Raw genomic sequence first — 1,016,664 nt, 5'->3', positions numbered from 1 at the left:
GTCCAACTCTCACATCCATACATGACCACTGGAAAAACCATAGCCTTGACCAGATGGACCTTTGTTGGCAAAGTAATGTCTCTGCTTTTTAATATGCTATCTAGATTGGTCATAACTTTCCTTCCAAGGAGTAAGTGTCTTTTAATTTCAATGTCTACAGGTAGGCAAAGAAACAACTTTCCTGGGAGTCTCACAGGACATCCCTTCACCATCTTCTTGGCTAGAACTGGGTCTCATATCTTCGTCTGTAAGAATATTATTTAAAGAATAAAATTGTTCTAGTTTATAGAGATACTAATTTTATAAGTTTTGCCCATACATGGGAAAGGCCATTTCGTTTGGCCTTTAATATGCTGTCCTAAATTCTCTTCATTTTCTTTTCCCCTTCTTAGCCCTTATGTTCTCTTGTTTTCACCCTGACCTTCTCTTTCTCTCCATTAATTCTCCTTTCCAATGGAACCACATTTTTCAAGCTGAAAAATGGTAAGTGTTCTTTTCCTTTTTCAAAAGAAAACCAAGAACTTTTAAATATATCCATAATACAGGTGAGGTGTGGCCACTGTTGTTTTTTTCTGCCCAGCACCAATTCCCCCTGCTGATAAAACATCACTCTCCTCTTCCTCCCTGTAATTCTGCCCCACCCCAAGCCACAGTAATGGGCATGTCACTCAGATCTGGCCCATGTCTATCTCATTCTCCTCTTGACCACAGTGACAATCCCAGGGAGGGGCGTATGACCATCAGTGAAGCAATAAGAGTTACTCTCCAGATCTATTTCACAGAGTTTGGAGAGAAAGTCTTTTCCAGAATCTTACATAGTTTGAATCATATCAGTATGTAGCCCTTTCAGAATGGCTTCTTTCACTTTGCAATCTACATTTCCTTCATGTAATATCATAGCTTCATAGCTCATTTCTTTTTGTTTTTATGGCTGTGTTTCAATAAAATTTTATTTACAAAACAAGTAGGGGGCCCTATTTGTCCCATAGGCTGTAGTTTGCTGACTTCTGATTTAGGTAATTCATCTCTTTTTAGCACTGATTAATATTCCATTTGTCTGGATGTACCAGTTTATTTATTCACGTACTGAAGGACATCTTGGTTGCTTCCAAATTGTAATAATCATGAATAAAGCTGCTGTCAATATCTCTGAGTAGGTTTTTGTGTGCTCATAAGTTTTCAACTCACTTGGGTAAATACTAAAGAGCATTGCTGGATTGCTTGGTAGTTACCCTTAATTTTGTAAGAAACCATCAAACTGTCTTCCAGATGGAGTAGGAAATGGCAACCCACTCCAGTATTCTTGCCTGGAAAATTCCATGAACAGAAGAGCCCGGCAGCTACAGTCCCTGGGGTTGCAAAATGACTGACTTTCACTTTACTGTCTTCCAACGTGGCTGTACTATTTTTGCCTTCCCACCAGTAGTGAGTGGGAGTTCCTGTTGCTCCACATCTTTGCCAGCACTGGGCGTTGGTGTTTTGGATTTTAGCCGTTCTGATAGGTGTGTAGTGGTTGTCTCATTGTTGCATTCTCTTTCTCTTTAAGTTACAGCCTATAAGGTTATAACTGAGAAATACTGTGGATGTATATCTTGCCACTTGGAGGAGCCTTAAATAAGCAACATCTAAATAAGCCTTATTTTAAATCAAAAAGAAAAAAAAGCCTTATTTAAATAAGGCTTAAATAAGCTAACATCTAGACGTAGGAACTTAAACAAGGGTCAGAAAACATTGAGTTCAAGTCCTTTAATCCAGTTAACTCTGAAAACCCTATCCCTATGTTTACATGGGTTAATAAATTTGCCTTCTTACTTAAGACAGTTTAAGTTAGGTTTCTGATACTTGGAACCAGAGTCCTGACTAGTGTAGATGACTTGGATTGTCAGGACTGAGCACAGGCCCTGAAGCCAGACTGTCTGGGTTCAAATTCTGCGCAGTCATGGAAAGTTCCTTACCTTGTGTTTCAGCTTCCGTAGCTATACGATGTGGATGAAAATATCTCATATGGTTAATATATGTATAAAGTACATAGATAAGATATAGTTCGGGATATAGTAAATGCTTTTAAACTGATAGCTACCACAATGATAGTAATACTGGGTTGGCCAAAAAGTTCATTTGAGTTTTTCCATAAGATCTTATGTATCAATATATTGTATCAATAATTGGGTTATTATTTCACTATATTACATAAAAATCCAAATCCCTTTTGCAGAGATAGACACTGGTAATATTGGTGCAAATGTACCAAATTTTTTTTTTCCTTTTTAACAAGAGCTAGTCTTTTCATTATCCTCTGGTTACTATTCCTTCCCTTAAAAAGTGTCATTGATTTCTGCTCTGGAGGCAACTACTTTCAGCACTTTTGGCTGTTTGGAACTTAGTTCCAAGGTTCTAAATGTGTGAACTGCTACTTTTTGATACTTCTGTTTGGGGAATTATCTGTTTACTTCCACCTACTGAAAATGGAAGATATCATTCTTTCCCCCTCCCTTTGCAGTCCCAGCTCATGTGTAAATAGTTTACTGTTTATCACTTTGTTTCCGAAGAATGTGGTAAAAGATACAGATGAACTCTGTAGATGGAAGGGATGCAGGAAGTGGTGCGGAGCTTCCATGCTTCTCTCTAGGGGCACCATTCTCCCAGTGCCTCCTTGTGTTAATCAATGAAAATTCAGGGTGGGGCAGAAAATTACGTTCTCTAGAGAAAGGGAGTTAATGTTTGATATTGCCTATGTGACTAAGCCTCCATCAGTTCAGTTCAGTCCAGTCGCTCAGTCTGACTCTTTTTGCGACCCCATGAACTGCAGCATGCCAGGCCTCCCTGTCTATCAGAATCCCCCAAGTACAGGGTTCAGAGAGCTGCTCTGTGTGCAGTATCTTAGTTCCCCAACCAAGGATTAAAACCTTGCCCTCTGCAGTGGAAGCTCAGTCTTAACCACTGGACTTCCAGGGAAGTCCCAGAAAATTCCAAGCTTCTAATCATGGCTGGGTCTTTCTGGTGACCACCCTCCCCCCACCCTCTGCTCCCCCCATTCGGAAGCCCACCCAGAGTCACTTCATTAGAACAAAAGGCACTGCTATCACCCAGGAAATCCCAGGGGATCTAGGAGCCCTGGGTGAGGAATCAGGGCCAAAGATCAAATTTGAGTACAACAACAACAAAAAAATGCTCCTGGTGCTCTTATCACTTGGGAGATTAAAAGGTTTTAGGAACTCTGTGCTGGGAATAAGAGGCAGAGACCAATATATGTATCTTCTATTATCTCTTACCAGTCTTTTTTCTTTCTCTTTGGATGCTTGCAGTATGTTTTTTCTAGTGTCTGTAATGTTACTGTGTTATATAACTTGGTATGTACAAGAAAGGCATTGGTTACAATGCTGCTGTGTAACAAACAAGTTCAGAACTCCTATTCTTTCACCCTTCTCATCCCATCCATCAGTAAGTCTTGTTGATTCTACCTCTAAAATTGTCTTGAATCCAGATGGGCTAGTCCAATAGCCTTCTGTTCAGTCTCCCTCCTTTAAACGTTGCCCTGACCCATCCACCTTCCACAGTTAGAAGAATGACCCACACACGGCTGGGATGGTATTAACTGAAAGGAGGCCAGGTGGAAATGGTAAATATTTGCACAGTCTTTTGGACTCTGAGTCTGTTTGTAACTGGTTAAAAATAAGATGGTTCTTCCTGACAAATAAAGACTGATCAGACCTGAAAATGGTCTTCAAGATGTTTTGGAGAATAATAACAGAGTTTTATACTATTTCCCAAACCCCAAATTAAGATAAATATTCTGAGTAGTAGGGTACTTAGGGCCACAGTGATCATTTATTAAACACCATTTAATGTACTTAACGTGTTATTTGAATCCATACTTGCTATTTATGTACTTCGTGTTATTTGATTCTGACAAAGGTACACTAAAGTAAATGCATTTTCTGTATTTGTTTAACAATTAGTGGAAGTGGGGAGAAAATTATTTTTAATTAATAAAAATTATACATAGTAATGGATGCACAGATTACTAATGGCAGAGCCATCTGTGTTCTTTAAAGACACACACATCCACACAGTTGCCAAAACACTTCCATTTTTTTTTCATTCTTGTTCTGTCTCAAGTTTTTTCTTACTGAGTACCTGAACCCAGAACATCTTCACAGGTGTCTTAAAGGTTTGCGTGTGTGCTAAGTCACTTCAGTCATGTCTGACTCTTTGTGACCCCATGGACTGTAGCCCACCAGTATCCTGTCCATGGGATTCTCCAGGCAAGAATACTGGAGTGGGATGCCATGCCCTTCTTCAGGGGATCTTCCTGACCCAGGGATAGAACCTGTGTCTCCTGTAGCTCCTGCATTGCAGGCAGATTCTTTACCACTGAGCCACTGGGAATCCCCAAAGGTTTAAGTTTAGATAATAAATAACTTGGTCCCAGCAGACACCATTACAGGATACAGAGTTCCAGGTGGCCACTGCTGCACCTGCTAGGGCTGTAACAGCAAACTTTTCTTAACTTTTCCACTTACGGGCACCTCTCTGGCATTGGAAACAGGTTCATTGCACATCTCCCCTGATCTTTCAGTAATGTTTCAAATTCCCGGTAAGACTGGTGTCCTGGGAAGCTCCTTTCTACACAACACAGGTAGATGATCAGAGTTTAACCCACCTACAGCTTTTTACTGTGACAGAGCAGTGGTTTAAACCATTTGTGCTTGATTCCAAAACCACTATTTTTTCTGCTACTTGAAAATTCCATGGGAGAAAAAAAAAAAAAAAATTCTGTGGGAGGATAATCTTAGCTTTTACCTAATTTAAGGGAAAGATGTAATTTACATTAAACAAAGTTTTAACAACTGTATTTTGAACATATTATTGTTAGAAAAGGTGACAATTAGGTGGATTAAACTTGAGTAGTCATTACTAGAACAAGCTCAGTAAAACCGTTAAATCATGGATTCAATTACATGGCACCGATTATTACAGTGTCTCTTTCACTGCAACAGTTTTAAATAGTTTTAATCTTTGTCAACTACATTAATAACAGGATGCTGACAGAAAGTAAAAAAACTCAAGCCATTTTGCAAAATAAGCAACAGTATTTAATATATTAACAGAAAATTTACACATGGTACATTTAAATTTGAATTTTTCTCTTTTGGTGGGTAAGTATGCAGAAAACCTCAATGAATTTAAGATATGACTTTTGAAGCTGTATCTGTATTGAAAAGAGTGATGTTGACAGAGAATGTATCAAAGTATGTTACAATTATATTTATTAAGTGAAAGTTAAGTTATTTTTTTAAAAAAGAATCAGGCTACTCTGGTAATGCTGCATATGTTTTAAATGAATTATTTAGAAATGTAAACCATCACGTTTTTTGTTAAAATTGAACAACCTGTTAAAATTGCTACAGTATATCTCACCTAAGCTTTCTACTACTATTTTAAAGTAATCTGTATTGTAGAGAAAGCACCAGAAGCAGCCAATGCAACAAAACTGTATTCAAAGCAAAGTGAGGCAAAACCCTAATCCTTTTATTTCTCATTCCCAAAAGGAGTTATAGTACTGAGTAAAGGAATTTTCTAGTTGCATTTTTGAGGCCACAATGATAGCTTTACATGATTGCCCTCAAGACTATAGCTTTTGCAGGCAATCAAGTACAGATAAATTACAATAAAATAAAACTATAATGTTTTTGTTGTGTTAACACCAAATGAATGGTAGACCGACATGAACAGATGAGAAAGAAAATCAAGCTCGAGGCTTACTCTTTCTCTAAAGAGGTCATGTTTCTAATAGTTTTACTGAAGCATTAATTTTTATAAAGTGCAATAACAAAATAAATAAGATGAAAAAAGCTTTGAAGATCTATTTACAACTCTGAGACTAAGATAAATTACTGATTACATCCTTGATAGCCTTTTTAATGCTGTGGAAGCTATAACATACATGAAAAGCTTGCTGATCCAGGTAAAATAATGATTTTTCCTGCTTACATCAATCTAGTACTAAGGTGTATGTAATTATTAATTATGCTAGCTCATGCTATAAGGCAAGGTTAGATTAAAGGGAACAATTTAACAGATTAAAGCTAAAGGCTAAATCCAGATACAGTCAGGTGCTGAGCATTATTCCTGGCTTCAAAATAAGATGTATCTGTCTCGTCATCTGGTTGGGGTATGAATGGCATTTTTTGATGCTGTAGATTTTCCCAATCCACACCACTGAAGAGAGGATGATGTTTCAGCTCTTGGGAAAAAATATCAAACAAAACAATATTATGACACCATTAACTAAGTACTATTGGGTTGGCCAAAAAGTTCATTCGGGCTTACCATCAGATGGTATGAAAGACCCAAATGAACTTCTTGGTAACCCAATATTTTACAGGCATTGAGGAGAGACTGTTTCACAGGGACCTTGCCCTGGTTTACTATGACCGTTTCACAGACATTTTAAAAACATCCCTATCTTCAATCACATAGTTCCCAACAGCACACGCTGTGTTATTCTGTGTACCGCCAGGCATACGACAGGTGCCTTGTCTGAATCGGTCCAAAGAGTGAATGATGACTGGCCTTAACAGGAGCCTATCTTTCTCATTGCCTGTACCTGCAGGAAGAATCCCAGACTTCATGAGATAAGGGAGCCTGGCCTACTTCCTGTTCCCCCATCACTGATCTTAAGTGATTAATGCCCCACTTCTTATCTCAAGGCCTTGCTGACTGCTTGGAGCTCAGCATCACCCGCCTACATAACTTCAGCAGGAAGCTCATCCTCCAGTCCTGTACTCCATCCTTATCCTTCCTGCTAATTTCAGCATACACACCGATGACACTTCTGACACATTCTTTCTCTTCCCTGTTCTTTGATTTCACTAACTTGCATCTCTACAACACCGGCCACCCAGCAGTATGGCTACATCCAAGTCTATGGCTTCCACTTACAAAATCACATCTTCACTACATTTTTCTTCTGTTGACTAAAATAAGAGTTTGCTTTTTTGGTCACACAGGTATCCAGTTGGTAGACATAGCTCCCCTCTCCTCAACTATTCACTTCATCAGGCAGTAGTAAAGATGGCAAAAAAAAAAAGTGTCAATTAAGGCAGTATGCAAACCAAAAGAGCTATCAAATTTAAGGAAAATATCAGAAGATAACTACACAGACAGTAGGGAATTGTATGTCTGTGTTGTGGCTAGTGGGCTGGAAAAACAGTTACGTGTATATGTTGGATTTACCATAAACTAAAAGACTGGTAGGAAAAAGGATAAAATAGCAAAAGTAATTCACATTTAGAGAATTTGTCTCAATTGTTCAAAATAAATAACTGAGCATCGGTTACTTTAGAGTTACTTGTAGTAGTAACTGGAACTAGGATATCTGGATGTGATATGATGTTTCATGATTCTCTCATTGTATCTCTTTATTTAAACTGCATCTGCAAAGAATTCTAATCTAGGTTAAGAGTAACTAAACTGAAGAATAACCCTGTCTGCTTCACTAGGTAAACTATTCATTGAACAAATGAACAGTACTTGAGGTCTGGTAAAAATGTACTAAGCAAATTACAGTGCAGTGCAGCCATTTCCTAAACAACGGTTTCAAAATTTTGTTATGATTGACATTTGATAATTTTCTGTCATAGGGACTGTCTTGAGCATGGTAGAATGCTGAGTGAATCCGTGGCCTCTACCTACTAGATGACCCCAACTGCTGTGACAACCCAGAAATGTTTCCAGACAACACCAAGTGTCCTCTGGGGAGCAAAATCATTCCAGAGGAGAACTGTTGCTTTAAAGCAATTTTTAACTTCATTATTACTATTTTTTGGTCACACTATGTGGCATGTAGGATCATAGTTCCCCGACCAGGGATTGAACCCATGGCCCGTATAGTGGAAGCTTGGAGTCTTAACCACTGGACCACCAGGGAAGTCCCTTAAAGTAATTTTTAGAGCTAAGTTTTCAAATGTCTGCATCCTCACTTTACACTGGTTTTTGCTCAAATTCCACTTGTCAGAAATCTTCATGACCATTCAGTCTAAAAAATACATCTCTTGCCTTCACTTTGTACCCTCTCTGCTTTCTCTCTTTGTGTAGTTACTACTGCATGGCGTTATGATTGTATCTGTCTACTTTCTGTCTTTCCCCTAGAATGTAGTTCTAGAACTTAAGGACAGGAGTTTTAGTCTGGTTCATCCCTAGGTTACCTCCAGTGCCTCAAATAACAACACTGACACCTAGAAGTCACTCTATAGGGTTTGTTGATCTGATTAGAGGGAAAACTAGAAGTTGATACAAATGACATACGACTAAAGTCCATTTTCTTAATATACTGTACTTCACATGGAAGTGTACTTTGAGACATCAGTGCTTAGCTGTCTCTATCTATACCGTGTGACAAAAAGAATTTTAAGGCAACTGCTAATGAGATTTACTGGAGTTTCAAAATTGGAGTTGAAAATTAATTTGAGTTTTCAGCATGGGAAAAAAGCTTTGAATGGGTCATGATGAGCCCATTTTGTCTTCTTTGAGGCATCTTAGCTGTGAAGATAAGCAACAAGGAGCCAGAGTACATAAAAATACTTGTCAATCAATAATGATGTCAGAAATGAAGCAGTAAGAAATCATAAAACAGGAAGTTTTGACTAAAAGAATTTCCTATATTGGTTGATGGTTAACTTTATCAGGCTCCGAAAAACTTAAAAGACATTGACAAGATGAGATTGTTTTGAGAATCTGCTTGAGAGTAATAAAATTTAAGACTGCAACCTGATTGCACTGAATTTTAATGTTCTGAATAAGGACAAATATATCAATGAATACTGAGAGGGCAAAAATAAACTGAAAGTTTAAAACCAACTGAGTTTAGCTGTCAGTTTATCAGTAGTAGTATATTAGAACTTGATATTATTAACATTCATCCCTGAAGCAAATCAAGGGTAAAAGTCACCAAGATTTGGTGACTAACCCCAAACCTTACCTTTCATTCCTGCTCTCTTTGTATCATCAATGGTTAAGAGTATGCCCACAGCACTTTGAGCATTATCAGATAACTTTTCTTCACCTTCAGGCCAAGGGATATCTACAAATACAAATTAACATGTTCATCATTGGTCAAAGGAACAATACAGAGAGATAAATGAATCTATCTTCATAGATAGGAGAAAAAGAATCACCTCTTTTCAGAATATTCTGGAATACTTGCTGTGGTGTTTCATCATTGAAAGGGGGAATTCCTGTTAGAAATTCAAACAAGCAAACTCCAAGGGCCCACCAGTCTACTGCAGGACCTGGAATTTAAGAGGAAGCAGCTGAACTTGCAAGCATTTTCTACAAATGTTTGATCAACTAAAACAATATGTTTTTATCTGGGCACAATGAAGGCCCAAAGACTTACTTCCTAAGGTTTTCCTCTGGCTCTTTAAGGTACAAAACCCCAAATTACCTTCCTTTAGGCAGTGTGGTAATTACTTTCTTGGAAAATAACAGTTTTATTATTTTTATTTATATAGAAAAACTTTTTGCCATACCAACCTGTATCCTAGTTCCCCAACTAAGGATTGAACCTGTACCCCCTGCACTTGGAAGTGCAGAGTTTTAACCCCTGGACTTCCAGGGAAGTTCTGAATATAGAGGTTAGATTAACAATTAACGTGGCTGTTAAAAAAAAGTTAAAGTTATTTTTGCCATTTATTAATTACTTCCAATATTCTGGAGACTTACTTTTATGCTAAATCCTAAAACACAATGAAGGAATGCATTTAATCTAAAAATTATTCTTTAAAATTAGAGTACTCCTCAGTTTCAAATCAGGAAATAATAACATTCGGATGATTCTGTATCTACTTGTTTCACGAAGGAAGGAGATGAGGTAGTAATATTAATGCTAACTGGAGGATAACCTCGTGACTAGGGAAGCCTTACTTACAGGGTGTTTTAATGTCGCTTTACTCTTTTTAAGGACAGAGGGGAACAAATTAGTTTAACAAGAAAAACATTTAGACTATAGCTTGAGGAGGGAATTAGAAGGTAAGTCTTAATAAGTAGGTAAAACTGACTTCTAAATAAAACCTTCAGTGAAAGCATCATTTCTATACAAAGATTTTTTTTATTTTTATTTTTTGGGCTATGTCATGAGGCTTGCGGGATCTTAGTTCCCCAATCAGAGATTGAACCCAGGCTTTGTCAGTGAAAGCACCAAGTCCTATCACTAGACCACCAGGGCATTCCCTGCAAAGATTTTTTTTTTTAGATGTTTATTTTAAACAAGACCTTATAATCTGGTTTATACTCTTGCTTAGTTATGTCTATAAAGGAACAAAATGTTTCCTAAGCAAAAGTTAATTTCAGTCCAAAAACGATTAACTTCAATATAAATTTAGAGCTGTGATTCTAGTCTAGAACTAAATTTGTCTGAAAATTAACTCTTTAAAGTCAGTTTCACAAAATTCATTACTGTGGTTAAGCAAATACCACAAAAACAAACAAAAAAGCCTCCAAAACAAAAAACAATAGGAAAGCGATGTGGAATCTTCCATTAGAAAAAATCGCATGCATTTAGAATACCTTTCCATCTGCAAGCCACATGATCCCATTTTTCCTATGTAACACAAGGTACAAACAGTCTACAGGCTTCTATCTCTATTGTAATCACTATAAAAACACACAAACCACCTCCATTAGTAGGCCTTTTAAGCAGCACTGAGGAAGAATTATTTCAACAGATTAGATAACCAAATACAGGAAAGTAAGAGGAAATCAGGAAAACCCTGCATTTTAATTTATTTTACTTAGATTAGAAATTAGGACCCTTTCCCCAGCTCAGCCAAAAATGTACTCATGTCAGAAACATACAAGACTTCTCCATGGATATGTCATACATACCCATACATTTGAGTCAGAGTCTAAAAAGATCACGTATTGTGATAAATCATATCAATTATAAAATAAATAGAACTATAGAACAGAGTTGTTTTACACGACTGGCTTTCTAATTTACAATCCACTTCTGTAATTTGTATGCTAATTACTCTCTATTTTCTAATAATAATGGAATGGAAGGCTTAGAAAATTCAAGCCCTTTTGTAGCTATTAATTTTAATATTTTTATCAAGCCTATTTCTTCAGTTGTAATAAAAAAATTCCACATGCCGACACTTGTTTTCACAAAGAGCAATGTCTCTGGATGTCTTCTTGCTCGGAAGACAGTTCATTTTGGTATTTCTTTTTTTTTTCATTTTGGTATTTCATGGGATAAGGATAAACATGTACACGCTGTGTGCATGCTAAGTTGTTTCAGTCATGTCTGACTCTTTGTGACCCCATGGATTGTAGGCCACCAGGCTCCTCTGTCCATGGGATTCTCCAGGCCAGAATACTGGAGTGGGTTGTCATGCCCTTCTCCAGAGGATCTTTCCAACCCAGGGATCAAACCTGTGTCTCTTACATAAGTCTCCTGCACTTGCAGCTGGGTTCTTTACCACTAGTGCCACCTGGGAAGCCCATTTTGTATTTCATAAGTGAGCTGAAATTAGGAAAAATTTTGCATGCAATGTGATCTAGTTAGACTTTGACTGTTCAGATAAGTGTGCTTTGCCATGTTCCTTTATGGAGAAATTCACTCACCTGAAATCAGAAACCCTGCATGTAAGAAAACAGGAGTTAGGTACATTGTTTGAAAGTTATAAGTTCATTCTTAAGTCATTTATTGAACTAGAAACCAGGTAGGGTGCCTGACAAAAGAGACAAAAGATGAAGAAGAGAGCTTTTCCCAAGTAGAAAACAGCCTACTCTGGGAGCAACAATTCAGGTAATTTTACTACCAATATAAGAGAGCTGAAACAAACATATCTATTAAAAGAAGAAGCTATGGAAACTCAGGCTGGGGTTCCTAAGTCCCTTTAGCAGTTAGAGAGCAGGAAATTGTTATTGTTGTCTTTAAAATGATAAATTGCTCTCTATTATTTATTTTAAAAACTATGTGTCAAGTTACTTTTATGGGAAATAAAAATTTTAGAACATTTCACTAGCCAGCTATAATAAATAGATATCCCACTAAAAGAATGGCAAGATTTTATCAAGTAAACCTTGCCATCTGAGGTTTCCATTCATACTGTATTGATTTGAGAAAAAGTATAAATGATAATATAGGAAATGAGCTAGCAAAGCTGTGACTTAGTAAAAGGGACAATGTCCAAAAACTAGTTAAGTGCCCAGAGGAACTTTTATTTCTGTGTTGCTTTTTGAGGGATGGTTCCTATCTGGCTGGACCCTTCTGGTGAGGGTATAGTGAGTGCAGGCTCTGAACAGGAAGAGGCATCTGCAGACTGAACAGAAGCGTAGGACTAACTTTGTATTCCCGAAACCAGACAAGAATAGCCCTGGGAAGACATTTAGAACAAAGACTAGTGGAGGGGGTGGAAGGTGGGGCTTCTCTGGATCACTGAGACTGAACCAGCAGGCTGAGGATGAATGGCTGCGTGTCTTTATTTACTATAATAAATGCCATGTATGTGAGAAAAAGAGTACTGCACCATCTCATCTTGTTTTACCTTAGGCAATCTAAGTTCCAAAGAAATTTAACACACTTTATCTCAAAAGAAACTATAATGATAGATACTTCAAAAACTCAAGATGTGTGCGCCTTACCATGGGCCCTGGCTAACAGCAGCTCGGGCGCGAGGTAGTCCGGCGTTCCCAGGATTCGACCGTCATCCACTGGGGCTGCCCCTCTTCTCACACTCTTTGGAGTTCGGTATGGAGTTTCTGATTTGACCTGATTTGGGGTCTGCTAATTTCAAGAGTTTAAGGCACAATAAATATCTTCATTCTTTTCACAGTGAACAGAAATGCTTACACCAAAGAAAAGCTAGGCTGCTGGGCATGGAAAATAGTGAAATCCTTGATCAGCTTTGGAAATGGTCTCATAACTAATTATGAAAAGTCTTACTTAAAAAATCCTAATGATAATAATGCAATTCTAATGCTTAGCTAATACCAGTTATTTCAATAAGATCTGGATATGCAAGAAACAATGAAAAAAATCCATGAGAAAAATTTCTTGATAGGATGGATCAATACAAGCTTACAAAGTGTCCTGGAGGGAGGCTACAGCTGAAAAATGACTGAATTATTAGGACAATGCATAAGTTGGAACTACATGCAAATAACCTTTGGTGCCAACTGGCATTTATGTTTTTAAGATATTTTGTTGTCTCACAAGGACTCTATTGGACCAGCAGGACAGGTGGCAGACACAGGCTCTGAAGGTAACAATTTCTAAGTCCCTCACTAAGCTCTAAATAGAAAACTAAAGTCTTGTAACCCTACAGGTGTGCACTTTCTATATTATGATGTCTCTCCAAAGGAAGAAAAAAAAAGAAACTTTGGGTTTAAAAAGATAACGGTTTAGGGACAAAAAAAAAGATTTTATTTGATTTGTCAACTCTTTTCTACAAAGAAAAGAGATCATCTAAATGTGTCCTTAGAAGGCAGTAAAGTAGATGGATTTTAATTTTGTATCTCAGAATTACTGTGATCAAGTGAAAATGTGATTGTAAATATGTAAACATGTGACATATAAATATGTGAAAGTATGCAGGACAATACAAATGAAGGAGGCATTGGAGTTAAAAATGATAAACACTGCTACCCGCTTCACCTTTCTATACTAAAACCTCCACAAAGCCACAGATTTCCAATAAGCAGAACAAAACCATTTGATTAATATTATATAGTCAAGCTGATAGGCAAATGTCTGTCCTTCATAGTTTATTTTTCTAAAATCTAAAGGACCACACATTAGCAAGTGATAACATACCTGATACAGCATGGAGTATCCAGTGATAACATACCTGATATGGCATGTAGGATCTTTCTTTCTGAGTAGGGGTGATAGCCATGGGATATGACCCACTATAGGCACACGAAATATCCATCACATCTAAAGAAGTGACGCTCATCTTAGAAGGTTCGGAGCTATTGGAAGCATTAATGTGACTGTTAAAACTCCGAAATGCCACAGCATTTCTTTTAGAGGTTAATGGTTTTAAGACCTCTGAAGAAGGAGCCAACATTTTTTGGTTGCTGTCTTGGATGGTAGGACACTCAACACCTTTTGGCAAGGTACTTTCTTGGCAGCTGGGTGATACAGGAAGTAGGTCTTCAATATTTGATTCTTCCAAAGAGGATTCTTTGATGTTTTTATCTGGATCTAAAGACTGCCCTCCTAACGGACTTTCCATGATGGAAATTCCAGGAAAAGATGAATCAGAGTCCATGTGAATACTTTTAGGAGTTCTATCACCATCAGAACATAGGAAACTAGAACTTAAGTAGTCCTTCTTACTATTCTTGTCACAATCGTCATCCAGCTCACACATAAGGTTTTTTTCTATCATTGGGACAGACGATTTTTCTGGGGTTTGGTGTTTATCAGTAAAAGAACTGCCCACATGCTCTTTATTCACACAGTCATTTTGATGATCTCTGTATACCAACAGCTTAAGGTCCTGGACTTCAACTGTCAGGCCTGTCCTTTGATTTGCATAACAATCTGTCATTTCATTATTATGCTCATACTCGAAGCAACTTTTTTTATTTGGTATAATTCCCTGATGAGGACTGGAGTCAACTAATTCGAAAATTCTTTTACAACTTCTTTTCCCAAGGTGCTCTTCAGTCATCCCACCAGAATCCACATCCCACTGTTTTGATTCATGGAGACCAGACTGGCTTGTGTCAGCAGTCACATTGATACTATTTACATCTAGTTGTCTTGCTTCCCAAGAAACTTCCCCTGAAGAACATTTTTTAGCATGGTTAACGTAAGAGTCTCCAGTGGCAGGAACGATGCTGCTGCCATGAATGGGAGAAAGAGCTAACTCAAGATTCCTTTCACTGAAACTTTTGGTCTCCATGGCATCTATAGATTTTGTGCATAAAGGCTTTTCAACTGTATTCCAACTCATCATTGTGGAGCCTGCTGCATCGTCACTTTCCTAAGAGGGAGGAGAAAACACTTAAAAAATTAGAGGACGTCCTTGGTGGCCAAGTGATTAGGACTTATTCACTGTAATGAAGAAAATCATATTACTGAGACTAAAGAGCAAATAGAGTCCAATTTATTTTATCAAGTGGAGAGATTTTTTTTCTTTGGGTATTAACAGAATTCTAACCTAACATTTTATCCACATTCTATATAGGAAAGGCTCTCATATTTTTAGTTCCTCTCAGCTTTAATAGCTTTAAAAAGCCCAGAACAGAATACATAAATTAAGTAAAATGACTTTCAGTATCTATTCACTTGGCAAGCAATCTCCTTAGAATAGATACTTTTAAAGACACACCAGCATCAACCTTTGTGGTCTAGAAGTTATTTCTGATTCAGAAGAGTTACCATTCCGTTAAATGATAAGCTGGCAGTAAACAGTTATAGAAGGAGGTAGTATAAGTTATAAAATAAGACAAAGGTTAAAAAACTCAACAATCTAATGTCTATGTTAGGGCAGGGAATTTTAAAAAAAGTCCATCTAGATGCCTAGAAGCCAAACATTTACTATTAATATACTGCAAAAGTTAAAAAATTAGAGGACTTCCCTGGTGAACCAGTGGTTAAGACTCCATGCTTCCAATATAGGGATCATGGGTTTGATCCCTGGTTGGGGAACTAAGACCCCCACATGCCTCACAGGATGACCAAAACATAATTTTTTTTTAATAAAAAAAAAATTGTAGTAATCTCATATACTGAAGAAGAATAATTTCACATTTCAATGAGAAATGAAATACTGCAAAAGAATTTGACAGAATATACAGGAAAATGAAGAGTATCTTCACTTTCATGTCCTTACAGAGCTTGTATGAAAAGGTGTCAAGTGTTTCTATCATTACACTCAGTTGGTTCTGGGTAAGGCGAGTGGCACTCTGACCTGGCAATCCTTTTCCCATTTGGGACTGCTGTGGCACTCGGATTCCACGCTGGATATGAAGGTATGGGACGGACTGCTGGTGCTGGATGTTGCCAGCCTCTTCCTAGACTGGAGGAGGTGGGAAGTTAGACACTTCACGGGCATCCGGGGGTGGGAGGCAACCATTTCAGGACCTGTGGGGAAGAGAAAACACCAAGGCTTATGTCACTTCTTTCCTACTTCCCTGAAAATCCTGAATCTTTACAGGTAATTGGGTTAAGTAGTAAGTAAATATTTCATATCAGAACTATTTCTATGTAAACATTATCTCATCTATAAGGATGGCTTCTGAAAGTTAATAGACAAAACTCTCAATATTTATAAAGTAGAAATCAGGATAGGGAGCAAATTTATTTATTTTTTAATTTTTATGTTTTGCAAATTTATAATTAGGGGGAAATTCCTTTTGAATATCCATTATCCAATTTGAAACTTTTCTCAATGAAGGTTCATTACTGATAGGCTAAATCCGGATGTGCTAGAAGGCTGGAATGTGACTACTCTTACTCAATTCAATTTGTATTTAATTAAAACCGGAGCTTTATTTTAATGTTGAGGTTTACATGCTTACCAGTGTGGAATTATATACATCCATAAGGACTTTTTTATACTACTGGGTAAAAGAAATAATAGTGACTTTGCTAAGTGTGAGCCAGTGCCAGAAAGTAGCACCATCTCTATAACACAAGTTCCTGTATCTTATAAACAACTAATGATGCTAAAACTTTTTGCTCCTGAGCTTAAAATGAGACTCTTTTGTTCTCATTTGTAAAAAGGAGGCAATTCTTCCTTTCGGTCTATCCATTGCTCCAAGATATGTACAGAATTGAGGACCAAATTCATAATGAAGTAGCATCTATGAAAACAACTAACACTAATTACTCTTTCAGTTCAGTCGCTCAGTTGTGTCCAACTCTTTGCAACCCCATGAACTGCAGCACGCCAGGCCTCCCTGTCCATCACCAACTGCCGGAGTCCACCCAAACCCATGTCCATCGAGTGAGTGATGCCATCCAACCATCTCATCCTCTGTCGTCCCCTTCTCCTCCTGCCCTCAGTCTTTCCCAGCATCAGGGTCTTTTCCAATGAGTCAGCTCTTCGAATCAGATGGCCAAAGTATTGGAGTTTCAGCTTCAACATCAGTCCTACCAATGAACACCCAGACTGATCTCCTTTAGGACAGACTGGTTGGATCTCCTTGCAGTCCAAGGGACTCTTAAGAGTCTTCTCCAACACCACAGTTCAAAAGCATCAGCATCATTATTCACATTTCCAAGATGAAGAAAACACACATGCACAGAACTAAACTGTCCACTGTTGATAAGTTAGAGGGTGAGGTTAAGTGCTATACAGATTTTCCACTTGCTTCCTTTACTTTTGACTTTTATTGTGTAATAACTAAAACTATATCTTGACTTTAACTATTTTATTTCAGAACCTTTTGTAAATCATTTTATAAAGGCACAGAGTATTACTATATCTTCTCCATCTAAGATTTCCATAGACTCAGTACAGTGAAATTCACCCAATGATCATTACAATGTTGCAGCTAATTGAAAAATTAGCTTGACATTTTATTTTGTTGATGTAAAGATCCACCAGGGACTTCCCTGCTGGTCCAGTGGTTAGGAATCCACCTTGCAATGGATGGTATACCAGTTCTATCCCTGGTCCAGGAAGGTCCCACAAACTGTGGAGTAACTAGGCGAGGGCTCTAGAGCCTGTGCTCTGCAACAAGAAAAGCCACCACAATGAGAAGCCCACACACCGCAATTAGAGTAACCCCAGCTCACTGCAACTAGAGAAAGCCCACGCGTAACAATGAAGACCCAGTGCAGCCAACAACAACAAAGATCCACAACAACCCCTGTCAGAAATGGCACTTACATGACAAAACAGAGGAAGTCCACAGGCTATCTGAATGTCTGCATTTAAAAATTATTGATACTCAAAATTTTAAAATTATAAAATACTTTGTTCCTCAAGGGCACATTTAACGGAATATGCTATCTTTTCTTTTATACTCACATGATTTTAGTAGCTTGCTAGAATAAGGAGTAATGTCCTTTTGATCTATGGACATAGGACAAGTTAGTCCTTGAGAAAGTGGTGATGTTTCAGATACATGAGTCGAAAGAACACTTGCAGAGTCACGATTTTCTTCTACAACTGGTGTCTGCTATGACAAAGAGGAAGACAAAAACAAATGCTACAATTTGTTGTCACAAAAACACCACCTAAATGCATAGACTGTTATGATATCTAGGTAGATGAACTGCCAAAGTAATGCAACATGCTTAATATTTGAATCTGTGTAAATGGCAATCATGTTAGGGTCTATCACGTGAGTTTTTTTCTTATCGAGTACTTACAAATCCCAAAGAGCTGATGAGAGATAATACTTGTCCTGGGGTTCTTGAATAATCCTGTCTAGGTTTCACCATGGATGGTGTTGTAAGAATATCCATCATGTTGATATCTATGTATAGAAAGAAAATGATGTTCTTTAAAAACTTCAACTGTCATTGACTAAAGTCAACAATTATTTGTTCTGGACTTTGCCCCACTTTCCACATTGCTAACATCAACTACAAAGTTGGCTTGTGCAAGACAAACACAGCCAGGAAAACCATCATGCCATACTGTAAACATGTAGAACTAACCAGATAGAGAAAGACAAATATCATATGCTTTCTCTATATGTAGAATTTAAAAAACAAAACAAAAAATCAAGCTCATAGATACAGAGAATTGATTTGTGGTTGCCAGAGGTGGGATTAAGGGTTGGAAGAAATGGATGAAAGGGGCCAAAAGGTAAAAATTAATAAATAAAAATAAATTTAAAAAAGATAAATAAATTTCAATAACAGAATCTGAGTGACTAAACAACAACAAAAGAATCAATTTAAGGAATTAATACAAATTATGGAACACTTATGTTAATTTACTATGTAAGCAAGATAGAAACTAATGCAGATTTTTATCAGCTTTCAATGTGTAACACTGTAAAATGATTCAAAACTCACACATAATATTGTATGATTTTCTTTAGATATCAAAAATAGTAAAAAAAAAAAATGGTAAAAAAAAAAAGTAAGAGAAGTGTAACACTTTGTATGTAGTGTAAGACTTTAAAATGTAGGTCGAAAGTTTGAATTTAAATTTCACTTATACCTCACACTGATGAAACTGTAGGAACTACAATAAACTTCTTAAAAAATATTTTACAAATTAAAAAAATGCTACAGCAATGATTTCTTGGTTATGACTTTGAAAGCACAGGAAAAAGGCAAAATAAGACATATGGGACTATATCAAACCTCACAACTTCAGAACATCAAAGGAAACAAGCAACAGAATGAAAAGACCTACAGAATGGGAGAAACATCTGTAAATTATTTATCTAATAAGGGGCTCATATACAGAATATAGAAACAACTACAACTCAATAACAAAAAATCCAAGTAATCTAATTAAAATAGTGGATAAAAAGTCTTGGATAGACATTTCTCTAAAGAAGATATACAAATTGTCAAGAGGCTTATGAAAAGATACTTAACATAAGTAACCAATAGAAAAATGCAAATCCAAACTACAATGAAATATTAACTTATACCCATTAGGATGACCACTATCAAAAATCAAAATAGGAAGTATTGGAAAGAATGTGGAGAAACTGGAACTCTTGTGCACTGCTGGTCAACTGTAAAATGTAAAACTGTGCAACCACTATGAAAAATACAGTGGAAGTTTCTCAAAAAATTAAAAATAGAATTTGGTCTATATGATCCAGCAATTCTTCTGCTGGGTACACACACAAAAGCCGTTTTAGTCATTTTTAATTAACAGAAAATGAACTAGTGAAATGTTAGTTTCTAAAATGTGTTGGACTTTTAAAAAGGTACTTACTTGCTATGTTTCTTACCTCTATTTAAAGTAACTTTGGAAAGGCCAAAATCTGTTAGTTTAATATGACCTTCATTAGAAATAAGCATATTGTCTGGCTTCAAATCCCTGAACATAAAAAAGACAAATAGCAGATAACTAAAAAAGAGCAAGTGTTGATTTTAGAATTTCAAGCAAAAAAAAAACAGAAAGTTAAAGAAGAATCAAACCCTATTTATTGCCTCTCATTGGTGGCTTCGAAAGTACAGAAAAGAACTCTCAAAAGCAAACTAAAAAAAAAAAAAAAGCAAACTAAAATTTGAATATCTGAATATACAAGAGTTAACTATTTAATGCTAGATTATCTTTGGCATTATTCACTAGATATTCCACTAAAATAAATTTCATTAGGTAAAACAAACCTCACACCAGGTCAAATCATATTTACTTCTTTCTGTGAGATTAAGCCTTAACCAAAAAGAGTCACTTAACCTTTCTTTGAACACAGCAAAACACTGTAAATCAGCTGGGATTATAAACTATAGTACTTTTGCATGATGTACAGCTAAATGAGTGGAAAAAAGAGTCAATATTCTCCACAATAAAATAGGATATCCATGGACAAAGCAACACATTCACACACACAGGGAGATGAAAGAGTTGATGGAATTTCTAAATTTGCACAAATTACTACTAAATTTAAGATAACCCATATATTGGAGGCTATGCAAATATCTAAGACTCAAATAGTAAATACATAATTTGATTACTTGTGCTTAAGTAATAGTTTGGAGAAAAGTCAGTCATTACCTGTGAATGATTCCATGTCTATGAAGGTAGTCTAGAGCCAATGCAACTTCAGATATATATTTCACGGCCATCTCTTCATCAAAATAGCCATAGATATGTAGAAGGGACTTGACATCTCCACCAATGAGATATTCCATTACCTGTCAAAATGAAATAGAAATACTGTAAAATAAAACCAATATGACTACTTAAAAATATCTTATTTGAGCATTAATGATTATACATTTTAGCATGGTTCTGTAACAGACATTTTCTTGGTGTCACTGAGTACACATCAATACCAGGTTTGTTCATGCTACCATACACTTTCTAAAATGTAAACTGTTCAGCCTTACGAAAAAGGTATGAAGAGTAGAATAATTTCTCATGTACTCTTCATCTATTTTCACCCATCGTTAGCACTTTGCCACATCTGCTTTCTTCCTCTACACATATATGAATATAGCAATACTTATTTATGCTAATCATTAACATGATTATGTTACATAATAAACATAACAGTTATTAACAACATTAACATAAATACATTATGTGCTTGTATTTTATTCAAATTAAATACTGTAAATAAGGCAACATTAGCAACTGGTATTAATCTTTAAAATTTTGGCTGAATAATTTTAGAATGAAGTAGAAGAGGGCATGATATGTCACCACAGAATCCTTTTTCTTTCTCTTTCTTTTTTATTTTTTAAATTATGAAAGTGTACCACTGAATTCTTCATCACATTTCTACTAACAAGGACATTCTTTTTTTTTAAACAAATGCTTTATCAAGGACATTGTCTATAATTACAGTGTAATAAAATGCATGGAATTTAATGCTAAAATAATGCTATTACCTGTTGTTTAGTCTGTATTCAAATTTCTCTGATAATTCCATATTGTTCCTGACGGCCTCTCTCCTCATCCCTCATTCCCAGGCCAGGACCATGCATGGGATTTAGTTATCATATCTCCTTTAATTTGGGATAATTTTTCTTCTTTTTATTTGCTGGAGAGGGGGTGGGACCAGGGGTGGGGCATAGGGTGGTCTTTCACAACATCTGATTATTTCCTCATGAACCTCTAGAACTTGGAAGTTAAAATACCTGCCATCCTCACCTCTTTCTGTCCCCTACCCAAATTCCTCATTAGAATTAAAAGAGTGTAAGCTGCCATGTTCAGTGAAAAGCAAGCAACTTGCTAAGTCCATAAATCCCCAATCCACCACTTCCTAATATCTTTTCCTTATTACACATCAAACTTTATATTTCTATTATGCATCCTTTACTTAGGAAATATTTTTAGCACTATGTGCCACACTCTGTTCTACAAGGTTTATATCAACCTATTGGAATTTCATAACAACCTTTGAGGTAGGTACTACTGTTATCCCCACCTTGCAGATGAGAAAACTGAGGCATCACAGTTCATTTTATGCATCAAATTGGCTAAGCCACGGCACCCAGATATTTGGTCAAACACCAATCTAAATGTTGTTGTTAAGGTATTTTTTAGATGAGATAAACATCTCAACCTCCATCAAGTGGGACAGCCTTATGCAATCAGCTGAAGGCCTGGAGAGAAAAAAGGTTGAGGTGTCATCTCTTTCTCCTCCAAAGAGGAGGGAGTTCTGCCTCTTCACTGCCTTTGGGCTTGTGCGGCAACATCAACTCTTCGCTGGATCTATAGCCTGTCAGCCTACCCCAGAGATTTTGGATTTGCCATTGCCATAACCATGAAGGACAATTCCCTAAAGTAAATCCCCCTTTCTACATACACACACAGACACACAGACATACACACACACACCCTATTGTTCTTTTTCCCTGAAGAACCCTAACAAACAGAACAGGAAAGGTAACTTGGCCAAGGTCATAAAGCTAGTACGTCCAACAGCTGGAATTCAAACCTAGGTACTCTGAACCCAAAGGCAGTAATTCTTAAGTCACTGGGTTTACTGGTTCCTGAATGAAGAAAAACATGTCACTTACTTACCAAGTAGACATTGTTTGCTGACTGCAGGGAATAGTACAAATGGACAATGAAAGGACTTTTGCTTAGGGCCAGTGCGTCCCTCTCAGCTTGTACTTGATGAGTCATATTTTTGTTGATCATGTCTGCCTTTTTGACAACCTGTAGTACATAATGTGACAACAGACACATGGTTTTATTTTTTATCGCAGAGTGGTCTCAGGTTTCCAAGTTCCCATCGTGAAAACAACAGAAAGCATGGACATGTTGTTTGGCCCTCACACTGCCAGCAGGACTCTGCCAGGAAAACAGCTGGTGAAAATAAAACTTTCTTCAACACAGAACCTCTCAAATTGGTCTCAAGTGGTAAAAGTACTACTTTCCTTTTGAGAAAGAAAAAGATGTAAGCAAATGCTCCCCGTCTACCCTACCAATAAGTAGAAAATAAATTCTGTTCTGCTGTTCTTACAAGTTATAAGATAGCAATGTTCCTAATATGCTCCCAGATAATCAGGACTATAGGGCTTCCCTGGTAGCTCAGCTGGTAAAGAATCTGCTTGCAATGTGGGAGACCTGGGTTCAATCCCTGGGTTGGGAAGATCCCCTGGAGAAAGGAATAGCTACCCTCTCCAGTATTCTGGCCTGGAAAATCCATGGACTGTACAGACTATGGGGTCGCAAAGACTCAGACACGACTGAGCAACTTTCACATAATCAGGAATGTAGGCATAGAGAAATAATTGGCCAATCCATTAAAAAAATTTTTTTGGTTCCTTGATGGATAGAAAGAGAAAGAATGTACTTTTTTTCCCCTGGAAAAATTCTTTTTTTTTTTTTTTTTTTAGGAATATAAAACTATTGACCACTGTTCACCAGTATTTATAATAAAGTAAATAATATACAGTTGAATAACATTCTGATTACTACAAAATTGTTTTTCTTAGCTTCTGCTCAACTAGTAACCTGAAATACTGAGAAAATTGAGCCTTCATGTATAGAATGGGTTGGAGTAAAGTCTGAAAAAAACATGCAGATCAAGTGTAGATTAGAAAAGTTTGTTCACTCATTTATTCCTGTGCTGAGTCGATTCAGTCGTGTCCAACTCTTGTGACCCCACGGACTGTAGCTTACCAGGCTCCTCTGTCCATGGGATTTTTCAGGCACGAATACTGGACTGGGTTGCCATTTCCTTCTCCAGGGGATCTTCCTGACTCAGAGATCCAACCCAGGTCTCCTGCACTTCGGGCAGATTCTTTACTGACTGAGCTACCAGGGAATCCGCTTCACAGACTGGGACCAGCTAAAGCGCAGGAAGCACTATAGGACAGGATGTGTGTTTACACATTCTTGGGACTTCCCTGGTAGTCCGGTGGTTAAGACTCTGCCCTTTCCTCAGATGTATGGAACAGACTTGTGGACTCTGGGAAAAGGCGAGGGTGGGATGTTTCAGGAGAACAGCATTGAAACATGTATATTATCTAGGGTGAAACAGATCACCAGCCCAGGTTGGGTGCATGAGATAAGTGCTCGGGCCTGGTGCACTGGGAAGACCCAGAGGGATTGGGTGGAGAGGGAGGTGGGAGGGGGGACTGGGATGGGGAATACATGTAAATCCATGGCTAATTCATATCAATGTATAACAAAAACTACTGTAATGATGTAAAGTAATTAGCCTCCAACTAATAAAAAATTAAAAAAAAAAAAAAAAAAAGACTCTGCCCTTTCACTTCAGGGGACTTGGGTTCTATCCCTAGTTAAGATCGCATATGCCCTCTGGGCATATTCCTATAGGACATATTCCTGTATATTGCCAATATTTTAAAACTATTTGATTAGGTTTCCATGAACAAATCTGAGACATCCCATATATCACAACCTTTCCTAAATATAGCATAGGGACTTCAATTTCTTGTAAAACAATGGTTCACCAAAAGGAACCATCAAATGTCCACTTAACTAAGTTTTGCTTCACCAATTAAAACATACCAGAATTTTTCTACTTTTTTCATTTGGTTGGGGAGGTTGTTGACAGTGATAAAAATTTTCCTTCCAGGGCTTCTGCATTTATATGCAGATTTATATGCAGATACGGATGCAGATTCTGATAGAGATGCTTTAAAAAATTACCCAATTTAAATTGCTTAATTTATCTAATTAATTACAAAACTATTTAATTTGAAAGGTTAAGACTTAAGTTTTCAATTTAAGTTGAAAGGATTTCTTATATTGCTCAAAATGATGGAATTCCAAAAACTTGGGCTTATCCATGGTTATGAAAAGCTGTTGTTTAAATATATTTACCAAAACAAAAACAACAATAAAAAAGCTCCCAAACAACTACATATGTATTTTATGTATACACATACAAAAAACTTAGAATGATCCTTAGGCATATATGAAAGTTAAATCGCTCAGTCGTGTCCAACTCTTTTCGACCCCGTGGATTGTAGCCCACAGGCTCCTCCGTCCATGGGATTCTCCAGGCAAGAATACTGGAGTGGGTTGCCATTTCCTTCTCCAGGGGATCTTCCTGACCCAGGGATCAAACCCGGGTCTCCCACATTGCAGGCAGATCCTTTAACCTCTGAGCTACCAGGGAAGCCCCAAAGCATATATGAGTGAAATGCAAATTCTAAATTTTGATTAAGTAATGACTATGGAGATTTCCCCCAACATTTAGAAAAGCTGTTCTCCAATGCTGAGGATATAATAAACTATGGTATCAAATTCTTTTCTGCTGAAGGAAGCAACTATAGAAAGTTTTTATTTGTTCAAAGCAACTAGTGCTACAGACCAAAAAAAAAAAAAAAACAAAACACACCCAATGTAACTTCCCCAATACTATTTCAAAACAAACATATCAAACCTGATTTTCATTAGAATGTAGTTATTTCTTCACACTAATAAATCAGAAAACCAAGACCCACATTTTATGTATATAAATATATATATAATGTATATATATAATAAATTCAAACAATTATTGAGTCTCATCTTCTGGACAAGAATGCCAAATTAGTCTCTCTTCATAAAAATTACAATTAAAATTTGAGGAACTACATATTTGCCTCTTTTGCCAGCACCAAGTCCGCCTCATTGGAATATTTCCATTTCATAAGAAACATTAATTCTCCACTGCTGTCCGTGGCATCTATTATTCATTCTGGATCAAGACCTCTGGCAAAATCTCTTGACTTATCAGCAGCATCTCTTTTCTTCTTTGATTTGCTATCATCAGATTCACTGTCAGACAAAGATTTTCTTTTTGTTCCATCTTTTTCTTTACCAGCTTTTTGAGAATTAAGAAATGCTTCAATTAACTTGGGACAATCTAAATTTCCCTCAGGTTCCCAAGTATTGTCTGCATCTGTAAACCCCTTCCACTTCAGGAAATACTCCACCTTTCCATTCACTACACGGCAGTCCAGTATTTTTTCTACTACAAATTCTTCAGGTTCTGCCTCTTCAACTTTTTTACTCTTTTCATTTTGTTTCTTTCCCATGTTTTTGCAATGTAGTTTTATTGAAGCCCCCCCCACCTTTTTTTTAAATGAAGGCCATTTTTTATTGCAGACTGGAAGAGCTATTATTCACTGCCTCTGAGCTGCTCTGGGTCCTGGGTCTGCAGCACCTCCCGGAAAAATTCTTAAAAATGGTTAGAGTTTACTGAAACTTAAGTGTCAGATGCTGTGTTACAGAAAACAACTAATTACTCTTTTTAAGTCTCAAGGTAATTGGTAGGGAGGCAAAACTATAATCTATGTTAAAATTGGAGCACTAAACTGAACAGTCAGTAACACTAAGACTGAGGTCAATTCTCAGGAAGGGGAAAAAAGGCATATTTCTTCCAAAGATTCATTAAAGCATTTAATAAAATCATTAATACACTGTAAATTCCAGCTGTAGAGCCTTCCCATAAGAAAAATAAGCAAAATTGACAAAGCCAGTCTAAAACATGATTTCCTTATCATTCCACTAGACTGGAAGCGTCATGAGGGCATATTTGTTTTTGTTTACCACTGTATCCTTATCCTACACAAAGTGGATATTCACAAATACTTGTGAAAAATATACTGGCATTTTCATTTCAACAGCTAATAATGACTGTTTAGTATAACAGAAGGAAAAGCAAAAAATCTTTGGAATATGAAGTGATGGAGAATTAATTTCAATAGGGTGGGTCTGAAAGGTTAGGAAAAGTTTGAAGGGGGGGCGGCTAAAGAGAAAGTGAAAGTGAAGCTCGCTCAGTTCTGTCTGACTCTTTGTGACCCCATGGACAATACAGTCGATGGAATTCTCCAGGCCAGAATACTGGAGTGGGGAGCTGTTTCCTTCTCCAGGGCATTTTCCCAACCCAGGGATAGAACCCAGGTCTCCCACATTGCAGGATTTTTTTTTACCAGCTGAGCCACAGGGAAGCCCAAGGAAGGCCTGAGGGACCTCAAAAACATGTGAAGGAAGTGAAGAAAGTTGGATGCAAAAGACCATGTATTGTATGATTCCATCAATATGGAACGTCCAGAAAAGACAAACCAATAGAGATATAAAGTTGCTTGTGGCTAAGTGGGGAGACACTGCAGATAAGCAAGAGAGGTAGTTTTCAGGTACTGGAAATTTTCTAAAATTGTAATGTGTTAATGGTTACCTAATCTTTGATTTACTAAAAACTGAGTTGTACTTTAAAAAAGAACGAAAGAAAAAATTAAGTCTGTCTTTGGGCAAACTTGAGAATGGAATGAAAGGGGTACTAAAAATGAATATGAGACAGAATTGATAGGCAGAGTTGAGAGAGAGGATATACAGATGTAGTAGAGGAAGGTTAAAAAGACTCAAGTTTCAAGCCTGAATGACGGTGGTGTTATTACATGGAGAGAAGAAATCCAGGAGGTGGTTAGGTGGAGAGGACCATGTTCAAAGCTGGACAAGTACAATTTTGAGGTGCGTGCTAGATATTCACACGGCAATGTCCAACAGGAAATTGAAACCACATCAGTACTCAGTCTGCTGGCTTCTCCTTTATTACTATCACTCACTCCTTAGTTGTGACTAATTTGAAGCTATGGGAGTAGATAAGAATCAAGAGTGGCCTGAACAGCTTTGAATACTTTGAGCTCTTGAATGCTTTGGAATGATACATACTACTGTAGGGCTTCCCAGGTAGCTCAGCTGGTAAAGAATCTACCTGCATTGCAGGAGACCCCGATTCAATCCCTGGCTTGCAAAGATCCCCTGGAGGAGGTGTGGCAACCCACCCCAGTATTCTTGCCTGGAGAATGCCCATGGACAGAGGTGCCTGGAGGGCTACAGTCCATGTGGTTGCAAAGAGTTGGACAGGACTGAGTGACGAAGCACAGCACATACTACTGTAAGGATAAAGGAGTGATTTAGGAATAGTTCAGCTTAGTCTTTAAATAAATGTACATTCCAGATTTATAATGAAAGGCTTGAAAAGTGGGTTTGTTTAATGGTATCTTTTGGTTATACAGGTCAAAAGTTCATCTATATCATAGCATGCCAACTATAGTTAACAATACTGCATTATATATTTGAATGCTGCTAAGATAAAGTTCTCATCACAAGAAAAAAATTTGCCGCTGTTTCATCATGGCTGTTAACTAGACTTATGATGATCATTTCACCACATAGACAAATACTGAATCGTTAAGTTGTACACCTGAAATTGGTATATGTCAATTACGCCTCAACAAAAAAGAAATGAATCAACATCAAATTGGTAGTTAAAATATAATTTGAAAATGTTTCTAATTTAAAGTTTCAATCTTAATCCTGGTAAAGCCCAAATTAGTCAAAAGGATTCATAAGTCCTAGATCTCCTAAGGTTTACGCGGTGGGAAGAGAAGGGCGGGGCAGAGGCAAGAGCGACTTGCCCGCGCTGTCACCTCAAATGAGAAATCATCTCACGGGGCCCGGAGGCTTCAGCGAGCCAGGCATTCAGTCTAGCCGCTCCAGCGGCCCAGGAGCCTGCCCAGTTCAGGGGGCGGGAAGGAGGGCCGAAGGACCACCCTCTTTAGCTTTCTTTAATCTTCGACTCTTACCTTCACCGCATACAACCTGTTGCCTTTCTGCCCCAGATACACCTTCCCAAAGGCGCCGCGGCTAATAGGCTTCACTATGGTGAACTCCTCAATGGAGGGGGGTCTTGGCACCGGGATCCTATTCACGCACTCTCCGGTTGCCGCTCCAGCTCCACTCTTCATCTCACCGCCCAAGGTGGGCTCCATCGCAGTCCACCCCGGAAGCAAGGTTCTATCACCGGGCAAGGCCCCTTGGCAACTCCCGCCAACTAGTTTCAAAGTGAGGCTCCGCCCACGCCTCACGTAGACAGTGATGTCACTACGTCGCAGCCCACGCCACACCCATCCATGCGCGTCTCCGCCTCCGTCACCTGCGTTGCGTCGACGCAGAAGCCGATGGAAGTGAAGGCGGGGCTTCCGGAAATTTCTTGAACCTACCACAGGCCGTTCCAGGTTGACGGCGGCTGATTTACCTCATTCGCACTGACTGGGGACGGCACGACAGTTTTTGGCCGATGGGGAAAGGGACTTTGGGGACTGTAATTTGAATAACAGGGCTTGAAGAGTTTTTTATCCAGACCTCCAAAGGAGGCTGGTGGGGCCCTGCCCTTACCCCACTTAAAAAACAACCACCAGACTCCTTTAAGGCCTCTCACCCGCGGGAGGAATGTAAACCAGTTCGGTCTGGTCAGTGAATCGGTGACCAGTGAAATCATATAATGTGGAGAAACTTGAATCGTATGTGGAGAGCAGGAAGCGCATGCCTGGTCCTGTAATTTGACATTTTAACTGGGTGTAACTTGCCTATCTGGAACAGGAAATATTTTTTTTTTTTTGTGGGGAAGATAAAGAGCACTAAATTGTAGCAAAAGAGCGTATTATGGCCCAAGGCCCAGTCACAACAGGAGAATATGTCGAAAGTATTGATTAGAAAGCTGGAGGAAGATTTAACTGGGTGGATGCCGTTCCCCTTTAAAAAGAAAACGACAGCCAGAAAGCTTTGGGGCTCCGGCGCGTGTATTATCCAATGTGAAAGCGAACTATTTAGGGGGCGTCAGCGGCTCAGGGTGGCGACATCACCTGCCCCGGAAGTACTGGTGCGTTAGCGCCTTGCCTTCCGGGGCGGGTTGTCTGTCGTTGCAGCAGCTGTGTGCTGGGGAGGCCATTTTCCGCTTCTAGGAAGAGTGAGGGCGCTGAGAGAGTAAAGAAGGGGAAGAGAGGGCTCAGCGCCTCCCCGCCGGACCGGAGAAGAGGGACAGTTTTGGCAGGCGGGTGAGGTCGCTGACGGCCTGAAGATGTTTTCCCTGTCGAGCACCGTGCAGCCCCAGGTGGGTCCGCATCCAGTTTATTTTTCTGTCCCAGCCCTGCTCCGGGTTGTTTGCCATTTGCGTTTCTTGGAAGCAGTTTCCTGTAAGGGGTCGTAGGAGGGAAGCGTTTAATCCAGTTGGAGTCCTGGTGTTGAGAAAAGATTGGGGCGATGCTGAGTAAAAGGCTGACGAAGAAGCATAAGTATAGTACGAGCGTGATAGAGATCTTGGCTTATCGACTTGATGCGTGTAATTTTTGCTGGAAAATCCATCTGGCACTGTTTAGTGCTAGGCATTTCTGAGGTAGGGTTTGGGGAGTGGGTAGGGTTAACGTCGTTACCATAGTTGTAGAGGGAGCAAGTAATGTTTCTTTTCTGTCTTTCCGCCTCTTCAAAGACTGGTACTCACAACCCAGACTCACTCTCTTTTTAATGACATTTAACCCAGACATGCTAAGAAATTTGTAAGCTTCTATGAATGCTTTCTTTCTCTCTTTTTTTTTTTATCTACAATAGCTAATACATATATTTTAAGTTATTGATTATTTTCAGGTAAAATTTTGATTCAGCCTCCTCGTCATCTTTCCATTTATGAAGCAAAGGAGCAGAGAAGAAAGATTCCAAGGGTTTTTATTTTTAATTCTTTCAGGACTTATCACCTGTGACTGTTTTGTTCTTAGTTCATTTAAAAATCATTTTTGATGGTAACTTTTTTTTTGAGAATTCTTCACAGTTTTGCAAATAAACAGTTTTTGTATACATTCAGTTTTCAAAATATGTTTGACGTTCTTTAGTTTTTCTTGGTTTAAGATTGCAATTATGTCCCTTTGTGTAACCTATACTCGCTTTTGTTTTGCTAGTACTGGTTGGGTTAAAAAAAAAAGTGGTTATTTATAGGGCTTCAGTAATGTACTAGGTGGGCAAAGAAAATATGGAACTTTAATGATGATGTGAGATAAAACATGAGTAGGAGTTTGTCATGTTAATAGACAGGAACAGGTAGACAGAACATCTGGAGGTTCTGAGATCCTGACAAGCCTAGCTGATTGGAGGAACAAAAATAAGGCCAGTGTAGCTAGAGCCTGGTTGGTGATTAAAGGGCCAATGGCAGAAAGGAGGTTGGAAAGACGACTTGACATATCATACAGGGGGTTATAATAAGGGACTTTGAATTTCATTTGCAATTTGTTGGAAACCAACTGAATTCTTTTAAACATGTTAAGGAGTGACTTGATCAGATTTACCTTACAGTCTATTACAGAGTAATGGGTTACTCTGGCTTCTTGCTGTGTGGAGAATGTAGAAGAACAAGAGTGGAGGTGTTTTTAAGGATGATATTGCACTAATCTAGAGAGGTGCTAATGCACTGCTAAGTGGTGATAATGTTTATGAAAAGGAGGGTATGAGATTTATTTTGAAAAAAGAATACAATTTCATCAGGGACGATGGAAAAAGATGTTTTTGGTTTGATCAGCTGTCTTCTAGAAGGTGTTACTAGTGTCTGGTGGAGTCCTGCAAGTTATTTGAATAAAAATTTGACTTGGTCTGCTGACTGTTAAACGTTTTGGAACTGAACTTCAGTAAGTTGGTATCAAGTGTGCATGCATACTAAGTTGCTTCAGTTGTGTCTGACTAGTTGCGACCCCATGGACTGTAGCCAGCCAGGCTCCTCTGTTCATGAGATTCTCCAGGCAAGAATCTGGGAGTGGGTTGCCATGCCCTCCTCTGGGGGATCTTCCCAGCCTCGTAATTGAACCAGTGACTCCTGCTTCTCCTGCGTTGCAGGCAGATTCTTTACCACAGAGCCAATGGGGAAGCCCCTGGTTTCAAGAAGACCCCATATTAGGAGAATTTATCATTGCTAAGTGGAGTTAGTTAGAACTGGACATGGAACAACAGACTGGAATAGGAAAAGGAGTACGTCAAGGCTGTATATTGTCACCCTGCTTATTTAACTTATTTGTAGAGTACATCATGAGAAATTCTGGGCTGCATGAAGCACAAGCTGGAATCAAGATTGCCGGGAGAAATATCAATAACCTCAGATATGCAGATGACACCACCCTTATGGCAGAAAGTGAAGAGGAACTAACAAGCCTCTTGATGAAAGTGAAAGAGGAGAGTGAAAAGGTTGGCTTAAAGCTCAACATTCAGAAAACTAAGATCATGGCATCCAGTCCCATCACTTCATGGCAAATAGATGGGGAAACAGTGGAAACAGTGAGACTTTATTTTCTTGGGCTCCAAAATCACTGCAGATGGTGATTGCAGCCATGAAATTAAAAGACGCTTACTCCTTGGAAAAAAAATTATGATCAACCTAGATAGCATATTAAAAAGCAGAGACATTACTTTGCCAACAAAGGTCTGTCTAGTCAAGGCTATGGTTTTTCCAGTGGTCATGTATGGATGTGAGAGTTGGACTGTGAAGAAAGCTGAGCACCAAAGAATTGATGCTTTTGAACTGTGGTGTTGGAGAAGACTCTTGAGAGTCCCTTTGACTGCAAGAAGATCCAACCAGTCCATCCTAAAGGAGATCAGTCCTGGGTGTTCGTTGGAAGGACTGATGCTGAAGCTGAAACTCCAATCCTTTGGCCACCTGATGTGAAGAACTGACTCATTGGAAAAGACCCTGATGCTGGGAGGGATTGGGGGCAGCAGGAGAAGGGGACGACAGGATGAGATGGCTGGATGGCATCACCAACTCGATGGACTTGAGTTTGAGTAAACTCCGGGAGTTGGTGATGGACAGGGAGGCCTGGCATGCTGCGATTCATGGGGTCGCAAAGAGTCGGACACGACTGAGCGACTGAACTGAACTGAAGTGGAGTTAGTGGTGTGTGATGTTGGTAGAGATAGTGAAGAAGCTGTACGTACTATAGGCAGTCCTAACTGGGCCACGTAGGACTCTTATGCATTTTATGCTGTGGAAGATGGTAATCTTGTTTAGTCACTCAGTCACGTCTGATTCTTTTGCAACCCTGTGGGCTGTAGCCTGCCAAGTTCCCCTGTCCATGGGATTTTTCAGGCAAGAATACTGGAGTGGGTTGCCATTTCCTTTTCCAGGAGGTCTTCCTGACTCAGGGATCAAACCTGCATCTCCTGCATTGGCAGGTGGGTTCTTTACCACTGCACCACCAGGGAAGCCCAGAACACAGTTTGTAATTCCTGGTTGCTTAATTGGTTTGATACACTTGAATTTAAATTGTATGACATAGGGTCAAGTTTTTCATTGAGAAGAGATCAGACCATGTTTTAGCAATTTAAATTCTTCTTTTTTTTTTTTTTTAACAAGAATCATGTCTTTTATTTATTTTACGGAGTGATGATATAGATTTAATACTTTTGGGCACGGTAAATATTTGACATGAAAAGCAGGTGTATCATAATGGGGATCAGAAAAATAGCAACTCATCTTACACATAATAACTCATAATAACTAGAAAATATTTTTCTGTCTGATCATTTAAATGTTACAGATCCTGAGAATGCTGGACACTGAACAGACTTAGGGACTACCTTATAATCAAGTCTTGCTTGGAAATCATCCTTTAAAAAAATGCTCTGAGGTACAAATCACCTATGTATTAAACATGAATCTTCTACATTTTACAAAGAGTTTAAACAAATGTATCAAATGATTATTGTTAGTGGCTCTTAAAACAGCTCTTAGGTGCAAGGACACACTGTTCCATGATTTCCCATAAGTTGGGTTTCTCCATTGCAGCCGCCACTAGCTCTTTGTCATTTATCTGCTTGTTCATATCTTCCTCTGTTGAGTGGGTTCCTTCAGAAATTTAGATTTCCAACATATTAAATGGTAAACACTGTTGAAGTTTTACTCTTAAGCACTGGCCAATAAGAGTTGCTGAAGAGCCACGAGGTACTGTTGGTGTGAACCTTATAATAACCAAATAGTCATCTTTATTTATCTCTTGAACCTCCACACAACTTTCTGTTACCACTTTCAGTTCTTCTAAAGTACTGGGCTTCTCTGGGTCCCAGAGAGTTTGAATCTAGTTATAAACTTCTAGCTCTTTCTCTTCCATGATGCAGGGTTGCCAGGCAGCTCCGCACTCAGAGAGGCCTGAGAGCCACAGGACTCTGCTCAGTGTCCAGGAGAGCAGTCCGAACACTTGCCCCATTCTTACGTTCTACCATCCCTGGTGACTGTGTCCCACCCGAGCCAGTCTGAGCAGCGAGCCTCAGGATTTATCAACTGCCTGGTCTTCAGATGGGCCAAGACAAGCCTAAAGGTCCAGGGAAGCAGATAATAGGTGGAACCAGATGGATTGTTCCAGAGGACCTAGGGAAACAGAAATTTAATTTCTTAATACTGAATGAGAAGAAATATAAGTAATTAAAATAAAACTTTTCAAAGGTATAGGCAGAAAATATGTATCTTATTTCGATTCCTGCAGCTTTAAAAGAGCTTATCATTTCTTTCTGACTCTTAAAAATAATACACACTCATTGCCAAAAATGCTGAAAAGAAAAATACTGGAAAATAAAGATCACCCATAATTCCATCACTGCAAGAGATTGCATTTTAGGATAACTTCTTTCATCCCTTTAACTCTATACAAATACGGGTATGCATGCTATTAATTTATTTATGACTTCACTGGGTCTTTATTACTGCACTTGGGCTTTCTTTACTTGGAGCGAGCGAGGGCTTCCCTTGTTGAGGAGCACGGACTCTAGTGTTTGGGCTCAGTAGTTGTGGCATACTGGTTTAGTTGCTTTGTGGCTTGTGGAATCTTCCCAGATAAGGGATCAAACCACTGGACCACCAGGAAAGTTCTGTATGCATAATTTAAAAAAAACCACACAAATGTTACATAAAGTTTTATAGCTTGCTTTTTTTGTATAACAATATTATGATTTTATTTCTGCATCAGTAACCACGATTCTAACCCAGATAATCTGATTTCAAGTGGAACCTGAAGTCAGATTATCTGGGTTAGAATCGTTCCTCTAATATTACACTTTTCTTGCTGAACGACTTGGAACATGACATTGAATCTAATTTTTTGCTCTCTTCATCAAATAGAAGTAACTAATGTTTATGTCTCTTATGAGGATTAAATGAGATAATTAAGTAAAGCATATAGTATAAAAACTGTCATATAGTAAGAGCCCATTTAGTTTATTCATTTTCTCAACAAATGTTTATTTAGCAACTACTGTTTACATTATTGTTGCACTGGAATACAGTATTGAATGAAATAAAGTTAGAGAAAAATAAAATCTAAGGTGTATAAGTATTATGTAAAAACATAGTAAATTGATGTATAAACAAAAGAGAAAAATATTAAAATACAGGAAAGAAATCCCTTCTGACATGAAACTTATATTCCAGTGGGAGAATGTGGTATAATAAATAAAAATTTTTGGTCTTTGTTCCCAGTTCTTGGCACAGAGTTCCTGAAACCCTTGAAATTTCCTGTGTGATAGGCGTGTTTTTATTCTTAAAGCCCCTTTTTGGGTCATCCACATGGATTTATGCAAATAAGGGGGCTTAGGTTGAGGTTTCAAGTAAACAATACATAGGTAAACAAGTAAATAAAGTGTGTGAGATAACATAAATGTCAAGAAGAAAAAATAGAGCAGAGGAAGGCAGTAAGGAATACTTCTTAGGAGAGGGTTCTTTAGTAGGTTGACCAGGGAAAAGACACATGAAAAGATTGCTTTTTGAGTGAAGTACTGAACGAAGCATGAGAGCAAACTTTGTGACTTACTGGAGAGGTGGGAATACACAGCAATGCAGCATCCTTGAGTGAGAGCCTGCCAGGTTTGTTCCAGGAACAGCAAAGGGGCTGAGGTGGCCAGAGCAGAGAGAATGAAGGGGAACTTAATGGTGGATCAGATCACAGAAGTGAGAAAGAGCCAGGGAGACATTGTTGTTAGGACATCAACCTTTATTGTGAGAAAAGCCATTGGAGAGTTTTGAGCGGAGGAGTGATGAGTGGCTTTAATAGAGGAGATTCAGGGAGAGAAGTTAGGTTGCTGTTTTTAAAAATCCACATACAAAAAAGAAAAAAATCCACTTAGAGATGATGGTGGCTCAGAATATGGTGGGGTGGTGTAGTAGGGAAATTGAAAAGTACAAAATTCTGGATATATGCTTGCTTGTTTCATGTCTGAAATATTTCATTTTTGCAGTGGTACTGTTTATTTTGCCACTTCCCTATTCTTGGACATTTGTAGCTTTCCATAAATTTAAAAATATTTTGATGAAAATTATCATCTAGGCATATGCAAGCATAAATTATTACTTACCAGATTATATCCTTGAAATAAATCCCTCAGAGTTAGGTTGCTACAACAATGAAATATATGTATTTTTAGTACTTTTCCTGTATATAACCCCAGTTCTATTCTAAAAGTTAGTAGTTTTCGACCAGCAGTAATCTGAGTATTTATAATTTTTAATGTATAGTTTTGATAAACAATGTATGTTTAACTATACAATACCCAGTTCTGACAATAAAAAGGTTTTTTTTGATGTTTTTATTTTAAAAAGCACTGCTGATTTTTAGCTTTTATCTTTTTTTAGGTTACAGTTCCTCTGAGTCATCTTATCAATGCCTTCCATTCACCGAAAAAAACATCAGTTTCTGTCAGTGCATCCATTTCTCAAAACCAGCATCGAGATGTTGGGTCTGAGCATGAGGCCCCCAGCAATGAGGTAAGAGTTTTTACCCTGGATGTATGAGAAAGCTTTTTTGGTTTAGTACATTATAAACATGTCTGAAATAACTTTCTATGTTTAGGCATTTGTAGCAGGGTGATTTCTGTCTTCAGCTTAATCTCTGTCGCAGGATTAAAGACATCTAATTCTGGCTTTGTTTTGTGTATAGAACTATTACTTTGTCCTATTTTTAACGTTTATAAAAAATTTCCCATGGCAGTGTATTCATATTCACTTCCTGTGTTACTGCTTGTGTGATACCATTTAAATATTCTTTTGTATTGCTTCAGTGGTAGCAGGGATCCCACAGTTAACTCCACAACTGCCCCACAAGTCTCAGGGAAGACAGAGAGCAAGAAGTTATTATATGCTGCTTTATAGAAGCTTTCAGTGTAATTGAACAGTTGAAACACAGATACCTGAAAATTAAATGTATTAGCTATGAAACTGTGCTTTGAGTTTTCAGAGAATTGTAAAATCATCGTGGTCAGGTATATAGCAAATTGACAATCTAGGAACTTGTGTTTACAAGACTTGTTACTAAGATAGCTGCTTGTAGCTCAGAATACATTTTTCATAATAAACACTATAATATGTGGCTAAGTTTCACAGAAGCCTCTTTAACCCGTAAATGGCTTATATCCTTAGTCCTCATTTGAGGGACTGTGGCAGAAGACAGTATATTTTGTTCAGTCACTAAGTCGTGTCCAACTCTTTATGAACTCATGAACTGCAGCAAGCCAGACTTCTCTGTCCATCACTATCTCCCTGAGTTTGCTCAAACTCATGTCCGTTGAGTCAGTGATGCCATCCAACCACCTCATCCTCTGTTGCCCCCTTCTCTTACCCTCTATTTTTCCCAGCATCAGGGTCTTTTCCAGTCAGTTCTTTGCATCAGGTGGCCAAAGTATTGGAGCTTCAGCTTTAGCATCAATCCTTCCAATGAATATTCAGGACTGATTTCCTTTAGGATTGACTAGTTTGATCTCCTTGCTGTCCAAGGGACTCTCAAGAGGTCTTCTCCAGCACCACAGTTTGAAAGCATCAATTCTTTGGTGCTCAGCCTTTATTATGGTCCAGCTCTCACATCCATACATGGCTACTGGAAAAACCATCGCTTTGACTAGACGGACCTTTGTCGGCAAAGTGATGTCTCTGCTTTTCCTAACATGGTCTAGCTTTGACATAGCTATTCTTCAAGGAGCAAGCGTCTTTTAATTTCATGGCTGCAGTCACCGTCTGCATTGATTTTGGAGCCCCAGAAAATGAAATCTGACACTATTTCCATATTTGCTTTTGGTGGGAGTGGGATGAGGGGATGGTTGTGAGGTAAGTCTTGAAATATAATTTTATGTAGGTGAAAAATTTGTCTCTATGTTTTCCCTTTATACTATCCGTCAAATTCCTATCACCTCTTTCTATATGCAGTCCATTCTTGTTTTGTGACACTCTTCTCACTTACAGTCTGAGAAAGCTTTCCTAATGATATGACTGCATTTATCAAAATTGCTACATGCAGCACTATTATGTTCATTTCAGAGATTTTGGAAAATATTATGTAAGTGGGAGAAGTTAAATTATGATCCTACTTCTCCTTTTCTCCCATGTACTTTTATATTTTATAATAGTTGGATCATACTGTATATGCAGATTAAGATTTTTCCCTCATCATTTAATAGTCTTATGAACTTGTTATACCATACATTAGTTTTTATGACTTCAGACTGTTCATTTTATGGTCTGTTGTTAGGTACTGTTTCCAATTTTTTCTGCTATAAACAGCACCACTTGTACTTTCCATGGTACTAAATACTTGACTTTTTCATTAAGTGAAATGGCTAGATCAGTGATGAAGTATATTTTAGCTTAAAAAGTAACTAAATGCTAGAAGCCAAAGTTGAGCTTAAGACTAATGGTTTCAGATATAGATTGGTGTCTTAGCCTCTGGTTTACCCTCATTAGTCCTGTGGTTTATCACTGATGACTACTTGTTATTGTTTCACAAACATTTCCATTTTTCTTAAGCATCCTTCCTCATCTCTGCTCTCACCTCCTTTGTTCTGCGATGCCTTTGCTTTCATCAAGTCTCATTCATCCAAAATCCACTTCACAATACAAGCAAAAAACTTTCTTTTTAACTTCCTTCCAAGCTGTCTGACTTCTTTGCCTTTTGCTTTCAGACTTATGAACAAAGTAGTATTCTGAACTTAATCGTTGCTTTTATTTATACCACCTCCCATTGTAGTTTGGCCAGTACTTTTACCATTTTATAGGCTTTGTGTATTTTGTTCATTTCCTTAGCAGTAAATACAGGCCTTTTAAAAAATCTGCAACTTTTTCAACTTTTCCTTAAGAATATCCACTGTTTTCAAAGTATTCTCAGAAATTGAGTGATACTGCATTGAATTTTTTTTCCCTCTGTTTTGCTGGACTTCTTTTTATTGCCAGCCTTTTAATAGTGGGTGCATTTACCTGTAATCTAATTTTCATTCTCCACAGTCTCCCAGATTATCTATCTTAATGTTTGTATATTTCTAAATGTTGACAACTCTCAAATCTACCTTCAACTCTAAACTATCTCTAAAGTTTCGAAATAGTCATCTGGTGACTTAATAAAACACTCTCTGGACAGGCTTCAAGGACCTCAAAATTAAGATGTCTAAAACTGAACTACTTCTTCAGATTCCAGTGTATTTGATCTTCAAGTGGTTTTAGCACCTCTTTGTCAGTCTGGGTCCAACCAAGAGAGACAGCCCACATAGTCATTTGAACAGTGCAAGTTTAATATACAGAATAAGTATTTTTAGTTGAATATTTTAAAAACTTTGATCTTACAAGGGATTGGCATAACTAGGGATTGGCTAGTAATAAGTAAAGAGAACTCGAAATATATAGGACTTGCAGATTCAAGGAGCAGCTAATACTCCCAGGATTGAGCGACCCACAAAGAGTTCTCCACCTTTGGGCTGAGATTCTGAGGTTGTTGGAGAGGGTATGGCCTTGGCTCACTAAATGGCATAGAAGTCGCTGGTGCTGTGCAAGCTGAACCTGATGGAAATCTGCCACCTGGGTACCAGGAGAAGCTGTTGGTGGGAAAGCTGCCAAGTATTGTTGGCAGCTGTGCACACAGGAGCCAGGCTTCAGAGAAGCTGCAGGAGCCAGATACTGGAGAAACCATGGGTGTTGCACCCAGGAACCTGTTGAGTGAACGTAATACGTGGCCTGAAGCAGGAACAGAAACTCCTTCTACGAAGTCTCTCCAGTGCCCTCTACTGACAGCGTAATGTTCTAGCCAACAAAGGTAGACTATTTAAAGGGACCCAGATACAGGACTGTGGAGCCAGAGAAAGGATCAAGAGGAGCTGAGAGACAACAGATGGATAACCAGCGCATCCTTCCAGAAGCACTCTCCCTCACAATCCTGTACTTCACCGGTTTCTTCAAATGTCTGTTTTCTGCCACTTAGTATTTGCATCCCTCTTAGGGCTCAGTTCAGGTTCATGCCTTTTTTCTCTTGTTATATCAGCCTTCTTTCCTCCAGCTTATCATCTTTATCTTCTGTTTTCTTCCTCTAAAACAAAACTAATGATATTAGGTATAGAATTAAATGCAAACACAGCTCCTCACAATTTGGCCATAGCCCATCTTTCTAGTGCTTTCTTGAGTCACTGAACTTGACTGCATGTCAAATTCCAGGCCCTTTGATGACTTTTTGTTTGTCCTCTTCCCTGAGGTTTCCCCATCATTTATGAATTAAGTGTTAATTCTGGGAAACTTAAGAAACTTAAGAAATTGGTTGTTCTGTGTTCTGCTACCACTTTTTTTATTTATTTTTATTTTTTTTCTGTTACCACTTTTAAAAAAATACCTCTATAAGAGCAGTTACCGTGTAGTATGGTAATTATCATACTCATATGTACTTTATTTCTCTTTGTGTTTCTAGGACCTGATACCCAATAAGTAAGGTGAATAATCTTCTTAGTTAAAAATCTGCATTTCTTTTTGTATTATAAATAGACTTTTTGATTTCCCCATTTTAGAAGATAAAATATCTTTGTAGCTTTTAAATATTGTAGTCCTTCTGGTTCCTTTTTAATAATGTGCCTTATATTGTACAGTTTTTATTACCTTAAAAAGCTCTTATTAAATATTTTATTTCATCCTGACTTTAACTGTCTTACTATATATATTAGGCTATTTGGATGGGCAAGGCATGATCTCATCCATTGAGCCACACTATCCTGTTGTGAAATAAGCAGGATATATTTTACAACCATTTTTCTAATGAGGAAAGGAATTCTAAGAATGTGAAGGACTTGTTACAAAGCTTATAATTGACTAGCACCTGAACATCAGTCCAGAGCTATGCAATCCAGGGATCTGACTACATCAGTCATAAAAAGTTGATGTTTTACTTGGTTTGTTTAGTTTTACTTCCCTTACTTGAAGTTTTAGCTGTTGGGACTTTAAATTGTTACTTGTTCTCAGTGGCTCCCTGTCTGCTCATCTGAACAAAAAAATAGCTCACTCCTGTTTAATCTCTAGTTATTTCAGAACTGTTTTAAGGTGAATGTATTCTCTTGACTGGTTTTCACACATCTTTTGCTTTGTCCAATTTCTCTCCTTACTGGGAGTTAGATATGGGTAATTTATAGAACCTTTGGGTTTGAATAAGAATCTCAGCAATTGGTTATTGAATGGGCTTTTGTTTATGGTCATTTAAGCTCTGTGGACTGCTAATACTATTGGGAGTATGGTTTTTTTAAAAGCTTTGTCAAATCTCACATGGTTGATCTCAGTAAAGCTAGAACTAGAAAAATATGCATACCACTTTATTTTTTAAATACTTGAAGGAAAAGTGAATCAATACATTTGTTAGATTTTAAAAATTCACATTATTTTGGTTAATAAGTACTCTTTAAGTTAAATAACTTGATGTGATAATGCTTACCTGAGCTAAACAAGGACCTACTATATAATGTTTTGTAGTAACTTACCATAGAAAATTATATATATATATATATATATATATATAGGGCTTCCCAGGTGGTGCTCGTGGTAAGGACTCCCCCTGCCAATGGAGGAGATGCGGCTGATGCAGGTTCGATCTCTGTGTCACGAAGCGCCCCAGAGAAGGAAATGTCAACCCACTCTAGTATTCATGCCTGGGAAGTCCCATGGACAGAGGAGCCTAGTGGGCTACAGCCCATGGGGTGACAGACAGTCAGACACAACTGAGCACACACACTCCACATATATGTGTGTATATGTGTATATATATAACTGAAAAGAAAAGACGTAGGTTTGATCCCTGGGTCAGAAAGGTCCCCTGGAGAAGGACATGGCAACCCACTCCAGTATTCTTGCCTGGAAAGTCCCATGGACAGAGGAACCTAGTAGGCTACAGTTGATGGGGTCACAAAAGAGTGGGACATGACTTAGTGACTAAACAACAACTGAAACATTGTAAATCAACTATATGTCAATAAAAAGTTAAAAACTAATAATGCTTACATGGTTGACTCAATCTTTTACAGCCTGTATTTAACTTAAGGGACCTTGGATTATCTGAATTAAAAATTGGACAGATTGATCAACTGGTCGACAGTGTACTTCCTGGATTTTATAAGGACAATAATGTTTCTTCCCATTGGCATACATCTCATGTATCTGCACAGTCCTTCTTTGAAAATAAATATGGTAAGTTAATGTATTTTATGTTTCAGTGAAAGTAAGCCATTTTTGTACTGTTGATAATTTAATAGATAACAAGGTTAGGGGGTTTCCCTGGTGGCTCAGATGGTAAAGAATCCACTTGCAGTGCGGGTTTGATCCCTGGGTCAGGAAGATCTGCTGGAGAAGGGAATGGCAACCCACTCCAGCATTCTTGCCTAGAGAATCCCATGGACGGAGGAGCCTGGAGGGCTGCAGTCTGTGGAGTCACAGAGAATCAGACTTGACTGAGCCATGTACACTTTCATGTTACTTATTAACATACTTGTGGTTTCCAGTGTTTCATCACATTGTTGACTAGTTTTGAAATTGTCTCTTGGAAATAATTGTCTCTTGTTTTGGTTTTTCTAATATTTGGTAAAATCATTTGTTGTATTTCATGATTTGATTGTTTGACAATTAGAAAGTTTACTTTTTACAATTTCTTTCCAGGTTGCTTAGATATGTTTAGTACTTTACGTTCCTCTTGCTTATACAGACAACATTCAAGAACTCTTAAAAGAATTTGTTCAGATCTTAAGTACTGGCCAGGTACGAAGCAACAATTATATTTATTTTGAAAAAACTAGATTTGTTTAATATATTCTGATTTGTTTTTCTTAGTGGTATTAATGATTAGAAACATTCATTTGTAGCTCACAGTAGAATCTGCAGAATATTTGGAAATAACTAGTGTCAAAGTTTTGGTTCTTAGTAGACATTTTCATTGTGAAAATTTTAAATGAAAACTGAATGTGATACCGTTTCATTCAGTTTTCGTACAGTCTCGGGGTTTTAAAACTTTGAAATCAAGGACACGACGTCTGCAGTCCACCTCTGAAAGATTAGCAGAAACGCAGCACACAGCACCATCATTTGTGAAGGTAATTAGACCTTTTTTGTTGTTGTTTGAAAAAGCAGTACTTTTCAGAAAGAATGTTCAATATCTGATGTATATTTTTGGCTAGTTGATTTTCATCTTTTCATTTAGGATAATGGATTAATATTTTATGCAATCATTATATCTACAACATTTCTGGATTCCAAGCTTATCTTTCCACTAGCCTGTTAGACATCTTCCTTTATTTTTCTCTCTCAATCTATACCTGCTTATGTATTTTTATGTTAATAAGTAGTATCCATCCAGGCTAGAAACATTGTGGTTAACTATGATTTGTCCATCTTCTCTCACTTCCTGCAACCATAGTTACTAAAATCCTATTGATCCAGCCTCTCAAATATTTCTTAAGTCCGCCTTCATCCCCAGGTCCAATGTATAGACAGATGATGATTATTTAGTCTCCCTGCCTTCATTTTTGCTAGCTTTAGTCCAGTCTCCAGACTGCCATCCACTAGACTGTCTAAAGTTTAATAGTGTAATGGTTGTATTCCTCTGCTTTATTGTCAGATTTCTGCCATGGTACATAAGGCATTTCATCACTTGACATTCTGCCTAACATTTTTCTGTTCTCATCTTTCAGTGTACCACCTCCTGTCTCCCTCTATCCTCGCCTCTTGGTGTTTTAAAGTCCTGTCAAACAAGATTGCTGAGGCTGTTGTTTCATGACTCTGTCAAATTGTTTATGCCCTGTGTTTCTGTGGTTTAGTTATCCCATCCTCTGTAAGGTTTTTCCTGACTCTTTAGACAGCATTTGTCTTACCACCATACCTAGTTCCTCTAATAATATCAAAATAACTTCAAAAACTTAGTTATTTATGTATCTCTTCCCAGTAGACTGAAAACATTCCAATCATTGGTGTTTACATCTTTAGAACTTACACACGGTCAAGTATTAATATATGAAAGGTGCTAAGTAAACGTTTAATAAATGAGTGAGGTTTTTCTTCCAGCAGGAATAAAGGAGTGTGACCTATTGTAAGCTATTAAACCCTAAGTCAACTTGTGACCTGTTATCAGTGGAGTTAGTGGTTTACATAGTTTATATTCATTGACTGCTAGAAGTATATGGGCCAGTGCTAGTTTCCTAATCATTGGCTACTTATTGTTGAGTCTTCATTCTTCACACTGACAATAAAAATTTTAAGTTGTAGAATTTTAATGAATTTTTTTATGAGTATTTGTTATATTTGGGGGGAATATTACCTATAGTCAATGATACTGATGTGTTGTTTGTGTTTTTAGGGGTTTCTTTTGCGGGACAGAGGATCAGACGTTGAGAGTTTGGATAAACTCATGAAAACCAAAAACATACCTGAAGCTCATCAAGATGCATTTAAAACTGGTTTTGCAGAGGGTTTCCTGAAAGCTCAAGCGTTAACACAAAAAACCAATGGTAAGTTGATTAGACACCATCCATATTTGGAGAGGAATATCTGAAAGGAAATCATAGTCCTGCCTCGAAGTGATTATAATAGTTTTTCTAACAATTATGCGAGTTTTTATTGGTTACATTTCCTTATATTTGTATCTTAAGCTGTGTGGAAAGAGAATATGTCCTGGCATTTTCACTGTCTGAAGTGAACCTAAGTCACTGATAGAAGTACAAGAGGCTTTATGAAATTTTTGATAACACATGCTGAAAGGCCATCATGGAGATTATGCAAAATATAGCAGGCTCCAGAACTGTGTGTTGTGAAATGTGATTACCATCAGTAACCTCACGTTTGCATTTCATTGAGCTGTCATTTCTAATTGATAACATTTTATTTAAGGCTTTTTTCTTTCTCCTCCAGATTCTTTAAGAAGAACTCGTCTGATTGTTTTTATTCTGCTGGTAGTTGGCATTTATGGACTCTTAAAGAACCCATTTTTATCTGGTAGAGACACTTTATATTTGACTTTTATTTTTTATATTTTTAATTTATATATTAAAAATACATTTTATATTTGACTTTATATTTATATTTTACTTTAAAAAAATACTTTATATACTCATTTCTTTTCCTTAGTCTAAGACTTAGAGATAAGAAAACATTTATGTTTATAATTTTAGGGTCGAGGTTTTAATCCAAATTTGAGACTTCTCAGATTGGGTCACATTGAGATTGTTTTTTGCATTGAGATAGAAAAATTTTAATCTCTTATGATTATGTATCATCCACCTTGTCAGAGGACTTACTATATTTGCATTGTTTTATGGATTATAAGAAAAATTCCTTCAGACACTGTATAAATTCAATTGTACTTTTTTAAGAATATAACTAGTATTTTTTAAAGTTCCAAGAGTTATGTTAGAGTAATAATTTTAAATTTACTTTCAGATGTGATTAATTCCCCAGATTTTTAGGAAATGATACTTAACCAGTGATAAAATTCTAAGAACATGCAGAAGAACTTTATGATAGCAGTTCAGAGTGAAAATAGTCATCTATTTTCACAGTAATAAATTCAATGTACTGAAAATTAACACACAGAAGATTACTTTAGAGCCCAGGTTTTCTCAGTTCGCTGGTCTAAAATGAAGTCATAGTGTCAGATTTAAGTGGTTCCAGTTGATTTCCCAGCTGTCATTCAGTGTTTATACGGTGTTTTCCCCTTTCTTTATGACGATTACCTTGAGAGGGAAAAAAAAATGATTTACAGTTAAGAACATTGATTGACCTAGATCTGAAATTATTCCTAGAACTTGATGTAGCCCCAGTTATTTTAAAAGTTATCAAAGCTGAGATGAGGTTTTAACATCCAGGAATAGCCTTTTTTTTTTTTTTTTTGAATAGCCTTTTTTATATTTAGATCTGCCTTCTCTTGGCTCTGGTTTTTTAAAATTATTTTTTCCAAAAAAAGGAACCAGTGTATGGATTGATAGTGATAGGTGGTATCAGCAGGGTGGTGGAAGAGTGGGAAGAGCTCTGATGCTTATTCTTTTGTGTTTCTTTATTGCACACAATGGAGCTTAAGAACCATTGGTTTACATTTTTATTATTATATATAAGGAGAAGAGGAAAATTCTTAGTTTTAATTAGAAAGGCAAAGATGTCATTTTCATGAGATTCATTCATTCTTTGAACATTGTCTCAAAATCCAGAAGACCTAATTGCTACTCCTCGCATTGTGATCTTAGACATTTAATTTTTCTGGACTTTCTTGCATCTGAAAAATAAGGTAGTTAGAATTTTATGAATCTATCAAATATGTAAGCATTTTTTTTTTGTCCCTTTAGTCCGTTTCCGGACAACAACGGGGCTTGATTCTGCTGTAGATCCTGTGCAGATGAAAAATGTTACCTTTGAACATGTTAAAGGAGTAAGTTAAAAAGTTTACCTTGGTCTCTTCAAACATTATTTTAATTGTATTTTTTATTAGAAAGGTTGAAATAATAGAAAATACATATATGGTCTCTGCCTCCAGTTCTTGGCACAGAGCACTTAAAACCCTTATAATTTCCCAGGGGACAACAGCACTGGGAGTATCTTTTGTTCTACTGTTTGGTCTTTGACACCAGTTCCTGACACAGGACTTCTGAGTCCCTTGGAACATCCTGGGTGATGGCAGTGTCTTTTTGTTCCTTTCTTTCCTTGTCCCCTTGACCACACAGCATGCACCTTATGGGATCTTAGCTTCCCAACCAGGGATTGAACCTGGGCCCACAGCTGTGAATACATGGAGTCCTATCCACTGGCCCACTAAGGAAGTCCCACAGTGTCTTTTGTTCTAAGGAGGTGGCTCTGAGTGGGCTCCTGGAGGGGGGCTGGTCACCAGAAAGATCAAGCTGTGATTAGAATCTTGGAACTTCCACCTCTACTGTCTGTTCTCCAGAGAGCGGGGAGGGGCTGGAAAGGAGTTAGTAATTGACTATGCCTGTGTGAGTACACTCCCATTAAAATCCCAACAGGTCGGGGTTCGGAGGCGTTTTCAGTTAGTGAACACATAGAGGCACGAGGAGAGTAGCATTTTCAGAGAGGACATGGAGGGTCTGTACCCATTCCTGTATCCCTTGCGTACCTCTCTCTTTCTTCTGGCTGTTCTAGGGTATATCCTGATGAGCCAATAGTGCCTGACCTGGTTTCCTTAGTTCTATGAGCTACTCTACCAAATTAAACCCAAGGAGGGATTCTGGGAATCTCCAATTTATAGCCCATTGGCAGAAGCACAGATGACAACCTAGACGTGGGATTGACATCTGAGGGGTGTGTGGGAGGGGGGAAGGGGTAAGTCTTGTAGGACTTTGGTCCCATCAATGTGTTTCCTGTACACCTCTTCCCAAGTACTTTCTTTTTATCACTGTCCAATGTAAATACTTGAGTTTTCTCACTGAGTTAGTAAAAGTTGTGTGATATGAGATAGTAGGTTGGCTACAAATATTATATGAGGGTAATTTAAATATGTGAAAGTATACATATAAAAAAAGGTATTCTTAATTTACACTTCTAGCCAACATTTTAAAATTGAAGTCGTACCCACGAAAAAATTTCCGGTGTTTGTTGAAAATTGCATTGTGGAACACTAGGTCTGCATTCTTTGACAGAGCCATGTATGATTGTCTTTAAAGGGACTGTTGCTTTCCAGTTTAGCACATTTCTACCAGTGCTATTCTACATCTGGTCTTCTTCACTCATTGATTGATACCATTTTGCCACTAGGAATTTGCATTTGTGACTTCTGCTTATATGCTGACTAGGAAAATTGCTCACTGTTTCTAATAGATAGCTTTCTTAATCCTTATCAGAGTTTTAAAGATGGTCTAATATTCTGATTGCAATTTTTGTTGGCCAGATTGGATTTTTTTTTTTTTTTTTTGCTAGGGATCTCAATTCTGTAAGATTTTATATTTGGGGAATTAAATCTTTAAAAATTTTTTTACCACAACTATTTATAAAGCAGTACACTATAGCTTAATTTTAGTCACCGTCCTTTGGCATTTGTTAGGAACTAAATTGTTTACATTCTAGTAGTAATTCCTTATAACAAAAATGACTTCATCACTAGCCACAAATTAATTTATAACTTAAACACAGAGTCACTTATCGTTAATATATAGTATGCAGATAGTTTGCCCTTGAAGCTTATAAGCAGGTCCAAAAAAGTTTTAGATTTGAAACTTATTAGGCAACTCTATACTAAATGCCACTGAGACATTTAACTAGAATTTTGAATGTAACAGGTTTTTGTTTTTGTTTTTAACCAAAGGAAGCAATTGGAAAGGGGTTTTGTTAGGATATGTAAGGAGATTTCATGTATCTGGTACTGAGGGTTGAGAGTAAACCCTTTGTGTGAGTATTTCTAAAGGGACCTTTTTGTATACTTTCACTGTAACAAAAAGCCAAGTTAATATCAGGTTAAATTTACAATATTCAAAGAGGGTGTCTTGGTAAGATAATTAATATTTTAAATTATTTGGTAAATTGTATCACTTTAGGTGGAGGAAGCTAAACAGGAATTACAGGAAGTTGTTGAATTTTTGAAAAATCCACAAAAATTTACTGTTCTTGGAGGTAAACTTCCAAAAGGTAAGGTATCTTCATTTTCTCATGACTTGACAAAACACTGTAATATATCACCCATTTACCTTTTATCAGATTTACCAGATGAAAGTTTATTAGTAATTCTTAATTGCTATTTTACAAGTGCTCATTCTGAACATACTGTTTTGTTATCTTTTTTCTTTGATAAATTAAAAGTTTGTTATTTCAAACTTTTAAGTAAATTGCAACAATAAGTAGTACAAAGAATTCCCTCCATGGTTTTAACTCAGACTCAAAAATTTTTTTAACATTTTGTTCTGTTTGTTAATTGATTTTCTTTACATTATTTTTTAAACCACTTGCAAGTAAATTATAGATGTCATGCTCTTTTGTGCCTATATACCTCATCATGTGTTGCCTAAGAAGTAAGGATATTCTCTTTATACAATTGCAGTACAGTTATTAAAGTCAGGAAATTTAACACAGATCCAAAACTGTTATCTAATTCAAAGTCATATTCAGATACCAGCATTTATCCCAATGTATAAACAGTATTGAAATAATAAAGGAAAATTAGTTACAAAGCAGGTCCTGAAGTGAATCATTTATAGAGACAAATATGTTTGACTATGTTTGAAAATATTGGTCATTGGTGTGCCTTCAACCACGGCAGTGTATTTATTAATTAGTAATTATTTGTTTTAAGTTCTTATCAGGTTGTGTTTTTGTTTTTTAATTTGAACCATTGTTCTTTTCCTTTAGGAATTCTTTTAGTTGGACCACCAGGAACAGGAAAGACACTTCTTGCCCGAGCTGTTGCTGGAGAAGCTGATGTTCCTTTTTATTATGCTTCTGGATCAGAATTTGATGAGATGTTTGTGGGTGTGGGAGCCAGCCGTATAAGAAATCTTTTTAGTAGGTTTAGCGGATCTTTCATATAGTAATAATTTCTCTTAGTGTTAGGAAAAGAGGGTTTCTTAAACTCTTTCTTTGCTTCTTGTTTCTGATTTAATAGTTGACTGAAATAGCCATTGTAGGATGCTAATCTCAGGTAACTTAGTGTGTGGGCTAAAATAAAACTATTACTTTTCTTTCCAATTAGAAAGAGTTTGTGGAATCACTAGGTTGCTGGATGGGGCTGGGGTCTGTTGAAAACCTGTGGTTTTGTTTGTTTGGGGTTTTTTTTTTGGTGTGTTTTGTTTTGTTTTCACCTTGTTTATCAATTCTGCAGTATATAAAAATTATTTGCTTCAAATCTGACTGTATATGGTTTGTATGACTAGGAAGAATGAATACTCAGTGTTACAATTTTTTTTTTCATTTGAGACTACTCTTCTTAAAGCAGTTAAGAAAGACCTTCTTTTATGTATTTGCTCCCTAATGAGTGTCTTTTATTGGCTTTTTAATTATCTTACAGGTTGTTAAATATGTATGCAATTTTATTTTAAAGGTGTTGATTTTATTAAACTTATTTGAATCTTTTCTGTCTTTAGGGGAAGCAAAAGCAAATGCCCCTTGTGTTATATTTATTGATGAATTGGATTCTGTTGGTGGGAAGCGAATTGAATCTCCAATGCATCCATATTCACGGCAGACTATAAATCAACTTCTGGCTGAAATGGATGGGTAATTGAATCTTCTGTCTTGAGAATTTGGTGGTATATTTAGTAGCATTTCAGAAATAGGAAAAATTTTAAGTTTATAGGCAACAGAATAGCCTATGTGCAAGAAGTAAAGACAAGCTATTTTGACTATTGTTTTACTAATGGGATCATTGATAACTGATGTATTAACTACTCTTAAATTGAAAAGTGAAATTTTCATTTACTGTAGTATGACAAAAAAGGCAGTGATTCTAGCTGAAAGTAGTTGTCTCTTTGGAGATGTGGAAGGAGAATACCCTCATTCCTGCACTGTTTGTGACTAGCTCTGAGGGTTGCTATCGATCAAAAGCTTGCGTCAGTTTTCATAATGTAAAAAGCAAGAGGTGGACTTGCTTTGAATGAAGCAGAGAAGTTTCTTTAAGTCATAAAAGACATTCTGAAAGTTTAAGAGTAAATAATTGGAATTGGTAAACTTGAAAATAATTTTTCAAAAAATCAGTTAGGAACTCAAGCTTTTTGTGTCAGGTTATCTCTTCCTAAGTAGAAAAATTACTGTGAAACCACAGATGATTTGGTGATTTATTATTAACAAGTGTTATTGAAGTGCACTGACCTTTTAAAAAGCAGTTAGGGATGTCTTGCTATTTAGGGCATTAAAAAGACAATCCCTTTTCTTTGTTGTTAATAAGATCAAAGATAAACAGTTGTGTAGAACATTTCTGTGTGTGTGCTGTTTTAACTTTCAGTGAAAAGATACTTTTTTTCCTTAATAGTTTTAAACCCAACGAAGGAGTTATCATCATAGGTGCCACAAATTTCCCAGAGGCATTAGATAAGTAAGTATTAAAATTTTTGTGATACACTGTAGAACAGTGATGAACTTTAAAAACATTGTACTAAGTGAAGAAAACCCATCACAAAACATTACATATTATATGATTCCTTCTATATGAAATGTTCAGAATAAGCAGATGTATAGCAATGGAAAGTAATTTAGTAGTTGCCAGAGGTTAGGCAAAGAGGAGGGAAAGAACTGCCAGTAGACTTGGGGTTTCTTTTGGCTGGAGAAAGTTGGGGAAGGGGATCAATATTCTCTCAAATTATTGTGGTGATGGTTAGACAACTCTGAATCTATTAACACCCACTGGATTGTCCACTTCAAATTCTATGATGTGAGAATTGTATCTCAGTAAAGCTACTAAAAGAATCTTTTTGTGACTTAAACATCACAGAACTTTTGGGGGTGGGTGGTAGAGAGCACAGTTTTAAAAGTAAAATTTACTGTAGTGTAAGATTTTTATTGATTTTACTGTTTAAGTTATTCATACTTTCATTTGATCTAATAGTTGGTTCTTGCTTAAGGGTCTAGTTTAACATTTTATAATAACAGCAGTAAGATGGCTGTGTGGCTCTCATAATAGGCTGTTATAGAATTATTTCTTCCTTTACTGACACACTTGCTTCTCTTTGTCTCTGAAGGGTTGTATACTATCCTGATGGACACATTTATCTATAGGAACCTTTGTTTAGCCTTCCAGTTATTGAAATTATTATTTCAACCATGGTTTTCAAGGAACTAATCTGAATATTTATGCTCAAAATAAATGTCGGTTGCCCTTACCTTTTCATCTTCTCTTTCGGATGTCAGTCCTGTTTTTATAACCAGACCTTCAGCACAGTTTATTAATTATATTTTCTTTTTGTATTCTCCTTGTAGTGCCTTAATACGCCCTGGTCGCTTTGACATGCAGGTTACAGTTCCAAGGCCAGATGTGAAAGGTCGGACAGAAATCTTGAAGTGGTACCTCAATAAAATAAAGTTTGATCAATGTAAGTCTAATTCTGTGATACAAACATCTCTGTGAAATGGTAATATATCAATTTACCCTGTTTGTGGTCCTTACTCAGGATGTCTTAAAAGACAAGTTCCTTTAAATGTTTTTTTTCTCTCCTTTTATTTGTCCTTAAAGTCTGTTTCTTAAGTAGTGTGTATCAGATTCTATAATTTTGAATCCCTATTTGAAAGAAAGTTTTCTTTTGAATATTGAGAAAGATAATATTTGATGAATCTATATATAAGTGTTTCTTCAGATGAATGTAAAATATAAATTAATAGAACAAGTACCTGTATATTATGAGCATAGTACCTCATGATGTAATCACTTTGGGGCCAAAAGAGGGGAAGCAAAAGTATAAAACAAAATACATGGAAATATTATGGACCCACCTGAGTAGTAAAAGCAGCTATTAACTGCAGTATTTTCAGAGATCACAGGATCAGTTCATAAAATCAAACATGTTTCCTCTTGTAACGTAGATTTTTGTGTCCAGAGTTATTTCAAGGTGAAATGATAATGTGCTTTTTCAATTTGTGGTTGAGTGATAACTGAAAGTCTGTAAATCGTTATCTGACAACTCTACCTTTCTTTGTTTTTCACAAAATTAAGTATAAGAACTTATGTTATTTGTCCCAGTGACAATTTTTATGGTCTGTTCAGTAGCAAGTTTTCCTTTTTCCTCTTAGGATTTAGTAAAGTTTTTTTAAATTATAGCTCATAATTGCTATTTTCTTTTTTCTTTTGCAAAATGAGTTCTTTTTGCAGAGCTTTTTATTACTGCTTTTGAAATTTCAGTGTTGTGTTCTGTCTGCATATAGCTGTTGATCCAGAAATCATAGCTCGAGGTACTGTTGGCTTTTCTGGAGCAGAGTTGGAGAACCTTGTGAACCAGGCTGCGTTAAAGGCAGCTGTTGATGGAAAAGAAATGGTTACTATGAAGGAACTGGAGTTTTCCAAAGATAAAATCTTGATGGGTAGGTTTCTTTTCTTTTTTTCCCCATGTTATGCTGTTCATTATGTTAGAGAAAAAATTCTTAATTTTGAGAGAAAGGTTATAAAAAAGAAAGGTATAGAAACATGCAAATATATACTCAGACATAGCACAAAGTTTGGCCTGTTACAGAAAAAATACACTGTATATTATACTCTTTGAAGGTGCCCATGGTTTTCTTCTTATCTGATACTGCTGATTCAAGAATAGTTAACTTTTTACTGTTTTTCAGTATTTAAGTTTTATTTTAAACCTTAAATTGGCTTCCAGGGGCTTCCCTGGTGGGTCAGTGGTAAAGAAGCCACTTGCCAGCACAGGAGACACAGGTTCAATCCCTGATCTGGGAAGATCCCACATGCCGTGGGGTAACTGAGCCCATGTGCCACGACTGCTGAGCCTGTCTAGAGCCCAGGAGCCATGATTGCTGAGCCCACATGCCACAACTGCTTAAGCGTAGAGCTTGCGCTCCGCAGTGAGAGAAGCCATTGCGTTGAGAAACCTGTGCACCACAACTAGAGAGTAGTCCCCGCTCACCACACCTAGAGAAAAGCCCACACAGCAGCAAAGACCCAGCACAGACATAAAGAAATAAGATTATTTAAATTGGTTTCAAAACAGGTTGTTAGGATATTCCTGTTAGAAGTTTATTTTCTACAAATAAAGTTTTTTCCTTTTGATATAAGGAGTAAGATTATAGTTCTTAGAATTTGGTTTTCAATTGACAAATTGTGGTTTACATGTGTTGTAGAGTGGAGTCTACTCATTTTTTAAACTTTTACAATGTTTTAAAATAGTAATGATACTAAATCATATTACTCTAAGAATGACTTTGAGGCATATGAGCTTCATTCACTCAATATTCCTTCCTACTGGAGTATTTTACTTAAGTAAATTTTTATTCTTAGGGCCTGAGCGTCGAAGTGTGGAAATTGATAATAAAAACAAAACGATCACAGCGTATCATGAGTCTGGTCATGCTATTATTGCATATTACACAAAAGATGCAATGCCTATCAACAAAGCTACAATCATGCCTCGGGGGCCAACACTTGGACATGTGAGTATCTTTAGTTTTTCTTTTCTTTCAGATAATGCTCCCTAGTACCTTATGAAGGAAATTACTGATGAAAACATTTCAAAAGAAAATTCAGCTACGTCCTAAGTTTGTTGATACTTTCTTAACTTCCTCAGCTGTCTTGAATTCAGACATATGTGTGAAATCTATCTGCTAATAAGGGTATCTTTAATATTTCAGATTTCAGGAATGACAACAAAATATAATTCTTAAAAGTGTAGTTGCTCTTTTCCCCTCAGAAGAAATTATGTTTCATAATGACTGGTTCAGTTGTTTTTCTAAGTTTTGTCTCATTGAGCATAAATTTCATTTTCATATCTTTCTAATTATAGACATTTTTAATATTTTTATTTAGTGAAGGACAGACAGTTATATTGTATCATTAACTACTTATTTATAAAATGCACTCTTCTTTCCTCATTTTATACATTTCTGGTTTGGTCATCAGTCACCATGACTGTCTCTATGAAATGTTGCTGAGTTTTTTAGCACATGGGTTAAGTAAGAGACACAAATGATAATTCAGGTTATTAACATGTATTTCAAAACTGTATATGAATTTTTTCTTGGCTTTTCAATTGTCTAGGTGTCCCTGTTGCCTGAGAATGATCGGTGGAATGAAACTAGAGCTCAGCTGCTTGCCCAGATGGACGTCAGCATGGGCGGAAGAGTGGCAGAGGAACTTATATTTGGAAGTGACCATATTACAACAGGTTACTGTAAATAATGGCTTTAGTTCAAATTGTGTTCATTCGTTTAAAGGTTTTTTTTTAACTTGAGTTCTATGTATATTTTAAAATTTTAGGTGCTTCCAGTGATTTTGATAATGCAACCAAAATAGCAAAGCGCATGGTCACCAAATTTGGAATGAGTGAAAAGGTAATAGCTAATTTTAACCCTCCCTCATGTATCACATGATGATGTGAAGAGTGTCTCTTTCTGAGAGAAGGTTCTATTATAAATTGATAGATTTTCCTGTTTCATTCCAAATGGACTTGACAAAGCTTACTTTATAAACTAAACCTCATTTTCTGAGAAATGGCACACACTCTTTCTATTCCAGCTGCTCAGACAGTAACAGTTATTCATGAATTAACCAAATGATAATATAAATTCTTTAGCTCTTTATGTTCATATGACATCAAAGATCTACTTGTTGAGTTTGCTTAATTTGCCCTTTCCACATTCTCTACATATCTGCTTTATCACTATGGCTCCATGAAACAATTCAGGTATACTGTGACTGTGAATTTCTGGACTACAATAGCTGCTAAAATTTTCCAAGAAAACTTTAGAACTTGGTACTCAGAACCATGCATGCTAAGTTGCTTCAGTCATGTCCGACTCGGTGCAACACTATGGACTATAACCTACCAGGCTCCTCTTTCCATGGGATTCTCCAGGCAAGGATACTGGAGTGGATTGCCATGCCCTCCTCCAGGGGATCTTCTCGACCCAGGATTGAACCCATGTCTCATATCTTCTGCATTGGCAGGCAGGTTCTTTACCTCTAGCGCCAACTGGAAGCCCACTGAGAACCATACTTGGGTTTTAAAATTCTCTCTATACATTTTAGTATTATGTTTTCTCTTGTGGCTCAGCTGGTAAAGAATCCGCCTGCAATGCAGGAGACCTGGCTTCGATCCCTGGGTTGGGAAGATCCCCTGGAGAAGGGAAAGGCTACCTACTCCTGTATACTGGCCTGGAGAATTCCATGGACTGTATAGTTCATGGGGTTGCAAAGAGTTGGACATGACTGAGTGACTCACTTCACTTATTATACTTTCAGAAGAAGAATGAATTTTTTTTGCCCTCAAGGACATTTTTATATTGTAAGTTTTCCTTGCTCTTGTGATACTTACTTTCTTATGGTATAGTCCTCCCTCTGTTACATACATTAGTTGGAGATTTTTATGTTGAATTTCTTTCTTTTCATTGATTTTAGCTGGGAGTTATGACCTACAGTGATACAGGGAAACTGAGTCCAGAAACTCAATCTGCTATTGAACAGGAAATCAGAATCCTTTTGAGGGTAATAATTTTTTTTTTAATGTTTATTTATCTGTTTAGTCAAAATGTGCCTGAAAATTTCGGTGCATGCAAAATAGCTCAAGTTCCACTGTTCTTTAGAAATGTCACTATATCTCATAAAGTTAATAGGGGCATGCTTGCTACCGGAAGTACAGTAGGTACTCTTTTCATTAGATGGCAGGCTTACTTTAGTATTACGTGTTATGTTAGGTTCAAATGTAGTAGCATGACTGTTCAGTCGCATCTGAGTCTTTGCAACCCCATGGACTCTAGCCTGCCAGTCTCCTCTGTCCATGGGATTCTCCAGGCATGAATAGTAGAGTGGGTTGCCATTCTCTTTTCCAGGGGACCTTCCCAACCCGGGGATTGAAACTGGTCTCCCGCATTGTAGGCAGATTTTTTACCATCTGAGCCGCCAGGGAAGCCCCAGGTTCAAACGTACATGGAGCCTTAAAAGTGTGAAACCTGATAGTCTTACATGTTTTAAAGGTGTACATTCCAAGGAAGTTTTTAAACTTACTGCTAATACTTGATTTTTAGCTATAATATTCCATAATATATTTCTAATAATTTATATGTTTAATGTGGTTATTTCATTTGGACATTTTGGTTATGTTCACAATGTCTGGTAATTGTATTATATACCTGTGTTTCTTGGTTTTGGTAAATTGATTGTTATGTTTTCTACCCATTTTTATAAGGGCAAAAATGATTAGCTATTCAAGTACTGACATTTGTACAGGCAAATGTGATACTGTAAAAAATGACCTGTTATTATTGCCATTATTCATAAACTGATAAACTTAATTCAGACTCACTTTGGAAAGAGAATTGAAGGATTTAAGTGATATGTTCAAGGTGGGTTGCAAAAAAAAAAAAAAAGTATAAAAGTCAAGCATCACCTCTAGTGATAGACTGTTAAAATATTGCGAAGTGAGTGTGTTACCAAGTAAAAGAATGGAAATCTGTATCTTTTCTGGCCATTCTAAATTGAGTAATTTGGTGAAATGTTAAGAGACAAAATGAACAAACTCCCTTTACTTTTAGCATGTATGTTGAATAAAGAAATAGATTTCTGTGTTTACAGGCCTTACTTAGAAAGCAGATGAGTAGTGTATACTTTTATTTCTTAAGTAGGTTTCTGTGTAAGTGGACCTTGGTTACCTACCTATAGGATAGATTTGGAGGTTAAAAATACAACATTGGAAAGGATGAAAGATATTGTCAGGGAACCAAGCTTTTAAATGCTTTTATGTTTTATAGATAGAAATCAGTAGATCTTATATATTTTTTTAGAGTACATAAAGGGTCTTTTCCCCATTTATGGTTTTGCTTCAAAGGTTTCTGCCTTTTACGTATCTGCTTTGTATTTCAGGATTCATATGAACGAGCAAAACATATCTTGAAGACTCATGCGAAAGAGCACAAGAATCTGGCAGAAGCTTTATTGACCTATGAGACTTTGGATGCCAAAGAGATTCAAATTGTTCTTGAGGGGAAGAAGTTGGAAGTGAGATGATAGCTCTTGAAATGGATGTATTGCTGGTTTTATTGCAAGACCATAAGTAGCATTGAAGCAGTCTTATTTTGCAACTCTTTTTCCCATTCTTGGTATCATTCAGAGGTGTGAAACACTTTGTCAGTCTTTTGTCACATTCATCTAATTTTGATTATTCTCATGATGGACACGTATTGCAAGTAGCAAATTTATTAAAATAAAGAGCTATCAGGATTGAAAACAGCTTGTTTGAGAAGTGTCAGTTGGTTATTAAGTTGAAAATAAATAATGATTTTATGGTTGGTTACAGTGTTAGATGTGAATAGAAAGTGTGCCTTTAGCTTTTGGGAGTTATTTTTACTTAGCAAAGTAAAATTCATGAAGGATTGTCTTTGTTTCTAGGTAGTACCATTTATCTTTGATAAAGAAATGATGCTGTTTGGCTATTGGTACATCATAGTTCTGCGTTCATTACTGGAAACTTCAGGATGCACTTAATTATGATCTAGATTGATCATATATAAGGTGTTTTTTAAAAAAAAATAAGAGTGGAGAAGTGTGAACCTGCAGATACAATCAGAATTTAAATAACGTTGAAAAAATGCAGCTTGCATTTTCATAATTTTTTTTTTAAAACATTACTATTACTCTGAAACCTCGAATTCTGAATAACAATGTAATTATGCTTGGCAGTGAAACCAAAATAAAACCAAAAACTCAGTCCTTTTCAGAGTGAACTTTTGAATTACTCTGTGTTAGAAATGGAAAGTTGTGTTTACTTTTCAGTCAGATTTTGTGAATATTAATGTGTTGTTACTGGATTTACAGATGACTTTATTTAGCTCAGTAGAAAAATTATTTTAGAGCACATTGTATTGGCTTTACAACCAAATTATATTCTTGAAGTGATTTTATTAAAATTACCTATAGTTTTCTAGTAACTTTTAAACTGTTTATGGTCTTCATTGAGGTTGATAGAGGGAGCTTGCTACATGATATTTTTGCCCTTTTGTTTGGGTAATTTAAAATTTTGATGTACTTTCAACGTTAGAGAAACATTATCAGAATAATACAAGGATCTTCCTTATACTCTTGATTCAGATTCACTAACTGTTTTCATTTGCCCCAGTTTCTTCTGGCCCTTCCTCTGTTTTCCTTTCCTCCTTGCCCCCTGTCTGTTTATATATGTGTGTATACATGTCTTTGTGTGGACATGTTTTCATTTCTGTAGGTAGACTTCAAGAAATTGCTGCCTGAGGTGCTGAGTTTCTGTTTAATTTCTTAAGAACCTGAAGAACTGTTTTAAAAGTAACTATATAAGTATATAATTTTATGTTCCAACTACCAGTGTATGAAATATTCCAGTTTATCCATATCTTGTACGTTTCTTACAGTCTTGTCTTTTTGACAGTCATTTCGTGGTTATGAAGTAGAGTCTCATCGTAGATCTAACTTATGTTGCCCTTGGACTGGTGATTCTGTGTCCTCTGCTAGACCCTTGGCCTGTGTATGTCCTCTTTGGAGAAATGTCCATTCAGCTCTTCCCTCCCTGCTTTGGTTAGTTGTCTTCTATGTTGTAAGAGATTACATATTCTGAAGACAAGTCCTTTATCACATGAATCTTGTGTTTTTTTTTTGTTTAAATCCAGTCTATAATCTCTCTTACTTGTATAGTGTTTAATTCATTCATATTTAATACTTATATAGTTGCTTTTACATTTGCGATTTTGCTGTTTGTTTTTTGTTTTTCTCATATCTCAAGGGATTCCCTGTCTTCATTTTCCTTTTTTTTTTTTCCTGGCTATGTGACATGCCTTATGGGATCTTAGTTCCCCAACCAGGGATTGAACCCAGACCCTTGGCAGTGACAGCACAGAGTCCTTACCCACTGGACCACTAGGGAATTCCCTGTTCCTCCTCTTCTGAGTTCTGTCCTAGTAGTAGTTGCTGCAGGGATGATGATAGGCATTTATCACTCTTAATTACAGTCTACTTCAAAATAATACAAATTTAATTCTGTAAAAATGTAGTAACTTTGTTCTAATATATCTCTTTTTTTTTCTCTTCTTAGTGCTTTAGTTGTCATGTTACATTTGTGTGTCTTATAACAACAGTACAGTACAGTGACATAACTACTGCTTTGTATAATCTTAAATCCTCAGTCTTTATCTGGGGGTGTCTTTATTTTGCCTTTTGTTTTTTTTAAAGAATATTTTTGCTGGATATGGAGTACATGATTAAGAGTTTATTCTTTAAATACTTTGAACATGTCATCTCACAAACCCCTGACCTCCATTATTTTTGGTGAGAAGTCAGTGTCAATGGTAATGATTATGTTAATAGTAAATAGCTATTGATGCTTTCAAGAAGTTTCCCTTAGCCTTGTCTTTTTAACAGTTTGACTCTGATGGATATTAAGTGTGGATCTCCTTGAGGCTTTCCTACTTAGGATTTCTTGAGCTTCTTTGATCTATGGATAAATGTTTTTCATCAGATTTAAGAAGTCTGGGGCAATTATTTCTTCAGATATATTTATTTGCCCTTTCTCCTCTTCTGGGATTCTTTTCCACATGTGTTGATATACTTGATGTTGATGTGGTTTCTGAGGCTTTGTTCATTTTCTTCATTGCTTCTCTCTCTCCTTCAGATTGAATACTTTCTGTTGATTCTTCAGGTTTACTGATTCTTCTTTCAACTGAATTTTTCATTTTACATGTTATATTCTTCAGCTCTGAGTTTGTATTTGGTTCTTTCCTATACTTTGTATCTCTTTATTGAGGTTCTTTATGCATTGCATCATTTTTATCATAGGTCTCAATTCTTCAAACAGGACTTCCATTAGTTCTTTGAGCATGCTCATAATAGCTGCTTTTAAATCTTTGCTAACTGCAGCATCTGGAGATACTCAGTTCCAGCTGAATGCTTTTCTTCCTCAATAAGGGTACATAAGGGTAATCTTGTTGAATTTCAGATAATGTAGCAATTACTGATTCTGAATTTTTTCCCTTAGAGGTTTGTTCTTGTTTAGTATTCGCCATCAGTAAATTTGTGAAATCTGTCTCCATGACAGTGTGCAGCCACTGGTGTGTCTGCTCCTTTATTTAAAAAAAATGTTAACTCTTGCTTCCTAACAGTTTCTGCTGTGACTGCATAGCGAAAGGATTGGACAGAGGTTGTGTTCAAACCCCATCAGTCAGGCCTCCACTCTGCCAGTGGATCTATGTGAGCTGGCAAGTACATTCATTGTTCAACTCATTTGCAAGTCTTGTCTGGTCTTTGCTTTCTGCTGGGCTTTTTCCTTCTCCCTTGTGCATGTGTGCAGGTTTGGGAAACTGTGAGTATGTGGATGGCCTCAGTTTCCACTTTGCATGCCTATAAATCCGGAGTATTTAGAAGTGCTTATCAAACCCAGATGGCTGTCTTCTTCCCTCCCAGAACTTCCAGTGAAATCCCTTTCAACTCTGTTGTTTGCCCCACATGGGACTATAACCTCAGCGAACCCTGAGGTTATACCGTTTTACAGTGCATCAAGTCAGGTGAATCCCTTCCGGCAGTGGCAGCAGGCCTTGTTCCCAGGATCTGCCATCACTCTGGTTGAACTGCTGCCCGAGAATGTACAGGATGGGGCAGCACAGGCAGTCCACAGGCTCACACGTTCTTTCTTGAACTGGGTTTCAGGAGTAAGCACTTCTTAGTTTGTTGTAGATATTCAGTTCATTTCCAGAGTGCTGAGATGGCTGTTTTATTCAACTGTTTGTCCAGATTTACAGCTGCTTTTTTGAGATGATTCATCAGTCTCTTCCCCTCATCATGCTGAATGTGAATTTTCCAACTTATTCTGAATCACATTCCACCCAAATTAGCTTCATAAGGATAGACTTCAAGAGGACTCAAACTTCTCAAAGCTATCTGTTCAGAGCTACTACAGTGCCAGAGTTTTACAAGTAACCTATACCTACTTTTGATAATTGACATATGTTTTATTTTTAGATATTCTTTGTATTTGTTCATTCTCATTTTAAAAGTAAATACTGAGTTATTTCAATCTGCTTAGTTATAAGCATATTTTTTGATGTAATATTTTAATAAAATATGTTGGAATGTAGACTTGATCTTTGGATTGAAAGAAACGACACTTAGGCATGGACATCAACTTTGTAGAGTTGATATATTTGAACTGAGGTTTTTATTTCTATGCAAATTCTCCCTTGCCTCCTATCTGTCACATTAATCCCTATTCTTCTAGGCAAGAATGTAATTCCCCTATACTCCCTCCTGTCTTTTAAAATAGAAACTTAATTTACTTGTGTATCAGTGCTTCATACAGGAATATAATGGGTGGCTAATCTCTTATGAATTTGAGAATGCATTTCATGGAAAAAGGTTACAGAGCTGCGGAAGAGGGAGGGCTAGAGAGATAGAGAGGTTGTAAAACCTAGTTTGGGGAGCTTGTTAGGAATCTAATTTTCTGCAGTTCTGGAAGCAGGTGTGTAACATGCCCAGGGAACCTGGAATCTAAAGAAACTTGTAACTGGCTCAGGACGGGAGAAGAACTGCTAATGTATTGAGACTGTTCTGCGTTTTCTGCATTTGCTTTGACAAATTCCTTTTGAATTCTTACGGAGGACCAAATGTTGGTCTAGAGAGAAAGTGAGCCATGTTGGGGGATCCTTCTTAGATACTATACAGAAGGGTACTTAGAGGTGTGGATGGGCCCCAGAAAAGGATAATCTGAAATGGTGCTCTGGATTCCTTAAGAGCTAAGAAGAAAAGTCAACAGAGTGGATTACATACACTTAGGTCAATGGAGTTACAGGTGAGAAAGCTGTGGGCACAGAAATACCACTGAGTAATAGCTTTAAAATAACTGCCAGATCCAGAACCATCTCACTTAACTCTGCTACTCCCTGCAGTTATGATCCTGGCGGGTCGGGAAACCATAAACTGCCAGCTAAAGGAGGAAGAATGGAATTAGGCAGGGAAGCTAACGAGGACCATGCCTGCCTTCCACCCCTGCTGCACCTGGGCATCCTGTAGTGTGGCTGAGCTGGTCAACCCTGACTTGGTGTTTTTATAGTTAGAGACTGGAAATTCTTTTTAAGTACTCTGTGAGTAAAAGCAATTCTGGACTTTTTATTATTTGAGAGTAAGGTTTTTCAACCTGGGTTGGGAGAAGAACCTCTGAAAATTTCAAAGGGTAGTGGGAGACGGTGTTGCCTTCTAGTTATATTCCATGAGTCAAAAATAATGCTTACATATATTAACAGATTTTTGTTTGAACATTTTTGGGTGATAACAATTTATAAGATTTTTCAGGATCAAACTATTTGTGTCGTTTCCATCATAATCATGTATGGGATACATGTGTGAAAAACTAACAAAGCTGCTGCCATCTTTGTACTTTCTAAGTTTTTGTTGAAGTGTAGTTAATTTACAATGTAAAATAATTTACAAAGTTAGTTAATTTACAATGTATTAGTTTTAAGTGTACAGCGAAGTGATTCAGTTTTATATATATCTATATTCCTTTTTCAGCTTTTCATTATAAGTCACTACAAGATACAGTATAATTCTGTGTGCTATACAGTAAGTCATTGTTTATCTATTTTATATGTAGTAGTAGAAGATAAAATATGCAAGGTAGGATCAAGTGCCAGACTAACAGTATCCTGTACATAGAAGGATCTGTTAAGTGGATAAAAAGATAACTTGAAGACCTGTAGCATGTGAAATTCCTTAAGCCATTATGGGTTGATTTCACACAAGAGGTATTTCATCTTTTATCAACCAGTTGCCTCCTTTCACATGTTAAAGACCAGTTGTTAGTAAACTTGAGATGTTAGTAATGTCTGTATAGCTCTCCTAGAAATTCTGAACTTGGTGATGACAGACACAGGTTGGAGAAGATGGAGGAAGAAGACAAAATAAGATTGAAGAAGATGGTTGCAAAGGATTTCAGGAAGAACAAAAGAGCCTCTGTTTTTATATTATTAGGAAATATGCATCTTTGTTCAAAAAGAAACCTAAATCCACTATAATAAAAAATACAAAATAACTGAATGATTGTTAAGAAGTTTGTGAATCAAACTTTGCAAAGTCTGGTGCAGTGTTCCCTGGTGGGGAGAAAGCATAGCACCTGCCAGGTAGAAGCATGTTGTCAGTATTAACAATGTGAGGCCAAAAGGTTCACAATTTTTAATTTTTAACTTTGGTGAAAGAGTGTTTTATACTATTATAGCACAAAGAAAACCAACTTTAAAATTTATCAAAATTTTGGCCTTCTCTGGTGGCTCAGATGGTAAAGAATTTGCCTGCAATGCAGGAGAGCTGGGTTCGATCCCTGGGTTGGGAATATCCCCTGGAGAAAGGAAGGGCTACCCACTCCAGTATTTATGCCTGGAGAATTCCATGGACAGAGCAGCTTGGCAAGCTATAGTCCATGGGGTTGCAAGAATTGGATATGACTGAGTGACTAACCCTCACTTTCAATGTGATTTTTTTTTCCTGTTTGAGAAGTTGACAGATGGGCAAGTGCTTACCTGTGCTGTGGTTTGGTTCCACTTTCTGTAAGCTTTTTCATCCTTGTTAGATTTTAAGATTCTCAAATTCATGCTGCTTCTTGGTGTCATAAAATCTCAAATCCTCATACATACTTTGAAGAAACAGGTGTTGGAAGAATACATAGAATATAAAATATCTCCTTTGGTTAGATTTTATTTAAAAAAAATAGATCTTTTAAAAATAAACCTTTTTAAAGAAAAGTGAGCTGTTACTATGCTTCTCACTACCCTAAATCACAAAGTTCATTTATCTATCAAAGCCGTTGGTCGCTGTTAAAACTGATTATACTGTTGACATCATATTTTGTAATAATTTGTGATGCTAAGATGATAGTTTAGATTGTGCTTAATTTAGGGGGTATTTCTTTAAATGGATAATGCTGATTTTTTTTTTTAAAGTGTGTTAACATAAATTCTCACATAAAGTTTTACCAGGACTTTCAATCTATATCCTTTTTCCTACGCACCTCGTACCATCAGTATGAAGTCATCCACTTAATGGATAAATTTGATGAGCTGTTAAGGCAGTGAAAATATCAAGATCCCGTGGATTAAATTATCACAGAACTGAAGAGCAAATGTCTTGAGGCAAGATGATGAAATTGAACTACTATCCATGTCAAGTAAGAGTAGAAAATTTCTGGTGCCCATGGTTAATTTGTGAACCGATGGTATCCTTTCATTATTTAAAAAAAAAATGTAGTTCCTTAATTGTAAGCCAAGAATGTTACATTAATTTTGTATGTTAATTCCTTTTCTATATTTGGATTTATACTAAATTTTTTGGTCTCAAGTTTTATGTGGCCAAATGTACTGATATTTTCTAATTTCCATTTTTTTGGAAAGATCTTCTAAACGTAATACCGCTCATATCCATATTTTCTTCTAAAATATTTAATGGTTTTTATTAAAAAGACTGAACATTTACTAACTTGGAGTTTATTTTGGTGATACCTTGAGATGTGTAGTTACTTCTTATCAGTAATTGATTTTTCCCAAACCATTTATTAATAATCCATATCATTCCTCATTGATTTGTATAGTTTTTGTTATATTAAGTTCTCACCTCTATATTGTTTTCCAGTAGTATGTTTGTTCACCATCATGGCATTATTTGAATCTTAGATAGGCTTAGTGGGAGTTTTAGTTTTGGGTATTCTAGGGAACAACTTTCTAGAGGACATCTGTTTCCATAGAAATTGGGAATGGGAAATCTTAGGTTTCAACTGCTTGGGGATCCAGACAGCATTTGACCAAGGAAATACAGAATTTTAGAGATGACCTAATGAAGACCCCTTGAGTATCTACAAAAACACTAGAGTAAACCAAATCTTGACAACCTACCTGAAGTCCTGATGTGTAGTTCTCTCTGCAGCTTGGTAGTGCTTTGACCCTCATTCCAGGCTGCTTCAGGAAGTGTCAAGAGTCTTTTTCAGATATCACTATAGTTTGTACTGGTTTCATAGGTCACCCTGGAGAATACTGTGGAGGCAGAAGACAGAAGATAATTTTTTGGTTTGGTTATTGTGGAAGCAAATGCTTGGTGATCAAGCATTGATACCAGTCACACACAACAAAACCATTTGGTGTAGCTAAGCTGGATAGCCCTGAGAAATATTTGTTCTCGTTTTTGTTCATTGCTCTTTCATCAGTGAAAATGCTGTTCTGGAACCAGACATCACTTCAACAGGGACACAGCCTCTCTTCAGAGTTCTTTGGTGCATTCTAGCAGCAATTTCTGCTGAAGGTCTGGACACTTGGCTTCTGAGTCACTAATCCCAAAAATGTGTTGTCAATTCATTCAGTCTACAAAGAACAAAATGGCATTAAATGGCCTCTGAAGAATAAATACCTAAATTAATTTGTCTTGCTGTAAAATAAGGCTGCCATACATTCAGATTTTGCTGGTGCATCTTGTGCAATGGAGGTATCTGTTCCTTTTGAATTTGGTTAATCAAAAGTCTTAACTTCAAATCATTAACAAATGGAACAGGAACTTGGTGAGTTTTGGGTTTGCCTGTTTTCTATTAACTGTTGTGAGCCTGCTTCTGCTTCACCCACAATACTAGGTTTAGTCCAATTGTAACTACTGGATCAGTAACTACATTAAAAGGAGTTTCTGTATATACTCACCTGTTTATGCCAGTATGGATTCAGCCTGTTTTGCTTTATTCCTAATAAATGGAATAAAGATGGAAACACACAAGTTGCAGACAGATGGAAGCAAGGGAAAAGATTAAAAGTTTGGGAAATGTTAAAGAGGATGGAACATAAGATGCTTTATAAAAATGGAGTTGATAATATGCAAGGCCATTATGATGATTACATTTAGGAGTGGGAAATAGATTTGGGTGAATAAAGCAAATGAACAAAGAGACTATTAAGAGGAAACAAAAAAGATGTCCCTAGAGTCAAGACACAGCTGAGCACACACACACACACACACACACACACACACACACACACTAGTTAGCAAATTACTGAAAAATGTGGCTAATAGGATTTTAGTGAAATTTAGCTATATTAAATGTTTTTTAATTTGTAGCAATGATCTTATACTTCAGTTTAAAAAAGCCCATCTTATTTGCATTTGCTTGATTTTTTACAATCTGCATATTATCAATATTACATCTTTCTGGTGAAATCTATACCAACAGTTTGTGCCTTCCTTAAGTACCACCAGAAACTCAACTCTCTTCCTATGACAAGATTATAATTTAAAAAGTTCTTCATTCTGGTTGTCAAAACAATACCCAGATATCAAAACAGTAATGACTCATAAATTATAATGAAAAATAATGTAATATCACAGTAAAAAATTTTAAAAGCCCAGATATAAATACATCAAGAAGGGTATAGGATTTACATTAAAAAAAAGCTTCCAAAGGTTAATCAGGGACATAAAATAGGACAGAGACATAACACCTACCTGGATACACTGATACAAGCGATTATCAAGTTAAGATTCTCTTAACCTAATTAAATAGAAATTTCACAGAATTCTCTTTAACTGGCATGGTGATTAAAAAATCATCTCAAATAATGTAGAAATATTGCCAAGAGAATGCTGGAAAGGACAAATAAGGGGAGGAACTTTGGACCTATAAAGGATATTTAAAAATATTTTAAATACTACCTATTTGCCTGGAGCAGCAGACCATTCAATGGGACAGAATGGAAAACCCAGAAACAACATCAGAGTTAAAAAGTGATATTTTAAACGTGATGAGAAAGGATGGATTATTTCGGACACGTGAATAATCACTTTTTAAAAAAGTTCTCAAACGTTAACGCTCCAAAATACATCTTGGATTGATTTAAGATTTGATTGGGGAAAATAAAAGCAAAAAAAATTAAAAATGAAGAAAATGTGTACATGGAGGCTGGGCCACGGGAGGATCAGAGGAATGCGGAAACGCGGTTTCATTTCATCTGGAGAACCTGAGTTGGTTTCCCCTAAATTTGCACTTGATAATACCTGTTACCACAATTTCTGGAACCATGAAAACAGTTTTTTGTAACAGTAGTTACACTCGCTAAATTTCGCTGTTCCAAGAGGGATGTGGAAAGGAATAAGCTGAGGGATAAGTAGATTTAGAGTTTTTTTTTTTTTTTTTAGGAAAGCCCTAAAAAATCTCTGGGGGACAGGCTTGCAGCATCCTGAAGCTCCTCGTCGCTCCAGCCCCAATCTCTTGCAAAGACGGCTTTCTCACCTGCTCTATCTTTTGTTTAAACTTTCGGGAACGCTTAGCCAACAAGCACAGTTGGTTGAAATGTGCCTAGCACCGCCCACAGTCAATCTCAGACTTGAGCCGCGGGGCCTAGCACATGCGCACTGGGCAATGTGGCCGGACAGGTCTCTGTGCCTACAGGCAGGAACGCCCGCTTCCGAGGCGCGCAGGCGCACTGTGTTTAGCGGTGTCGCTTAGCTACGACTCTTCTGGGCTGAAAGATTGGAAACCGCGGAGCTTCCCAACTGAGATTTTGTGGGGGGGCTGCTTAGGCTTATCTGTGGCACTTCTGTTGGGTTTAGGGGACAGTGAAGAGCCGAGGGGGAGGTGAGGTGTGTTTGAAGCCCGTGGGCTCTGTGATGAAGAAGATTTTTGGCTTCGGGAGTAAGAAGGGCGAGTCGCCCTTAGGCTCCTCCATCAGCCCTGGGAGAGACGGCGGTCAGAGAATCAGCTTCCAGTCTGGGTATCGCATCCGAGACAAGGACCTCGGAAAGATCCACAAAGCTGCCACTGTAGGCAACGTAGCCAAAGTGCAGCAGATTCTGTTGCTGGGGAAGAATGGCCTGAACGACAGGGACAAGATGAACAGGTAAGCGAGGTGGAAGGGCCTGGCAGAGGTCCCTCTGGTGAGTTTCCTCTCCAAGGCTCGCGGACACCTTCCTGGGATCCAGCGCCCTGCAGACTTTATAGGCAGCAAAAAGCCTTAGCTCATTTCGGGCCGACTTATAATTTCCCTTATAGAGCTGATAAGTTTTACTGATAAGTTTTGAAGTCATTTAACTGAATGTCGGTAATCAGAGTAATGAAATGAAACATAAATAGTATCTTTTCCCCCTTTCTTCATCTTCCTTTTTATTTGTTATAATGCATGGTTTAGCATGATGTACTCACGAGTAAGAGCTCTTACGTTCTATAGCTTTCAAGAAATCTGAAATCTCTTGGCGCTCACATTTTTTCTCATGTGATTTATGAAAACACTTCTTCATGGATCGCCTCTTGTGGATCATGGCAGTGGACAGATTTCAGATGCTGTTAGCATCTTATTTTTAATGTACACATTTTTATACTGTAAGGTTATATATTATAGAAAACTGCATAGTGAGCAAAATAATTCCCATGCCAGATCAACTTCTGGATTAAAAATTCTTCAGATACAATTCAATATCCGTTTTATATCAGTGTCCGCCTAGGTGTATATTTTCTTTGCTGAAGGACCTTAGAAGCTTTGAAGTAGGAAGCTGGCTGTGTCCCTGAATAGGAAGACATTTTCTTAGGGTGTATGGTCTTTCAATATTTAAACCACATCAACATATTGTGGTTTTAAAGATTTTGGGTTACATATGCTTTCTTTAATTGTTGTGATAAAAATTAAAAGTTTTGTATAGTAGAGGATATCAAAATGTGCTGTAAGTGCCCACAAAGTGTTCATTTACTAACAACTGAAAAGATAAATAAATGAATGGAACAGAATGCCCAAACACCCAAATATATGTAAGAATTTAGGATTTGATGCTGATGACATTTTCTATTAGAAAAGATAAATTATGTGTAGATGGTGGAGAAATAACCTGGTAACTATTTAGAGAAAAGTAGCTAGATTTTTATCTCACAAAAAAAGCTTCAGATGGAGTATGGATCAAAAATTTTAAATATGCACAGTGAGAAAAATATCAGAAGAAAACACAAATTCCTGCTTATACATTTTTGTGTGTGTGCTGACAAAGACCTTTTTCTTTCTATTACTACTGGTTCTTAACCTTAATTTTTTTTTTAATTGGAGAATAATTGCTTTACAATGTTGTGTTGCTTTCTGCTAAACAACATCGTAAATCAATTGTTATTACCTAGCAATTACTGAGCTGTTATCTGTGTGAGGAACGGTTTTAAATCCTTCGCATGGGTCTCATTTAAGCATCATGGTGGTGTTATGTGAGATTACTACTCTCTCTCCATTATGTTAATGAGGAAATTGAGGTACAGGGAGTGAGCGACAGCTGATAAGTGACAGAGTGAAAGTCAGATTCAAACCCAAGTTGAGCTGAATATCGAGGTCATGCTCATTCTATTCAAGTAGATTCTTCTTTTATTACTGTGGTAAGAAGAGCTAAAACTAATATATACTGTTCTTTCTCCAGAAAGAAACAAAATATTTGTTTTAGAGGGATAGGAATAGCATGCTATTGACTGTTTTCAATCACAGGAACAATTGTGTATTTTGAAACAGTAACACTACAGTTTGCAGAAAACTCCTCTTGCTTTCGTAGGACTGCCCTCCACTTGGCCTGTGCCAATGGCCATTCGGCGGTGGTAACTCTCCTCCTGGAGAGAAAATGCCTGCTCAACCTCTGTGACAGTGAACACAGGACCGCGCTGATGAAGGTATGGGGCAGCGAACCGTGTCCACATGAGGTGGGTGGATTTAACTACTGAGGCTAAACGTGACTCTGTCTCGTTTAGATAGAGCAAACTGGTGAGGCTTGTGGACTGTGTATTTTGACTTCCTAGGATTTACACTGTTTCTTGGCACACGCTGACAGGCCGTGGAATGCCAAGAGGAGGAGTGCGCGACTCTCCTGCTAGAGCGCGGCGCGGACCCGAACGTCGCGGACGTCCGCGGGAACACCGCGCTCCACTATGCCGTCCTCTGCCAGAATGTGTCTCTCGCAGCAAAGCTGCTTTCCTACGACGCCGATATAGAAGCCAGGAACAAGGTAGAACTCAACTAACTTCATTTACAAAATATTTGTGAAGCATTTCTTTAAGCTAGAAGTGTTTTATTTCTAACTATGTAAATAGGTAAACTGAATAGTGTCCATCAAGCCCTGTTACCATGGAAACACAGCCAGTGCAGGGGTAGGAGGTGTGTCTGTGTCCACAGAGAGGGCAAAGCTCTGTCTCCCAGCCACCCATCTACCCCAGAAGGAAGATTTCCCATCAGAACGTGCCCGGGAGTGGGTGGTAGGCTCAGAGCGCACAAGTGATGAAGGCTGGGGGGAGTGAAGTGATGTGAGGAGCGGCTGCTTCCAGGGGCTCAGGGAATGGGTGCCCCTGGGGGTGGGCGGGAGGAGGAAGGAGACCCAGTGCCCATGAGGGGGAGCCGGGTGAGTGCACGTGGGCCTGGGAGGCAGCAGGCCAGGGACCCTGAGCCGTCCAGGCCCCCGGGTTCTGAGATCCGACCAAGAGGGTCAGGTCATGTTGACTCCCAGCAAGGGCGTTCCCTGGTGCTGTTGAGCACTTGGTTCGCCATGTACACCTCGGGGTCTCCAGCGTTCAGCCCCAGGGAGCTGCTCGGCGGGGTTGCAGGGTGCGTGCGGAGCTGGTGATGGCGAAGCTGCCCCTCCTGCTCTTTCTCCAGGAAGCAGGTGACGTCCGGCTGCTGCAGCCCCGCGAGGAGCGCCCTCCGCTCTCACAGGAGGGCTCCGTTTTCTGTGTTTGGAAGCTGTGTGTGCAGCCTTCCCTGAGTGAAAGTATTTTGAAAGAACCAAATTGTCTAAGATTGCACTTTAAATTGTGATGTTTCTAAAGAAGCATTAGAGAGTCAAGTGTTCTCTTATGTGTTTATGGCAGATATTTGTGGTAACACTGGTTAAAGGTAAAACTCTCCAAATACTTTGCCCCCCACTGAAATTTTTTTTGATTGGCATAAAATAACACAGTAAAGCAAAATTTGCCTTAGAAATAGACTTTGTCTTAAAACTCAAACATAACATAAACATTTTACAACATAATAGAAATCTCACTGCTCTTAACAAATTCCTATTTTATAAAAAAAAATGATTTATATAAAAATGATTTCTCTCTCATTGCCCAAGGCTTAAGAGAGTACAGAAGAAGGGGAAAGGAGAGAGCAGGTGAAAAATGTAGGTCAGGTTGGAATTTTGGCCATTGGGAAATGCCAAAAAGAGGGTTTTTTTTTTTCATTTTTTCTTTTTATAATATTTATTTATTTGGCTGTGCTGGGTGTTAGTTTCTCCATGCAGGATCTGGTTTCCTGATCGGGATTAAACCAGGCCCCTACACTGGCAGCCTGGAGACCCAGCCACTGGACCAGCACAGAAGTCCAGAGATTTTTGCTTTTGTCTTTTTTTTCCTTCAGTTTATATATTTTGGTTAAGGTGCTTTTCGGTTTTCAGGGAGAATAGTTGTTATTTTGAGAAAGAGTGAGTGGATGGTATAGTAGCCTATATATTGATTTTAGGAAGACTCAGGAAATCAGACTGGCAATGAACAGGTGGCGATTAAGTGGGAACTAAGAGAGAAGAGCAAATAATTAACTGACATCTTATCCTATTCTGGCAGAAACAGCCACTTAGATGAGTCTAGACTCCGCTCTCCAGTCTAGAATGTCTAGATGGAAAGTAAGTGGTTTATGGATAACGAGATTGGGTTGCCTTTGAGTTCACCAGCCCCTGCTCTACCGCTGTTCACCCGGGAACTTCGTGCTCTTTTGATGACTTCCTCTTACACTTCCCTTTTTTGTTCAAATCCTCAGTAAGAGACGGAACTGGCCATGTGGGTAAGAGATGAGACTGGGGTGGATGCTGCGCTTATTCTTGGCTAGATTGTGCTGGTGAAAACCACAATCACTTGGGAAAACTTATAAAAAATTTACAAGCCTAGGCTGTTCCCTGAAGATTTTGATGGAATAAATTGAGGAAGGCCTGGCCGTGTGTATTTAGAACTGTTTCCCTGAGATTCTGATACAATCTGTGGTGAAGAATGATGGACTGAATAAGTGTAATTTCTCAATGCACCTATCTCAAAAATAAGTAATCTCTAGAAGAGTTGGAGTTTGATCAGTGCTAGCTAGTTCCATCAGCTCCCTCCTTTGCAACAGTATTAACCTGACTTTTTCTCTGCCTGTGTGATTAAGAAGTTAAAAGGAATATTATTGGCAATATCTATTGGCTTGAACTATCTGATAACTCCTTTTCCTTCCACCCACTAATTATTCAGTCGCACTCAGTCTTCAGAGATTTGCTCATGGTGAAGTCACTCCATCTGTAGAGTCTGACCCTGTCAGGATTTTGCACCTTCTGTTTTCATTCAGGTCACTAGGTCAACAGATGTTTGTTACCAGCAGGGTTTTCCTGACTGCAGTAATAGTAAGTCATGAGCCTCTTTTGGTGTCAGCTGTAGGACAGACTCTTGCAGTGTGTGTGTTAGAGTCACTGAGCCCTGGCATGAGCAAGGTAAGAGCTTTAAACATCAAAACCCATGAAGTCAGTAACAGTGTAGATAGGAATTGTTTTGATGATTTTGTTTGTTAGGAGCTCATTATCCATTTGATTAACAATCTGGAGGAATTCTAGAGATAGATTGTAGTTTCAACAGGCAGTGGAAACATTCTTGAAGTGGAATTATGATTTTTTTAAAAAGTATGTTTAATTGAATTATGAACCTTAATAGCAATTTTTATCACAGGTTGGGCCCACTTTTTGTGAAACACATGATATGAAGAAGGGACGGTTTCACATACAAATACTTCCTTTATTCCCAGCTGTTTGGGAATAGCAAACGTCAAACCACAAGTGGGCCATTGACCAGGCAAGGCTCTTGGATATGTTTAGTTTACCTCTTCAAATTGAATCAGCATTTAAAATTTAGGAGACTCATGCAGAGGTCTGCATTTCAGGCTTCTCAAAGAACGAAATCTGGTCCCCTTTGATCCCATTCTACTGTTTGGACAGCATGCAGAGGCCTCCCCTTCTGTATGGAGCATGTGTTCTCGGGTTTGCTGGCCTTATCTGGCTTTTTCACTTACTCAGGTCACCAACTTTCCCTCCATAAGCATTTGAATTTCCAATTCTTGTTTTATAGTTTATTTTGATAATTATTTCAGGATTTTAGAGACACTCTAGTTAGCCTGTAATTGATTTCATAGTTTAAAGTAATTTCTTAAGAATGAGATTGAATTTTTCAAAGTAGAAGTTATTAGTTGGTCTTTTCAAAAAACAACAAAAACAACTTTTTCTTTGCATGTCCATATAGAGAATAATATTCCCATTGGAATGTCTGTAAACCTTGTGAGGTTACTCATCATCATCCTTGGATCAGTTATGCATGCTACAGATAATAATAAATAATATGTATTTCTGCCTCAGCATTGTTCCTAAAATATGCAGTTGATTTAGTAGCTAATTGATTCTCTCTGGAGGACTGTTGAGAGTAGTAATAGAGCAAGTGAATACTACAATATCCCTGATAAATACTATGATAGAAGCAAAGATCCTTGGAACCAGTAAATGTTGGAAGTGAGTTTTAGAGAATGACTCTGTGGTTCATCTTTGGAAGAGGTAGAGGAGGAGCATTTTATTTTTCATTTTTTAAAAAGACATATTTGACTACACTGGATCTTAATTGTGGCACATGGGAGCTTTAGTTTCGGCATGTGGGATCTAGTTCCCTGACCAGGGATGGAACCTGGACCCCCTGCATTAGGAGCTGGAGTCTTAGCCACTGGACCACCAGGGAAGGCCCAGAGGAGGACCATCTTGAGAGAAAGAAGGCACACAGGGGGATAAGGAGGAGGGGGCTCCCTTTTATTTGCTTTCTGAATTATATGTTTAAGTTCAGAGAATCTATTGTGCAATTTTAAGTTCAGCTTTGAAATAGGTTAACTGTGTACATTAGAAATTGTTTTCCCTGTTTTACAGGATGACCTTACACCACTGTCACTTGCTATAAGTGAAAGGAAACAGCAAATGGTGGAGTTTTTAGCAAAGAAAGAAGCAAATATACATGCAGGTGATAAGATGAAAAGGTACAGTTGTTGTTTTTCTTTTTAAAAACCTTTGTGCTGTTCTAAGGTGGTAGCATCAAGATTAAATTAATAAAAGGATTAATTTGTAATCAACACATCATCAGGCAGGTAGAAAATCAATTATTCTGACTGGGAATCATGAACAACAATATATATCAGGAATAGATAGCCGGATTGATATTCCTTTAGAATATTGACTGATGTCATATGCGTCTGGTTCCTTTTTTTTTTCATTGATCTTGTAGTCGCTGAGGGATTTCATATTAGTTTTATTAGCTTTATAAAATATGGATTCTGCTTTTTTAGTTTATCTTATGACACAATATTGAATTTCTTAATTCTTTTATGATAATTCTTTAATCTCTACTTTGTATATATTTTTCTTAAAATTGCATACTGAACATAAAACGCTTGATTTTGTCTTTCGGATGACTCTTTGCTTTAAATTGCTTTCTTAGAAGGATGCTGGTGTTATTAGTGACAACTTCTTATTTCCCATACGAATGGTTGTAGCTCAGCCACTGCTATAGAGTGCCAGCACCCAGCTCTGGCAGCTGGGCCTCCCAGCTCCCCCCTCACTCAGAAGCCTCATGTGGAGCCACGTGTGAGCCTAGACCTAAACCTCGAGCATCACAATGAGGTGTCCATTGAGGCTGTTATTTATCTTTTCTGCCAGCAGATATCAGTGCGGACCATTTTAGGCTGTCAGAGAGGTTCAAGTGCTCCTGCAGGGATAGAGCAGACTTCCCTTTCTCCTTTGTTTCTAGACCTGAACCTCAGTGTGGCTTTCTGTCCTGGGGGGCACATTTTTTTAGGTCATTGGTTCCCTGTCATTCTTCCCAGAGTAGTGGGTGCCAGCTTGCCTGAGATTCCTTAATGACGATTGGCCCCTCATGAGGTCTGTTTCCGGTAATAATGAAAATCTCCCAGAGGATTTATATGTGCTTCAACCTTAAAGGTTTTCAGTGAAGTGAAAGTGAATGTCACTTAGTCGTGTCCGACTGTTTGCAATGCCATGGACTATACAGTCCATGGAATTCTCCAGGCCAGAATACTGGAGTGGGCAGCCTTTCCCTCCTCCAGGGGATCTTCCCAACTCAGGGATCAAACCCAGGTCTCCTGCATTGCATTGGGATTCTCTACCAGCTGAGCCACAAGGGAAGCCCTTGTTTTCAGAGTCTGCCTCATAAGGAACCCATTCACCAGAAATCCCTAAGTCTCAGGTAAGTTAGTTGGAATTAAGCGAGGTAAGCCCTGTCCAGGACTTGCCAGTATCTATTGTAAGAGTAGGGTTATGTCGTCCAGGTGAAACGAAGATGAGTGTGGAAATTAGGCATCATTCTGAGAAAGATCTACTGGTTCAGAGTTTGAGTAGGTAGAGAAGGAAGAGTAGTGGTCCAGGCCAGGTCTTGATTTTGATTAGTTTTCTGCTCTTGGTATAATTAGTTGCAATAATTGGGGGCAATTATGTTATCTAATGTGGTGAGTTCGTATTTTATAAGTAAATATAGGTTCAGATTATGTAATAGCTGAGATTCCCTAACTTACAAACCACAAAGAACAGCTAATCACCATAATTAACAGTTTCCTGCAACACTTGAATGTTAAAGGTGTGAAAAAACACACATTTTATTTGGAATTCCAAAGTAGTTCTAGCAATAAAGTTCTAGACCAAATTTTTACATTCTTTGACTGTTTCTCCAAGCATTTTTGAGGTATATTATATCATTAAATCCTCTTAATCCCCATGTGAAATAAGGCAGTAAGATCCCAGTTATGTAGAGAAAGACTTCGAATTGAGGAGAAGTGACTTCAGAACGAAGAGCAGTTGGTTACAGAGCTAGGATTTCTGAGTTCAAGAGAGTTTTCATATGCCAAGTTAACTCTAGTTATTTTACTGATCTATACTGCCCTTATTTCATGAGTACTTCATCTTCCTTTTCGTTCTCCTTTAATTACATACTAAATAAAAGTTTGTAGAACTTAGAAACTTGAAATGAATGGGACAGCTGAAGTTTTTATATTATCTGTGATATTTTCTGAAATAGTCTAAGACTTTGGTAGTTGTTTTTCATATTAGTGTTAAAATATTATCACGTTTTAATGCATAGCATTCGCCAACTGATTTCTGAATATGAAGAAGAGAGACCTAAAACTCCTCCTGAAAATAGCAACCCAGGTACGTCATCTGACAATGATTTATTCTTGGTGATTCTACCATAGATAAAATAGGAATGAGCAACTTTTAATGATGAAAGAACAGTGAAAAAACATATGTAATTTGCATGTGTATTTTATTTTTAAAATTAATTTCTTAATAGTCTAGTATTCCAAATTGTTTAAGAAGTTAATTGTAGGGTAACTTAAAAATCAGAGACTGTATTATCTGAAAACAAATCCATGTATTTAATCATGGCCCCTAAAATCCTGTATTAGATCTTCTTGTAGATAGAAAAAACTTTTTAGGTTAAGTATGATGTATATTTTCTGTATAATCATATTATAGCATATTAGACTTGTTATAAAAGTGGAACTTTAATTTTTACAAATGGTTTGCAGTTAGTGAATGAATAGTTAGTAGTTCCTATGGACTGATCAGTCTCACTAAAACAGTTACCATTGTTACAACTGGGAACCTCAACAATACCTTCCTGGTATGATACCAAATGATAAACAATAAGAACTGCAAAGCTGAGCCAGTGTGCAGCATACCAGGAGGAGATTATTTTTGAAAGGTACCTACCAGTAGTATAGGAGACAGAAAAGCAATGTCTACCAGTTATTTTGCATATTGTTGTATCAACAAGGTCTCTATTACCAACTTCACTCCTTACAGATCCAAAAAGAGTGAGATAGGTTGACTTCATTAGAACCAGATGTTTTCTTCTGTGTGTTGGATAATTGTCATGACAGTATAGTTTTGTAAGAACAAGATGTTTTCTTGCAATTAGTTAAAAGATTATTGTATAAAATATTCACATAGCTCAAATTGGGACTCTGCAGACTCTCATAAAAGCACAAAAACACATTAACAAAAACACCACCATGGCCTCTTGATGTGGCATCTAGCACTTTGCACAAGCTATCTGAGGACAACTTTAACTTATTAGACCTCTATCTAATCAAAGAGGGCTTCCCAGGTGTCTCAGTAATAAAGAATCCACCTGCCAATGCTGGAGATGCAGGGTTGATCCCTGGGTTGGAAAGATCCCCTGGAGAAGGAAATGGCAACCTACTCTCATATTCTTGCATGGGAAATTTTATGAATAGAACAGCCTTGTGGGCTATAGTCCATGGGGTTGCAAAGAGTTGGATATAACTCAGTGATTTAACAACAACATCCATCAAAGAACTTCTGGAGGTTGGTTTTACATGTTAGAGGAGACACAGAGCAGAGAAGGCAATGGCAACCCACTCCAGCACTCTTGCCTAGAGAATCCCATGGATGGAAGAGCCTGGTAGGCTACAGTCCATGGGGTCGCTAAGAGTCAGACACGACTGAGCAACTTCACTTTCACTTTTTACTTTCATGCTATGGAGAAGGAAATGGCAACCCACTCCAGTATTCTTGCCTGGAGAATCCCAGGGACAGAGGAGCCTATTGGGCTGCCATCTATGGGGTCGCACAGAGTCGAACACGACTGACGCGACTTAGCAGCAGCAGCAGCAGCCGCAGGAGACACAGAGATGACATAGGGTCTTGGTCTTCAATATGCTCAGAATAGAATAGAGTTGTCCCTGGTTAATTTCTGTATTTTTCTAAACAAAATTTTCAAAGAAACCATGCTTATTTATTTGTTCATTTGTTCACCAAAGAAATCATTATCAAGTGTCTTTTATGTACGAAGCATTGTTCTGATGTCACAGAGTGCAAACATTTAAAAATCACTGCCCCTGCCCTCCAGGCTCGAGCTTGCAGGACTCCTCTCCCCATGGAGTCACTGCCTGTGCGTCATCCCTCCAGCATCAGATCATGACGACACACGTGACATGTTGTCCAGCAGCCCCAGAGTCCATCACCCCCTCCCTCCTTCCCTCCCTCCCCTTGTTCATCAGCTTCGGATCTGATGATGTATGCCTTCCAGCCTGAAAAAGCATGATTTCTGTCAACGTTTGCCTTATAATGGCGAGGATTGATATAGTGATATCCCTCACTAGTACACAGCACTGTTGGGATCATCCTGCTCTTTGTGGTCCAGATACTCTTGGACAATGGAAGGACACAGTCTTAAGAGATTATACTTTTTAAATATATTGTATATACATATATATATTTAAAACTTTAAAGAAAAGTTCAACTTATGTGTACCCTACTGCATGCTCACCACTACAAGTCTAGTCCCCACCTTCGCCACCCAGTTGACCCCTCTTTACCCATTTGCCCTCCTCCACCTCCCTTTCAAGAGATTATTCTTTCTAAACCTAGCTCACTACATCTTTCATCCTTCTCTTGCATCTGGAAATAGGGCCAGGAAGACTTTGCTTCCTATGTTTCACCAGCTCTGAAGTTCAGTGCCTGTGGACCCAGCTTCCGTGTGACAGGGCATTTTCCTCCTGAACTGAGGAGCCAGGGCCGCTAGGTCACGTCCCAGCGAGATGCCTGTGTTCTCCATTCACTGCTCCAGGCATGGGCGTCCAGAGACACTGTGCTGTTTAAGTGGGCTATAGGCAGTTCATAGCACTGATTCTATTAATGGTGTAATATCGCTTTCTGTCAGTCTTCTAGAGTTTGGTTAGGATTGTGGTCATTGTAAACAGTAGTTCTTTCTTCTTTTTTTCTGTTCTGCCTTTGATGACCATAAAGGAGAGGAGTGGTTCTTAGGCATTAATGGCCCATGAGTATAGTCCAATCACTATTCCCTCCAGTGTGGTCTCCAGGTGTGGTTCAAAAGGAATGCTTTTAAACAGAGCATCAGTCTTGAGGTTTTAATATTCTCTATTTTTCTTTTGTTGATTTAAAATGTGTCTTACTTTTTTCTTTAATAGAGGATGAGAGTTCTGAAGAAGACTCTTTAAGCAGGTAGGATTTTGGTGGGTTTTTTAAAAATTGTGTGTTTAAGTAAGGGAACACGGAGAAGAGAAACTAATATTTGTTGAGCGTTCTACCCTGGGTTAGACACTGCATTGTGTGCTTAACATCTGTGACCTCATAGAGTCATCACAGCAGCTTTGTAAAGTAGCTGTGTCCTAATTTTACTTAATTAGGCAACTGTGGTTCAGGGAGGTTGATGAATTGACCCGTGATTCCATGGTTAAAATCAGTTGTCCTTTGATTTGACCGTTGGCCTGCTTGGCTCCCACGTCCACTCTCGTGTCCCTTATCAGAGACTGAGTAATACTTTGTAGCATATAAGCTAAACATATAAATTAGTTCTTTGACTTCTGTACATTTTAAGTTTCAGACATTGCAAAGAACTCCTGTAATGTTCTAGAGTAAAGGGGAGGGGTGGGGCCATCTCAGTAAGTGGTTTCGCTGTTGAAGGACCAAGACTGCCATTTACACTTGATCTTAGCCAAAAGGCCGAGAAGCGATTAGAGACTGCCATTTTTGATGGATGCCATTTAGTCTCTGAACCAGGGACAGAGAATGGAGAAGGAATGGCCTATCCTTCCACTTTAAGTCATCAGGTTTATTCCAGTTTGGGCAAACATTATGTCAATCTCCCAATTTGATTTTCAGTTCAGTTACTAGGACTTTTGGTGAAAACAAATTATTTTCAGACTCTGCCAAGTATATTGGCTGTCACTGTTTGTCATGGAAACTAAGAATGAATCTTAACTAGATATTTCAGTAGTTGGGAGAGTTGGAAGCAGAAGTAGGTAACTAAAAACCTTTTAGAGACTTCCCTGGGAGTGCAGTGGTTAAGATGGTTAATAAGACTTCTCCTTCCAACGTAGGCAGTGTGGGTTCAATCCACGTTCGGAAGCTAAGATCCCAGATGCCTCAGGGTTATAAAGCCAAAACTTAAAATAGAAGCAACATTGGAACAAATTCAATAAAGACTTTAAAAGTGGTCCACATCAAAAAATCTTTTTTTTTTTAAAGACGCTTTTTAAAAACAGAGACCAAGTTTTAATTATGTCAAGAAGCTTCATTTAATACACAGATAGCCAAACTTTCACTTGTATTTTTTTTGTTTAAAGAAATGAACTCACTCATTTTTGTTGTATATGTTTTTGCTCTAAAGGCTTTCCAACAAACCTGGTGTTGATTCATGGCCTACATCAGATGATGAAGACTTAAATTTGGAAACCAAGGTAAAATACTCTCTTCTATAATTAGTTTTTGTGCTCAGAATTTAGTTTCATATAGCATTTACTCTTAATATTCAGCAGTGGTGTCCCTCTCACTGTTTTATGTTTATAATGGAAAGTTGGTGAGAGCAAACCATTTTATAAAAATATGACTAGTTGATTTGTATTTTCTTTTTACTTTAGTAAATACTGAAAAGTGAAAGTGAAGTTGCTCAGTCATGTCTGACTCTTTGCGACCCCATGGACTGTAGCCTACCAGGCTCCTCTGTCTGTATGATTTTCTAGGCAAGAATACTAGGGTGGGTTGCCATTTCCTTCTCCAGGAGATCTTCCCAACCCAGGGATTGATCCTGGGTCTCCCGCAGTGTAGGCAGATGCTTTACCATCTGGGCCACTGGGGAAGTCTCAAATACTGAAGGTGGAGAGAAGAAAAAGAATGGGTTGGAAAATACATAGTGACAGGAAAATCGTATTGGGAAAAGCTTTCTTACAATGGAGGAAATACAAAATGTGGTCAAGGATAAAGAGTCTTACTGTGAATTTTAAACCATACTGAGTTGACTTTTATAATACTCATAATGAAATCTTTAGTGGATACAATTACTTACTGTAATAATCATAGAATCTTCCTGGAGCCTTTCAGTTCCCAAACTAGTGTATATAGTGTATATCATCTAGTTTTTTTCTACCCTTAGACACTATTTTGGTTTTTTAGAAGTTCTAGGAGGGTGCTTTTTTTTTCTTTCATTCTCTGTTTCTTTCTTAGGCTCTGCATTAAAACTAAAGTAATAGTTGTAATTATGGAAATTTAGAAATTAAAACTCTGTTTCTCAAACTCCATATTATAAAGGAATTCCACTGTGTTTTCTAAAGCATTCCATTAAGAAGATGTCCCCAACTCTTCATCTCATTGAAGAACACATGTTTTGCCTAAAATAATAGCCAACTGTAGAAGCACAGGCTTTTAATAACTCTAAGATAAAACTTACAACTTCAGATTTTTTTTGTATTGTAGTTAAAAAAAAAAAGTCTAATGAAAGTCCTTGTATCATTTTCTAAAATTTCAGATTTCAGACATTTTGTATTATTGTTATTTAAATATTCATCTTATAGCCCCTGTATCAGTATCAACTAGTGGAGTTCAGGAAACAATTGTGCATCTCCTGGAGCAAGTAACATAGGTCTCAAGTGTAAGAACCATTTTAATAGTTTTTGAATGTGAATAAATGAAGAGACAAATGGAATCATATATAATGTTATAGCTAGTATAATATACATAATATAGCAGTTAAATCTGTTTGAATTCTAAAAATATGACTTAAATTTACATTCTCTTTTTAATATTTAGGACTTAGAAGATCAGTTGAGTTCTGTTGAGGAAGGAGGTCCTGCACTACAAGGAAATAAATAAGAAATACATGATAAAAATATTACCGTATATTTTTCAGTGTTGTCCAACTGGGAGCTGAGAATTTTATTTTTTTTTATTTTTTTTTTTTTTGGGGCGCCAAGCCCCCGCCCGACCCGCAGGCCCGGGGACTGAGGGGCGCCCCGAGCTGAGAATTTTAGATTAATATTTCTTGACCTTCTTTTTAGCTCCATCTTGTATTCCATTCAATTTTTTTTTCAAACAGTGTATTCTCCTTAGAATTCTTACTACCAGTCCTTGTTCCCAGTGAAGTGTTAGGAATATTTTTTATCAATTCTTCTCTCTCTCAAGTAATACTTGACAACATTCAGGGAGTGATAGATGACCATGTGTGGCTAATTGAATGACTTTTTTTATAGTGGAAAAATTAAACTCTTTATTACAGTATTATTTATAAACAGTTTTAAAGTAATATAAATCGCTATTATTAGGGATATACAATGAACAAAAGCCTCTGTTTTAAATATATGTTTTATATACAACTTATGTTGATATTTTCATAAAACTTGAACAGTGTAGATATATAATTTATGTATTAATAAAAACATATTAAGCAAAGCTTTGTTCATAGTATATCCTTAACAATATTGATATATTACTGATTTATTGTATATAAATTCTAAATATATATGTTTTTCCACATACCTCATTATACTTATGTTTTTCTTTTTTTTTTTCGTTAAGTTTGTACTTCACAAGGCATATCTCACTTTTTCCTTTCTTTTTCTTCCCCTACCTTTTGTCGTTTTTAATATTTACTGTTAACCTAATTTTTCCTTGCAGAATCCATTTCTTCAGTGTCTGTTCTTTCAGTCCATCTCTCTTTGCCTCTATTGTGAACATGTTTGCTTATGGATTTCTGTTTATAAACACTCTATGAAGTGTGTTTTTATAAACACTTTATAAACTTTATAAACACTTTATAAGCACTCTATAGAGTGTTTCTGGCTTTCATTCATGATCATTGCCCTATAGGTTTACTCTTATTTTTTTCCCTCTTTCTTAGAATGAGCTGAATTTAAAAAATCATTTGTCTTTAGCTCTTTGACAAACAGAATAGAAATAACTTTTCCTATTTGCAGTTCTGACCCATCTAAATAAGGTTCTGCTAAAAACCAAACTTTCATATTTCCCTTCCCGAGTGATAATTCATGTATATAGAAATCATGCAAGCAAATTTCAAAATATAGCAACTAATTTAAATGGCTAAGTTTTTCAGACATAGTACTCTAAAGTATTGGGGATAAATTTTTATTCTAGACCATTTTGGTAGAGAAGATAATCTAGTGGGTGTCATAGTATTTGTATAGCAGTCTATTAGGGTTAAGGAGAGGAACATCTGGGGCTTCTGATGCCATCTATCATAATCCTTACCCCATGAGAGGGTTAGTCAGTGGCAGAACTGGGATTTGAATCCACATCTGAATGACTCCAGAGCCTGTGCTCTTTGTGTTAGATCATAGAGTAATGGGGGATGTTATAATTATTTTATTAAATTTGATTCTCGTTATTCTTAAAGTTCTTATTTTCTTCTCCAGAATGTCTTGAAACCAAACTTAACAAAGCTAATGAATGCTTCTCAGCAATCCAAGAGAAACAGTAAGTTATCTAAGACTGTCCTCCTGGTTTTATTCACTGATTTGAAATTACAGATGTTCTCATGTACTCTCCCTTGTTTTCACAATAGTAGAAGCAAAATGTGGCATTGTGAGACCAGAGAGTACAACCTTCTCTGAGAACAATAATTCTGATAGTGAAATTGAAGATGTGCTTGAAACCTTTCCCAAACCATCACCTGGAGTCCAGGGCTTCCCTCATCCTGCCTTCCCGTCACCTGAGCCTCTTGTACAACCTGTCAAGTCTCTAGCAGGCCTTGGTCTTACAAAGGTAAGTTGTTTTGTTTGTAACTCTTTTTTTCCCTATACTTTTCCACATGCCATTCACATGTTATGTCCCCTTATGATGACAAAAAGGATACTACCACAGAAATGGAAGACTTCAAAGTCATGATACAAAATGGTGTGATAATAAGAGCAATATATGGGCATGATTCAGATTTATAAATGTTTGCATACTAAGTATGCCATTATGAAAGAAAAAAATTACAAAAGCAGTTAGGAAGAACAGCTAGATGAATATAAAGATGGGGAGAGGGATGAAGCGGAAGAATTCGTTTAAGGACAAGATGAATATGAAATGGAATGAGGGTCAGGATGAGATAGATTATTATACCAACACAACAGAAATAGTGGGGGTATGTCAGATGAGGAACTCTATATTATAAATATGAGAAGAATTATTCCAAATTCAACTTAAGAGGAGACAGTGAAGTTGTGAAAAAACAATGCTCATACTCTTTTGAATGACATATAGCTGATTTTTATGAAGAACTGAAAGAAAGTTTGTTCCTTACCTTTTTTGGTGGTTGTTTTCGAGGTTGGTGGTGGTTCTTTTTTTTTTTTTAATTGCAATATGATCAATTTACAATATCGTGTTAGTTTCAGGTGTACAGTGAAGTGACTTGGTTATACTTATATATGTATATATGTCTTCCCTGGTGGCTCAGTTGGTAAAGAGTCTGCCTGCAATGCAGGAGACCTGGGTTCAATCCCTGGGTTGGGAAGATCCCCTGGAGAAGGAAATGGCAACCCACTCCTGTATTCTTACCTGCAGAATTCCATGGACAGAGGAGCCTGGTGAGCTATAGTCCATGGGGTCACAAAGAGTTGGACACAGCTGAGTGACTAACACACACACATATATGTATATATCTATATTGAATATAGTTCCCTCTGGAAGTTCATTTCAATTTGAAGTGATTTCTCTTTTTTAAAAAATTCTCACTTTGAAAGTAATGAAACAATGTCTTCTATTTAATATAGCAAAACTTTAGCTCATAGACAATTCAAGATGAGTTCTGTTTTAGGCCTTAGCAGATTTATTATGATTTAAGAATTTTTGGCCCTTCTATTTCTTGTGGTTTCTAACTTACTGTTTATAAATATTTAATGTACTTAACTAATTTATCTTACTGTTTGGTATAGTCTTGGTGGGTGTTTTAGATCTTTTTGAAAATAAAGAGGAAGTAACATTTTATCTAGTCTTTTTACTAAAGTTATAATTTATAATTCTATAAATGAGATTCTTACTGTCTTCATTAAATGAGAAAATTTTCAGCTGCAACAGTCTTAAAGAAAAAATGTAGAACTGAAGAGATTCTGATTTGTCTTTTCCTAATATCTATACATAATGGCACTTACACACAGTAAATGAATGAAATCACAATTTATGATTTTTTTTCTATATAGACTACTTGTTATTATAAAATCATAAGGAAAGAAAAATTGCCAACAGAGTTTAAAAATTATCTCTGGAAGATAATTTTTTAATTTTTAAAATATCTCTAGCCATATGTATACTCCATGTTATTCTTAAGAAACTTTATATTAACTTCAGTATTTATAGGTGTAAGCTAGCCTGTCAATTCTTTGTTATACATATGAAAGTAAGTCAGTAAAGTCACTCAGTCGTGTCTAACTCTTTGCGACCCCATGGACGGTAGCCAACCAGGCTCCTCTCTCCATAGGATTTTCCAGGTAAGAGTACTGGAGTGGGTTGCCATTTCCTTCTCCAGGGGATCTTCCTGACCCAGAGATTGAACTGGGGTCTCCAGCATTGCAGGCAGACACTATACCATCTGAGCCACCAGGGAAACCCAAAATACTGGAGTGGGTTGCCATTTCCTCCTGCAAGGGATCTTCCCAACCCAGGGCTTGAACCCATGTCTCCTGCATCTCCTGCTTTGGCAAGCAGATTCTTTACCACTGAGCCATCTGGGAAGACCAGTTGAAATTAACCTACAAGTTCTTTTGTATCCAAAACTCAGAAATTGTTGTTACTTGATTTTTTAGTTTGTTTGTTCTTTCCTGATGTGAAATTTGAGCCCTGCTTGATAATCACAGATGTATTTGAAAACCTTTATATCTCCAGCTTGGATAATCATAATTTTACTACTTTTTTTATATCTAGATCATTCCTTCAATCTTTACCTGCTATTCCAGAAGGCATAGATAGGAAATTAGAGTTGTTAGTGTGCTGTTTACAGGGAAATAAAAAGAAAACCTTGTGAATTCTTGGGGTCACAACGAGTCGGACACGACTGAGTAACTGAACTGAACTGAACTGAGCCCTTTACTTGTTTTAGTGGATTCCCGTCACGTGAAGAAAAAAGATGACACTTGCTTTTTGCCATTTGATCCTGGTCCTTCAGTTTTGTGTCTCTGTAGGGTTCCCAGTAACTGTGCTCTGACTTTGCACATGACTTACTAGCACTGTTTCACAGCTCGTCCTTTGCTTGGGCTGCCCTTCCCAGAAGCTCCCTCACATCCTGGCTCTGTACTCTGTCTTCTGAGACACAGCCCTTTGTCACGCCGTTCCTTGAGCTTCACAGGATCCCCTGCCTCCGCTCTCCTTTGTGCTCATCCTGTGCTGTGTCCACCTCAGTTGCAGAGCTGTTGAAGGATACTTCTCTGCCCTCTTCTTTGTTTTCACGTGTCTCTGCCTTGCCTAGAACACAGAACAGAATTGCTCTTTTCTTTACATTTCTAACTTCTCTGAGGATAGTGTCTATGATTTCTTAGACAACAGTGAATGTTTGTCATCTTACTGATTGACTGAATGACCAAATAAATGAATATGTTTTCTGAAGTTGGGTTTTTGTTTTATTTTGTCTTTTTTTTTTAATAGGAAGGAGCCACAAAGCCAGAGAATGTAGAAAAAGAAAGTGATACAGATATTATTGAAAGGGCTCCACAAGAGCAAATAAATCTTGACCATTTGAGTTCTGTTGATGGAACACACAAAAATAATAGAAGTGGTAAGTTAGTGAATGTCTGTGGATTTTTTTTCTATGCTTAAAAGCTCAAATAGAAACCTTTAAGGTGTATAGATGCAAATATGGCATCCATTTTTTTTTAAGTGTGTTTCTTTTGCTCTCTCTCTTCAGAAGTGTCCCACCTACTACCAACTTTTTCTTCCTGAAAATGCTTCAACCCTCTGAAATTCTTTTCCACTACTTTATTATTGAAATATTTGTGGATAGAGATAGACTTATATATGTATTAAAATTCATAGTAGTAAATGTTCTCATTAATGTATCTGTGATGCATTTTACAGACATGATGTCAGCCGTAGGATTGGGAGAAGAGGAAAATATAGAATCACCTTGGGATTCTGAGGTACTGTCTTCTGTTACTATTTTGAAATGTAAGCACAGAGTGATGTAAAACGTAAAAGTGGGAGATGCTGTGACCTTCTCACCTTTGCATTTGTCCATCAACATTTTTAATCTGATTTTAATCTTTATTTTTAATTATTGATTTTTAATCAGTAAAATAATTCTGTGCTAAATACTACCACATAATACACTTTAGCTAATTTTCAAGGTTTACCTTGAAAGCAGTGTAGTATGGAAATCAAGGCTGAGAAGTCATAAGGATTCTGTTTGTGTTCTGAAGTTACATTTATCTGAAAACCGAAGCATTGTTCCAGGTGAGTGTAGGATCAAATGTTCCCTTCTTTCTTTCTTTCTTTCTTCCTCTCTTCCTTTCTTCCTCAATTTTTATTGGAGTACAGTTGATTTACAATACTGTGTTAGGTTCAGGTGTGCAGCAAAATGAATCAGTTATATATATGTGTGTGTGTGTGTATATATATATATATATATGTATATATATATAAAACCTCTGTTTTAGATTCTTTTCCTATATGGGCCATTACAGAATATTGAGTAGAGTTCCCTGTGCTATACAGTAGGTCCTTATTAGTTATCTGTTTATGCACTGTAAGTGTAGGGTGTTTGTATCATCCCCAGTCTCCCAGGCAAATGTATGTTTCTTTGGTACATGTCCATGTGTAAAGCTGCTAGAGAGGGCCAGAGAGAAACGGGCTGAATTGTGGTTTTTTTTTTTTACCACATCAACATTGAAAAGATAGTGCTTGAAACTTGAAAGTATTATTACATTTGGATTGTCAAGTTAATCTGCAAGGAACATTTCAAGAGAAGCAAAAGCATAGGGAATAGTAAGAAATATGTGGTATTATAATAACAGCAGTTAGCTTTGCTTTGTGATGTTTTAGTAAGTACAAACCATTTTGGATAGTGTGGCACACGCAGAGTACCTTTATGGCAGCCGTACTTGAAATAACAAAGTAACGATGCTCTGTTTGAAGGTGGCAGCTACGGAAGGAGATAAGGGCCTGATCTCTAGATGTAGTCACTGCCTGGTGATACAGCACCCTGTTTGAAGTCAGCATCCTGAATCTGTCACTTAGCAGCTTTGAGATCTTGGCAAACCTGGCTTAACCGGGTTAAATGTAGGCAGTTTTAAAAAGTAGGATATTTTCTTCAAAAGGAATTAGGAAATCTTCATGCAACTCAATATTAATTTTAACAGAGTATCTCTGAGAATCTTCCACAGAAATATGTGGATCTTTTATCTGGAGCTGCTGGTCAAAGAGGAAAAAATACATTAAATGGACAAGTAGAAGGTAAGAACTATATTTTATAGAAAAGTCATTTGAAAGAATATTGATTTTAAATGGAAATGCTGATATATTCTAATAGGCAAAGAAAATCACCTGTCATGCGTAGTGAGGTAAAAGACAAGAAAAGGAGGGAAATAGTGTATCTTATCAGATGTCAGCCACAGTTTAAATTGAGAATCCAGTTTCAGGAGCTAAATTATTTAGCAGTCCAGTGGTTAGGACTCTGTGCGGTTAAGAATCTCCAATGCAGGGAGTGCTGGTTTGATCTCTACTTAGAGAACTAAGATTCCATTTGACACATGGGCGCAAAAAAAAAAAAAAATTAATTCTGTTCCAAGATACCCTATGACCTAAGGAAGGTTGAGAAACAAGAGGAAAGAGGGAATGAAGGATTAGAGAGGCAGAGGGTATAGGGAGGGAATGAAGGAAAAGGAAGGACAGGTCTGTGGGGAAGGTGGCCATAAGTAAGATAACTCTTTAGAAAAAGGGAGAGTATTTGATATAGATGATGCGTTTGAAGTGAGCTGCCAATACCAAAACTTGTCAGAGAAGGATAGCAAAGTGTTCCCCCCTTTCTGTTTTCCTCATTGTTATGGAGGATTCAGGATTGAGGTCCCTGGGCATGCAGAGCTGTGTGTAATCCTCTGTGGAGGAACACGGGCATAGGTGCTCAGCTGTAAATGTTTGCAAATTGATGTCATATGAAATGTTACTGCTTTATAGGATGGTGTCACATAGGCCAACATAAAAGAACTGGAAAGAAGGAGAGAGCAGGGGGCATGATAGGGAGATAAAGGAATCTACAGCCCGATAGAGAGTCCACTGGAAAGTTTCCAACTTGTAGTTTCAGTTTAGGGGGAAGTGTTAGAGTGAGGAAGTTGATGCTAAGATTTCAGGAGAATAAATTAAGTTGAAGTAATGTAGAAGCAGGCTCAGTATAGACCAGAGTTTCTCAAATTTTAACTAGTAGCCTGGGTACCTTGTGTGAAGTGCACATACTGAGCAGGAAGTCTGAGAATCTGTGTTTCTAACAAGCTCTCCGAGTAGCAAGGGTGTAGCCTTGCATTTAGAGAAATCTGGAAGTAGAGCTTTGGAGAGTGCAGGACACAACCGAATCAAGGAAAAGCATTATTTTGTTTTTCTTCTAAACGTGTCTATAGCCAGAGGGAGGCAAAGAGTTGAAGATACTATTGCTAAGCAAAGAGGGAAAAAGAAGTGGTGGAGACGATCCATAGAAAGACTGTAAAGGGGGAAGAATTAAGACCACAGATCCAGAGATTACCCTTTATAGAGGAAAGAATCTAGTGAAAGGACCTAGGGAAGAAAGTAAGGCCTTAGGGAGTTGAGCTTGGAGTGAGGAAACTTGAAGGAACTCCTTCTAGACGGTTCAGTGTCTTTGCACTGAGAAGAGATAAGATCATTGTTGCTCCAGAGAATACTGGAGGTGGGAGGGGGTGCTAGAAGTGGGAGAAACCCCAGCCATTCCAAATACCTATCAGGCATCAAAGATATATGTTGTATCGGTATTTGTTATTCAAATTAGATGAATTTGATTATGGGGGCATTGACTTTTTTTGAAAGTTGTTTCACAGAAATCCTTTGAAGCAGTAGCATGGTGTACCAGACCAAACTAAGTTTTGAAACAAAACAGATTAGTAGGGTTCATTCCCCAAATGCTAGAATTGTTATTTTTGATAAGTACTACACTGATTTTGAAACATGCAGAATTTTTAATATCTAGTAATTGTATGATAGTTAAATTTATTATTTCCTTTTTGATAATTGTATTTCAATATTGAGAACTTATTATACATTATTTTCTAGATGTGTCTTATATACCTTCTTGCATGATTGGATCGAGAAATTTTAAGATGGCTAAACTAGAGGAGCCAAGACATGTAGGCATACCAGTAGTCCACATGGGTATGGAAAAAAGTGAATATTTTTATGAACCATTATTCTACAAGTGTGTATCCCAGCTAATCAGTTCATTACTCTTTCTCTGATGAGAAATGAATTATGCATTCAGTTGAACTGTCATTCCAGCTGTGCACTTGTTTAATGATTGGACAGATTGAAGAACATGATAAATACTTGTGGTATAATGGTGTTAATGATACTGCTGTATTGCATTCAAGATAATGCTGTTGCATTTTACCATCTACTTTCACATTTATCTTCTTGGGGTCATGATTTGTTCCTCTGATTAAGATCACTTTTCTCCTCATCAGTCGGCATGTTCACATTGGTCTGTGTGCACTTTAATATTTTTATAAAGTCATTGAAAATGTAATGTTACTTTTGAAATCTTAACTGCATGTTTTGTTAAACCTGTATTTCTATTTTCCCTTCACTATCTATAGTGGATTCATAGTCTGTCTTTCTGGTGCCTTAACATCCCCCTGAAAACAAGACACTAAAACCGAATGTATTCACTGCCAAGGCTGAGCACAAGGATTTCTGCTCAGTACTAACTTTGCATGAATGTAGAGCTGGCTTTCATATTTACATGTAGTTAACTCTATGTCCCTTTTGCGTTTTAGATTCTCCTGAGAAATATCCTAACGTGAAGGTAAAAATGTTTATGTTTTTATCTTGAATTATCAATAGTGGATTCTATTATATGTACATTATTTATTAATCAAATTGTTTCCAAACCCATTCAGCCTACAGTCTTAGTGAAAGATTCTGTTACTAATAAAACAGTCGGAATGAAGGATTTGCAAACATCCACTTCAGGTAAATTTTGCAATACACATGTAACTCTGGAAAGAGGGACACTGAAGTATTTGAAATGCTCAGTCTTCATACTGCTAACTTTTTTTTTGCAAATTTACTTGAAGAATTTGACATACATAAGGCAAATGTTATTATTGATATCCATGTTTTGTAAAAAGAGATATGTATAAGCATAAGAACAAGAAATTTTTAAAATGTAAGCTTGAACTCAATATGTTTCTGTATATGTTTCAATACCCTGAAGTTCTCAGTTTGGAATCTGTATACTTCTTAGGAATTCTCAGAAATTAATTATTAGATCCTAAGATTTTCCCAGTGTCCAAAAATGCTTATTTGAACTCTGACTTTTACCTAGAGTAAAGCTTCACTTGCTAATATGTCAGTTGTATTTCAACTTGTAATTATTTCATTTTAGTGTTGTTACACAGATGAATGTAGGCCAACCAGATGTTTTGTTCAGCAGACTTTGTGTGTGTGTTGTGTTTGTGGTGTCTTTGATTATTAGAAGAAGGGGAAGTACTCATGCTTTAATGACTTTTATAGACATAATCTTTAAAAATAGTGATTCTGAAAATTTTGGCTTTAGGATCCTTTTGTACTTCTAAAAATTATTGAGAATGCCATGGAACTTTTGTATAAATAGGTTATATTTATTGATGTTCACTGTATTGGGAAACAAAGCTGAAAAACTTAAAATACAAGAACACAGAATCATAATGGATTTGTCATTAGAGTTATAATATCACATATCGTGTCTCTGAAGAACTCCACTGTGCACTCAGAAGAGAATGAGAATGGAAGTAACGTTTAGTGTTGTGAAAAGAGTTCTGACCTCTTGGACCCCCTGACCCGATGGGTCTCTGGACTTCAGCGATTCTGAGGGGACACTTGAGAACCACTGTTTTAAATTGTTGAAGTGGTTAGATGTGAAATGATAAAGGGGGCCTTGAGTTGAAACAGGGTTTAAAGTTTCACTTTTACATTTCTTGCTTGTTTCTTTGACTTCTCTTAAGAAATTTAGACCTGACAGCTTTTTTTTTTTTTTTAAGCAAATATTTCTGTGTTGTATTCATTCTTGTCTCATGGTGCTCTGTGCTTTTTGGATCCAGTGTGGTCCTGGACTTATCCTATTTTCACATGGAAATAATTAGTCACACACAAGCCTATCATTTCTTATATAAGTTTATGATGTTTATCCAAGGCTTAAAAAATGGATTCTGAAGATATGATACATTGAGAAAAGGCTGTCTCATTGTAATTAAAGTAGCTGTTGGTGGTGGTGTTCAGTCACTAAATCGTGTCCAAGTCTCTGTGACCTTATGGACTGTAGCACGCCAGGCCTCCCTGTCCCTCACCATCTCCCCAAGTTCGCCTGGTCCTGTCCACTGAATCAGTGATGCTATCCAACCATCTCACCCTCTGCTATCCCCGTTTCCTCCCTTCAATCTTTTTCTTCATCAGGGTCTTTTCCAGTGAGTTGGCTCTTCACATCAGGTGTCCAAAGTATTGGAGCTTCAGTTTCAGCATCCGTCCTTCCAGTGTCTTTTCAGGGTTCATTTCCCTTAGGATTGACTGGTTGATCTCTTTGCTCTCCAAGGGACTCTCAATAATCTTCTCTAGCAGCACAATTTGAAAGCATCAGTTCTTTGGCACTCAGCCTTCTTTACGGTCCAACTCTCACATCCCTATGTGACTACTGCAAAAACCATAGCTTTGACTGTACAGACCTTTGTCAGCAAAGTGATGTCTTTGCTTTTTAATACATTGTCTTGGTTTGTACCATTAATTAAGGTAGTACCATTCATTAAAAGTGTTTTTAAAACCGTGGTCTCTAGAATACACAATATTGTCATGTATAATTAAATGTAAAATAAATGACATAAATTTTGTTAATAAAATATTTGTATGTTGAAGAAAAATAATTATTAATAAAGTTCTTATGGAATACAGAATATGTAACACAGATTGAGTGAATCAAATAAGTAATACTAGAAAATTAGCAAGTAGAAAAAAATGAGACACAAGTTAACGTCTCTTCATGAATGGCAGTGAAGTGTAAGACATAATAAGCTCTGAAGGACTGGTGAGTTTGAGGGGAGAGGAGGACATGAAACTGATTCTCTGAAGAAAGACTTTGTACAAGTTAGTTAGAGCTGTATTCTTACTGACATTCTAATAAATGGAAACTTTGTTTTCAGATTTTTCAGATTCCGATTCTACTAGTTTGAGCCTCAATAATGAGACTTATCAAAGAGCAGGGCATTTAAAAGTTGATCAGTGTCCACTGGTGTCACAATCAATGACCAAAAATCAGTCAGCATCCACAGAATTTGAACAGATGTAATAGATAAAAGATCAATATTGGAGCAGTGTTTCTGGTAGGGAATTACACGCTCCATGACCTGAGCCAGTCTCAGCTGCCAGAAAACAGAGAAAGCAAAGAAGGTAATGCAGAAGCCTAGAGCACTCAGCTTGGGCCACCTGGGCACGGCCTTACCATCATTCTGACGGTTCCAAATTAGATTTTGTGGTGAAAGCTCCTTTGTGCTGACTCCTTTTATGCAACCTACAGCCAATAAATACCTCTTAGCAAGGTGTTTGCATTCTCCCTCTGACCATAATAATACAATAAATACAAAGAGAGTTAGGAGAAAGTAAGTTCGTTTAGCCTAGTATTTATCCTACACCTGAACATGGGTAGCAGGATTGTATTTAGAATTCTGCATCTAGTTGGGAGACCTAGGTAGACATCTAGAGATTGCCTTCTCAAAATGTAACTTCACAGCAATATTGAAGGAGTGCTGTATCATTTAAAAGCAGTGTATAGAAAAGCAATTCTTATTCTACTGGGATGCCCAGTCTATTGAGTAACCACATCTAATACGTGTTGTCCATAAATACCAATTAATTTAGCACCTTTAATCAGTCATATGATCAGAGCTATAGTAAGAAATCATACAGTTTCTTTTTTTCACTCCTAGTTTTTTCTTTTCTCTCCTCACCTATAGGGTTAACTTTGCATTTACAAAGGATTCTCAGTTATTTCCTAGAATAGTGACTACAAGCTGTAAACTCAAAGTGTTTTTTTTTTTTTAATCTATAGAAGTGACTTGTTTGCCCTTGTTTCTCCATTAGCTTGGTATGTCCACGAAACATAAATTCAGATAAAACCTATCCAGTTCCTTCAACAGAGGAAGATGTGAAATAGGAAAACTACAAAATAAATAGAAGCAACTTCAGACCGTTCATGTAGATCATTTCCCATCTCAGTCGATATCTTTTATAAAGTAACCAGCAGAGTCTACTCCTTCAGGGCCCCTGGATTTGTACATTTATCCATTTCATAAAGATTTATTCTATACTGGACTCAGACAATTTTATATCCTAAATATTTCTGGAAACATTCCCCCAGTTCAGGCCTGGATCACCTTTGTTTTTTTCCATTAATAATGCCTTCAGATTCATCTCCCTCCATTTATTTGTATGCCCTTCAAATTCATTCCTCTTGTAGCATTTACAGTCACCTCTTTCAAAAGCAAGTGTGACTGTGAACCACTCTTCAAATCACATTAATGTCCAGGCATTGTAAAGTGACACGTGAGGCTTTTGTAATCTGACTTCTGCCTGACTCTCCATCTCGCACCCTTTCTGTCATTTGCTGTGGAATCCAGAGCTGCTGCTGACACCCTCCTCACCTGACCCTGTACTTTGGACAGATACTTACCCTGTCCTGTGTGTGCTTCTGCCCGTCTTGCTATAGCCTTGCATGCTTTCCCTCTCTTTCCCTTGAACTGTGCAAGTCTCCGCTCAGGCATCATCTCTAGAAAAGCATTCCCTGACATCTTTCATCTACATTTTTCTTTCAACTCCACAGTGTCTAGCATAGAGCAGAAAGCTGATAAATAATTATTGAATAAAATAAATAAGGACTACTTTTTCAAAACTGATTTTTAGGAGCTTGTCCTGTGCAGTCTAGGAGCCAAGAAGTTAGACATGTGAAGAAATAATTTACAATTCAGGTGATGAAGATACACTAGAAAAATCTTAAAAGTACTAAGGTAGCTACAAAGAAAGGGATATCTGTTTATCTGAGGAAAGATAGCTGTTATTAAGGACAACTTCACAAAGCAGGCTGAGTCTTATAAGATGAAAAGTAATTTTTCAGAAGAGTACAGGAAAGCATTTCAGATTAAGGAACTGATAAAAGTACAAAAAGTAAGAGGAATTTTGTAAATCATGAGTAATGTTGCAGTTGAAGCTTGGCATGTTGTTAAAAAGGTACTGTTACAAAGTAGAGAAGAGAACATATTGTGACTTTATATGTCTGTCCTGTATTTTGAAATTTGTTTGGTTTCTGATTGTTTTGTTCATTGATGTTTGGGTGATTTTGTGAATGAATCTTTGAGCTGTTTGTGTGCCTGTATCCTGGTAACATCTGGTATTTTCCAAATTGTTGAAGTTTTAGATCATTGGAAGTATTTCTTAAAGAAGTAAATATTCAGCTGAAGATTAAGATTGATATAAGCTGTCATTTGATACAATGTTTTAAATCTATGTTTTAAATATTATGTCTTTTATCTAAATATTCTAGGTAATTTTAACTAAACATACAGATTTGTCAGCAGAACTAGACTTAGAAATGACATCAGAGGAAGAAGAAGAAAAACCTGTTGGAGATGAAAATAACCATTCCCAGGTATGTAAAAATGTAAATTTAAATTCCTGGTTTAATACTGTTTCCTATGCTTCAACAGCATAAGTACAGTGTGTAACAGAGGTCATAACAAATAAAATTACCTTTCAAAATTAGCCTTTTAGAATTGATAGATAATAATTTAATAGTTTTTATGGCACCTTAATTATAAAACTTCAAATATTGTTAGAATCTATTATATTTATAGCTTGTTTTTGGAATTGAGGGGAAAAAATTTCCTGACTTTGTTTACTTCTTCCATTTTTATAACTTCATTACATGATTATGAAGGTGATATCAAATACTGAATTGTAAGAGTAAACACTTGAAATTATGAACAATATGACAATGATGGTCCCTGACCTAGATATGTGTAGAGAGAAATCATTGCCAGTGGTCAAGGTTTTCTGTTGAAATTGCCAGTCACTGATGCCAAGATGAAAGATTCATTCTGTCTGTGATCTCGGCATAATTGATTAGGGATGTACTTTCAGGGAGAGAGTGGGGTCATAAAATCAACCCGGTTACCTATTTATTAAGAGAGTCGACGCGGGGGTGGGATGTTTCAAGAGAACAGCATTGAAACATGTATATCTAGGGTGAAACAGATCACCAGCCCAGGTTGGATTCATGAGACAAGTGCTCAGGCCTGGTGCACTGGGAAGACCCAGAGGGATGGGGTGGAGAGGGAGGTGGGAGGGGGGACCAGGATGGGGAATACATGTAAATCCATGGCTAATTCAATGTATGACAAAAACCACTGCAATGCTGTAAAGTAATTAGCCTCCAACTAATAAAAATAAATGGAAAAAAAAAAAGAGAAAACAAAGAGGAAAAAAGAATATAGAATCAGAAAGATAAACAGAAAAGAACAAAGTTAATATGGCAAATTTAAAGATAAATATATCAGTAATTATACTGAATAAACTGGATCTAATACTCTATTTAAAAGACAAAGATCACTTTGATGTTTGACAGAAAACAATAAAATTCTGTAAAGCAATTATCCTTCCATTAAAAATAAATACATAAAAAAATACAAAAAAAAAAAAAAAAGAGTCGAAGCTTCCAGATTGGACCTTTGTTGTTAGGGCACAAATAGTAACTTTCTCATTTTTCTCATTTTGGGATGAGAAATCAGTAAATATTACTAAAAATGCTTTATCCACTTTCATTGGTAGATATTAGAATATAATATAACTGAATGTAGGGGCTTCCTTGGTAGCTCAGCTGGTAAAGAATCTGCCTGCAATGCAGGAGACCCCAGTTCATTTCCTGGGTTAGGAAATTCCCCTGGAGAAGGGTTCGGCTACCCACTCCAGTATTGTTAGGCTTCCTTGGTGGCTCAGATGGTAAAGAATCCACCTGTAATGAGACCTAGGTTTAATCCCTGGATTGGGAAGATCCCCTGGAGGAGGGTGTGGCAACCTACTCTAGGATTCTTGCCTGGAGAATCCCCATGGACAGAGGAGCCTGGCGGGCTACAGTCCATAAGGATTGACAGAGTCGGACACGACTGAGCACACATATAGCTGAATGTAAGCAGGTAATATGTATTGATGAATAACACTATCATAATATATAATTTGCATTAAAATTTAGGGATTTGTTCCTCTTTCTGATTGTTGTTAATTTGATTTTGGCGCCTAGTAATATAAAGTTTGTCTGTTTTGCACATACTAGTCCTTAAATAAAAAAAAACACAAAAATCTGACAAATGTGCTGTAGGGACTCACTGTTTAAGATATAATGAGGTGAAATATTTTTAAGTGAGGAAGTCTTTATAACATTAAAAATCATCTAATTAATTTTTGGTAGATTTAACATATATGAATTCTTTAACTCAAACAATGACAAAATTGGGTTTGTGAGTTCATGTTTTTCCCCCATTTTAGGCTAAGGCAAGTTATTTTTCACTTCTTACTTGTGACCCAGTTACTTGTGAGTAGCTAAGCATAGATTAAGAAGTTTAAGAGTTAAATTTTAATAAATTTTAGATTTCCAACATGGCCACGTCAGGATATTTTTAATGACAAATACATGTACTCCCTTCCCTTTATGTATGTAATAACAAATGTAATAACAAAAAAAATAAAATAAAAAATAGAATAATATAAAACAAATTTAAAAAATAAAAAATATAACAACAAATACATGTACTTCCTTCCCAATACATGTATAAGGCTTCTCTTGTGGCTCAGCTGGTAAAGAATTTGCCTGCAGTGCAGGAAACCTGGGCTCGATTCCTGGGTTGGGAAGATCCCCTAGAGAAAGAAAAGACTATCCATTCCCCTATTCTGGCCTGGGGAACTCCATGGTCCGTATAGTCCATAGGGTCGCAAAGAGTTGGACACAACTGAGTGGCTTTCACTTTAACTTTCACATGTACTCCCACATATTCTTTAATCATCACTTGCAGATGTTTCTTTTGAGACAGACCTTTCCATTATGTTGTTTACTAAAATGTAGTAAGTTTTGACACATGTGATTTTGTCACATAGGTAGTATAAACTCCTAACCCCCCCAAATTAAGTGTTTATCTCCAAAGGAGAAAACTGAGTTTTGAGACGCTGTGAGATTTTTCTTCCTTCCAGTAATAGATTTTTAAATTTCTTTGTTTGCTTGTTTGCTCTTTTGTGTAAGAGGTGCCTTGACTGAGTTTTAACAACAGACAAAAATCCATAGGTATTCTCCTTTAAAAGAAAAAGGAGATCAGCCCTATCCCCAGCTAAGGCATTAAATTACTTGGGCAAAGTCACACTTTTAACTTACCTGATTCATTTGATGAATTCATTTGGTAATTTATCAGATTCAAGGTTACAGAATTTTATCATCTGTTTTGGTGCCATAAAATGCCAGGGAATGCCACTTTAGGGGCTTTGAAGAAATCATTTAGTTTATCTTTGTGTATGATATTAGGAAGGGTTTTAATTTCATTCTTATACATGTAGCTGTCCAGTTTTCCTAGCACCATTTATTGAAGAGGCTGTCTTTGTCCCATTGTATATTCTTGCCTCCTTTGTCAAAAGGAAGGTACCCGTAGGTGCATGGGCTTTCAGTCTTGTTCCATTGGTCTCTATTTCTGTTTTTGTGCCAGTACTATACTGTCTTTATGACTGTAGCTTTGTAGTATAATCTGAAGTCAAGAAGGTTGATTTCTCCAGCTCGACTGGATTAAAATGGATTAAAGACCTAAATGTAAGACTAGAAACTATAAAACTCTTAGAGGAAAACATAGGCAGAACACTCGATGACATAATCAAAGCAAGATCATCTGTGACCCACCTCCTAGAGTAATGGAAATAAAAACAAAAGTAAACAAGTGGGACCTGATTAAACTTAAAAGCTTTTGTATAGCAAAGGAAACTAGGTGAAAAGACAGCCCTAAGATTGGGAGAAAATAATAGCAAATTAAACAACTGACAAAGGATTAATTTCCAAAATATACAAGCAGCTCATACAACTCAATACCAGAAAAACAATCCAATCAAAAAGTGGGCAAAAGACCTAAAGAGACATTTCTCTAAAGACGACATACAGTTGGCTAACAAACAAATGAGAAGATGCTCAACATTGCTCATTATTAGAGAAATACAAATCAAAACTACACTTGAGATATAACCTCACACCAGTCAGAATGGCCATCATCAAAAAGTCTATAAGCAATAAATGCTGGAGAGGGTGTGGAGAAAAGGGAATGCTCTTGCTCTGTTGGTGGGAATGTAAGTTGATCCAGTCACTATGGAAGACTGTATGGAGATTCCTTAAAAAACTAGGAATAAAACTACCATATGACCCAGCAATCCCACTCCTAGGCATATACCCTGAGGAAACCAAAATTGAAAAAGACACATGTATCCCATCATTCATGGCAGCACTATTGCAATAGTTAGAACATGGAAGCAACCTGCTGCTGCTGCTGCTGCTGCTGTCGCTTCAGTCGTGTCCGACTCTGTGCGACCCCATAGACAGCAGCCCACCAGGCTCTGCCGTCCCTGGAATTCTCCAGGCAAGAATACTGGAGTGGGGTGCCATTTCCTTCTCCAATGAAGGAAAGTGAAAAGTGAAAGTGAAGTCGCTCAGTTGTGTCCTACTCTTCGAGACCCCATGGACTGCAGCCTACCAGACTCCTCCGTCCATGGGATTTTCCAGGCAAGATACTGGAGTGGGGTGCCATCACCTTCTCCGTGGAAGCAACCTAGATGTCCCTCAATAGATGAATGGATAAAGAAATTGTGGTTCATATACACAATGGACTATTACTCGGCCATAAAAAGGTACGCACTTGAGTCAGTTCTAATGAGGTAGATGAACCTAGAACCTATTATACAGAGTGAAGTAAGTCGGAAAGAGAAGATAAATATTGTATTCTAATGCATATATATGGAATCTAGAAAAATGGTACTGAAGAATATATTTACAGGGCAGCAGTGGAGAAAATCAGACATAGAGAATAGACTTATAGACTTGGGGCGAGGGGAAGAGAGGGTGAGATGTATGGAAAGAGTAACATGGAAACTTATATTACCGTATGTAAAAAGATAGCCAGCAGGAATTTGCTGTCTGGCTCAGGAAACTCAATCAGGGGCTCTGTATCAACCTAGAGGGTGGGATGGGGAGGGAGATGGGAGGGAGGTCAAAAGTCAGGGGATATATGTATAACTTTGACTGCTTTATGTTGAGGTTTGACAGAAAACAACAAAATTCTGTAAAGCAATTTTGTTCAATTAAAAAATAAATTAATTTAAAAAAAAAGAAAAAGAAAAGACAAAAAAATCATTTAACCTTTCTTGGTTTTACTCCTATTTCTGGTAAATACTGGGGCTACAATAGGTAATTATTTCTATACCCTCTAGCTATAAAGTTTGATGGTTATTGAATGTGAAATTGGGAAGCATTATTTGTATTCCAGAATTCCAGACTAACAACTCATCAGTTTCACTCTGCTCCTTGTGTTTTGGTAAACTTTGGTTCATATATTTTAGTGAACACTATCACTTTTTTGTTATAGCCTGGATCCCAATGAACAAAGAAATGTAAATGGCAGTGGGGAAAGAATAGCTTTAGTGTTTTTGGGGCACTAAGGGGTCACATCCTCTAAATCTGGCTGTTTAATGGAAAATCCAGGTGGTAAATACTGAAAAGGACAGATTTTGTGTGTTTTGTCTTTTTTTTTCTCTATCTCTGCCAGTTAGATGGGGAAGACTGGGGATGAATAATTGCATCATCTTAAGAAAGCCTTTTTTGAAAGTTTGGAAATTTTGTTTCTTTTCACCAAACAAGAAGAAGTAGGATTTACAAATATTTCAATGACTTGTTAGTGATAAAATTAAAGTAAGCACAAAAAGATTGTTTTATCACTTAAAATCAGGCCAAACCCTGAGTCAAATAATAAAATGAATGAAAACAACAACTAAAAGATGTTTATAATTAAGTAACAGAATTTCTTAGTGTCAAACTTTCATTAAAGGTTGAAGACGAAAAGAAGAAGCACAAAAGTAGTGAAGTGGAAGTATCAGACAATGTATGTGATACTGCTGATGAGAGTGGATTGATTCAGCAGAGAAAGAGTGGAGGAAATAGCAATCAGGAGTTTGCTGTTATGGAGAATGAAGGTTCTGATAGGTAAGCTTATTTAACAGCAGGTCATGTGTTATTTTTCTTTGAAATAAGTTTGGATGTGAGAGTTGGACTGTAAAGAAAGCTGAGCGCTGAAGAATTGATGCTTTTGAACTATGGTGTTGGAGAAGACTCTTGAGAGTCCCTTGGAGTGCTAAGAGATCTAACCAGTCCATCCTAAAGGAGATCAGTCCTGAGTGTTCATTGCAAGGAATGATGTTGAAGTTGAAACTCCAATCCTTTGGCCACCTCATGCGAAGAGCTGACTCATTGGAAAAGACCCTGATACTGGGAAAGATTGAGGGCAGGAGGAGAAGGGGACAACAGAGGATAAGATGGTTGCATGGCATCACTGACTCAGTGGACATGAGTTTGGGTAAACTCTGGGAGTTGGTGATGGACAGGGAGGCCTGGCGTGCTGCAGTTCATGGGGTTGCAAAGAGTTGGATACGATTGAGCGACTGAACTGAACTGAACTGAGCTAATGGTTGTGATTATCACATTTTACATTTCGCTATGGATATAGTTATTTTTACTCTTTTGTCCTTTAGCCATAATACTAAAGTTAATTTCTTAACTTACCACCATATTACAGTATTAGAGTATTCTGAATTTGACTGCCTACTTGCCTTTACCAGTGTGTTGTATATTTAAATATATTTTATGTCACTACTTAACATCTTTTCATTTCCGTTTGAGGACTTCTTTCAGCATTTCTTATGAAACAGGTCTAGTGGTGAGGAACTCCCTCAGCTCTGGTTTCTCTGGGAAGGTTTTTATTTCTCCTTCATTTATGAAACATAACTTCCTGGATAGAGTATTCTTGGTTGGCAGGTTTTTTTCTCATATCACTTTGAGTATGTCCATGGATGGAAGCCAAATTGTTGTTGGTGGCGGGGGAACTGATGAGGTCCTGGTTTTTTAGCTGTAATGCTGAAATCACCGAATCATGTGGGTGGTTTAAAAGTAAACTGCCTCGCCTCCTGCCGCACCCCCCCACCGCAAAAATATTTCCTTGATTTTTCCTTTCATGGTATATGTGCTGCATGATTTAAAAAAGCATCCAAATTAAGCATTACTTTTTTCTTTGAGGTTTTTCTTCTTTTTGGCTGCGCTGGTTCTTTGCTGCTGCAGAGCTTGGACTTCCCATTGTGGTGACTTCTCTTGATGCTGAGCATGCGCTCTAGGGTGCTGGCTTCAGTAGTTGTGCAGCATGGGTTTAGTTGCCCCATGGCATGTGGGATCTTCCTGGACCAGGGATCGAACCAGGTGCCCCCTCATTGGCAGGCAGTCTCCTAAGTCCTGGACCACCAGGGAAATCCCTAAATTAAGCATTATTGTATTTAAAAGCAAAACAGACAATACAGTGTAAATCTAATTATGACTCCCATGGGTGAGAGTCATTGTGTCTAGGCAGTGGACTCCAGGTTTCCGGGGTAGCCCTTGAGGTTCTTCCCACTGTCTTTCCAAAGATGCATCTGCTTCCTTTCATGTGTTTCGTGCTTTTCCTTCCAGTTTCCTAGGAAACAGCCTAGATGCCATGTGCCTGATCTTTGTGCTCGTATTCTAACCTCCAAGTAGAATGGTTTTCTCCCTTTTTTCTTCTTTGTAACCTACTCTCTCCACTTCTTCTGTAAAGCCTTCCTTATTTCACTGATAACTTTCACATATCAACTTGTACATGTCACATCATGTCATAATTGTATACCTGTCTTTGAGGCAAGAATTTGTTTTCTTGCATATGGTTAGTACTTTATAACTATTTTGTGAATTAATCAATGACTTAAGATGGGTAAGAGTTGGAATTTTACAAGAATTGTTTTTTTATTCTTTATTAGTCGAATTATTTGAAAACATTGGCTTTTTTTGTGGATTTTTTTAAAGTAGCGATCCTGGCGTGCCCAGGAAGGAGATAGAGAAAAAGAACTGTGGCAAATGGACACCAGAAGAATGTGTGATTGCACCAATATTTGAAAAGACTGATTCACTGACTGGTGGTCTGCTGCATGTTAATGATGACAGCATTTTAAGTGAAGTGGATCAGGATGATGACAGGTAAGATCTACAAATTCTTTATTTCTAGAGGAAGAAGTAAGCACTGAATACTTCTTCTGGAAATAGAGCAGCATAATATAGCATACAGGCCAAGAGAAGAGATTCCTCAACTGTAGTGGACAAACACTGCTGAAAGGTTAAAGTGAGGGCCGGTGTCTTTGGCCAGAAATCGTTTCAGTACATAGTCTTCTTGAAAGCTGAACTGTAGTGAATAGATGTAAATAGCCCTGTAGGGAATATTTGTTGGGACAGGCAATGCAGAACTAGATAGTAACTGAAGAGGAATGTGGAGTTCGAAGGAGTTTCTCGTTTTTTTTTAAGATGGGAGCTTTTAGAGTATGTATGCTGTTAGAAATGAGCCAGCGGAGGAAGTGTCTATTGAGTTTAATCTTATTTGCATTTCCAATATTAGAAAGCTTATTGATTGTATGACATTATCTTTAAACTATTACAGTAAACTAATTGTACATAATACTTCTGTTCATATATAGTTTTATGGTAAGGGTTTGTTTGTTGGTTCTGAAGTAATATTCCTATGTAATTGCATGTGTGATGATTAGTTCAGTTAATTCTGTCCTACACAGATTTTAAAAAATTATATAATCGTGAACTTACACACACTTAGGCTATACTGAATAGGATGTCATCATTCCTTGATGATTCTAGTTGACAGTAACATCATGAGTAGCTATGATTTTGTAAGGTACTCTGAAACATTACATCATATCAATTTCATAGTTGTTTATAGATTCCAAGGAAAAGGGGAAAATTTTGTTTATATTCAATAGAAAAAAACTACTAACAATCTTTCACAAATGATTAATTTTGGTTTATGAAATTCTAAATTAGAAATACTATGCTTCCGGTAGTAAGAGTGTTATTAACACGTATTATGTGCTAAGTAAGTGTATATCAGATTCATGAATAAAGAGAAGAATGGTTGAATGAATGCCTACTGATAAATTTCTTTACAAAAGCAAGTCTTTAGTGAAAGTAGATTTCCAATATTGCCTACCTCTAAAGTCTTTTTATTTTTTGAGAAACATGTGTTAAGATTCAGAAATTATTATTTATAGTTATAACTGGACATGGAATAATAATATAGATTCATGTGCTATCATATTACTTAAGAAGACTTATTTAAATATTACTTTCTCAGCATATTTTGCAGCCGCAGTGTTGAAGCCAGATTTCCTGGGTTTGAATTCTGGGTCTGTTGGTGACCTGCTGTGTGGGCTTGGGCGACTTACTCAGCCTTTCTCTTCCCATGTAGAGGACCTAATGTGTTACCTCTCTCCCAGAATATTTGTGAGGATTAAAATTCCATTAAGACATATAAAGTGCTTTTAATAATGCATAGCAGTTGCATAGGAAGTCCTCAGAAGGCTAATATCATGGTTATTAAAAATGGGTTTCTAAAAAAAACCAAAACAATTAAAAATGGGTTTCTTTCTTATAAGGACTTAAGGAATACTTCCAAGATAGGTTTTATTGCTGTAAAGCATAGTTCTTATTGAAAATGACAACTGCAAGAAATCCTGGTACACTGGTTCCCTTCACATAATGCAAGTAATGTTATGTTTTTCCTTTTCTTTGATCTACATTCAATGGTTTATTAGTATTATAAATGTATTTTCTTTGTCCTTTAATGTTACTCTTCTTTATTGTTTTAATCCTTTTATAAAAAATTACTTACCAATGCACATGCAAAGGTTTTATATACAAAACAAAGTTTCCGTATTTGTATTTTTAAGTATTTAATATTAGCCTAAAAAGAATCATTTGTTTTTTTTAGGCCTGCAAAGAAAACATCTAATGAAAATAACAAGGTATAGTCAAAAGTTAACTATAAAAAATATTTTCCTAGTAAAAAATAATTTGTAAAAGGAATGGTAGCAAAATACAAAATCTTTCTTTGTTGTAGAGAGATATACTTTGACAACTTAATTTAGAAACACTATTGATAAAGTTATCCTTTTGATAAAAAAATGTGTCATTTTAAAAAGTGTTTTTGCTTTAATGAAGAGATATTTATCACCTTTGTACAATTACTATGTTTTATAAATATTTTAAGGACATTGTGAAATAGTATTGTTTATGTGTAGGTCAAAGAACAGATTAATTCTGTGGATGACCTTGGTGACTTAACTCAGTCATCTGAAACAGCTTCCGAAGATGGCGAGTTGCTTTACTGTAAGAATTCCATGTTGCTGATTGAACAGCTTGACACGGGGTGTAAAGGTAGGTCTGCAGTGTAAGTATAAGTACAATGCCTGTTTGTGTGTGGTGTAGTAGTGATACATGTACACTTTGTCTAGAAGTGCTCTAGGGCCAGGGATACGTTACAGTGCTGTGCCTCTCAGAAGTATGTTCTGTATTAAAAGAACGTGACAGTGAGCGTGTGCTCCGACCACAGGCCTGTGACCCTTCTCACTCACTGCACCTTCACCCAAGGTCAGGTTAGCATCACTTTCCTCCTAGAATAACTGAAATCTCAGAATTTCTTTCCCTGCTATTCTACCTCCCAGAAACTCAGTCCAGACAGCAGCTATAATTATTATCTATTTTTTAAAATTCAGATCTCATCATGTTACCCCTTTGCTTAAAGCCCAACTGTTGCTTCTCTTTGCTTCATGGTTAAAGGTCACAATTGTCTAGCTTCATCTTGTTTTATTTTTTACCCATCTTTCCACATGAATTTTAGAATCATCGTGTCAGTTTCCTAAAATGTCTGCTGGTCTTACGTTTTCATTTCCCTTCAGTTCAAAATACTGTGCAATTCTTCTTTTCATTACCTCTTTGATCCAAGGATTATTTCTATCCGTGTGATTTTGTTTCCAAAGATGGAGAGTTTTCCCGAGGTCCTTCTGTGCTCTTGCTTCTTATGATTTGTTAGGTGCATCCAGAGGGGCCCTGGGGCTGGCGCTGATTATCTCCTGCCTTGGAGACAAGGCCTCACTGACTACCCCGTTCGTTCTACTGTAAGGAGATGTTTTCCCAGCCTGGCTCAGGAGAATAGACAGAATTCCTGGGGCTGAGTGAGCACCAGGCTCGGGTTCCTGTAGTCTGTTCAGGTGGTTTCTCCCTGGTCTCAGGTGGTTTCTCACAGATGGGCGCTGTGCGTTCCTCTGCTGAATACCCGAGGGGTTCCTCCTCAGATCTCCAGGGTTCTTTTCCTGTTCTACTCTCCTCTCCACGGTTCAGATCTGTGATCTCTGCCCGTTTTGGTCTCACCAGACTGTCAGCTTCATCACCTCCTGTCAGGGAGTCTGGCTGACTCTGCTTCCTTTCCTTCTCCACGTGTTCAGTTCAGTTCAGTCGCTCAGTCGTGTCTGACACTTTGCGACCCCATGAACTGCAGCACGCCAGGCCTCACTGTGCGTCACCAACTCCTGGAGTCCACCCAAACCCATGTGCATTGAATTGGTGATGCCATCCAACCATCTCATCCTCTGTCGTCCCCTTTTCCTCCTGTCCTCAATCTTTCCCAGCATCAGGGTCTTTTCAAACGCGTTAGCTCTTCGCATCAGATGGTCTAAGTATTGGAGTTTCAGCTTCAACATCAGTCCTTCCAGTGAACACCCAGGACTGATCTCCTTTAGGATGGACTGGTTGGATCTCCTTGCAGTTCAAGGGACTCTCAAGAGTCTTCTCTAACACCACAGCTCAAAAGCATCAATTCTTCACTACTCAGCTTTCTTTATAGTCCAACTCTCACATCCATACATGACCACTGGAAAACCCATAGCCTTGACTAGATGGACCTTTGTTGACAAAGTAATGTCTCTGCTTTTTAATAATTCTCTGAAGGCAGTGAGCAGGGCGTTCCTTAGGCTAACCTCTGTGTTTCCGGGATCATTGTCTTTCATTCCCTGAAGTCCTTTGTCATGAAAATCATTGTTTAATGTATTTTGTCAGTGTTATTTTTGCTCACTCCACTCAGGAAGGTAAATCGGTAGCTGTTCACTCTGTCTTGGTTAGAAACACGTGGCAGCTGCAGACTGTCCACAGTGTTGTTCTTCCTGCTCTGCTCACTACTTCCTGCTCATCCTTCCTGTCTCAGTGTGACATCTCTTCCCCAGGTAACTCTTTCCTGGACCCAGTCTATGTCAAGTTCTGTTATATGATCATAGAACTCTCTTTTCTTAGAGTATCTGTCTGAGGTCATAATTATTTTATTTGTCTTTCTCTTCTGCTAGACTTCAAGCTAAACAAGAGCCAGGGGCATCTATTTTATCTGCAGAGCTTAGAATAATATCTTCCACATTATAGACCTTTAATATTTGTTCAATGTGTGGATGTGTGAACATGAAAGGTAGAGTCCTTTATACTCAAAAATGACTCACATAAAATTATTTTTGTTTTTATCTTTGTTTTCTTCATCATGCAGATTCTGTTAGCTTGTTGAAAATCCGGGATACAATTCTTTCGTATGAAAGATTAGTAGAACTTAAAAAAAGCCACTGTGAACTGCTTAGAGGAAAGATTAAAAAAATGGAAAGTAAGGTTAGTGGGCTACAGAAAGAGCTGTCAGAAACAAAAGAAGTGAAATCACAGTTAGAGCATCAGAAATTGGAGTGGGAACGAGAACTCGGCAGTTTGAGGTACTGTACATCTCGGTTTTAAAGACATATTTGAACTGTTTGCTTTAATACTGCAGGGACATTGATGTGTTATAATTACTAATTTACCCTCTGGGATTTTACAGGGGAGAAAACGTCATTAGTATTGTGGAGTGTGATTTTCTTGGAAACAATTAGCAAGTTCTTAACAGTGAATGCTCCTAATAATTTTTCCAAATCATCATTTTCATGACCATACGGAAGTCCACCATAATGGAAACCTTATTAATCATTTAGAAAATTGACTTTCAGTTGTTTTTCACTTTTTTGTATTATATTTAATACTACATGAAATGTTTTTTCTATAAATTCATTTCTACTTTTCTAATTATTTCGAATACATTTTCTTTAATAATATTGTATTATTTGGTCAATGTGTGAGAACTTAAAAAAGGTCTTTGGTCTATATTTCTAAACTATTCTTAAATAAGTTTATATTAGTTTACATTCCCACGCACAGATGTATAGAGTAGTCATTTTTCTCAAGACAAAAAAAAAAACTTTATGCAGTTTAATTCTTAACCCTCTACATGAACACAGCAAGAATTATTAAGTGTTCTTCATTGTATTTTACCCCATTTTACTATTTTAAACATTATGTAGGGGAAATGAAAGTTATTGTAGCAGTGAATAATCTCATGAGTTTCTAAGAAGAGCTGTATAAATTTTGCAGGTTCACCTTAAAGCAAGAAGAAGAGCAGAGAAGAAATGCTGATATGTTGTATGAAAAAATTAGGGAGCAGTTAAGAAGAAAAGAAGACCAATATAGTAAAGAAGTTGAAATGAAACAGCAACTTGAACTCACTGTCAGAGCACTAGAAATGGAACTGAAGACTGTAAGAAATGATCTGCATCAGGTAGAGCAATCTTTGGTGAAATTTTCAAATTTCAGACACTATTTCATCAATATTATTCATATTGTCCCTTTAATATGTATTGTTTTGGTTTAGAACAAAATTGCTATCTTAAGTATTAACTATGACATTTAGAGCTTAAGTTATTAATTTCTTGACATTCTTGGCTTCTAATTAGATGCTCTGTGTCTGTTTTCTGAGTGGAGGAATGGACATAAGTCAAGCTTACTCATTAACATAATGATTGGCATTTTTAATTCATTAGACAAAGTAGTATTCTTAATTCCAATCCATGTATTAATTTTGGCTTTTTAAATGTTAAAATACAGTCTAACTTGCCTTGACACTGTGAAGGAACTAGTTAAATGCTTTGTAAAGAAATTTCCTTTCACAATAATATATCTTCATGTTTTTGCTCTGTGATAAATTTAGCAGACATTTAAATTAAGATCCGAGTTAATCATGTGAGAATAAAGATCCTTGTGCTTGAAAAGGCTACTTCCTTTAAACAGTTTTTTAAATTTTCAATTCTTCTCCTAATCTTTTAACTTTTTTTTTTTTAATGGTATGGGCCCAAAGCTTCATATAATGTCTCTCCAGGTTATAGAAGAGCGAAATGACACTCAGAAGCAGCTTACTCGAGAACGGAATGCCAGAATCTTACAGGATGGAATTCTGGCCAATCACCTTGCCAAACAAAAGGAGATAGAAATGGCTAATAAGGAAATGAACTCTGAGGTATTTTGTGTGTATGTATCTGTGTATGTATATATTTTAAAAACCAATACTATATATCATAGAAAGTGTAGAGGATTTTGAAAGCCTATCTGTTGGATAAAGTAATATTTGTAATTCAAATCTGTTTGTCTGCTACAGACAGGCAGTGACATCCGATGGCCTCATCCAAGGAGAGGCGTTTAATATTTTCTATAGGAATTGATCTCAAAGTTTTTGCGACTATCTTGGAAGAACCGGCACCCTGATTGTGCGTTAGGCCAGGTAGACCATATGCACTCCTGCATCGACGGCACTACCCGACCACGTCCCTCTGCTCTGGGGTGAGCGCGTCGGTCACCGCATGCCCGTCCTCACCTCCAGTGTCTCAGTCAGAGTCCGCTTCTGGCTCCACTCTCATTTCTGTAACCAATGCCTTGTCAACGGCCTTTTCACATCATTTACAGCTTTTCAATTTGCAGAAATTGAAACATCAGTTGTTAAAACAGTTTTGAACACCTTAAAAAATTGTTTCTTAAGAAGAAACTTATGAAAGTCTTCCCTCCCCCTCTAAAGAAAACAAACTTTTGCTACTAACAATAGGTATTCTGGTTGTTGGTAGCCATGCGATTTCCTTGAAAGATCATTAGGTTAGTTTATCACTTCCCCTGGTGGTAGGGAGGAAACTATAGGCAGTTCAGAGACCACACTTTGAATGTCATTCTTCTACCTGTGAGAAAATGAGCACTCTGTGATTGTCCCATTTAAGTACAGGGAAGTTTTGAAAACAGTGATAGGTATGCCATAATATATATTAGTGATAATTATTGTGTTTTTCATTGTATTTCCCCCATCTTATTATTTTAAACATTATGAAGAGATAATGAAAGTTACTGCTGTAGCAAATAATCTCATGATTTTCTAAGAGCTGTCTACATTTTACCTTATTTACCTTTAGTGTGTGTACCATGAGTGAAATAAGAGGTTTATTTTGTATTTATATGTTTGCACAACAGAAGTAACTGTGGTTTGATGTAAGAGGGCTAGTAGAGTCAGAAGACCTGGCGAAAAGCCTGCAGCTTATTTATATTTTTAACTTCTTCCTTTCCAGAATTATAGCTAATGAGTTAGTTGATGTTTGTAGAAGTGCTTAGTACAGTTATCAAGAGATATAATTCTTGTAATTGACTATTAAAATGTTAGAATGGTAGCATAGTCTCAAAAAAGATTTTTTTATGAAATTTAATCTGTTTAAATATATATATAGAGCCAAGGCTCTTACTGTGGGGTAGCTATATAGATTAGGTATCAGATGCAGTGTTTCTAAAGCTAGCACATAGTGTTGTTTATTGAATCATAGTTGATTTACAGTATTGTGTTAGTTTCAGGTATTCAGCACAGTGATTCAGCTATATATGTATATGTGTGTGTGTGTATATATGTATGTATATATATATATATGCACATATATATAGGGCTTCCCTGCTGGTTCATACTGTAAAGAATCCGCCTGTAATACAGGAGACCTGGGTTTGATCCTGGGTTGGGAAGGTCCCCTGGAGAAGGAAATGACTACCCACTCCAGTATTCTTGCCTGGAGAATTTCATGGGCAGAGGAGTCCGATGGGCTACAGTCCATGGGGTTTACAAAGAGTCAGACATGACCGAGTGACTAACACACATGCACACTAACACACACACACATATTCCTTTTCAGATTTTTCTTGTAGAATATTAAGTGTAGATCCTTACGTTGATCGTTGTTGGTTATTTTATGTATCAGTTCAGTTTCAGTTCAGTCGTGTCTCACTCTTTGCGACCCCACGGACTGCAGCACGCCAGGCCTCCCTGTCCCTCACCAACTCCCAAAGCTGACTCAAACTCATGTCCATTGAGTTGGTGATGCCATCTAACCATGTCATCCTCTGTCGTCCCCTTCTCCTCCCGCCTTCAGTCTTTCCCAGCATCAGGGTCTTTTCAGGTGATTCAGTTCTTCCCATCAGGTGGCCAAAGTATTGGAGTTTCAGCTTTATCATCAGTCCTTCCAAGGAACATTCAGGACTGATTTCCTTTAGGATGGACTGGTTGGATCTCCTTGCAGTCCACAGGACTCTCAAGAGTCTTCTCCAACACTACAGTTCAAAGGCATCAGTTCTTATATTTCATATATGCTAGTGTGTATATTTTAATGATAACATCCTAATTTCTCCCTTCCCATTCCTCCCTTTTCCCTATAGTGAGGGTAAGTTTGTTTTCTATGTCTGTGAAGCTCTTTCTGTTTTGTAAATAAGTTCATTTTTAGATTGCACATATAAGCGGTATGATATAATACTTGTCTTTGTCTGACTTCACTTAGTGTGATAATGTCTAGGTCCAACATCCCTGTTGCTACAAACAGCATTTCATTCTTTTTTGTGGCTCAGTAGTATTCCATTGTATAAATATACCACATCAGATGCAATTTTTAAGTGTAGTCAGATCTGTACATCTTTTGTTTAAGCCTTCCCAAGTTTGTTGTAATTGAGAGAAAAGCCTTTCCAGTTCTGAGGTCCTTGAAAAGTCTCTGGGGTCTCTTTTTTACTTTCACAGATTTGTTGTCTTCAATAAACTTTTTGAACTTTTGGGTACTTCTGCTTGTATAAAGTCTGAGGTTGTATCAAACCTTGTTTTTTCCATTTGGAGACATACTTGGTGCAGTCTTTTCATTGAATAAACAGAGGTTAGTCTTTCATTTCAGAGGAAGTCATGAAATGTCACTTTATTGAGTACTAGCTAAAAGTCTCCTTTGTTTCACTTAGGTTTCAGATAGTTGTGAAGAAGCAAAAGATCTGTTGCTCAAAAACCACATGCTGCATGATGAAATTGCCATGCTAAGACTGGAGATAGATGCAGTGAAAAATCAGAACCAGGAAAAGGAAAAGAAATATTTTGAGGACATTGAAATCGTAAAAGGAAAGAATGATGATCTTCAAAAGGCAATAAAACTGAATGAGGAGACGTTAACACAGACTATATTCCAGTATACAGGCCAGCTTACTGCTCTGACAGCTGAGAATACAATGCTAAACTCGAAGCTGGAGAACGAAAAAGAAAGCAAACAAAGACTGGAAACGGAAGTGGAATCCTACCGTTCTAGACTGGCTGCTGCCTTACACGATTATGATCAAGGTCAGACATCAAAAAGAGACCTGGAACTTGCCTTCCAGAGAGCAAGAGACGAGTGGTTACACTTGCAGGACAAAATGAATTTCGATGTGTCTAACCTGAAAGAGAACAACGAGATGCTTTCCCAGCAACTTTCTAGAGCGGAAAGTAAGTTCAATAACCTGGAAATTAAGCTGCATCACACGAGAGAAGCTCTCAGAGAAAAGATTTTGATGTTAGAACGTGTCCAGAGAGACCTAAGCCAAGCAGAGTGTCAAAAGCAGGAAATTGAACACATGTATCAGAACGAACAGGGCAAAGTGAATAAATATATCGGAAAGCAGGAATCTTTAGAGGAGAGATTATCTCAACTCCAGAGTGAAAACATGTTGCTCCGACAGCAACTGGATGATTCACAAAACAAAGCCGACAGTAAGGAGAAGACGGTCATTAACATCCAAGACCAGTTTCAGCAGATCGTGAGGAAACTTCAGGCTGAAAGTGAGAAACAAGGTCTGATGCTGGAGGAAAGAAACAAGGAGTTAATCAACAAATGTAATCATTTAGAAGAGAGAATGTATCAGTACGAAAATGAAAAAACAGAAAGAGAAGTGAGTATCCAGAAGAAATTCTCAGTCTTCCTGAAAGAAAGTTCAAAGTGATTCTTGATTCTGGCTAAATGTTGAATCTAGCTGAATTTAAAAAATACATAGGCTGTGAATCTATGGTCTCTAAACCAGGCTAAAAGCACACCTTGTATTCAGCAAATAAAAATAGACCCAAGAAATGCTTTACTTTGAGTGGAGACATCATATTGTGTATGAAATGTTAAGAGATTCAGTTCTAAATTATTAATATAGACAATGTTAGTAATTTACTCTTTTACGATAATAATTTTAATCTTTATGTTACCACATTTCAGTATCATGATGAAGTACATAAATGAAATGCTCAAACCTAAAATGAATATTTCAAAATTAAGCTTTAGTTATATGGATTATCTTGACAGTCAATTCCAGGTTTCCCAGATGCTATATTTTATATATTGTACTTTGGCTTCAGTAGATTGTCATAGCTTTTTGTCATATTTGTTGGTATAATTTTAATTTTATTCATGTCAGTTTGAATTAATTTGGGAAAGCTTCAGCCTTGAACAATTTATTCTTATGGCCTCTCAACTCTTTAAAGTCATCTATGTGTCATTGAATCATAATTTGGGACTTGAGTGGTGAGCTTTAGCCAAACTATTCCTGATTTAATCTTCCCACTGGTTTTTATGCTATTTACTTAGAACATTTTTACAATCAGTTTGCTCATAATTCTCATTTTAAGGATCAATGACTATCATTTGAATACAAGTTTGTCCTCTAAAAATGAAGGGTGGCAGGATTCGTGAGCAGCAGGAATGGAGTGAGTCAGGGAGAGGGCTGCGGTCTGGAGGCGGGTGGAGGCCAGGTTATCGAGGCTCCTTGAAGGCCATGGGGGCAGCCTCATTTGTAAAGTTCATCTTTCTTTTCTATTGGAGTGTGGTTGCTTTCCAGTTTTGTGTCAATTTCAGAGGCACAGGGAATTGGTTCAGTTGCACACATACCCATCTTTCCGGGTCCTCTCCCAGGCAGGTAGCTGTGGAGCCCTGAGCAGAGCGCCCCGGGCTCTGCAGGAGGTCTCGGTGCTCAGCCGAGGGCAGAGGCGGGGAGGAGGGGGAGTCAGGAGTCTGGGATTCACATAGACAGACTGCTAGATATGAAACAGGTAAGCCACAAGGGAATGGCCTCATTTTTCTTCTGAGATAGCAATCTATTTGAAAGGTCTGAGCACTGGATTGAATTTGTGAAGATCTGTAAAGTTTATTGAAGCCTCTAATAAAGAAAGAGGAAGTATGTTTCCACAGTGTGGAATTTTCCACCACTTGTCCTACCTATACACCCATTTCTTTCTGGACGTGAGGTGGTGAAGCTCTGCAGATTTATTGCGAGGGGCAGGGCGTGAACAGTGGGGCTGCATCCTTTGTCTGAGTAATGTAATATCAGGAAGGCTGGAGGGTGGCCCCTTCTGTGTCTGTAACCAAACTCAGGAGGAAAAAGAAGGTGAGTTGTTGTCTGTGGTGATAATTTTCAAAGTCCAGATGTTAGAGTTATCTATTATTGGCATAATGTAATAGTAAAGTGATTTGATAAACTCAGTGATAGGGCATCTTCTTAGGCAGTTGTGAGACAACTTCAACAAGAACTGGCTGACACCCTCAAAAAGCAGTCCATGTCAGAGGCGTCACTGGAGGTCTTGTCACGTTATCGTGCCAACTTAGAAGTTGAGGCACAGGATTTAAAGAAGAAGTTATGTCAACTCACAAGTCAGGTATGTATGAAATTGAATCTATTGACTGTTTTTATGTAGGATAAAGTGTTTTAGGACGCTTGTTTTCATGGACAGCTTTCTTTTATATTTTCATTGCAAGTAATTTACTATAATTTTGTTATCTTTATAATGCAGTCATTTCTAAAACTCGAGTTTCATTCTGCCATTTGCATTATATATTTTTTTCTTATATTATTTACCCTTAGGAAAGTTAAGAATTGTGCAGCATTCTTCACAGAAGTTGAGAGATTGTTTCTTTGACACAATACTTTTTTTTAGTGACACCTGTATTACCATGATAAGGCAAGCCACATGAAATCAGAGGATGTTTAATGGAATGTTTCAGGAAATTATCATTTCTCATCTTCACTTTTATGAAAGACTGTAGAGTTATATATGTATTTATTTCATGGATTTCAGAATAACTTGTGTGGAAAGGTTAATATACAGACTAGTTGAAGTTAGGCATTGCCTTGTTTTCATTTTAGACATATTATAAAAGCCTGGAGGTATTCAGATGTTATATAGTACGTACATCCAAAATAGAGAATTAAGAAGATTATCTAGATCCTGCCATTGGATTTTTTTTAAAGTTGTTGAAATATAATTCATGTATCATAATCCACCTACTGAAAATGTGTAGTTCACTATCTCTTAGTCTAGAAAGGTGTCACCTGTGACCCATTTTAGAGCCTTTCCATCACCCCACAAAGGAAACCCTGCATCCCTTAGCCACCACTCTGAGGCCCAGGCAAACACCATTCTAATGTCTGTCTCTGTAGACATGCTCGTTGGCGGTATTTGATATCAATGGAATCACACAGTGCGTGCTCTTTTGTGGTTAGCTTTTCTCATTTGATGTAATGTTTTTGAGTTCCATCCATGTTGTAGCATGTATCAGTTGTATTTCTGTTAATCGTCAAACAATAAACAATATGTGGCTAAGTTATTTATCCATTCACCAGTTGATGAAGCTTTGGGTTGTTTCCACTTTGAGGCTATTAATAATGCTGCTGGGAACACTGATTTACAAGTTTCTGTGTGGACATGCTTTTGTTTTCCTGGATTGGATCTTATCCTCAGAGTTAACTGGCTGACTACACCTTTTCTTGGCCTTTGCACAGACTGTCCTTTTGGTCTTCACAGTTTTGTTTCCTCTTGCATAGTCTTCCATTTATTCAGAACTGGCGCCCAGTCTCTCCTCATCCACGGAGCTTTCCTGACTGTCCAGTTCTCATTAGGCCTTTTCTCTTCAGCCTTTGTCATCTAGTCTGTGAAGAATATTTGAGCCCTTAATTTTACTTTGTTGTCATTTTTTTCATGAGGGAGAGTCTTGTCTAAATATACATTGGTTTCACAGGGAATATTTATTGATGTTCACAATACTTGTCTGCATAAATGGAAAATATTTTAGCTTAACAGTTGAGAGAACACAAGTACTTTAAGCCATACCAGTACTTTCTTCTTGGAGATACTGGTATAGTAAAACTCTTATTAAGAAACTAAATTCTATTAGTCTAATAGAATAGAATTGTTCAGTGAAATGCTCATTTTTTTTTTGCCTGACTCTGGAAGAAAAATGTAAATTTTCCTTCCTTCATTATGCTTCCAGAAGTGGGATATATGGAATTCTAGCCTTTCACCAACTGTGAGTTCTGGGGTTGGCTTCTCTGATATCCATAGCTTGTAAGCTTAATTTTCTCATCCGAGTACCTATTAGACATTAACAGTTGCTGGGAGTAAATTGATTCAGAACGTTGATTTAGCAGTAGGGTAATATTTCCATGGCAGTGACTTCACCCTTCCTTTGATGGTCATGTAAGTTCTGCACCACTCTAGCCAGGAGGTGCTATTTGCATATTAATCCGTGGTCGTTGTCCACTGAGTAGTACATAGAGGAAGTGAGTTACAAATTATTGGAAGTGGAGAACACTGCTAGCTGGTTAGTGGAGTCAGTGAACATTTGTGAAGTACTGGATACATGTGTTCTGGGCCTCATGCTCCCCCTGACTGCCACTTGCAATGGTATGGAGAGTGATTTCATGTGACTTGTGGTGAAGACCACTTCTGTTGGCATGACATCTGCCTGCTATATGAAATTGTTTTGCAGATAAAATGCAGCGACTGTAAAAACACCAATTATAAACAGTTCTTATTCTGTGTCATGTCTTCTTCTAAATAGTTTATGTATGTGCTTAGTCACTCAGTCGTGTCCAACTCTTTGTGACCTCATGAACAGTAGCCTACCAGGCTCCTCTGTCCATGGGATTCTCCAGGCAAGAATACTGGAGTGGGTTTCCTTCCGGCAATACTGGCACCATTCCCTTCTCCAAAGTACATTATGTGAACTCCACAATATAATCATCCAAACATCCCACTGAGGTTGATGCTACCATTATCTCCACTTTATGGATGGAGAAACTGAGACACAGAAAGGTTAAGTGATTTGCTCCAGGACACACAGCTCAGAACTGATGAACTGTGACACAGGCCCACGCATTCTGGCTCCTGTGTAGCCACTGCCTCTCACACTAGTTCCTGAGGCATCCGGTTGTCACCAACAGCAGCGTTAGCGCTCATAATCACTGGAAGATCTGTGGTCCTTTATATATGTGGATATTTAAAGTGATGGCCGATGTGGAGCTTGGAGTAAAAAAAAAAATTGTTTACCATAAGGTAGTTTTCTGTCTTTCCCCATTTGAGTAGTTTATAAATTTGTGTGTTTATTTGAGGAAATCTGACTTAAAGCATGGATGATGTGTTTGGGTGCTAGAGGAGAGGTCAGTAACCTGCGGAGGGCAGACAGGAAATATTTTCACTTTGTGGACTTGAGGTGTCTGTTGTAACAACTCAGCTCTGCTGTGAGGCAGGAAAGCAGCTGTTAACAATATGCAGACAAAAGAGACAACCAATGATGGCGGATTGACTCGGTTATCAGTAGTTAAAACAGGTGTTTTTTCTTTCTTTTTATTTTTAGTTGCAAGAAACACAGGATCAACTTACAGAGGCTGTGAGATGTGCTGAGAAAACACAGGATCACGTCCGAAAGTATGATTTAAAGCAGCATAGAAAATAAGTATAAAGCAGATAAACAGTATAGTATGAGAATCGATCAGTAGTGATACTAAACACATTGTCATGAAGCTGTGTAACGTTTCAGCTTTGAGCTGTTTTGAGATGCATAATTTCCCCCCATTATTTCCATACTTTGCACATTACCTGCAAGTGAAAAGTGAAAGTGTTGATCGCTCAGTCATGTCTGAGTGTTCCCAACCCCATGGACTCTAGCCCTCCAGGCTCCTTTGTCCATGGAATTCTCCAGGCAAGAATCCTGGAGTGGATTGCCATTCCCTTCTCCAGGGGATCTTCCTGACCCAGGGATCGAACCTGGGTCTCCTGTGTTGCCGGCAGGTTCTTTACCGTCTGAGCCACCAGGGAAAGCGATTAGTCACAAATAGAAAAACAGTATAGTTGCCAAATCATCTACTTTTCAAAATTCTAAGAACTTATGTGATTGAACCTGCAGATGTTTGTTGAAAAACCGGGTGGTATTTTAAAAATCTATGTGTGAAGGACTGCCGTGACGGTCCAGGGGTTAAAACTATGCCTTCCGAGGCAGAGGGTGTGGGTTTGATCCCTGGTTGGGGAGCTAAGACCCCACATGCCTCACAGCCAAAAAACCAAAAGATAAAACAGAAGCAATACTGTAGTCAATTCAATGAAGACTTTAAAAATGGTCTACATCCAAGACAAATCTTTAAAAAAAAAAACCTATGTGTGAGAATAATTATTTTAAAATCTGCATTTTAGGCTTGAAATTGAAAATGCCGAGTTACAAACTACAGTCAAAAAGCAAGCGGGCAAAATTGAACAGCTTGAGAAAAACCTGTTAAGTACAAGATTGGTAAGTCAACATCTTAATTTCTGTCATACTGAGAAAGGATTTAATTTTTTTACTAGTAATATATAAGAATATTTTGGGCAATGTGAAAATTCTCATTGATTATCTTATTGCATTTTTATTGATACTGCTCTTTACTAGCAGTGTGATTCCTCTTTATAGAAGAAATTGACTGAATTCATAAAAATTAATGATTTTTTTAGTAACATTTTGGAGAAGGCAATGGCAACCCACTCCAGTACTCTCGCCTGGACAATCCCATGGACGGAGGAGCCTGGTAGGCTGCAGGCCGTGGAGTCGCTAAGAGTCGGACATGACTGAGCGACTTCACTTTCACTTTTCATTTTCATGCATTAGAGAAGGAAATGGCAGCCCACTCCAGTGTTCTTGCCTGGAGAATCCCATGGACGGCGGAGCCTGGTAGGCTGCCATCTATGGGGTCGCACAGAGTCTGACATGACTGAAGCAACTTAGCATCAGCAGCATAGTAAGATTTTAATTTCAAAAACTGTGACAGTCCAAAAGCAATATTTTATAGACCACATTTTGTTTGTTCATTCCTCTGTCAGTGAAATTGGGGTTTTTCCACCTTCTGACTATTGTTAATGATGCTGCCTTGAACACTGGTACACAAACATCTATTTGAGTCCAGAAATTTGAGTAATGATTTGATTGAGAATTTTGAATTTCGTTTGTAATCCAAATCTTTCTGTGAGATGTTTTGAGAATAAATCATTTTAAATATTGTAGTTTGTTCTCTTCATTCAAAATGAATACTTTATATAGAACCATTTTTCTGAACAAATGTATTTTTCATTTGTTGGATTTTTTTTTTTTTTTAAAGAGATGGGGTTGCTTGGGAATTTTTCAAAGATTATTTTAGTAAGCTGATTTAACAAAACCTGGAATATCTTGAACCATTGATGAAAATTATTTTAGAGCATCTCTAGAAAGTAAAATGTAAATATAGGCACTCTTTAAAAACCTTTCATTAGCATTAATATTTTATGTGTAAAAGCCTCTATTTTTAACAAATCAATGTTGGCAATTTAAATTCCAGAAAAGTGATGAAATGAAAAATCATTTTAAGTTGTTTTAAGAAAAGTCATCAGTTTTGAAATCTGTTCTGGAGAAGGAAATGGCAACCCACTCCAGTACTCTTGCCTGGAAAATCCCATGGATGGAGAAGCACGGTAGGCTACCGTCCATGGGGTTACAAAGAGTCGGACACGACTGAGTCACTTCACTTTCCTATTGGCATCAATCAGGTTTAAAAACTGTGTTTACTACAAATTCATATTAACTTGTGAACTCATGAGAAATAATATTTTGAAGAAAGAATAAATCTCTCTAGGTGTTTAAAAATAATTTTCTTAAATTTTTTTTTCTAAGTCTGAGGATGAAAAGGAACAATTAAAGAAATATATTGAATTAAAACAATCTCTGGAAGATAGGTTGGACCAAGAAAAGAAGAAAAATAGTGAGTTAGAAACAGAGATTACTGGGTAAGGTTTTAATGTTTCTGACAATCTCAACTATTAATTAAAGTATAATTTTATTTTATTGAAACCTTAGACACAAATTCATTTTTATGTGTATTTTCATAATTAAACACATTATCCTATTTCAAAGTTTACTGTGGAAAGTCAGCACAATCTGAAATGTTTTTGAGTGCAGCAGTGTTGTACTTATCTGTAATGATTTCTAAAACTGTAACAACCATGCCTCTGCATATAGTAATGTCACTCTGTTCTTCGTCATCTATGCTGAATTTTTACTTCTGCAAGGTATCTTTGTTCTTTTTGGTAATCCTGCCTTCTTTTAACTGTGTTCTTTCCCTTCATCATTCAAGTAACTTATTATCTAAAAACCTACCTATGTTATTGTTGAACAACATTAAAAAGTATCTTGATTTGGTTTATATTTTTTGCCCCAAATTTTAGTTATAAAATGTACATAGAAAAATCTATGTGTAACTTAAAGAATAATAAAATTAGTGACCATGTTTTGATCAGTAAGATAAAAAAACTGCTTGTGTTTTTTTGCTGAGTACAGTCAACCCTCATCATCTAGAGATTCAGCCAACCCAAGATCAAAAGTATTCAGGGAAAAAAATTTGAGCAAGTTCCAAAAAGCAAAACTTGGATTGGTCTCAAGCTGGCAACTCTTTCTATAGTGTTTACACTGTATTTGTAACTATTTACAAAGCGTTTACATTGTATTAGATAATGTAAGTGACATAGGGATGACTGAAAGTATAGGGAAGATGTGCTTAGGGAGACTTGAGCATCCGTGGATTTTGTATCCGCAGAGTGTTGGGGGATTTCTGAATCAGTCCTCAGTGGATGCCAAGGGATCTTGGCATACATAGGGTTCTTCTCTGATTCTCATTAATATTTTTCTCTTTTAATTTTCTCTACATTGCTTTGCATTTTGTTAACAGTGTGCTGGGCAAGATTTCAACAGTCTTGAGACTGGTACACACTCTCTCTCTCTCTCTCCTGATTTCCTTTCTTCTAAAGCTCTCAGCCTGGGTTATTTCCCATTTAACTCAGGCTCCAAAGAGCCTCCAAAGAGGCTCCAAAAAGTTTTCTTTTTTTTTTCAAGTTTCATTTTTGTTTTTTTTATCTACTTTCTTTTCTTTTTATAGAGGCTGTGGTCAGTAGGACCAAACGTGTCTTGTGTCATTTTAAAAACATTCATATATCATATCTCTTCATCTTTAGCTTGAATACTGATCTCTGGTTTATAACTAATATTTAATAATAAATTAATATTTCACACTAGCATACTAAAAATTGATCTTAACTTATTTATAAGAACTCATATATGTATCACACACAATATATTTAAATGTGATAACATTTTTCTTCATAATATTTATCTAAGATTAGAATTTAGTTATTATGCTTTCAAGGAATATTAAATTAGAACAATGAGAAAGGATTATAATTTATAGATTTGTTTTATCTGATAGAACATATATCTGTTTAAATAATTATTAAATATCGGCTCTTAAAGAACTTACTCATTCTATACATTTCTACAGATTTAAGAAAGTCTTAAAAATGACAAGAAGGAAGTTAAATGAATATGAAAATGGAGAGCTTAGTTTCCATGGAGATTTAAAAACCAGTCAAACTGAAATGGATATTCAGATTAATATGCTAAAACATAAGGTAATTTTTAATCAGTTTTCGAACCCAGAATCACTTAATTTGGGCAAATATAAATCATTCCATGCATTGAGCAATGAAACACAGATTTGTCTATTAAATTTTTAGGTTGGACACCAGTAAAAGCGACTGCTTTTCCCTATATCATTTTTAGATAACAAGGGCTCACTCTTGACTCTCTCTGTCTTGAACCCTGGCTGGTGATCTGAAGCTGAGCGGCACAGCATTAATGACGCCAAAGCATCAGTTGCTTTTGGTGACAGGTTTGTTGAAATCTAATGAACATACCATGCAGTTCATTCATTTAAACTGTACAGTTCAGTAACTTTATTGTGTTTAAAGAGTTATACAAGCATTACCACGCTAGGACATTTTGATCACCCTCCAAAGAAACCTTATAGCTTTTTGCAATCATCCTGTGCCAGTTTTCCCTTCCTGGTCTTCCTAACCTGAGGGAACCTTGACTCCACTCCCTGACTCTGTAGATTGCCATTTTCTGGACATTTCGTGTCAGTGGAATCACACCATATGGGATCCTTTGTAACTGCCTTCTTTCTTTTTTTTTTTCCCAATTATTTTTATTAGTTGGAGGCTAATTACTTTACAGTATTGTAGTGGTTTTTGCCATACATTGACATGAATCAGCGATGGATTTACATGTGTTCCCCATCCTGAACCCACTCCCACCTCCCTCCCCATCCCATCCCTCTGGGTCATCCCAGTGCACCAGCCCCGAGCACGTCTCTCATGCATCCAACCTGGACTGGCGATCTGTTTCATACTTGATAATATGCATGTTTTGATGCTGTTCTCTCAGATCATCCCACCCTCACCTTCTCCCATAGAGTCCAAAAGTCTGTTCTATACATCTGTGTCTCTTTTTGTATCTTGCATATAGGGTTATCGTTATCATCTTTCTAAATTCCATATGTATGCATTAGTATACTGTATTGGTGTTTATCTTTCTGGCTTACTTCACTCTGTATAATGGGCTCCAGTTTTATCCATCTCATTAGAACTGATTCAAATGTATCCTTTTTTTTTTTCCCCAAATGTATTCTTTTTAATGGCTGAGTAATATTCCATTGTGTATATGTACCACAGCATTCTTATCCATTCGCCTGCTGATGGGCATCTAGGTTGCTTCCATGTCCTGGCTATTATAAGCAGTGCTGCGATGAACATTGGGGTACACATGTCTCTTTCAGATCTGGTTTCCTTGGTGTGTATGCCCAGGAGTGGGATTGCTGGGTCATATGGCAGTTCTATTTCCAGTTTTTTAAGGAATCTCCACACTGTTCTCCATAGTGGCTATACTAGTTTGCATTTGCCTTCTTTCATTTAGCATAATATTTTCAAGGTACATCTAACATGTATTAGTATTTCATTGCTTTTGATTGCTCAATAATATTCTATTGTATGGACGTACCACCTTTTTTTTATCCATTCATCATCTGATGGACCTTTGGGGTTGTTTCTACTTTTTTGGCTAATGTCAGTAATGTTGCTGTGAACATTTATGTCTAAGTTTTGGTGTGAACATATTTTTTCATTTCTTTTGGGCATACAGTTATGAATAGAATTGCTGTATTACAGCAATTAAACTCTGTTTAACCTTTTGAGGACCTGCCATACTGTTTTCCAGCATGGCTGCATCATTTTATATTTTTATTGAAAGTGTGTAAAACGTTCCAATTTCTATACATTCCTGTCAACACTAGTCGTTACCTGTCTTTGTGAGTATAGCCATCCTAGCAAGTATGAAGTGGCATCTCGTGGTGTTTTATTTCTCTCTCTGAGGAGAGGACAAAGAAGATCGAGTTCTAGATTATTAACTACTCAAAGCTACCCATCTCTTTTAGAATTTCAGTAAATTGAGATGAGGTCAAATGTCTGATTTTGGTAATTAAACTATTTCTCGTTATTTCTTATAGTTCAAATCATATGTCTCATTGCTTACTAGTCTTCATTGTTTTCAAACTTGAGCAGAAATTCTAAGGAGACACACCTGCCTATTTGTAAGAAATTGTAATTGAAAGGAACCCTGAAAAAACTTCTTTCTGAATAGTTTTTAAGTCTTTCTTCTAGTTATATGCTTCTTCTCATCAACATTATTTGTCATTAAAAATCTCACCCTTTATTATATTTCAGTTTATAGGAGACCAGTTTCTACCTGCATTTAAGTTATGTTTCGTTATTATGTCTCTTCCAAAAATCCATTTTTCTGTTTTTTCCTAGTCAGCTTTGAGTTTAGTGGCTTCAATAAACAAGACTGGTTTCGGTCAGAATCTACACTTAGGAAAAGGTGGCCAGGACGGCTGGCTTCTCGTCTCCTCGTCTCCTCGACTCCAGTTGCGGTAGCTCGAGGGCTGGGGGCTGGAATCAGGTGAAGGTGTATTCACTCCCACGTCTGAGAGTTGGTATCTATGGTTGGCTGCACTTTGGTGAAGGCAGACAAGTGAAACACCTCCCCTGAACACCTAGGTTCTCTTTGCAGCCTGGGCTTGCTCGCAACATGGGGCCGGTTCCAGGTTGAGAGCCAGGCAGAAGCTTGTCTCATCTCACTTTGCACTTCACACAGCATCACTTTCATCATCTTCTGTTCACTAGGAGCAAGTCACTTTTACTTGGCCTGTATGCTCCCTTTTTTACAGAATACATTTTTTAAATTTAAGGGTACTTTTAAACACTGGCACAGTTACTCACTGGCCACAAGTTTTTATGTTCCTTCCATGTGAAAATTACCCTTTCCCCACCCATTCCCTCACAAGTCTCAGCTACAGTCAGGCCCAGGCTCAAGTCGAGGTCTTACCATCTTCATCAGGTACAGATGACACATGGGGATGAGGCTTCTGGGTGTGATTTCTAGAGTGTGACCCCGTGAGCACACCACTCTCAGTACTAAGACTTGAGAACTAAAGGGACGAGTTATCTGCCACTCAGACCTCCACCATTCTGCTGGGTGACTAGACTCTCCCGTTCAGACATGGGAAAGGAGAGGCGCCGTAGTCCATAGCAGCTCTGAGGTCCAGTTTGATGCCGCCAGCTCTCTGATGACGACTTGGTCCTGCCCGTAGGAGTGCTTCTCCTTTGTTCTACTCTCTGAGTTCTGTGTGCTGTCTTTTTCATAAGAAATGACCTCTGTCTGTAGCTGAGTCATGTTTCTTAAGCCAGCTTCCTCTTTGTTGAACTTTTAGGAAAATCCCAAAGGCCGATTCTCATTTGTATGTCTTGGTCTCTGTTAGGCCAAGCACTGTTTTTTTGCTGCCAAGGTTCTCTTTAAAGCTTTTAGTGTCCTGTAAATTGGATTGGGGTTCATGTTGTTGGAGAGGTTACCCTCACAAATCTTTTTTGAGAGAAGCTCTGCACCTTGGGCTTCTTGTGAAGCTTTGTAGGATGATGCCTTTAAAATCCTTATGCTCTTAAGATCCTTAAAGGAATTTGAAGCACCACCTTAAGTCTTTCCAGGGCCTTAATGAAGGGTTTTACACAGTCTACAGGCTTCACCTTTAGACCATGTTTTCCTGGCAGCACCCTAGGTTTGATCTTATCCCAGAAGTCGTTTCTCTCCTTTAGCATCATGTGACAACTGGACATGTGGAAATGCTGTAAAGGGGATACAGATACTGAACCCAAATATAATTGAACCTGGTTCCTTTATATTTAATAGTCTTTTTTTTTTTTTTGGATAGCTAACCCTCTCATTGCTGTTCCTTTCAGCTGGCTCGTAGCAAGAGTCTTTCCCCTATGTTGCAGTGTCATTGTCTTCTCTTGCCTGGCAGCTGTCACAAGCAGCCTCTTCAAGGGCCGTCAGGATTCAGTTTACAATGTCATGAAGCCCTTCGGATTTTCATTTCTTTCTCTGCATCTGCATTTCAGGTCTCACCTACCTCCAGGTTGAAAGGCATTCTCACATCTTTTAGTTCTTTTTTAATGACATTTTTAATATCAGTATCTGTGCCAGTTATTTATTACCAGCAAACTGTATAATAAACCACGTCAAAGCCTAGTGGCTCAAAACAGCATTTACTTTGTTCACAGATTTGTGTTGGGGCAAGCCTCAGTGAGTGAGGCCAGCGCATTTCTTTTCCAGTCGGCATCAGCTGGGATGTCGTGAAGGTGGGGACCAGATTCATCTGAAGATTAGTTCATGCACATGTCTGGCAGTCGGAGCTGGCTTTTGGATGGGACATATGTTGGGGGCGGTCTGTGGGGACACTGACAGGTGCTCAGTATGTGGCCTGGGCTTCTTCGCAGCGTGGTGACTGATGCTAAGGGTGGGTTTTCCGCCGGAGCAAAAGTCATATTCCCCAGACTCTGTGCAGTAGAAATCAGTTACTGAGGCCAGCACATATTTAAGGGGAGGGAGTTTCAGAGAAAGTGTCAAAGAATTTGTAGACAGTTTCAATACCACCACCTCCATTCAACCTTGACTTACCGAGTAACCATTCTGTCTAAAGGAAAGTTCTTTCCAACTCAGTGTCACTGAAATTCCAGCAAATTTTGTTTGTTGTTTTGTTTGGTGTGTTCTGTTTTTTTGTGAAAAGTAACAAATGGTTACAAGAATGAGGCATTTTTTGTTGTTGTTGTTGTTGTTCAGAAAAATGTGTGGATTATCTCACTAAACTATTAGGAGATAGGATTTCTTTAACCCTTCGAATCATTTTTCTTTGGAATGAAGTTCAAATTAGTAAAAAGTATTCGTAGTTCAGAAGAAGACTTCTGGGATTAGAATCCATATATATAAGATTTATTAATTAGAGTCTGATTTTCACAGTCTTCTTTTGCGAAGCGTGTATTAACTCAGCCTTAGATAACTCAATACAGTATCCCTCAAACTTCTTTAAAACAGGGCATTAAGATGCGGGGAAGGAGTAAGAGACATTCTACTAAGAGGTGACTTGTCATTTTATGGAGAAAAAATAGAAAAGAGTGCAAAATCAAGTGCAGATATTGTGTGACAAAGATGATGACAGTGAAGAAGATATTTTGTGACTCTTGGTGGTTTGAACTTCTTTCTTGATTCTCTGAGTAATCCCTGGTCCTATATTCTATAATACAGATACCGTCGTATTTATTTGATCCTAGGTTTGAGTTAGGCTGTGCTCCGTCCACTTGTCTCATTACCCAGCAGTATTGTTTTATTCTTGCAGATTGATGATCTTACAGCAGAGCTGGAAACTGCATCTTCAAAATGTCTGCACCTGGATGCAAAAAATCAAGTTCTTCGAGAGGAGTTATTGTCTATGAAAGGAATGCAAAAGAAATGTGAAAAACTAGAGAAGAATAAAAAGAAGTTGGAGCAAGAAGTAGTGAACCTCAGAAGTCTTATAGAAATGTAATATGATAGAACACAGTCAAATAGAGCAGTATAAACGGGAAATTGAAGAAAGAGCGAGACAGGAACTCGTAGAGAAATTAAAAGAAGTCAACCTATTTTTGCAGGTTAATATATTCATCTGTCATGTGCTTGAATTCACCTCATTGTCAACTACGTTTTGGATGTATACAGCTTATGTGTTTGCTCTATTTCCCGTAGAGCAGTTGGTTTGGTAGTTTTCTGGAAGGAAGGGGACCCTTGTTTCTCCCTTTAAATATTTCTGTTTCCATCGCAGTTATCCCCAAATTGACCTTTCAGAATGATTCTCACTAGAGAATCCTCTCATGTATAAGACCAATTGGTATAAAAGAATACTACTAGGAGGAAAAGAAAATACTGTGGTTTAGAACTGGTACCATCCTCTTGAATTATTTTCAAGTTGTCTTCTTCAAGTTTTAAAATTTTAAGTTGATCCTCTTATTCTTTGAATTATCAGATTATATAAGCACCACTATAACAATAATTCCATTTTAATTTTATAATTCAGATTTAATTCACTTCGCATTGACAATGATTGTTTTAAACTTCTGTTCTCTCTTTTTTTTTAACCTTTCAAGTTGCTTTCTGAATCACAGACTCAAAACATAAGGGAGGAAATGTCATTTTCCAGGTTAATGATTATTTTTAAAATGTTACTTTTTAAAATTTGCCTTAGATGCAAGCAGCATCTCAAGAGAACTTAGAGCAGTTACAAGAGAAGAATAATGCTTCCATAAGAAGTCAGATGGAATTCAGAATTAAAGACTTGGAATCTGAACTCTCCAAGGTGAAAACTTTGCAAGAAGATTCTCATAAAGCAGAGTTGGAAAAATATAAGCATCTCTACCTAGTAGAACTAGCAGTTAGAAAATCATTGGAAGGTAAACTAGACAAGTAAGTCAAAACACAGAATCACACAAACTAAATTTAGTTTGTTAATTTGTGTCTAAAGCCTCATTTATATAGAGTGCGGTTCCTGAGATTAGTAGGAAGTGAAAGCTGACTAGATGGTCACTGCTAGAGGGCGCCCTAGGACAAGCTATTAATACTGTGTCCTTGTAAGTTTTTCTACACTGCATAAAGGCATGCTTGTGAGACTGGGGGCAATGAACACAGGGGTGAAAGGCAGGATAATTCAGAGTGGCTAGAAATAGCATGGTGACTTCACTGAGGGGTGTGGAGGACTGAAAGGGTAGATCGCACCTCCAGGGCTGAGTCCAGCTTTCCCCAGGGTCTGAAAGCAGAGCTTTCCCAGGAAGCCTTTCATGAGCCAAAACAGCATAAAGCAATGAAGAAGGGACCCGAGGACACATTCTGTTAGTTGGTACATAAAATGAGTATGCACAAGTGAAGCACAGGTGCTCACAGATGGGTAACTTGATCTGAGATGTGGGGTGTGGATTCTGGGAAGGAGCTCAGTGGAGCCATTCTCCCTGCTTGGGGAGCGTGATGCGTCTCTCTGTAAAACATACACTGAACCTTTTTATATGAAACCAAAAAGCCTCTTCAATTTTTTTGTTTTTTTGAGTATCAAAAACAGATGTTGATGTAGGCCTTTCCTATAAGTGAAGTGACGTAAAGTGCACTTTGGAAAAGCAGGGGATGCTTGTAATTGTTCCTGGGGCTGTTCTAGCTCTTCTCAGTTACCCATTTACTTTGCTGTCCTCCCCTCAAGATTGTGACTCTCGGTGATACCTCAGAGCCAAATGCTTAATTTCTCTGAGGTCGTGAGTGACACGTGTACACAAGGGTGGTGAAAGCAAATGCTTGAACGCAGCTTTGTGGGAGGTGTGTCCCTTCACCCCTAAACTATTTCCTGGGGGCAGGCGTGTCCCAGAGGCAGCAGGGGTCACTGTGGGCCCACCTCCCTTTCTCTCTGCCGCCCTTTCTCTCCTCTCCCAGCGGTGACTTGTTACCTGAGGAGCCCCAGAGACGTGCACTTCTTTTAGAACAAAATTACGGTTGTCACTGTTTACAGGAGGCCCCCTCTATGTGTTCAGGGTTCAAACAGTTTAATGGGAATTCCATTTACTATAGGGCAACTTTATTTATTTTTTTTTAATTTTTTAATTTTTTTTAATTTTATTATTTTTTTTAATAGGCTAATTACTTTACATCATTACAGTAGTTTTTGTTATACATTGAAATGAATCAGCCATGGATTTACATGTATTCCCCATCCCAGTCCCCCCTCCCACCTCCCTCTCCACCCGATCCTTCTGGGTCTTCCCAGTGCACCAGGCCCGAGCACCTGTCTCATGCACCCAATCTGGGCTGGTGATCTGTTTCACCCTAGGTAATATACATGTTTCAATGCTGTTCTCTTGAAACATCCCACCCTTGCCTTCTCCCAGAGTCCATAAGTCTGTTCTATATATCTGAGTCTCTTTTTCTGTTTTGCATATAGGGTTATCATTACCATCTTTCTAAAGTCCATATATATGTGTTAGTATACTGTAATGGTCTTTATCTTTCTGGCTTACTTCGCTCTGTATAATGGGCTCCAGTTTCATCCATCTCATTAGAACTGATTCAAATGAATTCTTTTTAATGGCTGAGTAATATTCCATGGTGTATATGTACCACAGCTTCCTCATCCATTCGTCTGCTGATGGGCATCTGGGTTGCTTCCATGTCCTGGCTATTATAAACAGTGCTGCGATGAACATTGGGGTGCACGTGTCTCTTTCAAATCTGGTTTCCTTGGTGTGTATGCCCAGAAGTGGGATTGCTAAATGCTTGAGAGGGTGTGGAGAAAAGGGAACCCTCTTACACTGTTGGTGGGAATGCACATTAGTACAGCCACTGTAGGGCAACTTTAAAAAAGCAAATCATTTAGGAAAACATGAACAAAGTTGGTGTTTTCAATCTTCCCCAGGACTCATGAGAGGCTGGCAGAGATCAGCACCAAACTTGAGGTGGAGAAGCAGCAGAACAGATCTTTACTCAGCACTCTTAGCACGAGGCCAGTCCTGGAGCCCCCTTGTGTTGGAAATTTCAATAATCCTTTAGTGCTCAGCGGAAGTCTTACTCCAAGAGCACATGGAGGGTTCTCTACCTCAATTCCACGCCGTTCAGATGACAGCGTGGAGACTTACTTGACCAAGGTTAGTTCTGTTATCTTTTTTCACTGGGTTTCAGATTTCTGATATGAATGATCCTTGTTTTTTGGTGAACTTCTGAGTTGTTTATTTGACTTAATGCACCCTAAGTAAAAGTCATAATTAGCTGTGATAATAAAGGAGACAGAAATTTTATATTTTTTTGTCCCAGAGTTCTTGATTTTAAGAGATATTTAATAAAGTATTAAATTTCTCAAAAAGCCGTGTTTAAATTCTACTTTAGAAACAAAATCTTATTGCCTAGTATCCAAAAGTATTCTTTTAGATGTTTCAGTTGATTTCTAATTGATTTCAGTTGGCAATGGTTCATAATCATTTCCAAGCTCTGCTGTACGCAACGAATTTTTTCTACCTCTAAGCATAAGTGAATCACTGGCATCTGAACACTAACCACAATTGGATGCTTTTTGTTTTAAGGAATCCTAGATAAATCCTTTTTATGAATTAAATAAGCTTATAGTACTAAACCAAAACATTCATTTCTAGTTTTAGCTTAACATTTTTAGTCATTTTCTTACATAAAATTTGTCATTTCTTACAAAAATGACATTTTTGTCATTTTCTTTAATTGCTATTTTACCTATAGCATTTTTATTTAAAATTGAAAATCTTGCTGAGCATTTGTAGAATATTTCTAGATTTGTAGTTAATTCAAACATTTAAAAATTATAAATGAAGGTCACTTTGTCTCTATCTTGACATCACCTGGATGAATGGTACCTAAGATAGCAATGACGGGGAATCTTTAAATTGCAACCAGTTTTCACTGTTTAATCATTGTGATTAAAATATCCATTTCAGTCAGTGCACACAGGCTTATGGTTTTGATGGTGTTTTCCTGATGTTTGTGAGGCACAGGAAAGTAGCCCTTGTTAAATGCAGTCTTAACCTGTTTTCTCATTTGGCTTCTTGCCATCATAGGAGAGCAATCTAAGGTTTCATCGACAGCACTGCATCTATACTGGGTCTTAATACTTGAGAGCCGTGAACCTGGAGGACCTACTTTAGCTGTGCAGTCACAGCGGGCCTCCGAACACTTCATCCCAAGTCAGACACTTCCCCACGCAGGCCTAAGAGGAGGAAGCAAATGCTTGACCCCCGTCCCAGGGGCAGGCTGCCTACTGCAGACCCAAGTTCACGGTGTTAATCTTTTCAAAGAAGAAATTTGGAACCAAGCAATCACTTTGGGAGAAGTTCCTTCTCCCAAACTCACCCATTTCATAACTCTCCTCACCTCTCATAAGGAGGGTAGGAACTTTGAAACTTTGGAACTTACCTTGGAACTTTTCTCCTTCAAGTTCTCTGTCATGTGTTTTTAAAAAATTTATGCTTTATAAATTAACTGTATCAACTGACTGCTACATATAGGAGTTTGACAATAATTTATTCTTGTTTTTGCCTTTAAAACATGATTTAGTTAGAAAGCTCCTATGTCATGTCATGCCACAAGCATTATTGAACTATGTAAGAAGTTTTTAGATATTCATTTTCTCTATGTTATAGTTAAAAATCTATGTGTTTTTTCTCAATCTGAGGAAGTAGCTGACATGGGACTCTGGACTCAGTAAGAAAGTCATTGGTTTGTTACTTCTTTTGTAGAATTACGAACTTTGCCTACATCATGACTCTTATACCTTAAAAAAAGTTGTTGTTTTTTTCAAAGAAAACAACCTTTCTTTAAAAAAAACAAAAACCTTTTGTGGGAACCATATTACATAAAACAGAGACAAGTATAAAGCCTTTTAGCCAAAGGAGTGGCCAGAGGTCCTTCACTTGTGACTTCTCTGTCCCTCAACCCTGCAGTGATCCCTGTGGGACCTTCCACTTCTATGGGACATAGTTCGGAAACGAAGACTTATGAGATAATCCTTCTCGCCAAACGCCTTTAGAATAAAAACTTGCTGGTACATTGTTTTCTTGTGTATAATTTTCTCACCTTTCTGTGTTTTTGTTAAATGGAAAAGTTTAAAGAAAATTGTAGATGTGTTCTCCTTAATAACATTCGACTCAAACTACTTCCTCCATTTGAACAGGATCCTCACCTAGAAATCAAAATAAAGGTCTTGGAAGTGTGTATTTAGGGCAGGAGCTGTGAGGGGGGAGAAGATAGTAATCTTGTGGGTCATTCCTAGGATTATGGATCATTCTCTAATTTGAAATTATGTGTACTCCATCGACTGATATTTATTGTACTTTTTATCAGATTAAATGATGTTCCATATATATGTTCTCTGTTGTCTATAAGTGGAATAAGTAGGAATTCATTTTCTTCATGTGCTTATTTTTCTACTTAGGTAATCTTCAAGTTAGGTCTAGTCTCTAAAAGTATTATTTAAATGTCACATTTAGTAAGCTGTATATCATTCCTATGATAATATCTCTTTCTTAACTTAAAGATAAATAATATTTGACTTATTTCAGATGCGGCAGGAGTTGGACAGGAGTATAACTAGAGAACTAAGAGAAGGTATGTTGCCAAAATGTATGAATTAAATTTAGACATTGATTTCTGAAATAGACTGTAAACAGTAAATGGCATCTCTTTCCATTGTTTGGATAACAGATACTATGTTAAATATTTTTTCTTATCCATAGCTAATGAAAAATGTAAAAGCATGGGCAGTCATAGTGAAAAATATTCTTCTTCCTCATTTATCCATCATGTTCCATTGTTTTAAAAAAACTCTCCAAAGGTCTGTGTATTTCTGTTTATTTCTGGCTGTATCCTTCCTCTACTGCTGCCATCGCTGTGGAACTGTCCGTCTGCACCCTGACGCCATTCTCAGGAAGCATGGAGTTCATCACCGTCTCAGCGCCGGTAGCAGTTAAGGCTGGGACACCCAGACTCAGGCAGTCGTGTTTGCGTAGCTGTCACCTGATGGCTGCCTTTATAATTTCTGTGTCATTGACTTTGTCACTAGTTTATCTCTTGCCCTCAGGAAAAGCTCCGAACACCCGCATCAATTTGGGTCCTTCCAAAGTAGTTGGCCTTATCTCTTTACCACCTTACTCTGCCCCGTAGCTCTGCATCTAACCAGCCAGACTCTGTAGGATCCCACAGGGTCGTGCTCCTCACCTCCGGTCTTTGTACGTGCTTCTCCTCTCCATCTCCTGTCTTTTTCCTGTCCTTCAGGCATCTGCTTCCATGGCACCTCCGCCAGAAAGCTGGCAGTATTGACACAAAGCCGGCTGTCCCTTCTGAGTGTTCCCTGTGCCATCTTGTATATCTGTCTTAGTATTTGTGACTCCATATGGAAATTGCCTGTTTATCTGTTTTTCCAGTTTATGGCGTTATCATTTCTCAGGGTGGACTGGGTCACCTTTATCTTGTAATTCCAGTGTCACAGCACCTTAGCAGATAGTTATTGAGTAGATGAATGAAGAATGAGAAAGCCAGAAGCTCTGATACTCAGCCACATGTGGGACCATGAGCTGATTATATGATTGTAGACTTGTATTTTGTTTTATGTCATCTATAGATATGTTTCATTTGTCAGAACACTTAGAAATATCTCAGGTTTTTGTTTTTATGTGTTTTTTTTTTTTTTTTTTTTTTTTACTAATACTGAGTTAACTCAAGTATTTTAGATAAAGAATGTGATCCTTTTTCTTTCCAGCTGCTGCTGAATTTGAATCTGAGTCCTATGGATTGTCTCCTCTAGGAGCTACAGATGGGTCAAATCTGTATGAGGACCTGCTTTTGAAAACATCACAAGAATATGTACAGGTTTTGAAGAAAAAATATATGATCTGAAAGATAAATAGTAAAAATTTCCCTTCTGGACCGTTTTCATGACATTTTAGTTGTTTCTCATTAAACATGATGAGAAAATCTTTATTAAAGGGAAATATTTTTGTGTGTGTGATGAAAATTTAATGGTATTTTTAAAATACTACTTTTAAGTAGTATTAATACTACTTTTAAACAGTAGTATCTAAGTACTTTTGATACTAAGTATTTTCTCTGCAGCTAACTAACTTTTAAGTGATTTAAAACCCAGCACTGTTAAGTTTTCCATGTAAAAGTGAAAGTGTCAGTCACTCAGTCGTGTCCGGCTCTGTGCGACCAATGGACTGCAGCCCGCCAGACTCCTCTGTCCTCCGCTACCTTGTGGAGGTGGCTCCAATTCATGTCCATTGAGTCAGTGATGCTCTCCAACCATCTCGTCCTCTGCTGTCCCCTTTCGCCTCCTGCCTCCCAGCTTTCCCAACATGAGGGTCTTTTCTGATGATTCAGCTCTTCACATCAAGTGGCTGAAGTATTAGAGCTTCAGCCTCAACATCAGTCCTTCCAATTAATATTCAGGATTGATTTCCTTGAGGATTGACTGGTTTAATCTCCTTGCAGTCCAAGGACCCTCAAGAGTCTACTCCCAACACCACAGTTCAAAAGCATTAATTCTTTGGCAGTCAGCCTGCTTTGTCGTCCAACTCTCATATCCATACGTGACTACTAGAAAATAGTGTTTATATGTTAATCCCAATTTCCTCATTTATCCTTTCCCTCATGTTTCCCCTTTCATAACCATAATTTGATTTTGAGATCTTTTGAGTTGGTTTCTGTTGTGTAAATAATCTTATTTTTATTAAATTCCACATGTAAGTGATGTGATGCTTGTTTTTCTGTCTGAGTTACTTCACTTAGTATTGTAATTTCGAGATCCATCTGTGTTGCTGCAAATGACATTATTATTTCTTTTTATGGCCGAGTCATATCCCATTTAGGTTGTGTGTGTTTGTGAGTGTGTGTGTGTGTGTGTGTGTGTGTGTGTGTGAGTGTGAGTGTGTGTGTGCACACCACATCTTCTTTATCCATTCTGTTGATGGACACTTAGGTTGCTTCAGTGTCTTGGCTATTGTAAATAGGTCTGCAATGAACACTGGGGTGCATGTACCTTTTTGAATTATGGTTTTCTCCAGATAAATGCCCAGGACTGAGATTGATGAATCATATGACAACTCTATACTTAGTTTTTAAAGAAATCTTTATAGAGTTTTCTACAGTGGGTGTACCTAGTTGCCTTCCATAAGTAGTGTAATAGGGTTCTCTTTTCTCTACACTCTCTACAGCATTTATTGTTTGTATATTTTTTGATGGTGGCTATTCTGATTGGTGTGAAATGATACCTTCGTATAGTATTTCTGCATTTCTCTAATTAGTGATGCAGAGCATCCTTTCTGAGCATCCCTTCATGTGCTTTTTGGTCATGTGTAGGTGTTCTTTAGAGAAATGTATATTTAGATCTTATACTCATTTTTTGATCAGGTTGTCTGTTTTCTGATATTGAGCTCTTTGAGCTGTTTGAATATGTTGGGGATTAATCCCTTGTCAATGGCATCATTTGCAAATATTGTCCCCCATTCTGTGGGTTGTTGTCTGTCTTGTTTATGATTTCTTGCACTGTGCAGAAGCTTTTAAGTTTAATTATATCCCATTTTCTTATTTCTGTTTTTATTTTCATTACTCTAAGAGGTGGATGAAAAAAGATACTGCTGTAATTTATGTAAGAGAGTGTTCTGCCTATATTCTCCTCTGAGTTTTACAGGACCTGTCTTCTATTTAGGTGTTTAGTCCATTTTGAGTTCATTTTTGTGTATGATGTTAGGGAGTGTTCTAATTTCCTTCTTATACATGTAGCTGTTGAGTTTTCTCAGCACCATTTATTGAAGAGACTGTCTTTTCTCCTTTGTATAGTCTTGCCTCCAATATCCGAGATTAACTGACCACAGGTACGTAGGTTTCTCTCTGGACTTTCTGTCTTGTTCCACTGATCATTCAGTATATTTCTGTTTCTGTGCTAGTACTGTGTTTTGATTACTGAAGCTTGCAGAGTAGTCTGCAGTCAGGGTACCTGATTCTGTCGGCTCTTGCTTTTCTTTCTCAAGATTGCTTTGGCTGTTTGGGGTCTTTTGTTTCCATACACACTGTAAAACTTTTGTTCTAGTTGTGTGACAAATGCCATTGGTAATTTGATAGAAATTGCACTGAATCTGTAGATTGCTTTGGATACTATAGTTATTTTGACAGTTCTATAGTTATAATGTCACTTTCATTTCTGTATTTATTTGAGTTTCCTGTCTTTCTTTCTTAGTTTAGGTAAGGGTTTATTGATATTGTTTCTTTCTTTCAGGAAATGAACTTCACAGTTCTTGCATATGAGCAGTGGGCAGTCTGGCACGCCAGGCCTCTGTGCACACGGGCAATGTGTTTAGAGGTGTCGCTTAGCAACGATCATTCTGGGATGAAAGATTCCAAACCGTTGAGCTTCCCAACTGGGAGGTTGTGGCGGGACCACTGTGACTTATCTGTAGCGCTTGTGTTGGGTTTAGGGGACTGTGAAGAGCCGAGGTGGAGGTGAGGTGTGTTTGGAGTCCCTAGGCTCTGCGATGAAGAAGCTTTTTGGCTTCGGGAGTAAGAAGGGAGTGTCGTCGCCCTTTGGCTCCTCCATCAGCTCGGGGAGAGACAGCGGTGATGGAATCAACTTCCAGCCCGGGTACCACATCCGAGACAAGGACCTCAGAAAGATCCACAAAGCTGCCAGCGTAGGCAACGTAGCTAAAGTGCAGCAGGTCCTGTTGATTGGAAAAAATGACCTGAATGACAAGGACAAGATGAACAGGTAAGCGGGGTGGCAGGGCCTGGCAGAGATCCCTCCTGTGAGTTTCCCCTCCAAGGCTCCTGGATACCTTCCTGGGATCCAGCACCCCGCAGACTTTATAGGCAGCCAAAATCCTTAGCTGGTTTTGGACCCACTTATAATTCCCCTTATAGAGCACTTTACTGATAGTTTTGAAGTCCTTTAACTGAATGTCGGTAATCACAGAAGTGAAATGAAACATGAATAGCATCTGTTTTTCCTTTCTTCCTCCTACTTTTTATTTGCATGGGTTAGCATGATGTACTCATAAATAAGAGCTCTGAAGTTATATAGCCTTCAAGAAATCTTCTGAACCTCCTGGCTCTCACATTTTTTCTCATGTGATTTATGAAAGCACTTCATGGATCGCCTCTTGTGGATCATGGCAGTGGACAGATTTCTGATGTTGTCAATATCTTATTGTTAATGTATACACTTTTATACCATAAGGTTATATAGTATAGAACACTGCATAGTGAGCAAAATAATTCCCATGCCAAATCAACTTCTGGATTAAAAATTCTTCAGATACAATGCAATATCCATTTTATATCAGTGTACACTTAGTGTATATGCGTTCCTTGCTGAAGGACCTTAGAAGACAGCTTTGAAGTAGGAAGCTGGCTGTGTCCTTGAATAGGAAGACATTTTCTTAGGATATATGGTCTTTCCATATTTAAACCCAATCAACATTTCATGATTTTAAAGATTTTGGGTTACATATGCTGTCTTTAATTGTTGTGGTGAAATTAAAACTTTGGTATAGTAGAGGAAGATGTGCTCTTCTAGATATCAAAATGTTCTGTAAGTGCCCACAAAGTGTTCATTTACTAACAAGTGAAAAGATAGAGAAATGAATGGAACAGAATGCCCAAACACCCAAATGTCTGTAAAACTTTAGAACTTGATAATGATGACTTTTTCTGTTAGAAATGATAAATTGTGTGTAGATGGTGGAGAAATAACCTGGTAAAAGAGAAAAGTAGCTCAGTTCTTATGTCACGATAAAGTTTCAGAGTGAGTATGGATCAAACATTTCAAATATGCACAGTGAGAAAAGTACCAGAATAAAGCTCAAATTCCTATTTATACATATTTTTATCTGCTGACAGAGACCTTCTGTTTTTTCTGTCTCTACTGTTTCTTAACCTTCATTATTTTTAATTGGAGAATAATTGCTTTGCCATGTTGTGTTGTTACTGCTGTATGACATCATGAATCAGGTGTAGGTATATACATATCCCCTTCCTGTGAGCCTCCCGCCCACCCCAACGACCTTATGAGAGTGATTTCAAAAGTAAGAATTCTGGAGTTTCCTGGATTTTGGCACACACTAAAAAAAGAAAAGAAATCTAGATGTTGATTTAAAATTTTAAGAACACAAAAAATTTAAAACTCTCTGTAGATCAAGCTGTCTATAGGCAAGTCGGATTAGCAGACAGGGCTTGTCTTTTTGGTACCAATAGGATTGTGGCACAGGATAAAAATGACTTCTCACTTTCAATTTTTTTGAGAATTTTTTTTGAAGATTGATATCTTCTGACAACTTTCAGCCTTTTCAGAAGTCAAGGGAATCTAGGGAGTTCCTTGGTCGTCCAGTGGTTAAGACTCACTGCTGTGGGCCCAGGGTTGATGCCTGGTGGGGGAACTAAAATCCTGCAAGCTACCGGGATATATTGTACAACATGGGGAATATAGCAAATATTGTATAATAACTTTAAATGGAGTATGAACTATAAAAATTGTGACTCACTGTGTTGTGTACCTGTAATATATAATGATATATAATATGCATCATCTATACTTGAATTGAAAAGAAGCAACCTTAGACAAAAAGACCTTATGGTAATTAGATCAAGAGGAAAAATGAGAAATGAACAAACAAAAATGCTACCAATTATAGTTGTACAGATGTTGTGAATTATAAATTTTATTCCAATGTCAGAGATGTTAAAATGTGAGAAAATGAACGTATTAGAATCACTGAAGTACAACGTTGTCTCTAATCCTCAAAATGTATCTGCAAAGGAGGTGTGATCCCCTTTGACTTCATTGAGTTTTGTCCTTATAAAATAGTAGTAATAGTAATAAGTATGATTATATTACCTAACAATTACTGAGCTGTTCCCTGTGCCAGGAACAGTTCTAAACTCTTTGCATGGATCTCATTTAAGCGTCGTGGTAGTGTCCTGTGACAGAACTACTTCTCTCTCTCCATTTTGTTGATGAGGAAATTGAGGTACAGAGAGAGTGAGCGACAGCTGATAAGTGACAGAGTGAAAGTCAAATTCAAACCCATGTTGAGCTGAATCTCAAGGTCATGGTCATTCTATTCAAGTAGATTGTTCTTTCATTACTGTGTTAAAAAGTGCTAATGCTAATATATAATGTTCTTTCTCCAGAAGGGAACGAAATATTTGTTTCAGAGGGATAGGAATAGCATACTATTGAATGTTTTCAATCACAGGAACAATTGTGTATTTTGACACAGTAACACTACAGTTTGCGCAAAACTCCTCTTGCTTTCGTAGGACTGCCCTCCACTTGGCCTGTGCCAATGGCCATTCGGCGGTGGTAACTCTCCTCCTGGAGAGAAAATGCCTGCTCAACCTCTGTGACAGTGAACACAGGACCGCGCTGATGAAGGTATGGGGCAGCGAACCGTGTCCACATGAGGTGGGTGGATTTAACTACTGAGGCTAAACGTGACTCTGTCTCGTTTAGATAGAGCAAACTGGTGAGGCTTGTGGACTGTGTATTTTGACTTCCTAGGATTTACACTGTTTCTTGGCACACGCTGACAGGCCGTGGAATGCCAAGAGGAGGAGTGCGCGACTCTCCTGCTGGAGCGCGGAGCGGACCCGAACGTCGGGGACGTCCGCGGGAACACCGCGCTCCACTATGCCGTCCTCTGCCAGAATGTGTCTCTCGCAGCAAAGCTGCTTTCCTACGACGCCGATATAGAAGCCAGGAACAAGGTAGAACTCAACTAACTTTATTTACAAAGTATTTGTGAAGCATTTCTTTAAGCTAGAAGTGTTTTATTTCTAACTATGTAAATAGGTAAACTGAATAGTGTCCACCAAGCCCTGTTACCATGGAAACACAGCCAGTGCAGGGGTAGGAGGTGTGTCTGTGTCCACAGAGAGGGCAAAGCTCTGTCTCCCAGCCACCCGTCTACCCCAGAAGGAAGATTTCCCATCAGAACGTGCCCGGGAGTGGGTGGTAGGCTCAGAGCGCACAAGTGATGAAGGCCTGGGGGAGTGAAGTGATGTGAGGAGCGGCTGCTTCCAGGGGCTCAGGGAATGGGTGCCCCTGGGGGTGGGCGGGAGGAGGAAGGAGACCCAGTGCCCATGACGGGGAGCCGGGTGAGTGCACGTGGGCCTGGGAGGCAGCAGGCCAGGGACCCTGAGCCGTCCAGGCCCCCGGGTTCTGAGATCCGACCAAGAGGGTCAGGTCATGTTGACTCCCAGCAAGGGCGTTCCCTGGTGCTGTTGAGCACTTGGTTCGCCATGTACACCTCGGGGTCTCCCGTGCCCAGCACTGGGGAGCTGCTCGGCGGGGTTGCAGGGTGCGTGCGGAGCTGGTGATGGCGAAGCTGCCCCTCCTGCTCTTTCTCCAGGAAGCAGGTGACGTCCCGCTGCTGCAGCCCCGCGAGGAGCGCCCTCCGCTCTCACAGGAGGGCTCCGTTTTCTGTGTTTGCAAGCTGTGTGTGCAGCCTTCCCTGAGTGAAAGTATTTTGAAAGAACCAAATTGTCTAAGATTGCACTTTAAATTGTGATGTTTCTAAAGAAGCATTAGAGAGTCAAGTGTTCTCATGTGTTTATGGCATATATTTGTGGTAACACTGCACTTGTTAAAGGTAAAACTTTTTCCATATATATCCCCCACTCAAATTTTTCCCCTAATTGGTCTAAAATAACACCGTGAAACAAAATTTCCCTCTGAAGTAGACTTTGTCTTAAAATTCAAACATAATGAAAGCATTTTAGAACATAATAGAAATCTTGCTGCTGTTGACAAATTCCCATTTTATGAAAAATGATTTATATAAACATGGTTTCTCTCTCACTGCCCAAGTCTTAAGGGGCAAAAGGAAAGGAAAGGCGCGAGCAAGTGAAAAGTGCAAGTCAGGCTGGAATTGTGGCAGTGGGAAATGCCAAGAAGAGGAGTTATTTATTTTAATATTTATTTATTTGGCTGTGCTGGGCTTAGCTTCAGCATGCAGGATCTAGTTTCCTGACCAGGGGTCGAACGCAGGCCCCATTTACTGGGAGCACTGAGACCCAGCCACTGCACCACCATGGAGTCCCGAGGTTTTAGTTTTTGCTTTTCATTCCCTTCAGTTTATATATTTCTGTAAGGTGCTTTTCGGTTTTCAGGGATAATAGTTGTTATTTTAAGAAAGAGAGTGAGTAAATTGTAAATTGGCCTAGATACCAGTTTTAGGAAGACTGAGGAAATCAGACTGGCAGTGGACAGGTGGCGGTAAGTGGGAAAGAAGAGAGAAGAACAAATAATTAACTGACATCTTATCCTATTCTGCCAGAAACAGCCACGTAGATAAGAGTCTAGACTCTGCTCTCCAATCTAGAATGTCTTGATGGAAAGTAAGGGGTTTACATAGAATGAGATCAGGTTGCCTTTTGAGTTTACCAGTCCCTGTTCTAACACTGTTTACTGAGGAAAATGAGAGAATTTGCAGTTTTGATGACTCTTCCCTTTTACACTTTTCTTTTTTTCCAAATCCTCAAGTAATAGAAGGAATTGGCCGTGTGGGTAAGAGATGATACTGGAGCGGTTGCTGCACTTATTCTCGCTAGATTGTGCTGGTGAACTGCAATCACTTGGGAAAAGTTATTTTAAAAAATGTATAAGCCTAGGCTGTCCTCTGAAGATTTTGACTGAATAAATCAAGGAAGTCTTGGACGTGTGTATTTAGAATTATTTCCTTGAGATTCTGATACAGTCCTTGATGAAGAACTATGTAGTGAATAAGTATAATTTCTAAATGCACCTATCTGAAAGAAAAGTCATCTCTAAAAGAGTTGGAGTTTGATAAATGCTTGGTACTTCCGTCAGCTCCCTCCTTTCCCACAATATTAGCCTGACTTTCTCTGCCTCTGTGCTTGAGAAGTTAAAAAGATTGTATTGAAAATATCTATTGGCTTGAACAATAACTCCCTTTCCTTCCAACCACTCATCATTCAGTGGCTCTCCACTGAATGGAGATTTGCTCATGCTCATGCGAAGTCACTTCATCTGCAGAGTCTGACCCTGTCAGGATTTTGCACCTTCTCTTGTCATCCAGGTCACTAGGTCAACAGATGTTTGTCAGCAACAGGGTTTTCCTGGGGGCAGTAGTAGCGACTCATGCGCCTCTTTTGGTGTCAGCTGCAGGACAGACTCTTGCAGTGTGTGTGTTAGATTTGCTGATCCCTGGCATAAGCAGATGAGAGCTTTAAAACCCATGAATTTCTTAACAGTACAGATGGGAATTGTTTTAATAATTTAGTTTCAGCAGTCTTAGGACCTCATTATCCATTTGAATAACAATCTAGAAGAATTCTGGAGACAGATTGTAGTTTCAACAGGCAGTGGAAACATTCTTGATGTGTGAGTTATGAGTCTTTTAAAAGAATTTATTTTTAATTGAGTTATGAGTCTTAATAGCCATATCTATTACATATTGGGACCCATGTTTTTTGTGAAGCATATGATAGTAAAGAAAGGAAAGTTTTCACATACACTATCTGCTTTCTACCCACCTGTTTGGAAACAGGAAACGTCAAGCTGCAAGTGGGCCATAGACTCAACGTGGCCCTTGGATATGTTTCGTTTAGTTGACCCACTGAGTCAACATTTAAAGCTTAGGAGACTCATGCAGAAGTCTGCAGTTGAGGCTTCTCCAAGAACCAAATCTGGTCCCCCTTGAGCCCATCCTCCTGTCTGGTCTGCATGTGGAGGCCAGCCCTTCGATATGGGGGAGGTATTCTTGGGTTTACCTGCCTCAGCTGGCTTTTTCCCTTTCTCAGTTCACCAGCGTTTCCTCCATAAGCATTTGAGTTTCCAATTTTTGTTCGATAGTTGATTTTGATAAATATTTCAAGGTTTCAAAGACAAGGTAAATAATCATCGATTTCATATTTTGAAAGGATCTCTTAAGAATGGGATTGAATTTTTCAAATTAGAACTTTTAAGTTGATTGTGGCGGTTTTGCACTGAATAATTCTCGGAAACACACAAGATGATGAGAGAGAGCGCAGGGAGAGTTTGCAGAAGAGAAACTGCCGGAGAAAATGCTGAGCAAATTTTTTGTTGGTCACTTATCTTGTGATCTTTAACTAAGAGCAGTAAAGCCAGACAAAGACCAGAACTTTGGGATTGTGGGAGCTTCCTCCTGGAGGTCTGGAGGTAATGACATGAGAGTCATCAAGAAAGGTCTTTGAAGATAAGGTGGAGGGGGGGGTCATTCTGTGTGTAGATAGCATGTGGCTAATGCTGACCTGTCAGCCAGAACGTCTAACTTAAGGGGGATGGGGGTGGGGGCGGGGGTGGGGTGGGGAGCAAGCAAGGAGGAGAGAATGAGTAAGATTAAATTCCAGGAGACATTTCTGAGAAAGCCATAAAACATGGTTCCCACATTTGGTTTTTTGGAAAAAAAAGTTTTCTGTCTACGTGTTCATGTAGAGAATAATATTCCCACTGGACTGTCTGTAAACCTTGAGTTTACTCATGGTCATCCTTGGATCGGTTATGCATGCTACAGATAATATATATTTCTGCCTCAGCATTGTTCCTAAAATATGCAGTTGGTTTAGTAGCTAAATGGAACTCAGATCGCCTGCATTGGGAGTTGGAGTCTTAGCCACTGGACCACCAGGGAAGGCCCAGAGGCGGAGCATATTAAAGGGAAAGAAGGTGCACAGGAGGATGAAGAGGGGGCTCCCTTTTATTTACCTTCTGAATTATATGTTTCAGTTCAGAGAATCTCTTGCACGATTTTAATTTCAGTTTCGAAATAGGTTGACTGTGTACATTAGAAATGGTCTTCCCTGTTTTACAGTGTGACCTCACACCTCTGTTACTTGGCATAAGTGAAGGAAAAGAGCAAATAGTAGAGTTTCTTGTAAACAAAGGAGCAAATATACATGCGGTTGACAACCTGAAAAGGTACAGTTGTTCTTTTTCTTTTTCAAAACCTTAGTGCTGTTCTAGGATGGTAATACCAAGATTAATTTAATAAGAGGATTTGTTTGTGGTCAACACATCACCACTCAGGTAGAAAATAAAATTTTCTGATGGGGAATTATGAACAACAATATATAGCAGGAATATATAGCAGGATTCATATTCTTTTATAATATTGACTGATATCATATGCAACCTATTTTTTTTGGTTTGCTTTTTGGTCCATCTTATAGTAGCTGAGAGATTTCATATTGGTTTTATTAGCTTTATAAAATATTGATTCTGCTTTGTAGTTTACCTTATGACAGTATCAAATTCCTTAATTCTTTTAAAATAATCCTTTAACCTCTACTTTGTATATGTATATGTATATATATATATATATATATATATATTTTAAAGATGCATACTAAATATAAAGGACTTGATTTGGAAAGGACTTTTGGAAAACTCTTTGGGTTAAATTACTTTCTTTGAAGAATGCTGATGTTATTAGTTTGCAAAAGAGTCAGATCCAACTTAGCGACTCAACAACAGCAACGAAAAAGTCGTTATTAATCACTGTCAGCAGATACTCTGGGCTCATCAGTTTTTATTGTTTTTTATTTCTAGTATATTTTGATGTTTTCATTTTTAATGCAGATAGAAGAAAGAAAGACAGCTATAATTGGATAAACAGTTCCTTTAACAAAGACAAGTCAGAGGTGGATGGTACAGACGAAAATGATGGGCTTTAGATTCAGACTGGGTTCAATTCCTCGCTTTCCTACCTGTTAGGGTTATGATCTTGGGCACATGACTTAACATCAGCAAATAAGTTTCCTGAGACAAAAGGCGAATAATAATGCATCTTTCAAAGTTGGCTATGTGTAAGAAAGATTTTATATATAGTTTTTTCATTTAGTGCCTAGCCCATGCTTGTCAACATCATTAACTGCCACCAAGACTCTTTTTATTCCCATTATTATTAATATTTTTGTTTTGAGCATGCAAGTAGCCTTTCCTTAACCCTACGTCTCACTAACTTTGAAACCTAATAGATCAGACTAAGGAGGAAATGGGGAATTCATCCCTTAAGTAGTCACCTGCCTCAGATAAGTGACCTCAACATTGTTTCTTGTCCATCAAGGACTTTATTATTATTTTAAAAAAACATTTATTTATTTATTTGTCTGCGTGGAGTCCTAGTTGTGAGGACCCTTAGTAGCAGCATGAGGGATCAAGTTCCCTGACCAGAGATGGAACCTGGGCCCCCCGCATTGGGAACGTGATGTCCTACCCACTGGTCCACCAAGGAAGTCCCCATCAGGGACTCTTGAAATAGTAACTGCTGCTATGTGCCATCCCAGTGGGACAGGAGGCTTCTTTTCCATCCCTTCATTTTAACCTTGGAGGTAATTTACAAAGATGAACACAAGCCTGTAAATGGTCAGTTCTTCATGGAAAGGCAAGATGTTAACTTGGTAAAGTGTATCAAATTAGTTGTTTAAATAAGTTAACTAAACTTCCTGAGGCTGAAGTCATCTCTCTGTTCTTACAGAACAGCCCTCATTCTTGCTGTCAATTATGGATCAGCAAATATCGTCAGTCTTCTTCTTCAGCAAGGTGCTGACATCTTTCCTCAAGATGCTCTTGGATGGACTGCAGAAGAATATGCTGTTATTGGTGGCTTTAATATGTAAGTGTTCCCATTAAAATGCCAGTTATCACTAAACTGCAGCCAAAAATAATTTTAACTATTACTAATACCTGACCAGTGAGAGCTCCAGTTTGGTGCAGGCAGTTTGGGAATAGTGGTGAGCTGTTCCCCCTCATGAGCTGAAAGCGAAGAAAAGGCTGATTAGTTACATGTGGCCATGGGTTCGGGATTCTTTATCTCAGGACAAGTAGACCTTGATCCTTAGAGAGCCTAACATTAGCCATTTCACTCCCAGTGTAACCTATCTGTATGGGGTCCAAATAGTGTCACAGTTGTGATATTTCTTTCTTTTTTTTTTTTTTTAATACTTAAATTTTATTTTTTTTTTAATTTTTTTTTATGTTTTTTTTTTCCATTTATTTTTATTAGTTGGAGGCTAATTACTTTACATCATTGCAGTAGTTTTTGTTATACATTGAAATGAATTAGCCATGGATTTACATGTATTCCCCATCCCAGTCCCCCCTCCCACCTCCTCTCCACCCGATCCCGTGATATTTCTAACTAGTTATTTGGGTCTTGAAATATTCAGTTCAGCAGCAAATCCTGTGTTTTCCCTTGAGGACTTGCCTGTCTATATGCTGCTCCTGCTTGAATTTTCCAAGAACCCCGCGGATTCCCTAAGATCCAGGAGACAGTCCTCCTCCCCAAGTCATTTGGAGGGAAGAAAACAGTTCATTCTCATCATTCTGTTGCTTGTATCGATTCTACTGCTGCAGTACTGCTACTACAGCTGGTCTTGACAGGGTCTCCTTGGCAGCTGGATCTGGAGTCTGGATGTTGCTCTATAAAGACCTTTAATAAAATCATTTTAAAAGAAGAAAAAGAAACTCTCCTACAGTCGGCTGACAATTGACCTTTACTCCCAGGCTGCCCCTGCGGGTCCAGGTTCCCTAGTCTTCATGGTGATGCACACGTCAACTTCAGAGTCCCAGCTTTTTGTTTTTATATGTGTGCTTGTCGCTCAGGTCACTGGTGCAGAAGTCCAGCACCTGGTTCTGGCAGCTGGGGCTCCTGGCTCCCCCCTCACTCAGAAGCCTCATGTGGAGCCACGTGTGAGCCTAGACCTTCACGATGAGGGGCCGTGGAGGCTCTTATTTATCTTTTCTGGTAGCCAATGTCAGTGCGGACCATTTTAGGCTGTCAGAGAGGTTCAAACGCTCCGGCAAGGATTGAGCAGACTTCCTCTCCTCCTTGGTTTCTAGACCTGAACCTCCAGGCAGCTTTCTGTCCTGTGGGGGCACCTTTTCTTAGGTCATAGATTCTCTGTCATCCTTCCTAGGGTAGTGGGTGCCGGCTTGCCTGAGATTCCAAAATTACGGTTGGCCCCTCGTGGGATTGTTTCCTGTAATAATGAAAATCTTCCAAAGGGTTTATATCTGCCTCCACCTTAAATGTTTTCAGAGTCTGCCTCATAAGGAACCCATTCAGCAGACATCCCTACATCGCAAGTAAGATAGTTGGAATTCAGAGAGGTAAGCCCTGTCTAGGACTTGGCAGTATCCACTGTAGGAGTAGGGATATGTCTTCCAAGTGAATTGGAGATGATCATGGAGACTAAGCATCATTGTCAGAAAGATCTGCTGGTTCAGAGTTTGAGTAGGTAGAGAAGGAAGAGTAGTGGTCCAGGCCAGGTCTTGGTTTTGATTAGTTTTCTGCTCTTGGTGTGATTAGCTGCAATGATGGGGGCTAATTATGTTACCTAATGTAGTGAGTTCATGTTTTATAAATAAATTAAGGTGCACATTATGTAAGAGCTGAGATTCCCTAAATTACAAACCACATGGAATAGCTAATCACCAGAATCAATCAGAGTTTCGTGCAGCCCTCCCTTGAGTGTTAAATGTATGAAAAAACACACATGGGGTTTTACTTGGAATTCCTAAGTAGTTCCAGCAATAAAGTTCAAGAACAAATTATTCCATTCTTTGACTGTTTCTCCAAGCATTTGGGGGGCATCTTAGCTCATTAACTCTTCTTAATCCCCTTGTGATATAAGGCAGGAAGACCCCATTTGTGTAGAGGATGACTTTGAAGTGAAGAGAAGCAGCTCAACCAGGAACAAAGAGCAGTTGGTTACAGAGCTAGGATTTCCAAGTTTGAAGGAGTTTTCATATGCCAGGCTCGTTAATTAACAGAGCTATACTGCCCTCAGTTCATGACCACTTCATCTTCCTTTTCTTTCTCCTTTAAATACATGCTAAATATGTTGTTGGATTCTGTTTGCTAGAATTTTGTTAAGGATTTTTGCATTTATGTTCATCAGTGATATTGGCCTGTAGTGTTCTTTTTTTGTGACATCTTTGTCTGGTTTTGGAATTAGGGTGATGGTGGCCTCATAGAATGAGTTTGGAAGTTTACCTTCTTCTGCAATTTTTGAGAAGAGTTTGAGTAAGATAGGTGTTAGCTCTTCTCTAGATTCAATGCAATCCCTATCAAGCTTTCAACGGTATTTTTCACAGAACTAGAACAAATAATTTCACAATTTGTATGGAAATACAAAAAACCTCGAATAGCCAAAGTAATCTTGAGAAAGAAGATTGGAACTGGAGGAATCAACCTGTCTGACTTCAGGCTATACTGCAAAGCCACAGTCATCAAGATAGTATGGTACTGGCATAAAGACAGAAATATGGATCAATGGAACAGAATAGAAAGCCCAGAGATAAATCCACGAACCTATGGTCACCTTATGTTTGACAAAGGAGGCAAGAATTTACAATGGAAAAAAGACAACCTCTTTAACAAGTGGTGCTGGGAAAACTGGTCAACCACTTGTAAAAGAATGAAACTAGAATACTTTCTAACACCATACACAAAAATAAACTCAAAATGGATTAAAGATCTAAATGTAAGACCAGAAACTATAAAACTCCTAGAGGAGAACATAGGCAAAACACTCTCTGACATAAATCGCAGCAGGATCGTCTATGACCCATCTCCCAGAATATTGGGAATAAAAGCACAAATAAACAAATGGGACCTAATGAAACTTAAAAGCTTTTGCACAACAAAGGAAACTATAAGCAAGGTGAAAAGACAGCCCTCAGATTGGGAGAAAATGATAGCAAACGAAGCAACAGACAAAGGATTAATCTCAGAAGTATACAAGCAACTCCTACAGCTCAATTCCAGAAAAATAAATGAACCAATCAAAAAATGGGCCAAAGAACTAAACAGACATTTCTCCAAAGAAGGCATACAGATGGCTAACAAACAGATGAAAAGATGCTCAACATCACTCATTATCAGAGAAATGCAAATCAAAACCACATTGAGGTACCATTACATGCCAGTCAGGATGGCTGCTATCCAAAAGTCTACAAGCAATAAATGCTGGAGAGGGTGTGGAGAAAAGGGAACCCTCTTACACTGCTGGTGTGAATGGAAACTAGTACAGCCACTATGGAGAACAGTGCGGAGATTTCTTAAAAAACTGGAAATAGAATTGCCATATGACCCAGAAATCCCACTTCTGGGCATACACACTGATGAAACCAGATCTGAAAGAGACACCCCAATGTTCATCGCAGCACTGTTTATAATAGCCAGGACAAGGAAGCAACCTAGATGCCCATCAGCAGACGAATGGATGAGGAAGCTGTGGTACATGTACACCATGGAATATTACTCAGCCGTTAAAAAGAAATTCATTTGAATCAGTTCTAATGAGATGGATGAAACTGGAGCCCATTATACAGAGTGAAGTAAGCCAGAATGATAAAGACCGATACAGTATACTAACACATATATATGGAATTTAGAAAGATGGTAACAATAACCCTATGGAAAACAGAAAAAGAGACAGAGATGTACAGAACAGACTTTTGGACTCTGTGGGAGAAGGCGAGGATGGGATGTTTCGAGAGAACAGCATCGAAACATGTATATTATCTAGGGTGAAACAGATCACCAGGCCAGGCTGGATGCATGAGACAATTGCTTGGGCCTGGTGCACTGGGAAGACCCAGAGGAATTGGGTGGACAGGGAGGTGGGAGGGGGGATCGGGATGCGGAATACATGTAAATCCATGGCTGATTCCTGTCAATGTATGACAAAAACCACTACAATATTGTAAAGTAATTAGCCTCCAACTAATAGAAATAAATGAAAAAATAAATACATGCTAAATAAAAGTTTGTAGAACTTAGAAACCTGAAATATATGGGACAAATGAAGTTTTGAGATTATCTCTGACCTTATCTGAAATGATCTAAGAATTTGGTAGTTGTTTTTCATATTAGTGTTTAAATTGTATTTATCACATTTTTAATACATAGTATTCGCCACCTGATTTCTGAATATAAAGAAGAGAGACCTAAAACTCCTCCTGAAAGTGGCAACCCAGGTACGTCATCTGATAAATAATTACTCTTGGTGAATCTACCATAGATAAAGTAGGAGTGAGGAAGTTTCAATAATGAAAGAAGTATGAAAAAGTTAGTGTAAGTTACATGTGTATTTTATTTTTTAAACTAATTTCTTAACAGTCTAGTATTCAGAATTGTTTAAGGAGTGAATTGTAGGTAATTTAAAATCAGAGACAGTATTGTCTGAAAAGAAATCCATGTATTTAATATGGTCCTACATTAGATCTTTGTGCAAATAAGAAAATAATTTTTAGTATGATGTATATTTCATCTATAATCATATTATAGCAAACTGGAATTCTTATGAAAGTGAACATGAACTTTTACAAATGGTTTACATTTAGTGAATGAATAGTTATTAGTTACTGTGTAGTGATGGGTATCACTAAAACAGTTACCATCATTAAAACTGGGAACCTCAATAATGCCTTCCTGGTAGGATAAGAAATGATAAACAATAAGAACTGCAAAGCTGAGCAGTGTGCAGCATACCAGTGAGAGATCATTTCTGAAAGATACTTACCAATAGTACAGAAGGCAGAAAAGCAATGCCTGGTTGAGAACCAGTTATTTTGCCTATTGTTGTACTAAGCAGGTCTCTATTACTAGCTTCATTCCTTACAGATCCAAAAAGAGTGAGATAGGTTGACTTTATTAGGACCGGATGTTTACTTTTGTGTTGGATAATTGTCATGACAGTATAGTTTTGTAAGAACAAGATGTTCTCTTGCCATCAGTTAAAAGATTCTCATAATACATATTCAAATAGATGAACTTGGGACTCTGGAGTTTCTAATAACAGCACTCAAAATGCATCACATTAACAAAAACAGCGTTAGGTCCCTCACTGTGGCATTAAGCACATTGTACAGGCTGTCTGAGGACACCTTTAACTAGTAAACCTCTATCTCATCAAAGGGTGGCTCAGTAGTAAAGAATCCGCCTGCCAGAGCAGGCATTATGGGTTCGACCCCTGGGTCGGGAATATCCCCTGGAAAAGGAAACGGCAACCCACTCCAGTATTCTTGCCTGGGAAATCCCGTGGACACAAGAGCTTGGTGAGCTGTAGTCCATGGGGGTCACAAGGGTCGGGCATGACTTGGTGTCTGAACATAGAAACATCCATCAAAGAACTGTAGGTTGGTTTATTATGTCAGAGGAGGTACAGAGATGACATCGAGTCTTGGTTTTCAATATGCTCAGAATAGAATAGAGTTGTCGCTGGTTACTTTCTGTATTTTTCTAAACAAAATTTTCAAAGAAAACATGCTTATTTATTTGTTCATTGAACAGATAACTGTCAAGTATCTTTTATGTATGAAGCATTGTTCTGATGTCACAGAGTGCAAACGCTTAAAAATCACTGCCCCTGCCCTCCAGGCTCGAGCTTGCAGTGCTCCTCTCCCCGTGGAGTCACTGCATGTGGGTCATCCCTCCAGCATCAGATCATGACGACACACGTGACATGTTGTCCAGCAGCCCCAGAGTCCATCACCCCTCCCTCCTTCCCTCCCTCCCCTTGTTCATCAGCTTCGGATCTGATGATGTATGCCTTCCAGCCTGAAAAAGCATGATTTCTGTCAACATTTGCCTTATAATGGCGAGGATTGATATAATGATATCCCTCACTAGTACACAGCACTGTTGGGATCATCCTGCTCTATGTGGTCCAGATACTCTTGAGCAAAGGAAGGACACAGTCTCAAGAGATTATACTTTTAAAATATATTGTGTATATATATATATATATTTAAAACTTTAAAGAAAAGTTCAACTTATGTGTACCCTACTGCATGCTCACCACTACAAGTCTAGTCCCCATCCTCATCACCCATTTGACCCCTGTTTACCCATTTGCCCTCCCCCACCTCCCTTTCAAGAGATTATCCTTTCTAAATCTGGAATCACTACATCTTTCATCCTTCTCTTGCATCTGGAAATAGGGCCAGGAAGACTTTGCTTCCTATGTTTCACCAGCTCTGAAGTTCAGTGCCTGTGGACCCAGCTTCCGTGTGACAGGGCGTTTTCATCCTGAACTGAGGAGCCTGGGCCGTTGGGTCACGTCCCAGCGAGACGCCTGTGTTCTCCATTCACTGCTCCAGGCGTGGGCGTCCAGACACTGTGCTGTTTAAGTGGGCTATGGGCAGTTCATAGCACTGATTCTATTAGTGGTGTAATATCGCTTTCTGTCAGTCTTCTAGAGTTTGGTTAGGATTACGGTCATTGTAAACATCAGTTCTTTGTTCTTTTTTTTGTTTTGCATTGATGACTATAACGGAGAGGAGTGGTTCTTAGGCATTAATGTCCTGTGAGTATAGTCCAATCACTATTCCCTCTAGTGTGGTCTCCAGGTATGGTCCGGAAGGAATACTTTTCAAACAGAGCATCAGTCTTGAGGTTTTAATAGTCTGTACTTTTCTTTTTTTGATTTAAAATATGTTACTTTTTTCCTTAATAGAGAATGAGAGACCTGAAGAAGACTCTTTAAGCAGGTAGGATTTTATGGATGTTTTAAAATTGTGTGCTTAATAAGGGAACCTGGGGAAGAGAAACTAATGTGTGTTGAGCGTTCTCCTCTGGGTTGGACACTGCACTGTGTGCTTAGCATCTGTGACCTCACAGAGTCATCACAGCAGCTCTGTCGAGCAGCTCTGTCCTACTTTTACTTAATTAGCAGCTGTGTTTCCGGACGTTGATGAATTGACCTGTGATTCCAGGGTTAAAATGAGTTGACCTGTGATTTAACAGCTGGCCTGCCTGTTTCCCATGTCCACTCTCGTGTCCCTCAGCAGAGGTTGAGAAGTACCCATGTAGCATATAAATTAAAGATAGAATGTGGTTCTTTGACTTGTGTCCATTTTAAGGTTTAGACCTTGCGGGGAACTCCGGTACTCCCTTTAGAGGAAAGGGGAGACGTGGGGCCTTCTCCATAAGTGATTCCCCTCTTGAGGGACCAAGACTGCCGTTTCTGATGGACACAGATTAGTCTGTGAACCAGGGACGGACAATGGAGAAGAAGCAGCTTATCCTTCTGCTTTAAGTCATCGGATTTATTCCAGTTTGGGCAAACAAAGTTATGTCAGTCCATCAGTTGGACTTTAAGTTCACCTATTAGGACTTGGTGAAAATAAATTATTTTCAGGCTCTGCCAGTGTATTGGCTGTCACTGTATGTTATGGAAACTAAGAATGATCCTTAACTAGATATCTCATAGATAGGGAAAGATAGAAGCAGAAATAGGTGTAACTAAAAACTGTTTTGGAGACTCCCCTGGGAGTGCAGTGGTTAAGGTAAAGGTACTAAGACTTCTCCTTCCAATGCAGGTGATGTGGTTTCAATCCCTGTTTGGAGGAGCTAAGATCCCACATGCCTTGGGTTCAAAAAGCCAAAATATAAGACAGAAGCAACATGGCAACAAATTCAATAAAGACGTTAAAAATGGTCCACTTCAAAATATGTTTTTTTAAAAAAAAAAAAAACCTGTTTTCACTCATTTTTTCTCTAAAGGTTTTGCCGTGAACCTCGTGCTGATTTACGGGTTACATCAGATGATGATGTCTTAGACTTGGACACCAAGGTAAGAGTTCTGTTGTGAAATTAGTCTCCGAGCTCTGAGTTTAGCTTCCTGTAGCATTTCCTGTTAAAATCAGCCGTGATGTCCCTCTCAGTGTTGTAAGTTCGCAGTGTAAAATTGGTCAGACCAAACTATTTTATAAACATGTGACTAGTTGATTTTTTTTTTTTTTACGTCGGTAATGACGGAAGGTGGGGTGAAGAAAAAAATGGGCTGGAAAATGCATAGTGACAGAAAAATTATATTAGGAAAAGCTTTCCCACAGTGAAGGAGATATGAAATTTGGTCAAGGATAAAGAGCCTTACTGTGAATTTTAAAACATAAGGATAGGACTTATGTAATACTCATAATGATATCTTTAGTGGACATAATTCCTTATTGTAATGATCCTGGAATCTTCCTGGAGCCTTTCAGTTCCAAAACTATATAGCCTATATCATCTAGTTTTTTTTTTTCCCCTCCTGGACACTTTATTTTGGTTTGTTAGACTTGTTAGGAGGGTGGTTTGTTTTTCTGTTCTCTCTGTTTTGTTTTGGATGTGCCTTAAGACTAAAATAATTGTTGATATGATGGAAATTTAGAAATTAAAATTCTGTTTCTCAAAATCCATATTATAAAGGGATTCCACTGTGTTTTCTAAAGCATTCCATTCAGAGGATATCCCCAACTCTTCATCTCATTGAAGAATACGTGTTTTGCTTAAAATAATAACCAGCTGTAGAAGCAGAGACTTTTAATAACAGTAAAATAAAACTTACAACCTCAGATATTTTTTCTATTGTAGTTTTTAAAAAATCTCCTCAGAGCCTTGTGTCACATTCTGAAACTTCAGAATTCAGAGATTTTGTATTATTCTTACTTAAATGTTCATCTTATAGACCCTATATCAGTATAAATGAGTAAAGTTCAGGAAACAATTGTGCATCTCCTGGAGTGTATAGCATAGGTTGTGAATGTAAGAGCCTTTTTAATAGTTTTTTAATGTGAATAAGTGAAGAGACAAATGGATTTGTATATAATGTTACAGGTAATATAATAAAGATAATATATCTGTGAAATCTGAATTCTGAAAATATGACTTATTTTTATATTCCTTTTTGAATATTTAGGATGTAGAAGTTCAGTTGAGTTATGTTGAGGAATGAGGTCCTGCATAGCATGGAAAGAAATAAGAAATATGTGATAAGAAAAAGATTACACTATATTTTTCAGTGTCCTCTAATTGTGAGCTGAGAATTTTAGATGAAAAGTTGTTGACCTTCTCTTTAAGCACCATCTTGTGTTCCATTAAATATTTCTTTTCAAGCCATACATTCTCCTCAGAATTCTGATAACCAGTTCTGTCACTTAGCAGCTGTGGGATCTTGGCAAAACCTGTCTTAACCAGGTTAAAAGTAGGCAGTTTTTCGAAGTAGGGTATTTTCTTCCAAAGGGATTAGGAAATCTTCATGCAACTCATTATTGACATTGATTTTTGCAGAGTATCTCTGAGAGCCTGCCACAGAAGTATGTGGATTGTTTATCTGGAGCTGCTGGTCGAAGAGGAAAAAAGACATTAAATGGACAAGTAGAAGGTAAGAACTGTATTTTATAGGAAAGTCATTTGACAGAATGTTGAATTGAAATGGCCTGCTGATATATTCTAATCACCAAAGAACATCACCTGTCAGAGACATAGTGAGCAAAAAGACAAGGAGGGAAACTGTGTATCTTATCAGGCGTCAGCCACAGATTACATTGAGAATCCAGTTTAAGGAGCTCAATTATTAGTTCCTCGACTTCCTTCACAGTCCAATGTTTAAGACTCTGTCCAGTGAAGACTCTCCAGGGCAGGGGGTGCAGGTTCGATCCCTGGTAAGGGAACTAAGATTCCATGTGACACATGACCAAAAAAAAAATTATTAGTTCTGTTACAAGATACTGTACAACCTAAGGAAGGTGGAGAAACAAGAGGAAAGAGGGAATGAAGGATGAGAGAGGTAGAGAGTTCAGGGAGGAAATGAAGGAAAAGAAGCACAAGTCTGTGGCGGGGCAAGGTGGCAATAAGTAATCAAGGTCTTTAGGTAAAGAAAGAGTATTTGACATGGACGATGAATCTGCAGTGAGCTTCCAGCACGAAAACTGTCAGAGAGGAACAGCAGAGTTTCCCCCTCATACTGTTTTACTTTTTGTTAGGAAGGCTTTCAGAACTGAGGTTCCTAGGCATGCACAGCTGTGTGCTATCCTTTGTGGAGGAGGACGCGCATACGTGCTCCGCTGTAAATGCTTGCACATTGGTGTCATATGAAATGTTGCTGCTTTATAGGATAGTGTCACATGGGCCAACATAAGAGAACTAGAAAGAAGGAGCGAGGAGGCGGTGTGATAGGGAGATCAAGGAACCTACAGCCTGATACAGAGTCCACTGCAAGTTTCCAACTTGTAATGCAGTTTCAGTCTGGGGGGAAGTGTTAGAGTGAGGAAGTTGAGGCTAAGATTTCAGGAGAAGATATTAAGTTGACGTCTCTGATAGCTCAGTTGGTAAAGAATCTGCCTGCAATGCAGGAGACTGCGGTTTGATTTCTAGGTCGGGAAGGTCCTCTGGAGAAGGGATAGGCTACCCACTCAGTATTCTCTGGCTTCCCTTGTGGCTCAGCTGGTAAAGAATCCGCCTGCAATGCAGGAGACATGGGTTCGATCCCTGGGTTGGGAAGATCCCCTGGAGAAGGGAAAGGCTACCCACTCCAGTATTCTAGCCTAGAGAATAGTTCATGGGGTTGCAAAGAGTTGGACATGACTGAGTGACTTTCACTTTCACTCTCAATGTAGAAGCAGACTTCCATATAGACCAGAGTTTCTTAAATTTTAGTCTCCTCTGGACCTTGTGTGAAGTGCACATGCTGAGCAGGAGGTCTGAGAATCTGTGTTTCTGACAAACTCTCCAAGTAGCAAGGGTGTAGCCTTGCATTTAGAGATATCTGGAAGAACATTGGATAGTGCAGGACATAACAGGATCAAGGAAAAGCATTAATCTGAGTCTATAGCCAGAGGGACGCAAAGAGTCAAAGTAGCAATTCCAGGTGTAAGATACTATTGCTAAGCAAAGAGGGAAAAAGTGGTGGGGATGATCCATAGAAAGAATGTCAAGGGGGAAGAATTAAGACCACAGATCCAGAGATTACTACCCTTTGGATAGGAGAGAATCTAGTGAAAGGACAAAGGGAGGAAAGGAAGGCCTTAGGGAGGTGAGTTTGGAGTTGATGAGGAAACCTGAGAGAATTCTTTCTAAATGGCTCCAGTGTATTTGCACTGAAAAGAGATAAGATAATTGTTGCTCCAGAGAATACTGGAGGTGGGAGGGGGTGCTAGAAGTGGGGGAAACCCCAGCTATTCCAAGTAACTCTCAGGCTTGTATTGGTATTTGTTGTTGTATTGGTATTTGTTATTAAAATGAGATTAATTTGTGTCGATTAGATTACTGTGTTATTAAAATTAGATTGATTTGAATATGGAGGCACTGACTTTTTTTTTTAAGATAGCTTATTTTTTGAAAGTTGTTTCACAGAAATCCTTTGAAACATTAGCATGATGTACCAAACCAAAGTAAGTTGTGAAACAAAACAGGTTAATAGGGTTCATTCCCTAAATGCTAGAAATATTTTCAATAAATACTACACTGATTTTGAAACATTCAAGATTTTCAATATCTAATAAGTCTGTGGCAATTAAATTTATTATTTCCTTTTTGATAATTGTATCTCAATATGGAGAATTTATTATACATTATTTCCTAGATGTGTTTTATTTACCTTCTTGCATGATTGGATCGAGAAACTTTAAGATGGCTAAACTAGAGGAGCCAAGACATGTAGACATACCAGCAGCCTACATAGATATGGAAAAATAATGAATATTTTTATGAGCCATTTCTCTACAAGTGTATATGCAAGCTAATCAGTTCATTACTCTTTCTCCGATGAGAAATGAATGATACATTCTGGTGAACTGGCATCCCAGTGTGTACTTCTTAAATGACTGGACAGATCGAAGAACATGATGAATACTTGTAGTATGATGGTGTAAATGATAACTGCTGTGTCGCATTCAAGATATACTGGTGTATTTTACCATCAGCTTTCATGTTTATCTTCTTGGGGTCATGATTTGCTCCTCTGATTAAGATCTATTTTCTTCTCATCAGTCATCATGTTCACATTGGTCTGTGTGCACTTTAATATTTTATAAAGTCATTGAAAACATAGTGTTACTTTTGAAATCTTAACTGTTTTGTTTAACGTGTATTTCTGTTTTTTCTTCACTATCCATTGTGGATTCATATGTCTGTTTTGCTGGTGTACTAACATACCCCTGAAATCAAGACACTAAAACCGAATATATTCACTGCCAAGGCTGAGTGAGAGGATTCTGCTGAGTCCTAACTCTGCATGGATGTGCAGCTGGCTTTCATATTTATATATAATTAACTCTGTGTCCCTTTTGCCTTTTAGATTCTCCTGAGAAATACATTAATGTGAAGGTAAAATCGTTTATGTTTTTATCTTGAATTATAAACTGTGGATTGTATCACATGTACATTATTTATTAATCAACTTGTTTCCAAACCCATTCAGCCTGCAGCCTCAGTGGAAGATTCTGTTCCTAAGAAAAAAGTCCGAATGAAGGATTTCCAAACATCCAGTTCGGGTAAATTTTGCAGTACACACTTAACTCTGGAAAGAGGAACACTGAAATATTTGAAATGCTCAGTCTTCATACTGCTAACTTTTTTTTGCAAATTTAATTGAAGAACTTGACAAACATAATCCAAATGTTATTGTTGGTATCGGTGTTTTGATACAAAAAAGATAGGTACAAGCACAAGAACAAGAAATTTTTTAAATGTAAGCTTGAACTCAGTATGTTTCTGTATATGTTTCGATACCCTGACGGTCTCAGTTTGGAACCTCTATACTTCTCAGGAATTCTCAGAGATTAATTATTAGACTCTAAGATTTTTCCAGTGTCCAAAAATGCTTACTTGATCCTCTGACCTTTGCCTCGAGTAAAGTTTTACTTGCTAATATGTCAGTTATATTTCAGCTTATAATTATTTCATTTTAGTGTTGTTACACAGATGAATGTAGGCCTATCAGATGTTTTGGTTAGCAGACTGTGTGTGTTTGTGTGTGTATGTGAGTTTATGGTGTCTTTGATATTGGAATGAGGGGATGTAATCATACTTTAATGACTATTTGATGGCATAATATTTTAAAACAGTGATTCTGAAAGGTTTTGGCTTTAGCATGCTTTTATACTTCTAATTGAGAATTCCAAGGAACTTTTGTTTTTGTCTATCTATGTTCACTATATTGGAGTTCAGTTCAGTTGCTCGTCATGTCCAACTCTGTGCGACCCACTGGACTGCAATACACCAGGCTTCCCTGTCCATCACCAACACCTGGAGCTTACACAAACTCGTGTCTGTCGAGTCGGTGATGCCATCCAACCATCTCATCCTCTGTCTTCCCCTCCTCCTCCCGCCTTTAGTCTTTCCCAGCATCAGGATCTTTTCCAATGAGTCGGTTCTTCACATCAGATGGCCAAAGTATTGAAGTTTTAGCTTCAGCATCAGTCTTTCCAATGAATATTCAGGACTGCTTTCCTTTAGAATTGACTGGTTGGATCTCCTTGCAGTCCAAGGGACTCTCAAGAATCTTCTCCAACACCACAGTTCAAAAGCATCAATTCTTTGGCGCTCAGCTTTCTTTATAGTCTAACTCTCACATCCATACATGAGTACTGGAAAAACCAGAGCTTTGACTAGATGGACCGATATTGGCAAAGTAATGTCTCTGCTTTTTACTCTGCAGTCTAGGTTGGTCATAACTTTTCTTCCAAGGAGCAAGCATCTTAATTTCATGGCTGCAGTCACCATCTGCAGTGATTTTGGAGCCCAAGAAAATACAGTCTGTCACTGTTTTCATTGTTTCCGCATCTTTTTTGCCATGAAGTAATGGGACCGGATGCCATGATCTTAGTTTTCTGAATGTTGAGTTTTAAGCCAACTTTTTTACTCTCCTCTTTCACTTTCATCAAGAAGCTCTTTAGTTCTTCTTCGCTTTCTGCCATAAGGGTGCTGTCATCTGCATATCTGAGGCTGTTGATATTTCTCCCGGCAGTCTTGATTCCAGTTTGTGCTTCTTCCAGCCCAGCATTTTCACATGATGTACTCTGTATACCAGTTAAATAAGCAGCGTGACAATATACAGCCTTGACGTACTCCTTTCCCTATTTGGAATCCGTCTGTTGTTCCATGTTGTCCCGTTCTAACTGTTACTTCTTGTACTGCATACATATTTCTCAGGAGGCAGGTCAGGCAGTCTGCTGTTCCCATCTGTTTAAGAATTTTCAAGTTTGTTGTGATCCACACAGTCAAAAGCTTTGGCATAGTCAATAAAGCAGAAGAAGATGTGTTTCTGGAACTCCCCTGCTTTTTTGATGATCCAACGGATGTTGGCAATTTGATCTCTGCTTCCTCTGCCTTTTCTAAATCCAGCTGGAAGATCTGCAAGTTCATGTACTTGTTGACACCTGGCCTGCAGAATTTTGAGCATTACTTTGCTAGCATGTGAGATGAGTGCAATTGTATGGTAGTTTGAACATTCTTTGGCATTGCCTTTCTTTGGGATTGGAATGAAAACTGACCTTTTCCAGTCCTGTGGACACTGCTGAGTTTTCCAAATTTTCACAGCAGCATCTTTTAGGATTTAAAATAGCTCAACAGGAATTCCATCACCTCTACTAGCTTTGTTCGTAGTGATGCTTCCTAAGGCCCACTTGACTTTGCATTCTATTATATCTGGCTCTAGGTGAGTGACACACCATCGTGCTTATCTGGGGTCATGAAGATCTTTTTTGTATAGTTCTTCTGATATTCTTGCCACCTCTTAATATCATCTGCTTCTGTTAGGTCCATACCATTTCTATCCTTTATTGTGCTCATCTTTGCATGGAATGGTTCCTTGGTATATCTAATTTTCTTGACGAGCTTTCTAGTCTTTGTTGTTTTCCTCTATTTCTTTGCATTGATCACTGAGGAAGACTTTTTTCTCTCCTGCTATTCTTTGGAATTCTGCATTCAAATGGGTATATCTTTCCTTTTCTCCTTTGCTTTTAGCTTCTCTTCTGTTCTCAGCTATTTGTAAGGAGTCCTCAGGCAACCATTTTGCCTTTTTGCATTTCTTCTTCTTGGTGATGGTCTTGATTACTGCCTCCTGTAATGTCACGAACCTCCATCTAGAGTTCTTCAGGCACTCTATCAGATCTAATCCCTTGAATCTATTTGTCACTTCTATTGTATAATCCTAAGGGTTTTGATTTAGGTCATACCTGAATGGTCTAGTGGTTTTCCCTGCTTTCTTCAATTTAAGTCTGAATTTGGCAATAAGGAATTCATGATCTGGACCACAGTCAGCTCCCTTCTTTTTGCTGACTGTATAGAGCTTCTCCATCTTTGGCTGCAGGAATAGAATCAATCTAATTTAGTTATTGACCACCTGGTGATGTCCATGTGTAGAGTCTTCTTTTGTGCTGTTGGAAGAGGGTCTTTGCTATGACTAGGGGTTTCTCTTGGCAAAGCTCTGTTAGTCTTTGCCCTGCTTCATTTAGTACTCCAAGGTCAAATTTGCCTGTTAATCCAGGTATCTCTTGATTTCCTACTTTTGCATTCCTGTCCCCTACAATGAAAAGGACACCTTTTTTGGGTGTTCATTCTAGGAGGTTTTACAGGTCTTCATAGAACTGTTCGACTTCAGCTTCTTCAGCGGTAGTGGTCGGGGGATAGCCTTGGATTACTGTGATATTGAATGGTTTGCCTTGGAAACAGAGATCATTCTGTTGTTTTTAAGATTGCATGCAAATACTGCATTTCAGACTCATCTGTTGACTGTGATGGCTACTCCATTTCTTCTAAGGGATTCTTGTCCACTGTAGTAGATATAATGGTCATCTGAGTTAAATTCACCCATTCTAGTCATTTTAGTTCACTGATTCCTAAAATGTTGATGTTCTCTCTTGCCATCTCCTGTTTGACCATTTCCCATTTCCCTTGATTCATGGACCTAACTTTCAAGGTTCCTATGGAATATTGCTCTTTATGGCATCAGGCTTTACTTTCATCATCAGTCACATCCACAACTTGGTTTTGCTTTGGCTCCGTCTCTTCATTCTTTCTGGAGTTATTTCTCCACTGATCTCTAATAGCATATTGGGCACCTACCGACCTGGGGGTTCATCTCTCAGTGTCCTGTCTTTGTGTCATTTCATACTGTTCATGGGGCTCTCAAGGCAAGAATACTGAAGTGGTTTGCCATTCTCTTCTCCAGCGGAGCACATTTTGTCAGAACGCTCCACCATGACCCATCCGTCTTGGGTGACCATACATGGGTTGGCTCATAGTTTCACTGAGTTAGGCAAGGCTGTGGTCCATGTGATCAGTTTTGTTAGTTTTCTGTGATTGTGGTTTTCATTCTATGTGCCCCCAGATAGGTATGGATAAGAGGCTTATGGATGCTTCCAGATGGGAGAACTGACTGAGGGGGAAACTGGGTCTTGTTCTGATGGGTGGCGCCATGCTCAATAAATCTTGAATCCAATTTTCTGCTCGTGGGCGGGGCTGTGTTCCCTCCCTGTTGTTTGACCTGAGGCCAACCTATGGTGGAGGTAATGAAGATGATGTTTGCACTGCTGCACTCAGTGTCCCCGTGAATACTGCAGCAGGACACTGCCGACCCACGCCTCCAGCAGAGACTCCTGGAAAATAAAACGAAAAAACATAAAATACAACACACATCATCATAATGGCTAATTCCATTAGTCAGAGTTTTGATATCACATATGCTGTGTCTGAAGAACCCCACTGTGCACTCAGAACAGAATGAGAATGAAAGTGACGTTTAGTGTTCTTGTGAAAATAGTTCTGACCTCCTCGACCCCCTGACCCAATGGGTCTCTGGACGTAGGGATTCTGGGGGCACACTTGAGAATCACCATTGAAACCATTGATGTGGTTAAATGTGAAATGATAAAGGGGCCCTTGTGTTGACACAGGATTTAAAGTTTTAGTTTTAAATTTCTTGCTTGTTTCTTTGACTTCTCTTAAGAAATTTAGACCTGATAACTCCTTTTTTTTTAAAGCAAATATTCTTGTATTGTACTCATTCTTGGCTCATGGCGCTCTGTGCTCTTTGGATCCAGTGTGGTCCTGGACTTATCCTATTTTCACGTGGAAACAATTAGTGACCCACAAAGCTATCATTTCCTATATAACTTTATGATGTTTATCCATGCCTTAAAAATTCAGTTCTGAGGATACCGATAATTTGAGAAAGACCATCTCATTGTAATAAAGTAGTTGGTGGTGGTGTTCAGTTGCTAATCATGTCCAACTCTTTGTGACCCCATTGACTGCAGCATGCTAGGCCTCCCTGTGCCTCACCATCTCCTGGAGTTTGCCCGAGTTCATGTCCATTGAATCAGCAATGCTATCCAACCATCTCATCCTCTGCTTCCCCCTTCTCCTCCTGCTATCAATCTTTCCCAGCATCAGGGTCTTTTCCGGTGAATTGGCTCTTCACATCAGGTGCCCAAGGTATTGGAGCTTCAGTTTCAGCATCAGTCCATCCAGTGAGCGTTCAGGGTTGATTTCCCTTCGGAATGACTGGTTTGATCTCTTTCCTGTCCAAGGAACTCTCAAGAGTCTTCTCCAGCACCACAATTTGAAAGGATCAATTCTTTCATGCTCAGCCTTCTTGATGGTCCAACTCTCACATCTGTACATGATACTGAAAAAACCATGGCTTTGACTGTATGGACTTTTGTCGACAAACTGATGTCTTTGCTTTTTAATGTTGTCTTGGATTGTAGCATTAATCAAAGTAGTACCATTCATTAAAAGTGCTTTTAAAACCATGGTCTCTAGAGCGCACTGTATTGTAAGGCATAATTAAATGTAAAATAATTTGGATGTATATTTTGTTAATAAAATATTTGTATGTTGCAAACAAATAATTATCAGTAAAGTTCTTATGGAATACAGACTATGTAATAGAAATGGAGTAAATCAATGTAAGTAATACTAGAAAATTAAAAAATAGAAGAAATGAGATACACTAGTTAAAGTCTCTTCATGACAGTGACGTATAAGAACAATACGGTGTGAAGGAGTAGTGAGTCTGAGGGGAGAGGAGGAGATGGAACTGATTCTCTGAAGAAAGACTTTGTACAAGTTAGTCAGAGTTGTATTCTTACTCATATTCTAATCAATGGAGACTTTGTTTTCACATTTTTCAGATTGGTCTTCTACTGCTTTGAGCCTCAGTGATGAGACTTCTCAAAGAGCTGGGCATTTGAAAGTTGATGATCAGTGTCCACTGATGTCACAATCAATGACCAAAAATCAGTCAACATCCACCGAATTTGGACAGATGCCCTTAACAGATACAGTAAAGACGAATATTGCGGCAGTGTTTCTGGTAGGGAATTCCATGCTCCATGACCTGTGCCAGTCTCAAGAGGCAGAAAACAGAGAAGGCGAACAAGGTAGTGCAGAAGCCCAGAGCACTCAGCTGTCGGCCACCTGGGCACGGCCTTAGCATCATTCTGACGGTTCCAAATTAGATTTTGTGGCAAAACCTACCTTGTGCTGACTCCTTTTATGCAATCTATAGCCAATAAATACCTCTTAGCAAGATGTTTGCATTCTCCCTCTGACCATAGTAATACAATAAATAACAGAGAGCGTTAGGAGAAAGTAAATTCATTTTGGCTAGTATTTAGTATACACCTGAGAGTGGGTAGCAGGACTATATTTATGAGACTGACGTGCTGCCTACTGCGCTAAGGAGGCAGATTGCAGGACTATATTTAGAACTCTGGGACTAGTTGGGAGACCTAGGTAGACATCTAGATTGCCCTCTCAAAATGTGACTTCGTAGCAATATTTTTATGTAGCTCTAAATTCCTAAGTATTAGTTATCATTATATTCAGTACAACTGCAAAAGCAGCTTTGAAACCAAATACTAAAATAGTTCTTGTGTTTTCTATGACTTCATATATTTTAGAATTGGCTTGCCCAGTAGTAATGGGAATCATGGGAAATTTGCTAAATAGTACCTCCTTCTCAGCTGTGTGCACATAGTATATCAACTTGTTTTATTATTTTTAGTGAATTAAGAGTTCACAAGGGATGTTGGTTTGAAGGAGTGCTGTATCATTTCAAAGCAGTATACAGAAAGTCAATTCTGATTCTACTAGGATGCCCAGTCTATTGAGTAATCCCGTCTAATAACGTGTTGTCCATAAATACTAATTAATTTAGCGCCTTTAATCAGTCATATGGTCAGGACAATAGTAAGAAATCATACACTGTTTCTTTTTACACACTAATTAATTTAGCGCCTTTAATCAGTCATATGGTCAGGACAATAGTAAGAAATCATACACTGTTTCTTTTTACACTCCTGTAGTTTTTTCGTTTCTACCCTCACCTTTGCATTTACAAAAGATTCTCAGTTATCTCCTAGAATAGTGACTGCAAGCTCTCAACTGGAAGTGTTTGTCTTTTTTTTTTTAATCTATGTAACTGAGTCATTTGCTCTTGTTTCTCCATGAGCTTGGTAAGTCCAGGAAACACAGATTCAAGTAAAACGGCTACATGAGTCCCTTCAACAGTGGACAGTGTGAAGTAGGAAAACTACAAAATAAATAGAAGCAAGTTCATTGAGTTCTTGTTGATTGTTTCTCTTCTCAGTTGATACCTTTTATAAAATACCAAGCTGAATCTACTCCTTTAGGGTCCCAGGATTTGTACATGTATTGATTTCATATAGATTTATTCTGTACTTGACCTAGAAAGTTTTATATCCTAAATATTTCTGGAAACACTCCCTCTTCTAGGCCTGCATCCACTTTTTTCCCCCACTATTAATGCCTTTAGATTCATCTTCCTTATTTTATTCGTATGCTCTTCAATTTCATCCCTCCCTTAGCATTTAGTCAGCAATGTCAAAAACACACCTGAGCATAAAGCACTCTGAATCACATTAATGTCTAGACCTCTTAAAGCGACATTGATGCTTTCATACTATGACTTCTGCCTGACTCTCCATCTCTAGCTCTTTCTGTCCTTTGTCCTGGAATTCTGAACTGCTGTTTATGCCCTCCTCACCTGTTCCTGTTGTTGTTCAGTCGCTCGGTCATGCCTGACTCTCTGTGACCCCATGGATTGCAGCACACCAGGCTTCCCTGTTCTTCACCATCTCCCGGAGCTTGCTCAAACTCATGTTTATGGAGCTGGTGATGCCATCCAACCATCTCTACCTCTGTCATCCCCTTCTCCTCCTGACTTCAATCTTTCCCAGCATCAGAGTCTTTTCCAGTGAGTCAGTTCTTCAAATCAGGTGGCCAAAGTATTGGAGCTTCGTGTCAGCGTCAGTCCTTCCAATGAAGATTCAGCACTGATCTCCTTTATGACTGACTGGTTTGATCTCCTTGCAGTCCAAGGGACTCTCAAGAGTCTTCTCCAACACCACAGTTGAAAAACATCAGTTCTTTGGCATTCAGTCCTCTTTATGGTCCAACTCTGACATCCATACATGACTCCTGGAAAAACCACAGCTTTGACTAGACAGACCTTTGTCAGCAAAGTAACGTCTCTGTTTTTTAATATGCTGTCAACGTTTGTCACATCTTTTCTTCCAAGGAGTAAGTGTCTTTGAATTTCATGGCTGCAGTCACCATCTGCATTGATCTATGAGCCCAAAGTGTGCCACTGTTCCCATTGTTTCTCCATCTCTTTGCCACGACGTGATGGGGCCGGACGCTACGATCGTTGTCAGTCCCCGTCCCTGCACTTGGACAGACATCTGCCCTGTGGTGCGCCTGCTCCTCTCCCGTCGTGCGGCAGGCTTCAGTGCTCTCCCCTCCTGCCCTCTGTGCCCTGGACGTCTGCACTCAGGCAGTGTCTCTAGAAAAGCCATCCCTGACACCTCTTATCTACATTTTTCTTTAAACTCCAGTGTCTAGTCCTGAGCAGAAACCTGAGAAATAATTATTAAATAAAAGAAATAAAGACTATTTATACCAAGGTGATTTCTTAAATTTATTTTTTTAATTGAAGGATAATTGCAGAATTTTGTTGTTTTCTGTCAAACATCAGCATGAATCAGCCATAGGTATACATATCTCCCCTCCCTTTTGAAGCTCCCTCCCATCTCCCTCCCCATCCCATCCCTCTAGGTTGATACAGACCCCTGTTTGAGTTTCCTGAGCCATACAATAAATTCCTGTTGGCTGTCTATACCAAGGTGATTTTTAAGAGCTTCTCCTCTGCAGTTTAGGAGCCAAGAGGATGGGCATGTGAGGAAATAATTTACAGTTCAGATGTGTGTCTATCACTAGGAAAATCTAGAAAGATACACTAGAAAAATGTTTAAAGTACTAAGGTAGCTACAAGGAAAGAGATACCTCTTTATCTGGGGAAAGATAGATGTAATCAAAGGCAACTTCACAAAGCAGGTTGAGTCTTAAAAGATGAAAAGTAATTTGTCAGAAGAGTACAGGGAAGCATTTCAGATTAAGGAACTGATAAAAGCATAAAAAGGAAGAGGAATTTTGTAAACCATGAGTAATGTTGTAGTTGAAGCTTGGCATGTTGTTAAGAAGGTACTGTTATGAAGTAAAGAAGAGAATGTATGGCACCTTTTTATGTCTGTTCTATATTTTGAAATTTTGTTTGGTTTCTGACTGTTTTGTCCACTGATGGTTGGATGAATCTGTGAATGGATCTTTGAGCTGCTTGTGTGCCTGTAACCTGGTGACATCTGGTATTTCCCAAATTGTTTGTTGAAATTTTTCGATCATTGGAAGTATTAAAGAAGTAAATATTCAGCTGAAGATTAAGGTTGACTTAAGCTGTCATTTGATACAATGTTTTAGATCTACGTTTTAAATGAAGATTATGTCTCTTACCTAAACATTGTAAGTAATCTTAACTAAACATGCAGGTTTGTCAGCAGAACTAGACTTGGAAATGATATCAGAGGAAGAACAAGAAAAACTTGATAGAATTGGAAATAACCATTCACAGGTATGTAAAACTGTAAATTTCAACTTCTGGTTTAATACTGTCTGAGAAAATGTGTATCAAACAAGGCAAATTAGAATATAAAGATAAGTTAAAACCCATCAGAAATGAGTTAAAGCAGCAGTTTGGTGAAATTTGTGAGCAGTAGAAAACTACTGTTTGTCCTGAGGGAGATCCACCCCGTGATAACCCTGACAAAGGAGTGAACAGAGAGGAAAGAGCTCCTAGAGATGCGTTGGGAGTTTCTAGCTGTCTAGTGTTCTAGGCATTTCCTGAACAAGAAGAACCCAGTCTTGAAAATGTTTTTCCATTGTCTGTAAACTCTGGGTCCCTGGGATATGCTTGTCAGTCATCTTCAAAGCTTTGTTTCACTGAAAATAAACTAGACATTGAAAATGATCAATTAGACATCGAGTGCGTGTTTATCAAAATTGAGGAGAGCTTTTATAATGGTATAGAAAATAAAAAAGTAGGAGACCCGGTAGTTACTTCTGAAGTGAAAGAAGACCAAGCGTTTGATATGCAAATGTCACCAAATATGAGGCAAAATCCTACTAATTGTAAATGAGACATCGGACCGACACATTAGTCTAGTCTGTGGCTTGTCCACTCCGGGACGGTGACACACATTATTCAAATCAAAAGTTGTTTGCTGCTGTTACAAATACTGATAAGAAAAGCAAACCAATACAGGACTGGTTCCAGAAGCCACTGCGTGCGGATAATTGTAGTGCTAGTAAGGGTAAAAGCATGGAACCCGAATTAGAAAATGGGAGTTCTCCACCGAAAAGTCACAGAACATCCAAAGTGTATGTAAATGAAGAATTACAGAAGGATATGTAGAGATGTAAGGAGGAAATAGACATGTTACAGGTAGAGTTGCTGGCTTAGGAAGAAGAAAATTCAACTTTCAAAAGAGAGGTTCATTTGCTCTTGCTTTGGTTTTTCTCTTTCTCAATGATCTGGTCCATTTGATTTTCCACTTATGAATAAAGTGGGGTCATCTAAATAGGTAATTGTGTAGAAATAGATGATTTCTGCCATCTCAATAAGAGGAATTCAGGAAACTATTTTCATGGCTCTTGTCCTTCAATCAATCTAATATCTAATTCTGTCTCTGTCAGTCTCTGTCTCTGTGGACTGGGAAACTCATTTAGCTATGTATCATGTGATCTTCTGAGCCAGAATAAGCACCAAGGAAATCGCTTAAGTATAATCAGCTAGGATTTTGCATTTTGTTTTTCTTTTTCTTTAACTCTGTTGGATTAAATATGTTGTATTTCCATAGAATGGGAAGAAAGCAGTGACTGGGAGAAGGGACATAAACACGTGTTGCCTCTAATCTCTTCATTGTAGAGGAATATGTGTGATCTCTGCTTTCCGCAGTCACTGGGCATTTAGATTTCCAGCATGGCCACTTCAGGATCTTTTTAATAACAAATACATGTCCTCCCACATATGCTTTAATCACCACTCTCAGATGTTTCTTTTGAGACAGACCTTTCCATTATGTTTTTTACTAAAATGTAAGTTTTGACGTGTGTGATTTTGTCACATAGGTTGTGTGTGTGTGTGTGTGTGTGTGAAAGTTGCTCAGTCGTGTCTGACTCTTGGCGAGCCCTTGGACTGTAGCCTGCCATGCTCCTCTGTCCATGGAATACCAGAGTAGGTAGCTATTCCCTTCTCCAGGGGATCTTCCGAACCTACGTCTCCTGCAGTGAAGGTGGGTTCTTTAATATTTAAGCCACCAGGGAAGCCCTTAGGTAGTATAAATGCTCAGCAAAAAAGAAAAAAAAGAATTAAGTGTTTATCTCCAAAGGAAAAACTGAGATTTGAGATGCTGTGAGATTTTTCTTTCTTCAGTAGTACGTTTTTAAAATTGTTTGCTTACTCTTTTGTGTAAGAGGTGCTTTGATGGAGTTTGAAAATGGACAAGGAAAGAAAGAAAAAAACTCTATGTATTCTTGTGTTAAAAAAAAAAAAGGACATGAGCCCTATCCCCAGCTAAGGCATTTAAAAATACTGTGCCAAAGCCACACTTTTAACTTGTCTGATTAATCTGATGAATTCATTTGGTAATTTATCACATTCAAGGTAGCAGAATTGTATGATTTCTTTTGGTGCCATAAAATGCTAGGGAGTACCACTTTAGGGGCTTTGAACAAAACCTTGAACTTTTTTTGATTTTATTGCTGTTTTTGGTAAATAGTGGGGCAACAATCGGCAATTATTTCTATACCCTCTAGCTGTAAGGTTTGGTGGTTATTGAATGTGGAATTGGGAAGCATTCCTTATATTCCAGAATTCCACACTAACTAACACCTCCTCAGTTTCATTCTGCTCCTGGTATTTGGTAAACTTTGGTTCATATTTTAGTGAACACCATCCGCTGATCATCGAAAAAGCAAGAGAGTTCCAGAAAAACATCTATTTCTGCTTTATTGACTATACCAAAGCCTTTGACTGTGTGGATCACAATAAACTGTGGAAAATTCTTAAAGACTTGGCAATACCAGACCACCTGACCTGCCTCTTGAGAAATCTGTATGTAGGTTAGGAAGCAACAGTTAGAACTGGACATGGAACAACAGACTGGTTCCAAATGGGAAAAGGAGTATGTCAAGGCTGTATATTGTCACCCTGCTTCTTTAATGTATATGCAGAATACATCATGAGAAACGCTGGGCTAGAGGAAGCACAAGCTGGAATCAAGATTGCCGGGAGAAATATCAATAATCTCAGATATGCAGATAACACCACCCTTACGGCAGAAAGTGAAGAAGAACTAAAGAGCCTCTAGATGAAATTGAAAGAGGAGGGTGAAAAAGTTGGCTTAAAGCTCACATTCAGAAAACTACGATCATGGCATCCGGTCCCATCTCTTCATGACAAATAGATGAGGAAACAGTGGAAACAGTGGCTGACTTTATTTTTCTGGGCTCCAAAATCACTGCAATGGTGATTGCAGCCATGAAATTAAAAGGCGCTTGCTCCTTAGAGGGAAAGTTATGACCAACCTAGGCAGCTTATTAAAAATCAGAGACGTTACTTTGCCAACAAAGGTCCGTCTAGTCAAGGCTATGGTTTTTCCAGTGGTCATGTATGAATGTGAGAGTTGGAGTATAAACAAAGCTGAGCACCGAAGAATTGATGCTTTTGAACTGTGGTGTTGGAGAAGATTCTTAAGAGTCCCTTGGACTGCAAGGAGATCCAACCAGTCCCTCCTAAAGGAGATCAGTCCTGGGTGTTCACTGGAAAGACTGATGTTGAAGCTGAAACTCCAATCCTTTGGCCACCTGATGTGAAGAGCTGACTCATTGGAAAAGACCCTGATGCTGGGAAAGATTGAAAGCAGGAGGAGAAGGGGACGACAGAGGATGAGATGGTTGAATGGCATCACCGACTCAACGGACATGGGTTTGGGTGGACTCCGGGAGTTGGTGACAGACAGGGAGGCCTGGTGTGCTATGGTTCATGGGGTTGCAAAGAGTCGGACATGGCTTAGCAACTGAACTGAACTGATCACTTTTTGGTTATCTCCCGGATCCAAGTGAAAAAAAGAATTGTAAAAGGCAGAGGGAAAAGAACAGCTTTAGTGCAGAAAGAAGAATGTTTCCTTTCTGTCTCTGAGGCAGTAAGGTGTCACATCCTCTACATCTGGCTGTTTAATGGAAAATCCAGGTGGTAAAGACCAAAGAGGACAGATTTTGTGTCTTTGTCTTTTTATTTCTGTGTCTCCACCAGTTAGATGGGGAAGACTGAGTGTGAATAATTGCATCTTATTAAGAAAGCTGTTTTTGAAATTTTGGGAATTTTGTTTCTTTTCCTCAAACAGAAAGGAGCAGATTTTACAAAAATTTCAATGACTTGTAAATGATAAAATTACAATAAGCACAAAAATATTTTTATCACTTAAATTCAGGGCAAACGCTGAGGCAAATAATGAAATTGAAAAGAAAGATCTTTATGATAAAGAAGTAGCAATTATTCATAGTGTCCAATTTTTACTAAAGGGTGAAGAAGAAAAGAAGCGGGAAAGTCGTGAAGTGGACATCCCAGACAACGAATGTGATGCTGCTGAGAGTGGATTAAAGAATGGAAGAAACAGCAACCAGGAGTGTACTGCTATGGAGAATGAACATTTTGATAGGTAATCCTGTATCAATATTTAACATCAGGTCATTTGTTATTTTCCTATAAAATGATTTCTCACTTGAGCCAATGTTTGTGATTTACACATGTTATATTTTACTAGGGATAGAGTTATTTTCAATACTCTTGTCCTTTAGCCTCAATACTAGAGTTACTTTGTTAATAGAATACCATGTTATAGTATTAGAGTATTCTGGATTTGACTGCATACTTGCCTTAACCAGTGTGTTGTATATTTAAATTTGTTTTATGTCACTAATGAACATCCTTTCATTTCAGTTCGAGGACTTCTTTCAGCATTTCTTATGAGGCGAGACTAGTGGTGATGAACTCCCTCAGGTTTGCTTTGTCTGGGAAAGTTTTTATTTCTCCTTCATTTCTGAAAGACAACTTTTCTGGATAGAGTACTCTTGGTTGGCAGTTTTTTTCTCCTAGCACTTTGAGTATGTCCATGGATGGAGGCCAAATTGCTGTTGGTGGCGGGAGAACCGATGAGGCACCTGTTTCTCAGCCATGATGCTCATGTCACCCCGTCATGTGGGTGGTTTAAAAGTAAACTCCCCCGACTCTGGCCAGATATCTCCTTGATTTCTTCTTTCATGGTATATGTACCTCATGTCGTTTAGCATATCATCTAAAGTGTTACTTTTTTCTTTGAATTCTCTTTTTAATTTATTTCTGGCTGCACCGCTTCTCTGCTTTTGCAGAGCTTGGGCTTCTCATTGTGGTGGCTTCTCTTGATGCTGAGCGTGGGCTCTAGGGTGCTGGCTTCAGTGGTTGTGGAGCATGGGTTTAGTTGCACTGTGGCATGTAGGATCTTCCCTGACAAGGAATTGAACTGCCACCCCCTGTATTGGACTCCTAAGCACTGGACCAGCAGGAAAATCCCTAAATTCACCATTATTATATTTAGAAGCAAAACAGAAAATGTAGTGTAAAGCTATAGTGTAAATCCCCAGGTGCTCAGTGTAGCCCTTGAGGTTCTTCCCAGTGTCTTTCCAGATGCATCTCTCTGCTTTCTTCCATGTATTTTGTGCTCTTCCTTCCAGGTTCCTCGGAAACAACCTAGATGCCCTGTGCCTGATGTTTGTGCTCACATTCGAATCTCCAAGTAGAAAGATTCTCTCCCTTTTCTGTTTCTCATGACCTCCTCTCTTCACTTCTTCCATAAAGCCTTCCTTATTTCACTTATCACTTTCATATGTCAACTCTTACATATCATATTGTATCATAATTGTGTATCTGTGTTTGAAGGAAGAATTTGTTTTCTTGCGTATGGTTGGTACTTCATAACTGTTTTGAGAGTTAATCAATGACTTAAGATGGGTAAGACTTGGAATTTTGCAAGCATTGTTTTTTTATTCTTTATCAGTTGAATTATTAGAAAACATTGGCTTCTTTGTGAATCTTTTAAAAGTAGCAATCCTGGCGTGCACGGGAAGAAAGTAAAGGAAAAGAAAAATGATGGATGGACACCAGAAGACTGTGTGATTGCACCAGTATTTGAAAAGGCCGGTTCACTGACTGGTGGGCTGCTGCTCGTGAACGATGACAACAAAGTGGATGAAGATGATGACAGGTACGTTCTACGCATTCTTTGTTTGTAGGGTAAGTAATATTAGCCCTGACTACTTCTGCTGGAAATAGAGTAGCATAATGCAGTGCACAGGCCAAGACAAGACGTTCCTCAATACAGTGGATGAACTGTAGGTGAGAGTTGCTGAAAGGCTAAGGTGAGGACCAGTGCCTTTGGCCGGAAGTTGCTCCAGTGAAGAGTCCCCTTGGAAGCTGGCCTGTAGTGAATACAGGTAAACAGCTGCGTAGGGGATATTATTGGGACAGGCACTGAAGAACTGGATGGTAACTGAAGAGGGATGTGGAGCTCAAAGGAGTTTCTTGTTTTATGTGAAGAGGGGAGCTTTCAGAGTGTGTATGCTATTGGAAGTGAACCAGCAGAGGACATGTTCATTTAATCTTGCTTGCATGTCCAATATTAGAAAGTTTATTGATTGCATGACATGATCTTCAAACTAGTACAGTAAACTAATTGTCCATAATACTTCTGCTCATATATAGTTTTATGGTAAGGGCTTGTTCATTGGTTCTGAAGTGTAATATTCTTATGTAATTGAATATGCGGATAACTACTTAAGTTAATTCTATCACACGTAGATTTTCAAAAATTACATGATTGTGAATTTACAAACATTTAGGCTATACTGAATAAGATTTGATCATTCCTTGATGATTCTAGTTGATAGTAACTTGATGAGTAGCTATGATTTTGTAAGGTACTCTGAAACATCACGTCATATTAACTTCATAGCTATTTACGGATTCCAGGGAGAAGGGGAAGATTTTGTTTATATAAAATAGAAAAAAAATTATTAACAATCTTTCACAGATTATTCCTTTTGGATGATAAAGATCTAAATGACTAAAACCATGCTTCCTGTCCTAAGAGTGTCATTAACACATATTGTGTTCTCAAAAGGTGGATGTCAGATGCATGAAGAAACAGCAGAATGGTTGAATGAATGCCTATTGATGAATTTCTTAATGAAAAACAAATCTTTATTGAAAGTAGATTTCCAATATTGCCTCCATCTGGTCTTTTTATTTTTTGAGCAATACGTTTTAGGATTTAGAAATCATTATTTCTAGTTATAGCTAGACATGGAGTAATACTATAGATTCGTTTGCCATCATGTTACTTAAAAAGACTTTTCAATATTACTTTCTCAGCACATTTTGGAAGAGCAGCATTGAAGCCAGACTTGCTGGGTTTGGATTCTGGGTGGTTGGTGACGTGCTGAGTGGGTTTGGGCGCGTTCCTCAGCCTCACTGTGCTCTGTTTCTCCCTATACCTCTCTCTCAGAATGACTGTGAGGAGGAAAATGCCTGTGAGACATGTCAGTGCTTATAATAATGCACAGCAGTTGCCTAGGAAGTCCTCCAAAAGCTAATATCATGGTTATTCAAAATGGGTTTCTTTCTTAGAAGGACTTAAGGAATATCTCCCAGATAGGTTTTATTGCCATAAAAGTTAGTTCTTATTGAAAATGACAGGTGCAAAACACCCTGGTATACCGCTTTCTATCACATAACGCAAGTAACGTTGTTTTTCCTTTTCCTTGGATCTAAATTTAATGCATCATTAATAGTATTGACATATGTTCTTTGTCCTTTAATGCTCCTCTTACTAATTGTTGCATCCTTTTATAGAAAATTACTTACCAATGCAAAGAGTTTATCTAAGGCAGAGAAGTTTAGGTATTGTTTGTATTTTTGAGTATTTGCTATTAGCCTGAAAAGAATCATTTGTCTTTTTAGGCCTGCAAGAATACCACCATGTGAAAAGAAGAAGGTATAGTAAAAAATAATAATACTAATTTTAAAAAATATTATCCTAGTAAAAAATACTTTGTGAAGGTAATAGTGCAAAATAGAAAATCTTCCTTTGTTGTAGAGAACATTACTGAACTCATCATTTAGAAACACTACTGATAACGTTATCCTTTTGATAAAAATCTTTTAAGAAGTGTGTGTTTTTGCTTTGATGAAGAGATTTAGCACCTCTGTACACTTAGTATATTTTATACATATTTTAAGGACATTGTGAGACAATATTATTTATGTGTAGGTCAAAGAACAAACTGATTACGTGAACCACCTGGATGACTTACCTCAGTCGTCTGAGAATGTTTCTGAGGATGGCGACGTGCTTTACTCTACGGATTCCATGTTGCAAGTGGAACCACTTGACTTGGGGCGAAAAGGTAGGACTGCAGTGTAAATGTTAACAGAAAGCCTGTCTGTGTATAGAGTAGTGATATATGCACACCTTGTCAGTACTGGTCTAGAGCCAGGGATATGTTACAGGCTGTCCTCTCAGAAGTATGTTCTGTGTTAAAAGAACATGACAGCGAGCGTGTGCTCTGACCACAGGCCTGTGATCCTCCTCACTCATTGCACCTTCTGTTGATTGTTCTTTCCTGTGCCTTCACTCAAGGTCAGGTTAGCATCGTTTTCCTCCTAGAATAACTGAAATAATCTCAGAACTTCTTTCTCTGCCACTCCACCTTGAGGGACCTCGGTCTGCACAGCAACTTTAATTATTAACTATTTTAAAAAATTCAGATCTTATCATGTAACCCACGTGTTGCTTCTCTTTGCTGCATGGTTAGAGGTCACAATTGTCTAGCATCATCTGGTTTTATTTTTACCCTTCATTCTACATGAATTTTAGAATCAGCGTGTCAATTTCCTAAAATGTCTGCTGATCTTAATGTTTTCATTTCCCTTCAGTTCAAAATACTGTGTAATTCTTCTTTTCATTACCTCTTTGATCCAAGGATTATTTTGATCCGTGTGATTTTGTTTCCAAAGATGGAGAGTTTTCCCGAGGTCCTTCTGTGCTCTTGCTTCTTATGATTTGTTAGGTGCATCCAGAGGGGCCCTGGGGCTGGCGCTGATTATTTCCTGCCTTGGAGGCAAGACCTTCCTGACTACCCTGTTCGTTCTACTGTAAGGAGATGTTTTCCCAGCCTGGCTCAGGAGAATAGACAGAATTCCTGGGGCTGAGTGAGCACCAGGCTCGGGTTCCTGTAGTCTGTTCAGGTGGTTTCTCCCTGGTCTCAGGTGGTTTCTCACAGATGGGCGCTGTGCGTTCCTCTGCTGAATACCCGAGGGGCTCCCCCTCAGATCTCCAGGGTCCTTTTTCTGTTCCACTGTCTCCTCTCCACGGTTCAGATCTGTGATCTCTGCCCGCTTTGGTTTCACCAGACTGTCAGCTTCATCACCTCCTGTCAGGGAGTCTGGCTGACTCAGCTTCTGTTCCTTCCCACCCGTGTTGGGGCCTGGAAATCGTCTCAAGGCAGTGAGCAGGGGCGTTCCTTAGGCCAACCTCATGTGTTTCCGGGATGATTGTTCTTCATGCCCTGAAGGCCTTTGTCATGAAAATCATTGGTTAACGTATTTTGTCGGTGTTATTTTTGCTCACTTCAGTCAGGAAGGTAAATCGGTAGCTGTTCACTCTGTCTTGGTTAGAAACACGTGGCAGCTGCAGACTGTCCACAGTGTTGTTCTTCCTGCTCTGCTCACTACTTCCTGCGCATCCTTCCTGTCTCAGTGTGACATCTCTTCCCCAGGGAGCTCTTTCCTGGACCCAGTCTATGTCAAGTTCTGTTATGTGATCCTAGAACTCTCTTTTCTAGAGTATCTGTCTGAGGTCATAATTATTTTATTTGTCTTTCTCTTCTGCTAAACTTCAAGCTAAACAAGAGCCAGGGGCATCTATTTTATCTGCAGAGCTTAGAATAATACCTTCCACATTATAGACACTCAATATTTGTTCAATGCGTGGATGAGTGAACGTGAAAGGCCCCATCCTTTATACTCAAAAATGACTCACATAAAATTTTTTTTGTTTTTATCTTTGTTTTCTTCATCATGCAGATTCTGTTAGCTTGTTGAAAATCCGGAATACAATTTTTTCGTATGAAAGATTAGTAGCACTTTACAAAAGCCGCTGTGAACTGCTTAGAGAAAAGATTAAAAAAATGGAAAGTAAGGTTAGTGGGCTACAGAAAGAGCTGTCAGAAACAAAAGAAGTGAAATCACAGTTAGAGCATCAGAGAGTGGACTGGGAACGAGAGTTCGGCAGGTTGAGGTACTGTACATCTCGGTTTGAAAGAAATCTTTGAACTGTTACTTACTTTACTACTGCAGGGACATTGATGTGTTATAATTCCTAATTTACCCTCTGGAATTTTACAGGGGAGGAAACGTCATTAGTATTGTGGAGTGTGATTTTCTTGGAAATAATATAACAAGTTCTTAACAGTGAAAGCTTCTAATAACTTAATATATATTTTTCCAAATCATCATTTTCATGATCATACAGAAGTCCACTATCACGGAATCCCCATTAAATATTTACCAAATTGACTTCCAGTTTTTTTTCAGTTTTCTGTATTCTAGTTAATACTACAAGGAGCATCTTTTCTATGAATTCATTTCTACCTTTCTAATGATTTTGAGTACATTATCTTGAATAATATTGTATTAATTGGTTAAAATATGAGAACTTAAAAAAGGCCTGTGATCTATGTTTCTAAATTATTCATAGGAAAGTTTATATTACTTTACATTCCCACCCGCAGATGTATGAAGTAGCCATTATTCCCAAGAGAAAATGAAAACAAAATTGTATGCAGTTTTATTCTTAACCCTCTGTCTGCAAACAGTGACCATTATCAAGTGTTTTTCATTGTACTCCCCCCATGTTTACTATTTTAAACATTGTGAAGAGGGAACAAAAGTTATTGCAGCAGTAGATAATCTCATGATATTCTAAGAAGAGCTCTAAATTTTGCAGGTTCACCTTAAAACAAGAGGAAGAGAATAGAAGAAATGCCAATCTGTTATATGAAACAATGAGGGAGCAGTTAAGAAGGAAAGAAGACGAACATAGTAAAGAAGTTGAAGTGACAGAGCGACTAGCACTCACTTTCCGAGCACTGGAAATGAAACTGAAGATGGACAGAAATCCTCTGAACCAGGTAGAGTAATCTTTGGTGAAAGTTTCAAATTTCTAATCCTATTTCATCAATATTATTTATAGTATCATTTTGTTGAGTGTTACAGGAAATTTTAGGTTACTTGTTAAAAAGAAAAGAAAAGAAATGCAAAATTCCCAAAGTAACCAGGCCGGAAATAAGAATTGTATAATCCTGACATGCTGGGTGCACTTTTTCGAGCAGAGGGCGGAAGAGGTCATGTCAGTAGCTCACACAGTAGATCCTGAGGAACCAGAGGGTTGAGATTGGTGTGGAAACTGGAGGTTAAGCTCTCAGCCCACCTCAGGCGACAGATCCTTCAGCCTTGACGGAGAATTCATGAGTAAATAGGTCTAGAAGAGAAGGGGCAGTGGGAGGGACCATCGTGCCTAATTTCACATCACGTTGCCTCTGGCCTTCGGTCTGGCAGGTGCTGAGGGTCGTGGACCCCCTCCCTCTGTGCCCGTCAGCCCTCAGTCCACCTGCCCCGTGAACAGCTCAGAGCTGGCTCCAGCTTTCCCAGCTGAGTTTCTCTCACAGTAGAGTCCTCAAGGACAGGTGTTAACTGGCGTCCTCGAGAGGTGCAGGAATGCTCCCCATGGATTTCTCTCCAGCAGTTGGTAAAAACCAGACACTCTTGAAGTTGGTTGTCCTTCATTCTGCAGAGTTCTCGAGTGGCATCTCAGAGCAGAGGAATTTGCTCCCACACCCGATGTCCCTCTCAAAGACGGAGCGGGTTCCAATCCGAGGTCCTAGCAGCATATCTCCCACAACAAAAAGCTCTCGGCGAGAGCTCGGGAAAGTAGTATTTGTAATTCAAATCCATGTGTCTACAGCAGTCAGGTAGGGACATACAATGGCCTGATCCAAGGAGAGGCCATTCATATTTTCCGTACGAATTGATCTCAGATCTTTTGTGGCTATCTCACACAGCTGGGACCCTGATTGTGGTTTAGGCCAGGCAGACCACGTGTGCTCCCCCTTCGATGGCGCGACCCGACCGAGTCCCTCTGCTTCGTAGTGAGCGCGTCGGTCACCGCATGCCCGTCCTCACCTCCGTGCCTCAGTTGGAGCCCGCTCCTGGCTCCACTCTCATTTCTGTAACCAATGCCCTGTCAACGGCCTTTTCACATCACTTATAGCTTTACAGTTTATAAAAACTGTGCCATCAGTTGTTAAAACAGTTTCGAACACTTTAAAAAGTTGTTTCTTTAGAATAAAGTTATTAAAGTGCCCCCCGAACCAAGGAGGGTGGGGGGAACTCTTGCTACTAATAATCGATATTCTGAGTTTTGGTAATGATTTCACTTCCTTGATTGATCATTAAGTTAGTTTATCACTTCTTCTCATGGTAAGGAGGAAACTATAGGCAGTTCAGAGGCCACATTTTGGATGTCATTCTTCTACTTGTGAGAAAATGAGCCCTCTGCTCTGTGAGTGTCCTGTTTCAGTACAAGGAACTTTTGAAAACAGTGATAGATATGCCATAATATATATTTAGTGATAGTTATTAAGTGTTTTTCATTGTATTTCCCCCATGTTACTCTTTTGAACGTTATGGAGAGATAATGAAAGTTATTGCAGCAGCAAATAATCTCATGGTTTTCTAAGAGCACTCTAAATTTTACCTTATTTACTGTTTGTGTATGTACCATGAATGAAATAAGAGGCTTATTTTGTATTTATATGTTTGTACTAGAGAAGTAACTGTGGTTTGATATAAGAGGACTAGTAGAGTCGAAGACCTGATGAAAAGGCTGCAGCTTACTCACATTTTTAAGTTTCTCCTTTCCAGAATCAGTACAGCTAATGAGTTAATTGATGTGTGTAGAAGTGCTTGATACAGTTGTCAATAGGTGTAATTCTTATAATTGCCTATTAAAATGTTAGAAGGTAGCATATTCTCAAGAAAAACCTTTTTGTACACAATTTGTCTATTTATACAGAGTTCAGGCTCTTCCTGTGAAGTAGCCGCATAGGAGGTATCGGATGCAGTGTTTATAAACCTAGCAAGTGGTGGTGGTTATTGAATTCCAGTTGATGAACAATATTGTGTTAGTTTCAGGTATAGAGCTCAGTGATTCAGATGTATATGTATATGTGTGTGTGTCTTATGTAAATAGGGCTTCCCTGCTGGCTCAGACTGTAAAGAATCTGCCTGCAATGCAGGACATGTGGGTTCAATCCTTGGGTTGGGAAGATCCCCTGGAGAAGGAAATGGCTACCCACTCCAGTATTCTTGCCTGGGAAATGCCATGGACAGAGGAGCCTGGCAGGCTACAGTCCATGGGGTCGCAAAGAGTCGTACATGACCAAGTGACTGATACACACTCACTCACACACACACTCACACATACACAGATATTCCTTTTCAGGTTCTTCTTGCCGAATATTAAGTGTAGTTCCTTATATTGTATAGTGGATCTCTGTTGGTTATTTTATATCTCCTAGTGTGTATATGTTAATCCTAACATCCTAATTTATCCCTTCCCCTACCCTGCTTTCCCCTGCGGTGACCATAAGTTTGTTTTCTGTGTCTGTGAGTCTCTTTCTGTTGTGTGAATGAGTTGATTTTAGATTCTCCGTATAAGCAGTATGACATAATACTTGTCTCTGTCTGACTTACTTTACTTAGGGTGATCATGTCTAGGTCCATCCATGTTGCTGCAAATAGCATTATTTCATTCTTTTTTATGGCTTCCTAGTTTTCCATTATTTATATAATGTGGAATGGCATCCACATCAGATGCCATTTGTAAGTGTAGTCAGATCTATAAATCTTTTCTTTTAAGCCTTCTGGGTTTGCTGTGGTTCAGAGAGAAGCCTTTCCAATTCTGAGCATCTTGAAAAGTCTCTTGGGATTTCTTTTTGACTTTTGTGGATTCATTGTCTTCCATGAAATTTTTGAACCTTTGGGAATTTCTGCTTGTATAAAGTCTGAGGTTTGTATTGAACCTTATTTTTTCCTGTTGGAACACACTAGGTGCAGGCTTTTCATTGTATAAACATCAGGTTAGTCTTTATTTCAGAGGAAATCATGAAATGTCACTTGAGTACTAGCTAAAAATCTCCTTTGTTTCACTTAGGTTTCTGATAGTTGTGAAGATGCAAAAGCCCTGTTGCTCAAAAACCACATGCTGCAGGCTGAAATAGCCATGCTAAGACTGCAAAGAGACGCAGTGAAAAATCAGCACCGGGAAAAGGAAGAGAACTATTTTGAGGACATTGAAATTCTCAAAGTAAAGAATGATGATCTTCAAAAGGCAGTAAAATTGACTGAGGAAACGTTAACACAGACTGTATCCCACTGTACAGGTCAGCTTAATGCTCTGACAGCTGAGAATACAATGCTAAACTCGAAGCTGGAGAACAAAAAAGAAAGCAAACAAAGACTGGAAACGAAAGTGAAATCCTACCGTTCTAGACTGGCTGCTGCCTCACACGATCATGATCAAGGTCAGACATCAAAAAGAGATCTGGAACTTGCCTTCCAGAGAGTAAAAGAAGAGTGGTTATGCTTGCAGGACAAAATGGAGTCCGATGCGGCTCATCTAAAAGATAACAATGAGATGCTTTCCCAGCAACTGTCTGCAGCGGAAAGTGAATTCAATAAGCTGAAAATCAAGCTGCATCACACGAGAGATGATCTGAGAGAAAAGACTTTGACGTTAGAACGTGTCCAGAGAGACCTAAGCCAAGCAGAGTGTCAAAAGCAGGAAATTGAACACATGTATCAGAAGGAACAAGGCAAAGTGAGTAAATATATTGGAAAGCAGGAATCCTTAGAGGAGAGATTATCTCAACTCCAGAGTGAAAACTTGTTGCTCCGACAGCAACTGGATGATGCACAAAAGAGAGCCGACAGTAAAGAGAAGACAGTCATTAGCATCCAAGACCAGTTTCAGGAGGTCGTGAGAAGACTTCAGGCTGAACATGAGAAACAAGGTCTGATGCTGGAGGAAAGAAACAAGGAGTTAACCAAAGAATGTAATCATTTAAAAGAGAGAATGCATCAGTACAAAAATGAGAAAGCAGAAGGAGAAGTGAGTATCCAGAAGAAGAAATTCTCAGTTTTCCTGAAAGAAAGTTCAAAGTGATTCTTGATTCTGGCTAAATGTTGAATCTAGTTAAATATAAAAAATACATAGGCTGTGAATCTGTGGTGTCTAAACCAGCCTAAAAGCACACCTTGCATCTAGCAAATAAAAATTAGACCCAGGCAATGCTTTACTTTGAGTAGGGACATGGTGTCACTTATGAAATGTTGAGATTCAGTTCTAAATTGTTAACATAGAGAGGTATTAGGAATTTACTCTCTTACTATTAAGGTAATAACTTTAATCTTATGTTACCACATGTCAGTATCATGATGAAGCAGATAAATGAAATGCTGAAACCTGAAATGAATATTTCGAAATTAAGCTTCAGTTACATGGATTATAACCTTGATAGTCAATTCTAGGTTTCCAGAGGCTATATTTTATATATTGTACTTTGGCTTCAGTAGCTTGTCATAGCTTTTTGTCATATTTGTTGGTACAATTTTACTTTTATTCATGTCAATTTGAGTTAATATGGGAAACATTTTAGCCTTGAATCATTTATTCTTAAAGCCTCTCAACTCTTCAGATTCATCTACTTATCATTAAATCCTAATTTGGGACTCAGGTGGTGAGCTTTAGCAAAACTATTCTTGATTTGATCTTCCCACTGGTTTTTATGCTATTTACTTAGAACTTTTTTACAAACAATTTGCTCATAATTCTCATTTTAAGGATCAGTTATTGTCATTTGAATACAAGTTTGTCCTCTAAAATTGAAGGGTGGCAGGATTCGTGAGCAGCAGGAATGGAGTGAGTCAGGAAGAGGGCTGCGGTCTGGAGGCGGGTGGAGGCCAGGCTATCGAGGCTCCTTGAAGGCCATGGGGGCAGCCTCATTTGTAAAGTTCATCTTTCTTTTTGTTAGAGTGTGGTTGCTTTCCAGTTTTGCGTCAGTTTCAGAGGCACAGGAAATTGGTTCAGTTGCACACATACCCATCTTTCCGGGTCCTCTCCCAGGCAGGTGACTGCGGAGCCCTGAGCAGAGCGTCCCGTGCTCCCCAGGAAGTCCTGGTGCTCAGCCGAGGGCAGAGGCGGGGAGGAGGGAGAGTCAGGAGTCTGGGATTCACAGACACACCTCTAGATAGGAAACAGGTAGCCACAAGGGAATGGCCTCATTTTTCTGCTGAGATAGGAATCTGTTGGAAAGGTCTGAGCACTGGTTGGAATATGTGAAGATCTCTGAGTTAATCAAAGCTTCTAATAAAAAAGGAAAGGAAAATGTTTCCACACTGTTTCCACAGTGTCTACTTTTCCGTCACTTTTCCCACCTACACACTCCTTTCTTTCTGGACGTGAGGTGGTGAAGCTCTGCAGTTTTATTGGGAGGGGCAGGGCGTGGACAGTGGGGCTGCATTCTTTGAGTAACTTAACCTCAGGAAGGCTGGAGGGTGGCCCCTTCTGTGTCTGGAGCCAGATTCAGTGAGGAGGAAGAAGGTGAGTTGCTGTGTGTGGTGAGAGTTTTCAAAGTCCATATGTTGGAGTTATCTATTATTAGCATGATGTAATGGTCAAGTGATTTGATAAACTCAGTGACAGAGCATCTTCTTAGGCACTTGTGAGACAACTTCGACAAGAACTGGATGACACCGTAAAAAAGCTGTCTATGCCGGATGCTTCGCCGAAAGGCACGTCATGGTGTCGTGCTATCTTAGAAGCTGAGGCACTGGATTTAAAGAACATATTTAAACTACAACTATGTCAACTCACAAGTCAGGTATGTAGGAAATTGAACGTGTTGACAGTTCATATGTAGGATAAAGTGTTTTAGGACACTCATTTTCATGGTCAGCTTTCTCCTGTATTTTTGTTACGAGTAACTTACTCCAATTTTCTTATCATTATAATGCACTTGTTTCTTAAACTCTGACTTTCATCCTGCCATCTGCATTAAGTTATTTTTTTCTTCTATTATTTCCCCTTAGGAAAGTTGAGAACTGTGCCTCATTGTTCACACAAGTTGAGAGCCTTTTTTTTTCTTTGAAACAATACTTTTTAAAGTGATAGATGTATTCCCATGATGAGGCAAGCCAGATTAAAAAAAGAGGATATTATTAGTTTAATGGAATGTTCAGAAAATTATCATTTTCTGATAATGGGATCGGGATGGGGAATACATGTAACTCCATGGCTGATTCATGTCAATGTATGACAAAACCCACTGCAATATTGTGAAGTAATTAGCCTCCAACTAATAAAAATAAATGAAAAAAAAATAAAGTGATAGATGTATTCCCGTGATGAGGCAAGCCAGATTAAAATCAGCGGATAATATTAGTTTAATGGAACGTTCAGAAAATTATCATTTCTCATCTTCCCTTATGTGAATGGCTGTAGAGTTCTATGTATATTTATTTCATGGATTTCAGATTAACTTGTGCAGAAAGGGTATTATACAAACCGGTTGAAGTTTAGGCATTGCCTTCTTTCCTTTTCATGTTAAGTATATTGTAAAAGCATGGACGTATTCAGACAGTGTAGAATACATACATCCAAACTAGAGAATGAAGAAGATTATCTGGATCCTGCCATTGGATTTCTTTGAAAAAGCTATTGAGATATAATTGATGTTCCATAGAATTCACCCACTCAACATGTGTAGTTCAGTGTCTCTTAGTCTAGAGAGGTGTAACCTGTGACCACGGTCAATTTTAGAGCATTTCCATCACCCCCCAACAGAAACCTTGCATCCCTTAGCTGCCACCCGTGACCTCCCATCTCCCTCAGCCCCAGGCAACCCCTAGTCTAATATCTGTCTCTGTAGACATACCTATTCTCAGTATTTTATATAAATGGAATCATGCATTATGCTCCTTTGGGATTAGCTTTCCTCATTTGACATCATGATTTCACGGTTCATGCATGTGATAGCACATGTCAGTTCTTCTCTTTCTGTTGGTTGTCAAGCAACAGTAAGCTAAGCCATTTAACCATTCATCAGTTGATGGAGCTTTGAGTTGTTTCCACTATGGGGCTATTAATAATGCTGTTGTGAACATTGATTTTCATGATTCTGTGTGGGCATGTTTTTACTTCCCATGGTTGGATCTTATCCTCAGAGTTAGCTGGCTGATTTCACCTTTTCTTGGCCCTTGCTCAGACTGGCCTTTCTGTCTTTACAGTTTCGTTTCCTCTTGGGTAGGCCTTCATTATTTCAGACCTGGCGCCCAGTCTCTCCTCCTTCGTGGAGCTTTCCTGACTGTCCAGCTCTCATTGACCTTTTCACATCAGCCCTTGTTATCTAGTCTCTGAGGAATAGTTTAGCTCCTCATTTGACACTGTTGACATTTTTTCCATGAGGGGAAATCTTGGCTGAGTATACACTGGTGTAACAGGGAATATTTATTCATATGCACAGCACTTGTCTTGCATCAATGGACAGTAACAAAGGATTACAAGAATGAGGCATTTTTTCTTGTTACTGTTGAGAAAAATGTGTGGATCATCTCTGTACACTGTCAGGAAATGGGATTTCTTTAACCTTGCAAATAATTTCTCTTTGGAATGCAATTCAAATTAGCAAAAAGTCTTTGTACTTCAGAACAAGGCTTATGGGATTAGAATCCATATTTACAAGATTTATCAATTAGAGTCTTATTCTCACAGTTTTCTTTTGGGAGGCATTTAATAACTTAGCCCTAAATAACTCAATACAGTATCCCTCAAACTTCTTTAAAATCCTGGGACATTAAGTTGGGGGGAGGAGTAAGAGACATTCTACTAAGCAATGACTTGTAGTCATTTCATGAGGAAAGATAGAAACATGTTCTTGTAGAACAATACAAGAGTGTAAAATCAAGTGCAATTATTGTGTGACAAAGATGACAGTGAAGAATATATTCTGTGACTCTTGGTGGTTTGAACTTCTTTCTTGATTCTCTGAGTAATCCCTGGTCCTCCATTCTACAAAACAGGTACCATCGTATGTATTTGATCCTGGGTTTGAGTAAGGCTATGCTCAGTCCACTTTCTTCATTAGCAAATGGTATCATTTTATTCTTGAAGAGTGATGATCTTCCGGCAGAGCTGGAAACTGCATCTTCCAAATGTCTGCACCTGGATGCAAAAAATCAAGTTTTTCAACAGGAGTTTTTATCTATGAAATGAATGGAAAAGAAATGTAAAAAACTAGAGAGAAGAAAAAGAAGTTTTAGCGAGAAGTAGTGAACCTCAAAAGTCCTATAGAAATGAATATGATGGAACACAGTCAAATAGAGCAGTATCAACAGGGGACTGAAGAAAGAGCGAGATAGGATCTCGTAGAGAAATTAAAAGAAGTCAGCCTGTTTTTCTAGGTTAATTTGTTGCTCTGTCATGTGCTGGAATTCGCTCTCACTGTGCATTACGTTCTGGATGGATACAGCTTATGTGTTTCCTCTCCCTCCCTTAGAGCAGTTAGTTTTGTAGATTTCTGGAAGGAAGGGGGGCGCTTGTTTTCCCTTTAAAACTTTCCGTTTCCATCACCGTTATCACTAAATTGACCTTTCAGAATGATTCTCACTAGAGAATCCTTTCTTCTATAACACCAATTGGTAAAAAAAACAAGAGCATTAGGAAGAAAAGAAAATATTGTGGTTTAAAACTGGTACCATTTTCTTGAATTAGTCTTAAGTTGTCTTGTTCAATTTTTAAAATTTTAAGTTGATCCTCTTATTCTTTGTATTATCAGATTATATAAGTACTACTATAGCAGTGATTCCACTTGAGTTTCATAATTCGGATTTAATCCACTTAACATTGATAATTGTTTTAAACTTCTGCTCTTTTATTTTTTTCACCTTTAAAATCGCTCTCTGAATCACTGACTGAAAACAAAGGGAACAAATATAATCTTCCAGGTTAATGATTATTTTTAAAATATTATCTTTTTCAATGTGCCTTAGACACAAGCTGGATCTCAACAGCTGGACCTCAGAATTAAAGACTTGGAATCTCAAGTCCTCAAAATGAAAACTTTGCAAGAAGATTCTCATAAAGCAGCATTGGAACAATATAAGCAACTCTACCTAGCAGAATGTGAAGTGAGAAAGTCATTGGAAGATAAACTAGACAAGTAAGTCAAAACACAGAATCACAGAAACTACATTTAGTTCATTACTTTGTCTCTAAAGCCTAATTTTTATAGAGTGGGATACATGAGATTAGTAGGAAGTGATTGCTGACTAGATGGTCACTGCTAGAGGGCGCCCTAGGACAAGCTATAAATACTGTGTCCTTGTAAGTTTTTCTACACTGCATAAAGGTATGCTTGCGAGTCTGGGGGCAATGAACACAGGGGCGAAAGGCAGGATAATTCACAGACTGGCTAGAAATAGCATGGTGACCTGACTGAGGGGTGTGGAGGACTGAAAGGGCAGATCGCACCTCAGGGCCGAGTCCATCTTTCCTAGGAAGCCTTCCATAAGCCCAACAGCATAAAGCAAAGCAGCAGGGACCCAAGGACACATTCTGCTAGTCGGTACATGAAATGAATATGCACAAGTGAAGCACAGGTGCTCACAGTGAAGCACAGATAGGTAACTTGACCTGAGATGTGGGGTGTGGCTTCCGGGAAGGAGCTCAGTGGGACCAGTCTCCCTGCTTGGGGAGCTCGATGTGCCTCTCTGTAAAACGCACACTGAACCTTTTTATATGAAACCAAAAAGCCTCTTCAAAAAAAAAAATTTTTTTTCGATTATCAAAAACAGATGCTGATGTAGGCCTTTCCTATAAGCGGAGTAACATAGGTGCACTTTGGAAAAGCAGGGGATACCTGTAATTGTTGCTGAGGCTGTTTTAGCTCTTTTCAGGCTCACCCTTTGACTTCCTCATCCTCCCTTGAGATTGTGGCTCTAGGTGATACCTCAGAGCCACATGCTTAATTTCTCCAAGGTCGTGAGTGACACGTGTACAGAAGGGTGGTGAAAGCAAATGCTTGAACGCGGCTTTGTGTGAACGCGGCTTTGTGGGAGGCGTGTCCCTTCACCCCTGCACTGTTTCCTGGGGGCAGGCCTGTCCCAGAGGCAGCAGGGGTCACTGTGGGCCCACCTCCCTTTCTCTCTGATGCCCTTTCTCTCCTCTCCCAGCAGTGACTTGCTACCTGAGGAGCCCCAAACACACGTGTGCTTCTTTAGAACAAGGTCACAGCTGTCACTGTTTACAGGAGGCCCGCTCTATGTCTTCAGGGTTCAAACATTTTAATGGGAATTCCGTTTATTATACGGCAACTTAAAAAATGAAAATCATTTAGGGAGACATGAACAAAGTTGGTGTTTTCCATCTTCCCCAGGTTTCATGAGAGGCTGGCAGAGATCAGCACCAAACTTGAGGTGGAGAAGCAGAACAGATCTTCATTCAGGACTCTTAGCATGAGGCCAGTCCTGGAGCCCCCTTGTGTTGGAAATTTCAATAATCCTTTAGTGTTCCATGGAAGTCTTACTCTAAGAGCACATGGAGGGTTCTCTACCTCAATTCCACGCAGTTCAGATGACAGCATGGAGACTTACTTGACCAAGGTTAGTTCTATTCTATTTTTTTTCACTGGGTGTTCCATTTCTGTTATGAATGATCCTTGTTTTCAATTTGGTGAACTTCTGAGTTGTTTTTTTGTCTCATGCACACTCAGTAAAAGCTATCATTAACTGTGCTAATCAAGGAGACATTTAATGATTTTTTGTCCTAGAGCTCTCGTTTCTAAGAGATACTTAACTTTTAAAATTTCTTGAAAAGCTGCCTTGAAATTCTACTTTAGAAATGAAATCTTTTTGCATAGTAATTAAAAGTATACTTTAAGATGTTTGACTTACTTCCTAGTTGATTTCACTTTGGCAGTGGTTCATACTCACTTCCGAGCTCTGTTGCACCCACCACAGTTTATCTCCCCCTAAGCATAAGTGAATCACTGGCATCTAAACACTAGCCTCATATGGGTGTTTTTTCACTTGAAGAAATCCTCGATAAACCCTTTTTAATGAATTAAACAAACTGGTAATACTAAATCAAAAGATTAATTTCTGGGTTTGGGTGAACATTTTTTGTTATTTTCTTGTACAAGAGTACGTCTTTAATTGCCATTTTCCTTATAGAATTTTGATTTAAATTTCTAAAAGCTATCTTGCTGAGCAGTTGTAGAATGTTTCTGAATTTGTACTTAATGGAAACATTTAAAAATTATAAATGAAGCTCACTTTATCTCTATCTTGACATCACCTGGATGAATGGTATGAAAGATAGGGATGATGGGTAGTGTTTAAATTGCAACCAGTTTTCATTGTATAATCATTGTGGTTAAAATATCCATTTCAGTCAGTGCACACGGGTTTATCGTTTTGATAGGGTTTTGTGATGTTCGTGATGCAGAGAAAAGTAGCCCTTGTTAAATGCAGTCTCAGCCTGTTTTCTCATTTGACTTCTTGCCATCATAACGTTTCTTCGACAGTACTGTGGCTACGTTGGGTCTTAGTACTTGAGAGCCGTGAACCTGGAGGACGTGCTTTAGCTGTGCATTCCCAGCGGGCCTCCGAGCACTTCATCCCAAGTCAGACACTTCCCCAGGCAGGCCTAAGAGGAGGAGGCAAGTGCTTGACCCCCGTCCCGGGGGCAGGCTGCCTACTGCAGACCCAAGTTCACGATGCTGTGGGCACATAACATCTTTTTTTTTTTTTTTTTTAGTTCTACCAGTTTATTGCTACCAACCCATCTCCCTCCACCCTCGTGCACACATGCTCAGTCATGTAATCCCATGGACTTCAGCCCGCCAGACTCCTCTGTCCGTGGATTTTTCCAGGCAAGAATACTGGAGTGGGTTGCCATTTCCTTCTCCAACATATAACATCTTTTCAAAGAAGAGATTTGGAACCAGCAAGCTCTTGTTAGTTCCTTGTCCCAAACTCACCCGTTAGATAAATCTCCTCTCTTCTCACACAGAGGGTAGGAGTATAAGTCATCCCCTTGAAACTTCAGGCTGAGGAAATGAAGTTCAACTGTAATTTCTGACCGGATTTAGATTATAGTTGAGATTACACTCATCCTTTTTGTATCAACTAACTAATGATGAGAGCTTGGATAGAAGTATGCTAGACAGTAAAGAGGGATCTGTTGTGTGTTTTAAATTTTGTTCTAAATAACCCCAAATGTGGATAATTCATTGTTGACTAATTTTAGTTCACCAGGTTTTATCTGGAGGAAGCAAACATCCTTTGAAGGACAAATCTCTTCAGTTTTGGCCTGCTTGATTCAAATAAAGATTTTCTCCTTCACGTTCCCTGTCCTGTTTTTAAAACATATTTATCCTTTCTAAATTAACTATATTGATTGCTCCAAATAGGAGTTTGATATTGATTTATTATTTATGCATTTAAGGCACATAATTTAGTTAGAAAGTCATGTCATGCCACAAACATTGTTTAATTATATAAGAAGGATTTACATATTCATTGTGTCTATGTTATAGTGAAAAATCTGTGTGTTTTTTCTTAACCTGAGGAAGTAGCTGGCATAGGACTCAGTAAGAAGGCCATTGGCTTTGTTACTTCTTTTGTCGAATTAGGAACTTTGAGTAAATCAATGAGTCTCATCCCTTACAGAAGGTTTTTTCTTCAAAGGAAGCAGCCTTTCTTTAAAAAAAACTTCTGCGTGGAACCGTGTTATATAAAATGGAGACAAGTATAGAATGTTCGGCTAAAGAGCGTCCAGAGCCCCTGCGACTGTGACTTCTCTGTCTCTCCACCCTGCAGTGACCCCTGTGGGGCCTTCCCCTTCTATGGGACATAGTTCAGAGACTAACACTTAGGAGAGAATCCTTCTCACTAAACATCTTCAGAATTAAATCCTGCTGGTACATTGTTTTCTTGTGTATAATCTTCTCCGCTTTCTGTGTTTTCTTTAAATGGAAAAGTTTAAAGAAAGTCACAGATGTGTTCTCCTTATTAACATTTGACTCACACTACTTCCTCCATTTGAACAGGATCCTCACCTAGAAATCAAAATGAAGTCTTGGAGGTACATATTTAGGCCAGGAGCTTTTAGGGGAGAAGATAGGCATCTTGTGGGTCATTCCGAGGATTATGGGTCATTCCCTAATTCTCTGAAATTATGTGTACTTGATAGACTGATATTTATTGTACTTTTTATCAGATTAGTCTAAATAGCATTCCTTGTATATATTCTCTGTTATCTATAAGCAGAATCAGTAGGAATTCATTTTCTTTGATTTATGTGATTTTTTTTTTTCTACTGAAGTAATCTTCAGGTTAGGTCTAGTCTCTAAAAGTATTTAAAAGTCACATTTAATAAGTTATAAATGTATAACTTGTTTATCTTAAAGATAAATATTTGACTTATTTCAGATGCAGCGGGAGTTGGACAGGAGTATAGCTAGAGGAATAAGAGAAGGTATGTTACCAAAATGTATGAATTAAATGTAGACGTTGATTTCTGAAATACATTGTAAACAATAAATGGCATCTCTTTCCATTGTTTGGATAACAGATGCTATGTGTTATATGCTAGTTATACATAGCTAAGGAAAAATGTGAAAGCATGAGCAGTCATAGTGAAAAATACCCTTCTTCCTTCTTTATTCACCATGTACTGTACCTGGAGGTGTGGTGGCTCCCTTGAGCGTATGGAGGGCTTCCCTGGTGGCTCAGAGGTTAAGGCGTCTGCCTGCAATGCGGGAGACCCGGGTTCGATCCCTGGGTCAGGAAGATCCCCTGGAGAAGGAAATGGCAACCCACTCCAGTACTCTTGCCTGGAGAATCCCATGGACGGAGAGCCTGGTAGGCTACAGTCCACGGGGTCACAAAGGGTCGGACACGACTGAGCAACTTCACTTTGACTTTCACCACCGCTTGTAAGACAATCTCTGAAGGTCTATGTATTTCTTTTTATTTCTAGCTGTATCCTCCTCCTACTTCCTCCATCCCTGTGGAGCTGTCTTCCTACCCCTGACACCATTCTCAGAAAGTGTGGCGTCCACACCGTCTCCGTGTTGGTGGTGGTTAAGGCTGGGACGTGCAGACTCAGGCAGTCACGCGTGTTCAGCGGTCACCGGGTGGGTGACTAAAGTTTCCCTGCCACTGATGCGTCACCAGTTTATCTTTCACCCTCAGGAAATGCTCCACACACCCACATCTATTTGGGTCCCGCCAAAGCAGTCGGCCTCAGCTCCACACACCCACATCTATTTGGGTCCCGCCAAAGCAGTCGGCCTCATCTCTTCACCACCTTACTCTGCCCCTCAGCTCCGCATCTGCCCACCCGACCATGCAGGATCCCACAGACTCGCCTGCGCCCCTGCAGTCTCTGTCCGGCTTCTGCCCTCTGCCTCTTGTCCTTTCCTGTCCTTCAGGTAGCGACATGCATATCACCTCCACCAGAAAGCCGCCAGGATGGACACAAAGCTGGCTGCCCCTCCTGTCTGTTCCTTGTGCCATCTTTTCTGTCTTAGTATTGAAGACTCTGTATGGAAATGGCCTGTTTGTCTGTTTCTCCAGTTTAGGGGATACCAGTTTTCAGGGCGGACGGGGTCACCTTCATCTTGTCATTCCACTGTTTGTCACAGAACCTTTGCACAGAGTTACTGAGTAAACGCATGAAAGATGAGAAAACCAGGTTCTCTGATACTCAGCCCACCTGTGACCATAAGCAGATTAGAAAATTGTAATCTTGATTAGTATTTTATGTTTTGTCATAGTAGATAGATTTCACATTTCAGAATACTAGGAGAGGTCTCTTTGGTTTTTTGTGTGTTTGTTTGTTTTTAACTAATCTTAGTTAACCCAAGTATTTTAAGTAAAGAATATAATTCTTTCCTTTTCTTTCAGCTGATGCTCAGTTTGCATCTGATGCCTTTAGACTGTCTTCTCGAGGCTCTGTAGATGAGCCAGATGTGTGTGATGACCTACTTTTGTAAACAGAAGAACAAGATATACAGATTTTGAAGGAAAGATACATGATTTAGAAAGATAAATAATAAACTTTTCCCTACTGAACATGGCATTTCTTTGTTTCCCATTAAACATGATGAGAAAAGCTTTATTAAAGGAAAATATTTTTGTATTATGTGTGTATGATGAAAATTTATGTAGCATTTTAAGTGATGTTTCTCAGCCTCTAACTTTTTAGCTGATTTAAACATCAGCACTGGTGAGTTTTCCATATTCTAAGTGATTGAGTCAGTCACTCAATCATGTCTGACTGTGCGCGGCCCCAAGGACTGTAGCCCAACAGGTCCCTCTGTCCATGGAATTCTCCAGGCAAGAATACTGGAGTGGGGAGCCCTTCCCTTCTCCAGGGGATCTTCCAGACCCTGGGATCAAACCCAGGTCACCTGCATTGCAGGTGGATTCTTTACCATTTTAGCCACCAGGGACGCCCTTTACAGACTCAAACAGAGCCCTAACACCAACTGTTTAAACAGCACCCAAGCAACCAGACATGTCGTTAATATTTATTGGTGTTGATTGGTAGCATTTTTGTATTTTCCAGTTTTTATCACCCTGTGTAGACCTAAAGATTTAGATACTGCTGTTTTGGCTTCCGTCAATGTTTTGATGTACTACAATTGTTAATAGTGACATAAAACTTACTATATGTATCTTTAAACACACATTCATAGGCCTTTCCTCATGGGGAAATAAGATTTGCCTGAGCTTCTACCTTTTAAATGACTTAACTTTTTATCATTTTTATTTTTAATTAGGGGGTAATTACTTTACAATATTGTGATGGTTTGTGCCAAACATTGACTTGAATTGGCCATAGGTATGTGTATGGCCCCTCACTCTTGAACCTCCCTCCCACCTCCCTCCCCATTCCACCCCTCTAGGTTGCCACAAAGCACCAGCTTTGGGTTCCCTGCATCATACAGCAGATTCCAGAAAGACACATGTACCCCAGTGTTCATTGCAGCACTACTTAGAGTAGCTAGGACATAGAAGTAACCTAGATGTCCATCATAGATGAATGGATAAAGAAGCTGTGTATTATTCAACGATAGAAAGGAATGCGTTTGTGTCGGTTTTAATTGGCTTTTGATTTACTTTTGGAGACAGTGTTAAAATTAGAGAAAGTTCCTCATGGATAAAGAAGATTTGCCTAAGACTTTTCACCTTATCTTTACCTATCTACCAATCTATGTATTTTTGCTTTGCTTTTTGGAAAAAGTCTTGGGAAAGACTCTTTTTTTAGAAAAAGCACCCGACAAACAGACATTATGACAAAACTCCCCTCTCTCCCATATATCCTCTGGGATATAAGGTACCATTTCCCTTCCTAAATGTTATCTGTTCTCCCATAAGTGCCTCGCACAAGACAAGTCACCTGTTTTTCAGAAGATGCCTTTTTCTCCTACTCCCTATCAACTATTAAGTAGTGTATCAACTCGCAGTAATTGCATTAATGCTGAAGAAGGTGACGTTGAACGTTCTATGAAGACCTACAAGACCTTCCGGAATTAACTACCAAAAAAGATGTCCTTTTCATTGTAGGGGACTGGAATGAGAAAGTAGGAAGTCATGAGATACCTGGAGTAACAGGCAACTTTGGCCTTGGAGTCCAAGACAAAGCAGGGCAAAGCCAACAGTTTTCCTGGGGGACGCACTGGTCGTGGCCAACACCCTCTTCCACCTACACAAGGGAAGATGCTACACATGGACATCACCAGATGGTCAATACTGAAGTCAGATGGAATACATTCTTTGCAGCCATTCAGGTATGACCTAAATCAGATCCCTTGTGATTATACAGTAGAAGTGACAAATAGATTCAAGGGATTAGATCCGATAGAGTGCCCGAAGAGCTGTGGACATGACATTGTACAGGAAGCAGTGATCAAGACCATTCCCAAGAACAAAGAAATCAAAAAGGCAAAATGGTTGTCTGAGGAGGGCTTACAAATAGCTGAGAAAAGAAGAGAAGCTAAAGGCAAAGGAAAAAAGGAAAGATATAGTGTCCTGAATACAGAGTTCCAAAGAATAGCAAGGAGAGATAAGAAAGTCTTCCTCATTGGTCAGCGCAAAGAAATAGAGGAAAACAATAGAATAGGAAAGACTAGAGATCTCTTCAAGAAAATCAGAGATACCAAAGGAACATTTCATGCACAGATGGGCACAGTAAAGGACAGAAATGGTAGGGACCTAACAGAAGCAGAAGATATTAAGAAGAGATGGCAAAAATACACAGAAGAACTGTACAAAAAACATCTTCATGATCCAAATAACCACAAAGGTGTGATCACTCATGTACAGCCAGACATCCTGGAAGGTGAAGTCATGGCCTTAGGAAGCATCGCTATGAACAAAGCTAGTGGAGGTGATGAAATTCCAGTTGAGCTATTTCAAATCCTACAAGATGATGCTATTACAGTGCTGCACTCGGCATGCCAGCAAATTTGGAAAACTCAGCAGTGGCCACAGGACTGGAAAAGGTCCATTTTCATTCCAATCCCAAAGAAAGGCAATGCCAAAGCTTGTTTGAACTACTGCACAATTGTACTCATCTCACACGCTAGCAAAGTAATGCTCAAAATTCTCCAGGCCAGGCCTCAACAGTCTGTGAACCGTGAACTTCCAGATATTCAAGCTGGATTTAGAAAAGGTAGAGGAGCTAGAAATCAAATTGTCAACATCCAGTGGATCATCACAAAAACAAGAGAGTTCCAGAAAAACATCTACTTTTGCTTTCTTGACTACACCAAAGTGTTTGACTGTGTGGATCAGGAGAAACTGGAAAATTCTTAAAGAGATGGGAATACCAGATCACCTGACCTGCCTCCTAAGAAATCTGTATGCAGGTCAAGAAGCAACAACTGGACATGGAACAACAGACTGGTTCCAAATTGGGAAAGGAGTACGTCAAGGCTTTATTATATTGTGACCCTGCTTATTTAACTTATATAAAGAGTTCATCATGCAAAATGCTGGGCTGGATGAAGCACAAACTGGAATCAAGATTGCTGGGAAAATATCAATAATCTCAGATATGCAGATGACACCACCCTTAATGGCAGAAAGCGAGGAAAGTGACAGAGGAGAGTGCAAAAGTTGTGTTAAGCTCAACATTCAGAAAACTGAGATCATAGCATCTGGTCCAATCACTTCACTGCAAATGGAGAAACAATGGAAACATTATGAGACTTTATGTTTTTGGGCTCCAAAATCTCTGCAGATGGTGACTGCAGCCTTGAAATTAAGAGATGCTTGCTCTTTGGAAGAAAATATATGATCAACCTAGACAGCATATTAGAAAGCAGAGACATTACTTTGCCAACAAAGGTCTGTCTGGTCAAAGCTATGGTTTTTCCAGTTGTATGTATGTATGTGAGAGTTGGACTATAAAGAAAACACTGAAGTATTGATGCTTTTGAACTGTGGTTTTGAAGAATTTTGAGAGTTCCTTGGACTGCAAAGAGAGCCAACAAATCAATCCTAAAGGAAATCAGTCCTGAATATTCATTGGAAGGACTGATGCTGAAGCTGAAACTCCAATTCTTTGGCCACCTGATGTGAAGAACTGACTCACTGGAAAAGACCCTAAAGCTGGGAAAGATCGAAGGCAGGAGGAAAGGGGGACGCCAGAGATGAGATGGTTAGATGGCATCACTGACTCGATGGACATGAGTTTGAATAAGTTGCGGGAGTTGGTGATGGACAGGGAAGCCTGGTGTGCTGCTGTCCATGGGGTTGCAAAGAGTCAGACACAACTGAGCAACTGAACTGGCTGATATCAACTCCCAGTTGTAGTCACCCCTTACAGTCATATTTCTTTGTGAACCTCTGCATTATTATTATTGTTCCACTGCTCAATTATGTCCAACTCTTTGCAACCCCATGGACTGCAACATGCCTTGCTTCCCTGCCCTTGATTTCCCGGAGTTTACTTTAACTTACATCTATAGAATCAACCATGCCATCTAATCATCTCATCCTCTGTCACCCCCTTCTCCGGCTCTCAGTCTTTTGCAGCATCAGGGTCTTTTACAATAAGTTGATTCTTCACATCAAGTGGCCAAAGTGTTGGAGCTTCAGCATCAGTCCTTCCAATGAATATTCAGGACTGATTTTCTTTAGGATGGACTGGTTGGATCTCCTTTTCGTCTAAGGAACTCTCAAGAGTCTTCTCCAGTACCATAGCTTGAAAGCATCAATTCTTCAGTGCTCAGCTTTCTTTAGAGTCCAACTCTCACATCCATACATGACCACTGGAAAAACCATAGCTTTGACTAGACAAACGGTTGTTGGCAAAGTAATGTCTGCTTTTTAATAGACTGTCTAGGTGGGTCATAACTTTTCTTCTAAGGAGCAAGCGTCTTTTGATTTCATGGCTGCAGTCACCATCCGCAGTGATTTTGGAGCCCCCCAAAATAACGTCTGTCACTGTTTCCACTGTCTCCCCATTTATTTGCCATGAAGTGATGGGACCAGATGCCATGATCTTAGTTTTCTGAATGTTGAGTTCTAAGCCACCTTTTTCACTCTCCTCTTTCATTTTCCTCAAGAGGCTCTTTAGTTCTTCTTCACTTTCTGCCATAAAGGTGGTGTCATCTGCATATCTAAGGTTATTGATATTTCTTCCAGCAACCTTGATTCCAGCTTGTGCTTCATCCAGCCCAACATTTCTCATGATGTACTCTGCATATAAGTTAAATAAGCGGGGTGAAAATATACAGCCTTGACATACTCCTTTCCCTGTAGGCAAACCATTTGATTTCTGCTCCCTTTGTCTTCCCATGAAAGAGAGTTTGGGAGGATAATTTCCCAGGAAATCTCCAGTGGTTTTAAGATCAAAGACTGGTTTTGATGCCTTCTCTCATTCCTTCCAGCTGTTTTGAGTTCTGTGCTCCTCCGTTAGCAGAAGCTTTTAAAAACGCATTGGTTATTTTGCAGCATCACAGGAGAAAGCAGAGGCTTCCCAAGGGGCAGTCAGTTCTGCTTGCCACTGGACCAGTCATCCATGTGCTTGACCTCTGGCTCTCATCAGCTGTCTTCTTCTGTGTAGAGTGAAGACGGTGTGTGGAGTGAAGGGACAGGCAGACATGCTTCACAATTTCTGTGTTCCAAGAACAGAGATGGTCCACCAGCTCACTCTCCAACCTTGTTCCCCAGCAGGTACGATGGATTTGTTTGAGTTCTGAGCTGCTGTCAGGCTGGAGAACCTGATTGGATCTCCATGCTAACCAGAATGTTCAGCACTGGTTCACAGCATGTTGACTGATTTCTAACTTGAAGTCCTGGAGTCTTCCCAGAGGAAAGGATAGCAGGGACTTGTTCTTATGTATTGTCAGTGGTGGTGTCTTAGGTCAAATGCCTGTGATGTTCCAAAACGTGACCCAAGTCAGGTGACCCAGCCCTCTTTCCCATGTAGTGAACAGCTTCAGGGACGTCTCTCCCCAGCGGGGGTACTTGAACTGTGTATTCTCATCTTCATCATGATAATGTAGTCAACTCTTCATGCTTGGCAATGAAAAGATGGACAATTCAAACCAGATGATTACAATTCATGTGGCTCTGGATGTAATAAAGACAGTTATATGATGAGACACAGTCTCTTTCTCACACACACATACCACTCATATATGTTTGATTTTAATTGTACTCTGCATCTAATTATAGTCCTTTCTTGACTAGGCCTACACTATCATGGACTGTGGGGCCCAGAAAGAGAGCTGCGTGCCAAAGAATTGATGCTTTTGAACTGTGGTGTTGGAGAAGACTCGAGAGTCCCCTGGACTGTACAGAGATCCAACCAGTCCATCCTAAAGGAAGTCGGTCCTGGGTGTTCACTGGAAGGACTGATGTTGAGCTAGGGAGGCACCAAACTGACCCTCCACTGGGGATTATTTGAGAGCTGATCATAAGGCTTCAAGTTCATGGCTGCAGTGGGTGCTGTCCCTACATCAGTAGCACAGACACCTTCCTGTTGTACCAGAACGTCCATCTAAAAACGGGTAACATCAGTAGGAAGGCTGGGGCAGAGGGCAACAGTCCTTGAAAAACAACCAATCTCAGGGCTCCAGGAAACTAGAGAGGCCTGCAGTTGTCATGAACAGGTCAGACCATGTATGAAACTCACAGGAGACTCAGTCTGGAGCTCTGGGGACCAGAGCAGATGATTTAAAGTCTCTTTCTATACAACTGTGTGTTCTTTGGGAGAAGAGATTGGGGTGGGGAAGCAAACCGATTTCAAGAATTCTACACTATAGAAAGTTAAACAGCTTTCTTTAGCCTTTAGTATTCTGGTTTGATTACCAATCTCTAAGGGGGAAATAAAATGGAGCTTTTCCCAAATATTTTTCAACTGAGATTCCATCCTCACTGCAAATCACTCACGTTTCAATGTGCACAAATGCTGCCCCCACGCCCCCACCCCAACCCAGTTTGGAGAATGCTAGCTCGAGAAGTCTGGGAATCTCTCGCTGTCCAGGGTTGCCAGCTCTGCTGAGACTCAGCCCCCAGGTGAGTGGGAATCAGCTCCCAGACCGTCCAAGGGGGTTCAGTTCAGCTCAGTCGTGTCTGACTCTTTGTGACCCCATGAGCTGCAGCATGCCAGGCTTCCCTGCCCATCACCAGCTCCTGGAGTCCACCCAAACCCATGTCCATCGAATTGATGATGCCATCCAACCATGTGATCCTCTGTCGTCCCCTTTTCCTCCTGCCCTCAATCTTTCCCAGCATCAGGGTCTTTTCCAATGAGTCAGCTCTTCACATCAGGTGGCCCAAGGATTGGAGTTTCAGCTTCAACGTTAGTCCTTCCAAAGAACACCCTGGACTGATCTCCTTTAAGATGGACTGGTTGGATCTCCTTGCAGGCCAAGGGACTCTCAAGAGTTTTTCCAACACCATAGTTCAAAAGCATCAATTCTAATTTGCATTCCCACCAACAGTGTAAGAGGGTTCCCTTTTCTCCACACCCTCTCCAGCATTTATTTTGATTTTTTTCTTTTTTTTATTTTATAGTTGACTATTTTCATAGTACATATTTTTGATACATTGAAGGATTAGCATGATTTAATTATTCCTCATTGTGGTTTTGATTTGCATTTCTCTGATTATGAGTGATGTTGAGCATCTTTTTATGTGTTTTTTTGCCATCCGTATGTTTTCCTTGGGGTAATGTCTGTTTTAGTCTTTGGCCCATTTTTTGATTGGGTCATTTATTTTTCTGGAGTTGAGCTGGAGGAGTTGCTTGTTATATTTTTGAGATTATTCCTTTGTCTGTTGCTTCGTTTGCTTATTATTTCTCCCAATCTGAGGGCTTGCTTTCACCTTGCTTATAGTTTCCTTTGTTGTGCAAAAGCTTTTAAGTTTCATTAGGTCCCATTTGTTTATTTTTGCTTTTGTTTCTAAAATTCTGGGATGTGGGTCATAGAGGATCCTGTGATTTATGTCGGAGAGTGTTTTGCCTATGTTCTCCTCTAGGAGTTTGATAGTTTCTGGTCTTACATTTAGATCTTTAATCCATTTTGAGTTTATTTTTGTGTATGGTGTTAGAAAGTGTTCTGGTTTCATTCTTTTACAGGTGGTTGACCAGTTTTCCCAGCACCACTTGTTAAAGAGGTTGTCTTTTTTCCATTGTATATCCTTGCCTCCTTTGTCGAAGATAAGGTGACCATAGGTTCGTGGATTTATCTCTGGGCTTTCTATTCTGTTCCATTGATCTATATTTCTGTCTTTATGCCAGTACCATACTGTCTTGATGACTGTGGCTTTGTAGTAGAGTCTGAAGTCAAGCAGGTTGATTCCTCCAGTTCCATTCTTCTTTCTCAAGCTTACTTTGGCTATTCGAGGTTTTTTGTATTTCCATACAAATTGTGAAATTATTTGTTCTAGTTCTGTGAAAAATACTGTTGGTAGTTTGATAGGGATTGCATTGAATCTATAGATTGCTTTGGGTAGTATAGCCATTTTGATAATATTGATTCTTCCAATCCATGAACACGGTATATTTCTCCATCTGTTTGTGTCCTCTTGGAAACCAGATCTGAAAGAGACACGTGCACCCCAATGTTCATCACAGCACTGTTTATAATAGCCAGGACATAGAAGCAACCTAGATGCCCATCAGCAGACGAATGGATGAGGAAGCTGTGGTACATATACACCATGGAATATTACTCAGCCATTAAAAAGAATTCATTTGAATCAGTTCTAATGAGATGGATGAAACTGGAGCCCATTATACAGAGTGAAGTAAGCCAGAAAGATAAAGACCATTACAGTATACTAACACATATATATGGAATTTAGAAAGATGGTAACGATAACCCTATATGCAAAAACAGAAAAAAGAGACTCAGATGTATAGAACAAACTTTTGGACTCTGTGGGAGAAGGCGAGGGTGGGATGTTTCAAGAGAACAGCATTGAAAAATGTATATTATCTAGGGTGAAACAGATCACCAGCCCAGGTTGGATGCATGAGACAAGTGCTCGGGCCTGGTGCACTAGGAAGACCCAGAGGGATCGGGTAGAGAGGGAAGTGGGAGGGGGGACCGGGATGGGGAATACATGTAAATCCATGGCTAATTCATCTCAATGTATGACAAAAACCACTGCAATGTTGTAAAGTAATTAGCCTCCAAATAATAAAAATAAATGGAAAAAAAAAAAGCATCAATTCTTTGGCACTTAGCTTTCTTCACAGTCCCACTCTCACATACATACATGACCACTGGAAAAACCATAGCCTTGACTAGACGGACCTTTGTTGGCAAAGTAATGTCTCTGCTTTTTAATATGCTGTCTGGGTTGGTCATAACTTTCCTTCTAAGGAGCAAGTGTTTTTTAATTTCATGGCTGCAATCACCATCTGCAGTAATTTTGGAGCCCAGAAAAATAAAGTCAGCCACTGTTTCCACTGTTTCTCCATCTATCTGCCATGAAGTTATGGGATCAGATGCCATGATCTTAGTTTTCTGAATGTTGAGCTTTAAGCCAACTTTTTCACTCTCCTCTTTCACTTTCATCAAGAGGCTCTTTAGTTCTTCTTCACTTTCTGCCATAAGGGTGGTGTCATCTGCATATTTAAGGTTATTGATATTTGTCCCGGCAATCTTGATTTCAGCTTGGACTTCCTCCATCCCAGCGTTTCTCATGATGTACTCTGCATAGAAGTTCAATAAGCAGGGTGACAATATACAGCCTTGACGTACTCCTTTTTCCATTTGGAACCAGTCTGTTGTTCCATGTCCAGTTCTAACTGTTGCTTCCTGACCTGCATACAGGTTTCTCGAGAGGCTGGTCAGGTGGTCTGGTATGCCCAACTCTTTCAGGATTTTCCATAGCGTCCAAGGGGGTAGCCTTCACAATTGCACCACCACATACTTGGTGTTATGTGAATGCTTGCTAAGGTTCCATCAATACGTGGATTAAAAAAAATTGAAAATCCACAGCCTGCCTGTGCACGCTTTCCAAAGGTGGTTCTGCTGAGAGCTGAGCATCAGTGATCGGTCCCAGGTGGGCGGAGGGTCTTGCTTTCTACAAAAACCTCTCCATAAAGGTGAGACCTGCCTCTCTCCCTCTGCTTACTATGATGAGTTTCTCAAGGGCCTGAAAATCTCTCGAGTTCCAGACAAAATACTGTTTTTGAGAAAGTGAAAGAGTCTATTGATTTAGTATGAAATCCTTTTGCAACTCAGATGATTTCTAATCCTTTGCTTTCATGAAAATTGAGGGAAGACCAAATTGAGATCTGTCAGAAGTTAGATCATTAAAAATCATTTTGATGATAGATCACCCTATCCCAGGGAGCTTGGTAATGGACATTGCTATAATAAAGTTCCTTTCATTTTCATGAAAAATGTTTCATAGTGTGTATAATAACTGAAACAACAATCATTGTAAAATGAGATTAATGTTCATGAAGATTGTCATCTATTTTAGGAAATAGATGTATCTTAATTTAGTAAGTCTGGTGAAAACTGGTTTTTTCCAATCACATTGTACTTTTTATATTCAATAATATTTATGAAATCCTGTTGTGATAAGTCACATATAAATAGTATCTATAATAATAATTCAGTCTAGAATTATTTCTTTAATACTAGAGCTACTTGGCTACAGGATTTAAACATTACCTTCAAATTAAAATGTACAAAATTAAATTCAAGTTATATACATACTTTTGCTGCAGATAAATATGAGTGATCAATGAAAGGATTTTAGGCATAAAATGTATCACATTCACATAAAATTCTGTGAAGAAAGTAGAGTGGAAATAGAACTCTAAGGAGGAAATGAAATAACTTCTGCCTACTAAAGATGAGCTTATAGGTATATATTAAAATGAATTATGGTGGATCTCAAATTGCTGTGGTATTAGATTGTCCTGGAAATAGTGAAGAAGTCATATTAGGATTTTACCTTTAAATGTTTCCTACTTCTGGTTCACCAGAGATTGTATCCTTTGCTACTATTTAGATTGATGAAGAAATATTTTGGATGTGAACTTGAACAGGTGTGAAATGTCATATAGTGTTTGTTGTTGTTGTTGTTAAATGATAGTATTAATATGCATTTTGAAATATGCACAAATTGAATAATTTGAAAAAGCATATAGTTTAAAGAATTATTTTAAGGGGTAACGAAGCAGGAAATTGACGGTCTCTGTATCCAACAGCACATAAGGAGAATGAAAAAACAGGGGTCCAGAAATGGCTCCATTTGGTCTGGTTCAGGCTCTTTCCACACTTCTCCCACTGTCCTCCTTCTAGTCCAGGATCCAGGTCTAACAGGTCCTCAGCTCCCAACTTAATATCCCACATCACCACTACTCTCCTCTGCCCACGTGTGACACTCATTTCTTTCACACTTAATGACAATCATATTGACTTGGCCCTGGGACCACCTCATGAAACTGTCCGGGGAGTCATCACCCGCTGGCCCACACTCCCTGCCTCACTCTTGCCTCAAATCCTAGAAGCCCTCAGACAATAGAAAGCCCAAGTTTAGGCCTAGGTCCTAAGCCCTTGTCCATCTATCATCATCTGAACAATTGCTATTAATTTGTGCATTTGCAGTTTTCACAGTGTCTCCCTCTTTATACTTCCTTTTTTCCTCTTTACCACAACCTGCTGTGATAGATGAAGATAGAAGATGGATGGATGGATGGATGGGTGGATGGATAGATAGGTAGGTAGGTAGAAGAAAGAAACTGGGGCTCAGAGGATTTCAATGGTTTGCCTGTGATGACACAGCAAGAAATGGTGGAGTTAGTATTTGGAACCAAGTCACCTGTCTTCAGCCTCTTCGCCTTATGCACGACATCACAGAACCCAAGGCCAAGGTCGCAGAAAACCAATTGGAACCTTTGGAGCCTGGGGTGGCCCACTCAGCCATACTGACCACACAGCCCTGGAGAGTGTGGGGGTGTTAGCACGTGGTCCTCGTCTGACGGCCACCGTCTGGGGCCTTCACACTTCATCCAGATTCTCTCCAGACGTTTGGAAAGGTCTTACAGTGAGAGGAAATGAACACGTATGTGTACTTCCACGTACCCTGGAACGAGATTCCTTAGAAGAGGACATGATGGTGTGGAGCTTAGAGAGCTGAGTGTAAACAAACATTCACATAAAAATGGGCAAGTTTTGCTGTGAGAGGTGTTTTATTCTGGATAGCTGTACCGGAAATAAAACTTGGTTGGATGTCAAAACACCAGTCATTTAACTTTAGTTTTATTTTTAATTAAAGACACTTTTAGAAACCAAGACAATTCTAAACCTGTTTCAACTTACTTCCAAGTGCCCAAATTAATAGTTATTTCTGGCTAAGTTGAGTTCACCTATGCTTTTGTGTCATTTTTTGGAAAACTTTTGAGGATACTTTTAAGTGCATTCTGACATCCAGTTTAATAAATAATTACTCCTACTATGGAGCTTGATATTTTTATTATTCAATGTGAGGTATTTCATTTGAGGCTGAGCCCTTAAAGCGTTTGAAAGTTAGTTGGGATTTAGGGTGACAAAAAATTGAGACACAACTTAGTAACTAAGGAACAACTCAAGACAGAGTGATTGATTCGCTAGGAGTTAAAGGAGTCGATCTGTAAGTCAGATACACAGTAAATAATTTTAGTTCCCTTGGCACACACAGGACATAATTTACTAAAGGACTGTGGCATTGTAAACAGCCGAAGGTTGCTCTCCAAGACCACCTGGAAGTTCAGCTGTGCAGATGGCCCGAGATCAGCAACCTGGACTTATTCTACCTGTCCTCGTGGGTTGGCTCCAGCCAACTGGCTTCCTTCTGAGCACGACTCAGCTTGCTGAGCAGTCAGGCTCACTGTCAGTGAACGACGTGCGCAGACTGCCCAGCAGGGAAGGGTGAGAGGGACTGGTGTACATGATCTCTCCTGGCATTTGCAGCAGGACAATCTATTTCTGTGAAACTTTACTGTAGGAGAAAATGCATCCAGACCCCTGGTGTCTACGTACAATAATGCTGCTGCTACTATTATTATGATGAATAAAAGTCACCTCTCCCAGATTTTCAAATACCGAGGATCACTTTATTTTCAGCTGCCAGTGCTGCATACAGGAGGACACAGGGCTCCAGCAAGGTGGAGGGGTTCCCTGAGATCATAATGCAAGTTATTAATGGTAAGTCAGAATTTTTTCTGATATCTCTTGACTCTAAACACCCGCCTACTACTATCCATCTGTGAATTTGAATCAATTTACAGATTAATTTACTATTCATGGCCAGTGTTTGTGAAGTGTTGTAATGTCCTGTGCAAAAGATACTTGTGTGCGTGCTCAGTCACTAAGTTTGGTCCAACTCTCTGCGACCCCACAGACAGTGGCCTGCCAGCTTCCTCTGCCCATGGGATTGACCAGGCAAGAATACTGGAGTGGGTTGCCATTTGCTCCAGGGCATCTTCCTGAGCTGTCCTGCATCCCCTGCATTGGAAGGCAGATTCTTTACCACTCTGCCACCTGGAGAGCCTTCACAGATGCTAGTGGTATTTTATTAGTATGATTTGATATCTGTTTATACTGTAAGGCAGTAGCAACAGAGTATAAGCTATGAAAGAAAAACTTAAGTTGGAGTCCATTCTGAAAGGACTTGAGAAAAAAAAACATCAGGGATGGATAGAACACAACTGTGCTCAGACTGACAGCATTGGGAGGAGTGGGATATTCCAGTCTGGAGTCATCTGGAATATTCTCCATACGCTGCAGTGCCGAGCACCAAGCCTGGCCCAAAGCTGGCAGCCAGCCAGCGTGTGTTCATCCAGACTGAAGCGTGTGCATGTTTGCATTTGAGCTGCTCTCTTAGTTCATCAAAAGGAGTATCTTAGAGTTTTTCATTTCTGATTTCTCCAGGCGTTCCTATCAGGCTCCTCTGGATTATTGGAAGGAAACTGGACCCTGAAAGTAGCCCAGGTGAGTGGGAACTCAGAAGTCATGAATTCCTGCCTTGAAGTTCAGAACCTTGAAGCCGCCATGCAAGATGTGGCCAGGACGAGCTGCCAGTGCTGCTGGGCTGGTGTGTAGAAGAGGCCCCCTGGCCAGCCCATAACTCCCTCCGTCCCAGGAGCCTCAGCATCCAGAGCAAGGCGCTGGCTCCCAGGTGCTCCAAGCTGCCGGAGCTTCTTCCATTTTATTGTTTCTAACCTGCTGATGCGGGCTGCGTGTAAGTACAAGGAAAGGAGCGACTTGGGTCACATGCAAATCCACCTGAGCACCGCAGGCTGCTGCTTGCTGCCTGCCTTCCGGGAAGAGATGCGGCACCTCTGCTGCTGAGCCTCAGCAAGTCCTCTGCATGTGTTTGTGGTAAGAGCTTCTGGACACAGAGACTGTTGGCTGTTGGCTTTCCTGAAACAATCAACTTTTGTTCTTTCCCAGCGGAGCGCCTACACAGCCCTAGGCTTCTCGGTCTCTGGACTGTGGAAACATTACTATCCTTTTCAGCTCTCCTTGGAAAACCGTTAGGAACCTCCTAGAGAGGGAAGCTATTGCTTGGGGTTCTAAGTGGATCCAGGGGAGGAGTAGGGTGGTGTGGGCACAGATGATACACACACCAGTTTCACAAAGTGAGACAGTGCAGAGTGTCCACCATATCAAACAATACGCATCTGGAAATCACAGCTGGCCAGGGGTTCACAGTTTAAGAAATGGCTTCGTCACTTATTCAGAGTGTGGCAAGTCCTTGAGGACTCTGAGCCCAGTATTTTCTAGCTACTCAATGACATGGGAAAGGAGGGGGAATGTTCAAATCTGAAAGAAAGGTAAGAGAGACCTAAGTCACATAGTAATAACCCTGCAGAGTGTCTCAAAGAAGCTTACAATAAGAAAGAGTGTTTTAGGTATTTGAGGAACTTTTGAATATTTGAAGACAAATAGGAATTTGTCCATATCTGCTAGGTTATCAGATTTTTTGGTATATAATTGTTCATCAAACTCTCTAATGGTCCTTTGTTCTTGTATCTTATCATTTGTAATGTCTTCTCCTTCATTTAGAATTTTACTTCAGTCCTTTCTTTTTCTTGATGAGTCTAGCTAAAATTTGTTTATATTTTTAAACAAACAGATCTTATTAGTTTTGTTGATTTTATGTTATTTTTTAGTTTCTATATCATATATTTCCATTCTGTTCTTTACCTTCTTTATATTAACTTTGGGCTTGGTACGTTCTTATTTTTCTGGTTCCTTCTTAGGGTGCTTATCTGAGAGCATTCTGTTTTCTTAATGTACACATTTATTGTTATAAACTTTCCTCTGAGAATTTCTTTTGCTCCATCCCTTAAGTTTTGGTGGTATTTGTTTTCTTTCTCTTTTTTTTAATTTAAATTTCTAAACAATATCTTGCTGAGCAGTTGTAGAATGTTTCTAAATTTGTACTTAAATCAAATATTTACAAATTGTAAATGAAGCTCACTTTTGTCTCTGTCTTGACATTACCTGGATGAATGATGACTGAGATAGCAATGATGGGGAGTCTTTAAATTGCAACTAGTTTTCATTGTGTAATCATTGTGATTAAAATATCGATTTCAGTCAGTGCAACCGGGTTTATCATTTTCAAGTGTTTTCGTGATGTTTACGGTGCTGATAAAAGTAGCCCTTGTTAAATGCAGTCTCATCCTGTTTTCTCATTTGACTTCTTGACATCATAGGCGAGCGATCTAAGGTTTCTTCAACAGCACTGCATCTACGTTGGGTCTTAGTACTTGAGAGCCGTGAACCTGGAGGACGTGCTTTAGCTGTGCAATCACAGCGGGCCTCCCGACACTTCATCCCAAGTCAGACACTTCCCCACTCAGGCCGAAGAGGGGGAAGCAAATACTTGACCCCCGTCCCAGGGGCAGGCTGCCTACTGCAGAACCCAAGTTCACGATGCTGTGGGCACATAACATCTTTTCAAAGAAGAGATTTGGAACTAAGCAAGCACTTCTTAGTTCCTTGTCCCTAACTCACCCATTAGGTAAATCTCTTCTCTTCTCATGCAGAGGGTAGGAGTATAATTCCTCCCTTGAAACTTCAGGCTGAGGAAATGAAGTTCAACTGTAATTTCTGACCAGATTTAGATTATAGTTGAGATTACACTCATACTTTTTGTATATACCAACTAATGATGAGAGCTTGATAGAAGTATGCTAGACAGTAAAGAGAGATCTGTTGTGTGTTTTAAATTCTGTCCTAAATAACCCAGAATGTGGATAATTCATTTGTTGACTCATTTTAATAAACCAGGTTTTATCTGGAGGAAGCAAACATCCTTTTAAGGGTGAATCTCTTCAGTTTTGTTCTGCTTGATTCAAATAAAGATTTTCTCCTTCAAGTTCCCTTTCCTGTATTTAAAAAAAATTCATGCTTTATAAATTAACTATATCAACTTCTCCAAGTAGGAGTTTGATATTAATTTATTCTTGTTCATGCCTTTAAAGTGTATGATTTAGTTAGAAAGCTACTACATCATGTCATGCCACTAGCATTATTGAACTATAAACAAGGTTTTACGTATTCATTTTCTCTATGTTATAGTTAAAAATCTGTGCGTTTTTTCTTAATCTGAAGAAGTAGCTGGCATAGGACTTAGTAAGAAGGCCATTGGCTTTGTTACTTCTTTTGTAGAATTAGGAAATTTGACTAAATCAATGAGTCTCATACCTTAAAAAAAAGTTTTTTTTCCCCCCAAAGAAAACAAGCTTTCTTTCAAAAAAGACCAAAAAACCAAAAAAGCTTTTCCATGGAACTGTATTATGTATGATGGAGACAAGTATAGGGCCCTTTAGCTGGAGGAGGGGCCAGAGGCTCTGAGACTGTGACTTCTCTGTTCTAGGGGCCTGCAGTGACTTCTGTGGGGCCGTCCCCTTCTACGGGACATAGTGCAGAAACTAGCAGTTATGAGAGAATCCTTCTCACTGAACATCTTTAGAATTAAAACTTGCTGGTACTTTGTTTTCTTGTGTATAATTTTCTCACCTTTCTGTGTTTTTGTTAAATGGAAAAATTTAAAGAACATCACAGATGTGTTCTCCTTACTAACAATTTGATTTGAAACTACTTCCTCCATTTGAACTTGATCCTCACCTAGAAATAAAAATAAAGGTTTTGGAAGTATGTATTTAGGGCAGGAGCTTTTAGGGGAGAAGAAAGTAGTCTTGTGGATCATTCCTAGGACTATGCATGATTCCCTAATTCTCTGAAATTGTGTGTTCTCAATAGACTGGTATTTATTGTACTTTTTATCAGATTAATCTAAATAGCATTGCATATATATGTTCTCTATTATCTAAAAGTAGAATAAGTGGGAATTCATTTTCTTTTACTTCTGGGATTATTTTTCTACTTAAGTAATCTTCAAGTTAGGTCTAGTCTCTAAAAGTATTATTTAAATATTACACTTAGTCAGTTCTGTGTCATTCCTATGATAATATCTCTTGCTTAACTTCAACATAAATAATATTTGACTTATTTCAGATGCAGCGGGAGTTGGCCAGGAGTATAACTAGAGAACTAACAAAAGGTATGTTGCCAAATGTATGAATGAAATTTAGACATTGATTCCTGAAATACACTGAAAATGGTAAATGGCATCTTTTTCCATTGTTTGGATAACAAATGCTATGTTAAATAATTTTTCTTATACATAGCTAATGAAAAGTGTGAAAGCATGAGCAGTCGTAGGAAAAAATATCCTTCTCCTCATTTATTCATCATGTTCCATAGCTTTAAAAAAAATCTCAAAAGGTCTATGTAGTTCTTGTTTTTTTTTATTTTTTTAAAAAATGTATTTATTTTAATTGGAGGCTAATTACTTTACAGTACCGTGGTGATTTTTGCCGTACATCAGCACGAATCAGCCATGGGTGTTCATGTGTCTGGCCGTCCTGTATCCGTCCACCCCACCCCACCCCACCCCTCACCTTCAAGGCCTCTCTAGGGTCTTCTCTAGCACCGCAGTTTGAAAGCATCCTTCCACTTCAAGGAACCTCAGTCTTTGCTCTGACAGCCGTTAACTGATGATGCCCCTGGACATTATGGAGGGCAATCAGTTTTATTCAAAGTTACTGATTTAAATACTAATCACATCTAAGATATACCTTCACAGAAACATCTAAACTGATGTTTGACCAAACAGCTGGGATCATATTCTAGCCAAGTCAACAGGTTAATTAACCATCACACTGGGCAGATATTTAAACTATCACTTTTAAGGAGACTATTGAAATTGTCTAGTATTTCTCCAATTCTGGGCTATGTCTTATGGAGAATGTATAACACAATCTATTCCTTCCTGTCCTCCTGCAGGAGTTTGTTATTGAATTTGTTACCCAACCAGACTTGGGTCCACTGGCCCAATACACAGGCAAACCAGTCTACTGACACCAGGTTGTGATGAAGGAAATTGTGGTGTTTCTTGCAAGGAGAACAGAGGGTTCCTTCTCAAAAGACCCAAAGTCTCTAATGGCTTCCTGGGAAGGGTTTTATTGTTGGTGTTTATTTATTTATTTTTTAATGTCAGTGATTTATTGTTAAGCAAGGCAAGCTTCAAAATACTACACAGCGTATTTCCAGTATGGAGAAATAGCTAGATATAGACACACATAAACACACACACAGGAGTAGATACAGAGATAGCAGTATAGAAATATATGTCCCCAAGTTTGGTATGAAACTGTTAAATCTTTTCTTTCCAAGGAGGACAGACTAGTTTATGAGAGAATTAACAAAATTTTAAACATTTCCCAATAGTTAGAATACTTGGGGGAAAATGAATGCACCTTTTGGTAAACTAGAATAAAGAAAAATAGGTGGCTTACGTTTCCTAAGGATGAAAACAAGTTTTTAAAAAATACTTATTTTATATTGGAGTATGGCCAATGAACAATGTGGTGATAGTTTCAGGTGCACCGCAGAGTGACTCTGCCATACACATACATGTATCCATTCTCCCCCAAATTCAGTCAGGGAAGGGTTTTTGATGGCAGAGTTAAGGGTGAGAGTGTGAGCTGCCTGACAGCTTGTGTACATCCTTCTGGACTGGTTGGTGGTGAGGTAACTGGGTGACTGGAGGGGTCAGTATCATCAAACATCGCGTTTCCACTGGTCTGGGGTGTCCATAGGTTTAGTCAATGCGCAGTTAACTTCTTCCACCTGGTGGGCGTTTCGGTATCTGCAGAAGAATTCAAGGATATGGCTCAGAATGTTATCTATGGCCCTTGAGGAGGAATTAAAGGTCCTTGACTTTGTTTGATGGTTTAACTATTGTTATTTTGTCTTGCTCAACTCTTTTTATTTGTTTCAGCATTTTCTCACTTCTCTGATTACATTTGCTCTTTGGACAAAGCCTCAGAGGCTAAAGCTTTTCTACAAACAAAAGGCAGCATCTGTGGGCAGGTCCTCACAGGGTCCTACTCCGTTTCCTTTAGTTTTTCTTTTTCTGTGTCCTCCTTTATTTTTAATAGATTTAAGAGGCAGAGAGAGGGTTCTGAGTTAGGAGTTTCTCATTTATAACCCACCTAGGCTGGAACATCTAGAAAAATCTCTCTTCTTAAAATAATGTGTGTGTCATATTCCTCTACCTCATATATTACATACACATCATGTCCTTCAAAAGCTGCACACTCCAAACCAACCAATTCCAGAATCCAGTCTCTGTGCTGGATGCTAGAGATGCAAAAACAAGCAAAATGCGGCTTCTTTTCTCACGTTGCTTGTTACTGGTTGCCACTGGGCCCCTCAGTGCTCAGGACTCATTGGACTGAATAAAGGCACTTTACGAAACTGCAAAGAAAATGGAAGGAAGTTATAGGAAAGACCCCGTAGCTTCTGAGATATTTTTTGGGAGTTGGAGAGATTTGTTCTGAAGGGATATAAAGCCTTATCCCAGCAGGAAATAATTGTTAAAAATTTTTTTGGAGTCTATGTGACTTACAGTGCTGTGCTAGTCTCAGGTGAACAGCAGTGAATCAGTTATATATAAGTGTGTATATAGAACATGTATATATGTGTATGTATAAAACATATACATATATATTGGTCCTTCAATGGACCGGAACCTGGTGTTCCGAGAGTAAGAGAGAGAAGGAGTATAGAACATGTATATATGTGTATGTATAAAACATATATATGTGTGTATATATGAAACATATATATATGTGTGTGATTCACACATACATATCCCTTCTTTTCCCATTCTTTGCCCATATAGGTTATTGAGTAAATTCCCTGTAATATTTTCTTGGTCCTTATTATCTATTTCTATTCCTTCTGGAGAAGGAAATGGCAACCCACTCCAATATTCTTGCCTGGAAAACCTCATGGACAGAGGAGTCTGGCGGGTTCCAGTCTATAGGGTCACAAAGAGTCAGACACGACTGAGTGGCTATTTTTATTTTATGCATAGTAGTATATATATATCGGAGAAGGCAATGGCACCCCAGTCCAGTACTCTTGCCTGGAAAATAACATGGACAGAGGAGCCTGGTAGGCTGCAGTCCGTGTGATAGCTAAGAGTCAGACACGACTGAGCGACTTCACTTTCACTTTTCACTTTCATGCATTGGAGAAGGAAATGGCAACCCACTCCAGTGTTCTTGCCTAGAGAATCCCAGGGATGGCGGAGCCTGGTGGGCTGCTGTCTATGGGGTCGCACAGAGTCGGACACGACTGAAGCGACTTAGCAGCAGCAGCAGTGTATATATGTTAACTCTAATCTCCTAATTTATCCCTCCCCCCATATTTCCCCTTTGGTAACTATAAGTTTGATTTTGAGGTCTGTGAGTTGGTTCTTATTTTGTAAATAAGCTTATTTTTGTTAGAGTCCACCTTTAAGTGATATCATATGGTATTTGTTTTTCTCTGAGTTACTTCATTTAGTATGAAAATTTCTAGGTCCATCCATGTTACTGCAAATGGCATTGTTTCATTCTTTTTATGACTGAGTAATACTCCGTTGTGTGTATGTGTGTGTGTACCACATCTTCTTTATCCATTCATCGTTGATGGATACTTAGGTTGCTTCCATGTATTGGCTATTGTCAATATTGCTACAATGAACATTGGGTGCATGTATCTTTTTAAATTATGTTTTTCTCTGGATAATTGACCAGGAGTGGGATTGCTGGATCATATGGCAACTCTATATTTAGTTTTTCAAGAAACCTTCATACTGTTCTCCATAGTAGGTGTACCTAGTTACATTCCCATGAACACTGTAGGAGGGTTCCCCATCTCCACATCCTCTCCAGCTCTTATTGTGTGTAGATTTTTTATGGTGGCTATTCTGACTGGTGTGAAATGACACCCCATTGTAGTATTTCTGCACTTCTCTAATAATTAGGGATGTTGAGCATCCTTTCTGAGCATCCTTTCATGTGCTGTTTGGTCATTGGTAAGTGTTCTTTAGAGAAATGTCTATTTAGATCTTACACTCATTTTTCGATTGGGTTATTTGTTTTTTGATATTGAGCTCTTTGAACTGTTTGAATGTTTTGGAGAGTAATCTGTCAGTTGCATCATTTGCAAATATGACCCCCCATTCTGGGGGTTTTCTTCTGTCTTGTTTATGATATCTTGTGCTGTGCAAAGACTTCTAAGTTTAATGAGGTCCCATTTGCTTACTTTTGATTTTAGTTTCATTAAGGGTTGGGTCAAAAAGATACATTGCTGTGATTTGTGGCAGAGTGTTCTGCCTGTGTTCTCCCCTAAGAGTTTTATAGTGTCTGTCCTTATGTTTAGGTCTTTAGTCCATTTTGAGTTTATTTTTGTGGATGGTGTTAGGGAGTGTTCTGATTTCATTCTTATACATGTAACTGTCCAGTTTTCTCAGCACTGCTTATTGAGGAGGCTGTCTTTTCTCCATTGTATAGTCTTGCCTCCTTTGTCCTAGATTAATTGATCACAGTTGCGTGGGTTTCTCTCTGGACTTTCTATCCTGTTGCATTGATCTATGCAATATATTTCGATTTTTGTGCCAGTACCACACTTTGTTTTGATTACTGTAGCTTGTAGTGTAGTCTAAAGTCAGGGAGGCTGATTCTGTCAGCTCCTGCTTTTCTTTCTTAAGATTGCTTTGACTATTCAGTGTCTTTTCTATTTCCATACATACTGTAAAATTTTTTGTTCTAGTTCTATGAGAAACACCACTGGTAATTTGATACAAATTGCATCGAATCAGTAGATTGCTTTGGGTAGTACAATTATTTTGACAGCAAGAAACGGTTTATTCAGAGTTGTTCTAGGTATATGGTGGCCACCTTGAATTAAATCAGATTAAATCAGATTTATTAAATCAGATTTGATTTTTCCAGCCTGTGGCTCTTTGTGTCCTGTAGAAGGCGCCAAATGACTGGCCAGAGCTCTGATGCACGGGCTCCTCTTTGGAGAACGTGAAATGTAATTCTGAAAGGCCAGCATCTTAAACAAAGCATTCAATGGTCTGTCTGTGACCCTTCCTTTTGCTTCATTTTAGTGTAACATGGGTCAAAATGAGAAGCAGACAGGAAAATGGTTGCCTCTCCTGGCATGTGGTAATATTGTGGAATATGAAAACGTGAGTCAAACACAGAGGCAGCCCAGTCAAACAGCACCTAAACACGGAGCTGGTGTGGGAAGGTGTGTGCGTGTGTGTGTACTTCTGCTTCTGAGAAAGACTAAATAGTAAAGAATGGAATGAAACATACTCCAAAAAAAAGGTAAAGAGAAAATATTGTATAAAAACATATAAAAAGAATAAAAAAAGTGGGACATGAGAGAAAGAGAAAGGAAAGCTCAAGGGAGCATGAGACCAGGGAATGTGGATAAAAGTACTGACATGGGAACTCCAGGAGGTAAGATCCTATTCCTCTCTTTCTTGCAGTTCTAATAATAGTTGAATTTCAAATGACTGTCATACAAGTAGAGGACAAGAAAAAATACACCAAGGCATCTGGATCCAATTCAGTGGAATTCTTTATTTCAAGGGCCTCTTTATAACTTCAACATATTATATTTTATATATATCTTACATACTATATTTTATATATTATAAGTTTATATATAATATATATATGAATGACAATGTCAGGTGGTAAGTTTTGGATTTTCAGTGATACCAAAGAGAGTGTGGCAGGAATTTAGGAGGAAGTTGCGTGGAAGTGAGCTAGTGTGGTTGGGAGAGAAGACTAGCTCAGGAGGGCTGGGACATGGCCTGGGCCCTGATTGATGGGGAATGAACAAGATATTTGAGATGAATGAACAGAATTCGCTTTCTATGATAGTTGTTAAGCAAGGATGTTATGAACATACATAAACCTACAGTAAAGATGGCATAGAGGCACAGCATGTCCAGGGATTAAAAGAATAATCTTGTTAATGACTTTCAGAGGAGTTAGGATAAGAAGCCAGAAGTTCCTGATTCAGCAACATCATCTCCTTGTTTTTTCAGTGTTCCTTGTCAATTGTACCATATTTTTAAAAAAAATTTTAATAAGTTAGTAAATGGTAGGAAAGCTTGACATGACATATTTATTGTATATCTATATATATCTATATATATCTCCTGCTTTTCACAGATCCATATTTATATCATCCAGCTGCTTTAAAGAGTTAAAATTATGACCATAAGACACATGAAGGGCATAGACAATGAGCATCTTAAGAAGAGGATCAGGACTATTTGAAACCAAAGGAGGACGATTAGTCTAATTAAAAGTTACTTCTTGTTTAATAAAGAAAGCTGTATTCCTTAAGACTTATGCTTAGACATGTTATTATTTGAGATTGTATTTTGCCTGTTTCATTACATGGAAAAATCTTTAATCTTGTTACTTTGTTTTCTTCACCCTGCTCTTCTTCCCCAGCTATCCTGCAAAACATTAAAAAGAAAATATTTAAGCAGAATTTGTCCAGGGGGTTTCACCGAGCATGTAGAGTATCCTGCTCACAGACTCACTGTGTTTATTCCCTGGCACTTCCCTGGCAGGTTTCTCTGAAACTTAACATCTAGAACCCATGACGTGAAGCGCTGAACACTCTCCCCCTTCACCTTAGGCAAACCGTTCAATTTCTGCTCCCTTTGTATTCCCATAAAAAGGAGTTTGGGTGGATGATGTCCCAGGAAATCTCTAGTGGTTTTAAGATAAAAAACTAGTTTTGATGCTTTATCTCGTTTCTTCCAGCTGTTCTGAGTTCTGTTCTCCTTGCTTTGCAGATGCTTATAAAAATGCATTGGGAAAAAGCATTGGTTATTTTGCAGCTTCACAGGTGAGAGCAAAGGCTTTCCAAGGGCCAAGCCAGTTCCAGTTGAGGCTGGATCAGTCATCCATGTGGTTGGCGTCTGGCTCTCATCAGCTGTCTTTTTCTGTGTAGAGTAAAGGCGGTGTGCGGAGTGAAGGGACAGGCAGACATGCTTCACGGTTCCTGTGTTCCAAGAACAGAGATGCTCCACCAGCTCACTCTCCAACCTTCTTTCCCAGCAGGTATGATGGATTTGTTTGAGTTCTGAGCTGCTGTCAGGGTGGAGAGTCTGACTGGGTCTCCACATTAATCAAAGTGTTCAGCACTGCTGCATACCTTATTGACTGATTTCTAACTTGAAGCCCTAGAGTCTTCCTGGAGGAAAGGATAGCAGGGACTTGTTCTGGTGTATTGTCAGTGGTGGTGTCTTAGGTCAAATGCCTGTGATGTTCCAAAACGTGACCCAAGTCAGGTGACCCAGCCCTCTTTCCCATGTAGTGAACAGCTTCAGGGAAGTCTCTCCCCAGCGGGGGTACTTGAACTGTGTATTCTCATCTTCATCATGATAATGTAGTCAACTCTTCATGCTTGGCAATGAAAAGATGGACAATTCAAACCAGATGATTACAATTCATGTGGCTCTGGATGTAATAAAGACAGTTATATGATGAGACACAGTCTCTTTCTCACACACACATACCACTCATATATGTTTGATTTTAATTGTACTCTGCATCTAATTATAGTCCTCTCTTGACTTGGCCCACGTCGTCATGGACCGTGGGGCCCAGAAGGACAGCTCGGGAGGCACCAAACTGACCCTCCACTGGTGGTTATTTGAGAGCTGATCATAGGCTTCAAGTTCATGGCTGCAATGGGGGCTGCCCCTACATCAGTAGCACAGGAACCTTCCTGTTGTACCAGAACGTCCATCTAAAAATGGGTAACATCAGTAGGAAGGCTGGGGCAGAGTCTTCCTAGCAGCTCTTCCCGGCACTGTGCCCTAGCAGGTAACAATCCATGAAAACCAACCAATCTCAGGGCTCCTGGAGACTAGAGAGGCCTGCAGTTGTCATGAACAGGTCAGACCTTGTATGAACTCACAGGAGACTCAGTCTGGAGCTCTGGGGATCAGAGCAGATGATTTAAAGTCTCTTTCTGTACAACTGCATGTTCTTTGGGAGAAAAGATTGGGGTGCAGGAGCAAACTGGTTTCAAAATACTGTACTAAAGAAAGTTAAACAGCTTTCTTTAGTCTTTAATATTCTGGTTTGATTGCAAATCTCTAAGAGGGGGAAATAAAAGGGAGCTTTTCCCAAATGTTTTTCAACTGGGATTCCGTCTTTACTGAGAATCACTCACATTTCAATGTGCACAAATGCCCCCCAACCCCCGCCCCAACCCAGTTTGGACAATGCCAGCTGGAGAGATCAGGGAATGCCCCACTGTCCAGGGTTGCCAGCTCTGCTGAGACTCAGCTCCCAGGTCAGTGGGAATCAGGTCCCAGACAGTCCAAGGGGGTAGCCTTCACAATTGGACCCCCACATGCTTGGTGGTATGTGAATGCTTGCTAAGATCACATCAGTGCATGGATTAAAAAAACTGAAGATCCATCGCCTGCCTGTGCACACTTCCCAAAGGTTGCTCTGCCGAGAGCTGAGCATCAGTAAGCGGTCCCAGGTGGGCAGAGGGTCTTGCTTTCTACAAAGACCTCCCCATAAAGGTGAGACCTGCCTCTCTCCCTCTGCTTTCTATGATGAGTATCTCCAGGGCCCACAGATCTCTTGGGTGCCAGATAAAATGGTGTTTTTTGAGAAAGTGAAAGAGTCTATTGATTTAGTATGAAATCTTTTTGCACTCAGATGATTTCTAATACTTTGCTTTCATGAAAATTGAGGGAAGACCTAATTGAGCCATCAGAAATTGGATCATTAAAAATCATTTTGATGATAGATCACCCTATCCCAGGGAGCTTGGTAACTGACATGGTTATGATAAAGTTCCTTTCATTTTCATGTTCATTTTCATGAAAAATGTTTCATAGTGTGTATAATAACTGTAACAACAATAATTGTAAAATAAGATTAATGTTGGTGAGGGTTGCCATCTATTCTAGGAAATAGATGCATCTTAATTTAGTAAATCTGATGAAAACTGGTTTTACCAACAAAATTTTAATTTTTATATTTAATATTAATAAAAATCTGTGTGATAAATCAGATATTAATAGTATCTATAATGATAATTCAGTCTAGAATTATTTCTTTAATATTTAGAGTTATTTGGCTACAGGATCTAAACATTACTTTCAAATTGAAATGTACAAAATTAAATTCAAGTTATATACATATTTTTGCTGCAGATAATTATGGATGATCAATGAAAGGATTTTAGGTATAAAATGTATCACATTAACATAAAATTATGTGAAGAAAGTAGAGTGGAAATACAACTTTAAGGAGTAAATGAAATAAATTTTGCCTACTAAAGACAAGCTTTCAGGTGTATATTAAAATCAATTATGGTAGATTATCAAATTGCTGTGGTATTAGATTGTCCTGGAAACAGTGAAGAAGTCATACTAGGTTTTTATTTTTTAAATTTCCTATTTCTGATTCACTAGAGATTATATCCTTTGCAATGATTTAACTTGATGAATAAATGTTTTAGATGTTAACTTAAACACATGTGAAGAGACATATAGTGGTTTTTGTTTTTTTGTCAAATGATAGTGTTACTATGCATTTTGAAATATGCACAAATGAATAATTTGAAAAGACATACAGTTTGAAAAATTATATTAAGTGGTAACCAAGCAGGAGATTGACGGTCTCTGTATCCAACAGCACATAAGGAGAATGAAAAAACAGGGGTCCAGAAATGGCTCCATTTGGTCTGGTTCAGGCTCTTTCCACACTTCTCCCACTGCCCTCCTTCTAGTCCAGATCCAGGTCTAACAGGTCCTCACCTCCCAACTTAATATCCCATATCACCACTACTCTCCTCCTCCCACATGTGACGCTCATTTCTTTCACACTTAATGACAGTCATGTTAACTTGGCCCTGGGACCACCTCATGGAACTATCTGGGGAGTCATGGTCCCCTGGCCCACGCTCCCTGCCTCACTCTTGCCTCAAATCCCAGAAACCCTCAGACAAAGAAAGCCCAAGTTTAGGCCTAGGTCCTAAGCCCTTGTCCATCTATCATCATCTGAACGATTGCTATTAATTTGTGCATTTGCAGTTTTCAAAGTGTCTCCCTCTTTATACTTCCTCTTTTCCTTTTTACCACAACCTGCTGTGATAGATGAAGATAGAAGATGGATGGATGGATAGATGGATAGGTAGGTAGGTAGAAAAAAGAAACTGGGGCTCAGAGGATTTCAGTGGTTTGCCTGTGATGACACAGCAAGAAATGGTGGTGTTAGTATTTGGAACCAGGTCACCTGTCTTCAGACTCTTCACCTTATGCACGACATCACAGAACCCAAGGCCAAGGTCGCAGAAAACCAATTGGAACCTTTGGAGCCTGGGGTGGCCCACTCAGCCATACTGACCGTACAGCCCTGGAGAGTGTGGGGGTGTTAGCACGTGGTCCTCGTCTGACGGCCACTGTCTGGGGCCTTCACACTTCATCCAGATTCTCTGCCAGACATTTGGAAAGGACTTACAGAGAGGGGAAATGAACACATATGTGTACTTCCACGCCGTGGAATAAGATTACTTAACTCAGAACAGGACATGATGGTGTGGAGTTAAAAGAACTGAGTATAAACAAACATTCACATAAAAATGGGCAAGTTTTGCCATGAGTGGTGTTTTAGTCTGGATAGCTGTACCAGAAATAAAACTTGGTTGGATGTCAAAACACCAGTCATCTAACTTTAGCTTTATTTTTAATTAAAGACGCTGACTTTTAGAAACCAAGAAAAATACTAAACCTGTTTCAACTTACCTCAAAGTGCCCAAATTAATAGTTACTACTGGCTAAGTTGACTTCACCTATGCTTTTGTGTTATTCTTTGGAAAACTTTTGAGGATACCTTTTTTTTTAAAGTGCATTTAGACATACAATTTAAAAAAATAATTACTCTGACTTTGGAGCTTGATATTTTATTCTTCAATGTGAGGTATTTCATTTCAGACAGCCCTTAAGAACGTTGCAAAGTTAGTTGGGATTTAGGGTCACAAAAATTCAGACACAACTTAGGGACTAAACAACAACTGAACAACAGAGTGATTGATTCCTTAGGACTTAAAGGAGTCGATCTGTAAGTCAGATACACAGTGAATAATTTTAGTTCACTTAGCACACACAGGGCATAATTTACTAAAGAAAGGACTATGGCATTATAAACAGCTGAAGGTTGCTCTCCAGACTACCTGGAATTTCAAGTGTGCAGACGGCCAGTTCAGCAACCTGGACTTATTCTACCTGTCCTCGTGGATTGGCTCCAGCTGTTTCCTTCTGCCGCTGCTGCTGGGGCTGCTAAGTCGCTTCAGTCGTGTCCGACTCTGTGCGACCCCATAGACAGCAGCCCACCAGGCTCCCCCGTCCCTGGGATTCTGCAGGCAAGAACACTGGAGTGTGTTGCCATTTCCCTCTCCAAATGAATGAAAGTGAAGTCACTCAGTTGTGTCCGACTCCTAGTGACCCCACGGACTGCAGCCTACCGGCTCCTCATCCATGGGATTTTCCAGGCAAGAGTACTGAAGTTGGGTGCCATTGCCTTCTCTGGTTTCCTTCTGAGCACAGCTCAGCTTGCTGAGCAGTCAGGCTCACTGTCAGTGACCGACGTGCGCAGACTGCCCAGCAGGGAAGGGTGAACGGGACCGGTGTACATGACCTCCCTTGGCATTTGGGGCAGGAAAATCTATTTCTGCGAAACTTTTCTGTACAGGAGAAACAGCAACCAGACCCCTGGTGTCTACATATCAGTAATGCTGCTGCTACTATTGTTATGATAATAAAAGTCACCTCTCCCAGATTTTCAAATACCGAGGATCACTTTATTTTCAGCTGCCAGTGCTGCATACAGGAGGACACAGGGCTCCAGCGAGGTGGAGGGGTTGCCTGAGATCATAATGCAAGTTATTAATGGTAAGTCAGAATTTTTTCTGATAGCTCTTGACTCTAAACACCCGCCTACTACTATCCATCTGTGAATTAGGAATCAATTTACAGATTAATTTGCTATTCATGGCCAGTGTTTGTGAAGTGTTGTAATGTCCTGTGCAAAAGATACTTGTGTGCGTGCTCAGTCGCTAAGCTTTGTCCAACTCTCTGCAACTCCATGGACTGTAGCCCATGTGAATTTCCAGGCAAGAATACTGGAATAGTGGGTTGCCATTACCTCCTCTAGGGCATCATCCCAAGCTCTCCTGCATCTCCTGCATTGGCAGGCATTCTTTACCACTCTGCCACCTGGAGAGCCTTCACAGATGCTAGTGGTATTTCATTAGAATCATTTGATATCTGTTTATAGTGTAAGGCAGTAGCAACAGAGTATAAGCTATGAAAGAAAATTTAAGTTGGAGTCCATTCTGAAAGGACTTGAGAAAAAAAAACATCAGGGATGGATAGAACACAACTGTGCTCAGACTGACAGCATTGGGAGGAGTGGGATATTCCAGTCTGGAGTCATCTGGAATATTCTCCATACGCCCCAGTGCCGAGCACCAAGCCTGGCTCAAAGCTGACAGCCAGCCAGCGTGTGTTCATCCAGACTGAAGCGTGTGCATGTTTGCATTTGAGCTGCTCTCTTAGTTCATCAAAAGGAGTATCTTAGAGTTTTTCATTTCTGATTTCTCCAGGCGTTCCTATCAGGCTCCTCTGGATTATTGGAAGGAAACTGGACCCTGAAAGTAGCCCAGGTGAGTGGGAACTCAGAAGGCATGAGTTCTTGCCTTGAAGTTCAGAACCTTGAAGCCGCCATGCAAGATGTGGCCAGGACGAGCTGTCAGTGCTGCTGGGCTGGTGTGTAGAAGAGGCCCCCTGGCCAGCCCATAACTCCCTCCGTCCCAGGAGCCTTAGCATCCAGAGCAAGGCGCTGGCTCCCAGGTGCTCCAAGCTGCCGGAGCTTCTTCCATATTATTGTTTCTAACCTGCTGATGCGGGCTGCGTGTAAGTACAAGGAAAGGAGCGACTTGGGTCACATGCAAATCCACCTGAGCACCGCAGGCTGCTGCTTGCTGCCTGCCTTCCAGGAAGAGATGCGGCACCTCTGCTGCTGAGCCTCAGCAAGTCCTCTGCATGTGTTTGTGATAAGAGCTTCTGGACACAGAGACTGTTGGCTGTTTGTTTTCCTGCAACTATCAACTTTTGTTCTTTCCCAGGGGAGCGCCTACACAGCCCCAGGCTTCTCGGTCTCTGGACTGTGGAAACACTGCTCTCCTTTCAGCTCTCCTTGGAAAACCGTTAGGAACCTCCTAGAGAGGGAAGCTATTGCTTGGGGTTCTAAGTGGATCCAGGGGAGGAGTAGGGTGGTGTGGGCACAGATGATACACACACCAGTTTCACAAAGTGAGACAGTGCAGAGTGTCCACCATATCAAACAATACGCATCTGGAAATCACAGCTGGCCAGGGAGTGGTTCACAGCTTAAGAAATGGCTTCGTCACTTATTCAGAGTGTGGCAAGTCCTTGAGGACTCTGAGCCCAGTATTTTCTAGCTACTCAATGACATGGGAAAGGAGAGGGAATGTTCAAATCTGAAAGAAAGGTAAGAGAGACCTAAGTCACATAGTAATAACCCTACATAGTGTCTCAAAAAAGCCTACAGTAAGAAAGAGTGTTTTAGGTATTTGAGGAACTTTTGGATATTTGAGGACAAATAGGAATTTGTCCATATCTGCTAGGTTATCAGATTTTTTGGTATATAATTGTTCATCGAAGTCTCTGACGATCATTTGTTCTTGTATCTTATCATTTGTAATGTCTTCTCCTTCATTTAGAATTTTACCTCAGTCCTTTCTTTTTCTTGATGAGTCTAGCTAAAGATTTGTTTATATTTATTTTTAACAAACAGATCTTACTAGTTTCATTGATTTTGTTATTTTTTTAGTTTCTATTTCATTTATTTCCATTCTGTTTTTTGCCTTCCTTATATTAACTTTGGGCTTGGTACGTTCTTATTTTTCTGGTTCCTTCTTAGGTTGCTTATCTGAGAGCATTCTGTTTTCTTAATGTACACATTTATTATTATAAACTTTGCTCTGAGAACTTCTTCTGCTCCATCCTTTAAGTTTTGGTGGTATTCGTTTTCTCTCTCTCTCTCTCTCTTTTTTTTTTTTGGTGGCTAACATCTATTGTTTAGGTTCTGAGCTATAAAACCCATCATAGTGTCATGCCAAAAGGTGCAAGTTTCTTTTATCTGACTTTCACTAAGCTAGTAGAAAATTAATGTAAGACATGCTGGAGCAAAACAAGAGCAAAAAGCACAGAAGCTTGCAGAGGCCACCTCCACCTAGTAAAGTCCCTGTGTGTAAGATTGCCACCCAGAAATAGAGAGAGCCATGGTGCGCTCTACTTGGGCATCCTGAGATATCCCAGAGCTGCGTGTTACAGAGATTTCCTTCGGTCTCTTCTGTTTGTAACTCAAATGGACAGAATGAAACTGGTTCCTCAGGCAGTATCAAAGCAGCTTTCCTCATGTCACAAAAATTTCCAGAAGTTTGAGACTTAGAAGTGGATCCCCAGTGAGGATAGCAGTGTAAGAGCCCACTGCAGGAACCCAGGGGAGAGGCTTACAAGCCTCCACTCTCATCCTTGCTCACACACCACACACCTTGGAACAGGTTACTCTAAATCAGCAGGAAATTCCACGCATGGTTAGATCACACAGTGACCCATTCAGCATCTGTTGAGAGCTGACAGTGTGGCCACCACTTTGCAGGGTGCAGCGATGCAGCAGGGACTGAGACACCAAGCTTCCTGTCATCGTAGCGTTTATAGTTGAGCAACGTCTGAAGTATTACCTCATTTATAAAGAGGCAGAAACCTGGTTTTGGTAGATTTGATTGTCAGAAAAAGAGATAGCACCCTTTACACTTCACTGTTCTTCTATTTTCTGTATTTGTGTTTTTGCATCCATTTGTCCTCCTAGGGCTCCAACTCAGACCAGTTATGTAGTAGTCTAGGAAACCAGCAGTAGTCCCCAAATTGGCTCCAATACCCTATTTTTTCAGTGGGTGAAGTAGCATAATCCACTAAATCCCTCAAGTTTTGGTTCCTTTCTGTCATCTGGGAGTGCTCTAGGAACTGTGAATGAGAAAAAAGTTGACAAATAAATTAGAAATCCCAGTGAGGTTGTTCAGATGTCTGGGTCACATGTGTCTGAGATTCTGTTCTGAGATATTCCATTGACTATCGACGCTGAGACACCATGTCTTATGTCGACCTGGCCTTTGTAAACCAGGGGGGTCCTGGTCAAAAATGTGGTCAGCATTTCACTGCAGAATCATGGTATCTTCCTAAGAGGAATATTAACCTTGGTTTCCATCACTAATTGAGAAGATAGAATAGGAGGTTTAAATGCTGACTCCAACATTTACTAGCAGTACGACCCTGAGAACTTAAACAAGTTAATATAACCTCTCTAAACTGTTGCTTTAGTTCATTATCAATAAATGAGGCTAATAATACTTACCTTGTAGTGCTGCAGTGGATCAATGATAAAGTCCGTGGTAGAGGGTTCACATACACTGTGGGCTTCCCTTGTGGCTCAGCTGGTAAAGAATCTGCCTGCAGTGCGGGAGACCTGGGTTCAATCCCTGAGTTGGGAATATCCCCTGGAGAAGGGAAAGGCTACCCACTCTAGTATTCTGGCTTGCTTTTAACTTGTACCCCTAGGCGTCTCCTCACACGCTGATTCTGGACTTGGCTACGTGACGAGCCTTGACCAGTGGAGCATTAGCAAGAGTGATGCACGCGAAAGCCTGATAAGTCCTTGCACACTGGGCTCTGTTTTCTTGGAATCCATCTGCCATGCTGTGAAGAAGCATAAGCAGCCATGTGGAGAAGCCCACTTGGAGGAGAATGGAGGCCTTAAGCCAACTCCCAACTGGGCTCCCAGCCTGCAGCCAGTACCGATTTCCATCCACCTGTATGAGTCCATTTTAGATCTTCTAGACATCCAACTCCAAGCTGGCAACATTCTTGAAGCCTAGTAACCTTGTGGTCAACCCCCAGAGCTGTAAGAAGGAATAAGAAATTGTGAGAAGCCGTTAAATTTAGGGTGATGTGTTATGCAGCAGTCGATAGCTAAAACAGAGCCATGACCTCAAAGTGGAGTCCTGCCACCACACGTGGCATTGATTTTGTGTCTGGTGGAAGAGTGGAGAAGTTTGGAGGAATGATGAAGAGACTGTCTGGTGGAGGCTGAAAGGCAGTGGAGGCTATCCTACTGGAAGCTGGAGGAAGGAGAACCTGAGTTATAGAGCCGCAGAACAGTTACCAGAACTCTGCCGGTGGAAATATGGGAACTAAAGAGGTGCCTCATGGACTTGGGGTCTGGCTAAGCTGATTCCTGAGAGGATGCTGAAAGTGCCATCTGCCTCCTTTTAGACCCCCGTGGTACAGTCCAAGAGGAGCTACTTGAGCTAAAGAAGGAAATGTTTAGATTTCAAGCAAATTTAGAAGAACTAAAAAGGCACTAGAACCTGCGGGTTTGATAATAAAATTGCTTTCATCTCTCCAAGGAAAATTTCTCAAAGTGAGAAACGGCCTTGGTTTGAAGATGAAATCCAGAGTGCTGTTAGGAAAACATGACCTCGGGGTCAACGTCTCTGTTAAAACATGAGAAAGATTTAAAGAGTATCTCAGTGATCCTCTCAGCTAAACAAGAAGACTTCTAAGAATCTTAAAGGTACCATTTGAAGCAGAACTACCAGATCATCCAGAGGAATTAGGAGAAATGTTACATTGTTATTAAGTCTTTAAATATATGGTTGCTTTCTTATGGGGCAATAGATCAGCCAAACAGGTTGCTAATGGTTTTTAGATGCACTTGTATAATGGTAGGATAAAATATTTTTGACTTCACATTTGACTTTTGCCATATAGTCAGAAAAGGGCTACTTTTGCAAAAATATTCAAAATTTTAATTTTTACCCATGTGCTCTGTATCTTTCTCAACATCTTTATTTTCTCTTCTTAAATTGTTAACTGGTCATGTTGCATATAAGGGCTTCCCTTGTAGCTTAGTTGGTAAAGAATCTGCCTACAATGCAGGAGACCCTGATTCAATCCCTGGGTTGGGAAGATATTCTGGAGAAGGAAATGGCAACCCACTCCAGTATTCTTGCTTGGGGAATCTCATGGACAGAGGAGCCTGGCAGACTACAGTCCATGAGGTCGCAAGAGTCCGATATGACTTAGTGATTAAACCACCACCTTCACAGTTGTGTATATTCTCATTTATTATTGGCTTGAAATATTTCAAGCAGTTCTCTGACATTGCTTTCAGCAACTTCATGAAATCCTTCACCTTTTCCAATATTTACAATTTCTTTTCACTTCTACTGTCCTTGAATTTATTATCTGCTACAATGTTGGTAGGATGGATACTAATGTCTTGAAGGAATGGGTCTTCGGTTAGACGTTAATTTTATAAGTAGTCAGTTTATTAATGAATAATTTTTCTTTAAGAAGCTTTGCTTCTTTTCAGCAACCCAGACATTGGATTCTCATATAATGAGAGGCACTGTGGTACCACTCAATTTATAGTTGAACAGGCCCTAGGACCAGACAGGGCTTAACATTCTGGTAGAAGCTGAGTTGAAGCCTGGGATTCAGGCTCACAGTCTAAGAGGAGCTTCTGTTTTTCACCCTGAATCTAAATCTGGGTGCAACCCACTCAGATGTAACTTTGGGGAGGGAGAGAACTGGAGAGAAGTCTGGCCCTCTTAGCATGCCTTTGTAAAGTGTGGAAGAGGTGGAGAAAAGAAATGCATGCTCTGTGAAGAGAGCTTCTTCGCAGAGCGCAGAAGGAGGCTGACGAGAAAGCTCTGCCCATCCGTGTGACTCACCATGAGCCCGCGCCTGGCAAGTGTGACCTGAGGCATGTTCTGGGCGCTGGGCAGTAAAGTCAGTACCTCTTCATCTCTTGTGGGAAGATAGAAGAAGGAGTGGGTAAAGAAGCAGTAAAGCAGGAAGAGATGAGGAAAGAACCTCCTGTCTCTACAGCGTCCGTCATGCTGGAGAGAATCCGTTCATTAAGTGATGGGAGGCTGGTTGGTCAGAAAGCAGCGAAAGGAGGTAGGTGTTGTATTCAGAGGGCAGATCCCTCTGTTTCCTCTTAAGTTTCCCCTTTGGAGAGGAGATAAGAGAACTGAGCAAAGGAAGCCACTCTTCTGGGCAGCACTGCTTTAGTAACTGTGATAGAAGCTGGTTACTGGAAAGAGCTCTCCTCCAAGTTGAAGTTCAGAAGTGATTGCTAAAAAAAGCTGTAAGAATTTTCTAAAGCCCATTTTCCCCAAAGTCTGTTGCTAGAAATAGGAAGGAGTTGACTCCAAGGAAGGATTGAAGTGGAATGAGAAGCTCTGGAGCGAAGATCTAGAGATTCGTGTCAGATTAAGCTGAGACTGAGAAGAGGAGAGAGATCCAAAGGAACCTATTGTACTTCGAGTGGATTTCTTTAAAAGAGTTATTCCAGAGGAGTTACCCACTTCTGTTGGTGAGTGTTAAGCTTAGGTATTTCCACAAAGCACTCCTTTTTGTAAATAAAGAGTAGAACATGTATAGCTACATTATAGTTATAGTCTACTCCCAAAGCCCACATTTTTTCAGTTTGAACACACAAATTTAATACATGAAAAGATGACATTTAAACTGAATAAATTGTTTCAGTGTTGGATAAACTTTCAGCTGAGGTTGTACATTTATAGATACAGAACATACATATTTGTCCATTCATTTAACAATTATTCAGTGCCTGCTCACTGCTTGTCATTATATGTAGTGTTCATATTATTAATGCAAATTTAGAAAGCTTAATTTTTAAAGGCTATAATATGTAAAGAAGTGTCACTGGCAGTAAGTCATAGAATTTTTAAATGGAAAAAAGTCAGTAATGGAAAATTTGGGAAAAAAAAGATATTCTTCTGCAATGTACTTTACCTTAGAGGTAGAAGTTTCTGAAATACTGACCACATTATCCCTTTGCAATGAGAGCACAGATAGAAAGGTTAATACGTGCAGAAGGCAAATGAAAAAAAATCAGGGGAAAAAACCATTCTAACTGTGATGCCTTTGGGGTTTTGCTATAAATGAACCTGTTGGAGTTTTCCCTGATGCCAGAAAAGCGGATGCAATCTAGTATTATTTATGTTTCAGTTATATATATTAACCCTGTTATTCCAGTGCTTTCCCAGTAAACATAAGAATCCCTGACTTCTTCCAACTTTTCTATTCATTTCTCAACAGTCATCACAATGTCCCATCAAGCCAAAAATCCTATGAAATCCTTCCTCCGGAATAAGAGCCTGTTTCTCCAGTAAGCTTTCCAACAGGATTTTAACTCTTCTTTGCAGCTGGCAAAAACATTGACCCAGCAAATTGAAAACACACAGTGGTATGTACGCTTGGGTCTTAATGAAATTTCCCATGTGTGCTATTCAGTCAGCTTCACACATTCTCAGGATAGGTACTGAAGAGCTGAGGAATCAGGCAAGTGCTCGGAGGTGAGAATTGGTCCAGGATACACAGTGTGTGAATTCACAGTCTAGAGAGTGGACCCAGCTGCGGGTCTTCTCTTTAGTGGGAGGGCTCTTCCCTTTTAAGAACTGTGTCCCATTCAGCCTGCCATGGCTTCTACAACCTCCCTGGGAGACTTCACTTCCTGTGGGAAAGAGCCACTCATTGATAATATCTCAGGGAAAGTCAGAGCAGCATTAGAATAATCACACAGATACCCTCTCTCCACTTCTCAACTGTGGCTTATTTCCATTTGCTTCCGAGGACACTGATGTGAAAGGGAAAGCAATGTGATATTGATGTCAGTGAAACCCACCTTGCTCTCAGCCTGAGGGTTGGTTATGCTCTGAAATACAAAGGGAAACTCGGTTCCGAGCCCCACCATGCTAAATCTTACCGTGGTCAGTTCCATGGACTTTATTTAAGTGAAGGCGTTTCAGAGGACATTGAACAAGGTTCTCCAGCCATTCTTCCCCAGGTAAAGGCTGTGTCTTCCAAGGCAAACCTTTCACTCCCCAACCTGTTGATGGCACCAATTTAACTTTTGGTGGATATTTTCCCCCAAAAGGAGGGTGCTCTGTTTTATTCACTTCTGTATCCCCAGAACCTAGAATAGTGCCTGACACATGGCAGTTGAAAGGGAAATGTTGCAAGTTATTTGTTGAAATGTACATGTGATTGACAACAGTGTCAAGATGCTCAATCTATGCCTAACCACTTCCATTTGGCATCTAGAAACTTACAGGAAAGGATGGTGGGGATTTGGTTTGATAGACTTAAAATTGCAACAGGAATTCTTAGACCCTCAGCTCAGCTTCTTGAAAAATCAACTAGTTCCCCTGTTTCTGTTTTGCCAACTGTGATAAGGGGTCTGGCCAAGTCTTCCCTGTGACAGAGTGAGGAAAAAATTCCAGCGCAGTGTTTCACACCTAACAGAGTGATGCATTCCTGCAAGATGCTTATCAACTCCACTCTTAGCTCCTCCTTTTTCTGAAAGGCAGACATGGATAACTATAGAGTGAGATGTCTATCAAGAGTCCATCCCTCTTGTTTCTATCTTCTCCTGATAGAACTGTCATGGAATCAGCACCGGAATCGTTGCTTAGGCTAAATATTGGTCCCCAGATTGGATGGACTGAAACTATTACGGACAATGCCTACATGTCCTAAACCTGCCTTCTAAAAATGTACTTTGTGTGAATATGCAGGGGAAGGACAATGTATGCAGCATGCCAGCAGTCCCATAACTTCCTTGTTGTAGAACAAGATTCCCACAGAGTTTAAACACAGAATCATCCTTAAGGAAGGCCCTGTTTGGGAGCCAAGGGACCCCAGGCAGGGATTCCTAACCCCAAGGCCCATTCCCAGCACCCCTAACTGCCTGTAGTGATATGACCGGGGCAAGGCGTTTAACCCTTGGGACTCAGCTTCTTTATCTGTGAAATAACACTGGCTTCCTGCCTCCCAAGGGGACAGAAGGAAGACTGAGTTAATATTTACATAGCACACTGAGAAGCTCCAAGAAAGGCACCGTACAACTGGGAAACATGATATCATGGGAAGAATGTCTTTTTAAGTTGTTGGTCTCTGGTCAGCATTTCCAGGCATGTTCCACACATACAATATTAAAATGACAGGTGAAGGGGTTTGATTGGATAGTGTTTTAGTCAGGCATTGTCAGAAAAACAGATGAAGATATATATATGTAGATATATATATAATCACCTATATGATATGTATATATGTATATATAATATATATCAGGACATACCTATAGTTGTATGTACTTAAGATATAGGCATATATTTTTTCATTATGCTTCACTTCATTGCACTTTACTGATATGTTATTTACAAACTGAAGTTTTGGGGCTACCTGGTGTTGAGCAAGTCGGTTGGTATCATTTTCCCACCAGTATTTGCTCACTTTGTGTTTCTGAACTTATCTTACTAAGGTCAGTCTCACTAACCCCAAGGCTGAGGGCTTACTCTGTCAGCAGTAGGGACCTATCCCAATGCCTTATTATGGTCCCGGGAGCTGCCTGTGGCTCAGATCATGAACTCTTTATGGCAAACTTCAGACTTAAATTGAAGAAAGTAGGGAAACCACTAGGCCATTCAGGTATGACCTAGATCAAATCCCTTATGACTATACAGTGGAAGTGACAAACAGATTCAGGGGATTAGATCTGATAGACAGAGTGCCTGAAGAACTCTGGATGGAGGCTCATAACACTGTACAGGAGGAAGCAATCAAAACCATCCCCAAGAAAAAGAAATGCAAAAAGAAAACATGGTTGTCTGAGGAGGCCTTACAAATAGCTGAGAAAAGAAGAGAAGCAAAAGGAAAAAGAGAAAAGGAAAGATACATCCATCTGAACGCAGAGTTCCAAAGAATAGGAAGCAGAGATAAAAAAGCCTTCCTAAGTGATCAATGCAAAGAAACAGAGGTTTTCCTCTGTAGAAAAGGAAAGCCTAGAGAGCTCTTGAAGAAAATTAGAGATATCAAGAGAACATTTCAAGCAAAGATGGGCATAGCAAGTGACAGAAACGGCATGAATCTAACAGAAGCAGAAGATATTAAGAAGAGGGGGCAAGAATACACAGAAGAACTATACAAAAAAGATCTTCATGATCCAGGTAACCACAATGGTGTGATCACTCAACTAGAGCCAGACATCCTGGAATGTGAAGTCAAGTGGGCCTTAGGAAGCATCACTACGAACAAAGCTAGTGGAGGTGATGGAATTCCTGTTGAGCTATTTCAAATCCTAAAAGATGATGCTGTGAAAGTGCTGCAGTCAATATGCCAGCAAATTTGGAAAACTCAGCAGTGGCCACAGGACTGGAAAAAGTCTGTTTTCATTCCAATCCCAAAGAAAGGCCGTGTGAAAGAATGTTCGGACTACCACACAATTGTACTCATTTCACTTGTTAGCAAAGTAATTCTCAAAATTCTCCAAGCCAGACTTCAATAGTACGGAAACCGTGAACTGCCAGATGTTCAAGCTGTATTTAGAAAAGGCAGAGGAACCAGAGATAAATTGCCAATATCCATTGGATCATAGAGCAAAAGAATTCCAGAAAAATATCTACTTTTGCTTTGTTTACTCTGCTAAAGCCTTTGACTTTGTGGATCAAGACAAACTGGAGAATTCTTAAAGAGATGGGAATAGCAGACCACCTAACCTGTCTCCTGAGAAATCTGTATGCAGGTCAAGAAGCAAAAGTTAGAACTGGACATGGAACAACAGACTGGTTCCAAATTGGTAAAGGAGTACGTCAGGCTGTATATTGTTACCCTGCTTATTGAGCTTATATGCAGATGACACCATGTGAAATGATGGGCTGAATGAAGCACAAGCTGGAATCAAGATTGGAAGGGGAAATATCAATAACCTCAGGTATGCAGATGGCACCACCTTTATGGTAGAAGGTGAAGAGGAACTAAATAGCCTCTTGATGAAAGTGAAACAGGAGAGTGAAAAAGCTGGCTTAAAACTCAACATTCAAAAAATGAAGATCATGGCATCTGGTCCCATCACTTCATGGCAAATAGATGAGGAAACAATAGAAACAGTGAGAGAGTTTATTTTGGGGGGCTCCAAAATCACTGCAGATGGTGACTGCAGCCATGAAATTAAAAGATGCTTGTTCCTTGGAAGAAAAGCCATGACCAACCTAAACAACTTATTAGAAAGCAGAGACATTACTTGGCTGACAAAGGTCTGTCTAGTCAAAGCTGTGGTGTTTCCAGTAGTCACGTGTGGATGTGAGAGTTGGACCATAAAGAAGGCTGAGCATCAAAGAATTGATGCTTTTGAACTGTGGTGTTGTAGGAGACTCTTGAGAGTCCCTTGGATTGCAAAGAGATCAAACCAGTCAATTCTAAAGGAAATCAGTCCTGAATATTCATTTGAAGAAATGATGCTGAAGCTCCAACACTTTGGCCACCTGATGTGAAGAACTGACTCATTTGAAAAGACCCTGATGCTGGGAAGGATTGAAGGCAGGAGGAAAAGGGGATGACAGAGGATGAGATGTTTGGATGGCATCACTGACTCAATGCACATGAGTTTGAGCATGCTCTGGGAGTTGGTGATGAACAGGGAAGCCTGGTGTGCTGCAGTCCATGAGGTCGCAAAGAGTCAGCCACAACCAAGCGACTGAAATGACTGAAGTGACTACACTGAACCTCTTCCATCTTGGAGGGAGCAGAGGCTTGTCCTCACTGGAGCAGACACATTCTAGGTGTAGATCTGCCTTTCCTGCCCCACAATGCTTCTTCCAGGAGCTCTGTCCACAGGACCCACAGAACCCATTTTCCAGCATCGTGGTACTTCCTGTAGCATTGCTTCTGATCAGCGATTTTCATAGCATCTCTTCTCTGATGGCAAAGGGAATACAGGAATGTGCTCTTGGCCATGGAATTAACTGGTTTTACCGAGGACACCATCACCTAGAAACAACTGGGCAAATTGTGAAAGCTTACTGAGACAGTGTGACAGCTAATGAAGACTCACGTGTGTCCGATGAGAGTCAGCATCCCGAGAGGATGGTGTGCAGTCTGCGAGGATACTGTACATGCTGTGACAGATATAGTGTATATCTGAAGCATAGCAGTGCCATCTTTCTCCCACAGCCAGAACATATGGGTCTTGTAATCAAGGAGTGGAAGTGGCTTGTTTTACTACTGAACCCACGACCCAGCTGTAGAATTTTTGCTTCCCATCCTGGCTTCCTTGAGCTCTGCATCTTTGAAGATCTTGACCCCAAAGAGGAGCTGGTCACCAGGGACACTCACATATGTCCAGGGCTCCAGGTGAACAACCCTGATCAGGGAGGCACTCTGCCAGACCTTCCAGAGAAGAAAAGCATGACTGATGTGTCTCTGAAGAGTCCAGGAGAAGGACAACCCTTAGAGGCCCCTGCATCTGGAAAATGCATTCTGGGTAGTACTGGAGGAGTTTCGATTCTGTTCAGTTTATACAACAAGAGCAACATTAGCCATGCATACTGATTTTTACTTACTTGTTCATCTAAATGGAAAGAATAATGAGGGTCTTCAGGTCTGTAGAAACAGAAAAACTTTTTCCAGCCCTCTGAAGCACTAGATACAATTTACAGAAAAACTTCCTTATTCTCTTGTCTGCATAAGTTACAGCACTAACTTAAAATAAACTTAACAACTTAAAATAGAGCAGGGCCACTGGTGAAAACAAAATTAATGTTAGTCCAGTTACTCCCTCATTTAGCCATCACTGGTGATTCTGTGAAGGTTATTACTATTCATATACTTGGCTTCTTTTTAAATATTCACTTATTTATTTGGCTGTGCCGGGTTTTAGCTGTGACATGTGGGATTTTTATTGTAGTTGTGGCATGTGGGATCTAGTTCCTGGATCAGGGATCAAACCTGGGTTCCCTGAATTTGGAGCATGGAGTCTTAGCCACAGACCACCAGGGAAGTCCCCTCTACTTGTTTCTTGATAAAGGGACCCCCGTGCCTTTAAAACATTGATTGTTTTGTCCATATTTTAATGCTGTAGTTAAGAACATGAACTCTGAAATCTGATGTTGGTGTTTGAATCCTGGCTCAGTTCCTTTCTGGATCTGTGATCCTGGGTAAGTCAATTAACCTCGCTGTACCTAAGTCCCCTATCTCTAAACTGAGGATGATAGCGGTGCCCATTTTGAGTGTTTGGAGCGTTCATTACGATAACATAGGCAATATGTTACAATAGTGCTTGGCACATAGTAAGCGGTGAATAAATGTTAGCAGTTGTTATTGTTAATATTATAATTTGGCAATGCTTGCTGTAAGTTAGCGTGCCAGGAATATAAACCATTTTATATCCCCTCTTTCTCTACAAACCTGCAGAACACCTGCTAAATGACTGCTATGGATCGAATTCTGTTTCTTGTTCACATCCCCTCCTCCCTGCCCTGAATTCTTCTGTTCAAGTTTTAACCCCCAGTGAAACTGTATTTGGAGAGAGCACCTTTATGGAAGTGATTAAGGTTAAATGCGGTCACAAGAGTGCGGTCTAATCTGATAGGCCTGGTGTTCTTAGAAGGGTCAGACATTTCTGTCTCTCTGCATGTACAAAGACAGGCCATGTGGCCGTTTACTCACCTGGAACCAGTCCCACTGACACCCTGACCTTGGACTTCTAGCCTCCAGCACTGTGGGAAATAAATGTGTGTTGTTTAAGCCCCTCAGGCTGTGGTATTTTGCCATGGCACCCTGAACAAACTAAGATGTTCCTGAACATTTTAACTCGTATATTGAATGAGAGACAACGGGCAGTCCTCACGTAGGATGTCTGATGCCATCCTCAATGCCATTTCTCCGTTGTTGGAAAATCTTAACTCTGCCACCTCCCATGGTGGTGGTGGGGTTGTCCGGAGGAGTCATATACCATTGGGACTACTGTCCACTTGCTTCTCTCAGTATCACTGTTTTCTACGGAATTAATTGAGGCTCCAGGCTGACTCCCAGCTATGCAGAGGTTAGTTATTGTCTGTGAGGACCTCTTACTTCTTTCCTCTTCCAACACAGATGATCTTGTAGGAATAAGAATCTGGTCCATTGAGTCACTGCTTCCTTGGTGGCTCAGATGGTAAAGAATCTGCCTGCAATGTGGGAGATCTGGGTTGGGAAGATCCCCTGGAGGAGGGCATGGCAACCCACTCCAGTACTCTTGCCTGGAGAATCCCATAGACAGAGGCACCTGGGAGGCTACAGTCCTTGGGGTCACAAAGAGTAGGACATGACTGAGCGATTAAGCACACATCTGTCCATTGAGTCATTCTGGATTGGTGTGATCTTATGGGTCTTTAGCCTTCATTCCCTCAGAAGCTGGGCCACACTGGCTGGAGACCTGGCCATTTCAAGGCATGCCCAAAGCCTTCCCAGGGTCTTCTGGTTCCCTGAGACCACGCTGCTCATGGCCTCTTCCTCCTGAGTCCCTGCCTCACGCCAGCTGGATTTGTGCCCTGTCACAAGAAGCCTGCATGAATTTAGTTGTCCTAACTGAAGACTTAGTGATCACAGGAAGATTTGGTTGTCACGGGATGTGAGGCCTTGGAATTTTCTCTCTTCCCCCTCCCCACTTTTCTCCTTACCTTTCCTTTTTCAAGTCCCTAGGAACTCTTCCTTTCAGTCAGAGAAGACTGGCTGAGTGCTAAGACTTAAAGTTGCAGAAAGCCTCGTTAATAACAGGCTTGCAGAAGAAAGAGCCTTCCATTTTATGGCAGTTTTGCTTATCAACTTATTGTAAATATCTTATTGTAAATAACACTGTAAAATATCAACCTATTGTAAATATTATATTGTAAATACAATATAACTTATTGTAAATATAATATAAATAAATATAAATAAAATAAAATATTGTAAATATAATACATACTGACATATGTATGATGATATGTATATTATATGCACACTATTTCATATATGTGATGTTTTGACTATATAAAATATTTACACTTATAAATAATTTTTTTCTTCTTACTACATAAAGAATAATTAAGGCAGTTGGGAGATAAAAGGAACTGCCTAGTTTAGAAATACAGATTTAACTGTGGAGTTTAGGTCTCTTCAGAGTCACTCATTGACTCGTGAAAAGCTCTTTGGAACTTCTGAATCTATTTCTCAGGTGTAGGGTATTCAGAATCTGAAAGTAGGAATGAGGTCAATCATGAGACCATGTAGCTGTAGGAAAGTCCAAGCAACGTGGCTTTGGCTTTTCAGATGTTGAAGGCTTTCCTAAGAGCATCGTTAAAACATAAGAGATGGAAAGGGAGAGAGAGATTCAGAAACTTTTACTGATCACACAGAATATCCAAGGTAACCTCTGCGACGGTAAAGTTAGATTTCTGTGCCATTTGAGTGTAAATGAACTACACAGAAAATGCACAAACGTACGCCGAGTACTCATGGCAATTGACGGCAATCATTCTAAGAAGGCCACGTCTGGAGCACGCTCTGTGCCTGCAAAGCTTCACCTGGTCGGTGCGCAGGGCGCCGGCCGCTCCCCACACCGACTTTTCGGCCGCGGAACTCCGGGCTGGCGCAAACCCTGAGCTCGGCTCGGGGGCTCCCGGTCCAGCGCCGACTGCGCTGTCTCCCCAGCATCGCGCGCCCCTGGACGGCTTCCCGCCTCCGCCCCTCCGGCTGCCGCCCACGCCCCCGCCACGGGGGGCAGGAGGCGGCGGCGGCCGGCCCTCCCCGTGCCCTTTTAAAAGCCTCCCAGGCGAGGCCCGGCAGGGGGATCCCGGCGGAGGAGGGAGCGGCACGCTGAGCTTCCGCAGCGGTGCGCGGAGCCGAGCGCCCAGGGCTGCGCCTCCCGCTGGTGGGGCCCGGCACCCCGGGCTCCCCGACGCTCTCGCTGCCGCCGCCGGCCTCCCCGCACCGGCCATGCGCCCCGGCTAGCGCGCCTGGGGCGCAGCGCCCACCCGGCGGCTCCCGCCGCCCGCCCCCGCCGCCGGCATGCTGCGCCCGCTGCTGCTCGCCGCGCTCTGCCTGGCCGGCCGGCTGGGGGCCGCCCGCGGCTGCCAGCTGCCCTCCGAGTGGAGACCCCTGAGCGAGGGCTGCCGAGCCGAGCTGGCCGAGATCATCGTGTACGCCAAGGTGCTGGCGCTGCACGCGGAGGTGCGCGGCCTCTACAACCACCTGCCCTGGCAGCACGAGGCCGGCGACGCGGGGCTCCTCTACTCCGCGGAGATCGAGATGCTGTGCGACCAGGCCTGGGGCAGCATGCTCGAGGTGCCCGCGGGCTCCAGGCTCAACCTCACCGGCCTGGGCTACTTCTCCTGTCACTCCCACACCGTGGTCCAGGATTACTCCTATTTCTTCTTCCTCAGGTGAGCCCGCCACTCCCGCCCACACCATCCCCGCGGCTACTCGGCTTGGCCGGCAGAGGCACCTTTATCTTCAGCAGGCTCAGGAACTCCTCCGGAATCCTACCCAGGCGATGCTGAGTGATGGCCTGGTCTCCCCTGGCCTCCTTCCCGTTGTCTGCTCTTTCCTGCTCCTCATGTGGCGTCTACAGAGATCCTGGGAGCCTCTGGCTAAGACTGTTGGCCAAACAGGGATGGTTCCCGTGCTTAACCAGGGAAGAGTGTTGCAGGCCAAAGCTCGAGGTGGTTTTCCGGCGACAAACAGCCTGTATCAAATGGCGGAGGTTTATGCGGGGGGTGATGGGGACAGAAGGCCCTGGTCACAGCGCTCTGAGAAGTATGAAGGGCAAGCGGACAGGAGCCCTCTCTGGTTGAGTTCCATGCAAGTTAGTCTGTGATGCAGATGAGATGCCTGTGGGTAAGAGTTCAGGGGATGGCGTCTCCTGGAGTTTAATAAGAAAGTGGAACCCTAATTGAGGTGGAATCCTTCTAGAGGAGGAAGGCTGTATTTTCAGTTGGATGCCGTGGGAGCCTTCTGGGATGGACAGTGGTCAAAGCCAAGTCAAACACCTTTGGAATCAGATGGTTGTTGGAATTCTGGCTCCGTTCTTCCTATCATTTTGAGCAAGTTACTGACTTTGTCAAGAACCTCCAGAGCCTCACCTTCATAATGTGCAAAAACAAGGGTAGTTGAGATTAAAGCCTAGTAACTATGCAAAACACCTGGTGCAGGTTAGATGAGGAAGGTGCAGTTACTCAATTCTGCACACCTGCTCAAATGCCAGGATGGGACTGGTGTGGAATGCAGCCCAGCTGTCCGCTTGTTTCACTCGGATTAGCTCATATCAGCTGCCAGCAGACCTCAATGCCAGGCTCTTGCAAATAGCAAAAGTTGATAGAGGAAGGGCCTGGGTGCCGGGGCATTAAGGGATTGGGAAGGTGCTCACAGGGCTTTGAAGAAGAGACAGGTGAACTAGACCAGGCCCTGTCTGTTGGGAGACTCCTGGAATCTTGTGAAGTTCCATGAAAGTTTGTCGTGTGGTCACGAGGAAATGCATGTAGATAAGGGTTCAGGTTATGGGTTCAACTGAAGTTTGCGATACAAAACAGCAGGTGGAACCCTAATGCATTGGTGTTCTCCAGTTGGAGGAGGAGGCTGATACAGAGAAACTGGGAGGAACCTCAAAATGGAATCTAATGGATAGTGATTGATTCCACAGCTGTGATGGACAATAAGTCCTGTCTTCCCAGTATGTGGCATAGCATTAAGAATATTTGGAGTGGCCATGACCTTGGTCTGGAGACTAACTTTTAGCTCTTGAGATTTCACATCACTGAGAAAGAAGACAGAAGGTTCCACAGATGGGCGTCCGTAAGCTCGCGGTAACACATGTTTTCCATATTAAAGTCTGAATATCTAAGTTTAGAATACATGGCGTGCTTTGTGTTGGCTTGGGTGGTTTAGCCAGATTAAGTTGAATTAAAAAAAAAATACTGGAGAAGTAGAGTTTCTAAATAAAGCTGGCAAGGAGCGAGATAATACCTTCTTGATATGGAGAAACTTAGACTTTTACATGTCTTTATTTAGGGAAACCAGCTCTAACACTATTCAACAATAAAATTTTATTTTCCAAAAGTAAAAAGAGCCAGGATACTTAAGACATTATTTTCTTTTCCGATTTTATAATGAAATACAGTTTTGTCCACTGGCTCTGTGGTGGTCAGCCTGCTCTTTCCTCTTTTTCTCTGACATATTTATAAAGCGTTAGGGCAGAGATACAGAGTCAAATGGTAGTCTTACAAGATTTCTATGTCACAGGGCTGTGTTGCCCTGATGTGTAACAACCACATACAAATCATTCCTCTGTTGTTCTGGGCCCCGTGGAGAGGAGAACAGATTCTGGACAGTGTCACAGGAGAACGTGGTAGTGGAGACTCCCTGGTGAGCCCCCACATGCCTACTCTGGGCTGGAGTGCGGCTTCCATCTCTTCTTTTCCTTCTCTTGATTTCTCTATCTTGCCAACAGGTACTTTATGCGGGGTTCTGTAAAAATGTTAACTTTTATACTGTGCTTACACTGTGCCAAATACTTTACTTACTTAAAAAAAAAAATGCACTCCTTACACCACCATTAAAAAAATAAGGATGCTGTTGTCATCTTCGTTTTATAGATTGTACATTTAAGCTTAGAGAATTTAAGGATTCATTGTGTGTCAAACGGGAGATAAGTAGCAGTGGTAGGACTTGAATCTTGGGTCATTGAAATTGGCTTTCCTTTGCCCAGGGAACAAGGAGCACTCGACTAGGAGAAGGAAGGCTGCTTGGGAGATACACAAACAGACAGACACAGATTCACACTCACCCATCCCCCAACTCACATGTTTTGAAAAATTTAAGGATAGACACATGCAGTGTGAGGTAGACAATTAGAGATAGTGACTCCTCTAATGCGAGCCATGTAGATGTGTAATTGGAAGCTGCATGTAAATCAGTGAAGTTAGAATATACCCTCACACTGTGCACAAACATATCTCACAATGGTTTAAATACTTAAACATAAGACATGACACCATAAAACTCCTAGAAGAGAGCATGAGCAAAATGTTTTCTGACGTAAATTGGACCTATGTTTTCTTAGGTCAGTCTCCCAAGGTAATAGAAATAAAACCAAATATAAACAGAGGGGACCTGATCAAACTTACAAGCTTCTGCACAGCAAAGAAAACCATAAAAAAAAAAAAAAGACAACCTAAAGAATGGGAGAAAATATTTGCAAATGATGCAATAGACCAGGGCTTAATTTCAAATATACAGACCATACAACTCAACAACAAAAAAACCAATCAAACGATGGGCAGAAAATCTTTAATAGACATTTCTCCAAAGAAGACATGCAGATGGCCAGTAGACACATGAAAATATACTCAACGTCACTAATTATTAGAGAAATGCAAATCAAAGCTACAGCCAGGTACCATCTCCTGTCGGGCAGAATGGCTATCATAAAAAACAGAACAAATAGCCAACGTTGGAGTGTGTGGAGAAAAGGGGACCCTCCTACACTGTTGGTGGGAATGTAAGTTGGTGTAGCCACTATGCAGAACAGCATGGGGGATCCTCAGAGAATTAATAGGACCACCATATGATCCAGCAGTCCCCCTCCTGGGCATATCCCCGGAAAAAACTGTAATTCAGGAATATACATGCACCCCCAGGTTCACAGCAGCACTATTCACAACAGCCAAGATATGGAAACAGCCTAAATGTCCACTGACAGTTGAATGCTTAAAGAAAATGTGGTATGTGTATATGAATATTACTCAGCCATAACAAGAAAGAAATAATGCCATTTGCAGCAACATGGATGGAAGTAGAGATAATTATACTAAGCGGAGTAAGTCACAAAGAGAAGAATAAATGCCATATTATATCACTTATATGTGGAATCTAAAATATGGCACGAATGAACCTGTTTACAAAACAGAAACAGACTCATGGATACAGAGAATAAACTTGTGGTTCCAAGGGGAATGGAAGGAGGGAGAGGGATGGACTGGGTGTTTGGGGTTAGTAGATGCAAACTCTTACATTTGGAATAAACAACAGGGTCCTACCTTAGCACAGGGAACCATATCCAATCTCCTGGGATAAACCATAATGGAAAAGGTATTTAAAAATGTATGTATATGTATAACTGAGTCACTTTACAGCAGAAATTAGCACAACATTGTAATTCAACTCTACTTTAAAAAAAGATGTTGTATAACTGGCAACGCTGTCAGAGTCTTCTGTTGACTCTCGATTCAAGATGGTACACCCCATGGGTATACAGTCTACAGCTCATGCCTCCTTTTTTTTCCCATTAGGATGGATGAGAACTATAACCTCTTGCCTCATGGAGTCAATTTCCAAGATGCCATCTTTCCAGACACTCAAGAGAACAGAAGGATGTTTTCTAGCCTTTTCCAGTTTTCAAACTGTTCGCAAGGGCAGCAGCTGGCGACTTTCTCCAGTGACTGGGAGGTCCAAGAAGACACTAGGGTAAGAATTGGCTGTACCCTGTGCTACAGCAAACATAAGATAGCTATGACTCATATGAATGTTGTGACCAAGGGAGTCAAGAGTCCTCTTCCAAAGTCCAGATCAAGAAGTGTTTTTCACCCTCTCCACAGCCCTCCCAGAAGTTAACAAATACCGCGCATAAACTCTGGAGTCCTCAGGCTGTACTGTGTGGCATGAGGTTCCTCACAAAGTGAGGGGACAAGATGGGCTGAAGGTTGGCATGCTGTGCCTCAGTTTCCTCTTCTGTAAATTGGAAACAATAGTAACATCTGTGTCTTAGGGCGGATGCGACATGATTTAACCATGTGGGGAATGTCAGTAGGTAAGGCCTTTAGTGTAGTGTTTAGGAGCAAGCACTCAATACACTGAGCTGTTATGACTACTTCTGTTGTTGGTTTTAAATACTTCGTAAGTTTTTACTTGGCCATGCTGGGTCTTAGTTGTGGCACGTGGGATCTTCAGTCTTCCTTGCAGCAGCATCTCCAGTTGCAGCATGAAGACCCTTAGTGGCAGGATCTAGTTCCCACGAAACAGAAGGATCCGGATCACTCTGGGCATGAAGATAGAAGAGGCATCTTTCAGTCTGAGGCAGATGCCTGAGTTGTGGGGATATTTCGAGGACTGTCGCTTTCTCTGAGCAGTGGCATTGTCACAGCTGAGCCAGGGGAGCAGGGAGGCCGTGGCCCATCGCTCCCAGTCTCCCACCAAGGTGTTTATAGGACCACGTGACAGACCGCTGGAGACAGCTCTGATGTGGGTTAATGAACCAATGTGCATGTACTAAGTGGTTTCCTTCTTTCCCCCATCTGTGGTGTCCTTATGGGGGTGGTGTCTTTCTCTTGCCTGGTGGGTTGGCCTAGGGGAGTGGCCTTGTTCTTCCAAAACTCCTGCCCAGGGCTCCCTGGCACCTGGAGGCTTTCTTTGTGTTCTTTGCCCAGAAACTGTTCTCATCGTGGGCAAGTGCATCTGACTATGGAAAAGTGCTGATTCCTCCTTTCCATTCGTTATCCAGGCTTCCTTCCTTAGGCCTGCCCTACTGCCAGTTCTGGACTCCCCGACCCCGCCTCAAGATTTGCCAAAATCTTCTGAGTGCTTGTCATATATTTCACTCCCAACATGGATCTAAGCGCCTTTCTTTCCCCCTGCCCCACTCTTTTTGTTTTCCTACCCGAGTCTTAATCTGTGCCAGCACCCACTCCACATTGAACTGGACCCACCAAGTATAAGCCTGAGCATCCCCAGCCTGGGTCCGACCGTAGCATTTCAAATTAAAATCTTCTTAGTCTCGGTCCTTTGGTTCTCCAGTTTGTGGGATTTTTGCTTCATGTACTAAATCCTTGGTAACAGTACACTGATGTCAAGAGATCAGATGTTGATCCAAAAATACCTCACAGCTGAGCCCCAAATCCTTTAGATATATAACTGATTAGCCCTGTGGTCACACAATGAAGCTATTAACATTTTACTGCAATTAGATTTTCCATCATTCGAAAAAAATAGAACAATGGGACTGTGGAGAATTGTTTTAATGTGAAGGCAGTCCTATTTTGGGTGGTCAGATGTTGATCTTGGGGAGAATTCCTTTTCCCTTTCATCATCCTGGTCTCTTAGATAACAGAGGGTGGGTATGTGTGTTTGCGCTGAGTCCGAAGCTGTTGGGGAAAGAGAATTAATTGTTCCAGGTTGCTGAGGTGCTGTGGAGCCAAACTGAGGTGTTGATGGACTGTGTATGTATCACATCTTGGCTCCTTCCTCTGCCCACTTTGAAAGGTACCACATCAGAGCTGAGTTAAATTAGCTAGTTCATTTGAGAATTTAGGTTTAAAATAAAACTAAGGTGCTAGCATTTATATTTTATGATATTCCTTGAGATATTTTTTCTTTCTGTGCAGTGATTAAAATAGTTGTGAATTGAAGGTGTCAGAATTAGACAAAGAGTTATTGACAGTTACTTGCTCCTTTCTTGAAAAAAAAAAAAAAAAAACTAAAACTAAAAATTATCTGCCTTAAAAAAAAAAAACAAAAAAACTTCTGTTTGGTTGCGCTGGATCTTTGTTGCCATGAGGGCTTTTCTCTAGTTATGGCAAGAAAGGGCTACTCTTTGTTGCAGCACACAGGCTTTTTATTGCACTAGCTTCCCTCGTTGCAGAGCATAGGCTCTGAGCACGTGGCCTTCAGTGGTTGTGGGTTGTGGGCTCACTAGTTTTGGCACACGGGCCTAGTTGATCTGCAGCTTGTGGAATCTTCCTGGACCAGGGATTGAACCAGTGTCCCTGCATTGGCAGATGGATTCCTGTCCACTGTGCCAGTAGGGAAGTCCTCTCTGCTCTTTCTGTGTGAAGGTGAGTATCCTGCTTTCTCTCCTATGCAGGGTAAGTAAATCATGTTACGACACAGTCTGTTTTTCCTAAGGTGATGGGTCTTCCATCTTAGATGGGATCAGAGGAGCTTGTTTGGGTCACCTTTTTATTCCAGTTAGATTCTTGCGAATGGGAACATATGAACCCTTCATTTGTTCTGAGAGCATTATGAATGGCCCTGGATGGTGCACATTACAGTTTCTCTATATCACATGCCGTGTCTTAGATGATGATAAATTCTGGGGGAACACTGATGAATTCTCATCATTTCCACTGTTGCTGCTGCTCTTTAAGCCCCCAGTCAGCTCGAACAGTGTGTTTAGATTGTGGTCGTGAAGGGCGCATCTCCTCCTTTTCATGGATAGTTCTCATTCTCTTGCAGCATCACATGAATCTGGGACTCTAGGGTTAGTCTGGAGGTTAAGAAATGGAACCAGAGGAAGATCTGATGCAGGGAAACTTTTTGTGATACATATCCAAGACAACCTGCAACTCTGTCCTCAGCGGCCAAATCCTCTCATTCTCTAGTTCCATCCTTAGACTCCCCCCCCCGCCTTCCCTCACTTCAGTCAGTGGAAGCATAAGCTTGCTTTCAAAAGTTGCCAGGAAATCAGCAGCACTCCTAAGTGTTCAGCATCTCTCTGGTTCAGTATCGTGGTGTTAATGGGACCTCCGGGGATGTCTTTGGCAAGTTAGAGCATCCATCCCATTTTCTGGCAGGGTTCTTTCCACGCCAGCCAAGAACATTTTCCTTCCCTTTTTTCTTCCCTGCTGGGTGAGTGTAACAATCAAAACAAAAGTTGGCTGTTTTCCTCTCTCAGCAAGTCCTGTCCCCTGGGACCGAGACCCAGACTGACCCACACATACATCAGTCTGACCTAGAGTGTCATGGGACTGACATAAAATCTGTAGAAGACCTCCTGTCATCTTTCTTTTTTCCCTTTTTAGAGTTTGGAAGGATGGTGAGGGAGGTGCCATCCTCATCAGGCAATCAGGATTGGCTGTGCCATTTTCAGTGGCGTGACCTTAGGCAGAACCCTTAATTTCTCACAGCTTCAGTTTTCTCCTTCCCTGATAGCTCCGTTGGTTTTAAAAAAAAAAAATCTGCCTGCAATGCAGGAGACCCCAGTTTGATTCCTAAGTCAGGAACATCTGCTGGAGAAGGGATAGGCTACCCATTCCAGTATTCTTGGGCTTCCCTTGTGGCTCAACTGGTAAAGAATCCCCCTGCAGTGCAAGAGACCTGGATTTGGTCCTTGGGTTGGCATATCCCCTGGAGAAGGGAAAGCCTACCCTCTCCAGCATCCTGGGCTGGAGAATTCCATGAACTGTATAGTCCATGGGGTCGCAAAGAGTCGGACACGACTGAGCGACTTTCACTTTCAAAACATATACTCTCATGTTGTCTTAGGGACCCAATTAGATCATAGGTTTGAAAGCACTTTGTCAGTTGTAAAGAGTGATGGAGGGGTTTATGACTGTAAATGGATAGTTAGAAAGTATGGCTTTAAAACTTAAAGATTATGCAACTTTTAAAAAGCTTCCTGTGTCTTCCCAGGGCAGTGTGGGAGCAGTGGTGACAGGGAAGGTGCTAGAGAGGGGACCAGATGATGGGGAAGCTCTCGTGTGTGTTGTAATTCATTCAGCAGATTTTACTGGGTTCTGGCCACAGAGCACTTAAAAATTCATGTACTGAATTGTAAACCATGTTCATGAGGATTCTCAAATCTGAAAGTATAAAATGGTCGTCAGTAGAGTTTTTCCTCCCACCTCTGACACCCATCCACCCAGTTCCCACCTACCCTCCAAACGCGTAACCACTGATATTAGTTTCTTGTAAGCTTCCAGTGAGTATTCTCCTCCAACAGACAATTCAGGCAAGATTTACTGTCTTCTGCTTCCATGGTGGCTGAGCGGTTAAAGCGTCTGCCTGCAATGCGGGAGACCCGGGTTCGATCCCTGGGTCGGGAAGATCCCCTGGAGAAGGAAATGGCAACCCACTCCAGTATTCTTGCCTGGAGAATCCCATGGAGGGAGGAGCCTGGTAGGCTACAGTCCACGGGGTTGCAAAGAGTTGGACACAACTGAGCGACTTCACTCACTTAAGGGAATGGCAGCCCACTCCTATATTCTTGTCTGGAGAGTCCCATGGACAGAGGAGCCTGGTGGGCTTCAGTCCATGGGGTCACAAAGAGTCGGACACCACTGTGTGACTAACACACGCTTTTGATACCAGTGGTACCGCGCTATGTAAACATGGTTGTACCCTGCTTTGTTCACAAGTGGATACCTGTAAGTAGACATGTAGGTTGCTATATCTAGACATGTGAGTTGGTTTAAACAGCCGCATCAGGTTCTCCATTGTATTAATGCCTTACTATGTATTTAATCAAGTCCCCTGTTGATAGGTAGTTGCACTGTTTCCAATCCATGGATATTGCATAGAGTGTGGACATGTATGACACTATATCAGTACACACCTCATTTTGTGGAATTGTTGAGTCCAATCTTTAGTGAGTGACTGTTGAGTGACTACCTTGAGGCAGCTGCTCTGTTAGATACTAGAGTTTCAGTGTTGAGAAAAATACAGAGTCCCTGATCTCATGAAGTTTATAGTCCTAGTGCTGGGGGTGAATACAATCAAAAGACCACATTAATGACTTTAGAATTTAGAATGGAAATAAATGCTCCAAGGGAAAGAAAGGAAATAATCAGGGAGTCTGACCTAGACTTAGGGATAAAGAAGGCTTTTTCTGCTGAATTATACGGAGCTAAAACCTGATGGAAGAGGAGATACCCTAGTTGATGTTGGAGTATTGGGATAATGAGAGCAATCCAGAGAGGCGAAGAATCTGTGCAAAGGCCATGTGGTAGCAGGATCCATGGTGCCTTTGAGAAAATCAAAGAAATCCCCAGTAGCTGGAGGAAAGGGAGTGAGTGAGAAGGATGTGGCAAGAGAACTAAGTGGGGCCAGACCATGTGGGGATTAATAGTTTCTGGTGAGGATTGGGCTTTGGTCTACCAGTAATGGGATGCCTCTGATGTTTTGAAAGCAATGGGTGATGGGAGCAAATGCATATTAAAAAAAAAAAACCCAAAGTGGCAGAAGTGGGAAACTATATTGGAGGGGATCCAGATGATATGGTAAGAAAAGGCAGTGGTTGTTTGAAAGCTGCCAGATAGATATTGGGCTCGGGTTAAGGTAGAGGGGCTGGAGTGATGTAGGCAAACTTGAGAGATATTTAGGATATAAAATCAATAGACGTCATGGCGGTTTGGGTTTGGCTGGTAAAATATGTGGGAGGGACAAAGATGACTCCTGTGTTCCTGGCTGACTGCATACCAGGACTAACATGCCAGGATAAATGGAATAGGACAGGTTTGGAGGGGAATTCTTGAGTCCAGTGTTGGACATGTTGAGTTGAGGTGTCCTTGAGCTGTCCGTGTGAGAGCTTGAGTAGGTGGTTGGATATATGTTTGGAGGTTTGAGAAGAGCTCTGAGTGGAGGTTATGCCTTTGGGACTAAGTGGTAACACCAGGTGTCAGCTGAAACTGGATATGTATGGAATTTCCAGGGGAGAGGACTTGGAGTGAGAGTCAAAGCCCTCGGGTAGGTCTGAGCCTTGTAAAATGCTAACACTGGTGAAACGGCAGAGACGCTCGAGGGAGAACCAGGGGAGTGAACAGCACATGTCTGCAGAAGGATGAGCGAGTGACAACCAAGAGCTTTTGGAAAGTCGGGTAAGAGGAGGACTAAAAGTAAGCGCCGTACTCCGCTGGCAGAGAGAACAGTTTAACAGAGGGAGAGAGCAGAATCTAGGTTGGCATGGGGGAGAGAGGGCAGCTCCTTCAGGGTGTTCAGTTGTGGGTTGAACACCACCGAGGCTACAGGTGAAGGGGGCAGAATAGTTGAGGGAGGGTTGTTTTTTTCTTTTTTTTTTTTTAAGATGGCAGCCATCCTGGTCAAAACCTCTTGGTCCCTGTTTTCCTACTCATCAGATGCTGTCTTCCCAAATAGACTGGACTACTTGAGGGCAGGAATATCTGTTTTATTCCTTGTTGCACAAGTGGTGCATTTTTGTGGTGTCTCATACATTCATTGAATGAATTCTCTCTCATTCAGAGAGCTCTGAGGCCTTAGAAAGCAGGGGCCTCTCTTTCTTTCTCTATTTCTGTTCTCTAATTCCACACAGTAAAATTCACTTTTTCATACACAGTTATGTTTTGGCAGATACACATGGTTGAACAATCGCAACTACAACCACAATATAGAAAACTTCCATCGCTGCTGAAACCCTGCCCTGTGCTGCCACTGTGTGGTCAGACCCTTCCCCAACCTCAAATCTTGGGGACTTCTAAAGGGTTCTCCAACTAGTTTTGCATTTTCCAGAATGTTATATGAATAGAATCATTATGTTGCTTTTCTTTTTAAAATTTGTCTTCTTTTATATAGCAGAATGCACTTGAGATTTGTCTGTGGTATGCGTCTGTAGTTCACTTTTAATGGCTAAAGCATTTTTTAAAATTAGCGATACTTTAATCTTTGTATAGTTGGCCCTTTAGAAGTATTTACATTTCAATTAGACTTCTCAGAAACACTGTGAGGCACATTAACATTGGAAGTGTCAGTATCTCTATTTTACAGGTGGGGAAACTGAGATTTAGGGCAATTAAGTAGGTTGCACAAGATCATCCAACTAGTAAGTGGTGAAGAGACTGAAATACAGGGTTTCTCATTTTGCCTTTGCATTAACCTTGTATGATATTTCCAGTTGTTTTTCGTTCTCATCAGTACTTGGTCAGTTAAAAAAAAAAGAATAATAAGTGTGTGGTGCTATCTCTGTGGGTTTTAAGAAAAATTCTACATATAAGTGCGACCAAATAGTATTTGTCTTTTCCTGACTTGTATCACTGATCATGATGTTCTCAAGGTTCATCTGTGTTGTCACAAATGGCAGAATTTCCTTCTTTCCTGTGGCTGAATAATATTCCTTTGTGTGTGTTAATATATATGCCACATTTTTCTTTATTTGTTGATGGATACAGGTTGTTTCCATGTCTTGGCTATTGTGATTAATGATTCAGTGAACATGGTACTGGTTTCTTAGACGCACTGATGTCATTTGCGTATGTACTCAGAAGAGGGTTTTCTGGATGGTAGTTCTATTTTTAATATTTTGAGGACCCTGCATTTGGACTGTTGCCCATAATGACTATACCAGTTGCCATTCCGATCAACGATGCGCAAGTGCTGTCTTTCCTCTATATCCTGCTAACACGTTATCTTTCATTTTTTGGATCGTAGCCATAGTAACAGGCTTCCCTGCTGGCTCAGACAGAAAAGAATCTGCCTGTAATGTAGGATACCCAGGTTCAATCCCTGGGTCGGGAAGATCCCCTGGAGCAGGAAACGGCTGCCCACTCCGGTATTCTTGCCTGGAGAATTCCATGGAGAGAGAGGAGCCTGGTGGCTACAGTCCACGGGGTCTCAGAGAGTCAGACGCGACTGCCTAACATACTTGCATACCCAGAGTAACAGGCACGAGGTGATGCCCCATTATGGCTTTGGTTTGCATTTCCTTGATGATTTGCTAGTCACTTGTATGTCTGTTCAGAACCTTCACCTATTTTTAAACAATCAGATGGTTTTACTATTTATTTGTAAGACTTCCCTGAATATTTTGGACCAGATAGATGGTTTTCAAATTATTTTCTCTAGGCAGTAGGTCACCCTTTTATTTTATTGTTTCCTTTGCTGCACGGGAGCTTTTTATTTTGGTGTAATCCAATTTATCAATTTTTGCTACTGTTGCCTGTGCTTTTGGGGTCCTATCTAGAAAATAATTGCTCATACCAGCATCAAGAAGCAATTTTTTCTTCTGTTTTCTAGTTTCAGGTCTTACCTGTAAGTCTTTACATTGAGTTAGTTTGTGTATATAATGTGAAAGTGTTAGTCACTTAGTCATGTCCCACTCTTTGTAACCCCATGGACTGTAGCCCACCAGGATTCTCTGTCCATAGGGATTCTCCAGCCAAGAATAATGAAATGGGTAGCCGTTCCCTTCTCCAGGGGATCTTCCCAACCCAGGGATCAAACCTGGGTCCCCTGCATTACAGCAGATTCTTTACCATCTGAGCCAGCAGGGAAGCCCCATATAGAGTGAAATAAGGGTCAAATTTCCTTCATCTGCATGTGAATCCAGTTTTATGATTTGTTACACGAATCTTCCCCACTTTATGTTCTTGGCATTTTACTGTAGATTATTTGACTGTGACTGTGTGGATTTATTTCTGGGCACTTGATTCTGTTCCCCTGGTCTTTGTCTTTACGTCTGTACCATACTGTTTTAATTACTATACCTTTTAATATAACTTGTAATCAGGAGCAGTGATGCCTCCAGCTTTGTTCTTTTTTAAAGATTGTTTTGGCTAATAAAACCCAGCAATCCCACTGCTGGGCATACACACTGAGGAAACCAGAATTGAGAGACACACGTACCCCAGTGTTCATCGCAGCACTGTTTACAATAGCCAGGACATGGAAGCAACCTAGACGTCCATCGGCAGATGAATGGATAAGAAAGCTGTGGTATGTATACACAATGGAATATTACTCAGCTATTAAGAAGAACGCACTTGAATCAATTCTAATGAGGTGGACGAAACTGGAGCCTGTTATACAGAGTGAAGTAAGTCAGAAAGAAAAACACCAATACAGTACATTAACACATATATATAGAATTTAGAAAGATGGTAACAATGACCCTATATGTGAGACAGCAAAAGAGACACAGATATAAACAACAGACTTCTGCACTCTGTGGGAGAAGGCGAGGGTGGGATGATTTGAGAGAAGAGCACTGAAACATGTATATTACCATATGTGAAATAGATCACCAGTCCAAGTTCGATGCATCAAACAGGGCACTCAAAGCTGGTGCACTGGGGCAACCCAGAGGGATGGGATGGGGAGGGATGTGGGAAGGGTGTTCAGGATAGGGACACATGTACACCCACAGCCGATTCATGTCAATGTGTGGCAAAAACCACTACAATGTTGTAAAGTAATTAGCCTCCAATTAAAATAAATAAATTAATTTTTTAAAAAAAGGAAAAAGGGTGGGGGGGAAGAAGGACAACCTAGTTAAGCACCCAACACTTTTGCATCCTGGTTCCATGACCTACTAGTTCTGTCTCCTTGTGCAAGTCACTGAACTCTCTGGGCCTCTTTATCACTAAGTAAAGAGGGTGGTAAAAAAAAAAAAGATTTCTTTGGCTTTTCAGAATCTTTTGCAGTTCCACACAAATTTTTGAATTGTTTTTTCCATTTCTATGAAAAATGCCACTGAAATTTTAATAGCCATTGTTTTGAATCTCTAGATCACTGTGGGTAGCATGGACATTTTTACCAGTACTAGTTCTTCCAGTCCATAAATATGAGACCTCTCCCCATTGATTTTTGTCTTTCTCATCAATCTTATAAAGTTTTCAGTGCATAGATTGTTTACTTCCTTGGTTAAATTTGTTCCTAGTTATTTTGTTCTCTTAGGTGCCATCATAGATAGGATTGTTTACTCATTTCCTTTTCAGATTGTTGTTGGCATAAACAAATACAACTGCTTTTTGGGTTTTTTTTTTGTCATGTTGATTTGTATCCTGAAGCTTTACTGGATTCATATATTCTAAATTTGTGGTGTGTGTGTGTAGTCTTCAGGGTTTTCTACATATAGAATCATGACATCTGCAAACAGAGATAGTTTTCTTTTCTTTGTTCCAATTTAAATGCCTTTTATGTCTTTTTTTTTTTTTTTTTTTGCCAGTACTTCCAGTATTATGTTTAGTAGAATTGGCATGAGTAGGAAAGCTTTCAGTTTTCCCCATTGATTATGATGTTAGCCATGGGCTTTTCATAAATGGCCTTTATTGTGCTGAGGAAATTTCTTTTATATTTATTTTATTCAGTTTTTATCATGAATAGGTGTTGAATTTTGTTAAGTGCTTTTTCTGCATATTTCTGCATATTGAGATGACCATGTTCAAATAATTCATTTTGTGAATGTGCTATATATTACATTGATTTGTGTATGTTAAACCAACTTTCCTTCCCAGGGATAAATACCACTGGTCATGGTGTTTAATCTTTTTGATACATTGTTAAATCCAGTGTGCTAGTGTTATTGAGGAGTTTTACACCTATGTTTATCAGAGGTATTGGTCTGTAGTTTTCTATTCTTGCAGTGTCTTTGTCCAGCTATGATATCTGGTGTGTCTGCTGTCATTAAGTGAGTTTGGATGCATTTCCTCTGCTTTTACTTTTTGGAAGAGTTTAAGCAGCACTGGCATTAATTCTTTTTTTTTTTTTTCTCCATTTATTTTTATTAGTTGGAGGCTAATTACTTTACATCATTACAGTAGTTTTTGTCATACATTGAAATGAATTAGCCATGGATTTACATGTATTCCCCATCCCGGTCCCCCCTCCCACCTCCCTCTCCACCCGATCCCTCTGGGTCTTCCCAGTGCACCAGGCCCGAGCACTTGTCTCATGCACCCAACCTGGGCTGGTGATCTGTTTCACCCTAGATAATATACATGTTTCAATGCTGTTCTCTCGAAACATCCCACCCTCGCCTTCTCCCAGAGTCCACAAGTCTGTTCTATACATCTGAGTCTCTTTTTCTGTTTTGCATATAGGGTTATCGTTACCATCTTTCTAAATTCCATATATATGTGTTAGTATACTGTAATGGTCTTTATCTTTCTGGCTTACTTTGCTCTGTATAATGGGCTCCAGTTTCATCCATCTCATTAGAACTGATTCAAATGAATTCTTTTCAATGGCTGAGTAATATTCCATGGTGTATATGTACCACAGCTTCCTCATCCATTCGTCTGCTGATGGGCATCTGGGTTGCTTCCATGTCCTGGCTATTATAAACAGTGCTGGCATTAATTCTTATTTGAATATTGGTGGAATTCAACTTTGAATCCATTTGATCCTAGGCTTTTCCCTTTGGGGAGTTTTTTAAATTACTATTTGAATCTCTCTGTTTGTTACTGGTGTGTTGAGTTTTTCTATCTTTTCTTGTTTTAGTCTTAACACCTTGTATGTTTCTCAAGATTTATCTATTTCTTCTAAGTTTTCCAATTTATAATTATTTATCAATAGTCCCTTATGATTATGCTTCTTTACTTTTGAGGTATCTGTTATAATGTCACTTTCATTTATGTTTTTCAGTTTTCTCTCTTTCCTTCTTAGTTTAGGTAAGGCTTTTTAAAAAATTTATTTATTTAAACTGGAGGCCAATTACTTTACAATATTGTAGTGGTTTTTGCAGTACACTGACATGAATCAGCCATGGGTGTAAATGTGAGGCTTTATTGATTTTGTTTATTTCTTTCAAAAAATCAACTTACAATTCTTTTCTGTTATTTTCTAGTCTCTATTTGATTTATTTCTTCTCTGATCTTTATTATTTCCTTCCTTCTGCTAACTTTGGGTTTAGTTCTTTTGTAGTTCCTTGAGGTATAAAGTTAGATTGTTTATTAGAGATCTCTTACAATATAGGCATTTATCACTATAAACTTTTCTCTTAGTACTCTTTTACTATATCCCTTTAAGTTTTGGTATGCTGTGTTTTCATTTTCATTTGTTTCAAGATATAAAAAATTCCCTTTTGATATCCTCTCTGATCCAAATGATGTACCATCAAGAAGAGAAGTTTTATTTCTGCCTTTCAAGTCTGTATGAATTTTTCTTATTGCACTGGCTAGGACTTCCTGTATGAGGTTGCATAGATTGATGAGCATGGACGACCCATCTTAAGTATGATATCATTAGTTTTTGTGTCAGCGGCTTTTAGCAGGTTAAGGAAATTTTCTTCTATTTCTGATTTGGTGAAAATTTTAATCATAAATTGAACTTAAATTTTGTGAGAAACTCTTTCAGCATCTGAGATCATCATGACATCTTTCTTTTACAGTTTGTAATTAAGTGCATGACATTGAATGTCAAGTGCTGAACCACCCTTAAATTCTCAAGATAAAATCCTATTTTCATGTATTGATGGACTTTATTTGCTAATATTTTGTTGAGAATTTTTTTACACTTATGTTCATGAGAGGTATTTGTTTGTAGTTTTCTTTTAATAATAATAGAAAAGGGTATGATGATAATATTAGCCTTCCAAAATGGGTTGGAAAGTGTTCTTTCCTGTTCTGTTTTATGGATGAGATTGTGTAGAATTGGTGGTGTTTGTTTCCTATTAAATGTTGTGTGCATTAGTCTTCTGTGGACAAAAAAAAATATCACATAATGGGTGGCTTCAACAAGAGACATTTGTTCTCTCACAGTCCTGGAGGCCAGGAGTCCATGATCAGGGTGCTAGCAGAGTTGAGCTCCTTTGGGGTATCTGTGGCTTGGAGGTGGCTCCCCTCTTTCTGCCTCCTCACCTGGTCATCCCTCTGCATATGAATGTTCTCAGTGTCTCTCCATTTGTTCTAATTTCCCCTTCTCATAAGGACACCAGTCAGCTTGCATGGGGCTCACCCTAACAGGCTCATTTTAACTTGATGACTGCTTTAAAGGCCCTATCTCCAGATACAGCCATATTCTGAGGTGCTGGGGGTTAGGACTCCAACAAATGAATTTTGGAGAGACACAATTCAGTCCATAACAGTCTGGTAAAATTTTATCAGTGGATAATCTGTACCAGGAGTCTTCTTTTGTTGGAAGGTTCTCTACTCATTCAGTTTCTTTAATCGAAGGGACCATTTAGGGTGTCTGTTCTGGCTGTGCTACCGCGGCAGTGCAGATCTGATACTAGAGTTGGCTGTGGTACAAAGCTGGGTGAGGAAAAAGAAAAAGAAAGCCGGGGACTTCCTCCATACTCTTCTGCACCCTGGGGCTCCTTTTCTTGATCTAGATAAAAATAGATTTCTTGCAGAGTTCCTGCTGCATAGTGATTCAGCCCGCTTTGATTCAGGTCCCATTGCCTCTAGCTGTTTAGTTTTCAGAGTCTTCAGGTAGTTGCTTTGTGCATTATGTGCACAGATTTTAGCATAATCAATGGGAGTCATGGGCTCCATTCAGTTTCCTTCATCTTGACTTACTGGAAGTTGATGTTTCTATTTGACTGGGCCCATTGAGAACATCTGGTCTATCTTGCATGGAATGTATTATGGGGAGATGAAGAATGGTGTTTATTTTCTGAATATCAAAAGCAAATAATAATGGGGGGAGGATAGCATTGAAACATGTATATTATCATATGTGAAACAGATTGCCAGTCCAGGTTCAATACATGAGACAGGGTGCTCAGGACTGGTGCACTGGGGGATGGGATGGGGAGGGAGGTGGGAGGGGGGTTCAGGATGGGGGCACATGTACACCCATGGCTGATTCATGCCAATGTATGGCAAAAACCACTACAATATTGTAAAGTAATTAGCCTCCAATTAAATAAATTAATTAAAAAAAATGAGGGGGAGGAAGCAAATAGGATGGGAAAGAGGATCTGTCATTTCTAAAGTGAAATTTGAGCCCAGATGGGTTAAGAAAATCATAATTCAGTTCATCCATATCTTCCATGAAGTGTAAAAGTACTTGGTTTAAAATGTCCCTGGAACTTTGCCTAGACAGTCTAGTTTACACATTATTTGTTTAAGAACAAAGATATCCCTTAGGGATGGAGGAGTATACGGTCAGTTTAAAGAGTATTTGTGCACTTGTTAAGGACTTTTTCTGTATTATTCTTCTTTGATACTACATCAAAACTTGAAAAGTGATGCAGAATCAAACCTTATCAATGAGTTTTGTTGTATTTGTACATGAAAATCCAATAGTCTTTCTTGCCCTTTGAATGGGTTTTTAAAATCCATGCATGATTTTGTAACACGATGAATTGACCATATGAAAAATACTGATTCAGAGTTTTACAGATGTTGAAAATGTTGAGACTTTTAATTATACAGTATTAAAAAATCCATTTCATCAATATCACCATTGATCTCATCAGGAAAGTCTTGAAGCAGTGGAAAAATGTCAAGCATGCAGTGGCAAATTTTCTAAAATTCTCCTTTTTGCTTGAAAGCTCAAGTTTTATCAGTGGCAAAAAATCTGCTATTTTTCCTTAACATGACAGGCCTACTTTATTCATTTTCAAGAAAATTTCTATCAAATACTCAAATCTAGAGTCTATCTGTCATTTGTCCTTTCAAATAAAAACAGTCTTTCACAAAGAAAGCCGCTAGTTCAGCTCAGAACTCGGTCACGGAGGTGCTCTGCCTTGAGACAGCGTTGTACTCTGAGACCTCGAAGTGCTTTGTGTGACTCCGCTTTCTTCAGGAGTGGCACGCGGGCTGCCCTGCAGTCGCACTGTGCGGGCTTCTCATTGCGGTGGCCTCTCTTGTAGAGCACAGGTTCTAGGGCGTGCAGGCTTCGGTAGCCGTGGTTTGTGGGCGCTCAAGTGCAGCCTCAGTAGTTCGGGCTTAGTTGCCTTTTGCGGCCTGCGGGATCTTCCCAGACCAAGGATCAAATCTGTGTCCCCTGCATTGGCAGATGGACCCTTAACCACTGAACCGCCAGGGGAGCTCATCAAGGACATTCTGAAACTGCCTTTTTCTTTTCTGCCCACATCAGGCACTAAACAGTGTAATGACTGTTCGTGTTATTTGGTAGCTCTGTCTTGATTTGTACTAGGTGCCATTAGTTTTACTCACTTTTGCTTTTGCACCAACCGTGCAAATGTCAGCACAGTGACCCTGACGTCTTAGTGTTATTCTGAAAATAGTTTTGATCTCATGGGCTCCCCTGAGAGGAACTCAGGATCCCCCAAGAATCTGCAGACTTTGAGAATCACTGCTCTTGACCAGCTCAGTGAAGGGAGACTGTGCCCACTAACTCATGTTAATATTGGGCAAATCCATTCACCTCAATGGATCTTCATGCTTAAAATGTAATTAATATATGCTCAATAAATATTCTTGTTCTTTGAAATGAAATAATTTCATCTCTGGAAAATGACGGGGTTATGTTTTATTTCTCTAAGGGCTCTGACAACACCGAACATAGTTCTGTTCTAATTATCACAGTTGAGTCAACTTTCACCCAGACAAGTCTAGGACCTTGGGTGGACAGTGATGGTGCTGGATGTGAGAGCAGTGTCTCCCGACTTCAGTTTGTGTTGTTCCTGGTCTCCATCGTGCTGACTCCCTGGGCTCTCCAAAGGTGAGAGGTTTTCTTCTCGTGGACTGTCATTTCCCTGACCCACTTCCTGCCTGCTGTCCTTCTTTTATGCCGCTGGTCTGGTTTTGTTCTCTGATTGTGCTGTTGGTGCACACTTGTTTTTATGTGTGTGTGTGGCACTTGTTACAAACACCATTAAGTAATGATTATGAAAAGACTGGTTTACTATCTGCATCCCCCACCTGGAAGGTAAACTCCTCCTTACTGGTGGTTGTCTTCCCAGAACCTCACAATCCCTCTCATGGTAGGCATGGGTACCGATATACCAAAAGGGGGTTGTGAAGTATCACATGAATGGTGTAGGCAGTAAAAGCTTTAGGGAGTTGGAGAAAGGAGGTGGTCAGTGAGGCATTGATTATTCTAGGAAGATTCTAGAGAAGCGAGGAGGCTTGATCTGGTTGATGATCTATAATACAGTTGACCCTTGAACAACACAGGTTTGACTGGCACAGGTCCATGTATGTGTAGATATTCTTCAGTAGTAAATAGAGTACCACACGATTCGTGGCTGGTTGAGTCTGCGGATACAGGGGAACCATGGATGTGGACGGCCGACTGTGTTACATGTGGATTAACCTCCATGTCAGTCAGGGGTCAGTGGTTTACTGTCTTCAGAGTCCTTTTGAGGTATCAAGGGTCCTGTTACTAACTTATCCTCTAGTTGAATGCTAGTAACATTTAGATTGCCATTTAAAAAAACCTGACAGGTCTTTTTGTTAATTTTATTTTTAATAATTTATTTGGCTACTCTGGGTCTAGTTGTGGCACGCGGGCTCTTCCATCTTTGTTGCGGCATGTGGAATGTAAATCCCCGACCAGGGATTGAACCTGGGCCCTCTGCTTTGGGAGCACAGAGTCTTAGCCACTGGGCCACCAGGGAAGTTCCTAGATTACCGTTAATAGATCAGTCATTTGACCAGAGAGAGGCAGGACTGTGCAGTAGGTAGAGTGGTGATCTTTTTCATTCATTTATTTATTCAGACCTTCACTGTACACATATTTATTATATACCTGCTATATATCAGGCACTGGGAGTAAAAAAAGAAAGAGATAAAGAGTTCCCTGCCTTCCTGGAACTTACACTGCGGTGGGATGAGGAAGAGATAGTCAATACATCAGTCAATAAGAAAGATATCAGATGATGAGGAGTTTGGCAAAGAATTAAGAGAGGGTGGTAACGGACAAGGAGGAACTGGTAGCTAGAGTGAGGAGATGAAACCTACACTGAAGTCTGAATGACAAAGGGCTGGCCATACAAAGATCAGGTGGCAAAGCATTCCAGGGAGAAGAACAAGCCAGGGCCATTGTGCAGCCTAGACCTTGCTACATGCTTGAGGGATGGAAAGGTGTGAAGCGAGCATCATTGGTGGGGAAGGATGAGATGAGTTTGTAGAGGTGAGCAGGAGTCGGACCATTCAGAGCTTTCTCAGCAAATGTACGAAGTTTAGAGCTTTGTGCTTCGGGGAGCCATGGAGGGGTGGTGTGCTGTGAGTGATGCAGGCTGGGGCTGGGGGCCACGGTGGCACTGGAGAGGAACAGCTGGGTTCAGGATACATTTGGAAGTGGGGCTCTTTCTGTGTTCTTCCAGCTCTTCCCTGATCGCAGTCTACTTTTCTTTCCCCACTTTTTTTTTAAGATGTTTTGGGATGTGGTCCATTTTTAAAGTCCTTACTGAATTTGTTACAAGCATTGCTTATGTTGTTTATGCTCTGACTTTATTGGTCATGAGGCATGTGAGATCCTACTTCCCTGAACAGGTTTAAAACCTGCACCCCCTATATTGGAAGGGGGAATCTCAACCACGGGACCACCAGGGAAGTCCCTATTCCCAGTTTTAAAAGCCTTTTTTTTTTTTCTTTTTCCTCATCTTGTAGGACCTCAGCCACCCCCAAGGTGTTGGCTAAGTACCACATTTCCTGCGAAAGTATTTAAAAATGCACAGTAGTGATTACGTGTGAAACATTTGTCTTGACTTTCATGTGCCTGTATGTACCCACTCTGCATCATGTCGCTCACAAGAGTGAGAATTAAAGATTTTGAGGCAGCACGCCCTTTATTCCATCTGCAGTGATTTTTGAGCACTTCCTACATCCTCAGCACTGTGTCATGTATTATGGAGAATATAGTAGAGGAAGACAACCTGGGTCTGAACTGGAGCATCTAGTTAGAGATACAGTTAACCTGCATGGAAAGATGGATACAGCTGCTGGAGAAGTATTTGGGTACCTGGAGAGAGATGCATTTAGACAGGGAAGAGCATGAAGGGAAGCCCAGAGATGAGGATGAGGGTGTGTTAGGACAGCAAGAGCTGCATGCGAGGGGCTAGAGGGTGAGTGTGAGGACGTGTGAGTTTGCATGTGAGGGGCTAGAGGGTGAGTGTGAGGACGTGTGAGTTAGCCGGTCCATGCCAGAAGCTCTTGATTTGTTATCAAGTATGTGCAGTTCACACTAGAAGGAGAAGTTCTCTGACACGTTGGAGAGGTGATGGCTTGTAGCTGTCAGGGTTAGGGTTATCGTTTGTTCTTTACTTCTGCCTTGAACTATAAGCTTTGTTGAAACACAGCTGCTGCCTTTCTTAAAGTTAATTTTTATTAGAGTACAGTTGCTTTCCCATACTGGGTTAGTTTCTGCAGTACAGCAGAGTGAATCAGCTATGCATATACATATATCCCTTCTTTTTTGGATTTCCTTCCCATTTCGGTCACCACAGAGCATTGAGTGGTGTTCCCTTAGGTATACAGTACACTGTCATTAGTTATCTATTTTATGCGTAGTATCAACAGTGTATATGTGTCAATTCCAATCTCCCAGTTCATCCCCACCCCACCCCCCATCCTCTTGGTATCCATCTGGTTGTTCTCTTGTCTGTGTCTCTTTTTCTGGTTTGCAAATAAGCTGTTACTTTTAAACACTGACTAATACCCTATGTGGTTATTTAAAAAACACCCACAAACTTCTTATTTTGGAATAAATATACATTCACTGGCAGTTGCAAAGAAATGGAGAGAAGTCTTTGGCACCCCCTTGCCACTTCTTCCCCACTGAGCATCTTGGGTAACTAGGGCAATAGCAAATCTGGGTGATGACATGGGTAACATGCACAGAGTTGATTCAAATGCTGCCACTTAGGCATGCACTTGTGTTTGCAGCTTCCTGTCCCCGCCCACACAGTCAGGACACAGAACCATCCCGCTACCCCAGGCTCCCTAGTGCTGCTCCTTACAGAGCCACCTTCTCTGTTGCCCATTCCCAAACTTTGGCAGCCGCTCACCTGTTCTCTATCTCCAGAGTTTTGTTATTTCAGTGGTTTCACAAGTAGAGCCATACTGGTTGTGCAATCTTTTGAGACTATATTCCTTCACTCAGAATAATCTCCCTGAGGTTAATCTAAGTTGTTGTATTTCTTTTTATTGCTGAGTAACGTTCTGTATGATGGATAGACCATCATTTGGGTAATCTTTCACCACTGAAGGACATTGGGTGGGTTTTAGTTATGCACTGTAATGGAAAAGCTACTCTGAACACTGGTGTGTAGAATTTTATGTGAACAGAAGTTTTCCTTTCTCTACAGTAGATGTCCAGGAGTGTGATACGTTGGGTCATTTGTCACTTTAAAAGAAACACTTATAATTTTAAAAGAAGCTTGCAAGCTATTTTCCAAAGTGGCAAAATCATTTACATTCCAACCAACAGTGTATGAGTGATCAAGTTTTTTGCATAGTTGCCAGCATTCGCTATTATCACAACTTTTTGTTTGAGCCATTCTGATGGATGTGCTCTCACTGTTTAATTATTTTTGAGATATAATTCACATTCCATTCAGTTCAGTTCAGTCGCTCAGTCGTGTCCGACTCTTTGTGACCCCATGAATCGCAGCACGCCAGGGCTCCCTGTCCATCACAAACTCCCCGAGTTCACTCAAACTCATGTCCATTGAGTCGGTGATGCCATCCAGCCATCTCATCCTCTGTGGTCCCCTTCTCCTCCTGCCCCCAATCCCTCCCAGCATCAGGGTCTTTTCCAATGAGTCAACTCTTCTCATGAGGTGGCCAAAGTATTGGAGTTTCAGCTTCAGCATCAGTCCTTCCAATGAACACCCAGGACTGATCTCCTTTAGGATGGACTGATTGGATCTCCTTGCGGTTCAAGGGACTCTCAAGAGTCTTTTCCGACACCATCGTTCAAAAGCATCAATTTTTCGGTGTTCCATTAAACTCTCCCTTTTAAGGTATATAACTCAGTGATTTTTAGTATATTCTCATGTAGGGTCAACCATCATCATTATCTGTATTTCCAAAGCATTTCATCCCTGGTAATGCAGGGCCGATTACCAGTCACTCCCAATTCAGCTGTCTTCCCAGCCCCTGGCAACCACTGATCTTCTGTCTCTATGGATTTTCCCATTCTAGACCCACCATATAAATGAAATATGATAATCTATGGCCCTTTGCGACTGGCTTCTTTCACTTAGCATAGTATTTACAGGGTTGATCCATGTTGTAATATGAATCTGTGGTACTTTCCTTTGTATGGGTAAACATTCTGTTGTATGAATACACTGCATTTTGTTTATCCATCAGTGAGTGGATATCTGGGTTGTTTCCACTTTTGCCTGTTATAAACAATGTTTTTCACAACATTTATGTACAAGTATTTCTGCCATGAGTGTTTTCTTTGGGATATTTTCCTAGGAGTTGAATCGCCAGTTCATATGGTAATTCTGCGTTTAGGCTTTTGAGGAACTGCCAGACTGCTTTTCAAAGCAGCTGCATCATTTTACCTCCCCACCAGCAGCATATGAGGGTTCTGGTTTCCCTACATCTTTGCCGACACTTGTATTTGTTTTATTGATTCTCGCCATCCTACTGGAAGTGAAGTGGTCTTACATTGTAGTTTTGATTTTTCATTTCCCTGAGGACTGATGATTTTTGCATCTTCTTATGTGCTTATTGGCCATTTGTGTAGCTTCTTTGGAGAAATGTCTATTCAAGTCTTTTGCCCCCCCCACCTTTTAACTTTCATTTTTTAAAATTAAACTTTTAATTTTGTATTGGAGTATAGCTGATAAACAATGTTGTGATAGTTTTAGGTGGACAGCAGAGGGACTCGTCCATACATATACATGTACCACGCTCCCCCAAACTCCCCTCCCATCCAAGTGTCTTGCTAAGTTTTAAATTCAGGTATCTTTTTAGTCTCGAGTTGTAACGGTTCCTTACATATTTTAGATACTAGATTGTTATTAGATACATGAAATGCCAATCGTTTCTCCCATTCTGTGGGCTGGCTTTTCCCTGTGGTTTAGACTTGTGTTTCCCCAGTGACTGCTGATGTTGGTCATCATTTCGTCTGCATGTTTGCTGTGTGAACGGCCTCTTGGGTGAAATGTCCACGCGTATCTTTGTATGTGTTTGTCACATCTTCTTACTACGACTATGGCTGGAGACGTTTTCCTTGATTAGTCTTCACACTCCTCTTTGCAGCAGCAGTAGGATGGATCAGAGACAAAACTGTTAAGTGGCTTATATCTATAGGTTTTTTTAAATTTGTGATTAAAAAACACGTAACATGGAGTCTGCCCTCAACAAACAGGTGTACAGTGCAAATGTTAACTATATGTGTGTTAACTGTAAGCAGATTTCTAAAACTTTCACTTTGCACACACTGACACTCTAGAACAAGCCCCTGGCAGCCACCATTCTGCTTTTCGTTTCTATGAGTTTGGCTACTTTAAATACAGTAAATGAATAGAATCATGCATTATTTGCCTGTGACTGCCTTATTTCACTTAGCATAGTGTCTTCCAGGTTCATCTATGTTGGAGAATGTGACCATAGCCGTAGGGTTTTTAAAAATTTTATTGAAGTGTAGTCAATTTACAATATCATGTTAATTCCTGCTGTACAGTGAAGTGATTCAGTTATGCGTATATGTATATATATACACATTCTGCTTCATATTCTTTTCTACTATGGTTTATCACAAGGTGTGGACTGTAGTTCTCTGTGCCATACAGTAGGACCTTGTTTATCCACTCTATATATAACAGTTTGCATCTGCTAATCCCAAACTCCCAGTCCAGCCCTCCACCCCACCCCTCAACAACCACAAGTCTGTTCTCTAAGTCTGTTTCTGCTTTGTAAATAAATTCACTTGTGTCTTATTTTAAATTTTTTTTAATTTATTTTTAATTATTTAATTTTTCCCCTGGAGAAGGGATAGGCTCCCACTCCAGTATTCTTGGGCTTCCCTGGTGGCTTAGATGGGAAAGAATCCACCTGCAACATGGGAGACCTGGGTTTGATCCCTGGGTTGGGAAGACACCCCTGGAGGAGGACATGGCAACCCACTCCAATATTCTTGCCTGGAGAATCCCCATGGACAGAGAAGCCTGGTGGGCTACAGTCCATGGGGTCGCAAAGAGTCAGACACGACTGAGCGACTAAGCACGCACAGCACAATTTATTTTGGGGGCCATGCCTCACGGCTTGTAGACTCTTTGTTCCCTAACCAGAGATTGAACCCAGGCCTCCAGTAGCAAGAGTGTGGAGTCCTAATGACTGTCAGGGAATTCCCCATTTGTGTTATGTTTTAGATTCCACATATATATATAATATCATATAGTGTTTGTCTTTCTCTTTCTGACTTGCTTCACTTAGTATGATAATCTCTAGGTCCATCCATGTTTTCAGAAATAGCATCATTTCATTCTTATTTATGGCTGAGTAATATTCTGTTGTATATATGCACCACATCTTTTTTATCCATTCATCTCTTAATGGACATTTAGGTTGTTTTCACGGCTTGACCATTGTGAGTAGTGCTGCATAGCTGTAAGATTTTGATCCATGCTAGGCGAATACTCGGAGAAGTCAGTGGCAACCCACTCCAGTACTTTTGCCTGAAAAATCCCATGGATGGAAGAGCCTGGTAGGCTGTAGTCCATGGGGTCGCGAAGAGTCCGACACAACTGAGCGACTTCACTTTCACTTTCATGCATTGGAGAAGGAAATGGCAACCCACTCCAGTGTTCTTGCCTGGAGAATCTCAGGGATGGCAGAGCCTGGTGGGCTGCCATCTATGGGGTCACACAGAGTCGGACACGACTGAAGCGACTTAGCAGCTTAGCAGGTGAGTACTCATTTTTATCTCATTAATAACCACATCATCTTACCATGACTCAGTTTCTCCATCAGGAAAATGGTCACAGTGGTATGGAACTTGGCTGTAATTAAACTCAGACCTTTGTGAATAATTAGTACTCTGATCCTATGGACAGCCTCATAGATGGCAGATAAGCGCTTTTGCCAAGAAGTCAAAATCAGCAGGAGAATGTCCTCATTCTGGTTTTATAATTTTTTGCTTTGTTTATTTGGCTGCACTGGGTCTTGGTTGCCTCATACGAACTCTTAGCTGTGGCATGTGGGATCCAGCGCCCTGAGCAGGGATTGCAGACACCCCGAATTGGGAGTGGGGAGTCCCAGTCACTGGACCACCAGGGAAGTCCTCTCATCCTCGTTTGTTGCAGAGGCTTCACTGAGTGGCCACATTTCTCTATTAATTTTTAATTTCTTTTCTTGCATAATGTTTATGCAAACTATTCCCAAAGTATTCCAGAGTGTCTCAGCATACACATCCTGAAAAGGAAAGGACGGGGGGAACCAATTAAGGGTCTGATTCTCATTAAAGGGGCTTCTGTGCCCCCAAAGAGAAGGATCCCTAAGCCAGCCTGCCCCCGACCCCGAGAAACAGCCAGTTCTCAGGGAGTTGCTATGGAAATGTGCTCTGGTACCAGGAGGCAGTGAAGTAAAGCACTCCAGGAGTCTTGGAGGCTAGGAAATGGACGTTTTGGCATCTGTTCCCAAAGTCTCCTGCAGTTGCTTTTTGCATTAAATTCTTTCTCAATGTTTCATCGTTCCCCTGTGGACACGGAGGCTGAAGGTGTGGACTGTCACTTAGAGGCTTTACAAAGGGCAGGAGAGATCTGGAAGATCTGGCCATCACACTGTGGTTTTTAAATAAGACAGGATGATCATTTATACCCCTTCTTGTCTTAGAAGCAAAAAAACTGTCACCATCTGAACTCTCCCCATGGACATCTTAGCTCATGCAGCCTTCTCTTGGGGAGAGGGAATGTATCTTTGCCTTGGTCCTTTTTCCTTCCCCACCCGCCCTCCTCCCTGTAGACCCTGATTCTGCAGCACCCCTCCCTGGGAGCTGACCAGAAGCTTCAGCCCTCACCTGTCTCAGCATGCACTGTGGCTTTGTGTTTTGGGGACGGATCCGGGTGGTTAGGATCACCACTGCCTGGGAATCCTTGGCCAGAGGAGATTCCTCCGGTGTCCTCCATGCTGCTGTGCTTCTCGCTCATCAGACCCTCAGGGATGCTGGCAAGCTTCAGTTCCCATGGCTGGTTTTCATCTTTCTTCTGGTTAAATCAGCTATGACACCTGGCAGAGCGCTGCTTCTCACGGGGGCTGAGGCAGAGCCAGATGCTGCCAGCATGTTCTGGGGCCTGGTGTCCCTGGAGTGCATTCAAGGCCAGTCCATCCACTCTGCACAGACATGGGGAGAAGAATGTCAGTGCTGGAGAGGAGCTGAAAGTCATCTCAGCAGCCCCTTAATGCAACATCATGGAAGAATTTTATTGGAAAACAAAGACCTGCCCCCAGCTATAGTTCTTAGCATGTGGCTGAGCGATGCTACTTTGACTTCAAATATAATAACTGTGATTTCAGTGATGAAACTATTAAAAATATTCGTAGAAGCTAGCATAGGGTTCCCAAAGTGTGAGGGCTCTGTCACAGCTTTGTACTAAAGCAAAATGGTCAGCAATATAAGTCAAAGGAAGTAAACCAATGCGTGCACGCATACACACACACACACACGTAAAAAATAAGGGAAGGGCATTCTTGCATGGTGCCAAATGGCAACCGTGTAGGTGCTTTCTAAATCACTTCTATTTATTTGCTTTGAGAAGAGTGTCCTTCCCCCCACCCATTTCCTTGTCCTGTGTCCAGAGAGTAGGGTCAGTTTCTCAATTTTCTGGGAAAAGTCTGTGGTTGCCTTGAAGACCAGGGTTAATCTCTGTGGGCTGTTTGTCTTTTTGTCTTTGAGTTCTCCCTGTGGACCTAGGCTGGCTCCCTGCCTGGTGCCCAAGCTCCCACCTTACCTCCTTCTCAGAGTCCCACTCTGCAGACCTCAGGGATTTCTTCTCCCTCACCTGTCCTTTGGTGATCTGTGTTGTTTCATTCCAAGGCTCTGCTCGATACTTCAAGCTGATCCCAGAGGCTAACTGAAGGTAAAGTGGGAAAGGAAATTAGAGGCATTCCTCATTGCCTATCCATAAACATTTACGTTTTAAAGCTTTAGATCCTTTAATTCTAAGAAGAGTCAAGAGGACAGGAGGAAGACATGATAGAGGAAGGAGATCAAAAGGGATAAACAAGTAGGTATAGAGTAAGATACAACTTGGAATACTCTGGTGGTTCAGACTCCCTACTTCCAATGCAGAGGGTGTGGGTTTGATCCTTGGTAGGGGAACTAAGATCCCACATGCCTCGTGGTGTGGCCAAAAAATAAAAATATTAAAAAATAAATTTAAAAAGCAAAATTAAAATAAGATACAAGGATGTAATGTACAGCACAGGGAATATTGCCAACATTTTATAATAATTTAAATGGAGTATAATCTATGAAAATGTTGAATCACTATGTCATAAATGTGAAACTAGTACAGTGTTGTAAATCAACTATACTTCAATTGAAAAAATGATGAGTAGAACAGGCCACTCAAGGAAGAATGGGAAAGTAGCTTTTCTTTTCTGGACATTACATTGGGTCAGTCAGATTACACAGTTGATTACCATCCAGACACTGGCCATGCCTACATCTGGGCCATAGTTCATTCCTCTGTCCAGTTGTTAATCCTGCTCTATTCCAGATGTGTCTTTTATAAGCTTTTATCTGTCTGTACATCAGGTCGTAAGTTACTAATGGAAAGGAATCCTCTCAAATCCAATTATTTTTGTGAACAATAGGAACTTAATATGTATCTGTTAACAATGGAATATGAATAAACCAGAAGGAGTCAGCAGTAAGTCTTTACTAGTTTAGGAAACCACTCTCAAGGGTGATTGGAACAGCCCTGTGAGGGCTTGGATTCTGTGTTGTGAGAAACACCAATTAACCGAAAGCTTTAAGCAAAGGTCATTTCTTCCCCCCTTAGCTAATTCACGTGGCAAATATGTTGCGCTCACAGCTGAAACTGAATGCTTTCTGGAGAGACCTGCCCAAGGAAATGAGCTTGAGATCCTGTCACTGTCAGCACTTGATCAGCTCGCTGACTCTGCAGAGCCGGCAGGTCTGGTCTTTTTCCCTTGAAAACTTCAACAGGGCTGGTGTCTACAGGCATTTAGGGCACCAAGGAAATAATGTCAAGGGCGCTGCTTACTCTCCTATGGACACTTTATTTTTTTTTTTTTATTTTTTTTTTAATTTTTATTAGTTGGAGGCTAATTACTTTACATCATTACAGTAGTTTTTGTTATACATTGAAATGAATTAGCCATGGATTTACATGTATTCCCCATCCCAGTCCCCCCTCCCACCTCCCTCTCCACCCGATCCCTCTGGGTCTTCCCAGTGCACTAGGCCCGAGCACTTGTCTCATGTACCCAACCTGGGCTGGTTATCTGTTTCACCCTAGATAATATACATGTTTCAATGCTGTTCTCTTGAAACATCCCACCCTCGCCTTCTCCCAGAGTCCACAAGTCTGTTCTATACATCTGAGTCTCTTTTTCTGTTTTGCATATAGGGTTATCGTTACCATCTTTCTAAAGTCCATATATATGTGTTAGTATACTGTAATGGTCTTTTATCTTTCTGGCTTACTTCGCTCTGTATAATGGGCTCCAGTTTCATCCATCTCATTAGAACTGATTCAAATGAATTCTTTTTAATGGCTGAGTAATATTCCATGGTGTATATGTACCACAGCTTCCTCATCCATTCATCTGCTGATGGGCATCTGGGTTGCTTCCATGTCCTGGCTATGATAAACAGTGCTGCGATGAACATTGGGGTGCACGTGTCTCTTTCAGATCTGGTTTCCTCAGTGTGTATGCCTAGAAGTGGTATTGCTGGGTCATATGGCAGTTTAAAAATATATATTTTTTTAATGTAAAAATTATATATATAAATATGTATGACCTGGTGAAGACCTGCGCCTGGTCTTCGTTGCAGCTCGTGGGGTAGTGGGTCTTTGTTGTGGTGTGCAAACTCTTAGTGATGGCACGGGATCTCGTTTCCTAACCAGGGGTCAAACCCTGCTTTCGGAGCACGGAGTCTTAGCCACTGGACCACCAGAGAAGCCCCTCCTATGGACACGTAAAGTGGTGGGTACTGTCTTGAGTGTTGGCCTGGGGCGGACCCTGGGGCTGATCCTAGTACTGCTCCAAACTGGTTCTGTGACTGTAGGTGAGATCTTCACCCTCTCGGGGCCTCAGCTTCTTTATCTGTGAAACTGGGATGATGATCTCTTTGAGCAGAGCTGTTTTAAGATTTAATAAGCTCTGTATGCTGAGAAAGTGAAAGTCACTCAGTTGTGTCCAATTCTTTGCAGCCCATGGACTATACAGTCCATGGAATTCTCCAGGCCAGAATACTGGAGCAGGGCTTCCCTTGTGGCTCAGCTGGTAAAGAATCTGTCTGCAATGCTGGAGACCTGGGTTCAATCCCTGGGTTGGGAAGATTCCCTGGAAAAGGGAAAGGCTACCCACTCCAATATTCTGGCCTGGAGAATTCCATGGACTGTATAGTCCATGGGGTCACAAAGAGTAGGACACGACTGAGGGACTTTCACCTTCACTGTATGCAGAGAGTTTGGCACAGATTAAGAAGTGGCTAGGGAGTGAATAGAAGCCTTATAGTTTGGTAAATCCCCAAACGGTTCGCATTTTGGCCCAACTGAACTTTCAGGGTGGTGTGTGAAGGCAGTGCTTGCAGATGGAGGAATCTGAGCTTCCAGGCGGATGTCTCTTTAAGTCTTGGACCCCAGGGGTGACCATGGAGGCTCCAATGGCTGGCCATGCTGTGTAATGTCTTGTTTTGGCACACAGTTCTCCTTCTGGGGCGGGGAAGGGGGGGAGCGTGGGTTTGGTTGCTGTCATGGGCTCGGGGGATAGAGGGGGCTCTGCGTGGGCAGGCTGGCTGGATGCCGAGAACTCTGACGGCCACAGCACGGACTGAATGTTGTGTCCCCTCCCCCCACCACTCATATGTTGAAGCCGGAACCCCCAATGCCATGGAGTTGGGAGGCTGCGGTGGCCGGAGCCTTGTGAATGGGATTATAGAGAAGACCTCAGTGAGCTCCCTTGTACCCCCATGTGCGGACATGGCTGCTTACCGACCTGGAAGCTGCACTCACCTGACACGAAACCTGCCAATGTCTGTTCTTGGACTTCTTAGCCTCTAGAACTGTGAGGAGTTAATTTCTGATTTTTTTTTTTTTTTTACAAGCCACCCAGTCTGTAGTACTTTGTTATAGCAGCTGGACTGGACTAAGATAACTGTCAATATTATGGCCCAGTAGTCTTATTGAATTTAAAAAAAAAATACCTTTTAGTAGTCTCAGATTCACTGCAAAATTGAAGGGAAGATAGATTTTCCATATACCCCCTGCCTCAACACATGCAGGGCCTCCCCCCATCATCAACATCCTCCTCCAGATGCTACCTGTGTTGCAGCTGACGAACCTACACTGACATGATGATCATGGAGTCCAGTTTACCTTTAAGTTGCCGTGGTGATGTGTGTTCTGTGTGTTTGTACAGGTGTGTGATGGTAGGTATCCACCGTCAGGGTACCATTCAGAGTCGCTTCACTGCCTGAGACTTCCCCGTGTCCTGTCAGTTCACCCCTTCCCTCCCCGCTAGGCTTACTGGACTTTCAGCAAGGATTTAGTTATTTTGCCAGTGGGACAGGACATACTTAGAGGTGCATGCATCTGTTTTTATCTGTATCATAAGACCATAAGTTAAAAGTAGGTTCGGATCAGAGGTAGAAAAGTAAATTCTATAACATACCTTTCTTTGTGGCTGTGGATTCTCGTCTTGACAAGTCAATCTTGTGTGGTGTAATTCACTTAGAATTCTTGGCTACTTCTGCTCCCCATATCTGCCACTCCTCACCCTCCGCTTCTCCATGACACCAGATACTCTGAGCATAGGGACTGTGTCTTTTTTGTTTAATTGGAGTATAGTTGCGTTACAGTGCCGTGTTAGTTTCTGCTGTAGGCAAAGTTAATCAGTTGTATGTGTACATACATCCCCTCTTTTGTGGATTTCCTTCCATTTAGGTCACCACAGAGCATTGAATAGAGCTCCCTGTGCTACAGGAGGTTCTCACTAGTTACATATTTCACACACAGTATCCTAGTGTAATCTCTCATAGTGTATCATAGTGTAATAGTACGGTAGTCCTAATCTCTCAGTCCATTCCACCCCTCTCCCCCTTGGTATCCGTACATTTGTTCTCTGTGTCTGTATCTCTATTTTTGCTGTACAAATGAGTTCATCTACACCATTTCTCTATATTACACAAATATGCATTAATATATAATATTTGTTTTTCTCTTTCTGACTTACTTCACTCTGTATGACAGACTCGAGGTCCATCCATGTCTCTGCACATGGCACAGTTTCATTCCTTTTTATGGCTGAGTAATATTCCATTGTATATATGTACCATATCTTCTTTATCCATGCCTTTGTTGATGGACATTCAGGTTGCTTCCATGTCCTGGTTGTACACAGTGCCACAGTGAACATTGGGGTGTGTGTGTCTTTTTTTGAATTACGATTTTCTCTGGTATATGCCCAGGGTTGGGATTGCAGGATCATATGGTAGTTCTACTTTTAGTTTTTTAAGAAACCTCCATCCTGTTCTCCGTATTTGCTGTACCAGTTTACATTCCCACCAACAGTTCAAGATGTTTCCCTTTCCTCCACACCCTCTCCAGCATTTATCATTTGTAGATTTTTTTTTGATGATCTGACTGGTGTGAGGTGATACCTCACTGTAGTTTTGATTTGCATTTTTCTAATAATTAGTGATGTTGAGCATCTTTTCACATGTTTGGTCATCTGTGTGTCTTCTTTGGAGAAATGTCTGTAGGGACTATGTCTTCTTCATCCTTGTAGTTAATACACAGATTGCTCGGCCAGTGCTCGGTGAATGGGAGAAGGAATGCTCAAGCGCCAGCTTTAAGACCCCACTTCCTTTCACTCTTGCTATTCTGTGAGCTTCTCCTGCCACGCTTGCCTCACGTATGCTGCTGCCTCAACTCCTCTTCCCACCCATCGATCTGGGGGGGGGAATTGGGCAGAGACCCCAGTCTCCAGAGAGACATGGCGGTTGCTTCTCACCCAGCCTGGGCTTGTAGCAGGTTGAGGTGGTTTTGCTCCAGGGTCTGAACCCCATCTGGGGAGGCCTGGGAGCTTAGATGCAAACAACAGCCATCTTACTCCTGCAGGAGTTTTCATCGCTTATCTTTTGACAGTATGATACAGTGTGGAGGGGTGTGTCTCAGGGCCCAGGCTTTTGCTGTGTCCTGAATTTCCAGCCTGGCTCAGATCAACTCATTGAAACCTGGGGAAATGCAGTCTAGCACCTGCAAACTGGGGTTGGCTTAACTCTGCCACCCTTGGTAACATGGTTGAAGGATGGTGAGTGAAACGCTTTGAGTCTCTTTTGGAAGAGTTGCTGGTGAAATGCAGTGTGTCCTTCTCTTGTCACCTGCCAGTGGCACCCCTGTGTGACCGAGGGTGCTGACCACAGAAGGGTGTTAGCAGGACCAGTCCCACTAATATCAGTGGGTGGTCAGCTGCTTGCTGAGAGCCCTCGGCTGCAGGCCTGGCCTGGTTCCCAAAGCAGGGAGACCTGAGTCCCCCGGCTCACGGGCGGGGCTGTTGACTGTCATTCTTCTTCTAGTTGGAAAAACAACCAGGGGCAAATTGGCTTTGTGGGTTTTTTCACTTTCAACTTTTCTCATGAAACGCAAACTCTTCCTTTTCTATTACAAGGCTGACCTGTGTCCAGCAGGGGTGGGGGGAATTGAGCAGGACATGGGAGGCTTCCTATCTGTTCAGAGCTTAGGCTGGGGACTGGGTTTGAAGGAACCTTGCTTGGTTTCCATTGGAGGGTATGAGGAGGCCTGGAGAGCATTTGTGTTTGTGTGTGCAAGGTGGGTGGAAGGGGTGGCCAGCGTCTTCTTCACCATGCCCTCCGAGATGAGGGGGGATGCCCTCCAAGGTGAGGGGGATGGAGGCCTGGTAGGCTTCAGTGGAGGACTTTTATGGTGGAGAGTTTTTTCTGCTCCCTGCTGGGTCAGGGCCTTGGTGAGACAGTGTGGATGGCAAGGTCCAAGTCCATGGCGTCCCAACAGTATAAAGCTAAGAATGGAGACCACGCACGTTGATTTGAACACAGTCAGTCAGGGACGGACTTGACTCCTGGCCTCGCCAGGTGTTTGACCTTTGGGAATGCCTTCACTGCAGGGGGGCCCAGAGACCTCATTTGTCATGGGATTGTGTACAGAGTAGGCATGACTTACCTAGAAGAGATGAGAATTTCAGGAGATAATACATATAAAACGCCAGCTACTACAAGTCCTTTACACACAGTGCATGCTGAGTCATGGCCTGTCCAACTGTCCGACTCTTTGTGACCCCATGGACTGCAGCCTGCCAGGCTCCTCTGTCCATGGGATCCAGGCAAGAATACTGGAGTGAGTTGCTGTGCCCTTCTCCAGGGAGTCTTCCCGACCCAGGTGTTGAACCTGAGTCTCTTCTGTCTCCTGCATTGGCAGGTGGCTTCTTTACCACTGGCGCCACCTTACAGGTGCACAAAATATGGTAACTGTCAGCTGTTGGTTTTTTTAATTTTTAGATATTTGTTTACTTGTTTATTAGGCTGCTCTGGGTCTTAGCTGCGGCATGTGGGATCTTTACTTGCAGCATGTGAATTCTTAGTTGCAGCATGTAGGATCTAGGGGTCAAACCTGGGCCCCCTGCATTGGGAGCACTGAGTCTTAGCCCCTGGACTACCAGGAAAGTCCCTGCCAACTGTTAACTGGGAGAAACACATTATTGGAGTTCTTTGAGGGATGGTTGTCAACCTTCATCCCTGGATGGAATTCAACAGCCTGGTTGTGCCCCGTGGGGTGAAGCCTTAGAGAACGCCCCCAGCCCTACCCAGGTGGCAGTGACCTAGGAAGGTGGGAGCCCCCCTGTAGAATGGGGCATCAAGGACCCAGCTGCTCAGAGAGCTGGGGGCCTCTGCTGATGGGTCAGCGTCAAGCCCGTGAGAAGTGCGTCTATTTCTCTTCCCCACACTCTCACTAAGGCTCTCCTGGGACTTCCCTGGTGGTCTAGGGTTAGGACTCAGTGCTTCCACTGCAGAGGGCATTGGTTTAACCCCTGGTCAGGAAACTAAGGTTCAGCATGCCACGAGGCGCACGGCCAAAGAAGAAAAGGAAAAAAAGCTTTTGCCCCCTGGAGTGGCATTTCTCAGACATGCCACCCTTTTTTACTTGGCCACTCAGAGTGACAATTACCTCATGTCTAGGAGGCCTTGGGGCATTTTTCAAACACCTGGCATGAAAGTGAACTACAGTATCAGCTGTGGGATTAGTTTCTTCATTAAAAAAATGATCTTTGAAAAATGATCTGCATCGATGCTATAAAATCATTAAGAAGCTAAATTAGCACTAGCCTTTTAAGCTATAGGATAATAATTGACCCTACCTTATCAGGTTGTAAGGCATTAAATGCATTAACTCACATTCATATACTTAATATACTTAGAGTAAGGGATGAATATTGGTCCTGTGGTTCTTACTGTGATTATTCTTTCATCTTCTCCTCCCATGCCCCCCATCCTCTCCTTCCACCCCTGCCTTTGATTTGGGTTCCAAGAAGTTTCCAGGAAGGCAGGGGATTGTTGGGTCTGTCGTGAGAAGCTGGGTTCATCCTGCCGCCGCCCCACCCCCTCCATTCTGATGGGTTGAGTCAGCCCAGTTTCCTAACTGTGCCTGGCAGAAAACACGTCTTGCTCCACATAAGGTTGGTTCCTACCCTTGGAGGAGCTGGTGAGAGAGTGTCCTCATCTGACCTTGAAGGATGGGCCTCCAGGCAGAGAGGAAAGGAACAGAACACAGGGCATCTCTGGGCCGCAGGAGAACTCTCATAAATGCCCTCCAGTTTCTTTTTTGGGATTAAGGATGGAGATCATATCACTGGGAGAAACTAGGCCTCTTCTTGACCCTCTCACCCCCTCTTCCTTTCTTCTAGAAAGATGGGGGTGTCCTGTTGGCCCTGGGGCACAGCCCACCTTGGGTCTTCTCCATTGTGAGCTCGGCCCCCCACTCCACTGTGACTCACAGTCAGAGCTCACTTAGCCCTCAGACCCGTGCCCTCGGCTTTGCAGCACCTCTGCAGTGCTCCGGCCCGGCTGTAATTCCCCTTCCACCCTGCCCCACCCTCCCCTTCTGTGGGGTGTTCTGAGGCCAAGTTTGGATCAAATGGCCACATGCGTAATTTCCAAGGTCTATATGATTGCTGTCCCTTCCCTGTATCGGGCTACCATCAGGCGGCTCCCTCCCCTCTGCTGATAGAGATAACAGCTATAAAAACACACTTTGAGGGGAAAACAGGAGGAGAGGTGTGTGGCTGTCCCTGCGGCAGGCTCGGCTGGTGGCCGCGGAGACCTCTGGCCTGCAGCGAACTGCCTTCTGTTCCTGCGCCGTGTTGGTCATGCCTCGTACGGAGCGTGCCAGCTGGCTTGGCCAGGCTCCGAAAGCCGCCTGTCTCATAAATGGAAACACCAGACAGGAAGTTTGAAAGCCTGGCCATGGTTTCTGCATGGGACAAGGTTTTTCTCAGTATACCCAGCAGGTCTTTCCTGTCCAACGCATTTCATCGTGCGGTCCACAGATTTGGGACACTCTGTCCATTTTCCTGTAAATCTCCTACTGTGAAAGGGGTTATTGACCGTGTCCTTGACCCTCTTGCACCTTTCTGCACTGCTGCCCAGTCTTGGGGTGCTTTTATTTCTCATTTCATCTGCACAACCACGGATGTCATTACAGATGAGAACGTGGAGGTCAGTGACCTACTCAAAGTCACAGAGATTGTTAGTGGGTAGGAAAGTAGTTCAGGTCCCCAAATGTCTGGTCTAGTGCTTTTTTAAAGAGCTACATAATGCCCCGAGGGGAATAGCTGGGGTTATACGTGCAAGGGCCTTGGGGATGTGGGACTGGGGCTAGTTTACCAGGAAGCCCTAAGTGAATTGGAAATTGGGGACTGTGCCGTGAATGGGAGGGAAACTCAGCCCTCCTCACTGATGCTGGGGCAACAGCAGCCTTCTGGTGGTCCTGGGAACCCAGCAGATAATTGCAGCTTCTGACCTCCGGAAGGAGACTTCCATATCAGAAGAGCATGGTCACCTCCCCCTACTTCCCAGAGCTGGCCAGTGCCGGTCCAGACAGGTGAGAACCAACGGCATTCCCCGAGGACTCAAGGATGAGGCCAGGTTGCCTCTCCCCCTTCTTCTGTTAGTCAGGCCTCCCGCCTTGCTTAGACTCTCTGCAGGGCCTCCTTCCTCTTCATTTGGCATGGCGACTTACCCTGTAGGGTGGGTGACTGTAGTGGCCCTGTCTCCGGACTCACAGTGGGGGCTGCGGTTTGCACGGTGCCAGGATGGTCTTTACCTGCATCCCTAAGAGCTGGTCTCATCGAGTCTCCTTCCCTTGTGATCCGTCTGACTGTGTATTAGCAAGAGAGACCTCAGGTCTTCAAGAAATGAAACAGGCTATGGGTTTTGCGATGCCTCGCCCCATCCCGGGCTGAGCACCTGGCATGTAGTAAGGGCTCCTGTTGTCATTCCTCCGATCTTTATTCCTCGCTACAATTCCAAAAACCAGGTGTGACCCCCACCTCACAGTGAAGGGAACAGGCTTAGAGGACAAGGCTGCCTGGTCACAGAAGTCAGTTGCAGTGTTGGGATTTGTAATGTGCAGGCCTGTCCACTGTCAAAGCTGAGGTTTTTTCCTACGACAACACCCTACTTTTCCCTCTGCTGCACTGTTCACCCCAGCTGATTTCTGGAGTTCCTCACTTTTATTTAAAAAAAAAATTTTTTTTAAAAATTTTCTTTGTTGATTTGCAATGTTGCTTTTCAGGTGTACACTGAAGTTATTCAGTTATATATGTATACGTGTGTGTGTGTATACACATGTGTATATTCATTCTTTTCTCATATAGATTATCTCAGAATATTGAGTAGAGTTCCCTGTGATATGCAGTAGATTCTTGTCGATTATCTGTCTTATATATAGTAGTGTGTGTTCATCTCAAGCTTTTGATTTATCCCTCCTCCCCATGTTTCCCCTTTGGTAACCATAGTTTGTTTTTGATACCTATAAATTTGTTTCTGTTTTGTAAGTAAGTTCACTTGTTTCATTTTTTAAAAGATTAGATTCTGCATGTGAATGTCATATATTTTTCTCTCAGACTTAACTTCAATTAGTATGATCATCTCTAGGTCCATCCATATTGGTGCAGATGATATTATTTCATTCTTCTTTATGTTGAAATAATATTCCACGTTTTCCCTACCCATTCCTTTGTCAATGGATGTTTAGGTTGATTCTTTGTCTTGGTTATTGTGAACACTGCTGCTATGAACATGCGGGTGTGTGTGTCCTTTTGGATTATGGTTTTCTCTGGGTATATGTCCAGGAGTGGGATTGCTGGATCATATGGTAGTTCTCTTTTTAATTTTTTAAGGAAACTTCATGCTGGAATTCCTCATTTTTATTGATTTTTAAATTTTTAATGGAAGGACAATTGCTTTACAGTATTGTGTTTGTTTCTGCCAAACATCCACGAGAATCAGCCATAGGGAGGCCTGTGTGCCCTCCCTCCCGCCTCCCTCCCCATCCTACCCTCTAGCTTGTTACAGAGCCTTGGTTTGAGTTCCCTGAGTCCTACAGGAAATTCTTATCAGCTAGCTATTTTACATATGGTAATATATGTTTCCATGTTACTCTCTCCGTTCTTCTCAGCCTCTCCTTCCTCCCCCTGCCCCACGTCCATAAGTCTGTCCTATGTCTGTGTCTCCATTGCTGCCCTGCAAATAGGTTTATCAGTGCCATCTTTCTAGATTCCATATATGTGTTAGTATACAATATTGGTTTTTCTCATTCTGGCTTACTTCACTCTGTATAATGGGCTCTGGGTTCATCCACCTGATTAGAACTGACTCAAATGCATTTCTCTTTATGGTTGAGTAACATTCCACAGCTTCTTTGCCCATTCATCTGTTGATGGACATCTAGGTTGCTTCCATGTCCTAGCTACAATATATACTATTATATATAGTGCTGCAATGAACATTGGGGTATATGTCTTTTTCAATTTTGGTTCCCTCAGGGTGTGTATGCCTAGTAGTGGAATTGCTGGGTAATATGGTGGTTTCATTCCTAGTTTTTTAAGGAATCTCCATATTGTCTTCCATAGTGGCTGTACCAATTTACATTCCCACCACAGTACAAGAGGGTTCCCTTTTATCCACACCCTCTCCAGCATTTATTGTTTGTAGATTTTTTGATGATGGCATTCTGACCAATGTGAGGCAATATCTCTTTGTAGTTTTCATTTTCATTTCTCCAATAATGAGGAAGGCTGAGCAACTTTTCATTTGTTTATTAGCCATCTTTGGTAAAAATAGTGATGAATTTCCTCTTCTTGGGTTCTAATATCCCTGCGGATGGTGACTATAGTCATGAAATCAGAAGACGATTGCTTCTTGCTGGGAAAGCTATGACAAACCTAGACAGTGTGTTGAAAAGCAGAGACATTACTCTGCCAACAAAAGTCTGTATAGTCAAGGCTATAGTCTTCACAGTGGTTACATATGGTTGTGAGAGCTGGACCATAAAGAAGGCAGAGCACCAGAGAATTGATGCCTTCAAACTGTGGTGCTGGAGAAGACTCCTGAGAGTCACTTGGACAGGAAGGAGATCAAACTCAGTCAATCTTAAGAGAAATAAACCTTGAATACTAGTTGGAAGGACTGATGCTGAAGCTGAAACTTGGTCATCTGATGCAAACAGCTGACTCTTTGGAAAAGTCCCTGATGCTGGGAAAGATTGAGGGCAGAAGGAGAAGAGGAAATCAGAGGATGAGATGGTTAGACAGCATCACTGGTGCAGTGGACATGAACTTGGGCAGACTTTAGGAGATGGTGAAGGACAGGGAGGCCTGGTGTGCTGCAGTCCATGGGGTCATGAAGAGTCAGACACGCCAGGGTGACTGAACAACTACAAAATGTCTTCTTTGGAGAAATGTCTGTTTAGGTCTTTTGCCCACTTTTTGATCGGGTGGTTTGTTTTCTCTGGTGTTGATTTGTATGAGCTGCTTGTGCTGCTGTGCTTTTCAGTCGCTCAGTCGTGTCTGACTGTGACCCCACAGACTCGCCAGAGTAGCCTGCCAGGCTCCTCTGTCCATGGGATTCTCCAGGCAAGAATACTGGAGTGGGTTGCCATTCCTTTATGCAGGGGATCTTCCCCACCCAGGGATTGAACCCTCATCTCCTGCATCTTCTGAAATGTGGCAGGTTCTTTACCACTGAGCCAGTGGGGAAGCCCATGAGCTGCTTGCATATTTTGGAAATTAATCCTTTGTCAGTTGTTTCATTTGCTATTATTTTCCCCCATTCTGAGGGTTGTCTTTTTACCTTGTTTATAGTTTCCTTTGCTGTACAAAAGCTTTTAAGTTTAATTATGTCCCACTTGTTTGTTTTTATTTCCATTACTCTAGGAGGTGGGTTATAGAGGGTCTTTCTGTGATTTATGTCATAGAGTGTCCTACCTATGTTCTCCTCTAAGTTTTATAGTTTCTGGTGCTACATTTAGGTCTTTAATCCATTTTGAGTTTATTTTTGTGTATGGTGTAGGAAGTGTTCCAATTTCATTCTTTTGCACATAGCCCTTCAGTTTTCCCAGAACCACTCATTGAAGAGACTGTCTTTGCCCTATTATGTATTCTTGCCTTCTTTGTAAAAAAAATGATGTACCCATAAGTGTGTGAGTTTATCTCTGGACTTTCTGTCTTGTTCAATTGGTCTACATTTCTGTTTCTGGGCCAGTGCCATACTGTCTTGATGACTATAGCTTTGTAGTATAGTCTGAAGTCAGGAAGGCTGTAGAATTCCTCATTTTTAAAGGCATATGGAACATGATCTAGAGATTCCAGTTTACTACGAAACAGGCTTCTCCTCCAACTCTGGTGGATGGGGAACATATGAGAGCTGCAGCTAAGAGTGGGACGTGGCTCAGGGTAGGCAATCTGGCCCACCAGGAAACCCAGGATGCCAGGCTGGATAACACAGCAGAAACCAGCTGTATGGCCTGGACCTTGTGGCCAAGATTAGGGGATTCTTGCCTCCAGCTGGCTTTAGAAATTGGGAATGAGGTGCCAGTGAGGTCCAAGATGCTGTGGATTCTCAGAGGTTGAAGCCTACTTGATTGTGAGTATCATGAAAACAAAAATAGAATAGCAAAGACAAAGCCACAAGCAAAATTGGGGAGAGAGGTTGCATTAGAGGTCTTGGATGGGAATAGCCAGTTTGGCCTGGGTTTGGATGGCATAAGGTGATGGTTTGACAGTGAAGGTTGGGTGAGGGGTGGGGAGAAGATGGTGTTCCCGGCCTGGGAGGTGATGGTTGCAGCCATGAGGCAGAACGAGCCCCTCTTGGAGGAGATGAGAGAGCTGAAGTAGAGAACCAAGCCTTGGGGGCTTGGCTGCAGTTGAGGGAGGACAGAAGGACAAGAGGCAGCCTGGCAGCCCCCCAGCCAGCCGTGGGGAATGTGGGTTGGAGGGCAGGAGGCCTCAGTGCGGTGGGACCTTTCACGGAGACAGCCAGGGGGAGGAGGAAGGCAGCAGTGCCAAGAGCTGAAGCCATGGAAAGATGCCGGGTTTGACAAGGAAGAGGTTCTTCAGGACCGCAGGGAATACATTCCTGCTTGTCCACACCTTCACCTTCTGTGGCCGGTGTTGCAAAGTTGTACTCCAGGCAGGAGGTCTGAGGTCCTCCACGAGTCACTGGTGTTGTCTGTGCATGACCAGTTAGGGCAAGAAATTGTCCTGGGTCACGTGAGGCAAGATAACAACACTTGTGTTTCCTGCTCAGGCCTTGGGTCAGCTGAACATGTGTCAGCCGACTGCTTCAGGAGTCCAGGTTTTACCGCACAGTGTAAATATAATCCACACTGCCCAGGGCACATGGGAGGAGGGAGGTTTCTGAGGGCAGCTGACAGCTCAGGGTCTGATTTCACATCGTGATAGTCAAGGATCTTCTTCCCTTCAGAATACTGCAGCTTTGTTAGTGTGTGTCTTAATTATCTGCCTTGATGCTGCCCCTGTAAGGAGACAGCTTCCCACTTTAGAGTGTGGACCCTGAGGATCAGTGGGTCTGATGACACGCCCGCCTTTGTGAAGCGCTTTCTAACTGCTTAGTTTATTAGTTTGTGGAGTGGCTTTTTTTTTTAATTGGAATATAACTGTTTCACAATGTTGTGTTGGTTTATGCCACGCAATGATGTGAATCGGCCAAGAGCATACACGTATGCCTTCCCTCTTGAGCCTCCCTCCCTCCCCTCTATGTTATCAGAGACCAGGCTGAGTTCCCTGTGTTATATGGCAGCTTCCCACTAGCTAGTCTATATTACACATGGTGGTGTACATATCTCAGTGACACTCTCTCAGTACGTCCCACCCTCTCCTTCCCCCGCAGTGTCCACAAGTCTGTCGCCTATATCTGTGTCTCCATTCCTTCCCTGAATTAGGTTCATCAGTACCATTTTTCTAGATTTCAAATATACCCATTAATATACAGCATTTGTTTTTCTCTTTCTGACTTAACTTCACTTTGTATAATAGGTTCTAGGTTCATCTACCTCAGTTCAACTGACTCAATGTGGAGTGGCTTTTTTAAAGAATTCTTTAAGAGTCTCTAGTTTGGGTAGAGACATACTGCTTCAGAGAGAAAAATGAGGTCATTGAAATAACAAAAGAATTCACCTAATTATCTTCTTTGCCTGGTCGGAGCCTCCAAGGTGAGGAAAAATTAAAGTTGGGACTTCCAGTAAATTAGGCTGTCTATTAGACAGAACCAGAATAAGTGGTGTTGTACTCAAGCAGCCTTTAAAAGGCAGGATCGCCATATCCAGGGAGTTTCCTTTCTGCCCCGTTATGGCTCAGACACTCAGCTCATGGTTCCTGGAGCCTTGGAGGAAGTGGGGAGGCAAAGTGTGCCCAGAGAACAGAAGCTCAGAACTGGCGATTGATCGGGTTCGTTGTGCAGTGCTGAGCTCTGGACCCATCACTCAACATTTCTGGGACTTAGTTTTCACACGAGTCCATTTGGGATCATAAACTCTGTCTTTCTCCCAGGTGTATTGAGAAAGCCCGAAGAGATAGGATATGGGCCATCACATCCTTCAAATGCCATCAAGCACTGGACACAGTCAAGGGTGGGGAAGCTGCTCTGCTTTTGGAAGATGTTGGGTTTGAGTGAGCTCTGTAAATAGCCACTAGCTTCCTCACCTGTGTTCTGATTGACTTGAAGACTGCTTTTTGTTACACTGATCAAGATGGTACTGGGAAATGTGACTCCTACCGCAGGTGGGAGGGTTGATTGCCCAGTTCAGGATTGGACGGACTTGTCCACTCAGGCAGGCACAGGTGGCTCTGGAAAGCCGTGGCCTGTGTCTATGGGCTGTGATGCACTAGTGTTTTCAGCTTTGATAAGAGACTGGACAGGGAGTTCCCAGTGGTCAGCTAGTTCCTAAAAGGGTAAGCAAAGACGGTGGGGCCAGGTGAAGCAGGCAGGCGCCATTTCTGTTCTCAAATAAACCAATCAAGACTCACTCCTCATCCCTGGTCGGGGGCGGGGGTGTGAATGAGAAGCCTCTAATGAAGGACCCTCTACACAGAAACTAGATGTCACAGAAAGAGTGCTCCAACAGATATTACTGTTTAGAAGTGACTTGGCCCCCAGATCTCATGCTGAGGGCTGTGACTTCATTAGAGCTAATTTATGTCTCTCCCAGAATGCTTCTTGTCCACAGACCATGACAGATCTATTGAGACATGGCCTTAGGAGCCTCTGGGGGAAGGCTCACAAAGGACATGAAAGTCAGATACCTGGATGGGAGGATTTTCCCTCTGTGCTGGAGACTCTTGATGATGGGTGGCTACTAAAAATGAACTCTTAGCTCACTTTCATAGAACTTAAAGGTTTATCATCCAGAGTGAATTCTGTGCTGAGTCCCACTTGTATGGGGTCTGCCTCTTCCATGTGTGTATAGTAGTGCAGACATCTCCTTGGGGAGAACCAGCTCTGGGTCCTATTTTGCATGGTGCCTCTTTCCAGCTGAAGCTCTCACACCTCTAGCATCCAGGAATCAGTGACTCAGCCTCAAAGGAGAAAAGAAGCATTAACAATGAATAATAGATCACTGTCTTATGTTTATACTTAGACTCTGGTGGCTGGTCACTTGATTTTACTAAAAGGTGAACCAGAAAAAAAAAACAAAAAAAAGATGAACTGTTGGAGTCAAAACCATTGTAGTTTAATTTAAAAAAATTTTTGCCTTTTCATGTGTCTTCTGACACTTTCAGTGACTTGTTGTTCGTTGTTGTTCAGTCTGTTTTGTATCCAATTCTTTGTGACCCCATGAACTGCAGCACGCCAGGCTTCCCTGTCTTTTACTAACTCCCAGGATTTGCTCAAGCTAATGTCCATTGAGTTGCTGATGCCATCCATTTAGTGACTTACACCTGTAATCTCTCTCTCTCAAAATCTAACAATCTTTGGGGATAGGAGACAGAAATATATATTGAGCTCTAGTTAATGAACTTGCTCACCATAATTTCAGGATTGGTTGTCTCTGCATGTATAAGAGAGACAGAAAGAGACTGTGCATGTGATTATGAAAGTGTATGCACATGTAGTTTATAAAACAACTGTATTTGGAAGTCTTTCTCTTAGCGTTTGTTTTCAGCTTTTGTGTATGAACTGTGGTCCTTAGTGCCTCCATGTTCTTAGGACATTTTCTAGCAGTGTGATTCGTGATTCTCGGTAAGTCACTTGTTCTCTTATTCCTTCTGTCTTATTTCCTTAATTTACAATTAAGGGAGCCTTTGGCTGCAAGTAAGAGAGAAATCTATACACAGCTAATTTGAAACAATGAGGAAATGTATTATCACATGAGGCAAGAAAGCAAAAACTATGGCAACTGCAGAAACAGTACAGTCAGGGCTCTAGGACCCCTCCGGGTGACTCTCTGTGTCCTCAGACCAGCTTCCCTCATGGTGGCAAGAAGGCTGCTGCAGCAGCTCAAGGCGCCCGCTCCAGGTCCCACAGGATCCAAAAGGAGGAGACATTCTCTTTCCCTGTGTAACTTTTATTGAGAACAAAGAAAATTATTCTCATGAACAATTTCTCCTTCCCCACAACCTGGCAGACTTTCTCTCAGATGTCATTGGCCAGAAGAGTGTCACATACCTGTACCTTATTTAACTTGGCCCAATGAGGACCCGCCTCCTAGGACAACCCCTCCTGAAGTAATGGCCATGTGAAAAAGGGAGGAACTTTTAACAACATTGTAGTTTAATAGAAAGGAGGAAGGATTTAGGCTTACTGTACTGCATCTGTGTTTTTGATGAGGCTGCATGCCATATCAATAAAAACTAGTATTGTGAATGGTATTATTTGATAAGAGATAAAAGAAGAGAGATGCTAAAGGTAAACAAGAGAGGAAAAATCTAGTTGGTGCAGAGAACCAAAGAGGAGACAGAGTGAACAGTTGGCCTATATTTGGTCATCGTCTTTATCTTGGGAGGAGTTGGAGCAGCTTTCTAAATAAAGGAAAAATACTATTGTCCAACGTGTTAATGAATTCCAGTCTCAGAAGTCTCCTCTTTCCCACAGCTATTTTCTTTCACTAGTTGAAAATGGTACTTAACTGCATTAGTATTCTTAACACAGCTGGAGGTCTCTTAACCAAATAAAAAGCTTAGATTCCATTACTCTTGATGGGGGGAGAATGGAGCTGGAAAACTGTGTGTTATGTATCTGTGTGTGTAAGTTTAAATATCTCTTTATGAAAAGCACGCACATACACTTGTAAGAAATCATATAAAAGCTATGGCAATCCTAGCCAAGGAAAAAAGGAAAAGAAAAAACTTGGCTTCTTGAAGCTTTTAACTAGAACTAAAAATAATCTTCCTAAGACCATGTTTGATACATTACTCAGGAAAAAATGTACTCTGTGTATCCTGAATGATTTTGGAGTTCATTTTCACAGTGTATGATTTTAAAAAGGTCCCTGTCGTATCTGATGGTGTTTTATGTTACTTGGGTCTTAGATTTTTGTGCCAGCCACTTGATATGGCATTTTCAATGTAATGACAACTGCAAAATGACCTGTCTTTAGAAGCAGAAAGGAAGGAACGGTTCTAAAAGGGAATGCTCATTTACGTTAACTCGTTGATTACTCCTTATAGTTTGAAGAGATTCAGACGGTTTGCTGATCTGGGTACTTTTCCTAGATCCGAAGCAAATCACTTTAAAGGGAGGGTGTCGATCTGCCAGTAGAACTTGTCATATCAAATCCTTCGACTTCAGGGAAGCCAGAGAAGGCAGGGAGAAATTTTGGAGCTCTTCCTCTGGTGTGAAAAACAGCAGTTTCTGTTTTCACTCTTCTTGGCCTTTTATCAAGTTTGACTCTAAATCTCAGGAAGCTACGCTCCATTATTTATCATCGGACTCATAAATTCTGACATTTTCCAGTCTCTCTGATCTGACACTTAGTATCCACTGATCCAAATGATCATTTCTTCCTTTCTCAGAGGCTGACATTTTCTCTCTTGCCTCTCAAAAAGGGGGTCTTCCTTGAGGTGACCTGAGTAATTTCTTTGAAGTTGAGACCAAAAGTAACTGTTTGGAAGCCTCACTGTGGGGTCTGTAGTGCAAACCTGGACCACCGAAGGTTGAAGTGGTATCTGTACTGATTTCAGCTGGTTTCTTGGGGGTGGGAAGTCCTTAGTGCATCCCCAGTACCGTGAGCGTAAGTGCTTCTGTTAACTTCCTAATGCCCTTCTTTGTCCTGAGTTCTCCAGGCTTCTGAGCAAAACAGAGTGGGGAACTGGGCTGGTTGTATACGGTAGTCCCAGAGCCTTTAGAAAGAAGCAGCAGAAAAAAACAGCCCAATTATGTATGCAGTGTCTTTTCTAAGGCTCACAGGGTCCTTTCTGTGAATATGTTTGCCACATAAACATGCGTGGATAATTTAAGGCTGCTGGAAGCTTCTGCCCTCTCTGCATTTCTCATGCCCTTCTGGTTCTTCTTTGGCTTTGAAGGAAATACTGGTTTTCAGCAAGGAGTTGATCCACCTGCTGTGTCCTTTCATGACACATTTTTGGGAACAGTCACGGCAGGCTCTGGAGACACTGGGTTTCCACAAGAGCTCTGCTATGTGTATACTCTTAGGACCTTCACGCCATAGGCGTGGAAGCAGAGACAGGGTGGGGTGATGTCACCAAGCTGGCGAGGGCAGTCTGGGCCGGGGCTTGGGTGGAGGCGGTCCCAAGCCCGTGCATCTCTGCAGACCCCTGGGGCGGTTTCAGGATGGTGATGCTCTCTGACAGCACCTTCGAGGGGATCCATATTGCTAAGGGGGTATTGGTGCTATTTCTGGGCTCTTCCCTGCTGTTAGTTAGGCACTTCTGTTCTGCCTCCTGCCTACTTTTCTCCCACTGAGACAGCACGTTCTAAACAGACCAACCTAAACTGTGAGGCTAAGCGTCTGAAGTCCCCCCAAAGCTCCCCGTGTTTGTGTGCAGGCTTTGTACCCTCTGGAGAACTTGCCGTGTACCATCCTGTTTGATTTTAGTAGGGCTGCTTCTGGGTGTTGGGACAGAAATCCCAAGTTGGGATCTGGCTGGCCGAGTCTGGTCTGCAGAGTGGCTCTGGCAAGGTGATGACTTCTCCAAACCCTTGGGCCTGGGGAGGGTTGTGCAGCCTTGCCCCCTTCGGGGGCCTGGGGTCCTTCCCACAACTCTCACCTTTCCCCACAGCCCAGCGTCCCCTGCCCCACCCTGAGTTTCGATTCTGCCTCATTTGTCATTGTGGTGGGAAAGATCTGGAGCCCAGGACAAAAGTACTGGGTAACACTGAGTCCTGTGGGCTTTGGCCTGTTTATTCCCCAGAGATCAGGGCTGGAATGTCACATTATAAATCTCCCGTGTCTGGCAGCTGCCTTCTCTGGCCAATAAACAGATAAGGCTTGAACCCAGGGGCAGGGAATTTCCATCCTCGGAGGCACCAGGACCCAGACACGCCTTTCTGGCTTCCAGTGATCTTTCTTGCCCCAGTCTTTCTTTATTCTGGCTCTTCTCCTGCACTCTTTCCAAACACATGCAAGGGAAACACTCAAAAAGAAGTAATCCCAAAGGTCTGTGGAGTTGGAGGATAAAAGCACAACTGAGATTCAGAAATCTTGTGTCTCTTCTTCTCATTGCTTTTTACCCTCAAGGACAGTACGGTTATCGGTTATGCTGAGAAAACTGTTCAGACAGGAGGGAACATTTTAATTTTCCTTGTGTCTCACCTCTAAGTGTTCTGGGTGCCACATGATGTAGTAAACACTGGGCTGGGAAGAGGCCCCAGCCCTGACCTTGACCTTGACCCTGACCAGCCTTGAGATCCAGGCCACACCTCCAACCCTCTCTGGTGCGCAGGTTTTTTTTTTTTTTACCGTAATCTGAGAGATTTGGCCTAGGTTTGGTAAGGTGTCTTTCAGCTCTGATGTTCTGTTGTTGAGTAGAGGAGATGTCCATACAGATGGCTTGCTATGGGCTGGTCCTTGGCTTAGCCCGACCTCTCTATATGCAAATGATGGAACACTTGGGTAAGTAGTGTTTATTTAAGCCAGGCACTGTGTTTAGGAATAACAAAGCATAGTCTTCGTAGCTTGTAAAGTAATAATAATAAATGATAATGTGGGTGAGGTGGGAGTAGTGCCCGCCCTAGATCACAATGAATTGGGGCAGTTGTTGTTGGAGGACAGTTATCAGGGTCCTAGATTTAATTTCACTCACGCCATTTGTGGACATCTGCTGTCTCAGCCATCTTCTTGATTTTGGCAGGGGCACCCCAACTTTCCTACAGCCACCGTTCTCACTGAACTGATGGCCTCCCTATGAGGAAGACCTGGCCCAGTAGAACTCACATCTGTTGGCCACGGTCAGCGTCTAAGAAATGGGCCATTGGCTCCAGTTCTTTGCTGGAACTGTAAGGACAGAAGCTCCCCTTTCCTTTTGGGGTTGCCAGTTGGAGGAATGTTGGCATCTTCACTGTGACATGGGATGGACCTGCCGAGGATGAGATTGATGCCGGGGAAGCAGAGGATAGGGAAGAGGCTTCTGATGGCCTTGTCAGCTTAGCTGAGCCCTGAACCGAAAGTCAGGCTTGGACTTGTCAGTTTCATGGGCTGGAGATCCTTTTTCCCTTTTGGAGTTCTGGGTTGCATTTGTGTTCTGCAATGGTCACAATCACCCATGCTCCTTGGGCACTACTGTATTTCCGCCACATCCTCTGGGCAGCTCTTCATCCTGTGGGTTGAATCAGTTAGGATGTGTTTGGCTTCAGGATCACATGCAAAGCAGCCTGAACAGTAGGATGCTTATTCATCTCCTATAATAAGGATCCGAGGGCTGCATCGGTCCAGGGTTGGTATCTAGTGTCATCAGAAGCTCAGGCTGTCAGGGTCCTGGCTCCCTTGGTTCTCAGCATAGTCTTTGAGTTTGTTCCCTCATGGCTCAAAGTTGCAACCCTAGAAATCACCTCCTCACAAAACTGCTGTATCCCAAATAGAAATTTCTCCCCAAATTCCTTCATAGCCTTGGGTGGTTGGAATCCTACTATCAGCCCTTTAGCAGACTTTCCTTATGCTTCAGGTAAAGATAAAGTCTGCCATGAGTTAAAGGTGGGAAAGACAGATTTCACTGAGTACTGTGATAGTAGGAGAGAGTGACTTGTGTATGCATAAAACTGGACTCAACTCTGATCCAGGTAGAGGTAGCTGGGTGTTTTAAGAGAAGAATGAGTAGGGGGCTTGAGCATAAGCAGAGAGGTAGAAAATCTCAGAAAGTAGGCTGCTTAATCAGCAGCCTATATCCATTAGGCCACATGGATATGCTACCTGGTACTGGTGGAAGCTAGGTTCCTAGTGTCCCACAGAGCCTGGGAAACCAGAATGCTCCTGATGATTGCATTAGAAGGGAATGGCTCTCAGGTCCTTGAGAAAGACACTCCTTAGTTATAGGAGATACATGTATTGGGTTGGTCAAAAAGTTAGTTTCAGTTTTTCTTTCATAAAACCCAAGCAAACTTTTTGGCCAACCCAGTACATCTCAAAGGAACAGAAGAAGGACTTAAAATTGCAAGAGATTTTTAAAAATAAATAATGATAATAAAATAATAAAAATAATGATAATAATAATAAATGCTTTAAGAAGAGGGAGATCAAGGCCCTATCATGCTGTTGACTGAGACAACTGGTAAATTCTTTTGGCAGCTTTGAGTCTTTTCTGATCAGAACTCATGGCACTGGGTACACCCAGGGTCACGTCCACAAGCTGCTGGAAGCCTCATTAGAGTTGGTTCATGTCCTTTAACGGGGTGTAGGGGTAAGATCGTTTGTGCTGGAAGCTGGAGTGTTTTCAGCACAAGGTCCTCTTCTCCACCAGGCCTCAGAGCAGCTTGACTAAAGCTTCATTGAGAAGAGGTCTTTGTTGTTTCCTTGGCCAGAATTGCATTATTATTTTTAAAATAAAGTTTAATGGAAATGTTTAATTTACAATGATGTGTGAGATTCTGCTGTGCAGCAAAGTGAATCGGCTATATGTATGCATTTATATCCCCTCTCTTTTGGGTTTCTTTCCCATTAAGGTCACCATAGAGCATCAAGTGGAGTTCCCTGTCCTATATAGTAGGTTCTCATTAGTTATCTGTTTTAAACATAGGATGTACGTATTTCAGTCCCAGTCTCCCAGTTCATCCCACCCTCTCAGTATACATGTGTTTGTTCTCTCCATCTGTGTATCTCTTTCTGCTTTGCAAGTAAAGGTCATCTATACCATTTTTCTAGATTTCATGTGTATGCATTAATTTATAATGTTTGTTTCTCTTTCTGACTTACTTCCCTCTGTATGACAGTCTCTAGGTCCATCCAAGTCTTTCCAAATGACCCAGTTTCATTCCCTTTTATGGCTGAATAATATTCCATTGTATATATGTACCACATCTTCTTTATCCATTCCTCTGCTGATGGACATTTAGGTTGCTTCCATGTCCAGGCTATTGTATATAGTGCTGCACTGAATACTGGGGTGCGTATCTCTTTGAATTTTCATTTTGTCCAGGTAAATGCCCAGGCATAGGATTGCTGGGTCATGTGGTAGTTCTATTTTTTAGTTTTTTTTAAGGAACCTCCATACTCTTCTCCATAGCAGCTGTATCAGTTTACATTCCCACCAACAGTGTAGGAGGATTCCCTTCTCTCCACACTCCAGCATTTATTGTTTGTGATGGTGTGATGATGGCTTTCTCACTGGTGGGAGGTGGTACCTCATTGTAGTTTTGATTTACATTTCTCTAATAATTAGTGGTGTTGAGCATCTTTTCATGTGCCTGTTGCCCCTCTGTATGTCTTCTTTGGAAAAATGTCTATTTAGATCTTCTGCCCATTTTTAGATTGGATTGTTTGTTTTTTTGATATTGAGCTGCATGAGATATTTGCATATTTTGGAGATTAATCCCTTGTCAGTTGTTTCATTTGCAAATATTTCTCCCATTCTGAAGGTTGTCTTTTCGTCTTATTTATGATTTCCTTTGCTGTGCCAAAGCTTTTAAGTTTAGTTTGGTCCCATCCGTTTACTTTTGTTTTTACTTTGATTACTCTAGAAGGTGCATCATAAAAGATCTTGCTGTAATTTATGTTAAAGAATATTTTGCCTATATTTTCCTCTAAGAGTTTTACATTGTCTGGCCTTACACTTAGCTCTTTAATTCATTTTGAGTTTAACAGCCCATGATAACCAAGCCACCACCAAAAGCTCCAGGCTTAGACTGTGGTGAAACAAGTGTGATTCCTGTTGCTAGTGTAGAGTCTGACCTTAGACTCATCAAGATCCACCTCCTGGATCCTAATCCATCGAGAGCTGGAAAGGGCCTTTTCTCTGAGTCTGAGACCAGGAGGAAGGTGAACAGAACCAGGCTTCTGTGGGCAGGAAGAGGGAACAAGGAGTGGATTTCAGCTCTGCCACTGGGTCTGGTGCTAACTCCCCAGCTCTGTGAGGTGGAGGGCCCATTGGTGTCTGTCTTCACCATATTTGCTCCATAGATATGCTCAATGGGAAAACTGGCCTAACGAGTATCATCTTGAGCTTTAGGGGCAGCTCAGTGTAATCTTGAAAACCACAGAATGATGGAATGAGGGAGTTTTTCCTTCTGATCATGGGGATGGTGGTTTGGCAGAAGAGCAACACGTAGCGGTCACAAGTCATGGAAATAAGGATAAAGTTATTGAATCTGCATCTTGTTTATAAGCCAGACGATCCACAGGGCTCACTTGGAACTTTTCTCCCTTTCTTCACTTCCAACATCCTGCCCTGTAATAACCATGAACAGGCTTAGAAATAACTGGGCTTTGCCTCAGACAGGTGTTGTTTTCAGACAGGAATCAAGTGATGGATGGAGTAGGATGGGGTTGGGGGCAGGATGGAATCCCCATCAGCGGGCAAGTAGTAGGATTTTCTTAAGTGGAATTCTACAAATTGTCTAACAGATGTGTCCTTGGAAAGTGAGTTACTTTTTATTTGAGTTAACAGAGCTTAGTAGTTAACAGAATCTGACAGGAACTCTGTAAACAATTTGGGGACTCATAGCTGCGTTCAGTATACCAACTGAAGAGTCTAAATACCAGATGTGTATGGACAAAAATAGACTTACTCTAAACGTTTAAAAATAAATGATGAATCATCAAAAAAATTGAAGAACAGATTGGTGTTGTGGGTGGTGTGTGGTGGTTGCGTTAAGTGCTGGGCTGTGAGTGACAGCTGGTGATGTCTATGTGGCTAATCCAAACAGTAAAAATGGAAGGGCAGTAAAAATGGAATGGACGTTGCAGGGCTCTCCTGGGAGTCTCCCATAATGTGACACACACATTATGACTGGGTCCCTTACTTGTTGTCATGGACAAAACTCAGTTTTTAGAGTACTGGATTATAACTGGGCAAATATCTATTAAATACCCTCATTCAATAACCTGTATCATGGAAGGAAACAGTAAGATCATCCAAAATCAAAAAGCATTTGAGTTGGATGAAGTCTTTTATGAACATTGTGTTTGTTTGGACTTAAAATATCCAAATTCTGGAAATACTGATATTTGGCATAGCTCAGATCATGAACATTCTGAGTAAACTAATATAGTATTTGTTTACTTTTCTTAAATTTTCACTTCCCTGGTAGCTCAGCTGTAAAGAATCCGCCTAAAATGCAGGAGACCCCGGTTCAATTCCTGGGCCGGGAAGATCCACTGGAGAAGGGATAGGCTACCCACTCCAGTATTCGTGGGCTTCCCTGGTGGCTCAGATGGTAAAGAACCCACCTGCATGTGGGACACCTGGGTTTGATCTCTGGGTTGGGGAGATCTCCTGGAAGAAGGCATGGCAACCCACTCTAGTATTCTTGCCTGGAGAATCCTATGGACAGAGAAGCCTGGCGGGCTACAGTGCATGGGGTCGCAGAGTCAGACAGGACTGACATGACTGAGCCCGGCACATAGTTGATTTATAATGCTGCATAAGTTTCAGGTATACAGCAAAGTGATTCAGCTACACACATACATGTCAGTATTTGCTTTCTGAGTGAAGATTTTCAGACATTACATAGCATGATTTCTCTACACTAGGCTAGAGGTTGACAAACGTTGGGCCTCTGGCCTCAGCTGGTCACTTCTGGCCCACTGTCTATCTTTGTATGGTTCCTGAGCTAGTATGGTTTTTATAATTTTTTAAAAATTATTTTTTATCTATCTACTTATTTATTTATCTGGCTAGGCCGGGTCTCAGTCATGGCCTGTGGAATCTTTTCATTGTGGCATGCAAACTTCTTAGTTGCGGCATGTGGGTTCTATTTTCCTGAGCAGGGATCAAATGCAGGCTCCCTGCATTGGGAGCACGGAGTCCTTCTTAACCCCTGGACTCCTAGGGAAGTCCCGTGGTTTTCACATTTTTAAGTGTAAAAAAAAACTTTTGTGACATAAGAATGGTAAGAAATTCATATTTCAGCGTGTGTAAACTGGCTCAAAGCCCTAGTTGGTGCTGGGAATTGTGTGTAGTTGTTTCTGGGCTGGAATGGTCTGGATGAATGGTGTTCCAGGCTGCAGGCCTCACAAGGCAAAAATACCTATTCACTGGCCTTTTATCACAAAAGATTGCCATCCCCACTCTGAACCCTTTTTGTGACTTCCCCTATGTTCCTCTTCACACGTGAGAGGTCCTTCCTCTTGGGCCGGCATCCCCCTGGCTGTGTGCCCATGAGCCCTCCGGGCTCTTGCCCCGTCCCAGAGCCCCAGTTCCACAGGGTAAGCCAGAGTGAGCCACCCTCTCAGCGTGTCCCTGAAGCGAGTGAGCAGCAGGACTCCAGGGAGGATGTGCCCAGCGCGCATTCAGATGGGCAGTGCCAGGGGCGGACCATTGACTTCCCGGAGCTCTGCCTGTGACAGCACCACCAGCTGTTGACTTTCTATATTCCTTTTGCTTCAGGCTGTACACTATTTGATTTGCCTGTTTGTATATTTTAATCTTTTAAATTTCCTTGTAATTTATGGGGATAGGTTGAGATGGGCTAAGGCTGAGCGGGAGGGCTCCAGAGGAACTAACTGGTTTACCCACTCATTCATTCATGTATTCATTTTTGCCTCCAATAAGCCCTCACTGGATACGAGCCTCTGTAGACTTCAGGGGGCTCACAATCTGGTTGGGGAGTAAAACACATAAGCAGGTAAATTGCAGCGGGATGTTAGCAAACAGCAGCTGTACTGGATTTGTACGCAGTACACAGATAGCACAGATGAGAGTTTGGTTTACTCTGCAGAGGCTGGGGTTAAGGGCGTTTTTGAGGCTGTCATACCTGGCCTGGGACTTAAAGGACAATGAGATGATGTGGCTGGGCTCTCAAAGAAAACCAGCACTTCAGGCCAAGGACACTGAATTTGCAATGGCACCAAATCCTAAGATAGTCCATGCATTGGAGAATTTCCTTGAGTTCATTCTTGCTGAAGAAGTTGTTTCAACATAGACTGAGAGGGAAGAAGAAGGTGTAGCTAGAAAGGTTGGAGGGAACTCAGGTGTGAAGAGATGCCCCAGCCCAGGGCAGTTTAGTCCAAATGACACCATCAATACATTTCAAGGTGGCATTCAGTCATTTTGGTTCTAACTCAGCTAGTTCTCTAAGTCTAGCTGAGTATCTTTATTGCACCTCAGTGAAGTATGATTGCTTTGTAGGGTTAGGTAAATGTCCACGTTGGTACACTGTGATTTTGTCCTAATTCATTCCTTTGTTGAATAATTTATTCAACTAATATTTATTGATGGCCAGCTTTGTGCGTGGGACTGTTTCCAGGACCGAGGACAGAACAGTGAGCTATAGAAAACCTTTGCCTCATGGAGCGTCCATTCTAACTGGCACCCACTGGCTATTTGTGGCTGTTCATTGTTTGGCTCCATAGGAGGTTTGGGGAGAACCACATAAACCTGCCTTTTGGTCTGTTTTCATTTGGGCACAGTCATTTTAGTTGTGTCCTCTGTCTGGCCACCAGGAGTCATTTTATTAATATATTTTGCACCTGCGTCCCTGATCTATCAAAAGGATATAATCGTGGCTTCTTTGAACTCACCCAAAGAACAGTGTCAGAGGTTGTGCAGATGGGGGTGGAATTCCATCAAGGAGCATACACTGAATCAGGAAAGAGGAATTCCCATGAGAACAGGAACCAGCCATCATTCATTCAGGCAGTGGCTCCCACATGTTTCTGGCTGGAGCTTCCACAAAGAACACTTTAGAACCAAAACAGAAGTTTCACAGAGTTATGAAAGTGCTGCCCTGATACTTTCTATTCTGTCCTGATTTATTTACAAATGCAGGTAGAGACCCGCTCAATTGATTTCATAACCCACTGTGATTGGGTCGTTACCTCCAGGCTAAGAATCTGGCATCAAGACTAACATTCCTTGCTGGCTGATACAAGGTTTTCAACTGTTTTTATTTCTCCCAGTTCTCACTAAGTACTTGTTGATGGATTATTTCAGCAGCTCCTTGGCCTTTGATAAGCCAAGCAACTGTGCATAAGCTCAACCACAGATCACTCAGGCTTCGTGTGGCTGAGGAATCCTAGCCATCTATGCCCCCCACCTGCCCTGCCCCTCCTGTGGTGACCCTGGTCATAATTGCTCCCGCTGGGCATTAAATGGAGTCAGAACCTTCCTTCCAGAGGGTCTCGCTCTCAGCTCTGAAGAAACGGTCATGACCTGACACCTCCCCCAGGGGAGACTGCAGGTCTGAACCTGTGACGTGTGCTCTGCTTGGGGTATGCAGATTCTTCTAAGGGTTTCAGATGTGCGTGAGGAGGTGGAAAATTGAGAAATGTTTGTTTTCTCTATTCCAATGGCATACAGGAAATTTGGCCAGAAAATCCAGGATAAGGAGAAAAGATGGCAATCAAATACACGTTTCTCTGGGGTTCACCAACCCCAGGGTGTTAAAGCATTTCATGTTGTTTGTTTTAATAGAGAACAATTCGCCTCATTCTGCTGTTTGCTCCTGGGCTGACCTTGGGTGTGATGGCCTGCATCTGAAAGGGTGATGGGTGAATTTCTCCCTCAAAGTCAGCATTCCAGCAGGCAGTGTTCCCCTCCCCCCTCCCCCTTTTTTTTAACAGGTGAAACAGTCCTATGGACAGAACAGTGATGATTCAGGCTGACTTTCTTTTAAATAGGTGCTGCCTCTTGATTTCTCGAGGCGGGGTTGGGGTGTGGTGCTTTGGAGGGAATTTCCTATTAGCTTTAACTCTCAGACCTGAAGCCTTACTGATTGTATTTATTCATTCATTCATTCAGTATGTTCGAGCTCTGACCTGTCATGGGGAGCCCTTGGGTTAGTCAGTGTGCAGGTGAGAGCAGGATGAAGAAAGGACCAGCTTTCAAGAGGGGATGGGGCTGAATCTGTGTCTTCCGGAGAATCACGAGTGTGGGAAGAGGGCTGGAGAGGAGACAGCCAGGGGACCTCAGGGTGTGTTGGTGTATAAGGGTGAGGGATGGCAGTATCTAGGAGAGAGCACAGGTGTGCACCCCTCAAGAACACTCGGGAACAGGTGCAGTGCGATGCCTAGCCCACTGTCCCACCATTTTGGTGGGCCTGCATGACCACCACGTGTATATAACCTTAACCTAATGTCAGCACCTGATTGCTTGACAGGCTGCACCCATAGTGATCTCCAGCCAGAGAAGTCCATGGTCACACTTTCCTCTGGTCAGAAAACCCGGATATATTGGTATTAAGGGAAGAGTCTTTTGTCCAAGAAGCTGATGTGACCTCCTCAAAGAGTCCTTCCTGGTTATTACTTCCCCTGAGTTAGAACCATGAGACTGTTATTATAGCTTCTTTTCCAGTAAGCAAGACAACTAGTCCTGTCATGTTATATAACTTGACATATATTCCTTAGGATTAAGTTTGGGTCGAAGATCAGACGGAGAAGGCACTGGCACCCCACTCCAGTACTCTTGCCTGGAAAATCCCATGGACGGAGGAGCCTGGTAGGCTGCAGTCCATGGGGTCGCAAAGATTTGGACAAGACTGAGCAACTTCATTTTCACTTTTCACTTTCATGGATTGGAGGAGGAAATGGCAACCCACTCCACTGTTCTTGCCTGGAGAATCCCAGGGACGGGATTGCTGTCTATGGTGGGCTGCCACTTATAGGGTTGCACAGAGTCGGACACAACTGAAGCAACTTAGCGGCAGCAGCAGCAGCAAAGATCAGAAAATCCAACAGGCTCAGGTAGAAGTTTGTTTCTCACTCGTGTGAAAGTCAGGTAGGCAGGCCAGGCTGAAATGGAAAGCCTTAGGATCTGGTCTTTCTGTCTGGTTACTTTCCTGTGTGTGGCCTCTGTGACTTACTTTAACTCATGCCCCAAGATGTCCATTCCAGCTCCAGCCATCACATCTGCATTCCAGCCAGTGGGAAGGTGGTAGGGAGATAAAAGAAGGACATGGCTTTTCCTATTGTGAAGCACTCCCCAGAGTTGTACATTATACTACTCTACCTACCACTTCTATGCATATCCTGTGGTCAGAGCCTTGTTCACGTGGCCACACTTGGCTCAAGGTAGGCTGAGATACGTCGGTTCTCATCTGGGCAGCCATGTGCTCAGTTGCATACTTCTTAAAGGACTCTGTAGGGCTTCCCTTGTGGGTCAGCTGGTAAAGAATCTGCCTGCAATGCAGGAGACCTGGGTTCAGTCCCTGGGTTGGGAAGATCCCCTGGAGAAGGGAAGGGCTACCCACTCCAGTATTCTGGCCTGGAGAATTCCATGGAGTGTGTAGTCTGGGGTCGCAAAGAGTCGGACACCACTGAGTGACTTTCACTTTCACTTTATAGGACTCTGTTACTGAGGAAAAGAGAACTGATATTGAGGGACCACTGGCAGTGATGTTTGGCTCTTTGGTTGTTTAAATAAGCAAGAGTCTTCCTTCCCAGGAGCCCTAAAAATCAAATGTGCTGTTGCAGTCCACTCACAGCCCACTGCTTCCTGCGTACCCTTGTAATGCAACAGGATACGAATGAACTGGCCTAACAACAAGAAGTTGAGTTCTGACCAGACCTGCTGGTCTTCAGTCACCAGAGGTGCAGTTAACACTCCCAGTGACCTAAGGCACCTGACCCGGGGTCTGAGAGGGGCACACCCCATCCAACAGTGACCTTCACATCAAGGTTGAGGATGGAGATCTGTTCTAGGAAGAGTCCTATAAGTAGAGAGAGAAAGAAAGGGGAAAAAAGGACACAGTCTGGGGTGTAGGTGCCCCTCCCCTCCATCATGTATTGGGTTGGTCAAAAAATTTGAGTTTTTCCATGAGATGGTACAAAAACCCGATCTTACTGTTTGGCCAACCCAATATGTGTGCTGCCTTGCTTCCTTCAGCCACATCCAATTCTTAGCCCTGCCATCCTGTGACTAGGGAACCACTCTGACCCTAAGGTGACTTCTACAGACACCTAAGCTCATTCCTAACATGGATAATACTAGTGTAACTCTCAAAAGACCATGTGATCTTAAAGCCCTTGCAGATCATTTCATTGCAGTCTCCTGGGTACCAGGAATATATCTGAAATGTAGCAGTTTTCCCAACTGTAAAATCTCATTCCCAAGAGAAGCAGTGTACTGGGGCTTGGCTTAAGGGGAACAAATTCTTTCAATTATTCTTTTTCCAGATGCCTTGTTTTTTCTTTCTGTGTTGTTGCTTCTGTAACTGAAATAGTCTAATGTATTTTAAGCTATTTTCTTTTCTCTGTAAAACATCTGCCAGCAGGGTCCTGTGCTTTGTCGGAAAAATCAGCCTGTTTTCAGACATTTAGGTCTGATACGTTAACACAGAAGTAAAATTGGAGACAGGGAAGGCCCTGGAATGGGCATTTGGTCCATCTGAGCCAGGTCTGTCCTATGTTTAAAGGCCTCCAGGCTCACTTTGGTGAATTAGCCTAGTACCTAACAGTCTTTATTTCAAAGAGATTCTTTGGGTTTGCCAATTGGTTAAGATTTTTATTACATCACGGGGGGCTGTAAAAAGCTACTGGTTTTGGTCAGTGTCTTTTTTTCTTTTTGGCCGCTGTGCTGTGCTTAGTCACTCAGTCGTGTCCGACTCTTTGCGACCCCATGGACTGTGGTCCACCAGGTTCCTCTGCTCATGGGATTTCCCAGGCAGGAATACTGGAGTGGGTGCCATGCCCTCCTCCAGGGGATCTTCCCAACCCAGGGATCGAGCCAGGTCTCCCACATTGCAGGTGGATTCTTTACCATCCGAGCAACCAGGGAAGCCCAAGAAGGGATAGGAGTGGGCAGCCTAGCCCTTCTCCAGAAGATCTTCCTGACCCAGGAATTGAACCAGGGTTTCCTGCATTGCAGGTGGATTCTTCACCAACTGGGCTACCAGGGAACCCCCTTTTTGGCCACACTGCGAGGCATTAGGGATCTTAGTTGCCTGACCAGGAATTGAACCTATGCCTCCTGCAGAGTCTCTTAACCTCTGGGATGCCAGAGAAGTCCCAGTTTTGGTCATTGTTAATAGGTTTGCCTCTGCTTTGATTTCATCTTTCTTTTAGATAATTATCATGAGTTGTTTAGAGTCTCTAGTATGGCCCCGTGTGGGAGAACTGACCATCCCAGAGTGTGTAATTTATTCTTAGAGGCCAGTGGATATCTGGACAGAATGGATCCATTTCTATCATTTATTACATAGTAGTAATCTTCATTAATAATCACAATGGTGTGATCACTCACCTAGAGCCAGACATCCTAGAATGTGAAGTCAGCTGGGCTTTAGAAAGCATCACTATGAATGAAGCTAGTGGATGTGATGGAATTCCAGTTGAGCTATTTCAAATCCTGAAAGATGATGCTGTGAAACTGCTGCACTCAATATGCCAGCAAATTTGGAAAACTCAGCAGTGGCCACAGGACTGAAAAGGTCAGTTTTCATTCCAATCCCTAAGAAAGGCAATCCCAAAGAATGCTCAAACTACAACACAATTGCATTCATCTCACACGCTAGTAAAGTAATGCTCAAAATTCTCCAAGCCAGGCTTCAGCAATACCTGAACCGTGAACTTCCAGATGTTCAAGGTGGTTTTAGAAAAGGCAGAGGAACCAGAGATCAAATTGCCAACATCTGCTGGATCATTGAAAAAGCAAGAGAGTTCTAGAAAAACATCTATTTCTGCTTTATTGACTATGCCAAAGCCTTCGACTGTGTGAATCAAAATAAACTGTGGAAAATTCTGAAAGAGATGGGAATACCAGACCACCTGACCTGCCTCTTGAGAAATGTGTATGCAGGTCAGGAAGCAACAGTTAGAACTGGACATGGAACAACAGACTGGTTCCAAATAGGAAAGGAGTACGTCAAGGTTGTATATTGTCACCCTGCTTATTTAACTTATGTGCAGAGTACATCATGAGAAACGCTGGGCTGGAGGAAGCACAAGCTGGAATCAAGATTGCTGGGAGAAATATCAATAACCTCAGATATGCAGATGACACCACCCTTATGGCAGAAAGTGAAGAAGAACTAAAGAGCCTCTTGATGAAAGTGAAAGAGGAGAGTAAAAAAGTTGGCTTAAAGCTCAGCATTCAGAAAACTAAGATCATGGCATCTGGTCCCATCACTTCATGGGAAATAGATGGGGAGACAGTGGAAGCAGTGTCAGACTTTATTTTTCTGGGCTCCAAAATCACTGCAGATGGTGATTGCAGCCATGAAATTAAAAGACGCTTACTCCTTGGAAGGAAAGTTATGACCAACCTAGACAGCATATTAAAAAGCAGAGACATTACTTTGCCAACAAAGGTCCGTCTAGTCAAGGCTATGGTTTTTCCAGTGGTCCTGTATGGATGTGAGAGTTGGACTGTGAAGAAAGCTGAGTGCTGAAGAATTGATGCTTTTGAACTGTGGTATTGGAGAAGACTCTTGAGAGTCCCTTGGACTGCAAGGAGATCCATCCAACCAGTCCATCCTAAAGGAGATCAGTCCTGGGTGTTCATTGGAAGGACTGATGCTGAAGCTGAAACTCCAGTATTTTGGCCACCTCATGCGAAGAGTTGACTCATCGGAAAAGACCCTGATGCTGGGAGGGATTGGGGGCAGGAGGAGAAGGGGACGACAGAGGATGAGATGGCTGGATGGCATCACCAACTCAATGGGCATGAGTTTGAGTAAACTCCGTTAGTTGGTGATGGACAGGGAGGCCTGGCGTGCTGCGATTCATGGGGTCGCAATGAGTCAGACACGACTGAGCGACTGAACTAACTGACTGAATGAATCTTCATTATAAAATATAATACTTTATTCTCAGCTTAAGAGCTATAGTTGAATGGACTGGATGGATGTTGAGCACTGGAGTAGGAATTTGGCTTACTCCGGAGAAGGGCAGCTTTTCTATTTTAACAGGGAAATTAGAAGTTGCAGATATGTTTAAAGAATAGAGGAGAAAGTTGAGGAGCCTTTATTCTACCCTCTTTCATTTCTTTGTTTCTCTCTCATTTCTCATACACACACCCACACCTGCAAGCCTTTATTTCTCTATAAAGCAGGAAGCAAAGTCACCTTCCAGGACTGAGAAAGCAGGTGATAGGAGAGGATGGCTTTGAGGAGAGTGCTGAAGGCTAGCATCATTGTTGTGATTGATGGGGGAGAGAGCTGACTTTTGTGACACATGAAAGAAGAGCTGGTGGAGAGGGTGTGGAGAAAAGGGAACCCTCTTACACTGTTGGTGGGAATGCGAACTAGTACAGCCACTATGGAAAACAGTGTGGAGATTCCTTAAAAAACTGGAAATAGAACTGCCATATGACCCAGCAATCCCACTGCTGGGCATACACATCGAGGAAACCAGATCTGAAAGAGACACGTGCACCCCAATGTTCATCACAGCACTGTTTACAATAGCTAGGACATGGAAGCAACCTAGAATGTCCATCAACAGATGAATGGATAAGAAAGTTGTGGTACATATGCACAATGGAATATTACCCAGCCATTAAAAAGAATACATTTGAATCAGTTCTAATGAGGTGGATGAAACTGCAGCCTATTATACAGAGTGAAGTAAGTCAGAAAGAAAAACACCAATACAGTATATTAATGCATATATATGGAATTTAGAAAGATGGTAATGATGACCCTATACCTGAAACAGCAAAAGAGACACAGATATAAAGGACAGACTTTTGGACTCTGTGGGAGAAGGTGAGGGTGGGATGATTTGAGAGAACAGCACTGAATCATGTATAATACCACATGTGAAATACATCACCAGTCCAAGTTCAATGCATGAAACAGGACACTCAAAGCCGGTGTACTTGGACAATCCAGAGGGATGGGATGGGGAGGGAGGTGGGATGGGGGTTCAGGGCGGGGGATACATGTACATCAGTGGCTGATTCATGTCAATGTGTGGCAAAAACCACCACAATACTGTAAAGCAATTAGCCTCCAATTAAAATAAATAAAAAAATTTTAAAATAAATAAATAAAAGAGCTGGGCAGGGTTGAAGTTGGAGATGCTGAGTTTCCGTGGAAACAGTCAACGTCTGGGGGGGTAGAAAGAGAGAAAACAGATCTCTGGTTATATCTGGGGCCGGTGTATTGTTGGAGTGTTTATTAAAAGTCAGGGGGTTTGAAAGTATGAGAACATAGTTGGAGTTACAGCTCATTGATTCATTCATCCATTAAGCAAATATTTATGAAGCAACCATGGGAGGCAGGGTGGCTGGATAGGGAGGTAGGTGATTTCAGAAATAAATGGATACTTTTGGAGAAAATGGAGCAATCAGGAGATGAGAAACCTCAAGGAGTCAAGGACCAAGAAAGGAAGTGAGGGTATGAACAATCTGGAAGGATGATAGTGGAAGCCAATATGTAAATAACCCTGTACATGTGCCAGGCATCATTCTAGATTCTTGGTAGAAACTAACTCATTTAACTCTCCCCACAACCATATGAGAAAAGACCTCACACTTTCCAAGCTTGGAAAAATTAGGTTCAGTATGGAGCTAGAATTCTGAACCCAGATAGTCTAGCGTCAAAGCCCAAGTTTTCTGCATTGTACCTACACTGCCTCTAGGAAGCTGTGGTCGGAGTGGGTGCAGAATGTCAAGGGTGAGGTGGTTCCAGGTGATTACCCAGCGCTGGGGACATCCATCGGAGAAAGTGGCTAAAGCCCAGTGTGGATGAAGGTCCCTGGAAGCAAGATGGAAGGAACATTATCCATGTGGTTCCTGCGAGGAGAGGAGACTGGGCTGAAAACTTTCAGGAGTGTAGGCTGGTGGTTAGAAGGTCAGCGGATGACAAACGATGAGCTGGAGATGGTGATGCAGTCAGATGGCCCGAGTCTGAAAGCTCCAGGTTATTACATGTGAGTGGAGAAGATTTAGTTCAGAAATGCCATTGTTGGGGGAGGAAAAAGCCAATCCCTCCTCCCAGCTGTGCATCCTGAGGGACTGGGAAACTGTGTTCCTGGGGACGGGCTAGGCCTCAGCTTAGCAGGCAGATGGGAGGAGGATTCTCCCCATGAGTGAAGATATTTGAGGGTTTATTTTCTGCTCCATCGAGTTCCAGGGATGTGGGAGGAAGGAGGGTGTGGGGAGCCTGGATCCAAGCATCAGAACACAGAGAAGATGGGAACAAGGGCAGGGCCAAGGATGGGAGATGGAAGGGGCCAACATTTTGAGTGATAACAGGCCTGGGTGGACTGTTTTGCCTTCACGGGTCCAGGTGGGACCCTGGTATGAAGTTGCATGGGCCTCCAGCAGGCCAAGGCCCAGGTCGTGACCATTGTCCAGAGGGCCCAGGTTGGCCTTCCATCTGAGCCAGGCCAAACGGATGTGCTTTCCACAGACCATCAGCTCTCCTTTAGCCTTGGCAGCCAGCTGTGAACGGGATTCTTCTGAATCATCCTCTGTCCCTCTCCGACAGGGATTCTTTTTATTGGAGTAGAGTTGATTTACAGAGTTGTGTTAATCTCTTCTGTATAGCAGAGTGACTCAGTTATGCATGTGTGTGTGTGTATATTCTTTTCCATGATGCTTTATTATGGGATATTGAGTATAGTTCCTTCTGCAGTACAGTAGGACCTTGTTTATCCATCCTATACATAACAGTTTGCCTCTGCTCATCCCAAATCCCCATTTCTTCCTTCCCCAACCTCCCCCTGGGCTACCCCAGTCTGTTCTCTATGCCACCAAGAGGGAAATTTTTTTTTTTAATTAGTGTGGCGGATCTTAGCTGTGGCATATGGAATCTTTGTTGCTGCATGCAGAATCTTTTGTTGTGTCGTGTGGGATCGAGTTCCCTGACCAGGGATAGGACCTGGGCACCCTGCATTGGGAGCACAGACTCTAAATGTTAACACCACCGAGAAGTCCCCCAACAGGGATTCTTAACCTTCTCTGTGCCAGACAGCTCTCTGAGGGTCTGGTGATGGCGTACGGACTCCTTCAGAATAATATTTTTAAATGCATAAAATAAGATGCCCAGGGTTACAAAGGCAACAAGTTTTATGTAAGGAGGTTATCAGAATATAAAAACCAAGTTTGTGATACAGAAATACACATGCTTTATTATTGACACCTTACAGAATAGGAACTAGGTGCAGCCCTCATAACGTTTTATAATTTCAGGTAATGATGAGCATCAGTAATTTATTGAGATGTAAGGTGAGAGGAACATGTCTGATTTCCACCAGTGACTAAATGGCAGATGTTGCTAATGCTGCTGTGGCTTGTTGACTGAATGCAGAATAGAGCGAAATGCTATATTTCAGTTAGAAAATAGTGAAAATAAATATGGGATATGTTTTCCCACCCAAATCCACAGAGTCTCTGTATTCTACTCATAGACCCTTTGTGGGGTGGGGGTCTCCCAGAGTAAGAAACCCCCGCAGAGGAACCCTAAACCAAGGACCTAATTCTTGAAATGCAGACAGTTAGGACTTCTGGCTTTTCCCATTCCATCATATCTACCTAAGAAAGTTGATAATTGTTGTACTTAGGAGTGGCCCTCACTCACGGAGGTCTGTGGACACAGTACACTCGTCAGAGCTGTAAGTGGGGGTGTGCCCCTTGCTGTGTAGAGTCAGGTCTGGACCAGAACCTGGGGAAGACACGCGTCATTGGAGCTCCCCCTGACACCCCATCATCACAAGCTCCACCCTGGCCCTCTGCTCCAGCTCTCCTTCTAGAATGGGCTTTCTCAGCCTTAGCACTGTTGACATTAGGGGGCGGATACTGGCTGCTCCATCACGGGGGGCTGTCCTATGCATTATGGAGGTTTGGCAGCATTTCTGGCCTCTGTCCACTGATGGCAGTAGCATTATCTCCTAAGTCATGACAGACAAAAATGTCTGCAAATACTGTCAGATGTCCCCGGGGGGTTCAAATCACCCCCATTTGAGAACAGGTGCTCTAGAACATGGTGTCAGCTGTTAACCCAATAGTAGCAGCCACTGCCTGTCAGTTGTGCAGAAAGATAATTCTACTGCACATGTCAAAACGGCATTCCATCCCTTTAATGTCAGATTAACCTCTGGGCTCAGATGGTAATGAATCCACCTGTCAACACAGGAGACCCAGGTTCGATCCCTGGGCCGGGAAGACTCCCTGGAGAAGGAAACGGCAACCCACTCCAGTATTCTTGCCTGGAGAATTCCATGGACAGCGGAGCCTGGTGGGTTGCAGTCCTTGGGGTTGCAAAGAGTCAGACATGACTGAGTGACTAACACTCCACTTCTTTTCTTAGTACAGAGAAATGTTCATGGATTGAGGGGAACTCTCATCTAAGTCATGAGAAGAGAGCCTTTTCCATTGTTTACAATATTTGACGACAGAAAATGGGTAATGCTTTCCCTCAAAATAATACCTGATTATGCTCATCACTCTGCTAAATGTCTGCAAATAGCTTTTGTGACACATACACTTTCCAAGGGCACATTGCAAATTGGTGACCCATTATCACTGAATAGAAAAGAAAGTGAGAAATGTTAAACCCTTCACAGAGAAACTTAAAAAACTTTCTAGGAGAAAGGGATTGTAAAGAAGGACTGGAAACCTATTTGATGAAAATGATTTGGCTGAGATTCTGCCTGGAGTGTGAGCTTGATGACATCTGGAATTCTGTTCCAATTATGAAAGAAAAAACCAGGGAGGAAAATCATCACCATGACTTGCTCCCAAGTTAGCATCTCCCATTATAACACATAGATGCAGGAACAGTACTTTTATTTGAAAACATGGCTGTTAATCATTATTTCCTTCCCATTTTTGTTAGCTGACTGCCCTCTAATATCCTTCACCTTTCATCTACTCCTTATAAAAAGAAATTTCAGTGGCTAGAGCAAGCCCAGAAGATTCTTTTTCATCCTAGCTTTTCTGTTATTGTGCCTTGCAGAATAGGACCTTACTTCTCTCACCCTGATTCTTCACTTGGTTCTGTGTGGCATCTTAGAGCTTATGAAGGCCTTACGTATATGTATTCTTGCATGATGTGATCCCCAATTCTATCAGATTGGCATCAGGACTTTCACTTTAAGCACAGTGAAACAGCCCTAAGAGGTAAAGGTTACCAGCTCAGGATCAAGGGATGTTGGACTGTCCTGAGAGGATCAGTCATGAGGCATGTTGGTCTTCGGACTAGTGGAAAGGGGTAAACACCAGTCCTGGGCCACCATGATGGGTGAGTGTGTAACTGTGATGTTAGGTGGCACGTGGTGGACAGTGATGGGGAAGATACATGGCAGAAAGGGGCAACGTGGTCTTCATTTCCCCATGACTCTAACCTGCACAGGGCGGGTGTGGGCATCACCCACCAGTACAAGGAAGGACTGGGCTTTCCAGGGAAAACGATAGAGGGATTGAAGAGGGAGCGTCGTCTTACCTCATGCTCACAAGTTCTGTTTCTGTGACAGTCCTTTATCAGAGTCCCTCACCACCTTTGCACCTTGACTTTAGTGACCTTAAGAAGAGGCAGAGGCAGGTCGAGTGTTTTCTCTGACATGGCAGGGTGCAAAAAAAAGAAAAGGAAGAAAGGTCAGTGTTGAGCAGGGGTCCTGTTTAGGCAGCGTTCTGTTGCATTTCTGAGTCCTCTTTTAGTATGATGACCCTTGTTGGCCTGGATTTTCACTGTATCAGTCAGAGAAACAGAACCAAGAGGATAAACATAGGAATATAGAAAGACCTCTTAGGAGGGATTGATTCACACCATCTGTCATCTGCAAGCTGGAGGTCCAGGAAAGACAGTGGTGTGGTTCCAGTCCAAACCCAAAGGTCCGAGAACCAGGGGTCCAATGGTGTAAGTCTCACTCTGAGTCCGAGGGCCCGAGAACCAGGAGGTTCTGATGTGTGGGGGAAGGAGACGAGGGACATCCCAGCTCAAGCAGAGGGAGAACTCCACTTCCTCCCCCTGGTTGTTCTGTTCAGGCCCTCAAGGGATTGGATGATGCCATCCACACTGGGAAGGGGGGTCTTTCTTACTCAGTCTACCAACTAAATGCTCATCTCTTCCAAAAACACTCTCAGTCACACACAGCCATGTTTTACCAGCTCTCTGGGCACTCCTTAGCCTCGTCAAGTTGACATGTCAAATTAACCATCACACTCACCTCCACCTGGGGTCAACCAGGTGCCTGCAAAGCTGGTCTTGCCAATGATCCGTGATTGAGATCTGTCTGTCCTCTCACTTTGGATGTTGGGGGACTAGGCGTATCTTCAGCAGAAAAAGAGCCTTCTTGCCACATCGGATCCTGTTATGTGGGGAGGGTTGATACCTCCAGGGATGGGGTGGTGGTCAGAGGAGAGAGTTCCTAGAATACTTCTACCCCACCCCACCAGGGCTCCTGTATGCAGAGTCCCTTCCTGCGAGAAGGCTTGGGGCAGGCTGGAAGCCTGGGTGGTTTGGATGAGAGGTAAGTCACCCCCCTACAAGCAGCTCCAGGGGGAGGTTACTGCGGTGACTTCATCTCCCTTATTGAAGAGACCACTTTCCTTTTGTTGGCTGAGTGTAGCCTTGCCCATGGGCAGGAAGGTGAATCAATAATGATAAACTGGTGTTGGTTCCCGGGGGCTCAGTTGGTAAAGAATCTGCCTGCAATGAAGGAGACCCGGGTTCTATCCTTGGGTAGGGAAGATCCTCTGGAAAAGGGAATCGCAACCTACTGCAGTATTCTTGCCTGGGAAATCCCATAGACAGAGGAGCCTGGCGGGCAACAGTCTGCGGGGTCGCAAAGAGCTGGACATGACTGAGCAGCCTAAACTTTGACTTTCACTTCTTCAGCTCCTCAATATGCCCTACCGAGGATATCAGTTACAAAAAACAGTCATTTCATGCTTTCTCTGTCTTTCCTCTTGTTGCATTCTTTATTTTAGTTCTTCTCTGACTGTGGCTTTCTGAACTTTTCTTCCCAAGATGGTAGCCTTCCAAGCTCTCTAAGAGAGTCCAAGGAAGCCTTGGGCCACAGTTGTCATGAGCACCTCCTCTAAGCTCGGAGTGTGTCTGTATTAAATCTTATTTGGACAGTGGTGCAATGCCATTTGCCTGACTGTGTTTGAACATGCTGAGGCCCTGGATGTGTACGCCTGCATTCCTTGACATCTTCCATGTGCCCTGGCAAGCCTTGAAGTTAGAAAAAAATTAGATAGTTACTTAAGATTTGGCAGTCAGCATTCATCTCCTTCAGGCCCAGGGGGGCCCTCTAAAGTTTTTCTCCATTTTAGTTACTATTCTGGATATATGAATGTACTTTGAGGTTGATAGAACTTTCAAGTCTAGTTAGTGCTTTTGAAATGCAAATTGAATTTCACTTGAAATTGAAAAGTCTTGCTCCTGATGATTTTAATAGAATCTGTGGATTTCTGATGGGATTCAAACTGGCTTAAAAAAGATTGAGCGAATTCCCTGGGGAATGAGAAGCCATCTCTTTAGAATGTTTTGGAACAGAGTATGCATTAGAGAATTCACTCCTAAACTTCTATATTATTTTGTATTTATGTGGTGGTAATGATTATCTCTAGCAGAGATCTTTGTTTACATAAAACATTGCTCTCTTTGTCATTCAGTTGCACAAGTCAGCAGTTTCTCTTGAGAGATCAATAATGTAAAAAGAAAAAGGAGAGGATTTTCATGGCATTAAGAGACTCAGGAGGTGTAACAGCCAAATGCAGTATAAAGGCCTTATTTGGATAATGATTTGAACAAACCCCATACACAAAAGACATCCATGAGGCAACAGTACTGGGTATTAGCTGATATTAAGGCATCATTAAGTGTGATAAGGACATGGTGATTATTCTTTCAAAAATGTTCTTAGCTACTGGAGAATCCTACGAAAGTATTTCCAGGTTAGATGATGTGCTGTGTGGGATTTCCGGTAAAATACTCTTTTAAAAAATAGTTGGGGAAGGGCCAGTGGATAAATGAAACAAGAAAGACAGAATGCTGGGAATTGTTGACAGTGGGTGGTGATGGTACATGGAGATTTACTGTATTCACCTCTGCTTTGATGTGTTTGGAAATTTCCACAATAAAAAGATTCCTTTTCTGGGTGGAGCTGGAAAATATCACATCAGCTGACTGGAAGACCAGGCTATTGGAGTGTCTTTCTCTGTTGCTAATATTCGACTCTGAAAATCTTTAAATACTTGTTTACTTACAAGTTGGAAGTTGTTTGAGGGTAGTGACTGTGTCTTATTTATCTTTCTTTTTGTCTTTTTTTTTTTCATTTATTTTTATTAGTTGGAGGCTAATTACTTTACAGTATTGTAGTGGTTTTTGCCATACATTGACATGAATCAGCCATGGATTTACATGTGTTCCCCATCCTGATCCCCACTCCCACCACCCTCCGCATCCCATCCCCCTGGGTCTTCCCAGCGCACCAGCCCTGAGCACATGTCTCATGCATCCAACCTGGACTGGCGATCTGTTTCACCCTTGATAGTATACTTATTTCAATGCTATTCTCTCAGAACATCCCACCCTCACTTTCTCCCACAGAGTCCAAAGTCTGTTCTATACATCTGTGTCTCTTTTTCTGTCTTGCCTATAGGGTTATCGTTACCATCTTTTTAAATTCCATATATATGCATTAGTATACTATATTGGTGTTTATCTTTCTTTATTTATCTTTCTAATGCCCACCATTAAAGAAATGTTCCCTGAGTTTATTTCCTACATTTTTTGTTTTAGGGATAAAATTATGTATGATTATAATGTTTTCATGACGAGTTGACCCTTGGTGAAATATCCTCTATTATCTGGAGTAATGGACACCATGTGCTGAAGTCTCCTTGGCCTGATATCAGAGTAGCCACACCAGATTTCTTGTGCTGTATATTTTCATGATATAGCAGTATATATTTTCTACCCTTTTGCTTTCAACCTAGTTGTGTCTTTTTATTTAAACTTCATTTCTTATAAATAGCATGTAGTTGGGTCTTACTTTTCCATCCAGTTAGGTCATCTCTGTCCTTTTAATTACTGCTTAGTTCATTCATATTTAATAGTTGAGTTTAGTTGTACCATCTTGCTATTTATCATTTTCTGCGTCTTACATGTGATTTGATCTTTGTGTCCACATTGATAGAAAAACAGGATGCAGAGCAGAGAGAGTATAGGCAGGTGCAGAATTCAAGGAGGCATTCACATCACAGTCTTGAAAAGATTACTGCTAGATCACAACTCCGGTGCATCACCAATGAGACACCCTGGAGAGGGCATCATATCTGTCCCACCTTCCTTTCACTGGACCTCATAGCTAAGGCTACCTGCCATCCTTAGGTTCCATTCAGCCACAGTTTTTGGTATATGTGAAAGACATGTTAATGGCTTTAAGTACATGGTTTGGGTACCCCGTTCAGTGGATCTTAGGGTTGTGTCAATTTCCTGGATTCAGAAATTAATGACCACTACTAGTTACACACAACCCAGTGTATGGAGTACAGACCAGCCTACAGTCACTTATTCACAGTTGTCTTTATAGTCTGTGTTCCCTGGTCCATAGTAAGGATTGATATGAACTGATGTTCTTGTTTTGGTTTCTACTCCTGACGGTCCACCTGTTTCTACCCTGCCCAGTGTCATAGACCCCACCCAGGACTGGAACAGATGCATCACCAGGTGCCCAGTTGGCCTTCTCTATCACTGCCCAACCTCTGTATTTAGCACAGCACCACAAATACCCACCTGTACGTGCAGATTCTCCTTGGCCTCCACAGCCGGTTCTACCCTAGTGAATTTCCTTATGAGTGTCCCAGCTTTTCCTCTCCTTTCTCCTTGCCTCATACACAAGCTTTAGGCTTTAACAGCCCTGGTTAGAACACCTCTTAAGCACAGTGCTCTGATTTGGGCATCACATGTGGATGGATGGATTGGAGGGTTTCTTGAGATGCACAGTCAGACCACAAGGGGTCTTGAAAAGTGTAATGTGAAAATATTCTTGAATGGAGAGGACTTAAAGAAGGCTTGATCCTGTGTAGCATTGATACAAACCTTTGGCATGTTACCTTAGAGAAGAGGAAATGGCTTTATTCTGTGCAACTCCAGAAGCAAGAGTTGAAACCGTTTAAGTCATATTCTGCTACAAGGCACATAGGTATGTTTGCCTTTGTGGTAGGTAGCTGTGCTGGAAAATCAAGTGAGCTGGATGCCAGGCATATTCTTCCCTGGAGGCCACTCATCAGAGGCATTTGCCTTTACTGGGCGAGAGGTTGCCTGCAGGAGCTCAAAACATGTGATGTGATTCAGTGGGGCTGAGTTTTGAAATTACTCTTGATTCTTAGTGGGCCCTCAAGGACTTTAAAGAGGGAAAGGCCATCTGGATGACTTTTTGACTAGGGTCGGACACCTATTTTGCCAAACATTTGACAATCGTAAGCCAAACAGGCGAAGAGGACACCCTCATTTGGTGACCTTAACAGCCCTCCCACTGGTGCGGTTTCTCAGCATTTCAAGGCATCTCTGCAGGCCTTGCTGCTCACTCTTCTTTCTGGAATCACCTTCCCACTTCCCTGCTTCCTGGTGGAGACCCACTGCTCTGACCTAGGTCTCTTGCTCCCCAGATGGGTTCTCCTGGGACTCTGTTTCATTCAGACCATCTCTGCCCCCACCCCCAAACCTACCTTCACCCATGAATCGTATGAATGCTCCCTCTCCCTCAGCACACAGAAGCTTCTGGAACTTCAGACTTACTGCATCCTCTCCCCCTGTGCCCCGTGATACCCAGGGGCTGTTCACCATGTCACACGCAGTTCCCACCTTGGGGACCTGCAAGTCTCCCTTGAAAATCTCCAGCTCCTCTTTGCCTGTTCCTTCCTGCTCTTCTCCATGGCCCCCCGCACTCAGGAGACCCACACTGACCACACATTTTTGGGAGTCTCACACTGATACACATATGCATAAAGAACATGGTAGAAAGGCAGAAGCTGTAGCCTCATCCCCCAGTTTAAAAGCTGTGTCCCCGCAGTGACACTCAGGGAGAAGTCAGAGAGATTAGAGGCCCACACAGAGGCACAGCGGGTTAAGAGCAGGAAAATGGATCTTACCCTAGGCCCCTGCGGAGATCACACTTGGCCGTTCACTTCACCTGTTCTCAGAACATCAGGGTTTAGATGTTGTTAGGCTGAGTAAAACATGACAGGTTTCGCTGCCATGGCAACAGTTATAAATTTTGTTTTGGCAATGAATTTTCACTTCGGAAGGCATTCTAGGATTTCTACTTCAACCCACAGGCATAGGATTTCCTGAAACAGAGCAGGACCACCTAATGAGCTCATTGGTGCTCGAAAGTCTGCAGTCTAATGCAGTGCTTTCTGTGTCTTAAATCACACTCTATGATGAGGTGGTTTCAAGACAGAGTAGGAAATAGGGAATAGCTCTTTGTCCTACAGTTTTCTGGGAGTTTGGGAAGGGCTCTAAAAACTCAGAGCTTCACTTGGAAATGTGCATAGTCTAAGCTGATAACACCAGATGCTTCAAGCAGGAATTGAGGTATGAGAATTCTGTCTCATCTGAGACCTGTCTCCTTCAGGGTATAGAATTGAACTCACAGATGAATCTCAGACGAGACCTAGTGCGTCACCAATCTATCACTGAGAGAAAATTCTGCTTTCCCTTGGTTTCACTGCAGAGTGCAGCCATTCTGCCGCGATGTGTGCATTGCTGAGTTCAGGTTCCTTATCTCCAAGTGCAAAGATCCACATGGAGAGGAGGCTGTGTCCACAGGCTGTATGCTTAGAGAAGTGTCATCAACTTGCAAAGCTTAGTAGACTGATGTTTACTGAGCACCTGAAGAGCTCCAGGCATGGAGCAGGGGTGCTGAGTGATGGGGACCAGGAGGCAGACACACGTGTTGCCGTCAGTTTCATCATCAAGCATGGAGGTGAAGACAAGTATGTACACGACCATGATGTAGCTCTAGGGTGGACCCATCTATGAACCATATAAGACTTCAGGAAGTTGGTTTTAATTCTTGCCTCTGCAAGAGGAATGCAAAAAGGGAGGTTCCAGGCACCATGGGAGGCCAAAGAGGGTGGATTCCATGCAGTCGAGGGATAAGAAAGGCTTTGTGAAGGTGGCATCAGAGTCTGGCCTGAGAGAGGGTGGCCTGAGACAGGCCAGGTAAAGAAAGCATTGAGAATAAAGAGTCTAGAAGTGATGGTTGGGGTTTGTTCAGGGAACAGTGAGACTAGTTCAGGGTGCCTGTAATTTAGTGCTTCATGATGTCAAGTCAGCAAACTAAATGAGGACGACCTCCTGGTGGGCTTGGTTGCCTTTGAAGGTTTCTGGGTAGAGAAGTGATGTAATCGAAGTGTCCTGGCCTGTACTTCCCAAGCAGAGGAACAATCAGATTACTTTCCCTTCTAGGAGATTAAAGTTACAGACGGGCCTGGGGGATGTCTGTGGAAGCCCATTCCAGTCTCGTTTGTCTACTGTTTTTCTCCTGTGTTTTAAGACTTTCAAAGCCTACAGATGGTCTCTTCCCCCCACAGTGGCTTTCAAAATTAAGTGATTTATTCTGCACATCTAAAAGGGATTGTCTTTCTTCTCTCACTCACAAAAGGGAAGGGAAGGAAGGGATGTCCTGTATCTGGATCAGACATTTGGTAAGCATCAGGACAATGTGTGTTTTCTGAGCCCAGGAGGCTCTGGGCTCCCCCCCTCCCCAGCTGTAAACTGGCATTTAGGGAACCATCTCTTTCTGTACATTCCCTGCTTGAGAGGAGACATCTCTTTTTAAGCGGGCATTTCTTCTCCTAGACTCAGCCAAGAGAAGATGTTAGAAACAGAGGCTCCTTGGCGTTCAGACAGTGGAGGGCCAGCCTCTCTCTTTCTACCCTGTGATGGGATAATACAAACTTTCTGGATTCCAGTCGATGGCAGAGAGTGAGGAGTGGGTGGACGGGGGTGTGGTGGGAAGAGGAAGTGAGGACGAGGAGTGTGGGAGAGACTGGCGCTGGGGTAGTTAGCAGTAGGAGCTGGCACCACCCCATGGAAGGAGAGTGTCAGCATCTAACACAGCTTTCCTGCTGCCAGGCCCTTGACACGGCTCTTCAGGCCTCACACCCACCCTGGCGGTTAGATATGGGGCCTTTTTTGTAGAAGGGTGTGTGGGCTCCTTGAGGTTTGGCCACCCGCCCGGGACCACCTGGCTGCCCAAGGAGGTGCGGGGTTGTAACCTTTTTCCGAAGCATCTCCTGACACGGAGAAGCCTGGAGAGAGAAGGGGCGGATCCTGCGCTGTCCAAGGGGCAGATCCTGAGGCTTCCAGCAGGGAGGTCCAGCCTGAGTCTGCAAGGGACCCCAGAGGCTGGCAGAGTGGGGCCACTCGGGAGCCTGTGCCATGTGGTTAGTCGCATTGCGGCTTTATCCCCCAGCCTGGTGCCACTGCAGAAAGCAAAGGCAACCTGGAGAAGCGGAGGCCAGTGTGTGAGGGCAGAAGTGGAACGGATGTCGGGGAAGGTAGGGTGGGGTGGAAACCCTTAGGGAGCCCGGAGGTGAGGCCTGGGGATGGATGACCCTGGGGGCATCAGTGCACTTGATGCCATGGAGCTGTGCACAGAAACTTGGGTGTGTTAAGGTACATTTTGTGTTCTGTGTATGTTGTCACTGCTCAGTTGCTAAGTCACATCTGACTCTCTGTGACCCTATGGACCGTAGCCCACCAGGCTCTTCTGTCCGTGGGATTCTCCAGGCAAGAATACTGGAGTGGGTTGCCATGCTCTCCTCCAGGGGATCTTCCCAACCCTTCTGCATTGCAGGTGGATTCTTTATCACTGAGCCACCAGGGACACCCTCTGTGTAGGTTACCACAATTTAAAAAATTATCTGAAATAAAGAATAAGGCCTGGCTTTTCCTCCGATCAGTCAAGTCTATCAGTGGGCAGGGCTTCCTGCCTTCCTGCTCTATCAGAGGGTGAATGGGCGGCTGGCTGCCCACTGTGGGCTGACCTCATAGCAGATGTGCACGCCCAGCCCTGGGGATAGGATCCCAGCACAGAGGCAGCTCTGGCCACAGAGGATGTATAAAGTTTATGAGTCAAAAGGTCACCTTCTCAGGGACTAGAGTGGAATTTGATGTTCATTAACTGTGAGATTTTAAAAGCCACACTGACGTCCTTCTTCACTGAAGTTGCTTCCTTAATTCATTTTAAATTGAATATCCAGACTGACTGCTTGCTAGTGGGATTAGGAACAGGGAGGAGGAGGTAGGCACCTGGAAATGCTGGTCTTCAATTTTCTTCTTTGGTAACTGAGACCACTGTGTCACAAGCAAATGTCATCATATGTAGTTTGCCCAATTTTGGGGGGAGCGGGGCAGAGGAGGGGGAGTAGTTGGAAGGTGGCAGTTCAGGGAAAATGGCCTTATGTGCGAGGCTGAGGGTCAGGGAAGTCCAGAGAGGAAAGCCAGGCCCCAGGAAACCTTTTGAGCTGTTGGTTTGCAAACGAAATCTCCTTATTTGAAGAGCTCCGTCACAGAGCTTAAGAGCAAGGAGCGCCGCCTTTGAAGAGACGTGAGCCTGGGCTTTAGGCAAACTGCTTCCGCAGTCTGAGCTGCTTTTTCTGGTCTCTAAAATGGGACAAATAGTGCAACCTACCTTGGGAGTCAAAGGTCAGAATTGAATAAGAGAATGCATCCAAAACGGGTGGTAGTACAGTGCCTGGCACATGGATGCTGGATAAATGGTGGTTATTGTTCTGTTTGCAACACCAGAATCTGGAGACCAGCAAGTCCCAAGAGTAGGAATCTTGGTACCCAGGTACGTAACAGCCCCTCCCAAGCTGTGAGCTAGTTCTGACAGGTTCTGTCCCATGTCCCCAGCTGGCCATGTATTTGGCAACTGCTCCTTTGTGACTGGGGTTGGGAAGTGTCACCATGCCCTGGCTGCTGGTCTGACCCTGATCAAGCTCCCTCGACCTTTTCCAGAGCATAGTTTTTCTTACCTAAAATGGCAACTGCAGCGTCTCTGTGAGTCCTTCGGGGCCAGGACTCGGTCACAGCACATCCCCAGGAAGCTGATGCCTGGGATGCTCCATGGGGCTAAGTATTGCTGACCACTTGTGCACCCAAGAGCTGATCGATCATCCCTTTGAAGAGTGTATGACTTTAAAATCATATACTGATTTCTCATTGTACAAGTGAAACATACATGAATACAGTATTTGACTACTACAGGTAAAAACACTTTTACACTCTGAGTCCCAGGACCCTCCCTGGAGGTGACCTTTCAAACCTTTGACAGGGTTTCACAAGCATGTATGTAGACTCTGAAAAAAACAGTTTTGTGGGTTTTTTATATGTGTGTGGTATAAATGATATCGTAATATATGAATGGGTCTGCAACCAGGGAGGGTGGTCCCTACTTGACAATATATGTCGGAGATTTTTATCCTTTTAATTGTGCATTGTATTTCATCAGGTGGGCAGGCTATCGTTTATTTAGCCCTTCCCTTACTGACAGGCATGAAAGTTGTTCCTGTTTTGTCAGTCTCATAAACAATTCTGTGACCATCCTTCCTTATCCCCATTAGGAACATCCGTGCATTTTTTTCCAGATGGGTAACGACAAGAAGGAAACACATAACTTTTATAGGTTACATCCAGAATGAAACATAAACTTTCATGGCTTTATTCCCTGAATAGGAGTAAGAGAGTGTTGAATCAAGGGTCTGTTTAAGAAAAAACAATGGGCAGGAAGACAGATCAGAAAAGCATATACTTTGAAGCAATTTTTAAAGTTAGTAATAGTCTGTAGTTTTTGATCTATTCAAAATATGTATAGAACTGTTTGGGTTCATAGTATGTTTTAAGATTCATACAGAATCCTTCTGGATTTTAAAATTTTGGCCAAGAAATTTTTGAAAAGGAAGATTGTATCTTGTAATATACTTTTAATATAAAAGCCCAATGAGATGGGTGTACTACCCCTTAGCTAAACAGGACAAAGTTGGTCCAATCAGATCTAAGTGTCTAAGTCAGAATCCTGAGGGAGGAGGTACTACAATCCAAGGGAAAGGGAGGAGTATTTTTTAAAAAGTATTTATTAGGCTGCACAGGGTCTTAGTTGTGGCATGCAGCATCTTTAGTTGCAGCATGTGGGATCTAGTTCCCTGACCAGGGATTGAACCTGGGCCCCCCTACGCAGGGAGCGTGGAGTCTTAGCTACTGGACCACCAGGGAAGTCCTCTATAATTCCATTAATTCCACCTAATAATTCCACCAATTCCACCTAATAATTCTACTTTCAAGTGTCAACCCTAAAGAAATAATCCCGATAAAGAAAAATGTGGCGTTTTATTTTCTTGAACATTATTTACAATAGCACAGTGTATAAAAACAGTCTGTGTGCCCACCCAAAGGAATGTGTCTAAATAAAGAGTAATCTTACAATGAAATAGGTTCAGCCATCAGAATAATGGAACTCTCGGACTGTAAGGCTTTTAGGAAATGAAAGCTTGAGAAAGCCAAATTCAAAATTGAAAATACAGGGTAATTTATAACTGGGTTAAAAAAAAGATCACACCAGTAAAAGAAGTCACTTTTACTGGTGACTTTTTTTTTTCCCCTGTTTTTCAGTAGTTTCCAATTTTAAAAATACTTAGCATGTAATAGTTTTGTAATTCATTATTTCAGTCAACACTCTTTTGTGCACTTACTGTATGCCAGGCACTGTATTAGGTACTAGGGGCTAATAGCAGTTAAAAGTGAGAGACAGAGTCCCTGTGTCATAGTTGGCGGAAGAAAGAGATTAACCATTATTTAGCCAACTGATCATGCTACTAGGGGTACAAGCAGAGTGCCAATAGTTATTAGGAGAGGTTAGTTACAGGATGGGAAGGAAAGACGTCTGAGGAGGTGCCACAGGAACCAGAAGGATAAGAAGTAACCTGCTATGCGGAGTCATGGAACAGCATTTCAGGAAGATGGAATAGCAAATTGTTAAAGAGGTGGCTAGGAATAAGTTTGGTTGTTTGTATAAGGGAGCAATAATTAAGGCATATTTAAATTTTCCTCCTCACAGCTAGTATCTCTTTTTCATTTGTCATAGAGTCTGGCCATAACCATGCAGAGTGGGTAGGATTCTGTGATCTAATGCCTTTCACATGTAAAATGTGCCCTGGCCATGTTATTGAAACTTTCAAGTTTGCAGGGACTTGTGCCACATACCAAGCCAGAAGGATGGCCCTTGAAAGTTGTCAGAGACACATCACTGTGCTTGAGTATCTGTTTGTCATATGTGGTTTAAGGATTTTCCAGTAATATTTTTACCTATTAAAATATTGATGCTGGGACATGAGGTTAGGGACTGAGCCTATGTGTAATTATAATGGTCAGCATCTAGTGGATGAACTGCTTCCCACATGCCTCCATGTAGTCTCACCATTATCTGAATGTCCACTTTCTGAAAGGAAAAACAGCTATGTAGCCTGAGCCAGATTTGAAGCTCTCATTGAATCCCACCCCCAGCTCTGCTCCTTTAAGGACAGGCGGCTCCCAGGCTACCTGTCTTGATTCAGTAGCAGAAAAGCCTGTATCTGGGTTTGATAAATTCTCCAGAGCAAACAGACCCTGGGCTGAGTCAGGCCCTGGATGTGGCATGTGGACAAGTCATCAGTCTCTGGGAAGTAAACAGGAGTGTGCTCACAGCTTATAAATCTCTGTCACATTCCCCAGTTGGGCTGGGCGGGTGGCGGGAACCCTTTGGGTTTTTTAGCCAGTACTGATGATGCCAGGAAAACACAACAGGCATCGGGAGGAAAAGTAGAGCCTGGTCCTTAGCTGCCCTTTCCTTCCAGGAGAAGGGCTGGACACTGAGTGCTCAAAACCTGTGGGTGTGAAAGGGCCCCAGGGAGATGAGCCTTGATCCGAGATGGGTCAGGATGATAGTGCCTTTGGAAGGAGAGCAGGACAGAGCAGGCGGCTTGCTGGGGCCAGTTTCTGCTCTCAGCTTTCCCCTCCCTGGTGGACCCTGGTGGTCCTTGGTCTAGCCTTCCCGCTCTCAGCAGCCTCACCCAGATGTCCTGAGATAAGAGGGGCTCCCTTTAGGTCATCTTGGACCGAGTTCAGAGGTCCACAGGGCACAGTGGAAGCTTCAACTTGGCATGCTGTTTCCTTGGGCAACAGCAGTGACCCAAGGCTTGGAGCTTAAGGAGTTAATCAGTGGCTGCGGCAGGAATGAACTTGGCCCCCATCCCCAGTAGCAGCACGTCTGTCAACTGCTGGGTTCTAGGGGAAGCGCCTACACCAGCAGGCCCTGTCCTTCTTCCTCTCCCACAGCCTGAGATGCCGTGGAGGTGGAGCACATACATCAGAAGGCCAGCGGCCAGATCTTTAAATAAAACCCTGAGATCTCAGTGACCAGGAACAGCACCCATGCCCCCAGAGAGAATCCCTGCATTGGCAGGTCTACCGTGGGTCTGTTTTCCTCCCACTATTTTCATGGGAAAGAACCCCAGCCCTGGCCAATGAGAGCCTGAAATGCCCAAGGAGGCTCTGACCAAACATTCAGAGGCATGGGACCTGGGGAGATGTCTTTGAGGCTATGACTGAGGCTGAGGGAGGGCTGTGACTCACCATGGTCACTGACTCATCGGTGGCAGAACTGGGACTAGATGGAGGTGCCCCTGTTTCTACCGTGATGCCAACTGTCTGGAGTGGGTTTCTGGAACACAAACGATCGCACTGTTCTTCCTGCCTTCCCTGGATCTTTTCTTCCTTGCACCATGGAAGGTACTCGGAACTGAAGGACAGCTGCTAGCTGCCTTCTCACCCCAGGGTCTGTGATTTCAGCTTTGCCTCCCTTGGTAGGTCCAGAAAAGCCTCAGGGGTTGGAATCAGTGTTCCATGACCTTGTGCTTCCGAAACATCCCTCCATCCCAATGGAAAATGGTGTCTGCAGAACTCCCTGGAGAGATGCAGATTCCCCCATAATAAGCTGAGAACCTAGACTGAAAGGTCACAGAACGAGACAAGTTCAGTTCCCATCAGTGAGGTCCACATGCATGGGATTGAGTGGTTAGTATTTCCTAGCTCACAGCTGAGTGGACTAGCTAGGGAGGTCTGGCCTCCTCCAGGCCTAAAGCGATGGGAAACCCTCACCCTTCATATCAGTTGTTGTTGCCTGTTGGAGGGTTCTGCCACAGCCAAAAGAGAGTGGGTTATAGAGGCTGAGTTAATACAGGATGAGTGAGCATGGTTAATAGATTAGTGTGTATCACATCAAAGAGGCACACATAATATGTAGAATTTCTGAAATTTATGTGACCAAAAAAATCTCCATTTGCCCCCCTGTGAGCATCTCATGAGATGAACATTATGTGGACTTCACTTTGGCAGTGCTTTCTAAGTGCATTTATTGGGAGATCTGACTATATTTCTCTGTAACTGAACTGGTTAACTTCCCTCTCAGTGGTGGCAGGGAATGGACCCAAAGCAGTGCCATCTTTCCTAGTTTTAACTGTGGTCTATTCAGGAGTTGAGCACTAGCCTTTTAAAACTCTGTCCACGTCTTCCATCATTTTTGGGGTCTTTCTGAAATGTGCGCCATCTCTTGAATTTACCTGGGTTCCTATAACCTAGCATCTCCCCTTGGAAATTCAGTCTTTTCTCATCTCCATCATGTCCTGCAATTTTTGTGGGTTTGATATGGGATGTCCAAGACAACCTGATCAGCTGGGCCTGGGAGGGAATCAGAAGAGAAAATGCATGAACTTCAGTTCAGTTCAGTCGCTCAGTCGTGTCCAACTCTTTGCGACCCCATGAACCGCAGCATGCCAGGCCTCCCTGTCCATCACCAACTCCCGGAGTTCACCCAAACCCATGTCCATCAAGTCGGTGATGCCATCCAGCCATCTCATCCTCTGTCGTCCCCTTCTCCTCCTGCCCCTAATCTCTCCCAGCATCAGGGACTTTTCCAATGAGTCAACTCTTTGCATGAGGTGGCCAAAGTATTGGAGTTTCAGCTTCAACATCAGTCCTTCCAATGAACACCCAGGACTGATCTCCTTTAGGATGGACTGGTTGGATCTCCTTGTGGTCCAAGGGACTCTCAAGCATCTTCTCCAACACCACAGTTCAAAAGCATCAATTTTTCAGTGCTCAGCTTTCTTCACAGTCCAACTCTCACATTCATACAGGACCACTGGAAAAACCATAGCCTTGACTAGACGGACCTTTGCTGGCAAAGTAATGTCTCTGCTTTTTAATATGCTGTCTAGGTTGGTCATAACTTTCCTTCCAAGGAGTAAGCGTCTTTTAATTTCATGGCTGCAATCACCATCTGCAGTGATTTTGGAGCCCCCCAAAAAATAAAGTCTGACACTGCTTCCACTGTCTCCCCATCTATTTTCCATGAAGTGATGGGACCAGATGCCATGATCTTAGTTTTCTGAATGTTGAGCTTTAAACCAACTTTTTTACTCTCCTCTTTCACTTTCATCAAGAGGCTCTTTAGTTCTTCTTCACTTTCTGCCATAAGGATGGTGTCATCTGCATATCTGAGGTTATTGATATTTCTTCTGGCAATCTTGATTCCAGCTTGTGCTTCCTCCAGCCCAGCGTTTCTCATGATGTACTCTGCATATAAGTTAAATAAGCAGGGTGACAATATACAGCCTTGATGTACTCCTTTTCTATTTGGAACCAGTCTGTTGTTCCATGTCCAGTTCTAACTGTTGCTTCCTGACCTGCATACAGGTTTCTCAAGAGGCAGATCAGGTGGTCTGGTATTCCCATCTCTTTCAGAATTTTCCACAGTTTATTTTGATCCACACAGTCAAAGGCTTTGGCATAGTCAATAAAGCAGAAATAGATGTTTTTCTGGAACTCTTTTGCTTTTTCGATGATCCAGGGGATGTTGGCAATTTGATCTCTGGTTCCTCTGTCATTTCTAAAACCAGCTTGAACATCTGGAAGTTCATGGTTCAGGTATTGCTGAAGCCTGGCTTGGAGAATTTTGAGCATTACTTTACTAGTGTGTGGGATGAATGCAATTGTGCAATAGTTTGAACATTCTTTGGCATTGTCTTTCTTTGGGATTGGAATGAAAACTGACCTTTTCCAGTCCTGTGGCCACTGCTGAGTTTTCCAAATTTGCTGGCATATTGAGTGCAGCACTTTCACAGCATCATTTTTCAGGATTTGAAATAGCTCAACTGGAATTCCATCACCTCCACTAGCTTTGTTCGTAGTGATGCTTCCTAAGGCCCACTTGACTTCACATTCCAGGATGTCTGGCTCTAGGTGAGTGATCATACCGTGATTATCTTGGTCGTGAAGATCTTTTTTGTATAGTTCTTCTGTGTATTCTTGCCACCTCTTCTTAATATCTTCTGCTTCTGTTAGGTCCCTACCATTTCTGTCCTTTATTGAGCCCATCTTTGCATGAAATGTTCCCTTGGTGTATCTAATTTTCTTGAAGAGATCTCTAGTCTTCAGGGATCCCTAAAGCCAGTTCCTGATCTTACCACAACAGGGAGTCAGATGGACTTGGGAGAGGACTTCACAAGGGCCATGTGGAACCCAGTACCCACTTTCCAAAGGTCGTTCCTGCTTCTCTGTTCGTTGCCCACTTTAAATCACTGAACTTGATTGTTTCAACCTGCATCCCTTCATTCATTAAGGGCTTTACTTCATGCCAGGTGCTAGATACAAAGATGAAAAGATGGAGCCTTTGCACTTGAGTGGCTTTGACTGTCCAGGAGAGAGTCAGACTCACAATGTGATAAACTTAACAATGGAATTGGGGAAAGATGACATGGCTCTTTCTGGAGAAATCAGGGAAGGGTTCACAGAGGAGGTGAGCCTGAACCCTTGGAGAATAAGAATCGTCTCAGGGTTTGTGGGGTAGTTAGTGGAGGTTTCCTAAGCAGGAGTGCAGAGGCATAGATAACTGGAGGGATAATTGAGGGAGCCCCGTGTGGAGGAGTAGATCAATCAGGAAAGTTCAGGATGAGTTACAGTCATAAAGGTTCATATGCTGTGGTTACTGCATGTCAGGAGCTATGTCAAATGCTTTATATCTCTTGTCTGATTTTACTTTTAAAATATTTGGCTTATCCAGGTCTTAGTTGTGGATGTGGAATCTAGTTCCCTGACCAGGGATCAAACTGGGCCCCCCTGCACTGGGGGCAGAGTCTTAGCCACTGGACCACCAGGGAAGTGCCTATTAATGTTTCATCTTCAAAGTCTGTCTGTAGTGGAGACGTCACTGTCCCCGTTGTATAAATGAGGAGGGGGAGGTGCTGAGGCAGCTGCATTGACGCCGGCGAGGCCCCGCAGTCAGGTGGGGCAGCCAGGATGCCGTCCCAGTGGTGCTTGGTTCTGAAGCCCGGGGTGCCGGATACCTGTGGCGTGTCGGGGCAGAGGGAGCCCCGGAAACAGTGCCGCCCGTGGGAAAAGCACCCCGCCCCAGCCCGGCCCCCACCTCCGCTCGCCCGTCCTCCACGCCCCCGCCTTCAGCCTGTCTGGGCGTGTGCGCTCCCTTCTCCTGGCACAGGGGGACAATGGCATTTGACTTGGGGTGGAGCAGAGGACCGGGCGCCAAGTCAAACAGAGTCATAGGAACCTCAGGTTGTTGCTCCAGAGAGGCGGCGGTAAAACTGCCCTGTGGTCACTCCTGCGGCTTGGGGCTCTTCTCGGTAGCACTGGGTGTCATCCAGATTATTCCTGTCGAGTCATTTAGGAAGCAGTTCTGCTCTGTCTTGGCTCCGCTGCTCGCCTCCTTGCCCCACTTTCTCTCAGAGGTTTAAAATCTGGTAGAGTGGAGAGACAGGGCCCGAGAGAACGGGAGAGAACTAGGGTTGAAGCCTGGTGGGCTGGCCCTTAATGCCCCCAGGAGTTCCCTTCTTCACACAGAAAGAGGCATCTTGACCTCCGGCCTTGACTGGGTCAGAAGGCACGAGGCAGGGTGAGCTTTGCGGAACTGACAAATCGTGTGACCAGTGACCCACTTCAGAGCGCCTCTCACCCTGAGAGTGGATGCTCCTGGGCAGTGCGCGTGGTGGGTTCCAGAAAGCTTATCTTTCCAGTGTCCCTGGGGAATCACTTTAGAAATAGTGTTAACCATTTTGGAAAGAGCTGTTTTGTGAATTTCCATCTGGAGGTGTGAAACTGGCAGCAGTCTGTTGGGAGAATCCCTGAGAACTTGAGCAGGCCGCTCAAAGTAGCGCTCACACTTTGGTGTTTGAAATGTGGGATGGGCAATGAGGGTCTTGGCGGACTCTGGGACCCAGTGCTATTTTTATCCTTTGCACGCCTCCACACTCCTTGTCTTTCTTCCCTCCAAATGCATCCAGTTGTCAACTGTTACCTTTGCATCTTGGTTTGCCTTGAGCTGCTCTCAAGATGAGGGTCCCAGAATTTTCTCCTATAAAGGGCCAGGCACAATTTTAGGCTTTTTGGATCACATAGTCTGTGTTGCAGCTCCTCACCTCTGCCACTGTAGCAGGAAAGGAACCACAGACCATGTGTAAGCAAAAGACTGTGGCAGTGAGTTCCAATAAAACTTTATTCACAAAAATGGGCAGTGGGCCACATCGGGTCTGCGAGCCATAGACTGTTGACCTCTGTTCTTGGTTTTAATTTCCTCCTTTCCCCCCCCCCCTCCCTGTTTTGAATCTCAAGAACAGAACTGAAATATGAAAAAGGCAAGTTGTTGATCAGTGTTGCCACTTTGGGACTTGCCTCATTTTTAACGTTTCAGAAAGTACACTTTGTCTTTATAGGTTAGGTTATTTAAATTGAAAACAGCTGTGAAGGCAAGACTCCTCTCAATGAGCCTTTGTGTGTCTGCTGCCATGAAACAGTAATTTTTAATGTACTGTCTTTTTGTTTATTAGATACAGAGCTTAGTGGCGAAATAATTCAGGAAGCACTTTGCAACCTACAGTGCCAGGCATGGTGTAATAAATGCTTCTTGCTGGAATGAACAAACATGTATCATCTAGAGGTGATTCTCCATTGCATATGGATTCTATACATACAGTAACACGGATGAAGTTCCTTAATAGGAAGGTCTCAGAGTCCTCCTCCGTCTTTCTGCTCCAACTTGGACCCTGCCCAAGTCAAAGGGAGGCCGTGGGACCAAGAGTGACACAGTGACCAAGGAGCTCTAGTCATTCTATTCATCCTGTCTTAGTAACTACCCCCTTCTAGCTGTTTCTGTGCTACATCTTGGTTTCTCCAAGTCATTGTCATGGTGGTCTTTAGAGTAGGGAGTGACAGGGACGCCTGGTATGCTCCTGTCCTTGGGGTTGCAGAGAGCTGGACATGACTGAGCAACTAAACAAGAAGAAGAATGGGGAACAGCTGGCCCCTGGGTCTGAGGATGCCTGTGAAGAGTGTCAGTGTCTCCGGGGTACACTAACGTTCTGCCAGGAGCTTGTGTTAATTAATTTGTATTGGAGTACAATGTTGTGTTAGTTCCTACGGTACAGCAAAGTGGATCAGGTCTATGTATACATATATCCACTCTCTTTTGGAGTTCCTTCCCATTTAGGTCAGAGCAGAGTTCCTGTGGTATACAGTTGGTTCTCATTAGTTATCTATTTTATATACAGTATTAATAGTGTATATATGTTGATCCCAATCTCCCAAAGCACCTCTTCTTTTCCTGCTTGGTGTATATACATTGGTTCTCTATTTCTATTTTGCAAAGAAGAGAATCTATACCATCTTTATAGATTTCACATATATGTGTTAATATGACATTTCTCATATGTGTGAAGGAAAGTGAGGAGGGAGACAGGGAAGTCACAGTGAGACCTGAGTGTAACTTGGGAACTTTGTGCACCATTCTTTTTTACATTTATTATTTTATTGGAGGATAACTGCTTTACAAATGTGGATCACCATAGTTATACAATGTCTCCCCACCTGTCTAGGTCGTTACAGGTCACCAGGCACTTATAATGTGTCCACCAAGTCAGTTTGTCTGTTCTTTGTATTCCTGCCCTACAAATAGGTTCATCTGTACCTTTTTCTAAATCCCACACATATGCATTAATATGATTTTTTATGGCTGGATAATATCCCATTATATATATTTGTAACATATCTTTATCCATTAAAAAATGGCCCTTATGAATCAGGTAGTTCCTGAGAGCCCAGGCAGAATAGTTACATAGGAGAGAGAGATGCAAGTGTCTGTCTTTTCTTTCTGTTCCTTAAAATCCCACTAAATAACCCAAGTTGGAGTCTCAGGCAGTGTGGGTTGTGTTTCAAGGCTGAAGAGCTGCACTGTGCTCACAAGTCTGGCAGACACTTGCAGGAATAGTTGGACAGTCAAAACTACATCACAAAGATACCAATCACAAAGCAGACACAAGTAAGTCTTCAGGGTAAAGGGGATGGGCGTGCAGGGATGAGGACCACGGGAGGAGAGGTGGAGAGAGGCGGGACAGAAGAGACTGCAACGCAGGACACTGCTGCTTCAGCCAACCTGCATGCTTCCAGAAAGGGTCAGTGAAGGAGGGAGCAAGCACCCTGTCCACTGCGCACCGAGGTGATACTTGTGTGTTGTCTGTGGGTCCCCAGCCTGCGGGGGGGGGGGGGTCACCCATGTATAGAAATCTGCCACTTCAGTCTGTTGCCAGTGGGACTTTTCTTGGCGGTAGGAAATAAAGGTGAGAATCTGAGTTTCCATCTTCTTACTACACAAGATGAGGTCTGAACCTCTGTCATCAGTCTCTGGTCAGGGAGAGCCCCCTGGACCAGGGTCTGCAGGGCGTGAGGAGAGCCTCCTGCCACTGCTGGCCAGAGCGGGCCGGTCTCACAGACTTGCAAGTGGTGATGCTGGACTGCCCCTGTCTGCGCTCTCAGGAGGCGAGGGGAGCGAGAGAAGTAGAGAGTTAAGGGCAGGGAGAGGATAAAGGGGAGTAGGGAGCATTGCCTGAATAAGGGTCCTGAAGGGTCCTGAGGCCCCAGGAAGGGAGACTTACCAAACGTGGTGATGCTAAAACCAGAGGTTCAGGTGGCCTCTTTGCTTCCCCGTGGGTGACGTGTTCAGTGGTCCCAGGGGTGCCCAGAAACTCTCCCCAGAAGGGGAGACACTGAGCGCCACAAGTGTGTTACCAACCAGGGTTCTTGGCCTCCTTAATCAACAGCAATTGGTCAGAGGCCTGGAGAGAAGTGGGAGGGAGGACAAACAAGTTCCCTTGCTTGCCTGCTCCTCATGGTGGTTGTGATTTGTATTTTCCTGATGATTAGTGATGTCCAGCACCTTCCACATACCAGTGGGCCACCTGTATGTCTTCTTTGGAGAAATGCCCGAGAGGGTCTGGTGAAACTCATGGATCATTGCAGTGTGCATAGCCAGGACTGGTGTCTTTTTTAATGCTTCAAGATTAACAATAGTATATTAACATTTTCAAACATACAAATTGCAGATGCAGGGAAACATCGGTTCTGTGGACACAACAGAATACTAGATAGAGACAGGCAAGCAATCAGAAGGAGGTGTGCAGAGATGCATGGGTGGGCAAGACTCCTCCTGGGTCCCCTGGTGGATCCCATAGTTCTAAAGTCACTTTTGTGCATGGATAGATGCCAATTTTTTGCTGGGGCAGGGGAGAGGGATGTTTTATGTGGTCATGATGCTAGTATCATTCTTCAGTCTTCTTAAACAGTGTTTGTTGTTTTTTGTGTGTGTTTATATATAATACATATTACAAGTACTATATTATTAGATATTTATCAGAATTATTCTAGATGATATATGTATTTTTGCACATGTGGGAGTGTTTCTATCAGATGAAGCCTCAGAATGACTAGATCAAAGGCTACATGCAGTTTTCATTTTGATACAGTCAGATTGTTCTTTACAGAAGTTTACTCTCCACCTGCAGTATATGAGAATGCCTATTTCCCCAAATACAGACTCTGATTTTACCAAAGGGTAAAATCAAAATTTCATTTTGTTAAATCAATCCATTGTGGACCGACTTTGCATTTACCTTATTAACAGTAGGGTTAAGCTTTTCCTATGTTAAAGAGAGAATCATATATTACCTTTCCTGTAGATTATCCATATTCTCTGTGCATTTTTCTGTTTTAGGTTTTGGTCTTTTGAGTCACTAGAGCTGTCCTTTTTGCTAGAGTGACTAGAATTTTTTTTCCTGTAAGAAACCAAAAGGGCTTAGGTAAGAAACAACTCGATTTTTCAAAAGAGGTGCTTACTTGTAGTCCATCCCACAGCTACTAGAAAGATTTCCAGAATGAGGGTATTTGCACCTTGGTGCCAGCAAAGCTTTTTGGTGGAAATACCCTGAAGGCCGTCTGTGTACCAAGTTTCCCTAGGTGATCCTCAAGCTTTAGCTTTCCTGGAAAATGTTCTAGACAGATGCGAACTGAACAGGTGAAAGTGCTGACTGAGGACTGCTCCAACAGGAGAGGGACAGGATGCAAATGGATAAGCACATAAGACAAACCATGGAGCATCTTTTTACAGCACAATTATCTAGGTACCCGACACAGAAAGCGAAAGAGGGGCTCTGCAGTGGGGTCCACAGGGTGGAAGCAAAAAGCGGGTGTGAGGGCTGGCCTTGTTCCGGGGTCAGGCCATTAGTGACTGGAGGTCTGTGCCTCGGGGCTGGCAACCCCAGGAAGCTTACCTGGGACGGTTTCTGAAACTTACCTGCCTCTCTCTCCCCCCCGCGTTTCCTCCCCAGCTCATGTGTTCCTCGGTGCAGAAGGCCCTGTTTGAGGAGGAGGACCACGTCAAGAAGCTGCAGCAGAAGGTCGCCACCCTGGAGAAGCGGAACAAGCAGCTGCGGGAGCGGGTGAAGAAGGTCAAGCGGTCCCTGCGGCAGGCGCGGAAGAACGGCCGCCACCTGGAGCTGCTGAACCGCAAGCTGAGCGAGAAGCTGGCGGCAGCGGCGGGCGCGCTCCCGCACATCAACGCGCTGGGCCGCGAGCCCGCGGGTGCCCCCTACCTGCGGGGTTAGCGGGCATGGAGCGCCGGCCTCCCCTGGTCCCGGGCGGGGCCCCTTCAAGGGAGTGGAAAGGGAGGCAGGACTTGTACACGCACATAGCTCAAGAACCCTCGTAGATGACGTTTTTTACTCTGCATTTGGTAGCGGCTACTGGGTTTACAGGCAAGTCTCCTGTCTCCTTGGCGGCCCGATTCCTGCTCTCCCGTGTGCCTGGGGGGCTAACCCTGGCATCAAGGAGCAGCTGGGAAAGTGCACTTATTAGGGAAAGAACATTTCAGAATCTCTCTGGGGGCACAAGGACCCAAGGGGTTCAGCCTCCCTTTTCAAGGAAAGGCAGTGTGGTCTCAGTTCTGAGTGGCAGGACCACCCTAAGCTTGGAGGAGTGTTGAGAAGCAAGTGGGGGCACCTTCTGGTGTCATTAAGACAATGTTGTCCCAGGTCAGGGAATGGAGCTGGGAGTCGGGTGGCAGGTAATTGAGTAGGGTGAACAATACCTGCTATCCAACAGTAGCTGCCCAGCATCCCTGGAGACTCCCGTGGGCCACTTCAACCTAAAGGGGAACTGCCTTTATGGGCCTGTCCTGTTTCATCACAGCACATTTCTAAGTTGGAAGAGCCTGAACTTCCACGGCTGAATTCGAGGTGAGCTGACCAACATGCTGTGAACTTCTGTTGTGCAAAGACATTTCTTTACCTACCGGGGCCTGGGGACCTTGCCTCGTTACTGTCTGTGCTCTGCTCGTGAAAGGGCTTGTTGCAGGCCTCCAGATCCTGGCTTCTTTACACAAATGCTTTCCTCCCACCTTGACGGTCCAGACAGACCCCAGCAGTAGTGCGTCTGTGTTGGCCCACTTCTCACCGCGGTAGATTCTGTGTATGGTCACTTCACCTTCTTTGGCAAGAAACCTTGAGCGAGAGAGGTATTGTGAATATCTTTTACTTAGTTTTTGCCGTGCTAACACTTGAGCCCTTGACTTATCTACATGTGATCAGATCCCAGGTGTGTGATTAAGTAGTCACCCACCCCTTGGTTATCTAGACCAACCACTTTCCCTTCCCTGCCCCGTAACCACCCCAGATATAGGAGGGCCCAATAATGCCATCCTCTCCACTGGAAATGCTCAGATTTCCATCCACTGCCTTTAGAAAAATCATGTCCTCCTTGCTCTCGGAGACTGTCTGGGGCATGAGCCTTGTGTCCCTTGGTGGCAGGCGATGGCCTCAGGGGAGAAGCTGATGTCCTGGTCTGCACCGCAGGGGGGCTTCTCAAGGGCTCTTCACTGCCACGCTTCTGCCAGCACTTTATTAGTTGTAGTCTTCACAGTCTGGTACAACAGGAGGTGCCTCTTCTGGTTTCTTCTTCCCAGGGACGTTGCACCCTGGGAACGTCTGCAGGAAACCCTGCAGTACTGCCACCCATGGGTGATTCACAGCTAGCGTCTGGAGAACTGTGGAAGCTGGGTCTCTTCAGATGCGTATGTTCTGCCTTTTCAATAAAGATGAGCAGTAGTTCAGCCACAGCAGCAAAGTGGTGTGTGTTTCTTCTGGAGCAGGGGGACTGCGAGATTTCCAGCTTGAGCCTGGAAAGGCCATTTCCATCCTCTGGGGTAAGCACCTGTGGGTCACACCTAGGATAAAGGGGAGACGGTCCACCTTTGCTGTCTCCTGGGTTCCCATCTTCCCACACACCTGCAGCTGAGCCGTGGGATCCTGGCCTCAACTCATGAGGGACATGCAGCTTCATTAATCAATGCCCTCAAAAGTACACTCAGATCTAAGCCCATGGGAACTCCCCAAGTCCCCATTATCTGCTGCGCTGTGACCTTACAGCAGCTCTCGCCACTGGCTCATTGAACGAGTAGGAATTGTTCATGCAGGAAAAACCCAAGAACTGCTCAGAACTTCACATACTTTAGCCAACCTATCACAGCACGGTCTCTGAGCCATGGGGTTTTGTTCCACTTGGTGCGATTTTTGCCAAAGTCATATAATAAGCAGGAGGTCAATAGATTGTAGCATCTTTTAAACCCGTGTCCCCAGGAGTCACAGACTCATGGCATATGGCCCATGCCTTCTGTGGGGTGAGGCTTCTGTGTCTGAAGGTAACCCTCACTGGACTATGGGTCTGGGCCACTGTCACACACCACCCCCACACCCCTCCCCATCCTCATTTATTTAAACACACATCACACATTTGTGGTACCTGCCCAGCAGCAGAAGTTAACAGGGATTCCTGCTTCTGTGGTGCGAGTCTCCATCTTCCTCAAGGGAGAGAGAAGGTGAACTCCGACCACATGACTACAGATAAGTTGTTAGCTCAGCAATGTCCACGTTCTACGATGGTTTAAAAAAACAAACAAACAACTAAGTACCCAGCGTGGTTTAGACTCTTGCACACACATCTCATTTAATATTCCTAATAATTTCATCAATAGTGATTCTGATCACCATTCTCCAGGAGGAATCTGGGGCTTCACGAGATTACATTGCCCACTGTACACACTAGGACAGGTGGCCCGTCAAGGCTCCAAGTCCATCTTCCTTTCTCTGTTCGCATGTGCTCACCTGCAGGATGGGGATGGCTTCACTCCTGCCATAAAGGCTGTCAAGAGGGTTGAAATTACTCCTAAAAATGCTCAGCATGATGCCTGAGAGCCCACATGCACTCTATCGGTATAATACAAATCTTCACTGTGAGTGTTAAGTACTCACCAGAAGGGCCCAATGCATGTCATAAGGAAGAGGATTAGTGGGATTCCACGTGATCTTCTCATCACCTTTCTAAGCACTGTACAATATTCCAGCTCTTTTCCCTTCTTGTTTCTGAAACAGCTACTTTTCTTTCACAATCAGTAGTTGGTTGTTCCTCTAAATTTACCATGAAAATATAGTCCATCAGAAGTGTGTTTCCTCCCCTTCCTAGGATCACACAACCTGAACTCAAGACTTCAAGTTTTATTCAGTGGATAGCCTGAGACCTAAGCCTGGGAAGTGCCTCTCAGGTAGCTCTGAAGGGCTGTTCCAAAGAGGTAAGGGAGGAGCCAGAACACATGAGTTTTTTCAAAAACAAAACCAGATAGACCATCAAAAGATTACTGTTAGTTAAGGAAAAACCAGACATCTCAAGTTAAGGAACTTCCTGCTTATCTAGGTATGGGAAGATAGAAGCGTCTGGGCTCACTGGAATCACTCCTTTGATAAGCATCGTACCTGTCTAGGGCCAGCATCCTATTTCTCTCTATCCTGAGTCCCCTCAGGGTGCAGAGTCAGCTGCTGCAGTGGCTGCTGGCTTGTCGGCCACACCATCCTTTGTTTACTGACATGGCAGGGGACATTCTTCATCCACACTAGCGTGTCATTATCTAGTTTGCCCCGCTTCTCTCCTCCCTCCCAACTCAAAGGAAGAAACATCACATCCCTCTGGCCCACATTCAGAGTCAAATCCTTTCTCCCGAGTCCATATTGCTTCTCTCAAAACCTGGCTCCACCAATGTTCCCTCATCGTGTGTGTGTTGCCTTTTTTATTAAGTAATTTTATACAACAAATTGAAAGTCATGTCAAACATAAATGCAGTGCAGACAAACTGTTCATGTGTAAACAGAGAATGAATGCATACAAAATATGCACAATATCATGAGCCCTAGTGAAGGCACAGAAGCTAGAAGACTTGAGGCCAAGTAATGCCTTTGAACTAGGTTTTCAGGTAAAATATAGGATTCTGTATTTTATAAGTGAACAAAAAGTATTTTTAGAACCAGTATGACCCAAATATTGTACAGGACCTACCCTACAGAATTCATTCATTGTTCATTTGTTATTGAAGTTTAACTGGGCATCCTGTATTTTTCTTTGCTAAACATGGCAACTCCACTCTGAGCTTTAGTGTATTTTCACTGATAAGATAATATTACCTAGATAGCTCATCTGGCTGTTAAGATACTCAAACGGGGTACAATGATAGCATGTCATGAATCTTTTTTGACTTAAATATATTCAGCTCTATGCCTATCTGCTGATGTCTCCAAAGAAGAGACAGTCAGAGAGCGAGAAGGAAACAGAGACTAAGACATGGAGAGGGAGACGTGCAATAGCAGGGACCACCCACCGAGCCCTCCGCTGCCTGAGCACGTGCCCGGGGTGACAGTGAGACGGGAGCTGCCCTTGCTCTGTCCGCTGTCTCCCTGATGCTGCTTCTCATCATGTGAACACCTGGTGGTTCAAGAGTGTGACTCTAGTGTCAAAAGATACTTACTTTTAAAATGTATTTCCTAATTGGAGTATACTTGCTTTACAATGTTCTACTGCACAACTGCGTGGATCAGCGGTGGGTACACATACATCCCCTCCCTCTGGGGCCACCCTCCCACCCCTCTAGGTCATCACAGACCACCGAGCTGAGTTCCCTGTGCTGAGCAGGAGCGTCCCGCTAGCTTCTGTTTTACACGTGGTAGCGTCTATATGTCAGTCCCAATCTCCCACTTCATCCCACCCTCTCCTTTCCCTCCATGTCCAGAGTCCATTCTCTACATCTGTGTCTCTATTCTTACCCTGCAAATAGGTTCGATTCTATATACATGTGTGAATACACAATATGTTTTTCTCTTCTGACTTCACTCTATGACAGACTCTAGCTTCATCCGCATCACTAAAAATGAACCAGTTTCATTCCTTTTTATGGCTATTCAGAAACAGTTTAGAAAGGATTGAGGCTGTCTTTAAGGACACTGAAGGCCCCTGGACTCCCTGCCTCCAGTGGACACACCAAATGGACAGCGACACAGAGCAACTCGCTCTGAAGAAACTCACTCACTGGTTAAGCACCTCTTACAAAATGAGGGACCGAGATAATGCCTATGTCGAAATGAGTAGGAAAGGCTGAGACACGCTCTTGCTAAAACCCCAGCGGTGGCACAGAGCCCTACAGTTGAAAGGGAATAGCCAAATGCCAGCTTCTCCTTGAGGGATGAAGGGTCTGGACCCCATAGCTACAACTCCAGGTTTTAAGATTCCCACCCAAAGGCCTCCAGACAGGTTCCTAGCTCTAAAAGTCAATGGGGTTTGAATCCACCAGTTCCACAGACAACGGGAAGCAAAGCAGCAGTTGTTAAAGGCACAAGCACTCACCTCAGCAATCCCCTCAAGGTCAGCGCAGATCAAGTCCACCTCCCAGTCCCCCTCTGGATGGGGTCTACTTGGATACTTTAAATGCTGCTGCCTGAGGGTCAGGCCTCTAAGTGAGCACCTATCTAGGGGCCGACTGCGATCCTCCCCAAAGGTACCACCCCTGCCTGCTCTCTCTAGCCTGCTCTCTCTGTCCTACTCCAAGTTGCCAGGGCCCTCCCTGAAAGAAACCTGTACACACATCTGCACCCCAGTCTTTGTGGCTACTGGTAGCAGATGGGTCCCCAGATCAGCCGTCTATGACAGCCACCAGGGCGTGCCTTCAGAAGCCAGAGAGGACAGCAGAGGCGGTTTTAAACTGGACCTCCTCCTCCCCCTAGGGCTTAGCACAGAGAAGGCATACAGAAATGCTCAACTCCCAGCCCCGTCCTGAAAAGAGTATTTGTCTACTTCTAAAGCTTCTACTACCCACTCCAGTATTCTTGGGCATCTCTGGTGGTTCAGACGGTTAAGAATCCACCTGAAATGCAGGAGACCTGGGTTCGACCCCTGGGTTGGGAAGAACCCCTGGAGGAGGGCATGGCAACCTACTCCAGTATTCTTGCCTGGAGAATCCCCATGGACAGTCCACCAGGGTTTGCAAAGAGTCAGACACGACTGAGCAACTAAGCACAAAGCTTCTGCCTGAGGGTCAGCCTTCTAATGTGTTCTGCACCGAGGGGCGGACTGTGATCCTCCCTTAAGGGCAGGGATGCCAGCAGACACCTCTCCCTCTAGTCTGTCCCAGGTTGCTAGTTATCTCCCTGAAAGGAGCCTGGACACATGTCTCTCTGCCCCAGCTTTTGTGGCTGCCTCCTCAGGGATAGGTACCCAAGCTGCTTGGTTCTGATAGCAACAGGACTTACATTCATGGAGTGAACAAAGATGTTCTTAACACATTATTGACCAAAGGCATATTAATACATCTTCTGTTACCCAAACGTTATTCATTATACAACTTATGACTATCGTTATTATTCACATTTTGTGCTGTGAGGTTTTTGTTCCTACCTTATGTATATTATAAATGCAAGTTAATAATACTATAAAATTTTCAAAAATGATGCATCACCAAATTTTGAGTGAAGAAGAATTTTTTTGGTCAATTTTATGCAGATACTTTCTCTTGATTGTCTGAGCAACATATACCTTAGTGTCTCAGGAGAAGATTGGAGAAGGAAATGGCAACCCACTCCAGTATTCTTGCCTGGAGAATCCCCATGGACAGAGGAGCCTGGCAGACTTCAGGCCATGCGGTCACAAAGAGTCAGACACGACTAAGTGGCTAAGACAGAAGAAGACAGTCCTTTAGGACTTCTCTGGTGGTCCAGTGGTTAAGAATCTGCCAGCCAGTGCCGGGGAGATGGGTTCAATCCCTAGCCAGTGGAGATTCCATGTCACACGGCAACTAAGCCTGTGTGCCACAACTACTGAGCCCATGCGTCTAGAGCCTGTGCTCCGCAATGAGAAACCCGCATACTGCAACTAGAGAAAAGCACCCCCTGCTCTCCGCAACTAGAGAAAGCCCACACACAGCAACGAAGATCCAGTGCAACCAAAAATAAATGATAAAAAAGATGATAGTTCTTCAGGTATAGTTATCACTCAGATGATTTGAACATTAGACCAACAAAAAGACAAAAAGCCTTAGTGACTGACTCTGACACAGAAAGTGAAAATGAAACTCATGGTGTTGGAGGATGTTCCTCTGCTTCTGCAGAAGAGTGGACTGAAGACATTTCATGAAAATTAGAACACTTTATAGGTGTGTCAGATATAACGACTGACTGTATTAACCTGCAAGGCATTACTGAAATAACAGAATTAATTTTGGGTAACTGCTTTTTGGAGTTAGTCGCTTCTCAAACTTTTATCACCAACAGAATGAAAAACCACGTAAAAAGTATGATAAAGCTTTAAAATGGACTCATGTAACCAACAGTGACATAAATTTCTTTTAAAGAAATTTCTTGAATTCATAATTTTGATGGACAAATAAGAAAGTCACACTGGACCCATTATTTGAAACACCTATCTTTCCCAAGGTGATGATGAGAAGAAAGTTTGAACAAATAATGACATTTCTTCACTTTAACAGTAACTCGGAAACTCCACTCTCTGAAGATAGACTTTCATAAGTTAACACACTTTGGGGTTATTCTGACAATTCCTCATGGCGGCAGTGGTTGGGTGCAGCGCTGTAGCGACTGAGTCGCTGCTAACACGGCAGCCACGCGTTGAGCTCCAGCCCGGCCTCCGTGTGCCCCCTGGGCTCCAGACCCCTGATGCTGCCCAGGCGCTGAGCCCGCTCTGGCCGGGACAATGGTGAAGTATTTCCTGGGCCAGAGCGTGCTCCGGAGCTCCTGGGACCAAGTGATCGCAGCCTTCTGGCAGCGGTACCTGAATCCCTATGGCAAAGATGTCTCGACGGAAGACAGTGCGACCTCTGACCAGAAGCTTCTGTCCCGACAACTCCTGACCAAGATGAACAGGATGCCCCGCTGGGCTGAGAGACTGTTTCCTGCCAATGTTGCTCACTCAGAGTACATCCTGGAGGATTCTACTGTGGCCCCAGAAAACCAGACCAGGACCACCTTCACCTGGAACATCAACCACGCCCGGCTGATGGTGGTGGAGGAACGATGTGTTTACCATGCAAACTCTGATAACAGCGGCTGGACCAAAATCCGCCAGGAAGCCTGGGTCTCCTCTAGCTTATTTGGCGTCTCCAGAGCTGTTCAGGAATTTGGTCTCGCGCAGTTCAAAAGCAACGTGACCCAGAGTCCACAAGTCTGTTCTATACATCTGAGTCTCTTTTTCTGTTTTGCATATAGGGTTATTGTTACCATCTTTCTATATTCCATATATATGTGTTAGTATACTGTAATGGTCTTTATCTTTCTGGCTTACTTCGCTCTGTATAATGGGCTCCAGTTTCATCCATCTCATTAGAACTGATTCAAATGAATTCTTGGACTCTGGGAGAAGGCGAGGGTGGGATGTTTCAAGAGAACAGCATAGAAACATGTATATTATCTAGGGTGAAACAGATCACCAGCCCAGGTTGGGTGCATGAGACAAGTGCTCGGGCCTGGTGCACTGGGAAGACCCAGAGGGATCGGGTGGAGAGGGAGGTGGGAAGGGGGACTGGGATGGGGAATACATGTAAATCCATGGCTAATTCATTTCAATGTATGACAAAAACTACTGTAATGATGTAAAGTAATTAGCCTCCAACTAAAAAAATAAATGGAAAAAAAAATTAAAAACAAAAAAAACAAAAAAAACCAAAAGCAACGTGACCAAGACTATGAAGGGTTTTGAATACACCTTGGCCAAGCTGCAAGGTGAGGTCCCTCCCAAAACCCCTGTTGAAACAGCCAAGGAAGCCGAGGAGAAGGCCACCGAGATGGCACTGGCAGCTACAGAGAAGGCCAAGGACCCTGCCGGCAAGGCGGCCAACGAGCAGCAGCAGCAGTTCGTGCGGCCAGCCCAGGCCCCAGACAGCAGCCTAGCAGACTACCGGCTCCAGTCCCTGCGGCCCCGCTCCTGTGCTTCATTATTAGAAGCCAGCTTCCAGCCCTGTCGCCTGTCTGGGTGGTGGGCTGGGGGTAGGTGCGCTGCCTGGCATCTCCAGCACAGCCGGCTGGTCACCCATGTCTGAGCTGGGCCTCCTTACTCCTGCATCAGGTGGCTGAGGACAGAGGCACAGTGACTTGCCTGGGGTCACGGCATCCAGGTGAAGTGGTCATAAATGCTAGACTGTAAGCTCCATGAGGGCAGGGACCATTGTTTTATCCTTTGATGTGTCCCAAGTATCTGAAACAAAATCTTGCGTGTAAAGGCACTCAATAAATACTTGTTGAATTCAACCAGAAAAGAAAAAAAAAAAAACACTTTGGGGTTATTTTCTACCAAAATTTCAATTGATCTATATACCCAAACAGAGCTATCACTAAATGAGGCAATGATAAGGTGAAGAGGACAACTCAGATTCAAAACCTGTAAGCCAGAAAACTTATAAAATATGGAATTCTGGTCAGGATGGTTAGCATAAGTGAAACTGGATATATATATGCCACCTTGAGATTTACATGTGTGAAGGAAGGAAACCACAAGAAACAATATCATCAGTCCTACAACCTTATCTTGGCTCATGGCACCGTGGTTACCAAGGTGATTATTACAACAGCGTGTCCACATCTAAAATATTGTTGAAAAATAAATCCAGAGTTTGTAGGACTATAAGAGAGAACCGCGGTCTACTAAACCAAATTAAAGGTAAAATCTAAAAACCTACAGAGTGGAAAATGACATTCTTCCAGAAGAAGGGTTTCCTCAATGGCTCAGCAGATAAGAGTTGGCCTGCAATGCAGGACACACAAGAGATAGCAGGTCTGATCATGGGTCAGGAAGATAGCCTAGATAAGGAAATGGTAACCCACTCCAGTATTCTTGCTGGAAAAATCCCACAGAGGATCATGATGGGTTACAGTCCAAGAGGTCACAAAGAGGTGAACATGGTTGAGTGACTAAGCACAACACACAGAAAGGAAAAGTGATTCTTCTTATATGGAAAGACAAAAGGCTAATCTACATGGTGACAACTATAGATAACACCTCCACACACCTCCATCTACAGGAAAGGAAGACAGGAGGACTGGCCATCAGGTAACTAAGCCCACTTACATATTAGAGTATAATAAATATATGAAAGGAGTTGATCGACCTGATTAATATCTGGCAAGCTTCAGTATCTTCTGGAAAACTCGAAAATGGGCTTCTATTTGAGTAATTTTGGTTTATTCGATGGATTTAAAATTTATTGTAGCCTGAATGCATGTAATAAAATGATTTACAAGCAATTTTTGTTACCAGTAGCCACTGACCATTCTGGTGAATGCCAAAGAATGTTTAAGCTACTGCACAATTGCAATCATCTCACAAGCTAGCAAAGTAATGTGCAAAATTCTCCAAGCAAGGCTTCAACAGTATGTGAACCAAGAACTTCCAGATGTTCAAGCTGGATTTAGAAAAGGCAGAGGTACCAGAAATCAAATTGCCAACATCTGTTGGATCATAGAAAAAGCAAGAGAAGGCCAAAAAAATATCTACTTCTGCCTCACTGACTACACTAAAGCCTTTGACTGTGTGGATCACAGCGAACTGTGGAAATTCTTCAAGAGATGGGAATTCCAAACCACCTTACCTGCTTCCTGAGAAATCTGTATGCAGGTCAAGAAGCATCAGTTAGTACCAGACATGGAACCACAGACTGGTTCCAAATTGGAAAAGGAGTACATCAAGGATTATTTAACTTATATGCAGTTAAATAACTTATATGCGTATTTAACTTACATGCAGAGTACATCATGAGAAATGCTGGGCTGGATGAAGCACAAGCTGGAACCAAGATTTCTGGGAGAAAAATCAGTACCTCAGATATGCAAATGCACCACCCTTATGGCAGAAAGTGAAGAGGAACTAAACAGCCTCTTGATGAAAGTGAAAGAGGAGAGTGAAAAAGCTGACTGAAAACTCAACATTCAAAAAACAAAGATCATGGCATCTGGTCCCATCATTTCATCGCAAAAAGATGGGGAAACAATGGAAACAGTGACAGACTTTATTTTCTTGGGCTCCAAAACCACTGCAGATGGTGACTGCAGCCATTAAATTAAGGCGCTTGCTCCTTGGAAGAAAATTTATGACCAATCTAGACAGCATATTAAAAACAGAGACATTACTATGCCAACCAAGGTCTGTCTAGTCAAAGCTATGGTTTTTCCAGTAGTCATGTATGGATGTAAGAGTTGGACAATAAAGAAAGCTGAGCACTGAAGAATTGATGCTTTTCAACTGTGGTGTTGGAAAAGACTCTTGAGAGTCCCTTGGACTGCAAAGAGATCAAAGTAGTCAATTGTAAAGGAAATCAGTCCTGAATATTCACTGGAAGGACTGAAGCTGAAGTGGAAGCTCCAATACTACGGCCAATGATGCAGAGAACTGACTCATTGGAAAAGACCCTGATGCTGGGAAAGATTGAAGGCAGGAGAAGAAGGGGATGACAGAGGATGAGATGGTTGGATGGCGTCACTGACTTGATGGATGTGAGTTTGAGCAAGCTCCAGGAGTTAGTGATGGACAGGGAAGCCTGGTGTGCTACAGGCCATGGGTCACAAAGAGTCGGACATCACTGAGCAACTGAACTGCATTGACTGATTCTGGTGAATGCAGTGGTAGTCTCTCGCCTGGTCCTTCTTGTGGCATTTCTAAAAGAGAGCCTGCAAAGATCCACCTTATCAACTATCAGGTAAAACAAAATAACATATTCTAGAGGAAATAATACCCTCAGCACTTAAAAAACAAAAGCTGCCAGAAAGTGTAGAGTCTGCTCTTTACAGAGGAAAGCACAGTGAAACACAGTGCATTTGTAATAGATGTTCTGTTCTCCTGCGCAGAAGTGCTTGCTACACTGCCTGTCACACTAACAAAATATCAGAATGCTTTAGTAAGACATGTGCTTGCTACACTGCCTGTCACACTAACAAAATATCAGAATGCTTTAGTAAGACATGTACAAAGTCTCAAACAGATACATTAAGTGCAAAAGAAGCTGATATTTATTCAAACATGGGTGTTTCAGTATCCACTTACATAACAAATTGCAATCCATAGGCCTTAGCTTCTGCAAAAATTTCCCAGTCAATAATGTGTTAACAGGCTCAAGAGCACATCCCTGAACACCCAGCTATACACCCGGGTCCAGAGCAGAGGGAGCAGGCAGAATCACCCCCCTCCCATTTCTCCTTAGAAGACACCTATCTGCATACTTTCCCAGCTGCTGCTGCCTGAGGGTTCAGCTTCTAACCAGCCCTCCTGTAGGTGCTGACTGTGGTCCCTTCCTTTGAACACTGCCAAGTGGGCGCACCTTCAACCACTAGGATGTGCTAGGAACACAGGTGGTGGCTTGGACAATTACAAAGGTTATAGAAGTGTGAGCCAGCCTGATCGATAAGGTTCCTCTCCTACACAAACCACTCAAGCAAGACTAGGAGAGGAGGCTGCTTTATCTAAGCCACAGAAACAAACTCAGAGTCAAGGAAAATGAAGAAACAGAGGAATATGTTCCAAACTAGAGAACAAGATAAAACTCCAGAAACAGGTCTTAATAAAACAGAGATTAGTAAGTCGTCAGAGAGTTCAGTTAACAGGCACAAAGATACTCACTATGGTCAGGAGCATCTCTGCTCCGTCATCACTTTCATGAACAAAGAATTTCAACAAAGAGAAAGAAAATATTAAGAAGTACCAATCATATCACAAGGCAGAGAATATAATTAACTGAACTAAAAAAAAATAGAGGGTTCAACAGCAAACTAGATCAATCATAAGAAAAGATCCATGAACTTGAGATAGAACAGTAAATCATAGGCGCAAAGACAGAAGCTCAAGAGAATGTAAGGGACTTATGGGACACTATCAAACAGACCAACACACACACTCAGAAGGGCATAAGAAGGCAAAAAGAGGGAGAAAGGGAAAGAAAGCTAATTTAAAGACATAATGGCTGAAACTTCCCTAACCTGGAGAAAGAAACAGATGTCCAGATCCAGGAAGCTCAGACTTTCAAAAAGGATGAATACAAAAACAGACTCATACTGAGACACATTATAATTATCAGAAAAGACAAGGAGAAAAATCTTAAAAGCAGCAAGAGAAAAACAACTTGGTACATACAAGGGAACTCACATAAAATTATCAGTAGATTTTTTTTTTTTTTTTTTTAGCAGCTTTGCAGGCCAGAAGAGACTGGGGTGTATATTCAAACTCCTGAAAACACCTACCAATCAAGAATAATCTACCCAGCAAAGTTGTCCTTCAGAAGTAAAGGAGAACTTATTACATATACAAAACCCTAAAGACTCAACCAGAAAAAGCTATTAGAACTAATAAACAAATTCAGTAAAATTGTAGAATACAAAACCTATACACAAAAATCAACTGCATTTAAATTGTCCCTCAGAGTTGCAGAGTGAGTTTTTCAGATAAGCAAAAATTGAAGGAGTTCAGCACCAACAGACTGACCCTATAAGAAATGTAAAAAAGACCTCTTTAAGCTGAAAAAAATGGTACTAATTAGTAGCAGGAAAACATATGCATAAATCTTACTGATAAATATATAATCAAAGTCAGAATAATATAATGCTGTAATAGTGCTGGGTTAATCATTTATAAAGCCAGTATAAAGGTTAAAAAGAAAAATAGTAAAAAAAAAAATACCCACTATAACTACAATAATTTGTTAAAGGATACTAAAGAAAAAATGATGCAAATATGACATCAAAAACATGAAATGTGATGGGAGGAGATGGTAAAAATACAGAATTTTAGAATCATTCAAACTTAGGTTGTTATCAGCTTATAATAGACTGTTATAACTCTTAGATGTTGTATGTAGGCCTCATGGTAACCATAAAGCAAAACCCTATAGAAGACACACAAAAGATAAAGAAATCTATGCATACCACTCAGAAAGATCATCAAATCATAAAGGAAGAGAACAAGCAAAGAAGAAAGGAACAGAGGAATTACAAAACAGCCAGAAAACAGTTAACAAAATGTCAATAAATCCATATGAGTAAAAGCAGAGATGTCACTTTGCTGACAAAGGTCTGTAGAATCAAAGCTATGGTTCTTCCAGTAGTAATGTATGGATGTGAGAGTTGGACCATAAAGAAGGCTGAGCATCAAAGAACTGATGCTTTCTAAGTGTGATGCTAGAGAAGACTCCTGAGAGTCCTGTGGACAGCCAGGAGATCAAACCAGTCAATCGTAAGGAAATCAACCCTGAATATTCATTAGAAGGATTAGTGTTGAAGTGGAAGCTCCAATATTTTGGCCACCTGATGGGAAGAGCTGACTCACTGGAAGAGACCCTGATGCTGGGAAAGACTAAGGGCAACAGGAGAAGGGGACAACAGAGGATGGCTGGCATCCTGACTCAATGGACAGGGGTTTGAGGATAATCTGGGAGATGGTGAGGGAGGCAAGCCTGTTGTGCTGTACTTCATGGGGCTGCAAAGAGTCGGCATGACTGACTGACTGAACAACAACAAGTAACTGCATTAAAGGTAAATGAACTGAATTCTCCAGAGAGAGAGAGAGAGAGAGAGAGAGAGAGAGAGAGAGACAAAGTGGCTGAATAGATTAAAAGAAAAACAAACACAAACCCAAAACCAAGAACCATCAATGTGCTACTTATGAGAGACTCATCTCAGATTTATATGCACAAACTAAAAGTGAAGGGATGGAAAAAAAATATTTCATAAAAATGTAAATCCTCAAAAGCTAGGGTAGCTATAGTTAAATAGACCTTAAGACAAATTTTGTAATAAGAGACAAAGAATATCATCAGGTAACTATAAAGGGGCCAATCCAACAACAGACATAACATTTGCAACTACTTATGCACTTAACTTAGAAACACCTAAATATATCAAAAAAATATTAACAGACCTAAAGAGAGAAATAGACAGCAATACTATAATAGGAGGGATTTCTATTTTTCTATTAACTATATTTTCATCAATGGATAGATCATCCAGAGAGAAAATCAATAAGAAAACACTAGACCTAACTGATATGTTAGACCAGATAAACTTGGCAGACATTTAAGAACATTCCATCCAACAGCAGCAGAACACACATTCTTCAAGATACATGGAACATTATTCAAGATAAATCACACAAAACAAGTCTCAACAAATTTAAGAGGACTGAAATTATATCAAGCATCTTTTCCAACCAAAGAAGTATGAGACTAGAAATCAATTATAAGAAAAAAACTGTAAAATTCACAGATATGTGGAGATTAAACAACACGTTACTGAACAATCAAGGGATCAAAAAAAGTTAAGAGAAACAAAAACATGAGAGAAATGAAAATGCAGCAAAAGCAGTTATAGGAGAGATTAAGAGAAATGCCTACATTAAGAAACAAAAAAACCTCAATACAGTAAACAACTCTCCACTTCAAGAAATTTAGAAAAAGAATAAATTAAGCCCAAGGTTAGTAAAAGGAAGGAAATAACAAAGATCAGAGCAGAAATAAATAAAATGGAGATTAAAATGACAAATGATCAAAGAAACTAAAAACTGGTTTTTGAAAAGATAAACAAAATATGCAAATCTTTAACTATACCCACCAAGAGAAAAAGAGAGGACTCACACTTAGAAATGAACGATGAAATTTTACAACAAATATCACAGAAATGCAGAGATCATAAAATATTTTTCTTTCGGCTACACTATGTGGCTGTGGGATCTTAGTTCCCTGACGAGGGGTAGAACCTGTGCGGCACAGAGTCCGAGCCACTGGACCACCAGGGAGTTCCCTCAAGAGACTGTTATGTACAATTATATGCCAATAAACCAAACAATTGAGAATAAGTGCATGTATTCATAGAAACATAAAACCTTCCTAGACTGAATCATGAAGAAATAGAAGATATGACAAAGCAATTACTAGTAAGGAGATTGCATCAGTAATCAAAACCTCTCAACAAGTAAAGGAGAAAGTGATGGCACTGCACTCCAGTACTCTTGCCTGGAAAATCCATGGACGGAGGAGCCTGGTGGGCTACAGTCCACGGGGTCGCGAAGAGTGGGGCATGACTGAGCGACTTCACTTTCACTTTTCACTTTCATGCACAGGAGAAGGAAATGGCAACCCACTCCAGTGTTCTTGCCTGGAGAATCCCAGGGACGGGGGAGCCTGGTGGGCTGCCGTCTGTGGGGTCGCACAGAGTCGGACACAACTGAAGCGACTTAGCAGCAGCAGCAGCAGCAAGTGAAAGTTCAGACCAGATGACTTTATTGGTATATTCTTCTAAACATTTAAGAACTAATACCAATTTTTCTCAAACTCTTAAGAAAAGAATACTTGTAAACATTCTACTAGGCCAGAATTACCGTGATACCAAGACCAGAAAAAATAGCACAAGAAAATTATAGGCCAGTATCCCAGATGAAAATACAAGCAAAAATCCTCTAAAAATTCAACAATATTCAATATTCAACCACATTAATGGGAACATAGAGCATGATCAAGTGGGATTTATTTCAGGGATACAAAAAGCATGGCTCAACACCCACAAATCAATGTGATACACCACGTTAACAGAATCCAAGATAAATATGACCATCTCAGTAATGCAGAAAACAGTACTGGACAAAATTCAACATCCATTCATAATAGAAACTCTCAATTAACTGGATATAGAGTGACTGAAACTCAATATAATAAAAGCCGTGTGTGGCAAGTGCACAGCTAAGATCACACTCAATGGTGAAAGTTTAAAGTTTATTTTCCAAGATCAAGAATAAAACGAGGACACCCACTCTGATCAGTTTTATTCAATCAAGTACTGGAAATCCTAACCAGGCCATCACACAAGGAAACAGAAATAAAAAGCATCCAAATCAGCTTAGAAAAAGTAAAACTGTTTTTATTTGCAGATGCCATGCCACAAAGAACTTTCTTGGTGGCTCAGACAAACTCCTGCAATGACGGAGACCTGGGTCCAATCCCTGGGTCGGAAAGATCTCCTGTAGAAGAGAATGTCAATCCACTCCAGTATTCTTGCCTGCAGAATTCCATGGCAGAGGGGCCTGGCAGGCTATAGTCCATGGGGTGGCAAAGAGTCGGACATGACTGAGCAACTAACACACATGCCAATATATATAGAAAACTCCAAAAACTACACCAAAAACTGTTAGACAAATTAAGTAAAGTTGTAGGACATAAAATATACAAAATCAGTTATTATACACACACACACAAAACCAGAAGCAAATCGAATCATTCACTCAACATTCAAAGTATAGTAGATAAGAATTTAAAACCACCTTTGGCACTGCAGAGCAAGGACCATAAGGAAATGAGGAAAGAAACACTGTATGTCAGTCACTCAGTCACGTCTGACTCTCTGCAACTCCATGGACTGTAGCTTGCCAGCCTCCTCTGTCCATGGAATTTTCCAGGCAAGAATACTTGAGTGGGTTGCCATTTCCTTCTCCAGGGCATCTTCCCAACCGAGGGATCAAACCCAGGTCTCCTGCACTGCAGGCAGATTCTTTACTTTCTGAGCCAGCAGGGAAGCCCCATAGTGGGCTTTTAAAGAAGCACTAAAGTAATGAAAAGCAAAACTTATTCCTCTACCTCTGCATAAGGATTTAACTAGTAATTCATCAACAAAGGGAAGGGAAGGGAAGTGAAGTTGCTCAGTCGTGTCCAACCCTTTGCGACCCCATGGACTGAAGCCTACCAGGCTCCTCCGTCCACAGAATTTTCCAGGCAAGAGTACTGGAGTGGGATGCCTTTTCCTTCTCCATAACAAAGGGAAGTTATTAGTAAATATCTCAAAATCAAATGAGCTGCTTACAAACAGTTTATTAGAATAAACTCACTGGACTTCCCTGGTGATGCAGTGGATAAGAACTCACCTGCCAACGCACGGGACATGGGTTTGATCCTGTTCTGGGAAGATCCCACATGCCGTGAAGCAACTATGCCCGTGTGCCACAGCTGCTGAGCCCGTGCTCCAGAGCCCACAAGCCACAACTACTGAGTCTGCGTGATGCAACTACTGCAGCCTGCGCTCCGCAACCAAGAGCAGCCCCTGCTCACTGCAGTTAGAGGAAGCCCGCACAAAGCAACGAAGACCCAACACAGCCAAAAAACAAAATAAATAAATAAATTTTTTTTTTTAAAAAGAACAAACTCATCTATGTTGCAAAATGGTGAGAAGAGGTGACAAGCCTCACAAGCCTGGTGATATCTGATTGTCCAAGAAAAGAAACTTAGTTCAACTTTAAAATTACAAAAATTACAAATTTCAACTTTTACAAAGGTACAGCTTTTGAGAAATGGGTACAACCTTATCTAGAGAGTAAAAATAATATAGCTGGCTTAAAAGCAGTCACCAATTAAGAAGTCATCCAAGCTCAACAATAAGCATATCAACTTCTAGTTTTACACTGGACTGATCTATTAGCCAAAAGAAGCAATAATGTTAACATGAGTAACAAGAACTATTTCTCCTTGTGTAAGCTTACATCAATTACTGATAGTTAACAGCAAATAAACACAATTCAACATCAAAATACATACTAAGTACACTGTCAGCCCGACACAGGCACGCACGCTAGCAAAGATTTCTTAAAGAATAAAAGGAACTCAGCAAATACCAACCCCACTTGTTTACCAAAAATCCATCACCTCTAGCGTAACTAGTATTAGAGGCACTGCCTGCCCAGTGGTGACTGTTAAACAGCTGAGGTACCCCGACGATGCAGAGGTAGCATCCTCATTTTGTTCTCTAAGTAAGGACTGGTATGAATAGCCACACGAGGCTACTGTCTCTAACCTTCAATCAGTGAAACTGACCTTCCCATGAAGAGACAGGTATAACAAAATATGATGAGATGATCCTATGGAGTTTTAATTAACCCAAAGGCCCTAATTAAACCAAGGGATAACAAAATTTTCATATAGGTTGATGGTTTTGCTTGGGGTGACCTTGGAGAACAGACCTGAGTGATTAAAATCTAGACTTACTAGTCAAAATATATTATTGATATTTTTTATTTATATATATATATTATTTGCATATTTATTGATATCATTTTTTTTAAGTTTTTAATAAATTTAAAGATAGGCTACATTCGAGCAATGAGTGACAGTTTTAATCAAAACAGTAATTAATGTAAAAACTGATATATAAAACATGGGTTTTAAGAGCAGTAATTATAGGGAAAGCATTTCAAAATGAAGGTTAAAATTCAGGATTTTTTTTTTAATACAGAACTTAAAACATGCAAGACTATTACTCTTTAGCAGCATGTCTCCACAAAAATGAACTTTTGAGCAATCATAACCAATATATGGGGTCCCTGGGTAGCTCAGATGGTAAAGAATCCACCTGCGATGCTGGAGGCCCCAGTTCAATTCCTGGGCCAGGAAGTTCCCCCGGAGAAGGGATAGGCTGCCCACTCCAGTATTCCTGACCTTGGCTCAGATGGTAAAGAATCTGCCTGCCACGCGGGAGACCTGGTTTCGATCCCTGGGTTGGGAAGATGCCCTCGAGGAGGGAATGGCAACGTGCTTCAGTGTTCTGGACCGACAGTCCCCATGGACAGAAGAGCCTGGTGGGCTACAGTCCATGGGGTCGCAAAGAGTCAGACACAACTGAATAACCAAGCACAGCACAGCACAACCAGTGTACAGAGAAGGTCAAATCAAGACCATACCCATTATGCTGTTCTCAGCAAAAGCAGAGGTGCAGCTTACCCTGAAAGAAAAGCAAAAGAGACCGACACAAAGCTCTCCATTTTTCAAGGTCTGGAAATTTTAACATGGTGATTTAAGGAATGTTTAAGAAGATATAAGTTCATGTGGTAACCAAACTGGACTTCACAAAGTATTTGAATAGAATACAAGCATAAATACAGAATTTTGGATGGCAGCGATGTTCAGTTAAATTCTATTCACCCTTACCAGCCAATTCATATTAGTGAGGGAAATTAATTTTTATTATGCAAAGCAGGTCATACATAGAGGAAGAAATATTTTTCCATCATAACTTAATTATAGACAGTGAAATAAGATAAATTCCTTCAAGTTCTAATGTTTAAAAGAATGAATACCTCACTATTTATTAAATCTATAGCTATAGCCTTTACAGTCTTGATTTATAATATAAATCACATAGTGCATAATCATATAGTCACCAATAAACTCTTCAAAAGTGACTGCAACTTTAAAATTATTGGAAAAGCAACCCTAACTAGTGGAGATCCCAAGAAAGAACTAGAAAAAGGAGTTCTACATTCTGATCTAAACTCCGCCAGTTATTAGCTCTGAGACCTGCTTACCTTTGATAAACATTCAAAAGGTGTAGAGAAAAAATAAGAAAGACAAAGATGACTCCAGATTTTAGGGACAGGAAGAATGGAGTAAAAGATGATGCCCTGATAGGAAACCATATTATAATGGGGACCATCTGGAAAGGCTAATTCTTTGGGGGAGTAAAGGATTTTAAATTACGTCAAGTTTAGGTTCGCTGGCAGCGTAAGTCAACGCACTAAAAATTAAGGACAAATTGAGGTTGGGCCAACAGGTAAGTTCTCTGTGACAGTGAAGACAATTGGAGAATTGGACTTTGGTTGATATCAGCATTCTTCAATGGAACTTTTTGAGACGATGGAAATGTGCTGTATCTGCATTTTCCAGTATGGTAGCCACTAGCCGCAAGTAACTGCTGGTACTACTGAGGAAGTAAATTTTGATTTTAATTAATCATACAATAAAATCATACAATAGAGTATTATTTAGCAATAAATGAGCTATCAAGCCATGGAGAGACAGACACACAAGAACCTTAAACATACACTGTTAAGTAAAAGATGACAATCTCACCCACAGAACTGTACAACAGAGAGTCAACTGTAACATAAGCTATGGGCTTCAGTTAATAATTTGTCAGCACTGGTGTATCGGTGATAACAAACACACCAAACTCAAGTAAGATGAAGTAACTGTGTAACTGTGGGGGAAGGCACACATGGAAACTCTAAATTTTCAGGGCAATTTTTCTGTAAACCCCAAACTGCTCTATAAAATAGTTTCGAGCAGCAGCCCCTCTCAGCTCCAAGTCCCCACGGCTGCTGCCACTGCCATGGCAGCCACCGTTGACTCTGCACCAGGCCGCCGGGCCACGGCCACGGCCACCACCACCGGCACCGCCTCTGACCCACCCGCTGCTGAGGCTGCTCCCGCAGCAGCGGCCGTCTTGTTGGGCTGCCTCCTTTTCCTGCTCCATCCTGTTGCTCCTTGTCCTCATCCCCTTCCTCTCCCTTGGGTTCCCGATACCATTCACTGATCCAAAAATTGATCACTGGAACAAGTTACCCTAGGGATAGCAGTGCAATCCTATTCTAGAGTTCATATCGACAATATATTTGTCATAAATGATTTACCATCTCAGTGCTGGATTGGGACATCCCAATAGTGTACTCACTATTAAAGATCGTTTGTTCAGCAATTAAAAGTTCTATGTGATCTGAGCTCAGACCAGAGTAATCCAGGCCAGTTTCTATCTACTATATATTTTTCCCAGTGTGAAAGGACATGAGAAATAAGGTCTACATTTAAAAAGTGTCTTAAAACCAATTAATGATATAATCTTAATTTAATTAATATATACAAAACCTTACCCAAGAACAGAGTTTGTTAGAGCACAGCTGGGTAACTACACAAAGTTTAAACCTTTAAAACCAGAGGTTCAAATCCTCTCCCTAACAAAATGTTCATACTTTTGTTTATAATGAGTTTATAAATGTTTTATTTATAATGAGTATTACTTCTTAATACTTGTTATCCCTATTCTTCTAGCCATGGGATTTCTCACATTAATTGAATGAAAAGTTCTAGGCTACCTGCAACTTTGAAAAGGACCAAATAACATTGTACCATATGGCCTATTACAACCTACTGCTGATGTAGTCAGATTATTCATTAAAGGATCACCATGACCAGCTACATCTTCCATTTCCATATTTATCATCACAGCCACTTTAGCCCTAATCTTAGCTCTAACCATAAGCATTCCCTGACCTGTACCTCGTGAAAGTAGTGTCAGTCGCTCAGTTGTGTCCAACTCTTTGTGACCTCATGACTGTAGCCCACCAGGCTCCTCTGTCCATGGAATTCTCCAGGCAAGAATACTGGAGTGGGCAGCCTGTACCTTACCCCCTCATTAACTCATTAACAAAAACTTAGAGAAGTATTACTGATATTTAGACCAGATACGTCAAGCCTAACTGTCTATTTTATGCTATGATCCAGATGAGCTTCCAATTCAAGATGTCACTAATGGGAGCTCTGTGAGCAACAGCACCAACACTTTAAGGTGAAGTAATGCCAGCGACTCTTCTTTATCAGTCCTTTTAATAAATGTGTCCTGGGACTTCCCTGGCGGTTCAGTGGTTAAGAATCCGCCTGCCAATGCAGAGGACATGGACTAGATCCCTGGTCCAGGAGGATCCACATTCTGCAGAGCAACTAAGCCTGTGAGCCACAACTGCGGAAGTCTGCGTGCTCCAGGGGCTGTGCTCCACAACAAGAGAAGCCCAAACGCCACGATGAAGAGTGGCCGCCATCCGCTGCAACTAGAGAAGGCCCTCATGCAGCAATGTACCCAGCACAGCCAAAGGTAACGAGATAACATTAACGGATCCTTTACTCTCTCAACCCTCCTCACAAGAACATTGACGAATAATCTTCCCATCATGACCCCTAGCCATAATATGACTTATCTCTATTCTAGCAGAAACTAATTGAACCCCCTTCAGCCTTCAAACAGAAGGAGAATCTGAAGCTGTATCGGGCTCCAACACAGAATACACAGCAGGCCCATTCACTATATTTTTCTTCACAGAATATGCCAACATCATCATAAAAAAATTTTCAAAATAATCATTTTTCTAGGAGCCCCCACACACTACAACTATATACAACCAACTTTATTATCAAAATACTATTGTTTACAGTTTTTCCACTGTTCTAGTTTTTCCAGTGTAAAAACAGTTTTACCCTGTTTACAGTGAAATCGAGCATCCTATCCTTGAGTTTCAAAGAATAGCAAGGAGAGATAAGAAAGTCTTTAAGCGAGCAATGCAAAGAAATAGAGGAAAGCAATAGAATGGGAAAGACTAGAGATCTCTTAAAGAAAATTAAGAGATACCAAGGGAACAGTTAATGCAAAGATGGGCACAATAAAGGAGAGAAACGGTATGGACCTAATAGAAGCAGAAGATATTAAGAAGAGGTGGCAAGAATATACAGAAGAATTACACAAAAAAGATCTCAATGACCCAGATAACCACAATGGTGTGATCACTCACCCAGAGCCAGATATCCTGGAGTGTGAAGTCAAGAGGGTCTTAGGAAGCATCACTATGAACAAAGCTAGTAGAGGTGATGGAATTCCACCTGAGCTATTTCAAATCCTTAAAGATGATGCTGTTAAAGTGCTGCACTCAATATGTCAGCAAATTTGGAAAAATCAGCAGTGGCCACAGGACTGGAAAAGATAAGTTTTCATTCCAATCCCAAAGAAGGGCAATGCCAAAGAATGTTCAAACCACCGCACAACTGTACTCATTTCACATGCTAGCAAGATCATGCTCAAATTCCTCCAAGCTAGGCTTCAACAGTATGTGAACTAAGAACTGGACATCCAGATATACAAGACGGTTTTAGAAAAGGCAGAGGAACCAGAGATCAAATTACCAACATCCATCGGATCATAGAAAAAGCAAAAGAATTCCAGAAAAACATCTATTTCTGCTTCACTGACCACACTAAAGCCTTTGACTATGTGGATCACAACAAACTGTGGAAAATTCTTCAAGAGATGAGAATACCAGACCACCTTACCTGCCTCCTGAGAAACCTGTATGCAGGTCAAGAACCAACAGTTAGAACCAGGCATGCAACAATGGACTGGTTCCAAATTGGGAAAGGAATACGACAAGGCTGTATATTATCACTCTGCTTATTGAACTTATATGCAGAGTACATCATGCAAAATGCCAGGCTGGATGAAACACAAGCTGGAATCAAGATTGCTGGGAGAAATATCAGTAACCTCAGATAATGCAGATAACACCACCTTTATGGCAGAAAGTGAAGATGAACTAAAGAACCTCTTGATGAAGGTCAAAGAGGAGAGTGAAAAAGCTGGCTTAAAACTCAACATTCAGGACTTCCCTTGTGGTCCAGTGGCTAAGACTCTGTGGTCTCAATGCAGGGGGCCTGGGTTTGATCCCTGAATAGGGACTTAGATCCCACATGCCACAACTAAGACCTGGCACAGCCAAATAAATAAATAAATTTTCAAAAAGAATAAAAACATTCAAAAAACTAAGATCATGGAATCCAATCCCATCACTTCACGGCAAATAGATAGGGAAACAATGGAAACAGTGACAGACTTTATTTTACTGGACTCCAAAATCACTGCAGACAGTGACTGCAGCCATGAAATTAAAAGATGCTTGCTCCTTGGAAGAAAAGCTATGACAAACCTAGACAGTGTATTAAAGAGCAGAGACATTACTTTGCTGACAAAGGTCTGTCTAATCAAAGCTAAGGTTTTTCCAGTTGTCATGTATGTATTTAAGGTGAGAGTTGGACCATAAAGAAGGCTGAGCACCAAAGAATTGATGCCTTTGAACTGTGGTGTTGGAGAATCCCTTGGACTGCAAGGAGATCAAACAGTCAGTCCTAAAGGAAATCAACACTGAATATTCACTGGAAGGACTGATGCGGAAGCTGAAGTTCCAATACTTTGGCCACTGGATGCAAAGAACTGACTCATTTGAAAAGACCCTGATGCTAGGAAAATCTAAAGACAAGAAAGAAAAGAGTATGACAGAGGATGAGCTGGTTGGATGGCAACACCAACTCAGTGGGCATGAGTTTGATTAAGCTCTGGGAGATGGTAAAGGACAGGGAAGCCTGGCATGCTGCAATCCATGGGTTTGCAAAGAGTTGGACACAACTGACCAACTGAACAACAACAACAATCGTTGATTCTGGTATATGATCAACTTAGACATCTGGTTTGAAAAAATTTCCTACCAGGAACACTAGCCCTGTGCATGTGACACGTCTCACTACCTATCATAACATCAAGCATCCCCCTACAATGTAAAGAGTATGTCTGACACAAGTTACTTTGACAGAGTAAATAACAGAGGTTTAAACTATCTTTCTAGAATCACAGGAATTGAACCTATCCTTAAGAATTCAAAATTCTTCCTGTTACTGCATAACTACATTCTGTAGTAAGGTCAGCTGAATAAGCTAGTCGGCCCATACCCCAATAATGTTGTTCTATATCCTTCCCATACTAATAAATCCTATCATCTTTATCATTATTGTAACCATTATATCAGGAACCATAATTGTAATAACTAGTTCACACCAATTGCTTATCTGAATCAGATTTGAAATAAACACAGTTGCCATTATTCCCATCACAATAAACAAGTTTAATCCATGAGCCATAGGAGCATCTACTAAATATTTTCTGACACAAGCTACCACATCAATATTATTTGTAATAGCTGCTCTTGTTAATCCATTATATTCCGGCCAGTGAACTATAAAAATTCTTTAACCCAACAACATTAACAGTCATGGCAAAAGCTCTAATCACAAAACTAGGACTCTCTCCATTCCATATCTGAGTTCTCATTAATAGCAGACAATTTTATTAACAGGACACAAACTCACACCAGTATTACACTAAATTTTACCATCCATTAAACTTAATACTATTAATATTTACATCCATACTATTAACTGGGGGATGAGGCAGTCTAAAGCAAGTCAAACTATGAAAAATGATAGCTTACTCATCAATTGCCCATATAGGATGAATTACAGCCATTATATTGTATAATCCAACTATAACAATCCTACTAATTTATATTATAATAACACTTACCATATTTATATTATTCATTTGTAGCTCAGTCACCACACTATCACCATCACATTCAAGAAATAAAATGCCCACTATTACAACCCTTATTCTCATCACCCTACTACATATATATGTGTATGTAAATATACATATGAGATATATATGTGTGTGTGGGTGTGTATATGTGTATATATATATCTTTCTCAAACAGAGGCCTGCCTTGAGTCTCTGCTTAGGAGTTAGTAACAGTCCCTCAACTGAATTATAAGACCTGAGATAGTTCATAAAGTCCCTTGACTAAAGAGGGGGTCAGAATTCTGAAGAAAATCTTGTGGTAACATTACAGGATGCTATAAATCTTCCTAGTTATCGACGGGTGCTCACTAGTGTAAATGTGCCCCAGAGAAGGGGAAATCCTAAAGCCTCTATAGGACTGGGTCACAGCACTGAGTATCAGTCAGAAGGGATGCTTGTAGGGCCTGGGGTGGGGTCCCACTGCAAATGGTGTCCTGGCCCAAGTCCACGTCACAGTAAATCGCACGGGTCTGTGAACCCATTCTGCAGTTATTTCCCCAGCTCCCCAGTATGTGGTTGGAAGAGACATTCTTGGGGCCTGACACTGGACCCCTGAACCTCACAGTTAAGACTGTATGGCAGGGAAGGTCAGGAGGAAACCCTGAAGCTTCTCCTTTTAAGCAATGAAGAAGTATATAAACAGCAAATAAACCAGAATCCATAAGAACAGTATTTTATCAAATAGGGAATATCAATAAGAGAAATTATAAAAAGGAATCAAAGGAAAATGATGGAAGGGAAAAACACAATAACTGAAATGAAAAATTCACTACAGGGGTTTGACAGGAGATTTCAACAGACAGAATAAATAATAAGTGAACTTCAAATGGGTCAAGCGAGATTATCCAGTCTGAGAAACAGAAATAAAAAGGAATGAAGAAAAATGAATAGTGCCTAAGAGGCCCGCAGGACACCACTGAGCTTACCAACATACACACAGTGAGAATCCCAGAAGAGGAGGATGAAAAGAAAAGGGCAGAAATTAAATTAGTGGTTGCCAGAGGCTGGAGTGAATGGGAAATGGGTTTCTTCTGGGGTGGTAAAAATGTTTGGGAATTAGATCATAGTGTTTTTTGCACAACATTATGAATATACTAAAAATATTACACCTTACAATGGCTAAAATAGTGAATTTTTTGTTATATAAACTCTACTTCAAGAAAAAGAAATCACCATATCTCAGTTCCTCCTGCTTCACACCCCCTCATCCTAAGCCACTGGATCCAGTTCACTCCGCACCCAACATCTCTGCTTACACTGCTCACATGCTTTTTACCTTGGTCTCTCTCTGTCCCCCGGCTCAAAAAAATCTTATCCAAGTCTCAGAATCTGCTCAAAATTTGTCATCATTCTCATTTCCCACAGCAACTGTCATAATTCTTCAAAATTTTATATTGTGGAAGTGGGTAGCTATTGGGAAGCCTTAGGTTATCCAGTCTAACCTCAACTGGAAAGTCTTGTGAAGCATCATTTTAAAAACTTTGGTTAAAAAAAGAAACCCATAACATTTACCACCTTAGCCATGTTTAAGAGTACACTGCAGTAGTGTTATAAGGACACTGCAAAACAGCTAAGCATCACCAGACCCTGGTTTGTGAAGCCTTCTTGAACCCCCTAACTGCAATCAATCACCCCTCCTTCTGTGATCCTATAGCATTTGGGGCACACTCCCATTCTAGGGTTTGACCAGTTTTCTTTCTGTTTAGCTCTTGTTTCTGTCCCCTTCCCTAATTTGTGAGATCCCTGAGGGCAGGGCTTATTGTGACTTCATCTCTGAATTTTTCTCCCCTCAGTTCAACATCTATATTTTAAAATCTATTTTTAATTGGAGGATAAGGGCTTTACAATGTTGTGTTGGTTTCTGTGTTATACATTCTGTATAACAATGCGAATCCGCTGTAAGTATACATATATCCCCTCCCTTTTGAGCGTTCCTTCCACCCCTCTAGATCATCACAGACCACCAGGCTGAGCTCCCTATGTTACACAGCAGGCTCCCACTAGCTAGCTATTTCACACATGGTAGTGTACGTACATCAGTGCTACTCTCTTGATTCATCTCAGCCTCTCCTTCCCCTGCTGGGTCCACAAGTCCATCCTCTACGTCTGTGTCTCGATTCCTTTCCTGCAGGTGGGTTCATCAGTACCATTTTTCTGTATTCCATATATATGCATTAATATACAATATTTTTTTTTCTCTTTCTGACTTGCGGCTGCTGCTAAGTCGCTTCAGTCGTGTCCAACCCCCTGCGACCCCATAGACAGCAGCCCACCAGTCTCCCCCGTCCCTGGGATTCTCCAGGCAAGAACACTGGAGTGGGTTGCCATTTCCTTCTGCAATGCATGAGAGTGAAAAGTGAAAGTGAAGCCGCTCAGCCATGTCTGACTTTTCATTACTCCATGGACTGTAGCCCATCAGGCTCCTCCATCCATGAGATTTTTCCAGGCAAGAGTACTGGAGTGGCTTGCCATTTCCTTCTCCACTTTCTGACTTACTTCCCTCTGTAACAGGTTCTAGGTTCATCCACCTCATTTCAGTGAACTCAAATTCACTCCTTTTTATGGCTGAGTAGTATACTCCGTTATATATATGTACCACACCTTCTCTAGCTGCTCATCTGTTAATGAACATCTAGGCTGCCCTCTCTGATTTCTAAGTGAAACTAACTGAATGCATGCTGAGGGAAAAATGAAAAGATGAAGACAATCACGTACCCAGAATGGTGAGTACCAGAGACAAGAAGAGAAAGAAGCAAAGGATGACTGCCTTCATCACCCAGGCTTCCTCCTCTTCCTCTACATCCTGGTCTAACTTCTCACTCCAGCCTTGGCCAACCACAGGGGTTCTAGGCCCTGTCGGCTGCTGGCCTCAGGGACACCCTTACCTCCAGGACAGTTTCTTCCATGGCTAACATCCTACAGTAGCTGAACTGCCACTGTCCAAAGCTATCTGCTCTGTGTATAAAGATTCAGTCTCCTCCTAGCTTTCAACTCTCCTGGACTCTAGGAAACATCCTTGCGTATGTTGCTTTCCATCTTATATCTGCTCACCAATCTTACACAACCAACATGCAAGAAAATAACTACTTGGCAAATCATTTCTGGGTTATCCAGACACCATTCCTCCGGGGAGAGGATTAAAAAGCCCCTGGCTCCTCTCCTGCCTCTTTAGCCCTGCTTCCATCCCCTTTGTGTCTACAGAACTTGCTGCCTTTGGCCGTGGAGACTGAGTGAAGGGGTAAAGCCCTGAGTTTGTCTGCTTTCTTCAGCTTTTGCTAAAGGCTCAGAGACGAGGCTGAACCAAGAAACTGAAATGAAACTTTTTGATTATCTGTTTTTCCAATTAATCCTGCTCCCCACTAAGGGATCATGAGTTGGCTGCATCACTGGGTCCCTAAGTGATGAATCCCCATTTGCCAGCTGGCCATGCATGAACCGGATGGCCTGGCATTTCATTTCTTCCTCTCCAGCAAAACGAGAAAACTCAAACCAGACACTGAAATGTCTTTTTCTTTTATTAAAAACATTTCTCAGTTGTGTAGCTGGGTACTCTGAGAGTGAACTTCAATATTTCTGAACCTCTGAATGTTGGAAACAGGGAAAAAACTACCATTCAAAGAAGTGCCAGACAATTACATAATCTGTCTCTGATCTATGGTTCTCAACCCTGGCAGCCCATTAGGAACAACTGGGGAACTGTAAATAAAAAGATGCCTGCCAATCTGCCCCATTCTTACCTGAATGGGCCAGCAACATGGGCTTTAAAAACAAAACAAATCAAATCAAGCCAAGCAAAACAAAACACCTTCCATATGATAATATGCGGCAAGAATCGAGAAGTTCACTGCCTGCTCTGAGTGTAAAATAAGTTATTTGCCTTCAGAGTAAGTACTTTCAGAGTAATTGGGTTTCCCTGGTGGCTCAGTGGTAAGGAATCCGTCTGCCAGTGCAGGAGACATGGGTTTGATCCTTGGGTCATGAAGATCCCCTGGAGAAGGAAATAGTAACCCACTCCAGAATTCTTGCCTGGGAAATGCCATGGACAGTGGAGCCTGGAAGGTTACAGTCCATAGGTCACAAAAGGGTCAGGCACAACTTAGCGACTAAACAACTCTAGGAGTAACTTTCTCAGGGAGCCCCCTGGGTAAGAAGATATTGAGGTACCTGGAGCACCTCTGAATATCAGTAAATTAATCCAAATACAAATATTAATAGTTTAGACTGATATGTTAGCTACCTACTGCTGGATAACAAAGTACCACATACCTAGTAATAACTGTAATTACTAATGACTTGGTAAACTATGAGATAATACATGTGCATTGTTTTATTGCCTCAAAGTAAGACATGTTTATTTCTTGCAGTTTTCCATGGGACAGGAGTCTGGGCATGGCTCAGCTGCCTTCTCTGCTTCAGGGGCTGTCAAGAGGCTGCAACTGAGGAACTGGCCAGGGCCGGGGTCTTGTCTGAAGGCTTGATCTTATTTCCAAGCTCATGTGGGTACGGTAAGATCGGTCTCTTGCAGGCTGATGAACTGAGGCCCTTAGTTCCTCCCTGGCTGTTGACTGCCCTCAGTTCTGTAGCAAGTGGCCTGCTCCAGCTGTTTACTTCATCAAAGCATACAAGCCAAGAGGAAAATAGAGGAAGCCCCCAAGTAAGGTGTAAGCTACAGTCTTATCTAACCTAATCGGGAAAGTCCAATCCTATCTGTTTACAATATTTCACTGGTGAGAAGTCACAGGCCCTGCCCACACCCAAGGGGAGGACAACACATGGACATAAAGACCAGGAGCTGGGGATCAGCAGAGCGATGCCTCCAGCTTTGCTTGGCTTGCTCAAGACTGCACTGGCTACACGGGGACTTCTGTGGGTCCTTAACAAGCTTTCGGAATTTTTAAAAATTTTTATGAAAGTACCATTGGAATTTTGATAGGAACTGCATTGAACCCGTATGTGGCTTTGGGTAGTATGGACATATTAACAATATTAATTCTTCCAACTCATACACATGGGGTATCTTTCCATTTATTTGTGCCTTCTTTAATTTTTTCATCAATGTCTCATTGTACTAATCTTTCACCTCCTCTGTTAAATATATTCCTAAGAAGTCTATTATACTTGATGCTATTGTAAAGTGCTATTTTTTTAAATTTCTTTTTTGGATAGTTTGTTGTTAGTATATGGAAACACAATTGGATTTCATATGCTGATTTATATCCTGCAACTTTACTGAATTCATTTATTAGTTCTAACAGGTTTTTAGTGAAGTCTTTGTGTTTTCTATATTCAAGATCAAGTCATCTGGAAACAGATAATTTTACTTCATCTTTTCCTATTTGGATACCTTTTCTTTTTTTCTACTTAACTGCCATGACTATGACTTCCAATATAACGTTAGTTAGAGCTGGTGAGAATGGGCATACTTTTCTCTGATCTTAGAAGAAAAGCTTTCCACTTCCACTGTTGAGTATAATATTAGCTGTGGGCTTGTCACATATGGTCTTTATTATGCCCTACTGACATATTTTTAATCACTATCTCCACCATTTCCACAGCTGAGTATTTTCATGAAGGACAACTGGTAAACTTGAACGTAGCTAAAAGTCACAGAAGCACTGATAAACCATTTATTGTCTCCTTGATGTAGTCCAACACCCAATGAAAAATCTATATAAGAGTCAATTAAAAGCACACACAAATCCAGGGTGAAAGGGAACGAAGGATTCTGGAGGCCAACTCCATAATCAAGACCTTTCTTCAGCCTTCTCTTACTTGGGGCTATAATAGCAGAATACCATAGTTCTGTCAAGAGAACATGCTGGTCATAGCAAACACCCTTTTCCAACAACAGAACAGACAACGCTACACATGGACATCACCAGATGGTCAGCAGTGAAATCAGATTGATTACGTTCTTTGCAGTCAAAGATGGAGAAGCCTATACAGTCAGCAAAAATAAGACCTGGAGCTGACTGGGGTTCAGATCATGAGCCCCTTATTGCAAAACAGGCTCAAATTGAAGAAAGTAGGAAAAAAACCACTAGGTTATCTATGTCATTCAGGTATGACCTAAATCAAATCTCTTATGGTTATACAGTGGAAGTGACAAACAGATTCAAGTGATTAGATCTGTAGACAGATCTGCCTGAAGAACTATGGATTGGAGGTTCATAACACTGTACAGGAGGCAGTGACCAAAACCATCCCAGAGAAAAATAAATGCAAGAAGGCAAAGGAGTTGTTTGAGGAGGCTTTACAAATAGCCGAGGAAAGAGGAGAAGTGAAAGAAAAGGAAGGAAGGAAAGATATACCAAACTGAATGCAGAGCTCCAGAGAATAGCAAGGACAGATAACAAAGCCTTCTTAAAAGAACAAGGCAAAGAAACAGAGGAAAACAGAATTTAAAGACTAGAGATCTCTTTAAGAAAACTGGAGATATCAAGGGAACATTTCAATCAAGGATGGGCACGATAAAGGACAGAAATAGTAAGGACCTAACAGAAACAGAAGAGATTAAGAAAAGGTAGTAAGAATACACAGAAGTACTATACAAAAAAGGTCTTACCATGATCGTGTGGTCACTCACCTAGAGTCACACAATCTTGAGTGTGAAGTCAAGTGGGCCTTAGCAAGCATTACTATGATTAAAGCTAGTGAAGGTGATGGTTGAGCTACTTCAAATCCTAAAAAATTATGCTATTAAAGTGCTTCACTCAATATGCCAGCAAATTTGGAAAACTCAGCAGTGGCCGCAGGACTAAAAAAGGTCAGTTTTCATTCCAATCCCAAAGAAGAGTAATGCCAAAGAAAGTTCAAACTACTGTGTAATTGCACTCATTTCACCTGCTATCAAGGTTATACTCAAATTCCTTCAAGCTAGGCTTCAGCAGTACGTGAAACCAAGAAGTTCCAGATTGTACAAGCTGGGTTTCGAAGAGCCAGAGGAACCAGAGATCAAATTGTCAACATTCATTGGATCATGCAGAAAGCAAAGGAGTTCCAGAAAAACATCTATTTCTGCTTCACCGACTACACTAAAGGCCTTTGACTGTGTGAATCATAACAAACTGTGGAAAATTCTTAAAGACATGGGAATATCAGACCACCTTTCCTATCTCCTGAGAAAACTGTATGTGAGTTCAAGAAGCAACAGTTAGAACCAGGCATGAAACAATGGACTGGTTCCAAATTGGGAAAGGAGTACGTCAAGGCTGTATATTGTCACCTTGCTTATTTAACTTATATGCAGAGTACATCATGAGAAATGCCAAGCTGGATGAAGCACAACCTGGAATCAAGATTGCTGGGAGAAATATCAATAACCTCAGATATGGAGATGACAGCACCCTTAACGGCAGAAAGTGAAGACAAACTAAACAGCCTCTTTAGAGTGAAATAGGACAGTGAAAAAGCTGGTTTGAAATGCAACATTAAAAAAACTAAGATCATGGCATCTGGTCCCATCACTTCATGGCAAACAGAAGGGGGAAAAGTGGAAACAGTGACAGATTTTATTTTCTTGGGCCCCAAAATCACTGCAGGCAGTGACTGCAGCCATGAAATTAAAAGATGCTTGCTCTTTGGAAGGAAAGCAATGACAGACAGCGTATTAAAAAGCAGAGACATCACTTTGGCGACAAAGGTCCACATAGTCAAGCCTATAGTTTTTCCAGTAGTCATGTATGGATGTGAAAGTTGGACCATAAAGAAGGCTGAGCACCAAAGAATTGATGTTTTTGAATTGTGGTGCTAGAGAAGACTCTTGAGAGTCTCTTGAACTTCAAGGAGATCAGACCAGTCAATCCTATAGGAAATCAATCCTGAATATTCATTGGAAAGACTGATGCTAAAGCTCCAATACTTTGTCCACCTGATGCGAAGTGTCAATTTATTGGAAAAGACCCTGATGCTGGGAAAGATGGAAGGCAAAAGGAGAAGGGGGCTGCAGAGATGAGATGGTTGGATGGCATCACCAACTCAATGGGCATGAATTTTTACCAGCTGAGCCACAAGGGGAGCCCTTAATGGGCATGAATTTGAGCAAACTCTATGACGCAGATGAGGACAGAGGAGTTGGGCGTACTGCAGTCCATGGGGTCACAGAGTCAGACATGACTTACCAACTGAACAACAAGGAGGCTTAAACAACAAACTTCCTTTCCACAGTTCTAGAAGCTCAGAAGTTCAAGATCAAAGCTCTGACAGATCTTGTGTCTGGTGGGGGCCCTTTTCCTGGATTATAGATGATCGTCTTCTCATATCCTCAAATGACAGCAAGCAGAGAGGAAGTAAGATCTCTGTGTAGTTTCTTTTAAGGTTACTAATTCCCTCATGAGGCCTCCACCCCCACGACCTAATCACCTCCCCAAGACATCATCTTCAAATATCTTCACATTGGGGATCAGAGTTTCGAATGAATTTGGGTGTGTGTGTGGCGGGCGGACACACATTCAGTCTATAGCCTTCTCCACTGCTGTTCAGGATTCACAGGCAGACTTCCAGGGATGGAGAGAATGCTTCCCCAACAGAAGGCCATCACTGTGAGAGGCAAACCCATGGTGCCTAGATTTATTATTGTTCTTTTGTTAAGTAATGTGAAGATGATTCAGCTTCTCTGTACTAATGTCCCTATTAGTAAATTTAAAAATCAACCTACCTAGTCTTTTTATATCTATATTTGCTTTCCAACATAGCCCTGGAAAATACATCAAGAAGATGGGTTCTGTACACTTGCTCAAGTCCATGGATCTCCTCCAAGGAGCAGTTCTGCCTACACCCACCTTGTTGTCTGCAAGCAGCACTGAAAACTGGCTTTCTTCCTTAAGTGTGACTCGGTGATGGATCCCCAAGGCAGTTTTTTACTTGGAGTTAATAACTCAGACCCAAGCCTTTATTTTGGAAGATGGAGGTCACTGTAAATCTCTGACTTACCCAAATCCAAGGCCAAGTGAAAGCTTTCTAAACGTCTAATGCGGGGAGGGGCCAGCCCAGTGCTTTCACAGCTCCCCTCCAGGTAACCCCTGTCAGTGTCCTGGAGGCATAAGCCTTCACACCCACCCAGTCTGCCTGCTTGCCAAGATCTGTACACCACAGGAACTGCTGACAAGAAAACAACACAGCAGTTTGAGAGACAGAATTTTTTAAAATCCTCATAAATCTCTCTTGTGCTGATCATGAGCCTTGGTGATGATGAGAAGCATATTTGTCCTGCCACCACGACAGCTCACTCACCCACCTGCCATAATGCTCACCCATCCATCACCCACCCCAGCAGGCAGGATGAGGCTGGGCTTGCAGCGTCCCCGACCCCGTCTGCCCGCAGTGATGGATGGCCCACCAGTGACTGCAGCAGGGTCACCGGTGGGGGTGGGAGGCCTCAGGGTGGGGGAGCTACAATTGGCTTTTAGCCAAAAAAGAAAGGGATTCTCCCACAGCTCTAACCCCCATCACACAGAACCTATTTCTACTTTGAAAATCATGTTGGTCATGGTTATACATGCTTTTGATTAATACTTATGGCCATTTTTAAGTTTTACTTTTGCACTGGGACTTTCAAGGATGGAATTATTGTCTCTCTTTTTTTTTTTTTTGAGAATAATAGTGGGGAGAAGAGGGAAAATTGTAACCCACAAAGCACAACAAAGAAAACATAACCAAGCAGCATTTCACACATAACTATTCTTACACCTCCAAGGAAAAGATTCTACTCTCATTTTTACCAGTTTGGTGTCAGACACCAGTGCCAACAAGACAACAGCTTGTACACATCAACTGCTTCCCATATTCTGGCTCTGAAATAATCAAATAACAGCAAGGTTTGGGCCAGGAGGGTCACTAGCTCCTCTTTCCTGGAAACTCAGGCTGCAAAGTCCTAAGCCCTCCCTTTCCTGATTTCCCTTCCAAAATACTGTGACTGATATATGCAGATGTTTTTAGCTCTTTATCACACTATTTAGTGAGAAAGAGAGAATTTCTCATCAGACTAAAAAGAGGCATAAACAATATTTCAAGAGTAGTACATTCTAACATTTCCCTGCATGGATCATGATTTCTCTCACCCTATGAACTCTGACCTCCTCTAGAAAAATGGGAATTTGGACAGGTTTTCCCTTTGTCTTCATGACTCCATAATGGCTAATTCACATGCATAAATTAATACTTTGTTGTTCAGTTGCTAAGTCACGTCTGAGTCTTTGTGGCCCCATGAAGTGCAGCACTACAGTCTTCCCTGGCCTTCACTATCCCCTGGAGTTTGTTCAGACTCATGTCCATTGAGTGTGTGATGCCATCAATCATATCATCTCTCCCTGCAGTCCAAGGGACTCTCAAGAGTTCTCCAGCACCACAGTTCAAAAGCATCAATTCTCTTAAGAATACCCATTAGGAACCCTCCTAGGCTATTGGTGGGAATGTAAATTGGTACAGCCACTATAGACAACAGTATGGAGGTTCCTTAAAAAGCTAAAAATAGAGTTGTCATATGAAGTAGCAATCCCACTCCAGGGCATCCATCTGGAGAAAATGATAGTTTGAAAATATACATGCACCCTTATGTTCATAGCAGCACTGTTCATAATAGTCAAGAAATCGAGACAACCTAAATGTCCATCAAGAGACGAATGGATAAAGATGTGGTACATATATACAGTGGAATACTACTCAGCCACAAGAAGCATGAAATAACGCCATGTGCAGCAACGTGGATGAACCTAGAGATTATCATAGTAAAGATAAGTCAGAGAAAGACAAATACCATATGATATCACTTATATGTGGAATCTAAAATATGATACAAATGAACTTATTTACAACAGAGAAATAGACTCACATACACAGAAAACAAACTTGATTACCAAAGGGGAAAGGGGGTGTTCAGTTCAGTTGCTCAGTCGTGTCCGACTCTGTGACCCCATGAACTGCAGCACGCCAGGCCTCCCTGTCCATCACAAACTCCCGGAGTTTACCCAAACTCATGTCCATTGAGTCAGTGATGCCATCCAACCATCTCATCCTCTGTCATTCCCTTCTCCTCCTGCCTTCAATCTTTCCCAGCATCAGGGTCTTTTCAAATGAGTCAGTTCTTCGCATCAGGTGGCCAAAGGATTGGAGTTTCAGCTTCAGCATCAGTCCTTCCAATGAACACCCAGGACTGATCTCCTTTAGGATGGACTGGTTGGATCTCCTTGAAGTCCAAGAGACTCTCAAGAGTCTTCTCCAACACCACAGTTCAAAAGCATCAATTTTTCAGCACTCAGCTTTCTTTGTAGTCCAACTCTCACATCCATACATGACCACTAGAAAAACCATAGCCTTGACTAGACAGACCTTTGTTGGCAAAGTAATGTCTCTGCTTTTTAATATGCTGTCTAGATTGGTCATAACTTTCCTTCCATGGAGTAAGCGCCGAGAAGAGCTACCCCATGTCCAAGGTAAGCAGCGGCAGCTGTGCTTTGCTGGAGCAGCCGTGAAGAGATACCACACGTCCAAGGTAAGAGAAACCCAAGTAAGATGGTAGGCACTGAGATAGGGCATCAGAGGGCAGACAGATGGAAACTACCATCACAGACAGCTAGCCAATCTGATCACACGGACCACAGCCTTGTCTAACTCAATGAAAGGGGGTGAGGGAGGGATAAATAAGAATTTGGAATTAGCAGATTCAAACTACTTTATATGAAATAGATAAACACTGAGGTCCTACTGTATAGCACAGGGAACTATATTCAGTACCTTAAAATAAATCACAATGGAAAACAATATGAAAACAAATATATATATAACTGGATCAGTCTGCTGTACACCAGAAACTAACACAACATGGTAAATCAACTATACTTCAATTAAAAAAAAAAAGAATACCCTTTAGTTAAGAGTAGCAGAAGTCTCAACCATTTCAACTTCCCTTTATAACTTTTGCTGCCACTTCACTGCATGTTTTCTTTACTGGGCCCACTGTCCCTTCTTCCCAGCTCTCAAGAGATTTGGAGGACAGACGCTGCCAGGAAGCAGAGCTCTGTGATATTTTCAGCCTTGTTTTTAGGAGAGCTAGCACTGAGCTTCCCATTCCCGTTTCTCTCCCAGACACTGGGTACATGCTGCATTCCCAGAACTCTCCACTTTGTTGGGATGGAACATAAAAATAGCCTTCCCCTGCAGGGGACAGTTCTTGATTAGAAACCTTTAAATATCTTCTTCACTTTCACTTTTTAAGGTACTAGATTTTAAACCTGGCAGCTGGCAAACAGCCACAAGGGTTTTCAGCTTGCTGGCCCTGACATCTCAAGCTGCTAAGCTACTTCAGTCATGTATGACTCTGTACGACCCCACAGACGTCAGCCCACCAGGCTCCTCCATCCCTGGGATTGTCCAGGCAAGAACACTGGAGTGGGTTGCCATTCCCTTCTCCAATGCATGGAAGTGAAAAGTGAAAGTGAAGTCGCTCAGTCGAGTCTGACTCTTAGCGACCTCATGGACCACAGCCTACCAGGCTCCTCTGTCCATGGGATTCTCCAGGCAAGAGTGCTGGAATGGGGTGCCATTGCCTTCTCCTTCTCAAGAGAATAACTCAAAACACTTACATAGATCTTCCGTTTCAGGAGCGTAGCAGGGAGTTACAGTGGATCCACCCATCTCTGGGCCATGATCCTGCTGATAAGGATGTATATGCCATCCTGCTCAGTGATGGATGCCAGTGACGCCCCATCGCCTGTATGTCTTGGAATTCTGCCATGCTGTTTGCCTCTACACTACCTGGTGATTATTCCCTGTGTCGACTTTATACTGTAGTTCCTTAGACCTGACTTATCTTGCATACTCAAAGTTTATACCCATTGAATAGCCACTTCCCACGTCCCTTTTGGGCTTTCCTGGTAGCTCAGTGGTAAAGAATCCACCTGCCAATGCAGGAGATGCAGGTTCAATCCCTGGGTTGAGAGGATCCCCTGGAGAAGGAAATGCCAACCCACTCCAGTATCCATCCTTGTCTGGGAAATCCCATGGACAGACAAGCCTGGCAGGCTACAGTCTATGAGGTCACAAAGAGTCAGACACGACTAACAAATGTCCCTGCTCCTGGCAAATACCATTCTACTCTCGGCTTCTATGAGTATGACTGTTTTGTTAAGAGGGTAGAGCTCCTGTTAAATGAGCTTTTTATTATGAACAAAACCAAACCCATTCCTCTTGGGCAGAGGACTTGATGATCTGGAGTCAGGCTACTCCAGTCCACGCTTGGAGCATCAATTAATCCACTCATGGTGTCTCTGGCAAGAGCAGCTCATTCACTTCAACAAGCATTTATTGAGCACCTATTATGTGCCAGGCATGGTGTCAGTTCTGGCTGACAGTGATGACCACACATGTAGGTTTCCTTCCATCATACAGTCTAATTCTTTCCACAATGGGGGGGAGAAATAAAAAACATAAACTAGTAATTATAAATGAATGATAGGAATGAAATTAACAGTGCGCTGGATGACGAAAGGCTGCAGTAGGGTTGGAAACCAAGAGAGGAGACCTGTTTTAGATAGGGAGGCTACAGGAGGTCTTTCCGAGAAGGTGACTTTTAACATATGACCTGAAAAAACGGGGGGTTAGAGGGAGTCTGGAAATATATATGATCCTGCAGGAAAGGGAGTTATTCACTGGAATGTGATGACTGGCTATCAGGGTCTATTGAGAAGCATCTCTGTGTTTGCCTCCCCTTCCCAGTCCCTAGACTTTGCTTCATGTAGACACCTAGAGACACTGAACTAAACCTTGGAGGGAGACAGGAGAGATGGTGCCCACTGCAGTTTCAAGGAGATGCAGTAACAAGACATTTACACTGCTATGGACATTTCCTTCTATCTTTAGCTTCAACTTGTCCCTGAGCTCCAGACTCAGCTCCACCTATACACATACCATTGCCATGTGGTTGTCTTAATGTGTAGCTCCATATTTTCAAGTCTAAAGCAGAACTCTTAATTTTCTGCCTGAGTTTCCCTTACTGCAAGAGACACCAACATCTGCCCAGTAGCACAAGCCAAAAACACAAGAGTCATTCTTGATGCATTTCTTTCTCTCTTTTCCCTCATGCAATACATTGGCAAGAGCTTACTACCCGTATATGTCCAGAATCATCACTTCTCTCCTTCTCCAAGGCCACCGTCGTGGTCCAAGGCCACCACCCTGTACGGTCCAAGCCCTCAGCATCTGTACTGCTACAACAGCCTCCTACAAGGTTCCTTGCTTCTGTAATTGTTTCTTCTACAGCTAATTTTCCACAGCATAGAGTGACTGTTGTAAGGTGAAGTCAGGTCTTCTAAATCCCCTTCATAAACCTTCCAATGGCTTCTCATGGCCTTCAGAATCCCTGAAAAGCCACTGATCCCTGCCCTCCTCAGACCTATCTGAGACCATTCTGCTTGCTCCTGGCTTCCAGCTTGCTCACTCCTCTCCAGTCATTCTGGCCTTTTTATTCCTTACTACTCAAGGTCATTCCAGTCGCAGGGCCTTTGCATGTTTCATTCTTTCTGCCTGATGCTCTCGTCCTTCAGATCTCTGCATGGCCTCCTCCTCCACCTCCTCCTACTCCACCTTAAAATTTGGTTCAGTACCCTTTCCTTGGGTACACTCTCTAATATATTCCCCAGCTAACTGCATTACTTTGTCTATACTAATTCATAACACATGCCCATTTCCATCCACAGTTATGTTATTTTGTCAATAGTCTCCCCCATCCTCACTGGAAAATTAGCTCCAGGAGGACAGGAACCCCGTCTATTTTGTATATGGCCTTGGACAGCAAAGAGATCAAATTAGTCAATCCTAAAAGAAACCAACCCTGAATAGGCACTGGAAGGACTCATGCTGAAGCTGACCCTCCAATACTTTGACCACCTGATGCAAAGAGCTGACTCACTGGAAAAGACAACAAAGCCAGAAAAGATCAGGGCAGGATAAGGGTGTTGACAGGGGATGAGATGGTTGGATAGCATCAATGACTCAATGGACATGAGTTTGAGCAAACTCTGGGAGGTAATGAAGGATAGGGAAGCCTGGCGTGCTGCAGTCCATGGGGTCACAAAGAGTTGGACATAATTCAGCAACTGAACAACAATACCACCCAGAAGGCTGGGTCCATCCTTCCCACCTGGAACAGTGCATGACATGTAGAAGGTGGTCATCATACATTTGTTGGATGAATGTATAAATAAAACAGTGCAAAATATTTTTATGACAGTCTTAAATATTAAGAGAACATTTCATCTCCATTTAACAGATGAGGAACTAGAGGCTGAGAGACCCAGAGAGATCAAGTAACTTGATCAGAATTATACAATGAATCTATAATGAAGCTCGGATTCAGACCCAAGTGGTCTGACTTTATCTTTTTTTTCTTTTAACAATAAGAATCTTTTATTTTTCTTAAAGATTTTTCAATAATCTTTACTGAGTTATAAATCACATATAATAAAATGTGCCCATTTTAGCTATACAGTCCAATGAGTTCTGACAAATATACATAACCATGGAAATCCACTATGATATAAAAACAAAATATAGAATATTTCTATTTATAGAATATAGATAGAAAAGTTCTATATAGATAGATAGAATACAGATAGAAAACCCCACCAAAGTTTCCCTGTGTCTCCTTTGTCCTGGCACAGGGCAACTACTGATCTTCTTTCCATTGATACGTGCCCTTATTTTTTGGTGCATGAATTACTTTTCACTACCAAGGTCTCTGGCCTCTCTAAGCTTTAGGTTTCTCAGTTGTATCATGTTGTTGTTCAGTTGCTCAGTCGTGTCCAACTCTGTGACCCCATGGACTGCAGCAGGCCGGCTTCCCTGTCCTTCACTATCTCCTGGAGTTTGCTCAGACTCATGTCCATTGAGTTGATGATGCCATCCAATCATCTTATCCTCTGTCACCCCCTTCTCTTCCTGCCTTCAATCTTTCCCAGCATCAGGATCTTTTCCAATGAGTTGGCTCTTTGCATCAGGTAGCCAAAGTATTGGAGGTTCAGCTTCAGCATCAGTCCTTCCAATGAATATTCAGGGTTGATTTCCTATAGGATTGACTGGTTTGATCTCCTTGCAATCCAAGGGACTCTCAAGAGTCTTCTTCAGCACCACAGTTGTATTATGTAGATGATGATCTTCCTCAGAGGTGTACACCAGAATAGTTGATGTTTACAAAATGCTTATGATGGTGTTGGCTATTCTATCAGTCTGCTTGGAAGGACATAGCAATATACCACAGACTGAGTGTCTCAAACAACTGAAACTTATTTTCTCACAGTTATGGACACTAGAAGGTGTCAAAAGATTCATTTTCTGGTGCAGGCTCTCTTGCTGACCTCCTCACTGTGTCCTCACGTGGCCTTAGCTCTGTGCCTGCACAGGGTGAGAGAGAGTTCTCTAGTGTCTCCTATAAGACATTAATCCCATCAGATTAAGGTGCCCATCCTTGACCTCACTTGGCCCTAATTACCTCCCAGAGAACCCATCTACAAATACCATCATAGCCTCAACATATGATTTTGTGAAATGGGGTGAGGGACACAATTTAGTCCATGGCTGCTATTATTATCAGAGTCATACAAATAGTAAATTTCAGAGCTGAGACTTTTGCCCAGGACCTCAGGGGCTTGCTCACTCCATTACTGTAGTCTTTCTACCTTTTTTACAAAAACTATCAGAATGATATTAATAGTGGCAATGGGAGATATGTCATCTTTACTTACATAAATGTGACTTTCCTAGTAGCCCTGCATGGTGACAGTCTTGCCTTAATTCTAGCAGGAGGCAGACTAGATTAACAGAAAGGGCAAGTCTTTGGGGTCAGATAGTTCTGGAATAGAAACCTATGAGATGCAAATAATAATAGCTGCCCAGAGCACTGCATGGAGCCCATGAGGTCATGTATGTAAAGAACCTCCCACATGCCTGACTTTTAGTAGGTCCCCAGCCAATGATTTTAACCTTTTCAAAAATACATTAAAATGATCCTACACTATGATCAAATGGAATTTATTCCAGGGACGCAAAAATGGATTAGTATCTGCAACTCAGTCAATGTGACACACCATATTAACAAACTGAAAAAAATCATATGATCAATCTTAATAGCCTCAGAAAAAGCTTTTGACAAAATTCAACATCCATTACATTAAAACCTATTAACAAAGTGGGTGCAGAGGGAACATACCTCAACATAATAACAAACCTACAGCCAACAACATTCTCAGTGGTGAAACACAGAAAGCATTTCCTCCAAGATCAGGAAGAAGTATGTCCACGTTTGCACATTTTATTCAGCATAGTACTGGAAGTCCTCACCACAGCAATCAGACAAGAAATGAAAGGAAACCAAATTGGGAAGGAAGAAGCAAAACTGTCATAGTTTGCAGATAACATGATACCATATGTAGAAAGATGCTACTAAAAAACTATTAGAACTAGTAAATGAATTCAGTAAAGTTGCAGGATACAAAATTAACATACAAAAATCTGCTGTCTTTTTAACATAAATAATAAACTACCAGAAAGAGAAATTAAGAAAGCAATCCCAATTACAATTGCACCAAAAAGAATAAAATGCCTAGGAATAAATTTAACCAAGGAGGCAAAAGACTTGTACACTGAAATATGTAAGACATTGATAAAAGAAAATACAGACACAGGTAGTCTGTGCTTGGGGATGGAAATAATTAATATTAAAATGTCTGACCATTCAAAGCAAGTTACAAATTCAGTAAAATCTGTACAATGGTATTTTTTCACAAAAATAGAACAAACAATTCTAACATTTGTATGGAACAACAAAGACCCAAACAGCCAAAGGAATTGGAGCAGGAACAAACCTGAAGGCATTATGGTTCCTGATTTCAAACTATATTGCAAAGTTATAATAATCAAACAATATGGTATTGGCATAAAAGCAGACACACAGATCAATGGAAGAGAACAGAGACCCCAGAAATAAACATGTGCATATTTGGTCAATTAATTTATGCCAAAGGAACCATATATATATAGCAGGGAAAGGATTGTCTCTTCAAAATACAATGTCAGGAAAATAGGACAACCAACACGCAAAAGAATAAAACTGGATCACTATCTTTTACCATACATAAACTCAAAGTAGGTTAAAAATCTGAACTTAAGACATGAAACCATAAAACTCCTAGAAGAAATGATAGGGAGTAATCTCCTTGACGTTGGTCTTGGCAATAATTTTCTGGATTTGGCACCAAAAGCAAAGGTAAGAAGAGCAAATATAAAATAATAGGCTTCTTCACAACAAAGGAAATCACCAACAAATGAAAAGCATCCTACAATGGAAGAAAAATATTTGCAAATCACTAATCTGATAAGCCTCTTGAGAAACCTGTATGCAGGTCAGGAAGCAACAATTAGAACTGGACATGGAACAACAGACTGGTTCCAAATAGGAAAAGGAGTATGTTAAGGCTGTATATTGTCACCCTGCTTATTTAACTTATATGCAGAACTTATCATAAGTTCTTATCATAACTTATCATAAGTTATCATAAATAACTTATTTAACTTATCATGAGAAACACTGGGCTGGAGGAAGCACAAGCTGGAATCAAGATTGCCGGGAGAAACATCAATAACCTCAGATATGCAGATGACACCACCCTTATGGCAGAAAGTGAAGAAGAACTAAAGAGCCTCTTGATGAAAGTGAAAGAGGAGAGTGAAAAAGTTGGCTTAAAGCTCAACATTCAGAAAACTAAGATCATGGCATCTGGTCCCATCACTCCATGGCAAGTAGATAGGGAAACAGTGGAAACTGGCTGACTTTATTTTTCTGGGCTCCAAAATCACTGCAGATGGTGATTGCAGCCATGAAATTAAAAGATGCTTACTCCTTGGAAGGAAAGTTATGACCAACCTAGATAGCATATTAAAAAACAGAGACATTACTTTGCCATCAAAAGTCTGTCTAGTCAAGGCTATGGTCTTTCCAGTGGTCACGTATGGATGTGAGAGTTGGACTATAAAGAAAGCTGAGCGCCGAAGAATTGATGCTTTTGAACTGTGGTGTTGGAGAAGACTCTTGAGAGTCCCTTGGACTTCAAGAAAATCCAACCAATCCATCCTAAAGGAGATCAGTCCTGGCTGTTCATTGGTAGGACTGATTTTTGAAGCTGAAACTCCAATACTTTGGCCACCTGATGTGAAGAGCTGACTCATTTGAAAAGACCCTGATGCTGGGAAAGATTGAGGGCAGGAGAAGGGGAAAACAGAGGATGAGATGACTGGATGGCATCACTGACTCAATGGACATGGGTTTGGGACTCCGGGAGTTGGTGATGGACAGGGAGGCCTGGCATGCTGCGATTCATAGGGTCACAAAGAGTCAGACACGACTGAGCAACTGAACTGAACTAAATCTGTTAAGGGGTTAATACCCTCCAAAAAGGCAGAGAACGCACACAACTCAATAGGAAAAAAACTCTAAAACTATCCAATCAAAAATATACCAAGGAACTGAATAGACAAGTTTTTGAAAGAAGTCATATAAATAGTCAACAAGTACTCAACATCAACATGAAAAAGTGCTCAACATCACTAATCATCAGGGAAATGCAAATCAAAACCACAAGATATTATCTCATTCCTGTTAGAATGGCTATTATAAAAAAGATAAGAAATAACAAGTATTAGAGAGGATGTGGATACAAGGGTACCTTTGTACACTGTTGGTGGGAATGTAAATTGGTGTAGCCCCTACATAAGTTCTTCCAGAAATTAAAAGTTGAACTACCATATGATCCAGCAGTCCTACGTACGGGTGTTTATCTAAAGGAAACAAAACCACTATCTTGAAAAGCTCTCTGCATCCCCATGTTCATTGCAGCATTATTTGTGATAGCCAAGATACAAAAGCAACCTAAGTACCCATCAGCAGATAAATGGATAAAGTAGATGTAATGTGATGGGTTTTACCTAAAATTTGGCCATAGAAAAGAAGGAAATGCTGCCATTTGGAACAACATGGATGAACCTTGAGGACTTTATGCTAACTGAAATAAGTCAGACAGAGAAAAACAAATACTGTATCATCTTACTTATAGGTAGAATCTAAAAAGAAACTGAATTTAGAGATAAACAAAACAGGTTGGTGATTGCCAGAGGTACGGGGGTGGGAGGTAGGCAAAAAGGGTAAAGAGGGTTAAAAAGTACAAAGATCAAACACAAAGAATATTAAAAGCAGCAAGGGAAAAGCAACAAATAACACACAAGGGGATTCCCATAAGGATAACAGCTAATCTTTCAACAGAAACTCCAGGCCAGAAGGGAATGGCAGGACATACTTAAAGTGATGAAAGAGAAAAACCTCAGATTACTGTACCCAGAAAGGATCTCATTCAAATATGAATGAGAAATCAAAAGCTTTACAGACAAGCAAAAGCTGAGAGAATTCAGCACCATCAAACCAGCTCTCCAACAAATGCTAAAGGATCTTCTCTAGATAGGAAACACAGAAAGGGTGTATAAACTTGAACCCAAAACAACAAAGTAAATGGCAATGGGATCATACTTACCACTAATTACCTTAAATGTAAATGTGTTGACTGCCCCAACCAAAAGACAAAGACTGGCTGAATGGATACAAAAACAAGACCCCTATATATGCTATCTACAAGAGACCCACCTCAAAACAAGGGACACACACAGACTGAAAGTGAAGGGCTGAGAAAGATATTCCATGCAAATAGAGACCAAAAGAAAGCAGGAGTAGCAATACTCATATCAGATAAAATAGACTTTAAAATAAAGGCCATGAAAAGAGACAAAGAAGGACACTACATAATAATCAAAGGATCAATCCAAGAAGAAGATATAACAATTATAAATATATATGCACCCAACATAGGAGCACCGCAATATGTAAGGCAAATGCTAACAAGTATGAAAGGGAAATTAACAATAACACAATAATAGTGGGAGACCTTAATACCACACTCACACCTATAGCTAGATCAACTAAACAAAAAATTAACAAGGAAACACAACTTTAAATGATACAATAGACCAGTTAGGCCTAATTGATATCTATAGGACATTTCACCCCAAAACAATGAATTTAACCTTTTTCTCAAGTGCACATGGAACCTTCTCCAGGATAGATCACATCCTGGGCCATAAATCTAGCCTTGGTAAATTCAAAAAAATTGAAATCATTCCAAGCATCTTTTCTGACCACAATGCAGTAAGATTAGATGTCAATTACAGGAGAAAAACTATTAAAAATTCCAACATATGGAGGCTGAACAACATGCTGCTGAATAACCAACAAATCACAGAAGACATCAAAAAAGAAATCAAAATATGCATGGAAATGAATGAAAATGAAAACACAACAACCCAAAACCTATGGGACACTGTAAAAGTAGTGCTAAGGGGAAGGTCCACAGCAATACAGGCTAACCTCAAGAAACAAGAAAAAAGTCAAATAAATAACCTAACTCTACACCTAAAGCAACTAGAGAAAGAAGAAATGAAGAACCCCAGGGTTAGCAGAAGGAAAGAAATCTGAAAAATCAGAGCAGAAATAAATGCAAAAGAAACAAAAGACACCATAGCAAAAATCAACAAAGCTAAAAGTTGGTTCTTTGAGAAGATAAATAAAATTGACAAGCCATTAGCCAGACTCATCAAGAAACAAAGGGAGAAGAATCAAATCAACAAAATTAGAAATGAAAATGGAGAAATCACAACAGACAACACAAAAAAGAGACTATCAGCAACTATATGCCAATAAAAAAGACAACGTGGAAGAAAAGGAAAAATTCTTAGAAAAGTACAACTTTCCAAAACTGAACCAGGAAGAAATAGAAAATCTTAACAGACCCATCACAAGCACAGAAATTGAAACTGTAATCAGAAATCTTCCAGCAAACAAAAGCCCAGGACCAGACAGCTTCACAGCTGAATTCTACCAAAAATTTAGAGAAGAGCTAACACCTATCCTACTCAAACTCTTCCAGAAAATTGCAGAAGGCAAACTGCCAAACTCATTCTATGAGGACACCATCACCCTAATACCAAACCAGACAAAGATGCCACAAAAAAAGAAAACTACAGGCCGATATCACTGATGAACATAGACGCAAAAATCCTTAACAAAATTCTAGCAAACAGACTCCAACAACATATTAAAAAGATCATACATCATGACCAAGTGGGTTTATCCCAGGGATACAAGAATTCTTCAATATCTGCAAATCAATCAACATAATACACCACATTAACAAATTGAAAGATAAAAACCATATGATTATCTCAATAGATGCAGAGAAAGCCTTTGACAAAATTCAACATCCATTTATGATAAAAACCCTCCATAAAACAGGAATAGAAGGAACATACCTCTACATAATAAAAGCTATATAGGACAAACCCACAGCAAACACTATCCTCAATGGTGAAAAATTGAAAGCACCTCCCCTAAAGTCAGGAACAAGACAAGGGTGCCCACTCTCACCACTATTATTCAATGTAGTTTTGGAAGTTTTAGCCACAGCAATCAGAGAAGAAAAAGAAATAAAAGGAATCCAGATTGGAAAAGAAGTAGTAAAACTCTCACTGTTTGCAGATGACATGATCCTCTACATAGAAAACCCTAAAGACTCCACCAGAAAATTATGAGAGCTAATCAATGAATGTAGTAAAGTTGCAGGATATAAAATTAACACACAGAAATCTCTTGCATTCCTATACACTAACAGTGAGAAAATAGAGAAATTAAGGAAAAAATTCCATTCACCACTGCAATGAGAAGAATTAAATACTCAGAAATATATCTACCTAAAGAAACAAAAGACCTATATATAGAAAACTGTAAAACACTGATGAAAGAAATCAAAGAGGAAACAAACAGATGGATAAATATACCATGTTCATGGGTTGGAAGAATCAACATAGTGAAAATGAGTATACTACCCAAAGCAATCTATAGATTCAATGCAATCCCTATCAAACTACCAACGGTATTTTTCACAGAACTAGAACAAATAATTTCACAATTTGTATGGAAATACAAAAAACCTCGAATAGCCAAAGCAATCTTGAGAAAGAAGAATGGAACTGGAGGAATCAACCTGCCTGACTTCAGGCTCTACTACAAAGCTACAGTCATCAAGACAGTATGGTACTGGCACAAAGACAGAAATATAGATCAATGGAACAAAATAGAAAGCCCAGAGATAAATCCACATACCTATGGACACCTTATCTTCGACAAAGGAGGCAAGAATATACAATGGAGAAAAGACAATCTCTTTAACAAGTGGTACTGGGAAAACTGGTCAACCACTTGTAAAAGAATGAAACTAGAACACTTTCTAACACCATACACAAAAATAAACCCTCAAAATGAATTAAAGATCTAAACATAAGACCAGAAACTATAAAACTTCTAGAGGAAAACATAGGCAAATCACTCTCTGACATAAATCATAGCAGGATCCTCTATGACCCACCTCCCAGAATATTGGAAATAAAAGCACAAATAAACAAATGGGACCTAATGAAACTTAAAAGCTTTTGCACAACAAAGGAAACTATAAGCAAGGTGAAAAGACAGCCCTCAGATTGGGAGAAAATAATAGCAAACAAAGCAACAGACAAAGGATTAATCTCAAAAATATACAAGCAACTCCTGAAGCTCAATTCCAGAAAAATAAATGACCCAATCAAAAAATGGGCCAAAGAACTAAACAGACATTTCTCCAAGGAAGACATACAGATGGCAAAAAAACACATGAAAAGATGCTCAACATCATTCATTATCAGAGAAATGCAAATCAAAACCACAGTGAGGTACCATTTCATGCCAGTCAGAATGGCTGCTATCCAAAAGTCTACAAGAAACAAATGCTGGAGAGGGTGTGGAGAAAAGGGAACCCTCTTACACTGTTGGTGGGAATGCAAACTAGTAAAACCACTATGGAGAACAGTGTGGAGATTCCTTAAAAAACTGGAAATAGAACTGCTATATGACCCAGCAATCCCACTGCTGGGCATACACATGGAGGAAACCAGATCTGAAAGAGATACGTGCACCCCAGTGTTCACTGCAGCACTGTTTATAATAGCCAGGACATGGAAGCAACCTAGATATCCATCAGCAGATGAATGGATAAGAAAGCTGTGGTACATATACACAATGTAATATTACTTAGCCATTAAAAAGAATACATTTGAATCAGTTCTAATGAGGTGGATGAAACTGGAGCTTATTATACAGAGTGAAGTAAGCCAGAAAGAAAAACACCAATACAGTATACTAACACATATATATGGAATCTAGAAAGATGGTAACAATAACCCTATATGCAAGACAGCAAAAGAGACACAGATGTACAGAACAGTTTTTTGACTCTGTGGGAGAGGGCGACGGTGGGATGATTTGGGAGAATGGCATTGAAACATGAATATTATCATATGTGAAACAGATCACCAGTCCAGGTTTGATGCATGAGACAGGGTGCTTGGGGCTGGTGCAATGAGATGACCCAGAGGGATGGGATGGGAGGGGAGTTCAGGGGAACACATGTATACCCATGGTGGATCCATGTCAATGTATGGAAAAACCACTACAATATTGTAAAGTAATTAGCCTCCAATTAAAATAAATAAATTTATATTAAAAAAAAACTTCTAGTTATGAGATAAATAAGTCCTGAGGGTGTGATAATGTACAGTATTGTGACAATAGTTAACAATGCAGTATTACATGTTTGAAAATTGTTGAAAATAAATCTTAAAAGTTCTTATCACAAGAAAAATTATAACTGTGTGCTGATGAAAGTCAATTAAATTTACTGATGTAATCATTTCACAATCTACACATGTATCAAATCATCATGTTGTACACCTAAAACTAACACACTGAGCCCTTGTACAGCATAGATCTGAACATTGCAGGTCTACTTGTAGGTAGCTTTTTTTCCCATTAAATATACACTACAAGATCCATGAATACAGAACCCAAAAACAAAGAATCCAGTGGATGCAGATCCAAACCCACAAATGGGAAGGACCAACTGTGAAGTTACATGCAGATTTTTGACTGTGTGTGTTTGTGTGTAGGGGGGCAGTTAGTGCCCTTAATCCTCACATTGTTCAAGGGTTGACTGTACAATGTTTTATGTCAATTAAATCTCAATAAAAAGAAGAGAGAGAAGGTATAGGAAGTCCCTTTTAACCATTGAAACAGAGCTTAGGTTTCTATTATTGAACCAAAAAATCCAAGGTCTCATGGATAGCCTACCTCAGGGTATTCAGAGAACGCACACACACACACACACACAACAATACTACTCCATACTTCATGTATTTAAAAATATATATTGAAGATTATTCCATTTCAGTAAATAAATTCCTCATTCTTAAAGCAAGCACCCCCTCCAAAGAGACTGAAGCCACACCTACACCTTAGCCAGATGCACTGGAAGCGGGGCTGCCTTCATGAGGAGGAAGGCTGATATTTCAGTTCAACATGTAAGTAGGACTTGGCTCTGCTGAGACTGTAAAACAAGACATTTCTCTATGGCAAATCCAGTGTCACTCCACTACATTCCATTGGAGAAGTTACATGTGAACCCACACAACCCACAGAGGGTCCCTAGCTCCTCCCACAAGGTTCTCAGGAATATCCACAATTATGAGCTCCATCCTTAGGGGTTAGTCAGGGCTCTGCTGAGCTGAGTACCAGGGGTGGGAAATGGCAGCTTTTCAGAAGGACCTCCCTAAAGGGCAAGAATGTGGTTGGTGTTTTATAAAAAGAACAGGAGAAAATAGGTGAGTTGGAAGGCAATGGGGAGACTACTGATTCAGACAATTTAGTTTCCATCTTTGATAATCCTAACCCTTCAAAACCCACTACAACCTTTCTCAGCATCCCATCAATATGCAGAGGGAAAAAAATCATCTGCATCTCCACAGTTAACAACAGCCATTTATCACTTCTCAGCTTTCAGCTCTTTTGTACTTTTGCTCAAAACCAGCTACCAGGGATGCTTTTTCTAGGTTTTCTCCCCCACAGTGACATTAGGCTGAGGCACCCTCTGTTTTTCAGGGGAAAATGGGCATCTTCCTTTCCACACACTCACCCTTTCGGTCACCACTGTTGCAGTCAATTCTGCCACCACCTCCGCTTTCCATCAGAAATGAACAAATGAAAATCCCTACAGTTTTACAAAGTGACATGCAATTCTGCCTCTTACACAGCCTGGTGTCAGGCAGTGCTTTCCTTTGATCCAGGTAATTTACACTCTGACCTCCAGAGAGGAGTTCTGTCAGTGTTTGTTTCATCTGAGGCACACGCTGCTGTTTTGTGGCCAGAACCTGCCTTCTCTTCCTCTTAGGCCGCTCCTTCTTTCTCTTCTCCCAGCAGAAGTCAGGAGGGAGGATAATGTATTCTACCTTGGTGGGTGGATGCCAATCCCTACCCCACCCAGAACAATCCATTCTGAGCTCTCCCTCTGGGTCACTCGGAGGCAGGGCCCCTGTTTCCATCCTTGAGGAGCAGCAAACTGTAATTATAAACACATTCATTCATTCTCTCTCTCACACCCACACACATGCCTGGGTAAAGAGTCAGGAGTAAGATCCCTGACATCATGAACCGTTGTCACAAAATCCCCTCACTGTTTTGAACCTTAGCTGCCTCATCTTGGAATGAACGGGTTGGGAAGAGGACCCGTAAGGTCTTCAGCTCGAGGAGTGTTTGATCTAATAAATGTTCACATGAGAGGTGGGACTTCCTTGGTGGTTCAGCAGAAAAGAATCTGCCTGCAATGCAGGAGATGCAAGAGAGACAGGTTCAATCCCCAAGTTGGGAAGATCCCCTGGAGGAGGAAATGGCAACCCAGTTCAGTATTCTTGCCAAGAAAATTCCATGGACAGAGGAGCTTGGCAGGCTATGTCCTTAAGGTTACAAAGAGTTGGACACAACTGCACAATTGAACACACATGAGAGGTGGGACTGAAACCCCCAAATCCCACAGATCAAGGATCCCTAACCTCTAGGATCCAATTAATGCCTGATGATCTGAGGTGGAACTGACATCATCATCATCATCATAATAATAACAATAAAATGTACAGTAAATGTAATGAGCTTGAATCATCCTGAAACCATCTCCCCACCCTGGTTCCTGGAAAAACTGTCTTTCAAAAACTGATCCCAGGGGTCAAAAAGGCTGGGGATTGCTGCCACAGATAATCAGGGAAGATGCTACTATCAGAACCAGGGAGGGCAACTTGACTTTAGAAAACATTCCAAAACACCTGCTACAAAAATCTACACCCCCAGAATGAGTCCTTCCACGCCACTCAAGGGCAGTAAGGAGGACACTAGCTGGGACAACCTGTGTGGTCTCAAATACTGGCTCCCAACCCACGGTGTGCTGGAGCTAGATGATACAGACGTGTTAGAGAGGACTGTATGCTCTCTTCCGAACTTAGTGACTTGGTGGCAGCTTAAAATTGGTTATAGCATAAAGGAGGCACACAGTGTGTTAGTCACTCAACTGTGTCTGACTCTTTGCGACCCCGTGGACTGTAGCTCACCAGGTTCCTCTGTCCATGGGATTCTCCAGGTAATTATACTGGAGTGGGTTGCTATTTCCTTCTCCAGGGGAACTTCATGACCCAGGGATCAAACCCAGGTCCCCTGAATTACAGGCAGATTCTTTACCATCTGAGCTACCAGGGAAGCAAGAATATATTAATACAATGGAGAAAAAGTAGTCTCTTCATACACGGTGCTGGGAAAACTAGACAGTTACATGTAAAAGAATGAAATTAGAACACTCCCTAACACCATACACAAAAACTCCAAATGGATTAAATTAAATTAAATGTAAGGCCAGACACTATAAAACTCTTAGAAGAAAACATTGGAAGAACACTTTTTGACATAAATCACAGCAAGATCTTTTACAATGCACCTCCTAGAATACTCAAAATAAAAACAAAAATAAACGGGACCTAACTAAATGTAAAAGCTTTTGCAGAGCAAAGGAAAGCATAAACCAGGTGAAAAGACAACCCTTAGAATGGGAGAAAACATTTGCAAATGAAGCATCTGACAAGAGATTAAACTCCAAAACAAACAACTCATGCAGCTGAATATCAAAACAAACAACCCAATCAAAAAGTAGATAGAAGACCTAAATAGATATCTTTTCAAAGACAACATACAGATGGCCAACAGGCACATGAAAAGATACTCAACGTCACTAAATTATTATAGAAATGCAAGTCAAAACTACAATGAGATATGACCTTCCTACTGGTCAGAAGGGCCATTATCAAAAAACATACAAACAATAAATGCAGGAGAAAAGGGAACCTTCTTACATTGTTGGTGGGAATGTAAACTGGTGTAGCCACTACGGAGAACAGTATGGAGGTTCCTTAAAAAATTAAAAATAGAGTTACTATATGACCCAGCCATCTCACTCCTTGGTGTATATATACTGAGAAAACCATAATTCCAAAAGATATGTCTACCCCAATATTCACTGCAGCACTACTTACAATGGCCAGGATATGGAAGCAAGCTAAATGTCCATCAACAGAAGAATAAAGAAGACTTGGTACATATATACATTGGAATATTACTCATCCATTAAAATGAACAAAATTTTGCCATTTGCAGAGATGTGGACAGACATAGAGACTATCATACAGAGTGAAGTCAGTCAGAAGGAGAAAAACAAATACTGTATATTAATGCATATATGTGGAATCTAGAAAAATGGTAGAGACAAACCTATTTGCAAAGCAGAAATAGACAGATGTGGAGAACAAATGTATGGAGGCCAAGGGCGCAAAGGGGTGGGTAGGATAAATTAAGAGACCGAGACTTACATATATACACTGCTGTGTATAAAGTGAATAGCTAGTCAGGGCCTAGTGCACAGTACAGGGGGAAAAAAGAAGGTACAAACAAGACCAGGAGCTAATTGTGGCCCAGATCATGAACTCCTTATTGTCCAATTCAGACAAATTGAAGAAAGTAGGGAAAATCACTAGGCCATTCAGGATGACCTAAATCAAATCCCTTATGATTATACAGTAGAAGTGACAAATAGATTCAAGGGATTAGATCTGGTAGAGTGCCTAAAGAACTATGGATGAAGGTTCGTAACATTCTACAGGAGACAGTGATCAAAATCATCTCCAAGAAAATGCAAAAAAGGCAAAATGGATGTCTGAGGAGGCCTTACAAATCGCTCAGAAAAAAAAAAAAGTGAAAATCAAAGGAGAAAAGGAAAGATATACCTATCTGGATGCAGAGTTCCAAAGAATAGCAAGGAAAGATAAGAAAGCCTTCCTAAGAGATCAGCGCGAAGAAGTAGAGAACAATAGAATGGGAAAGACTAGAGATGACTTCAAGAAAATTAGAGATACCAAGGGGACGTTTCATGCAAAGATGGGCACAATAAAGGACAGAAATGGTATGGACCTAACAGAAGCATAAGGTATTAAGAAGAGGTGGCAAGAATACACAGAAAAATTAAACAGAAAGTATCTAATGACCTGGATAACTGTGATCATGTGATCACTAACCTAGAGCCCGACATCTGGAGTAGAAGTCAAGTGGGCCTTAGGAAGCATCACTAGGAACAAAGCTAATGGAGGTGATGGAATTCTAGCTGAGCTATTTCAAATACTTAAAGATGAAGCTGTTAAAATGTTGCACTCAATACATCAACAAATTTGGAACACTCAGCAGTGGCCACAGGATTGGAAAAGGTCAGTTTTCATTTCAATCCTAAAGAAGGGCAATGCCAAAGAATGTTCAAACTACCACATAACTGCACTCATTTCACATTTTCACATGCTAGCAAAGTAATGCTCAAAATTCTCCAAGCGAGGCTTCAACAGTACATAAACCAAGAACTTCCAGATCTTCAGGGTAGATTTAGAAAAGGCAGAGGAACCAGAGATAAATTGCCAACATCCACTGGACCATAGAAAAAGCAAGAGAATTCCAGAAAAACATCCACTTCTGCTTCATTGACTATGCTAAAGTTTTTGACTGTGTGAATCACAACAAACTATGGAAAATTCTTAAAGAGATGGGAATAGCAGACCACCTAACTTGCCTCCTGAGAAACCTGTATGCAGGTCTAGAAGCAATAGTTAGAGACACACAAGGAACAATGGGCTGGTTCCAATATGGGAAAGGATTACGTCAAGGCTGTATATTGTCACCCTGCTTATTTAACTTATATGCAGAGTGCATCATGAGAAATGTTGGGCTGGATGGAAGAAGCACAAGGTGGAATACAGATTTCTGGGAGAAATATCAATAACTTCAGATATGCAGATGACATCACCCTCATGGCAGAAAGCAAAGAGGAACTAAACAGCCTCTTGATGAAAGTGAAAGAGGAGAGTGAAAAAGCTGGCTTAAAACTCAGCATTCAAAAAACGAAGTTCATGGCATCCAATCCCATCACTTCATGGCAAATAGATAGGAAAACAATGGAAACAGTGACAGACTTTATTTTGGGGGGCTCCAAAATCACTGCAGATGGTGACTGCAGCCATGAAATTAAAAGACGCTTGCTCCTTGGAAGAAAAGCTATGGCCAACCTAGACAGCATATTAAAAAACAGAGACATTACTTTACCAACAAAGCTCCATGGAGTTAAAGCTATGGTTTTTCCAATAGTCATATGTGGATGTGAGAGCTGAACCATAAAGAAGGCTGAGCACTGAAGAATTGATTCTTTTGAACTGTGGTGTTGGAGAAGAGTCTTGAGAGTTCCAAGGACTGCAAGGAGATCAAACCAGTCAATCCAAAGGGAAATCAATCCTGAATATTCACTGGAAGGACTGATGCTGAAGCTGAAGCTCCACTACTTGGACCACCGGATGTGAAGAGCCAATTCATTGGAAAAGACCTTGATGCTGGGAAAGACTGAAGGCAGGAGGAGAAGGGGACAACAGAGGAGAAATGGTTGGATGGCATCACTGACTTGATGGACATGAGTTTGAGCAAACTTCAGGAGATGGTGAAGGACAGGGAAGCCTGGTGTGCAGCAGTTTGTGGAATCACAGAGTTGGACACAGCTGAGCGACTGAACAAAAACAACAAATCTGAAAGCAGGACATAAGTTAACCTTAAAAATGCATTCCAATATACATTAGGTACAGATGAATACTGTTTGATTCCACTTCTATGAGGTAGGTAGAATGGTAAAAAATTGCCAGAGTCAAAAAGTACACTGGTAGATCCCAGGGTCCAGGGGTAGGGGAGGAGTTAGTATTTAACGGGGACATAGTGAAAAATTCGGGAGGTGGATGACAGTGAGAGTCATAGAACAATGTGAATATACTTAGCTGTACAGTTAAACATGGCTAAGATAGTATGTTTTGTGTTATGTGACTTTTACCGTGATAAACATTTACAAAATTGGTCACACAGTGCAAGTTCAACGCATGAAGCAGAGGACCCGAAGTCGGTGCTCTGGGACGACCTAGACAGACGGCGGGGAGGGAGGCAGGAGGGGCTTCAGGATGGGGGGCACACACGTATACCGGCGGACAATTCATGCTGGTGTATGGCAGAAACCACCACAATGTCGTAAAGTAATCATCCACCAATTAAAATAAATAAATTTAAAAAATAAAATTTATTTTTGTAAAACAGAACAAAAAATTGGTCACAGCAGGATCAGTTATACCACAGAAATCAGCAAATGATATAAATTATGGCTTCTTTTTTTTTTTCTTACAGAGAGCTGGTTTATCAGCACATTTTGTCACTATACACAATAGCTCAGACATAGAAGCAACTAAATGTCCATCAACAGAGGAACGGATGAAGAAGATATGGTACATATATACAATGGAATACTACTCAGCCATAAAAAGAATGAAATAATGCCATTTGTAGCAACATGGATGGACCTAGAGATCATCATAGAAACCGAAGTAAGACAAAGACAAGTATCATGTGATATCATTCATATGTAGAATTTAATTTTAAAATGATAAATGAATTTATTTGCAAAACAGAAACAGATTTACAGACATGGAAAACAAACCTATGGTTACCAAAGGGGAAACGTGGAGAGGCAGGATAAATCAAGAGCCTGGGATTAACACACACTGCTATAGACAACCAACAAGGACCTACAGCATAGCACAGGGAACTACACTCAGTATTTTGGAATAACCTATATGAGAAAATAATTTGAAAAAAAATGAATATTCACACACTGCATAGCTGAATCACTTTGTTGTGTACCTGAAACTAACACAACATTGTAAATTAAATATATTCCAATAAAATAAAAAAAATTTTTTAAACTACATATATGTATATCTAGTGAGCACTCTCTCTCTCCACCCATCCATCCATTCATCTTCCTATCGGTTCTATCTCTTGGGGGAATCCTGAGTAATATATTCACAAACCCACAGGTCCTACTTCTCAGTCATCCTCATCTCCTAGAGGAACCTGTATTGCTAAGAAAGAGAGGAATTTGCATATTTGTAAGTCTCCTTTTACCAAATATAGATTTAAATAAAATTCAAAAGAAAAAAAATCAGAAAAAAAAAGCACAAAGAATCCAAAGTCCTAGGTCTCTATATCTTAATTCTGAGTCAACCCTGACTTCTCTAAAACTCTGGCCACAAACTGCTCCCTCTAGGAATCCCTTCTCTATAAATGAAAGAAGGTTTCACCTCAGATGCAAATTTCTGCCTCAGATTCACCAGAACTTCACCAGCCTCAAGTTCCACAGAATCATCTTTCTGTCTCCCTCTAATTCCAAGATTTAGAGTGAGAATCATGGTGCTCTTCCACCACAAAGCTTATCTGATGCTCTGTCCCCTGGGTAAACAAATTTCTGCTGAGCCTGCCAGCAGCACGGAGCTCTAGCCAAGTTCAGCAGACATCAAGGGCTTCAGGGTCTTTTCCATGTTCTCAGCTCCAACATGGCCGTGAAATGTCCCTACTCCCCAAAGCCCAGCAGGTATTCAGCCATCCTGACGTGTGCCAGGCTTGCTGACCCAGCCGTCTTCCCTGCGATAAGCCCTGTACCGACTTTGCACCTGGCTGTCCTTGTTGGGACCAGGGGAGTATTTGCACCAAGTCTCTGGATGGCCTCACAGCTCATTTCAGCCCTGCTTCCTTCATCCTGCTCTAGTGGGAAAAGTTTAGTTACTGGAACCAGGGCAGCTTAAGGGGAAAGGATCAGGGTCAAGAAATGCTGATAGAAAATGGCAACTCACTCCTGAATTCTTGCCTGGGAAATCCCATGGACAGAGGAGCCTGGTGGGCTACAGGCTGTGTGTCAGACATGTCTTAGTGACTGAACAACAACAGAGAGACATGCATGCAATTAAATAGTTAATCCCACTAGGGGATTGTAAGCATAAAAAAATATGGGAGAGCCCTATAAGTTAATGATTACTCAGGAAAGCAGGTTTGCTTAACCACAAAACCAAGCAGGCTTGCTTAAGCAACAAAAGATGCAACAGAAGCACAAGACAGGCCCCTAAACAATAAAATAATGGGGGCATGAGACCTACCTCCTTCCAGTGAGCTCAGAAAGTTAATGATCTCTAGGACATGCTCTCTGCACACAGGAAAAACAATCATTTGTGGACCTGGTTTGATCATGAAGGGACAAGAAAACTCCCCTGCTCAACCTGAATGAGAAGTTGATGATGGAAGCATGTCTGCTGAAGAAAAACAAAGAAGTTCTTCTCCTCCTTCCCACTTTTCCTTTGATTTTAAAACTGTTGCCCAGTAAGTTCTCGGGGCACAGCATTTCCTGCCTGCCTGCTTGCTTGTAAACCTCACAATAGTCCTATTCTAACACATCACTTATCTAAAATACATATAAAAAAAGAAATGCTGATAGAGACCACCCCAGAATTTCAGTTAAAGGCCAAATATAGGAGAAAAAAACAAAAAGCTATGCTAGGTACCCTTCATGCTAAAGACAGCCGTTGATAGTTAAGGACCACAAATGGACCAGCCACTCTTCTGCTCAGTTACCTGGGACATGTCCTCTCCCAGAAGATGAGCTCAACTGGAAAGTAGGAATTCTGGTTTTCCTTCCTTGCTGGCTCTCCAATCTTGGCTTCTGCCAAAGGAGGGCACCCAGTTCACCCCTACAGACAGTCTGCCCCTGTGAGCATGCCATTTCCTTCCAAGTTAACCAGAACTTCCACCTCTTCCTCTTTACCTCCTTTTCCTTTCTGGCCACATGGCAACGTGGATTCTTAGTTCCCCCACCAGAGATCAGACCTTCACCCCTTGCACTGGAAAGTGGATTCTTGACCACTGGACCACCAAGGACGTTCCTTCATTTCTTTTTTGATGGTGATGAAATAGAGGCGAGGAATGTGGAGGCGTATTTTGTATCAAAGCCTCAAGAATTGGAGGCTTTCTTTGTTTTAACTTTGGACCTCAGCTGAACTTCTGAGAGATCAGAAAAAATCTCTAGTATTTTCATTTTAACAGAGATTTGTTCCTAAGTTTAACAGAAAGAGTAGCTCTGAAAGTGCAGTAATAGGTTGAGGGTTTGTATCTGCAGACAAGTTGACTTTCAGCATCTTCCCCATGGGGGACCACTTAGGCAGTAGCTATAGGTCGGGACAAACCCATTCATCATTTACAGAGAACATCAGTCAACTTACAGTGAGACAAAAGCACTCCCCGTGTCCATCTCCTTGTATCCTGTGGCCCCTGACTCCTGCAATGTCTCAGCGCAGAAAGCTGCTCAGTGAGGGAGACTCTCCCCTCCCACTGTGGGGCTTTCTCTGTAACGACTGGAATATAACTCACAGGGCACCAAGAGAAAATAAAGAAAGTAAGTCCTAGGGTCAGATACCTGAAGTAGAAACATACTTGAACTAGATGGGAAGTTTCTCTGGCTTCCTTGGAAATCACTGGAGCTGCTTATTATTGGGGAGGGGGGTTAGGGTGATGAGCTGAGGGTGAACATGTAGGCCGTGCAGTGAGGATGGAAATCAAAGAGACCATTTATTTATTGTCCAAACTGGGACACTTCTGAGAGTGAAAAGGGACAATGGTGATCAGCTGGGGCAAATCAAGACATGGGTCAGCCTACTTCCTACATGTTACAACCGTGAAGCATTAGGAACCTGCATGACACACAGGTCATCACCCCCACCACCCGACTTCAGTAATTCCAGGGCCCGTTTTAGCCACAGGAAGAGGACTGATGTCAACTTGCTAAAAACTTTCTGGATGCTTACACTCACTTTCTGTATTTTTCTCTCAACGCAGACTGCATTTTGAGTAGCACTGAAGGCTACGCACAGATATTTTTTAAAAAGAATTGTATTTTTGGCCGTGCTGGGTCTTTGTTGCTGCACAGGCTTGCGGAGAGCGGGGACTGTTCTCGAGCTGTAGGGCATGGGCTTCTCACTGCGGGGGCTTCTCTTGTTGTGCAGCACAGGCCCCGGGACCTGCGGGTTTCAGGAGTTGCAGTTGGTGGGCTCAGCAGTTACGGCTCCAGGCTCCAGAGCACAGGCTCAATAATTGTGGTGCACAGGTTTAGTTGCTCTGCGGCATGTGGGATCTTCATCACTGAGCACCAGGGAAGCCCCCTCGTAGTAGATTTGAGAGTCTTTATTATGCAAAAAAAAAAGATCCCAAGGCTTTTTCTGGAAGAGACTGTAACTGGAAAAAGAGCCACAAGAAATGAGCTGAGCCCAGGCTCTTGGGTGTGAAGTGACTGTAACAGGGCAGATACACTGCTTTCAGAATGACAGAAGGATAAATAAGAACAAAGTCACTGAAGCCAAAATTGAGACAACTTTTAGTGGTCACACCAGTCCAATGGAACATGGAGCTGGCATAGAAGGAACAAATGGAAACATCCAAAATGTAAAGGAGACAAAAGCTATGAATTGGGAGCCCGGGTGTCCAGAGGGGGGGGGGGCAGTCTGTGGATGCTCCCCTCTTCTCAATATGCCCACTACTCCTCAAAGACGGTCACCCCCCTTGCATATGACTATCACTTCACGAAATGATTCTCTTAAAGTTCCCCACTCCACAATTTAAAAAAATAATGTGGCTTTATTCTACTCAGGTGCATGTGTGCTAAGTTGCTTCAGTCCTGTCTGACTCTTCCTGACCCCATGGACTGTAGCCCACCAGGCTCCTCTGTCCGTGGGACTCTCCAGGCAAGAATACCAGAGTGGGCTGCCATGTCCTCCTCCAGGGGATCTTCCTAACCCAGGAAGATAAAATCAATCCAGAGCCTCTTATGTCTCCTGCACTGGCAGGGGTGTTCTTTTTCACTAGTGCCACCTGGAAAGCCCATTCTACTCAGGAGCATTATCTATAATTTGAGTAGCTCTAAGTCAGCTAGAGACATTTTTCAGTGGAAATGAAATTATATATGCCCTCCTCATGTGAAACTCCCAGAACTGGAAAATTCTGAGGAAAATCTGTGAATGGACAGCCATTTTTCTAAGAATTCCCAGCCAGCTATCCAAATAAAGTCATATTCCTTGCCTCCACACCCCGTCTCTGATTCACTGGCCTGTCATGCAGCCAGAGCAAGTTTGGACTCAGTAAGAATACAATATTTCACTTCCTTGTCTCTCTGTACCATGAGTCTTCAATGGGACCCTGCAGATGTAGATAGGGTATTCAAGATTTGCCATCTTCCAGTGCAGTGTGCTGGCTTACAGAGTTTCCAGCATTTGAGAGAAGCAACAGGCCAGCTAGAAAGAGCAGGTTCAGGACTTTTACAAGTGTTTGAGGCTGGAGAGGAGGATACAGGACCCCATACACGACCCAGGCAGAATCTCCCCTCTTCTTCCCGCCTCTTTAAACCTCAGAGAAATGGACAGAATCTCTACACTCTATCTTTAAATATAGCTAAGATGAGGAGGAAAAAGTGATCCCAGAAAGGGTTAAAGGATGGTGAGCAAATTCATGAGATCACAGTAAACAGAAAATCTGTGCTCGTGTCCCCATGTTAACAATAAACCAGATATTTTATTAATGGCATAGCAACTATGCTAATAAACTTCAAGGAGGAAATAAAAAAGAAAGAGAGGAAAATTTATAGCCTTAGATGCTTATATTAGAATATCCAGAATACATAAAGAAATCTAAAAGTCAGTAACAAAAGACAGTTTAAAAATGGTAAAAGACTTAAACAAGAATTTTCTAAGGAAAAAAATTCAAAAGGGCCAAATAAAATACGGAAAGGTGTTAGACCTCAGTAGCAATCAGGAAAATGAAACTTAAAATCATAATGATATATAAGTATAGAATCACTATTTTGGCAAAAATTTAAAGCCTGGCAATTCCAAGGGATGGCAATGATACTGAGTAACAGGAATCCTCAAACAAAGCTGCTAGGATTCTATGTTAACTGGAACAAATACTTTGGAAAATTATTTGACATTAATAACTATAACTGAACATGCTCATATCCTATGACCTAAGAGCTTCCCTTCTGAAGGATATTCTATGTTTCAGAAATGTGAGTGTATATATACCAGTAGACACAGAGGAGAATACTCATCAACAAAACTGGAGGACTTCCCTGGTGGTCCAGTGGATAAGAATCCGCCTGCCAGTGACGCGTACATGAGTTTGATCCCTGGTCCAGGAAGATTCCACATGCTTCAGAGCAACAAAGCCCATGTGTCACAACTACTGAAGCCTGCCCACTCTAGAGCCCATGCTCCACAACAAGAGAGGCCACCGCAATGAGAAGATCATGCACCACAATTAGAGAGAAGCCCTGCTCGCTGCAACTAGAAAAAGCCTGCACATAGCAACAGACACAGTGCAACCAAAAATAAAATTATAAAAAAACAAAACTGGAAACAAATCAATGCCCATTTACTGTAGAATCAATAAATGCATTACAGTCTACTCAGTGGCATCCTGGAAGGCATTTAATAACAGCAGAGGTGGGGATGGGGGGTAAGCCCTGATTTGTAGACAATTTTTGTGATGTAAATACTCCCATCACGGCCGATTTTAGGCTCCCAACATGGTATTAACCAGCCTGCAAAATTCCTGAACATTCAACAGTCAGCTCCTCTGAGCCTGTACAAGCTGGTTCCAACACATGATTAAGCGATACTCATACCCTGGAAACCTAGACAGCAGTAAAAATGAATGAACTCCAGCTCCATGCCCCAACATGAATGAATCTCTCAAACAAATCTCAAAAGAAGGCATAGACTATGATTCCATTTACATACAGTTCAAAATAGGCCAAATTAAATCAGAATGTTTAGGGATGTGTACTTAGGAGGCCAAAGTATAAAGAGTAGCATGGGAGAGATCACCATAAAAGTGAGGCTATGATTAACTCTCATGAGGGAAAGGGGATTATAAACGGGAAAGGGCATGTGGTGGACGTGTGGGGCGCTGGCAGAGTTCAGTTTCCTGACCTTGGTGGATTATATGGGTATTCTCTCTAAAAGAATTTGCTAAATTATAAATTATGTGCATCTTGTGTGTACAGGTTAACATCAATACTGTGCTCCAGTCTGCTGACCCTGCCTCCTCATACCAACTTGTGCTATTGCTTCCCAACTTCACATTCAGTGAGACACGCTGGGAGCTAGAAATAAGCCATTTCTGATTTCTGGGACTATTTAGACCACTGTAATGGGCAAACAACAAGTCAGTGTTTGGGACTCCTAATTATTTCGTGTGTAATAAAAGCCATCACACCGACGGAAAAATGAAGGACCTAAGGGCCTGTCATCTGTCCTTAAAAAATATGCTCTTGATGGACACTTAGTGAGATGGTGAAAGATACAGTAGATCAGGAACATTTTGAGTCTACCATTCAACCTCACTGTCTCAGTAAATTCATACTAAAAGTGGCAATAAATGTTAAACTATATCAATTCTTTGACACCTATTTTGGGAAGCTCTCCTTAGTAACTACAGTCATAACTTACATAACAGTGAGAAAACATTGTTATTTTCTACATACTTATGTGAGTCTATGTTCTTAAGAATTTTTAACCCTAGTGAAGAGTTATAGGATACCATTTATTGTTTATTTTGGCTCTCCTGATGGTTTATGATTTAAAAATCTTATTTTACATTAAAATAAGCCCAGATCTATTACACTGCAGAATAAGAAAAGTTTCAGTGGTTTTCAAGGTGAATCATAAATCTGCAGAGCATTTGGGGCTTGTGAGTGGCTTCTTTAGACAATAACTTCAAATTCCTTGGGAGGGTGGAGCACAGAAGCTCTATAGCTATATTTAGTGGAAAGGTTTCCACTGTTAGGGAAGGAATTCAATGAGGAAACATTTTTTTTAATTATAAAATATGACCATTTTAGTTCAAGTATGAATCTGAAAATAATGGATTTGGTTAGATGTTAATTCTAATTTAATGGTCTAAATCTAATCTAAAATGGATTTGGTAAGATGTTAGTTGATTAGATGTTAGATGGTTTTTCCAGCAGTCATGTATGGAAATGAGAGTTGGACCAGAAAGAAGGCTAAGTGCTAAAAAATTAATGTTTTTGAACTGTGGTGCTGGAGAAGACTCTTGAGAGTCCCTTGGACAGCAAGGAGATCAAACTCATCAGTCCTAAAGGAAATCAACACTGAATACTATTGGCAGGACCGATGCCAAAGTTCCAGTATTCTCGCCACCTGATGTAAAAAGATGACTCATTGGAAAAGACTCTGATGCTGGGAAAGATTGAAGGCAGGAGGAAAAGGGGACGATAGAGAATGAGATGATTGGATGGCATCATCGACTCAGTGGACATGAGTTTGAGCAAGCTCTGGGAGATAGTGAAAGAGAGGTAAGCCTGGCATGCTGCAGTCCATGGGGTCACAAAGAGTCAGACATGACTTAGCAATGGGACAACAAAGATGCTAATATCCTCATGTATAAACATGCAATGTAGAAAATAGCTTGACTGGAAAATACTGTTTTTATTTGGGGGCAGGGTGCTGTGAGGAGCAAGGGTGGGAGAGGTCCCTGACTTTTTGAATGATTCTGATTCATTTGTTGTCACTGAAAACCTAAGTATTGGGACCAGATAACCATAGAATTTAGTTATGTTCCCACTGGTTCTTGAGAGGAGTGGTTTACCTTGAGAGGAGTGGGATGGGGGTGGAGGAGACTTGACTGTGGGAAAGTGCCTCCCTCAAGCTCTGTCAGGACTAAACCTAAGTCATCGTAAGAAGGGGAACCACCTCCCCCAGTTAAGGAATCTCTTTTTCTAGAAATCTCTTTGTGCTTGCATGTAAGTATTTCTACATATAAGACTAGAATTGGTTAGTGACATGCAACTCCACTTGGCTGAACTTTCTACACAATTATTTCCACCACAATCATGGTATACCATAGTGTGAAGATGTACTGAAATCCAACCACAGGCACTGTTGCTCCAGAGTTGGTTTTTGTATTCTAAGCCACATAAGAGAATTATTTCACAACTATTTTCAGTTGAAGGTGGTTTGTGGGAAGAAAAGAGTGGTATATCAGAATTATTGGTGGAGCTCTTCAAAAACCAAAATGTACATTCCAATCCAACCTAATATTCCTACCTTCTCAATCAGAATTTTCTAAAGGATGCTGCTGCTGCTGCTAAGTCACTTCAGTCGTGTCTGACTCTGTGCAGCCCCATAGACGGCAGCCCACCAGGCTCCCCCATCCCTGGGATTCTCCAGGCAAGAACACTGGAGTGGGGTGCCATTTCCTTCTCCAATGTGTGAAAGTGAAAAGTGAAAGTCAAGTTGCTCAGTCGTGTCTGACTCATAGCCACCCCATGGACCGCAGCCCATCAGGCTCCTCCGTCCATGGGATTTTCCAGGCAAGAGTACTGGACTGGGTTGCCATTGCCTTTTCCGCCTAAAAGATGAGATGGGTAATTTTGTTTGAAAATGTTGATTCTGATACACACTTCCTGGTGGAGAAGTATGTGAGATGGGAAGGCTGGTTTATGAGAACTGGGGACAGGAGAACAAGGGAGCCTTCTTCCCCATCTTTCCAGAAACTCAATACATTCAACAAAGCCCCATTCAACAAAGGAAAGAAAAGAAAGAATCCCTGACTTTAAGAAGCTTGTGTTCTACAGGACAGTTGAGAATTCAAATGTGAGCCCCATGAACAAAAAGGCCACAACACAAAGCAGATGCGGGCAACTTCTAGAGCTGGCCTGCTTCTTCTGGTGTAATTAATTAGCCAGCACCCACAGTGTCAGAGAATTTTTGGGTGTCACCCTGGTGAGGTTACCAAGGCACAGTGCAACTCAGAATGCTGAGGATGAGCCACTCAGACATCAGAAAAGGGTGTCTTCAACCACAGCAGGCTGAGGGGTTTCCAACTTTCACAGCCATAGTGGGGTACAGAGCTGGAAGAAGGATGCCCCCTGTAAGGGCGGCACTGATCCTCTAGCCCCCACCACAAATAAAGACCTTGCTACCATGTGACCCAGCAACTGTGCTCCTGGGCATATATCCAGATAAAGCCATACATTGAAAAGATATATGCACCCAATGTTCATTGCAGCACTACTCACAACAGCCAAGACAGGGAAGCCATCTTAATATCCATCAACAGATGAATGGATAAAGAAGACGTGGCACATATATATGCAATGGAATATTACTCAGCCATAGAAAAGAAGGAAACAATGCCATTTGTAGCAGCATGGATGGACCCAGAGCTTATCATACTAAATGAAGTAAATCTGACAGAGAAAGACAAATATCACGATATCACTTTCATGAGGAATCTAAAAAATGATACAGATGAATTTACCTACAAAACAGAAACAGACTAACAGACTTAAAGAAACAAATTTTGGTTACCAAAAGGGAAAGGTGAGGGGAAGAATAAATTAGGAAGTTGGGATTAACAATACATACTACTATATATAAAATATATAATCAACAAGGACTTATTGTAGAGCACTGGGAACTCGACTCAAAACTCTGTAATAACTGATATGGGAAAGGAATTTGAGAGAGACACGTATATGCATAAATGAATCACTTTGCTATGCTAACTAAATGGAATCACTTTGCTATACCTGAAACTAACATAACATTGGAAATCAACTATACTCCAAAATAAAATAAAAATTAAAAAAAAAAGACCTTGGTCTCTTCTCCATACCGAAGACCCCGCTGGATTGCAGAGAGCTAGTGAGGTGTGCGTGCTCTTCTGCTAAAACAACTGAACAACTCGGAAGTTCATTTAGAGACCACTGGGGAGTTGCCCACTTTTTCTCACCCCACAGCCATCCCAACTAATTCAGGGCCTCCCTTCCCTAAACAAGAGATGCTCACATTTGGGATGAACAAAAGGTGCATTTTCTCTTTGCATGGAGTAGATGGAAACCTGCTCAAAATCCTTTCCCTTGGAAAACCACCCATATTGTGTGGGTGTAACATTGGCTGTTGTAATGCTGGTCAGTCCTGTGTTTTGGGGTGGGAACGTCCACCCCTCTGGCCCCAGGGGTGGCCACAGGATAAACACAAGAGCAAATTAACCATTCAACCTCCTTGGCCACAGTCATTCAAGGGCAGATGTGTGACTCAAGCCAGAAAAACCAGCCTTGAGATTTCCCTGGCAGCCCAGGAGCTAAGATACGAGTTCCCAATGCAGGGGGCCCAGGTTGGATCCCTGGTAACAGAACTAGACCCCCATGCCACAACCAGAGAGCCCGCAGGCTGAAATGAAGATTGAAGACCCCACATGCTGCAATCAAAGATCCAGCACAGCCAAATAAATATTTTTTAAAAATCAGCCTTACCTGTTTCTGCAATGCTCAGAAAAGACGATCTCTTCCACTGGGATCACAAGCTGTTAGGAAGGATTCTGTGAGGCCACAGCCCCCAAGAGCCTTCTTTCCCTCTATTTAGAAAGACCTGTATGGAGAAAAGAAGAGCTAAGAAATATGGAGAGAGTTCCCTGGATACATCTAAATACAGCCCCAATGGATGGACTTGTCAGTTATATAAACCCATTGATTCACCTTTTTGTTTTGCTTCAATTGTTTGAGTTGGGTTTTTGTCATCTGTAAGAAAAAAAAATCCGTTTATCTATTACAGTCTTCCAGTTAATATAATAAAAACACAGGATGCCCAGTTGAGTTTGAATAATTTCTTAGTATAAGTATACCCACAATATTTCATAGGACATACTTATACTTTTAAAAAATTCACTCTTTCTGAAATCTAAAATTTCACTGGGCATTCTGTATCATATTGGATGTATAATGTATGTCAAAAGGCTTTTTAAATTCTTTACTCTGAGAAGTATGGAGTATTTTCTGCCATATCAGTAAACAAGGACGTCACAGTCACCAGCGGCTCCACCCCTCCAAATGTGAATTTCTGAGCCCTAGGGACACTCAGGAAAGAGAAAATACCTGCACAATCTGGCAGCCATTAGGCTCTCACCACTCCCTAGAGTGAGCTCTGAGGAACTCAGGATGTGAAAAACACAGGACACTGGCCCCAGAAAGCTGAGATGCATTTACAAAAAGAACGATTTCAATGAGCCCAGACTCTTGCACCTTCCCATACAAAGGAAAGCGCTAAATTCCTTGAGACATCTGATTTTAATTCATGAAAATAATTTTGATGTTCAAACTACCTGCCCTTTGTTGCAAACTTCTATATAACCTGACCCCTCCTCGGAGAGTTCTCTCAGGGTTAAGTGAGATGTCATCTCCTGCGGGCTTGAAGTCCTAAAAATTCCCACCAAATAAAATATAACTCTCAACTTTTAGGTTGTGACTATTTTTTAAGCCAACAACTCAAAAGGGAAGAGACTGTTCACCTGGTGGATTTAGCAGAGAGAAGACTGGGAACCACAGCAGTATCTGAATTTAATCTTTCTTTTCCCCATCACCCCTGCTTTGTGTAGACCAAGTGAGGGCAGTAAGAAGTTCCTCATCAGATCTAGAAATGCTTCAGCTGGGCCAGTGAGGCCCCCCCTATGCCCAGCACTCAAATCATATGTGCATGCATGCTCAGTCATGTCTGACTCTCTGTGACCCAATGGACTGTAGCCCGCCAGGACCCATGACATGGGATTTCCCAGGCAAGAATATTGGAGTGGGCTGCCATCCCTCCTCCAGAGGATCTTCCTGACCCAGGATTCAAACCTGTGTCTCCTGTGCTGGCAGGAGGATTCTTTACCACTGAGCCACCTGGGAAGTCCCTCAAACCATCTGAGGGAGCTTTAAACATTCCCACTGCAGAGGTCACCCCCAGACCAATTCCATTAGAACCAGCAAAATTCACATGAGTGATTTCAATGATCATCCACGTCCAAGAACCACTGAAATAATCCTTAAGAAAGCAAGCCAGATAGTAGGAGCTCAAACCAAAGATGAGAAAGGTCATCCTGACATGACCCCCCTTCCCAGCCCTCAACCAGGGGGTGAGCAGGAGTGAGCAAAGCACCCCAGGTGGGAATTAGCCAAGAGGGCAGCCTGCAGGCTTGGATGCCGTGGGGAGGGCTGACCACAGGGCCTTCATCCCAGGCTTGCCCAGGCCTGGCCACGTGGTCAGCAGGTGTTCAGGCCACAGAGAAGCAGACACGGAGGCCCAGCCATGCTCACAATCGGCTCCAGAATAAACAAGCATGTGACATAGTTTCCTGCCTGCACACAGCTCAGGGCGTGCTCCCCGAGGGTGAGGGAGGGGACAAGCAGGTGTGGTGGGGCAGGTCCCTAGATGAGTTCTTGAGATAACCAACTGCAGCCCCTCCTTCAGGCTCTTGCATGTGCAGGCAGCCCACTCCTCACGTCAGGATCTGCCACCTTGCATCCCCGCGGGCTCCAGATCCTAATCCACAACTTTCTATTCCTGTACCTTACTTTCAGAGGAGCAAGTCTATTTCAGAGCCTCAAAATCACCAACAAGGCGCCTGGGAAGGGGACTCCTCACCCACCCCTCAGTCTGCACAGCATTCTTCAGCTGCCAACACAATCTCTGCCCATCACATCCCTCCACCTTTGAGGGAGGAAACCATGTCTATTCCTTTTCAGACTATTTTTAGAGCAGTTTTAGGTTCAAAGCAAAAATGAGGGGAACGTGAAGTGATTTCCCATCTACTCCCGGTCCCCAGACATGGGTGGGCTCCCCCCTCATCAACATCCCCCACCAGAGCAGAGCATTTGTCGTAACAGATGGACCTACATGTATGTCTCAAAGCGGTGTCACCACTTGGATCACCGCCCAAAGTCCACAGTTTACACAAGGGTTCACTCTTGGTGTTGTATGTTCTATGGGGTTCAGACAAGTACGTGATGACTTGTATCCATCATTACAGTATCATACAGAGTATTTTCACTGCCCCCCAAAATCCTCTGTGCTCCCCCGTTCATCCTTCTCTCTCAGCTCACCTCGGCAACCACAGCCCAACCATGTCTATTGTTGATTAGGTCCTTAAAGCTCCTGCTGTTTTCCTAGGCATGGTGAATGCATCAGACACACACTATTGACCAACTGAAAGGAAACATCTGGAATTGCCGGATTCCATTGACGTGGAACACTGTGCTTTCCAGCTGTTAATGCTAGAGGGCCAGGCTTGGGGAAAACTGAATCCTGGGTGCACATCCATCTCCGCGGTAGGATGACCCCGAGATGACACAGAGATGACCCCAGGCGAGGTCCAGGGCGGGCTGGTGACTGGTTTCCGCAGTGGTTGCTGGTGAGTTCGGGTCACTTCCCAGAAGCCACTGCTACCCCTCTGCACTCGGCTGGGATGCTCAGTTCTGAACCAACAGCCTTTCAAGTTTAAAAGTCCCTCTGCCTGGACAAAAAGGGAAGACAAAGGGGATAGGGCAAAACAGGGGCATTATGAACTCTACTGCAGTTAGGCTTCAAGGTAAATAAGTCCTACCTTATGCTAACCCTGCCTCTGCTTGGCCCCACCAGCAAGCTGACGGAGTCATAGTGGGGCTGGTGGGGGCGCTCAGCCAAGGTTCCTCCTGTCCACCCTAAGTAAGCAAAGCAGCAAAACTAGCAAACCGGCCATTTCTAAGAGAGCCCTGAATCTACCAGGCTAATGAACTGCCAGAGGGAAAGTGAATCAGCACAGCTGAGGCAATCAGCGCCCAAACACTCTGGCTCCAGGTGGAAGGATGCCAGGTGAGTGGCCTGGCGGGGTCACCTGTATCCACCCATGACCTGTAACCGCCAGAGAGGCTGACCTGCCAGTTCCATTTACTAAACCAGTAACTTACCCATTCATGGACTCGGCCAACAAAGAGTTATTTTGAGTGCTGACCTGTGTCCTAAGGATGAAAATAACGAGCAAAAACAGACCTGGCCTTTGCCCTCATTCAGGCCCACCCTCCACTATCGCCATCTGTAACAAAAGAGCCAGGGGTTGATATGAAGAAGCCAGGCGCAGGAAAATCAGCCTCCTAAACTGATTCACTAGCAAGTCGGCTCCAAGTGTGAATCTGTGGCCAGATGCCTTTAAAAGCATCTAATTCACAGTCACTTTAGGAAACTTTAGGAAAACTGCTTCATTTTCTCCAGGAAAAACGTAACTGCACAAACATACCGGGGGGTGGGAGCACCTTGCTCTGCTTCAACCAAGTCTTAACAGCTCTTCTCCCTGCTGAGGAGGGGAGACCCAACCTGAGAGTGGGCGATTTTTTCTTTTTTTTTAAGCCACAGCGGGGCATGCAGGATCGTAATCCCCAGACCAGGGACTGAACCCACATGCCACCCCCGTGTTCCCCACTCCCTCCCCCGCCCTTGTGGCGGCACCGTCTTTGCTGACCGCCAGGGAAGCCCCAGAGAGCAGATGAATCATTCCTCTCTTTTTAGAGACAGTAGCAGTTTCCAGCTGCTCACAGTAGTGTAGGGGCCTGGAAATCACAGAGGGTAGTTTCCTTCAGAAAAATCCAGAGGGCGGGAAGAGCCTCAGTGGTCCCGAGAAAGAAATGGCTGCCCCTGGGGCTCCTAGTCTTACCTGGCCCAGTGGGTGCTGGAACCAGTCTTGCCCAGCAAGTCATTCCCGCTGGAGCTGTCACACTGGTGGGTCAGTCACAGGGGACCTTTCAGAGAAGAGCTGCCCTGCAAGGGTTACTATGCTAGCAGCCTGAGTCAAGACGCAGGTCCACTGCATCCGCCTTCAGCGCCATCTTTAGCTGCTCAGCTGCAGCCTCTCCGCCTAAAGAGCATCTCGCCTCCTGCTGGAGCGTCCTCCTGCCAACAGGGGCGCTGTGGTGCCCACCTGCTGGGCTCTTCCTGAGCTTGAAAGCTACACCCACTGGGGGGGGGGGGAGGCGGGGATGGAGCAGGCCACCTCCTGATAATGAGTTCCCGCCTCCTTTAGTTACTACCTGTAGCTTCTGTGCTATGTGTATAGCTCACCGATGCCGGCCTCTGTTGGAGTCCACCCCCGTTGGCTAATGCCAACTGAGAAAGGCTCAGAAATGGCCGACTCCCCTGCTGAAGACGCATACATGGTAGGGTCTCATTGCTCAGGGTTGCAGACTTGTGCCAGCTGCACCTGCCTCTCTTGTGAACGTGTTAGAAATTTAGAATCTCGATCCCTATCCCAGGCCTATTGAATGGTAATCTCCAATTTAACGAGATGCCCAGGTATTTTCATATGTCTGGTTAATTTTGAGAACCATTGTGCAAGGGGACGCACTCCCATTGCAGATGGCTCTCTGTCAGTAGAAGCATTTTATCCCTTTCCATTTTCTCTCTTCACTGTACTTTTCTGCTCCACGAGGTCACAAGTGTCACTCAGCACACTGACTGGAACTTATTGTTTCACAATGCCTGCTTTATCATAAAGCCCTTCAGTTATTGAAAGATATGTCACGATGTAGTAGGTTTGGCATCTGGTCCCATCACTTCATGGCAAATGGATGGGGAAACAGTGGCTGACTTTATTTTTCTGGGCTCCAAAATCACTGCAGATGGTGATTGCAGTCATGAAATTAAAAGATGCTTACTCCTTGGAAGGAAAGTTATGACCAACCTAGACAACATATTGAAAAGCAGAGACATTACTCTGTCAACAAAGGTCTGTCTAGTCAAGGCTATGGTTTTTCCAGTAGTCATGTATGGATGTGAGAGTTGGACTATAAAGAAAGCTGAGCACAGAAAAACTGATGCTTTTGAACTGTGGTGTTGGAGAAGACTCTTGAGAGTCCCTTGGACTGCAAGGAGATCCAGCCAGTCCATCCTAAAGGAGATCAGTCCTGGGTGTTCATTGGAAGAACTGATGTTAAAGCTGAAACTCCAATCCTTTGGCCACCTGATGTGAAGAACTGACTCATTTGAAAAGACCCTGATGCTGGGAAAGGTTGAGGGCAGGAGGAGAGGGGGATGACAGAGGATGAGATGGTTGGATGGCATCACCAACTCAATGGACATGGGTTTGGGTGGACTCTGGGAGTTGGTGATGGACAGGGAGGCCTGGCATGTAGTGTTTCATGGGATCACAGAGTCGGACACAACTGAGCGACTGAACTGAACCGAACAGGCTTGGATTTTCAAGACAAGTCACTAAGAGGTCTGGATATTTATTCCCAAGTACTTTCCCTCCCTCTAGGGAAGTGTTTTCATGGCAGCTTGGCTGGGACTGAGGACTACTGAACAGTGGCAAGGTTGCCCAATTCCTTGCCTGTCAACTGATGAAATATGTCTCCAACATGTATTGACTATTGCTCAATGGAGGTAGAAGTCCTTGGAGAAATGAAATACAAATCCAGATTTTACTTTACTGAGGTTTAACTGGTTCACAAAGAACTGCACATGTTTAATGTGTACAATTTGATGAGTTTGGACATATGCAAACACCTGTGATGCCATCTCCACAATCAAGGCAACAGAGATCCAGTACCTCCCAGAGTTTCCTCTTGTCCTTTGGATTTTGTTCACTTTGGTTTGGGTTTGATAAGAACACCTAACTATGATGTTCACAAGATTTCATTGTTAGCAATAGGTATGGTGTGTATGGCAGATCTCTAGAATATATTCATCTAGCTTAACTGAAACTTTATACCTACTGAATAACAACTCTCCATGTCCCTGATGTCTAAGCCCCTGGAAACCATTGGTACATTCATTCTCTGCTTCCATGAGTTTGACAGTTCTAGATAACCCCATATAAATAGAATCACACAGTATTCTTTCTCCTGAGATTGGCTCATTTCACTTAATATCCTTCTGGTTCATCCATGTTGTCACAAATGGCAGGATTTCCCTCTAAGGCTGAATAATATTCCATTGAATATAAGTACCATATTTTCTTTGCAAATTCATTTTTAAAAGCTATTTGCCCTTAGTCAGTTGTACCTGCTGGTGTGCTGAGCTCATAAAAAGGGGTCACATTATTTAAGAATTTGGGAACCACTGCTCTAGTGGTCTGAAGTCACAAGTTCTCTTGAGTGTCTCAATCAAAAGAAAGACATTAGTACCTATTTTCACTCAGCTGTGAGTTTTAAAAAAAATTTAGGTGTTTAAGAGTTAAATATAAACACTGACCTAATGTTTTTTTAAAAAATAGGGTCTTTGTAGGGGACTGTCTGTACCTGGATTATAGTTACATATTTGTGTAACATAAGTTACCGCTGGGGGCTTCCCTGATAGCTCAGTTGGTAAAGAATCCACCTACAATGCAGGAGACCCTGGTTTGATTCCTGGGTCAGGAAGATCTGCTGGAGAAGGGATAGGCTACCCACTCCAGTATTCTTGGGCTTCCCTTGTGGCTCAGCTGGTAAAGAATCTGCCTGCACTGTGGGACACCTGAGTTCGATCCCTGGGTTAGGAAGATCTTGTGGAGAAGGAAAAGGTTACCCACTCCAGTATTCTGGCCTAGAGAATTCCATGGACTGTATAGTCCATGGGGTTGCAAAGAGTTGGACACAACTGAGCGACCTTCTCTCTTTGGCAGAAAGGGTAGAAGGATATTGGAAAGAAGGGACGTTCTGTTAACAAGGAAACTAGTCTGACTCCATATGAGGTCTCTTTCTTTTACTTTAACCTTTGTATTCTATTGCTTTGGCTAAAGGGGGCTTCCCAGGTGGCTCGGTGGTAAAGAATCCACCTGCAATGCAGGAGGCATGGGTTTGATCCCAGGGTTGGGAAGATCCCCTGAAGAAAGAAATGGCAACTGACTCCAGTATTCTTGCTTGAGAAACCCCATGGACAAAGGAGCCTGGTAGGCTATAGTCCATGGGGTTGCAAAAGAGTTGGACACGACTTAGTGGCTAAACAACAAATCACTAAAGGGATGTTGCCTTTAGCTTAAGGTATACATAATGGCCCATCTCTCGGAACTCTGCCTCCTATGTCTGAGCTTAAGCTAAAATCCTTTTTTAGCTCACAGGAAATATCCTGACCTGGCCCACCTGTGAGTGGCTACAGGAAAGAAGAAATTAACACATCTCCTGAGTATGGTTGGAACCAAGAAATATTTGCAACAATTTACAGCCTTTTTTACTTTACGTCCCCACTTCCCCACTTTGTTCTATAAAAGAAACTAGCATCCAAACCAGGCAAGATGGTTCTTTGGGACACAGTTCACCATCTTCTCAGTCTGCTGGCTTTCCAAATAAAGTTGCTATTCCTTGCACTAATAACTCATCTCTCAACTTATTGGCCTGTTGTGCAGTGAGCAATACAAACTTGGACTCAAGAACATCATGATACCACTTTAGGTCTTGTGAATTTCCAAGTTGGATTTGGTCAGTTATAAGCCCTCAGTCAGTTTCCTCAGTTATAAGCCCTCCAACAATAGATGTCTTCATTTTGGATCTACATATTTTTACATTGCAACTTTTTCAGTTACAACAGTTCTTAGAGACCAAGAATGTAGACAAACTGGATTTGAAATCAGACTCCCAAATTGCTGTATTATATAAAAATAAACAAGATACTAAATCACATTGATGTGGCAATGATAAATACTTTGTTTTGTTGACAAGTTTGTTTTGATCCTGTCCTTTTAATTTTCTTTGTGTATGCTTTACATGTTCATCTATAAGTACAATACTCATTTCAGTCGCTCAGTTGTGTCTGACTCTTTGCAACCCCATGAATCTAGTACAATACTAGATGCCTATAATTTCCAAATACATAAATATTCATATATTAGGGATGCTTCCATGCTCAAGAACTTTTTCAAGAGTGCACAATCAAAATTATTTGGAGACCAGTAACTAGGTGAATGATCTCTTGCTGTTTTTTGTCAACAAATGGATCAGAAAAGTCCTTTTATTGCCATTCTTTACAGCTGGCATCATGCTATCACATTTTCTAGGCCTGAGTCATCCTTGTTAACATTCATATTTCAGTTTGCTCATTTAACATCAAACTTGGAAAGAACTGACAGGAAATGCGGGTTTCATAACTACTGTAACAAGTCTAATTCACGCTCTTCCTTGCCTCTGGAAAAGCCTGAAATTCACAGGTTCAACTCAGACTCTTCTCCAAGTTTCTCAGGAAGCCAGCAGGGTACACTAGACAGGGCAACATCCTCTTCCAGACAAAGAGCAAAACCCCAAGACACTGGCACCATGAATTGTAACATGGGGATTTGGAGATGTCTGGCTGTCAGAGGGTTCGAGAGCTGGAGGCTACCTTGGGGACCCATCATGGCATAAATGAAGACAGGAGGCAGAGATCAGAGGGACTCACTCAGATTACACAGCTCAAAAGTGGTGCACCCAGGACTACGTCTTTGGATTCCATTTGGGCACTGGGACTCCTTGACATCCCCTCAGGGCTGATTCGGGGAAGGTGGGAAACGCCATGAGGAACACAGAATTGTTGGCCTTGGATGAGACGGGACACTGGTGCTCAGCCATCCCAGGCAGAGTTCTAACACATTCTAGTCACGTGGCTCAGCGTGCCTGTGTGGGGTCCAGGGGGAGAAGATCGAGGCGGCCTCCCGCTGGCAAAGTTGCCTCGCACAGCCCTGCCCCTGGAGAGGAGAAAGCTTACCTGCTGCTTCGCCTCCAGCTCCAGCACACATTGAGCAGCTGAAGGCAAATGAAAGAGGAGAGGATGGAACCCTGAGGAGGTCAGAGGTCCCTATGCTAGAGCATCCTCACCACACAGGAGGTGCTCAGGAAATTGTTGTTGAGAGAGGCCTCACCTGAGAGGTTGCAACGGGGGGGGGGGGGGGGGGGGACCCAGTTTTCAGCCCTGATCACGCTGGACTTGCAGGAGGAGGAGCCACAGAGCGGATCAGGAAGGAGCCAAGAAACATCCCCAGGGGATGTGTTGTATTTCCTGCCGGCCTGGGAGGCCTCGGAGAAAACTCGCATCCTTTCTTCCAAAGCTGGGAAATGAGCCCATTTATATATCCTGCACTTGACGGGTTTCCCCGCTCCTCACTTGCTCAGCCTTGCAGGCCCAACTCTGACCCGGACACAAGTCACCTCCTCCCTCTCAGACTCTGTTTCCTCGTGTTTGGAGGCAGAAGTCACGCGCTTTCCCACCCACCTGCGGAGCTGCTGTGAAGGCTGAAGGATAATTCAAGGTCAAGGGCTTCAGTCACTGCAAACTGCTGCACACATGCGCGTCGGCTTTAGCGAGAAGGGGCCACATCTGCCTGGTCCATCTGGTGGATTTCGCCCGGAGCGTGTCCTCCACTATCTTCAGAAGGAGGGGAATCACTTAAACTGGCCCAGAGCAAGAGCCCTTTCCAGTCAGCCTTTGCGCCCGGGTTTAACCTCATGAGGACCAGCAGCTGTGGGGCACAGCTTCATTTCCCAGCTCCACGTGGAGCATCGACTCTCCGATCTCAATCTCTTTAAGAAGAACCACATGGGCATCGATTGGTAGATGGGGTGCACCTGCAGATTTCAGGATGTGCATGTCCAAAGCTTACTTATTTTTCTTTTTTACTCTGGGCGGAGTTAAAAGTTTCTTCTCAGGACAGAGGGAATGCTGTGTTTTGAAGCCTGCAGCTTCCCTAGAGCAGTTTGCTAAGACTTTGGTAGTCTGCTTTACATTCTTAGAGCAAATACAAGATTTTAAAAACATTAATTGGATGAATGTCATTCAGAGAACGTCTGGGCTCTTTGGAGCATCCCGGAGCCCTGTTCTCACTGCCTCTCCCTCAGCACGTGGATTCCGGCCACGGATCACAGTCCAGCCTCACCTCTCTCTCTGGTCAGCAAGGGTCATGAGTGAGGTGGCAGAGGGACAAGGCTGTGGGAGGCAGCTGTGCAGAAGGCCCCTGTGGGCCCCACATCCTGGTGGTCACGCCCTTGGGTAACGCTCATGTCTAATGAATAGAATGTGGCAGAAGCACTGAGGTACCAAGGTTAGGTTATAAAAAGACTGTGGTGTCCGTGCTGGCACTTCTGTGTTCTCTCACTGCTGCCTGTCTGTCTGTCTTTCCCTTCAGCAGCCCTAGATGAGGCCCACGTGGTATGGGTAGGAATGAAGCCCACGAGGGCACCTTTTCACCAGCGATCCTAGTGCCACTGGCCCACGCACTAGTATTTCTGAAATGATCCCAGGGTGATTCGAACGGGCAGGCGGGCGTGAGGACCACCAGCGGCAGCAGTGCCACCTGGGAGCTCGCCCAGCCCTCCAGACCTGCTGACTCAGAGTCTGCATCTCAGCGAGATCTCTGAGGAGTAGGGGGAGGTATGGTGTGGGAAGCTTTGGGATGCAGCTTTGAGGCAGTGCTGCCTGGGGACCGTTTGTCAAGCAGCACAGTTGACGGGGTGGGGCAGCCTGCACCAGAGAGATGCTAAGTCCCCCCCTCCACACACACTGCTGGTGCCCCCGAGGTTCCATCACTACTGGGACTACTGTCCGGACCTGAGACAGTTCGTTTAAAAGACTCACCATGAGTAAGCTTTCTCTCATCCCACAGGGGTCCCTGTGACAAGCACTCTGGGACAGGTGGGCACAGAAGTTAGCCGTGTTCCACTTCCATGCTGGGGAACAGCCGGCCCTAACGAGAGGGGCCAGTCAGGCTGCTCTTCTCCGGGACTACAGCCAGGTTGGCTGGCGGCTCAGCATCCTGTGTGAGTTTTTCTCCATGAGCCGATATAAACAGCCTGAATCAGCAAGACCCACAGAAATGAATCCTGATGCCCCCAAGACAAATATAATGTTGAAGCTAAAACAATGTTTTTTTATAGAGAGGGGGAAGAAGCAGCCTGAGATGAAGGCAAGAGGAAAAGTGTTCATAAGTTGACCACGGATTGCATCTTCCTGGCCCATTAAGTCTTTCTGGACAGAGTCCGTGCTTGCTGGTGGAAACACATTAGGAAGATGAACTCATGCTAAACACAGTTCCTCCCAGGGGAGGATGGAAGAGAACCAGAGATCTGAGACACTGTCTTGAAAATAAATCAGCGGTTTTGAAGGCGATCTGGGGGAAATAGCAGACAACAGGGAGGTCTGCATGTCAAGGATAAAACTCCGTGTATATGAAGAGAACTCTCCAGTGATATCAATCAGAGCAAGAGAAGAGACTAACTTAAGACAAAAACCCCAGCAGTGTTATGATTATCGTCTACAGCTCGAATTCTAGACCAAATCCAGCTTCTGTGACATTTCTCCTGAGACATGAGACAATGGAACAGCAGAAAACACATGGGCTAGTAACACAGTTATGTCTGTGTTCCCTCTGCTGCTGTTTCTCATTTACTGAACTTGTGTAAGACTAGGCTGAGATGCTAAGAGAAGTTTCTCTTGGAGATGTGGTGTGACAAACCTTAGGAATGGTGACATTCCAGACGTTAACTGATTCCATGGTGTCAACTCAATAATTACGAGTGGGCCCCAGTTACTAAACAAATGAAGTCCAGATTGGGCAGTTTGGAATTCAATGACCTGCAGAGAATTATGAGAGGAAATACAGTAGGATGGCCTTTGACATCAGTCCAGTTGAGTTTGAAACTCTGCTGCCTGTAGGTAAATCATTTAATCTTTCTGAACCCATTTGGGGAAGAAGGGCACCTTTCTTGTTGAGCTGATGGTTAAATGAGATACTGAATGGAATTCAGTTAGCACAGTATCTAGAACAGAAAATCCATGGCATGGTTAGTAGTAGTAGATATTGTTGCTGATAATAATAACAAAGTATGGTTCTTGTCTGGATGGACAGTTCTGCATCTATGTTGGGAGGCTTTATTTAATTCTTGTACCACTGGTTCCCTATATGTATTCTGGCTGATAGACAATCCCAAGAGAATGTGAAGAGCAAAATTTTCCTGAAAAATATAAGGAAATTTGAGGTGAATTTCAATGCATATTGAACATTTTTTGAGATACAGGGGGTTTGGTGAATGTCTGAAGGGTAGAGGTGCTGGACATCGCTGCTGAAACTCAGTGAATTCAAAGTCTGACCTTAAACATTTCAACTCTAGGGCTCTAATAAATATCAGCTTTCTATTAGGATCAGTTTTATACTTCTGTGCACTTGCTTTGGCTAAATTTTCAGTCACAGTTGGCGAGCCTTCTCTTTAATGAATCCTTACAGATAGTTTTCAAAACTGGTTAGGTTACTGAAGTTCTTTCGTTCCATAAAGCCTGCATTAATTATGTCACCTATGCACCCGCTGAATGAACCTTGTGTTATAGCTCCTGACTAGGGTCTGCATTGAGAGAAGCCATATCAGCTAAGAAAGGACTAGACATCAGGTATCAGATGATGGACACTATATTTATTTGGGGCTCACTTATTTCTACTAAGGTTCATGCTTCTTTCACTTGATACTGGCTGTGTGGGTTAATGTTTATTCTATATTTCTACAACCATGTCCAATTCCTGTTTTCCCCCTTGACACAACAACTTATTATTTGGATTGGAGGAATTGTCTGGTGGATCAGATCCAATTCCCACAATATATCCGATGAGCTATGAGCTGCAGGTGTTCCAACCAGGAAAACAAACAAGCAAACAATATTCACTCTTCTGATTGAAACAGAGCAGGATTCTATGGTCCTCACCCTCATGTCCTCTGCCTTCATTTTGCCTGCAGAAAAATGTTAGCCAAAGATCGTTTAATCAGGGAAGTGAGAAAATGTAGAAATCAAAGAAAACAGTCAGTCATTAAGCAAAGTCAAGGACCTTTAGTTCCTTCTCAAGGGCTGTGAGCTGTCTTATGGATACTGGAACCCCACCAGGTGGAGGAGTTTACATGGTGACCAGACTCTAGCCATGACATAAGCTGCCACAATTCTGAGAACTGGCCCCAAGAAATGCAAACTACCCTGGAGCTGAAGGTTAACTGTACTTACAACGATCAAGGTGACACTGATCAGACCACCGACGACCAATTTTAAGATGACTATCAAGAGCTGACTGTGCTGTTTCTGCATGTAAGGCCCTCTGTCTGTCTATAAAAGCTCTTGCCCACTGATTGTAAATGGTGGTGGGGGGAGTTAGCCTTTGGTGAGGTGTCTGCCTGCCCCCTCCCTGATTGTTGGCATCCAGAATAAGGCAAACTTTCCTCTCCATCAATCTTGACTCTACTGGCTTTTAAGCAGTAAGCAGCCAGACCGCACTTTTGGTTACATGATCAGAAAAGAATCTTCCTCTGGGCATTGAGAATTCCCAGGCTGTGCCCAGGAAATGGACAGGTGTGGGCGTGTGTGGGCAGGCATGTGAAACTCAGGTTTTCCTGGAAATTAGTGTTGGCTTTTCCTGCAAACGACTCAAGAATATCTAGTCAGTGTGATCTGGATTTCTGGGGGCTTCTGGGTCCACCTCCAGCCACCTTCTACAGCAGCAAGGCAAAGGGGGAGCCTGGGAGCCCATCAGAAGCCTCAAAGCCAAGCTGTGCCTGTCCTGCCCCCATCCGTGGCACGACTCCTGCACAGGATTCCTGGGGTGGTGATATAAAGTATTTGCGCTGTGCTCAGTCACTTCAGTCACATCAACTCTTTGTGACTCCATGAACCAGAGCCCGCCGGGCTCCTCTGTCCATGGGATTCTCCTGGCAAGAATACTGGAGTGGGTTGTCATGCCCTCTGCCAGAGGATCTTCCCTACTGAGGGATTGAATCCGTGCCTCTTGTGTCTCCTGAATTTCAGGTATATTCTTTACTGCTTGAGCCATCAGGGGAGCCCCATAAAGTATTTAGGGCACCTTATGAATTTCCAGGGCCTCAATTCAACTCCTTCCTTCAAATCCAAACTTTTATAGAGAGGAGGAAAGAGAGAGCTGTTGAAACACTCCAGTCTGGCTTCTTATGTAAGAAACAAACGACACACATCTGAAGGTGATTAATTGTCTTTATTGGAGGAAAACAAGAAGTCATCAATCTCGTCATCATTATGATAGAAATCTTGATATGTGTACATGATTGTCAAGGCAGAGAATCATTTGCTACACAGGCCCGTTAACAATTTTGCAGTGCCGCAAACCTATGTGGAGTAAACTTCTTGCAGAGTTTATTACATGCATGGAATAAATGCACAGTTTCCCTTCTTTTGGACAAGCATGTTTTTATGGAAAAACTGAACCAATTACAAGCCTAGTAATAATAGACACAGGGACATTCCTGGGTTCAATGTCATAAGCTTTTGGAAAACATGCTCACTGTTGGGAGAGCTGCAAGAAGGACTATGACATTATTGCAGTGACCAGAGCCAATTTAGAAATTGTTCCAAATTTTATTCTGGACAGAATGTACCTTTTGTATTAATATCTTTCAACCTGAACATGGGGCTAAGATAAATGTTCTTTGAAACATGCTGCCTGCCTTGCAAAACAAAGATGCTGCTGCAAGGTTGTAGCATTTTTGTCACTATCATAATGTTTTTGTTTTTATAACATGTCAAGAGCCTGGCTGCCAGCGCTGCCCCAGCACCTCCTCCCTCAAGTGCAAGGTTACCATGAGGGCCCAGGAACCTCAGTCTGTCCAGATTAAGCTTTTTCTTTGAGAAGTAATTTATCCAGTGTTTGGGGCTTTTGAGTTCCTGGTGATATTTTATCTCTATGATGAAAGCCTCAACACTCCTTTCATTTTCTTTTTTCCCGTCCATAAGAAAATAAAATCACCTCGAAGTAAAAGAAGTTGGTAAATCATCAGAAGACACAATCATCATATGAGAAGTTCCCTGGAGACCAAAAGGTTAAAAATGGATATGGCGAATGCAGAAGCGGCATTAGTACAAAGGGGGAAATGCAGTAGTCAGTCCCTTTGGTGTAGAGAGAGACACAGACACCAAGAAGCCATTCCACACTTTGTCCACGAAACCAGACCTGGCAGCCACATGCTGCAGGGTTGGCTGCCAAATGAACAGCCTTTGGGTTTGCAGAAGCAGAGGCCCCGGAGCCACAAGCGCGGCTGCTCCTGCTACAAGTGGCAGGGAAGGCGGGACAGACTGGTGCTCCTGCCCGTTGGATTTGGCCCAGAGCAGGAGGCGGGCCAGGTCGCGGCCAGCATGCAGGGCCGACTCCACAGTGGGGCTGGGCTCCTTTGCCTGTGCTGGGCTGCAGATCGCGATACACTGGGACCACACTGAAGGTCAGGGCTGAAGGCGGCTTGGGCCTCCTGCCTTCCTCTTTCTCCTCCCTGACTCTGGCCAATGTAGAAGTGTCAAGCAATCCCATTGGCAGTCCGGTTTTCTTGGCATCCCTGTGAATTAAGCTCCCCTTTAAGAAATCTGCACAATTCACCCTTCCTATCTCAACTTTGTCAATTCTGAAAACCAACTGGAACACTCTTTGGCCAACTGGCAGCCCCAACCTAGGACCAGCCCCCTGTCCCTCGCAAAGAGTGGTGGGTTACAAACTGGTATATACATTTTTTTTAAAACAAACTGAACAGTGTTTGGTCTGGAATGTGTTTAAGGAAAAGGCCAACTCTGCAGAGTGTAAGTGGACAGAACGGGAAGCAGTATTGTTTCAGAAGAACATGCAAAGGTTTCGTGCATCGGTTGATTCAGAGGACCTTCATTCCATTTGCCAGAAGTGACAGTGAGACCCTGGGAAAGAGCACATCTTATTTCTGCTTATGGAAATGGGAGGAACTGCCCTCTACTGGGCCTTGCTGTCCATTTTTGCAACCAGAGGAAGCCCAGAAAGGAGTTTGTGGAGACCACACAAAGTTGGGAAGTTGACAGTGTCGCAGGCAAAACACAGAGGCCATAACCCTCCTTCTCCCACCCTCAAACCTGGAGCAATGGTTCCAGAGTGGCTTCTCCAAGGTGAAGAATCAACACAGCCCAGGCTCTGGGTGGGTGAGAGGGCCATGGTGGCCAAAGTCTTAAAATACTGAGTTATCTTCACTGGGATACAGTCTTTTCTCACAACACATCAAACCCCAGGGCATTCATCAAGCTGTCACTCCTCCAAAGGAAGGGTTAACCCCTTTCTTTGCAAGGAGGGGTCACTTGCATTCCATCCCTTTGTCCCTAGTGTTTTTGGCCTTCATTCTAAAGGAGGGGTCTTCCTCTTCCATTCATAATCCGCCCGGATCTTCTGGACACCACGGGAGACAAATGAACAGGATGAGATTAGTGCTGTAGGTAGACTGAGCTGGGGGGACATGTGGCACATGCCTTTCACCAGCTCATCCTCCCTGAGTGCCAGAGACTTGCCTGGTCAGTTCTAAGCCCAACTGCCCAGTTCCCTGGATGCTACGCTCAGAGCCAGCTGAAGAGCTGGGACTTGCTCGAAAGTCTGTCAGAGCCACACTTGGGTGCACGCCCTCTGTTTCAGACAAATGCTAGCCTCCCTGATGGCCTCATGGATGAGATGAAGATCAGGGAAGTGAAGGAGAGACAGACAGGCAGTTGAGGGCAAGACCATTCAAAGACACTATTTCAAATAAGAAAAACAATCCACTTTCTCTGAGGAGGTGAAGAGACCAAATTGGGGGGGGGCGGGGTGTTGGAAGGAAGCCTGTGATGAAGTCCACGGTCCATCCTTAGTCTAGCCACACGCACTGGCCTCGAGATGTGTAAGCCGGGTGTCCCTATGAAAAGCTCAGCTTCTGTTGGTATAATCTGACATCAGTGAGGGTCCTAGGACTCAGTCACTCCACTTGGCAGGTGTTACCAAAAGGCATATTCCGAGTTCTCTTCCCATGTTGTAATCAAGTGTAAATAACACGGTTGAAAGAGAACCTCCATTTTTTAACCACTAAGGCCTCTCTGAGCAGAGCAGCTTTTCCATGTGGGGCTTATTTTCTCCTCTTCCTAAAAGAATGGGGGCAAAACATGAGTCTGGTGGCATCCAGACAGCAGAGATTCACCTGATGTCAAGTTCAACAGAGCCTACTTTTGGCCTGAAACAGTCACTATCTTCTTGCAGTTTGGTACTGAGACCTGATGTGGCCAACCATGGCCAAGAGCTGACCCCAAATCACAAAGAGGCACCTGAAACCTGCCTGTCTTTCAGCTCTTCTGCACTTTTCAGGTAGGACATATTTTCAAATTAATTGCATAGAACATGCATCCCACAGTTCAGCTCCAGAAAATAATTTGCCACCAATAAAATCTGCTGCTTTCCAAGTGCAAATGACTGTGTAGGGCACAGTTCAAGGAGCTGGTAACTATTTGGGCACATGTTCTAAGTATCAGATTCAGGCAAATTATCACCCTTCCTCCATAACATCTAAGTGCTTCTCCTCTTATACTGTACAAACTTGGATCTTCCATTACACTTGTTAGTAAGCAACATCCTACTAAAGTCCTGGGAGACATGCCTCAGTTTCCTGATTCTGTTTATAATATTCATGCTATTGCCCTCCAAATGAGGCAATACTTGCTTCCTAACTGGGTCTTCTGTCATTTTATAGACATTTCCAGGCTTTTTACAAATTTTGAAGAGTAACACCTTGATTTCCACTCTGGATACACGTGTGGCAGATGTCAAGTGGGATTCCTGTCAAGGGGCTGAGTGTCTGTGATGCGGAAGACACGGGGTGAACCAGATGCCTGTCTTTCCAGCGGCTCTTACACACACCTGCACTGCTGTCCTGAAGGAGGCAGAATGCAGCTGTTGAGCCTCATAACAGTGTGTGTGTGCTGAGGGGACCATCACTGAATATTTGGCCTACACCCAGGCAAAGGTGTAGAAGTGACAAAGACAGCCAGACCAACAGGATCCACTGAGTCTGACCATCTGCGGGAGAAGAGCATGAGGACAATAGCCAGGGAAGTCACGGGACCATCAAGACATGCAGGGACCCACTGCGGCTCGAGGCCGACTGTGCGGATGCAGACTCAGGGCATCATGTGGGCACGGGGGCTGAGGGAGGGCTTCTGCATCTGGCCCCACCTGCTCGCCTCTTCATGACAGCATCTTGGAAGCCTCCTGGAGAAGCACTTTGTCCTGGGTTTCACACTGTGCTCGCTCTATCCTACACACCCATCCACCACGTGGGTGTACAACGTGGCCCAGTTTTCCTGGGACACTGTTGGTTTGAAAGTCCTTCAGTCCTGGGACACCTGGGACCACTGGTGACCCCACCATCTCAGATCTTTGGTTTGGGGATTCCCTCCATCAGAGGGATGGCTTTGCATGCCAGCTGGGCCTGGCTGGGTGGTCTCTGGTTGTCACTGCAGTGGCCAGGGTCCTGCCGGCTGGGCAGGTCACCTCTCCTCACCACCTCATGTCAATGGGGTCTTTTCCAAGGTCATGGCCCTCTCTTCCCTTCTCTGGATCCTCACCCTCTAAGAAGAGCGTAAACACTTGCAGAAACAACTGGTGTGAGCTGGAGGCTGTTCGCAGTTGTAAGATTAGAAATGCATTTTTAAAAAACAGATCAGTTTTAAAACTGCATAGCTGGGCTTTCACATGCCACCCTCCTCATGAGAAAGGAGAGCTGTGTGAGAAATTTGCTCCAAACAAAATGGCAATCATGCTCTTTCTGTGCGGGAGGCTCTGAAATTTTTGCAGGGGGAGAGGGGTCATCTCCTTCATCACAAGTCTAGCCTTTCATCTGCTCTGGGGGAGCAGGCTTCTTCATTTCTGACTGCGGATGGCCAGAGGCCCCACGGTCTCCAGTTGGAGAGGGCTTTGCTGGAGGAGCTGCCAGGCAAGGTTTTCTGCAGGTGCCCCCCACGGGCTCCCCAACTCCCAGGGAGAAAACAGGCCTGCAGAAGAGGTGAGTTACCTTCTCAGAGAACTGCCCCTCCAAGGAAGAAAGGGAGACAAGGAGAAGGAATTGAAGTAAAGTGCACTCTTCACCTTGGAGACAGATTCTCGATCAATCCTCTATTAGAATTTTAAAAAATACTTTTAAATTCCCTTTGAAGGAAAAAAAAATCTCTTAAAGGTTAACATAACATTCTACTACCGACAAGCAAAAGATACAGGTCATGGAAGTAAGAAGTATAGCTTGAAAGGACACATTTCTTAAAAGGAAAAAAACAAAACCCTAATGCACAATATTTACCAATACTTAAATAATCCAGTTGAAACTTTTTTTTTGTCATGAATGAAAAAATACAACATAGACGGGTACCTCTACTGAGAAGAGCGGAAACGACAGGGCTTGGGGAGAGGAACTGAGAAAGTCCATTCTGTTAGAGCTTTGCGAGATTCATATGTACAGCACCAGATCCCTTGAGTCAGTACAGTTTGTGAGAAATGAACACTTCAGAATTGCAGTATAAAATATGGCCATAAAAAAACTGCTGTCTTCCAGTCCTGTGCAGGGAGGCGCACCATGCAAGGTGGGATCGCTCTGGAGTGGCTGGTGGCGCTGGTGGCCCCCGGGGGCCCCCCTTCCCTGGCCCGGCCCCCTGGGCCCCACCTCCGGGGCCAGTCACTTGCTTCCAGAGTGCCCTGTCGTCACAGTGGTGGGCCTCGGTCTCCGATCCGCTCCCACTCCTGAGACCCCGGACGAAGAGGACATGAAACTACAGAGCGTGGAGGGTGTCAGACCTGCAGGGGGTCAGCGGACACAGGAAGTTCAAAGCTTTAGAAGAACGTACTCACCCCCTCTTCCCGCTGCAAGGGTTTGTTGGGGTGGGGGGGGGACAAACTTTGAGGCCCTTGCTTCTAACTTTTTACCTACCACAGGAAAACATCGGCAAGGATCCCAAGCCTTCTTAGGGACTCGTGTTCCCTCCTTGCTTCCATATAGCAATGATAACTGTGTTGTATTTGGATACATCATGGTTTAGCTACTGTAACAGGACGGCTTCCATTTACTGAGCATTTACTACATACTAGGCATCAGGCTAGGTATTAAACACATGAGTGCGTGTGTGTGTGTGCATGCTAAGCTGCTTTAGTCAAACCCGACTCTGCAACCTATGGACTGTAGCCCACCAGGCTCCTCTATCCATGGGATTCTCTGGGCAAGAATACTGGAGTGGGTTGCAATGTTCCCCCTCCAGGGGACCTTCCTGACCCAGGGACTGAACCCACATCTTTTATGTCTCCTGCATTGGCAGGTGGGTTCTTTGCCACAAGCATTGCCTGGGAAGCCCACTGAATACATACTGTCCTCATAAGAACTGTTTATTTCTTACAACAGTGCTGGGAAAGCAGGGATTTTAAGAGCGAATAAAGAATGACCCCAGCTTGGTGTGTGCTCTGGACTCTTGGCTAAGAAGCATCTGTGACCCAGGGCACACTGACTTAGTCCTGCATGAATCGGCAGCCCCCTAGTCTAGAACAATTCCTGACATGCTGCATCTCCAATGCTCCCCAGGCAGACGCTGGCATCAGAAATGTCCTGTTGTGGGATGATCTTAGCTGCGGTAGTGTACCACTCACCCTCGCCACCACGAACTCGTGAGCGCAAACACATGGACGCCATAAAGTAAATGACTATGATGGCTTTGCTGTCAGAGCCACTGACTGAATCTTCAAATAATAGATTGTGGGGTATCCTTTGAGCGGAAGGTGGAAAGGATTTGCGCTGAAATATAAATTGGGCCTAAAGCAGTGTGCAGTTGTGTCAGGAGATGCTCAGTGGCGGTTTCCTGGGAGAACTTAAGGGCTGGATGTTCAGAAATGAGACTTGAGGATTATTTAAAGATGAAGGGAAACAGGAAGGAAGTATCATGCCCAGGGTGAGACCAAGCTAAAGGGTTTCAATGAAGGAGATTCTGCAATGCAGATGAGAGCTTCCCTGGTGGCTCAGAGATAAAGAATCCACCTGCCCACTCAGGACACACCTGAGCCAGGAAGATCCCCTGGAGAAGGAAATGGCAACCCACGCCAGTATTCCTGCCTGGGAAATCCCATGGACAGAAGAACCTGGCAGACTACAGTCTACGGGGTCACCAAAGAGTTGGACACGATTTAGTGACTAAACAACTACAAGTGGAGCAGATGAGACTGTGGAAAAGCCTAGAGATTAAGGTGAATGTGTAGAGCAGGGATTGAGAGAGAAAAATAAGGAGGGTGTGCCTGTGTCCTTGGTGATGTATTGTTCCACGCAAACACAGAGGACAATGAGACATTAGTATGGCTTGGCCAAAAATCTGGTTTAGGTGTTCTGTAACATATTATGGACAAACCTGAACCAACTTTTTGGCCAACCTAACATCTTTACTCTGATCACAAAGCCAACACACTTCAAATAAATTAGCTCAAATGATCATCTGCAAAATAATACATTTTAAAAGTCAGTGAGACCCAGGCTGTCATGAGTCTCTGTCATCGGTCCCTAAGGGTGATGCCCAATGAGAAGCAAGTCAGATCATAAGGAGATGCATCAGAAAGTGTTAGCTTCTGTTCACACATGGCTGGGTGGGACTTGAGCCACTGATTTCTCATCTCAACGTGGAAATACTAGGACTTAGGGTTACATAAATATTAAATAATTAAAATTTTAAACTATTTTGAAAAACAGTGTCCTAGAGCTGTTGGGAGTGTTAATGAAATCAAGTATTAACAGTGCCTGACACACAGTAAAGTGAAAGTGGTAGTTGCTTAGTCGTGTCCACCCCATGATCTGTCCATGGAATTCTCTAGGCAACAATACTGGAGTGGGTTGCCATTTCTTTCTCCAGGGGATCTTCCCAACCCAGGGATCGAACCAGGGTCTCCTGCACTGCAGGCAGATTTTTAACCATTTGAGTTACCAGGGAAGCCTGACACATAGTAGGTACTCAGCAAACCAGAGTCCCCTTTTCTCCCTACGAGATCTGTCTCAAACACCAGTTGGAAAGTTCTGTTTTTGCTACATACGCACAATCTTTTTGGCTGGCCAGACTGAGGCTGCTCGAAACACTTGCATTTGAACTGTCCAGGCTGCTGCCAAGATGTAGTTTTCTCATATGTCTCACAACGGCCGTGGCATTAAACGCTTGCTGAAATTTAAGAAAGAGGAAAAGCAGACAAAATATTTCAGCTAATTAGAAAAGCCTCAGGCTGTCTCCTATCATTTCTCTTGTTACCCTCGGCAGTATAAACTTCTAAAAACATTCTTATGATCCTCTAGAAAGGAAACTGGTGTTGTCGCTTCTTCCAAAAGTACACTCATCCTTTGACCCTCTCCCCCCATCAAAATACATTTTGGAGATGAAGAGGATATTTTTCTTCTGACATAATAATGTAAACTATAGAATAAATGTAAACCAATTCTCTCCATAATTTAGAAGTGACTTCTAGAATAAAAAGCATGTTGTAATAACGTAGTACCTTAAAATCCTATTTTTAAGAGTTTTCATTTTCTGATTATTGGTGTTTTTGTCCTAAATAACAGCATTTCCTGTGAATAAAGTAGTTCAATGGAATTATTATCTGCATAGTGCCTACTTGTTGGCTCTCATGGAAAAATAGCCAGCTCTTAATTACCCATGCTTATGAGGACACAGGCTAATGGTTTAAGTCCATTACATTTTTACTGGAATGTAGTGATAAGTTCAATTGAGATTTCCTGTTTCCCTTTTCCAATTTTATATCACTTTTTAATAAGAGTTAATGCCTCAAAGTTCCAGCAAAGTGAAGGAAGACAACAGGGATTTCTTAGGAAACTGCAAATAAGGAGGAGCTGGCAGTATTGCTATTTCTGGATCTCAGAAGAAAGATATTAAATCATATACTTTATCCTTCTCACACCACAATGCTCTCTTCAAGTCTTAATCTTTACTACTTAAAATCAGCATCATTATTTGGGTGAGGTTCTTGAAATTTTCATCAGACCTCCTGGGTGAGAACAACCTTTAGAAAGAAGAAGCCCTCCAGGCATAGGGCAGGTCTGAGTGGTCAAGTTCACTGGGAATGCAGGAAATAAGGACTTACTCTCCACTTGCTTTTGGCGAAGTTCTTCCGGATCTGGGCGCTGACCGACTCGTGGATGTTTTTGCTGAGGGCTGTGTCACCAGCGATCCTGAAACCAAGGCAAAGATGCTTCTTCAGAAGGGATCTGTAGGTGGCGGGGTGGCGGGGGGTGTGGGCTCTGACACCGGGTTCCATGCTATTGTGGCAAAGCCATGTCCCGCCCCCTTCCCCAGGTTTGTTAAGAGGGTGGCCTGCACCCCCACGGCTCTGGTTGGAATGTTCACAGTCCACCACCGCCGCACTCCGAGCCCCGACCCACCTCCTCTCTGCACCCCTCCAGGCTTGGGCAGCACCTTAATGGCAGACCGCTCTGCCTGGCTCCCCACGCGCCCTTTGTCACCCCCATTCCTGCAGCTTCAGAGCCCACAAGGACCACACAGCCTGAGCTCAGCTCCCCTCCCTTTCCCCCAGCTTTCTACCTGCTAGGCTTCACCCCTGAGGTTGCAAGCAGGTCCGCCACCTGGTCTGACCTCCCAGCTTCCTCCCACCGGCCCCTCTGCCTGGCATCCCCAGAGCCTCTGGTCCAGGGACCGCTCACCATCCTGGGCCCACCGCTCCATTCTGACTCTATCCCGGCTAAGCTAAGTTCCGCCACATTCCACTCTTACTCCCACCCCCGGGGCCCCTTATCTGCTCTGTGCTCGGTGACAGGGACCCCAGTCTCAGCTCAGCCCTGACTGGTACACCTTCTCCTGCATTTCCTTGAGAAGTCCTCAGAACTGCAAGGACCACGTCCCCCTACATCCCACTGGGTCCCTGACATCACTGGGCAATCTCGATGTCGTTCCTGCTGGACCTTAGCTTTCTATCACAGGGAGGAAAGGCAGGCTTAGTCTTTACCTCCTGCCCCGGAGGCTCCCCTCATCCTATTACTTCCTGCCTCTGCTTTGTCTCACCTCTTCTCCCTCTCTTCCCCACTTCCCTCCTCCTCCCGGCCCCCCAATCTGTTCTTACGCCTCCCTCTTTTCTCTGGGCTCATGGTCTCCAGTCTCACCGATGAGCTGGGGGTCTCTCCAGCCCATTCTTCCCCCTCACACCCTTCTCAACCTTAATACCATCCCCATTCGACATTCGACCCCCCACCCCCATTCTCTGGCAATCTCACAGGAAACTGTGGTTTGCTGTCTTTTCTGGGCTGAATCCATCCATCTTCCCTTTCTCTTAGCACCAAACTATTCGATTCTAAGCTGACTTCTGATGCTTCAGAAATAATTTCTTGGATTTTGGAAAAGTTAATGGGTAGACAGATGCTGGGGACACTGACCATCCTTTCTGGTGGGAAGGTGACCTGTGGGTGAGGGAGTCGGCCAGGTCTCAGACGGCCCGGGACGCAGGCCAGCCTGGACACAGACTGCTGTATCCATTCACTTCAAGACATGAAAGGAAGAAACCACCGCTGTATAGAATACACATTCCCACCACCAGCCTTTCCCGTTGGAACTGAAAACATGGCTGGTGCACTCTGGAAGGGAAGTCTGTGTCAGGCTGGATCTAAATTTAGAATATAGTCTCATATCCCAGCTCAGCGCAAGACCTCCTATAGTTTTCCCAGCAGCACTGAAAATACACATCTCAGACGATGCTCAGAAATGAACCTAAGCCAGTGAGGTTTCCATTTCCTCTTCCACCTTCTTTTTTTTTTTAGTGAAGTATAGTCCCCATGGACTGTGGCCTGCCAAGCTGCTCTGTCCACGGGATTCTCCAGGCAAGAATACTAGCGTGGGTAGCCATTCCCTTCTCCAGGGGATCTTCCCGACCCAGGGATCGAACCTGGGTCTCCTGCATTGCAGGTGGATTTTGTTTTTTTTACCATTTGAGCCACCAGTGAGGCCCTAGGTTTCCATTTCCAACAACTGTCAATAGCCCCCTTTCCCCAGACACACATCAGTGAAGAGAAATATCTAAATGAGCAAACCAAGGAAGCATACATGTTATGAAGCCTCTTCTCCTGGAGGGCTCATGCGTGTCCTCCTGCACCTCTTGAAACAACTACATCCTCAGAAAAGAACACCAATCCCACCTGTCGGTGGCCAGCTCTTTCTTGGAAACCTGAGGCAGAAGTGGCCGGAAAGATAGAACTCCTCAGACTGAGCACTACTGCAAGGCAGAGTCCCCTCCAAAACAAACTGGCTGGCTGGGGGTGTCAGGGAGATGCCCTTCCCTGTGGGTAAGCATGGCCGAGAGGGGAGGAAAATGCAAACCTTCAGTTTTCTAGTAAAGTCCTGTGCCCGCTTCCCAAAGTGCCCAGGTGTGCTGCCACTGGCGAAGGACCCAGCAGGACAGACAGTGGCCCAGAGGCCTCTGTTAAACATCCGGCTCGGCGGTGAAGCCACCTCAGTTCATGACAGCTCACCACCTTCCTCAAATAGGCATCACTCCCAGCAGCCAGGAAGTTCCCAAGGATAACATGGGATGCCCAGCGCTCCCAGCTTCAGCATCATTCACCGGCAAAACCAGAGGCACAGAATCTTAGAACTAGAAGGGACCTGGGGTATCACCTCGATTGTCCTAGGAATTGAACAACACCTCAGATACAGAAGAATTTCCTGATGATTCTGTACACACATGTAAAGCTACAGCCACATCTATCTCATCCGGGTCTCCGACTCTCTCTTGCTTCCCAGTTTTTGCCTCTAAACTAACAACGGAGATGGCATTTACATCAATCAGGCAAGAATACTAGAGTGGGTTGCCATCCCCTTCTCCAGGTGATCAAAGTCCTCTCCTTGCCTTTTGGTCCTTTGATATTGTGTATACAGGTTCTGGGCTTCCCAGGTGGTTCAATGATAAAGAATCCACTGGCCAGTGCAGGAGACACAGGTTCGATCCCTGGGTTGGGAAGATCCCCTGGAGAAGGAAATGCAACCTGCTCCAGTATTCTTGCCTGAGAAATCCCATGGACAGAGGAGCCTGGCGGGCTACAGTGCATGGAGCTGCAAAGGTGTCAGACACAACCTAGCAACTCAAAAGTAACAACAACACTGTTCTCTCAGTGCCTTCACAGCTCTGATGGTGCGTTTTCCTAACCACTTGCTCAAGACAAGCTTGGTGATGCCTAGTGTGTCTCCCAGACCCCTGGGATCCGCCCCAGTTCCTGTGGGTACTGCAGCTCAGCTGCTCGAAGCCCCGGGGAGGGGAGGGGTCTCCATGAACACTGAGGAGAGGCCTGCAGATGCCCCCTGGTTGGGCCAACACAACAACATCCCCGCCGGAAGGCAAACTGCTGTTGCCCTGGGGACTGGCTGAGTGTCACCTGGGGTCACCTAAGGTCATCTGCTGACCCCCAGGATCATCACTGTGGTTTGTTTATCACTGAAACTGGAGGCAGAGGCTCAGAACAATCCAAATGAGGTAAACAAACCTCGTTAAGTGCTTTCCTGTCACTGGGACTGGATTCCCATCCTGCCATTGCCTGCTCTTTAGCCATCAGCCAGCAATTGGTCGGCTCCCGACCATCCGTCACCCAGAGGAAGGCGAGGACTCCCGTGCAGGGCTGGGGAACATACGCTGAGATGGGCTGACTGACCTCTGCAAGGACAGCTTGGAAAGGAGCCCTGCCCTGCCTGGAGGGGTCTGTTTTGAGGCTAAGGGGAGGCCCTGCACTAGCCAAGCCAACCGGCCTTGGCTCAGTTGGAAGAGCAAGTGCAGAGTGAGTGAGAGATGATGCTCTCCAAAGTGTCAACCATGTACTGGGACCACGGTCTCCAGAACGGGGATGCTGGTAAAGCCACGTCTCACATCATGCAAGCTCTCAGCTGAATCTGTGTTTTCAAGTTGCCTGGGCAGCTTTACATACGAGAAACAGGTATATTGTAAATGCAGGCAAGCGGGGTGTTTCTGGAACGCTTGAGTCAAACCATTTATCTTTACCATTTTCTGTCACTTGACTTTCTAGGAATTCTGAGATGCACAGTAAGAATTATAAAACATGGGGGAAAAAACCCACCTCTGAAGTAAGGAGGCATTTATTTGTGCAGCTCACATGCCAATACATCTCTGTGTGACCTACACTGATGACCCTGAAGTCATCTTAGACTTGACCTCTTTCCTGAGCTCCAGAATCATTCTGCAAAGCACCCACCAGAACAGATCTGCATCAAGATGACACAGCACCCTCCTCGATCTCTTTCACTTCAGCCCGCCTGTTCCCCCAGCACAGCATCCTCCCAGCCCCTTGAACTGGACAATCTGGAACAACCTCACCACTTCCACAGGTCAGCCCGGGACCCATAGCTTCCCCACCCCTGGCCTGTCCCCGCCCCCTCCCTTCATTCCTGGGACACTGGGCAGACCACCTCCCCCCTCCTGGGGCCAGCCCTCTTCACATGACTGCTCGGCCCCTCCTGGCACCTCCCCCGCCTAGTCCCCAATCCTGCTGCCAGGCTGAGGTTTTGAAAATGCAAATTTGATCACTCAGCTTAAAACCTGTCTGGGGTCCCCCTTGCCCAAAAGCAAAAGAATTCCAATAGATTGGAGATTATTAGGTACTCTTCTTCACGTGGATTATCTCATTTGCTCCCTTGAAAATCCCTCTAGGATACATACCACTGTTATTTCCCATCTCAGAGCCACAGGCAAGGCCCAAAGGTTAAGGAGCTGGTTCACAAAGCACAGCCCGAGTTCAGGACTGGGGTCCACCAGGCCCAGCTGGAGCTCATGCCAAAACCTGGTGGGCCTCTCCTTTCCAGTCTCATCTCTCAGTTCTCCACCTGTCCACTCTCACCAAATGCTGCAGCTTCATGGATGGGTGTACAGTGTAAGCCCCCAGGCCTGGCCCAGGAGGCTCACATAGCTTGGAATCCCTGCCCCACCCTAGGTGGCCTGATGACAGCCTTTTCATAGCACAAGGCGGGCATCTCTGTGAAGTCCTGCTTGATTCTCAGCTCTGCCTTGCCCCTCTGCCAACATCAACAGTCTGCATATTGTACTGGCTGTTTTACTACTCCTGGTCTTTGTCTAAAAAGGGAGGCTCATGACGCTTTAATAAGAAGAGTTTAATTACACATTTGCTACGTGCCAGATGTGCTAAATCTTCTATGTGTGCACGTGATCTCAGACACTGCTTCCACTGACCCCAAAAACTAGGTATCATCATCCTCACTTGAAAGATGAGAAAATTAAGGCTCAGAGAAGTATAAACCCAGAGTCACCGGGTTCAACCCTAGTAAGTGGCACAGAAGCACGGTGGCTTCAGGGCACCTCAGGAAATGTAGCCCAGGATGTCGTAAACTATCAGTTCATCCTGCTAGAAGCGACAAACCACTAACTTGAAAAGCATCTTAGAAGAAAAAGAACATATCCACTTACTGGCTGAGTAATAACCTCAAGGAATAAAACTCCGCTCTTAAAGCCTCCTTGGGGGATTACCTTCAATAAAAACCAGCCTGAAATATTTCACATAAAATGAAAAAGCTACAGCTATTTCTTGTGCATCTGTCATTAGTGTCTTCAGAGACCATGTCTTCCAAGGTTGGGTGGGAAAAGGAAGAAGAGTGGCTGGCCAGATGGGATGCCAAGCCTCACCCATGGTTTTCACAGTGGGGACCCAGCTGACTGGCCCCTCGAGCTGATGTTCTTACCATGGGTGCCGAGCTGCCTGCTCGCATGTGTATCTTTTATTCGGATCTTTCTCCATCAGGTTCCGAATGAAGTCTTTTGCTGTTCAAAAAGAAGGCGCAAGGAGAGGAATCAGTGTGTGGCCTGAGGAATGACAGTAAGATACCAGTGGGTCTTTGGGAGTATCAAGGGTACCATGACATATATGAGACCAGCCTTCCACAGCCACTAGGGAGCTGGGACAAAAGGCAGGCGGTACCAGCATTTGGGGAAAAGAGAAGCTGAGATCTGAGGTTCTGAGTGGTGACACAGTGAATGAGGAGGCAGCTGAGCCTGGCCTGGGACCTGCCTTCCTGGCTCTGAGACCCTCCTGCTGACAGGCAGCTAGTGGCACCTGTGGTCCAGGGAAAAGACGAACAATCCTTGTCACCAGGTGCCTCTCAGCTCACCGCTGCCTCAGGGAGCTGTTTCATTGATATCTTCTCCATGTTAAGACATCACTGATTCAACAAAATCGCCGCAGCACCCACTAGGCTCCCCAGGGCTTAGGCCAGCGCTGCGGACACACAGCCCACCAGAAGCACCCCCTGCAGCCCCCGTGGATGATGACAAACAGCGAGCAGGAAATCATGATGCAGGAGGTGTGCCCTGGGTGGGAGGAGGAACTGCTTGGAGGCCCAGGAGTGGGTGTGAGCAGGATACTGAGAGCGTGGGGGTGGGGGTGGGGCTGGGTCCCAGGACTGGGGGATGACATGTGCCAGGGGGAAATGTCACCTCGTGGGCCCAGCAGCTCACTGCCCACAGGACTGGACTTCTGGGGGACAGCTGAGCCCTTTCCAGGTCAGAAGTAAACCAGTCCCCAGGTGGCTCTTTCCTGAAAGCCTTGGAGAACCACAATCCCATCCCAGGTTTTAGAAGACTGAGGAAGAAAGTAGGGCATTTCCAGTTAGGAGGAAACAATGCAAATAATAAAATGTGATATTTGAATAGGTGGTTCATTATTTCATTTGATCCTTATACCACCTTCCAGAGTGGGGGGAAGTAGTGTCACCATCCTCATCTGTTAGGAAGGAAGGTGAGGTTATAGACATTTAATCTGCTCTTGTGGGCCTTGGGTTTGATTTTTCTCCCTGAGGGGGGACATGGTGAACTTCCCTGGGAATGTTTCCTGTGGCTGAGTAGCTGAGATGCGGGCTCTGGCTTGAAGGCATGGGTTCAAACCCCAGCTCTGTCACTTACTACCTGTGTGGCTTCAGTCAGGTTATTTCACCTTCTGGGGTCTCAGTTTCCTTATCTGTGAAATGGGGCTAACAGGATTCCGCACCTGACAGGTTGTCCTGTCCTGAGGACTGAGTGAGCAAGCACACATTTGGAGCTCGTGGTTCTTAGCACACAGTAAGCGCTCAACAAACACGAGCTAACACTGTCTCCTGGAGATTATGAGTTTGAGTAAACTCCGGAAGGTGGTGCAGGACAGGGAGGCCTGGCGTGCTGCGGTCCATGGGATCGCAGAGTCGGACACGACTGAGCGAGTAAACAACAACAAACGCTGTCTGACTCCAGAGCACCCAGAGCAGGGTACGGACGAGCGGAGGGGTGAGTCCCCGCCCCCAGCCTGGCTGGGGTACATGGCCCAAGCCTCTCCTCGCATCACAACTCAATTCAACGTGTGTAGCTCAGGACCATTCTGAGGCCCCAGGGCCTGTTGCAGATGCAGGTGGTCAGGGCGTGGGGGTCCCCGAGCCATGAGACCTACCCGAGTCGGAGATGTCATCCCAATAGGGGGAGTCGAACTCATATTCTGCCTTGAGGATCTGCTCAAAGAGCTTGGAGTCGTTTTCATCATAGAAAGGAGGGTAGCCGCAGAGCCTGGAAGACAAGAAGGCGTGCGGATCTGAGTCAGCTGTAGAACGAGCACCATGTGCTGGCTCGATGTGCTGCCCGGAGGAAGAGCGGTTTCTGCTTGAGTGCAGAAACCTGCACTGTGTGTGCTGCAGACACAAGCTCAGCCAAGAATCCGAACCTTCTGTGGGTTCACGTGGCACAGATGTAAAACTAATTTCACAGGCAGCAAAAAGGGTTAGCCCAGGTGGTGACAGAGGTTGAACATGTACACTGAGTTCATCTTAAATGTTACTGATCTTTCTCCCCGTGATATCATCCCCTGTAGAAGAGAGGTTAAGGAAACAAACAGAATGTATGTTTGGTGTACTCTATAGAGAGTTTCCCTGGTGACTCAGCAGTAAAGAATCTGCCTTCAATGCAGGAGATGCAGGTTCGACCCCTGGGTTGGAAATGTCCCTTGGAGGAGGGTATGGCAACCCACTCCAGTATTCTTGCCTGGAAATGTCATGGACAGAAGAGCCTGGTGGGCTATGGTCCACGGGACTGCGAAAGAGTCGGACACGACTTAGAGACTAAAATGACAACAAATACATTTTAGAACCCTTCCAGGTTCACTTTATTTAATCAGAGCAAAGTAGGGAAATTTTACAAACCCAAGTAACCAAGTTGCCATATGTGGTCCCAAAACGCACAGTTTCATCCTACCACACCCAACCTGGGTATCTGAAAGGTTACAGTTTCTCCCATTAACATACAATAAGCAGAAGTTGACATAAGTTATAATACCATGACCTTTTTCTCAATGAACCCTTAAAATTGAATTTTCAAAGATAATCTAGGTCCAGTGGTTAGGACTTGGAGCTTTCACTGCAGTGGGCCTGGGTTCCATTCCTGATCGGGGAACTAAGATCCCACAAGTTGTGAGGGGCAAGCAGTCAAAAAAAAAAAAAAAATCATTTAGGATGTTGGTGGAGAAATGCTGGGAGCCAGCACATGAGATCCCACCCATGACAAGGTCATGAGGAGAAGGCCTGACAAGCAAGGCAGATCAGGACTTCAGGGATTTCGAAAAGCTGCCCCGGCGCCCACCTTAAAGATGATCTCTGTCTTTCTGATGCTTGCTATATTAGACCACTCCCTAATTTCTATGACACGGGTAGAAGGCCTTCCCAGATCTCTCTCCAAACAGAATCAACTTAGAAATTTAGTTAATATGTCCGCCAGATGGTGGTATCCTATAAGATTATCCAGGATGAAAGGAGTATTTCCATTTAGACCCCTTTGCTGGCATTCTAGCCTGCTTGGCAAATGCGTATTAATGTACATGACTGCTCACAACACCTTAATCATGAACAGCATAAAGAACCTGATCACACTAAAGGCCCTAATAGGCACAGAGCCCTTCGGGGGGTGAGGAAGCCCTATTAGAGAACACAAAAATATTATTCTAAAAGTGGTTAAAGATTTAGAAAAATAAGAGTTTAGAATTGTTCATCTTAACCAGGAATGCTAAACAGGGGCTGCCTCACCAGAGCTGCAGAGTCTGTGTGGTAAACCTTTTAGATAAATTTAATTGATAACTTCTGCAAAAGGACTGACCTTTGTGTTCATTAAAGAATAGATTACGGAAAACAGCTTTGCTTTCACCTAGGTCACAAAATGTCAATAGGCCCCAAGGCCAGAAGATAATGTATAAGACTCTCACAAAGAAGTTGCAAAAAACACCCTGGTTTCATGAAGGATAAGCTGATGTAATATTAAACTATCTTCCCCTTAAAAATGTACTAACTTAGAATATAAAAGCTACAGTAAAAAAAATAAAGATTTGCCAGACTTTACTACACCCCTCCAGTCTGGTCTCTCTCTCTCTCTCTCCTTTTCTCGCCGACACTGTTCATCCTGAGGGTACCCCTGGATCCTGCTGAGGCTGGACCCCAGCAGAGAAAACTTCTAGTTCTGGAGGTACTGACAGTTACAATAGGAAATTTTTATTAAATACCCCTAATGTAACTCGTGCCATGAAATTGTGGGTTCTCCCTCCCAGGTCTGCTACCAGCTCTGATGTGACCTTCACCACTAATAGGCCAGTGATACATTTTTCTGGACCAAGATGTCCTCATCTAAACACAAAGAGGCCAGACTGGAAAATTCCTAACATTCTTGCTGGCTTTAAGATGCTGTGGCTCTGTGCCTCCTTCTCCCAATTTGTTTGGCTGGCTGTGCGTGCGTGCATTCTAAGCTGCTTCAGTCACGTTAGACTTTTTGCAGTCATGTTAGACTCTTTGCGACCCCATGGAATATAGCCTGCCAGGCTCCCCTGTCCATGGGATTCTCCAGGCAAGAATACTGGAGTGGGTTGCCATGGCCTCCTCCAGGTCATCTTCCTGACCCAGGGATTGAACCCTTGTCTCCAGCATCTCCTGCATTGGCAGGTGGGTTCTTCACTGCTAGAGCTGCCTGTGAAGCCCTTGACTGGCTGACAGACCAAGGGAAAGATCTGGTCCGTGCTTGAGGCCTGGGGCAGTGGGGTGGTGGAGGAGGGACGGGGCAGACAGGGGCAGGCCCTGGCTGGGAATGGACATCCGAAAGGGGTGAGATTTAGGCTGTGACCGTGATGGACAGAGCAGAGGGCAAGGCTGGATTCCAGAAGGCTGGGCAAAGAGCTGGATGGCACAGAACTTGGTTCTGGGCCTGAGACAACCCCAAGGCTGCAGCAGCCACCGTGAGACAGTCCTGCCCCCAGACGAGCCCGGAATCTTCCCACGCAGCCCAGTGTTGTTCAAAGCACAGCTACGGCCCAGAGACCAGTTTAATGAGAACAAGGGAACAGGCATCAACAGGCTCTAGGCCTTTGAGGGATTGAGGCTGTCGGCAAGTAAGAAATTTAATAAAGGTCCAAAGCACAGCATTCAGTACATTTTTTCAGCCGCTCCTGCACTCTGCACAGGCTCGCTGCCTCTGCTGTATAGGGGAAGGGCTGACGACACTTTTAAACGCTGTGAGACATTCTGTGGGCCGCTAAGACTCAAAACCATCTCTCCCTACAGGGTTGGTTTAGGGGCTGAGAGCCTGGAAAATTTCATTTTTAAAGATTTGCTGCTTTTGGCGAAATGAGTGAGAGCCAGTGCTTCTGAAACCACGAAGCCCATATTTCACTGCCCAGGAAAGCCTGGGGCTGAGAGATGGACGCAGAAATGCTTCCCATAACGAGGACTTAGGGTAAATGAAATGTGCATATTAGGAAAAGCAGACAGAGCGAAATGTTAGTTCGTGCTGGAAAACAAACGATATTGTAGATATGTGAGGTTTCTGTTTGTTAACAACAGAGTGTGTTTTATTTTACAGTTCGGCTTTCAAGGGAAAAAAATCTTGAAGAAAATTTCAGGAAAGATTTATTCTTCATGTGCCAATTTTCTTAAAGTAATCCGATTTCTTCTGGTTTTAGCTCTTTTTGGGGAGGAGGAGGTATAGAATACTGTTTGTGTTTTGGTACTGAGGATGGAGGGCTTCTCTGATAGCTCAGTTGGTAAAGAATCCACCTGCAATGCAGGAGACCCCAGTTTGATTCCTGGGCCGGGAAGATCCGATGGAAAAGGATAGGCTGCCCACTCCACAATTCTTGGGCTTCACTGATGGCTCAGCTGGTAAAGAATCTGCCCGCAATGTGGGAGATCTGGGTTCAGTCCCTGGGTTGGGAAGATTCCCTGGAGAAGGAAAGGTTACCCACTCCAGTATTCTGGCCTAGAGAACTCCATGGACTAAATAGCCCATGGGGTTGCAAAGAGTCGGACACAACAGAGCGACTTTCACTTTCACTGAGAATGGAAAGAAAGGAAACGGATGGAGCTTGGGGACTAAGTTAAAATTAAGAAAGAAGGTTTAAAAACAGGGACTGAAACAGAACGAAAGGGCAAGGAGAGGTTGTAAAATCTTTCTCAGACCTAGAAATTTCACAGGGTTCCCAGGCGAGGGCATTTCATGAGTGGTTTGTGTGGCAGGTTCAATTAGCAGAAATGACAACTCTGAGATGTTTCCATCTCCATAAACAGGATGCTGACTTCCACAGTCCTGGGCCTGCCCATTTGCAGGTTTCGTTTTCATTTCTGTGTTCACATTTTACATATCAAACCAGCTAAATAATCTACAAATTGATATCACCGTAGGTTCTCAAAGATGATAAAGCCATTCCCAATTGTTCTAGGCCAAAAAGTCCGTGGCTCAGAATAACGTCTGAACTTGCCCATGACAGACGGTCCCCCCAATGCCAGCAGCCCGGCTCCACCAGCTCCCCCCTCACGTCCATTCCAGCCTCGGAGGGCCATGCAGGGAGCGTGCTTACCCCTCCCGTCTTCCCTCTGCTAGTGTAGCCTCAGCCAAACACTTACTTGGGGTCAAAAGTCCCACCAAGCGCGTTGCTCTATTGTCTCACTTAAACCTCACTCCCCCAGGAGGGGTGCGTCTCTGACACCCTGCCTGGACCTGCAGAGCCACCCTCTCCTCCACCCCATCCCCCGGGAGGCTGGCCTGTATGCAGGGTTGCTGAGGGCTGAATTCTCTGACATCTGCTGGGGGGTCAGCCAGCGGGGACCCCGGGGGAGATGAGGGACAGAGGAGGAGGGCAGGGCAGGGAGGTGCCCTGGCCCCTTCCCTCTGAGACTCAGGCTGGTTACACGGCTGAGCCCAGGGCAGTGCTGCTCCCAGGGAGGCGGCTCTACCAGACTCTCCCTTGGGCAGAGTAACAGCTTCCTCCCTCCCTGATCACTGAGGGTCTGAGGGCAATTATGGCTCAGCTGCCGTCAGTCTCAAGGTCATGATGCTATTCCTTGTGGTCCCTTCACACCAGAGCCCTGTATACAGTCCCTCGTACAATTGTCATTTTAAAGGCAGAGAAACTAACTTGCAGTGAAGTCAGGACACGAGCCCTGTCTGTCTGATTCTGAGTCTGTGTTCTTAACTGTCTTGCTTGTTCACCAAAGGGAGGGAGGCTTGAGAACTGAACCTTAGGTTTCAGTCTTGACTCTGAATTCTCTCTGCAGGCCCTTTCCTTTGCCCACTGGCCCCTTCAACTGCAAATACAGCCCGGCCACTGGACCCGACTTCCCCATTTCCCAGACGCTGGGTCTCGCTGCTAAGATGTTTAGGGTTGGTTTGCAGTCCACAGAGCACTTTTTGTTTCTGGACCAAAGTGAAGGTCTACACTCTACCTGGGCTGCCCTCCCCTGGCCCTTTCCACCAACTGGCCAGCTAGGGTGCCACTAGGAAGACCCAGCTCTCTGCTGCCGGGCAGTGTGGGTGCCCTGTCCCCATGGCAGCACAGAGAGCTCCGTGGTGACCCTTCCTACACGGCACACTGCCCTGACCTGCCCACACCCTCCTCAAGGCAGGACCACATCTCACGTTTTACTTTCTTCTTGGATTTTCAGTGCCCAGCTCAGGATCTACCTACGGCAGCTTCTGGGTCAATGTTTGGATGAACAAACATGCTCTTGAAAACGGGGTTTCACCGCTAGCTGCTGGGCCCTTTGGCTGGGCTCTGAAAGAGAGACAAGGATGAAGGAAGGATGCAGGCGCGCCCACCACCGCACAGTCCAGGGCACCGTCAGAGTCCTCACTCACCCTGACTCCTCCCTCCTGTACACAGAAGGTGGTAAAACAATAAAGTTCGGTACCACTGACGGACATTCCAGAAGAACGCAGTGAGCAATGCCATGTTTGGGAGCAACCTGGCCTCTGTTTGTAGAGAGAACGTATTGGGTTACCTAAAATGCCACTACCGCTGTGTGGACAAGTCTCATGAAGGAGGAAGTTTTCCATGAAGAGGGCTGTTAACATAAATGAAAGTGAAAACCACCCATGGCTGGTCCAGCAAGGCACAGTTATTCCTGGAAAATCAAACGGTGTGATAGTGTTAGAGCTTCCGCTGAGTGGTCCCAAGACTTGACTGCAATAACTGTGCTACATTGAGGGATGTTCCACCTCCGCCTTTGCCCTTGGACAATATCAGTGTCCCTACAAAAATGGATGCCTGCTGAAAAGACTTCCAGATAATGATCAGTTATTACCTCTTTCCCTTTTATGTAACATTACTGTCATAATTCACTGCAGCCTTCTAACTTCTTGCATATTTCTTAGACCTGATTTAAGGTTCTGCTTCTCCTCATTGACTTTTGATTTGAGAGACAGACACAGAAGACAGGAAGGAGCTGGTATCAGAAGTAGTGACAGGCAATGAGTTATTACACTTATACCTGTTAGGATAGTTATTATCAACAAAATAATAAAATTTAACACATGTTAGGATGCGGAGAAAATGGAACCCTTGTGCACTGTTGGTGAGAATGCAAAATGGTGCAGCCACTATGGAAAATGATATGGATGTTTTTCAAAATATTAAAAATGGAACTACCACATGATCCAGGAATCCTTCTTCTGGATATATTCCCAAAGGAGACAACATCAGTGCCACGAAGAGATATATGTGCTCCTGTGTTCACTGCAGCATGGCCAAGATGGGAAAACAATCTGTGTTCACTGATGGATAAACGGATAAAGGTGGCTCAGTGGTAAAGAATCCACCTGCCAAGTGGGAGACATGGACTTGATCCTGGGGTCAGGAAGATCCCCTGGAGAAGGAAACGGCAACCCACTCCAGTACTCTTGCCTGGAAAATTCCAAGGACAGAGGAGCCTGACAGGCTACAGTTCATGGGGTCGAAAAAGAATCAGACAGGACTTAGTGACTTAGCACAGAGAACAGAGGAGCCATGAGGCAACTGACTTTGGAGCTGTGTGGACGGTGGGTTTGAGGCAGGAAGACAAGTGAGCCGCTGTGAGCAGACACGGGAAGGACCGGAGGGCACGGGCAGTGGTAGCAGTTGGGGGAATGGATTCCAAAAGGAGTCTGGAGGGAAAAACAGGAAGATGAGGTGATTAGCTATGGAGAGAGGGAAGGCCAGGATGCCTCTCAGGTCTCTAGCGTGGACCACGGGGGCTGCCGACAACCATGGTGGAGAACACGGAGGGGAAGGGACCAGGGACAGCCCCGACGTGACAACCACAGCACCTGGCAAGTCCAACCTCTCTTTTCAATGGACACAGCTCTCCTCGTGGAAGCAGCTCTGGGCAGCTGTGTCCTTATAGTTAGGAGATCAACACCTACTGTCCTACCCCAGCCTGCCTTCTAGAAAGACAGGTGGCCCATCAGTGGGAGAGAGGGATGAAAAAACGTGAGCCTGAGTCTTTGCTGAACCAAACCCCAATAAGGTCACATCCGGCAGCCCTGGTTCAGCGCTTGGCCCCCCTGCACCGCTGCAGGGGGTGCAGAGGACGGAAAAGCTACCATCCAGACCGTGGGGCTCAGGGCTGGGCAGAAGTTCTGGCCTGCCTCTATTGCCCAGTGTGGCTGGGAAAGCAAGTAGCACATACAAGCACCTGAAATGTGCCTCCTGGGCTTCCCTGGTAGCTCAGCTGGTAAAGAATCCACCTGCAATCAGGGAGACCTGGGTCGATCCTGGGTGGGGAAGATCCCCTGGAGGAGGGCATGGCAACCCACTGCAGTGTTCTTGCCTGGAGAATCCCCATGGACAGAGGAGCCTGGAGGGGCTACAGTCCATGGGGTCACAAAGAATCAGACATGACTGAGTGACTAACACACACACAGCACAAGTGCCCAAACATACTGCAAATATTTTACATAAAAAGCCTCTGAGTGCAGCAGTCCACGCTGACAACTGAGTCATCATCTGGAAAGAGCAACCTGGAACGTGCCCTTTAGTCTAACTGGAGGAAGAGCGTGAACATGGAGATATGGGTGACTTTGTAAGTCCTGTCCCCTGAGGGCTGACTTTGCTTTCAGAGGCATTTCATGCTGCAGCTTCCTCAGTCTGAGATTCAGAGAGATAAAAGACACAGATTCAAATTCTGGCTCCAACAAGGCCTAGTAGAGTGACTTTGGGGAAATTATGCATTGTCTTCCAGTCTCAAGCTCTTTTGTAAAATGACAAAAATGAGACCCACATTATAAGAGATATTATAACATATATCACATACATTGTATAATAATCTATATTACATATAACACACAGATAGATGAATGGATGGATACAGGTAAAAGATATAACATAGGAAAGCGCCCATCACATCGCAATCATTAAATGCCAGCTCCCCACTCTTACCTCCCCTTGTTTGTCTCTTTTGTATCCCACCAGCTCCATCTAACTTTTCAGCTTCCCTCTGCTGAAATATTGTGCAATGAGACCCCACTCACCATCAGGAAGACCCAAGGGAGTGGGAGAGAGGAACAGATGAGTCCGAAGGGACTCAGTCCAGTGTTCTACCCTCTAAACGTGGAAACAGAGCAATATAATTAAAAATTTTGTACCAAGTCTCAGAATCATTCATGACTGACCGTACATCCTGACCTCAGCTTCTACACTGCTCTGGAAGGGAAGGAGAGAGAAGCTACCTCTAGTCATGATGTTACGTGATGGATGCATGGACAGGATGTCCTGGAGACTCGCTTTTCAACCTTGATCTTTGAGGACCGGTATTTCCAAGCATTTTACCAAGGAGTCCTCAGTTCTAGGAAACTGATCAAGCTTCCCTAAGAACACTTACTCAAAGGCATATTAGTGAAGAAAGTATTTTTATGCAATTGATGCTTTCAAGCTGTGGTGCTCGAGCAGACTCATGAGAGCTCCTTGAACAGCAAGGAGATCAAACCAGTCAATTCTATAGGAAATCAATCTTGAATATTCACTGGAAGGACGGATGCTGAAGCTCCAATACTTTGGCCACCTGATTTGAACAGCCAACTCTTTAGAAAAGACCCTGAAGTTGGTAAAGATTGAAGGCAGAAGGAGAAGGGAATGATAGACAAGAGAGCTGGACGGCATCACTGACTCTATGGACATGAGTTTGAGCAAATGCCAGCGGATGGTGAAAGACAGGGAAGCATGGTGTGCTGCAGTCCATGGGGTCACAAACAGTTTGACATCATTTAGCGACTGAACAACAACAGTGCAACTGGGCGAAACAACAGACTTCTATGTATACTGCAAGCCAGAGAAACGGAGTAGGGCCAACCCAAGCCCAGTGGTCTCTGAAAAACACTTGAAAATGCAAGCAAACCTGGGCATTCCTCCTCTGGACAGTAGTCTGCTGGATGTGTGACAACCACTGGGCAGCCACCAGTTGGCCCTTCGTCTTGGCTGTCTGTGAGATTAAACAAGTGTTTACTGGATGAATGTCTGGAACACATACTGAGGAATCTGGGTTCTATTCCTCTTACTCTGGTTAATAGGACAGATTTTTTAAAATAATAAAATAAAGCAAAGCTTTTTAAGCTGTCAAATCTCTGGTGCTTAGTTGCAAGGCTCACTTAGCAAAATAGATTTCAGCACATTATTCGGATTTGTAGACCAGAATGACCAGTAAGACCTGAATGTTTACAAAGATGTAATGCAATTACTTCAGCAGCTAGAGATTTGCTTATGTGTGCGCCAGAGCTTCCTCCTTGCAAAGCTGACAGGGACAAGGGGAGGTTTGTGGATCAGAACCATGTGCAGGCTGACTTCAGCAAGGCACCCACGGTGAGATGCAATGGCCAAACGTCCTGTTACCCATGAGATTTGGTTAATACTTTGAAAGCTGAGAAGGTGGAAGCCAATCCAGGAAAGCTCTAGAGGAGGGAAAAAAAGGGACACTAGAGGGGAGATGGGACACACATCCCTTAGAAAGTTTATATATAACTGGAGCAGAAGTCCAGGAGTTAGGCAGGAGGGGAAGAAGGACAAACTCTTCCCCAAGCGTGAGAAATTGGCAGCATACTCCATTTGGAGTAAAATAGTTACCAATAATAATAATAATAATAAAATAAAACTTGTCCACAGTAAAGGGTTGGGCTGGACAAGACATCGTCCAAAGCTGTGCTATGATCCAGGGACCTACTTCCAAATGTGTAACTTTTGGATTCTTGCATCAGCCAAAAGGACAGCATCCCCAGGAAGTCTAGAGGGTGAGCACAGAGGGGAAATACATATGAGGGAGGTTCAGACAAACCCACTTTCAACTCAGCCTCTGCTGACAGTGGATTGGAGGTGGGGAAGGGAGCGGTCAGAGGAGGGTAGGTGAGGGGAGCTTCCAACAGCCAGGAATGTTGTGTTAGGAGAAACACAGCGAAACTTTCAGCAGCTAGAATTAGTTCTCACGAGTGATGAATTTGCACCAAGGAGTGCAGACATCCAGTCTGGAGGTGATTAACATGAGTGCTAACTGATGATTCTGAGCCTCGGGCAGATTGCCAACTCCACTTGTGCATCTTGTGGGGTTTTTGCTCCCTGCCTCCCTCTTCCATCCCCGCGTCTTCCTCCTCTCTCAAGTTCTGCTTGGTAAGCAGTCACGAATCTGTGCAGGCCAACAGCTGCACTTGGGAAATGTCTTGTACCTCCATCCTGCTGGCCTTGGCTTTTGACTGCATTTTTTTGCTTGTCCCCTGGCCTCCAACAGCCCTCTCACAAGGCACTTTTAAAAAAATGTTTGCTTTTTGGCCTTGCCAAGTGGCATGTGGGATCTCAGTTCTCAGACCAGTGATGGAACCCATGCTCTCTGCACTGGAAGCGTGGAGTCTTAACCCCTGAACCTCCAGAGAAGTTCCCACAGGCACTTCTGAGGATGACTAGAAACTGCTTCCACCCTCAGAGGCGCATCCTCAGACGTGCACTGTGAGACCACGGCAAGCCTGTTGGAAGATGCGGTGTGGTCTTGTGTGCAGCCCTGGCGCGCCTGTACCTGCCACCGAATCATGGGCTCCTGGCCCCTCCTTCTGAGCCACCTCCATGATCGCTTCCAGACTTGCTGGTGTGAACTGGTACCTCTCCTCTTCCCACCTCCATGTCTTCTCTTCCTGGTCACAAACCCAGCTCAGACTAAGAGGTCTGAACTCACAACTCATTATTACAGCTCCTGGCAAGTTGGCCACTTTCCTCTCTGTGTGCCTTTTGGTCTTCTAACCATCCCTGTACCACCTGCCTCCAGCGGCCGTGCTGGCGTGCTCCATTCCAGAGGGTAAACCTTTTAAAACATGACAAAAGCTTCGCTTGATTCTTTCATTCACTTGGTGTGGTGCTAGACAAACATCCTGATATTCAGAGATTTTACTTTCCCCATCGCTAAGTATTGGTGATACATAAGTTCAAAGCTGGATCAACTCTTGCAAGTTATATTTTAAAAATTACATCTCAAATTGAATGAGACATCTTTTATCAAACACAGTAAGCACATCATATCCTTAGATAATTGGGTCTTGGAGGATTAACCATTGCTCTCCCCTGCCTGACAGCCTGGTAGATACTCGAAGACAATCCTTCCAAGTCCAGGTCACTGTACACCACTCTCGGGGAGCCTTCCTCAAGGCTTGGGCAGGGTCCACAGCTCTCCCTGGGAGTCCCCCACCCCCAACCCCGCCTCCACCAGCTCCTGCCACCCACCTTAGGGACAGGCAGCAAGATCAGATTGTAAGTTATCTGTTTACTGCTGTTGCCTCTGGCAGACAGGAAGCACCTGTGTGGCCAGGGCGGTAATGAATCCATTTCAGCAGCCATGCCATATTACCCAACACGTATTAGTTTCAACAAATGTTAGTTAAGTGTGCAAATTGTCAGTCCGCTGCCATCCATCCTCCAGGCTAAATATCCCGAAGCATTTAGATGCTACTTAAATGACAGTCTCCAGGAGATGATGCTTACATGAAGCAAGCAAGCAGAGGAAGTGAAATGCTTTTCCATCTGTCTTGAAGCCACACTGTTCAGTGTGGAAAAGGAGAAATTCCCTTCCTGCTTCTCCCGCTGGGCGTCCTCTCTACCTTGTTGTTTAGTCACTAAGTTGTGTCCAACTCTTTGTGACCCCATGGATTGTAGCCTGTCAGGCTCCTCTGTCCATGGGATTTCCCAGGCAAGATACTGGGGTGGGCTGCCATTTCCTTCTCCAGGGGATCTTTCTGATCCAGGGATCGAACCTGCATCTCCTGCATTGCAGGCAGATTCTTTACCACTGAGCCACTGGGGAAGCCCCCCTCTCTACCTGTGCCTTTGCAGAGACAAAGGCACAGATGGGGTGAACTCCACCTTCCCCAAAGTCACTGGCAGGAAGTTGCTTCCACCACCAGGGAAAATGTAGCATTGCTTGACCTCAGTGGTACTGTTTGTAAAATTTCCTCCATCGCCCTGTGCATATGTCTGCACCCACCTCTTGAAACCAGAGAGTATTTTATGCTTGGTTCTTTCCTAAGGGTTAGAGGTGAACCAGCAGACCACTAACAGTCCTTCTCCCAAAGCAGCGAAGAGAGGGTCATGAGCCCATGAATGAAGCTGAAAAATGGTCAAGCAGGACTTGTAAACAAATGGCACTTAGGCACCAACAAGGTCCACTCAGCATAGACTAGGGGGGTGGCAAGGATTGGGCACCTTTCTGAGAATCCTCAAAAAGCAGCCACACTGAAATGCACTTGGCATTTTACTGAGTACCATTTCACTGAAGTAAAATCAGTGAGCCCAGAAATTATAACTAACATCAGTGCCTGTTGAAACAAAAACAGTGAGGCTAGAACAACAAAAGAGTGCAGGGTGGTGGCTGGTCTTTAAGGTGGAAGGAGGAGCAGCCAGTGTAAGAACCGTCTGCACGCGGCCACTGACCAGAGATGCAGCAGCAGCGATCCCCCCTTGCCAGAAATCACCTTTGGGAGACAAAGGTGACCAGGAGCCCATGAAGGGCTTTACGAAAATAAGTCCACCCAACTCCTCAGCTCTGATCCCTGTTCACTAAGGAAACTCCCTGTTGGAGTCTGCTTTCTCCTGGAACTTGCTAGTCTGATATCCCATGGGATAACGCATATCCCATTACTTTGCAGGGCATGCATCTCATTATGATTTAATAAATGGACATTTCAGTTGTGTTTTTTGTTTTGTTTTGTTTTAATCTCTTTGGAGTCTGGCTAGTATGAATCAATTCCCTGGGATCATCTGAGCAAGATGAAGCAACAGATCTAGTTTCATTTCTAAATGTCTAAAGCCAAGGTTAAAACTATAGACCCATGGTGGCCTGGATGTGGCAATGTGTTCCACTCTGCGAAGTTCATGAAAATATGATGAGTGCTGCCTGCTGACAATGCCAGTTCATTATTCCTATCAGGGTTAAATGAAAATAGGAACCACTATAATACCCCAGGCTTGGATGTTTCACCAGGGCTCAGTAATCACATCGTGTTCTCTCCTGCTGAAGTGTGGGTTTGTGCTGTCTCTCTGGGACACATGGGTCCATAAAGGGGCAGCTCTCAGTGGTGGAAAGAATGATGAGTTCCTTGGCACCAATTCTTTGGTGCTCCACCTTCTTTTGTGGTCCAACTGTCACACTTGTATGTGACTACTGGAAAAATCCTAGCTTTGAGTATATGGACCTTTGTCAGCAAAGTGGTGTCTCTGCTTTTTCATACACTGTCTAGGTTTGTCATAGCTTTCCTTCCAAAGAACAAGTGTCTTTTAATTTCATGGCTGCAGTCACTGTCTTCAGTGATTTTGGAGCCCCCCCACCCCAAAATCTGTCACTTCTTCCACTTTTCCCCTTCTATTTGCCACAAAGTGATGGCATGGGTGCCATGATCTTAGTTTTCTGAATTCTGAATTTCAGGCCAGCTTTTTCACTCTCCTCTTTCACCCTCATCAAGAGCTCTTTAGTTACTCTATGCTTTCTGCCATTAGAGTGGTATCATCTGCCTATCTGAGGTTATTGATATTTCTCCCAGCAATCTTGATTGCAGCTTGTGATTCACCCAGCCCAGCATTTCTCATGATGTACTCTGCATATAAGTTAAACAAGCAGGGTGACAATATATAGCCTTGACGTACTCCTTTCCCAATTTGGAACCAGTCCATTGTTCCATGTCTGGTTCTAACTGTTGCTTTTTGACCTGCATACAGGTTTATCAGGAGACAGATAAGGTAGTCTGGAATTCCTATCTCTAAGAATTTTCCGGTTTGTTGTGATTCACACAAGGGCTTTAGCATCTCAATGAAGCAGATGTTTTTCTGGAATTCTCTTGCTTTTTCTACGATCCAACAGATGTTGGCAATTTATCTCTAAACCCAGATGTACATCTAGAAGTTCTTAGTTCACATACTGCTGAAGCCCAGACTGAAGGATTTTGAGCATGTGAAATGAGCACGACTGTATGGTAGTTTGAGCACTCTTTGGCATTGCCTTTCTTTGGGACTGGAATGAAAACTGACCTTTTCTAGTCTTGTGGCCACTGCTGGGTTTTCCAAATTTGCTGACACACCAAGAATAGAACTTGAACAGCATCATCTTTTAAAGGATTTGAAATAGCTCAGCTGGAATTCCACCACCTCCACTAGCTTTGATTGTAGTAATCCTTCCTAAGGCCCACTTGACCTCACACTCCAGGATGTTCAGCTCTAGATGAGTGACCACACCGTGGTGGTTATCTGGGTCATTAAGACCATTTTTTTTTTTTAAATAGTTCTTCTGTATATTCCTGCCACCTCTTCTTAATCTCTGATGCTTCTGTTAGGTAGGTCCTTATTGTTTCTGTCCTTTATCGTGCCCATCCTTACATAAATGTTCCCTTGGTAACTCCAATTTTCTTGAAGAGATCTCCAGTCTTTCCCATTCTATTGTTTTCTTCTATTTCTTTGTATTGTTCATTTAAGGTCTTCTCTCCTTGCTATACTCTGGAATCTGCATTCAGTTGCGTATCTTTCCCTTTCTCCCTTGCCTTTCACTTCTCTTCTCTCCTCAGATATTTGTAAAGCTCCTCAGATAACTACTTTGCCTTCTTGCATCTCTTTTTCTCATCAGACTGGACACCAACAAACTCATCACGGTGTCCAGCCTACTCCATCTTCAATTCTTCCCAGCAGCTTAGGCTACTGGGGCAAAGATTCCCCCCAAGTCCTGATCTCCAAACGAAGATTCCTGACAGGGAAAGGACCTACCAAAAGGGTTTTTAAAAAATGAGTTTCCTTGTTAGGAAAAAAAATATTTCTTTTGCCAAATAATGGATAACATAAATGACTGTGGAGATCCCAAAGAGAACCGATTTATTAAGGATCTGCATGGGCAAAATGAAGAATGTTTGAATGGTATGTGGAGAGGAGAAAATGGGGTGCCTGTCATAGCCACTGTTACTACAAGCTGATATCTCAGGGCGACAGTTTCATCAAGGGGCAATAATGCTGCTGCACCCCCCCAAATGGCAGAGGCTGACCTCTCCCATGACAGGGGACACGAACGATCAAAGGTTCTGCACGGATTCCCCCGGGGAGCATCGGCTTCTGTGTGTGCTGCCTGTCGGTCATGACCCTCTCAGCAGCCTTCCTCATCAGTCTTCAGATCAAGGATGGGATAGGAAGACCAGGCACGGTGGACCCATGCGGAGCAGCCAGAGCGTGAGGTCCACGAGTTCTAACTTCTGACACTAGTTCAGCCCAGAGCCGACCTTCTAACCAAGAATACCAACCCAGTCAGAGCCTTTCACAGGATATTTTCTGGTCCTCAAACATGCCTCAGGCACCCCAGTTCCTGTGTCTGCATCCCTCCCCTGGGTGGGATGCTGTCCTCTGGCTTCTCTGCTTGCGTTAGTCTTTTCCAAACTTCTAGATACCCTTGGGATGATGGTCTCTCCTTCCTGAATACCCTATCCTCCTCAAGGGTGGCTTTATCCCAGCAACTATGAGAGCTGGACACCAGTCTTGAGTGTCACTCAGTCTACTTAGGCAACTGCTTGTTCCACCATATACACTGTACTCTGATGACAGGCATCTTGTCTTTGTCATCTTGATTATTTTCAGCACCTCACACAGTGCCTGGAATAGAGAATGTACTCAAGAAATGCCAGTTGTTGACACTGATAATGATGAATTTGAGACCAGTGACTCTCCAGGCAGAGCCCTATTATGTAGTAATTTATATCTAGGATTTGGCCTTTCACTCATAATGATCTGAGCATTGTGGAAGGTATAAGTGAGATGTCCAAAGTCCATTCGTTCTCTGCTTGAGACTCTCTGAGATCTGGAAGGTACCAAGGAAGATAAAAACCCAGGCTGCCATTTTGAAGTCTGACACAATTGTGAAATCAACCTGAGACCAATCCTTGAACCAAAGCTAATGGTGACCAGGCAACCATCAAGCTTCAGCTTATCGAGTTTATACTTAATATAAAAACAAAGAAATATAGTATTTGTTTGCTTAATGCTCTATGGGAATCCAGCCAAATATTATATTGCTAAGGAGTGGGATGTATTAATTCTACTGCTCAGCTCATACGCAATGAATATGTCAGTATCTCTATCCCAGATTTCTGAACTCCACATGTGGTTACCGTAGTCAATGGGTGTCTCAAAGGTGACTCAAGTTCAACATGACCAAAATGAAATTCCTAATTTCGCCGACTCCCTAAATTGTTTCTACATCACTCTCCCAGCATCTGCCCCAAAGTTGGGTTTATCCTTGAAGCATCTCTACTCTTCATCCTTCACATCCACAGTATATCTACCATTTCACCTCCATCCCTGCCCCCATGGCAGAAGCAATCATCACCACTCATCCAACCTAAGCCTCTGAACCATCTTTGCTCTCCACTTCTGTCATGTCTAATCCCTTGTTTGAAGAGTAGCCAGAATAATATTCAAATGAAAATCATTGCAGTATACAATATAATATCTGGCTGGGTTCACGTAGAGTGCAGAGTGAAAATCAGATCAGGTCACACCTCTGGTCAGCTGTTCTTTGACTTTGCACTACAACTTGGGTTAAAATCTAAGTTTTGGGGACGTCCCTGCTGGCCCAGTAGTTAAGACTCTGTGCTTCCACTGCAGAAGGCACAAGTTTGACTCCTGATTGGGGAATTAAGATACCACATGCCACGTAGTGGGGCCAAAAAAAAGGGAAAAAAAGTCAGTTTTCTTTCAGGTCTCCCCTTCCTCTGGCTTTTGCTTATATCCTGTCTTGATTCTCTAACCATGTTGGCCTTCTGATATTTTCCTACCTATGTGCCATGGCAGACACAGTGCATTACCTACTGCAAATCCATTTCTTGCCTTCTTCCTCACTAGCAGAACTCTGATTTCACTCAAGGATACACTGCACTGTTATACAAAGGTTTGATATCATTATTCTAAAGTGTGTGCCACACCTGACCTAAAATGTCCATGTTTCAAGGGGATTCTGCTTTAATATTTTCACTAAGCTGAGGTCAACCAAACCATTTACTGTGGACTAAATTGTGTAACCCAAAGCTATATGTTGAAACCCTATCCCTCAACGTGATGGTATTTGGCGATAGTGCCTCTGAGAGATAATTACGTTTAGATGAGGTCATGAAGGTGGGACCCTCCTGATGGGATTAGTGCCCTTGGAAGGAGAGATACCAGAGAGCTTTCCCTCCGTCTCGGCAAGAGGGGGAGGACACAGCAAGACGGTGGCCATCTGCACACCAAGCCAGGAAGGGGGTTCTCACCAAGAACCAAACCAGCTGGCACCTTGACCTTAGACTTCCAGCCTCCAGAACTGTGAGAAATAAATGTCAGTTGGTTATGTCACCCAGTCTGTGGTATTCTGTTAAAGCAGTATGAGCTAAGGCACCACGGCCTGGTTTTAAACTGCTTATCCCAATAAAGCAGTACACACCTCCTCTTAGGTATTCTGATATATGGTACCCCAGTGCCAAGACTTCAGGGAAACAATTATATACAGACACTAATGCAGACCAGAGCAATGGCTCAAGATTCAGAACAGATGTAATGAAACAAATAAGCAGAAGGTCAGATAAAGGACCAGTTTTTCACCTAGACCCATGGAAGATTTCTCTAGATAATACCTGCTTTGGTGCTTTGCTGAAGAGGACTGGTTTATCTCTCATTTCTCTAAGTCTTTCACAGTCAAGCTGGTCAAGGATAAGAGCTTTAGTTGAGGGTTTAGGGAGCCGGGGAGATAACACAAGGCCCATGGCCAGTGTCTGCTCACCTGGGACCCTCCAATACAGTATGCAAAATTGTATGGGTGTGAGTTTATAGGGAAGAGGATCCACAGCTTTCATTAGATTCTCAAAAGGGTCTGGAACCCACCTCCCTCCACAAAAAGGATCACACTACTGCAGAAGATGGCCAACGTGCCTCAGAATTGAAAGCATTCTCTAGGTGCAATGTGTTAGCTTTGTATAATAGCTCAGATGAATCTGGCCTTTACCTAAATTCCATTAGTGGGAGCCCTACACCCAAGTACATCATAATGGATACAATCCTCCTGTGACAAGGCCAAGAATCTACAAGAGCTGTCAGCTAAATCCTCATTAAATTGAAAAAGTTGCCAGTTGAAAGGATGCTGTAGAAAGACTCTTTGCTTCCCAGATAATGAGACAAAACCAATACAGGGGGGTTGTTTCCAGTCTTTCTCCCATCACAGTCTCTTGTAGCCTCTTGGATGTGGTGGACTTTGTCAGTGAGAGAACACTCCCGTCCATGGGGATGTTAAGGAGAAGAAATTCATCCGCTATCAGTTAGAGACTCACTGACCTAAACCTACCCTGAAAGTATGTTCTATTGTAAGTGTTTGAAACTATCATTACAAAAAGAAATTGTAACTTAAAAATAACTTTACAGTGAACTTAAGCAAATCAACACATTACTATAAAAAGGAGGAGAAGGGGACGACAGTGGAAGAGATGGTTGTATGGCATCACTGACTCAATGGACAAGGGTTTGGGTAAACTCCGGGAGTTGGTGATGGATGGGGAGGCCTGGCGTGCTGTGGTTCATGGGGTCGCAAAGAGTCGGACACGACTGAGTGACTGAACTGAACCGAAAATAAGTGCAACAGGCCTATGACCATGGCGTTTCCTGGGTTGTAGAGATAAGGCACCTGAGAAGAAACGAGGAATTCCAAGGCTAAATTTTGGTTTTCATTACATTTTTCTTACTGCGATTTCTTTTTTTAATATATGATATTTGCTTGACCTTAGTCGCAGCACGTGGGGTCTGCTGCAGCACACAGGCTCTCCAGTTTTGGCTGCAGGCTTAGTTGTTCCGTGGCATGTGGGATCTTAGTTCCATGACCAGGGATTGAACCTGTGTCTCCTGCACTGCAGGGCAGATTCTTAACCACTGGACCACCAGGGAAGTCCCTTTTACTGTGATTTCTGTTGGATTTGCCCTAATATTTTCATATTGGTTTGTATCCTCAAGCCAAGGTGGTGCATGAGAAGATGCTCAACATCACTAGCTTTAGTAAGGGAAATGCAAATCAAGCCCACAGTGAGATACTACTTCACCTTTCCACCTGTTAGGAAGGCTATTATCAAAAAATGGAAAAAAAGTGATTGCAAGGATGTAGGGAAATGGGACACCTGTGCATCCCTCCTGGGAATGTAAAATGTTGGTGTTGTTTTAGAAAACAGTGTGACAACTCCTCCAGTAGTTAAACACAGAATTACCTTGTGACTCAGCGATCTCACTTCTGAGGATACACTCAAAAGCATCGAGAGCAGGACTCAAACAGGTATTTGCATACCCGCCTTCATAACAGCATTACTCACAATAGTGAAAAGGTGGAAACAACCCAAGTGTCCATCAATGGATGAATGGATAAACAAATATGTAGTATATATGCACAATGGAATATAATTCAGCCTCAAAAAAGAATGAAGTTCTGACACATACTACAACATGGATAAACCCTGAGGACATTATGCTAAGTAAAAAAAAAGTAGACAAAAAAGGACACACATTTTATGATCCCCCTTCCATGAGATACCTAGAGAAGCCACATTCATAGAAGTAGAAAGCAGAGTGGTGTTGCCAGGGGCTGGGGGAAATGAATGGGAGTTAATATTTAGCAGGTTTCTATGTGGGAAAGATAAAAAAGTTCTGGAGATGGATAGTGGTTATGGTGGTGCCATACTGGGAAAGTCCTGATGCCAGTGAATTGTACTCTTCAGTTCAGCTGCTCAGTCGTGTCCGACTCTTTGTGACCCCATGAACCGTAGCATGCCAGGCCTCCCTGTCCATCACCAACCGCCGGAGTCCACCCAAACCCACGTCCATTGAGTTGGTGATGCCATCCAATCATCTCATCCTCTGTCGTCCCCTTCTCCTCCAGCCCTCAATCTTTCCCAGCATCAGGGTCTTTTCCAATGAGTCAGCTCTTCGAATCAGGTGGCCAAAGTATTGGAGTTTCACCTTCAATATCAGTCCTTCCAATGAACACCCAGGACTGATCTCCTTTAGGATGGACTGGCTGGATCTCCTTGCAGTCCAAGGGACTCTCAAGAGTCTTCTCCAACATCACAGTTCAAAAGCATCAATTCTTCGGCGCTCAGCTTTCTTTACAGCCCAACTCTCACACTTAGAAATGGTTAAAATGGTAAATTTTGTGTACAAAATAAAATGTATATTTTGTTACAACGCCTTTTAAAAAGAAAAAAAGAAGCCGAGGTGGCAAGTCACACTTACAAGATGTAGGCGATCACCCCGATGGACCAGCAGTCGACGGCTTTGCTGTAGGGCTTCTGGGCGAGGACTTCAGGAGCTGTGAAACAACAAAGGAGAGACACAGCCTGACAATTTAAATGACGAGGACATAAGGCGCTTTGGGGGTGCCTTTTTGCTTTTTTGGTCTGCTACTTGGGCTGAACTTTCGATGATTCTAGAAACTGAGAAGAAACACGCAATCTGATGTATTTGTTGACTTTTATAACTGGACAAAAGGGGAGCATTCACGGATGCGTATAACTGGAGGGTGTAAATCAATCAACACATACTGCAAGGAGATATTTTATGTCAGTGCTGTTCTAAAGCATTATAGCTCAGACCAGACAGAGAGGAGGGAATACCCAGACTGGGGCCCAGGGTGTGACTTCACCTCAAATCAATTCAAGGAAGCATTTCTGGCCCCTGTGTAGGGTCTTTCTAGGTGCTGTGGGGACAGGCAGGTGAAGCCCCCTCCTCCTGCCTTCATGGAGCTTATAGTCAAAGATTAGACTTAAAACAAGTCTCCAGGGCCCTGCCTCAAGTCTGCTCCTAGTTCCTTCTCTAAGGTTTTGGATGGGTTATCTGTCACTTCTGCCATTTTATTTTCTCATCTGTGAAACAGGAAAAATGCTACTTAATGTCACTTCCTGGTTCTAACCCACTATTCATCAAGACTTGCCCATCCAGGGCCTTGGTTTATTTTGTATTATTTCCTTTTCCTGGCCTGTGGCTACTGCCCAATGTTGAACAACCCACCGGGTGTCTGGCACTTAGCACAGTCTGCCATATGTATTTGTGCAAAGAGTAAACAAATATAGAAAAGGAAGCAAAACTTCTTCACAAGTAAAACCTCCTTTTTATGCAAACACATCTGATTGAAGTGTCTAGGATAGACTCTGCAGAAAATTTAAGAAGGTAGAGAAACAGAAATAGCTCCAGGTTACACGATACTTGTCACAGGCTTAGCTGTGTTCTATGGGCTGGGGATGCATTAACCCCTCACAACTGTGTTGGTGGGGAAGAGCTTAGTTACCATTATCCTGCTTCCCAAGTTACAAGTAGGGGTGCATGGGGACTCAGAGAGTAGGGCACTTTTCCATAGCATCCAGGTACCAAGAGGATTCTATACCAACTTAAAAGTTAGTGTTTAGTCGCTCAGTCATGGCCGACTCTTTGCGACCCCATGGACTGTAGCCCACAGGCTCCTCTGTCCACGAAAGTCTCCAGGCAAGAATACTGGAGTGGGCTGCCATACCTGGTTTCACCTGAATGAAGCACCTCGGTCTCATCCTGGTTGTTTGTAAATGTTCTCCACTGTCCTTGCAATGACTCTGCACCTCAACAGTAAGGAAAATGAGCCTCGGACATGTGCCTTTTCTTTTTTATTGTAATTAATTAATTAATCTTTGGCTGTGCTAGGCCTTCCTTGCTGCTCAGGCCTTTCTCTAGTTGCAGGGAGCAGGGATTCTCTCTAGTTACAGCGCAAGGGCTTCTCATTGCAGTGGCTTTTCTTGTTATGGAGCCCGGGCTCCAGAGTGTGTGGGCTTCAATTAGTTGCGGCATGTGGGCTCAGTAGTGGTGGCTCATGGGCTGAGCTGCTCTGGCATGTGGGATCCTCCTGGACCAGGAATCAAACCCGTGTCTCCTGCACTGGCAGGCAGATTCTTGAGCACTGAGTCACCAGGAAAGCCCTGAGATGTGCCTTTTCTGACACCAACCAGGAGATATGGCTCAGGAGATACTGAACACAATTCAATCTCATCCTGTTCCTGCTCTTTCCACTGGAACCTACTGACTGAAAGTGAGTGTTTCTTCAGTCTGTAAGAAAAGCCCTTTTGCAGAAAAATTAACAGGGAAGTCCTCTTACCCTGTTACAGATACATTCCTGAGCAAGAAGGAAAGATGCAGAACTCTTGTGGATGTTTCTGCTTATGATGGTAAGAAATACACTCCACGGATAACTCCCAAATCTAATTTTAGGTTTCAGCCCCAATTCCTCTGATCACTTAAAAAAAAATTTTTTTTTAACAAGAGCAAAATAAACACATTTCTACATCTTTGCTATGTTCACTTTCAACTACAAAGCTAGGGAACCCACAACCTGAAGAAGTGGCCCTTCAATAACTGGGAGCTGGCTACAGCCATCATTCCTTTTCTCCAGAACTGCTCAGGGCCTGTTTCTCAGATGCTTCTATTACAGCAATGGATGAAAGGGAGCTATTTCCCACAGCAAACTAATTTAGGAGGTAGGCGGTCTAAGAGCCGATGTTCTAGTCTGAGTGGCCACTGGGCACAGGTGGTGGGAGGGGGCTCTTTCTGCAAGGAGCTTATTTTTGAGCCTCCAGGGCCATCCCTGTGGCCTGATGGGCAACGTCTGATCCAGGTCCATGTGTGCATACTAAGTCGCTTCAATCATGTCCGACTCTTTGTGACCCTATAGACCGTAGCCCACCAGGCTCCTCTGTCCACCGGATTCTCCAGGCAAGAATACTGGAGTGGGTTGCCATGCTCTCCTCCAGGGGATCTTCCTGACCCAGGGATCAAACCTGTATCTCTCATGTCTCCTGCATTGGCAGGTGGGTTCTTTGCTACTAGCGCCACCTGGGAAGGCCCTGATCCAGCTCCACCTCCCCACAAAGCTGACAGCAGATGTCAGGAGCACCAAGCAGGTGGGGGAGAGGCCCCAGTTTCTGTGTGACGTGGTCTGTAGGGCTCTTTAGGGGCACAAGAGTGGTGCCCAAACACTCCACGATACCGAAGGATGAGACCCAGTCCCAGGAAAGCACGCTGGACTCCTAGGAAGAGCTAATCCTCTCTGTTCTCCTCCTGAGCACTCCATTCTCACAGTCTTCCAGTTCTGCAAATGTGGGAGGAAGAATTCTTAAAAAAAAAAAAAAATCCTCCTCCTCAACATCATCTGTTAGAAAACAGAAAGTACTGGCCACCATCCACTGTTCAGCAAACAAGGGAATAAAGAACACGGTTTCCCTTTTGAAATCCACATGCCTGGGGACACCTGCCCATCAAGCCCTTGGCCTGCAGTCTGGCAAATTCCGAGACTTGAAAAACAAGTGGCTGAATTTTATGCAACTTGAGCATGAATGTTACTGGGGATGTTTAGATTCTTGACACCACAGGTGACACCTAGTTTTTTAAAATATGAGATTTCTGTTTAAATAATACACTTTTAACATCAAGTAATGCCTTTTTTAAATTAAAAGACCTGATATAGAACAACTGCAAAGATGTTAGGGAAAAGTTCTAAATGATGGGTATCCACACTGGGGGTAGAACTCTATGTACTTGTACCAAACATGTCTTGTTCTCTTTGATATTGTGTCTTATCTGGGTAATATCAACTGCAGCAAAACATAAATACTTTTTAATCAACTGGCACCAGAACCATTTGCCCTCTGGTGAAGTTCTTCATTGCACTTGAACCAAATCCAGAGGGTGAAGCCAGAAGCGCAATGTCATGATAAAAAAGACAAAGCAAACTGATTTGGAATTAAAATTCTCACCAACTTAATATGTTTTTAAAATTGCATGATGGTACACACAGGAATGGCTTAAATTCTGTTTTCTGAAGAGAACCAAATTCTGTTTTCCTGGAACCAAATGTTCTTTTGGACATGGTTTGAGCAAGCCCACCTAGTTTTAAATGGCTAACTTTTCATCTCATAGTAATTCTTGGAAAAAAGAATTCTCAGGCAATATTCAAAACCTTCCGGATAATTAGACATGGTGATCAAATCATGATGAACCCCTGAGGCCATGGGGGATGTTTTTTCTCCTAGTCTCCATCTGTGTTCTGCACTTGGTGCTATAGTTCTGTCAACCGGTTTCACTCCTCTGGTTTTTGGTCCTCTTACCATTCCCCTTCCTACCATTGTGGCTCAGACAGTAAAGAATCAGCCTGAAATGCGGCAGACCTAGGTTGGATCCCTGGGTCGGGAAGATCCCCTGGAGAAAGGAATGGCAATCCACTCCGGTGTTCTTGCTTGAAGAATTCTCTATGGACAGAGGAGCCTGGCGGGCTATAGTCCATGGGGTCTGAAAGTCGGGCACGAGAGTGACTACACTATTACCATTCCCCTGGTTCCTTCCAAATGTAGTGCTGGGAGAATCCCTTTTTTCTGATCTTTTTTTTTTCTCTGATCTTTTGAAAGACCAGTTTTTATTCTGAGAATCAGTCAAACTCCCTCATGTTATGTTATCAAACTTAAACCATTAGTGAGAATTCACTGTAATTCTAAAAAGTCACAGCATCCAACTTACAAACTTTCAAACAGCAGCTGAGGGAGATGGTGTGGAACACTGTCCACCCAGAGCACCAGGAAGCGATGAGGGTTCTCTGTGCCACCACCATCCCATCTCACCCCCAGCACCCGCAGGAGCTGCCGATTAAGAACTTTTTCATGAAGCAGCAAGAATTTTCTCTCCTAACTGTACCCAGCACGATTCACGTGCTGTGGCAGGTTGGCAGTGACTCTAGCCACCCCCACACCTTCTAACTGAGGGCGGCTTTGAATTGAAATAACTTAACTGGAGTACTGACAAAGGGAGCCAGTCCTGGAGAAGCACTGCGGCTTATCTGAGATGCCATCAGCCCCGGGGAGGAGCAGGAAAGGACTTGATTTCGAGGCACAGACACAGCAGAAGAGAAAGACTCAAGTGGGGGGAATTCCCTGTAAGTCCCATGGTTCGGACTCCGTGCTTCTAATGCAGTGGGTTCCATCCCTGGTCAGGGAACTGAGATTCTGCATGCCACATGGTGCAGCCAAAAACAAACCAAAAAAACCAATGTTTTTTGGTTTTTTTTAAAGACTCAAGCGGGGAGGGCACACATGTTCCTCCAGCGCATCTTAAGACTCGGACCTTGGGGCAGTCAGTGGTCATCAGTGTCAGTAGAGGTGTCCACCCACCCAAAGTGCTGAAGGGACAGATCCGAGATAGGGGGCAGGCCCAACCTCCTGACTGCACCTTAGGCTTGGCTGAAGTCAGCCTTTCAGAGGTGGAGAGAGTAGGGGTGGGTGTCGGCAGCCCCGCCTGAGTGACTTGGGCTGAGCCTGACAGCTGGGTTCCCAGGTCCGTTCATCACAGACCTGTAATCCACTACCCTCCAGCAGGCTCCTACGGTACCTTACCCATCTCTTTACTGCTGTGTGAATCACAGCATCAGCACCAGGCTTCATGCTGCTGGAGGCCACCTCTAGACTGTATTTTCAGGCACAGTACATACGGATTATGCATCAAGTGGTGATACAACTGAATCCAACCCACTCAACACACACATACCATTATTTCTACAAGAAAGTGTTTCCCAGGACTTCCCTGGTGGTACAGTGGATAAGAATCCACCTGCCAAAGCAGGGACATGGGTTAGATTCCTGGTCCAGGAAGATTCCATATGCTGAGGAGCAACTAAACCTGTGCATCACAAGACACAAGAAGCCACTGCAATGAGAAGCCTGAGTACCGCAACTAAAGAATGCCTATGTACAGCAACAAAGGCCGGGTGCACCCAAAAAAAAGAAAATTCCAGAGAGATGATTTACAAACTTCGCTGCCTCAAATATTTCAGTGAGTAGCCATAGGAACCATAAAAAGAAAAAAGGAAAGGGCCACAAACGAATTTTGGATTGCAAGCCACTGTCATTTGGGAAGTCCCTATATTACGTACATTGTTGCTCAGCTGCTAAGTTGAATCTGACCCTTTGTGACTCCATGGACTGCAGCACGGCAGTCTTCCCTGTCCTTCACCACCATCTCCTGCAGTTTTCTCAAATTCATGTCCACTGAGCCAGTGATGCCATCCAACCATCTCATCCTCTGTCGTCCCCTTCTCCTGCCTTCAATCCTTCTCAGCATCAAGATCTTTTCCAATGAATCAGCTCTTCATATCATGTGGCCAAAGTATTGGAACTTCAGCTTCAGCCTAAGTCCTTTCAATGAATATTCAGTGTTGATTTCCTTTAGAATTGACTGGTTTGATCTCCTTGCAAACTAAGGGACTCTCAAGAGTCTTTTCTAGCACCACAGTTCAAAGGTATCAATTCTTCAGTGCTCAGCATTCTTTATGGTCCAACTCTCACATTCATACATAACTACTGGAAAAACCATAGCTTTGACCAGAAGATCAATTGCTAAATACCTTTCCTTAAGCAAATTATTTCTGACATAAATTTGGGGGATAAAAGAAGCAGAATTATCCCTAATTCTCTGAAAGTGGGTGTTTGTCATTCATGCTGCTCTCCTTTTAAAAGCTTTTCTTGAAGGGATTTCAGGATTATTAATACTAGTTCTAGGGCTAAACAGCAAAAAAAGTAAATGATCTCTCAGAACCTCTTTCCTGTTAGATCTTGGGGGCTATTAATTCAGATTTTTGGAGGGCTACTCCCAATATCCCAGTATCCCATCAGTTGAATTTACACCAGTAAATAGAAGTCATCTCCATGTAAGTCACACAACCTCGGCAGAGCCTCCCACGAGCTCCTGGAAGGATCTGTGGACAGATGTTCCGCCTTCTGAGCCCCAGGCTTACCCCACGCTCTCCAGTGAAACAGTAGGTTCCAAACTGACAATAATTGAATTTACTGTTATGAGACTCACTTACTAACTCATTGTGGAAAATTCCATTTGGTGGGAAACGTCTCCTATAAACTGAGCTGTTCTATATTGATTTAGAGCAAGGAGTTTTGGTAAAGGGAAGGACTCCAGAGATTTCAAAATGAAAAAAAAAAAAAAAAAGAATTCCAGAAACCTTTCATGTTGTTTTTAAAACAATTAAGTTGCCCATTTTCCTTACTGAACCAGAGAGAGAGAAAAAGGCCTAACCAAGTGGAATTGGAAACGTGGACAGTGGCTTGTGAGGGCGGGGGCCACAGTCATCAATCCTCAGGCTCTAATAAAACAGAAAAGGAATTTTCCCTTTTCCTGCATTCAGGGATGTGCTGTGAACAGCCTCTGCAGAGAGAGGGGAGACTGAGATCTCACCGTGTTACCACGTTCATGTTCAACATGATTTTTTTCCTCCATGGATGTCTGAGGACCACTCCTCTCCATACCTCAAAGATGACCGCTTCTTGGGGAGGAGAGGGGCACGGGCAGGAGGGGGCAGCCCAAGGTGTCAGGAGCAGCCCTCAATGCTGGAAAAGAAGAGCCAGCGGTCCAGAACCACAGTGGTGGGGTCTCTCCTTATTCAATCGCTTAACGGGTTGTGTCCCACTTCAGGCACTGGCTCTGTAGGTGACCACAGCATAGCTGGCCCCAGCCCCCAGGGCACACCTGTTCTCTGGGTACACACAAGCCTCAGCCACCTTCCTAAGGACGATCGATGATTGTACTCAGACAAGATCATGGCAGGATGGGAGAGGTGGTGTTGATTTTTTAATTTAACTCATTTGAAATCCAGCTCTGAAAATACTGAACTTACTCTAAAGTGAAAGTGTTAGTTGCTCAGTCCTGTCAGACTCTTTTGTGACCCCATGGACTGCAGCCTGCCAGACTCTTCTGTCCATGGGATTCTCCAGGCAAGAATACTGGAGTGGGTTGCCATTTCCCTTCTCCAGGGGATCTTCCTGACCGGAGACTGAACCCAGGCCTCCTGCATTGCAGGCAGAGTCTTTATTGTCTGAGCCTCCAGGGAAGCCTTAAAAATATTCAAGGAAAAAAAATAAATTACCTCCAATAGTCAAATGAAAAATAAGGTGAAGATAGATAGTGAAAGATACAACCAGGGAAAGAAAGTGCTGTGGCCAGTGGTGCCGTAAGAATATGCCTTCATGTTGTACTCTAAGAAAAAAGTAATAGGTGCAGAGATAAAAGAGTAGGAGAGGTCTGAAGGATGTGGAATGGTTGCCAGGATTTAGGTTCTTGTAACGAAAAATGACTTTAGTTGTCTGGATATAAGAAGTTTTAAACTGCTGGGTACATTGACTTTTCAGTGAAAGAAACCTAGGCTCTACCATGTGTGGACATGGGTAAGTCCCTTAATCTTTTTCAGCCTCCATTTTGCTTATCTGTAAAATGGGAACATCAATAGAACCCAAATTTGAGGACCTGTTATGAGACTTAAAGGAAATAAGCAGCACATAACTTATGGGTATAGTTAGTAGTTATTATGTAAGGAAGAGAAGTTGGTAAGATCAAGGGAGCAAAAAGAATCTAGGCTTTATCACTTTCTAGAATTAAGGCTGAATAGATTCCTGATATCATGAAGTACTTTCCTTTGATTCTAGCTTAACATAATGGAAATGATTCATAAAGGAAGAGTTCCACCCTTTTGATGAAAACCCTCAAAAATCAGGACTAACCCAGGCTCACACGTGACTGGAAGGACAGGTTGGGAGAGCTTGAGTCTTAGAGCTGGCAGGAGCCAGGTGGTTCCTTTGTTCATCTAGTTATGGATCCCTGGGGTCACTTCATCACCAGCACGTTTACACCAGCCCAGACCCAGTAACAGGAGCAGCCTGTTCATCATGGCTGACTGACAGCGCTGTGAGCATGAGGACCATTTGTCCTGGTGTCAGAGATCCATGCGATGGCCAGGGACTCTGGCTGTGTGCGGCACCTTCACGGCCCTGCGTCTGAGGGAAGGACAGACTGAGCTCCTCCCACATTTTCTCCCCCGGCCCCCTCTTCCCCTACATGCCCCCCTCCTACCTCCAGGCCAGGGGTCATCAAAGTTTCTGTCTCCATTGCCCTGAGCTCTCCTCATCCTTTAAGCAGTGACAAGGGCGCAAAGCCCAGTTCTAACCAGTTCTTGCTTTCACGGGCCTCAGTTATAATTCTTTTTTAAAGAAGGTTGAAAATTATTCTGGAAGACTAGTTACAAAAATGCATATATCCTAATTTTTTCCCCTAAGTTTTCCTTTATTGAAATATAGTTGATTTATAATGTCCTATTAGTTTCTGGTATACGGCAAAATGATGCAGTTATATATATATATGTGTGTGTGTGTGTGTGTATTATTTTTCATATTCTTTTCCATTATGGTTTCTTATAGGATACTGAATACAGTCCCCTGTGCTATACAGTAGGATCTTGTTGTATATTTATTTTATATATAGTGGTCTGGATCTGATAATCCCAAACTGATAATTAATCCCTCCCCCACAGCTTCCTCCTTGGTAACCATGTTTGTTTTCTACATCAGTGAGTCTGTTTTGTAAGCAACTTCATTTGTGTCATATTTTAGATTCCACACCTAAGTGAGAGCATACGGCGGTATTTATCTTTGTCTGATTTACTTCACTTAGTATGATAAGCTCTAGATCCATCCATCCATGCTGTTGCAGATGGCATTATTTCATTCTTTTTTATGGCCAAGTAGTATTCCACTGTGTGTGTGTACACATATATATGTATGTACACACCACATCTTCTTTATTTATTCATCTGTTGATGGACACTGACGTTACTCCCCATCTCGTTATTGTAAATGGAGCTACTCTGGACACTGGGGTGCACTGCTTCATTCCCTGGAGTGTGTTGAACGGCTGCCACCTGCGCCACTTCCGAGATAGAGCTGATGAGACCCTCAGACCAGCAGCACCTCCACTTGTCTTTGAATGAGCTTCTGTTTTTGAAAATGAACTTGAAACATCCAACCTCCTATGTAGCCTATGACATCAGCAGACAGACAGGCAGGCAGACGGGCAGTCTGCCAGTCCATGGCTTAGTCTAAGGTTCATCTGGCGCTCCCTGTGGCTGACCTTGCTGAAATCCCATACATAAAGTGGCACAGTATTTGCATATTATTTACAACATCCTCCTGCATACTTCAAATCACCTCTAGACGACCTGTAAAACCTCATACAATGTTAAGGCTGTATAAATCATTGCTGATAAGCAGCAAATTCAAGTTTTGCTTTTTTGGAGCTTTTTCGCAATTAAAAAATATTTTCAATCTGCATTTGGTTGAATCCGAGAATTTGGAATCTGTGGATCCAGATGGTCAACTGTATGTTATGGACGTGTGTCCCAAGACACTTGAACCAAGTCTTCCTGTCCCTGAGGAATCTCCACAGGTGGTGAGAAGGGTCACAGCAACTCTGCTGGTAGGTAAATGGATAGAGCCTTAAACCAAATTGCAATATAGTTCCAAAGGATTAGTGACATTTGTATGTCATCGAGGTGGCAAGAAAGACTTCACTGAAACAGTGGGAGATACAAACCACTATATATAAAATAGGCAACCAACAAGGACCTACTGTATAGCACAGGGAACTCAGCCCAATAACCTATAAGGGGAAAGAATCTGAATAAGAATAGAAATTAATACGTAGATATAGATGGGCTTCCCTGGTAGCACAGCGGTACAGAATTTGCCTGCAATGCAGGAGACCCAGGTTCGATCCCTGGATCAGGAAGATCTCCTGGAGGAGGGTATGACAACCTACTCTACTACTCTTGCCTGGAGAATCTCACGCATAGAGGAGCCTAGCAGGCGGCGGTCCACACGGTCCCACAGAGTCGGACATGACTGAAGTGACTAAGTAGCAGCTCGGGCAGATATAGATGGGCTTTCCCAGGTGGTGCTGGGAAAGAATCCGCCTGCCAATGCAGGAGACACAAAAGACGAGGGTTCGATCCCAGGGTGGGGAAGATCCCCTGGAGAAGGAAATGGCAACCCACTCCAGTATTCTTGCCTGGAGAATCCCATGGACAGAGGAGCCTGGCAGGCTACAGTCCATGGGGTCGCAAAGAGTTGGACACGACTGAATCGACTTAGCATGCACGCATACATAGATACGTATAACTGAATCACTTTGCTATACACCTGAAACTAACACATTATAAATAAAAACATAGTGAGAGATAAAGAGGACATTTCTTCCCAGCAGTGACCTGTTCAGAGACAGTAAATAAAATTCTAAAGATCAAGGAAAATAAGATTCAGGCGTGTATATCAGAGGAGAATCCAGCCTCAGAGAGAGCTGATTACAAAGAGGAGGCGGTATTGAACGAGTTTACTCAGATCTGCTTCCTGCCAGTAGAATTTTCAGCAGGAGGGGTATTCAAAAAGGAAAAAACCCCACAGTGAGGGGCTTTACTGTGAGTACAATGTTGCTTCACCTAGATTCAGAGTATTGCAATCTGGATTGTTGGCAAACAAAAACACAGCTGAAATACAGGATCGTTCCTTGCTGGTGGTCTGTCTTCAGCCCGAGGTTGCAGAAGTCAGGAGGAGCAGAAGGTTCTCGGGACAGCTTGTTCTCATTGTGCTGGTTACAGGTTCCTTAGCTCTTTCTCATCCTCTTTTCGAGTCGTAATTCACTAAAAATGCATCACAGACAAGCAGCTCACTTGGATTTTCCTAGTCGCTTCTTGAATTTTACCACAGGCATGAAGAGTCCCCATTAAAGCACCATCCTGGTTTCTCATTACCAGTCTGACTGGAGCTGGGTTACTATTCAAATGTTCCTGAAGCCAAAATGTGGCTGGTGGGAGTCAGGGAAGGAATGGGAAGGGAGTGGAAAACGGGGAGGGTGGCTGGTATCTGGTGTTTTCAAATGTGGGAGAGACCTGGAACTCAGTGCAACAGAGGAAGAAAAATGTTCTGAGTAAGGCATTTCAGAGCCGTGTGGCATGGATAACCCAGTAACGTGTTCCCTGCAGGTGGTCCCCAGATTCTGCCTCTGCCCTAAAGGGGTTTGTAACCACAGCCAGATGGCTCCTTCGCACTGAAGCCCTCCTCACTTCTGAAATCTGATGAGCTACACTTCAACATGAAGAAGACTGTTACACTCATTTCAATGTTTTGGTCTATAATCATTCAAAGAAAAAAAAAGAGTAAGTTCCAAAACGTGGCAGAGCTTCTTTCCACTCTATCACCGCAAAATGGTATCAGTTCAGAAACCATGAAATTCCATCCCAGGATTCAAGTATTGAGAGAGGAGCTGTGAAGGAATTCCAGAAGGATGGAGACTGCTTCACAGACAGTTTTAAGAGGGATTTAGTGGGGGCGGGGACTCTTCCAGGGCAGGGCTGCATTCTCTTTGCTTGTGTTCTGCTCATGACCTTTTGCCCTCACCCATATTCACTGTCAAGGCTAAAAGTCTCGCCCTAAAATTCTCCCCACATGCGGGGTGCAGGGCGGTTCTGACAAGTGGGGTCTGGGTGCAGTGCCCAGTGTGATGAAACAGTTGCTGTTGGTTGTCACTGAGCAGCTGCTGAGAGAGAAGGAAAGAGAAGGTTCCTACCTGGACCTTCCCCTCAGTCATCTGTGGGACAGTTTATCAGTTACAGAAAATCCTGTTTCAATGCTAACAGTCTGAGAGGGTGAGAGCAATGATGTAATGCTCAGAGACGTGTACTAAAATGTAAGTGAACAACAAATAAACCCACCTCTCTGGGAGAAAATGACCACACAGAAGAGTGAAGATGAAAGCATCAGGAACAGAGGATCCATGAGGAAAGATAAAAGAACCAAGGGACTTAGCTTGCTTAAGAGATGGATGATGTCAACGTAATTGAGTTTTTTTCTTGTCTGTTCTGAATGAAGATGGGGAAAAAAACGATGGTCAAATATCCTTGACACACATATTTATACTCTTAAAGGATACTAAGTCAGATGTCTGTAGAAATAACAGGAGGGTAGAACCAGAAAAACAGTCATAGAGGTCAATCTTTAAGCATCTTTTGACAGGAAAAAGCTCCTATTAGGAAAGAGTTCTCTGCAGGTGGCCCTTCTGTCTTGCCTCATCACTAACCTTAAACAAGGCGCCCCTACGCTCTATTCATCTCCAGCCCTGGCACACCTTCCTAATCTTTTGTTCACACAATCCTTTGCCTACCGTGTTGGTCCTTTCACAGATCAAAGAAGCAGAAATGAAGAATAAGGAACTGACAGGACCAGATCTCTTCCCTAGCTTCTCTTCAGCAATCTTGCAAACAAACTGCATGAACAAGATAACATCTGAAGAAAGACCAGGAGGAGTCGACCAGCTGGCACACAAGTGTGTATGCAGTGAGGGAGGGTGATGACTGACCCCTGCCTCAGTGATTCACGAGATGACTTCCCTGTTTCCCTGAAAAGCTTTCATGGCAGAGCAGAATCTTGGGAGGTGGTTTTGTGGGGACACTGAGTTTTCCATCTCCCCAGACTGCTGGTGTTCTGATTAGAGGTATCTTTCCTTTCTGTCAACATGAGTATCGTTTTTGTAAGTGGAGAGCAGTGGGACCTGATTTGATAATCAGTTCAGCAGGCTTATTTTACAAACGAGAAACTGAGAACCCAAGAGTTTAAGGGATGGCTCAGGCCTTCCTTACAAGTAACCAGTGGCAGAGAGAGAATCTCACATTCAAGACCCCCCGTTGTGATGGCCACCAACTACAGGCTGGGCAGCTTTGAGAGTCTTCATCCCAAAATGAAACCCTGGTTCCTGGAATCCCTGGTTTCCAAGATCTCATCCAAATCCCAAGCTCCTTATCAAGTTTTCACAATGCAATGATCTCATGAATTAAAAAAATTTCTCTAACAGTGAAAAAATATGCCAAGAATGCTGACCAACTGTTCTCCATTTCCATTTAGAGAAGAACACACAAAACTTGTCTAAACGATTTCAGACATGTTAAGCCAGGGATAGACCAAAGCATTCAGCAACGTCTCTGCAGGCAACTAAGTTATGAGAAGAGACTGGAATGCCTCCTTCTTCACAGTTTAAGTAACGTCACAATAAGGCACCTTCTAAAGGACCAAAATATAGTTCTTATAAACACAATGACAGCTCAGACAGAAAGGCTTCTCTCCTTATTTCTGAGGAACATCCAATAATGAAAAAGTGGTTCCTGGTATGCATTCCAAATGGAAGACTGCAAAGTGAGGGATCATCACTCAAAACGCTGGATGGAAAAAGAAAGTCTCATGGAATTCAAAGGCAAACATCAGAGAGCGCCACCGAGCACCACCCCTGCCTTTTCGCCCTTTTCAAAATGAAGCTTGCAATCTCTGAAAAAGAAAGACTGTTCTCTGGAAGAATTAGTAACAGCACAGGCTTGCCCTCTGGTGAGGCACTTCATCACTTAATCCAGAGACCAAGGTTCAAAGTTCTTTTAAAAGAACTTAATTTTCCCATAGAATTTGAGAAATCACACCAGCGTGCAAATAGTAATTGTCTAGAAATCAAACATAGGCTTTTCCCTAACAAACAGAAGTACATTTGTCATCTCTAGTCCTTTGTCAATTACATGACTGATATGAACGCTTTCCGTGACTTATTGTTTCTGTTTAGTGATTCAGGACAGCTCGTTGGTATTTTAATTAATGCAGCAGAGCAAGTCGCATAAGTAATGTTACAAACTTTTCAGCTCTGACTTTTACTTCTTATTGGCGGTGCCAAGGGGAATGTTACATTTGGCTCAATTAAATAGATTCTAAATCCAGGCCAGCACCGTACTGACAGTCACCTTGTTATCCTGAGGAGCTGATCACCACCAGATAGCCCGATGTTTCTCCTAAATTCTCTCCAAGGACTTAGTAATGCATGTCCACCCTCCAAGCCAAGTGAGTCTGCTCACCCCCCAGACCCTGTGTACCTGAAGTCATTCACAACCCTGGACCTTTGTTCTCCTGCTTGCCTGCATCCATCACTCCCTTCATCTTGGCCCAGCTTCTACCCTGCCTTCAAATCCCGCCTCCCCGATGAGTCTTCTCCCTTGTTCTAGCCCTCACCCATCGCCCTCTCACCTATACTATGAGGCTGCTCCTGAAATGACAGTTACTAGATAGTGCAAACGTGATCCCTTCTATGGGTCCATGTTGCCCACTGGCCATCATGTACTGGAGAAGCCCCAGGTGTTGACAGAGCCCCGGGGGCTACCTGCAGTAGGAACGCAATACACCACAACACCAATACGGAGATGCTGCAATCCTGTCATCAGTGACCGGACACCCAGCCCAGGCCCAGGTTCCTGATACAGGCTGTGTAAGGACCTCATGGCTTCCCTGGTAACTCCGCGGTAAAGAATCTGCCTGCCAATGCAGGAGACTCGGGTTCCATCCCTGGGTCAGGAAGATCCTCTGCAGGAGGCAAGGGCTACCCACTCCACTATTTTTTGCCTGGAAAACCCCATGGACAGAGGAGCCTGGCAGGGTCCATGGGGTCGCAAAGAGTCAGACGCGACTTAGCAACTGATCAACAACAAGGACCCTTAGCAGCTGCTAAGGGTCAAGGGTGAGGTTCAAAGGGCTCAGAGTCCTTTGCTTTCTCCCAAGGTACCATGTGCATTGGGATATGTGAGATAAACACCTATTTTTCCAATATTACTTCATTATTAGAGAAGTGATTTAAATTGAAGTAATGATGTTGGTAAAACTATCCAGCTGCAGATTCATTTAGGTGATAACTGACTGAACAACAAAACAACCACACCTGCCAACTGAAACCAGCATGACGGGCAAGGCTTCTGCACTAAAGCTGACAGCCGTCCTCTGCGCCTGGCTTGGGCCTGGGCGGGGACTCAGGACCCCCAGGATGGGCAGCAGGAGAATGGTACTTTCTTCCTTCTCTCCTGGAAATGCCCAAGGGCCCTGCCCTGTTCAAATCAAAAACTGCCGGGTGAAAAGGAGGCCATGGCTACAGCCTCCATGTCCAAGGTCCCAAATAGTGTCCCCATCAGACTGCTGGGGAGGGGGGACAGGTAGACAGTCCATTCCCAGGGTTGGCGGCACTCTTCTCTCCAGCATTACTCTGACTACCAGGTTCCCACAAAAATACTTGATTACTCAATGGATCAACAATTCAAGCTCCCCCAAACAGTGGTCCCCACTCCTCAATCTTCACCTCGCCTGAATTAACAGCCACCACGGACACAGCTGTGTCCTCCCTGAAGCACTGTCCAAAGGCCACACTCCCCTGCTTCTCTTCCCACTTCACCCCCGTCCCTTCCCTGTCTGTCCAAGTCCCCAGGACTCAACCCTGGGACCTTTCTCTCCTCCTCCTACACCTGCTTGCCCTGCCCCCCCCCCCCCAACCCACCCCTTGCAGATTCCACTCAGGTTCATGGCTTTAAAATGCATCAGAGGGAACTTCCCTGGAGGTCTGGGGAGCTGTCACTGCAGGCGGTGCTGGCTCAATACCTGGTTGGGGAACTAAGATCCCGCATTAGGTACAGCACAACCAACCCCCCTCAAAACAAACAAACAGCCTGCATCAGAAGCTATCAGTTCCCAAATAACGTCCATCCCCACTACTTACGGTTTCCGTATCTGTGAATTTGCCTACTTGCTAGGCAAAATCCATTCGCAGCCCCCAAATCAATACCTGGGATGCTCTTGTGTCCATCTGTAGACCTGCCCAGAGTGGCCAGAACCTGGAGTTGCCCGCGGCACTCGCTCCCAGCTGGGGGCACACGCAGCAACGCTCTGTCCTCTTGTTTCATCTCTCACACTGTCAGCAGTGTGGTTCAAGGTCCAATTACTGCCAAATTTTTTCCTCATTTTTATGTCTTTTGTTGACTTCGCTATTAAAAACAGCCCCCAGGTGTCAGGGCCAAAATGCTGTCCAGGGATCCCAAGCCCAAGAAGGCTGGGTGTACCTTAATGAGAAAGCGTGTGTTCGGTAAACTTCATTTAGGCATGAGTGTCAGTGCTGTAGGCCTGAATTCAACCTTAATGAATCAATAATAATATTACATAAAGTGTCACTGAACAGAGATACAGGGATTTCCCTGGTGGCTCAGATGGTAAAGTATCTGCCTGCCACAAGGGAGACCCAGGTTCAATCCCTGGGTCGGGAAGATCCCTTGGAGTTTATCACAAGGGATAAACTGTCTATCACAGTTTATCACAGCACCTGTTTATCACAAACAGAGTGATAAAAATCACAAATGCACAACCAACTACAGTTCTGTACCTACACTGTTGGCCACATTTAACATCCTTCTGATGGAGCAGGACTGACCTTACATACAAGTCCCTTTCTCTCATAAAACTGAATGAGAAAACAAAACCAGAATCTATTAAACCAGTGGTCACACAGTAAAAACTGTACATTGTTGCCCATTTATTTAAAAAGCAAAGTCACTAGGATGGTAGGTATACAAGTGATAACCAGTGCCTTTGTGATGGATGATGAACACTTTTTCTTTAAGGTTGAGAATTATCTCCACTCTCTCTACATAACCAGAGATACTTCCTCTTCTCTTTCCTGCTCTCACTCACACACACACCCCTCCTGTTCTCTTTCCTGCTTTATTTTTCTGCACAGCACGCATAACCATCTAAGATATTAATTAATTCATCTATGAGCCTATAGTCTGTCTCTATCTCAAACATAAGTACCATGAGGTTGAGCATTTTTATATTTCTTTTTTCTTTCTACTGATACATCCCTAGTGCCTAGAACAGAAGGTAGGCACTAAATAAATAATCCTAGAATGATGCATAATGTGGCACTTACCATACATTATTCAGTTCACCTGCTAGCCCTCTGTCTCTCACAAGACTGTGAACATTTTGAGATCAGAGACTCTGTCTATCTAAGCCATATTTGTATTCCTAACACCACACTACTGTGCATGACACATAACAGGAATTCAATAATTGCACCCTGAGTGAATGGTAGGGGAACAGAGAAAAAAAAAAATCGCTAATGTGCATAAGCTTAGGTGTTTATTCAACAAGCATCTGTGCAAAGATCAGAAAGCACAGCCCCTGCTGTACTGGAGCAGGGGAGAGACACGAATAAAGATGGGCCCAGATGCAATGTGATCAGGGCCATGATGAGAAAAGGAAAAGAACTAAGATGACAAAGGAGACGATGGGTGTTGGGATAGCAATCAAAAGAGGGTTATGTAACCTGGGCTTTGATGGTCAAATAGGAGCGTGCCACACAGACTGGGTGGAGAAACAGCCTGAGCTCAGTTGCGCACTGCCCAAGCCATGTCTACAGACTCAAGCTCCCCAGTGTTGCCCCTTCTTTGCTCTAAGAGGTCTCCCAGCAGTCTTGGTGCTTAATAAATATGAGCAAGCAGAAATGCTCCATTCCCACAGTCCTCCTCCTCTCTTTCCTCACTCAAAGCAAAGCTGTATCTGATGACAGAATTCCCCGATGGCTCCACTCGCCACCATGCAGGATGATAAGAGCAAAGGCCACATCCAAATGTCAGTCCCAGTTCCCAGCCCCATCAGCATCTGACCTCTAAACAGAGCCAGACCACTTGGATGGCAGCCACTTAGAAACCCAAAGAGTCTGCCGTTCCACCAGCTCTGCCAAATGCAGAAAAGCAGAAATCGATTTAGAAAGCGCTAGAGCTTTCCAACATCAGAGCCAAATATGAGAACGATGTGACCCACATGTAAATATGCACATTCTGTGTCAGGACATCTGAACCCGCTGTACCGAAGGGGAGCTGGGCAGCGACAGCATCCCCAGTGGGACACAGCAAGGCCATTCTGGCCAGGAGACTGGACCCCATGACCTCATAGGCCTGTCCAGCTTCTGATGCCTATGGTTCACCACAGTTGGAGCAGGCTTTTTCCCTCCCTGTCTTTTAAGAGAAATGAGAATAGCCTGTCTCATTCATTGTTACTTGCTGCTTGCTTGGTGGCTTGGACTGAACTGGAGAAATTCTACACACACACACCGCACACTCACACATCACACACCCACATTTCCACCCATGGAACCACCCCCAGGCATACACGTGTGTCTCCCCACGCATCTCACACCACAGCCACCATTCTGAGTTCTCCTGGTGGGGTCCAGGCTCCTCTTGAAACCATCACTTTTCTATCCTAGAAGAGGGACAACTTACCCTCCCATGCACCTTCATCAGATGTGCTGCCTCCTCAAACATGATCAGAACATTCTCCCTTCTCTGTCCAGTGCAAATACACAACCCAGGGACAAAACCCAGGGACAGTCAAGAGCTAAGAGGTGCTGAGCACGTCTTTTCCTCCCCTCCCACATTTACACCATCGTGATCTCCTCCCAAATCTGTGGCTTCTTTCTATTCTCCTCATTTTTTTCTCTATTTCCCTCAAGTCTGTTTTTTTCTCTCCAGGTTCCTTTAAGAGTGCACTGGTTGTGACATGAACAGGGATGACTTAACGCCCATTATCATGCAAGCACCTGAAGGGCCCTGAAGTGCCTCCAAGGTCATTTGGAGTTTTCCACAATGCTCGGGGCCCCACACGCGCTCTATATGAGGCCTGCTTCCCTCATATAAGGGAAGGTCACATGACACTGGTCATATAACTTTACCTCTTCTCCTTAAGGGCAGGTTTACTATTATCACTAGGAAAAGCCATCATGGTTTGTATGATGAGAATTCAGCCTTTGTCTCTGGTTCCCAAAAGTCTTTACCAATTTCCGTTTCTCTGGCTCTTAGACCTTCCTGGCTTGTACTCTCTACGCAGCACCAGCTGAGGCCTCCACTCGGAACACTCTGTCTCCTAACCTTCCCGTGGCTGGGGCTGCTTCCCATCATGAAGGCCAATGCCCAGGTCTCCTCCTATCCCCTGAGCCATCCCAACTCTTCCTCACACTTGTCACTCTGTCCCATATCCCAGTTCTATCTTCATACCATGCAAGGTCTGAGACGCCTCTGTTCACCTGTTTCTTTGCTGTCTGTCCCTGCCAACTAAAACGTCAGCTCCATGAGGGCAGATGCCCCATCTCATTCACAGTCTTCACCCCAGTGCCTATGACAGCATCGAGCACATAGCAGGCACCTGAGTATACATTTGCTGGAAGAATGAGTACAGTCCTGTAAATGAAGTCTAACTTCATACACAGCTCCAGTGGCCTTTCTCCAGGCCACCAGAAGATGGAAGAGGATTCTCTGTATTTGAGTGCTCAGATCTGCCACGACCTTTTCTGCATTCTGCTGTGTTTGGGACAAAGGATCTGGGGTTCTGATTGTAGGAAAAATGTTTAATTCTTGGCTTCTCCAGGACAGGTCAGGATTAGCAGATAGCCCAAGACAGTGACTTGGTCAAGGTTTGAACCAGACTCCTCTGATTAATCTTTTCTTTCTACCTGTGCTTGTATCAGCATTTAAATGTTTTGTATGTGTCTGCACCTTACTGCTGTCTCAACGTGTCACTGTAAATATTTGAAAACATAGATACATGTGCTGTATTTCTGGTCTTAGAAAGAGGGAACTGAAATCAATTCCTGGCCTCCACGCAGGCTCACACCCAAATCAAACAGGATTTCTGGGGAAGGTTTCAGGGAAAACCACATCCCTTTAAGCTTGTTCCAGTGTCTCTCGATCTTTTTATTCCTCCCTCAAGGGAAACGAAGGCAGGTGCCAGGCTCGAATGCTAAAGACAAACGATCAGGCTGACAAGTGGGACAATACACATGCAACGTCCTTACCAACATAGCCTGGGGTCCCACACGCTGTGGACATCACGTCCCCTTTGCCTTCCATTTTGGACAATCCAAAGTCGCTGATCATGATTTTGGACTCCTCATCTTGACTGTAGTACAACAGGTTCTCAGGCTACAAAGAAAAGTAGAAAAAAAAATTTACAAACTATGTTAATAGCTGGGTTAATTGTGGGAGCATCACCAACTCACCAAAACTTAATGACAATGGAAGGACAGACTTGACCTTTAGACACAGTAAATACCTGAAGAAAAGCAATGTTTAATGAAAGCAATGTGGTGGCCTTATCTAGTATCGGGGCATTTATGGATTTTCAAAAAATGTGAGTCCATTTCCCTTACTAGTATTTTCTCTAATTAAAAAAAATGAAGTGTATATTGAAGAAACTAGAAAGTAGATGCCTTCCAGACTTGTCGATTCGTTTGCTGGGTTAGGGGAAAGGAGGTTCCCAGAAAGAACGCTGCTTTTGCAGGTGCTCTGTGGTTTCTTTTTTCCTGACCCTTGTCAGCATCCTGCCTCTGACCTAAGGGTCTCTCTCCCGGATCTCGGAAACCTCCTGAGTCCTGCAGCTCTGCACATGCATTGCACACCCTCCTTTCCTGAGCCAGCTGACGCCTGTGCATTCTGCTTCCTGGGAAGCAGAGGGAGGTCATCCTGGAATACATTGACGTAGAAGATCCAGAACTTTCCAGCCACGTGCCCTGAAGAACTCGAAGCCTCTGCTTGCGTTTCTGTAGGACACGGAGTGATGGCTCCTCCTGTGCTTCCCTGACTGTAAATGTCAGAGTTCAGGAAGCAGTAATTCCCCACATGCGGCAAAGGTCTGATTATAACTTTGTCTCCACTCCAGATCTGCATGTCAGTGGCACCTTCGGGGTATCTACGTGGGAGGGGCTTAATGGTGACAACCCTGGGGCAAACTGGGAGACGATGAAACTTCATCTGCATGGCATCTTCTGGAAAACTGGGGAACTTGGTTGTTCCTGGCAAAAAATGGGGGAGGGGCTTATGGAGCCCTAAGGAGCTGTTGAGTGAGAACCCCTCTACCCTTGCCGTCTCCTATTAGTAATTTTCCATTCATGACCCTCACTCTGCTCAATGGTTACACATCCTCATGTGTCCTTGCTGAACTTGGAGTGGAGCCCGACTCTCTCCCCTAATGCGATGTCCCTCTTGCAGGAGTCTTGAATAAAATGTTCCTTATCATTTGAACATGTGTCAGAACCAATTTATTTTTCCTTTAACAGAATACCCCCAAAATACTACCCTTCACCCAAAATAACAAGATAAAAAGGAACAGCATTTATCAACCACAAGGACATTAATCCTGTGGACAAAGCATGAGATTAGAAGAAAATCAAATGTATATTTGTGGATGTTTTCAGTGAGTTTTAAACTAGAATAAAATGGGCCAATCAATAGTGGAAACAATAATGCTCAGAAAACAGAGGGAAACAATCTAACCAAATAGTGCACATGGCTTCTCTGAATGTTTAGGGATTAGCATTTGGTGAAGAGTAAGAATCCAGTCATGGGGGCAGAGTTTTTTTTTTTTTAAGCTTCTGATTTTAAAACTTCCTATCCCTGACAGTGCTTCTGCAGCTGTCAAGGATCTCATGCTTCTAGACAAGGCTGCATCCAGGCAGGAGATGGCCTAACAGCCCAGAATCTCTCCTTATACCTTTTTCCTACAGGAGATGCATTTGGATCAATAATTGGCTCTTCCGAAGGACAACTACTGACGAGGATTCAATCAGCTGGTCATTCTCAGGTTAGGTCAATACTTTTACTTGTCTCAAGATTTAGTAAAGACAGAAAGACTTTTCATGATGGAGGGGGGAGTAAGGGGAACAGAGAAGAAAGTGGGAGAGAAGATGGGCTCAGGGATAAATGTGGGTGGAGGCCCCCGTCTGGCAGAAGGAGGGCTGGGGGTGATGGGGTGAGTGGGGGAAAGAGGGGAGCTTACAATCCTGCCTGGGGTCCTACAAGGCCCAGGACTCACCTAAAAGATTATTCTTCTGCATTTTATGGCATGTTTGCAAGACACCTGGTGGCCAACACATGACTTGGGAGGTCAATTCCAACCCTTGTTCATGTAAGTTTTTAAAAGATCTGAATCAACATTTCCTGTAGAGTTCATGTTACATACAATCATACTCTGAATCCAGTGATAGCGTTCACCCCGCCAGGGGACACCTGGCAATGCCGAGAAACATTTCTGGTGGTCTGAACTTCAGGAGGAGAGGCAGCTGCATGAGTGCAAGAGGGCCTAGAAGAGCTGCTCCACATTCAAGATCAGGAGGGGCGACCTCGTCCAAGGTAAGGAGCAGCAGCTGCGCTTTGCTGGAGCAGCTGTGAAGAGATACCCCACGTCCAAGGTAAGAGAAACCCACGTAAGACGGTAGGTGTTGCGAGAGGGCATCAGAGGGCAGACACACTAAAACCATAATCACAGAAAACTAGCCAATCTGATCACATGGACCACAGCCTTGTCTAACTCAATGAAACTAAGCCATGCCATGTGGGGCCACCCAAAACAGTCGGGTCATGGTGGAGAGGTCTGACAGAATGTGGTCCACTGGAGAAGGGAATGGCAAATCACTTCAGTATTCTTGCTTTGAGAACCCCATGAACAGTATGAAGAGGCAAAAAGATAGGATACTGAAAGAGGAACTCCCAGGTCGGTAGTTGCCCAATATGCTCCTGGAGATGAGTGGAGAAATAACTCCAGAAAGAATGAAGGGATGGAGCCAGAGCAAAAACAATACCCAGTTGTGGATGTGACTGGTGATGGAAGGAAGGTCCGATGCTGTAAAGAGCAATATTGCATAGGAACCTGGAATGTTAGGTCCATGAATCAAGACAAATTGAAAGTGGTCAAACAGGAGATGGCAAGAGTGAATGTTGACATTCTAGGAATCAGTGAACTAAAATGGACTGGAATGGGTGAATTTAACTCAGATGACCATTATATCTACTACTGTGGGCAGGAATCCCTTAGAAGAAATGGAATAGCCATCATGGTCAACAAAAGAGTCCGAAATGCAGTACTTGGATGCAATCTCAAAAATGACAGAATGATCTCTGTTCGTTTCCAAGGCAAACCATTCAATATCACAGTAATCCAAGCCTATGCCTCAACCAGTAACACTGAAGAAGCTGAAGTTGAACGGTTCTATGAGGACCTATAAGATCTTTTAGAACTAACACCCAAAAAAGATGTCCTTTTCATTATAGGGGACTGGAATGCAAAAGTAGGAAGTCAAGAAACACCTGAAGTAACAGGCAAATTTGGCCTTGGAGTACAGAATGAAGCAGGGCAAAGGCTCATAGAGTTTTGCCAAGAGAACACACTGGTCATAGCAAACACCCTCTTCCAACAACACAAGAGAAGACTCTATACATGGACATCACCAGATGGCCGACACCGAAATCAGACTGATTATACTCTTTGTAGCCAAAGATGGAGAAGCTCTATACAGTCAGCAAAAACAAGACCAGGAGCTGACTGTGGCTCAGATCATGAACTCCTTATTGCCAAATTCAGACTTAAATTGAAGAAAGTAGGGAAAACCACTAGACCACTCAGGTATGAACTAAATCAAATCCCTTATGATTATACAGTGGAAGTGAGAAATAGATTTAAGGGACTAGATCTGATAGACAGAGTGCCTGATGAACTATAGACGAAGGTTCATGACCTTGTACAGGAGACAGGGATCAAGACCATCACCATGGAAAAGAAATGCAAAAAAGCAAATGGCTGTCTGAGGAGGCCTTACAAATAGCTGTGAATAGAAGAGAAACAAAAAACAAAGAAGAAAAGGAAAGATATTCCCATTTGAATGCAGAGTTCCAAAGAATAGCAAGGAGAGATAAGAAAGCCTTCCTCAGTGATCAATGCAAAGAAATAGAGGAAAACAACAGAATGGGAAAGACTAGAGATCTCTTCAAGAAAATTAGAGATACCAAGGGAACATTTCATGCAAAGACGGGCTCAATAAAGGACAGAAATGGTAGGGAAGCAGAAATGGTAACAGAGGCAGAAGATATTAAGAAGAGGTGGCAAGAATACACAGAAGAATTGTACAAAAAAGATCTTCACAACCCAGATAATCATGATGGTGTGATCACTCACCTAGAGCCAGACATCCTAGAATGCAAAGTCAAGTGGGCCTTAGGAAGCATCACTATGAACAAAGCTAGTGGATGTGATGGAATTCCAGTTGAGCTATTTCAAATCCTGAAAGATGATACTGTGAAAGTGCTGCACTCAACATGCCAACAAATTTGGAAAACTGAGCAGTGGCCACAGGACTGGAAAAGGTCAGTTTTCATTTCAATCCCAAAGAAAGGCAATGTCAAAGAATGTTCAAACTACCGCACAATTTGCACTCATCTCACACTCAAGTAAAGTAATGGTCAAAATTCTGCAAGCTAGGCTTCAGCAATCCATGAACTGTGAACTTCCAGATGTTCAAGGTGGTTTTAGAAAAGGCAGAGGAACCAGAGATCAAATTGCCAACATCTGCTGGATCATCAAAAAAGCAAGAGAGTTCCAGAAAAACATCAATTTCTGCTTTACTGACTATGCCAAAACCTTTCACTGTGTGGATCACAATAAACTGTGGAAAATTCTGAAACAGATGGGAATACCAGACCACCTGACCTGCCTCTTGAGAAACCTATATGCAGGTCAGGAAGCAACAGTTAGAACTGGACATGGAACAACAGACTGGTTCCAAATAGGAAAGGAGTACATCAAGGCTGTACATTGTCACCCTGCTTATTTAACTTATATGCAGAGTACATCATGAGAAATGCTGGGCTGGAAGAAGCACAAACTGGAATCAAGATTGCTGGGAGAAATATCAATAACCTCAGATATGCAGATGACACTACCCTTATGGTAGAAGGTGAAGAGGAACTAAAAAGCCTCTTGATGAAAGTGAAAGAGGAGAGTGAAAAAGTTGGCTTAAAGCTCAGCATTCAGAAAACTAAGATCATGGCATCTGGTCCCATCACTGCATGGCAAATAGATGGGGAAACAGTGGAAATAGTGTCAGACTTTATTTTGGGGGGGCTCTAAAATCACTGCAGATGGTGACTGCAGCCATGAAATTAAAAGACGTTTACTCCTTGGAAGAATAGTTATGACCAACCTTGATAGCATATTAAAAAGCAGAGACATTACTTTGCCAACAAATGTTCATCTAGTCAGGGCTATGGTTTTTCCCCAGTGGTCATGTATGGGTGTGAGAGTTGGACTGTGAAGAAAGCTGAGCACCAAAGAATTGATGCTTTTGAACTGTGGTATCGGAGAAGACTCTTGAGAGTCCCTTGGACTGCAAGGAGATCCATCCAACCAGTCCATCCTAAAGGAGATCAATCCTCGGTGTTCACTGGAAGGCCTGATGCTGAAAATGAAACTCCAATACTTTGGCCACCTCATGTGAAGAGTTGACTCATTGGAAAAGACCCTGATGCTGGGAAGGATTGGGAGCAGGAGGAGAAGGGGACGACAGAGGATGAGACAGCTGCATGGCATCACTGACTTGATGGACATGAGTTTGGGTAAACTCCAGGAGTTGGTGCTGGATACAGAGGCCTGACGTGCTGCGATTCATGGGGTCGCAAAGAGTCTGCACGACTGCACGACTGAATTGAACTGAACTGAAATTTCAGGAGTGGTACAGGCGTCCATCTGGTCAAGGCTATGGTTTTTCCAGTGGTCCTGTATGGATGTGAGAGTTGGACTGTGAAGAAAGCTGAGTGCCTAAAAATTGATGCTTTTGAACTGTGGTGTTGGAGAAGACTGTTGAGAGTCCCTTGAACTGCAAGGAGCTCCAACCAGTCCATCCTGAAGGAGATAAGTCCTGGGTGTTCATTGGAAGGACTGATGCTGAAGCTGAAACTCCAATACTTTGGCCACCTCATGTGAAGAGCTGACTCATTGGAAAAGACCCTGATGCTTGGAGGGATTGGGGGTAGGAAGAGAAGGGGACGACAGAGGATGAGATGGCTGGATGGCATCACCGACTCTATGGGCATGAGTTTGAGTAAACTACGGGAGTTGATGATGGACAGGAAGGCCTGGCGTGCTGCGATTCATGGGGTCGCAAAGAGTCGGACACGACTGAGTGAACTGAACTGAACAGGCGTCTCATGGGCAAGGACCAGGGATGCTGCTAAACATGTCCCCGTGAATGGGAAAACCTCCCCCAACAAAGAATGATACAGCTCCAAAGGCCAACAGTGCAGCCCCTCCCTAAGAGGAGGAGGCAGCAAAGACACTTTTCTTGCTTTGAAAAAAAGGGCAACTGAGGATCTTCAGTAGCTTCCTGGGGCAAGAAGACTCGGGAATGAGTTTCTGAAGGGAAGAAGAGGTATGTTCATAAGTGGGGGCTGAGTAGCATCCTAAGTTGTGCACTAATCTCTTTAAAATAATTTTATTTATTTATTTATTTTTGGCTGCGTTGTTGCTACATGGGCTTTTCCCCAGTTGCCGCAAGGAGGACTATTCTCTAGTTGCGATGCGCGGGCTTCTCCCTGAGGTGGCTTCTCTTCTCGCAGAGCATGGGGCTGTAAGGCCAAGGGCTTCAACAGCTGCAGCACTCAGGCTGGGGAGTTGTGGTGTGGGGGCTTAGTTGCTCCGCAGCGTGTGGGATCTTCCTGAATCGGGGATCGAATTTGTATCTCCTGCATTCGCAGGCAGATTCTTTACCACTGAGCCACCAGGGAAGCCACCTGATCTTAAATTAATCCAACTGTAAAATCCTCTCTTTCCCTGGCCTCGATCACAAAGTTAAGTTTTTTTAGAGGTTTATGAAAGTTTAACTTCTGAACCCCGACTTCCTCCACATACATAAAACTTCTTTGTGCCTCTGTAAAGAGATTACAAAATTGTCTTAAAACGGTAATGTTCTTGCCACAGTGATAATAAGCCTGGTGATCTTAAAGCTCTACCAGCTGGGAGACATATGTACTTCTCCAAAAGCATTATCTGTGTATAAAAACCCCTATCTCCCATGCAGCCAATCTGTCTTTCTAAGGGGAAATAGACATTGCCCATCTAGGAAATGGCCTATTTGCTTAGAATGGATTTTCAGTGAGTACAGAGAACTTGACCATCATATCACATCTTCATAGTCACCAAACTAACTTGTTTAGGAAGAGTTGCCTGCTGAGGTCTAGAACACAGAATCGGCATTTGGTGAGAACACAAGTGAGCAGAGAAGGCTCTGCTGCTTGGTATGGAGGGGCCATGTGGCCTTACGGAGCCCTCACCTGGCCCTCTGAAGGACCCCCAATGTCCTGAAGATTACCTACTGGTGCTCACAGCCCATTTCACCCATCAAGAAGCCTACAAAGGCTGTAAGAACTCCATCAACATCCTCAAATAACCTCATCCAGTGGTTCTCCAAGTGTGGTTCCCAGACCAACATCAATGTCACCTGTAAACCCCTTAGAAATGCAAGTTCCCAAGCCCTGCTGCAGACCCGCAGGGTCAGAACCTCTGGGGGAGGGCCAGGAATCTGTTTCTCACCAGCCGTGCAGATAAGTCTTCGCTAGTGGTAAAGAACTTGCCTGCCAATGCAGGAGACATAAATGATGCAGGTTCAATCCCTGGGTCAGGAAGATCCCCTGGAGGAGGGCATGGCAACTCACTCCAGTATTCTTGCCTGGAGAATCCCATGGACAGAGGAGCCTGGTAGACTACAGTACATGGGGTTGCAGAGAGTTGGACTTAACATGCACAAACGCAGACAAGTCTGATATAGGCTAACATTTGGGAGCCACTAGTCACTGGGAAATGATTAACATGGAGAAAAGAAGAAAAAATTTTACAGTGAGTCCCTATGAAAGAAAAAGCTATACCATATTACACCCTGACACCCAGTATCAGATAACGGGCAGATGTTAACATTCTGTTTTAACATATTTATGATTTATTCTTTACATTGACTTAGACTGCCCATAGTCGTGAACAGCATGGCTTCAGTACAATATAATCCCTGTGTTTTTGACAGGAGAGGTGCATATGTGTACTGGGTAGGGTTTCCATATTGATCGGTCAGTGAGCTCTGGGGGCTGGGCGTGGACCTACAGTAGAATGAAGCCACTTTATAGTTTTGGGTCAATTACACCGATTTTTTCTGTTCCTCAAATTGGTATGTTTGATCCTTACTCTTGCTACTATGATACCTACCCTTCGGCATCTACTGGGACCTTTGAGCCAAGGTGACCAAGGCCTAGATCCTTCAATGCTATTAGTAAAGGGCGAGTATTCCTAAATATTGTAGGGAAAAGATAAGAATGGAACAGACAGGACACAGGGAGAAGGCTGTACTTGTAGGTCATTTAATCTGTCTTTCCTGATAATCTTCAATTTCCTTTCTCTCTCATCTCATCCCTCTACCAGCTGCTCCATTTTTTTTTTTTTTCCATGTAGTGGGTTGTGCTGAAGCAGGGCTGGAATTGGGAAAAGCCTGAAGAACTGCACTGGGCAAAGGATCTTCATGGCCTCTGTCTTGAACAAAATTACCCTTTAGACAAGCTTGAACCAATACACAACCTACATCTCCCATGGCCCTTTTGATGCAAAATGGTTATTAAATGTCCCAAACAATGGCCAGGCCCATTGATCTTTATCATCTTTCAAGCCACTTCTGGGTCCCAAAGGCCCTGACAATTAACAGCAGGCAAAGCCCACCATTCATTCCACCCATATTCCAAATCAAGGCAACCTCATCCCTCCTCTGGAGCCGATCCTCTCTTCACAGTGCATTGTGGGTTGGAAAGCAGTTGGAGAGTGTTGCTAAGCAATGGGCTCACCTTGAGGTCTCTGTGGACAATACCCATTCTATGGAGATAGTAGACCGCATCCAAGACCTGGCGGATCAGAGTGCTAGCGTCTTTCTCTGTGTAAAATCCTTTCTCCACTATCCGGTCAAACAGCTCTCCACCAGATACACTGTTAAAAAAAACAAAGAACAAATCAGTATAAGTTTATTTTTTTTTTAATGTTTTGTTTATTTTAAAAAATCTTTATCTCTTTGACTGTACCGGGTCTTAGTTGCAGCACACAGGATCTTCAACCTTGTGGCATGTGGGACCTACTTCCCTGACCAGGAGTCAAACCTGGGCCCCCTGAATTGGGAGCATGGAGTCTTAGCCATTGGACCACCATGGAAGCCCCAAAATCAGTATACGTTTAAAAAGACATGTTGAATTATTCAGGGAAAACTATCAATAAGACCTTTCAGTATGGTGAAAGACTCAAATTTTAATTCAAAAATAAATCTATTTCCAGATTTAAATGTTGTCTCCTTATTCCCCAGAAGTTATACCAGGGAAGTGTTTCTATGTCATGATGGTACAGATGGTCTAGAAGGAAAGAAAGTGAATAAAAATACACTAGGACCCATGGACTAGGCAGGCCTAAGAAGTCTCTCTTGGCCTTTGCTCCATCCTGCTTGGACAACATTAAGTCAGAATAACCTTCCAGAATCATCAGTGACAGGGAGACAACGCTGGGGAGGAGGCCTCCCTCACAGGAGAGTGTAGCCTTAAAGATCTGGGCGGTGGGAGGGGGTGTTTGTGAGCAAAACAGCAAGCAGCCAACAGGATGTCAGGCTTCTTGACCCAGATCTGCTCTTAAGATGCTGAGAAGATGAAGACTCTGGGAACCTTTGGACTTCAGTCTTTCCATCTATTAAATAAGGGAGTTAATCTAGTCAATCATTCCCTCAGATGCATCAGAACGTCAAAGCCACTTTTGAATTACAAAAAGGTAGAAGAACGACACTCCAGCATATTGTTTCAATTTGGTTTGGGGGAGAAAATATTCCATTTTAATTTGCTTTGAGTTTCAGATCGCATTAACCATTTTTTGGTATTTATCGAAAGGGGGCCTAGATCACCAAAGGTCAAAAGGCCCTGGTGGACAACTTCCAGAGTCCCTTTTAGCTCTGATATTTGATGCTGCTCTGAGTTTCACAAAGTAACAGAACTGCAAAATCCTGAACAGAAACAATTCAACTAACACCTCTGCCTTCAAATTCTTAGACTATAGGATTCTCAAAGAAAAAGTGTTTTGTTAAAATAATTAAGCCATCTTGGAAATTAGCTTCAAGGGATTTATTAGCACTATTTTAATAAAAGAAAAATACATTTCCCAAAAGTAAAATGAAAAAGATATATTTGAAATACCAAAATCAGGAAAGTTTCACAAACAACTTTTACATCTTTAAAAGACAGGCCCCAGCAGTAACACACACATACACCAACACATGAAGCTATGATTCATTTTCTGCAAGTCAAGGCAATTAATGTTCAATAACTGAGCCACTGAAATGTTCTTTTTTTAAAGAACTAATAAAACAAAATTGCAGCTATAAAAGGCCTGTGTATGAGTCTCTCTCATTACTTATAATCAGTCTGAGCCACATTGAGCTTGGATAATGTCTCATTTCCAAAGCAAACTGAGCAATCTAGATAAAAGAAGAAAGACACTCAGGAAAAATAAAAAAGCAATTCAAAGAGTGAAAAGCAACAGAAACAACAGGGGAGTAAGTACAGCTGGACAACTGCGCTGTCTAAATGATCCCTCCTTGGGTAAACCCAAATCCCAGGACATTCACATTCCATCTCAGCAACTCACATCAAGTTCTCACCACTCTTCTTTTTTTCTAGACTCTTCTTCCCAGTGAGTTTCAATGCAAAAACTCTGCAGAGTCTAAGACTGTATTACAGGAGATGTATTGCTGCCAGGGGTAGGGTAGACTTGGGTGCATTCACCTGGAGGCAATTCACTTCACCAGATCATTTATTCATCACTCCTTCTACACGTACTGGGCGCCCACGAGGTGCCCGTCACCCTGTGCAGTTGGTGCCAATCAAGGCGTCGTAAGCAGTGGAGGAGGAAAAGTCCTTCTTGACCGTGGCCCTACTCACTCCCTACATCGGCTCACCTTCAATAAGGGCGCTGAGCTAGTGTTCTACCACTGGGCTGCTCCTCACACGCTCTGCAAGGCGCCTGAAGGCCTTAGGCAACAATGCTCCCCACCCCTAACCCCACCCTTAGCACCCCGCAACCTGCGATTTGCCAAATCTCTTCCCTCCCTCAAAACTGATCTTTCCTGCTTCCAAGTCTCTCAAAGTCCTCTTCTCTGCAATGGGATGTAAGGTATTAATAGCTATTGAATAATATTTTCTCTGTGATAGTTCAGCAATGCAGGGACTTTCCTAGTGGTCAGTGACTAAGATTTTGTACTCCCAGTGCAGGGGGTCCAGGTTCGATCCCTGGTCAGGGAGCTAGATCCCACACGCCACAACTAAGAATTCATTCACATGCCATAACTAAAAGACTCTGTGTGTCCCAGCACAGATCCCATGTGCCACAACTAAGACCCAGTACAGCCAAATAAATAAATAAAATTTTAAAAACACGATTTGAAGGATCAGAATTGAAGTGTAAGATACTCCTGTGCTTGGTAGGGTCAGTGTCTCAATTTTCTGCCCATTTAATATTTCACTTCTTAAATTCCAAATTGTGCCAGTGATTTATATTTCTGAACAGTGCTCAGAAAGAATGTGGTTTCCTTAGAAACCAAGGAACAGGGGAAAAGTTTTAAAACTTGCCAATAAAAAATGTAACAATACTGATAAAAATACCTTAAAGTTCGTAAGTTTTTATACTTTCCAAAAATCTCCTTCAGCATACATTTCAAAAAGGCCATTCTGACAGGCTGAATGTTCGAGCTCCCTCAATTCATAAGCTGAAGCTCTAAACGCCCACATGATGGTATTTGGGGGTGGGAACTTAGGGAGGTAATTAGATTTAGTTGAGGTCGGGAGAGTGCAGCCCTGATTATGGAATCAGTGTGTTCATGGAAAGAATAAAGGACATCATAAAGACACCGTAAGAAGGCGGCCATCTGTAAGCCAGGAACAGAGTCTTTCAGTTTAGTTCAGTTCAGTCGCTCAGTCGTGTCCGACTCATTGCGACCCCGTGAATCGCAGCATGCCAGGCCTCCCTGTCCATCACCAACTCCTGGAGTTTACTCATGGAATCAAACCAGCACCTTGGTCTTAGACATCCTAGACTTCAGGACCGTGAGAAATACATCTCTGTCCTTTAAGCTGCCCAGTCACTGGTATTCTGTTATGACAGACTGAGCTAAGACACCCAATCATTTTCAAAATCACTTGTGAACAACCAGAACCCCAGAATCACTGGTAAGGAAATAAATTTAGAATTGTACTGAGGGGCATGTCTCATTTTCCAGCTGGCAGGATGCATGAAGGTTGGGGTGGTCAGCTGCTGAGCTGACGGGTGGTTTTCTTGACTCAATATTCTTCTACAGCGAGCTTCCAATGTGCCTGGTTTAAAGGTCCTCATTAGAAATGGAGCTCCTCAAGGAAAACTTGCAAAGCACCGGAATGCAATTAGAAGGATGTTGTCAGGTGATTGGAGAAAAGGAGCAGGACCATAACAAGAGGTCAACAAATAAAATTACTTAACGGCAGCCACGGGAGAGAGACTCAGCTTTAGGGGGATGTAAGTGTACGAGAAAACTGGATACCAAAGACTAAAGGAAAAGAAGACAGGGGATATGGTTTGAAAACTCTCTATCCTCTCGGCTGAACTTAGACATTTATTTAGAACAACTTGTCTTTGCAGTGAACTTGGGTTTGCTCAGTCTCCGACCTCTGTGCCTATTACACTGCACTGCTATCACTATATGAATCTCAGCTATGCAAATACCAATTAGCTGGATGTAATGATCTCAGTGGGCTTCCCGGGAGGCTCAGTGGTAAAGAATCCTCCTGCCAATGTAGGAGACATGGATTCAAGCCCTGGGTCAGGAAGATCCCCTGGAGATGGAAAGGGCAACCCACTCTAGTATTTTGCCTGGGAAATCCTATGAACAGAGGAGCCTGGTGGGCTCCACAGGGTCACAAAAGAATCAGATGTGACTGAGCGACTCAACAACAATGATCTCATAATATTTACTAGCAAAATTTTAAGTAATGCAAATCTCTTCAAATTAAAAAATAGTCAAGAAACACAGTTTCAAAATTGCTGGATCAAGTAAGTAAACTGTAATTTCTGATCCTAGACCGTAACATAGTCTGTAATGTACTACACACAGCTTTGTCAGTATACCATACATCCATTGTTAGTATTAGGCAAACTACCCTGCTTTTTACATGAACTTGAACGTCTCCATCTGATTTTGGTAGATTGTTTTTGTTTAGTAGCTAAGTACCATGTCCAAGTCTTTTACAACCCCATGGACTATAGCTCTACCAGGCTCCTCTGTCCATGGGATTTTCCAGACAATAATACTGGCGTGGGTTGCCACGGCCTCCTCCAGGGGATCCTCCTGACCTAGGGATTGAATCCAAGACTCCTGCATCTCCTGTTTAGCAGGCAGATTCTTCACCACTGAGCTACCTGGGAAGCCCCTGATTTTGGTAGATATTATCCCCTTATTTTAAGATTTACCACTAATTATATAGTGTGTTATAACAATATCATCCATACATCCATTCAAAACGTATATTTGTGCTAATGTGGAAAAATAGGCTCCAAAAATCTATTACTCTAGAAGTTAGATTTAATAAAAGATGAAAAAGGCCAATGGAAACCAGAGTATGTCACAATATATGCCTCTTAGACATAAAATTATTTTGAGTTGAAGGCAGTTAAGAAGTAAATGTAGGAAAAAAAACTCCCCCTTTCCTGTCTAAAGGGAGGAAATAAATTCTCCTTTCACTGGAGACACACTCTGATCAACCCAGAGTGGAACTGGCAAACAAACCGAGTTCAACTAATCCGTGTCACCTTAGTTACGTCTTCATCATTTACTACCCCTATTCCAAACCCCTCTGTATTGTCTGCTGTCCATAAATTAATTGTTTGCCTAAAAGGTATAAAAGCTTTCTGCTCTGGTCACTTACTGAGAACTTAGTTGCCTTGTGTAGGCTACATGCGTAAAAATTCAATAAAATGTGTTTGCTTTTTCCCTATTCATGCTTCATTGTGAGTTTCATCTTCAGATCTAGCCAGGGACCCTCGGAGGGTTGAAGAAAACTTCTTCCTCCCCAACAAGGCCAAACAGTATAGCACTGTGCTATTAATATTAGAGACAGGAGTCTGAGAAGTATCAGTGCTGATACTGGGATGATAAAAAGCAGTGTTACAACAGACATGCCCTGAAATGCACAAGACTGTCACATAATGAGGCAGCACCAGTATTAAAGACCCAGGTGACTTGGCTACAAGAGTCATATGGCCTTAATGGGCTCCAGTGCAAGACTGGTTACAAATATGTGTTTTCTAAGAACCATTTCCCCTATTTACATAGAATCCTAAGGGGAAGGCAGTCCTGAAACATGCAAGTTGTGATTGAGAGGCTGAAAACAAAACATTTTTCAACTGTGAAAGCCCAAGGCTCAGATGACAGAAATACACATTCTTTTCACCCAGCCAGGAGAAAGAAAGGAACCATCAGTCCTTGCCTCAATCATGCCCCTAGGACTTGCCTCCTCCAACACAGGGCACCCACTATCACTTTGCCCAATCCTCGTGACTTCATCTGCCTTTGGTGCCCCCACCCTCTGCTCCTGGAGGGCTCTCTCACCCTCTCCAGGAAGATTAAGGGTTTATTTCATGAAACCTCTGTCCTCAATCTTTCTCTCCTGCAGCAAATCCCACTTTAATAATAAAAATATCTTTATTCTCAGAATTCGGTTTCACAACATCTTCCCAGCCTCAATCTGTTCAGAAATTTCCAAAACACAAACACATGCCTCTCCATGGGATGGACCAGAGACATTTAACCCCTTGTATGCTGCTGAATTTTGATTCTGGCTCTTTTGCTCTCTAGGTATCAGGGTGTTGTGGACTGAATTGTGCCCCCCCATCCCAATTTTTTAATGTTGAAATCCTAACCACTTCAGTACACCTCAGAATGAGACTGTATTTGGAGAAGGGGCCTTTAAAGAGGTAATACAAGTTAAGTGAGGTAAAACAGGTCTCGTGCGAAGAGACGCCAGGGGTGAACACAGAGGCCTGACCCTGTGAGGACATTGTGAGAAGACAGCCATCTGCACACCAGGGAGAGAGGCTTCGAGAAGCCAAACCCGCCCACACGCTGATCTTGGACCTGAGTCTCCAGATTGGTTAGGAAGTAAGTTCCTGCTGTTTCAAGTCACCCAGTATGTGGTATTTTGCGGTGGCTAACTCCACAGCAGATGAATAAATTGAGGAACATAAAGGATAGTCCATACCCAGGTAGTGTATCTTTGAATGCATTATTGTTACTGTTTAGGCACTTAGTCATGTCCAACTCTCAAGACCCCATGGACTATAGCCCACCAGGCTCCTCTGTCCATGGGATTTCCCAGACAAGAACACTGGAGTGGGTTGCCATTTCCTTCTCCAGGAGATCTTCCCGACCCAGAGATCAAACTCGCATCTCCTGCACTGGCAGGTGGATTCCTTGCCAGTAAGCCACCAGCCCCTTCATGTGTATACCCTTCTTCATATTTTTTCAAGGTTTTTGGGAGAAAACATTTTTGTTACTTTACTTATATTGTATGCTTTTTTAGTCACCTAATCAAATAGTCTTGTATCACTTGATAAAACATGTTTTCCTGTTTCAAAGGGGTACAAGGTCCAGTGTGTATAGAGGGAGTGACTAGGACAGACAGACAAGACAGTTGGGACTGAGGGGTGAGGGTAATTTGGGAGACCACAGAAGGACTCCTAGAAGAGACCCTGGGGGCGAGACAGGAAAAAGTGAATTGGAGCTGTCTTAAAGAAGGAGCAGCATTTAGTCAAGTGGAGAAAAGCCCAGTGGGCAGGGAGAGTCCAGTCATTTGAATAATCATGAAAAGAGTTTTTGCTGAATTAATTTTCAGGGAAATAGAGTCAATGAAAGAAGTGTTAAGTGAGCGCCGTCTATAAGCCCAACACATGGCATGCAGTTTAGCCCATGTTTGGGCAGCTACAAATAAGTTCAAGTCGACCATCAAGACCACTAGCAAATAATGACTTGCCAAATTGTGACCCAGGCTGGCTGACCACAGCACAACCCAGAGGGGAGAGATCTGTGGTTAGAGAAGGTTCCTGAAGGGGATGTCGGAACTTCCTCTGGTTCTCCAGGAGTCTGGCACATCACTCAGTGAAAAACGTCAGCTGATTCCAGAAGGAGGGTGTTAGGAGGAAGAGCTCAACAGGGAGCAAGAAGAGAGAGGTAGGAATGGACAAGACATGCAGAGAAGCCTGCCTTATTGGGAAGCTGTGACTGGTGAGGATGAGGTCAAATCATGAAGGATTCTGAAACCCAGGCAGTGAGATGGTATGGGCTGCACTGGATGGCGCTTAATTCTAAGCCGCTTGTGACCTAACGAACCCCCTTCTGAGAGAGATGCTACTGAGAGTGTGGCCATCTGTGCCTGCGGGCGTGGGGGCAGGGACATACTGGAAGGAAAGTCCTTTTGCAGGGTATGCACACGACCCTCCAATGTAGGTCTGTCCTCCCCATCCTGGAGGTCCACTTGCTTGTACAGTTCCGATTCTGCAGGCTTCCTACCGCCTTCAGATGTGCTCACAAGAGCAAATCCACTCCTCCAGCTCCAAGTCAGTCAGCTCTGCAGTGTGCACTGATTCTTTCATCCATCGAGGCAACAATTTTCATTGCTTTGGTGGGACCTCAGTGATTCCTTACAACCATCTCTCCCTATTTATCAACTATGACCACCCCCCCACCCGCCCCAGTTCCCATCCAGCCTCGAGGCTGGCCTGGAAAAGTGTGGTTAGAGCCAAAACGATGGGTAAGAAAGAAGTGAAAGTGTTTTTATTTTGAGTATGAAACCTGCCTGCTGAGACTCTGATAAAGAAATTTTACTTTCGCATTACTCATAAGAAAAGGATGAAAAGATTTATTTAAAAAATTATCAGCATGCTCAAGATTAAAACAGCTGATCTCTTCTAACTCCAACACCTGTCCACATTCCAAAAAAAGATAAGTTAATTACAGATTTTTATGGGCCCAGCACGCTTCCACGGCGCCACTCTGCTACACATCATTTTTAGACTTTTGTATTTCAAGAGGGCAAAGCATGTCTTATCCATACTGAATCCCTAGTATCTATGACTTATGTCCCAGTGAGGGAGGAAGAAAAGGGAAATAAACAACAGATAAACGTGAAACAGTATTGTTATTGTTTAGTTGCTAAGTCATGCCCAATTCTTTTGGGACCCTATGGACTGTAGCTTGCCAGGCTCTTCTGTTCACAGGACTTCCCAGGCAAGAATACTGAAGTGAAACATTAAGAGAATTTGAAATGCTGTGGGGAGATGGAAACAGCCTGAGATGAATATCTGGTGGAGCCACTTTGATGTGGGCTTCAAGATGGCCCCACTGCATGATAGGGAAAAGCCAGCCAAGTGATGACCAAGGAGAGTTTCCGGGCAAAGGGGTAAGCCTGTCCTAAGACTAGGATAGCCCAGTCTTAGGGCATTTGGTGGTCAAAAACAAAGTCATGGTGAACTAGAGTCTGGTAGGCAGTGTAGCGTGGTTGAGAAAGACGAAGGCCTAAGTCACGTAGGGCCATGCATTATGTGTTGAATGTTTATGTCCCTACTCCCCCCACCCCAAATTTACATGCTGACCTAACCCCCAAAGAAATGGTATTAAGAGGTGGGGCTTTTAGGAAGTGATTGGGCCATGGGTGGAGCCGTCATGAATGGGATGAACACTCTCATCAGAGACTCCAGAGACCTAGCTAGCCCTACTTGCACTATGTGAGGACACAAGGAGGAGTCAGGAGAACCTAGAAGAGAGCTCTCGCAAGAATGTAGCCATGCTGGTGCTCTGACCTGGAACATCCATGCTCCAGAACCGTGAGGGATAATTTTCTCTTGTTTCCAAGCCATTCAATCTATGGTACTTTGCTCTGGCAGCCCAAATGGACAAAGATGCCATGTAAACTAAGGTTTAAAGAGAGTGGGTTTATTCCACATCAGATGAAGCATCACTGGAGGGTTTTCAACCAGGAGACAGAAGAACTGTTTTACAGTTTTCAAAGACCAGTCTGGCTGCCTGTTGTGTGGACAAGGGTTATAGCACAAGAGTGGAAGTAGGCAGATTGTTGGGGAGTTCCTGTAGTGATTCAGGTGACAGAGACTGCTGGCTCAGCTTGGGGAATGCTGGAGTCTGAGTACAAAGGCATGAGATATGTTTTAGGGACACAGTAGACAAGACTCACTGATAAAGTTGATATAAGGCATGCTGGAAAGAGAGGAATCAAGAATGTCTCCTGGGACTTCCCTGGTGGTCCAGTGAATAAGAATCCTCCTGCCAATGCAGGAGACATGGGTTCGATTGCTGGTCTGGGAAGATCCTACATGCCAAGGAGAAATCAAGCCCATGCAGCCCAACATCCAAGCCCACATGTTGTAACTACTGAAGCCCACAGGCCTAGAGCTCAGGCTGTCTGCAACAGGAGAAGCCACTGCAATGAGAAGCCTGTGCATAGCAATGAAGAGTAGCCCCTGCTCGCCACAACTAGATAAAGACCGCACTCAGCAATTAAGACTGAGTGATAATAAATAAACTAATAAACTCCATAAATTCCAGCATTTGCTCTGTAAACCCAATGCAGCCAAAGTAAATAAAATAAAATAAAAAAGGATGTCTCTTAGAGTTTTGACTTGAGGAACAACAAGATTATTTGAAAAGGGGGTCCCTGGTGAAAGAACAAGTTTGAAGGGTCTAAAAACAACTAGGTCAGCACTGACCACCAGAACTTCCTGCAGTGATGGACATGCTCCTTATCTGCCTTCTGATGTGGTGACCACGACTCACAGGGAGCTACTGTGCATTTGAAACGAGGTTCGTGGCACTGGAAAACTGACTTTTATAACTTATTGAATTTTAATTAATGTAAACAGCTCCATGGCACTACCACATTGGACTGCACAGATCTGGAGCCTTGGGTAGGATAAGGAAGTCTGAGATACCTATAGGATGGATGGAGAGGTCAAGCAGGTAGCCATGGATATGAGACTGAAGTTCGGGGGAAGATCAGGGCTAGAGTTCAAAACTAGCAAGTCATCAGCATGCAGACGGTCTGCAAAGCCAAGAGGGCAGACCTGATCCACTGGGAGAGTGCAGCTGGATGAGAGAAAGGCGGCTGAGTGCTGGAATGCCAGCGCTCAGACAAAGACGAGCCAACAAAGGCCCAGACAGAGGTAGGAAGCAGAGGAGGAGTATGGGGCCATGGAAGTCACGGAGGAGGTCTGGTCAACCCTGACAGATGCTGCTGAGAGACCAGGGAAGATGAGGACAGGAAAATGTATATGTGTTTAAGCAGATGAAGGTCAGGGCTGGAGCAGAGAACCTGGAGTCAGCGGATGGCTTCTCGACCTTGGGATTGGAGATCCCTGAGTACACAGAGAAGAGACAGGTACCCAGGACTGGCCTCTCTGAGCCTCATTTTCTCAACTACACAAGGGGGAGTTATGCTTGCTTTAAGAGTTAAGTGAGCCAACGAAGGGAAAATCCCTAGGCAGACTCCCAGTGTGCTGTAGTGTTTTATAAATGTTGGTCCCCTTCGGCCTTTTCTGCAGGGCATGGAGGGGGAGTGGAGCAGGAGCTGACAGATAAGGGATCAGTACAGAGTGAGTTGCTATAAAAAGGGAGTTGCAAAGAAAGGAGCTTGACATAAGAGCTTCTGGTTCTACCAGCATAAGGGTCCCCTGCTTTCTCTCCTCTCTGCTCTGTGTAAACAGGCTGGGCTTTTTGAAGATATTCATGCACTTGATTAAGACGGAAATTTGTGACAATGTCAGCTTTCTTATGTAATCTCACAATTTTGTATTGTGACTCCTATATTAATTACATATGTTCCTGTAAATTTACATAAGAGGACTCGCAATGTGAAGGTTGAACGTTATTGACTTCTGATGGTGCATTTTCTGAGATGTTCTAGGTTAATGAGAAGCTAACTGATGGGCCAGAGTTCCAAGCAGTGACCTTGTGGTAGAACATATATGCACAAGCTTTATATTAACAGATGTTCTTGAATACATTAATTATAATTTTTGGAAAAAAATCTGTAATGAAATGTTTGTTACATACCGGCCTTCCCACTGTTAGTTCCAATGAGGACAATTTCACTCGGCAACAATTATTATTTTTCTTTTGCAGTTTTTGAGTATGAACATAATTTTGCATTTCTCGAGTAGATAACAACTGGAGGAGATTGGAGACAGCTTTGGAACAGGTCTGGAGCATGGCTTGGTTACAGATAGTCCGTAAAATCACCAACTCCCACGTGGGGAACTGCCAGTTGGCTGTCAGCACATCTCTGCCTATCTTGCGTGAGTTTGTTCAAAACTAACTGAGAACAATTATGCAACTTCATACATGCTCAGAGGTTCAGAATCTGAAGGAAACTTGATGCAGCCCCAATTTTATGACAAATCTAAAAAAATGTATTTTAATTCTTTTGTTTGTTCAGCTTTAATTTATTATGTGTATTTATATTCATTCTAGTGTTTCTCAGCTAATCTCTCCTGAAAATCTTATAGCAGGTGTATGCGACAGCACATGCAGGGAGGTAATATGAGAAAGGTCTTACAACGCCTTCAAACAAGCAAGACCAAAGTAAAAACTGTTTACCTATCATTCAGACTTAAATCTGTGGAGTTCAAGTTCACTTTTTATCATCAAGAAATGTGCAAGATTACAGCTGCCCACTGTGGCCCTGGCTCTGGGCCACCTTTTTAACTGTTGAACCACACACATTTTTTATCTTCCTAATTATCAATCAGCATTTAGACCCAAGCTTGGACATCATGACTTCAGAAAAGGCTTTCCTGACCCCCAGACCACATTAGGTTCTCCCATCCCCCTGCCCCATAACACTCTCTCTTAGCATCTGTATTTCTGTCCGCTACTCATTGTAGAATTAAACATTGAAATATTTGTCCAATGCTGACCCTCCTATACCACTCCTGCCTATTCTGGACTGAGAACTCCACGAAGGCACAGATAGCATCAGCCTCTTTGCTTACACTGTTTTACCCAGGACCAGGCACAGACAGAAAGCTAACTCAATAGATGTTAAATAAAGAAAGATTTTGCACACAGGCAAATAAAACAAAACTGTGAGTGGGATCTGGGTGTAGCTGGGCATGATGTACATAAGCAATCATGCAAATCCTCAAAGCAAACACCATGAAGGGTACAAAAGAAGTGTTCTGAAGCCCAACTCATCCATCATCCATCCATTCTCAATTCTCCCAGGCACCTCAACTTGCTTCTGGTTTGCATCTTGCACCTCTGTCTCTCCAATATTATCGCCCCTTGACATCTTAATGCTCTGTTTTGCTCTATTGCCTGGAAGAGGCACCCCACTGAACGATGTTCTGGAGCCCCCGACTCACCCAGTGAATGGTTCTACTGCCTGATAGGTCCTGGCTTTGTCTACGAACCCTGAGCAGACAAGACTCGGTAAATCCCTCTTAATAGAAGATTACACCTAAAAGCATCTAAATAAGAGGGCCTTTCAGCATATTTGTATAACTATCCATTTTAAAATCATGTCAAAAATCCATTTAGGATAATCTGCTAACGGGTGAGTTATGAGTGATACAGAGCAGTGTGCGGGAACAGAGTGACCCAGGGTATGAGCGTCTGGCTGGCAATGTCGCGGCCCAAATGTGTCTCCAGGACTGAGATGGGGCAGATCAGAACACACCAAAGCCATGTGTAGAATGAAAGCAGCTAAGCCATCATAGTTGCCCTTATAATTGCATAAACATAAATTATATGCCGAAATGGCTTCTTCAGTTCATTTGCTCTTTAAGAATGAAGATAATGAAACAGACATTTTACTTAAATATACACTACTGCTGTTTCTCACTCAGCCTAAATTCATTCAAGTCTGGGAATATAACAAACTCACAAACTCCACTCACAAGCTCATACACGTCCCATGTGTTCTAGTCCATTACTGGGCAAAAAATCCCTGGTGATAGATTTCCACTTTTCTAGCACCCATACATTTACCTTCCACATGTAGCACAGAGTGAAATAAGATGTAAAATGACACTGAACGTGATCCCTGCAACATATTCGAAGACACCATTTAACAACCTACAAAACCTCATTACGGTTGTGTTAAGGACAAGCCTTAATACAAAAACAAAGAAAAGTTTTCTCCAAAGACAGACACCACTAACCCCCAGGAATGAAGAGCAGCTTGTGAAAAGCACCCTGAGATTTGGAGATAATTTAGAATCACTACCTCTGAGGCACCATGCCTGAAATATAGGAGCTGTCTTTAAACAAAGATTGATGGTCCAAGTGTGAATTACTGGTAAGACCTAACATTCATGCTTTCACACAAGAAACCATCTCTCCATAAAAACAAATTATTAGAATAAGAGTGTGAGTACAGAGTTCATTATGTGGTGGAAATATTCTGGAATCACATAGTGGTGATGGTTGCAAAAGCTTGTGAGTATACTAAAACCCCAGTGAATTGCATTCCTTACAAGGGTGAATTTATGGTTTATAAATTATATCTCACTTATTCTTAAAAATGCTTTTCTTTTTTTAGAACCATTATTTTATCAATAGGATGACAAATGTGCACAAGGCATGTATACCAACCCTGGGAAGAGCATAGTTTTTTGCCTTGACCATTTCAGTTCAGTCCCTCGTGTCCGACTCTTTGTGACCCCATGGACTGTAGCACGTCAGGCTTCCCTGTCCATCACCAACTCCTGGAGCTTGCTCAAACTCATATCCATCCAGTCGGTGATGCCATCCAACCATCTCATAAGTTCCCTTCTCTTTCTGCCTTCAATTTTTCTCAGCGTCAAGGTCTTTACCAATGAGTCAGTTCTTCACATCAGGTGGCCAAAGCACTGGAGCTTCAGCTTCAGCATCAGTCCTTCCAAAGAATATTCAGGACTGATTTCCTTTAGAATGGACTGGTTGGATCTCCTTGCAGTTCAAGGGACTCTCAAGCATCTTCTCCAACACCACAGTTCAAAAACATCAATTCTTCGGCACTCAGCTTTCTTTATAGTCCAACTCTCATATCCACACATGACTACTGGAAAAACCATTGCTTGACTGGACAGACCTTTGTTAGCCAAGTAATGTTTCTGCTTTTTAATATGCAGTCTAGGTTGGCCATAGCTTTTCTTCCAAGGAGCAAATGTCTTTTAATTTCATGGCTGTAGTCACCATCTGCAGTGATTTTGGAGCCCCCCAAAAATAAAGTCTCTCACTTTTCCATTGTTTCCCCATCTACTTGCCATGAAGTGATGGGACTGGGTGCCATGATCTTAGTTTTTTGGATGCTGAGTTTTAAGCCAGATTTTTCAGTCTCCTCTTTCACTTTCATCAAGAGGCTCTTTAGATCTTCTTCACTTTCTGCCATAAGTGTGGTGTCATCTGCCTATCTGAGTTTATTGATATTTCTTCTGGAAATCTGGATTCCAGCTTGTGCTTCATCCAGCTTGGCATTTCACATGATGTACTCTGCATATAAGTTAAATAAGCAAGGTGACAAGCTTGACATAATCCTTTCTCAATTTGGAACCAGTCTGTTGTTCCACGTCCGATTCTAACTGTTGCTTCTTAACCTGCATACAGGTTTCTCAGGAGGCAGGTCAGGTGGTCTGGTATTCCCGTCTCTTGAAGAATTTTCCACAGTTTGCTGTGATCCACACAGTCAAAGGCTTTGGCATAGTCAGTAAAGCAGAGGTTGATGTTTTTCTAGAACTCTCTTGTTTTTTCGATGATCCACTGGATGTTGGCAATTTGATCTCTGGTTTCTCTGCCTTTTCTAAATCCAGCGTGAACATCTGGAAGTTCTCAATTCACGGACTGTTGAAGCCTAGTTTGGAGAATTTTGAGCATGACTTTGTAGTGTGAGATGAGTGCAATTGTGCAGTAGTTTGAGCATTCTTTGGCATTGCCTTTCTTTGGGATTGGAATGAAAACGGACATTTCCTAGTCCTGTGGCCACTGCTGACTTTTCCAAATTCACTGGCATATTGAATGTAGCACTTTCACAGAATCATCTTTTAGGATTTGAAATAGCTCAGCTGGAATTCCATCACCTCCACTAGCTTTATTTATAGTGATGCTTCCTACATCTCCCCAGGTCACCTATCACGTGACCTCAAATGGCACCTCACTCGCTCACAGGAATGTGTCTTTTAAAAATTCCTATCAATAAATCTCTTCAGTTAAGAATTTAATTGCATTAAAATGTCACTAAAGTGATCTGCTTCAAAATATACCAGGAGTCATTTTCAAAAGGAATATGCCAATTAGGGTAATAAAAATGTTCTAAAAGTGGATTAGAGTGATGGTTGTATAACTTGGTAAATTTACTAAAAATCACTGATTTGAGTGAACTTTATGGTACATAATTATACTTCAATGAAGCTGTAAAACAACAAAACAAAACAAAAAAACCCAGGTGGGCAGAAGTGGGAGAAGTGAGTGGAAGTAGCGGGCAAGCAAGTCGTCCCTTAGGCTGACAACGCAGGAGGCTGGGTGATAGCTAAATGCAGCGGATGCTGCTGGTGTCAGAGCTTTCCACATGGTTCCGTGGTAAAGAATCCACCTGCCCATGCAGGAGATCCAGGAGACTCAGGTGTGATCCCTGGGTCAGGAAGATCCCCTGGACAAGGGAATGGCAACCCACTCCAGTATTCTTACCTGGGAAATCCCGTGGACAGAGGAGCCTGGCGGCCTACAGTCCTCAGGGTCGCAAAGAGTCGGACAGGACTGAGCACACACAAATGCGCTGCTGGTGTTGCCTAGCGTGCCCCTTCCAGGCCACCCTGGTCCACAGTTCTTAGAACTGGCTGAGGACTTCGCTGAAATTGCCTTTAACTCACCTCTCCTCTCTGACCTGTCCGCTTCTTTCACTCCTGACAGATGCTGATCCCAATAGCTCTTCTCAGAAAATCACCTGCACCCAATTTCTGCATCAGAACCTGTTTCCAGGGAACCAGACCTAAGACAGAGGCCTACTGAACAGTCTCTCTACATTTTTAAGTGTTTAAAAATTTTTATAACAAGAAGTGATAAACAAAGGTTACACACCTAGAAGTTTCCAAAACTGAAGTGCCACAAACTCTAGAAAAAGTATATGGGATGTTTCACAGACATTGTGGCCAATACTAAATCTGTCACTCTATGAAGTCCAAGTCATAGAAATCTGCCACCTCATTATCTGTCTTCCAGGCTCTTTCATAAAGCATGGTGAGATGCATTCACCCATCTGTTCAGATCGATTTGCTGAACTCAGAAGGTCTCTTCTTACCCTGTCTGCAATAGCTTCAAGAGTATGTGTTCTCTGCCAAACACGAAGAAAGGAAAATGAGAAAATCTGAGAGTAATGAGATCCTCAAGGAAGGCAAAGAGATGCAGGAAAGTCTCGAATTTAAGAGTCCATTTCTTCCCCTACATTTAATTTAATTGCACTTTCTGCTAGAAAGCCTGCAGGCAAAGGGATAATAAGATTTTGGTGATTAAATTATTTAAAGTCTCTGATATTATAGCATTTTAGAGAGCGTTCCACATATTTTGTCTATCAAAAGGATGATCCGGAAAATCCCCTTTCCTTAGGGAATCCAGGAGCCACCAATTATCTAAAATTGCTTTGCTTAAAAAAATCCCAATTATTTGAATTGGGATTGCTTGTTGTCTTACTGTTATTAACTCCCACTGGCCCATTACATGAATGCTGGCACAATACTAAATGTCCTCAAACAAAGAGATGCCAATTACAGATTTTGTCATGTATGGTTAAGTCCAAATAATACCTAGCAGTACGGAGTGTACTATCCGATGCAAAAGACAGATCTCTCCCAAGAAGGCAATGCCACCTAAGTTCTTGCAATTTGCTCCAGAACTGCCTCAGTTTACCTATTTGCTCCTTGTTCAGTGTCTCATCTCCCTCCAGATGTAAGCCTGTCTTCATCAATCCATCCTGTCTACCTCTGGTTCCATCTTCTGCTTCCGATCTTGGTACAGACGTCAATGGATTGCTCACTTAAAAACACAAAGTCCTCTTCCCATGTGCATCTTCCCCACAGACTGGCCCCAGGGCATCCTGACCTACAACCCCAAACCAGGGGTGCAGAGGGTGCGGCCCCAAAGGAGAAGAGGCAGATCTGGGGCATGGGCAGGGAAAAACACAGGGAGAAATCAAGAAAATTAGACCCCAAAGTATGTGATGAAACAAAAAACCGCACTGCTCTGTTGCCATGCTATTATATAATATTTTTACAAGTTAGGAAAAATATTTGGCATAAATAATACCACTTTTCAACTCTTAACTGCTGTCAATCTTTATTTTTCCAAAATATTTGTGTAATCAAAATGGCAATATGAGTTTCCTACTATCTTACCCCCAAGGAACTACCAACCCAAAAGCCCAGGGCTCCAGAGGAGATGTTTCAGGACATCACTGGAGCAAAATAAAATCTGAGGTTGCACCCACTGAAAGAGGTGAGAGGAACAGTTTCAATTTACCCTTGTCAATCTCCCCAAGACTCTAGCTCAGGGCTAAGAGGACTTCTCAGTCTGTGATTCCTCTGGGGGATAAAGTGAGTCCTTGGCTTCCCCAGCCATGCAGAACACTGTCAGAGACCTGTTTCCATAACAGAAGACAAAAGAAGGGAAGAAGGAGACAAGAAAAGTGAGAGCATGGGCCCCCACATGGGGGGGAACTCATGGGTCACTTGGAGCACTAGAAGCTCCACAGAAGCCCTGTCATTTGGCACCATGATCGAAATCTCGGGATGAAAAGAGGGCACGTTTCAGGACTTGCTACGGATCTGGCTCCCCATACCAGCTCCCTCCGGCAGCAGAGCCTTCCAGCCAGTGCCAAATCCAAACAAAAGGAGCCCACAGCACTCACTGGCTCAGAGCTTCTTTAAAATTCCTCAACGTGCCTACAGCGGAATTTCAATCAAAGTCAGCTTATCCTTCTTTTTCTCCTTGCAATCTGAGCATGCTGCCAGCTATCTCTCAATCCTACAGCAATGGAATACTAGGGGGTTGGGTATGAGGAATGCAGGGTGTTGTTTTTTTTTTTTTTTAGACTTTCTTCTAGAGCACTTTTAGATTCACAGCAAAATTGAGGGGAAGGGACAGAGATTTCCACTTACCCCACTCTCACATAAGCACAGCCTCCCTCATTATCAACACTCCCCATTATTTGTTATAACTGATGAACTTACACCGACACATCACCATCACCCCAAATCCACAGTTTATAGCAGGGTTGACTCATGATGTTGTACATTCTATGTGTTTGGACAAATACATAATGACATGTATCTACATTACAGTCATAGAGAGTATTTTCACTGCCCTAAAAATCATCTGTGCTTTGCAAATGAACCTATCTACAAAACAAAACAGACTCAGAGGGATCAGACTTGTGGTTGCCAAGGTGCAGGGGCGGGGGGTGGGGGGCAGGAATCCAATGGGAGGCTGCAGGTGGTAGATGCAAACTATTTCATTAGAATGGATAAATAAGGTCCTACTGTATAGTACGGGGCTTCTCTTGTAGCTCAGCTGGTAAAGAAACCACTTGCAATGCAGGAGACCCCGGTTTGATTCCTGGGTCAGGAAGAGTCCCTGGAGAAGGGACAGGTTACCCACTCCAGCATTCCTGGGCTTCCCTGGTGGCTCAGCTGGTAAAGAATCCTCCTGCAATGCGGGAAACCAGGGTTCGATCCCTGGGTTGGGAAGATCCCCTAAGAAGGGAACGACAACCCACTCCAATATTCTGGCCTAGAGAATTCCATGGACTGCATATAGTCCATGGGGTCACAAGAAGTCTGACACGATTGAGCAACTTTCACTTTCACTGTACAGTACAGGGAAGTATATCCAATCTCCTGGGATAAACCAGAATGGAAATGATTTAAAAGAATGCATTTATGTGTTGCCGCTGCTTAGTCGCTTCAGTAGCGTCCGACTCTGTGCGATCCCATGGACTGTAGCTCACCAGGCTCTTCTGTCCATGGGATTCTCCAGGCAAGAATACTGGAGTGGGTTTCCATGCCCTCCTCCAGGGGATGTTCCTGACCTAGGGATCGAACCCAGGTCTCCCGCACTGTGGACGGATTCTTTACCATCTCTGAGTCACTTTGCTGCTCAGCAGAGATTGTCACAACGCTGTAAATCAACTATACTTCAACTTTTTAAAAAACAATTAAAAAATCATCTGTGCTTTGCCCATTCATCTCCCTTCTCCTTAACTCCAGGCAAACAATGATCCCTTTACCATCTCCATATTTTTACCTTTTTAAGAATATTATCATAATCAAACAGTGGGTAGACTTTTCAGACTGATTTCTTCCCTTTAATAATATGTATTCAAATTTCCCCCATGTTTTTTTCATGGTGAGGATAGCTTCTCATTTCCTTTCTTTGTTTTAAAGAAGCACACAGACTGTGCCACCCTGTAGGCTCCCGGGTCCAAGGTCAGAGCAGAGCAATCTACATGGTGTTTGGTGAGCTGCGCCAAAGGGTGCAGGAAGAGGGCTGGCACCCCAGATGGAGGACAGTGTCCAGTTCGTCCTAGAGAGACACCTTCTGCCAGGGTCATTGTGTGGATGGGATACAATGAATGAAAGTGGGGAAGGTTCCAGGCACATCCTTGCTCCTCTGCTTCCAGCTCCCTGAATTCACTCTACACTCTAGATCTTATATCTGTAAAATGGGCGTAGTAACTGCAGTTATTGCACAAGATCATCAGGAAGATTAAATAAGATAATGTATGAAAAACAGACACAGAGCAAGCACTCCATAAGTACCAGCCATTATTACTATCATAATCATTATAAAGCACTTCTAAGCAAATACCTGGGAGCACATCTCCATTTCACAGATAGGACTGAGTAAATTTTTACTGGTTTAACAAATGTTTACCAAATGCCTGTTTTGTGATCGGTACTCTGTGAGGTATGGGAAGGAATGGGTCCAAATGCCCAAATCCATCCTTCTAAGGAACTACTTACACACAATCTGGTGCCAAACAGTTGGCTTCAAAGTCCTCTGAAAGGATGCAGGAAATACAGCTAGAGGAAAAATATGTACTATAAGAGAAATAAAGCCGAGTAAGAGAATAAAGTGAAGATGGGGGAGGGGAGAGGCAAACTTGCAAAGCCACAAACTTCTCTGTCCCCAGTGAAGGCAGTCACAAACATGACTCTAAGATGTTTCTACAGCCAAGTCCAAGAGGTTCGTGTCTAGAATTTAACATGAACCAATCACTCAAGGGAAGCACAAGACATGGAGGACCTGAATGGAGGCTACTGCTGGGGGCTTCATCACACATGGTCTTAAAGAAGCTTCAGATTTGATCTGCTCAAATGTGAACCTCTGGTTTTTCAAAAACTTTAATTTAGAAATTAATTATACATGCAACAAACACACGTGGATATTTATGCTTTTGAAAATCGCAACAAAACAAATGAATTTCTCAATTAGTTGGAGAAAAGCAAGTTCAATTCAGGACCCAGGAAACCACTTGAGCCAAATGTCTCTGAGAAATGAAGGCAAATAAACCTTATGCAGCAAACAGCTGGTGCTTCCCAAGAATAGAAGGATCAACAGTCACTGTGCTCCAAACTGGAGGCACAGGGTCTCATGTGAAGATTTGGGACCAGGGAGTGAAATCGTAATGATATTTTAAGTATTTACTATATGCCAGGCACTCTGTTTAATATTTTATATACATTATCTTATTTGACCTTTACTCTATGGACATGCGGAGAAGGCAATGGCACCCCACTCCAGTACTCTCGCCTGGAAAACCTCATGGACAGAGGAGCCTGGTAGGTTGCAGTCCATGGGGTCTCAAAGAGTTGGATACGACTGAGCGACTTCACTTTTGCTTTTTACTTTCATGCACTGGAGAAGGAAATGGCAACCCACTTCAGTGTTCTTACCTGGAGAATCCCAGGGATGGCGGAGCCTGGTGGGCTGCCATCTATGGGGTCGCACAGAGTTGGACACGACTGAAGTGACTTAGTAGCAGCAGCAGCTATAGACATGAGTTTGAGTAAGCTCTGGGAGTTGGTGATGGACAGGGAAGCTTGGCATGCTGCAGTCCATGAGGTCGCAAAGAGTCAGACATGACTGAGCGACTGAACTGAACTGAACTGAATCTTTGGGATGTGTACTATTATTGTCTCTACGCAACAGGTGAGGAAATTGAGAACAAGAGGGATTAGTACTTCCCAGACAGTAAGTGGTAGAGATAAGATCTAAAAATGAGGTCCAGGGAGTTTCTATAGTCTAGTAGATAGGATTGTGAGCTTCCACTGCAAGGGACAAAGATTTGATTCTTGGTCAGGAGAACTAAGATCCTGCAAACAAATGAATAACTATCTGCTTTGCCAAAATATCTAAAGGGAACATGAGTGCATTTAAGAAATAAAATGAGGTCCATTTTGGCTCCAATGCCAATGTCTTAGGTCAATCCTAAGACACAGATTATCTTGCCAGATGCTAGCATCGTGGTCCCTCATTGCTGCTGTCAACTTTGGACTCCAGATCACTTCTGCCATACTTTTCAAAGATGTTATTAGCTCTTTGTTGACAGTCAACCTCTCCAACACCATAATGCTTAGTCATTTCTCTACACATAGATTACCCTGCTCATGCCTGAGTCTCTCAGAACCTTGAAGGAAGGTCTCTCGGATCCTCCAACAATGCAGTCCTGCACTCTTAACCTCACACACATTCACGGTCCTAGCCGAACCCGGGGCCTTGTCATTATCAGTAACTTCGATCCGTCCACAATCATAACATCAGGCAAGCTCCTATCTGACCTCCACCTTCAATCTTTCCAACCCACTCCTTCTAGTGCCCAGAATCCAGCAATCCTTTAGCTCCACTGGACCCCTGATCCATCATTTCCACCTGTCATCTTTTCACTGTCTCTAATCACCTCCAAGTTCTCCCTTGTTCCTTTAACCAGCTTCAATTCCATTATAACATCCCCTTTTATATCCCCTTGCTCTTCTCCTGTCTCGTTTACTTGGCAAAGCCATGACCCTGGTTGATCCAATTCTACCTATGTTATGCCTATATCTGTGCAGCTAAACACGGTGGCAGAAGACACACAAGGATGAGAGGTCCCATTTTCAAATCCTCAACACTGCTTGGCAACTATATTCTCTGTTTCCCTACATTCACTCTTTGACTTATTCTGACAGACCATCATCTCACAACTTCTCTCCTCCATTCTCTGTCTCCCAAAACTTAGTTGATAGGATCTAGTTGATTTCTTTCTTCCCTGACAAAACTGAAATAATCAGAAGAAATTTCCAGAGGCTTCTGCCACCTACAGCAACTGCACCAAGTTACTCTGCCCTTCTATAGTCGACCTTATTCTTCTAAAGTCAATCCTTCTGCCTGTGCACAAGGTCTCCTTTCCTGGTCCAAGTCCACATCTGAACAATTCTCCATGCTTCCCTTCATAGTATCAACTTGTCTCATGTCTGCTGGATCATCCTCATTGGAACACAAGTAAGCACACTGTACCTTTTCTCATTAAAACAAGACTCTTATCTTGATGTTGCGTCCCTGTCAGTGACTGTCCTATTTCTCTCGTTTCCTTGGTAGCAAAGCAAAATATACTTTCTATGCTTAAATTTAAATCCTCTCCCCACAGTTCTAAACCCTTCACCCCCCATCGGGTTTCTGCCCTAGCACTTCACTGAGAATGCTTTCATCAAGATCACCGAAGTAGGAACTACACTGGTGGCCCAGTGGTAAAGAATCCACCTCCTGATGCAGGGAACACAGGTTTGATCCCTGGTCCAGGAAGATCCCATGCCTTGGAGCAGCTAAGCCTGTGCACCACAACTACCAAGTCTGTGCTCCAGAGCTGTGAGCTGAAACTACTGAAGCCCACATGCCTAGAGCCCATGCTCCACAAGAGAAGAAACTGCAACGAGAAGCCCGACCACGGCAACCAGAGTGTAGACCCCACTTGCGGCAACTAGAGAAAGCCTATGTACAGCGGCGAAGACCCAGCACAGCCAAATAAATAAATACATTTAAAAAAAAAAGATCACCAAGGCAGTGAGTGATTCTCTACTGCTCAACATAGCCATGCAGTCTCAGTCCTCAGACTACTGGAGCCATCAGCACATTGGACACCCACGGCCATGACTTCCTTCCTGAAACACTTTGTGGACTCACCTTCCAAGGATCTGGATTTCCTGCCCAACTTACCGGTCACTCCTTTTCAGCCTCCTTTTCTGACTCCTCATCTTGCACCCCCTACATGCTGGGGAGCCCCAGGTCTTGGTCTTCAGTCTTTTCTCTGTCCACTCTCACTATCTTGGTAATCTCACTCTGAGTTACAGACAAATTCAAATAAAAATACCAATGACTCTCCAGCGTCTATCTACAGGACTGACCAGCCTAAATGTATCAGCCTGCCTATTCCAACTCTCCACTTGCTTACATCTCAGGCAATTCAGACTCAGCACATCCAAGAACGAACTGACCTTCCCTCCCAATCAGCTCTTAACTCCAGCCTTCTCATCTCGGTTGGTGGTAACCAAATCCTTCTGGCTACTCAGAGCAAAAATCCTGGTACTACTCCTAATGCCTCTCTTTCTCTTCTGGGTATATTTCCAACCAGGGAATATTCCTGAACCTCAAAATATTTCCAGACTCCAACCACATCTCCCTATCTCCCTTGCAACCATCCTGTTCTGCAGCCCATCCTAACTGGGCCAACGCAGTAGCCTCTTTTTTTTCTTTAAGACTTATTCATGTATTTTTGGCTGTGCTGGGTCTTTGCTGCTGCATGGGCTTTTCTCAAGTTGTGGCGAGCGGGGGCTTCTCTCTAGTTGGGGTGCGCAGGCTTCTCACTGCTTCTTACTGCAGTGGCTTCTCTTGTTACAGAATATGGACTCTAGAGCACAGGCTCAATAATTGTGGCACACGGCTCAGCTGCTCCATGGCATGTGGGATTGTCCCTGAGCAGGGGTCCAACTCTCATCTCCTGCATTGGCAGACAGACTCTTCACCACTGTGCCACCAGGGAAGCCCTGCAGGAGCCTTTTAATGGACCACCTGGGTCCACCACTGCCCTCTATAGTCTATTATTGTAGCAAAGCAGCAGCAGAATTCTTTTAACATGAAGTCAGGTCACAATTCACCTCTGCTACAAATCTCCCAAAGATTTTCTTCATGCAAAGATATGCACAATAAAGGACCAGAAATGGTATGGACCTAACAGAAGCAGAAGATATTAAGAACAGGTGGCAAGAGTACACAGAAGAACTATACAAAAAAGATCTTCACGACCCAGATAATCACAATGGTGTGATCACTCACCTAGAGCCAGACATCCTGGAATGTGTAGTCAAGTGGGCCTTAGGAAGCATCACTATGAACAGAGCTAGTAGAGGTGATGGAATTCCAGTTGAGCTGTTTCAAATCCTAAAAGATGATGCTGTGAAAGTGCTGCACTCAACATGCCAACAAATTTGGAAAAATCAGCAGTGGCCACAGGACTGGAAAAGGTCCGTTTTCATTCCAATCCCAAAGAAAGGCAATGCCAAAGAATGCTCAAACTACTGCACAATTGCACTTATCTCACACACTAGTAAAGTAATGCTCAAAATTCTCCAAGCTAGGCTTCAACAGTACGTGAACTGTGAAACTCCAGATGTTCAAGCTGGATTTAGAAAAGGCAGAGGAACCAGAGATCAAATTGCCAACATCCGTTGGATCATCAAAAAAGCAAGAGAATTTCAGAAAAACATCTACTTCTGCTTTACTGACTATGCAAAAGCCTTTGACTGTGTGGATCACAACAAGCTGTGGAAAATTCTTAAGAGATGGGAATGCCAGACCTGCCTCCTGAGACCTGACCTGCCTCCTGAGAAATCTGTATGCAGGGCAAGAAGCAACAGTTAGAACCAGGCATGGAACAACAGACTGGTTCCAAATCAGGAAAGGGGAAAGTCAAGGCTGTATATTGTTACCCTGCTTATTTAACTTATATGCAGAGTACATCATGTGAAATGCTGGGCCGGATGAAACACAAGCTGGAATCAAGATTGCTGGGAGAAATATCAATAACCTCAGATATGCAGATGACACCCCCCTTATAGCAGAAATCAAACAGGACCTAAAGAACCTCTTGATGAAAGTGAAAGAGGAAAGTGAAAAACCTGGCTTAAAACTCAACATTCAGAAAACTAAGATCATGGCATCTGGTCCCATCACTTCATGGCCAATAGATGGGGAAACAATGGAAACGGTGACAGACTTTGTTTTTGGGAGCTCCAAAATCACTGCAGATAGTGATCGCAGCCATGAAATTAAAAGACGTTTGCCCCTTGGAAGATAAGTTATGACAAACCTAGACAGCATATTAAAAAGCAGAGACATTACTTTGCCAACAAAGGTCTGTAAGTCAAAGTGATGGTTTTTCCAGTAGTCATGAATGGATGTGAGAGTTGGATGGTGTAGAAAGCTGAGCGCCGAAGAATTGATGCTTTTGAACTGCGGTGTTGGAGAAGACTCTTGAGAGTCCCTTGGACTGCAAGGAGATCCAACCAGTCCACCCTAAAGGAAATCAGTCCTGAATTTTCATTGGAAGGACTGATGCTGAAGCTGGGCTCCAATACTTTGGCCACCTCATGAGAAGAACTAACTCATTTGAAAAGACCCTGATGTTGGGAAAGATTGAAAGTGGGAAGAGAAGGGGACGACAGAGCATCAGACGGTTGGATGGCATCACCGACTTGATGCATATGAGTTTGAATAAGCTCCGGGAGTTGGTGTTGGACAGGGAAGCCTGGCGTGCTGCAGTCCATGGGGCTGCAAAGAGTCAGACACTATTGAGCGACTAAACTGAACTGAAAAATCTCCCAAAGGCCCCACAATCTTCTCAGAGTCAACCCAAAGTCAGTCATGCACATGCAGCTACAGAGACTAGATAATCCACCCCTTATGGATCTAGAACCCTTGTCTCCACCTCTTCCCCCCTGCCTCACCCTCACCAGCCACACAAGCCTCCTCTCTGTTCCGTGACCAGACCAGCCTCAGATCTTTCCACTTCCTGTTCCCTCTGACTGCAACGATCTTCCCCTAAATATCCATGATGTTTACTCCCTCAACTCCTTTAAGTCTCTGCTCAGATGCTACCTGCTCAATGAGGTGTTTCTCATTAACCACATCCCGCTCCTGCATCTTTGAGCACCCTACACTGCTTCATTTTTCTTGAGAACTCAGCACCTTCCAACGTATTACAGAGTATACTTATTATATTTATTGGTACTGTCTGTGTCCTCTCCTCTATAGAGAGTTTTTATTGTCTATCGTAAAATATAACCATCCTCAGCACTCAGTACATACTTAATATACAAAATTGGTTGTATGAAAAACATACACACACAGAACAGCCCTGTCTAATGTTCCAAAGCTCAATTATACTCAACCACAATGACACGCAGGCACAAAGAATGGCATTCATCAGGATACTGAGAACCTGAGTAAGGACGTAAGGTCAATTTCAATTATTGATACTTTTCAGATTTTTCATGTGCTGGATTACCTTAAAATTTTTTCTCCTTGTTTATAGAATTGGTAGTCATTATAATTACTCATTGTAAGCAGGTACACTGTAAGTAGAGATACTCCAATACTGTCATACCTTCTAGCATTTTTGTAGGTAAACAACTAACCAAAAAGTGAGGTCAGAAACATGAGTGTTCACACACACATCAAAAGCCAAACCACAGTGGCAGCCTCTACAGAATCACTGACTTTGGCAGCCAAAGCATGCAGCCCTGCAGCATGAAAAAGCAAGGGGTTCCCCGGGGAGGGTGAGTGAGTAAAGAGAGAGAAACCAGCTTGCCTCATCTCATGCAGCCATCAGTGGCACAAAGATAGCATCTCCTTATAATGATTTTAGAAGCCAGGTCTGTGGCTCAATCTTGTTACCACTTGCATAATGCAATACTGGAACGCTTCTTCCCAAACACTAATTCATAGCCTCCCGTTCCTACACATGGACCCTATCAGGCCACTTAACTCTGCTCTAATGCCAGTTCCCATCGCTGGCTGTCTCCACCTCACACTGGCTCTTACCCTCAGACAGGGGCTCTCTTGATGGACTAAAATTAAAACATAACCCTAATGCTTGTGCTTAACCGGTCTGGCCCAAGGATCTCTACAAGCGGCCAACTGGGATGACAAAGCAGACAGAGCTGTCCCTGCAAGATGTCAGCAAAGGTGGGTTGCTAGAAAAACATGCAATATTTACTTAGATCTTGAATTGCAGAAACTGCATATCCACGCATTTAGTAAGACAGGTAGTATCAAGACTGTATCAGCCTACTGACATGTGACACTGGAATCGCAACTCAGTGTTATGGAATCAGCTCTCTGCTTTGCTCCCAGGGAGGCATTTAAGCACATTTTTCCAGTTCAGCTTCCCGGGTGGCTGGGACAGTGAAGCATCCGCCTATAATGCGGGAGACCCGGCTTTGATCCCTGGGTTGGGACGATCCCCTGGAGAAAGAAATGGCAACCCGCTTCAGTATTCTTGCCTGGACAATTCCATGGACTGAAGAGCCTGGTGGGCTACAGTCCATGGGGTCGCAAAGAGTCGGACACGACTGAACGGCTTCACTTTCACTTTCACTCAGTTCAAAGGGCACTGATCTACTTAGAAATGTGACACATTTAAGCCTCTTAGATACATCATATGATGTTATATAGTGATACACCAGAATCTGATCTTGCACATAAATTAAAACCATAAGCCTCACTGTCTTGATGTTGAGAGCTGTGTGTAAGGCTGGGATATATTTCAGGGGTCACCACATGGCACAGAAGTGTCCCCCAAATACCCTCATCCCAGTGTGTGTGACTTCTGCCTCTGAACGTTTTATTTATCAACCCATTCGTTACACTTGTTCTATGAAATACAATGGGACAGCACACACTGTACACAATCTCAGTCCAAATGTCAAAATGCAAATTGCTTAGACATTCACATGCCATCAATAAAAAGGCTACTTGAAGCAACATGTTAGGAAATATTGAATATCAGAACAGACTTGTGACAACTTCTTTGTCCTCAATGATCATTTAACCTCAGATGACAAATACACCCTGGTGTGATGGTTTGAGTCTTCATCCTTCTAACATTTCTGGGCTTGAAAGGGATTATTTTAAAAAGTCTGCAGAAGGCTTTGAGTTGTAGCCTACAGTAATCGGAACAAACCTGATTTTTGCTTCCCTCCCTGGGGTAATGAGTGTTTAGAAAACAGCAAAGCCCCATATGCTGGCTTTTTTGGCCCCACAACCCACAGCTCTCGCAACAGACGCCCTGGGCAGAATGGCCAGAGGACCGTGGAGGGGCAGGGTCCGGATGTGATCGCAGGAACAACTGTCAGGGGCAGGGTTTTAATACAACTGCCCCTCCCCTTGCCCGTGGGGGTCAGGAGTACAGAACAGAGGAAACTTGGTTCTGGTGAACTTTCACCCGGATACACAAACAGGTGCAAAGAATAGATTTTTTTAAAAGCTATTCTGGAGGAAACAAAAGTGGAAACTGGGAACTCAAACCCTCCCCATAATTGAAACCCAGTGGTGGTAGGCAATGTTTGGGACCTGGGAAATGTGAGAACAGATCCAAGCTGTATCACCCAGGCGAATCACTTTTGTCTCCTGATCTCAGCTTCCTCAACCATCACAGAAGAAGCATGAGGATTTGATGAACAATATAAAATGTTCAGCACAGCTTTGCTCCATAACAAGGGGTCTACAAGTAGTTACTACTCATAATAACATGCCCTGATTGTGGCTTTTGTAGAATTTTCAGGACACATCTCTCTGAATCTAATTAATGTTGACAGCATGTAAGTCTGTTTTCTATTAGCCTTCAGTATTCCCATTTATGACATTAAATGTCATCAATTCCACTTTATAACCTAAGTAAAAATCCTGATTAACTATTTATTAGCTAGAAAAACCACACAGCATGTGAATAGGAATGAAATACTAAAAACATCCACCCCAAGAATTCCTTTCCAATGTTTGCAATGTGTAGGGAGAGTGGAAAAATTACTGTTTATTTTGTTTTGAAGATTTTAAGTGCTGTCTATAAATACGTTATGCAAACAAAATCTATTTAAAGAAAAACAAATGATAAGACTGTGTGTATGTGTATGTGTGAGAATCCATTTGAAATACATGCAACATTCAATTCTAAAATTTCATTTTGCTATGGTCATTGACTGGAACAAAAATTGGAAATCCTCCATAGCAATGTTATTTTGAGCCTATGTCTTTCATACTAAATGTACTCAGAAGTACATTAAAATGGTTTTGACCTTGAACATGGGTGAATCAAGAATATTCCTTAAAAAGAAATAGTGCCTATACAATCAAATACCATACTATTTGGCAGAATCTAATCTGCTAGGATGGAGAAGGCAATGGCAACCCACTCCAGTACTCTTGCCTGGGAAATCCCATGGGTGGAGGAGCCTGGTAGGCTGCAGTCCCATGGAGTCGCCAAGAATCAGACAGGATTGAGCGACTTCACTTTCACTTTTCACTTTCACGCACTGGAGAAGGAAATGGCAACCCATTCCAGTGTTCTTGCCTGGAGAATCCCAGGGACGGGGGAGCCTGGTGGGCTGCCGTCTATGGGGTCGCACAGAGTCGGACACGACTGACGTGACTTAGCAGCAGCAGCAGCAATCTGCTAGGAAAAGCTGACCAACTTTGAAATCCTTTATAATCCTTCCCTCTCAGGACAGGTATAGACATGCCCTATGGTATTAATTTTACATGCTAGACTCTAAGATGAAAGAAGATGAATACTGAGGAGAAAAAGTATTAACTGACATTGCCAGAGGGTAATTATGATTTTTTTTTCATTTATTTTTATTAGTTGGAGGCTAATTACTTTACAATATTGTAGTGGGTTTTGTCATACATTGACATGAATCAGCCACAGATTTACATGTATTCCCCATCCCGATCCCCCCTCCCACCTCCCTCTCTACCCAATCCCTCTGAGTCTTCCCAGTGCACCAGGCCCAAGCACTTGTCTCATGCATCCAACCTGGGCTGGTGATCTGTTTCACTATAGATAATATACATGTTTCGATGCTATTCTCTTGAAACATCCCACCCTCGCCTTCTCCCACAGAGTCCAAAAGTCTGTTCTGTACATCTGTGTCTCTTTTTCTGTTTTGCATATAGGGTTTTCATTACCATCTTTCTAAATTCCATATATATGTGTTAGTATACTGTAATGTTCTTTATCTTTCTGGCTTACTTCACTCTGTATAATAGGCTCCAGTTTCATCCATCTCATTAGAACTGATTCAAATGAATTCTTTTTAATGGCTGAGTAATATTCCATGGTGTATATGTACCACAGCTTCCTTATCCATTTGTCTGCTGATGGGCATCTAGGTTGCTTCCATGTCCTGGCTATTATAAACAGTGCTGCGATGAACATTGGGGTACATGTGTCTCTTTCAGATCTGGTTTCCTCAGTGTGTATGCCATAATTATGATTTTTTAAAGGGAGGAGTTAAAAGTTGTCTGATTACAAACCACTGTGGATGAATATTCTTTGAAAAAATTTTAAAATTATGTCTGGGTTAATATATCTGAGTTGAAGTTACATTTTACTCTTTATTGAAGTTGTTTTGTTATAGTACTTTATAAGGGAAAAAATTCAAAAGATACTTTCATTGGAGAAAAAATAAAATTACAGTATGAGCTATTATCCCTTGTTTAAAAAATGAGAATAACAAAAAATATCCCATTTTTATAAAATTAGTTTTATTCCATCAACAAGGATACCTCTAAAACTGCTGGCAATTTATCTGACACCTCAGTATATTAATTTATTATTGCCTGGTACATATTTTTACAAATTTAAGACTTAAGTATAAGGAGACTGTGAAATTATTTGTTTACTTTTTGATCAGCAATCTGGAAAGATATCAGAACACAAGGAGTATGATTTGTTTACTATATAGTACACTTTTTCAGACTTAAATTTTTAAACAAGCAAAATTATACATAAATTTCATAATGTGGCTTATAATTTCTTACAAGGAAACAAAGAGAGGTCAAAATTAGCATTTGAATGTCAACACTGAATTGACATTCAAAGTTTTAAATAACTTTGACAAAGTTATTTAATGTAATATTCTATTTTAAAAATATAAACCTATTAGAATTATATACTCTATTTAAAGTAATCTCTTGACTATGCCTGAGAATTTTAAATTCTCCCTATCTAGTTTTGGTGGTGGTGATATCAAGTTTCAAGTAAGTATTCTTTAAAGCTGTGTGCTATTTAAGAAAATGCACTATATTCAAGTGTCAGTATATTTTTGTTTCTGTAGCATTGCTAAAGTCTACACAACTGCTCAAAGCATTTATATGTTTGTATATTTTGGTATACTTTTATGAACAAAAAGACATAGAAAGGCCAAGATAAAGTGCAATACTTAGTGCTGGTGTAGCATTATAATTTATGAGGTAATAGTCAATCATGAAATTTAACTACCCTCAATAAGACCCTCCAGACTCAGGCATTTTAAGTACTTTTTTTTAACCAAGCAATTTCTTTTTGTTGTTGTTATTGTTGCTCAGTAACATACCATATTTTTCTTCTTTTTACCTTTTGAACTCCTTCATCCATTTCTCCAGCCCCTCACCCCTCCAACCTTAGCAATCACCAATCTGTGAGCTAGATTCGCATATATCTGAGTTGAGGTTACATTTACTCTCTTTAAAATGAGTATTTTGTGTCCTTTTGTTTACTATGAAATCAGCCTATTTAAAAAAAAATTATTCAAGTATAGTTGATTCACAGTGTTGTGTTAATTTCTGCTGTACAACAAAGTGATTCAGTTATACACATACATATATGTATACACACACACACACACACACATCTTCTTTCACATCTCTTTTTCATCATGGTTTATCACGGGATATTGGCTATAGGTCCCTGTGCCCTGTGGTAGGACCTCGTGAAAACACCCTATTTTTGAGCTGAGATGTGTAGGACACACTAAGGCCTGACGTCGGTGAGGATTTCCACAGTCATGACTGCAGAGTGCTTTCAAGTGCATGTTCTCACTCAGCCTGTGGCAATCTGGTGACCAGCCAGGACAGGACAGATCTGCAGGCTGATCCTGCAGACAGAGGACTGTGGATCCGGGAGGCTCCCCAATTCCCCCAAGTCACATGGCTCCAGAGAAATGGGGCAGGGACGCCCTTCTACTGCAAACTGTTACAGATGTGCTTACTTATTATCCAACAAATGTAAATCTTTAAGAAAATTGTGATAGAAAGAAACATGCCTTTAATACTTCCACGGTTGCATCAAGGATCTCAGGTGGCAGAAGGTGGGACACAGATGGACATATCGTGTCACCTCTCAGACCCGAGGGGAGGTCCTGAGGAGTAAGGCTGAGTGGGGCTTCACTCCATTCGAGGCAGAAAGAGCATATTACTGTAAAATCTTCAAAGTGTTAACACTTCCCCAGACAGCCTTTAAACGCAAGTACCTCTCAGTGTCTGTGACCATGTACTCAGCTGCCTTCTTTAAAGCAGGCTGACAAAGCTTTGTTTTTGCCCAGCAATCATGGTTCATTCTTACCCCTGAAGATGTGGAGGAACGGCTGCAATACATCTAAAGCAGATGAAAACTCTGAGGACGTGAGCTGACTCCTACCTTCAGTTACTGTGTACACGCCAAGTCGCTTCAGTCGTGTCCAACTCTCTGCGACCCCACAGACCCCCCTGTCCACAGAATTCTCCAGAGAAGAATACTGGAGTGTGCTGCCATTTCCTTCTTCCGATCTTCCTGGCCCAAGGATCAAACCAGAGTCCCTTAGGTCATCTGCATGGGCAAGTGGGTTCTCTGCCACAAGATCCATCTGGGAAGACCCGTCACTGCAGAACCCTCTAAAAACCCCAGAACACAAACTCTACATAAACAGCACAGTCACTTTTCCCTATGTACTGATACCATGTTCCTTACACTTTTAAGATAAAAGACGACCAAAGATCATATGAAACAAATCCAGAAATACATTTTAAAACCTTGCCTGTGTAGGTTAAAACTACCTCGAGGCCACAAACATGGTAATTTATGGTGTATTTTAGTAGAAAAAGTTACTTTCCGCTACACAGCAGCTCTGCTGCCCATGGAGCGCTTGCTCCCATGAATATACAGGCTGATGGGCATAAACTGAACCAGAAGATGCAGGTTCCCTGGGCTATTGTGCAGTCACATCATGTTCTTATGTAACTAACACATCTGTGGTATATTTAGTCATGTGCTTCCTTACATAAATAACCTGCCTCTTCTTTCTGAGATGCCCCGAAACTGAACATTCAGCCTGTAACAACTAAAATGTGCCAAGCACTTGACTACAGATTTCTCATAACACCTCTATGAAGAATCCTTTTCTCTATCTTCTAGATGAGAGTGACGGAGAATACATTTCTATCACTTCCAGGAGATGACTTTACAATTTGCGCTAATCTCAAACCTCTTTGGGATCATATTAAATGCAACCCACTCTGTATAATGGGCTCCAGTTTTATCCATCTCATTAGAACTGATTCAAATGAATTCTTTTTAATGGCTGAGTAATATTCCATTGTGTATATGTACCATAGCTTCCTTATCAGAAAGATAAAGACCAATACAGTATACTAACACATATATATGGAATTTAAAAAGATGGTAACGATAACCCAATATGCAAAACAGAAAAAGAGACACAGATGTACAGAACAGACTTTGGGACTCTGTGGGAGAAGGCGAGGGTGGGATGTTCTGAGAGAACAGCATCGAAACATGTATATTATCAAGGGTGAAACAGATCACCAGCCCAGGTTGGATGCATGAGACAGGTGCTCAGGGCTGGTGCACTGGGAAGACCCAGAGGGATGGGATGGGGAGGGAGGCGGGAGGGGGGATCGGGCTGGGGAACACATGTAAATCCATGGCTGATTCATGTCAATGTATGGCAAAAACCACTACAATATTGTAAAGTAATTAGCCTCCAACTAATAAAAATAAATGAAAAAAAAAATGCAATCCAAATGTCAGCAGTTCCTGCTGCCTTCCACTTCCTGTGTCCCCTGATCAGACTTTGTCATAGCCCACTGCCAGCCTGACAACAGAACTCAGCCCATCTTTGAATTTATCAGAGAGAATTCAGCCACAGAAAAGCATCAGTGAGCACTAGGAACCAGCTGAGTTTCTAAGGAACCACAGAGGAGGGGGTTCACCTCTGGATCCACTCAGCAACAATAAAGAAGCAAATCCTCATGAGACAGCTCTGTTCTCATGCCAAAGTCCTTCCTTGTCCCATCCATCACCAGCAGCCCGAGGTTTTCACCAGCTCCTCCTGCTCACAGGCTTCCAGGCTCCAGGTTCCTCTCTCATGAATTGCTCCCATTTCTCACTCCCTCTGTTGTACAGAGCAATTTTCTCTATCCTACAACCACTTCTCCACTCACTTTTTCCTAATGCACCTCCAAGATCAGTCACTCTGGGGTCACTCTAGGTACAGAACCCATTGCACTTAAGAGACCAGAAAGGGGTTTAATTAATTCCTATAAAAACTTCTGGTATGGAATGTTAGGTCTACACTGGTAATTCTGACATGTAGAATTGAGCACTGTAACTATAATAACAAAAAGGCTTGTCTACAGGAAGGAAGACTCGGGCTCACCCAAACCTACCATTTCCTGCCAACATTTTCAAACAGATCTTCACCATGCTCAACACAATCTGGAAGGACCTTGACCATTTATGTGTTGACTTCATCTCTGGGTTTCCCTCTACCAGATAATAAGCTCTGTGAGTGCATGCTTTGCTCACTCCTGTATTCCTAATTTGCAGAAAGGGCCTGTAGTAGATGCTCAGTAGATATTTCTTGGATGAATGATTGAACAAATATATGAATGAATAGTGGCCAGAGAAGGTAACATTCAATTTTGAAGCTCTGAGCCATCAACAACATGCATCCCAGATTTTGACCTGCAACCAACAGTGCAAAATTGAGTGATGAATGATCTCCCTGACACTCCTGGTGAAATTCCGTTCTTCCCTGTGTAAAGTTCTAGACAGAGTTTTCATAACCTGAATGTGGAGGGAGACAGAAGCAAAGAAACTGCTCTCTCTCTCAGTGAGGATGAGAAAATGTACTGTGATTTGCCTCAAATTATTTACTGAGTGACTGAAATGTGCCAGAAACTGGACTAGGCAAGGAGACTACATGAACTGCAACACGGTCTCTGTCCCCATGTTCACATATCCATGCTTTTCCAGACACTAGTCCTTTGACTTTGAAGACCTTGGTTGTGCCAGGCAAATTCACCCTCCTCTCAGGCTCCGCTCACCTGCACTGCCCCTGACAACAGGCTGTCTCCCATTGGTGCTTCCCAAGCATACTGGGATTACCCAGTGTCTACTACTCCCAAGACATAATTCAACCAATCTGTTATTATTTGAGTACATACATCTACACCCCACCAAAACACAGCAAGCCCGATTAGTCAAAGCCTACATTATATGACCTCATAGAATCTTATCAAAGATCTCTTCTGAATGAGTTAGTAATTTTCAGAAGACAGGTGTGCTGCTCCTGGCTTCTGAGAACTACTCACAATCATGGTTCAAAGTACATCTTTGAGTTGCAATTAATTCTAAGGCTGAAAATACTAACAAATGACTATATACAAAATAGACTTCTCAGCATAACCTGCCAAAGCCCACCACCTTTCTCTATATTTGAAAAGTTTTAGATATAAATTCTTATTCTTTAGAACCATTCAAGAGAAAAAAAATTTTTTCCATTGCAGCATTTCATTCTCAAAAAGAGGCTTGAAAGTCTCCCATATTCATGTCAAATGTCTGTTAAGACAATCAGGGGTTTGTGCCAGCCACTGGCTGGGAACAATGAATCTGTGTTTACTTTAGTTGAGATTAGAGAATCTGTCAGCAGTCACCTTATCAAAGACATCACTTTTGGGTCTCACTGCTAGTAAGTAATGGTTGTGTTGAAAGATTAGTAAGAATTTCTTGAAGTGACTTGTTAGAGGCAGTAGGTCAAAGACTCGCCACGTTTCTCATCACTCAACCTGGCTCTCCATGTTCAAAAACAGGCATCCATTCTTCTGTGTTACTAAAGGGACTGTGTCTTGAGATCTGTCTCAATCATCTTCTTCTAGATATAAGTAAAGACATAAAACCAGTAGGGGCATTCCCTATGTGATGGTCCAATGCCCTTCCTCTTTTCTCACTGAAACCCCAAGAGTTACTCTTTGCTAGGAATTCTGGAAACGGACCAAGTTGGCTATCTTATACTCTAACTGAAGTTATATATCTCAAGTCACACAAAATCATGCATGGTTCAGAAAGAAAGAGCTTTCTGTGGCATCCCTCTGTTTTTCACCTATAAAAGTATTTCTCCTTAGAAGTGACAACAAATATTAGAAGCATGTTCTCAAAGGTCTTGCTACTCAAAGAGGAACTCCTGGAGGAGCTGCATTAGCAAAACCTGGGAGTCCAACAAAATGCAAATTCATGCCTCCTTTCCTACCCAGGTTGACTGAATCAGAACTGGAATAAAGGTGGGACTGAGGAATCCTCAGTTCAACAAGATCACCAATGATTCTGATGTGCATCAAAATTTGAGATCTGCTTTAAAGTACTTCCATATAGATTTCTCAGCCATACTTCCCCCTAAGGACCAAAATCAAAGAGCTGGAACAGGCCATCATTTCAGATTCCTAAGTGCTAACAGTGTTATACACAGGTTTTGCTCTAGGATAACTACAAGAGAGACCTGCTAAATAAAACTTGTTCACCAAAGGAGCAGGAGTAAGATTGACAGGAGAGGCAGAGGTCCAGAGACAGCAGTTGGTTCTTTTTAAGTTCCTAGTGTTTGCTGATGAGTGGTTTTGGGTAAGGTCAATTCAGAGTAGTTCTAACCCCAAAAAGAAAAGAGGATTATGGATGAGTTCTCTTATGGATGAGTTCAGCCTGTTTACTCCTCCCTGCCTCACATGAGGTGACCACAGAAACATCAGGTAAACTTCTCTCCTCAGATTTCTTCATCATTTTAATAATTTGCACCATGAGACCTTCTGTGGTGCATCTATGAAATGAGTGAAATTCTGAACCATTCTCAGGGTGAATCTTTGATGAAAAACTTCAGAAGAGACATTACAACAGACGGAACTGATGCTTCAGAAGTGAAAAAGATCCTAAGAGACCACTATGAGCAACTACATACCATCACATTACAAAAAGCTAGTGCATAAAACAGAAAAGCAGCAGACTTGCAGATACAGAGAACAAACGAGGGGAGAGGGAAGGGGGCAGGGGCAGTACAGGTTTAGGGGACAAAAAAGGGGTTACTACGGGATTATATGAAATCACATGTGTGAAAATTCTGAAAACTGTAAAGCACTACAGAATTTAAAGAATCTTTCATTCAATGAAAAAGACACATTCATGACAAGTTAAAAAAAAAGTTGTGTTTCTATACACTAATAATAAACCATACAAAATGGAAATTAAGAAAACCATCACATCCAAAAGAATAAAATACTTAGGAATAAACTTAATCAGGAAAGCAAGACTTGTATGCTAAAAACTACAAGACAGAGATGAAAGAAGTTAAAGAAAACACAAGTAAATAGAAATATATCTTTCCAATCTTCATAGACTGGAAGACTCAATATTGTTAAAATGTCCATACTACTGAAAGTCATCTAGAGATTCAATGCAATTTCACAATAATCTCAATGGCACTTATAGGAAGAGAGAAAGCAATCTTAAAATTCATACAAAATCACAGCAGACACTAAATAGCAAAAACAATCTTGAGAAAGAAGAACACAGTTAAAGGCATCACACTTCCTGGTTTCAAAATATATTACAAAGTTAAGTAATTAAAACAGTATGGTGCTGGCATAAAGATAGACATATAGATCAGTGGAAAAAATCAAGAACTCAAAAATAAACCCACGTATATATGGCAAGTGATCTTCCACAAGGGTGCCAAGAAAACACAATGGGGAAAGGATAGTTTCTCAACAAATGGAATCTGGAAAACTAGATACTCATATGCAAAAGAAAGAAATCAGACACTTTATATCTTGCATAAAATCAGCTGAAAATGAATTAAAGACTTACACTTAGGACTTGAAACTGAAAAACTCCTAGAAGAAAACATAGAAGGAAGTCCTTGACACTGCGCTTGGCAATGATTTCCTAGACACAGTACCAAAAGCACAGGCAGCAAAAGCAAACTAGGCACGTGGGACTACATTACACTCAGAAGCTTCTGAACAGCAAAGGGAACTATCAACAGAATGAAAGGGCAACATATGGAGTGGGAGAAAATATTTGCTAACCATTTACCTGGTAAGGGGTTAATATCCAAAATATATAAGGAATCCCTACAACTCAATAGAAAAACACCAAGTAACCAGATTTTTTAAATGAGCAAAGGACCTAAATAGACATTTCTTCAAAGAAGACATACAAATGGCCAACAGGTATATGAAAACGTGCTCAACATTACTAATCCTCAGGGAAATGCAAATCAAAATCACAACAAGACATCATCTCATACCCATTAGAATGTTCCATCTGTGTTTGTACTCAGGAGCTCAGTCACGTCTGACTCTTTGCAACCCCATGGACTGTAGCCCACCAGGCTCCTCTGTCCATAGGATTTTCCAGGCAAGAATACTGGAGTGGGTTGCCATTTCATTCTCCAGTGATCTTCCTGACCCAGGAATCAAACGCACGTCTCTTGCATCTCCCACATTGGCAGGCAGGTTCTTTAACACTGGGCCACCTGGGAAGCCCCTGTTAGAAAGGCTGTTATCACAAAGCTAGAACTTATTCAGCTGAAGATCTGCACAACATTGTGCCTATAGTTAACGATACGTTACTGTGCAGTTTAAAATGCAGTTTAACACGTTAAATCGCAGGTTAAATGTTCTTACCACAATGAAAAGAACAATCCCATTATCCCCTTCCTCTGTCTCATTTTGACTAAACCATCTCCCCGTGGGGTTTTGGAGTTCTTGGCAGATGTAAAAGTGCCCAATAGTGAGGACTCTGGGAAGCAAGAAGGCAAGGTTAGCAGAGACTACTGATGTCAGATAAGCAACACAACTTCCACATTCTGCTTTGAGTGTGAACTCCCAAAATCTTCAGAAAGCTTAGGGCCAGTTATGAAACCCCTAAGGCATCATGCATTCAAGTTAAGCAGGACAAAAATAAAATAAGATACAAAGCATTTGTACCTTGAATGAAAGAAAAAAAAAAAACAATAAAAAAGAAAAGCTAATGAAGAAGATAAGCCATGATGCATTGGTAAAACCATCTTGAGAATCTTGTATAATCACCCCCTGATAGCTCTAACCTATCAATTCAGCTTGAAACTATGAACACCTGCTCACACTGTCACTTTTTATTATTCAGAATTTACTGAAGTCGTTTTTTCAAGGCAAGTCCATTTATTTACCCAAGTGGATATTTAAAAACCTGAGGGAGCCACCTGGTGGCTTGTGTGCCTAATCAGAATCCTTCTCCTGGGCACAGGCTTGCTGCCTTCTGGGCACTGTCCTTGGAACAAACGGCACAAGACAGACGAGAGATGACAAAAAGCATTCTCACGGCATATGAAAGCCAAATAGTGACGGTTAGTCACACCAAGCCAAGGTTAAGGGTGGGCATCCTTAAGAGTAATTCTGATATTATTTTCTCTACCTGCTCTGAAAAAGAAACTAAATAATGGCGATGAATAACAAAAAAATTCTGTTTTGATCTCTATTTCAAGATTGCATTATCCCATAGACTAAGGAGACAATTTAACAATTAAAAAAAACTAGAAATGAAACCAAAAATACAGATTGATGGCTTGCTGAAACAATGCTTAGGTTTAAACCAGCTATACATCTTATTCTGACTTTGTAAGAGAAGCAGTAGCATAAGATGGGAAGATACAGGTCCTGCTCGGAAAAATAAAAAATTCAAGTCCTCAGCATGGTTAATAAAATAATTTAATATTTAATACACCCTTTTACTCAGGTCCAGAATGTTAATGGTTTCAGTGCAGAGTCTATTTCTTCAAATACTGGAAAATTCTTTCTCTGTAATACATTCTTTTTCATGTGATAAAAAGCATATGTATAATGCTCATTAGGAAGGAGAAAAGAGGACTTCAAAATTTTAGATAATTGCCTTGAGTAAGAGGTGGTTCTTCTGTAACAATACACTTTATAAACTTTTCTTCTAAAGCTTCCATTACTTCAACTTGCCCAGCCTCAAATAAGTTACTGGAAATGATTTTTTTCCTTTTGCATGAGGAAAACCCAGCTTGTTAACATGAAAGATGAATTACACTGATTTCACTGGCAACCATGAAGAACAAGCACTTAAGAGTTTCTCATTATTGCCTGTACAGTTTGTTGTTAAAGTATAAACTGGCTATAGAAATGTACCAGAAAGTTGGCGTAAATGTTGAAAATAAAAATGAACTTTTCAAATTTCTTCTAAAACCAATACAAAGACTACTTAAAAAGAGATATATCTCCTAAACTACAATTTAAACCAAATACAACATTAAAAGACTATGAAATGTACACTGCCGCTGGACTATTTCTAAATTAATGGAATTCTTTTTTTCATCATTTAACATTTTTGTTTATTATTGTGGTTGTCCTGGATAAATTGAACACTTTCTGTGGTTGACAGCTAGAAGTATGTAAATTATATGATAATTTAAACTACTTTAATTACATTAAGAGTATGTTCCACCTTTTATTGAATTGTTTTCTTTAAATCAGTTTTAACTCCAATTGTTACTGCCATATGTGTTTATTTTCTATGGATATTAAAGCATATCCTGTTTTTATTTTTATTTTTAATTTATATTCATCTTTGTTTCGTATTCAATATGAAACAGAATTCAGTTTTTAAAGCTCAAATGATTCCTTTACATTCAAATCAGAAATTCATTATTTTAAACTTAATGAAACAGAGCCATTTTTGTTTTAACACTTGCTTTGGAAATATGAACTTGTTTGAACATGACTGATATATCACAAATTTCCCATTTGCATAAATGCAATTCTGTCTGTGAGAAACACTAAGTTAGGTCTAAATCAGGACGATTTTGCTCCCTAGAGGATTACTGGCGCTGTTCGGAGACATTTCTGGCATCTAGCGGATCGATGTTAAGGGTGCTGACAATCATCCTACCATGAGCAAGACAGCGCCCCCAAACCCCCACCACAGCACAGAATAATCCAGTACCAAACATCAGTGCTGAAATGAGTTAGGAACACTGCACTTGGTGAACAAAATGGTGAGCTGGGTAGGAGAAACAAAATGCCCACACTGCTCATCCTTTAAACATCGACCAGGCACCCTGGACTTCTCTGCGCCTCTGTCACAGTTACAACTTCCCGGCTGATTGCTGACCATCCTCCTCCCCTCCCCTTCCAGTAACTAACAAGCTCCAACCCTTCTTACACCCAACTCCACAAGCACACTTCAGGTAGTGTTTTTAAGGTAACTACTTCTAAACCACTTAACATGCAAAAAATTATGCTGTCTCTAGCAGGTTCCCATGGACTTCTGGAGTGCTGCATACCTCAGACCACTTCTCCATAAGCTCTGTGGTTTTCATCGTGTGATTTCTGCATCACACAAGAAGTCTTAGAAAAATATACGATACTATTATACTATAAATGAATGTTATGTTTTTATTTCTATGTTAAATATACGTATTCTTCTCTCCTCTCTGATTAAATTTCTTAACGCTAAAGCATTTTCAAAACATGTTCCATGGTCTAAACGGATTTTAAAACGACTTCAAAAAGATGGCTTCTAAGCATACATAAGGGCACAAGAGAGGGGTGTTCCCCTGGTTCTACCACTACCTAGAACTTGAAAATAGATGCCTACCCTGGGGCCTGATACATAACAGGCACTCAGTATTTAATATTTACTAACTAAGCAAAATGCCTTCTGCTGCCCCACCCCCACAAGATCTAAGTATAATCTGATAGAGGGTATAAACATCCATGACATTCCTACATTTAACCTTTAAAAATATATTATACTCTCATATAATATACAACGACATGGCCTTCTGCATGCAAAAGTTAGATGCTCACACAATCAATCTGAGCTTTGCATTTATGACCAAAGTCAAGTTTGAGTTGAATCACCATGCTTGTCTGTACAACAGTATTTCATTGTTGGAATATCTTTGACATTTTCCTATTATTATTTACGAAAATAGATGGTAAATGATAAGATGCACCTGAAGCAACTAGTGACAAAAATGAAGATCTTACAACAGTAACACAGGTGAGATGAGACAAAGATGGCGCCTATGAAATGGAACCAAAGTGACCAATTGACTGCTTACTGCACTTTAGCTCGTCCACTGTTTGGGTTTAGTTATGAAACGAAAGAACAAAAGTCAAAGAACTATATGGAACGCTAGTAATACAGCATCAGAAACTGTGACTAAAGGATTAGGGGTAATGAAGGCTTCTGGATATTTTTATATACCTATTTATATAAATATTACTGTACTTAAAAATCTCTCTGGAATAGAATTATTTAAGTGCATTGGTCAAGTTTTGCAAGTAAGTGCCATGTTCTGGGGAATACAGTCTGTAAGAAGATAGAGGCTTGTATTAATATTCTAAAGAAGAAACACACCTGTGAAGGTGAGCATGGGAGTCAAGCAACAAGGGACACGCAGACAAGAGGGTCAGAGAGGCCAGCCAGGACCAGAGTGAGCAGTGCCTTCCAGCACTGCTGGGGAACACTGACCACGACCATGGTCTGTGGCAGGAATGTGCCTACAATGGAGGTGAAGGGTTCAGACGATCCATCACAGCTTGATGGCAGCAGCCATTAAAATAACCCCATTCCTGCCTCTTGCTCTGATTCCAAGCAATCTCTTGATTGTAGTTTGCTTCTTCAGATATTTTTTGCTTAAAGGCAAAGACTAGGATGCTTAGCAAACCTGGGCTCACTGGATAATTACATATTTCACTGTAAATCAATAAAACTGACTTTCTCCTTGTGTTGATGGATTCTGTTCTGACCAAAAGACCTACTCTTGGAGTGCTGAGAAATATGGTACAGTCTAGATGCTGGCATTGCAGGGCACTGATACATCCAGATAGATGCCACCCCTTGAGGGCCACCTACATGTGCAGCTGACCTTCCCCGGGTTGTCCCCAGTCCTAACGACCATCTGCAGCTGCATAATTTCCAAGCACAGGGATGGCCCAATCCCCCTAACTTCCATTCTCTCTACTCTGATTCCTACAAATGTTGATTAAAGTCTACATTCCCTCCCCAGTTGTTGTTGTTTTTTTAAAACCAAGATGCATGTGTATCTGCTGTGCCAACACAGAACGTCCAGGCCTCAAATGTCACTGCTGTGAAAAGCCAGTTAGCAATAAGCACCCCTGGAATTCTCAAGAACACAGTTAACCTAATGCCACACTTTGACCAACCTCTGGATAATAGGCACTTAGTTTATGGAAACTCCAAAGCCTAAACAAGACCCACAACAAACCTATGGTGTCTTCCACAAATCTTCGACTGTTTGATTTCTTAAAAGAGGCACCCACTTAACAAAAGCCCTAAGGAGATCTGAAATAGGCTCCTCCGGGAGTTTCAAAAGAATCTTTTCCACACAGAAATGTATTTTATCACGTGATTATGCTTTGCTCTTTTCACAGACAGTGATCTTTGAAGCTCTTCAAAGTGTCAGCTTGACAGTGTAGCCACTGTTGATAGGCTCCTTCCTCTCTGCTTTAGTCTTCTCATCAGTAAAGGGTGTGTGTGTGTGTGTGTGTGTGTGTGTGTGTGTGCCCCATGCACGCACGCACGCACGCACTGGGTCTCTCTCCACGTTTTTTTTTTTAATGTGGACCATTAAAAAAAAAATTCACGTACCTTCGCCTGTGCTGCGTCTTCATTGCTACACAGGCTTTTCTCTAGTTGCAGTGCATGGGTTTCTCATTGCGGTGGCTTCTCTTGATGCAGAGTACAGGCTCTAGGGTGCATGGGCTTCGGCAGTTGTGGCTCCTGAGCTCTAAAGAATAGGCTCAGTAGTTGCCATGAACAAGCTTAGTTGCTCTGAGGCATGTGGGATCTTCCTGGATCAAGGATTGAACCTGTGTCTCCTGCATTGGCAGGGGGATTCTTTACCACTGAGCTAACAGGAAGCGCCCATGGCCATTTCTTGCAGCTGCTTTGAACCACATTGATCTGCATGCCTACCCTAGCCCCTGTCTTCCAGTTGACTGCAAATACTCTAGAAACAAGGGCTGCACCTGAACATCCCTGACTGTGTCACAATGACCGCTGCCCTGTGATGTTTCAACAAACGTCCGTTCCTGTTGGCTCTGAGGATCTTCAGGTGAAGAAGAGTGGGATGTTCCTCAGAATGCAACTAAACTCTGGCTCTTGAACTTCTTGGTGAAATTCTTAAAAGTATCTTCTTACATCTTCTGTGTCCCCTGTTCATGGCAAAAGAGCAAATGTCCCAAAGATAGGTACTGACAATATGCATAAGTCAGCAAATAAACCCTACTTTGCCCCTAGAAAGTAAAAGTAAATGAAGTTAAAAGGACAGCAGCTGAGTGTGGCTGAGTATATGAGAAACATGATCATGTGGCATGGTACACAGAATATTTCAAATGAGGTTTGTCCAAGAAAAATGTATCATGTTTATGGGAAACATGTTTATTTTCCCCCCAGTTTAATTGAGAAATAATTGGCATACATCACTAAGTTTAAGGTGTAGAGCATGATGGTTTGATTTACATATACTGTGAAATGATTACCACAATAAGATCAGCTAACATCCATTTTCTCATAGATATATAAAAAACAGGGAAAGAAAAGAAATCCAAAAATTCTTGGAAACACAGAGCTTACCAAGACTGAATCAGGAAGAAACTAGAGAATCTGAATAGACCAGTAACTAGTGAGGAGACCACATCAGTCATCAAAAATCTCTCAAAGTGGTTCTGTGTACCACAGATGGTTCTCTCGTGAATTTTACCAAACATTTCAAGAAGAATTAACATCAATTCTTCTCAAACTATCCCCAAAAATGAAAGACAAGGGAACACTCCCAAGTTCATTTTACAAGACCAGTATTGTCCTGATACCAAAACCAGAAACGGACACTACTAGGAAAGAAAACTGTAAGCCAATATCCCTACTGAATACAGAGGCAAAAATCATCCATAAAACACCGGCAAACCAAATTCAGCAGCACATTAAAATGGTCATTCACCATATTCAAAAGGGATTTGCCCCTGGGATACAAGGACGGTTCCATATTTGCAAAGCAATCAAATCAGGAAAGCTAATATTTTAGAAGGAAACCAAGAATATTCAAAAGGAGAAAAAAAGCCTCTTCAATAAATGGTGCTGGGATAATTGGATATCCATATGTAAAAGAAACTGAGCCCATATCTTATGCCACTCACAAAAATTAACTTGAAGTGAACTGAAGCCGGTACTGGGTTTGCTCTGGGAGCGTCTGCCTGCCCTTCTCTTAGCTTGAATGTCACTGAGCCACACAGCTGCCAGGAGTTGTCACCAGGATTTTTTAATCAGATGGGGCTGAGGGTACCCTCCACACCTTGCCTGGGAGTGGGCAAACCTGGCTCCAGGGCCAGCAAAGCTCCTCATCTGAGGATCCCAGTCAGGCAGATCTTTACCTCGCCCAGTTTCCTGGTCTGAGTGACTCCTGACTTGGTCCTGCACGTGAGCAAAGCTGCTGGTTGGGACTATTACTTGGGCTCTGTAGGCAGGAACTCCGTTTGCCAAGATTCAAGTGCTAGGTGTTGCAAATCCCTCCCCACCTCTCTGTCACAGTCAGATGCCCAGGGATTTAGCCCACAGATTTCCCGGTGATCCCCATTGTGTGAGATCAGAAGAGGGGCTCCCGCAAAGCCACCCACAATGCTGGGGGAGGTTGGGTGTCTCACCAGGTTCTCTTTTCCTACTGGAGAAGCCAGGGGCTCAGAGCAGACCTCTATGCAGTGTTGCAACGGCCCAGGGCAGGCGATGGGGTCAGCACATAGCTGCTCCTCTTATCCCTCCAGGGCGGGCTGGCTTGCCTTGGTGATGCAGGGGGTGCTTCAGTCTCACCCCCGGTTCTACCATTCTCTCAGTGGTACCCTGTTCTTGAATAGGTGTCAGTTGTTCTCATGCACACAGTGAAGCCAGGAATGACCGACATGGCCATCTTGGTAACATCACTCTCTCAGGAAGTATACACACAAACAGAAGAATTCTGGTAGAACTCTATTCTGGACCAACTCATTTTTCATGATACATGTAAAAACTAATGTTGGATAATCTTCATTGTCAAAGTTCTCCTAATTCTCTGCTAGCACAGTTGGAACAGGTGGGTGGGTACAAGTGGACTAGATATTTAGAAAAGCTGGGAAGGACAGACATCACATGGTGTGACAACTATGGTCAAGTCAGAATGTCCTTCCCTGTCTCATACGGACAGAATTTGCAGGAACATTCACTTTGTCTCATCAAAGCAAAGAATGTCTGCATGCACTGTTTTTTATTAAAAGATAAGCCAGAAGTAACATTAAGCAGCAGGTGCTCTGGCGAACAATTTTAGGGTCTTCACACTCTAAAAGAAGAAAAACAGGGCTCCCCTGGTGGTCCAATGCTCGAGAATCCACCTGCGAATGCCAGGGACATGGGTTCGATCCCTGCTCCAGGAAGATCCCACATGCCATGTGGCAACAAAGCCTGTGCGTGACAACTACTGAGCCCACATGTGGCAACTGCTGAAGTCCCCGTACCTAAGAGCCCGAGCTCTGCAGCAAGAGAAGCCGCTGCAATGAGAAGCCCTCGCGCTGGAACTAGACAGTAGCCCCCACTCTCTGTAACTAGAGAGAAACCCTGTGTGTGCATCAGTGAAGATGCACCCAGCACAGCCAAAAATAAGTAAACATTAAAATAGATGAGAAAATAGACTTTTGGAGCTCTGAGAACTGCAAAAGGCAGGCATGAAGGGAATTCATCAGAACTCCTGCAAGGATGCATTCTCATGTGTGTTTATCCACAAGCAATCCTGCCAAGGTTTTTGCTATCTGTCTTGCGGAACTACCTCTTCCCTTACTTTTCCTGTCTTTCCTGCAAAGCAAGGTTTGGATGGTTCTCACTGGATGTTTTCCTCCCTCAGCCCTGCAGATGGCGCTTCTGCTCCAGGGCGCTCGGGCTGCCCGGCTAGAAATAGATTGTTTCCTCAGAAGCTAGTATTTGCCACATCACCTTATGTAACTAAAACAGGCAGCTTTCTAGTTCGCTTTTAGCCAGAAACCAACTGTTCCTGGAATCATAGGGCCATTAGATTTTATTAAGCTGAAATGAATACAAAGAGGGAGAGAATAAAAAAGAGAAGGGGCTTTCATGATTGAGAATTCTAGGCAACAGGTTTAAGTGGGAGATGGATTTTTAAATTCAGGATGAATCAGACAAACAGTACATACAAAAGTATGGTCTACCAACCACAAATCCATCTTCGGTCTCAACAAGTTGATAGAAATTCCAACTACAAAGGATCAAATGTCAATCAAACACAACAGGGATCTGTGTAACTTTTTGTATGCTGGCTGGGCGGATGCCTTGGTGTACGTTTGGGGGAACACGTCCCTGAGAGCCCCCTGTTCTTCTTGGGCTTTTCCATTGTACGAGGGCTGTGTTGTGTGACCGTTATTTGCGTTAGTGGAATACAGCCTCAGTCTTCTCTGCCTTGATTCTGACTACAAAAGTATTGCACTTTCACTGGCTGAAGTTGGACGGTGTTCCGGGCAGCCATAGGTGGGTTAGTCCAAGCAAGCTGGCCACACTTTAGGACCTGGGTCCTAAAAAAACCGGTGTCCCCAGAATGCTAACAACTTTCGTGTAAAAACCAAGAGCTGTCATACTGCATCAGAAGTACTGCTTTGCTTCTCTGTCTCCACTAACCTGCAGGCTCTTTATCTAGTGTCTTCCACAGCTAGTGTAAGTCCTAGTCCATAACAGGTGCTCCATAAACATGTATGGAATGAATGGCTCGGTATCACTCAACTACAGAAAGTTGTCAATAGACTGTCCAAAACCTTCTTGAAGGTGGCATGACCCTGTTATGTATAAATCAACGCCATCCCATCTGGGCCCACCTATTGTACCTGTTTGCAGAGATATAACCTAGGTTCTAAGTGGGGAAACTAAAGAAGTTGTTGAGTGTCTTTGGTCAGTTGGTTACAAATGACAATAGGTGATATTTCTTTGAAAAACTATGTGACAGATGCAGTGTTAAAATCTCATTTAATGCTCACAACAATCTGTAAGATAAATTTTTATTACATTTTAAAGAGAGGAAATTGAGGCCCAGAGAAGGTAAGTGATTTGCTCAGTCACACAGGAGGCAGCAGAGTCAGGTACAAACACATGCAGTCTGACTCAAGAGCTGGTTCTTTGAATCATCACACGGTCCTGTCTCTACCTTTCCTGTGGGGTCGTCTCTGATTCTCTTAATGGAAAGCCTGAAGCAGCACCCACACTAATACCAGTAACTTCTTTCTTGAAGATGGGGAATGGGGAGAGGTAGGACTTATTCGACCTTCTCAGTAGCTGATGATCCGTGTTGTTCCTATATGCACATGCATGCGTGCTCAGGTGTATCTGACTCTTTGTGATATAATGGACTGTAGCCCACCAGGCTCCTCTGTTCATGGGATTTCCCAGGCAAGAATACTAGAGTGGGTTGCCATTTCCTTCTCCAGGGGATCTTCCTGATACAGGGATCGAACTCGAGTCTCCTCTGTCTCACGCGTTGGCAGATGGATTCTTTACCTGGGAAGCCCTATGTTGTTCCTACATATACATCATCATCCACTAAGGGGAGTTTCCAGCCCTTTGCTTCAGAGTTTCTGTAGTTCTCGGCATTTTCAAGTGCTTCTTGCAGACCCCATATTCTAATTCAGATGAAAGAGATTACCTAATGAAATTATGATGACAAGCTCTCTGGGACAAAGCCCCAAATTGTACAACAGCTCCAAGGCAGCAGACATTGATTTCTTGTGCACACAAGCTCATGAGCTCGTGATCACTGCTCTCCTCTCGGGAGTGACTCCTGGATCCAAGATCCTTCCTTCCATCTCATCTTCTCCAAGAGGAAGGATGTGCATCTCCACCCAGCCAGTGACAGGAGAAACAGCACAAAGAATTTTGCATGGGAGGTTCTGATGGGCCAGGCCAGGAAGGGCATTTATCACTTCCGTTCACATTCCATCGGGCAGAAAGCAGTCATGGGGCTGAATCTAATTGCAGGATGAACTGAGGAATTCAATTTAGCATTGTGCCCAGGAGGAAAAGGAAATGGGTTTGATGAATAGCTAGCCAGCTTCTCCCACAGGCTAATCTTAGAATTAACAGAAGATGCAATCAATAAAAGAACTTCAAACCTCTTCATTATTTCAGTTTATCATGTATACATTTTTTTTCCTTTCTTTAAATGAAAAAATAAATAAATAAAAGAGAGAACCATGATGTTAGAACTTTCAGGCTCTTCACTTTGTGTAAATAGATCACCATCCCTCTGCAAACAGGACATGGGCAATCTGTGAGGTACGTACACAAAATAAAACAAAGCAAGGGCTTTGACCTCCCCAATTTCTAAGACGTTTCCATCCACACAGGGAGACCACTGCTGATCTCCTTCCATTATTTATAGGTTATGGCTGTGCTGGCAGGAGGATACTGTACCCAGCAAGTACTGACTTCTGCATTATTGCTGTAAGGGACACAGCCAGCATTTCAGACCATCCTCTGATGAAAATGTAACCACAAGTGACAGATGGCACAGAGGCAAAAGTGCTGGTGGCTGCAGAAACCACAGAGAGATGACTGATTCTGTGGAAGCAGGGGCGCAGGACTCGCCCACTGTGCTCCTCCCAATTCCCTGTCTCAACCCCAGGCTCCTGGCATCTCAGGGCTCTGGGCGAGAAATTTGAAAACTACTATTCAGGAGCCATGTCAGCAGCTATAAAGAGCTATGGACCAAAAAAAAAAAAAAAAAAGACAGACTGATTTAAAAAAAAAAAACCAAACTATGCTATTATCCCAGGAATAAGCATTTCCACATCTACCTCCATAGCTGTGGTTTAACAGCAACAATCTGGCATTGAGGAGCTCCCTAATTTTAAGATAAATACTTGTCAAATGAAAAATGATGGATGGCTCTATCTGTTTCTTTAAGCACATCTATGCAATACTGGAGTCTTCTCAGTGCTTAGGCTCAGAGAAGCTCACAAGCCTGGGGACCAGCCACCAGATGCCAGCTTCTATGCCACTTTCACTGCAAAATAAGCGTATCTCGCCACCTTGGCCAGAAATCCTGAGACTGCACTTGCCCCCATGCCTTTCTAACTGACCAAATAAACTGAGTAGGATCCCAAGTAAGTCCATGTCTAAAACTGGATATCCAATGACTGGTAATACAGAGCAGCAAAGAAATTCCACTAAGACATTCAATTATTTGTAAGCCTTTGTGATGAGTTAGCTACCTTAAAGGATTTATCCTTTAGAGGATTTGTTGCTGAGTTGCTAAGTCGTATGTGACTCTTTGCAACCCCATGCACCGCAGCGTGCCAGACTTCCCTGACCTTCACTATCTCTTGGGATTTGCTCAAACTCATATCCATTGAGTCAGTGATGTCAACCAACCATCTCATCCTCTGTCACCCACTTCTCCTCTTGCCCTCAGTCATTCCCAAAATCAAGGTCTTTTCCAGTAAGTCAGCTCTTCACATCAGGTGGCCAAAGTATTGGAGCTTCAGCTTCAGCATCAGTCCTTCCAGTGAATAGTCAGGACTTATTTCCTTTAGGATTGACTGACTTGTTCTCCTTGCAGTCCAAGGGACGCTCAAGAGTCTTCTCCAGCACCACAGTTTGAAAGCATCAATTCTTCAGCACTCAATTCTTTAGCGCTTAATCTGTCTGCAATGCAGGAGACCTGGGTTTGATCCCTGGGTTGGGAAGATCCCCTGGAGAAGAGAAAGGTTACCCACTCCAGTATTCTGGCCTGGAGAATTCCATGGACAATACAGTCTATGGGGTCACAAAGAGTCAGACATGACTAAGTGATTTTCACTTCACTTTAACCTTCTTTATGATCCAACTCTCACATCTGTACATGTCTACTAAAACACCGCAGCTTTGCTATATGGACCTTTGTCAGCAAAGTGATGTCTCGGCTTTTTAATATGTTGTATAGGTTTGCCATAGCTTTTTTCCAAGCAGCAAATGTCTTCTAACTTCATGGCTGCAGTCACTGTCTGAAGTGATTTTGGAGCCCAAGAAAATAAAATCTGTCACTGTTTCCACTTTTTCCCTATCTATTTGTCATGAAGTGATGTGACTGGATGCCATGATCCTAGTTTTTTTTTTTTTTTAGTTTTTATTTTTTTTTATGTTTTTGATCCTAGTTTTTTAAAGCTAATGTTGAGTTTTAAGCCAGCTTTTCCACTCTCCTCTTTCACCCTCATCAAGAGGCTCTTTAGTTCCTCTTCACTTTCTGCCATTACAGTGGTATCAACTGTATATCTGAGGATACACATGTTCTAATTCCAGAAGACAGAATGTCATTGCACTAATCTATTTCTATTTTCCTCTCTTTCAGATGATAAAAAGGACAGTGAGGCAATCATGCTCTTAAAAAAAAAAACAAAACTCTTCAGCACCTTTCATGGTGATCGGCAGAGATATTTAACAATTGGGGAAGAAAGCAGGAAATAAGGAATGAATGAACTAATGTAGGAAGAGGGAGGAGGGAGAGAAAGGAGGCTGTTTCGTGATACAATCTGAAATATTCTTAAAGCCCTTGCTGGATTTTCACAAGAAGACACAAAATTAGATAAGCAGATACCCCTATGCCCTTGGCCTACTGATAAAATCAAAGTGAACCCAAGTCCTACAGACTGTAGGTTCCCTAGGCATGGTTTAATGGCTTAAGTCCTTGACTAAGAACCAAGAGATGGGGATTGGAATTTGTTTTTTGCTTTTTTTTTTTTTTGCTAAATAGCTCAAGAGTTCTAGGCCTTGAGTAGTATACATCTCTTCTGGGCCTCATTTTCAACATTTTAAATGGGAATGGTACTTCCTGGTCTTTCTCCCAGAGAAGAGGTGGACAGTCACTTCAGGGTAAGGCTCTCAACAGCCTACAGAATAACAGAAGAGTAGACTAACTGGGAAAATGAAAGGGCTCTACAAATGCACAGTACTGGGTCATTTGCAGAGAGATGGATGGACCTAGAATCTGTCACACAGAGTGAAGTTAGAAAGAGGAAAACAAATATAATATATTAACACATATATGTGGAATCTGGAAAAATGGTACTGAGGAGCCTCTCTGCAGGGCAGAAATAGAGATACAGACACAGAGAATGGAATGTGGACACAGAGGACAAGGAGAGGGTGGGATGAGCCGGGAGAGCAGCTCCGAAACATATACGTTACCATATGTAAAGGAGACAGCTGGTGGGAAGCCACTCTACAGCACAGAGTTCAGCTCGGCGCTCTGGGATGGCCTAGACGGGTGGGGTGTGGGGCAGGAGGGAGGGCCACGAGAGAGGGGGTGTATGTAAACATGTAGCCGATTCATGCTGTTGGACAGCAGAAACTAACACAGCAATGTAAAGCAATTATACTTCAATAAAAAATTACTGCTGATGTAAAATCAAAATTTAAAAGCCACTGCCCAAGACATTTTCATTTGCAATTTTCAAGATGCATTACCTTGGGCGTTGCAAGTTTTACTAAACCAAATAATACAGGGTGTCTTCATTTGCATTTGGCATGATACCTCAAAAAGACAACCAAAATCACTGATGCCGCTGAATTTGGGGCTGACGGTTTCACACGTGGGGAAGCAAAGGCAGCACGTTTCTAAGACTGTTTGGCTGCCTCACCGTCTAGTGAACAGAACCAGAAAAGAATGACAATCCCAGCTACTGTGGGAGCAGCACCCACCGGACAGCATCTTTTCCCCCTGGGTAAGGAGAAGAAACTGTGTGCCCAAAACGATTAATTAACGAGCAGACTCAAGAAAGACCACAATGTCAACCCGCTCTTATATTATGCCAGAGTCAGTCAGAGGAGCTTCCTTTAATTCTTCTTGACAGATTTTCAGTGCTTTTGTTTTATTTTTTGGACGTGCCCTAAGTGGTCTCTACGTAAGTTTGAAAGCTTCAAAACAAAAACAAATTCCCCAAAGTGTAAATATGACATAACACTGTAAGTCAACTAGATTTCAATACTTAAAAAAAAAAAAAAATGTAAAGATGGTCAACTGTGCTTATAACAAGAAATTCTGGGCATCTAGTCTACCTTCTTATATTTCTTTCCTACTGGCTTCCTGTCAAAAGTAACTTTTCCTTCAAAATGTATCAACTGCTGAATATGCCTAAAGTCTGCCAGCAACTGAAAATTAAAATTAAACAAAGTGGCAAAACTCAAAAGAGAAATATTTTCAAGCTGATTGAATCATAAATTCTTCTAAGGCCCTCCCAATATGCTGGGTAAACAGATATGTTCACGGATGTTGCTACAGGGAGGAAACAGGATAACTCAACCCTGCAGCTGCTGAAAACGACGCTTGCCGTTTCTGAGTTAGCAGACTCTCAACTTTGGGCTCCAAGCCTCTGTTCTAGATACTTTTATCCCTATGAGATTTAAGAACGCAGTCAATTCTTTATAGGTCTCATATTTTCACTCTCCTTCCACTGACTCTTTTTCTTTAGTATTTATTTACCTATTCATTTTTGGTTGCACCTGGTCTTAGTTGTGGCATGCAGGCTTATTTGCCCTGTAGCATGTGGGATCTTAGTTCCCTGACCAGGGATTGAACCTGCATCCCCTGCATTGGAAGGCAGATTCTTAGCTACTGGACCACCAGGGAAGTCGCTCCACTGACTCTTAATTGCGTTGCAAAGTCTTTTCATTTTGTCTCTGTTTCCACCAATGGCCCAGGGGTGGGGAGAGCTGATCCATTCTGAGTCCACATCTCCCTTTACTAAGAAAAAACAAACCAAAAAAGAAGACGAAGAAAAAAAACCCTCCAACAATGGTCTTAGCACTCTCTTCACATTTTCTCAGCCAAGAACTTTTTTAGCCACAATGTATTCCATCTTTACAAACCCTCCATGTCTTTTTTTTTTAAAAAAAACTTTCCATTTATATCACTGTGGAGGCTTTCCCTAGGTCTCCATGATCAGGTTCTTACCCGCCCCTAGACAGAGTGACTCACCCAGGAGCGAAGTCTGACGTGGGAGGCTGGGTTGGGCGGCAACCTCATCCCAAGACAGCCCTCCCCGCCACCCCCCCCCCCCAGCACAACTCTCCCCCAGAGAGTCAGGGCCCCTCTCTTGGCCTTTCTGCCAGCTGGGATGCTGCAGAGAAGTGCTACCTCCTCCCCACTTCCCCTACCCCAGCTTCACACTACAGTCAGGCATGCTTCCAGAAGCCACCCCAGCAGGTCTCAAGAACCCTCTGGGCCTCAGGCCTCTCAGGCTCCTTCTGGCTTTCAAATTTCTTAAGGACATGAAGACCTGAATTTGGATCCCAGTTCAGTTCAAATCCTTGTGGCTCAGCTGGTAAAGGCTCTGCCTTCAATGCAGGAGAGCTGGGTTCGATCCCTGGGTTGGGAAGATCCCAACCAGAGATTGGGAGAAGGGAAAGGCTACCCACTCCAGTATTCTGGCCTAGAGAATTCCATGGACTGTATAGTTCATAGGGTCACAAAGTGTCAGACATGACTGAGTGACTTTCACTTTCACTTAGTTACTTTCACTTTCACTTCAGGTACTGTGGAGTACCCATGAGTTAAATATCACTCCACAGGACCCTCGAGTTAAGACGCCTCTGTCAGTGAATTTCGGGCTTCCCCGATAGCTCAGCTGGTAAAGAATCTGCCTGCAATGCAGGAGACCCCGATTCAAGTCCTGGGTTGGAAAGTTCCCCTGCAGAAGGGTTAGGCTACCCACTCCAGTATTCCTGGACTTCCCTTGTGGCCCAGATGGTAAAGAATCCGCCTGCAATGCAGGAGAATAAAGAATCCACCTTATATGATCATGCCCGCAATCAGTAAATTTCACCTGGGTCCCCAAAGCCCCCCTAGTCTCTGCTGCCTCCATGCCTGCCTGACCTCACCTATTTTCTTATTCTACCTCATACACTGGAGACCATCAGCATTTGCTCGCTTGAGGGCCCAGGGGTTCAGTTCTACACTGAGAGGTCCATGTATTTCTGTTATTTCTTTCCATTCTCATGACACGTGAGCAGAGCCAGGCACCTGCTCACGCATTCTACAGAGTGACAACCTCTGCCCAGAAGCCCTGTAACTTGTTCAAGGGGCCTGAGCTAGTAAAAAGTACAGATTTTTTTTTTTTACTCCTAAAGTTCCATATTATTTTCATACTACCTAGTGTTTCTGACAATCACTTCGGATTTGCAAGTAAGTTTCAAAATTAATTACCCCCAGGCTTTCTAATCATGCTCATAAATGGCAAGAAAGGTAAAGTCACAGAGTAGCCAGGGAAGCCGCCCACAGGCTTCAGTTTGGTAGACACTGGGTCTTTGGGGGTGACGCTTGGAAAGGCCTGAGCAGTTCTGGTCTTTGAAGATTTTTTTGAGTGTAGTTTTTTGAACTGATTTCAGGACACAAGTTGTCACCATCTGCCCGTGGGTGTTCAATTTGCCTGATGACTTAAAAGGAGTGGGGGCAGAGAGGAATTCAGTCTAAGAATTTCATAGGATCTGGGAGCCTTGACCCAATGACTTCTCCCCAGGGAGTTCAACAGCCTTCCCCACAATCAGCATCTCAGCTGGACGTCAAGACCCAACTCACTTTAATTTTACAACACTGGGTTTTGAAGGAATGTGCATCTGTGCGTAGAATGTAGCTGTCTGTTTCACATATTTCCAAGAATCAAATACTTGTGCCTAGGCAGTTTAATACTGCATGAGAAACTCTCAGGAATGGACAGAGATGGGGGAAATTGACTGTGAATTTTGCGGAGTGTTGATGCCAGCTCAGCTTCTTAACAGGTGACCTGAGGATTTCAAGACCCCAACATATAAGCATGATCATTTAAAATAAACTCCAGTACATCAAATAAGACACCCATGTTCAATACCCAATAAAATCCCAGATTAGTCAAATCAGATGTATACCTACAATATTACAAAAATAAGAAGCAGTGAACAGTCCCTCCACCTGTAAGGCTGTTCTGATTACACTGTCTTGGGAGTTAATATCTGTAAAATGAGGGACGAAATTGGTGCCACTGAAGAATATATAGAGATGCACAAATTCTTTGAAATGACAGGAAAAGGAAAAGATCCCCAACTCTCTTGCTGAGGTCATCTAAGGACTTTAGAGAAACATGGAATAAAAGCATATTACAGCAGGGGGTCCCCAGCTTTGGGGATCTAATGCTTAATGATCTGAGGTGGAGTTGATGTTGAATCATCAACTTCAACATCATCCAGAAACCATAAGTGTAAAGTAATGAGCTTGAATCATCCAGAAACCATCCCTTCTCCCCAAGTCTGTGGAAAATCCTCTTTTATGAAACTGGTCTCTGGTGCCAAAAAGATTGGGGACCGCTGTATTACAGAGTTGCCCACAAAACCAACTGCATTTATGCTACCTTCACCATGCTTTATTATTCTAAGCTGGCATCTAACTGGGTTCAGGAACCAGGCAGAAGAGAAGTAAATATTCACAGTATCTTGGTCATCCTTCCTGTGCTTTTCTGACGTGAGGGCTGAGTTAAGTTGCTTTGTTCTGTACCTCACCTTCCTACCACCACCACCTCCCGAGGTCCACATTAACAACACTAACAGAGCAGGTAAACACACAGCCCTGGGACTTGGGAAGAACCTCCAAGCCCACAGAGGGGGAGCACTGCCAGCCGCATCCAGACGGCACAGACGCCTAACTCTGGGGGTGGGGTGGTCATTAAGGCCGCAGGTAGGAGGGCTGGATCTGTGCTACACTGAAATCCCTCTGTTGTACAGACCTACTTTGAATTTGAGAAAGAACAAGCTCAACTCACCACAACGTGTGCCCAACCACTGCAATCCCCACGTTGCTGTTTTCCGTTGTTCAGTTGCCAAGTTGTGTCTGACTCTTCGGGACCCCATAAGCTGCAGCATGCCAGGCTTCCCTGTCCTTCACTATCTCTTGAAGTAACCATGTAATATGAAATATATCTATTGTATCTTCTTAAAACAATTGTGTGTGTGTGTGTGTGTGTGTGTGTATACAACATAATATGACTCAGCCATAAAAAAGAGTAAAATATTGCCAGTCAGGCAGAGAAAGACAAATATTATAGGACATCACTTATATGTGGAATCTAAAAAATAATACAAATGACTCTATATACAAAAAAGAAACAAACTTACAGATATAGCAAACTTACAGTTCCCAAAGAGGGAAGGGGAGGGATAAATCAGGAGGATGGAATGAACAGATCCAAACTACTATACGTAAAATATATAAGCAATGAGGACTTCCTCTATAGCACAGGGAACTATATTCAATACCTTGTAATAACCTATAACGTCAAGTAATCTGAAAACATATATATATATATATATATATATATATATATATATATATATATATAATTGAATCAACTGGCTGAACACCTGAAACTAACACAGACTGTACATCTATTATTTTTCAATTTTTTTAAAAAGATGCCAGATTGGATTTGTAAGGAAAAAAACTCATCATCAGTATTACACAAATCCAATTCTACCCTAGCCAGAACAACTAAACCAACAAAAAATTACCCAAAATCTCTCCTAATATAATTAAAATGAAACACATTATTATAATCCTGCTTTCTTATACAGTTATACACAGTGAAATCTTAATTAGCCAGACCTCCCCTAACTGGCACTCTGAATAACTAGAATTCTTGTTCTGAATTCAATCTTTAAGAGAAAAAAAGCAATGGATGCTCAAAGCATATCAAGTGCTGACTACAGAAAACATATACCAGTCTGCGTTCTGGAGTAAGAGTGTCCCCCGACCCAACTCTCTAGAAACCCCTATCTTTCTCTAGCTGGAGGAGTTTTCTTTGCCTGTTAAATTTTAATTCCAAAATTTTGTGATGGGTGTCATCTTCCCAAACCACACATTCAGTCCTTCCTTCTTTAACATCCCAGATACTTTTACACACGTCTCTCTAGTCTATCACTTGTCATCCTGAATGACTGCTGTGTATCATACACATCTGTTTCCGTCTCTGGACCAAGGGACAAGGCTGTTATCTCAGGGTTCCCACAGTATAGCGCATAGTAGGTGCTCAAAAAAAAAAAAGCTTGCATTCAGGAATAAATAAGGAGAAACTGCTATAGAGCACAAGGAGCTCAGCTTGCTCCGTGCTCTGTGATGGCCTAGAGGAGTGGGATGAGGGTTGGGGGGCGGGAGACTCAAAAGGAAGGGGGTTATGTACACGTTGACTGATTCATGTTGTACAACAGAAACTAACGCAACACTGTAAGGCAATTACACCCCAATTAAAAACAAATAAGGAAATGCATGAAAAACCAGCTCTTTCTCATCTTCTATATCCATATCCAGAGATGGAAAAGACCCTGGTGCTGGGACAGACTGAAGACAAAAGGAGAAGAGGGCAGCAGAGAATGAGGTGGTTGGAAAGCATCACCACTGACTCAGTGGACGTGAATCTGAGCAAACTCCAGGAGACAGCGGAGGACAGCGGAGCCTGGTGTGCTGCAGTCCATGGGGTCGCAAAGAGTCAGACACAGCTTAGCGACTGAACAACAAATATCCATATCCGCATTGCTGCACTGTGGTTCTCTGCGTCAGAATGATGATGATGTAATTTCCTAAACTGATAAAGATGCAAGGTCTTTAGCTTAACTAAGGGCTAAATACAGATGCTGAAGTATTACAATGTATCTCATAAAGATGTGCGACTAGTGACAAAATCATGAAATCAGGAGTTTCTAGTTAACACCGCTTGCGTGCTCATTTGCGTCAGTCATGTCCAACTCTTTGCGACTCCATGGACCGTAGCCTGCCAGGCTCCTCTGTCCATGGTGATTCTCCAGGCAAGAATACTGGAGTGGGTTGCCATGCCCTCCTCCAAAGGATTTCCCGGCCCAGGGATCAAACCCATGTCTCTTATGTCTCCTGCATTGGCAGATGGGTTATTTACCACTAGCACCTCACTACTTTTAGCTAATCTGACTGTTCAATTAATAAGAGGATTCTCATCCTGGAGGCACTCCAGCTAAAGAGAAATTGCTATTCTTACAGCAGCACAGAGCATATATCGTGTTTGGATGAGATGAAAAGAAAGTATGTCTCAACTCTTGGCAAGAGAAACGAACAGCTGAATTCTGGCCTAAGTCCTTGTTACAATCAGTGACCTTCATTCCTGGTTTCATTTACCATGAACAGAGGTAGTTATCAAACAGAAATAGTCAGCCACAGTCACAACCAAAGACCAGACTGATTTTCCTAAAACAGCCTGTGTTATAAACACACCCATGTTCATGTAAGTGAAACAAAAGCTGAATAAAACAATATTTTCTTATTCTTACCTACAAATGCGTGCGTGTGTGCTCAGTCGCTTCAGTCGTGTTCAATTCTCTGTGACCCTATGGACTGTAGCTCACCAGGCTCCTCTGTCCATGGGATTCTCCAGACAGCAATACTGGAGTGGGTTGCCATGCCCTCCTCCAGGGGATCTTTCTGATCCAGGGATCAAACCTGCGTCTCCTACATTGCAGGTGGATTCTTTACCTCTGAACCACTGGAAAAGCCCCTTACCTACACATGGTAACTAACATTTTCTATTCTTTTTTCTTTTTGTAAAGCCAGTTATAATCCAATGAACTGAATTCAAGATCAGATGATGGGCCAAGACCTCAGTATGAAGAAATCTACCCTGTAGTCAAAAAATGACCGATTAAGTAGCATACAAGTCAGCTCTCTGAGTTATCCCTGATCCCTACTGATCACAAATGATGGTATTGAGACAGCATACCAGTCCCTCTAAAAATTTTTTTTACCAAGTCTTATTTCACACTTCTAGAACCAGTATTACTACCAATGACACCACTGCAAGGGAATAATTAACTAGAACAAGAAGAAAAATAAGTGATGTTTAACTCATAAATATACACTAAAAGTAGACCTTCCATGGGAGATGTATAAAATGAATGCCATCAAACAGTTAAAGGCATTACACATACATGCAACGCTCATCATCTGACAGTCTTCATGTCCTACTCCACCCCCTATCCACAAAGTTTTACAAAACCCATTGTAATCTCAGTTGTCATTTTATTGATTGTCAATCATCCAGAAAAAGTACTTCATTTGAGCTTCTAATCCTGATGACTCATTCTTGGGAAAATGCCTCTTCTTTTTTGAGTTATCATCTTAGGTAGGGAAAATAAGATATTTGAAAAATGAAGCTTGTTGTGTAAAGCCAGTTATAATCCAATAAACCGAACTCAAGATCAGATTGTGGGTCAGGAGCTAAGTATGAAGAAATTGACCCTGTAGTCAAAAAATCATCAATTAAACAGCATATAAGTCAGCTTCCTGAGCTATCCCTGATCCCTATTGCTCACAAATGGTGGGAGGTCTGACTATACAGACAAGGGTCTCAATTCAAAATTCCAAGAGCAGGTGACAGCCTGAGGACCCACATTTGTCATTTGTCCCCAGCCATTTTAACTCAGTGTTTCATACAAAACTAAGATAAAACTATAGCTGGTAAAATGCACTCATGTTTCTATTCCAACAGTGGGAGGGTGCTGATAACTATAATTACCTATGTCGACAGGATTTACTGATAACAGCAAGGGGCTTTACATATATAATGCCCTGGTTTTTAAACCTTGATCTAACATGGCCGCCTCTTAAAATTACCTTTTAAAAAGGTTTAAAAGGAGGATGAATAGCATGGCTGTGGGCATACCTGCAGTAAGTTCATTCATGTCCCTAACTGGAGGGGCCCCTGAATCCTTCAGCTCTCCACCACCCCACACACACACACTTCAACACAGTCAGAAAATAAATAACTCAGAGAACAACACTGGTCTATTTCTGGCTCTCCAAGAAGAATGAATTGAGTATCAAGCCTTGGATGATTCATCTATGGTATTTAGTGTTGTTGTTGTTCAGTCGCTCAGTTGTGTTTGCCTCTTCGCAACCCCACGGACTGGACTGTAGCACACCAGGCTTCCCTGTCCATCACTATCTCCTGGAGTTTGCTCAAATTCATGTCCATTGAGTCAGTGAGGCTCTCTAACCATCTCATCTTCTGCTGCCCTCTTCTTCTCCTGCCCTCAATCTTTCCTAGCATTAGGGTCTTTTCCAGTGAATTGCATCAGGAGTCCAAAGGAGCTTCAGCTTCAGCATCAGTCCTTCCAATGAATATTCAGGGTTGATTTCCTTTAGTATTGATTGGTTTGAAATACATGTAATCTATACCTTTGAATAAATATGCGAGTTTACTTTTTGACAGCATTTCACTTTTTTTTACTGAACTTAGTCATCTTAAAAAAAATATCTGGGTGATGGATGAAAGACTGCTGTTTGATAAAGCAGTTAAATAAGTGCCATTTCCAGGTGGGCGCTACGAAGGCACCTTTCCTTGCAGGGACTTGAGCCACTAGGAGACAAGACCACTGCAGGACTGACTCCCACAGCCCGTGGGCCTGGCAGCTTCCCACAGGCTGTCCTGAGCTCTGCCAGCGGGACCCTTGCAGCCCTCTGCCATTCTGCACATGAAACAGTAACTCCAGCAATGAGAATCTTTGCCTACTTGGAAGTGTGAGTGACAGCTGAAGGGGAACCGCAGGGCTCCAGCCAGGTTCCCAACTGGATATCATACGCATGAGAAAGAAGTTTCCATCATAAGCCTTTAAGATCTGGGACCGATCTTCTCTAGAAGGAAAGAACTCCAGATTTCCTTTCCAGGAGCAGATGACTATTACAACTTGTGTCTGGAGAAAAAGAAAAGAGCCTGAATTTATACCAGGCTCCTCCAGAAAATACTAGCAAATGACCTGGAGTTTGTGGGAAGATGGATATTTAAGAAACACTTCCAGATGTTTATCACAGGGGTGTAACTTTAAGAAACCACACTACTTTAAACATACTGACCTGACCTGGAACAGGCAATCTAGCTCCAGACCAGATTTATTGGAAGAGTCTGAAGTCTGTTTAGGTGTAGACTTAAAACCATGGAAATGATGACGATTAACTGCAATTAATTGAGTAATTAAAGTCTTTGTAATCTTTGCAGGTGTTCATACTGTTCCATTTTGTTTTTACAAATCGCTTTAGATTATAATTCCAAGGAATAAGCCACTGGAAGTGAAGGTTGTTCGTTAGACACTAAAGAATAAGCTGTAGGAAATACTAAAATGAAAATGTCACCATTTAAATATGGTGACAAGTTTTCAATCATACCCAAGGAGTGATACTGAATTCAACATAAATCACAGTAAAAAACAAAACCCAGCTACCTTGAAAAGTGAAAGTTGATCAGTTGTGTCTGACTCTTTACCACACCATGGACTGTAGTCCATCAAGCTCCTCTGTTCATGGAATTCTCCAGGCAAGAAAACTGGAGAGGGTTGCCATTCCCTTTTCCAGGGAACCTTCCCCACCCAGGGATTGAATCTGGGCCTCCTGCATTGCAAGCAGATTCTTTACCTTCTGAGTTACGTTCAGATCAGTTCAGTTCAGTCACTCAGTCATGTCCAACTCTTTGCAACCCCATGAATTGCAGCACGCCAGGCCTCCCTGTCCATCACCAACTCCCAGAGTTTATTCAAGTTTATTCATGCCTATCGAGTCGGTGATGCCATGCAGCATCTCATCCTCTGTCATCCCCTTCTCTTCCTGCCCCCAATCCCTCCCAGCATCAGCATCTTTTCCAATGAGTCAACTCTTCGCATTAGGGGGCCAAAGTATCGGAATTTCAGCTTTAGCATCAGTCCTTCCAATGAACACTCAGGACTGATCTCCTTTAGGATGGACTGGTTGGATCTCCTTGCAGTCCAAGGGATTCTCAAGAGTCCTCTCCAACACCACAGTTCAAAAGCATCAATTCTTCAGTGCTCAGCTTTCTTCACAGTCCAACTCTCACATCCATATGTGACCACTGGAAAAACCATAGCCTTGACTAGACGGACCTTTGTTGACAAAGTCATGTCTCTGCTTTTTAATACGCTATCTAGGTTGGTCATAACTTTCCTTCCAAGGAGTAAGCATCTTTTAATTTCATGGCTGCAATCACCATCTGCAATGATTCTAGAGCCCCAAAAAATAAAGTCTGACACTGTTTCCACTGTTTCCCCATCTATTTGCCATGAAGTGATGGGACCAGATGCCATGATCTTAGTTTTCTGAATGTTGAGCTTTAAGCCAACTTTTTCACTCTCCTCTTTCATGTTCATCAAGAGGCTTTTTAGTTCCTCTTCACTTTCTGCCATAAGGGTGGTGTCATCTGCATATCTGAGATTATTGATATTCCTCCCGGCAATCTTGATTCCAGCTTGTGCTTCTTCCAGCCCAGCATTTCTCATGATGTACTCTGCATATAAGTTAAATAAGCAGGGTGACAATATACAGTCTTAACGTATTCCTTTTCCTATTTGGAACCAGTCAGTTGTTCCATGTCCAGTTCTAACTGTTGCTTGCTGACCTACATATAGGTTTCTCAAGAGTTACCTTAGGGGTATGTAAAATATAGCCCATACAAGGTTCTGGAATAATACAAGGATTTGCTCAGAATTTAGAGGCAACAATGGAATCAGATTTGGCTTAAACATCCTAAAATCTCTCAAAAAGCTTCCACCTGTTATACTTCCAAGAACCAGAAGCGGAGTGAGAATGTAGAATTTTCCAGGAACAGGAAAGTGATCCAGTTTTAACAAAGGCTCACTCTTTTGTTGCCAAATGTGAAGCAACAGAGATTAAGAATAAGAATGTGGGTTCAAGTTCAGCAGTGTTGCTAAATGCTTTGAGAATGCAACAATGTTTCTTAAAATCAAGGACAAATGAAAGACCCTTGACACAGGGGTAATTCCTGCATCTCCACGGACATTATTGACCTTACCAGCCTTCTGGCTTTGGTCTGGATTTTGGCTGCTATTTGGGGGAAAACACCTGACTTGAGTTCTACACGTTTGTAGAAAAAGATAAAGAAAATTAAAATACAAATACAATCAGACCTCATCAGTCATGGATTTCCTATTTGTGAATTCACCTACTTGCTAAAATGACTTTGGGACCCCAAAATCAATACTGGTGGCATTCTGTGGCCATTTGAGGACATGATTAAAAGGGAGAAAGACTATTTAAGTCCCCGAATATAGTAAAGTTGCAGGATATAAAATTAACACACAGAAATCCCTTGCATTCCTATACACTAACAATGAGAAAACAGAAAGAGAAATTAAGGAAACAATACCATTCACCATTGCAACAAAAAGAATAAAATACTTAGGAGTATATCTACCTAAAGAAACAAAAGACCTATACATAGAAAACTGTAAAACACTGATGAAAGAAATCAAAGAGGACACAAACAGATGGAGAAATATACCGTGTTCATGGATTGGAAGAATCAATATTGTCAAAATGACTATACTACCCAAAGCAATCTATAGATTCAATGCAATCCCTATCAAGCTACCAATGGTATTTTTCACAGAACTAGAACAAATAATTTCACAATTTGTATGGAAATACAAAAAACCTCGAATAGCCAAAGTAAGCTTGAGAAAGAAGAATGGAACTGGAGGAATCAATCTGCCTGACTTCAGACTCTACTACAAAGCCGCAGTCATCAAGACAGTATGGTACTGGCACAAAGACAGAAATATAGATCAATGGAACAGAATAGAAAGCCCAGAGATAAATCCACGTACCTATGGACACCTTATCTTTGACAAAGGAGGCAAGGATATACAATGGAAAAAAGACAACTTCTTTAACAAGTGGTGCTGGGAAGATTGGTCAATCACTTGTAAAAGAATGAAACTAGAACACTTTCTAACACCATACACAAAAATAAACTCAAAATGGATTAAAGATCTAAATGTAAGACCAGAAACTATAAAACTCCTAGAGGAGAACATAGGTAAAACACTCTCCGACATGAATCACAGCAGGATCCTCTATGACCCACCTCCCAGAATATTGGAAATAAAAGCACAAATAAACAAATGGGACCTAATGAAACTTAAAAGCTTTTGCACAACAAAGGAAACTATAAGCAAGGTGAAAAGACAGCCCTCAGATTGGGAGAAAATAATAGCAAATGAAGCAACAGACAAAGGATTAATCTCAAAAATATACAAGCAACTCCTGCAGCTCAATTCCAGAAAAATAAATGACCCAATCAAAAAATGGGCCAAAGAACTAAACACAAATTTCTCCAAAGAAGACATACAGATGGCTAAAAAACACATGAAAAGATGCTCAACATCACTCATTATCAGAGAAATGCAAATCAAAACCACAATGAGGTACCATTACACGCCAGTCAGGATGGCTGCTATCCAAAAGTCGACAAGCAATAAATGCTGGAGAGGGTGTGGAGAAAAGGGAACCCTCTTACACTGTTGGTGGGAATGCCAACTAGTACAGCCGCTATGGAGAACAGTGTGGAGATTTCTTAAAAAACTGGAAATAGAACTGCCTTATGACCCAGCAATCCCACTTCTGGGCATACATACCAAGGAAACCAGATCTGAAAGAGACACATGCACCCCAATGTTCATCGCAGCACTGTTTATAATAGCCAGGACATGGAAGCAACCTAGATGCCCATCAGCAGACGAATGGATGAGGAAGCTGTGGTACATATACACCATGGAATATTACTCAGCCATTAAAAATAATACATTTGAATCAGTTCTAATGAGATGGATGAAACTGGAGCCCATTATACACAGTGAAGTAAGCCAGAAAGATAAACACCAATACAGTATACTAACACATATATATGGAATTTAGAAAGATGGTAACGATAACCCTATATGCAAAACAGAGAAAGAGACACAGATGTACAGAACAGACTTTTGGACTCTGTGGGAGAAGGTGAGGGTGGGATGTTTTGAGAGAACAGCATTGAAACATGTATATTATCTAGGGTGAAACAGATCACCAGCCCAGGTTGGATGCATGAGACAAGTTCTCGGGGCTGGTGCACTGGGAAGACCCAGAGGGATCGGGTGGAGAGGGAGGTGGGAGGGGAGATCGGGATGGGGAATACATGTAAATCCATGGCTGATTCATGTCGATGTATGGCAAAAACCACTACAATATTGTAAAGTAATTCGCCTCCAACTAATAAAAAATACATGGAAAAAATAAAATAAAATGGTTATCCCTGGGGAAAAAAAAAAAGAATATTTAAGTCCCAACGTGCATGCTTCCATCTGAGGAGGAACAGAGCAGTACTCTCACTCTATAAACCAGTATCCTTTTGCAGTGAATTTATTGCCATGGTTTTCGCATTTTTATTGCTGATTTTGCTTGAAAATGGCCCCAAGCACAGTGCTGAAATGCTGTCTAGTGTTTCTGAGCTCAAGAAAGCTGGGATGTGCCTTATAAAGAGAATATATGTGCTAGATAACTTTTGCCCAAGTATGAGTTATAGGGCTGTTGGCTGTGAGCTCAATGTTAATGAACCGACACTAACTTATTAAATGAGGTCTCTTTAAACAGAAACACACAGAAACCAAGGTTATGTACTGACAGGTGGAGGAAAATGTGACCAGAGAATCACAGACACCTAAGCCTCTTTTCCCCTAAGAACAAGAGCTCAGGATTTGCTAATTAAGTGTTCGTGGTGACGTCATACATCTAAAAATGCCAGTGAATATAGCTTTCAGGAGCATCTATTGTTTCAGCAATTGAGGCACACTAGAAAACTGGATCAGGTCTGACAATAGAGTTCTATTTACAAAGTTACCACCATGAGAAAATGAGTGTCACTCTCTCAGTAAAGAGCAGCAATTCCAAGGCCATCCAAGCTTTCCTATCAAACCAGCAACTCTCAGCAAATACACCGAACGGCCTTTGTGAAACTTAGTGGTTTTGGAAACAACCAGAGCCATTTCCCGCAGAGCGTCTGCAAAGCTACTGACCTTATACACCATGTAGCTACCTCCATCCCAAACCCTGAGTGATGCTGGCCAAAACCTAGACCACAGCCAGAAGCTCAGTAACATCAATGGAAATGCAGAAAGTGTGCCTGGGTGGAGGGGTCTTTCCCTTGTCCTTGATTTTTAAAAAAGCATTATTGCCTTCTCAAAAAAATTAGCAACACTGCTGAAGCTCAGCCCAGATTCCTATTATTAATCTTTGCTGGTTTTTCTACAGCAATAGGCTAGCAAGCCAGGAGGTTAAAAGTAGGGAATCATTTCCTGGTCCCCAGAGAATCCCCAATTCCAGTTCCAGTTCTAGGACATATGAAAAGGTAAAAACATTTCAAGAGATTTTAGGACTATTTAACCTAAACATGATTCCATCATTTCTAAATTCTGCGGGCATCGGTGTATTATTTCTACCGTGCTTTAGGCTATACTTTATCCTCACCCTAAAGCAGCCTGTTTTTACTGTAAGTTATGTTGAATTTAGCATCCTTTTTTTTTTTTTTTCTTTCTAAATTTGGTGAAAAGCAACATTAGTACGATCACAAACAAGCTGCTTAGCTGGGAACTCTAATCCATTCTGAAAAAAATCCAGGCAGATAAGTGTCCTAGAATATTAACTGACACTGCCAAGATGGAGCCATGTCTAACCCCGAACTGTGTGTATTTATACAAAACTGTCAGAGCTTCATGAGCTATTTTCTTCGAAAGTCCCATTTTCCCATAAAAGCAAGAATTCAAAGTTTATTACTAGAACTACTTGTTCTACTGAGTAGAAAATTCTTCTGTTTCCAAATATAATGAAGAACATCAAGAATTACAAGTAGAATTGAGTCAGTAAATGACAGCTTGTGGAGAACGACATTTTCATCTATTAAGACAATTACTGATGAATGTGAAGATGAATATGTAACTTAAGTAGATGGATATTTCTTCAGGCATTCAGACTCCTGAGATAATTTTAAAGCAGCAATTTTCAAGTTTCTTCACCCTCAGGACAATTACTGAAAAAATCTGGGAAATATTCAAACTCCATGTCTCTTTTATAAGTTAGAAGTTGGCAGGATTTCCAAAGAGATGAAATATTTCTTTATTTTTTAACGGACTACATTGTTAGATGTATTATATCACAGAACTGTTAAACTTCAGAGCCAGCTGGGACTACAGTGCTTCAATTGGGGGATCAAAATGTGGCTGTAACTAACAAGAAGGGCATCTATCAAGGGGTCTGTAAGCCCTTCTCTATGGCCAGACAACTACAGGGCACTTCATGGTAACTAAACCATGGACCCTACTATGTGGTATGAAATATCACCTTTTACTTGCAATAATGACCAATGCCACTGTCATAATGCCCTGGCCTCAGGACCATGGAGGAGAGAGGAGAGAGCTGGGAACGGGCAGGGATGAAGCTAAAGGCAGGCCCCAAGTGGCCTCAGTGCCTGGGCCATCAAGAGGCAGAGAGTTCCTGCCCTGCCTTCTGCTGGAACTTCTGGGAAAAAAGGAGCGTTCCTTCCACAAGGTGAAGATATGAGTCTAGGGCTGTCAGCTGGAAAAATTGCCTAAAAAAATAAAGAATCCAAGAGGACACAACTAGATAATGAAAACAGATTTGGACAGAAACCCAATTTCGTCAAGAAGCAAGTTTGACCCCTGATGACTTTTAGTTTTGAAGCAATACTTTGTGCTTAATCCAGTGTGAATAGGGTTCTAAGTGAATGAGTCCTGAATAATACACAATGATTAAGAAAATTCTCTCTTTTCACACTGAAAACATTAGCTCTCTGGCATTTTGCTCATTTAGCGGCTAAGCCGTGTCTGACTCCTTTGCAACCTCACGAACTAAACCCTGCCAGGCTCCTGCCAGGTGAAAATACTGGAGTGGGTTGCCATTTCCTTCTCCAAGGGGTCTCCCTGACCCAGGGATTCAAATCCCCATCTCCTGCCTTAGCAGGCAGATTCTTTACCACTGAGTCACCAGGGAAGCCCATTTTAATGAGGGCAAATAAATTTGGGGGGAGGCAGATGGAGAGGAGAATAAAGGCTGGAATGCATGAGTCATGTTTTTTTATTCAGCCAGCCCAGTACTATAACAGCTCTTTTAAATACTTAAAAAACTAACACATAGGAACTGTATAACTATAGACATATATATAAAATAAAACAAATAACCTGTTATTACAGGAGTTCCAGGAAAGAATGGGTGAGGCACAATAAGCAGGTTTAGCACTGGCTAGTTTGAAGAGTTTCCATGATGAATGATGTAGTCTGAACAACTGCTAGGGTGTAGGGGCTGTCTTAAATTGTCTGGCCCTGGAGGGTTACAGGAGTGTTGTCCCTGAAAGTAAGAGCTCCACAGAGGAGGAGGTTAGGGTGTGGGCTCTGGGTTGGCTGGTCTGTATACAGAGGCATGAGCATAGGTGAGTCACGGACTATCTCTAGGAACTGGCTGATGCTGGAAGGGGCAATCCTTCCAGCATTAGCAAGGCCCCAAGATGTCAAAACTTCAGAAACACATGGTTAATACACTTATATTATCCCATTAACACTTTATCCATGTGCTATTTTCTTGTTAATGTATTTATGTTCTGTTTATTTTCTATTAGTCCCACTGGAATGTAAGCTCCTTAAGGCAGGGTAATTATCTGCCATCCAGTTCCAGTGAAGTCACTCAACCGTGTCCGACTCTTTGCCACCCGTGGACTGTAGCCTACCAGGCTCCTCCCTCTGTGGGGTTCTCCAGGCAAGAATACTGGAGTGGGTTGCCATTTCCTTCTCCAGGGGATCTTCCCTACCCGGGGATTGAACCCAGGTCTCCAGCACTGTAGGCAGACACTTTGCCATCTGAGCCACCAGGAAAGTCCACTATCTGCCATATTCACTGCTCATTCCCAGCACCTACAACCGTAGGGGATGCTTGATTCATGTGCACTGAAGGAATGAATGAGTTTCTCTTCCTGGAACTGCTATTTCTGTCCTTTGCCCATTTTCCTGTTTAACAATGGCTTGTCAACTCCTCCAGCTCAACTCCAGAAAAATAAATGACCCAATCAAAAAATGGGCCAAAGAACTCAACAGACATTTCTCCAAGGAAGACATACAGATGGCTAACAAACACATGAAAAGATGCTCAACATCACTCATTATCAGAGAAATGCAAATCAAAACCACAATGAGGTACCATTATACGCCAGTCAGGATGGCTGCTATCCAAAAGTCTACAAGCAATAAATGCTGGAGAGGGTGTGGAGAAAAGGGAACCCTCTTACACTGTTGGTGGGAATGCAAATTAGTACAGCCACTATGGAAAACAGTGTGGAGATTTCTTAAAAAGCTGGAAATAGAACTGCCATATGACCCAGCAATCCCACTTCTGGGCATACACACCAAGGAAACCAGATCTGAAAGAGACACGTGCACCCCAATGTTCATCGCAGCACTGTTTATAATAGCCAGGACATGGAAGCAACCCAGATGCCCATCAGCAGACGAATGGATGAGGAAGCTGTGGTACATATACACCATGGAATATTACTCAGCCATTAAAAAGAATTCATTTGAATCAGTTCTAATGAGATGGATGAAACTGGAGCCCATTATACAGAGCGAAGTAAGCCAGAAAGATAAAGACCATTACAGTATACTAACACATATATATGGAATTTAGAAAGGTGATAACGATAACCCTATATGCAAAACAGAAAAAGAGACTCAGATGTATAGAACAGACTTGTGGACTCTGGGAAAAGGCGAGGGTGGGATGTTTCAAAAGAACAGCATTGAAACATGTATATTATCTAGGGTGAAACGGATAACCAGCTCAGGTTGGGTACATGAGACAAGTGCTCGGGCCTGGTGCACTGGGAAGACCCAGTGGGATCGGGTGGAGAGGGAGGTGGGAGGGGGGACTGGGATGGGGAATACATGTAAATCCATGGCTGATTCATTTCAGTGTATAACAAAAACTACTGTAATGATGTAAAGTAATTAGCCTCCAACTAATAAAAAAAAAAAAAAAATGGCTTGTACTTTTCTTCTTGCTTTGCACTTTAACGAATACAAAGATGAAAGCTTGGTCAGTTAGGTGTTCTGCAAATTTTTTCCAGTTTCTCTTTATTTTTTAAGATGCTCATAAAGAAGTTTTAATTTTCATTTTCATGTAGTCTCAAAGTTATCAATATTATTCTTTATGGCTTCTGAGTTTTAGGTCAAGCTTCTGTAGCTCAATATGATAAAAAATAGCATGATATTTTAGTGTTTCATTATAATTAATCTTTAGGACAACTAGAAATGATTTTGTATGGAGAAATAAGGTGGAGATCTACTTTTTCCTAAATTACTAGCACTAGTTATTCCAATCTACATTTCCCACTGTTATAAAATACTTTCTTTAACATATACCAAATTGTATATGCATGTGTGCGTATGTATGTGTGTATTCCTATACACACACACGTTTATAAACCCAGGTCTCCCACATTGTAGGCAGATTCTTTACTAGCTGAGTACAAGGGAAATCCAAGAATACTGGAGTGAGTAGCCTATCCCTTCTCCAGCAGATCTTCCCGACCCAGGAATTGAACTGGGGTCTCCTGCATTGCATGAGGATATAAATAGGGAGGGCCATATTTTTTCTGAACTCTCTATGACTCCTGACTAGTCTTGTATCAATATCACATATTACCTAAATCACTATGAACTAGTAGCCTCTATTCTAACTAACAAGAGACAGGCCACACTCTATTATCAGATCATTAAAGGGGCGAGTTTTGCAGCTAACGTGAACAGCTGTAACAAAATACAAAATACCTGTGAAGGGGAAATAAAATTACCAATGTGTAACCCCCCAAACGCATGAAATCAAACAGATACTCCATCAATATAGCCCTTGTGATAGAGCAAAAGAGTTCAATCATTTGGTTTAAATCACTTTATCTTAAAAAAAAAAAGCAAAATAGGACCTGCCACATCTGTCTCCTCTCTCTTTGGAGCCGAAGGTGACACTACCAACCTATGCCAGCCTCAGGGCCAAAGTGAGCTACACCAGAGGGCCAGGGGATGGGTCCCCCCAGCTACAGGGGGGTCAGGGTCACTTGTCTTCATCATTTCTGACCATCTCAAAACGGACAGCTATAGGATGTAAATGTTGGTTTGGTTATGGAAGGCTTCCCTCTCCTCCTCTTCATTCTATTCACAGAATTTAATCTTGCAGACTAAAATACAGAGAAGCTGAGTCTATGCCAGGCATCAAACCTCTCTGTCCGGAGTCTTTCCATCCCCACCCACAAATGCGCGCTCACACTGAGGCCTGACCACCTTCCATCAACTTCTCTGCTTCTAACACCTATGTCAGGTATCAGCCCAACTTCTGGAAGGCCCTACCCACCATGACCCTTTGTCAGTTTCAAGCATCACTTGGAGGACAATTTTCAAGAACCTAGGGGAAGGAAGAGGGAGCTTCCTGACACCCTCTGTGCTGTTTGTTGTTTCAGGAATGAGTGCTTCAGCCACGACCGTGTGACCATCTGCATAGGAAACAACGGTGGTGATCTCTTATCAGCGGGAGCTATGACTTGATTGCCTTCAGTAACTGGCACTGAAATATTAAAGGAGTCAGGGCACACACGGCGCGTGGAACAGTGGCTGGTCCCGCAAGTGCTCAACACTCGAGAGTTCGTCAATATTCTTGCCAGTTCTCCATGATTCTCGTCAAGTCTATGGTCATGTGACACACGGTCCTGGCGCGTTTGAATGCAGCTGACAGGTCCCAGTTGGATATGAGAGAACCCATCAGTCCTCAGTGCATAGATTATGGGTCAGAGTTACTATCAAGACAAGTCATAGCAATTTCCCTGGTGGTCCAGTGGCTAAGACTCCACCCTTCCAATGCAGGGGTCCCTGGTTCGATCCTTGGTCAGGGAACTAGATTCCACATGCCACAACTAAGACTCATCACAGCCAAATAAATAAATAAAAATATTTTTAAAAGACCAAACTCATAAAACAATATAAATATCTCTCAGCATCCATGATCCTGGCACATTGAAGAGTTCTCCATGTGTTGTCTTATTTACTTTTAACCTTTCAATGAAACTGTGAACCTCTGAATCAGAATGAACCAGAAAAACGACAAACTAAACCTCATTTTACTTTCCACCTAATGATAAACTGAATACAAAGAGTTTTATACATAGTAGGCTCAGTTCAAACCAGTTCCTAATATCTATACTTTTGTAAGAAAACCACTTCATATATGCTTTTAACTGAGTTTTCTGTTCAAATATACTTTAAATTGTAGATGAGGGGTGAGAGAGAAGTGAAACCTCTTTATGAAGCAAGCTGTCAAACTGCCACGAGGAGAAATAAGCTATTAAAGAGTATACTTTATTTAGTTAATGAGCCTATATAACCAACTAACAGATCAAGAAATTAAGCTTCATTTGAAAGGGGAGGGGGTGGGGAGGGGGTGGGGAGGGGAAGAGGATTGAGTGAGTGATGCAAGTTGGTTGCCAGGGAAACGTCCTCTGTGAAAAAACAGTCACCCCACAGGGTGGTCATAATTTTTCTTCTTTTCAGTTTAATCCAAGTTGTCGGAAGCAGGAAGTCAAACGGGGGACGTTAATCTCTCTCCTCTAAGATGGCTGAGAAGGGAACTCTGTGCTTCTTTTCTAAGAAGCATAAACAGTCTTCTAAAAAATCTGAAAGAATATAACTCATTACCCAGACATCTGAGGATAAGCTAAAGCTGTAAGTGTTTCAGAAATTAAAAGAATTCTAGGCCCTTGAAGGATCTATATCATCTCACTGACTTGTGACCAAGGAATTCTAGATAAGTTTTCTACCCAAACGTGGCAGGAGAAAGACTGCCAATATCGTAACAGTAACATTAGGGCATCATATTCTATTGACTTGGTTGTAATTCTTTAAATCTTTCGTTCCATAATTTATCTTCAAAAAGCTAAACTGGGGTTGGTAATTAGTGACTAGTTTGCATTTATTCTTATTTCAATCAATTATTACTTTTTTAAGGATGAAAGCAGACGTGTGTGGCCAGAAGCCCTCGCACTATGAACGAGTCATTCACACCAAATGAAGTTTTATCAACTGACCCACAGGCCACTCATCCACCTCGTGCCAGGCCTAGAAAGAACCAAACGGCCCCTAGAAGGCTACTCTGGAAAACAGGAAGACATATGTCACAATGGTTTTTTCCTAACCTTACAAAACAGAATTAGAACGCGAAAATACTTTCTCAGCAGAGCCTGGGTTGAAATGGTATTTCATTCATCTTAGTCCTGGCCGGTTTTCATCTGGTCCAATTTCTGGGAGGCACAGATGATCTGTTTTCAAGCAACTTTAACATATCAGACACCTGAATATATATAGGTCATTAATCAAATGTATTTTCAGCCATGCTTAAAGTCACAGAAGTCTCAAAATCACAAGAACTGAGACGAGACATACTGTTCCTGGGCTTACTAGCCTAGATGTTCCTGAGACAGTGTCAGGGAAGAACATGAGGATAATTGGCAGAGAAGCACAATTTGTTACAGCCACACAGATCTTCAATGGGAAAGCCAAGCTTCCTGGTTATCACAGTCCTCAGCAGCTTATTAACTTCAATGCACTGCCCCCCCCTCCACTTTTTTTAAAATTTACCTCCAGAATATGGAGAAGGGGTCTTTATTTCAGTCTACCACTCGCTCTCTTGCTTGCACTATGGCAAAGGATGCCTCCTGTTCTAGGCTGAGGTCTAAGCCCTTTGGTTTGGAAACTCCTGTGCTGTACACACACAGAGGCCTTCAGTTTGATTTAGTGATGTGATCACAAGAAAATAAAATTCTGCTAAGACTGAGCCACCAGTCCTGGTCATCCATCAATCATTTTACATTACAACAAAATGAGCAGCTCATCAACTCACAAAGGTTCTATAATCATATATTAAAGTCATGATGGAAATTAAACAGCATCTTTAATCTACTGCAAATGTAAAATCCAGTAGGGAGAGAACAGATGTAAATATTTCTGGCATATAATTCTGGAAGCACAATACAGGCAGCACTGTGTTGAAAGGCTCTTTGTCACAATAGATGGTACGATATGTTTTTTCCTAAGCAGAGACTCAATAAATCAGAGGGAATGGCTGACCCTGTATCAACATGAATTGCTCGGTGACATTATTAAAGACCCAAATCATTAAGGACTCAGTTCAACAGCTGATATTAAAAATGAATCTGTTCTGAAAATGTACCCTATCAGACCTTTCCTCATTTAGAGTCTGATATTATTTGTCAATGTAACTGCCTCTCTCTTAATCACATCTTCACAGTGGAAGATTTAGGCTCTGATTAGGCTTAAAAAAAATGGAATTCTGTGTCATATTGACAACTGATTCTCAATGCCTCAAAAATTATTGGTGGAAGCAAAATAATTACTATTGCAGGCTGGCAGTGAAAGATCCAGCGGTGGAAAGACCCAAAGGGTCTTAATGATCAGATAAGTGATTTATAATAGAGTCTTAAAACCTTGGGGTCCCTTAATTTTAAAAAAAATATGGTTTAAGAAAAGAAATTCAAATAGTATAAAAGGGTATATATTAAATATAAGTTTTCTTCCTATTCTAAATATGAATGCTTTCCTCCAAGAATCAACTCTGAGCAGTTTTCTCAATATTCCTCTAGACACTCTGTATATATAAGCATACATGTGCCTGTATAACCTATATAACCTTATTTAAAAACACAGGTATGAATACATGCTACAGGGACTTCCTGGTGGTCCAGTGGTTAAGAACCCACACTTCTACTGCAGAGGGCTCAGGTTTGATCCCTGGCCAGGAAACTAAGATCCCACATGTGGTGTGGTGTGGCCAAAAGATTTTTTTTTTTTAATGCACATGCTACATAATATTATGCACAGTGCTTATTAAAACCACCCATGTAAGCACTTAATGTGCTTTGGATGGCATCATCGACACAACGGGCATGGGTTTGGGTGGACTCCGGGAGTTGGTGATGGACAGGGAGGCCTGAAGTGCTATGGTTCATGGGGTTGCAAAGAGTCAGACATGGCCGAGGGACTGAACTGAACTGAAGCACTTAATGAAGTAAGCTTATCCAGGGCATAATATTTCCATGTACGATATGGTATAAATGGAACTCTCAATGTGGAAACAATGTTAATTTCTAGATGCTACCCGAGCATCTAGAAGCTTAGAATCAAGATGTCCCTGTGCAACTGTGTTGTTTTATTGACAGATGCCACTGCGGAGGTCTGACTGCTACTCACTGCTACCTGATGTAGTCCAACCCAGAAAACTGTTTCCTCCTCTGCACAGAATGCATCAACTCTCTGGGTCATACGCAGAGTGAGTGGGGTGCTATAGCTGGGAGATGGATGGAACAAAATAAAATACAACTGAAGGGCCCTCAAAATCTCCTGCAAAACTTCCCTGAAGTGTCCAAAATTCCCACTACTGTCCATTCAGTTGTCCTCAAGATGCAAGTCCACCCACCTCCAGGTACTTACCCACCCCTAATCTCCCGTGTTTCCACCATTCAGAAACGCCATTTCCTCTAACAAGCCAGGGATGACAGAACAGGAGATAGTGAGTCACACGGAGAGGGGCTGGGAGTGGCTTTTCTGAATATAAATATGCATAATTCAGTGGCTGGAAAACTATTCCTGGAATCAGATGATGAGCTGCTCAGCCTCTTCATAAGGGGCCAGGATCAATTTACTTAGTTAAGCAAACTGCTCTTGGGAAGATAGATATTTGAGCAAAGTTAAACAGTTATTTCATAGGAAATAGATGGGGAAACCGTGGAAACAGTGTCAGACTTTATTTTTTGGGCTCCCAAATCACCACAGATGGTAATTGCAGCCATGAAATGAAAAGATGCTTACTCCTTGGAAGGAAAGTTATGACCAACCTAGATAGCATATTAAAAAGCAGAGACATTACTTTGTTAACAAAGGTCCGTCTAGTCAAGGCTATGGTTTTTCCAGTGATCATGTATGGATGTGAGAGTTGGACTATAAAGAAAGCTGAGCGCCGAAGAATTGATGCTCTTGAACTGTGGTGCTGGAGAAGACTTGAGAGTCCCTTGGACCGCAAGGAGATCCAACCAGTCCATCCTAAAGGAGATCAGTCCTGAGTGTTCATTGGAAGGACTGATGCTAAAGCTGAAACTCCAATACTCTGGCCACTTCATGCTAAGAGATGACTCATTGGAAAAGACACTGATGCTGGGAGGGATTGGGGGCAGGAGGAGAAGGGGACGACAGAGGACAAGATGCTGCATGGCATCACCAACTCAGTGGACATGAGTTTGAGTAAACTCCGGGAGTTGGTGATGGACAGGGAGGCCTGGCGTGCTGCGATTCATTGGGGTCGCAAAGAGTTGGACACGACTGAGTGACTGAACTGAACTGAAACAGTCATTTAAACATGATTTTAGAACAATTCCATTATTTGCATGTACTTTAGTTTTTAGATACATGAACTAACAAATTCCAACTCTACTCAGGAATGGCTAAAAGATTTAGCCACCCCCTTCAAGGACCTTTATCAAGGGTTTATAAACTAAAATAGCTGGAGTCCTTTCTTCCAAATAACTTGGCATCAATTGGCAGGAAATATTCCGGTTGGGACTGCTTCTGAAATGCTCACTTCCTCTGCATTGACCGCATATCTGACCCAACACACTTTCTCCCCCACTCCCCATCCCATCTGACCCTACAGAGATGCTGTTCAGACAGATGTTACCGATCCATTGAAATCCCCTGCTGACTCAAGGAACTCCACTTTATTCCAAGAGAATGACGGTTTCTTAAAACTTTAAGATGTTAGAAAACACTTCCTGCTGCATCCTAGTCCCTGAATGCGAGCCCCGCTGCCTACTCATAAGCCTTACAAACTGGGCTCTGTGGTTAGTATACTAGTGATGTCTACGTACATCATGCTCTCGCAGACAAGAAATTCCCCTTCTTTAATGATGCACTTTTCTTAGGCTTCATTCGTATGTTTTAAAGGCATCAGATGTCACATCTGTATGCAATGCAACTTCATCCCTATTTTAGAGAGCACTCCCGCAACCATTATGAGTGGAAACACCATGTGCAGCTGCCCTGAAATGTTTTCAATCTCGTGCTTGTCACTAGGGGGTCTGAATAAATGGTTACTGAGGGGTGATGAAAAGAAAGGTATGTTGAATGCAAATGCATATGGACACATTAGCCTATTAGGGTGTTATACAAAATAATCCCTAGATTCCTAAATTCATTTGCTTAACAATCATTTTATGAATAATGATTTACTTAATAATCATTAATAATTTACTCAATATCAATAATCAGAAAAAATTTACTTAATAATCAATTATGAATCTTTTAGGTTCCAGGCATTGGGATAAATCTTGAGAATGTACAAATAAGACAATGTTTCAAGGGAGCTTTCAGTTAGAAGAGACACATGTGTGAGCAAGTGAAGAGCAAAAAGAGTGCAATGAAATCACTTATGGGACAGTGGGAAAAGACAGGAAGGACTGGTGTAATTCCTAGAGAGAAAGCAGATTAGAAAGAGAATTGCAGCAAGAACTACTGAATTATTTAGGAACCAACCATCCTATTCAGAGAGTAAAAGAAGCCACTGAAGTAAATAAAATGATTTCTGAATTTTTTATTTATGGACTGAAAACTGGCTTACCACATTGGTAGGTCGATTAAAAAGAATTTTGTTAAATAACTATCTTCAAAAAGAAACTTATTTCCAAGAAATAAGACAACTTATATCCACATATATTACATTAAAAAAAAAACTTCTTTCTGATGACTATATGAATATCAGAAAATAATGTAAGCAGAATAAATACTTTTGGAACATAGTCACCTATTTTGATTAATTTTTAATTCACATCCCTCTTTAAATCCATATCTAAAGCAATACATGAACCGTGAACTTCCAGATGTTCAAACTGGTTTTAGAAAAGGCAGAGGAAGCAGAGATCAAATTGCCAACATCTGATGGATCATTGAAAAAGCAAGAGAGTTCCAGAAAAACATCTATTCCTGCTTTATTGACTATGCCAAAGCCTTTCACTGTGTGGATCACAATAAACTGTGGAAGATTCTGAAACAGGTGGGAATACCAGATCACCTGACCTGCCTCGAGAAACCTGTATGCAGGTCAGGAAGCAACAGTTAGAACTGGACACGGAACAATAGACTGGTTCCAAATAGGAAAGGGAGTATGTCAAGGCTGTATATTGTCACCCTGCTTATTTAACTTTTATGCAGAGTACATCATGAGAAACCCTGGGCTGGAGGAAGCACAAGCTGGAACCAAGATTGCCGGGAGAAATATCAATAACCTCAGATATGCAGATGATACCACCCTTATGGCAGAAAGTGAAGAAGAACTAAAAAGCCTCTTGATGTAAAGAGGAGAGTGAAAAAGTTGGCTTAAAGCTCAACATTCAGAAAACTAAGATCATGGCATCTGGTCCCATCACTTCATGGCAAATAGATGGCGAAACAGTGGAAACAGTGTCAGACTTTATTTTTTTGGGGCTCCAAAATCACTGCAGATGGTGATTGCAGCCATGAAATTAAAAGACGCTTACTCCTTGGAAGGAAAGTTATGACCAACCTAGATAGCATATGAAAAAGCAGAGACATGACTTTGTCAACAAAGGTCCGTCTAGTCAAGGCTATGGTTTTTCCAGTGGTCACGTATGGATGTGGGAGTTGGACTGTGAAGAAAGCTGAGTGCTGGTGCTTTTGAACTGTGGTGTTGGAGAAGACTCTTGAGAGTCCCTTGGACCGCAAGGAGATCCAACCAGTCCATCTTAAAGGAGATCAGTCCTGAGTGTTCACTGGTAGGACTGATGTTGAAGCTGAAATTCCAATACTTTGGCCATGTGATGCAAAGAGCTGACTCATTTGAAAAGACCCTGATGCTGGCAAAGACTGAAGGCAGGAGAAGGGAACAACAGAAGATGAGATTGCTGGATGGCATCACCGACTCAATGGATATGGGTTTGGGTGAACTCCGGGAGTCGGTGATGGACAGGGAGGCCTGGCATGCTGCGGTTCATGGTGTCGCAAAGAGTTGGACACGACTGAGCAACTGAACTGAACTGAATCTATTATTTAAAATTTTTCATAAAATTACTTACAATCTTCAAGGTTGTATTTTATAATCACTAAATTTGAAATAGTGAACAAATTCAAGTGAGTTTTTTCTATTAGCCATAATATTTTTAACTTAGAAAACACTCTTTATGTAACTGCTTTAATACCTAGTACATTCAAAGTAAGTCCTGCTAAACAAAAACACTCTAAATTGTAAATTTTAAGTCAAAATGTATAAATACTTCAGCCCAAGTATTTTTATATAGTTACTGTCATTTTTCTACCTTTGTTGAACAAATACTATCTTTCTTTGATAAATACTACCTTCCTTTTAAAAGACAAAGCCTTTCAAATAATTCGTCTCTATTGATAATTTTTTAAATGTTTCTCTATATGTGAAAGCTGCAAAACAGTCTTCCCAGTCTCAATCCATTGCAGTACAGATACAAAGTTTTCCAATTAAAAGTAGGAGTTCCACCAAGATGCTGCTCACAGATTCAGTTATTCCAAAGGACAATCAAAAAATCTTGAAACGATAAGTTTGTATACATATATACAATGTATATGTATATGCCATAACTTGCATATGTATGTATACATATACATATATGTATATATAAGACATTATTTGAGCTCTCATCATGTAATTTGTTCAGTTTCCTTCTTTCACAGGGATGTGTTTTCAAGTTTTGTCTTCAATAACTGCAATTTGCTAAAAGTGTCAAAAGTTGCTATTGTTTTGCACTTGAATTGCTGAATACTTTGATGAAAGATTTCCAGCTGCTTTTTTAACTTATAAAATCAAAATCTGGGGGGTTTGTTTACAAGAAATTTGATACCATTTTAGTATTCTTATACTGATTTACAAAGTACCATCCTTAAAGGCTCATAGAGTTCTAATTTCCAATCGATGGAGCAGGTAGCTTAGAAGAACAATGAATGTATGGAGTAAGGGGAAAACAAGAGAACGGAAGAAGAATCTCACCAGAATCACATGAGAGGAAAGCTGAGTGATGCTGGACTGGGCTGAGATTGGAGACCATTTAATTTTCAGCAGCTCCAAGCCACCAGAATGTGTCCTATCTTCCAGTGGTACCCAGCAGCCCTGATATAGGAGAAGTCACACTAATGTCAAGTTTTGCATCTGCAAGATGGATACAGCAGGCAAGGAAGGAAGGATGCTGGCAGGGGAGTGATCATGGAGATACTGGAAGGGTGCAGACTATATAAGGAAACCCAGGAGGGAGGCATTGGGGGACTCCAATAATGCCAAAGAAGAGGCAAGAAATTTTAAAAATTGAGGGATTGCTGTCAGCTAGGCTGAGAACAGGTAGAAATTAATGCATCAGACAACAAAGTCTTCAATGTATAAAAGAAGGTGGGGTCAAACAGTACAAATTTTCAATTATAAATAAGGAGGGATATAATTTACAACATGATAAATGTAAATAATACTGCTATATATTACAAATGAAAGTTAAGAGAGTAAATCCTAGAAGTTCTTGTCATAAGTACCTATATGAAATGATGGATGTTTATCAAAGGTATTGTGATATCACTTCATGATGCACAGGAATCAAACCATTGTGCTGTATACCTTCAACTTACATAGCCCTGTATGTCAATTCTATCTCAATAAAACTGGAAGGAAAGAAAGAAGATGGTGAGATGACAGAAACAAGGAAGGCTGGAAGAAAACAAAGCTTGAGAGTCTGAGCTTCAAAGAAGCAAGGATTTTTATTTCAAGATGTAAAGTTAATTATCCAGAACTAGCAGAATTCTAAATGCCTGCTTCCAGACAGCAGCCAGAGAACCTCTCTACAACCCCCAGCCATTCCCGCTCGCCCCACCCCGTAAAACATCGAATTTCCTACACTAATCAGGGCTGCCAAACCAGCTTCATCATCAACCTGCCTTATCAATGAAGCCCCATGGATTCAGAGAGACAGAACATGGTTTTAAAAATGTCATCTTGGGAAACGGAGAGACTGGGTTAGCACATGCAGAAAACCAAGCTACTGGACTTCTAACGTCTATGCTTGTTTCACACTGAGAAAATCGGGACAGCAAATGAAACAGACCTTGGAACTCAAAACCTGAGACCTCAGGCTTGTCTGAAACAAGAAAACAACAACGATGAGAATCTTCCACTTTACAAACAAACCAGGGAGGCCAGGTGCTGAGCTGTCACCTCATCAGAGGCAGGAGATGGCCCGGCATCCATGGTTCTTTCCTTTTGCAGCATCCTTAAATTAATTTCTTAAATAAACCCCATGAAGTGAAGTGAAAGTCACTCAGTTGTGTCCAACTCTTTATGACCCCATGGACTATACAGTCCATGGGATTCTCCAGGCTACTGGAGTGGGTAGCCTTTCCCTTCTCCAGGGGTTCTTCCCAACCCAGGGATCAAATCCAGGTCTCCCACATTGCAGGCGGATTCTTTACCAGCTGAGCCACAAGGGAAGCCCAAACCCCATGAGATCACCCCCAAATCTCCTTCCAGATGCTGGACAAAATCTCCAATGGAACAGAAGGGAGTTTACACTGAATAGCCTCAACCTTCCCCATGAAATAATCTGAAAAACCATTTGGATTTCCATGATCCCAAGGAAAGGGCAGTGATTCCCTCAAAAGGACAGAGTTGGGGTTGAATCTGATTATTTCCAAGGTCACCTTGGCCTCCATCCCAGGACTCAGTACTGTCTTTGCCATGCAGGAACTCAGATTTAAATTGGCAATCCAGGACGCAGTCACTTAACAGTAAATGTGCCAGGACACAGGTAAACTGTGGAGTGTTCTGGAACTCCCCCCTTCAGACCTCCTCCCCGCTACCGCCGCCTCCTGCTGAATCCGGGCCCCACTGGAGGCGCGCTCCGTCCCCGCCCGGGCCCTTCTGCTGAGCAGCGCGCCTGCGCCCTGCGTCCCAGCAGCCTCTCAGCCCCCTGACTGTCCCCTCCTACGGGGCGCGCCTGCTCCCCCCTCCTGCTCCTGGGGTCACGCTACCGGATGTTTCCTCTGACAGCCACATGCAGGGTGGGCCACAGCAAAGGCTGGGCCAAGTGTAAAATAAAACCGAACGTTTCTTGCTCAAAAGCCAGGAAAACCCCCCCCCCCTCTTTTTTCTACTGTCTCTCACTCAACCTGTCATGGTGCTTTTTTCCTTTTTTACATTATTTAACGTCACGCTCCTTCGGTCACAGGGATACTCCCCTGTGGGGTGAGCGCAGACCCCACGGCACCTGCAGTTCCACTTGCACTGGGGTGTGAGCTGCAAACATGGGACCGGAAGCCCCATCATGCCCAGATCCCCACGGGGTGGGAGCAGGAGAGGAGGGGTCAGGTGGGAAGACGACAGGAGGTGGAACCGGATACAAGCCGCTGCTCCAAGTTCCTGGGACTTCACTTAGGAAACCCAGATTCAGAGTCAATCACTGCTGTATTTAGAATGGCTACCCAACAAGGGCCTACTGGACGGACAGGGGACTCTGCTCCGTGATGTGTGGCAGCCTGGGTGGGAGGGGGACGTGGGGAGAATGGATACATGGATATGTATGGCGAAGGGCCTTTGCTGTTCCCCTGAAACCATCACAACATTGTTAATCAGCTATATCCCAATACAAAATCAAAAGGTTTTATTTAAAAAAGAAAAAAAAGAAGAATTTTAAGATGGCAAGTACAAAACACTGAACTCCAAGGGCAGAGGCTTTTATGGGTGCGGGGCTCCGTGAGCCACACCAGTCAAGTCAGGCCTGGCCATGTGGTTCATGACCTCATCTCTTTCAGGTCTTTGCTCAAATGTCACTTCTCAGACAGGTCTCCCCGACCACGTGTATAAAATAGCAAACCACTCACCCACCTTTCAGAATTTCACATCCTCCGACTCTCCTTTTCGCGATAGACCTTACCACTGCCTGGTAGATGGGAACTTGCTTATGAAGTGACCTGTTCATCTGTTGTTTGTCTCTCCTGCTGTAATGTTTGCACTGCTGAGGAACGGAGTCCACGGGATTCACTGTTGTATCTCCCGGGTTAATAAACCCAGACTCAAGGCAGGGGCTGCAGAAGCACCTGCTGAGTATGTGAGTGAATGGTTACTAAGCCGCAGAATGACCACGCAGGTTGTAAACGTACAGAATTTCAGGAAAGAGTGAGTCTTTGTGAGCTGGGGCCCTGGGACCACAGCGGGTGCACAGCTTACATTCTAAAGAGGAACAATTTCATGACTGCTTTCTTCAAGGTTTGTGCAGAATTCTCTAAGGTCACAGAGAAGGCTCTAGTGGAGGTGACACCCTTGGGTGGAAGGTGATTAGTACTTAGCTTGATGGATGTGCTGGGTATAAGAGGGTTGTGCTCCAGGCTGAAGGGCTGCTTTAAAAGAAAAAAAAAATGAAGCATTAAGGAGTCTGGGTGGGATGTGAAGGGTTTAGTCTGATGGTCAAGAGAAAAGAGAGGGTCCAAATGCCTCAGAAGAGGAGAAAGAGCATTTAAAAACCTGGGAAGACATGAGAGAAACTCTGAGGCCAGGACATCCACATCCTACTTTCAGGGCGTGAGAAAATCAGTTTACTTGGAGTAGAGAGTCTGGTTCTTTTAATAAGTCATCAAATGGAATTGTAATTCAGGGGCATCTTATACTAGAATGTCTAATCTGATATATGCAGAAATTTTTTATATTAATTAATTTATATGCATGCTTTTTACAAGCCTCAAATGTTTATCTACTAGAAAATTAGAAGCAATTAAGTCCACAGAGATATCTCTATTTTTTTATTTTATAAGCTCCAATTGCTGACTCTACACCATTACATGTATCCTTAAATCAAATAAATATGTGTACAATGTGTAAGTTAGTAAGTGAGTAATTTCTGAAATTGATGTTTTATATTCTATGGATGCTTCTACTTTTTATATACTTTTATGATTCTCAAATTTGAATCCATATTAGTGACCAGATGCAACTTATCAAAATTTTTACAATTGTTCTAAAATGTATATGGTAGTAGTAGTTTAGTCGCTAGGATTTTTAAATTGTGCATACTTTAAAGAACTCATTAGATTTCATGAAAGTAGTCAACTTTGTTCAAACTGGATAAAATGGGTAAGATGCTGTTTGTGCTATGCTTAATTGCTCAGTTGTGTCCGACTTTTTGTGACCCCATGGACTGTAGCCCACTAGGTTCCTCTGTCCATGGGGATTCTCCAGGCAAGAACACTGGAGTGGGTTGCCATGCCCTCCTCCAAGGGATCTTCCCAATCCAGGAATCAAACCCAGGACTCCCACACTGCAGGCCAGATTCTTTACCATCTGAGCCACCAGCAAAGCCCAAGAATACTGGAGTGGGCAGCCTAGCAATTGAACCAGGGTCTCCTGCATTACAGGCAGACTCTTTACTAGCTGAGCTACCAGGGAAGTCTAAGATGTTGTTTAGAATAAAATTATAATGTATCAAACATGATTGCATTAAAACATGATTATAAAGTCAAACTGTTATAAGAGACATTGAAGGATATTACATGTTGATAAGAGGATCCATTCAACAAGAAGACACATGCATCAAACATGTATCATGTCAGAGGTCCAAAATACATGAAGCGAACATCAGAAGGATTGAAGAGAGAAGCAGCTCTATAAAACTAGAAGGAGACTTCAATACACTACTCTCCATAATAAATGGAACAGCCAAACATCACATCAATAAGGACATAGAGGCTTTGAACATCATTACAACCCAACTGAACCCAAGAGACATACACAGACTATACCACCCAGCAACAGTAGATGCACAGTTTTGTCAAGTTCAGATGGAACATTCCCCAGGATATTTTAAGAAACAAAACACAAAAAATTAAATTTTAAAAGAATGAAGTCATACAGAGTTTCTTTTATGATCACAAGGAAATCAACAGCAGAAGGAAAGCTGGAAAACTGATAAATATGTAGAAATCAAACAACACACCAAGTCAAAGAAGAAATCACAAGGGAAAGGAGAAACTATCTTGAGACAAGTGAAAATGGAAACACAATATACCAAAAATGGGATTCAGCAAAAGCACAGCTAAGAGGAAAATGTATAGCTGTAAATGCTTACTTAAAAAAAAAAATCTTAAAAGGTCTAAAAAATGTGATTGTATTTTGGCAAGTTCACAGTTGAACCTAGTGAAACTGGCCCATGACTATACTGGATCTCGGCTTTTTTCGCTTCTTTTCCTTCTTCACCCTCTAAGCTCTTTAACTCTCAGCAGGCTTTTCAGTGGCGGGGAAGACAATAAAGCCATATTAAGTAATGAGCCGGGAGGATGGCAGCAGCTGCAGTATTAGGTTTGTCTCTGCCAAGGTCTCCAACCACATCTCCCACCAAGAGGACACACCACCCCCAATCCCAGCCAGACTGAAACCCCACCGGACTAAGACCACATACAGCCTGAGCCCCCAAAGACATGTCCCTCTCTGTGTACCGGCCTCTCGGCCTTGCAGGTTATGATGGCTCCACTGCAAAGAGAGCCTTGGATTCGCCCAGCCACACCTCCCGGGGGCCCCCAGCCCCCGCCCACCCACCCAACACTGAACAGAAGTCACAGGTCCTCTGGGACCTCAATTAGTGCCTGCTGCAAGCAGAGATAAAACTTTGGTAATCTATATGTAAATATACTAAGGTGTCATAGTCTGAAGCACTTTTGTCTTCATGATTATGCTTGGCTACTTAAAGAAGACTTTCTATTGGGAGTCATAATTTGTGTTCTAATTAAAACTGTTTCTGGGAACACACAGTATGAATTATGAATACAATATCCACATGAAGCTAACACTGACAACCCACAAACAAGGAACTATTCAAACAGCTTCGTGCACCAGCTAATGAAGTAGATAAATCATATTTTCTCTTGGAAGCTGCATATATTTTTGTGTCTTAGACTGCTCAGGAATAAAATTAACATTCTTTAAAGAATATGTGTTTAATCACTAGTTTTCAGGCTCAGCGGGTAACTAGCTGTACATATCTTAATGTTATCATGGAATAAAAGGAATATTAGAAATGTCTTTATCTTATGTGGTATATGCCAATGCAGAAAGTCACAATATTGATAAAACACGTTCATCCATTTCTTCATTAATTGAAAAAATTATTTTAAGAAAGAGACATGATCATTGGTGTGAATGAATTGAGATTGCTTTAGCGATTTCCTGTGATATCATTTAGTAAATTTTTCCCCTCACAAATGAATACAAAATAGAGGGCATTTTACAGTTACCAAAGCTTTTATGGAATACTAAGTAATAAATTTTTCCAGATAAACTGAACTACTCACATTAATACTACCTACAAGATTTTTTTCCTAGAAAACGTTACCAGTGTATTGTATTACACTGATAATACATCGATTAAGAGTATCCACTGGGTCACCCTCTGGCTTGGATGAAGGATCCAACATTTCTGCTCAAGTTCTTCATGTAAAATTTGGATAAAATTGCTCCTTGGGGTAAGAATTAAATGAGTGAATAAATGTTAACCACTTTTCCTTTTATAGGTGATCATTAATGGAACAAATATTTGGCAAGTGCCCACCGCAGTGTGCAAGCACGTTTGTAAGCAGAGAACAAAGCGGAGGGACATTTTCTGATGGTGGTATAGAGAAAAATCAAGCTGGGAAGAGGACAGGGAATGAATGAACATGTGGCAGGAGACAGGAAGAGAGGTGCTGTTTCACAGGGGAGCTGGGAACAACTCACTGAAAAAGTGACATTTGGTAGAAACTCTAATATTTCTAGTATTCCCATGACAGCATGAAGATATTGAAGAGACAGAGGTCCAAGCAGAACAAAGGTCCACTGGGGCGCAAGCACAGTGTGTGTGAGGAAAAGCAAGGTGACTGAAATAATGCAGCTGAGTGAAGTAATGAGAGGAGTGGGAGATGAGGTCAGAGAGGTGACCAGGGTATCTGGACATGGAAGATCCTAGAGGCTGCTTCAAGGATTTGGTCTCAGGACCTTCCCTGGCAATGCAGTGGTTAAGACTCCGTACCTCCACTGCTGGAGCTCGGGGTTCTGAAATGGGAAGCCAGTGGGAGCTTTCCACAGAGGCAAGACAAGGTCTGGCTAACACGCTGAGAAAGAACAGGGCAGTGGGGCAAGGCTGGGGGAGGAAAGAGGAGTTTATTCATGGTGGTGATGATGGTGACAAAGTGGCTGAATTCTCAGGACAGTCTCAAGGGCGTAACCACAGGGTGTGCCGATTGATGGGACTGTGGGGCATAGGAGAATAAAAGATGAGTCAAGGAGGACTTCGCTTTTGGCCTGAGCAACTGGAAGAAAGGAGTTTACCATCTGCTGAGATGAGACCGACAGCAGGAGAAGCAGACTCTGTGGAACATTCAGGAGTTTATTTCAAATCTCGTGAGTTAGTAATGCTCATGACACGGCCAAGTGGAGCCACCAAGCAGACAGCTGGATATACAGCCTGGATGTAGGGAAGGGTCTAGACTGAGAGGATATAAAGTCAGGAGTTACCACATATAGACATTTAAGCCTAACTGAAAATATGATATAATTCAACTCAATACGAGGTATAATCTCATTCTTTCAAAAGTATTCTGATTTGTCCTTTTAATTTTATCAGCCCGAAGTGTATTTCACATTCTAAGTTGTTACAGATGTGGAAGGGGGGGAGTTGAGGGTGGTCTTTTATCATCTCCAGGTATGTGGGCTAATATTCCACAAAGTCAGGCCAGAAACAAAGTTTAAACAAACTGACTTCTCTTCTATAACTTACCCCAGTGTCATTTTGACCTCACGCTATCTAAAGAACTTTCCAAAAAGAACTATTCATTATGTTGTACACCTAAAATGAATATGAAGTTACAAGTCAATTATCTCTCAATAATCAAAAAAAGAACTAAAACAGAGCAGCAAGTTCCAGAAAAAAGCATTCTGAAAAAAAAGATATTTGTCCCAAAACCCAAATAAAATTTAAATATAGACCTCTATAAACAATCTAGTGTCTTTTGCTGCAACAGCAATGGAACAAGTATGCTACATATTCAGAGTCGAAACAGCAATTAGCTAAGTAATAAAATTAGGGGGCTGAGCATCCTCTATTATATCTGAGTGTCAGTGACCAAGATGATGTTTCCCAGGAAACCAGAAACCTCCCAGGCACAAATATTGTGAAATACACTTCCCCTCAGATGCTGTGTTCTAGATCAGCCCCGAGTATTTAGAAAATAAGGACTTTCTAAACTCTTCAAAAACAAACAAAAAAACCCAAACCTCCTTCCGCTGATCTAGGCAGAAAAGACACAGGGGTCTCGGGAACAAAAACTATTGAGACTTATCAATAAAAGCTAAAACACAACAACAAGGACAATAAAGCCCACAAAATCCTCAACCCGACCAAAGATTTCCCCAGGATTGTATTCTGATATATCAAAGGTTTCCTGTCATTGCTTTGTTCCTTCTTTCCTTCCTTCCTCTCTCCCTCGTTCTTTCTTTTTTGTCATTGCTTTAAAGAAATATCACTGGCTTAGATAACAAATGGAGAAGAGGAAAGAATAAGAAAGGTCCATCTCAATTTTCAAAATATCTGACATAAAATACTTTAAAGGGATATAATTACAACATTAAAATACACTTAATATTTAGGACTAAACTACCAACATTTTACCAAATACAATTCCTCTGGGGGCCAACCAGAATTAATGTGGATTGCAGATGACATGACTGTGTAGACAGAAAACATTAAGGAATCCACAAAACAACTACTACAATCTAGCAAAGTTGTAGGTTAACGAACAAAAATCAATTGTACACCTTATCTTCGACAAAGGAGGCAAGGATATACAATGGAAAAAAGATAACCTCTTTAACAAGTGGTGCTGGGAAAACTGGTCAACCACCTGTAAAAGAATGAAACTAGAACACTTTCTAACACCATACACAAAAATAAACTCAAAATGGATTAAAGATCTAAATGTAAGACCAGAAACTATCAAACTCCTAGAGGAGAACATAGGCAAAACACTCTCCGACATAAATCACAGCAGGATCCTCTATGACCCACATCCCAGAATTTCAGAAATAAAAGCAAAAATAAACAAATGGGACCTAATGAAACTTAAAAGCTTTTGCACAACAAAGGAAACTATAAGCAAGGTGAAAAGACAGCCCTCAGATTGGGAGAAAATAATAGCAAACGAAGCAACAGACAAAGGATTAATCTCAAAAATATACAAGCAACTCCTCCAGCTCAACTCCAGAAAAATAAATGACCCAATCAAAAAATGGGCCAAAGAACTCAACAGACATTTCTCCAAGGAAGACATACAGATGGCTAACAAACACATGAAAAGATGCTCAACATCACTCATTATCAGAGAAATGCAAATCAAAACCACAATGAGGTACCATTATACGCCAGTCAGGATGGCTGCTATCCAAAAGTCGACAAGCAATAAATGCTGGAGAGGGTGTGGAGAAAAGGGAACCCTCTTACACTGTTGGTGGGAATGCAAATTAGGACAGCCACTATGGAAACAGTGTGGAGATTTCTTAAAAAGCTGGAAATAGAACTGCCATATGACCCAGCAATCCCACTTCTGGGCATACACACCAAGGAAACCAGATCTGAAAGAGCCACATGCACCCCAATGTTCATCGCAGCACTGTTTATAATAGCCAGGACATGGAAGCAACCCAGATGCCCATCAGCAGACGAATGGATGAGGAAGCTGTGGTACATATACACCATGGAATATTACTCAGCCATTAAAAAGAATTCATTTGAATCAGTTCTAATGAGATGGATGAAACTGGAGCCCATTATACAGAGCGAAGTAAGCCAGAAAGATAAAGACCATTACAGTATACTAACACATATATATGGACTTTAGAAAGATGGTAATGATAACCCTATATGCAAAACAGAAAAAGAGACTCAGATGTATGGAACAGACTTGTGGACTCTGGGAGAAGGCGAGGGTGGGATGTTTCAGGAGAACAGCATTGAAACATGTGTATTATCTAGGGTGAAACGGATAACCAGCTCAGGTTGGGTACATGAGACAAGTGCTCGGGCCTGGTGCACTGGGAAGACCCAGAGGGATCGGGTGGAGAGGGAGGTGGGAGGGGGGACTGGGATGGGGAATACATGTAAATCCATGGCTAATTCATATCAATGTATAACAAAAACTACTGTAATGATGTAAAGTAATTAGCCTCCAACTAATAAAAGAAAAAAAAAAATCAATTGTATTTTTATACAATTATATATACTCTATATATAATAGCAGCGAGTCAATGGAAAAATGAAACAAACAAGAGGATTGAAAAGAGAAAATACTTCAGAATAAATTCAACAAAGACAATGGAAGATTTACACACTGACAATAACAAAATAGTACGAGAAATGTTTCAAAGTTTGTCCCAATCTGGACACTTGCATGCTCTCCTGCCAGCCTACCTTTACATACGCTTCTGCTTCTAAGTATATAATCAAGCTGCTTAGAAAGGCAGAATTCAAATGTACTTGAACTTTATCTCATAAAACTAAAGACCATCTGCAGAGACAAACTGATAAAATGATATAATTCCATAAAGAAATTAGTCTGCATTGAGGACCTATTATTTATGACAGACCATTTCTCGCACATTTTTCTCACTCAGTATTCACTATAGCCCTCTATGTAAATATATTATTATGATGTAAGCTTTTTTACAGTAAGGAAACTAAGATGGAGAAAGGCCCAGTTATTTGCCAAAATACACCCAGCTATTAAGAGGCAGAGCTGAGACACATACATTTGGGGTGCTTTCCACTTATTTGGTGGCATTACCATAAACAGAGAAATTAAAGCAAGTGGATACATATAGTTTTGGATTCAAGTATCAATACTTTGGGGTTTTATGATATCACCAATAAAAAAGCACACATTTCAACATACTACGAACATTTTGTGGGGCTTTTTCTTGTCACCAAAATGTCCTATTTTTCCTACAGGGCAGTCAGTAATTGGTGGAAAGGCGATTCACCTGCTTCTTTAAGAGGTGATTCTGTATAAAACAAAGTTACATGAGCTTCTAGGAAGTACATGAGACTTGGGGAGAACTAGAAATGTGCTAAATGCTAAAACAAACAGAATAGCACAGAACTAGGAAAGACCACACTAAGATGTTGAAAACTTAACATGGAACCAGCAGTCATTGCCTACTGCATGGCAGACACCACCACACAAACCTGTAAAACTGCTCGTTACCACCTCAGACTGTCATTTGTCAAAACACCCACATGCTTCCAACCTAGGACACTTTCAGAAGTATCTACACAAAAATCTCATAAGCTACTAAAAATACCTTAAAATAATGAAATATTAAACAAATGCATTGATGAACAGCTGTTTGCATGTTCAGATGATTCCAAGTTAATACACTGTTTAAACATTCATAAGGAAAAGGAAAATCAATAAAAAACTGTTAGCCTGACCCTCAAATCTTCTACCTTTGGAAATCCAAAGTCTGAAAATCATCAATAAGTAACAAAATTTATATATTTTGACCTTCAACAAAAATCCCCCTTGGTCATTAAGCTCAATAGCACAGTGTTCCAGAATTTACTCAAGTCGTGGTGAAAATGTAGCACTCTGATCCAGTTTCCATCACTTAATGCTAACAAATTTAATCCTAGGATACTCCTACGAATTATATCACTTAGAGGAAAGCATTTGTGTAAGTGGGGAGGCTAATTTCATCTCACATTTAAAAAAAAAACAAATGTTCAAGTGGTCTCTACCTAGATACTCAGCTTTCTTATTTCTTCTACCTTCTGTTAAGCTCCAGAGTTACTGGAATGCAGAAATGTTCTAAAGGGGGGACTATGTTAATGGCATAGTCTGACTCCAATTACATGTCTCTTGTGACTGGCATGAATCTCATGCACTTTCATCTGCCAGCAGCAGAAGTTGAGAAGGGAAGGGACAGAACACAGAGCTGCCATCTGCTGCTACCCCCCAGCTCCTTAGAAATGAAGACAAGGCGGGGAGTTTCTCCTGGAGACAGAAGCAGTGTGTACTTCCCAACAGGACCATGAAGTGCTTCCAGGAAGCAACATTTGGACCTCGCACATTAAAAAGCAAAAGAAGAATTTCCCTGGAGGTCCAGTGATTAAGAAGCCGCTGCAGGGGGCATGGGTTCAATCCCTGGTTGGGGAACTAAGATCTTGCAAGTCATATGGGAATAATAAACAAAAATAATTTTTTAAAAACCCACACTTAAAAAAAATTTACAAGAGACATCCTAAATAGAGTGACCCTGCAATAGTAGCACTGGATTCCATTATGAGAACTACAGATTTTCAGCCTGATCCAGCAGCTGCAGACCAGAGCAAGTGAGGTCTCAAGGTCCCCTTCCTTAGACAGACACATTCTTAAATCCAGTGCCCCGCAGTTCCCACCACCCCCTGGGGTCTTACTGACCCATTCCATTAGTTTGTTTCACAACCTGACCCTTTAGGCATCTGAGTTTGCAACCCCTGGTCTGCAAACAAACAACTAAACACAGTACTTACAGCTGCATGACCAAGTACAAGTGATTTGGGCTTTCATAGATGTCTTCCAGGGCCACGATGTTCTCATGCTTAATCCTGAAAGAAAAAAATAGTGCACACAAGGAATAAGTACAATGAGACATGTAAGTACAAAGAGACATGCTATCTTTAAAAAAAACAAACACATGTCGTAATAGCAAAAAGTTCTAAGACAGAATCTAAACACTATAAGGTGACATTTTAAGATGCCTCTACATCTTTTCCCCAGACTTTTTCCCCCGATTCATCTTCCATGCTCTCTGCTCTTCTCTCTGGAGGCTCTGTATCTGATCTTGTAGCAATCCAGGATAACCGTCACTGCTTCTCTGTACACCCTACCTCTCTAGCATTTATTCACATGAATCCCAGGAATGGGCCAAAATCCTATTATCTTGCCGGGCCCACTTCGGAAGGCTGAGCCTCCAAGGAGCATTTACTTGTTCCCTCTTTTGCAGCCTCCCAGTGGCCATCACAGACTGACCTGAACAGCCCACTGTAAGCAAATCCACCCCCACAACAGGCTGGATGCTGCAGGGATCAGATTCACCTTCAGGTTTCTGACTCCAGGGTAAGTAATAGAAAACTAGACGGACCACCTCACTGGGGTTCTAGTCACCCACCCTCAAAGGGCAGTTGAGCAAGCAAACGAGACCTGTGCTTCCCAAACAGGCAGCACCAGCATCTCCTGGGAGATGGTGAGAAATGCAAATTCTCCTCAGACAAAATCAGAATCTCTGAGGCTGGAGCCCAAGAACCTGTTTCAACAAGATTCTCAGATGATCAGTCTGCACAAGGGGAGGTGGAGGAATTCTGTATTATGACAGGGCTTCTCAAAGGGCACACATGAGTCTCTGGGGATTCTGGTCCCACTGCACATTCTGATTCAGTGGACTCCGGGCAGGGCCTGAGAGCCTGACATTTCTAACAAGCTCCCAGGAGATGATGATGCTGCTGGTCTGCAGACCACACCAGGATCAGCAAAGTTCTAACGACAGAACTAAAAGAGAAGAAAACAGTCTAATTCTTGCCCTTCGAACCACCAATTAGGAATAGCTTCTGCTCGAAACATACGACTTGGTGTTTATTTAAAACGTTTGAGAGAAGAATCATTTCATTATGAGCTAATTAGCTCTTATCACAAACTTCTTTGAGATGACTGCTGAGCCACTTAAAAGCAAGCGTTGAACAGGCAGATTCCCGTGAATCCCTGAAAATAGGCGCAACATCCTACTGATCCTGCTTCCCCTTAGTACCTAGCACAGAGCTGCTTGATAGCATAGAGCTGCTTTGCTCCTAAACAAGTCATTATTTATTTATGGAAAATGAATGCAATTTTCCTCAAAAGAAATTTATGATAGAACAAACCCGAATATGATCTTCCTTTTGAGCAGACGAAACAAGAGAACAAAAGAATTAACTGAGAGAGGCTGTGCTTTGCTTTGATCACTGCAGCTCTTATCAGTCAATGCAGTTGATGTGTAGGAAGTGAGAAGACAGATTATCCCAAATTCACATTTCATCTGATTCCAAGGCAGAGAACCTAACTATTTGCTAGCAGTGGCTTCTGTGGTCCCGGAGCAAACTAGTATCAGCAATGTATCATATGAACGAAGTAAACTATTCCATCAAGGAAACCATGAGAGAGTAACCTGGCACCCCCGACACCCCAGATGTTTGTGGAATTATCATTATTGGACACATGTGAAAAAAGACAGTACACATGACAAAAACAGTACAGAGTGCATGGATTTTCCCCTTTTCTGATTAAAAAAATTACCATTGGAATCGATCACATAGGCACAAATATTTTCTTTCAGTGAAGTTTACTTGGGAGTTAATTAAGAGCTTAGACTTATGGGAATGTGAAAGGAATGGGGTTTACATGGAGAACTGCCAGATAAAACACAGGACACTCGGTTACATTCAATTCTAGATAAACAATGACTACTTTTAAAATATAAGTGTGTCCCAAATACTGCACTGCAGTTTATCTGAAATACAAATGTAAGCAGATGCTAGATCTGGCCACTCAAGTAGATGAATCACAATCAATGAGCCTCCAAACTGGGCTTGGGGGTTGTACCTAGAATCTTAGCTCCCCTCAGAGGTTCGGCCAAGAAGACAATTTGAACCCTGGACTACAGCCATTAATACAGATTCAACTATATACAAAGCACCTGCTCAGCCAAAGTAGGAGACTAATAAATTAAAAATATAAGTCCCTTCTTTGGATGCGAGGCATAGAGAAATTAAAGTCTATTTAACTTGCTACGCCTTACACGAGTTCTTACAGTGGCTCAAACGTACAGCTACTGACTCTCCCTTTGATGAATCAATCAATCAATCATCACTTTCTGACTTTCTGCTCTGTGTCTGGGAGAATATAAGAAAAAAATAAAATAAGGTTTTGCCCTCAAAAATCTTATCACCTTGATGGAGAGACCCATGAAGCAATGAAGGAAGAATTAAATGCTATGCACTGCACAACTGTTGTTAAATTCAGAGAAAGCAAGGCCCTGGGTGGGAATTATAGTGAAGGCCTCAAAAAAAAAAAAATGATGGTGGTTAAGTTGGGTAGGATAATGTATCAAGAAGCATATCATAAGTTTCAGGACCTCCCTGATGGGCCAGTGGCTAAAGACTCTGTGCTCCCAATGCAGAGGACCTGGGTTCCATCCCTGGTTAGGGAACTAGATCCCACATACAGTAATAAGATCCAGCAGAGTCAAATAAATATTTTTTTTAATTTCCAAGAAATTCTAAAGTGGTCTTTTAAATGTCTCTTAAGAAAAGTGGTTTAATTCACTGGTAAATGTTACAATGTGACAAAAGATTATAGCCTAGTCCCCCACAGCTGTTCTCTGGGTACTTTCTTCCACCCTCAGATTCCTTAAGGAAAACAGAACTGAAGATTTTAAACACTGTTTCATAGCCAGATTATCCCTACAAAATGCCGTGTGAATATCCATCCACACATCTCTGGGTGCTCACCGTGTACTAACCACACGACTAGGAATCACAAGAAGTACCTCGGCCCTCTTGGAGCTCACACACACAGCTGGGCGGCCAGCTGCATCCAGGATACTTCACAGGCAATCTTTCTTATATTTACCAGAAATCATCTTCTTTATAATTAGTACTGTCTCCTGGTGCCAACACAGAACAAGCTTACACATCATATAAGCTCTTCTCATATATCCTGCAAATATTTGTGGGATACAATTTCCCTACGAAGTTCACTCTTCTTATCATCCTTCAGTTCTCTTCCAAAATGAATTCTATTCCTTCCATTGTGTTACTGTCACTTTTGTTTGTTTTGTTTTGCTTTGTTTGTTCAGAGCAGGGTATTCTGAACTGAAAGTAATGATCCCAGTGCAAGATACAGCATCAAGAATAAGTGTAGAGCTATTAACTATACTGAGCTGGATATTAAAATTTTGCAGATAAAGCTTAACCTTAGGTAGATTTTTTAAGGTAGCTGCATGACTGTTGGCATATAAAGAATATAAGCTGCATGGAGGCAGGGATTTTTGGCTATTTTGTTCATTACTGTCTCCCCAGTGCTGAGAAAAGAACATGACAGGTAGTATTAATACTTTCAGTACATGCTTCTTGAATGAATAGAATAATATAAAGTTTAGGGTCAGTTAAATGACCAGATCATTTTTGCCTGAACTTCTACCAAATAAGATCTCCTCTCTTACTCAGGCTTGACTTTTTGAACTTAGCTTCATTAAACTCAGTCTTTGGGGTTCCATGTGATGCTTCAGACAACCAGAAATATTCTGGAGTTTGATTCTCTCTTCCATTATATTTATGACCCCTCTCGACTTTGGGCCATCTGCATATTTTGTTGGTACACATCCATTCCCTATTTCTTCATCCAAATTCCTAAACTCTTAAGTGGGCAAGTTACAAGCCAGCACTCCATGGTATTCCACCAGAGACCCCATCAAGAAAACCAAGACCTTCATCAGCTGGCTTTGATGGCTGCTGAGTTGCAAAGCCAGCAATTTTAGCCCATTTATTTTACTGTACTAGCCATAAGTGGACAATTATGATTCTTTGCTGAAATGGTATTCCTCACTTTACATAACACATAATACTATTTGAAAGGGAAATGGGTATTTGGGAAGAATTGTTCTTGCTAAGCCTGTGGTGACTCCTAGCAACCACTACAGTCTTTACTAAATGATTATAATCCATATGCCTCATTTATTGTTTCAGAACTTTGCTGTGCACTGGAGTCAAACTTTCCTGTCTATACATCTCATAGTCTATCTTTTTCATATTTGGAAGATTTGCCAATATCTCTTACGTTGTTTTCTCAGATATTTCAACTGGGACTCTTGAGATAAATGCAGTTTCCTTAGTCCCCTGGGATGTAACACATCTAAATCAAGTGAATTAATTTTATAACTTTCTTTAGGCCCCACTTACATATGTTTTATATATAACATGTTTTGAGTGTTAACCATGTGTCAAAACTATATTAAGTATTTTTAAGGATTTCATTTAATATAGCAACCCTACAAAGTAGCTATCACTCTCCCTATTTTTAAAAGACGAAAACTAAACTAAAACTAAACTTAAAGTAAGACCCCCAAGAGGCTAAGAAAGCATTCCAAAGTCATACAACTAGTAATGGATTTGCCAAGATTCTAACTCCTAAGCCCCTGTTTAAGCACTTATGCTGTAACTTCTTGTTAACTAACTTATAATGAGAATATCAAAGATATTCTCATAAATTCTGAGTTGTCTGTATAAAATCATAACACCTAAAGTTAAAGTATTAAGTTTCATAACTAACAATATAATATCCACCTCCGGAGGCAGTTAGGCAGAGATGTATATTACTCTCCTGAAATCTACTGGAAGCTCTCAAGATACTTGATTATAAACATCGTGACAGACAAAATCCCAGTGCGTCAAAGTGAGCCAGAGGGAGAGCTATTCAGAAGCAGAAGGAACAGTTAGGAGTCCAGAAATTATAATTAGGAAGAGCCTTCAACCAGCCTACATCTGCTAGTGTCATCAGAAGGGGGAAGAAAGTGGACAGGAAAGAGGTGGGGCACCTCATCTACAAGCAAATGGAAAACCAAAGTTCTGTGATCCTTGCATAGCTACATCCCTAGGTCAGCCCTCAGTCTCTCTAAAACAGGGCCAAGGAACCTTCATACATAGGGAATGTTCACCCCCAAACAGCAATCCTTTCTAAACTGTGCATAATTCAAAAGAATAATGTCACTAAAAACAGCTCTGTGATGAAAAGAACCTCACTTAATTTTAATCACTTGCTTACCAGGCCCCAAAGTAAGCACTGGATGGCACATCTCCATACAGAGGGGAAATGGTTTAAATAGTAATTACACTAAAATCGGGCTTCCCTGTGGCTCAGCTGGTAAAGAATCCACCTGCAATGCGGGAGACCTGGGTTCGATCCCTGGGTTGGGACAATTCCCCGGAGAAGGGAAAGGCTACCCACTCCAGTGTTCTGGCCTGGAGAATTCCATGGACTGTATAGTCCACGGGGTCGCAAAGAGTCAGACACGACTGAGCAACTTTCACTTTTACGCCAAAATCTCCATAAATCTCCACTAATGGATACAGGAGGTGAATAGAGGAAAATGGACCCAGGCAGAGAGAGGGAGAGAAAAGCTGAATGGGAAAACAGCATATGGACACTGTTGCAGACTTCTGCCTGCATGGTAACTGACAGCCAAGCAAGAAAACCCCAGGAAGAGCCAGGAAAACATTTTAAAGTTAATTCATGCAAAAAATTTGCCAAATGCACAAGCAGGCCCCATTCCAAGCCCCCAAGCTAGAGAGAACATCAGGACCCAAAGGACAAGCATCCTATTGACTACACACGCTCCTATGAAATGATAGTGACATCATTTCTCCCTCTGGTCTAGTTCTCCAACACTTCAAGGAGCCACACGTTCTGAATTCCACATAAAATGAGGGAGGTTAGAAAAACACTAAAAAGAAGAGGAGAGAAGTGAAAATCCTTTTGGTTTGTTTTTTTTTTTTTTTTTTTTGCTTTTTTTCACCCTTTTTTCCCTGATCTTGAGTGGGACAGGGAACCACAGCAGCAATTATGAACACTAAGAAGATTATCAGAAGCAAAGGCAACAAAACATCTTTCCTTTGTGTGGTCTTTGGAAAAGTCACCTCTCTACTCAAGTTAAAGAGGCCACAGGAGAATAAGAGATGGAAGTAAATGTAATCAGAAGGGGACATGAGACAAGGTGTTTACTAGTGAAGGCAGAACAAAGATGGTGGAGGAGTGATCTCAGCACAGGTGTGCAAGATGGAAGTTACATCAATGAGTAGCAACCAGTTTCCTGTCCTCCTCTTCCCTTAAGCACTTCTGGGCTAACAGTCCAGTCCAAGAAAGCTCTTTCTCAGGGGAAACGCAGGCCCCTCTCAAGCAAAGACCTAAAGGACTAGGTCTTTCACTTCCTATGACTCTTAACTTTTTTTAAACAATCCAGAAAACTTAAATTTCATTCACAAAAAAGATGCTACAATTCTCTGGCATCGCAAATAGCCTCAAAAATATCTGAAGAACATTCTGACATGTTGGCAACCACTCTTGCTTGTCTAAGCAAACAGTATGTTTTCTTTTTTTAATAAACAAAATAATTTCCTCCTTTCTCGGGTCATTTTTTTCTGTCATTATAAACAATACAACGGCTCAGTGGTAAAGAACTCGTCTGCAATGCAGGAGCCTCAGGAGACATAGGTCTGATCCCCGGGTCGGGCAGATTCCTTGGAGAAGAGAATGGCTACCCACTCCAGTATTCTTGCCTGGAGAACCCCATGGACAGAGGAGCCTGGCAGGCTACAGTCCATGGGGTCACAAAGAATCGGACACGACTGAAGTGACTGAGCACATACATAAGCAATACAGGAAATACTGTTGAGAAAATCAGGATATTGTCAGTCACAAGGGAAAGTGATAGAGCTAAAATATTTGCCAGATGGTATTAAAAAAATAATACCTTTCCTTTTTAGAACTTAACAGGCACATTCACAGATGTTATCACATTTCATTTTCAAAACAACCCCATAAAGCACGTATTATTATTCCTATTTTATAGATGATCACTCCCAGTTTACAACCACTGAATCGTTCTTCCATCTTCCCTCTGGTCTTGCTCTCTTTCTAACCATTCTCCATGCTGTTTAAAGAGCCATGATTCCACAATATAGAATATACTGACCAAACGGATTGAAATTCATCAATGGCTCCCCCTAGTTCAGAACAAAGTCCAAATGACTTGACATGACCTACAAGGTACCATGTTGCTTGGTCTTCAAGAATACACCCATCCCACCTCATCCTCCAGTGCTGCCAGAACTTTACTGGACCCAGGCAGCTCTCAAACACCAGTGTACACCTTCTTCTCTGGCCATACAGGTGTGCTCACCCCTCTCAAATCTTCTCACTCAACTATTCACCCTCTGAGACCATTTTACAGCACCTCCACTGTGAATCCCTTGCTATTCCTTACCTTTTGTAGGACTGAGTCCCTCGCCTCTGGACTACCCCAGTTTTTTCATCACCTGTTGTTGTATACACTGCATTGCATCCATCTGTTTGTATGAATATCCACGTATATACTAAATGGTTTTATATGCAGAGAATAAAAGTCTAGAAGGATACAGTTAAACTGGTGAGTACCTCCAAAAGTGGGCTAAGATGGGAGGATATTTTCACCCTCCAGTTTTTGTTAATTGAGTTTCTTTATCTGAACAGAACACAGAGGAATGATTTGAGTGACTATTTTCTCAATTCTTTCAAGGACGGCACCATATTAGTTGCATAGGAGAGAAGGTTAATTCATTATATATAATAAATTCTTCAGGGCATGAGAGCCTGATTCTCTTAGTGAACCCAAGTACAAAAGTCAATGGATTGTTGTATTGCCAGATTTTTACTAAGAGGTACTTTTTAAAAGGCTCTTGATCAAAATCATCAACAGCTGCTTCACCAAAATGAATCCATAATGCTGGACACAAAGAAACACATATTGATTAGTTTAAATGCTTAAGCAATCAAGACATACTATAGGTCTCAGCTCCGACACATCTAACTGCAAGATTTTGGACAAGTCATGAAATGACTTGAAATGACTTTCTGACTTGATTTCTTCATTTCTTAAATGAACACTAATTATGTGGTCTCATTATGTACCTCTATATACAAACATATATATACATGTATAGAGGTAAAATTATCACACATTCATGTATCTATGATATTAGATAAACATGGAGAGATCCTGTCTATTAAGAATATAGGCCACCCCAAGAAAGACTAGAATTCCAAAAAGCTTTGAATCATCTTTCTTTGCAGCCAGCAGATGGGGCTCTAATCAACAAGACAAAAGGAGCAAAAGACTAGTATCTAAATCAAGAACATCTTAAGAACGCAAGCCACTTTCGTTGTCTTTTTAAGGATTAAGTACCTACAACTAACACCCAAAAATGATGCCCTGGAATGCCAAAGTAGGAAGTCAAGAGATACCTCAAGTAACAGGTAAATTTGGCCTTGGAGTACAAAATGAATCAGGGCAAAGGCTAACAGAGTTTTGCCAAGAGAACACATTCGTCATAGCAAACACCCTCTTCCAACAACATAAGAGAAGCCTCTACACATGGACATCACCAGATGGTCAATACTGAAATTAGACTGATTATATTTTTTGCAGCCAAAGAGGGAGAAGCTCTATACAGTCAGCAAAAACGAGACCGGGAGCTGACTGTGGCTCAGATCATGAACTCCTTATTGCTAAATTCAGATTTAATTGAAGAAAGTAAGGAAAACCACTAGACCACTCAGGTATAACCTAAATCAAATCCCTTACGATTATACAGTAGAAGTGACAAATAGATTCAAGGGATTAGATCTGATAAAGTGCTTGAAGAATTAAGGACACAGGTTGATGACATTGTACAGGGGGCAGTGATTAAGACCATCGCCAAGAGAAAGAAATGCAAAAAGGCAAATAGCTGTGAAGAGAAGAGAAGTTAAAGGCAAAGGAGAAAAGGAAAGATAAATCCATTTGAATGCAGAGTTCCAAAGAACAGCCAGGAGAGATAAGTAAGCCCTCCTCAGGGATCAAGGCAACGAAAGAGAGGAAAATAGTAGAATGGGAAAGACTAGAGACCTCTTCAAGAGAATTAGAGATACCAAGGGAACATTTCATGCAAAGATGGGAGCAATAAAGGACAGAAATGGTATGGACCTAACAGAAGCAGAAGATATTAAGAACAGGTGGCAAGAATACACAGAAGAACTATACAAAAATGATATTCATGAGCCAGATAATCACAATGGTGTGAACACTCACCTAGAGTCAGACATCCTGGAATGCAAAAATCAAGTGAGCCTTAGGAAGCATCACAACAAACAAAGCAAGTGGAGGTGATGGAATTCGAGTCGAGCTATTTCAAATCCTAAAAGACGATGCTGCCCTCAATATGCCGGCAAATTTGGAAAATTCAGCAATGGTCACAGGACTGGAAAAGGTCTGTTTTCATTCGAATCCCAAAGAAAGACAATGCCAAAGAATGCTCAAACTATTGCACAAATGCACTCATCTCACACGCTAGCAAAGTAATGCTCAAAAAAAGCCAGGCTTCAACAGTACATGAACCGTGACCTTCCAGATGTTCAAGCTGGATTTAGAAAAGGCACAGGAACCAGAGATCAAATTGCCAACATCCGCTGGATCACTGAAAAAGCAAGAGTTCAAAAAACATCTACTTCTGCTTTATTGACTATGCCAAAGCCTTTGACTGCATGGATCACAACAAACTGTGTAAAATCATTCAAGAGATGGGAACACCAGACCACCTTACCTGCCTGCTGAGAAATCTGTATGCAGGTCAAGAAGCAACAGTTAGAACCAGACATGGAACAACAGATTGGTTCCAAATTGGGAGAGGAGTATGTCAAGGCTGTATATTGTCATCCTACTTATTTAACTTATATGCAGAGTATATCATGAGAAATGCTGGACTGGATGAAGCACAAGCTGGAATCAAGATTGCCGGGAGAAATATCAATAACCTCAGATACGCAGATGACACCACACTTACGGGAGAAAATGAAGAACTAAAGAGCCTCTTGGTGAAACTGAAAGAGGACAGTGAAAAAGTTGGCTTAAAACTCAACATTCAGAAAACTAAGATCATGGCATCTGTCCCCATCACTTAATGGCAAATAGATGGGGAAACAATGGAAACAGTGACAGATTTTATTTTGGGGAGCTTCAAAATCACTGCAGATGGTGACTGTAGCCATGAAATTAAAAGACACTTGCTCCTTGGAAAAAAAGCTACGACCAACCTAGACAGCATATTAAAAAGCAGAGACATTACTTTGCCAACAAAGGTCCGTCTAGTCAAAGCTGTGGTTTTTCCAGTAGTCATGTATGGATGGGAGAGTTGGACTATAAGGAAAGCTGAGCACCAAGGAATTGAAGCTTTTGAACTGTGGTGTTGAAGAAGACTCTTGAGAGTTCCTTGGACAGCAAGGAGATCAAACCAGTGCATCCTAAAGGAAATCAGTCCTGAATATTCATTGGAAGGACTGATGCTGAAGCTGAAACTCCAATACTTTGGCCACTTGAGGCGAAGAACTGACTCATTTGAAAAGACCCTGATGCTAGGAAAGATTGGAGGAGAAGGGAACAACAGAGGATGAGATGGTCAGATGGCATCACTGCCTCGATGGGCATGAGTCTGAGCAAGCTCCAGGAGTTGGTGATGGACAGGGAGGCCTGGCGTGCTGCAGTCCAATGGGTCGCAAAGAGTAGGACACCACTGAGCAACTGGATTGAACTGAAGTGTCACATATGACATACTCTCATTTTGAAATGAATTTCGCTTTGAATCCTTAAAAACAAACACCAATTAAAATCTTGCACACTGCTGATCATAGTTTTAAAAAAGCATCTTGCACATGCTTAGCACAAGGCAGGGTGCACAGAGTGGAGCCTTATGTCAGGAGGCGGGGCTGCAGACTATCACGGTGCCATGGGAGGGCCAGCAGCTAGCCTGGCTCTGTCTCAAGGGGGCCATATGTCGATTCCATTCTTTTCCAGAGCCTTAGTTTCCTCCTCTGGAAATTAACTAGGCAAAAAGAAGACTCCCTCAGGTTTTTTCCAACTCGAACAATCAATGAATCTAAAATTAAAATGAGCAAAGTATATTGAAGGATGTATGATCCCACAAGCTTGAGTCTAAGCCAATATGCAGTGTTCTCCGGGACTCTGCTTGCTACATAGAAACCTGGATTACAAGTCATGCTTCAACAGGCTCTTTTGCGTGGGTAAGTTTGTCAGTTAGACATGGAATAGAATTTCTTGAGATAAGAATCCATTTACAAGGAAAAGACTTTCTTCTCACTCTCCCACAGTCAGCCTCTACAAGGCCCTGAACGAACAAAGAACTGAGCGGTTTGTTCACGTCTGGAATAACTCCAGAAGTTCCAACCATGGCTTGGTTGTCTTTAATCCAAAGGAGAAATGAGTTAGTTTCAAATCAGTGTGAAAAATCCAGTGCTTGGCACATACCAACACTCAGTGAATATTGCAGAAGAATGGATAAATCAATGAGTGATTAATTCCAGCCTTCCTAAAGTCTTACAGACCAAAGACACTCAAAACCTGGGCACCTGAATCCAAAAATGTTAGAAGATTTGACTCTTTATTTCTTTCCTACTCCTATCGCCACCCATAATAAATTACAGGTGGGTCTCAAAATCAGAATTTCTGATATTTTGATAATTTTTAGAATTATCTGAGGAGTTTTAAAATATATGATAAGACTTCCCTGGTGGTCCAGTGGTTAAGACTCCATCCTTCCACTGCAGGGGGCCACAAATCTGATCCCTGCTCAGAGAACAAAGATCCCATAAACTGCTCCTTTAAAAATAAATAAATAAAATTAAAATAAAATATATGCTATCTGGATCCACCCCCTGGAGATTACAATTTAATTGTCTTGGAAACTGGCCTAGACTTCTGAATTAGAAAACAAAACAAAACAAAACAATCCAAGTGATTCAAATGCAAAGTCTGAGTTCCTCTGATAAGTTACTGAGTTAATAAAAACCTTGGACGGTTAGAAAGGATTTACTTTTAAATACTTGGCTGAATACATTTATTTCATAACTGATCTGATTTAAAGATAAGATGCAGGGTGTCCTGAGGATGAAGGTTCAAGGCTACTGGGCCTACATATCAGTCCTCTGGGAAAAATAATATGAAAATTTAACAAATTTCAACTGGTTAACTATAACATTTCTAATATTTCAAGGCCTTAGAAGGCCTTGAAACACTAACACATTTAAGGGAATGTTGTGATTTCCTTCTCTGGATTTTTGGCTAACTTTCTGTCAAAGGATAATATACATTTCTCTGGATGTTTTAACATGAGAATAGATGCTTTGGAGTCTTGTAGAACATAAGGCCCTTACTTGCCTGGAAACAGAGATAAAGTCTTTTAACTTTCATTTACCAGCTCCACTGATATGAAAATCCAGCCTCCAAAGACACCTTAAGAAGGGACTCTAAGAAAGCTTGTTCCAGGTTCACTGCAGGTCATTCCAAAGCGAATTGAGAAGCCACGCCCATGCACGATCCTGTGATGACCTGTAACCAGATGCTGACAGCCTGGGCTGCGTCCCACGGCTTCCTCATACACACACACTGTGCCCCAGACCAAAGACATGGGGTTTGCATTCAAGGAGCACCTCAAAGAGGCTTGTAGCTCCGAACAACTTGCATCCCTGTGAATATAAAGGACAGGGTGCCAAGAAAATGCATTGGAATCTTGGGAAAAGGCACCACGTCCTTTTTCTTTCCTACCACGAGAGCCCTGTGCTTTCTCTGCCAATACCCACGGTGAGGTCCTGTATTTCACAACTTGAATCCAGGCTCTGCCAAGCCCGCAGATGCCCAGAGTAGCTCAGAGGCACGGCCCTGGCGCAGCACAGCCTGCAGGTAAACACGGAGCCCCAGGAGCGGGGGTAAGGAATGCAGAGGCACACGGCTGCCGGCGGTGCTCCTTCTGGACAGCGAAGCCTCACGGCCAGAGGAGGAGGATCCTGGGGGCTCCTTAAATCTGCTGGAATACTGTGCTGTTTATTGCTAAAGCGAGAAGCAAGTTATACAAGAAAAAGATGGGGTGAAAAAGAGTTAAAAAGGAAAACCAGAGATGGAAGTCTGCTCTGAACAACTGTTTCCCATCAGCTCCATTTCAGACTAAGGAAGATGGAACTAGAAGCTTCTCAATGTTCTAGGAAAGTGCCCACGTTCAGAGACAACTGGCCAGAATTGAGCTTTCTTTAGCTTTTGAACATCAATGATAAACACTGTCACTGCTCAGGGCTGTTCAGGTCAGCCCCAGGCTTCAGGAAATCAAGTGCATTCGATGGAAAAAGTAGTGTTCAGGCACTTTCGTGAGGGTGTTTGTGGCTGGCTGTGTGCATATATTGCAACCCAATCAGCCACACACACACAACCCGTGTGCACTCACTCAGTTATGTCTGACTGTTGTGACCCCATGGACTGCAGCCTGCTAGGCTCCTCTGTCCATGAGACTTGCAGGCAACAATACTGCAGTGTTTGCCATTTCCTTCTCCAGGGGATCTTCCCGACCCAGAGATCAAACGTAGGTTTCTTGTGTCTTCTGAATTGGCAGGCGGATTCTTTACCACTGTGCCACCTGGGAAGCCATATATATATAATCTGTGTTTTTAAAAATTGTATAAATTATATATAATTATATATTATATATTATATTTATATATTACATATCATTTTATTTATTTTATATATTATATACTTATATTTATATATTTATAAATTATATATATATAACTTATACAATTTTAAAAAACACAGAGGTAATCTCTATGACTATCTAATAAGGGCAACTCTGTTCCTTCTTGAGAAAGCAAGAGCAATTTTCTTCATAACTGCAATTAGAGACATGATTAGAAAGAACAGCATGTTTTGCTTTGTCAGTGATTGTTAAAATGATGTCTCTGATAGATGCATCACCTCTTCAAATCGTAGTTTTATGGTAGATGGGTGTGAAGTGCTGAGGGAGTTTGCATTTTATAGTTTTATGATGTCCTGCTAATAAAAGATTATGATAACCCAGGGGATGAGCACCAGGGCTATGAGCAAATTCTCAGGAATGATACTATTCATAGATGGTGGCTCATAAACTAATTTCCACTCAAACCGCTTTCTAATCAGAATTTAAAAGGGAATTAGGAACGCAATCATGCTGTGAGGGATAAGGGGATGGGAGGAGCCCCGTCATAGGACTGACCCTGGCAGCTACACCAGGGTAGCCGGGGAGGGGATGGTAGCTGTCCCTGGGCCCCTCCGCACACGCGGAGCAGCTGCTGTGCCCAGGCGGTGGCCGTGGTCTGCAGGCCAGAGACGGGGGTGGGCAGGTCAGGCTGAGGGCATGCACAGCCTGCCAGGTGCGTGGAGGTGACTGCCATTTTCAGAGCAGAGGCATGGAGACTTTTTTTTCCCTCCAAACATCCAAGCATCTTAGTCCAACGACCAGACTTCCTTGAGGTCACTTTGGACCCGTGCTTTCCAGTCTGGTTTCCCCCAACTCCTCCGTGTTCTCAATAAATATTTTAAAGCCATCATGAAATACAACTTTTACAGACCCAACTCTAATAGATGCCAATGTGAACACAGTGGAAACTCCCAGCAGGTTCGCTTGTGTTCCCCTCGAGAGCAATTGTAATAAAAGTTACAAAACGGGATTCCTACACTCACATTGATAAAATACTACATTTCTTAGCTATTTGTGTACTGGGGCTCTCTATGTATAAAAATGTATTTTTTTAAAGGGTTCTGCTATTTAAAAAGAAGAAGAAAACGAAAAAAGATAGGGAAAAAAGAAACCACTGCACTAAATGCAGAAGGGAATGAAAAAGTTTCTCCCTTGCTCTACCTAAAGAAGTCTAGTATTAATATTATGAATATATCTTCAGATACAAAAGAGAGTCCTGTCCTCAGAAAGTCATTCCCTAAGATGCTAATGTTCTTTTTCTTTCTGAATCTTTGGCCTCTTTAGAATTAGTTATTTAAGTTATGTTAAAATCAGGAAGATGCAAACAATGCAAAGAAGCAAAACAAATGGCAACCACTCCAGGATTCTGGCCTGAAGAATTCAACGGACAGAGGAGCCTGGCAAGCTACAGTTCGTGGGGTCGCAGAGTTGGATGCAACTGAGCGACTAACTCTTTCTCTTTTTCCCTCAAGCCCAGTCTAAAGTCACACAGCGCTGGGTTCACAGTGTTGGAATTGCTTTCTCACCAGAGGCTGGGGGGCAGCCAGCACTGTGGAATACACTCTTGCAGGCACAGAGCCTGGCAGAATGATTTATCTCAGGGAAAGGATGCCAAGAACATTTGAGGAGTCAAGTACAGAAAGAATAAGGGCCTGGGTGGAGGAAGGTGCAAAGTGTGGTACCTCTTGCAACGCACCCACAAAACTGAGTCAGAAGCCCCTGTGTGGACGGTGTGGACATGAGGTGGTTAATTAAGGAGCCTTGGGGGAGGCAAGCTCCAACGTGGAAATGAAGACCGGCAGTTGTAGGATCTTGCAGTAAGAGCGTGGAGTCAGATGAACCATCTGGTAGTTTTCCCTCTTTCATCTTTTTTTTCCTCCTCTCTTTTTTCCTGGGGTGTGGGGAATGGGGTAGCAAACCAAGCACCTGAAGGTCTAATGTGACTTTATGACAAATACACACACAGAAGCTTGGCTCAACAGGACAGTTAAGTCAGCTGTCAGGATGAACACTGCCCAAGAATGCCACCAAATGCACTGCAGGTGGGTGACCCAGGGAAGGAAGGGAAAAGCATGAGCTCTTAGAGTCGCCATCGCTCTTTCTCAAAGTCCACTGCACACAAGAGCCCTTGGAAGAGCATCGGCGCACATCACTTGCAGAGAGCCAGCATAAAACTCACAGACGGAGACTTCATCAGACATCAGGAGAGTGCATGTACCTATGGCTGATTCATGTCGAGGTTTAACAGAAAACAACAAAATTCTGTAAAGCAGCTATCCTTCAATTAAAAAAATAAACAAATTAAAAACAGAGAGAGAAAGACCATACCTTCAAGCGCCAGACCTGAGGCCAAGTAATCGGGATAGAAAAAGAAATAAAAGTTTGTTTAGTCACTAAGTTGTGTCTGACTCTTTTGCGACCCCATGGACTGTAGCCTGCCAGGCTCATCTGTCCATAGGATTTTCCAGGCAAGAATACTGGACTGGGTTGCTATTTTCTCCTACAGGGGATCTTCCCCACCCAGGGGTTGAACCCACATTTCCTGCACTGGCAGGCAGATTCTTTAACACCGAGCCACCTGGGAAGTTCCATAAATAAAAGAGAATCCCTGGAACTCCCTGGCCAGTGTGGAAAGACAGATGTGTAAGGAAGCATCAGGTTTATAATAGCCAGGACATGGAAGCAACCTAGATGCCCATCAGCAGATGAATGGATAAGAAAGCTGTGGTACATATACACAATGGAATATTACTCAGCCATTAAAAAGAATACATTTGAATCAGTTCTAATGAGATGGATGAAACTGGAGCCCATTATACAGAATGAAGTAAGCCAGAAAGAAAAACACCAATACAGTATACTAACACATATATATGGAATTTAGAAAGATGGCAAAGATAACCCTATATGCAAGACAGAAAAAGAGACACAGATGGATAGAACAGACTTTTGGACTCTGTGGGAGAAGGTGAGGGTGGGATGATCTGAAAGAATAGCATTGAAACATGTATATTATCAGGTGTGAAACAGATTGCCAGTCCAGGTTGGATGCATGAGACAAATGCTCAGGGCTGGTCCACTGGGATGACCCAGAGGGATGGGATGCGGAGGGAGGTTGGAGGAGGGATCAGGATGGGGAACACATGTAAATCCATGGCTGATTCATGTCAATGTATGGCAAAAAACCACTACAATATTGTAAAGTAATTAGCCTCCAACTAATATAAATAAATGAAAAAGATTTGAAAAAATAAAAAATTTTTTAAAAAAAGGAAGCATCAGGGCATGGCTCAGCCAAGCTCCTGACAGGAAGGTGCATGCCAGCAATGGAAGCACAGCCCGCTCCCATGTCTTATTCTGCCTGGGTGCTTGGCAGGGTTTCACCCCAGGTGCTGATGTGCAAACTTGTTGGCAAGTTTGCCAGGCCTAGAAAGACAAGGAAAAGAGTTCTCCAGAGAGAGGAAACAGCATTTGCAAAGACAAGAAAAGTGAGGTGGACTGTGTTGGAATCTAAGGATACTCAGGTAGACGGGGGTCATGGGGTAGAAATCTTGAGGATAGATTGAGGAACATGATGAGAGGCTTTGGCTTAACAGTGTGAGTTTTATGCTAAAGAAAGTAGGAAGCAGGATGCACATGTCAAACTCCAGCTCTGAAAAAAAGTACATATAGCATTTTGTTTTGCAGGGATATTTAAATACAGCCAATAAGAAAAGCTAAGATAAGAATCTGCCTTCAATGCAGGAGACCCAGGTTCAATTCCTGGGTCAGAAAGATGCCCTGGAGAAGGAAATGGCAACCCACTCCAGTATTCTTGCCTGGAGAATTTCATGGACAGAGGAGCCTGGTAGGCTACAGTCCATGGCGTTGCAAACAGTTGGACACAACTAAGAGACTAACACTTCAATAAGAAAAGTTATGACAAACCTAGACGGTGTATTAAAAAGCAGGGACGTCACTTTGCTGACAAAGGTGTGCGTGTGTGTGCGTGCGTGCTTCAGTCATATCCGACTCTGTGTGACCCTATGGACTATAGCCCACCAGGCTCCTCTATCCATTGGATTCACCAGGCAAGAATACTGGGGTGGATTGCCGTGCCCTCCTCCAGGGGATCTTCCTGATCCAGGGATCGAACTGGTGTCTTTTATGTCTCTGTGCAATGGCAGGTGGGCTCTTTACCTCTAGTGCCACCTGGGAAGCCCCTGCCGACAAGGGTCTGTCTAGTCAAGGTTATGGTTTTTCCAGTAGTCATGTATGGATGTGAGAGGTGGACTATAAAAAAAGCTGAGGACTGAAGAATTGATGCTTTTGAATTGTGGTACTGCAGAAGACTCTTGAGAGTCCCTTGCACAACAAGGAGATCCAACCAGTCAATCCTAAAGGAAGTCAACCCTAAATATTCATTGGAAGGACTGATGCTGAAGCTGAAGCTCCAATATGTTGGCCACCTGATGCGATCAGCCGACTCATGGAAAAGACCCTGATGCTGGGAAAGACTGAGGGCAATAGGAGAAGGGGGTGACAGAGAATAAGATGGTTGGATGGCATGACTGACTCAATGGACATGAGTTTAAGCAAACTCCAGGAGACAGTAAAGGACAGGGAAGCCTGACATGCTGCAATCCGTGGGGTTGCAAAGAGTCGGACACAGCTTAGCTACTGAACAACAATATTTCAAAATAACTATAAATGGAGTATAGTTTTTAAAAAATATGAATCACTAAGCTGTACACTTGAGACTTATATGGTACTGTAAATACTTCAAATTAAAAATACACATAAAATTGTAAATACTCAATTTTTTAAAAAAAAAGCAATGCCGAAAATCAATGCATTTTTTACTTAAGCCTTACAACCTAGTTCCTTATAAACCATGCTTGAAGTCCTTAATCCCCTCTCTCTCTCCTACCAATGGTGTTACTTAAACATGAAATTTCACTTTCCTCCAATTTTGATCTCTCAAGTAGAAAGTTCATACACACTTCTCTATTTCGCCATGAACAAGTAGAAAAAGTCAACTGGACAAATAAACACACAAAATGTGAAGTTCATGACTCCTTTTGCCAATAGTTTTTTTTTTTTTCCTCTAAAAGAAAAGAGAATTGTGAGAAAGAAAACAGTATCTGTCATGATCTGGGGTTTTGTTCTTCAGAATCTTCTTATACCTCCAGAATCAGGATACCACTGATGGAATATTTCTTACTATTTAAAAAAACAAAAAAAAACACTGTAGAGATTAGAAAGACCTGTTCTTCATCAACCACCAACACTTGTAACAGAGAGAACGCCAACTACTTGAAGGGGTTTCTGATAATGCAGACACCCATCCAAATTTTCCATGGGCCTCAACACAGCCTCTGATCCTTTTAGAGACATATCTATCTTCTCTCTTTTCTTAACTGCCGTTCAAAATCGGTACTGAATAATAACACAGGATGAAAATCAAGGTAGCCTCTCTGTTATTAATGTGAATTAAAACTTGGCAAAGCGTAGACCTTAAAAGAATTGGATAGACATACAGTCTCAAAGTGAACACTAAGTGTCGCCATACAGAACATTTTTAAGGAACTGCTATATAGGCTTCTAAAGTAAAAGAAACCTGCATGACAAAGGATGAAGAATTTCTAAATCTTTAAAGTAATAATTTCCTACAATTCGGTTGGATTTTTTTTTTTTCCTTATTCAGGTCCATATTTTTTTGTAGTGACTATCATTTACTTAGAGCTTCCTAGGTGTAGGACCCTAGGCGGATCACATTTCAAGAACTGAAAATGCTAAAAGAGGAACCTATTATCCTTACTTTACAAGAAAGGAAACTGAAATTCAAGAGGATTGGGTAATTGGCCCCAAATCTGCTAAATGGCATGTCCTGAATTCAAATCCATGGCTCATTCCTAAGTTCACTACTTTCTACTACAGTAAATGCCTTGGAAAGGAAAGTCTGGATGTATTCCTCCACATTTCTTTAAGATAAGAAAATTTTTCTAGAGAAAGAGAAGTCTTTATTACTTCTGTAACATTATAACAATATTAGTTACATAACAAGCTTTCTTTTAAATTTCTATTATCTGTCATGGTCTCTATGAAAAGGTTTTTTGGAGTTACACAAGTCAGACAGAAAGAAGCTATGACTATTCAGATGAAAGAATATTAAGAATTCTCACTGAGATTGCAGGAAATTACTACCCTAAAACCTGAAAAAAATCTTTTAAAATCAATTACAAGAATGCTTTACACTCAGAAATCATCTCCCATACTGAGATTTGAGTTTTTAACCCAGCTTCCAGATAAAAATAATTAATAGAATAAATCAAAGAGTAAGGAATTTTTCTCATAGAAATTTATTTTCTATTTAATGGAAGATACTAAACAGAAGCTATTTACAATGTTTCAATCACTTATTAAAATACTAGACGAGTGTGAGAAAATTACAGAAATTCTCCAAATAATATGAAAATAATTTAAATAAAGTCAGACACCCTCATAATGAAAATGGACAAATAAATATTTCCTCAGGGGACCTCCCTGGTGGTCCAGTGGCTAGGATTGAGCTCCCAACGCACAAGAGCTCAGTTTGAGCCCTGGTCAGGAACTAGATCCCACATGCCTCAACTAAAAGTTCACATGCTGCAACTAAAGATCCTGCATGTAGCAACAAAGACTGAAGATCCCCCGGGCCTCAACTAAGGCCTGGTGCAGCCAAATAAATAGATAAAGATAAATATTAGATAAACACATTTCCTTAGGAACATTCACAACATGGGCAGCATTTTCAGATAAGATGCTCCTAAGTTATTTTTTAGAAACCCCCATGGTGTGATAGATACCAGGTTGCCTCCCATTAGCCATGCAGCCCTCTTCCTTGGTGAAGTTCTTGAGTTTTCACTTGACCTACTCGTCCCACACAGATTGTGCTTTGGGGAAAGTTAACTCCACCCCTAAGAGTAAGATGAAGGCATCCAGCTCAGGCCTTGAGTAAGGAAGCCAAGGATCTAGACGTTGCTGGCTGTCATCATGGGACCAGAAGAAGGAATTAACTATAGGATGGCATTGTGGAGAACAGAGCAAAGGAAAAGGGTAGAAGCCAAGCACTTGATCCTAGTACTATTTCACTGCTGAAACTAAATGTTTAAGGCAGCCCTGTCTCTGGAGGAACAGACACATCCACCAATTTCCCAGCCAGTTTCTCATACAAGCTTTGTTTTCTGTTGCTTACGATCAAATGCATCCTAATTGATACAGATGGTCCAAGTGAAGAAGTTCATACATTTCTATCTTTCTCGGTAAGTGTGAACAAAAATAGAAGTCTGTTTCATAGCTAGGTTTAGAAATGAATTTGAAAATGATAGCACTGCCTTAATAATGAATAAATTATTACTGTGAGCCTTGACTAAAAGTAGCAGGGGATAAAAGGTTGCTCCCGTCAAACAAAATGTGAGAAAATGTTCACTGCTCTTCATATACTTCATAAAAATAGGCATCTACTTAAAATGTGAAAGAAATAAGGGAGACTGAGGAGGATACGAGCTCTGGAATAATTCTGAGCCGTCTGAGACATACAGTAAAGGCCAGAGGCCAAGAAAACGACAGCTGTGCAGAAGAAAAGGAATGGACTTAAGCCATTTGTGATGTGTATCTAACCTTCACACAATCCCACTTGGATTTCTGCGTATTCGAAATCCACTGCTAATACAGGAAATTTTTACAGGAGCCATCTGACATCTATTTCCTGTTTCTTCAAAAGAGACCCAATGAATGCAGCTGTCGAAGGATATTAACACAAAATCAGTATCTACTTGTAATGGCTTATGGAAAAATAGTGAGGAAAGTCATTTCTCTGTGGAGCTCCATAAGATATGAATTAGATCTTGCACTGCCTGTAAGGAAAAATGTATAATTTAATACAAAATGCCCGGAAGCCCCTTCAGAATCAGAGAGAAGGCTCCACATCTGGCCTCACTAAAATCCCAGGGGAAGCTCAGATGGCTGAGAGGGGCCAGGAACCTTGAGGAAAAGATGAAGGAAGCAACAACCCAGGGAGGAAAGAAAGCCAGGTTCTGAGGAGGAAGGTTGTGGAGGTTTCCAGAGACGAGGTAAAAGGCTCTGAATAAGGAAATACTCAACCTGATGGCCAATTAAGATGGCGAGTTATCACGTTGTCACCAACGTGAAAGGAAAATAGTTTGCATGTCAAAGGTTTGGTCATTTGGCACAATCCTTTGGTTTGAGTTGTGTTTATTTTTTGACTCACACTAATGGAAAAAAAGAAAAATTTATTTTTGTTGAGAAATTCAAAGAGGTAATAACTCTGTCCTGTTTTACTCAGGCAGCCCTAGTGGAAGGGATGACAGAGTGAGAAGCTTGAGGGGGACTTTTACACCCCAAACATGGCTAGGTCACACGGACTGCACTAAACATACATATCTAGTTTAGTGAAGAGAATAGATAAGCCTAGTTTTTATAATTATTTTGGGGAAAGAAAGAAAAATAAGTTATATAACTCACTCCCTTCCAAGGCTACTTTGGACCTTTTTATTTTTATATTTTACCTCAAATATACTAGGAAAAACTGTTAAGTTTTCTTCACAGAATATTTCCCTAAACTCACTGGAAAATGACTATACAGCTTTCTTCTGCACTGTCAAAATCCAATCAAAACTTGAAACCCTAAAATAAACTAAAGAGAGTGGGTGGCAAAATTAAATTAAAAGCATAAAAAACATGGAAAAAAAAAGAAACCACTGTTAGGATAAATTTAATTTATTGTGTCATTTATTATTGGTAGAATTATTTTTGAATCTAGCTTCTGGCCATATGTAAATTTAATTAGTATGCCTTCCATGTCTTCTTTCAAGCTATTTATTTTTCCAATATTGGAAAGAATATGTTCTGAGCCAGCCCTGGGGCAAAATCTCCAGAAATTTTGTTATATATTTTCTACTTATCAACAGCCTTTGGGTGTGGCTACTTGACCAATTATGTGTCCGCTTAAGTGTGGTATATTATTTAGCTCACATTTTCCCATCTCACCTATAAGGATATTCATTAATGTATTCAACAAATGTTTACTGAACACTTGTTATGTGGCAGGCCCTACAAATACTGGACTAAATGACTCTTGGTCCAGGTCTCAAGAAAATCAGTCTAGTCCATCGATGGGCCAGCGAATATCCACAACATAATCTGATGACAAGACAGCATCTCCAGGCACAGGACTGTTCATCTATGTCAAAATTTTGCTCAGAATTCTATGCTGACTCGAAGTGGTCCCTGCTTACTTTCTTTATGGTGTTCACAGCCCATTCCTTCCATGGTATGTTTTGGGGTCTTAGCTAGCATCAACTTATTCCTTACAGTCCTAAATTTACATGTTTTGATGGTTTAAATATTGACTTTTTTTTAAGTCAAAAGCTTATCAAAATTGTATTTTAAGTCAAAAACTATCCATGATGATGGATAAATTATTCTTTAAAATCAGTTTGAAAGAATTTACCTATTAACAGAATATGCAGTGTAGAAATATCCAATTTTTTTCATGTCACCACAGTGTATAAAAGACATCATATTTGTAAAGTTCTGCACCAATGTTCTTTCTACCAATTACAGGGAGATGCAAATTGCCTGATCCCACCTCATGAAATAAAAGATTTCTTGTCTGTTTATCCACTTCTCATATCCTCATGGTTTAAACCCACGGAGAAAATATGGTACTACTTGTTGCCTGAAATTTTCCAGCTGATCTGTTCAATGGGCTTACAAATAAGATCCTCCAGTGGAGCTGAATGCCACCCACACAACCTACATTTATTGAGAATTTAATGCATGGAAAGCTCCATATTAGCTTCTTGAGGACCCACCTCTGAGACAGACAGAAGAAACCCTATTTCTACTGGGAACCGAGAGATACCCTAACTTGCCAAGTATCCTGAAGCTAGGTTTTGCTGATTCTAAAATCCTTTTCCTTTCCACCATCCCTGCTGGCAAAACCTCTGGCAAAACCTTCCCTAATTGCGCGGGGTGAAGGCAATCTGACAGCAAACAAAACCCCCCAATTGGGAGAAACATTCTCATGTGCAAAGCAAATGAAAAGAGTTTTCTAGGAGTAGAAATTTTTGGGTCTAGGAACACAGATTCCTCCCAGGGAGAGGAAGGAACCATGCTGTGGAATAATAATAAGGACATCTGTCGGTTTCTATCATCCAAAAGGGGAGTTTCACAGAATGTTATATTGCAGGGATTTTTTTCCCTCCTGTTAAAGTCTCAGAGTTTGAGGAATTAGTATTATCAAAAATCATTGATTATTCCAGTAGATCTACCAAGAGAGGTTTCGCATAAAATTTCAGGTGCAGAGAAATCTCCAACTGAATGGCAGGAATATGGACAGACTCTCCAAATAAGCAATATATTTCCATGAATCATTGATTGTTAAATAGAATACTTTTCCAGAGAGCAATATAATGAGAAATTACCTAGGGGCCTAGATGATCTAGTTATGAAAGCAAGAGCATGCAAATCAATGAAACTAAGCAAACAATAAATAGATGGACAGTGGGAAACAAAATGGTAAAGTAAATAAACGTTAGATCTCCTTTGAAACAAGTTTTCACATGTGTCCTAGAGAAAATGAAGATGGAAATTCTCCTAAGATTTCCTTGCAGTCGACAGATGAGCCAGATATTTAACTCTCAGAGAGCCCATCCTGGTTCTCATCAGACCTTTTGAGCACTTTCTCCATAATTTGTAAGGCAAGAAAAGGAGACAGCACCTTCTCTTCCTGACACTCAAAGTCCTATATATTGCTGTCAACTGAATTCATGAATTCCTGTAATTCAGCAGATAGACACTGGACATTTTGTATATCCCAGGAAGGAGCTGGGATAGAGCCAAACAGGGAGCCAGTGGGGATGAGGTCTCAGTGCTTGTGAAGAGAATGGTCCAGAGAGGATGAAGGAAGTGAGTAGACACTTACAATTGATAAGATCACTTACAATTGTAAGGAAAACTGGGAGGGAGGTGGTGGGGACAAAAAGGACGTAACAGAGATGACAGTGCCAGATACGGTCTCCCTGAGGATGTGTTTTTTACCACAGCAGAGGGAAGGCAGCCTCATCTTCCTCTCTCCTGCTCTTCCTGCACATTCACAAACGAGGGGTGCAAAATGAGGGGTGGGCGGGGAGGGTTGCACAGCCAGTGTGGGATGGAGCTCACCCCTTCCTTCAGGTGCAGAGAGATCTCCAGAATGTGCAGAGACATGTACTGATCTCTGACAATGTCACTGTGAGCCCCTCAGGTTGCCCAGAGAGACTCCAGTGAGCAGGCTATTCTGATGTGTGTGTTACGTGTTAACGTGAGGGCACTATGGGATCTTGCAGAAAGGCAGCCGGGCCAGTTGTAGGGGCTCCAAGAAGACTTCCTGATAGTAATGAACGTGGTAGATGAAGAATGAGGAGAATTCATCCAAGAAAAGGGGGGGGGGGGGGCGGAGCCGGGGGAGAGGGGTGTGTAGGAGAGAAAAAGGGGACAGAATCCTCCGGGTAGAGAGAAGAGCCTTTATGAAAGGCTGAGGTGACCAAGGGCACAGGTTATGGCAAGCGGTGCTGGCTTTGGAACAGTCAGATTATAAAGGGCTGGGGGTGAGGATGTGGACGCCTGGGTGGATGTGGTAGGAAGAGCCAAGAACAAAGGTTGGATCCTGGAACCAACCAAGCTAGGAGTTGGGGGAGTTCATCTAGATGGCAATGCAAAGCCATGCAAAGTAGATCTGAGGGGATTTCCCTTGTGGTCCAGTGGCTAAGACTCTGTGCTCTCAATGCAGGGAGCCCAGGTTTGATTCCTGGTCAAGGAACCAAGATCCCACATGCCAAAACAAAGATCAAAGGTCCCAAGTGCTGCAATTAAGCCCTGGTTCAGTCAAATAAATAAATTATATGTATACATATATATGTACACATACACATATATTTTAAAGTAGACCTGAGGAGGGTCATGAAGGAGAGCTTTGAATCTGCAAATGAGAAAAAGTGTAACGGTGGCTAGAAGCCTAGTCTTCATTAACTTCTGTCCTCCCCCAACTATACAATGAACTTATGGTCCATCAATGAGGGAGAGGTGGGGTGTGTGTGTGTGTGTGTGTGTGTGTGTGTGTGTGAGGAGAAGGGGAAGAAAAGGGAAAGGATGAGATTCGGGGGAAGGGGAAGGAAGTAGAGAGAGAGAAAGGAGGAAGAGAGAAGGTTCCTGAAAACACAGCAGCACCCTCCTTCCCTGTCGCGCGGTCCTCCTCGCCACGAGCATGTCTGGGACTTCCCCACCCACCCCCATTCTGCTGCCTCTTGCCCCTGGGGGCACAGGCTGGGAGGAGAGGCGGGAGCAGGGAGGGGAATCTTAAGAGGCTCTGGGCTGGGGTGTTGAGTGGCCTTCCTCTACTCTTTGAGAAGTCAGATTATGCATCTGTGAAGTTTCCCCTCTTATTTGCACGTCAAACTAGAGAAGGAGCACGTTTCTTTCCTTCTCGTGCCATATGGCTCGAGTTCCCATCTGAGTGATACGCCTGAATACAGCACCACAGCCTCACAAAGGGGAACAATGCCGAGGATGCTTCACCTCTAGTTCCTAGCCATGTTCTCAAACAGACTGCTTCTTCCAAGGACAAAAAAGATTGCTAACATTTGCACGATTTTTGCAGCTGACTTGACTCCCCGACAACAAGGGCACCTGCACATCAGCAGGTCCAGCAGCACCAACACCAGGACCTTTCCTGGACATTCCTGTCTGGAAAATTCCATGGGCAGAGGAGACTGGTGGGCTGCAGTCCATGGGGCCCGCAGAGTCAGATATGACTGGGTGACTGAGCACACACGCTCCCTCCACACCCAGGCCAGCCACGATGAGATTAAGGCGGGAACTTAAGTCATGTGTCTGTGTGTTTCCATAAAGACACAAATGCCAATATCAGTGGGCAGGAATGTAAAGTAACAATGAGAATCACTTCTTCCTACTAGAGTTAAAAACCAACACTTGACTTGCAGAAGGGAGAATGTTCTAAGTGCAGGGAGGTGCCTGCAGTTGTCGCATTTTAGGGATCTAAGTCTCCAAATCCTCTCTGAAGAGAGTATGGTTTTGATTTCTAGCTGCTTCTGCAAATGCCCATTGTGTTGGTGCTCACGGGCGCTCATTAGGAACATTTGAGCACAAAGGAAACATGCTCTATATTCTGGGGAAATGTGACCAGAGCTCTGATCTGTACTGAAACAGTGACTGGCAGAGGGCAAGACGCCAGAATTAAAACTTTAAACTGAAAATCACTGTGAAATGGTAGGAAAAACCTTGGCTTCAAAGGAAGTTGCATTCAAATCCCCATTCTAACATGCATTGACTGTAAAACCTGAGACAAGGCACTCGATCTGTTTTCTTATCAGTGAAAAGTGAGTATGGACACACCTCATTTTATTACACTTCGCTTTATTGATCTTTGCTTTATTGTGCTTCACAGGTACTATGGGTTTTTTGTTTTCTTCTTTTATTTTTATTTAAAAATAAATAAATAAATTGAAGGTTTCTGGTAACCCTGCGTCAAACAAGTCTATTGGCACCATTTTTCCAACGGCACTTGCTCACTTCATGTCTGTGTGTCACATTTTGGTAATTCTTGCAATATTTCAAGCTTTTCATTATTAGTATATTTGTGATGATGATCTATAATCAGTGATCTTTGATGTCACTAGTGCAAAAGATTATGACTCACTGGAGGTTCAGATAATGGTTAGCATTTTTTAGCATGAAGTATTTTTAAATTAAGTTACATATATATATATACATATATATCTTTTTAGACATAATGCTATTGCAAATTCAATAGTCTATAGTGTGGAAATAACTTTTAAGTGCAGTGAGAAACCAAATAATTCATGCAAGCTCACTTTATTGTGATATTCACTTTATTGCAGGGGTCTAGAACCAAACCTGTCATATCTCCAAGGTATGTCTGTATATAATATGCCCCTTATAGAGGCATACTGAGAATTAAATCAAATACAAATTTGATTACATATCAAATACATGTTATATACATTTGACATACATACAATGCCTAGTAGTAGTAGTAGTAGTGCTGCGGCTAAAAAAAATACACAAATCAGCAAAAGAAGCTGCAAAAACTCATGATCTTTTCACAAAATGAAAAGTGGTCTGTGGATGGTTATACCCCAAAAAATGGTGACGATGGAAAATTTTATGTGCATTTTATTGCAATTACTGTTAAGGAACTACTCCAGCAACACAAGAAACAATTTTTTCCAAACACAATGGGGTTGAAAGTGATCCTACAAGATAGGAAAAGCTCCTAAGATGATCCCAGGACAATCTGAGACCCTCAGCATCCAGCCTCAGGCTCTTGTGATTCCCACGGCACCACCAAGTGGACCAGAATGCATCCTCCATCCAAGCTCAGCATGAGCCAAGCCTGAGAAGTACTCTTTCTGTTCAGACTTCAGGGTACCTCAATCATGGCCTCAGAGAATCAAGTGAATGTAAATGGTCAGGGCCTCTTGAACAAGAGCCTTTTTGGAAGAAACTGCTTTGATTTTTCACAGTCTTAGGGACTGAGTTTCTCCAATCACCCTGAGTGATCCACATAGGTATCCAGCAACGCTCCGTGTTAAGAAGCTCACAAAGCCAAAACACGCTCTATCAATATACTGGAACTTGACCTTCTCCAGTTTAACCTTCTGCATAGATGGAAGGAACTTGCCAGAAACCTATTATTTGCAGATTATTACTGCCTCACCTCTCACTGTTGCTTGTCAGGGGTTAAAAAAAAATTACAAACCTCTCAACTGCTTTAATCTTCTCCTGCAAGACCATGAAGGTAGCCTTTGATCTATTTGCTCGTTTCTCTCAGGCATGGCTCCAATCTCCCCCCTCGTCCTGAGGTGCGACAGACAAGATAGAACCCCTACAGGGAGGGGACCCAGAGCAGGAAAGGAATAACTTCTCAGCTCACATTCGGCTCTCAGCATATATGTTACCACCTTTTTATCTATCAGAGGAGGCACAGTTCACTCACTGTGGGTCAGTCTCTGGGGGCCTCACCAGAGGAGACCCACAAATGGGGAGACAGCGCAAGTTTTAAGTCAAACACAAAACTGCAGACAGAAAGAACACCCAATGAGCCATCAGAAGCTCTGGGTTCCAGCCTCCAAACCCCTTGAAGTTTCATTCCTTCATCTCTAAATGGGAATAATTACATCTGACTGACTGGCTCCAGGTTGCTGTGAGGTTCAAATATGCGGGAAAACATGTAAATCAGATACCAGCTCTCAATAGCTCCATGTAATTAGATTATAACTCATTTTCCTTAGGATGACCTCATGGCCCACCACAATCTCACCCCACCAGCCTTTCCCACCATTCAACTCACCTGACTCCAGTCCTGTGGTCTTCTGTTTTCCAGAAGCCCAAGTTTATTCCCTCTTGTTGCTGGCGGTGGTGTTTAGTCACTAAATCTTGCCCCACTCTCTTGTGACCCCATGGACTGTGGCCAGCCAGATTCCTCTGTCCATGCAATTTCCCAGGCAAGAATACTGGAGTGAGCTGCCATGCCCTCCAGGGGATCTTCCTGACCCAGGGGTCGAACCCATGTCTCTTACATCTCCTGCATTGGCAGGCAGGTTCTTTACCACTAGCGCCACCAGGGAAATCCCTAATCCCTCCCTAGGGATTTCATATTCCAATTAGGCTCATCTCCAGATTCTGCAAGACTGGTTCCTCACGCTTCCAACTCCTACTCAGAAACATGACATTCTCTGATTCCCTATCTATTTAAAAGAGCCAAGGGTAAAACGGAGAAGGAGTTGGTGGCCGTTACTTGCAACAGGAAGGTAAATCTTACTTTATGAAGTCTGCCCCCAACAGAGAAGCCTGAAACTGAGTTCAGTGTGACCCTGACCACAAAGAGGTCTCGTTCATCAATCAGTAGGGAGGGGCCCGGGATGAGGAAGAATCAGTTCAGCAAGACTGGTAACAACCAACCTTGGTAAAGTGCTTTGGGGACTTTATTCATTTACTCCTTCATCCAACAGATATTTACCGAGCGTCTCCCACGTACCCTGCTGGGGCTGGACACAGACAGAGAAACAGTTTCTGTTCTCATGGTCTGTATCCTCCCGGATACATTTTCAGAAAGAAGCAAGTGCATATTCTGAAGGCAAGCTCTCCAGTCACATGGCTCCACTTTCTTCATGGCACATGACCTGAATTGTCCCCTGTTCTAACGATGGCCTCTGAACAATGATGGACAGTGTCTGGATTTTTCAAGGCCACCCAACAGATGGAAAACTTTTTAACTAAGATCCACCACCTTTCTTAAAGTACCTACTCCCTGATTTTACCAAGTTCAATGGCAAATACTTCGCACGCAGAAAAAATGTCCATGAGAACAGCAGCATCTAGCTTGCAGGATCTGTTCTAATCTCTGGAGACTTGCATCACAAAAACACTGTCGAAAGTCTTGGCTGCCACCCTCAGCACAGTCCTCTGCCTTGTTCTGTTTCTTCATGTTGTAAGATCATGAATCATCAAGAAGCAGTGCAAGGCACAGTTGCTTCTCTCAAGGAATTTTCCCTTTGGTGGGGGTGGGAGGGCCCTGCTTCATCACTAGTGTTGCCTCTTCTTGCTCCCTCCCCCCCCTCCACTGATCCTCAGGGGTAACTGAAAACGGCACGGATAAAGTGCTGTGTTGTTTTGTGTACAAAGTAGATCCAACAGGATCTCAAAGAAGGGAGGTGTCAAGAGAAGCTCAGGTCAGGAGGGAAAGATGAGATGAAGAAAGGAAACAACACTGGGCGGAACAACAGGGATGAGAAGAGAAGACAAGAAGAGTACCACACGTGGTCATGGCACATGCACATGATGGGGTGGCGAGGAGCACTGGCCTCAGGAGGAAAAGCGAGAGACAGGGTCCAGAGGCAGAAAGGGGCTTGCTGGGGAGCAAGAGGAGGTATTACAATGATACAAGAGATGACTGGGAGGCAAACAGCTTTAAATATCAGGGTGAGGAATTGGGGCTCAGCTGTTAGAATCCTATACCCTGTGGAGCGGAAAGAGATCATTAGTCCAAACTGTACCCAAAAGCAAGATAAAAAGCCCACATTGGGAGCATTAAAGCCCTTCTGCCCTAGTCCCTCTGAGCTAAGGATCAGCTGATCAGTACAGAGGGGCACAGCTCCGACTCTGTCCACCCTCTTTCCATGTCCATAATCCTGAACTCATACCCATCTCAAGGGGCAGTCACCTCCTTCTGCAGCCTCTCACTTGAGTGGATGCTACCAGCAAACACTGCTTTGAACCCGAAGAAATGGAATATCTTAACGACATCGAGAACTCTAAAATTGAAAATAAACAACTATTCGGCTCTTGTAAGAGTTACCATTTGGCACTTCTCTGCAAGATATTGTGGAGGTTGAAACAAAACCAGAGGTAGAGAATACGTCCCATCTGTAATGACTGTAATCATATCTTCCCACACAAGGAGCTCTTCCCTTTCCCGTCACACAGGCCTCTCACTTGGCTCCAGGGGATGTGCTGACAACCTTGATGTGGAAACCACACGAAAGTTCTGGCAGAAGGAAAAGCCTTTAGCTCCTGTACTGGTTTTATTTTTATTTATTTATTATCATCTTGGGCTTTCCACACCTTGGAACAAGATTTTCCATGATATCAAGTGGAGGGCAAAGTGGATTGCATAAAGTTATAATTTTCAAGATCACAATAAAATAATTCCCCTGGTAAATTAAACAAAAGGGCAATGTTTGCCATGTTTAAAAAAAAATAACAAGCAAAAACTTAGCATCTAAAAAAAAAAAAATCCCCTTTCTTTTAAGTATAGACCATTAATGCTCCATTGTTTTATTTTTAAATAAAAATTTTTTTTTTCTCTGTAGCTTCATAACACTTATAGAACAAGCTAAATGTTAAGGTGTTATGATACCAGGATCGAGCTTCCCAAGAGGCACAAGTGGGGAAGAAACCACCAGCAAATTCAGGAGACGGAAGAGATATGTGTTCAATCCCTGGGTCAGGAAGATCCCCTGGAGGAGGGCATGACAACCCACTCCAGTATTCTTGCCTGGAGAATTCCATAGACAAAGGAGCCTGGTGGGCTATGGTCCATGGGGTAGCAAAGAGTCAGAAACGACTGAAGCGACAGCACGTAAGCACAAATGAGACCAGGAATGTTCGTGGCCCCTCTGAATATGATGCAACATCTTTTACCTCTGCCAAGGTTAATCACATTTCAGAGCGAGATCCCAACCCCAGGTGCCGCTCAAATGAAGGAACACATCTGAATCAAGTACGGAGCTTCTACAGACACAAACCCCACAGACCCCACAGACCCCACCACAGGCTTAAAGAGGCAGAATCTCTGCAAGGGAATCACAGTTGTTCCTTGGTTCCACTAGTGGGTAAGACAAAGAAATTATTTCTAACTGTGAATTCTCACATTTGATAAGCTCTCACATTGATAAGAAAATGTGAAGTATGAAAATACTCTAGTATTCCTAGAGAGAAATCAGCATAGGTTTCTGTATATGAAGCTCTCTTTTCAGAAAAGAAAAGCTCCTCAAAGCACTCCAGAAGGGGAGAAAGGGCCCAGACTCTCAGAAAGAAGTTGGGAAACTATTATCTTTCCCTGAGTATCTAGATGAGTCCATACAAGCTAAACTGGGTTCATCTCATTTCTTCCAACAAAAGCTGCTCAGGTCTCATGCCTCAGTCTGGTTCTGTAACAATGGGCGGTGAGAAGACTCCTTAGTATATCCTGAATAATTCACAGCATGCCCTAAATCAACATTATGCCCTGAATCAAATCTGCGAGAGGAACACTGAGCTGTCAGACCCCATACTCTGAATCAGTGTTACAGAGTTATAGGGAAGCAATTAGGTTGTTTTCTGGATATGAGTCTGAATAAGGTAAACTGGGGAGCTGATTGTGCATGAGCTGATCAGTCACCCCAAAAGCCACTCCCCTAACGTTCCCTTTAAAATCCCTCCCCTGAAACCAGTCAGATAGGTCAGGTCTTTTGAGCATGAGCTGTCCTTTCTCCTTGCTTGACCCTAGGTCAGGTGCCTTGCAATAAATGTTACACTTTCCTTCACCACAACCTGGCATCAGTAGATTGGCTTTGCCTGCCATTAGGCCAGTGGACCCAAATTTGGCTTGGTAACACACCCAGTCCCACCACCCCCACCAGGTTAACGAGGCTGCCTGCCCCCCTCCAACTATCTCCTCATGCCTCCAGCTCCAAGGCACTGAATTCTCTCTGGAATCAGTCCTTGTGCACCCTCCATGCTGGAGACCTGGAACCAGGGGGCAACCACTGGCCCCAAAGGTAGGCCTTCCACCATCCAGAGATGTGAACTTGTAAGCAGTAGGCAGGTTAAAATCAGAACGGTAAAAATCAGCAACCAGAGGGGTCACAGTGCTTAATGAGGCCAGTCTGAGCCCTGTTCACTATGGTCCAGAGGGAAACACTGTGAGCCTCTAAGAGCCACAGGAACAGAACATTCTGTTCCTAGAAGGAAAACACGCCTCACATCAGACAGGTAAACAACACCTAGTGTCTCCTGTCCAGGGGGAACGAGTCGGAGTCCTGCAGGGCATCACGGGTGTCCCCAGCCCTCCACTGAGGACACGATGTCCCATGCTTCAAGAGGAGCTCAGGGACTGTCCACGTGTACTCCAGTCAAAGCTCTTGGAATCACGTGGAAACTGAGGACCTGTTCCTTTGCCGACCTGCGGAGCCAATGGTCATACTCCTATTTTCTCCCTTACTTAAAAAAAAAAATCCAGCAGTACTTTTTTAATGCAACCTTAAGTCTTTACTTTTGGCCACATCTTGCGGCTCGTGGGATCTCACTTCCCCAACCAGGGGTTGAACTCAGGCCACAGCAATGAAAACCCAGCATCCTAACCACTAGACCACCAGTGGCCACTTCCGATGTGGCTGAGGGGCCAGAAGGGCCCCTCGGAGAAGACAGGGGACTGAACAAAGGCCCTGCGTGGTTCAGCTCCAAACTCTATCCCCAAACTAAAGACACACGGGTGTTTACGGCAGCTTTATTCATAACTGCCAAAACCAGGGGGGAACTAAGACATCCCTCCATAGGTAAATGGATAAACAAACTGTGGGATACCCAGACAACGTAATGGTATCCAGCACGAACAAAAAATGAGCTATCAAGTCACAAAAAGACATGGAGGAACTCTTAACTGCTAGGCTATTGCTAAGCGAAGGAAGCCAATCTGGAAAGGCCACACACTGTACGATTCCAACTCTATGGTATTCTGGGAAAGGCAAAACTAGGAAGACAAGTAAAAAGATGGGTGGCTAGGAAACCAGATCTGAAAGAGACATATGTACCCCAATGTTCATCACAGCACTGTTTATCATAGCCAGGACATGGAAGCAACCTAGACACCCATCAGCAGATGAATGGATAAGAAAGCTGTGGTACATATACACAATGGAATATTACTCAGCCATTAAAAAGAATTCATTTGAATCAGTTCTAATGAGGTGGATGAAACTGGAGCCCATTATACAGAATGAAGTAAGCCAGAAAGAAAAACACCAATACAGTATACTAACACATATATATGGAATTTAGAAAGATGGTAACGATAACCCTATATGCAAGACAGAAAAAGAGACACAGATGGATAGAACAGACTTTTGGACTCTCTGGGAGAAGGTGAGGGTGGGATGATCTGAGAGAACAGCATCGAAACATGTATATTATCAAGTGTGAAACAGATCGCCAGTCCAGGTTGGATGCATGAGACAAGTTCTCAGGGCTGGTGCACTGGGATGACCCAGAGGAATGGGATCGGGAGGGAGGTGAGATGGAGGTTCAGGATGGGGAACAAACATATGTAAATCCATGGCTGATTCATGTCAGTGTATGGCAAAAACCACTACAATATTGTAAAGTAATTAGCCTCCAACTAATAAAAATAATTGGGGAAAAAAAAAGATCAGTGGCTGCTGGGGTGGAGGTTGAGGGAGGAAGGGGAAGGGAGACTCTTTGTGACCCCATGGACTGTGGCCTGCCAGGCGCCTTTCTCCATGGGATTCTCCTAGCAAGAAAGTGGTTGTCCTGCTGGAGCAGGTTGTCACTTCCTTCTTCAGGGGATCTTCCTGACCTTGTGGGATTGAACCCACATCCCCAGAGTCTCCTGCATTGGCAGGTGGATTTCTCACCACTAGCACCACCTGGGAAGCCCCCAATAGGTGATCAGTGTATTCTTAAGGCGATGAAACTACTGTATGATACCAGGTACATTACACATTAGTTAGAATCCACAGGACGTGAAACAGAAAGAGTAAACCCTAAGGTAAACGACCGGCTGTAGCTAAATAATAGTGTATCAATATTGGCTTATCAATTGTAACAAATGTATCATACTGAGGCAAGATATTAATAATAGAGGGAACTGAAGGTGAAGGTTTATGGGAACTCTGTACTCTCAATTTTTCTGAAAACCTAAAATTTCTTAAATAAATAAACAGCTAAAAAATACATAAAGTCTGTTACTTTTTAAAAAACCTGCAATGAGTCATGCCTACACAAGCACTAAAAAGGCTAAAATTTAAAAACAGCACCAAATATTGATAAGCAATTAGAATTCTCTTCTGCTACTGGAGGGATAAAGATGGCACAATCACTCTGGAAAACAGTTAAACACACAATATACCAAATTACCCAGCAATGCCCCTCCTCTGTATTTACCCAAGAAAAATGAAAACACACATGTACACAAAGACTTGAATATAAATGTATATCAGAACTTTAACATAACAGCTGCAAGATGGAAAGAACTCAACTGTTCATCAACAGGTGGGTGGATAAAAACTTTGTATACATTTATACAAGGGACTACTATGAAGCACAGGAAAAAGGACAAATACAGCAGCATAAATGAAGTACAATGTATGCAGGTCAGGAAGCAACAGTTAGAACTCGACATGGAACAACTGACTGGTTCCAAACAGGAAAAGGAGTACGTCAAGGCTGTATATTGTCACCCTGCTTATTTAACTTATATGCAGAGTACATCATGAGAAACGCTGGGCTGGAGGAAGCACAAGCTGGAATCAAGATTGCCAGGAGAAATATCAATAACCTCAGATATGCAGATGACACCACCCTTATGGCACAAAGTGAAGAGGAACTAAAGAGCCTCTTGATGAAAAGTGAAAGAGCAGAGTGAAAAAGTTGGCTTAAAACTCAACATTCAGAAAACTAAGATCATGGCATCTGGTCCTATCACTTCATGGCAAGTAGATGGGAAAACAGTGGAAACGGTGTCAGACTTTATTTTTTTTGGGCTCCAAAATCACTGCAGATAGTGACTGCAGCCATGAAATTAAAAGACGCTTACTCCTTGGAAGGAAAGTATGACCAACCTAGACAACATGTTAAAAAGCAGAGACATTACTCTGCCAACAAAGGTCTGTCTAGTCAAGGCTATATATAGTTTTTTTTCAGTAGTCATGTATGGATGTGAGAGTTGGACTATAAAGAAAGCTGAGCACCGAAAAATTAATGCTTTTGAACTGTTGTGTTGGAGAAGACTCTTGAGAGTCCTTTGGATTGCGAGGAGATCCAACCAGCCCATCCTAAAGGAGATCAGTCCTGGGTGTTCATTGGAAGGACTGAAGTTGAAGCTGAAACTCCAATACTTTGGCTACCTGATGTGAAGAGCTGACTCGTTTGAAAAGACCCTGATGCTGGGAAAGATTGAGGCAGGAGGAGAAGGTGACGACAGAGGATGAGATGATTGGATGGCATCACTGACTCAATGGACATGAGTTTGGGTGGACTCCGGGAGTTGGTGATGGAGAGGGGGGCCTGGCGTGCTGCCGTTCATGGGGTCGCAGAGAGTGGGACACGACTGAGCAACTGAACTGAACTGAACTGAACATCATGCTGAGTTAAAGATAACAAACAAAGATACCATATATACTGGATGATTTCATTATGTGAAGTTTCAGAACAGGCAAAAGTAATTACAGTGGAAAAAAAAATCAGATCAGTGATTGCCTAGGCTGGAGTAGAAGGTATTAACTTGGAAAAGACACAACATTTTCTGAGGCTATGGAAATATTCTGCATCTTTATTGGGCTAATGGTGATGTGAATGTGTACACTAGTCAAAAACTCATGGAACCATACATTTTAAATGGGTCCATTTGTTATATAAATAAAACTCTGATATAGGCCATTCAAATTTAAAAGATAAACAAGGTACTTATTAAATCCAGGGGGAAACCAAAAAGGCACGAGGAAGAAACTGTAAGCCTAATATACCTTATGATTTTGCTGTGAATATTACATAGTTGCAATAATGTAAACATCCGTCTCTGATTTAATCATTTAAGGTGTGTGTGTGTGTGTGTGTGTGTGTGTGTGTGTGACAGTGAGTGAGCAACTGAGTATGTATGTGTTTGTGGGGTTAGATTTTTAAAAAAGCTAAATCCTCTAGTTAGTACAATGTACAATAAACAATGTTTTAAAACCCAGATGAATCAAGAAATAGTAATAGCAATATTGTGATTAAAACTTGGAGATAAATGTCAGAAGAAACAGTTGAAGAAGTTCAAAATGTATCATCTTTAGAAGAAAAAAATCAAAGAGTAGGGGGTGGGGAGGAGGAAGAAGAACTAGTATTTTAAATCTAGCCTTACTATTTTTCCCAGATGGGAAAAGTCAGGTCAGCTGCATAGACTATTTTCATTCAAGTAAGAATAGTCTACTTGAGAAACCAGATTAAGATCAAAAGGTGGCTTTTTGAGCCCAAGTCAGATCATCTATCTGAGTGGTCAGCAAAGAAAGACTTGAGTCATCTTTGGAGACCTGAGACGTCCTAGCCAAGAGGATCGACTCTTTATGCTCAAGCTCCTCCCTTTCTGACATTCCATTACACGTTGCCATTTCCTTCTCCAGTAGATCTTCCCTACCCAGGGATTGAACCCGGGTCTCACGCATTATAGGCAGATGCTTTACCATCTGAGCAACCAGGGAAGCTCCATTCCACGTTAAGGACTGGGAAAGGTGAGGTTCAGGCTGTTCACAATAAGACAGCAGGCTTTTCTGGGAGGCAGATGACAGAAGGGGTAACTGAGAATGGGAGAGGGAAGCACCCGAGAACCAAGGGGTGCCCACGGAGACGGGGTCAGGGTCACAGCAGCACTGAGGGCAGCATACACAGTGCCAGCCTGCTTACAGCGATGCTACCAGAAGTCCACGACCTTGAAACCCAATGCCACCTGTCCATCTCTGCTTTCACCTGGCCGCCCTGCTGTGACCACTGAGATCCGGTAACTGAGCTTGCCTCCCCGGTCGGGATTCGGGGACCTCAAGCTGGTGGCTTTACATCCGCTATGTTGGGAGTGTTTACACCACAGAAATGGGTGAAGGCTACCAGAGAGCTGGTTGTTAAACACTGGCCAGCAGACCATTGGGCTGTCTCCCCACCACTTGCTGAAATGACCCTTATGGAAAGCCAAATGACTTCACTGTCTCCAGATCCATAGGACACTGTCTAACCTTCCTTTTTCTTGAATTAGCTGGTATGTTGACAGTCAGTCATGTCTTCCCTCTTGAACCTCCAGTCACCCTAGATTTCTGAGGCTCTTTGCTGACTTTTCTTTTCTTTCTAAGCCCATTTTATCAGGTTCTACAGATTCTTTCCCCAACCAGGCCCTGCCACATTGGTGTTTCTGAAGGTTCTCTCCCCAGTTACCACATTGTGTCCTTTAACACGCAGCCAGGGCATTGCTTCCCCCAGGAAGACCTCCCTGACATGTCTGGTGTGGGCTATGCCCATCTCTAGAATGCTCCTGCCCTCTTCTCCATCACAGATGAATGTCTGTCTGCTTGTGTGACCCCTCTGCCAGAGGGTAAGAACCTAGAGGACAAGGTCTTGGAACCGCAGCAACAACAATAAAAAAAAATAATAATGACAAACAGCTGTTCCTGGCGTGCATGCTCCACCAGGCACCAGCCCAGGTGCTCTGCATAGATTATTCCTTTGACTCTTTACACCAACCCTGTGATTCTCCCAGGAGACACTTGACACTTGCAGAGTTGAAATAACTTGCCCAAGATTACACAAACTCAAACCTTGAAGCACCGGCGCTGAAATCGAACTCCTTCACCAATGCCCTGCGGTGGCTCTTAGAGTTGGCAAAGCCCAAGAATTTGACCACTGAATCAAAGGACGTGAGTTTGAGCAAACTCCAGGAGATAGTAAGGGACAGGGAAGCCTGGCGTACTACAGTTCATGGGGTCACAAAGAGTCAGACACGACTTAGGGACTGAACAACAACATGCATGAGGAACAAAGAGAGGACAGACAGGTACGCTGCTGCTGCTGCTGCTGAGTCGCTTCAGTCGTGTCCGACTCTGAGCGACCCCATAGACAGCAGCCCACCAGGCTCCTCTGTCCCTGGGATTCTCCAGGCAAGAACACTGGAGTGGGCTGCCATGTCCTTCTCCAATGCATGCATGCCTGCTAAGTCGCTTCAGTTGTGACCGCCTCTGTGCAACCCCATGGACAGCAGCCCACCAGGCTCCTCTGCCCACGGGATTCTCCACGCCAGAATACTGGAGTGGGTTGCCATTTCCTTGTCCAAACAGATAGGCACGGCATCTAGTAAATGTCTTGATATTAATATTTCTTTTTTAAAAAATATTTTATTTATCTATTTGGCTGCACTGGTTCTTAGTTGTGGCATGTGGAATCCAGACCAGAGATCAAACTCAGGCCCCCTGCATCAGAAACGTGGAGTCTTATCTCCACCAGGGATGTCCCTAAATGTCCTGATACTTCAATACAAGTTCGTGTTTGTAACACTGTTGAATAAACTAAATAGTTCTTGGCTCCAATTTACTTGGTTCTTTACAACTGCCATTTTTCAGGCCAATGCAGCTGGATTTTTATACAATAAAACACAACCTATGGTTCCTTTTTAGTGAAAGTGCAGCAAGGAAGAAAAAAAAAAAACTACTGAAGATATAACCTTCAATCTTTTGACATAAACAGCAAAACACCATACACCATGAAAACAGATTATTAATTCCATTTACGTTCTCTAGTGAGTCTGTTTTGTTTTTGAATCTGAGGCTACCCTCCCCACCAAAAAAAATAAGAAGCGCCCTGTGGGTTTGAACTCCGTTTGGCTTTAAAAGCAAAAGCATCTTGTGTTTGGGGAGGGAAGTGCGGAGATCTACTGAGGCAATCTGCGAAGCCAGGCCTTGCCTCGGATCCTCGGCTGACTCAAGGCTGCCAGTCACTTGCTGGAAAGCTCGTGTGTTATGTCTGCGGCCAAGGCAGTGTGTGCTCAGGGAGGCTGAGAGATCACGAAGAGTGCAGGGAGATGTTCCTAGGAAATCAACACATCACTAAATGGCCCAGGAGGTTTTCCACAGTCCTCTCATTAAAAAGCCCACAACACCTCTCCAGAGCAATTTTCCCCTTACGTTGATGCTGTGGGATAGTTTACTAGAACACGTACCATTAGCCCTGGCGTTCCTTCACTACTGAAGGGAATGGGACAGGCAGGTGACGGGTGTGTGTGTGTGTGTGTGTGTGTGTGTGTGTGTGTGTGTGTATGTGTGTGTGTGTGTGTGTCCCTCAGTCCTTTACGGCTCTTTGCAACCCCGTGGACTGCAGCCCTCCAGGCTCCTCTGTCCATGGGATTTCCCAGGAAAGAATACTGAAAGGGCAGCCATTCCCTTCTCCAGGGCATCTTCCTGACTCAGAGATCGAACCTGCACTGCAAACAGATTCTTCAGTCTGAGCCTTACTTGGCTTTAAAGACAAGAAGGAAAGATGGGGAGAGGAAGGGAAAGAAGGAAGAGAGACAAGGAAGGAAGGAAAGAAGGAAGGGAGGGAAGGAAGGAGGCAAGAAGGCCATAAAGGAGGAAAGAAGAAAGGGGGGAGGGAGAAAGAAAGATGAAGGAAGGAAAGAAAAGAAAAGAAAAGGAGAAAAAGGGAGTGAAGAGAAAATCAAAGGAAAGAAAGTCAAATCACTGGGAACGTCCCTTTGCCCTGTCTGAACAGCCAGCCTTGTTTTGGGGGCCCAGGTATGGGGTCCCTGAGATGATCCCCAAAATGTAACTCACCAGGGCCCTGACTTCCATCCTTTCCTTCTTGTCACTGAGCACCACTGCCCGCTCACTGCGAGTCTGGGCTTGTCTATTCCTCCATCGAACTGGGAGGACCCAGCTCACAGGGTCCTGGACTCCCTGTGTCATGCGGTAAAGCATACAGACTCACACGTCCTGTGTGTGACCCTACCAAGGATGTGCCCCTACAGCCGGCAGCTCTAAGAATCAGACTCTCGACTCCACTGCTCTGGCACCATCGCCACGGGAACGACAGTCACTCTGTGCCACGTGCTCTCTAGGGACTCCGGGGTGGTAGGGAACCAATACACACCTTCCCTTCTCTCTCCTGCTGAGTTTAGAAACAACAGATGAGTCAGAAGAGACACACACCAAGGATGGAGATGAAACGTGAGCTCTGTTCCTGAGAAGCCAACTGGACCCCAACCTGGTGAACACTGGCCCCTGAATTCTGCAGCCCAGCCCTCCGAGCACAGGCCCGAGCCCAGTGGCTGCAGGTCTCTGCTGGGACAGGATGCACATTTCCTGAGGAAGCACGAGGCGCAGACGGGCTCGGCCCCGCTCCCCTCCTTGGGGCTCTCCAGCATCACCACCTCAGCTCCTCCTCCCAGGGGAAGGACAGGGGAGAGGGAGGCCAGAGCCTCAGGTGAGCAAGTCTGGGGGAATCTGAGGCCTAGGAAATGCAGGTACTATTTCAAAAGCATCTTCTCACATCATCCTCAGAAATGCTTTATACAGTAGGACTTTCAGGTCTCCATGTACTTCTGACAGCGAGGCTTAGAGAGATGGGAACAAGGGTCCAAGGTCACCCAGGCAGGTAGGAAAGTGGGATCAGCAGCAACCCTGGGCTCAGCCCTGCTCCAGCAGTGAAACGGAGGCCCCAGTGAGCAAACGGTTCGGCCAGACACCACACATCCATAGCAGAAGGAAGAGAAAGACTGAATGCAATGCTGTTTTCTGATCAATCACAGAGATGCTTTCCATTAAACAGCTTAATTTCTCCAACTGTCTATCATCCAAAGAGAAAAATAAGCCTTGATTGATCATTAAAAATTTCATTTGCAAAATAATTCTGCTGTCAGTAGACATCATTCCGCATAGCTCTGTTTAACCTCTCGGTGTATCCTCTCCCACGGAAGTCAGAGGTTAGACTTGTCTGGGCCACCAAAATTGTGAAAGGGCTCCCACATATCTGGCCACACCTCAGAGCTTTCAGATTTCTCATTTTAAACTCACCCTGGCCTCCCTAAAAGTGATCAGCTCACAAGACTACCCACTGCTGAACCCCCTGGTATATTTTCTAGAACTACTGGAGGTGTTTGAGGGTAGAAACATGGAAGGAGAGGAAAGAAAGATGCCGCACACACAGAGAGTGTACCTAGAGATTGTCATCCTGAGTGAAGTCAGTCAGACAGAGGAAGACAAATATCACACGGTATCGCTCACATATAAGCGGAATGTAAAAAATTGTACAAATGAACCTATTTACAAAACAGAAATAGAGTCACAGATGTAGAAAGCAAACTTATGGCTACCAAACGGGGAGAAGGGGAGGGGAAAATCAGGAGGTTGGGACTGACATATACAGACTTCCAAACGTAAAACAGGTGACTAGTAAGGACCTGCACAGCACAGGGCACTGTACTCGATACTCTGAAATGACCTATATGGAGAAAGAATGCAAAAACAGTGGATATATGTAAATGTATAACTGAGTCACCGTGCCGTACAGCGGAACTAACACAACACTGTAAACCAACTGCTCCATTAAAAATTAATTTTAAAAAATGAATACATAGGAAATGGAACTAAATGAAAAAAGTAGCATTTATTGAGCGTATTCCATGGGTCATGTACTGTTCCTGGTGTCTTATGGGCATTAATTCACCCAACCTCACACTAACCTTCAAGGTAAGCACTACTACCCGCCCCTTTGTCAGATGGAGAAACGGAGGCACTGGGACATGAAGTACTCTGCTCGCTCCGTCCCTGAGCCTGAACGTGCAGCCAGGCAGGTCTCAGAGCCTTCCCTCCACCCGCACGTCATGCCGTCCAGCCGCCAAGAACAGGCAACCACTGGCCTTCAGAGCAGAAGACAGTCTCCTCCCCTGGTCCTCCTTCCCTCCAGTCTTACAGGAAGGGAGGGCAAGCGTGGCTACCATCAAAAAGACGACAGAGGACAAGTGCTGGTGAGGATGCGGAGAAAAGGGAGCCCTCAGAACTGCTGGTAGGAATGTAAATTGGACAGCCAGGGTGAAAATCAGTGTGAAGTCTTTAAAAACTGAAACTATAGCCAGGTCATGGAAGCAACCTAGATGCCCATCAGCAGACGAATGGATGAGGAAGCTGTGGTACATATACACCATGGAATATTACTCAGCCATTAAAAAGAATTCATTTGAATCAGTTCTAATGAGATGGGTGAAACTGGAGCCCATTATACAGAGCGAAGTAAGCCAGAAAGATAAAGACCATTACAGTATACTAACACACATATATGGAATTTAGAAAGATGGTAACGATAACCATATATGCAAAAAAAAGAAAAAGAGACTCAGATGTATAGAACAGACTTGTGGACTCTGTGGGAGAAGGCGAGGGCGGGATGTTTCAAGAGAACAGCATCGAAACATGTATATCTAGGGTGAAACAGATCACCAGCCCAGGTTGGATGCATGAGACAAGTGCTCAGGCCTGGTGCACTGGGAAGACCCAGAGGGATGGGGTGGAGAGGGAGGTGGGAGGGGGGACCGGGATGGGGAATACATGTAAATCCATGGCTAATTCATTTCAATGTATGACAAAAACCACTGCAATGTTGTAAAGTAATTAGCCTCCAACTAATAAAAATAAATGGGAAAAAAAAAAATAAATAAATAAAGAAGATCGGACTCAGAAAAAAATAAAATAAAAATAAAAATAATAAAAACTGAAACTAGAACTATCCTACAATCCAGCAATCCCACTCCTGGGTACATACCCGAAAGAAGTGAAATCAGGGTCTCAAAGAGCTCTCTGCACCCCCACGTCCACCACAGCATTATTCACAGTACCCAGCGCATGAAAACAGCCTAAGGGTCCATCAACAGATGCGCGGATGAGGAAAATGTGGCATATGTGTACAGTGGAATGTTATTCAGCTACAAAAAATAAGATCTTGCCATTTACAAGAAGATGAAAGAAACTTGAGGCCATCATGCTAAGTGAAATAACTCAGAAGAGAAAGACAAATGCAGTATGATCCCACTTACATGTGCAAATCTAAGAAAATTCGAACTCATAAAAGCAAAGCCTAGAACCGTGATTGCCAGGGGCTGGGGGCAGGTGGGGAACATGTGGAGATGCTGGTCAAAGGGTACACACTTGCAGTTATGAGATGATTACATCTGGGGATCCAACGTACAGCACTGGAGTAAAGGCAAAAGGCTCTATTTAGTACTAGTGCATTATATACTTGAAAGTTGCTAGAGGAAGAGATATTAAAATGTTCCCACGTAACACCAATAAAAACTGGTTAACTACACGATGTGACTGAGGTGTTAACAAACTTTATCATGGTAATCACTGCACAATATACACGTGTATCGAATCATCATTCTGTACACCATCAATCCACACAATGTTGTATGTCAAGTATAATCTCAACAAAGTAAAGCTGAAAAAACAAAAAACCAGCCCATCCTAAAAGCAAACAGGCATCTGCTCCCTGGGATGGTAAGTAGGAGTCTGAGTCTGGGGGAAAGAACAGGGCTTGAATATTTAAAAACGGAGCCTCAGGTTCCTCATCTACAAAAGGAGTGAGATATAACCTAGCTCCCAGTATCCTTCCTGTGATGAGAAGAGCTCATTTTTACAATGCACTCAGTGCTCAGTACTTGACTCACTGCAGAAAATCAGTAATGGGAGCAGCCATCACATAGACCATGGTGGGTGACAGAGAATGTGTGCATCCTCAGGCTGGCTCGAGTCTAGGAGTAGATCAGGGGCTTGACGGGGAGGACATTGCCCACACTCGAAAGCATCAGGAAGCCACAATCTGAAACCCGTGGCTTCCGTGACGAGCCTCGCCCTGGGGGGACCGTGCACGATTCCCACAAGTACCTAGCAGATCTTGGAGCCGAGGCCCTTATTTAGGATGTGCTGTCTTAAGAACCTCAAGGTAAGCTCAGTAAGCAGGTTAAGGGAAATGGGCAGGTGGACAGTGTCAAGAAGAGCTGGTTCATTTGTGAATTATCCGGCATCCTGGTCTCTCTGAGACCCAAGTTTTCTGCCTCTGGATGCTGTTCTATCTATGAGGGGCCCACAGGATAGTGAAAGCAATGTGTGAGTCAGTGGCCCTGGGGGTCCAAGGTCTAGTGGTCCCTCCCTGGCGGGACCTTGGTTTAGTCACCACGTCTCTGTTCAGCTATGCAATGAGGATAAAGCACCTGCTTTCACTCAAAGTAAAGAGCTATTCTGGGTACTTTCTGCTCCAAGTTGCATGGCTGAGAAACGAACAGAGAAAGCATTTCTGTTTGCCCTTTTTCCCAAGCTCCATCTGCCCCTAGCACTAAGGACTCCAGCTACGCCTGCGATGCCCACGTCTGCCCCGTGGCTCCCAGCCCTCTGCATCTGCCTCAGGCCCCACAAGCGGTCTGAGCCAGGCTGCTGGCACCAAGCCCCTGCAGTCCTGGGCCCCAGGGAGAAGTCAGGCTGTTTACTTTTGGTTTCCCAATAACTGCTGTTTCTAAGAGCTCCCTGCCAAGGGAGAGGGAGGGAGGCAGCCACAAACAGCCACGTCCAAGGGCAGCCCAGGGCTGAGGCAGTACTGTGGAGCCACCCAGGCCACGTGCTGGCCACCTCTGCCTGAGGGCCCCTGCCTTCACAGCTGCCTTCATCAGCTCACTCCTGAGAAACCCCCTTACCTGAATCGCCCTCTGAAGGCCATGGACAGGAGTTATACTTGAGAAATTCCGCTTGGGACACAGAACAGCAGATGGAGAAGAGGCGCTGGGGCTCAGGGTGGGTCCCTGAGACCCCTAGAATCACCAGATGCCGGGAGGGGAAGGGCATCCAGGGGCAAAATGATGCTGACAGGTGAGCAGGTGAGCGGACACAGAGGCATACTTTCTGCTCAGGCACGTGTGTCTGATGGCCTCTTTCTTACACTTACACACACCCACCCACACAGCTTCTTTCCCCTCTCTCACCCAGCATTAGATAGAAGCCATGTGGTTCACAGTGAGGGCCCCTGATCTAGGAACTCAGAGACCTAAGCTCTGGCCCCAACTCCACCACGTCCTAGTCTCACAGCCTTCATCTGTCCAAGCCTTGGGGTTTTTTCCTCCATAAAATAAAAAACTGATTGCAGCGGATCAGTATTTCTCAACATGGAGCTCTATGTGCACTAGTGTCCAGGAAAGAGGATCCTGAGATCAACTACATTTTCAAGCCCCTCGAACTCCAGTCCCAGGGCACCCCCCTCCCATTCCTGGAGATTCATGCCTTTCACTTCCCCGTATCCCTGACACGTGATGGATGAAATACACATTTGGACAGTTAATTAGAATCTGAATCCCTAGATGTGCTCAAAGTATCACTCTCCAGTTACAGGTAGAAAATTATTACTATTCTCAGGAATGAGTTGCCTGGAGATAATTAATAAGACTGACCCTCAAATTTCTGACCCCTTCTGAAGAGCATCACACCACTGATTCCAGAAAGCTCCCCTGAGAAGCTGAGCACGTGGATGATGTCCCCGTGTGAGGGAGAAATTCAGTTTCCCGTGTGCCAATGCTGCGAAATATTCTGCTAACTAGTCAAATATTTACTATATGTTGTATACAGACTCACAAACATAGAAAACAATCTCATGGTTATCAGAAGGGGGATGGGGGATAAATTAGGAGTTTGGGATTAGCAGATACACATCACTATATATAAAACAAACAACAAAGACCTACTATATAGCACAGGGAACCAGATTCAGTTATCTCGTAATAATCTATAATAGAAATGAATCTGAAATGGAGATATATATATATATATATATATATATACAAATATACATAGAAAACTAACACAACATTGTAAGGCAACTATACTTCAATAAAAAAATTTTTTTTCACTCTGAGCACCTGCCAGGTCAGGGACACCATGAGATTTAGAGAGTGTCACATGTCATTGCCCTGTGCTTTAAGATAAGGCCCAGCCAGAACAGAACGGGACAAAACTTGTCATAAAAGAAAAACTTGCTCCCACTGTTTACAGGACACAGAATGCTTGTGGGCAGAAGTTCAGGCCACAAAAGACTGATAAAAGACTTAAAGATCTCTGAGCACACAGCCTGCCTGCTCCAGTAAATGAGAGGGAAAATTCTTTCATTATCGGACATTTCAGTTGCTGAAAGGGAGAGATGACCACACTTTACTTGATCAACATATGCTAAACAAAGAAGTCTGGAAAGTAATCAAGACACATGTTCACCGAGTCCTGCATATTTTGTTTAAAAATAAAAACCAAAATGTTAGTGGACTGCAGTGTGGAGGCTCTTTCGAGACTTTACCTGGAGTTACACAAAGAATTTGAATTAAAATGCAGGGTCCACTGTCTTGGTAGGCTGTTTCTGAAGTCTCCCTTGAGTGGAAGAGGTCTCAAAGGGAGCATTTAATCAGACTTGGAGACACCCATCCAGCATCCCACTTAAGCAGTGGTGAAAGTGAAGTCTCTGTCATGTCTGACTCTCTGCGACCCCATGGACTGTAGCTGGCCAGGCTCCCTCTGTCCATGGGATTTTCCCAGGCAAGAGTACTGGAGTGGGTTGTCATTTCCTTCTCCAGAGGCTCTTCCTGACCCAGGGATTGAAGCCAGGTATCCTGCATTATAGGCAGATGCTTTACTGTATGATCCAGCAGACAAGTCTCTAGTGGTGCTCAAGTCAAGCCGTGGTGAACTGGAGTCAAATCTACTTTAGTCAAAGTATGCTGTGTGAGCTCATATGCTCAACCATGTCCAACTGTTTGCAATCCCATGGACAGAGGAGCCTGCCAGGCTACAAGTACAGGCTACAAGCCTGGCAGCTTCCTCTGTCCATGGGATTTTCCAGGCAAGAATGCTGGAGTCGGTTGCCATTTCCTCCTCCAGGGGATCTTCCTGATCCTGACGAGTCTCTTGGGTCTCCTGAAATTGACAGGTAGATTCTTTATCACTAGTGCCACCTGGGAAACCCCAAAGGCTACTTTAGGGAGTAGTCCACCTCCTTTTTTTCCTTCCATATTGGGTATTTTTTACAAACTTCTATCATTCTGTTTGCAAAATAAGGCCACTAGTTCAGAACAGGCTTTTGGCCTAGTGTATGCACCCAAGCATCCCCTGGTTGGTAGTAAGGGATTTACAAAATTCTGGAATTCTTCTCATCTCCAGAGACTGACTCTGGGGAAGTCCCAAGCCTTCCCTGCAGATCCCAGCTGGAAACTGGGTTCATACCCAAGGGCGGGGGCATCCTATGTCAATGGCAAGAGCTCACAAGTGCTCATAAAATAACAGCATCTCTCAGTTGGAGAGACGAGGCCAAAGTGCCAGGACTGGAGCCTCGGCTTCACCGTCAGTTCTTCCAATGAATATTCAAGGTTGATCTCCTTTAGGATTTACTAGTTTCATCTCCTTGCAGTGCAAGGGACTTTTAAGAGTCTCCTCCAGCATCACAGCTTGAAAGCATCAGTTCTTCGGCATTCAGTCTTCTTTACAGTCCAACTCTCACAAGCGAACATGACTACTAGAAAAACCATAGCTTTGACTATACGGGCCTTTGTTGGCAAAGTAATATCTGTGCTTTTTAATACGTTGTCTAGATTTGTCATAGATTTCATTCCAAGGAGCAAGTGTCTTTCAATTTCAGGGCTGCAGTCACTGTCCGCAGTGATTTTGGAGCCTAAGAAAATAAAATCTGTCACTGCTTCCACGTTTTCTCCTTCTTAAGACTATGGCCAATTCAAAAAAAAAGAGCATGCAGGGGTTTAACTTCTCAGCGAGTTGTTCCAAAATTTGCAGAAGCAGACTATCCCCAAACATATTCCATTTTCTTCCGAAAAGGAGTTTGCTTCCTGAGACATGAAGAGGGTGATGGGTGCCGAGTAGGTACCCGATAAACCTCAGTTCAAACCACTCCAGATCTCACTGTGCTTCTGTTTCCTCTAGTCCCCTCTGGGGATAAAGGACGCACTGATGCATCCTGGGAGCTCCTTATGGGCAAAACATCTGCATCGTTCAGATGTGATCCTGCTGGAGAGAAGCTGTAGGAAGTGAAACAAACAGGCTGGAGTGGGAGCCACACGGAATCACACGATCCAAGCAGGTGTGCGGCCACAACAGTCAACCCCGGGTGCACAGGAATAATGGAAAAGCAATCGAATATCCTTCGGTAATTTTTCATTTTCACAGCAGGAACCCAGGTTCAGCTATTGCTTTCATGTGGCGACACTGAGAATCAAAGCATAAATGAGGTCTTACTGAAGCTAATAAGTGATTATTCTTCACCAGAGAAATGTGATGAGAGTGTCTACATATGCATTTGTTTTATAGCATTGTCTTTTTTTTTTTTTTGGCTGTACCACATGGCATGTGAAACCTTAGTTCCCTGACCAGGGATCAAACACACATCCTTTGCACAGGATGTGTGGGGTCTTAACCACTGGACTGCCAGGGAAGGCCCAGAATCGTGACTTATCAAACACACATCCTTTGCACAGGATGTGTGGGGTCTTAACCACTGGACTGCCAGGGAAGGCCCAGAATCGTGACTTCTTCAGCTCCTGGACTGCCTGGTGTTTCTCCTCCACAGCATCTAGTGCAGTAGTGACAGCCCCATATGGCAAATACTAGTTGCTGTTGTTTGATAATGATGCCAACACTGGCATGACATCCAGGTAACCGTCCCAGGCGTGATGATCACAGAACACATCTCCCAGAGATCTGGTTAGAGCACAAATAAAGCCACCCAGCTCGCACTCACCAAGGTCAAGCTTAATCTTTTCAGAGAGAAGGAACAGCTGAAGGCGGATGGTGAATACAGTCCTCTGGGCAGCCCAGGAAAACAGGCAAGTTAGTACCAAAGAACTGGCCAAGGACGTGAATGAAGTGATCATTTAAAGCTGGAATGGCTCAATTTACAGAAAGGATCTGACTCTCTCCACACACCTGGGCCATATAAGTACCTCCCTGTGAGAGGAAAGGTACCATCCTCCCCTCACGGTTTAGGTCTGCTTACTTCCAGGGCAGTAACTTCATAGCCACCCCCTCACTAACTGAGGTGCCTCTCAGAAAGGGAAATCCTGTGCCCTCCAGAGCTAAATGCATCTGTGGAAGGAGACTTGCAACCCCGGAAGGCCAACGACCTTGAGATAGCAGAGCTGTGAACTCTAGGACACCCTGGCCTCCATTCCTGAGGCCAGGGTGAAGTTCAACGTGAAGTTTCCACAGCTGGGACATCACAGCGGGGACTCCGTTCTCAAGGGGGAGCCACAGATGTTCCCCTGACCATGAGGTCATCACAGAGTCAGACTGATGCCTCGTGTTCAGGAAACGACCACAGAACCCAAGTGTGATCTGCAAAAGTGGTTGTTTTGTTGTTTCTTTTTCCAAACAGACTCTGTTCCCCCAACTGCTTGAACCCTAGTGAGAAGTGCTAAGCTTCCCCACAAAGCTGTAAATTCCCACGGGGCAGGGGCTGTGTATTTACAGTTCACACGGCAGGGGCTCAAGACCTATTGAACGAATTTGACCCCAAACCCCACAGACAATTCAACAGCCTCATCTCAATTTAGCACTTATTATCATTAACATTTATCTTTAACATCTTCAGTCCCTTTGGGACTTTCCAAGTGGCTCTATAGTAAAAGAATCCACCTGCCAATGCAGGAGACTCAAGAGATGTGGGCTCGACCCCTGGGGTCAGGAAGTTACCCTGGAGAAGGAAATGGCAACCCACTCCAGTTTTATTGCCTGGAGAATCCCATGAACAGAGGGGCCTGGAGGGCTACAGACCACGGGGTCACAGAGAGTCGCACACACCTGAATATGCACGCACTCCACTTCAGTCTTTATCAAAGAGAGAGTTAATAAAGACAGATAAAACAGCCACTCCTCCCCAAAAAAAATTGCAGAAAAGGAAAACAAAAAGGCCAGATCTGAAAAAAATGTGGGAGGGACCGGTGGTCTGGAAGGCACAAAGGGTGGGACACTAATGACACATCTGAAATACATCTTAATCAGGGTCTTCAGAGAACCCACCCCAACTCTATTTAAATTCTGTATCTCACAGGATCCTGGCATCAGAATCCTTGAGGGTAAGGCTCCACACCCATACATTCTCATCTTTAAACACGCTCACCTATTTCTTTCTAAGTTTGAACAACACTGATCTATCTACAGACTACAGCAGGAAGCTATATTTAGGAACAGGTAGGTTACCTAGGAGAATCAAATCAGGAGCTTTGGGAATAAACTCATCCCTCCCCCACATCTCCCTACATTCACCTCACTCCCTATCCCCCTTTTTCAGGGGTCTTACTAGGTCATCTCCCTTATTATGACGGCTGGATCTGTCCTCTCCCCCCATTCACAAGATGTCTGATTCCCACCCAAGGGGGGAGCCCTCCAGACTATATTTCCCAAACTCCTTCATGGCTGGTTCTCCTCCAACAGGTGCAGGGGAGATGGACGTGAGGCAGAAGCTGCTTGCTACCCACAGTCCTGGAGGAGTCTGATTTATCCAGGGCTGGTTACCTGATTTGCAGAGTCTAGTGCAAAATAAAAACACAGGGTCCTTAGTTCAAAAAGCAGGGGCGAAGGCTTTCTCCTTGCTTCCACGGTCTCCTTCCTCAACCTCTCCCTGGAATTTTTTATTTGCCATTTAATGTTGGGCTTCCTTGGACACAAAGATGCAAGGTCAGCACCTTGCTCCACCTCCTTCACAGTCCCGACCCTCTGCACACCCATGCTGGGCCAGCACCAGGGCGGGTGTGGCAGGGGTCCCTGGAAGAGGGCAGGGGATAGATGGCTGAGAACCGGCCCTGGGGAGGCAGTCAGGAGTGGGAGCAGAAACTCATGAGCCAAGGTGGGTAGAACATGTTCACTGTACTTAACCTGCAAAACACAAATGCAAAGATAAAACAGATAGCCAATGGGAATTTGCTGCATGATTCAGGGATCTCAAACAGGGGCTCTGTGACAATCTAGAAGGGTGGGATGGGAAGGGAGATGGGAGGGAGGCCCAGGAGGGAGGTGACACGGGTCTACCTATGGCTGATTCTTGTTGCAGAAAAGCAAAAAATTCTGTAAAGCAATTATCCTTTAATTGAAAAAAAGAAAACAGAATGGGAAGGTGGCCCAGATTTTTCACCCACTGAGGTGGCAGAGGTCCCAGGGAACAGGCCCTGGGTCAAGAGTTTAGAGTCAGGGGGAAGTGTTGATTCCACAGCCCGCTGCATCTCAGTGGTCCCCCAGGTTCTGACCATTCTGATCCTCCTCTGCCTCCTGACTGCGGCAAAAGGGGAGTCTCCTGGATTCATTTTGAGGATCATTCTGGCAGCCCTTCTAATAACCATGTCAGCACCGAAATTCCTCTGTTCTGGGCTTTGTCTCGCTCCAAATTCGTCTGTTAAAGCCTTAATTCCCAGTGTGCTGGTATCTAGAGGCGGAGCCCTTGGGGGTGATGAGGATATGAGACTGGGGCCATCATGATGGGATTGCTGCCCTTAGACTAAGAGGAAGGGGTCCAGAGCGCTCTCTCCACCTCGTGAGGACACGGTGAGAAGACAGGAAGAAGAGCCCACACCAGACCCCGAATCTGCTGCCACCTTGATCTTAGACTTTCAGCCGCCAAAACCACGAGAAATAAATATCTGTGTTGAAGCCACAAAGTCTATAGTATTTGTTACCACAGCCCCAGCTGACAAAGACACCCTGGACACTGACTTTGTGCTTAAACAGGAACTTCTGCTTTCTGCAGCTGAACCTTGCCAGTAAACTCCGTTCCCCTCAGTCCTAGTCCCGGGCCCCTGGGCAAGGCTACGCCGCTTCCCTGCCTCAGTGAACCACGTCCTGGGACCTTTGAACACTGGCAGGCTAGACAGGCGAGAACCGCAAGTTCAATCTTCTGGAAATAGGTTTGTACCAGGAAAGCAAGTGTCTAAAATACAAAACAAAACAAAAAAACCCGGCATTTCCCCACAGACACACTGCTAGTAACCTAAACTAGCCTTGAACTTCCTGATCATGAGAAACATTTCTACATCTGAGACACTGAGAAAGGCCTGGGTTCACTGACTCCCTGAAAATCCACTGCAGGAAATGAGGGCAGAAAATACAGGGTCCACTAGCATCGGCTCTGCTGGTGGGCGTTTCCACGTTCCCCCTGATTCCTGGCTCCGTAGACTCTGAGGAGTGGTGAAGCCCCAACTACAAGGCATTTACAAGATAAGAAAAACACAACCAGGATCAGCATGTCCCAAACGGCACTTCGAAAGGAGATGCCTATAGAAACAAGGCTCACACCTAAAGAACTTAACTGTGGTTGAGCAAAACAAACCTGTTTGGTTGGTATAAAAGAAATTATTACATCTTGAAATGTTTGGGGAAGGGTTGCTAGGTGGCAGCTGGGTTGTTTTTTCTTTTCCTTTCCCCAAATCACATTAATAACAATTTGACACAGTATTCCTTCCTATAATATGAATGTCACCAGGCTCTAAAGATGAGCTCATTATTTCTAATGACACACACATAACTTCACTCCCATGTTTTAATGAGAGAAGGATCACAAATTCCCATCTGGCACAACAACTGCCCAGCCAAAGATAATTACCAATTGAGTGGCCCAAGCTTGGGAAGACCGGTAAGCCCAGCAGAATATAGTTTGGAGGGAGTGGAGGAGAAAAGGCCAAAGACCAGCTAGGATTTTACTTTAAAGAAATACTCAACAGCTGAAAGATAAGGAAAAAACTTGACAGATAAGACTGAAGACAGTGGGAAAAGGAAGACCTCAATGCCTGTTGCATTTCCACCTTATTCATTCATTCAGTAAACATTTACTAAGTAGCTGCTATATGCCAAGCCCTATGATTGTCTGATAGATGCAGAAATAGACATCAATTAAGCCCTGTATAAAATTTAACAAGCTTCAGTTCAGAGGAAGAAAGATAACAGACAATCACATGATAACACTGTGCAGAAAAACTTAAGCATAATCTAGAACAGGGGCTGGTAAACTACAGCCAGAGGCCCACACTTGTTTTTGTAAATAAAATTTTATTGGAACTCAGCCCATCCACTCATTTACATAATGCGTTTGGCTGCCTTGGCATGACAACAGCAGACTTAAGAAGTCACCAGCACAGATGCAAAGTCTAAAACATCTACTACTGGATTCTTTTATAAAATATTTACTGAGCCCTGGTCTAGAGAATAAATGGGAACCTTAATTCAGACTGAGGTTTAGGAAGACTTCCTGGAGGAAGCGACATCTTAGAGGCACAAGAAAGAAGAGGAGGAAAGAGGCAGACAGAAAGAAGAGAGAAGGGTTTTAAGCAGAGAGGGCCGTGTGGGTGAAGGCAGAGGTGGAAGACAGCTTGGCAAGTTCAAGGACTGTAAGGGGTGATGCACACAGGAGGGGGAGAAAGCAGCAACTCCACGCGTTCTCTCTGATGGAGGCAGGAGTGAGAGCAGCATCTGGCAGACCCCGAGTGAGAACTACAGGCCAGGCTCTACTGAAGCATTTTACACACGGTAACTCTTCAGTCCCTAAAGGGGCTTATGGGTCCAACAGAATCAGAAACGAGGGACTTGCAACTGTAATTGCATAACAATTCCCCTAATGTTGAGAAACTGGGGTAAGGAGGCCAAGAAGGAGGGAATATGTATCTACATAATGTGTGTGTGTGTATATGTATATACACGTATACTTATGGCTGATTCACATTGTTGTACTGCAGAAACCAGCACAACATTATAAAGCACTTATCCTCCAATTTTATGAAGTAATTATCCTCCAATTAAAATAAATAAATACATTTTAAAAAATAAAAATAGAAAAGACAAACATACTGGGAATAGAACAAATGTTGAGACACTGTCAGATGCTCACATCAGAGAATTGGGAGGTGGGTGTGGGCCAGTATATACTAAATCCACTCCCTCCCCAACTTTCAAGTGCCCCCTGGGTATTGCCACATGCAGAGGGAAGTGACATGCGAGTTGGTCTCTAAAACAAGAATATTATCCCTTGAATTAAAGTGAATTATTGGCATTCTACAAAGGAATATCAACCTCATTGGTGATTTCAGACATTTACATCTTTACTGAGAAATCCTAGAGAACAAGAAAAATCCTGATTTTCAAAATGAAAGAAAAGGGTGGATTCCAGAAAAAGGACTGATGATGCCTGAATCCTCCTCCTAGCAATATTCTAGGGAGATTATAAATGGAAATTTTATAAACATTCAGAAAACACTGCGAGGTCACTGAGCCACCCCAACTTCCTGGCCTGTCTGGGTAGAGTGATGAGGCTGACAGATCAGAAAAATGCCACAGACAGACTGTATCTTCATTAGAGCCCAGCAATCAACCGAGACTTTCCCGTACATTCTTTTGATAACAGACAGACAAATAGGCTTTTTAAAAAGCCTATGATGCAGATGTATAGCTGGCAGCACATTGAGAACCAGAGAGAACGCCCGAGTAGACAGGACTGGTCTTCTTTGTGGCTCTTTCTCCACAAGGGTGGTGGTGTTCAGGCGCTCAGTTGGGTCCGACTCTTTGCGACCCCATGGACTGTAGCACGCGAGGCTCGTCTGTCCTCCACCATCTCCTAGAGTTTGCTCAGATTCATGTCCGTTGAGTCAGTGATGCCATCTAACCACTGTATCCTCTGCCACCCCCTTCTTCTTTTGCCTTCAATCTTTCCCAGCTTCAGAGTCTTTTCCAAATGAGTCGGCTCTTCCCATGAGGTGGCCAAAGTACTGGAGCTTCAGCTTCTGCATCAGTCCTTCCAATGAATATTTGGGGTTGATTTCCTTTAGGATTGACTGGTTTGATCTCCTTGCAGTCTCAGAGACTCTTAGGAGTCTTCTCTAGCATCATGGTTTAAAAGCATCAATTCTTCAGCACTCAGCCTTCTTTGTGGTCCAACGCTCACATCCATACATCACTACTGAAAAACTATAGCTTTGGCTACATGGAACTTTGTCAGCAAAGTGATGTCTCTGCTTTTTAATACGCTGTCTAGGTTCCATGAGGATTTCTAGGTTCACCATAAGGGAATGCAAATGATAACAGGTAAATGCTAATTATTCAGTGCCTACTTTAGCAAGGGAGTCACCCACCACCACCGGCATTTGGCAGAGACTCAAAACAGGCAGAGAGGTGGGAAAGTCTGTGGTGGAAAAAGGGAAAGTTTCAGGAATGCCCTGATTGGGGGCTGTCAGCATGGAGAAGCTACAGACAAACAAACTAAAGTGGGGCATCCTCTTGTTGGTTTGGGAAACATATAGGGTTTCCTCAGGCTGCTCCTGAGACAAATACTAGGGAAGCATCAGTGATTGGTTAAGTCCTGCCTGGTCATTTAGGACAAACTGCCACAGGGGTTATTGTGTGATTCCCTGGACTGGTTACTTCAGAGGTCAAAATTCTCATGTTTTACATGGTCTGGCCACTTTCTGCTTCCTTCCCACATCCTCTCTGTGACCAAAGTGGGAAGAACAGATAAACCATTCAGGTAAGTTTACTTCAAAGTGGCTTGAAGAAATTTCAGAAAGTAGAGAAAACAAACCTGGAGGAGGGCATGGCAAGCCACTCCACTACTCTTGCCTGGAGAATCCCCAAGGACAGAAGAGCCTGATGGGCTATCGTCCATGAGGTCGCAAAAAGTCGGACATGACTGAATGACTAAGCACAGCACAGAGAAAACAAAAGCAACTGATTAGCCCCAAATTCAGAGGCAATCAAATTAAAAAATCAATTAAATATCCTCTGCAAGGAAAATCAAGAGCATGCAGAATGATGAAATTTACATGTACTATAACAGGTAGCTAAAATAATTGCCGGCAACGTCGGTTTATATGCAGCTTATCAATGCACGAGTTAGAATGAATGGCTGATTCATCCACGTTTAGTTCTGCAACCTTGAACAAGTCACTTGATCTCTATCAGCCATAATTGCTTATCATCTGTAAAACAAACAGGCTGAATTAAAATCTCTCAAGTCCTTTATGGCTATAAAATTTTATGGTTCTATGATTCTGGTCACTTGGAGAGTTCTTTTATTCTACATGCGGCAGCTTTATGTCTGCCCAGTTAGATATATTAATTCATTAAGAGCTGAATTGGATAAACAAAACAAATTACACCCATGTTTTGTAAAAGTGCATTCATTCCACAATAATTACAGAATAGTAACTATGGATAAAGCACTCTCCCAGGAGCCATGGGAGAAACAAAGAGACCAGACAGAGACCCAGCACGAAGGGACTACAGGTGAGAAGTGAAGATATGCTCAGAATTAACTCTAAATAAACAAAGTATTCAGTGCCCTATAAGGATACAGAAAGTGCTCCAGAAAAATGACCAATACTCTGGACACTCTGGACCCTTGAAGGCTGCAAAAGGAATGATTAGCTAGTGACTTATTTTTTCGTACATATTGTCATTTGCATATCGTGACTGGCAAACAATTTCTGTTTGCTTTAAGTTTCTTTTGCTCTCACTCCTTTCCCCCTCAACTTTGGGGTTTGGCACATCAGAACTGTACTAGCTGGCCCCTTCTGCAAAGAGCATTTAAAAGGAGGGTCTGGGACTTCCTTGGTGGCACACTGGATAAGAATCCATCTGCCAACTCAGGGGATACAGGTTCGATCCCTAGTCCAGGAGGATTCCACATGCCACGGAGCAACTAAGCTTGTGTGGCACAACTATTGAGCCTGCATGCTGCAAATAACTGAAGTCCATGTGCCTAGAGCCTGTGATCTGCAATAAAAGATGCCACCGCAATGAGAAGCCCATGCACTGCAATCAAAAGTATTCCCCACTCTCAGCAACTAGAGAAAGTCTGCACAAAGCAATGAATATTCAGCACAGTCAACAATAAATTTTTTTTTAATTTTTAAATAAATAAAGGAGGGTTTATGCCAGAATGTTGGCAACTCTACATGTGACAAGATGTCCTGGCCAGAGAAAGCCCAGTCTCAGAAAATACTACATAACTTCATTAAAAGGGCAATGAAATGTTCCCATGAAGCTGATTTTCTTCAAAGTCCGGTTCCTAGGAAGTGGTAAATACTGAAAATTACCATTTCCTGCTCCCCTCCACACCTGTCTAAAGCTACTGAAGTGTGGGGTGGGGGGTGGGGTGGATTTTTTAAAGGTACAGTTTCATAACGTTAGAACGCCTTATGTCTTCATTGGCAGGAGAGGGGTTCGGGAAGATTTTCACTTGCCCCTTCCTGGCTAGGAAGCCTGCTCCTTAAAGCTTGCAGCTCTGTGGCAGCCATCCAAAGATGCTCTGATTTTCCATAATTTAAGAGAAACAGGCAAATCACAAAATAAAAGTGCTCTCTGCCCAGGAAGTACAGCCACCGCCTGCAGGCACGCCTGTCAAACTGCCTCTGGCCACAGTAAACAAGTCAGTCTCTCCAACACACCAAACAATTCTTGGTTACATTTTACAGTCTGTTACCAATGAAAAATAAACTGATACAAAAAAAAAAAGGCACTTTAAATTGACACAGCTCACTCAAGTCCAATGCAGAGCATACATGACTTTCTTGAATAGCAGTTGAGAACTGCACAAACGCTGTCTGGGTTTTTTTTGGTGGGGGGGAAATGGGGGGTGGGAATGCCCAGTTCAATGGAAGGGCTTTCTTTCGCTAGCTGTCATCTTCCTCTCCAGGGTGGCAGGCAGCCCTGAGCAGGTGCACTGCAGCGGGAAGAGACAGATGAGAGAAGGAAACAGGAAGTTCTTAGAGACCAGTGGCTCCTGGTTTGTCAATTACCAAAAAACAGGCACCCAAACACTGACTTGATATTTACTAAACCTGATAAGGGGTCTGGAGGTCCCATCTGATGCTGACTCTATCGACTACAAATCCCCAAACAATTAGGCACTTTTGGAGAGCAGAGCTTCTCTCAGTTTTCCTGCAAATTCTCCTGGGTGTGCCTCCTTAATTACGTTCTGTGACTAAAAGCCCTAGAGGATGCTGCTAAGTCTGCAGTCAGTGGCTAATCTTCACAAGTTCACCCTCTTCATGTGGCCAGACCAGCTATGGGATGCTCCCCACCCAGTCACAACGGCACACATTTGGCAAGGTGTCACCCACAAACGAGATACGAAGGGACAAAGAGCAGCTGCGGTCCCCAGAGGCCCTGACAACTTCAACAGGTACTGAATCACCCAAGTTTTTCCCCACCCCCCGGGGGAATATTCACTTCAGAATTGCTATTCTAAACTAACTCATTTCCACAAGACATAGATGTGAGCTCCTCTACTTAATATTCATGTTCTCCCACTAAGTTTGTATGTAAACATAGCCTTTAGAAACAGCAACAGAGTCAGTGTTTAAAAGAGCTTGAAGGCAAAAATCTTAACTCATCCCTTCTACCGCACAGACATTCCTTCATCTAGAGAAAAAAAAAAAAATCTGCCGAGATGCTAATGCAAACCCAAATATTCATTCTTGAGCACTGAGAAAGAAAAGGAGGGTGAACATATTTTTCTAAAACGATATGCAAAGCGGAGCCGTTTTTTACAGAAGCCATTTCACCTGTGCATTCCTGCGGAGCCCTGCCTGCTCTGTCTTTCCTGCTGTGCTTGTTATTCTGGTCCAAGGATTCTCAATCCTGGCCCCACATTAAAGGAGATCTGGATTTTTGTTTGACCATCTCTTTAAAAAATTGAAGTACAGTTCATTTACAAGGTTGTGTTTGTTTCAGGTATATAGCAAAGTGATTCAGTTACATATATATACATATACATATGTAGATCTATTATTTTTCAGATGGTAGATTCACTTTTTAAATTTATTTTTAATCGAAGGATAATTGCTTTACAATGCTGTGTTGGTTTCTGCCATACATCAACACGCATCTGCCGCAGGTATACATGTGTCCCCTCCGTCCTGAACCCCTCCCCAGCCCCCTCCCTCACCCCACCCCTCTAGGTTGTTACAGAGCCGCGGAGTGCGTTCCCTGAGTCATATAGCACATTCTTGCTGGCTATCTATTTTATGTATGCTAATGTATGTTTCCATGTTACTCTCTACATACAGCCCACCCTCTCCTTCCTCCTCCCTCACGGTGTCCACAAGTCTGTTCTCAACGTCTGTGTCTCCTTCGTGGCCCTGCAATAATTTCATCAGTATCACCTTTCGAGATTCCATAAATATGCATAAATATACAATATTTGCTTTTCTCTTCCTGACTTACTTCATTCTATAAAATAGGCTCTACATGTTTAAATATTCATGTCCAGACCCCAGTCTAGACCCCAAAGATTCTGATTTAATTGATCTGGAATAGGCCCCAGTGGTTTTAATACACAGCCAGAATCCAGGACCACAGGCTAAAATCAAAGGTGGTGTCACTGCGATCCATCACCTAACCCTAAATAAACGTGGACAATGAGAAAGTGAGTACATTGCTAGCTCCGAATCTCCTGGAATTTTATATATGGGATATTATTAGAGGGACTCCAAACTGTTGTTTGTGCTGGCTTATTTTGGAAATCAGCATATTTTAGGAAAGTGACTGTGGGCTGGCTAGTCCCCAGTTATTGCTTATTAGTTTTAGGCTGTGTACCATCAAACCTTTCCCCACACTGCAAAGAAGTCTGTTTCCCTTTGAAAGGAAAGGAAACCATGAAATCAGAGCCTGCTACTCAGAAATCATTTTCAACTAGACAATTAACAGAGGAGAACAGTGAAGCCAAGAGTGACTACAATGAAAATCACTAACAGAAAGATGCCCCAAGCGACAGGGAACAAGACTACACAGTCCAATTTTCTGGTAGAAAATGGGGTGAAGGCCAGCCTCTGTGCTTCTGAGACTCCTGTTTCTTTTCAGTAAGAGAACCCCCTGAGAACAGCTCTGCTCAAAAGCTGCTCTCAGCCAGAGCCAGGCAAGTTCTCACCTGTCAGCAACAGAAGCAGAAAAATAAGTAGGAAAGGGAGCTCTTCAGAAGTCTTGCTTTTATTTTTTACTTAAAAGGCTGGTATTTCTGAAATATACCTTTCCTGTGTGTTTTATAACGTTCCCTTTATTTCTTTTGTGCAATGATTTTCCCAATAGATTTAGTTGGTTCCCATGCATGTGTACAAAGTAGCCACTCCGTTAACGTTTCAGGAACAACTGAATTGAAAGCTCACGTTTGTTGCTGTTGTTCAGTCAGTAAGTCATGTCCAACTCATGTACACATAAGGAACTGCCTACTGTGTGAGGCTCAGAGTACATTTTTTAACCAGCAAGAGAGTTGATAAGGCCCTTCGGTGGTCAGCAATGGATTAGTACTTCAAAGAACAGAGATACCTTTGCTTGATCCACAGTAGATGTCAATGGTCATACAGGACCAGTGACTCAACGTTAGGAGTCGTGAAGGTGAAGGAGGGGACAAAACACCTTTCCCACCAGATGTGCACCTCTCTCTCGAATCAACACTGTTGCTCCCTTTCATGTTCTGGTACATACACATCTGGGGCTTTCCAGGTGGCGCTAGCGGTAAAGAACCCACCTGCCAAGACAGGAGACACGGGTTCGATGCCTGGGTCAGGAAGATCCCCTGGAGAAGGAAATGGTAACCCATTCCCGTATACTTGCCTGGAAAATCCCATGGACAGAGGAGCTTGGAGGGCTACAGTCCATGGGGTCACAGAGACAGACACGACGGAGCCCGCACATGTGCGTGCACACACGTCTTTGGAAAACCAGGAAGAAATTGGTGGAGATAAAAGCCAAATTTTGCCTGAAAAGTGTGGTTGTGCTTTGCTGCCCACCCCCTGGAGCATGCATGGTGCCCTCCAGAGATAGGAAGTGGGGTGGCAGGAGGGGCCAAAGGAAGACAGAAGGGGAACTGAATCTTTCTCTCTTGGCCTGGGTGCTAACGCCCAGCATTTTCCTTCCACCTGTCGAGTGAGAGATGATGGAAGCAACCTGAGAACAAGGAAGGCAGCTCCCCAGACAGACCCACATGGACTAGACAGAACCCCTGGGCCCTGGAGAGGAAACCACTGTGCATCCCTCGGAGGACACCGCATCTTGACTGGTGGAGTCTCCCTGTTGGACTGTTCCTTTGTAATACCCTCGCACTGGGAAGTCTCAGAAGCGCCACGGGGAACCAAAGGAGGAGACACCAGGGGAAGCTGTTGGCCCGTGTCTCAGCCTGGGTTTAGAGGGACAGAAACAGGTGGTCACGCTCCTCAGAACGAGCACACAGAAGGTGACTCCTGGGGCTGCAGGGGAGGCTGGGAGTCAGCTCCCTCTCTTTACAGGATCTTTTCTTGGGACCAGCTTTGGGAGCAGGGACCCCGGCAAAACCCCTCTTTGTTTTAAGAAGCTGAAAGAAGCTGATGGTGGTTTACCTGCAGCCACTGAAGACCGGTGAAAATGCACTTTTGGCATGCTTTAGAGCAGTGCTCCCTAACCTTTTTGGCACCTGGGACTGGTCTCATGGAAGACAAATTTTCTACAGACCGGGGATGGGGGGTCGTTTTGGGAGGATTCAAGCACATTACATTTACCGTGCACGTCATAATAATAAAAGTATTTGTACAGGAGGCAATATGATACCAAAAAAGGCTTAGATTCTAAAGAGATCTAGATTTCAATCTCAGTTTTAGGCAGCTACTGAAACGTTCTGAGTCTCAGTTTCTGCATCAGTCAAATGGAGATTCAATACCTGCCTGATGGTACTGTTATTCTGGAGACAAACAGGCAGAGGAACAGGTATATGAGTGCTCAGTGGTGGGCCTGCTGCCACCATCATCATTATCGCCACCTCCATCCTCCTCATCACCTCCATCCTCCTCATCACCACCATCCTCCTCACCATTACCATCATCTCCATCCCCATCCTCCTCCTCACCTTCATCATCACCATCCTTCTGGTCATAACCATTATCCTCATCACCATCCTCATCCTCAACAACCTCCTCCTGTTCTTCCTCCTCCGCCTCCTACCACCACCACCATCATTATCATCTCCAAGTCCTTTCACGTGCATGGCTTACTTCTTGAACAACAGTCTCTAGGCTTTTGGTGAAGGAAATTCAATTTCTTCCTGACATGTTACTCATTCTTAATATTCACTTAAAATTTATTGCCACTTTTCCAAATAAGAGCAATATACCTAGTAAAAGCCTCTTCCTTCTGATAGCTTTTTATTTACTGACATAAATCTTACGGTTCAGCATCATTTTAAGAATCTACACTCACAAGGTATCAACTGGAACCTGAGCTAAGTCGAGCTCAGCTTTCTGCTCTCCATAAACAGAGAGACAAAAAGGAAAACAGGTGCTCCCAGGAAGGCAGACATTGTTTCCACGGAAATCACATGGCCACCATGCCCGAGTGCTGACAGCTACTTTGCCATCATAACGTTCTGATTATTCTAAATCTAGTTAGTACAATCACACTCATGCAGTCCTTGAAAAAATAAAAACAAAGAGGAAATGCTACCTGAATGAGAAAGCGCAAAGCATGGAGTGTATCAGGAACATGGAGATATTCAGAATGACTCACAACTATTGACAATATCAGATAAAAATCTAAGAGTCCTACTGGGAAACAGCATCGTCTTTGAACTTAACAAAAAGCACAATGCCCTCACAGAATGCTAGTCACTCAAATACAATAATAAATATATGTAAATGGATGCCAGCTGTCTAACTTCTACAGGTAAAATAACATCCATTGCTTCTGGTTCTCCTCCTGAAACCTAATTTCCATCCTCTGGCCATTCCTGTGGCTACTGGTGGAACCTTCCCAAGCACTCTTGCATCCTCCCTAGGCTGGTTCCCAGATAAGCGGACACAGTATTCCATGACTCTTATTTTCCTCTCCAGTGGGGCCTAAATGATACAGTCATTTCGTTATGATTTACATTCTATTTTTCAAATACAAAGTGAAATTTGAGCTGGCTAACAAGCCGTGTTTGAACAGTAAGGCTTCTGCATACAAAGTACATTTTCCACCGTCATCTGAACCAGGGTTCTCAGAAGGCTTAATCTGCAGCTAATTCAACACCTGTGGAGTCACTAGCTTTGCATACTGAACACTGTGACCTGGGAGGCAAGTGGCTGGTCCCAGAAGGCTCCAGGCTCTCGTTGACACTATATATAGAACACTAAACCTTCAGGATCCCCTCCCTGAGGAGTTCCAGCTCGGCCCTCTGTGGTTTCACAGGACAATCTCTGCCTCCATAAAAAAGGTGGGATCGATTCTCTGCTCAAAAAATAAATGCCCAAGGGAGACACAGGAGAAAAAGCTTAGAGTGGACACCTTTCTAAACGATCCCACCATCTAAGCAAAAAGATGCCACCTATAAACCAGGAAAACAAGGCTGGTTTTTTTCCTGAGTGTCAAAGAATTGATGCTTTCAAACTGCGGTGCTAGAGAAGACTCTTGAGAGTCCCTTGAACAGCAAAGAGATCAAGTCAATCAATCCTGAAGGAAATAAACCCTGAATACATTTTGGAAGGACTGATGCTGAAGCTGAAGCTCCAATACTTTGGCCACCTGATGCGAACAGCTGACTCATTAGAAAAGACCCTGATGCTGGGAAAGCTTGAGGGAAAGAGGAGAAGGGGGTGACAGAGGATGAGATGGTTGGATGGCATCAGCGACTCAATGGACGTGAGTTTGAGCAAGCTCCGGGAGATAGTAAAGGACAGAGAAGCTTGGTGTGCTGCAGTCCATGGGGGTCACACATGACTGAGCAAACTGAACTGAAATGATGAACCAGCAAGCAGTTCCCAGCCTTCAGAACTCTTGAGGAAAAAAAATTTTGTCATTTATAAGCTACCCACCTCTGGTATTTTGTTACAACAGCTGAACGGACTAAGCTAGATGGCAAAGGCACTTAAACTAAGTCACAGTTAAGCCATCTGAGGGTTTTAACAAGGTAGCACTGGTCAACAGGGCCTAGGGTTTCAGAAAAATTAAGGTGACTCTACACTTTGAAAAGCCTATGATGTTTGGCAACTCAAATTAATTGGAGCTCTTTGGGCAAAGAGCATCAGTAGCATGGTTGGGCAGAAGCTGCGCTGTAAAGAGTTGCTAAGTGAGTCGAGGGAGGAAGTACAGCAGTCAAAGGAGGGAGAAACATGATTTAAAGTCTAGTAGGGAAAGAGGGCAAGAAGGAGGAGAGAAAAGAAAAAAAATGAGAAAAAAGGGGGGCATTCTGAAACCACTGGGAGCGACCAGGTGAACTCACTGTTCCAGAAGTCAGAACTTCAGAGGAGAAATGCTCCCACTGTGTGCTGACAATAATACTACGTGTTGGCTTCCTTTTTCCTTGCTTAGTTGTCACTTCGTGTCGGACTCTCTGCAACCGCAGGGACTGCACCATTAGAAGTTAAACAGAAAGATGAGCTCACAGAGGGATTTGCCTCCCAAGTATGAATGTTCTAATGTGCGTGTGCTCAGTCATGGCCGACTCTGCGACCCCATGGACTGTAGCCCACTAGGCTCCTCTGTCCATGGAATTCTCCAGGCAAGAACACTGGAGTGGCTAGCCATTTCTGCACAGTCTTCCTGATTCAGGGACTGAACCCTCGTCTCTGTGTCCCCTACACCGGCCGGCAGATTCTTTACTGCTGTGCCACTAGGTAAGCCTGACATTCTAGACGATACCACTAATATTCAACCCAAGACAGGGGTGCTGCCTATATTGCTACTCTGCCATCTTTTCAGGCCACCTCCCAGGGGCTGTGTCAAGCGGATATGTCCTGGAGGGGCCCTGCCAGGATTAAACACACATACACACACAACAACCAACACACCAGACATCCACAGTGAGGGAACCGGGGCTGGACATGTGGAAATACAATTCAAACCAACCCCTTCAACTGGAGGGAAGCACTGGTTTTAAAGAAATAGTCACATTATCCTTTGCTCTGCATCAAGGAGACTCACTAGAAAGAACATCTAATGTTGAGTGACAATTTCTTTCTGGAATTTTACTTTTATACCTAGAAAAAATTACATACTACTGTATAACAACTTGGCATTGAGGAAAATGCTGTGGCTGCCTGAACCGATGGGCTCATCCCACCAACAGTACGTTTCCTGGGTGGTCAGCTCCTCAGTGGCCTCCACCTGCTGTGGCACCTACCCTGGGGCAACTGCAAAATGACCCACGTCCTTCAAACCCACTCTGATTTCCAGGACAGTGTGTGACAAGCCACCTCTCCGTTTGTTTCTAGAACATTCCAGAAAGCTACAGAGAGAGGGGTCAAACACAGCAAGCAGGCACAGGACCAGAGCCTGGGTGCTCAGCGCATCTCCCTTTCCTACGGCCACATGAGAAAGTGGACAAGGTTTCTCAGACTATGACCCCTCCAACAGCAGCACTTCCCACGTTTCCCTAATCATTCCACAGTCTGGAGTTGGCTTCCTCCTACTGCGCTTCTGAGGAGCAGTATCGCCAATCAGTTGCCAAGAAGCTGGCACACAGGACCGAGGCCCTCAAACACACCTGAAATGGGAAGGAAACATTCCCAGAGGTTCATCTTTAACCCAGGCTCTGAGCTCCTTTGCAGCAAATTCCAGAGAACCAGAGGCAGCTGGGCGCAGGACACCAGAGCAATCACGGCAGCCTGCGGCCTCACCGCATCAGCACTCAGGATGGGGAGGCAGAGGGAACAGCACAGATAATTGAAACCACCAGGGGAATTTCTGGAACCAGACCCCATATCTCACACTGGAACGTGGCCAGGGTGGCAGGGCAGAACCTCGGTCTCTGCAAACATACCACAGCGCTCTTCAAAATGAGGGAAAACTGACCTTCCTGGAGGTCTAGGGTGAAGACCCTATGCTCCTAGTGCAGGGGGCATGACTGGCGAAGATCCTGCATGTCACATGGGATTAAAAAAAAAAAGCTACCTTTCCGATGAGTAGGAGTCATTTTCTTGCATCCTCCCAAGGGAGGCTCTACAAGAGAACCAGGGTGGTGTGTCGATAGAGTTCCGGAGGAGGAGGCCAGAAAGTATCGCTCTGGCTGCACACTCACATGAGTCTGTTCTGTGACCCTGGGCCACTTGCTTGACCTCTCTGGACCTGTTGTTTCATCTGGAGGTCAAGACAACTGGACCAAAATGCTCAGTGACTGCCATGTCAGGGGAAGAAGATAGCAAGAGAGACAATAGTATCTGCTTTCACAGCTTAAGAGAAACAGTAAAGCTGGCGCATTCCTGACAACTCTGCCACTGCGCTGGGCATCAGCACCATGGTACGTTCTCCGCTGGATGAGGGAGCCACCTCCCTGTGGCTGGCAGTGTGTCCTCCGCCAGCAGGGCCTCCGTGGCTTTCAACAAGGAGGCCGTACGCATGTGATGTGGCTTCTGGGAAGGCACCTCCTCCCCGTTTCCACTGTCCAGCAAGATGTCCCTCATACATGTAACGATATAAACAGCAAACATTCTTTGAGCTCACACAACGTGCCAGACACTACTGCACGCACTCTGGATGCATTAGTTCTTTAATCTCCATACGAGGTAAGTACCAACATTTTCCTGATGATGCAGGCACAAAGTTGGAATCGTCTGCCCAAGGTCATTCAGCTTCTCGGGCTTCTCTGGTAGCTCAGTGGTAAAGAATCCGCCTGCCAATGCAGGAGACGCGGGTTTGATCCGTGGGTTGGGAAGATCCGATCCCCTGAAGAGGGAACCAGCAACTCACTACAGTATTCTTGCCTGGGAAATCTTGTGGACAGAGGAGACTGGCAGGCTATGGTCCACGGGGTGGGAAAGAGTTGGACACGACTTAGTGACTAAACAACAACCACCACAACTTCTAAGTGGGGCAGTCAGGTGAAAACTTGGGCTAATTCTGAGGTCTTCACCAATATTTTATACTGACCCGCTAATGGCAGTGTAAAATAGAGATTTTTTTTTTCACCATTAATGAGCACCCCTATGCAGTGGGCTACTGTCAACATCAAGCGTATGTGGCCCTGTTTTAACAACATGGGAACACCAGACAGATCAAATCATGATGGGAAAGACAGATCTGGGTCTGACTTCCTGCTCTATGTACTTATGAGGCAGGCCTCTGGAAATTTCTGAAATAGTCCCAGCTCCTCAACTGTAAAATGTGAAGAATAATATCCTCTTCAGAGATTTATAGTGAAGATTATATAAAACGAGGCTCCTAGAAGTTCCAGCTAGTTTTTAAATGATGACAAAGTAGAATGTTTGTTTTTAAGATCTCAAAGGGTAGATACATATGGCTCTAGACTTCAGATCACAAGGTTGGGACAAAAACTTGAATTCTGATTTTAGAGTTATCAGTCTATTAATTTAATCAATTGACATCTATTACCTTTTTAAATCTATTGCTATTTCTTCCTACTTGTTGGGAGTCATAAGACATTTTTTTTTTGGCTATTTGGCTTGTGAGATCTTAGTTCCCTGACCAGGGATCAAACCCAGGCTCTCAGAATGAAAGCACGAAGTCCTAATCACTGGACCGTCAGCCAAGTCCCGGGAGTCATAAGACTTCTGATTCCCAAGGGCTGCATCTACAGTGAACAAAGTTCCCAAAGCAGTTTCCTAACAGAAGGGCAAGCTGGGGATCCTAAAAGATGGGGAACATCTCCACAATGTCTCCCCAGCTCCATCTCATCCAAATTACATTTTTTGCACCTCAGTTTCTCCTTCCAGAAAATGGGTACAATTTCTGCTCTGAGCTCTCCCACCAACATATTCTGCACTCTTACAAAAGCATGATGAGAGTAGCAATGCCTAATATTTGCATAATACCTAACACTGGAAGATTTTAATGTTTAAAAAGGCTTCTCTTATGCCTTATGATCTTATTTAGGCATCCAGATAGAAGATTATTGACAGCCTTGAAGGCATATTGACTAAATTAAGCCAAAAAAGAAGTTTTTGCTCTTAAGTGGAAAGATGTAAAAAAAAAAAACTGAAATGCATTTAAAATGTGTATAAGTGTATATGTAAATATGTGCATCTACATATACATACATGTGTCCATATTTATGCACATATACACATATATAAATGTGTACATTTAGCACATCAGTTCTGTAACCTTCAACAAGAATGAAAACACCACATCCATCACACCACTGAACTTGTTTACAAATAAATATCCCTGACTGTAAGGGTTCCTCAGTGAGACCTACCTCATGCCTGAATCATGTAGTCAACCTTATTTTTAAAATACGTATAAAAGAAAAATGTAAATAGCTAAAAATGAATATTAAATTCCACTTACCAAATTCCATATATATATGCGTGTGTATGTATATATACACATACACACACTATTTTAGAAATTATTTCTTTCAGTGTATATATAAAAACCAGTCGCCTAAGACCAGTCACCTAAGACTCTAATCTCATTCTTAGACTGACTTGGAGGACAAAAGTCAGTGATTCGGCTTTCAACTGGTAACCGTTTAAACCACCCAAAGGATAACCTTAGACTTTAAATATGTAAAATAAAGTCTATTCACCAAACTTTATAGAGTTTAAACTAGATAATGAGTCATAAATAAAGCTTCACCAGAATCATTTATCCAAATAAACAATGATGCAACTATGTAGAAAATAGAATTGACATAACCTAAAGTTTAACAGAAAAGAAACAGTGAACTTTTGGTGTGTATTTCTTTCTTTCTCTGTATTTGCCATCCTGGTTTTATCCCAGGACTCCTTGTACTTAAGTCTTTCAGGTTGCCAAGGATCCTCCAATATAAGCTTTTCTGATTTTTTTTGAAATATCAGACAAGATATGTATGTATATATGTGTACATACACACACACTTATGTTGGAACCATTTAAATGAAATTTATATGAATCACTAGCTAAGTAAGTTGACTGAAGAAGAGAGAAAACACTTTCCAAGATAATAATAATTTAGAGGAATTTAAACCAACTAATCCACACAAGGGTTGAACTACCCAAGCACACAGTCAGATTAGATGACAGGGAGACAGGACACAGAAATCAGCATGCAAATAACTAACACCATTTTTAAAAGTGTGATAAAACACAATGTTTCTTCAAATACCCTAAATATCTACAGAGTCATATATATAGTGTAAAAGGTGGCAGGAACAGCCAGACTAGATTAAGTCAACTCTGTTGCTATAGAAGAATCATCCTCCCCTCAAACCTGGCTCGTCTTCTAGAAGGCTCCCCACCCCCACTGGCTGATGGAAAGCCCATGGAAGTCAGCAGAGGTTTCTTCCCTGCTTTAGTCTCTACTGAGTCAGCACTTGCACGCAGCGTTTCTAACCCTCATTATCACCTGAATCCTCTCGATGCTCCCCACCTGCCTTCAGTTCTGGGCTGGACTCTGGAAATCCACGGTCTCAGGAAGAGGACCTCACAGGCACAGCTGGGGGGTCAGAGGTAAGCCTCCTGCCGTGGGGCCTCAGAGGGAAGGGCCCACCAGGGAGGGACAATCAGGGGGAACCCTGAAGAAGAGGGTGTCTCAAACTGAGGCTCAGCCCACTGAAGCAGAAAGGAAAGAGGAGAGGCAGGGGTCTGAACCATCTGTGGAGGAGTCATCTGCGCCTTCTGGAGGCATGAACATGAACTTGAACTTGGCGGGCGGGGAGGTGAAAGCTGCTGACGGCAAATGGGAGGGGAGGGTGCTGTTTACCGAGAAGTCTGAATCCCATCAAGCAAGTGACTTCACAGAATTAAGGTGGAGAGGGTCAACAGCAGATGTGCAATTAAAATCTCAAATGCACAGAACTGGAAGGAGGCATGAAGAAAGAGTCTGTCTGATCATAAGACCCACACTTCACATGGTACTTGGGAAGCAGAAAACGCATGCAGGGAGACACTCTGGAGGTTCATGGTCCCTAGAAAGATAAACCACCGTTCCTGGCCAGACTAGTCTGAATATCCCTGTTGCAGCAAGGAACACCACCAATTCTAGTCTTCTCCTATTCACAGCAATACTCAAGAAATTGATTGATAGAACTCAAAAAAATTCACTGATCCTGGATCGCAAATCAAATTTTTTAAATGTTCCTGGACTATCTGCTATGGACAAAAAGCACCCTGGGAAAGCCACTGGGAAGCATCACATGTATCCTCTTTTGGCTGTATAGTCACATGGGCACGAAGCCAACTTTATTTCTTATACACATGCCCACTGTTAGGATGAAATAAATGATGGCCAGCAAATAGTGGTCTGGACAAAGCTGAGTTTACAGTCAGATCCACGGGGCTGGAAGAAATGCAGAAGCAAAGTACAGAGTTAAAGAGGAGAAAGTTCACCAAACTCGGCAAGATTCCAAGGTCGGGTCTCCAGTAGGGCCGATGGACTAGCGTTGGCTCTGGTGTATGTTTGATGCTTTCACCAAGCTGGAGTGAACAGGTCCAAGATGGGCTGTCAACCTTCCAACGGGACTAGAGTCTTGCAGCTGATACACCTGCCTGCACACACTCCAAGCTTGACAAGACTGTGACTTTAATCACAGACACATGGAATGAAAATAATCACCACCAAATAACCTAACCACATCCCTCGACCTGTTTTGCTGGAATTGCATAGTTTTTCCCAAATTAAGGGAACTTTCAGCAGAAGTTTTTCAGGGTAGCAAAGTGTTCCAGGATCATAACAGAGAGAGAGAGCCACCTCCTTACTTGTTATCACATGGCCTCCAGACATTCCTTTTCACACTTCCTGCCTGTGTCCTTAATTCTGAGAGTATGTTTCCACAGGAAAGGTCTCTCTGTGCTGGAACACCATCTTCTAGGCAGATTAGATCCTTAAAAAGTTGTATTGGTGCCTGAGAAACTCAAGTATCAGCTTTACCAGCTTGGCCATTTTCAGTCATTGGAGAAGTGGTTTTCTTCGCTCTGAATCGATGAATTTCTATTGAAGTGTCTGTTTCTCTGACACACACAATAAACTGGCACTTGGCAGTGATTTAAAGAAGCAAACGGGCCAGCCTGCCATCAGAACAAAGCTGCAGGAGCAGAAGCAAGCCAGATTTAAATGAGTTAATTTACAGAAAAGCCTTTCTCTGAAGGCTAATACTTAATTCAAAACCAGCTGTCCTCTCCTTTGGGGGCTCAAGCTGCCTGGCTTGCCTCTAGTTAGTCTGTGCCGAGAGAAACATGTCTAGTCCAAGAGAGCCAGGGAATGAAGCTCCTATAAGGAGTGCCCAGGCCTCCGGAGCCTGGCTGTGGTGCTGACTCCTGCTCTCCCAAGAAGACAGCCTCACCGCCCCGTCCGCGATCCAGCCTTGACCTTGGCCACAGCAGATGCTGGGCTTTGGTGTCTGCTGCCTTCAGCAGCCCTGATTCCCTTCGAATGGTGGGCTTGCCACTGAGAGTCCTGCTGACTTGACCAAGCCTTATGCCAGCCTCTCCAGTCTGGGAATGGCCATTACTGCCCCTACAACCCAGCCACCCTCAAAGAGCCAGGTTCTCGCTCCTGAACCCAGCTAGTGGCTGGTGCCTGCTCCCCACTGAGGGGGATAACAGGGTCGAGTCAATTCCCCCTCTAAGGATGAAATCCAGCTCTTCAAGAGGAACCCCATTTGAGTTTGCTCCACTAAACAAGCCCTCTCACCTAAAGGAAGCATCATCTGGTGTGTGTATGTGCATACATATATGCATGTTTACATCTGGTGTGTATGTATGTGCACATATATGCAAGCTTTTGTCTGGTGTGTGTGTGCATGTGCACATATATGCATGTTTACACATTTTTCCATACTGCTGGGCACATGAAGAACATCTTCATCCCCCTGGGAGGTGAGACCATGAGGCCATGGCCCTAGAGCAGCTCTTCTCAACACTGACTTGGCTGCATGTAAGAGTCCTGGGATGGAGATGGGGTGCTTTTTAAAATTTCCCAGTAGCTACCATAACCTCCAATTCTATCTCAATTGGTCAGGCTGGAGCCTGGGCCTCAGGATGTTTGCAGAAGATTCTTGGGTGATTTTAAAGTGCCACCAGGGTTGAGAAACACTGATTTAGAGGGAAAAAGGCAGAGACCCTGAGCTGAGACTCCCCAGTGTATCCAAGATGAAGTGCTTGCAGTTTAAAACCAGTTCCTACACAGGTGAGAATTCCCACCAGGAAAGATCATCTCTGCAGCCAATAAAGTAACCATTAGAACAGCATGGAATCCTGGAGCCATGTTTCATGAGTACAGTGACTCTTTAGCCAGTCCGAGCCCTGGTAATCCAACTATTAGGAAAAGGGTTACTCTGAAGACACTGGTTTTGCTTCTCTTATCTCCTATATTCCATCTTCATGCATTCCCTTCATCTGTCATTTCAGTGGGGGCTGTTTGTATATTTGCCTTTCTACTTTTCCAAAAAAGCTTTATGTGTTGCCTTGAAATTAGATTTGAGCACTGCCTGCCCTCTAAGTAAATAATACCACGGAAACGATAAGCTCCATAATCCAGCGGTAACACTGACATTGTGATATTCCATAATGCAGAGAACACGCCCTTCACAGGACCTGAGCTAGCCGTTCCTCCAGGGAAGGCTGGTGCTGAGCCATACAGACCCTGCCCCCTGCCAGTCAGACAGAATCCCTCGATGTTACATAGCAACTGCCTACCATGAAGCCTGCCTCTTTATTCCCTCTGAGCTTGGTTTAATATCCACTTTTCAAGTAGGAGATTCATTTTGGAACTATTTTCAGGGCAAGAATAGAGACATCCTTAAGGATATATTAGCTGCATTACTTTAATCCAATGAAAAACATAAATCTCTCACCCTGCAATAATCTCAGCACAGAGGAGGACAAGCAGTCTCCCAGATGGGCCTCCTTAGATGAAAAATAGCCTGAAAATATACCAACGACCAGGGTATAAGACAGAATTTGGAATAATGCAGGCCTCTTTGGGATCCTATCTTCAAGGATTTAGTTACAGAGGACCAAAGAATTTTTTAACACATGGTTTCAGACAAATTTAACATCCAGCAAGCCCAGGTCACGACTGGGCTTCAGACCTCCTCTATCAACCCACCACTCCCAAGACCAGCATGTCTGAATCAGAACTCACCACCTCCCTCCTGCTCCTGGATTTCTGATCTCAGTTAATGAGGTCGTTATCCACCCAGCTATCCAATCAGAAACCTGGCAGTTATTCTAGACTCAGCTCTTCCCTCAACTGTCTCCCCATTCCTCCCGAATCTCTAAGTCCTAGAGATTCCATTTTGCCTCTTGCATCCCAGCCCATAGATCCTATTTTAATGCACTGCCTCCTCAGTGCCTCCAATGGCCGCCTAACTGCTTCCCCGTATAGTGGATCTTGCCCCACCAATCCTTCTTCATTCTGCGACAATAATCTTTACAAAACAATCCTGACCACGTTGCTCCTTCCATTAAAACACTTCAAGGCTCCCCGCTCTCTGCAGGATAAAGTGGGGGTATACAGCATCCCGTGATCCAACCTCCCCAACCTCAGGGCCCTCACATCTCACCTGGGACCCTCCACCTGGCCCACTGGGCTCCATGGAGTTTCCAGCACACCAGCTTGCCTCCCATCTCCCTTCCTCTGTTCACCCCGCCCCCTCCTGATTGGAATATTCCTCTGCCCTTCTTCCCTTAGCAAAATGTACTCACTGTCTAGACGCACCTCCTCCAGGAAGCCTTCTCTCACACCCAACCCCAAAGGGAGCAATGGGAAGCCCTCCTCTTAAACCCCCAGTAAGACCTCTCATACAGTACCTACAATGTCACTGCACTTATCTAGCTCCCGGAAGACAAGGATTGTATCTTGTTTTTTCAATCTCAGCACCTAGCAGTGCCAACTGAGGCACAGGAATTTAATAAACATCAGTGAAATGAATGTATGTTCCAATGGTGGCTCTTGACAGTAGTTCCAAAACTATCTTTTCTACAACTAATATACTTTGCTTTCGACTGCTTATGACATGGGACAGCCTCTTATTCTACTTGTAAATCATTCACAGGGACCAAAACCCATATAGGAGATATAGCCCCTTTTATCCCCTGAGAAATCACTGGTTTTCCATTCCTGAAAGAAGGGTCATACTTCAAGGCACCCCAAGAGCAGAGACTGAGAACTATCAAAATAAGTGACTCCCAATCCCTGGTCCTCCCTTTCTCTGAACTGCCGTCTTGCTGGAAGTGTGTATCATTTGAAGGAGGCACAGGATGGAGGCACTACTTATGGCAGACAGACCAAGACAAGAGTCAAGACTGGTTTATGAAGTTTACATCTGCTGCCCTTGCCCATGTAGACAGAAAATATCACCAAAAATAAAAACTGACCTCCTTGGTTTTGTGGCTTCTAAGCTCATGAGGGAGACACCCAAAAACAAAGGCACCATCGTTGATTCAGCAACAGGCAGCCCTTGGGCCCAAGATAGAACCTCTGGAAAGCTCTGACCCCACCCAGATTTCCATCTAAAATGTCAAATATCTGCAACGTGGCTGCAACTTAATACGCAGCCAAACCCCTCTTCTCCGGGTACTGATTTCACATTGGAAAATTGGCAATTTAAATAAATGTTTCATTAACATAGTGTTTTCCTGCTTGATGCTAATGTACAAAGAGAAATTTGTTTTCCCAAATTCTTTGCCACAGAATTATTTCATGCAGTCCTCACAGGACAACATGAAACTCTTCAGGTCCCTAAGAGACCAAACAAATAAGAGAAAATGCTTGTAATAAAAAGTACTGTCGAGACCCATTTGTTCCAGAACACACATCACATATGCTGCAAGGACAGGAAGATCCCGACCACCTCGGCGCTCAGTTTGTACTGATGGCAACAAAGCCTCGTTCAGTGGGCACAGTTGGTCCCTAAGACACAGAAGTGGGACAGTTTACTCAGGCAAGCCCAGACAGTGTGACACTTTGTTTTGAGACCCAGTAAGGCTTGTTCCCTTTCTATTTCACTTATCTGTACAGGGATTCTTGCTCTGTGCTGATTTCAAATCCCCAAAATTTCAAGGACATTTCTAGCATCTTTTGCTAACAGGAGAGCTTAAAAACTTCATAGCACAATGCTCGGATACACTCTACTCATACAAAAGCAGGTCTCATATAAAAGTCTGTTCCCTCAAACCTTGGGAGACATGGGGGGAATGGCTTGACCCTGAAAATGAGGGGACAGGCCTGGACACCATGCTAATGGGAGACCATCTTTTGGGAGGATCCAACCACATCAGAACAGTTCTCTGCACCTTTGAGCTGGAGGCATTACCCTGACTTAGTTCTGAGATGCTGGGATAGGGCGTCCCAGGTGGCACTAGTGGCAAAGAACCCACTTGCCAATGCAGGAGACATAAGAGACCTGGGTTCAATCCCTGGGTCAGGAAGATCCTCTAGAAGGGAAAGGCAACCCAACCCAGTATTCCTGCCTGGAGAATCCCATGGACAGAGAAGTCTGGCAGGCTACAATCCATGGGGTCACAAAGAGTTGGATATGACTGAAGCAACTTAGCACACACGTAAGAAATAAACATTTGGTCACTGAGTTGACCAAAATATGCAAAATCAAATATACAAAATATACAAAATCAAATATACATCTGGTCTTGTCCACAGGTCCCAACTTCCAGCTCACAAAACTCTTGGAATTTCCAAAGTGTTGAGAGACAAAGGTGTCTTTGTTATGTGAACGAGTTGACTTCTAGAAGCACCAGGCTGGAGGCTATGTGTGTGTGTTAGTCACTTAGTCGTGTCTAACTCTTTGCGACCCCATGGACTGTAGCCAGCGAGGCTTCTCTGTCCATGGAATTCTCCAGGAGTGTGTTGCCTTTCCCTTCTCCAGGGGATCTTCCCAACCCAGGAATCAAACCTGGGTCTCCCGGATTGCAGACAGAATCTTTACCATCTGAGCCACCAGGGAAGCCCAGGCTGGAGGCGAGCTGCCAGGAGAACCAATCATGTGACTAGAGGGTTGGGGCTTTCATTGCATCCCCCAGATTTCCAGGGAGAGGAGAGGGGCTGGAGGTTGAATCAGTCACCAATGGCCGATGATTTTATCAATCACAACTATATAATGAAGCCTCCATAAAAGTCCTAATGGACAAGTTTTTGTCCCTTTTTGGAGAGCTTCCACGCTGGGGAACTAGAATGCTTCTGTGTTCCACGCTGGCCTCACGCTTCAGGAGGACAGAAGCCTCTTTGTTCGGGACCCTGCCGTGTGTATCTCTTCATCTGGTTCTTAGTTCACATCCTTTAAGATCCTTTCATAATAATTTGGCCGTTTAGTGAGTGAACGGGTTTTCCTGAGTTCTGCGAGCCATTCTAGCAAACTGATCAATGCCCAGGAGGGGGTCATGGGAGCCTCTGATTTACAGCCCGTCAGTCAGAAGTACAGGTAACACGCAAGCTTGAGACAGCAGCCTGACGGGGGGTGGTCTTGTGGGACTGAGCCCTTCACCTGCGGGATCGGACTCTGCCTCCAGGTGGACAGTGTCAGGATTGAGTTGAACTCTTGGACACCCTGCTGGCAACTGAGAACCGCTTGCTGGTGAGGGAAAACCCATGCATGCTGGAACTGGGTCCAGGAACCCCATCCAGGTTCTATTACGTGGGGAGCAAAACGAAACTCAGTGAAGAGGTAAAGCAGGTAACCAGTGAGCTCTGGAACTTGCTGGGTGCCAGGTGCCAGGTGAGTGGCAAGAGCAAGGGGCCCACCAAAGACTGTGGAAATCACACTGGTGGGGCTGACTTCCCAGGCTGTGCCACATCTGAGCTGCAAGGCGATGGACAAGTGACTTTCATCTCTGAGCTTCACCTCCTTCTTATAAAATAAAGCAACAACAAGAAGAAACCAATAATAGCACTGGGCACAGCGGCAGCGGCAGCCACCCTTTCACTAGGCAGCTGCACACTCACTTAATCCTGAGGACACCTGGGGGATGTTATTAACTCGTTATGGAGGAGGTGCAGAGTTCAGAAACAGCCCAAGGTCACCTAGCTGGAGGGAGCGGCGTGGTCTCAGTTCAAAGCCAAGTCCATCTGACTGCCTTGTTCTTTGGAAAGAATAATGACCTCAAATGACTACTACGAACATTAGGAGACGAAATACAATATGGAAAGTGCTCTGGACGCCCCATATAAACAGCAGTCAGGGTTAAAAAGCCCACTCCTCGCTGCAGGTCAGCATCCTGGTCGCCCTCTCTAGCCACCGTAGTCTCCTACTTCCCTTGCATGAAAAACCCCATCATCTGAGCATGACCCCCAGTGAGGGGGTGGGGAGGCTGTCCTCCTGCACTCACTTTCTCAGGACGGCGATCTCATTCTCAATGCTGCTTTCTTTGCCCTTCAGCGCCTTCTTGGGGATACACTTGACCGCAAAGAGTTTTCCAGTTGCCTTCTCTTCAGCTAAGACCACTTCTGAAAATGCCCCACTGTGAACAAAGAGGGAGAAAAAAAATCAGATTAGATTCAGGAGATCTGGAGACTCCTGACAGCTCCTCTGATCCCACTACCAAAATCAAGACTAATAGCAACAATAAGAAGGATCCCTGGTGATTTTTTTAATCCAACCACACTCCTAACCAAACGTCTTTATGCAAAGAGTAGACAGAGGCAAGGGCGACCGCTTGCAAAGGGACACGGGGATGTCCACGTGGGTGTGGCCACCTCCCCCAGTCACCTGCCACTCTGAGAACAGCCAAGCAGTGATAACTCAGGAGCCACAGAAATGCTCCAGGAAGGTTCCTCCAGAAAAGACTGCACCCATCTGAAGCCGTCAGCACCCCCAACCCCAAGCAGACAAGAGGGTAACATTCAAATGTCTAGATTCCTCCCAGAACCTTTCAGTCCCAAAAGAATTTCAGAGCACTTTGCAAACCTGAAATTAATTCTCACAGATAGGTAAAAGTGTAATTAATGTGTACAACATGTGGTACTGACATGGGTTAATTAATTGGTAGGGCTGGGCATGGCTGCAGTGAGCAGCTTATTTCTTTTTTAAGTCAAACAAACAAAAACAAACATGATGCCCTGAGTCAGGGAGACTTTCCTGCCTGAAAACATAAATCTTCCTCTGTGAGGTCAGAGCCCCAAATTGAAAATGTAACCAGAACATTCAGGCCCAGAGATTACATATCTCCCGAGAGGTGGTCCAGGAGCCCCAGAGGCAGGCTTGTCCGCCCACCTGCCACCTTCTCTATCTCCAGCAGAAAACCTCGGGTGCCACTCTCGGGAGGGGGCACAAGTTCCCTAATGACTCAAAAACAGACACCTTCGTGGTCTGCAGCAGATCTCACTAATGTGGGCTTTGAGCGGGCCACAGAAAGTTACTGAGTCATTCTTGGTCCCCAGACTTTCAGGAGCAACTCCTATTTCCTCTGAGGGACACTAAACACAGCTGCTAAACAATTATGATCAGAGACAAACTCTCCGGCCACTAGAAGGACCAATGTCATCCCAACACTGGTGTCTTGGGGCCTCTGTTCTTCGGGCAACATCAAAGAGATGCCTAAGCAATGGATGAATGGATAAAGAAGATGGGGTACATATACACAACGGGACACTACTCAGCCATAAAAGAGAACAAAATAATGCCATTTGCAGCAACATAGATGGACCTAAAGATCATCATACTGAGTGAAGTAAGTCAGACAGACAAAGACTCACACCATGTGATATTGCTTAGTGTGAAATCTGAAAAAAATGCACAAATGAACATATTTACAAAATAGAAACAGAGTCACAGATGCAGATAACTTACGCTTACCAAGGGGGGAATTGGGGACCATGGGGAAAACTGGGAGACTGGGATTGACACATATACACTACTATATATAAAGTAGATTAAAAAATAAAGACCTCCTGCATAACACAGGGAACTCTACTCAATGCTCTGAAATGGCCTATATGGGAAAAGAATCCAAAAAAGAGTGGATGCCTATATATGCATAACTGATTCACTCTGCCGTATACTCGAAATTAACACAACATTGTAAATCAACTAAACTCCAATAAAAATTAGTTAAAGAAAAAACAACAGATGCCTAAGCAAGAGCGGACTTTTCTCTCCCCATCCTGTGCCACCAGACAGGGAGAGGCATCTGTCCCGGAGCAAAGACAGACTCACAGACAGACTTTAAATCCTTTCCAGTGGGAGGAATTCACCACTCAGTGCAATTAACTGTGAGTCTTTGGGGCAAGTGTTCCTCCTGAACCCCAACTCTTGAGAGAGGAATCTGTCTTCAAGGCCTGTATCTAATTATAGAAAGCTAAGAGACAGAAGATGGGTAGTCCACAAAAGAACCAAATGGAATATGTCAGAGTAAAGATCACAGGCCAAGTCACAGTCTCCCCCACCCTCCACATGCCTCGCATACACAGACACCTTCTCAACTCAGCCAGAACAGCAATTATGAAACGGAAATACATAAAACCCAGGGCAGATTTATCAGAGTGATAAATGGTATTAGACATTCTCAGTGGCATTTGGTCACTGCCAATGGCTTTCGCCCAAAAAAGCCAATTCATAACAACCTGAGGGAATCGTCCACCCAGCAGCTGCTCTTCCTGCTCATGTGTGTCTGGGGATGAACTGAGGTGAATTCCCCTCCCAGTGAGGGCTCCCAGGGGGAAGGAATGTGAAGGGTTACGGACTCGCTCCCAGGGGAAGGGGGGACAGGAGGAACTGGGGTTGACACACACATGCCTCTGACACTATATATAAAGTAGACAACCAAGGGCAACCCACGGTACGGCAGAGGGAGCACGTCCCGGAGCTCTCTGGTGGCCTAAGTGGGAAGGAAGTCCAGAGGGGCTGTGTGTACACACACGTGTGCTAAGTCACTTCAGTCACGTCCGACTCTGCAACCCATGGACTGTAGCCTGCCAGGCTCCTCTGTCCACGGAATTCTCCAGGAAAGAATACTGAAGTGGGTCGCCACGCCCTCCTCCAGGGGATCTTCCCGGCTCAGGGCTGGAACCCGTGTCTCTTACGTCTCCTGCATTGGCAGGCGGGTTCTTTACCACTAGCGCCGCCTGGGAAGCCCATGTATATGTATAGCCTTACGGCAGGAACTAACAGCATTGTAAAGAAACTATACTCTAATAAGCATTAATTCTTAAAAAATGATTACACTGGAAAAATTTGAGAAGCCTTTTCACTCATTACCTCTCTAAAGGAGAAAGAAGTTACATGAATAACTGGAGGCACTGGATGTTACGTACCACTTGACATTTACAAAGCGCTTCGACCCATATCAATGAATCCAATTCATACGGCAACCCAAGAAGTGCGAGGAAGTTACTGCCATCTGTTTTGCAGAGGAAGATACTGAGGCCCAGGCAATAAGGGTCAGAAAAGAAAACGCAGGTTTCCTAACCTTTCCCAGGGCCTTTTCAAGACACTCTGCTGGGCTGCCAGCAGGGAGCCTGCCCCACAAGAGGGGCGGGTGACAGAAAGGGAGGGTCAGACACTGCCTCTCGGTGAGCTGTCCTCCTGTCCTCCTGGCTCGGGGGTGCAAATCCACCTCACTGCCTCGCTGAGCCAAACGATGTGCATCTACCCAGCTTTAAGCTTTCCAAAGACCTGGAGAGCTCACAGGTCTTCAGGGGATATAAGATAAGCATAAATTGTTATTGTAGAATAAACATAAATCACTGGAAGACACTTTCCCATTCCAAGAAAGCTAATTAAAAATATCAGAAGCAGAAACTCATGAACGAAGAGTGGGGGCACTTTCAGTGTTAATTACACAACAAAGTCAGGCATGTGTCTGCTTGTGTGCAGTAGGGGGAGGGAGAGGGAGACAGGCAGAGAGAGGAAGGCTGGGAAGGGGGCTGGTCATGGGAAGGAAGACAGCAAGAAAAATTATCTGAGAGCCAGAAAGTCTCCAGATAACCCAGGGAGATAAATTGCTAAGAACGCAAGTAGGGAATGACAGTTACCAAGTTATACAAAATACAGGGAGGTCAGAGAAGGTCGCACTCCAGGGCTGTAAGATATAAGTGCTGGGCATTTCATACTGAGCTGGAGAGCCTTTCAGCCAGACTGAGTCACGCTTGAAGCTTGAACTGGCGGTCTGTGCAGTGGCCACACCTGCCTGGCACCCCCTTGTCCTCCTTCCGTGATCTGACTCTTCCCTTTGTCACCCCTCGACTAGAACCAGGAGGGCTGGTCACTGGGAGGTGGCAGGGGTCTACCAAACGCTATACCCAGGGCTCTCCTGCTGCTCACCCCATCAGTCTCTCGTGTGACCTCTGACGGCGGGAGCCTCCTTCCTAAAACTCCCTCCTTCTTAGTTCTACGACAGCTCTCTCCTTCCATCTGTACATACAGCTTCTCTCATCACCACCTGTTCCTTCTCTTCTCATCAAATGTCAGCGATCCCCTAAGTCCCATCCTCAGCCCAGTCTTCATCCTATTCTATGCCATCCCCAGGGAAATCTGGGGATATTTCCTGTTTCCACACCACCACCCATCTCCTCATGGCCCCCTAACCTTGATCTAAACTGTAACCTCCCTCATCTCATCTCGTGTGCAAATCTCACCTTTCCAGCTGCCTGCTAGGGCCCTAGTATCTTCTTCCCCAAACTTCTCTAATACCTGTTCTCATTTCTGTAGATTAAGGAAACCAGCCTAGAACTCAATCTCATTCCTTTCCCACTTTCATCACCAAGTAGATCCAGGTTTCCATTAACAAGACCCTCAGATGACCATCTGTCTTTCCATCCCTACACCACTGCGATGAGTTCCAGTTATTCCATTCAGGACTCTCTTCTGGCTCCTCTGGCCTCAGCAAGCCTACTTCCCACCACTATCTTCTACCTATTCCTGGAATTATTTTTCCAAAGCAAAGATCTGATTATGTGGCTACCCTGCTTAAAACACTGAGGCTTCAAGTCTACAGAGGATAAAGTTTAAACTCCTTTCCAAGTTTTCATGGTGTTCAAAGGGCTTCCTGGTGGCTCAGACAGTAAAGAATCTGCCTGCAATGCAGGAGATCTCGGTTTGATCTATGAGTTGGAAGATCCCCCAGGGAAGGAAACGGCAACCCACTCCAGAATTCTTGCCTGAAGAATTATATGCACAGAGGAGCCTGGCAGGCTATAGTCCATGGGGTTACAAAGAGTCGGACACAACTGAGTGACCAATACTTTCACTTCCATGACTTTCAAAGCTCTCCCCAATTTGACCCCAACCTGCAAGCTCCTCCGCTAGTAGGCCATCCTCCCCAGCAAAAGCATGCCCCACCATGCATCTCCACTCAACCACAAAGGTCAGCTGGCGTTTCCCAAATACACCCATGCCCTTTCACACCACTTGAGGTGGGTTCCAGTCCACCCACCTCCTCTCTTTCTTGAATACCATTCCTTTTTCTTTCTGCTTGGCAAAACTCTGTTTATATTTTAAAGGGCCTCGTGATGTATTTCCTTATCTTTGAAGGCTTTCTCAGTTGTCTTCCCCTTAGACAGAATGAGGCCCTCAATCTGAGGCTCACACACCTGACTCATACCTCTATTGCCTTATGCACACATGCCACTTGTGGCCTTTTGTGTGCCTGCCTATATGCGAGCAGAACTCCTAAGTTGTTCTCTTCTGTGTCTCCATTCCTAACAGTGTTTGGCACTAAGCGATGCCCACGGCAGTTTGATGATCACCATTACCTGAGGCTCTCCTCAGATTCTCCCCTACGCTGCAGATGGACCAAGTAAATGATGTTCTTCAATGACCTTCCACTCAGTGTAGGGGAAAATATTGTTCCTTTCCTCCTTTATAATGTAGTCCTCTGAGTTTCGATGCAAGCCTATGCAGAAAGATCCTCAAAGGTTTCTCTCGAAGCATAAAAATTCTTCGCACCTTTCCAGATACATTTTAAACTGTATGCCTATGTACCTGAATGTTTAAATCATATTCTACAGTTGGATAATCCTGAGGTCACTAATTTGTGAATTTATGGCATGATATTTCTTCCCATACATCATTATCTTGATTATAGAAGTAAAATTCATTAGGGAAATGGAGGGGACAGGTTTTCAGATAGGTAAAGAACTTTCGGAAATGCATAATCATGGGGGAAATAAAAATCCCAGGGACTTGAAAATGGTATTTCTTCAAATTGTGACAAGATATTTCTTTGAGTTTCAAAGAAAACTATTCTATTTTTTAAAAGCACACCACATTTCCAATTAAATTAAATCTTTATGATGAACTACTGAAAAGGTCAAAGAAAAAAATTCTTCATGAAGTGCTAAATATTTTCATCTCCTGAAGATAAGCTGCACAAATTACAAAAGTTGAATCTTTCCCCCTTTTCTTCCACATTTCAAAGCAAATCACATCATCACTTGGAGGTGCACCTTACTCTGATTATAAGCCAGGCACATAGGAGAAAATAAACACAATTTTTGAGAGCTGAATTGCCAAGACTCGAGGGAAATGTCATATTTCCTATATTGACTAAAGAATTCTAAATGACTCCTCTTGCTTCTAACTTCATAAATAATGGTTCTGAAAAAGACTGCTTTGTTTTTGCTTTATCTATTTAGTTGTACGGAGAAGGCAATGGCACCCCACTCCAGTACTCTTGCCTGGAAAATCCCACGTGCCGGGAGCCAACACACGAGACCCTACCCATGACAAGGCCATGAGGGAGAAAACCTGACGGGCAAGGCGGATCAGGTTTTCAGGGATTCCAAAAAGCTGCCCCCGGCGCTCACCTTAAAGATGATATCTGTCTTTCTGATGCCTGCCTCAATGGACTACTCCCTAATTTCTGTGACACAGGCAGAAGGCCTTCCCCGATCTCTTCCCAAATAAGAATCAATTTAGAACTTTAATCAATAAGTTTCCCAGGTGGTGGTATTTTATGAGATTATCCAGAGAAAGGAGTGTTTTAACTTAAACTCCTTTGCTGGTAGTTTGTTAGCCAAATGCATTTATGCCCTTGGTACTAATATGCATGATTGCTTATAATATCCTAATCATAAAATAGCATAAAGAACCTGATTATATAAAAGCCCTAATAGACATAGAGCCTTTTTAAGGGGTAAAGGAGTCCTATTAGAAAACATAAGAAAAATTATTCTATAGGTGGTTATTGGGTTGAGATTTGCTTGCTGTGTTCTGCTTGCTGTGTTTTTGCTTTTAACGTGCTAAGGTTGTGTTATAGAAACCATTGTTAATATAGTTAAAGATCTAGAGAAATAAGAACTTAGCCCTAGTGTGGTAAAAATGAGATGGTTGTTAATTGTCAGCCAGGAGTGCTAGGCAGAAGCTGCCTCACCAAAATCGCAGTCAGTATGGGGTAAACTTCTTAGATAAATGCAACTGATAACTTTTGCAGAAGGATTAATTTTTGTATTAACAAGGATATAATTCTACTCTGTACTATTTCCCTATGAGACTGCTACCTTTCAGTTAAGGTCACCATAAAAATGGAAAATAGGTTTACATTCACCTAACCTGCATAAAATGTTAATAGCCCCAAGGCCAGAAGATCATGTGCTAAGAATTACTATAGAATTAGAAAGCAAAAAAAATCCTGCTTTTCCTAAAAAACAAAATGATGTAATGCTAACCCTGTGTAATCATGAGTAAGCATCTTGTACCTTGAAAACGTTCTGTGAAAGGGTATAAAACCAGTTGTCATAAAGTAAAACACAGACTTGGCCCTATCAAGGCTGGTCTCACGTGTCTTCTCTCTCTCTCTCTCTCTCTCGCCGACGCCGTTCATCCTGAGGGTACCACCTGGATCCTGCCGAGGCTGGACCCCGGCACCCATGGATGGAGGAGCCTGGTGGGCTGCAGTCCATGGGGTCGCAAAGAGTCGAACACGACTGAGAGACTTCACTTTCACTTTTCACTTTCACGTGCTGGAGAAGGAAATGGCAACCCACTCCATTGTTCTTGCCTGGAGAATCCCAGGGACGGGGGAGCCTGGTGGGCTGCCGTCTATGGGGTCGCACAGAGTCGGACACGACTGAAGCGACTTAGCAGCAGCAGCAGTTAGTTGTAAGAATGGAATCCTGGTGTTGTAATGAGAACTAACCACCCCATAGACTATCCATGCTATAAAGTTCAGTCAGTGATTGGCACCCAATCCTCTATCAGTGAAATGATTCCCAACTCCCAACTGACTAATGGAAAAGCAAACAAAGAAGTGGATCCGGCTCCAGAAAGTCCTTATATTCTTGAGCTCCCTGGAAAAGCAGCACAAAATCCATGTGCGCCAAGGATACCTTGCTTTAAACAGACATTTACGGGTTTTGTGAACCACAGTTAGACTTCCAGGTGTTAAAGAAAACTACCAGGGCCATTCAGAGCACCTTACCTCCAGATGTGCTGCAATATATTGAGACTAGAACTCAGAGCAAAGCCACACCCACAGGTTCACTGGATAACACAACTATTCACTACCAATTCTGATCATAAAAAGTAAACACAAGAATCTATAGGGAGGAGGGATAAATAGGAATACGGGATAACAAAATATACCACTACATATAAAGTAGATAAACAAGGATTTACTGTATAGCACAGGGAACTATATTCAATATCTTGTAATAATCTATAATAGAAAATCTATAATGAAATCCATACACACATATATATGGACAACTGAATCATTCTGCTGTATACCTGAAACTAACACAATATTTTAAATCAACTTTAATTTAATGTAAATTAAATAAATACTTTAATTTTTTAAAAAGAGGATCTCTGGATTCTGCTTCTCAATTTCTATCATCTATAATCTTAAGTTGCTAAGAACAAATATCAGTTAGTACCTAAGAAGAGGAGCTGATGTGCTGGCTCCCCTAAGTGCACATAATGTTAAAATAAACTCTTTTCACAAACAAGAGCAATTTCATCACAAAATATACAAACATTTAGTCTCTGACCACCTTCTATGACTTGTATATTTTCTGTGCTCCCCACATGTCCATATGACTGAACTGGTGAAACCTCTAAAAGACACCACTGATTTTTAAGCAAAATCAGGAATTCCAGAGCTGTCTTTCTGATTCATGAGAGTACACTAAAGTGGCCACTCGATAAAATTATATCCATCCCAAATTAGACCAAGAAATAATCAGATGCTGATGAAATTATCTGCCCTATTAGTTTAGAGCCAGCTATTACTTGTCCATTGGGTTTCCAAGCTTCTGAATCATTCTACATGCAAATCAGATTGGTTGTGTTATTATCTTTATTAACACCATCACCTCTAGCCCACTGCCACTACTATAATGTGCAACTGGACAGACAGATGTTACCCCAGGCTCTGGACCATAAATCTAAAATGTTCTTTTCCACTAAGCCTACTATTTTTCCCAGTGTCAGGGCAGGACAATATTAAGGGCTGATGGAGAGGAAAAGAAAAAAAAAATCTAAACAGTAGAAGTGAAGTTGGTAACATTTGGCTTGAGACAACAAAGAAACAAACAGGTGCCTTTGAGACCTCTTGTTCCAGAGCAGAATCAATCTTAAAATAGGAAAACCTGTGTGCTCACCCCAATAGTTGTCTTACTGACCCCGGAGAATCCAAATGGACAATAACAGTAGTGGAGTCAGATGGTCTTGTGTCTAAACTCCCCAGGCAGGAATTAGGCAATTTTAGAAGTGGCATTAACTCCTTCTGGTAGAATCTTCACTAATTCATATACCACGCAGGACACTGTATGCTAATTCAGTCCAGTGACCTAAAGAAAGTCATGCCCAAATGATTAAAGCTCTGACACGCAAGCAGAGAGAGAAGTCTTAATTCAACAATAAATATGTGTGCATGAAAATTGGCATCGCTTTATTAACAGATATAATATCTATTACTTTGAGTGTGTTTCCTCAAACCCTCCATTTGACAATTACATAGTACTCATGATAGTTCATGGCGATGCTTCAGTGAGAAGTAACACAAACTTCCTTTCGTTTAAAAAAAAAAAATGTATAACAAGCCCTCATTAATTTTGACCTGTCTCACCAGCCAGCTCACATAAGCGACATTTTCTTAACTTTAGTAAGGAAGACTCCCATTAGAAACAGCTATTCTTTTTCACCCAGAAATACCCTCTTCTTCTTCAACTGGCAAATTCCACAATGTCTAGCCACTGTATTCTAAAACAGCTTCAAGAGCCATGTCAGAAATATTCTTAAACATCCATCCGATTAGTGTGATTGTTGCCCAGATCAATTCTCATTCCAAGTACATCCCACATCTAAAACCACTGGAGCGGGCGATGGCAATGCTCGTCACAGGGAAAGCTGCAAAATAGCACTGTCTTGCAGGTGACAACTTGGGTTTCTTAAGGTTTTTCTTGGTGCTAAATCTTTCCAGCTAACTGCTTCACTGATCCAAATGCAGAAGAGAAATAAATTCCAAATGAACGCCTCCTGCCATATTTTAAAGAACACACTCCATTTAATAGCACAACTTTCCCCCTCACTTCCCTGCTGTGGTCCCATGTCTTCTCCCTGCTCTTCACCAACCACTTCTGAAAGGCTGATTCGGAACTCGAGTGAGTTGGTTATTTTCTTCTCAGCACATCCACAGGGAGCATTCATGGAAGCCTGGTTTTTGGAGGCGATGGCAGAATAAAAGATTCCGTTCTCCTGGGATTACAGAATCTCCTTGTAGCCATGGCTAAAGGGCCGGCAACACTGAAAGGCACATAAGGTATCCGTGTGGGTCATACATGCCTTTGCTGCAAGAACACCTTTTACTTGGATGATGGGGTGATGACTTGGATGAAACTAAACTCCCAGTATCTTCTCTATGTTCCTTGGTCAACCATGCAGACCTCTGAGACCTGCAGCCTTCGCAGATCTCTTCTTTGGCCAAGATTCTCCTGACAGAGGTGGCTCTTCAGAATGTCCCAGCCCTTTCTCACTCCCATTTCTCACGGCAGGGAAACCAGACCTAGTGTACATTCATGCCCCACTGCTAAGAAGATCCAGCATGCTCCTGATGCCAAATCCACAGGCTTCGGAGAGACTGGGAACAAGAGGTGGGCAAAACCATAACCCCGAAGCCAGGAGGGACATTTATGGTTAACCCAGCTGGCCATGCCTCATACGGTCATTTTCACTCACTGGTAGGCTTGTATTTGAAACCCTCTTTTAAGCTTCTTTGAATTCTTGCTCAGGGCAGATGCAACAATAGGTAACTTCAAGGGAAATGCCCTTGAGCTCCATGACAACCAAACTTACACAACAAGGTACCCTTTCATTAGTCTTTCAAGCTCCCCCATTAAAAAAATAGAGAGAGAGAGAGTCCTTATTGGTACAATAATTACTACATTAAAGAGACATTTGGCTGCATCTATAGAAAGAAAACAGGAGGCCTAATAAAACTTGGTTTTAAAAAAACCAATAAAAGTTTGAAGTAGCAAAGCACTATAAATATCCTAAATATCATCAAACCTCAGAGATATTGCGGATTTTGGTTTGAGACCACCAAAATAAAGCAAATATCACAAAAAAGTCACATGAGTTCTTTGGTTTCTCAGTGCGTATAAAAGTTATGCTTATGCTATATTTTAGTCTATTAGGTATACAACAGCATTACATCTAAAAAAGCAATGCACATACCTTAATTTTAAAATATTCATTGCTAAAAAGTGCTAACATCTGAGCCTTCAGTAAGTTGTTGTCTTTCTACAATAGTGACATCAAACATCACTGATTACAGATCACCATCACAAACACTCTAATATTTTAAAAGTTTGAAACATCGTGAGAATTGCCAAAATGGGACACAGAGACACGAACTGGGCCAGTGTTGTTAGAAAAATGGCACCAATAAACTTGCTCAATGCAGGGTTGCCCCAGACCTTCCATCTAGTAGAAAATGCAGTGAAACACAATAAAGTGAAGCAAAACAAAGTGAAGTCTGCTTGTGTCCATCAACAGGAAACTGAGTAAATTACAGCCTAAAAACACAAGGAACTATTATGCAGTCATTTAAAATAACTAAGCAGACTTATGTGGGCTAATATGGAACTGTATCCAATTGTACCCAAGGAAGACTTCCTTCCCACCCATCTTACTAAGTACCCAGTGTATGTACATGCACTGCTTTTCCATTAAAAGTTATTTAATGAGGTAGAGAAAATTTTGGAAAAAGACAGAGAACAATCAGTAACTATCTATGCAAAATGACTATCCATCTAGTTAAAGGCTTATACTAGAAGTCTAGACAGATTAACCAACTAGTTATATGTTATTGACAAAACGTCAACAACAATCCCACTACAAAGCCAAGTTCACGCTTGTGCTAGGAGGATAACCCATCTGTCCAAATTAGGTTGGTGTGAACTAGTGACTCAGCCTTGCAACCTGGGTCACAATAGCCTGAACACCTTCACCAATGCAGAAATTCCATGGCTTTTTGAAGAAAACCTCTTCTTCACAGAGATCATTCATACATCACACTAGGAAACTCATTCCAGGGCAAGAGAAATTTGAAACAAGCCCTGTAGGATGAGTGTTTTCAACATACACAAACGTCAGGGAAACAGAGGAAAGTCAAGAAAGACTAGTGGACAAAAGCTGAACAATGTGGCAGATGTTACATGCAAGGGGAGCGTGGGAGCAGGATAATTAACCAGGAGACAATGCTAAGAACATGCTATATGTGCTCATGTGCGTGTAAAGCTACAAAACACATCCTCTCTGTTCACAGCACTGCAGCAGCCTTCGGTAGACAGAAAGAACAGTGTCCCCCTAAAGACGACCATGTTCTAATCCCTGGAGCCTGTGAATATTAGCTTCACAGCAAAAGGGACTTGGCATCTGTGATGAGGTTAAGGGATTTTAAATGGGGAGAGTACCCTGGATTATCTGGGTGGCCAATGTAATGACAATGGTCCTTATAAGTGGAAGGAAGGTCAGAATCAGAGAAGGACATGGGGTTCCAGAAGCAACAGTCAGAGGGCTTCCCTGGTGGTCCAGTGGTTAAGACTCCATGCTCCCAATGCAGGGCGCCTATGTCGAATCTCTGGTCAGGGAACTAGATCCCACATGCATGCCTGCTCCAAGTAAGACTCAGGTGGGGCGGGGAGGGAGAGTGGGAGGCGAGAGAGAGAGAAAGGAAGGAAGGAGCAGCAGTCAGAGTGATGCAAAAGGGGCTGTGAGCTGAGGAACACAGGCAACCTCTAGAAGCTAGGAAAGACAACGGACAGGTTTTCCCCAAGGCCCTCCAGAAAGAACACAGCCCAGCAACTTTTTGGTTTCAGCCCTGTAATGCCCACTTCAGAGCTTCTGACCAGAACTATTAAGTCACTAGGTCTGTGGTAATCTGTCAGAGCAGCAAAAGGAAACTACTACAAATTCCTAGTATTCGTATTTACCCCCATTTTACAGATGAGAACACTGAACTCATCAAAGTCCAAGAACTTAATCTCAAAGCCAGGGACTGGAGGAGCCAGGATTCAAACCCAGGTGTAAGGGTGGAATAGAAAGCAGCCGCTGGACAGGGAACTTGCAGTCACACTGTGAACATCATAGTCAGATAGAAGAGTGTCACTTCGTGCAGTGGGTAGTCAGAAGGCATGAGGTTCTGAACAAACAGGGGAAATGAACAGAGCTGATTGACATTTTCAACCCAGTCTGATGTATCACAGGTTATCTTGCATGTCTTTTTTCATTATTCTGAACAGAAACAGAGATGGGTCCTCCCTGTCACAGTGATATGATATGGCTTTGCCCTGCAGGATGTTCGTTGATGGCAAACATTTCCCTATTTGTAGTCCTGAATGATATAAAGACAATTTTCACGAAGAAAATTCCCTTCTCTTTCTTTTTACTTTAGTGATTGTTCCTAATTGGCTGCATCATCATACACTAAGCTGACGAAATGGTCCGCATATCTTCCCATCGTTGAGCTGCACATTGAACAGGCTGGAGACAGAACCTGGATGCAAGTTATGCTGTGCTTCCTTATAGGTGCAAAGTTTCAGCCTAGAGAACAATGCTCTTCCCCTAAAAAGATCGGTTATTGAGAAAAGAATGAAGCTTCCCTAACCTAGATTATCCCCACCACCACCATCAACATCACCATCTATATTGCTTACTAAAGAAAAGTGAAAAGTGAAGGTGAAGTCACTCAGTCGTGGACGACTCTTTGCGACCCCATGGACTGTAGCCCACCAGGCTCCTCTGTCCCTGGGATTCTCCAGGCAGGACTACTGGAGTGGGTTGCCATTTCCTTCTCCAGGAGATCTTCCCGACCCAGGGATTTTACTGGGGTCTCCCGCATTGTAGGCAGACACTTCACCATCTGAGCCATCGAGAAGTGCACTGTTTACTAAAGCCTTATTAAAAGCTTACTTTGAAAACTCTTTGCCAACAGTTTTCTAATTCTACCAATAACCCTGTGTGACTGCATCATACCCACATGACAATTGACAAAACGGAAGTTCCAAGAGCTTCAAACTTTTGCTAATCAGTTAATCAACTGACAGTCGAACTCTGGTTTGATGCCAAAGCCACACTTTTTCATTTATAAAACTATGCCACCTCCTCAAGTAGAGTTCATTTCATAATTCATGAAGGATAAAGAAGAGTGGGTGGGGTGCAGAGGTTTTTCTCACTCTATTTCATCTCCAAATTGTCCAAATTCTCACCCATACTGTGTCAATGACGATCTGCTTCTAATGGGTAAATTCACTTCTTAATCTGTGAACAGAACCCCAGGAATCTTGGTTTTCTGACACTGTTTGTCCATTTAAATCCCAAGGAGCCAAGGCATAAAGCTCTCCTTCCCACTTCCTGGAACCCACACGCTGTGTAAGGAGGGTGGGCGAATTTTCAATTTGGACTTTCTGTCCATGTTCCCAAGCTACTCCTCCAGGTTTTCAAATTAGGCCCCCTCCTTACTGCCTTTATATCTTAATATTCTACACACTAATGTTCATGCCTTTCAAAAGTATGAAAACTTGGTAGACTCGAGATCAACCCTGATGGGGCCCCACCTGCTGAGCCCTTCTCTTTCTAAACTGCCTACACACCCCATTCTTCACCTCCCCATGAAGGGAACCAACTTAATCTTCAAACGCAACGGCCATGTGCTCCGTTTCCTCTAGTAGCATCATCACATTAACATTATCCCAGATCAAAGAAAAGTTCCTACATCCATCCACAGGCTCTAGCGTTTTGCTGGAAAGCTTTACTTGCTTGTCAACCACAGACGCACCAATTACTGAACAATTTGCTGTGAGGGGCTGATGACGACATTATCTCCAGCCAAAAACAGTGGAGGGCACCTGCCTAGCAGTGCCCCCAAAAAGCACAAGAGCTTCATTTGAGATACTGATACCTCTGCACGGAAAATGAAAGCCAGAAGCCTGGGTATATGGTTCATTGGGCTTTTCTCCATGACTTGACCATGAGACCATCACAGAGACCAGAGAAAGGAATATGGGGGCAACCTTGCCCCTGCCAGCCCTCCCTAAGTCCCAGGCCCCAGGAACAGTGACCTGGATGCTCTGATGCCCAGACAGCCCACTGGCCCTCTCTGCTGGGCTTCTCCCAATAGGACTGATAAGTACACGTGTCTCTCCCAGCGCAAGGGGGATGCCGTCTTTAGAAACTCCAGGATCCCGTCCCTCTGACAAGGCTCTATTCAAGTTTGGGCTTCTCTGAGATTTCTAACAGGTAAAACAGCATCAACCCTCCAAGCAGCGAGGTTCCCTAGAGCTGGGGAGGGACTCCAAAAGGCTTGTCTGCCCCCAGAATATCTCCCCGTGTTTGCCCACTAAGGCGCCTGAGCCACTTCTTTGTCTAAGGGGCACACCTCCTGCCCTCCCCTCCGCAGCCCAGGAGCATGGCCTGGGCACGTGCCATATTCACACCTGCTCAGCAGGAAGTCCTTAACGACACTGGGGACCATCTGGAGTTTAAACACTAGTCAGCTCTGGCCTGTGACAATGAACTTCACTCACAGAGAAACGAGCTACAAGTGTCACTGACCACTGTTTCCTGGAGGCGGTGACAGATGGGAGCAAATGTCCCCATGCCCTGCTGCTGCCTAGGGAGCAGGTCCCCCACCGTGAGCCCCCAGTGCGGACAAAGGCCAGGCTGCTTGGCCAGCACACAGGCAGTGAGCAGTTGCCAGGCCCTACGGAGAGGGAGGGAGGCAGATGAAGTGAGTTTTCTGCCAGGGAAGCTCCCAGGCCGGTGACAAGGGAGGCAGACCATAAGCAAACATGTATGGTCAGGCCGTTGGTCAGAGCTAGGAACAAAGACAAACTGCAGGGGTGAAAAATATGTATAAAATAGCAAGGACATTTCTAGATGAGGTGGCCAGGGAAGGCCTCTGTGCTGAGGACTGAATGGAACAAGGAAGAGGGATATTCCAGAAGCATATCTGCAAGACTTTTCCAGAATGAATGCAAGGCCCTGGGCTGACGAGGGTCCCGGCTTGGTAAAGAGCAGGCAGCCAGGGTGCCTGGAGTGTGGGAAGGAGGAGGCGGGGGAGCCTGGGAAGTTCAGACAGAGCATTAGGGCTTCTGTGCCATGGTCAGGGGGTTGGTAGGGTGGAGGGTTTTTTTCCCTGAGTGATGTACAAACCCACTTGTTAGAAGAGACAATTTTCTTCTGAGAGAGAACTTTTTAAAAAGGCAGAAAGACTTGTGCCAAGCCCAGCACGGTCATCACAAATGCCACTATTTGGTCATTCTCATGCGCCCTAAAAAGTAGAATTCATACCCATTTAGTCCAAATTCCTCATGAAAATATGACAAGGCCCTTTGTTCTTGCCCAAGTTATTTCACAAAGCTGCTCAGATGGGCCTCTTTAGGCCTCAGTTTTGCCATCTACACAATGGGGATGATGTTCTACCTGCTGCACCAAATAAGAGTCGTAAAGGCAATGCACACCAGGCCCGCCCTCAGACTCCACTGTGAGCAGGGGCTGGAAACCCAAAACTTAAGAGCTCCACACCCACATTGTCTGCAGCCGCATCTCCTGCACGGTGCTGGCTGAAGGGGGAATAAAAATGCATCTGCATCTCACTGCTCATCTGCCAGACACCTAGCTACTGGGCTGCACCCCATCAGGCCCTTCCTGAAACTGGCACTTCACCTTATAATGGCTCAAGTCATGTCATAGATCAACAAGAGGAGGTTATGAAAATGTACCAAACACACACACATACAATGTGATACTAAAGTGATTTAACTTTCTTTTTTCATTCCTCACAGACTTGAAAAGTCTGCTTAAAAATAGAAACTGGATCCACAAATTGTTTTCACCATTAAATCAGATCCACATCTCCAGCAAGAGCAAAATGAACTCCCTTCCTCCAACCCTGGCTGCCTTCCTTTCTTCTCCAGGAACAAATCACTGTGTCTCAACCTTCGTAAATGACAGGAGAGCGGAATGGAAGAGATCAGCTGTCAGGAGGCTTCAGTGTCAGCGTTCTCCTGAGGGTAAATATCAGGGACGATTATAATGGCCTTATTTCTTTACTTGATTTTTCAAACAAAAATACCAATCCGGAACTTCCTCCTAAGTGCGAGCAACTGTCAGCTGGCTGTGCCTTTCTCCCTCTCCGAGAGCTTCACAGCATTTGAATGGGAAAGATCAAAGTGTCATCTTGAAAGAGAAGAGATAAGAACACATGTCATGGCATCGTTCTTCAGCAGAGCATTTGATACAGCATCCAAGCCAAAGCTCTTTAGTCAGTGAGTTCCCAGGCCTTAGCCAGGTTGCATCTACATATCAAGAAAACCTGCATTGCTTAAAATACCCAGTTAAAAAAACAGAACTGGTAGAAATGCTTTAGGAAAAAAGAATTAGAAGGTATGTGTAAGTTAACATTTTTAAGCAGGGCACAGAATGACAAAAAAAATCTACTGCAAATCAGAAAATATTCAAGTCTTATGAATTAAAAATGGGGCAACAGTAGAAGACACTGTAAGCAAAGTAAAAAAAAAATATAGGATAAGATAGAAACACAAATTTTGAGTAAAGCTGGAATGGTATATTCATATCATGGAATATTATACAGTTATTGAAAAGAATGAGTTAGTTATATGAATTTATCTAGAGGAATGTAATACACCTAATTTATCTATACAGATATCACTGCAACCTATAAGACAGAGTTAACATCCCTCTGGTTTCAAGGGTTTCCCAATAAGACAACTCCAGGGGGTGCAACTTACAGAATTCATGCTCAGCAGAGATACTCTGGTCCTGCAAATTGATGTGAACCAGGATACAAATATGAAGTTCACAGAGTGGCCAATGAACATATCAACTGATGCTAAAACCTTCCTAGTGGTCCAGACAAAAAGCTAAATAAAACTTCAACCAATCAGCTTCCTTCTCTAAGGTTGAAAAAAGGTCAATTTACGTGGGAAACCTGCTATCTACAAACTGTTAACAACATTTTTGGAAATGAACTGGCTATCCCTGTTCAATTTCCTTTTAGGAAATCCATCCTTTAGAAATAAAAGCATTCTAAAAGGAAACAGATATAAATATGCTGATTATAGCACTATAAGAGATGGAAAATAATGAAAACAGCATGAATTTCCAGTAATACTCGAATAGTACATTCATAGCACGGAATGTAACATGGGCATGAAAAAGAATGAGTTAAGAGTTATAAGTATTTATTAAGAGTTATATGTATTTATCTAGCAGGCTGTAATATTAAGTGTATCTGTAAGAATATAGATACCTCAAATAACAAACAAAGATACTCAGCAGAATACTCTGTAGCAATTAAATAATGAGATCTACTTGAATTAACAGGGATAAATCTCAAAAACATAATAATGTCAGAGAAAAATCAGGTTACTAAAAGATACCTTAGTACTGATGTCATTTATATCACTCTATTAAACACACACATACACATCAACAATACAAAGCCTACACTGTAGGATGTACAGTGTATATATATGGAGTAAAAGTATAAAGACACACAATAAGAACACATACCAATATGTGCTCCCATAAAGTTGTTTGTGGGGATGGCAAGAGAACGGGACGTGCATCATAACTGTCCTGTATCAACAGCATTTTTTGAGACATCTAAAGCAAATATGGTTAAATATTAATAAACATTTGCTCAGCCTGGATGATGGGTCCATAGTAGTCTGTTCATTTAATTGTCAGTGCTTTTTGGTCAATTTGAAATATTTCATGATATTTTAAAATTTAGCCAAAGGCAGAATAGACAGTGGTGCCTTAAGGAATGGTAGTGCGTGCGTGCATGCTCGGTCACTCTGGTCTTATCTGATTCTTTGTAGCTCCATGGACTGCAGCCCACCAGGCTCCTCTGTCCCTGGGATTCTCCAGACAAGAATAAAGGCATGGGCTGCTGTTCCCTCCTCCAGGAGATCCTCCTGACCCAGAGATCGAACCTTCGTCTCCTGCGTCTCCTGCACTGCAAGCAGGCTGTTAACCTCTGAGCCACCAGGGAAGCCCAGGAACCGGAGAGTCAGGGGCCTATGAGGAAGGAAGCCCTGGATCCCGGTTTCCTAGGACAGACCCCACTGCACCCACCACCCTCACAGAGCAATAAGAGACTACTCTTCCACTCTCAGTAGCCCGAGACCACACGACGTAGCCTCTCATTTCCCCCTCAGTACCACGGGGATGGTGACACTCCATACCTCATGAAGCTGTTTGAGGATGGATCAAAAAGACAGGAATTATACTCTTACTCCCTGGTGTGATCTGTCCCAGAATGTCAACTATTCTAACGCAGCAATAGGCCCTAAAACAGAACAAAACAAAAAATGCACAGAACATTACAAGAACTCAGAGGAAAAAGAAAACAAACTTGGTCTGGCCAAAATGACGCCTCAAACTTTCACAAAGCAGAGGCGTTTGAGCAACCTCTTAGGAATGAGAATTTTCTAGAGTAAACTCCAAACTAGAGAAGGGAGGGTCTTGTCCAGGTTGGAAGGGTGAAACTGACAGAGTTAGAACGTGACTAAAGATGTCTGGAGGCCTTTGGAATGGGCCTCTGGATGTCAGCCAGAATGTTTTAACTTTAACCCCTAGCCTCGTGATCTTTGACTGATTTCACAGAGGACTTCATGGTCATTCTTATAAGAAGGACATGTCACCTACCCACCAATTATGGTCAAAGAAGGTTAAAGTGCCTGCTTTCACGTCTTTGGGGAACAAAAATCAAGATTCAGGAAACATTGAACAAATAAAAGCAAGTCACTGTGGAATTAAGAGCTAAAATTGGTGGGATGGACAGGAAGTCGTTGAAGTTCCAATACTACTGCCACCTGATGCAGAGAGCTGACTCATTGGAAAAGGTCCTGGTGTTGGGAAAGATTAAAGGTGAGAGAAGAAGAGGGCAGCAGAGGATGAGATAATAGGATGGCCTCACCAACTCAGTGGACATGAATCCGAGCAAACTCCAGGAGACAGAGGAGGACAGAGGAGCCTGGTGTGCTGCAGTCCACGGGGTCACGAAGAGTTGGACATGATTTAGTGACTGAACCACGAAGAAGTTGGAAAATGGAAAAACGTCAAGGGCTGCTGTCATCAGACCCAGAAGGGACAAGGCCTGACCTGATAACCTGGAACAGGAAGAGTCCCCATGGGAAACAGGATCAGGAGCTTGTGTCAAGCTGTGACTGAGACTGTTACCATTCGTTTCATGGCTCTCAATGTCTTAACATCTTTCCCAGCAACAGAATCCTGACATCATGGGGGCAGCAATGTGCCCAGGGGCTGGCCGTATCCATTTTGTCCCAGACACACAGCTAGACTCTAGTTTCCAGCTTTTCAGGGACACATGGCCATGTGACAGAGCTCTGGCCAATGGGGCATAAGTGGATGTTATAGGCGCCTTTCAGGCTGACCCAGAAACATCCCACATAGGACTCTCTATCATTATTTGCCACCTGCCCATTCAATGCAGAGGATGGCAGGTCCTCAAGAATGGTAGTACCAAAAAGACAAAATTTGGAGGTTGGTTTGTTCCAACAGCAAACGTGAGTCTAATACATCAAGCTGCAAAGATAAAATTCCCAACTTCCCTTTCAGCTAAAGGTGGTCCATGAGATTTAAGCCAGGGTCATCGTGTGAGGCTTACGGAAGACTCTTCAAAGGGGGCTGACTTGCTGTGATGCCTATTTCTTTGTCCGTGCTCCTCCACCGCTTCTACAGTAAGGGTGTGATGGCTGAATCTCCAGCGTCAGCTTGTGACCCAGAGGATAGAAGTCCTTGCTAATGGTGACAGAACAGAAAAAAAACTTGGTCTCTGTCTTCACAGAGCCACCATGCTAGTCCTGGATTCTCTAATTTTTTAATTTTTTCTAAATGAAATAATAAGCCCACAATCTATTCACAGCATGTTAGTAGAAACTATCTACTTTATTAATAAAATGGTCATAACTACCCAATTATACTCATTTCACATGCCAACAGGGTAATGCTCAAAATCCTTCAAGCCAGGATTCAGCAGTATGTGAACCGAGAACTTCCAGACATACAAGCTGAATTGAGAAAAGGCAAAGGAACCAGAGATCAAATTGCCAACATCCACTGGCTCATATAAAGCAAGGGAGTTCCAAAAAAAAAAAAAAAAATCAACATATGCAAAATGCCTTTGACTGTGTGGATCATGACAAACTATAAAGAGATAGGAATACCAGAGCACATTATCTGCCTCCCGAGAAATCTGTATGCAGGACAAGAAGCAACAGTTAGAAACAGACATGAGACAACAGACTGGTTCCAAATTGGGAAAAAAGTACGCCAGGCTGTATATTGTCTCCCTGCTTAATTAACTTATACACAGAGTACATCATGCAAAATGCCTGGTTAGATGAAGCTCAGGCTGGAATCAAGATTGCCGGAAGAAATATCAATAACCTCAGATATGCAGATGACACTACTTTAATAGCAGAAAGTTAAGAGGAGCTAAAGAGCCTTTTAATGAGGGTAAAAAGCAGGCTTAAAACTCAACATTCAAAAAATGAGGATCATCGCACCTGGTCCCATCACGTCATGGCAAATAGATGGGGAAAAAGTGGAAACGGTGACAGATTTTATTTTCTTGGGCTTCAAAATCACTGTGGACAGTAACTGCAGCCATGAAATTTAAAGACCCTTGCTCTCTAGAAGAAAACTTATGACAAACCTTAAAAAGCAGAGACATTACTTTGCCAACAAAGGTCTATCTAGTCAAAGCTATAGTTTTTCCAGTGGTCATGTACAGATGTGAGAGTTGGACTATAAAGAAGACTGAGTGCTGAAGAACTGATGCTTTCGAACTGTGGTGTTGGAGAAGACTCTTGAGAGTTCCTTGGACAGCAAAGTGATCAAACCAGTCCATCCTAAAGGAAATCAACCCTGAATATTCATTGGAAGAACTGATGCTGAAGCTGAAACTCCAATACTTTGGCCACCTGATGCTAAGAGCCAACTTGTTGGAAAAGACCTTAAGCTGGAAAAGATTGAGGGCAAGAGGAGAAGAGGGCGAGAGAGGATGAGATGGTTGGATGGCATCACTGACTCAATGGACACCAACTTGAGCAAACTCAGGGAGACAGTGAAGGACAGGGAAGCCTGGAGTGCTGTAGCCCATGGGGTCACAAACAGTAGGACACAACCTGGCGACTGAACATATATTTTTTAAAGGAAAGTGGAAAGTGTTAGTTGTTCAGTCGTATCCAACTCTTTGCAATCCCGTGGGCTGTAGCCGGCCAGGCCACTCTTTCCATGAAATTTCCCAGGCAAGAATACTGGAGTGTGTTGCCATTCCTTTCTCCTGGGGATCTTCCCGAACCAGAGATTGAACTCGCGTCTCCTGCATCTCCTGCATTAGCAGGTGGAGTTTTTACCACTGCGCCAACGAGTCGATACATTTTTTAAAGGCCTACACGATAAAGAAGAAAAAGCACAAAGTGTTCTATCATATTAAGAAAAAGAAACCCAATTATGCATGGAGAAAATGAAGGTTTTTTTTTCTCTCCGAGGAATATTTTAATTGTTCACTAGCACACCCAGGGAGAGCATGACCAAGTGGAAATGATCATCTGCCCTGGTCAAAGCTCTCCACCGGGTAGTGTTTGGAACGTTTCCTATTGCGAAGAGTTGGAATAGGGACCTGTTACAAATGACCTATGAAAGAGCTCCTAGACTCCTAGATTATAAATCTTTGTAATTAGAGACAGAAAATCTCCTCTGAGTTTACTATCAATTCCCTGGCCTCAGTTACTAGACCCCAATTAATCAGTTAGCAGTTATTTACCACATCAACAGCCCCATGAGGAAAGCCAGCAAAAGTCATTTTTTAGTTTATGACTGACACAGACAGAACATTATGAGAACACAATCACCAAGAAACAAAGAAAGGAAATGTCAGGTGAGAGCAAGTCTTGTTTCAGTTATAATTACACTGCATTCGATAGTTGGTGGTTTCATGCTATTTTGTGCAAAATGAGCTTGGTTTGATTCAGTCTGGTTCAGTTCTGATGACTTCTGGTTGTCTCTCCTGCTCCATGGCTGTTCACAATGACGGCACTGGAGCCACTGTGTTTATCATTAGGAACCTGGTTCCAAATAACTGGACTTTGCTTGCTGACAATCCGTTAAAGCAAATGTGATGCATACAGATGAGGAAGGGCCAAGGCACAAGGAAACTTCTGAGGCTGGTAATTTCCACGCATCCCCAGCAATGATTATCTCATTTCAGCACAAGGTGGACAAGGATGAATGCACTCAAGGCAGGCTGGGGAGAGAGCTTTGCTTTTTGGCCTGGATGGTGGTGGTTTAGTCGCTAAGTCATGTTCAACTCTTTCGACCCTATGGACTGTAGCCTGCCAGGCTCCTCTGCCCATGGGATTCTCCAGGCAAGAATACTGGAGTGGGTTGCCATGCCCTTGCCTGAGAGGGTCCCTAATACACACTACATCCTCCTGAGAAAAAAGTATCAGCAGCTCACCATCAAATTGTGATGGACCAGATTAAGAATACTGACATGAATGTAAACTTCATACAACTTCTACTTCCTGTTCTATTTGCCAAGGAGAAGCTTGACACCGAGGGTCCTTTAAGCCTGTGCTCTAATTGTCTGATTCTGGATAATCTCAGAATTCTTAACACCTCAGTCTCCAAAAGTAATGGAAATGAAGGGAGGAAGCTTGGAATTAAAATGTGGAAAGATGGAAGGGGTCTACAAAAGTAATATACAAAAATGGCCCCTGGCAGAAAATACATGAGAATCTCTGCCACCTCTATAACCTCAAGGCCATGAGGACCCTCTTCCTGTAAACTCTTCTAAGTCCTGTATAAACCACAACAGGATCATCAGGCATCTTCATTTGTAATAAACTAGAGTCCCTTGGACTGCAAGGAGATCCAACCAGTCCATCTTAAAGGAGATCAGTCCTGGGTGTTCATTGGAAAGACTGATGCTGAAGCTGAAACTCCAGTACTCTGGCCACCTCATGCGAAGAGTTGACTCACTGGAAAAGACCCTGATGCTGGGAGGGATTGGGGGCAGGAGGAGAAGGGGACGACAGAGGATGAGATGGCTGGATGGCATCACCGACTCGATGGGCATGAATTTGAGTAAACTCTGGGAGTTGGTGATGGACAGGGAGGCCTGGCATGCTGCAATTCATGGGGTCACAAAGAGTCAGATACGACTGAGCTGAACTGAATTATCATGCAAATTAGCAAGCTGCATTTTCCAACCAGAATGTCTACTATGCTGAGTGGGGACCCCAATCAATTTCAGATCACAAACTGTTAGATGAGCAGTGTGTGTCTGTGTGTGTTAAACCACTTCAGTAGTGTCCAACTGTTTGTAATCCTATGGACTGTAACCTGCCAGATTCCTCTGTCCATGGGATTACCAAGGCAAGAATACTGGAGTGGGTTGTCATGCCCTACTCCAGGGGATATTCCTGACCCATGGACCAAACCTGCATCTCTCACGTCTCCTACATTGGCAGGCGGGTTCTTTACCATCAGTGCCTCCTGGGAAGGCCCAGGTGAGCCATACACATCAAGTTCAATCCCCTCGCTTCCCAGAAAAGGAACTGAGGTCAAGAAAGACAGCAACTGGCCCAACCCCAAGCATTTCCAACACTGGGGTGATAATTCAGTCTAGTGCTTTCCTCCAACAGGATACTCATATTCACCTGGGAGGTAAGATGGCCCAAGGTTCCCCATACACAGCTCGAAGGGAGGAAGTAGCTTAACTGCGCTCCTTGTGCTGATGCTAACAGCCTCTCAGTTCATTACAGAGAAGTGTTCAGGAAGCCACGGCCTCTAGAGCTAGATGGACGTTGACTCATATCCCTACACCAGCACCAATCAGCTGTGCAAGTCTGGAGCAGTACCTGAAGCCACTCTGAGCCTCAGTTTCCCCACACAGAGAACAAGGATGTGAATCCCTTCCTTAGAATGGCAATAAGCATTACATGCTTATGAATATTATAAGGCACATTACCCAGTTCAATATATCATGACCAGTTGGACAAACATGCTTTTCATGAGTGTGTAAAAGAAAAAAAAATAGGCTTCCCAGGTGGCTCAGTGGTAAAGAATCCACCTGCCAATGCAGGAAACACAGGTTCAATCCTTGGGTCGGAAAGACCCCATAGAGAAGGAAATGGCAACCCACTCCAGTGTTCTTGCCTGGGAAATCCCAAGGACAGAGGAGCCTGGGGGGTTACAGTTCACCAAGTCACAAAGAGTCAGACTTGACTTAGCAACTAAAGAAAAGAGAAAAAAATCACATTCAAGTTGTTTCCATTTCTAAAGCCTTACCTCCAAGAAGCATATGACAATGGATCTCCCTTCACCTCAGTGTAAGACAGAGGGAAAGAATCTTATCTATTCTCATCCACACTTAATTATATTCATCCTGAAAGGCTCATGAGAATCTAACCCTAGAGAAAAAATTTTAAAACATACATTAGTTTAAGAACTTTCTTCTATTTGCTTCAAAAATGGCCTCTCTAAATCCACAATGATGAGCCAAATTCATAAGTGACCTCAGTCCACTGCATAAAGCAATACCCAGCTCCATGCGGTTCACCTCTAATGGTCTTAGGAAACAGACCCACAGATCCATTAATACATACTCATGAACATTGGCCACCTACAGCATTTTATATCATCTGAATCAAACTATGGCAAATATAAATAATGCAATCTGGAAATAAAGACTCATAGGAAGGGTGACCCTTTGCCCTGGCCTGCCCAGGACAGTCTCAGTATGACGACTACTCAGGTTCCCTTTCACTCAGAAAACATATCCCAATTGGGACAACACGTGTTCTTAGTCGCTCAGTCATGTCCAACTCTTTGCGACCCCATAGACTTGTAGCCTGCCAGGCTTCTGTGTCCATGAGATTTCACAGGCAAGAATACTGGGATGGGTTGCCATACCTTTTTCCAGGGTATCTTCCCAATCCATGGATCAGACCCACGTCTCTTGTGTCTCCTGCATTGGCAGGTGGATTCTTTACCACTAGAACCACCTAGGAAGCCCTGGGAATAACTTAATACATGATAATTACACATACGATCAGTATGTGTCAAATACTTACAGGTAGGAAGACATGTAAAAGAAGAGTGACCCAAGTGTGGCACCTTTGCTGGGTAAGTTACCTATCATCTCTGAGCATTCATTTTTCTCATATCTAAAAAATGGAAACCATAATACCTATTTAGCAAGGTTATTTTAAACATCAGAGATGTGTCCTGCAGAGTTCCTGGGACATTTGTGTCCTATAAATGCAGTTATGTGGTGATAATGAAGATAAGGATTTCATCAATTTAGTTCTCCAGAACTGCTTCCTTATGCATGGCAACTAACATCCATGCATCCTTTTACCTTTCACAAGGTGCTTTCTGATACATCATGATGTGTGATCAATAAAATCAGGAAGCAGGCTGTCCCTGGCAGTCCAGTGGTTAAGACCCGGAGCTTCCACTTCAGGGTTTGGACCCCAGCTGGGGAACTAAGATCCCATATGCCATGTATCATGGCCATAAATAAATAAATAAATAAATAAAAAATTTCAAATAATAAAAATAAAATCAGGAGGTAAACTGAGACCATGTGAGTCTCTTCCAACTTTAACCTCCTATGATTTTATTTCTCCAAGTCTTATTGGCTAGGAATATACTATACTTTCCAGAGAAGACAGCAACAATCATTGAAAATATCACATCTCTAGTCTAGAGATTCTATTGCCACCTCTCCAGCAAGTCGCCTGACTTCTCTCAGATTTCCTACATGCAGAATGAATATACTTATTACTTTAGAATGAGAAGTGTGATGTGCTCGCAAAGGCATTTCATTCTGAAGGTGATTTGTACACTTATCACTAAAGTAATTTTCTAGCAAGCAGGTGCTGGCATGTGATAGATAAGTGTTGGATTTTATCATCACTGTCATTATTATAATAATTGTAGTTATGTGTAAGGACTTTTGAGCCAGACAGGCTAGATAGCTCTTCTACTGATTAGCTATGTTACCTTGGACCAGTTACTGCACTTAATTTCCCCCAAAAGGTGTCATTATCTGTAAAATGCGAATAATACTACCTACCTAGTAATACTACCTATATAATAATACTACTTACCTAATAGGGTTGCTGCAAGGATTCAATGGATTAATAAATGTATGGTACTTAGAACAATGCTTGGCACATAAAGCATTCAGTAACTGTTGTTTTATTGTCACTGTTAATACCATCATTGTTATCTCTAATGTGTACTATTAAGTAAAAACAAAAAACAAGTGCCAAACAAATAGCACGCTACTGTTTGTTTTTTAAATGGGGGATGTAAGACTTGTGGGACCAGCCAAGATGACATAAACTCACAAAAGCCTCTCTCTCCCACTGATTACAAGTAAAATCTCTGCACAGGACACAAAAATCAACTTCTTGAGGCCTCTGAAGAGTAAACAGTATCAGATAGACAGAGAAGGAAGTTAAAAATTGAAGAAACACACATTGGCAAATTTCCTGGATTAAATTTTCCTCCATTATCTCTTGGCTTTGACTCAAATGTGGGTCCAATCAAGGAAATGCACAGTGGGAGAAGATAACAAAAACTCCAAGAAAAACTCCTTTCTGGGCAGACAACTAGGAAAAGGGGCCTCTTTAAAAAAACCAAGAGTGGAATGGGATATTCCCGGTATCTTTTTGTCTTTTTTCCCTCCCTGCCCTGATCTAAGGTTGGACCTCATCAGGACACTGATCTGCTGCTGCGCATCACGAGACCCTACAAGCCTAGGAAATAACCCATCTCTCTGGCCAAAAGGACTGGGAGAGGCAGGTCGTAAGAGTGCAAGAGGATCCTGGTTATTTTTCTCTCTTTTTCTCTGGCTCCTTTGCTCTGAGGGCAGCCCCCGCTGTACAGAGCTGCACAATAGCATGTCTTGGGTGAGGAAAACTCCAAGACACAGCCAACTTTCTGACCCAAGAACTGAGAAGAAAGTGCTGAGAGTGAGATTGAGGAAAATGCTAGAGAGGGGAGGGTTGGGGAAAGAGAGCGTGTAAATCTATATATGGATCAACACAAGTTTCCGACTACACATAAGACACACACGAGTGAAATGCACCCAGAGAAGCAATGCCTTCGAGGACTTGCGTGGTGGTCCAGTGGTTAAGAATCTACCTGCATTATAATGGATAGAGCACTAAATACAAGCGGTAGAAATAAATGGGTGCTGGGTATGTGCATGCTCAGTCGCCCAGATATGGCCAACTTTTTGCAACCCTATGGACTGTAGCCCCCCAGGTGCTTCTGTCCATGGAATTCCCCAGGCAAGAATACTGGAAAGAGCAGCCATTCCCTTCTCCAGAGGACTGTCCCGACCCAGGGATCAAACCTACATCTCCTGCACTGGCAGGTGGATTCCTCACCACCGAGCCAACTAGGAACCCCCTAGCTGGGAGACCCTCCTGCTAATCAGCCAACCAGCGACATCTCCCGCATGAGAGCAGACTGATGAGATAACTGTTATCAGTATTGGCATTCATGAAACCTTAATGTTTCCACACTGCTCTCCAGCTTCACAGCACTTTCGGAGTCATTAAGTCATTACTTCATCGCAACAACTCAGGGTAGGTCAGGTCCCTCCCAGACAGCACCCAGACAAGGGCCTGGGTGCAGAGGGCATCATTTAGGACTCTCTTAGGATCAAGCATGGCCCACCATCACCGCCAAGCAGACCACGGGACAGACAAATGCTGGATCTGAGCACAGAGAACCGGTGTAGATACACAACACATCATCACTTGGGCTTTCACTACTTTAGTTTTCACTTTAAGCAAAGGATCAGGAGGGAATTTCCTGGCTGTCCAGTGGCCAGAGGTCTGTGCTTTCACTGCCAAGGGCACGAGTTCAATCCCTGGTCGGGGAACTAAGATCCTGTAGGCCGAGAATCCACATGCAATGCAGGAGATGTGGGTTTGATCCCTGGGTCAGGAAGATTCCCCTGGAGGAGGGCATGGCTACCCACTCCAGTAATCTTGCCTGGAGAATTCCATGGACAGAGGAGCCTGCTGCGCTACAGTCCATGGGGTCTCAAAGAGTCAGACACAACGTAGCAATTAACACTTTCCTTTTCAGGAAGAAGACCTTGGACAGGCAGAAAACTGAGAGGTCAGTTAAAAAAAAAGGCAAAACATCTGTCCAGGCAGCTGCAGCCAGAACCACATGACTGGGAACACTGCCCACAGGGAGCCCCATCAGAACCTCCTCTTCTGGGGCTGGGCTGGGCAGGAGAGCCAGGCCTCTGTCAAACATCGTGGGGTGACAGGACAACCCTGGCTGAAACTCTCTGAGATCTGTGCTCTTGATTCTGTTCAGGAAAAGAAAACACAGTCAGCCCTCTGTAACGGAGGGCTCTGCATCCTCAGATACAAACAACCACAGATGGAAAACATTCAGGAGAAAAAAATTCCAGGCAGTTCCAGGAACTTGCATTTGCCATGCACCAGCACCTATTTACACAGCATTTACGTCTGATGAGTACCCTAGAGCTGATTTAAAGTGGATGGGAAGATTGTGCAGGTCATACGCAAATATAATGCTGTTTTATATGAAGGGCTTGAGCATCTGTGAACATCCAATATCCGTGGGGTCCTGGAACCAGCACCCGGAGGATACCCAGGGACAACGGTAACTGAACCAAAGTTAAACAAAGCCTGTTCGCGTTGGTCCTTCTATTACGGGAATTGTCAACAATAGCTCCGCGGCGGTTTGCTTGTTTTTCCCCCTCACACTCTTTGAACAGACTAAAATCACCTGGACCAGGAAACATTTTTTCCCTTGGACATAAGTGAACGTCCCTATGAGTTTTAGTGAGCTTTATGAGCCCAACCTTTCTCCTGGGTTTAACAAAACACGCAGATGCTCTCATGCCTGCTTTTGGGCTCAAAGACATGGAGAAAACAGCAACTGGAAACGAATAAAACACAATGGCGGCAGCCAGGAAGTCTAAATCCCGGAGGCCAAAAGGAAGCCCTATCTATTAAAATGAATCATAGTATACTTAATTACAGCTCCAGGAAAGAGCCTTGAATTTCCCAATGGGCAGGTGCAAAAAAAAAAAAAAAAAAGTGGGCTTTCAGTGAAGCAGGTGGTGGAAACGTTAAGGTGATCTGAATCCAGAGGCAGCTGAATGCAGGGCCTTCTGGAGCCTTGATGGAGCCTGCCTGAGTCCCTCTGCTGGAAAGGGTTTTATACATATTTATTATGAGTCAACACATTCTGATACCTATTTGGACCCTCCAGCCACATGTCATGGGTTTAGACAGTTATAATCCACTGGGCATCTTATTGCAGCAAAATACGCCAGCTTCCTCAAGCATGTGCTTCATTCGCTTTACCTCTATGTCTTCACATAAATGCATGATTTCATGCCATTCTCTCCAGCAGCTCAGCGAGGAACACGGGGTAGGCACCGTCATCCTGATTCCACAGATGAAGACACAGAAGAACAAAACCCACACTTTGAGCCTGTGAATAGATGGGGCTTCTACCCACATGCCCACATGGTTCAGACCTGCTGTTCCTGCTGCTGGCTTGGTGAGAAATCAGAGATGGTCCATTCTTAGGTTCTGTGTAATGGAAACAAATCCCTATGTCCATCAAGGTACGAGCATCCTTCTGTGTGGTCGCAGGGCTCTCTGTACTGATGCCCAGTGGAATTACCGGAAAGGTTGATTTTTTTCAAATACTAATGTTTGGGCACCATCCAGAGATTCTGATTCAGCGGGACTGGAATAGGGCCTGGGTATGTGCATTTTTCTTCAAAATTTCCCCAGGAGATTAAAATCTGTAGCCACTGATGAAAACCACCAGCTAGTAACCTCTTTGTTGTTCAGTCACTTAAGTCGTGTCCAATTCTTTGCGACCCCATGGACTGCAGCATGCCAGGCTTCCCTGTCCTTCACTTTCTCCTAGAGTTTGCTCAAACTCATGTCCATTGAGCTGGTGATGCCATCCAACAATCTCATCCTCTGTCGCCCCCTTCTCCTCCTGCCTTCAATCTTTCCCAGTATCAGGGTCTTTTCCAGTGAGTTAGGTCTTCGCATCAGGTGGCCAAAGTATGACCTTCAGCTACCAGGTCATAAACATCTGAGCTGACGAGAGCACTGGAGTGAGAATCCATAAAGGCTGAGGACAGGAATGTTTGATTCTGTAACCTAGATTCTCTAACACCTACAGCGCACTGAAGTGGGTAGACAGGGCAGGTATTAATGAAGAAAAACTCTAGCCTCTTTGTAACAAAGCAGGCCATCAACTGCACATTTAAGCCATGCACACAGTATAACTGCTGAGAGAATGAAAAGTGAAGGTCAAAACACCCTGCTTTAGAATCCAGGTCTTTTGCAAAACCTAACAGCCTAATCCTTTCCCTACCTCGGGCTCTATTTCTCATCAGACAGCAGGGATCGCCTTCAAGGAATGAGAAATCTAGTGTGTACACAGCGCTGCTGAATTAAGGCTTCTTGAAGCTTGTCGGCACTGCCTTTCTGCATTCATCTGCATTCATTTCTACTGTCTTCCTGCAGAATGGATGCATGCACAGGCAACCAGAAAATGCTAAGCTTGTACATCTGCACCCCTCTGCAGCCTGCCGAAGGCCCTCCTCTGATTCACTCAGCAATGGCCAGAATGAAATTACATGTCATCAGTGACTCGGGGGAAGGACTGAATTACTGGGTGGTCCCGAGGCTGTGCTGGCAGCGGGCCCAGAAACCAGGACCACCCTCCTCTCGGCAAATGGTCTGATTCCGCTTCACCCATGTGCAGCCACCTTAGCAAAAATACATTCAATTCTCAGCTGCGTGTCTCGATGCAGGAGTGCTTTTGTGATGGATAATAGGAAACGATTATAGGAGATCTTCAGGCATCTTTGGAGAAGGCTTCAAAAGCTTCCCAAAACATCATGGACTGAGCAGTGTGGCTCTGAGTTTAGGCCAGCAGGACACACAGATGCTGAAGGATAGGACTGGGTGTGTCTTCAGGTTTTTCTACACCCACAACAAGATCTCTGTTTGAAAGTCTAAGGGCATTTCCTCCCCGACAACAATGAGAGCAGACAGCAACACAGAATACATTATTTTCAGTGACCCCAGTACCTAAATGGAAGCATGCATCCAGCCAGCAGGCCTGGGAGGAGTCAGCAGAGGGAGCCAGGCGTGTGTGTGATTCCCCTGGGGCCCTGTGCCTACTGCTGAACCACTGACTGACAAAGTCCCCTGTGAACGGAGGACAAACTCCAACGGATTAAGTGCAGCGGCAGGCATCCACCAAGCACCTGTGTGGGGACAAGGCACACTTAGAAACCAGACTCTCAAACCTCAGAGTTCTGGAAGAAAAGTATGTTTTCACTCCACCCACATCCAAACACACAAATTCACATCTAAAAGGAAGGTGACGATCCATGTTCACCGTGTCATAATAAAACCACACTGCTTTGGTCAACCACTGGTCTCTGTAATTGCTTTTCCTCCTAGAGGGGGATTCCGGGTCCGGAAATGGCTGTGTGTGCGCCAGGCGTAGGGCAGTGACCAGGTGCAGCTGCCGGCCCGGGGCCCCTCCCACTGGCAGCTGCCGCTCGGGAAGACGCGCAAGGAACCCAAGGAAGGCTCTTGCCAACCCTGCATTTTGGCACAGGCTGCTTCCTCTTCTGAGATGCTTTCCTGCATCTCGGAAAATCTAATAAGATGTGAATGGTCACAACGTCTATGCCCACACCCCCTCTCAAAGATGAGCTCGTACTCCACCAGAATTGCCAACCCAGTCTTGGGTGGGAAGGCAGTTTTCCAGAAGTGTTAATGTTGCTTACAAATTCATTTTCCTTTAATAAACACACAGGACATTGTGTGTATTGGCCAAGGACATTCCTGGTTTTATTACTTTGGTTTAAATGCACAGACTACATTAAGTAGGTTCCTTCCAGCTTTCTCCAGGTTGTATCCACTAAATATGGATCAAGGTAAGGACTAGAGTTAGGGAGAGTGGGGGAAATACAGATGTGTTTTTTTGTTGTTGCTTTGTCTTTTTGATGTAACATAAAATTTGTCAGCTTAATCGTTTTTAAGTGTGCATTTCAGAGGTAAGAACATTCACCTTGTTGTGCAACCATCACCTCCATCCATCTTCAGAAATTGTTTTATCTTCCCAAACAGAAAGTCTGATCCCACTGAACAGTAAGAGTCCACTCCCCACCCCACCCCCATCCTCAGAGCCTGGCTGATACCATCCTACTTCTGTCTCTACAAATCTGATGCCTCTAGGAACTTCATATAAGTGGAATCAAGCAGTGTTTGTCCTCTTGAGACTGGCTTCTTTCACATAGCATAATGTCCCCCAGTTCACTCACGCTGTAGCCTGTGTCAGGATTTCACTCCTTTTTTTAAGGCTGAATAGTATTCCAGTGTACAGATACACATCGAATCTTGTCTATCCATTCATCTGTCCATGGACCTCAGGCTTGCCTCCACCTTTTGGCTGTTGCAAATCAAAACATCTTTACTTTTGGAAGGATTAGTCTAAGGCAACAAAGAGATACACAGAGGGAAAAAGCACAGAGTTGAAAGTCAGGATTTCTTGATGAGGGCAAGCAGCCAACATGGAGATTGCAATTTGAGAAAATCATCTCAGAGCTGTTTCCCAGGATGTCTCAGGATGCCTGTTAAAAGGTCTTGACCCCGTCAAGGCCCACGGAATCAGACAAGTTGGAACAGGAGTCCGGGTTCTGCATTTTGCAAGCCGCCCAGGAGTTCAGACAGACACGGGGAACACAGGAGACTGTATACAGAGAAGAGGGGACAGTTCATTCTAGAACACAATCTTCAGAAGCACCTATGTTCACACAAAGGAAAGATCAAAATGAGCCACAACTAGAGACAGGAAAGATAAATGAGTTATGTGCAGAGACAGCAAGGGAATCGACAGAAATAAAAGAATCAGAAAGAGCAATAAGGGCCAGCTGAGGGGAAACAGCCTGAGTCGAGGGGGACCTGGTTGATGGACTTCTAGAAACTGAACTCTCAGGGAGCCAGGAGCCCACACACAGTGCCTTGTGCCAATTTTCAAAAGCTTCCCTTCCTCTGGCTGCCCCCTTGACCAGCAGCCTACAGAAACTGAAGCAGCTGCGAGGCTTAAATCAATCTCCTCGAGCTCCCCATTATTCCTGGAAAAAGAACAATAGGATTTTCTGGTGTCAGCAGCAAATGATTCTCTTGGTGAAAACCAGAAGTTGAGATTCCCTCCTCTTCACAATATGTTTCATCTTGGTGAACTTAAGCCTTCCCCCAACTGATGAACAGAAATTAAATTAAATTAAATTAAAGAGACAGACAATACCTTGCTGTGGCCGGGCAGTCCTCATTTCTCAGGATGGAATTCTCAAAGCCATCAACTACAGGAGGTAGGCATCATCTGAGTTGCCATAGGAAACCTTATTTCCACTGCACCGGGGTTTCCAAGGTTTTCTTAGCCTCTTGGTTTTCTCCATGGTGTCTATCAGCTTGAGGGACATATACTGTGCATACTACCCACTGAAACCCACTCCAGTGTTCTTGCCTGGAGAATCCCATGGACAGAGGAGCCTTGCAGGCTGCAGTCAGTGGGGCCACAAAAATCGGACACCACTCAGCACTAAACCACCACGACCATGACCCACTGGAACAAAGAATCACAAGGAAATGGAGCTGCCAGAAAACCCAAGTTGCAGTCTCACTCCAGACAGCAATGTATATTCAAACAATAGCTCTAAGGCTTTCAATGCATTCAAAAATTCATCCTCCGCTATCCTTAAAAACTGTTTCTTTTCAAACTTTTTTTTTTCCACAAATAACACAATGTATTTAGGATCACATGACTGAGTCAGGTTGGTATGATGGGAAGACATTGTTTTTTTCTTGTGTACTTCTGCGGTTTGTTTTTGTTTGGTTGGTTGTGGGAAAAACACTTAACATGAGATCCAGCCTCTTAACATGCTTTAAAGGGCACCATACAGTGTTGTTAACTACAGATGCAGTGCTATATAACCCATCTCTAGAATTTACTCATCTTGAAAAACTGAAATTTCATACCCATTGAAAAGTAATTACCCATCCCACTCCCTCCAGCCCCTGGCCACCACCATTCTACCCTCTCCTTCCATGAGTCTGACTATTTTAGATTCCTCTCTCTATATAAATGGAAACTCACTCCAGTATTCTTTTCTGGAGAATTCCATGGACAGAGGAGCCTGGCCGGATACAGCCCATGGGGTCACAGAGTCAGACATGACTGAGTGACTAACACTTTTGCTTTCATATATAAGTGGAATCACACAGTATTTATCCTTCCATGAATGGTATATTTTACTTCAGATAATATACTCTAGGTTCCTCCGTGTTGTGGCAAATAGTAGAACTTCCTTCCTTTTTAGGGCTGAGTAATATTCCACTGTTCATGGGATTTTCAAGGCAAGCATACTGCAATGGTTTGCTATTCTCTTGGCGAGGGACAGGGAAGCCTGGCATGTCACAGTCCACGGGGTCGCAAAGAGTCGGACATGACTGAGCAACTGAACTGAACTGAATATTCCACTGCAGATATCACATTTTCTTTATCCACTCATTTGTCAATGGACATTTGGATTGTTTCCATATTGTGGCTGTCCTGAACAAAGCTGCAGTGAATGTGGGTGAGCAATAGATCTGGGAGATCCTGATTTCAATTTGTTTGCTATCCTTAAAAATTTTAATGAGGTGCTCAGCTCTGTAACAACCAATAAATTGTTTCCTCTATTAATCTGTGCAGTTCATTGGAAAAATGTTCCCAGCTCTCCCTTTCTATGGGGAATATTAAGACTTCTCCTGCTCCTTTCATTAATTCCACAAACATTTATTGAGCTGTGCTGGGAGCTAAGGAGGGCTTCCCAGGTGGCACTGGTGCTAAAGAACCTGCCTGCCAATGTGGGAGATGCAGGTTCGATCCCTGGGTCAGGAAGATTCCCTGGAGCAGGGCATGACAACACACTCCAGTATTCTTGCCTGGAGAATTTCATGGACAGAGAAGCCTGGCAGGCTACGGTCCTTAGGGTCACAAAGAATCACACACAACTCAAGCGACTTAGCATGCAGGCATACAAGAGCTAAGGACACAAGGTAACCAGAAGCAGCAGGGTCCCCACCTCGGGCCTGTGCCTGCTGGTACCCAGTGCTGGGTGAGCAGGAAAGAGAAGGCCTGGGTCCTTTCATTCACTCCTCTAGAGCATGTAGAGAATCTTAAACATCCCAAGCACTGGCTCATACAGTCTTTTTGATCCTCATAAAAAACCCAGGAAGCTGGCTGTGTACATGCTCAGTCACTTCAGTCATGTCCAGCTCTGCAAGAATACTAGAGTGGGTTTCCATGCCCTCCTCCAGGGGATCTTCCTGAGCCAGGGACTGAACCCATGTCTCCTGCATTGTAGGCAGATTCTTTACAGCTAAGCCACCAGGGAAGCCCCAGGAAGCTGACTAGACAGGCATAATATACCCATGACACAGATGAGAAAATCAAGGCTTGGGAAGTTAAGGGACTGGCCAGCCCTCACACGTTTAGCATGTAGTAGAGCCTGGAATCCGCCCAGATCCCCCTTGCTTCTAATCTATGACTCTCATACTATGAAAGATGAATGGGGTGCCCCTTCTTTCGGGGGAAATGACACATTCTCATACACCTGTGATGTGATGGGAACAGGAAAGGTCAGGAGGAGGACGAGGAGGAAGGCAGCTGTCCAAAATCATCTGTCAGAGCAGCCCTCCTCTGCTCTATCCTGGTTAGTATGTGGTACATGCCTGAGCTTGCACTGGCCTTGATAAAGAACAAACAGCAATAAAGCTTCAAAGCACAGAAGAACCCCAACCGTGCCGAGAGAAGCGTAATTAAATTCTCATGAAGCAGACTCTGATGCTGCCCCATTTGTTTTCACTATTATTTATTCCTGGTTGCACAACCTAGTTGAAAAAGTGGGGGAAAAAAAAAAACAGACAGACCCTGCTTGTGAAGGAACTTCAGTTGTTCCTGTGGCTGAGGAAGTGGCCAGGGAAAGTTCCCTCCAGAAAGTAAAGACCAATCTTCCTAATATCACAACATGTGGAAGCTTTGGTTTCACCTTCGAGAAATCTCTACATCACAGTTTTATTGCCTTTGAAATTACTCTGCCTTCCTATCCCATGCTGGGTTTTGCAGAAGCATGTTCATTCCTCTGGGACCTTGAGAGAAAAGAGGTTCAAAAGTGCTTTACCTGCAACCAGTTCAGTTCTTGAAGGCTCCTGGGAGTCCCCCATCCTCATGTCCAGAGGGAGGCCAGGCAGGTCCTGCCATCAAGCTTCACTCTAGCCCCCTCCAATCCCACACTCCCTCCACTAACACTTCACACGCTCTCACTGCTTTCACAACAATCAAGGTATGATGGGGTAACAAAGATCAAAGAACACCTCAAAAATAAAGAGCAAGCCAGAAAAAAGAAAACCAAGAACAAGAGCACAAAGACTGAGGAACAAGGAGACGATGGTTCGTGACTGATCTGCTGGAAGCAGGAAGAAGGGAGAGTCCAGGCTCAGCACGCTGCTCTGTCGCCATCAGCCACTGACCTTCCCCAACTAGCAAGGCTTCAGCCCTGCCTCCCTTTGAGAGATGCAGGCCACACCTCGGGAGAGGGTCAGAGAGGACTTGGATGCAGAGCGGGGGCACCTGCGACAGCGGCCACCTCTGGAGGGTCTCTGATAGGACACGTTCCTACAGGCTCGTAAACCTGGCCCTGCCAGATCTGGTTAATGGGCTCCAGATCCGAGTACCATGCTCCAGCGAACGCGGGAAAGCAGGACACCCACGGGGTACTTTGTAATCAAAGCCAGTCAGGTGCCCTCAGACAGGAAGGACAAGTCTTCTTGAGAAATGCTGACTGTCCTGAGGCCACGGTTTTGCCTGCTTAGGAACTTGGACTTTTAAACCCTGCACCTTTAACATCACTGCAAAGGAAGACTCCTAGAGAAATACTCTGGTATGATTTCCATCCTCCAGTACACCCTGCAAGAGCCACAGACCTAGTTCAGAAGGACTGGCCCCAAAACAGAGCAAAGACTGTTCGGTTAGGAAACACAAAAGTATCCAAATAAGTCATCCCTGTCAGTTAACCCTCCATCAGATGCATTTATTCACAAGGGTAGATTCAGTCCAGCACTGTGAGGGGAGGCCTGATGTGAATGTTCTGTCTCGTGGTAAGATCTCTGTTCCCAAGTGTCGCCCCTGCTCCCCAGCCTGCTCCTGCCATTGCCTCTTCTCTCCCTTCTGCCAGGGAGATGCCCTCCCATCACTTATTAAAAGTAGCCCAGGCAGCCAGACGGCTGTGACACACGCCACCCAGAAGGACCTGCTGCCAAGCTGGAGCCCGGATCCCAGGAGTTGCTTTTGGTTCACACATCTCATTGAATGTATTTAAATACATTATATGTGGCCACCTGGCTGCACAGGCAAAAGGGAGAAGCAAGCGCTCTTCCCAGAAGCCCAGCAGCGTGCGCACACAGACACACATTCACACATACACGTGTACACACATTGGCAAACATATACATATACACGCACATGTACACACACATGCACACATACACACACACACATAACCACATGCACAAAATGTGCATATATGCACACACGCTCAAACATAACCTCACATATATGTACATATACTCATGCATACACACACACACACACACACACACATGTACATACGAGCACACACACACGCCAATACACTTCCCTCCCCGTCCCTCTCCAGGGGCTGAACCCTACTGTGATTGAGGTTCCCAGTCAGTCCAGCCTGCCCTGACCGCTCCCCTGTGACTTGTGCTCAGTAGGGCCCTCCCCCACCCCGGGCTGGTCCTCAGCATCATCACACGCTGCCCCTCAGCACACCCCAGGGCTTCTCAGTGTCAGCACGGCCGATGTTGGTTGGATCCCTCTTTGCCCTGGGGGTGGTCCTGTGTGTGGTTTAGCGGCATCCCTGGTGTCTACCCATTAGATGGTAGCAGTGCACACACCCTCCCCAAGGCCTCCGGGGCACAATCACCCCAACTGAGAATCACTGGTATATACCATCTCTTGTTTCTTGGTCCTGCCCCTCAGCATATGGGACCTCAGTTCCCTGACCAGGGATCAAACACACGACCCCTGCATTGGAAGCACAGAGTCTAAACTACTGGACTACCAGGGCCGGTCCAATACTATCTCTTTAATTAAACCATTAGCTCCTGGAGAATAGGATCCATGTTATTTCCCTTTTTATTTCTTCCCAGCAACTCGCACATGGCTGTGCATACCACAGACACCATGGCAGTACCTGCTGGAATGAAGACATGACTAGGCACACAGCAGGATAACGGCACAGAAGAGCAATTAGCACAGGGCAACCTGTGTCCCAGGTAAACCCAGACTTGGGCACGTGTAATATCCTCCGTGTTCCTTACTATGTAAAGCACAAGAATCAGATTTCCTGAACCACTCCACTCCTTAGTGAATTTTAGCCAGTAGGTAGTGCTTTGAATGTAACAAGGCACAATAAAAAACTGAAGAGTGAATAAGGGCAGACCCCAGGCCATTGTTTACAGAGAAAACTGTGAACCAAACTTCAAGGGAACAGGTACACCCATTGGGCTGGGACTCCCAGGTTTCCACTTCGCCTGTGTTTTCCTTCATTGCTGGGTAAGCAGAATGGCTTCAAGCTGAGAAACTGTATACAATGGAGAGAAGGGTGCATACAGTCTGGGGGTCAGGTGGGCACAGATGTGGATGATCAAGATGTCAATTCTGAGCCCAGACATCTTTGGCGAGGGATCTCTGGGACCCTCAGTTTCATTATCTGTAAAGGGAGAAATTAAACGACAACCACCGAAAGTTATTGAGAGGCTTCACTGAGGCAATCTACATGAAAGTGGTCACAGAGCGGGTATTTAATAACAGTACAATTTCCTCCTCTTCATGCTAACTAGAGAATTCAACCATAATATTTTTCATCACCAAAAACTCTGAGGTGCAGACTATAGCTGCACTATATACTCTTAATTATAGTCTATAGTTAAGAGTATAGCTCTTAACTTCATTAAGAAGTCCTCATCAAGGACCCATACCTTGATGTCTTCACCAAGAAAGCCTGACTAGATGACCGATTGGTAGAAAGTCCCAAGCCACTTCTGACAGACCATTCTCTATATGTGTCCACAGTCACAGGGTGACTGGTCTTTTCTGCCATACAGGCTCATTACAGATATAGTTCAGGTTCAGTTCAGGAACTGAAAGCAAGTCACTAAAATTTTTTGGCTTCCCAGTGCATGTGAAAGTTATGTTCACACTATACTGTAGTCTATTAAGTGTGCAATAGCATTATATCTTTAAAATATGTATATACCTGAATTTTAAAATACTTCATTGCTAAAAATGCTAACCATCATCTGAATCTTCAAGGAGTCTTAATCTTTTTGAGACAGTGACATCAAAGATCACTGATCACAGATCACCATCACAAACATACTAATCACTAAAAGGTTTGAAGTGAGAATTACCACAATGTGCCACAGAGACATGAAGTGAGCAAATACTTAGAAAAATGGCACTAATAGACTTGCTCCTGGCAGGGTTGCCACAAACCTTCAGTTTGGGGAAAAAAAAAACCCACAATATCTAGGACATGCAAAAAATGAAGATCATGGCATCCAGTCCCATCCCTTCATGCATGGCAAACAGATGGGGCAAAAAATGCAAACAGTGGCAGATTTTATTTTCTAGGGCTCCAAAGTCACTGTAGATGGTGACTGAAGCCATGAAATTAAAAGACCCTTGCTCCTTGGAAGAAAAGCTGACAAACCTAGACAGTATATTAAAAAGCAGAGACGTCACTCTGCCAACAAAAGTCTTTATAGTCCTTTGACCATACAAAGGATTATAGTCCTTTGACTATGTTTTTTTCCAGTAGTCATGTACAGATGTGAGAGTTGGGCCACAAACAAGGCTGAGTGCTGAAGAACTGATGTTTTCAAACTGGTGCTGGAGAAGATTCTTAAGAGTCCCTTGGACAGCAAGGAGATCAAACCAGTCAATCCTAAAGGAAATCAACCCTGAATATTCATTGTAAGGCCTGATGCTGAAGTTGAAGCTCCAAAACTCTGACCACCTCCTGTGAAGAGCTGAGTCACTGGAAAAGACCCTAATACTGGGGAAAGATTGAAGGCAGAAGAAGGGGATGACAGAGGATGAGATGGTTGGATGGAATCACTGACTCAATGGAGATGAGTTTGCACAAGCTCTGGGAGATAATGAAGGACAGGGAAGCCTGGCATGCCGCAGTCCGTGGAGTTGGACATGACTTAGCAACTGAACAATAACAACAAAGTGAAATAAAGCAAAGTGCAATAAAACAAGGTCTGCTTGTACATCAAATACATCCTCAGTCACTAGGAAGGCAGGTCACAGCAAGGGCAGTGACAGCAGGGGCTCCTCCAGTTCCAGAGGAGAAAGACCCCCAGGCTGGCTGCCCATCCCCAGCAGAGGAGACACTCTACTGATGGGTGATGCCGGGTCTCACCTGCCTCCATCCTCAGCGAGGGCTAAAGGTAGGTGAGCACACCTGAACAGGTGCACATAGTGAATGACTCTGCTCCAGGGTAGAAAGGAAGGAGTTACATGGCTTTCTTCCCCTTCCCCCCTCCCCCTCCCCCCTCCAGGAGCCAAAACTACATTCTCTTTGGGAACCCCAGATTGGCCACGGTCTTACTAAATGACCCACGGAGGGTCCTTCTTTCTGTAACTCCTTTTCCTCAAGCAGACCATGGGCAATGTCGGTCCGTCCTGGCGCACCGAGGAAGAGTCCCGGGACCGTACAGAAGCCCTGGCAGAGGCACCCCGCTGGGCAGGGGTGCTGCTAACACCCATCAGAGCGCCACGGAAGAGATTCCTCAAAGCCTAACCCATAAAGGGCAGAGAATCTGCTGTAATGCTATGTTTTCCCCAGGCTGCTCTGAGGGACCATTCTCACATCTTTCAAGCCCGTCCACTGAAAAGAGTAGAAAAATAGCCCTTCCTGGTTCTGTTCCAGCCAAGTCCTAGCACTGGACCCCATGTGTGCGACCCGCCAGACGGAGTCTCCCAGGGAGAGACTCAGATGTAGGGAAATCCATCCTGACGCCTCAGGGCCCGCGACAGGAAAGCGTTTATTTCTGCTCTTGCCTCTGACGTGTCTCTCTTTCATTTTTCATTTACTTTTTTCAGAAGCCACTGGAAGGTAAGAGAATCATGAAATATGCATGCGGACATGGACTGTGGGCAGCACAGATAAAGCAGCCAGGTTCTTATCAGAACGAGAAGAGAGGGGTAGGCTCCTGGCCGTGAAACAAGACCCAGAGTCATCCATCCACATCTTAGCCAATGCTGCTGGTCTCCCCAGACGACCCCGTCCTTCAGCTCTAAGGACTGAGATTGATTTTTAAAAGATAACCTATGGAAGAATGGCTGGGGAAGTTTTTTTATTTACCCGACACCTCCTCCATCTTTCTTGCATCTAGTCCATTAATCAGCCAATAATATAAATGATGATAAAGTGCCATGCTTGATATGGACGCAAAAATATATGGAACTAGTAGAAGCTGAGAATATAGATTTCAAGTATGACCCAAAGCAAGGTTTTTTAAATCGATGACAATTTATTCATTGCTAAAATTGGGTGTGAATATCTGCTACCTAAATGATATTGTGAAAATGGACAGAAATCCTTAACTTAGATAACATCCCATGGAAGGAAAATTACTGCTTTTCTTTGCAACTTCTTAATTGAAAAGAAGTGAACGTATCACAACTAGTTCTAATGTAAAGACGTATCGTGTTCAATATAGCAACAATGACCTTGGCGTTTTCTTGGAGTCCCAAGATCAGCCTGGGGGGCTTCTATCAGCCTACCTGGATAGCCCCAATCTAGGCTGGTCCCAGGTACTCACTCTAAGAGTTCCTTCAGTTTGACTCAGGCTTTGATCCTGGACCTCAGATCTCGGGTTCACATCATTAAACCCTTGACAGACAACAATAAATCGTCTCATACATTCTTTCTGCGTTCCACTAGTGTAACATATTGGAGTATTTCCACCCTTTCAAAACTGCCTAAATATTTATTCCTTAACTTTCCAAAGGACATAAAACCTTAAGTGAGTAATACATTCAAATGAACCACTCTGGCATCCTGCATGTCTTAGCTAAATATTTTGCTCCCTTAACTGGAAAAAAAGTCTCTGATTTTAAAAATTAAGGCAAACTTTTTTAAACTGGAAAGAACCAACCCATTAAAGCCCTGGATACATGGAAAAGGTGTATCATTGTTTGAATTAATTGTAAATATTCCTTGATAACATTCAGTTCATTCTAAACAGTCACAAAATTGATGTCATCACTGTGTCCTGCATTATCATAAAGTCATGTGTACTTGTGACAGTTAGAATAAATAGTTATTTGCCTACATCTGGGAATGTTTTAGGCAGTAAAGAAGTTGAAGGTATTTTTCCTTTCTCATAGAAAGCATGGGTTTTCACCAGGGCAGGAAAGTTTTCAGCCCATAAATTCACAGTGGTTTGTTTTGTTTGTTTTTTTTTGCCAAGCTACATGGCTTGCAGGATCTTAGTTCCTGAAACAGGGACTGAGCCCAGGCCCTCCAGTCCTGAAATCACCAAGTCCTAACCACTGGACTGCCAGGGAATTCCCAACATTTTCTTTTTAACGGCCAGATTTTGACCGAGGGCGTCTTTAATCCTAAATGAGATTTTCACCTGAAAAAAATTCCATCTCAAAGTAACTCTTACCCCACTGATTTCTAGTGTGTGTTTAGAATCAGTTTTTTTTTTTTTACACTAGATATCAAACTTGAAACAATGAGACAGTCAGATCTGAATCAATCAACCAATGAAGGTGAAAAAAAGACAAGATAACCTGAGGCCACAGTGACTATAAAAGCAAAAGCAACAAGATCAGGCTTGGTGACACGCCTGGCTGGCAGGACACAGGTGGGGGAGAGGGGCAAGGAAGCAGGTCTGTCTTCCCATGTATCCTTCCAATATAACATGTGTGCGCATAAAACTAATGTTAAAAATTAGCATGCATTTCTCTAGCACACAGCAGCTGGGGAGGAAAACCAGCTCAAAAATAAGCTGCATGCCAAAAATATTCAGAGTGAAGCTAGCCTGGGATTCAACCTTCCCCAGCGATAATCCACCCTAGATAATCTGGTTCTATAACTGAACTTAAGCTTCTAGTACTTACCTTCATCAGATGTACTGTACTATAAATGGCTGAGATTTTTCTTGTTGGTACTAACATGAAGCCAATCCTGATACACTCCGCCTTGCTGAGCAATCATAACTCCCCTTGGAGACCCCTGGCAGGAATGGTATTTCCCCCTCCACAAGCACTGTGCTGAAGAGATCTTCATTACCTTTAACCCAGGCCTCGAGTTCAAAGATAAATCTCCGACAACATTCCTTCAATGTCTCTCATACTGTATTTTCCCTCCCCATCCTCACATGGTAATTCCTGCATTTTGTTTTATTTCTCTCTTGCTCCATGACCAAGTTTTCTCTTTTCAATTAATTTCTATGGAAGTAACAGCTGCTTTACAACGTTGTGTTCATTGCTGCCATACAGGAAAGTGAATCAGCTGGACGTAGACATACACTCCCCCTTTTGGGGATTTCCTTCCCAGTTAGGTCACTACAGAGCCCCGACTAGGGTTCCCTGAATCATACAGTAAGTTCTCATTAGTTATCTATTTTATACCTGAACGTGAGGTCAGACACTATAAAACTCTCAAGAGGAAAACAGGCAGAACGTGCTTAGACATAAATCACAGCAGGACTTTTTTAACCTACCTCCTAGAGTAATGAAAATTATTTACCATTTGTCCTTCTAAAGCTCAGGTGACGGGTGGGCTTCCACCAGAAAACGAGTGTATGCTCCTCGTGGAGGCTAATCTTCAACCTATTTGATCCCACCCACATAAAAGGAATAACTTAAAACAGATATGCAAACAGGCTGATATCGCTGGCACTCTTCTAGGCTAAAAGACATCATCTTTTCTCCATGAGATATTGAGGGTACTTATGAATTTCTCATCTATTTATGCTGGAGTTGGTGTCTTTAATTTCCTTCTGCATTCATTCTCTGAGAGTATGATTTCACCACTACCAAGAAATATAACTGATACCATTTCCAAAAGTGTATTTCCAATAGAAGGCTCTTTCACACTGCTCACAGGACAACTGGGATTGGGTCTGAGCAGTCATATGCTTAAAAACAAAGATACAATGCTCCCTGACTTCAGACTACACTTCAAAGCTACAGTAAACAAGACAGTACATTGATTTAGTCACTAGGTTGCATCAGACTCTTGTGACCCCATGGACTGTAGTCCACCGGGCTCCTCAGTCCATGGGATTTCCCAGGCAAGAATACTGTAGTGGGTTGCCATTTCCTCCTATAGGGCAATCTTCCCAACCCAGGGATCAAACCTGGATCTCCTGCATTACAGGCAGATTCTTTCCCAAATAGGCCACAAGACAGTATGGTAATGGCACAAAAAAAGACACATAGATCAATGGAAAAGAACAGAGTTCAGAAATAAACCCATGCACTTATGGTCGATCAATCTATGACCAAGGAGGCAAGAAGACACAATGGCAAAAAGACAGACTCTTCAATAAGTGGTCCTGGGGAAATTGGGACAGCTACATGTAAAAGAATGAAACTAGAAAACTCTTCAACACCATATGCAAAAATAAACTCAAAATGGATTAAAGACTTAAATGTAAGACTGGATCCTATAGAACTCCTGGAGGAAAACACGGGCAGAACACTCTTTGACATAAATCACAACAGTATTGTTTTGGATCCTTCTCCTAAAGCAAAGGAAACAAAAGCAAAAATAAGCAAATGGGACCTAATTAAGCTCTTCTGCACAGCAAAAGAAATCATCGACAAAACAAAAAGACAACCTATCCCAGGGTCAAGAAAATCCCAGGAGAAGGAAACAGCAACCCACTCCAGTGTCCTTGCCTGGGAAACTCCATGGACAGAGGAGCCTGGCGGGCTACAGCCCATGGAATTGCAAAAGAGTTGGACACAACTTAGCGACTAAACAACAACTGAATGGGAGAAGATACTAGCAAATGATATAATATATTAACCCCAATAAGTGGTTAATATCCACCATACACAAACACGAACTAACCGAGTGGCCGGAAATGAGGGAACCATAGCCTTTTCACTGGTGAATACGGGAAAGGGGGAGAGCCAGAGCACCCAGGCTCAGCTGTCTCTTATCTATGGTCTATAAACAAATTTCAGGCAGTGGTGAACTCCTGAAATTGTCTGCAAAACTCCAGGTGTGTATGTGTGTGCATCAGTGCCTTTTTCTTGTGAGAAGATGCACAACTGGCATCAGATATTTTAGGCAATGTGAAAAGGTTAAGAACTAGTGCGGGAGGATCTTGGAAAGTTCCTTCCTGCCCCAGTGCTTCGTAAGGCAGGTGGGTTGTGGGCGCTGGCCACATCGTCCCCTCAAGGCCACTCTGCAGCCCACTGGCATCTGTTCACCTCCAGACGTCAGCCTGGGCTCCTCAACCTTCAGAGAAATCACTGCCGCTGACCCCACTGCCACTTGCTTCCAGGCGACCCCAGCAAGACCTTTTTCATGGCAGGCCAGGGAACAGACTGGAGAGGACAAAAGGGTTGTTTATAGAGACTGTGGTTATGTGGGTCAGTGAACATGCCACAGTGACCTGCTAAGTTATTGACAAGAATATATAAGCAAGTGTTCAAGGGCTTCATCCATTAATAAAACCACACGGCACCTGCCAGACTGGCCACGTGGGAAGCCCAGAAGCAGTGCTATGGACGCTAGGAGTGTGCACTCAGCCAGAAACAGGCAAGAGTGGGGCCATAAAATCCGCTCCAGAAAACAACGGAGGTACAGTGAGGCTGGCATCCTGTTTTTCTTCAACACCCATCCCCTTTCCTCCTTCTGTCTTAAAGCTCCCTTTCCCCTCCATCACGTCCCTGGCTTCTGATTAAGCTGGGGCAGGTCCCCAAAGGCCCCTTCCACACCACAGGAACCTCACAGCCACAGTGGCAGAAGAATCTAGCAAGTCAGGGTGTCGGAGCGCCCTGCCAGCAGCTGGCTCTGATGACAGCTCCAAGGGCTGTATTGCTGTTTCACAGCACTTATCACACTCTAATTAATTTCAAAACGATGTCTCTCGAGTCCTTTGCCTCCACGCACCAGGCAAGAGGGGGGACATCCCCTGAGTCGTTTCCCGAGCCCAATTAAGGCTTCACAGTAGAGGCGAGGGCTGCGACACACAGGGAACACTGCTCCTAGGCAGGGGCCCAGGAGACTGTACCCAGGAAACCTTGGAAACTCCCCAGGGTGGTGCCAGCCAGCTCCCTCCTATGCCCTGGCCGGGTGTCACCCACACCTTTCACGCCTGCCCCGTTTACAGCTGTCCCACGCTATCTAGAGCAGGGGACATCATGTTTACCAATGTGATCCCCTTGTGCTGAAGGCAGGAACGCAGCCCCCAAGGTGTCGGAGCGCCTGGTAGTACATGGTCCTCTGCAGAGCTGGCCTCCACCTGCAAAGAGCTGCCCATGATGCAGATGGTCAACTTGAGGCCAATGAATGTGAGGAGCTCGAGATAAAAGCTCAGGCAATAGGTGATGGAGATGAAGTGGGGGGCTGATAAAGAGCATATGCAGGTACCGCTGCAGGAACTGCCAGGAAAGGGAAGCCTCAGACATCATTCTATTAGTTCACATCATGTGGACAGTCTCTATTAAAAAGTCTACTCCAACACCAGTATAATATAGAGTCACTGCCGACAGTTGTGATCAGATAAGTCGAGTCAACTCTTCACTGGCTTCACAGGAGACTCCAGGGTCATTTTCTCATAGCATCCTCATCCAGCGCATATAGAAGAATCACCATCACATAAAGGATCTGGGCATCCACCACTGTGATGGTGGGGGGAGCTTGGGAGGCCTCCATCCTCAGAAAACAAAAATCTGCACCCTTTAAATAATTAACACCGGAAACTTGACCTTGGACTTACAACTCTCTGAAGCATCCTGCAAAGTCCTTATCAGTCACTTCAGCTTAGGCTGAATGATGTGGTGGGAAAGAGCGTGGGTGACATCTGGGAAGGGAGGGGAGCTCTGGAAAGGTTTCCCGAGCCCCTTGGAGGGAGTGTTTCTCAGGCTTGCGCTCATCAACAGAAGCCCCGAATTGCCCAGGTTGTTAATACAAGAATGTAGGGACCGACCAGGAGCCCACAAGCATTGCTTATTATTGAATAAGCATCTATGAATATATATTTTTACACTTTCCATTTGAGATAATACTGACATTTGCTGACTCTTGCTAATGGTCTGTTCTGCTATTAGAAAAAAGAGAAAAATCTGTCCCCTTGACTTTCAGAGCTCTTTTGAGAATGACACCACTTGATAAGAGGAATCCCTGGTGCACGCGTGCATGCTAAGCCACTTCAGTAATGTCCAACTCTTTGTGACCCTATGGACTATAGCCTGCCAGGTTCTTCTGTCCATGGCAAGAATACTGGAGTGGGTTGCCATGCCTTCCTCCTGGGGATCTTCCCAACCCAGGGATCAAACCTGCGTCGCTTATGTCTTCTGCATTGGCAGGTGGGTTCTTTACCACTAGCACCACTTGGGAAGCCCAGAATCCCTGGTAGGACCCATCAGAAATGACTCCAGTTTCCCAGCACCTTCCTTTTGGGATACACGTTATCACAGTGCTGGGCTGAGGCTTACTGCAGCCCTTAAACAATGAGAAAAGGACTCAAATATTGACTGAGGGTCAATCCAATAAAATGAAACCCAAATAAAAAGGGTACAAATCAACCAATGGTCTCTTTGCCACAGGGCAACTCCCAGGGCCATGCCAGTTGTTCAAGAACAGTCTGTGCAATCAGCCATCATATTATTAACCTCGTGAGTTGATCGATGAGTTTGCTCAAGGTTAAGCAGGAGAAGCTGGCAGCAGAAGCATGGGGAGGGGAGTCCACTGGAGCTAATCCACGTGTAAATCAAAATTTTCCACATAAAAGAGGGAGCTTAAAAAAAAAAAGAGGGAACTTATTCATTAAAAGGACCTTGTGAACAATCCTATTTCCAACTGAAAAATTAGCTCCTAATTTCTCCTGTTGCACCAGTTTAAATTTTTAGGCACTGCATTTTCTGAAAGCAAAGCACCAGCGGCTGTTAAGTCTCTGACCCACTGTGGCTGTTACTCAAAGACTAAACCACGACACCCCAGCTTCTACTGCTCTGCTCACTCACCGCCTTCCTAGGAAATCCTGAAACAGAGAAGGGGGCATCTGGGATGAGCCACAATGTATGACTGTACTTGGCAGTTGGTCATGTATTAGTCAGCGTTCTACAGAGAAACAGAGGCAACAGAACCAGAGAAACAGAATCAATGGCTTATTATAAGGAACTGGTGCACAATTACTGAGGCAGACAAGTTGCAAGATCTGCAGGGTGAGTCAGCAAGCAGAGACCCAGAAGAACCGATGGTATAGTTCCAGTCTGAAGGCCAGCAGACTCAAGACTCAGGAAGAGCTGCTATTTCAATTAAAAGTCAGACAGGAGAAAGCCAATGTCCTAGTTCAAAGGCCATCAGAATTATATACCACAGATTATATGATCTAAAAACTGTAATACTATAAATATGCTTAAGTCTCAATAAAAGGGTACTTTTCTACTTTTTAAAAAAGGAATTCCCCTTGGATATACATATACCTGTGACTGATTCATGCTGATGTATGGCAGAAACCAACGCAATATTGTAAAGTAATTATCCTCCAGTTAAAATAAATTTTTTAAAATAGGGATTCACTCTGATTTACAGGAGTGTCAGCCTTTTGGTTCTATGCAAGTCTTCAACTGATTGGATGAGACCCATCCACACTAGGCAGAGCAAACTGCTTTATTTAGTCTACTGATTTAAATATTAATCCCATCCAAAAACACTCTCATAGACACATTCAAGGGTAATGTCTGATTAAATGTCTGGACAACCCAGATCCCAGTCAAGATGACACATAAAGTTAACAGTCACAATGGTGATAGCTGTTTTCTACAAGGGGAAATTCAGGAGCAGGTATCAGGGATCCACGAAAAACTGAAGATCCCAGAGGGAACTTAGGGCAACAAAGGGCAACCAAACTTCACGGCCAGAACACAGTCATGGGACTCTCAGGGTGTGGAAAGTGTCTTAGCATCAGGCCCCCTGTCCAAAGCCCTAGAGAGACACCAAGAGGACTGCTTGGGGTTGAACTTTGCTCTTTTGTTGCCACTACAAGAGGCAGTGACATACCCATACTGCTGTCAGGTGTTAAACCTAGATAATCTGCAGGGGAAAAAAATAACATGACATCTTAGCATTAAAACAATTTTCTTGTGGAAGATCCAACCTTCCTTGACCCATGACCTTATTTGGACTCATGGGTATCTGAGACAATCTCCTCTGCTTAAAAAAAAAAAAAAGAAAACTGAACCAGAGAGAGTCTGGGACAGTGTGGCTGAGGCCACATCATCCAGCCATCACCATCTGAGTCCCTGCCTTCCCTCCCAAGACCCTGCAGTGCTCACAGTCCCACCAACCAGTGTCTGACTTCCTCCTGCTGACAGGGCTCCATGTCACTGGGATGCCCCATCCACCACCAAGACAGAGGAGGATGGTGGCCACCACGTACGGATGGGTGAGTCTCTCCACTGAACCTAGGGGCTCAAGGCCCTTCTGGACGTGATCCGCTGGCTTCACCACAGCCATGCTGCCTGTCCCTATGCAGGAGCAGGAGCACAAGGGCTCTAGGACCAGCACAGGGTCTTCAAGGAGTCCCCCATCCTCCAGGAGCCACCAGCAGCCCAGGCAGCCTCAGGCCCCAACAGCTGTGAGGGGGGACAGGGGAGGCGGCCACCACGCTCAGCCCCCAGCACTCCGCCCTGCCCTCATCTCCATCTCCCTCACTCATTGCAATAAGCTGCTTTAGCCACATCTGCTAAAAATACACCTCGCTTCTCTGTGACACTTACTAATACATTCTATTTCAGGCCTGTTTGCATTCCCATGTACAAACGCCCGTGTGGGTCGCAGCGAGCATGTGCACAATGTTAGAGCATTCCCTCCAGGAAGATTCCCCCCGCTCTGCTCAGCACACACAACTGAAAGGCACCTCTTTCTGCACCAGCGGGAGCTGGGGAGAAAACCTTCCTACACTGGATGGGCACTGGGGATAGAAAAGAAAAAGGCTGGGGTCAGAGGAAAAAAGAAGAGACCAATAAGGAAGCAGATGTGCACGCGGTGAAGGCCACACTTCCTTCTGTTCACACCTGCCCCCACAACTGGCACACAGCCCTCCCCCACCAACCCATGCCTGGCCCCCCGAGTCACGGTCACTCCAGAAGCAGCTGCAAAACAGCGTCTCCACTGAAGTCATACGACCCATGCTGACAACCAGGAGAACATCTGAAAAAAGGCACAACCTGGGCTGAGCTCCACGAGCCACCCCCCGGAGGGGCTCATTTCTACATCTGAGGCCTGGAGAAATCATCGTCTCCACGACAACAGCGGTCCCCTCCTATGAACTCATCCTCCCCCGAACGGACATTCCCGCTGGCCTGCCTTGGCCATCCTGGAAGAGCTGCTCAACTTTCCTGGCATTTCCCAGAACTTGGGCTCTCTCCTCTAATTACAGGGAAGATAAATGACAGCTCTCTGACCTCTGCCTTCCTAAACGGAAGGAGGGAGAAGAAGTCCTGTGTGACCAGTTTTCAAAGGTCTTAATTTGTGCTTCCTTCTTTTTGTTTTATCACAAATCTTAATACATCTTTCTTTGTTCGGAGGTGAAACACCAAGGCAAACAGTGACCGGATGCCGCTGGCCGCAGGGAAGGCAATGGAGGAGGGGAGAGGAGAAGGGACCCCAGTGCTGGGGCCAGAACACGCAGGAGGATGTCTGGAGGGAGCTGCAGCTCAGACCCAGCTGGTGCCATACTGATGTCTTTCCGACTGCAAAGCTCCGGGGTGACAGACGCATAGATAAGTACAGAGTGAAGCATTCAGAATGCCAACTCCACCCCTCCCTTTTCAGGTCCCAGGACTTGGCTGGGTGCACAAGCCCCGAATTGGAGCCGCTGTTCCTCAGTTAAGAAATCACATCCTTTAAAAAAAGTAAAACACTTTAAAAAAAAAAAAAAAAGCATGCAACCAAATCATGGCCCCTCAACCAACAAAGACTGGAGTCTCCCAAAGTCTGGAATTTGGGGCTTCACCAGCTCCACACACACAGGTAGTGGCTGGGCAGAGATGCTTAATGGCAGGAAGGAGGAAGCTAATCCAGCCAGAAATTATCATGATGAAGGATCACAAAAAAAGCTACGGGTTTCTCTGACTGTGTTATCTCTTTCACACTTAGCCAGCACCGTGATTCTGCCAGGGAAGTGATTATTAACAACCCTGACATAGGAGATCCTAACATCTGAAATTTTCCTGAACACCAGAGATAGCAGAATCTTATTTATCTATCTAGGTTTGATTCCACCCTTAGCAAGAGAATACACTGGGATAAACAAAGAACCCTCCAGCACCATCATGACACCCTACTGGTGAGTTCAGATAACCAAACGAGCCTTATCTCCTTGCAGTCTATCTTCGGGTGCTGCCACTGAATCCGATTTCATCCATGTAACAAAAGACAGTCACAATCACAAGCTGTTTATCATGCACACCCCGTAGGCTTGGCTTGGAAGCCGGCATAGATGCAAATGTGTGTGTAATACACACACGCATATGGAAAAAACCCACTAACGATGCAAAGAAGTTTCCCAGACCTCATCCCTTTTTATTTTCTCTGCTAGTCCTCTGAATAGCTCATCTTGAACACTGTAGCTGCCAAGACAGAAGAATTCACTGCTTGAGTAGGAAAAAAAAAATTCCATTATCCCAACTTTCTTTCCTTGAGCTTTATGAGAATAGTGAAGATGCCTGGTGAGATTTCTTTAGCAGAATGAAGGTTATTTCTCCATTTAGCAACCAGGTGGTACAAAGGAAGTGGGAATACAGGTGAGTTGACCTCGAGTCCCCAAGTGGTAGCCGCATGTCCACCCAGCTCTGAATGTGAACTGCAAGATATGCTTTATACCCTCCGATGTCACCTCTGCCCCATCTCATCACTGCTGTGTGGTCTGTGGAACATGGGGGCAGCGGTGCAGAGAGGCAGGGAGAGGGAGCAGGAGCAGGCGACCCCAGTTCACTTCCCTCTCTTCAGAAGGATGCTAAAAGGATTAAAGAGGTAATTATTGCCTCTGGAGCTCTTCAGCTATAAGACACTCTATAAATACCAATAATCACCCCCTCGAGGGAAAACACATCTCATTCCAGTGGAGGTAAGGGCTGCAGCAGCCTACAGAAAGGATGGGCTGCATCTCAAAGGGATCTTCTGGAATTCTGAGTGCTCCAGAGTCATCGCCACGTAGAGCTGGTGACCTACAGAGCATCCCACTCTGACTGGAGGCCACAGCGCCCCGGACTGCTGGCGTCTCATTCACCCATCCATTTTGATCTGTCCATTCGATGTGCACTTATTAAGCCCCCACGGTCTGTCTGAGGGATGGAGTAGCATCGTGGTTACGTGCCTGGGCTCTGGGGCTGGGATGTCTGGTAGGAATCTCAGTTCTGCCTGAACTCTAATCGTCTGCCCTCAGGCAAGTCACTGAACCTCTGTGCAGTGAGGACAGGGAGGTCCTCACTCATCACACGGGGACGATAACAGAAGCCACTTCACAAGGTCACTGTGAGGATTCAGGGGTTCATCTGTGTCCAGTGGTTAGACTTCTGACAGATACACAGTGGGGGCTAGAGAAGAAGACCACTGTGGAACTTAACCTACAAAATGGATGGGTCCATGGTATGTCATCTATTCCTTGACTATCTTAAATTCCATGATTTTAGCACCAAAATCAAGATGGAAAAGGAGGAGTGAGCAATTAGAAGTGGGCCTAGCACTTGGACGTGTGTGGCAAACAGGAGCAGAAGATGAGGCCCCTAACTGGGAGCCTCCAGACCCCAACAATGAAGGGTATTCAGGGGTCTTCATCTTCAGCTGCCAGACAGTTCCCTACGAGGGCAGTGGGGAGAAGAGCGTTATCACAAATGTGATGTAGAACTGCCAGCTCACGGCAGACAGCTTGGGGGTCGATGTCATTATGGACTGAGATTCTATTCTGGCAAAGCCCTCTCTCAGCGCCTGCGTCCACCCCTCCCTTTTACCTCATTACCCCTGAGCATGCCAGGATCGCACCCGAAAAAGAAAGAGCCGCCCACTGAACCTCCCACCAGGAAGCCCTTAGTCCCTCCACCCTGGCGGTGAGCACCAGCCCTCCGCTTCAGGGGCCCCAGGTGCACGCCCAGTCCCGCAAAAGGCAGTGCGGCAGGCCGGGGTGCGCTCCAGTCCTGCCGCTGAGCCGAGCGGCTCTGAGCAGTGATTCTCAAAGCGCGGTCCTCACAGCAGCAGCAGCAGCAGCACCCAGGAACCCTTCAGAAACGCAGCTCCTCCCACTCGATCACAGACCTGCTGCATCTGAAACTCCGGGACGGGGACGGCCCGGCAGCCTGCGGTTTAACAAACCAGCTGGGGATTCTGATGTCTGCCCACTGGCTTCGAGAAAGTGACTTAGTTTTTCCTGAGTCACAGTTTTCCTCACTCAGCAAAGGGGGTTAATAGCACTCGCCTCACGAGGCTGTAATGGAAGAATCAAATGAGATGCTAGATGTCAAGCACTGGATACAGCATGCCAACAAGGGTAGGCACTCAGCATACTCCTGTCATCACTGTCTTCATCACCGTCACCATCACAGTCATCATCACCATCAAAGTCTGAAACAGATTCACAGAGTGGCAGTAGCTCAGAAACAGCAAAAATAAGACTATAATCCACGACAAGCCTGCTTTTCAGGAAAGTGGCTTTAAAGCCAGTCCAAGGACAGAAGCTGCAGGAAACTGGTGGATACATCCTACCTTGCCCAAGGTCACCCAAGGGCAGCCAGGGTCCTGGGGTTACTCTTCCACACCATGTGGTCCATGGAGATGCCCACAAACTCTGAGCATCTTGGGGGCTGGGAATCCAGAAATGAAAAGCATTCCCCATTTAATTGTCAAAATAAGGATAATATGAGTTTTGAGGCAACGCCACCAGAGAGAGAACTAGAGGTGTCCGAGTTCAAATACTGCTATTTCGAACGTATAATGGAAGCCCTTAAAACACGTTCTGAATTGCTGGAGGGTATTTTCAGTAAGAAAGGGTGACAAGAAGAACCATGTACAGACTGACAGCATCTGGAATCCAAGAGGTAAAGGGAGAGCATACTGGAAGAATTTCATCTTGGATTACACATCACCATTGCCTGAAACAACTGTGGCAGAGGTCACGAGGGCCTCCAACAGCCAAAAGCAGGGGACACTGGTCAACCACTGTACCGTCTGGAACCTAACAGCTGACCACTCCCATCCCCTCCATCTCCTCCTTCTGACCTCCGACACACTGCTTGTCCTGGTTCTATCCTCACCCAGACCTCCCTGCTCCTCCTCCTCTGGGACCCTCCCCCCACCCACACAGCTACCACACCTACTGCTTCCGTTCGAGCTCAGCTGCTGAGATCCTGTTCTTCCCACTCTGGAGTCTGCATTGTGCATGTGAAGATAAAGGAATGAAGAAGCACCAGGTCAGGTGCCATCTCTTCATCTCAGTCTATCATCTACTCTGTCCCCTAATATATGGATGCAGAGGTGAACAAAGAAGAGGCTGGTCTGTCTTCGGTCTCTTCTTGTGCCTTTTTTTCCTCTCTGGCAATTGCACCCCCTAGGCATTGGGTTGACGTCATGGTGACCTCCAGCCCCAGGTTAATCCTGAGCCCTGGAACTTCATGTCCCATCATCTACTTCTCTCTACCTGGATGCCCACCTAGCATCTCAAGATCAGTATATCTGACAGTGATCCCATTATCCTTCTCATGACATCTGTTACGAGTCACCCCAAACTCAAGTTCAGAGTAAGATCCAAAAATTTAGGTGGAAAAACTTACAACATTTAACATAAAATTACTCTCCTAGTTTCATCTGTCACCTTCAAAACAAACCAAGAAGATATTAATCTTTACGACAGATGCCCAAAATAAAAAAATCCTGACACGGTAAGGGAAACATCTGTAAAGAGATATAACCGTCCTCTTTGAATAGGACTCTAAATTCTATTGTATCTTTATTTCAGTTTCTAGTTATGTTAGACTATGTGCTGCAATTATCCCCACCCTGCAGAACATTTACAGAGCATCCGTGGGCCCATGGAACGTCTAGCTTGGAGAAGCCCAAAGTATTAGATATACTATTTGTCAGCTCTCAATACTCTCCCCATTGGCCAGTCCTCCTAGTTAACGGGGCCATGTGGTCCCCCAAGCTAGAAATATGGGACTCCCTCTAGACTCTTCTCTCGTCCTTATGCCCCACCATGAAGTGCAGGCTCATGGATGCCCCTATTTCTACTTCCTAGACTGCTCAGATCAGCACTGCTCTCTCTGCCCTCTTCTCCCCCCAACACCAGCATTTGCACAGCTCAGGGAACAGCCACCTCCTGCTTGGAATCGGTAAGTGCTTCCTGTTTCACGCCCACTGTGCTTCTTATTTCATAAGAGGGGGTAAGAGAATCCACCCAAAACACACTTCTCTTGAAACCCACCTCTTATATCAAGTCTGATTCAACATGGTAGGAATGGAAAGAAAAGAAGGAGGCTACTTCCATGCCTATAAACACAATCATCCTAGAATTCTTAAACCAGATCTAGGAGGAGTTAAGACCTCACAGAAGACCCAAAAGAACTGAAAGCACGGAATTGAATAGATAATTGCTACATGCTCACAGCAGCACGATTCACACTAGCCAAAAGATGGAAGCAACCCAAGCGCCCATTGACGGACAAACGGAAACAAAATGTAGTTTATCCACCTAGAAATTATCATATTAAGTGAAGTAAGTCAGAGAAAGACAAATACCATATGTTATCACTTTTTTGTGGAATCTAAAATGTGGCACAAATTAGCTTATCTATGAAACATAAACAGACTCACACACATTTGTGGTTGCCAGGAGGGGATTGGGGTGGGGGAAGAGATGGATCAGGAGTTTGGGATTAGCAGGTGAAAACTATTATATATAGAAAAGATAAAAAACAAGGAGGTCCTACTGTACAGCACAGGGAATTATATTCAATATCCTGCAATAAACCATAATGGAAAAAATATGACAAAGAATGTGCATATATATATATATATACACACACACACATATGTATATCCGAATCATTGTGCCGTACAGCAGAAATTAACACAACATTGCAAATCAACTATACTTCAGTAAAATAATTTTATGTGATTTATCTATATAAACCAAGGTAGAATATTATTCAGCCTTGAAAAGCAATGAAATTCTGTCACATACTACAACATGGATGAACCCTCAGGACATTATAAATGAAATAAACCAGACACAACAAGACAAACATTATATGATTTCATTCCTATGAAATACCTCCAGCAGTCAAATTCACAGAGACAGAAAGCAGAATAGTGGCTGCCAGGGGCAGGAAACAGGGGGGAAATGGGAAATCATTCAATGGGGTATAGCGTTTCAGTTTCTGGAGATGGATGGTGGTGACGGTTGTACAACAATGTGAACGTACTTAATGCCAATAAACTATACTTAAAAGTAGTAAAAACGGTAAACTGTGATATATATATATGTCATGTGTGTATATATACTACTACAAAAACATGGTTAGAAACCCATTCTGTGTCTCATGGATGAGGTACCAATTAAGGTCAGGGTCCCAGAACAGCTGCTTCCCCTGGCTTCCATGGATTCCCCAAAGGTACTATTAGTGAAACTGCCAGTCTCCCATCCAGCCCAGAAATGGAAGGAAACTCCAAAGAGACTTAAGAGAAGCATCTAATAAAAAAATTCCTTTCTATTATATAGCAAAATATCAGTACTTTAAATAATATCAGCATATCTCTCCTTTAATTCGAACATTAAGCTCCATTAGCATATAGGGCAAGCTTTGTTATAAATGAATGTTGGTTTAAAAATAGGTTCCAGAATTGCCTTTTCAGTATACATAATTCCGAGAAAGTGATTCTAAAAAGACTGTTCCACCAGATTCCCCACAAAAATCGCAGGGACTTCTAAACAGCCTTCCTGGATCAAGTCTCCCATCTGTTTCCAAAGAGAAAGAATTATCTGCACAAACCTCAGATCCTTTCCCCCATGACATCCCACCTTTCCATGGCCCCCTGGAGCCAGCCAGCAAGTCCAGCTCTGGACCATGAGAGGCTGCAAGTTGGGCAGTTAGAGAATTACCTCTGGGCCATGTGGTCACTCAGAGTAGACTCCTGGCTTCAACTCCAGCTCTACCACCTGCTATCTGAAAGATCTCCAGTAAACCTCAGCCTCTCTGGCCTCAGTTGATTCATCTGTAAATTGGAGACTATAATAGTTCCTTCCTCTTGGAGGTATTACAAGGATTAAATGAATTAATAGCTATAAAATGCTCCCGTGTGTTACCTATTATCATTTTGATATACAAGGATCTTCATGATGTGGCCACAACCTACTTTATTCAAGTGCAACTTCTGCCCTTGATTCCTGCACAGATAACCCTGCCAACTGATCTTCACCAACACGCCACACCATTTATGCCTCCAGCTCTGTACGTGCTGTTCCTTCTGTCTGCACACCCTCTGCCCCAAGTTGGCCTGGTAAATTCTTAAGGGGTGTAACTTCACCATGGGTGGCTTTCCTGGCTCCTAGATGGACTTTGTCCACTTTTTTCTGAGTTTATGGGGCCCTTGCTCACCATGAAAGCCACCCCCACCTTGGACACATGTCTGCTCACCTGGCTCCCTAGGTAAAGAGCAGTGAGCTCCTGGGAGGCAGAGTCTGTACTAACAATGATCCCTGCGCACGCGACCTCGAGAAGGCCTGGCACATAGAAGACATCCAGTGAAAGCTGAATGAATGTTGAGCATCAGGGGTGAGGCCAGCACCAGGAAGGAAGGGAGAGGAAAGAAAAGACAGGCTGGAATAAAGCTGTGCCAGACTCACATGGGAAGAAGCGTGTGCTCCCAGCAAAGGAAGAGACGCAAGGTCTTTAATCTCAGGAAAAGTGAAGTCGCTCAGTCATGTCCAATTCTTTGCAACCCCATGGACTGTAGCCTGCCAGACCGTGCTGTCCATGGGATTTTCCAGGTAGGAACACTGGAGTGGGTTGCCATTATCTTCTCCAGGGGATCTTCCCAACCCAGGGAGCGAACCCGGGTCTTCCACACTGCAGACAGACGCTTTCCCATCTGAGTCATCAGGGAAGCCCAATCTCAGGAAGGAAAGAATCAAAGGACACGTGGGCCAAGCGATCAGTGACACTGTGCACACGTTATCTGAGGCTCACGGGCCTTGCCAGGGCTCAAGCCATCCATGCTGGTGGTAACTTTAGACAGGAACGCACAGAGAGGAATGGTGGGGGGCCGCGTGGAGAGTGGCTCCTCCGTGTCTCAAAGTGCCCTCTCTCACACCTCAGTAATCTGAGTGATGGACCCCAAACAGCAGTGCGCCAAGCGAAGGAGAAGAGCAGAGACGTGTCAGATTAAACACACTCAGAAGCACGACTCTCTCACCATCTCTCCTTGTTACTGCACCAGCGGTAAGTGAAGAAATCTGAGACCCATTCGGCAGGTGGAGAGATGGGTGGAGAACCCAGGGTGAGTGCAAGGTGGTGGGCGGTTTCTAGTGCTGTCTTTCATGATTCTCAGGACCTAACGAGCGGAAAGGCCCTCAGCAGTCAGGACCGCTCCTGGCCTTTAACCTGCAGGTTCGGGGTTGGTGAGCTCTAGGCAAAGACTCAGGACACATTTCATATGGTCACCGGACAGGCAAAGCTAGGCCCACACTGAAAAGTGCGCTCACCATCTAAAATGAGGTGCCATTTCCAGTTAGAAGTCAACATCAGGACAAACAAGTTCAGGCCCCCAAATAAATGTGAAAGAGGATCAAAAAGAAGCTGCCCCACTTGTACCCAAGGTGCCGATGTCGACCAGGGCTGACGCCCACCCTCCAGGGCGAGCAAGTCCGCTCCCACCACCTGCAGGGAGCAAGCACACAGGCAATGTGCAGTAGCTCAGCCTCCGGCTTCTGATCCACAGCAGCCAATGCAGAAGGAACGCTAAAAATAAGTATGCCGGAGACACACGTGGGGTGAGACGAAGACAGGGAGCAAGAGAGAACCAGAGGGGACTGATGGCACTCTGACTGTCAGAGGGAGGGTCAACCCCCCACACACGCTCATATGCACACACCACACACACACACACACATACGACACATACATACACACCACACAAACCTATACATGCAGACATACACCCACAGACCTCCACACACCCACACATGCATATCCATATACACACCACACACACATACATATACACATACACACACCACACACACATACACAAACATACACACAACACACACATGCACACCACATACATATATATACATTCATATACACCTATACACATGCATACACATATACCACACATGCAAACACACGTGTACGCACCACACAACACCCCGTACACACACACACACGTACACACACCACGTGCACACCATACACAAAAGCACACGCGTACACAGGGCGGCCCTGTGTAGTAGAGGTAGCAGTACACTGGACCATGACACTCACTTCAAACCAAGACTGGATTTCTTGGGTTTCAAGAGACACATACAGTATTTGAGGGTAATGTTGCAATATGACGAAAATGCCCAGTTATGTCATTTAATTAAAAATGGAAGAAACAACACACAATATGAAAGTAATTGTGTTAAACATTTATGCATAGAAAAAGCCTGGAAAATATATTAAAATTTAACAGCGGTTATTTTTGAGTGACAAGATCAGAGTTGATTTTTATATTCTTCAAGGTTTCACATCTTATACAAAGTGGGGGGAGCACCCTTTTCATGATTTACAAAAGCAAGCCTAGACGTACTAAGCCAAGGTTTTCAAAGCATTACAGAGAATCATTATGAAATCTGGGAGGCGAATGCAGCCCTCGGGGCTAACTGTGTTTCTGTAACAATGGACATTTTGAGACCATCTGAAATATCTAATTATCTGGTTGCTTACTAATACGTGAACATTTGGAACCACTGAGATGTATCTTTGAATACAAAGAAAAATCCAAAGCAATCAAGTGGAAATTCACCATCCTTTTTCTGGTTCTCATCCATTTACTTAAGCATCAGAATGTGCCCCGAAGAGAATGTTCAATACTTAAGAAGAAGAACCTAGTAAACCAAAAAAGTGAGGACACAGAACAAAAATCTACCAGGAATAACAAGGTTCAGCGAGACTGATTATATATCAGAGCTTAAAAGAATAATTTAACATGTGCATTTTCCAAGTCCTTTGAAAGGGTCTTGTTAACTAAATCATCATCCAAGTAAAATACAACATTAGTTTCTCCAGAAGCTACAAATTTAAAAACTAGATTCTTAAAAATGTACAAAATAATATTATACTATATTTGCAAAAGCATGTTATTACATTAGCTTTTCCTAGGGGGAAAAAAGCTCTCAGGGTTCCCACACAGTAACTTGCTGTTTACGAAGTTACTTAAGAATTAGTAATTCCTGCAAAAGGCGTGTCTTTTATTTTCTAAATGTATAGCACAGGGTGGCAAGCCAAATAAGGGAATATTATCCAAATGTCGCCTTCCTTGGCTGTGTCTAAGCAAAGGCAAGGAATGGAAGGCTGGCTGCCTGTGCATCCCAGAGGGAAGGCCTGCCTCAGCAGCAAGAGTCAACTGCACGAGTTAGTAACTTGGACAGGCTGAAATGCAGACACTTACAGGTCTACGTATGCAGAAGGGAGGGTGGGGGAACCTCAATTTTCTACTCTAGAATGCTGAATTTAATTCAGGAGTATAAAAATGCTGGGTGTTTTTTTTCTCTCCCCAAAAGGAAACAATGCCACCTTTCCACTGCAGATGAGCCCCTTGGGCTCACGGGGGCTGTGATATCCAGGACCGCAGGAACAGACCCAGGTGTCTGCCCTACACTAGACCACCAGCTTCCTCTCCTGTTTCTTCTGTGTCAGGGGAGCTGCAGGTCTCCCTCCCCTGAGCATCTCTCCCCGTGGAGATGGTGACCTCATTTCCATCTGCCTTAATGACCCACCTCTCTGGGGGCAGGATGCTGTGTGGGTTGCTGGGGGCAGACGAGATTTGGGAAGAGACTGCTAAATAATGGATAAAATGAGGCACCACCAGTCCTCCAATACCTAATTATTTGCTTGCCTGAATCCAATAAGAAAAACAACTTCATGAAAGGAAAGGATGACAAAGACAGAAGCTCATTCTTCTCAAAGCTTTAGGAAACTCTGGCTCCAAAGAGGTGGGGTGTGGTCAGGGATTCGGCTGCAGACCAGATTTGAGCTCCTGCAAGTGTAAACCATCACACATGTTCCTGCCACGTGGGCTGGAGAGAAAGGGGGGCACAGGCAGGCGGGAGGGGCACCACCAGGGGGCCAGCTCATCCCTGGAAAATGTAGGACAAGGCTTCCTCCTTGCCTTTGAGCTGCTACACAGTTTTCTTCTGTTTTCAGTTCTACCAACAGCCTGGGAAAACCTCTCCTCCTCAACTGGGGACTCCCCACCCCATTCATCCCACACTCAGTTCTCCTCTGCATCTGGGAACCAGCCTCAGCCCAGCAGCTGTCCACAAAATCAGGTTCCATCTGTGCCACGCAAGCCCACTTCCTGGCTTTTATCCTCTCCAACCAAATTTCATTATTTTCAAATCACTTGGATGATACCTCATTGAAAAATGCAAATAAAAACTACAATGAGGTATCATCACACTGGTCAGAATGACCATCAACAAAAAGTCTACAAACAACAAATGCTGGAGAAGGTGTGGAGAAAAGAGAACCTGTTTATACTGTTGGTGAGAATGCAAACCATACAAACACTATGGAGAACAGAACGGGGATTCCTTTAAAAATTAGGAATAAAACTACCACTCATGCATGCATACTAAGTCGCTTCAATTGTGTCCAACTCCATGCAATCCTACGGGCTGCAGCCTGCCAGGCTCCCTTCATGGGACTCCCCAGGCAAGAACCCTGGAGTGGGTTGCCATGCCCTCCTCCAAGGGATCTTCCTGATGCAGGGATCAAACCTGTGTCTCTTACATCTACCTGCATTGGCAGGTGGGTTTTTTATCACTAGCGCCAACAGGGAAGCCCTAAAAACTACCATATGACCCAGCGACCCCACTACTGAGCCTATATCCTGAGCAAACCAGAACTTAAAAAGACACATGTATCCCCAGTGTTCACTGCAGCACTATTTACAATAGCTAGGACATGGAAGCAACCTAGATGTCCATCAGCAGATGAATGGATAAGGAAGTTGTGGTACATATACACAATGGAATATTACTCAGCTATAAAAAGGAACGCATTTGAGTCAGTTCTAATGAGGTGGATGAACCTAGAGTCTAATTATACAGAGTGAAGTAAGTCAGAAAAAGAAACATAAAAATCGTATATTAATGCATATATATGGAATCTAGAAAGATGGTACTGACACTCCTACACGCATGGCAGCAAAGGAGACACAGACATAAAGAACAGGCTTTTGGACACAGTGGGAGAAGGAGAGGGTGGGATGATTTGACAGAATAGCACTGAAACGTATATATTACCAAATAGCCAGTGGAAGTTTGATGTATGATGCAAGGAACCAAAGCTGGTGCTCTGTGACAACCTGGGGGCATGGAGCAGGGAAGGAGGTGGGAGACGGGCTCAAGAGGGAAGGGTCACACATATGCCTATGGCCAATTCATGCTGGTATATGGCAGAGGCCATCACAACACTGTAAAGTAATTATCCTCCAAGTAAAACAAATAAATAACTTTTCTTAATTATTTGGGGAAAAAATTTGGGTAAAATCAGCAGATCATCCTAATGGCAGGGTGGCCTGTCATCTAGGTGTGATATTGGGCTACAGTGTAAGATGTTACCACTGGGAGAAACTGGATAAAGGGTACATGTTGGGGTTGTTCAGCCCCTAAGTCACGTCCAACTCCATTGCAATCTCATGGACTGCAGTACACCAGGCTTCCCTGCCCTTCACTAACTCCCAGAGTTTCCTCAAACTCATGTCCATTGAATCGATGACACAGCCAACCATCTCATCCTCTGTCACTCCCTTCTTCTGCCCTCAACCCTGGCCCACCAGACTCCTCTGTCCGTGGGATTCTCCAGGAAAGAATACTGGAGTGGGTAGCCATTCCCTTCTTCAGGGGATCATCCTGAACCAGGGATTGAAACCGGGTCTCCTGTATTGCAGGCAGATTCTTTACCATCTGAGCCACAGGGACACCCCAAGGGTACATGAGCTCTCTCTATATTATCCCTGTAATATGTTACACATATGTTACTTCCGTGTTCATGTAAATCAACTATTGCCTCAATTAAAAATGTCCATTAAAGAAAACCCAAATAATACATGTCTCATGTGAATAGAGACCAACCAGGAGGTCATCCTACCCAACGATCAGCACACAACCTGAGCCTGACTGCCGTCCAGGATGCTGTCATTCAGCAAATACACATGCCAGCCCTCAGCACGCCAGTTACTACACCAGGCATTACGATGTCTGTCTCAGTTGACGGTCTCAGAAAATGAACAGTAATGAGAGAGAAATCAGTGACGAGGCCCTTGTGTAACTGACAATCTGATTTTTTTAAACGGAGGTGAAAATATTCAGACACCCATGAAATAACCACACTTTTTACACTGGAACGTTGCCCCAGTAACAATTCATCTGCTCCCAGAATTCCAGCTGCCCAGAAAACATGAGAGTGGATTCCCCACCACCAACTCTGACTACTTAACTATGGCAGCATCCTTCATTTTTTTCTGCTCTTCACATATTCAGGAGCAAGTTTCTCAAGGAGCAGGGGCTGAGAAAGAGAACCTGTACTTTGTTTCAGAATGGGTTCTCAAAATCTTGTGTATCTTTTAGCCAGAAGGTTCCGGAGATCTTCAACAAGCAAGTGTGCTCCAGGCCATGACAACCTTCGTTTAACACGCTGCTTTGTTTAACAGTTCTTATTTGTCCAGACTAGATGTTGCTCTCAGCCAGCTTAAACAGCCCTCCAGAGCTACCATCATGACCCTCCCGTAAACCAGAAGCACCAAAGGTGCAGTCCCAAGAACAGACTCTTCCCAATGGACAGAGGTTTAAGGGACCAACACTCTTCCTGGGCATATTTATTGCTGCTGGTGTGTATCAAAGTATTTTTAATCCATAATCGCCTTTGCTTTTTATAATTTGTATCAGTATTTTTACATGAAGAAACTGAAACTAACTCTCTCAAATATTTATCAGTTCTTGGTTACACAGGAATTGATGATTCAAGATTATTCTAACCTTTCTCCAGCCTCCTCCTAGCATTTGGGACATTTTACCCCATTTCCACCAGGGAGCAGGCAATAGTTTGAGAGACTGTGCCTTGAACCGGGGAAGCAAAATTACTCCTCAGCCCCATAATTCACAGATGACCTTGCACTTAGCTTCCCTGAACCCTGGTCCCCTCATCTATGATGTGGGGTAATACCCACACTGTAGGGTTGAAGGGATGATTCAATGTGACAATGTGAATAGTCTACTAGTGGCTGCTCAAAATGTTACCCCTTGGGTCAAAAGCTGTTTTTGAATTAAGATTCCTTCAATAGAAACAGGAAAGTAACAACCAAAGTGACATTTTAGGATTATCAGAGAATTTTTACCATCTGCACCAATCCCTGGATAACTGAGAATGGTCTGTAATAAGCGGCTGCCTCAGAAATGCCCAGGTTGAGAAGGAGGATTTCTTTCTTCTTTTCGTTTATCTGAACTGGTCAAGAAAAGCCACCCTGTTATCTTATCCTTCAATTAGAAATCCCTCACTAAAGCTCTGCATATAACTAACATACATAGAATTCTAGGGACTTTATGGGTGTGTCCTCACCGGATTTCCACTTCATGGCCATACACACAAATGCAGGGTTTAGAAATGATTATTATCCCCTGCTGGATGCTCAGAATGACTGGCAAAAAAGTGTGTACTTGAACTTCTACTGAAGAGTACTGCCTTACAAACCATTTTCTAAGTGGCCAAATTTCAAAGAACTTGAAATGTGACAAAACGCACCGGAAGTGACTATACTGATCACTTCTTGCTGCCTTGTCTGACATCAGCCATTAACACTAAACTTCTCAAATTATAGTGTGGGTGCCAGGGGGTTGGAGAAGCCACGAGATTACGATGGCACATCTTCCCGATGTGTCGGTGTCCTCGAGGAGAGTCCACAAACCACCCAGAGATGCCTGAGAGCGTGTGTCTGCTTCCCTCCACACTGGAGAGTACTGGGGAAGAGGCGGAAAAACGCTTCTGCGGGTGAGGGAAAATAACATTTTATTGAACATCCATCTGCCAAGGCCTGTGCCAGGTGTTGACACACCATTATCCTGGTTAATTTCTTACTTAGAAATTCAACCATCCTGAGAAGAAGGACAAACAGCCTGGGACTTTTTATTACTGTTTTGAGATACATTTTAACTGGGCTTTCAGAACCCAGCTCAGCATTTTATATCACATCCTTTGAGTCTCAGGCCCTACGTGAGAAAAAAGTACCAGGAACTTGGTAGTGAAAACACACCAGTGTCAACCACAGATGTGAGAACATTGGTTAATAAAGATACAGAAGAGCTGGTGGGGTATGAATTCTCCTTGTTTACTTAAAAAGGTCAATTTCTGAATATAAACAAACAACTATGTGTGTGTGTGTGTGTGTGTGTGTGTGTGTGTGTGTGTATGCATGCATATATGCATGCTCAGTCACTCAGTTGTGTCCAACTTTTTGCAACCCCATGGACCTGCAGCCTGCCAGGCTCCTCTGTCCATGGGACTGTCCCAGCAAGAAAGTTGGAGTGGGTTGCCATTTCCTTCTTCAGGGGATCTTCCTGACCCAGGGATCAAACCCACATCTCCTGCATCTCCTGCATCAGCAAGTGGATTCTATACCACTGTGCTACCTGGGAAGCCTATAAATTAACTCTTAGAGTTTATTTTCATTCCCTAACTCTATTATTAGTCAGGAAATAAGTTTGCTCGCAAGACAAACTGCAGCCACAGTTTGCTCAACAGAATTTTGCCAACGGATGCACCTTCTCTAGCATCAAGCTCCTTTCTTCTTCCCAGCCCTTCAGAATGGTCCTATCCATGCTGCTGTTAAGTGCTGCCCTCTGTATTATCTCAGCAACATGAGAAGACCCCCTAATCTTAACCGGTTATAAATACATAAAAGCTCCCTGAATCAAATCAGCCCACTGAGCCTGTTTCATCTGTCCTTTGATCTCTCTCCTTTCATAACACATATGACAAAGAAATCTTAGTGAGTGCCAGTTAAATACACAAATGTCAACTCAGTTCTGTTGTCCTTGATACTATTATACTTTACACCCATCCTTCTAGGTTGCCTTGATTTGTTCACAAATATGGCCAAATGCTTATCAGTAGTTTTAAAAACTCTTAACAGGCCAGAAATACAAACTGTCCATTCAGGAAAACATGTCCACAAAAGAATCATTTATTTTTCATGAAATTAACAGAGGTGGGGCTTGGCCAAAACACTAAGACCACTGTGAACACACATTCACCTTCTTTCGCTGACTCAAAAAAAGCTAAGGATCTTGATTTGTGCAGAAGATGTGAGAAGTGTTGGACAGGAATATTTGGGGGAAGTGGATACTAGAACATAGCATCTACTGTGTACACAGGAGATGGAGGGGGTCCCAGGAGAAGCAGACTTCAGTTTCTGTGACAAGCAACAAACTTCTGCCTCCAAAGATGTGTTGGTAAAACAATACAGTCTCCTCTCAGCGCCACTAATCTGCTATTAGGAGCATATATCAACTACAACTGTAGCGGAAGAAGGCCTAAACTAGTTGTGAAAGATCCCTAAGCTAGAGCACTGCTTTGGGGGTATGCTTACTTTAAAAACATCTCTTGCTACCCCAAAGAGCAAAAGGCATTAGAGAAATAGTCCACCTTGGTTGAAATTCACCATCACCCAAATGTCTCACCTTTGCATCTGTGTCACTCTTATTTCCTCTTTAAATTCAGTAGAGTTATAGATGTAGAAAGCAAACCTATTGTTACCAGGGGGAAAGGGGGGAAGGAATAAACTGGGAGATTGGGGTTGATATATATACACTACGGTGGACTACAGTCCATGGGCTCGCAAAGAGTTGGACACAACAGAACAACTAACACTTTCACTTTCACATCCATAAAACTGGTATGTTAAGGACCTACTGTATAGCACAAGGAACTCTGCTCAATACTCTGTAATGACCTATATGGGAAAAGAACCTAAAAAAGAGTGAATATATGTATATGTGGGGCTTCCCAGGTGGGGTTAGTGATAAAGAACCTGCCTGCTCAATGCAGGAGATGTAAAAGACCTGGGTTCAATCCCTGAGTCGGAAGATACCTTGGAGGGGGACATGGCAACCTACTCCATTATTCTTGCCTGGAAAATCCCATGGACAGAGGAGCCAGACAGGCTACAGTCTATAGGGTCGCAAAGAGTCGGACACAAATGAAGTAACTTAGCACTCACGCATGCGTGTGTATAACTGATCCTCTTTGCTGTACACCTAAAACTAACACAACACTGTAAATCAACTACACCCCCAATAAAAATTTAAAAATAAAAATTTTGTAAAAACTAAATTCAGGACTAAAACACGACTCAGCGAGCACCGAGTGTGTACCCTCACAGATCCTACATCCCTCGCGTTATCCCCGAGCACAGCTGCTTGATGCACGGCAAACATGCTTTACAAGGCAGTGGCCTCACTGTCCATGATGGAGAGTGTGGACAGTCCCACCATCGCAGGGCCAGCTGCAGCGCCCTCCCCAGCCAGGTCCTGATGCTGTCGAGCGTTCTGTAAGGCAGGTGGCAGACTGGAAGACCTCCTGCAGTCACAGCCTCTCCTCTTCTTTATCTGCTGCTGCTGCTGCTGCTAAGTCACTTCAGTCGTGTCCGACTCTGTGCGACCCCATAGACGGCAGCCCACCAGGCTCCCCCGTCCCTGGGATTCTCCAGGCAAGAACACTGGAGTGGGGTGCCATCTCCTTCTTCAGTGCATGAAAGTGAAAAGTGAAAGTGAAGTCGCTCAGTCGTGTCCGACTCTCAGCGACCTCATGGACTGCAGCCTACCAGGCTCCTCTGTCCATGGGATTTTCCAGGCAAGAGTACTGGAGTGGGGTGCCATTGCCTTCTCCATCTTCTTTATCTACCAGGAAGCAAAGACCACGTCCTCCTGAATTCACCCTGAGATGGATTCCAAGAGAACAGATCTGACAAAGTTTTGAAACATCCAACCTCAAAGACGGCCCAAACCTCTTCATCAATAAAGCAGAGGGAGATACAACAGCAAGCTTCCATCCTCACCTTGCTGTGTATTTCCCAGGATGGCTGTGGATGCTGGAACCCCCGGACGTTTCATTAACTATTCCACAGAACGGACTTTATCATGATTAATAAAGATCTTACTCTGCATTTTTCAAAGCTTAAAACAAATTCCGATTGCAGGTGCTTCTGTACCTTACTCACAAGCCTAGGACTGTTTGTGAACATGCTGGATCCAGATACATCTGTATTTTGGACTTTGGTTGCCAGGAAAATTTCAGACTCCCAAATCTGGCAGCCAGTCTGTGTTGTTACTTCTTTGTATATGAGCAAGACTCAAGTCGTAGAACTGGAGATGCAAGAATCACACTGACCATCAGATTTTTCCTATGCCTTTCATCTCTGTTCCTCATGTTTCACCAAAATTGACTTGAACCCAAAAAAAACAGAGAAAAATCTCTTTCAAAAAGTCATTTCATCATAGAAACTTTAAAAAAATAACCATATTACTCTTTCACCTGATTCAGATACTACGAAAGAGAAATCTGTCAATAAAGAGACAAGAATAAGAAAAAAAAAAAAAACAGAATAAACACAGGAAGTAAATGTTCCACATGTCTATATTATCCATGTGGAACTATCCCCATGGCATTTTCAGACAATGCATATAGAATGTGAAGGGTACATGGTGTGTTGTATGTGTTTATACTTTCTATAGTTAGTGTGTTACAATAAAGGGACAATTTATATTTAATCACTTTATGAATGGAAAAAACAAATAACAGACTTGTCATAGGACTATCTATTTAACATCTATTTAATAACCTACGGTTATAGTCACAAATCATATAGATAATTATCCCCACTACAGTCCACTGTTGTGAAAACAACCCATGATGGTCAAATCCTCTTTTTTTTTATTCCACTAAATTCAGGTCTCCTGCCAACACGGCATAAACTGGGGTACAGTGACTGCTCTGATATCTTTATGTCTCTGTTTGAAACTTCAGTGATATTGATCTTACGGTAAAATTAAATCTTGACTGCTATAGCAAAAGATAAGAATTGAGAACTGACCCTAGTTTATTATCCCATGTGCAAGAAATATTGTTCACGAAGGCACCATGAAGACAGACAGATGAATATCAGCAATGACCCACCCTTCTGACCTCAGCATGGGCTCCTTTTACTTCCTCCCCGGTACCCCAGCAGCAGGAGGCTTCTCTCCCTCACTCGTCACCTGCTGTCTGTCTGTTCTTTTGAAAATACCGGCTTTGCGGAAGCTTGGACCTTAAGGTACCTGCTGACACCTAAAACAAGTGCCTGGCATGGCAGATTGGCTGATTGGCTCAACAAGCACTGAATGCACCAACTTAGCTTCTGAGAAATGAAACAGAGCGAGTGGTCTCACCTTCTCACGATGCATCCAACCAGCTTCACCTTCTGCCACCTACTCATGGTCTGGTTCCATGTCAAAGGGCATGCCGGGACAGATGCACTTTCTCTAGTTTGTTTTTCTGCATCCTTCAAAATGTCAGTGTAATATTTGAAAAAAAACACACAGGAGCCCATCCGATATCTATTCCTGATCACTGTTCTGCTCTGCCTGTTCCAGGAACACATTTGTATGTTTCCTGTTCATCCATCCAGTGTTTCTTTATGCAGACGTTAGCAAATTCACCTACAAATCTTCACACCCCAGTCTTTCTTGCATAAAAGTAGCATACTCTCTACACGGTCCTCCACCTTGCTTTCTGCACTTGGCAGTGAACCTGGATGTCACTCCACATCAGAACATGGACCCTCCTCTCTCTTTTAACAACTGCACTGTACACATACACCACGCTTCAACCACCTCCTTATGACTGATGCCACTGGGTGGCTTCTGATGTTTGGGCGTTATACACAGTTTCCGTGATAACCTTATACAGATGTCATTTCATTACCTGGGCAGGTGCTATGTATGGGGAAGATTCCCAGGACAGGACTGCACATCTGTAATGCTGGTTCATACCACCAGACCCCTTCTCTCAGGTTGTTAAAAATAGTGTTAGCTGGCTATAAAGAGACGTGATGCCTTAAATGTATGGATATGGCATCCGTCACTAGAATTTTTCCCATTCTTATTAAAGGGAATGCTAGCCTAATTCTTCAGTTTCATTAAACACAGACACTATTAAAATGTAAATCAATGCAATATCCCCCCATGATGGTCAGTGGTAGTTTTCCTATTCTACTTCCATCCATCAGTTCTCTAGGCTAACAGATTTTCCCGCTAGCAACCTTAAAATTAGAGGCTCTCTAAAGGCTAGCAACAGGCTCTCTAAAAAAGCCTTGAAAGCCTAGTTAATACAGGGGGAATTAAATTTTTATAAGAGTATTCAGCAGTTCTAAATCAGCAGCAAATATTTTTTTCTTCACAATACCCAAAATGACATGGAAAGAAAAACAGAAATGAATATTTAAAGCCTTTATTCATTCCAATGCAGGGGACCCCCCCCCCAAACAAGTTTATATTCTCAGAGTTTTTAGTAATTCATGACTCTTTTTCACAGTGAGAATCTAAAATTAGAAAATGATGCCTATTTGCAGAATTAATGAAAAGGTCTTTTTCCCACTCCTTTTAGAGAAGGCATGAGGAAACAACATAGTTTCACATGAGAATCCTGGCTTTCAGGAAACTGGCCCTCCAGCTTAGGATATTTATCATAGTCAAGGAGCACAAAAGCAAAGATTTGCTTTTGTACCAGCGCAGTTTGCTAAATACAAGTATACTAGACTAAATTCATTTCTTTGTTTGATATACAGTTGACCCTTGAACAATGTGGTGGCTGGGGTACCAGCCCTCCTGAAGTCAATAATCCAAGTATAATTTAGAGTGGTCCTTCTATAGCCACAGTTCTGCATCCCAAGGATCAACTAACCACAGATGACTAGTACTGTAGTATTTACTACTGAAAAACAACTGCATATAAGTGGAGCCACAGAGTTCAAACCCATGTTGTTCAAGGGTCAACTGTACTATTGTAACATGCCTTCAATATATTTTAAAACCATTTGGCATGCACAGCATGATATCCTCCCCATGCTCTTGAATGTAAACTTCAATCCTAGAGACAGTCTGTTAACCTTAATCAATAACTCATACTCCATCCACCAAAGACACACAAGAGCATCTTTAGCTGCTGTATTCATACCGGCCCCAAACTATAAACAAATATCTACGAAGTGTAGAATGGATATCTAAATTTCATACAACAGAGCACTATACAACAAGAGGAAAAAATGAATAATTTACATAGGCCACAACATAAATGAATCCCACAAAATTTAAGTATGACTCCATTTATATGGAATTTAGATCAGGCAGAACTAAGTTATGGTGACAGAGGTCAGAACAGTGATTATCTCTGGGCAGGAGGATGTTGTTCCATCTGGAGAAAAGGGGACCAGGGAGACTTCGGTGATGGAAATGTTCTAACTCTTGATCTAGGTGGTCATTACATGGGTTAAAATGTTTGAGATTTGTGAACTCTGTGCATGCATGTATCTGTGCTCAGTCACACCAGACTTTTTGTCATCCCATGGACTGTAGCCCAAAAGGCTCCTCTGTCCATGGAATTTTCCAGGCAAGAATACCAGAATGGGTTGCCATTTCCTCCTCCAGGGGATCTTTCTAACCCATAGATCAAATGCACATCTCCTGCATTGGCAGGCAGATTCTTTACCACTGTACCACCTGGAAACATCAACTATACTTCAATTTTAAAAGCACACAGAAAAACACCACAATATCAAAACAAGACTCTCAAAGACCTCAGCTAGCTCTAAATGGCACTGGAGACATATATGGAGCATATAAAATGCAAGGTTAAACCCAAACCTGCTGGGTTTAAAATGAACTGACTGCCTCTTTCTCTCTGGTAAGTGTACAATTTATCTAACCAGTGTCAATGCTCTATTTGCCAACCTACAGCTTGACCTGCAGGTCCAGGCAAGGGTGAGGCAATGCCAACCTGTCTCAACTGATCCCATGAACCAAGTCATTTCCAAATTTTCATCTCATCCTGCTATAGTCACAGTTTATGTCTCTAAATTTTGAATCCGCCTGCTCCAAGAACAAGAGCTAAATGAACAAAATCAGAGCGAGCTGCTCTGATTTAGGGAGCTCCTAAATATATTAAACATAAAGCAATGTGCCTTAGAGATCATTCAGTTAGTCCTGCTTTCTCCTTCCTCCAATGAAGCAACTATAGTAATATAAAGTCAATTCACTGTATGACCTGACCTCACATGGGGAAACTGAACAGGAACTGGTATTAGAGGATATTAAAAAAGCATTAATTGTATTATTTGTGATCATATCATTTTGGTCATATGAGGAAATTTCCTTCAATCTTTCCTACCCTCCTTCCTTCCTTCCTCCCTTTCCTTCTTCCTTTTCTAGTAGGATGGGAGTAACACATAATCCATACTAAGAATTGTTAGGGTTAGAATGTCAAGATATCTGTTTTTTAAATGGACATATAACATTGCATAAGTTTATGGTGTACATCATGTTGCTCTGATATACTTACATACTGCACTGTGATTATCACTACAGTGTTAGCTAACACCTCCACTGCCTCACATAATTACCATTTCTTTCTGTGGCAAGAACATTTACCATCCAGTCTCTTAGCAACTTTCAAGTATATATTAATAATAGAGTATGTTAACTATAGTCACCATGCTATGCCTTAGGTCCTTGGAACTTATTCATCTTTGAACAGCAAGTCTGCACCCTTTGATCAACATCTCCCCAATTTCCCCACCCCTCACCCCATCCTTGATAACTGCTATTCTACTCTCTGCTTCTACAAGTTCAGCTTTTTTTAAGTTCCACAAGTAAACGATGCTATCACAGAACATCGATCTTTCTTTGTCTGACTTATTTCACTTAGCATAATACCCTCTAGGTCCATTCATGCTGTTACAAATGACAGGATTTCCTTTCCTTTTTTCTCATAATTCAATAATATTCCATTATATCAATATTATATCTTCTTTATCCATTCATACATTGGTGGATGCTTAGCTTGTTTCCATGTCTTGGTTATTGTCAATAATGCTGCAATAACATATCTTCAATTTAAAGTATCTTAGCATTTTTTACAAATGGAGTGAGTTATGGGATTTCCCTGATGGTCCAGTGGTTAAGACTCCATGCTCTAATTCAGGGGGCACAGGTTCGATCTGTGTTGGAGAACTAAGATCCCACATGCCCCATGAAGTGGTCAGAAAAACAAATAAGATAAACAAATGGAGTGAGTTAAATAAGCAAGTGAAAGCATGAACAGCTGTCCTGACCCAAGGTAGTTAGTGGAGGTGCTGGGTAACAGCCATGCATCCCTCCTCTAATAGTGTACAAAGGATCCTTTACATTCTTTTGTATTCCCAACACCAGAACAGCTACTCAAGGTGACCACAGAATCCCAGAAGGTCATTTAAGCTCTGCCCACTCAGGTTTGGAGGGGCTCTACGCACTACAAATTAGTGTGGCAAACTGGGCTTTGATAAAACAAATAAGCTGATAGACTGGCCTTCTTCTCAGTTCCAAATGACAAAGTAATGGCCAAACAGTCATTGAACACTGCATTGAGTAGACATCTGTCCCAAGTTTCTATGACCGTATCAATGTACCAAGAAACCAGAATCTCTCATCACGTAATAACACGACCTAACAGAATTAGACAGCATATTAAAAAGCAGAGACATTACTTTGCCAACAAAGGTCCATCTAGTCAAGGCTATGGTTTTTCCAGTGGTCATGTATGGATGTGAGAGTTGGACCATAAAGAAAGCTGAGTGCCAAAGAACTGACGCTTTTGAACCATGATTTTAGAGAAGACTCTTTAGAGTCCCTTGGACTGCAAGGAGATCCAACCAGTCCATCCTAAAGGAGATCAGTCCTAGGTGTTCATTGGAAGGACTGTGTTGAAGCTGAAACTCTAATACTTTGGCCACCTGATGCGAAGAGCTGACTCATTTGAAAAGACCCTGATGCTGGGAAAGATTGAAGGCAGGAAGAGAAGGGGACGACAGAGGATGAGATGGTTGGATGGCATCACTGACTCAATGGGCATGAGTTTGGGTAAACTCCAGGAGCTGGGGATGGACAGAGAGGCCTGGCGTGCTGCAGTCCATAGTGTCGCAGAGAGTCAGACACGACTGAGCGGCTGAACTGAACTGGACAGAATTAGTGTGTATTCCTACAGTAATAGCCATGAATTGCTTACTGTATAGCAGAGACTATTCTAAGTGTTTGACAAGAATGATCTCAGTTAATCAATGCAACATCCAAAAAGATTACTGTCTCCATTATACAGATGAAGGGACTAGAGCACAGACAGGCTAAGAAACTTGCCATGACTACAGAGCCCAAAGGGACAGCATCACTGTTGAGAACGACTCTGACACACCCCATTTCTGCATAGTCACACTGGATGTTTTTCACTGGGAGAAACAGTCCAGGGGTACTTCTCACTGCTGTCCTTAAACATAGTACAAAAGAATGAAAACAAAAAGTAAAAGAGAAAAACAGAATTCACCACCACAGCCCAAAACAAAATGTCCGACATCAGAAAAATCTTTCACTTTGTTTTCCTCATGAAAAATCCAAACCACTTGAGTGCTGCCGAACCCTCTCCTCCAACCAAATCAGGAGTCGGGCAGCTCTGCGATTTCCCCTCTAGAGAACTATCCAGAGGCTCCCAGTGGACAGCAGAGACCCAGGCTGCCCATGAGCCTCTCACCCCGATGTGATAGGCAGCTGCCTGCCAGCCCCTTCAAGGGCACCAGGCAAGTTTCTACAGAAAAGTTTTCACACACATGCACAGGAAATAAAGGAAGATGCCGTCGACCTTCCAATGCCTTCTCTAACCCTTCCAGTCCTGACAATGGCTTTGAATGAATGCTTAAAATTAAATTACTTCATTAAAGTGTGTCTTCAAAGCTAAAATGAGATACAAGACTTTAAAAAGCAGATTGAAACAACCTATCCTAGAAAGTTGAGGTCTCTTAGGCTGAACTGGGGACACTAGCTGTTGGAATAGTCCCACCCCAGAGCTCTTTCCCTCCATTAATCCAACAGGATTAATAAATTAAGGGTGTATCGTGTAATCTTGGAAGAAGTCATAGAGTTCTCAAAGGACATCAAAGTCAAACCACAGCACATGAGGCATCTGAAAGCCAGAGGGAAGGTTAGACTAAAAACCAGATCAACGAGAACCAAGAGTTCTAACTCCAAAGGGCTCAGTAATTATTGACATGGACGTTTCTGCAAAGGGCCTTGATCACAAAAAGAAAAAGAATTTTTATCTTGTCTATTTTCCCTACTTGAAAAACCTTCATTTCCTCAAAAATTAGTAGGCTGAATGAAGAAGATAATTGAGACATACAGGCCGTATTTTCCTATCTGCCATGGAAATGAACGAACACTAGTATCGACAAATAACAAGAGACTCTTCACATGGAACCACTTTCTTTCACTAGCTGGGAACTTCTCGTTCCTTCTCCAAATTTATTATTGTTAAAATTAGTATTTGACATTCACCAAATGCCCACAGGAGGCCTCTATCTACGATTATGACTACATCATTTGTTCACCCCTGAACTGACTTTCAAAACATTGTTAACTTCAGCCCAGAAAACAAGAGTCAGGCACAAAGATAAGGAAGGCAATTCAAAGTTATGCTAACAATAAAAATAAATTAGCAATACAATTTTCAGCCGTTGTCAAGGCATGCTTTATGGTTTTTACGTTAAAAAGACTGGGAACTCTTTTCTTTCTTTCTTTTTATGACTTCAGACAGTGCAAATGCAATAGTTACAATGGCTTAAGGCAAGTCAGGAAAAGAACTTGGGGCGGTATCCTGTCTAAAACCATGTGTTGACATTACTAGGCAATGCAACTTTGCAAACTTAAAGGTAAGTTTCTCTATTCTGCCGCCTTTCTTACCCATATTTTGGCGCTAAGCATCTCACAGTCGGGAAAGCCAAGGCCAACACGGAAGTCAGTAAGGTAACTGAAGACAGGAGGCCAATGCCCATACTTCATGCCTAAGAAGCCACAATAAAAACGACAGAACCAAAGCTACTTCAAACTAAACTCTAGCCATGCAATTTCAAGGTGGTTTCATTTCAGAACTCTCATATTAACTCAACTAGTGAGCACAGTCATGGTGCATGTCTCCAGGAAGGCAATTACACTATTACATTGGAACCACTAAATTCTATGCTTGTCTGTCCCTTCTGCTCCATGACAGAGCCCTCAAGACACCAGCAACACCATTTATCCATCTGCTTGTTTGACAGCAGCACCTGGCTCAGACTGGACATCCATCATCTCCATTCCGTACATATGAATAGATCGTTATAAACACAGAATACCCAAGAAGACGTTCTGCTCATAAATATCCTTCCTGCTCAAGCCAAAATTTCACTGTTAAAGGTTAATTCCTTTGGCTGTGTCTTCCAGTCTTTAACAAAGTAGATCTCTCTGAAGGGTGTCACTATTTTCTCATGTACTGTGTGAAAATATACAAAGGGAGTAAAAGGAAATGACTCAAAACCAAAGGGAAAGATTAAAGAGGAAAGAAACAGTGAGGAAGGAGAAGAGCAAAGAGTAAAGGAAATGAGAAAAAGATAAGGTGGGAAGGAGGCAAAGAAACACCCACCTTCTTCAATTCTGCCTGGAATCCAGCATCACTGCCTCCTTTCCTGGAGGAACTGAGGGTGTTCCTGGGTGTATTCACTCCTACTGTGCTTCTCCTTACAAATGAAATGGAGGAAGCATGTTTTCACTGTCCCTAAAATGCTCAATGGGAGTGCAAGTTTCCTTTTGATCCTTTTTTCCTTTTTAGAAAAGAAAGCAAAACAAAAACAGAGAAGAACACTCCACACACCACCTTTCACCACCTCAAAAAGCAACATCCTTAGACTTCCGACATAAAGGTGAAAGATCAAGGTTCACAAACTGTTAGTCGCTCAGTCGTGTCCGACTCTTTGCAACCTCGTGAACTATAGCCCACCAGGCTGCTCTGTCCACGGGATTTTCCAGGCAAGAATACTGGAGTGGGTTGCCACTTCCTTTTTCCAGGGGATCTTCCCAACCCAGGGATCAAACCCGCATCTCCCACACTGCAGGCAGCTCAAGGTTCAGGGTGACAACTAAAAGTAGTGACCAGGAAAGGAAAGGTTTTCAGATCCAACTGAAATAAAACATTAAGAGAATGAAGTTGCGCTTCTATATAATATTTAAGAGAAATCAAAGTTTTAAGAAAAAAACACTAGGAAAGATCACTTGAATAACTCCTTGAGCATATTGTTTAAATTTTATTTTTTGGTCCATTCTAAGTCATTAATAAGACTCAGAGAATTATAACTGCTGCATTTTTATGCCATCAAAGAGATTCTCCTCTAGAGCTTTAAATGAAATAGCAAATTTCCATTCTTTTCACCTTTCTGTGCATGAAAATTCAATTTATAATATATACATATGTATATGTATACATATATATATCCAAAAGGACTAAAATACAACAAGAGTGACAGGGGAAAAAAAAGGAGCAACAGAGCTACTCTTTCATAATTACTACCTATTTTAAAAGAGACTTTTATGAGGAGTTACGAGGGATAAACAAACTCCAGGCCCAGGGAGCCTCATCTCTGTCTTTCATCAGGTTTAAAGAGAAGTTTCTGCTATAAAGTAAGACATGTCAGGTCACTAAATTTTTCCCCATTTTGTTTGGACAAACGAAATCTCCTCAGCCTGCCTGGTATCAAAGACATAGCAGGAGAAATGAAGGAAGTGCTGGCCCCTCTCAGGACTTGGGGACCAGCAAGTTCAAGTGCAAACCACTCGGGAATGCAGCTCCGCAGCTTGTTCATGCAGCAGATGTTGACACGGACGATGCTAAAGGAAGGAGAGAGGATGAACAGTTAAAAGGAAGAATCCACAGTTGTCATCACAGCCGAGCCCTCACATGCAGGCTAACAATACAATGCACGTTCCAGGTGTATCAATTTCATCTCCATGGCACACGGAACGATGATAAAGCTTCCTGTAAATAAAAAGGGATGTGCATCCACAAAATAATTTTGAAAACATGTGGCCTCTTGCTGTCTGGCCTCCAGTAAATAAACACACCCATAGATGAACACTTTCAATAAATATGAAACCACAACAAACAACCATTCTGGTCTCTGAGACACACGTAGTCTTTTTACCCACAGAAAGCATCTGTCATGTAACTTCAAAAAATGAGCTGTGGAAAAGAAAAATAATTTTAGCCTGTGGGATACAGAACAATAGTCCTCAGACAGTGAGGCACTGGGGCTGGGAATAGAAGCTCCTGGGAGATGCAGACAAGGATGTCTGACCTCTATCCTACCCAGACGACGGTCTCCTATCCACGAGAGGTGCATGGCTCTGTTTTAATAACTGGGAGGGGAAGATGAGAAAGACTCCTGCACCAGAAGGCTGAGGTCTTGGGAAAATTCCATGGAAAACCCAAATCTAATACAAGTATTATGTCTTTCTAAAAGACAAAAATGGAAGTAACACAGTGCTGTTTGAGGATGTTGTTTATACTCAGTGTCCAAAGGCAAGTCTCTTCATTTTTTGTTCTCTAACTGAAGTCAAAACTGTTAGCTATGTAGTAGAATGAGGCAAAGCAGAAAGGAAAAGAGAAGAATCCTCTCTGCTACAGAGAGTAAACCCATCACATCTCTACACCAATGCCTCAAACTTCAGAAGCTGTGGCAAGGATTTTAAATCTTAAGGTTAATGATCCGTAGCATGACTCCGAAAATGTAGACCCAGTGCCCCTAGTAAGTGAGCCACAGTAGTAAGCAAATATGATTACAATCATGGCATCTGGTCCCATCACTTTATGGCAAATAGATGAGGAAACAATGGAAACAGTGACAGGCTTTACTTTCTTGGGCTCCTAAATCACTGCAGATAGTAACTGCAGCCATGAAATTAAAAGACGCTTGCTCCTTGGAAGAAAAGCTATGACCAACCTAGACAGCATATTAAAAAGCAGAGACATTACTTTGCTGACAAAGGTCCGTCTAGTCAAAGCTATGATTTTTCAAGTAGTCTTGTATGGATGTGAGAGTTGGACCATAAAGAAGGCTGAGTGCCGAAGAATTGATGCTTTTGAACTGTGATTTTGGAGAAGACTCTCAAGAGTCCCTTGGACTGCAAGGAGATCAAACCAGTCAATCCTAAAGGAAATCAGTCCTGAATATTCATTGGAAGGATTGATGCTAAAGCTGAAGCTACAATATTGGCCACCTCAGGTGAAGAACTGACCCCTTAGAAAAGACCCTGATGCTGGGAAAGATTGAAGGCAAGAGGAGAAAGGGACGACAGAGGATGAGACGGTTTGATGGCATCACCGACTCAATGGATATGAGTTTGAGCAAGCTCTGGGAGTTAGTGAAGGACAGGGAAGCCTGGCATGCTGTAGTCCATGGGGTCACAAAGAGTTGGACATGACTGAATGACTGAACTGACTGATGATTACAATGTTTAACTCCTGGACCAGTGAAATTAATAGAAAGAGGGTCTCAGCAAATAGGAAGGTAGCCACAAGGCAAAGACTTTGCCCAGGGAGCTCTACTGTTGGAAAAGCCTGGACTTAAGAGTTTTCTTAGAAGCTGAAGATGCCATTTAAGAAAAGAAGTGAATTAATGTCCTGGGGAGTTAAGCCTTTTCATGCTTCTAATTCAGAGAGGACAAGAGCCATACAGGTAATTCCATCAGGGCAGAGGACCAACAAGGCCGATACCTGATGTGAAGCAAAGGACAAGGGGTGGAGAGAAGAGGCCAAGAGCTGCTCAGAACAAGGACTCTTCTCCAAGGCAGGGCTGAGATCAGGGGCCAAACTGAAAAGGATGAGGACCAATGGAGCCTTAAAGCCTAACAGACAGTGAGTCCTCCCTGTGACACTGAGATTCTAAATACAACCATTCACCAGGTGAGGCCTGACTCAGAACAGCCAGCAGAGACACAGAGCAGAGATGCGGCAAGGAGCAGAGCCTCAAACATGTATTTGTTCTGCGGGCATGTTGGTCGGGGCTCTTGAGACAAATGGAACCAGGAGGGGATACAGAGAGAAACCTGGGGAGACATGTTACAGGAACTGGCTCACACAGTTATGGAAACCGAGAAGTCCCACCGTCTGCTTTCTGCAAGCCAGGGAACCAGAAAAGCCAGAGGTGTGATTCCTTCTGAGTTCAAAGTCCCAAGAATCAGGGAAGCCAATGGGTTAAGTACCAGAGTCTGAAGGCCCAAGAACCAGGAGCTCTGATGTCCAAGGGCAGAAGAAGATGGACATCCAGCTCAAGAAGAGAGTGAATCTGCCCTTCCTCCATCTTTTTGTTCTTCTCAGGCCCTGAGGACTGGACGAGTCCACCCACACACACGTTAGGGAAGGCCCTCTGCTTTATGCATGGCACTGATTCAAATGCTAATCTCCTCCTGAAACACCCTCACAGACACACCCAGAAATAATGTTCAACCAGCTACCTGGGCAACCCCTTAGGTCCAGCCAAAATCTATTACTGCAACAATGCTCTGAATCCATGGCTTTGCTTTTCTTCCTTTTTTTTTGTGGTTTTTATTAGTCAGTATACACCAAGTGCCAGCTTCCTAGAAAACCACGTGTAAGGCATTTTGGGGAGACAATAAAATAAGATCCTGTTCCCCTTCAAACCAGGTGAACCCTGAACAAGCGTTCCAAAATTTCACGTGTTGGATCTAACAGAGTCTGCTTCCCTTGGCCCAATTTCATCCTTCTTTTGTTGACTAAACCATCAAGGAAAATTGGAGTGGGGGGGTGCAAAATGGTAAGAAAACCTACAACATTTTGTTAGAAAAAGCAAATATAAAAATATCAAACCCTTCAATCTGAGAAAGGAGCAAAAACAACAACAAACAATCATGTTGCAACCTGGAAGAGGAAATGAGGGCAGAAAGAATACTGATCATTGACAATTAAATCCTGTGGTCTGTGTAAGAGCACGTTGTAGTGACGAGAACGAGCAGCAAATCTCCAGGAAAGGGTCAGGCATCAAAGGACCTGAGACTAGGAAAGGTACTCAGCTGGGAGATCAGGGGATCTCCATGCCGCTCTCGTCTCTAAGAGAACAGCATAAAGAGGGTAATTCTGAGGTGGGTTGAGATGAAGTCCAAACCAGCACCAGGTGAGCAGTATGTGGCCTTCTCCTGGTGACATGACATCATCTGTGCCCCACTCCCTCCTCCCCACCTCCCCAACGCCCAGGATGCATCTGAGTGCAGTCAGTGGTTCTGTTAGCCAGTGAGAAATGGTTGGTGAGTGGCTTTGGTGTATCTGCATTTACTTTCATCGGCTGGGTCTTACTCAAGACTCTCCCCAAGGGTCTCCCCTTGCTGTGTAGGCTCTCCCATCACTGATGCATCTCCATCTTGAGAGCAGATGGCTGGAATCTGGGCTTCAAAGGGTGCCAAGTGTGACCCCAATGAAAGCAGAGAACGGGTGACAAGGAAACCATGAGGCTGGGCAACGGGGAGTCTTTAGGAAGCAAGCAACCCCAACAATTCCAGTGGCATAGGTAAGTGCTGGCACTTACCTATGGTACCTGACACCATCCATCCATCCAACCATCCATCCATCCATTCATTCATTCCCACTTTGGAGGGAAAGTAAAAGACTTCAAACCTGGCCCCAGCCTCCTGGGTTGGACCTGCCAGAGACACATGAACACAGAGCAGACGAATGAGCCCCGGAATCACCCATAACACTGCCTGCAAGCAAATGTGGGCTGATGGAAAAGGCTTTGGAGACGCAGCTTTACATGGGTGGGAAGCTCTCTGGGGCTGTCTCCCCACCTCCGGGACAAGTTCCAGTCTACCGCTCTCCCTAACAGCAACTCCCTCTCTCTCACTGTCACCAAAGGCGAAGAACTGCTCCCAGTCTCTGGGAGAAGAATTACACCAGCCCTGAAGCACCTTCAGGCCTGGAAACCACCCATCCTCAGACTCACCCCAAATTCCTCCTCACACAGAAGTCAGACCCAGAGGATCCCCACAGCCAGCTCCGCTTGAGGAGATGCGCTGAGCCTTCTCGGTTGTCTTTCCCCAGGTTGACCTGACGCTCCAGACCCCAACTTGCAGCTAAAAAGAAAGTCCCAGTTGGAGGTCCGTAGGCTTTCAGGAGAAAAATAGTCTAGAGCTGCAAGAGGCTGCGGAGAGCGTCTCCACATCCTCACTGAAAGCAAGGAAGTTGTAAATCTTAGAATGTAATAAAGAAAACACAGATAATAGCCATCACTCCTAGCTTCCCTAGGCAAGCCCTTCAGGAAAGCTGAGAATTGCGCGAAAAGTCAGACATGGTCACACAGGCAGATGAGACGCCTGAAAGGCAGGGACACTTCCCCACGGCCCTGCCCCCAGAGGACGAGAGGCACACTTTCCACCCCCAACGCCCTGGCTGCTCCTCACCAGCCACGCAGGCGCTCTGGAGTCACACAGGCTTTTCTATTAGTGAATGTTTTAAGCAAATCATTCCCTAGGGAGATGGGTACCATTTATCACCTCGTGTGGTGTGTGATTAACCGGCTCCCTTGGGGGTGTCTGGAGATTGATCCCACACCCCACTCAGTACCTGAGTCTGAGACAGGCCTGGGACCCGGGGCCCTTTGCTGCGAAGCCTGCACCTAGACACATCTCTCCTCGAGCTACAAAATGCAAACGAAACTGTGCAGGACTAAACAGAACTGCCTGCATGCAGCTGGGGCAAATTCTGGGCCCAAAATACACAGAGAGACCATAACCCCAACTGCCACTGCTGAGGAGACTGGAGTAAAAGCGGGGTACTGCACATGCCCCCGGCACACAGCACCTGGGGTGGGGGTGGGGAGTCCAACTACCTAAGCCACCCCTCCAACCCGACCCCTGGACACATCCCTGAAAAGTGTCAGTTAACTCAATCATGTCTGACTCTTTGCAACTCCATGGACTATAGCCTGCCAGCTCCTCTGTTCATGGAATTTTCCAGGCAAGAATACTGGAGTGGGTAGCCATTCCCTTCTCCAGGGGATCTTCCAGACCCAGGGACTGAACCAGGGTCTCCTGCAGAGCAGGCTGATCCTTTACCATCTGAGCCACCATGGAAGCCCAGGACACAACCCTACCCTCACCCCATATGAGGAACGAGCTCGACTCCCTGCTCCCAGAAGCAAGTGAGCAAAGGAACCTGTTGTTTGTTCTCACTACCCTCCTGCTGTAGCAGGGGTCCCAAAAAAGCCTTGTCTGAATTCCGTGTGGCCTCTAGTCAGACTGAATTGAGAAGTCAATCCCAAAGAACTGATGCCTTCGAACTGTGGTGCTGAAGAAGACTCTTGAGGGTCCCCTGGACTGCAAGATCAAACTAGTCCATCCTAAAGGAAATCAACCCTGAATATTCATTGGAAAGACTGATGCTGAAGCTGAAGCTCCAATACTTTGACCACCTCATGCAAAAAACTGACTCATTGGAAAAGACCCTGATGCTGGGAGAGACTGAAGGCAAACAGAGAAGGGGGTGGCAGAGGATAAGATGGTTAGATGGCATCACCGACTCAAAGGTCATGAATTTGAGCAAACTCCAGGAGACAATGAAGGACAGAGGAGCCTGGCAGCTGCAGACCAGGGGTCGCAAAGAGTTGGACACGACTTGGTAACTGAACAACAACAGCAAAGGAAGCCAAGAAGTCTGATTGGTAACAGGTCCTCATGTCTCTACGGTATCTCCTTTCATCCCAGTGACGGAAGGAGCCCAGCCTCGGATTCATCCAGACCCGACTGCAAGCCCGGCTCCCTCCCCTCAGTAAGGAACCAGTTAAGAGCTGACCCCAGTGTCCACTTCTGCCCTCAAACACCAGGGAAGATAGCACAGTTGTGAAAAATCGCCCAGGGGCTCCAAGCGGCACATTGGAGAGGTGATGCAAGTTTGATTAACTTTCCACGAAACTCCCTTTAACATTTTGGTTTATTGTTTTCATTTGTTCTTCCTCTCTCTACAACAGTCATAAGACACTGAGAACAAGGCGGAGGAAAGATACATTTTGGAAAATAAGAAAATGAGGCCAAGCTCCTGATTTGTTATGCAAAAGCCCATAAAAGCATTTAAAAATATGAATCACGCTGAGACACAAAAGCTCCAAGATGGCAAAGCTCCAGAGGGAAACTAGAGAGAAATTCAACACTCGAGACACGTGGGTTCGGGCTCCAGCTCTGCCCCTGGGGAAGCATGTGGTCTTACTGTCCGGGCAGCTCTTGAGCCAACATTTCTTCATTTGCTAAATCGGCAGTGTCCTGCCTCATTACCAGACTACAGTGCGCGGCCCACAAGTATGACAAGGGGAAGGTCGTGTAACTAATTCAAACAACTTGGGGTGAAAGCTAATTTGATTCAAGGGAAGGTCTAGATATTCTGAAGCAATCTGATCTCTTTCATGCTCATCAGAAGCAAAACCTTGGTGCTGCAGGACACTGCCCCCATCACACTGACATCAGCCCACCTGCCAACAGGGCCAACCACCCCCACAACACTTGGCTCGCTTATAGTGTCGATGGCTGCCCTTGGGTTCAAATGTATCACGTCGCTTTGTCCACCAATCCCTCTTTTTATGGCAAGTACCAAGGTCAACATCAGTTTAATCCCCTCCAAATGCTCACAAATTCCAAAAGAGCTGGATCTGAAGTGATAAGGGGTTTTGACGATTATCCTGTATGCCGACTTGTGTCCGAGAGAGAAGGGCAAGAGAGAGAAGGGATGTGTGCATCTCCATTACTGTGGCTGGAGATTCAAATGAGCCAAGAAGTCAGAGGTTGCAAAGAATAAGAGAAAGCAAGTAAGACAGAACATGAGAGACAGAACAAAAGGAGTAGGTGACCCACGGTCACCTAAGGGGCCCCCACACTGGGCGTGCTAAGGTGTTGCTCTAAGAGCTGTCTGCCCTTGGCCCACGGGGCACAGGGGTCACCAAACCAGTAACTTAAATCCAATGAATGCAAACAGTCATGCATGCACAGCCCAGGGACTTGCCAGGAGACTTGCAGCTGCAGACACTGTGCTCTGCCCTTGTCCTCCAAAAGGCCCCTGTGTGAACACCTTCCTCACACCCGACCTTGGTGCCAAGCTCTGCCAGCCCCTGTGCTAAGCGCCAGTACATGAGGGTGGACGTGCTGAGTCTCAGGTGTCAGGAGAGAGACAGCAGGACTGAGAAGGGCCCCTGTGACACTAAGTGGCCAGGAAACAGTGCTCAGAGGAGGCAACATTTAAACTGTACAAGCAACAGCCAGGAGAGAAGGTGGGGGCGAGGAGAAGGAGGAGGCAGAGAAGGGGAGGAGCAGATCCAAGCCCTGAACTGGGGAAGCTCTTGGGTGCCAGAAGCCAGGGGCTGCAGGTGCTGATGAGGCAGGCTTGAGTGCAAGAACGAGAGGGGGGCTGGGGAAGGGGGCAGAGGCCCCACATCTGAAGCCCGGGGCCAAGCTAAGGACGCAGGGCTGTGCTCTGCATGCAGTGGGAAGCTTCCTTCCAACCCTGCCATCCCCCAGGGTTGCCGGGATGCTCGCATGGAGGAGGCCACACTGAAGAAGGACAAAACGAGAGGCGGGCAGGCTGGGAAGCCACCGCCTCCGCCCAGGAGAGAGAGGACGGTGCCTGGGACTTGGGTGGTGGGAACAGAGATGGGGAAGGACAGACAGCTCTGGGGGCTGACACAGGGCAGAATTCTGAAACCGGAATAAGAAACCTCAGTGAGAAAGAACAGTAAGGTCTGAGTCTTTAGCAAGTGTTGGCTTGTAGGGGCCTTAAAACACTCGGTCCAATTCCCAAATCCGGACCGCAGGCGACAGGGCTCTCGGAAGCCAGTGGGGCTGTTCATTGGGCCAGACAAAGCCTGGTGCATTCCTGCCACGAAAGGGTGAGCTCCGTAAAGCAAGGAGCATACTGCTGGCCCCGTGACAGCTCCCAGGGAGGGGAACACAGGACACCCAGTGAAGAAAGGGGAACAGAAAGCCGGTCTCCAAGGCTGCCAGGCCAGGACAGCCCAGGCTGGCTCTCTCTCCGCTCCCACCTCTGCCCTCCGCTCACCTGCATCCTGCTCCCCGCCCCACGGGACACCTCACTGGGTAACACCGTAACATGTGTGTGTGCTCAGCCACTTCAGTGGCGTCCGGCTCCGCGACCCCATGAGACTGGAGCCCTCCAGGCTTCTCTGTCCATGGGATCTTCCAGGCAAACTTCTGGAAGGGGCTGCCATGCCCTCCTCCAGGGGCTCTTCCCGACCCAGGGATCAAACCTGCAGTGCAGACAGATTCTTTATCGCCGAGCCACAGGGGAAGAAGCCCTGGCACTGTAACAGGGAAGAACAAATCTGATTCCATGTTGGATCTGTGTGTGTGTGTTTTTTTAACTTTGACCTTTGTATTCTATTGCTTTTCCTTCAAGTTAAGCATGTCGTCTAGAGCCTGACACAGTAAGGAAAGCCTATTCTGACCTTTAAGAGTATAACATTTTTCCATTCTTATGTAGAGAAAAAGTCGCAGAAACAGAATAACATCTGTTTCAGTGGAGGTTTAAAGGAACATTGTGATCTGACCTATATTGGACAAAAGATTTCAGCGTCAAGAAGTTTGCAACCACCAACCACACACCTCCCTCACCTTGCCTTTAAAAATGCTTTGCTGAAAGCCTTTGGGGAGTTTGGGGTTTTAGGGGGCATGAGCCACCTGTCTCCTTGCATGGCCCTGCAATAAACCTTTCTCCACTCCAAACTCTGACATTTTGGTCTTGTTTGGCTTCACCGTGCATCAGGCCCACGAAAGTGCATTTGGTAGCAGCACCAGGCAGGCTCCCATGTGGACCATCTGAAGAGCAGAGGGCAGAAGAGCGAGCTCAGGGCGCCATGCCCCCCAGGGCACCACCAGTGGCCTTGTCCCCTGACCACGGTTCCTTCTGGCACCCTGGGCACCCTTCTGCAGGGCTCCTCCCTGAGACCCTCTGCCAGGGAAGGGGTTGGGGGAACTAGACTTTGGGAACCCAAATCTGTTGCTCATTCCTTCACCTCCCGCTGCGGTCGTGAGCCCTCACTGGAGGCATCTAGAGTGGGTCCCCATCTGAAACACTAGGGATGCTCAGGTGCCCAGGTGCCCGGAAACCCTCTAAACCAGAAACACAGAGGCCCGTTCAGCAGGGGGCCGTGCCTCCCTGGTGCTGGGCGGGCTCCACCTCTGGTCCGTTCCCAAGCGCAAAGACGTCTCAGTGAAGAGGAGTCACTGCTCTGCCCAAAATCACAGCTTCTCACACAGGGTGCGCTAGAAAGGAAACTGTAACATAATAACAGGATCAGCTAAAGTCGGCTGAAGTTAAAGAGCTGACACATACCTGGCCCCGGTACAATCACCTCGAGACCGAGCCCGAATTCTTTAATAGCAGGAGAATTTTCTAGTTATTATTCCCAGTTCTGCCACCAACACATTCAAAAATGTAATTCTTAATGCAGGATTTTACAGTCTTCTTGTCATCATACACAAACCAGGACAACTGATACATGACGTGGTCTTACTTGTGAGGAATCCTACTTTAATCCTGCCCCTGTATTCACTGGTTTGACACATCCTTATCAGTATTTGTTGCCACGGGAAGGCACCAGGCCAACCTCAGAGAGAATGACCAAGATGTAGTCCTTTACCCTAAAGGAGATGAGATTCTAGTTTTAAGGAATGAGATCAAGAAACACGCAATTAAAATGCAAAGCAGCAAGTAGAGCTCAGAGCTCAGGACAGGAGCCGGGGAAATCTCCAGGAGTAGAAGCGTCTCATTGAGTGTGGAGGAAGGAACAGGGAAGGCTTCTGGATGGACTGAAATCTAAGCAGAGGCTAAGAGACGGGCAGGAGACAGTCTGAGGGGGTCAGGTTGGATCCACATGTGAAAAGTGGAACAGGTACCATGACACAGCCCTAGGCACTCGGAGCGACTGAAGCTGAGTGTGACCAAAGGATACAGGTGAGGAGGCTGCTGGGGGTGAGTGCGGCACCTCGTGAACGACCTGATCAACAGGGAAAGCGTGCAGTTTATCACCCCAACCAGGACATGCTGAGAGGGCCACGTGTGCACGGGAAGACCTAAGCTGGGACTGTCGTAGAGACACCAGACACAGGGTCGCTCTGCCTACACGACACCTGATGCTTCGCACGGACAAGCGCCTGCCTGATGGAGTCTGAGCAGGGAAGGAACATGAGCAACCTGCGCTTTGGGGACATCACCGCGGCACCTCGTGGACACTGCGCTGGAGAAAAGTTGACACAGACCGTGCGAGTGGAGAAGCTGCTGCTGGGGAAATTCAGGAAGGAGACGGCGAGGGCTCTCTGCATGGGGACGGGGGGTTGGGGGGGTCAGCGTTCACAGATGAGGACGAGACGCTGACCCTGAAATTCACCACGTGGGAGAGGGGTTAGCAATGGGGGCTGAGAGGAGAGACGCAGGGAGAGGAAGGAGCCCGACTGTTAACTTGACGTCTGAGTGGGGCCGAGAGAGGAGAATGAGAGGCCTCCGGGAGACAAAGGACTTGGAGTCGGGGCAAGGGAGAGGGTGGGAGCAGGTTCACTCAGGACGTGCTGGCCTGATTTTTCAGGGCCGTCCAGGGAACCGATACAGGGGCCAGGGCTCGGAAAGGAGCCCCAGGCTGGAAATGGGGGCCCGGGACTTGCCAGCACACAGGTGATGATCCAAGTGCCCCTGGAATGGGCAGCCGTGACCGTGAGAAAACTCTCAACGGAAGGCTGGGGAGTCCAGGCTGCGGTGAGTGGAGCAGTGAGGGGATGAGGAAACGAACTGGGCAAGACACTCGGTTCTGGAGGGCGCACTCCTTCCGGCGCCGGGGACAGCGGGTCAGACAGGGGGCTGGAAGCAGGAAGCTACCCACATACTCAGACAGACAGGATGCCACCGCCCGGGCGCTAGCAATAGGCCTGCTTACGTCCAGACACACACCATTCGGGATCTTCTTTATCTCAGCTCCACCAAAAAACCTAAAACAGCTAAATTAGTCAGGATAAAACATCCACGGCTGTCTGAACAAACCTTATGGGAAATGTTTCCTATGCTTAAATCTGAGACACTCAACTTGTGGCAAGCTGGCTTCAATCTGATAGGTGAGAGGAAGACAAAATTTCTGTCACTGATGCTTCCAGACAAACAGACAAGCTGGGTACCTGGTGCTGTATTCCTCAGCATCTCACTTGGCAATTTACTTGTAACAATTTACAATTTACTTGTCACAGGGCAGAATTTAAGGGCCTCTCTTTTAGATACAGTTCACCAGTCACTCTTATAATATTAGACGAGGTCCATGAACAGTATAAGATGAAAACTCTCTCAAGTGCCCAGAAGTACAGGGAAGGGGCATAAATATCCCCCCTCCTCCCTGTCATTCTGGACCATAATAACATCCTTGCTTTCTAGATATAAACACGCACTTCATGTACACAAGCAATTCTCCAAAAGTAATAAATAATACTGTGTCTGTTTTTGTAAACAAAAATTAGTATATTGCCTGCATATTTCCTAGAGAGAGCTCAGAGTGGTAATCAGTTCCATAAGCCAGAATGCTATTTTCCATTTATCTGTAAGGTCTTTTTCTTTTGAAGCTCCAAGCTTCTCTTCCATTTTGGCTGGGTGTTCCCACGGCATGCTGGCACTTGAAATACAGCAGTTATTCACATCCAAGGAACTGTGTCCCTTCTAATACCTGTTATTATTTGGTCATGCCTGTGGATTTGGGACACCTTTAGTCAGAGCTTATGAGTGATTTTTTTGATCATTGTGTGATTATCTCATTACCAACATGGGCTGAAAATCAAGAATAACAAGAGAAAGAAAATATGACTTTCTTTGTCCCTCCTGCTACCCATGACTAAAGTGCCCTTACTAAAGATTCATCCCTAACAGATTTATCTGTTAATCAGTATCTGTTAGTGCTTGAAACCAAGGAGAGAAATTCCATATGGTTTAACTACCAAGTATCAATGAAAAATCATTCCTGAATACCTGGCTTCAAGAGAATAAAATAAAACCACTGGGGCATGACTGAGACTATCAAAAAGTACCCAGGCAAAATGGCCTGACACAAACAATGGACAGTGAAATAAGGCACAAATCAAACAGGCTGAGGGCAAGAGCTGATTGGGAACCAGCTATGTATGGTTGCAATGCAGGCTGGTGACACCAGGTCTTAAGCTCCCTGGGATTCTGACAGCAAGCACAGAGGGCACAGTTCTGCCCACAAAGCCTCTGATCCTAGAACGTAGTACACGCGAGATGCTTTCTCGATGGGATTTTACTCTTCTCACTAAGCCCACAGAGCTAAATCCAGGCTGATGAAAGCTTGAGAGAAAGTTCTTCCTACGCTAGGATGTGGGCTTCCCTGGTGGCTCAGTGGTCAAGAACCCACCTGCTGATGCAGGCAACGCAGGTTTGATCCCTGGTGAGGACGATCCCCTGGAGAAGGAAGTGGCAAACCACTCCAGGATTCTTGCCTGGAAAATCCTATGGACAGAGGAGCCTGGCAGGCCACAGTCCATGGAGTCGCAAAAGAGCTGGACATGACTGAGCAACTGAGCACACACGCACACACAGATGTGAAAGTGGGAAGCAGCAACGACCTGGAGCCCACGCCTGCCTGGTCTAGAAAGTCCCCACCCAGAGGGACAGGCTGGGGCTCACCGAAACCATCGTGCTGGTCAGGGCCTCCCAGCTCCCCAGGAAAAGCAGCACGTTAGCCTTTTCACATGGAGGGGAAGGCAAGCCTATGCAGCACACACCTCGCTGATACATCAACAGAAGGGGCCGCCTGCCACCCGCCCCCTCGCCTGACGGCCAGAGCACCGAACCCTTAGGCTGGCCCAGATCCCAAACTGAGCCCAGAAGAAAGATGTGTGACAGCCCCTGGGAATGGAAGAAAATACACCTGATATTTTATTTTATAGGTGGCTTGTTAGAAATTTGACATTGGCTGTGACAGTACTGATAGAATCTAATTGGCTTACTGCTGAAATCTTCTGTGTTCCTCGATTGCATGATAGCCCTTTGCAAGAGAGAAGCTGTTAGAAATAACCAGAAACTTCAAGCTGTCTGGATGTTGCACTTTTCTAGATAACTCCAAAAAATAAAGAAAATATTGGACTAAGATTTCCACCAAAAATTCCCAAAGAGTTAATTAAATGAGTAAACCTCAATTACCGCAAAAACTTACTAATCCAGGAAATCCACTGCCAATAAGGTCTTGTTGGAGTTCTAAAAACAAATATTATAATTTATAAACAATAAAAAGATTAGGTACTTCCCTAGTGGTCCAGTGGTTAAGACTCTACCCGTCCAATGCAGGGGGCCCAGGTCAAGGCACTGGATGCCTCGTGCTGCAACTAAGATCCAGTGCAGCCAAATGAATAAATATTTAGGGAAAAAAAAAGAATTACACAATATTAATTTGCTCAAAGTAGGCCCATCAGTGTAAAATACTAAAGGGCCACTGTATCACGCCTCTGCTACCTTTATCACAAAAGCATTATCTTTTAAATACTCTATCCAATTCTTCATTGCTTACTAAAGGGATTTTTTAAATCAATTAACTTAGTTAGTTAACTGAAGTCAGTAAGAAAGTAGGATCCATTCAGAGTCAAGCCCCAGATGAAACAACTATGGCGGTCACTGCTGAAATGCAAAAGCAAACTTTGTTTTTTACAAACCCAATACATGAAATAAAACTCTAGGAAGCTGAAAATGGTGATTCCAGCACTAGTATTCTCTGTAGCCTAGAAACAGCAGGAGCTCCTCTGGCTTCTTGGTGTCTGTGTATGTGTATTTTCTCTTCGGATCTAGGGCTGAATCACTCTCTGGCTTCATTCAGAATAACTGAGGCTCAATGGGGACTGGTTACTTGTTCCCAGTGCTTTCTGCCCCAGGAAGCATGGGTCTGACTCACTACTAATGTGTGCCCTGTGTTTTGTTAATAAAGGCTGTGGAAAAGTCAGAAAACAGCACTTGGCTCTCACGTGGATTTTCCTATTTTCTTCACAGTAACTTAGAAAATGTCACCACTCAAAATCAGTGGGTGTCAGGGAAACCCCCTTCCATTCTTGGAATCTCCAGTAAGTGGCCACAGGCCAGCAAACCTACCACTTTGGGATTCGTTTTCTCAGTTTTGCCTACTCATTAAAAAAATAATATTTTAAAAGATGGGAGGGGGAGGGGGTAAATACTGATGAGATTATATCTGCCAAATTTTGAAGAAAATATATGGTAAGATCATTAACACTATGAAATCTCCTGTCCCTGGGATTTTAAAAAGCAGGGTGTGATTTCCATTTATTTGAGATGAAGTTTGAAATGGATGACCTCCCAAGGACCTTGCTAAATTTTAAGTCAAAAACAGACAGAGAAGTCCATTCACTCAGCAAAGTCAAGCAGAAAAGAAGCAGGCAGCCTGTTTCAAAGTTTCCTCTGAGCAATGCCCTAACCACAGCCCAGCCTCAGTTGACATCCTTCCCCTACAGCAAACCTGTGGACATCTCCCAACAGGGGTACCCACCCCTCTCCACCTCCCATCCAGGTTGAGGTCAGAACCTCCTGGACAAACACGGTAGTTGGGACCTTTGGCCCAACTGAACATAAAGGTTTCTTGTAACACTCTGATTAGCTTTTAAATAAAAGTCTCATTTGGGGGAACTTCCCTGGCTATCCAGGGGTTAAGACTCCATGCTTCCATGCAGGGAGCTTGGGTTCAATCCCTGGTCAGGGAACTAAGATCCTGCATGCTCCATGTCACGACAGAAACAGATTTTTTAATTTGTAAATAATAATAAAAGTTTCAATTTGGACTTTCAAAATAGCCAAAAAAATTTTTTGGATGATAATCACTGGCAAGAATGTGATAAGATGGATATGCTCAAACAATACTATTAACAGAAGTATAAATTAGTAAAAATCTTTATGATAGCCATTATAGCACCATATAAGCCCTTAAAACAAATACCTATCTTTTAACTTAATTCTCCAACTCACAATCTATCATGAGACCCATGTTTACTGAAGCACTATTCACAATTCCCAAGATGTGGACACAACCTAAGTGTCAGTCAAAAGGATGGAAAAAGAAGACATGACACATACACACACACACACACACAATGGAATGTTATTATCTAGCCATACAAAAGAAGGAAATCCTGCCATTTGTGACAACATGGATGGATCCTGAGGGCATTATTCTGACATACATCAAATAGATACTGCATAGTATCACTTATAGGTGAACGTATTAAAGTGTTAGTCACACAGTTGTGTCTGACTCTTTATGACCCCATGGACTGCAAGCCTGACAGGTTCCTCTGTCCATGGAATTCTCCAGGCAAGAATACTGGAGTGGGTAGCCATTCTCTTCTCCAGTGGATCTTCCAATGCAGGGATTGAACCTGGGTCTCCCAAATTGCATGCAGATTCTTTACCATCTGAGCCATGTGAGAAACCCATCACTTATCGGTAGAATATTTAAAAAAAAAAAAAAAAAAGTCCGACTCATAGAAACAGAATAGAAAAGTGGTTGCCAGAGTTGAGGTTTGGGAGAATAGGGAGAGGTTAGTAACGAGTATAAACTTTCAGCTGTAAAATGAATAAGAGTGAATGTAAAACGTACCTATTGCTGATAACACCATATTGTATAACTGAAATGTGCTGAGAGAGTAACACTTGAATGTTCTCATACACACACGAAGATAAATTTGTGAATTGATGGGTGTATGAATTAACTAAATGGGAGTTAATCTAATTAACTAGATTAGAATCCTTTCACAATGCATACATATATTAAATCACCATAATGTACACATTTACACTTAAAGTATCTCACAACTTTGTCAATTATACTTCAATAAAGCTAAAAAAATCAAAAACAGGAAGAAAAAAGAAAATCAGGATTGTGAAAGAGTTTTATGCACCAGGTAAGACTGCATATGTTCTTTCTAATAGTTTAAAAAAAAAAAAAAGGAATAAGCCAAATGTTGAACAACATGAGAAGAGATAAATAAACTAAGGCACATCCAGACACCAAGGTATTAAAATGCCACTAGAAAGCATATTTGCAAACAGCTATGTAATTCATAGTAAATTACTCTAGGGATAATGTGTATGTTGAAAGAAAAAAACTCAGGTGTAAAGTTATACAGTAAGGATGCTACCAACTTAGATAAAAGCAATTTCACCCATGAAGACAATAATTACAGTAGGTCAGTGATGAAGCAAGTCCCTCTCTAATGATCAAGTAGGTCCATCTTCACCTCTTATCTGTCAACAGCTGGCCAAACCCTTGACCTCCACAGGGCATCACAACATAATAATCATATGTCTTCCTGGATGACATGTCCTCTGACACAGCTGACCTATGAATGAGAGCTCCCTGCAGGCAAGGACCGGTCCCATTATTTCTTTGGATATCCAACAATTTATTCTGCTCTGACACCCCAGAGAGGCTTATTCATTCCTGCATAACTTGCCATATGTCAGCATGGAATGCCCAGACGGCAAGAATAAATTGTCTTTTTTTTTTTAATTTCTTTTTAAAAATTATTTATTTATTTTAATTGGAGACTTGTCTTTGAGAGAAAATATGCCCAGCGTCCATCTGATGTCAACATTTGAGTGGGGCGACTATATCAGAGAGCCTGAGATCGCACCTTGCATGCTGATCAGCTGTGGCCTTCCCAGGTCTCACTTCTGCAGGAACCAGGAGCCAAAGCAAAGCCCAGTTAGCCTGCAGTTCACTGAACGTGAGGCCTGGTTCCCAGCCCAGAGCCCCACAAAGTCTTCCTTCCCTGGGCCCACTACCCCCATCCCGGCCCAAGCCCCAGGGCCACCTTCTGAGCAACCCTCCTGGCTGAACGCCATCCTAAGCAACATTTTCCCACCTCCTGCTCTGCAAGGGATCTCTCCTCTGTTTTCTTTCTCAGGAGTCTGTTTTCTCTGGCATTGTGGCGCCCCCAAATTCCTGGCTCTCTCTCTTAAAAGACACAACACTGAAACTCTATTCAAACATCTCCCACATTCCATGAAGTAGTTGTGCTATTTGTAACCTCTCCCCCCCTCTCTCTCACACACACAGACACACGAAGAACTCAAAAGATCACGTCCATCACCCTGTGTTTAGGCAATAATAACAGCTGCTGTTTTGTGAAAACTGATTGTATTTCCTCACTGTGCTAAGTTCTTTCCATGGACCACCCTATGAGACAAGTACTGTGTCCATTTCACAGATGAGCAAACAGGCTTAAGGAGTTTAAACACTTATCCAAAGTTAAGACAAATCAACTGGGACTCAGCCCTGAGCAGTCTGACTCGGGAGCCCCAGGAGCATAACGATAAGAAACACGTCCACAGGCTTCAGCAGCCTACGGCACTGCCAGCATCTTGGGCCCAGGGAGATGCTTAGGGAATCCGCCAACAGACCACTCGTACACACCCACAATGAGGCTCCCTTCTGGCAGAACATCCAGGGATGCCGGGAGTCCTGGAGCAGGATGGGCTGGGCCAGTAAGGAAAGAAGGGACAGAAGAAAGAGGACTGCAAGAGCAGCAGAGGCCACCAGCAAAGAGAATTTCACTCGCCCTGGAAAAACTGTTAACACGGAACACAGCAAGTGGTTTCCAGCGCTCTCCACTGCCAAGTACCAGTCAGAACCTCCTCTCTGGTACCCACTGACATCCTGGCCTTATGGCCACCCCATTCTGCAGACCAAGCCTTTTCACCTTCAGTACCGCCCCCAGCACACAGTACGTGAGATCAACACTCCCGCCCCAGACCTGCAGGGTCCTGGCTTAGCTTTGTCAGGCTCCATCTGGGCAGTGTGGAAATGAAGGCCTCCAGACGGACGGCCTGTAACAGAGGCAGAAACAGGACTCTGGGAGCCTTGAGTCACTCCACCACCCTTCCTCTGGCGCTACACAGTTTTTCCTTCTCTGAATTTTATGTGCAACCAGCAATCAAGACAGGAAAAACAAGCAAGTCTTACACACACCCGAGAAAATGCTGATTTGTCTATTCTATTAATAACACCAAATCTCAGCAAATGCAAATAGCATTACATCCCCAATTCCATAAAAAGTTCAATCCCAACTAAATGTTTCCAGTTTAAATGACATTGCAAAGACCTCTCCATTAATAAACTTAACACTGATTTTTTAAAGTGACTATCCTATTTCCTAAGGAAAAAACTATGTAGCCACAAAGAAATCAACTTAGGTAATGTTTTTTAAATGAATGAAATACTGCCTTTTATTCTGCTACACTACACAAATCTTAGCACAAGAAAAGCTATAATCATATATTAATAAATACTTTGGTCCCCACAGTCAACTGCCTCTCTATTTTAAAGAAGACAGAATAACCATGATTTCAATGTGCTTTGAACAGGGAGGTGCTTTCTTAGAGATAATTTTCTAGTTTAGAATAAAGAAGCAAAATATGCAGAAGTAACTAAGACCCTGAGAAAGCGCCATGGACATAGAACATATGTAAGAAATAATTTTTAGAATATATAGATACTTATACAGTAAATGTATCTCACCAACACAGACTCCAAGATACTAAAAGAATTGGCCAGGTAAGTAACTGTATTTTTGAAAGAGAAAAATCAGATATGTTTCAAGTTTAAGGACTAGGAAATCTGAGGAAGCCTGAAACATCATTTTTCAAGAGAGGGCTGTCCTAATGATAATAATGAAACTGGAAGGAGCAGCAGGAATCTATAAACATGAGGAGGTAACATCATCAAACGGAAACAAGACACATTTACTAGGGGAAATAGGAGCGACTTACCTTGATGCCTTTTTTCAGGAAAAATTAAAAATGAATGTGAACAGGTAATGTAGAGCACAGAAGAAAAACTGACTCTCCATCACTGATTTCCTGAATCTGAACTGTATTTAGGCATCAAGCAAGACCAGAAGAACTTCAACTAGAATGACATCTACACAGGAAAGCCAAGTGGAGAAATAAGCTAATCAATCACCCAAAAAATCAAGACAAAAAAAAATGGATACTGTGGGTAGGAAAGAAGATTTTGTGAGGAAACAATTCAAATTCAAATTAACAGGGAAGAGCCGCTCAAGTTTCTTCTACACTTGGCCTAAAATATTTCAAAACCATGGGGAAAGAATATCAAAACACTTCCAGAAACAGGTCTACAAATGGGCATTAGTATTAGATTCATTTAAAAGTGAGACTTGAGAAAGCTGTAAAAAGTTCCCCAAAGGCAAGATGTTTGTACAAAATGCAGCATCTCCTGCTGAATAGGAGATAATGAGGCACCGTAGAAAAAAGGCCAAATCAAAAACCCTCACCAGATCCTCTCTCTGGCTGTCCACTCTCCCAGCTACTTCTGAAACCACAGAGGGAAAAGATGATCTCCAGGACAACACAAGTCACAGCCAATGAGATCATGTCACAGCCAATGCATACGACTAAACATGGTCCACTGTCTTCTTTGCACGCTGAGCTTGCTACGAGAAGCAGGGTTTTGCAAAATGAACAGAAAAGAAAGTTTAGTGTAATTATCTCCAGAAAATAAAACAGCCAAGACTTTGCCAAAGTAACAAACGTATATTTATTTCACCATCCCCATTCTCCCCACCTCCCATTGAAAAAGAGAACAATTTTAAATAAAGGAACTAAACTACACACACATGCATTAGATGATCATTGGTGGACTTTCAAATTCAGACTGCAGAATTTGCCTCCAAATCAAGGAACTGGAGGACAGTTGTCAACCCTTAATTTTTCCAGCAAGGTCAGTACATCCAAACTACTGATATGGTTACCATCACTTCATGACAGAAAGGATATTTACCATGACAAAATAGGAAAGACAAAATTTCAAGGAAAAAAAAAAAGGATAATCATTTACACTTAACATATGTGAATTTCTGGAAAGCCCAGTATATTGTTATGAACCTGGGAAAACTCTGTCATGAACCAGTGCCAAGAAAAAGTGCTCAAGTGAATGGGTGGCTTAACAAGCCCTCCAGCAATTCTGATTCAAGCTACAGTTAGAAGACCACTGGCAGAAAGCATGTGGACTTCAGAACTGGGAAAGGAGCCCAAGGAGCCCGATTCAAGGCTGGCCAGCCAGGTTTCTTACCATCAGACTCAGTGAAAACAACCCATTTTCCCCTAAACAATGGCACAATTCTTTTCTGAAATACACAGTATGACAATGGAACAGAACATCTGAAATCAGAACTATATTCCACATCCAAGGATTCGTGATCCATAAACACCAGCAAACAACCAGAAATTTCTTTTTCAAACCTTCAAACCACAGTTCCCCGTCCTTCTGTCCGGCGACCCTACATAGTCACCACCTTCCTCACTATCACCAGACAACACTCACACGACGTAAGGTGTGAAGGCGATTCCACTTTTATTTTGATCAACCCAGTAACCCTGTGGAGGAGGTGTAGTAATAGATATGATCACCCATTTGGCTTGGCGAGTGCATGTCAGCTACTCGAATATTTAATATTGCTCTTAACAGGAGTTTTACGTTTTTTATTTTCAACATAGTGATCCTTGGTGAAGGAAATGATAACCCACTCCAGTATTCTTGCCTTGAAATCCCATGGACAGAGGAGCCTGGAGGGCTACAGGCCATGGGGTCACAAAGAGTTGGACATGACTTAGTGACTGAACAGCAGCAGCAAAGAAAATTATACCTTATTAGATAATGCACAGTAGAAAAGCTCATGTCACATAGACTGGCAAATTATTTTCCTTAACAGATCCCTCTTCCACTGGGTACACAGCTTGTCTTAGTTTCCCAATCTTTCCTTCAACTGGGTGGGATTGGTCATGGAGATGATACTATTACATTTAAGTAATAAACGGCCTTCATAAGTCACTTTACATTTTCACTGTCCCATGTTATACAGGACTTGAGAGATTTCTATGGCAGACTTGGGTGCTGTGTATTAAGTACGGTAGAGCACAAAGTAAAAGAAGCTAGAGATAACAACTGGGTAAAACAATTCTCCACTAACATAACTTCACCAGTTGTTTTTTGCTTTGTTTTTTAAGCAAGAATTAAGTTTTACTCTGTTGAGCTCTTACAGGTTTTAGTCTGTTGGTTGAATGCATATGGCTTAGCCAACTGTTAGAGCTGGATGAAACCTATGAATATAATGAATGTCAGAAGACCTTCATTCTGACATTCTGTCCCTTGCAGTTCAGCACAAGAATCCTTCCCATGGTACAATCCCCAAATTCATGATTGCCTAAGTGGCTGAGTCTGTCGTAATGAATACAGCACACAGAGAATGCTGTTCTGGATGCTCTCCCAGAAGACTTCTGAGGCAGCTTCAGCCCCTCCCTGCACAGGTGGGCCAGGCGTTCCACTCAGAGCCTAGACCCAATGACCTGCATCTCTCTCCTGTAGGCATCTCTTAGGGTCCCTGGGGACCACCATGTGCTTCCAAGGATTCCCCTGGGTCCCCCTACACCTCAGCCAGGCTGGCCTTCACCTCGGCCAAAGGCGCCAAAGGGCCTTTCTCCCCAGCATTTGAATAACACCCCCCCACACATCTGCCAAGAGATGTGGGCATCACTGCTAGAACCTCAAGACAGCCAGTCCCCCTGGAGAAGCGAAGGGGCCCGTCTTCTATCTAAGGAGCTGCTCTCAGGGAGATGGCTGAGCACCTCCTCTGAAAGTCCTGGAACCACCCCTGTGACTCAAGCCAGGATGGGTGAGGGGCATCGTGAGTCAAGTAGAGAAGGTCAGCAGGGATGTTCGTGACCTCTTTCCAGGGAAAGGAAGAGCCCAGAAGGAACCAACACAGATGACATTGGGGCTCATCTAAAGGAAAGAAAGTGGAAAAAGAGGCTAGAAAATTCAGGGCCAAACACCCCCACTTTACCCTGACCCGCTTCTGTTACATTCAACCCCAGCACCTGCTACACCTCACACTTGGTTTCATTTTTAACAGATGCCATTGCACTTTTCTCTCCTGAGTAAAGGAGAGGTGGGCAAGCACTGGAACTAGCTGGGCAAAATGTAGATGGTGTCTGCTTCCCTCCTGCCTTCCCACCCTGAGCCACCAAGGCCACAAGCTCTACTTAGGTGAGACACCACAAAAACAGGGATCCCAACACGAACTCACACCACTGTGCACAGCCCAAGCCACTGAGGTCAAGTCGAAATTCTTTTTTAACTAAAGCCAGGAACTTGTGAGCTCAGGTTCTTGGCATCCTCCCCACACGCACCCGCCCAAAAAAATAAAACCCGGCCAAGGCTCAGCTATGCCCACGGGATTAGAAAACAAGACGCAGAGGCCTGGCCGAGGTCATCTCGTCCCGGAGATGGTTACTCGGCACCCAGACCAGCCCAAATAAATACTCGGTGAGTCAATATTTAGTGAGGTGGGTTCACAGTTTAGTAAAAGAAAGAAAGCACCGGATTTGCGAGCATGTCTTACAATATGAGATGGGGTCTATAAGCATTCCAGAAAGGTCACGGACTCAAGCGGCCACTACAATAAAGCATGATGCTCCAGAACCTTGGCAATCGGTACAAACCCAAGAACAAAAGCACTAAGTATATCTGCAGAGATGGGTTTAAAATAATCAATAAAAGAAGGCAGGGGAGAAGAATATCCTTCAAGATAAAACCGAAGCTCAACAAAGACAAGACCCCAGGCTATCCCGAAGGCCCAGAGTTGCCTTGCTTCTGGTCACCTATTAAACTGTGTGTCTTTCCAGCTCAGAAAGAACTAGTATCTATTGTCAAACTTATTATATATTTGCTTCACTGCCTTATCACACTGCATGTGTCCTCCTTTGATTTGTGAAACCAGCAACAAAAAAATTTATCAATTCACTTTCTCTGGGGAGCAGCCTTCCTGATAAGTACCTTTTTTTTAATGTGTTTCTTCAGGCTTTCAAGACACATGTATTACAAGGGGACAGATAACAAGCCTGTTTTGAGCAGACTAAATCAGGTCAATATCAAGCTTCAAAGAAACTGGCTTTTCCTTTAAACACTTTTGGGGTGGGAGGTAGAGAAAAACTGCTGCAAGTTCTTACAATTCCACCCCAGCCTCCTATTAGCACCTCCAGACACGTTTACAAACTGGATGACCTCACTTATGAGAGATAGAAAAATATACACATATCAAGAAAATGCACACAGTTACACCCACTCACACCAGGAAATGGCATTTCTGACTTGTCACCACCATCATCTGGCTGGAAACTGTTAGTAAAGTCAGTCAAGAAATATTTAGTCGTAATATGGCAGGCAAATTAATACTGACAGTAACTATGGGGAAGCCATAAGAAAATAAACAGCATACATTAAGATTTCAAATGACCTGGTTAAAGGAAATGTGGTATATCCATACAATGGAATGGTATTCAGCCATAAAAAAGAAGCTCCGACACAAGCTACCATATGGACGAAACATGAGGACTGGCTTTTTTCAACATAAGTGAAGGAAGCCAGTCACAAAAGGACAAACATTTCATGATTCCACTTCCATGAGGAACCTAGAACAGGCAGATATGTTAGAAAACAGATCAGAGGTTCTAAGGGCTGGGGGGTGGGGCAATGGTGAGTTATTGCTTACTGGCTGCAGAGTTTCCATTTGGGATAATGAAAGAGTTTTGAACTAGGTAGTGGTGATGGTTGCTGGACATTGTGGATGCAATTAATGCCAGTGAATTGTACACTTTAAAATGGCTTAAATGAAAAAAAAAAAAAAAGGTTAAAATGGCAAACCTTATGATATACACAAAATACATTAAACACACACACAAATATATTGACCACAATTTTAAAAGGATTATTGATATACCAAAAACTATTGAATGATATAGTATATACATGGTGAGTTGCACGATCTCTGAATCTATACGAATTTATATGGTCTCAATAAAGCTGGTTTTTTTTTTAAGATTTCAAGTAGCCAAAGAGAGCTTCCTGACCATCCTGTCCAAAAAAGTATTCCCTTTTTCCCCTTAGTTTCTATCACAGCAGTCATCTCGAGGTGTAGCTGCTTTATTGCTCTACATACACATTCAGAGCCTCCATCCCATCTCCCCTCCTACTCATGAGTACTTGGACTAGGTACATGAAGGCCGCAACCATGCACTGGAGCCCTCAGCACCTAGTGATGCCTGCTCAGGGAAAGTGCTGAACAGACATCTACAGAATGAGTAAACAAATAAGTAAGCAATGACATGAGCAAGAATGAAACAAAAATCACAAAAGAGAAAAAATATCTCTTTTACTTGAAAAGGATGAGCACAGGCAAGTACCAATGACTGGTCCACACCACTGGACCACATGCTGGGTGATGTCCAAGATGAGGAAGGGAAGCTGCTTACATTTCTGAGTTCCTGAGTCACCAAAGCTCTGCCACACCCGCCTGAACCTGAACGCCCAGTCTGCACTAGATAGAAACAACTCTCGGGAGAAAGATCCGAGAAGACACCTCTCCTTGGTTCAAACATTTTCGCGAGCAAAGGAAGTTGACTGGGCCACATGCACACCTGGATGAGGGGCTGTGGGGCTTTAAAACAGGCGTGAGAAAATGAGAGTTGGCAAACCATGTCCCTCGCAATGGGTGGGGGGGATCTGTTTTTGTTTCCCACAGAAGATTTGCCTGGGGAAAAACACTTAAACCATGAACCATTATAAAATGCTCAATAATATCACCTATTTGGATGAAACTTGTCAACTTCTGCCACAGGTGCAACTGTGGCAGGTTAGATCTACCATCTACCTTTCCAGATATTCATTCAACCAGCTAACCTTTGGCCAGAGCAGCCTCCTTCCTCTCTTGAAGAGGGTCACCATCTAGTGGGGAAGACTACTGTACCATGTTGCAGGTACAGAGATGGAGTTGGAGAGGGGTATCTGGGAACCTGTGAAATCATGATCTGGAATCATCCATGGAGTGGAAGGAGGGAGCTGGAAAGCAAAGAGACAGGTGGGAAACAGCAAAGCAGAAAGGGCTGGGGGAGGAGGTGGAAATGGAGATGGTTCCCATGAACAGCTCAGAGGGACTTAAATTTGAAGCTGGAGGCTGGAGACAAGCTTCTGAAGGATTCCAAGCTGGGCCACAACAGGACCCTGTCTGCATTTTAGACGCTTGTCTCGGGGGGATCTCTGCTTGCAGAGTAGGCATTTTTATCCCCATTTTACTCATCAGGCTCAGTGGGGTCAGAGAGGCTGGATTCCATGCTGGGCTGCCGACTGCAGGGCCCACGCTTCTTCCAGCAGGCTACAGAGAATGTATTGAGGGGCTTAGCCATGACCATAAGGAGCAAGGCAGGCTAGTAGATAGTGGTGCAGGAATGTGGATATTAAAGATTTCTTTTAGAATTTCAGGACACCTGAGAAGGTTTAAAGGCAGCATGGAAAAGAGACAGAGGAGAAGACAAAATGGAAAATGCTAAAGAGGAGAGCTGGTGGTTGAGGAAGCTAGGGCAGTGAGGCCCCAGCAGAAGGCATCTAAGTCCTTCGAAAGAAAGAAGAGATTCTGGGGTTTGGAAAAGTGTAATTGCCACAAGTTATTATGACTGGCCTCAATCTCCCCTGTAAAGAGACAGAGAAAATCAAGAACAAGCAGCATGGAAAAGGGTTGGAATCATCCACGAGAAAATCAAACAAACAACTGGAGAGACGACTTGCTAGGCAACAGACGGGGTCTAGGCAGAGTCAGAAAGCAGGACTCTGCAGAGAACCCAATAGCTTAATTTGTTTTAATCTTCTGTCAGATGTTCATTAATATTTTCTTACTATTTCTTATGTTTTTATTTCTTTTTAACATTTAACTTTCTAGTATCTAGAATTGACTTTGGTGTCTGGGGGGGAGTGGCGGTCCCCAATCAGGAATGGAAGACAGGGATGCTGAACATCCAGGGATATGAACATTCGGGGATGCCCCGGGCAGGACTCAGCAAGGAAGAGTCATCATGGCCACAGAACCAACAGGGGCCCCCCACTGAGAAACACGAGGTGTTATTTTTCCCAACAAGTTAGCCCACAATCCCAGTGTCAACGATTTATTCACATACAGTTATCCATTTGACAAATGAGTGCTGAGAAGCTCCTGCGTGCCAGCACGGTGTCAAACACACGCAGAGCGTCAGCACCAGGGCACTCAAGTTGTACACTTTTACCTTCCCTTTCCCTGCTGATCTGAAGACATCTGTAGAGAAATGCACTTGAAGTGCTTTGACAGTCATAAACAACTTGAAAGGGCTGGCAAAGTATTCCTAGGCAGAGGCCCTGGAGGTCCTGGTAAGAATTACTTGTTATAAACATTTAATTACATGTGCAAATACTAGAGCTAAGTGGTTAAACACTGTGACCACACTTGTATGCTCAGCAAACTCCACTTTCATGGATACCAGCCTGCCCCTGCTGGTTACTGCTGGGCATTCCAAACCAATACGGGTCTCCAAGAATGAGGTCTTACTGGGGGGTGGAGCACACAGTACATACTTAAAGAGCAAGACAACTACAGGTGTTCATTATCCCGTGTTCGATCTGACAAACTCACTAATGTTTTAAGATGGACGCTTAGGACAAGGGCACGTGAGTCAATACGTAAGCCATTCTAAGCAAACAGTGGAGCGGTGTTGCTGGTTTATTGCCTGCCTTCCCACGGAACATAGAAGTGGTGCGCTAGGCTTCCCTGGTGGCTCAATGGTGGAGAATCTGCCTGCCAATGCAGGAGACACGGGTTCGATCCCTGATCGGGCAGGATCCCACATGCGTCAGAATAACTAAGCCTGTGTGCCACATCTACTGAGCCCGCGCTCTAGAGTCCAGGAGCGGCGATGACTGAAGCCTGCACACCCCAGGGCCCGTGCTCCACCACAAGTGAAGCGGCCGCAATGAGAAGCCCACGCACTGCAACTAGAGAGGAGCCCCCACTCGCCTCAACGAGAGGGGAAAAAATGCCTATGCAGCAACAAAGGCCCAAGACTGCCAAAAATAAAGAAATTAAATTGTTTTTTTAAATGGTGTGTGTTACAATTTTTTAAATGGTTACTGGGGGGAAAAAAATGGTGTGTGTTACAGTTCTCTCATTTCTACAAAGAACACCAGCCATCCTCCCAAGGTTTCCTCAGCATTCTATCCGCACTGGGATACAGTGTATTACCTTCCAACATTGCCATGCCTCTGACTCAAGCCCAGTGACTTACACAGAGGAGGTCTGTGAAATGAGCTGGCTGGACGGGAGATGGCTGTGGATGTCCCCGAAGGCAGTGATGGGGACACGGGGCTGTCTTCAGTATTTCAGAAGTCCCAGCAGAAACCAGACATGACCCACACTACGGTGGTACAGGGCAAACGTATTTGCTTTAGACTCGGGTTACGTCAGCAGCAGGGTTACACCAACTGAGGGGCAGTAGGCGTGCTGACAGCGCAGAGAAGCTGGCAGCTAGGTCTCTCCTGTGTTAACAAAAATACACAGGGCACGGATGAGCGCTTCAAAAATACAGCATCCTTGGTCCTCATGATGAAAAAGTTGAGGTTTAAGCTTCCTTTTGCTTGATGATCCTATGATTCTAACTTTCACAGGAAGTTCTTACCAAGAGTAATCCATGCTCAGGGTGGCCCTTACATTACCTTATGTCCCTTACATAATTAACAGTAACAAATAGCTTTCTCTCTTAATCTCCCTACATGTGTTTATCTCTTTTCAACTAATTAAGGGCATATTTATTTACAAGGGGTATAACATTTCCAAACCAAATTAGATGCAACTATATAATCTCTGAAGATGTTAAGAAACCATCTAGATTTGCTCAGTCTGTGGTTTCTTCCTCAATTTCTTCCTCTTCAAAAATCTCAAGAAACTAGCTCATTTTTTTCTCTCTGATCTTCCCCCCCCCCCAAAAAAAAAGGCTTCAGTGCTGTAACCTGACCAATGTCCCTGGAGCTCCCTGGTCTCCACGTTGTCACAATAAAGTCAGGGCCACAATGTCACCCCACTGTGATTCCTATGACAAAGGAGCAGTTGAGATGATATTGGGGGGGAAAATTAAAAGTTCAATGCTTTATATAAATACAGTTTATTATAATTTAGTAATCATTAAAAAAACACTATGATGAGATGGTTCGATGGCATCACCCACTTGATGGACACTAGTTTGAGCAAGCTCCAGGCGTTGGCGATGGACAGGGTGTGTCCTGTCCTGCAGCCTGCTGTGCGGCAGTCCATGAGGTCACAAAGAGTCGGACACAACTGAGTGACTGAACTGAACTGATGATTTTTAAAGCACACGAAATTTCTGCAAATCAAGTATTCTTAGATGCACTAATAGGAAGGTTTTCTACAGGAATTCTATGGTGCACCTTTGCATAAACGGAGATTAAATCTCTTAGAAAATCAATATTGAATCCCAGGTTTATGTTTGTGAATTTACAGTCAATCCATGAGATTTGTTCTTGTAACTATTTCAAGATATGATTTTTCTCAGTACTCACTGTGCCAAGAACTGGGCTAAGAAATACCACCAACGATCATGCTTAATCCGCACAGATAAAGCGGGTTCTGCTCATCACCATTATGCAAGAAAGACGTTCAGGCACAGAGCAGGGACTCACCCAGAGAAGGGAGGAACTAGGTCCGCCTGAAACCAGAGTCAGTGTTCTGAGCTGCGGTGCGACTCCACACGGGAACGTGAACACAGGATGGCCAGAGCTAACAGTCTGCCCCAGGCCACTTTCAAAAACCAGCCCAAAGCCTCCACTGCACCTGGTTTCGTGTGCCCACACTAGTGTTCAGACCACACCAGTAGAGATTTTTTTCTTTCCTCCCAGGTAATTTCACACATTCAGCTTCATGCTCTCTTTCTGCTAACAAACAGATCAACATAAATTACTTAAGTAGATAATGCAGGCAAAAATATGCAACAAGACAAAAAAACCCAAAAAACAAAAAAACTTGCTTTTGAGATACAAGCCTGCAGCTGAATTTATACATTAATGGATCTCTCCACCCTGGGGTCCCACAGTCCATGCCATTTTACTCACTACATTTCCCCCACGCATCTCTTCTGCCTGTCCTCAGTAGAGGGACTATCTTTTCCAATGCCCAAACATGAAACCTCTTAGCCCTTCTCTCCTTGACGCAGACTGTGAAATCGAAAATGATCCCAAAGAATTAGACTTGCCCATCTCAGCATGTCTTCTGCCTGTCCCCCTCTCTCCGTGAGCCCTGCCAATTCGGGCACTTACCTCTTCCCAGAGTCCCCCACTCATGAATCCAAGAGCAATTTAATTGGTCTGCCTAACACCCACCTTCAACTTCTCAACTTTCTCTCCAAAGTGGTCTTTCAGACACACAAAAAGGCAGATCATGTTTCCCCCTCAATTCCCCCACCTTCAGGATCGATTCCAAACTAGTGTGGCCCCCAAAGTCCCTGAAACCAAAGCCCTAAGTCCCTTTCCAGCCTCCTCTCCCAACACTCCCCTATTCCCGCCTGAACCCCCAAGCAGACCCTATGCTGTTTCACCCTCTGGTCTTAGGACCAGAGAGGACCATCTGCCCGGAAGCCCTCTCTCCCGTGCTGAGCTGCTAAACTCCTACCCATCCCTCAAGCCGCAGACTACGCCCAGCCTCCTCCTCCTCTGTGAAGCCGTCCCTGATGCTCCCAGGCAGACTCTGAGGTACCCCGAGCTCAGCTCAGGAACCTCCCCACCAGCCTCACCGCGCTGCGATACAGACGCTTCTCCCCAGGGGCGAGTGGGCTCCTGGACCCCAGGGCTGAGCACTGGCTGGCTGAGTATCTCCAGCCCCCAGCACGAGCCCAGGCACAATGCTGGAGCTCGGCCATATCTACTGATGCTATAAATATGAATAAAAACAGCACACACAGCTTCATAATTTGTTGGGAGGGAAATCAGACTTGGAATCTGATTTGAGCTTACAAAACACTCCACAAAGAGGAGTCGGTGGGCCAGAGGCTTGTCACAGGAGGAGGAGGGAATTGAACAAGGGCCCTGAATGCTCACATCACACTCTGGGTACAGGCTGTGAGTCTGTCCACTCAAACGCCAAGCCCGCATGTGGGGATTCCAGAAGGATAAAGTCACATCTTAAAATACACTTAGCTCCTCAGAATATAAATTTCTCAAAACTATGAGTTACTTTTTATGTACTATTTGGTAGGGATGAGTGATTGTGGGACTTGCTGCTATTAAAAAAAAAAAAAATAGTGGAAGTCAAGTGACATCAGAAGCTAACTGATGGTTTTGAAAGTAAATCAGGAGGTCGGTGCAGCTTCCAAACTCCGGCTTCTTTTCTGAAGTCTTTTATTCTTCAGATGACAGAAAACTCCAGTCAAATGGTAAAAGAGTAACTAACTCAGATGCTGTTCCCCTCACTCAGCCTCCATCTGACTCTCAGACTTTAAATTCACAGCCAGAAGTGGGTTCGCAGTTAAGTTTAAAGAGCAAAGTCATTTCCCATCATTAGAACATTTCTCCTTTGGGTGAACATCAAAGACTCCTAATGGATGTCCACCTGTGTTACGGAACCACTTTAAAAGACTACCTTGAAAAAATAAAGTATGCCATACTCTGAGCGAAAAACTCTGAAATCTTTTCTTAAATTTCTAATGTCATGACATCCACATGCAAGTCATATTCAGCTCAGTTTCCTGACTGACAACAGTTACGTCCTATAAAATGATCACAAGGACTGAATTTGCAAATTCTGAGCCACTTCTCCCAGGGGAAATACAGGATTTGGGTTCCTATGAGCCTCTGGTAGCAGCAGCTCCCTCCACAGATAAATGTGTCACCTTGCTTTGTGAGGTTCTGTTCAGAGACATCTTATTTAATACATTTCCGGATTCTATAACAGTAAACTCAGGACCAACAGCACGGAGGGAAGCCTATCCAGCACACACTATTTTCTCTGTAAAGCACGTGGCAGCCTCCTTGCACCCAGGAACACTAGGCAGCACTAAAGCACTATGCTTGGGTGCCATTTTAAATAGTGAAGTCACTGACAAAACGCAAAAAAGCACAGCCCTAGAAGGGCCAGGAAAGCGACCCCTGTTACAGTGAGAGCCGGACCCACAGCAAAGCATCAGCCTGGGTCACCTGCCCTGGAAACATGTGCAGCGAGCGGGCCATGCACACTTCTCACCATGCTGCTCATGGCCTTGAGTGGTCCAGCAGCATCTCAGGGGTTGCCTGGGGACACAAACACACCTGACTGTGTTGGTGAGTTTGCAGACACAGAATCTGGGGATGATGAGGACTGGCTCTGGTCTGTGTTGCACTTAAAATGTTACTGAGATGTTAAGGACAAACATATGGACACCAAGGGGGAAAGGAGGGGTGGGATGAACCGGGAGATTGGAATTGACATATCTACACTGTTGATATTATGCACAAAATAATTAATGAGAATGTACCCTATAGCACAGGGGACTCAATGCTCTGTGGTGACCTAAATGAGAAGGAAAAAGAAAAAAGGGGGGATATATGTATACATACATTAAACAGAGGTCCACTATGGCTTTTCCAGTAGTGATGTACAAATGTGAGAGCTGGACACAAAGAAGGCTGAGCACCAAAAAATTAATGCTTTCAAACTGTGGTGCTGAAGAAGACTCTCGAGAGTCCCTTGGACTGCAAGGAGATCAAAGCAGTCAATCCAAAAGGAAAATCACTCCTGAATATTCACTGGAAGGACTGATGCTGAAGCTGAAGCTCCAATACTTTGGCCACCTGATGTGAAGAACTGACTCATTGGAAAAGACCCTGATGCTGGGAAAGACTGAAGGCAAAAGGAGAAGGGGTCAGCAGAGGATGAAAAGGTTAGATAGCATAACCAGGTCGATGCACTTGAATTTGAGCAAACTCCAGGAGATAGCGGAGGACAGGGGAGCCTGGCATGCTGCACTCCATGGGATCACAAAGAGTGGGACACACCTTAGCAACTGAACAACAACAACAAATGTATAACAGTGATCAATCATGGCAACTAAACACAGAAACTTTCTATATGTCTTTACAGCCACAGGAAATTTAATTGACACACATAGACGTATTTTTTGCAAGAACAAATATTACACTCAGTTTTAACACTGTGGGAATAGGATATGAATTTAAATTGAAAAAAGAATGAGGCAGAAATTCCAATGGTTAAAGAAGAGTCCATTTAAGCATTTTTTACATGGATGATGACAGGTATCAAGTCTCTATTTAGATTCCACTGGTTATATTTAAAAGAATGATGTAATTGTTTTATTTCAAGATGTCAATATTTATAATAAGTTGGAAATAACATCCTTTGAAACTCTTTTTTAACCCTTATTTTAATTAGAGTTAATCTACAACATTGTTAGTTTCAAGTATACAGCACAGTGATTCAGTTACACACACACACAGATTTCAGATATTTTACCATTAAAGGTTATTACAAGATATTGAATACAGTTCCCTGTGCTATACAGTAGGACCTTATTGTTTATTTTATATTGGGTTGGCCAGAAAGTTCATTCAGGTTTTTCTGTACCATCCTATGGAAAAACCCGAACGAACTCTCTGGCCAACCCAATATACAATAGTGTGCATCTGTTAATCCCAAACTCCTAATTTAAAGTAACAAAACTCTTAAATTATGATGAAAAATCTTTGCTGTCAACTCAAAGTGTGTGAGAGAGCAGATGGCTTTATCAAATTATTTTGGGGATTAGGGGAGTAAAAGAAAGAATACAGGCCACCCCGAGGGAGGGTCACCCCTCAGTTCCAGCACAGTCCAGGTCATAACTTTTTGCAAGAGAAGTTGGAAATCTGGATTTTCTGTGTACAATTGATCTTTTTTAATATACCAGTTTGGGAATTTTTTCAACAGCTTGCAGGCCAAACAAAACATACATGCAGGCCAGTATTTTTTCTACCTTGATTCTGAGCAATACTTAGCATCCTCTGTCAGCATTTCTGTATACTTAAAGGAGATCCACTCATTCAAAAAAACCTCACTGAACAGCAGGGGGTGGGGCAGGCAGTATCCTGGGCTCTGCAGACCCTGAGATGGCAGCAGAAACACAATACCTGCCTTCAAGGAAGAGAGTGGAGCGTGGGGGCAGCAGGGGCATCAAACAGGAGACAACCCTTTGCAATACTGTCTGTTAAATCCAGCGCTAAGGGGCTCGCTTCCCTGGTGGTCCAGTGGCTAAGACTCCATGCTCCCAATGCGGGGGGCTCTGGTTTGACCCCTGATCAGGGAACGAGACCCCACATGCCACAACCAAGAATTTGAACGCTGCAACTAAGATCAAAGATCCCCACGTACTGCAACTAAGACCCGGCACAGAAAAATAAATAAACATTTTTAAAATAAAAATAAATCCAGTGCTAGAGTTAGATCCTGGGTGCAACGGTCACGCATTTTGGCTTGGGTGGGTCAGAAGCACATGGTTAGAAGCTTGGGGCTGAAGAGAAAGCAGGACCAGAAGTGTCCCCAAAAAACAACAAAAGTGTGACTTCAGTGCTGGTCATCGCGAAGGCTTGGGAAGGCTCCTTGGGAGATGGCCAGCCAGGCAGACAGGAGCAAAGACCGTGACAGGACGTCCGAAAGCTAAGAACACACGGAGGAGACAAAAGCCAGCCCCTCTCCTCACTTGCAGTTCTTCAGTTAAAAACAGGCACAAGATGGAAATAAACCATTGAGACAAGATCCAAAAATAATCTTAACTGGGTGTCCAAGCTCATACAAAAATTCTTGTTTTAATCACTTCTGCAAGGCAGCTGAAAGGTACGCACCAAAGCTCAGCTTGTGAAGCAATCAGTTTAATCTGTTTCTTTGAAAGATTAATTAAAACCGAGATTACCAACAGCGGCAGATGAGCCGGGTCAGCCAATGGGGCACATCTGAGATGAGAAGGAAGCTGCTTCACCATCAGACAAACACAGCTGCTGGCCAAGCGCGGAGATGCTGCACAAAACCTGCCTCTGCCTGGGCCCATAATTCAATTCCTGGGGATGACACTTGAGTTAAAAACGCAAACCCTGGGCACGGCTCGAGGCAGGCAACCGGTCTGCCCCGTAGGCAGTGCTGGCCCGCAGACTCTGCGGCCTTGAACTGTGGAATCAAGCCAGCAACAGATGCAGATGGAGCAGGCGGAGGGGAGAGCTGTAAGGAAAGGAATGTTCTCTGATGAAAGACTGCTTTTTTCAGACAGGAGAGAGGAGATTAAGTAGGAGACCCTTCTGGAAATCCTAGAGGAACCAGAATCTGAACACACTGTCACTGGACTAAGTTATGACACATTGAAAAAACCTCAACCACACTCATCAGAAAAAAAAAAAATGTTGGCAACAATTTCCAGCGTTCTTCATTCCAAGAGGAATGGAGGAAGAAGATAATGACACGGAGTAAGGTGCAGAGGGTGGCAGCAAGGAGAAGCTGCCTCCCCCATCCCCACCGTCCGGGCACACAGCCCCCCAGGGGCTCCAGCATCCCCCCACCCAGAAAGTCCACTCTGGACTCCCGTTTAAGCAGCCCTGGTCTGCAGGCTACGGAAGAATTTTTCTTCAGGAAGTTTCCACAAACATAATAGAGCATTGCTCGGTGCACTGGATGTCAGAGCCCTGAGTTCCATCCAGTCCTATCCTGAGGGCCCTCATAAACCCCCTGATCCCCACCCAGCTCCCTACCCGCACCCACCTCCACCCCCCACCGCGCACTGAAAAGGCTGGACCCAAATCCTATCTGGTCTTTCTCACTCCAATATCCTCTTACTCTGGGTACATCCACCGTGTGGATTATGTAACAGTGGGCAGGCACTACAACTGTCTTCTTTTTTTTCTTTCTTTTTTTTTAACTGTCTTCTTTTTTAGGGAGGGAAAAGAGTCAGAATCCAGAGAAATGCACCAAAATTTGAATCACTAGCGCACTATGGACACCAAAGGGAGGGTTAGGCTTCACGAATGGTTAAGAATACGGATCCCAGAGCCGCCTCCATTTTCTCTTCTGTAAAATGGGAAGAATACCAGCCTAATGTATAGGGTAGTCAGGAAGAGGAGACGGGTTTTTGTAAAAAGCACTTGGAACAAACTTGTGACACCAAGCACGAGGTGTAGAACTGCTTTAGCCACTGTCAGGAAGCAGCCACAGACCACCCGAATCAAAGTGCAGGGGCATCCCCCAGACCCAGCCGGCTTCTCCCAGCTCCCAGGTGAAGCGCTCTCTCACCTGAGTCCCCCACGGTGCATCCCGTCACCAGCTCAGGCCTGCCCCCCTGGGACCACTGTGCCTGCCTCCCAGCCCCCAAGACCCCAGACACTGAGGTCGGCCTCTCATATTCTAATGTTAGAATACTATATTCTAACCTGTAGCATCCTGGATATTCTAACTGCTTAGGTCAGCAGCTAAAATTATAAACATGTTAGCCTAGAATCAAGACACACCATGATCTGATCCCTTACCTACTCACCCCCACCCCTTTTTTTTTTCCACTGAAGTAGAGCTGATTACATTGTTGTGTGAGTTTTTGGTATACAGCAGAGTGATTCAGTTGTACATATATACATATTTTTTTATTTCAGATTCTTTTCCCTAACAGATTATTACAAAATGCTGAGTACAGTTCCTTTCCCTATGCTCAACCATAGGTCCTTACTGATTATTTTATAGATAGTAGAATGTATATGATAATTCCCACCACCTCATTTCTCCCTCTCCACTCCCAAAGAATGAAAAGATACGAGAACAGTTTAAGAGACCTTTGGGACAATGTCAAATGCACCAACATTCGCATTAGAGGGGTCTGAGAAGAAGAGGGAGAGAAAGGGCCTGAGAAAATATTTGAAGAGATAACAACTGAAAACTTCTCTAACATGGGAAAGAAAACAGTCACCCAAGTTGAGGAAGTGCAGAGAGACCCATACAGGATGAACCCAAGGAAAAACCTGCCAAGACACACAGTAATCACACTGACCAAAAAAAACTATATTAAAAAGCAACAAGTAACATACAAGGGAATCGCCACAAGACTATCAGCTGATTTTTTTCAGCAGAAACTCCGCAGGCCAGAAGGGACTGACCCTATATAAAGTGATAAGGGACTTCCCTGATGGTCCAGTGGTTAAGACTCAGAGCTTTCAGTGTAGGGGGCCAGAGTTGGATTCCTGGTCAAGGAACTTAGGATCCCACAAGCCACCTGATGTGGCCAAAAAAAAAAAAAAAAAAAAGTAATGAAAAGGAAAGACCTACAAACTACAACTGCCCCCAAGAATACTTGCTCCTTATCCTACCTTTCTAAACTTATTCCCATACTGGTTCCTTCATGCGTCCTTCACACTTACTTGAGTCCCATCCTTTATGCCAACCCTACCATCACCCATGGTGGTGCTTTTGGCCTGGCATGTTTAACCTGCCCATGGTACCCACCTCGAAAGCTGGACATCCCCCCAGGCTTCAAGGACTGGCTCGTGCTTTAATATGACTCCCCCCAGCTCTTCTCCCCCACAGATGGTATTAATGTCTCCATTCTGAATTGATACAGCTTTCATCTCTGAGCAGGGAAGGCAGAGAAGTGTCTTGTCTGGAATCTGAATCCCAGTCCTGCCACTTACTAGCTGAACGTCGCTCGTTAGAAAATTTAAATCTCTGACAGATAGAAAGGACGTGGTGCATATACGCAATGGAATATTACTTGGCCATTAAAAAGAATGAAATAATGCCATTTCACTGCATTTCACTGCCATTTCAATGCAGCAACGTGGATGGACCTAGACATTGGCATACTGAGTGAAGTAAGTCCGACAGAGAAAGAGAAATATCATATTTCTCTTTATCCCTTATGCACAGAATCTAAAAAGAAATGATAAAATTGAGCTTCTTTATAAAACGGAAGCAGACTCACAGGCTTAAGAAAATAAACTTACAGTTATTGGTGGGGGACGTATGGGGGGACGGGGTAGTTAGGGAGGCCGGGATGGACATGCACACACTACTGTATTTAAAGTGAATAACCATCAAGGGCCTACTGAATAGCACAGGGAACTCTGCTCAATGTTATGCCTGGAAGGGAGAATGGATACATGTATGTTTATGGCTGAGTCCCCTTTGCTGTCCACCTAAAAATTATCACAACATTGTTAATCCACTATACTCCATACAGAATAAAAAGTTTTTAAAAAAGAAAATTAAAATCTTTGAATAGATCTCACCATTGTGAGGAGAAGTGGACATAACATAAAGAAAAATGCCTGGTTTAAATTCTCCTCACCTTCCCTCTCTCATGGAATTTATCACTTCTCTAAATTGTATTATAGTAATTTAGGTTTATAACATTTCTTATTAATAATACATGTTCCATGAGTGCAGTATTTCTGTCTTTCTCAAAGGAGTGAGCAGAAGGCCTGACATGTAGTGAGAGCAGAACAAAAAAGTACTGAATAGAGGGATAGGTGGATAGACAATTTTATACTTGCTCTATTATTTTTAATCATTCCTCATTTTTACCTATACCGTTGTTAATGACAGCAACCATCCCATAAATTTACCGTAGATATCCAGACGGTTCTGAGGGAGATATTCAAATATTCTGAATCTTGAATGTTTCAATTCCATTCATTCAAATTGGCTTATTTTCTACAGTTCCTTCATGAACCCCACTACCAGAAAGCACTATGCCTGATGCCATGTGGCCAATGAGAGGACAGAATTCTTACTCCCAAATTCACCCAACTGGCAGAGTGAGGACGCTTTAACCAGCTTCACCAGTTTAACCAGCTGGAGTGTTTTGCTTTTGTTTAAAAAAAAAAAAAAAAAATTTGAAAATCACCATCCTGAAAAGGAATATTTTATTCATGCTGGTCTAAGTAATGAGGGGGAAAATATTCAGTACTCAAAATGGAATTAAAAAAAAAAAAAAACAGTCAGCATGAATTTCCAAAGACATCTGGAAAACTGGCAAAAGAATTAAAAATACGAAAGCACCGGTAATCCCAGCTGGGCTGAAATTGCCTTCCTGTGGAAACCCTGAATAGAAAATAAGCTTCTAAGAAGGCCCGCTTGATGCATTTTCTTTATATGCGTTACCAGACCTAAGACTGCTTTAGGAATTCCCAAAGACAATCCTCTGGAAAGTTCATTTACACAGTGATTCCGATTTAATCAGGGGAAGGCAAACCTACAACTTGTCCCCAGGGCTTTAAGTTCACGTATTCGATTCTGTATTGAGAATAACAAGAATCCAGGCAGAAATCTGACCTAGAACAGAAGTCAAATCTCACCCTCCCCCAACCCCTCTACCCACGACAGTCAAAGACTGAGACTTCTTGGCACACCCCTGAGAACAGGGCTTCCTCACTCTAAGAAGAGAGTGACAGCTCAACCCACCCACCTGGAGGCAGCCAGAACCGACTCTGAATCATCCCCTCCATCTCAAGGCCAGATTTTGAGCCCCAACCGAACCCCATCAATTTAATACAAAACCAGCATTACATACTACAGCATTCCATTGTCACATACACTGAGTCCATTCAGAATCTATGGGCTGGAAGGACCACCCAGATGGTAACGCTGGACCCGCATGTCAGACCAGGATCAGCAGCTCACTGGCTGTGTGACCTTGGGGAAGTCACTTAACCCCTCTGGATTTCTGTTTCCTGACGTGTCACTTACATACTGGACAAGATGTTCTTGCTCTCATGTAACCTGAGTGTCAAAGGACAAAGAGACTGTTAATATGTGAGTCTTCAGAAGCACTTCTGGAGGCGTGATGGCCCTGGCCCTGCCCTCTTACCCATTTCATTCCTGCATGTTGGTCTCTGTTCTGTTCCTGACTAGTTGTGTGTTCCCGAGAGACAGGGTTCCCTTTTCTGTGCCGGGTTTTTTCTTCCTCGACAAAACATGGGGATAAGCTGTATCTCTGCCAAGTCCCTTTTAACTCTAGAATTCTACTTTATCAGAGAAATCTTTTCCACTGGGGAGTAAAACAGAGGCTGAATCACTTCATGGTTCTCCAGCTCCTTGCTGCAAATCACTAGAAGGAGGGCTACAAAAATTCTGCATCGCTTTGAAAATGGACAGGCCATGTGCTTTATAAAAAGTCATGGATAGTGTAAACACTATGTATCTTTCCTCCAGAAAAGCCAAAGCAATCTATTGGTTACCCCAGTGACTCAAAATCAAATCCCATTCAGAACCACCACGCACTTCCCCCAAGGTCAAGTCACCATGGACCTCAGCAGGGTGCATCCCACGGCCAGTGTTAAAATCATCTGCAAGAGGGACTTTCCTAGCAGTCTAGTGGTAAAGACTCCAAGCTGCCAATGAAGGGGGCCTGGGTTCAACCCGTGCTCAGGGAACTAAGAGCCCACATACTGCTGGGGTATGGCCAAAAGATTTAAAAAAAAAAACCTATAAGAAACAGGTCCTCCTCACTGGGTCCTCCTCACCCGGCACCAATGCAGATGCTGAATTCACCCCCCACCCTTGGCTCCACTCCACATGGAAAGCATTGAAAAAAAGCAGACCAGAGGGGACAATTGAAAGCCACAAAGATTTTGTGACCACTGTGCTCTCGGGATCTTCCCCAAGAAGGAAAGGGCTTCAGACAGAATAACAGTTGACAAGGACTCCAGGGTCAAGAAGGACAGTTTCCTTATAAATAAAACTTTCAAACTCACGGCCATTAACACTCACCCAAAATAACTGGACAGGAGCCGACCAGGAAAGGGCATGTTACTAAAACTGGCCCTCCAGCCTCCAAGAGGCTCAGCAGAATGATTCTTGCAGTGGGGAGGGGAGGAAGGGAGGTCTGGTTACTGTGCCAAAGCACTGGAAGGCATAGTAACTAGGTCACGTTCCCACTCGGGTGTGGATGAAGCCACTTGGCGGCTGCTTCGTGGTGCCGGGCAAAGCTGGGTCTGTCACGCTCAGCATCTCTTGGAGAAGCCTGAGGAAGGCGCCTCTGGCCACACCCTCCCCAGGTGAGCAGTATCAGGACATTTCTCCAGATCTCAAAGAGCCTGTCCTCAGAGTAGCGGGCAGAATGTAGCTGGAAGTCTAAGCACACAACCAGGGCTGATGTGACATGAAACACGCATGCGGCAGCCTCCCTTCGACCCAAAGCTTCAACTCGCTCCAGGACCACACAGTGAGTGATGCAATTGTCAGCGTGGGAGCTGAATGCAATGAATAAGGGCCCCTTCTCCAGCCAGATCATCTTGCCTCCTCGGCCAGATCCTACAGAAGGAAACCACACAGACCAGAAGCCCCTTTGGTGGAAATGCAGCCGGGTCTCCCTGGCATGTAAATTACGTCGACTTAATGAAAATCTCTGCAATTGGCAACGCAATGCTCACCTTCCTTGGGGCTCATTACGCATTTTCTTCCAACAACAGTTTTCAGGAGAGCCTAGGAGCATGGTAATACACTCCATTCATGCCAGAGCTTGGGACTTCCTCAGGCGTGAGGTTCTCCTGTGCACAGCAGACAGACCTCCACGCTGGCACAGCTTATCGGAAAATTGTTGGAACCTCTAGCCCTGGGCAATCCCAGAGCTGGTGATAAGCCCCTCAGAAGCCTTGCAAGCATGCATTTTTCACAGCGTATTAATTCAAGAGGCTTGTTAGATGAGATGAGTTCTAATTTTTGCTTTTAACCTCTGCAATTAGCAGGCTGGTCCCTTTTCTTGGGCCTCCGAAGAGCACACAGCAGAGACACAAATACAGAGGCTGCCAAAAATGCTTCCTGGGGAAAGAAGGCACCCCAGAATATCCCAGGGCTTTCTTCTCCTCTGCTTTTACCCAGTTTTACTTGACACCATTTATTTGCAGACAAAAGACCTGGAAGCTGGAGTCTAGGGAAAAAGTGGAAAGTGACAAAGCTTGTAAGTTTCAAGGCTGACGCACATAAGCGTCTACCATCACCAGGACGGTTTAGAAGTCTCTTCCCAAAGAAAAGGGAAAACAACCCAGTGCCCCAGAACAGTCTCCCAGAATATCCGAGAAGGAGCCATTGTAAAAAGACATCACTGGAAAGTGGGCATCTCCCGAGAATCGCTGCTCCAAGAACTGCTTCCAGCCACACGGAGCACCGGTCCCAGGTGGGATGCTAAGTGGCAGGGGCCTACAGAAAGGAGGGATGCTCTGGAGAGAAACAGGAAAGGAAGTACCTGAGGCTTCTTCTCTCCCTGAGGAGACTCCACTGACTCACTCACTATGAAAGTGCTTGTTACGAGAACGGAGGGAGGCAGGTGTGAATGAGAGGTGGTTTTATGGCCCAGTGATTGTAATGAATAAAGTATTTCAGAACTTAACGTTCCAACAAAGATAGCTGGAATTTACTGAGCAACTATATGACATAGGAAGATACATACTTGTAACTTTTAGTAAGAGGTTACAGCATCTGTATATATGTTTTCAAGTTCTCATAAAAGCTATCATATGTTTACAGGGTGTGTTTCTCTGTGTATGTCAAAACATGAAAGAATGTATTATTCTAAATATGGTAATAATTGTAAAGTGAAATATGTGGGGGTAAGGTTATCTTTTTCCTTATTTCATTAAAGTATTAAACCAGTCTTTTATATGAAAGTTGTACATAAAATTTCTTTTTCTGATAACTAACATCTGATTAGCATAGAAAATCTAGGAAATATAGCAAGGCAAGAAGAAGAAAATTAAAGTTGTCATTTCCACACCCAAAGATGACACTCTCGCTATAGTTGACGTAGCTACTTTGGGCTCTCTCCCTAAGCATATAATTACAAATGCTCTTTCACAAAATCCAGATGTTACTTGATAACTTATTTTTCACATTAAACAGTATATCATTTATCCACGCCCTTAAATGATATTCTGCTTCTTGAGTTAAAGTCTGCAGTGTGTTGCAATCTATCGATGTGTCATGGTTTATTTTGTAAATTTTGTTTCATTTAATGAGCTGTTTCCAACTTATTATAGGAAATCAATTACTATAGGAAACACTAGCAGATGGACGATAGACAAGTAAATAGATTTCTTTTTTGTAAAATATTTGTTCTGTGTAGTTAGTCACTCAGTCGTGTCTGACTCTTTGCACCATGGACTGCAGTCCTCCAGGCTCCTCTGTCCATGGGATTCTCCAGGCAAGAATACTGGAGTGGGTTGCCATGCCCTCCTCCAGGGGATCTTCCCGACCCAGAAGTCAAACCCAAGTCTCCCGTATTAGAAGTGGATTCTTTACCATCTGAGCCACAGGGAAGTCTGGTAAAATCTTTATTGAACTATAATTCACAATTCACCAACTTATAAGTATACAATCCAATGGTTTGAGAATACTTACAGAATTGCACAATGATCACCACAATCAATTTGGGAATTTTTTAATCAGCCCCCCAAAAAAATCTCAAGCCCATAGCAGTCATTCTCCATTTCCCTTCAAGTCCTCCCACCCCTAGTCCTAGGCAATCACTAATCTGCCTTGTCTCTACAGATTTGTCTATCCTGGAAATTTCACATAAATGAAATCATACAATATGTAGTTTTTGTGACTGGTCTAACATTCTCAAGGTTCGACCTTACTGTAACATGTATCAGTACTTCATTCCTTTTTAATGGCCAAATATTGTATCACTGTATGGATATACTACACACACACACACATACTGGACTTCTCTAGTGGCTCAGACGGTAAAGAATCTGCCTGCAAAGCCGGAGATCCAGGTTCAGTCCCTGGATAGGGAAGATCCCCTGAAGAAGGGATGGCAACCCACTCCGGTGTCCTTGCCTGGAGAAGTGCATGGACAGAAGGGCCTGGCAGGCTACAGTCCATGGGGTCGCAAAAAGTCAGACACAACTGAGCGACTAACACTTTCACTTCCATGGATATACTACATTTCCTTTACCCATTCATTAACTGATGAACCTTCAGGTTACTTCCTCTTTGGGAAATGTGAATATTTTTTATGAATAATGCTGCTATGAACGCTCATGTACAAGTTTTTGTGTGGTCACATGTTTTCATCATTCTTGGATATACATCCAGGAGTAAAAGGGCTGGCTTACATGGCAACTCTATTTTAACCTTTTAAGGAACTGCCATCCTGTTTTCCAAAGCAGCTACGCCACTCTGCATTCCCACCAGCACTGTAGGAAGGTCCCAAACTCTACATCTTCACCAACACTTGTTATCATTTGTCTTTTCATTACAGTCATCCTAGTGGGCGTGAAGTGGTTATCTCACTGTGGTTTTGATTTGCATTTTCCTGATAGCTAATGATGCTGAGCTTTTCATGTGCTTACTGGCCATTTGCATATCTTCTCTGGAGACATGTCTATTCATATTTCTTGCCTCTTTTTAACTGGATTGTCTTTTCATTACTGAGTTGCATTTTAAAATATATTTTAGACAAAAATACATCATCAGATTTGCAAAATAAAATCTCCCACACTTTGGGTTGTCTTTTTACCATCTGAAAGCACAAATGTTTTAATTTTGCTAAAGTGCAATTTATCTATTTTTTTCCTTTTGTTGCCTGTGCTTCTGTTTCCTAAAAAAATATTGCTTACTCCAAATCATGAAGATATACACCTATGTTTCCTTCTAAGCTTTTAACATAGCTTTAGCTCTGATATTTAGGTCATGGATCCATTTTAAGTTAATTTTGTATATGGTATGAGGGAACCATCTAAACTCATTCTTTTGCATGTGGTATCCAGTTATCCCAATGCTATTTGTTGAGAAGACTATTCTTTGCTCTATAAAGTTGTCTTAGCACCTGTGTCAAAAGTCAATAGACTATAAATGTGAGGGTTTCCTTCTGGACTCTTAATTCTAGTTCATCAATCTACATATGCCTGTCATAATTTATGCCAGTAACACACTGTCTTGGTTATTGTATCTTTGCAGTAAATTCTAAAGTTAAGAAATGTACATATTCCAAGATCATTCTTTTAAGATTGTCTTGGCCAGTTTAGGTCCTTTACATTTCTATATGAATTTTAGGATCAGCTTGTCAATTTCTGCAAAAAAGCTGGGCTGACATTTTGATAGATACTATGTTGAATCGGTAGATAAATTTGGGGACTTCTGCTATCAGAGCACCATTAAGTCTTCCAATCCATTAATACAGGATGTCCTTCCATTTATTTATGTCCTCTTTGTTCATTTCTTTTAATATTTCTTAATCTGCAGCATATGAGTCTTCTACTTCTTTAGTATAATAAATTTATTCCTATTTTATTCCTTTTGATGCTACTATAAATGGAATTGGTTTCTTAATTTCCTTTTCAGATTATTCATTGCCACAATACATATATACAATTATTTCCATATATTGATCTTGTATCCTACAACCATGGTGAACTCACATATTAGTTCTACTAGATTTTTAGTGGATTCCTAAGGGCTTGCCTGCGCTTCCCAGGTGGCACTAGTGGTAAAGAACCTGCCTTCCAATGCAGGAAATGTAAGAGACATGGGTTTGATCCCTGGGGTCAGGAAGATTCCCTGGAGGAGGGCATGGCAACTCACTCCATATTCTTGCCTGGAGAATCCCATGGACAGAGAAGTCTGGCGGGCTACAGTCCATAGGGTCACAAAATCAGACATGACTGATGCAACTTAGCATACATACATGCAAGGGTCTGCCCTCTACAAGATCATATCATCTGCAAATCAAGACAGAGCTACTTCTTCCATTACAATTGGATGTCTTTTATTTCTTTTTCTTGCCTAACTGTCCTGGCTAGAGCCTCCAGTGCAGAGTTAAATGGAAGTGGCAAGGGCAAACATCCTTGCTTTGTTCCTGATCGAGAGGAAAGCTTTCATTCTCTTACCACTAAGTATGATGCTAGTTCTGAGTGCATAATCTTTAAATGTATTTGTGTAGCCAAAATAAAACGGCTATTTCAGTATAACACCCATTCATAAGAGATACTAGATACATCCACTTCCTAATATGCAACATCTTCAATATTTATTTCCCTAAACATATTCCAACATTCTCTGTACTTGTACTAGGTAGGAAAAGGACAGTGACATAATAAAAGAAAATCTCAAGTAATTCTCAAGTTAAAGGAGACTTGAAATGGACAGATTTAATGAAATTCAACACTTGTGTCTGGTGAAATAAACACATGCTAATATAAAGCCCAAGCAGTGGGCATGAAGTTAAAGTCAATTTGATGTTTCCTGGAGTTGTCAGCCACTCAATTCCCTGTAGAAAGGAAGACTTTATTCTGAACATGTTCTGAAACTGTGTCAATTTCCTTGCTTGAATGTTCCCTGAGTTCTCATTCTGCTGCTCACCAAAATTAGTTCTACCACAAAAGGCTAAAAAAAAAGGCACTTGGAAAGATCTATTCTAATTGTATTTAAATCTGTAAATCCCTGAACAAAGAGGGATTTGACAGTTACTTAATTTGATTATTTAGTCATACCAAATACTTCAGATTAAAAACGTCACCCTGAAACCTAGATTACCCAGTTTGACCCCTAAACAAATTACATGAGAGCAACATCTTGGTTAGCCATAGACACTTGGCTAATAGACAGAGGTACGGGGGGAAAACAGCTGGACTTTAAAGGACCTGGACTCAAATTCCAGATCTTTCAATTCTTAGCTTTACATTTTGGGCAAGATACTTATCCTCTCTGTGCTGACTACGAAGAATTTTTTAAGAACAAAAACTTTTCTGCAGGGAGATTGTGAAGATAACATGACATTACTCATAAAGCACCTGGAAAACAGTAGGTGCCATTATTACTAGTGGTAGTAGTAGTGTTTCTTAATTAAACTGTTCAGGAAATGGAATAATCCAATCCATTCTAATTTCTGGTTTTCAAACTTCTGTGGCTGAAAAATCCTTCTCAACAATACTACTGTTGTTCGTCTCTCAGTATTACAGTAGACAGACAGGTGAAGTGAAGTGAAGTGAAAGTTGCTCAGTCATGTCAATTCTTTGCAACCCCATAGACTATACAGTCCATGGAATTATCCAGGCCAGAATACTGGAGTGGGTAGCCATTCCCTTCTCCAGGGGATCTTCCCAACCCAGGGATTGAACCCAGGTCTTCCATATTGCAGGCGGATTCTTTACCGTCTGAGCCACCAAGGAAGACAGGTACATCTTTCCTTTCAAAGTATTTCATATGCAACATCCTGTCTCAGGGACTGAAAAAGGTGTCGAGTTCATCCACAAGTAGCTTAGAAGCTGGTATGAATGAAGGCAATCCACACCATAAGGATGTGGCATGCATGATCGTTACACAGTCTAGTAGAGATAAAGGGGGTGGGATACTGGGCTGACTCTTCAGTGAGGGACCTGGCACCCTTCCTAAAACATGGTTTTCACTAATAAGTCTTCTCGAGCATGAGGGTCTTTTCCAATCAGTAAGCTCTTCACATTAGGTAGCCAAAGTATTGGTGCAAGATTGAGTGCAGGAGGAGAAGAGGGTAACAGAGGGTGAGATGGTTGGGTGGCATCACTGACTCAATGTACATGAGTATTAAACAAACTCGAAGAGATAATGAAGGACAGGGAAGCCTGGCGTGTTGCAATTCATAGGATCGCAAAGAGGCACGATTTAGCAACTAAAGAACAAAATTAATAAATTCCAAATGTGAGTTTAGGCAACTGCTGTTTGCTGGTTTTCCTTAAAGGGGGAACAGAGGAAAAGAAGTGATACCTTTCCTCTCATATGTATCCCCAAGTTCCCCAAAAGGTTGAGTCTACACTCTGAAAACTAGCGATGGCACTGCCAAATCCTTCCCTTCTCCCGTGTTAGCACCTTCCCGATCCAAGCTAACCGGCACGTCTGAAACTGTCCAATTAACAGGCTAATAAGGACAGGCCAGCACCGTGAAGGGGAACCCAGGCTGCTCCTGGACGCCATGCCACGAGCTTCAGAAAACTCAGGCTGTGGTGCTAATCAATTCAGACAGGTTCGCTCTGTCTTCTTTGAAAGCTTGAGATTCTAGCTGTGAAAACTGTAGGCACTTGACAACAGTTCCCAACACAAAAAGCTCAGCATGTTGACAAGTAGGGAAAAAATGAGGGCGAGGGACTCTGTCCACTGGGGAGCAGTTGCTAAGAACTAATCCCAAGTACCCAGCTTGTACCCACTCCACAGTCTCAGCCAGGTCACCTCCCGCAGTCCAGGTGCTGGGCTTAGCTGAGCCAGGAACTTTTCAGAAGACAACACAAGACAATTAAACCAGGATAAAATGCCTACCATGGGGTTCGGTCGCGGGCTCTGAGCGGCCCCTGCCCAACGGCAGCAGCAGTTCTAGGGGAAGACACCGTGGGTCCTGAACGCATCTTCCCCAATCAGACTGAGGAACTCGGGCCACATCAGGGCCCCACGGAAGGCACTGGGGATTGGAGCAGTGAGAACCAGAAGAAGAACAAGAGCAAACAGGGGCAGGACCAGCTGGCTACTCCTACCAGCCTCTGAACCAAGATCCTGAACAGGAGGAGGTGGAACCAGCACCAGTGGGGGATGGAGAAGATGTAGTTGCTGATATCCAGGATCGGATCCAGGCCCTGGGGCTTCATTTGCCAGACCCACCACTAGAAAGTGAAGATGAAGATGAGCAGGGAGCTACAGCATTGAACAGCCACAGCTCTGTTCCCATGGACCCAGAACATGTAGAGCTGGTGAAAAGGACGATGGCTGGCTTAAGCCTGCCTGCGCCAGGGGTTCCTGCCTGGGCTCTCGAGATATCAGATGCCCAGTGGGAAGATGTGGTACAGAAGGCCCTCCAAGCCTGGCAGGCTGCCCCTGCCTGGAAGTGACCACCCTGAGAGCTGCCGTAACCCCCTGCATTCCAGGCCAGAACCAGCACAGGACTGAACATATCCTGGTTGTCACATCCATCTCCATCCTCCCCAGCTCCCCTCCACATCAAGGCAAATCAGACTTCTTCTCAGAGACCCACTCTATTCAGTTCTGTACATATGGGGACACCGGCCCGAGCCCAACCCACCTTAGCATGTATCACTCTGTGGAGAATAAAGCACCCTTATGTACACAGCCAAAAGCCTGTGCCCTTGGAACCTGGGTCTGACCCTCCCCAGACCCTCATCCCTCCAGGGTACCTTAAAGGGACAAATGAGGACCTGCCCAGCATCGACACAAACAAGGAAATAAATAGGTGTTGGGGGCGGGGGGGGGACGCCTAACATATGCAACTAGCACACACATACACACACGGGCACAGGATTGTCTCATAATTAGTAACATCAACCACAGAAAACCATTCATCAACAACCAAAAATCATCAGGCAATGAGAGAAATAAATCCAACAGAAAACCATTCATCAACAACTAAAAATCATCAGACAATGAGAGAAATAAATCCAACAATAATCTAGCAAACAGAGGCTCCTCCTCCACATGTTTTCCTGAAATAAAGTCGGCCCCCTTAGGCACACAGCCAGGCTGAAGGCCACATGGTCATAAAGCACTAAAAACTCCATCCAGGCCCCAATGCACTGCTCACTCAAGTCACGCAGCTTTCGACAGGAAGACTTGGCATTGGCTGAGCACTTGCTCTGTGGCAGGAGCTGGCCAAAGACTTTATATGTTAGGCCACTTACTTCTCACCACAGCCAGAGACAGGAGCCTCCGACTACTATACTCCTGGGCCTCCCTGAGATCTGGATAATGAATCAGAAGTAGGACAAGAAGGAAGATTGATTTTTATTCATTTCGCTGAAGAACGTACATGCATTTCTCTCCCATAAAGAAGTTTAGCATCTGGAATTCCAGTGCAAACATATAAAGAGCCCCAGTGCACAATGTACAGAAGCGCCGGGATCACAGAGCACTGGAGCCACCGCCCCTCGCTGTGTGGCCCTGGAGAAGGCCCCCAGCTGACCCGAGCCTCTCTTTTCTCAACCTGATCAATGAACCAGACGTTCGTCAGGCCCTCTCCAGAGTCAAGGTGTTGAAGCTCGAAAATCCAAGATGTCTGTGCATCTGCCCCGGCCACGTGAAGCCTGCAGGACACAACCCTGGGCTGGGCCTGGCTACCCAAGGGATGATGTGATCCACAAGAAAACTTCATGCTGTTCTAGTTCTTCTGACCAGCCACTGAAGAAACGCTACCCCAGACCTCTCCTTGAGGGCCCAGATTTTCATCACATTTAGCCAAGTCCAGCTGTGCGTACACCAGGAAGAAGGCAGTGTTAATTCTGTGACTCCATAAAGCACCTGGCCCATTGTGAGTGCTCCACATCTCTACAAACCTGACCTCCTTTTACAACTATTTTAGAGGCACAGCCAGTTCTTTTCACTTCCATCTCCTTTTTCTTTCTTTAAGTCTAATGGGGAAAGGAAGGCTTTCAGCAAAATCAAAATAGGCAAAATTCAGAAGATGCACCACCACTAACACAGGTGGCACCTAGTTTTGTTTTCATTGGAACCTCAAACCACTCATTTTAATCACAAGAGATGGGTAAATGCACAACTAGCCAATTCTATCACTACTGACAATGTGAGCCTTCAATTAATTGAGGAATGCTCCCTTAGAATACGTTGATACAGGTGCAAGAATCAATCCATGTTACAAGAGCAGCAATCACATGAGAGCAGATGTGCCATTATCTTATCTGCTTCACAGAAGGAAGGATTTTTTTGGCCTCCTTTCTGTTGTCAAACTGAATCATTATTACATAAAAGAGGTGACAAGTGTGACTGAAGCCTTAAAGCAAACATGTTAGCTCATGTTTGAAATTGTGTATCCATTTAATCAGAAGCTGGAATGGTATCACAGTTTGTGTTCTGCAGGATTCCGATCCAAGGAAGGAGGAGTTCATCCAAAACCCTGAAATCAGAGCTGCCTCACCCGTCTCTTAACCCTGTTTCCATCCCACCTTCTGTAAAAAATTAAAGTTATCGAGGCCAAACACATTTATTATCATGTCCACCTCCTCCCATCATGTCTTGCAACCAGAGCCCTAGGACCCTGCAGGTACATGAGAGAAAAACCTCAGGCACAAATGCCTCCCTTCTTCAAGTTCTGAGGATCCATGTAGCAAATAGCATTAAAGGGTCCCTTCTAATTCCTCCTTGAAAAGAGAATTGATTGTGAGTGTTTCATTTTGGTTTTCTATTTTTATTTTATACTGGAATACAGTTGATTTACAATGCTGTGTCAGTTTCAGTTGTAGAGCACAGTGAATCAGGTATACATATACATACAGCCACTCTTCTTCAGATTCTTTTCCCATATAAAGTATTACATAATACTGAGTAGAGTCCCTTGAGCTATACAGTATGACTGTGTTGATTATTTATATACAGTAGTGTGTATGTGACTTTTTCATTTTGTATCCACAGGGTCTATAATTTGGTAGACTTGCCTGTGTGTCTGTGTGTATATGAGCTGCATTCTTACCTCTTTTCAATTTGAAAATATATTTCTTGATACTCTGGCTTATCAATTTCCAGGAAACTTAGCAACCCCTGCCCTTCATATGTAGGGAATGGCATCCATTTTTTTCAAATTCTCTTAAAGGATTTACACTGACCCATCTACTTGATGACACATTGTTTTGAACAATCTCTAACCAAGAATTGGAGGTAACATTTGGCCATGAATCGGAGTGGCAAAAACTGGCCCCAAATGAAGTGATGTCAGCTAACAGTTTCTGAGCACTTGGTATATACCAGACATTAAGCAAATAAAAAAAAAAGTACTTAAGTCATCTCATCAAAACCTCAAAGAAATTCTATACAATGTGGGCCATTATTATCCCCATTTTATGAATAATAAATATAGGCTCAGCACAATACACACACACACACACACGGCTGGTGAGCCGGTGAGCTGGGCAGATAATGCTGTATGCCCATCCACAGATCACGACCTCCTTACGAGATCCTTAATAATATCAAGACAGCTAGCAGACCACAACATGCTAGGAGCACCACAAATTTTTGCAAAGCAGTGCCTCAGAGATTTTTTATACTAAAAAATGAATGCCCATGCTACCGCTGTTTAGTCAGTCATGTCTGACTCTGTGCAACCCCATGAACTGTAGCCCAACAGGCTCCTGTGTCCATGGGGATTTTCCAGGCAAGAATACTGGAGTGAGTTGCCACTTCCTCCTCCAGGGATCTTCCTGACCCAGGAATTGAACCACAGTCTCCTGCACTGTTGGCAGATTCTTTACCACTGAGCCATCTGCCCAGACGCCCATACCCAGGTCATGTTCACTACCCAGTATATCACCATACAAGACTTTCCCAAGAAACCAAAGAACTTTAGTGTTCGATAAACTTTAACAACTAGCCCTAAGAAAATTTTAATCAATCAGTAAAAGATCTTGGATATTAGGCTGAAAGGAGAGGACAGGAAAGTTTTATAACTATGAGGGATCAGACCAGCTATGTCTGATGCAGAACCCAGCACCAAAAGAAAATGGTTGTGGTGGGGGAGGGGGCCAATCCTTGTCCAAAAAATTTTAAGAATCTCAAGACAGCGGGAAAAGCTCATTGAAAGAAGCCTGGGGCTCTCTGAGCAGAGGGCCCCGCGTGACTATGAAGCTTGGCACCCCCAGGATGTTGGTTCCAGGAGGGATGGGAGTTCAGGGCCCCAGAGGTGACCCTGGACTCCAGAGGAATGAGGCCAAAAAGAGTATGAACTGGTCTGCGAGCTCAGCTACAGGTGTCAGATGCTTTCTCCAAAATTAACCACGTGCAACATCGGAATCTCAAACTGGAATGATACACAGTTTGGCTCCTAACACCTCTGGATGTGAACCCAACACGAGATCCCATGTTAACTGCTTCTTATGCTAAGAAGTTGCCTGTGACAGCAGGAAGAGGTCATCTTGCATATAAATCATTCGAGAAACAGATTTGAAAACGTATCCTGAAGAGAAACAATGAGTAATGTGGCATATCATGCTGGTATGTCTGTCTTAACAGAGCCGGTGTTCAGCATCTTTAATATTCCTATTGGCTCTCTGCTGGTGCTTTCCAATTAATAAAAATATAAAGAAACCATTTAAGGGCTATCATATATGATGAGGTCTTTATTGCACAACTAATAGTCATTTTTTAATTAACAAGCCCCAAGAAAAAATAAATCTTATCTAATACATTTTTGAAAAGCACTTACAATACACTGCAATAGGAAAACTAATTATTAGTATGAACAAAACATCAACAATTTAAAAAAAACCTTCAGTGAGGAAAAAAAAAAAAAAACCTTCTGAACTGGGAGTCCAGAATATCTGACCCCTTGTCACTTAACTGCCACTAAGAACCAACTCAACGCCAGCTCATAAGAAGAGCAGGGGATAGAGATCATGCTCCTGTATGTGTTTTAGCCATCTGAGAAAATAAACCAGACATGGTCTGAGTTTCTGGCTATCTGCCTGTATTTTCCATGACCTTTTGCTAATGGATACCTACGCTATAAATGATGTGTATTTTTTTAAGTTCCAAAACAACATTTTGTTTGCCAGAGCCCTGAGGTGGGAACTCTGGTTTTGTTTTCTTTTTTTGCAAATAGACTGATTTAAAATCTCAGGGTTCTCTCGATGTTTTCAATATGACTTTCTTCATTTTGCCAGTCTGGAAATAGCCAGGCGATAACAAAATCTATCCTCAGCCTGTAACATTTGATGAAGCCCATTTCTCTCTCAGCACAGAGGCTTCTGACCAGCCCGAGCAAGGTCATGAATTCCAAGTGGCAGCATCCTTACCTGCAGACTAAAGATAATCCAACTTCCCAGTTCCAGAGCAAGGCTCTGATGGGCCAGCAGAGAGGGTGGCAGTGGGGATGTTCTGGAGATTCTGTGACAACAGTTAAAACACACAAGCGCACAGGTTTCCTCTCACAGCCCCCAGGACCATGCCCGGACACACCCCAGGGAGGCCTGCTTCACCTCAGTAGCACAGCTATTAGCTGGGCACAGCCTTCCAGGAGCTTCTTCAGATATTACCAGATCGAAATCACTGTCCTATGACTTACAAATCTTGTGTCCTGGGGCCAATCAGGTCTCCTCAACTGTCAAACAGTACTTAATTCACGGGGTTATTGGCAGATTAAATGACCCTTCAAGTGACCAGTGAAGGACCCCAGCAGATATTCAAATATTGGCGGCCATTATTAGGCTTTTTAAAAGTTACTTCCACACCTTCTCAGTGACACCAGCCCTGCCAACCTTCTCAGAAAACCTTGTTGTATTCTCAGAAAATGTTGTTGTTTAGTCACTAAGTCGTGTCTGACTCTTTTGCAACTCCATGGACTGTAGCCCGCCAGGCTCCTCTGACCATGGAATTCTCCAGGCAAAAATACTGGAGTGGGTTGCCATTTCCTTCTCAAGGGGATCTTTCTGACCCAGAGATCAAACCCAAGTCTCCTGCAAGAGCAGGCAGGTTCTTTACACTGACCTACCAGGGAAGCCCCTTTCAGAAAATAGGTGTTGGTAAAAGAAAAACTGCACATTTTTGCACTCAGGAGGTTTGGCCCAGGTACTGAGAGCAAAGAAAACTTTTACCTCCGAGTCAATGAATCTTGGACGTTGAGACAAAGAGTTTATTGAATTTTCAGCGAAGAACATCCGAAAAGACTAGTATACTTGCCCAGAAATTTCTCATCCCACCATCAGTTCTACAGACACCACATCTTCAAAAGAAAAGTAGCACAGTTGATAACTACATCTGGACCACCCCTCGATCTGGACAGACTGGCATGCAGGAAAAAAGTCATAAAATCATGAAAAGCCTGACTGGAAAGGGAAGAGTGAAAAAAGCCAACTAAACATTGTTTCTACGAGTACCTCAAGACTGCAACAAGCTGTGTTTGAGAGAGGAAATCCCAGGAAGGAAAATAATAGAAAGTGGAGGTATTTAACACAATAAAGCCAGCCATGGCCACCCAACAAATAGAAGGATGTGATAGTCCAAATATCACTTCTGTTTAGCTTCGGACTTCCTATTGAGGAAGACTATGCTTTGGAGCCTGACAACTCGTTTTCTTCTTCTAAGCGCAGCCAGATAGTGGCCAAGAGAAACAGCCTGCCAAAGGGAGGAAGCAAGCAAAGCCCCACAGATTAAAAATTCACTGCAGCTAATCCACCAAGTGAGCAATCCACACGTGGAAAGTGGTGACGATGTGAAGATGAAATCCAGAGGGAGAAAATACGGGCAGAACATTTGGAAGAGCCTGTCAGTAATGAAAACATTTAGAAAACCAAGCTTCCTAAGAGACCAAGGAGACAATTTTATTACTTGGGATTTTCAACACTGAACCAAACAAACTCTCCATCTATTACTCAGGGTGCAAGGCATTGTGGGAAACACCCAGGAGGGAAACCATGTGGGTGAGAATGTCCCCAGCAAGCACCTCTGAGGTGCACCAGCTGGAGAAAACTCTCACAAAGGAAAAAAACCTGCAACGGCTGACCCTCAACAGTAGGATTCTAAGACTGAAAGCACAGAGGCAGAGAAGCCCACAGTGGGCTGCTCATGTCTGGGGAAACCTGGTGGAAAAGAGCCAACTCAAGTGATCCTGAGACCCTGGAGAACTGACTGGGAGCGAGGGCAGCAGGAGGACCTACACAGGCAAGACACAGAGGATGGAGCAGGTCCAGCCTATCTGGAGGACACAGCCGGGACCACCCCTCTCATCTGCCCTGAGTCTCCAGTTGGTACAGCATCAGCCATAAGGGAGCGCTTCACCACCACTGGTGAGATGGACACACAGCTGCCATCTGGGAAACGGGCCACTGGAGAAGCCTGACAAGGAAAATGCATCCGTCACCCGCTTTTAGGATCCATCTCCATCTATAACTTCTGATAAAATGACCTTCTTCCCTTGGAAGCCTTAAAACACTTTGCACCATGTTTATGTCATCATGTGCTGCTTTGCATCATGGGCCTACCAGGGGACCAAATTTACCAGCCTATGAAGTTGGTATAGTGTTGGTATAACGATGGTTAAGTGCACTGGCTTTGGCCACAGATAACCTAAGTTCAAATCCCAATTCTTCCATATAGTTCTGTGTGATCCTGACCATGTCATGTAACCACTCCTGGGTTCAGTGGCCTCACCTCTAAAATGGTGATAACAATGGAACTTATTTTACTGGACTGCTCTGCAGATTTACTGTGAAAATTCATGTAAAATACTGCAGATGGCACAGTGCCCAGCACCCGGTAAGTACTCAGTAAATGGTTGCTATTATTATTATTAAAACTATGTTTCCTATGTCTTACAGAAGCCAGCACTCTCTTTGGCTAAAGCAGGAGCTCATTAAATACTGAAGAATGCTAGATCTGTTCCACTTCTGGAATTTTCTTAGGCAACAGCCCAGCTCACCACCCCTGAGCCCCAATCCTGGTGAGGTGCCCCTCTCTGCAGCTTCCATACTGCGTCCCCCCAGTGCAGCTTGATTGCTGAAGCATAATTGCATGTGTGTCCCCCGCAAAAGTTCCATAGGGACAATAACCACACTCTGTCTTATCAACACTTTCACAGTGCCGGGCACAGAGCAGAGTCTTGGTCTAAAATATCTGATGGGGATGTCCCTGATGGTCCAGTGGCTAAGACTCCATGCTCCCAATGCAGGTGGCCCAGGGTTCTATCCCTGGTCAGGGAACTGGATCCCACATGCCACAACTAAGAGTTTGCATGCTATAACTAAAGATCCTGCATGCCGCAACAAAGACCCAATGAAGTCAAATAAATAAAAATAAAAAAACAAAAGTCTGATTAATTTTTTAAAAACTGTAGAATCAGTCTCACCATTCTCCAAAGTTCTACCTGAAACCTGACCAAGGGGACTAAACGAAAGCACATTTCCAGATGGCTTCTGGCCCCAGGACCAGATCAAGTTTCTTTCATCCCTATGGGACAGACCTGGCATAGGGGACCCAGTCTATTCATGATTCAAAGAATCCAGGAGTTTTCGGCAGGGATAGGGCTCAAACCCCTGGCCATGCTATGAGTCCACAAAATAGACCCCAAAATCCAAATTCCTGGAGAGCTTCTGAAGGGCACCCAGCTCTCAGGACCTCTGGGGTTAACCAAGCTTTTTAGAGGTCCCTGCATCTACCCGGGCCATTCCTGCAGTCCTAGGATGAGGTCACAGTTAGGGAATATATGTTCAAGAATTCCTTCAAGAAAGGAAGGGGTGAGGAGAGCACACTGATCTGAAGACGCAGAGGCTGCCCTATCCATGCCCCATGAGGACCCCGCCTGCCTGGGAGTCTGACCAGCCAGGCAGGGCCTCAAGCTCAAGATGTAGGCATTGGCAGGTCTGGTGTCTGGTAAGAGCCCACTTCCTAGTTGGGCAGGTAGCTGCCTTCTCACTGTGTCCTCTATGGCGAAGGGGACAAAGGAGCTCTCTAGGGTCTCTTTCACAAGGGCTCCAATCCCACTTAAGAGGGCTCCCCCCTCATGACCTAATCACCCCCCACAGGCCCAAGGCAGGCAATTCTGACACATGCTACCACATGGATATGCCCTGAGGATACCATGATAATATCCATCTCCTAAATCCATCATACTAGGGGTGAGATTTCAACACGTGAATTTGGGGTGACATAAACATTCAGTCCACAGCAAACAGTACTTATTTCATGCCATGAAGTGACCGAGAATCTAGGTTCCTGTGCCCTACCCCAGGAGTCAGCCACACTCAGATATGAATATTTTTTACCTCCTTCTCCCTGCATGGGTAATTTGCCCACTGGAAGCCTGTTAGCATCTGGTTCTGTCCCACTGATGACTCCGCCAGTGTTTACAGGTGGTGATGAGAGGAGAGAGCGTAATCATGACAATAATCCCAACAATACCATCACCACCAGCACCAAACTCACACAAAACACTGGCACCCTAAAAAAAGTCAGACGTCCACCACATTCAAAAAAGACCAACACCCCTATTTCCAGAGCCAATACTCAACCTGTAGGCAGTGGTTCAATCAGACTAGTTGGTAAAATGCTGAAATATCTTCATATCAACTGATGAACAGCCACAGCCCCACCCCAACCCCAGACAGCTGACCTCTCCAATCTCTGTTGAGATCTCCCTGCCCACTAGAGGGACTGAAGACCCAAGATTCATCCAGCCAACTAGCTGATGATTCTCATCATCTTCCTTATACTCTTCCTTATTTTTAAATTCTCTACCAAGATGACATGTTTCTTTTATAATTTTTAAAGAATTTCCTGACAGTATCAATCACTTAAACACTGAGAATAATAACACCACACACCTTAAACAGCCCAGATAAAATATATTACGAAACTTCGGGTTTTGTGTTGATGGTTTCAGAGTTAAGGCTGATTATGGCCCAACTTATTAGGAACCCTGCCCAAAAGATGATAGCTAGGTTCCAAAGAGTATGTATGACACAAACACTTATGAGAAATGACTATTTTAAGGCTATAATCTTCAAAACATAATAATACCTTCTATTTGTGTAAAGCCTTGCTGCACATACCTTACCTCCTCAAGACTTACAACAAGGCTGTGATGGAAACAGGTGTCATCATCCACATTTAACAAACAAGGTAATCCAGACATAGAGAGGATAACACCAAGGGTCTGTATTTCTCTCTTTGGCCATGACACACAGCATGTCGGATCTTAGTTCTGCAAATTAGGGATTGAACCCTTGCCTCCTGCAGGGGAAGCACGGAGTCTTAACCACTTGATCACCAGGGAAGTCCTGGATTCACACTTCGGAAATGTCAGAGCCGGGACTGAACTCAGAACTTCTGATCTCAGCTTCCTCCAGAACTGTGCTGAGTCAACTTACACATGCTCAGAAGAACCTAATTCAAGAATTGTGCAGTCAGTTGTTGAACCAGGGGTAGCCTGAAGTGGTCCAGGGATGCAAGCCAGAGCTGGTTGACCAGCACCCAACAGGCTCCAACGGGTCCTAACCACACCACATCCACAGAACACGGAGGTATCTGTTCCCACGGCCTCCACTAACCAGCCTGTAAGCAGCATGACATGGGAGGAAGAGAACTGAACTGGGAGTCAGAAGATGCTCCAATCTCCACCTGCCACTTAGCAACCTTTTCTCCAGAGTCATCTCACCTCTTGAACCTCCATTTTCTTTTCTGCAAGATGCAGCACATGATTGCTCCCTACTACATGGTTGTCCCAGGATGCAGAAGGAATCATGAATGTAAAAGCATTTTGCAAACCACAAAATACCACAGAGCTGTGGAAAACTATACATGAGTCCCTCAAAAACTGAAACATAAATTACTACATGACCCAGCAATTCCACTTCTGGGTATGAAATGAAAGATCCAAAAGAATTGAAAGCAGGGACTTGAGGAGGGACCCGTACATCCATGTTCACAAAGCATTATTCACAAAACTCAAAAGCTGGAAGCAGTTCCAAGTGTCCCTCAAGAATGGATAAACAAAGTGTGGTCTAGCCATACAATCAAAGACTATTTTGCCTTAAAAAGGAAGGCAATTCTGACACATGCTACCATGTGGATAAATTTTGAGGACCTTATGATAAATAAAATAAGCTAGACACAAAATGACAAAAAATACCTGATTCCACCTGTAGGAGAGACCTAGGGTAGTTGAATTCATAGAGACAGAAAGTAGTATTGGGGTTGCTGGGAGTGGGAGGCAGGGGAAATGGGGAGTGAGTGTTTAACGGGGATAAAGCTTCAGTTTGGGAAGATGAGAAGGTTGAGATGGGGAAGGTGGAGGAGACAGGCTGATGGCTGCACAACAATGTGAATGTCCTTCATGCCACTGGACTGTGCACTTAAAAACCATTAAGATGCTAAATTTTAGGTTATGCATTTTTTAGCCACAGTTTAAAAACACACACCTGCAAATATAAGGTCTTCTATTTCCCAGATGTCAAAGGAGCCAAAAGGGCCTTAAAAAGTCAACATTAGCTTTTTATCATGATTAGAACCACAAACTCCATCGATACTGGCCGCAGAGAGGACCCCAGCAGCAGCTCCCCATATATCATGGCCATATACAGGCTGCCCCTAACTTTTATACAAGGTCTGCCCCAAAAGTTCACTTTCAGCTTTTGGTTGTGGTACTTGTTCAAGGCATATTTTCAAAGAAAAGTGAAATCTCTCATGGGAGTAAGGACCCTACTCAGGCCTAGAGAAGCCTTGAGTGCCAAGGCCCCGTGAGGCTAAATTACAGTGTGAACAGTCCTGGTGGGGTCCTGGGAACGGGGGCTGTGCTGGTGGAGGAGGGGTGGGGGGTCACAGAGGCAGCACCACAGTTGCATCCCTTTTAGGGCCCAGGCCAGTCCAGGACCCAGGTTTTGTTCTTTGTCTTATGGGGGTGTTTGTGTGACTTGAATCTTAGTGTGTGTGTGTGTGTGTGTGTGTGTGTGGTTTAAATCTTACTTCCCTGAATTGACCCCTGCAGGGGAAGTGCAGAGTCTTAACCCCTGGACTGCCGGGGAAGTTCCTAGGACCTAGTTTTTTTATCAGTCAGTGGGCCTAGGATGTCTCTCCCACCTTGCCACTCTTGGCCTTCAATTTCCCAGTTTGCAACTCATTTGTGACTCCCCACTCCCCACTCAACTAAAGGTGCAAAACCACAATTACCTACTTTCCTCCAGTCTTCCAGCCAAACTGCTAGTTCTTGTCAGTTTGGCGTGGGAGGAAAAAGTACTTTCTTTAAAATCACTTATATCACAGATGACTGATCTCTCAACCTATTTCAAGGCATTTGTATCTTCTAATGTTTTAAGGCAAATTTCAAGCAGCCATTTTTATCAAGGTTAAAGAAATGGGAAGAGCCCTGGCGGTGGGGGGCATGGGCCCTGGGGTGTCTGCCATCCCCATCACCCCACCAGACCTGTCAGCTTAGCCCAGCTTCATTTCCTTCTTGCTTTTCCCCCAGAACACTATGGGTCTTGGCAGGAGGGGACAGCCCGTGTATGGGGCAGTCAGGAACATCACTTGAAAACTGGGGACTGTCTGAGGCTTTACTGAATATGATGCCTTTAGGATTCCATTTATAGCCCCAAATCCAATTTGATATAAAAGCAATTTCAGTGATGGGAGCCGTGGTTATAAAAGTCCAAGAGGAGGGCCTCTCACCAGTAAAACTGTTGACTCTGTCCAGGTGAAAAGCCTTTGCTGTCCCCGCTTACCACACTGCAGAGATACCAATAAACTGTGACCCCAGATCCGGTTTGGCCATCAAAAGGGCTAACAGAGAAGTTAAGACGAGGCATTTCAAAGAAAAACAAATATCGTATATTAACATATATATATGTGGAACCTAGAAAAATGGTATAAGTGATCTTATTTGCAAGACAGAAATAGAGACACAGACATAGAGAACAAATGTATGGATGCCAAGGGGGAAGAAGGGTGGGATGCACTGGGAGATTGGGATTGACATACATATACTATTGATACTGTGTATAATAGGTAACGAATGAGATCTAATGTATAGCACAGGGAACTCTCTACGCAGTGCTCTGTAAGGACTTACATGGAAAGGAGATCCAAAAACGAGTGCTAGATGTGTATGTACAGCTGACTCACTTCACCGCAGAGCAGAAGCTCTACACCACTGTAAAGCAACTGTACTCCAAATAAAAACAAAAGATGAGGAATTTCACCTGATTCAGACAGGAGCTCTCCAACTGTTACACCTATATCCTGCGTGCGACCTGGCGAATTAAACTTCTGAGATCACCTCCCATCCCCCATCCAACATTACCTGATAAGGATGTTGTTGTTCAGTCACTAAGTCGTGTCTGACTCTGCAACCCCAGGCCTCTTTGCAGCATGCCAGGTCTCCCTGCCCCTCCCTATCTCCAGAGTTTGCCCACGTCCATGTCTAAAACATCCTGATAAGGATAATTTTGAATAAACTGTTACGTCTGTTCATGTGGTATATACCTGGAAATGTTGCTTTTTGCTAAATTCTCCAGCATTAAAATAAACTGAGTACCTACAGAATTTAAACTTACAAAACTCCCTGATGTTTGGGAACACTGTAATCGACCAGTTACTTCATTCTTCCAAGCCTCATGTTATTTTCAATGAGAAAGCAAAGCAGAAAAGACTGAAGCCATTCCCAGAAAGGAGAAGCACCTTTCAGCTGCAAGAAGGGCCACAGCTGCATCAAGATCTAAGAGCTGCTGGAGAAAACAGAAACTGCAGTTAGAAGAGGCTCTTGCACAAGCTGATGTAGAGATAGACTGAAGAGAAAAAAAAAACAGCTCAGGGTGCAGGGAGAGGTGCAGAGACACAAAGCTGATGAGATAACCCAGGGAAGGGATGAGTCTGTGTACGCAGCAAACTAGGTCACTCGGCACTCGAGCTGGCCCGCGACACGGTGGGGGCTGAGTCTCTTGCTGAACAGGAGCACCAGGTGAACCAACCAACTGGGAAGCAAGTGCTGGATGGTGCAATGCACCCTCCAGATGTGTGCAAGTGACCTCTGAGGAGCAGGGTGTCAGCTCCACAGGGGTTAAAGAGACAGAAGAAGCCCTTACTGCACACAGATCTACAGCCATGTCCTGCCCTGGGTGGTTTTCATATGCCCTCAACTAATCTTCACTGCAACCCTTAGACTGGGTACAAGTCTTACCCCGTTCTGCAGATGAGGGCACAAGGCTGAGAATGGCGAAATAATTTTTCCAAAACCATATGGCTGGAAAGCAGGGGACCCAGGATTTGCACCCCTGTCCTGAGGACTTAGAACCTCCGTTCTTAGCAGCTCAGTACTGAGCTGGGAGGAACATCCAGCGAATGTCCCCCCCTAGTTGACTGAGGACTTGCTGTTGGTTTCTTAAATCAATTCTGGGGGGAGGTTATGTATACACTGTTCTGCATTTCTACACCAGGAGCTTCCAAAAATCAATTTCCAACAGACAGGGACTTCCCTGGTGATCCAGAGGCTAAGACTCCCTTCCAATGCAGAAGACCCAGGTTCGATCCCTGGTCAGGGAACTAGACCCCACATGCCACAGCTAAGAGATAGTGCACCCAAAATAAATAAATATTTCAAAAGATTTCCAGCAGATGTTCTTCACGGCACTGGCCCTGAATATCCAGTCATCCTCCACCACAGCTGCGAAAAACAACTGGAACTTGATGACAGTTGCTGTTTACTCAATCCCACTTGTGCCAGGCACCTCATAGGCGTCACTGAATCCTTACAGAAATCCCACCAGGCAGCAACTTCCATCTCCATCTTAACTCAGAAAGTTGAAGGATGGGTATCCAGAGGGATACAGGTGTGAATGGCCGTGCTGGAGCTGCCTTTCCATCATGGTTCACTGCCTCCCAGTGCCTCCCCGGCCTGGCCTCAGTCAATATGCTGTCTTATAGGCTTATCCTCAAGATTTGGTGTTAACCAGAAATGGAATTCCTCCATCTCTGAATGGATTTGAAATATGAAGAAAAACAGCACAAGACTCATAGCCGACCACTGGAGACAGGGAATGAACTTGGCACAGAATGAAGTTGGCCTGTGGCATCCATTTGGTCTGGTTTGAACATGAAGAATCCACATACTGCATAATGAACATCTTTAAAAACCAAGCAGGATCTAAGAAAACTAGCCCACGGAAAAGATGACCTCCTGCATCACAGGGGGTCAAAGGGAGGTACCCAACGTGAACTGAGAAAGAAGGTCACGCTGGCATCTCTCCCAGAGTCCACGTGTCCTCCTGTTGTACTGGATGCATGCACTGGATGGACCATCCTGAGTCATAAAACAAACTTGCATCAGTTGATGAGGGCTCCAGGCTTTGTGCTGGCCACCCAAAAGTGATTCCTTCTTCAAATGAAGAAATGTGTCCCAGGTGCCATGGGCTCTCTGGCTACTCCTGCAAAATCTGATGAGGACTGGAGGCAATGTGAGGTCCTCGGATCTACCCCTACGGGTGTAAGTTGACCAATAATGTGATAGTCCCTTGCTGAACCAGTGCTAAGCCCTCCCAGAGAGGAGAGGAGGAGATGAAGGAGAAAGATTGAAGGGGATTTATGGAGATTTATTTGGGGAAAGGAAGGATTAAAGGGATTTATGGAGACCCAGTCAAAGAAAAACTCAACAAGTTAACCCCTAAAATCCTCCCCTGAGAGGACACGAATGTCCACCTGTCAAGTCTAATTACTGTCCACTCGGTTGCCAAGTTTGAGCCGGAAATTTCTACCAGAGACAGTCTTTGTTAGCCCCTCCAGGCACAAGCTCTAAAAAGTGCAATTTCCCAAATTCCACCCTACTAATCTGTAAAGCCATGAGAGTTTGTTATCTTTATCGCAACAGAGGAAAAACTTCTGGCTTTTCCTCTCTAAACACAAAACATCCTATCAGAGGAAGAAGTAGCAAGAGTTTCTCATGTTTATTATTTTTCATAGAACGTTTGGGCTTTAAATTCTCAAATCAGGGAATTCCCTGGTGGTTCAGTGGTTAGGACTTGGCGCTTTCACTGCCCAGGGTGCGGGTTCAATCCCAGGTCAGGGAACGAAGATCCCGCAAGTCACACAGTACAGTCAAAAAATAAAGTTGGAGATTCAAAAAATAAAAATAAATACATTCACAAATCAAGTAGCAGAGTTATAGGTTATAGGTCCACCTATCAGAGTGATCTTCCTATTGATAATTCCAGAGGCAAAACGTGGCATTTTCACAGAAAGTTAAGCAGTTCATCCAGCTATTCAAATGTCAAGCCTATCATGACCTCCTCCTGCGACAGAAGAGGAGATACTTCAAGAGTCATCCCAAACACAAGCTCTTGGAAAGAAACAGATTAGCCTGAAAACCTAAGGGACCCAGGGAACCTCCGCGATCCAGTGGTTAAGACGCCCCTTCCAATGCAGGGGGCACAGGTTCCATCCATGGTTGGGGAAATAAGATACCACATGCCTTGTGGCATGGCCAAAACAATTTTTTTTTAATTTCTAAATAAACAAATCCAAGAGTTCCTCACAAGAAAAACCCAGGAGCCCAAAGGATGTGAGCTTTCCCTCCAAACTCTTTCCAAGAGCTTCCCAGAACACAGACAGCCCTGCTGTGCTCAGAGAGCAGGTGTGCAGAAAATTCTTGGGAAAAAACTGACCAAAACCAACAAGTGGTATCTCTCTCCCAACCCCAAAGCCCACCCACACCCAACCCACCAACGACTCCTATGGTTCTCCTTCCATATGTTTCCAGAATCCAGCCACTTCTCATCACCTCCATAGCTGCACCCTCTCCCCGCCCTCTACCACCTTCTCCCCACTGCAATGGTTTCCACAGCCTCCAAGCTGGTCTTCCTGCTTCTTCCCTTGAATCTGCCTGTCCATTCTCAGCACAGCAACTGCACCCACGATGGAAACGCCCGAGTTATGTCAAGGTACACCCCTGTTCAAAACCCTTCAACATTTCCTATTGCTCTTAGAGCAAAATTACCAGGAACTTCAAGTCTTCCCTGGTGCCTCAGACAGTAAAGAATCTGCCTGCAATGCAGGCTTCAATCCCTGGGTTGGGACGATCCCCTGGACAAGGGAATGGCAACCCACTCCAGTATTCTTGCCTGGAGAATCTCAAGGACAGAGGAGCCTGTTGGGCTATAGTCCTTGGGGTTGCAAAGAGTCAGACAGGACTGAGCACTAACACTGTCACTTTCAAGGCCCTTTGGGAACCTCGACCAACCCTCCCCCAGCTCCACACCCCACTTTATCCCCTCAGCTCCCAAGCTCCTCCTGCTGCTCACCCACTTTCAGACACATGGGCCTCCTTGAAGCTGGGCCTTAAAAACACCAGGCCTGCTCCCTCTCAGGCCCTCAGCCCTTGCTGTTCCCTTCAACTGGAACATTCTACCTTCATCTCTTCGGGTCTTTATTCAAAGCTTAGCTTCTGGGCCAGGCCCTCCCTGGCCACCCTATTCAAGCTCCTATCACCCCACCCCACCCCACCCCTGCTCCTGCTCCAGAAAATCCCATTTCCCTGCTTTATTTCTCTTCCTAACGTGTCTACTATGTAACATACTCTACACTTTCCTGATTCATATTTTTAATTTTCTGGCTTCCTCACCAGAGAATAAGAAAGAAATGTGAGCTCCAGGAAAGCAGGCATTTGTGTCTGCCTGTTCTCTGCTGTGCCCACCCCCATCAGTGCCTCGAATATAGCAGGTGTTTGATCAATATTTTTAAATGTACAAGAGGCTGAATTTATCTCATGCCTCAAACAAAGGGCTGAGACATGCAAACTTCCAGCCAATACAGCATCTGGAATACCCTCTGAGAGAACTCTCAGGGTTGCCCACCCCTCTCTTTGCTCCTCTTGGAGGAGCATTCTTTCAAATGCTTCTCCCAGACTCTACTGTGAGTAGTCCCAGAACAAATACTCTCAAAACAGCCAGTCAAAAAAAAAAAAAAAAAACAGCCAGTCAAATACACAAATCACCAGGAGGAGATCTGCAATCTCCCCCTCCCCCAATATCCATACACCACCCCTCTACAACCCGAAAAGAACAGGTGAGTCTGTTTTCTACCCAGGCCTTCAGATAAGTCAATCACGTGTCCTCAACAGGTGTACTGATTGAGCAATTTCAGAAAAAGGCGTGTAAGTATGATACTAGTGGGGAAAGACAGTGCTGGCCTCACAGAAATTTCTATTTATACTCTTCCTAAAGTAGCACCCAGCAGGCACTCGTTTCATGAAGAAGCAAAGGCATTGTGCTACTGACATCAAGTGGGGTAAGAATTCCTGTCCTGAGCTCTGTCACCTTGCTACTACCCTGGGCATAAAAATGTCCCTCCAAATGGACCAAGCTGTTCTAGCTACACATGAAAGCTACCAGAAAATATAGTAAATGCCTCTCTTACCCAGACAAGCCAAAAAACCTTAGGGTTGTAAGAGCACTTGAAAATCATCCCATCTTCTCTGCCCCTCTGATGTGATAGGTGATGAAGCTAAGACCAGTCATGTGGACAAATGACCAAGTAGCCCACAGGCCACACACCTGACCAGTGGCTGAGCCAGACTTTGAACCCAGGCCCAAGACCTCCCTGGCGCCCGCTCCAGCCCCCTCAAACAGCAATTATTTCAACACAAAACATTTGGTCTGTAAGAAAAGCATGTATTCATACCCTGCAGAGATGAATGTCTATTTTCTAGGACGTGCCATTTCTGTACTCCAGGGGAAAGGAGGTGTATTGGAAGAACCATTCTCTGCCAACTATCAAGGTCTCTTCTGTTCAGATACCTTTCATGGTGTGGAAATTACAGAAGCCACTTCCATGAGTCTGGGGTAATTCCGGCACACCATGGTCAAAGCCTTCTTCCCATCCATATCCTTCTTCAGATGGCCTGTTTCATTTTCTCGGTTTAGAAGACGTGGAAGACATCTACCTATGGTAGAGGTGGCCTGAATGGCCTCAGCAAACCGCCACAGAAATGCTTACCACTCTTCATTGCTGTTACACAACATTTACTTGGCCTCATTTATTTGGGGTACCAGGGATCTGAAAACATGGCGTTGATTAATAAACAGTATTTAAGCCTTCCCACCTTGTTTGGAGGTAGGGTTAGGCCCTGGGATTTCCTTTTAAAGGAAGACACGCTGAAGGCCACAAGTTGAGAGGTTTCTCCAGAGACCTGGCTCAGGGGTGTATCAGAAAACCCAGGTCCAAACCACCCAAAGGGTCCTTTCCCCTACACTGTCCTTTGCTTCCTCCAGCTCTTTTCCTACCCTCTTGGACCACCTTCACTTTCATCTGCCCCCCACCCTCCAGCAAGGCCCTGCTAACTACACAATCTAAATGGCTTGACCCTTTGGCCTTCAACAGTAAACCTTCTGCTCCGCATGGAAAGGTACCTGAACCAGGCAGCCAAATATCAGATTACAAGGTCTGGCCAAGTGAATGCTCCTTGGGTCTTTACAATGCTTTATTTCCAAGGCATTTTAACAGCTGACAATCTGTCTCCTGGAAGGGCTTTCCTGCCTTAGGATCTTAAAGGCATATGGTAAAAGTGTGACAAAATGATTGGGCTTGCAGAGTACCCTGGAAATGAATTCCAATTGTTAGTGTTGAAGCCCCTGACTGATGCTAGGTTTCACTGCAAACAAGACCCCAAACTCAAAATCCACACTGATAGGAGCAGAAGCGACATCTATTTAGACTCAAGCTAAGGGTGCTGGACTTGGCCCTGGGGGAATCAGGAACCCTGAATTTTGGACCACTTCTAGAAAGTCCAAGAGACAAAAAGATGTTGATAATCCAAAAGTTACATGTTTGGATAATAGGTTACCCCATAATTATGTTTTAACTTAATATTAAAATTAATATAATTCTTTAATGTTAAAATTAGCTTCCCAAATACAAAAGTTAGTCAAATTATTAACATATGCTGTTAACTAATCCACAGAGTGGCTCAATATCATATGCATAATTATAAGTTGTTCTGCCTAGATTTGAGTATCAGCTCCACTTAATAAGTAGCTCCTGTTTGGCAGGTCACTTAATTCTCTTTGCCTCAGTCTTCCCATCTGCCAAGTGGGGATACTAGTAAATACCTACTTCATCAGGTTATCAAGAGAATAAAATGAGTTAATATCCATAAGGCACTCAGGATATCAACTGGTACTTGGTATTCATTTAATAAAGTCACCTATAATTACCTTTACTATTATCACCATGCTATTGAGTGAAAACATTTTGATCATCTTATTGTTTGTGTTTTGCTCTTCGAGAACTCCTGCCAGCAGGAAGGAACCATAGCCTGAAGCTCAATCCTTTCCAAGACAGAAGGCAAAGCTTTGGAATCCTAACAGAGACCCATCCCCAGGTTTATGGGGAACGTGGCTAGAGTCCAAGAAGCTGTTTTGCAAGAGCTCTCTGTTCTTTCCGGCATGCATCAGGCAAGTCCCCATCCTGCCCAGAAGTGGAACCACCACAGTCATCCTCAAACAGTGCCGACCACAGCAGGAGCCACACAGTGAAGCCACAGCTCACCGGGCTGAGCATCTCTGACCACTGAAGAGGTACAGTCTCAGGGCTCTCCTGGGGAGCAGGAGACAGTCAGGGGAGGTTGCATCTGTCAGCCTGGAAGCTGCAGGCAGAGGGACCAGCTCCAGGAGTTCCGGTGAGGATGTGCCAAGCAACGCATTCTCCTACCATAGGACTCCACTCTCTCCAGCCCCCTCATCCTCAGCCACATGAGAATTCTCAGCATGACCACAAAGGACACGCTTCTTCTTTCTCAGCAACTTAACCATCTCAAAGTCACTCCCCCAAATCCAAATAAACCTCAAGGGTAATTTTCTAAAGTTCTGACCAAATCTCACCCCTTAACTGGCCCATGCTAAGAGGCAGCCCCAAGCCCTTCTCTATGAAAATGCAAAGCTCTTTCTGTTTTCTTTCCAACAAAGACAAAAAGTCTACACCCACAGGTAGATTGGGTCCCTGAAGCGAGCACAAAATCTGGGAGACCCTATTCTCATTCTAGGTAAGTGTGCATCCCCAGGATCAGAAGCATGGAGGGATGCTTCACAACTTGGCTTTGGGGAACCCACTTCAGATATTGGGGTGGGGGAGGGAAAATGACCGAACTCAGTGGACCCTGAGTATGGGGCACAAAACAATCTGTGTTTGAAAATATGGTTCTGGAAAAGCAAACCAACCGCAATGACAAGTAAAAGGGGATTAAGAAGGCAGGAAAGAAGAGCACCCTAATTTGTCTTATGAAACACCTCCTCTTTCTCTTACCCGCTTGACCAACACCTCCATGAACCCCTGCAAAATGTTCAGCTCATACAACACGTATGTGTGTGAATATACATGCTTACATACTGATCACATGAGGGGAAGCAATAACTCCAACTCCAGGTTCTTCCAGCAGCAACCGATCCTCTTTCACTATCAGCCTCCCTACCTATTCTGAGGCGCTCGGAAACAAAACAAACAAAAACCAACTCTTGGGCAGAAAAGGAACAGCAGCTGAATGGAGCAGCACATGCCTGAGCCTTCCTGACATCGACTTCTGGTTATTTCTGCTTTCTTGAGATCAGCCACCAGCCTCGGACCACACACAGCCCTGGAGAGGAACCGCGGGAACAGAGACCCTCGCAGACCCTCCTTGGCGAGCCGCACTCCAGCGTGTGCTGCTGAACCTGGTGAAATGGACTGACGCTCAGGTAAGGCTCAGCCCACACGTGACCCTGCACACTGCGAAATTCCTCCCTTCCCTAATCGCGCGGCCATCCAAAATCTTGCCTACATCGAGTACGTGCGGATGTCAATTCTCTAAGACTACATGATGTTAGAACAGAAATGGGAATGCCCGGAGCCGATTTCCTCGTGACCACGTCTCTCGCCGACACGGTGCGCCCGTGCACACGGTGAGTAGACGCACGCAGCCAGTAAACAGGAATATCCACCATGCTCAGCCCACAGTCACGCGTGGGGAGAATGAGTCGAGAGGGCGGCGGTGTCAGGGAAGTGAAAAGTCGCCCGCCTGCGACTGTCCCCGAAATCCCAGGGCCTTCCCTGCCCCCGCGCGGCGCCCACTCGGGCACGCGGGGCGCAGACCCACGCGGCGGGCACGCGGGGGGCTCCGCAGAGCCGAGAACTGGACAATGAGAACGCGGCGACCCTCCGGTCCCTGCCGCGGTGGCGGCGACGGCGGCGGTGGCAGCGAGAGCCACCTCTGCACCCGCGGCCGCTGCCACCTCCACCCTCTTCTCCCTGGTCCCCACTTACGTTCCGAGGGTCTCCTTGAACTCGAAGATTTTCTTGATGTCTTCAGCTTGCTTTTTCCAGGAGGAGCTGCTCTCGCCGTTCTCCCGGGCCATGGCAGACGAGGGCGGCGTGCGCGGAGGGCGGCGAGACAGAGAGGCCAGGGGCGCAGGGGGCCGGGGTGGGCGCGCGAGGAGGGGGCGCCGGGGGGCGGTGGCGCGGGTGCAGCGGAGGCGCGGGCGGCGGCGCGCCGGTCCAGGAGGGTTGGGCGGGCGGCGCGGGGATGCTCGGCGCGGGAGCCGAGGAGACTTTGTGCTGCGGCAGAGCTTCCTCTTCTGCAGTTTCCTCTTTCACTCTCGCCGCCGCGGTCCCTCCCTGGCTCTTATTTCTGCGCGTCTCGGGCACAGACTTCCTGCCGCCGCTCGCCCGGCTCCTTTGCTGCCGGCTGCCAGCCTCACTTTCTGCTACTTTCTTGCCTCCCTTCTCCTCCCTCCCCGCCGCCCGCCCTGCTCCCTCCCCCCTCCTCCTCCCGCGGGCTCCCCGCCCTCTCCGGGCTCCCCGGCCGCCTCCCGCCTCTCCGCCTCCCGCGCGCCGCCGCCTTCGGGGATGTCCTGCTCCCCGGGAGCGCCGTGCCCCGGGCGCGGGGGCACCGCCGTCGCCGCCCGGCCACGCTCCCCGCCGCCGCACGCGCCCTGGAGCCCGGGAAAGGGCAGGTGCAGGGAACCCGGGCAGGTGCGGAAGTCGGGGAGCTTGCTGAAGGACCCCGGCCCTCCGGGGCTGCCTAATTAATTCTGCAAAGTCAAGTCTCGGGGGCGCGAGGGCTTTCCTCCCTGGCGGCGGGAGGGGGCGCCTCTGCGCTGCGCTTGGACGCGGCTGGAAGGGGGCGGGGGTGCGAGGCCGCCCGGATGCGGGGCGCCAAGGGCGGGGGCGTCCTCCCCCGGCGTCCCGGCAAGGCGCGGGGCCGGGCGGGGGCCGGTTGTTATGGCGACGAAAGGCGGCGGCGGGGATGCTGGCGGAGGTGGGCGTTGATTCGGGCCGCGCGGCGCCGGCCGGTGGCTGACGCTCCCGGAGCCTCACGACTTGGCGACTGGAGCTAATTCGCATTGCACCAAAATCGGCGCTCGAGTCCAATTACGGCCGGGGAAGGGGGCGCGCCGCGAGGAGAGAGCCGGGAGCCCTGGAGCCGGGGACGCGCAGGACGTGCCAGGCGCTGCCTCGTTTTCCCTTGGGGAGCTTAACTACCGGGGTTATCTGGCGGCCATGCAGCGGGTGGATTCGGGCTCCGTGCGCCGCCCAGGCTACCCCGGACCTGGGGCTGGAGCGGACCTGGGCGGGCCTGGACCGGCCTTCGCTCCAGCTCGACTCCTCCTGGTCTCTCCCTCTCTCCATCGGCCGAAACCTAGAGGCTTAGAGGAAAGTGAAGCTCTGCCCCACACCCTCCTCGCCAGGAGGGTTGCCCCTTGTAAGCCCGGCGGCGGCGGTGGCATGTCTTAGGGCATGTACCTGGAAATAGCGTTCCCCACCCCGCCGCCGCCCGGCCTTCCATCTTCGAGTTGCATTTTGACTGCCCATTCTCCTTCCGTGTCCACCTGTCAGAGGGCGATCCACATGCGGATGCCCATCCTCAACCTGCGGGGACTCTTGTTTCAAAAAATTGTAGTTTTCTTCGTATCAAGACTATCACTCCCTGAGGGTACGTCGACTGAGTTGGATAAACAACCTTATGTCTTGATTGCTGACACCTGTCCCACTTACCCAGGACTGTTCCAATTTCACTGTGGAAAGGTGGGGGGGGGGGGGGATTCTACTGCCTGAAAACTTGTCTAGCACCTTCTTTCTCGTTCTGACAGGCTGGATGCAGGCCTACTGCCCTCCCAGAAGCCGTCTGGACTCTGCCGCGGCCCTCACCCAAGGAGGTGGGAAGATAACCTGGCCTGCCCAGTCCCCCACATCTGCGTGCTGGATTCTGTCTTTCAGGGGCTGTTAGCTTAAGGCTCTCCGTGCTGGGGAGAGCAAATAGGGGATCTTGCTATTAGAAACTGACTAAATCGACAAACCCAACTTCCACCGTGAATTACTAAGGAACCTCTCAAAGTTGGGGCCTGTCACCAAAGGCAAACAGCACCACTTCAATAAGAAATATGTTTGAAGAACTGTACTATCGTCTATTGGGGTCAAAGGTTAGGCAGTAAGAAGAGTAGGAGCCAGGCATGACTGAGATCCCAAGGGACATTCTCCCGTGCCCGCCATATGCATCTGCTTATCCTTTTTCGCTCTTTTCCCGTCCTCGCACTTCTTCTTATCCAGTTCTTCCCTATTTCACTCTTGCTCCCTGCCTACAGATTATTGTGCCACAAGAGTGCACAATAACAACCCTCAGTCTCAGCTTTTGTCCACAGAACTAAAGAAGTGGTGATGCTAAAGAAGTGGTGTACTGTCGCAAGTGCTACAGGGAGCTGTCTGTTTCTTTTGAATTTTCCATGTGCAGGCGTGCTAAGTCACTTCAGTCTTGTCCAACTCTGTGCAGCCCTATGGACTGTAGCCCACCAGGCTCCTCTGTCCATGGGATTGTCCAGTAAAGAGTACTGGAGTAGGTTGCTGTGCATCCTCCCGAGGATGTTCCTGACCCAGGGATCAAACTCCCATCTCTTAGGTCTGTATTGGCAGGCAGGTTCTTTACCACTAGCGTCACTTGGGAAGCCCCTGAATTTTCCATAATGATGTTCATTCAAAGCTAAGTTATCCTCAGCAGGACTAGATCCTAGAGAAAAAAAAAATCAAAAGTTTGATGGGAGTTGAGGTCAAACCAAAGGAATGACACAAAGAAGGAGGTGGAAATGCCAAAGACAAATTCAGTCTGGCTTTAGCATGATCATTCCTCCCTTACTGGACACCATGTTAAATAAGAGATCTTGACCTTGGGAACCACCATAGAAAACAAAACCACCATTCCCTGAGAATGATTAAACCTTAGCCTGTAAATGGCTTAGTTCTGTTTGCTTGAGGACCCTTGATTGGATAACCATGTCCTCCAGCTACCATGTCTTTTAGAGGACTAGGTGATGGCTGTGAACTCTTCATTCAACTCCAGCTCCCATTGTCAATTGGTTATTACCTATCAGTCAAAAGCTGTCCATTCCCTAAGAATTCCACTGCAGAAAGCTCTGCTAGATATTCTAAATTACTAACCTTTAGGTCCCAAGTCTTTATATTTCCTTAAAGCCCTTAAAATTTTTATTAAAGAACCTGAAGAACAAGTTGTTTAATAACTCATCATTAAAGACTTACCAATTTTGTGCCTATCAAACTCTTTCCAACCATCAGACCTGCCAATAGATCAGGCTTGTATGGCCCAGGTTCAGAACTGGGTGGGTGGTGTGGGGGAAATATATAGTATCTAAAGCAAATGTGTAGATTATAACTAAAACTCTCTAAATTACCTCTATTCAGCCTTTGGGGCTTCCCAGGTAGTGCAGTGGAAAAGACAGTCTTTAGTACCTAAAATGATAAACCAGGAGCACAAGCTGGGGGTGGTAGAAAGAACTAGAAAGTCTGGGAAACTAGGGTCAAGTTCCAAGTCTGTTGCTAAATTTTTCTTTTTTTCTTTTCTTGGCCCAACTAGGAATCAAACTCAAGCCCTCAGCAGTGAATATATAAAGCCCTAATCACTGGACCCCCAGGGAATTCCCTCAAAATTTATTTTTTAAAATTGTATGTGACAAGAACTTGCTCATGGAATACAGGGCAAGATGGTAAAAGGAATTAAAACTGAAGCTGGAATGCTCAGGAAAGAATCAGGAAACAATAAAATCACAGATATAAAGACTACATTGGAAATGGAACAAGGAAATTGACTTCAAAAAACTTCTTAAAGGATATAGAAAACAAGAATAGTGAAAAAATAAAATGGAAATGGGCAAAGATGAGCTAGAAAGTTATATGAAACATGAAGTTCAATGTATTCATAAATGGTATGCCTTCAGAAGAGACCGCAGTAATGGACCAAAAAATATTTCAAGATATTATTCAAGAAAACTTTCCAGAAATGAAGACCTTAATCTACAGATTGAAGGGGAACAACATGTATTAAAAAATATACAGATGATCAATAGGAAGACATGTCCTCATAGAACTACTTATCTCCAAAGAAATAATCCTTTATTTTTCTCAGAAAAACAAAAAAAAAGTCAAGTTATTTGTAATGGGAAGTATATATATCAGCCTTTCATAGGCTTCAATAGCCACACCCAATGATAGAGGCTATGTTTATAAAGTCCCTAAGGCAATTAATTGTGATAAAAGAATTTCGTGATAATAACTAACACTTACTGAGATCACATTATGCATCAGGCTTTCCTCTAAGTGCTTTACCATGTTTATAATCCTCACATCAATTATATGAAGTAGGTAATATCTCTATTCTTACTTTGTAGAGGAGACCAAAATTTGGAATGGTTTAGAAGCACACATGAAGTATGAATGAATAAAACCCAAGCAGCCTGGCTCCAGAGCCCTGGTCTTAAGTGTTGCACTGTAATCCTGCTATCAAAGTGTTGCTCAAATAAAAGGCATCAGACAAACAGTGAGAAATTATTACTGAAGAAGGAGGGAGTGGATGTTGAGCAGGCAAAGGTGATAGATGCCCCCTAAAATATAAATATCTCTTTAATGAAGAAAAACAGGAGAATGATAGTTGTTCAAAACTAAAACACGGTAATCAAATGACTACCAACTCCAGAAATGTATCTTTGTTTACATTTGCTTGTTTTAGTTCCATTATTTTCCAAACCTCAAGGAACTTTTAAGTGAACTCACTCCCTTGGGTCTTTACCTGGTGGACATCACATTTATCTTCCTACCTTAGATCTGAAACAAGTCTTTGGGTTGTTTTCCAATATTCTCCTAGACCTGGATCTTGCTCTTTTAAAGCTGACATTGAAACACAGTCTTGTCGGTTCATATTAGAATTAAGAGTCTAGTCTTAGTTCAGTGAGGTGCATTTGACAACACGCACAGGTGCATTTATAAAATTGAGGACACTAAAAAAATAAGAAAAAAATTCCTACTGGTCCAGTGGTTAGGACTCAATACCTTCACTGCCGAGGCCCCAGGTTCAATCCCTGGTCAGGGTGCGATGATCCTGAAAGCCATGCAGCACAGGCAGAGAAATAAATAAAAATAAAATCGAGGACACTGAAAACAGTAAACACTGAAAACAGTCCCCTCTTACATGGGGAACCAAGCCTAAACAAAAATGGCACCTCCTCTGATTTTCTACCCAGATCAGGATCTACAACAGACATTGAAATAGAATCTCATCAATTTATATTTAAACTTAATGGTATACTCCAAACAACTGAAGGAAGTACACTGGATGATGCATTTACAAAATTTGAAGGCATTTAGTCAATAAATACACTGTTTCACATAAGCAAAGCCAAGCCTACACAACCACCACAATGGCCTCAAAAAAAATTGCCCATGAAGGCTAATTTTTCTCCAAAACCCCAAATCTTTAAAAAAAAAATCTTTTCCTGTAAAGATGAGTAATTATCCAAAGATGGGAGCCTAAATGTAAGATGTTCTTTCTTCCTTTTTAGCTACTTGAACCACAAATACTTAAATTGAACCACAAACATGTTTAGAATATAATAGTCAAATAAGGAGAAAAAACAATCTTAAGAAACATCTTCTAAATAGGCACATGAAAAATTGCTCATCATTGCTAATTATTAGAGAAATACAAATCAAAACTATAATGGGATACCACCTCACACTGATCAGAATGGTCATCATTAAAAACTACAAATAAATGATGGAGAGGGTGTGGAGAAATCGGAACTCTCCTACGCTGTTGGTAATGTAAATTGGTATAGCCACTATGGAGAATAGTATGGAGGCTACTTAAAAAATTAAAAAATAGAATTGCCAAATGATTTAGCAGTTCCACTCCTGGGCATATATCCAGAGAAAAACGTGGTCCAAAAAGATACATGCACCCCAGTGTTCACTGTGGCACTATTTACAATAGCCAAGACATGGAAGCACCCGAAATGTCCATTGACAGATGGATTGATAAAGAGGGTTTGGTACATATATAATGGAATATTACTCAGCCATTAAAAAGAATGAAATAATGCCACTTGCAGCAACACAGATGGACCTAGAAATTATCATACTAAGTAAGTCAGAAGGAAAAAGACAAATACTATATGACGTCACTTTATGTGAAATCTAAAATACGACACAAATGAATAAATTCTGAAAAACAGAAACACAGACATAGAGCAGTGGTCCCCAACCTTTTTGGCACCAGGGATCAGTTGCATGGAAGATATTTTTGGCATGGACCTGAGTGGAGGGCATGGTTTCTGGATCATTCAAGCACATTTCATTTATTGCCCACTTTATTTCTGTTATTGTTTTATCAGCTCCACTTCAGATCATCAGGAGTTAGATCCTGGAGGTTGGGGACCCCTGACATAGAGAACAGATTTGTGGTTTCCAAGAGGGAGGGGAAGTGGAGGGGGGGAGAAGGATTGGGAGTTGGGATTAGCAGATGTAAAGTATTATAGGATGGATAAACGACAAGGTCCTACTGTATAGCACAGGAAACTAGGTAGTTTATGATAGTAATAGAAAAGAATATGAAAAAGAATGTGTATATGTATAACTGAATCACTTTGCTGCATAGCAAAAATTAGCACAACATTGTAAATCAATTGTATTTCAATAAAATTTTTAAAGAAGGAGATGTCTTCCAGTGTTTGTAAATCATCAGTTGTGGCTGATGAATTGTAACACCAGTGGGCTGATATTAACCATGTTCTGAGTGCCCTACTTTCTCTGTGAGATATTTGTTGAGCTTATATTTTTTGAAATAAACACATTCGAAAAATGAACAAAGCGCAGTTCCTGCCCTCAAAACACTCCAACACAAACACACAGACAGACATGTAAATAGGTGCATGCTCAGTTGCTCAGTCATGTCCAACTCTTTGTGAACCCATGGACTGTAGGCCGCTAGGCTCCCCTGTCCATGGGATTTTTCCCAGCAAGAATACTGGAGTGAGTTGCCATTTCCTCCTCCAGGGGATCTTCCTGATCCAGGGATCAAACCTCCTGCATTGGCATGCAGATTCTTTACCCCCAAGCCACGTGGGAATCCCTATGTAAATAAGTAGCAAGAATAAAATGTGATGGAGGCTATAATGGAGGTTTGCAGAGAGTACTGGGGAAGCATAGAACAGAAAGGGCCTGGAAGTGTCAGAAAAGACGGGAAAAAGGAAGACTTTTGAACTGGGTCTGGAAGGAGTATCCGTAAGAAATTGCCAAGGAGAGAAGGGAGGGTGCATGCAGATTTCAAGCAGGAGAAAAAGCATGTGTGAAGGAACAAAATTCAAAGAAAGGGATATCCATCAGAATAGCCTGGTGACAATCCCCAAGTCTTGGTGGTTTATAGAACAAAGTTTTGTTTCTCACATTCATCAGTCGGCTGGGGACCTGCTGGCAGAGTAACCGCCACCTTGGACTTGGCTGGTCCCTGTGGCAGAAGGAAATTAAGCCAGGTTTGCACAGCAAGTAGTTGATTGCTTTGTCCTGGAAGTGACACACATCACCTCCACTCCGGCCAGAACTAATGACACAGACTCACCCACCAAGAGGACCTGGAAATGAGAGCTGGAATGATCTGGTGGATAGCGCTAATGGCTACCCCAAAGGCACTGCAGAAGGCTGCACATTCAGGAAATGGTGCTGGGGGCAGGGTGAGCAGGGGCTGGACATTGGGAGTTAGAATCCAGTGAACAGACAGGGGAACACAGATTAGACTGGAAGAAATTAAAGGGCCTGTTTATGAAAGGCCTCAACTGTCCTTCCTTTGGGCCGCAAAAATTTTAAGGGATTCAATAAGTGTCACAATCAGGGTTAAAAACAGTCACACTCCGCCTTGCAGTTCAGGAGTGCCTGTCACCCACAGAAAGTAAATGGGCCTGTGGCTGCTCTTCTGATCCTAGTAGAACACAGCCTTGACTGTGACAGAACCCTGGATACCATTGAAGGAATTCCAACCAAAAGCTCCAGAGAAGACTGCGGTGTTGCTTCCAGTATTGCTACTTCTGACATTAGTATATTTCAAGTTCTAGGCTTTAAGAAATCTTAAGGTCTGGGCAAGGTCGTATGTGCCAGGGATGAACTGATTAGCTGGGATTCTGAAATGCAATCTACTTTAGGGGTATCTCTGCAAGCATGAGTCTCAGAGACAGTCAGGGGCATCACTGAGTCCAGTAGAGTCCCGGTGTCCTATTATGGTGAGTGGGTGGGCACACCAAGTAAGAGTGACTTTGCAAGCAGCCTGATACAGGAGATAAGCAAACGAGTAATCAGGTTTGTCAGCCAGTCTGGTAAGACTGTTTGCAAGTTCAGGGGACTACAGCAAAACAGTGGAGTGTGTACAACAGTGGATTTCAACACACACACAGACATAACTGGAGTGAATGGCATCGAGTTTGTGTTTCGATATTGGTACACTGAGTGCAGGCACAAACCAGAGCCAAGTGTTGAAATGAAAGAACCCAGGTCTCCTCTGACATCTAACCCACTCCCTGACTTTAGCCATTTTCCAATCCTTTCTCCAAAAAAGGAGACCATATGAGTATGAATGAGAAAACACCAGCAAAGAACTCTGGACTTCTCAGAAGAAAGTCAGAAGGTACACATGAGGTGTTAATAGTATACACCTTTTCTTTTTAATAGCTGTCATATCTGGGGACTTCCCTGGTGGTCCAGTGGTTAAGACTCAGTATTTCACTGGTGCAGACCTGTGTTCGATCCCTGGTCAGGGACCTAAGATCCCCAAAACCTTATGGTGCGGGGAAAAAAAAAAATAGTAATAACTGTCACATGTGGCTCTTTGTCTTTTACCTGGATTATAAAATGAATGTTTTAAAAAGAAAAAATATTCTACCCAAAATATATCCACCCACAAGATTTCCACTAGGTGGTTGCATTTCATATTCAATGTCAATAATCTGGGAATGCCTTGGAGTCTTGTTTCCAGGAGGGGTTTTCTAGCTGCAAGAAACAGCCTCATCAGCCAGATCCTGCCAATACCTTATTCCCTAAGAGTGCGTTGACACTGTGGGCATTAACTCTTCAAAATCAAAACTTTAAAAAAATCTATAAACAGGAACATATTAGCATTTTTGTATAAACCATAAACCTACAAGTGGAGACCACTATTATATTTTATAAAAGCAAATGTTTTTTTTTAAAAAAAGAAGCAAATGATTTGTCAGTTTTTAAGAAGGATATGCTCCTTGGAGTTGACGGTGCCCCTGGAGGCCTTCATGGTTCTTCTATTTCTCCAGAGTGTTTCTAAAAGCAGAGGAAAGGTAGGGGAAAATATTCCCCCCAAAATTATGAGGCAAAAAAAAAAAAAATCATTTAAGTACTTCTCAGCATTCCTGGTCCAACAGCTTTTTTCCACAGTTCACAGACTGAGGCAGCCATGGCATTTATACCCCAGATGGACATAAACCAGACTGTGGAATTATTGAGGCATTAACTACACCCATGATGAAGTGTCGGCTCTCTAGACCTCATGCAACTGCTGGCCTAAAACTCACACATTGAGGCAAGACATTTAAATTACCAGCCAGAAGAAGAGCCTTTCTTCTAATTGAATTCACACAGGAACTCAGAAAGGGGCCAAGTCAGGAACTTGGGCCCGAGTAGCCCTGGAGCGCCCCTCCTTCCTCAACACTCTCCTCCCAAGAAAGTCCGGGCTTCCAGATCTCAGACAGCTCGGCGGGCCCCTCAAGGTTAGCAATGCTGTTTCCCATCGAACCAGCCAGAAACAACACTGGAAGTGGGTTTATTTTTACCCCAGGCTTTGTCATCTATCATTACTAAAATACTAAGAGACAGGTTTTGGCTGAGTATCCTGTAGAATATTCAAGATCTCCGTGTAGGATCTGGCTCTCCATCTCTCACGTTTGTCTTATTTGGAGTGTACTCCTTCTCCCTGCCAAGGCTCCATTAGCAAGGATGTCTGTGTTCCAAATGAGACGCCATCTCTCTTGGTTGGACAACTGAAAGATTCAGTGATGATGTCATAATGTAGCCCTTGTGACATCACCACTCCTTTCATGGAAACAAATCCTTGGTACCCTGGATGACATGGTATATTTAACCAGAGGGATGGGGGAATAGGTGTCAAAGGTGTCAACATCTCTTGCAGGTTTCTTCAGCATGCAGACATACAGCAAAAACTCACTTTACTGAGGGGCCTTTTCTCCAGATTCAGGTATATTTCGGGGAGAGGATCTTTTCCTTGATCTCCAAAATGGAAATTATATCACCTACTGGTGTGATGCCTTCTTGAACCACAGACCCAGCTGTAAGGTAAATCCCCCTTATCTTCTACATGACATTCAGACTAGATGCTCGTGGTTTGCAGAGTAATCTGTTTATGGAACTGGACATACATCTCCTTCCTCATCCTCCTTTCCAGCCAAGCAAACTTGTTGGCTCCTCTTGGAGCAAATCCACAGTCAGTTACTGGGCCCAGCACTATGCTGAGTCCGGCCCCATCAATCCCTTTGCTCTCGCTTCCTTTTTTAATTTCCAGTTCTTTCCTATTTGCAGTGGACTTTTACCCAAGCACCAGACTGCCTGCCCTTCTCAAACTCAACAAATACTTCTTTCAGTATTTTTTGACAGATGTTCCCAAAGGTGCAAGTCTATGCAGAAAAGAATGGAGCCCACAGTTCATTTCTATCAAAAAGATCAGAAGTTGTACTGCCTCTGAGCAAATAATTGAAATAAGGGCTTGGGGTGAAAGCCAAGGGTCACCATCTATGACCTTTATATTTCTCATTACATGACAACTCTCATGCAAAAATCTTGGCAGCAAAATCTTTGTTTCTCACATCCATACACATTTATAAATAAGCACTAAAGCCAAATTCAGAAACAAAATATCCTGGAAAGGGTTTAAGTCCTGTAGTGGTCACTTCCTGGTCCTGAGGATGAATGGCTCTGGGGCCAGGCTCTTGCCAGTTACCTGAGGGGCTCTATGCTGCCTGCTTTATGTTGAGAAAGTGGGGTTTCCCCAGATCTCCCACATGTACTCCCCTCATACACCTGTAAAGACCTTACTTTTGCCCATGGCATTCCCAAAGGAGGTTTAAGTCACCAGGCACTTAAAACCTGAGACACAGGGGGTTTGAAGCAAGACAGCCTTCACCACATCCATTTAGAACTCCAAAATCCAGCCTTGTTCTCAAATCCCTGGGGTTGCTTCAAGATGTCTCCTGCATGACCAAGCATAGAGCTCCAATTCCTTCCTCATCACCATACTACCACACCTCACCCCAAGTCAACAACCACACTGTAAGAATTTTATCTCAACCCTCCTACGGATCCCTGGCAAAAGGTCAGTGTGGGGGTTTTCTTCTGTTGCTTGGCTGACTCAGATCTCTCCTCTCCCCATGCTGCCTTGAGGAGGCCAAGGTTCCAGGTTTTCTGGTTTCAAAATAAATTGGCAGAAATCTGAAGTGATGCCAATAACGCCCTCCTGCCCTCAGGCATCTGGGTCCCAGTGGGAGGTCTCTTAGCAACCAGGCTCAAATCAAATATTTGGGCATCTGGACACATTCAGATTGGGATGAGCTCATCAACAAAAACTTCTCTCTTTCCCTCAGCCCAGATACTGAGAGTTAGAAAAGAGTGCTGAGCCCCCTCAATCACCTCCCTGCACTGGGAGAAGCTGTGACTCATGACAAGTGTTCAATCAGAGGCAGCCCCGGGCTGGCAGGCCAGGTATCTGGCTTCCATTTCTGTCTCGATACGTATCATTGGATGAGACTCTTGAACTTTTTTGTTGCTGTGCCGACATAAAGCCCAAAGTTTTCATTTGACGCTCCGCATGCAGTCTTTTCACCAAAAATCAGAATACTCAGGGTCACAGAGGGTGTGAGCTTGTTCAATTCAGACGTGAACCAAGAGGAAGAAGGCTTTCAGAGCCCTCTTCCGCCATCTGCATCCTCCCTGCAAAATCCCCCACCAGTGACAAATGGTGAATGGGAGGGAGAAGGGGGCTTATGGGTGCTGGCAAGAAAGTTCCACATTTTGACTTTTCCAGTCCAAACCCCCAGGTTTATGCTGCCCTGTATACTCCAGAAAGACTTGCTGTTGTTCAGTCGCCAAGTTGCATCCAACCGTTTGCGATCCCATGGACCGCAGTATGCTAGGTCTCCCTGTCCCTCACCATGTCCCAGAATTCGCCAAGTTGTCCTTTGAATTGCTAATGCCATCCAGCCATCTCATCCTCTGTCGGCCCCTCCTCCTCCTGCCCTCAGTCTTTCCCAGCATCAGGGTCTTTTCCAATGAGTCGGCTCTTTGCATCAGGTGGCCAAAGTATTGGAGCTTCAGCTTCAGCATCAGTCCTTCCAATGAATATTCAAGGTTGATTTCCTTTACGATGGACTGGTTTGATCTCCTTGCTGCCCAAGGAACTCTCAAGAGTCTTCTCCAGTACCGGAAAAGACTACACACACCAAATTTGGCTTTGGATGCTAATTCAAACTGATAACTTCATATACAAGGGAGGCCAAATGGAGCTTTTAAATCCTAGTCTCCTGGGAATTCCCTGGTGGTCCAGTGGATAGGACTCTGCATTCTCACTGCTGAGGGCCCAGGTTCGATCCCTGATCAGGGAGTTAAGATCCCACAAGCCATGCAGTGCAGCCAAAAAAAGGCATTATCTTTCAAGAGATGGACTGGTCAGGGCTCCCCTTCCTCAACCAGCATGTACCCATCATAATTATCCATTATACCACCCCCTGGGCTTTTTGAGTTGCTTATTTCTGTGTGCACAGATGTCTAACCTCTTCATTGAGTCCCAGAAGAAAAATGCATGTCTCATATTCCCTTACCACCTTTTAGGTCACCTCACCCACAGCCCTGGGGGCAAACACCACTAGGTCCTAAAGAAACACTGAATGTAATGAGCACCCAGACCCCACAACCCTGAGGATGCTCCAAGGTGGCAGCTTGAAGGGCTCTCCCAGCAGGAAAAGTCATCTCTTCCTTCAGTGGAAACAAGAAGTTGGAGGGCAGTAAGGGTAGTGAAAGGAGCGTGGGCTCTGGAGTCAGCACCGTTGGTTGGCCTCCCCACTCTCTAGCTGTATGGTCTCAGGCACATTACCTAAGCCTCTCTCAGAAAATGAAAGTCACAGTAGTACCTGCTTTGCTGGATTTTTTTCAAACAATTAAATCATCACTGTAAAGCATCTAGCCCAAACATAGTCAATAAGTATGGTTCTTATTATCATTTTTTTACCCAATCATTTAATCATTAAATAAAAGTATCCTTGGATTACTTAGCTTTCTGATTACAAAAGTATTTTAATTATTTATCTAAAAAGCTGCAGAAGAGTATGGACTGAATAGTCAAGCACGTCAGCTTCAAAGACCTGAGTTTAAATCATATAACCATTTTTAAATCACTCCTTGGTCTGTTTTAAAAAAAAAAAGGTATCTGTAGCAACAATAATTGATAGTCCACTTATTTGATTAATTTTGGTACGAGGAACATAGAGAAGTTGATCTTTAGGATTCAGTGGTGACCCTGACTTCTGTGTCATACACCCTTCTTCCTTAATCTGCTTTAAAAGCTGCCTGAGCTGTTCTCTGCAAGGCTCAAGGATCAGTTTTTGTTGATTTTGTTTATACTGTAGAAGATGATGCCTGACTTCAAGCACTGAAAGACATGCTTCTTTGGAAGAGAGCCTGAGCAAGACTTGACAGTAGACATAGTTTATCCTGTTTACTGTCATCAGCAAATAAAGAAGCCAGCATTATCTCTAAAAGCCTCAAACTGGAAACAGCCCAAGGGTCCAACAGGTCAAGACCATGTTTTCACAAAGCAATGGAATACAATTGTATTGATCCAACCACCAGGTTTATAAAATAAAAAAGAGGAATAGGATCTTCTAAATTGTAGCTGTTATAAGGATTTGAGCTTGATCCCCAAGAGTACACTTTTCCAATATGTTTTTATTTTAAAACACGTGTATTAATATGCGGTATTTGTTTTTCTCTTCCTGACTTACTTCGCTCTATGTGACAGACTCTAGATCTATCCACATCCAGAGAAATGGCACAGGTGAACCTATTTCCAGGGCAGGAATAGAGACACAGAGAGAACGGACATGTAGACACAACAGGAGGGAGGAGGTGTGGGGCAAACGGGGAGGTTGTCACACGTTCACTGCTGTGTGTGAAACGGACAGCTAGTGGGGGGCTCCTGCGAGCACAGGGAGCTCAGTTCAGTGCTCTGTGACGACCCAGAGGAGCAGGACAGGGGTGGGGTGGGAGGGAGGTGGGGGGGGGGGCGGTATGTGTACATACAGCTGATTCACTTTGCTGTACGGTGGAGACTAACACAACACTGCAATTATACTCCCATGAAAAAATAAAGTACATGCAATAGCCGTTTACTCTATTCAATGTCTATTGAGCATCTGCTATGCATCTGGCATTGCTGGGGAAACACCATGGAAAACAATTCACCATCCTCATGGAGCTGCCATTCTAGTGTGAGACACAGATAATAAAGAAAAATGGTACCTCTTTACCAAAAATTTTCACATTTAAGTTTTACAGGCAAGTTGTCAAGTAGTTAGGATTTCCTGAACACATCTGATAGATAGGGGAACATAAATCGGACAATGTCAGTAGCTAATAAGTGACAGACCTGGGATTTAAACCTAAGTCATCTGGTACTTCCACTCCTGGCAGTAGCAGACTAAGCAATTCAGATCAACCCTCCCATCAAAGGCAACTTTAAAAGCTTTGATGAAATATTTGTTTAATTTTCTTAAAAGCATCAAAGCAATAATAAGGTAGTGAAGGAACACCTGCCAAAACCTAGGAAAGGACAAACCCCAGAGAGGCTGGCCTAGCCCACAAAGCTTTTATCCAAAAGTATTTGTCAATCTGGAAAAAAAAAAAAAAAAACAACTTTGAAAATAAGCTCTTGCTTTCATAGCTTCACAAGACCAAGGTCCAGAGCCTGTCAAAGTTGGGGATTCAGATAAATACTCACCATTTTAAGCTGGGTCCCTGGGGTGAGAGAGCAGAGGGTAGCCCTCGGGCTTTTAACCGGTTCACAGCCTTCAGGCTTGTAACACGTTCACATCAGAACTGAGATCAGGGAATCACAGGTTTTGCACTTGGACCAAGGTGGCTTCAGACAGGAAGTGAATCCCTGAATACATTCAGTGCCACGTACGTATACACGTGTCTGTGTGCTCCGTTACTCAGTCATGTCTGGTTCTTTGCGGCCACGTGGACTGCAGCCCTTCAGGCTCCTCTGCTCCTGGACTTTCCCATCAAGAACACTGGAGTGGGCTGCCATTCGCTATTCCAGAGGACCTTCCCAAGTTAGGGATCCAACTTACACCTCTGCGTCTCCTGCATTGGATTCTCCACCACTAGCACCACTTGGGAAGCCCCATGTATGCACATACATGTATATACATAGGTGAGATAAGAAAGCCTTCCTCGTGATCAGTGCAAAGAAACAGAGGAAAACAATAGAATGGGAAAGACTAGATATCTCTTCAAGAAAATTAAAGATACCAAGGGAACATTTCATGCAAAGATGGGCACAATAAAGGACACAAATAGTATGGACCTAACAGAAGCAGAAGATATTAAGAGGTGGCAAGAATACACAGTAGAACTATACAAAAATGATCTTCATGACCCAGATAATCACGATGGTGTGATCACTCACCTAGAGCCAGACATCCTAGAATGCAAAGTCACGTGGGCCTTAGGAAGCATCACTGCAAACAAAGTTAGTGGATATGACGGAATTCCAGTTGAGCTACTTCAAATCCTAAAAGATGATGCTGTGAAAGTGCTGCACTCAATATGTCAGCAAATTTTGAAAACTCAACAGTGGCCACAGGACTGGAAAAGGTCAGTTTTCATTCCAGTCACAAAGAAAGGCAATGCCAAAGAAGGTTCAAACTACTGCACAATTGCACTCATCTCACATGCTAGCAAAGTAATGCTCAAAATTCTCCAAGCCAGGCTTCAATAGTATGTGAACCATGAACTTCCAGATGCTCAAGCTGGATTGGAAAAGGCAGAGGAACCAGAGATCAAATTGCCAAAATCTGCTGGATCATTGAAAAAGCAAGAGAGTTCCTGAAAAACATCTATTTCTGCTTTATTGACTATGCTAAAGGCTTTGACTGCATGGATCACAACAAACTTTAGAAAATTCTTCAAGAGATGGGAATACCAGACCACTTTAGCTGCCTCTTGAGAAATATATATGCATGTCAAGAAGCAACAGTTAGAACTGGACATGGAACAACAGACTGGTTTCAAATCAGGAAAGGAGTTTGTCAAGGCTGTATATTGCCACCCTGCTTATTTAATTTACGTGTAGAGTACATCATGAGAAATGCTGAACTGGATGAAGCACAATCTGGAATCAAGATTGCCAGAAGAAATATCAATAACCTCAGAAGTGCAGATGACACCACACTTATGGCAGAAAGTAAAGAAGAACTAAAGAGCCTCTTGATGAAAGTGAAAGAGGAGAGTGAAAAATCTGGCTTAAAACTCAACATTCAGAAAACTAAGATCATGACATCTGGTCCCATCACTTCATGGCAAACGGATGGGGAAACAATGGAAACAGAGACAGACTTTATATTTTCGGGCTCAACATCACTGCAGATGTTGACTGCAGCCATGAAATTAAAAGACGCTTGCTCCTTGGAAGAAAAATTATGACCAACCTAGACAGCATATTAAAAAGCAGAGACATTATTACTTTGCCAACAAAGGTCCGTCTAGTCAAAGCTGTGGTTTTTCTAGTAGTCATGTATGGATGTGAGAGTTGGACTATAAGGAAAGCTGAGCGCTGAACAATTGATGCTTTTGAACTGTGGTGTTGGAGAAGACTCTTGAGAGTCCCTTGGACTGCAAGGAGATCCAACCAGTCCATCCTAAAGGAAATCAGTCCTGAATATTCATTGGAAGGACTGATGCTGAAGCTGAAGCTCTAATACTTTGGCCTGCTGATACAAAGAACTGACTCATTTGAAAAGACCCTGATCTTGGGAATGACTGAAGGTGGGAGGAGAAGGGATCGACTGAGGATGAGATAGTTGGGTGGCATCACCAACTCAATGGACATGAGTTTGAGTAAACTCCAGGAGTTTGTGATGGACAGGGAAGCCTGGCATACTGCAGTCTGTGGGGTCACAAAGAGTTGGACATGACTGAGCAACTGAACTGAACTGAATTTAACATATGTCTATGTATAGACATATGCATATTAGTATGTTCATTTATATGTACACACACACACATATGTATTAATATCAAATGCCTACCAGGAGAATTGAAACACCCAAGAAAACTGGTACTTATGAGCAAAAAGAGCAGAAACAGTCAAGGGTGGGACCAGGCCCACAGAGACTTCAGAAATGGGAATTCTTACACTATTAAACAACTTAGTATATTCAGAAACATATATGCCATACATGAAAATTGTGACAGAGAACTGGAAACTATAGGAAATTACATAAAAGATTTTTAAAAGAGCCACATAGAAATTTTCAGACTGGGAAATATGATCACTAAAGTTAAGAAAAAAATCAATGGCTGAGTTAATAGCAGATAATCACAGCTAAACTGAGATTTGTGAACTGGCAGATAGGGCAGAAAAAAAAAACTATTCAGAAATCAGTTTGAAAGGGGGGAAAACATATAAATATGTTTTACATAAATATATATACACACAATATATATATGATATGTTCAAAAGGCCTCACGTTTAATTGGCATCCAGAGAGGAAAGAAATATTGGAACGAAAGCAGTGCTTAAAGAGATGGCAGCCAAGAATTTTCCAGAATGAGTGGCAAATGTCAATTCACAGTTTTGGAAAGCCTAACAATTCCTAAATAACATGAATTTTTCAAAAATGCACACATTGATACAACATAGAGAAACATAAACAACCAAACAGAGAAATTCTGAGCCTCCACCATCTGATACAAGTTTGGCTGTCTCCCCACTTCACGAAGCCCCTTTTCCATCGAGGCGCAAGCTGCTCTTGCCCTGTCCCACCCACTCCCCCTGGGTGGGTAGGTGGCCAGTCCTCAGTCTTTAAGTGGCCCTCTTTCTGCATAAGCAGAAACACTGCTGATTTCTAGAACACTCCTAAAAATGCTACATCTAGTTAGCAGTAATCACAATGAAACACACTATTTAAACTGGCAGGCTCAAAAGAGTGAATTTGTAACTCACACAAAAGCAAAAGAATCAGTCAGGGCCAGATAGGAACAAGATGAGGACAAAAATATTTCCTCCCTCCCTCTATGGCCAGTTACCTATGTGATCCAATGATCCCATAAATGCCAAGATAAGGATTCAGGTGATGTGTGGTGATGATAAGGGAGGCAGTGATTTTGTTTTTACACTATCTTTTACGGGTGCTCCAAACACCAGGGACTATATTTCATTCCTCTTATTTTTCCAGCATCTGAACAGGTCCTGGATAACAAGAGGAAGTCATAAGTTAATTTGCGAGTGAATGAAATTGTACACCATGTGAGGCAATCCTACCAAGCCAGCATCAGGAACCTTGACTCCTAGGAAGGTTTCAGACTGACAGACTCTCCACCTTCCTAGAGAAATGAAAACTTCATCTTACGTTTTTTCATCTTCTCCTATCACACATTACCTGCTACAGTTGCCAAAAAATAAAGATTTTTTTAAAAATTTATAGTGAAATGGACTGATAGGAAATAGTACTGAATCCTTTCAAGAAGTATACCATATACCAGCAGTACAGGGCATGGAAAAGATGGCCATGACCCTGAAATAGTCACAGCTTTTGGGCAGGTCACATGCCACATCCAAACAGCCTTCTTGGGGTCTCCAGGTCTTGTCCCCAAAGCCCGTCCTGCTCAGGGAAGGGGGAGGGGAGAGTTGAAAGGGTACTAGGCCAGAAGTCTGGTCAGGAGGTTCTAGATGAAGTGATCCAGGCTCAGTTTTGCCCCTTCACCTATGCCCTGCCAGTAAATCACTCATCTTTCCCCAACTCTCACCCAGAGCCTGGGGCCTGAGCTGCAAGATGAAGAGCTTAGAAAAGAGCAAACCATGCCTGGGATGCGGGGGAGTGGGGATAGGCATGTTTTGTCAAAATCTCCAGGTAGTCATGAGATGTGTGGATCAAAACTGCCCACAGCCAATTCCCTAAGACCTTTTCCCGGAAGAAGCCCGTGCACAAGAGGATGGTTCCCTAAAGTCCCTAGTGGAAGTAAATATTTTACGATTCCCCTTTTTCCTCTTGGTCTCCTACCTCACCCCAACTCTGTTTCTTAGAATCAGGAGAGGTGTAGTTTAGACAACAGATCCCTCTGTCTCTGGCCCCACATTTGACAAGCTTAGTCACCACAATAGATTAATTGAACACCGAGCTGCAGTCCCCAAAGCCATTCTGTGGCAAAGCAGATCCCACAACAAGCTAATTAGCAATCAAAATGCAACCACTGGAAGCAGCTTTATCACCCATCCAAGCTGACAGCACTGGGACGCCCACGGGGCTGTCACAGGCCGTCCTTGTTCCCATCAGCCTGGTCTCTCTCTCCTAGAGCCCCGACTGCCGTGTTCTGCCCCCAGCTCCAGCCCGCAGCCCCATCTGATGTCCCTGTCACATCGGGAGCTAAGAGCATCCATGCGTTGCACAGGAAGTGGTACCCAGAAGTAATTCATTTCATTTTAGGGAGGGCCACTATAGACTCTACAGAGTGTTCACACTGGAGAAAGTCTGCAGTTTTGGAATGCTGGACTGCATAATCTCTGGAGGATTGGGGAACCAAAGAAGTGACTTGCTTTCCATTTAAGCAATAATGTAAACTAAATCTTTCCTGAAATAATTGGCTGCCACCCTGCAAAGGAGCATGGAGCAATTCCTTACTCCCCTCCAAGACCCATTAGTCTCCAGGGAAGTATAATAGCCACACTCACTGTCTTTGGACCTTCACAAGGTGACTCTGCTGCCACATCACTGTCCATGGACCACATGTTTCAGCTGGCTTTGCCAGTTGTAAGGATGAATTTACACCCATTCATCCATCCACACCCTCAGTCAGCTCCCTGCCCTCTGACTGGTGGCAGACACTTAGGCAATGTCTGGCAGTTGGCTGCAACCATGGAAAAGAGCAAAGCTCGCTGGTTTAGACCCGGTCTGACCTGTTCTTAATAGGCAGAGGACCAGCAGAGCAGGCGTACCTGCTATAGAACCATTCCTGGCATCTGGCAGTTCTGTCATTCCTTCTGACTCCAAATACCAGAAAGCACAGTCTGGTGGCCCATGGGCTCAATCAAGCCTCTATATATGATTAGTTTTGGCCAGAGAAAGCTTGCTTTTTGCTTTTTAAGTTGCCAACATCTAAAATGTAAGAGATTTCATACAAAAACCTGGATTTCTTGCTGCCCTTGAAGAATCAGAAGCTCTAGCAAAACTTCTAATTAGCTCTCATCACTTGGAGCTGAATAGCCCTGCCAATTTACGTAAGGCTCTCCAACCACAGGAGTTCTCCCAGACAGAGAGCCAGGTATCGTGGGGCCTGAAGCTTGTGTAATTTGGAGTGACCTAAGAAAAATAAATAAAAATTTTAACTAGAAAATTGCTAAGGTCCCTGCAAGGGCTTCAGCATGTGACAGCTCAGGAAACTGAAATGTCTACAGCCTCCACGGTGAAGCCCGCTCAGGCGTCCACCCACGGCTGCTCAGTTCACACCCAGACCAGAGTCGGCACCAGCTGCCCATCCAGCCTTGTAGGCCTGTGAGGCTGTGACTTCTTGCCTGTGCACTGTTGCCACAGGCTCCTGCCACCACTTTTCTTTCCAGGCCTGATTTCCAGCATAAACACAGCTGGGTCCTGGCCCTGTACATCAGACCCCACTCTCCCTAAAACTCCAGTCACTAAGACAAAGGGTAACTTCATTTCTTTTAAAAGATCAACAAAAGAAGTGCTTAAGCTTTACGACTGTCTCTCCTTTGGGAGGTTAAAGAGAGGAGATTCTAAGCGACAGTCTGGACTTCACATAGAAGGTGATTCCTTACAGCACGGAGGTCTATGGAGAGCCGCACGAACGGGAGGGAAGGGTGGGGACCAACGTCTGCTCCGTCTACAAATGAGTTTGTAGACCTTCCATCTGGGATGCTTGTTTGGCTCACAGATGGTCCGTGGGTCTCTAAATGACCTCGTTTTGAGGGCCAGGTGGAGGGGAGACATGCCCCCCAGTAAATGTTTTCCAAATCAATGGTGGACTGTATTACCAAAATTAGATTAGGAAGGAGATAGTCTGCAAGGTTGATTGAGCACCTACTGTGCGCTAACCCTCCGTCCTGTACTAGAGGGACACACGGCTGCCCTGTGGGTATTTGTATTCAAGTTGCAGAAGCAGACCCACAGAGAACATCAGGTCACAGGAAAATGCCTGAGAAGATGTTCGTGGGGTACAGGTGACCCCCAAGGACCCTTGATGTGCAGAGATCAGCACCAAGAAAATTCCAGGTGGTGAGAAGGGCTTGGAAGACCCGGAGGTCTGGGTTCTGGAGGGCTAGAGGGATGCTGGGGGTGAAGAGAAATGAAAAGAAGGCAGGGAACCTATCAGGAAGGGATGTGAATTCTAGGTAAAAGCCTCTGGATTGTGTGACTCGGTTGTAGAATACAATAAATATGAGTGCCTGTGCCCAGTGCTTTTCAGTTGACTGAAAATAAACACTGCAACTTATTCCCCCTTGATTCCTAGTTATACTCTGCATTAGACAATACAGGTTTATTAGAAAATCCAGGTGAGAGCAAAAACCAAAAACTGTCATTCTGTCAACCAGCAACAACCACTGTTAACATTTTTCGTGTTTTCTTCCTATTTTATTTCTTAACATAATTTTCTTTCAGAAATAGGATGAATGTCTATTTTTCACTAAACATCGTTTTATGAGACTTTTCCTCATGTCAGTGAATATTCTTTGAGGACAAGAAATGTTTACCAACTGCATGATATTCCTTTCCTTGGTGTACCAAATCAGATTAATGATTGCTCTCTGTTCAACTTTTAAGTCATCTCCTATTTTTCATTAGTATAAATAATGCCTCAGTGAATATTCCAGTATATAAATATCAGTCTGAACCTCTCTGATTATGTCCCAGTATGAAATTACTAGAGAAAAGGGTATAAATATTTTGAGAACTTTGAATATATACTGACAAATTGCTTTTAAAAAAGATTTTACCAATTTACACTTTCATCAGGAGTACGTGAAAGGGCTTGTTTTCCTATAAATATACCCTAGAGCCAAATATTACTTTTTAATTTGATAAATGAAAAATAGAATCACAGAATTGCCTCTGAAGAATTACTTCTGCTAATTATGAATTTGAAGTTTTAATGTATTTTTCATTGATGTGTACCTTTATTTTCTAATAAACCTATATTGTGTTCACTTATCTTTTGGATTTCTTATGACTTGATTTTTACGTTTTACTCTTAATCCATCTGAAATTCATTTTGATGTGCCTTTAGTGCCAATGGTGAAAATTATGCAATTTGAGACGTTTCCCAAATAGTTTATTTTTCTACCATCATTCACCAAATAATTCATTAAATAAATTAAATAAATAAATAAATCTTTAGGAACGATTTGTAAAGCTCCTTTGTCATATACCCTTATAAATTCTGAATGAGATCAGCTTCATAGCTGTCTTCTCTGTTCTATTCATCTGTATTTTACTATCTATGCCAATAACACACTACTTTAATTACTGTAATCTTATGATACACATATAGAACATTTTGCTGTTTCAGAGATCTTTCATGTGTATACGTTTATAAACCATAATTCTAAGATTTATATAAGTATACACATGAGAGAAATGAAACAAATAAAGATAATCCATATCTCTCACTTCTTTTCTCCTAGTTACTCATGTAAAAGACAAATAGCTATATAAAAAACAAATGCTCTGAGAAATGGATATCTGGACTAAACCTAAAAAAAGATCTTGCAATTGTGTGCCTTTTCTTCGGAGAAAAATAAAGTAAAAAGCATGGTCTGGCTATTAAAATGGAACATTTACTGAATTGGAAAGAACAAAACAAAATCATAGTGAAATTTGAAAATAAGGTTACTTTTACTTTTCTAAATCGAGAAGGGGTCTGTCAACCACAAGGGAACCTGGATCTATAAAGGAAGTCAAGCCTCAGAGGTAGAAAGTTATGATGCTCTGAGCTCTGCTTTCCTAAACAAATCTCTTGGGATAAGAATTCATAGAAATAGAGCTGAATTCACTTACTCCACTCTTTTTAGAAGTGATGGAAGAATCACTGGCTGTGCACTGAACTTGGTCTTCTGGTGCTCAAATTCTTCTCAAAAGCAGGTTGATAAATAATAGGTAACCTACCATCAATACAGCACCCTCAGGGTAGGATCAGCTGTCAAGAATTTACACACAACTGCTTCATTCAGGTTTAAAACACGTGTAGCCTTTGCTGTCATCATGAACCACAGCACTGCAGAGTCCAACCAGCCTACTGGACCAGAACATGGTACCAGTGAGGTCACTGATTCTCCTCCCATGTTGAGACTTCCTTGAAACCCTTAACTCAGCTAGCCTGGTTCACAAGCAAACTCCGGGTGGGCTGTGCTCAGTGCAACCTCTCTCCATCAAGAGAAAGCAGTCAATGTATCCACCCTCTTAGAGACAAGTCACTCTACCTCAGCTTCTGGGCCATGAATTCCTGAAGGGCAAGGTCTGTGATTGCTCTGCCATCAATGGGTGGCACCCGACAGTCAGTCAGTACATGCTTCTTGAATGAACGAATGGTGACATTCAAGATACTGTCAGAAATGAACTGTGATCAATAGTAGTCAATAAGATTAAACTCATGGATCTTAGCCATTTGGAAAAATTTTACATGCCCTGAATATCCGTGTAATTCTTCTATGTATCTATCCAACTAGCTAAAAATAATGTCCAAAAACAGGTATGTGTGATGAACAGCATCCCAAGCTTGTCTTCTCGGAGCTAGACAGGCAGCCTTGCATTTTCTTCTGTAGGTGGGTACATAGGAATGGGGCTACAGGGAGAGATAGGCCTGAGATGGGAGCAGAGGCACTATTAAAAACAAACACTTCATGAATCCGGGAAGACAGGCCCACGCTGCCTCTGATTTTCTTCGCGTTTTCTTGGGCTGTGTTTTCAAGGAAATGGTGTTCCTAAGGAATGTCTGACAATGAGGGGATTTGCCACATCTAAGCTCCCTTTTAGCCCTAAAATTACATGAATCTAGGACAGCTTGTCTTTTCCAAAAATGGCCATGAGAAAAAAAAGAGTCCTGAGTGAGGAAACTAACTGCTTTCTATGATAATTAATTGGTTTTCCCTCATGCACAATGATTTCCTCTCTGCTTTGTACACATCATAAGTGTGTGCATGACAGTGCTGCATACCAAATATTGACTGTAGCTAAAATACTGTGGGTGCGGACATTTTCAGAAGGAAGACTATTCACAATCTGAGACCAACTTAAACCCCAAATTTTCTAGAAAAGAATGACAACTAATAGAAGGTTGCCTAATAGAGGGAATAATATCCCCTAATGAAGGGCTCTATGGGGACTGGGAATAAGACATGTACTTAATATTTATTGTCATCTAGAAAGCAATGGTTCTAAGGCACCAAAGACTCACCAAAATAAATTTATCTTGAACAGCCTAGCTCCTGGTTTCTCTTATTCATGTGTACGATCTTCAAAGAGATTGTTTGGCTAAGTAAACACAGGAAATCTTCAACTCAGCTGCTGCCCAGTCATCGTGAATTCCAAATTAGAAGTGTCTGAACTTAAAGAAACTGCATTACATGTGTCAATATTGGTTCATTAATTTTAACAAATGCGCCATAGTCAAGTAAGATATTAACATGGCAATTGGATGCAGGTATATAAAAATTCTCTTACTATCTTCTCAAAAGGAATCCAAAAAAGAGGGGATATATGTATATGTATAGCTGATTCACTTTGCTGTACAGTAGAAACTAACAACATTGTAAAGCAACTATACTCCAATAAAATTTTTTAAAATGTTTTTCTGTAAATCTAAAAGAAAAAGAAACTGCACTGCAGTTTGAAATTCATCATTTTACAACATACCATAAAACTTGGGCACAGAGCCAGCCAACCTTAGTTACCTACTTCTACAGCTGTTGTTTACTGGTACCAGGAGGCTAATTTTTAACCTCAACCTGTTTTTTTTTCTCAGGCTCCCAAGCTGCAGTCTCATCCATCCACACCCTAGACTGCAGTACATTCACAAAATGCAAATTAATTTTCAATATTAGCCTAAAGAAGACAAATAAATCCCATGAATAATGGATTACAGAAGCAAACGGGAATTTTTTTAAGTTTCTTGTGGTTTGGATTAGCCCTACAGGCACCCTGTTTATCACTGTAAAGACTGCAAGGCAGCAATAGGCAAGAGATCCGAGTGGTTAGGCAAAGGGGTTTTGGCACTACACAAAACACAGCTCCGCCTGTGACTGAACCTCTCTGAGCCCCCTTTTCCTCCTCTGTGAAATTAGGGAGAATGTATGTACATAAGAAGCTGGGCCAACTTCCAGGGCACAGAAGAGACTCATGAAATAGAGCTATTATAATCATCAACAATAAAGAATTCCTTCTCAGTTGGCACTGAACAGAAAAGCAACAGAGTAGAGAAGATGGCTGGTCCACCTCCCTGCTGCCAGCATGTGAAAAGAGCCTAGAAGCTGCATTCTTGCAAGTAATAGTTAAAATATTTGATAACCCAGTGATCCATCCTGTAAAGTGAGACCTCCTCCATGGGAGCTGGCACTTGAAACAGCCCAGCTGTCTCTGGAGGGTTCTGTGTAGGGAGCTATGGAAACTAGGCCAGTCCAGGTGGATTGTTCAAAAGCACAAAGTCATCGCTGGAAGCCGGCCAGACCCACTGACTTAGAGGAATGACACCCCGGATGTGTGGAAAATGAACATTTGAGTTAAAGCTCTGGCTGAGGGTGGACATGACTACCTTTCAGCACAGCTCGGCACAGACAGCCAGCCAGGGGCCCCCCTCCCCACCCCACCTCCAGCAGCCCAGACTTGACAAAGGAACATCGTTCCAAACATTCATGGATACATTAGATTTTAGAACTCAAAACACACTTTCCTCAAAAAAGAGTGTTACAAATAGTTGTTAATTTTTTTCCTGATCAACTCCAGGGAAGACTCCACAGTTAAAGGTGTCACTGAAGGGACACCCCACAGTCTGACCCCCCAAGGCCAGTGGCCTACTCTCTTAGTTGCAACAGCTAGGCAGCAAAATAAAACATCCCTGTGCCTCAGCTTCTCAGGCATAGGAAGTAATAATATTTATATTTTATAAATATATAAATTTATAGAAAAATATAAATAATATTCCTTTCTCTTATTATTAGAAATAATAATACTTCTGTCTGGTTGCATAGTTGCAAGAATGAAGTGAATGAAAACTTACTTATAAAACGTTTAGGTCATACCTGATAATAAATAGGTGTTCCATTAACACTAAAGCTGTCATTACTTTTACCATGAAGGCTATGAGTCTCAGAATAGGATTCCCACGCACAGCAGGGGATTGCAACCTTCAGTAAAGTAATGAATTGCACAAGAGCCCCGTGGCAAAGAGAAGCAACAGAGGGGAACCAGCTCCCAAGGCAGATATTCAGAGCACCTCGTATGTTCCAGACAGAGTGCAAAGAGCTTTACATGCAGCATCTCTAACTCCCCCCAACAGGGCTTTAAGTTAATTAGCGTGATCACTATCACCTCTAGTCTGTTCATGAGGAAACTGGGACCCAGAAAGACAAAGGAACTCATCGAACACCACAGGGCTCATTCTTTTCCCCACCATTACATCGCTTCCATTGCTTCACTCCCAGTGTCTTACCCAAAAAATATGAGTAGTTTGTAAGAAGAATGTTCCTCAATAGTTTTCATGCTAAGAAAAAAGCCAACAGTCTCTACAGCACTATAGGAGAAAAAGGCTGAAAATCTGAGCCTCAATGACCATCCTTTCTCTCTCCAAGAAATGTTCATTCCCTAGAGCATATAGGCAGCATCTCTGGAGAAGGGGTCTATTTTGCCCTCTTCTTTTCTAGAAAATTCTCTGCACACTGCCACTCTGTCTCATTAATTCCTAAGTCCTTTTTCAGTGCCAAAAGCAAGGGGAACCCTGCCAAGGGCAAGGGTGGGGTGAACTGTGAGCTGTCAGATGGGAAATGGACACTGAAATTATTTATGCTTACGAAACCTGAGTCTGCTTCTACTTCTGAAGACAATTCAGAAAGGAAGAAGCTTTCATTTCACAGGCGTTTTCAGGGGAATAGTCCTCAATTATTGCTGTATCAAGAGACAAGATGTAAGTCTGCTCAGTGCTGAACCAATGCCAGGAGAGAGGTAGAAAGGGACACCTATGGGTGTTCACCATGATTTTTTTAAGCAATCAGAGCTGGGAAGTTCAACCAAGAAAAGTTGAATGGAGTTGGGTGGAGAGATGGGCAAGGGCATCTGAGTGCGCAGGAGGAGTCCTGTCGACTGTAGGGGAAGCAGGAGAATCAGGCTCAGCCATCCCCTTGGGTTTAGTGTCAGCAAGAATTTCACTGATCGAAGAAAAGAGAGGATAAAGACAAAGGAACGTCAGATCCATTGAGATGAAAATGCATCAACAGCTGGTTGAAATCCAAAAAGTTAAGAAAGTAGAATTCCTAGCTTTTTTGGTGTCACACAGGACAGTTGATTACCTAAGTTAACAAGTATTTATTGAACACAGACCAATGCTGAGCACTTGGAGTGCTGGGAAGTTTATTGGCTGTAAACATTATGATTCATTGAAATGTCGTCACCCTGGGACAGAGGTACAATCTTCTTTTCTGGCCAAAACAACTTATCTCAAAGTCAAGTTCTGCTTAGAAACAGAGGTGCCCTGGCTAGTCAAAGATTCTCCAGTTAGTGATTTTGCTATGGGGGTTCCAGTCTCAAAACTACAGATTCTGAGGGGATTCAAATGCTGACAAATGGAAATATTTTTCTCTTCATGAATATAGCATTATTCTTTTCGAGGTTTAATTTGCCTTTTAATAGTTTCCAGTTTTGTTCATTGCCATGGTTGCAAAGAAAACATCTTTAAATCCTTGAGAATCAAATTAAACTCGTCAGAAAACTTTTTTCCTACTTAATATTATAAGAACATTTGTCAGAGAAGTACCCTGGCACTCAGTCAGAACACCTCCTCATAAATTGGAGGATTTTCTTGAGGCAGATTTCCATATGTTAGATAATAAAACCTCTACCTCTTGCTGGGTGTTGTTTTTTTCTTAATAAGAAATTTGGTGTTCTGAACTTATGGTTACCTGCAGGGAAGGGGGAAGGGATAGTTAGGGAGTTTGGGACGTTCATGCACACACTGCTATATTTGAAATGGATAACCAACAAGGACCTACTGTATAGCACAGGGAACTCCACTCAATGTTATGTGGCAGCCTGAATATGAGGGGAATTTGGGGGAGAATGGGTACATGTCTATGTATAGCTGAGTCTCTTTGCTGTGCACCCAAAACTATCACAACATTGCTAATCACACTCCAAAACAAAATAAAAAGCTACAAAATGAAGGAAAAATAAAATAAAAAAGAAATCCTCTGTTCTTAGATGCACTTTACAAAAACTACAACCAGTTTTGCAGGCATAAGGGCACCAAAAGTCCTATGTGTGATACTATGTATAAAAAACGTTTTTGCTTTTCAGTAAAAAGAGCATATCAAATATGTGCCAAGTTCATTTAGGATCATTTCTATTGGCAAAATATTCTATATTAAATTAAATAATTTAATATACAATAAAAGAAAAATCCTTTATTAAAAATTGTATTTTAAATAGTCAACATCTCAAGATTACTCTTATCAAATCACTTCATAGCATCATCAACTAGCATTTGGGTGAGGAAGGGGCAAAGTCAGAACTAATCCTTGCCCTCAAGGATCTAGATTCTGTACTTTGGATCCTAATTATTCTAATAAATACAGTAAAATAATTTTAAATTTAAAAAACTTCCTAGCATTAGTCTTATTAATAAGGCAAATAGGAGGCCTGCATGCATGCTAAGTTGCTTCAGTCATGTCCGACTTTTTGTGACCCCTTGGACTGTAGCCCGTCAGGCTTCTCTGTCCATGGGATTCTCTAGGCAAGATCCCTCAAGGGATCTTTCTGACCCAGGGATCAAACCCACATCTCTTACATCTCCTGCATTGGCAATTGGGCTCTTTACCATGAGCGCCACCCGGGAAACCCAAACAGGAGGCTTACTTGGCTTAAAATTGTATTTGTTTTGATCCTTCAAGCAGTTGTCCAAATGAATCCACTGGGCATGTTGTTTGGTTGGATTGTTGAGTAGATAATTCATCCATTTGTCTACTCAACATTTATTGAGTCTTTATTATGGGCGAGGGATCACACTGAACGCTGAAGATTTAGCAGCAAAGGAGTCATCCTACAGCATGTTCTAGTGGGTGGATTGTGCCAGCTTTCTTGGTAATGATGTGAGGTTAACACCATGAGAGAAAAAAATAAAATAATATCAGGATAATTTCTCTTCCCCTCACCTTAGAGTCAATATCTGTCTGAAGGATGCTCAGGTGTCTGAAATGAGACCATTTCCTTTCATATCAGCTTTCTCCAGCCTTCTGTGACAACCTCTAGACACTGAAAGGAGCTGATCCTGCTGCTGCCTTTTAAAGCTCCACGTTTCCTTCTGGTGTCTCCAAGCAGTGAAATTTCTCTCTGAAAACTGAACATCCATTGATGAAGTCTGAGGCAGACCAAGTTTAAGGTTTTGCAGTTTGGAACCTTCTGAAGAGAGTAGCGCTCCCGTGGGAGGACAGAAATGTCCTGAAGGATCTGTGCCTGGAGATGGTAGGCTACTCTGGTTCAGCCTGGTGCTTTCTACTTCCTGGTGCATACAGCTGTGGTCCTCTTTGTCACTAAACCTGATAGCACTGGAACATTCTAGAGCACATTGTACCTATTAGGACCCCTCCTCTGAAAGTGAGTTGGCTACTTACTCTTCTTCAAGGGCAATGAAGGAGGGGTCCTGATGGGAGATTGTGGATATAAATGACTGCCTCCCTTAGGACATGTGTCTGATACTATGGTTCCATTGGAGCTTTCATCACAAGCCCTACGTTGCATGTTATCAACTCCATGCAGCCAATAGTACTGAGTACCTACTATATGCAGGAAGTATACTAGCAGGCTGACAAATAGAGTCCCTGATGATGAGCTGGGAAAAAAATCAGGTGGAATTTGGATCAGTTCTATAATATGGGTATATGCCAAGTTCTGTGGGAGTACAAAAGGGTAAGACCTTTTGAATGAGTCTTAAAAGGTAAGTGATAATTCTACAGGTGGGGTTAGGGATACCTAAATTCCAGGCAGAGGGAACATTAAGAGCAAAGAACAAAGATGAGAACCAGCATGACACTGGCTATTATAATAGAATAATATGGGCTGGGCAGCTTAACAACAGAAATTCACTTATCACAGTTCTGGAGGCTAGAAGTTCATGACCAGGGCTCCAGTAGATTCTATATCTGGTGAGGACACACTTCCTGGTTCATAGGTGGCTGTCTTCTTGCTATGTCCTTACATGGTGGAGGGGCAAAGAGACCTCTGGGGTGTCTTAAAAGGGCACTAATTCCATCATGGGAGCTCCACCCTCATGACCTCATTGCCTGGCAAGGACCCCGTCTTCTAACAGCATCACTGGGGGTTAGGCTTTAACATATAAATTTTGGCGGGACACAGGCATCCCATCTTTAGCTTACTGTGACCATGTATAATGTGCTGGGGGGACACTGTAAGAGATGAGAGTGAAAAAGAGGATGGTGACAGATTAAAAGGATCTGTGGTTTGTGGTCATTACATTCATCACCTAAGGTAGCTCTCACTAGAACAGGGTTTGGGTTGAAATCTACCTTTCCCACTAGGGCAAGAATAAGTTAAGAAGAAATACCCAGTGGTGGAAGAGACTGAAGTCATGAGTGATGAGCTGTATAAGTCACCCCTTGCCACTGAAGCTTGATTTTTGCCCCCCAGATAGAGAGCAGAACCACCTTTTAGAGATTTTTGTTCTCACACAGAAAAGCTCCATCACCAGAATGGCCAGAAACCCAGCTGCTTCTCACCATAGTCCCTGTGTAGCTAAACTGGTTCACAGGTTAAAGCCCATTGTATCCTCTACATCATCAACTTTCCACCCTGGGACCTGGGAGGCACTCTCGCTAGATTGTTGGCAGCATGCAGGGCATGAGTTTGCAGGCTGGAACCAAAAAGAAGCACTCCCCCTGTGCTGGCCCTCATCCTGGGAAAATGAATGCTTATTAGAATTACAGAAATTCTCCAGGATCTCAACCACACTTACAACTGAGTTGTGGTTAGCAGCCCACATGGCCTGGTGAGATCCTTGAAAACAGTTGAGCATGACAGGTTAGTGAGGTCAAACAAGAAGTCAGAGCTCAAATAGCATTTATTTGTGGGTCCATTCCATAAGCAAACTTCTTAATTTTACCAACACAGCTTTAAAGGGTTTGAGACCACCAAGCTACTTCCTGCCCTCCAGTGTTCAAACCTTTACACCACCACTGTTTCTATAACTTTAAACAGATAACTAAGTGTTCTGGGCAAGCATGTATCCTTTCTGAATCCAATGGGGGATGCTCCAGTGGTTTTTTCAGGACCACATGAGATGATTTAAACAGAAGAGTTTCTAAAATGTCAAATATGATGTAAAATGTTAGTTATTACAGGATTAATTATTATTGCCTTTGGCTCAAGTCTCACCTAGTGTTTTGAGTCTCATGTGAAGGAGAGGACCATTCTCATTCTGACTGGTGAAGTATAGAAAGAGTACAGAAGAACTTGTTTCCAGGAAATTGTTCCAATCTCACATCGGATGGCATTGCCACAGGGTTTTTTGGCAGAACTTCTTAATCGAAAGGGTAATTCAGCATAAAGACCTGGCTCTGACCCAACATATGAAATAAATTAATTAATTATTCCCCTATCCTTAACCTTGGGCCTGAAGCAGTGACTTAGCATTGGAGGAATCACAAATCCTCAAACTACTTGAGATATTTTGAGGACTAGTGGAAAAAAAAAGCAGGGAGCCCTCAGTCTCCTGAATAAAGAGTAGCCAAAATGATTATGACCTCGTGGCTATCTGGCCACCTTAGTTTTGTCTAGTCTTCCAGTAGTTTCTATAGATCAAAATGATGAGAGAAAAAAGGACATGGAGAAGAAACACAAATGAGAGAGAGAGAGAGAGAGAGAGATGCTGTTGTTATGGTTATATTCTGGATACAGGTAAATCTAACACTTCATTTTAAGCATTTACTTTCCAGATATGTGTTTCCTCTCCCTCATCCTTCCTTTCTTACCTTTCTGTTTTTTCTTTTGAAATGTGGTTTCAAAAGAAAAACTATAAAAATACATAATATGAAATTGACCATTTTTAAGTGCACAGTTCAGTAACGTGAGATATAACCACATTGCAGAAAAACAAATCTCCAGAAAATTTACAACTTGCGGGACTGAAACTCTATAAACATTAAACAACAAATTTCCATTTCCCTACTCTCCTTTCAGACTTTCAGATCTCTAATATTTCCTTCCAACCATTTTTTTTTTTTAATGACATCTCCCACCAGTACACCACTCTGGCCTTATACTACAGATAGCCTCATTATAATTTAATTGTCTTACAGTTCTAGAAGCATCTCTATTTGACTTAAAAACAAAACAAGCATCTTTTTCAATGGTGAAGCTGTCTCTTTCACGGAAGACAGACGAGAAGCTGACATCAGTGTTGGTGTTAAAACCAGCACACCAGCTGTATGCGCCTCTGAGAGGGGAGCGCCATGGCTGGAGCTCGGCAGAGACCACTGTGACTGAGAATAGCCCTTTGTTGATTTCTCACAGGCACTGTTCAAAAAGTAAAAATTAAAAGGGAGGGGTCCTATGCTCAAATTGGCTGAGAAACCCTGGATGACTCAAAATTGAAAAAGGTTCTTCACTGGGAAATAGCTGAGAGCTGTGGCCACACCAGTGTGACAGGCAGTGTTTCACAGAACTCGGGCTCACGTCGTCTTGCTAGAGGTCTACAGAGGAGTTCGCCCACTGTAGTGAGAGTGAGGTGATGGGCAGGATTTGGTAGCTCTTCTCTTCGGTGTGAGGAAGGATCTCACTTTCTCCTGGGACGTTTGTAAACCCAGGAAACTGTGTCAGAAAAAGCCACAGAGACCAGGCCTCCCGTGAGTGTCAAAGTTAGACTTGTCCAGTTTTAGAAATCTGCCCTATGTTTCCCCTTGTCAGAAAAAGAGCGGTCAAAACAGTACTGGTCACACAGCAGGCACCCACACGCACTGTTTGTTTTAGCTCAGGTTGGCATCACTGAATACCATTGACTGGGCAGCTTAAACAACAGACATGCACTTCCCACCGTTCCAGAAGCTGGGAAGTCCAAGGTCATGGTGGGGGCCACTTAGGTCCTGCATGGGGTCTCTCCTCCTGGCTTGGAGATGACTGCCTTCTCGCTATGTCCTCACATGACCTTTCCTGGGTGTGTGCAGGTAGAGTTCTCTCTCTTTCTTCCCTCCCACCACCCAGCACCCATCCCTTCCTCTTCTTGTGAGGCCACTAACTGCATCATGAGGGACTCACCTTTATGACCTCATCTAACCTCCTTCTAACCCAGTCTAACCCCCTTTCATGGCCTAATCTAATTACCTCCCACAGGTTCCACCTCCAAATACCATCATGTGACGAGTTACAGCTTCAACCTGTGAATGTGGGGGAACACAAGCCTTCACTCCATGGTCACGTTGATGACTATTGGTGGCATGGTCAGCCCTATGCTGGTGAAGGTAGGAGGGAAAGGAACCTGAAGTTAGAAGACAAAAGAAATGATGGGCTGTCACGCAGAGTGAAGTAAGTCAGAAAGAGAAAAACAAATAACATTTATTAACGTATACATGTGGAATCCAAAAATATAGTACAGTTGAACTTATTTGCAGGACAAGAATAGAGATACAGGCATAGAGAATGGACGTGCGGATAGAGCAGAGGAAAGGGAGTGTGGGATGGATTCAGAGAATAGCACTGACATACATACATACCATGTGTAAAATAAATAGTGAATGAGAGGCTGCTGGGTGGCACAGGGAGCTCAGCCCAGTGCTCCTAGGAGGGTGGAATGGGGGTGGGGGTGGGAGGCAGCCCCAGGAGGGAGGGGCATATATATACACATAAGCTGAGCCACTTCATTGCACAGCAGAAACTAACATAGCATTGTAAAGCAACTATAGTCCATAAACAGAGAAAATAAATCATGGGAAAACGGTGTTTTGAAGTCCTTTATTAGTCTACAGCTTTGGATGAACCAAGAGAAAAATTATATCTCTTGTTAGTATAATGATATCTAACAAATCTCCCTCTGTTTCATCTATTTTTTGCTTTGTTGTATACTTCCTTAAAGGACTTAAGGCACCTTAAAACAAACGCCAAGACACCAGAAACTGTGGAGAAAAAGGCAGTTGCAATTATGCCAGGAACCAGGGGTGGGCAGGTATTGTTATTAAACGCTAAATTTGGTTCATTCTGACATCTTAGCGGCTAAAACAAAATGTGATGGCTCCCTCTTCAGATAATAAAGACGAGTTTTTCCCCATGAAAACTAAACTCTGAAAGAAATTTATTATTAAATCTAAATGTGAGCAAAAATATGGCTGGTTCTTGTGTGTGTTAGTTGCTCAGTCGCGTCCAACTCTGCAACCCCATGGACTGTAGCCTGCCAGGCTCTTCTGTCCATGGAATTCTCTAGATAAAATACTGGAGTGTGTTGCCATTTCCTACTCCAGGAGAACTTCCCAACCCAGGAATTGAACTCGGGTCTCCCACATAGCAGGCAGATTCTTTACCGTCTGAGCCACAAGGGGTTTGATAAAAGCCAAGGGTATGGAATATTGATTTGCAGTTAAGTGAGGAGGACTCTACAGGTCTAATACTCATGTATGATGACCAAATTTAGCAGAAGGGTGAGAGTCAGAGGAGGCAAGACCAGGGCCTCCAAGCGTGTCCCCACCATCACCCCAGAATCAGCACCACATTCAGCTGAACTGTTAATAATATGTAGATTCTTGGATGGACCCAGACCTACTGAATCAGATTATGGAGAGCAGAGGACCAGAAATCAACACTGTTGAAACTCCCTTGACAGCTGTCAGGCCACCAAACTGTGAGACACTATGATCTAGAAAAGGATGTGTGTCTGTGACCTCACAAGAATCTTCTTTCATATTGTCTTCATTGCTAGACAGAAAGAGTTCCCTATTTGTCAGTTATGTGGCGCCAGAATTGACACAGTGTTGTGAAAATTAAGGGGTCTGAAATATATTTTCTTTCTCAAAGAAAAGCTACTGCTCCTAAAGCAGCAGGACCCCCATTTTTCTCATCAAAGAACTGTGAACCTAAAACCCCAGTGAGCATCTAGATATAGCCCAGTGTCGTTAACCATCAAATACAGAAGAGATGATGTAACCTCACATCTCAAACAGTGTTAGCAGTCCACTGCCACAATCACAAAATGATTTCATGGGATGTCTAACATGTATGTAATATTGAGAGGCAATTCCTCCAATGTGTGCATGATAATAAACACAGGAGACAGGGGTGGCCCCTGAATACAGCTTTAAAAGAAGATCCAACTGTAAGAGCAACGATTGAGACTGTTAAACAGTCAGGAAAATGATGAGCCAGTTAAATTGTTTAGTAGCTTGAAATGTGCTGTGGAAATCAGCAAATGTTACAAATCAGGCTCATTTTGCCCCTCGGAGAGCTAGTTTACCAGTGGACCACCAGCACAGACTGAGAAATGGGTCTGAAACACACATAGCAGTCATGTCACTTTTCTGAAACCCATGGCAAGGAGACTCACTCATCCTTCCCACATGGTCCCTCTCTCTCTTGTCCCTTGTGTGTGTGCATGTTAAGTTGCTTCAGTCATCCCCAACTCTGTGCAAACCTACGGACTGTAGCCCACCAGACTTCTCTGTCCATGGGATTCTCCAGGCAAGAATACTGGAGTGGGTTGCCATTTCCTTCCCCAAGGGATATTCTCAATCCAGGGATCAAAACTGCTTCTTATGTCTCCTGCATTGGCAGGCATGTTCTTTACCTCTAGCACCCCTGGGAAGCCCCTTCTTGTCCCTTCCTTAGCATTAACCTGGGCAATGGTCTGTGTGGAAGGTTGCAATTCCCCAGGCAGTCAGGTGCATCTTAATTCGATAACCCTATATGCAAAACAGAAATAGAGACACAGATGTACAGAACAGACTTTTAGACTCTGTGGGAGAAGGCGAGGGTGGGATGTTCTGAGAGAACAGCATTGAAACAAGTATACTATCAAGTGTGAAACAGATCGCCAGCCCAGGTTGGATGCATGAGACAAGTGCTCAGGGCTGGTGCACTGGGAAGACCCAGAGGGATGGGATGGAGAGGGAGGCGGGAGGGGGGATCAGGATGGGGAACACATGTAAATCCATGGCTGATTCATGTCAATGTATGGCAAAAACCACTACAATATTGTAAAGTAATTAGCCTCCAACTAATGAAAATAAATGGAAAAAATAAAAAATTAAAAAATTTTTTTAAAATTAATTCTACTGATACAGACTCCATGTAATTGCTTTGTATGGGTTGCTAAAAGCAAAAAAAAAAAAAAAAAAAGGCTTTCAGTTGATATATTTGTTTCATTAAGAACAATGCTCTTTTTGCACTATTAAGGATAAATTTTAAAAGCAAACAACTAGGAAGAACGGGCTTGTTGGTTTCAATTTAAGCTAAGTGGGACTGACTAATACCTGATCATTTCCTGAATGTAGTTTTGTAGAGGTAAAGTATGTGAAATGCAGTCTGGTTTGGGTTGTGAAGAAAGTGAGGAGCAGAATGGACAGATAGAAACAAAATGCTACAGAGTAGGGAGACCGGGATGTGGGTAAAACGTGATTGGCGGCTTCATTACATCCAGAGCATCTCTTATGAAGAAGCTGGTCTTAAGGGCACGAAACACAAGTCAGACACTGATTCCCGAAGTTTTGCAGCCTTCTACACTGTCTCCAGAGGGGTGAGACCTATCACATTTTTCTCTCTTGAGAGTGCAAACTAATGCCTGGCTATTCTGTATTTATTACTGCTATAAAAACACTAGCTTGTATCAAAGTAAGAATGTGTCATATACAGTAAGAATGTATCAGATTAAAAACATGAATAGTTTCTTTACTGTTAGCAAGGATCTTAGGAATGGATACTTATAGCATTTTGGCAATTTGCAGGACAAGTCTTAATAGAATGCACACTCTGACCTAGTAAGTTGGCTTGTGAGGATTTATCCTAAGAAAATCATCACACTAGTATCCAAAGACATCTATATGTAAAGCATATTCACTAAAGCTTTATTTATAAAAAAATTTACAATCCTAAATATTTTTAAAAAATGGTTAAAACATTATGGTACCTCCATCCTAAGGAATTATTTATTAGCTGCTAAAAATGAAGATGTACATGATTAATTATGTGAAAGTAATAAAAAGTTTCATTAAAGTTTCACTCTTAAAAGTTTTCATGTTTGTATATATACATTCATGGGACAAAAAAACCTGAAATGCATCTGGCAAAAGAGTAAGGGTTACCCATATTTTTAACCATGAGTGTCTCATCCATCTGCCCTGCACCTTCTATACTGGCAAGAGTGTTCCAGCGTCACGAGTGTCTAAGAGAGGCACTGGTGTCTGAATGATCAGTTGAAAGAACAGGACAGTAATGGACCACAGCTGTGGCCCCAAGAAACTGACTGGAAATGGCCAAGAGAAAAACTGAGTGCTCTCAGAATGTCAAACTCTCTTTAACTCCCTTCTCTTTGTGGATCTTCTTTCCTCCCCTTTCAGTGTGTTTTAATTAACTTATTCCTCATGTTTCTTTACATGCTCCCCTCAATGGACAAAGCATTGAAATTTTAAGAGCAAGAGTAATAAATACGCCCTTCTCCTTTCCTGTGTGAACAGTTGTCTTTAACTGAGAACAACACTGGTAGCAGGAAGGAGCTGCCGCCTCCGGGGGTGAGCACCGCAATCTAAGATGGTAAAATTCATAAATATGGTGAACGGAACCATGAACTTCATATCCAGCTGGTATTCCCTGGAACACAGTTGAAAACCCCTCATTTCAGTTCATAAATACCGAAAGCACCAAATCTCTACTCTAGCAAGCAGCGATGCAATATGTTTATTTTCCCTGCGACTAGCCCCAAACCTGTTCTCAGGGAGAATCCAAAGGAGGTTGACTTTAAGCTTCCTGCCATGGAAGGGACCAGCTAGAGAGCCAATCACTAAAAACTGCAAGGAAGTGTATATTTAGCCACTAAATTAGTAGTAGAGCCTACAAACATTGGAGCTGGAGAAACAAGAGTCTAGTGTGAACTAGGAGGTTCTAGATGAAGAAGGATAAACAGTTTGACTCAGGGAAGAGAAAGGCACTGTAGGAAGGCAAACAGGCTGAGCAAGGGCATGGTGGTGAGCAAGAGGGTGGTGTGAGCTGAAAGACTTCCTGGAGGAGACACCACTGGTGTTGGTAGGAATTCTGGGATGAGCTTAGAAAGGTGGGATTGGGCCAAACTAAGAAAGGAGGTTGAGTCTGGGAAAGAGCCCAGAACTGAGGCTGTAACAAAAAAAAGGCAGGCTTCACATGGCAGGCAGGAGCGAGGTGATGAGCAAGAGATCAATGCAACGAAAGCAGTGCTCCAACAGGTAGAAAAAAAATTTCTCAACAAGACTTTTTAAGCCCAGTAATCCCTAGGAAACCAGTAAACATATGAGAGGGTATTCTCTCTCTCCTGGACAAACCCACACTCCTTGTTTTACCAAACCTACTGTGGTTTCAAACCATCTAAAATATAAAGACTCATTTTACTTTAACCATTTACAAGCTTTGCTTTTTTAAAAAATCCACGTATGTTTGCAATTGCTTTACAGAAGTTGGCTCTATTTTCCTCTGACTAGAGAAATACTTCCATTTTTTTTTTCCTATTAGTAAATGAAATGGTTGAGCCTCGTGTACTCCCAATATTACATGCTGTGTGCTCCAAACCAGGTCAGCCAAACCTTCCAGACTGCTCAACCAGCCTTCTGGAGGTGTGGTGACCTCACTCAGGCCACCACTGAGGCAGTGGGCTCCCTGAGAGGCCAGGGGATAAATATGAACTCTTAATGTGAATGAGTGAGTGAGTGAGTGAAGTTACTCAGTTGTGTCTGACTCTTTGCAACCCCATGGACTATTAGTCTACCAGGCTCCTCCTTCCATGGGATTTTCCAAGCAAGAATACTGGAGTGGATTGCCATTTCCTTCTCCAATAACCAATACCAAATCTCTACTGAAGCTGGTGTGACTGCAAGGCAGCTGTCTTGATGTGCTTTGACCTTCAGAGAATCAAAGAAGCTGCTTGGTCTGGAGTGAAATGACCTGGAGAAAATCCTAATCTCACTTCTATGCCATTTGTTTCTTGCCTCCACCTTCCACTTTTCAAAACAGCCCAAATACCATCCAAAGAAATTCCACTCTCTCTTTTGAGTGACTACTTTCCAAAGACCAAAATAGACTCTAGATTTTGTTTGGTTTTTTTTTTTTTTTTTTTTTTTGCCATGCAACACACCATGTGTGCTGTCCCCAGACCAGGGATGGAACCTGTGCTCCTTGCAGTGGAAGCTTGGAGTCCTAACGATGGGACCACCTGGGGATTCCCTGTTTTTCGGTGTAAAAGCAAAACCCTCACCTCTGTGGTCTGACTGCTGCATCCTTTGAGCCCTGTCACGTGTGTCACACTCCACACCAGGGCCTCTCTGTCTTGAGTGAGCACTGTCATCACCTGGACCTGCCGAGCTTGTTATGCACACAGTGCTGGGCCCCACCTCCAGCCTTTCTGATTTAGTAGGTCTCAGATGGAGTCAAAACTTGGCACTGGTGAGGCATTTCTAGTGCTATTAAGTGGCTTTGCCATGTGATTTCTCCACCCATGCTACTATGCACAGATGCTCTTTCCAGTTCAAAGGTACCTTCCTCCTGAGATAGGGGAATAAAAAGGACCACAAAAATGAAATGCTTCTGGGAGGGTTAGTGGCAGCTGTCTGGTTGCATTAGCAAGGGAAATCATCCAGGCAAAACTGCTCGAAAGTAAAGAGGGAACTCAGACAGCAGGACTTTGAAGTGAAAGAGTCAAAAATTTGGAGTTCAGCACCTGTGCTTGAGTCTGAGCGTCAATAACACCTTATAATCATAAAATCTCCTAATCTTAGAGCTGGAAAACACCTATTCTAATCTTCATATTAAATGAGGAAAGTTTTGAGGTTCAGAAAAGTTATGTAACTTGTCCAAGATCTTGGAGCTAAGAAATAGCAAGAATGGGATTAAAACCCAGATTTTACAACTTTTGAAAATCACTTTGACTTTTTTTTGCCGCATCAGGTCATAGTTACGGCACGTGGAATCTTCATTGCATCACGCAGCATCCTCCATTGTGGCACACCAATTCTCTAGTTGTGGATCACAGGCTCCATAGTTGCAGCACATGGGCTTAATTGCTCCAAGACATGTGGGATCTTAGTCTCCCAATCAGGGATCGAGCTCATGTCCCCTGCATTGCAAGACGGATTCTTAACCATTGCACCACCAGGGAAGCCCCTCACTTTGACTTATTAATTGAAAAAAAAAAAAAAATGAGAGGAAAGGAGAAGTTCTGCTACCAATAACCTATATGAAACTCAACTTTCTGCCAAAACACTCAGAGCAAAGAAAAGTTACCAGACAAGAACAGATACAGGAAAAACTGTACTGATTCGGAAGGGTTACACTACTACCCAACTTCAAGACTTACTGCTGTAAAGCTAGGACAGTGTGGTACTGGGGTAGATACAAAGATAAACAAATACATCCATGGAAAAGCATAGGGAGTCCAGAAATTGTGTGTGTTTGTGTGTAAAATGCAACCTATTGATTTGCAACAAAGGTGCCCAAGTAATTCAGTGGGGAAATTCATTTCAACACATCTTGCTAGAACTACTGAGTATCCATATGAAAAAGAATGTACCTTGACCCTGCCTCACCCACATACAAACATTTTATTTGAGCTGGACCTTAGAGCTAAAAAAGCTAAAATTTTAAGACTCCTAGAAGAAAACATAGGAGGATATATATATATATATATTGATGACCTTGAAGTAGGCAACAGTTTCTTCGTACACAAAAACCATGATAGAAAGTATTAACTGGCAATAATCAAAATTTAAAACAATTCTGTTGAGAAGACACAATTTAAGAAAATTGAAAAGGCAAGCCATAGGTTGAGAGAAATGCACAAAATATACACCTGACAGGGGTCTTATGTCCAGAATATATAAAGTACTTCTACAAAACAAAACTAAAAAAAACAACCCAGTTTCTAAATGGACAAAAATTTTGACATGTCACAAAGGATGCTCTACAGATTGCTAACGAGCACATAGAAAGGTGCTCAGAATCATTAGTCAGAGGAAAATGCAAATTAAAACCAGAATGACACACTACTCTATACCCATTAACAATTAAAATTAAAAAGACTGACCATATTAAAGCTTGGCAAGAAGATGAAGCAATTAGACACTCTTGCAGTGTCAGTGAGAGTTTAAAATGGCACAACCACTTTGGATAACAACCAAGCAGTTATCTAAATCCAGTTTTTAATAAAGTTAAACATATACCTACCATATAATCCACCAATTCTACTCCTAGGAATTCAAGTCAACAGAAATGAAAGTGTACGTCATTGAAGGAGAGAGAGAAATACAGTTGTAGCTGGGATGGTTTCTAAACTGGAAAGGATGGGGAAAGGGGAGTAACTGGCGTGGTGGGCTAGGGAGGGGATGAGAGGTGGGTGGGATACACATCTTTGTCTGTTTGCTTGTTGTAAAACACCCTGGAGCATGTTAGACATCTAATCACACCAAAAATCAATGTAAATCCCAAATAGTGTTGTTTACACAGAAAGATTACAGGAAAATAAAATATTTTTGAAGTATATGGAGAAGAGTATGTGGAAGAGGGTACTTTGTCTAGAAGCAGTATATTACATTAAAAAGTTAGAAATGGCTATATCTCACTAGACAAACTTTTGAAAACATGTCAAAATGAAAAATGAAAAAATGTCAAAATGAAAAAAACAAAGTGCAAACAGACCAGGAAAAATATTTCCACCAAATCTGACAAAGGGCTTATATCTTTATTACTATGAAAATAGTCCATATTAACTGATCTTTTAAAATGTCTCCAATGGATAAATGAAAAAAGTACATAAACCTGTGACTCAAAGAACTATAGTCATTGGACAAATACATGAGGTAATGTTTAATTGCTCAAATAATAAAAGAAGTTAAAATACTAAATTTTGAGGGGGGGATGGATTGGGAGTTCGGGATTAGTAGATGCAAGCTATTATACACAGAATAGGTGAACATTAAGGTCCTACTGTATAGCATAGGAAACTATATTCAATAACCTGTAATAAACCACGATGGAAAAGAAAAAATACTAGATTTTTAAAAAAAACTTTTAATTTTGTCTTGGGGTATAGCTGATTAATAAACAATGTTGCGACAGTTTCAGGTGAACAGCCAAGGGACTCAGCCATACATATACATGTACCCACTCTCCCCCAAACTCCCTACATTAACTTTTCATTTTGCTACCAAATTAGTGAAACAAAATTTTAAATTAACATAACTAATGCTGGCAAGGATATAAGTTTATAGGTAGATGGATAAAGAATATATATATAAAATTTATATACTCTAAAGTGGGATAGTTTTCCAGAGTTATTTTGGCACAAGGCATCAAAATGTCCATATTCTTTGACTCTCCTTCAGAATCAACCATACTATATTGCAGATGGTCTGTGGATAAAGTTGTTCATGGCAGGGTGATTATAACAACAAAAGGAAACAATTTAAATGTCCAATTAGCAAGAGAACTGCCCTGGAATCATATCTGAACCAAACCCCACTCATGGGCTGTGCTACCAAGAGTTACCATGCTAACTCTCTCCAAAACTCCTCATCTGCAAAAAAGAGGTAAATAATATCACCCACCATCCTGTAGCCGTGGGGAATAAACAAGATAAACATTGAAAGCTCAGGGCACTCAGTTTAGCATATAATAAACATAACACATGTTACATATTATTTTTCCTTTTCCTTGACAAAATACTGTTTAGCCTCAAGAAGCTAAAAGTGTGAAATGAAAGTTGGGATAAAATATGCATATGATACACTCAGTTGGGAAAAATAATCCAATTACACACATCACACTGGCACTATGACCGTCATAAACCATCCCTCTCTAATAAACTATATGTGCCTGCAGGGAGCCTGGAAGGTATTAAACCGACTTGAAAAAGTCATGATAAGATTACGGATGCATTATTTTCTTTTGGATCTTCCTCTTCACCTGCAATAGTATTTTGGCACATAGAAACAAATTCACAAAGAAGGAAATATCCTCTCAAAACCTCAGACCAGGTTTTGACTCAGAAGCCAGGAGAGGCGAGGGCCATCGGCCTGGGCTGCTGCGTCCCCTCCTCGCTCTTTGCCCTTGACTGTCAGCTGGCCCCGCAGGCCAGTCTCCTCTTGGTGTTCACTTTGTGATGCTTACGTGGGCAGCCTCTCCGAATCCTATCTGAAAGGCTCCATCCACTCTCACTTTCTCAGCTCATTAGATGGGCACTGTGTCTCTACTGTCCCCCTTTACAGATCCCGTCCCTCACCCACCGTGCGAGCAGGCGCACTAGCGTGGCAGGTCTCCTTTGACTCTGACAGACGAAAAAAGCTGTGTTTTCCAGGTCAAGTGCTGCCTGGAAGCCTCTTTTCTAGTGTTCAAAAGCCCTAATCCAGATGATTAAGTGGGGCTTTGCTGTTTAACTGCTTGGTGTCCTGCGTGTTGCTTCTGTCTACACAATACCAAGTTTGTGGTAGGGCCATAAACACTTCAAGCAAGAGAGTGCTTAAGACCAAAACTGAGTCCCCAGTTCAAGTTCACTCACTGTTTTTGTCAAGAATAAGGACTCTTCTATTAACATTTCAATATGCATAGCTCATAGTAGTTGCAAATTGCAATGTATTGGGATTTCCCTGGTGGTCCAGTGGCTAAGACACTATGCTCCCAAAGCAGGGGGCCCAGGATCCAGCCCTGGTCAGTGAACTAGATCCCACATGTCTCAAGTAAGAGTTCACAGGCCACAACTAAAGACCCCGCATGCCACAACGAAGATCCAAACTACAACCTGCTTACTATGGACTTACTATAGCAAATGAAGACATGGACACCAGTCACCTCAGCAGCTCAGGCATAATGAAGTCCACAGACATTTTATTTAGCATTTGTTGGCATCTACTGTGCGCCAGGCACAGTAAGCACAGCAGACAAATTCTTGTGATTGAAAAGAACTTAAAGGCTATGCATTCCAACCATCCAGTACGCTCTTGTATCCCATTTACACCTTCTCCATTCAGAATAACTCTTAGGAGGAGCTCACGGATTTGTAAAGCTGTCCATCCCACTTTTGGTAAGATTCTCCCTGAGGTTATTTCATAATTCATCAGTTATGCAGAGGGAACTGTTGCCAGCTAACACCTCTTGCTAAGAACATGAATTACTCCTGTCCCTAAGTGTCCCAGCTGCCTCTTACTCTGTGACTCAGCAAAATGGCAGATGGGGGACTTTCCTGGTGATCCAGTGGTTAAGATTCTGTGCTTCCAATTCAGGGGCTTCGGGTTTGAACCCTGGTCAAGGGAAATAAGATCCCATATGCCGCAGTCCCCCCTGCCCAAAAAAGGCAGACGGTTTGTTAGACCTGAAAGTTGACAATTCACCAAACAGATGTTGTGTGTCATGATATCAATCAGAAATAGGTAGTTTCCAATTTAGTTGAAACAGTGTCTAGATGCTAGATTTTAGATGTTCAGCTAATGTTCAGCCTGTACAATCAGGGCCCAACAGGAGCAAATTAATCTTTTAGGCTCTTGGATGATGAGTCAGAAATTCCATAAAAGGCCCACTTCCAGCCTCTGGCACTAAAGATTAATAGCTCTTCACCCTGAGTGCTTAAGTGTTTGATCCTCTGGAGACAGACACATTCTCACAGGGAGTCTTGACCAAGAGTTCTGACCCCACCCTAGTTATGAGGAAATGCTTTGCCTAAGAAGCAGAAGTTAATAGGGGTGGAGAGGCTTGATGGCTGAAGGAAACAGCTTGAAAGAAAAATCTTATTTAAATTTTTAAAACTTAAAATAATTATGCTAGAAAATGAAGCAATGTGTTCAAAATGTTTATGGGTAAATGGCTTTGAATTTAGAGTTCTCTGCCCACTCAAATTGTCAGTCAGATGTGAAGGGACAAAAAGACACTCTTGGGCATGCATGTGTGAACGCAGAAGGTGGTTGCCCATGTCTCCACCATGAAGTGATCACTCAGAAACTACTTTGGCAAAAAAGAGAGAGAGAAATTTAATAAAGGGAAAGAAATGGGATAGAAGAAAGAGAGGCTGCTAAATACAGCCCAGAATGTGTGCCATTAGTCTGGAAATTCAGAGAGCCTTCTGTCAAGAAGTGAAATTCTAGCACCAAAAGACTGAATTTCTGTCTCCATAGGCCCGTTCACACTTTGAGAGGGTTCTTCTTGAGTAACTCACAGCTCTCTAAAAAAACCAAAAGTGTCTCCTCTGAGCCTGGCCTGTGATCCGTCTCACCTTCCTCCTCAGCGACTCACTCAGTGATGCATCCACAGCAGTGTTCCACTGGGGCTGACCCAAGCAACGTCCAGCCCCTGGCCAGGCAGTGTTCCAAGCGGTCCACCTCTGACCATCTGTAGGGGATTTCCTACTGCAAGAAGAGAAGGACGACCGAGTTCAAAGTTCTTGAGTCTGTCACTGATGGCTAATTTTCTGAGGCCAAAGTCAGGACATAAGACTTGAGTGTCAGCACTGTTTATAATAGCCAGGACATGGAAGCAACCTAGATGCCCATCAGCAGACAAATGGATAAGGAAGCTGTGGTACATATACACCATGGAATATTACTCAGCCATTAAAAAGAATTCATGTGAATCAGTTCTAATGAGATGGATGAAACTGGAGCCCATTATACAGAGTGAAGTAAGCCAGAAAGATAAACACCAATACAGTATACTAACACATATATATGGAATTTAAAAAGATGGAAACGATAACCCTATATGCAAATCAGAAAAAGAGACACAGATATACAGAACAGACTTTTAGACTCTGTGGGAGAAGGTGAGGGTGGGATGTTCTGAGAGAACAGCATTGAAACCAGTATACTATCAAGGGTGAAACAGATCACCAGCCCAGGTTGGATGCATGAGACAAGTGCTCAGGGCTGGTGCACTGGGAAGACCCAGAGGGATGGGGTGGATAGGGAGGCAAGAGGGGGGATTGGGATGGGGAACACATGCAAATCCATGGCTGATTCATGTCAATGTACAGCAAAAACCACTACAATATTGTAAAGTAATTAGCATCCAATGAATAAAAATAAGTGGAAAAAATAAATAAAATAAAATATGTAGTTTTAAAAAAAAAAAGACTTGAGTGTCAAGTTAAAATATGTCAATGTATGGCAAAACCACTACAATATTGTAAAGTAATTAGCCTCCAATTAAAATAAATAAATTTATTTTAAAAAAAATATACTTACCTGAACTGAATGGACAGACTATTCAAAACCAGGCAGTTTTTGAAAAATGGGATATATAGCTATCATTATTATCTTGAGATGTTTGTCTGAGAGACAAGGCAGATGTGAAATTCTGAGGTCCTGACCCAGTCGGCACATGAATAATAATCCTTTGACATGAATCTCTTCTTTTTTAGTATTTACTTATTATTTGGCTGGGTCATATTTGTGGCACTTGGGATCATTAGTTGCCACATGCGAATTCTTAGTTGTGGCACATGGGATCTAGCTCCCTGTTGTAACAACAGTCGCCCAGTCATGTCTGACTCTTGGTGACCACATGGACTGCAGCATGCCAGGTCTCCCTGTCCCTCACCATCTCCTGGAGTTTGCCCAAGTTCATGTTCATTGTATTAGTGATGCGCCAGCCTGACTGGGGATCAAACCCAGGCACCCGGCATTGGGAACCTGGAGTCTGAGCACTTGGACCACCAGGGAAGTCCTTAAACGTCTTCTTATTTATCTTTGAGGCTTCTTCCCAGTGACCCTCTCTCACCTGGGCAGGGGAAAGATATTTGGTGCTTTAGCAGGCTTACACCTGGGCACTCCTATAAATCTTCAGTCTTTAGAAATTTATTTGATGATTATAAGGATCTGTTGATTGGGGGGTGGAAGGAGAGAGAAAGAGAAAGTATTTGATAACTCAGACTCTTCTCTTTTGTCCCTAAAAATGGACCCCACACTGTGTCCCCCACTTAGCAAACAAGTTCCTCCCTTGGAAGGCAGTTAGGCAGCTTGCTGTTGTTACCTCGAGGGTCGGGTAGGGTAGGGAATCTTTAAGGTTTATTTATTTTACTTATTTATTTGGCTGCATCAGATTTTCGTTTCGGCACTCAGCATCTTTGGTTGTGTCTTGAGGGTTTAGTTGTCCCTCAGCATGTGGGATCTTAGTGCCCCAAGCAGGGTTTGAACCCACATCCCTTGCATTGAAAGGCGGATTCTTAACCACGGAACCACCAGGGAAGTCCCTGGGGTTGGGGATTTTAACTTCACTTAAACAACTTATTGAACAACTTGTTCTTCCTACCCCTCAGAATATCCTACCTCAGAACAATTCTGAAAAACATGACTTTCTATCTCACCACTTTCCCATGATATATTAATGTCTCTTAGCAATTGATACCTCTAAGAACCATATAAGCTAACTGGTCTACCCCTCAATGCCTTTTGAAAAGGAGCCCTGAGGAAATACTACAACTCCAGGAACCAGTATTAAGAAGATGAATCTCTGGGCTACCTCCTCTCTTCAGGGCCCCTGCAAAGGACCCACTCATCTTGGCCTCCAAATGCCCTGGTGCCAGCTGAGAGAGAAGATAAGAACCAGGAGGGCTCGCTTCCCTCTGGAGGTTATATCATCCTTGGTGAACTTTGCCACAAGTGGGAGATAAGGGCTGAGAGGCTTGTTTCCCACAGAGTTTGTTTCATACCCAGTAGACACATGCCCCAAATCTGGAGAGGTAGTTGGCACCTTGCAAATATTTACCTGGCTACATGGCAACAGGGCAGTACTGTTTAACAGAAAAGCCACATGCCTTGCACTCATTCTCTCCACACACATAAAAAAGGCCACATTTTTTTCTGTGACTATCTTTCCATGTGAAGATTGCACCCCTTTAATTTCCAAATCATCCAGTTATCCAGGGTTTGAACATCCAACGGAGATGATACCAGGTTTGCCTTCCTGTGTGAAGTGGCCATCACTCGGCCTTGGAGTTCAGACTCATCTTCGTGTTCTCAGAAACGAGAACCACAGCACAGCAGACTTTCCCTGACCTGCTGCATATCTTCTTCTGATAAGTTCAGGACACCCTGGTGGCCCAGATGGTGAAGAATCTGCCTGCAGTGCAGGAGACCCAGGTTCGACCCTTAGGTTGGGATCCCCTGGATGAGGAAATTGCCACCCACTGCAATGTTCTTACCTGGAAAATTCCAAGGACAGAGGAGCCTGGCGGGCTATGTCCATGGGGTCACAGAGAGTCAGACATAACTGAGTGACTCACACACACACACACACACACACACACACACACACACACATACAAGTGTGTGGTGCTTACAGAAATCCATAACAGAGTACGATAGAGAAAGGAACCAGAACATGACCTTCCTTTCCATCAGGAGCTGAGGGAAAACATTAAGTGCTTTCAGAGACTCACCTAACTCAGCCACCTTCTCCTCAAAATATGTAAGAAACTGTGGGCTTGGTACCATGGCAATAGCATGTTACCAGAAAACTTGTCGAAAGGTCAAGCTCGTATGAAGAACGAAGGATGACCTTAGTCACTGAAAACTCACACAGCAAGACTGGCACTTGCCTCTGTGTAAATAGCATTCTCTGATGTGCCATATGCCTCAGCTGGTAAGTACAAGGGCCTCCTGTAAGAGGCACAGTACGCACGTAACAACTTTATCAGGTAGCACTTGTATGGCGCCATCTTGTGGTGAATCCATTTAGCAACTTGAGAGAAAGAGGAAGCCCGTTTTTTCCATTTTATTAATTTTGTGATGTGCAGTATTTTCACTCCTTTTGATAAATTTAAACAGATTGAGCTTCTACTTCCTAATGATACAAAGGAGTTCAGGATACATTTTCCGTTGGATCTAAGAGTGAACAAATACTGATTGAGATTTCCCCACCTCAAAGTCAGCAATTGTAGAATTCAGGAAACATATATACACTACTATATAAAAAATAGATAAACAACAATGACCTACTGTATAGCATAGGAAACCAGAGTGAATATCTTATAACAACTTAAAATGGGAAAGAATCTGAAAAAAATATGTGTGTGTGTACACATATATAGAGAGAACTGAATCACTTTGCTGTACACTTGAAACTAAGATAACACTGTCAATCAATTATAGTCCAATGAAAACTAAATACATAATAATAAACAAAAATCAAGCAAAATTTTTGAGGAAGACATTTGTTTCACAGAAAATTATTTTTTAATGACAATTACCTTTCTTTATTTGAGAAAAAAACTTTATCCCAAGGTGATTCCATTGTATGGCCTCATTTCCAGGCAATTTCAAAGATAAGGGAATTTTTCCAGATATGGTCATTGATGGATTGGTTTCAAACAACCTGCAAGGAACATAAGGGCCTGAGCACATGAGTCTATATTTTTCTATTTTCCTTTTCAACTTGAGAAAGGGTTAACCAGTAGTCTCCCTAAAATTTACATATCAACGAAGCAGGGCATCCTGTTCATGTATGAAAACTTCACATGATTGAATGTGCACCTGCAGAACCAGAGCTGAAACTCAGGTCCCCGAATTTCTAGGCTTGCGGCCTTTGCTGAAGATCTCAGGGCTTTGCTTAGCTTGTGAACCCACAAGAGTTAGGAGTGAAGTTCCACATTTGTGTGGTGAAGAAATCAGTTGCAAATCTGTGACTGAGCAGTCATGGGAAATACCTGAGCAAGACAGCCAGCCCTGTCAAGTTGAGGACTAGAAAAGCTCCAGGCCACAGTCAGGATTCTTTATGTTGCTAGCCCAGCCTTACAGCAAACACTGTCGCCCACGCCCCCACCCAAAACTCACCAGCCTGTAGAATACCCTTGCCCCCAAAATCTTCTCAAGTCCTGCAGTTGAGGTAACATGGTGATGTCACAGTGCCAAGTTCACAGAAGGCGCTCAGTGACTGCTCTTGACCTGTTAACTGATGACATATCCATTGTAATGAATATCAGAAGACCCCCAATGTCTGAAACATATTGGCCATGAAATAAATACTTTGTTGACTGCATTTTTAAAAAGTTAAATCAGAATTCTCTCTGAAGCCACTACGGAGAACGGTATACAGGTTCCTTAAGAAACTAAAAACAGAGTTACCATAGGAACCAGCAATCCCACTCCTGGGCATATATCCAGAAAAGAAGAAAACTCTAATTCAAAAAATACATACCCCCCAATATTTATATATAGCAGCACTATTTATAATAGCTAACATATGTGGAAGCAACCTAAGTATACATCAACAGGTAAATGGATAAAGAAGATGTGGTATATACATACATATATATACACACACACATACATATATTGTTATTACTCAATTGCCAAGTCATGTCTGACTCTTTGCAATCCCATGGACAGCAGCATGCCAGGTTTCCTTGTCCCTCACCATCTCCCAGAGTTTGCCCAAGTTCATGTCCATTGAATTGGTGTATATGTATAGATTTATATAATGGAATACCACTCAGCCATGAAAAATAATGAAATGGTAAATTACAGCAATATAGATAGAACTAGAGATTGTCATACTTGAATAAAGTCAGACAGAGAAAGAAAAATATCATGATACCACTTATATGTGGAGTCTAAAAAAGTGATGTAAATGAAGTTGTTTATGGAGCAGAAATAGACTAACAGGCATAAAAGATAAACTTATGGTTACCAAAGAAGAAAGAGGTAGGGAGGGATAAATTAGGAATCTGAGATTACTATATAACACTACATATAACATATAGCACTACAATATATAGAATAGATAAACAATAAGGACCTATCGTATAGCATAAGGAACTATACTCAATATCTTGTAATAACTGAAAATTGAAAAAATCTAAAAAAGAATGTATATACAGAACTGAATCACTTTACTGTACAGTATACCTGAAACTAACACATTGTAAATCAACTATATTTCAATTTACAATAAATTAAAAAAATAAAGAATTCTCTCTTGTCCAAACTTTTAGTTATTTTAGTTCAGATTAAGATTAAACAAATGTTTATTGACTGTTCATTGGTATGGGCCAGGCATGTCCACATACATGTTCATTGTGGCTAAATCTGTACAGTCAGCCTGGCTGACAGAGGCTGTCCTTCAATAACCATGCATTGTTGTGGTGGGAAGTCCCTCTACTGGAAGAAATAAGCAGGGATGGGTGAGGATTATCACAATTAGCTTGCAAAAATTTGGGAGGTGAAGGTGCCTGAAAATGCTGTTGAGGTCAGGAGGGCATCTAACTCAGTTCTCTGGAAGCCAGGTGCTGGGCATAACGTGAAAGGCAGGACAGAGAAAGCCACAGACAATGCCATCGGCCAGGTGAGAGTCGGAAGGAGGATGTGGTTGGAGAAAACGGAGATCAAAAGCAGTGTGGTTGAAGTTGGCCCTCAGATTTCAGGAAGGGAGGACCATCAAAGGAAGCCACAGGAGCCCAGGAGCAGAAATCATTTTAGTGAGTCTTAAAGTGGAACAAAGGAGAAAACAGGAGACGGGAGAGCGCCTGGATCAATGGTTTGAGGATTCTGCAGCTCTCCTTCCTGTCCTCCCCTATCCAATTTCACTGCTCACTCATGGAGGGGAGAGATTAAGAGTTTGAAAGGAGAAATGTTCTTTTTTTGCTGGTCTTAGCAGCCAACATAAAATGTTAAAAGGAAAAGAAAATGAGCACATGTGACTGAGGGGAGTAGGGGTACCATGGTGACCAAGTGTGGATTTCAGTGATCCGTTTCCTTCTCATTCTGTTACCAAAATACTCCAAGGACATGTTTGTGATGCACTAACCTGGAAGGAAGGGAAGAGATCTGAGAAGATACAGATACAGATGGAAGGAGAGATGCCTAGGGCATAATTAGGCAGTGGGAGGCAGCTGAGGAAGGGAAAACAGATTTGGGACAAGTCGTAGAAATAGCTGCAAGGCCCTAGAGAGGAGCTGAAAGTAGCATTTACATAGTCACTCTGGGAGAGGAGGCAGACAGCCATGCAGGAGGACGGTGAGGGGTGGGGAGGGGGAGGATGGGCAGGCATGGAAGTTATGATGAGAAGGCACTATTGCACCCGGGAGGGAATCTTGACACTCTGAGGTGACCCATTCCTGCTGCCCCCATCTCCAAATGGCCCTCCTTTAACTGCAGGCGGGACCCTTGCTGCCACCTGCATCAGGTCAGGGGTTAAGTCACAACTCAGTTTCAGGTGGAGTAGTTGCAGCGGAAACAGGTGACAGATGACACACCATAAGAGGAAAAATGTAAGGACTCTGCTCCTTTAAAAGGACTCTGCTTGCTACTCTCCCACCTTCACCCCCCCAAAAGAGAACACCCCTAATCCTGGGGCCATCTTGAATAACAAACACTGAGGAAAGAAAAAGGGAAAACAGAAGCAATGCAAATATTTTTCTAAGGGGTGAACTTTCCATGAGGTGACAGTTACTCCTTTCTCTACTCCCCACAGCGAACCATGTATAACACATCTCCTCCTGGTCTGGTGGCAGAGAAGCCTCTTGGGATGGAGAGCTGGCTCTCCCTGGTCTGTTAAGGTCAAGGCCACTGGGGCTGAGCATCCTTTGGGAAGTTCCTTCTCTGTGGCCTCCCTACTTCCTCCACCCCAACCTCCAACTCCACTCTGATGGAAAGACACACCAAGGAATACAAAGAGAGGGCATAGATAATAAAAGTGGTCTGTCTATAGAAGTTTCTTGTGCACATGTCCACAGATATGAAAGAGTATGTTCAGGAAAGATTATGGAGAGGATGATCAAGTAAAGAGTCTATGAATTTCAGGAGAAAAATATGCAACCTGAAGAATAGATATAAAAGATGCTTTCTTAAAAATGAACAAAAGCACACAAACCATAAAATAATAACTGAAGGTTTGCTATCTGTGTCATTGAAGTCCAGAGGAAGAGGAGAGACAGATACAGAAAATATCTTAGAAAAAAATAATGTCCCCAAATTCCCCAAATCTGGTGAAACATTATATGTTTATAATATAAACATATAAGTTGCAGATTCAAGAAACTCAGTGAATCACAAACAGAATAGATGCAAAGAAAAGCATGCACAGATGCTGAAATTCAAACTGCTGAAAGCCAAAAAAAAAAAACAAACAGGAAAAGAAAAACATTTTCAAAAGCAGCTAGAGAAAACCACCTTATCTATCGGAGAACAATGATTTTAATTATTGCAGGGTTCACCTCAGGGACAACGGAGGACAGAAGATAGTAGAAGGACATTTTAAAAGTTGTGAAAGGAGAGACCTCTTAATCCAAAATTTCATACCCGTGAAAATATTCCTCAGGAATGAAGGCAAACATTCTCAGATGAAGAAAAACTAAAAGGACTGCCAAAGGAAGTTCTTCAGACTGAGAAATTATACCAGAGGGAAACTTGAAACTTCACGCACAAAAGAAGAGCTGCAGAAATGACTGGTATCTGGGCCTACATGATTCAGGTTGGCTACTTCCATATGCGATCTACACAAGCCTCCCCATTCTTCCAGGTAGAGTTGTATGTGCTGAGTGTTTCTCCAAGGTCAGCAAATGCTTTATGATTATTCTTGTATTCACCTACAGTGGCTCCCATTGGTCCTGTGTATATGATGTAGGAAATTGGTTCAAAGATTCTGGAGACATAATATCTGAATTCAAAGCCTACAACTTCCACTTACTAATTGGGTGTCCTTAAGACAGTCACTTAACCTCTTTATGCCTCAGTGTTCTTATCTTTAAAATGGGAGGGTAATGTATCTCCCTTGCATGTTACCAAGAAGATTAATTAGTTAATGAAGAGAAAGTGATTAAAACAGGCCTGGGAACCTACTATGTGCTTTGTGTATTAACCACTATTGCAAGTGCTTGAAAATTACTAAATAATTAAGCCTAGCATGGACTGATACACCATCAGCCTTCAATTTCAAACCCAACAGTTATCTAAGGACTAAACTAATCTCATAGTAAATCCTATGCTACTTGTATTTTTGTAAAATCTATATCAAAACATTTTGAAAATCGGAGTGGTCAAGAAAGTTCTCTTTTTTTTTCAGGTGCACCTTTCCTGACCAGAGATCCAATTACCTGCCCCCACCCTCCACCAGGAAGCATGGAGTCTTAACCACTAGACAACCAGGGAAGTCCCAAGAATGTTCTTTTGAAAAATCAAATCTCAATTGTAAATGATGTAAAACAGAACATAAGTTGACAGGTAGGATTTTGCAAATGAATAATATCATCTGGCACATAAAGCTTAACCATGTCTCTTCACTCAGCTAAACAGAGTATTTTTATCACACATTCTTTCTCATTGGAGAGCTCAATTTGAACTTTTTGTTACTAGTCCTTACCATGAACTTTCCTCTAATGGTTGATATTTGAAGTAGATTTGCAAAGACAGATGTGTCCATTCACATTTCTAGGAAATACAAACTCCAATCCCTCTGTCAAGTTCTGTCATCAGAAGCTTACCTACTTAAGCCTCCCACAGAAAGTCCTTCAAAATTCTATTTTGATATGTCTTTGATTTTTTGGTCAAAGGTCAAAATAAGAAATGGCCATATAAAGAATATATTTGCATTTGCTGTAAAACTGCTAAAATATAAAGACATTCTTCATTATACAGATTTTACAATATAAATCCCCAAAGATACTATCTCTCTCCTGATAAATTACTATCAGCACTTTTGTTTGATAATAAAAATTGTATTCAATGGTTTGCCACCCAGGTAGTGCACTGGAATAGTCTTGAGTAGGTTTTAACCCCTCTTTGTCCTCAGGCCTTACCTTGCACCAGTTAAATCAGAATCCTGGGGAATGAGGGGCTTCCCAGTTGACTCAGCGGAAAAGATTTCGCCTTCCAGTGCAGGAGATGCAGGAGACCAGGGTTCCATCCCTAGGTCAGGAAGATCCCCTGCAGGAGGAAACTGCAACCTACTCCAGAATTCTTGCCTGGGAATCCCATGGACGGAGGAGCCTGGCGGGCTACAGACCATGGGGAAGCAATAGTCAGACACGACTGAGCACAAGCACACACACACGTGGGGAATGGGACTCAGGCTTGATTTTTTAAAAGTTACCCAGGAGTTTGTCTGTTTGATTGTTTTAAGATTTTTTGATGTGGACCATTTTTAAAGTCTTTACTGAATTTGTCACGGCATCGCTTCTGTTTTATGTTTTGGTTTTTTGGCCGAGAGGCATGTGGGATCTAAACTCTCCAACCAGGAATTGAACCCACACGTCCTGCATTGGAAGGCATAATCTTAACCACTGGACTGCCAGGGAAGTTCCCTCCAGGAGGGGGCCCAGGTCTAGGTGTTTCTATCTTTGTGTGCAACTGTGCTTTTGAGTGTTTCTAAAACCTTCTGTGATGATGCCCCAGCAATCAGTAGTGAGTGCATCAAGCTATCCCCCATGGTGGTCTCTGTTAACAGCAGTACTTGACAGCTCAGAACTCGTTAAGTATAATTTAGGTGATATTATCCAAACTCGGAATTTTCATTTGCCCACACCTTTACTTCACCTGTGAGGTTGCTAGGGCCACCATAATGAAAGTAACGCAGGCTGCATGATTTAAACAATGGAAACAAACTTTCTGACAGTGCTGGAGGCTGGAAATCCAAGATCAAGGTATTGGCAATGTGGTTTCTCCTGAGGCCTCTCTCCTTGGCTCACAGATGCTCTTGCTATATCCCTCCATGGTCTTTCCCCTGTGTGCTAAATCTCTTCTTCTTATAAGGATTGCTTTAGGGTAACACAAGTGCCTTATTTTAACTTGATGACCTCTTTAGAGGCACTACCTCCAAGTTTAGTTCCATTCTGAGGTCCTGGGGATTAGGGCCTTTAACATAAGAGATTCAGGGAGGATGCGATTCGACCCATGGAAAGTCTCTTTGAACTTTACTGCTCACTGACAGTCATTTGAAACATTCCTGTATTCATCTCTATCTATTTCATACTTCATTATCTGCAAAAGCTTACTAATTGTCTAAGCCTTTTTTTCCCTGCCCTCGAGGAGGGCCCTGGGAGCAGGACTGGTTTATGCACACTTGCATGAGGCCTGAAGTTTAAATAGCCAGTCTAAACTTTAGTGAGCTTCCCTGGTGGTTCAGATGGTAAAGAATCTACCTCTGATGCAGGAGACCCAGGTTCAAACCCTGGGTGGAGAAGATCCCCCAGAGAAGGGAATGGCTATCCATTTCTTGCCTGGGAAATCCCGAGAACAGAAGAGCCTGGCAGGCTACAATTCATGGGGTCGCAAAGAGTCGTACACAACTGAGTGACTAACACACTAAACTGTAGCAGGAAATCAGAGTTACCCAGGGAGTTTTTAAAATACTGCCGTCCCAGATATTGCAGTCTCATGATCTAGCTGGTTCCTCTCCATTGGTAATTTTAAAAAGAAAGGAAAAAACATAACTCTCTCCAGGTGATGGGAATGTGTAACCAGGGCTGAGAACTACTGGTTTCAATGAATGGATGAGATTAAAGAGAACTTTTCCAGGTGAGGAGGAGGAAGAGAAGTGTGGGACATGAAAGCAGGATAACCTGGTGTATTTGAAGGACAGTGAGAAGACTGACTCACAGAACCAGAGATCAAATTGCCAACATCTGCTGGATCATTGAAAAAGCAAGAGAATTCAAAAAAACATTTACTTCTGCTTTATTGATTATGCCAAAGCCTTTGACTGTGTGGATCACAACAAACTGTGGAAAATTCTTCAAGAGATGGGAATACCAGACCACCTGACCTGTCTCCTGAGAAATTTGTGTGCAGGTCAAGAAGCAACAGTTAGAACCAGACATGGAATAACAGACTGGTTCAAAATTGGGAAGAAGTACATCAAGGCTGTATATTGTCACCCTACTTATTTAACTTCTAATCAGAGTACGTCATACAAAACGCTGGGATGGATGAAGCACAACCTGGAATCAAGATTGCCAGGAGAAATATCAATAACCTTAGATATGCAGATGATACCACCCTTATGGCAGAAAGCAAAGAGGAACTGAAGAGCCTCTTGGTGAAAGTGAAAGAGGAGAGTGAAAAGGCCGGTTTGAAACTCAACATTCAAAAAACTAAGATCATGGCATCCAGTCCCATCAATTCATGACAAAGTGATGGGAAAACAATGGAAACAGTGACAGACTTTATTTTCTTGGGCTCCAAAATCACTGCAGATGGTGACTGCAGTCATGAAATTAAAAGATGCTTGCTCTTTGGAAGAAAAGTTATGACAAACCTGGAGAGCATATTAAAAAGCAGAGACATTACTTTGCTGACAAAGGTCTATCTAGTCAAAGCTATGGTTTTTCCAGTAATCATATATGGATGTGAGAGTAGGACCATAAAGAAAGCTGAGTGCTGAAGAATTGATGCTTTTGACCTGTGGTGTTGGAGAAGACTCTTGTCAGTCCCTTGGACTTCAAGGAGATGAACCAGTCAGTCCTAAAGGAAATCAGTGCTGAATATTCCTAGGAAGGACTGATGCTGAAACTGAAGCCCCAATACTTTGATCACCTGATGCCAAGAACTGACTCCTTGGAAAAGATCCTGATGATGGCAAAGATTGAAGGCAGGAGGAGAAGGGAATGACAGAGGATGAGATGATTGGATGGCATCAGTGACTCAATGAACATGAGTCTGAGCAAGCTTGGAGAGTTGGTGATGGACAGGGAGGCCTGGTGTGCTGCAGTCCATCGGGTCCCAAAGAGTTGGACACAACTGAGCGACTGAATTGAACTGAACTGAGAAGACTGACAGGCTGGAACTGTGATATGACTTAGACGTAAAGGAAAATAAGATCACAGAGGTCAGAGTGAAATTACTGTAAGGCTTGTAGAACCTGTGTACAGACAGGAAAGACAGGAGGGATGTAGAAACCAAGTCAGCAAGCTCAACTAGTTGGTTATTACAGAAAAATAGGTGTAAGATAATGAGGACTTTGCCAAGCTGTGGCACTGAAACAGCCACGCAGGAATAGGTGTAAGGATTGGGAAGGAAGGGCTGGGAGGACTTGCTAAATGGATGAACTGGTAAGAGATATATGTTAAGGAGATTAAGGTAAAGGTTGAACTATAAATGATTCCAAGGTTTCAAAACTGATGGTCTAGGAATATGCTATTAACAAAAATGAATATAAGAAATTGTTGTCATGGAGTAAAGAGCATGAATTTGTCTAGATCATAAGCTTGTCTATGAAATTTTAACCTTCTAAAGTCAGGGATAACATCTTATTTATTCACATAGCATGATGTCTTGTGTATAACAGCTGCTCCATACATTTCAGTTGGCTAGAGTTAAATGAGGTGGAATTGTAACACCTAAGTAGATATCCAGATATGAAAATAAACATAACAAAGAAGAGAAATTAACACGGAAGAGATGAGTAGGAATTGAGGCTTCTCGCATGACAGAGCCCTCTGGGAAACATACTGAGTGTCTAACAAGGATTTTTAAGCATCTCTGCAGAACCTCTCCATCCTGCATCCTCTTTTTCTTCTCTCTGGCTCACCCACTGTAAGAGGCATCTGTTGTTTTCATCATCCAGCATTCACTCCCTTTGCTGGTTCCTCAATTTCCCTTTGGAGAACTTCCCCCTTCCAAGGCATGTGGTCTGGCTGGGACTGTCTGTCACAATGCCTTGCCCACTCCAGCAAGCGTGTCAAACTACTATTTAAACAACAGGACTGTTCATTATATTCAACCTCTCCTCTTCCTGGAGGCCTTCCTGGACCACTGTGCCTTCCATTCCCCTCCTTTGAATTTCTACAAAGTTATAGTTCATATAGTTGTAGTTCAAACTAGCAGCAAGTGCCCTTTTTACCTAAGCTGGGCCTACCAGACTGTCTCTCCTGGATTCTTAGTCTCGAGTAGAGTAACCAGCTCAGAAGCCAGAACTTCTTTGGTGGCTGAGTCCTGGTGACACAGCTCACCAGGTCTGTGAAATTGCTGAGGTCTCTGTCCTCTCCATAGCCAGTTTACTCAGCCTTGCTGATAATTACCCTTCCACTACATCCCCTTTCTGTAGTTAACCAGAATTAGTTTTCGTTGCTTGCAAATAAAACTTAACTGAGTGCATTCTTTCCCATTGTTCAAATTTTGCACAACTTTGCTTTGCATTCAAAATCCAGAAGTGAGCATACGATATCCCATGGTCTTTCTCTCTCCTTTTTTAAGGCCCATCCCAGGGATTCTCATCTTTATTTCAAAGCAGACAACTTTGTGACAGCACATGGTGATGGGAAGCCGACAGCTGACATGCTTATACCTTCCACGTCTCACATCTACTAATTCATTGTCAGAGGTGCCTGGGATGCTTTTGCCCTGGATTATAAATTGTCTGGCTAAAATATCGTCTCTCTTCCTACTCCATTTATTTCTTGAATTCTAAACCCCTCCCAGTGTATGTCAGATGCCTGTCAAGGGTATCTGAGAATATGTTTCTCCATCCCTTCTTCTTTCCTGTCTCTCTATCCAATATCTTCTTTCTTTGAGCAACCACTTTTAAAAAAATAACTAAAAGCTGCAGTGCCCCCAACATCACCAACATGCATAAAGGAGGATCTGCTTCTCTCATGTGTGAGAGAAACAGATACAAATTCTGGCTGTGGAAGTGTGGGCTTCCATCAGACCCAGGGATCAACGCCTTTTACCAGGCTCAAAACAAACAGCCCTCACAGCGATAATGTTATTTGGTATTTCTCTGAGCAATTCATAGACATGAAAGAATTAGCTGTCAGTTCCTCCCAAAAGAATGAGTGTGATTCTGGATCTGATCCTGTCCTGTTTCTCAGACCTAAACAAAGGGCCCTGCATATAACCTGTGCTGAACAAGATGACTTCTCACAAGGAAAAGCGGGGGAGAAGTGAAGAGAGTAAGAAAGAAAAAGAGAAGACCCACCATTCATCTAATAACTATTATGAGTCTGGGATGACAGGTTGGAGAAAAACACCCCAGTGTTCTGTCTGCGCTGTGGTTCCATTGATCACACTTGATGACTCCATGGAGGAGTTTCCACAGAGGTTGGGCTGTCTCCAGCCATCCCTCAAGCTGTGGTCTTATGTGTTTGATGATTCTTCTATTGTGTTACTGGCCCTCTTCCTTATACCAAGTTCAAGTGTTGCCTCACTTATCAAAGCAAATCAGTTTCAAACTAACACCTGTAACTTGTGTATGTACAAACACATATGCACATAACATCTGTACTCTTTTTTTCTGTTCCCCCTCCCTGTTCTCGTTCGGGACCAGGGTCTGGGGAGGGAAGTAAAGAAAGAACCATGCCTATTAGCCTGATGTTTTGCAATGATGTGACTGGAAAGAACTCAATGAAATTAGGGACTGGCTTATTCCATTTCAAGAAATTCTGTCATCAAAAGGAAAACGTGCCTTCACCTGCTCAGGGAAATCATTGGCTGAACTTCTTCACAGAGACACCCTGTGAACTGCCAAAAAAAAAGAAAAATAAAGAAATGTAGGGCATAAAAGCAAGAGCCAAGCCTTTCCATGGCTTTACACACCGGTCTTCCTTAATATTACTGTGTTTCAGAGTTCTGTCATACACAAAATGCTCTCTTGTGCCCTGATTCTCCCAATGTCAACCAATAATCACTCACGTCTGAGTCAGGGAAGTCTGACACCGCAAGTACAATCCCCTCAGCAAACCCCCTTCTCTCATCTCTCGATTGTCACCCTGGTATAGATGAAGCTGTTTGGCAATAAAGGAAACAGATACACAACAAACCAAGTTTAGCATCAATCATCTGGAGGATAGGTATTTGCCTAATGGCACAAAATGGATTTTCTTTTTTACTGTATAGTCTTGTTCTCATAAATTTGATAAGTTATATTAAAGTAACTTTTAATTTATAAAATTCTTATAAAATTAAAAATGTTTTACATGTAAAACCAGCTATAAATCAAGGCACATCTTTATTGTTGTTTGCCTGTCAACACATATGTGTATCCACCTATCTTAGACATTCTATTTGTGTGTGTGTATTTCACCACTGGATTGTAAATCTCCTCAAGGCCAGAGACTATTGCCTTCTACCCATCCAGGGCTTTCAAAAACCCAAATTAAGGAATCAAAGAATCAGGAGACGAGGAAATCAGAGGAAGGAAATGTGACAGCCTGTGACTCAAACATAGGTGAAACTTCTAAAATCTTGTGCTGCTCCTGGTGCCCCTTCCCTCAAAGTGGCTTTGTGGTTATTACACTCCAGGGTGGAGAAGAGCAATAAAAGTGTACCCGCCCATCAACACATCAGCTTTCAGTTTTTCAAGGTTTGTTTGTTTTTTTTCAGGTTTGTAGTTATTTTCCTCCAAGTGTAATGAAAGTTGAGTGACCTATTCAGAGTCTGCATAGAGCAAGAATATGAGAGCACAAAACCCAGTCAAATGGCTTCACTCTTGCTGCAGCCAAAGGAACCCCATTTAGCCAAAAGCTCAGCTGAGGGCACTGGATAAGCACACACCCATGGAGCCTGCGCGCGTCGTCACTGATCTGAAGAGCCAGCACAAACCAGGGGGTGCTCGGGGGAGCCTGGAGCAGGTGCACACACTCTCTCCAGCAGCGTCTCCTGGACCACAGGGAGGAATGGATGGCCTCTCAGAATTCCACTTTGGAACAAAAGCAAACCAACATGACTGACTTAAGTGGGTGGATGATCAAATAGAATCATTACCTCTTGAAATGAGACAATGAAAGAAACCTGTTCTTGAAGTAGGAAGGAGATTCCAAGTTTTATTTTCTGTGCTTCCAAGTTTGTTCGTGTATTTGGTCTCCAGTGCGTGAAAATAGGTCTCCACCAGAGTTTTCTGAGATGACTATATGTATATATTTTACTTGTAGGGAAAATGGAAAGCGCCACAGACTTATTGAATACAGTCCACATAAACACATACAGATTTCAGGTTGTTTTTCTGTGTTTTGAAGTCGAATGATATCTAGGGTAAAGAGTGTAGGCTTTGGACTTGGACAAATCTGGGTTTGAGTCCCACTTCTATAGTTTACTGTTTGTTACCTAGAGCAAGTTATCTGAGCTGCAAATTCATCTTCTGTAAAATAGGAAGAATTATTGCTTAATTCATCTAGCTGTAGAATTAAAAATCAGGTAATTTACATCAAATATTTGGCATTCCCTATTCTATAATTTTTTCATTACCAGGTTGGTCATTTCTTGTGTCTCCTTAATGGATGCATTTTTTTCTTTCAGTCCCTAATTTATTGCTTTAATATAATTGTATTTGAAACATTTCTGATATATTGGATTTATTTTCAATCTTCAGGCTGCTCCCTCCCTGTCCCTGGTCAAGTGGAGTGGCTCTGTACTGGAAAGGCACAAATTGTATCTCAGGCAGGAGGAGCAAGTCTCAGGGTGAATGTTGGTTTCACTATAGACAATGCTGTGGCAGAGCCAAGTCCAGTTATGCAGGTAGGATGGGGAAAATAAACACAGAGGGGTCTGCCATTAGAATCCTCTCCATTAATACAGAGGGAAACAGGAAGAAGAAAACTCTGTTTTATCATAGAGGCAGACAGTTCACTGAAATCACACATAAGAGGTAAGAGCTTATATTTACTGAGCATTTATGATGATGCCAGGAGCTGTCCTACATTAACTTTTGGCAGCAGCCCTGTGACACGGATATTATTGCCATCTCTGTTTTACAGATGAGGAAACATGGGCCCAGAGTGATGCAATACCGTGCCCAGGATAAAGCCAATTATTAACACAGGTTGCCTGGCTCTGGGTCCCTGTGAGAAGCCTGTGTGTGTGTTAAGTCGCTTTAGTCATGTCCAACTCTTTGCAACCGTATGGACTGTAGTCCACCAGGCTCCTCTGTCCATGGGATTCTCCAGGCAAGAATACTGGGGAGTGTTGCCATGCCCTCCTCCAGAGAATCTTCCCAACCCAGGGATCGTACTGGCATCTTTTATGTCTCCTACATAGGCAAGAGGGTTCTTTACCACTAGCGCCACCTGGGAAGCCCAAGAAACCTCTAGGCCATGCTAATTTGCAACAACAACAGAAGAGCCACATTTTCCACTTTAATACAAAATGAAAACAAACCATTCAGAGTGATTTGGCCATGTAAGGGAAGCAGTGGTCCTGTCTGTGCCTGCCTGGGACAGAGACTGTGCTTGCTGCGCTGGGAAGGGGCAGGAGAAAGGAGGTGTGTCTGAAAGATGAAAGACAGGCAGGCAGAATAGACTGAGTTTCATAGGACATTTTTAAAACAAGCAGGCAGCAGTAATTGTTGGAGTTTATTCTCAGTTGAGAGGCATCTACATGTTCCATCACAAAGGTTATGCGATAAGATAGCCACAAGCTTTGGATGGTTTGATTCAGTTAAAGAAAGACAAGAGCTCCTTAATAACTTTTGAGTAGAGGTTCTGTAATGTGAATAGAAAGGACAGATTAGCATATGTAACTGAGTGCTGTGTTAGTCAAATTGTTGATGTTGAGAGTGATGCATTAGTTTTGGTGGTACTGCCCGTGCTGGAAAGTGTTTGGGGGATTCCTTTAAGACAAATATTTAATTAATTTATTAAATTAAGGGTCTTATAATTGTGGCATGCAGATCTTCAGTTGTGGCATATTGAATCTAGTTCCCTGACCAGGGATCAAACCTGGGTCCACTGCATTGGGAGTGCCAAGTCTTAGCCACTGGACCACCAGGGAAGCTGCTCGGGGGACTCATTTTGGGTCTCTTGTACACCACAAGGCCATCCCTGATGCAAAAATCACATTCATTCACCCCACCCCAAGAGGGCACCACACCAAGCACTGGGAGAACAAAACTAGGACACCAGTCTCGCCTAAAGTCACAGTTAGCAGACAGATTACAGTTCCAACAACCTACACCACTAAGTTCTAAATGTAAAAGGAACAGTTAACACTGAGTGCTATGAAAATCCTGGCACAGAAGGAACTCTGTGCCACTTGAGCTAGGCCTTGATGTCTGGCTTTTAACAACCAGAAGATGGGGTTGAGGGGTGAGCAAGGGTGAGGGGGATGACTCAAAGCCAAAGTAACAGGAGAGGAAGATACAGATATCCTCGGCTCCCTCAAGTGACCAAGGTCAGCTCCCTCAAGAGACCAAGGTGAGCGGGAGAATAGTATGTGCTTGTGGGGATGGAGCTGGGCTGTAGGGACAGACTGGATCAGCTGCTCAGAGATTTGAATGCCCATTGCAGACGTCAGCATTTCAGCTTCTAAGAAATGGAAACCTCTGAGTGACTTTAAGCGTTAGAATGACTAAATTGTGAGTCAGCAAGACTCATGTCCTAGTGGCACATAAAATGGACTAAGGCTTCCTGAAGCTGACATCTGAATTTTGGAAGAATTCTGAACAAGTTTGACAAATAAGAAAGAAAAGTGATAGGGAAGTGTGTGTTGGTTTCTTCAAAAAACAAAGTATTGAACAAAATAGGACAGATAGATTATAAAACAATCTATAGATTGTAAAACAGATTTTCTTCTGTGGTTTATAAATGGATCAGAAGGCACTTCCAAGAAGATTCAAGAAAAGATTTTGGAGTGAAGGAGACATAATAAAATCAGTGTACAGTCGTCCCTAAAGCACCCACTTTCAAGAACAACACCACTTCTGGTGAATAATCAGTTTGATCTTTTAAAAACAAGTGGAATGATTCAAGTTACTCTTGAAACAGATTATAACCCATCACCAGAACCAACTTCTGTAACCCCAGGGGACCTTCTTCTCCACCTGTAGTGGCTCCTGATGTGTCAGCATAGCAAAGGTCCATCCTCAGTTATTCACATGCTGACTTAGGTCCTGCTGTGAGGGAATCTTGCAGATGTGATGAAAAGTCCCCATCTGTTAATTCTAAGGAAGAGCATCCTGGTGGGTCTGACTTCATCAGCTGCAGGGGAGGGAGAGGGCTTTAAAATAAGGGCTGAAGCTCTCCCAAGAGAAAGACACTGAATTCTACCTGTGGACAAGAGCTTCATCCCATGCCTGGAGTCCCAGCTTGCCCTGAGGCTTCAGACTTATGCAGCCAGACCACCTTCACTGAACAAATCAATCCCATGTAATAAATCCCTATTGACAGGCACACACACAAGTGTGTATAATGTGTACAGAGATACAAAAATATGTAGTAGTAAGGTGATTTTATATACACATATATATATGCATGTACATATCTCATCCTAGTTCTGCTTCTCTGGTGGAGTTCTAACACACAGTTTGAGAGCTGACAATGTGAGGGAATGTCTTATAAATGAATTACAGAAACTCCATTGTTGGAGACAACTTGAGTTAAAAGTGAAGCTGTTGTATATGTTACTTCTCTGAGCATGCCACACACTGCGAAATCGTTCTATTCTTAGAACCACAGAAGCTTTGACTTCTAATCTGATCCCACAAGACTTCAGTGCATGGATCTTTTTTTTTTTAATTAGTTGGAGGCTAATTACTTTACAGTATTGTAGTGGGTTTTGTCATACATTGACATGAATCAGCCATGGATTTACATGTATTCCCCATCCCGATCCCCCCTCCCACCTCCCTCTCCTCCCGATCCCTCTGGGTCTTCCCAGTGCACCAGGCCCGAGCACTTGTCTCATGCATCCAACCTGGGCTGGTGATCTGTTTCACCCTAGATAATATACATGTTTCAATGCTGTTCTCTTGAAACATCCCACCCTCGCCTTCTCCCACAGAGTCCAAAAGTCTGTTCTATACATCTGAGTCTCTTTTTCTGTTTTGCATATAGGGTTATAGTTACCATCTTTCTAAATTCCATATATATGTGTTAGTATACTGTAATGGTCTTTATCTTTCTGGCTTACTTCGCTCTGTATAATGGGCTCCAGTTTCATCCATCTCATTAGAACTGATTCAAATGAATTCTTTATAATGGCTGAATAATATTCCATGGTGTATATGTACCACAGCTTCCTTATCCATTCGTCTGCTGATGGGCATCTGGGTTGCTTCCATGTCCTGGCTATTATAAACAGTGCTGCGATGAACATTGGGGTGCACGTGTCTCTTTCAGATCTGGTTTCCTCGGTGTGTATGCCCAGAAGTGGGATTGCTGGGTCATATGGCAGTTCTATTTCCAGCTTTTTAAGAAATCTCCACACTGTTCTCCATAGCGGCTGTACTAGTTTGCATTCCCACCAACAGTGTAAGAGGGTTCCCTTTTCTCCACACCCTCTCCAGCATTTATTGCTTGTATACTTTTGGATAGCAGCCATCCTGACTGGCATGTAATGGTACCTCATTGTGGTTTTGATTTGCATTTCTCTGATAATGAGTGATGTTGAGCATATTTTCATGTGTTTTTTAGCCATCTGTATGTCTTCTTTGGAGAAATGTCTGTTTAGTTCTTTGGCCCATTTTTTGATTGGGTCATTTATTTTTCTGGAGTTGAGCTGGAGGAGTTGCTTGTATATTTTTGAGATTAATCCTTTTTCTGTTGCTTCGTTTGCTATTATTTTCTCCCAATCTGAAGGCTGTCTTTTCACTTTGCTTATAGTTTCCTTTGTTGTGCAAAAGCTTTTAAGTTTCATTAGGTCCCATTTGTTTATTTTTGCTTTTGTTTCTAATATTCTGGGATGTGGGTCATAGAGGATCCTGCTGTGATTTATGTCGGAGAGTGTTTTGCCTATGTTCTCCTCTAGGAGTTTTATAGTGTCTGGTCTTACATTTAGATCTTTAATCCATTTTGAGTTTATTTTTGTGTATGGTGTTAGAAAGTGTTCTGGTTTCATTCTTTTACAAGTGGTTGACCAGTTTTCCCAGCACCACTTTGTTAAAGAGGTTGTCTTTTTTCCATTGTATATCCTTGCCTCCTTTGTCGAAGATAAGGTGACCATAGGTTCGTGGATTTATCTCTGGGCTTTCTATTCTGTTCCATTGATCTATATTTCTGTCTTTGTGCCAGTACCATACTGTCTTGATGACTGTGGCTTTGTAGTATAGTCTGAAGTCAGGCAGGTTGATTCCTCCAGTTCCATTCTTCTTTCTCAAGGTTACTTTGGCTATTCGAGGTTTTTTGTATTTCCCAGTGCATGGATCTTAATCTGCAGTCTACAAACCCTTGAAACTGTGTGTAAAGTTTTTCCTCAGGTGAGCCCGGATCTTTCACCAGATTCTCAAAGAAATCCATTTCTCCTCATGCTTACTTTGAAGGTTATTACGTTATTGATCCTCAGGTTCCCCAGTGATTAACTGTCCATACAGTATGAATGAGTAGCTGACCCCATGGCTGCCTGCCTTGTTCCAAAATTAGTCCTGACTTTTTACAGATTTTGTTTTTTTTGGCAGGGGGAAGCCACTTGTAACTAGTAGGAGAAATTCAGTTTAAGCCTTACCTTGATTAAATGTTCACAAATATATGGTGAGACAATCCACCTAAGAACTCTACAATAAATATGAATATCTACTAGTCAAGAGAATCAGTGATGCAGAAAACACAGTTTGTCACCTTAATTCATACTGAGACTTTAACAAAATTAAATAATGATCAATTAAAGAATCTCAAAATAATTATATTGCTAAATATTAACTTCTGTTCTGCAAAGAGAGGTTTATACTTTATACATGAAAATCAGTAAGAGTAACCAGTCTAGTTAGATTCACATTAAAAGCCCACATTAGAGGACTTCCCTGGCAGTGCAGTGGTTAATAACCTACCTGCCAAGGCAGGGGACATGGGTTCGATCACTGGTCCAGGAAGTTTCCACATGCCTCGGAGCAACTAAGCCTGTGCACCACAACTACTGAGCCCATGTGCTTTAGAACCTGTGCTCAACAAGAGAAGCCACCACAGTGAGAAGCCCATGCACTGCAACTAGAGACTAGCCCCTTGAGCAAAGCAACAAAGACCCAGTGCAGTCATAAATAAACACATAAACAAATAAATAAAATAATTTAAAAAAGCCAACATTGAGTCTTTCAATGAATTAAAGGATTTCAGCCTGTAACATGTAAGAACTTCTTTGTTGTCTTACTAAGTTTCTTACCAGTTTCCAACGTTCAATTCAGTTCAGTCACTCAGTCGTGTCCAACTCTTTGGGACCTATGGACTATAGCACGCCAGGCCTCCATGTCCATTACCAACTCCTTGAGCTTACTCAAACTCATCTCCATCGAGTTGGTGATGCCATCCAACCATCTCATCCTCTGTTGTCCTCTTCTCCTCCCGCCTTCAATCTTTCCCAGCATTAGGGTCTCTTCCAATAAGTCAGTTCTTTGAATCAGGTGGCCAAAGTATTAGAGTTTCAGCTTCGGCATTCACCAATGAATATTCAGGACTGGTTTCCTTTAGGATGGATGGTTGGATCAACTTGCAGTCCAAGGAACTCTCAAGAGTCTTCTCCAACACCACAGTTCAAAAGCATCAATTCTTCAGCACTCAGCTTTCTTTATAGTCCCACTCTCATATCCATACTTGACTACTGGAAAAACCATAGCTTTGATTAGACGGACCTTTGTTGGCAAGGTAATGTCTCTGCTTTTTAATATGCTCTCTAGGTTGGTCATAACTTTTCTTCCAAGTAGCAAGCATCTTTTAATTTCATGACTGCAGTCACCATCTGCAGTGATTTTGAGCCCCAAAGAATGAAGTCTGTCACTGTTTCCACTGTTTCCCCATCTATTTGCCATGAAGTGATGGGACCAGATGCCATGATCTTAGTTTTCTGAATGTTGAGCTTTAAGACAGCTTGTTCACTTTCCTCTTTCACTTCCATCAAGAGGCTCTTTAGTTCTTCTTTGCTTTCTGCCATAAGGGTGGTATCATCTGCATATCTGAGGTTATTGATATTTCTCCCGGCAATCTTGATTCCATCTGTGCTTCATCCAGCCCAGCATTTCTCATGATGTACTCTGCATATAAGTTAAATAAGGGTGACAGTATACAGCCTTGACGTATTCCTTTCCCTATTTGGAACCAGTCTGTTGTTTCTGTGTCTGGTTCTAACTGTTGCTTCTTGACCTGCATACAGATTTCTCAGCAGACAGGTAACGTGGTCTGGTATTCCCATCTCTTGAAGTATTTTCCACAGTTTGTTGTGATCCACACAGTCAAAGGCTTTGGCACAGTCAATAAAGCAGATGTTTTTCTGGAACTCTCCTGCTTTTTTGATGATCAAATGTTGGCAATTTGATCTCTGGTTCCTCTGCCTTTTCTAAATCCAGATTGAACATCTGAAAGTTCACAGTTCACATAACTGCTGAAGCCTGACTTGGAGAATTTTGAGCATTACTTTACTAGTGTGTGAGATGAGTGCAATTGTGTGGTAGTTTGAACATTCTTTGGCATTGCCTTTCTTTGGGATTGGAATGAAAAGTGACCTTTTCCAGTCCTATGGCCACTGCTGAGTTTCCCAAATTTGCTGGCATATTGAGTGCAGCACTTCCACAGCATTATCTTTTAGGATTTGAAATAGCTTAACTGGAATTCCATCACTTCCAATAGCTTCGTTCATAGTGATGCTTCCTAATGCTCACTTGACTTTGTACCCCAGGATGTCTGGCTTTGGGTGAGTGATCACACCATCCTGGTTATCTGGGTCATGAAGATTTTTTTTGTACAGTTCTTCTGTGTGTTCTTGCCACCTCTTCTTAATATCTTCTGCTTCTGTTAGGTCCATACTATTTCTGTCCTTTACTGGCCCATCTTTGCATGAAATGTTCCCTTGGTATCTTTAATTTTCTTGAAGAGATCTCTAGTCTTTCCCATTCTATTGTCTTCCTCTATATCTTTACACTGATCAGTGAGGAAGGCTTTCTTATCTCTCCTTGCTCTTCTTTGGAGCTCTGCATTCAAATGGGTATATCTTTCCTTTTCTCCTTTGCTTTTCACTTCTCTTCTGTTCATAGCTATTTGTAAGGCCTCCTCAGCCAGCCATTTTGCTTTTTTTGCATTTCTTTTTCTTGGGGATGGTCTTGATCCCTGTCTCCTGTACAATGCCATGAACCTCCATCCATAGTTCCAGGAACTCTGTCTATGAGATCTAATCCCTCAAATCTATTAGTCACTTCCACTGTATTTAATCATTAGGGATTTGATTTGGGTCATATCTGAATGGTTTAGTGGTTTCCCTACTTTCTTCAACTTAAGTCCAAATTTGGCAATAAGGAGTTCATGATCTGAGCCACAGTCGGCCCCCAGTCTTGTTTTTGCTGACTGTATAGAGCTTCTCCATCTTTGGCTACAAAGAAAATCATCAATCTGATTTTGGTATTGACCATCTGGTGACGTCCATGTGTAGAGTCTTCTCTTGTGTTGTTGAAAGAGGGTGTTTGCGGTGAGCAGTTTGTTCTCTTGGCAAAACTCTATTAGCCTTTGCCCTGCTTCATTCTGTACTCCAAGGTCATATTTGCCTGTTACTCCAGCTATTTCTTGACCTCCTACTTTTGCACTCCAGTCCCCTATAACGAAAAGGACGTCTTTTTTGGGTGTTAATTCTAGGTCTTGTAGGTCTTCATAGAACTGTTTGACTCCAGCTTCTTCAGCATTACTGGTAGGGGCATAGACTTGGATTACTGTGATATTAAATGGTTTGCCTTGGAAACAAACAGAGATCATTCTTTCATTTTTTATATTGCATCCAAGTACTGCATTTCAGACTTGAACAACAAAAATGCATTTTGTTGACTGTGATGGCTACTCCATTTCTTCTAAGGGATTCTTGCCCACAGTAGTAGATATAATGGTCATCTGAGTTAAAGTCACCCATTCCAGTCCATTTTAGTTTGCTGATTCCTAAAATGTCGATGTTCACTCCTGTTTGACCACTTCCAATCTGGACATAGTTTTCAAGCCCTTTTGATCTATTCCTACTGTTCCACGCAAGTTTTTTTAAAATATTGTTTTGACTGTGCTGGGTCTTCATTGTGGCATGCGGGCTTCTCTCACTGTGGCAGATGGGCTTCTCTGGTTGGGGCACATAGGTTTAGTTGCCCTGTGGCAAGGGGGATCTTAGGTCACTGACCATGGATCAAACCTCCATCCTCTGCATTTGTTCAGGTGATTGTTAACCACTGGACCACCAGGGAAGTCCCCCTATAAGTTCTAATTGTTTTTTGATATTTGTTTGTTTTGGCACACTATGCAGCTTTCCAGATCTTAGTTCCTCGACCAGGGATAGAACTCCAGATCCAAGGCAGTGGAAGCACTGAGCCCTAACCACTGGACCCCCAGAGACTTCCCCAATCTCTAATTGTTAAATCCAACTGTCTCTAGATATCTTTACTTCGTTAAGTCACTGGAATCTCCAATCTTCATGTCCAAGGCCAAGATTTCAATTTTCCTTCCTAAACTGTTTCCTCTTTCTTTCTCATTCTTAGAAAACTGCCTCGCCTCGACCCAGCAGCTCCACGACCTCCTTTTCCTTCAGGCCCTACATCCAGCAGGGCTTCCCCTTGGCTGTATCCCCCATCTTTGCACTTGATGTCCTCACAATGCCTCCTCCCCAACACAGTGCCTGTGATGGAGGCCACCCTGACCACCAGAGTCATCATCCCCTAATTGACCACTCTGCTTCCCACATAGAAGCCAGAATAACACTCCAAAGCTCTAAATTAAATGACATCTCTCCTTTGCTTAAACCTCCCGATGTCCTCCAGCCTCACCTGAGAATGAAATCCCAATGTCTCACCTTCACAAGGCCCTGCCTGCTCTTTTTTGCGCCCATAGTGGTCTCTGAGGTGCTGCAAGTCATCAAACCCTGCTTCTCTATTCGTGTCTACCCTGGTGTCCTGTATCCTGTTAGGTCTCAGACGGCAGGACATTCAAGATGTACACATGGCACCTAACAACTGTCCTGGACCCAATAAACATCTGCCAGATAAACGAGTCACTGTCTCAGCATCCTGACTTTATTGCTCCACCTCTGTTAGTTTTTGTGTCTAGATGTATTTAGAAGTATCATTTTATTTTGGTTTTCTCTGGTTTAAAAAAAAAAAAGACATTTTAATACTTTCTCTCTTCAAGTAACTAATGCCAGACTCACTGCCCAGTCTCATAACATGGGGCATTTAATTGCCGCTTCAACTGCTTTTTTGTTGAGGTATGCATGTGTGCATGCTTAGTCATGTCTGACTCTTTGCAACCCATGGACTGCAGCCCAGGTGGCACTAGTTGTTTAAAAAAAAAGAAACCTGCCTGCCAATGCAGGAGATATAAGAGATGTGGGTTTGATTCCTGGGTTGGGAAGATCCCCTGGAAAAGGAAATGGTAACCCACTCCAGTATTCTTGCCTGGAAAACCCCAGGGAGAGAGGAGCCTGGTGGGCTACAGTCCATAGGGTCACAAAGAGTTGGACACGACTTAAGTGACTTAGCACTACACTGGACTGTAGCCCACCAGGTTCCTCTGTCCATGGGGTTTTCCAGGCAAGAATACTGGAGTGGGGGGGGGGGGGGGGTGTGTGTGCCATTTCCTATGCCAGAGAATCTTCCCGACCCAGGGATGGAACCCATGTCTCTTATGTCTCCTGCATTGGCAGGCAGTTTCTTTACTACTGCGCCATATTGCCATTCCTCAAACGCCTTCTTGATATACATAATATAGCTGCACTGCCTATAGAGGCTGAACTTATCACTATTTTCTTAGCACACTTACTGAAACTGTTTTCTATGAGCCAAGACAGCACATGAATAAAACAGTTAAATAGGAATGTTGTCTTTAAAATGTGTAAAGATGGCTAAGTCACCTCTCAACATCAGCCTAGTTAATACAAACAAGAAATTGAATTAAATCTTTCAAAGACAGTTATTTCTTCATTTAATTTCTGTGTTTATAACTTTTTAATTCCCCTGCACTCTAATGTGTGAAATGCATCTTTACCTACTTATGTTTAAAAGACAATTTGGGGGAAATTTTTACCATTAAAATAATAATTTGTCCTGATTGAAATATCTACAAAAAACATTTGGCTAAAAATTCTTAAAAGACATCATTAAACTAGAGGTTCCTTTGTGGTACTGATTCTGCTACAATTCCGGGCAGGTCTTAACTCTGAGCAGTTTTCTGCTAAAAAAAAAAAAAAAAAAAAAGGAAGGAAGGAAGAAAGAGGAAAGGGAAGGAGGGACAAAGGAAAAGAAACTGGACTGAATGATTTCTGAAGTAACCCTTCCCACTCAGACTTTTCTTGGTTCTGTTAAGAACTTGCCTTTAATCTACAGAGGTCTGCAAAGCAGAATGGTAATAACAGCTACTGTTTCTACGAACCCAAGCATACAACACGCTACATTAAAGTCTTTACATGGGTCAGTTCAATTAATGGAGTTTATGATTATTATCCTCCCAATTTACAGGTAAGAAAACAAACTTAAGCTGGAAAATTCAGTCACACACACAAGCTTTGTTTGCTTTTTAACAAACATGATCCTCAACTGCCAAAAAGAGAAAGGGCTGAGTAGACAGGAAGGATTTATGAACTCAAAAAATGCAAATCACAATGATACTGCCTTAAACAGATCTCTTGGCAAAGTCTGCTATTTAGGAGGCCTGTGCTACATGCCACTGCCTGTAGGACAAGGTAAACATGTTTATCCTAACCTGCCAGAATCAACAGCTGTAACATCTTTTCTTGAATCAACAGCTGTAACGTTGAATCCCAACGTTGAATCCCAACGTGTAACGTTTATCACGGGTATTTATTCTCTAAATTCAAGTACAAACATGAGGTACCTCAAAGAAAGAACAGATAATGCCAATAGAATAAAAAGATAATTTGAAACTAACATTTAGACAGGTATCAATGACATCTGAATTTACAATATTTCCTGAATGTTATCCTATATGTAATATTAACATCAGGATAGTCAACTAAAATTAAATACACCACGGAAACTATACCAAATCACATTTTTAAAAATTTTATTTTTCAATTTTTTGGCCACCAGAGTGGCATGTGTGATCTTAGCTCCCTGACCAGGGATTGAACCCAAGCCCCCTGAAATGGCAGCATGGAATCTTAACCACTGGACTGCCAGGGAAGCACCCACAAATCACACTTTTACACAGAAAATTATATCTTCAATCATATCCTCAGGAAAATTAAAAATTTAATGAGTTTTACACTGAGAATTGCACCTTTTATAAACTATTTGCTAAATTTTGCTTGTCTTTTTTCTTATATATAGTTTGAACTTTTTCAATTGGTATCAAATACATTTCCTTTTTTTGACGGGCCAGGTGCCATCTTGGCAAAGCCAGCTTCAGAGCTCAGCTGAAACCAACTCACAGGGATAAGTTCCTCAATTGTGAGTTAACAGATGCCGATGAGCAGTTTAAAAAACAAAAATATTTTTGAAGCACTTATACCTCAGTTGGCCTCAGAAATGGCATTTGACAGACTTGATCTTTGTACTTAAAACACTAACATCAAATGATTTTAACAGAGAAACCACACAGCAAGCTAGAGTTTGGGATAACCTAACAAGAAATGTATCTTCCATCATGACAGGTAAGACAGGTAACCTGTGTTACCTGTGGTTTTGCCCCATTTCTCTCTGTGTCTTCCTATGGGACCACTCACACGCTCTCTGATGCTGAGAAATACACCTCCAACTAATAAAATATTCTTTGATACATTAGACAGTTACGGTCGAAGTGGAACATCTGTTTCCTTAAATTGCTCCATGACACAAAATAACACATAAAGAGAATTTAGTAAGTGCTGAGTAAATCAGATGTCACTAATAAATCATCATCAGTCCAGACACTGAAGAATCATTACAAAAATGGCATTCTAAAAAAGTGAATCTAAAATACCTCCCCCCAAATTCCAGTAATTGTATAAAAGGATGGAATTATAAATAAATCTGTGATAGTTTTACTAATATATATTAAGGTGGCTATACTGTACTAAAATTTTCATGGCTGACAGTTTGATAAGTCTGCATTTTAACTGTACCCAAACCAAAGCTTAACTGATAGAAAAACTACATGAAAATCCTCAAAGCAGGAAAAACATTTTCTATAGCGACGTGTTACGGAAACACCAGCCCGCGTGCCCGCCGCAGAGGCCAACCACCACCAAAACGTCAGTGTGGAGCACAGAAAGGTTTACTGAAGGACTGCGCAGGGAGACGGGAGGCTCAAGCCCCTCAAAACTCCAAACCCCCCAAGAACTCTCAGCAAAGCCTTTTCGAGGGAAGGGGAGAGGGGCGGATGAGTTGCTGCCAATGTCTTGGTGGCAGATCCTCTTTTTAAAAAATTGATTGACTGTGCCAGGTCTTAGTTGTGGCCTACGGGATCTAGTTCCCTGACCAGGGATCAATCTCCGGACTCCTGCATTGGGAGCTCAAAGTCTCAGCCACTGGACCACAGCCATAGTCAGGGAACAATGCTCCTGTAAACCTCCACCAAACAAATGTTACTCTCGGTTCCGACAAGAAAGGACATGGTCCCCAGGCACAACTGTCACCCTCCGAGATCCAGTCCTGGCTGAAAGGAGGTCTCAGCTGGCGGCCCCCTGTCCAACCGTCATTCCTGAGGGAGCCAGCCGCCCAGGGCCCAACCAGCCCTCAGACCACCCTATAGCAGGGGAAGGAGCGTAGGTTCCTCAGACAGGGACCCGTACAGATGGCTCCTGCCATGAGGTCGCAGAGGCACGGATGGGGGTGACGGCTGCTGCTGCCTCAAGGCCTGGGCCCAGCCAGTGAGCAGCTTTGGTGAGGGCTCTGGAACCTGCAGGACATGGCCCGGCCTGTTCCCTGGGCCATCAGCTCACCTGCTGGCTGGAGGCCAGGTGAGCTGGAGCGCTCCAAGGAAGAAGGCCAGGATTCACCTATAACCTTACTCTCCACCTGATGATCACCATGCTGCCAATCATTAGCTGAGCTGGACCCCTAACAGTCGCTCACTGACAGTTGCTCGGTTGGGGGAGGGGCCCACTGAAGCATGGACCAATGGCTGAGCAGGACCACTAACGGTTTTCACTGACAGTTGCTCAGTTTGGGGAGGGGCCTACTGTAGCATGGACCAATGGCTGAGCAGGACCACTAACAGTTGCTCCCTGACAGTTGCTCTCTTGGGGGCGGGGTCATTGTGGCACCAACCAATGGCTGACCGACCATAACTGGTCTTATAGAACCTGCTGCCTGGTAACAGGGTGGGGGCTCCTTACCTCCTGTGGCAATGGCCATGTACTAAGGGTTGTACACGGCTGTGTTACATTACATAGGGTTCTATTTTTTTGAGTGGAACAGTAATGATTAAGAAGGAGCTGGATAACAAAGATAAACTTGCCCAGCTACAGTGACAGGTGTTAAAAAAAAATAGCCACAAGAAACAGAGATACCTCTAAATAGACTGAGCCAAAGAACAAGGTATTTCATAGAAAGTATTTTATCATCAGAACAGGATAGCTTCCTGTTTAAGATCTATTTATTGTGTTATTTTTACAAGTAGCAAAGTCCCTCCATTTACCTCAGCTTTATACATGAATATAAAAAGCTACTGATGTCCACGCCCCCTACCCCCCGACCGGGTTAATAGGAGCTTGTGGACTCTTCCTGGCCTTCAGAAGCAGCTGTGGTTTCCTCTGTGACTTGGCCTGGAACTCTAGCACGCTGATCAGTCATCCTCTTGCTGACTCCTTTTCTGTCACAGGAAACCAAGATACATTACAACAGCACATTCTAATTTGTTCAGCCAAGATTGCTTTTTCTGTCAGCAAGTATAATTTCCTAGAGGCCGCTGGCAAAAGATGTGGTTGAAAATTATCAATGGAAAAATATGCCTTAAGGAGTTCATTAAAGTAGTTTATCATTTTGGCTCCTGGGCACATTATCCTCAAGACATTTGAACATTTTCTCCTTTTTCTTCTTTATGTGCAAATGCTCCTACATAGAAACATAAATACTCACATTCCCCCCAGAGTACCTACAGCAGAGATCTGATTCGCTCTCAGGCCAGACGACCCTTAAACAACAAGGGTCTGAACTGCACAGGCCATTTTCATGTTGACTTTTTTCAGCAGTAAATACTACGGTACTGAGGACCCACTGCTGGTAAAATCCGCAGATAAAGAACCATGAATGTGAAGTGCTCACTATAAATTATATGTGGATTTTTCCCTGGCTGTTTGAGGGTCAATTATATATACTTTCCTCAAGATTACAAGTGTTATGAAAATTACTCAAAAGCATATATTGTGCTGTGTGCTGTGCTAGGTCATTTCAACTGTGTCCGACTCTTTACCACCCTATGGACTGTAGCCCGCCAGGCTCCTCTGTCCACAGGATTTTCCAGGCAAGAATATGGAGTGGGTTGCTATGCCCTTCTCCAAGAGACCTTTTCCACCCAGGGATCAAACTGACATCTTTTGCAGCTCCTGCACTGGCAGGAGGGTTCTTTATCACTAGCGCCACCTGGGAAGCCCCAGGAGCATGTACTCAAAAGCATACATATATATATTTTTCTATCATTTTTATCAATAAATTATTTTTTCAGTGTACGTGATATATATCATTATAAAATGACCTAACTCAGTAATTCTGCCCCTTTAATTCCCAATCATCATACAGAAGTCTACGTGGAATATGACTAAAATGAAATATTAAAGAATCAATTTGAAAGTGGAGATGGCCAGCATACTAAGCACACATAAATGTTACCAGTTTAAGAAAATCGATGAGTTTGTGAGCATCTTCGCCCGTCGACAGGTCCACAAAGTCCTTGGGCAGCCGGTAGCTCAGGTAGGGACTCGGCTGGACTGTGACCTCACTGTTGGTACAACGGAAGGCCGGAGCATCCTTCATGAAGGAAAAAAAAGGAGGAGCAGAAGTTGGTGAGAAAGTTTTTAAAAGTCACTTCTTCAAACTGAAAAAGATCCTGGTGTAGAATTTTCAACTCCTGCTCTGTACTAGGGAGGAAAGAAAATCAGATTCCTAAGTGAAAGAAAGCACCAAGCTTTTTTTTTTTTAAAAAACTTTCACATGTTCACAGGAAAATACACATCTAAGGTATCAGAAGACAAGAGACCCTGGGGGGCGGGGCTAGGTGGTGGCTGCACAGCTGCTGTAGCTGCGAAGGGCTGGGGGTGTGAGCTGTGAAGCCTCTCTAGGCTTGAGGCTGCCTCAGGCAGTCCCACACAGGCCAGCATGCTTTATAAACTCTGCCACTTTCCATGGGTACACTGCTGGAAATTACTGCCTTAAGAGAATAAAGCTAACAGTGAGGGCAAAGGAGAGCCCCAAACCACTAACACTGTTGCACTTCTCTCACATCACTTCATGTACTCATTCACAGATTTCTCTCAGCACCAATGTAAAACTGTAAATTCAAAGGTCATATTTAACAAGTCTTCACATTCTTTATTGCACGTACTTAAGAGTCTTGCATGGAATGTTCATGTATCGCCTGGTACCAAAAAGGGTTTCAGAGTCAGAGTCACGGGTTTGGGCTTCATGGGTGGCAGATGCTGAGGTGAGGGATGGATGGTGTCCAGCGGGTGGACACATGCCAGGAACCCGGCTGGAACAGGACAGTGAAGCCCTAGAAAGCCCATACCATACCAAAGCCCATACCATAAGGTATGGCCATACTTTATGACAGACAGCCCAGCCATGGTTCAGACAGTAAAGAATCCACCTGCATGCAGGAGACTCAGGCTTGATCCCTAGGTCGGGAAGATCCCCTGGAGAAGAGAATGGCAACCCACCCCGGTATTCTCGCCTGGAGAATTCCATGGACAGAGGAGTCTGGTGGGCTATATAGTCGATGGGGTTGCAAAGAGATGGACATGACTAAGCGATTAACACACACACAAACGAAACCCCTACTGTCTGCTGGACATTGTCCTAGGGAAAGGAGAAAAACTGGAAAACAAGAGGGTAAGCAGCCACCGAGCCAGCGAATAAACAAACAAGATCATTCCAGAGAGTAAAATGTTGTAAAAACAGGACAGCAAGGTGCTATGATAAAAGGAGATCCATGGAGATTCCTCTTGGGGGTAGGTTGGGTGGGTAGGACCTTGCTTAAGGAGGGGCCATCTGGACTGAGAACTGAAAAGTATGATGAAAGCAGCCTCGTGAGGTCTAGGAGCAAACTCAGCTTTGGATGCAGTGGAAACAACCAGTGCAAAGACCTGAAGGCCAGGCAGGGATCTGCAGCTTTGAGGAATGGAAGGAAGGCAGGTCTCTGTGCCTTGGAGGACAGGCAGGAAGGGGTGCTGAGAAAGTCAGGAGCCAGTTCCTGTTGCTCTTTTGTCATCCCTAACCTCCAGCACAAGAATGCTTACATTAAGAAGGAAGGAAGGAGAGAAGGGAGGAAAAGAGGAAAGGAAGGAACGGTGGATGAATGAATGAATGAATTCGGATCATACAGTGAATCTTATACAACTGTTTCTATCCAATAACTCTGTTCCTCTTATTTAAAAATAACCTTGTGCCAAATAATTTGCATTCTTCTTCCCTGACACTCAGATTTAACAGCCCACAACTCTAAGATGCCAGCAGGGATACAATCCCTTCATTCATTAATTCAACAAACCTTAGTTGCACCTCACACTGTAATCTTACAGAAGAGGGACGGGTGGGACTCCACTTCCGAAATAATGGGAGTCTGTGCATTTGAATATACACAAAAAATGCCCAGGAAACCTTAATGGTGCTAAGGGTGGTCATTTCTAGGTGGCAGGATTTCAAGTGTTACTTCTTTCTAATTCTCTCTCTCTGTGTTTTTAAATGATCATATAAAAACAAACTATTTTGAAGAAGACAGAAAACACCCATGAGAGTATGAAATGAAGAACCAGCAGACAAGGACTACAGACGCAGTGCACTCTCATTTACTTTAAAAAGGCTCATGTTTATGTGTGCAAGGAGGTTACACACCAAAATATAACAGAGGCTCTCAAGGAGGTAGGATCATGGGTGATATTAGAATTTCCTTTAGAAGTGAGCACATATCACTTTTATAGGCTGAAAAGAGCAATACACAGTTGTCTAAAGAGGCGTGGCCATGAGCATGAGAAAGGAGAGAGCAGCTGGGTTGCAGACGGACCTGAAGGAGGCCTTGCTACTAAGACTGAAGGTGTCAAAACATGGTGAACTACTTTCAGAGAAAGAAAGAAATTGGAGAAAGGAAAGAAGGCAAATAGCAGCCCCGGGAATCTGGGGAGACACAGGGCAGAGACAGGACTTGGAGGAAGGATGCAGTGAGTGTGTAGGTTTGATGACAGTTAAAGGGAGCAAATTCTCACTGATGATTCTCTCTTCCCACGAGGGGAGCTGTGAAGGTACCTGCTGAGGAGGACAGGAGTGATGGACAGAAGCTCCCAGGAGCATGGAGGGCATGGAACGGCCACTGTGGCCAGTGCAAGGGGACACTGGTAGGACAACAGAGCCTGCAGTCAAGGCCCTGGGGAAGCCAGGGGTCCTGATTGGACAAGCCCCTGTCCACACGGCTGGGCAGCATCCCTCTGTCCATGTGCAGCAGCCCAGGGCTGGACCAGAATAAACAGATGTGTGATCTGACCCACAGTCAGGACTCTCTTCAGGTGGGCAGGACACAGGGGCCAAGAGAAAGAAAAGTAACTAGAAAAGAACCTATCGGACTATGACTTCCTTAGATGAAGTGTCAATCAGTCAGTTCAGTCACTCAGTCAGTTGAGTCACTCAGTCGTGTCCAACTTTTTGTGACCCCATGGACTGCAGCATGCCAGGTTTCTCTGACCATCATCAACACCCAGAGCCTGCTCAAACTCATGTCCATCGAGTCACTGATGCCATCCAGCCATCTCATCCTCTGTCATCCCCTTCTCCTCCTGCCTTCAATCGTTCCCAACATCAGGGTCTTTTCCAATGAGTCAGTGCTTCGCATCAGGTGGCCAAAGTATTAGAGTTTCAGCTTCAGCATCAGTCCTTCCAATGAATATTCAGGACTGATTTCCTTTAGGATGGACTGGTTGGATCTCCTTGCAGTCCAAGGGACTCTCAACAGTCTTCTCCAACACCACAGTTCAAAAGCATCAATTCTTTGGTGCTCAGCTTTCTTTACAGTCCAACTCTCACATCCATACATGACTACTGGAAAAGCCACAGCTTTGACTAGATGGACCTTTGTCAGCAAAGTAATGTCTCTGCTTTTTAATATGCTTTCTAGGTTGGTCATAGCTTTTCTTCCAAGGAGCAAGTGTCTTTTAATTTCATGGCTGCAGTCACCATCTGCAGTGATTCTGGAGCCCAAGAAAATAAGGTCTGTCACTGTTTCCATTGTTTCCCCATCTATTTGCCATGAACTGATGGGATTGGATGCCATGATCTTCATTTTTTGAATGTTGAGTTTTAAGCCAGCTTTTTCACTTTCCTCTTTCACTTCCATCAAGAGGCTCTTTAGTTCTTCTTCACTTTCTGCCATAAGGGTGGTATCATATGCACATCTAAGGTTATTGATATTTCTCCTGGCAATCTTGATTCCAGCTTGCAATTCATCCAGCCCAGCATTTCTCATGATGTACTGTGCATATAAGTTAAATAAGCAGGGTGACAACACACAGTCTTGACGTACTCCTTTTCCTATTTGGAACCAGTCTGTTGTTTCATGTCCGATTCTAACTGTCACTTCTTGACCTGCACACGGATTTCTCAAGAGGCAGGTAAGGTGGTCTGGTAGTCCCATCTCTTGAAGAATTTTCCACAGTTTGTTGTGATCCACACAGTCAAAGGTTTTGGTGTAATCAATAAAGCAGATGTAGATGTTTTTCTGGAATTCTCCTGCTTTTCCGATGATCCAACAGACGTTGACAATTTGATCTCTGGTTCCTCTGCCTTTTCTAAATTTAGCTTGAATATCTGGAAGGTGCAATTGTGCGGTAGTTTGAGCATTCTTTGGTATTGCCTTTCTTTGGGATTGGAATGAAAAGTGACCTTTTCAAGTCCTGTGGCCACTGATGAGTTTTCCAAACTTGCTGGCATACTGAGTGCAGCACTTTTCACAGCATTATCTTTTAGGATTTGAAATAGCTTAACTGGAATTTCATCACCTCCAATAGCTTTGTTCATAGTGATGCTTCCTAATGCTCACTTGACTTCATACTCTAGGATGTCTGACTCTGGGTGAGTGATCACACCATCGTGGTTATCTGGGTCATGAAGATCTTTTTTGTATAGTTCTTCTGTGTATTCTTGCCACCTCTTCTTGATATCTTCTGCTTCTGTTAGGTCCATACCATTTCTGCCCTTTATTGTGCCCATCGTTGCATGAAATGTTCCCTTGGTATCTTTAATTTTTTTGAAGAGATCTCTAGTCTTTCCCATTCTATTGTTTTCCTCTTTTTCTTTGCCTTGATCATCGAGGAAGGCTTTCTTATCTCTCCTTGTTACTCTTTGGAGCTCTGCATTCAAATGGATAAATCTTTTCTTTTCTCCTTTGCCTTTAGCTTCTCTTCTTTTCTCAGCTACTTGTAAGGCCTCCTCAGACAACCATTTTGCCTTTTTGCATTTCTTTTTCTTGGGGATTGTTTTGATCACTGCCTCCTCTACCATGTCACGAACCTCCATCCATAGTGAATGATGAAGTGAATAAATCACAGAGCACACACACTCTTCTTGATCACCACTGCAGGCAAGGATCTACAAGTTAATCTGTGTCAGGTGCCTGGAGACCCAGCAGGAAATTCCTCAGGGGACCAAAAGGTTTCCTGGGGACCTTTCTGATTTTCTTACCTGCTCCAGAGCTTCTCCTTCACTGAAGTCACCCTTTAGGTTTGTTCCAGATAACAGTTCATCCCAAGTAAACAGCAGTGAATCTGTGACTTCACCAAATGGATTAAAATCAATCAGCCACACCTTCCCCTGCAGAATAGAAAGAAAGCCCAGTAAGGATAAAATCAAGTCTGTAATCTGGCTTATCAGAAAGATCATCTCGTTTTACCCCAAATCATCTTATTTCATCTCAAAAATTGTATCATTGATTTCAAAAGATAGTTCCTCCAGGCTCCATCTGTGAAGGGCTGCCTGTCTAAGTGGAGTGGGCACAGAGCCCCAGGAAGTCCACCCAATAATGCAGAGAGGAGACGGAAAAGAGAGCCCGACAAACACATGCATGCCAACTTCTGCTTTCAATCAATTTTACATCAAAAACCGAAGTGAGCAGTGGAAGAAAATGCTCTGTTTTGCTCTGAAGATTCTGAAATTATTCAGGTGTTTATCGTGGTTCATGGATTACAAAGAATAATGCCAGTTAAATGCTAATGATCTATTTTTACTTTTTATATGAAATATACAAATTCTGGGGGGCAATGGTAGCAGTGGTGCCTCTTACGACCTTACTTAAGATCCTTGAACATTCTCATCAATGTTGCCATCATGTTTAATACTGCCAGTCTATTTTCTCAAAGTCTGTTTACTTAAAATTGTATGGAATAATGTAGTAAGTAATAAAACCCAAGCAGGCAGAAGAGAAATCTCACAAAGTGGTCCCACCAAAGCAGCATCACTGGAATGCTCTCACGGGTTCTTTAATGATCTTTCAGGAGGCAGCCAGCAGTTCTCAGCACCAGCCCCCACCTCTGAGAGGCTGCTGCAAAGGTCTGAATTTTTTAAAGCTCACTAAAGATGTAAGAAAGGGCTTCCCCAATGGCTCAGCAGGTAAAGAATCTGCCTGCAACGCAGGCAACACTGCACTGCAGTGGAGACTCAGGTTCAATCCCTGGCTGGGGAAGATCCCCGGAGGAAGGCATGGCAACACATTCCAGAATTCTTGCCTGGAGAATCCCATGGACAGAGGAGCCTGGCAAGCTACATAGTCCAAAGGGTTGCAGAAGAATCGAACATGACTGAACAAAGATGTAAGAAAATGCTCGGCTGTCTTTCATTTCAATGTACTGGATTGGCCAGAAAGTTTGTTTGGGTTTTCCATACCGTCTTACAGACAAACCTGAATGAGCTTTTTGGCCAAGCCAATAATAACTGTTTTCTCTGCATGGTGGAGCTTGATGGCACATGAAAGGGAGATGTAAAATAAAAACAAATCAACCTAAGAAACTGCCATCTTCTCCTCTTCTGAGAGCAGTGATGGCCAGTGTGACAGATTTCAGCCTCAGGGAAGGAACACCTCTGGCCCAGCCAGACAAAGTTTGCAAGTGGCAAAGTGCTAACATAAAGGAGCTGGGGAGCCTGTGAAATCCTGCCAGGAAATTAACACCAACACATTTGATCATGGGGATGTATGTGACATTTACTAGATAAATGTTTCCTTGCAACTTTTATTTTTGCTCCTCTTGACTTTTCTCACTGAGACACTCAACATAATTGCACCATTCTGTTGGTAGTTTTTTTTCTGTAAATATGTAGCAATCGTGTCTCGGGCGGATGTGCATGTGTAAAATGACAAATGCCTATGGAGCTAGACTGCTGAGCCAGCACTACGAATCTAGCATTGTTTTTCATCTGTTTTCAAGGAAAAGTTTAAGAAAGACAAAGCATTTTATTAGGACTGGCTGCAAACTAGAAAGCTCAAAGTGGCAAAGAACCACTATGGGAAGTTTCTACCATGCACCACTTGGCCATGTTTCCTAGTTCACACAATCCCCAGCAGCAATCCTGCCTACAATTCCTTCTTGTCACTTGAGTTATATTCTCACTTCAATTTGGTGCCTGTTCCTCCTTGCTTCTCTGACTGTGAAATCATGTCCACCGTCAACCCATTCCATGGTATGACAGCAGCTTTGTTTTTTTTCAGTGATTACTCAAGATGTCTCTAATAAGCTGTCTGTTATTTTAACAAAATGAGTATTTTCTAAACTTTGAACCTTTTCAAACTTGAATTTTTATAACCAGTAAAATCATCTCATTATCAAAAGAAAAAAGGAAAAAAACTATTGCATCTGTTAGCATCAGAATATTTAGCTCTATAAACTAGAAGTATGCCACACTGTTAAAAAAAAAAAAGAAAATCACCGCTGTTAGGACTGACAGCTGGCAGAATGTGTTCTGTAGTTTGGAAGCCATCCTCTAGTTTAAAGAAAAACAGACCAGCTGGAATCAGGCATAAAACCATCAAGATGAGGTTTTTACACCCATAACACGTTTTTTATGTCACACCTCAGGAACAACACATCCTGAGAAACTCTGTTTTTAGGCAACCTATCAGGTAGGAGTGGTCACACCGACCTTCCTAATACCTACCAACTGACCTACCCCCACTCCCCCACCATCCACCTAAACAAAACTCTATGCACCAAACACCGTGCTACACATGGGGGCATAAAGGTCAGTAACAGAGAATCTGCTCCCTGAAGGAGCTCTGTCCAGACCAGGACAGGTATACACACAAGTACACCAGTACACGTTCACCACAGCACAGTGCATAAAAGACTAGGAACAAGCTAAACATTCATCCACAGGAAGTGATTCACCAAACCATACAGCACATCCACATAATCAAATACTATGTCCTTTAAGAAACCAGAAAGTCCTCTAAGATACACTGCTTTTAAAAAGTATAAAAAGCAAAAATAATAATAATAATAATAAATAAATAATAAAAAGTATAAAAAGTGCATTATCACATGCTAACCCTTGTGGTAGTAAACAAGCTAGTGGAGGTGATGGAATTCCAGTTGAGCTATTTCAAACCCTAAAAGATGATGCTGTGAAAGTGCTGCACTCAATATGCCAGCAAATTTGGAAAACTCAGCAGTGGCCACAGAACTGGAAAAGGTCAGTTTTCATTCCAATCGCAAAGAAAGGCAATGCCAAAGAATGTTCAGACTACTGCATAACTGCACTCATCTCACATGCTAGCAAAGTAATGCTCAAAATTCTCCAAGTCAGGCTTCAACAGTACGTGAACCGTGAACTTCCAGATGTTCAATCTGGATTTAGAAAAGGCAGAGGAACCAGAGATCAAATTGCCAACATCCGTTGGATCACTGAAAAAGTGAGAGAGTTCCAGAAAAACATCTACTTCTGCTTTACTGACTATGCCAATGCCTTTGACTGTGTGGATCACAACAAACTGTGGAAAATTCTTCAAGAGATGGGAATACCAGACAGACCACATTACCTGTCTCCTGAGAAATCTGTATGCAGGTCAAGAAGCAACAGTTAGAATCGGACATGGATCAACAGACTGGTTCCAAAGAGGAAAAGGAGTATGTCAAGGCTGTATGTTGTCTCCCTGATTATTTAACTTATATGCAGAGTACATCATGAGAAACGTTGGGCTAGATGAAACACAAGCTGAAATCAAGATTGCTTGGAGAGATATCAATAACCTCAGATATGCAGATGACACCACCGTTAAGGCAGAAAGCAAAGAAGAACTAAAGAGCCTCTTTATGAAAGTGAAAGAGGAAAGTGAAAAAGCTGGCTTAAAACTCAACATTCAAAAAATGAAGATCATGGCATCCGGTCCCATCACTTCATGGCCAATAGAGGGGGAAACAATGGAAGCAGTGACAGACTTTATTTTCTTGGGCTCCAATCACTGCAGATGGTGACTACAGCCATGGAATTAAAAGACGCTTGCTCCTTGGAAGAAAAGCTATGACCAACCTAGAAAGCATATTAAAAAGCAGACATTACTTTGGCAACAAAGGTCAGTCTAGTCAAAGCTGTGGTTTTTCTAGTAGTCATGTATGGATGTGAGAGTTGGACTGTAAAGAAAGCTGAGCACCAAAGAATTGATGCTTTTGAACTGTGGTGTTGGAGAAGACTCTTGAGAGTCCCTTGGACTGCAAGGAGATCCAACCAGTACATCCTAAAGGAAATCAGTCCTGAATATTCACTGGAGGGACTGATGCTGAAATCCAAACTCCAATACTCTGGCCACCTGATGTAAGAACTGACTCATTGGAAAAGATCCTGATGTTGGGAAAGACTGAAGGCAGGAGAAGGGGACGACAGAGGATGAGATGGCTGGATGGCATCAGTGACTTGATGGACATGAGTTTGAGCAGGCTCTGGGTGTTGGTGATGGACAGAGAAACTTGGTGTGCTACAGTCCATGGGGTCATGAAGAGTCGGACACGACTGAGCGACTAAACTCAATTGAACTCTTGTGTAAAGAAAGATGGGGAAAAATAAGTATGCTGCTTGTTTTTGCATCAAGAAATACTGGAAGGATACATAAGAAATTAACAACCTGGACTGCAGAGGCGGAAGGGTTAGAATCAGACCTTCCATGTATGTTTTCACAGCAATAGCATTAACAAGCTTAGTCTAACAAACGTCTACAGAATACTTTGCACGTTAAATATTGTACTTTCCTTCTCAATCATACATAAAACAGAACCAGAAAAGTGACTAGACTGCAGATTCATTCTGAACAATATCAAAGACTCTAGATCATATTTATCCCAAAAAGCAACAAAATTAATAACAAGAAAATAACCATGACCGAAAGGAATACATAAGGGGACCCGTATCGCTTTTCAAATATCTAAAGTAGTTACTCTAAATTCTAGTTATGAATTGTTATCACTTGTGGAGCTTCTTTATACACATTCCAAGGCCTCATCCCAGACCTCCTGCATGGGGGCAGGGTCATGGCTCTGACACGTAGAGTGGTTAGACTCTCTCGGCACTGAGTCCTCCTGCCCAGCAACTGCCCTGACACAGACATGCAGGGTCGCCAAGCCCAGACACACTCCACTTGTACTTCAGATCAGAGATCACCATAAAAAGTTAGTTTTCTCCCAAGAATAGCCATAAATCCTGCATTCCCAACAGTGTCTGAGATGGTGACTCAAGTGCCATTGATTGAAAGCAAATGAGTTTCACATCCTGGCCGGCATCTCGTCTCAGAAACTGTCAGGATGTTTACACTGGCCTGGTTCCCACTTTAAAGGCACACAACTGCTTTTGGTACTGTCAGATCACAGCCGTAATCACTTATATCCATGTCCCACATCACTTAAGACATTCATATAACTGTCTCACCAAGTCACACACCTGCGCTGACCTGCTGGCCCTACTGAACCACGGCAGACCTGGACATGTGCTGGGGAAGTACCGAGGCACCCTGGCAGATCCCGAATGTTCAAATGCCATTAAGGAGAGCTGCGTCAGAACATAATGGCTTCAGACTGAACATCTGTAAGATGGGAACAAACGGCACATACCCCACAGGGTTGCATGGACTAAGGGAGACAATGAATTAAATAAGAGTCAAGCTCTTCTGAGCTGCACATTCAGGACAATGGCTCAGTTTCCTCCCTCACTGATTTGATCCAAGCCAATCCTGGAACACTTTAGTCTCAAAGGTAAGCTCCTTGATGGTCTCGGGATCACCCGGATGGAAGCTGCTAGTTAGAAACACAGCATCTAACACCTGACAGGTTCTCAATAAACCGTGGTCTGTGAGTGACTGGACGTGGCTGGCATCTGACTATTAGAAGCTGAGATTGGCCTTGAGCCCTGGGCGCCCAGCAGCTCAGGTTCCTGTCCACTCCACCCTGCCAGCTCCCCATCCTTTCTTTAAGGTTTGCTTCCATCTCTGCCAAGTAGCATCCCTCTTCTGTACCAAATATCAATTTATAGGTCCTCTTTCTTTCTCTTTTTTAATAGCTCCTCTTTCTAATTCTTAACAGATGCCATCAACCTTCAAGACAGACAGGTGAAAACAGAGTGATACCTTTGGCTTGAAAGAGGTGAGTGAATGGTTAACAGTTACCTTGGGTCATGAACATATGGGCCCCATCCTTTTGTCCAAGAAATATCTCAAAGGTATCACAAGCATCACTACGATGAGGTGATACGAGTGTGGAGAGGGAAGGAGAAAAATTTGAGCAATGCTGAGGAAATACATGGGTCACATATTTAGAAAACACACCTGCTGTCCTCTGAAGAGCTAAGCTGTTAAAGCACTGTCACAGGACACCTAGTAACACAAATTTCTCTGAAATGATTGCATGTCTTGATAGTGAAATCTCTGCAGCAGGATTTACTAGGTCAGGTTTTTGTTATTCATTACATAAGTTTCCATCACTTTAAGATCACAAAATAAATACAAACTACTCAATTCCTCATCTTCATGAAATAAAGTGAAAGTGTTAGTTGCTCAGTTGTGTCTGACTCCTTGCGACCCTATGGACTACAGCCCACGAAGCTTCTCTGTCCATGGGATTCTCCAGGCAAGAATACCAGAGTGGGTTGCCATTCCCTTCTCCATGGGATCATCCCAACCCAGGGACTGAACCAAGGTCTCCTGCATTGCAGGCAGATTCTTAACTGTCTGAGCCACCAGACTCAAATCATGCTAAGGGCCTTTCAGGTAACAGAAAATAATTACCTAAATAGCCAATGACACGTTCCTGGCCACACTGAAGAGTGAAAACTGAACTGTTTTTTAAGCAGGCCCAGACTCCCGACTAAAGAGGCAAGGAGGGGGGACAAAGGGTGGCCTTAGCCATCTGTTAATAACTCCTGAACTTGTGACCTGTAATGATGGGAGATATCATGTCTCCTAGTGTTAAGGATATTTTAAGGGGACAGTCTTGACCACTGTGAATTTCAATCACCTTAGTTGCCTTGGGAAAACATTTTTTGAGCAGTGAGCCCTTGACATAGAGAATGCCTATGTATTTCAGTTCAGTTCAGTTCAGTTGCTCAGTCGTGTCCAACTCTTTGCGACCCCATGAATTGCAGCACGCCAGGCCTCCCTGTCCATCACCAACTCCCAGAGTTTACTCAAACTGATGCCCATCGCGTCAGTGATGCCATCCAGCCATCTCATCCTCTGTCATCCCCTTCTCCTCCTGCCTTCAATCCCTCCCAGCATCAGGGTATTTTCCAACGAGTCAACTCTTCTCATGAGGTAGCCAAAGTACTGGAGTTTCAGCTTCAGCATCAGTTCTTCCAATGAACACCCACGACTGATCTCCTTCAGGATGGACTGGTTGGATTTCCTTGCAGTCCAAGGGACTCGTAAGAGTCTTCTCCAACACCACAGTTCAAAAGCATCAATTCTTTGGTGCTCAGCTTTCTTTACAGTCCAACTCTCACATCCATACATGACCACTGGAAAAACCATAGCCTTGACCAGACGGACCTTTTGTATTTAGAGTATATCAAATATCAAGTTTACTTACCCTACTGTCTCTGTATATATCGAATACAACTGCAAAGGATAAAAAATTCAGAGTTAGTAACGAAGTACTATTTGCATGATCAAAGCCTCCTTTGACAATTAAAATGCATTTTATTATAAGTTACTCAAACAGCAGGATATATTTGGCTTTGAGGACTTCATGCTTCTTCTACATCTCAAAACTTCAAACATAAAAAGGCATCCTGCAATGTTTTACTTAATGTAATTTTGCTTTCCTTTTCTCTGTCTTCAGCCATAATCCCTTATATTTAAAAATTCAAAAACATAAATGAATAAAAATTCAAACCAAACACCAACATCGTCTCAACCAATTCATCATTAGAGACAGGTGATCTGTCACAGTGAAAGGAGACCACTTACTATGTGATGGAGAATAAAATGGGTAAAACCTGCACTAGGAAAGCACAAAACCTAAGCATGCTCAGGGCACAAGTTCTCCTTTTTAAAGTCAAATCTGCCACAGGGACCAAGCTTGGCAGGTAGAAAAACGTCAACCATAGCAGATATAATCTGACAATGCATGAACACTCCAATATACTTTCAGTTCTTTATAACACAAGTGATTATTTTACAGCTGGTGCTATCTGATCACTCAAATAAAATCTAGAAAGGTAGATCAGTCAACTAGCTAATTTAGTCCTAATAACAGAAGCGTTTGGTTCTCTGTAGACAGACCCTTTGAAATGTGTAGAAAATATCTCAAATGACAGGACAGAGAAATTGTCTCAGTCTTAAAAAGGGATTCTGGTTAAATAAGGTAAAATTAACATGCAAACCCATCGGCACTACCATAATATAGTAAAATGCTTAAAAACATAGTGATTCGAATCCAGTTTTACAATATACACCACCATGAAATGAGGTCCAGTAACATTATGCATTTCATTTCACTAGGTCAATAAAAAGATACTCACACACAAAAAAAAAGATACTCACAATCTTCATCTAAGAATTTATACTGTATGTGTTTCCTGAAAAAATCTTGTATGCATCTGCAAATCTCTTCTTTTTGTTTAGAAATATGATCATAATATTGTGTGTAGTCCCTCTGAGAAATACCTGATGAGAAAATATTTTAAATTTTGTTATTACACAACATTCTTTTCAAAAACACCAAAATGTGATTTTAAAGCTCTTTTTAAGGGAACCATTAAAGTAAATCAGATGAATGGAATCACACATTAGTCAGTATTTTATATAAAGCTTATCAGTTATAAAGGTTCATTAGGCCAGGTGAGCCCTAAAATGCCATAGTGCCATGCTCACTTCAGAAATGGCAGTTATTTTTATTTAGTACAATGGGAAGAATTCAAAGTTATGAAAATGTTTGCTATGTAAAAAATGAAAGAAGCAATTTTAAACCTACCCACATAGTCATCTGCTTCTTCTTTGATTTTTCCAATGGCCTCTCTAAAAACTGGCCTTCTTTTCACTTTCTTTGGGAAAATGTTAAATACCCCTCACCACACATCTTCCATTTTCATACTGCACTTCAGAGAAGCATCTAGAACAAGCATTTTCCTTGTTCATACATGCTATCCTTCCTTTACAAGCTCCATGTTTTAAACCATGGAAAAGTAAACATTCCTTTCTTCAGAGTGACTTGCTGACATTATTCAAAAAACACTAAAGGGAGTATTCTAAGAACTCCTTCAATCTGCCCTAGGCCTAGAAGACAGTTTTCTACTCTGAAAGAAACACCTCCAGCTAAGTACCTCTTCTTTAGCTATACTTTGGATTTCAGTGTTTCCTTCAGGGATACATAACGATACATTAAATCCAAACACACCCAGGGTACAGCAGGCAAGTTAAACGTTGACATCTCATTCAATAAATAAATAGTGTGGATTTGATTCTGTTCAAATCACACTCTTCTTGAGAGTGTGAAAGTCTTGAAAGTTGAGGTTGAAAGTCAATTTTACCTCACGGAAAATGTGCTTAGACAAAATAAGGGCAAATTAGCTTCAATATTTAACATGAATAGATCACAGCAGACAAAACGATGTCTGAGAGGAAAGAAAATGGGTGGCTTTTACAGTAATGCCCTTCTCTGTTCGCATGTTTTCTCTTGCTAGGATAATAAACACCGCTTCAATATTATAAGTAAAGGTTCAAAAACTGGGCTTTTTACGATGATTAAAATCAGCCATGTACTGTGAGTAGCGCTTAGGAAAGCCCCAGAGAGAAAGCAGGTACACGTATCCTAAGTGGGATCAGTACAGGCCACTGCTTTCACTGCTGGAATCCAGACAGACATGATTCATCCAGACTGTTTTCTGTGGAAACAGAATCTGGCCCTAGGACCCTTGTAAACATAGCATTCCAGAGAGTCAGTGCCCACTGGCTAGAGGCAGCATTTGAGATAAAAACTGACTGTTACCCTTGTCTTAATTACTAAGCAATCTATTTCCATCAAAAGCTTGTCTTTTAACAATTAAAGGTTTAAAAGGTTTAAAAAAATAGAGAAAGAAAGAAAACCTTACCAATAAGCTTATTTTCCTTGACAAAACATCGGAACTCGGCCCCAGGAATTAATTCACACCATTTTCGAAGAACAAGCTGCAGACAAAGGAAAAAATGTTAACACAACAATGTAAAAAGAGGATATTTACTAGTCCGATAAACAATTTTATGTGGAGACTGTGTCTTAACAATTGCCATTATCAAGTGGTTTTTTTTTTTAATTTAAAGAAGGCATCATAAAACATTCTTGACATGAGATGTAGAGAACAGAGCTATGATCTATTAGTCTAACAGAACTGTTAAAACTCTTGATGACAAAATGCATCTTTATCACTTATTTATCATTTTGGGAGTTCTGACATAACATACAACTCAAAAGATGATAAAGTCAAATCTTATTACTGCTGGGCCGTAAGTTACCCTATAATTCATATCAATTTTATCAAGATTTTAAAGAAAAGATTCTTACCTCATACTCCATACATGGATCTGGAGAATCATCAGTACAATGAATAAATCTTTTAGGGGAAAGAAAGGCAATTAAATCTTTATTTTATGGTGTCACTTTATGCAAACATATTATTTACATTTAAAGGGACAGTAAGGTTTTATGAATAACATAAATTAGGAGATTAATTCAAATTCAATGAACATTTATAAAGCACCATTCAGTGTCAGGCGTTAGCCTAAGCACCCTGAATTGTTATTTCATTTGTCCTCAAAACCACCATATGAGCTAATATAATCTCTGTTTTTCTGTTAAAAAAAAGAAAAGGAAAAAGCTAAAACCCAGAAGAGAGCACTCTGAGTGACCCAGCCAGGACTATAAAGCCAACTGTCTGACTCCTGATTCCAAATGAGGGCGTGACGGCCCGCATTTCATTTCTCATTGTGCTCTTTGCAACAGTAACTAGAACCAGAACCTAGTTCTCTGCTGATATTAACTCTGCCACCTAAAGCCACACAACATTCATATAATCCTTTTCCCACATCCCGTGTAAAAAACATTCCTCCATTAAATATATTGCTTCTTCCTCTAAAAATCCTCCGTTTCATGGACAGTATTTTATATTCTTTATTAAATGCCCACCTATGCCAGGGGCTGGTTAAGGTACTGGAAACATTAAAATGAGGTGAGTCCCTTGTCCTTTAGGAGGTTGGTCTGGTGAGGAGAACATAACAAGTAGACCAAGAATTTCAAAACACTCAGGCTTTAGGAATATCACAGTGGCAGTGGTACAGAGAGTCTGGGGGGAGGGATGTTTAGCAATTTAGTTGCTAAGTCATGTCTGACTCTTTGTGACCTCATGAGCTGTAGCTGGCCAGGTTCCTCTATCCACCGGATTTCCCAGGCAAGAATACTGCAGCTGAGTCGTCATTTCCTTCTCCACAGCATCTTCCCAAGCTAGGGGTTGAACCCGCATCTCCCACATTGGCAGGCGGATTCTTTACAACTGAGCCAACTGGGGAGCCCTTACTACCATTTTAATTGTTCTAAAATTTTTTATTATTTATTTGGCTGTGTCAGGTCTTAGAATTGCAGCATGTGGGATCTTTCACTTGAAGCAAGCAGAATCTTTAGTTGTGGCATCTGACCTCTTAGCTGTGGCATGTGGGATCTAGTTCCCTGATCAGGGATCAAACCTGGGCCCCCTGCATTAGGGGTGCAGAGTCTTCACCACTGTACCACCAGGGAAGTCCTACCATTTTAATTTTTGAAATGTGATTTTAACCATGTTGATGGTTTTTATAAATCTAATAAGAGGATAGTACTTAATACATTAGTTTATAAAGAACAGGTTAGGATTAAGGTTCTGCTCGGAAGGTAAAGAATCTGCCTACAACGTGGGAAACACAGGTTCGATCCCTGGGTTGGGAAGATCCCCTGGAGAAGGGAATGGCAACCCACTCCAGTATTCTTGCCTGGATTCCATGGACAGAGAGGAGCCTGGTAGGCTGCAGTCCACGGGGTTGTAAAGAGTCTGACACAACTGAGTTACTAACACACACACATACAGATTAGGGTTCTATAATATACCTGTTTTTAAAATTCTACAAGAAAATCAAAAGGAACATTTCCAAAACACAAGTCTTCATTATCTAAATTTTTTAATGCTTCTATGATTTCAACCTTTGGTTAATCCTCATTTGTTACTTTAAAATAAGTTAACATTTCAATACAGGTTTACATCCTACAATCCTGTAACATTTTTTAAGTGGTAGTTGGTTTAACATTTAACATTATTTAAAAACCTTGACTAGTTTCAGAAGGTAGACATGAGAACATATGTTCACATGAGATTACTGTACAAGGCTTTTTCTTATTAAGATGATTTAACCAGATGGCCAAGTACAATTTCTGAAAGGAGAGGAAAGTGTGCAGCCATCTAATTTAAGATCGAATGTGAAGGTCAACAATAACCTTTTCAGGAGCTCATACGAAAAACTGCAAAAAATATTGCATATGAATATTTAAATTCCTTTTATATTCTGGAAGAAGTAGGTTTAAAAAGTAAAAATGCATGAAGATGGAATATTAGCAAAACTTGAATGTTTACAATCCTTATACAAATTATCAGTCCAAAAATTACAGGTCCCAACAAAAAAAGGAAAAGAAACAAATCCTTAAATCAAGCAAGGCTGCTTACTACACTGAGAATCCTAGAAGAAACAATACAAACAGAAATACAAAAACAATACTAGCATGAGTATCCTAACAGAAACAATAAAATGTCTTCAATCATATCAAATATAAAAATATCTGTATTATTTCCTTAATTAACTAAACCAAGAACACAGATGATTCAAAAACTTGCATCTATAATACAGGGAAAAAAAACCCTGATTCTCTCGTTTCCAAAGATAAGTTTCATATTTGCAAAAAAAAAGGGGGGGGGGGGGCAGGACCGCAGAAATAACAGCTAGTCACTAATCAAGGAAAGCAATTTACAGAGGAAAAACATTGAATTGCTCAATCTACTTTAGCTTTTGTTTCTGTGAACATAATTTAAAAGTCATGGTAAGAACTAGTATAAATTATCAAACCTCAACTCAGTATATAATGTAAAATTATAGTAACATGTTATAAATTTGTGAGCAAAAGCAAGAAATATGTCATATACCTAACACTTCCACTGTGTTAACCAATACATTTAAATAACATTTGGAAAATCTGTCTGAATTACAAAAAAACATGCAATCATTTGTGGTCACTTTGGAATTCGGGCAACTGTTACAGAATTCCTCAGGTCAGAACCGAAAGCAGCCTGGGGCCAGACTGATCAGCGTCCCAGAAGAAGGAGAGACAATGCATGCGAGCGTTCTGCTTTCATCTCCACCCTCCAGGACTCAAGCCCTTACAAGAACTGATGAAACAGGCTTCCTGCAGCGAAATCTGCTGGCAGTTCCACAGCTGTTTCTCTCTACAAAATTTGCCTTTGCTCTCTGGTTGTTTTTAAGAACTCCTTTTGTCTCTAGTGTGCTGCAGTTACACTAGTCAAATGCTGTGAGTTCTCTAGAGCGGGCCAGTCAATGTGGCAGGAAGGAAGGAAAGAGAAATCATAGAATCAGTCAACTGGGAGAACAGTAACTATGTGAACTGACTCTCGACAACTTAGGTATTGCCTAAATCCACTGGCTGAGACCACAATTTGATTATTTTTATAAGAGAAGACATCATTATTAAAGTTTTATGGGTGGCAGTACACAAAATCATGAATACTTTAAAGTGAAAGACCGCCTAGCTATTTACTAGGGCACAATCCTCATTCATAAGCTTCCCTTAAAACACTGGAAGATTACAACGTTATACGTCAGAGAAAACAACCCTTTAATGTCAGAAAAAAAATTATCTCAAGGTCAGAAACAAAAGAGAAAAACACAGCACCCACGGAAAATTAAGCACCAAAGTTGTAGTGCTGAAGATTTTACTGCTCGTCAGGATCCAAAATAAGAGTTTAGGTACAGAGATTCCATTTCTTTTGGTCTCACTGGTGGTGGAAAAGCAAAGACAAAAAATGTTACTAAATTAAGGGAGACTGGGTGTGTTCATTCAAATTATCATAAATTCTTCTTCAAAAAGAGATAAAATATGCTATCAAAAATTATAACAATCTAACACATTGTAAATGAGCTACACTTCAATTAAAAGTATACAATAAAATTAAAGTGATATAAAGTGGAAAAATTGTCACCTAAACCAGTTCAGTCACTCAGTCTTGTCTGACTCTTTGCAGCATGAACTGCAGCATGCCAGGCTCCCTGTCCATCACCAACTCCTGGAGTTTATCCAAACTCATGTCCATTGAGTCAGTGATGCCATCCAACCATCTCATCCTCTGTCGTCCCCTTCTCCTCCTGCCCTCAATCCTTCCCAACATCAGGGTCTTTTCTAATGAGTCAACTCTTCACATGAGGTGGTCAAAGCATTAGAGTTTCAGCTTCAGCATCAGTCCTTCCAATGAACATCCAGGACTGATCTCCTTCAGGATGGACTGGTTGGATCTCCTTGCAGTCCAAGGGACTCTCAAGAGTCTTCTCCAACACCACAGTTCAAAAGCATCAATTCTTTGGTGCTCAGCTTTCTTTATAGTCCAACTCTCACATCCATACATGACCACTGGAAAAACCATAGCCTTGACTAGATGGACCTTTGCTGACAAAGTAATGTCTCTGCTTTTTAATATGCTGTCACCTAAATAAACTGACCTAAAAAAATTATAAGGTATAGGTTCTGTTAAGTTTAACTTAGGCAGAAAGTTTTACTCCTGAATTTTAGGGTTAATAACCAGTTCCAATAATCTTCAGAACAAAATGTATAAAAATTATGCTGATTATAACTGAGCTTAAATTACTAAGACAAGTGAACTTTCCTGACCTCTAGAAACTCTACCTTCCTTAGTCATGCATGACCTTCTCAGCGAAATAATTAATGGATTAATTTTTTTCACTCACTCAGCCCTTTCTTCTACATGCCAACTGAATACCAGATTTTTCTTTCTTGCCTTGGTCTACTGAAGTGACATCCCCATCAGTAAAATAATTAATGAAAGCAGCTTTCTGACTCAACAAGCCTAATCACAAAGAATGTTTATCTGGGCAAATAATTCACTCAGCAAGTACAATGCAGAGAGATGATGCTGTGTCACATTTCAAATTCCACTTTTCAAAGCTTCGTATACAATAACCATTTGACTAACAGGAAAAATAAGAGTGTACTTACTATTCCATGTCAAATTACAGTGGTGACAGACAGTCCTAGTTGTCTACCCTCTGGCTGTTCCCAGCCTTCAGCCTTGAAACGGAACTGCAGTTGTTCAGCTGAGGACATGAGGTCCTCGGCACCCCGGGTGCACGTGTACAGCTAAGAGCAAAGTCCTTGAGTTGCAGGCCCGCACCTGCAGCACCAGGGTCACCTGGGAACGTGTTAGAAATTACCTTCTTGGGCCCCAAGCCCAGCCTAGTGAATTGGAAACTTGGGAGGCAGGGACCAGCAAGCTGTGTTTTACCAAATTCTCCAGATGACTCTGACCCAAGCTGAAGCTGGAGAGCCTCTGTTCTAAACCAATCATGGCATCTCTGCTCCCTCTGCCAACGCCTGGATGAGGCTGAGTAACTGTGTGGCTGTGAGCTATCAGCAAGTCTCAGGGAAGGTTCCAGACTGCTTTACTTGCTCACAGAGAACAACGAGAGGAAACGGAAGCACCCTCCTATTTTCAGTTAAGATCTTCATGCCATACCTGCAGAAGAGCAGCTACCTTGTAACCATTATGTGATGTTGGGTGATAAACCCAAACATCAAGCCAGGAAGCCAAGGATGACAGAGGGAAAAACTGACAGAGCCTGGTCCCTGGTGACCCTGATGAGCTGCTGACAACCCTTACAAATATTCCATCTCCAGACTCCCTGTTAAATAATGTATTTTTTAAAAACCCTGTGTGAGAACTCTTTCTGGTTGGCTTTCTGTTAACCTGCAAATGTAACTGTAACAGCCTTGTTTCTTTCACTGAAGCAAGCTCCCAAAGAGTGTAATGTTACATAATCTTATATAATTATATAATTCTACACATATAATTATATACTATAATATTCTTTCTTACATTCTATAATATTTTACTTCGAAGTATTTAGAAAAGAAGGAATTTATAACTTCATCAAATGAAAACACAGAGAACATTTAGAATGACATTATTGAAATTACATTCTGGTTTTGGTTCTATTAACTATAGGAACAAATTACTGAACAGTTTTAGGCCTCAACTTTCTAGATGATGAAAGGGTCAAATTAAATCACTGTAAGATCTTGTCCTACTTAAAGATTATACTCTTTAATTTTTAAGGGGTCTGGAAAGACCTCTATGATCAAAGTTCATCCGTACTGACCCAATCAATAGGGATTTTTCTAGACTGATAAGACTTACGAATTGTTACACAAGTGACGACTGACAAAGATTTCTGGAAGTACTGCCTGTCTGAAAGTTCAGCGCCTGGTATGTGTCCTGCCAACCCAAACTGTTTACACAGGGAGAAGGACGGTATTCTGCAGATAAACACTCCAAATACAGGGCCTCAAACGCACCTGTTGATTTAACCTCTTCCCCATGCAAAAGTCAAAAAGCATAAAACGCAAAATAACTGACTGGTATTTCTACCCTTCACTGGAATCATAACTAAATTCACCTAAGATAAAAGGAGAGGTGTGCTAAGAGGAGCCAGCAGGTCACTGGACTGCAAAGATGGTTTTAAACACCATCAGCTACAGAGCATTAAAAGTGGTTTATATTTTGTGGAAAGGAAATGATGTCCCTATATAGTCATTGTAACTAATAGCAAATGTGCATAAAAATCCATATCCAGTGAATTATCAGGTACAGAGTATTTCTGATGCAATATATTCCAAGGCCTCTTTACAAAAGCATTTGATGCCAAAAAGCTCTACAATGGCAAAAAAAGACCTGAAAGCCACAACATCTTCTAAACAGAGGGTATCTTTCACAATGAAAATGCTGCCCATCACCCCTAAAACAAACACCTTATCATACCTGTGCCAACACAACCATAAAAGGTTGACACCTAAATATCACAACAATATAAAGTTTTTTCTGTAAATGAACCAGAAAAATCAATACAGCTAAACTCCTTTTACAATAAATTGGCAATATGATCATACTCACTTATTATTACTTAACCTCGATTTCTTTAACACAGTACTAAAACCATATGCCCAAGCTTCAGAACCAGACGTAAAAGAGATGATGCACAACTGATTTGTAGGGAATGTATTTTTTTTCAAGCCAGACTGCCCTTCAAAATAAGATCTGAGGCTAACAGGGGATGAATTAGCAAACTGAACTAGGGAAGATGTGGCAGGCATACACAGTATTTTCACCTGTGTATCTGCTTAGTTTCTAGATTTTCTGATATGCTTTATCTTAAGAGATTAAAGGTTAGTTTAGTGGAGATTTGGGGTTTAAAATGAGGAAGGACAAGAAATCTATAATAACTGCTATTTGATGACAGAACAGAAGAAGTATGAAGAGATCAGCTACAGCTCAGCAGTGCAGTGTCCAATCTGCCTACAATGAAGATTAGCTATAGGGCAACTGGCAGAGGGGAGAAAACCCAAGTTCATATCTAGGAATTTTTTTCTTTTGGCCTCAGCATGTGCCTTGTGGGATTTTAATTCCCTGACCAGGGATTGAACCTCAGCCCTCGGCAGTGAGAGCGCAGAGTCCTAACCACTGGATTGCCAGGGAACTTCCCATATCCAAGAATCTATCCCAAGAAAAAAGTCAGAAAAGCACACAGATTTAGCTCAAGGATACTCACTGCAGGACTGTATATAAGAAGAGAAAACCAGTGAAATAAACGATGCTATAGCGGTTCAGTGGGATACTCTGAAGCAAGCTTAAAGTAATGATGCATTTAATATTTAATGACATAAAGATGTTTGATATATATTAATGAGTGCAAAAGCGGCCTAGTAAGCAATATGAATTATATGATCCCATTTGTGTTGTAAAAAACTGGAATACAGTTAGAGACAGGTGTATCTATATTATACCTATGCAGAGAGAGAATTCTGGAAGTATTATATAAAACCAACTGTGCTAAGATCATGAATCTGCTTACTTCCTGTTTTTGTTTAGCTATAGTTCCTGCTTTTATTTTTCTATGATAAGCATATATTGGCTTTATAATAAAAAAAAAATTACCAACATATTTATTGGGCAGAATTCAGAAAACCCTCGGTATCTAGGGATATTCACTGTATAGCATTTGCTGTCAACAGAAAAGAAAGGTTTGCTTTAATAGGTCATTTCAGAAAGTGAAATGGGTCTGTTGTGTACAATAGCACTAGAACTAAAGGAATTTCATCTGCAGCAAAACTCACAAGCACTGAAAACTACTGACGTAAAAGAACAAGAGACATACTTACGGTTGGGTGAAGTCACGAGTGATGAAATCGGAACTCTTGAACAGTAGGAAGATGTCGCTGAGGGTTTTACATTTCAGAGAACTATTCATTGCTATCCAGTAGGCATCCTAAAGAATAAAGCACATGCTACTTAGTATATATTCCAAGTTAGCTGCTATGAATGAAGTTCATAGCCTATATCCAAAATCAATAATGCATGTAACTTCAAGGGTTTGAAGAAAAAAATCAGATAAGAAATTTTAGCTATACTGTCAAGTGTCAAGTTACACTTCTAAACAAAGAATAAGGTCACTGTTGCATGACAGAAACTCAGTTGAACTGAGATGTTCAGGTCCTCATCTTGCAGCTTAGGCTCAAGACACTGCCCTATGTCCTCCTCACTGATAATGAAAGAAGGGGACAAAGAGACATCAGAAATGCTGACACTTCAGCAAGAAGATCCAGGTAGAAAAAAAGCTTGATCAGCCACTAAGAAAACAGAGAGCCTTTCTCTCTTTCTGTTTCTGGGGAGAGACAGCTGGAACACTGAAGTTGGATGACTGCAGTATGTCCCTCAAATCTGGGAGAGAGGAGATGACATATTCTGAACCGTTGCCATTTTAAATGGCGCAAGTCTCAAAACATATGAACCAAAGAAAAAAAAGTAAGAACAGCAGACATAGGAGACACAAACCTCAGTGAAACAAGCCTAAAAATGACAGAATAAGTTATTTTAAAAAACATACTTCTCCCATAGATCAGACACAGGACAGTAATGTAATTTTGAGAAAACTAATGATTGCAAAACAAAAATGTCCAGTTATCTACACTGCATGAAAGGAAGCAGTGGTACACAGCTGGCACTCAATAAATAAAAAATTAATGAACAAGTCTCCAACTAATAAAAATAAATGAAAAGAAAACAAACAAAAAAAAGCCTCCAACTAATAAAAATAAATGAAAAGAAAAAAACAAACAAACAAACAAAAAATTAATGAACAAAGGAATAACTTAAAATCACAAATAATCTACCCATCTTAACTGGAAAGCCTCAAGCCGTCAAAGATAAGCAGTCAAGAATGACCCAATTTACTGCTCATAGATACACTAAAAAATGAGTTCTATTAATTTTTTATAATAACTTCTTTAAATCTTTCCCCAATTAAAAAAGATGATGAACTTTTGGTTAAAGATGATATACTGAACACACAGATTTAACTCCACTGAAACAACAGTATATACATAGAAAACCATGCAACCGAATAAATAAGACAATTATTAACACAGGGAGAAAACAAAATGTTGAATAAGAAAACATAAGCAACACATAGCATACAGATATATATGCAATGTTTGCAAAAATGCAATATGAGAAACGGCTTCCCTGGTGGCTCAGTGGTAAGGAATTCACCTGCCAGTGCAGGAGGTGAGGGATCAACCCCTGGCTTGGGAAGATCCCCTGGAGAAGGAAACAGCAACACACCCCAGTATTCTTGCCTGCAAAGTTCCATGGGTGGAGGAACCTGGTAGGCTACAGTCCATGGGGTCACAAAGAGTCAGACACGACTTAGCAACAAAGCACAGTGAATACTGATGTAATCAAAGTGTGCTATTCCTATATGAGGACAGTGAACTATAATAGATAGTAGTGAGAATAAGAGATGAAAAAGTGCTGAACCTTTTTGTCCTAAAGCATAGAACTGGTAATAAATGCTTAAGATGAAAGAATAGAGATACTGAGGAAAAGAACAAAAGGTGGTACTAAAATATATGAATGCAGTTGCCTCTGAGCAGTGGGAAACAGTAAAGAAAAACAGGTGTCAGGACCGGCTGATTTTTATAGCAAGCTTTCAGAAATTTAAACTATGTATATATGTCACTAATTTTAACAAGTAAAAATAAAAGATTAAGTACAATTTATCATTCATGTTAGAATAAGAAAAGATAAAAGCACACAAGATGATTTTTGAAAATGCAGATAAGTTTTGAATTCTTAAATGAGCTTTGCTGACATTAAATTATTTTCTACTGGAATAGAAAAAATGATGAATTTCCCTAGATCTTAACTTAAATTAAAAAATCTTATCAATGCAATGTTGAAGCAATAAAACAAAATTTAAGAAAACGTCAGTTGATCTGTCAAACCACTCTATTTCTATATCCTGCAACATTCTAATGTTTATTACTTTTCAATAGAGAAAAATTTCTCTGTCAAACTGAAGAGCTGAAGTTTTGAAAAGGGCAGAGAAAGGTTTTCCTGAGATTTCTAGTGTAAATAGCAACACAAGAGGCTGAAACTGTCAGTTGGCAAAATAGAAAGTGTTTCACAGACCCAGGGAAATAAATGCATTGCCAAATCAGGAAAATAAATAACAGGAAGAAAACAAATATAAATTCCATTGTATTTTCCCTAGAATTAGGAATATAATTAGACCCTCTGTGGGGATATAAAATGAAATGGAATCACAAGACAATATTCACACAGTGAGATTTATGGACAGACGTGCTCCTACCCTTGGGGCACTCCAGTTAAGCTTAGGAAATACACTGCCGCCCAGGGAATTGATCGCTTCCTGGACTTTCGTGGTGAACTCAGGAAATTCTGGTGCCTATAGAGAAAAGGAAGAAATCATTTGGGCAAGTCAGTATCAGCACGATAAATATAGAAAACAAGATTAAAAAACTCACAAAGCTCAACACTTCAGGGTATTAAAAATAATTTAGAACACAAATTACCATCAGAATTTCTGAACTCAGCCAAATAAAATCAATGATCAGATAACATTCCTTAGGAAGGGAAAAGAATAACAAGTGCTCAGATGACGTTTTCCAAAACAATCAAGCCCCACAAAGCTAACAAGACTGCTGCTATTTCAAGGCACCTGGGGATGCGAGAAAAGGAATGAATGGTTCTCTAAACATCGACATAAAACCAGTGCCTATTAAATGAAAAGAGATGATGGAATATCACCTGTGAAAGTGAAGTCACTCAGTCGTGTCTGACTCTTTGCGACCCCACGGACAGTAGTCTGCACTAGGTTTCTCCGTCCATGGGATTTTCACGGCAAGAGTGCTGGAGTGGATTGCCATTTCCTTCTCCAAATATCACCTTTGCACAGACTCCAATTCTGAGAAGTAATACCTCACATTTAAAGGACCAGAAGCCTTTCCATTTGCAGGAAAAGAACTTACCCCCAAAAGGCTTCAAAAACGAGGAATAAATCATGGGGTTAACTGCATTTAAACATGGCTATTTCCAGACAGGTTCTAATATAAACAAAACTCAAAAATAGGACCTTGGTGAAATTAAAATGTTCTTTCTTTTTTGGTTGATTTAAAAATGCTTATTTTATATCAGCAAATAACCAAAACATTGTGCTGTTTCAACCAGGAAATAAGCAGAAATACAGAGGTGATGGGATTTAAACGTCATTACGATTATGCTCTTCCTTGAGTCTTCTGTCACCATGAGGAGCACGGGGACAAAAAGTGGAGAAAAGGGGAGAAAGAGATGGAAGTGGGGCCTGCAGGAGAGCAAGAATACAAAAACACACTCATATGCTGCCGTCATTGTAGCCCTTTATATCTGCTGCCCCCTAGTGGGAAACTGCAAATACTGAAAGTCCCATCGTGACAAGCTCTTCCCTAAGTGGGAAAAAAACTAGAGTAGGTCTGCAACAAGCTAGTGGGCTTCCCTAGCAGCTCAGTTGGTAAAGAATCTGCCTGCAATACAGGAGACAGGGGTTCGATCCCTGGGTTGGGAAGATCCCCTGGAGAAGGAAATGGCAACCCACTCCAGTATTCTTGCCTGGAGAATTCCATGGACAGAGGAGCCTGGTAGGGTACAGTCCCTGGGATCCCAGTCAGACATGACTGTGCAACTTTCACTTCACTTCACTTCAGAATAAGCTAAAGGAGTGGGAGGTACAAACTACTGGGTGTGAGACTACAAGGATATATTATAGTTCAACATGAGGAAGAAGGCATATTTTCTAATAACTAAATGGAGAACTTTTAAAAAATTATTTTAAAAAATTTTTAAATGTCTATTATTGTTTCAAGTCATGAAGTTTTACTATGACTTGTTCTTCAGTCATCCTAAATAAAGAAACACCAAAAAAAAAAAAAAAAGGCTTATGCTGATTCCCAAAATCTAGCCCAGTTATGACAAAAAACTGTGCCTCAAGGCTGAGAAACAGACCGAAACATCAAAGTTTAAAAAAGGGCAGGCTGTACTTCCTTTCTTTCTGCTGCAGATGCATGTGACTGCTGCAGATGTACCTGACCTCCGGAGGTCAGAGTGTCTTTTAGTTACTTAATTTGACAGCATGCCACCCTCTCCATCTTCTGCTTGTCTTCTTCAGCTTAGATTTGTGAAATTAATGCCTTTCAGAGAGGCTTTCAAAACAAGTAACAGCCTTGAGTTCCTTTATCTTCCATTCTCCTCTCGCCGGCAAAAGAAATTATGCTTTCTGTTAAGGCAGTAATTTCTTTAGAATCCCCTGAAGTTTCTGGTTTGGCAACCAAACCAGCTTCATCAATAAAGACACTCATCTAAGACCTGCATTAGCTATATTTTCAGTAAATGACAGTTACAAAAATATTAAAACATGAGGGATTTGATCTCCAAAGACAAAACAATTTCATTTTCCTATCCCATTGAAATTCACATATAAGGACTGCTTTATATTTCTGTATTACATTTTTTCTTCATAAGTTATGTGTACAATATAGTGATTCACAATTTTTGAGGTTTCACATCATTGTAGTTATTATAAAATACTGGCTATTCTAAATTACATTTTAAGAGGTGATAAATTCCCTCAAATCCTCAAATTATTCACCTTTAAGAATTTTCTTAAGAACTTTAAGAAATCCTGCAATAAAGATCTTAAAATAAATTTAATGACAAAAAGTTTGCATTGCACAGAAAAATTTGTGCTTCAGTGGAAGACTCTGTATTGTACACATACAGCACTTTTCTGGGTTACCTGATTCTAGCTGGGTCTGCGAGATGATTTATAACTTGGTAAATAATAGTTAAGTGAAAACAGTATTTCTTACAGACATGAAAATTCTACTCTGTCTGGAAGAAACCCAGCTGTCTTCCATCCCGCCTCGAGGCATACATAACCAGCTTTGCCTTATTTACGTATCCATTTTTTTATATAAATACAACACATATTTACATATTCCTAATCTATAAATGTGTGTCCTTTGGGTTCTCTTTTGAGCCAGTTATAATATCTGCCTGCTGCCCTCATGAGTTAAAGCCTTCAGCGTGTGTTAAGTCATGATTCCACCTTTTCCTGAAAATGATCTTTTAACAGATTTAGCTAGTAATAGGATTGTTTTAAGCTCATAGCCCAATGAGTTGATTTTAAATATACCTAACACCTTAGTTTTCTAAGAAAAGGTTCATGTTTTAAGTGGGATGAAATCTGCATTTTAAATCACATCTGCGGACTTTTATGATCCAAACTCACCCATCTTTCCTACTTTACCCACCACAGCCCTACTGCACCATACTCATTTGTTTCTTTAAACATTTTTAATCATCAAATAAATGTTTTAAACATATAAAAAAATATTTATCCTGATCCATACATTCAACAATTTGACATATTTGATCCAGACCTTTAATTTTCTTAAGGAAAGAACCTCACAGATCCTCATGAAACTCCTACTGTCCTTGCTCTCCTCCCTAGTCCTTTCTTCTCGCCACAGGCAGCCACTATTACAAGACCGGTCACGATCTTCTACAGTCATGATTCTATACTTACAATGCATGTGCCTGCCCATAATACAAAATAATTAAAAATTTTAATGTAGCTGCTATCATTTGATATGTATATTTTTCGCAACCTGCCCTTTGAAATTCACCATCACGTCTTTGAAATTTACCCATCTTGATTATCTGACTGCATCTTAAACTGGGCTTCCCTGTAGCTACACTTGCGGACTATCACCATTGGCAGTGGTCATCTTCCCACTGGGGGTCTCGGCTCACATTCCCCTACTGAGAGGTGTGCTCTTCTGCCTTGAAAGCTCACCTGACCAACAACATCCAGCTCGGCCCAGCGAAACCCAATCACTTTTAAATTAATTTTCCATTTTGAAATAATTTCAGACTTTCAGAAGCATTTATTCTATACACTCTTCATGCAGGCATTTTACCACACTGCTTCGTCATTCTCTCACTGCAACTCCCCTTCTATATACAGCGACGCTGGAGCGTGTATAAAACACATACACCTTACATAGCAAGTGAAGTCATGATGCCCCTTTACACACAGCACTTCAACATGTATTTCCTAAAAAGCAGTTAACATTTTTTTTAAATGTAAGCTAGCCAAATTATCAAAATCAGGGAGCTAACACGGATGTAACACCATTATTTCATCTATGGATCTTATTCAGTTTGTGCTCACTGTCCTGATAATGTCTTTTACAGCAGAAGAAAAATGGGGTATTTTCTTCTGGCCTAGGACCCCGTCTAGAATTGTGCGTTGCATTAACTTGTCATATCTCTTTAATCTCCTTTCATCTGTAACATCTCCTCTCTCTGTTGCTCTTACCTTTCATGACCCTGACCATTTGAAAGAGCCTGGGGCAGTCACTCTATGTAATTTCCAAAACGCCGAGTTTGCTGGCCATTTCCTCATGACTGGATTCAGGCTCTGCACTGCTGACAGGTGATGGGTCCCTCTGAGCCTCATACAAGGAGGCAGGCGATGGAGCCCTGTTCCATCACTGACAAGCTTAACGTTGCTCATGCTGCTGCCAGGGCCTTCCACTGGGAAGATGCTGTTTTTCTCTTTGTAACTAGTAAGTCATTTTGGTTTCCCTGGTGGCTCAGATGGTAAAGAATCTGCCTGCCAATGAAGGGGACCAGTGTTCAATCCCTGGGTCAGGAAGATCCCCTGGAGAAGGGAATGGCAACCCACTCCAGTATTTGTGCCTGGAGAATTCCATGGGCAGACAAGCCTGGTGGGCTACAGTCCATGGGGTCACAAAGAGTCAGACACGACTGAGTGACTTTCACTTTCAAGTAATTTTGGTGGACATACTTTGAGAAGGCTCAAATACCTTTATTGAATATTCACCCACAAGTTTTAACATCTATTCCATCAATTATTACTATAATGGCTATAAATGCTGATTTCTATCATTCCTTCTCAATTATTAGCTGGTGTCGAATTTTCTACTATAGAGAAAGGCTTTCTCTTCTATTTCATTTGTTGAATTTAATCATTTGTTTATGTCAGTATGGGACCGTGGATTCTAATGCTAGTCAATGGTTCTAGTCCATTATTATCATTGTTTTGTTATGATGTTCACATATGTGGCCAGTGGGAGCCCATCGAGCTGGCTTCCGGGTCCTCTGCACCATGTCCGCATCACTCTTCCTTCCTGGCACAAATTCCTACAGGCCCCTCTTTACCTTTCTACCCCTGTCTTGAACTTCTCCATGGAGCTTCAACTCCTTTTAGTGGAAACTGGTATTTAGACACCATAGTCAGGGCACCAGGTCTGTTCATCCGTTCACTGCTACCATGACGTCACTGTGTCATTTTTAGAACTAAGCAGAGTTTGATAAATACACACACACGTTATTAATTTCTCTATTGAAGTTTGCCTAAGAACAGTGATTTAAGTAATTTTTCAAAATAATAAACAAAAGCTTGAAATGGTGACTAAAGGGGAATTTAGAGTGATGTGCATTGAAACCCAGAAGTGCCCCATGGGACGGCACTGGGCAGTCCTGGGATCGCGCTGCTCTTACCGTAAGCGTGGCCGTGTTCTCGTCGTCCGACCACTGCAGGGGAAGGAGGACAAAGAGAACGTTAACTGTGGATAGTGTTCCTGGCTTCCAAAAAGCAGTGCTCCATCTAAAAATGACACACACAGGAGACAGTTTCCTGAACACAAAGTACATGACCACGTGAGGTTTCCATGGAATTTCTGACTTTATTGAATGTACGCTAAGATCTCTAAGCCAGAACCATTTCGGAGATCACTGCAATTAGGACAGTCTCTGGAACAGGTTATAGTATTTTGAACCAACCTGTATTTCTTCGGCTTCATCATCACTGTCTGGTTGAGAACATGCAGGCGGATCTTCCCTGGAAGAACGTAAAACAAAAACGGAGCATCAGAAAGCCCTGGGGCCAGGCAGTCGTGATTTCAGGTGTGCTGGGCGTTCATACAGATGTAAGAAGAAACTGATAAAAACCAACATGAAATTAACAAGAGGGAACGTTCAATAAGAGACGGTGGAATAAAAACATCCTGCCTTCTTCTCAGAAATCACTAGAAACGGGGGAAAGAAAATCTCAAACTCTGCCCCGGAGGACACTAAGAACCAGCTCTGAACCTCAACAGGACAAAGTGCTGCCCCAGACCAGGGAGACACGGCAGGAACTGCAGGGGCAGTAGTTTCGGGCAGTGATGCACACCCTGCGGGCACAGCTCAACATCTTCTGCTCACAGTAAAGGCAGTGTGCGCGGGCTGCCGGCAGAACCACCCTGGGTCAGGACTGGCACTGCCAGAGGGCACGGGAGAGAAAGACATGGTCAGACACACTGTCTCAGACCAGTGAGCGAAGCAGGGGCTGAAAAAGGCAGCTAGCAGCCAATCCTCAGCCCTGGGGGCAAAGCAAAGGCCGAAAGACCTGAGAGAGGACACTGCCCCCGCCCCTTCTCAGCACTCAACCACAGACCGCTGGCTACAGAGAACTTGAGCACATCATTGAAAAGCAAGCACTAACCAGAACAGAAGCCAGAAGAGGGTCTATACCAAGAAACTACGAGAGAAAGGAAAGATGAGGCTGCTGGTTAATCACAGACACTTATCCATCCCTAGGTTCCCTCGTGAAATGCCATGAAAGTGATTTAAAAGATCACAAGGGCACAAAGGACCAAAGAGGGGACAGCTGGAGAGAGACAACAGAAGTCTGGAAAACAGAAAGCCAGTGAGGGGGTAACCCGGTGAGCAACAGGCTGCCCCTGGAGCCGTCATACATGATGGGACCACGGCTCAGCTCTGAAAGGGGTGATGCGTGCACGGTCCATACAGGGGCAGGAAGACACGTCCAGTCTTCCTCACCTGGCACACTCCAGCCACTCACCCTCCATGGACCAGAGGGTAAGGTGCACAATGTCCCAGATGAACATGGAGGTGAAATGCCACAAAACAACAAACTCACAAGCGGAAGTCACACTCACAGTGAGACCTCCAGTCCCCTTCTTCCCTCCCTGCTCCCTGATACAGACAGATTAGAGGACTTGTCTCTGTAGATGCTGGGCAATCCCAGAGTAAAGACTTACAGATAACTGCCATCTGGGAATCTGCCATCAATTCCTGTTGATTGCTGGAACTCTTAGTCAACAAGCCCCGAGCTGGTACACAAAGTTTCTGTGTGAGTCCCTCACTCTTAAACATGAATAAAGGCCTACAATCACTACAAGATCTATAAAAGGCTCCAAGATGAGAAAAGTTTTTTTTCAAAAGGAGGAAAAGTACATGGACAGAATAAAGACAGTAAAGGAAAGAGATGAAAAATATTTTTTGAAATCACAAATATCTTCAAAGATAAAAGAAGACATTGCATTCATGAGAAAGGACAAGACTGAACTCATATAAAAGGAAAAACATGGTAGCTGAAATTTAAAAACTCACTAGAATGAGTGGCAAGATTAGGGAAATTTTCCATAAAATAGAACTAAGACGACAAAGGGACAATAGAGAGGAAGTGACATAATTCAGAGAATTAGCCCGGCAGATCTAACGTCTAAAAAGAAAGAGAAGCAAAAAAATAAGAGGAAATTATCCAAGATACAATATTTTTAAAAGTTCCAAAATCCAAAAACAGAAGTCTCGAGAGTGAAGAGCCCACACCAAGGACACGTGACAACGAATGGCAAAGACACGAGCGAGCCCTGGACGACACACCCAGGCGGCCTCGGTCCTCCCACCTTGACACGCCGCTTGCAGCGTGGCTCCGCCACCCTGCCCATCAAAAACAGCATTTATCTCCCCACCCTGAGCTCAAGCCGGCTTCAGGACTCACTGGGACCACAACGCAGCACAAGGCACACCATGTGATCTGAGCCTCGGTGTCAAAGTCTTTGCAGCTTCCTCGCCCAGTTTCTGGAATGTTGCTACCACCACACAAAGGAGTGGGGTCTGAGGATGAGAAATCACACGGAAAGAGAAGCCCAGCTGCCAGGCAGCATTCACTGCCAGACAGGACGGAGGCCATCCTAAAACCATCCAGTCAGGTCGAGCCACCAGACAACTCCAGCCACAGGAGTGCTCAGAAAGACCGCAGAAGACGCCCAGTGCTGAGCATTAGCGAGGCTCTGAGATTTCACCCCGCTTGCAAGCTAACAAGTTAGCCTGCCACGGTGCCATGGAATCTGGCAGAAGCCAGGAGATGCCTGGGTCAGAAACCAAGGACTCTCCAGAGAGAGAGAAGACACATCTGGCCAATGAAACATACTGCAGGAGTTCTCCCACAAGCTCAGAGTGTTGACATCTGCTCTGGACTTTCTGATGTCAGGAGGCATTTTCCTTACACTCCCATTTTGTAGGCTTATTACGTGCTCTATATTGGAAAATAATAAAGCTGTGTCTGTAAATATCCCAAAGTTGAGACTCACCTAACTATTCTGTTGCTTTATCCTGCAATTATTCCACATCAATGAGGCTCTAAACTAATAATTTTCAGGTTATTACCAGGTTGAGAATACCAGAAACAGAATTATAATCCAGGAAGCTACACAGAAGATCCATCAGACCAAAATATATATATATGTATAATATATATGGTAAAATTGGGCTTCCCTGGTGGCTCAGAGGTTGAAAATCCACCTGCAAATGCAGGAGATGTGGGTTCAATCCCTGGTCAGGAAGATCCCCTGGAGAAGGAAAAGGCAACCCACTCCAGTATTCTTGCCTGGGAAATCCCATGGACAGAGGAGCCTGGCGGGCTACAGTCCATGGAGTCACAAGAGTCGGACATGACTCAGTGACTAAACAACAAAATGGTAAAATTAGTGTTACTGTAAAACATACACAATTCTAATTATACTTCTAAGTTTATTTACCTAAGAAATGTTCAACAAGCACCTATTATAGATCAGGTATTCTTCCAAGGCCTGGGAACACAACTGTCCAAGTCTCTGTTCTCATGAAGACTGCATTATAATAGAATGACTAATAGAATGATGGATGGAAATAAGGATTATGCAGAAAAATTAAGTGCGGTCAGGAGATAAAAACAGATGCACCAAAACGCAGTAAACCATACAATGGAGTGGTATTTAGCCTTAACAAGGAAGGTAATTCTCACATGTGCTATAACATGGATGAACCTTGGGGACATCAAGCTAAGTGCAATAAAGCTAGATACTACACGATTCCCCTTAAATGAGGTATGTACAGTAGTTAAAATCATAGGCACCGAAAGCAGAATGTTGGTTGTCAGGAGCTGGTGGAAGGGGGGCTGGGGAGTTAGTGTTTAGAGGGTACGGAGTTTCAGTTTTACAAGATGACAAGAGTTCTGTAGATGGATCATGCTGATGGCTGCAACATTATAACTGTACTTAATACCACTGAACTGTACACTTAAAAATAGTTAATGTGATAAATTTTATGTGTATTTTAACTTGATAAAAAATTTTTAAAATAATTCTAAGAGAAAATTATATCCAACCTAGAATTCCATAAAAGAGAGTGACATATCAGCAAGGGTTACCATTAAGCTACTTTACAAAGGAAAGTGAAGGATGAACACTTAGATAATGAACACTTAGATAACATGACTTCTGAGCAGAGATCTGAATGAAAAAATAGGAATGTCACTAAAGTACATGATTCTTAAACTTTTTCAAGCTGTACTAAAAAGATTGAGGCATGGTACTTTCCTTTATATAGAGAAGAACTACTTGAACAAGAGGAGTAGTTACCATATCCATTTTCTACAAGAAGAGAAGAAAGGAATTACTCAATTTTACAGCTTGCAATTATCAGCAGAGGATGTGTTCAATTTTGAAAAGCTTATCAACTGAGCATTGATAAGGAATATAGGGCAAAGATCAGCACATAATAACTAGAAAGAAAAAAAGGAGAGAATGGGGCCAAAGCTAATGTACTTACTTTACATGTTAATTGTTGCAGTTGAATCATTACATTTCCTTATGCTAAAATTTAAAGAACGTTTTTCTGACATGCCTTACCTTCCTGAAACCACCAGAGTTCCATCATCAAGTAAATAATCCTTCACATTCTGAGGAAGTGGAAGAATGACACTAAAAAAGAAAAATGCACATACCAAAATAAGACATCATTTTAACAGACCAACCACAAGCAGAGAGAAAAATTTCCAAACTCAATTTCTGAATTACTTGCTCCTTTTATTTTAATATGAAGTGGGACATGTTAATAATGGACATTTGGCAGCAGCAGACTAGAAATTAGAATAATATGAATAAATGTTGCAATAAACTAAATTAGGTGCATATAATTACCCCTACTGACTCTAAGGTTAAAAAAAAAAAAACAAACAACAGCAACAACAACAAAAACAAAACAAAACCAAAAAAAATCCTTAAAACAGCCAAATCCAAAGAACTGGACTGAAATCACAATATGAAGGCAACAAGCGCAAAAAAATTCTGAGTACAAGGGTTACATGCCTTTAGGAAATTGGAGGCCCCGCAGGTATTTGCAGCAACACAGGAAATGACCAAAAGAATCAGAAAGAATCAAAAGAATCAGAAAATCAACAGCACCTGATCACCTTCTAAGATACAGGGTGGAAGCAGGCTTAAGATCTGGGCACCTCTGGTTGGCAATGGGAGTGTAAGGTCAAAAATTCACAGTACGCTGGGATGTACTCTGACGGCATTCTGTTTACCTCACCACTAGAGTACACGGGGGCTGCTCACCCCGGCACCCTTCAGGTGAACTGTTTTCAGACGATCATAATTGAGGGATGGCAAAACCATACTTGATATCACTTGAAAAACGGATGGGATAATTTGTTTTTTTACTCTATGATGATAAATCATCAAAAAATTCTGGCACAGATACCCAAAAACAATGTTCTTACTTTGCTTGTGAGGCATGTATTTTTTAAAAACTGAAAACGATGGTGGCCTGCGTTCAGAGAGACCATCACTGACTCATACTAGTGTGCTTCATTTATTTATTAAGTTTTCTGTAATATCACAGATGGTTTTAGCACACAGGAAAGATTACTAACGGGCTACTTCAGTTTTAGAAATTAATATCTGATTTCTCAAAGTTACAATTTCACATTCAAAAGCCTACTTCTTCAGGCTTTTAAGTTCAACTAACAAATCTTATTATTCTATTTGTAAAGCTGCTAAATTTTAACCAATTTCAAGTGAGCCTTTGAAACTTAAAAGTTGCTTTAAATTTTTTTAGCTCTAGGGAATTCCCTGGTGGTCCAATAGTGAAGACTTGGGCTTTCACCATCATGGACTTGAGTTCAATCCCTGGTCAGGGAACTAAGATACCACAAGCCATGTAGTATGGCCAAAAAAAAATTTTTTTTAACTCTATTATAAAATAATCTATTCAACTTTCTTTTAAAATATGTCAATTGTCTAATGACAGATAAAGCTTTCCAAGTATTTAACTCTTATAAAACCAGTGAATTAAACTGTAAGTATAGTGAATCTAAGGTTCTTGCAAACGTTCCAACACTATTTAAACACTTAAAATTTTTTTCCCATATGTTTTAATGTATCACAATTCTAAACCAATTACACAAATTAAATTAGAAACACAAGGCTAATTTGTTACATATATACTAACCGTCCTCAAAATGGCAAATTCTTAAGGATGTTAAAGTTAACAGGGAAAAAATTCCAAGTCTGCATGATTTCCTCACCTCTATATTTAATTCTAGCTCTTCCTGGGGTTACAGATACTCACCCAATAGTGTCATCCCAACAGAATCAGACATGATCTTTACAAGAGAATCTGAAGTTTACCTCCTCAGAGGCCTGAGACTGAGAAGTATCAACAGAAATGACCATTCCCAGACATCTAGGGTGATTTTCCCGACCACGATGAGAGCAGAGAGAGCCCTCTTCTATGTCAGTGACATCTCTGAGTCCACAGGTGATTTCAGAGTCCACGTCCCTTGTTTCTGAGTTACGCTAATTCTCGGGTCTCATTCCCTCCAGGCTGCATCGCCCCTTGATTGCATTCAAAATATCTATTTACTGTTTGATTCCATTGTGAATTCTCTGCATATTTTTCCTTTTTGGAGGGCCTACAGCTCTTACAAGTATGAGCCGACACTGACAGTTCTCATGAGTCCCTGTGTCCCGCTGTCACAGTTCTAAAGTCACCCTAATGATGTGACCCTGAATTATGTCACGTTTGCCATGGAGGAATCTTAGATGACTTAGTTAAGAACTCAATGCCTAGGAGTGGGAAAAGCTACAAAAGGAGAAAAAAAAACCTCAAGTACAATGTAAGCGCTGTACCAAGTACAGATGTACCAAACGTCACCAAAACTCTCAAGAAAAAGGACCCGTGCCTCAGCAACTGAGGTCATAAACAAGCCATGGCCCGGCATACTTAACCCAACTGTTGGAAAAGAACTTAAATTTTTTTTTTTTGGTCACTGAAATTGACTACACAGCCAAGAATCCAGGAGGGCTGGGGCTTCCCTGGTGGCTCAGTGACAAAGAATCCACCTGCCAACCAGGAGACAGGGATTCGATCCTTGGTCTAGGAAGATCCCACATGCCGTGGAGCAACTAAGCCCCAGCGCCACAACTACTGAGCCCACGCTCTCGGGCCTGGGCGGCGCGGCTACTGAAGTCCCGGCGCTCCAGAGTCTGTGCGCCGCAACACCAGAAGCCACGGCAACGAGAAGCCCGCACATTGCGACTAGAGAAAAGCTGGTGCAGAACAAAGACCCAACCCAGCCAAAAATAAATACATGAAATTTTAAAAGAAAAAAGAATCCATGAGGCCCAACTGGAAGATGTAAAAAATGTAATGACCTATTCCATCAAGTCGATATAATTCTATACACACAGACAAGTTACTCTAATGGAATGGAGGTTAAAAGAGCCTTTAGGAGATTATTCATAAAACTTTCATGTTTGAGGAAAGAAACATTTAGAAAGGTAGAGTGGATGACCCAAAGTCACCTAGCTACTAGACTGAGTCAAAGTTCTAGGATGTGTCAAAAAAAAAAAAAAGATTCTGTATTCTTACTTGCATAATCATTTCAGAACCATGATTAATAAATGACAAATATAGGCTGAGTCAAAAACCAGAACATGGTCTCTTGGCATTAAAGTTGACAATGACAACGACAAACTTAACACAACTCCACCAGAGTGACCTGGGCCGTGGATGGACATCGTGCCATATGTCGCGTTTGAGTGATGTTCCACAGAACTAGAGTTACAGTGCAAAGACACGGAAAACTCTCAGGCAACACAGCTCAGCTGTGAACCGGTAAGAAAATCCCCCTCCTTGGTTTACTTTTCACTCCCAGCTTCAAATGAATGGCACACATTTTAAGTGAACTAAAACTATTTTAAGCTTTGGTTAAATCAAAAACATTAAAATCCAGCAGCTTTTTGTGTGTTTGTGTCAAAAAGGGTGCCAAGCATTTTTAATGCTTTATCTCATTTAATTCTCATGACAATCCTATTATTTTCTCAATTTTCTAGATGGGGCTTACAGAGATTAAGCCATTTTCACAAGATGCTGGTGGAACCAAAATTCCCAAGGAAGACAGATGGTCTTGACTCCAGAGTCCAATTCTTAACCATTATACTTCACTGCTGAAGCAAAGAAAAGTTTCTTTGAGTTGACAAAAGGTGTCTGCACACAAAATACAAGGCACTTCTGAGTGAACTCTGTGTGAAAATGCCTGACTGGTTCACAAAAATACCTTCTGTCACACCGACATGACATAAATAACTCTAGCATCATCTCAGACCCTAAGCCTATTTCAATTATGCAAGATAATGGAGGATTGATACATCCTGTAAGAAGATAACGTCCACTGCTGCTGTTGAAGCTCTTCCTTGTTTTAGAGCTACTCCAACCATGTTCAAATGCAAAGCTTATCTTCCTTCGAGCTGTTCTAACCTCCATCACACCCTGGATAACTTGGGAGCCCATTCCATGTATGAATAACAGGATAGGAAAAAACTGTCTTATGAATAACCTCCTTATGCTCTTTCAAACACTCAGGATCTGAAGTTTCCCTCTCTGTATTCACACTCTGCACCCAAAATGAAAAGGAAGGAACAGTTGCTATCTAATTAGTAGCAATCTAGGGCCAAAGGGGGACAGGACAAAAGACAGAAAGTCCTCCCCACAGAGGACTTTCTTTGAGCTACTCACCTTAGCACGGGAAAGTCTACCCTTGCATCACATTCCAGGTGTCACAGCTGCTTCTGAACATTTGGGGATGTCCTCCTAGCTGCCTTGCCTACATTACCTTGAATGACCGGGTGAAGGATGAAAACAGTTAATCCTCTGCTTGCCCTGCAAACAGGGCACGCATTCCTTGCTGTGGGCCAGAGAACTAGAAAACAAATACTGTTCCACTCCTCTTCCAGATGGCTTCCTTCCCTAACAATACATTTGCTGCTGCTGTTCAGTCGCTAAGTCGTATCTGACTGTGCGACCCTATGGCCTGCAGCACGCCAGGCCTCCCTGTCCTTCACTGTCTCCGGGACTTTGCTCAAACTCACGCCACTGAGTCAGTGATGCCATCCAACCATCTCATCTTCTGCAGCCCTCTTCTCCTTTTGCCTTCACTCTTTCCCAGCATCAGGGTCTTTTTCCAGGGAGTCGGCTCTTCGCATCAGCATACTCTACTGAGGCTTTCACTAACACTATCATACTGGAGCTTCACAACAGAATTTGAGGCTGGGTCTCACTGTTCTCATTTGACAGGGACCAAAAGCTATTAAGCCCCCACCCCTAGGCGGGTTAGTCAGTAGCAAAGTCCAGACTACCCAGTTCGCTGATCACTTTCCCCCACTGGCAATTCTAAAGGCAGGAATGGTGAACTCCCAAGCCTGAACTAGCTTCACCTGCTCCTCAGCCCGCCTCTGACCTTCACTGAGCCACGACGTCGCTCTTCTACCTGCCCAGCACCCTCCCTGACGCACAACACGACGCGCGGCAAGCATGGATCGACTTCGTTCCTCTCCCGACTCTAAAAGACCACTGGGAGGTCGAAATCTGGCGCCGGCGCTCCCATCCGGGCCTGTAGTTTTTTGTTTTGTTTTGTTTTTGATGGAGCTGGGATTCGCCCCAAATGTTGCAGTCCCCTTTTGCCCACTGCTCCAGCGTAACCCCCAGTCTCACCTCTTGATAGTGAGGCTTCTGAACAGCGGGTACCACGCGGAGAACTGACAGTGCAACACATGCTCCTTCTTCATTCTCCAGCCGCCGCCGCCGCCGCCGATGCCTTTCCCTCTCCTCCCTGCACCTTCCCGGAACCCTGCTCTCCCGTCCCGGAAGTGCCCGCCGAGCTGGTTTGGTACAGGACACTTCCGGTCTGTGAGGCAAGGAGGAAGGAGTGGAGAAAAAGGAACTTGGGGCGTGCTTTTAGTGTATACACACACACACACACGACAGAGAAGAAGAACCTTGGGCGTGCTTTTAGTGTACACACACAAAGTTCTGGCCGCGGGAGAGGAATTCTGGAAGAGTTCCGAAGAGGGTTGTAAATAGCGAAACGCAGCCCTTACCGCCTAGAGGCGGACTCTGCTCCGGAAGGTAATTTTCTGCGGCGAGGTCACTGGCAAGGGCTGCTACGGGTGCCGCGAGGGGCCGAGCGCGCATCCTCCGTCTCATTTGGCCGCGAGGTGCGGCTGCGACTCCTGCCGTGGAGCTGCACCTCCTGAGCCTCGTTTCCTCGGACCCGTGCTTTCTCCTTTCCTCCCCCTTCCTAAAGGAGTCCGCATCCCTTCGCCGCACGCCTGGGAGTAGGTAACTGGGCGCGGGCCAATCACATGCAGGGGGTCCTGGCGGGGAGACGGAGGGAGCACACCTGGAGCGTGCGGACAGCCGCGCGCTCGTCCGGGGCTGCGGACCCGGTTTGCGTCCGCGAGGCGCGGAAAGGGGGAGGGGGGCAGGTTCAGAGGCAAACCGGGGACTGGGGTGGGAGAACTGGGCTCCTCGGGGTCCGGGAAACTGCGAACATCCCAGTGAGCTGTTAGTGTGAGTGCCGCCGTGGAGGCATCTGCGGAGGGAGTCACGGCCCCCGCTTGCCTCGTCGGGAAGGCTATGAACGAGAGGGAAGGAGCCCCGTCTCTGCGATCCCGGGAGTCAGGCTTCGGAAGTGGTAAGAGGAGGTAAATTTGGAGGACAGAAGAAAGAAGGGGTGAGGTGAGGTGAAGTGAGATGTCGCTTTTGAGCGTCAAGTTCATTTATTCCATCCTCTTAAACGTAGTAGCTTGCAAAAACACAGCCCGATTGTATCCGTACCCATACCGTGCTGGATTCATAAGACCGTAAGGAATACTAGTCGAATTTATAATAACTTTCTTTTTTCCTCCTCTTCCTCCCCTATTACCTTATCGTCTGTTGTTTTCCTTACGCAAGGAAGTGTCAGAAGGCGACCAAAATGTAGAGTACTTAAAATTACGTTCACTTTCTATTTCTAAAGTGAATGAAAAATGACGAGGTGCTGAGAAACACCTTTTAAACCTAGCCCTACTTACGGGCTTCCCTGGTGACCCCGACGGTAAAGAATCTGCCTGCCAATGCAGGAGACTCGGGTTTGATCCTTGGATGGGGAAGATCACCTGGAGAAGGTAATGGCTAGCCACTCCAGTATTCTTGCCTGAAGAATTCTGTGGACAGAGGAGCCTGGCAGGCTACAGTGCATGGGATCACAAAGAGTCCAGCGCGACTGGGCAGCTTTGACCTTCACCTTGCTTCTTAGAGTTACCTACCTTGGGCTTGTCCCCAGGCACCTTTCCCTAAGGCCACACATTTTGGATATCTGCTTAAAATTGCACTTTCTTACTGACCCATCTTTGTTCTTCAGTTGCAAAGTAGGCAAAGTGATGGGGGGAGGGTTATTGACTAATCCCAAATGAAATAATGATAAAACATTTCCTTCTCTGAATCCATAACATGACTAGTATTGTTTGTTAGTATTTCCAACTGCCTGATGGTTTTCTCCACTTGAATATCTTACCAGCATCTCAGACTCTGTGTCCAAATTTGCTCTTGCGCCACCCCTTTCTCCCCGTTTCCTCTAAGATCCTCTCCGTCTTAGAATTCGCTTTGGCATCCCCAGAAACTGTTTTAAGAAAAGCAAAAAGTCTCATCTGCAAGGAATTAATCTGTTTGCTTACTGCTGCTCCACTGTAGTCCAAACCTATGTTCTCTCTTCTCTGGGCTATTACAAGAGGTCCTTCACTGGTCTTATTGCCATGTGACTATAACCAGTTAACTTTCCCAAGAGTAGGTACAGTCAGGTCTCTCTTGCTTAACCAGAACTAAATGTAATGATTGTAAATCACCTGATAAATGATCAAAAATCATCAAGTAGTATAATTTCAGTAAAATGTTAGTTCCCTTCCTGCCCATTCCAACCCCTGCACCTACTGAAAAACAAAAGAAAGAAGAATACTTTCAGTGGCTTTCCTTTATGATCAAAATAACTACAGGAAGTTTTCATCATGTAAGGATAATCTTTGTCAGCAAAGAACTCACTTGAAGCAAATCCATTTGAGGTGGATACCAAAATCTTACCAGAGGCGGTACAAAAGAAGTACCCATCAAGATCTTATCTTCAGGGACTTCCCTGGTGGTTCAGTGGTTAAGACTCCACAGCAGGGGGCCCAAGTTGGAATCCCTGATTGCCCTGCAGTGCAGCGCCACCCCCCTCAATATATATATACACATATAAAAGTACTGATGGTCCCTTGGATGGCAAGGAGATCCACCCTGAATATTCATTGGAAGGACTGATGCTGAAGTTTCAATACTTTGGCCACCTGATGCGAAGAGCTGACTCTTTACAAGAGACCCTGATGTTAGGAAAGATTGAGGGCCAAAGAAGAGGGTGGTAGAGGATAAGATGGTTAGGTAGCATCACTGACTCAATGGTTATGAATCTGAGTGAACTCTAGAAGATGCTGAAGGACGGGGAAGCCGTCCTGCCGCTGCAGTCCATGAGGTCGCAGAGAGTCAGGTACGACTTAGTGACCTACAACAACATGTATATAATCCTTTAAAAAGCTAAGAATTTTTTAGTTTTATAGTTACAACCAAGAATATTAAATGTAACTACATTAATGATACTTTGTTCATTATACATCAAGTAGTTTTTCTGTGTAATAATTCTGAAATAACTTAGAATGGAATCTTAGACGTACCTATTAACACAATTACAGTAATTTTTTTGCAAAAATTGATCTCCCTCTTAATTTCTTTCAAGTTGCCTTATTGATTTCTCCATCTATAAAACTGCCTGCTTGAGTCTAGATGGTATTTACAGTATTCAGCTATTAGCTAAGGGAGATTAACCAGTGTGTGATTTCTTGCTCTGAGTTTTGCTTCACTTTGCAAGACCAGCAAACTGCAGGGACTCAGGTATGGTAATCATTGAATGATGAGGAGCCGCATACTCTACAGTCTGGCTTCTGAGAATCTCAGTTTAACTTCTTGAATCTTACTCTTGCTTAACTTGGTAATCCAGCTGTTGTAAAAAGGCGATCATTTATCTCTCTCCCAACCCCAAGAGGAACATGCCCAACAACGGGAGTGTGACTTGCCGGTTAGGGTTTTTGAGTGCTTTGTTTGTCTGCAAATGGGGAAAAGGGTGGGCATCCAGCCGAATCTATGTAAGCCCTTGGAAATGTGTTTATAAATGTTACCATCGCCCCTTACACAAGGGATTGTTTTTGGCTTTCTTTTGGAGGGAGTGGGGAGGGAAAGGTTGAGAGCCACAGAGCTTGCTGAACTGTAAATTTTCAACCCTTCCCCCAGTCAGTATCTCTGCTTTTTGTTCACGTGGATCCTTCCTCTCAGAGTGCTTTCCCGGGCTTCTTGGTCTCTAAATCATAGCTTAGTATCAAACTGCCTTTTAACAGTCGCCTTTTTAAAAAGTCTTTACTCTTTTCCCTGCCTCCTGAGTGGATGTGACTTGTGCCTCATTTAAAACACCCTGGCGTCACATAGTCTTTCTGGCAGGCATTTGCCTTTATGGCTATTTGTGTCCTCCAGTGTAAGGTCCCCTGGGGCAGGAATCGTGGTCACTTCGTGCTTGCAATACACTTGAACTTGTGAACTGCCCATGTTCACAGAGTAGTTTGCCACTGCTGCCCACCACTGTGCAGGAGTTCTAAGAATCCTGTGACATTTTCCCTCATTTTTTGTGCCCTGGAAAAATCATACATCTGGCTCATCATAGACCTTCACCTCTTTAACCAAAGTAGGTGAAAACATACTCTGTGAATTAGGGCACTCAACATTAGGTGTACCGTGTGCCTCATCGCCCAGCTGTATACCCTGCTCCTTGGGACCCCGTGGACTCCTAGGAGTCCGTAGCCGGCCAGGCTCGTCTGTCCGTGGTGCAAGGGAGTTTTTGTGGGGTTTTTTGTATAACATACACCTACTGGCAAAATGTAGATGACCTTCAGTTCTAGCTAATGAAATGGATACAATTTGAATTAAACTTTTAAATCTCGAAATAGCACCAGTCCCTCAGGAAAGCTCTCTGGCTGTGTGATGGAGCCTGAGGTGCAGCCACGCATAGAACGCTGACTGGTTTCTGCAAGTCTGTGTTTGTGGTGACCAGCCCCACGCTGCACCATTCAGCTTCTGTCCCTGACTGAAACGGTGCTGAGAGTAATACTCTTTTTGTTTTAGTAATATTTTTGAGGTGGTTTCATAATCATGGACATTTTGGGAGTCGAGCAGTATAGAGTATTTTTCTGAAACCACTCTTAAATCCCGTTTTTGTTTTTAACACAGTCAATAGATTGCCACAGATAGCTGTTTCCCCTTGGGGCTGATTGCATTCCAGGCAATTACCCAGCCCTGTTAGCCACTTTTTTCTTTCTTTTTTTGTAATTTATGTCAGGAGCTTGTTTTTTGTTTTTCTAGACCTCTTACACATTTAAAAATATAGTCTATTTGAAACAACTGCTTCTGGCTTAGCATTTGCCAACCAAAGGTCGATTTTTGATTTCTACTGGGACTGTTTTGTGCTTGAATCTAGCTAACTTGGTTAAATGAGTAGTGGACGAGAATGGGGCTTTTTTAGTTTTTCAACTCATCAACAATCTGAAGATCTGAGGGCAGCTATAAAGAGAGACATAAGGAGCCTCAGCAGATAATGCAAATACCTTAAAGTTCCGTGTAAATCCGAAGGAACTAGTTGCCCTTTTGCCCCTAAAGATGCTCGCATGGGGGTCAGAGGAGGACCTCTGTGCTCTTCTAAATTATGTGTTACTGACCATTTTGTTCCCTGGGCATCCAGATTAAGAATCTTTCCATAGAGAAAATTAGTTTGTCTGGCTCTTCCCGTCTGCCCTTCTGGTGGTGCTTGTTCCTCTGAGGACTGCAGTTCTCTGCTTTTAAGAAGCTTGGGTCAGAGTCACTTTCAGAGGAGGTAAACGTTTTGACTTAATCCAAACGTTTTGTACCATCCGAGACAGACTCTGTTGTGCACTGAAGGGAGTTGCTTGGTTGCCTGAGAGTCACTTTCTCTTAAGTGTCAGAACTAAAAGGGGGGGAAGTTTTCCTTCTCTGATATATATGTTATAAATAGAAGGAAATGGAAATCAAGAAGATAAAAATCTCGGTGGATAAAGTTCTTTCCTCGGGGTATGGAGCACTCAGGTGCAGACAAGTAGTAACTAACTTGTGATACGTTTTCATCCAAGGCAGCCTGCCACTTTAATTGTCTATAATGATGTAAACTGTTTGTCTGATCTAAATCAATGCCAGTTAAAAGTTCACCTAATAATTACCATCTGGGTCACTTTCAAAGGAACAGCTGCCTGTTTTCTTTTGCTGTATTCATAGAATTAATATGCTAACTGATGGTCTCTAAGTGTCTCAGCATCCATGTAGCTTACTAGTTTGTTACTGAGACAGAGGATCAGTTCAGGAAGTCCGACAGCTAAGTATTATTTCCTGAAAGAGAACAGAGGGGAGGAGATTATCAGTGAAGTGCTCAGTTAAGGAAGCACAGAATGGGGGAGTTCCTGGTGGTCCAGTAAGGCTCCATGTTCCCAATGCAGGCGGCCCCGATTCCATCCCTGGTTAGGGAACTAGATCCCACATGCCACAACTGAGGCCCAGCAAAGTCAAATAAATGAGTATTTAAAAATAAAAGGAAGCACAGAATGAAGTTTCCAGGTTGAAAGGACCCACTGGAATCCCCTACAAGTCACATCAGCATCATTGGACCTCAACAACTGTGGGTTCCAGAGGAGGAACATGGGGTCACATTGAAGAAGATCCAGGATCAGTGACTCCAGATTTCTCAGCAGCCAGCTTGCTTCTCAGAAGCAAAACACTGAGCAAGGGTCTCCAAATATGATTTTCAGCCCTTAATTGTATCTGCAGCCAAGTTATCAATCAACTTTGGGGGTATAAAAAAGACTTTCAGGCATTCAGGATACAGGAATTGAGGGAATGCATGAGAGAGACAACAGAAGTCGTGGCCCACAGCCACTTGGACAGGGCTCTCTGCTGACAGATTGTGTTTCTGGTTAACTCTTTATGTGCAGCTGTGACTTTGATCCACGTGGAAACTTTGGATGGGCCACTGAACTATGCAGTTTTCAGTTATTAAAATGGCATATACATTAACACAGAGATAAATGGGAAAGAGAAGCAGCCAGCCCGTATAATACAAAGTTTCACTGTAAAGAGTTGATAAGGGATGGCAGTTGAGGGGTGGGCATGGGGCACGACGATGTACAGCCTTTGTTCTGTTTCTCCTTGGAAAGTGTTTTCTGAAGACCTCGGGCACGGCAGGCTGTGGACTGGTCTCACTGGGCCGCTCTCTGTTCTTTCCCGTCTGTTCTAGAGGTCTTGCGTTTCCTGTTCCGTCTCCACCTCGGGGCAGCTGGCAGCTCTCCCCCACCTTCAGCAGAGGAACGCAGCTTTGATGACCCGGGGTTTTCCCCCATTTAAGTAAATACTTTGCCCAGTGACCTGTGGACAACGTGTAATTCAGAAAAATTAATGTAGCCTAAGCCAGTCTCTTTCTCTTGCAGCGTGAGGTTCTTTCCTGTGGACTGTAAAGATCAACCAGTGTGAAAATGGAACAGGAATCAGCAGGCTCTTCCCGAAATACCAAACAGTCTATTATCTCAGAGGAGGTATACATTGTCTTTTTACTTCCCTTCCCCTCTGCCACGTAAAGCTGAGTTTAAAAGAAATTTACAGTTTCAAATGATTGTTTTTAATTCTTCAAGGTAGTTTTTAAACATATCTCCTGCTCCTTTTAAGGACTCGGGGCCACTTGGCTCTTGTGTGATAGCAGTAGTGTCTCTTCATTATATGTATTAGTGAAATTGAGGCTGTTTTTAAAATGGGTTTCGACTGTTGATTTTTAAAACTCAATTTTTACTTATCTTTTTAAATTTAGTTTTTATTGAAGTATAGTTGATTTATAGGGTTGGGTTAATTTCTGCTGTATGGCAGAGTGATTTCAGTTAAATATATATATGTACACACACATCTTTTTCATATTCTCATGTGGTTTATCCCAGGATGTTGAATATAGTTCCCTGTGCTGTACAGCAGGACCTGTTGTTTCAGTTTTCATTGGAAGTTTCCCTGGATAGAAGAATAAATCATATGTGAATTTTAAGGCTTAGACATTTTGTCCTAAATATCACGTATTGGTAAACTATTTGTGGCCTCAATATGCATGCCTAAGGACAAGAAAAACCTAAGTTTGGAATATGTCTTGCATGTTATCCAGTTCACCTTCTAAAAAGTCTCTTCCTGCGGGGACCATTGCAGAGGACAGACTTTAAATCCTTCATCTTTGAAACTCTGAGCTTGACATCTTTCTGGAATTCTTTTTTATTGAAAAATATTTCTGTGTTGTCTGTGAACAGATCTGCTGAATAATTATTAGGTTGCTGCTGGCGACAAGTAAAAGATAGAATACTTAGAAAAAGGCCACTTGCTGCTTTGTGTACACAGGGAACCTTTGCACTCACTCAGTGTAGTCTGTAGGTAAGCTAGTCCTGGCAACCTAACCTCCTCAGCATCGAAGTGGAATGATGCTGGGTGCCCGTCAGGCTGGGTGGTAAACCCATGTCACTACGGGGGATGTGCTCGTCGGCCATGGTGTCCCTGGAGTCGGCTTTGCCGTGTAGGCGTTGGCAATCAGATGCCACTGGGGTCCACACCCTGAAACACACCTGTGTGGCTGGCACCAGGTCGGAGGAGAGGTTAGGAGCATCCCAGAAAGCCCCTTCCTCCTCAGACCTCCCCACGACCCAGAATTCGTGAGTTCTCATCTCTCTTCAGTTCTCAATCCTACTTCCAGAATTCCACACAACAGCAGGTCCACCATCAGAAAAACCGCTTTTACTACTTTGAACTGAAAACTTGGACAGGTTTTGAGGGGGAAAGATCATCATTGAGAGCCACAAAAAATTTGAAAGAATAAAAAAACAAAAAACAGCTCAGTTTGAAAGTTTCCCAACTTACTGTCTGATTTCCTTTTAGTTAATTTCAGAAGGAAAATGGGTCAAACTTGAAAAAACAACTTACAGAGATCCTACTGGTAAAACAAGGTAAGCTGTTTTTTTCTTTTTGAAAAATGCTCAGGATTTGGATTCTTGGGGTCCCTATTTAGTGTTTGGCATAAACATTGATCTTTTCCTCACTGTAAGCTCTGTCTTAAAGAATCTAGTTGAGCTGTTTTAATACCGTTCTCAAGTAGATTACGGTGAACCTAAAACTTTTGGGCCAAGCCTAATTTCAGCTGATAAAGCAGCAGAATAATAACAGTACAGGTTCCTCCTCTTAAACCAGTTTTTTCATCTCTGAATTAGAATGTAAGAGAAAACACTGTTGGGTTTGGGATAAAACGTGCAGGTTTATGCTTATTCATGGAAAGGTAAGTTGAGGGGGGAAAGTTTTGTAAAGCAAATACCAATTGCCATAAAGAAATGTGGGAGTAGGGAGGGAGTTCCTGGAGTCTGGCCCCTGCAGTGTCTTGATACTGTGCTGAGAAAATTATTTGCAGTCAGATCTGTGCATGAAAAAATTTCCATCATAATTATTTTAAAGGACAAATTGAACATCTTAAAAATAGCATCTAAACATCTTCAAAAGAGAAAAATTATTATTACAGTGTATATACTTGGTAAGAAACTGTACAACCACCTCCAAAGCAGATCATGATGATAACCTGGTGGTATGAGAAAAGTTCATAAGCTGATAAGAAAATAGGAAATTGGATATATGCTTTTTTTCTAATGCTTTTTAAACTCTGCCAAATAATGTGTAAGAAGAGGCTAGAAGGAAAACTGTAGCAAAATAATAATGGCAGCTATGTGACTAGTCTTTTTTCCACCTTTCCTATTCAGCATTTTTTTAATATCTATCGATTTTTTAATAACTATCAGGAAAAATGTGTTAAAATAAACATTTACTTAGTGAAATAGAAAAAGGAGAATGAGAAAGTAGGAAAACTTTGCTAAGTTTAGTATCCAGGTTATATGATATAAATTCATTAATATAAAAACTTTTCTAAGTGATCAAATAAAAGTATAGAGTTTCTTCGTAAGGTAACAAATACACCTCTCATCAGTGTTAAAGTACATGGACTTGCCAGTGATTTTAACAACTTTTGACTATATGTACTAAAGTAGCAAAAAATAGTAACAAGGTCCAGTGTTGGAGAGCTGTGGGAAACATTAAGATGTCCATAGCACGGTCCAACCCAAAGTGAGAAAGCTGACGGCAGCTCGCCCCATCCACAGAGCAGTGAGCCGGCTGGGTAGGACTAGGCCACAGAGACGCCAGGAGGTCCAAGCCTCGGTGACATGGCCAGTGCGCTTACACTTGTGAAAACGTAGCCAGATCTTAGAGCCCAGCCTGCCCAGATCAGTTGGGTTCTCTTTCCTGTCGAGTTAAGCTTATGACACAAAATAGAGCCCTTGACACTGGCCAGTGTGAAGGGTACGTGTCGACTGTCACCCTCCCCATCCTCATTTCATCAGGGATGTGCCTTGGAATCACGTGGGACCTATTTCCAAATACTCTCAATTCGGTTTCAACCTCTGGAGAGTCTCCTCCAGCAGCGGGGAGTGGGCTCTGGGGTCTCCAGGCTCTACACTATGAGCCTATTGACAGCACATTCCTCCCCATCCGTCCATACACAGGGCTCCCTGTGGCCTCCAGAAGCTCCCATGTGAGACATTAACATCTCATACCTGATTGTCAGGCTTCAGAGCACTTAGAACAGGCTATGATTTATACATTTATAAAACACTGCATGTACAAAAGAAAACTGCAGCTAGAGAATTCTTTGTCCCACTCTCATTCATGGATGAGGGTACAGAATTGATCTGGGGAGAGACATTAATTTTGTGTCCCTTTATCAGCATTCAGGACAGAGCTGAGCTCATTCTCTGGTGCCCTGCCTACCTCTTGGAGTTGGTTGCCTAGGGGGAAGAAAGTGAAACAGGCTTTCCTATAACAAACATTAAAAACAGTAACTCAACTGGAGGGCTTCCCAGGGCTCTGGTAAAGAATCTCCCTGCCAATGCAGGAGACATGGGTTCGATTCCAGGGTCAGGAAGAACCCCTGGAGAAGGAAACGGCAGCCGACTCCAGTGTTCTTGCCTGGAGAATCCCATGGACAGAGGAGCCTGGCGGGCTACAGTCCAGAGGGTCACAAAAGAGTCGGATACAACCTAGCGACCAGAATCAGAATTCTAAAGCTACTAGAGACTTTTAAGACAACGTACCCTGAGTTCTCTGGTTTTACAGGTGAGAAAACAGTCACCAGGAGGTCGTGACTGTGGGGTCACCTGGTGACCAAGTGGAGACACGGAGTTTCTGACTCAATTAGGTGGACAGCTCTCCTCTCCGAGTCTCTTGGAGATGACTGGAGCTCTCAGGGACGTTCTTGTTCTAGGATTTCTTACAAATAACATATCTATTTTGTGGCTCCATACCGCTCATTTACTTCATCTTAACCACTATAATGATGCTCCTCTCTCTGCTTCCCTTGTTCCTAGTGTATTTGGGATGGGACCTTCAGTGCTTCTCCCAGCTATCTTCTTCAGTCTTTAGGACTAACCCTAAGAGGCCGCGAGGACTGGGCCAACAGGTGTTGTCACTTGCGACCTGTTTCACTGACTGATCAGAGTGGCTTGTTGGTTGGCTTCTTGCTACTAACAGGAATGTTGGCAGCTGTGAGTTGTCATGGTGGTCCTGTTGATTGTCACACATTCATTTTGACATATTTGCCCTTTAGAACTTGGGTACAATACTAAAAGATCTAGTTTACAGAAAGTTTTTTTTTTTTTAAACTGGATTAAATATCTGACATTTTTTCATAGAAACGTGGCAAGGTCCAAGCCTTAAGGACAACCGGATAAAAGGTATGAGGGTTACTCTGAGGAGCAGCTCTTATACTTACTCTCAAACTGACATCAGATGTGGACGCCTTTCTCCCCCTGGGTCCACTCAGATGTCTTCCTCCTTTTAAATCCAGAATTGTTTGCTTCCTTACCCTCATCTCTAACCACTGCTTTTCTCTATCAAAAGGTTGAGAGTGAGGAAGAAATTCCCTAACCTTTAAACAGCAGGATTGTGCCAGTAACTGGGTTGTCAGTACCAGATTCCCTGAGACAAATAGCTAGTCAGGAATAAGGCCGCGAGAGGGGATCAGGAACCTCTCACCCCACTTATTCTTCTGGGGAACGTTTTCCTCTTGATGGTATCTCACAAATGCAAAGCAGAGCACTCACCGAAGAGGATTAATCCCTCAATTAGTAAATAGTAAATTTCTTAAATTGAGTGTTCAGGGTCACTGGTGTTAAAATCCCCCCTGTACAGAACTGTCTCAGTGGTCCACATGATGCAGTGTCCTTTGGAATTTGCACAGGGGCGGGGTTTGCACGGACTGCTTCGTGGCCTTCAAAGCTAGATCACCAGCTGTGCTACTCACCGCAGATCCGTGATCCAAACTGAAGTGTTTCAAGTAAATGACTTGTGAGCTGATCGGAAAGGCAGCTCAGGTGAAGAGCAGGCCCTCCACTCAGAGGCAGAGGGTTAGATGTAGTCAGCAGTGGATTTCCTAGGTAATTTTAGAACCTATGGGAAAGCACAGTTGGCTCTTTTTTCGATACAGCTCTTTACTGTGTGGTGTTCTTGGCCGTTATCCTCAGCACATGTGCATGCTTCGAACTTGTAAGGTGCTGGTTACACACACAAAACCGACGAACAGTGTCCGCTTCAGCACTAATGCTTTCACCTTTTCTTGTCTGCCCGAACAGAACATGGGAGACTGTGAAGCGGACAACCAGGAAAGGCCAGTCGGCTGACGGTATGAGTGCAGACCTGTTAGAACTCTCCCAAAAGCAAGTCCCCACACATGACTGTGGAGCCTGGGGGTAGGACGGTTTCTTACTCTAACCACGACTTCAGAGCAGGGTTGTCTTCACATATGATCTTTCATCCTTAACTCTGGTGTTCTGTTTGCAACACTATATAACTAAATCGAGCTTTCTTTATAAGTAACTTCTGGTTCCTGTTACATAGGCTCAGAACAGTGTTTCTGAAGGGAAAATGTAATCCTACTCAGAGCCAAACATAAGTCAGTGTAATTTGAAGCCACACGCTGTTATCTAGATGTGTTACGACTTCTAGAAATCCCCTTGTGTTCTGGACAGAGCATCTAGGTGAGAGCCTTTAGTTTGGAAATCTTACTTGGCACTACTACTATGTGCTTTATAGTAGTGACCACTTGCTTTGAGGAAATGAGGCAATGAATTAGGAAAAGACTATTCATTCAGTCCACCTTCCCTTCCAGGCATGAATGCTTTGATTACAAATATCCCAGAAACAGTTCTGAAAACCACCTCTGGTCTAGGGGAAGTTGGGCAATAGGTCTTTCTCGTTTTTCCCTTTTATTTTTGCACTTTGTTCTGTGTTCTGGTTTTCCTAGAAGCAGACAGAGTAGCTGCTGCAGCTGCCTTTTTCATGCTAGGAGAGTGAGAGGAGCTGAGTGGTCCCCCTGAGCAGTTGTGTTTTCCACCATCCAGTGGCCTTTGGGTTGGGTTTGGTGTGAAGGCCAAATAACTTGGGAGAAAAGGCTTTTCTTTTATCTAAGACAATAAAGCTCAGTGTAGCTGACATAGACTATGAACAATGGAACTTACTCTCTTTATTCCTTAAAGGAAATCTAAGAGCACAGATCTGTGTAACTTATGTGGCCACCTGTCTGCAGCTGGGTGAGAAATGGTCTCCACAGAGGCTCATGGAGACGGAAATTTTGTCCTGGCCCCTGGGCTAAATGTTTACTTCTAGTTGTGATTTTCTTTTAAAGAAATGGTGACGATAAAAATCTTTTATTTTATAAAATAAAGTTTTATTTTATAAAAAAGAAAATTAAACAACATGGAAGGGTCATTATTTTTTCCTTGTTTTTCTTAATAACTTCCAAAGTTAACTGCCAGTATTATAGCTTAAATTAACTTCCTATTACTAATGGCAAATACAAGAAAGACTTTAGCTGCAGTGTTTCTTAAAAGGTGGGCTTTCAGTTAGACTGCTCTAAACAAAAACCACTGGCGTTGCTGACCTTCCACTGGGGTCTCCCTGGTTCTATTTCCTGCCGGCAGGTGTGGCAATCATCCCTGTGTTGCAGAGAACCCTTCACTACGAATGCATCATTCTGGTGAAGCAGTTCCGACCCCCGATGGGAGGCTACTGCCTAGAATTCCCCGCGGGTGAGTAACAGCACTGGGGGGAGAATCACCCCTGGGGGACAGTGGGACTAAGCCCAGGCAGAGCCTGAGGACAGTGGTGTTTAAATATTTAACAGCTTTTCATCTGTCCATGTGGTTGCAAGTAAAACAAAACCACTCGTGCACTGAAGTACCTCCAGGCCACACCCCAGTGATCCGCAAATCCATGGAGGTGTCACAGCTCACTTTTCCGGGCCGCCTGCCCTCTTCCTAGCAACATTCTTTCTAGCCTCTTTGAGTCATTGCTTTTCCTTAATTTGTCAAAAGTATTTCATTTTCCATCACTCGCAATCTGCCTCTGGCAAATTTATGCAATAACTACGCCCAGCTCTTTAAAAACTGAATGTAAAAGATACCGTGATACTCCCATACCTAAGCAGGCCAAGGAAATTGTCTTAATTTCAACTTGAATATTTTTTCAGTCGTTAGAGAAGGTATCTAGAATTGAATGCAGTACATATTCTAGGACTTCATTGGGTTGTTTCCGTGTGAAGAGATGAGGTCTCATTTCTTGTTAGTGGTTTAAGTTATATATTTTCAGTCCACCTCATAATAACACATTAAGTAACAGGTTTATTTTCTTGCTCATTTCCTTGACATTTCACTGAAGAAATAACTTTAAAAGTAATTGAGGGACTTTCCGTGGTGGCCCACTGGTTAAGGATCCGCCTGCCCGTGCAGGGACAGGGCTTTAAGCCCTTCCTGGTCCAGGAAGATCCCACGTGCGATGGAGCAGCTAATCCCATGCACCACCTCTTCTGAAGCCTGTGCTCTAGAGCCCGGGAGCTGGCAACAGGAGAAGCCACTGCAATGGGAAGCCCTCGCACCGCAACTAGAGTCACCCCCAGTTGCTGCAAGTAGAGAAAGCTCAGCACTGCAGTGAAGACCTGGTGTAGCCAAAAATAGGACAAATATGCCATTTTAGTTTAAAAAAGAAAAAAAGTAATTAACCCATGTTCACTTTTTCTTAGCGTTTTAAAAATTCCTTTTAGAAAAAAGGACTTGCTACGCTGCTGCCCTCCTCACAGTGAACTAGTGGTACCTGCATCTTCCCCCACCCCCACCCCACGCCAACCCCTGGCCTTTGCTTCCGTCCTTTCCCATCGTCTCCTGCCCAGGAGTCATTTACACTGGTGATTCCCTACAGGGCCTCCATGTGGCTCTGAGGGAGGAAAGCAAGATGGGTAACACTGTCCCTACGCCTTCACTGTGGTGACGTGACTCGACCAGACCTCCGCTGGCCCGCACCTAGCCGAATCTGCCGGTGCCGGAGGTCACGCTCTATGGTAGTGTTGACGCTAAAGTGCTCACAGAAGCATCTAGGGCCAGACATGAGAAGCAGAGCCTACTAAATCTGCCCGGAGTGTTCTGCCTTTAGTTTTTTCTATAATGGATCAGAACCTGAGTCAGTTTTATCTGCACACCCACTTTTCCCAGACCTCTTGGTTCTTGGCACCTAGCTCAGCAGCAGGGGGTTCCCTGTCCCACTCTCACATGCCTGGGGCTTGCAGGTCTCATCGATGACAACGAAAGCCCAGAAGCAGCTGCTCTTCGGGAACTCGAGGAGGAAACCGGCTACAAGGGCGATGTTGCTGACTGCTCTCCAGGTACGCGCTGCTCTCACAAAACCAGCCAGGTGGTCAGATCATTCTGGGTGTTAAAGAGTTTATTCTTTGACTGTTCTCCATGTCGGAAATTCAGGTGGCTTCTATTTGGCTAATTCACTGAAAACAAAGTCTAGATGAAGGCTGGTCATCTGTAAGTGAACCCCGTCCCTCCTCCCCACCATGAGAGCACCGCTGAACAAAAATGACTTGAAATTGGAGAATTACTATGAAATTAGGGTCCCTTTCAGGGTTTCCACATTCTAAGCTTTTTCTCATCCATATGCCATGCTTGTTACTAGGGGACTTTCTTGATGTGGTGCAAGGATTTTACGTCTAACCTCTAGGACTTACCAGACTTCCCTCAGGAACTCTGGGGAAAATCAGTACTGATTATACATGTGCTTTGCAGCCTGACAGCGTGTGTACTAAGCAAATAGGAGAAACGAGTTCTCTTACGTGACTTCCATGTTAACGATGAGTCACAAGTTGACTCTTCCTCCAGAGACAGTTCAGTGATAAATGATATCTCACTAGTATCTGGAAAAGTGACCTGCTGCCTCTCTCCCCAGCTGTGTGCATGGATCCAGGCTTGTCAAACTGTACCACACATATCGTGACCGTAACTATCAATGGAGATGACGCTGAAAATGTAAGGCCTAAGCCAAAGCCAGGTACGTGGGCACTGGCTGCGTTGACAGTGGTTGCGCTGCACTGAATATCTTTTAACATACTACTAGTTTGATTTTTGTTAATAGAATAAATGGTCTTTCACAGATGCTTCGTCGGTACACTTGGCTATTTTTTTAATTTTGTGTATTTAGCCCTTTTCTCACAGCACTTCCTTGATTTTTATGCTTTACATAAAATGTTAAATTAGGTATTTCCATGTTTTCTGTATGATGTTTATTCCCACTTAAGAGCTACGGACCTTAAATAGTGATCAGTGAAAATTTTCAGAATCACTCCGATTTCTCTCTATATATTGTAAGAATGGCAGGAATGCTATGGCACGGCACCATATTAACTATTCCTTATTGAGTTCCATGTTTAGTGAAGCTTTGGGGAAGTTCTTTGCCCCCTGTTTCTTAGCAGGCTTGGATTCAGAGGCCATAATGCCTGTCAGTTCCATGTGCTCTCCCACCCCTTAGACGGTAGTGGTGACACAGAATCACCTCATCATGTGTGAATGGAGGTCTTCCATTTCCCAGCCCTTTAGTTGTTCCTCAATGTTTCCAGTTTCCCATCGCAGCTTTTAAGTGCTCAATTTTCAAACTAGTGGATGTAACATGATGAGGAAGAGTTTGGCAGTTCCTCAGAGAGTTACACATGGAATTAGCCTGTGATCCAGCAATTCCATCCGTAGGTGAATCCCCAGGAGAATCAAAAGCAGGGGCTCCAATAGACAGGTGGACATTGAGCATCACTCACAATACCCAAAAGGTGGAAACAACCCAAGTTTCCATTAACAGAAGGGTAAACAAAACGTGGCCCATTCTTACAGTGGAATATCATTCAGCCATAAAGCAGTGAAGCAGGCAGATATGTGAAGCTTGAAAGCATTGTGCTCAGTGAGATTAAGCTGGACACAGGAGGGCAAATATTGTGATTCCACTGATAAGAGATAGCTGTATATTATGATACCTACCTATTTCATAGAGACAGAAGGTGGAATCGAGGTCACCAAGGAGTGGGGGATGGGGAATTCTTGTTCAGTGGGCACCACCTTTCTGTTCTGGATGATGCAGATGTTCTCATGATTGCACAACAATGTGAATGTGTTCAGTGCCACTGAATTGGTACCTTCAAAAATGGTCAAATTGATAAGTTTTATATATATCTTAACAGTTTAAAAATATACACGTGTGTGTGTGTATATATATATATATCACAAAATATGCTTTAAACTTGGCTATTAAAACATTTGATTTGGAAAAGAATAACATTGTACTGTTGGGATTTTTTTTTTTTAACCATGTATATAAGTGAAATCAGAGGCCCAGGTTTCTGTTAAACTCTTGTAGGCTTTTTGTCATGGCTTGCACAAAAGCCGTGCAGTGTGTGACCATGCTGGGCCTTGCTGAAATGTCCTCTTCTGTGTGTTTTCAGGAGATGGAGGTACGTCGTCACACCCCGGGGGCTGGCCTTGTGCGCCGGTGTTGCAGCGGGAGTGGCTGAGGCATCGTGAGTTGCTCGGGTGGGCTCACCTGGCGTCTGGCTCAGTTTTCACTTGTACTTTGTTTGTTTAGAATTTGTGGAAGTAATTTCCTTACCAAAGAATGACCTGCTGAATAGACTTGAGGGTAAGCACTCTTGATTATCACCTTTCTCTGTTTTTCCCACCCCTAACCCCAACAAATGGGGAACTAAACGTAATTGTTTCTTTGTTTTTCCTCATTAAAGTAAATACCTAGAAACTGCTAAGAAAACTGCAGGTGACCTATGATGTCTCCTTTCCGGGTGGCAGGGCATTTGAAAATAGCAAAACATTCCATGTCAAGTCCAAGTCACGGCCGCCGTCACCAGGAGCACAGCTCTGGGGCCCACAGGTCGGACCGGTTTGAGGCTCAGTTGACTGTATTAGTTACAACTCAGAACAGGTCCCTTATTTCTCATGAAATGGGAACAGTAAGACAGCCCCTGCCTCTTAAGAAGGCAGGAGTAAAACTAAACAGGATAATGTTGCCACACAGATGCTTGAAGGTTATGTTCTATTTTCTTTTTTTATATCAGAATAATATCCCTTTAAAAAAATTCCTTCCGTCTTGTTTCCAGCTAACTTCCCTTCCAGCCTTGTTGGGGCGGAATATTGAGGATGGTGGAGAGGAATCTGTAGGTATAGAAGTGGAGGGGCAAAGAAAGCCCCTTTACTAGCATCAGAATATAATAATCGTTATTTATTCAGCAAGTTACTTTTGGGAAGTGGGCCAGAAGGACTTTGGAGCTCAGTTTGCTATGAGGATAGCTTTCAGCGTTCCCTACCCCCACCCCACCCCCAGCCAGGACAGATGAGCAAGACAGAACCCTGTCTTTGAGGGTCAGACTGTCTCTTGAGCTTGTTCCTGAGCAAGTGGCTGGGAAACAAGGGGCAGATTGCCATCTGAGTAAAACAGAAGTCCTCACGAAAGCCCCTTGAGGTCTGATTCTGAGACCTCACTCCAGTCCCTCTGGATACACAGCTTCACCTCCACGTGAAACACGTGTCCCTGACCGTGGAGAGGATGCATGAGTCATCACCACTGGGTGGTTCAGAGCAGCAGAACCCTGTAGTGAGCCGTCCACGAGGTGCTGGATGGATCTGTAAACTTAAAAGGCTTCACTGTTGTAACATTAAAATCATCACGCGGCATATGTGCTCGTCTTTTCTTGTTCCTACTGTTCCTTGCTCTTGTCTCATGCTGGAGACGTGATTCTGCTCTTACATCCTGTATTCTTCCGCTAGAGTTCTAGAGTAAGGTCCCTGAAGGCAGAAAGTGTCTTGTCCATCGCCGCTGTCACCAGCACTTGGCACAGGAGCGGCGCGCAGTGGCTGCTCGGTGACCACTGGCTACTGGTAAGGGCATCACCATCCGTTTTCCACTTGGTTGTCTGACTTATGCTCTTCACCTCCTTTAGCTCTGATAGCTGAAGAACATCTGACGGTGGACGCCAGAGTCTATTCCTACGCTCTGGCATTGAAACACGCAAACACGAAGCCGTTTGAGGTGCCCTTCCTGAAGTTTTAAGGCCGAAGGACAGTAGCCGTCCTTTTGTAAACAGGACACCAGGCCTCCTTCACTGAGACTTCACAATCAGCTTAGTTGTAATGGAGAATTGAAATTAGCTTTTTCTTAAAATAAAACAACACAGAATGCATGTGGTGGTATGGAATTGTAATTACAGGTAAGCTGTAGCCATCATTTAAATGCCAGACTCTAGCTCATATTAACAGAGAAGAACACAAAATGCTGGTATGTTAAATCCAGCTGTTAAAAAAAAAAGCTATTATTTTTCTAATCTAATCCAAGAGATAATGAGAATAGTCCTGAATTCCAAATTAGGTCAGTTCTTCCCAGTCCCCACTAAAAACTATGTATGTAAATAACCATTTACGGTGTCAGGTTTTTTTTTTTAAGCTCTTATCTGTATAGGGACTTTTTTGGCCTCTCCTGACTGAATTATCTACTATATGGAATTAATCTGCATAGCAGAGATTAAGATAAGACTAACATTTGTGGTAAGCAGATGTTTCCACTTAGATGTCCCTAACAGCCACCTACCTGCAGGAGGTTGACCAGCTCTTACATAATGAAAAATGGTAGATTCATTAATAAAAAAATATAGGGCCCTGCTCTCAAGCATGTGTATATACTTTAGAATCTCATTTCCTATCCTCACCTCAAAAAGTACTTAGTTTCTAAAAACCAAATCCCTGGCATCAAGATTTACATGATTTGGGGCACTGTCGGTGGCTCAGATGGTAAAGAATCTGCCTGCAGTGCAGGAGACCTGGATTCGATCCCTGGGTTGGGAAAATCCCCTGGAGAAGGAAATGGCAACCCACCCCAGTAGAATTGCCTGGAGAATTCCATGGACAGAGGAGCCTAGTGGGCCACAGTCCATGGGGTCGCAAAGACTCGGACTTGACTAAGCGACTTTCTTTCACTTGGTGTTGAACCATGAGTGTAGCCAACATGGTGAGCAAGTATGTATGTTCTTTAAAGGAACATACGGGGGATTGTTTCTGGCTCACATCCCACCCCCCATCCTCAAGGTACACCAGTGTCACTGGCCATCTTCTTACCTCTCAAGCTTGGCTCCTGTGTGGCCTCCAGCGTCTCCAGCATTACTGCCTCTTAGGTGCATAATTCTCTGGGTGGTTCTCATTGGCTTCCCCTGAATCTTGTTTCCAGCCCTGGACCCAGGGGTCAGCCAGGCCCTTGAGAACCACATAAAATCAGGGGACTGATGACAAAAATGCCAGAATATAGTTTGTCTACAGGTTCACTGTCTTACCTAGAGGTATTTTTATGAGCAAAAATAGATGTTTATATTGTATTTCCTAAACAAGGATGGGAAGAATTGTGGAACCAGTGAACTGTATGTATCGTCTCCTCTCTGTATGAATACTGTGAAGATTTCAGCCCCAGCTAGTTGCTCTAATGGTAGCTTTCCCCCGGTGCCTTTAAAAAAAGTCCTTATTTTTAATCATTGGCATCATGATTCTCCAGAGACTGTAGTCCTTTCCCGTGAGGACTCAAGGCTCTTGTCGTTACTCCTTCAAAATCAGGAGGCGCTGAGGGACACAGAAAATACGCAGGCCCAAGCACAGACCCATCTCCAAACAGGCCAACTCTTGCAAGACCACTCCCATGGCAACTGATAAAGCTACTCTAAAATGCTGATGGAGGGGAGAGACTTGTAACCCCACCTGTCCTTTATGCCTTTTCCTTAGGTCACAGTTTAGAACTGACAGCTAAATCCTAGAATATCCCCCTAACGCAGTGTATGTTCTCCGTATCAAAGGCTATGCTTTGGAAAGTTGGTCAGTTTGAGAAGTGGCAATCTGTTTTCACTGGCTGGTCCTCTTGTTTCAGTGTTTACAAGTTGAAAGTTTAGATTAAAAGCAGTATTTCCACCTTCTCTGGGGATAAACAACTGTAACACTGGGTCATATTTCCATGGTAACAGTGGTCCAAGGCCCCCAGGAGATGCTTTCCAATAGACATGGCTCCTGTTCCTATCTACCTGTATTTTCTCTGCCTCCTTGCTCTTAAAATTAGTTGGCTTTGTGATCCTCAGCTAAAGGAAATAAACTTCCTGTACTTACTAAGAAAGTCAGCCACGACAGAAAACCATACTAATGAGAAAGACATCTTTGAAAAATCACGTTTGATCTTTTTGGACAACAAAGCACAATAAATAAAAATGAATTACTTACTGTGCTGCTTCAAATACAGGCTGGGACACTGAGAACATTTTTTCCCTGTTCTTTCCAAATGTCAGTCACAAAACTAAGCGCTTTTTTGTTGGTCACTGTCCCTCCATATTTTTAGGATTAAACTAATACATTTGCAACAGATATCTCAGGATGAATTCTGTATGAATACAATGGATCTATACAAGTAATCTTAGAAATCTTTTAATATCAGACTTTATTTTTCCAACACAACTGAAAGTTTTATTAAATAAAATTTTATTGTCTACTGTTTACACTCATGTTGCTGCTGTAAAGTACAACAACATAACACAAATTCCTAGCATGAATTACTCGTTCACCCCCCACTGAACTACAGACACTGCTTGAGAATTTGGTGTTTGCTTTAGGAATTTAAGAAAAAAAAAAATTGGGGCATATTATCTTGAAGAGTATTCTCAAGTGACCTGTTGGAATTCAAAGGCATAGCCAATACTGCAAAACAGCACTGGCTGTGCCGTCCCTAGGAGCAAAGGGGAGTGGCAAACAGGAAGAGGAACTGAGCAGCTGTTCCTGGTGACAGATGTGACTGAAAGCCTGCCTCTGCCCACCTGGACGGGGTGGCTGCTTTGCAGAGGAACAAATAAAACGGGGGAGGGGTGGGAACGTGGATACCATGAGTTAAAAAAGTATAAAAAGTAATTATATCTAAAATATAGATTAGATATAAATGCTCCAGAACTCGTTAAATAAGCTCAAAAATACTGGAAGCTGGCAATTTGAACTACATTTATTTTTAAACGAGTGGGGGGAAACTTGAGTGTTTTGAATGTCGTGTGCAAAACTGATCCACGTCACCATCTCACCATCACGACTGAACATGGCAAGGCGGGTACACTGGTTTCCAGCATCACAGGCAACACTGCATGTATGTGTTTTAATGAGTAATGTAAACTTCAGTGTTAAGGCAGCTGGTACTAACGCTGCACACAGGCTCAGCGCTGCGCCCATTTCAGGAATGGGACAGTCAGCACTTGAAAACAAACTGTGAGAGGAGAAAAGGGGAGCCAGCATTATCCGACAAAAACAATGCGTCCGAATATTGTTCCTTTCACACACACAAAAAGAAACTGGAACACTTAGAAAAACAAAGCACCCATCCCGCCAACTTCAGCCTGTTCCTTAACAAATATTTCAAAATACTGATAAATAATAGTGACTGCAAGCAGAATTCCAGTGCCAGAGCCAATGGCCCCAAGGAAGTCGGCCAACACTGACAGGGCGCCGATGCATAAGCCCCCAAACGCAGCTGCTGTGGGGATGTACCTGGAAGACAAAAACCCTGAGTCAGACTGAGCAGGGAAGGGTGAGCCAACTAAAGGGAACTGTCCACAGTACTGACGGCACGTCTGGGGCCACCCAGTTAACATGCTGATGAAAACTGATGAAGGGCACGATCTGACTCCCTTATTTCAAGAAACCAGTTAACAGCCAAGAAAGGCAATGCATGATTTTCATGCCTGAAGAGGAGAATCTGCAACTGTCACTTCAGTATTGGAATATTTAGTATTGTTTCTAAGTATTGTATAACCTCTTAGCTCCCTCTTTTAGATAAACAGTGAATTTCAAAATGTTTTCCTAAGTAGCAAATTTATGTAAGATCTGGATGATCCTCCTGAACAGTAATTGAACCTCAGCAACATGTTGGAGTCACCTGGAGAACTGTTAAAAATAATGGGACTGTGGGACCTCCCCAGTGGTCCAACAATTCAGACTTTTGTCTTCCAATGCAGGGGCATGGGTTCGATCCTGGTGGGGGAACTAAGGTCCCACAAGCCTTGGGGTGCAGCCAGAAATTTAAAAAGCAAACAAAATATAATGAGATTGTAATTAAAATACTCCAGACCAAAAAACAAAAGACGAGGGGGGACGGGGAAGATGGTAGAGGAAACAAGAATGGGAGAATGGTAACAAATAAAGCTGGATGCAGCTGGGACCCAGAGGTTCACTTTACCATTCTCTATAATCCAGTCTATGTTCTAAGTAAATAAAAAGTTTAAAATACCGATGCTTTGTCAACAAACGCTTCTGGAACATGTGGCAGTCTACATGGAAAAGAAGGAATCTGGACCCCGTTCTCACACCAAACACAAAAATTGGCTCAGAGTGGTCACAGATACTAACACAAGAGGATAAACCTTTGTGACCCTGGTTTCTTAGCTACAACACCAATAGCAGCACAAAGCAGAAAGAGAAAAACAACCTGATCAAAATTTAAAACTTGTGCATCAGAGGATGCTATCAAGAAAGTGGGAAGACAAACCATAGAATGGGACAAAATATTTGCAGATCACATACCTGACAAGACACATCCAAAATAAATTTTTTTTATCTTACAAACCCAGAAACAAAAAGATAACCCAATTAAAAATTTTAAATATGCAAAAAGATGGAAGAGACATTTCTCCAAAGAACATACTCAAATGGCTAATTAACACACGAAAAGATGCTGAACGTCATTACTCATCAGGGAGAAGCAAATCAAAACCACAATGAAAAAGAAACACCCCACACTCATACCCACTAGGTGGCTAACATCAAAACAAGAATTAGTGCTGGTGAGGACATGTTTGGAGGTGGGGGTGGGATGGAGAATGGAGCAGCCGCTGTGAAAGAGTCTGGCAGTATCTCAACATGTTCAACACACAGTTGCTACATGAACCAACAATTCCATTCAGCAAAATGAAAACATACATCCACACAAAACCTGTACAAGTATGTTCACAACAGCATTATTCACGACAGCCAAAAAAGTGGAAACAATCAAAATTTCTATCAACTGGATAAGCTGAACACAGTTATATCTATACAAGGGAATATTACTCACAAACAAAGGATGAACCCTGAAAACCTCACACTAAGTCAAAGAAGATATTCACAAAGGATCACACATAACTTCATTAATATGAAATGTCCAGAACAGGCAAATCTATAGCGACTAAAGAAGAGCTGGGAGGGCTGGGCAGAAATGGGGAATAACTAAATGGGTACAAGGTTTCTTTCTGGGTGATGGAAATGTTTCTAAAAGTACACTAAAAATAAACAATCCACTAAACCATATACTTCAAATGACTACATTACAGGATATGTGAATTATATCTCAAAAAAGTTGTTAAAAAATAAAAAAACTGATGTTGGGACCCAGTGTAGACCAAGTAAATCACAACTTGTACAGGTAGGATAGCAGTAATTTTTAAGAGCTCCCAGGTGATTTTTAGTGCACCAGTCAACAATGGGAACCTCTGACCTATAGCATTTAACAGTGGGGTGAGTAGTGAAGGGAACACAACTTCAATTAAAACAATAATTTAGGTATCAATTTTGATGTGGAGAATAATTCAATTTTGCATTAAATTTTGATTCTTTTGTGATAAGCAAATATGAACTTAAAAATTATAATATCTGACAACAAATGAAAGCCAGATCAAAAACCAAGTACATGTGCACTGTACGTTAATACCCTCTCTCCCCCTCCTATCAAACACTGAGTCTAATGCTCCTTACCTATTAAGCTCATGAACCATGGAGGTATCTCTGTGGCCCCTCATTACCATTTGTTGTTCTTTAAGCTGTTTAGCTACCTGCAAAGAGAAAAGCAATTTTTAAAATCAAACTCTATTTTACTACCAGGTTCTATGAGATGTGATTTCCATATACTAACAAAGTATAAGAAGGGTGAGGTAGGCACTGTCATAACATCATTCCCTGGCAACACTGCTGCACAAGCATGTTATGTGTATCTGAAGCTGAGGTTTCCCAATCTCTTTTTTTGTCACCTCCATAAAGGGAACTAAGGAATAAGACTTTATTGGGCAGGGATGAGCTTTGGAAAGTCACAAACCACTGTAAAATCTAAGAATTTTTCACTTTCCAGGAATTAGTTTTTAACTCCTTGGGGATGACATTACCTCATGAAGAAAATATGAATTAAGAGTTTAAATTACAAAAGTAAGTGTATCAATTACCATTGACACCTAAAAATTACAAATTTTTTTCATTTTCAAATAAACCAAATACTTACATCTTTGGCTGAGGAACCAGACACCTCTATCCATGTCTTAGAAAAGAATGCACATGATCCCAACATGAAGATGATATAAACAACCACATGGACAGGATCCTCAAATATGGCGCCCATGGACTCAGGAGGAGAAAGGTAGTAACAAAGGCCACCCACTGGGTAAGAACGAGCAGGTCCGCCCCCACTGACATCCTACAGAACAAGAATAAAAAGCATAAATGGTCACATTTCCATGACTTTTCAAACTCCCCAGAAAGTATGACAATCTCTTAAGCTCAAAGCACCTACAACTTACGATTCTAGTAACTTAAGGATTTACTTTTGTATCTAAAGTATTTTCAGTCTTACAAAATTACATAGTGTCTATTACATAAAAAGCATTGCGAATATACTAACAGAAGAGCAATTTTTAAAAAAACATTGTAATACAACTATAAGAAGACGTCCCACTTATTTACATCAATCTCTGATAACATTTAGAATATGAAGTTTTCTGAATTATGTAAGAGTACACACACATTTCTTCACTACAAAGAATGGAATCAACTGAAATATTAACACAAGATTAACACATCACTGCCTAAACTCTATGATATTTATTATAAAGAAGTCTTAATAAATATCTGTAATGAAATTTTGTTATCCACACAAACATTTATGAATTCTTACAGTTAAAGAAATGGGAATAACATATTTGTTTATATTAAATGAACGTTCTGGGCATACAGGGTGGGAAAGCAATTTTGGGATGCAATGATTAAAATGTCCTGTTCCGGAGATTACAATTTCCAAATGTTTCCTTTAATTGTGCCCCTAGAATCACTAATTCCAAATCAAATGCCCTGTTTATAGACAAATTAAACTTCCCAATAATTCTCTTTAGAGAAAATCTCATTAAGATCACAATACAATCTATACAACTACTCAGTTATATAGATTTATTACTGTGAAATTATCATAGTAGTAATTACTGCCAAAGTTTATCCTGGGTGGCACTAGTGGTAAGGACCCTCCTGCAATGCAGGAGACATAATGGTACATGCATTCAATCCCTGGTCAGGAAGATCCCCTGGAGAAGGGCCTGGCAACCCATTCCAGGATTCTTGCCTGGAGAATTCCATGGACAGAGGAGCCTGGCAGGCTACAGTCCATGGGGTCGCAGAATGAGACATGACTGAAGTGACTTAGCACACACATCAACTCTTGAGGGGAGGGCCAGCCCTTTCCCCCACCACAGATAATCCATTTTCTGTTAAATGAGTGAAAAAGGAGTCCAGTTGACCCTTGAATAATTGCAGGGGTTGTGGCACTGACCCTCCACACAGGCAAAAATCCACATGTAAATTATGGTTACTCTTCTGTGTACACAGCTCCTCTGCATCGCAGGATTCAGGCTGCTGCAGATGGTGTGGGACTGAAGTGTGTACTACTGAAAAAAATCTGAGTCTAAGTGGACACTCAAAGCCCAAACCCATGCTGTTTAAGGGTCAAGTGTATTATCGGTAAAGGCAATCCTATTTCTTTCAACTGACATTCAAGTTAGTCTCATTGTATTAAATTTTTGTATTTTAAAAAATGGCTTTCAGCAAAAGCAGAAAGTTATGTCACTACAACGTATAATGCAGAATTAGCACATTAAGACAAATGCAGAGTAAGCACCATACTTCAGGAATGACTAAAAAATAATAATTCTTTGGGGGAATACAAATTCTAGAATTACATACTCTGAAAACAATAAAGACTCTTACTCTTCTCTAATTCTATAGTTTTAAGGGGGAAAAATACTCCTTGGTCAGTTACAAATTTTAACTGGTCAAAACTCAATCTGCAATAACACATCTTAATCACAATGTGGCTGGAGTGCTTCAGTAGGAGCTATGATGAAGAGGAAGGCAGAACTTAACTGGATTCCATCTCTAGCAACTCTTGTTCTTTCTTCACTAGTTATTACATACCTTTCTCCAGCTAATCACAAACTAGTTTACTGCCATTTGGACTATGAAAAGCCACAGGGGAGGCAGGAGAGGATGATTTCAGACTCCCATATAATCAGCAAATTGGTTCTTTGAAAAAAACATTATTCAAGACAAGAGTGGAGTAAGATTACAAAACAGGGAGTCATAAGAGCAACTGTAATCTTAACCTAAAAGGTCACTTAAATGAGATGTGAAAATGCTTCTTAGATGTAAAATTATACAAAGTACTTGGCCATTTTTAATTTCCCAATGCTTACAGGTTTACAACTCCCAAATGATAAACTGTGCTATAGATAAGTGAATCTGAAAATGTTACAGCAGTGCTTCAATTATGGCTCACCTCTTTCAGGTGAAAATATAAGCACGAAATGCAAATTACGATAAATCTGAATACTTAGAATAAATAACGAACTACTCACGGCCCACTGTCCTAGTAAATTTACTAGGAAGTTGCCGCTGAACCGAACGGACAGCATCTGGGAAATCACATACAGGTTGGACACCAGGGCAGACTGCAGGATGATGGGGATGTTGGACGTGTAGAAGAGCTTGATGGGGTAGGTGCTGTACTGCCCGCGGTAGCGGGCTGACTTGATGGGCAGGTCCACACGGAATCCCTGCAAAAGGAAGCTCCGGAGTGAGTCGGAGGGACTGGACACAGCACGAATCTGGACAGTCACAGAAGGAAATCTGCAAAGACAATGCTAGTCAACTCTCCCTTCCACACAGACACACAGACACAGAAATCCTTCTCTACTTCATAACCACAGATGCTTTGCGGTTCAGCGTCTGTTAAACAACGGAACTGTTTGCCTAACTAGATTCTGAAATGCTGGCTTGTTAGCGACTAATATTCAAATGGCATGCTCCTCTTTAGAGAGCAAGAATAAAAATCCACACCCCACTTACTTCAACAAAGATGGTATACTTACCTGAAAATATATAACAACAGCGAACACGAAAACTGTGGCAATGAGATTCATGAGATTGGGCAAATTCTGACGGTAGAAAGCCTCCCTCAGAGCTCGGACTTTGTCTGTCCTGGTGGCCAGTAAATGAAAGAGAGCTATGACTGCGCCCTCAAACTCCGTACCTGATGAATCAAGATATGAATCAGCTGCAGCCTCATCACCCGAAGTTCTCCCAAAGTCAAAACAAGCAGCCCTGAAGCTCCAGTACAGGGCCAAAAATAGCGGTCAAAATAATTTAACGCAGTTTACTTTATGATACAGCCATGTGTGGAGCTTCTAAAAAATACTGACATCACTGAGGCAAATGTACCTTTTGTTAGTGTAAATCTGAAGTTTTCTCAAGAGACTATTCTTGATGAAAACAGTCAAAGAAGAATAAACCAAAGCAAATATTTAGTTCATAATGGTTGGCCTCGCCTTTACTTTGGGGGAGGGGGATGGAGATGGGGAAAAGCAGCAGCAAAGCAGCATACAGATGTCAGAATGAAAAGATCAACATTCCCCCACCAGGCTGGCCTTCAAGCTCACTTTACCAAGTACATTAATCAGCCATCACTGCTACTGATTGTTTTAAGGCTGGTCAGGTCAGATGTCAACCATTACAAATCTTGGATGGCATTTGAGAGAAGTGGAGGTGGGTGAGGAGAAAGTCAATTAATTATTTCAAAATGTAGGTACTACTACAAAGTCAAGGAAACAGCTGCAAAAGTTCTCTGATGACAATAAATGATGTTTCTTTATCCTTCTGTAAAATCTTAGTCCACTCCTTTTTATCTGCTGCAAGTGCAGAAACCAGTCAAAATCAATGGCTTCTGCAGCAATGGCTTAGACAATTAGAGTTTTTAAGTGTTTGCAATCACTGAATTTTTAAATGAGCAGAGGCTAAAATTTCCATATTCTTTCTGGAGTAATACTTCCTACTCCACCAATCTCCGCTTCTTCGCTTTGGAACAACTGCCATCCACTGTTGCCCGGGACAGCACAGCAGGGCGTCTGAGGTCCGTCCTGCTCCCCCACCTCATGTCCTCTCAACACACATCCAGCCAGACCCATGCAGTCGTGTCCCTGTGCGCTGTACCTCGGCCAGTGTTAATGGTAGTGGGGCTAAAGGCCTTCCAGACAATGGTTTCACAGATGTTGGTGGCAATAAAGAGGGAAATCCCAGACCCCAAGCCGTAACCCTTCTGTAGCAGCTCATCTAACAGCAGCACAATCAAACCAGCAACAAACAACTGTGGGGAAAGAAATGCGAGTAAGCAGGAGCAAGAATAAACCCAGAAAGGAGCAGTGAACGCCACAACTACTTGCAAAGTACAAGCATTTTCAACGTTAAAACCTAGCTACTTCGGTATCACTGTTATGACTCTCTGCACCTTTCAACCCTCACAGGAAGCCAGTTCTGCAAATCAGAGGATTGGAAATGTCACATTATAAAGCTGACATTTTGACTTTTAAAGCATATTTATATTTCTCTACAATGTTTAAATAAGACCCATTGAGAAGTACCCTAAAACAAAAATGTTCACAGTTGTAGTATTTATGACAGCAAGGAACTGAAAGCATTCCAAATAGCTTCAAGGAAGAGAAAAACCAGATGAAATATGTTACGAATACAAGATGCAATATTACAGGCCATTAAAGGAAGAGCATGTGAACTATGCTGATACATTTTTTAAGTATTATATATATATATGTGTATTATACATAATATAAAATATTCCCAGAAGGAGTTAAAACGTAGACCACAAACATGTCCACAGATTATAACAATGTAAAAATGCATACATACAATGACAAAATGTAAATCTGAGACAATTAAGGGTTCACCAGGTTCTTAAGCTTCTGATTTTTTAAAAAAATGAAGGCACACTAACTTTATGTGAAATTGAAAATTCTTAATTTTCCTCTTGGAGAAGACATTTCGGTAAAAGTATGAACCAATCAGAAATAATCCATAGCTTTGCAAGTGACCTCTGTGGTCAAACGACTCCCTCCCAGTACACCACTGGAAGTATGCTTACCTTACATTTTGTTTTCTCTTTTTCTGAGTTGTCATTTCAACGGCTGTACAGAGCCTAATTTGTCTACTTATAGTCTCTTAGTTTGAATTTCAATGGACTGTAAAAAAGGTAAAATTCTCAAAACTTCTAAGAGAGCTCACTTATTCTTTACTGTCTGAAAACCAAGTTTACCAATCTGACCAGATTAAAGACAAGCTAGCACTTAACTACTGAGATTTTATTTTGACTATGATTATGTAACAGGTACATACTCCTCATTAGAAATACAGAAGCCAACCCCGCATGGAGCATGATAGTGGTCCACAAACCACTGGCCAACCAGCAAGTGCTATTGTGGGTTTCTGATTAAATGACCTGCCTAAGGACACACAGGCAGCTCTGAAACAGCAGTAATTCTTCAAAACTCTGTTCACACCCATGCCCATCAGACAGGAGGGTAATCTGTGTACATCCAGTAAAGATCAAACTCATGCTTCTCTAACTAGACAAAGCAATTATAGGGAAATGAATGAGAAATGGTTTATATAACTGAAAGAGTGAGATAAATGATGGTTTAAAAAAAAAAAAAAGCATGCATGCCTATGAGAAGGGAATGAGAAATTAGGAATTGAAAGCATCTCATAGATTAGAATAGTGATAAAACCTGAATACTAACTGCATGCTTTTCTAGAGTGGTCAGTACATATGAACCTCTGAAGTGTGTATAAAAATAACACTAACATCTCAGCCTTGCTCATGCGTGCGTGTGCACACACACACACACAACTCAATTTGGACAAAATAATATTTACCTCTACTACGTCCCATGCACACTGATACTGTCTATTATTTTTGAAAACTGTAATCAAGACCCCTACTTAGATCCCAAACTCAATAGTGGAAAAACACTGACCATATGAAGGAAACAAGAATAATTAAGGTGAGAAATACCTTACATAACAGCATGCAAACAGTTTTCAAAATCTCTAGGTGAAAACACACTGATCCAATCATATCTCTTCAGTGAATCCACACATTTTCAATGTTAGCAATGCCTTAAAAAGAGGCAATGGGTCACTACCCATATGTATCATCAAACATGAAAATTTTCTCTATACATTAATATTAGAAGAATTAACCACAAGACAAATATTTGCGCACCTGAATTTATGTAAACAACTTAGTATATACCCACTTTACTTGCTTCGTTCCAGAAATTTAACTACTCCTTAATTTCTGGTACTGAAAACTTAAAATAGCTTAACTCCATTTTCTCTATCAATTCAAATTCATAACTGACTATTCAAGAAGTCAATACTTTAACCTAGAAGTGGTCAGCTGAAGTTCCTTAAGAATATAAATATGCCCTGACTAAAACACTAGAAAAGTTTTACTGATGTATAATGTTCTAAGAGCTAGACAGATGCCAATTCTGAGTGTCTTTTTAAAAGCAAGGTTATTCTAACTATGGTCATAAAGCAAATGCTATCAAGAAACAAAATAAGGCAAGATCTGGTGTATCAGCATCCTTACACTGAAGTACTGAAAGATATTAAAACCAGTTTCCAGAGGATCTTCTCTCCCCATCTATTGTAACACTTCTTCCTCTAATTCCCAGGGGTTTTAAATTTACCACTCAAGGTGTTTTTGAACTGAAGAAATAATGACAAAGCTATCCTTTAAAGAAATGTCCCTTCTTCCAATGGGAACTCACGAGGGGCTCAGAAAACTACCGCACAGTCCATTAAAAATGCCTCCCCTGAAAAAGAAACTATTTCCATTTCATTTAGAAAAGCCCTGTGATATGTGTTAATGAATAACATATAAATACCTCAATAATCCCTTTCTCCTTGATCTAAGTCATACTCACTATACAATCTTCTTACTATGATTTGCTTCCCATGTAAGATTTCCTATTGAAAAAGATGGTTAACCACGCCAATTGGAAATGGTGACATTTCTCAATACATATATGTATACACACACTAGTAAAACAGTGTTTTAGTTTTCTTTTAAACTCTTTTTCTGATCTTGACCTTTTTGACCATTAAAAAATTTTTTTCCTAAATTAATCCTAATTTCATAGAGTGAACAAGAGGCATTTCTGAGATAACTAGGACCCTAGATGTTCAGTGTTTAACTTACACAAGCTTCTTTTCAAAATACAGTAAATACTATTAGATAACTTAAGTACAATGCATTCCTGGGTAACTTCTCCAAAGGATTTTTAAGGACTGCATTAGAGAAATGGAGTCCTCAAATATCTTTCAAACTTGACACATTTTAAGATTCTTAGTGGAGGAAAAATGATGCTGGCCTTTAAAAATTCTATTCCAACATATCCATTTAAAAAACCCACAGGATATATACACATGTGCTTATATGGTATTTCACTGAGTACAAGATACTATTATTTGTAACATTCTTATGTGAGCCACTAAGAAAAGAAAAAACACTACAGTTAAACTATGACAATAACCTGTTACAAAGAATTTTTATTGTCTGCTTATAAAAAAGTTTAGACTTAGATGTTTATCATCTAGCTTGCTCTTTCTGTGCCTGTTTATATACAGTAACTGTTCAATAACAAATCACAGCAGATTGTTGTGAGACACTTTAAAGAGCAATTAAACTCAACAGCATGTTGTATCAACAATGCCCGTAACCCAGTGATGTGAGGACGATACAAACAGCTGTGACCAAGCTGACATACACAGGCAGGCAGTGACCACCATCCCAATCACTGCCCGGCTGACAGCACGGTAAAGAGATCATCAGGTCTAAGAAAAAATCCTGATTTCAGAGACATCAAAATGTGCATCTTAGAATCAGTGAAATACAGCTGATAGATCCACAATCTTTTTATTACACGTCTACACCTTATTACAATAAATTTTAATTTTTTACATCAATACAACTTATATGTCACTTCAATAATCAAAATATAATTAAGTAAAATAATTCAAAAGTAAGAAAATGACTATATTAATCATCTAAAGACCTGTTACAAAAGAAAACTGTTTTGTTACCTCTGTATGGAAGCTGCATTTCTCACCTGGATGATGATGAGGAGACAGATGCCAGCGCCCATCTCAGCAGGGTCCCCGTACATGCCCGTCATGACGTACACGATGGCTTGCCCAATGGTAATGATCATGCCAAACACTGACGAAAACGGGGGAAAGAGGACATGCTTACAACCAAAGACAAAGAAGGACTAGGAAAACACCTCTACCACAGAATTCTCACATTTGGGAAAGACTCTTTAGTTGTAGTGATGCTCACATTTCTGGGCTCCATTGAACAAGGCTCTATCCTTGGGTGTATCTCCAACTTCAATGATTTTGGCTCCAGCTAACAACTGCATGATCAAACCAGATGTTACAATTGGGGAGATACCCAATTCCATTAAAGTTCCTGTAAAGGAAGGGGGAAGAAGTAAATGATCTTTACTGTACCCAACGGACACAACCAAGAGACTCAGCACACATAGCACATACCCAATAGAGATTAGCTTAGAAGTGGCCCAGCCCTTAAAATTATGTCTACTGAAATACATGCTTAAAAGTTAACAAGAAAATTTTCATTCCTTAAACATTAATTGCTAAAAAAAAACTCATTTATTAACACAATCTCATAAAACACTGACTCAAAATTACTATAAATACCACAAAATGTAATTTTCTGTAAATTCTAAACTTGTTTTTTTTAAACTGTTAAAGAAACCATTTAAAAGAAATAGTCCAAGAATTCTGTCCAAATCACTGTTCTTAAAATTTACACTAAACATTTTAATGCAGAATTTTAAAATTATATACTAAGTCCAAAAATTAAATACCAAGTTAGTAACAAATGATACTTAAGAATAGCTGTGTTTCTCTAAACTCAAAATCTAAAATTATATAAAAGTCATCAAAATCAATGTTGTAGAATATTTATGGCATAAAAATGTTAATGACATACTAGATAGGAAAAAGCACTCAACAGTATGTATGGCTGGATTGACTACTTAAGTGGAAAATCATCTCCTGTTATTTGAGTTCAGCTATCAAGATGTTTGCACTGTTAATGAACTTATCTACAAAACAGAGTCACAGACCCAGAGAACAGACCCGCGGCTGCCAAGGGGGAAGGGGTGGGAGGGGTCAGCCGGGAGGTGGGTGAGCAGGCAAGCACTACTGCACAGAAAAGACAGACACACAACACACAGGCTCTCCAAAGTCACACCTAACACAGAGACCCATCGCAAAACTCATTACCGGACACTCCACTGCACTCCAGAGAGAAGAAATCCAATTCCACACACCAGAACGCTGACACAAGCTTCCCTAACCAGGAAACCTTGACAAACCAATCGTCCAACCCCACCCACTGGGTGAAACCTCCACAATAAAAAGGAACCTCAGACCACAAGAATACAGAAAGCCCACTCCAGACACAGCAATCTAAACAAGATGAAAAGGCAGAGAAATACCCAACAGGTAAAGGAACATGAAAAAAGCCCACCAAGTCAAACAAAAGAGGAGGAAATAGGGAATCTACCTGAAAAAGAATTTAGAATAATGATAATAAAAATGATCCAAAATCGTGAAAACAAAATGGAGTTACAAATAAATAGCCTGGAGACAAAGATTGAGAAGATGCAAGAAATGTTTAACAAGGACCTAGAAGAAATAAAAAAAAAGTCAATTAAAAATTAATAATGAAATAAATGAGATCAAAAACACTCTGGGGGGAACCATGAGTAGAATAACAGAGACAGAAGATAGGATAAGTGAGTTAGAAGATAAAATGGTGGAAATAAATGAAGCAGAGAGGAAAAAAGAAAAAAGAATCAAATGAGGACAACCTCAGGGACCTCTGGGACAATGTGAAACGCCCCAACATTTGAATCATAGGAGTCCCAGAAGAAGAAGACAAAAAGAAAGGCCATGAGAAGATACTCGAGGAGATAATAGCTGAAAACTTCCCTAAAATGGGGAAGGAAATAGCCAACCAAGTCCAAGAAACCCAGAGAGTCCCAAACAGGATAAACCCAAGGCGAAACACCCCAAGACACATATTAATCAAATTAACAAAGATCAAACACAAAGAACAAATATTAAAAGCAGCAAGGGAGAAACAACAAATAACACACAAAGGGATTCCCATAAGGATAACAGCTGATCTATCAATAGAAGCCCTTCAGGCCAGAATGGAATGGTAGGACATACTTAAAGTAAAGTAATGAAAGAGAATAACCTACAACCTACATTACTCTACCCAGCAAGGATCTCATTCAGATATGAAGGAGAACTCAAAAGCTTTACAGACAAGCAAAAGCTGAGAGAATTCAGCACCACCAAACCAGCTCTTCAACAAATGCTAAAGGATCTTCTCTAGACAGGAAACACAGAAAGGTGGTATAAACGTGAACCCCAAACAACAAAATAAATGGCAACGGGACCATACCTATCAATAATTACCTTCAATGTAAATGGGTTGAATGCCCCAACCAAAAGACAAAGGCTGGCTGAATGGATACAAAAGCAAGACCCCTATATATGCTGTCTACAAGAGACCCACCTCAAAGCAAGGGACACATACAGACTAAAAGTGAAGGGCTGGAAAAAAATGTTCCACGCAAACAGAGACCAAAAGAAAGCAGGAGTCGCAATACTCATATCAGATAAAATAGACTTTCAAATTAAGTCTGTGAAAAGAGACAAAGATGGACACTACATAATGATCAAAGGATCAATCCAAGAAGAAGATATAACAATTATAAATATATATGCACCCAACATAGGAGCACCGCAATATGTAAGGCAAACGCTAACGAGTATGAAAGAGGAAATTAATAGTAACACAATAATAGTAGGAGACTTTAATACCCCACTCAAAACTATGGATAGATCAACTAAACAGAAAATGATCAAGGAAACAGAAACTTTAACAGACACAATGGACCAGCTAGACCTAACTGACATCTATAGGACGTTTCACCCCAAAACAATCAACTTCACCTTTTTCTCAAGTGCACACGGAACCTTCTCCAGAATAGACCACATCCTGGGCCATAAATCTAGTCTTGGTAAATTCAAAAAGATTGAAATCATTCCAGTCATCTTTTCTGACCACAGTGCAGTAAGATTAGATCTCAATTACAGGAAAAAAATTATTAAAAATTCAAACATATGGAGGCTAAACAACACACTTCTGAATAACCAACAAATCATAGAAGAAATCAAAAAAGAAATCAAAATATGCATAGAAATGAATGAAAATGAAAACACAACAACCCAAAACCTATGGGACACTGTAAAAGCAGTGCTAAGGGGAAGATTCATAGCATTACAGGCCTACCTCAAGAAACAAGAAAAAAGTCAAATAAATAACCTAACTCTACACCTAAAGCAACTAGAGGAGGAAGAAATGAAGAACCCCAGGGTTAGTAGAAAGAAAGAAATCTTAAAAATTAGGGCAGAAATAAATGCAAAAGAAACTAAAGAGATCATAGCAAAAAGTAACAAAGCTAAAAGCTGGTTTTTTGAAAAAATAAACAAAATTGACAAACCATTAGCAAGACTCATTAAGAAACAAAGGGAAAAGAACCAAATTAACAAAATTAGAAATGAAAATGGAGAGATCACAACAGACAACACTGAAATACAAAGGATCATAAGAGACTACTACCAGCAGCTCTATGCCAATAAAATGGACAACTTGGAAGAAATGGACAAGTTCTTAGAGAAGTATAACTTTCCAAAACTGAACCAGGAAGAAATAGAAGATCTTAACAAAACAATCACAAGCAAGGAAATTGAAACTCTAATCAGAAATCTCCCAGCAAACAAAAGCCCAGGACCAGATGGCTTCACAGCTGAATTCTACCAAAAATTTAGAGAAGAGCTAACACCTATCTTACTCAAACTCTTTCAGAAAATTGCAGAAGAAGGTAAACTTCCAAACTCATTCTATGAGGCCACCATCACCCTAATTCCAAAACCAGACAAAGATGCCACAAAAAAAGAAAACTACAGGCCAATATCACTGATGAACATATATGCAAAAATCCTTAACAAAATTCTAGCAAACAGAATCCAACAACATATTAAAAAAATCACACATCATGACCAAGTGGGCTTTATCCCAGGAATGCAAGGATTCTTTAATATCCGCAAGTCAATCAATGTAATACACCACATTAACAAATTGAAAGATAAAAACCATATGATTATCTCAATACATGCAGAAAAAGCCTTTGACAAAATTCAACATCCATTTATGATTAAAACTCTCCAGAAAGCAGGAACATACCTCAACATAATAAAAGCTATATATGACAAACCCACAGCAAGCATCACCCTCAATGGTGAAAAATTGAAAGCATTTCCCCTGAAATCAGGAACAAGACAAGGGTGCCCACTCTCACCACTACTATTCAACATAGTTTTGGAAGTTTTAGCCACAGCAATCAGGGCAGAAAAAGAAGTAAAAGGAATCCAGATAGGAAAAGAAGAAGTGAAACTCTCTCTGTTTGCAGATGACATGATCCTCTACATAGAAAACCCTAAAGACTCTACCAGAAAATTACTAGAGCTAATCAATGAATACAGTCAAGTTGCAGGATATAAAATTAACACACAGAAATCTCTTGCATTCCTATACACTAACAATGAGAAAACAGAAAGAGAAATTAAGGAAACAATACCATTCACCATTGCAACAAAAAGAATAAAATACTTAGGAGTATATCTACCTAAAGAAACAAAAGACCTATACATAGAAAACTATAAAACACTGGTGAAAGAAATCAAAGAGGACACAAATAGATGGAGAAATATACCGTGTTCATGGATTGGAAGAATCAATATTGTCAAAATGGCTATACTACCCAAAGCAATCTATAGATTCAATGCAATCCCTATCAAACTACCAACGGTATTTTTCACAGAACTAGAACAAATAATTTCACAATTTGTATGGAAATACAAAAAACCTCGAATAGCCAAAGTAATCCTGAGAAAGAAGAATGGAACTGGAGGAATCAATCTGCCTGACTTCAGACTATACTACAAAGCCACAGTCATCAAGACAGTATGGTACTGGCACAAAGACAGAAATATAGATCAATGGAACAGAATAGAAAGCCCAGAGATAAATCCAGGAACCTATGGTCACCTTATCTTCGACAAAGGAGGCAAGGATATACAATGGAAAAAAGATAACCTCTTTAACAAGTGGTGCTGGGAAAACTGGTCAACCACCTGTAAAAGAATGAAACTAGAACACTTTCTAACACCATACACAAAAATAAACTCAAAATGGATTAAAGATCTAAATGTAAGACCAGAAACTATCAAACTCCTAGAGGAGAACATAGGCAAAACACTCTCCGACATAAATCACAGCAGGATCCTCTATGACCCACATCCCAGAATTTTAGAAATAAAAGCAAAAATAAACAAATGGGACCTAATGAAACTTAAAAGCTTTTGCACAACAAAGGAAACCATAAGCAAGGTGAAAAGACAGCCCTCAGATTGGGAGAAAATAATAGCAAATGAAGCAACAGACAAAGGATTAATCTCAAAAATATACAAGCAACTCCTCCAGCTCAACTCCAGAAAAATAAACGACCCAATCAAAAAATGGGCCAAAGAACTAAACAGACATTTCTCCAAGGAAGACATACAGATGGCTAACAAACACATGAAAAGATGCTCAACATCACTCATTATCAGAGAAATGCAAATCAAAACCACAATGAGGTACCATTACACGCCAGTCAGGATGGCTGCTATCCAAAAGTCTACAAGCAATAAATGCTGGAGAGGGTGTGGAGAAAAGGGAACCCTCTTACACTGTTGGTGGGAATGCAAATTAGTACAGCCACTATGGAAAACAGTGTGGAGATTTTTTAAAAAGCTGGAAATAGAACTGCCATATGACCCAGCAATCCCACTTCTGGGCATTCACACCAAGGAAACCAGATCTGAAAGAGACATGTGCACCCCAATGTTCATCGCAGCACTGTTTATAATAGCCAGGACATGGAAGCAACCCAGATGCCCATCAGCAGACGAATGGATGAGGAAGCTGTGGTACATATACACCATGGAATATTACTCAGCCATTAAAAAGAATTCATTTGAATCAGTTCTAATGAGATGGATGAAACTGGAGCCCATTATACAGAGCGAAGTAAGCCAGAAAGATAAAGACCATTACAGTATACTAACACATATATATGGAATTTAGAAAGATGGTAACGATAACCCTATATGCAAAACAGAAAAAGAGACTCAGATGTATGGAACAGACTTGTGGACTCTGGGAGAAGGCGAGGGTGGGATGTTTCAAGAGAACAGCATTGAAACATGTATATTATCTAGGGTGAAACAGATCACCAGCCCAGGTTGGGTGCCTGAGACAAGTGCTCGGGCCTGGTGCACTGGGAAGACCCAGAGGGATCGGGTGGAGAGGGAGGTGGGAGGGGGGACCGGGATGGGGAATACATGTAAATCCATGGCTAATTCATTTCAATGTATGACAAAAACTACTGTAATGATGTAAAGTAATTAGCCTCCAACTAATAAAAATAAATGGAAAAAAAAAAAAAAGAAAAGACAGACACCAAGGTCCTCCCGGCTACAGGCCTCCCGTGCAGCACAGGAGCTATACTCAGTATCCTATTATAAACCGTCCTGGAAAGAAATATACAAAAAAAGTATGTAAATGTGTAAGTGAATCACTTTGTTGTATAGCAGAAATGAACACATTATAAATCAACTATTTTCGAATAAAATAAATTTTTTTAAAAGATGTTTTTATTGTTATTTTTACTCAGTAGGTTATGGGTAATTTTTATTTATTTTTTGCCTCTATTTTCTAAAATTTTTCTATATAGAAAATAAGCATTATAGTTCCAGTTAAAAGAAAGAAAGAAAACCAAATACACCAAGTGTGTAAGATAATATGCAAAACTAATAATTCCACATAGCCAAGATCATGTTTCCATTGCCCATTCTGTCACATCACAACCTTAATTCCTGACTTTTATAAATGCTGAAAAGGTGCCTTTAATATGAGAAAGATTTCATCTTAAATGGACTTCATGTGTGTTTCAAATACTTCTTTAATGGTAAAGAGATAAAAAACATGTCATTGTTAAAGCTAGTAGGCAGGTGGGTAGATGTCTTTTTACATCAAAAATCACCAAAATTTAAACTGCAAATAGATCAAGTCCAAAAATTAATCCAATCAAGCTTAATGAACATTTCATTTAGGAAATATGGCACTTCAACTCAGTAGGGAAAAGAAGGAAAATGGACCTTGGCAAATGACTAGACATTTATAGCAAATTAAGCCTAGATTCCCTATCTCATGACTTCCAACAAAATAAAGCCCAGATATTTAGAAAATTTAACCATAAAAGATAAAAAGCAAAAGTACTTGAAGTGAATATGTTTATAATCTTGGAAAAGAAAAAGCCTTTCAAAGCATGACAAAATATCTAAAAACCACAAGGAAAAAGATGGACAATATGATTAGATACAACTGTGAAACCTCCATGTGGCAAAAGACAGGATAATAGTTAAAAGAAAAATATTCAAACACAAGGAACAAAGAGCTCAAATCTTTAAGAGGCAAAGAATTCTCCCAAATGGATTTTAAAATGAAGAAACAACAACAGTGAAATAAGTCAGCCAGAGAAACAAATACCATATGGTATCACTTACATGTGCAATTAAAAAAAACACAACAAACTAGTGAATATAATAGCAAAATAAACAGTCTCACTGCAAAATCACTGCAGATGATGACTGCAGTCATGAAATTAAAAGACACTTGCTCCTTGGAAGAAAAGTTATGACCAACCTAGACAGCATATTAAAAAGCAGAGACATTACTTTGCCAACAAAGGTCCATCTAGTCAAAGCTATGGTTTTTCCAGTAGTCATGTATGGATGTGAGAGTTGGACTATAAAGAAAGCTGAGCACAGAAGAACTGATGCTTTTGAACTGTGGTGTTGGAGAAGACTCTTGAGAGTCCCTTGGACTGCAGGGAGATCCAACCAGTCCATCCTAAAGGAAATCAGTCCTGAGTGTTCATTGGAAGGACTGATGCTGAAGCTGAAACTCCAATACTTTGGCCACCTCATGAGAAGAACTGAGTCACTGGAAAAGACCCTGATGCTAGGGAAAATTGAAGGCGGGAGGAGAAGGGGACGACAGAGGATTAGATGGCTGGATGGCATCACAGACTCAATGGACATGAGTTTGAGTAAACTCCGGGAGTTGGTGATGGACAGGGAGGCCTGGCATGCTGCAGTCCACAGGGTCACAAAGAGTTGAGCACAAATGAGCAACTGAAATGAAGTGAAGCAGTCTCACAGATATGGAGAACAAACTAGAGGGTAGGGGTGGGGGAAGGAGCACAATATAGGGGTTGAGGAGTGGGAAGTTAAAAACTACAGGGTGTAACACAGGCTCAAGGATGTATTGTACAGCACAGAGAATACAGCCATCCATTCCAAAAAAAATAGAAAAATTAAAAAGACGTAAATGGCACAGCCACTCCCAGTAATGTTCTTTTCTCAGGAAAATACCAACACAGGAGGAAATCCCAGCACCCAAATCTGTACTAAGTAACCCTGAAACTCTTAACCAAGACTGGCTGGGTCAGGTATAAACATGGTAACCTGGAATTATGAACTGAGAACTGAACCAGGAGCTGTTGAAGCTAAATCACAAAGACAAGGTTCCCAGCTAGCCCCTGCTGCTGAGGTCTGAAGACTGTCTGGTTCTCCCTCCCCAAAGGCTAAACTATTCTACCTCATCTTTGGATTCAAAAAATAACTAGTATCCTTCCAATAAATTCCAGTTTTATGTTTAAACCACTCAGTCATTTCCTATGATTTATAACAAGTCCACTCATAGAAGAAATACAAATATTCAATAAAAACATAAGATGATGCACTAGTATGGAGGCAAAAGAAAAGCAGCACATACCTCTGTTGGATGCAAGGATAACTCTCATCCAGTAGAAAGGATCTGCAGAATCTGATGACATGATTCCAAACAGTGGTATCTATAGGATTAGATAAACTAGTTCATGAAAATGTATTATACAAATTAAGTTTGAACTTAATAATGCATTCACTTAATATTTGCCATACTTAAAAAAAAAAAAAACACTACTTCTCAAGTTCTGTAACAAAACAAAAATACCTGAAATGTATAGTTTTTTAGGGAAAATATAAACAACGGATATCAGTACTTTTCACCAGTAAATACTCCTATCAGTACAGAGATGTACTGCACACAATCTGAACATATGCAAAAATACTGAACTACACACTTAAAATGGTTAAGATGACAAATTTCATGTTTTTACAATTAAAGAAAATGTTCTTTATCATTAAAGTATAGGATATATCTATGAAGTCACAGAATAATTTTGCAAAGCTATGGGTACAAATGACAGCCAAGGCCATGCTCCAAATGTAAGACTGAAGACAATATACACAGTAGAATGCAGCCATTAAAAATTATACTATGAAAAAAAATTTTTTGAATTATACTATGAAGCTTATATTAGTATCAGGATATGTTTAATTTGTGGTAGTAAGTAAAAAAGAGTGGTTCTCAACCTGGGGCAACTTAGTCCCCCAGGGGATATCTGGGAATTGTCTAGGAAGACAATTTTGGTTGTCGCAACTTGAAGGGGGTGCTAATGGCATCCGCTGGGTAGCGGACCCTCACAGGAAGACACTAGCAAAAGTCTAATGAGAGACAGAGCCCCGGTGGCATTTACAGCAATTCTCTCAGCTGATCTCATCGCCCTCCATCCTTTCAAGCTAAAAAACACCATGGAAAACAACAGACCCCGAACCCTTAAACTACATCTGTGAAGGGAAAATAAACCTGTTGGAGATTCAGTGGAAAGAGAATCAAGAAATCACCAGTCCTGGGCAGAAATCCCTAAGCATGAGAAAGACAAAAAGGTACAGCCTGGCAACTCTGTAAATCCATTACAGAAAAAAAACAATAAATAACATAATATACGTAAATTAAGTAAGGGCACGAAAAGTCGTGAGCAGTGTAACACTTCAAGAAATACAACAAGTTATACTTCTTGGGTTTTCTTGGGTTCTAGCTATAAAGCTGAAAAGATTTACTATCTGGCCTTTTACAGAAAAAATGCTTGCAGACCCTTGGGTTAGAAGATTCACTAAGTTCAAAGCAATAAAAATCATAATCCCAGTAGGCTTTCTTTAAGAAACTGACAAGCTGATTCTAAAATTCAAATGAGTGACTGAGAACTGACAAAATCATTCTGAGAAGAGCAAAACTGGATGACTTTTACAACCTAATTATAGGATTCAGTCTAAAGCTACCATAATCAAAACAGTTTGGTTTACCATAATGATGGAATATGATCAATGGAATAGAACTGAGAGTACAAAAACAGATCCATGCTTAAATGGCTAACTGGTTTTCAACAACGATGCCAAGGTTAATTCAATGGAGAAAGGATAGCCTTTTCAACTGGCCTGTCCATACAGAAAGAAATGGGCCCTAACCTTCCTTCATGCCATACACAAAAATTAACTTGGAACAGACCATAGACCAAAACATAAAAGCTAAAACTATTTAGAAGAATACGGGAGAAAATCTTCACAATACATTTATCTGATGCAGGACTTGTATCCAGAAAATATTTTAAAAGGCATGTAATTCACTAATAGGACAATAATGCAATTTTTTTAACAGGAAAAAGATCCGGGGAGAAAACACTTTACAAAAGATGAACAAATATTCAGTTAAGTATATGATAAAGCTGCTCAATATCATTTGCAAGGGAAATAAAAGTTAAAATCTTAAAGTGGAAAAAAGGGAACCTTCCTATACTTTGATGTAAAATGAAAACAGAAGCTTCCTCAAAAAACTGAAAATGGAGCTAACATATAATCCAGCAATCTTACTCCTGGGTATAGATCCAGAAAAGGTAAAAATTCTAATTCAAAAAGATACATTCACCCCAATGTTAATAGTGGCACAGTTTACAATAGTCAAGACATGGGAGCAACCCAAAATGTTTAAGGGCTGGTCAGTAGAAGCAAAGTAATACAATGATTTGGCTTTGGAGGATTTATAATTAAAACATGCTGTTTACAACATGATTAAAAGCAAACAAAAAGGAAAAATATTTGCACAACACCTGTCAAAGGTTTCACACTTTTATATATAAAACCTTGTCATAAACCAATTTTTAAAATCTTAAGAAGAAAATGGGTAAAGATCATTAACTGAAAACTAAGGGAAAAAGAGAAAATATGTTCAAACCCACTAGAAAACCAAAAGAAATACACAGTAGAAGAATCATTTCACTATCAGCTCAGACTGAAATGATGATTCTCCTATGTACAACAGTTAAGACAAAGAAGCAATCTAAATGTCCATCAACAGAGGAATGAATAAAGATGTGAGTTGTATGTATAATGATGATGCTCCTATGTACAGAAGCAATCTAAATGTCCATCAACAGAGGAATGAATAAAAGAAGATATGGGTTGTGTACATACACACACACACACACACACACACAATGGAATACTTCTCAGCTGTTAAAAAAAATGCAGCGACATGGATGGACCTAGAGGTTAGCACACTAAGTGAAGTCACTCAGAAAGAGGAAGATAAATACCACACGATACCACTTATATGTGGAATCTAAAATACAACACAAATGAACGTATTTATAAAACAGAAACAGACTCATAGACATAGAGAACAGACTTGTGGTTATCAAGGGCTGGGGGAGAGGGATGAAATATAAGTTTGGGATTAGTAGATGCAAACTAGTATACACAGGGTGGATAAACAAATACTGTATAGCACAGGGAATTATATTCCATTCAATATCCTATATTCAGTATCTGCTGTACATCAGAAACTAACACTGTAAATCAACTATACTTCAATAAAAAGTAATCTTCTAAAAAGATATGCTCAAAATAATTCAGTATATTTACTATTTGAACTAAAATTAGCTTCTCAAATTATAACCAACCAAGACCTGAGAATAACAGTACAGACATCTGTTCAGTGTTTGGTTACATACCTGACAACATACTAAGAAAATGAAGAGAGTTATAGCAGTCCATAGTACCTTCTCTCTAAACTGGATCTGTGCAACAAAATAAAAAAACAACCAATCAAAACCAAGAAACAGCAAATGTAAAAAAAGCAGAAATGCATATTAAAGCTTAACCAGCATTCTCCATCATGACATGCTCTTATTATTTACTCTTAAAATACTCTCACCCTAGTGAGTAGCAGCTAAAGCAAACAGCTAAACTTCTCAAGCATTTTTCTTATCTGAGAATTAAGGACTATGGTTTAAATACAGGCAGGCCTTAATACACTGCACCACGTTAGCTGAAACTGAAAAGGATAAAAAGACACACACCCAATATTCACACATTTCAGCTAACATCATACTGTACAAAGCCATCACTTATTGTGGTAAGTGATATCATATGGTATTTGCCTTCCTGCCTATATTATTTAGTGAGTATTTCATAGACTAGAAAAGCTATAGTTTGTTAGTATATATTACATGTAACAGGAACAACTATTTTTATAACCTCAAAGAAATTTGAAAAAAGAAATATATTTCTGAATATTATAAAACAGTAAGTTTAACAAAAGTCTTACTTATCTCTTTCTAGTCCCTATTCTGGTTAGTTCCATGAGAAATTGAAAGTATAGTAAAAGAGGAACATCTGGGAACGTTTGGGATTAACAATATTTCTAGAATTGAAATGCCTTACTTCCAAGTTCACAATGATGGAAGAACAATTTGATGCAGTCCCTATCTTTTGAATGCATTTCTGTGATTTTTCTCTGCAATGAATGAATCAAGAAATGAGAGGTATACGCCTGCCCAGTTGCAATCCATTTATGTGAAACAGTTGGTATGCATGAAAACTGACCCAAGAGACTGAGTCATTTCTAGTGTGGTGGATCATAATAGACAGGAGAATACTGTATCTTATCTAACACCCAGGCCAAAGAAACATAAGGTTTGGAAATGCTACAACTTAGAGAACAGTTGTTTTTGAAACCAGGAGATAAACTATCTAGATTTAAAAGGTCTGCTGCTGCTGCTGCTAAGTCGCTTAAGTCATGTTTGACTCTGTGCAACCCCATACAGGGCAGACCACCAGGCTCTGCCATCCCTGGGATTCTCCAGGCAAGAGTACTGGAGTGGGTTGCCCTTTCCTTAAAAGGTCTACACTACTAGTTTATTCACTTTTATGCCTCTTGTGAAGAGAAGGAATAGGTATTTCTCCAGTTACAACCAGAAAAAGGTTGAGGAAAATAAATCAATGTAGCTAGTTTAACAGAGTAAGTCACTTAGTTACCTTCTATATTACAAAAATATTATACTTACTTTCCTTTCAGGTTTCTGAATTTCTGGTAGAACTGCACAGAAAGGCTTGATAACTTCTAAAAATTTGACTGTTTAAAAAAAAAAAGAATAAATGCCCCTATTACAAAGTTTTAAAAAAGATTTTTATTTTTGCAGAATCAAATACAAATGTCCTTTTAATGGCAATCCATCCCATTCCCACCCCCAAAATGAATTAATCATAATGCTCTTCATTTCAAAGTAATTTGCTTCCTCATGCTTGAACCCCACCCCTTTACATATACAGAAAAGGAGTAATTCAGTCAGCACCTCTACATCAAAAGGAGCAAAACCAGTCGACCAACAAGAACATGCATTATGGAAGGAAACAGGACATAAAAGGAGGCAAGTACAAGAAATGAGCTGACACTGCAGGACTGACAATTTGGGATTGAAAGATGCTGAAATGCATAAGTGAGAAATATCACACCCCAGCAGTGAAAGTGCCAAGTCCTAACCAGACCACCAGGGAACTGCCTAAATAGGTTTTTAAAAGTACTGAATACAATCTCTGCTTCATTTCATTAAGTCACTATTCATTGCTTGGACGCTCTCCCATGTAAGAAAATCTCAAAGTACTTCTGTATGTTCAATCCTCGGCCCAGAGAATGATGACTACATTTCATTAGAAAGTACTGTTTTCCCAGACAACTCATAATGTATAAGACAGACCAAACTTCAGGATAGGCACTCTCTTCTGGCATGGCTTAAGTCAAGTCCTGCCAAAGAACTGGAGGATGAAGGTGATAATCATTCAGTCTCTGCCAGTGTCTGCAATGTGCAGAAACACAAAAATCCATAACTAGGTTATGAGTTAAGATCATTCTTCCCTTACACACACAGGATTCTATGTACTAACATCATGAAATTGTTTTAAAACTGACGTGAGCTATTACACTTCAGCCAGTTAGCCAAAAGTTGACTACAACATCTTTCTTGATGTTGAATTTATATTACTGAAGTATGGTTGATTTGACTACACCGTCTTTTTATAAAATCTCTCAAAGTGATGGCGGCCACTGATGTTTGACAGAAGAACTCATAAATTCTCATAAGCAGGTATTTGTTACCCAAGTACCATTTAAGACGACTTGGAAAGCAAATCTGAATTATGAAAGTGTTCATCTCTACTACAAAACAAATGTCAATCACATCAGGAAACTTGCTAGAATCCCCCTACCCCTTTTCCTTCCCACTTCAACCTAAGCTACCCTCCCAGATTTCTTGGTTTATGGTCATCTGTGTTGGAATATTCATGTTCAAGCAATGCTTTTTTTGTCTGCCACCCCACTCTTCCTGTGTTGTAGAATTTAACGCTTTATACTGCAAACTCAAGATCAAGGGTCTCCTATTCCTTTCTAAGCTTTCCGCAAATGTCCACTAGTTAGCAGGCCAACGGGTGTACGGCTTGGGTTTGCGGTAATCCGTTCATCTAACAATCACCCCAACAGCTATGTAAGTATATCTGTGAAGATACGTGGTGTTGAGGGTTTGGCAGAGGGCCCTCGAAAGATTCCCCTTATTTAAGGCCTTGTCTCTAAGGCTTATACGACCTGACACACGTTAAGTTTTCAGTAAACGCTACAGAATGACTGGAATGAAAATTTTAACGAAAACGCTAGGCCACCAATCGCCTCCTTTCCTCCCCTAAAATAGACGCCGTGCATCACTTTTTAAAAAATGAAACAAGGCAGGGAGCTTCATTCATCACAACTAATATTCCAAGGGTGATTGGGAATAAAAATGTGAGTTTCCTAAGCTCCTGAAAAATTAAAAGTGGTCCAGGTGTCTGCTGGTTCCTTAACTCCCCGCCCCGCAAACCAATGGCCTCCCCGCGCCGTCCTCCGCTGCACGCCACCCACTGAGATGCGCAGACCCAGGCCTCCCGATCCTAGCCCCGCAGCCGGCCTAGGCTAGGCCTCGCACGGCTGGAGGAGCCTAGGCTGAGGCCCCCCGCCCGCGCTCTCCGCAGCGGCCCGCGCCTCCCCGGTCCACGGGCTAGGCGACACTGGACCGGCGCCCACCCCCCGCTTGCGGACCGTCGGGGCCCGCGCCCTCGGCAAGGGCCTACCACCGCTACTCACTGCCCATGGCGGCGGCTGGGGCGGCCCGGCGGGGCCCAGCGGCCTCGGCGCGGCCTTCGCTCGTGTCCCGCGGCTCGAGCCTCGGCGCCCGCTCGCGACACGCTCCGGCCAGCCCCGCGCAGGCTCCGCCCCTGCCCACGTGACCCGCGTTGTCGCCCCGCCAGGCCCCACCCCCTGACGACAGCCTGGCTTTAGGCCGCCTGCGCAGATGACGTCCGCGTCGTTGCCATGGCCACCGCAAGCGTGGGCGTCCTCCTGCGGAGCCCAGAGGTGGGACCCTCTGTGGGGCCAGGGCTGCCGGGTCTTTGCGCTGTGAGCACCTCTCCGAGCCCAGTGTCCAGCAAGGGCTGTCTCCTTGACCTCGACACCCAGAAGGCCCGGGGATTGGAGTCAGGACGCAACCCGAGCGACCGCCCCAAGAGCGCAGGACGGGTTCGATCCCCACGACTGGAGCCGAGATACCTCCAGAGCCCGCATGACCCAAACAAACTTTTTGTTTCCATCTTACTGGAACTACTGGGACGTTTTCAGAAATTTGTTTGTATTTATAGCTTGTGAACTTTTCACTCTCTACTATGGCCTTCCTGAGCAGCTTTCCTGAGGGATCTGTTCCCCAACCATAGATGGAACATCACCCCTTGCCTTGGAATGCGGAGTTTTAACCACTGGACAGCGCCTCCCCCCGCGCCCCCCCCACCCCCGCTCCAAATCCCTGTCTGCCTTGTCTAGTCTCTTCTGTCCCCTCGTGGACAGCATAGTGTAAGGAAAAGCATATAATCTTAGCAATCTGGTAGCCCAGATTTTAGTTCCTCCTACTTCTTAATGAGGATAATGAATGAGCAACACGGTTTATCTTTAATTTGCACGTGTTTCTAATGTCAAGAAAACCGCCTTATTGCAACAGGTGTTCAATAAACTATTTATTGAGGAAACGCCATTCTACTCTTACAGGGTCATTTCTTATTTTTGTTCCATTATAGCTGGTTCTTCATATGAGTCAGAGAAGATACAGGGGAACAACACTAAAGTAATATACTTTAATAAAAAGTCTTCCAAAATTAACTGGTTTGGCAACTTGCTGTGGAGAACTAACAGTCCCTTCCTGCAAGGTAATTCAAAATAATGATGCATGTTGCAGTGATGATTGAGAGTAAGAAGGTTAAGATATAGAAGATATATCTCATAGCTCAACTTGGAGATTAACAAGAAACAGACTTGGAAGGTATAAAGTTAGACATTTGGAGAGATCTAAACTAAAAAATCTCTAGTCTTCCATCTACTTTTGTGCTTAGACTTTTGAAATATTTTAACTCAAGAAATCAAGAGATCTGCAAAAAAGATGACCCTGTGCTTTTATTTTTTTTCTAGTTTAATATACAACATTGATAACCATTCTCATTAAATAGATCTTTGTAATTTTATTGGTTGACAAGCATGGTACTAAGTTACATGATTTATGATTTAAGATGTGAATCACTAATCTACTGCTGTGGCCAGAACAACCTATACATTGGTTCTAAAAGACACTTGACAGTTGCCAGTAAAAGTGGAGAGGGTATTCCAGGGCCTCAGGTACTCTCCCATTTCTGAGAAAACAGTATTATGGCACAAGAATGGTATATGGTAGTTTCTGTAGCACCAAGCCATATAAAGCTAGGAAGTCTGCTGATGTATAGTTATACTCTCCAGTACTAAGCCTAATTTCCAAATAAGGGAATAGATTGGTGATCTCTAGAAGTCCCCAAAGCACCTAACACTGGAAAGTTCCCACTATCAAAATGATCCTTAAGTGCCACAAATAAACATCATATGACAGCAGGGACTTTTAGAGGCAAGGCTGATCAACCAGTGGCTGAAATCCCCATATCAGACACCACCCAGAGTTCATTAAAAATAGTAAGGTATTGTGGCAAGAATAATTAAGGGTGACAAAAAGATAATATGGCAAAGTAGATCACCAATCAATTTCACTGTAGCTACAACTCAATAATAATGTGGTGAACACCCATAAGTTTATATTTAATAGGACCGATACTTAAGGACAATGGGTAAAATAGTGATCCTGAAGAACACAAATCAGGAATAATACAGTTTTGCTATAGTGTTTGATAAAACATTTTTCACAGTGGCTGGAAAGCAGCACCAGAGATGACATAAAATTAAAATAAAGGTACTCAAGGACTTTGAATAAAGAAGGGAAGATTCATGAAAGTGACACGCATTAAGAAAATCTGGAGGAAACACAGCAGTGGGACCCTGGCTCACACTATATGCCTGGGTGTATGTATATAGGGAACTGTTGGGGTCTTCCTCTGTTCCAGACATGTCCTTGGACTTCCCTGGCATGTGTGCTGTGTTTCAATAAAGAGTGACCTGATCAACCTCAAAAAAGAAAATTGTAAATCGCTTCAGTCATGTCGGACTCTTTGTGACCCTATGGACTGTAGCCCCCCAGACTCCTGTCCGTGGGATTCTTGAAGCAATAAATTCATGCTCAAGAACTTTTCCTGAGTACATACAGTTAATTAGAAAGAGGAGAGTCTAAAGACATCTGGATCAGGACCCAGTTCTACAACTCACTCTGACCTAAAACAGTACAACATTATGGTACATTGAAGGAGGAAAGTGACTTGTGGGATTCATGTCTCAAAGAACAATTTCTTTGGCTATTCCATGTATTCTAGATTTACCTCTCCTCCACCCTCATTAATCTCAATGTCTTCCAGGAATACAATCTTTTCATGGTACCTAGCGAGTGGAGGAGACAAGCCTTTCTTTTTATGGCAGTTTTCTTACAAGGAAGTAGTATTTCTTCAAAGGACGTCATGGGGTGAAGGTCTTGGTGAGGACTTCTTCATGCTGCTGTAGGTGAATGGTGCCGATTCCCACAGCCGGTACTGGCAACGCGGGTCGGCTTACAAGACGGAGCTATTGTAGAAACAGAAAAGAAATAAAATGACATTTGAACTCAGTCAGAGCTCTGCTTAGCTTGCCCAGGGACACGAATATATTTCTCTTAAGTTGTTTAACCATAAATCACCATTTTCGAAAGTAATGAGTGACATAAACTAGATTACAGGGAGCTCTATGTCACAACTGGAAACTAAATTCCAGGCATGATAAGGTGAGACACATTCAGGAATTTGTCTTGTTCTTAGGTAACTGTTACTTGGTTTTAGCTGTAGGGTTTTCTAATTTAGAACTATTCACAGGTGAAAATGATTGGAGCCTGGTAAGCTGATATCTGATGTTGAAGCTGAAACTCCAGTACTTTGGCCACTTGATGCCAAAAGCGGACTGATTTGGAAATATCCTGATGCTGGGAAAGATTGACGGCAGGAGGAGAAGGGGACGACAGAGGAGATGGTTGGATGGCATCACCGACTCAATGGACCTGAGTTTGGGTAAACTCCGGGAGTTGGTGATGGACAGGGAGGCCTTGCGTGCTGTGGTTCATGGGGTTGCAAAGAGTTGGACACGACTGAGTGACTGAACTGAACTGAAGCTGATATCAAGTGACTTGAGTTCTAAACAAAGCAGAATAGAAAGACAAACAGAAGCAAACGTGATTGTTCTTCTCTTGCATTTATCTTCCTAAAACATAACTAACAACTTGGCCTTTGATGTTTATCAGCCTTGCAGGTGGGCCTAGAATAAGAGCTACTGTAAAACAAGCTAGCTCATGGCTCTCCTCCCCTGGGGCTTGGTTACTAATCTTTGGGGCAAGAATGCTGAGTAGGCTAATGGGAAAGGTAGCCAACAGGTAGGTCTTCTACCTTTTTGAGTATAATCAATGTTTTTGTTTTTTTTTTTTAACATAATACTAGTAGGTACACATACACAACTTGCTGAACACTCAGAAGTTTAGTCTGAAAGAAGAGCCTAAAACTAGATTTTATATTTTAGTTTATCTTTATAGAACTTTGGACTGATAATAGGGGATAAACCTATTTGTTGGCACTCCAGAGGAAATGGGACACACACAAAACACTGCAAGGAAGAGCTGTTACCTTGCAGGCCAGTTGCTTCTCAAACCTTGGAGAAACAAAAAACCAAGGACCCATGTTCTGAGGCTCCTCCTGACTCCAGATAAAATCTGTAAAAGAAGAAATTTCATCTCAGTACAGCAAGTAATATATATACAACATACTACACACACAAAAAGACACAATATGTATGTGTGTGTGCATACATACACATACCATACAGGCTATCTATGTATGTATATATACATACATATATATATACACATACCTACAAACACACACATATATCCTCAATGCATACCTTTCTAATATGGCACAGTGGTTTTTTTTTTTTTTTGAGAAAAGCACAGTCATATATCCATCACCATCACCACATCACAATGATACAGAACAATCCTCTCAATCCCAAATATCCCCTCATTCTGTTGTTTATACTCAACTCTTCCTCCCACCTTCAGCCTCCAGCAATCACTGATCTTTTCTCTATCCACAAAGTTCTGCCTTTTCCAGATCAAGCAGATAAGTGGAATCACACAGCCAGCCTTTTGGGTCTGGCTTCCGTGAATTAGCAAAATCCATCGGTGATTTTGTCAAATGCAATAGTTCACTCTCTTTCATTGCTGAGGATTAAGATATTGTAGGGATGCACAAAGAGATTCTTCATTCACCGGTTGAAGGATGTTTGAGTCATTTCCAGTTTGGGGCAATTATGAATAGAGCTGCTGTCGACATTCACACATGGATCTTTCCTTTCTCTTGGGTAAATACCTAGGAGTGGGGCTGCTGGGTGGTACAGTAACTGTGTGCAACTGCATGAGAAACTGACAAACTGTTTTCCAGGGTGACTGGACCAGTCTGTATCCCCACCAGCAGTGACTGAGGGTACCAGTTGCCCTGCATCCTTATCAGTCCTTTGTATTATTTTGTTTCCATGTTAGTCATTTGAATTGGTATGTAGTCATATCTCACTTTAGCTTAATTTGCATTTCTCTATCACTGATTACATTGAGGATCCTTTCATATGGTTGCTTGCCATGTGGTTCTTTGAAAATGCCAGTTCAATTCTTTTGCACCTTTTGAAAAACTGGATTATATGTTTTCTCACTGTTGAGTTTTCAGAGCTCTTCAAATATTCTGGAGATTCCTTTGTCAAATATGTATAATATTTAAAAATATTTTCTCCTAGCTTTCAGCTTGTCTTTTTTATATTCTCTGCAGTGCCTTTCACAGTGCAGAAGTTTTTCATTTTGGTAAAATCCAGTTTTTCTTTTCTGGAACATGATTTTGGTATTATGTCTAAGAACTTTTTGCCTAACCCAAGGTCACAAAAATTTTCATTCATTTTCTTCTAGAAATTTTATAGCTTTACATTTAGGTCTGTGATCTACTTTGAGTTAACTTCTATGTTAGGTACATATAGATATCCAATTATTCCAGCCCCACTTGCTGAAAAGGCTTATCTTTTACAATCATACTGGATTTATCATAAATGATAGTATAGCACTGATAGTATAGCATTCCCCCAAACTCAAGAAATTAGATGTTATATATGAGAGGGAGGGAGAGAGAAAGGGACACCAGAAAAGACATAGAGACATTGGCTTTAGCTGAACTATTTTCACATCTCCAGATTCCATGAGAGTCAACTTTCTAGTAACTCTTACTTCCCCTGTACCAGCTTTTCATTTGAGATATTCCAAATACATTTCAGGTATCTTAAAAACAAAGAGCTGAACAAGAAGGACTCTTTACCTCTAATGTGTTTATATTTGTTCATCTCTTGCTGCAGTGAATCCAGTGGGAAAGGACAGAGTTCTTCTATTCGGATGATGGCAAAGTCATGCTTCCTGGCCTCCAAAGATTCTCTTTGCTTCATCAGGGCATAGAAATGTTTGCCACAGCAGAACACCAGACTCTTAACCCTGTTGGGAAGAAAAGGGACAATTGGGTGGGGGGAAAATATCTTAAAATAAGAATTGTAGGGATTGCCCTGGTGGTCCAGTGCTGAGACTCCATGCTCCCAATGCAGGGGACACGGGTTCCACCCCTGGCCGGGGAACTAAGTCCCACATGTTGCAACTAAGAGTTTGCCTGCCGCAATTAAAGATCCCGTGTGCTGCAACTAAGACCCGGGAAGCCAAAATAAAAATTTTAATAATTAATTAATTATTTATAAAAGGTAAGAATTGTAGCAGAAGAAAGGAGGGACCACAGAGATTGAAATGCTTTGCCTCTGAAGCAGTGGGGGCGCTGTAGTGGGGTTCAGTCATGCTATGCAGTGGGAAACCTTCTTTAGTAACATATACTCCAAAATTCACTCTTCTGTGCATAATCTAACTCCTACACCATAGATTTAAAGGATTTATATGTTTCAGAATAGAGATTAGGGTCACTTGGTTCACTTAACATGAACGAGTTCTCCCACTCGTCATAAATCTACTGCAGAGTATGAAAACAGAGCTCCGCTTCAGATTACTTTTTTGGATCCACAGATGAATCTCCAATGACCGGTTTGAATGTTGTTCCTGGTGCCATTTCCTGAAGAGCTGATACAGCTGCCTAAGGAGGGGGAGAAAAAGCCACAAATCTATCAACCAATGGACAGGAGCTGAAGATGCTTTTACTTACAAGGGATCTTTCCAAGGACTAGTGTCAAAATTCTCTCCTGGGACTATAAGTAAACATATGTACTAATAAACATAGTATCTTTCTTGAAAGTATCTGTTCTGCATACTTCAGGGTAAAATTATTTCTCTGAGGTTATAGACTTATTGCCTTTTGTCTGGTGCCATGATAAAATGTTAACAATTAGAATTTTTGTTGAATGACTCAACTGGATTATCAATTAAAAATCTCCCTTAATCTGTGGGAATCAGAAACAACATTATATAGAATTTGTATTGTAAGCCAGCATAGCTAGGGTGGTGCAATTATTTCTGTCTTTAGGATTTTGATAATTTATAAACATAACCATCAATCAGAACAATATATGAATATTGTGAAAAGAAATTTTATTATTGAGCTCAATTTAAATCTATACTTGTTGGGAATTGCCTGACAGTCCTGTGCTTAGGACTTAGCACTTTCAGTGCCAAGGGCCTGGGTTTCAATCCCTCGACAGGGAACCAAGATACCAAAATAAATATTTTGTGGTACAGCCCCAAAATAAATAAATACTTGTAAATAACTGTAAAGTAGAAAACTGATGAAGCCCAAGGTGAAGGATTTGATCTTTTCTGCTGTCATCTAAGTTAGTTTCCTTATAGTCTAGTCCCAGATGAGTATACGACATTTAGACGAGGTCATTGACGGCAGCCATATAAACGCTGGAATATTGTGATATAATTTTAAAAAATAATATTAGCTATTCAGCTATGCAAGCGTGCTAAATTGACTCAGTCATGTCCAACTCTGTGACCCTATGGATTGTAGCCCACTAGGCTCTTCTGTCCATGGGATTCTCCAGGCAAGAACAGTGAAGTGGGTTGCCATGCCCTCCTCTAGGGGATCTTCCTGACCCAGGGATTGAACCCAAGTCTCTTAAGTCTCTGTCCTTGGCAAGTGGGTTCTTTACCACTAGCATCACCTGGGAAACCCTAAAGGGGACACTCTGGCTACATAACAGGAGGCAATCTTTCTCCTTTCTGAACCAGAGTCCTTCATCAGTCCCCACTTCCTATAGCAGGAATCAAAAGGAGCTGGAGTTCAGAGTCATGTACAAAACTGGGGTGGGATTTTGGTGCCACTTGACAAGTGTACCTGAGTCGTGTCTGCCACATGCTAAGTCACCTCTGAGTAAGCCATGCATGGAGAAGGTTGGCTGTGTATATTCTGCAAGATCACTGTACCAATTTTCAGGAAGAAGTCAGAATTCAATACTGGTACTGCTGACTTTCCACTAACAAAAGGGCTTATGTGTCTCATGAATATATTTGATGACTTAATAAGCATAGTTTTTCATTTGAAAATCTAGAGCTGTTGGTATTTTTTAAGTTCCCCAAGGAAACTTCACTTATTTGTTTAATAAATTGTATATTAGACTTGGGGAGAGGGATGGAGCATTAGGGCCAGAAAATGAACTCTTATTCTCAATTTCAAACAGCAAAAGAAATTCTCAGTCTTTTAACAGTTCACTCAATACCTAGAAACATATATACATACATATATATATATATATATGTATATATATATATATATATATATATAATATCATTAGTCTCCTTTTAGGTATGATGGAGGGACCAGATGACAACCTTAGGGATACAATGAAAGTTGGCTTCAAGAATCCCAGATGTATATAATTCTTAGAAATAAACTATACTAACTTTACATTTTGACTTGGCCCCTTTCACATTGCTATTTCAAAATATCAGTGTCAAGAGAGTCCCATCAGAAAGACAGCATAAAGAGACTTTTCTGGCGGTCCGGTGGTTACCACCACATGACCCCAAAGCAGGGGGCTCAGTTTCAATCCCTGTAGGGAACTAAGATCCTGCATGCCACATGTAACGGCCAAAAAACAAGCAAGCAAAAAATGGAAGAAAGAATGGGATTGCATTCACTTGTCTCAAATGTCCCGTGATGTTCCTGAAGCCACCTCAAAATACACAGGGTTGTTCGCAGAGAGAACAAACAAATGAACTGCTGCCATTGGTGAAAGAAGCTGAGCTGACCTCTGAGGTCATTACTGACCCTCATTACTGACCCCTGAGGCCGAGCTGGGACAGGTGAGGTGTCTGGAGCGCCAAACGTAAGCGGGTGCTCACTCTGGGAGAGCGCCAGTGCCCACAACCAACAGTGAGAGCAAGGGTCACCTCACTCCCCTCCAAATGCTGAAAACCTCCAAAAAGACAACTGTGAAGCCAAATCCCTGGCAGCTTCTCCCAACACCCGTCACTTCCAAACACACGCTCTCTGACCTTGGTGAGACGCACACAACAGTCTTGGACAGCCAAGTCCTGAACGACATAGTCCACCTCACCAGTGGCATCCCAATAAACACAAACATTTAATTCTAAGTCAGACTCTCATACAAAACTGAAAAAAATGATAGCAGATGGGATAAATACATGCTTAAAAGTACTTATTATCTTGAATTCTGCCTCTTGAAAACTAGCATATTTGTGTGATTTAAAAAACATTTGTGCACTTAACACTTAGGGTAAATCAAGAGAAAATATATCCTTGTGAAGCCAGGAAGTAGATAAGCTATATTGTTACAATGTTTGAAAGGGAGTCTACTTGTGATAGATCATTTCACCAAAAAAGTCTAAATAAAAGTCAGTAAGGGGGCACTCTCCATCCCCCTTCTGATGTCTATGTCAGAACCCTTCTCTGTCCCTTTTTACTTTAACAAAACTCTGCCACAAACACACACACACACAGTCAAGGAATAAAACTACTTGTTTTCATCAAAGTACTTTAAATTCCCAACTTGCGACTATAAACATAGCAGTGCTAACACCATTTGGACTTTGAAATGTTTTATTCTAAAAGATTATTTCTGCTCAGGCTGGGATACCAGGGTGATAACATCTGCTATGCCTGTCCTTCACAACAATGAAACTGCAAGTGACCTGGATTTCTAGTTATTCTTGAAAGGTTAAAAAAAGAGAGGCACAGCAGCATGGCCAACTAAAACTAAAGAGACACTTCTATTATTTAGAACTGTAACCAGATATACAAAAGAGAGGGAAATGCAGGGGGAAATACGGTCAGAGGAGAAAGACTGACAAACCTTTTTTCTACTTACAGGGAGCCTGAGGAGTGTCTTCGGAGAAGCAAGGATGAGGGGCTTCCTGAAGTTCCGAATCATCTGTCTCCGGAGCAGGTGGAAGTACTGGGCGGGCGTGGTGGGGTGAGCCACGCACATGTTCACAGTGTCCCCATCCACACCCTCCTCTGCGCTGTCACACATCTGGGAGGGAAGTGAGAGGAAGGAGCCAACAGTCGAGTCAGCTCACCCCATCCTAAGGGCACAGGCTATGCTAAGGGGAACCAGGCATCTCCAGGAGATGGAGAGGAGATGTGTCTCTTCCTCACAGAAGAAGACCAGAAGGTAAATGTATGACCCATGAAGAATTCACCAGGAGAGGCCTGGTGGCTCCCATCTGCTGAGTCTGTGTGTTCTAACGTGGTTCTTCCCAAACACAGTGGGCTGCAAGAAGCATCTGAAGAGGGGGAATTCCCTGATGATCCAGTGGTCAGGACTCGGTGCTTTCACTGTTCCGGGCACAGGTTCAGTCCCTGGTCGGGGAACTAAGATCCCACAAGCTGTGTGGCATGGCCAAAAATAATTAAAATTTTAAAAAGAAGCATCTGGAAGGGACTTTTTGAAAAATACAGACTTTGATGCCTGTGGGGTGAATAAGTTGGAAGGATGCAGTGTCTGAATCTCACTTTCCTGATGAAATAAATGCAAGGATAGTTTGTTTTACAGAGAAGAATCAAAACAGCTAACGCGGTTGAAAAGCTGAGGATGAGGAATGAACTCTCAGAAGACTCTGCTGGGACAGAGAGTGGAGGCATGTCTTTTAACCCCAGTCAAGAAGCAGTGGAGAGGAATTCCCTGGCAGTTTATCAGTTAGTACTCAGAGCTTTCACTGCTAGGGCCTGGGTTTGAGCCCTGGTCAGGGAACTAAGATCCTACAAGTCAGGCTGAATGGCCAAAAACAACAACAAAGCTGATGACTCCCAAATTGTATCTTTTGCATACTCATTTCCTAAACGTCTTTGAAAAATTACAGTTTTGTACTTCACACTCAATTCTTTTAATTCACTTGCAATTTATTTCTGTAATTAATTTTTATGAAATTATTTATCTGTCTTTACCAACCAAACACAGTTATATGCATTTATCTATCTACTGTTCTATCTACCTGTCTACTAATCTATCACCTTTATATATATTTTATTTGCATGCATGCTAAGATAATTACTGATATGCACATACATAGGGCGATGTGTACTGACGTCTTCGTTTACTTTCAAATACATGCAAAAATTACGTGGATTTACAGATAGAGGAATGACGGATGAATAGATACATGATAAAACATTAAAATAAGATATTAATGGCAGAATGTAGCAAGTGGGCATATGAATATTCTCTGTAAAATTTTTCCACCTTTTCTTTATGCTTGAAGTTTTTTATAATAAAATATTAGGAAGTAATATGCATTAAGTGGCATTGGTAATGATTCTTACCAAAAGATAATGGTAGTTTCTGGGTTATTACTCAGAGTTTTGGTGGTCATGATCATTTGATAAAAACACTGTCACTACTTGGATCTCGGCCTGGTCCCAGTGCCTGTGAGTGTGCTTAGTCACTCAGTCACGTCCAACTCTTTGCCACCCCATGGACTGTAGCCCACCAGGCTCCTCTGTCCATGGGATTTTCCAGGCAAGAATACTGGAGCGGGTTGCCATTTCCTCCTCCAGGGGATCTTCCCAGCTTAGGGACAGAACCTTCATCTCTTGTGACTCCTGCATTGGCAGGTAGATTCCTTACCACTGAGCCACCCGGGAAGCCCTTGGTCCCTGTATCTCTGTTTATAAAAGGCTCCCTAGATGATTCCAATGATCACCTTGACTCAGAAACTACTGATATTCGCCACATAAGAAGAACTTTCACTGCCATGAAACCATGATACTAACATGCTTGAAGCACTGTATTTCCAAGAACTATTGACTAACATTGCATTAGATCTGTTTCATTCAAATACTACAATGTCTTACAGTCCAAGGTTCATATTCAGGAGTGTCTGCAGGAGGCAGTTCTATTTCAGAGCACCTAGGAAGCAGGGAAGACATTCCTTGGAATCTAGAAGGCAGTGGACATACCTGCAAGAAACGCTCTATCCGACAAGACGAGTGCTCCGGCCCAGCCCCGTCGTACCCGTGGGGAAGGAGGACCACGATGCCGCTCTGGAGGAGCCACTTGGCCTCGCCTGTAAAGTAGCGGCGGGAGTGAGATCCTACAGCGCAGGCGCCGGGCCACTCTAGCTGAGGGCGCAGTAAGACACTTGTTAGTTTGCCGCCGCACCCCCTCAAGGCCTTTTCATGGCACGTGCCTTCTCCTTAGGAGGGAAATACAGACAAACCTCCCAGAAACTGCAGGTTCCAGTCTGGGACTCTACAGTAAAGCGAATCACATGAATTGTTTGGTTTCCTGCTGTGTGTAAAATTTACTCTATACCACAGTCTAGCAAATGTGCAAGAGCACTCTGAAAAAACCATGCACATACCTTAATTAAAAGAAACTTTCTTGCTAAAAACTGCTAACCATCATCTGAGATTTCAGCAATCAGTCTTTTCACAATAGTGACGTCAAAAATCACTGATCACAGATCACCATCCCAAATATACTAATAATGCAAAAGCTTAAAATATTGCAAGAAGTACCGAAATGTGACACAGAGACAAGAAGTGAGAAGTGTCATTGGAAAAATGACACGGATAGACTTGCTTGATGCAGGTTGCCAGGTAAAAAAAAAAGTAGTGACTTCCTCTGTAGTCCAGTGGTTAATAATCCCCCTTCCAATGCAGAGGACAAGGGTTCAATCCCTGGTCTAGGAAGATTCCACATGCCTCAGGGCAACTAGGCCCATGCGCCACAACTGCTCAGCCCTAAAACCTGAGATCCAAAACAAGAGAAGCAGACTCTTTAGAAGAGTCTCTGGACATGGCAAAGTCCAGTCTCCTCAAGCCTCTTTTCTTCCTCAGGACCACAAAGTTACAGAGAAGCAACCACGAGAAGGGTCTGAGATGTGCACACAAAACCCATAAGTGGGTCCCCCCAGAAAATGGGGGGACAGTCTGGGGGGAGACTCAGACTTGTATTTTATACACTCGGAATTTCTACAGTGAGTGGGCACTGCTTTTGTAAGTCATGATTAAACCCAGTAAGATGCACAACCTCCAACTCTGAGATACTTGTGTGACCCTGGGCTGTAGGAAGCAGCTTTTCAAGACTGTCATTCATTCTAATCGGGCTTCCCTGGTGGCTCAGAGAGTAGAGTCCACCTGCAATGCAGGAGACCCAGGTTCAATCCCTGGGTCGGGAAGATCCCCTGGAGAAGGGAATGGCAACCCACTCCAGTTTTCTTGCCTGGAGAATCCCATGGACAGAGGAGCCTGGTGGGGTGTCCATGGTGTCACAAGAGTTGGACGTGAAAAAGGGACTGACACACACATTCATTCTAATCACAAGTCCTCACTGTGTCACTGCTGCCTGATTGTTGTTCATGCTGTAGTTACTCAACACACACCAAGACCAGACCTGGAAATCAGACCTCTTAGAAGTGGGGCAAGTATAGGCATCATTCCCTAGAGCCAAGCACGCTCCCCAGGAGACGCAGCCTTTCTGCTCGCAGAGGCTTACGTGCTCTTCCCAACAGCATATTGAACTGTCTGACAGCTGCTCTGCCCCAGTGGATGACAGGTTGGGCCCCCAGCTCGTGGGGCAAGGGATGCTGTGGCCACAGCTATGGCCCCTTTCCATACGCTTGTCCCCATGCAGCTGGTGTGATGGGTCCACCAGACACCAACCTCCAGAGATGAACGTGTCAAAGATGATCTGGGCACCATTGAAGAAATCGCCAAACTGAGCCTCCCAGAGGGGCAGCAGGTTAGGGCTTTCAATGCTCATCCCATACTCGAATCCCAGGACAGCCTCTTCTGACAGTGGGCTGTTGCTGACCTAGTGCAATATTCAAAGTTAACTGATACCATATATCAAATCACAAATCAATAAAAGACATTGACTGGGTAGGGGAAATATTAGATGTTTCAGTATCTAGATCACCAATCTAGATAACTGATCAAGGTGGGGATTTTAGACTAATTTAAAGAAAATATGAGCTGCATGTCCTTTAAGCAATTTCCTGGAATCTTGCTTTTGACAAGTCTATTTTTAAAAAATATTGATTATCAGTAAACCCCATGCTCTCAGATAAATCGCTAGAGTAGGGAAAAAAGATGCTATGCCACTAATTGTACCTTAAAGGATAATTCAATAAACTTCATGTTCCAGGCACCACACTAGCTGTTAGAGAAACAAAAATGAAAAGACCCAGGCTCTGCTCTTGACTCTAATGAATCTAACTCAATGACTGGAAATACATGATAATAGATAAATTCATCAAGCCTGCTAAGTCCTAGGGAATAAAATAAGCTTATGGAAGTGGGTTGTTTTTTTTTTTAAGTTGTCAAGAAATGTTGGCCTATTATCCACATTTTTTATTTATTTTAATGAATTCAGCAACAAGCAGGTTATAATGTCAATTCTGGATTAACAAAATGAACATCCATTTGACATTTACCTGAATACAGGTAAGTAGCCAGAATGACACAGCTTTAGCCTACTTGCTAGTCTGTTACTTCCACTCCAAGTGGTCCAATCTTCACTGTCTATCCATTCAGCATCCCCTTATTTCAAAAAGTACTGAACCCAAAGTTCAGATGTTGCCGACATCTATTGCTAAGAAGTCTGTAGCTACGATCATTGCCACCTGGGTGTTACACCAGATAATGAAATGTCCTACCTCTAGAAACCCCTTTTGATTAGGGTCCATATGGTTCAGGGGGATATAAGTGTCATCTGTCTTCTGGCAAACAACCATTGCGTGCCTCTGGCTAAAAGTTCCACGGCCCACATCTTGGCCACTCAGACGGACATTAAAACCTTAAGCAAGCAAGAAGGGGAAAAGAAAAATCCAGATTCCCATGAATAACCTAAGTGATAATAAGGCCTGGTGACCCTGAATTCTTATACACCAGCTCATCCTGAGAATCACCCCTAAGATAATAGATTATCCTTCTTAAAATGCACCTGTCCTATATTCAAAACTCTGTAGTCAAAGTGAACTGTTAAAGAGTGAAGAGTCATCATTTGGCCTACAATTACTAGGGAAAATATCTTTCCAATACAGTCAGCCCTGAATCCTATGTTTCCATAGACTATTTGATGATGAAGGTTATCAACATGACTTATACTAAGATTAAATAGTGTTTTCAGGTAAGAAGAGTCACCACATGTGAGAACCTCTCTAGTCAATAAAAACGATACAAGGTGGCTGTAACTCAAAACTGCAGGCATCACGAATAAGAGATGTCATATAATTCATAATTCATATAATTCATATTCATATAATTCATTGTGCAGCTGTACAGAAAAGTCGTACCTTCAGCAAGCAACGAGCCTAACGCAAGAGCTTCTGCTGTGGCCCAGTCTAACTTTGTTCCATCCATCACTTTTTCCACTCGAGACTAAAAGTGAAGGGGAGGGGAAAAGAAACTTTTAAGAGCTCACATCCTTCTTCACACTGAGTTCAAAAAATGTAATGCAACAATGGTTAAGTCTCCAAAACATAGTATTAAATACAACAGGAAGCGCAGAAGGTAACATGAGAGTAGTGACAGCAAGTATATGACGTTTGAAAGCAGGCAAAACAAACAGGCACTCAGGTGAGTGGTTAACCTGGTGGATGGATGAGAGGAGGTGGCAGGGAGTTGGCAGAGTGGGGAGAGTGGGGCTGTATGGTGTAAGTAATATTCTATTCTTTGAGTCGATGGTGAATACACAGATTGTTTTCATGGTCTCTATACCTATAATAGAAACTTACAAAGCAAGCTAGTGTTTTAAAAATAATCCAGAGTTCATCATGCCTTCATCCAAGTTCAAGAAAGATGAAGGCCTGTATCTCCTTGCTTTCCCAGTTTTAGAGCTGGAAGTTCCATGTTCCAGGAAACCACTAAGTTTCAGGCAAACCAGAGCAGTGTATGTCAATTTATACTTAACACAAGACAATAGGTAAAACCTCAATATGTTTGAGGATCCAAATGTTGCTTTTGGGGACTATGTATATTGATTTTTATTCATTTCATTTAAGCCATCCCTGTGCCTGCCCAAAATGAAAGTGTCTTCTGCTCACAACTCAGAAAAACCAAAATGGGCATTCCTGTGTGGCCATGTTTTTAATAATGGGCATGTAGTAACTGTACATATGATATATAAGACATGTTTGGGGTTTTAAAAATTTTTTTTAATGTGGACAATTTTTTAAGTCTTTATTGAATTTGTTACAATATTGCTTCTATTGTTTATATTCTGGTTTTTTGGCAGTGAGACCTGTGGGACCTTAGCTCTCTGACCAGAGAGGGAAGCCCCACCCCCCTGCATTGGAAGGCAAATTGGACCTTGGCGCTTTGGACCACCAGGGAAGTCCCTAGACATTATGAATGAATGAATGAACAAATAAGTGGAGGAAAAATAGAAGTTAAAGGCAGACAAAATCTGAGTTGACAGTCCGTACCAAAACTCTGCTAGGATCAGTTTGTAGAAACTAATGACTCACATTAAATATCTGTCAAATGTATTAGCCAACCAACAAGACCAGACCAACTCCAATTCCTTGGCTGTGAGAGATGGACAAACAATGCCTGGGGATGCCTGGGCTCCCTACCTGCACATGCATCTTCAGAAGGTGACCATGCATCTGGAGCTCCTCAGGCACCTCCACAGACTTCTTGCCAATAAACCGCAGGAGGTCAAGGGGCACACCTGTGTTCCAGGAGGTAATACAAGCTTCTGGCTGAACCAAGCCTTGCCAGTGGGCCTGCAGGCTCGTGGCAGGGGGCCTGTAGTGGGCCACATTAGTCAAATGGCCATTTAACTTCACATAGTAGGAGGCTTTGATTTCCGACACTTCCTCCTGGGTTGTGAGTCCGTTGGCCATAAGGTACTCTGCATACATATCGGGGATGCTCTTCCGGGCTCTATCCAAGGAGAAGGGAAACAAAAATCAATCATGTTTGAAAAAATCAAAAAGAGACAGACAGTTATTATCAAATGTATTCTGAAGTGTCATTGCTATAAAAACATATGCGGGAAAAAAAAAAAAAAACATATGCGGGAAATGTTTTGGGACTAGACAGAGGGGGTGCTTATATTAATACAATTCACATTGAATCATTCACTTTAAAATGGTCCATTTTAACCTACTGTACAGCGCATAGACTTCTGCTCAGTGTTATGGGCAGCCTGGATGGGATGGGAGTTTGGGGAAGAATGGGTATCTATATGTATGGCTGAGTCCTTGTGCTGTGCACACGAAACTAACAACATTGTTAATTGGCTATATGCCAATATAAAACAAAAAATTTTTTAAAAAATGGTCCATTTAAGTAACTCCATGTCGGTCCAGTGGCTAAGACTCCACATTTCCACTGCAGGGGGTGTAGGGGAACTAAGATCCCATGTGTCATGCCAAGCAGCCAAAAAAAAAAAAAAGATCTATTTTATGTCATGTGACTCACACCAATAACTTTGTTTTTTAAAGGTAATGGTGTGTAACCACTTGTTCCAGGCAAGCTAGAGAAAACAAGTTTATCTTTATAAGCTTCTGTCTACAGTCAGGCAGAAATAATGAGTAGAAGAGTTGTTTTTGTTTGTTTTTTTACCAACTGTTAATTCTGGACAGTTATTTATGAGGCTGACCTACATTATCTACTTATTCTGCATTCTTTTACTTAAAAAAGCTTGAACCAAATTTGCCAATTTATTCCACATCTGGATTTTATAGAAATAGAAATAACCATGCTGCTGCTCTGCATTCCCATAATATTTTACATGACAAAGTCTGGTCACATTGACCACCATAATCATTAAAAAAGTGAAAGGTAGACAGGATATATTCTTTAAAATGGGGTTCCAAGTCACATCAGGTCATTTGGGTGCTAAATTCAAAGCTAAATGGAGGAATTCCTCAGTGGTTCAGTGGTTGAGAATCCACCTTCCAATGCAGAGGACATGGGTTCAATCCCTGGTCAGGAACTAAGATTCAACATGCCACAGGGAAACTAGAGAGTCCTTGTGCTGCAACAAGAAAAGCCTGTGGATTGCAACAAAGACCAGTGCAGCCAAAGGAAAAGAACAAAAGGAAAAAAGAAAACTGGGTGGCTTAAAAAAAAAAAAAAGCTCAATGGAAAACCCAGATTTGTTCCTCCAAGGGCAGTCTGCTACCTGTGACCAGAAAGGCCCATAAAAAGTCCCCAAGTTTACTCCTCTGCTTTAATTTATGTCTATGAGGAAATCAAGCAGGAAAGAGGGAGACAGGAGCATCTAAAGCATTTACTTTCTAGCATCTAAAAAGGAAATCTCAAGACCTGGCTGTTCAGTCCTCCCACCTGCTAAGTGAGGCTGTTAAGCTTCCCTTTGTCTCTTCACTGAGGAGACATGTAGAGTTGGAAGAACACGGGGAGCTTTCCTGTGACCCTTGGGGTGATCATCCCAGTGTGCCCAGGGCTGTCCCAGTTTGAGCATTGAGAGGGTCACGTCCCAGGCACACTGGGAAAGTTGGTCACCCTCCTGGAGTGAGTCTAATACAAACACTAATGCAAGCATTGTACGGCAGAGGGCACATGATGGTTCAGCCTCGTACCTGATGATCTGGTACATGCCCGGGTTGGTGAAGAAGGGCTCGTCCAACTCATTGTGGCCCCACTGCCTGTAGCACAACAAGTCAACAATCACGTCTTTCCGGAACTGGCGCTGGTATTCGAATGCCAGTTGTGCGGCCCGCACCACTTCCTCTGGGCTGTCTCCATTGACATGGATGATGGCGCAGCCCACCAGCTTCCCTGAGGCAGAGAAGACAGAAATGAAGCCCGCCAGTCACCCCATGAACCTACCCCCAAATCCTGTTGCCCGCCTGGGGAGACAGTCCACATCATAGGGGTAGTTTGGCTTGGGTATTAAGAACACGCACTTTGGGATTTCCTTGGAAGCCTAGTGGTTAGGATTCCAGGCTTTCATTGCCAACACCAGGTTCAGTCCCTGGTCAGGGAACTGAGATCCTGCAAGTCACACAGGGCAATACCTCCCCACCCACCACCAAGAAAAAAAGAACCTGCACTTTGGAGGCCAGCTGACAAGACAGAGTTTCAGACCCAGTATTTGTGTCTGTGTGATCCTGGTGAAGTCATGAATTCCAGTCTCCTAATCTGGGACACTGGAATAATGCTCCTATCTCCCAGTGATGTCCTAAAGCATCAGGAGTTAATGCATATAAAGTGCTTAATAGCCTGGTACCTAATAACAGATGTGTGTGTGTTATTATCATTATGACTATTATCTTTCCTCCTGAGATAAAAGGGTCTTTAAAAGACGTAGCCTAAGGGGGGGGGGGGTATTTCTTCAAAGAGTTGGTTGAAAATGAATTTTCAAAATCTCTAATCACAAAAAATTCACAGATAGTCCCAAATGGCAACCAGGCCGGGCTCTGGATGTAAAAACAGTACAGTTCTCACCATCTGACAGTTCTGTCAATTCTGTGAAATAGGGAATGAATAATAAGAAGCCCTGTGTTTCTTTTAATATTGTCAATTTCCACAGTTTAAAACAGGATGCCTTTGCTTCTTCACATCTGATTTCCCACCAGACCCCTTGGCCAGATTTACTGGTTGAACACATCCTTTTTGACTGCGGTCTTGGGTACTCTGAATATTCTAAAGACAATTACTCCAGTTGTACTGTGTTGATCTCTGGATTATACCAGATCATTCAACTGGATACATCAGCAAGTTGAGATGGGACCCTCTAAATTCTACTCTTATCTTATTTCCTGGGATTGAAAGATCACACTCGGACTTTGAAAGGAATATTAACAACACCGTTGGTGACCACTGACCATATCTGATCCAAAAATGAAAATGGGACCAGCAGTGAGGTTCCCTGTTCTGAGTGAACTATAATAGAAGTTTCTCTAGAAATTCCTTATTTGACTCAACAACATCAGCTCTTCTCTGGGTTACATACCGATGTCACTACAGTATAAGGAAGACCTTCCTCTTTCTGCAGGAGTGGTGTAACCCAGTTGGTTATTGACAATCAAATGGACACTCCCACCAATTCTGAAATGTGGGAGATTAGAGAGTGTAAATGTTTCAGGAACAACCCCTTGACCACAGAAAGAAGCATCACCGTGAACCTAGATCATGGGGGAGAGAAAAGAAAATGAACGTAAGGGGTGGAGACATTTAGGTTTAGTAACCTAATAGTAATAGCAATAAAAAACAACTATGCTCTCAGCACTCCCTGGTTGCCACATGCCACGTGCATGCTCAGTCATGTCTGACTCTTTGTGACCCCGTGGACTGTAGCCCACCAGGCTCATCTGTCCATGGGATTTTCCAGGCAAGAATACTGGAGTAGGTTGCCATTTCCTCCTCCAGGAGATCTTCCTGACCCAGGGATTGAACCCGTGTCTCCTATGTCTGTCTCCTGCATTGGCAGGCAGATCCTTCACCACTGAGCCACCAAGGAAGCCCTGTCCCTGTATCTCTGTTTATAAAAAGCTGCTCCCTCCCCTCCTAAAAATCTGCTCATTATAGAACTTCCTAAAGCAGCTCTCAATGATGCTAAATCAGCCCTCTTCCTCTTGCAGCTATGACCAGCTGACCTATTCCTTCCACCCTACATCATCACCTGTACCCATGCATCCTCATCAATATGATAGTGTGCACGGCAGCACCAGAGAAGGTAGGGTGATGGGAGACACAGGAGAATCACCTCTAGGAAAGCAATCATGAAAACGGGCTGCAAGACGCAAGGAACAAAATGACTTCGAACCCTCACTCTTCCCCAATCAGATTTCCCCCCAAATGAGAGGGTGTCACTCACATCACCTCCTCCCCGCTGCGTGTGTTGGCCACCACTGCGAACATAAAAGAGAATGATGTGACAGCAAAGACGGGGGGTGGGGGGCAAGGAGTGTATCATACACAAATGAAAGGAGGCTTTGAGGAAAGGGCAAAATACTATTATAAGAGAATCTCTGAAATGTGCTCTTTTTCCAGAACTTTCGAAATCTACTAGATCATGATAGCACACACCTGACAAGGTCCTACTGTGGAGCACAGGGAACTAGCCTGTGCCCCAACCAGTGACGCCGAAGAAGCTGAAGCTGAATGGCTCTGTGAAGACCTGCAAGATCTTCTAGAACTAACACCCAACAAAGACGTCCTTTTCATTATAGGGGACTAGAAAGCAAAAGTAGGAAGTCAAGAAACACCTGGAGTAACAGGCAAATTTGGCCTTGGAGTACGGAATGAAGCAGGGCAAAGGGTAATAGAGTTCTGCCTAGAGAATGCACTGGTCATAGCAAACACCCTCTTCCAACAACACAAGAGAAGACTCTATACATGGACATCACCAGATGGTCAACACTGAAATCAGACTGATTATATTTTTTGCAGCCAAAGATGGAGAAGTTCTATACATTAAGCAAAAATAAGACCCGGAGCTGACTGTGGCTCAGATCATGAACTCCTTATTGCCAAATTTGGACTTAAATTGAAGAAAGTAGGGAAAACCACTAGATCATTCAGGTGTGACCTAAATCAAATTCCTTATGACTATACAGTGGAAGTGAGAAATAGATTTAAGGGACTAGATCTGATAGACAGAGTGCCTGATGAACTATGGATAGAGGTTCGTGACATTGTACAGGAGACAGGGATCAAGACCATCCCCATGGAAAAGAAATGAAAAAAGGCAAAATGGTGTCTGAGGAGGCCTTACAAATAGCAGTGAAAAGAAGACAAGCAAAAAGCAAAGGAGAAAAGGAAAGATATTCCCATTTGAATGCAGAGTTCCAACGACTAGCAAGGAGAGATGAGAAAGCCTTCCTCAGCAATCAATGCAAAGAAATAGAGGAAAACAACAGAATGGGAAAGACTAGAGATTTCTTCAAGAAAATCAGAGATATCAAGGGAACATTTCATACAAAGATGGGTTTGATAAAGGACAGAAATGGTATGGACCTAACAGAAGCAGAAGATATTAAGAAGAGGTGGCAAGAATACACAGAACTGTACAAAAAAGATCTTCATGATACAGATTATCATGATGGTGTGATCACTCACCTAGAGCCAGACATCCTGGAATGTGAAGTCAGGTGGGCCTTAGAAAGCATCACTATGTACAAAGCTAGTGGAGGTGATGGAATTCCAGTTGAGCTATTTCAAATCCTGAAAGATGATGCTGTGAAAGTGTTGCACTCAATATGCCAGCAAATTTGGAAAACTCAGCAGTGGCCACAGGACTGGAAAGGGTCAGTTTTCATTCCAATCCCAAAGAAAGGCAATGCCAAAGAATGTTCAAACTACCGCACAATTGCACTCATCTCACACGCTAGTAAAGTAATGCTCAAAATTCTCCAAGCCAGGCTTCAACAATATGTGAACCTTGAACTTCCAGATGTTCAAGCTGGTTTTAGAAAAGGCAGAGGAACCAGAGATCAAATTGCCAATATCTGATGGATCATCGAAAAAAGCAAGAGAGTTCCAGAAAAACATCTATTTCTGCTTTATTGACTATGCCAAAGCCTTTGACTGTGTGGATCACAAGAAACTGTGGGAAATTCTGAAAGAGATGGGAATACCAGACCACCTGACCCACCTCTTGAGAAACCTATATGCAGGTCAGGAAGCAACAGTTAGAACTGGACATGGAACAATAGACTGGTTCCAAATAGGAAAAGGAGTACGTCAAGCCTGTATATTGTCACCCTGCTTATTTAACTAATATACAGAGTACATCGTGAGAAACGCTGGGCTGGAAGAAGCACAAACTGGAATCAAGATTGCCAGGAGAAATATCAATAACCTTAGATATGCAGATGACACCACCCTTATGGCAGAAGAGGAACTAAAAAGTCTCTTGATGAAAGTGAAAGAGGAGAGTGAAAAAGTTGGCTTAAAGCTCAACATTCAGAAAACTAAGATCATGGCATCTGGTCCCATCACTTCATGGGAAATAGATGGGGAAACAGTGGAAGCAGTGTCAGACTTTATTTTGGGGGGCTCCAAAATCACTGCAGATGGTGGTTGCAGCCATGAAATTAAAAGACGCTTACTCCTTGGAAGGAAAGTTATGACCAACCTAGATAGCATGTTAAAAAGCAGAGACTTTATTTTGTCAAAAAAAGGTCCATCTAGTCAAGGCTATGGTTTTTCCAGTGGTCATGTATGGATGTGAGAGCTGGACTGTGAAGAAAGCTGAGCACTGAAAAATTGATGCTTTTGAACTGTGGTGTTGGAGAAGATTCTTGAGAGTCCCTTGGACTGCAAGGAGATCCAACCAGTCCATCCTGAAGGAGATAAGTCCTGAGTGTTCATTGGAAGGACTGATGTTGAAACTGAAACTCCAGTACTTTGGCCACCTCATGTGAAGAGTTGACTCATTGGAAAAGACCCTGATGATGGGAGGGATTGGGGGCAGGAGGAGAAGGGGACGACAGAGGACGAGATGGCTGGATGGCATCACCGACTCGATGGACATGAGTTTGAGTAAATTCCGGGAGTTGGTGATGGACAGGGAGACCTGGCGTGCTGCGATTCATGGGGTCGCAAAGAGTCGGACACGACTGAGCGACTGAACTGAACTGAACTGAATAAACCAGAATGGAAAAGAATTTTTAAAAGAATGTATATATATGTGTATAAATAACTCACTTTGCTATATGGCAGAAATTAACACAATACTGTAAATTAACTATACTTCAATAAATAATTTTTAAAAACTGGGAAATGGAAGGTGATAGAAAAGGGAGTCAATTTTTTTTGAAAAGTTGAAAGCAAATAATGAGGGAATTGTAGATCTTAGGGGAAAGTATGAGTGCCACTGGCTTCATGCTATATAGAAGGCTATTATATCAATAAGGTATATGTTGTACACATAAATTTTACGTGATATTATATAATAAATGTATTTTAATTAAAAAGTTATTAAGTAAAAAAATAAGGGATAATTGGAGAGAGTAGCATGGAAACATATATATTACCATATGTAAAATAGATAGCAAGTGAGAATTTACTGTATAAAACAGGGAGCTCAAGCCAGTGTTCTCTGACAACCTAGAGGGGTGGGTGATGGGGCAGGGGTTCAGGAGGGAGGGAACATATGTATGTATACCTGTCGCTGATTTGTGTTGATGAGTGGCAGAGGTCAATACAATATTGTAGAGCAATTATCCTCCAATAATTGTATTTTGTTCTATATTTCTCAATATTGTAAAATTATAATCTTCAATAATTTTTAAAAAATAAAGGGAATTTTGATAAAACAAAATAGAAAAAACAAATAAACAGCCAAAATGCTCAACTAAAGAATAACATGATCTGAAAAAAAAGGGTAAAACGACCTGATACAGGGAATTACCCAGCGGTCCAGTGATTAGGACTCAGCGCTTTCACTGCTGAGGCCTGGGTTCAGTCCCTTAGATGGGGAAGCTAAGATCCCAAAAGCCTCTTGGTGTGGCAAAAAAAGTTAATAAATTAATTTGTTCATTCCCTGAGTCATGTCCAACTCTTTGCGACCCATGGACTGCAGCATGCCAGGCTTCCCTGTCCTTCACTATCTCCCTGAGTTTGCTCAAACTCATGTCCATTGAGTCAGTGATGCCATCCAACTGTCTCATTCTCTGTCATCCCCTTCTCTTGCCCTCAATCTTTCCAGCATCAGGGTCCTTTCCAATGAGTCAGCTCTTCCCATCACGTGGCTGAAGTATTGGAGTTTCAGCTTCAGCACCAGTTCTTCCAATGAATATTCAGGGTTGATTTCCTTTAGAAATGACTGGTTTGATCTCCTTGAGTCTCCAAGGGACTCTCAAGAGTCTTCTTCAGCACCACAGCTCAAAAGAATCAATTCTTTGGTGTTCAGCCTTCTTTATGGTCCAACTCTGACATCCATCCATGACTACTGGAAAAATCATAGCTTTGACTATACAGAACTTTGTCAGCAAAGTGATATCTCTGCTTTTTAATATGCTGTCTAGGTTTGTTGTAGTTTTTCTTCCAAGGAGCAAAAGTCTTTTAATTTTCTGGCTGCAGTCACTGTCCACATTAATTCTGGAGCCCAAGAATATGAAATATGACACTGTTTCCACTTTTTCTCCCATCTATTTGCCATGAAGTGATAGGACTGGATGCCATGATCTTTGTTTTTTTAATGTTGAGTTTTAAGCCAGATTTTTCTCTCTCCTCTTTCATCTTCATCAAGAGGCATTTTAGTTCCTCGTCACTTTCTGCCATTACAGTGGTATCATCTGCTTACCTGAGGTTGTTGATATTTCCCCCGGCAATCTTGATTCCAGCTTGTGAGTTATCCAGCCCAGCATTTCGCATGACGTACTCTGCACATAATTTAAATATGCAGGGTGACAATATACAACCTTGACATTCTCTTTTCCTAATTTTGAACCAGTCCATTGTAATTAATCTGATATGGTAACCACTGTGGCCCTAATTAGTACCAGAAATAAAAGACTTAAATACGAATGAAGAAAGAATCCTTGGAAGGTAATTTTTTTAATGACAGTGAAAATGTCCTTAAAAGAGTAATTTGTATATACAAGTAGAACATTTTGGTTAAGAAAGGAATCCCTGCTTTCCTTGGTGAAATCTCCAACCCACACCTTCCCGTAGATAGAGGTCTACAGAGATGACTGACATTTTGGAGCATCCAAGAACAGTAATAACATACCCTTACATTACCTTCACAACACTATAAACATTATCTCTATTAACCCATTCATCTACCATGCATGGGGGGCCTGGGAAGGGAACTTCTATTGTTCCTTTTACAGGTGAGAAAATCAAGGTTCAGAAAGAGTTTGTATTTCACATGGCTAGGACTAGACGTTCTGTGATGCCTCCACTTTTTCTACTAATTTCCTCACCCTGCCAAACCCATCCCCTGGGTTAAGGAACTTACTGAGTTCTCAATTAACCCTCAGAACACTCTGGAAATGTAACACACTTCCCTTGACCTCTGAGATCTAGGGAAACAATGGGACAGAAGGCCAAGCAAGAAGGCCAAGCTGTGCGTGCTAAATCACTTCTGTCGTGTCTGACTCTTTGTGACCCTATGGACCTTGCCCACCAGGCTCCTGTGTCCATGGGATTCTCCAGGCAAGAATTCTGGAGTGGGTTGCCAAGCCCTCCTCCAAGGGATCTTTCCAACCCAGAGATTTTTCCAACCCATGTCTCTTATGTCTCCTGCATTGGCAGGTGGGTTCTTTACCACTAGCGCCACCTGGGAAGCCTGAAGGGCAAGCTGGAAGGCTGCAAAGCCAGGATCTGAACTTAGCTTTTCATTGTTCCAGAATCCTTACTATTTCTCACCGGGCTACACTATCAGGTCCAGCCCTCAGCCACACGCTGGCCCACAAGGGTCATGGGGTTCCAGGCATCTGAAAACCCCTCACTCTTTGGCCTCCTGGCTGATGGGACTTCTGTGTGGTAATGATGTGAATGATGTAAAAGGAGACCCGTAAAGCAAGGAAGAGAGATGGGTGTCTCACAGAAGAGGCACTGCTAAGAACATAATGACTGTTCACAACTTGCATCATTTTATCACGGTCTTAGGGTTCTTGGCACTAAAGCCATATGTCATCTGCTAACTTTATTTCCTTTCTTAAATCAAAAGAGAAAAGATTCCATGGTGGTGGTGGTTTAGTCACTAAGTCATATCCAACTCTTGCAACCCCATGGACTATAGCCTGCCAGGCTCCTCTGTCCATAGGATTCTCCAGGACAGAATACTCCAGAATACTGGAGTGGGTTGCCATTTCCTTCTCCAGGGGATCTTCCCAACCCAGGAACTGAACCCAGGTCTCCTGCATTGCTGGCAGATTTGTTACCAACTGAGCTACAAGGGAAGCTCCAAAGACTCCATGGTTGCTCATAAAGCTTTGAGGAGTCAGGTCCATGAGCCCCAAGAAATTCTGGAGGCAGCAGAAACCACTCAATAAAATACAGTAAGGGGCATGGACACACACAGCCAATAACAAATGACAATGCAATCCCACCAGGTCCAGGACTAAGGTGAATGACAGAGAGCAAAAGTATCATCAATAGTCTCACCCAGAATGATTTTATAGACTCCAAATTTCAGGTTTCCACAATAAATTAGAATGTTGAACTTGAATGAGGCAAGACACTGGCAGACATAGCAGGATAAAATGTTTTGGGAACACGAAGTAGAGAGAAGAGGGCAGTTTCTCATCAGTTTAAAGAACATGCCACTTTCACCTCTTACTTCAGAAATCAGTCTTAACATCAGGTTAATGTACTGGGAAAATGCGAATAACTGAACTATGTTAGAGTCTCATGAATTCAAGTGAAAGGTGAAGAGAATGTATGGCTAACAATGTGAAGATTTCTATTTAGAAATACTATATCATAATCAAATTCAAATGTGCTTACCTGACAATTTATTTACTACAAGTTTCTGGCCCATGAAAAATTAACAATAAGATAATGTAGTTATTTGTGCATGCTCAATGGATTCAGTTGTGTCTGACTCTTTGCAACTTTATGGACCATAGCCGGCCAAGCTCCTCTGTCCATGGGATTCTCCAGGCATGAATACTGGAGTGGGTTGCCATGCCCTCCTCTAGGGCATCTTCCTGACTCCAAGATCAAACTTGTATCTGTTATGTCTCCTGCATTGACAGTCAGATTCTTTACTACTAGTGCCATCTGGGAAGCCCCCAATTATTTGTATACATAGACAAATATTCTACTGCCTTGTGGATTTAACTGTTTTCATTGGGTTTAAAGACCCAGTTACTGATATCCAGGATTAATTATCCTCTAGGAGTTAAAGGTTTCATATTAAATGAACACTTGTAGAAGAAAAATGTGACCCACAATCTACACCTCTAAAATATACCTGTTGGGTTACCAAAGGTGGGGGGCGGAGGAAGTAATACACTAATCATTTGTCTTGTTTGCCTTAATGCCAAAGACTTTCATTTTAAAGCAAATAAACAAGCAAGCAAGCAAAATAAATCCTGACTCTTGCAGCCTTGTTAGATAGACAGACACTGTGTGGTTTCCATGAGGGTCACAGTTTCATAGAAGTAATGACATTTGTCCTCTTAGTAGTAGCAGCTATGTCAGTCCATACTCCCTTAATTAATTCAGAACTCAAGAAAGGAAAAATACAGTGAAGACCTTTGTCTAAAGTCAGTTGCCTTGATTGGGGTGGGGGGAGGATAAATTGGGAGATCAAGATTGACATATACATACCACTATATTTAAAGTAGGTAACAAATAAGAACCTACTGTATAGCATAGGAAACTATTCAATACTTTGCAATGATCTATATGAGAATGGAATCTTAAAAAAAAGTAAATATATGTACATGTGTAACTGACTCACTTTGCTGTACAGCAGAAATTAACACAATATTGTAAATCAACTATACTCCAATACAAAAAAATTAACTAGGGGCTTCTCTGGTGGTCCAGTGGCTGAGACTCTGTGCTCCCAAAGCTGGGGGGCCCGGGTTTGATCCCTGGTCAGGGAACTAGATCCCACATGCTGTAATAAGACCCAGCACAGTCAAATACATAAATAGAAATAAACATATTTTTAATTAGCTAAAAAAATTATTTTTAAAAAGATCAGTCAAAAAATAAAACACAGTCAGTTGACTTGAGATTACTGGTAAGCAGATACTCACATCAGCTATCAATTTTTAAAACAACCCCCAAATCTTCTTTTCCCAAAAGTTCACCTTAGTTTTGTGTGGAACATGTGCCGTCTCCTGTCATGATAACTGTGGAATCCTATCCCAAGGCCACAGACTCTGAGCCCAGAACCAAGGTCACCTCCGAAGCTGACTGAGCCCCTCTGTAAGCATTGCCAAAAGCCCCCCGATCATCACCAGCAAGCTTCCTGACCCCAAATTAGGTAAAAATGCCCACCCCATGCTCACCCTATTATAGCGCTCTAACCAATCACCTAATACCACCCTTCCAGCAGGAATTTTGTCTTGAGGCTATAAAAATCGACTACTAACCCACAAAGGTGTCGGCTCTCCCTTGAGCCAGCCGGCTGCTCTAACAGCGTCCTATTGGCTCTCCCTGGTCTGCCAGGAGGGGACGGCCAGCCCTGCTCGCAGTGCCCACATTGTTTCTGCTCTTTGTTCTTAGTAAACGCACTCCTTTCTGCAGTACCCTGGAAATTCTTTTCCAACCCCAACTCGGACTGCCATGACAACTACCAACCTCGACATTCTTTCTTCCCAGTATTCCCAACCTCTGGCCTTACTTCCTGAAGCTCCCAGTACCTGTAAGCAGATGACTTTGTCCCCAGGCTGAGCTGAACTGTCCAGGGAGTAGTCCCCATCCTGCCTGGACTGCTGCCGCCCCCGAGTCTTCCCGACTGCCACAGGGTTCACGGCTTCCAGGTGCGAGGGGTTGGGCAGCATGGTCACATGGAGGGGATGGTGCGCACCGAAGTCCAGGTCAACCGAGGAAGTTAGGTGAGACAGGACATCGCCAACGGCTGAGACGTTTTCCGGAAATTCACTTAAGCCTCGCATTTTACGGAACATCAGCTAAGCCGAGTAAACACACAAGAAAAAATGGGAAAAGGTGGTTCGTTTAAATCATACAATCTAAAAAAAAACTTTATGCACATGTTGTATATATATTGTGACCATGCATGATTTAAAGATAAGCACACACTTGTAACTGCTCGAATGCACAGAGCTATTTGGCAATGTTCATCATCAAATGAAGTTCTAACACATTAAGACAAGTCCAGCATGATGCAGACAGTAAGATACCTCTGCCTTGCAATAAGCAAAATTTTTTTCTTAATTGCACCTGTTAGAATGTATTTTCCAGAAGAATTAGTATTCTTGTTAAATTATTAACAGGAACTGCTAATAAGAATTATTCTCGTTTAAGGTGGAAAGGGAAATAAGAACTTCATCCCATTTAGTCACAGGATGACATCCACTACTTAGCTCAAGTGGCATCTAAGAAACTATTTTGCAATTCTCAGATTGTAACATCTATGTAAGTTCTGGTACCATTTTAGTTTCAAAATTGTGAAAAATGTATGGATATTTTGAAGATGAAAAGTAACAAAGTACTATGAAAGATTCTAAATATGTTCTCTTTACAAAATATAATGGGTAATTGATAAATCATTGATTTTTAAAATTAAAAAAAGAAACTATATTTTGCCATTCTCAAAGGACTTCTCTGCATATATTCTGTCATCTCATTTTCATACTCTTCTAAGAGATAGGTGTCACTATCCATTTTAAAAATGAACAAACTAAAAGACTAAAAATAGAGCTGCCATTCAGTTCAGTTCAGTTCAGTCGCTCAGTGGTTTCTGACTCTTCGCGACCCCATGAACCGCAGCATGTCAGGCCTCCCTGTCCATCACCAACTCCCAGAGTTCACCCAAACCCATGTCCATTGAGTCGCTGATGCCATCCAACCACCTCATCCTCTGTTGTCCCCTTCTCCTCCTGCCCTCAATCTTTCCCAGCATCAGGGTCTTTTCAAATGAGTCAGCTCTTCACATCAGAGTTACCATACAATCCATCAGTCCACTCCTGGGCATATATCTGGAGAAAACTCTAATTAGTACAAGCACCCCAGTGTCCACCAGCAGCACTATTTACAATAGCCAACACATGGAAACAACCTAAATATCCATTGATAATGGATAAAAATGGATAAAAAATGAATTAAAAAATGGATAAAAAAGTGGTGTATATATAAATGGAATATTACTCAGCCACAAAATAGAATGAAATAATGCCATTTACAGCAACATGGATACACCTAGAGATTATCATATTAAGTGAAATAAATCAGACAGAAAATGACAACAGACTTGTGTGTGCAATCTAAAGAAATGATACAGGAAATCCCTGGTGCCCAGTGATTAGGATTCTGCACTTTCACTGCCGAGGGCCTATGTTCAGTCTCTTGTCAGGGAACTAAGATCCCACAGGTTGAGCAAAGCAGACAAAAAAAAAAAAAAAAAAAAAAACAGGAGAACTTATTTACAAAACAGAAACAGATGCACAGACATAGAAAACAATGTTATGGTTACTAAAGGGGAAGAGGAGGGATAAATTAGGAGTTTGAGAATTAAAAAAATAAAAAGGGTGAGCAAGAGAAATTACTTCAGTTGTTTAAAGGTCCTTGGCTACAAAGCTGGGCCTCAAATCAAACTATCTACCAAAGACATTATATTGTGCTCAATTGGCCAAATGGTTTAAATGACCCAAAAGCTTCTTATCGCCCTCACTGTAAATAGGAGCATACAAACTCACAGGATAGGAAAAGATGTGTTTTTCACAAGCTTCAGTTCAGTTCAGTTCAGTTCAGTCGCTCAGTCATATCTGACTCTTTGCGACCCATGAACTGCAGCATGCCAGGCTTCCCTGTCCATCACCAACTCCTGGAGCTTGCTCAAATTCATGTCCATCAAGTCAGTGATGCCATCCAACCATCTCAATCTCTGTTGGCCCCTTCTCCTCCTGCCTTCAATCTTTCCCAGCATCAGGGTGTTTTCTAAGGAGTCAGTACTTCATATCAGCTGGCCAAAATAGTGGAGCTTCAGCTTCAGCGTCAGTCCTTCCAAAGAACACTCAAGGTTGATTCCCTTTAGGATTGACTGGTTTGATCTCCTTGCAGAACAAGGGACTCTCATGAGTCTTCTCCAACAGCACAGTTCAAAAGCATCAATTCTTTGGTGCTCAGCTTTCTTTATGGCCCAACTCTCACATCCATATATGACTCCTGGAAAAACCATAGCTTTGACTAGACAGACCTTTATCAGCAAAGTAATGTCTCTGCTTTTTATTTATTTATTTTTTTTAATTTTTATTAGTTGGAGGCTAATTACTTCACATCATTACAGTAGTTTTTGTTATACATTGATATGAATTAGCCATGGATTTACATGTATTCCCCATCCCAGTCCCCCCTCCCACCTCCCTCTCCACCCGATCCCTCTGGGTCTTCCCAGTGCACCAGGCCCGAGCACTTGTCTCATGTACCCAACCTGAGCTGGTTATCCGTTTCACCTTAGATAATACACATGTTTCAATGCTGTTCTCCTGAAACATCCCACCCTCGCCTTCTCCCAGAGTCCACAAGTCTGTTCCATACATCTGAGTCTCTTTTTCTGTTTTGCATATAGGGTTATCGTTACCATCTTTCTAAAGTCCATATATATGTGTTAGTATACTGTAATGGTCTTTATCTTTCTGGCTTACTTCGCTCTGTATAATGGGCTCCAGTTTCATCCATCTCATTAGAACTGATTCAAATGAATTCTTTTTAATGGCTGAGTAATATTCCATGGTGTATATGTACCACAGTTTCCTCATCCATTCGTCTGCTGATGGGCATCTGGGTTGCTTCCATGTCCTGGCTATTATAAACAGTGCTGCGATGAACATTGGGGTGCATGTGGCTCTTTCAGATCTGGTTTCCTTGGTGTGTATGCCCAGAAGTGGGATTGCTGGGTCATATGGCAGTTCTATTTCCAGCTTTTTAAGAAATCTCCACACTGTTTTCCATAGTGGCTGTACTAATTTGCATTCCCACCAACAGTGTAAGAGGGTTCCCTTTTCTCCACACCCTCTCCAGCATTTATTGCTTGTAGACTTTTGGATAGCAGCCATCCTGACTGGCGTATAATGGTACCTCATTGTGGTTTTGATTTGCATTTCTCTGATAATGAGTGATGTTGAGCATCTTTTCATGTGTTTGTTAGCCATCTGTATGTCTTCCTTGGAGAAATGTCTGTTGAGTTCTTTGGCCCATTTTTTGATTGGGTCGTTTATTTTTCTGGAGTTGAGCTGGAGGAGTTGCTTGTATATTTTTGAGATTAATCCTTTGTCTGTTGCTTCATTTGCTATTATTTTCTCCCAATCTGAGGGCTGTCTTTTCACCTTGCTTATAGTTTCCTTTGTTGTGCAAAAGCTTTTAAGTTTCATTAGGTCCCATTTGTTTATTTTTGCTTTTATTTCTGAAATTCTGGGATGTGGGTCATAGAGGATCCTGCTGTGATTTATGTCGGAGAGTGTTTTGCCTATGTTCTCCTCTAGGAGTTTGATAGTTTCTGGTCTTACATTTAGATCTTTAATCCATTTTGAGTTTATTTTTGTGTATGGTGTTAGAAAGTGTTCTAGTTTCATTCTTTTACAGGTGGTTGACCAGTTTTCCCAGCACCACTTGTTAAAGAGGTTATCTTTTTTCCATTGTATATCCTTGCCTCCTTTGTCGAAGATAAGGTGACCATAGGTTCGTGGACTTATCTCTGGGCTCTCTATTCTGTTCCATTGATCTATATTTCTGTCTTTGTGCCAGTACCATACTGTCTTGATGACTGTGGCTTTGTAGTAGAGTCTGAAGTCAGGCAGATTGATTCCTCCAGTTCCATTCTTCTTTCTCAGGATTACTTTGGCTATTCGAGGTTTTTTGTATTTCCATACAAATTGTGAAATTATTTGTTCTAGTTCTGTGAAAAATACCGTTGGTAGTTTGATAGGGATTGCATTGAATCTATAGATTGCTTTGGGTAGTATAGCCATTTTGACAATATTGATTCTTCCAATCCATGAACATGGTATATTTCTCCATCTATTTGTGTCCTCTTTGATTTCTTTCATCAGTGTTTTATAGTTTTCTATGTATAGGTCTTTTGTTTCTTTAGGTAGATATACTCCTAAGTATTTTATTCTTTTTGTTGCAATGGTGAATGGTATTGTTTCCTTAATTTCTCTTTCTGTTTTCTCATTGTTAGTGTATAGGAATGCAAGAGATTTCTGTGTGTTAATTTTATATCCTGCAACTTGACTGTATTCGTTGATTAGCTCTAGTAATTTTCTGGTAGAGTCTTTAGGGTTTTCTATGTAGAGGATCATGTCATCTGCAAACAGCGAGAGTTTCACTTCTTCTTTTCCTATCTGGATTCCTTTTACTTCTTTTTCTGCCCTGATTGCTGTGGCCAAGTTCTTAGAGAAGTATAACTTTCCAAAACTGAACCAGGAAGAAATAGAAGATCTTAACAAAATGATCACAAGCAAGGAAATCGAAACTGTAATCAGAAATCTTCCAGCAAGCAAAAGCCCAGGACCAGATGGCTTCACAGCTGAATTCTACCAAAAATTTAGAGAAGAGCTAACACCTATCTTACTCAAACTCTTCCAGAAAATTGCAGAAGAAGGTAGACTTCCAAACTCATTCTATGAGGCCACCATCACCCTAATTCCAAAACCAGACAAAGATGCCACAAAAAAAGAAAACTACAGGCCAATATCACTGATGAACATAGATGCAAAAATCCTTAACAAAATTCTAGCAAACAGAATCCAACAACATATTAAAAAAATCATTCATCATGACCAAGTGGGCTTTATCCCAGGAATGCAAGGATTCTTTAATATCCGCAAGTCAATCAATGTAATACACCACATTAACAAATTGAAAGATAAAAACCATATGATTATCTCAATAGATGCAGAAAAAGCCTTTGACAAAATTCAACATCCATTTATGATTAAAACTCTCCAGAAAGCAGGAATAGAAGGAACATACCTCAACATAATAAAAGCTATATATGACAAACCCACAGCAAGCATCACCCTCAATGGTGAAAAATTGAAAGCATTTCCCCTGAAATCAGGAACAAGACAAGGGTGCCCACTCTCACCACTACTATTCAACATAGTTTTGGAAGTTATGTCTCTGCTTTTTAATATGCTATCTAGGTTGGTTATAGTTTTTCTTCCAAGGAGCAAGCGTCTTTTAATCTCATGTCTGCAGTCACCATCTGCAGTGATTTTGGAGTCCCCAAAAATAAAGTCTGTCACTGTTTCCGTTGTTTCCGTATCTATGTGCCATGAAGTGATGGGACTAGATGCCATGATCTTAGTTTTTTGAATGCTTAGATTCAAGCCAGCTTTTTCACTCTCCTCTTTCACTCACATCAAGAGGCTCTTTAGTTCTTCTTCACTTTCTGCCATAAAGGTGGTGTCATCTGAATATCTGAGGTTGATATTTCTCCCAGCAATCTTGATTCCAGTTTGTGCTTCCTCCAGTCCAGCATTTCACATGATGTACTCTGCATATAAGTTAAATAAACAGGGTGACAATATACAGCCTTGACATACTCCTTTCCCAATTTGGAACCAGTCTGTTGTTCCATGTCTGGTTCTAACTGTTGCTTCTTGACCTGCATAGAGATTTCTCAGCAGGCAGGTCAGGTAGTCTGGTATCCCCATCTCTTTAAGAATTTTCCACAGCTTCTTGTGATCCACACAGTCAAAGGCTTTGGTGTAGTCAATACAGCAGAAGTAGATGTTTTTCTGGAATTCTCTTGCTTTTTCTATGATCCAATGGATGTTCACAAGTATGGTCATTGATAATCATTTCTGTGCTTTTGAGTAACTTCTTTGTCTGGGATATTTTAGGAATGCAATTTTTGGTTTAAGAATTTCTGCAGGTGTCAAAGGACACCTCCATCTGTCAATCATTTTATTCTGTTGTATGGTACCTTTTCTATGGTGAGTTTTCAAAGCTGATTATGGTTCTCTTAGCATCAGAAACACTGAAGTATTACCAAAAAAAGTAAAACTTGGCCCCCATACATGACATCATGTGTAATTTTTTAATTAAGAAAATTTTTTGGATTGAGGTATAGTTGATTTACAGTATTATATAAACTTCAGGTATACAACATAGTGATTCAAAACTTTTAGAGATTTTACTTCATTTAGTTACTATTGGCTATATTGTAGCCAACATAAAATACAGCCAAAATATTGGTTATATTCTCTGTGTTTTACAATATAGCCTTTAGCTTATTTATTTTTTACAAAGTAGTTTATATTCCTCAATTCCATATCCCTTTATTACCCCTTCCCATTTTCCCTCTCCCCACTGGTAACCATTAGTTTGTTCTATCTGTAAGTCTGTTTCTTTTTTGTTATAGTTATTAGTTTGTTTTATTTTTTAGATTTCACATATAAGTGATAACATGAAATATTTATCTTTGTGTGGCTTACTTCACTAAGCATAAAACCTTGCAAGTCCATTCCTATTGTTGCAAATGGCAAATTTACATTATTTTTTATGTCTGAGTTATATTCCATTGTATGTGTGTATGCCACATCTTTATCTGTTGATGGACACTTAGGTTGCTGCTGTATCTTATCAATTATAAATAATACTGCTACGAACATTGGGGTGCATGTATCTTTCCAAATTAGTGCTTTTGTTTTCTTCAAATATATACCCAGGAGTGGAGTTTCTGGGTCATATGATTATTTTTTGTTTGTTTTTTGGGTTGTTTTTGCTGCAACACATGGTTTGTGGGATCTTAGTTCTCTGATCCAGGATTGAACCCAAGCCTGGCAATGAAAGCAACAAGTCCTAACCACTGAACCCCCAGGGAACTACCTAACATTTATAATTGTTTTTAATCTCCTGGCCAAGAATAGCAGTGAGGTTTACCCATGCATAATGGCCATAACCTTATCAGACACTCACCAGACTATTCCCTGTCATTGAATATTGTGCCCTGACACTCAAGTGCTTCGAGATTTACAGAGCACCTGAGTCAGACTGAACAAGAATACAAAAGATCCAATAACCAATAAAACTACTCACTTTGGAGGATCTCTTGAGATAACAATGTTTTATTAGTTTCACACAATCTATTAACTATAATCTGCAAATAAGTAGAAGGTAAAAATGACTTTCTGGAAGATGAAATTTTATCGAACTGAACAGATCTTTGTGTTTGTTTGAATGATTTCTACGAAATAGTGAAAGCATGCTTCAAAAAACAGAATTTATCTGTTTGCAGCATCCTTAGGAAACAAACTAACTTTTAACTTTCCTAAGTGAAGAAAGAATTCCTGTAAAGAGATATAGGAAAATCACCTAAACACCAGGTCCAACAGCATCAGTTTTCATCAATTAACAAAGCTGTCTCCTGGACCAATGGTTCATATGCTTAGTCGGTTTTCTAAAAGCGATTATTACCATAAACTTTACTCTGTTTCAGTCAATTGCACATCACTAGTGGGAAAAACAGAAGGCCTTTTACCTCTGGAGGGAACTGCAGAAGGCCTGTCAGCAAGTTCAGCCTCCCTCTATGGGGCATCCCAATAATAACATCCGTTACCCCGCTGTAAGCTGCCATTTTCAGCAGCTCGTAGAAAAAGCCCATCATGCTTTCTGCTCCTTCGCCTCCGTATCGCTTCACTGTGGCAAACTTGGTGGCCAAAAAGTGGTCAAACTCCTGTGGAACACCATGTCAGACACAATAGTTACAGGAGAGCTGACTACATGGGTCAAAGTCAAACACATTTAAGGAGACCCCGCACTGCTTCAAGCAGCTACAACAGGGTCTATTCAGTGCAGACCCCAGAGATGAACAGAAGTCACTCAGAGCCTGGCAAGAAAGCCCTGCCTAGGACACCAGGCAGCAGTGGGGACACAGAGAAAACAACCCAAGCGGTAAAAGAACTCACCCCAGTAGGAATCCCATCAGAATGCCAGGCCTTTTCCAGGACTTGAGTTTTAGTTCAGGGCTCTATAGTTTTTCATCTGAGCCACAAACTAGCCATCCACCCACACACATTACTGGGGGCAGGGGTCTTGTCATATTGATAGGCTCAAGTCCTGCGCAGTCCTGGACATTCAATCCTATTAATCTATACTGAGAGCTTCTTTCATGTATAGTTCCTTTCTCTTTAAAAAATTTTTAACTTTTTAAAATGTTTAAAAAAAAAATAAACTGTTTTTTAAACTTTTTCTTTGTATTGGGGTATAGGCAAGTAACAATATAGTGATAGTTTAAGGTGAACGGTGAAGGAACTCAGCCATACATATACATGTATTCCTTTTTCCTTTTTCAATCCCTTCAGGTAATTAAAAGAGGAATCAAATCTTAAGGACTTTGCAGCCTTTTATGAAGGGAAGAGACAAATACATAGAAAGTATCAACTCTGAGGAGAACCAACAGCTCTGGTGGTTGGAGATCTACTTCATTTTACTTAGAATGAAGTGGTGTGTGTTACACTGTCTGTTGTGTTGAGGCCATGGGGGAATTGTGGCTACATTCAGAGAGTTCATATCTTAACTCCCTCTCTTCAATATTTATATGTCTTTGGAGAAAAAGAGCTGAACAATTCCTTTGATGTTAGCTGCTACTTTTATACCTGAGATTCTAACATTAGTTTTGACAGGTGTTTTCGCTCTTCTGTGGTAAATGCCTCCTTCTTCAGTTCCTCAAACCGCTTGGCAAACCAGTCTTTCTCCTCCTGGCTCTGAAGCTGAGAGGTTTCGATAGAAATCTGCCCACAGTAGATCTGGTTGAGATAGGCGACAACTTCCTCAAGAGAGGCCTCCTCCTTCCCCATGTTCAATAATCCTATGAAATGGAATCAAAAGGGTCACTTTAAAGAATAGTCAAACAAATATAGAACATACCAAGATCCTTATCTCAATTCAGAGCATTTCATTCTAAATAACTTGGGTCATCATCAATGGTTATCCAGATTTTTCTAAAGGCAAAACTAAAAATATGGTTAAAGGCCATAAAGTACTAAAAGGAGAGGAAATAAAAATCTTCCCCCAAACAGAGCGATGATTTTTAATGCCAAATTTCAATTCTATAGTCTTTTAAAAGTGAATTTTGGACTTGCCATTCACCTGCTTTATAGCTATAAATAATATGTTCTATCTTGATCTGAAATATCTATCAAAATGTTCAAGTCTTATCAATATCTATAAAGCAATGCTTATTATTGCTCAGTTGGTCTTAATGTGAATTAATATTGACAGCAATGCAACATTCTAAGGTAAAAGGAAATCTCCCTGAACCTTAGCCAAAGAAAAGGAAGTTTTGTAATATGTGACTAGCCCAGCACCAAATCAATAACCAGTCTTTTGCCTAAACCTACAACATGAATTTAACAAGCCAACATTTACTTTATATTGTGTACGGTTTCTTATAGTAAGCGTTACAGCTTTGACATTGGCTGATCAAAGCTGCAATGAACATGGGAGTACAGATACATCTTTCATGATTTCAGTTCCTTTAGATTTATACCCAGAAATGGAATTCCTGGGTCATACAGTAGTTCTATTTTTAATTTTTTGAAGATCCTCCCTACTGCTTTTCATAGTGGCTGCACCAACTTGCATTCCTACCAAGAGTGGACAAGAGTTCCCTTTTCTCTCTGCATCCTCACTGACACTCGTATCTTTGGTTTTTGTTTGTTTTTTTTTTTTAATTGAAGAATACTTGATCTACACTGTTGTGTTAATTTTAGCAAAGTAATTCAGTTTTATATACACGTGCACATACACACACACTCTCTCTCTCTCTTTCATTTTCCTTTCCATTATGGTTTACCACAGGATAAAATAGTTCACTGTGCTATAGTACAGTAGGACCTTGTGGTTCGTCCAACTCTGGGGTTTTTTGACAACAGCCATTCTAACAGTTGTGAGGTGATAGCTCATTGTGGTTTTGATTTGCATTTCCCTGATGATTAGTGATACCAAGCACTTTTTTATGTACCCACTGGCCATTTGTGTATATGATTTGAACACAGAGGATATAGGCCCTGTAGGAAGACAGTTCTAGAACCTCAACACTACTCTCCCAGACAGTGTCCAAATGTGCTCCTTACTGTCTCCTCACACCCATGGAAGCCTCAGCTCCAGCGGGCATGACTGCAGTTCTTCAAGAACAGAGAAAGGAGCCCCACTTCACTGGCAGTTAACTGACACACGGACAGTCGACAGCTGATGACCTTTACCTGTGGTATTAAAGGGTCCCTGCAGAGTCTGCAGCAGGGCTTGGATTTCAGGCACGCTTTCCTGCAGGGCTTGACCACTGAAGAGCGGGTTGATTTTGGCAGCTTTATGCCCATGCTCACAATACACCGTCACCAACCTGGCAAGGCCATGGTCCACTGATTGAGTGGAAAAACAACAACAACAATAGAACAACAGTTTAGGAAATGCCCACAAACCACAAAATCAGTTTTCAAAGAAGCCTTTGTGGCTTTGGACATTTTTAACACGCGGTTCTACCCACCATAGCTGCCAGTGGTTTTCAGGATTAAAAACTAGCAGAATCCAGGAAAACACACTTATTTCCTTAAATTTGTCTCCTGAGAGCAAAAGTCACTGAAAAATAACCAGAAGGAACCAGAATTATGGGTACACATTTGTGGAAATAACTATGCACATGGATAGATTTTACAAGGAAACACCCCAAATTGAAAATAACTGTTAAAATGCTATAACTTTAATTATGGATAATTATAGTCCTCTTAATTATTATTAGAGTTTTTTATATTATACATTAAAAAAAACAGAGTTTAAACTGCAAAATCAATGTTACATTTCCTTCCTTACGTCCTCCAGGTACACATTTTATAGACTCATGAAATCACAGACCAGGAAAAAGACCTTAAAAATGATCTTATTACTACATAATAAAAAACAAAATCCTACTTGTAGCCTTAAATGAGTAGTTCTCCAACCTCTTCTTAAAGGGGAAATCACTGTATTTCAATGAATCTAAATCTATCTTAGATTATTTTTTTAAAAATCTTAGATGACTTTATATTAAGCCAAAAGCTGCTTTTCTTCCCTTTTGCACATGAAAGCCCTTCTAAAATTTAGAAGAAAATCCTTCAAGACCACAACTTCCAATATCATCTACAAAATTACATCCTTAGTGGAGTTAAGTTAACGGTAAATATACAGGGTTAGCATCGCCATTCTCACCACAGTTTACTAGCCCTCTTTAAAAAAAAATTAATTAATTATATTGGACTTCCTGGTGGCACAGTGGATAAGAATCTGTCTGCCAATGCAGGGGACACGGGTTTGACTCCTGGTCCAGGAAGATTCCTTATGCCTCGCAACAGCTAAGCCCCTGTGCCACAACTCCTGAGCCTGAGCGCTGCAACTACTGAAGCCCTCTCGCCTATAGCCTGTGCCCTGCAACTAGAAAAGCCACCACAGTGAGAAGTCCGAGCACTGCAAGTAGACAGTAGCCTCTGCTCTCAGAAACCAGAGAAAGCCTGCACAAAGCATCTAAGACCCCACACAGGTAAAAACAAATACAAATAAATAAATATTATTATTATTACTTTTTATGTTTTGACCACACCCGCACCACATGTGGGACCTTATGTTCCTGATCAAGGATCAAACCTGGGCCTCCTGCGTTAGAAGCATAGAGTCTTAACCACTGGACGACCAGGGAAGTCCCCTACAAGCCCTCTTGTGAAAACATTCTCTTTAGCAAACCACATCTAGTTATGAGATCACTGCTTCAGTTTCTCACTGAAAATCCAAGCTTTTAGTGATACTCAGATGGGGGAGTTGGCACAAAAGGATGCTGTTCACCCCAAAGAACACACAGCACCTACTATTCTTGAAGAGAGAGAGGCCTCTTCCCGTCCTACCTCGGGGCACATCCTCCACCCATCCTCACCATCTGTTTTCTCTCAGACTCTTTATTTCACTACTCTGGTTTCTGCTGCTGCTGCTGTGCTCAATCGTGTCTGACTCTTTTTGACCCCATGGACTGTAGCCTGCCGGGTTCCTCTGTCCATGGAATTTTCCAGGCAATACTGGAGTGGGTTGCCACTTCCTCCAGACCCAACCCCGTATCTCTTCCCTCTCTGCCTCCTAGATCCTTCCACTGTGACATCTAGAATTCCATCTGTTCCGTGATTAACAGACCTCCCTACATTCTTCACCTCTTCCCTAAATGTTCCTTATACGCCTGTCTTCACAGGAATCTGTTTTCCCGTGAGGACACCAGTAAATGGTGCAATTACTCATCACCCACACCCACGCCCCTCCAGTAGGGTGGGTGGAGTCAATGCCTCCTCATTCCTCACTAATCTTTCCCTCCTGTTAGTCCTCTAACTCGCTACAGACCCCAGTCATCTGAGGGACATGCCACAGTGCTGATGACTAATCCCCACTGGCCAAAAATCATCATCAGATAATGTTGTAGGAGAATGCCTATTGGATGTGCCAATTTGTTTAGAAGAAAAAAGACTAAAAGACACTATATATCATATGAGCCTGAGCTGTGTTAAAATGTGTGTATTATACCTATATATTTTCATTACAAAGTGTATCTAGCATATTAACACCTACATACTTCATATATGTCTCTTCATTTGCATACATATTTCATATGTATCAAGGAAATAGACCAAAAAGTTAGTGATGATTTTATGTCAAAATTCCCAATTTTCCTTGCTTATTGTATTTTCTAAGTTTTCCATAGTGAACACGTCCAATAGAGCTCTTTATTTATTTATTTATATTTTGGGGGGCCATGCCACAAAGCTTGTGGGATCTTAGTTCTCTGACTAGGAATTAAATCTGTGCCTGTGGCAATGGAAGCACGGAGTCCTCCACTGGACAGATGCTGAAGGTAAAGCTCCAACACTTTAGCCACCTGATGTGAACAGCTGACTCACTGGAAAGGATCCTGATGCTGGGAAAGATGGAAGGCAAAAGAAGAGGACAACAGAGGATGAGATGGTTAGATAGCATCACCAATTCAATGGACATGAATTTGAGCAAACTCCATGAGATGGTGAAGCACAGGGAAGCCTGGGGTGCTGCAGTCCATGGGGTAGCAAAAAATTGGACACGACTTAGCAACAACTGTGCCTAGACAGCTTGTGTGAACAAGATGATTTAGGCTGAACACCTGCTGTCCTTTTGTGCATCCTCATTGCACCTACTAAACCTCAGCCAGGAGTCCAGCCATACACTATGTGCTATGAGTCCCTTCTGGAGACTCCAAGTGTGGGGTGGTCTTCAGGGCACACATTATGGATGACACAGGAGCTAAGTACCTTAACAGTTGTGCCTTACAAATGCATATGGACAAATGCATATTCTGGGCCGCAGGCTCTGTGCCCGAAATTTCCGGGCTGAAATATAGACAAGTGCATATTTTGGGTCACAGGCTCCATGCCCTGTTTCCAGGCTGAAATTTGGACAAGTATATATTTTTCCAGCCCCACTTTCTGAGCACCAAGTTTCCAGGCTGAAACATGAACAAGTGCATTTTATCTGCATAAGAGTCAGCAAGAAGCCCAAACAGGTTAAGTGATCCGCAGAAAGTAACAGAGTTAATCACAAAGTTGGAATTTGAACTATTTGTACTTTAGTGTACTTCCCTGATAGCTCAGTTGGTAAAGAATTCACCTTCAATGCAGGAGACCCCGATTCAATTCCTGGGTCGGGAAGACCCGCTGGACAAGGGATAGGCTACCCACTCCAGTATCCTTGGGCTTTCCTGGTGGCTCAGCTGGTAAAGAATCTGCCTGCAATGGGGGAGACCTGGGTTCAATCCCTGGATTGGGAAGATCCCCTTGGAAAAGGGAAAGGCTACCCACTCCAATATTCTGGCCTGAAGAATTCCATGGACTGTATATATCTATATTCTCCAGTATATATATCTATATACGCCAGTATTCTTATACTGGAGTGGGTAACCATTCCCTTCTCCAGAGGATCTTCCTGACCCAGGGATCAAACCCAGGTCTCTTGCATTGGCAGGCAGATTCTTTACTATCTGAGTCACCAAGGAAGCCCTTATGTATGGAAATACACCTCCATTTCAATTTAAGATTGTTGATAAATAGAACTCAAGCTTACTTGGAAGCTGAGGTTTACAGAGGTTAAAGTACAAGCTCTTTTACTAACAGCCAACTACAAAGGACACATATCGTGGGTCAAATTTTAACTCCTGAAACCACTGCCATCCAAAATGGTCACTAGAAGCAAATTCAAGACCTCTTTGAAGGCTTACTACAGTGAAAACCTTAATAAATGAGGTATTCATCCTATGTTGGCCTTGATACTTGCTTGACCAAGATAAATATATGAAGAAAGAAGCTGATGAAGAGCAGAGAGGAGGAGGGAAGCATCACAACTTGGACTACACCTCCTCCCATTTCTCTATGTACCTTGGACGTGGGAGCTGCCTTGTGTTCATTTTCAGTAGGGTTTGTGAATACATTCTCTGTGTGGGAAGAAAACCTTAGAGTATTTAAATAGCCAAAGGGGTTGAGTGTGGTGATACTAGTTATTTTCCAACATCCATTTTCCTCTTCTCTTTCAAAATAACTTTTAGCTGGAAGGTGGCCGCCCTGAAGAAAGACTATGCTTTCCAATCTCCCTTGCAAGGATGTACAGACGTGACCAAGCTCTATTGGACAAACATACCTTATATATACATCCCTTATTGACTATAACGATGCTTGGCCATGGTGGCCACAGACCTCCTGCTAGAAAATCACTTAGTGTGACATAAAAATACAAATTCCTGGACCTCATCTCAGGCCACTGAATAAGAACTGGGATGAGGGTGAGGTGAGGGAGGGCAGCCTGGGAACTAGCCTTTTAAACATCATTCAGGGTGATCTGAACGCACATTTCAGTTTGGGGGAAACTGACATGCAAAATTAGATACTCCATGTGTTAAGTGAAATAAGATATAGTCTTACTCTCAAGAGATTAGCCATCTAGCTGACCAAAATGCTGTTCCTAAAGAAACCTGTTGCACTCAAGAAAGAGAAATCAGTTTTATTCTGAATGTCTCCTGAGATCAAGAACACAATATTGAGGTTTCAGTGTGTGATCTACTACTCAAAGTTCAGGTGTTTAGATGATGAAGGGATCCTAATTGTTAATCCAATAACCGGACCAAAGATATCAAAAGGGACCTCCCTGGTGGTCCAGTGGTTAGGACTTCAGACTCTCACTGTCCAGGGCCAGTGTTCAATCCCTGGTCAGGGAACTAAGATCTCATAAGCCACATGGCACAGCAAACAGTAATAACACATAAAAATTAAAAATGCCAAGTGACCTTCCTCTAACGACCAATCTGTGTTCATCTTCTATTCTGTGAGGATGAATAAACATACAATAATTTTGGGGCATAAACCAAATACTCAAAATTGGTCTCTTGTACATGAGGATGCAACTGAGCCTCCAAAAACTGATATTCGTGTCTCCTAATCCATTAAAACCCGAGTAGCATAGTTTTGAATTCAGCAAAGAGTTTTAAACTCCTAAAGAGGCTAGACAGAAGAGACGAACGGATAATAAATACCATGATGAGGTTCAAGAACGCCCTCTTCACCCTAGTCACCATCGCGATCCCCACAGATCCCTCTCACACCAGTTTTGGAGACAGACCTGGAAAATGTGTATCCTTGGGTGAACTCCAGGAGCTGGGCTATCTTAGAACTTTTCCTGCAGCCCCGCCTCCCTAAACAGCTAAGTTCTCACACGTTTTATAACCAGGGAATGGAAAAGACAAAAGAGTTCACAGAACCATTCTGTGACCCGGACCCTGACAAGACGCAGGCTTGTCCCTCTCTGCTCCCTGGCCTCCCCTTCCTCACCACCGGCCGGATCGCACACTGAGGCCCCCAGAAGTCCCAACCCTCAAAAGCACCCACCCCCGGCCCAGAAATAAGACCCCCTGACTCCCCAGCCGCCACGCTCACCGGCCCAGGCCCCATTCTGACCTGGGGGGCGCGCCAGGCCGCCCTCGGGCTCCCGGCTCTCGGGCTTCCTCGGCCGGTAGCCATAGACACCCCTCTCTGTCTGGTAGCCGCGCCGGAGGAAGAGCGGAGCGGCCCGACCGAGGCCCAGTCTTGCTGCTGCCATAGCGGCCCAGGCCATGTCCCACCAGGGCCCCGGGGCCCAGAGATCTGGGCGGGATGTCCAGGGGCCGCGGCCGCAAGGAGGTCGCTCTTGCGCTGACCCACCGCGGGGGAGGTGAGAGGCTGGAGGAGAGAGGCGAGGGGGGGGAAAAACCCGCCCCCTAGACAACACTCCCACTCCTGATTGGCCAGGGCCCGGCCCTTGGAGCCAATCCAGATCAGCGGCCCTCAAAGCCAAGCCGCGCGGCTGGGATCCCGCGACACTCGCGAGGGCCTAGAGGCTGAGGGAGGTCCTGCGTTTGGGAAAAGGAGGCGTGCTGAGGGGAGCGTACCGGCTCTCTGGTAACCACGCTGTGTATGCTGGATGTATCTGTGTATGCTGCAGTCTCCCTCCGGGCGTGATCACCCACCACCCCTCTCAAGGAAGCTCCAGAGCATAGACTCACACGCACCATGCAGTCTCCCACAGAAAGGAAAAATTAGCGGCAGACTGCGTGAAAGGTGGCTGGGACTCAGACCAAGTTCATAGGAAGGAGCCAGAAAA

At 42.4% G+C, this 1,016,664-nt stretch overlaps 11 protein-coding genes, 7 long non-coding RNA genes, 2 other non-coding genes and 3 pseudogenes across 40 annotated transcripts; 14 read left to right on the top strand and 9 right to left on the bottom strand.

Annotated features, from left to right (window-relative positions):
• Nucleotides 1–5,073: 5,073 nt before the first annotated feature.
• MASTL (microtubule associated serine/threonine kinase like) lies at nucleotides 5,074–28,948 on the bottom strand. 5 transcript variants are annotated; one of them, XM_020891447.2, is made up of 12 exons: nucleotides 28,676–28,948; nucleotides 22,644–22,781; nucleotides 20,667–20,806; nucleotides 19,897–19,985; nucleotides 18,344–18,450; nucleotides 18,000–18,150; nucleotides 15,933–16,105; nucleotides 13,857–15,002; nucleotides 12,652–12,790; nucleotides 9,180–9,293; nucleotides 8,984–9,085; nucleotides 5,074–6,247 (listed from the first exon to the last, which is right to left on the bottom strand). In XM_020891447.2, exons 1-12 carry the CDS (start codon nucleotides 28,859–28,861, stop codon nucleotides 6,090–6,092), a joined length of 2,643 nt encoding a protein of 880 aa, XP_020747106.1. In that variant the 5' UTR covers nucleotides 28,862–28,948; the 3' UTR covers nucleotides 5,074–6,089. The 5 variants fall into 5 exon arrangements, with proteins under 5 accessions (XP_020747106.1, XP_020747104.1, XP_020747105.1 ...); XM_020891445.2 differs by having other exon boundaries at nucleotides 12,652–12,793; nucleotides 28,676–28,947; XM_020891446.2 differs by having other exon boundaries at nucleotides 12,652–12,793; nucleotides 18,000–18,147; nucleotides 28,676–28,947.
• Nucleotides 25,582–26,146, bottom strand: LOC110136022 (chromobox protein homolog 3 pseudogene; annotated as a pseudogene).
• A 93-nt stretch (nucleotides 28,949–29,041) lies between the features above and the next one.
• Nucleotides 29,042–58,486, top strand: YME1L1 (YME1 like 1 ATPase). 2 transcript variants are annotated; one of them, XM_020891450.2, is made up of 20 exons: nucleotides 29,042–29,107; nucleotides 29,798–29,982; nucleotides 36,520–36,651; nucleotides 42,192–42,354; nucleotides 42,820–42,918; nucleotides 43,141–43,250; nucleotides 44,510–44,660; nucleotides 45,061–45,144; nucleotides 46,488–46,570; nucleotides 48,684–48,774; nucleotides 49,492–49,644; nucleotides 50,223–50,355; nucleotides 51,107–51,169; nucleotides 52,051–52,163; nucleotides 52,990–53,145; nucleotides 54,068–54,219; nucleotides 54,824–54,950; nucleotides 55,043–55,116; nucleotides 56,183–56,269; nucleotides 57,644–58,486. In XM_020891450.2, exons 2-20 carry the CDS (start codon nucleotides 29,950–29,952, stop codon nucleotides 57,785–57,787), a joined length of 2,148 nt encoding a protein of 715 aa, XP_020747109.2. In that variant the 5' UTR covers nucleotides 29,042–29,107; nucleotides 29,798–29,949; the 3' UTR covers nucleotides 57,788–58,486. The 2 variants fall into 2 exon arrangements, with proteins under 2 accessions (XP_020747109.2, XP_070328090.1); XM_070471989.1 differs by lacking the exon at nucleotides 29,042–29,107 and having other exon boundaries at nucleotides 29,152–29,982.
• Nucleotides 33,608–34,129, bottom strand: LOC110136023 (cytosolic iron-sulfur assembly component 2A pseudogene; annotated as a pseudogene).
• A 9,742-nt stretch (nucleotides 58,487–68,228) lies between the features above and the next one.
• Nucleotides 68,229–136,010, top strand: LOC110136031 (ankyrin repeat domain containing 26). The gene is given in 35 exon segments (XM_070471991.1): nucleotides 68,229–68,646; nucleotides 70,322–70,436; nucleotides 70,595–70,768; nucleotides 74,714–74,820; nucleotides 76,932–76,999; nucleotides 79,807–79,840; nucleotides 81,009–81,078; nucleotides 84,043–84,103; nucleotides 84,192–84,391; nucleotides 87,251–87,380; nucleotides 87,680–87,741; nucleotides 88,960–89,053; nucleotides 90,875–90,973; nucleotides 91,594–91,622; nucleotides 91,717–91,789; nucleotides 96,403–96,485; nucleotides 101,953–102,107; nucleotides 103,986–104,156; nucleotides 105,952–105,985; nucleotides 106,262–106,397; nucleotides 108,547–108,760; nucleotides 109,452–109,635; nucleotides 110,233–110,370; nucleotides 113,145–114,101; nucleotides 115,693–115,845; nucleotides 118,823–118,893; nucleotides 119,656–119,749; nucleotides 121,139–121,251; nucleotides 122,796–122,925; nucleotides 128,076–128,261; nucleotides 128,263–128,367; nucleotides 128,958–129,175; nucleotides 131,160–131,388; nucleotides 133,825–133,870; nucleotides 135,021–136,010. Coding segments are annotated over 35 exon segments (5,100 nt in total). The 5' UTR covers nucleotides 68,229–68,416; the 3' UTR covers nucleotides 135,158–136,010.
• A 1,693-nt stretch (nucleotides 136,011–137,703) lies between these two features.
• LOC110136021 (ankyrin repeat domain-containing protein 26-like) lies at nucleotides 137,704–194,852 on the top strand. The gene is given in 26 exon segments (XM_070471864.1): nucleotides 137,704–138,023; nucleotides 140,573–140,687; nucleotides 140,846–141,019; nucleotides 145,108–145,214; nucleotides 146,773–146,910; nucleotides 151,213–151,280; nucleotides 153,761–153,794; nucleotides 154,810–154,879; nucleotides 156,358–156,451; nucleotides 159,365–159,393; nucleotides 159,488–159,560; nucleotides 165,207–165,455; nucleotides 168,921–169,003; nucleotides 173,014–173,150; nucleotides 173,432–173,548; nucleotides 174,537–174,731; nucleotides 176,486–176,519; nucleotides 176,796–176,931; nucleotides 178,610–178,823; nucleotides 179,532–179,715; nucleotides 182,799–183,755; nucleotides 185,362–185,526; nucleotides 188,693–188,862; nucleotides 190,078–190,303; nucleotides 193,136–193,181; nucleotides 194,615–194,852. Coding segments are annotated over 26 exon segments (4,185 nt in total). The 5' UTR covers nucleotides 137,704–137,790; the 3' UTR covers nucleotides 194,752–194,852.
• Nucleotides 194,853–207,134: 12,282 nt separating this feature from the next.
• On the top strand, nucleotides 207,135–208,985 carry LOC139036477 (uncharacterized). The gene is made up of 2 exons (XR_011489237.1): nucleotides 207,135–207,384; nucleotides 208,111–208,985. It is a non-coding gene; the product is annotated as an uncharacterized lncRNA (long non-coding RNA).
• An 8,827-nt stretch (nucleotides 208,986–217,812) lies between these two features.
• LOC139036476 (uncharacterized) lies at nucleotides 217,813–225,143 on the top strand. Its single transcript, XR_011489236.1, has 3 exons — nucleotides 217,813–218,693; nucleotides 223,472–223,552; nucleotides 224,266–225,143. It is a non-coding gene; the product is annotated as an uncharacterized lncRNA (long non-coding RNA).
• A 14,098-nt stretch (nucleotides 225,144–239,241) lies between these two features.
• Nucleotides 239,242–332,684, top strand: CCDC3 (coiled-coil domain containing 3). Its single transcript, XM_070471986.1, has 3 exons — nucleotides 239,242–240,015; nucleotides 243,919–244,093; nucleotides 330,901–332,684. The coding sequence occupies exons 1-3, from the start codon at nucleotides 239,642–239,644 to the stop codon at nucleotides 331,174–331,176; spliced, it is 825 nt and encodes a 274-aa protein (XP_070328087.1). The 5' UTR covers nucleotides 239,242–239,641; the 3' UTR covers nucleotides 331,177–332,684.
• LOC139036559 (uncharacterized) lies at nucleotides 327,868–404,153 on the bottom strand. 4 transcript variants are annotated; one of them, XR_011489350.1, is made up of 6 exons: nucleotides 403,958–404,153; nucleotides 399,771–399,885; nucleotides 333,368–333,498; nucleotides 330,242–332,792; nucleotides 329,465–329,638; nucleotides 327,883–329,352 (listed from the first exon to the last, which is right to left on the bottom strand). It is a non-coding gene; the product is annotated as an uncharacterized lncRNA (long non-coding RNA). The 4 variants fall into 4 exon arrangements; XR_011489348.1 differs by having other exon boundaries at nucleotides 327,884–329,048; nucleotides 329,173–329,638; XR_011489347.1 differs by having other exon boundaries at nucleotides 327,868–329,638.
• Nucleotides 337,487–342,632, top strand: LOC139036558 (PRELI domain-containing protein 1, mitochondrial-like). The gene is made up of 2 exons (XM_070471987.1): nucleotides 337,487–339,115; nucleotides 339,633–342,632. Exons 1-2 carry the CDS (start codon nucleotides 338,648–338,650, stop codon nucleotides 339,987–339,989), a joined length of 825 nt encoding a protein of 274 aa, XP_070328088.1. The 5' UTR covers nucleotides 337,487–338,647; the 3' UTR covers nucleotides 339,990–342,632.
• A 10,045-nt stretch (nucleotides 404,154–414,198) lies between the features above and the next one.
• On the bottom strand, nucleotides 414,199–803,852 carry CAMK1D (calcium/calmodulin dependent protein kinase ID). Of its 3 annotated transcripts, none has more exons than XM_070471983.1 (11): nucleotides 802,785–803,849; nucleotides 653,099–653,230; nucleotides 574,602–574,676; nucleotides 480,295–480,433; nucleotides 471,447–471,573; nucleotides 451,098–451,173; nucleotides 430,494–430,606; nucleotides 428,761–428,839; nucleotides 423,143–423,230; nucleotides 422,091–422,208; nucleotides 414,199–419,824 (listed from the first exon to the last, which is right to left on the bottom strand). In XM_070471983.1, the coding sequence occupies exons 1-11, from the start codon at nucleotides 802,874–802,876 to the stop codon at nucleotides 419,706–419,708; spliced, it is 1,158 nt and encodes a 385-aa protein (XP_070328084.1). In that variant the 5' UTR covers nucleotides 802,877–803,849; the 3' UTR covers nucleotides 414,199–419,705. The 3 variants fall into 3 exon arrangements, with proteins under 3 accessions (XP_070328084.1, XP_070328086.1, XP_070328085.1); XM_070471984.1 differs by having other exon boundaries at nucleotides 419,710–419,824; nucleotides 422,087–422,208; nucleotides 802,785–803,852; XM_070471985.1 differs by lacking the exon at nucleotides 653,099–653,230 and having other exon boundaries at nucleotides 802,785–803,852.
• On the top strand, nucleotides 554,457–556,061 carry LOC110137082 (uncharacterized). Its single transcript, XR_002313844.2, has 2 exons — nucleotides 554,457–554,661; nucleotides 554,944–556,061. It is a non-coding gene; the product is annotated as an uncharacterized lncRNA (long non-coding RNA).
• Nucleotides 725,032–725,160, bottom strand: LOC139036866 (U6atac minor spliceosomal RNA). The gene has a single exon (XR_011489728.1). It is a non-coding gene; the product is annotated as a U6atac minor spliceosomal RNA (small nuclear RNA).
• LOC139036527 (male-enhanced antigen 1 pseudogene) lies at nucleotides 780,318–781,111 on the top strand (annotated as a pseudogene).
• Nucleotides 801,827–809,514, top strand: LOC139036557 (uncharacterized). Its single transcript, XR_011489346.1, has 2 exons — nucleotides 801,827–802,423; nucleotides 804,611–809,514. It is a non-coding gene; the product is annotated as an uncharacterized lncRNA (long non-coding RNA).
• Nucleotides 809,515–812,904: 3,390 nt separating this feature from the next.
• Nucleotides 812,905–816,762, top strand: LOC110137075 (uncharacterized). Its single transcript, XR_002313842.2, has 2 exons — nucleotides 812,905–813,164; nucleotides 816,503–816,762. It is a non-coding gene; the product is annotated as an uncharacterized lncRNA (long non-coding RNA).
• TRNAE-CUC (transfer RNA glutamic acid (anticodon CUC)) lies at nucleotides 815,410–815,482 on the top strand. The gene has a single exon. It is a non-coding gene; the product is annotated as a tRNA-Glu (tRNA).
• An 18,357-nt stretch (nucleotides 816,763–835,119) lies between the features above and the next one.
• Nucleotides 835,120–837,676, top strand: LOC139036475 (uncharacterized). Its single transcript, XR_011489234.1, has 3 exons — nucleotides 835,120–835,279; nucleotides 836,711–836,902; nucleotides 837,584–837,676. It is a non-coding gene; the product is annotated as an uncharacterized lncRNA (long non-coding RNA).
• A 42,177-nt stretch (nucleotides 837,677–879,853) lies between these two features.
• Nucleotides 879,854–922,016, bottom strand: CDC123 (cell division cycle 123). Its single transcript, XM_020893170.2, has 13 exons — nucleotides 921,854–922,016; nucleotides 916,705–916,776; nucleotides 912,530–912,587; nucleotides 912,248–912,280; nucleotides 906,975–907,070; nucleotides 904,483–904,589; nucleotides 896,515–896,563; nucleotides 896,066–896,141; nucleotides 894,519–894,641; nucleotides 893,563–893,591; nucleotides 886,193–886,321; nucleotides 881,141–881,278; nucleotides 879,854–880,124 (listed from the first exon to the last, which is right to left on the bottom strand). The coding sequence occupies exons 1-13, from the start codon at nucleotides 921,925–921,927 to the stop codon at nucleotides 880,098–880,100; spliced, it is 1,011 nt and encodes a 336-aa protein (XP_020748829.1). The 5' UTR covers nucleotides 921,928–922,016; the 3' UTR covers nucleotides 879,854–880,097.
• A 90-nt stretch (nucleotides 922,017–922,106) lies between these two features.
• Nucleotides 922,107–940,931, top strand: NUDT5 (nudix hydrolase 5). Of its 6 annotated transcripts, XM_020893180.2 has the most exons (10): nucleotides 922,322–922,476; nucleotides 928,741–928,845; nucleotides 930,212–930,279; nucleotides 934,000–934,049; nucleotides 935,347–935,454; nucleotides 936,984–937,079; nucleotides 937,649–937,750; nucleotides 939,186–939,194; nucleotides 939,326–939,379; nucleotides 940,692–940,931. In XM_020893180.2, the coding sequence occupies exons 2-10, from the start codon at nucleotides 928,786–928,788 to the stop codon at nucleotides 940,799–940,801; spliced, it is 657 nt and encodes a 218-aa protein (XP_020748839.1). In that variant the 5' UTR covers nucleotides 922,322–922,476; nucleotides 928,741–928,785; the 3' UTR covers nucleotides 940,802–940,931. The 6 variants fall into 6 exon arrangements, 5 of the variants coding, with proteins under 5 accessions (XP_070328080.1, XP_020748839.1, XP_070328079.1 ...); XR_011489345.1 differs by lacking the exon at nucleotides 940,692–940,931 and adding an exon at nucleotides 940,256–940,425 and having other exon boundaries at nucleotides 922,321–922,476; nucleotides 939,186–939,379; XM_070471979.1 differs by lacking the exons at nucleotides 922,322–922,476; nucleotides 940,692–940,931 and adding an exon at nucleotides 922,107–922,267 and having other exon boundaries at nucleotides 939,186–939,370.
• A 2,303-nt stretch (nucleotides 940,932–943,234) lies between these two features.
• Nucleotides 943,235–970,699, bottom strand: SEC61A2 (SEC61 translocon subunit alpha 2). Of its 2 annotated transcripts, none has more exons than XM_070471977.1 (12): nucleotides 970,537–970,699; nucleotides 968,448–968,515; nucleotides 967,113–967,178; nucleotides 963,998–964,076; nucleotides 955,286–955,417; nucleotides 955,056–955,165; nucleotides 951,079–951,232; nucleotides 949,962–950,122; nucleotides 949,449–949,646; nucleotides 947,054–947,245; nucleotides 946,537–946,613; nucleotides 943,235–944,298 (listed from the first exon to the last, which is right to left on the bottom strand). In XM_070471977.1, exons 4-12 carry the CDS (start codon nucleotides 964,056–964,058, stop codon nucleotides 944,112–944,114), a joined length of 1,272 nt encoding a protein of 423 aa, XP_070328078.1. In that variant the 5' UTR covers nucleotides 964,059–964,076; nucleotides 967,113–967,178; nucleotides 968,448–968,515; nucleotides 970,537–970,699; the 3' UTR covers nucleotides 943,235–944,111. The 2 variants fall into 2 exon arrangements, with proteins under 2 accessions (XP_070328078.1, XP_020748815.2); XM_020893156.2 differs by having other exon boundaries at nucleotides 970,550–970,642.
• A 757-nt stretch (nucleotides 970,700–971,456) lies between these two features.
• DHTKD1 (dehydrogenase E1 and transketolase domain containing 1) lies at nucleotides 971,457–1,016,239 on the bottom strand. 5 transcript variants are annotated; one of them, XM_020893141.2, is made up of 17 exons: nucleotides 1,015,983–1,016,237; nucleotides 1,010,211–1,010,366; nucleotides 1,008,603–1,008,814; nucleotides 1,007,486–1,007,680; nucleotides 999,678–999,947; nucleotides 990,353–990,524; nucleotides 988,977–989,175; nucleotides 987,000–987,312; nucleotides 985,719–985,803; nucleotides 985,080–985,219; nucleotides 984,085–984,235; nucleotides 982,378–982,484; nucleotides 980,288–980,452; nucleotides 977,012–977,094; nucleotides 976,288–976,457; nucleotides 974,560–974,645; nucleotides 971,457–973,477 (listed from the first exon to the last, which is right to left on the bottom strand). In XM_020893141.2, exons 1-17 carry the CDS (start codon nucleotides 1,016,137–1,016,139, stop codon nucleotides 973,373–973,375), a joined length of 2,766 nt encoding a protein of 921 aa, XP_020748800.2. In that variant the 5' UTR covers nucleotides 1,016,140–1,016,237; the 3' UTR covers nucleotides 971,457–973,372. The 5 variants fall into 5 exon arrangements, 4 of the variants coding, with proteins under 4 accessions (XP_020748800.2, XP_070328076.1, XP_070328075.1 ...); XM_070471975.1 differs by lacking the exon at nucleotides 1,015,983–1,016,237 and adding an exon at nucleotides 1,010,492–1,010,583; XM_070471974.1 differs by lacking the exon at nucleotides 1,007,486–1,007,680.
• Nucleotides 1,016,240–1,016,664: the final 425 nt, after the last annotated feature.

Source organism: Odocoileus virginianus, chromosome 9 (genome assembly GCF_023699985.2).
Source record: "Odocoileus virginianus isolate 20LAN1187 ecotype Illinois chromosome 9, Ovbor_1.2, whole genome shotgun sequence".
NCBI classification, from domain to species: Eukaryota; Metazoa; Chordata; class Mammalia; order Artiodactyla; family Cervidae; genus Odocoileus; species Odocoileus virginianus.
The sequence above is the reverse complement of the archived record's forward strand: the minus strand, read 5'-3'. Positions and strand labels throughout refer to the sequence as shown.

Excerpts from the sequence above, each read along its gene's own strand:
- MASTL (XM_020891445.2), bottom strand. The coding sequence starts at position 28,861 with ATGGAGCCCACCTTGGGCGGTGAGATGAAGAGTGGAGCTGGAGCGGCA. Across the intron at positions 19,986-20,666 it reads AGACATGGAATCATTCACAG|GGATTTGAAGCCAGACAATA; the intron begins GTAATGACTGAC and ends TTTTATGTTCAG. Across the intron at positions 16,106-17,999 it reads TAGCAAGCTACTAAAATCAT|GTCCTGAAATGGTTGCCTCC; the intron begins GTGAGTATAAAA and ends TCTTCCCCACAG.
- YME1L1 (XM_020891450.2), top strand. The coding sequence starts at position 29,950 with ATGTTTTCCCTGTCGAGCACCGTGCAGCCCCAG. Across the intron at positions 46,571-48,683 it reads CCTTTGAACATGTTAAAGGA|GTGGAGGAAGCTAAACAGGA; the intron begins GTAAGTTAAAAA and ends GTATCACTTTAG. Across the intron at positions 50,356-51,106 it reads CTTCTGGCTGAAATGGATGG|TTTTAAACCCAACGAAGGAG; the intron begins GTAATTGAATCT and ends TTTCCTTAATAG.
- CCDC3 (XM_070471986.1), top strand. The coding sequence starts at position 239,642 with ATGCTGCGCCCGCTGCTGCTCGCCGCGCTCTGCCTGGCCGGCCGGCTG. Across the intron at positions 240,016-243,918 it reads TCCTATTTCTTCTTCCTCAG|GATGGATGAGAACTATAACC; the intron begins GTGAGCCCGCCA and ends TTTTCCCATTAG. Across the intron at positions 244,094-330,900 it reads AGGTCCAAGAAGACACTAGG|CTCATGTGTTCCTCGGTGCA; the intron begins GTAAGAATTGGC and ends TTTCCTCCCCAG.
- LOC139036558 (XM_070471987.1), top strand. The coding sequence starts at position 338,648 with ATGGTGAAGTATTTCCTGGGCCAGAGCGTGCTCCGGAGCTCCTGGGAC. Across the intron at positions 339,116-339,632 it reads ACGTGACCCAGAGTCCACAA|ACTATGAAGGGTTTTGAATA; the intron begins GTCTGTTCTATA and ends AACGTGACCAAG.
- CAMK1D (XM_070471983.1), bottom strand. The coding sequence starts at position 802,876 with ATGGCCCGGGAGAACGGCGAGAGCAGCTCCTCCTGGAAAAAGCAAGCT. Across the intron at positions 574,677-653,098 it reads GAGATCGCCGTCCTGAGAAA|GATTAAGCATGAGAACATCG; the intron begins GTGAGTGCAGGA and ends TTTTTCTTTCAG. Across the intron at positions 423,231-428,760 it reads CAGGCAGCTCGGCACCCATG|GATCGCTGGTGACACAGCCC; the intron begins GTAAGAACATCA and ends CCTTGGTTTCAG.
- CDC123 (XM_020893170.2), bottom strand. The coding sequence starts at position 921,927 with ATGAAGAAGGAGCATGTGTTGCACTGTCAGTTCTCCGCGTGGTACCCG. Across the intron at positions 907,071-912,247 it reads AGAACACGGCCACGCTTACG|GCACCAGAATTTCCTGAGTT; the intron begins GTAAGAGCAGCG and ends TTTTCTCTATAG. Across the intron at positions 893,592-894,518 it reads TAAATTCTTAGATGAAGATT|TTGTATTCGATATATACAGA; the intron begins GTGAGTATCTTT and ends TATCCTTTGCAG.
- NUDT5 (XM_020893180.2), top strand. The coding sequence starts at position 928,786 with ATGGAACAGGAATCAGCAGGCTCTTCCCGAAATACCAAACAGTCTATT. Across the intron at positions 935,455-936,983 it reads CTGCCTAGAATTCCCCGCGG|GTCTCATCGATGACAACGAA; the intron begins GTGAGTAACAGC and ends TGGGGCTTGCAG. Across the intron at positions 937,080-937,648 it reads TGTTGCTGACTGCTCTCCAG|CTGTGTGCATGGATCCAGGC; the intron begins GTACGCGCTGCT and ends CTCTCTCCCCAG.
- SEC61A2 (XM_020893156.2), bottom strand. Across the intron at positions 964,077-967,112 it reads TTTTCTTAGTATGTTGTCAG|ATACCACTGTTTGGAATCAT; the intron begins GTATGTAACCAA and ends CTAATCCTATAG. Across the intron at positions 955,166-955,285 it reads GTTCAATGGAGCCCAGAAAT|TGTTTGGCATGATCATTACC; the intron begins GTGAGCATCACT and ends CGTTTTCGTCAG.
- DHTKD1 (XM_020893141.2), bottom strand. The coding sequence starts at position 1,016,139 with ATGGCCTGGGCCGCTATGGCAGCAGCAAGACTGGGCCTCGGTCGGGCC. Across the intron at positions 976,458-977,011 it reads TCATCTGTGGATCCAAAAAA|GGTTAAGAGTCTGGTGTTCT; the intron begins GTAATCTGAAGC and ends TCTTCCCAACAG. Across the intron at positions 974,646-976,287 it reads CAAATATAAACACATTAGAG|ATTTTATCTGGAGTCAGGAG; the intron begins GTAAAGAGTCCT and ends CTTCTTTTACAG.